Raw genomic sequence first — 1,153,433 nt, forward strand, 5'->3', positions numbered from 1 at the left:
CTAGTAGCTGATTCAGACAGCGAGGAGGCTGGTGTGGTGCTGCGCCAGCAGCCTGTGCAGCTGGCACTCGAGTTGGACAATGAGGAGGCTGGAGAAGATGTGGTACCAGAGGCGGGGATTCAGCCAGGGCCTTCAGAACCTCCAGAAGCTCCCATAAGTGAAGAGGAAGAAGAGGAGGAAGCCTCTTCTTGATGCATGGGCGTGCAGAGCTGCCAAAAGGCAGGAGTGGCTCCTCTGGAGGAGGTCTCCTCAAGAGTAAGGCTTGGGGCTAATTGGCCACTCCCTTAGCCTATTTAAGGAGGAACGCCAACTGAAGCAATTTGCAGGGAACAACTTCGTTCACATACCTTCGTGTCTTGTCTTGCTTATCTTATCAGCTTCCTGCAAATTGCTTCTGGGCATTCTGCCAAACACAGTAAGCTTTCAGTATTATTCTTTGAATTCTTGGCAGCTATTAATGCAGTTAATTAACAGCCATTGTTGTAAAAAACTGGTTTATTTAGTAAACTAAGGTTTGAACAGACTTTGTGTGTGCTGCGTTCTTTGGGGTCCATAGCTAGGGCAGAACAATGTTTGATAGCTTTGGGCAACCAAGAGTGTCTGATGAAGACAAGCCAGTTGCTCTCATCTTTGGCTGGCTAGATGCAGCTCATTATCTGTGAACAGAAAGACTTTACCTGTTGACCTTCAAAGCTCTTGTTCATGTGCTTCGAAGCAATGCCATTCACCATACAGCCTTTCATGTAGAAATCCAATTAAACCCTTCGCAGCATCAAAGAAGCAGACACACTTGAAGCATGACCAAGGGGCCGTATGGCTTTCCCTAGTTTACAAATTAAAGCCTTTTTAGCAAAATATATCAAGTAATATTTTGAAAAAAGCAATACAGCCAGCATTGCACAGCAACACCCTGATAAAACATAATTTCAAGATTACATCATCCATTCATTTATACAAAAAATGTGTACATGTTTGCAACACTGGTTTCATCCACTAGCTTAAGCTATGATTTATTTAACTGTTTTTTCCCCCCACTATACCACAATTAGCTAGGTTGACATGCTAAGATCAAAACTCCAGGATTATAAATGGTGATGGTAGAATTCATCCATTGCAATGGATATTATTTACTTGGCGTTCGCTTAGTATCTTCTTTGAACCCAGCCGTAAAAAGAATGTTTTAGATGCCATACAGGTTTTAGCACCATGGTATAATAGCACCATACTGAAGAACAAAATTGATTAATTCAGTTAGAGGTATAAATCTGTTATACACAAATATAGCAACTTTTACAATTCTTCACATGTAGAATTTCAGAAGAAGAATCCTAGGAAGGGAAAGTATTGTCTGAAAACCTCCCATCAATTTTTTTTAGTATAAGTCAGGGGTATCAAATTCAAGGCCCAGGGACCGGATCCGGCCTATGGGGTGCTTAGATCTGGCCCATGGGGCTGCCCTGGAAACAGCAAAGGACCGGCCCGCGATGCACCTGCCAGTGAAAGCTCTGTTTCCACTGGCAGAGGGTTGCAGGAGGCCGTTGCACCTGAAAACGGAGGTCAGGAGCCCATTTTCACTGGCAGTGTTAAAAAGCAGTGTCACTCACCCCCAACACAAGTGACATTGAGCTGGGCATGCCCACCGTGGCCAAGCCCCCCCACCCCAGCAGTGAAATTCAGCAGGTTCTGACAGGTTCTGGAGAACCAGTAGCAGAAATTCTGAGTAGTTCGGAGAACTGGCAAATACCACTTCTGGCTGGCCCCCGAGTGGGGAGGAAATGGGGATTTTTCAGTATCCTTCCCCTGGAGTGGGGTGGGAATGGAGATTTTGCAATATTTTTCCCTGGAGTGGGGTGGGAATGGAGATTTTGCAGTATACTTCCCCTGCCATGCCCACCAAGCTACGCCCACAGAACCAGTAGTAAAAATTTTGAATTTCACCACTGCCCCACCCTTGAGGTCAAACACAACCCTGATGCGGCCCTCAATGAAATCGAGTTTGACACCCTGATATAAGCCATGCAGGCTGAATTCAAAAAATATCTGGAGAGCCTCAGGTTCTACAACTGTAGCTTCAAAAATGACAATATATATATTTATATATATATATATATATAAATCTTTTTTCTATTTCCTGTAGAGCTTTCTTGCCAAATCAGCATAAAAACTGATTCATTAAAGCAAGAAAACCTATTTAAAGTGGGCCAGAAAGTTTGAGCCAGGAGCGACCCAGAGAAGGAAAATGAAATTAAAGGAACTGCCAACAGGTACAGAAAAAAATAAGGATAATATATAGAACATACAAAAATAATGATGTCCAATGTTTGAAGAGGCCGTCTTGCCTCTGGAAAGGTTTAAATTATAGGTCCATAGAGCATGCTGGAAATTATAGACGAATTTTCTTTATTTCCCAAGTCCATCTTAGCAAGTTCAGTTTTTATTTGGATAATGATTCAGGTTTGGTTAATTCTCATTGCGGCCCATTGCGTTGACAGTCAAGGATCTTTTGCACGTTTGACAGCACTGAATCCTCACTGAGGGCGCAGAACATTTGCCAATATCTCGCACCTTCTCGCAGAAGTTCACGGATAGTCTGTCCTTGCTGCAAGATGAGCCTGTAAATGTGCATGAATACAAAAAGAAGTTACTGGGGTTTCATGCAACAGAGTTAAGATAAGACAAAATATCAGAGAGGAAATGAAAGACACCCAGCGATAAACAAAAAGTAAAGATCAAGAGTCAGATAGTTAGAACTTAGAAAAGGTTAGAGGAAGGATAGAAGAATAGAGAGGCATAAGCAAAATAGAAGATTAAGAAAGAAATAGGAGGCATAGGATAAATTAAATGGTTCTAAATAAAAAATGACAGGTAATCTTTCGTGACAAATGTTTGTAATAAAAGACTTTTCTAGCTGGAATTAATGTGTATACAACCACTCTGGAATCTGCACCAATCTGGAATCTGTGACAATAAACAGGTAATCCTCGATTTACAACAGTTTGTTTAGTGTGTTTTTAGTTACAACGGCACTGAAAAAATGGATTTGTGACCATTTTTCACACTTATGACCGTTGCAGCCTCCCCAGGGTCATGTGATCAAGATTTAGATGCTTGGCAGTTGCAGTGTCGCCACTTGTTCCAGGGTCCTGTGATCACCTTTTGCGACCTTCTGATGAGCAAAGTCAATGGGGAACTCAGATTCACTTAACAACCATGTTACCAATTTAATAACTGAAGTGCTTCACTTAACAACTGTGGCAAGAAAGGTCATAATATGGGGCAAAATTCACTGAACTGTCTCACTTAGCAACATAAATTCTGGGTGTAATTTTGGTTATAAGTCGAGGACTATCTGTAGTTGACAATGCTTAGTGTTGAAAAACAATCATTTGTTGGTCCAAACCAGCTTCTGAAGATGAAATGACAGGATATGTGAGGCAATAAATAAATAAATAAATCTTGTTCAACGCAAGGAACGAAATATCTCAGACCAGCTGGATGTGGGAAAATTGAAAATTCTGATTTGGAGGATGACACGTTGAGAGAGGTTGTGAAAAAATGAAAAGTCTATTTATTATTGCAATCTATTGTAATAGCATGTATTTCTTTGGATGTCTTTGCTCTTGATTAGTTTTTGCCATGAACGTATGACCCATTTTATTATAATAATAAACAGCTTCTGTAAGTGCTCTCAGGCTGTTTGGGAAAGATACACACACACACACACATACACCCACTTACATGTGTCTAATGAAATTTTTCTTTGTGGAAATCTGATGCTTCCTCCTGGATTAATCAATGTGTACATTAGAATATCATCCTCCTTCAGTATTTGTAATTCTAGGAAGTTTGTGATATACCAGGGGTGAAATCCAGCAGGTTCTGACAGGTTCTGGAGAACCGGTAGCGGAAATTTTGAGCAGTTCAGAGAACCAGCAAATATCACCTCTGGCTGGCCCCAGGGTGGGGTAGGAATGGAGATTTTGCAGTATCCTTCCCCTTCCACGCCCACCAAGCCACACCACACCACACCACGCCCACCAAGCCAAGCCCACAAAACTGGTAGTAAAAAATTTTGGATTTCACCACTGTGATATACCTTTTCAGCCCAAATGAGTGCAAAATACATTTACAAATGCTCATTTTATGCTAAATCTGTTATGAAGCATCTACTTCATGGTAACAGGTCTTCTGATATTGTGTCTCAAATAGTTCAGAACTAGTGAATATACCATGATATGTACACTTGGTTAATTTCAATGGGTTAAAATTGAGGGGAGTTATCAGTGTGTTATGAAAACCGATCCCATTTGGCTAATTTATGATCTAATATATAATGTGAACTCAGACATATAATGTGAATGGGTTATTTCCACAGCCTAGATAACCAAGTTCTATGGGCACAGCCAGTGTTTAGACATGCAAATACATCCACATATATTAAAAATACATATTCCAATAACCTTTTCTTGAGATTGCTCCCCATCCTAAAAGTCAGAGATTAATCCAAAAATATATCAACAAATGAAACTGTTTGCTCTTTGGAATGAGCAACGCCAGAAACTCTCCAATGGACCAGCTTGTAATATAGAACTGCCTGCCATTTTGCACCCGGGATAGTTTCCTTAGAGAGATCTTTGCTGGAATATACTCACCAGTATTTACCACACATTTTTGTAGGTTGCATTTCTGAGAATCTGGAGGCCTGGTCTCCCGCTCGCACCGGTTCTCCTCCTTGGTCGCAGGGTCGTCCACCCTGATGCACTGCACTGCTCTTTTCTGAGTACCCCCTCCACATGAAGCTGAGCACTGGAAGACATTTTGAATGACCAAGCACACATTCCAAGCACAAAGGTTTCATTGATTGGGAATTAACACCATGCCCTGTGTCCTCACAATAATTAGCTTGGCAAAGCTTTGCAAGCTAACTATTGACTTAGTAGACATTCCAGAGGAAAACTCTGCAGCTCTGGACCAGGAAGTTATTAACAGGAACTCCTATATCATTCCCGCTCCTGTGACTTCCTTCCTTCCTTCCCTCCCTTCCTAAAACCAAGATGCTCTTGGTCTTGCCACTTATCCCATCAGAGTAGCTGAAAGGAATGGAAAAGAAAGGAATGGAATGGAATGGAATGGAATGGAATGGAATAGAATAGAATAGAATAGAATAGAATAGAATAGAATAGAATAGAATAGAATAGAATAGAATAGAATAGCAGAGTTGGAAGGGACCTTGGAGGTCTTCTAGTCCAACCCCCTGCTTAGGCAGGAAACCCTACACCACTTCAGACAAATGGTTATCCAACATCTTCTTAAAAACTTCCAGTGTTGGAGCATTCGCAACTTCTGGAGGCAAGTTGTTCCACTGATTAATTGTTCTAACTGTCAGGAAATGTCTCCTTAGTTCTAAGTTGCTTCTTGCCACCGCTGCTCCCTGCCACCTGGAACTGGCCAAAAATGCAATGCATGAAGGCCAAAAACTGGGTGTGTGGAGGCCGAAAACATGATACCGAGGCTGAAAACACGACGCATGGAGGCGGCGATTGGCAGGGCCAGATTTAGATGAAAAGAGGCCTAGGCTATTCCACTTATGAGGCCCTTTCACCTATAGTGAAAGTGTAATTTTAATTTTGCTAACAATTTGAATGTAGGCCCCTCTTGATCTTGAGGCTGAAGCCTAGTTAGCCTATAGGAAAATCCGGCCCTGGCGATTGGCGATGATGTGCTGTGGCGATCCCCGCAGCCTGGAATGGGTCTAAAACAGAGCGTGTGGAGGCCAAAAATGTGACACGCTGAGGCCGAAAATGGCCAAAGGGTGGGGGCCAGCGAGTGGGCAGGGCTTCAGCAACATTTGGTATATAAGACGCACCACAGTTTTCACCCACTTTTAGGGGGGGAGGGAAGTGCATCTTATATGCCGAAAAGTACAGTAAATAATCAGAATGATACATTGTACCTCATTCCAGGACTCTGTGTGCCACATGAAGCATGGATCCATGTTACAGCTCATGTTCAGTACTGGCTGGCTTTGCACGGCCTGGCAGTGGAACGGCCTCAGGATTCTCTTTTCTCGCACATCAATGCAATGCGCATCGCGGGTCTTGAAACCCCCTCCACAGCTGGAGGAGCACTGTGTAGGGAACAAGGGCAAAAAGGTAACCTCTGTGGCTTCAAAGATCCCTGAGAGGCATTTGTTTTCTAAAGCACAGGGCAATTGTGTGATGCCATGCAGAAATAGGCGCTCCACAGGACTTCTCTTGCTGTCCAGGTCCAGACAGAGAGGAATCCTTTTTGAACTCCTTTAAAAGAGCTGTTTGAGTAGCTTTAAAGGGAAACAAATGACTAGAACATCTGCACAAGGCTCAACTCTGTTAATCTGTTAATTTGAAAAGATGTACTTTGAGGCTTTAAAAACAAGCCAAAAAAGATGTTTCTCTATCCAGTGGAGAGTGCTAAAGAGCCGGAGCAGCAAATTTTCAACAAAATTGCCGCTTGTGGACAAATCTCCTGAACTGGGCATGGATTTTCATAGAGAAAGCAGCATTCCCTCAAATAGCCTTTAAGTCATGGAGAGCTTTAAAGATAATGATTTCTTTGTATTTTCCAGAGAAATGAATTGGCAGTGCTTTAAGCACAGACAAAATGTGGTCAGCTTATGTTCTTCCCAAGACCATGTTGTCTACCAGCTGACATCTTTTCTCCCAGAAGAGTGTGTGTTACCACACTTGACCCTGGAGATTATTACAGCAGCATAATTTTAAAATATTTATTTTCCAGAAAGACATACAGTACAGTTGTCATATCAACCAAAGTTGATGAAATGTAGTTCTGGCATTAGCCATAATCTTGGAAGGAGAAAGGAAGACAGAGATTCAGGTCCCAAAGCATGGCCCAAATGGCATATCTGCTCCTTCTGGGAAAATATTATCCCACAATATTCAGAACAGGCAGACATACCTCCTTTATGTTCCTAATAATAAACACCTCTATCTTGTCTATGGGGATGCGGTGGCTCAGTGGCTAAGATGTGGAGCTTGTCGATCGAAAGGTCGGCAGTTCAGCAGTTCAAACCCCTAGCACTGCATAATGGGGTGAGCTCCCGTTACTTGTCCCAGCTTCTGCCAACCTAGCAGTTCGAAAGCACGTAAAAAATGCAAGTAGAAAAATAGGGACCACCTTTGGTGGGAAGGTAACAGCGTTCTGTGTGCCTTTGGCATTTAGTCATGCCGGCCACATGACCACCGAGACATCTTTGGACAGCGCTGGCTCTTTGGCTTTGAAACAGAGATGGGCACCGTCCCCTAGAGTCGGGAACAACTAGCACATATGTGTGAGGGGGAACCTTTACCTTTACCTTTATATCTTGTCTAGATAGTTTCAAGTTGTTATTCTTTACCTAGCACATTACTGACTGCAGACAGTATTGAGGCACTGCCAAAGACCCAACCTGGCCACCATGTTATCTTACCACAATACCTTGCTCTGAACAAAGACCCTTTAGAGCAGATCTGTCCAACCTTGGCAATTTATGGTGAACTTCAACCCCCAGAATTCCCCAGCCATCATGGCTGACTGTGGAATTTTGGGAGTTGAAGTCCACAAGTCTCAAAATTGCCAAGGTTGGACACATCTGCCTCAAAGCAAAGTATTTGGACTGGCAAGGAGTCTGTTTGGCCTGATACCTCAGAGCCTCAACACCTCAGAACAATCTAGGACTCCTTGGACCAAGGTACCAAAGCAGGTGCTACAACATTGCAATAACAACCTAGGTAAGAGGGCAAAAATCTTCCAGCTTTCTAAATTTGAAGGAAGGATTTCAGTCTGCCTTACGAAAAGATCCGATTGGCCAAGAGGGTGTGACTGCAATTAGGGCCACCAAATCTGGGGTTACAAAAATCTAGAACAACCAATTGATGGCAGCAAAAGGAAACAAAACATTAGCTCTTTGGAATCACCTCATGATCAACTGGATTTTTTTTTTTTTTTGCAGCTCAGGTCTGAAATAATGGGAAGCAAGACAGCCGGCTTATGGAGGTTTTCCAAGAAGCTAGATTTCTGAAGGAGAGGCAATTGATGAAAAAACCCTGACAATTTAAAACTTGAGCCGCTCAGCTCTACAGCACCATTCAAGACTGCACTGCATTCTGTCAGGGAGGAAAAGGTGAGAAGTATGTGTTTGCAGTTGGAGTTGCTTAAAACAAGATACAGTAGGAAGTTAGCACCCACCCCTCTCCTAGAAAAATGAAATATTTTAGGAAATATTAAAAGGGCAGAATATTTCTCCTAAAAGGGAGGCAGAAACTTAGTCCACCCTCCACCTTTGTCAATGGGCCATTAAGGCCTGGGCCAGTCTATTCTACATAACAAAGATCTACCTCCTTCAGGCAGAGTCATAGTAGGAATTGGCTAAAGCCCTTTCATTCAGGGGTGAAATCCAGCAGGTTCTGACAAGTTCTGGAGAACCAGTAGCGGGAATTTTGAGTAGTTCAGAGAACCGGCAAATACAACCTCTGGTTGGCCCTAGAGTGGGGTGGGAATGGAGATTTTGCAGTATCCTTCCCCTGCCATGCCCACCAAGCCACGCCCACCAAGCCACACCATGCCCACCAAGCCACGCCCACAGAACCAGTAGTAAAAAAATTTGGATTTCACCACTGCTTTCATTACATCATCACCCAGCAAGAGTCAACCAAGCTTGGGATGCAGGAGTTGCCCCTGCATGGCCCCATGGGAATCTAAGAACCAATCAGACTACAAGCTCAAATTCAAAAGCCCAGAGAGGGCATATAACCCAGACACTCTCACATCTCTTCCCTTTTTTCCCCTAGGACCTCAAACCATATGGTCCTGTCCGCCATTAAAAACCATCTTTCCAAGCAGTCTCCGTGTTTCCAGTGTCTTTCTTTCCCAATTGGAACTGAACCCAGATGGACATTTCTTCCAACAGTACATTGGATTCTTCTGAATGAGAAGCACATAAAGTTCAAGTCTTGAAGAACAGAAACTCCACCCTCCCAAGTCACGTCTCTAACTTCTTCAAGTTGAACATTGTAACTTCTGTGGAAATTCTAAAAAGAATATGTTCACCAATGTCATTATTCCCAGGATCTACTTTTGATGAGAGCCTGGAATAACAACATGTGGGGAACAGTTGAAATTTAACTAATGAAATGTTTAATTTTGAAGTATCCCAATTGGTAAGAAAAATAATAACAGCCAAGATGAATAGGAAATGCTCTTTGGAAAGAGATCTATCTCACAATTAGCTTTGAAAATGTATAACTATTCTGATTATTTTCATTTTCAATGTTTGGAAATGATCTTTACATTTAAATTTTAAATCTTACCAGTGGCAATTACCTTATTCAGGTATAATAACACTGGGAAACTTGAGGGTAAGAGAAATTATGCATTTCAGGGATATGTTAAAATGTATTATTTCCCTCCATTACTTGCTTACGGAAAAGAGTAAATGCTTTTACTCAGGGTCAGAAAACAAACTCTTTTGGCTTCCAAAAAGCAGAAGTCCACAATAAATAATATGTAAAATCACAGTGGGCCTACCTTGCTCCAATTTCCTATTCTCCACTGAGCACATGGCCGAAGGTGGCATCTTCTGGCTGGATCGGGTTTTTTTATGTGCTGGCAGTCAGACTCATTCTTGGTGTTGCATTCTACGGGTCTCCAAAAGGCCCCAACACCACATGTGGTAGAACACTGGAAAATTGGAGAGAAATAATGCTGCCATTTTTTAAGGGTGCAGGAGAAAGAAATGAGAGATCAGACTTTCTAATTTTTCCTGACAGTAATTTCTTGACATTAAAAATCAATAGAATGGTTTGCCTCCTGGAGTTGTGGGTGCTCCATCATTGGAGGCCTTCAAGAAAAGATCATCTAGTCTACCCTCCTGCTTAAGCAAGAAGTCCTATCCTATTGCAGACAAATGGTTGTCCAATCTCTTCTTAAAAACTTCCAGTGATGGAGCACCACAACTTCTGAAGGCAAGTCGTTCCACTGATTAATTGTTCTAACTGTGAGGAAATTTCTCCTTGGTTCTAGGTTGCTTCTCTCCTTGATTAGTTTCTATTCATTGTTCTGCCTTCAGATGCTTTGGAGAATAAGTTGGACCCCCCTCTTCTTAATAAAATAAGTAAGGGATAACTATCCAATCTTAGTCCCAAAGGTGCAACTGGACTTTCTGGTTTTTCTTTGAAGACATTTCACTTTTCATCCAAGAAGCTACTTCAGCTTTGAAGCTGAAGAAGCTTCTTGGATGAAAAGCGAAATGTCTTCAAAGAAAAACCAGAAAGTCCAGTTGCCTCTTGAAAAAAGCACCTTTGGGACAACCATGACTTGGATGACTGAGAATCTCCATACCCAACCTTAGTATACTCTTTTTCAGTTCTAAAACATTTAATTGCTCCATATTCTATTCAAACCGTTGCTTCCCAATTATCATATATATTCAATAGACAGATGAGACGGGCCCATGATACCTATGATTCTTAAGCACTATCCACAAATTGTGGATGTCTACAAATACAAAAGCCTTTGCATAATCAAAAAAGCAAAAATGGACATTTGTTTTCTTTGCTTTTTCCATATTAGCAATGTGATCTCAAGTGTCCTTGCCTCGGAGGAAATCAGTTTCTATGTCTGGCAATTCTCATTCCAAGTACTGTTGAGGTAAATTAAGAAGTAATTATTGAATGACAGGTGTTGCTAAAGGACAATCTTCAGTTGAATTAATAGAAAATGAAAATGTTCATCTTGCCATATGTATTCTGTCTATCCTCCAACTAATTTTCTCAAGGATGCTTTTGCTTCCATTAAAGCTAGGCTAAATATGCTACTCAATGAAAATTCAGCTGAATTTCTTTCTAGCTTGAAGAAAACTTGCAAGGCAATATTCATTTGATTTGAAATTAAGTTGAAACATGCCAGTTGAAATCTAAGTTGAAGTCTACGGCAGTTAGTTTCAAAGAATCAAATGTGGTAGTTTTGGTACCTTGCCTTAATAAATATGGTTGGGAGCTTCTGTTCTGTCAGCATGGTCATACTCCACTCAGTATCAAGGATGCAGCTGTAGAGGTGGTCAACAGTATTAAGTATCTGGGGGTGCAGATAACTAATAATCTGAACTGGTCTCTTCACACGTCATCCTTAGTGAAGTATGTAAACCAGTGTCTCCATTTCCTGCGTCGGATGAGGAGAGCACATCTTTCTCCTTCTGTTCTGTCCACTTTTTACAGAGGCTCGATTGGGAGCATTTTAACAAACTGACTCACTTTGGTTTGGTGGTAGCAGTGCCTCAGATAGAAAGCCCATACAAAGAATGATGAGGACAACCGAGAAGATTATAGGAAGCTTGCTTCCCTTTATTCAGGATACTGCTTATAAGCTGTATGTGCTTAGAGCTTCAAGCATTGTTAGAGACCCCACACACCAACTTTAGGGTCTGTTTCTGTTGTTCCCCTCTGGAAGGAGGCTTTGATGTATCTCTAACAGGACTACCAGATTCTGGAACAACTTTGTTCCCTATGTCATCCGTCTGGTAAACTTGCAAAATTCATTTTTCTCGTCATGTACATTTATACATCCAAACTAGACTGCATTGTTTCTCTGTGTCATATAATGTATGTGGATATATACATATTTCTTTCTTTTTTATTTGTTTGTTTGTTTGTTTAATTATTTATTTATACTTTTATCATGTTCATGTAGTGTATATTGGAGGTGGTGACGGTTTGAGAGCTGTATGCAACGGAATTTCATTTTAATGTATGCCAATTAGTGTACATTTAAAGTGACAATAAAGTTATTCTAAATCTAAGTTTCTCTAAAGCCTCAAAGAGATAAGCAACAGCTGTGCACCACTATTCAATTGCCTTGAAATTCTCCATGCTACTTTATTAATTAATTTGACACATTTGCAGTGAAATGCAACATAGGAAATAATCAATTTCACTTTGCTCTGTAGCATTCTCAAGTATTATGAATTTCTTTGTGACAGCAGCATCCCGGATTTTCCCAGAGTTATAATTTGTTACCTAATATGTAGTTTCCAGCATTTAAATGCAAAACATTGCACACAGACTTGCTCTGTGAGCAAAATGGGTGGTTTCTAAACTTGATGAATAAATAAACCTTTGCATAATAAAAAAAGCAAAAATGGACATTTGTTTTCTTTGCTTTTTCCATATTGCATTGATAGTTGTAAACAACATAAGACAATACTTACCTCAGTCCAGTTTCCCACCAACCAATAAGCATTGATATGCCCGTTTCTGGATTTTGAATCTGAATCAGAGTCATTTAGTAATCTCGTTTTGAAAACATTCTCACTGTTCTTTGGCATCGTGGTGTCTCGCACAAATGGACTTTCCGTGGCCCAAGGGGTCGTTTCACTGAAAGAGGGCTTTGATGGGGTTGTATCCGCAGATTTTTCTTCTAATTTATTCTCTAGTGTTGGTTGTTCCATAATGGGATCTGATGTCACAGGCGAATTTATTTGTACACGAAGGCCTTTGAGATCTGTCGTTGTCAATGAAACCTCAGTTCCTCTTGTGGGGGTAACAGAAAATGGGTTGAGGTTATTAGACTGATCATCTGTAGATGAGGTTCGTGAGACTTTGCTTGTAGTGAATGTAAGGAACCTCTCTGTTGGTCTTTCAGTCTGAATGTAGTCTTTTATTTCTCCCTCAGTACTGTTGGGTGTTGTGTCATTTGCTTCCATTAAATAATTAGTCTTTGGATTATACATGGGGTCAATGGTAAAGGAATCCTTGTTTATGGAGCTATCTTCTGAAGATATGTTCCAAGCGGTTAGGAGAGCTCCGTGAGTGATGTTTTGCAATGCCCTGTTGGCACTAGTTACACCGGAGTAGTTGCTGGGCATGCTTGAGTGAATGGAATTATTTTGCAACTTTTTTACTTCCAAGTCTTCATTTGGAGAAGAATTTACAAGACTTATGGAAGTGGGTATCAAAGTGATGTTTCTGAGCCTGGGTATTATTGTTGAAGGGATCCTTGGTAATGGTTCTGGCGTGGCCAATTTTTTTGAAGGGCCTCTTCTGGGAATAGTCCCTATTCGTCTAATAATCTTTCCATTATGGAACTTGAAACGAGTCATCAGCAATCTTTGAGTGGATAGGCATTGCTGTAAACCACACAGAGCTTTAGAATGGGGTTTCTTCGAAATGTCACATGGTTCCCCATTGTTTTTGGTACAAGTGACATAACGAGTACGTACTCCTCCACCGCAGGTAACTGTACACTGCAAAATAAACCACATTTACATATCTCATCCCCTCCCACTCCAGTGAGCCAAATAAAATACCTAACTTGCTTTTTAAATGCAATGTGTGAACCTAGCTAAGGAAGCCATTTGAATCTTGAACGTGAAATCTATAATTTAATTTACACCTGGCTTTGCCCAGGATATTTTGAAATAACGCTTAACTACTGCATGCTGAGAAGAAAATACATATACCGTAGTAATATCCTTCTGATATGTCAGCATCTATTATGAATTTGGAAGTCTATTAGGCATTGCTGAACAGATCATCAGCCTAGTTACAATCCATTTTAAGCGGGCATTAAACAATGGAGCCACATCTGGAGGTGCTTCCCAAGGTATATGCTCTACTGATGCACAAGATCCTTAATTTAGATGTTATGTTTCATCAATGCTATTAGCTGAAAATAACATTTAATTAACTTGTTCCAGATCTCAAGTTTTCATTTGCCTAGAAATTAGAAGAGACTTGATGGGTTGTATAAAATCAATCAGCGGAAGAATATTGATGAAATCATATCCAATGTTATGCTTCATTTAATTTATTATACAAGGGAAGAAAAAGCAGCTTGAAGCTGTATGGGTTAAAAGGTATTCTTGTGTCCCCTACTAATAACAGCTAAGGTATAAGAGGGTTTCTTAATAACAGGAGGCAGCAAACCTTTAAGCATTTTTTAATTAAAGAACTGCATAGAAATTAATTTTTAAAGCAGGAGGCATATTTGGTTTTATTGGGCAGAGACAGGCCAATTCAATGCATAGTCATTGCTAAGTTTGCTTTACTCTTATACTCTAGGTCAGGGGTGTCAAACTCATGTCGTCACGGCAGCGTCACATGACGTATTGGGACTTTTTTCTCTTCGCTAAACTGGGCGTGGGCGTGGCCAACATGTGATGCATCCAGCCCCGCGGGCCGGGAGTTTGACAGCCTTGCTTTAGGTCAGTGATGACTAACCTTTTTGCCGTCACGAGCCAAAAGCGGGAGGAATGGGGGGGGGGGCCTGCGCACGTGTGTGCCTACACTCATAATTCAATGTGCCTCGACTCCCATGCATGCATGCGTGACACACACACACACCCCACGGTCCCCTCACTTTTGGCACGTGATGGCATGGTAGGCAAGGTAGGCCCATTTTTCGCTCTCCCCAGAGGCTTTCTAGGAGCCTGAGGGAGGGCAAAAACAGCCTTCCCCACCCCCAGAGGCCCTCCGGAGGCCGGAAACAGCCTGTGTCCCGACTTCCAGTGGGCCCGGAAGGCTCAAAAATCAGCTGGCCAGTGCGCATATGCGCGCTGGAGCTTAGCTAGAGCAATACTCATGTGCCCACCGATATGGTTCCGCGTGCCACCTGTGGCACGCATGCCATAGATTTGCCATCACGGCTCTAGATTGAAGTTTTTTGGCTTTTTAAATCTGCATGAAAGCCTAAATTTAAATACTAATTATTCATCCCCTAATAAAATGAGCATTTTTAAATATACTTTTCTCATATTTGGCTATAAATATATTTGATTATGTCTTTATGCAAAAGACATCAGAAACAAACATACCGAAGACACAAACTGCCAATCTTCATTCTTTTTCTGCCTTCTTCCTTAATTAATGGGTTTTCCAATTCTTAGGGGTTTTTTATTAGCATAGGCAATCCCCAGCTTAAGAACATTCAATTTACAGATAATTCATACATACAAATGAGCTGCCTATTACTAAAAATGATAACATTGTCCTTCCTTGAGTTGATGAATCACTGAAGCTCTACAATATTTGTCAGCACTTCAACCTGCATTTACTCTAGTGCTGACATAAGGAGAAGAGGGGGCAGCTGGCAAGAGGACGCTTGACTTCTCACCTACTTATTTTCCCTGAAGATATTATCCCCTAGAGATGGGAGGGGGGACATTCCTGGGAGCTGAAGTAGTAGATATGGGGAGAGTGATTTGGAAGATGGCCAATGAGACGCAGAGAATTGGGGAACGGAAAGGGAAGGTTTGGGGTCAGGAAGTCAGTGTTGGCTACGCCACAATCGGGGACAGATTGTCGTGCTTAATAAATGAAAGATTTCATCAAAGACTATTTGTTTGGAAATGCAATTTATTTTATTTGAGACGACACCGAAACCTGACAATATTTTTATAAACCACTGAAGTCAAGAATTCTTAATAACCTGTTCTTAATTCTTAACCTGTTTTCAGTGGTTTATGAAAACATTGTACAGCTTCAATGGTTCAGCGGTTTGAGGAAGAGAAAACACTACACACCATTTTTAACAATAGGCAGTCTGTTAATATGCACTGTATGAGTTTCAACTTTCATACAAGGTTAAGTTAGAGTTAGGGAACTGAATTTGTTCTTAACCCAGGGACTGCCTGCCATTTTTTTTAACAACTGCCCTACTCCAGTGGTGAAATCTGAACTGGTTTACTACTGGTTTGCTGGCTGCGCATGCGCAGTGGACACCACACACCAAATGTGAGGTGCTCATGGGCAGTGCACGCCAAGCGGTAAGTAGAAGAGCATGTGACGGGGGAGGGGGTTATCAGCTGTGGCGCACAATTTTTTTTTTACTTTTAAAAGCATTTTTTGTACAACCTCTTCAGCCAAAGAGGTTGTTAAAAAAATGCTTTTAAAAGCCTTTGACGACCAGGCAACTCAGCTGGGATCACCAGAGGCTTTTAAAGGCATTTTAGAATGCCTTTGTAAGGCATTCTACAATGCCTTTAAAGGCATTGTAGAAAAAATGCTTTTAAAAGTAAAAAAAAAAAAGCCTCTGATGATCGTGCGGCTCAGCTGGGCACGAGGGGCGGGCAGGGATTTTTGCTGCCGGTTCTCAGAACCACCCGCCGCCATCTCTACCGGATCGGGCAATCCGGTCCAAATCGGGAGCATTTCACCCCTGCCCTACTCTCATTCCAGATGAAAATTTTAGGAAGAAATCATGAGTTAATTTTGGTGTGAAATGAGTGTGCTTTCATTTCTGGAACTTAAAAGAAATTTTTGGACTAAGTATGTGGTTGAAGATTACATAACTTTTAAGAGAATATATGTAGCTCAGGGTTGCAAAGTGTTCAATGCATCACAGTGCATCAGTGTGCTGATGATGTTACCTAGTTGGGTAATCAAAAGTCTGCAAATAACCCAGCTTGGAGAGCACTAAGAACTCCATAACTTATTAAGTTATAGCCTAGCCTGTGAACCACTACTTTGTGTTTGGCTCTGACAGGAGACTTCTAGAACAAAAAACAGAAGCAAACCTAACACTTTCCAGATGCTGGTTGTTTGCCCACACCTGTTTTAGTGTAGTCTTTTTTTAATCTGATATGCTCCATATATTTTGGACAACCAACATTCTAGGAGATGAAATCACAGTATTGCTTGAAACATTCTGGAAACTGAAACCCATCACACCTAGAAAGCAGCACATTGAGGAAAGTTGCTTTATAGCAGGTGCATTTTGAAATATATAATTGAATATCTGTGACGAAATGGTTCCTTCCTCATACTTTATAAGAAATAGAGGCTTATGACCTCTCAACTTGCCCATGATTTCACTGGACATGGAAATAACAAATACAGCAAGTACCACCAGAAATACATCACAGCTTTTTCTTGGCTTCAGGAGTACCACACTAGAGCCTTGGTGGCGCAGCAGACAAAAGCACTGTTAAGTAACACCAGCTGCCTGCAATTACTGCAAGTTCAAATCTCACCAGGCTCAAGGTTGACTCAGCCTTCCATCTTTTCGAGGTAGGTAAAATGAGGACCCGGATTGTGGGGGCAATAAGCTGACTTTGTATAAAAAAGAACACCGCTTGGGGGGGGGGCGAAAGCCCTACTAAGCAGGTATATAAAAAAGTATGAAGGCTGTTGCTTAACGCATTGTAAGCCGCCCTGAGTTTCCGGAAAAGAGCGGCATATAAATCGAACCAATAAACAATAAACCAATAATAATAATCAGTCCTTTCTTCTCTGAAATGTTAGCCTAGCCATTCTCAATGTAGATGCTCTTTAGATCAGAGTTCCCCAAATTTTCTGGCTTTGCATACAAGCCGGGGGGGGGGGGGGGAGGAAGGGGAAGGAGATTGTTTCACATGAGCGGAGGGCACATGTACATACCGCTTGTGAAAATGGAACGTGCGCAATGCCCTTGCCCGCTGCTTGCACAAGTGGAGGCGCACACGTGTGCATATTCAGCAGTGGTGGGATTCAACATTTTTTACTACCAGTTCTGTAGGCATGGCTTGGTGGGTGTGGCAGAGCTGTAAAATCTCCATTCCCATCCCACTCCAGGGGAAGGTTACTGCAAAATCCCCATTTCCTCCCGATCAGCTGGGACTTGGGAGGCAGAGAATAAATGGGGGCGGAGCCATTCAGAGGTGGTATTTACCGGTTCTCCAAACTACTCAAAATTTCCGCTACCGGTTCTCCAGAACTGGTCAGAACCTGCTGAAGACCACCTCTGATGCTCACCTAGCACTTCTGTGGCCCGGTCCCAAAAGACTCAAGGCCCAGTAGTGGGCCACAGCCTGGGGGTTGTGGACCCCTGATTTAGATAAGGGTAAAGGTTCCTCTCACACATATGTGCTAGTTGTTCCCGATTCTAGGGGCAGTGCTCATCTCCGTTTCAAAGCTGAAAAGCCAGCGCTGTCCAAAGATGTCTCCGTGGTCATGTGGCCGGCGTGACTAAATGCCAAAGGTGCATGGAACAGTGTTACCTTCCCACCAAAGATGGTCCCTATTTTTCTACTTGCATTTTTTACATGCTTTCAAACTGCTAGGTTGGCAGAAGCTAGGTTGGGACAAGTAACAGGAGCTCACCCCATTATGCGGCACTAGGGATTTGAACCACTGAACTGCTGACCTTTCGATCGACAAGCTCAGCATCTTAGCCACTGAGCCACTGCGTCCCTCTGCTTTAGATACATGACTTCAAATCTTAGAATTCTCACCAGGGTCTATGCTGTGTCCATCCATATTGGGGAAGTCTGGATTAGCACATGACAGATGGAGAAAGGACGATTAAAGGGCTAATTGTTTTATTAGTCCAACCTTTTTAAATCAAGAATGACTAAACTTAAATGCCTGGAGGCACATTTAAGTATTTGTGGGAGGACATCATAGACATGGCTGTATTTTCCTTTTTTGTGTTCTTATTAGAGAGTTGAGATTTAATTCTGTTTTTGCTTAATTGTGCTAAGTATAGGTTTCACATCGTTTATACTTTCAAGATGAGGAAGCAGTTAGGGTGATCATCCTGATTGCTAAAATATTATTTATTTCTTGCTTAGTTTATTTTAAAGGCCATGGGAATTCAGATATACTGGTTTTAGAATCGGCAGTTTCAGGTTTTTGTATTTTTGGTTTTTTTTAATTTATATGCCGCCCTTCTCCGGAGACTCAGGGCGGCTTACAGTGCGTTAAGCAATAGCCTTCATACTTTTGTATATTTATACAAAGTCAGTTTATTGCCCCCACAAACTGGATCCTCAATTTATCTACCTTAGAAAGGATGGAAGGCTGAGTCAACCTTGAGCCTGGCGAGATTCGATCTTACTTTTTAATTGCAGACAGCTGGTGTTAAATTACAGTGCTTCTGTCTGTTGAGCTAAACCAGGCTCCAGTTTTTCAAGTAGCTGGCAGGATTCAAAGCCCAATTTTTTCCTGAATGCAAAATAAACATATACACTAAAGGTACAATAGGAAAATAGCTCTTTTCACAGACCTAGAGAAAAAAATGGTCTAAATACATATCTCTTGCTTAATCTAAACTAAGGGTCTCCAACCTTGGCAACTTTAAGACGTGTGGTCTTCAGCTCCCAGAGTTCCTCAGCCAGCTTTGAGTTGAAGTCCACACGTCTTAAAGTTGCCAAGGTTGGAGACCCCTGATCTAAACCAAAGATGAATGCTAACACCAATTCTAAGCTGCCCCAAATTCTTATGAGCCAAGCTGATTTACAAATTTACCTCAGTCCAGTTGCTTACAGTCCAGTCGGATGGGCACAAGACATCCCTATTACACGAAAGGCGAGTTTTTGGTTTTAGCAGATGTTGGCATTCCTCCGCTGGCAGAGCCTGCTCATCAAATCCCAGTTTCTGGATACAAAGAACAGTGCGCTTTTTTTCCCCTGTGGGGCCACAGGTGCTGGAACATTTCTGCCATTCCCCTGCCCACCATCTGAAGAGAAAAAGCCAAAAGAGAACAAAGAACGTGAAGTAAAATTTGAAAGTCAAAATCTGAGCATTATGATGGAAGCAGCGCAAAGGGATGGCTGAAATACTTATATTCTGAGCCCAGATTTTTTTTTTCCATTTTAAATAGCTGGCTTTCAACACATTTTATTCCCTTAAATTGGGCTATTGGATAAAAGTAAACTCATGCTAGTTTAGAATAGAATAACAGAGTTGGAAGGGACCTTGGAGGTCTTCTAGTCCAACCTCATAACTTCTGGAGGCAAGTTGTTCCACTGATTAATTGTTCTAACTGTCAGGAAATTTCTCCTTAGTTCTAAGTTGCTTCTCTCCATGATTAGTTTCCACCCATTGCTTCTTGTCCTGCCCTCAGGTGCTTTGGAGAATAGTTTGAACCCCCCTCTTCTTTGTGGCAGCCCCTAAGAACATGATGGCGAACCTATGGCACGCATAACATATCGGTGGGCACGTGAGCATTGCCCTAGCTCAGCTGATTTTTGGGCCCACCAGAAGTCGGGAAACAGGGTATTTCCGGCCTCCGGAGGGCCTCTGGGGGGTGGGGAAGCCATTTTCGCTCTTCCCAGGCTCCTAGAAATGCTCTCCTGTCCCACCAGAAGTCAGCAAACAGGCCATTTCTGGCCTCCAGAAGGCCTCCGGGGGGATGGGGAAGGCTGTTTTTGCCCTACCCAGGCTCCAAGAAAGCCTCTTTGCGTGCCAAAAGCGGGGGGAGAGCAGGGGTGTTGCGTATGCATGCGCAGGGGTGCAGGCGGGGTGCACTGAATTATGGGTGTGGGCACATGTGGGCACGACCCCCCCCAGTGCTTCCCCCGCTTTTGGCACATGACAGCAAAAAGGTTAGCCATCACTGCCCTAAGATATTGGAACATTGCTATCATGTCTCCCCTAGTCCTTCTTTTCATTAAACTAGACATACCCAGTTCCTGCAGCCATTCTTCATATGTTTTAGCCTCCAGTCCCCTAATCATCTTGGTTGCTCTTCTCTGCGCTCTTTCTAGAGTCTCCACCTCTTTTTTACATCGTGGCGACCAAAACTTTAGTTCCGCAAGAGCATTTCCTTAATAGCAATCTTTAATTTGCTAGGAGAAATGCTAGCCACTCTCCCAATTATTACCACTGGAAGCAGCTTCCTACTAGAATTATATCTATTATTTTGCATTATTATTTTTTTACCTCAGCCCCGCTAGATAGGTCAGTCCAGAAAATTAGCTCAGCAGGAAGACTAAAACTACACTACAGTAACGGAATCTTTGGAGTCTAATCATGCATCACTTACTTTCCTATTTACAATAACACGAGTTAGGGAGGTTTCTGTCTAAGATCTTTTCTAGCATTTCTTCTTCATTTTTGGGCTTAAGCAGTGGTTCACTCCTGGTTGCTGTGGTAACAGATCTCCCCTCTCTCCATCAATATCCTCCTATTTTACTCTCCACAACATCTGTACAATCCACATTCAAAAGTGCACACACTGTGTGAGAAATAACTCCTCCAAAAGTTGCCACCAAACTGCAATTGTTATTATGGCAGAAGGAAATCATTACATTTGGGGAGATATAGCATATCTAGTGTATTATTATAAGATTGTGTTTTATAAAATGAGGAACCCTGGGTATATGATAGTATGTTGTATATAATTTCTAGTTAGCAGGATGTGGGGAATAGTATTTTTAAGGTATCTCAATGGTGCTTTTTCAAGAGGCAACTGAACTTTCTTGTTTTTTTCTTTTGAAGACATTTTGCTTCTCGTCCAAACTTCTTCAGCTCTATCAGCATCGTGGGGAATGGAAGGATTCCATTGGTATTCCTATTCCAGCTGTCTACAAGGAATATAAATCCTTCCATTCCCCACCATCCTGCCAGAGCTGAAGAAGCTTCTTGGATGAGAAGCAAAACGTCTTCAAAGAAAAAACAAGAAAGTCTAGTTGCCTCCTGAAAAAACATCTTTGGGACAACCATAACCTGGATGACTGATAATCTCTACAGACTATTTTTAAGGTAGTCTCTAGATTAGAGATCTGAGCTTGCATAGAATAATATGAGCATGCTTGGGTTCAAATTGGACTTTGGTTAAGCTTGTGCTATACTGGCCAAAGTATGGCTTATCCCAGGGGTGAAATCCAGCAGGTTCTGACAGGTTCTGGAGAACCGGTAGCGGAAATTTTGAGCAGTTCGGAGAACCGGTAGCGGAAATTTTGAGCAGTTCGGAGAACTAGTAGTAGAAATTTTGAGCAGTTTGGAGAACCGCTAGCGGAAATTTTGAGTAGTTCGGAGAACTGGCAAATACCACCTCTAGCTGGCCCCAGAGTGGGGTGGGAATGGAGATTTTGCAATATCCTTCTCCCAGGAGTGGGGAGGGAATTGGGATTTTGCAGTATCCTTCCCCTACCATGCCCACCAAGCCATGCCCACCAAGCCATGCCACACCCACCAAGCCACACCCACAGAACCGGTAGTAAAAAAAATTGGATTTCACCACTGGCGTATCCCCAAACACACACACACACACACACACACACACACACACAGTTTAGTCTGCCCTATTCTAGCATGTATTTTGTCTGTCCTACGCCCAACAATGACTTTGTTCTGATGCTGCTTAATTTTTCTGTGGTACAGTCAATAAAGGCAAAATGTGGCCCTAGATCCTAAAATAGTTCTATATTCTCCTTCCTAAGGAACAGCAATAATCAGTCAATTTTACTTAGAATCCAAGATAAGGGGAAACAATGTGGTGAGCAAATTCATAAATTATGTTTTTGTTCAATGCCTCAAGATGAAAAGTCCACCCAATTTTTGACATCATTTAATTGGAGCTAATACTCTATTATGGTATACTTTGTAAATTTTCCCAGTGATTCTATATATTCTTGCAATTTGCACTGAGAAAGCAAGACTTAGAAACAATGAGATTTAGAAATGCAGACTGAAAATAATTTAGCCTTCATTTTCACAGGCAGATGGCTTGCAATGGGACATTGAAAGTGCTTCGGCATAGATGATTAATTATAATACGCTATACCTTTGACATTTTCTAAGAAGTTTGCTTAATCCACCTCCATATATTAATGCTAAGCTTTAAACCTTAAACCTGTACATGTTCGGAAGCCAATCTTTTACCAACGATTTGCCTCTTGTATATTAGCTTCTGTGTGGGAAAACAGAGCTGCTCTAGCCTCGCTTTCAAAACTTTAAAATTTGGCTAATTCACCCAAAGCCAAAATGCTCACACTGTGCAATTTACTGCTCCCAACTGCATAGCCCAGATCTGCTCTCGCAGGGAGAGCAGATCTGGGCTATAAAAATCAGGACAATTATTAGTTGGCAGCAATGATTTTGGGTTTTAAAATCTCTTTATGATCATATACTGGTTACCAGGATGCTTGTGCCAGATCTAGATAAACCTGATTTAAAATATATCTCGGGGACGCGGTGGCTCAGTGGCTAAGACGCTGAGCTTGTTGATCGAAAGGTCGGCATTCAGCGGTTCGAATCCCTAATGCCGCGTAATGGGGTGAGCTTCTGTTACTTGTCCCAGCTTCTGTCAACCTAGCAGTTCAAAAGCACGTAAAAAATGCAAGTAGAAAAATAGGGACCACCTTTGGTGGGAAGGTAACAGCGTTCCCTGCGCCTTTGGCGTTTAGTCAAAGCTCTTCTGCTTTGAAATGGAGATGAGCACCGCCCCCTAGAGTCTGGAACGACTATCACGTATGTGCAAGGGGAACCTTTACCTTTAAAATATATCTCATAGGAGAAAGTTGCATTTCAAAAAACCTACAAACAAACATGTCATATTTGATTCTACTTCTGCTGACAATGTTCTTCAGTGAACTTAGACACGTGTCATATTGCATGGAACACAGCCCTGTTTTTAAAATGTCCCTATTCTTAAAGGTTATGCAATTCAAATCAAGTTAAGAATAAAAGAACACCAAAAATGTGAGCAACTGTCAAACTGCAAGAAAGCAACCAGAGATATTCATAAATAGCTAAAGTAAACAGCTTTTTTGTATCCTGCTTAAGTTATAAGAAACTCGCCAGTCTGTTTGCCTTCCCCTGGGAACAACCAGATCAGGCTTCATGGATCTTGGTGTGTGGGGAGGAGATTAGGATGCCAAGGACTCTAAGCAAAGCCCATGCATGACTACCCTCTTTCCAGCCTAGCTGGCAGTTTCCCAACAGCAAAGTTTCCCAAAAAGCAGAGGTGCTTTTTCTAGAGGCAACTGGGCTTTCTTTTTTTCCTTTGAAGATGTTTTGCTTCTCATCCAAGAAGCTTCTTCAGTTCTGACTAGATGGTGAGGAATGGGAAGGACAACCATAATCTGTATGACTGAGAATCTCCGTAGACATTTTTCCGACGGCAACAGAATTGGTCCATTACTTGGGGGTTTAGTTGCTTGGGTTTCTGACACATTTCAATATTGGCGTATTTGTGGCAAAGACTGTATGAGATGCTTTGGCACCGGTATTTTTATTTGGGATTTATTGTATTTGTATTCATGTGGTTTAATTGTTTGTGTACTGTGCATCACCCAGAATTTTTGCATAATAACAGAATTGGGACAGGGACAAAACAAAATGCCTTAAACCATTAAAACTGCTATTTTAACTGTACTGTACTTGAGAACAAATTGTACTGAATTCCTGTGTAAACATCTACAGTACATTGCATTAAAGTATAACTTGATGTACTAGTGATATTCCACTGTACCTCTCTGCCCCAGGCAACTTAAGTAATGCTGTTGATGTCCTGTCCTGGTGCCTGGAGGTTGTGAGTGTTTGGATGGGGAACAACAGGCTTCTAGTGAACCCTGGCACCACCGAGTGTCGTTAGGATTTAGAGCCTCCTTAATCTGGGACTTTACCATCTTTGGTTCTGGATGGGGTGGCACAATCCCAAATAGACCCAGTGCCCAACCTGGATATTCTCCTGGATTTACAACTTTTGCTTGAGGAGCAGGTGACAATTGTGGTTGTGAGGACCTTTATGCACCGGTTGGCCCATTCCCGAATCATGAGATTTTGGTCACAGTTACTTAGACCTTGGTCACCTCACAAATGGACTACTATAATGTGCTCTTCGTGGGTCTGCCCTTAAAGCTCCAGCTGGGACAAAATGCTGTGGCACAGGCAATTATGTGTGCCTCTAGCAGGACATACGTTACACCTCTGCTCCGTGAGCTACATTGGTTTCCAGTTTGCTTCGGGGTCCAATTCAAGATGTTGGTTTTGACCTGTAAAGCCCTACATGCAGTGGTGGGATTCAAATAAATTAACAACTGGTTCTCTGTCCTAATGGGCAGGTGTGGCTGGGTGGTCATGTGATTGGGTGGTCATGGTCAACTCGATGTCACTCATGTCAAGGGGGCGCTTCATCTCGCCTAGCCTCTCATGAACGTGGGGATGCTGCAATGTAACAAGGCTTAACCCAGAGGCAGTTTCGGAAAACACTTAAGCAGGCTAGAAACAACACACACAGGGACACTGGAACGCCTCCTTCCTGCCTTCCTGACAGGATTAACCTGTAAGGTGGGAAAAACAAAAGGCTGTTGGAAAGAGATTTCTTCCAACAGCCAGTTTGCCGAGCTGCTCGACAGTTAACTACTGGTTTGCACGAACCGGTGTGAACCAGCTGAATCCCACCACTGCCTACATGGGGACTGGTTATCTGAAGAACCATCTCTTCCCAGTTACATCAATCCATCCCATCAGGTCCAGCAGGAAAGACATGCTGAGGGACCTATCTAAAAAATTACATCTGGCAGGACTTGGGAGCTGTAGTAGCACCTCCTTATCGGAATATCATCTTCTCTGAGATGAGATTAGCCCCAGCTCTTATGTCCTCCCCAAAAATTTTCAAAACATGTTTTTTCCCCCAATCAGGCCCATAGATCTCTTGATAGCAGAGAGTCCATGCCGTAACTACATCACATGCAACATTCTGATCTTGACTCTCTTGACATTCTTGATTTTAATAATTCATTTGTTTTAATTGGTTTTATAATATATGTAAATAATTGGTTCTACTGTAGGCTGCTCAGAATTACCTTCTGTGAGATGACGGTTATATGAATTTGATTCAGGGGTGAAATGCTCCCGGTTCGGACCGGATCACTGGATCCGATAGTGATGGCGGCGGGTGGTTCGGAGAACCGGTAGCAAAAATCCCTGCGCGCCCCCCCCCAATGCCCAGCTGAGCCACGCGATCAACAGACGCTGTTTTTTTTTTACTTTAAAAAGCATTTTTTCTACAACCTCTTCAGTCAAAGAGGTTGTAGAAAAAAAATGCCTTTAAAAGCCTCTGACAATCCCAGCTGAGTTGCCTATCGTCAGAGGCTTCTAAAAGCATTTTTTTCTGCAACCTCTTAAGGTTGTAGAAAAAATGCTTTTAAAAGTTAAAAAAAAAGTTGGCCACACCCACCCAGTCACATTACCCCCCCAACCAATCCACGCCCACAGAACCGGTAGTAACAAATTTTAGATTTCACCCCTGATTTGATTAAATAAAAAAAAATTACCTTTTTTTTTGTGTGTGTGTGATTCTAGAACTTTATGCAGTGATGCCTCTGAACTTTTTTGGTCAGTATATCATATCATAGAGGCCATTAATTTTCAAATAAGATTATACTATCAGTTAGTGCCCAAATAATTAGCACAAGTTAATTATAGCTACTTTGTGGTTTATGCTTTAAAGAACAAGCATGTTATTTACAGGGACTATAATGGCATTCCAGATATGGCCACCCAGTGAGATGTGATCAGCATACATTGTTGTTACAGCGGCAGAAAACCCTGTAAATTCTTGCAGCAGATGTTCAATGTTTATTCTGCAAAAGCAGCAGGAGCCATCATAAAAATATCTGCTAGTTAGTTTAATCATGATTAACATTCTTAGACAATGAAATCCCCTCTGAGCGTTGCAAGTTCATAGCAAAGAGAGTATACAACAACAAATGCAGGTTGCAATCCTCCTTCCTACACAGAAAGTACATTTAAATTTTATGGGAATTATTTCTAAAGAGGCATATGAAATCATATATATTAGGGAAATACGTGGAAAGTTATGGAAAGTATGGAAATATGTAATAGAGTTGTTGCATTGAAATAATGTATTAGGAGAGTTGATGCATTTGAGATATGTTCAAATTACATGTATTAGGGAAATATATTGTGAAAAAGTCAGTCAGTATTTCTGATTGAAAGAAAGTGATTGGTAGTTAGAAATTTCAAAATTGAAGAGATCAGGACAAGTTTCCCAGAGTAAATCTTCAGACCGGTTTGACATCTGCTATAGAACTTATTTAGTCAGACATTAGCTACTAAGATGGCTTCCAACACAGGAAGTGTAAGAAGTGTTATATCAGAATATATTTTATTCTTTATACTATTTCCATCTTCCCTTAAAACATGAACAGAATCCACAATGGAGTGAGAATCAGCATCTCCACTAGATAATTGACAGTTAAGCTGAAACTAAGTTAATCAAGGAAAGATAGCAAACAGAAGAAAATTGTTTGACTCAAACTTCCTCAAAATAAGTTACCCAGACCTAATCCACATATCAAAGGATAAGGTCTGTAAACACAAATAGAATTAATTAAATTAAGTCTCTCAGCGGAACTGCATGTTCGTAAGAATAAGCATCATAGATGATATACCTACACACACACACACACATACACACCTCAAGTGTCACCCTAGAATCAGCACATAGACCAGGGGTCAGCAACCTGCGGCTCTGGAGCCGCATGTGGCTCCTTCATCCCTCTGCTGCGGCTCCCTGTCACTCAAAATACGCATCACAGCCGCCAATTTGCGACACCCACCGGCACGAGATTTATTGAGCTTTTCAACTCCCGGTCAGCCAACCATGAATAAATCCAAGAAAAGAAAAGTTTCAGAAGAAAACAGAACATTTAATTCAACTACATATGCTAATTTTGTGTCTGCTCAAGAAATAGTCAGGCACGGGAAGAGTTTTGTGGCTCCTGGTGTTTTCTTTTCTGTGGGAAATGGGTCCAAATGGCTCTTTGAGTGTTTAAGGTTGCAAACCCCTGACACAGACATTTCCACACTGGGACAAGCTCCTCTATAAAAATATGTCGTTGTAGCCGCCCCTAAAGACAAACTCTTTGCTTTTAGGAATAAATGTTTCTTCATTTCTCACAGCTGTCTGGATCTCATTTTTATTTATTCTTGCACAATCCCGGCTTGAGTTGGAACCCCAAATTAGTCTTCTGACAGGAGGAATATTTGAGCGCATGCTCAGGTAGGCCTTGTCAGAACTTGGAATGTTTAGATATGCAAATAGGACATTAATCAGAGAAAGGACATTGAACAACAGAATGGTGATAATGAAGACTGACCTTCAGGGTTTATTCAAAGGTTCTTTTCGTTACGTCTGATTCAAGGGGGAAAGGACTTTATCTCTCTGTGAGAAATGCCACAATCTTCACCAATACATCACATGATTTATGACTTTTCAATTTAAGGTCCTTCACTTATTATCTCAGTTCATGTTGCAAACAGGGTTGGGCAACTTTTTCAGATCAGCAATGGCCCTGCCAAAAATGACTGCTGAAATCTCACAGACCCCTTCTCTGAGATCTTATCTGTTCTTTTCAAGAATGCAAAAACGTCTAATTTTCACTTCAGATCTCTGTTAAAAAAAACCCCGAATCTTAAGAAAATTAAGCCAATGTTTACATTATGAATATTTACAATTTAAACTGTTTTATAGACGGTACTTTGGCAACACCTTGCTTGTAACAAACAACCTTCTAAAATATGCCATGCTGCAGGGGTGGAAACTGAGAGAATTGGTGAAGTTATAAAACATGATTTATTAAAGCACAGCATCTGTCACTGGGGGCGTCCGTGGGGGTAAAAAAAATCAGTATGGCCCTTGCGCAGAGCAATCACAGCACCTGCCTTTTGTGTGTGTGTCAATGTCACATGCACACACAAAGGGGTGGGACTTCAAGTGCACAATTGCAACTATCTCTTCTCAACTTTTTGAGTCCCTCCCTGTAGACACTGCTGTCCATCACCCTTTATTGCTGACTAGCTGGTAACCCAACACCCGGGTATTTATAGACATCGAAGCCTTTGTCTGACAGGGAGCCATTGAGAGGGGCCTTTCTTCCCCCTACTCCCATGCCCATCGTCCCTGCCCTCTCCCTTCCCCCTACCATGCTTTCCTCTTTCCCGCCCTGTCTACGATCCTGGCACTTTGCCCCAAATCCATCAGCGCTTCCCCATTGCTCCACTGGAAGAAGAACGTCATGGCTGCCTTTCCAGATGAAGCTGCGAAGGAACTGACATCACAAACAATTGATGCTATAGGACACTGCACTCACTCTCCTTAACAGCCCAGGTGTTCCAGAGTTATGCTGGAACACACACAGACACACACACACACACCAGGGGTGTCTTACCCCCCACAGTATTTGTTTCCAGATAGTAAGTCATCCGTGTACCAAGTTTGGTTGAAATTGCTCAAGGTGTTCCAGAGTTATGCTGGAACATACATATATACATCCCTTTTTATATAGATAGATCCTGCTGGTTCCTGAAAGCTTTAGTTCTTTTATTGTCGGAATGAGTGCAGATTCTGTATCATTGCCTCAGAAAATTGTTGACTTAGACAGAAACTGATAAAAAGTTGGGTTAAGGAATACTGGTTGAAACACTGCTGTGTGATTCACTTTGCTCACTCATTTTCATATAATTACTGATCTCTCTGACATATTTTAAAATTTTTTTCATTTGGATAGTTATTTTTCTTCAATCATATATGATCTGGGATGAAAAAAAATATAGTTTATTTGTCATCATTATCTTAAAATACCTTCCTCTATACCAGGGGTCCCCAACCCCTGGACCATGGCCCACTTCTAGGCCATGGCCTGTTTGGAACTGGGTCACATGCACACAGTTCAACTTGCATGAGTGTGATCTGTCCCCATACCCACACACACACAAACACAGCCAGCCGAGGGTTAAGGAAACACTTTGGAACGCACCCAGGTCTTATCTCCCACTTGGCAGCGATAGACACACCGTCTGCCAAATGCCTTTATTTTCACAAACAGAAAGATAAGGTACTTAACGTGCAAAAAGTCCAAGCAGAAACAATATTTCTCTCCGCAGTTCCGAACGAGGCTTTAGTGACTATCCAAGGTTTACTTTTGTTCATCACAAGGATCACTGACCACTACCCTCTATTATATAGTCTCTGGGGTGTGGTCCAGTGACTCAGTTCTAATCCCTAGCACGCCTCCTAAACTGCTGCAAACGTTTATCACGCCTTCGGAGGCGTGCGTCCAGGAATGATGTTTCTTCGTCACTCTGATCCGAGCCAGCTGTCTCCCTACTGATCTCCTCTCCCTCGGCCGGCACCTGAAACAATGCCAGAGGGGAGGGGCCTGGAGAGGGAGGCCTGGCTGACTTCTCTTCCTCATGCTCGGAGCTTTCTTCCTCCGATGGGACAGGCTCAGAGGGCGGGGCCACAACAGAGTGGCGGGGCCACAACAGAGTGGTGTATGCCTGGTTTCTCTCTCCCCCCTCCCCCCCAGCCGTGTTGCCAAGCCACAAAGATTGGTGACCTCTGCTCTGTATGATATTCATGCATACCTTGGTGGACAATCTTTTTCAATGCATTTTTTCTGTTTTGCCTTGGGTTGTGTTTCTGGGTCACAAAACAGGTTTTTCACCATACTCTTCCCCTTTTTCACACAATGGGCAATCTGTCGCTGAAACCCTACAAGAAAAATGAAAAAAAAAATTGAACTTCATCTTTAGATGTATCTTTAAGAAGATAAACATTTTGATTCATGGAGTAGCTCATATTAGACTTTAGCACTGCTAAGAATCTGCTGAATACACAATTTTTTGCAGGAGAACATCCTGCCTGCCATTAACGCTACCTGCCATCACCAAATGTTCAAAACTGCCAAGAAAAGCTGGCAGATGCTAATCTCTGCTGTCTACAAAATGCAGACAATAGATATGGCATCTGCCAGTTTTTATTCTTTTTATTTATATTTTTTGAGTGCCAAACTCCAGTGGACTTTACCTATATCATTGCAGAATGTGTGTGTCCCAGAGCATTTTAAAGAATAGAATAACAGAGTTGGAAAGGACTTTGGAAAGTCCAAAGGAGACCGTATACCATTCTGGACAAATGGCTGTCCAATCTCTTCTTAAAAACCTCCAATGTTGGAGCACCTAATTGTTCTCTCAGGAAATTTCTCCTTATTTCTAGATAGGTTATCTCCTTGATTAGTTTCTGTCCATTGCTCTTTGTCCTGCTTTTTGGTGCTTTGGAGAATAGGCTGGCTCCCTCTTCTTTGTGGCAGCTCCTCAAATATTGGAACACTGCTCTTATGTCACCCCTGTAATGGTAGTTAATACTATAGTTTGGTATTCCAGCTAAAAAAACTAATTCTACTACTAATATGTCCCTATGTCATCCACATTATGGATTTTTCATTCAAATAGGAGAAGTTGCCAATATGAAAGGATCAGTGAGATGCCCTACTATGACTTCCCCCCCACAAATGATAGAGTGTTGGAACGCCCTGCTGTTGAGAAGTCCATGTAGGCGCCTTTCTGCTAAAATCAGCCTTGGTTATATCTCAATACGGTAACTACAGTTTTGTCCTTTGTTTATACTCGTGCATTTGTTTCTGAAGGTTCCTGAATAAGGTCAAAGAGACATGAAAAGAAAAATGAAAGTAGGAGAGGAAACAGAAGAACATAAACAAGTTGCCTTATAGATGCTTGGGACTTTAGTTCCTCAAAATACTTCGCTAGCCATGTTGACTGGGAAAATGCAGAACCAAAGTACAACTCAATTTAGTCATCAGATTAGGCAAACCCACATTGACCCTCTTGGAATTTAAACTTTACATTAATCAGTTTTCTGCATCTGTAAACTAATGACAATAGATATACGGTAAATATTAGAGGCACTTTTGTCTCCTTTCTTATCTAAAGTATTTATGTACTCTATGTACAACAGGCCTGCTGTTGATTAGATTCATAATTTCGGTGCTTACAAATCCTTCTTCTTTCCTTCAGTTCAGTTCAAACCAGACCAGTACATAGAAACTGTTTTCAACAGGCTGAGGTGGTGAGGTAAGTTGATAATAAGAATTACTCAAGAAGAATGGATAATTATCATAAATTAACCGACAAGTTTGAAATTCCCTTTCTACCTTAATCATTCCACAGAAGCAACTAGGGGTCACCTCCAGCAATTACTTGGTAAGTTATTATTAGTTTGAACAGAGCTGATATAAAGAAGTCTATGTTTTGTTTTGTTTTTAAATGGGAAAAGATTGTTAATTGCACAGTGTGATTTCTGCATTAAATTAGGGCAAAACCCCCCACTGCTTTCATTACTTGGAATGGGAAAAATGCCATTGTTTGCCTGAGGTTTAACTAATTAATGATTAGTAGACACACAAAGTAGTTTTCGGTATGCTGATTTTATTGGTGGCCTTTCAAAGGGCATATAAATTAACTATTAATAAAATCACCAGTCTGAGGCAATTTACGTATACCCAAGTCGGTACATTGTTAGAACAATGAATGAGGAGACCAAAGCAGATGACGAGAGAGAGGAAAGGGACTTGGAAAATTGTGCTTTCTTACCATTGCCACAAGTTACACTGCAACTTGTCCACTTTCCATATTTCCAAACGTATTCAGGCTCCTCCACTTCATTTTCCAAGCTTGAGCTTTTGCGGACAGTGTATTCATATTTTATTCCAGGGTTGTTTTCTTGAAAAAGGAGCTGAACAACATTTATTGTACATTTCAATCACAAAATATCAAACCAGAATACTCTCTACTCTTCTCTGTTTTTAGGACTACCAGATTGGGGCTCCAAAGATCCAGTAGGCCAAGAGTTACGCCACCCATGACACATCACAATCAAGGAAGCAAGAACCACCCAGGCCTTAAAAAACTGCTCTGGTGTAAGAATTAAAGGTAATGGATTAAACGTGAAAACTGCAGGAGTCACTGCAGTCCTCTTTGATTTAGATATCTTGAGTTTGTCCACTTTGGTAGAAATAATAAATACATATGCCCATTGATGAAATCTCTTTGAACATTTTTAATCTCTTCCCACCAGGCTTCTTGCATGCTGGTATGAACTGTAGATATATTATAGAGTTATCTGCAGAGTATATTAAAAATGCCAAGCTGGTGGCCACAGCACTGTGATTGAAGCTCCAGCTATTTTTAATGCACACCACTTCAGTCCAGTGGTGAAATTCCATTTTTTTTTACTACCGGTTCTGTGGGCGTGGCTTGGTGGGCATGGTGTGGCTTGGTGGGCGTGACAGGGGAAGGATACTGCAAAATCTCCATTTCCACCCCACTCCAAGGGAAGGATACTGCAAAATCCCCATTCCCTCCCCACTCCAGGGGAAGAATATTGCAAAATCCCCATTCCCTCCCCACTCCAGGGGTGGGATACTGCAAAATCCGCATTCCCTCCCCACTCCAGGGGAAGGATACTGCAAAATCTCCATTCCCACCCCATTCCTGGGGAAAAGATATTGCAAAATCCCCATTCCCTCCCCTCTCCAGGGATGGGATACTGCAAAATCCCCATTCCCTCCCCACTCCAGGGGAAGGATACTGCAAAATCCCCATAACCTCCCCGCTCCAGGGGAAAGATACTGCAAAATCTCCATTCCCACCCCACTCCTGGGGAAAGGATATTGCAAAATCTCCATTTCCACCCGAGTCTGGGACCAGCCAGAGATGGTATTTACCGGTTCTCCAAACTACTCCCGCTACTGGTTCCCCAGAACCTGTCAGAACCTGCTGGATTTCACCCCTGCTTCAGTCTCATTGTCATGGCTACCATCTTGACTAGTGTAGATGTAAATTGCTAACAATTTCCTTTCCTGTCTGTGGATTGTGTCTAGAGTTCCTCCTATCTTCTTCCCAGCCTCCTCACCATCTCTGACAACAAGGTAGAATGACAGTTTTCTAATTTCTTTGCTTCCATTTATTTTTGCCTCCCTCCCAGATCTGGCAGCTGTAATATTTTGATGTGTTCAGTCAAAGAGATGGGAAACCTACAATCCTTTCCCTAAGGCCCCGGGAATGATAATCTAATTAAATCTGCCAGCCATATGCTCTACAGCTGCAAAATCTTCTTCTTGTCATTGTTGTTTTCCAAATAAGACAAAGGTGATCAATAAATATATCTAGGGCCGTGATGGCAAACCTATGGCATGCGTGCCACAGCTGGCACAGAGAGCCCTCTCTGCAGGCACGCCAGCTGTCGCCCCAGCCCAGTTCCACCACGCATGTGCGCGCGCCTCCCACCAGCCTGCTGGTCTTTTGGTCTCTGCCACGCATGCGTGGATGGATGGGCGCATGCAGGGGATGCACACACACATGGGCATGGTGCATGCATGGGGGGGTGCAGGTTGGTGCAGGAGTAGCCCAAAACGGGGTGCAGGGGAGCCTCGCGCCCCACCCCCGCAGCCCATTTTGGCTTCCAGGTTGGGCCTACAAAGTCTCCTGCACCAACCTGGAAGCCAAAATGGGGCGCGGGGGGGGCGCATGCAGACCCATGCACAGGGTGCATATGCAGGTATGCTCACATTGCATTTTGGGGGTTTGGGCACATGCTTGGGCACTCAGCACGAAAAAGGTTAACCATCACTGATCTAGGGCAGTCACAGTTACATGACAGAATCAAATCTTTGGCTCTGGTGGTAGATTGAGAAGAATGACAGATTAGTAGGAGTAGACTGAGACAATCTAACCAGAAATTGACTAGGATTGTTTTCTAGAAAACCTTCTCAGCCCACATGTCTAGTCAAGGGGTGGGTAATTATGGCCTCTTTACAATCTGTGGACTTCAGATCTCATGCTCAGAAACTCTGGGAGTTGAAGTCAACAGGTCATAAACAGCCCATAGTTGTCCACCCTGCTCTAGTCTAAGGAGCAGTTAAGGTATTATGGGTGGACAATTTTTGCTAAGTCCCCAACGAAGAGAAGGTGCCTGATGCACCTTAATGGAAACACATTGGATCCAACGTGTTTATTTGCAGCAGCAAAAGCATGTGACATGAGAAAGGTTACAAATGTTGACCATTCCCTTTCTGTACTACATTCACACCCATCACGTGACACGCTGGCATACCTGCAGCCACAAGGATTCGTTTGTGGGCCCAGAAGCAGTGAGGTTTTCCAAATCCCCTTTTCTTTCATACTGAAATATTGTTCCCGCCACTTTGTAATTTCCATTCCACTGAATAATAAACCCTCCGTTGAGATAATACTTCTGAGGGTCTTCGCTGCGAAGCGCAAGGAAATTGCCTGCTTCTGACATTTCGACCACTTTGATGTGCCTTGCGCCTTTGGGAATCAGGCCAATATCAACGTAACCTACGTGAGGAAGACAAAATGGATTTAAAAACATCTCCAGGTATTCTTGAAGCCCAATGGACATCATCGAGTGGTCCAAAATGTTGGGACTTGTAAGGTCCAAAAGACGATAAATAGCTTACCTTGGCTTAGAACAGAGGTGAGCAATATTGACCTCTAGCACTTTTAGTCCCATCTAGCAGTCCAGGATGTTTTTAACATATTAAAATATTAATTTTATTAATGAAATTTAATTGAAGAAACTCTTCACATCTTCTTTGTAATGGATGTATGTACACCTCTATGTAGATTTTTGGCCCAGAAATGTCTAACACATACATTAAAGGTCCTTCAAGTTTACCTTACAGGCAGTCATCCATTTGTTTAAGAACCATTTGAAGTTACAACAGCACTGAAAAAAGGTGATTTACAAGCAGTCCTCACACTTATGACCATCACAGCGTCCCTGTGATCAAAATTCAGACACTTGACCACTGACATGTATTTATGAAGGTTGCAGTGTCCTGGGATTGTGTGATCTCCATTTGTGAGCTGGGCTTCTGACAAGCAAGGTAAATGAAGCAAGTTGGATTTGTTTAAAGACTGCAGTGATATGCTTAACAACTATGACAAAAAAATGTCATAACATTGGGCTGCATTGCTTAGTGAAGAAGATTCCAGTCCCAACTATGGTTCTAAGTTGAGGACTATCAGTACAGAGTTTTATAGAACAATACTGGATATATTTCATTTCAAAACAGCTGTATACCCACAGATAAAACGTAATGGAGTGAACAACAAACTGAAGCTACATAACTTTTCTTTTCCCTTTTCCATAAGCACCAAACTAAAGTCTTACATAACTGTCAACAAAAGTGCATATAGTCAAGGCTATGATTTTCCCAGTTGCAACGTATGGCTGTGAAAGTTGGACCATAAGAAAGGCTGAGCGCCAAAGAATTGAGGCCTTTGAACTATGGTGCTGGAGAAGATTCCTGCGAGTCCCTTGGACTGCAAGGCGATCAAACTGGTCAGTCCTAGAGGAGATCAACCCTGACTGCTCTTTAGGTGGTCATATCCTGAAGATGAAACTGAAATACTTTGGCCACCTAATGAAGGACTCACTGAAGAAGAGCCTAATGCTGGGAAAGATTGAGGGCAAAAGAAGGGAACAACAAAGAAAGAGATGGCTGGATGGAGTCACTGAAGCAGTAGGTGTGAGCTTAAATGGACTCTGGGGGATGGTAGAGGACAGGAAGGCCTGGAGGAACGCTGTCCATGGGGTTGCAATGGGTCAGACATGACTTCGCAACTAACAACAACAATAAACTTTGGAATAGTTAAACATTGGTGTTCGGTTATGGATAAGTATTCTCAGTTCCCAGTTCGCACCACTTCGGGAGAACCAGTTGTTAACTTTCTGAGCAGTTTGGTGAACTGGTTGTTGGAAGAAATAATTAAGGCAGAGAACAGTTGTTAAATTATTTGAATCCCACCACTGAGTATTCTCCATGCTCTTTCCCCAAAAATGCCTTGTAGCAAAGCTTCTGTGCTTCCCTCATTTTCTCAAGGAGAAATTGATAACTTTCATCAGACAGAAAAGAAACAATAGCTGAAAATATGGATAATTTCCCCAGCTGTACAACAAATTTCAGCTGGCATTCTGGATAAAGCTGCGATTCCTATTCATATCATCAAATGAAAACCATCCTATTTAATAGGGCTTGGATGAATAAGCCTAAAGAAAGGGTTGTTGGTACATTTTGACAATGCTTACAAAGATGACGGCAGCTAGATTAGTGATGGCTAAATATTAGGGACGAAATTGGGATATTCAAAGAAATGAGTGATATAATGAAATTTGGAGTATGGCAACAAATGATAAATTAACAACAGAAATTAAATTTATTTTTTTCCATATTTTTTTTTATTATTAACATATATAAAAAAAGAAATTAACATACATAACATACATAACATACATGAATCATAATATATAATATATAGCAATATACAGAATACAAACAAACAACAAGTGCTCCCCCACCCCTCGGGATCATTCCTGCTTCCAGAATCTTAAAGTTTCTTCTGGTGGTGGTATCCCTCTTCCTCCAGAAAACACATATGTTAGGAACTGTTTCCAAATTCCATTGAAATCGTTTACCTTCATTATACCCCTCCTTACTTTAATATTGCAGGTCAATTTATCATTTATGGCAATATCCCATACCTCCTTATTTTTATTTATTTTTATTTTATATTGGATTTCTATACCGCCCTTCTCCCTGAGGACTCAGGGCGGTGTACAGCCAGATTAAAAAAAAAACATGCAGAACAAATATTAAAAACAATTAAAAGATATATAAATTTGGCCCAATTAAAACTCATTTACCAATTAAAAACGTTTAAAACATTTAAAAACAGTTAAAAATTTCATCTTAAGCCAGCCCGGCTTGTTTAAATAAATGGGTTTTAAGGGCGCGACGGAAGGCACTGAGGTCTTGGATTCTCCTTATCTCTGGGGGGAGCTGATTCCAGAGGGTAGGTGCCCCCACAGAGAAGGCCCTCCCCCTGGGGGTCACCAGCCTGCATTGTTTGGCTGATGGCACCCCGAGGAGGCCCTCTCTGTGGGAGCGCACGGGTCGCTGGGAGGTCGTCGGTAGCAGCAGGCGGTCTCGCAGATAGCTAGGCCCTATGCCATGGAGCGCTTTAAAGGTGATAACCAACACCTTGAAGCGCACCCGGAAGACAACTGGGAGCCAGTGCAGCTCGCGCAGGAGCGGTGTTACATGGGAGCGCCATGCTGCTCCCGTCACTACCCGCGCTGCTGCGTTCTGGACCAGCTGGAGCCTCCGGGTGCTCCTCAAGGGGGCCCCCATGTAGAGAGCGTTGCAGTAGTCAAGGCGAGAGGTGACGAGGGCATGAGTGACTGTGCACAGGGAATCCCGATCAAGAAAGGGCCGCAACTGGCGAATCAGGCGAACCTGACAAAAGGTCCCCCTGGTTACAGCCGTCAGATGTTCCTCCAAGGACAGCTGCATATCCAGGAGGACTCCCAGATTGCGAGCCTTCTCTGTGGGGGCCAATGACTCGCCCCCAATAGTCAGTGATGGGGTCAACTGACTATATCGGGATGCCGGGAGCCACAGCCACTCAGTCTTGGAAGGGTTGAGCTTGAGCCTGTTCCTCCCCATCCAGACCCGTACAGCCTCCAGGCACTGGGACATCACTTCAAGGGCATCGTTGGGGTGGCCTGGGGTGGAGATGTACAGCTGGGTGTCATCAGCGTACTGGTGGTATCTCACCCCAAAGCCACGGATGATCTCACCCAGCGGCTTCACATAAATGTTGAACAGAAGGGGCGAGAGGACCGATCCCTGCGGCACTCCACAAATGAGAGGCCTCGAGGTCGACCTCTGCCCCCCTGCCAACACAAACTGCGACCGGTCGGAGAGAAAGGAGGAGAACCACCGCAACACGGTGCCTCCCACCCCCAACTCTTCCAGCCGGTGCAGCATGATACCATGGTCGATGGTATCAAAAGCCGCTGAGAGGTCTAACAGGACCAGAACAGAGGAACAACCCCTGTCCCGAGCCCTCCAGAGATCATCAACCAACGCGACCAATGCCGTTTCTGTGCTGTGCCCAGACCTGAAACCCGACTGGAACGGATCTAGATAAGATGTTTCCTCCAGGAATTGCGGAAACTGTCGTGCGACCACACTCTCAACAACCTTCGCCATAAAGCGAAGGTTGGAGACAGGACGATAGTTGGCCAATATTGCCGGATCCAGGGACGGCTTCTTGAGGAGAGGCCTCACCACCGCCTCTTTCAAGGCGGTGGGGAAGTAACCCTCACTCAACGAAGCGTTGATAACACCCTGGAGCCAGCCTCGTGTAACCTCCCGGGAAGCCAGTACCAACCAGGAGGGACACGGGTCCAGTAAACATGTGGCCGCACTAAGTCTCCCCAAAATCCTGTCCACATCATCAGTAGTCACAGCATCAAACTCCTCCCAGATAACATTCTCAAGACTATTCCTCGTCACCCTGCCCTGATCTACCCAGTCAGAGTCCAAATCCCCCCGGATCTGGGCGATTTTGTCATACAGGTATTGTCCGAAATCCTCCGCCCTGCCTTCTAAGGGATCCTCCCGCACTCCTGGATGGAGCAGGGCGCGGGTCACCCTAAACAGGGCAGCCGGACGATTCCCTGATGACGCAATAGAGGCGGAAAAGTAGTTAGACTTTGCCGTCTCTATCGCCACTAGGTAGGCCTTAATATGCGACCTTACCAGTGTTCGATCAGATTCAGCGAGACTGGCCCTCCAACCGCTCTCCAGGCGTCTTTTCCGGCGCTTCATTTCCCTCAGCTCCTCAGTAAACCAAGGAGCCGCACGGGATCGGCATCGGGTCAGAGGCCGCAAAGGCACAACTCGGTCCAAGGCCCCACCAGCCGCCCGATCCCAGGCGGCTACCAGGTCCTCGGCCGAGTCATGTGCTAGATCCTCAGGAAATGGCCCAAGCTCCGTCTGGAACCTATCAGGATCCATCAGGCGCCTGGGGCGGATCCATCTAATTGGATCCACCTCCCTGCGGCGAGGGGTCGCGGTTCGAAGATCTAGGCGAAGGAGTGAGTGGTCAGACCATGACAAGGGTTCCATGTCTATATCCCCTATAACAAGACCACTCAACCACTGGCCAGAGACAAAAATCAGATCCAGAGTGTGACCTCCCCTGTGAGTAGGGCCATGAACTAACTGGGTCAGGTCCATGGCCGTCATGGAAGCCATGAACTCCCGAGCCACCTCAGACGTTTCACCGACGGATGGCAAGTTGAAATCACCCATGACTAAAAGCCTGGGTGTATCTACTGCCACCGTGGCTATCACGTCGAGTAGCTCAGGTAGGGCTGTTGCCACGCGGCAGGGAGCCAGGTACGTAAGCAACAAGCCCATCTGAACCCCACGGCCCCACCTCACAAGGAGGGACTCACATCCGGCTATCTGAGGCACAGTGGTCTCCCTCTTCCATTCTTCCAAATTATAAACTCCTTGTATCTTCCAATTCCTAGAAATCATTAGCCTTGCTGCGATCAACAAATTTATTATCAATTCTTTAGTCTCTTTTTTACATTTTATATCTTCCAATAGTGAGAGTTACCTTTGCTACCTTTGGTGCCTCTTCTACCTTTATTCCTACAATTTTTTCTATCTCCTTAAACACCATCTTCCACAATTTTTGCACAAATTTACAATCCCACCACATATGTAAATACGTTCCTTTTTCCCCACAACCTCTCCAACAGTTATCTGAATAGTGCTGATTCATATTGCTTAATCTAACCGGAGTTAAGTACCACTCCATACCATTTTGTAGTAATTCTCTTTTATTCTTACTGACATATTTCTCAACACTCTTTGTTGCCAAATCCTGTCCCAACTCTGTAGCCCTATTTGTATCTTCAAATCAGTTTCCCATACCATCTTTCCTAAATTTCCCCTCTCCTCTTCCTCCAACAATATTTTATAGATTCTGCTCATTAAGCCTTTTATCCCTTTTATTTAGAAAAGGGATGATCAAAGCAAACAATTATAATGAAATATGGGGGGATTTTATAAAATCAGTGTTGGTGGAAGGCAAAGGGAATAAACCTACTCAAGAATATACATTGTTTTGGAGGGGATAAGGGCACAATTGGAATATATTGTATATCTTTTAGTTGTTATAGACAAAGAAATATAAGGGGAAAAAATGGTCTCTGGGGGGTGGACGTGTAAAACTGTAATATTTGGTTTTTTTCCCTTTTCTTTTTTTCTTTCTTTTTTTGTATTTAAATGTATCTGTACTATGTTTGTATTATTTGTATTTTTTTAAAAAAAATAAGAAAAAGACAATGCTTACAAAGACATCTTTCTTGGGTGGGATAGCGGGTATTGAAACTGTAATACATATCTTATGTTTAACTATGTAGCCCCTAATATATAAGGAACTAATTACTCTTAATATTTATCTATTGAATGGGATGACATCACTAATCTCATTTAATATTATAGGCAAGTTTGAAATCAAATTTAATGCAGGTAGTCCTCAACTTATGGCCACAATGGAGGCCAAAATTTCTGTTGCTATGTGAGGCAGTTGTTAGGTGAGCTTTGCCCCATTTTATGACCTTGCTGGCCACAATCGTTAAGTGGATCACTGCAGTTGCTATTGGCACGTATCTGGTGAAAACCGATTCTGAAGGCTCCTGCGGTTTTCACCTACTGTATTTTTTGGACTATAAGACGCACAGGTGTATAAGATGCACCAAGATTTCGAAGGGGTAAGTAAGAAAAAAAAGTTTTTGTCCTCGCCCAGCCCCCAGGACCATTCTGCAGGCCTCTCAAACCCTCTGCGTGCCCTGTTTTCCACAAAAATGTAAAAACATTTTAAAAATGGGCGTTTTTGCCCTCCCCCAGCCCCCAGGAGCACTCTGCAGGCTCCCAAACCCTCTGCCATTTTTTTGTAAAAAATGGGATGAGCGGGGTGGGGCTTCAGAAGGCCAAAAATGGCTGTATTCGGTGTGTAAGACGCACCAACATTTTCACCCTCTTTTATGGGGGAAAAAGTGTGTCTTATACTCCGAAAAATACGGTAATTAAAGGTAAAAGTTTGTCACTTTCTCAAAACAATCAGTCACGTGGTCCAATCACAGTGCGTCTGGTTGCGTGGTGACATCACTCCGCATTCCTCCGACCAGGTGTGAGAATGTCCTTGGTTCCCAAGAGAAAATATTTTGTTTTGGCTACAGAATCCCAACTATCTTGAATCCCCCCTCCCTATCCCTCAGCTCCAGTGTGGCAACACTGAAGCGGTTCAAAATGAGTTCAGTCAGGATAGCTTCAGGGTTGACAGGCAGTTTATTAAGAGCTCTTATTGACCACTTGGGGACATTAATCCCAGTAGGCCCAGTGGCTTGTAATGAATACAAGTAGTCCTCAACTTACAACAGTTAACTTAGAGATCATTCAAAGTTACAGCAGCACTGAAAAAAGTGACTTGTGACTATTTTTCAGACTTATGACTGTTGCACCATCCCCATGGTCACGTGATTTACATTCGGTTGCTTGACAGCTGCAACTCACATTTATGATGGTTTAAGTATCCCTGTGATGATGTGACCACCTTTTGCAACCTTCTGAGAAACAAAGTCAATGGGGAAACCAGATTCACTTAACAACCAGGTTAGTGATTTAACAACTGCAGTGATTCACTTAACAACTGTGACAAGAAAAGTCGTAAAAATGGGGCAAAACTCGCTTAACAACTTTTTCACTTAGGAGCATAAATTTTGGGCTCAACTGTGATCATAAGTAGAGGACTACCTGTAAGTAGCTTGGTTGTTTAAATAATAATGAGATTTAGTACGGCTTAATAATAACAGTAAGATTATAGGACAAGATGTATGGACTTCAGTTGTGGACTGGGAGTTCAAGTCCACATAGCTTACATCAGGAGTCGGCAACATTAAATACTCAAAGAGCCACAAATATCCTAACCAGAAGCCCCCCATTCAATTCTGGAGCCGACCGGAAGTCTGGTTCCCCCACCATAGAGTCTCCTCCTAGCGCAGCGTCCCTTTTCCTCTACCTGTCCTAACCAAAAGCCCTATCAATTGTGGAGCCGCAGCAGAGGGATGAAAGAGCCACATGCAGCTCCAGAGCCGCAGGTTGCCGACTCTTGGTTTAAATGTTCTGAGATTGAGAAGCATTGATCTAATTCAGGGTTTCTTAAACTTGGCCACTTTAAGACACATGGACTTCAACTCCCAGAATTCCCCAGCCAGTTTGGGATCTCTTGAATTTTTGAGGAAGTTTGATAGGGGTAATGGTTTTGGTTTTCTGTGGGAACAAGAGTGGGTGGAAAAGTGGTTTTGTTTTATGGCCTTGCTGTCAACAAGCTGTCAACCTGAAGGAAAAACTGAAAGTGATCACCTATGTATTTGCATTTCTTATGGAAATGTATGGGTGCTAAAAAATAAATAATACTTTTTAGTTTGATTTATATTTTAACAATTTCACATAAGAATGGGTACACTACACACCGTAATCCTCAACTCCAGGAAAATCTTGAAAAGGAAATAATTTGCATTGCTATTCAGTTTTGTCTGTTTGCATCATTAGATCATGTAGTTAACTTTTTTTATGGCTAATCTGAATTGATATTGCAATAAAGCATGTAACAGACACCGAGAGCTTCAGTCAAAACCCCAAAGAATATCCTCATTATTTTATTTTAATTATAATGAAATGTGATAACAAATAAATAATTGATCTATAGCTGTCTACATCTTTCCACCAAAGCATTTACATAATGTTGCCAGAACATAATAAAATATACATCCATTTGCCTCCCAAATTAGTGCTGGTCCAACATAGCAAATTACTTCAGTGGAATTTATTTTGTTGTCTCGCCCAGGTTTCACAACACTTTGCCAGGGAAGGCAATAAAATATGCATGTAATCTTTCAAAAATGGTTTGAGGCCGAAACCTGAAATCTACTGGGACATACTAGCAACCAAACATGTCTAAGTCTGCACCAGCAAATTATAATATACGTAAAATATTCTCAACCAAAGTCTCCATTTTTATGCTGTAATAGAATAATGAATAAAGATCTACTTTTTCAGGCTGTGCAGAAATTGAGACAAACCCTATCACCCATGAGATATCCAGATGTAGCTATGCATGTAATTGTCTTCTACATAAATTAAACCACAATGCAATGTCACATTTTGCTTTTTAAAAAAATTAAAGAAAAATAGCACTTTTTGCAATGATGATGTAACTTTGAATGAAATGTACTGTTGTAAATCGAGGATTATCTGTATAGAACGTGTTATTCTTTCAGTGGAGCTCATTTTGATCAGATCTGCTGTGTCCCAAATGCATCACTTTGGCTGACCTTTGATCTCTGTCTCCCCTTGCTTCCCTCCCTCCTTCAGACAAGTATGAATAAAATTGCAGATCCAAATCTTATCACATTAAATGAAGCAGAACTGCAAAAAACTGTGCTACTTGGAACATCGTACATCTTAAGAAGGTACTTGGTTGATACCTAGGACGCTGGCAGCAACTCGTATCAACCATTAGCACCAGTCAATGGTATTTGTGATGCATTTTTGAATGTTCAGTTGACTGAGTTTCATGTTTATGAATAAAGTAGTAGTAGTAGTAGTAGTAGTAGTAGTAGTAGTAGTAATAATAATAATAATAATAATAATAATAGTAATCCAAGAATCTAATTGCAAAAGACCAGCAAATAGAAACTGACAAATCCTCGTCAAAAGAGAAAAGTAGTAATGCCAAAGACCCTCCATTTCTAAAAGCTAGTAATTATGGGCTATTTTTCCCTCTTGGAAGATAAATCCTAATCATAATTATGGGGCAGTAATAAAGCTTTGCTTAATTTAATGCACTTCATTTAATGTGATAAGATTTGGATCTGCAATTTTATTCATACTTGTCTGAATGCTTCCGTTCAATGCATTTCTTTGACTGCTTGGACTACTGGACCTTCAGAAATATTTCGAAATAAGCCGTTTATTTTGCAATTACTGTGCTTGGTTCACCAAATAGCACAGGGTCAAAGGGTAGAGCCCTTTGCTCTAATTCTTTCAGTGTCTCCCATCATGCGTTCCATCCTTTCTCTAACTATAGAAAATCCACATGGTGGGGTGGGGGAGAATAAATGAAGATAGCTGCAAAATGCCTTTCGATTCATAGTTAGGAACCTACCGTTAAAAACATTGCTTCACATTTTCCAGCTTTTCATTCCCTCTGCACCTGCCGACTTTTAAAAAGTCAAAATAATATACAGGTAGTCCTCGACTTACAACAGTTTGTTTAGTGACAAAGTTACAATGACACTGAAAAATGTGGCTTACGACTGTTTTTCATAGTTGTGACCTTTGCAGCATCCCCATGAACATGTGGTCAGAATTCAGATGCTTGGCAATTGATTCGTATTTATGACCTTTGTTGTGTCCCAAGATCTTGTGATCATCTTTTGTGACCTTCTGACAAAAAAAGTCAACGGGGAAGCCAGATTCACTTGAAAACCAGGTTACTAGTTTATCAGCTGCAGTGATTCACTTAACAACTATGGCAAGAAGGGTCATAACATGGGTCAAAGCTCACTTAACAAATGTCTCACTTAACAACAGAAATTTTGGGTTCAATTGTTGTAAGTTGAGGACTACCGGTACCCAAGAGAGAAGGGCTTTACTTAGGATCCTTTAATTAGTCCAAATAAAAAGAATGCTTCTTCAGAATTTGAGAATTTTTCTAATGGGGCAACTCAGCTAGTATGGTTTCTGTCCCTTCTCATTTATTGGAATCCCTGCACTGCAAAGAAGTCTTTGGATCCATGTATTTATATGGACTATACCAGGTCCATACCAGGACTATACCGAAATGCTACCAGTTCAGGCCAGTTCACCTGAACTGGTAGTAAAAAATGCTATCGGTTCAACGAACCGGTAGTAAAAAAATGTAAAAAAAAGTTCTGACAATCAGCTGAGCGAGGCGCAATCATCGGAACATTTTTTTTTACTTTTTAAGCATTTTTTTATTACCGGTTCGGGTGAACAGGTAGTAAAAAAATGCTTTTAAAAAAGTAAAAGAAAGGCTCGGATGATCACGCAGCACAACTGTGATCGTAGGAAGCTTTTTTTTTTTTTTTTTACATTTTTAAAGCATTTTTTACTACCTATTCGCCTGAACCAGTAGTAAAAATGCTTTAAAAAAGTTTTTAAAAGGTTCTGATGATCGCACGCCACAGCTGATTTCCCCCCCCCCAGCTGTTCTACTTACCTTCCCAAGCCTCCTTTTGGTGCGAACTGCACATGCAGTGCGCGCTTGGCGAGCAGTGCACATGCGCGGCCACTGAACCTGTAGCAAACCGGTTTAGATTTCACCACTGGACTATACAATACAGGTAGTTATCCTTGACATACGACCACAATTGAAACCAGACTTTCTGTTACTAAGTAAGGTGGTTGTTAAATTCGTCATATCCATTTTTACAGCCTTTTTTTTTTGCCGTGGTTACTAAGCAGATCATTACAGTTGTTAAGTGAACCATGCAGTTGTTAGTGAATCTGGTTTCCCCCATTGCTTGTCGGAAGCTGTCTGGGAAGGTTGCAAAAGGTGATCTCGTTACCCCCAGGACACTGCAACTGGCCATAAATATATGCCAGTTGTCAAGCCCTAAATTTGGATCGCCTGACTGTGAGGCTGCTGTGATGGTCATAAGTGCGAGGAATGATTGTAAGTCACTTTTTTCAGTGGTATTGTAACTTCAAATGGTCACTAAACAAATGGTTGTAAGTCAAGGACTACCTGTAATTGAATTATTTATTTATTTATTTATTGGTTCGATTTATATGCTGCCCTTCTCCGGAGACTCAGGGCGGCTTACAATGCGTTAAGCAATAGCCTTCCTACTTTTGTATATACCTGCTTAGTAGGGCTTTCGGGCCCCCCAAGCTGTGTTCTTTTATATACAAAGTCAGCTTATTGCCCCCACAATCCGGGTCCTCATTTTACCTACCTCGGAAGGATGGAAGGCTGAGTCAACCTTGAGCCTGGTGAGATTTGAACTCGCAGTAATTGCAGGCAGCTGGCAGCTAAGTGCTGCTTAACAGCACTTTAGTCCACTGCACTACCAAGGCTCTTGAACATCTAATGCAGGGGTGTCAAATTCAAGGCTTGTGGGCCGGATTCAGCCCACAGGGTGCTTAGATCTGGGCCAGTGGGCCAACCTATAAACAGCAACTGACTGGCCCATGGTAACTCTTCCAGCGAAAACATAGCTCGGAGGGCCATGTGGCCCTCCCAGGCTCCTTTTTTGGCTGCATCGGCCTCCTGCAGCCCTCTCCCAGCAAAAACGGAGCTCCAAGCTCCGTTTTTACTGGCAGAGGGCTGCAGGAGGCCTTCATGGCCGAAAATGGGGCCCGTGGGCCGCACACAGCCCCCCTGAGCTCTCTTTTTGCTGGCAGAGGACTGCAGGAGGTTGTTGCAGCTGAAAACAGAGTTCAGGCATCTATTTTCGCTGGCAGAGCACTGGGGCCACCACAGGCCCCCCCAACACAAGTGACGTCAAGCTGGCTACATCCACTCTGGCCACACACACCACCGCCACCCCAAGGTCAAACACAATCCTGATGCAGCCCTCAATGAAATCAAATTTGAGACCCCTGATCTAATGTTTTTGAACATTAATGGTTTTCATGAAGAATACGAGTCTCTCATTGGAAAGATGGGGAGAAAAACAAATAGAAATACTATTTTCCTACCTTTCCTCTGGGCTCCTTTTCAAGATTTATTCTTCTTGGACTAGTTGCTCATACTTTTCTGCAGAATATTTGAAATGGGTAAAGTGAATTGATAGTGTGAGGGAAAGTTTCTTTACCTAATCCTTGACTCTGATTGAATGTTATCTTCACTGTTTGGCAAGAAGATCCATCTCCTAAGCAAACTCCACACTGATCTTCAGTGGCGTTGGAATTGATTTCATAATCACAGCCAACAGTCTAAAAGAAAAAGAGCCTTTTTCAGAATAAATGTTACATGTGTTTGTCAGGATTGATACATGCATTTTTTTCTTTAAAGTATCAATTACGTATAAATTAAAAATAACTTTACTCTTAACTTTACATCCTATTAACCCATAGAGCTCATATATATCCCAAAGGTACTTTTTCAAAAGGCAAATTGAACTTTTGAAAAAGCACTTTTGGGACAACCATGTACCCGGATGACTGAGAATCTGCATAGACCTGGAGCTCATATATGTTTAAAGGAGCATTGATGAAGACAAATAACTTTCTCCCAAGTCCATCACCACTCTGACCAGTTCAAGCGTGTCAGTATGTTGGAGAAAATATTGCAGATGGTCCTGTTCTATTTCCTGATTTTGAACTTGCCAAACTCAAGCAAACTTCAGAAATGTGTGTAACATTGATGTGAAGTTAGCACTGATGAGGTTACCTAGTCTGGGTAATGACATGTCTGCAACTAAACAACGAAGCTCAGAGAGCACCAAGGACCCTGAGCTGTAGATATTCTCTTTTATTGGTGCTGTGTAGCATCCTGCAGAAAAACTATCCTACTTTTTCCCTATCCGTTCTCATGCAATATGTTGCTCTTAATGTTTTATCGTTTAGCTTTCCTTGCTTTGCATTGCACTCATGTGGTTTACATAGAGAAGCTACCAGCGGATGATGCAATGAAGGGCTTTGTTCTTCAGACAGTTAGTTGCTGGGGAATGGGACAACCTGCCACAGCCAACTTGCTGCAGCCAATTCAGCATGGACAACTCACCATGGACAACTTGCCGCAGCCAACTCATCACAGTCAACTCGCCACGGCCAACTCGCCATTGGACAACTTGCTGCGGGACAATTTAACAATTCCATTTAATTATTTAAAATAAATAAAAAATTATTTTAATTTTTGCCATTCACATTTCGTTCTGTCCCTCCTTTTGCATCCTTTCTTTTAATGGTTTTATTCCACCATTTCTTTGATATTACTGTAATTCTTATCCTGCACTGAGTTGTCCTGTGGTGAGATGGCTTTGGCAAGTTGTCTTGCAGCAAGTTGGCTGTGGTGAATTGTCGTTGGCAACCTTAAACACTCAAAGAGCCACAAAGGTCCTAACCGGAAGCCCCCCATTCAATTCTGGAGCCAACCAGAAGTCCAGTTCCCCCACCATAGAGACTCCACCTAGTGTGGTATCCTTTTTCTTCTGCTGACTGGAAGTCTGGCTCTCCCACCATAGAGTTTCCTCCTAGTACGGCGTCCTTTTTCCTCTACCTGTCTTAACCAAAAGCCCTATCAATTGTGGAGCTGACTAGCAACAGGGAGCTGCAGCAGAGGGATGAAAAAGCCACATGCGGCTCCAGAGCTGCAGGTTGCTGACCCCTGTCATAGACCCTAGTTGCTGAACCTGGCTCTCATCAGAGGGAGTGACTGATCCAAAGTGGCTTCCATAATTAAGGAAAGGCTAGATCCTGGGTCACCCTACTCCTAATCCAGCACTTTAACCATTATATCACTCTGGGTCTCACTTTTCACAGTAGAATGAAAAAAATGCTACTGAAAGACCTTTTCAAAAAGAAGACAAATTCTTATGGTGGCATAGTGGTTAGAGTGCAGTACTGCAGGCTACTTCTGCTGACTGCCGGCTGCCTGCAATTTGGCAGTTCAAATCTCACCAGGCTCAAGGTTGACTCAGCCTTCTGTCCTTCCGAGGTCGGTAAAATGAGGACTCAAATTGTTAACGGCAATATGCTGACTCTGTAAACCGCTTAGAGAGGGCTGTAAAGCACTGTAAAACAATATATAAGTCTTAAGTGCTATTGCTATTGCTATTATGTTCTTGTACTTTTTCAAGAGGGCCAAAGTATTGTTTTCTCTTTGAACAGATATTTGGCTTTCTAGTGATCTGCAGCTTCAAACATTTTCATTAAATCCTAAGAGATTTACAAGAGAACCATTCATTTTCTTGAGGCTTTTTCAGACTGGGTTTGTGAGGACTATACTGGCTATATACTGTCAGAAGTATAATGCTATCTCCACACAGTTTCTTTCTTTCATCTTTCCAGGAATATTATATGGTCAGAGTTAATAAAAAAAGCCACGGGGTATCTTCCTATGATATCCCAGGATGGCCGCCATAAAATTTTAAACTTAATTTTAAAAAAGGGTAGACTTGCAAAATGTTGATGCCTTCACATGAAATCGACTTTAGGTTGCGAAGCTAATCTCTCATCAGCTTTCAGATAAGAATGCAGGAAATGTTAGCTTATTCATGTCAGATCATATATACTTTTAGGGATAAAAATCAACAAAACCTTTCAAGTTTTGCCTAATAAGTTCTGAGCGTTTGTTGATTGGTTTAATGACTGGACCCTGAAATTTCGAAGTATTAGACTGTCCAATATAGCAGGTTTTATATTAATAATTTACCAGCTGTGAGATATTTCTTGACTCATTAGCATTTGTTCATAAAGACTTGAATTAGTAGTTTGTGTCAATTACTAGATTATTCAGATGTCAAGTCATTATTTCAAACCAAAGAACAGTTATGGGTTGACCTTAAGAGAATGCCTTTTATTCTCAGTAAGCATTATCAATATCACAACTTGAAATCATACAAAATAAACTTATGATTATTATATGAGCTGCGGTAGCGCAGTGGTTAGAGTGCAGTAGAGTGCAGGCTACTTCTGCTGATCACAGACTGCCAGCAGTTTGGCAGTTCGGGTCTCACCAGCTCAAGGTTGACTCAGCCTTCCATCCTTCTGAGGTTGGTAAAATGAGGACCCAGATTGTTAGGGGCAATATACTGACTTTGCAAACCGTTTAGAGAGGGCTGTAAAAGCACTATGAAGCGGTATATAAGTGCTATTGCTATTATAAACTGCCTTCCAGATTTATGCTTCTGCAGTTCCATTAAGAAGTCTGAAACTCTTACTCTGTTTGACAGTCATCATCTAAAATAATGTGTGTATTATTATTAGAACTATTATGGTGGTTTTGCAATGACAAAAATAGGCAGACACCCTCTCTGGGTCATCGGGAAAATGCTAGTCTGGGAAATTAGAAGAATAGAATTTCTCACAGCTAGCATAAAATATTTTGCCACTTTCAGCAGACATGGGTAACATTTGATGGGTATGGAGCTTCAACTCAACCTTCCCATTATTTGGGGGCCATCGAAAACTTATTGAGTGAAATGGAACATCATGAAGCGGAGAAGGCTTAACGATTTGCACCACTAGAGTTTTCTGCAATTTATTGGTGCGAAAGGAAACTCCCATCCCGTTCTTAAAACCATCCAATCTGTCAAATCTAATTAAATCCACCTCCACTGAACAAGCAATGTCAAATGGTTTTGAGAGTTAGACTATCAATTAGAAATATCTGATTATGTCCTGTGGACCAATTCCTATGAAATCTATTTTCCTTAATGAATTTCAAAGAAAGGATGAAGCCATGATCTACTTAAACAGCTATTAAGACATCTTCCCATCATGATTATGGAGATATTAAGATCAGCCTTATGTGCCACATTATTGATACTAAATATTTCATTGACATAAGTCCTCAAATTTTCAGTTTTTCAATCCTCCTACCAATGATAAATTCATTGGAATATCTGTAACTATATTTGGCACTCTCTAAATTAGTTGCTGGGCTGTCTCCATTGGAAACCATAGTATGCATATTAGTCCACTAATTGGGATTAAGCACTGTGATCATATGAAGTATGTTATCTTGCCAACAGCTTTCACTTCTGATCCTTTCTCCACCCAAATACAGTGATACAGTCCCAGCATTTAGAATACCTTATCTTTCAATGATCCTCAGCTTTTTTTTATTATTATTTATTTATTTATTTTGTCAAGTACATATTAGATAATATATATAAATATAAGCATGAATTGAATACATAAAATGAGTACAATTAAAGGGAACATTAGGACAGGGACGGTAGGCACGCTGGTGCTCTTATGCATGTCCCTTTCAGACTTTTTAGGAATGTCTGATTTTGTGATCCTGGCCACCCAATCCTATTCTTAGACTGTCTCCCATCTTTGAAGCAGAAATGTGTAAGTTTGGGTAGTTTATCCAGGAAGAGCCAAGAAGCTGATATGGGCAACTTTCAATCTCCAGAGCTTGCTGAATCTTGACAGTAAAATTGCCAAAGTTTAACAGATTAACAGAGTTGGAAGGAACTTTATAGGTCATCTAGTCCAACCCCCCGCTCAAGCAGGAGACCCTACACCATTTCTGACAAATGGCAATCCAAGACAAATTGAAAGTCATCATCACTTGAGACAAATTGAAAGTCTCAAGTGATGAAGCTCCCACAACTTCCGAAGGCAACTTCTGTTCCATTGGTTGATTGTTCTCACTGTCAGAAAGTTCCACCTCATTTCTAGGTTGAATCTCTCCTTGGTCAGTTTCCATCCATTATTCCTTGTCTGACCTTCAAGTGCCTTGGAAAATAGCTTGACCCCTTCCTCTCTGTGGCAGCCCCTCAAATATTGGAAGACTGTTATCATGCTCCCCTGGTCCTTCTCTTCACTAGACTAGCCATGCCCAGTTCCTGTAACCGCTCTTCATATGTTTTAGTCTCCAGTCCCCTAATCATCCTAGTTGCTCTCCTCTGCACTTTTTCTAGAGTCTCAACATCCTTTTTATAGTGTGGTGACCAAAACTGGATGCAGTACTCTAGGTATGGTCTTCAATGATATCTCCCTACCACCCATGTTGAAATAAAAAAGACACTGAGATAAAGAAAAGCACCAATTACCACCACCCATCATATTGACTTATCATCCACTTCCCAGATAATAACTTGGCCACCAAAACGTTTCCCACCACTGACATACAAATTGGCATCAGTATATAAAGCTGCAATCTGCCTGGCTCATTTTTGCAAGTCTGCAAATCTGAAGTCCCATGAAGATTCCAGAGAAGGAAACATACCCAATACCTTACACATGCCATTAATGCAGACGTCTCTGTAGCTGTTTCCTTCAAAGCAAGGTGTACCATCAATTACAGCATCTAACATCCTCTCTGAAAAATGGTGGTTTGTAGGAAGGCATTGCAGCTCACAGGGATTAGCTAGGAGAAATCCCAAATATTATATCAATAAAGCATATTTTAAAGTCCCATTGTAAGGCTTTGATAGGATCTTTCATTTGATACTAAAGATTCAAAATTAATATTGAATAATATTAATATTAAAGATTGTAAAAATTAATATTTCAGTGACTCACCCAACTAAAGTCAGATGAATTTACGTTCCAGTCTTTTTGCAGTTCCTAACCGAAACTTTACAACAGATACAGGAAAATTGGTGTACAGTTGTACCTTGGTACTCATCCTTAATTGGGTCCAGGAGGTGCGATGAATGCCAAAATCAATGAATACAATCAAAGTTTGCCCATAAGGAATAATGTAGTGAGTCACAAGGCAACCGAACACTGACAAGTTCTAGCTTGTGCGTTGAATACCAATCAAGCAATGAATACTGGGACAAAATTTTCACATCGAAATGCATTGAGTACCAAATTTGATGAGTTTCTAAGCAGTTGAGTACCAAGGTACCACTGTAATGGTATGTGAGGAAGACCTTGGGACTCAGATAGTGGCAGTTCCAACTGAAGACACAAGAGAGGGAAGGAGATTAGGCAGAGATGTTGCCAAGGGAGCTCTCAGATAAGAGACAACATAGCCCTTAGGTAGATAGGGGATGGAGCAAAAGAGTCAGGTTTACCTCACAAAACCAACAATTGGCATGAGTCATTTTATATAATGGAACTGCCATGCTGGTTCCTAAATCTGCCATAACAGCTGCTGATATTTACACATATTTGTAAATACCTTCCAAAACTATTTATTCTCAGCTGCGTTTGTGGGCCAAAAACATTATTAGCGGGAAACCAGACTGAGAATTTTAACTTTTACTGCTTAAATGTCCATACTTTGAAAATACAATAATTGACCAGTAGAAGTCATAAACTGTTTTTTCTTTTTGTTACTGGACAGGAAGTGTTAATTTTAGCTTAAGCCCCAACATTAGCTTTTAGGCATTTATGCACTCCGCTGCAAGCATGTAATTTTCTTTTATCCTTCATATTCATTAATTTGCCTCCTACTCACATTTCTTTTCAGTGCCCCTTATGTCAATATATTTTTTTTTTCCTCTCCTCCTTTGAAGTCAGCAACCCAAAATACAGGAATGTACAGAGTATCTCGAAATACTGAAGTTGCTCTCAGAATTATATTCCTTTTTAGTAAAAAAAGCAAAGAAAAGGAAAGACTGCTGGCTTTGCCAAAGCTTTTGGTTCTTTTGGAAGAACCAAAAAAGAAAGAAAGAAAGAAAGAATAACCAAAATGGGTAGTGGCGAAGAGCTGCCCCAGGAAGGCATTTTAGCCATTGGATCTAAGAATCCACCCCAGGAAGGAGTGGATTATTGGCTGGAAGGAGCAACCTCAACTGTAGTCCGCTCTATACTACAGATAGTCCTCAACATACAACAGATCGTTTAGCGACTGTTCGAAGTTACAACGGCACTGAAAAAAGTGACTTATGACCATTTTTCACACTTACAACCATTGCAGCATCCCCACAGTCACATGATCAAAATTCAGATGCTTGGAAACTGGCTTGTATTTATGATGGTTGAAGAGTCCAGGGTTCATTTCATCCCCTTTTGCGAACTTCTGATAAGCAGAGTCAACAGGGAAGCCAGGTTCACTTAACAACTGCTGATTCATTTAACAACTGTGGCAAGAAAGATCGTAAAATGGGGCAAAACTCACTAAATAATTGTCTTGCTTTGCAACAAAAATGTTGGGCTCCATTGAGTTTGCAAGTCAAGGACTACCTGTAGTAGCAGTATCCTTCTCCTAAAGGAACCATTCTTTAGTGCCAATATTTTTGAGGTATTTTCATAAACTGTGCCTGTATTGACAAGAAAACACTTATCTAAACGAAATCTAGATTGTTAACCAGATTATTATCCAGATTCTTAGCAGATTATTTTCCCTTTTTTACCTGTATTATAAATTGGAATCCATTGGTAGAATTCATTTTTGTAGGCAACTGTATCAAACTCACTGCACTGCATTTGTCGGAAATTCGGTGTCGACTTTTGGCACGCTTTAACATTGCACATACGATAGTGCTTTCTCTCCCCAGTGCAATACTTCCCTCCAAACTGTGGTCTAAAAATGAAGAAGTCACTTTTAAATAAAGAAATCAAACTTTTTTTTCATCCTTTCATTCTTTCCCAAGAGGCAAATGTATACAGAACTCTTGCCTCTCATTTTATCCTCACAGCAACACTGTGAGATAAATTTAGAAAAGAAATTACATTGAATAGGAAGTTAAACTCACTGGTTCCTAAAACTGCCATAAGAACTGCTGGTATTGATACAAATTTGAAAATATCTTCCAAAACTGTCACTTCTTGCGTTAATCTGACATGACCTTGGGCCAGTCACTCTCTCTCAGCCTAATTGTCCTCACAGGGTTGTTCTTGTGAGGAAAATAGGAGGAGGAAGGTGTGTTGGATATCATTGCCACCTTCAGTTAGTTGTAAAAATAATAAAGGTGGAATACACATGAATAAATAAAATACAATAAACATTAACAGAATCCAACCACTGTACCACACTGATGCTTTCCGAATCAAACTATAATCTCTTTCTTCATTTTTCACAACAGCAAATTACTTCCAAGAAACTTTTCAGTTTCTGCTTGTTTCTTAGATTTGTATTTCATCTTTTTTCTAGGCATTTTCTCTCTAATTTTTTCATATATTTCATTTTTATATATTTCTTCTTTCTCCCTTTTTTCCTCCATGCTGAGAAAAGATAACTGACTCTTGCAAAAGGCTACAGTTGCTGTATGAAACCTTGGAAAAGAATCTGTATAGCAAGGGGTGTCAAACTCACATCGTCACAGTGGTGTTGCGTAACGTATTGGGACTTTTTTCCCTTTCGCTAAACCGGGCATGGCTGTGGCCAGCGCATGACGCATCCAGCCCATGGTCCACAAGTTTGACAGCCCTGCTCTATAGAGATCACTCCAAAGACAGGAAATGCCACCCTTCAATGCAGCCATTCTTTAAGTACTCTGGAACCAGACTGTTAGGTTATAAAGAGATTGAAATCTTCAATGTTCTTACTCTGGGTTATTGCAGTGTCTTTCAGCTGCCTGAATGCCAGCTCCACATGTCCGAGTACAGTGTGACCAGGGTGACCAGGATCCCCACGCGCCATTAATTGCTTCAGGGCTCTTGCCCACCGTTATACATTCACCTGAGAAGCACCACTGAATAATAAAGCAGCAAATGCAATTGGTCAGGAGGGGAGGAAATCCAGTTAGGCATATAAAATACATGTCTACCACAGCAGCTCCTTGGTAACTGGCCTAAGAGAATTCATCTTTCATTGAAAGCCAAGGTTGAGCCCAACTATTTATATGCAACTGGAGAGGTGTGAGGTGTGCCATGCTGATCCAGAGGAATTGCTGCCTGAGCAGATGGGAAAAGGATTATAGAATCCTTCTTGTGCCTGTTGGTTTCCTCGCCCTGTCCTAGCTCATAGCAGATTGGATGGTGGAAGAGGGATGCGATCCGCTCCCTCAAACTTTTGACGAAGTTAGGGATTTGAAAAGAAAATGGGAGATCCAGTTACAGACTTTGCATAATCAATTGGATAAAGTGTATAGAGTGGTTAGGACATAGACTTTTGTGGCCAGAAAATTTTGGAAAAGATATATTATTCAACAATTTGTTTAGTTGTAAGACAACCAAAGGTGCTTTTTTCAAGGGGCAACTGAACTTTCTGGTCCAGTTGCCTCTTGAAAAAAACACCTTTGGGACAACCATGACCTGGATGACTGAGAATCTTCATAGACAGTTGCAACTCAGCTCGCAGGAACCCTTCCTTCCTTCCTTCCTTCCTTCCTTCCTTCCTTCCTTCCTTCCTTCCTTCCACTCTTCACCTTACCTCACCTCACCTCCACAGCCTTTGGTAAAATTCCTTCCTTCCTTCCTTCCTTCCTTCCTTCCTTCCTTCCTTCCTTCCTTCCTTCCTTCCTTCCTTCCTTCCTTCCTTCCACCTCACCTCACCTCACCTCACCTCCCTTGGGTAAATCAAACTCCTCCCTTCCTCCCTCCCTCTGTCCCTCCCCTCACTTCACCTCCCTTGGGTAAGTCAAATTCCTTCCTTGCTTCCTCCCTCCCTCCCTCCCTCCCTCTCCTTCCTTCCTTCCAAAATGTCTTTTGAAAAAGTTCAGCCCTGTTCTCAAAGGTACTCAAGCCTTCTGCAACTGTTAAAAGTTCTGTTCATGTAATTCTATTCTTCAGTACAAGATGAATTGATCTAATTTTAAAAATAAAATGTTCTGAAATGTAACCTGCCAAACTACATATGTGTGCATGAGTCTCTCCTAACCTGCTGTCCTTCTGATGTGTTAGAATTACCCTGGCTGCGGCCACTTGGAAATTTGAATGTATCTGAAAGACATCTTAGAGAAATGACTCTATTCATTATAAAATGAAGGCATAGCTTGGCATAAGAATAGTCCGCATCCATTGACTCTGAATAAATCAAAGTTCCTGTGGAAAAACCTATTGAATATTTTATGTGAACAATCCCGTAGACACAAAGTATTAAAATTCATCTGCTCAGGTATAAAACAAACTTGGATCTTCCAGAGATAGGGGAGAGTCAGTTATTGCAATAAAAAGGATGAACTAGGGGAAAAAGTTAGAAAAGGCAAAGAAAAGAACACTGGTGGGAGAACGCACCATTTATATTGCAAAAATAAATACTTCTGCATTTGACACAAATAAATGCTTGGAACAGAGGTGAGATTCTGAAACTTTTTCATTGCGCTGTCACTGCTACAAGGCATATCAAAAACACATCCCTGATCTGCAACAATGAGGAATTTATATTCCTACAGGAGGACGGAGGATCTGGCACCGGTTTAAAAAGAGAGCAAAGGTCTTGCTTCACCAGTGAAGAAAATGACAATACTCAGACGAGGATCAAGATTTCAGATTGAACTCACAGCAGAGATATTGTTGGGAGAAATGTTGAACGAAAGCAAAGTTTAGACGCAGGAAAAGAACATGTTGCCTAAGAGGCCACCAGGATTTGGCTTGAATTCTCGCAGCACTAATAAAAATAAGACAGAGACCCAGCTACCTTTCCCATTTTTGTCTTCTCCATCTTATCATCACCTTATTCTCCCCACATCTTGTCCCATCTGCTGCGGCATCCAGTTTGGAACGGCAAGAACCCTTCACAAAGCACCACAAGGTCTGGCAAATATTCTGAAAGAACAATAATTGGAAATGTAATAATAACACACATCAATAAACACTTTATGGAATCCCAAGAGAATGTCATGGATTATCCTTTGATAAATGTAGGAACAAAGAACAATGAAGCAGTATTGCACCCAGAGGTGCAATCGGGTTCGCTTCACTACCGGTTTGCTCATGGGCGCTCGCGCACTCGCGCAATGCTTCTGCACATGCGCAAAAGCTTCTGCACATGTGCAGAATCATCCGGGCGGGTGGGCGGAGCCTCCCACCACTGCCATCACTGGTTCGCCTGATCCGATGTGAACCGGTAGCAACCCACCACTGATTGCACCAAGCGTTCTTCCCTTGTCAACTGGGGTCAAAAAAAGTCACAATAACAGATGTGATTGTATACTCCAAGCCCTGGCCCTTTATTACATGCATGCAACATGTGCAATAAACATTAAAAGGGCTGGGGGGGTGTCTTTGATTGTGCAATCATAGTCACCATTTTGACTTTTTTGAAGTCTGAAGATATCCGTGCTTTTCAGTTCATTCAGGAGTTGCACAGGAGACAATTATTTCTTAAACTTAGTCGTTTGGTAGATTTATTAAATGAATAACAGAATAAACTCCCAGGAGAGAAAACATGGCATTTTGTTCCAATCCTATACTCATTTCCTGTTGAGCAGCAAACATAGTTTCTTGAACTCTGGGGAATCTAGAAAAGTCCATGAAGGTATTTACATCTCATTAACGGAAAGGGGTGGGGTGGGGAGAAAACATTTCTCATCCCATTAAATCACTGAATCTAAGCTAAGCAGAATGGAAAATAGGGGGTATTTCTGCATCAAGATTTTACATCAGTTTGAAAGGAATCTGGAACGACCCTTTCCAACAATAACAACAAGTTGGGAAGTTCTGGCTCGGCAGTATTGTAGCTGAAACAAATTTAAGCTAGAATTTTGTTTGCTTGTTTTGAAATGCTGTGCTTGCTTCCTCAGTGAAGGGATTCCTTGTCTCGCCTACACCCTCAGCTCCTAATTCCAGGCCCTGACCTATAAGAGAAATTTGATGGGTTTTTTCCTCTCTCAGAGTAGGTTAGTCAAAAATAGCAGGCATAAAATTTTTATCTTGTCTTCAACATAGTCATCAAGATACTAGATTCCTCCCTTCTACCAGTTCTTTTTTTGGCATACGGTGGCTCTCAACCCTGGACCACAAAAATCTGGGCAAACCCTAGACGGCATCCAAAGAGACAGGCAGTCCTCCAGAAAAGGAAGGCATTTGTACTGTTGCCAAACCTATAACAGGTCAGGTTAAGACAGTGATAGCATTTTAAGGAAGCAGAAGTGAAGGCCGTTACAATTTGGCTTGCCTTAAGGCTGCTCCCAAGGATTTGGTGAGAGAAAGAAGTAGCAGTGTGCGATCTAGCTGCCTAGAAATTTGGGAAGAAATTAAGAAGTAGTTATTTTTATGAAAGTTTAAAAAAAAAAGGTAAACTGTAAAATGTTCAATTCTTACAATTTCCTCAACTTCAAAGTGATGAGCTGACACAGGTCTCAACTAATTGTGGTGTAATAATCCAGTATGGATAGACCTCATCTCTACTGAAATAAGACGAAACAGCAAAGAATTGATACTACCCTATTTCAATTGGTATCAATCACTTTTCTAATAAATGTTATATGTATATTACATATATATAAACAAAACATCTTGATGGTAGAAATTGCTGATCACATGCCAGCAATTTCTACTATCAAAATGTTTTGTTTTCCACCATGCACACAAATGTTAAGGATTCTTTGCTCATTGTACAGTCGTCGTTATTTTGTTGCTTATTTAGTTCTAATACTTTGCCAAGTCCTTGAGGAAATTGCTTTCTACCTTCACTAATCTGCTACGCTGATTTATTAAGCATCTTTCACACACACACAAACCCCGCTATTTCCTGTATAATCTAAAGTAGTCTCAGATTTTAGAACGGTGTGAATAAATCACACATAATAATAACATTAATAAATATGTCTTCCACTGGGTTTTAATTTTGGTTTTAATGCTTTCCCATTATTGCAGAATAGCACAGAAAATCTTTTGTAGGAAGCAGAGGATTATAAACGGCAAACGAGTTTTCCTGAGTGAGTCACCCTTGTCATTTCCCAGCTAGGCTACTGCAATGTTCCCCAGTGAATTCTGGCAGTTGAAGCCTTCGCAGTTTAATATTGCTGAGGTTTAAAGTTACTGTAATTAACTTCAAATAGAACTGCTCTTGAAGACCAGTCAGAAATCTAAGTGATTTTGGTTCTACCATATGACATCACTACTAATGGAACTGCCCTGGAACTACTGTATTTGTAAGTACAATTCAGGTTTGTTGTAGCCTGATTGCTATCATCAAAGCCCTATATGGCTCAAGACCAGGGGTCGGATTCAGCCCGTTCGGACTGGTTTAGGGAAACCAGATGCTAATTTTACATCTGGTTCGCTGAACCGGTAGTTGCGAGGACTGTCTGGCCCTGCCCACCCTGCCCCGCCCTTCTCAGGAGTCTCCACATGGCCTATTTTGGATGCCAGGTAAGTGCAGTGTCCGTGTGGAGGCTCTGGGAGGGCGAAAAATGGGTCTCCCAGAAGTTCCGGAAGTCTGGAAACAGGCCCGTTTTTGGCCTCCAGAGGGCCTCCAGAGCCCAGGGGAGGCCATTTTTGCCTTCCCAGAGGCTTGAGGAAAGCCTCTAGAACTTGGAGAGGGCAACCCCCCCACCACCACCGTAGTGCAGGAAGCCGAATAGGCCCCATACACCATGGCCATGCCCATCCAGCAACTGGGCAGAGAACCAGTTGCTAAAATTTTTGAATCCCACCCCTGCTCAATACCTGGATATCTAAGAGACCATATTTTCCAAAGAGCCTCTGCCTATCCAATCCAGATGTCCAGACAGCACTTACTAATGGCTCCTATCACCAGCAGATGTGGTGGGAGAGACCTCAACATTGGGCATTCTTTGGGACAGACCCACTCCTGAGACAAGAATGGCTGCCATTCTCCCCCCTTTGACTCTTATGGAAGGCCTTTGGGAGACCAACTCAAGAGCCAGAGGCATCCCCTTGTGTGGAGATAACTTATTAACTCCAACTTTGCCCCCAATGTCCCATTTACTCTCCGGTCTGGAGAAGAACTCTCCCACAAAACTGTAACAGCCATTGGCTAAAAATACTCCAGTCCAAGTGTTATAAACAGAAAACTTCCAACTATAAATCCAACAAGGCAAGATAAGGTAATTAATCCGGCAGGGCAAGCAAGATAAGGAGTTCCAGAAATGAAGTAGCATGGCAGTAAATCAAACCAGTTGGGAGGATGCCAGGAACTCAGATAAAGCAGTTAACACAAGATGAACTCAGCGTTTGTTCCTGACAACCGCCCCCCCCTCATTTGCCTCTCCTTTAAACTCCATCTCCAGGTGTACCTTGTGAAGGGAATCGAGCAGGGGTGAAATCCAGCAGGTTCTGAAGAACTGGTAGCGGAAATTTTGAATAGTTTGGAGAACCGGCAAATACCACCTCTGGCTGGCCCCAGAGCGGGGTGGGAATGGGGATTTTGCAGTATCCTTCCCCTGCCCCACCCACCAAGCCCTGCCCACCAAGCCACGCCCACAGAACCAGTAGTAAAAAAAAATTGGATTTCACCACTGGAATCGGGGCCCTTTCCTCCCTCGTAAGCCACACAACCCACATTGCTCTCTTCTCCATTCTTCCCTGCGTGACCTAGGATGAGGAGGGGGTGGGCCTTGGTCTTCATCTGAACCTCCTCTTCTTTGTTCTACCTCTCCCCTGCTCTGCCCAACCTGACTTTGCCCTTCCACAGTTTCCTCCACAGCCAACAGAGTCATTCTCTCACTCTCTGTCAGCTGTTCGTCTTCCCTCTCGGATTCAGACTCCTAAGGGTGCATGACAGGCAATAGGAATAATGTTATGGATCAGAGCAAGAGCTGCAGCCAAGACAAGAGTTAAGATAAAAAAAATCCAAATCTGGGACAAAAAAAATTGGGTAAGTGCCTCAGTCCCTCTCTGGTTCACATGAAAATAAAGATAAATCGAGGGAGAAAGAACATTCAGACTTGGAAGATTATGTTACAATAAGCTTTTAATAAAGTAATATTAACATTTATACCTCTCATTTATAACTCTGGTGACTTAGTCTTCTTTGAAGGGCTGACATCAGTATGTAATGATTGCATATTTTTCTTATTATTTAATGGTAGAATTTTGGAATGTCACATCACTTAATGGAGCTTTAAAATATAATTTTATTTTATTGCTATTTTATTACCTGCAAAGCTATTTCGTACAGCTGGAGTTTGTGAGGAAATAAGGCAGTAGCTAAAAGGCACAAAGAAACAGATAATGTAATTGTCAAAGCCAATTTTGTACTGCAGTCTGTGACATCAAGGGAATGCTTTCTATGACTTTAGGCTACTAGTTCAAGTCGGTAGGATTAATGGGAAAATCCCCCATCTTGGCCATCAACTCAAGGCTCAATGTCCCATTTGGAGCTGAAAGCACCGAAAAACTGTAGGAAGAAAACAAATATCTTCTTTTTCATTTTTTCCCATATGCCCTTTTCCAGTTTTTTAAAATTATCCAAAAATATTGCTAGGGAAGGATTTTCAAATATTTTCTTACATTATCGTTTTACATGATGGTTAAATAGTTCAGATTTGAACTAAATCAGACTCCATCTGGACATATATATAACCTAACATGTGAAAAGGTAAAAAATATAGGCAGTCCTTGACTTCCAACACTTCGTTCAGTGACCCTTTGAAGTCACAACTGCACTGAAAAAAAGTGACTTGTGACTGTTTTTTACTCTTAGGGCCAAGTGTGAATATCCGAGGTCATGTGATCAAAATTCAGATGCTTAGCAACTGATTCATATTTATGACGGTTGCAGTGTACTGATCACCTTTTGCAACATTTTGACCAGCAAAATGGGAAAGCCAGATTCACTTAACAACCATGTTACTAACTTAACAACTGCAGTGATTCACTTAACAAATGTGGCAAGGAAGGTCGTAATGTGGAGCAAAATTCAGTTAACAAATAGCTCTCTTAGCCACAGAAATTTTGGGTTCAATTGTGGTTATAAATTGAGGACTACCTGCATTATGTTATTTTAAATTCATATATAATTAAAAGGGATAAAAACAGTTAAACTGAATATTTGCCGTATGTTTCATTACTTCTACCTTCTTTTAAAATACCTTTGAGAGACTATCTCTAACCCTGAGACGCCCTGTTATTCATCCACTTTAGGTCACATCAGTGGTGAAATCTAAAATTTGTTATTACCGGTTCTGTGGGCGTGGCTTGGTGGGGGGGGGGGTAATGTGACTCGGTGGGCGTGGCCATTTTTAAAAAACTTTTAAAACCATTTTTTCTACAATCTCTTCGGCAAAGAGGTTGTAAAAAAATGCTTTCAAAAGTTTTTTTCTTTTAAATGGCTCTGACGATCCAAGCTGAGTTGCCTGATCGGCAGAGGGTTTTTAAAAAACTCAGCTTGGATCGTTAGAGCTTGGATCGCCAGAGGCATTTAAAAGAAAAAAAGCCTCTGATGATTGCACGGCTCAGCTGGGCATGGGGGGGGCAGGGATTTTTGCTACCGGTTCTCCGAACCACTCGCCTCCATCGCTACCGGATCAGGCGATCTGGTCCGAACCGGGAGCATTTCACCCCTGGGTCACATGTATCCTATGGCAGATATGTAGGCATATTTTACTCAAGACACTGGCTTCCTCTAATCTGGCATTTGTATTGGCTATACAATTGCTACATTTCACAAGCAACGGGAAATTTCTGCTTCAGAGTTTGGAATCCACTGTTCTGAAGCAACATTTCTATGTGATGTGGTATTCATGGCAGAATAACAAAGTTGGAAGGGACCTTGGAGGTCTTCTAGTCCAACCCTCTGCTCAGGCAGGAGACTACATACCATTTCAGACAAATGGTTGTCCAATCTCTTCTTAAAAACTTACAGTGTTGCACCATTCACAACTTCTGCGAGCAAGTTGTTATTCCAGTCCTTCTCTTCATTAAATTAGACATACCTATTCCAGCAACCGTTCTTCGTATGTTTTAGCTTACAATCCCCTAATCATTTGGTTGCTCTTCTCTGCACTCTTTCTAGAATCTCAACATCTTTTTTTACCTCGTGGTGACCAAAACTGGATGCAGTATTCCAAGTGTGGCCTTACCAAGGCATTATACAGTGGTATTAACAGTTCAGGTGATCTTGATTCTAACCCTCTGTTAATGCAGCCTAGGATTGTGTTGGCTTTTTTTTTTGGCAGCTGCAGCACACCGCTGGCTCATATTCTTTAGTACTAAGCATGGTTGGGCTGGTTATTTTTGAAAGTGCTCCCTCCGCCTTTTCAACTTTTCAACTGCTCCATTTTTAATTTTGTTTTGATTCTGTATTTAATTTTGTTTTTGTGAAATGTAAAATTTGTTACTACCGGTTCTGTGGGCGTGGCTTGGGGGGGTAATGTGACTGGGTGGGCGTGGCCAACTTTTTTTTTTTAACTTTTCAAAGCATTTTTTCTAATGCTTTGAAAAGCCTCTGCCGATCAGGCAACTCAGCTGGGATCGTCAGAGAGGCTTTTTAAAAAATGCCTCTCTGATGATCAGGCAACTCAGCTGGGATCATCAGAGACTTTTCAAAGCATTTTTTTTACCACCTCTTCAGCCAAGAGGTTGCAGAAAAAAATGCTTTGAAAAGCATTTCTGATGATTGCGCGGCTCAGCTGGGCGGAGGGGGGGGCGCAGGGATTTTTGCTACCAGTTCTCCGAACCACGCGCTGCCATCGCTACTGGATCGGGTGATCCGGTCTGAACCGGGAGCATTTCACCCCTGAACTACGTTTTTTAATATGATTGTATGGTTTTGTTGTAAACCAGAGTCACGCAGGTGAGTGGTATAGGTATAGAGATTTGCTATATCAATAATGTAAGAATAAAATATGATCATTCCTGTTTTCTTTTAAATGACAATCCCCATCAATACTGGATACATGAACTTACATCCACTTGATCGCAGTACGTTGCATTGGGTCCATACTGTAACTGACACTGGTGATGAACATCATAAATGACTCCAGGTGCAATGAATGGTGGCTTTAGATCTTTCTTCTTGGGAACATCATCCAGGCAAAAGCCCCATCCTTGGCTGAAATGGACATCTAGGATTAATTCTTCACAAATTATGAGGGCAGAAGGGAGCGTTCAGTATTATTGTGAGGCAACTATAATAAAATATCATCGTATTTCAAGGAAGGACAGAAATATCAACCACTCCTTATCTTCTCTGTCAACCACTAACTTGGTTCCTTCTAAATGTCTTGTGTTACAAGTCACACACCTACTAGATGGTGGAGACTAAAGAAGTAGTTGATTGAATGGCTAATCCAGTACTTACAATAAAAATATTAAAATGGAGAAATTGATGATGGAGGAATCCTTCCAAGCCAGACTGCCCAGGATGGCTCCTGTGATCCCTTACTGCAAAAAATATTATATGTAACTGCGTGTAGGAGGTGAAGATACTGTTCTGTTCAGTGCTGGTCAGGCAACAGCTTCAACAGAGCATCCTGTTTTGATCAGTTCATTTTCTAATAAGCTAATGAGATGATTCAGAGTACGATGATGTGATTTAAGAGGCAAGGCATGTGAGGAAATGTTGCTCTTGGAATATTTTGTTTAAAGCAGTAGATAAAAACTCCAAGCCCTTTTATGGCCTCCCCTATTGCCCCAAGGTCACATCAGCAAAATTCAATGTCAATTAAAATCAGACTCTAATAAATTAAGCTTGACTCGTGATGACCTATGGACACATCCACATGTTTTCCTGATAACGGGATGAAAATATTTTGCCTTTGCTCTTTTTTTAAGGATGTTTTTTTAAATTACCCAGCCTAGCCTATAGCCCTCAGACTTCCCAGTACCATGTCTTCCATATATGAAGCCTGCTTAACCCTACTTAGCTATTTTGAGTTTAACCATGATTGGCCATCTGCTGCCCTTGCCATATAAGCAGTCAAGTAACAACAGCACAAATGTCCACCTATTTGGTGCGGACAGTTAAGTAAAATATTACATTTAAATAAAAGTTTCCACAAACTAAATACATTTTCAGAGTGGGGAGAATCATCTAAAAAGGATGAAGAGGGGAAAGTCCTAAAAATTGTGTTGTTATTTCACTGCCTGCTATCTGGAATCATTGATAACTACAAGAGGTGGAAGAGGAGGAGGAGAAGGTGACATGATATCAGTGAAATAAGATTTATAGTTCATCACTTGTCAGTCAGCAAGATAGACCTTCATTGTTACAGGATCTAATCTAACAGAGTGTTAAATTGCATCAGTGAAATTGGCAGGGATGTGTTACCCTATTCCTGTTGCAGCCCTAGAAGAATTCTCAGAATGTCTTCTAGTGCATCACTCAACAATCTGGAAGGCATTTGACAGATGATTTGGGAACTACAGTGGGAAAATAGGAGGAATTTATACAGTTAGAAGTCCACTGATGTGATCTTGGATTTCATATACCTAAGAAAAGCGTGGCATTTGCAGTCTAGGTGGCTTCACCTACCGTGTTTCTCCGAAAATAAGACCCTGTCTTATATTTTTTTTGAACCCCGAAATAAGTGCTTGGCCTTATTTTCGGGGAGGTCTTATTATTTTGGGCATGTGGAGCAAGATGGGGCTCCTCTTGCCATCTTACCTGATTTCCAGCTCTGTCTCCCTAACCCTAACCAGAGGAAATGGCAGGGACGAGCTGCACATGTGTTTAAATATTTTTGGGGAGGGCTTATTTTTGGGGAGGGCTTATTTTCGGGGGGGCTTATTTTAGTACATGTGCTCAAAAGCCCAATTGGTCTTATTATCAGGGCATGTCTTGTTTTAGGGGAAACAGGGTAGCAAGACTATTTTGAAATTAAAATTTATTTATTTATTTATTATTCGTATTTCTATGCCACCCAACTCTCCGAGGACTCTGGGCGGCTTACAACAAAGACAGTATAAACAATATACAATAAAAGACATTAAAAAAACCCATACACACCGCTCATGACCGGATCTCGCAAGATCACAGTGGCGAGATCAACAGCCCCAAGCCGGAAAAGCCAGGTTTTCATCATTTTCCAGAAGGCCAGTAGGGTGGGAGCGGTCCAGGCCTCAGGAGGTAGCTGATTCCAGAGAGCCAGGGCAGCCACAGAGAAGGCCCTCCCCCGTGGACCCGCCAGCCGACATTGTTTAGCTGACGGGACCCGGAGGAGGCCAACTCTGTGGGATATTGCAGGGGAAATTAATTTTGCACATGAAATACCCTATTATGAAATGGTTTATTCTATAGCACAGAGTACAGCTGGGTTAGTTTTTACCCAGAATAAGACAGGTAGGATTAATCAACAAAGGGAGCATTCCAATAACAATTGGTTCTCTATCACCAACTGGCTGCCTAGTACAGTGATTATTCACAGTTACAGCAGTGATGAAGAAGTAATGTGATCAATCCTCACATTTATGACTTTCATAGGTCTGTAAAACAAAGGAAAGTCAAAGTAAAATTGTAAGCACAGTCACTGTTTCACTTAGCAACTTCTTTGTTTAACAACCAAGTTGCTCCTTCCAACTGTGATCCCTAAATTATTACCTGTAGTGACTAACAGTATATTCAAGATAATATAGTACATATATTATCCAACCATCACTGAGACAGTGTAAAGCCTGACTTAAGTACTGTTATGTCAGCACAAGATTTACAGTATAACTCTAGAAAAATCCCAACTGGCTCCTAAAATTATATTTGTAGACCCACCTTCATCCATCTGCAAGCCTATAGCCCAATATATGAGTACCAAGGTAGCTGAAAGATGCTTAGAGCCATTTTGTTCCATTTTTCAAATTGTCACTTTGACTCACTCTAAGAAACGGGTGATGTATTCCTTGCTGCATCGTGACCAGGTGAGTGGTGTGGGGTCATACTGGAGCTGCCGAGACATAATGTATGGCCTTCTTCCCACTGGTTCACAGTCATTTTCTTTTCCATCGTGCTGAATGCCAAAACTGAAGAGAAGGAAACCCAAGGAATAAATAAACAAATCTCAAAACAAAGTTCTGCCATGGAAGTTTATGAGGGCAGGACACCTGATTGATTGATTGATTGATTATAGTTTTCTTATGTACGATGTGCACTGAAGATGGCATTTAATTTTGTTGTACGAGGTGCAATGACAATAAAGTAATTTAATTTTTTTGCCGCCCACAGGCGATTCTCTTAACCTGATCCTAAATAACCTAAAGAAGGAAAAACCTGTTGCAGGTTGTTGGATGTTGCAATTCGTTTGGGTACCCTCTTTAGCATCCTGTTTGCGTTTTCTTAAAAAAAATAATACTTGAATTTCAGAGAATGGATGAAGAGAGTTATGTAAATAGAAAAAGTTGGTTTTAATATATTTTGGTTACCATTAACAGATTACATTAAAGGCAATTCATAATGGCAAACAGTTTTTAAATTAAAAAGAAGGCTGTGCAAATATTGGAATGATTCAAAGAATCTCCTAACATCCTTTAAGGATGATACAGCAAAAAAAAAAAAAAAAAAGGACTGACCTTTTATTTATAAGGACACGAAGGGAACATATAGAATCAGCACAATCCTGATGGTACTGTATGAAATAAAAGCTGCATTTCCTACACTTTAATTATCAATAATGCTACATAATGCTATTAATGGTTAATATTAAGAGCCTTGGTGGCGCAGCAGACTAAAGCACTGTTAAGTAAAACCAGCTGCCTGCAATTACTGCAAGTTCAAATCTCACCAGGCTCAAGGTTGACTCAGCCTTCCATCCTTTCGAGGTAGGTAAAATGAGGACCTGGATTGTGGGGGCAATAAACTGACTTTGTATAAAAAAGAACACCGCTTGGGGAGGGGGGGGTTGAAAGCAGGTAGATACAAAAGTATGAAGGCTATTGCTTAACGCATTGTAAGCCGCCCTGAGTCTCTGGAAAAGGGCGGCATATAAATCGAACCAATAAATAAATAAATAAATAAATAAATAAATAAATAAATAAATAAATAATGGTTAGTTTATTTCATAGAGAATCATAGGACTGGAAGGGACATTGGAGATCTTCTAGTCCAACTGCCTGCCCAAGGTAGGAGTCCTTATGCTATCCCAGGCAAACCGGTTGTCCAATCTTGAACATCTCCAGCAATGGAACAAACACAATTCCAGAGAAAAGCTGTTCCACTGATTAATCATCTCACTATCAGGAAATTCTTCCTTATTTCCAGGTTGAATCTCCCTCTGACAAGCTTCCACCCACTGCTTCTTGTTCTGCCTTCAGGAGAGATGGAGAATAAATTAACGTCATCTTTCCTATAAACAACCCTTCAAGTGTTAGAAGACTAGTATCATGTCTCCCTTGAGCCTCCTCTTCATTAGGCTAAACATACCTAGTTCCCTTAGCTGTTCATCGTATGAATTAGCCTCTAGGTAAGTTTTGCTCATTTGCACTTTCTTAACTCCTTTTCCCAAGTAACCACTGTGACCAAATGGGATTGTTCCAGAGAACATTTCCTTGTGGTTAAACCAGATGCAGCTAGCCAAGAGATGAACTGCTAAGATAGCTCTCACCAGTGGTGGGTTCTTCCCGGTTTGGCCCGGTTCAGCCGAGCCGATAGAGGTGATGATATGACGTCACCGAACTGGTTCTCTTTGTCCAGGAGCTGGGCCCTCCCGCCTGCCCCTGTGTTATTCCTACCTTTTATTTCTTCTTTTTTAGCCCAGCTGATAGGTGCGGCAGAGTAGATTGCTGCACCTCAGCTGGGCATATTTCTAACACGCTTGCGCGAAGCGCGTGCACAAAGAGAACTAGTAGTAAAGCCGGTTGGAACCCACCACTGCTTCTCACCCATATTGACAAGGCAAGCCACTTGTATATAAACAAAGATCAAACTCCACTCCCTTTTCTAGCTGATGTTTCTCTAGTTTGGTAATGAAACATCTGCAAGAAAACAATCAAGCCAGGAGAGCAACAAGGATTCCACTGACACCTCTATTTATCACTTCCAATATGTTTAAAGTTCAAGGTGGAAATATATAGGTAGTGGGTTAGCAGTTGAAGTAATAAATGTAAGGGAAGTGGAGAAGGCATAACATTTTTTTACTAATTATCTTCTACTTTGTTTTGTGTATCTTTAGTCTTATGCAATTTCTGCCTGAAGAATTTAAAAAAAATCTATTTACCATATTTTTAGGAGTATAAGACACACCTTTTCCCCCCAAAAAAGAGGGTGAAAATCTGGGTGCATCTTATACTCCGAATGTACCCCGCTCAGCTTCTCAAATGGAGGTTTCAGAGGCTGAAAAAAGCATCAGAAACGAAGCTTCAGAAAAGAAGCCCCCAAACAGAGCTTCAGAGGCTTTTTTTCTAAAGCTCTGTTTCGGAGGCTTTCAGAGGCAGGGAAAAGTTTTTTCTGAAACAGAGTTTCAGAAGTTTCAGAGGCAGAAAAAAAAAGCAAAAAAAAAGCAAGGCACAGAGCTCACAACCAAGGAACCTGTTGCTAAAATTCATCTCTGGGAACAGCTGATTGGGGGTATTCCGGGAGGCCAATCCACCTGCCAATCGGCTTTTTTCTTATTTTCCACCCCAAAAACTAAGGTGCGTCTTGTACTCTGATGCATCTTATACTTCGAAAATTGTGCCCCACCTCCACAAGACTTCCAACTTATTCTTACCTGTGTCCAAGTTCGTGGGCAATCGTGAAGGCCAAAGGTAGGCCAGAGTCTTCATTGATGTTACAGCTCCGATGTGGTTGACACATTCCCGAGAGATGGGACAAGCCTAAGGTTTCACAGGGTTGATTCATGCTGGCACAAATGTCTTTTCTGTGACCACAGCAAAAAAGCTTGATGTTAAAAAAACAAAACAAAACCCTGTGTATTCAAGGTAATCCAGGGTGAAATCCAGCAGGTTCTGACAGGTAGCAGAAATTCTGAGCAGTTCGGAGAACCAGCAAATACCACCTCTGGCTGGCCCAGAGTGGGGTGGGAATGGAGATTTTGCAATATCCTTCCCTCAGGAATAGGGAGGGAATGGGGATTTTGCAGTATCCTTCCCCTGGAGTGGGGTGGGAATGGAGATTTTGCAGTATCCTTCCCCTGCCTTGCCCTCCAAGCCACACCATGCCCATCAAGCCACACCCACAGAACCGGTAGTAAAAAAAATTGGATTTCATCAGTGAGGTAATCCCACACTCAGAACATAGGGCCACTGTTTTTAGTGCTCTTAATTCTAAAAAAGTATACACAAAGAGGTTGATGCAAACATCACTTTTGGGGATCTACTAAGATTCATATTTCATCAGAAATCTAGAGGTTCAACCTCCAGAGTTCCTGGCTTTGCATTTTCTCCTTTTTGTAACCACATTCTTTTTATGTGTCCCCTAAATAATAGAAAGAAGGAGAAGGGGCTATGAAATTTTAAAAAATGTTAATAATAATCTCAGAGATACTCTTGTTTATTTAATATGAATAACAGAACAACAGAGTTGGAAGGAACCTTGGAGGTCTTCTAATCCAACTCGCTGCTCAAACAGGAAACCCTATATGATTTCAGATAAATAGTTGTCCAATCTCTTCTTAAAAACTTCCAGTGTTGAAGCACACACAACGTCTGGAGGCAAGTTATTCCACTGATTAATTGTTCTAACTGTCAGGAAATTTCTCCTTAGTTCTAAGTTGCTTCTCTCCATGATTAGTCGCCCTAAATGAACTTTTTTTAACAAATGTCCTTCTGCATCTGTTACAGCTTTTTTCCCTCCGGTCAGTATTTTCCATGGTCTAACAATATTTTTATTCTCATTCTTTGTAATCCTTACCATAAACTGTGTTCAGAAGCTGAATTATAACTTCCTAAATTAGAAATGAGGCATTATAGCATATGGAATCAACTTTTTACAAAATGCAAAGTGACTCACAGATTTCAGGTCATTATAGCAGTATTCAAAAGTGCGCAATTATTGTTAACAAGCACTGTTGTGGGAAAAGTCGCAGACAAGATAGCGCTGTGATTACTGTAGCCAAACAACACTGATAATTAAGAACCAAAAATATTTGCTTCTGCATTTATCTATCTGGGAAAGAGTTTTGAAGGACAGGAGTTGTTTTCCAAAAACATTTCCCCTTCATTTTATGTCCTTTAGTAGATTAGGCTCTGATTTGTTAAGATTTTTGAATATAATTTGATGCAAAGTTAGGCAGTATAATCCAGAAATTACCAGAGGTATGAGTGTAAATCTTCACCACAAATCCTGCATAATCTTTTACCTAGGAACTGGTTTACTCTGAGGTAATTTTATAGCCTTGACCATGCTAGATTAGTTTCATTATTGATGACCAGGTCAGACAATACATCTGCATGCATGGGGGTTGAAAACTTGGGGTTTCCTCCCCCCACCATCTTTCTAGGTGAATGGGTGTTTGGGGAACTGCCAAAAAGATGGATGGATGGATAGGTGGGTGGGTGGGTGGGTGGGTGGATGGATGGATGGATGGATGGATTACATTTGCACAGTCTCCCCCCCTCAAGATCTTAAACCAACCTCTGTGTGGCTTACAACCAAGAATAAAGTGACACATCTAAAATAAAAACAAAGCCTGAGTGATGTAGGAGGCTAATGCCTCCTAAGGCAGCATTTAACATCCAGCTGCCTGCAATTACTGCGAGTTCAATTCTCATCAGGCTCAAGGTCGACTCAGCCTTCCATCCTTTCTAAGGTGGGTAAATTGAGGACCCAGTTTGTGGGGGCAATAAGCTGACTTTGTATAAATATACAAAAGTATGAAGGCTATTGCTTAACGCATTGTAAGCTGCCCTGAGTCTCCGGAGAAGGGCGGCATATAAATCAAATTTTTTTTAAAAATGAAACTAATATACTCAAAGATAGAAAAACCACAGTCTACATTTCTCTCTTGCAACCCCCCCCCCACATTCTCTTCCATTCTAACCTCACCCTATCCCAAAGCTTGGGGGGAGAGGAATTTGTCATCCAAATGGGTGGATAAGCAGTCATCACCACCACCCAATCTAGAACAGATTAAAGACAGACAGGTATAATAGGGACTGCCTTATACGTGATGGTGACGATGTGACAATATGCCAAACGGTGTTTTGGTAAATTAGTGCTTAGCAGAGTAATGACAGCCAGAGAATAATGGATTCAAATGAGCAAATACTGAGAGAAAGTTAGGGGAAAAAACTGAAGAGTAAGAGTTGTTTGACAGTGAATTAATGAACTGGAGATATGACAAGTTCTCGGTTACTAAATGGATTCAAGCAGAAGCTGTTGAAGATGCTTTAATTTAGATTCCTGAATCGAGCTGAAGGTAGGATTGAGTAGCCTAAATGTCCCCTTCCTACTCTTTTGATTTAAGAGAGGATAAGAGCGAATGATACTTGAATGTTATGGAAAGGAGGATTAAGAATTAGAAGAAAAGAACCAACAAAAAAACAACAACCCCACATAGGTTCTGGATATGGTACAATCAATAGCCCCTTCTCCTTGTTTCTATTATTTAGGGGACACATAAAAAGAATGTGGTTATAAAAAGGAGGAAATGCAAAGCCAAGAAATTAAAAGACGCTTGATCCTGGGGAGGAAAGCCATGGCAAATCTAGACAGCATATTAAAAAGCAGAGACATCACCCTGCCAACAAAAGTGTGTATAGTCAAGGCTATGGTTTTCCCAGTTGCAATGTATGGCTGTGAAAGTTAGACCGTAAGAAAGGCTGAGTGCCAAAGAATTGAGGCCTTTGAACTATGGTGCTGGAGAAGACTCCTGCGAGTCTCTTGGACTGCAAGGCGATCAAACTGGTCAGTCCTAGAGGAGATCAACCCTGACTGCTCTTTAGAAGGCCAGGTCCTGAAGATGAAACTCAAATACTTTGGCCACCTAATGAGAAGAAAGGACTCACTGGAGAAGAGCCTAATGCTGGGAACGATTGAGGGCAAAAGAACGGGACAACAGAGAACGAGGTGGCTGGATGGAGTCACTGAAGCAGTAGGCATGAGCTTAAATGGACTCCAGAAGATGGTAGGGGACAGGAAGACCTGGAGGAATGTTGTTCATGGGGTCATGATGGGTTGGACATGACTTCACAATTAACAACAACAACTATTTCTTTCTCACCAATACAGTATAACACAAGAGACATGTACAGTGTCATATTGCAATCATTCTAATGAAAGAATGATTAAAAGAGAACAGTGTGGTTCCCTCTGCTGCAAATGTATGCATAAAGAGGGAGAGTCTCAACAGAATGGCACAGCAAAGACTACCTCATACGTTCAAAAAAGAGGTGACATTCAAAGGAACAACTTTTTGATGTATGGATCTTTGTAACTTATTTATTTATTTATTTATTTTATTGAATTTGTATACCGCCCTACTCCCGAAGGACTCAGGGCGGTGAACAGCCATAGAATAAAACATATAAATACAAAATTTAAAATAAAATAAAACGAATTAAATAATTTGGCTGGACAAATTTAAAACCCCAATAATTTAAAACCAAATTTAAAATTTCCATTTAAAAAGGGGAAAGACTTAGGTTAGGCCAGCTTGATGAAATAAGAACGTCTTGAGCGCGCGACGGAAGGTACAGAGATCCGGGATCCTCCGTATCTCCGGTGGGGGAGCTCGTTCCAGATAGTAGGTGCCCCCACAGAGAAGGCTCTCCCCCTGGGGGCCGCCAGTTGACATTGTTTGGCTGACGGCACCCGGAGGAGCCCCTCTCTATGGGAGCGTACTGGTCGGTGGGAGGCTATTGGTGGTAGCAGGTGGTCCCGTAAATAACCAGGTCCTAAGCCATGGAGCGCTCTAAAGGTGATAACCAAGACCTTGAAGCACACTCGGAAGACCACCGGGAGCCAGTGCAGCTCGCGCAGGAGAGGTGTTACTTGGGAGCACCACGTCGCTCCCATTACCACCCACGCGGCCGCACTCTGCGCCAGTTGGAGCCTCCGAGTGCTTAAGTCCTTAAGGGGAGCCCCATGTAGAGAGCGTTGCAATAATCCAGACGGGAGGTGACGAGGGCATGAGCGACCGTGCGTAAGGAGTCCCGATCTAGAAAGGGACGCAACTGGCGGATCAGGCGAACCTGATGGAAAATCCTCCCGGTCACGGCCATCAAGTGCTCTTCTAAAGACAGCCGTGAATCCAGGAGGAACCCAAGTTGCGAGCCCTTTCCGTGGGGGCCAATGATTCGCCCCCAATAGTCAGCGATGGCACCAGCTGACTATATCGGGACGTCGGAAACCATAGCCACTCGGTCTTGGATGGGTTGAGCCTGAGCCTGTTTCTCCCTATCCAGATCCGTACGTCCTCCAGGCACAGGGACATCACTTCAAGGGCATCGTTAAGCCACACACACTCATAATTAAAAGTAGGAAGGGAATAAGGATATTTTAGGATAAGAATGGGAAAAAGTGCCTGTCCAGATGTGATAGAACCACAGTAGTTCCAGCCACAATAGTCATGGTGAAGGATACTAGAGGTTGTAATTCGGATGATCAAATGAGGTTTACCAGAAGCAGCAGCCTGACTGCTTCTTTTGGCAAACTTCATTTGATCATTTGTATATTTGGAAGCAAAAGAATTGGGAAATTTCTCCTCTGATGTGTGGAATTCAGTTATCCAATTTTGCATAGTTCTTGGCTCAAGTAAGGTACCAAAGTATTGTAAAATACATAAAAGTATATGAGGCAAAACATTAGATAGTCCATAAAGCTGCTTTCAACTATAGTAATTCTACTGAGAAATCCAGCTTTCCCTACTCCTGTTTTTTCTGAAAAGCTAAATAGTAACTTACAACCATTTGTTTAACAAATTATAATGACACTGAAAAAAAGTGACTTACAACAGGTCATCATACTAATGACTCTCATAGCATCCCTACGGACATTTGATAAAAATTCATGCAACTGGCATGTATTTATGAAGGCTGCAGCATCATATGAACTTCCCAACTGGCTTCCAACAAACAAAGTCAATGTGGGAAGCTGGATTCGCTTAATGACCATATGATTCACTTACCAACTCCAGTGATTGGCTTAACAACTGTGGCAAAAAAAAAAGGTTGCAAAATCAGGCATGGCTTATTTAACAACTGCCTTACTTAGCAACAGAAATTTGGTCTCAATTGTGGTTATAAGTCAAGGACTACCCATCTGTAGAGATTCTCAATCATCCAGGTCATGGTTGTCCCAAAGGTGCTTTTTCAAGAGGCAACTGGACTTCCTTGTTTTTTCTTTTGAAGACGTTTCGCTTCTCATCTAAGAAGCTTCTTCAGTTCTGACAGGGTAGTGGGGGAAGGAAGGATTTATATTCCTTGCAGCCAGCTGGTAATTAGTATCCTTTTAGAGCAGGGCTGTCAAACGCACAGCCTGTGGGCTGGATGCGATACACACTGGCCATGCCCACGCCCGGTTTAGCAAAGGGGGAAAAAGTCATGATACATCATGTGACAATGCCATGTCAATGCAACTTTGACACCCCTGTTTTTGTTGTGGTCTGCCAGCAGCTTGTGGAGCTGGCAGCGGAGTCAGACAGTGAGGAGGCTGGGGAGGAACATGGATCAGTCCTGGAGTCTGGGGAAGGCTCGGATGAGGGCTCTGCATCAGAGGCAGAGATGGGGCCAGGGCCATCTTGGAGGGATGCATGGACTCTGGAGCCCCCAGAGTCAGACAGAAGAGAGGCAGAGGATCAGGAGGAGCCTGTTCCTAGTGCACGCATGCACAGAGCTGCCAGAAGGCAAGAGCAGCTAAAGCAAAAGGGATGACTCGGGAGTAAGGCCAGGAGATGATTGGACCCTCCCATAAGGCTTAAAAGAGAAACAAAGGCACTTGGGCCTTTTTGCAGGAAAGCAACGTTGCTAACTCTGTTTCCAGTCAGCATCTCTTGTTTGTTTCTGAACTTCGTGGAGCTTTGCCAAATAAGGCCTTTGGCAGGGTGTCAAAGAAGATAAAGGTTGGTGATTATCCCGAAGGACTTCTTCCGAAGGACTTGTTTTGCAACTAATTGGGATTCAGCTGGGAATGAACGTAATTCTCAGCTGTTACAATAAACTAGGTTTATTTGGGACTATTTGTGTCTTGTAATGACTCAGTAAGCCTAGGTCACAACAGTTTTAGAGGGTCATTGAAGCCCTTGGAGGTTTATCTGTCTCCTCAGGCTCACCTGAGTAGTGCTCCTGCTTCCTGTAGTCTGAAATTGTTTTCCTCTGGAAATCCATTCCTACTCCCACACCATTCAAAGGGTGTTCATCCCAAATTGAATAGCTAAAAGTCATCCAGGATGACTGAGAATCTCTACAGACTCTACAATTTGGGATGAAAACCCTCAAGGGCTTCAACGACCCACTAAAAGGATGCAAATGACCAGCTGTCTGCAAGGAATATAAATCCTTCCATTCCCCACCATCCAGTCAGAGCTGAAGAAGCTTCTTGGATGAGAAGTGAAACATCTTCAAAAGAAAAAACAAGAAAGTCCAGTTGTCTCCTGAAAAGAAAGCACCTTTTATTTATTTATTTATTGGTTCGATTTATATGCTGCCCTTTCTCCAGAGACTCAGGGCGGCTTACAATGCGTTAAGCAATAGCCTTCATACTTTTGTATACACAAAGTCAGCTTATTGCCCCCACAATCCGGGTCCTCATTTTACCTACCTCGAAAGGATGGAAGGCTGAGTCAACCTTGAGCCTGGTGAGATTTGAACTTGCAGTAATTGCAGGCAGTTGGTGCTACTTAATAGCACTTTAGTCTGCTGCGCCACCAAGGCTCTGCGCCGACAAGGACCACCCGTATCTCATTCAGAAATAGAACAAGAACCCCATATGTAAGGAGAATATCCTACCTGGTAAGAAGTACAGCTACATCATGGTGAAGTGGGTTTGTATCCAATTTCGGGTTGATACTCTTTTGCCATTTACAAAAGCTGGCTAAAGTCTTTTCTGCATGGTGGGTGATTTTCAGTCCTTGCTATAAATAGATGGGGAAATGAATTATCTTGTCAGAAGCCTATCAGTATCTGCAATAATTACAAAGCCTGGCAAATTAATTTAGTTTTAATAAATATTGCCATTGCATGAGGTGAGAGACATGATTATAATAGTAATTTATTGAATCCTGGCATGTGATTAAAAAAGGGGTTATTAGTGAAGATAGATCAGGGGAGAAAAAAAAACCCAATACAATAGGAAAAAGTCTTCACAGGATGGGGAAAAAAACAAAAAGAAACTGCAATATCTTTCTTAAGTTAGAACCAGGGGTGAAATGCTCCTGGTTCGGACCGGCTCAGGCGAGTAGGTAGCGATGGAGGCGGGCAGTTCGGAGAACCGGTAGCAAAAATCCCTGCCCCCGCCCCCCCATGCCCAGCTGAGCCACGCGATCATCAGAGGCTTTTTTCTTTTAAATGCCTCTGACGAGCCAAGCTCTGACGATCCCAGCTGAGTTGCCTGCCGATCAGGCAACTCAGCTTGGATCGGCAGAGCCATTTTAAAAAAAACTTTTTCTTTTAAATGGCTCTGACGATCCAAGCTCTGACGATCCCAGCTGAGTTGCCTGATCGGCAGAGGGTTTTTAAAAAACCCTCTGACGATCAGGCAACTCAGCTGGGATCGTCAGAGCTTTTTGAAAGCATTTTTTTACATGGTTTTACATGTAAAAAATGGTTTTAAAAGTAAAAAAAAAATTGGCCACGCCCACCCAGTCACATTACCTCCCCCACTAAGCCACGCCCACAAAATCGGTAGTAACAAATTTTAGATTTCACCACTGGTTAGAACATTATTATTTTTTCTACTTTGAAACAGATGTTATCCCTAAACCAAAGGATAGGTGCAGCATAATGGGAAATTTATAGCATTTTATCTTATTTGAAAGCAGGCATGTTGGAATCAATACTAACTCTTCTTCTACAGAGTGCATTTCTGAAGAGGAAAAATAAAAAGTTGGATTCTTTGTAAAAGTTGACTGAGTAGATCCTAGATCTATTGTATTCCAATTGTACCCATTTCTGGAACCGGAGGCCCAAGTGATGGTCATTCATGCCTTACTTCTCTGGTGCAATGCTTGACCTGTGGAACATCATGCCCTGTGAAGTTCAGATAGCAGGAACAGGGGTGAAATCCAGCAGGTTCTGATAGGTTCTGGAGAACCAGTAGCGGAAATTTTGAGCAGTTCAGAGAACCGGCAAATACCACCACTGGCTGGTCCCGGAGTGGGGTAGGAATGGAGATTTTGCAATATCCATCCTCCAGGAGTGGGGAGGGAATGGAGATTTTGCAATATCCATCCTCTGGAGTGGGGTGGGATTTGAGATTTTGCAGTAGCCTTCCCCTGCCACGGCCACCAAGCCACTCCCACAGAACCAGTAATAGAAAGATTTGAATTTCACCAAGCAAGAACCCTTCTGTTCTTTTGCAAGGCCCTATAAACTTGCTTTTTCCTTCGAGCATCTCCCTTCAATGACATGACCAAGGCAAGGATTAATTGGGAGACCAAGTTCTTACCTCCTCTTCTTCAAGAAGAATAAGCCGAACAAGCACAATATGGATCGCGTTGCCAATGCTCGGATCATGGAATAATCCTGCCACCTAAATCAAAGCCAGGCAATATGAAGTTAGCGGATTCTTCTTCTTCAATATTTTTTCCTAATAGTGATGAGGTCTCTATGGAGGGGTGTCAAAGAAGTCAAGATGACAGACACAGTCCTACTATTGAACCTCCACCTTTTTTTTTTAAAATGTGCTTTGATTGCATGGTTGTGGCTAACATCTGTTGTGATCCGCGAGCTGGCAGCGGAGTCAGACAGCGATGAGGCTGAGGAAGAACATGGCCCAGTCCTGGAGGCTGGGGAAGGACCAGATGAAGGCTCTGCGTCAAGAGGCAGAGATGGGGCCAGGGCCATCGGGGACTGAGGTGCGGACTCCAGAGTGTTCTGCCCCAGCTATGGGTCCCAAGAAGTGTAGCACACACACACACAGCTCCAAAAACTCTGTTTAATACAAACAGACTCCTTTCAAAATGCAGGCTTTAACCACAAATGTCCTTATCAGCCTGCTATGAATTACAGAGATTAAACAAAGTCGGACAAGGGTTGGCAATCAACCCAGAAACCAAATTGTAACAAAAAACTCACTCTCAAATTGCTCTGCATAGGACCAAAACGTTGTTTCCAGCAACATTTGCTATCTGTGTGCAAACTTAAATAGGCTAAGGGAGTGGCCAATTAACCCCAAGCCTTACTCTCGAGGAGACCTCCTCCTGAGTAGCCACTCCTGCCTTTTGGCAGCCCTGCGTGCTCGAGCATTGAGAAGAGGCTCCTCCACTTCACTCTCTTCACTTGAAGGAGCCTCTGGAGGTTCTGAAGGCCCCGGCTGAGTCTCTGCCTCTGGCACCACATCCTCTTCAGCCTCCTCGCTCTCCGACTCGAGCGTTGGCTGCACAGGCTGCTGGCGCAACACCACACCAGCCTCCTCATCGACGGGATCAGCCACAATCCATGCAGGCCGCTGGCGGGCCACAACACAGAGCCTCCAGAGACTGATAGGAGTGAGGCAGAGGAACAGGAGGAGCCTGTTCCTAATGCACACATGAGAAGAGCTGTCAGAAGGCAAGAGCAGCTCAAGCAAAGAGAACAACTTGGGAGTAGGGCCAAGAGATGATTGGCCCCTCCATAAGGCTTAAAACAGACCAGCAACGGCCTTTGGACTTTGCCGGAAAACAACGTTGGTAGTTTTGTCTTCTTCTTCGTCTACGTCTTGTATTTATTTTTGTATCTGTGATTTCTGAACATTTGCCAAGAAAGGCCTTTGGCAGTTTGCCTAATTGGACCAATGTTTGTGATAGGACTGAGGAATTTGTGTTGGGAGGAATTTGCTTTAATTTAGTTGAATGACACTGGGAATGAAGTAATTCTCAGCTGTTCGAATAAAGTTTGTTTGTTTTTTCACTGACTGGTTTTCCTACTATTTACTTGGGCCTGGGTCACAACAACATCTTGACTTTTTTGGACACATGTTCCTCAGTCCCATGAACACAGTGGTGAAATCCTCCGTGGATCACCACGAGTTCGCTGTCTGCGCATGCATGGTGCACGCCAAATGTGCACCACGGGTGTGCATGCGCAGTGCATGCTAAAAGCACATATGCGCGCATGCACAACACATACCAAATGCATGCTTCGTGCAGAAAAAGAAGACTTCACTGGGTAAGTAGAACAGTGGGGAGGAACAGCTGTGCCGTGTGATTTAGCTTCGTTAGAAAGCAGGATTTCCTGCTTTCTAGTGAATATAAACCGTGCAGCAAAGCTGATTATCGGAAATACCGGTTCAGATTATCATTTTTAAACTACTGGTTCAGCTGAACCGGTAGTGGTTTTTTTACTACCGGTTCGCCTGAACCGGTAATTTTTATCACTACCGATTCGCCCGAACCGGAGCAACCCGGTAGCATTTCACCCCTGCATGAACACCGTCAGTCAACATCAAAGTATCTGGCAGCTAACAAAAGATAATTCCTTTCTCCAAAGAACTTACAAACTAAATATGACTGGGGAAAGAAGAAGAGACAAAAGGAAAAGGAAGAGGTTCTGAGATGTCAAGTGGGAATTACTGGAACATATAATAACTGAAGCAAATTAAACAAAATGCAAGGCAAACTTATATAGAGTTTGTTTTGGTTGCTATGGATAAGGATTAAGTTGCTTAGATGAACTGGAAGTGTTGCTGCTTTTGCTAAAATATTTTGAGTCAAATTTTACACAGTTTTCCCCATCTGTATTTGGCATACTTCTTCAGGCGCATTTAGGATAAAGGACTGTGCTTCCACAAAAGCATCATTCTGTTTTGAAGATGACAGGAGAAAATAATTCAATATAGGGGATAATCACATTCATTGAACTGAATCAAATAGAATTAAAATCAAAATCAAATCAAAATCAAATCCACCCCAATAGAAACAAATTATGTGACCCACCATATTTATGATAGTGAGGATATAGGATTCCACATTTTCGCTTCCGTGGTATTCAATCATTTTACTGTCAGCAACTACCAAAGTCTCCACCCATCTTTCTCTACTGACAGAACGCCGATAGGTTGTTCTTGGTGTCACACGGTTCCTTTCCCACTTCATCCTTCGAAGTTCTTGCTGTTTGAAAAAAATGGATGTTTCTGAAACAAACAAACAAAAAATCAAATAGTGTTGAATGTACTTTCTGTGAAGGTAGCATCAATAACAGATTTCTCTTTCTCGCAGGCACATAATGTTACATGGATTAGTTTGGTCAAAAGTCTACCTCAAGACATGGGGAACAACCAAAAGAACATGTCTCAAGAATCGGTGTAAGTAGTTCTAGACCTCAGAACTTTGACAAGGCAGGAACAGACCCATCATCCTTGGCCTAGACTCACAAGACTCTAATCCAGAACCAGATGCTTCTTCCATCCAGTGCTTGGGAATATCTTCATGTTGTCAGAAGTGTGTCTTTGGTGGCACTAACTCTTCAACATCACAAAAACTATTGATCAGAAAGGCTAGCTGGATGTAGAAAGAAAATTAAGGATCTATCAACCCATGGAACAGAAGTTGCCTTCAGAAGTTGTGGGAGCTTCATCACTGGAAGCTTTCAAGAAAAGACTGGACTGCCATTTGTCAGAAATGGTGTAGGGTCTCCTGCTTGGGTGGGGTGTTGGACTAGATGACTTACAAGGTCCCTTCCAACTCTGTTAACCTGAATCTGAATTATTCTTATATCCCCTCTTTTTCTGTCATTCTTCCTGCTGCTTGTCCATGATCATTTTTTTCCTGCTCTTTGTTCCCAGGCGACCAGAGAAACTATTGTGTAGTGGACTTCAGCAGGCAAGAAATAGACCATAATAGATACAACAGCATTCATTGACTCAAAACTGGAATTGAGGAACTGCAGGCAAATCCCTGTAATTTATACTCTGGGCCCACAGGGCCTTAACCAATCATAATACTTGAAAAAGCTCGCCCAAATATGAATGTTCTAAGTTTCCCTCCACAAGAGTTGACGTTAACAGTTAGGGTCATCTAAAGATTAGTTTCATTTTAGCAGGACTTAACACAACTATATATATATTCAATACATAACAGAGACCATTTGCTCTCTGGCCCTTCTCTTGATAGGATATAGTTAGCTAGGTGATAGGTGATGCCCTTCACCCACTGGTTTTCTGCCCCCGCATGCGTGGTGGTGCCAAATGCGCATTGTGTGCATGCATGTCTGTGCACATGTGCAGTGTGTGTCAAAAGCATGCTGCGCGCGCACATGTGCACCAAATACGCGCTTCACATGGAAAAAGAAAGCTTAACAAGGTAAGTAGAACAATGGGGGGGGAACAGCTCAGATGAACTGGTAGCTTTTTTTTTTACTACAGGTTTGCCCAAATCAGTGCAAACTGGTAGCATTTCACCCAGGGGTGAAATCCAGCAGGTTCCGACAGGTTCTGGAGAACTGTTAGCGGAAATTTTGAGCAGTTTGGAGAACCGGTAGTGGAAATTTTGAGTAGTTCAGAGAACAGGCAAATATCACCTCTGGCTGGCCGCATAGTGGGGTGGGAATGGAGATTTTGCAGTATCCTTCCCCTGGAGTGGGGTGGGAATGGAGATTTTGCAGTATCCTTCCCCTGGAGTGGGGTGGGATTGGAGATTTTGCAGTATCCTTCCCCTGCCACGCCCACCAAGCCACACCCACCAAGCCACACCACGCCCACCAAGCTACACCCACAGAACTGGTAGTAAAAAAAATTGGACTTCACCACTGATTTCACCCCTGCCTTCACTCATCCCTTTCACACACAGGAAAAGAACACTTTCATCTTCTTCATCTCCATCTCCATCTCCGTAAGCAGAACATCAGGAGAGAGAGAGAGAGGTAGAGGCTCTCAGCAATGCCACGAGGCAACTGAAGCAGGAAGGATTATTTGAGAGAAACAAAACCTGATCAGAGCAACTATATTTGCTCTCCGCTTATAAAATTTAGGGAGCAAATATGCCCAGCAAAGCTGCTGGAACAATTTCCCTTTTAAAATAATATGACACTTTGTAATAAACATAAAGTGACATAGCTTCACTTTATATTCTTCAAGCTAATAGCAAAAATAAAAAATAGAAATAGAAAAGCAAAATGTTGAAATAACATTTATTTATTTATTTGTTTGTTTGTTTGTTTGTTTGTTTATTTATTTGTTGGTTCGATTTATATGCCGCCCTTTCTCCGGAGACTCAGGGCAGCTTACAATGCGTTAAGCAATAGTCTTCATACTTTTGTATATACCTGCTTAGTAGGGCTTTCGGCCCCCCCTAAGCCGTGTTCTTTTTGCACAAAGTCAGCTTATTGCCCCCACAATCCGGGTCCTCATTTTACCTACCTCGAAAGGATGGAAGGCTGAGTCAACCATCATGATAATAAACCATCTTCAAAGAGGAACTTTTATTAGCTTTCTTTTCCCTTCCCTTCCATTATCTCTGTTCATTAATCACTACTTAGGAGTTTGTCCTTTTCTTGAGACATGAGAGATTGTTGCTTATGTTTATTTAAACAGTTTATTTTATTTCTAAAGTAACTTCTTAACTCCCCCCCCCCTAAAAATCAATCTCAAGTTTCTAAGGCTGCCTTGTTTTGTGATATATTATATACAAGGGAGTCATTTCTGCTTGAGTTGAATGAGAAGCTAAACATCTTCAAAGAAAAACCAGAAAGTCCAGTTGCCTCTTGAAAAAGCACCTTTGAGGCAACCATGACCTGGATGACTGAGAATCTCCTTAGACTACAGACCCATCACATCCTGAACATAAACTGTTTCAACTCCTCCCCTCAGGACCCTACTGTAGGGCATTGCATGCCAAAACTAGACCTTGAGACAGTTTTCCTCCACTCTGCTAAATACCTAATTCCCACAGCACTGTCTTATGCCTAAGGATCAGGGGTGAAATCCAGCAGGTTCTGACAGGTTCTGGAGAACCGGTAGCGGAAATTTTGAGCAGTTCGGAGAACCAGCAAATACCACCTCAGGCTGGCCCCAGAGTGGGGTAGGAATGGAGATTTTGCAATATCCTTCCCCTGGAGTGGGGTGGGGTTGGAGATTTTGCAGTATCCTTCCCCTGCCCCATTATGGGGCCAGCCAGAGGTGGTATTTGCTGGTTCTTTGAACTACTCAAAATTTCCGCTACCGGTTCTCCAGAACCTGTCAGAACCTACTGGATTTCACCCCTGCTCAGTAGCTATGGCTGCACAATCACATCTAGCGAACTACAACTTCTGAAAAATAAAAGAGAATATTTATTGCTCAGGTAACATCTAGCACTGTTGATGTTACTTAGTTTGGATAATGAAACATCTGTAAGAAAACAAATCCAGCTCAGATGCCCTCAAGGACCCCTAACATTTGAAGAAGCCTCAACTCCAAAGTCACTGGATGCTTCAAATAATCCTGATAAAACTTTCACACAGATTTTATACCCTCACTCTTAGACCCAGGTGTTTTTCAGCAAGAACAGATCTGGCTTGAATTTCAGCATACTTTACTGCAGCTCTCAATTATATTCTGTTCAGTAAACTGAAAAATAAAGAAACCTGACAAGATAAAATAAAATGAATTTTCCATTTCCAGGGTTGTTTTTTTTTTTATTACCAGAAATCATTAAACAATTTTCAATGTATCACCTCTGCGAGATCAAATATTTCACACAAAAGCCTTTTTTTTTCCTCACCAGACTTTAATAACCTTTGTGTATTATTAAAAAGGCACAATATCTCATTCAGCTGGAACAGAATTTGTTAAGTAATGAAGCTAAGCCTTCCATTCCTTCCCATGAATTTAATATAAGGCATACGGTACTTCTGGTGAGCTGGATTGCACAGCACGCTTATATCACACTTAATTGAGTCAACGGTAGTCAAGGATGCCAGCAGGAAAGGAATAGTAGGCAAAATGACAATCTATGTTTGATGAGATCATCACACAAATGAGATTATTTACATAATACAAGTATGTAAATCATACCACTTGCACAATGACATTGTCATGCAAGTTTTCATCCATTTGACATCACTGAAGCTGGTTGTAGACTATTCTAATGGCTTGAGTCTCTTGCAAATCAAGAGAGAATTAGTTTTAATCAAAAGATGTTTGACATTAAAGTATTTTATTTATTTATTTATTTATTTAATTTATTTAATTTTATTTAACTTATATGCCGCCCTATCTCCAATGGACTCAGGGCGGCTCACAACAATAAAATCCACAATAACCACAGTACAAAGTTAAAATACCTAATTAAACCAGATAAAAGTTAAAAACCCATATAAAACTCCATCAGTCCAGGCCGGGGGACTTGAATAACCAAGTTTTTAATTCGCGGCGGAAAGTGCAAAGGTCAGGGGCCAGCCGGATTCCCAAGGAGAGTTGATTCCAGAGGGTGGGCGCGCCCACAGAGAAGGCTCTACCCCTGGGGGCCGCCAGCCGACATTGTCTAGCCGATGGCACCCTGAGCAGGCCGTTCCTATGGGCGCGAACTGGATGATGGGAAGTTGTTGCTGGCTGCAGGTGGTCCGCCAAATATCCTGGGCCTAAGCCATGTAGGGCTTTATAGGACATCACCAGCACCTCGAATCTCACCCAGAGGGCAACCGGCAACCAATGCAAGTCGCGCAGGAGAGGTGTTACATGGGAGTATCAGGATTCTCCCATCACAACCCGTGCGGCTGCATTTTGTACCAGCTGAAGCCTCCGAGTGATCCTCAAGGGCAGCTCCATGTAGAGAGCATTACAGTAGTCAATACGGGAGGTGACTAGCGCATGAGTAACCTATTGCATGAGTAAAGTAACCTATGAAGTTCTCTGTGTAGCTTCTCTGTGAGAAAATGTTGCAACGTTTAGGGTTTTTTAATCTAGAAAGCATGCAAATGAGAGGTAACATGATTGAAGTGTACAAAATTATGCATGCTGTGGATAAAGGGAACAAGGAGGAGCTATTTCTCCCTTCCCAATCTATTAAAACCAGAGGTTTCCCAATGAAATTTGAATTCTGGAAGAAATGGGAAAAAATGATTTTCTTTTTCTTTTACACAATGTACAATTCAATTTTGAAATTCACCACCGTGAATTATGGTGCTAGCTACCTCCTTGGCTGGTTTCAAAATGAACATCATGGAGGTTATTGATTGATGGCAATGTGACTCAGTGTAAAGGCCATTTACTAGGTGACTAATGGGCTTTCTGATAGTTACTTCTTAAGTCTACTGCTGATATAGGTACCTCTTCCTATTTAGTCTCACTTCTCTCTGCAGCTATTCTGGAGAAATATCAACAACCTCAAATATGCAGATGATACCACTCTAATGGCAGAAAGTAAAGAGGAACTAAAGAGCCTCTTGACGCGGATGAAGGAGAGTACAAAAGTTGGCTTGAAACTCAACATTAAGAAAACTAAGATCATGGCAACCGGCCCTCTCAATTCATGGCAAATAGATGGGGAAGAAATGGAAGTATTGACAGATTTTATTTTCCTGGGCTCCAAGATCACCGGAGATGGCGACTGAACCAAGAAATTAAAAGATGCTTGATCCTGGGGAGGAAAGCTATGGCAATTCTAAACAGCATACTAAAAAGCAGAGACATCACCCTGCCAACAAAAGTGCATATAGTCAAGGCTATGGTTTTCCCAGTTGCAATGTATGGCTGTGAAAGTTAGGCCATAAGAAAGGCTGAGCGCCAAAGAATTGAGGCCTTTGAACCATGGTGCTGGAGAAGATTCCTGCAAGTCCCTTGGACTGCAAGGAGATCAAACCGGTCACTCCTAGAGGAGATCAACTCTGACTGCTCTTTAGAAGGCCAGATCCTGAAGATGAAACTCAAATACTTTGGCTACCTAATGAGAAGGAAGGACTCACTGGAGAAGAGCCTAATGCTGGGAAAGATTGAGAGCAAAAGAAGAAGGGGATGACAGAGAATAAGGTGGCTGGATGGAGTAACTGAAGCAGTAGGCATGAGCTTAAATGGACTCCAGAGGATAACAGAGGACAGGAAGGCCTGGAAGAATGTTGTCCATGGGGTTGTGATGGGTCAGACACGACTTCGCAACTAACAACAAAACAACAATGTGCTTTCTGATGGTTACTAAAGTCTACTGCTGATATACCTCTTCCTATTTAGTCTCACTTCTCTCTGCAGCTATTCAGTCTGGTTTGGGAAAGAGACCAGCGGCTTGACCAGCAAAGAATAGGCATTAATGCTGGAATAGTGGGTGGAGGGAGGGAGGGAGAGAGAGAAAGAGAAAGGATGAGACAGAGAAGTGTCTTTCAATGCATTCTGATCTTGAATTAATGGCACAATTTTCTGGAATAGAATTTCTGAAGCTAGCAATGTTTAGCAGCTAGGGTATAACTTACTACAAGTATTTCTCATTTAGTGACCACAATTGGGCTCATCAATGCTGTCGCTAAATGAAACCATGACTGTCCTTATTATTTACTTCAGCTTTCCTTTGCTTTACAAACCTGGGTGGGTCATAAATGGGAGGACTGGTCCCAAAATTACCTTTTCATCACCACTAAAATTGTGAACAATTGCTAAACAAGGCAGTCACTAAACAAGGACTACCCATAAACTCTGCTAAGAAATTGTTCTGGAAGAAAGAGGTGATATCAGGAGAATCATTTCTAATCATTGGAAAAACTTCATCCCGATGAGCCTGAAGAAAAGCATCTGTGTGATGGAAATAGGGCCCTCAAGCAGGAGGCAAATATCTTGATTGCAGCTTGTTCAAGACTTCATTAGCATCTGTTCTGATTTTGCACAGCAAGACATTTTAGGACATGAAGGAGCAGATGGAAAAAGACAGGAAGGAGAGAAGAGAAATACCACTTCTAGGTGCACCTCAGACATTTTGACTGTTCATCTCTTTGGCCTTTAATTGCCTTGTCTTGTGCGTAACCCACCCATCAGAAGGTTGAGTCATGAGATGTACTACACTTTAAAAGTTTGTAGGGTTTATACCAGAGGTCTTCAAACTTGGCAGCTTTAAGACTTGTGGACTTCAACTCCCAGAATTCTCCAATCAGCATAGCATAATTCTGGGAGTTGAAGTCCACAAGTCTTACAGCTGCCAAGTTTGAAGACCTCTGGTTTATACATTTGCATTTAGTACCATTAATTGTATGCATAGTTTCACACCAGTGTAGTCTTTGAATACTCCCATTTTGGGGATTGCTACACTCTGCCCTGCATCCGTTTTTCTGCAAGAGCCAAATAATGCTAAGACCAAGAAATACAGGTAGCAATTCTTCCAAACTGAGTTCCTTCTTTATTATTTCACACCTACAGGTAGTGGCCAAAATTGTGGAAACCTTTTGGGAAAAGTGTATTTTCTAAAACCAGCTAATAACACCACTTTTTTTGGGGGGGAGTAGTACCATAAAATTATATATCAACGGAAAGATAATTTAATCAAGAATGTAATAATGCAGTAACTTTTATGAAGGATTTGCTATTAGAATAGCAGTTACAGTATAAAGAAGAAAAGTGAAACACGTAGAAAAAACGAGATATACAAAAATTATCACGTCAATTAATACTTAGTTGGGTAACCTTAAGCATGAATTCCGGCCTTACAACGTCTTCCCATGGAGTGAACCAAGTCTTTTAGTTCTGCAGCTGTTACAATGTGAAACCAAGATTGAATGATTGCTTCTATTAACTGGGTTTTATTGCTGGGTTTTATTGCTTCTGACTAACAAGATTCTTTAGTCAGCTCCATAGATTTTCAATTGGGTTAAGGTCTGGGTTATTCCCAGGCCATTCCAGCAGTGGAATATGATTATCTTGAAACTCAAAAAAAAAAAAAAAAGTGGTGTTATTAGCTATCAAACCTAAAAAATACACTTTTCGCAAAAGATTTGCACAATTTTGGCCACTACTGTATAGACATAACTTGCCAGACTAAAAACTCCATTAACACCATCTACAATATCAATATACTCTCTCAACTGTTTGGGAGGGGCTGTCTTCACCCTCTTTCTCTCACACACCATATCTGGGCTGAGTTGCCTCTTACTCCTCTGAAACTCACCCCATCCCTCCTGGGAAGCCACCTCCTCACTGCATTCTATCACAAAAAAATAATTAAGAAAAGCCTATAAGCAAGGCACAAGAACAATCCCATTCTCGCTGTTTCCTATTCCTGAATTAATATTCACAGGCATGCTGTTGTCCTGTTTCACAGTTGACATATATATATAATGCTACATCGGCTTATCCTGAAACGGTACATTTAGCAGACTAATTCCAGTCATTTATGTTAAGACTTTATTCTTAAAGGCCCAACAGTCTCTGCTTCCTCCCCCACAACAAAACTGTCTTGTGTTGTCACTATAACAACAAAACACCGTGGGGAGGGAAAGTGCCTACAGACTTCCTTTCCTTTCTTTCATTAGTTAAATATTTGTGATTAATCTTTCTGTTGCCATTGAAGTGTCTGGAAAAGCAGAGAGTTTGTTTGAAAGAAAAAAAAGGCTATGGAGCAAATAAGATACACTCAGGTGTGTGCAAAAATAAGACAAATGGCAGTGTAACTACATCAACAACTGAATGACCTGAGTAGGAAGTGAGTGTTATTGTTGTAAAGCATGAATATTTGTTAAATCTGTATGTTTGTTGGTGAGGTCATGTGTCTTCAGGACAGCCTAAAATTGTGTGTGAAGCTTGGCAAGTTAATTTTATGCTATATAGCAATCGTTTGTAACTTTTTTCCATTAGGGGATATAGTTGTAATTTTACAACATGTGATGGATTGATTATATGCTATCAAGGTGGATCTTAGCAATCACATAGATCATGTCTGCGTGACTTGTCTAGGCAGTCTCCAAAAAATCAGACATAATTGAATGGAAGGGAAAAAATTTCCTTGAAGTTGTTTTTTTTAAAGTAGATATCAGATATTGTTCTTGTTTTAAATGTTTAAATGAATAGAGTATGTTCTAAACTTAAAATGTTTGGTATCTGTAATGAAATAGTCACACTTTGTTCACTCACTTAAATAGATGATCTTGGTCCACAGTCTCTGACAAGATCTTACTTTCTTGGAGAATAAAACAATCATAATTAAGGTTCACGAAGGCTAACTATTACTTGCAGGGTAGAAGATATTATGGTCTCTTTTAGAAATATGTGTAGATCCATCAGTAGATCAGCTTCTTCCCTCCCATAATGCTCCTTTCATGAGGTTGTTAAATCATTCCTGCTTCACTCTCATTTCATGCGACAGAAGTGTTTGGAAAGAAATATCCAGGTCCAGGTCCAAGCTGGGAGAAAGGAACTGGAGACAAAATGGAGGCTGGAAGCTGATTGGAAAGAGGATCCATTTATTGAGGAAGCAGAAGCAAATGGGTAGTTCTGGGCAGCTGACCACATGGAGTTGAGAGTGGGAGTATTATACCTTCTCTTGGGTTTTTCATTTGAGCTTCCTGTTCCTGTGCAAGAACATGTATTCTGTTGGCTGTTGTCAGATTCCATGGTGCCATTATAAATCCTAGCAGTTTGTCTGAGCTACATTTGGTTGAGGTTTGGGCTGATGCAATGAAGAGGCTTGTTGGGCAATTCTTATTGTGGCTGAGGGATAATCCTACCTTTGTTCAGACTTTGCTGCAGGGAATTTGCTTATGAAAAGGGCTAGCTATCTCTTTATCTCTTAAGGGCTGACATCTGCAGAGCGCTATTAAGAATGGTGGGGGCTGGGACTTCCGGTGGCTCCGCATTCCCCGAATGGACGCTCCTTTAGGAGCTCCAGCCCCATGATTCCGTTTGCTGCTAGAACAGCGAAAATCAGCTGTTTAGCGGCTCGAAACTCTCCCCCAGGGAAAAAGGGGGAGAGAAGAGCAGAAGGATCTGGGTAGAGCTCCCCTAGACCCCCAGGCTTTTTTTTTTTTAAGCCTGGGGTTTGCAGGGTGAGAGCTCCCTGAAAGCCCTTCAGTACTCCGGATCCGGGACGATTTTGCTCTATACAGAACAAGGGGTCACGACCACACCAGTAGTGCAATTTTAAGGACTATGAGAAAATTTGAACCTGGATGCTGGCAGAGCAAATCAGGAGAACAGAAAATGCAAGTATTAAACTTTAACTCCATTTAAAAGAAAGAAAAAAGATGGCACTTAAGGGTGTTAAAACGAAACTTACAAGTGAAAGTGATCGTTAAAGATGCAACATTGTAAAAGCTACCGGATTACGCGGCAAGAAAAAGATTTAAAGTCATAGTGAAATGAAAAAGACTATGGTAATGACCTCAACTACTTTATACTTCTAAATTGTGTGGAAAATTATTGGATTTATTGACCTGATAGCTGAATAAACTTAAAGTGGGAATTGAAATATGGCTGACATCAAGGATGGAGGATCATTACTATATGAGCCAGCAAATTCACAAGTTGTGACTGTAGAGGTTTTACAAGAACTTTTAAATTTCTATACTTCTGCTATACTGGAATCAATTGAAAGGACTATTCAAAATTATAATCTGGAGAACAACAATGATTTGCTGGCTGGAAAAGAGGAAGAAAATCAAACTAATCTGTTTTTGGATCAGGGAAAAGAGGCTATCAGGAATACGATGGAAGTTAGCACATTGAAAACAGAGGTTTTGGCAGAGGCTTTTATGCAGTTAACTGAAAAGCAGCAAATAGACTCTTTCCTGCAGACTGATAAACTTTATCGTGACAATTCTTGGTTTTATAGACAGAATCAATTTTTAAGGAAGGAAGTGACTGATTAAATAAGCAGGAAGAGTCGAAATGAAGGTTTCATAATGAAGGAGATAACTTTTAGGAGAGTGCGATTTTCAAAGATGCATCAGTCTCAAATCTACATTCAAAAATTTTCGAAAATAAAAGCAGGGGGAGGAGCAATGCTGAAGGAGAAAGTATTATTGAAGAAGAAGGATTGGAAAAAATATAGAAAGAAAGGAAGAATTGAAGATTAATTTCTTTTGGGGAGGATCTTAATAACAAATTTGAAAAGTCTATTGAAATTAGCATTTCTTTTTTAAGTTTAAGCAAAAATGTTTAACTAAAAATGGATAGCTTTTTTAAAAAAATGATTGTGGTATTAAAATGGTTAATTTTAAAGTTAATGGATAGTTTTCTGAAAGTTTTGAAATTGATATTCTGAAGAATGAATTTAAGAGTTAGAAATAACTAAACTCAATGGATTAATAGTATCTTTAAGGTTATATTCTAAAGAATATTTTATTGAAGTATTTTTTTTGAGAAAAAGAAAAAAGAACTTAATGTACTAAAATGGTTAATTTAAAATTGAATGGATGCAAAATAATATTTTCTTTTTTTTTCTTTTTCTTAAAAAGATATGCTTTAAAGAAAGTTTTAAAATGTTTAAATTAGAATTTTAAAAGGGGAGGCTGATGAACAATTTTTAAAAGAGGAGTTAAAGAGGGTGAGGGAGTTTTGAATCTTGTAGCAAGTTAGTATATTTTAGCTTATGTTTAGTTTAATGCTATACCCTGTTTTTGCTCTTGGAAGTCAGGGGTGGGGGTGGGGAGGGGGGTTGAAGGTTGTGTAGGGATAAAATGGTTGTCTAATTTTTAATATACTTAAAAGATAGAGCAAGGTATTAATAGAGAAGTAAGAAAAATGGGGCAAATGTTATAATAAAGGGAATGACAATATTAAGATATGATAAATATTGGAGGAGTAAAAAGAAGATTTAAAAGATGTATTCAGAAGATATATTGAATGATTGATTATGTATTATTTGTTTGGTTGTTTACAACATTAAGATATGATAAATATTGGAGGAGCAAAAAGAAGACTTAAAAGATGTATTCAGAAGATATATTGAATGTTGATTATGTATTGTTTGTTTGTTTGTTTGTTTATAAAATAAAAAAAACTTAAAAAAAAAAGAATGGTGGGGGCTGCTTTCCAAGAGCATGTTTCTCCATTTCTCATCCAGGGAAATATAATATTCTGCCTTTTTAATATTTCTCAAAATATTTCATTCTTCTAGGAGAGGGGTGGGTGCTAACTTTCTACAGAAGGAAGAAAGACAACATGTGTTTGTGTAAACTAGTGTTGCTGTTAGATCATGGTTTCCCAATCGTGGCAACTTTAAGACATGTGGACTTCAACTCCCAGAATTCCCCAGCCAACCGTAACCTCTAACCCTAACCCATTAGTGGCTGGGGAGTTGAAGTCCACACGTCTTAAAGTCCCAAGGTTAGAAAACAACTCTATTAGATTGTCACCATTACTATTTTCAATTTGCATTATTTTCCATGTATTTTTCCCATCTCTTTTGAAACCACAGCTAGGCATTTTTAAAAGGAAAAAAACAGAAACGGGCAGGAAAAATACCAGGCAGCCATCTAATAGCAAAGAAAAGTCATTGATGCCACTGTTGGTGATTCACTGAAGTTCCTCTAATTTCCTTCCCACCTTATTACTTTTCAACCTGCAGGCTATATATTGGTGCTACCAAAACTGTAACTGGGGACCCTTAACAGTGTGTGTTTTAACACTCTGTTTGCAGGGGTAGAACATTTTCTCTTTCTCACATTTGCATATCCACCCTCTTGGTGACCTTCTCTGGTTTCCAGAATTCATTTATTATAATATATTAATTACTTTGGTTATTCCTCCCAATTATATATATAAATGGATATGCATGAGCCATGCATTTTCAGTAAACTGCTGCACATTTATTCCACTGACATGTACTATACATTTACCCAGGGGGAAGTGACATTGATGGCAATCTGATGCCTCTTTGATAAATAGACATAGCTAGGAAGCACATTTCCAATTTTACTCCTACTGAAAAAATATCATTAAGATATTTCTTGCGATGTGACTCTGCTTGAAGGAACCAATTCAGGGATTGGTTCCTTCAAGCAGAGTCAATTCAAGCAGGGAATTCAGATTGTTATCTTTACTTCATGGTGAAACTTTTAACATTTTATGATGCAATCTGAAGCATTATTAACCATGAGTTCCATGTTCTCAAACTCTGCCAACTAATTTTGACCAAATGGGAATGAATCCTCCTCTCCTCTCCTCTTCTCCATTCCACTCTCCTCTCCTCTCCCATCCCTCCCTTCCTTTCCCTCATTGCTAGTGGAAAAGATGGGGAAAAATAATTTTAACAGGTATTTTTATCTACCTATAAGAAAGTTCCATTTAAGCTTTCCAATGTTACTATCCCCTTCATGGATTACTTCATGGATTAGTCCTAGAGGAGATCAACCCTGACTGCTCTTTAGAAGGTCAGATCCTGAAGATGAAACTCAAATACTTTAGCCACCTAATGAGAAGGAAGGACTCACTGGAGAAGAGCCTAATGCTGGGAACGATTGAGGGCAAAAGAAGAAAGGGACGACAGAGAATGAGGTGGCTGGATGGAGTCACTGAAGCAATCGGCGTGAGCTTAAATGGACTCCAGAGGATGGTAGAGGACAGGAAGGCCTGGAGGAATGTTGTCCATGGGGTCGCGATGGGTCGGACATGACTTCACAACTAACAACAACAACAACAACATTACTATTTGTTATTAACCATTAATCTTAAAAGCAACATGGGATATGATCTTCATTAAATCAGGGCTATGAACAATTAAGTTAGCCAAGTTTATCATCAGTCATATCAGGGCAAAACTTCATGGAATTACTGTGAAAATCAAATATTCTAAAGGAAAAAATAGAGATAGAAGACAAAGAGTACCATACATAATGAGTTTGTGAACACCTCAAAACATATGTGATTTTATTTTTTTGGACTATATGATTTTAAAATCTTAAGTCCTGGAGCAATGCTACTAAAGTTATTAAAATATTATGTGAGTAGTGCTTTATTGACCGGATTTCTTTCCTTCACTGCTAGAACAATTTTCTAAATTTTATATCTTTAATATTCAGGAGGGGGGAGATAGGAACTTTAGTAACCCAAGGGTTTCTGCATCCCATATTGTGGCTTTATAGCCACAGCGGTTACCTGTTCTTAGTCTGTAATTTGCAACTGAATTTGAGCAGTATTTTAACCCAATTCCTAGGGCATTTTAGGCACAGTAATTATTTTACCATCTTGCCAATGAACCAATACTCCAAGATCAAACATCTTAATTGCCTCCAGATGCCATAGATTTTCATACAAAATAGCACTGAGCTGCAATGTTGAGATCAAGAGCTGAGTCTTAATTTATACAAATAAATCTTAGAACTTCCTTTATATAAATTTGGCTAATGTATGAATTTATAATACATAAGAATGAATATTATGTACATATGTTCAATAATTAGTTAATAAATATAAACAGTTGTACATTACAGTACATCAGTTATGTAATTAGAAATAGCCATTTAACAGAACAACAGAGTTGCAAGGGATCTTGGAAGTCTTCTAGTCCAAACCCCTGCTGAGGCAGGAAACCCTATACCCATGATGGCGAACCTTGGCACGCAGAGCCATATCTGTGGGCACGTAAGCATTGCCCTAGCTCAGCTCCAGCACGCATGCATGCACCAGCCAACTGATTTTCAGGCCTTCCGGGCCCACTGGAAGTTAGGAAACGGGCCGTTTCCGGCCTCCAGAGGCCCTCTGGGGGTGGGGAGAAGGCTGTTTTTGCCCTCCCCAGGCTCCAAGAAAGCCTCTGGAGCCTGGGAAGAGTGAAAAACAGGCTTACCGGGTCCAATGTGCCATCACGTCCCAAAAGCAGGGGAAGCATGTAGGGGTCGCGCGCACATGTGGGGGGGAGGGTGCATTGAATTATAGATGTGGGCATGTGTGCATGTGGCCCCGCCCACGCTCCCCCCACTTTTGGCATGCAACAGCAAAAAGGTTAGCCATCGCTGCCCTATACCATCTGATGAACTTGTTATCTTAAATAACCTTCTTTAAAAGCTAAGATATTACAATTCTGTCTTCTGAATGATTTTTCTGTCAAACTACCAATAGCAATAGCACTTATACTTATATACCATTTCACAATGCTGTACAGTCCTCTCTAAACAGTTTACAGAGTCAGCCTATTGCCCTCAACAATCTGGTTCTTCATTTTACTCACCTTGGAAGGATGCAAGGCTGAATCAACCTTGAGCCGGTCAGAATCAAATTGTTGGCAGTTGGCAGAATTAGTCTGCAATACTCCATTCTAACCACTGATCCACCTGGTTCTTAAGTTAAGTGATTGGCTTAGGTTAAGTGATTGATTTAAACGGGCAGATCATCTGCAGGTTTGTCTGCTGGAAATTCAGAGTCAAGCCTTCTACATCATTCAGTTTATCATTTATATACTATTTATTGAAATAAGAGTAGTATACTCTTTGGTGATCTTTAAAAACAGGATCAAACATTTATTTAGTCAAGCTTTGTCCTGAAGTTCTAATTATTTTCAAATGCTGTAGCTGCCTTCAGAATCTGACTGTGTTTGAGACCTTTTGATTCTTTTATTTGCTTTTGAATTTTAGAGTAAAGTGCCTAGAAAGAGAGAGAAGTGACAGCCACTGGGTAAGATCAGATTTATAGTTCATCAAGGATCATTCACTCTTTGATATTCCTTGCTATGATCCAAGAACTCTTTGCTTTGTATTAGTGGTTTTTTTGCAGTTATCCTATAGAAAAACCATTGCTCATTTGTTCATATTTAAATATAAATAATGATGGATGAAGTTTCCAGTCACAATAAAGGGATTTCAAATTTCATTTTAGAAGGAGAAATGCAGATGCTAAAAAGTAATAATGAGGTTCGCCAAAGGAAAGCTGGATGACGATGGGAAAATTCAGATAACACCAAGACCCCATTTTAATTTAGCTGTAAATGTGTGGAATATATTGCTGAGCACTGCTGTCTTTCCTTTTTTTTCTTTCCCTTCTCTTGATCTGTTTGTAGAGTTTTGGCTGTTCCCTTATCTTGATCTACTTGCAGACATTTCATTACCAAACTAAAGAGCTCTGGTGGCTCAGCAGACTAAAGCACTGTTATTAACATCCACTTACATCTGCTGCCTGCAATTACTGCAAGTTCAAATCTCACCAGGCTCAAGGTTGACTCAGCCTTCCATCCTTTCTAAGGTAGGTAAAATGAGGACCCAGATTATGAGGACCCAGATTATGGGGGCAATAAGACGACTTTGTATAAATATACAAAAGTATGAAGGCTATTGCTTAACGCATTGTATGCCGCATTGCGGCATATAAATAAAATTTAAAAAAAACCTAGGAAATATGATCCGATGAACATGCAAATATTCATCTGTAGAGGAGATTAGGGGGTAGGTGGGGAGGACTGTACTTTCAAATTTGCAAGTTTGACATTGACCTCGTTGGGTTAAAGAGACAGGAATCCCAACCAGGTGAGCTAATTCAATTTCATAGTAAAGTTACATTAACAAAATCTTGCAAGTCTGAAAGTACAGTCCACCTCACCACCCCCATTTCCTTTACTGCCCAAGACATTAGGGAGGTTTTTTTCTGAGCCTCTTACCCCACCCGTTATCCAGATATCACTATGCTGTCTCTTATCTCGCTGTTCCCTTGGCATCTCTTTGCCCAACCTCCCAAAGCCTGTCCCACATACCATGACATCCTGTAATCCTTTCAAAGAGCTCCAAAAAATTGTAATGTTTAGTATGGCAAAAGGGAAATGACTCAAAAACATCAAATGTGATCACATTAATAGCATTACATTCATTTTAAAATAATGACTTAAAATGTCATCATGGCTTCAACTATTTTGAAACGGCCATCATGTAACATGCCATTCAAAGGTCATGTGAAGCTTTCCATCTCCCGTTAAAGCTGTGGACCCCTAGTTTAAAGGACTGTAGTTGCCCACTAATCAGGGGTGGGTTCTAAATTTTTTTACTACTGGTTCTGTGGGCGTGGCTTATTTTGTGGGTGTGGCTTGGAGGTCATGTGACTAGGTGGGCGTGGCTAGCTGGTCAGAGTCATTTCTGGAAGGTCCTCGCACTTACAACCAATCCTCGCACTTACGACCCGACTCATTTGTTTGCTTTTAACACTGATCAGCTGTAGGACGGCCCTTTGAAGCCCCGTGGCAAGAGTTTAAACAGTTTTTTTCCCTCTAGTCATCAGCTGGGACTCAGGAGGCAGCAATAGATTGGGGGTGGGACCAAATAAAAGGTAAGAATAACGTTGGTGGGGGGGAGAACCGGTTCGGTGACATCATATTGTCACCGCTACCGGCTCGGCCAAACTGGACCGAACCGGGAGGAACCCACCACTGCCACTAATCACGGGTAGATGATTATATTGAATGTCTACTAAAACAGGATGAAGTTTCAGGTGGTGGAGTCTCTCATTTGAAAGAATTGGCCAGAACAAATACAAACACAATAACTAAGCATCACAAGGAGGATATATAACTGTTTCAAACAACCAGCAAACCTAGACTTCCTCATATTAAACTCAACTTTTGGTGACTGCAGGGATGCATGTCTCAATTAAATTTAAAATATTATTCTGGGAACCAGCCGGGAAAGGGAAAATCTGTAGGCAGGGATGTTCCTATTTTGAGATGCCATATAGCAATGCAACACAATGAGGCATATGGAATAAATCTGAATCATCAGTCTTAGGACAAAAATAACAACAGATGGGTAGCCTGGCGGCTGCATTCTTTTTTCTCCTTTTAGAACAAAAACTCTAGAATAATTTATGCTTCAGCTGCTCCTAAAAACGCTTTCTTCTGCTAGGGTGTTCAAGTACCACAGTACTTGGACTAATTTCATTAGATTTTCTTTCCTCAAGCTCTCGCAGGCTCCAAAACCCAAGAAAGACACACAGTTGCTTCTAAATGATTTCCTTTCTTGTTCCTCACCTATAGACAGAAATCTTGCCAAATTAAAGCGGACTACTTGTACGTAAAACTAGCCTGCCTTCCATAGAAAAACATGTATATTTATATTGATAGGGTCAGAAGGAGGGCTGAGAAAATATCTACAGACTCCTCACACTCTGGACATAAACTGTTTCAACTCCTCCCCTTGGGACGCTGCTATAGGGCATTGCATGCCAAAACAACTAGACACGGCGACAATTTTTTCCCCTCGTGCCATCACTCTGCTGAACACCCAATCCACACAGTATTGTTTTATGTCTATTTACCTATGTTGTGTGCAGTGGTGGGTTGCTCCCGGTTCAGCTGCGAACTGGTAGTAATGGTGGTGGGAGGCTCCGCCCACCCGCCCGGACATCATAATGGACAATCTCCGCATGGGCAGAAAAACGTATGCTCCCGTTGCGAACCACTAGTAAAGGTAATGTTGTGACTCCGACTCCCGAGCCTGTCCTCATGGAGGAAGAGTACTCAGAAGGTGAAGGGGAGGAACTGACAAGGCCTCCCTCTCCAGGACCCTCCTCTCTGGCAATGCCTCAGGTTCCATCCGAAGACCAGGAGGAACAGCCTGGGATGGGCCAGGAGGAAGGCATTTTGGAGCACCCATTGATAGAGAGTGATAATGATGAATCCTGGCTTGATCCCAGGCAGCGTCGGAGGAAGAGGCGTGGGAGGGCCAGGGATTGAGCTGAGTCACTGAGCCACACCCCACAAGGGATAAAAGGGGGCGTGATTGCTTGGCAGGCTTTGTGACGGACAAAAGTTTAAACTCTAAAGAGTCACATCGTGAAACCTGCACTTCGGCTCAGATATATTTTGGACTAAACTCTTGTGGATAATTTGTCACTCTGGACTGCAGATAAGGCCTCTCCTGCTTTTTGGGAGTACTAATTGGACTGGGCAGGTGTTTTACAGTTAGCTGCCAGAACTCTCGTCTGCCAGGAATTCTGGTCTGTTTATACAATAAATTATTGGTAGGCGTATTTGATATTGCATTTGTCTGTGTGAGGACGGGGGACAGAACAGGTAAGTGGAACCCACCCCTGGTTTTGTGGCTATAATATTATTATTATTCTCATCCTCTCAACTACCCCCTTTTATTGGTATCATATAATTATTATTACTCTGTTGCTTTGCATGTACGTTAAGAGTTTCTGCACCAGTGACAAATTCCTTGTGTGTCTAATCACACTTGGCAAATAAAGCTCTTCTATTCCATTCCGTTCCATTCCGCTCCATTCCGCTCCATTCCATTCCATTCCATTCCATTTGGGAGTAGAATGTCTATTCTATTTCTCTTCACCCTCTTTCTCTCATGAAAACTATCTAAACTGCATTGACTCTTGCTCCTCTGGAATGCACTCCATTCCTCCTGGGACTCTGGAGAACATTCCATCATGTCTTTCCACTCTTAGCTGCACAACTAAGTTGGAATACGTACAGAAACATTAGGCTTGTACCAGCTATCCAGAAAGACTAATTCAGGGGTGCCAAACTGGCAACCGCGGGCCAGATGAGTCACATGCAGGCCACGCTCCGCGAAAGGAAAAAAAAGTTGTGAAATGTCATGTGACAGCAATGTGATGCTGCGAGTTTGACACCAGTGGACTAGGTGAAGCCTAGGGCCACAATTCCTCCATATACAGTAGTTCTTCTCAATATGCATTTTAATCTTTCTTTATTAGCATTGTACAGGGGTGGGTTCTACTTACCTTTACTACCGGTTTGCATCGTGCCCGGACGTATGCACAAATCACCTATGATGGCATCCCGGTCAGTGGGCGGAGCCTCCTGCCAGTTTTACTCCCGGTTCTTGGGCACCGGTCCGAATCGGGGGCAACCCACCACTGGCATTGTATCTAAATGACAGCAGGAGGAAGACTTCGCTGTCTCTCGGTCCTCTGGAAAGCAGTGTCTCCATTCTGGGAATCTGGACTACATCACAAGCTCATTGTTTAGAGGAGTACACCAGAGCCTTCCCCAATCTTTTTGGAACCACGACTCTCAGAATTCCCAGTCATCAGTCATCAGTGAGGATCTATTAATCCTCCACACTTCCAGAGGGCAAAATTTGGAACTTCAATAACATTAACTTAAAAACAATGATGTTTAGCTTCTAAAATATTTTAATCATTGATTAATAATGTACAGCTTAAGCAATCTTGTCTGTTAGGTTTTTGTCCCAATAACTTATTTTTCTCACTTTTTTATAAATGATTTATAAATTATATATTTCTTTTTTGCAAAAAAAAAAAAAAAAAACCAAACCCAAAAACCCAGAATCAAATATAATTCAACACAGAAAGAACTCGGGGAGAAGGACAAAGACTGAAGCCAAAGAAACAGGACAGAGAATACTTTCTGTCCAGAATGCAACAACCGAGAAAATAATGAGCCTAAGATATAACAAAACCAAAAAGGGTACATAATTATTTTTCTCTAACGAGCTCTTTATAAAGCGCATCAGTGGAAAATACACTTCATCTCTAACAAGTACACAGCATACTTGTTCATGCTTGCTTCTATTTTATGGAATATTGATGTCTCCACACCATTCTAATCCATAATAAAGCTGCAGCAGTCTCAAGCAAGAAACTTATTCTTTGCTTTGAAACTAACTTTCTGAAGTTTTTATCCTGAAAGCAAAAGTTATTCTCTCTCTTTTCTTTTTTTTTTTTGATTTATTTATTTATTTAGCATATGGCTGGTCACACACAATATTAAAACACTTCATTTTTACAGGTTAAAACAATTAGAAAAACAGCAGTAAGAAAACCTAAGAGGAAAACAGAAATAACATTTCAGAGTTTAATGTCGAGTTTGGAGATCCAGTCAGTAGCTGTCGTTGTTACGCAGAGGAAGTAACAATGACTTTTTTTTTAGAAAAAAGTGTTTTTTTCCAAGAGGCAACTGGACTTCCTTTGTTTTTCCTTGAAGACCTTTTGCTTCTCCTCCAAGAAGCTTCTTCAGTTCAAGGAAAAACAAAGAAAGTCCAGTTACCTCTTGAAAAAAACACCTTATGGGACAATCGTGACCTGGATGACTGAGAATCTCCATAGACATACAGGTTCCAATGTATGTAGAAACTGTCATTATGGAGTTTGCAGCCAGGAGAATGGTAGAAATCGCCCTCCATAACTGAGATTGCACCCATGTTCATCAGATGTTGCTGAACAACAGTGCATAGCATTCTTGCCATGTCAGTTAAAAATTGGTTCTTGTATAATATAAAGGCAGAACCGGAAGAAGAAATGGAAAGAAAAGTTCCTGGGCTGAGACTGAAAAACAAGGAGACTTAATTTCCCCAGAGCATTAAAGTTAGAATTTCCTGGAAGGAGAAAACTCCAAGTAAGAAGGTCAATGTTTTAATAATCAGTAAAATGATATTTTTAATGACCTTTCAGCTCTAACCAAGATTTGCCCTGCATTCCAAATCACTGAGGAATCTACCAGCAGAATCATAGTCTCACAGAAACGGAGGAGGCCTGTAACAGGTCCACATACATCTCTACCCTTGATCTGAGAGGAATTCATAGGAACAGATTATAAATTATTGTTACTAATCCCTCCAAATGTGAAGTACAATCAGCTGTCAGGACCCTGTAGCCAGCGAGATGCTTGTTTAGCAGAACTGCCCTGTTCCTACTTTTTTAATGGAAGTTTGGCTCTAATTCCGGCCAGCTGTTGTTGACCATGTCTCCATTTCTCAAACAGATGTCCAATTTGGGGAGCAACAGCCATGCAGGTGCCAAAAAATTAAGACTGGAAACTATATGGTCAATGTTAAGACCTAGATCGACGTACAATTCATTGCTCTGTAGATAGCAAGACTCCAAAAGCACTAACTGCTGGGAGGACGCTTCTGGTTGCTTGGTTTAATGCCAGAAACAACACCCAATAAAATAAAATAATTGCCTTTCCTTATTGTTTGGAGTGCCTCTTGCTTTGTTGCAGGGCTCAGGTTGACAAGAGAATCCAAGGCAAAGTAGCCAAGAAAGTGGGGGGAAGGGGGAACTGGCAGGGAAGAAACAGAGGAGAAAGATCTTTTGAGGGAAGATGTGCTGGTCAGAGCAGAATTTTTAAATTAAAGGTTGTTTTTAGCTTGCTGAAAATCAAACACTTAATCAACTAGCAGCTTTTAGTAGTATATCATGCTGGGAAGAATCTATACAAAGATAAAACAGGTGTCTATACAGTACATCATCTCGCTGTTTCCAAACCTCCTCAGCGGGGGAGCCGAGAGCAATGCCGGCTTCATTTTTCTCCTTCAGATGAAATAATAATTTATTTACCTCAAGCCTCAAACCAATTACAGTGCAGAGTATCCAAAGATATTTTGGTATTTGGGAGTGGAAACTTTCATGAACTCCTCATCCTTTGTCTAGAAGTTAAAATAGAACAGTTATCCTAAATGGTTCATATTCCAATATGCAGTTCCAATTCCAATAGCAATAGCACTTAGACTTATATACCACTTCATATTGCTTTAAAGCCCTCTCTAAGCAGTTTATTGCCCCCCCCCCCGGCTCCTCATTTACCAACCTCGAAAGGCTGAAAGGCTGAGTCAACCTTGAGCTGGTCAGAATCGAACTCCTGGCAGTGGGCAGAATTGGCCTGTAATACTGCATTCTAACCACTGTGCTACCATGGTGCAAGAATAGAAGAATAATTTTCTGCCCCTTTGGGGAACAAGCTGAGAAGTCCTTTGGTGGCCAGTTCAGATTATTTCATGATAGTTCCTTCCTTGCACAAAAGGAGAAAGAAAGTGCATGGGTGTGCAAAATTGCTTGTACCCCATGGACTAGCTCCATTCTCATCTCTGCCCTTCCAAAACCCATCATACCCTATATCTAATTTCCTGGCTCTCATCTTATTCATCACATGTTCAGAAGGGGAGAGGTCTATGGATCTCTACCATAATCCAACAAGAATTTCTTACAGACACAGCCAGGTTTTGGAAGAGGCACAAGACCAATTTGCAACTTGGGATCTGCTTGGTGCCAGCTACAAAGGATCTGACATTGCACAAAAGACAGCAGCAGCTGTTCAATTTTTAGTACGGTGGAGCTCTGCTATCATAGCCAAAAAAGTGCCTGCATCCCACACTTACACCTACACATTCTTGCTTATAACTAGATAGGCAGAATAGTACTTCATGCAGTTTTTGCTACCCTATAAAGCAAATCCTGCTGGTCTTGCTTTGTATCAAGAACAAGTACAGTGGGTCTAAGTACAATGCTGCATTATAAAATTGCAGTAAGTAATAGGTATAAGACGGAATATAAGTATTAGTTATAACTTACTTACATCCATACTTTCTCTTTACTGAGTTTCACCTTTTAATCTTCTTACTGTTTCATTTAAAACATTTGTAAGATCTATGTGGGCACTAGAATCAAAACTGATTTGATAGCCGGTATTTTTTTTTCCTTTTAACGACCCTGTAATCCATCTGACAAGCTCAGTGTGTTTAACCGGTAAGCCATCACGCTCCCATAGTATGTATAGGTATAAACAATGTAAGATTTTCTGGGCAACGGACAACAACTTGCACACAGGAATCCATTTTAGTCATCTTGCAAAGAAATGTAAGTAACAAAAACATCTTCCAAATGGCAACACTTCCATCTCCTTCCATAAAATTACCTTCTTAATTTCACAAAATGTATTGCTTTTATCCTGAAAAAAAATAAGAAGCTGATAGCAAAAATTGAATAAGGTGAAAGCTACTATAATCTGTGCATAATTAATTTAGCATGTATAGGAAGAATTTATCATTGGTCAGGCTCCAAATTTCAAAAAAGACACACTGTGGTTCTTCTAAGTGTTCTTCACATATAGGCCAAAATCTTGCCACACTAAAGCAGACTATTTGCCCCATAAAACATATACTCTGGGAATTATTAGGGAGTAGCTGTCTTCACCTTCTTTCTCTCACGCAAACTATCTAATTTGTGTTGTCTTTTGCTCCTCTGGAACACACTCCATTTCTCCTGGGACTCTGGAGAGCATTCCTGTCAGAACCCTAAAAGTGATACTGCCAATCAATTGGGAGAAGGGGGAGACTTGGATTCGAATTACTAGCATTGCCTGTGTCAACAGATATTTTACAACCTATATCCTGGCGCCAAAGAACCCTGAGATCCTCTTAATGTGGAGGAATGTTTATGATAGCCATGTGGGTTGTTTCACTTTAAAGGATAACGGTGTGAATACATGTTTGTTCGGGTTCTCAGGGAAGCTAGTAAAGAAAACATCTTCACACTTGTGTATTGGCTAAAATCTGCATTCTGACTTAAAGAGAGGGGTCTCCACTGCTTTAATCCTACTTGTCTTGCCTAAGGGTATTCAGATCTTGCTTTAACTTGGTTGCTATCACTTCTGCTTAATAAAAGGATCCTTTTGAACTACCACGTTTCAAGAGTCTTTACTTTCTTAAGTTGGAAGGGGAAGCAATCCTTACAATTCCATCATGTCTTTCCACTCTTAGCTCCACAACTAAGCTGCAACACCTAAAGAAACATTAGGCTTGGATGAGATATACAGAAAGATTAGGTGAAGCCTAGAGCCACAATTACTCCATCTAGTTCAGGGGTGTCAAACTCGATTTCATTGAGGGCCGCATCAGGGTTGTGTTTGACCTCAGGAGGGCAGAGTGGTCAGAGTGGGTGTGGCCAGCTCAATGTCACTCGTGTTGGGGGCACTTGTGGTGGCCCAAGTGCTCTGCCAGAGAAAACGGGCTCCCGAGCTCCGTTTTCGGCTGCGACAGCCTCCTGCAAACCTCTGCCAGCAAAAATGGAGCTGGGGAGGGCCGCGTGTGGCCCTCCCGAGCTCTGTTTTCACTGGCAGAGGCATCGTGGGCCAGTCCTTCGCTGTTTCCAGGACAGCCCCGCAGGCCAGATCTAACCATCCTGTGGACTGGATCCGGCCCCTGGCCCTTTAGTTTGACAGCCCTGATCTAGTTCTTCCCAGAGTGCACTCATTTTAGTCAAATGAAATCTTCTTTTTGGCATTGTATCAAATGCCAATAGGAGGAAAAACATATGATACTCTTGAGTTCTGGGAGGCAGAATATAAATCTAAGAAATGACAAAAACATAGTTTAATATCACAGCCAGGCTGGACCCAGGGATAATAAAATCCAAATTATAATTACAGTTGGTACACTCCATTTCAGTATCACCGAAGCTACATTTATCCTTCTGATTCTTAGACGCTTTTTCTATTTATTTTCACATTGTCGGAGTACGAAAGTTCACTGGGGAGGGAAACAGAAAACCAGCAGGTGTTCCATCAACATGCAGGTGTCCCAAAACATGAATCATGGTGCTTCTCGGTCAAACTAATTTACATCCTTTACTGATTGCTCCCATCATTCACACAATTCTTCTAAGCAACACAGACTATAAAAGGCTTCCTGTCCTGCGGTATTTTGTGCTCTTCCTCATTTTAACTTTGTTTTTGAAGTTTTTGATTGCCTTCCCTACCTTGACTTTTAGCTACTTCCCCATTCCTGCTCCAGTTCTGATTTGCTTTCTTGTCCTGATCTTCTGCTTGCTTTTCTTCATCCCACTTTATAATGGGATGAATTATGCTCATTCAGACAAAAATCTATAAAAATAGATAAACCTATTCAGGCCTTTGGAATATTGCACCCAGTTTTGCTATATTGTGGCAATCAAAACTGGCGGGGGGGGGGGATATTCCAAGTGTGGTCTTACCAAGACATTATAAAGTAGTACCAACACTTCACATGGTTGAATCAAAATCATGTGAAGAGTTAGTACCACTTTATAAGGCCTTGGTAAGACCACACTTGGAATATTACACCCAGTTTTGGTTGCCATGTTATAAAAAAAGATGTTGAGACTCTAGAAAGAGTCCGAAGAAGAACAACGAAGATGATTAGGCCACAGGAGGCTAAACCATCTGAAGAACATTTGCAGGAATTGGGTATGTCTAGTTTAATGAAAAGAAGGACTAAGGGTGATATGATAGCAGTGTTCCAATATCTCAGGGGCTGCCACAAAGAAGAGGGAGTCAAGCTATTCTCCAAAGCACCTGAAGGCAGGACAAGAAGCAATGGGTGGAAACTAATCAAAGAGAGAAGCAACCTAGAACTGAGGAGAAATTTCCTGACAGTTAGAACAATTAATCAGTGGAACGACTTGCTTCCAGAAGTTGGGGGTGCTCCATCACTGAAGGTGAAGGTGAAGAAGAGATTGGACAACCATTTGTCTGAAATGGTTTAGGGCAGGGGTGAAATGCTCCTGGTTCGGACTGGATTGCCCGATCTGGTAGCGATGGTGGCGGGTGGTTCGTAGAACCGGTAGCAAAAATCCCTGCGCCCCCCCCCCACCATGCCCAGCTGAGCCGCACGATCATCAGAGGCTTTTTTTTTTAACTTTTAAAAGCATTTTTTCTACAACTTCTTCCACCGAAAAAATGCTTTTAAAAGTTAAAAAAAAGCCTCTGATGATCGTGTGGCTCAGCTGGGATCTCAGAGGCATTTCAAAGCATTTTTTTCTGCAACCTCTTCCGGGGAAGAGGTGGTTAAAAAAATCCTTTGAAAAGGCTCTGACAATCAGGCAACACAGCTGGGATCGTCAGAGCCTTTTCAAAGCATTTTTTAAACCACCTCTTCCCCGGAAGAGGTTGCAGAAAAACATGCTTTAAAAGTCTCTCTGACGATCCCAGCTGAGTTGCCTGATCGGCAGAGGCTTTTCAAAGCATTTTTTTGCATTTGCAGAAAAAATACTTTGAAAAGTTAAAATAATAATAAAAAAAAAAAGTTGGCCATGCCCACCCAGTCACATTACCCCACACACACACCAAGCCACGCCCACAGAACCAGTAGTAACAAATTTTACATTTCACCCCTGGCATAGAGTTTCCTACTTGAGCAGGTGGTTGGACTAGAAAACCTCCAAGATCCCTTCCAACTCTGTTATCCTGCATTCTGAATTTCTATGCTTAGACAACAAAAAGCATCACACTATTACAACAACATGAGCAGATAATTTATAGGGTATCTATGACTTTGATAAACCGATGCCTATGAGTTGTGACCTCCCTTCCTTGGGCAATCTGGCATTCTCACTTCCAAAAATAATAGCCCTCAATTCCATACCTTCAGGATCACAATCATCCTACATTCCTTAGAATTTTGTGTAATCTTTTTAAGACTTTGCTTTTGCTTGCTAATAGCCTGGCAATCTCTGCATTATTTTGCTACCTCAATAAACCAAGCTGATTTTTTTTTGAACCCCTCCATTTAGCTCAACTTCTTCAGACAGGATTTCCATCACCACTGGGAGCCATACTCCCTGAACCAAGAAATGGGTGAAGAATAAACAAATTATTTTAATTAATTAAAATCGCTCGTATAGTACTCATACACACAGTTAGTATGACTATACTATATGTCATCAGTTTTTCTTTTGTCATATTAAAAAATACTATTTAACAGCAAAACTCTGGAGGGCCCTGAAAACTTCACTGGAAGTTTTGCAGGGGGAACAAATTATGCATTGTTCTACTACGTATAGGTTTTGTGGCATAAGAAAGGAAAGTGAGCTATCAAGAAAAATATTTCAATTATCAGAAGCTTAGGATGTACTAATACAGAGGTGTCAAACTTGATTTCATTGGCGGTCACATCAGGGTTGTGTTTGACCTCGGGGGGAGTGGGGGCATGGCCAGGATTATTCGTGTTGGGGGCGCCTGTGGAGGCCCAAGTGCTTTGCCAGCAAAAACCGAGCTCGGGAGAGCCGCACGTGGCCCTCCAGAACTCCATTTTCAGTGGCAGAGGCACCATGGGCCAGTCCTTTACTGTTCCCAGGGTGGCCCCACAGGCCAGGTCTAAGCACCCCACGGGCCACATCCAGGCTTAGAGTTTGACATCCCTGTACTAATATCTCAGTATCCTTATCTTGCCCCCATTTCTGATAAGTGAAATAATTTATCATTTTCCTGAGAACTGGGATAAAAATGTATGTATATTAACAAGCCACAGAATTCTCTCTTTCATTTTAGAACACTGAGATCCTAAGTCCCTAGCTTTCAACATTTCATTTGGCAATGGAACTTTAGATGTCCTGCACAAATGCAAGGCAAAACATTCATTTCCACAGGCAGTTAGAAAGGAACAGCTGGTGCTGGCAGATGTTGCTCATGATTAAATTCAAAAGGAATCTGACACATAAAAAGCTGGAGCATCATAGCTGGGGGACAATGATTTCTCTTCCTCCCCTCCCCCACTTAATATGTGTCATTTTTTTGCAGCCCACTTGGCTGGAAGCCAACTTTTATATAACTCAGTTATGGGCTTCTGATTCAATTAAACATTGTAAAATCTATATTTAAAGAAGAATTTAATTAGTGAAGCTTAGCAAAGATTTGAAATGAGTCCTTTGAACACCTAGAATGTTTCGACAGGCTCACAACCCTGTCATTTCAGGCTCTTGTTTAGTTTAGAAGCTATAGGTGTGTTGCGAGGTCAGAGCTGTCGCTTTTCTATGTTTGCTGCTGCTGACGTATGCTGGTTAGCCTGTAACTCTGTGTCCTGATTGGAGGACAACTGGTGTTAAATTACAGTGCTTTTGTCTGCAGAGCTATCCAGGCTCTCTGGATAACTTATTTGTCTGTAACGTATTTACAATGACGCGGGAAAACACCCGAGATTTTAATTTTTTGCATATATATATGTATATGTATATGTATATGTATATGTATATGTATATGTATATGTATATGTATATGTATATGTATATGTATATGTATATGTATATGTATATGTATATGTATATGTAGGTCTTTGGTTATTCGGGTTTTCTCCCGCGTAAAATTGGAAGTGTCTTGGCGATGTTTCAACGAAGTCTCATTCATCATCTTCAGGCTGGTGTTTTCGGCTTCGTGCTTCTAGGAGCAATGTGTTTCTTCCTTTTAACTGCCAGTGGGGGTGTGAACTGATTGTGTGGGAGCTTGGCTGTGTTCTGATTGGGTGGAGGTGTGTTCTGATTGGTTGGGGGTTTGGCTGTGCTCTGATTGGATGGGGGGTTGGCTGTGCTCTGATTGGATGGGGGTGTGTTCTGTTTAAGTAGGGGCTTGGTTGTGATCGGGTTAGTCTGAGTTGCAGGGGGATGTGAGCTGGTGAGCTGCGTTGCTGTTGTTTGGCTTCGCGTTCATGGTCGTGCCACATCTTCATGGTGGGTGTCAGTTTGCTTCATGTATGGATTGGAGGGATTTAAAGTGGCTAATGATGCAGCTGTGGTCTGGCTTCTGGTTTGTGGTCATGCCTCATCGGTGTGGGTTTGCTTTTTGCGTGGATGTGTGGTGGTGACATCCTGTGTGGTTTTCGTGAGTGTGGGTCTGGTGTCATTCTTTGTGTTAGGGACTCGTTTGTCAATGAGGGTGGGTTTCCAAATGGCTGGTAGGCGGGAGGTATCATCTCGTTTATTCATGCTGTGTGGGTGTTTTTCTATCTCGATGGCTTCTCTGATTATTCTGTTGTTAAAGTGTTCAATTTTGGCGATAGTTCTGGTCTTTTTAAAGTCAATATCATGTCCTGTGGCTTTAAGGTGTTGATCAGGAAAGAAGTTGGTTCCTCTTTTCTGACTGAGTTCTTGTGTTCTTCAATGCGTGCACTTATTCTTCTGTTGGTTTGTCTGACGTATGTGGTGGGGCAGGTGGTGCATGGGATTTCATATACTCCTCGATTTTCTAACTCAATTTTGTCTTTGGGGTTTCTTAGGATGGTGGATATTTTTCGCTTTGTGCAGAATGCTGTCTTGATGTTGTGTTTGTGGAGGATCTTGCTGATTCTGTCTGTGGTGCCTTTTATGTATGGGAGGAGGGCTTTGCCGTTTTCTTGTTCTCTGTCTTGGATTTTAGTGGGGGTTTCTTTTTGGATTAGGTTGGTAATCTTATTTCTTTGGAATCCGTTGGATGTTAGTACGTTAGTGAGAGTGTGTAGTTCGGTTTTTAGGTGTTGTTCGTCAGCTAAGCATTTTGTTCTGGAGATGAGTGTCTTCTACGGGGGCTGGGGTGGGTGTGGCCATGGTGGGCATGGCCAGCTCAATGTCACTTGGATCAGGGGTGCCTGTGGTGGCCTGAGCATTCTGCCAGCAAAAACGGGCTCCCGAGCTCCATTTATGGCTGCAACGGCCTCTTGCAACCTTCTGCCAGCAAAAACGGAGTTCAGAAGGGCCATGTGTGGCCCTCCTGAGCTCCGTTTTCTCTGGCAGAGGCACCATGGGCCGGTCCCTCACTGTTTCCAGCATGGACCCATGGGCAGTGGTGAAATTCAAATTTTTTCCCTACCAGTTCTGTGGGCGTGGTTTGGTGGTGGGGGTTTCCTGTGACTGAGTGGGCATGGCCAACTCTATGTCACTCATGGCCACACCCACTCAGTCACAGGATTCCCCACCAAGCCACGCCCACAGAACCTGGGAGGAAAAAATGTGTATATGAGCACCAGAAGGGCTCATAGTGATTGCTGTGGTAGAGAGAAGCCGAACTTTTCTCCCTCCGTTCACAGCGGAGCTGCTGCTCCCTTTATGGTCCCACCCTGACCCCCTCTCTCCCAGGGACTACCTTGACAGGACAGGCTGCAGCAGCTCCGCTGTAAATGGAGGGAGAAAAGTTCAGATTCTTCCTGCTTCAGCATTTAATGTTGAATGGGTCGAGCGGCCGGAAGGGGTGAGTGGTGAGCAGGTGAGCGTGGGCAGGGCCAACCAGAAGTGGCTTTTACCGGTTTGGCGAACCGATTCAAATAGTCCCTACCGGTTTGCCTGAGCCGGTCCAAACTCATCAAATTTCACCTCTGCCCCTCGGCCAGATCTAAACACCTTGTGGGCTGGATCCAGGCCACAGGCCTTGAGTTTGACACCCTGCTCTAACTGGTAAGTTAGTTTATTTATTTATTTATTTATTTATTTTATTATATTTCTATACCGCCCTTCTTCTGCGGGACTCAGGGCGGTGTACAGCCAGAATAAAACATAGCATATAAAATTTAAAAACATTTTATAATAATTATAATAATAATAATAATAATAGTAATAATAATAATAATAATAATAATAATAATAATAATAATAATAATAATAATAATAATAATAATAATAATAATAATAATAATAATTTTATTTCTATACCGCCCTTCTCCCGAAGGACTCAGGGTGGTGTACAGCCTATTTAAAAACACAGACAAAACAATGATATAAAATTTAAAATAATTAAATAAGTGGCTCAAATTTAAAACCCCAATAAATTTAAATACCCCAATTTAAAACTATTGTGTTGATAGTCCGGCCTGGCGGAACAACAGGGTCCTCAATGCACAGCGAAACACCCAGAGGTCGGAGATCTTACGAATTTCTGGGGGCAGTTCATTCCACAGGGCTGGGGCTCCCACAGAGAAGGCCCTCCCCCTGGGTGTCGCCAGCCGACATAACTTGGCTGATGGCACCCTGAGGAGGCCCTCTCTGTGGGAACGAACTGGTCGGTGGGAGGCTATTGGTGGCAGAAAACGGTCTCGGAGGTACCCGGGTCCTATGCCATGGAGCGCTTTAAAGGTGGTAACCAACACCTTGAATCGCACCCGGAAGACCACCGGGAGCCAGTGCAGCTCGCGCAGGAGGGGTGTCACATGGGCATAACGGGTTGCGCCCATAACCACCCGCACGGCCGCATTCTGGACCAGCTGGAGCCTCCGAGTGCTCTTCAAGGGGAGCCCCATGTAGAGAGCATTACAATAGTCCAACCGGGAGGTGACAAGGGCATGAGTGACCGTGCGCAAGGCGTCCCGGTCTAGAAAGGGCTGCAACTGGCGAATCAGGCGAACCTGATAAAAGGCCCCCCTGGCCACGGCCGTCATGTGCTCTTCTAAAGACAGCCGTGCATCCAGGAGGACACCCAGATTGCGAGCCCTCTCTGTGGGGGGCAAAGATTCACCCCCAATAGTCAGCGATGGCACCTGCTGACTATATCGGGGCACCGGAAGCCACAGCCACTTGGTCTTGGAGGGGTTGAGTCTGAGCCTGTTCCTCCCCATCCAGACCCGCACGGCCTCCAGGCAGCGGGACATCACATCAAGGGCATCGTTGGGGTGGTCTGGGGTGGAGATGTACAGCTGAGTATCGTCAGCGTACAGATGACACTTCACCCCAAAACCACGGATGATCTCACCCAGCGGCTTCACATAAATGTTGAACAGGAGGGGCGAGAGGACCGACCCTTGCGGCACTCCCCATGCGAGACGCCTCGAGGTCGACCTCTGCCCCCCTGCCAACACGAACTGCGAGCGGTCGGAGAGGAAGGAGGAGAACCACCGCAAAACGGTGCCCCCTATTCCTAACCCCCTCAACCGCTGCAGCATGATACCATGGTCGATGGTATCAAAAGCTGCTGAGAGGTCTAACAGGACCAGGACAGAGGAACAACCCCTGTCCCGAGCCCTCCAGAGATCATCCACCAACGCGACCAATGCCGTTTCTGTGCTGTACCCCCGCCTGAAGCCCGACTGGTACGGGTCTAGATAGATAGCTTCATCCAGGTGCCGGGGAAGTTGTCGTGCCACCACGCTCTCAACAACCTTCGCCACAAAACGAAGGTTGGAGACTGGACGATAGTTGGCTAATTCAGCCGGGTCCAGGGAAGGCTTCTTGAGGAGGGGCCTCACTACTGCCTCTTTCAAGGCAGCAGGAAAGGCACCCTCACCCAGAGAAGCACCTATAATCCCCTGGAGCCAGCCTCGTGTAACCTCCCGGGAGGCCAGTACCAACCAGGAGGGACACGGGTCCAATAAACACGTGGCGGCACTAATCTTACCCAGGACCCTGTCCACATCCTCGGGAGTCACAGGATCAAACTCCTCCCAGATAACATTCTCAAGACCTGCCCCGGTCTCCTCCCGTGGACTCATCCAATCGGAGTCCAAGCCATCCCGAATCCGAGCGACTTTATCGTGCAGGAATTGCACAAAATCCTCAGCACGACCCTGCAAGGGATCTTCCCGCACTCCCCCCCGAAGAAGGGAGTGGGTCACCCTAAACAGGGCAGCTGGGCGGTTCTCTGCAGATGCGATAAGAGCAGAAAAATGGTTAGATTTTGCCGCTTTTATCGCCACTAGGTAGGTCTTGATATAAGACCTCACCTGTGTCCGGTCGGAATCGGATTGACTAGTCCTCCAAATGCTCTCTAGGCGTCTTTTCCGATGCTTCATCTCTCTCAGCTCCTCAGAGAACCAAGGAGCTAATTGAGATCGGCATCGGGTCAGAGGCCGCAAAGGCACGACGCGGTCCAAAGCTCCAGCGGCCGCCCTTTCCCTGGCGGCCACCAGCTCTTCAGTCGAGTCGTGTGTTAGAGTCTCAGGAAACGGCCCAAGCTCCGTCAGGAACCTTTCGGGATCCATCAGGCGCCTGGGACGGAACCATCTGGTCGGTTCCGTCTCCCTGCGGTGGGGGGAGGTGGTAGGAAAGTCTAGTTGAAGGAGTGAATGATCTGTCCATGACAAGGGTTTAATATCTAGGTCCCCTCTACCAAGATCATTCAACCACTGACCAGAGATAAAAATCAGGTCCAGAGTGTGTCCCCCTATGTGAGTGGGGCCTTGAACTAACTGGGTCAGGTCCAAGGCCGTCATGGAAGCCATGAACTCCCAAGCCACCTCTGACGCCTCACCTGCGGATGGGAGGTTGAAATCCCCAATGCCAATAAGTCTGGGGGTATCGACCGCCACCCCGGCAATGACGTCGAGTAGCTCGGGCAGGGTCGCTGCCACGTGGCAGGGAGCCAGGTACGTAGTCAGCAAACCCATCTGCACCGCACGGCCCCACTTCACACAAAGGGACTCACATCCGGCTATCTATTTTAAAAAACAATTAAATAATTTTGGCCCGAATTTAAAACAACCCAATTAAAACCGAATTCAATTAAAAAACTGAGAGGATGGGATCAAGCCAGCCCAGCTAAATGGAACAAGTGTATCTTCAGGGCCCGACGAAAAGTCTGGAGGTCTGATATCGTGCGTATCTCAGGGAGCAGGTCATTCCAGAGGGCAGGTGCTGCCACAGAGAAGGCTCTCCCCCTGGGGGTCGCCAGCTGGCACTGCCTGGCCGACGGCACCCTGAGGAGGCCCTCTCTGTGCGAGCGAATCGGTCAGTGGGAGGCTATTGACGGCAGAAGGCGGTCTCGCAAATACCCCGGCCCTAAGCCATGGAGCGCTTTAAAGGTGGTCACCAACATCTTGAAGCGCACCTGGAAGACCACAGGAAGCCAGTGCAGCTCGCGCAGGAGAGGTGTTATATGTGAGCACCCTGTCGCTCCCATAATCCCCTGCGCGGCCGCATTCTGGACCAACTGCAGCCTACGGGTGCACCCCAAGGGGAGCCCCATGTAGAGCGTTATGACTGGAGCCGCATACAAACAAGCTAAACGAGTCAATAAGTAACTGCAATCAGAAGCACCAATCTTGAGGCAGAAGGGAAAAACAACCAGGTATCCCTCTTTCTCTCAAGGCCAGTACATCATCTGTTTTTTGCTTCCAGTTGCAACAGGAAACCAATCAGTTGCAAAAAAAAAATGCAAGTAAAGGTGAGGGGGAGATGTTCTTAGCTTCTTCATTTTAAGTAGATTATCAAGAAACACATTTTGAAAACATATATAGTACATGTGTACCATTCACCCCGCAATTCCGTTGCTTATCTGTCCAGGAGTCCTGCTGTTTTGGCAGAGTCTTCTGGACGTCATTTGTCTTGTAGATTAGATGTGGATGTGCCCCTTCTCTTGATTCATATTTCTTCACTGGTTCAATGAAGTAGTCTCCATCAGGCAAGTGGAAGTAACCAGTCTAAGAAGAAATTTTTGGATTTAATACATAATCATATGTCATATTTATGACATCCAAATAATATTTGGATGTAATAAAACAATCTGAAGTTGGACATATACACCCATACATATTCACACACACACAAGCTCAAAACTGGGACCCATTTGGTAGATGACGTTAGCTGTTTTGGAGGTTAGAGCAGAAGCTTGGATTCTGGAGCAAATGTATTTGAGCAGCAACTACATTGCTTGGAAGAATTATGCCAATCTGTTTCCAAACTGAAAGGCAGGTCTTACAAGCTTCGATCTGATTGTGAAGTCCAACACGACCAAGGATACTATTGCTTCACTGCCCTTGCCCTGCAAATTTATAAAAAAATAGTTGCTAAAGTTGGCTCATGTTTTCAAGAATGTCACATTGTCCCTAACACCCAGAAAACCCCAATGGATTAGATTAGCTCTACTCAATGGGACTGGTGGAACCCACCCTTTTGCTATGATATTCTCACATTATAATTGCATTTCATTAACAAAATCCTGGACTAATTATTGTTAGAAGAAATGTCCATCGGGTTCAGTTCCAAGTGGGGAGAAAGACACTGGAAATATGGAGGCTGCTTTGAAAGATGGTTTTGTTGTGGAATAATTAGACCAACACAACTTTTCTAGGTTAGTCAGAGACAGTATATTGCACAATAGGTTCAAAGCCCGTTTGTACATGAAGCTTTGAACAAACTTATGATCCTGAGACCCCAGCTTTATACATTTTCAAACAAAGGATTCTGTGAATTCAGCAGTTTTATCATTGCAGACATTCGTTACATCAAATGACATTTTTCTAATTACTAAGTTTCATATTATTCTTGCCAAACAATAATAATACTTCTTGTAAATCACCGAAGCATAGATTCAAATTATCTCTTGTTGATATTTCATGTGGTCATCCTTGGTCTCTTTAACCTTCAAACTGTATATCACCAAATATCTCTATCTCTGACAACTGAGGGGCCCCTCTGATAGAATGTTTCTACTTCAAAGGAATTTATCTGCCTTTGTACTGGATATAGTTGCTTCTCTCAAACAAGCACATTTTCTTTCTTACAATACTATGAATAAAGAGGGCCCTTCAGTGATCATCCAGCTGGACCCGCATTACCTACATTAGTTTAATGGTGAAGCAGAACCACCAAGCACATATGATTCTGGGCAGCTGAACAAATGAAGTGGAGAGTGAGAGATATTTATACCCTCGCTTGGGCCTTGCCTTGAGCTTCCTGTTCCTGTGACAAGGGCATGTATTATATTGATTGCTGTAGGGGTCATGTGTAAATCCTAGGAGTTTGTCTGAGATAAGTTTGGTTGAACTGTGCTGGGTGATGTAATCTAGGGCCTTGGTTGTGCCATGTGGTGAGCTCTGCTGATAGATAATCCTATTCTATCCTGGAGGGTCATGTTTTAATCCCATCACTCTGGAGCTGAGGTCTTTTCTTTTGTATAGGCTGGGCCAGTCTTTCTTTCTTTCTTTTTTTAATTTTTATTTTCCATCTTTCCAATTTACATAACAATAAGCATTTTTAACAGTACTGTGTCATGTGTCTCTTACAGTTATCTACATTTATTTCTATACATTTTTGTTTCTCTGTTCTAACCACTTATAGTACTTATCCCAAACCTCATAAAATTCTTTATAATTTATAATTATAATAATAATTTGGCCCAGTCTTTCTTAATGGGTACCAAATACCTGCTGGGGACAGGAGCTGCTGGGAGCTGCTTTGTCTTTAAAAACATGTTTCTCCTTTTCTCATCCAGGAAAATATAATATTCTGCCTTTTTAATATTTCCCAATATATTTCATTCTTTTAAGAGGGGTGGGTGCTAACTTTCTTCAGTATTATATTGTTAACTCTTTAGCCCAATTAAAATCTGTTTCCCTATTTGTTTACAGTGTAGAGCTGTTCAGTAACATTTTCAGCATTTTCTCTGAAACTGCCCACATGTTGAGAAAACTTGAATGAATTTCATCTTTTAATGAAATTCACCTTTTTGATATTGGAAGCAATTCTAACAGAAAACAAAGAACCACTAGCAGATGGGAAAACAGTCCATTCTTGCTGAATTTTTTTTTTCCTTAAAAGGATTCTAACCGGGAGAACAGTTTCAGAAGAGCCAATTATTCTGAAGAAACTTCTCTTCAGTGGATGTGTGGCAACAGAGATTAGAAAGTCTCATTTCAAGGATCCTTTAACTTGGCTTTCTACGCTAAGAGAGTCATAATTCTGATTTACCAGCACTGATAAAACTCCAGCTGTCTTCTGTTTATTTGAAAAAAAAAATGCTTCATTTGCACCGCGGTTAGTTTGATCTTTTAAACAGCTTGCAGCAGGCATTTAACTCATAACTTTCTCGTTAGTTTTACAATTTTGAGGCATAAAAACTTTGTGCATTTACCCACAACTGGAGTCCTTCACCTATTCCCAGGCTTGGATGAGTAATTACTTCCTCTCCTTTCAGTCTTCTATTTCAGGTCCATGCACAGGTAGTCCTCAATTTACGACTATAATTGAGCCCAACATTTCTGTTGTTAAGTGAGAAATTTGTTATGTGAGCTTTGCCCCATTTTATGACCCTTCTTGCTACATTTGTTAAGTGAATCGCTTCAGCTGTTAAATGAGTAACACAGATGTTAAGTGAAACTGGTTTCCCCATTGACTTTGCCCATCAGAAGGTCTCAAAAGGTGATCACGTGAACCCTGCAACCGTCATAAATTTGAGACAGTTGTCAAGCATCTGAATGTAAATCACATCACCATGGAGATGTTGCAATGGTCATAAGTGTGAAAAATGGTCATAAGTCACTTTTTTCAGTGCCGTTACAACTTTGAACGGTCACTAACGAACTGTTGTAAGTCGAGGATTACCTGTATTCATATATAAAAACATCAAGGATTAATTTTTCAATTAGTCTGCTTACTGAGGCCATACTGATATTTCTTTTGACCCATTTTAAAGATTATTAACAAGTAAAAGGGTAAGTAAACTCTTTTAAATTAAGAACCCAGCACATCAAAACAATAAAAATGTACCACACAGCTATTTTTTTTTTGCTTGTTGTACAACTTTGTACAATTTGTACAGACTCCCAGTTGCTAAAGGTGTCTGTTTATTGCTGCATACAATTCTCATAATGTACTCATTAGTTATGGTGCAGTCCTCTGGAATAGCCCGAAATGTCATAATTAAGAAGACATCTGCTCAGTGTAAACGATCTTCCTATTCAAGCACTACCTGGCTATTTCCAGCCAGATCGTACTGCAAATATTTCCTTTTACTATGTAATAACCTTCACAATCTATTTTGGAAGTTGATTAGTTTTCTATACAATTTGTTTTCTCTCTAACAAACATTGACCTGGATTATGGGAACATCATAAATTTAACAAAGTCATAGAATCCAAGCCAGAAAAGAAAATGAAAAAAAAAAAAAAGCATTTGCTCTGTTTTCAGAATGAGAAATACTGGCAAATAATGTCATCTAAAATAGAGCTTTAATAGCAATAACTATTAAATCCTACTACAGATGGCTGTTTCCAGAAGGAGTAGGCTTAACATGGCAATTCCAAAGATATAGGCTTAATACAATTGACAAGGCAAGAGCCTTCTATGAGGAAGTTCTTAAAGAGATAGATGTAGATATGGAAGTTGAAACTCAAGCAACATCAGCCCCAATAAAACCCGCTGAAGAGGAATTGATAACTCTAGAAGTAACAGAAGGAGCGGTGGGCGGAGTTATGGAATACAAGGAGCAACGTGAAGCCAGATTGACTAGAGCAACGAAACCTAATTATAAAGTATGAATATGGAAGAAAGGAAATTAATTTCAATAAATATAAATGGACTTAATTCAGCCAATAAAAGAAGAACAGTTTTCCACAAATCAGAAAAATTAAAATTTGATATAATTTGCTTACAGGAAGTGCATATAAAAAAACAATACAAACAATTATTGATTCAACTAAAACTTGGCAAAACTTTTGTATCATTGGCACAAAGTAAAAAAAGAGGAGTTATTCTATATATTAGAAATACATTAATGGCTGAGCAGAAATATGCTGATTCAGAAGGCAGAATTTTGATAGTAGAATTAATTGACAACAATACAAAATTGCTCTTAGTAGCAATATACGGCCCTAACAATAATCAGAGTGACTTTTACAGGAAATTACATAAAATAATTGAAATGGAGTATGAAAATGTTTGTATGATGGGGGACTTTAACAGAATTGTGCATGAAAAACTGGACTATAAAATAAGTAGAACAACAAGAGAGTAGAAAGATATTGCCGAGACCTTTTTTTAAAATGATAGAGGAAATAAACCTGAAAGACATTTGGAGGGAGAGAAATGGGAAAAATAGACAATACACTTTCTACTCCGATAGACACTTGTCTTGGTCCAGATTAGATATGATATGGACAACAATGGAATTGACTTTAAATATTGAACAAATGAATATAGATACTAACACATGGGAGGATCATAACCCGGTAATTGCTATTTGAAAAGGGCGAAAAGGCAGATCTAGATGGACATTCAATAATACAATATTAAAAGAGAAAGACTTTGCACAGAAAATGAAACGAGAATTGGACTTTTTCTTTAAGGAAAATAAGAAAGAAACATTGATACAAAATCGTTGGGATACAATGAAAGCCTTTGCCAGAGGATTAATTATTGATTATACACGGAAAAGAAATGTGAAGAAAAGACAAACCCTTAAAATACTGAGAGATGATCATAAAAGACTTGAAAAAGAACTCCAGAAAAATCCATAAAAAAAGATGTAAAAATTAAAATGGATACTATTAAGCACAAAATGGATCTACTGGAAAAGGAAGAATTAGCTCAAAAAATAAGAACTGCTAAACAGAATTACTTTGAAAATGCAAATAAACCAGGCAGATGGTTAGCATATAAATTGAAAAAAGAAAGAGACTCAAGAAAAATAATGCAACTAATTGTTCATCAAGGGCAAAGTAGATTTGGAAATAAAGAGATGGGGAAAATAATACAGGAATACTATACACAATTGTACAAGAAAGATGTGATAGAAGAGGATAAAGTGGCAAGGTATCTACAAAAAGCTAAACTACCACAAATCCCCAAAGAGGTCGAGGAACTATTGGATGGAAATATAACGACGATGGAATTAACTGAGGCAATTAAGAAACAGAGGAATGGAAAGGCACCAGGTCCAGATGGACTGCCAGCTGAATATGTTACAAGAATCGTTATCGATCCCAATGCTGGAGGTTATGAATGAAGTAATGATAAAAAAAGAAGTACCCAAAACATGGACTGAGGCATATATCACTTTGATTCATAAAGAAGAAACAGACTCACAACAAATCAAAAACTATAGGCCTATATCCCTGTTAAACGCAGACTATAAAATCTTTGCAACGATATTAGCAGAAAGACTTAAGAGATATTTGAATAACTTTATACATTCTGACCAAAATGGATTCCTGCCAAAAAGACAAATTCGAGACAATATAAGAATAATTTTAGATACTTTAGAATACTATGAAGCGCATCCTGAAAAGCAGATGGCTTTGATATTTTTAGATGCACAAAAAGCCTTTGATAATGTCAATTGGCGGTTTATGATGTTACAAATGGAGGAGATGGGCTTTGGGAAAAAAATTCTTCAGGCAATTGAAGCTATATATACAAAACAAAAGGCCAAGGTAATGATAAATGGAGAACTGTCCGAATTTATTGAAATAGAAAAAGGCACTAGACAAGGATGTCCACTGTCCCCACTATTGTTTATATTGACATTGGAAGTCTTAAATAGAAATATTAGAGAAGAAAAGGAGATAAAAGGTATGAAAATTCAAAAAGAAGAATATAAACTGCAAGCCTTTGCAGATGACCTGGTTTTTATTATGGAAGAACCATTAACATCAATAAATAAACTGTTAGAAAGCATTGGAGAGTTTGGAGAAGTAGCTGGTTTAAAAATTAATAAAGAAAAGACAAAGATAATGACTAAAAATATGCTGAAAAAGCAAAAAGAAGAATTGAGGGAGACTTCAAGTATGCAGGTTACGAATAAGGTAAAATATCTGGGAATACAATTGACAGCAAGGTGTAGTTCTCTCGAGGAAAATAATTACAATAAGGTTAAGCGACAGGTAGGACAAGATTTGGAAAAATGGGGAAATTTGTAACTATCCTTAATCGGGAAAATTGCAACTATTAAGATGAATATTTTGCCTAGAATTCTATATTTATTCCAAACGATTCCAATAAAGTTGGACAAGGATTTTTTTATAGATTTGAATAAAATGATATTGAAATATATCTGGCAGGGGAAAAAGGCAAGAATAAAAATGAAGTTGTTACAAGATGCTAAAATGAGGGGTGGTTTTGGTTTACTTAACTTTGAACTTTATTATCAAGCAGCTAGATTAATGTGGACTAAAAAATGGATATTGTTATGTATATAGTTTTGGCGGGAAAGTTTGAACTTAATAGGCCTCAGCTGATTGGCTGACTGCCACAGCTGCAGGGTATATAAGGAGAGCTGTTTCCCCAGGTTAGTTGCTGGATTCTCACTCTACATTAAAGAGCTGTTGTCACTCACTGCCTGGCTTGCTGTGTCCCCATTCACCCAACTTAACAGATATCATTAAAAAATACTAGATTGTTAAATTTGGAGGGACATGATTTGTTGTTGGGATGGCATGCTTTTCTGTGGTATAAAGGAACTAAAATACAGGGGTATTTTAGAAGACATAAAATACATGAAGCCTTATGGTTGAACTGGGAGAAGACAAAAAAAAAAAAATCACTATTTGAAGATACCAGTCTGGGTATCTACAATTGAAGCATTTTCGTATCCAGTGGCTTATTTCGTATTATAAGAAATAAGGAATTATTGGATGAAAAGGGTGAACTTAAATCAAAGCAAGATATAGAAGATCAAGGGTATAAGATGGATTGGTTTTCATACACGCAAATACTCTCTAGATATCGAGAAGATCTTAAACAAGAAGGCTTTTATAATGTATTGACTAATTTAGACAAGATTTTGATGGGTTCTGATGATCATGTAATTAAAAAGCTACATGGTTATTTACTAGAGGTTAAATTGGAAGAAGAACAAGTTAAAGAATCAATGATAGCATGAGGGAAGAATTTTGGCTATGGTATTGATTTAGAGAAATGGCAAAAATTGTGGTCACATAATTATAAAATGACAATGTCTACAGCATATAAGGAGAATTTGTATAAGGTGTTTTACAGGTGGCACCTATCCCCGTCGAGAATAGCCAGAATGTTCCAGAATAAATCGGAGAAATGTTGGAAATGTCATTAGATCCCAGGATCCTATTACCACATGTGGTAGACACACGCAGAAGCAAGCAGATATTGGACTAAGATACATACGTGGTTGGAAAAAATGATAAAGAGACATATTGACTTTAAACCAGAGATATTTTTATTAGGGATTATACCGGAGACATATAATAAAGAACTGCAATATTTAATTGTGAATCTCTTGACAGCAGCTAGAATTGTATTTGCTAAAAACTGGAAAGAAGAAAAGCTACCTACTGATGGAGAAATTATTAAGAAAATGATGGAATGTGCCGAAATGAGTAAATTGACATTTGAAATAAGAGAGCAGGAAGATAGACAATACTATTTGATATGGGATTTATTTTACCAATGGATAAATAAGAATTGGAAATAATTATCATATAAATGGATGTTGAAATTTTTGGAAATAAGCTAGCATGTTTAGTGATAAATTGAAGAGAGGAGGAGCACAAAAATGCCACCGACTGATACACTGTCTATAATTGTATGGAATGATAATGTTTTTATGTTTTGTTTTGTTTGTGTTTTTGGAAAATAAAAAAAATTAAAAAAAACAATGTAAATTCAAATCCTGATTGTGGTCGGAAGTCGAGGACTGCCTATAAATAAAAACAACAAACATGCATTATACTAAAACCTTAGTAAAACATACTAAAAGGGTGAACATTAGCATCTTGAACAGAATCCGTTGATGATATAAGGTTGCAAGATTTGGGATTGGCTAGTCTAGAGAAAAGAAGGACTAGGGGGCAAATGATATTCCAGCATTTCAGTATTTGAGAAGCTGCCACAAAGAGGAAGGGGTCGATTTATTTTCTAAAGCACCAGCAGGCAGGACAAAAAACAATGGATGAAAACTTAACAAGGAGAGAAGCAACCTGGAATTGAGGAGAAACTTCTAACAGGGAGGACCATTAACCAGTGGAACAGCTTGCCTTCAGATGTTGTGGGTGCTTCTGTTGTGGTCTGCCAGCAGCCTGTGGACCTGGCAGCAGAGTCAGACAGTGAGGAGGCTGGGGAGGACAATAGGCCAGTCCTGGAGTCTGGGGAAGGCCCGGACGAGGGCTCTACGTCTGAGGCAGAGATGGGGCCAGGGCCATCTGGGAGCGATGCGCGGACTCCGGAGCCTCCAGAGGCGGACAGTAGAGAGGCAGAGGAACAGGAGGAGCCTGTTCCTAGTGCACGCATGCGAAGTACTGCTAGAAGGCAAGAGCAGCTGAAGAAAAAAGGACCACTCGGGAGTAAGCCATAAGGCTTAAAAGAGCAGCAACGAGCCGTTGGGTTCTTTGTAGAAAAGGAACGTTGCTTCCTGTGCTTCTTGTCAGCATCTCTTGAACTTTGTGGGGGTTTTGCCAAGAAAAGCCTTTGGCAGGTTCCCAAAGACATCAAAGGTTGTTGATAAGGCCAACAGACTGATTATTAAGAATTTTGTTTTGGACTAAGTTGAGAATGAATTAATTCTCAGCTGCTTTAATAAAGTAAGTTTGTTGAGGACTAAATTGTGTTTGGTAATCACTACTTGGGCATTGGTCACAACAGCTTCGTTACTGGAGGTTTTTAAGAAGAGACTGGAAGTCACTTGTCTGAAATGGTATAGGATATCCTGTTTGAGCAGTGGGTTGGACTAGAAGACCTCCAAGGTCCCTTCCAGCTCTATTTTGATTCTGATTCTGTCTTCTTTTGTCCTTAGACATCACGCTGATTCTTGCTGAGCCACATATGCTCAAGGGAAGCGAGTTGTCTGAATCATCAGTCACAAGTTCAGTCTACAAGCTGTCACTGCTTACTTAATTCATAGTGCAAATGGTACACAAAAAAACCGTCACTCCCAGTCACCAGCTTACAGCAGAGAAATGCCAAAGAGCTCTGCAAATTACGCTTGAGTTAGACGTTTGCTAATCATTTCTGGGGAGAAGAGGGTTCACAAGGTAAGCATAGAAGAAGCGTACTGTTGGATCAAAGATGCAGCTATGTATAAGTAGTCCTTGAGTTAGAACCATCTGTTTAGCAACCATACAAAATTACAATGGCATTGAAAAGTGACTTATGACCAGTCCTCACACTTATGACCATTGCTGAATCCCTACAGTCTCCTGATCAAAATCCAGGTATTTGGCAAACAGCATGAAATTACAAAAGTTTCAGTGTCCCAGAGTCCCAAAGTCATATGATCACCATTCGTAGCTGGCTTCTGACGAGTCAATGGGAAAAGTTGGATTTATTTAATGACCTCATGATTCACGTTAACCACTGCAGTGATTCAGTTAACAACCACAGCAAAAAGGTTGTAAAAATGGCTGTGACTCACTTAAACAACCGCCTTGCTAGCAATGGAAATTCTAGTTCCAATTGTAGTTGCGAGTAGAGGGCTAACTTCAAATTGATTAAATGGCCCACCATCTTGTTTCATATGGTTATTAACCAGATGTATTAACGAGATGATTATGGTCAACTCAAGAACCAGGGACTGAAAACTTATGGCCTGTGTAACTCTATTTCCTTGTTCCCTTTCTCCAGGCTACATGAAATGTGGTTTTTTCCATTTTAAAATTAAATATCCATGAACAGGCTCTAAATGTTTTAACACATTTATTTGACTTCCCAAAACCAATAGGTCAAAACATTCAGTTCTGCATCCTCCGCTGATGTCATTATTTGACCTCCATAATCTCCTCTAAAATGTTTGAAGCAATACAAAATGTACTTTTATATCTCCTACAGAGGATTAAGTATTCAAGGACAGATTTTTTAAAAAAACTGAAAACAGTGAAAAAAAATTATAGTTTTCAATCAAGCGAAGTCTGCTTCCAGAAGTGGAGGTTGACTGCAGCAGAAGTTGGGTAAAATGGAACAATTCACTATGGCTGTCCGGCCCCAACTGACTCACCCCAGTTGCCTTGCCATGGTTAGTTTGCTGCAGGACAACTCCAGAGAGGAACGAGTGAATTGGGATAACTCAAGAGAGCAACAAAGGAGAATGATGTGCAATGCCAGGTCTGTAGTAAATAAAGCCCCCCTCATTTGTGATCTTATTCAGGAGGGGGGAGCGGACCTGGCGGGTATTACGGAGACCTGGTTGGGCCCAGAGGGAGGGGTCCCTCTGGTAGAAATATGCCCACCGGGCTTCCACGCATTCCATCAGCTGAGGCCTCAGGGGAGGGGAGGGGGAGTAGCAGTTATTATTAGAGAAGGCCTTAGGCCAAGGGAGACCACTGTTCCTCAGACGGCCGGTTGTGAGTCCCTCCTTGTGAAGTGGGGTCATGGGGTTCAGATGGGCTTGTTGATCACGTACCTGGCTCCCTGCCACGTGGCTGCAGCCCTGCCTGAGCTACTCAATGTTATCGCCGCGGTGGCGGTTGATACCCCCAGACTTATGGTCATGGGGGATTTTAACCTGCCGTCCGCGGGTGAGGCATCTGAGGTGGCTCGGGAGTTCATGGCTTCCATGACAGCCATGGACCTGACCCAGCTAATTCATGGCCCTACGCACAGGGGGGGAAACACACTGGACCTGGTTTTTGTCTCTGGACAGTGGTTGAGTGATCTTGAGATAGGGGACATAGTCATTGAGCCCTTGTCATGGTCGGATCACTCTCTCCTTCGCCTTGACCTTTGAACCGCGGTACCCCGCCGCAGGGAGGTGGAACCGGTAAGATGGTACCACCCCAGGCGCCTGATGGAACCTGATAGGTTCCAGAGGGAGCTTGGACCAATCCCTGAGGATCTTGCACACGCCTCAACTGGAGACCTAGTGGCCGCCTGGGATAGAGCGGCTGCTGGAGCTCTGGATCGAGTCGTGCTTTGCAGCTTCTGACCCGGCGCCGTTCTCACCTGGCTCCTTGGTTTACCGAGGAACTGAGGGAGATGAAGCGCCGGAAAAGACGCCTAGAGAGTAGTTGGAGGGCTAGTCTTTCTGAATCGGACCGGACACTGGTAAGATCTCATATTAAGAATTACCTAGTGGCGATAAAAGCAGCAAAATGTACCCATTTTGCTGCTCTTATTGCGTCATCAGATAATTGCCCGGCCGCCCTGTTTAGGGTAACCCGCTCCCTGCTCCACCAGGAAGTGCGGGAGGACCCCTTAGAGGGAAGAGCCGAGGACTTTGTTCAATATCTGCATGACAAAATCACTCAGATTCGGAAAGGTCTGGACTCCGACTGAGTAGGTCCAGCGATGGTGACGGAGGCAGGTCTTGAGAATGTTATCTGGGAGGAGTTTGATCCTGTGACCCCAGATGACGTGGACAGGATTCTGGGTAGATTGAACGCAACCACATATTTGTTGGACCCGTGTCCCTCCTGATTAGTACTGGCTTCCCAGGAGGTGACGCGAGGCTGGCTCCAGGGGATTATAATTGCTTCATTGGGTGAGGGTGCCTTCCCCGCCGCCTTGAAGGAGGCGGTGGTGAGGCCTCTCCTCAAGAAGCCTTCCCTGGACCCAGCAGTATTGGCTAATTATTGTCCAGTCTCCAACCTTCGCTTCGTTGCGAAGGTTGTTGAGAGTGTGGTTGCGCAACAGCTTCCCCAGTACCTGGATGAAACGTCGTATCTAGATCGGTTCCAGTCGGGTTTCAGGCCTGGGTACAGCACGGAAACAGCATTGGTCGCATTGGTTGATGATTTCTGGAGGGCTCAGAACAGGGGTTGCTCCTCTGTCTTGGTCCTGTTAGATCTCTCAGCGGCTTTTGATACCATCGACCATGGTATCATGCTGCACGGGTTGGAAGAGTTGGGGGTGGGAGGCACTGTACTACGGTGGTTCTCCTCCTTTCTCTCCGACCGGTCGCAGTCTGTGTTGACAGGGGGGCAGAGGTCGACCCCGAGGCCCCTCATATGTGGAGTGCCACAGGGATCGGTCCTCTCGCCCCTTTTGTTCAACATTTATGTAAAGCCGCTGGGCGAGATCATCCGTGGTTTCGGGGTGAAGTACCATCAGTATGCTGACAACACCCAGCTGTACATCTCCACCCCGGACCACCCCAGCAATGCCCTTGAAGTGATGTCCCGGTGCCTGGAGGCCGTATGGATCTGGATGGGGAGAAACAGGCTCAGGCTCAACCCATCCAAGACCGAGTGGCTGTGGTTTCCGATGTCCCTATATAGTCAGTTGACGCCATCTCTGACTATTGGGGGCGAATCATTGGCCCCCACGGAAAGGGCTCGCAACTTGGGTGTCCTCCTGGATTCACGGCTGTCTTTAGAAGAGCACTTAACGGCCGTGACCGGGAGGATTTTTCATCAGGTTCGCCTGATTCGCCAGTTGCGTCCCTTTCTGGATCGGGACTCCCTACACACAGTCACTCATGCCCTCGTCACCTCCTGCCTGGACTATTGTAATGCTCTCTACATGGGGCTCCCCTTGAGGAGCACCCGGAGGCTCCAACTGGCGCAGAGTGCGGCCGCGCGGGTGGTTATGGGAGCAACATGGCGCTCCCGTGTGACACCTCTTCTGCGCGAGCTGCACTGGCTCCCGGTGGTCTTCCGGGTGCGCTTCAAGGTTTTGGTTACCACCTTTAGAGCGCTCCATGGCTTAGGACCTGGTTATTTACGGGACCGCCTACTACCACAAACAGCCTCCCACTGGCTGGTACGGTCTCCCAGAGAAGGGCTCCTCCGGGTGCCGTCAGCCAAGCAGTGTCAACTGGCGACCCCCAGGGGGAGGGCCTTCTCTGTGGGGGCACCCACTATCTGGAACAAGCTCCCCCCGGAGATACGGAGGATCCCAGATCTGTGCACTTTCCGCCGTGCTCTTAAGACCCTCCTATTCCTGCAAGCTAGCCTGGCCTAATTTTCTCCCCTTTCTTTTTAATTTTTTAAACTGAAATTTTAATTTGTTTTAAATTATGGGGTTTTTTAATTGTCTTGGGCTAAATTATTTAATTTGGTTTTAAATTGTTTCTAACTTTTGTATTTATGTATTTTATTCTGTGCCTGTTCACCGCCCTGAGTCCTTTGGGAGTAGGGCGGTATATAAATTTAATAAAACAAACAAACAAACAAACAAAACCTGCAAGAGCTAATGCAGCATAGAGATTAAGCTATTGACCCAAGACAAAAATAATTTAGATTAAAGTTTATCTTCAAACATGGAAACTCAGGGCTAGTTTTTTATTTATGCATTTGTATCCCACCTTTATTATTTGACAAAGAACTCAAAGCAGCAAACAAATTCAACACACCCTCCTCCTCCTATTTTCCCCATGTAGGAAGTTAGCACCAACCTGTCTCCAAGAAAAATGAAATATTCTAGGAAATATTAAACCCCTAAAAGAGAAATAGAAATCTTAAGACAGAAACTCAGCCCCAGCTCCCTGCCCCCAGCAGATACTTTGGTTATTTACAAGACAAAAGACTGGGCCAGCTTATCTACAACACAAAAGACTTGGCCCTCAGGACATGATAGCATTAGCCCTTACTCAAGATCCAAACCAGGACAAAGCCCTTAAGCCATAATAGGAATTGCCCAAAGTCCCTTCATTACATCATCACCCAGCAAGATCCAACCATGCCTGGGACACAGACAACCTATAAAATTAGCTAAGACCCTCGCCCCCCCTGGGAGTCTGACAGCCAATGGGATTCATTTCTTGTACAGGAACAGGAAACTCTAAGGCAAGGCCCAAGAGAGTGTATAAATATATCCCTCTCTCTACTCCATGTGCTCTTTTTTGCCCAGGACCCAAAAAACCCATGTAGTCCTGTTCACCATTAAACCATCTTTCCAAGCAGTCTCCATGTTTCCAGTGTCTTTCTTTCCACTTGGAACTGAACCCAGATGGACATTTCTTCCAGCACCCATAGCAATAACCCTGTGAGGGAGGTTGGGCTAGGAGAGATTACCCCAAAGTGACACAGCTGACTGCTAAATCTAAGACAGAACTTGACCTCACAATCTCCTGTTTTCTAGCCTTGTGCCTTAATCAGTAGACCAAACTGGCTCTCACCCAGGTTACTTTCCCAAAGTTGAACCCATCTCTCAGATTTGCTTTCATGGGAATAATAAAAAGGGTGTTAAGGATATTGTTGTGTTACCAACCAGCAGAGTGTAGAACACAGAGAAACGTTGCTGAGAGCAATGAATAAGAGATGTGCAAACTGGTTTATCAAAAGTTTACTTTATAGTGGAAAAACAATCTCATAGTCTTTAAATCAATCCAAGTCTTTGCCAGTTAAATCAGTCCAGTGATGCAAAAACTCTTCTTACCACACAAACAGTAGTTGGTTAAAATAACAAACTCACTCTGGTTCACAAACCACGATGGTAGCAGATCCATCCAACGATGATAGCACAATGGTAGCAACTCCTCACACTATGGTAGCTTATCATCAACTGAATACGTTACATTACCTTTCTTAAATACGTTTACAACTAGTGATTATCTAATTACAGCATGGCTCAGCATTACAATGAATCAGCAGGAAAACTTTAAAGTCACACAATACATATTCATATTAAAGTCGTAGAACACATATATTACCTGGACAACTTGTTAGGCTCAAACCATATCCTAACAAGGGGATTCTAGGAAAATCTTCTTAACCTCCTTGAAGAAAGGCAGATATAAATAAATCTGGAATTCTCCCCCAATGTTTGCTTTTCTTTTCGCTCATATTTCGCTCATACCCATATTTGTGGATAAGCCTAAATAAAGGGCATTTTGGTGTTTTTTTTAAATCTCTGGACATCACTTAAAATGTTAGGTTAAAATAACAATTAAATAATTATAACAGTGGCAAATATGAAAACTCAAGTTCCAGTGCTGAAGAAACTCTTCTTCTGCAATCAACAAAACTTTTAAAATGTTTAATTTTAGTGGGGATTGGCCCTAAAGTCCCTTAAACTGTCGCTCTTGGGAGATTTCCTAGAAATAAAGCCATCCTTGGCACATTTGCCACCCAAGATGATGTATGAAGCCAGACTTCACAAATGATTATCAAATAATCTGGGACATAGCCCAGGAAAAACAGCTGTGATTTAACTACATCGTGTCTCAATTTGCAAAATAAATCTGATTATCCTGAACTCCTATTTGCTTTTTTTTTTTTACAAGATTTTTAAAAATCCTTGAATTGCTCAAAGGATTATGTTCTAAAGCACTAAAGCACATTTATAATAATAATAAAAAATTGTATTCAGAAATAGCCCTACTTTACATGATATCCCATATAAAAAGATTTCAGTAATTTGCATTTCTTAACAGGATGGTTCTTTTGTCTGCTTTGAAAAGCTTCTGATGAAAATCTGTGTTAAGTTGGGTGAATGAGGACACAGCAAGCCAGGCAGTGAGTGACAACAGCTCTTTATTGTAGGGTGAGAACCCAGCAACTGACCTAGGGAGACAGCTCCCCTTATATACCTTGCAGCTGTGGTGGTCAGCAATCAGCTGATGGTCAGTTAATTCAAACTTCCCGCCAAGAAACCTATTTACATAACTATCTGTATTTTTATTTTATCCCGATTGTATTTGATGTGCAGGCAAGTGGAAAATATAGCCTGCAATTGACTAATCCATGCAATGTGTAGAACAGAATGTCTGTAGCATCAACAGAAAAGTAATAGTTTACTTTCCAGAATTTTCCATTATGTTTAACGGAAAATGGTTCTTGTTTAGGATAATGAAATAAACTTTTCCAGAGATAACCATATGTTGGTGATTTGACATGTCATGAATTTCATTAGACATTTGCAAAAAGAAATAAAAATTTCCTTTTATAATTTACACATATTATTCCTATTCCTATTTCTGGCTGTTCAGGAAATTCCTCTACTTTTATTGAGTGGAGGATTCAATAAAAATTTCCCTTAAGAAAAGAATCTCAGAAAAACACAGGCCACTTCAAATAATCGGAGATTGTCTACTTGACTATCGATTTGACTGCCTGATTTAAAGTTTTTGTTACAAATGCTACTATCCTTCCTAATAACAGCATCATTTGCATGGTCTACCATAAATGAAAACTGGCAACTAGCTATCATGACTATTTTCAATTCTGTTCCAAAACTCTTCACTGCCATCACTTCAGTCTTGCCCGATTTTGTTCACTTTATTCAACAACACCATGAAACCAGAAGGCCTACCCAATCTGCAGATCCTCAAAGCTATATAGGTAAAGGTAAAGGTACCCCTCGTACATATGCAGTGGTGGGTTGCCCCCAGTTTGCACCAGTTCTATAGAACTGATAGTAAAACTGGCGGGAGGCTCTGTCCACCGACACCGATGTCATCAAAATGCTTCTGCGCATGTGGAGAAAAACGCGTGCGTGAGCGAAGCAAGTGTGCGCACGCGGCCCCGTTGCAAACCGGTAGTAAAGGTAAGTAGAACCCACCCCTGCACATATGTACTAGTCGTTCCCGACTCTAGTAGGCGGTACTCATCTCCGTTTTCAAAGCTGAAGAACCAGCGCTGTCTGAAGACGTCTCCGTGGTCATGTGGCCGGTATGACTAAATGCCAAAGGAGCACGGAACGATGTTACCTTCCCACTAAAGGTGGTCCCTATTTTTCTACTTGCATTTTTTACATGGTTTCGAGCTGCTAGGTTAGCAGAAGCTGGGCAAGTAATGGGAGCTCACCCCATTAGGCGGCACTAAGGATTCAAATCACTGAACTGCTGACCTTTCGATCGACAAGCTCAACATCTTAGTCACTGAGTCACCGCTCCACAATATTAGGGGAAATTTGCTTTACAGGTAAGTCTTGACTTACAACCATTCATTGCAATTTCTCTAATCCTCTAATTTCTCTCTATAGTCAATGAGTAATTTTACATTTATTTTTTTCAAAAAGAGTTTGCAAGGTCTTATGCATAGAACACAATTTGTGACCCAGTTTTTGTAAGTCCCAAAGGTGCTTTTTCAGGAGGCAACTGGACTTTCTTGTTTTTTCTTTTGAAGATGTTTTGCTTCTTATTCCAAGAAGCTTCTTCAGCTATGACAGGATAGTGCGGAATGGAAGGATTTATATTCCTTGCAGACAGCTGGTAATCTGCATCCTTTTAGCGGGTCTTTGAGGCCCTTGGAGGTTTATCTCTCCTCAGGGTCACCTGAGAACTGCTCCTGGTTCCTGTAGACTGCAATTTTTCTTCTGGAAATGCATTCCTACTCCCACATCATTCAAAGGGTGTTCATCCCAAATTGTATAGCTAAAGTGTGAGAAGCGAAAAGCCTTCAAAAGAAAAAACAAAAAAGTCCAGGTGCTACCTGAAAAAAGCACATTTGGGAATAACCATGACCTGGATGAACGAGAATCTCTACAGACAGTTTTTGTAAGGTTTATCAACTTGTAACAATTCACAATGATAGCAATGTGCTAATCTTTTTTCCAAATCAAAGTTTGGAAGTTAAAGTCCAAATAAAATATTTTTGGATATGGTCTTTTTCTTCTATTTTTTTGTCTTCTCCCATCAATGTTGAATTGTCTTTAAACTGAGACTTTAATCTTAATCTAACATATCTTTCCAAACAGGGAAATGCGACAAATCTGAAAGGCATGGTAATGTTCTGAACAAATCTGAAAACCATGGTAAACATCACACTTGCCAGACAATTTCTTAGCTTCTGCTCTGGACTGTGACTTGTGAAGTTGTTTGATTCTCAAATATTTAAATAATGCTTAACACGTTTATTCTTGTTATAGTTAACATCTGGAAAGAAGAGAAAATGTCTTATTAAAACAAATGAGGAACAACTGCAATCAGATGCATTAAATATGCTGCATTTGTACTGGTTTTCATGGAATATTCTTGGCAATCCTGCGCAATGCACAATTTAGCCCTTTTAATGCTGTGCTCCCATCTGCAAATAGGAAAACGCAGCTTAGTTTATATATTATATTGTTTGGCCAAGTGTCAGGGCAGTGATCAGGTTGTGGGAAGAAATATCCATCTGGTTCAGTTCCAAGCCAGGAAAAAGGCACTGGAGACAAAATGGAGGCTGTAGGCTGATTGGAAATAGGGTCTATTTATTGATGAACAGAACCACATCTTTGTGATTCTGGCATCTGACAAAATGGAGTTGAGAGTGAGGGGTTTTTATGCCTTCTTTGAGCTTTGCACTTGAACTTCTTGTTCCTGTGCAAAAACATGTATTCTATTGGCTGTTGTCAGACTCCGATGGGGCCATGTAGGGGTTATGATGGGGTCATCGCTGACTCTATAGGTTGTCTGAGTTCCCCAGTTTGGTTGAAGTTTGGACTACTGATATGATGCAATGAAGAGTTGTGTTCTGAAAGGGTGTTGGGCAATTCCTATTATGGCTTAATGGCTTTGTCCTGGTTTGGATCTTGAGTGAGGGCTAATCCTGCCTCTGTTTCACAATATTTTGTCTTGAATGGATTACCAAATCTGCATTTCTAAAAACCGCCTCCCCAGTATCTATTTGGGGGCAGGAAGCTGGGGCTCTGAGTTTCTGTCTCCCTGAAGATTTTTTATTTCTCTTTTAGGAGAAATATTTTATCCTGCCTTTTTAAAAATATTTCTCAAAATATTTCATTCTTCTAGGAGAGGGATGGGTGTTAACTTTCTACAAAGTACCCAGGCAATCAGTTCTTTTGAATCCAGAGACAATAAGTAACACCAGTAAATAAAGAGATTTAAAACTTTATTATTAGCTCAAGCAAACGGATTTTAAAGCATGACATAAAAAGCATGCATGCCAAGGAAGATAATGCCCACATCTCTTACAGGTTATCAGGAGCTCCTTGATAACAGAGAAACTTCAAGGGCTGCCAATTTCCAAAGTACCCAGCATTAGGTTCTACAGAGAAGCTCACAACAAACGACCTCAACCCCCAGGTTTTTATCGAAACCTGGCACCAGAACGTCATGGCCATGCTATGGTCAGAAGACTACAAGACCTGACTTTGAATGGGTAGCTTATTGTCAGAGTCTATTGCAGCACACACAAGCAGACTATTAAGCAGGATTCAAAATGTCTTTATATACATAATAACACACAAGGCATACAATACTCTTGTAGGTTTTTCCACATTGTAGAGAAGAGAAATAGCAAGTACAAACACAGCACAAAACAGAGAAGGCAAAATGGAGAATAGAGAAGCTAGTGCCCTCAAGCTTATATACAGAACAGTTAAGCCACACCCAGGCTCCAAACTGTCTCTTATGGTCCCATACAACAAATACTATGTTTCAGTTACCAAACAGCCCTCATTGGCTGATCTGTTACTATTCCAGTTCATGAATATACTCTGACACATATGACTCTGGGAATGGGAAAAGTCTTCTGAGACTTCCACAACAAGAAAGGCTTTGAAGCTACATGTAGATTCTCTCCCTTTCACCTTTATTTAGAAAGCAGGAGGGAAAAGCAATCAGGTTAGCTCAGAACAACTCTAAATTTCTAGACTTTTCTTAAAATGAAGGAGAAACCAAAATATGTCACTAAACTCCTTGGAATACCAATGGTTCTTCTGCATTGCCACTGCATATTTATCGATAGCTATTGTTCCAGCATATCATCCTTCTAAAATTTTAAAATACAAGATGGCCCTTTTGGTCTGGTCACCAGGTGGACAAAATTAATAATTCAGCAAGAAGGATATTGTGACTCTATCAGTCCATGTAAGTCTACAAGTAATTCTTCCTAGTTTTGTACTGTGACTGTTACTTTGAAGTTTTGTATCCATTTTTATCATACATTTTTTATTTGTTCTGTTTCTGTGTCATTTCTGAGTAACAGATTTTATTTATACAGTATGTGCCTAACAGGTGGCCTTGATTCTGTATATGTGTTGTCAATTCTGTCATTTTTCTTAGAAGGCCTCCCACATTTTTGAGGTCAGTTTTTATTGTTCTAGTAATCTATATGGCCGTGATGGTGAACCTATGGGATGCGTTCCAGAGGTAGCACGCGGTGCCCTCTTTGACAGCCCGCGAGCTGTCGCCCCAGTTCGGTTCCACCATGCATGCATGTGTGCCTCCCGCCGGCCAGTTGCTCTTTGGGTTTCTGCCATGCATGCAGGGGGTGCGGAGGGCATGCATGCATGAGGTGCATGCGCGAGGCCATGCACACATGTATCGGGGGTGCGTGCGGAGGGGGCCACATGTGCATGCGCAGGGAGGGTACATGTCGGGGGCCGCACACACATGTGTAGGGGGCTGGGCGCATGTGCGGGGGCTGCATGCACATTGCATTTTGGGGGTTCGGGCACATGTGCGTTTTGGGCACGTGGTCCAGAAAAGTTTAGCCATTACTGGTATATGGTATGTTCTGGCCCCCACCAAATTAATTATTATTATTATTTAGACTTTTATACCGCTTCATAGTGCTTTACAGCCCTCTCTAAGCGGTTTACAAAGTTAGTATATAGCATATTGCATTAGCATTAGCATATTGCCCCCAACAATCTGGGTCCTCATTTTACCCACCTCGGAAGGATGGAAGGCTGAGTCAACCTTGAGCCGGTGAGATTTGATCTGCTGATCTAGCAGTCAGTTGAAGTAGCTGCAGTACTGCACTTCAACCACTGCGCCACCTCGGCTCCTAATCTTGCTATGTCCTTAATCTCTATACATTGGATGTGAATGAACCACATCTGCATATCTGACTTTTCCTACTATAATTAGCTTCAGCATAAAAAGCATTTTTTTAAAAAAAAAGCCAGCAATGAAATTCTTGGACATTATTTTTCTTGTATATTAATTCTCATATATATTATTTTTCTCATATTTTCAAGATTCCACATATTCATCAAACTTGTCTTATAGTATGCCCATTTAAATGTTTGTCCTCTTTTGAATCCCTGTGCCATAATATCTATGAAACCTATTAGCTAGGTCAACTCTTTCCAAAATGTATGTTCTACTATTTGGGTACTGAATCCATTCTGTTAGCCAGAACAAATAGCTTGCTGTGCAATATAGACAGATAAATCATGTAGTAATAAATGCTAAAATGCCTTGGAACACAAGCAACATATGTGGTGCATGTTAAAAAAAAAACTTTCAAAAGTATTTGAGAGAAATTCAGAGCATCATTCAGGAAATGTTACAAATCAAATTTGAAATGAGACCACATTATGAAATTATTAAATGATTATTATTAAATGATCATTATTAAATGAGACGCATAATTCCAAGACTTATCGACAGAAAACATCACAATTTACTAAAATACATATTCACAGCCTACAGCTATTGAGAAAGAGACATCACCAATGATACAGGGAAGTTAAACATGGAGAATATGCACTAATGACAAAATCAACAGCATATATTCATAAAAGACATTTCACCAAATTTAAGCCGAGAATGGCTCTTGTGAATTGAGTGGCTGTATGAATTTAATAAAATAAATACTTAACCCTGTTTTAATACAAACTATTGCCTAGATCAGGATTCTCCAATCTTGGAAACTTCAAGACTTGTGGACTTCAACTCCCAGAATTCCACAGCCAGCATAACTGGCTGGGAAATTCTGGAAGTTGAAATCCATAAATCTTAAATTGCCAAGGTTGGAGACCACTGGCCTAGATGGATGACAGTATCTAGAGCAATTCACCTGATCTCAAAAAGGTTAAAAGGGTTGGATTGAGTTTCTCCTTGATTTGCTTTCTCTTGAAACATTTTCATCTTCTTGCCTGCTTTGTGTGCTTATTTTATTATCTTTCCCCCCTCTTTGTTTTTTTTTTTTTTTGTTTTTCATTTTTCCCATTTCCCCTTATTTACTTTTTAGGAGCTACAGTATTAATTGAGTCAGTCAGTCAGTCAGTCAGTCAGTCATTTATACATACATTACATACATACATACCAGTGGTGAAATCCAATTTTTTTCCTACCAGTTCTGTGGGTGTGGCTTGGTGGGCATGGCAGGGGAAAAGTACTGCAAAATCTCCATTCCCTCCCCACTCCTGGGGGAAGGATATTGCAAATTCTCCATTCCCACCCCACTCTGGGGCTAGCCAGAGGTGGTATTTGCCGGTTCTCTGAACTACTCAAAATTTCTGCTACCGGTTCTCCAAATTGCTCAAAATTTCTGCTACCAGTTCTCCAGAACCTGTCAGAACCTGCTGGATTTCACCCCTGATTCATACAATCATATTTTAATTTCCTCTCCCTGCAGTCAGTCACATGTATTACTCATATTGTAAATTCAGAGGGTGGTTAATGATTACGCCATTTTAGACAGAACTGTGGTGGAATTTAGTCCACAGTCGCAGGAGGAGGGGGTCCTTTCCAAGGCGCAAAGAGACAGATCAGTGTGGAGTCTTTGGTAGGTAGCAAAAAACCAGGGTGGACCCTCCCTAACATTTCACAAAATACAGGTAGTCCTTTACTTACAACAGTTCACTTAGTCATCATTTGAAGTTACAACGGCACTGAAAAAAGTGACATGGTCATTTTTTACACTTATGACCGTTGCAGCATCTCCATGATCACATGATCAGAATTTGAATGCTTGGCAATTCATTGATATTTATGGCGGTTGCAGTGTCCCAGGCTCATGTGATTCCCTTTTGTGACCTTCTGACAAGCAAAGTCAATGTGGAGGCCAGATTCACTTAACAACCGTTTTACTAACTTCACAACTGCAGGGATTCACTTAACAGCTATGGCAAGAAAGGTCGTAAAATGGGGCAAAGCTCACTTAACAAATGTCTCGACTTAGCAACAGAAATTTTGGGCTCAGTTGTGGTCATAAGTCGAGGACTACCTGTATATTTAATATTTCCACAGATTTGTCCTTTAGTCTAGCAAGATCCTTGTCTAAAGGCGAGTAACAATAAAGAAACTGCTCTGGACAAACTCCTTGTGTCATTCTTGGTTCCTTGCACCTGACAAGAACAAATTATGTATTTTTAATAGAAAGGCAAAAAATCCTTAACTGAAGAAGGATTTCATTCCTGTGGTAGACAACACACCATATCCTTTCCTCTCAGGGCAGTATTGAAACATCAAATCGTAATTAGGTACAACATAAGATGCAAGACCCTATTATAAGAAAGCACTGTATGTTCTTCAGTCCATTTCAGGTCCTTATGATGAATGCCAAAGGTTTAAAAGATGCATTGAAGCAGAAAGAAGGAAATTATGTTTCTTGATTACCTCATACTATCACAATTCTAGAAAGACCAAGCGATATATTCATGACAGTTAAAACACTACCTCACTTGAGAGCTTTCAAACCAGAGGTGGTATTCAGCAGGTTCTGACCAGTTCTGGAGAACCGGTAGCAGAAATTTTGAGTAGTTTGGAGAACCGGTAAATACCACCTTTGACTGGCCCCGCCCCCATCTATTCTCTGCCTACCGCATCCCAGCTGATCGGGAGGAAATGGAGATTTTGCAGTACCCTTCCCCTGCCATGCCCACCAAGCCATGTTATGCCACGCCCACCAAGCCACGCCCACCGAACTGGTAGTAAAAAAAATTTGAATCCCACCACTGTTTCAAACGTTCTCCACTGAAATCCTCTTTGATTGCTCCTTACAGTCTCTTTCTGTTGAAGTTCAATGGAGCCAGCCCTGAGGAGCTTTCTTTCCAATTGCACTTCCTGTAAATATCACATATTTTAATAAGAAATAAATTTACCTATGCTGAAAATAAGAAGATTGCTCTTTTTATTGGAGATTTTCTAAATTAAAGATAAATTTAAGAAATACGGCACTTATTTGTATTGTGCCAAGATTTTCTGAGACACTGAAAATAATGAAACCAAAATAACATCTTCACTTTTCTTCGGTACTGAAGGAATGAATTTGTTGTTGTTTGACCTCTGAAGACCAGCTTGGTTTCAACTATTCATGCTTCAGTTACCAATAGACTAGAATATATCCTATAAGAGTAGCATATATTCTTTATGGAGGTTGTCTCTGTTGTTTTAATTGATCCAAAAATGTGTAGTCAGATTTTTTTTTCCTACCCACTGATGTTTGCTGGAGGAAAAAAAAACCATAACTCTAATTTTATGTCAATTCCATTGGCTTTCTGTCTCCTTCTGGACCCATAATGTCCCTTTCCTCGTGCTGTATATATAACTCCACAGGTGAATTATTCATATTGCTGAGTAAATATTACAGCCTGGGCTGGAATCATTAGAACGAATCCTTGTGCAACTCAGAGCAATTCTGCATTGTGCAACCCAGTGATCTGTTCATTCTGCCCTTCTAACCTCCAGCAAAGGTCTAGAAATCAATGAATTAATTCAGGTTTTTTTCCCCCAGTTCTGAGCTACATTTATAGACTGCTAACGTTCTCGTGGCTGTTTGTAACTTTAAATTAAGTGAAATTGGGAGGTATAGGGCAACAATTATTAGACCAAGGAAACTCAAATGAGCTAACTTACAGAATGACAGGACCCATTACTCCCATGGGCATGAAATTTGGGGAAATTGTGGCTGCTTCAGTACCACTGTGCCTTCTGACTACCTTCCCAAAAACCTGTGGGTTGCATGGTGCAAGGGAAAGTGGAAGGGTATATTTCCACCCGCTTTGCACCTACCTCTGTCCCCTGCACCCAATTGGCTGGCAGCAAAGCCTGATAGGTGAGTGACGATTGGCTGCTTTGGAACTGAGCCTGAAATCTGAAATCTCTTAACAGCAGTGGACAGGGGAAATGCTGGTGAAATAGGGCTGGCTGGGAGGCGCTGGCAATTGACAGATGAACCAAGATGGCCTTGGTAAGGCCACACTTGGAATGTTGCATCCAGTTCTTTGGTCAGCCAAAGAAGAGGAATAATTTCTAAGATATCTGCCACAAAGTCAGTGGGGAAGCTGGCAGGAAGTCAGAAGTTGCTCATATTCCCACTGCTTGTTTGTCCATCTATGGTCATTCTGTTTCTCATTCAGGTAAGGAAATATCTCTGAGTGAATGACCCAATGGATCATGGGTTGAGATTGAGAAGTATAATTGAAAAATATGCAGTGCAGACTAACAGAGATTAGTTTTGCAGAGTTAGCTCTACTGGTCAATCTGTTTTATTGCACAATAACGAATTTGAGTATGTACAACTATAAAGTTGCATTATGTCTAAACTTTATTATTTTTATTTAAAAAATGACATTTTTGACACAGTGCACATCTAGTTAACTAGCAGGAATAAGGGAGACAGCATAGAATGAGAATGTCACTATAAATTATGCCATGACTGCTAAGCCACTGACTCACACAGCAAAACTACGAGTTCCTGGGAAATTCATAAGTCATAAATGAGGAAAGGATTTGAAAAAGAATGTGGCAAATGCCAAACAGTTTGCTCTGCAGAAACAGTGGTAATTTATAAGATAATAAAAATGTAACATAAGTCTATATCTTTGCTTTGTTATACGAGACCCAAATGGACCTACCCTGTCCAGATAAAGGCCATCGACCAAAGAATAGAAAATTACCCATCATAACCCAGGGGCTGCCCTAATAAAGGAAATTGCAACTTAGAGACTTCCGTCTTCCATCAATTGATGATCTCCACATTCCATCCCCTTTAACAATGGATTTCCTAATCTCTAATGCCTTCCTAAAAGGATCACATTGTCAAACTCTAGAAATAATCCCAAGCACCCTGACAAGAACTTGCCTAGCTTCCCAAACTGGCCGGCAAATCAGATCTTTGTAGACCTTAACCTGATTTCTTGTTTGGTGCCCCTCTTTCTTCTAAAGCAAGTACCCCACCCTCATTGCAACAAAGCTCAGAGAGTAGCAAGGGCCCTTCATTTCAACCGTCAGCCACAAATATTCTCCTTTAAAGCTCATTTTTCTCCACTGTGTTGCATTCCTCTTTCAGATGGAATCCATAGCAGTTTTAATAAGTGACATTCCATATTCAATATGGAGAACCATTGATGATGAAAGCTCCATCACTTGCCTTTCTACCTGTCACATGAGACTATAATTAAAAAAAAACTCTCTTAAATGAAATTTGATTCCTGATTATTCTATGGACATGCCTATGAAACATGGAAGTGATTTCCCATTGTCTTCTAGGACATTTTTTTTACTTCCCTATGTTGTCTACAAACCAAGAAAATTTTGATGGCCTCCCTTTCACTAAACTGATTTGATTTTCTTAGCTTTTTAACATCGACCAAAGTTGATTAAATGCTGCCAGTTAACTGGGTTTTGGATTGAACTATTTACATGCAACTATTCTGAGCCTAAACAGGCTGTTCTGACCTTAAAACAGGCATATTCAAAATGTTATGAGTCTGGAACATACCATGAGAGAATGCTTTGTAACTATGGATCTACTCCAACCTCAGAAAGGGGCCGTTGTGAATATTTCAGTGTCAGAAGTTCTGAACATTCCATAAGAGAATATTTTTCCCAGTCCTAGCTTAAAGGATCAACAGCTCCATGAAGGAAAAAGAGAAAAGAAAGTAGCAATTTTGTGATCATTCCTATCAGATAGCTTGGCTTGAATATCTCTGGCCTCAAATTAAAATCAATAGAAATGTTATCATTAGAGAAACCGCTTTATTATGTCATCATTCCACTATGTCCTTAATCAATACCACATACGCAGAATTTCATTTATGACTCTACTGTACGTTTGAGAGTCATTCATTTGAACGGTATTTTTTGTGGCTGTTTTTCTGCTGCAGTGTGGAGGAAAAATGTTTGCTGAGTCACTTGAAAAAAACAACAAAATTTCTAATAAAATAATTACTTGATAGTACATCCATGAAGGGTATAGGTCCTTAGTTTAAGATTCATTTTTAAGCTTGGGATTTATTTATTTATTTAAATTCCAACTTCAGAATAACTGGGTTGGAAAAGAACGTGGAGGCCTTCTAATCCAATCTCCTGCACAAGCAGGAAACCCTATATCAGTGATGGCTAACCTTTTTGCCGTCGTGTGCCAAAAGTGGGGGAGACCGCAGGAGGGTCGCGTGCGTGCGTGCCCACACCCATAATTCAATGCGCCCCCCCGTGCATGCATGCGTGACCCCCCGGTCCCCCTGCTTTTGGCACGTGATGGCCCAGTGGGCCTGGTAGGCCTGCCTTTTGACCTCCCCAGGCTCCAGAGGCTTTCTAGGAGCCTGGGGAGGGTGAAAACAGCCTTCCCCAACCCCCCCCCCCCATGTTGTAGAATGAAGGGACCAAACAACATTCCTGGCTCAGCCAGAGACAGTTTTATTGTGCAAGGTTCAGAGCCAGATTTGTACCTGAAGCTTTGAACAAGGAAAGAACTGTGATATCTCTGTTTTTATACATTTCCAAAACAAAGGATTCGGTGAGATCATGCATTTTCCATATATGGTTAACATGAGATCATACATCCGATTTTCCCTATATGGTTACATACATTTGATAATATGTTCATCTAATTACTAAACCATTCATTTTAGTTTATAAGATTATCTTTAGCTAGACAACCTTTTTAAGTACTGTGGTTGCTAATGGGAAATTTACTACTGTCCTTGGGTAAATTTATTGGATTAAGTAACTCTTTGTAACATATATATCTTTGTGTCATTCACAGTGAGGTCACTCAGATGTTTTCCATATGGCTGTCCTTCCGTGACATCTAGGTCTCATCAGAAGATATATTACCACTTAATGGGGTTTAGGTGCTTTTAATGTAATCCCCAAGCAAGCACTTTTCTCTCTTATAATAATGTGAATAGAGAGGGTCTCTCAGAGTTCATGTATCTAAACACGTCTTCCCCTTATAATAATGTGAATAAAGAGGGTCCTTTAGAGCTCATGTATCTGACTCTGTATGATTCCTTTCTTTTATCCACATTACCCAGAGGCCCTCTGGAGGCCAGAAATGGCCCATTTCCCAACTTCCGGTGGGCCCAAAACACCCAAAAATCAGCTGGCCGGCACACGCGTGCATGCTGGAGCTGAGCTAGGGCAACACTCGCGTGCCCACAGATATGGCTCCTCATGCCACCTATGACATGCGTGCCATAGGTTCACCATCACGGCCCTATATCATTTCAGATGAATGGGTATCCAATCTCTTCTTAAAAGCCTCCAGTAATGGAGCACCCACAACTTCTGGAGGCAAAGTCATTCCACTGATTAATTGTTTTCACTGTCAGGAAATTTCTCCTTATTTCTAGGTTGGTTCTCTCCTTATTTCATCTATAGAGCTGCCCATCTCACAATCAGGTTACTCCGAGCAGCATACAAACACAACTAAAACAACTAATATCCAAAACCATCATCTTTAACAAATATTGAAAATATTTTAAAAAAATTATTAAAAAGCTAAAGGGAGAAAAATGATAGCAATGGACCTGCCTCACTAGTTAATCATGTCCTGGAGTCTCCTGGCCTGCTGCCATAAGCAAGTCTTGAGGGACCTTCAGAAGCTTAGAAGTGACGATTATAGAGCTTGCAAAGCCAAGATTGATTACACATGTTTAATCTAATACATATTTTCCTGCTTTTGAAGTCTGCCCAGCCAGACAAATGAATCATCAACACCTAGGTACATTTAATCATAGGTATGCATATTTTTCTTTTATGAACTGTCAGTGAATTAACCTTACAATTCTACAATAACAGTGGATTTGTTATATATTAATGTGGTGGGCTAAATTCCAGCTGAGCTCTACTTATCATATATCAGAGACTTGATGTTCTACAAAATACCCCCTCAAATCCCTCCCCAAGTAGGCTAGAATCTCCGAACAAAAATCACATTTACAACCAAGGAGATTAATAGCCTTGTTTATTCTATGCAGAACTGCATTGCATTGTGGGTTTGGGGTTCTGCATTATAAACCATTGGGATTTTCAGGCAATGCACATACAGCTAAGAATCATTTCTATAGGTGGACATTCTTGAAGGCAGGACAAGTACAGGTTATTTTCAGAGACACATCCTTCTGAAAGAAGGTCCCACAGGATTTCATGCGACAGCCCATCCTGTCTGGGCATAGTTAGCAGCATTTTCTGACTTGGTTTCAGAGAAAACAATCCAAAACAAAAGAACTTATTTCTCAAAAGCAATGATGAATCTTTGTACAGAGCACAACTTAATGACAACCATCAGGGCTGAAGTAGACATTTTAAGGCTCTTGATCACTTCGTTTAGTCTCAGCTGCAATGTGTAACACATATGGGGGAGTGGAAAGAAAAAAGAATTGACTTCTTTCTTCTTCCTCCTCCTCCTCCTCCTCCTCCTCCTCCTCCTCCTCCTCCTCCTCCTCCTCCTCCTCCCCTCCTTCTCCTTCTCCTTCCTTCTTCTTCTCCTTCTTCTCCTTCTTCTCCCTCTTCCTCTCCTCCTCCTCCTCCTCATCCTTCTGCAGTACTAATTCCCATAAATAGCTGTATTTTTATGCTCCAGATAGCATGTAAAAAGTTTGTTATGTGCTTTCTTATTTTATCTTCTCACTTTAATAGGGTACCATTTTTAAAAAGCTGGCAACACCAATAGCTATTAGAAAAAGCAGCAGAACACACCACAAAAGTAAGTTATGTAAATTAGCTATTCTGTGATACGGCAGTTCTATATCATTAAAACAAAAGTGTCTGATGAGATGGAGAGGATCCAAAACCAAAACAGAAAAATCAGCCTGTGATTATACTTGCAAAGGGAACAATTTAAGATAATGTTTTTATTATATACAAGCTGTTCTCTTCTCAGGCTCTTGAGTATGCTATGTTGTATAACTCCTGCCTATGATTTGCAACTCACTTCTTATAAGATGGCACAAAAACAGACAACAGAGCTGAAATAATTCCCTCTGATATTGCTCATGGAGACTATGATGCCTCCTCTGCTAACCAGGTTGTAGTTCCCGGGGGGAGGGGGGATTCAGTCTTTCTTCAAACTGCAGAGACCAGAGGAATTTTCATACATTATATGAATCAGGGGTTGCCACAGAGAGGAGGGAGTCAGGCTATTCTTCAAAGCACCGGAAGGCAGGACAAGAAGCAATGGATGTTAACTAATCAAGGAGAGAACTAAGAAATTTCCTGATAAAGAAATTTTAGATAAAGTAGATAAAGAAGGTTTTTTTCTATATTATGATTCCTGCTCAATTCCTTGAATGTGTGCTGGGTGAATCAACAATTACAAACACAACAGAACAACAGAACAGAACAGAACAGACTAGAATAGAATAAAAGAGTTGGAAGGGATCTTGGAGATCTTCTAGTCCAACCCCCTGCTTAGGCAAAAAACCCTACACCGCTTCAGACAAATGGTTATCCAATCTCTTCTTAAAAACCTCCAGTGTAGGAACATTTACAACTTCTGGAGGCAAGTTGTTCCACTGATTAATTGTTCTAACGGTCAGAAAATTGTCAGAATATTGTCAGATTACCTCAGGTCACGGTCATTGGGAGGTAAACTCCTGGTGGGGGGGAATAGCATGGGTTGGTTGAGGGTTGATGCTGTCTCTGGTTGGCTGTGTGGTTGATTTGGATTCTGAGGGGTTTGTAGACTGGTTGTAGGTCAATGAGTCTGTTGAGGGAATTGCTTGTGGAATGCCAGGCTTTGATAAACTCACGAGCATGGCGTGTAGTAGCGTGGTCGATGGTCTTTGTGTTGCTTCAATCGAACTCGTGCTGTTTGGTGCTGGTGTGGGTAGAAATTAAGGATTTGAGATCGTGGTGTTTGACTGCCAGCCAACGTTCATGGATCCTGGTTTTTAATTGGTGTTATGTATCTTGCATGTCTCAATGCCTATGATCAATCAGTTCTTTCAAGATATACCCCATATTATTGCTTTTGACCTAAAGCTACAAGCAGGATTAAATATGGTTCAAAATGATTGGCTATACCCTTAATCCCTATCATATTCACAAATTCTTTGCAAAACAGAAAGGCTTGCAAATTCATGTAACTAATGATTCCAGAGAAAATCTGACAATATTTGGACAGGTGACTGATTGTGTAGTTATCATCTCAGAGTTAGAAAACTGAATACATTAACGGTATTTGTGTATTGCACATACTTATGACTCAAAGGAGGGAAAACATTGTGAAACATTATTTTCATCCAAAAAAGCCAGTGATGTACAGTTAGTCCTGGTTAAATGAGCATAATTGGGATCAGAAATTCTCTTATTAAGCAAAGCAATCACTAAATGGAACTGCAACTGTGCTTCTAATCTTCCTTCAGCTTTTCTTCATTTTACAGACCTGTAAAGCTCATAAATATGAAGACTGGTCATAACATTATTTTTTCATCATCATCATAGCTGCAAATGGTGACTAAATGAGGCTATGACTAAATGAGGATTACCTGTATATGCAAGGAAAACTAAACAAAACAACAAGAAGAGGAAGAGTTCTGAGTGGAATGAGATTTCTCCTTGGCAAAGGAGTTTAATTCTGAATTAATTTGATTCATTTGTTTCTCTTTCTGAATATACCAAGTTAATGCTTATGATGATGATTGATTGGGTGTTATAACATTCACTCAAAACAGGTTAATGTAGCCCCTCCCCCTTTTAATTTATTTTCCTAATCACAAGGGGGAAATGAAGAGAAAAATTTGGGAGGTGTAGATAGGTACGATGGAAGCTTGCCATCCCAGGCTAGGAAGTTTCATCTGTCAGAGTGACAGGTTTATGTTTAGTTCCAAGGAAGGCAGTGATTGACAGTCCAGAGATACATTGAAATATTGAGGGAACCTGTTTACATTCCATTTTAAATTACGAATAAAAGCTCATCTATTGTTTGAATGTTTACAGAATGTCGATGCTGTTCTTTATTTTCTCCACATTCAGTCTAATCGCACTGCTTCAGGAAGAGAAAACAAAAGAATTTATACCTCAGGAAAGTCCCAAAGGTGCCTTTTCAAGAGGCAACTGGACTTCTTGGTTTTTCTTCCAAGCTGTTTCACTTCTCATCCAAGAAGCTTCTTGGATGAGAAGCAAAACATCTTCAAAAAAAAAATCCCTCTTGAAAAAGCACCTTTGGGACAACCATGACCTGGATGACTGAGAATCTCCATAGATATCTCAGGAAAGGTTTTGGTGGTAATCACAAAGCCAATAGTTCCTAGGTTAATGGGATTATACTTTAATTTTGAAAGAAAATTAGGAAAAGGATAGGGGGCTATGCAACACTCTTGCTACTGATAACTGACCATTTGTATGAAGAACTATGTTGACAAACCACTTGGTGCTACAATGCCGAATGCAACTGTTAATGTTATAAAATTCAGAAACCGTATCCTATGTTGTTTTAGCATTTAGAGCAGTGATTTCCAAACTTGACAGCTTTAAGACATGTGAACTTCAACTCTCAAAATCCCCCAGCTTGCATGCTGATTTGGGAATTCCGAGAGTCCACATGTCTTAAAGTTGCCAAGGTTGAAAAAACACTGATCTGAAGCAAAAACTGTTTTCTTCTTGCTTGTCATTTTTAATTAGAAATGTTTCTAACAAACAGTTCTGTGACAGGTAGATCTTTTCATCCAGGTGTCTAAATGTCTCATTTCTAGTGTGATGCTTGACATCTTACACATCCTGGCTAACAATGTTATTTCATGTATCAGTCCCTTGATCTGCCTAAAACAGCTGTGAAAGACAGGATGGTTATAAACAGATTCCTCTGCTTTAGCAAGAGACTGTTTTCAGATCCTGTTGCTTTCCCACTCATTTATGTATTAACTGCTTCACTTGATGGGAAAAAATTATGCTGTCTCTGTTGTTGGTCCATGGGCCTTCAAAAACTGAAGGAAGGATTATTTTGGCTATTATTTTATGAGGAAGTCCCCTAAAAATTTTATAGGTACCTTCACATGGCTGAACATGGGTCTTATACAAGACTTGCCAGCAGTGGTGAAATGTAAAATTTGTTACTACCGGTTCTGTGGCTTGGTGGTGGTGGGGGATAATATGACTGAGTGGGCGTGACCAACTTTTTTTTTTTTTTAACTTTTAAAACCATTTTTTCTACAACCTCTTCGGCTGAAGAGGTTGTAAAAAAATGCTTTTAAAGCCTCTGACGATCCCAGCTGACTTGCCTGATCGGCAGAGGCTTTTTTTTTTTTTAAAGCCTCTGACGATCTCAGCTGACTTGCCTGATCAGCAGAGGCTTTTTTTCCTTTTAAAAACATTTTTTCTATAACCTCTTCAGCTGAAGAGGTAGTAGAAAAAATACTTTTAAAAATAATAAAAAAAAGCTTCTGATGATTGCGCGGCTCAGCTGGGCAATGGGGGGGGCAGGGATATTTGCTACTGGTCCTCTGAATCACCCGCCTCCATCGCTACCGGATTGAGTGATCCGGTCCGAACCGGGAACATTTCACCCCGGCTTGCCAGTGAGATAAAGAGGAATCATTCCCACTCCATTTATTCATTCATTCATTCATTCATTCATTCATTCATTCATTACATTTATATGCTGCCCATCTCATTCTTGAAGCAACTCTGGACAGCTTCAGGTCCAGGAACTTTAATTGAGCATTTGATCTACCAGCTTTTCCCAACCTGGTTGAAGTTCAGCATATCTGGTGGGTGTATGAGACTAAATTACACAGTTTATTTTCAGAGACTCAAAGCCATAAATGAGGTGGAGAGTATGTCCATAGTATTTGCCTGAAGTGCAAGAACAAATGTTTATTTTATTTATTGAGGAAATTTATATTGCCGCCTATTCGCACATGGCGACTCAAGGAGGCTTACAAGAATATACAAACATTATATTATTAATGAAAGCCAGTCAAATCCGGGTCATTCCTCCCCTTGGCAGTAAAATGAATAATATACTGAATTATTAATAAGTTGCTTCCATAGTTCTCATACTCCAGTATTAACTGCAGAGTGTTAAGACTGCTTCTTATAGCTTATTCTCAAATAGATCCAGGGTACTTTTATTTACAAAACAAAAACTTCGGAAAGGCGTTGTTTATAGAAAGAAAATACAAAGACTCTTGGCTGGGCTCACACAGTTCAGAAGCTACAATAATTTAATAGAATAGAATAGAATAGAATAGAATAGAATAGAATAGAATAGAATAGAATAGAATAGAATAGAATAGAATAGAATAGAATAGAATAGAATAGAATAACAGAGTTGGAAGGAACCTTGGAGGTCTTCTAGTCCAACCCCCTTCTTCGGCAGGAAACCCTACACCACTTCAGACAAATGGTTACCCAACATCTTCTTAAAAACTTCCAGTGTTGGAGCATTCCCAACATCTGGAGGCAAGTTGTTCCACTGATTAATTGTTCTAACTGTCAGGAGATTTCTCCTTAGTTCTAAGTTGCTTCTCTCTTTGATTAGTTTCCACCCATTGCTTCTTGTCCTGCCCTCAGGTGCTTTGGAGAATAGCTTGACTCCCTCTTCTTTGTAGCAGCCCCTGAGATATTGGAACACTGCTATCATGTCTCCCTTAGTCCTTCTTTTCATTAAACTAGACATACCCAATTCCTGCAACCATTCTATATATGTTTTAGCCTTGAGTCCCCTAATCATCTTTGTTGCTCTTCTCTGCACTCTTTCTAGAGTCTCAACATCTTTTTTAACTCGTGGCGACCAAAACTGAATGCAGTATTCCAAGTGTGGCCTTAGATTTAGATAATTTAGATCAGTGTTTCCCAAAGTGTGGTACGCGTACCCCCAGGGGTACGGGAAGAGTTTGGTGGGGGTACGCGTTGCACCGGAGTCACATGGGAATATCCACTGCACCGTGCTTAGCTGCGCCCACAGAACAAGGAAAGAAATAGGCACATATCGCAGTTTTTACACGGGAACTGGGGCCATCGTACATCGTATCGCAACTCATTATGGTGGGAACTTCTGCGCATCCTCCGCGCAGCTCGGGTTCGGCCATTTTTAAACTGCGTGAACATTAACAGTTGACGTTGAGCCGCGGAGCTGTTTAAACGCCGGAGAATCGCAGTGTTATCTAAGTGTTTCCCAAAGTGTGGTACGCGTACCCTATACGGGTACCGTATGTTTTTTATGAGGGGTACTCAGCGTTACGAAAATTATAGAAGGGGTACACATATGTCAAAAGTTTGGGAAACACTGATTTAGATAATAACTCTTTAGATAATTAAGCCATCAATATGCTTTGCAAAAGGCAAGAGCTAGATTCATATTTCTGACAAAGTCAAATCCACAAGCTACTTAGTATTCAGCATAATATTTCAGCCCAGCCATTAAGAAGTAATCTGATAAAGGTAGTCCTTGACAATTGTGCTTAATATTTCCATGGTTAAGTAAGACAGTTGTTAAGTGAGTTTAGCTTCCCCATTGACTTTACTTATCACAAAGTCACAAAAAGTGATCACATGACTCTGGGACACTACAACTGCTATAAATACATACCAGTTGCCAAGTGTTTGAAGTTTGATCATGTGACCATGGGGATGCTGCAACGGTCATTTATTTATTTATTTATTCAATTTATATGCCGCCTTTCTCCGGAGACCCAGGGCGTCATAAGTGTGAAAAACGGTCATAAGTCACTTTTTTCAGTGCTGTTGTAATTTCGGTCACTAAACAAATAGTTGTATGTCAAAGACTACCTATACTGACATTCTATCTTTCACTCATGTCATATTTTATTTATGGATTTCATGTATTCATTCAAAGCATTTACAGAGAAAAGTTTAAAGGTTTCATAAACTAAAATGCAACACACCTAATAACTGATTCATCTTCAGCTCACATAGAAACTTTAGACCATTTACTCAATTCAGCTTCTCAATTTTATTTTATTTTTTAATTTGATTTATATGCCACCCTTCTCCGGAGACTCAGGGCAGCTTACAATGCGTTAAGCAATAGCCTTCATACTTTTGTATATTTTTACAAAGTCAGCTTATTGCCCCCACAAACTGGATCTTCGATTTATCTACCTTAGAAAGGATGGAAGGCTGAGTCAACCCTGAGCCTGGCAAGATTCGAACTTACTAATTGCAGACAGCTGGAGTTAAATTACAATGCATTAGTCTGCTGAGCTATTCAGGCTCAATACAATACTGTATTGATTGTCCAAAAGGTGCTTTTTCAAGAGGCAGCTAAACTTTCTGGCTTTTCTTTGAAGATATTTTGCTTCTCATCCAAGAAGCTTCATCAGCCCTGACTGGATGGTGGGGAATGGAAGGATTCAGTCAGAGCTGAAGAAGCTTCTTGGATGAGAAGCGAAACGTCTTCAAAGAAAATCCAGAAAGTCCAATTGCCTCTTGAAAAAACACCTTTGGGACAACTATGACCTGGATGACTGAGAATCTCCATAGACATTTACTGTATTGATTAAGCAATCTACCTCCAAAATCTTTTTAATAAGCTCAGTATAAAGTACAACTTTATAAAGCTTTAAAGTTTAAGAGCTATGGTGGTTAAAATGCAGTACTGCAGGCTGACTCTACTCGCTGCCAGGAGTTTGATCCTGACCAGCTCAAAGTTGACTCAGCCTTCCATAAAGGCTGAGGACCCAGATTATTGAGGGCAATATACTGATTTTGCAAACAGTTTAGAGAGGATTTTAAAGAACTGTGAAGCGGTATATACTGTAAGTCTAACTGCTATTGCAATTAAATGTTTTCAGGAACTCAAACATTATCCACAATGTATTGACCCAAAGGCATTATGCAGCTATTTTCTTTCCTTCCATGGTGAGTTTTTTTTCTGTTACTTTCCCTCACTACACACACACACAAATCAAAGGAATCAGTTTAAAACACTAGTGAATTCTGAATGTAAGATGAGGAGGTCTGGATGCCTCATAAAAATTCCATAAACGAGATACAGCAATTCCATACCTAAAGCCTTGTCTGGAAATCCTCTGTAAAGCCATTAATCCCTGGAAATATTTCAGTTTTCGAGACTTAGAAAAGTTTCACTTCCTATCAGATGTGGTGAATAGCTTAACCATACATATAAAACGCTAAATTAAAACTGATAGGAACTGACGTAGAACTGACATTGTTGGAAGTGAATAATTATAGCTTTAGACCCAAGGTTAGGTTTAAATCCCAACTTTTTGTGAAAATATTTGGGCTGTCAGTCAGGTATGCAGTAGCTGTCAAAGCAGCTGTGCTTCATTCTTGACGGAAAGAAATCTGAATGCTAATTCTGTGATGTAACATTTTGTAATTTACATGCTTGATCCTCAACCATATTGAGTAGAGATCATTCCTGCACTCATCTGTTCAATACCAAGAGAAATTCTACACATTGCAATAGACCAGGAGTCTTCAACCTTGGCAACTTTAAGGCTTATGGACTTCAACTCTCAGGGTTCCTCAGCCAGCTTTGCTTGGTGAGAAACTCTGGGAGTTGAAATCCACAAGCCTTAAAGTTGCCAAGGTTGGAGACCCCTGCAATAGACAAATCTAGGTCCCCCACACGAATTTACTGCAGAAAATTCTGGATCATGAGCATGTGTGAAAGCTGCTTACTTCTAGAGATATATTATACAGGTAGCCCTTGATCTATGACCATAAAGATGACATACCAAGAGCCTTGGTAGTACAGGGGTTTAAGGCACCCTGTTATTAAGCTGGTTATTAAGACCAGCTGCCTGCAATTACTGCAGGGTTCGAATCTCGCCAAGGCTCAAGGTTGACTCAGCCTTCCATCCTTTCTAAGGTAGGTAAATTGAGGACCCAGTTGTGGGGGCAATAAGCTGACTTTGTAAAAATATACAAAAGTATGAAGGCTATTGCTTAATGCATTGTAAGCCGCCCTGAGTCTTCGGAGAAGGGAGGCATATAAATCAAAATTTAAAAAAATTAATAATAATAATTGAGCCCAAAATTGTGCTAAGTGAGACATTTGTTAATTGAGTTTTGTCCCATTTTACAACCTTACTTGTAAAGTGAAGTTAACAACTTAGTTGTTAAGTGAATCACTGTAGATGTTACATTAGTTACAAGGCGGTTAAGTGAACCTGGCTTCCCCATTGATTTTGTTTGTCAGGGGAGCACAAAAGGGGATCACGTGACCCTGGGACACTGCAACCATCATAAACACGAGTCAGTTGTCAAGCATTTGAATTTTGATCATGTGACCCATGGGGAGGCAGCCGAATCAGATGAGGAGGCGGCGTGGGAGTCAGGGTCAGAATCAAAGCAACCTGAGAGCTCCAAGGGGGAAGAGAGCTGACAGAGAGAGAGAGAGAGGCGGAGCCTGGGCCGTCCGTCAGCCCTCAGATGGAGAGTCAATAGCCCCCAGATCTGGAGGTGGCTGATGAGGAAGAGGAGGAACAGCTGGGTCCAGTTCTGACATGCAGATGCGCAGAAGGCAGAGGAGAGGAGAGCAGTGGAAATCTATGGGCCGATCCTTGGGACGGAAGAGCCACCACTGCTATCGAAGCCCCAACATAGCTCTGGGGATAAAAGGCAGGGGATGGAGATGAATAGATGTGGCAGACAACTATTCATCTTCTGGCCGGACGGACTTACTTTGCTGTGCCTACTAGTGTTCCTAATAAAGGAATCATTGATTTACTCCACTTATCTTTATTTCTTTTTGCAATATATGCTATTGTAATCCCCCTTAAATATGCTTTCATAGTGTCCCAGAGATTTTACAATGAGGTGTGGTGTTTTTTGTTGTCTCTAAAAAATAATTCCAATTATTTTAGAATCTTTTGAACATATTCTTTTTCTTTTAAAATTTGTGGATTCAATGTCTATCTGCGTTTCTTTCTTTTTTGCCCTTTCCATATTGTTTTGAGAGGATTATGATCAGCCCAGATGTTTGGCATTACCTCTACAGTTTCAACATCTTTAACTAAATCTCCATATATCCAGGCCATATCGATTCTCGACCAGGATCTATGGGGGTTGGAATAGAAAGTAAATTTTGTTTCTTCTGGGTTACGAAATCTCCAGATGTCTAATAGATTTAATTCTTCTGCCATTTCAAAAAAAAAAAAACTTTGGGTAAGATGTTCCTTTTTATTTTTGTTTTTTTGGTTATTTGCAAAATCTTTTTTAATGTCATTGGTTTAAATATAGAGGGCTTGTCGTGTTTGGGAAGCTGGGTCAGAATACACTAAATGAACTGTTGTAAATCAAGGATTACCTGTATTCCCATTTTAGGTTTTCAAGAGTGACCCCAAAATGTTCAGGAATCAGCAGCGGAAAAAGTATGAATAGTTACATACCTCAAAGCTATACCTTCTACCGAGGGATCTTGCTTCAAGAAGACCAACTCTCCAACATGAACTATTGCATATTTTGTAATGAATCAGGGGCAACACGAGTGCATCAGTGGTGGGTTTCAAAAATTTTTACCACCAGTTCTGTGGGTGTGGCTTGGTGGGCGTGCATGGCTCTTGGTGGGCATGGCTTGTGGGCATGGCAGGGGAAGGATATTGTAAAATCTCCATACCCAACCCACTCCAGGGAAAGGATACTGAAAAAATCCCCATTTCCTCCTGATCAGCTGGGACTTGGGAGGCAGAGAATAGATGGGGGCCGGGCCAGTGGTGGGTTCCTCCTGGTTCTGCCCGGTTCTGCCAAGCCGGTAGCGGTGACGATATGACATCACCGAACCGGTTCTGCCCCCCCACCCCCCGCATTATTCTTACCTTTTATTTGGCCCCACCCGCAATCTATTGTTGCCTCCTGAGTCCCAGCTGATGGCTAGAGGGGAAAAAACTGTTTAAACTCTTGCCACGGGGCTTCAAATGGCCGCCCTACAGCTGATCAGTGTTAAAAGAAAACAAATCATTAGACTGGTGCCTGAAAAAATAAATGGGTAGACCAGTGCCTGCAAAAATACATGAGTAGATCAGTGCCTGCAAAAATATATGAGTAGACCAGTACCTGCAAAAATACATGAGTAGACCAGTGCCTGCAAAAATATATGAGTAGATCAGTGCCTGCAAAAGTAAATGGGTAGACCAGTGCCTGCAAAAATAAATGGGTAGATTGGTACAGCCTGGTAGACCAGTACCTCTGCTAAATCCTAAATAATTGTCACATGACCATCAAGCCACGCCCACAAAATAAGCCACGCCCACAGAACTGGTAGTAAAAAAATTTAGAACCCACCCCTGGGCGGGGCCAGTCAGAATTTATACTACCGGTTCTCCGAACTACTCAAAATTTCCACTACCGGTTCTCCAGAACTGGTCAGAACCTGCTGAAACCCACCTCTGGAGTGCATGGATCAAATTCAGCTGTAAGAACTGAACTGCTATTTTTAAAAAAAAGCAAATCTCAGCCCCAAGCTCTGATATTTCTAGTTAAAGAATAAATCTTGGCAACGTTTTCTCCAGAGATCTATCAGAGCACAGCTAGAAAGAGCCACGCTGGGTTGGTTTGACAAATTGCTAAAATCCAGAACTTGCTGGAAGTGCTAAGTGGCAGGAAATGACATTCTCTACTGCTCTTTTTTTTTCCTTCCCCCACTTGGCTTCATGACAATCTCCTAAGTTTCTTATCTTTATCATGCATTGCATAAATATCAGTAGAAATGCCAGGTCAGTAAACAGACTCCACAAGGATTACTCTACATTTTGAGGCAGTTTAATACTGTAACAGAATTTTGAAAGAACTTGAAAGTCAAATAGCGGTGCTGAAGCAGCCCCAGCACGGCAGCTCTGAAGCAACCAGCATTCTGTAATTTAACCAATTTAAAGTGACTTGGTTCTATAATTGTTGCCCTATGACACACCGTTTTGCCCAATTAAAGTCGCAAACAAATAGACACAAGAGATTTAGTGGTATATAGTTCTCTTGAATTACATAGATTTCTGAATAAAAGGACAAGTATTTACACACCACTAATGGACAGGAGAAAACAAGATTGGTGGATATATATGCAGATATCATTATATAATTTACCTAAAATATTGTTATGACAGCATTTGACAAGTCTTTGAAAATCTGGCTGTTTTCCCTAGGCTTTAGGTTATATAGCAAAAAGCCTCTTATGGGATTTCACAAGTCAGTTTGAATATTTGTGTTCTGGGAGATGTTTTCCTTCGTTTAAATGTTCTGTTTTTAAAATCTGCCACTGAGAGATGTTATGGATTTAGTAAATAAATAGACTCACTGTTAAATAAGTAAACCTCTTATTATGCAAAAAGATTTTCCTCTGCTTTATTATTTCTATTTTATATAACACCAGAATAAATTTCATGGACAAAAATAGATGAAATTTATCGTATTTTGGTGACGGAATATGTTTTATCAGCAGGAGGTTCATTGATTGCCAGTTAGGGGGGAAAAAATCAGTCTGTTGCCTAGATACTTATCGATAGGCAATCTCATCGTGTCCATTCTCGATTCTGATCAATTGTTCTGTTACTAAATATGCCCAAAACAAAAAAGAAGTGCAAACTTTTTTTTTTTAAATTTGATTTATATGCCGCCCTTCTCCGGAGGCTCAGGGCGACTTACAATATGCTAAGCAATAGCCTTCATCCTTTTGTATATTTATACAAAGTCAGCTTATTGCCCCCACAACTGGGTCCTCAATTTACCTACCTTAGAAAGGATGGAAGGCTGAGTCAACCTTGAGCCTGGCGAGATTCGAACCTGCAGTAATTGCAGGCACCTGGTCTTAATAACAGGGTGCTTTAGACCACTGTACTACCAAGGCTCAGACTTAGAGGAGAAATGTGAAAAATATATTTTGGTATTTTAGAAACATTGACAGATGCAAGTACAGGCACCAATTTGGCAGCTGGTAAATAAATAAAATTGCTCTTTGGCCGAAGAGGTTGTAGAAAAAATGCTTTTAAAAGTTAAAAAAAAAAAAGCCTCTGATGATCACGCACTCAGCTGGGATTGTCAGAGCCTTTTAAAAGCATTTTTTTGACAAGCTCAAGAGGTTATAGAAAAAATGCTTTTAAAAGAAAAAAAAGGCCACTCCCATCCAGTCACATTACCCTCCACCAAGCCACGTCCACAGAACCGGTAGTAACAAATTTTACATTTCACCACTGCTCAGCATGCTTTATATAGCATATAATGGAAACTAAGAACCCTTGTTTATCTGAAGGAGGATAACCCAGAGAACAAAATGTGAACAAAACAAACTTCCTTCTACTGTCTGGTTCTTCTCAAATAACTTCACATAATATAGCAATGCCACAATACCATCTGTTGTTAATTGTCTCTGTACCTGGGAGAAATAAGAAGGGGCAAACATGTACCGTATGCTCACAAATCTGAACCTGCAAACATGATAATAAATTTTAATGAAGTCCCAGATCAGTTTTCATTATGACGTCCTCAGTAGAACTCCAAAACTGTCATAAAGATTAGAAATTATGAACTGGTTGAACTTAACAGCTCTTAAAAACCTGAAGTTCACCTTCATGATATTTTCATATTCTTTGTTATTGTTGTGGCTCCGTTACCTGAGCCTGTGTCATCGGCAGGAGAGGACTCCGAGAGTGAAGGAGAGGAGTTGGCAAGGCCTCCCTCTCCAGGACCCTCCTCTCTGGCAATGCCTTCGGTGTCCGCCAAAGGGCAAGAGATAGGGCCGGGGGTCAAGCACATCCACGCAGCCACAGGTGGACAGTGATGAGAGTAATGAGTCTTGGCTAGATCCTCGGCAGCATCGCAGAGATAAGCGCGCGCAACAGAAGAAAAGGCGTGCCAGAGATTAGGCTGAGTCACTGGACCACACCCCACAGGATATAAAAGGGGGTGAGGTGGCCATTCAGACTCTGTGACGGACAAAACTAACTACTATCGAGTCACATTGCATCTTTGGAAACAACATTATCGGCCTTGGATTTATTTTACGAACTGGACAATTCTTGACTGTGGGTATTTTGTTTATTGAGTAAAAGTTCTTGACAAGCAGCTACTGGGTTGCTGCCAAGCGTCTTATCGGAAGAATTGGTTGTCTGCCAGTTTATTTAACCCCCGGCTGTCTGTTTGTGTGTGTGAGAGAGATGGGGACAGAACAGTTATTGAACTGACTGACTTCTATCTAACCTCTAAACATCAGCAAAAAATTATGCCAGCAAGGCTTACAGAATGCTTGAAGTGCATGCGATCAATTTATCTAACAAAATTTCTCTAAAACCTAGAAGTTGCGATAATGATTTTTCCATCACATACAGGAATTCCATTCTCCTGAGGAAACTTGGAAAAACTGGAATTGTTTTTTTGGGGGGGGGAAACCTGCAGTTGAGAGAATTAACTAGCAAGATTGCATGTATGATGGATTGTCCCAGGTGATCAACTTTTCCTTCTTTTCTTCTTCTAATTTAAAACACAGACTGTTTTAAAGAGTGATCCGGACTGGCTTGACCATTATTATATTTATTTGGCCATCAAGACATCAAGCATATATATTTTATGAGTCTGTCACGGAGAATCACTGTCCATTTAGCACTGCATTGGAACCAACATTTGAGCACAGAAAATGGTCAACCTTTGCCAGCCAGTAACTTGAATGCCTCATTCCACCTCTTCAGAGCTGTATCTTAAACACACATCTCCATCCTAAAATAAAAGTATTGGTTTCTAGCAACTCCCTATGTTTCTACAATTGCTGCAGTGACTAAACTCAGATGCCCTCCAAATTCTTAATGCTAGCATGATAACAAGCCTATACTGGGTCTTTTAAATCAAATTGCACTGCTATGCTGCCACAGTGGATTCACCAAAGTTGGATGGGGGCTGTAATGGCGAACCTATGGCACACGTGCCACAAGTGGCACATGGAGTCATATCGGTGGGCATGTGAGCTTTGCTCTAGCTCATCTCCAGTGTGCATGTGCACGCCAGCCAACTGATTTTCAGTATTTCTGGGCCCACCAGAAGTTGGGAAACAGGCTGTTTCCGGCTTCCAGAGGGCCTCTGGGGGTGGGTGGGTGGGAAAAGCCGTTTTCGGCCTTCCCAGGCTCCTAGAAAGGCTCTGGAGCCTGGGGAGGGCAAAAAAACAGGCCTACCGGGCCCACTGTGCCATTACATGCCAAAAGCAGGGGGAGTGCGTTTTTTTTTTTTTTTTTGATTTGATTTATATGCCGCCCTTCTCCGGAGACTCAGGGCGGCTTACAATGCGTTAAGCAATAGCCTTCATACTTTTGTATATTTATACAAAATCAGCTTATTGCGCCCACAAACTGGGTCCTCATTTAACCTACCTTAGAAAGGATGGAAGGCTGAGTCAACCTTGAGCCTGGTAAGATTCGAACCTGCAGAAATTGCAGGCAGCTGTGTTAATTACAGGGTGCATTAAACCACTGTACTACCAAGGCTCTACCAAGGTTGCACGTGAATGTGTGGGGGAGTGGGACACATTGAATTATAGGTGTGGGCACGCGTGTGCGTGACCCCCCCCCCCCCGCTCCTCCCCGCTTTTGGCACACGACAGCAAAAAGGTTAGCCATCACTGGATGGGGGAATGAACCAAGAATCCTCTCCACTGAGAAAACAGTCTACACAACCAAGCATGTTACAATAAGATCTTGGCCTTCCTCCTGAAGAAGAGATAATAAATAAGATACTGATTTGTGCAGAAACGGACAGGCTGACTCTGGAACTCAAAGACAAGGGTGAAACGGAATATCACAAAATCTGGAATAAAATGTATCAATGGTTGGAGAGGAGGAGAAATGTTGGGATAGAGAAATATGGATAAATCAAGAGTTTAAGAATTATTATGTTAGTATTATGTGATAGGTAGGAATTGTATTGGTGTCGAATGTAATTTCTATAGAAGAGGAGATTTATGTAGCTGAATTTTGATAGATTATACAAAGATATATATACACAATATATAATTATATTTGTTGTAAGGGAAAATTCGATGGAAATGTTGGAACCAGAGAAGTCGCACTATGTCCAATGTTTTTAACTGTATATTTAATAAAAACAAACTTTTTATAAAAAAATAAAAATCTTGGCCTTCCAATTCCTTGCCTTGAAATGGGATTGCCCTGCACTAGGATGAATCCTAATTGCTTGCAGCTACTAGTCCCTGTTATGTGTCCGTGGAGAGTTATCTCACCCGACTCTCAGCATTGCACCCTCAATTGGAAATCCTAACAGCTCACAGCCACATAATTCTTTTCTTACACACTAATAGAGCTCCCAAGTTGTTCGCTGAGACTGGAGATAGACCTGATGGGAGCTGCTACAATGGCAAGATAACCGTTGTGAACTGGGATTGAATTTTTCAGGGAGGGAGGGAGGGAAAAGGGTGTTTCATTCGGAAAATAACTCTCACCTCCTGGGGAAAGTAGTTTCCAAAAAAAAAAAAGAAAAGTTGGGTTGTTGCAAAGACTTCTGTGACACAGATCCAAAAAAAGAGAAGAAAAGTTGAATCTTTCATTTCCATGATCAAAAATGTCTAAGGACAGATAGGGAATGTGACCTTTGCCCTTGCCTCTTTGTCAATTTCCATGGTTTATCCAACTGTGATCCAGTGGTGAGTTTCAAATTTTTTTACTACCAGTTCTGTTGCCGTGGCTTGGTGGGTGTGACATGGCTTGGTGGGCGTGGCTTGGTGGGCGTGGCAGGGGAAGGTTACTGCAAAATCCCCATCTCCTCCTGATCAGCTGGGACTCAGGAGGCAAAGAATAGATGGGGGCAGGGCCAGTCAGAATTTTTATTACCGGTTCTCTGCATTACTCAAAATTTCCACTACCGGTTCTCCAGAACTGGTCAGAACCTGCTGAAACCCACCACTGCTGTGACCGTGGAAAACGATTCAAGAGGATTCATCTTCTTTCAACAATATAAACCACGTAAGGGCCAGCATTGTTTTCTTTTGATCTGAGCCAGGTCTGTACAGTAATCGGTCTCGTTGCATGCAAGGTTTTATTCTCATGCCTTCAAATCTCAGAAGCAGGTCTACGGCTAAAGGTCTGTGGGGTTTGTAGAAAGTTAGCGCCCACCACTCTCCTAGAAGAATGAAATATTTTGAGAAATATTTAAAAAGGAAGAATATTATATTTCCCTGGATGAGAAATGGAGAAACATGTTTTTTTAGAGGGAGAAAGCAGCCCCCACCTTTCTTAATAGCCCTCAACAGATGTCAGCACTTAAGAGATAAAGAGCTTATTGAAAGAAGACAAGTATCTAGGTAGCTCTATTCATAGGCAAAGCAAATACTGCAGGCAGAAATCCATTCAAGGCAGGATATTTTGAAATTCCCTGCAGCAAATTCTGAACAAAGGTAGGATTAGACCTCAACCATAATAGGAATTGCCCAACAACCCTTCATTGCATCACCCTCAAAAATATCAACAAAACGTAGCTCAGACAAACATCTAGGATTTGTACTTTGCCTATAGAGCCAGCTATGACCCCTACGTAACCCCTACATGGCCCCATGGGAATCTGACAACAGCCAATAGAATACATGTTCTTGCACAGGAACAGGAAGCTCAAGTGCAAAGCCCAAGAAAAGGTATAAAAATCCCCTGCTTTCAACTCCATGTGGTCAACTGCACTAGAACCATGTGCTTGGTGGTTCTGCTTCATCATTAAATCATCTTTCCAATCAGTCTCCATGTTTCCAGTGTCTTTCTCCCGGGTTGGAACTGAACCAGGTGGATATTTCTTCCCACAGGTTGATTTCTCTTCCCCACTCAACACCACTTTTCAAAGCCTACTGAGTATACAGAAGGGGGTAGGAAATGCTTGCAAAGATTTAGCTCAGAAAGCAAGGATTACCTAGGAAACAGCCCCTTACTGATTATTCCTTCAAGGCTAAATTAACATTTTTACACCATATAAACCACTTCGATCTTGGTCTATGGGGAAGGGAGGGAAAACATTGCTTAAATTTCATTTACTATCATGAAAAACAGAAACAGAAACATGGGAACCATTGAAATATTAAAACTGTGCATTTCTTTAATTAGCAAATTGAATTCTTGAAAAATACACAGGTCCTATTGCCTACTACATTACCTGAAGGGAATTCATCAATGTAGCGAGAGTGTCCATGAGCACGTAGAGAGATTATTTTCCTAACTACTGAAGATTTACAAATAGATTTCATAATCTGGAATTAACAGCATTGGATCTGGGCTAGGCAGGTGTTCAAGGGATGTTAAGAGGACAAATAGGAAATCTAATATGCATTAAAAAAATAGAATTAGAATAGAATAACAGAGTTGGAAGGGACCTTGGAGGTCTTCTAGTCCAACCCCCTGTTTAGGCAGGAAACCTTAAAGCAGTGTTTCTCAATCTTGGAAGCTTGAAGATGGGTGGACTTCAACTCCCAGAATCCCCCAGCCAGCACTGCTGGCTGAGGGATTCTGGGAGTTGAAGTCCACCCATCTTCAAGCTACCAAGGTTGAGAAACACTGCCCTAAAGGATCCATATTATACAATCTACTCCTGATACATTATATTTGGTTTTAAATTAGCCTTGCAAGCCATTTTAAAATACATTACAGGTAGTCCTCAACTTACAACAGTTCATTCAAGGTTACAAAGGCACTGAAAAAGTGATTTATGACCGTTTTTGCACACTTACGACCGCTGCAGCATCCCCATGGTCACATGTTCAAAATTCAGAGGCTTGGCAAGTGGTTCATATTTATGACGGTTGCAGTGTCCCGGCCGGGGTCATGCGATTCTCCTTTTGCAACCTTCTGACAAGCAAACGCAAGGGGGAAGCCAGCTTCACTTAACAGCCATGTTATTAACTTAACCAATGCAATGATTCACTTAACAACTGTAGCAAGAAAACCTGTAAAATGGGGCAAACTCACTTAACAAATGTTTCACTTAGGAACATAAATTTTGGGCTCAATTGTGATCATAACTCGAGGATTACCTGTATTCTAAATCAAGGTTTGAGCGTGTGTATATGTATGCGGGGTTGTGGAGGTAGCCCACGACTTTGTTTAGCAGCCATTTGAAGTTACACAGCACTGTAAAAATTGACTTATGACGAGTCCTCGTGCTTATGACCATTGCAACATCCCCGATAACACAATCAAAATTTGGGCACCTGGCAACTGAGGTGAATTCACAGCAGTTACATCATTCTGGGGTCACCTAATTGCTATTTGCAACCTTCCCAGCTGGTTTCCACCAAGCAAAGTCAATGGGGCAAGCTGGTTTTGCTGAACAATCACTTAAGTCCCTTAACTATTGCAGTGATTTGCTTAAACATGACAAAAAAGATCATAAAAATCAGACAGCTCATTAGACTTAGCAATGGAAATTCCGGTCCCAATGGTGTTCATATGTCGAGGAACACATGCATACATGTTTATATGTGTGTATTTGTGTGTGTGTGTATTCATTTGTGTATGTGTGGAGTGGTATTCCCCAGATATTTCAAGGATATTTAGGTTGTAGGTTTAAATTTCTCTGTTAGACTTGTGACTGACATGTGATACCAGAGCAGGAAGGCAGGGAATGTTGCGGGTCCCATCCCCTAGGGCCGTGATGGCGAACCTATGGCACGCATGCCACAAATGGCATGCAGAGCCATATTGGTGGGCACGCAAGCATTGCCCTAGCTCAGCTCCAGTGCGCATGCGCAGGCCAGCCTGCTGATTTTTGGGCCTTCCGGGCCCACCGGAAGTTGGGAAACAGGCTGTTTCCAGCCTTCAGAGGGTCTCTGGGAGGGTGGGGGTGGAGAAGGCCGTTTTCGCCCTCCCTAGGCTCCAAGAAAGCCTCCCTAGGCTCCAAGAAAACCGTGCCATCGCATATCAAAAGCGGGGGGAGCTCCATGGGGTAGCGTGGGCATGCGCAGGGAGGTGGGGTGCATTGAATTATGGGTGTGGGCATGCGTACACGTGAAACCCCCCCATGTTCCCCCCACTTTTGGCATGCAATGGCAAAAAGGTTAGCCATCGCTGCCCTAGGGAGATACACCTGGTGGGACCCAGAAGAAGGGCTTTCTCCGTGGTGGCTCCCTCTCTCTGGAACATCATTCCCCCAGAGTTTAGAATGGCCTACACTCTAACCCTCTTCCGGAAGGCGCTGAAGACCTGGTTCTGCCAGAGGGCCTGGGGAACCCAGAGCGGGATGGAGTCCATTATTTATTTTATTAATTTTATTAATTTTATTAATTTTATTAATTTTATTAATTTTATTAATTTTATTAATTTTATTAATTTTATTTATTTTATTTATTTTATTTATTTTATTTATTTTATTTATTTTATTGAATTTGTATACCGCCCTACTCCCGAAGGACTCAGGGTGGTGAACAGCCATGGAATAAAACATATAAATACAAAACTTAAAATAAAATAAAACAAATTAAATAATTTAGCTGAATTTAAAACCCCAATAATTTAAAACCAAATTTAAAATTTCCATTTAAAAAGGGGAAAGATTTAGGTCAGGCCAGCTTGATGAAATAAGAAAGTCTTGAGCGCGCGATGGAAGATACGCAGATCCGGATCCTCCGTATCTCCGGGGGGAGCTCGTTCCAGATAGTAGATGCCCCCACAGAGAAAGGTCTCCCCCTGGGGGCCACCAGTTGACATTGTTTGGCCAACGGCACCCGGAGGAGCCCCTCTCTACGGGAGCGTACTGGTTGGTGGGAGGCTATTGGTGGTAGCAGGCGGTCCTGTAAATAACCAGGTCCTAAGCTCATGTGGCTCGTGTGATGTATTGTTGCCGGGGCGGTGGTGGGGGGTTATTTTATTATATTATTTTATTAATTTATTATATGATTCTCTCTTTTATTAGTTTTATTGTTTTATGTATGAGGTTTTTATATTCCTGTATAAGGCCGCCTTGAGTCGCCATGTGTGAATAAGCAGCAATATAAATTTCCATAAATACATAAACAAACAAAGAAATAAATATGCAGCAGAAATAGCAAGGCTAAGAAGCAGTAGATTTCTTATGGACAGAAAGAGAAATTAAAGATACAAAGAAACATGCAAGGAAGCCATGTGTACATTGTGCCCTTTAGAGGCGTGGTAGCTCAGTGGCTTATTGACGCTGGAGATGTTTTCAGCTCCAGCGGTTTGAGCCCAAGCACTGTGTGGCAGGGTGAGCTCCCGTCACTCGCGTCAGTTTCTTTCCACTTAACAATTATGCAAGTAGATAGATAGGTACCACTTTGGTGGGGAGACGAGCTGGTGCTCTGTGCAGACAGTCAAATATCTGATGGCCCTGAACTTTCCTGTTCTGGCATCTGCTTGCAAGGCAGATTTGGGAAGGGAGAGGACCTTGGCTGACCCTGCAGGAAGAGCCACTCATCTTTCTTTTTCTCTGGTGTGAAACTAGCTTACCTTCCTCTGGCCTCCTTGGAAAGCGTACAAGCATTTCCTTTAACAGGGCTGGTACCTTGGCAAGCTACTACTATAACAGGGCTGGTACCTGTTGTGATTCACCAGCAGCCTGCGGAGCTGGCAGCGGAGTCGGACAGTGAGGAGGCTGGGGAGGACAATGGGCCAGTCCTGGAGTCAGGGGAAGGCCGGACGAGGGTCTGCATCAGAGGCAGAGATGGGGCCAGGGCCATCTGGGAGTGATGCGCGGACTCCGGAGCCTCCAGAGGCGGACAGCAGAGAGGCAGAGGAACAGGAGGAGCCTGTTCCTAGTGCACGTATGTGAAGAATTGCCAGAAGGCAAGAGCAGCTAAAGCAAAAAGGATGACTCGGGAGTAAAACCAGGAGATTATTGGCCCCTCCCATAAGGCTTAAAAGAGCAGCAACGGCTCTTGTTTCTGAACTTCATGGGGCTTTGCCAAGAAAAGCTTCTGGCAGGGTGCCAAAGAAGACAAAAAGTTTTGTGATAAGGCTGAAGGACTTTTTCTGAAGGACTTGTTTTGGAATTAATTTGAACTAAGCTGAGAATGAAGTAATTCTCAGCTGTTCTAATAAAATATGTTTATTTATGACCGTCTGGTAATAACTACTTGGGCCTAGGTCACAACAGTACCTTAGCAAGCTACTACTCTTCAATAGCATTGTGGTCTCCTGGTTATTGCCACAACACTATACAACCACAACAACCGCAATCACAACAACAACAACAATAACAATAATTGAACCCTTAAAAATTTGGCTTGCAAATTTTAAAAACTTCAGTTTTATTCAGAATCCTTTTGAAAACCTTGAGGCTTGTTACTAACAGAAGACAGGAATAAGTGTTTGGTTATTCAGTCTGCGGTGTGTGCAGAATAAAACTTATGCCAGTTTTCTCCAACTATTTTGAAAATTATGGGAATGGTAGTCCAGCACATCTGGAGTGCCCCAGACTGGGAGGGGCTGTCTTTGCCATTGCACTTTGTTCCTGGCCCCTTTTCTTGGCAATGTTTGACACGGAACTCTTTGATACTCTTATTTGAAAGTTTTCTCCAGATACTTTTTATGATAGTTACCTGTACAGAGCTAACAAGGCAGACGATGTTTCCATCCATATCAGGCCCTCTTTTCAAGTATGCTTTTGAACACAGCTCCAGGAGATTTTACAGACCTGCCAGGAAGCAAAGCTTTTTCATTTCTCTCTAATGGGGTGGAAGCCAAAAGGGAGGGGGGAATGTTCTCAAATGTTTACATTGGCTTTGTTTAATCTGTGGAAAGAAGGAAGAGCTAAGGATCAAGAACATACTTGGGGCTGGAATTTGGCAGGCTGCAGCTGCTTGCCAACTCACTAAGCGCAATGTCTCTCCGTTTTTTTTATTACGGACTAGGCCAAAACTCAAATCGTTCTCCACATTCCAGATATTCTAGCCGAATGCCTTGTTTTGAAAATTCAAGAGAAATTCCGTCTTTCTTTTCCTGCCCCAAAAGACATGTCTCTTAAGTTTTCAGAGTGTATAAACCAGGTTACTATGGTGATAGAAACCTAAATTGTCTAGAGGTATCTCTACTGTCAAAGAAATGCATGGCCACCAAAGGACCCTTGACATTCAATGTTAAAATAAGGGTACATTTTCCCAAATCTGACAACCCCTAATAGGTTGGAACTGCAAATTTATAATCCTGGGCATTCTGGAGAAAAAAGGATGTCACATGTGTGATGACATGATTGCACAATTGACATGAAGTGTGCAATTTCACAATGACATTATGATACACATGGTATTGTTAAGGTTTCCTCCAAATGCCTATATACCTATAGTGATTATTACAATTGCTACATCCCCAAGTATCTGGAGATGACAGAAAGGGGAACAGCAATTTATAGTAGAGCCAGAAACATCACAAGCTTCCTTGAGAACCACAATGATTTAAGATGATGGCAATAACAATAGCAATAGCACTTGGACTTATATACCACCCCATAGTATTTTACAGCAGTCTCAGGTTAGTTTACAATATGAGTCTATTGTCCCCAACAATCTGGCTCCTTATTTTGGCTATCAGGACATCCATCAGATGATGAAGGAGGGTATATGACTAAGTCTAATGACTGAGCCAAGCATGATTCTTCTTCTCTTGTTTTTTCTTGGGAATTTGAGGTTAAGCCTATTGGTCTTATGTGACTTTTCATGTTTCCTGTCTCCTATTCCTATTCCTTCTGTTCCTAAAAGAACAGAAATCATGGATTTTCAGTAATTAAGGCTGGAATGGGTCCCAGTGACAGAATGTAGATTTGACTCACAGAAGGAGGAGTCTGGCGGTTACAGAAAAGAGCGTTGAGTCCTGGGAAAGTAAAAAGTGTGGGAAAGAAACTTAGCACAATTCTATCTTGATTGTGTTGGGTATCTGTTGAAGCTGAGAGTAGCTTTGACAGGCTTTCAATATTCTGTTATGAAACCCCAAAACTTAATATATTTCAAGACTTCTCATAACCCCCGTTTCCTAAACTTGTCTACCATGAAGAGCTAACATCTCCAGAAGCTGCAAAAATAGAGATCAGCAGCTATGTAGCAGAACCTCTAGTTCTTATACACGAGGAAAAGAAGGAACAAAAGAAGAAAAGGAAAAAACAGAAAAGGAATCTAAGACATGGTAGGATGATCTTAAGTCACTATAAAGAAAGGACTGGATAACATTATAGAAGCTTGTTGTTAGTCGTGAAGGCATGTCCAACCCATCGTGACCCCATGGACAACGTTCCTCCAGGCCTTCTTGTCCTCTACCATCCTCTGGAGTCCATTTAAGTTCATGCCTACTGCTTCAGTGACTCCATCCAGCCACCTCGTTCTCTGTCGTCCCCTTCTTCTTTTGCCCTCAATCTTTCCCAGCATTAGGCTCTTCTCCAGTGAGTCCTTCCTTCTCATTAGGTGGCCAAAGTATTTGAGTTTCATCTTCAGGATCTGGCCTTCTAAAGAGTAGTCAGGGTTGATCTCCTCTAGGACTGACTTTTTGTTCGCCTTACGGTTCAAGTACTCATAGGTGTCTTCTCCAGCACCATAGTTCAAAGGCCTCAATTCTTTGACGCTCAGCCTTCCTTATGATTTATAGAAGCTATATTGTATCAAATCGAAGAGCTCATTTGAGCCTCAAGCTGGAAGCATGGGTCAGCTGGGCCTTTGATCACTGATTTTTCAAGTTTTTCAAAAACTATCTCATTGGTCACCTAAAGACAGGTTCCGTGAAATTCCACTCCAATCTTACACAGCTATTCTTATATTTGATACAAATACAGGCAGCCCTCGATTTATGACCACAACTGAGCCCAAAATTTATGTTGCTAAGTCAGATAATTAAGTTTCCCCGCCGCTTTACGACCTTTCTTGCCACAGTTATTAAGTGAATCACTGCAGTTGTTAAATTAGCAATATGCTTGTTAAGTGAACCTGCCTTCCCCCAATGGGAATTGCTTGTCAGAAAATCGCAAAAGGTAATCACATGACCCTGGGACACAGTAACCGTCATAAATATGAGTCAGTTGCCAAGCATCTGGGGAGGCATGTGTGTGCCTCCCGACATGCATGCGGCTGTCCACGCATGTGCTTTGCTCACACGGCGGCTTGCACGCATGCGGGTGGCTTAAAAAATGTGGCTAAATGGGACGGCATAGCGCTGCAGGTTGCCACTACCGGTTCGCCTGCCCGAACCGGCTGAATACCCCCAATGGATGTGATATATTCACAATCTCAATCCACGTGGCTTCTTTAATAGTACCGGAGAAGCCCTTCCATAACAACAATTATTTATTTTATTATTTCATTTTGTTTTTACTTCCTATTTCTAAATCATTCATCTCCCTCAGTGCTTTTATGAAAGCAGTGATGTTCTCTGAATTCTAAAGATGACTACCAGCCCCCACAGTCTAACAATCCTAGGACAACAGCCATCAAGTACACACAATTGCTCACATTCTTACACAATTCTTATGGCTTAACATACCGTATTTTTTCAGAGTATAAGACGCACCTTTTTACCCCCAAAAAGAGGGTGAAAATCTGGGTGCATCTTATAGTTCGAATGTAGCCCCGCCCAGCCTCTGAAACAGAGGTTTCAGAGGCTGAAAAAAGCCTCTGAAACCTCCGTTTGAGAGGCTGGGAAAAAAGCCACTGAAACGGAGGTTTCAGAGGCTGAAAAAAAAGCAAGGCGCAGAGCTCACAACCAACGAACCTGTTGCTAAAGTGCACCTCTGGGAACGGCTGATTTGGGGGTATTCCAGGAGGCCGATCCACCCCCAATCAGCTTTTTTCTTATTTTCCTCCCCAAAAACTAAGGTGCGTCTTATAGTCTGAAAAATACAGTAATTTAAGCTGGCCTCAAGATAATTTTTTTCTACAAAATCCAGTTGTAGGTATCAGGTAATTCTTCCTATAATCCTATTTTGGTCAATTTTAAAATCAGTTTCTTTTTTTATGCATAGTTTCTAAGGTTGGGCTGGTTTCAGACTATCTTCCTTTTACAATTACAAAGGGTGATAAAGATTTCCAAATAATTCAGTCACTTACTAGCCCATTGCAAGTACTGATTGCTGCTGTTCCACTCCGGGAATCAGAATCCATGACCGTCCCAAGGAGGTGACATGACGTGGCTACGCTTGGAGTGATCTTAGCACCAAGATAGTTGCCATAGTGCTTTTCCAGAACATAATTATTAGACAGTAATTCTCGATGAAGAGTTAAGTCAAAGAAGAGATCCTTGTTTTTGTGCCTAATTTTATAATATGCTTTACTATCCCTTCTCCTGGAGTCTCTTTTCCCTCTGAAGTTTGAAGCATGGAGATGTAAATGGTAGGAGAGAAAATGTCCATCTCCATCAACTTTTTCTGGGCTAACCACTTGGTAATCTTCCAGCGCTTTAACAAATTGATCTAGGGAATAAAAAGAAAAAAGAGTCAAAACTTAGCTTTTTTAAAAAGTGATCACGATTAATATTAGAGTGTATTATATTTACAGTGTATAACATTTATGCCATTATTCCCATGCCAAAGTCAATGTTTGAACCATTGAAGCACGTTTGAGACGTTGGGTTTATATCCTGCTTAAAATATGTCTATTGAAATAAATGAATTGTGATCTGATTTCCAATAGGTCGATGGTAAATGAGATCTTTCTCCTCAGGGCGCCATGTGGCAGCTCCTAAGCAAGATCAGTTAGCTGTGAGGCAAGATTGTTGTTACTTTTAAATGCCCAACGTTTTCAGAAACTTTTCATTTATTATTGGTCCGTGAATCAAGGAACTCTGACTGAAAAAGAACCTTATCTGCTGAAACACCAGCCTTCTGGAACATCCTGCCCCGCCCCCCCCCCAAGAGTGAGGTTTGCCCCCACCCTCCTATCCTTCCAAAGGGCCTGAAGGACTGGCTCTTCTAGTTGGCCTAGGGACCAAATGGGAGAGTTCCAGTGGTGGGATTCAATTTTTTTTACTACCCAATCTGTGGGTGTGGCTTGATGGGTATGGCAGGGAAAGAATACTGCAAAATCTCCATTCCCGCCCCACTCCTGGGGGAAGGATATTGCAAAATCTCCATTCCCACCCCACTCTTGGGCCAGCCAGAGGTTGTATTTGCTGGTTCTCCGGACTACTCAAAATTTCCGCTACTGGTTCTCCAGAACCTGTCAGAACCTGCTGAACTTCACCCCTGGAGAGTTATTATTATTATTATTATTATTATTATTATTATTATTATTATTATTATTATTATTAATTAAATTTCTATACCGCCCTTCTCCAAATAGGACTCAGGGCGGTGCACAGCCTAAGTAAAAACAGAGCATACAAAATTTAAAAAACAGTATTAAAATAATTAAATATTCTGGCCGTAAATTAAAACAACCCAATTTAAAATCAATTTAAAATTTAGCTCAAGTGTGCAGAGTTCCACACTGGAGGTGGCTATTGGACTAATTAGCTGACCCCACCTCCCACCTTTGTTTCCTGCTCCTGCTCCGCCATCTTCTTTAATTTCATATTATTGTACAAGAGCCGTGATGGCTCACGTGGTTAGAACGCAGTACTGCAGGCTAATTCTGCCGACTGCCACCAGTTCGATTCTGACCAGCTCAAGGTTGACTGAGCCTTCCATCCTTCCGAGGTAAGGATGGGGTAAAATGAGGACCCAGACTGTTGGGGGAAATGTGCTGACTCTGTAAACCGCTTAGAGAGGGCTGTAAAGTACTGTGAAGTGGTATATAAATCTAAGTGCTATTGTTATTGCTATTTTCATCTTTTATTTTTGTTTTATTCCTTTGCTATTGTTATGTTTACATGTTTTATCTCCCCCTCCCCCTGCATTATTGTTGTAAGCTGCCCAGAATAGCCTCATGGCGAGATATGAGATGGGCAGCAAATAAATTTAACAAATACTGTATTTTTTGGGTGTATAAAATGCACCGGAGTATAAGATGCACCTACCTTTTTTGGTGAGGAAAAGAAGAGAAAGAAATCTCCCTCTGCCTTTGAGCAATTTTGCCTTGTTACAGCAAACAGCAAGCAGCCTGCTTTACTTTCATTTTCGTTTTCAGCCTAGCTTGATTAGCACAAGGGGAAAAAAAAATCTGCTCCAGCAATTTACCTCTTTGCAGCAGGCAGCAGAGCCCTGTGCAAATCAGTTGAGAGCATATCAGCTGAGAGTTGGGACACCGATCCAATCAACTTGTGCTAATTAGGCTGTGCTGAAGCTGACAGGAGCTGTTTTTTCTTGCTGTTTGCTTGCAAGGAGGTAACTGCTGCAAGGCAGAAGCCAAAGGGTGGGGGCCAGTGGGTGGGCGGGGCTACATTCATTATATAAGACGCACCTAAATTTTCACCCCCTTTTAGGGAGAAAAAAGATGTGTCTTATACTCCGAAAAATGCGGTAGATAAATATATAAATTATGGATATAATCAATGTAACAAAGATTAGCTTTTTACACTTTAATTTTAGCATAGTTTCTTCATTGTCTGGAATTCATCTCTAGGAAATATTTCATTCTTTAAGGTCAGCTAACCTCATCTTATGATCCCCCAGATAATATTAGAGCTACAGCTTCCAGAATTTCTAGCCAACATATCTGGAGGACAAGCCAAGCTTTGTAATAGTTTTGTGTTTTACTTTCTACTTTAATGATTTTTTAAATTGGCATAATGAATTCTTAAACTGTTTTTTATTTTCTACGTTACCTAAAGGACAATGTAAATAACGTATAGGACAAGATGAACCTTATGGGGTCATCATGAGAATATTTTGTTTCTACGTTTCATTTCAAATATATAAAGAAAATACTTTCATGATGACCCCGTGAACTTCAGCTTGTCCTCATCAAGTCATTTTGTTTTGATGAATTCCATCTAAAATTATTCTTTGCATAATTTCCCCTTATGTAGTTCATGCTAGGTTTCTAAAAAATGGGAGCACCTAGTTGCCCTTGAATAATCTCACTAATGTAATCAGGGTTCTATTTGAGTAATATTTCAGTGAGAGACAACTGTGAAAGTCCAGAACTAGACTGAGAAATAAAAAGAAACATTCCAAACAAGGCAGTGACTTAGTGTTGCCAGTGAAATCACCAAGGGTTGAGTTCAGCTCAAAGATGAATACTGATGCTAAGTACCCCTAAACCTTTCTTTAGCTGAGATATTCTTAAATCATCTTTAGTCAGCTCACAGGACCGCCTACTACCACAAACAGCCTCCCACCGGCCGGTACGCTCTCATAGAGAGGGGCTCCTCCAGGTGCCGTCAGCCAAACAATGTCGACTGGCGGCCCCTAGGGGGAGGGCCTTCTCTATGGGGACACCTACTATCTGGAACGAGCTCCCCCCGGAGATACGGAGGATCCCGGATCTGCGCACTTTCCGCCGTGCTTTGAAGACACTCCTATTCCAGCAGGCCGGCCTGGCCTAATTTTCTCCCCTTCTTTTCAATTTTTAAACTGAAATTTTAATTTGTTTTAAATTATTGGGAGTTTTAAATTGTCTCGGGCAAAAATTATTTAATTAGGTTTTAATCATGTTTTAACTTCTGTATTTATGTGTTTTATTTTGTGCCTGTTCACCGCCCTGAGTCCTTCGGAAGTAGGGCGGTATACAAATTTAATGAAATGAAAATGAAATGAAAATGAAATGAAAATGAAATGAAAATGAAATGAGTACTTACCATCCGAACTAAAAGAAATGGAGAAAGGAATCTCTCCTTCTGTTTTCTTACATCTAGTCCCACTTTCAAATACATGTTGAAATCAGTCATGAGGGATACACCAAGTCCTCTATCTATATTGGGGTCAGCAACCTGCGGCTCTGGAGCCGCATGTGGCTCTTTCACCCCTCTGCTGCGGCTCCCTGTCACTCAAAATATGCGTCAAAACTGCCAATGCGTGACACCCACCAGCACGCGATTTATTGAGCTTTTCAATCCCCGGTAGGCCAACCATGGATAAATCCAAGAAAAGAAAAGTTTCAGAAGAAAAGAGAATGTTTAATTCAACTACATATGCTAGTTTTGTGGCCGCTCAAGAAATAGTCAGGCATGAGAAGGGTTTTGTGGCTCCCTGTGTTTTTTTTTCTGTGGGAAACGGGTCCAACTGACTCTTTGAGTGTTTAAGGTTGCAGATCCCTGATCTATATGATTAGAACACTTCTGAGGCTAGTAAACAGAATGCTATGTGTATTAATAGTAAATTATGAACAGATCTAATCTGTATGTATTTGTATTGCACATACAACATACTGTAGGAACTACTTGGAGCATCATTCTCTTATCTGATACCCTCTAGTAGTAACTGCTGGCCCCAAAAGTTCAAGGACCAGATATTGGTAATAATGGTGATTTCCGGTCTTCTAGGTGTAGCGCAGGAGTGGTATTCACTTACTATCGCTACCGGTTCGCAAATGTGAACGCGTGCCTCCACGCATGCGCAGAGCCTTCTGCACATGCTCAGAGGGTCAAAAATGGTATGTGATGACGTCCGGGCGGGTAGGCGGAGCCTTCTGCAGCTGGTGCTACCAGATCATGCGATCCAGATAGAATCAGCTGAATTTCACCACTGGTGTAGCACAGAAGTTAATGCAGCTTTTCAAACATGTTGGGGCTGCAACTGCCAACATTCCCAGTGGCATGCTACCCTATTTGGGAATTCTGGCAATTACAGTCCCAATCCCATCTGAAAGGCAGCAGGTTGGCAAAAGTCAGAATAAGCTAGTTATAGATTAGCTCCTTCAATTAGAAATACATCTAAAGCATTTATGCATTCTAGCCAATGCATTCAGAGGCAACTGAAGATGCCTTCAGAAGTTGTGGGAGCTTCATCACTGGAAGCTTTCAAGAAAAGACTGGACTGCCATTTGTCGGAAATGGTGTAGGGTTTCCTGCTTGGGTGGGGGGTTGGACTAGATGACTTACAAAGTCCCTTCCAACTCTGTTAATCTATTAATGCTAAACCCTTGTTCCAAGAGTTCATAATGTGTAGTTTGAACTATATAAACCTTGCTTTTTCTTCTAAGGCTACCCTAGGAAAACAGGCTAGTGCCATGGTGGTGCAGTGGTTAGAATGCAGTATTGCAGGCTGACTCTGCTCACTGCCAGGAGTTCGATTCTGACCAGCTCAACGTTAACTCAGCCTTCCATCCTTCTGAGGTTGGTAAAATGAGGACCCAAATTGTTGGGGGCAATATGCTGACTCTGTACACCGCTTAGAGTGGGATGCAAAGCACAGTGAAGCAGTATATAAGGAAGTGCTATTGCTATTTTCAATGCTGTTGTAACTTTGAATGGTCACTAAACGAACTGTTGTAAATCAAGGATTACCTGTACGAAACTCAAGAAATGGAGTGGTCCTTGCAGATGATTCTTAGCAGAATCAAATCCATTACAACGTGCAACATCCCCAGAGCACCTGACTGTCATACATTCTGTTCACATTGTACAATCAACAGCTGTGAAAATATCAGCCAGCCCCATCCATATTATTTTTAAGTGCAAGTCCCAGGACTTGCAACTGAGGGCCTCAAAATGTCAAAACAATTCCTCGTTCATGCAAAATGGCTATGAACAATAAACAGCCCTCGCGTCGCTTTTTGCTGGATTTGTGCAATTTGTAGACTTCGTCATAATAAAACTGTTTCTTGGAACCGAAATTGGAAGACAAAAAGCCCTTTTCTTAATTATTACTTTTTCCTTGAGTCAGATACTTTTTAAAAAAAAGACCGATGAATCAACTGCTCAAACTCAGTCTGACTTTAGAAAACAGCAACCGGAAAAACAGTTGCTCAAAATCCCATTCAGAGTGATTTCTGGAGCGAAGCTGATTTTTCTAAGGAAAATGATCATCAATGAGCATTTCATTTATTATTATTAATTATTTTGTAATTTCAGCTTGGAAGAGACAAGGTCACCCGTTAATTGGCTGCAAAGAGGATGGGTAATAATAATTACAATTTCAACCAAGCTCCAATTTTGTAGGAGGGGAAATGATTTGTGAACGTCTCTGCGGTTTAAATCTTCTACAATGTTTCTGCCTCCACTTAACAAGCTGTGGTGGGCAGTGATTGTTTTTTTTTTTTTTTAACAGGAGAAGAAAAAAGTTACATAATATAAAATAAATCCAGAATCCAAAGAAATCCAAAGAACTTAGATGCATTCAGAGGAGGAGGAGAAATTTTAGCGACTTACTTGCTGAGGGAGTCCTTTTGTTTTGAAAAACTTAAGATCCAGAGCGCAGGAATGTGGAAGAAAAGATGCCCCATTTTCCTCCGCTTTAGCCAGCGATCGTAATTTTAAAACAAAACAAATCAAAACAAAAAGCTACTGACCTTGCTTCTGGTCTGGGAAGACAAATCTCCCGGGTGGAGGATTTCTAGCATAGCAAAACGCCTGGATACTAAGGAGGTGAACCCAAAAGGAAAAGTTTGCAATCCAAGTTCTTTGGGTACATGACATGTTTTGGATGCAGGAAACCCAAAACGGTCCTTCCTTTATTTAAAAATGACTAAGGAGTGGTGGGGGGGGAGGAAGGCATCCAGTCACATTGTATGGCCAAGGACGGTGAAAATTAATGCTCAAAGAAAAAAGGGGGGTGAGGAGGGAGAGGAGAAGAATCTGTTCTTAAAGAGAAAAGACAGAGTTGGTTGGGTTTTTTTGTTTTTTTTTTCCTGGCAGGAGGAGTGATTAGAAGTCTTGGTGTCTGATTTCGGGGGAGAAGGAGGGTCTAAGAGGCAGCTGGTAGGGAGTCCTTTTTCATACACATGTGGCAGAAAGCAGGGCTGCTGGACCAAAAAAGGAAAAGAAACCCACCCACCTCATTTCAGCTTGTCTTCTAGGGCAGGGGACTCCAACCTTGGCAACTTTAAACCTGGAGGACTTCAAATCCCAGAATTGCCAAGGTTGGGGGTGCATTCTTAGGGAATGTTTCCTCCTGGCTAAAATCCAAAGCATCATAGAAACACAGAGTTAGGAGGGCTGCAGAGTTTCTTCAGTTCGGCTTAAAATATCCAGAATGATTATTCTTGAAAGAAAGAGTGCAGAGGAGAGCAACAAAGATGATTAGGGGACTGGAAGTTAAAACATATGAAGAACAGTTGCAGGAACTGGGTATATCTAGTTTAATGAGAAGAAGGACTACCTATTTGGGAAACTTATCATAAAGCAGCAATTCTAGTTTGGCTAAAAGACTGGGCGACCTTGGCGAACAAAAGAATTTTAACGTTAGAAGGGCATGATCTTCAGAAAGGCTGGCATGCCTTTCTATGGGAAACAGGGGAAAAAACAAAAACACACTTTAATAAACACAAATTGAGGGATATATTGAAGTTAACCTGGGAAGAAATAAGACGAAAACACTATACTAAAATCCCCAGTTGGCTCTCAACTATGGAGGTGATAATATACCCAAACGTTCTGGAACTTGGTAAAACGGTGAAATACAATAGAACAGTTAAAAGAACAAGGCACTCACATAGAATGGTGGACATACGCACAGATAAAATCAAGGTATAAAAAAGAGAGAGAGAGAGAAGAAGGACTAGGGGAGACATGATAGCAGTGCTCCAATATCTCAGGGGCTGCCACAGAGAAGAGGGAGTCAAGCTATTCTCCAAAGCACCTGAGGGTAGGATAAGAAGCAATGAGTGGAAACTAATCAAGGAGAGAAGCAACCTAGAACTAAGGAGAAATTTTCTGACAGTTAGAACAATTAATCAGTAGAACAACTTGCCTCCAGATGTTGTGAATGCTCCAACACTGGAAGTTTTTAAGAAGATGCTGGATAACCAGCAGGGGGTTGGACTAGAAGACCTCCAAGGTCCCTTCCAACTCTGTTATTATATTATATTAATATCAAGCCAGGCCCCACCAAGGGTGCCTGGTTTCATTGCCAAATTGCTGCACCTGCTAGGAGGATATTTTTCCTAATCTTTAACCAAAATATTCCTTCCTTTAACTTATTTATTTTGCAGCTTGTACTCAGGAAAAGTGGTGGGCATTGGAGTTCTGGGTGCTTCCAGAGCTCGGATGTTTTGCTTGCAGACATTTACTTGTCTTTATTTCATTTTTATCCCACTTTGGTTATTTTTTTTAAATAAATGACTCAAGGGAGCAAACAAAGAGTCCTTATTTCTCATATTTTCTCCACCACAACTGCTCTGTGAGGTGGGTTGGGCTAAGAGAGAGAGTGACTGGCCCAAAGTCACCCAGCAGACTCTCATGCCCAAGGTGGGACTAGAACTCCTGGTGTTCTAGCCAATCTCCTGGTGATTGGCCCAAAGTCACCCAGCCAGTTTTTATGCCTAAGGCAGGACTAGAACTCACAGTTTCCTGGTTTCTAGTCTGTTACTGTCAAGTATTTGCAAGCCATTGGCACATGTGTCATATAGACACCAGTGGAGGCAGAGACTGTCTCCACCCCTATGTGGAAAGGAGGGGCTTACCCTGAGTATAAAACCCCCTCCAACCTTTTCCACCATGCTCTCTCCATCTCTCTCTTTTCATGTTTGTTCCTCATGAGACTTGATCTCTGTTGTACATAATTAATATGATTTATCATATGAATAAATACGTTTAAGACATTTATTTATGCATCTGCCTCTGAACTCTTCTATGTTCCTGGGTGTTTCTACAATCCCAATTCCACAGTTACCTTAACAAATAGACCAAGTTGGCTGATTTCATTACCCAACATCAACATCAGTGTGAGTTTACTGCCAATTGATATGCAGTAGGTTACCCTGCCAGGGTTTTGGAGTGTGGGGGGGGGAATTTCTTCCTTGAGTTCTTAATTACTGTATTGTTTTCTGCCTGATTATTTGTCTGGTCCTTCCTTATTTAAATGTGAGCTGCTGAAGAGGATGCTTTGTAGTCTTTCTGGGTTTTTTCTTAGTTTTGTTTTGTCTTTTTTTAATAGCGTGTACATGTGGTTTATCTCTATGTGTCTATTGATGGCTGACTTATCTGGATGCCAAGCTATCATGAATTCTCTAATATTTTTTTATTTGACTTTGTCTAAGATGCTAACAGTTTTGCAATTGAAATCCTGGTGAGTTTAGCCATGTGTCGTGAGATTAATATGTTTTTGTCATTCAAACAAAGTAACTTGGATAGTTAAACTCCCAGTTGAAACCTACTGGTGAAGTTGTGTTCATTCTAATTCAGTAGAGAATAGTGTGGTGAAATCTCCAGCTAGAGTGGGAACAGAAGTGAAAAGACTGATGAGCTTGGAGTCTTTGCATGGAAAGAAATGACAGAGACCAGACAGCCCCACCCCACCCTGAATTCCTGCAGCCTTTATCTGCCTGTTCCCAAGAGAATTTAGTCAGTCTGGTGAGATTCTTGGAAGTAGGTAAGCAACAATAAAGAAGCCATTTTGATCAGCTCGCTGTGTTGTTCTGGTTCTTTGCATCTGACAAAACTCCATCACTCTTACTTTCTCAGTGGGAGATATTTTGCAGATCCTACCCACAGATATGTTTCAATATCATCAATAGTTAATTATGGTGATCCCTAAACAGAGAAATAATCAAAAGTGAAACTCGCCCTCTTCCTTGCGATAGTTTAGGAGGAGATTTAGGATATATGCCTTTACACTGGTGGGATTTAATGGATTTTAAAGGACTGAACATTACATTAAATTTTAGGAAGTATCTTACCTAGATCTATATAATCTCAACACAAATAGATCAGAGCGATGCAAAAAGTTTGAAAGTGTACTGCAATTCAGTGAAACTTTGACTTCACCAACCATTGAAGAAGACTAATTTTCCAGCGATTAAATTAAATTGCTTTGAAAACTTTCAAACTTCTCAAGTTTTTATTACTTTTCTGGTCCTTCTGGGATTGTTACAGATGATACACCAGGGCGCAACTTCACTTCCATATATGGAAAATATGGTTGGATTAATGGAGTGTTGAGTTCTCCGATAATGACGTGAGTAGACAGCCTTTAAAATGCTGCTCGGGATTTCATTTTCTCAAGCCTCAGCTTTGCTGTCTTGTGTGAACGTGATGCCCCATTTCTATGCTGGCTTTGCCAACACATTTAGATTACATTCAGTGCAGTCCTCGGCACTCTGAATATGAACTCAAGAGATCATCAGCTCAAGCTTGTATGCTTACCAAGTATGCTTTGTCCATAAAATTCACAATGAGACACCATGCTTATTAATCAGCTTAAGTCCCTTCAAGGAAACTCTAAAGACATTTATTATATAGCTTTCCATTAGTACAGTATATCTGTGAAAGTGTTTACAACAGTGGTGGGATTCAAATTTTTTTAATACCAGTTCTGTGGGCGTGGCTTGGTGGGTGTGGCTTGGTGGGCATGGCAGGGGAAGGATACTGTAAAATCTCCATTCCCACCCCACTCTAGGGGAAGGATACTGTAAAATCTCCATTCCCTCCCCACTCCAGGGGAAGGTTACTGCAAAATCCCCATTTCCTCCCGATCAGCTGGGACTCAGGAGACAGAGAATAGATGGGGGCAGGGCCAGTCAGAGGTGGTATTTACCAATTTTCCGAACTACTCAAGATTTCCACTACTGGCTCTCCAGAACTGGTCAGAACCTGTTGAATACCACCTCTGCTTTACAAACACACACCCCAAAGAGGACCTTCTACAACTCTGTTCGTGGCTGGAGAAAAAACCAGAGCACAAAGCCAAGCCAAATTTCCTGCTATAAATCATTCATACTATCTAATAAGCTCCTATCATTGTCATAGACATTTAAGGACTCGACCTAAGAAGTTAGACTAATGGGATTAAAACAAGTTGACAGCAGTTCCCACGGGCCAATAAAAGCTCTTTGCTCAGTCTTGTTGAATCTCTCTCCAGAATCATTAACAAGCAGCTTGGGACCTCGCCTACAAAACTAAACTCTTTGCTTTTTTATACCTTTGCCTATTTTCAGTGACTGCTGACTTTATGTAACAGAAATGTCTTCCTTCTGCTGTGCCAATTCTTAATTAGGCTGAGATAAAAGCAATCTTACAATGAAAATTTGGACGTTTTTAAATGAAAGGGAAGTCTTGGACATTCATGCATGGCAGAGAGTGCAAGTGGCACTTTTCACATCGACTAGACTAGCATTTGCTTCTATCTGCTCCTTTTCCTAATTCTGAGATCAGGACAAAGAACCATTGGCCCTCCAAATGGCTGTTCCAGCATCTCCCACTACTGACCATGTTGGCTTGAGTGGAACCTATTGTTATCATATTCTGGAGCTGGGTGTACTGGTTTGGAAAAAATAATTTTTGTTTATTTACCATGTGGTACCTAAGCAGGGGTGGGATTCAACTGGTTAGGACTGGTCCGGGTGAACCGGATGTTAATTTGAATCTGGTTCGCTGAATCAGTTGTTCCAAGGACTGGCTGATCCCTCCCACCCCGCCCCTCCCCTCCCAGGAGTCTCCACGTGGCCCATTTTGGATGCCACATAAGTAAGGTGACCAGATTTTAACACTGGTAAAGAGGGACACCATTGTGGGCGTGGCTTATTTTGTGGGTGTGGCTTGGAGGTCATGTGACTGGGTGGGTGTGGCTAGCTGGTCATGTGACCGGGTGGCCATGGCTATGTGTATAGGGACTACTCAGAGGGCTGAAAAAAGTCATTTCTGACAGGTCCTCGCACTTTTGACTGGTCCTCACACTTATGACCATCCTCACATTTATGCCCGTACAGCATTCTTAACAACCATGTCACTCATTTCACAACTGCTTCTCTTCATCATGGTGATAAGATAGGGCAAAAAACGTAAAATGTGAGGACAGTCGTAAGTTCGAGGACTGGTCAAAAGTGCGAGGACCAGTCAAAAATAACTTTTTCAGCCCTCTGAGTAGTCCATATGCACAAAAGGACTAACCAGAGGGCTGAAAAAAGTAATCCATATGCATAAAAGGATACAGCAATAGAGAGGGATGAAGGAAGGGAAGGGAAATTAGAGTAGGAGTGAGGGTAAGAGAGGGAGGAAGAGAGGAGGAGAAGGAGAAAGGAAGAGGAAGTAAGGAGGAGAAGAAGAGGGTGGGGGGAAGAGAAAGTAAGAAGGAAAGAAAAGAGAGAGGTGGTAGGTTTGAGGAGAAAGATTGCTGTACAATAAAAAAGATGAAAGGGAAGAAAGCCAACCACAAACAAATATAAAGATATTAAGATAAAGAATGAATTGTTAAACTTTAAAGAATAAAAGAGAACAAATATGAATAAATAGCAATAATTAGAAACACACATACAAACATACCATGTATTTTCTTTGAACAGAATATTTGGCTGGTTCACAAATTTAAACAGTGTTTAGTCATTTCAATTAAATTTACAATTTCTATATTTCCTTTTTGCCATATTTATTCCTCATCTATTTTTTAAAAAAAACAATATTACCCTTCATCCTCATCTCTAATCTTAACCATATTCAATTTTCCCCTTCTATTCTATATTATACCCCTGCCCATTGTCATCTATTTTTATATCCATCCTCACATTGGTTAATTATGTAATTATGTAATACAGTTGTTTAATACAAATTCAACATTTTAATATAAATCAATTAGTTATATAACTATCTTTTTTGTATATTAATCAATATGAACATGAATATTCAAATTATTTCCATGCAATCCAATTTCTTACAAATCAATTAATTATATTTACCAATAATAATAAACCAAATAATTTCTCCCATATATTCCTCCAAACCACAACTTAACCATTTCTGCTTTCAACACAATATACAATTAATACTATCTCAATTATTACAATTCCCTAGTTAAATAGAGCTTTTTTCCTTTTGTGTTTTAAAATCTTGAACTCTCCTCTTTTGCCCTAAATTTCCCATTGTTTGCACCTACCTTTTTTTGGTGAGGAAAAAGAAAAGAAATCTGCTGCCTAATTTTCCAACGTTGGAGAAAACAGCAAAGCCAACAGCCTGATTTACTTTCAGTTTCCTTTTGAGCTTGGTTTGCACAAGGAAAAAAAAAATCTGCTGGAGCAATTTAGCAAGCAGCAAGAGCCCTGCGCAAAACAGCTGAGAGCAAATCAGCTGAGAATGGGGAAGCCGAGCTAATCAACGTGCTAATTAACCTATGCAGAAGCTGTAGGGGGCTGTTTTTTCTATTTTTGCAGGCATCGGTCTACTCTTTTTGTTTTCTTTTAACACAGAACAGCTGTAGGTCGGCCCTTTGAAGCCCAGTGGCAAGAGTTTAAACAGTTTTTTTCCCTCTAGCCATCAGCTGGGACTCAGGAGGCAGCCGGTACTCAGGAGGCAGAATGAAAAATCGGGACTTTTTTAAAACACCGCGGGACGCGGGACAAATTGCTAAAAATCGGGACTGTCCCGCCAAAAGCGGGACGTCTGGTCACCTTACACATAAGTGCAGGGCACGTGCGGAGGCTCTGGAAGGGCGAAAAACGGGCCTACTGGAAGTCTGGAAATGGGCCTGTTTCCGGCTCTGGAGGGCCTCTGGTGCCTGGGGAGGCCGTTTTCGCCCTCCTGGAGGCTCAAGGAAAGCCTCCAGAGCCTGGGGAGGGCGAAAAACAGGCCTACCATAAATACTGGAAGTCTGGAAACGGGCCCCTTTCCGGCCTCCAGAGGACCTTTGATTCCCCGGGGGAGGCTGTTTTCACCCTCCTGGAGGCTCGAGGAAAGCCTCCGGAGCCTGGGAAGGGTGAAAAACAGGCCTACCATAAATACTGGAAGTCTGAAAATGGGCCCATTTCCGGCCTCTGGAGGACATCTGATTCCCCGGGGGAGACTGTTTTCACCCTCCTGGAGGCTTGAGGAAAGCCTCTGGAGCCTGGGGAGCGTGAAAACACCCCACCCTCCGCCACGGTACAGGAGGTCGAGTAGGCCGTGCCCCCATGGCCATGCCTACCCAGCGACTGGGCAGTGAACCAGTTGCTGAATTTTTTTAATCCCACTCCTGCATGACCTAAGAGGTCATGCAATCACAGGTGCATGAATATAATTATAAGTAAAGCATCAGCAAATCTATATATATAAGGTATGTGGAGAATACAATATGTGAGATAAAATATTAAGATAAAACCCAAATAATGGTTTATGGGGCCATAGAGTCACAGTGGGATAATGTTACACTTAGGGTATGAAAGGTACCTCTATGATACCCTGGACAATGTACTGTCTTAATAGAGCAGCTGAAAGTCCATACACACAGCAACTGAACTGATTTATTGCATCCCTCAAGGTCAAAATCTACACAGGCAGCAATGGGACTGTTTAACAGACAAATTAAGACGTAAGGAATGTGCCCTTGTAGCTCACCGCAACCTGTGGTAAATTTTATCAGGACGTTCCCATAGCAACCCCTGATTCTCAAGATGCATTTTGCCCCCACCCACCCAACTAAAACCATTGTTTCCTGTAGATAACAGAAAAACAGGAATTAACCTGAGATCTATTATGTTATTACTTATGAACAATGGTGGGATTCAAGTAATTTAACAACCGGTTCTCTGCCCTAATGATTTCTTCCAACAACCAGTTTGCCAAACTGCTCAGAAAGTTAACAACCGGTTCTCCCAAAGTGGTGCAAACTGGCTGAATTCCACCACTGCTTATGAATATGTATGCTTGTGCTATTTTCCTTTCCTTTCTGAGATGTATAAATATGAGTGCCTCTCTTTGTTTTCAGGGGTGTATCTCCTACTATTCGTTTTGGGGGAGAAATCTTTCCAGTAGTACTGTCTAATAAATCATTTCAGTAGGCCTTGATTACTTGCTTTGAGTCCTGTGTTTTGATTCCACCCTTGGGATGAAAAACAAAACTGGTTATATTTCTAATCCTATTTATTAAATGTTGCCTTATTTGGTTTTAGAGAAGCTTTGTTCTGCTGATATAATCTGATATAATATAATGATATAAACTTGTTCTTACTTTAGAATAGAAGAATATAATAGAATTTTATTGGCCAAGTGTGATTGGACACACAAGGAATTTGTCTCGATGCATATGCTCTCAGTGTACATAAAAGAAAAGATAAGATTACTTTACACTACAGCAGAAGTAACCGTGGACCTCTGGATGCTAGTTTTTACTACCAACACCTAGGAGTCACAGTCAGCATAGCCAATGGGAAAGGATTCTGAATGTGGAGGGATTTCAAAAATTACAGTGGCTTTACTGTAATAAAAAAAAGCAGCAGTTATAATATTCTTTCCTTCACAATTCCTAAAGATATGGTAGCTTCTTCCATTCCCCACTGTCCTGTCAGAGCTGAAGAAGCTTCTTGGATGAGAAGCGAAATGTCTTCAAAAGAAAAAAAAGCAAGTCCAGTTGTCTCCTGAAAAAGCTTTGGGATAACCATGACCTGGATGACTGAGAATTTCTACAGACTTTCAGCCCCTTGTTTGTTTACATCTGGCAAAAAGCTTATACCGATGGATGGAAACCATTTTAGTCATGTTGGCTTAATATGCATGGGGCCATAATTCAGATGAATGTGGGCATTTGAGATCGGGAATAAAGTGATAAAGGGATTTCTTTTTTTTATTAATAATTTTTATTAAACAGTTTTTTAAAAACAAACAAACAAACAAAAACAAACAAATAAAAACAGATATTTACATCTTCTTTTCAACATCTTCACATCAGTAATCCATATTTATACATTTTCTCTTTCTTAATATATCTTTTATACATATATTTCTAGTATATCATATATAGATAGATAGATAGATAGATATAGAAATATATATAAATATAGATATATATATATATATATATATATATACCGTTATAATATATTCTCTTACTTTAAATATTTTATTTACATTTAACATAAACAGGTACCTAATTTCCTTTCCACAATTTATATCTTCCCATTTGTTTCCATATTCCTCCACCTAATTTAACCATTGTTTAGTTTTCTTTTATCCTCCTTTCCCCCCCCCTTTCTCCTCCAACCATTTATACTATTTCTCCCAGACTAAGTAATATTCTGTTTCATCTTTTTCTTGTATGAAAAAGAAATAAGATACTTAATTATTCACACAATTACAGCAGCACAAATAGTTTTCGCACAAAACTGGAAAAACAATGACATACCATCAGAAGACAAGGTGATTAGAAAAATTATGGAGTGTGCGGAAATGGATAAGCTCACAAAGGTAAAGGGATTTCTTAAACAACTATAACTTTGAAAAGAAGGACTTTCCATAATTGACTGTTTTACAGATCTGAAACTTCGGAAGAACAATTTTCCTTTCTGGATGCATCACAGGAAAAACCAGATTTTTTTTTTCTACATCCTCTTTTAATAACTCCAGATTTCAGCAAAAGCTACTTTCCACATGAACCAAGCAAGCTGTTGCTTCTCATCGCACAGGAAAAGATAAAAGAAAAGCTGGGGTGCGTTTCCTTTGAAACTCTTCCAACCCAGAGAAGTTCTCTCCATGCAGATTATCATGATTTGAAACATGTTCAAAGATGCTGCTTAAACAATTGTTTTGGGGCATACTATGTAACCTTATGCCACCAGATTTCAAATTTTGGGCTTAGACAACTTAGAACTACGCCAATTTCAGTCTGACCTAAGCATAGTACATAAAATTATCTGCCACAATGTATTTCCTGTCAATGACTACTTCAGCTTCAACCACAACAATACATGAGCAAATAATAGATACAAACTCAAGGTAAACCGTTCCAAACTTGATTGAAGAAAATATGACTTCAGTAACAGAGTGGTCAATGCCTGAAATGCACTACCTGACTCTGTAGTTTCTTCCCCAAACCCCCAAAACTTTAACCTTAAACTGACTACTGTTGACCTCACCCCATTTCTAAGAGGTCTTTACCTTCCTCCAAGGTTAGATCTCAGATTACCAGAGCCGGCTTGTGAGGCATGTTTTCTACAGCCTGCGAAAGTGCCTCTTTGGAGAATGTGATTTATGACACAGCCTGAGAGGAGGGGGGGAAATAGGGTCAGAGTTGAGCCATAAATTACATGTGGCAGAGTTGACTACACTTGGGAAGTTGCTGACATGTTGCTCCAAATAAATAACTGGATTTCTTTTGAAACTTGGCTCGAGGCTCATGAGTTAATTAGGGCATCTGTAGGACCCTGACACCACATGTCATACAAAATATAGTTATTTTTCATTGATTTGATTTGATTTATGTAGCCACCCATTTCATAATAATGACTGTGGGCAGCTTACAACATTTAAAAACAATATAACATAATATAAAATATAAACAACAGTCCAGGAGCCATTATATAAATGCCTATTGTATAAATCCATCTGTTAGATCTTTATTCAACCTTCTTAAACTAGGGGTAAGCACAGCCTCTGCCTTCTGCAACCTGTATAATTGCAAATCAATACAAATATTGAAAACAACCTCCAGTGACCTCTAACATCTGTTGCATTTCTGATGCTTCTCAGTGCTCTGGAAAGTAGGACAAGCGTAACTTGTTTGCCCCAGTTTTCCAGTTCAGCCAGTTAAACAGAGCTAAGTATTCCCTTTGTTATATGCTCTGGTCTACATAACCATAGACAATTGGGAACTCAATCGGGGTAGGTGGAAGGGAGAATTCAACTTTTAGAAACTTACATGACCAAGTTATTTGTTTTCTATCATTTGTATAATCTAATCTAAGAACTAATAATTAAATATTTCAAAAAATTCCCCTGGGTGCGTTGGAGCAAAGGCTAAACAACTATCTGTCAGGAATATTTTAATTGGGAGAAGTAGGGGTTTAGACTTTGATGGTCTAAAGAAGTATTTCTCAACCTCAGGAACTTTAAGATGGGTGGACTTCAGTTCCCAGAATTACAGTCAGCTGGCTAAGGAATTCTAGGAGTTGAAGTCCACCGACTTGAAAGTTCCTGAAGTTGAGCAACACGGGCCTAAAATCCCATTTTCAACTTTAGGATTCAATCAGGGATGGGCTGCTGGGGGTTCGCAGGGGTTCGGGAGAACCTCTAGCTAAGATTCTGTGCAGTTTGGAGAACCCCCAAATCCCACTCCTGGCTGGACCCACCCCTCCCAGGAGTCACCTTGTGGCCTGTTTTGGATACAGGAAAGTGCAGAGACTTGGGGAGGGTGAAAAATGGGCCTACCAGAATTTCAGGAAGGCCTCCAGAGCCTGAGGAAGCCGTTTTCGCCCTCCCGGAGGCTCAAGGAAAGCCTCCAGAGCCCAGGGAAAGTAAAAATGCCCCCCTGCCATGGTGCAGGAGGCCGACTAGGCCACACCCATCATGGCCAAGCCCACCCAGCAACCGGGCAGAGAACCCCTTGCTAAAATTTTTGAAGGCCACCCCTGGATTCAACTACCTGAAAAATATCAGAAGGAATCTGGTTGCACACAAAAGCCATTTTAATAAAATGTGTTAGTGGGGAAAGGTGCTACCAGCTTCCCCCTGATTTTTTGCTACTATTAACCAAGATGGCTCTCTATGATCTAAACAAGTTTTTGAAAGCATACTGTTCGCATCTATGCTGAGCCATCATCTGCTAATCTGCACAACAAATGAAAAGCCCGTTTCTTCTCTCGCCATCCTCCCACACAGTTCTTTTTCCCAAAATGCCTACGACAAGCACGTATTATTCATTCCTATCACTTTGCATTTCCTTTTAAAGCCTCTTAAAGGATGGAAGCAGCTTTTCATTTTTATTATTACCATAATGGTGTTCAGAATGGAAATTTTCTGTTCCAACACTTTGGAAAAAGAAGAGATCTGCATCATCAGGTTGTTTATGCTGCCTCTTCAAAGAAAGCCTTTTAAAAGAAAATATATCTTAAGCCTCATTGGTACACATCATCATCATCATCATCATCATCATCATCATCATCATCATCATTTTATTTCTATACCGCCCTTCTCCCGGAGGACTCAGGGCGGTGTACGGCCTATTAAAAGCACAAAGACAACCATCAATTAAAAATAATTAAAATTATTGAATAGTTTCGGCTCAAATTTAAAAACCCCCAAATTTAAAACCCCTAATTTAAAATCATTACATTGATAGCCCGGCCTGGCAGAACAGCAGGGTCTTGAGGGCACAGTGAAATACACGGAGGTCGGAGATCTTACGCATTTCCGGGGGCAGTTCATTCCACAGGGCAGGGGTTCCCACAGAGAAGGCCCTCCCTCTGGGTGTCGCCAGCCGACATAACTTGGCCGATGGCACCCTGAGGAGACCCTCTCTGTGGGAGCAGACTGGCCAATGGGAGGCTATTGGTGGCAGAAGTCGGTCTTGAAGGTACCCGGGTCCTATGCCATGGAGCGCTTTAAAAGTGGTAACCAGCACCTTGAATCGCACTTGGAAGACCCCTGGGAGCCAGTGCAGCTCGCACAGGAGGGGTGTCACGTGGGCACAATGGGTTGCACCCATAACCACTCGCGCGGCTGCATTCTGGACCAGTTGGAGCCTCCGAGTGCTCTTCAAGGGGAGCCCCATGTAGAGAGCATTACAATAGTCCAGCCGGGAGGTGACAAGGGCGTGAGTGACCGTGCGCAAGGCGTCCCAGTCCAGAAAGGGCTGCAATTGGTGAATCAGGCGAACCTGATAAAAAGCCCCCCCGGCCACGGCCGTCAGATGCTCTTCTAAAGACAGCCATGCATCCAGGAGGATGCCCAGATGGCGAGCCCTCTCTGTGGGGGGCAGAGATTCACCCCCAATAGTCAGCAATGGCACCAGCTGACTATATCGGGACGCCGGAAGCCACAGCCACTCGGTCTTGGAAGGGTTGAGTCTGAGCCTATTTCTCCCCATCCAGACCCGCCCGGCCTCCAGGCAGCGAGACATCACATCAAGGGCATTGTTGGGGTGGTCTGGGGTGGAGATGTACAGCTGAGTGTCATCAGCGTACTAATGGACTCTCACCCCAAAACCACGGATGATCTCACCCAGTGGCTTCACATAAATGTTGAACAGAAGAGGCGAGAGAACCGACCCTTGTGGCACTCCCCACGCGAGGCACCTCGAGGTCAACCTCTGCCCCCCTGCCAACACAAACTGCGAACGGTCAGAGAGGAAGGAGAACCACCGCAGTACTGTGCCCCCTATTCCTAACCCGCTCAACCAGTGCAGCATGATACCATGGTCGATGGTATCAAAAGCCGCTGAGAGATCTAATAGGACCAGGACAGAGGAGCAACCCCTGTCCCGAGCCCTCCAGAGATCATCCACCAATGCAACCAATGCTGTTTCTGTGCTGTACCCCGCAAAGGCACGACGCGATCCAAAGCTCCGGCGGCCGCACTCTCCCAGGCGGCCACCAGGTCTTTGGTTGAGTCATGTGCCAGAGTCTCAGGAAACGGCCCAAGCTCCGTCAGGAACCTTTCGGGGTCCATCAGGCACCTGGGACGGAACCAGTGGTGGGATTCTGGGGGTTCCAGGGGGTTCGGCCAAACCCTTTGTTAAATTGCTGGCTCGCCCCGCCCCTTGCCCCGCCCCTCCGCACTACTATTTATTCCCAATAAATGAGGCGAGCGAGCGAGCAATTTAACAAACGGTTCGGTGTTTTTTTGTAATTTATTGGCCCCGCAGCACACCGAACTGTTTGTTAAATTGCTGGCTCGCCCGCCTCTCACCCCGCCCTGCCTCCCACCCACGCAGTGCCAGCCTACCGTAGCCAGGGGTAGGCAATTGTGGCTCTTTTACAACCTGTGGCCTTCAACTCCCAGAATTCCTGAGACAGCCAAGCTGTCTCAGGAATTCTGGAAGTTGAAGTCCACAGGTTGTAAAAGAGCCACAATTGCCCACCCCTTCCCTAGCCTGAGTTCCGCTGCCTGGGATCCACGTGGGCTGCCACGTGGTTCCCCATCGGCTCCGGACGCAAGAGAGCAGGATGGAGAAAGCAGCTTCCATGCCTTCACTCACCCTCACTCTCTGCTCTATTGGATTGCCGGCCGTTCGCTTACCCCGCCTACTCCCAATCTATTGCTGCCTCCGGAGTCCCAGCTGATGGCTAGAGGAAAAAAAACTTCAAATTCTTGCCGCGGGGCTTCAAAGGGCCGCCCTAGAGCCAGTGGTGCAGCCAAACCCTTTGTTAAATTGCTGGCTTGCCCCGCCCCTCCGCACCATTATTTATTGCCAATAAATAGTGGTGGGCGAGGGGCGGGGGAGCCAGCAATTTAACAAAGGGTTCGGTGTTTTTTTTGTAATTTTATTGGGCCCCGGAGCTTCAGCATAGGCTAATTGGCCTCCCGGCTCTCAGCTGATTTGTCTCAGCTGTTTTGCTCAGGGCTCTTCTGCTTCCTTGCAAAGAGTGCTGATTTTTTCCCCCTAGCTATGCTGAGAAACGAAACTGAAACTGCTTTGCTGTTGCTGCAAGGTTGGAAAATTAGGCAGGCAGAATTCTTTTCTTTTTCCTCACCAAAAAAGGTAGGTGCAAACAATGGGAAATTTAGGGAAAAAGAGAAGAGTTCAGGATTTTAAAACACAAAAGAAAAAAAGCTCTATTTAACTAGGGAATTGTAATAATTGAGATACTATTAATTGTATATTTCTGAAAGCAGAAATGGTTAAGTTGTGGTTTGGAGGAATATATGGGGGAAATTATTTGGTTTATTATTATTGGTAAATATAATTAATTGATTTGTAAGAAATTGGATTGCATGGAAATAATTGGAATATTCATGTTCATATTGATTAATATACAAAAAAGGTAGTTATATAACTAATTGATTTGTATTAAAATGTTGAATTTATATTAAACAACTAATATTACATAATTAACCAATGTGAGAATGGATATAAAAATAGATGACAATGGGAAGGGGTATAATATAGAATAGAAGGGAAAATTGAATTTGATTAAGATTAGAGATGAGGATGAAGGGTAATATTGGTTTTTTACAAAAATAGATGAGGAATAAATATGGCAAAAAGGAAATATAGAAATTGTAAATTTAATTGAAATGACTAAACACTGTTTAAATTTGTGAACCGGCCAAATACTCTGTTCAAAGAAAATACATTGTATGTTTGTATGTGTGTTTCTAATTATTGCTATTTATTCATATTTGTTCTCTTTTATTCTTTAAAGTTTAACAATTCATTCTTTATCTTAATATCTTTATATTTGTTTGGGGTTGGCTTTCTTCCCTTTCATCTTTTTTATTGTACAGCAGTCTTTCTCCTCAAACCTACCACCTCTCTCTTTTCTTTCCTTCTTACTTTCTCTTCCTCCCCCTCTTCTTCTCCTCCCTACTTCCTCTTCCTTTCTCCTTCTCCTCCTCTCTTCCTCCCTCTCTTACCCTCACTCCTACTCTAATTTCCCTTCCCTTCCTTCATCCCTCTCTATTGCTGTATCCTTTTATGCATATGGACTACTCAGAGGGCTGAAAAAGTTATTTCTGACTGGTCCTCACACTTTTGACCAGTCCTCGAACTTATGACTGTCCTCACATTTTACGTTTTTGCCCTATCTTGTCACCATGGTGAAGAGAAGCAGTTGTGAAATGAGTGACATGGTTGTTAAGAATGCTACAATGGGCATAAATGATGACCAGTCATAAGTGCGAAGACCGGTCAAAAGTGCAAGGACCTGTCAGAAATCACTTTTTTCAGCCCTCTGGGTAGTCCTTTTGTGCATATGGACTACTCAGAGGGCTGAAAAAGTTATTTTTGACTGGTCCTCGCACTTTTGACCAGTCCTCGAACATACGACTGTCCTCACATTTTACGTTTTTGCCCTATCTTGTCACCATGGTGAAGAGAAGCAGTTGTGAAATGAGTGACATGGTTTATTTATTTATTTATTTATTTATTTATTTATTTATTTATTTATTTATTTATTTGTTTGTTTGTTTATTTATTTATTTATTTATTTATTTATTATTTAAATTTGTATACCGTCCTTCTCCCGAAGGACTCAGGGCGGTGCACAGCCAAAATTAAAATACATACAATACAAAATTTAAAATAATTTAAAAGCAGAATTAAATCGAATTGGCTTCCCAAAATATTAAAACCCATTACCCTTAAAATAACCCATTAAAATTTTAAGGCAGCCCAGCTTGCTGAAATAGGAAGGTTGTTAAGAAAGCTGCACGGGCATAAATGTGAGGATGGTCATAAGTGTGAGGACCGGTCAAAAGTGCGAGGCCCAGTCAGAAATGACTTTTTTCAGCCCTCTGAGTAGTCCCTATGCACATAGCCATGCCCACCCGGTCACATGATGAGTTAGCCACGCCTACACAGTCACGTGACCAGCTAGCCATGCCCACCCAGTCACATGATTGCCAAGCCACACCCCCAACTAAGCCACGCTCACAGAACCTGTTGTTAAAAAAATTGAATCCTACCACTTGACGGAACCATCTGGTCGGTTCCGTCTCCCTGCGGCAGGGGGAAGCGGCTGGAAAGTCCAAGTGAAGGAGCGAATGATCTGTCCATGACAAGGGTGGACATCTCAGAATTCTTCTGTTTTTAAAAAGGCAAGAGCGTTGTTGATTTGCAACTTTGCAGATTTTCTTACCTGCTTCTACTCTCACTCTACATTACTCTAGAACATACAAATTAATATATATAACTTCATGTATATACAACTTAATGTGATGTATGAATCAAGCCATAAAATTTTGTTCAACGTATACATAGTCCTCCTTATAACCATTCGCTTAGTGACTGTTCAAAGTTGCAACAGCACTGAAAAAAGTTACTTATGACCATTTTTTACACTTGCAACTGTTACAGCCTTTCATGGACTATGAACGTTAACATGCTTGCGAAGAAGGCACAGAAGAGGCTGTACTTTCTTAGAATGCTCAGGAAGATAAATCTATCTCAGCACTTACTTCTGTTCTACTATCGCAGCACCATTGAGTGTCCTGACATACGGCATTCTTGCATGGTATGGGAGCAGCTCTGTAGCGGACAAAAAAGCTCTACAGAGAATCATTAAAATTGCCCAGAATATCATCGGGCTCCAGCTACCAGCCCTGGACAACATCTTCGCATCTCACTGTTTGAGGAGATTGCATAACATTCTCAGAGACTCTTCCCATCCTGCTTACAATCTTTTTGGACTGTTGCCTTCTGGCAGAAAATACAGAACAATTAAAACTCAGGCCACACATCTTCTGAATAGTTTTTATCCCAGTTCTACTTACCTTTACTACCAGTTCGCAGCGGGGCCTTGTGCGCATTCACTTCGCTTGCACGTGTGTGCATGTGCTCTTCTGCGCAAGTGCAGAAGTTTCTGCGCATGCGCAGAAGCGTTTTGATGATGTCAGGGTCGGTGGGCGGAGCCTCCCACTGGTTTTACTACCGGTTCTATAGAACCGGTGCGAACCGGGGGCAACCAATCACTGCGTTGCAGCTGAAAAAGGAGCTCACGAGGCCCACGGGTGGCCCTCCCGAGCTCTGTTTTCGCTGGCAGAGGGTTGCAGGAGGCCGTCGCAGGCGAAAACAGAACTCGGGAGCCCATTTTCGCTGGCAGAGTGCTCGGGCCACCACAGGCGCCCTCGACATGAGTCACGTTGAGCTGGCCATGCTCATCCTGGCCACAACCACTCCAGTTTCCTGAGGTCAAACATAACCCTGATGCGGCCCTCAATGAAATCGAGTTTGACACCCCTGGTATAGACTTATATAAGGGTATTGGTCAGCCCCATATAAAAAAAAACCAGCTAACACAGTTATTTCTGTATTCCCATGTTAAAATACAATTATTTTCAGGTGGTTTGGGTGTTTTTTTTCTTTTCCTCAACCTCCTGCAGTGAATCACACATGCAATCCCTTAGCATTCATGTAACATTTGGATTAATTCCTGTAATCACAGGATCAGTATTACCACAAGATCTGTATTAATTAACAACCTGGAAATTGATTAGTTGTACTACACACTATAAAATTCATTAAGATACGGATTGCAATGTAAACATGCTTCAAAGGGAAATGGCAAATGAGCGGGAAACATTCCAATTGATGAAAAATGTGAAGGGCTTAACATTCATAATGTCAGAGAAACAAATTGTGAGGGAAAAAAGGGTTACCCATGCAAGGGAAAGTCAAATCTAACAACAGGAATATTCCAATATGCAGAGGAAATAGCTTGTTGTTTTTAATCTGTAAATAATTTGCTAAGAGTTACAATAAATAACTCTAATCAACACAGTGACAGGCCAATTCTTCCTTTCAGGTAGGACAATGTGATCCATTCTGCATTATACCTTTGAGACTCATACTGAACAATACAAGCATGAGCTTAAATTAACACTTAGATTTAGCACAATCTAATCTTATTAAAAAAGAAATTAGTATTACTTCCTATTTATTCTGTTGTAAGATCGTTTACCAGAGACACTTTGGTGCAGTGGTTAAGGCATCAGGTTAGAACCTGAGAAATGGCAGTTCTAGTCCCACTGTAGGCAGAAAGCCAACTGGATGACCTTGGGCCAGTCACTCTCCCTCAGCCCTGGGAAAGAGGCAATGGCAAGTAACTTCTGAAAAACCTTGCCAAGAAAACTGCAGGAAAATTTGAAATCGGAAGTCAATACTGACTTAAAGGTCCAAAAAATAAAAAATTCTAAAGCAAAAATAGTGTGATGGCTTTCTTCAATGTTCAAGCCAACACAGTTCTAGGCTAAGATGTTCTCAACATTCTAAGATGTTGAGACTCTAGAAAGAGTGCAGAGAAGAGCAACAAAGATGATTAGGGGACTGAAGCAAGGGTGAAATCCAGCAAGTTCTGACAGGTTCTGGAGAACCAGTAGCGGAAATTTTGAGCAGTTAAGAGAACTAGCAAATACCGCCTCTGGCTGGCCCTAGAGTGGGGTTGTCAGGTTTCAGTGTCATCTCAAATAAATTGCATTTCCAAACAAATAGTCTTTGATGAAATCTCTCATTTATTAAGCACGACGATCTGCTCCTGACTACATCGTAGCCAACAGTGACTTCCTGACCCCAAACCTTCCCTTTCCGTTCCCCAATTCTCTGCGTCTCATTGGCCATCTTCCAAATCACTCTCCCCATATCTACTACTTCAGCTCCCAGGAATGTCCCCCCTCCCATCCCATCTCCTAGGGGATATTATCTTCAGGGAAAATAAGTAGGTGAAAAGTCAAGCGTCCTCTTGCCAGCTGCCCCCTCTTCTCCTCCTTATGTCAGCACTGGAACGAATGTAGTTTGGAGTGCTGACAGGAGTGGGAATGGAGATTTTGCAATATCCTTCCCCCAGGAGTGGGGAGGGAATGGGAATTTTGCAGTATCTTTCCCCTGGAGTGGGGTGGGAATGGAGATTTTGCAGTATCCTTCTCCTGCCATGCCCACCAAGCCACGCCCACCAAGCCACACCATGCCCACCAAGCCACGCCCACAGAACCAGTAGAAAAAAAAATTGGATTTCACCACTGGACTGGAGGCTAAAACATATGAAGAACAGTTGCAGGAACTGGGTATGTCTAGTTTAATGAAAAGAAGGACCAGGGGAGACATGATAGCAGTCTTCCAATATCTCAGGGGCTGCCACAAAGAAGAGGGAGTCAAGCTATTCTCCAACGCACCTGAGGGCAGGACAAGAAGCAATGGGTGGAAACTAATCAAGGAGAGAAGCAACCTAGAACTAAAGAGAAATTTCCTGACAGTTAGAACAATTAATCAGTGGAACAACTTGCCTGCAGAAGTTGTGAATGCTCCAACACTGGAAGTTTTTAGGAAGAGATTGGATAACCATTTGCCTGAAATGGTGTAGGGTTTCCTGCCTAAGCAGTGGGTTGGACTAGAAGACCTCCAAGGTCCCTTCCAACTCTATTATTCTATTCTATTCATGCATTTATAGTGAAATGGCAATCTTGTAAGGGCACTTGGGTATGATGTTGCACCTAACCAATGGGAGTGAGACTTTTATAAATGTTATTATTCTGTACAGACTTGATGCGATCATACCATATATATATATTTTTTTGTAATTGTGAAGCGGCAATTGAAAAGGGATTCCAGCAAGGACACCATTGGAGAGTAAGGCACATATGGTGAATTTTTCTTTTATAAGAATTTAAATGTCAGCACTTCAACCTGCATTTACTCTAGTGCTGACATAAGAAGGAGAAGCGAAGGCATCTGGAAAGGAACGGCTGACTTTTCACCTATTTATTTTCCCTGGAGATAATGTTTCCGAGGAGATGAGATGGGAGGGGGGAATTCCTTTGAGCTGGAGTAGATTAGGGGTAGAATGACTTGGAAGATGGCCAATGAGTGCAGGGGAGTGGGGAAAGGAAAAGGAGGGTTTTGGGGCTGGACATCAGTGTTGGCTTCGTATGGAGTCATGTTAGGATGTCGTGCTCAATAAAAAGGAGTTTTTTCTGCAAAGATTCTGTTTGAAATGCATTTTATTCTAGACGACCACGAAACTTGACATTAAATTTCTTTTCTAGTTCTTTGCATTTTACAAGTATTTGGCCAGAAATAGGATATAGATATTTTACTAGCTGTGAGACAAGAGAACTAATAATGACCTGTAATGACCAAACACCCCTTCATGGATTACCGTCTTGTCGTGATGGAAGGGGCTTGCATAACACAATGAAGCTATGAGCTATGCCATGCAGGGCCACCCAAGATGGACAGGTCCTGTGAGTCCCTTGGACTGCAAGGCAATCAAACTGGTCAGTCCTAGAGGAGATCAACCCTGACTGCTCTTTAGAAAGCCAGATCCTGAAAATGAAACTCAAATACTTTGGCCCCCTAATGAGAAGGAAGGACTCAATGGAGAAGAGCCTAATGCTGGGAAAGATGGAGTGCAAAAGAAGAAGAGGACAACAGAGAACTGGATGGAGTCACCGAAGCAGTCGGCGTGAGCTTAAATGGACTCCAGAGGATGGTAGAGGGCAGGAAGGCCTGGAGGAACGTTGTCCATGGGGTCACGATGGGTTGGACATGACTTTGCAACTAACAACAACAATGACCAAACAATGAACTTTGCAATAAACAACCATTCTTTCATTAGGATTCTCATCAATGTAGTCAACCCAAAGAAACAGATAGGATTCAACTGCTGTAAACTAGGGGTGAAATCCAGCAGGTTCTGACAGGTTCTGGAGAACCAGTAGTGGTTGCAGAAATTTTGAGTAGTTTGGAGAACTGGCAAATACCACCTCTGGCTAGCCCCAGAGTGGGGTGGGAATGGAGATTTTGCAATATCCTTCCCCCAGGAGTGGGGAGGGAATGGGGATTTTGCAATATCCTTCCCCTGGAGTGGGGTGGGAATGGAGATTTTGCAGTATCCTTCCCTGCCACGCCCACCAAGCCACACCACACCCACCAAGGCCACACCCACACCCACCCATTGGTAGTAAAAAAAAATAGAATTTCACCACTGCTGTAAACTCAAACTTGAGCATATTTATAGTAGTCAAATTAAACACAGACACAGATTAACAGTGTTGGAAGGCACCTTGGAGGTCTTCTAGTCTAACCCCATGCCCAAGCAGGAGACCCTTCACCATTTCTGACAAACCGCAGTCCAGCCTCTTCTTGAAAGTTTCCAGTGATGAAGCTGCCACAACTTCTGCAGGCAAGCTGTTCCATTGGTTGATTGCTCTCACTGTCAGAAAATTTCTCCTTATTTTTAGGTTGATTCTCTCCTTGGTCAGTTTCCATCCATTATTCTTTGTCGGGTGCTTTGGAAAATAGCTTGACCCCTTCCTCTCTGTGGCAGCCCCTCAAATATTGGAAGACTGCTATCATGTCTCCCCTGGTCCTTGTCTTCACTAGACTAGCCATGCCCAGTTCCTGTAACCGTTCATCATATGTTTTAGCCTCCAATCCCCTTAATCATCCTGGTTGCTCTTCTCTGCACTTTTTCTAGAGTCTCAACATCTTTTTTATAGTGTGGTGACCAAAACTGGATGCAATATTCTAGAGTTGTGGACTTATTAAGGCTTTATAGAGTGCTATTAGTACCTCACTTGATCTTGGCAGGATATAATGTGCAAATCTCTAGGTCAGTGATGGCTAACCTTTTTGCCGTCGTGTGCCAAAAGCGGGGGGAGCGCGTGGAGGGAGCGTGCGTGTGCCCACACCCATAATTCAATGCCCCCCGTGCCCCCGCGCATGCACGCACAACCTCCCCCTGCTTTTGGCACGCAACACCAAAAGGGTTAGCGGTGGGCCCAGTGGGCCTGTTTTTTTGCCCTCCCCAGGCTCCAGAGGCTTTCTTGGGTGGGAGGTGGGAGGGCAAAAAGGGCCTTTCCCACCTTCCCAGAGGCCGGAAACGGCCCGTTTCCCGACTTCTGGTGGGACTGGAAGGCCCGAAAATCAGCTGGTCGACGCACGGATGCGCGCTGGAGCTCAGCTAAGACAACGCTCGTATGCCCACAGATATGGCTCCGCGTGCCATCACGGCTCTAGGTGATCCCTAGATGGCAGCATATCTGTTGAACCTGGCAATTATGGTCATAAGTCACAAAGTTTGTAAAGCAGGTCACCATGCAACCAGACCCATTTTTATTATCTTTTTTGCAGCAGTCCTTAAAGAAACATGGCGGTCATAAAGCAAACGGTAATCGTAAAGCAAGTCATTAAGCAAACACCACAGTTGTTAAGTGAACACTGAAGTCATCAAGCAAGGCCATTGTTCAGCCATAAATCAAGGACTATCAGTATTCTAAATATTGCTTCCTCATCACCTTAAAAAAAAATGCATCAATAACAAAGTGAGATCCCTGCAGGAATAGTACTCAAAAATCAGTTGCACATGCATCCATTTCATTTTAATTTCCAAACAAATTAGTCATCTAGAAAATCATGCTACATGAAGCATCTCAAAACACTTTGGAACTTTTCTAATTGCATGCACCCAAAATGGTTTCCTCATAATTAACAAAATGAGAAGAATGTGAGTAGATACATTTGGCATCTGTGATTGTGCGAGACGGAGCAAGATGATACTTCAGTTGCTGTCGTCGTAGAACAACTGCATCCAGGTAGTCCTTGCTTAATGACCAGTCAATTTAGTGACCATTTGAAGCTACAATTGATGACCATAATGACTTATTATGGAACTTCTGGGCTCCATTATGGCCATAACCTGAAGACTACCTCTACTCTCAAAGACTATATGCTTTGCGAGCCAACAGTTTCTCACAGCCAATCTGTTTTTCCAAAGAAAAAGAAGTTGGAGAAAGAGGACCAGCTTTAGTAAAGTGTTAAATATATAATACGCGGTGGCTCCGTTGCTCGAATCCTTAGTGCTGTGTAACAGGGTGAGCTCCCGTTACTTGTCCTAGCTTCTGCCAACCTAGCAGTTCGAAAGCAGGTAAAAAATGCAAGTAGAAAAATGGGGGCCACCTTTGGTGGGAAGGTAACAGCGTTCCGTGCGCCTTTGTCGTTTAGTCATGCCGGTCACATGACCACAGAGACGTCTTCGGACAGCGCTGGCTCTTTGGCTTTGAAATGGAGATGAGCACCGCCCCCTAGAGTCAGGAATGACTAGCACATATGTGCGAGGGGAACCTTTACCTTAAATATATTCCATTCAATAGAAAAACCCAGGCCACGATTCTGTTTGTAAGCAAGGCACTATCAACCAGGGTTCCCTTAGGCCCAATTAGTGTTGATTCCAGGCAACTGCCTCAACTAGTCCCTACAATTTTCTTGACAAGATTTCAGAAGTGACTTGCCCTGACCTCTTTCCTAGGGCCGAATAATTTACAGCAAGCCATAAAACAGTTGAGAGGTTAGCTAGAGGTGAATTTATCTGTATTGCCCGGAGCTGCTTGGAAGAAAGAGAAGATGAACGAATGGATGAAAAGGAGTTTATATTTAGTAAATGTCTGTACTGCTATATTCAGGATTTGCAATAAATAATAGTATACATGGCTGCTACTTAGTAATGTCTAGACAACCTCCAAATATTGTGTGTGTGTGTGTGTGTGTGTGTGTGTGTGTGTGTGTGTGTGTGTGTTTCAAAAATTTTTACTACTGGTTCTGTGGGTGTGGCTTGGTGGGCATGGCATGGCATGGCTTGGTGGGTGTGGCTTGGTGGGCGTGGCATGAGAAGGATACTGTAAAATCTCCATTCCCTCCCCAATCCAGGGGAAGGTTACCGCAAAATCCCCATTTCCTCCCGATCAGCTGGGACTCAGGAGGCAGAGAATAGATGGGGGCGGGGCCAGTCAGAATTTTTACTATCGGTTCTCCGAACTATATATATATATATATATATATATATATATATATATATATATATAGTTATAGTTATAGTTATAGTTATAGTTATAGTTATATAGTTATAGTTATATATATATAGTTATATATATATATATATATATATATATATATATATATATATATATATATATATATATATATATATATATATAGTTATATAGTTATATAGTATTATAGTATTATAGTAACTATAATATATATATAACTGCCTACTCAGGGTGCCGTCGGCTAGACAGTGGCGGCTGGCGGCCCCCAGGGGTAGAGCCTTCTCGGTCGGTGAGCCCACCCTCTGGAATCAACTCCCCTTGGAGCTCCGATTAGCTCCTGACCTTTGCACCTTCCGCCGGGAATTAAAAACTTGGCTTTTCAAATCCCTTGACCTGGACTGATGATGGGATTTTAATTGGTTTTAAGGATTAATTTTAAATTTTTTTAGATTTTGGTCTTTATTTTATATTGTGGCTTGTGTTTTATTGTTGTGAGCCGCCCTGAGTCCATTGTGAGATAGGGCGGCATATAAGCCGAATAAAATAAATAAATAAATAAATAAATAAATAAATAAATAAATAAATAAATAAATGACATCAAACTGGCTCTTACCTTATGTAGTATTACATCTACAGTAACCTACTTAGATGTTCTTCATATATAATATTATATATACAGTATATTATAATATTATAGGTTATATATAATCTATATTATATAATATTTTTATATATATGTGTGTGTGTGTGTGTGTTTTCTCAAGTTTTCGCGGGTGTGTGTATGTAAAAAGTTAAAATCTCAGGTGTTTTCCTGCGTCATTAAAAGTCATTAAATAGGCTGAGAGCTCAACAGGCAACCAGTGGTGTTGTGATGCCTACCAGAATTCTTCCCTCTTTGCAGTTGACAGTTAGTAATAGAGAACCAGAGAAAGCTGGGCCTTTAACACACAGTCAGGCTGCAGCTAGGATAATGAAGCAGGAGGAAAAAACGGCTGCCCTCCAATCAGGACACAGAGTTGCAGGCTAACCAGTATACGTCAGCAGCAGCGAACAGAGAAAAGAGCCAACTCCGACCTCGTAGCATACCCACAGCTTCTAAACTGAAAGTAGGGGCCCGATGATGACAAGTTAGAGAGCTTGTCGAAACGTTGCCAAAAAAATCCCCAAACTTTAAAGTGTTGGTTAGGATTTTAGCCAAAGTTTTAAAAGACCTTACAAAGTGTTTTGTTAGGATTTTAGATGATTTTGAGCCTTGGTGTATTCAGGTCTTTTCTCGTGTAAGATTGAGAGTATCTTGGCGATGTTTCGACGAGGTGCCACTCGTCATCTTCAGGCTGATGTCTTCGGCTTCGTGCATGTGGGAGCAAAGCGTGATCGGAGATGCTGTCTCTCTATAAATACTGGTGGGGAGGTGGGGAGTGCTGGCTTTGTTGTTGTAAGCGAGTTGGTTGGCTGTGTTGTTACATCTTGATTAGTTGATGGAGTTGATGTTTGCAGATAAGTGCAAAAGCCTAATGGGCACACAGCTAGGACCTCGGCCACACAGGATGTTACGAAACAGCCGACTAGTTCTAGGTTGCTTCTCCCCTTGATTAGCTTCCACCCATTGCTGCTTCTTCTGCCTTCAGGTACTTTGGAGAATAGATTGATTCCCCTCTTCTCTGTGGCAGGCCCTGAGATATTGGAACACTGCTATCATGTCACCCTTAGTTCTTCTTTTCATTAAACTAGACATACCCAATTCCTGCAACTGTTCTTCATAAGTTTTTAACATAATATCATTTCTATTATGCAAATACAACCAATGTTAGGTCTGATTTTGATCTTAACGTCATGCAGAAACCGGGGAAGAGACGTTTTAGAGAAAGTCAGTGCATAAGTCATCTATGGTCACATTTTGCCTTCTTATCCCATTTTTGCCTCTAGTCAGCAAATTCCAAAACTTTTATCAGACTGTTGGAAAAAATATCCACCTGGTTCAGTTCCAAGCAGGGAGAAAGACACTGGAAACATGGAGGGTGATTGGAAAGATGGTTTAATGAAGCAGAACCATCAAGCACATGGTCCTGGTGCAGCTGATCACATGGAGTTGAGCGAGGGGGTTATTTATACCCTCTTTTGGGCTTTTCACATGAACTTCCTGTACCTGTGCAAGAACATCTATTCTATTGGCTGTTGTAGGGGTCATAGCTAACTTTGTGGGTTGTCTTAGTCAAGCTTGGTTGAAGCTTTCTGGGTGATGCAATGAAGGGGCTTGTTGGGCAATTCCTATTGTGGCTGAAGGCTAGTTCTACCTTTGTTCAGAGCTAGACCTTGCTGCAGGCAGTAATGGATTACCAAATCTGCATTTCTAAAGCTGCCCTAAACTCAGTATCTGCTGGCGGGGTGTGGGGTGGGGGTGGGGGAGAGCAGGGAGCTGAGGCTCTGAATATCTGTCTTTAAAATATTATTCTTCTTTTATCATCCAGGGAAATATAATATTCTGCCTTTTTAATATTTCTTAAAATATTTCATTCTTCAGGGGTGGGGGTCTCAACTTTCTACAAGACTTCTTTTGATAGACAAGCTTTGCTAAGCTTGGAGAAAGTGAGTTACAATTATCTCCAGGATTGTTAAGAAGATCTGACAAACGATGGATAGATAGTCTGAATATATTTTATTTATTTATTTATTTATTTATTGGTTCGATTTATATGCCGCCCTTTTCCGGAGACTCAGGGCGGCTTACAATGCGTTAAGCAATAGCCTTCATACTTTTGTATATACCTGCTTAATAGGGCTTCCCCCCCCCCCAAGCAGTGTTCTTTTTTATACAAAGTCAGCTTATTGCCCCCACAATCCGGGTCCTCATTTTACCTACCTCGAAAGGCTGAGTCAACCTTGAGCCTGGTGAGATTTGAACTTGCAGTAATTGCAGGCAGCTGGTGTTACTTAACAGCACTTTAGTCTGCTGCGCCACCAAGGCTCTTGGTGTAGGCTCAAGGCTCATATAGTCCATGTTTGGGCCTCTCTATGTCCCCTGTGGTTGTTAAATTTCTTGTACCCTCTAAAGAAGTGTATCCTCTTTTTATCCATTCAGATTCTTCAGGTTTTAACGTCACTGGATGATTATTATAACTTTATTGTCATTGTACGTATATACACAGTATACCCATACAACGAAATTCATGTAACACCTAAAGACCAGGCTCAATACACATAACAATCTTCAAACACCACCACCACCACAAATTCCCTGCCCCTGAACCACCCAAACATCCACACAACAGACCAACAGCTCACTGATGGTGGCCCTTTAGTTCATTGTTGAGTGCAACAGTGGTGGGTTGTCCCCGGTTTGCACCAGTTCTATAGAACTGATAGTAAAACCGGTGGGAGGCTCCGCCCACTGACCCCGACGTCATCAAACCGCTTCTGCGCATGTGCAGAAGAGCACATACGTGTAAGCGAAGTGAGCATGTGAGTGGCCTCGCTGCGAACCGGTAGTAAAGGTAAGTAGAACCCACCCCTGGAGTGCAATTATAGCTCTGGGATAAAAACTATTCAGAAGATGTGTGGTCTGAGTTTTAATCGTTCTGTATCTTCTGCCAGAAGGCAACAGTCCAAAAAGATTGTAAGCAGGATGGAAAGCGTCTCTGAGAATGTTATGCAACTTTCTCAAACAGAGAGATTCAAAGATGTCGTCCAGGGCTGGTAGCTGGAGCCCGATGATATTCTGGGCAGTTTTAATGGTTCTCTGTAGAGCTTTTTTGTCCGCTACAGAGCTGCTCCCATACCATGCAAGAATGTCATATGTCAGGACACTCTCAATGGTGCTGTGATAGTAGGACAGAAGTAGATGCTGAGATAGATTTATCTTTTTTTTAAAAAAAAATTTGATTTATATGCCGCCCTTCTCCGGAGACTCAGGGCGGCTTACAATGCGTTAAGCAATAGCCTTCATACTTTTGAATATTTATACAAAGTCAGCTTATTGCCCCCACAAACTGGGTCCTCATTTTACCTATCTTAGAAAGGATGGAAGGCTGAGTCAACCTTGAGCCTTGGCGAGATTCGAACCTGCAGTAATTGCAGACAGCTGGTGTTAATCACAATGCTTTTAGTCTGCTGAGCTACCAGGCCCAGTCTTCCTAAGCATTCTCAGGAAGGAAGTACAGCCTCTTCTGTGCCTTCTTCACAAGCATGTTAGCATTCATAGTCCATGAGAGGTCCTCCGATCATTTGTCAAGTGACAAAAACCTTGCCTTTTAGATCAGGAAAAAAGCCCTCAAACTTTGCCTTGAATGATGTTGTCTTGCTTCCAGGCTGTAACTGAGTATAGCAAATTTTCTGGAAAGAGCCCCCGACAAGGATTTTTGAAAGTTTAAGTAATGTTAAGCAAAGCTTTCTTCATACTTTCAAGCCTGCAACAATGAATAGCTACTACAATACAACATTTCATTATTTGCCCTTGCCAGAACTGTGGTAATCTGTAATAATGTTATAACGAACGCAACAGCAGGTTGCGAGAAGGATATTTATTCTTATTAATTTATATATTATTACTTTCCTCAGTTCCTCTGTAACTCCTGTGACCTCTAGGGGCCAGTGCTAGAACAACACCCAGAATTTCCAAATACAGATTGAATTTCAAAATCTACCTCACGAAAAGATTTTCCGCTCGATAATTTTAGCATTCATCCCTTTAACTCCCTGGATGTTCTCTAAGGGATCCATAAGTTCTGAATCCTGAAAAGTATTACTCTACTGATATAAATTATTTTAGAATTTTAGTAATAAACAGAATCCTCAAACAAGGGATAAACACATGTCTATCATCTGATAAAAATGTAAAGATAAATAAAAAATAAGTAATAAATAAATAAATTACAAAGAAAACAAAAACCAACCAACCAACAAAAACTCAAATGGAGTGCTGGGTCTTTTTCTGCTGTCAGTTTTCTATGTTTCTAAGAGCTCTGACTATCCCACATTCTGTTCTGTAGATCAGCAGCCACCAACTGGTGGTCCGTGGACCACTGGTGGTCTGTAAGAAAATTTTGGTGGTCTGTAGAAAAATTATTTGCATTTTTTTATATTGCACAAAATCAGGGGTCCTCAAACTACAGCCCCTGGGCCGGATACGTGCAATGAACACTTGTGTTGCTGCAGAGAGTCTCCCCCTTCGAGGTCTTTTTGTGAGGGTCGGAGTGGGACAGAAATTCCTACTTGGGGTCTGCTTCAGCCTCCTGGTGTGGGGCTTTGGGCGAAGGCTGAGGGGAAGCACCGCTGGTAGCGAACAGCCGGAAGGCCTTGTTCCAGTGGGATTGTATCATGGCCTGGAACTGGCTGACCATCTCAGTCCACTGAGCCTCCAGGTGCCGGTACCTGGCTTTGCACTCCCACAGGTCTTCCCTCTGCTTGGAAAGCCTATGCTCATAGTCCTCAGTGAGGTGCTTCTGCTGAGCCTTCTTCTCAGTCAGATGCAATTTGAACTGAGCCAGCTGTTTTGTCAACTCTTTCTCGTGGTTGCTGCTTAGCTCCTACAACTGCTTCCTGTTGGGGCCCTAAGGAGCCCAGGCGGGCAAGTGAGGAGTGACTGGGAGGAGAGGGGTGAGTAGAGGCTGGCGAAGCACCCCTCGACGTGAGTGACATCAAGTTGGCCACACCCACCCAATCACATGACCACCTAGCCACGCCCACTCAGCCGGTCATTAGGCAGATCATATTAGTGGTCCACGGGATTTAAAATTATGAATTTAAGAATATATTAATAAAAATTATTTAAAATGTAAAATTATGAATTTAGTGGTCCCTGAGGTCCAAAAGGTTGGTGACCCCTGTTTTAGATGGCCTGTAATCAGCACTTGTTCTCCAGCAACAGTATTAAAAAGAAATCATATTCTGAAAATTTGGGAGAGAGAGAGAGAGAACCTGAGAGAGACAGAGAACCTGAGAATTTTTAGAAATCCTTCAATAGTTGATGAATTTTAGAAGACCCTTATCTGATTTTGCTTGATCCCAGAAAACCCAACTAGGATAGGATCTGGTTAGAATTTGAGTGGAAAATCATAACATCCCAGGTCAAGTTGGACTAAGAAGACAAACAAGCATCATAGAAGGCAATGGCAAACCCATTTCTGTATTGCCAACATAAGTGTGTTTGTGAAGTGTCCAGTATTTGATCCTAACTCAAGAGAAATTTTACCTTTGCTGAACCAGTCAATATTTATTCCATTCATATTCATTCTGAGTATACATAGAGAATCAATTCAAGAAATTGGCTTAATTTATTCGACTGTTGTTAATTAGGGTATAATCGTATGGCATTTTGAATAACCTCCCAAGGGCCATAGAACTTATTTATATTCATCACTTCTAACCCTTAAAGAGCCACTCAGTCCCCAATTTTTGTACCAACAGTGAGTGAAATTGAGGCAGGATAGTACTGGATCCAAGACATTTCAATTCCAACACCTCCTGGATCCTTTAAGTAATCTCTGCCAAAGGAATAATTATTCCAACCATCATTAATGATCTGTTCAATTATTTTTAATCCTGGTAATCAGAAGAAGAAATGGAGAAAATAAATCCAGAAATGCAGAGAATATCTATTTTCTCTCTTCTATTCTTCCCAGTTTCACTGGAGGTTGCTGGGCTTTGGAGAATGTTCTAAAATATACTCTACGATGGCCTTAGCATTAACCTATAAAAATATTTCTAACTTATTTTCCAATTATAGTTGCCCAAGATAGTTTAAACCACTGATTTAGCTTCAATTAAAAAATTCAATATCCAACAAATAAAGGTAAAGGTAAAGGTTCCCCTCTCACATATGTGCTAGTCGTTCCCCACTCTAGGGGGCGGTACTCATCTCCATTTCAAAGCTGAAAAGCCAGCACTGTCCAAAGATGACTCCGTGGTCATGTGACTGGCATGACTAAATGCCAAAGGCGCACAGAACGCTGTTACCTTCCCACCAAAGGTGGTCCCTATTTTTCTACTTGCATTTTTTTTTTGAACTGCTTTTGAACTGCTAGGTTGGCAGAAGCTGGGACAAGTAATGGGAGCTCACCCCGTTACGCGGCACTAGGGATTTGAACCGCTGAACTGCCAACCTTTCGATCGACAAGCTCAGCATCTTAGCCACTGAGCCACCGCGTCCCTTATCCAACAAATACTAAAGCTAAAAACAGTAATCTCAATAAAACTAAACAACCAAATCAAAGGATAATCATATCAAAATTACATAGATAAAGAGAGAGGGGAGGGGAGAGAGATTGAGGGGTGGGCTTTAATTAAATTGTATTACTACAACAAATATTTGAAATTTATTTTGATTAAGATACACTATTTATACAAGTTTAAGAAAATTTGCAAAAAGACATGGGTTGGGTGGATCATTATTAAAACAATGATGGTCCCAGGCATAATCATAATTAGGAAAGCATTATAGAAGTACAGGCTACCATAGGAAATTTCTCCTCTTTAATGCCATTTGATTTAATTCTTATGTCAATCTCTGCCTTAGATTCTACCAGAATAGGGAAGCTGATAGATGGCCCTTCAGACATGGCCCTACAGGATATGTAGAGCTTTAGCTATTAATACTGACTTGCATCTGGGAACTAGTACATATCTGTCAACCTTCTAAATCTACATACTTTAAACCTTCTTAGAGCAGCTTTCATTATAATAAATCTTTCATTGTACTCCAGCAGTGTGGAACACAAGAATGCTAATTGTTAGCACATTTCTTAGTGCTACCCAAGCTGTGGAATAATTTAGAGCAGGGGCCTCCAACCTTGGCAACTTTAAGACTTGTGGACAAGTCTTAAGGTTGCCAAGGTTGGAGGCCCCTGATTTAGAATACAAAGTTGTGGCAGAAGTGATCTCCAATTGCAGTTACATAGCTGGCTTTGCCATAGTGTCCTAGTTTTCGCATAAATCTAAGCCATATAACTCCATTTACATATTACGGTGCGCAACAGGTTAAGCCAAAACTAAACAAATTACATAATGATTGATTATGATCATTCATTTTGCATTGGCTGGCCATTTTAAGAATGAAAAACGGATTGATTCTGAGAATTGGCTTGAGTTTACATTACTATGCAAAGCCAGAATGTGGTTTGATTAGTTTGGACTGAATCCATTGCATGAACCCAAATACTAGGATCTGAAAACTGAGTTTAAACTTGCATGAAAATCATCAGCGGTGTTTACTGAATAAACAGTAGTCAGATAGGTGTCCATGCAAATATAAGGAAATTTGGAAGAAGTTAAAGATTTCCAATCAGAGCTCAAATATCTGTTAATGAATGCTAAAGTCTTAATGCCATAATTGAACAATATCTTTCTTATGATCAAACTGTTTGTTGAGGAATTCGCAGAGCAACCCTTGAGTAGCAAGGGTGTGCACATGAAAAGCGATTGAGAGTAGAGATACTCTCAGAGATACACTGAGTTGTGTTTACTTTCAGGAAATAGTAATAAGGCACAGTCCATTAAACAGTCCAGGTCATACACGTATAAAGCAGTAGATATCAAACAATAGTCCAGGGATAATCCAATAACAAAGTCTTCTTACCAGTCGTTGTAGTTATACACAATAACAGTTCTTCTATATTTGCAAACAGTAGCAAACACAGCAAAAAGAAGCAAAGATATCAGCAAAAAGAAGCAAAGAGAAATAAACCAGGTTTCTAGCTCCCTCTGAAGAACATTGGCTACAGAGCTAACCAATCAGGACACAGTATGATGCAATACAGCAGCCTTAAAGCTATATTCATGGTTTATATATTGCCAACCCAACAAGTTAGGTAACAGTCATTTCCTAACACTGTTTCACTTTAATTACAGTGAAACATCAAACTGTCTCACTTTAATTAAAGGTGTTAAATGAATTTTGTGTTTTCAGTCTCGCTACCAACATTATGTCTGATTTTATGCAGGTAAGTAAAATCCAGGTGGCCAGGAAGGCCCAACAGAGACTCCATTTCCTTAGGGTCTTGCGTGAAAACAGGGTGGAACAACAACTGATGACCTCCTTTTACTGGTCCACAATAGAAAGCATCCTCACTTATTGCATCACAGTATGGCATGCCGGTTTGACAGCCGCAGATAAAATAATATTACAGAGGGTGGTGTGAGCACAGCACAAAATGTCATGGGCTGTCCCCTGATACCACTAGATGAGATTGTTAGGGCGCATTGCCTTAGAAGAGTGAGAAAAATTTTCAGGGATGACTCACACCCTGGTCTCCACTTTTTTACCCTCCTACCATCAGGAAGGAGATATAGAAGCATAGCCAGCCGCATCAACAGGCTGAAGAACAGTTTTTACCCATGGGCTGTCAGACTCCTGAATGAGAAATAACATTGTAACTACATAGTCCAATGGACTTGCAGGGCCAGCGCAATGTGTAACATGTTCACACTGGTGCAATAGGACTGGGTGATTGTTAATATGATTTATTGGGTTAGGGATTTTCTGTCTTCACTGTAAATTGCATTGTGTTGGGGGGGTGCATTGTGTTGGGGGGGTGCATTGTGTTGGGGGGTTCCACCAATCTCATTGTACATATGGCTTAGGGCCTGGTTATTTACGGGACCGCCTACTACCACCAATAGCCTCCCACCGGCCAGTACGCTCTCATAGAGAGGGACTCCTCCGGGTGCCGTCAGCCAAACAGTGTCGACTGGCGGCCCCTAGGGGGAGAGCCTTCTCTGTGGGGGCACCTACCATCTGGAATGAGCTCCCCCCGGAGATACGGAGGATCCCGGATCTGCGTTCCTTCCGCCGTGCTGTGAAGACCTTTTTATTCCATCAAGCGGGCTTGGCCTGATCTCTTCCCTTTTTAAAATATGTAAATTTTAATCTGTTTTTAAATTATTGGGATATTTTAATTTGTCTGGGCCAAAAAGTTTAATTTGATTTTATCGGGTTTTTAAATTTTGTGTATTTATGTATTTTATTGTTGGCTGTTCACCGCCCTGAGTCCTTCGGGAGTAGGGCGGTATACAAATCAAATAAAACCATAAAACCATAAACCATGTTGTGCACTGACAATAAAGATTTTAATTAAATGCATTGTGAAGGACAGATTTTAATCATTTTTAAAGTATACCAGACAGTTTTATCAAGTCTCTGAAGCCCTTTGCATAGCAAAGAATCAGGACAGGTGACCATAGTCATTTTGGAGCAAGACAATGAAAAAAATAACTTGATATGTGCTCTTGAGCCCGCTTTCAAATCCAGTTTAAACTTTTTGCATCAGATTGCATATATATTTACATGCTGATTGCATTCTGTCCACAGGCCCATAGCCAGAATAAGTCCCATTTAGCTTCTTAAAATACTCGTTATGATTGCACTGACTTCTGAAGTGTATCCTACTGAATTCAGTGGGGCTTCCTTTTGAACTAATTTACATAAGATTACATTGCAAGGCACTGAACAGAGTAACTTGCTCTGAATTATGTTGGTTACCCAAATGGGTAGATGTGGAATATGTAGTTGCATTTTCCTCATTCTTTGATATATTTTTTTAATTTGATTTATATGCCGCCCTTCTCCGGAGACTCAGGGCAGCTTACAATGCATTAAGCAATAGCCTTCATACTATTGTATATTTATACAAAGTCAGCTTATTGCCCCCACAATCCGGGTCCTCATTTTACCTACCTTAGAAAGGATGGAAGGCTGAGTCAACCTTGAGCCTGGTGAGATTTGAACTTGCAGTAATTGCAGGCAGCTGATGTTAATAACAGTGCTTTAGTCTGCTGCACTACCAGGGCTCCTCTAAAACGTTTGAAGTTTGCACTTTTTTTTTTTTTTTTTTTTGCATTTTGGTTGGTTCTAATAAATATTTTATTCACCAGTGGTTTTTGGATTTATTTTTCCACTTTCCTTTTAAAAGTGAATATAATAGCAGAAAGCCAAGTTCCACAAATAAGGAAAGCATTATAATAAATGAAATCAAAAATTGCTTGTTTGTCTAAATTCTTGTATTTCCACTTGGCACATTAAAAAAAAAATCCCCTCACCGTCACTCCCACTATCCATTTAAAAAAAAATCTCATCACTACCACAGCCCACCAAGTTAAAGCATATTTGTGTCCTTTCTTGAAAAAAATAACTTGGGGGTGTACTTCATGATGAATTTATAAATGAATTAAAAAAGTACATTTCACGTACCTATGAAATGGGGATAGCAGTCACGGGATGAAGGGCAGAGAACTGCAAAAACAATACGAAACAGTTCCAAAGAGTTTTGCCCAGTTAAGATACGGTACAGTTGTGAAACCTTTGGAAGTTTAGATTAAAGCAGACATCTATCTCGGTGACGGGTAATTCGGTTGTAAGAGGAAAAGCGGGGAGGGGGCCGCGGGCGTTGCAGCACCTTGGACAGCACCAAGAGCGCGTTGTTGCGCGCGCACCTTTAAATAAAAAAAAAAAAAGCAGCCCGCGGAGTCAGATACGCAGTGGAACCGTCTGCGCCGGAGCGGGAGGCAAGATTTGTCTTGAGCCGGAGTTGCAGGTTGGGCAGGAGGGTCAAGAAACGCCGCTGTTTGGGAGATGGCTGGAAGAAGAGCCGCGCTCAACTTCAACCTGGCTTAGAGTTAGCTGCATGCACGAGCTGAGTAGCCGGCAGCGACGTCTGGAAGGCTCCGCTGCTACATCTACCCCAACAGTGAGTGACTTTCCCTTGGAGCTCCCCCGAAGTCTGTGTCTGGTTCCCCGTCTTTGGATCGGGTCTGGGCGTCCGGCTGCTTGCGCTGTCTTCTCTCCCTCGCTCCCGAGAAGATCAGCTGTGATCTTCTTCGCGCTGCCACCCGCTCCGTGCCTTTTCTTCCCCAAGTCCCTGCCAAAGATCTCGCAGCCAAGGTGGACTTGCCAGTTGGCCGGCCGAAAGGAGTCTTTCCTTTGATTGGGGACTTCTGGAAAGAGAGACTTTTTGGGGGAGAGGGGAGGTGTCTCGCAGTAGCAGCTTGTTAGGTGGAGCTGAGAAGACCCAAACATTTCCCCCTCTGCCATGGGATGGATGCCCTGTGTGAATACAGCTACTGCTCGCTTGCAGCTAGCATGAAGGAAGCAGAAGCCGGAGAACTCAACGCTTTCCCCAGCCGGCTAGAAGAGAGGCTGTTAAGCAATGGCACCAACGAGTCCCTGCAGGAGTTCTGGAGGAGCTTCCTCAACCTAGAGAGAGCAGATGGATTGCAGGGAGGCAGTTCTATCCTCCTACGGATCTTCATCTCCATCATCTACTCTGTGGTGTGCGCCCTCGGTCTAGTTGGCAACGTGCTGGTGCTCTACCTGATGAAAAGCAAATGGAAAAAGTCTTCCATCAATCTCTTCGTGACCTGTTTGGCGGTGACCGATTTCCAATTTGTCCTGACTTTGCCTTTCTGGGCAGTGGAGAATGCTCTGGATTTCACCTGGCTCTTTGGCAAAGTCATGTGCAAGATGCTTTCCTATGTGACAGCCATGAACATGTACGCCAGTGTCTTCTTCCTCACTGCCATGAGCATTGCCCGCTACCATGCGGTGGCCTCTGCCCTGAAAAGCAGGAGACAAGGAGGGCTCTTGGATGGCTGCTCTTCAGCTAAATGGTTGTGTGCCCTCATATGGATCCTAGCCATTCTAGCTTCTCTGCCCAATGGCATCTTCTCCACCACCTCCACTATCTTCGGTGAGGAACTCTGTCTGGTCAAGATACCTGATAGCCAAGGCAACAATACTCCATTCTGGTTGGGTCTCTACCATGCCCAGAAGGTCCTACTGGGCTTTCTATTGCCTTTGACCATCATCACCCTTTGCTACCTTTTGCTGGTGCGCTTCATCAGTGACAGACATGTGGGTGCCGGTTCCTGTGGGCCAAGCACTAAGCGCCGATCCAAGGTGACCAAATCAGTGACCATTGTGGTACTGTCCTTCTTCCTTTGCTGGCTGCCCAACCAGGCACTCACCACCTGGGGTGTCCTCATCAAGCTGAACCTTCTGCACTTCAGCCATGCCTACTTTCTCTCTCAGGCATACCTCTTCCCCATCACCGTCTGCCTGGCACATTCCAACAGCTGCCTCAACCCCATCTTCTACTGCCTCATGCGCAGGGAATTCCGTAAAGCCCTCAAGAAGCTGTTGTGGAGGATTGCTTCACCCTCCACCACCACCATGCGCCCATTCACTGCTACCACCAAGCCAGAGCAGGAAGAGCAGGCACTGAAGAACCTAATGACCATTCAACCCGCAAGCAGTTCTGCTCCTCCTCCTCCTTCTGCTAGAGCAGGAGATGTTCCTGATGCCGTCTGCTATCCTCCTGGGGTGGTGATGTACAGTAGCTGCTCCAATATCTTTCCTTCCATCACCTCCACTGAGATGCGCTGTTGAGTCTGAGGGACTGGCACCGAGGAAGAAAGAAATCGCTTGCTGTCCCCTGAATCAGTCAATGTGGTTTCCTGTGTTGGAGCATTCCTGGAACTGCCTAGTTGTGGGACGGGGGTGGGGAGTAGGTCCATGTCTGAAGAGCCATGCTTTTTGGGTAGTTGGGTGTTTATCAGCATGGAAGAAAATGAGGACAGTGCATTCTAGCACTTAGGGAAGCAATGTGGGAGTGCGGGGAAATTTATGGGATGGCTTCACTTGTAATGTCAACTGCTGCACCTTAATAACAGTAAAGGTGGGGAAAGTGCAGACAAGAGTGACCCGAATGATCAAAGCCTGAAGTAACTTCAACAAGAGGAAATTGTTTGCAATTCTTTATATTTGGGGGAGAGGATGTGGAATTAGGCATGGAACGGAAGAAATGGGCAAGGAGAAAGTCAGGATTCTAGACAACGACAAAGGATGATGGGAGAGTCAGGCTGGATAAAATAAGTATCTAGATAGTGACATTGACACCGTGATGGCCATGACCTTCAACAATTTTATTTGTGAAGGGTAAAGCTAGGCATAATGAGTCCACAGTACCTTCAGAAGTAATGTTTCTGAATACAACAAGGTGCGAGGAAATAATAGCGAGGAAAGCCCTTGCTGTCATATTCTGCATATTCCATAAGCATCTGGCTTGCCGTTCGAATAACTGAAGAGTAACTGAATCAACATTAAATTGATTCAGATTAGATGAGCTTTTGATCCGATCCAGCAAGCAGACTGTTTTTATGGGCTTATGAATACAGTAATGGGGTGTGAAATTGAGTGTTTTAAGGAAGTTGGTTTTTTTTAGATTAGTCCAGATAAAATAATATTTGCATCTCCAATTATCCTGGTCATTGGAATTAAGAAAAACCTCTCCACCTGACTCTGTTTCCCTTCCTCGTAAGAAAAGTGAAAGGCTAAGTTGAATGGTCTGGAAATTCATTCACCCCAGTTAGAGGGGATAATTCATAAATGGGGGGGGGGTATATTTATTGTTGATCCTCATTAAAACAATTCCATCTTCATAGGATGGAACACAGGATTTTAAGATGAACTATATTCGGATTTCATGTATTAGGACTAAGCTCTTTTTAGTTTCTTCGAAGTATAGAAGAAGAGAAGGAGGAATGGAGGAGTGAGAGAACAAAAGAGGGAAAAAGCAGCTCTGCTAAATTGTTCCGCTCTTGAATCTTAAGATTGAAAACAGGAGAAATTGTCCTTGTAACTTCAGGATGCTATTGCTCTGCCACTGGACTGCCTGTCCATCGTTTACTTCGAAATGATTTCATTTGTAAAACTGTGGGGGAAACAGACTGGACTTCAAAAGATTGATAAAAGTCAAAGGCGGATTGTGAAAGAGGCTTTGAAGAAAAACCCCAAGAACTGGCATTAACAAACTGTACCTGGCAAGCATGGATTTAAGACTGTCAAAGATCCTCATGGTAGTTCAGGCTGATGTCTATTCTGTTTAGGTAGATGACACCCAGTGGTGGGTTGCTACCGGTTTGCCCCAGATCAGGCGAACCTGTAGCGGCAGCTGTGGGAGGCTCCGCCCACCTGCCCAGATGCATCTGTAAGCATCCACGAGCAAATCGGTAGTGACGGGATTTGCAACTCACTACTGATGACACCTAATTAGAAATATGGAAGTGCTATACAGTTGCTATGATTCTGAGTGTTGGCAGACCTATCTGGATATGAGTTAAAGACATTCAAAATATGCCCTTCGCCATACTTTATCTAGAAAGATGTTCCTTCCTAGCTCCAATTCCAGATAATGATCTTTTAAACTCCATTCCCCATTTAGCAACAACATGGTGGTGATATCAATTGCCCTTGCAGCTGGCAATATTTGTACCTTTGAGCAAATACCTCCTGTAAATTGAAGGACTGGCCTGATGATTAAGGATGGGACATAACTGATTGAAGAAAGAAGGAGGCATAACAGTATATTTTCTGTATCAAGGCTGTCTCATTACATGTGAACTATTAAATCTCTGTATCCATATCAAGCATTGTCACGTCTTTACAAAAACAAGGTGATTTTGTGGCTGGAAAAGGTCTGATGGCTGAAAGAAGCAATTATGCAACTTACTGGAAAGAACCAAAACGAAGAAGTTTTGTGTATAGCTGGTAATTTCAAGTATTTTTTTGTCATTATTATGAATAGGGATGCCAAGCTGAACTAGGCAGGAAAAAGTTAAGTTATTCTGATATGAATGCAAGAACACAAGACTTTTTCCTCCTCCTTGGAGTGTACAAGAAACAAAGCAAAATACAGAAAATGGTGAGTCCTACCCTGTTAATACGTCATGCATTTTGCAACAAACAATTGTAATCACAAAAAGGGTAATTCCCCTTTGTCCCCCATATTCAGCAGTCATGTTGAATATGAATTGCTCTAATTTTACACTAAAAATGTAATCTGGAGACGTTTCTCAGCCATTTGCAAATGGCATCACACATGTCAAGCTTAAAGCACTTTGATGTCCTATCAGCAAACAGTCTAGTCTTTGTTCATGGACTAATCAACCCATTCATAGAAATATCGGAAGCCCTGGGGTTTTACTGAAAGGGCCATTTCTGTGTCCCCAATCCATAGGCATTGTGCTCCTTTCCTGTGAAGGTCATCCTCAATTTCTGGAGGGGTTGGGGGAAATGATGGGAAAACATCAAGAAGACCCTGTAGACATATGCCTCCATAAAATTCAATGGGTGAGACAGAGGATTACATGATGAATTCATAACATGACCAATGGAAAGTTACAACATCAAGAGGCCCAGAATTTTTTATTTATTTTTTTAATTTGATTTATATGCCGCCCTTCTCCGGAGACTCAGGGCGGCTTACAATGCGTTAAGCAATAGCCTTCATACTTTTGTATATTTTATACAAAGTCAGCTTATTGCCCCCACAAACTGGGTCCTCATTTCACCTACCTTAGAAAGGATGGAAGGCTGAGTCAACCTTGAGCCTTGGAGAGATTTGAACCAGCAGAAATTGCAGGCAGTTGTGTTAATAACAGGGTGCGTAGACCACTGTACTATCAAGGCTCATGATCTGCTGGTTAAGATGTTGGGCTAGGAGGACCATAAAGATCCAGCTTCAAGTCCACTGTCAACCGAAGAAGCTTACGGGATGAATTTGTTCTAATCTTTCAACCCAGTTTATCTCATGGAGTGGTTGAGCAGGTGCTCAACCTATATAATTTGCCTTCAGAGGGGACAATCTGCATCTGGTGTCTCATTTCAAAGGTCTCTGCAAGGAATAAGCTACTACTCAGGGAAATGGGGAGAGGGGTGTGTAATTGCACAATGTTTCCATCATGCAACCTCCAACAATGATTTATTTTGACATGGAAGGGTGATTGAGAAGTTCAGGCAAGCATTTGCTCCAGGATGTGAACCATAGACATTTTAACACAGTGTATTTCAACCTTGCGAACTTTAAGTTGTGTGGGCGTCGACTCCCAGAATTCCCCAGTCAGCATGCTGGCTAGGAAAGTCTGGAAACTGAAGTCCATATATCTTAAACTTTACAAGACAGAGAAATACTTCCTTAGCTTTAGCCTTTCAGTTAGATTCTGAAAAGGATCTCCCTTTCTTGGGGTTTTAAGTGGTGGTTCAGTGGCTAAGACACTGAGCTTGCTGATCAAAAGGTCGGCAGTTCGGTGGTTAGAATCCCTAGTGTCACGTTAACGGGGTGAGCTCCCGTGACTTGTCCCAGCTTCTGCCAACCTAGCAGTTCGAAAGCACATAAAAAATGCAAGTAGAAAAATAGGGACCACCTTTGGTGGGAAGGTAACAGTGTTCTGTGCGCCTTTGGCGTTTAGTCATGCCGGCCACATGACCATGGAGATGACTTCGGACAGCGCTGGCTCTTCGGCTTTGAAACAGAGATGAGCACCGCCCCCTAGAATCGGGAATGACTAGCACATATGTGTGAGGGGAACCTTTACTTTTTAAACACCATTCAAAGGAAAGAGAAAAATCTGTTGTTCCACAACCGATGATGCAGCCCTGCCTATTTTATCCAGGAAAAATATGCCGAAGTTTCAGCTTGTCCTAAATTAAGCTGTATACAGGGCTGCCTTGGTACAGAATCTCTCTCAGCGGGCCTTATATTGGCTCTTTTTGCCCTTTCCTGGATGTCTTCTGGGATGCCTTGTTTTCCAGCCATCTCTGTCTTCCATTAAGCAGGACTTTGGGGCAGGATGCAAGAAGCTTTGTTAGTCGAATTAGCAAAAGCAAAAGTTGCAGCAGGCCTGCTTAGCACCTTTTAAAGCAATATGGAATTAGAGGTCTTAAGATAATTAAGACTAGAGTTGCACATTAGCTGATGGCATTTTAGAGCATTACTTTGAGAGCAAGTAGCTGGCAGCAACAGGCCAGCCTAAGCTGACCTTGGAACTCTAAACTGTCTCAAGCCTCATTAGCACTCAGAGGGGAGGCCACCAGGAAATGCCAAGGCCATGGACCTGTCCCAGGAGTTAAATCAGTTCTGTGTCACTGCCAAGAAAATTACATGGAGGCATCCACAAAGCTGCCTGCAATTGGGTTTGACTTGAAGAAGCCTTGCGCGCAACATCGAAGTGGTGAGTACTGGTAGGACTGAAATTGAAACGGAGGCACTGAAAGGGAAGAAGGGAAAGTACAGGTAGTCCTCAACTTACAACAGTTCATTTAGTGACCATTTGGCACTTCTAAAATTGATTTATGACTGTTTTTCACGCATCCATTGCAGCATCCCCATGGTCATGTGATCAAAATTCAGACACTTGGCAACTGACTCATATTTATGACGGTTGCAGTGTCCTGGGATCATGTCATCACTTTTTGCAACTTTCTGACTTAACAACCGTGTTACTAATTTAACAACTGCAGTGATTCACTTAACAACTGAGGCAAGAAAGGTCATAAAATGGAACAAAAACTCACTTAACAAATGTCTCCCCTAGCAACAGAAATTTTGGGCTCAATTGTTGTCGTAAGTCGAGGACTACCTGACCCAGCATGTCTGTAATGGTATGTGGGAATGTCCTTAGGGGGAAGAGCCATAGCCATAGACAATGGTTGGATAAGGGGCAGCTGAGCCCTCGGAAGGAACCCTCTCTAGTGTCTTGGGCTGTAAAGACAAGGGGGAAACAGTTTTATAAGATTCTGCTAATGAAGCTTTAATGAAGCTGACTATAATAGGATAACTGTATACACATATAATCAGAATATACTATATTATATTATTATTATTACAATATAATTATTATACTATTACTAGAATTGTAAAAATATATGAGAAGGCAAATATTGAATAGTGAATTACAAAAGCAGAACATACATGCTGATACAGAAAGCTGTAAAATTATACTATATTGTTGTGTTGTTTGTGTATTTTATCTGTTTGCATTTGTATTTTTTTTTAATTTATGTAATTTATATGCCGCCTTTCTCCCGAAGGACTCAGGGTGGCTTACAAGAATGAACAAAAAATTACATAAACATTAAAATCAAATTAACATTAATTAAAATTAATTAAAATCATTTAAAATCACCCCTACAGATTCAGCCCATTTGGTGAAAAAGCCACGTCTTCAATTCACAGCAGAAGGAGAGGAGGTCAGGGGCTGTCCTGAGGCTGGTGGGCAGCCCATTCCAGAGGGTCGGTGGTCCTACAGAGAATGCTGTCCCCCTGGGGGCCGCCCCTAATCATCTTTGTTGCTCTTCTCTGCACTCTTTCTAGAATCCCAACATCATTTTTACATTGTGGCGACCAAAACTGAATGCAGTATTCCAAGTGTGGCCTTACCAAAACATTATAAAGTGGTATTAACACTTCACGTGATCTTGATTCTATCACAGCCTAGAACTGTGTTGGCTTTTTTGGCAGCTGCTGCACACTGCTGGCTCATATTTAAATGGTTGTCCACTAGGACTCCAAGATCCCTCTCACAATTACTGCTATTGAACAAGGTACCACATATACTTTACCTGTGCATTTGTTTTTCTTGCCTAACTGTAGAACCTTACTTTTTTCACCAAGTCTTCACCAAAACTTCACCAAGTTTCCCAAGTCTTCTCTCTTCTGTGGACCAAGATATTTTTGCAGGATTGTTGTTTAGTCTGTGGCTCTTCCTTCTATCTCCAAGGTCATTTTCTTTTTTTTTTCTTTTTTTAATAAATTGGTTAAAATTTACAAACATAGATACAACAATACAACATACAAAACAAATAAACATAAATCACTTCCTTTTTAAAGTTGTCACACCGGTAGACTGTCTTTATATCCTTATCTATATATCTATATACTGTATTTACATATAAGCAATATGATAAACTCCATATTTAATTTGTTATGTTCCTTAATTGGTACTCAATTTTTGTCTATATATTTTGACCCCTCTTTTGTGTCCTTATTTTTATATTCCTTTCTTTACACACTCCAGTTCTGTGTCAGCTTTGCTGAAAGCAGTTTATATAAGATAGAGGAAACTTGATTTTCATGTTTGCAAGCATTTTCCAAAAGCTGAAGGAGAAAACACTGGATATAGAGAGAGGATCTCTGCTGTACGTGGTTACTTTCAGAGTAATTATGATTTTTTTTTTCACCCAGTATGTTTACATTTCAGATTTTTAATATTAGAATGGAAGTTGGTATGTTCTTGGCTAGATTTTTAATCAAGGACATTTTGAAAGAGAGAAAACAATTCCCAACATCAGTTAATGGTTTCCACATAGGAGTTGAATAAAGAAATATGGCACTATTGCATTTTTCAAATATGAAATATGCTCTTACTTCTGGTTTGTGGTGTCATCAGTCTTCACACTGTAGAAAGTTAGTGCCCACCCTTCTCCTAGAAGAATGAAATACTGTATCTTGAGAAATATTAAAAAGGCAGAATATTATATTTCCCTGGATGAGAAGTTTTTATAGAGGGAGAAAGCAGCCCCCACCTTTTCTTAATAGCCCACAGGAGATGTTAGCACTTAAGAGATGAAGAGATAGATAGCTCTATTCATAAGCAAATACTGCAGGCAGAAATCCATTCAAGACAGGATATTTTGAAATTCCCTGAAGCAAGGTATGAACAAAGGTAGGATAAGCCCTCAGCCACAATAGGAATTGCCAAACACACCTTCATTGCATCACCCTCAGGAACGTCAACCAAATGTAGCTCAGACAAACACTTAGGATTTGTACTTTGCCTATTGAGCCAGCTATGACCCCTACATAACCCCTAAATGGCCACATCCAAGTCTGACAAGAGCCAATAGAATACATGTTCTTGCACAGGAACAGGAAGCTCAAGTGCAAAGCCCAAGAGAAGGTATAAACTCCCCCCCCTCCACTCTCAACTCCATGTGATCAGCTGCACTAGAACCATGTGCTTGGTGGTTTTGCTTCATCAATAAATGGACCCTCTTTCCAATCAGCCTCCAGCCTCCATTTTGTTTCCAATGCCTTTCTCCCGGCTTGGAACTGAACCAGATGGATATTTCTTCCCACAACACTGTACCAGGATTCATCCTGATCAGAAAGTCCTGCCTCTGCTTCGAAGAATGTATAATGCTGTCATGCTGGTACAAAGATACAGTGACTAAGGGGTGATTTCTGTGAGTCCTCAGTGTATCCAGTTTGACGCATTTACACAGCCTGTTTGGTCTAGTGGTTTAGGCACCAGGCTAGAAAGTGGGAGACTGCGAGTTCAAGTCCTGCCTTAGCCATGAAAGTCGGCTGGCTGATTTGAGACCAGTTACTCTCTCTCAGCCCAAACCACCTCACAGGCTTGTTGTTATGGAGAAAATAGAAGAAGGAAGGTGTGTTGGATATGTTCTCCACCATGAGTTATTTGTAAAAATAATAAAGGCAGGAAAATACATACATACATACATACATACATACATACATACATACATACCCTGCCATCCCCTTAATCAGAGGATTTTGCAGGCAAAATTCTGGTGATGCTGAGTTTTGCCAATAAAATTATACTGATATGTATTGATCAATTTGCAACATTTACCAGGAAACATTAAACAGCTGCATATTTTCATCAAGCATCTGAATGTGAAATATATTTCATAGCATGGGTGCGAACCCTGCCCAGAAGCCCCCTTAACAAGTATTTCTCGAATTTCATCCTGATCTACCAACATTTTTTTTAAAAAAAGTTTTATCCCAAGTTTTACCATTATTGAGAAATGAATTCTTAACTACAAATTTATATCAGCTTTTATGTATTTAAGAATAAACCTTCTGTTGTTTGAAAAAGTACTGAAAATTCTCATGTAAAACAGAGATTGATGAGAAGGATATCATGATCTGAACAATCTAATAAGACAGGAAAAATATTGACCCCTGATCCAGAATGTGATAGCACCATCATGATATACATAGGTAAAGATAAAGATTCCCCTTGCACATATGTGCTAGTCGTTCCCGACACCAGGGGGTGATGCTCATCTCCGTTTCAAAGCCGAAGAGCCAGAGTTATCCGAAGACGTCTCCATGGTCATGTGGCCGGCATGACTAAATGCCGAAGGCGCATGGAACATTGTTACCTTCCCACCAAAGGTGGTCCCTATTTTTCTACTTGCATTTTTTTTATGTGCTTTCAAACTGCTAGGTTGGCAGAAGCTGGGACAAATAACAGGAGCTCACCCCATTACGCGGCACTAGGGATTTGAACCGCTGAACTGCCGACCTTTCGATCGACAAGCTCAGCGTCTTAGCCACTGAGCCACCACGTCCCTTGTGATATACATACATGTATAAAATTAAGTGTTGCTAAGGCTAAGAATTAAAATACTTAGTTGTAGAATGAGGAGAAAGATAAACCTCTAAATAACAGAACAGCGTATAGAGTTGCAGTAATAAGGCTTGTTAGAATTCTCTAGGATTTTCTGTTGTGCCTTTCTCAAAAGTAATCCTTTAAGACCACATTTGGGGACATAAAATTAATTCTGGAAATATTAAATGCAAATAAAATTCCAACACAATTGAAGAAATTATAAAAGAACTCCAGCCAAGCATACCACATTTGTTTTCCTTCTTCATAGATGGCTTCCCTGTGCTGACTTAGCGACATATAGAAGAAAGCATGAATTTCTGTATACACACAAATGATCATAATAATGTATTATACCAGCCAATTTCCAAATTCAATTTCCTCTTTAAGAACTTCATGATAACTTCTATAAATAAATGTATAGCACACGCTGATCAATGGTACAGGTCAATAAAAACAAGGACAAATAGGCTGAAAAACAGCTTCTATCCCAGGGCAATAACCATATTGAATTCTAGGGTATAGTGCAATATCAGGTTTTCAATTTCAATTATATAGGATTTATGTTTGTGTTTTTATTTTTATGGTTATAATGTACACTGAAGACGGCATTTAATTTTGTTGTACCATGTGCAACGACAATAAAGTAAACTATAACTATCAGTGGTGGGATTCAATTTTTTTTACTACCGGTTCTGTAGGCATGGCTTGGTGGGCATGGCAGAGGAAGGTTACTGTAAAATCTTCCTCCCAATCAACTGGGGCTCGAGAAGCAGAGAATAGTTGGGGGCGGGACCAGTCAGAGGTGGTATTTATCAGTTCTCCGAACTACTCAAAATTTCCGCTATCAGTTCTCTAGAACTGGTCATAGGGTTGCCAGGTGTCCACTATTTGAGCGGACAGTCCACTTTTTTCACATTATGTTCACTATTTTTTTTCACAAAATAGTGGACATTTTTTTTATTCAAAAGCTTTATGATGAAATGGTACGTAATCTAAAGCTGTACAGTCTAAGGGAATAAGGATAGGAGAATCGCGTTTTGTCTTTTTTTTCATAAGTTAGAATGAGACAAAGATCGAATATCCATTGAACTCGATTCTCCGAAAAAAGTAATATGAGATTAAAATAAAAATATATTATAAAATTATGTACAGTTCACATTTTTAAAATGTATTGTAGCTTGTGTCGACTGACCTAAAATGGCGTGTTAAAATGTTTGTATGAAAATATATAATTTAATTGTAATTTTTTTTTTTTTTTACTACTTAACCCCCCACGCCCACCCCGCTTGTCCGCTATTTTTTGGAAGCAGACCTGGCAACCCTAGCTGGTCAGAACCTGCTGAATACCACCTCTGATGCTGATACCTTATTCTGAGTATCACAACCCATCCGTAATCTAACCTTCCAATTTCAATGAATGATTTAATGTCTACTGATCCCAAAAGATTTGTGCATCGTGGTTTGATTCAAGAAGCGATTTTTCATATTGTTAAACCAAAGCATCAATTCCGGGTCCATTTAACACACAAATCCAAAAAGACAGCTAAGAGATCATGTGAGGACTGTCTTAAATATTATTGACCAAAATACACCACTGTTCTTCTTTTTTGTTGAGGTAAGAAAAGGAGCAACGACTGCCACCAATCAACTATTTATTGCTTTCGTCAATGTACCGAACAAACAAGGCTACAAAGCAGGAACCCAGCAAAGCAACTGCAGAGGCAGAGATCACTACCACCACCACACTGCCAGCAGCACTGACCAGGAGACCCAGGCCCACCCCAACGATGATTTGGGCCAGTTGGACCATACAGGTCAAAGCAGCACAGTCAATACCCTTTCCTCGGCTGGAGTCTGCAGCTTCATCGTGTTTCTGATTCTGGAAGCAAACAGAGAAGGATATGAAGTCAACTGAATCAATATTACCATTCAGATCATCTAATCATTGTCTATCCACTGGTGTCACATAGCCAAAGTTCGATCCTAGGTAGAGGCAGATATTTCTCTCTCTGGGCACAATGAGAATATATCTGCTGAACAAAACTCCGCATTGGTGACAGGAAGGGCATCCGGCCATAAGCATTCTGCTAGCTCCATTCAGTTGCCCAGACTCCACCCCGCAAGGGATTATGGGGTCGTTAAAAGGTGATGACACAGCCAAAGCACATCAATATTAAGACCATTTGGAACCAAGTATTATATAAACTTCAATAATGTGTACATAGAAAGATGGAGTATAAATGTAAAAGAAAGAAAAAGACAGTGACTATGGAAAATACCAAAGCAGTTCACTCTCATTACATAACAATTCCCACGTACTACTATAATGATTTTATTCTATTTAGGAATTTTGTGAGGGTGTTAATATTGGAAATCGGTGGGAAGAAATTATTTCTTGATGTAAGATTAAGCATTTAGTTTTCTTTTTCTAAAAAAAAAAATCTAGGTTAAATTGTTTTACAATGCTGAAAAGCAAATAATTTTAATAACAAGAATAACTCCATTGTTAAAAAGTTCTGAGTGATCTTAATTTGATATATACAAATTCATTTACTATAGAAGTTTATAAATATTAGAGATAACGTAGAAATGTTTCTGGAGGAAAAGATCCATTTTTCTCTTAAATCTTTTATTTTGGGGATAGTTTAAAAAGAATAGTTGAAATCAAACTTTCTCATGTAAATCTTTTAAGAAAGCTTCTTAAAAATTGTTAGACAGATTTTCAAAATTACAAAAGCTCTTAATTATAGTCTTGTGCACTTTCACTGGAAATCTCTGGTTGGTTTTGAGAGAACTGTATTCAGTATGGATAAAACTGTAACAGTTCCATTCCTTGTCATTTTTGCTCAGAATTTTCACTCTATTCAGTGGATCATAGCCCCAGGAAAATTTTGTAAGATGAAATTTTTGTTTAAGATTTACCTCAGGGATGATTCTGGCTTGAAGAAACATGTTGACATGTTGACAGGATAACATTTGGCTCCATATCATATGCTGAGGGATATATACCTTAAAGGATCTGGAGAAATGTTATTCCAGGAGAAATGTCCCCATTGATTTAGACTTTAAAACCTGTGGACCTCAACTCCCAGAATTCCTCAGACAGCCATGGGAATTCTGGGAGTTGAAGTCCATAGGTCTTAAAGTTGCCAACGTTGGACTCCCTTGGTTTTGATAGTGCTCCATTATTTGTTAATGAGACAATATGCATTTTCTCATGGAAAAAATTGTATTTGAGAAAATAATTTTTGTAAAAAGTAATTTACTTTAAAATATCAGTACATGGTAAATAAATATGGTTAGATTCTGCATGAAACTGTAAAAAGGACATGTTGAAAACCTTCCTAACCACTTTTGAGAAGCGTTTTCAAAAGATTTTCATGAGAAAGTCTTGTTTCAAGTGTTCTTTCTAACAGCTTATAAAATTAGATGGTAATTGACATTAATCTACAAAGTTATTTTTTGTTCCTCAGAAACCCCATAATGGATAATTTAAACTCTTATTTTCCATGGGATAAAAATCAAGCAATCAAACGGGCAGATATCAAAGTTCACAAAAAACTCTGCTATTTTCCTCACTAAATGAAAGTTTTAATATAAGTGGCGCTAGATGGAAGATTCTTTCAAGTTACCGTTCTTATTTGAAATTGATTAAATAGGTAAAATTTCTCTGATTGTCACGCTGAGATATGAGACACTTTAAACTTAGGCTTAGCATATTTAAGAAAGAAAGAGAAAATCTCCATTCGATTCCTCCAAAACACACACACACAGAGACACTGATTATTGATTCTGGTCATATCCAATTTGTATGTTCAACACAGCACAATAGCAAAGTTCATCGTGAGCCATGGAAGGTTGCTGCACGACTTTGGGGCAGAAACTGTTTCTCAGTTCATCCTGGGCTTTATTCTGGTCACATCAGAGAGGTTGAGAACATGTTCAGCCCAAGAATTTATAAAGATGTGACATTCTGTAGCGTAGTTATCTTGACTCGCTTTCAGAACAGCCTGAAGATTAAGGCTGCTTTATTCAAGAATGTTAATGACATGTAAATGAAATAAACAATACACTCCATCCCATTCTGCGTCTTATCTTGCAGTAATGACACGGAAGTAGATAACAGGTTATAAAACAGAGCATTACATAAATGTGGGGAAGAAATTGCAGACAGTGTGATATTTTGCTTCGTGGGTTATTTTAAATTCAAAGCAACCCCGTTTGAAACGGCATTTAGTAGTAATGTGAATGATGTAGGAATAGTACAGGGTCAGCTATATGAACACTGAACGACCCTCTTTATTCACATTATTATAAGAAAGAAATGTGCTTGTTTAGAGATTACACTAAGTCAGCTAAATTCCATTCTTGGTAATATATATCTTCTGAGGGGCCTAGTTGTCAAGAATGCAAGGACATCCATATGAAACAAAAGTTACTTATTATCCAAAGCAGCCATGAATCTACGCATCAGCAATCACAGAACTGAGGAAGGTTGTTTAGCTAAGATAATCTTATGAACTAGAAAATAATGTAGGAATTTAGTAATTTAGAAAGTATCAATTATCATGTAACAAATGTAGGTTAACCATATATGGAAAACTGCTGTGCTCACAAAATCCTTTGTCTTGGATATGTATAAAAGCAGTTGTATCAGAGCTCTTCTTGGTTCAGAATTGCAGATACAAATCTGATTCTGAAACTGCGCAATAAACTGTCTCTGGCTGACCAGGAATGTTGTTTGGTCCCATCATTCCATAACAGTAGCATTATGAGAGGTGTCACTGCTTGGTTTGATCAAAATAAAGGTAGTTCTCATTCAAATTTATGATGGGCCTTCCTGGAGGTACAGTACTTACGACCTGGTTCTGAAGCTCTGATGGCCAGGGCACCCCACAGTTAATGGAGCCTGCTGTGCATTTTGGCACTCAACAGGCTCCATTACAGTTGTAACAAAGGACTACCTCTATCCAAGTGCAAAGTGGAAGCAAAGATAATGGAGTGGATTATTGCTTTCTCCTAATCAGGTGAGGGTCAAGTAAAAATGAAACACGTCGATCAGTGGTGGTCTTCAAAAATTTTTACTACTGGTTCTGTGGGTGTGGCTTGGTGGGCATGGCAGGGGAAGGATACTGTAAAATCTCCATTCCCTCCCCAATCCAGGGGAAGGTTACTGCAAAATCCCCATTTTCTCCCAATCAGCTGGGACTCAGGAGGCAGAGAATAGATGGGGGCGGGGCCAGTCAGAGGTGGAATTTACCAGTTCTCCGAACTACTCAAAATTTCCACTACTGGTTCTCCAGAACTGGTCAGAACCTGCTGAAACCTACCTCTGACATCGATCCCTGGTCTGCGAATCTAAGCCAAGGGTGTCAAACTCGATTTCATTGAGGGTCGCAACAGGGTTGTATTTGACCTTGGGGGGCCAGGGTGGACATGGCCAGGGTAGGTGTGGCTAGCTCAACGTCACTAGTGTCAGGGGCCCAATCGCTCTGCCAGCAAAAATGGGCTCCCGAGCTTCGTTTTCGGCTGCAACGGACTCCTGCAACCCTCTGTCAAGGAAAATGGAGCCCAAGTTCCATTTTCCCTGGCAGAGGCACTGTGGGCCGGTCCTTTGCTGTTTCCAGGGTGGCCCTGTGGGCCAGATCTAAGCACCCCTCAGTCTGGGTACGGCCCCCAGGCTTTGAGTTTGACACCCCTGATCTAAGCAATATCTACAACTGGATTCAAGAGCAGTCAGATGGTTTCTAAGATATTAGCAGTAAAGAAAGTTGATTGGACTCTTTCCTTTACTTCATCTTCACTCACCCACTTCCCTCCACTTGAAGGTGAGCTGCAATGAAGGATTTCACAGCCAATGATAAGACAACAGCCTTCCATTTCAACTCACCAATTCCTCCTTGTGGTAATTAGCAACAAGGTTGAATGGTATCGTGTACAGTGTGCTGGACATGACACCGAACAGGGAGCACAGAATCAGAGTAGGATGGACTTTGGGAAACAGCCCAATAAATCCAGTGCCTAATCCAAAAAGGAGATAGCCAACAAAATAGAGTCCTTTTAATCCTAGGAACGGTAGCAGAGCTCTTTGAACATCTGGTGGAAGAAAAAAGATTGGGAAGAGAAATTAAAATGGCAGCCATTTTTACCTCTGTTGAATATTAATGAAAACCTTTATGGCTCCCCCTTTTTTTGTTGTTAATAACAGTTTCTTTTTTTTAGAAAACAGATTTTCATTTCATTTTATTGAAAGATGATTTAGGTCAGTGTTTCTCAACCTTGGCAATTTTAAGAATGCTCAAGCCAGTTTCCAAGGTTAAGAAACACTGTTTTAGGTTGCAAGTAGTTCTTGACTTATGACGGAACACTTAGCGACTGTTGGAATGGATGCCCCAGAACTAATTATGACTCGGTTTCAAATTTCCAAGAGCTGGTTTTCCCTTGTGGTCACATTTTGAATGCTCAGCAACCAGCCTACACTAAAGACTTATGACTGTTTGCACTGTCCCATGGTCACATGACTGCGATTTTTTGCCAGAACCTGGGGTTTTACTTCTGGTTTCTGGCAGAAAACACCCATTACAGATAATGGATTTGCTTAACGACCATTACAAAACAAGTTGTAAAATAGGACATGGTGATCTTAACAACCTGTTGTGGCCCGTCAGCAGCCAGTGCAGTTGGTGGCTGATTCCGACTGCGAGGAGGCTGGTGTGGTGCTGTGCCAGCAGCCTGGGCAGCTGGCACTCGAGTCAGACAATGAGGAGGCTGGAGAAGATGTGGTGCCAGATGCAGGGATTCAGCCAGGGCCTTCAGAACCTCCAGAAGCCCCTTTAAGTGAAGAGGACGAAGAGGAGGAGCCTCTTCTCGATGCAGGGGCGCGCAGAGCTGCCAAAAGGCAGGAGTGGCTCCTCAGGAGGAGGTCTCCTTGAGAGTAAAGATTGGGGCTAATTGGCCACCACACCAGCCTCCTCGTCGTCAGAATCAGCTACAATCCGTGCAGGCCGCTGGCGGGCCACAATATTATTATTATTATTATTATTTTATTCATTAAACATGAAACTCAGTCAACTGAACATTTAAAAATGTGTCACAAATATGATTGACAAATCATTATTATTATTATTATTATTATTATTATTATTATTATTATTATTATTATTATTATTATTATTATTATTATTATTTATCTTCCACATTTCTTTCCATGTGATCTTTGAGATTTGGGGATTTTTACTGTAATCAATGTAGAGGACTAGACTGGACATTTCTTTACCCAGTAGAAGTCCGCTTCAATCTTTCTTTTTGTATTTATATCAACAGTGAGAACTAAAGAAACCCTAAAGGGATAGGAAAGTCCACATCTGAAACTAAGCATCTATTCATACATCAAAATGTAATTCTTTATTTTATTTATTAATCACATTTGTTGACGGAACAACTCTGTCTAGCATATACAGTACATTACACATGCCATCAAAATATTGATGAATAGATGAAATATATACAAAAATGGAGGATTTTTGTTTAACAAAACAACTTCAGAATATTTTAATGATGGAAGGCACATCTTATTAAATTTTCTACCTCTGTGAGATGTTGCCATGCATACATGTATTTTCCATATCCAGTTTTTGAAGTTTTGTTTTCAGCTGCAGGCAAAGGGAGCTTTGATCCCAGAACTATTTTGGAATTATTTTGGCAGCCAAGCCCAGGTAATCTTGCCCCCAATATTTCACAGTGTGCAGTCCTCAGAATAAGGTATTGTTCAGAAAGCTTGCCACAGAGGATGTGAATGCTATCTAGAGCAGAAAAATAGCTGCTGTAGTTTTCCAAGGGTATCTAATGAATCTAGCTATTGCTCCATGGTGGATAGACAAGCAACGGGAGAATTAGATCTAGCAGGAAACATGGCTCCTTAGCCAATCGGGGGTGGGGATAAGCACCTCTCTGGCCAATGAAAAGGGAGGTGGATATCACATTCACAATCCATCAAAGCATCACATTCTGGCTGGAGGGAGATCATCATCTGAGTTTAGGGGCACATTCATTGTGGCACTTAGCAAACACACCAACATATTCAGACCCAAGCTTTATCCTTATAACTGGAATGAAAAGATAGCAATTGCAATAGCATTTAGACTTGTATACTGCTTCACAGTGCTTTACAGCCCTCTCTAAGCGGTTTACAGAGTCAGCCTGTTGCCCCCAACAATCTGGGTCCTCATTTTACCCACCTCGGAAAGATGGAAGGCTGAGTCAACCTTGAGCCTGGTGGGATTTGAATTGCCAGATTGCAGTCAGCCGGCAGTCAGCAGAAGTAGCCTGCAGTACTTCTGTGCACTGTGCCACCACGGCTCTTCTAATGATACTGATCTACCTAAAGAGTTGCCTTCTCCTCTCCCCACCACCAAAAAAGCTATCTCCTGGTCAGGCAGGGAAGGCATATTACAGATCCCATCAGCTAAAGAATTCTAACTGATAGGGGTCAGGAAAAGAGCCTTATCTGCCATTGTCCCTTCACTGTGGAACATTTTCCCTTCAGAGGTGAGGTAGGCCCCCAGTCTCCTGGCCTTCTGGAAAAGTATGAAAACCTGACTCTGCAGCCTTGCTTGGGGTGCACAGTTGTGGGGCTGGCCAGCACTCTGAAACACTAATTTTTTATACAACCTCCTCTTTTTAAACATTTAAATTATATATTTTATGTATTAATATTTCATTTGTACACCACCTAGAGTCCCACTATGAGGGAAATGGGTGGTTATAAAATGTGATAGCTATATGATAGACCAGGGATCGGCAACCCACAGCTCTGGAGCCACATGTGGCTCTTTCATCCCTCTGCTGTGGCTCCCTGTCGCTGGTTGGCTCCACAATTGATAGGGCTTTCGGTTAGGACAGGTGGAGGAAATGGACGCCACACTAGAAGGAGATTCTATAGTGGGAGAATCGGACTTCCGGTCGGCTCCAGAATTGAATGGGGGGCTTCTCTTAGGATCTTTGTGGCTCTTTGAGTGTTTAAGGTTGCCGACCACTGTGATAGACAGACAGGCAGATGTTTAGCCCTATATATTTAACTCTTGCTTTCAGGAATTTCAGCCAAATTGAAATGATACTCACAGGAATAGACTGAAGAAGAAATAGCATTGATGCACAAACCCCAACATCCAATCTCTACACCCTTTTTATAGGTCAGATAAGCAGTGGAGTTGTGAGGGGCATAAGGATCACCTTCGAACACAATCTGAGAAGCATCAAAAAGACAGGATTAAAAAGTGGTTGTGACATGGAACCTATCCAAATTTCATTGCTAAAGAAAGTAGAAATCCCAAAGACCAGAATTTAATATACAGGTAATCCTCAATTTATGACCACAGTTGGGTCCAGGATTTCCATCACATGTTGTCGCAGTCATAAATCAATAAGTCACATCACCATTTTAACCACAGTCATTAGTCAAGACACCACAGTCATTAAACCAATCACATGCTTCTGTGGGATGCTTCAATCAGCCATAAATGTGAACTGGTTGCCAGGTGCCAAAATTGCAATCACATGATCATGGGAAACAGTGTAACAATTTGCAACACTCATGAATACAAATTTAGATCATAAGTGATTTTTTCAGGGGGGAAGCCTCCGTAATTTCAAACAGTCATTAAATGAATAAACATTCATTTGTATAAACAGAGGGATAGAATCAAGATCACGTGAAGTGTTAATACCACTTTATAATGCCTTGGTAAGGCCACACTTAGAATATTGCATTCAGTTTTGGTCGCCACAATGTAAAAAAGATGTGGAGACTCTAGAAAGAATGCAGAGAAGAGCAACAAAGATGATTAGGGGACTGGAGACTAAAACATATGAAGAATGGTTGCAGGAACTGGGTATGTCTAGTTTAATGAAAAGAAGGACTAGGGGAGACATGATAGCAGTGTTCCAATCTCTCAGAGGCTGCCACAAAGAAGAGGGAGTCAAGCTATTCTCCAAAGCACCTGAGGGTAGGACAAGAAGCAATGGGTGGAAACTAATCAAGGAGAGAAGCAACTTAGAACTAAGGAGAAATTTCCTGACAGTTAGAACAATTAATCAGTGGAACGACTTGCCTCCAGAAGTTGTGAATTCTCCAACACTGGAAGTTTTTAAGAAGAGGTTGGATAACCATTTGTCTGAAGTGGTGTAGGGTTTCCTGTCTGGGCAGGGGGTTGGACTAGAAGACCTCTAAGGCAGTGGTGGGTTGCCCCTGGTTCACACTGGTTCTATAGAACTGGTAGTAAAACCTGTGGGAGGCTCCGCCCACCGACCCCGACGTCATCAAAACGCTTCTGCGCAAGCACAGAAGAGCGCGCGCACGTGCGAGCAAAGAACGTGTGGTCCCACTGCAAACTGGTAGTAAAGGTAAGTAGAACCTACCCCTGTTCCAAGGTCCCTTCCAACTCTGTTATTCTATTCTATTCTATTCTATTCTATTCTATTCTATTCTATTCTATTCTATTCTATTCTATTCTATTCTATTCTAATAGTTGTAAATCGAGGACTACCTGTACTGATCTAGAAAATAGACAATTGGAAATACAAAGCAATGCAGTGGTGGGTTCCAACCGGCGTTACTACCGGTTCTCTTCATGCATGCACTTCGCAGGCGATCACCATGCGCATGCTCACTTAGCTTGCATGCGCACCAAACTTGCGCTCCGCGCAACACATTAGATATCTGCTCAGCTGAGGTGCGGCAATCCACTCAGCCGCACCTATCAGCTGGACTAAAAAAAAAGAAATAAAAGTAGGAATAACGTGGGGGTGGGCGGAAGGGCCCAGCTCCCAGACAAAGAGAACCGGTTTGGTGACGTCACCACTACAGGTTTGGCCGAACCGGGCCAAACCGGGAGGAACCCACCACTGAAGCAATGGAAATATCAGAACAATATATCTGTAATGGTTTTCTCTTGGTTCATCTAGTTTTGGGATACCTTGCTCAGTCCCCAAGTAAATAATTGCCCAGTGCGAAATGTATACTGCAAATACACATCAGTATGGAATAAGTGGAATCACTGCCTGTTTGAGTTGATCAATGACATTCATTGCAATGCTGCCATGTTCACCAAAAAAGTCTTTTGGTAATCCAAATGGGTTGAATGCTCCATCAACTTCAAATCTTGGCAATTTTTTTTTAACTAAAGCAGGACTGCTTACTCCTGGAAAAACGTTTTGTAATTGACCAGGGAATTTTTCATTTTAATGAAAAGAAATGTGGCCATCTGAATTTATATAAAACTGGAAGTCTTCCCCCCAGAAAATCCCCCACAATGATTAGCTTTTAGTTATATCACAAAGTTATTTATATATTTTATAGAGTTTCTCATTGTAAGAGAAAAATCTAAGAAAGAGGCCTTGTGCAGACTTGGAATGACGTCTGTTGAAATCAGCACAATATTCTTCTGGGTAAGCATGCACAGGACCAGGGTGGATAAAAATCAATGATTTTTTTAAAAAATCAAAAAAATCAGATTTTTTTTTTATTTAAATCAGATTTTTTTTATTTAAATCGGATTTTTTTGATTTTTATTGAATTTATTTTATTTATTTATTTTCATTTTTTAAAATTTTTTTTAATTTTTTTAATTTTTTTTAATTTTTTATTAAAAAAATTTTAAGTAACATTACAAACAACATATACAATATCGAATTTATTTTAATAAAAAACTTTTTGGGTAAAAATCTATCGTAAGATAGTTTTCTATTTAAGATACATAAATAATTTAGTTTATTCAGCATGAAATGGAGCTTAGTTATGTAGCATGAGGCTGTATATTCTGTAACACTGGGACTATCGGTGAGTCAACAGTGGGTCAAAGGAGTAGCAGAGATGACAGTTGCTCTTTAAAAATTATGATTTAAATCGAGTTGATTTAAATCAAGCCTTTTTATTAGTGATTTAAATCATGATTTAAATTGTGATTTAAATCAGCTCGATTTAAATCAAATCCACCCTGCACAGGACTATATTATATTGTTGTTTATTTGCTCGTACTAGTTTTAGTTGTTTGTTTTTCTAAAGCAAGACTGCTTACTAGTTATCTACTGCCTATTAGATGACAGCCTCCAACCAACCTTGGTTGATCAGAACAAGCTAAACAGGATTGAGATTACAGATTACAGATTAACAGAGTTAGAAGGGACCTCGTAGGTCACCTAGTCCAATCCACCCACACCCATCCAAACAGGAGACCCTACACCAGTGGTGGGATTCAAGTAATTTAACAACCAGTTCTCTGCCCTAATGATTTCTTCCAACAACCAGTTTGCCAAACTGCTCAGAAATTTAACAACCGATTCTCCCGAAGTGGTGCGAACTGGCTGAATCCCACCACTGCCCTACACCATTTTTGAAAAATGGCAGTCCAGTCTCTTCTTGAAAGCCTCCAGTGATGAAGCTCCCACAACTTCCAAAGGCTAGCTGTTCAGTGGTGAAATGTAAAATTTGTTACTACCGGTTCTGTGGGCGTGGCTTGGTGGGGGTAATGTGACTGGGTGGGTGTGGCCAACTTTTTTTTTTTTAACTTTTAAAAGCATTTTTTCTACAACCTCTTTGGCTGAAGAGGTTGTAAAAAAAATGCTTTTAAAAGGCTATGACAATCCCAGCTGAGCCATGCAATATTCAGAGGCTTTATTTTTTCCTTTTAAAAGCATTTTTTTGGCCGAAGAGGTTGTAGAAAAAAATGCTTTTAAAAGTAAAAAAAAAAAGCCTCTGATGATCGCGCGGCTCAGCTGGGCATGGGGGGGGGGCAGGGATTTTTGCTACTGATTTTCCGAATCACCTGCCGCCATCGCTACTGGATCGGGCGATCCGGTCCAAACCGGGAACATTTCACCCCTGAAACTGTTCCATTGGTTGATTGTTCTCACTGTCAGAAAATTTCTCCTTGTTTGTAGGTTGAATCTCTCCTTGATCAGTTTCCATCCATTATTCCTTGTCTGGCCTTGGAAAATAGCTTGACCCCTTCCTCTCTGTGGCAGCCCCTCAAATATTGGAAAACTGCTATCATGTTTCCCCTGGTCCTTCTCTTCACTAGACTAGCCATGCCCAGTTCCTGTAACCATTCTTCATATGTTTTAGTCTCCAGCCCCCTAATCATCCTGGTTGCTCTCCTCTGCACTTTTTCTAGAGTCTCAACATCTTTTTTATAGTGTGGTGTTATTATAGTGTGATCAACTAGTCCCTTCTTAGAATGAAGAAGAAAATTCTGGAATTGTAAGATAGACTAGAAAGTTGAATAAACTTCCCAGTAGACAGTTGCAAACTACTTCCTTATTTTCTCCAAGCAAATCACATGCATATATCCATTAAGTCTTCAGTTGAGCTTGATTCAAAGGAGATGTTATCACTACTGATGAAAAGCAGAAAATAGGGTCAATAGTACATTTTCAGTCCATCTCTCAGCTTTTAAGTGGAACTGCATGTGTTTGGGAGCTCCAGGGAATCATCATTTTAAACACTCGCTGACATTTCATATTTTGGAGAATATGGAAGATAAAAAAAGCAAAGATTTTCAAATAAAATAAAAATGAATTCCCCAGCAACCCAGCCTACCCAAATCTATATAGAAAGCCTGAAGTCATCTATTTCCCTGGGATCGCTGCTTGAGCTGTTAATGAATAATTCTGCATGTTGTCAACAAAAATACAAGTATCTTCTGTAAATGAAGAGTCCTGGTCTATTTCTAGGATGATGTATTCAGAAACTCAGAAGCTGAAGAGACATTTGTTATAGTATAGATACTTTTAACTGGATTCTTGCACTGAGCCCACAATTGGATCAGTCACCTATCAAGGACCTTCTAGCTCCAAAACTTTTTTTTAATTTCTTTACCTGTCCCATAAAATCTGTGAAGAAGAGCATGTTGGAAAGGAAAGCTGTCCATCCCATCAAGTGACTCAGGCATAAGCTGCGGTAGTGAGGTGGCATGTTTATAAGAGCTTCTAGGAGAGACATAATGGTTATCTGCCTTTGAACCTGGGAAGGGGAAAAATGCACAAGCCTTGTAAACATCTGAATAGTAGATAGTCAAATATTCTCCAGTGAAAGATCTGTTTTATGTCTGCTGAAGTATCTAAAATAAATGCCTGGTTTCAAATGCCAACCCAACCCCCACTGCTCAACCTATGGTGAGCCACACCAATCTCCATTGTTGTGTCTACAGAGCAACTACCCAGAGAGAGATCTTGGCCTCCTGAAATTTGAAAAACTTCTAAACTTAACCTTTTCATCCAGTCATTTCTTGCTCCAATGTTTTAATGAATACCCTTTAATTAATGTTGCTTTTTAGTATTTTAATATATTGCTTTAAGTATTTATTTCTTCTTTTACAGTTTTACCATTTATGTTTTACCATTCCTCTAACTGCAATAAAATACCTTATGCCACCAGACTCCAAATTTTGGGCTTAGACAACTTAGAACTACGCCAATTTCAGTCTGACCTAAGCATAGTACATAAAATTATCTGCCACAATGTCCTTCCTGTCAACAACTACTTCAGCTTCAACCACAACAATACATGAGCAAATAATAGATACAAACTCAAAGTAAACCACTTCAAACTCGATTGCAGAAAATATGACTTCAGTAACAAAGTGATCAATGCCTGGAATGCACTACCTGACTCTAGTTTCTTTCCCAAACTCCCAAAACTTTAACCTTAAACTGTCTACTGTTGACTTCACCCCATTCCTAAGAGGTCAGTAAGAGGCGTGCATAAGTGCACCAGCGTGTCTACCATCCCTGTCCTAATATTCTTTTTTACTTATTCTTTTCATGTATTCAAATTATGTTTATACTTTTACCTGTTATCTTATATATGCTTGACAAATAAACTTATGACTTATGACTTAAAATAAGGTACTTTGACACAGGAAGTAGTATATGAATATGTTAAGTGAATGAATGAATAAATGAATGAATGAATAATAGAAGAGTGCATTAAAATTCTAGCTACATAAATTATATTTAGGTTTCATAGCTGAAGGGTCAAACCTCACATCCAGTCCCCAGAACTGATTTTTCTGGCATCCAAATTTCCTGTCAAATAGACAGGGTGAAATAGTCAGTCTTTTAAGGAGCTAAGGAATGAAATGGGTAATTATTTCATCTCTTGAAAAAGCCCAATCCCTTCCAAAAAATTTTTTGAATCCCATCACTGATATAAATGAATAGTTAAGAAATATGGAAGAGTCTAAGGTAAGTTTCTATATGTATATGCTGCTATGTGTCTAAACCTTTACCTACTTGCATTCCCTAATCTGAGTCCCTTGCTACAATTTGCTAAAGAATACATGCGTTTTCTCCAGCTAGCAAATTTAGCTAATGTATATTTGTCACACTGATGACTTGCAATATATTTTCTCCTTGTTCTCTTAAATGTCCCAGTCCAGCAACGGAGGTCACATAGACCAGAGTTTCTCAACCTTGCCAACTTTAAGATGCATAGACTTTGGCAGCCCATTTCATTGCTAAGACTCCATTGCTGAGACAGATGTGAATTGGGTTGTGGGTCGAAATCCCCACTGTGAGATTTGTAGAAACCCTTTGACTTGCTTGCTTGGCCTTTGTAAGGCATGTCCTATTTTCCCTGGACTGGCCTTCTTGAACCTGCAATTTCTGGATGTACTATATTGAAAGCACAATGCAAAATTCCCAACCCACAGATACTAGGAGAATTAATCCTAGATTATATATGCTGTGTCAGGGTGTGCAAACTGTACAATATACAAGTGTCATTCAATATTCCTTCCATATTAATCCTTTTTCTCTCTCCAAACCATTATTGTCAGTCAACTGTCAAGGATCTTGAAGATCACAAATATACAGGCAAGAGTGTAACACAACAAAGACAACGATCACAGAATTACAGAATTTCTGCAAAGTTAATACAGAAGTCAACACTGGTCTGTTCAATTTTGTAATGCTGTAATTTCCCAAGGTCAAGGTTGCTATTGATTGCAGAACATTGTTTGTGCACTCTTCTTCCTTGATTTGACAGCTTAGTTTTGATTAGAACAACATAAGGTGAGGCCCACTAGCCTAAACCAAATTTAGGCCAAATATGCAGGTGGTGGCATATGCAGATTTGGATGGAAGGTGATCTGAAAAACATCTTTATTTGTCTTTCAGAAATAAAATGCATATTAACATTTCATTTTAATTGTATTTCATTAATACAATTGAGCGAGTCCAGAGGTATTTCACGAGAAGAGTCCTCCACTCCTCTGCTCGCAATAGAATCCCTTATGCTACCAGGCTTGAAATTTTGGACTTGGATAACCTTGAACTACGCCGCCTACAATCTGACCTAAGCTTTGTACACAAAATTGTCTGCTACAACGTCTTACCTGTCAATGACTACTTCAGCTTCAACCACAATAATACAAGGGCAAACAATAGATACAAACTCAAAGGAAACCGCTCCAAACTCGATTGCAGAAAATACGACTTCAGCAACAGAGTGGTCAATGCCTGGAATACAATACCGGACTCTGTTGTTACATCCTCAAATCCCCAAACCTTTAACCTTAGACTGTCTACCGTAGACCTCACCCCATTCCTAAGAGGTCTGTAAGGGGGCGTGCATAAGCGCACCAGCATGCCTACTGTCCCTGTCCTACTGTTCCCATTTATTCATACTCATTTCTTATGTATATACTTATACCTGTTTATACTTATGTTATATTCATACTTATACTTGTTTTCTCATACATGCTCGACAAACTAAAATAAATAAAATAAATCAATAATTTTTTCCTAGACTTCATCTACTGTACAATGTAACCCAAGAGTGTCAAACCCATGTCATCACGTTGTTGTCACATGAAGTAATCACAACTTTTCCCCCTTTGCTAAAACGGGAGTGGGCGGGGCCAGTGCGTGATGCATCTGGCCCACGGGCTGCGAATTTGACACCCCTGATGTAACCCATTGCTTTCTAGGATTAAAACTTACTGTAATGTAAAATCAAACTATGCATGCATAATTTGATTTTTTTTTCACTGCTTTCATATGAGTGCCTAACTGAATGATATAGCACAACATTGCAAAATTCATTCTTTCCACAACTGCAAAGCATAAAATCAAATCAAAAGTAATCAAGCGAACGAATGTAGCCAGGCACACATATTGCTTTTCTGGAATCAATGCCAAAGATTTATCTTCAAAAATTAAAAACGGAAGATTTTATTGAGCAGAGCCTCTATCTTCATAGTTGCATTAATGCAGGATTAGCAGATATTGACATAATAGGTTTAAAAAGGGGAATAAGCAAGCTGACACACAGCCAATGTTATTGATGCCCACGCCTCACACCTGCTATACAGCAAAACCCAATAAAATATTTTTAGCAGATGACTTTTGAGACATCCTTCACAGATTTTGAGGGAGCTAAGATTTGAAATAACATCCAGAAAGGCCTTTTTTCTTTGTTATACTTTACTTTACCCGTGTTGAGGCCTACTGCACCAGTCAAGAGCAATACCTCTTCCAGGGGCATTTCCAAAATGTTTTAAAAAGTCAAGACAATGGCTGTGCTTGTTTCAATTGAAGGTTGGTCCCCTTTTTATGCGTGTGTTGCCGGTGCAGTGTTCATAAAAAGGGCTGGGGCTTCAATCCTGTAAGCCCAGTCACCATCTTGATTGTTTTTTTCTAGGAGTATATGATATCTGAAGTCTCGTGATCTGTGGAATATAATCCAGAAGAATTTAAGACTGGAATCAAGGGAATTTGGCCACTATCAAAGTGTCAGCCCTGAGGCCATTTTGGGAGCATCTTCAGGGCTGCCAACAGCAAGGCTGCGTAGAGCTGTGGAACGTGAGAAGGGAGATAGACATAGCTGGGGGATGTGTAGCCAAAATAGCATTCCTTCCCATGGGAGCCAAGGACATTCTACCAGGAGTTGGAGGGCGTAGACAAAAGCCAGCTGGAGTTGGGACTGCTGTTGTCCCCAATTCGGGTCTGAGCCTGGTGCCGAGGCCAACGAAGGACACCAGACACGAGGTGCAGGTTTTGATTGCTTTTTATTGGGGTACCCCAAAGAAAAGGGCTCCTGGCCAAAATGCCAAGAGAGCCCAGAACAAAGGATTAAGAAAGCTTTATACATTTTCACTAAAGGAGAAGGCGGGACAAGGCAGGATAACAAGAAATATCATCTAATAAACATTTTAGTAATAATTCTACAATTTGTTCTATTGGTCTCTAGCTGTCCCTATTTCTAAGCCTTGGCTAATGAATGCCCCAGGAGTTTTCTAATGCACATTTTATTTGCTGCAGGCCATCTCTATTCCTAACTTTTAGCTGAGGTGTGCAAGTTGCCTAACTCTTGTTACTTTTATCAGCTTTCTAACTACCCAGAATTGTTAAAAGCTTTACACATGCATATTTCCTGTGGATAAGCAATCTTTGTTCTTGCCAGACAGACTCCACAATTATAGGCTTCTAGATTTACTTTCAAGTATGTGTCATGACCTGGCTTTATTTTAGCAGACAATCCATCACTGCAACCTGATTGGACCACGTGATGGATGTGTGACCTGGGAGAAAGAACTCTGGGTTTTGATTTGGGTGGGGAAAACCTCGGGTCCTTCAGAGTCGGGTTTTCACCAGCTGTGCCAATATGACATTCCTAATAAAATCATGCTTTGAGGAAACTCTAGGCCGCAGGGTTTTAATTGCTTTGGGTTTGTTACTTGAAACCCTGACACAAAGACTGGTAAGTTTACATAATGTAAATAGTTGTGTTTTGTTCCTTCTAACACCAATTTACAGAGGAGTTGTGTGGTTTGGCATCACCTGGCAGGACAAAGTTCCAAATAGCGCAGTCTTGGAATGTGCTGGAATTTCTAGCATATATACACTATTGAAACAGCGACGTCTACGCTGGCTGGGGCATGTCGTGAGAATGGCTGATGGTCGGATTCCGAAAGATCTCCTGCATGGAGAATTAGTGCAGGGAAAGCACCTCATAGGGAGACCACAGCTGCGATATAAGGATATCTGCAAGAGGGATCTAAAAGCCTTGGGAATGGACATTAATTATTGGGAAACCTTGACCTCCGATTGTTCAGCTTGGAGGCTAAAGACGCAGCATGGCCTTCTCCAATTTGAAGAGACACTTGTTCGGCAGGCTGAGGCAAAGAGGCAGTCCCGGAACCAGCGAAATCTGGGGGCTGGGCAGGGGACAGAATGTATCTGCCCTCAATGTGGAAGAGATTGCCACTCTCGAATTGGCCTTTTTACTCACACCAGATGCTGTTTTAGGACCTCTTTCCAGAGCACGATACCATAGTCTCTTGAGACTGAAGGATGCCAATATATGTGTGGTTTGGGAGTAATTTCTGTAATGCTGATTTTACTTTCCTCTTATCTGAATCCTGGAAGGCCTTCAGCAAGAGAGAGTAGGGCCCCTCGCTTAATCACCCTTGCCATCTTTTATCTTTATTTTTTAAGTTTTGTTGAGAGGGTTTTTAAAAATATTTTTTGGATTGTTGTGAGCCATCCAAGTTGTTGAGAATTGGGCAGCATAAAAGTTTAACAAATTATTATGGTTGGTTGCACAGTCAGCCAGACGTTTAGACCGGACTTGGCAGTTTTATTTATCTTTTGAGTTCTCAATAGAGTTGCTATTTTTATTATTACTATTATATGACATGACCAATTTTCCGTTTCTCAGGAATTAGGAATGTAATTTCTAAGAATTCTACTGTATGAACCATCTTGCCATAATTTGATATTCCCTAGATCAGTGCTGGCGAACCTTTTACTCACCGAATGCTGAACAGGTACGCGCTTCGCGCGCGAGCATGCTATTCTTGCTAACGCGCGGCTCCTCCCACGTGTGCTGCGCGTGTAACCACACCATCTGCGCATGCACATGGCTTTTGCGCGTGCCCCCGTGTCCTGCATGCACAATGACACCATCTGCACATGTGTGCGGCTTTCACGCGGCTCCCCATGCACTGCTTGTGCAATCACACCATCTGTGCATTTTCGCAAGTACTCATGCATGCATGCACAAACGCATGTGCAGGTGCGCTCCAAAGACCAGCTGGGTCTCCTGAATTGTGCGCATGCGCACCAGAGGCCCAAACACCAGCTGGGGCACGCACACATGCGCAGCTGCAGGTGAGTTGAGCGACAGCTCACATGCCCAGAAAGATGGCTCTGCTTGCATGCATGCCATAGGTTCGCCATCACGGCCCTAGATGTATTGAGATGGCAGCTGCCATTTGGTTTAGCCCACATGGCTAATGACAAATACCTTTTTTACATTTTTATGTTATTTGTGACAGGAAATATCAAAGTGGCAGTCCAAAACATCTGGAGGACATCAGATCTATCTTTGGTCTAAAATAGTTCTGTCAATCAGACACATAAAGAGAAAAAGAGAGAGAGAAATATTTCTCATGTTTTCACAATCACATGGCAAGCACAAACCTTTGATGTACACAAAATAGTAATATCTTGGAGAATCCATTGGGAAGAGTCAAGCAAAGTCAACAAAACCAACAACAAACCAACAAAGACGACTAGCCTAAACTTGTAGAGATGAAACCATGTCATCAAAGTTAACGCTACGCTACAGATACATTCCATTCAGAAAAATGGATTAAATCTCATCCCAGTTGTTTTTTATACAAGTAGTTCTCGACGTACGACCACAATTGTGCCAAAAATTTATGTTGCTAAGCGAGACAATTGTTATGTGAATTTTGCCCCATTTTACGACCTTTTTTGCTACAGTTATTAAGTTAGTAACACAGTTGTTAAGGGAATCTGCAGTTCCCACTGATTTGGCTTGCCAGAAGTTCACAAAAGGTGATCATATGACCTCGGTACACAACAACCGTCATAAATATGAGTCAGTTGCCAAGCTTCTGAATTTTCATCGCGTGACCGTGGGGATGCTGTAATGGTTGCAAGTGTGAAAAATGGTCATAAATCACTTTTTTCAGTGCCGTTGTAACTTTGAACGGCCACCAAATGAAAGGTTGTAACTCGAGGACTAGCTGTCGTGATGACATTTTCTGAATTGTGCACACAAAAAGAATAATTCATGATAATTGATCATTTATTTATTGGATTTATTTGTATACTACCCATTTATTATTTATTATTTATTTATTATTTGGACTTATATGCCGCCCTATCTCCGAAAGGACTCAGGGCGGCTCACAACAATCTTTTGCAAATCCACATTTGCAAAGATTCCAATCCCGATTCAGGATTAGGGCTTTTTCTGGATCACATGACATTCCCACTGAACTTTTCATGAAATGGGAGACAGCATTTCAATAATTAAAATAAATGTAAACTTAAAAAGCGCTGTTACCTGAATGTCTGCTTTTGTGGTGAGTTTCTCCTCTTTGGGTGAAATCTGCATTTCACTGTATTCACTGTTATTCTTGACACTTTCTATGGCACCATATTGATCAGGCTGAGAGCTTTTCACCAGGATTTTAGTCTCGTCACTGGTGTGAACAAGAGGGGATTCACGGATGCTGCACAAGTGCACCGTAAGACAGAGCAGGAACACAAGGGCCCCAAAAAAGAACATCACATGGAATTCTGACCCCAAATATTTTCCCAAAATGGTTGCTCCCCAATCAATGGCCCCCGTCAGGTATCCCAGAGCACCTCCAAGACCTACAAGAAAAAAAGAAAGAAAAATGCTGCTCACTTTAACATAGGCAGTTTTGGTCACCACACTATAAAAAAGATGTTGAGACTCTAGAAAAAGTGCAGAGGAGAGCAACCAGGATGATTAGGGGACTGGAGACTAAAACAGATGAACAGCGGTTACAGGAACTGGGCATGGCTAGTCTAGTGAAGAGAAGGACCAGGGGAGACATGATAGCAGTGTTCCAGTATTTGAGGGGCTGCCACAGAGAGGAGAGGGTCCACGATCCAGAGAGAACCAGCTGAATCCCACCACTGATAAAGTCAAGCTAATAGACAGCAACTGTCCCCAACTGTACGGCTGAGGGTGGATTTTTTAAACCTGTATCTCTACAGTCCTAGTCCAGCATTCTAAACACTACATTACAAAGGCTTAGCCCCCAATCTAGTTTGACTCCCTGCCATGATTGGTAATTGCCAATGGGCAGAAATCTTAACTGGTAGATTTTGACCTAGGACTAATGTCATTTGGCGTACCAAGGAAGTAAAAGTAGCATGAGTGTGATAAAAACAACTGGTAGTTTCAAGAAATCAAACTGTGATGAGCAAAATCCAGCTTCTGATGCAAATATACATTAACTTCAAATCAAAATGAATCTGAGCTGCAGTGGGTTAGTTTGGAACCTGGAATGGTGGTAGGTAGATATGACAACATTTTCTCTGGGATTGAAAAGTGCATTTCCATAGCTTTGCCTAAAATAAGAATGAAAATATATTCTTATATCTCCATAGTCAGGAAGCTTTAGAAAACAAGTTCAACAATATGCTTGCAGTTATTCAAGTGCCATTCAGGGAATGAAACCACCATCATTAACATCATATGACTCAAGCTTATTTCATCTGAAGTCGTAAATATAATATTTACTATAATTGAGTTTTTGTAGGCGCGAGCAATGCACACACACATTTTGTAATGTGCTCAAAAGGTCAAATTCACATAATTTGATATGGAAATAATTCTTGATTATTATCTTGACACTGGGGCAACAGTATGGCCTAATTTGTTCTTTGCTTCAAGGGTGAAGAATTTGGAACCTTTTCAGAACAGAGGTGTGTTCTTTTCCATCTTGTAAGAAAATGAAAGGGAAATGTATAGAAAAAGCTGTAGCAAACTATCCTGTTTCCCCGAAAATAAGACCCAACCAGAAAATAAGTCCTAGCATGATTTTTCAGGGTACTTGCAATATAAGCCTTACCCCCAAGATAAGCCCCAGTTAAGATTGTCAGTCAGATGGATGCTTTTAGTACCGTATTTCCCTCAAAATAAGACCTAACCAGAAAATAAGCCCTAAAGCATCTTTTGGAGCAAAAATTGATATAAGACATAGCCTTATTTTCGGGAAAACACGGTACTTGTTTTCTTTTTTTCAAGAAAACAATGGTTTTTGTCTATTGGGTCCTCAGCAGATGAACCTGGTTTACAGGAGTCTTTACTTTTAGTGAGACTAAATACATAGCATAATCCTCTTCTCCTTGACTCCAATTGGATTCTGTGAAGTTGATTGCCCCAGGATAGGGGTGTCAAACTCAAGGCCTGTGGGCCAAATCCAGCCCACAGATGCTTAGATCTGGTCCATGGGTCTGTCCTGGAAACAGCGAAGGATCGGCCCGCAATGTCTTTGCCAGCGAAAACAGCTCATGAGGGAGTCCTCCCAAGCTCCGTTTTCACTGGCAGAGGATTGCAGGAGCCCATTTTCACTGGCAAAGCGCTCGGGCCACCACAGGTGCCCCTGACATGAGTAATGTTGAGCTGGCCACACCCACTCTAGCCCCCCTGAGGTCAAACACAACCCTGATGCATCCCTCAATGAAATCGAGTTTGACACCCCTGCCCTAGGACTATAATTTTGATTTTAAAAGCAAATTAAAAACCTTCAGTATTGAATCTTTTCTACCTCTGATAGTAAGCCAAGAGAGAGAAGACCCTTCAGATTATTTTAAAAAGACCCCAAAAATCCACTACTCCTAGACTATTCCAGAGTTGTAAGATCGGTGTTCAGTGTTCATTTTGGAAGAGGTTTTCTTCCCTTCCACCAGTTCCAGTAATCACAAGATTACTTTTCTAAATAAGGCTTGCAATGATGCTCTGAATCAGCTGATCCACTCAACCCAGACCTTAAGGGTGGGAAGGAAAACTCACCGACCAACGTCCACATTTCCGGAGGAGTGAAGAAGAAGAATTATTATCTTGAGGTTTACCTGTCAGGAGAGCGTGATAATGGAGCCCCTTTTGCTTGTCCTGATGAGTGCAGACATCAAATAAATACGCCTTGATGGGACCGTCAATAAAATCAGCAGCAAAATCAAACAGCACAACTCCCAGCATGGTAATAATTATAGCCCACGTTTTCCAAGTGCCTCGATCAACAACCAGAACTGTAAGAGAAAACATCTGGCTTTGTTGATAGTTATTTTTTTATGCCAACCTTCCACAACTTGCTGAGGTTCAATTGACCAGGTGAGGAAAGTACTTTTGTAACATGAAAACACATTGAACATGCATGTAACTCAACTGGCACAGCTAATGTTTAATAAGGTGTACCATTACAAGATAGGGATGCGGTATCTCAGTGGCTTAGATGCTGAGTTTGTCGATTGAAAGGTCAGCAGTTCAGCGGTTCGAATCTCTAGTGCCGTGTAACAGGGTGAGCTCCCATTACTTGTCCCAGCTTCTGCCAACCTAGCAGTTCGAAAGCACGTAAAAAATGCAAGTAGAAAAATAGGGAGCACCTTTGGTAGGAAGGTAACAGCGTTCCATGAGCCTTTGGCATTTAGTCATGCCAGCCACATGACGTCTTCAGACAGCGCTGGCTTTTCGGCTTTGAAATGGAGATGAGCACTGCCCCCTAGAGTTGGGAGCAATTAGCACATATGTGCGTATATATTTGCCTTACCATTATTAGATTAAATCATGTGTATCTTTACTAGAGTTTCTATTTGAACACTAATAGCCTTATAAGTAGACTTTGACTTTCAACCACAATTGGGACCAGCATTTCTGTTGCTAAACAAGGCGATTAATAAGTGAGCTGTGCCCAATTTTACGACTGTTTTTTTTTTGGCTGCAGTTATTAAGTGAATCACACTGTCAAGTGAATTTGGCATCCCCCATTGATTTTGCTTTTCAAAAGTCAGTTAGAAAGACAAAGGCCGCCAACATTGAAAGTAGTACCCAAAAAAGACTTAGCACCTATTATGAAGGATGTGAATAAGGTGCTTACAAAGATTAAAATAGCATCTATCAAACGGACTAAGCAGCCTGCTTACAGCTATAGCACTGTTGGTTACAGAAGAATTGGACATCCAAATTAGAAAAATAAAAGCACAATCATATTCAATTTCAAAAATGGGAGATCACACTTGAAGCCAAGACAAAGAAATTAAAATCAGTTGTGAGTAATTTAAAGAAAATGAAAGAGCAAAAACTGAAGAACGTAAGGTTCAAGACAAGCCTAATTTTTTTTTAAAAAAGAAATTGATTTAGCACCAGAAAGAAGCAGCTTTGGAAATCAAAAAGCAACACATAAAATTGAACAGTATGAGGTACAATCATCCAAGTTAACCAAACTTCACTCTTTCAATCCGTCCAGAGGTAAAAACCAAACAGAAAGGAATCAATCCAGTTTTGGAAATATAACAGTGGACAATACCCAGGATTATTTAGAAGAAAATAACATCTTTCCAGTACAATAAAAGGAAAAGCAGAAGTACAAAAAATACATTTCTGATTGATAAAATAGTTTTGGAGAATTGCAAATAGTGAAAAACCAATTTATATATGGTCTGGATCGATTATTTTTTTTAAAAAAAGGGTTTGATTCATTATTACCACATAGTAGTAATGTTTGGAAATAATTAGTGTTAGTAACAATATGTTATTAAAATGTTAATAGAAAAAATTGAAGCAATGGAAGACAGAATTGATGGTTAGAAATGAAAAAATATGGGCTTGTTAACATTAGGAAGAAAATCTTCTAGGACTGTGATGGTGAACCTATGGCACGCATGCCACAGCTGGCACGTGGAGGCCTTTCTGCGGGCACGCAAGCTGTCAGCCAGCTTAACTCCACCATACATGCACGCGTGCCTCCCACAGGCCAGCTGATTTTTGCGATATGTGGGGGAGGCGGGGGTTGTACACACACACGCGGAGGGTGGGGGGAGCGTGGGGCTGAATGGCGCACCCCACCCGCACCCTGTTTTTGGGCCCAGGAGACTACAGGGAGGCCTACTAGGCCCAAAATGGGGCATGGGGGATGCGGCATGCCTAAGGTGACCAGACGTCCCGCTTTTGGCGGGACAGTCCTGTTTTTGAGCAATTTGTCTCGCGTCCCACGGCGTTTTAAAAAAGTCCCGATTTTTCATTCTGCCTCCTGGTTCCCGGCTGCCTCCTGAATCCCCGCTGATGGCTAGAGGGAAAAAACCTGTTTAAACTCTTGCCGCGGGGCTTCAAAGGGCCGCCCTACGTTAATTAGCTCGGCTTCCCCCTCTCAGCTGATTTGCACAGGGCTCTGCTCTTGCTAAATTGCTCAGTTTTTTTTTCCTCTTTGTGCAAACCAAGCTCAAAACGAAACTGAAAGTAAAACAGGCTGTTGGCTTTGCGGTTTGCTTGCAACGTTGGAAAATTAGGCAGCAGATTTATTTTCCTTTTCCTCACCAAAAAGGTAAGTGCAAACAATGGAAAATTATTTAGGGCAAAAGAGGAGAGTTCAAGATTTTAAAACACAAAAGAAAAAAAAGCTCTTTTTAACTAGGGAATTATAATAATTGAGATATTATTAATTGTATATTGTGTTGAAAGCAGAAATGGTTAAGTTGTGGTTTGGAGGAATATATGGGGGAAATTATTTGGTTTATTATTATTGGTAAGTATAATTAATTGATTTGTAAGAAATTGGATTGCATGGAAATAATTGGAATATTCATGTTCATATTGATTAATATACAAAAAAGATAGTTATATAACTAATTGATTTATATTAAAATGTTGAATTTGTATTAAACAACTGTATTACATAATTACATAATTAACCAATGTGAGGATGGATATAAAAATAGATGACAATGGGAAGGGGTATAAAATAGAATAGAAGGGAAAAATTGAATTTGATTAAGATTAGAGATGAGGATGAAGGGTAATATTGTTTTTTTAAAAAAATAGATGAGGAATAAATATGGCAAAAAGGAAATATAGAAATTGTAAATTTAATTGAAATGACTAAACACTGTTTAAATTTGTGAACCAGCCAAATATTCTGTTCAAAGAAAATACATTGTATGTATGTGTGTTTCTAATTATTGCTATTTATTCATATTTGTTCTCTTTTATTCTTTAAAGTTTAACAATTCATTCTTTATCTTAATATCTTTATATTTGTTTGGGGTTGGCTTTCTTCCCTTTCATCTTTTTTATTGTACAGCAATCTTTCTCCTCAAACCTACCACCTCTCTTTTCTTTCCTTCTTACTTTCTCTTCCCCCCCTCTTCTTCTCCTCCCTACTTCCTCTTCCTTTCTCCTTCTCCTCCTCTCTTCCTCCCTCTCTTAACCGTCACTCCTACTCTAATTTCCCTTCCCTTCCTTCATCCCTCTCAATTACTGTATCCTTTTATGCATATGGACTACTCAGAGGGCTGAAAAAGTTATTTTTGACTGGTCCTGGCACTTTTGACCAGTCCTCGAACTTACGACTGTCCTCACATTTTACGTTTTTTGCCCTATCTTGTCACCATGGTGAAGAGAAGCAGTTGTGAAATGAGTGACATGGTTGTTAAGAATACTGCACGGGCATAAATGTGAGGATGGTCATAAGTGTGAGGACCAGTCAAAAGTGCGAGGACCTGTCAGAAATGACTTTTTTCAGCCCTCTGGTTAGTCCTTTTGTGCATATGGACTACTCAGAGGGCTGAAAAAGTTATTTTTGACTGGTCCTCGCACTTTTGACCAGTCCTCGAACTTACGACTGTCCTCACATTTTGCATTTTTGCCCTATCTTGTCATCATGGTGAAGAGAAGCAGTTGTGAAATGAGTGACATGGTTGTTAAGAATGCTGCACGGGCATAAATGTGAGGATGGTCATAAGTGTGAGGACCAGTCAAAAGTGTGAGGACCTGTCAGAAATGACTTTCCAGCCCTCTGAGTAGTCCCTATACACATAGCCATGGCCACCCGGTCACATGACCAGCTAGCCACGCCCACCCAGTCACATGACCAGCTAGCCACGCCCACAAAATAAGCCACGCCCACAATGTCCCTCTTTACCAATGTTAAAATCTGGTCACCTTAGGCATGCCCCTCCCCCCACAGCCCATTTTTGGGGCCTAGGAGGCTGCAGGGAGGCCTACTAGGCCCAAAACAAATCGCAGGGGGGTCATGAGTGCATGCGTGGGGGGAGCATGGGGGGTCATGCATGCATGCGCAGGGGGGCTGCATTGCATTATGGGTGCCGGCACAGATGCATGCTGTTGCATGTGTGAACGCGCACTTTGGGCACACGACGAGAAAAAGGTTAGCCATCACTGTTCTAGGACAACTCATTATCCCTCATATTATTTGCCATTGCTATGATCCACTTTCAGTGATTCTGAAGAAAACAAATCTTGGCTACCAAACAGCAAAAAAGGCTACGCAAAAAGAACTCACGTTTGCTTTATATGATCTGAAGCTTTATGGAAAATCAAAAATCAAAATCCAGTCATTGACTGGAATACTGCAAATACTGCAAGAATTTTTAGCGCAGATCTAGCAATGGAATTTAGCCTAGGGAAATGGGCCACGGTAGTAATAAATCAGGGCACACTCACAAATGGTAATGGAATAGAAATGCCAATTGCAAACGGCTACCCTGCTTGGATTCACACATATACAGGTAGTCCTTGACTTACAACAGTTCATTTAGTGGCCATTCGAAGTTACAATGGCACGGAAAAAAGAGACTTATGACCATTTTTCACACTTATGACCTTGAATCATCCCAATGGACATGTGATGAAAGTTCAGACGCTTGGCAAATAACTCATAATGATGACGGTTGCAGTTTCCCAGGATCATGTGATTCCCCTTTTGTGACCTTCTGAAAGCAAAGCCAGACTCATATCCCAAAAACATATCCCAAAGAAATAAAATACTTGATGATACATATCCTAACTGCAGCACGAATAACATACGCAAAAAATTGGAAACAGGAAAAAATACCAACGGAAGAAGAACTAATAGACAAAATCGTACAGTGTGCTAAAATGGATAGATTAACAAAAGAAATTAAGGAAAAAGAAGAGACAGATTATTATAGAATATGGAACAAATGGTATCAATGGCTTAACACCATCAACAAAGAAACATAAATACAAGAAGAACAGAATAAAGATGTAAATATGTATATAAACAATTCCTTATAGGCATATAAATATGAATATGGAAATCCAAAAAATAATGGTATAATCAAAACACATAGATCTCTAAAGGGGGAAACCCAAGGGGAAAAAAAAAGAAAAGGAAAATAGGAGGGAAGGAAAAAGGAAAAAAATTGCTAGGCTAAGAAAAAGGGGAAGAAATACAACAGTATTAGCTGGAAAACCACTATGAAACAATGCTTAAAAAGAATAATTCATCTTTTTATCTTTATGTCGTATGTTGTGTAAATGTTTTATTTGTGTTTTAATAAAGTTTATAAATTTAAAAAAAGGAAAAAGAAAGCAAAGCCAGACTCACTGAACAGCTGTGTTACTAACTTAACATCTGCAGTGATTCACTTAACAAGTGTGGCAAGAAAAGTCAAAAAATGGGGCAAAACTCACCTAACAAATGTCTCATTTAGCAACAGAAATTTGAGGCTCAATTGTGTTCGTAAGTTGAGGATTGCCTCTACTACATCAATACATTATGATATTCTTGCTGGAACTGGGTACATCTAGCCTGATGCTAACAGTATTCTTGCCAAGCTAACCCCACATTTAAATCTACCCTTTCCAGCCTGAGATTCAACTAGATTTCTTTCTTGTTTATATATACAAAGTCTATGCCGTTAAACCCTGCTGACTGATCTATTGCAGATACACAACTAACACACGTAACAGCTTCAAGAATGTTCACAATCTCCAATCTCTCTCTTTAACCCTCAGTTTGCTTTTCCTGACTCAGCAACAGGTTGTGTACTCACCTGAGATGAGTGCATCTCCACTGAGGTACAAAGCCATCCCCAGGAGCATCAGAAGGCCAAGGATCAAGATAAAAGGTCTTCGCTTGCCCCACCTAGAAGTGCAATTGTCACTGACCGAACCCACCACAGGCTGCAGGAGAAATCCTAGGATGGGACTGATAAGCCATACGAAGCTATAAAGGCTTTTGGGGAGCCCCACGGTGAGCAACACAGGGGTGACAAAGGCAGCTTCGACCGCGTAGCAAAACTCACGGCCAAACATGACTGTGCTGTGCATAATCAACTGGCCTGTTCTCTTCTTGGAGAGCTTCACTGGCTTAAAAGGATCTTTCCCAGGTAAGGGTTTAAACTTTACGGTTTCTTCTTTCCTGCTGAGGGGTCCCATTCTGGCAATGCCCAAATCGCAGGACTGCAGAAGCTCAGCTGTTATCCTGCTGGGTTAGAGTCATTGGGCTCTAACTAGGAGGCTGTTCCATCAGGCATAAATCCTTGGTCAGGGCGTAGCAAAGAAAAAGAGCCAGAGGGGCCACACATATTTCCCATAGCTCGGGAATCACAAGTTACAGAGAAGGGGGAGTGGAAGGGGAAATGCGTCTGTGTCTCTGAAAGAAGATTAGCACAGTCAGAGCTCCTGGCTGGAAAGTGCCCAGCTCTTTATCACTGGAGGATTATGTCTGAGTGGATCACATGTCTACATATGGCAGGCTTCGAAGTTCTTTTGAAGGCATGTGTATATTTATGGCATAGAACAATTTAATAAGTTGTCTCTTCTTATACTGCAAGCAGTCAGGGTGTTAATGTATCTGTCAATGGTGTCAGCAAAAAAAAAGAAGAAATCTCTGGTTTTATTTCAGATGATAAACAAGTGCCAAGCAGCCTTCCAGGAGAAAAACCATAGCATGAGATCTACTAGTCTTCCAGTGGGCAAAGGATCCTATGTTTTAATGCTCAGGTTTTCCTTCCTTGTGTTGCCATGGTCTATGAATGTTTGGGGTTCTTTGCCTGGATGAAGAGGAAGAGAAAGCTTCATTCAGTTTACAGTTCTATTAAATCCGTTTGAACCAGGGATGAAATACTACCGGTTCGCACCAGTTCGGGCCAACCGGTAGTAAAAAAAAAAGCTACCAGTTCCTCCAAGCCAGTATTTCCGACGATCAACTGTGCCGCGCGATTTAAAATCCCTAGAAAGCAGGAAATCCTGCTTTGTAGTGAATCTAAATCACGCGGCACAGCTGTCCCACCCCCTCACTGTTCTACTTAACTTCCCAAACCTCCTTTTTCTGTGCGAAGCGCACATTTTGTGTGTACTGTGCATTCATGCGCATGCAGCATGTGTTTGGTGTGCATTGTGCATGCGCACGCAGCATGCATTTGACGCATACTGTACAAGCACGGGCAGTGAACTGGTGGCCAACCAGGGAAGATTTCACCACTGGTTTACAACCAATGATAATCCAAGCCTATGTGATTTGCTGTTGTTTAACCATCACCAAGACTTGAAAATAAGTGCAGTACAAATCATAGAAACAACAGGAACTCTAAAGCTAGAAACTTTATTTAGAATATGAAGAAGACCAAAATCCAAGGCTGAGTTAGCATTGGACATGAATCTAAACGATCTACCCCAGGGGTGGGTTCTAAAATTTTTTACTACCGGTTCTGTGGGCATGGCTTATTTTGTGGGTGTGGCTTGATGGTCATGTGACAATTCTTTAGGATTTAGCAGAGGTACTGGTCTACCAAGCTTTTAACTGCTTGCAGAGCTGTACCGGTTTACTCATTTGTTTTTGGAGGCACTGGTCTACCCATTTGTTTTTGGAGGCACTGGTCTACCCATTTATTTTTGCAGGCACCTGTCTACTCATTTGTTTTTGGAGGCACCGGTCTACCACCACACTGCCTTTTAACACTGATCAGCTGTAGAGCAGCCCTTTGAAGCCCCGTGGCAAAAGTTTAAACAGTTTTTTTCCTTATAGCCCATCAGCTAGGACTCAGGAGGCAGCAATAGATTGGGGGTGGGGCCAAATAAAAGGTAAGAATAACACGGGGGGGGCAGAACTGGTTCGGTGACTTCATATCGTCACCGCTCCCGGCTCAGCGGAACCGGGCGGAACCAAGAGGAACCCACCATTGATCTACCCATTATTTACCATGGACATGGGCCAAATCTCCATTCTAGAACCTCAGTGTCACCTCAGTAAAACCTCAGCTTCTCAACTGAGTTTCAAATTACTCTATAAAGGTTGCATCAATACAACCAGGGCTGCAAGATGCTTTGCTGATTTAGGACTGGAATTCTGTGCACAATTACTTGGGGGAATGTCCTGAAGAATTTGAAATTCTTCTCAAATTAGAGACAGGGTTGCCCACAATTGTGGTGCAGCCTTGGAGGATGATGGTTGACTATTTTGTGTGGGGGTCTTTGTGGGTTTTTTTCCCACACGGATTTTAGTTTTTTGTAGATAATTATTCTTCAAAGTGGAAAGCTGCATCAGAAGAAAAGCAAGATGCCAGACGTGTGAAAAAGGTCAAACAAACATTTTCTCAAAGATTAAACAATAATGAGCATCAAGGTGAAATTAATTGCTTGTCACAGAGCAAAAGAACATTTGGAAGCCTGCAGAAATATTTAAATATGCTTTTCTTTCCTAGGATGAAAAGGGCATTTTTCCAGGCCAACATTCTTCCCCCTGTACTGTTACAGGATAGATATTCCAAGCCGTGTAGATCCAGGGAGAAAGGAAAAGTTTGACTGTTGTGTTGCTATTCAGAATAGTCCTAACTGCAATCGGTTATATTTGCATCAATTCCCAGGAAGAAGTGGTCATTACGTGATTTTCATGTCTGTTCACCTGTGTGGCAGCCATAATGAAAAAGCAGTGGCCGATGCAGGTTTGAACAGCATCTGTTTTTCCTTTTTAATTATGTGCTTTTTAATTTCCTGATTGTCCATCAAAAGAATTTTTCACTGAGTAAACACACACACATATTAGGGGACATATTTTTAAAGGGCAACAAGTGTGGAGTCCACACCCGTTTGCACTACTCAGGTGACCCTGAGGACACAGACAAACTTCCAAGCGGCCTCAACGCCTCTCTAAAAAGAATGCCAATGACCAGCTGTATGCAAGGAGTATAAATCCCTCCATTCCCCACCATCCAGTCAGAGCTGAAGAAAATTCCTGGATGAGAAGCGAAATGTCTTCAGAAGAAAAAAAACACAAGAAAATCCAGTTGCCTTCTGAGAAAGCTCCTTTGGGATTGCAGATAATATGACCCATCTTAACAGAGGCCTTCTACCTTCACTCTCATATAAAAGTGATTGTCTTTTCCAAAATGGTGATATGCACATGGATATGCATGACCTTAAAATGTGTGTTGTTTTCTAGGCTGGGTTTTTTAACGCAAAGTTTTATAGATTTCATATAGTTAACAGCAGGGGTGAAATCCAGCAGGTTCTGGAGAACCTGTAGTAGAAATTTTGAGTAGTTTGGAGAACCAGCAAATATCACCTCTGGCTGGCCCCAGAGTGGGGAGGGAATGGAGATTTTGCAGTATCCTTCCCCTGGAGTTGGGAGGGAATGGAGATTTTGCAGTCTCCTTCCCTTGCCACGCTCACCAACCCACACCACACCACACCACGCCCACCAAGCCATGCACACAGAACCGGTAGTAAAAAAAAATTGGATTTCACCACTGGCAACATCCCAGGACTCTGCAATGCTTTGGATCCAAAGAACATACATAGCACGGGTGTCAAACTCACAGCCCGGGGACCGGATGCATCATGCACTAGCCACGCCCACCCCCGGTTTAGCGAAGGGGGGGAAAGTTGCAATACGACACGTGATGTGACGACGTGAGTTTGACACCCCTGGTATATAGTATCTACTCCCAACTCCTTAAATTAAACATAGCTACTCCTGGGATCATGCAGCTAATCTACTAACAATATTTATGGACTGCCCCAATCTGATGGGAATGCTTTTGCTTACTCTTTTCCCTTTCAAAGTACTAAACTACATCCAGCACATAACTGAAGCAGAATGATAGCTTTTTGGGGGGGGGGAGGAATGACTCAGCCAAGCAGGGAGCGAAAACACAGCATGAAAATCAATTTCAGACACATTATGTGAAGACGATCAGTACGTGAAAGCACAATCTTGCTCTCCCATCCACATAACTCTATGATGACTCTCTGGGATGTTTCTTTCAGCTTTCCTCGTTCTCTGGAACCAATTTGCCGCCTTGTCTTCTTAGGCCACCATGCCATTCGTACGCCCGACATCCTTTCTCTAATTCCATTTCTTTGGATATGGCACTTAGCCTCAAGACGTGCCCCAGCAGCAAACTAGGACTTTTAAAACATACAATGTTCTCTCCGGATTTTAAAACTTGACTGTGTGCCATCAAGTGGATGTCAGCTTTTAGAAACCACACAGATAGCTTTTCTCCATTGCAATCTGTCCCTAATTTGGTCCATCAACACTGGCCATGGCTGGTCTAGTGAAGAGAAAGACCAGGGGAGACAGGATGGCAGTGTTCCAATATTTGAGGGGCTGCCACAGAGAGAAGGGGGATCAACCTATTTTCCAAAGCGCCCGACAAGGAATAATGGATGGAAACTGGAGAGATTTAACCTAGAAATAAGGAGAAATTTTCTGACAGTGAGAACAATCAACCAATGGAACAATTTGCCTTCAGAAGTTGTAGGAGCTTCATCACTGGAGACTTTCAAGAAGAGACTGGACTGCCATCTGTCAGAAATGGTGTAGAGTCTCCTGCTTGGGCGGGGGGTTGGACTAGATGACCTACAAGGTCCCTTCCAACTCTGTTAATCTATTAATCTGTTACTGAGTCCAGTCCATCCACCTTGCGGCTGATTATCCTTTTCTTCTTTTTCAGTTTTATAGCTTTCTCCAGAGCTGGGTCTCTGCTTTAAAACGTATTGGTAACTTTATTAGCTGCAACCCTTTACTAGAACAATAAAACAATAATGTGCATCACTTTGCAGAGTTATAACTTTTCCGTTAAGTTTGTTTCTTTTTTTTTAATAATCTTTTTATTCTTTTTTTGAGAAATCAGATTGCTGAATAAAACTCCAAAAGGTGTGGGTTTGCTTTTTTTTTTTTTTAATAATTGAAAGCAATGTAAATGTGTTTCTTGACCTTGGCTAAACTACCTTCTCTCCGAATAAAAGGAAGAAGCGTTTAAAGTTTTCTATTCTTTTTTTACATACTGTGTAACTGCCTTTGCCCTTTTCTTGCCAGGCTGGTAAATGGTTTTAAAACTTTCTCCATTTTTTGTATGCACCTTTACTATAGCTTAATAAATTATGAAGAATATACATTTACATTTTTTGTAATGTACAATATGCATCTTTGCAGCCTCATGCTCTGTGTCTGCTGTTGTTCGTGTGTCCATTATAAACTGTAGCTTAATGTTGTATGAACTTATACATTCTAAATGTTTCATTGGGTAATTGGAATTTGCGTATCAGGAACTTTGAAACCGTGCCGTAAACAGCTGTTTTGGTGGGAGAGTCTCTTGTAAATCAGGTCGTAAGTCAAGGAATCCTTTGTAAGAGCAAAACCGACACTGAATAAGCCATCCAAAGGCTGGTATTATGTAAAAGATTCAAATACTGGTTATTGACAGGTGGGCCAAGAAATCCTCAATTTTCATTCTCAACTCTTTCTTGCCCGATGCTGATATAGGTTTTTCTCAAAAGGCTCTACCTGATGAAATGCCTACGTCTTTTGCCTGCCATGACTGGACAAAGTCGGCAGATGGCTACCGTATTATCACAATATTGCCTCGCAGTATACATTGCATTTCTCTTTTCGGGCAAATTAAAAAAATGGGGGATCCTAGAGACAAAGTTGAACTGTTTATGTTACAATTTAGTCTATGAAAGTGTTGTATTTTTACACATTTATTTGCCTTATTTCAGTCACCTGTATAAATTGAGAGCCTGAATGATTGATCTCTTCCATTTGATATAAGGTCAGCCATAATGGGACACTAAAGCTGTTTATTCTGCAGATGCACCAAGTCTATTTTTGTTTAACCCCCAGGAAGTGTTAAATAAATTAAACTGGGAGCAAATCTCTGTTTCAAATAAACTTCCTGAGCTTTAACTGGCTTTGATTTACAAACTTCCTGTCCTTCCAAGGACTATTTCCTCAAGGAACCTTATATAACCATGTTGGCACACGTGCCAGAAGTGGCACGCAGAGCCATTTTTCCAGGCACGTGAGCTGTCGCTAAATTCACCTAAAACTGTGCATGTGTGTGCGCCCCAGCTGGTGTTCAGGCCACTGGTGCGCATGCACGCAATTCAGGGGACCTAACTGATCTTCGGAGCTCTCCTGTTTGTGCATGTGCACAAGATGACTGGTGCGCACTGCACGCATGCGCAGACAGCATTTGTGCACGTGCATTGTGTGCACAAAAGCTGTGCGTATGTGCATATGGTGAGGCAGAGTTACGCGTTACCACAGATGGCATGTGAGCGGGCGCAGCGCACGGAGCACGTTCTTGTTTGGCACTTGGTAAGTAAAAGGTTCACCACCATTGCTATATAATACCTGTTTCAATCACTTTCAACACTCTTAGCTCTTGCTAGCTAGAAACCCACTGATCCCTGCTGGCCGGCTGGATCCTGCATAATCTCTTTGCTTTATTAGCATTTGGAATACTGCATCCAGTTTTGGTCACCATGATGTAAAAAAGATGTATAAAGAGTGCAGAGAAGAGCAACCAAGATGATTAGGGGACTGGAGGCTAAAACATATGAAGAATGGTTGCAGGAACTGGGTATGCCTAGTGTAATGGAAAGAAGGACTAGGGGAGACATGATAGCAGTGTTCCGATATCTCAGGGGCTGCCACAGGGAAGAGGGAGTCAAGCTATTCTCCAAAGCAGAAGGAGAAGAAGCAATGGGTGGAAACTAATCAAGGAGAGAAGCAACCTGGAACTAAGGAGAAATTTCCTGACAGTTAGAACAATTAATCAGTGGAACAATTTGCCTCCAGAAGTTGTGAATGCTCCAACACTGGAAGTTTTTAAGGAGATGTTGGATAACCATTTGTCTGAAGTGGTGTAGGGTTTCCTGCCTGGGCAGGGGGTTGGACTAGAAATCCTCCAAGGTCCCTTCCAACTCTGTTACTCTATTCTATTGCTCATGCCGAGTTTTTGCCACCACAACAGGCATTTTATTAGCACTATCTTTCAGTAATTACAGAATAAAACCACAAATTGTTCGTAGAAATTCATTTTAAAAGGGTTGTTTAGAATCCACAGCGAACTAGTAATGCAAATTCCAAAGATTTCGATGAAATTGGACATATCTTGCTACAATAAAAAAAAAATACGATTTGCCGAAGACAAACTCTTGATTTGCAGGATTTCATATTACAAATTTGCTTTAAGGTTCTTTAATTCAATTACTCGGAGCGAATGGAGCTGTGAAATCTCTTTTTTGGAAAAACCGTACTCCAGGAGAACTTCCTCCGTATGTTCTCCTATCGAAGGATCTCTCTTGAATGAAGGTGTAGCCGGAGTTCGGGACAAAAAGGGAGATGGTCTCGGACTGATTTCCTCCTGATCATTTTTAAGAAAAGACCCCCGTTGTTCATTATGGGGATGAGAGGCAGCTTCGTCAAAAGTCAACACTGGAGTCACACAAGCGTCAACACCGTCAAAGATCTCACACCATTCCGCTTGGGATTTCTTTTTGAATACATCTGTAAATATCTTCTTCATTTCAGGCCAGTCTGAGAAACTCATCTGACTGGGAAGTTTCTCAAGATCCAGTCCCAAACCTGGAGATTTTAAAAATAAACATATAGTCCAATTTAATGAAATGAGTGTTGCAAATAATATGCATTGGGAGCAACAAAAAATATACGGGAAGCCAATTGAAAAGACAGATGAGGAATATGGGGAAAATGCATGTTTTCCCATAAAGATTAATGCCTGCTAATTCACAAAATCTGCCTACATGGTCATGGTACAGATGTTATTAATCTGATACAAGACTGTTGGCTTAACAAAAAAAAAAATTCCAGGTTGTCCCCAAGGTACTTTTTCAAGAGGCAACTGGACTTTCTGGTTTTTTTCTTTGAAAACATTTCGCTTCTCATCCAAGAAGCTTCTTCAGCTCTCAGAAAAGCGTCTTCAAAGCTGAAGAAGCGTCTTGGATGAGAAGCGAAATGACTTCAAAGAAAAACCAGAAAGTCCAGTTACCTCATGAAAAAGCACCTTTGGGACAACCATGACCTAGATCAGGGGTCTCCATTCTTGGCAACTTTAAGCCTGGAGGACTTCAACTCCCAGAATTCTTCGCTGGCTGGGGAATTCTGGGAGTTGAAATCCTCCAGGCTTAAAGTTCCCAAGGTTGGAGACCCCTGACCTAGATAACTAAGAATCCCCATTGACAAAATTCCAAGTTATTTCAATCACACATATTAATTAACTTGAGTCAAACACAAATTTGTTATGCATCTCTGGAAAAATGTGGACATACCTATAAGGCCCTTTCTGTAACCATACAATTGCAACCGACAACTCTTTTTTATTGGTGTTCAAAGCAGGGATAGCAATACAGGTAGTCCTCTACTTATGACCACAATTGGTCCCAAAATTTCTGCTGCTAAGCGAGACAGATATTAAGTGAGTTTTGCCCCCATATTACGACCTTTCTTGCCACAGTTGTTAAGCGAATCACTGCAGTCGTTAAGTTAGTAACATGATTGTTAAGTGAATCTGGCTTCCCCGTTGACTTTGCTTGTCAGAAGTCACAAAAGGGGATCAAGTGATCCCGGGACACTATAAGTGTTATAAATATGAGTCACTGGCCAAGCATCTAAATTTTGATCAGGTGACTATGGGGATGCTGCAATAGTCGTAAGTATGGTAAATGGTCATAAGTCACTTTTTTCAGTGCTGTTGTAGCTTTGAACGGTCACTAAATGAACTGTTGAAATCAAGGAGTACCTGTACAATAAAAGTCATTTCCCAGTGATAGTTGGGAAATAGAGAAGCGCAATAGCTGCTTGTCAGACAGATACCACCGTATGTCCCTCAGAGGCATTTCTTCTGCTCTAAAATGCTTTCACCTTAGCTAGTGGCAATAATTAGACTGCTTTGGTTTGGAAGGTTAAGTAGCTTTGGACTGGTTAGAAGTTGGAATGGAGTCCATCAAACCTGGAAGCTGAAGTTGAAAAACCACTTCCCTACTATGACAAAAAAACTGCATTAACTGCAGTTCAAATCTCACCAGGCTCAAGGTTGACTCAGCCTTTCATACTTCTGAGGTGGGTAAAATGAGGAACAGGGGTGAAATTTAGTAGGTTCTGACAGGTTCTGGAGAACCGGTAGCGGAAATTTTGAGTAATTTGGAGAACCAGCAAATACTACCACTGGCTGGCCCCAGGAGTGGGGTGGGAATGGAGTTTTTGCAATATCCATCCCCTCGGAGTGGGGTGGGAATGGGGATTTTGCAGTATCCTTCCCCCGGAGTGGGGTGGGAATGGGGATTTTGCAGTATCCTTCCCCTGCCACGCCCACCAAGCCACGCCCACCAAGCCACACCACGCCCACAGAACCGGTAGTAAAAAAATTTTAATTTCACCACTAACGAAGACCCAAATTTTGGGGGAAAATATGCTGACTCTGTAAACCGCTTAGAGAGGGATGTAAAGCACTGTAAAGCAGTATATAAGTCTAAGTGCTGTTGCTATTAAGATACCAGTAGGAAGTCACCAGTAGTCAAGTTTAAATCAAAGACCTTCCCTTTTTTAAATGCTTTCACAGAAGCTGCAAGATCCCAGAATGGATTCTCTGGGACTCTCCTGAACAATAGACCAACCCCCTGACTGTAGAAATGAAAGAAGAGACAGAATGAGTGCTGCTCTAGCATTAATCTGCCTCTGGCACCTGGAATTTTTGTCATTGTTACATTTCTCTCTGTAGTGTAGCTTGCTTAATTTCTTCTGCATTCCCAGAAAACAAATTAATATGCACTACATAGCTTTGTTCTTCAAAACTAATTCACTAAACTCTTTATTTTGAAGAAAGGAACCAAAAAAAAAAAAAAAAGGACTCAGCATGTTAGGATTTTAAGGAAAAACAAAAAATGACAGCTTTTGTTGTTCTGAAGCCTAGCTGCCTAAAGAACAGTAAATAAATGCATACATGCTCTTTCATTTGCAAATTGCTTTTACTTAGCAAGGCAATTTCTAAAGGGAGCAATGCCTTTAAAAACAGGTTACTTGCCATACAGATACAGAATAATCAATTCTCATAAAAGTTACCATACAAAAAAAATAAAATAAACAACCCAAGCGCATGTAATAAGATTCTGAGCATATTTAGTACGTTTATACTTTTCTAAAAGAATTTCCATTTACAAGCAAATAATTTCTCTGGCATTTCATGTTGCACTATTTGTAATACAGTTATCCTCTATCTGTTATCCTGTTTTCTAGATTTGTTTTTTTTTTTTTTTAATAGCCAAGGATGGCACAAAATTATTTTTTAACAATGCAATTGGAAAAGGTAAAGATAAAGCGTGTCTGTTAAAAAGATACACAGAAAAATATCCAAGTTATTGGGAAAACCGACAGTAACTCGGTTCAGCAAATTAAACAACTTCTAAAACTCCCATCAGAAGCAACTGTATAGTAACAATAAGCACGTTGATTCCCAATTCTAAGTTTCTTTATTGATAAAATGAGACGTTTGCTCTACACTCTACTATGCAAAGAGTTGCTAATAACTGTACAAACATTATCAGCATATTTTAGGTACACCTGGCATCAGTCCAAAGTCTTTTGTGGTTCTTAAACTGATTAAATGATGCAGATTAATTTACCTCTGATGAACTGCTCATAAAATTGTGGTTCCAGTGCACCGACCGCCATGAATTTCCCATCTGAGGTCTTGTATATTTCATAAAAAGGGGCTCCACTATCCAGCAGGTTCTCCCCACGGCCTCTGTTCCAGAGGCCCGAGTTTTGAGATTTCCACAGAAAGGAACTTAGATATGCTACACCTTCTACCTTAAAGAGACAACACAGAAGCCATTGTGTAACATCCTATGTAAAGATAATGCCACTAGGAATATGTAGTACTATTGTACTAGATCAGGGATATCAAACTCAAGGCCCAGAGGGGCAGATCCGGCCCATGGGGTGCTTATATCTGGCCCGCGGGGCCGACCTGGAAATATCGAAGGACCGGCCCACGGTGCCTCTGCCAGCAAAAACGGAGTTCAGGAGGGCCGCCTGCAGCCCTCCCGAGCTCCATTTTCGCTGACAGAGGGTTGCAGGAGGCCATCGCAGCTGAAAATGGAGCTCAGGAGCCCATTTTCGCTGGCAGAGCGCTCGGGCCACCACAGGTGCCCCTGACACGAGTGACGTCAAGCTGGATGAAGATGAGGATGAAGTAAATGCCCTCATCATCATGGGGAAGCTCAAAAACTTCAAGACGATGGCCATTTTTTTTTTTAATTTGATTTATATGCCACCCTTCTCCGGAGACTCAGGGCGGCTTACAATGCGTTAAACAATAGCCTTCATACTTTTGTATATTTATACAAAGTCAGCTTATTGCCCCCACAAACTGGGTCCTCAATTTATCTACCTTAGAAAGGATGGAAGGCTGAGTCGACCTTGAGCCTTGGAGAGATTCGAACTTACAGTAATTGCAGACAGCTGGTGTTAATCACAAGGCTATCAGTCTGCTGAGCCAACAGGCCATGATGTCATAGCTGCCATCTTGAATCATCCTGTTTTCCTAATGCTTTCTTGAAATCCTAACAGCAAGGTTTATAACTTTGGTGTATAATTTTTTTCACATTTATCTCTGGTGGGGTTTTTTTTTTTTCAGTTATTGCCTTTCTATTCTTTAGCTCTCTTTGTATCCTTCCGTGAGATATTTTTTTTTATTGCCTGTATTCTGAAAGTAATTGCCTGTGGATCAACAAAAGCTACGGACAAACTGTATACAAACTGTCTTGTTAAAGGAACACTATAAAGTTTCATTCAAACATCTCTATAACAGTAGTCCTCAACTTACAACCACAGTTGAGCCCAAAATTTATGTTGCTAAATGAGACATTTGTTAAGTGAGTTTTGCCCCATTTGATGACTTTTCTTGCCACAGTTGTTAAGTGAATCACTCCAGTTGTTAAATTAGTAACACAGTTGTTAAGTGAATCTGGCTCCCCCATTGACTTTGCTTGTCAGAAGGTCGCAAAAGTTGATCACATGATCCCAGGACACTGCAACTGTCATAAATATGAACCAAGAGCCTTGTTGGCGCAGCAGACTAAAGTGCTGTTTAAGTAGCATCAGCTGCTTGCAATTACTGCAAGTTCAAATCTCACCAGGCTCAAGGTTGACTCAGCCTTCCATTCTTTCGAGGTAGGTAAAATGAGGACCAGGATTGTGGGGGCAATAAGCTGACTTTGTATAAAATAGAACACTGCTTGGGGGGGCGGGGGGGGCGAAAGCCCTACTAAGTAGGTATATACAAAAGTATGACGGCTATTGCTTAACGCATTGTAAGCCGCCCTGAGTCTCCGGAGAAGGGCGGCATATAAATCGAACCAATAAATAAATAAATAAATAAATAAATAAATAAATAAATAAATAAATAAATAAATAAATTTGCCAAGGTTGATCACATGACCATGGGGAGGCTACAAGGGTTTTAAGTGTGAAAAACAGTCATAAGTCACTTTTTTCAGTACCGTTGTAATTTTGAATAGTCACTAAACGAACTGTGGCAAGTTGAGGACTACCTGTATAGATATTGTGCCTGTACCCATGATGGCGAACCTATGGCACACGTGTTGGAAGTGGCATGCAGAGCCATCTCTCTGGGCATGCAAAATGTTGCCTGCTGCTCTTCTGGGTTCCGGCATGCCGGCCAGCTGGTCTTCAGGTGGTGGGAGTGCTGGAAACTGGAAGAGCATCAGCCCAGTGCGCGTGCGTGTGTCAGGAAGACGATCTTCTGGTTTCTGGCGCATGCATGTGTACCGGCCACCTGGTCTTCGCGGGTGCATGTGCACATGCACCGGAAACTGGAAGATCATCTTCCTAGCGCGCGCATGCACACATCCAGTTTCTGGCATGCGTGTGCGCGCACGTGCACACTCCCGTTTTGCCACTCGGTGCCGAAAAGGTTCGCCAACACTGGCCTATACGAATACATGTTAATACAGTAATTTTTCAAGAAAAAGTGAACAAGCTCACTGTTATTTAAATAACACAGCAGATGCCTAGGGACAACTTCCCCCTTTGCAAGGGGAACCCATGCTTCCATTTCTAGTAACTACAGCTTGCAAGGGCTCACCAGGAATTCAAGAGAGAACTACAAGGAGAAAGGCTGAATATCTTTTCTTTTATGTACACTGAGAGCATATGCACCAAGACAAATTCCTTGTGTGTCCAATCACACTTGGCCAATAAAAATTCTATTCTATTCTATGTTGGCTGCCTGGATTTGTAAAAATAATAAAGACAGGATATAAAGAAATAAATAAACGTAGCACAAAATAAAGATCAAATGGAACTTGGACCAGGAAAAGCCTTTAGGATTGAGGAGGTCAGTTTCCTAAGACAGTTTCCTTTGTTCTTCTTGTATAAATAAATAAATAAAAACTTACCATGCTAGCATCAATGACCTGCCCTTTTCCAGATTTCATACGTTCATACAAGGCCATGATGATACCCATTGCACACATGACTCCTCCACCAGCAAAATCAGCCAGAAGATTGACTGGAGCATAAGGATTTTCATTTTTTCGGCCAAGTTTAGACAACACGCCTATGTACAAGAAATATTCATTTTTTAAAAAGTGCCCAGGCAGTTTAGTGTTTTTTTCTCTATCCTTTTAAAATGTAAATGATACTTCCAATTATGAACTCCGAGGTTCCCCCTCGTTCCTGACATTAGGGGGCGGTGCTCATCTCTGTTTCAAAGCCGAAGACCCAGCGCTGTCCGAAAACATCTCCGTGGTCATGTGGCCGGCATGACTAAACACCAAAGGCGCACAGAACGCTGTTACCTTCCCACCAAAGGTGGTCCCTATTTTTCTACTTGCATTTTTTACATGCTTTTGAACTGTTAAGTTGGCAGAAGCTGGGACAAGTAATGGGAGCTCACCCCATTATGCAGCACTAGGGATTCGAACCGCTGAACTGCCAACCTTTTGATCGACAAGCTCAGCGTCTTAGCCACTGAGCCACTGCGCCCCTTTTCAATCCAACCTATTGTCTTTTAAATTTCTCTGTTCACAGAGAACAGTACATTGACAGGGTTCCAATAATGCTATTTATTGTTGTAGAGTATAATACCGGAATCTTGAAAGCCTGAGGAATTTTCTCTCTGTCCCACCTTTTATTGAACAAAATCAAGGAGATTTATTTGCAATTCCTTTTCATGCTTCTTCACTCTTTGGATAGGGTAATCCAGCATGTTGGCTAAGGAATGCTGAGGTTGAAGTCCACTCATCTTAAAGTTGCCAAGTTTGAAAAACACTGATTTAGCCAAGGACAAAATGTAAGCCATTTCTAGAAATCCAGATGTCATCCTGTAATAGTGAATAAGGGGTTGGACTGGGCTAATCTCTGGGTGATTTTGGGAAAATTACTCCTACTTTCTCTCAGCCCAGCCTAATTCATAGGATACTTTTATGGGGATATTTTGGAGATTCTCATGTAAACAGTCACAAACTCTTGAAAGAAAGATAGGCTATACCTGTAATGAATAAATAAATTGCTTTAGTTTTGCTGCGCTGAACTGAACTATGGACTTTGCTCCATGGCTCAATGGAAGAGCAAATGAAATATTTGTTAATCTTTCTAAATATACTCCGGATGATGTAATCCAGAACATTGGCTGGGGAATTCTGAAAACTGCAGTCCTCTCATCTTCAAATTAACAAATTTAAAATAATGAGTCGCAATCAGGCACGTTATTTATGAGCTTCGATTATCCACTGGCTTAAAAACATATACAAACAAAAACAAAACCTTTACCTTATTTTTAACTATGTACGTTTTGGATATTTAACTTAGAAATTTTCTATAATGGAGGTTATACAATCACATACCTGACACTGCCAGGTAGTTGATATCATGGCCTGCCAGTCTGGCATATTTTCCTGACTGGCCAAATCCTGTCAACCTGGCATAGATGAGCCTGGGATTATCCCGGAGGAGGAGATCTGGATCGAGACCAAGTTTTTCCATGGCACCTGAACAGGGAAATGAAATATCCAACTTCTGTGAGAACTAAAAATTAGATTGACAAATATGTTATACACATATTAGGCACATGGAATATTGCTAAGCGTGAAGACAGAGTTGCTTCTAGGTTAATCTTAAACTGTAGGTAGTCCTCAGATTATGACAGCAGTCGGGATCAGAATTTCCATCGCTAAGCAATGGAGGCATAAAATGTGATCTCTTGCTATGGTAACCCAGAGACTGCATGGGTCTATAAGAGAGGGCCTCACATGACTTGAGTCCTAGGCAAGCACGGTGTCAGGACAGCACTGCAAGTGGGTGGATGAATACCACGTGTGGTTTGGCAACAATCACAGGTGGGCTGTTGTGGCCTGTCAGCCGCTGGCCCCTCCAGCAGCCGAATCGGATGAGGAGGAGGCGTGGAAGTGAGGGTCAGCATCAAGGCAACCTGAGAGCTCCAAGGGGGAAGAGAGAATGGAGTTGGCAGAGAGAAACAGACAGAGGTGGAGCCTGGGCCAGCCGTCAGCCCTCAGATGGAGAGTCAACAGCCCCCCAGGTCTAGAGGTGGCTGATGAGGATGAGGAGGAACAGCTGGGTCCAGTGCCTGACAGGCAGATGTGCAGAAGGCAGAGGAGAGGAGAGCAGTGGAAATCTGTGGGCTGATCCTTGGGAAAGAAGAGCCACCGCTGCTAGCGAAGCCCCACCCTAGCTCTGGGGATAAAAAAGGCAGGGGGCAGAGATGAATAGATACGGCAGACAACTGTTCATCTCCATGCCGGACAGACTTGTTAGCTTGCTGTGAGAGAGAAACTTTTTGCCGGGGCTGCCGGCGTTCCTAACAAAGGAATCTTTGAGTTACCTTCAGAGGGTTTGTCATTTTGGGGAGCTGGGTCAGAACAGAACAGGTTTTAATGTTTTTAATTTTTAAGTGTTTTTATAGTGATTTTTTGAGTGTATTGTGAGCCGCCCTGGGTCTTCGGAGAGGGGCGGCATATAAATTGAATGAATGAATGAATAAATAAACAAACAAACAAACACAGGCACTCCTGAATGTGGGCAGGCAAGTGGGTGACACAGACTGGTACTAATTACCAGGCAATCCAAGACAGGCCATTTCATAGCATGGGGAGGCATGGGGTGCTGTACAGTATAAGATATGTGGGTTTCCGTACACTGTAGTGTAACTTTTTTGTGATGGGGAAGTGATGGGAATAAGTTTCGGAAGGAATTTTGAGACCTTCCCTGCCTGTTTTTCCATTGACCATTGAGAAGCCAGCAGGGAAGGTCACAAATGGAAGTTATGTGATTGCAACTTGTTGTGATGTCATAATCCGCAACAGGGTGTCTGAGCATCCAGACTGTGACCACCTGATCACAAGGAAGATGCAACGGCCTCAACTTTGCAGCTCCTAAGTTAGCTTTGCTTTTATCATCATTGCCTAAAGGAGATGACCTTGGCTGATCTTTCTTGGTAGCTGGATGGGAGACCACCAGGAAACTCCACAGCTATTGGCTATACTGGGAAGTTTTTTTTTAAAAAAAAACACCCACAGAAAGCAATGGGCAACTGCTTTCACAATGTTGCCAAGAAAATCACACGTATAAACCACCATAGCCTCCAGAAGGCAAGCTGGAATTCAAGGTATTTTTTCCTGTGATAGGATGGCCTTTCCAATAGAGAGCCAAACAACCAAAAACATTTTCATTTTTTCAGGGAAGAAAATTAAAATAGAACCAGGAAGTGAGTTGGGAGGAAAGAAACACGGAAAATCCAAATGAATTGTAGCATATGAAGCTATCTTCAGAAGGGTTTTTTTTCCTTCCTAACCTTTTTCTGCAGGTGCTAGATCCATTTTTTTCAGATCAACTGAAAGTTGATCCACTGGTTGCAGTAGAAATCGACTGACCAACTTGTCACCCAAGCCTTACATCATGGGAGAGTGATTAATTGAGTCACCAAGCTGACTTTCATGACTAAGGCAGGACTAGAACTCACACTCTCCTGGTTTCTAGCCCAGAGCTTTAGCCACCCGACCAAACTGGTTCTCTGCCATCAGTAGTTAATACCCAAAGTACAGGTAGTCCTCAACTTACAGCAGTTTGTTTAGTGACCGTTCAAAGTTACAACGGCACTGAAAAATTTGATTTATGACCATTATTCACAGTTACGACCTTTGGAGCAACCCCATGATTCTGATCAAAATTCAGATGCTTGGCAACGGGTTCATATTTATGACCTTTGCTGTGTCATGTGATCACCTTTAGCGACCTACTGATAAGCAAAGTCAATGGGGAAGCCTGGCCTAAATCTTCTTCCCTTTTTAAATGTAAATTTTAATTTGTTTTTAAATTATGGGGTATTTTAAATTTGTTCAGCCAAATTATTTAATTCGTTTTTATTCTATTTTAAATTTTTGTATTTATGTGTTTTATCCTGTGGCTGTTCACCGCCCTGAGTCCTTTGGGAGTAGGGCAGTATAGAAATTTAATAAAATAAAATAAATAAATAAATAATAAATAATTCACTTCACAGTAACAATTGGGTTACTAACTTATCAACTGCAGTGATTCAGTTAACAGCTGTGGCAAGAAAGGTCGTAAAAATGGGGCAAAACTCACTTAATAAATGTCTCTCTTAACAACAGAAATTTGGGGCTCAATTGTGGTCATAAATCGAGAACTACCTGTAATTGGAAGAAGTCAATATCTGTAGCTGGGGGATTGAAGGGATGGTTTCTTGGTGTCTGAGCTTGGTTGTTTTCCTGATGATGTTTCATTACCCAGGTAGGTAACAACATCAGATTTGCAGGGAGAATGGATTTTGCAGCTCTTTATCTAGTAGTTTGTCCTTGTTCTGCCCCAGCTACTGCCCCAGCTTGTTCTACACAGGCCGCGTACGGGCCACAACAGTCCTGTCAGTCTTGAGGCAGAGCAGAAAGAAGCTACACCCCATTAATGCTGGCAGGAGAAATTATGATTACACAGCCAGCAAACCTCCTTCTCCCTCACACTGCTGATGTTATCTAGCTGGGTGACGAAACATCTGCAAGAAAACAAGCAAGTCCCAAGAGCAGGAAGAACCAGCCCTTAGTATGTCGGTACTTAGCACTGTGATCTTAGTGCCAAGTGAGAATAGACATTGCAATATTGTTTATATAATCATTGCCTGAGGCGAAGAATCAGTCACATAAGTATTAGTAGCGCTTTATAAAAGCTTGGTAACACCACATCTGGAATACAGCACCCAGTTTTGGTCACTACATTACAAAAAAGATGATGAGACTTTGGAAAAAGTGCACAGAAGAGCAACTAGGATGATTAAAGGCCTGGAGACATATGAAAACATGAAGAACGGTTGCAGGAACTGGGCATGGCTAGTCTAGAGACTAGGGGTGACATGATAGCAATATTCCAATATTTGAGGGGCTGCCACAAAAAAGAGGGGGATCAACTTATTTTCCAAAGCACCAGAAGGTACAACAAGAAACAATGGATGGAAACTCATCAGAGAAGCAACCTGGAATTAAGGTGAAATTTCTTAACAGGGAGGGCAATCAGCTTGATGTCTATGGAGGCTCTCTCAGTCATCCAGGCCAAAGGTGTTTTTTCAAGAGGCAACTGGACTTTCTTGTTTTTCTTTGAAGACGTTTCGCTTCTCATCCAAGGAGCTGCTTCAACTCTGGGCTGGCTGAGAAATGAAATGTCTTCAAAGAAAAACAAGTTAAGTCCATTTTGCCTTTTGAAAAAGCACCTTTGGGTCAGTAGAACAGCTCAGCTTCAGAAGTTGTGGGTGCTTCATCACTGGACCTTTTTTTTTTGCAAAATGTTTTTTATTTTTTAAAAACACAAATAAACATACAATACATCTTTTCGGAACGGAGCATTAATCCGGTCCTAAATTTGTTCAACTTTTGTTCATCTTTAATACAATTTTATATATTCTATTTTTGCCATAACACTTATCACATATCTCAACTATTACCATCTTATAGAAAGCTAACTCATATTAACTTGATCAAAACAATTACCCTTCTTATTAATCCACCTTAAATCTTGATTCAATTAATACCTCATAGTACATTTCACAATTCTTACCCTAAATACTCACTATTGACAATACAATTCAAACTTGTTTATATTTCTAAATCTTATTTCCATTTCTAAAACTTCCTTACGTTTTATTATTACGTCATATCATATTCATTAAATCTTTATTTAATTATTACTTCATCAAATTTAAGTCTTATCTCTAATCTTGAAAATATACCAATTTAACATTTAAACAGAGTTCTTAGTTCAAATAACACAACTGTAATACAATTCACGATTATTTCCCTCAATATCACGGGACGTTTTTAAGAAGAGCCTGGACGGCTCCTTGTCTCCAATTGTATATAGGGTCTCCTGCTTGAGCAGGGGGTCGGTCTAGAAGACCTCCAAGGTCCCTTCCAACTTCTATGAATTTGATTGAAAAACAGCAAGAGTTCATGCAAGGTCTCTCTGCACTTGTATGGATCGCCTGCACATACTGAAGAGAGCTCTTGAAATGCCATCAGCGCTGCCTCCTCCCCTCCTCCGGCAGGAAAGCCGCCCACCCTCCCGGCTCCCCGCCTGGCGAAGAAGCACCTGGTCGGAAAGGATCCACCAGGACGTCCGCTTGCTGGGCCATCCTGCGCAGCGTGGCGCTGCCCTGGGGCTGCTTCAGATCCAGCGCGACGGAGCGCTTGCCGCGGCCTTGCACGTCCGGGCTGAAGGGCGTGTGGGGCCAGCGGTCCACCCGCACCACCTGCGCCCCGAAGTCAGCCAGAATCAAACCGCAGAGAGGCGCCGGCGCCAAGCCGGCCATCTCCAGCACCCGCACTCCCTGCAGCACCATCGCGGACTGAGCTTTAGAAACGGCGCAGGGCGGAGAGAAAGAAGGCCGGACCGGTTGGGAGGAAATGGAGGGCTGGCGCCGTTGCCGCCGCCTCCAGCCCGGGCGCCTCCTCCTGGCGAGCTCTCGGCTTCGAGAGATCCGGGCAGATGCGGAACCCCCGGCGGCCGCATCATTGCTCGTTTGGCCCCGAGCTTTCTTGCCGCTGCAGCTCTCCTGGCCTTGCAACCCCCTCGAACTCCCCCCTCCACAGAACTATTTAACTATTTAATTTGAACATTTTTTTTCCCGCTTGAACAAAGAAAAAAACTTTTATGTACATGAGAGCGTATGCACCAAAGACAAATTCCTTGTGTGTCCAATCACCCTTGGCCAATAAAAATTCTATTCTATTCTATTCTATTCTTCTTTTTATTTTAAAAACAAAACTTTTTAGTTTTTTATTTTAGTTTATTTTGGATTTATATACCGCCCTACTCCCGAAGGACTCAGGGCGGTGAACAGCCAAAGATAAAACACATATAATATAAAATTTAAAAAACAATTTAAAACACATTAAATAGATTTGGCCCATACTGATTAAAACACCCCTGTTTAACTTTATTAAAGATATAAAAAGTAAAATATTATACCATGTATATACAAGATACATATATATTAATACAGTCGACAATACATAAAAAGAAAAAGTGACTTTGGTCACATCCATGATCTTATTAACGGTGCATATTTGTTAATTATTATTGTCATACAGAATTTTACATTTACTCTCATTTCTGCAAGTTATCCAATCATACCACCTATTCCACGGTATATAACATTTTGAGTCTACCTTGTCCTTCATTTCAAATGTTAAGTTTGTCCATTTCCGCGCAGTTATAGATTTTTTGGATTATCAATTGATCCGTTGGCAGTTGATCAGTTTTTCAATATTGGGCGAGCGGCAATCTGTTCTGTTCTATTCTATTCTATTCTATTCTATTCTATTCTATTCTATTCTATTCTATTCTATTCATAAAGTTTAATAACTTTATTAATGTTTTAAGATTAAAAAATAACAAACGAATATTTAGAATGTAGGTATTTTTTAAAATTGTACATAATGTTTCGATTTAGTAGTTTAAATATTTGAAGTACGAGGAGGAAGGAATACTACATGTTCTCCGGGTTTTGTCATCTATGACATAATCAAAGGTAGGTTTTGAAAAAAATGAAATATTTAGAAAAAAGAAAGAAGAGAAAGACACAAGTGCAGGGGGGGAAAGAAAATATGAAGACATAGTTCTGATTTTATTTATAGCCACTATAAGTATATAAAGTAGCCTCTTATCCTGTGGTTATAGCACAACATTTTTCTGTAATCATGTTTTTTTCTAATCATCAAACTATATATCATAATTTCATTTTTTTTTTTCGTTTCGTTCAAAATGTCTATAACGATTTCCAGTCGGCACGAAATGTAGATCATGTCTTTTAGCTGATCAAAGTCAGTCTGAACATCTCTGCAAGTTTCATCATATTCACCATAACATTTTTGTTTCAAAAGGGGACAAACTAGTTTGGCTTAGTTTGTCCAAAGATTTTGCTCTTATAATGTAAACATATATTAGGAAAGAAAGTTGATACTCAGAAGATATCTCATGCTCGGAATGACATTTTGATAAAGAAGTACACCTACTCCATGCCCACTGTTTCATTCTTTTGATCTGGGAAATAGATGTTGTAATTAATCACCATGCTTTTAATTCAGATTACAGATTAACAGAGTTGGAAGGGACCTTGTAGGTCATCTAGTCCAACCCCCTGCCCAAGCAGGAGACCCTACACCATTTCTGACAAATGGCAGTCCAATCTCTTCTTGAAAGTCTCAAGTGATGAAGCTCCCACAACTTCCGAAGGCAACTTCTGTTCCACTTCTGTTCCACTGTCGGAAAATTTCTCCTTCTTTCCAAGTTAAATCTCTCCTTGTTCAGTTTCCATCCATTATTCCTTGTCTCGCCTTCAGGTGCTTTAGAAAATACTTTGTCTCCTTCCTCTCTGTGGCAGCCCCTCAAATATTGGAAGACTACTATCATGAGTCCCCTGCTCCTTCTCTTCACTTTAATTTGCGTTTTTTGAAAGCATGGTCCAAGGAACCCTGAATGTTCCCCAAAACACTTTCAGGGAACTGCAAAATCAATATTATCAGCTCAGCTTATGCTGAAAAATTAATACAATATTAAAATCTCATCAAAAAATCACGAGAAGCAGTTGTGGCAGCAAATGTGTCAATTGCAATTTTTACTAGGGTAAATATAGGTAGTCCTGTGGTCTTACAATAGAGCCCACATTTTTTGTTTTTAAATGATAATTTGTTGAGTGAATTTTGCCCTATTTTACTACCTTTTCTGCCACAGTTGTTAAGTGAATCAGCGCAGTTGTTAAATTAGTGACACAGTTGTTAAGTGAATCTGGCTTCTCCATTGACTTTGCTTCTGAGAAGGTCTGACCATGTGATTCCCAGGACCCTGCAACTGTCACAAATATGAGTCAGTTGCCAAGTATCTGAACATATGACCATGGAAATGCTGCAGCAGTCTTAAGTGAAAAATAGTCATCTCACTTTTTTCAATGCAGTTGTAACTTTGAATGTTCACTAAATGAACTGTTGTAAACTGACTGTGAACTAACTATTTTTATCTATTGATAAAAACAGCCTATAGACAAAAGCACTTTTGGGGTCCTCCTATTTTTAAAAGTGGGAAGGGTTCCTGAGAGAAAAAACAGTTTAAGAAATGCCAGCTTCAATCAATGCCAATTACTTTATAAAACGGGCCCTTTCATTCAGCCAAGCCAATTCCGCATGCCCCCAGGAAAATATTCACCATCTTAATTTATAATTGTGTTTTTATTTCCAGAAGGAGATTCTACATATAAAAAATAAATTGCCTGAATTTGTAGCTTATATTTGCTGCCTGTCCTCAGGCAGATAAATATTTTGGATGAGCGTTACTCGCTGTAAAATTCAATACTTGCCAGTAACATAGTTTAAGCTAAGCAAAATTTGTTTTTACAAAGAGTGTGCTATAGCAATATGAATATTAATATGCCTGTCAATGTGCCCTTTAGGTAGCAGAAAACACCTTTTTCCCCCGGTTTCCTTGCCATGTATTTTGATCCAATGGTTACACTCTATAGACATGTGTATTTGAAGATAGATCTTTTTAGCATATTTCAGACCATTGGGTAAAGATAGTCTTCAACTTATAACCATGATTGAGCCTAGAATTACAGTCATAAATTGTTGCGGTCGTTAAGCAGGTCATCATGTCACTGACCTGATTTCATAACATTTTTTTCCAGCAGTCATTAAGCAAACCTTCAGTCGTTAAGCAACCATAATCATTGTTAGGCAAACCCATTGCCTGCAATATTTGTGGTTTTTTGCCAAAAGTAAATACTAGTTTATGGCCAAAAATGTAAATCATGATCACATGACTTCAGAACAGTTGTAAATGCAAACTGGTTGCCAAGCACCCAAAATTTGATCACAAAAGTGGGGGCCACTATTAGAATTTCAAATACAGGTTGTAAATACCTTTTAGGGGGTTCATCATAACTTTAAACAGTCATTAAGTGACTAGTTGTAAAATTCTGACTTGTTCATTTACAGAACTGGGAGACATGTTGAAGTTGGGATATGCTAGTTCATGCTACGAACGAAAGAAAGTAACAAAAATGTGCTTAGTATAATTTCAATAATGAAAATTTGTCATCTAAAGATCAGGTGTGTAGATATGTTCATATTAAGCTATAATCATGCAACATTAGAAGATAAAGTCATTACAAGTAAGATCAAATCATTGTGTTCTGTAAGATTTGGGATCAAGGCAGTGGTGAAATGTAAAATTTGTTACTACTGATTCTGTGGGCGTGGCTTGGTGTTTGGGGGGTTAATATGACTGAGCGGGCGTGGCCAACTTTTTTTTTTTTACTTTTACTTTTAAAACCATTTTTTCTACAACCTCTTTGGCTGAAGCGGTTGTAAAAAAAAATGCTTTTAAAGCCTCTGACGATCCCAGCTGACTTGCCTGATCGGCAGAGGCTTTCCTTTTAAAAACATTTTTTCTATAAACTCTTCGGCTGAAGAGGTTATAGAAAAAATGCTTTTAAAAGCCTCTGATGATCCCAGCTGATCCGCGCGATCATAAGAGGCTTTTTTTTTATTTTTAAAAGCATTTTTTCGGCCAAAGATGTTGTAGAAAAAATGCTTTTAAAAATTAAAAAAGCCTCTGATGATTGCGCGGCTCAGCTGGGCAATGGGGGGGGCAGGGATTTTTGCTACCGGTTCTCCGAACCACCCGCCTCCATCGCTACCAGATTGGGTGATCCGGTCCGAACAGGGAGCATTTCACCCCTGGATCAAGGATGTGTGAATACCAATTATGGCAGAGATTGAGGTAGCTTTAAAATGACTCCAATAATCAGGCAATAATCACAAAGATATTTGCTACTGAACAAAAGATGGCATGTCAAAATACCCCCACCCTGCCTCTGCTGCATCCAGGAGATAAAAATCGTATAAGACATAAATTACCATACTTTTTGGAGTATAAGACAGACTCCCCCACCCCTAAAAGTGGGTGAAAATTGTAAGGTGTCTTATACACCGAATGTTGCCAAAGCCCACCCCACCCATTGGCCCCCACCCTTTGGCCTTTTTCGGCCTCCGCGTGTCACGTTTTCGGCCTCCGCACCAGGGGTGAAATCCTCTGAAGTCTGCTACCGGTTCTATGAGTCTGCTACCAACTTGAGGCGCACCCGCGCAGCGCTAAAAAAGAAACATTTTGAAGCCTTCCGAGTCTGCAAAGGTAAGTAGAACAGTGAGGGGGGGAATCTGCTGTGCCCTGCAATTTAGATTAGCTAGAAAGCAGGAAATCCGATAACTCTAGCTAATATAAATCGCATGACACAGCTGATCGTCACCCAGCTGATCGTCGGAAATACCAGTTCGCCTAAACTGGTAGCATTCTTTACTACCGATTCGCCCAAACGGGTCAGAACCGGTAGCATTTCACCCCTGCTACGCACGCCCCATTTTATACCCATTCCAGGCTGCAGGGATTGCCACAGCACATTGCCACCTATCGCTGCCTCCGTGTGTCGCATTTTGGCCTCAGCATGCCCCGCATGGCCTCCGTGCATCGCATTTTTGGCTGGTTCCAGGCAGCGGGGATCGCCACCATCGCCGATCCCCGCCGCCTACAACCGGCCAAAATGCGATGCACAGAGGCCATGCGGGGCATGCAGAGGCCGAAAATGTGACGCGCAGAGGCCGAAAATGTGACACGCTGAGGCGGTGAGTGGCAGCGATGGGCTCTGGTGATCCTCGCAGCCTGGAACAGCTGATTAGCAGTATTCCAGGAGGCCAATCCAACCGCCAATCAGCTGCTCGTGCTGAATCAGGCTGCAATAACGTGCTGAAGCTGACCAGGCTGTTTGCTCTTTGTTGCAAGGTTGGTATCCATATGAATTCTGATGGATGATGGTAGGCAGAGGCAGAATTTTTTTTTCTTGTTTTCCTCCCCAAAAACTAATGTGCGTCTTATACTCCGAAAAATACGGTATATGATTGCTCAAATTTCACTGTTACTGCAGTATATTGCATGGACTGCATTATTGTTTGTTTGTTTTTTGAGTCGTCCCCCACAGCCAAAGTCTCGTCCTTCCGCTCTTTATTTCTAAAGATCGTTTTCAAAAAAATCCAGTCTAAAGTACAGAACTTCAGTGTATTTTTCTTTTTGTGCGCAAAATACTTATTCAAAATGGTCTTTAATTAGTAAGTCTTCTGTACAAAATAACCAGATGCTTGAAACACATTTCTAATAACAAAAGGCAAAAGGCATTCATAGTAAGAACAGGGTTCAGAATATATTATTAGTAAATGACGATGAGAGTAAAACTACATTTTGAAAGCATGCCATCATCTTGCTAATATACTTTTAAAAGTTTACATACTTCTTTGGTGCATTCCAAACAAGGCTTCATTTTTTTTTAATTACATCTACTACGGATTGCAACTCCTGCTAAGTCTAAAGTATTCAATGTACCAATGTGTATTTAATGTTTTTAAAAGACAAAGTCTTGCAGTAATATATAGTCTACCAGCTTCAAAAAGACTATACTTTGTTACTCTGCCAATGGGTAATTTACCAAAATCCAAGTCAGCTTGTTTCCTAAATATACTTTCACACAGGGTGAAAATAAAAATCAGCCCTAAAATTGATATATTTATTTTTCAAAGATGTAGAAGTGAAAATTAGCAAATCCACTGCAAATCTTCAGCCAAGGCAAAATGTACACATCATTTGCCACAGGATACACACACAAACATGTACATTTTGAGATTGTTGTGCCTGTTTGAAGCCAACCAATTCAATTTTACCTAGTTTAAACACGTTCAAAAATTTAAATGCATTATTTAATCTTTTAATTAAAAGTTAAAAATCTCACAGTTGTTTGGTATTTTAAGAGCTGTTTGCTAACAATAATCAAGATTCACTGGATTAATCGGGAAAGCTTTTGCTTTTTTCATAAAACTGTCTGAAAAAATGCAGCTAGTATATAGATATCAGGGGTGAAATGCTCCCGGTTCGGACCAGATCGCCCAATCCTGTAGCGATGGCGGCGAGTGGGTCAGAGAACAGGTAGCAAAAATCCCTATGCCCCCCCCCCACCATGCCCAGCTGAGCCGCACAATCATCTACAACCTCTTCCAACGAAAAAATGCTTTTAAAAGTAAAAAAAAAAAAAGCCTCTGATGATTGCGCGACTCAGCTGGGATCGTCAGAGGCTTTTCAAAGCATTTTTTTCTGCAACCTCTTGGTCAAAGAGGTGGTTAAAAAATGCTTTGAAAAGTCTCTGACGATCCCAGCTGAGTTGCCTGATCGGCAGAGGCTTTTCAATCATCATTCTATAAAATTACCAGGAGTAGGCGTTTGGTAACTATTCAGTATCCATTAGCAAGAAGGCAAGAATGTGTAGTGAGATGCACAATGTCATTAAAAGGGCATAATATAAATTCAGGCCTAACTTCTTACCACGTTTCATAGTTAACAACATACTGGTGTCAAAACAGAGCCTGGGATTTTAGTACAGGTAGTCCTCGATTTACGACCACAATTGAGCCCCAAATTTCAGTTGCTAAGTGAGACATCTATTAAGTTTTGCCCAGTGGTGGGATTCAAATAATTTAACAACCAGTTCTCTGCCCTAATGATCAGCTGGGTAGGTGTGGCTTGGTGGTCATGTGACCATGTAGGTGTGGCCTACTCAACGTCACTCATGTCAATGATGTTTCGCTTTAGCTGTTACAATGTAATAAGGGTTAACCAGAGAGGCAGTTTCTGTAAGCAAGGCAATAAAGATTGGGCTAGAAAAAACACCAGAATGTTTCCTTCCTGCCTTCCTTACAGGATTAGCCCTGTCAAGTGGGAAAAAAAAACAAAATAAGATTTCTTCCAACAACCAGTTCTCTGAACTGCTTAGAAAGTTAACAACCAGTTCTCCCAAATAGGTGCGAACTGGCTGAATCCCACCACCGGTTTTGCCCCATTTTATGACCTTTCTTGACACCGTTGTTAAGTGAATCTGGCTTCCCCATTGACTTTGCCGGTCAGAAGGTCGCAAAAGATGATCACATGGTCCCGGGACATTAGCTGACATAAATACGAGTCAATTGCCAGCTATTCAAATTATCACATGAAGATGCTTCGAGCATCGTAAGTGTGAAAAACGGTCATAAGTCACTTTTTTCACTGATGTCATAACTTCGAACGGTTGTAAGTCGAGGGCTACCTGTGCATTCCCAGGAGGATCCAAAGAGCAGGGAAACTGAGGAGCGACGTTGTACTGCATTTCCAGTGAGTAGATCTACTTGGTTTCGAAAAGAAGGAAGCCAGCAAAAGTGGAAAAGCGCTGGTGGTCTCCATGCAGGGCCCCATTGCCCATCCGCAGCCACACTTCGTCTCCTTTGGCAAGTTTAAGCACTGCACTGTTGCTTGACGAGTCTGATTTTCCTTTGGATTCGTAGCTAAGAGCAGAGGTACAGAAGGTAAACTGGTTTGTTCTTCACATTTTAAGCTTTGTTCCAATCCGTAAAGGTAGTCCTCATTTAGCAACTGCCTTATTTAGAGACCGTTTGCTGTTACGGCTGTTAAAAAAATAACTCTGCAACCAATCCTTGCATTTACGACCTTCAGGGGAGCGTAAAGTGCAAAAAAGCTGAAGCAAGATAATAAACACAGTCACCGTTTCACTTAATGATTGTTTTGCTTAACGACCAAGTTGAGGATCCCGATTAAATGAGGACTACCTTTAATACCAAAGGACGGTCTAGTAGGTTGGGGTGCAGGGAGGTGGGGGAGGAAGATTTAAAAAAGGGAAATTGATGAATAAGGAAATGAAAAAATATTGTAATTATGAATGAAAGAATTATCCTTGCCTCTTATTTGCAAATCACCTGTTTCTGTACAGCTAGTCCTCAATTTAAGACAGGAATTGAGCCAGGGATTACGGTTGTAGGTCGTGCTGTTAAGCAGATCATCATATCACCGCACCTTCTTTTGTAAAATGAATGCTGCAATCATTAAATGAACCCATTGCAATGGGCATTTTGTGCCAGAAACTGGAACTACCATATTTTTCGGAGTATAAAATGCACCTTTTTTCCCCTCTAAAGGGGGGTGAAAATTTAAGTGCGTTTTATACACTGGATGTAGCCCCGCCCACCCACTGGCCCCCACCCTTTGGCCTCTGCCTTGCAGCAGTTACCTCCTTGCAAGGAAACAGCAAGAAAAAACAGCTCCTTTCAGCTTTAGCAGAACCTAATTATCACAAGTTGATAAGATCGGCCTCCCGACTCTCAGCTGATTTGCTCTCAGCTGTTTTGCACAGGGCTCTGCTGCTTGCTGCAAAGAGGTAAATGGCTGGAGCAGATTTCTTTCCCTTGTGCTAATCAAGCTATGCTGAAAACGAAAATGAAAGTAAATCAGGCTGTTTGCTGTTTGCTGCAAGGAGGCAAAATTGCTCAGAGGCAAAGGGAGATTTCTTTTTCTTCTTTTCCTCATCAAAAAAGGTAGGTGTGTCTTATACGCCAAAAAATACATTAAATACCTGTTTTGGGGGGGGGTTATAAATCATGGCCACATGACCGTGGGATGCTGCAAACAGTAGTAAATGCAAGTCGGTTGATGAGCACCCAAAAGGTAATCACATAATTGCGGGGGGGGGGGCAGTTAGAATTTCAAATCCAGTTCATAAGTGCCCTTTTTAGGTTCCATTGTAACTCCAGTCGCTAAGCAATTAGTCATAAATCAAGGACTAGCTGTATCCCTTTGCAGGCCTAAAGCAGCAGATTGGCAATTTCAGCCCAGGCAGTAGTAATTAATGGTTCCGACTTCATCTAAAGATGAATACAATCACCCTACTTACCTGACAACACCTATTTTAGAAAATATGCAGTTTTATATCACACCAGATGAATTCTTCATAAAATCTATTACTGGTCATTTTTCCAACTTGGTGCTCCTAATTCTTAGCCAGGTCATCTATGCTATGGGATAGCAGCATTCCCTAGTGCCGTGATGGCAAACCTATGGCATGCGTGCCACAGGTGGCACGCAGAGCCATATCTGTGGGCATGCAAGCATTGCCCTAGCTCAACTCCAGCGCGCATGCGCACGCTGGCCAACTGATTTTCAGGCCTTCCGGGCCCACCGGAAGTCAGAAAATGGGCTGTTTCTGGCCTCCGGAGGGCCTCCATGGAGGTGGGAAAGGCCGTTTTTGCCCTCCCCAGGCTCCTAGAAAGGGTCTGGAGCCTGGGAAGGCGAAAAATGGGCCTTCCGGTCCCACCGGAAGTTAGGAAATGGGCAGTTTCTGTCCTCTGGAGGGCTTCCATGGGGGTGGGGAAAGGCCATTTTTGCCCTCCCCAGGCCCACTGTCCCATCGTGTTCCAAAAGTGGGGGGAGCACGGGGGAGTCACACACACATGAGTGGGGGGCAGGGCACATTGAATTATGGATGTGGGCATCCACGTGCATGACCCCCCCACACACACACTCCCCCGCTTTTGGCACACAATGGCAAAAAGGTTAGCCATCACTGCCCTAGTGGTTTGTCCTTATAACCGTAACCTATTTCTTTGGAGGACTTAGGGCAGCAATCCATAACCTTTCTACCACGGTGGCCCAGAGCGTGAGGGTGGGGGGGTGAGTGGCAGGCACTCACACGGGCGCACAGCTCCATTGGTGGGCGTGTGCAAATGGAGGTTCACATGTGAGCAGAGGGTGCTTGCGCTCACACACGAAGATCCACTTGCACGAATTGAGCATCACACAGGAGCGCAAGGGCTCACCACTCACGCGAGTGGGGCTTTGCGTGGGCCGGTTTCAAACAGGCCGCCACCTGGTAGTCGGCCGCATGGCCCAAGAGTTGGGGACCCCTGTCTTAGGGACTGAAGCTGAGACCCTTGAAAGGCATCTCATCAGAGGTGGGATTCACTTACCTTCCCTACCAGTTTGCAAATGTGAGCGCGGGCCTCTGCGCATGAGCATGGCCTTCTGCGCATGCACAGTAGTCGTGCATTACATCTGGGCGGGTGGGCGGAGCCTCCCGCAGCCGCCGCTACCAGTTTGTGTGATCTGGAGAGAACCAGCTGAATCCCACCACTGCATCTCATGTGCTCTACCCCTGAGTTTCAGGTCCTCTCCCAAATTTATTTCACATATTTGAAAGCCCCAAATGCACCCCACCCACCTGAATAAGCTGAAGACCGTGTTGCCATTATGCATCAAGTACACATAGACTTCTTCGACATCTTCATGCTTCATCATATTGAAGGAGAAGAAATACACCCCTAGAAGGAAAGAGAAAAAAATATATAGTACCATTGAGTAATTCAGTGGCACAGGTACAAGATAAATCAGGCTGTTTCTTTGCAGCTGCTTCAATAACCTCCTCTTTCTCCATTCCCTCTCCCTTGTAATTCCACCCCCCACCCCCACCCCCAGAATCACAACTCAATGGCAGTGAAAGATCTCTGAGGAAAGATCTCTGAGGAAATAGGCATAGTCCAACTAACCCAGGGGTGTCAAACTCGAGGATCCCCGGGCAGTGGTGAAATTCACATTTTTTAACTACCGGTTCTGTGGGTGTGGCTTGGTGGGCATGGCAGTGGAAGGATACTGCAAAATCTCCATTCCCACCCCACTCCAGGGGAAGGATACTGCAAAATCTCCATTTCCATCCCACTTTGGGGCCAGCCAGAGGTGGCATTTGCCGGTTCTTCAAACTACTCAAAATTTCTGCTACCGGTTCTCCAGAACCTGTCAGAACCTGCTGGATTTTACCCCTGACGCCAGCCCAGACCTGAGCCAAGGGGTGCTTAAATCTGGCCCGTGGGGCCGCCCTGGAAACAGCAAAGGACTGACCTGCGGTGCCTCTGTCAGTGAAAACAGAGCTTCAGAAGCCATGTGCAGCCCTCCTGAGCTCCATTTTTATTGGGACGGCCTCCTGCAACCCTCTGCCAGCAAAAACGGAGCTCAGGAGGGCCACGTATCCCCCAGAGGTGCCCCCCAACACAAATGACTGGCCACATCCATCCTAGCCACACCAACCCCAGCCCCCCAGCTCCCTGAGGTCAAACACAACCCTGATGCCCTCAATAAAATCAAGTTTGACACCCCTGAACTAACCTCTGGCTAAAATCAATGTATTAGGATTGTGTATTAGGATTGGGATTGTACCAAATCGACTGTTATAGTAGAATACTCCTTAGCCTGGTTTAGATGTATATATAGTCCTTGACTTACCACAGTTCATTTAGTAACCGTTTGAAGTTACAGTGACTCTGAAAAAAGAGACTTATGACCGTTTTTCGCACTTGCGATCACTGCAGCATCCCCCTGCCATGTGATCAATTTTTTTTTAAAAAAAAATTGATTTATATGCCGCCCTTCTCCGGAGACTCAGGGCAGCTTACAATGTGTTAAGCAATAGCCTTCATACTTTTGTATATTTATACAAAGTCAGCTTATTGCCCCCACAAACTGGGTCCTCAATTTACCTACCTTAGAATGGATGGAAGGCTGAGTCAACCTTGAGCCTGGGGAGATTCGAACTTGCAGTAATTGCAGGCAGCTGAATGTTAATAATAGGCTATTAGTCTGCTGCGCCACCATTTGGGTGCTTGCCAACTGGTTCATATTTTTGATGGTTGCAGTGTCCCATGATTCCTTTTGGGAATCTTCTGACAAGTAAAATCAATGGGGAAATCAGATTTACTTAACAACCATGTTACTAATTTAATCACCAGAGCGATTCCCTTCACAACAGTGGCAAGGAAGGTCGTAATGGGGCAAAATTCACTTCACAACTGTTTCACTTAGCAATAGAAATTTAGGGCTCAATTGCGGTCATAAGTTACACAAAAGAGATGCTTCATTCAGGCTACCACGCATTCTGAAACATCGGCTTCGAAATGGTTGCGCAGCCATAATTTCACCCCATTTTATGACCTTCCTTGCCACCGTTTTTAAGCGAATCACTGCAGTTGTTAAGTAATATGGTTGTTAAGTGACTCTGGCTTCCCCGTTGACGTTGCTGATCAGATATTCGCAAAAGGGATCATGTGACCTTGGGACAGTGCAACCGTTATAAATAAGAGTCAGTTGCCAAGCATCTGAATCACGTGACCAGACGGATGCTGCAAGGGTCATAAGTGTGGGGAAACGGTCATAAGTCACTTTTTCTGTGCCACTGTAACTTCGAATAGTCACTAAATGGACTGTTGTAAGTCGAGGACTACCTGTACATATATTCATAACTAATCCTTACCAAATATAATAAGAATCTAAACCTAAGAGGTCTGTAACGGGTGTACATAAGCGCACCAGCGTGCCTACCGTCCCTGTCCTAATGTTTTCTTTTATTCATATCCTTTTCATGTATTTATAATTATGTTTACACTTGTATCTGTCATAAAATACATGCCTGACGAAATTAAATCACTCACTCAGTCACTCAATCAATCAATCAAATCCTTTCAAACTTAAGAGTGCACACATTTATCCACAATTGTTAAGAATTCATTCATCTTCTCAGAGATGAATAGCCACATATTTTGTTTCATCCCTGAAACAATCCAAGATGAGGTAAACTGTTCCTGAAGCTTAGAATCTATTTTGGTACCTTAAAACGCTATCATTATTTTTTTAATGCCAGTCTGGCCCAATTTTTAAGCTCTTGTAATCTGCATAAATTGAAGATGTGGGGAAAGGAGAGGCATAAAAAGATGGATATGTTCTTGTGACTGGCAAGATCTCATTTCCAGTCTATTATTAAGTTTACCAATGAATGTGGACATATTGAAAGAACAGTGATTAATAAAGGCACACTGTTTAATTTATTTTAGTATGGTAAAAGCAATAATAGCTTAACTAGGTTGCCTTTAAAACATTTTAGGAAGATTATATTTAGGAAAATATTATTATTTTCTGGGTATCCAAAATCTAATTTTTGGACTGTTTACAGCTTCTGTTTTGATATTGTCTTGAGCTTGTTATTACTTATTAGAAGCTAATAAAACAATATACTTAGCAGCTGGGTTCTTGTATTGATCAGGTTTTTCTACAGATGTTTTGCCTGGCATCCCACTAAGGCTTTGCCAACCTGCAAAGAACCTGATTGATAATTCATTACTGATCTGCTGAAGCCTGGAGAATCAGATTACTGAATATGTACAGCAAATTTGAGTTACCATATTTTTTTAGAGTATAAGATGCACCAGACTATAAGATGCACCTACCTTTTTTGGTGAGGAATAGAAGAAAAAGAAATCTCCCTCTGCCTCTGCCTCTGAGCAATTTTGCCTCCTTGCAGCAAACAGCAAACAGCCTGCTTTACTTTCATTTTCGTTTTCAGCATAGCTTGATTAGCACAAGGGGAAAAAAATCTGCTCCAGCAATTTTCTTCCTTGCAGCAAGCAGCAGAGGCCTGCGCAAAACAGCTGAGAGTCAGGAGGCCAATCCAATCAACTTGTGCTAATTAGGCTGTGCTGAAGCTGAAAGGAGCTGTTTGCTTGCAAGGAGGTAACTGCTGGGAGGCAGAGGCCAAAGGGTGGGGGCCAGTGGGTGTGCGGGGCTACATTCAGTGTATAAGACGCACCTAAATTTTCACCCCCTTTTAGGGGGGAAAAAGGTGCGTCTTATATTCCAAAAAATATAGTGCTTCTATTCCAAGAAATTCATTAAAACCTTTCCAGAATGTATTCAAGAAATTATGAATGTATACCACCTGCATTACTCTATTATATTACCATGGTATTGTCCTAATTCAATGTTGTTTTATTTCTTTATTGTAAACTGCTAGGAATGCATACAGAGTACAGCAGTATATAAAGGTCAGAGATAAATACATTTGCAAAAATCAAATATTGGCTTTTTTATTCTCTTTATTATACCTTCAACTATTTCCTGTTGAAATTTTATAGCAATAGCACTTAGACTTATATACCGCTTTACAGTGCTTTACAGCCCTCTCTAAGCGGTTTACAGAGTCAGCATATTTCCCCCCAAAATCTGGGTCCTCATTTTACCCACCTCGGAAGAATGGAAACTTGAGTCAACGTTGAGCAAACGAGACCCGAACTGCTGCACTGCTGGCAGTTGGCAGTCAGCAGAAGTAGCCTGCAGTACTACATTCTAACCACTGCGCCACCACGGCTCATAGGCAACTTACACAAAGACATTTCTCAGTTGTAAATTACATTCATGCAAATTGCCTACGCAAGAACAATAAAGGAAAAAACTTTCAATTTTTTTTAAAAAGGGTCCAAAGAGAATTTGTTGGGTTTTTTTTTTATAGAATCTGGCAGTATGCATCCTTTCTGATCAAGCAATCACAATTAAAATGTTAGGTGGCACAGTGGTTAAAGTGCAGTACTGCAAGCTACTTCAGCTGACTGCTAGCTGCAGTTCGGCAGTTCAAATCTCACCAGCTCAAGGTTGACTCAGCCTTCCATCCTTCCGAGGTGGGTAAAATGAGGACCGGGGTGAAATACTCCTGGTTTGGCCAGATCGCCTGATCCGGTAGCGATGGCGGTGGGTGGTTCGGAGAACCAGTAGCAAAAATCCCTGTCCCCCCCCCCATGCCCAGCTGAGCCGCGCGATCATCAGAGGCTGGTTTTTTTACTTTTAAAAGCATTTTTTCTACAATCTCTTTGGCCGAAAAAATGCTTTTAAAAGTTTTTTTAAAAAAGCCTCTGATGATCGTGCGGCTCAGCTGGGATCGTCAGAGGCTTTTAAAAGCATTTTTTCCTGCCACCTCTTCAGCTGAAGAGGTTGTAGAAAAAAATGCCTTTAAAAGCCTCTAGCGATCCCATCTGAGTTGCCTGATCGTCAGAAGCTTCTAAAAGCATTTTTTTCTGCAACCTCTTAAGGTTGTAGAAAAAATGCTTTTAAAAGTAAAAAAAAAAAAAGTTGGCCACACGCCCCCCCGGTCACATTACCCTCCCCACCAAGCCACGCCCACAGGACCGGTAGTAACAAATTTCACTCCTGATGAGGACTCAGATTGTTGGAGGCAATATGCTGACTCTGTAAACCACTTAGAGAGGGCGGTAAAGCACTGTGAAGCGGTATATAAATCTAAGTGCTATTGCTATGGACATCATAGTTCAATCAATTAAGGAGACATCTTTAGAAAACATCAGAATGTTTATCTTTGTGTTTGATCCAAAGTAAAACACATCAGACTGAAGCTTCAAGGGGAAAAAAATTCTGCTGGATTGCAACAAGAATGTCCAATGCAAATTATTGCTTCTTTTGCACAAAATTCGCACCGAATATATTATCTGCTGTACTCACCATTCACTGGCGCTCCAAATCGTCCAGTCATTACATCAAAGAAATTGCCAACGTTGGTTTCCACACTACTGAAGATTATTCCGCTGTTCTGATTACTAAAGTGGGTGGCCATTGAAGCCATAAATGCAACCTAAGCGAAATAGAGTTAGCATTTGAAAAACAGGAGAAAGGCAGATTGGAAGACATGGTTGAAAGCAATCAATTTCTGTATTAACTTCTTTCCCAGTTTAGTTGGGGAAGGAGGAGAGGGGAGAGAGAAAGGGAGATAACCTTTAATTTCCTAAATGCATCGCTAGGATCTGGGACAGCACTTAGCCAACCTGACTAACAACACTGCCATTGATTTATGCATGAACAGAGAACCACTCATATGAAGAAAGAAAAACATCTAGCTCAGGGATGTCAAACTCGATTTCATTGAGGGTTGCATCAGGGTTGTGTTTGACCTTGGAGGACCGGGGGTGTGTGGGGGTGTGGCCAGGGGTGGGCGTGGTCATGATGGGCGCCGCCGGGTGCTCCTGCAGCACTCTGCCAGCCAGGGGTGGGTTCTACTTACCTTTACTATCGGTTCTCTTTGTGTGCGCGCTTCGCGTGCAATCTCCTCTTCGGTCACATGCTTTGCGCACGATCACCGTGCACATGCTCGGTTCGCTCGTGGGACACCAAACTTGCACTTCATGCAAGCGCGTTGCGAATCTGCCCAGCTGAGGTGTGGCAATCCACTCTGCCACACCTCTCAGCTGGGCGAACAAACCGACATATAAGGTCGGCATAACGCCGGGGCGGGCGGGAGGACCCAGCTCCTGAAGACAGAGAACCGGTTCGGTGACATCATATCGTCACCGCTACCGGCTCTCGCAAACTGGGCTGAACCAGGAGGAACCCACCACTGCTGCCAGCCGAAAACGGTCCATGCAGACGCCTCTGCAAGGCCCACTTTTGGCCAGCAGAGTGCTGCAGGAGGGCGGGGAGGCCAAAAACAGGCCCATTTTGGCCAGCAGAGGCACTGTGGGCCAGTCCTTTGATATTTCCAGGCCAGCCCCGCAGGCTAGATTTAAGCACCCCATAGGCCGGATTTGGCCCACGGGCCTTGAGTTTGACACTCCTGATCTAGATGGACATCTAAAAAACAGCTCCGTTTAAGATTACAGTATAGTTTAACATAGCAGCTGAGTTTGTGGACTTCACTTCATGCCGTTTCAACCAGAAGAAGGTTTAGTGAGATTTGTCAGATTGGCCCCAGGATGGAGGGAATAGAGAAGAAGTCTTACGTACAGGTTTACTTTGACTTGCAAAATAAATTAAAGTGTGCCCCAATAGCGATAGCAAGGGTGTCCAGAATGTTCAGTTAGTCCTTGACTTATGACCATAATGGAGTCTACAATTTCAGTCATAAGTCTTGACGATCACAAAGTGGGTAAACCTTAATTTTGTGACCTTTTTTGCAATGATCATTAAGCAAATGCCATGGGTGTTAAGCAAAGTAGACATGCCATATATACTCCTGGTTGGCGCTTCTTGTCAGAACTGCCTCAAAGAGCTGACCCAGCCCCCCCCCACCCCCAAATGCTCTGTATCATAGCCAGGTAAACATGAGCCACAGTGGCGCAGTGGTTAGAGTGCAGTACTGCAGGCTACTTCTGCTGACTGCCGGCTGCCTGCAATTTGGCAGTTCGAATCTCACCAGGCTCAAGGTTGACTCAGCCTTCCATCCTTCTGAGGTGGGTAAAATGAGGACCCAAATTGTTGGGGGCAATAGGCTGACTCTGTAAACTGCTTAGAGAGGGCTGGAAAGCACTGGAAAGCGGTATATATAAGTCTAAGTACTATTGCTATTGCTAAACAAACAAATACATAACCCATACATAAATTTATGGAATTGTAACAAGCAGTCACTTTTGGAAAAATCATGCTGTCATGAAAATTAGGGGGAAATTACCTGAAGCTCTGTTGGGATGCCAGGATAACCTTTTTCTCCTTTATGTCCTTGAGGGCCTCGCTCGCCTCTGGGTCCCAAATCCCCCTTGTCTCCTTTGTCACCTTTTGATCCTTCTGTGCCAGGTAATCCATTATTCCCATTGTTCCCATGGTTTCCTTAGGGCAGTCAATCAATAGGTTGCTCGGTGAAATGCAAGCTTTAAAAGACCTCATGCAAGGTTTTCTGTTCATTTTTAATCTAGACTTCTTTAGGCGAAATTTGATTTAACCTTTCTTATTCTGGTATCCTCTAGATATATATTCTATTACAGCACCCATCTTCCCTAACCACCAATGACTGGGAATGACGGAAATTATAGTTCAATACATCTAGAGGACTAGTAAGTATTGAGGCCCGGATATCCTTTCTAAAAATAGTAGGAAAAAGGGCAGTGGTAGATAAGAAGCAGCTTGGTAGGAGCTGGATTTTTTAACATGCTGGCTGGGGAATTCTGGGAGTCGAAGTTCACACAGTTTATTATTTATTTTATTATTTTATTTTATTAAATTTGTATACCACCCTTCTCTTGCTGGACTCAGGGCAGTGCACAGCCAAAATAAGAAACATCCCAATACAAAATTTAAAATTTGTTAAAAGAATTACACAACTTTGGCCCAAAATTTAAAACATCCCAACTAAAACCCATAGACAATTAAAAATCTAACATCTCAAAAGGGGGGGGGTGTTACGCCAGCCCTGCTTGGTGGAAAAGAAAAGTTTTTAGGGCACGGCAAAAAGCCTGGAGATCTGGTATCATGCGTATCTCTGGGGGCAAATCGTTCCAGAGGGCAGGTGCTGCCACAGAGAAGGCCCTCCCCCTGGGGGTCGCCAGCCGACACTGCCTGGCTGACGGCACCCTGAGGAGTCCCTCTCTGTGGGAGCGTACTGGCCGGTGGGAGGCTATTGGCGGCAGAAGGCGGTCCTGCAAATATAGTTTAAGGTTGCCAAGGTTGAAATACAGTGGGGGCTCCCCCTCAAAATTAAGAGTATGTTGAGAAGCAAAACTATATTGATGAACCGATAATAACAATGGCTTTCTTGGACAATAGGGGAATTTCCTTCATTTCTGTCCTAGCGTTTTTTTTTCTACATATAGCATTGACTTTGTTTGTTGTAAGTCAGCTGAGAAGATGTAGGAGAGGAACAGGCAGAGTCAAGCAAGTAATCAGCCTAGAATCATTACATTCCCACAAAAGGTCTAAGCCCAACCCCTCTTGAATTCCGCTGATTCTTATCTAGCACCAATTTAGTACTGACTGCTTCTTGTGTATAGGCATGAGCAAAAGTGCCTGAATTTTGATAATGTGACTGTGAGGATGCTGCGACAGTTATAAATGCAAACTGGTTTATCAAAAGCTTACTTTATAGTAGAAAAACAGTCTCATAGTCTTTAAACAACTTCCAAGTCTTTGCCAGTAAATCAGTCCAGTAGTTACAGAATCTTCTTACCCAACAAACAGTAGTTGGTTAGAATAACAAACTCACTCTGGTTCACAAACCACGATGGTTGCAGATCCATCAAACAATGATTAGCAGATAACAACTCCTCTCAATGGTAGCTTATCATCTCAGCTTCATTATCTCATCATCTTCATACACAATGGCAGCATAGCATAGCAGTTCAGCTCAGCATAGCATAGCTCAGTCAGCGTAGCTAGCCAGCCACTGAATATGTTACAGGAGCTTTCTTAAATACTCTCATAACCAGTCATTATCTAATTACAGCATGACTCAGCATTAAAGTCACATAATACATTTACAGATTAAAGTTACAGTACACTTATATTACCTGGACAACATAGTTAGGCTCAAACCATATCCTAACATGCAGTCATAAGTAACTTTTTTCAGTGCTGTTGAAACTTACATCTTTGTAATGTAGTAAATATGTTGCAACTTATTTAAAGTTGTATAATAGGAACAGAACTAAGTTTTCTTCATTTGCCTGTCTCATTAAAGTAACTAATTAATTACTGTAGTTGATGAATTATATCAGTATCTTCCGAAGAACATTTTCATGTTTATTTGACTTAATACACCACATCATTTTATTGCATTTTTTTTTCTCATGCCTTTTACGGATCTATGGTATGAAACAAGAAATTCACAGAATGTATGGGCATTGCTGTTCATATAAATGAAATCTAATATTACATTTTGGTTAAGGCTTACGGTTTAGCTATATAATAAATTGTCTTCACTTTGGGTAAAGAACTATGTTATTTGAACCTGTTGCCCTCCAAAGCTTCTGATAAAAATATTTTATTCAGCTCAGAAAAGAATTATTAGAAGGGCTATGATGAACTAAAAAAAACCCTGCATAGCAAGAATTAAAACTGCTGCTGCTGTCAGTCAATTAAAAAAAAAAAGAGTAGGAGAAAAAACGTGCACAATCCAAAGACTTCTTTGCAGCTTTGAATGTGTACCTGGTTCTTACACAAACAGAGTATTGCAAAAGCGAAGCTGTCACGGCTACCTATATTAACATCAAGGCATTGCTTAGCCTAAGGAGAACATTCTGATCCCTTTCCCACCATGTAACTGGTGTTAAATTAAACGTGGATCCTCAAATGTTTGGAGGGTTGGTAGGCCTTCGGAGTTTTGAGAACAAACTGAGAACACTCTTGCAAAATGATAGATGGGGAGTTTGCTGTTTGCAAAATTGCTAGCATTGACAATTTAAGCCAGGGCTCAGCAACTCTGCTGCAGCTCCCTGTCACTCAATATATGTGTCACAACCGCCAATGTGTGACACCCACCAACACACAATTTATTGAGCTTTTCAACCCCCAGTAGGCCAACCATGGATAAATCCAAGAAAAGAAAAGTTTCAGAAGAAAACAGAACATTTAACTACATATGCTAGTTTTGTGGATGCTCAAGAAATAGTCAGGCATGGGAAGGGTTTTGTGGCTCCCGGTGTTTTCTTTTCTGTGGGAAACAGGTCCAAATGGGTCTTGGAGTGTTTAAGGTTGCAAACCCCTGATTTAAGCAATTACAAAGTAGGGTTTTACAAGCATGGTTACTGCCATCCACTCTATCTCCCACGTCCTTTTGGCTACTGATGACGCCGTCAACCATTATTTGGCATTTTGCCCTAAAGCACATCAGTTTCACAATGACTTAAGATTTAACTTTTAGAAGGCCAAATGTTGACGGGACCAGGAAGATCAGCTGGTAGCAAGGTACGCAGGGAGACTGCATAGTAGGTTGTCCAATCTCTTCCTAAAAACTTCCAGTGTTGCAGCACCCACAACTTCTGGAGGCAAGTTGTACCACTGATAAATTGTTTTGTCAGGAAATTTCTCCTTAGTTCTAGGTTGCTTCGGTCCTTGATTAGTTTCCATCCATTGCTTCTTGTCCTGCTGTCAGGTACTTTGGAGAATAGATTGACCTCCTCTTTCTTTGTGGCAACCCCTGAGATATCGGAACACTGCTATCATGGCACCCCTAGATCTTCTTATTAAACCAGAAATTCATTCATTCATTCATTCATTCATTCATTCATTCATTCATTCATTCATTCATTGGAATTTGTCAAACAAAAACAAAAACAAAAACAAGAATAAGAGAATAAAAATACAATGACAGGGACGATAGGCATGTTAGTGCACTTATACACGGCCTCTCTACCGACCACTTAAGTATGAAGTAAGGTCCACGGAAGTTGTACCTAACATACCTAATTCCAGCAACCGGTCTTCATATGTTTTAGCCTCCAGTCCCCTAATCATCATTGTTGCTCTTCTCTGCACTCTTTCTAGAGTCTCAACATCATTTGATTCAAGAGACTGAAGGAATAAGGAATAGGAATAAGGAATGCCATTACAGGAATGGCCAATAAGGAATAAGGAGCAGGATAAGGAATGCCGTTACAGTATTCCAGATGTTCCAGGTGGTGCACCATTTAGAATAATAGTCCAAGAGCACTGTGATGTGATGCAGCAGGAAACCCTGTATACTGTATTTCCCCAAAAATAAGCCCTCTCTGAAAATATTTAACCGCATGCACAGCCGGTCCCCGTCATTTCCTCCGGTTAGGGTTAGGGAGCTCGAAATCAGGTAAGATGGTAAGAGGAGCCCCATCTTGCTCCACGCGCTCCAAAATAATAAGACTTCCCCGAAAATAAGGCCAAGCGCTTATTTTGGGGTTCAAAAAAATATAAGGCAGGGTCTTATTTTCGGGGAAATATGGTATCTTCTCTGCTCTGCAAACTGCCACAGAAACCAAGCAACCCCTTCAAGTGTTCATCACTATACAATTGCTTTCTAAGTATTTACCTGGGATTCCGGCAGGTCCTGGAAGTCCAGGTGGGCCTTGATAGCCTCGAAATCCAAAATCTCCCCGGCAACCGCATTCCGGTGGGCTTTGAGGTCCACTCTGTGTTGTCTGCAAACACATCATTCAAAGACAATTTATAGGATATCACAGTTGTGGCATATAGGTAGCCCTCAACTTACAACTACAATTGGGAGCAGCATTTTCATTGCTAAGCAAGGTGGTTGTTAAGCAAGCCGTGCCTGATTTTATAGCCTTTTTTGCCATGGTCATTAAGCAAATTGCTGCAGTTGTTAAGGGAAGCATGTGATCATTAAGTGAATCCTGCTTCCCCCATTGACTTTGCTTGTCAGAAGTCAACTGGGAAGATCGTAATGGCGATCACGTGATCCCAGGACTCTGCAATCACCATAATTCCATGCCAAGACCCCAAATTTTGATCATGTATCTATAAATACGTTGTGATCAGGGATGAAATGCTACCGGTTCAGACCGGTTTGGGCGAACAGGTAGTAAAAAATGCTACCGGTTCAGGCGAACCGGTATTTCCGACGATCAGCTGGGCGATGATCAGCTGTGACACGTGATTTATATCAGCTAGAGTCGTCGGATTGCCTGCTTTCTAGCTAATCTAAATCAGGTGGCACAGTGGATTCCCTCCCCCTCGCTGTTCTACTTACCTTTGCAGACTCTGAAGTTTTCAAAATATTCCCTTTTTAGCGCTGTGCAGGCGCGCCTTGGGCGCGCCTTGGACATACATGCGCTTGAAGCACACTTGGTAGCAGATTCAAAGAACCGGTAGCAGACTTCAGAGGATTTCACCGCTGGTTGTGATGGTCATAAGTGCAAAGAAGTGTGTATGTAAGTCACTTTTTTCAGCACCTTGGTAACTTTGAATGGTTACTAAACCAAATGCTTGTAAGTCAAGGACTACCTGTAACAGATTATCTTCAGCAATAGACCCCATTCCTGAAGAAGCTTCTTGGATGAGAAGTGAAACTTCTTCAAAGAAAAACCAGAAAGTCTGGGGGCCTCTTGAAAAAAAGTCTTTGGGACCCTATTTCTTCGTTGTTACATAAAGAGCCAATGAGAAGCAGAGATTTGGGGATTGGAAAGGGAGGGATTGGGGGGCAAAAGGTCAGTCTTGTCCATCTGTCAGACTTCGATGCTATCTCAAAATAAATGAATTTCCAAACTGCCAATCTTTAAGGAAATCTTTTCTTTAATTGAGCACAGCCACCAGATCATGACTCGATGCGGACAAGACTGACCTTTTGCCCCCCAATCCCTCCCTTTCCGATCCCCAAATCTCTGCTTCTCATTGGCTATCTTCCAAGTCATTCTTCAGACTTCTTGTCTCGTCATTTCCCAGGAATGCCTCCCCCCTTCATTTCCACGACAACCCGACTTCAAAGGGATTTAGCAGGCAAAAGTTCAGAGCTTATCTCTCTCTCTCCTCTGCTCTCTATGCCAGCGTCGAAGTGCTGACAGTGTCTCTTAATCCCTTCTAGAGAGAAATGCTTGTGGCTTGCAGCTGAAAAACGAGGCATGGCAAAGATTGGATCAAACCAGTGGTGAAATCCAAATTTTTTTACTACCGGTTCTGTGAGTGTGGTTTGGTGGGCGTGGTGTGGCTTGGTGGGCGTGGCAAGGGAAGGATACTGCAAAATCCCCATTCCCTCCCCACTCCTGGGGGAAAGATATTGCAAAATCTCCATTCCCACCCCACTCTGGGGCCAGCCAGAGGTAGTATTTGCCGGTTCTCCGAATTACTCAAAATTTCTGCTACCGGTTCTCCAGAACCTGCTGGATTTCACTCCTGGATCAAGCAAGTAACATATTAAATCTGGTGTTCTCATTTTAATAAAGGCAGTTCCAGCCAAGAACAGAATGCTTCAGAGCAGGGGTCTCCAACCTTGGCAACTTTAAGTCTTAAAGTTGCCAAGGTTGGAGACCCCTGCTTCAGAGAACAGTATCCACATGCAATTGACTATAACTTATTCCTTCTTTGGAAGAAATCCAAGGGGACAGTTGACTAAATTCCCAAGCCAACTCCATTCTCCATCCATCAAGGGGAAATATAGAACTATCATGTTTGGGCTGCAAAAATATAGACAGTCTCTAAATGGCAGCAAAGAGACGGCATGTGGACATCTGTCTTTTTGCAGCCCGGATATGGTAGCTTTAGTTAAAGAACAGGCCTGGCACAATTGCTTTCACAGTTAGGCCACCTGACAGAGTATCTATAGGGTATGGTCCACAAAGTCAAGATATTGGCCCCAAAGTACATCTAAAGTTAAGAGTTTGCAACTGCTTGGCTATTATTAACTGAGCTTAAAATACTACAATAGGTACTGGACACCGACTTCCACAAGTGCAATGACATTCCAATTAGAAACCTCTTTTCTGCCAAGAAAATCCTTAGTTTAAACCTGGAAACAATTCAAAATCAGTACAAGAAAAGTACTTTGCTTATCTCTTTATGCTCTTTAATATAATAAATTGTCTTCACTTTGGGTAAAGCACCATGTTATTTGAACCTGTTGCCCTCCAAAGTTTCTTATGAAAACATTTTATTCAGCTCAGAAAAGAATTATTATTAGGGCTACGATAAACTAAAAAGTCAGGGACGCGGTGGCTCAGTGGCTAAGAAGCTGAGCTTGTCGATCGAAAGGTCGGCAGTTCAGCAGTTCGAATCCCTAGTGCCGCGTCACGGGGTAAGCTCCCGTTACTTGTCCCAGCTTCTGCCAACCTAGCAGTTCAAAAGCACGTAAAAAATGCAAGTAGAAAAAATAGGGACCACCTTTGGTGGGAAGGTAACAGCGTTCCGTGCGCCTTTGGCGTTTAGTCATGCCGGCCACATGACCACGGAGACCTCTTTGAACAGCGCTGGCTCTTCGGCTTTGAAACGGAGATGAGCACCGCCCCCTAGAGTCAGGAACAGCTAGCACATATGTGCGAGGGGAACCTTTACTTTCACTTTAATGAACTAAAAAAAAAAAACCCTGCACGACAAGAATTAAAACTGTTCCTGCTGTCAGTAGCCAACATTTTTTTTAAAAAAGCGTAGGAGAAAAAACGGGCACAATCCAAAGACTTCTTTGCAACTTTGAATGCGCACCTGGTTCTTACACAAACAGAGTATTGCAAAAGCGAAGCTGTCACAGCTACCTATATTAACATCAAGGCATTGCTTAGCCTAAGGAGAACATTCTGATCCCTTTCCCTCCATGTAACTGGTGTTAAATTACAATATGGATCCTCAAATGTTTGGAGGGTTGGTAGGCCATATCTAAATTAATGTGTATGAACTGATCACACTCACTGGCCCATCTCTAATACCTACTATCTGAAAATTCTTTTATAAAGTAGTTTTGGTCATGTAAAGAAGTAGCCTGAACTACCGTACTTGCGTCTACGGTATTTGAAGTAGATTCCATACAGTAAAGCTGGTCTTAATTAAGTGATTTTAAAAAAATGTAATAACAACAGAATCAATAAGCACAGTAGTTCTGGTGTCTAACATCTATTGAGCTGAGAAAGGATTATAGGGTAGTGCATTTAATCCTTTAAAAATTATAAAGCATACTCTCTTCTTTCAATTATAAAGCATATTCTCTACTTTAAAAATAAGTGTTATCTTTTGCCATTCTTATGAACAGAATCCTCTGCATAAATTCTACCTTCAATTAAAAGCCATCTCCAGTAAATGTTTGTGCAAATTACAATCCTATGCAAATTTACATAGAAGATGCATTGAAAAATATTGAGATACAGAGAGTTTTTCCTTATTCCACTGAAGTATGCAATCTTTCTTCATGTCTGACAGCCTGTTTGATAAAGCTATCTGTTTATACCATGAGGGTTTATCCCCATGCATCTTGAACAAAATTTGCTCCAATACAAAATACTTTTCTCATAACATTTCTAATGTATCAGTATGGCACAATCTGTAGAAAGTTAAAATTAAGACCCTAATTTTTACTACGATCTGAAGTGCTTAAAACATTGAATGGATTGCCCCATTAAGATGTAAACCCATACACCAGGACTTAACACCTAAATAAACATGCATAAATTGGATTATAGGTAGATTAAAGATAGTTGATGTCATAAAGGGGAGGGAAACATCTGTATGGAAAATTAAACTCATAGAAAAGTCCTATCCTGAAAGACATCTGTGCATAGTATGGTCATCCTATCGTTAGGAACCGGTTGCTTCTGAGAAATATAGTGCTAATGTTAATAAAACGCTCACACACTTTCTTAATAGCATCTTAGAAGATTAATTCAGAGTACCTGGACTCTGTCTGAGGTAGTCTGTGCTACATCATCTACGTCTGGTTTCAAGGCATTTTGTTCAGTAGAAGGACTATTACCATCAACTGCCTCAAAAGTCCACTTATACAGTTGGCTCCGCTGTCTCAAGTTTTCCCTGCTGCTGGAACCTTTATGACCGGCCTGGTGGTGGCTCTCCAAAACTTTGGCCACTGGACTATTAGCTCTTCTGCTCACCTCCATGTTTTCTTCTTGGCCCAGGCAAAAATGAAGAAACAGAAGCAAAAGCAGGAGACTCCAGTTGAGGTTGTCCTTTGGTGCTATCTGACTCAACATTGCTAGCTCCTTTAGAGTGAGGTCCTTCTGCTAGGAGAAAAAAAAAATACCCCTGTTGTTGGTGTGTTGAAGCCTTGGAGAACGTTTCTTCTACCGAGTGTGCCAGCAAGACCTGCTGACCATCACTTTATATGCTCCGTGTAATAAATTACCCTGTGAAAATGTCAGAGAGGCAGAAACCTTCATCCCAAATCCGTCATGCTTCCGGAAACAACCCAGTCATTATTCGCCGCTTCCCCCTGTACCAGAAAAATTGATTTGCATGCTGGAAATGTCCACCACATTTAATGGACAGCTGTGGTTCCTGTTGGAGGGGGGCACTGACAAATGTTATTCCTTCTTTTTTTAATGGGGGAGGGTTTTTTGGTTTGTTTTAGCGTGATGAAATGAAGCCCATATGGCAAATGCTTTAGGATTCTTGATTAGATATAGAGAGGGCTAGCCACTCAGATTATTAAATCTGGAGTTTGGAAACAGTGCTGCATTTATTTACTAGCCACAGGCAAATCTCAAACTAAGAGTACATTTGATTTGCCAGTTAAGAAACAAAGGAATGGGTGGGCAAGAGATTTTTGCTTATCAACTAGATTTCTTACTGTGTTTAAATGACTTCAGAAAATATTGGGAAAACAACGTAAAAACAGTTAGGTTTAGGCATTTACTGATTCCTAGTTCTCAGTATAAAACGTAATTTTTCCAGCCAACCATTTTGGTTCCATGTAAGCTCTTCTAATTTCTAACGTTTTCCTAAAGGCAATTGCCAAACCAAATTTGCTTTTCCTGCCGAAGAATGATAAATGACCATGAATTTAAGAAATGTGGTTGAATCTCTTAAATAACACTGCCCTATAAAATTATCCTGGTCTTCGAATTTGTAACCTTTATCCACAAATGAACACCTATGACCCTCAAAATACAAGAGACAACATTCTAAATATTTCCATCTTAAGAAATTTATCCTAACAGAGCAATTTCACTGAACATTTACAGTCCTCTATTTTACCAATCATCTACTACACCCTTCTATTTTAGGACATCGTCTGTCTTGAAGCTCAACAACCAAGAAAATCACTACCTTCTGTTCCAAATCTATTAAATGCCCACATTTATATTTATATGCACTCATGCATGCATAAGATAGAGCAAAAGATCTTTAAGAACCGACTTCTCCAAGCTGGTGCCCTCCAATTCTGTTCCCAGATGAACCTCACAATCAGCACACTTAATGGATTGTGTGAGAGATTGCCCTGAGGGTCAGAAGGGAGGAGAAGATCTCCAGAGACAAAGGATTAGCAGATGGGAGAATTTATTCCAGACATATGGAAGAAATTGATTCTTAGCCTGTCATATAAACAGCTTGGGAAAAAGATTTAAAAGCTTCAGAGAGATCCTGCCTTAATGACATCTGTGATAAAGGAGAGCTGGAGGACTTTTATCTCAATTTTCAAGGTTGTTGAGAACCCTCTGATCATAATTCATTCAAGAAAGTCCATATGATCTTGCTTCCTTGATCTTGCTCTTCTTTTTAAGGAATTCAAGAGATTGCTTGACAGGGAGCATTTTGGAATTCCGTTCTGAACATGGCACCCTGTTGATAAGTCATTTTCAAAATAAATCTTCTATCCGTGAATAAAAAGGATATAAATGTTAATCAACTGTAGAAACACCTCTGTGAAAAATAAACTCCTGCAAATCTTACAGGATACGTTTAGTAGGAAGTCACCACTCACCCCTCTCCTAGAAGAATGAAATATTCTAGGAAATATTAAAAAGGCAGAATATTATACCTCCCTGGATGAGAAATGGAGAAACATGTTTTTTAGGCAGAAAGCAGACTTAATCTTAATAGCCCCCACACTCTCAATAGCCCACAGCAGATGTCAGCGCTTAAGAGATAAAGAGATAGCTACAGTAGGTCTATTCATAAGCAAATGCCCTCACCCAAGATCTAACAAAGATAGAATTAGCCCTCTACCTATCTAGCAACAGAACTCAACACATGGGACCTGGGGAGATTGCATCACCCAGCAAGGCTCAACCAAGCCTGGGACTCAAAAGACAACCTACAAAGTTACCCCTGCATGGCCCCATTGGAGTCTGACAACCAATCAGAATACAAGCTCAAATTCAAAGCCCAACAGAGGATATAAATCTCTCTCTCTCACCCATGTGCTTTTTTGCCCAGGACCTCTATCAACTCTCAAGCCAGATTCACTTAACAACCATGCTACTAACTTAAAAACTGTAGTTAATCACTTAACAACTGCCTCAATTAGCAACGTAAGTCAAGGACTCCCTGCACTACTTGAATTCTTCAGACTCCCAGGTTTGTGGTCAAGGACCTGAGATTGAGGAAGACACATACCAATTTATATGTGTGTGTGTGTGTGTGTGTGTGTGTGTGTGTGTGTGTGTGTGTGGAACAACTTGCCTCCAGAAGTTGTGAACGCTCCAACACTGGAAGTTTTAAAGGAGACATTAGACAACCATTTTTCTGAAATGGTATAAAGTTTCCTGCCTGAATAGGGGTTGGACTAGAAGACCTCAAAGGTCCCTTCCAACTCTGTTATTCTATTCTATTCTATTCTATTCTATTCTATTCTATTCTATTCTATTCTATTCTATTCTATTCTATTGCCATCTAATGGCCATACGGATCCTTGCAGACCAGCTGTGAATGTGCTAAAGCTACCTGTATGGAACTAGCTATCCCATTTCTACATTTTTGTTTTCTAAATAGGGACAACATTTTCCTAGTAGACAAATGGGTTAACACTGGGATTTGGAAGATACAATTCAGAAAAAAAAAATCTGCTTGGCACATTACAGTTTGATTCAGCAAATCCTAGGACAGCCCTGCTGTTTTCAGCTGGTGGTAGAGATTTTCTGCAGTTTCCTGTGACATTAAGTGCAAAATGTTTCCAGATGAGTAATGCCCATTCACAGCAGACATACATTGGAAAGGACAAGGGGGAAAAATCAAAGAAGGTGTGGTTTCATGGTTTTATTGCTTGAGCAAAAGTTGAAATAAACACAGTTTTATTCCAAAACTTTGATCTTTTCTGCCTTTTAATTATATTTGGCAATTGAAAATCCCCCCTGGGTTCTTTCTTTGACTACCATCATTCCAATTATTTAACCGTTTTGGTTCTATAATATTTGAATAAGGACCACGTTTTTAAAACTACTAGAGCCAAGTCTTCTTTCCCATGCATGGGAAATGGAACATAAGGTGACTAAATGAAGTATTTTATTTGCATATTTATTTCATTATTTGGCTTCAGATTGATTTACTGGTCATTCGTTGAATGAACAGGTGTTTTGATTTACGGAGGAAAATTATATGATCTTTAGCAGCTATTCGGAGTCTGCAAAATCAGTTTCCAGCTGGTATCAAAAACTGCCAAGGACTCATTGCCTAATCAGGCCTAAAGTAATACTTATATTTAGTTTTCCCCTAATAAAACTGTCGTGGCTCAATATTACTGAGCCATGGTAGTGCAGTGGTTAGAATGCAATGGCTCGTGTGCCATCAGAGAGGGCATTCTGTGCCACCTCTAGCACGCGTGCCATAGGTTCGCCATCATGGACCTATAAAGAGCCTTGGTGGCGCAGCAGACTAAAGCACTGTTAAGTAACACCAGCTGCCTGCAATTACTGCAAGTTCAAATCTCACCAGGCTCAAGGTTGATTCAGCCTTCCATTCTTTCAAGGTAGATAAAATGAGGACCCGGTTTGTGGGGGCAATAAGCTGACTTTGTATATAAAAAAACACCGCTTTGGGGGGGGGGCCAAAAGCCCTACTAAGCAGGTATATACAAAAGTATGAAGGCTATTGCTTAACGCATTGTAAGCCGCCCCGAGTCTCTGGAAAAGGGCGGCATATAAATCAAACCACTAAATAAATAAATAAACCATGAAAAGAGAAAAGAAGGAAGCAGACAAATCTATTCAGCCATTGTAATTCTGAAATATTGAATGGTATTAATATTTAGTCATTCCCAAAATAAAGCTATACCCTTACTTTCCCTCCTCATCCTCCATGTCTAATTATACATGTTATTAAAGTTAATTTGTAATATTGTGGGCAGATAAGAAACTTCATTTTTTTTTTAAGTAGCTTAGTGTTATTGATTTGTGTTATTTTTTCCCAGGAACAAACAAAAAAATTAGTTTATAAAAAGCCAGCTCCTAGTATAAGGATAGTTCCATCTTTTTTTCCCCCCTGAAATGAGGTTTATTAGCTACACCCTTAGAATAACTGAGCCAATACAGTTCATCCAGGGGTGAAATGCTCCTGGTTCAGACCAGATCTCCCAATCCGGTAGCAATGGTGGCGGGTCGTTCGGAGATCCGGTAGCAAAAATCCCTTCCCAACCCCCCATCCCACCCCCCGCCGATGCCCAGCTGAGCCATGCGATCATCATCATTTTTTTTTTTACTTTTAAAAGCATTTTTTTCTACAACCTTTTTGGCCGAAGAGGTTGTTTAAAAGATGCTTTTAAAAGGCTCTGTCAATCCCAGCTGAGTTGCCTGATCCTCAGAGACTTTTTTTTTCTTTTAAAAGCAAATGCTTTTAAAAGTTAAAAAAAAAAGATTGCGCGCCACAGCTGATCACCCCCCCCCCCTCGTGCACTGTTCTACTTACCGCATGCCTCCTTTTCAGGGGTGAAATCTAAAATATGTTACTACCGGTTCTGTGGGCGTGGCTTGGTGGTGGTGGGGTAATGTGACGGTGGGTGTGGCCAATTTTTTTTTTTTTACTTTTAAAACCATTTTTTCTACAACCTCTTCGGCTAAGAGGTTGTAAAAAAATGTTTTCAAAAGGCTCTGAGGATCCAAGCTGAGTTCCCTGATCGGCAGAGGCTTTTTTAAAAAGCCCCTGCCGATCAGGGAACTCCGCTGGGATCATCAGAGCATTTAAAAGAAAACAAGGATTTTTTTTCTTTTAAATGCCTTTGACGAGTTGCACGATCATCAGAGGCTTTTTTTTTTTTTTACTTTTAAAAGCATTTTTTTCGGCCAAAGTTGTAGAAAAAATGCTTTTAAAAGTTTTTAAAAAGCCTCTGATGATTGTGCGGCTCAGCTGGGCATGGGGGGGGTGGGGCGCGGGGATTTTTGCTACCGGTTCTCTGAACCACCCGCCTCCATTGCTATCGGATCGGGCGATCCGGTCCAAACCGGGAGCATTTCACCCCTGCTCCTTTTGGTGTGTACTGCGCAGGTGCACCTTGCATTTGGTGCGTGGTGCGCACTGCACATGCACAGCCAGTGAACTGGTAGTAAACCAATTCAGATTTCACCACTGAGCTCAGCCAATAATGGTTGCTATTAAACATCTGCCTGCCAATACGTGAGCTGTAGACCAATACTTCATTTCAGACCATTTGTGAAACGTTTATAAATTGACCATTAAGAGAATATGTAGGTGTCCTATCTGATCATCATATAAACACACACCAGAAAATAAATTTACTTCTCCACTTCGCTGTATGCCAGCGTTCCCCAGCTGTGCACCCCACTTCCTCAGATATGTTCATTCTGCAGTTTGTTCTTAGTATTCTAAATTAGCTTGGCCTGAGTGGGAAGCCAAAAGTTGCATTTTCAGTTATTTGGAGGTGTTGGAAGAAATATCCATCTGGTTCAGTTCCAAGCGGGGAGAAAGACACTGGAAACACGGAGACTGATTGGAAAGATGGTTTATTGATGGGTAGGACCACATGGGTTTGAGGTCCTGGGCAGCTGACCACATGGAGTGGAGAATAAGGGTTATTTATACCCTCTCTGGGCTTTGAACTTGAGCTTCCTGTTCCTGTGGCAAGAGCATGTATTCTGTTTGGTTGCTGACAGACTCCCATGGGGCCATGTGGGGGTCATGTTTGTCTGAATCAAGTTTGGTTGAAGCCTGAAGGGTGATGCAATGTCCCCAGGTGATTTTGCAATGCAGTGAGCCCTGCTTCTAGATAATCCTATTATGTCCTGGAGGGTCATGTCTTAATCCCATAGCCCTGGAGCTGAAGCAGGGGTGAAATCCAGCAGATTCTGACAGGTTCTGGTAGCGGAAATTTTGAGTAGTTCGGAGAACCGGTAGCGAAAATTTTGAGTCGTTCGCAGAACTACCTCTGGCTGGTTCCAGAGTGGGGTGGCAACGGAGATTTTGCAATATCCTTTCCCCAGGAGTGGGGAGGGAATGGGGATTTGCAGTATCCTTCCCCTGGAGTGGGGAGGGAATGGAGATTTTGCAGTATCTTTCCCCTGCCACGCCCACAGAACCATTAGTAAAAGAAAATTGAATTTCACCTCTGAGCTGAAGGTCTTTTGTCTTGGAGATAAGCTGGCCCAGTCTTTCTTAATGGGCACCAAATACCTGCTCGGGGCAGGGAGCTGTTTTCTGTCTTTAAAACATGTTTCTTCTTTTATCATCCAGGGAAATATAATATTCTGCCTTTTTAAATATTTCCTTAAAATTTTCGCTCTTCTAGGAGAGAGGTGGGTGCTAACTTTCTACAGAGGAGGTGGGTAGACTCTGGTTTGGGAAAAACTGCCTCGTTTTTCCTTCAAGCTGAAGTACGTGAGATATTTAGCTTTCAAGATCCAGCTTGAGAATATCACGGTTTAGCAGCCCTAACAAATTAGCCCTCTTGCAAAAAGAAAAAAGAAAGAAAAAAAGAAAGAAAGAAAAGCTGCATAAAATGTTGGCAGAAAGGATCTCATGATTTTTCCTTGGGCTGCCAACTTTTTTCCCACGGATTCATTGTATCTTTAACACAATGGCCTTTTTGTATCTTACTGCAGTTGAGTAGGGGAAACAAGAACGCAGCCAGAAAACGTTAGAATTTGTCAAAGGGGATAAAGGTGTTTTCTCAAGTGCAGGAGCTGAGAAACTGTTTGGCCTGCAGCGTCGCAACCATGCAACAATTCATGGAATCAGTCATCATCCTTTTTTTTTAAATGAACACCACTTGACACACATTTGAATAAGGCAGCATCTGGGAAATGTCCCGGTAGTGTCAGCTTTCTTGGTTGCCATCTGCTTCCAGACTGATTTAGTTGCATTTTGCTGAGGAAAATAATTGATTTAAAACAGAATTCCTTTCAAAAGAGCAGAAGGCTGGGAAAAAAAATGTTCGGTTGTGTGTATTCCTTTCCTCTTATGTATCTCCACAACGGTTCAGCGATGGACCGTCTGGAGCCCTCCTTAGATGATGCATCCAACTGGAAGGATTCAGCCCAGTGGTGAAATCTAAAATTTGTTACTACCTGTTCTGTGGGCGTGGCTTGGTGTGGAGGGGTAATGTGACTGGGTGGGCGTGGCCAATTTATTTTTTTTTTAACTTTTAAAACCATTTTTTCTACAACCTCTTCGGCGAAGAGGTTGTAAGAAAATGCTTTCAAAAGCCTCTGACGATCCCAGCTGAGTTGCATGATTGTCAGAGGCTTTTTTTCTTTTAAATGCCTCTGCCGATCAGGCAACTCAGCTGGGATCGTCAGAGGCTTTTAAAAGAAAAAAAGCCTCTGATGATCACGTGGCTCAGCTGGGCATGGGGGGGGCCAGGGATTTTTGCTACCGGTACTCTGAACCACCCGCCTCCATCGCTACTGGGTCGGGCGATCCGGTCCGAACCAGGAGCATTTCACCCCTGATTCAGCCCCATCAAGCATTCCCAGTGCTGAGGGATGATGGATAAAATTAATAGTCCCTGGAAGAACCCCCATTGCCTATCTTGGCTCTGAGGCAGGGATGCCCAACTTTTGTTAGCTTAAGAGTTATCCAGATGTGTGCCTCAAAGGTGCTTTTTCAAAAGGTACCTGGACTTGCTTTCTTTATTTCTTTTTTTTTTAAATTTATTTATTTAGAAAATTTACATTGCTGCCTACTGACACATTTTTTTTAAAATTTGATTTATACGCTGCCCTTCTCCGGAGACTCAGGGCGGCTTACAATATGCTAAGCAATATGCATGGCACTCATAATAACATGGCAACTCAAGGCCGCTTTTGTTGTTGTTAGTTATGAAGTCGTGTCCGACCCATCGCGACCCCATGGACAATGTTCCTCCAGGCCTTCCTGTCCTCGACTATCCTCTGGAGTCCATTTAAGTTCACGCCGACTGCTTCAGGGACTCCATCCAGCCACCTCATTTTCTGTTGTCCCCTTCTTCTTTTGCCCTCAATCTTTCCCAGCATTAGGCTCTTCTCCAGTGAGTCCTTCCTTCTCATTAGGTGGCCAAAGTACTTGAGTTTCATCTTCAGGATCTGGCCTTCTAAAGAGCAGTCAGGGTTGATCTCCTCTAGAACTGACCAGTTTGATCGCCTTGCAGTCCAAGGGACTTGCAGGAATCTTCTCCAGCACCATGGTTCAAAGGTTCAATTCTTTGGTGCTCAGCCTTCCTTATGGTCCAACTTTCACAGCCATACATTGCAACTGGGAAAACCATGGCCTTGACTATACGCACTTTTGTTGGCAGGGTTATGTCTCTGCTTTTTAGTAAGCTGTCTAGATTTGCCATAGCTTTCCTCCCCAGGATCAAGCGTCTTTTAATTTCTTGGCCGCTTACAAGGATATAAAAAACGCCATGTAAAAGAAATAAAAAAAATAAAATAATAACCCTCCACCCCATGACCCTGGCGACAACACACATTCATACTATCCATTTAATGGTCTCCATCCCTCTCTGGGTCCTCCAGGCCCACTGGCAGAACCACAGCTTCAGGGCCTTCGGAAAGAGTGTTAGAGTGGGGGCCAGTCTAATATCCAAGAGGAGGATGTTCCAGAGAGCCACCATGGAGATGATCCTTCTTCTGGGTCCTACCAGGTGTATCTCCTTGAAGACGTTTTGCTTCTCATGGTTTTCTGCTTAGAATACCTCAAAGGGCTGACGTTGCCAGAGCTATCTAGGTTCTTCGCAGCTGCCAACCATTACCTCCCTCCCACTCCAGTCCCTCTGTTAATTTAAGATATACCTCTAATGTACCAGCCCAGGATGAAGTTAAAATCTATGTTTCAATGCCTCTGTAAAACCTTTCCATTCAAGAAATCCAAAAACATTATCAACTCTGTACTGAATCTTCAGGAGACACAAACACTGGGGGGGAGGGGGGAAACAGGGGTGGGTTCTAAATTTTTTTACTACCAGTTCTATGGGTGTGGCTTAATTTGTGGGTGTGGCTTGGAGGTCATGTGATGAGGTGGGCGTGGCTAGCTGGTCAGTCATTTCTGGAAGGTCCTCACCCTTACGACCAGTCCTCGCACTTACGACCCGACTCATTTGTTTGCTTTTAACACTGATCAGCTGTAGGACGGCCCTTTGAAGCCCTGCGGCAAGAGTTTAAACAGTTTTTTTCCCTCTAGTCATCAGCTGGGATTCAGGAGGCAGCAATAGATTGGGGGTGGGGCCAAATAAAAGGTAAGAATAACGGGGTGGGTGGGAGGGGTGGGAGAACCAGTTCGGTGACATCATATTGTCACCGCTACCGGCTCGGCCGAACCGGACCGAACCGGGAGGAACCCACCACTGGGGGGGAAACCACTAGAAAACAAAAGTGAGTGGGTCCCCTCTTTGGCCAATATAGTTGGATGCAATTAATGTTAGTGTGTGAAGAAATGACAGTGGTTCATAATTTATTTGGTCCCTATGGCAGCCCCTTTTCTGAAGTACGTCCAAAAAGTAACCTCCAAAATTAAAATAGAACACCATAGGACCATGATGGCGAACCTATGGCACACGTGCCACAGGTGGCACGTGGAGCCATATCTGTGGGCATGCGAGTGTTGCCCTAGCTCAGCTCCAGCGTGCATGCCCATGCCAGCCATCTGATTTTTGGGCCTTTCGGGCCCACCAGAAGTCAGGAAATGGGCTGTTTCCGGCCTCCTGGGTGGTGGGGAAGGCCATTTTTGCCCTCCTCGGGCTACTAGAAAGCCTGGGGAGGGCGAAAAATGGGTCTACCTGGCCCACCATGCCATTGCGTGCCAAGAGCGGGGGGGTGTCACACGCACATGCACGGGGGGCTGGAAATATTGAATTATGGGTGTGGGCATGCTCAAGAGAGACTCCCATGTACTCCCCCCACTTTTGGCACGCAACGGCAAAAAGGTAAGTCATCACTGCCATAGGATGATTGAGCTGTAGAAAGTCAGCACCTAGCCCTCTCCTAGAAGAATGAAATATTTTGGAAAATATTTTTTTTTAAAGGCAGAAATGGAGAAACATGTTTTTTTAGAGGCAGAAAGAAACCCCCATTTTCCTTAATAGCCCACAGCAGATGACAGCACTTAAGAGATAAAGAGCTTATTGAAAAAGCAAGACAAGTATCTAGATAGCTCTATTCATAGGCAAAGCAAATGCTGCAGGCAGAAATCCATTCAAGACAGGCTATTTTGAAACTTCCTGTATCAAAGTCTGAACAAAGGCAGAATGGTAGGATTAGCCCTCACTCAAGATCCAACACAGGGCAAAATCATTAAGTCACAATAGAATTGCCCAACATCCTATCAGAGCAGTCCAAACGTCAACCAAACGTAGCTCAGACAAACACCTAGGATTTGCATTTCTTCTTTTGCCTATAGAGCCAGCTATGACCCCTACATAACCCCTACATGACCTCATAGGAATCTGACAACAGCCAATAGAATACATGTTCTTGCATAGGAACAGAAAGCTCAAGTGCAAAGCCCAAAGAAAGTATAAACCCTACCACTCCATTTTGTCAGTTGCCCAGAACCACAAATCCATGTGGTCCTGCCCATTAATAAACCATCTTTCCAATCAGCCTCCATGTTTCCATGTCTTTCTTCCAGCTTGGAACTGAACCAGATGGATATTTCTTCACACAGAGCCATTGACTTTGCTTGTGGGAAGCCAATAGAAAAGGTCTCAAACTGCGATCATGTGACCTTGGGATGCTGCAACTATCATAAGTGTGAGCTGGTTGCCATATGCCTGAATTATGATCACATCATTTTGGGAATATGATGACAGTTGCAACTTTAAGAAATGGTTGTTACCACTTGTTCAGCACCATCACATCTTCAAATGGTTGCTAACCAAATAGCTAACCAAATGGCCACTAAGTGAGGACTACTGTATACAAAATACAGCAGGACTAAGCCCAGTTTGAAAATTATTCAAAAGAAATTCTTTGGACCCTTTAACAACAGCAGAATAGAATAGAATAGAATAGAATAGAATAGAATAGAATAGAATAGAATAGAATAGAATAGAATAGAATAGAATAGAATAGAATAGAATAGAATAGAATAGAATTCTCTATTGGCCAAGTGTGATTGGACACACAAGGAATTTGTCTTGGTGCATACCAGTGGTGAAATGTAAAATTTGTTACTACCGGTTCTGTGGGCGTGGCTTGGTGGTGGGGGTAATGTGACTGGGTGGGCGTAGCCAACTTTTCTTTTTTCTTTTTACTTTTAAAAGCATTTTTTCTACAACCTCAAGAGGTTGTAAAAAAAATGCTTTTAAAAGACTCTGACGATCCCAGCTGGCTTGCCTGATTGTCAGAGGCTTTTGTTTTCTTTTAAAAGCATTTTTTTTTTTTTGCTTTTAAAAGAAAAAAAGCCTCTGCCGATCAGGCAACTCAGCTGGGATCGTCAGAGCCTTTTAAAAGCATTTTTTCTACAAACTGAAGAGGTTGTTTAAAAATGCTTTTAAAAGGCTCTGACAATCTCAGCTGAGCCACTTGATCATCAGAGGCTTTTTTTTTTTACTTTTAAAAGCATTTTTTCAGCCGAAGAAAAAATGCTTTTAAAAGTTAAAAAAAAAAGCCTCTGGTGATCACGCGACTCAGCTGGGCATTGGGGGGGGCAGGGATTTTTGCTACCGGTTCTCCGAACCACCACCCGCCATCGCTACCGGATCAGGCGATCCAGTCCGAACTGGGAGCATTTCACCCCGGTGCATACTCTCTCGGTGTACATAAAAGAAAAGATACATTTGTCAAGAATCATAAGGTACAACACTTAATGATAGTCACAGGGAAACAGTCAATATAAATCTTAAGGATACCAGCAACAAGGTTACAGTCATACAGTCATAAGTGGGAGGAGATGGGAGATAGGAACGATGAAAAGATTAATAGTAATATCGGTATTTTATTATGATACTACCTCACTCCCAGTGACTTTCAAAAGGGAATCTTAAAGGAAGACTGTGCTGCTTTAATAAAGAACAAAAAAGGTGGTATCTGCTAGAAAGCTCAAAGCAATTCTTCTGAATCATTTTCCAACTAGGTACAGCCCTAATTATATACATTTTTTATATTCCTCTTACATGAGAAAGAATATTTTTCCTCTGGTTTGAGAAATCCAACTGACCACTAGAGGGCAGTCACATCTAATTTATCATTAGCAATATTCTCCATAAGATGGGCAACTCCTCTTATTTTTTCTTTACAATATTTTTTTTATAGCCAAACATCTTGCTGAGACTTGTTAATAAATAAAATAAAATAAAACAGAATAGCACGATGGGTACACTTCTACCGTTGGCTTTCTTTTTCAGTATCTCAAATAATATGCTCAGCTCAGTGGTGGGTTTCAAATTTTTTTACTACCGGTTCTGTGGGTGTGGCTTGGTGGGCGTGGCTTGGTGGGCGTGGCAGGGGAAGGATACTGCAAAATCTCCATTCCCTGCCCAATCCAGGGGAAGGATACTGCAAAATCCCCATTTCTTCCCCATCAGCTGGGACTTGGGAGGCAGAGAATAGATGGGGGCGGGGCCAGTCAGAATTTTTACTACCGGTTCTCCGAATTACTCAAAATTTCCGCTACCGGTTCTCCAGAACTGGTCAGAACCTGCTGAAACCCACCTCTGGCTTAGCTCTCTATTTGTTTAGTGTAATGTACGCGGGTTTCCTGTATTCCTCATACACATGCCTCCCTCTTAATAGGTTTTGTTTTTTAATTGTCTCCATGAAATTATTTGAATATTCTGATCCTTGCATCCAAGTAAATTGCACTGAATTGCCTGCACGTCTAATTCCTGGCATCTGGCATCCAGCAGGAAGGGAGTGGAGAGGAAATATCGTTTCTAGTCTCCTGCCCAGCCGCAACCACGTCCAGAATCAACAAGACAGCTTTGGAGAGCTGAAGCAGCTTGCTTACACGAAAGGGAAATGCCAGAGGGTTGAGAATGATGCTCAGCTTCAAATCTTTGGCTTTGATACTGGCAGGAGCGGCTGCACAAACCCCCGCCTCCTCCCTAAGAAGGAAGAGCGAATCTGTGAGCCACAGGCAATGAGATGGGGCTTCTCAGAGGCTGAGAAGGAGAAGGTTGGGTTTACAAAATATTACAACTGCAGAAAACCTCTGCTTGTGATCGAGTTATGATCACAATTGAGCCCAAAATTTATGTTGCTAAGCGAAACATGTGTTAAGGGAGTTTTTGCCCCACTTTATGACACCATTCTTGTCACGGTGGTTAAGTGAATCATTGCATTGGTTAAGTTAGGAACACGGTTGCATTGAGGACCCGGATTGTGGGGGCAATAAGCCAGCTTTGTATAGAACAACACCGCTTGGGGGGGGGGGCGAAAGCCCTAATAAGCAGGTATATACAAAAAAGTATGCAGGCTATTGCTATAATGCATTGTAAGCTGCCCTGAGTCTACGGAGAAGGGCGGCATATAAATTGGACTAATAAATAAAAAATAATAAATGGTTGTTAAGTGAATCTGGATTTCCCATTGATTTTGCTTGTCGGAAAGTCGCAAAAGGGGATTCACATGAGCCTAGGACAGCGGTGGGCAAATGTGGCCCTTTTACAACCTGTGGACTTCAACTCCCAGAATTCCTGCTGGCTCAGGAATTCTGAGAGTTGAAGTCCATGGGTCATAAAGGGGCCATATTTGCCCACCCCTGGCTAGGACACTGCAGCCGTCATATATATGAACCACACGGTAAGCGTCTGAATTTTGATCACATGACCATAGGGATGCTGCAACGGTCGTAAGTGTGGAAAAACAGTCATAAGTCCCTTTTTTCAGTGCCGTTGTAACTTTGAACGGTCACTAAATGAACTAAGTCGAGGAGTACCTCATTTATTTAAAAATGTTAACCATCTTCCCGGTGCCTCAGTAAACTAACACCTTTAAAGATAAATAAGGTGTTAAAATAAATAGCTTTTATTCCTTTTTGGCCCACCACCAGTGAATCAACTGGTTACCTGTGCTTATTTCAGCTGTCTTGTAATTTTTCCCCTGACAAATGGGGTAGGATGTTGTTCAATGGTTGACAATTTACCACTGTGAATTTATGTACCAATGCTGTAAAGGTAGTCCTCGATTTACGACCACAATTGAGCCCCAAATTTATCTTGTTAAGTGGAACATTTGTTAAGTGAGTTTACACAGTCAGTATATTACCCCCAACAATCTGGGTCCTCATTTTATGGCCCTCAGAAGGATGGAAGGCTGAATCAACCTTGAGCTGGTCAGGATCGAACTCCTGCTGTGGGCAGTGTTAGTCTACAATACCGCATTCTAACCACTTAGCCACCAGGGCTCCTGCTAATGCTGGCCATTAGCAGAGGATTAACCAGACAGGAGTACTGAGAAATACATTTTTATAGCTCCCATTATGGATAGATTATGTTTGTTAGGAAAGGGATTGTATCTTTAATGACAGTGGCTCAAAGGTTTAAGCAAATTAAATACCGTATTTTTTGGAGTATAAGATGCTCCAGAGTATAAGATTCACATTAGTTTTTGGGGAGGAAAACAATAAAAAACATTCTGCCTCTGCCTACCAGCATCCATCAGTATTCATCTGGCTAGCATTCTTGCAGCAAACAGCAAACAGCCTGGTCAGCTTTAGTACGTTAACACAGCCTGATTCAGCACGAGCAGCTGATTGGCGGTTGGATCGGCTTCCTGGAATACCTCCAATCAGCTGTTCCAGACTGCGGGGATCGTCACAGCCCATCGCTGCCTCCACGTGGTGATTCAGCCTCCGTGCATCGCGTTTTTGGCCTCCGCACCCTTCATTTTAGATCCCTTCCAGGCTTCCAGGATCGTCACAGCACATTGCCGCCAATCACAATCTCTGCACATTGCGTTTTCAGCCTGTGTGTCGCATTTTTGGCCTCTGCATACTCCATTTTTGGCCTCCGCGTGTCACATTTTCGGCTGGTTCCAGGCGGCAGGGATCTGAGGGAGGGAGCTGTTTTCCAGAGGCCAAAGAGGCAGCAGAACTTGGAAAGTTTGGTCAGCAGAAAGAAGGTTAAGACAGCTCCTTTCTAGGTATTCCTAGAGTACATCTGTAGGGTTTTTTTATTTATTTATTTATTTTTATATGCCACCCTTCTCCGGAGACTCAGGGCGGCTTACAATGCGTTAAGCAATAGCCTTCATACTTTTGTATATTTTATACAAAGTCAGCTTATTGCCCCCACAAACCGGGTCTTCATTTTATCCACCTTAGAAAGGATGGAAGGCTGAGTCGACCTTGAGCCTGGTGAGAATTGAACTTGAAGTAACTGCAGGCAGCTGGATGTTAAATGCTGCCTTAGTAGGAGGCATTAGCCTCCTATGACACTCAGGCTGTACAAATAATTGCTTTAGTCTGGCAAGATTCTGTCTGAAGAACAATAAAGGAAACTAGTTTTGAAGTAACCTCACATTCTTGGTATTTTGGCCCAACTGTTGTGTTTGTACATCAGGAAAATCATCTGTACTATTACTTTGCCTACAGAAAGGCACTACCATCTTCTTCCTGGCATCTACAAGCCAGAAGCTTTAGATTGGGAACATCCCATCAAGTTGCATGTAGAAAAGTGATGGGGCTTATGTCATGGCACTGCGATTTATTTATTTATTTGATTTATATTCCGCCTTTATTATGTTTATCAATAACTCAAAGTGGCAATGACACGTAATACTCCTTCCTTATCTTCTTTTCCCCACAACCCTGTGAAGTGCGTTGGGCTAAGAAAGAGTGACAAGCCCTCAAGTCACCTAGTTGGCTGTAGGAAGTTAGCACCCACCCCTTTCCTAGAGGAATGAAATATTTTGGGAAATATTAAAAAGGCAGAATATTATGTTTCCCTGTATAAGAAATGGAGAAGCATGTTTTTAAAGACAGAGCAGCTCCCACCTTCCTGCTCCCACCCTTTTGTTAATGGGCCAGAGGCAGAAACTCAATCTTTGTCAATGGATCTCATCTACAAGACAATGGGACCCATCTAGGATGAAACTCACCACATGGCACCTGGGAAGATTACATCAACCAGCAAGGCTAGCTAAGACCCCCACCCCCTGGGAGTCTGACAACCAATCAGGATACTCTTTCTGGGCCCCAGGAAATTCAAAGCCAGAGAGAGCATTAAAACCCGAGGATTCGCTGTATCTGCCCTTTTTTCTGTTCAGGAACTCAAGCCATGTGATCCTGTCCACCATTAAACCATCTTTCCAAGCAGTCTCCATGTTTCCAGTGTCTTTTTCCCCACTTGGAGCAGAACCCAGAAGGATGTTTCTTCCAACATGGCTTTCTTGCATAAGGCAGGATTAGAACTCTCAGCCTCCTGGTTTCCAGGCCAGCACCTTGACCATTACACCAAACTAACAGATGCTGTTTTCATCACTCTGTCCACCCTTGAGCCCCTGCCCTCTGGACACCAGGCTTCTGCAGCAACAACTCTCATCAATCCAGCTGCATCACTGCCACATGAAGGTTTGCTATCCTAGCTCCCTTCCAACCACCAGCCAATCCACACGGCTAAATATCAAGATGTCACCAAGGGAGATTCCTTGGCACTTCTGACTCTTCTGTTTGGCACCAGTTCTCAAATGCCTCCTGAAGGTGCCAGGGAATGTTGGTAATTAGGACATTCGATTAATGATTATTTTGGGTGGTTTGGGTTTTGTTTCAGTTTCCTTTGCTTTTGTTAGATTTAACTGCTTTAATCCGATTATTGGATTTTGTGCCAGTCAGAGTCACATCTGACTGGAGCCAGCTTGTAATTAAGCAATTAATAAGTGTCTTGCAATGAATCTTAAATGCCAAGGATGAAGGGTAAAGGTGGAAGTTTTAGAGAACTTCCAGGCCATCAGATTTTCTCTTGGTCCTTTTTGAGTCATGTTTCAACAGTTCTTTTTGGATTTCTCTCAAGTCACAGCAGATCATGTCACGTGATGATGCCATGACAACGTGAGTTTGACACCCCTGGTATAGGAGGTGACATAGAACCACCAGCCAATCATGGCTTGTCCTTTCAGGCTAATAATTGAGCCCACAGGGCAGTGGTGAAATTCAAATTTTTTTACTACCGGTTCTGTAGGCATGGCTTTGTGGGCATGGTGTGGCTTTCTGAGCATGGCTTGGTGGGCATGGCGGGGAAGGATACTGCAAAATCTCCATTCCCACCCCACTCCAGGGAAAGGATACTGCAAAATCCCCATTCCCTCCCCACTCCTGGGGGAAGGGTATTGCAAAATCTCCATTCCCACCCCAATCCAGCCAGAGGTGGTATTTGCCGATTCTCTGAACTACTCAAAATTTCTGCTACCAGTTCTCCAGAACCTGTCAGAACCTGCTGGATTTCACCCCTGCCACAGGGCTATTGGCCAATCAGTCACCACACTAATCATATGTCCCCATATATCTATTCTTGCACATACAACCCTACCACTTCCTCAAAAATATTTTTTTTTAATTACACTATGGTTTTAAATTTCTATCATCACAGTAGCGTTTGCAAGGGGTGTGTTGTCAAAAAAAAAAAAAAATCAAAATGGCAGCCACAATCATACAATGGAAGCCCAGGGCTGGATTTAGATGAAAAGAGGCCCTAGGCCAGTGATGGCTAACCTTTCTGCCATCGTGTGCCAAAAGGGGGGGGAGCGTGGAGGGTCACGCACGTGCGTGCCCACACCCATAATTCTATGCACCCTGCCCCCCTCACATGCATGTGTGACCCACCCCGTGCTCCCCCACACTTTTGGCATGTGATGGCACGGTGGGCCCACTAGGTCCATTTTTCACTCTCCCCAGGCTCCAGAGCTTTTCTAGGAGCCTGGGGAGGACAAAAACAGCCTCTCCCCCCGGAGACCAGAAATGGCCCATTTGCTGACTCTGGTGGGCCCAGAAGGCCTGAAAATCAGCTGGCCAGCGCACGCATGTGTACCCAAGATGAGCTCGCGTGCCCACTGATATGGCTCTGTGTGCCACCTGTGGCACATGTGCCATAGGTTCACCATCACGGCCCTAGGCTATTCCACTTATGAGGCCCTTTCACCTATAGTGAAAGTGTAATTTTAATTTTGCTAACAATTTGAATGTAGGCCCCTCTTGATCTTGAGGCCCTAGGCTGAAGCCTAGTTAGCCTATAGGAAAATCCGGCCCTGTGGAAGCCCCACCTCATTTTTAAATGTGTCATATAGGCAATGCATGTTACAGGCCGGGGCTCCTATTGCATGGTTGTCTCTGTCATTTTTACTTTTTTTACTCTAATCCCCACTGAGGCGCCTTGTCAGATGTAAATGCCTTATTCTCTAATGTGTAAATAGTGTACAAACAGTGTATCAGGGGTTAACTTATTCTTCACTTCTTAATGTATTCATAATTCACCACTCCCACATATAGCTCCACCCATTGTATATATAAGGAGCTACCTACACCCTTTCCCTTGCTTCTATCTGTGAATATTCAGTGAATATAGAATGCCTATTGTAAATAAAAGAATATATAGTTAAATCTTTAACTCTTGCTAATCTTATTGAGTCTGATCCTGAAAATATTGCAACAAACTGGTAGCAGAGGATGGTTAATTGACTCAATAAAAAACTTTAAAATGTCTAAGAAAGATAGGCCCAACACCAGGGCCTACAGCAAAGAAATGGAAACGGAACAAGAAATAACCAACGAATCCACAAACGCAATTTCGAGAGAGTCCGAAGAATACACCACTGAAGACGAAGAAATAATTGATGACCAGGAGGAAATCGAAATAGAGAATAACGAACTCAGGTCAGAGATATTAAAACTATTAAAAAGCCAGAAGAATGATGAAAGCCTCATCGCGAACCTCCAAGATATGCTGAAGAACAGCGGAGCAGCGAGAGAGAAAAACATCACTAATGAAAAGCCTAAGGACCCAGAAATAGTGAGTGATATGATTGCGGAGAAAATCATTACAAAGAAGAAAAACGGTGATCCCGCGCGAAAATTTGAATGGCAGCCATCTTGGTTTCAACAGGCCTCCAAGATGAGCGAAGCAGAGCCAATCAGCAAGCTCAATTCAAAATTTCTGGCGCGAAAAATGTTATCAGACAACGAAAACGAAAAAGAAGATTCAAACACCTCAGAAGAATCAGAACCAGAAAGTGAGGACGATCCAACAAAACACCAAATAAAATCAGCAATGAAAACGCTCTTTGCTGCATTTGGGCCAAAACTGAAAATTACTAAAAAGATGCCGAAGAAACGAGCGAGCAAGCCAATGCCTCAAGACCTGCCCGCTCCCATCCTGACTACAAGAGCGCTGACGCCCGAACCCAGAGAGCCCTGCCGATACCGCCCTACGCCGCAGACCGAAGCAAGCACCAACGCCCTCAATAGAAGAGGAAGAGCAGCCACCGTCGTCAGGACTCCCAAAGTCGAACCAGAGACCGACTCGTCTGAAGAGGAGCAGAGCGAACAAGCCGCAATGGGGAGAACCTTCCACGACGACGCCGAAGAAGAAATGAACAACGCGCATGCGCGAAACTACGCAGACGGTCCGGGAAGACATGAACTGGAGAGAAGACCATGCAGACTCGTAGCGAGCATCCCCACGCCGTTTTGCAATTTTCTGCATTTACGAGACCACGGACTACCTCAGGTTGTAAGTAATGGACCCAATAATGTCGGAAATTTACCCAGTGACTTCCCAAAACTAAGGGTTGAGGGCATTAATTTACAAGAATGGTATCAACAGCTCCAGGTTGTCTTTATGAAGGAAAACTTACTGTTTTTTATCACTAGTCCCCCAAAAAGACCTTGGACTCTAAAAATAGATTGTTTACACCATAGAGCTTTTTTCTTAATAATATCTAGTGTGTCTCCTGCAATGTATCACAGCATTAAGCCAAATTTGACTGTTTCAGAAATTATTCAATGCATGTTTAATTTGTTTCACAGTGACAGTGTAGCTACCACCACAAGGATATCTAAAGATTTCTTTTCGTCTAGGGTAAAACCAGGGGTTTCCATAAGTGAGCATTTAATATCTTTGAACAAAATAAGAGCTGAACTGCATTTGAGGGGGGAGGTGATTTCAGACCAAACAATGAAAAGTGTTATTATCAACTCACTTGATCCATCATGGGACAATTTTATGTCACATTTAGACACAATCAATCTAGGATATTTATCCATAGAAAGTCTATCCAACAAATTGATAACAGAAGATAATTCAAGAAGGAATCGTTCTAACAATCACACAGAACACAAACCATATAGGAAAGTAGCTTTCCAAGAAAAATATAGTGGAACATTTAAATGTCATAATTGTGGATCCAGGGAACACAATAGAAGAGATTGCCCAAAATTTTTAAAAGAAAGATATAGATCAGAATACAGAAACAAATACGATTATAGACAGCCTTCCATAGAAAGGCATAGATATAGGAGCCCACCAAATCACAGAGAGAATAGAGGGGGCAGAGACAATTCAAAGGATAGAAAATCTGGTTCACTGAATGGATTAAATAAACAAGACAACACTAACACACAGCAAAGTGAGAACAATAATTGGCTTATTGATTCTGGAGCAACTAATCACACCACTAATAACAAAAGTATATTATCTTCATTTGCAGAAGATAAATTTGTAATTAAGGTAGCTAACCAAGAAAAGGTTCAAGTATTAGGTAGAGGAAATGTAACCTTGCCTGGTCTAGGAAAAATAGAGGGGGTATTACTAATACCTGAAATACCTCATAACATATTAAGTGCCATAAAACTAAGCAGAGATTCTGACATTAACATTGTCTTTTCAAAAGGAAAGGCAACTTTGGAAAAGAATAAAATAAATATAGGCACTGTGGTGATTAAAGGAGGCCTACCTTATCTGATAACAAAAGAAAAATGGTTACATAACATTGATTCAAATATGGAAGATTGTATTGAAAAAGATGATGAGAATGTTAGCAACAGTGACAATGATGAATGTAAAATATCTCATGATCACACAGATGCACACAACGATAAGAAGCCAAAAATAGGTAAACCAATTCATGATGAGTGTGCTCACATCTTACATAGGAAGTTAGGACATGCCAGTTTTCCTGTAGTACAAAAAATGACTGAACACGCAGAAGGTGTTAAAATAAAAAATTGTGAAAATTATCTGGAATGCTCAGTATGTAAATCTACAAAACTAAAAACTAGTCCCAGGCCAAGAAAATCTACTAGATCAACTAACAAAATTTTTGATTTAGTACACATGGACTTAGTTGGTCCATTAACTCCATCAATCACTTATAGAAAACGTTACTTCCTGACAATAGTGGACGATTATAGCCGCTATGGATTTGTTTATACATTAAAACACAAAGATGAAACATTTCAAAAATTTAAAGAATTTTACAAACGCATAGAAACACAACACAACATCAAAATAAAACAAATTATGACAGACAGAGGATGCGAATTCATGTCTAAAGAATTCTCCCAATGGTTAAAAGACAAAGGAATGTTACATTACACATCTAGTCCATTTTCTGCGTTCCAAAACGGGATTGCAGAGAGAAAAAATTCCACATTACAAACCATGATTAGGTGCACATTGGAAGATGCTGGCTTAAGCAAACAATTCTGGTCAGAAGCCTTACATTATTCAAATTACACACAAAATAGAACATGGTCCAGCATTGTAAATAAGACACCATATGAAGTGATGTATAATAGAAAACCAAAATTAGCACACATGCATATATTTGGAGTCACAGCAGACGTACACATACCTAAACAATTAAGAAGAAAGGGAGAAAATGTGTCCAGAAGACTCAGATTTATGGGATATGAGACTGGCACTAAAGGGTACAGATTCATTGATAGTAACAACAAATTTATAGTCTCCAGAACAGCTGTGTTCCATGAACAAGCCAACTGGTCTAAATTACATCTTAATGAAATATTCCCAAATAAATATGAAGATACAAAACCTCATGAGAAAGGGACTATAGAAAAGCAAAATATCAACAAATATAAAAACAAAACCAAGACTTGGACAAATAGCCAACACAAAATAAAGACAGACACACTAACAAAAAAGGAAGCAAGATATTTGCATGATAACGATAGTAAACCCGAAAAAATCATTAGAAACACCAGAAATCAAATGCCAAATAAATACAAGGATTATGTAATGCATATGGATGGTGAACCAACAACACCCAATACATATGAGGAAGTGCTAAAACTTCCTCGCGAAGAAAAAGAAAAATGGGAATTAGCAATGAAGAAAGAGATGGAAAGTTTACAAGGATTAAATGTATTTACACCTGTAATTGCACCTAAAGATAAAACAATTATTGGTACCAGGTGGATATATAAAATTAAGAATTTAGAGGGAGGAAATACTCTATACAAAGCTAGATTAGTTGCACAGGGTTATGCACAGAAATATCCGGAGGACTATACTGACACGTATTCCCCCACTGTAAGAACAGAGAGTGTCAAAACAGCTCTAGTGGTAGCATCAGCACTCAATCTTGATGTATTCCAATATGACATACAGACTGCGTACCTACACGCAAAACTAGATAAGGAAATATACGTAAGAGCACCTCACAGTCAATACACAAACAGAAATGAGACTTGGTTGTTAAACAAGAGTTTATACGGGCTAAAACAATCTGGTAAACGGTGGTATGATTGTTTAGTAAAAGTGCTTAAGACCATGGACTTCAACGCTACCACTGCTGATAATTGTTTCTTTGTCAAGAGGGGTGATGATTACATTGAATTTGTATTGATTTATGTGGATGACATTTTATACATAGGAAAACATAAAGAGAGAAGAGAAACTTTTGTAACTAAATTAAATGAGCATTTCTCGTTGAAATCTTTAGGCAAGGTAAACAAATACCTTGGTGTCCAAATTAATAAGACAAAAAGGGGATTCAAACTTACCCAGAGAGATAAGATCATAGAACTTTTAAATAAATGCAACTTAAACAACGCCAAACCTTGTGATACTCCTATGCAAACTGACTTTCTAAGAAATACTGATGAATCTTCTCCCGAATTCAAGGACAACACATTTTATAGATCAATCATAGGTTCACTCCTTTATATATCTAATTGGACTAGACCAGATATCGCTTTACCACTCAATTTATTATCCAGGCATGTCAGCAAACCAACAATGTATCACTGGGAAGCTGTTAAAAGAATTTTAAGATATCTAAAAAGTACACTAGACTTTTGTTTAATGTTAGAACCTAATGATAATAAAGAACCAAAGCTTACGTGTTATGCAGATGCAGATTGGGCTGGAGACATCTCATGCAGAAAAAGTACATCTGGTTATGTATTTCTCTTAAATGACTGTCCAGTTTACTGGTACACTGGTAAACAAGAACTAGTGGCCACTTCAACGACAGAAGCGGAATATGTTTGTTTATCCAAAGCCGCAAATAACCTTGTATGGTTTAATGATTTAATTTCAGATGTCTGGAAAAAACCTGCTTTGCCTTTTGTTATGCATGAAGACAATAAAGCAGCCATTGAAATATCTAGATCTGATGCCATTGGACAAAGGTCCAGACATATAGATATAAAATTTAAACATGTGAGACAATTATCTCAGGATGGATTTATTAAAGCAGTGCATTGCGACACTTCAGAACAATTAGCTGATATATTGACAAAGCCTTTACCTTCTAAGCAGCACAAATATTTAACCTCTAAGTTGTATGTTTTGTATTGTCCTGAATCTGAGTGTAACTGGTGTTGTATAACGAATCGGCATTTAGAGGGGGATTTGTCAGATGTAAATGCCTTATTCTCTAATGTGTAAATAGTGTACAAACAGGGTATCAGGGGTTAACTTATTCTTCACTTCTTAATGTATTCATAATTCACCACTCCCACATATAGCTCCACCCATTGTATATATAAGGAGCTACCTACACCCTTTCCCTTGCTTCTATCTGTGAATATTCAGTGAATATAGAATGCCTATTGTAAATAAAAGAATATATAGTTAAATCTTTAACTCTTGCTAATCTTATTGAGTCTGATCCTGAAAATATTGCAATACGCCTAATAAGCTTTGTTTGTTTGTTTGTGCATTTGACAGTGTAGAGTCTGGTGACTGCTAGATTTAGTCCCTGCAATTTTCTTGGCAAGATTTCAGAAGTGGTTTGCCAATGCCTGATTCTTAGCGCTGAGAGAATGTGACTGGGCCAACGTTACCCAGCAGCAGTGGTGCATTTCAAATTTTTTTACTACTGGTTCTGTGGGTGTGGCTTGGTGGGCGTGGCAGGGGAAGGATACTGTAAAATCTCCATTCCCACCCCACTCCAGGGGAAAGATACTATAAAATCTCCATTCCCTCCCCAATCCAGGGGAAGGTTAATCCTACTTAATTTTGAAAACACCATGAAAAGAGTTAAGTGGGAAAAAAGGGAGTTGAACTGATATCGAACTTTTTCCTAACCAGAGACATGCAAATTCCAGTTATCTTTTTATTCTAGGCTTTGTTTATTTTTCTCTCTTTCTCTCATTTTCTTTTACAGCTTTTCCTTCAGTAAGAGAAAGAGGGGGAAAAAAAAGCAGGAAGAATAATCCAGTACTGAAGTCTATTTAAGGTACCTTTGCTCAGTCTTACGTAGAATGCCTCTTCAAATTCTAAATTAATCCATGAAAATAAAAGGGAGGGAGGGGGGCTCCAGATGGTTTGAGCTATCACCATGGAGATAATCCAGTTTAAATAGTGTGCAGGAACAGCGCAAACAAGATTAAGAAAAACTTTGAAATGGCAAAAATGCATCCAAAGTCGCCAGGGAAAAATTTGACCTGCCCACAAATATGTCATCCATCAAGGCAGAGAGATAAAAGGAACAGGTCAGGAACCATTTGTCAAAGTGGGTGAATACTATTATTATTATTATTTATTAGATTTATATTCTGCCATCTCACTGTCACATGACTTTAGTGACTTTGATGATAAGACAATAATTTGGGTTGCATACAGCAATAGGCCACAGGGTGGTTGATCAGATGGTATTCTTCAGTATGACATAGCTTCTGGACAAATCTTAACAACTGTAACTTGTTCAGCAAACCATGATTCATAAATGGCAGGTCTGGTGTTATGCATGCTGCAATAAGAGCCAGGGCTTACAAATTACACCAAGTTGTGGTTTGCTTAACCAGAGTTTATTAAATAAACCACAACAGCTAATTTATCGATACAGGTAGTCCTCACCTTATGACCACAACTGAGGCCAAGATTTATGTTATGAAGTGAGACATTTCTTAAGTGAGTTTTGCCTGATTTTGCAACTTTTCTTGTCACAGTTGTTAAGTGAATCACTGCAGTTGATAAGTTAGTAACCTGGTTGTTAAATGAATCTGGCTTCCCCGTTGACTTTGCTTGTCAGAAGGTCGCATAAGATGATCATATGACCCATGAACATCGCGATCGTCACAAATATGAATCAGTTGCCAAGTGTCTGAATTTTGATCATGTGACCACAGGGGTACCGCAACAGTTGCAAGTGTGGAAAACAGTTGCTTGTCAGAAGGTCGCATAAGATGATCACATGATCCTGGGACACAGCAATGGTCATAAATATGAACCAGTTGCCAAGCATCTGAATTTTGATCACATGATCATGGGGATGCTGCAAAGGTCATAACTGTGAAAAATAGTCATAAGTCACATTTTTCAGCGCCGTTGTAGCTTTGAATGGTCACTAAACAAACTGTTGTAAATCGAGGACTACCTCTGTTCTGCTAACATATTTATAAAATAACCTTCATGAGAAATTTGTGAAGTCTGATTCTCTGAGCTTGGTTGTTTTCTTGCAGACATTTCATTACCAAACTATGTAACATTATCAGTTTTTAGCAGTTCATCCCTGAGCTATAAAATATTCCCTTTTATCAGCAATGAGAGGCCTTTTTTTCCACAGTGTCTAGCACATAATGCACAAATAGAGACAAAGGGAGCCATATGTGTCCTTTGGAAAGTGTACACTATTCCTCAGTTATTTGGACTATTTCCAGGGAAGAAAACAAATCCCTCTACATCTTGATTCGCTAACAACATAGCCCAAAATTCCACTTACGCCAACGTATGTTGCCTTTGATCTTCAGGTTGCATAGCGGAGATGGCTGCATTAAACATCACATAAACAAAAGCCAACATCCCAGCATTATGTAAGAAATCAGAAATCTGCAACGCCTGAAATCAATAAACGTCTAAATTAAGCTAATCGAGTTATCCTTTCCAAAAAGGAAAGCAGGAGAGGGATGTGCATAATGATTCAAAATCCACGACTTTTCCCAGGTACTGAATCACAGAGCCATATTTGGAAGGAGAGATCTGTAGCCATGAAGGCCTAATGAGTGGAACTCTTAATTAAAAAGGTCTTCTACAAACAAGGAGTTTGCATAGCTTGTCTGGCTCATCGGGGGTTTCAGCGTAATAAAAACAAAGCAAAAAACAGCCCAGTTTTTCTACGAACAGTTACATGCTGAAATCTGTTTTCAGATTAGTTTCCTCTGCCAAGCGAGCCGGGGGGAAGGCCTCAGACATATTTCACCTCCAGAAATTACTCTTTCCCGGCCAACAAGAGCTTGGATCGCTTCCAGATGGAATCTGGACTTTGAAGCAGCTATATCTCCGTAGAGAGAACATTGTATATCATAAGGTATTTAGCTAAAAGGGAATGGAATGTAATTCACAGCCCCAAATGCGCTCGAGTTCACAGAAGGTAGTTTTTGTCAAGTCCTTCTTCCCCACTCCATTTGTTTTCTGTTAATGGAACCAGCATGTTGTCACGAAAAGAAGGTCGCTCAAAGTGGAAAGTAGGCCTCCATTTAGAAAGGAACTCACTGAAATCCTTTGGGAAGAAAAGAAACCCAGGAGACAATGGTACAGCATAACTTGTAGAAAGGCTGGTTCACACGCAAGTACTTAAACATGAGCTTCTCTGCTCATTTAAGCCTGGAGTAAACGCATCTAAACTAAGGTGACCAACTTTTTTACAATGAGAAGGAGGACACAAATAAATTGAAGAAAAAATTATCGTAAATAAAAGAAACATTTTATTCATTGCAACAATGAGTCTAATGCGTGTGTGCCGTGCCGTGTTTCGGTAAGAAGTAAACAAAGCCACTTGCGTGCGGCGCATTCTCTCAAAACAATTTTCCTGTGCGGAATGCACGCGTCTCATAATCGCGTCTCGCCGCATTGTACCGAGCCTTGACAAATCGTCATGTCAAATACAAATATGTCACATCACACATGCAACGGATCGGATCGGCATCGATCGAATATGGAGATTTACAGATTAGTCTTCAAATATCGAAAAGGAGGACATGTAGGAGGATATGTTTCGAGAGAGGACAGAACTTACAAAAATTGGTCACCTTATCTAAATCTATCTTGATCGATAAGTTTCACATATTAAATTAAGCCATAAAGTGTTTTGCTTGATGTTGGCTGAACCCAGCTATGGTGACAGGTAAAGTGTGGGTTTTTGTTTTTGTTTTTAGCCTAGAATGAAAACAGATTCTTGGATCCTTGCTGGGAAGTGAGGAACCTTCTTTGATATCAAATTATAGGTAGTATTCGACTTACAGCAGTTTAGTCATTGTTCGAAGTTACAACGGCACTGAAAAAAAGTGACACTTATGACCATTTTTCATACTTACTGATGATTGCATTTCTGAGTCTAGCTGAGTCTAGCTTATAGCTGTGATCTACCATCCAAGACCAGGGGTGGGCTTCAAAAATTTTAGCAAGGGGTTCTCTGCCCAGTTGCTGGGTGGGCATGGCCATGGTGGGCATGGCCTAGTCAGTGTCCTGGACTACAGGGGATGTTTTTGCCCTCCCCGGGCTCCGGAGGTTTTCCTCAAGCCTCCGGGAGGGCAAAAACGGCCTCCCCAGGCTCCAGAGGCCCTCTGGACTTTCCTGAACTTCTAGTAGGCCTGGGTTTTGCCTTCACCGAGCCTCCATGCGCACCCTGCACTTACCTGCATCCAAAACGAGCTGTGTTGGGACTCCTGGGAAGGGAGGGGTGGGGTGGGTGGGCCATCCAGGAGTGGGATTTGGGGGTTCTCCGAACTGCACAGAATCTTAGCTAGAGGTTCTCCCGAACCCCTGCAAACCCCCAGCAGCCCACCTCTGTCCAAGACTAACTAGGTCCAAACTGGCTTAGCCCTTGAATCTCCACTAGATCAGCCGAGAACTGCTCTCGTGAGATCCTAAGAAAAACCCCAAATTAGTAATACAAATCATATGCATAAATAATACAGGCTCTGTTTCCAAAACAACAGAAGAGGAATCTTCCTGAAACTGTCTTCTCTGTGTCCCTTTCTCAGTCCGGGGCTAAGATTCTGAACCACTAGGTGTTCAACCGTAGCAACTTCGTACTTCAACTGTCAGAATTCCTCAGTCGGGTTGCTTAAATTTTGTTAAAGTTGAGAAACACTGGTCTAGACTCCGATGGTGGTTGCTTCAGATTCTCCCACTTCTGTGGATTCAGTGCAGCTTGCATTATGGTTTTTCCAGTGCATTAGGGGGATTTCCAAGGAATGATTCAGTGTCTCTATATTGGTACAGAGTTGGAGACTGATGTTGATCTAGGACAATAGGAAAGAGGAAGAAAAGGAGGAGACCATCTTTCTCCCCTCCCCCATCCTTTTAGGAATGTGTAACATCTATCCTAAGGAATGGGTGATACACATTTCTCTGAAACCTGAGCAGTTTTTCATGGGAAACCATGCAGTTATTTCTTCTTGGAAAACAGTCTATTTCAAGTCAAGCAGGGGTGCTATTCAGCAGGTTCTGACAGGTTCTGGAGAACCGGTAGTGGAAATTTTGAGTAGTTCGGAGAACCAGCAAATACCACCTCTGGCTGGCCCCAGAGTGGGGTGGGAATGGGGATTTTGCAATATCCTTCCCCTGGAGTGGGGAGGGAATGGGGATTTTGCAGTATCCTTCCCTTGGAGTGGAGTGGGAATGGAGATTTTGCAGTATCCTTCCCCTGCCACGCCCACCAAGCCATGCCCACAGAACCGGTAGTAAAAAAAATTGAATTCCACCACTGAAGTCACGACCAATTTTTTCAATGTATACTAGTGGTATCTCATTCACACTTCTTCATATACTCCTTAACTATAACTTATGGTTATAGTTTATAATTAAACTCCTTAATTATAATTAAGGAGTATATAAAGTTTATAAGTTGGAGGCCACTTTGGGGGCTTTGAGGGGTATACCATGGGGCTTACTCAGGGGTGAAATATACTTACCTTCCTTACCGGTTCGGAAGTGCGCGCGCCTGTCACATGCGCATGCAGAATTTCTGCACATGAGCAGAGGGTAAAAAACACATTGCTTCCTGGTTAAAACCAGGAAGTAACGACATCCAGACTGGTGGGCGGAGCCTCATGCCGCCATCGCTACCAGTTCTCCGAATCACCTGCCACAATCGCTACCGGATCATTTGATCCGGTCCGAACCGGGAGGATTTTACCCCTGGGCTTACTCCAAAAGCTGGGCAATACCAAGAGAAACATTTGATTTCAGTTCATTTCCATTTTGTTACCTGATTAATTAAAATTAAATTCTTAACGTCATTTTTATTTAACATATACCTCCTTCTGTCACATGAAATATTCTGGGACAAATGTTTAAGAAGTCAGTTTGTGAGCATTTACAGAAGTTCATTGAATCATAAGGCTGGAAGGGACTCAGGGGTCTTCTAGTCCAGACCCCTGCCCCAGGCAGGAGACCTTATTGCATACTGGAGAAATCTTTTCATGAAGGCCTCCAGCCAATGGAGCACCCACAATTCCAGGAGTCAAACTGTTCCACTGATTAATTGTTCTTGATACTGGGAAATTTTTCCTTAGTTCCAGATTGGTTCTTTCTTTAATGAGCTTCCACCCATTGCTTATTGACCTGCCCTCAGGTGCTTTGCAGAGCACATCATGAGAAAGGCGGGGCTAGATGAATCAAAAGTTGGAGTTAAGATTCCCAGGAGAAATATCAACAACCTCAGATATTTATTTATTTGTTTGTTTGTTTGTTTGTTTGTTTGTTTATTTATTTCTATACCGCCCTTCTCCCGAAGGACTCAGGGCAGTGTACAGCCTGATTAAAAGCACAAAGACAGACAAAATTTAAAAATAATTAAAATTATTAAATAATTGGCTCAATTATAAAACCCCCAAATTTAAAATCCCATATTTAAAACCAATTAAAATCTTTACATTGATAGCCCGGCCTGGCGGAACAACAAGGTTTTGAAGGTACGGTGAAATACACAGAGGTCGGAGATCTTACGCATTTCTGGGGGCAGTTCATTCCAAAAGGCAGGGGCTCCCACAGAGAAGGCCCTTCCCCTGGGTGTCGCCAGCTGACATAATTTGGCCGATGGCACCCTGAGGAAACCCTCTCTGTGGGAGCGGACTGGTGGCAGAAGACGGTCTCGAAGGTACCCAGGTCCAATGCCATGGAGCGCTTTAAAGGTGGTAACCAACACCTTGAATCGCACCCAGAAGACCACTGGGAGCCAGTGCAGCTCGTGCAGGAGGGGTGTCACGTGGGCACAACGAGATATGCAGATGATACCACTCTAATGGCAGAAAATGAAGAGGAACTAAAGAGCCTCTTGATGCGGGTGACGGAGGAGAGTGCAAAAGTTGGCTTGAAATTCAACATTAAGAAAACTAAGATCATGGCTCCCGGCTCTCTCAATTCGTGGCAAATAGATGGGGAAGAAATGGAGGTAGTGACAGATTTTATCTTCCTGGGCTCCAAGATCACTGCAGATGGGGACTGCAGCCAAGAAATTAAAAGACACTTGATCCTGGGGAGGAAAGCTATGGCAAATTTAGACAGCATACTAAAAAGCAGAGACATCACCCTGCCAACAAAAGTGCATATAGTCAAGGCTATGGTTTTTCCCAGTTGCAATGTATGGCTGTGAAAGTTGGACCATAAGGAAGGCTGAGCGTCAAAGAATTGAGGCCTTGGAAGTATGGTGCTGGAAAAGACTCCTGCGAGTCCCTTGGACTGCAAGGCGATCAAACGGGTCAGTCCTAGAGGAGAGCAAACCTGACTGCTCTTTAGAAGGCCAGATCCTGAAGATGAAACTCAAATACTTTGGCCATCTAATGAGAAGGAAGGACTCACTAGAGAAGAGCCTAATGCTGGGAAAGATTGAAGACAAAAGAAGAAGGGGACGGCAGAGAAGAGGTGGCTGGATGGAGTCACTGAAGCAGTAGGCATGAGCTTAAATGGACTCCAGAGGATGGTAGAGGACAGGAAGGCCTAAGGAACGTTGTCCATGGGGTCGTGATGGGTCGAACATGACTTTGCAACTAACAACAACAGGTGCTTTGGAGAATAAGTCAACAACCTTCTTCTCTGTGACAACCCCTCAAGTATCAGTAGAACCAATACTTCAAGCCACTGTTTGTGGAACTAATTAACATAAATCAACTAATGTTGACAGTAATCAATCATGGCCTCAATTTATTGATATATAAACATATGTAATCATGTTTGGGTATTGTTTTTCTTATATTTAATTGATAATTAAAAAAAGCAAAACAAAAAACACAAACCAATTATCCCACAAAATCTAATTGAAATAATTTAGTCATTGATTGCACTGTATTCTTTCTGTCTATGAAAGCAATGCTGGTCTGTCTGTGTTTTTCATGTCCTGGGTAGTAAACAGTTTGAAAAAAAAATATATTTTTTTTTGCCAGAAACCAGAAGTAAAGAAGAGAATCTGGCAAAAAATGTTGCCGATTGTGACCTGCAGGATGCTGCAAATGGCTGTAAATTTGAGCTGGCTGCCAAGCACACACTAAGCGATTACATGATTGCAGGTACGTTTACGGCCAGCGTAATTCCAAAACGGATCCTAAGAAGTTCTGGGGAGATTGGTCATAACTTTCAATGGTCATTAAGTGATTGGTTGTAAATCAAGGACTGCCTATATAGGTCAATGTTTCCACATGAAGGTGAAGGAAAGTTTTGAAAGAAGTGCTTTGCCTAGGTCCCATCCTCTTCAAAAATATGTATAAATGATTGAATAGAACCATCAAATTCTATTGGTATATTACAACAAAATGCAAGAGTGGTAAGGGATAGCTGGGGCTAGATTTAGAAAAACTCTAAGAAGCTTGAACATGAAGACTAGAAACGTGAATTTCTACCCAATATTTCTTTGGAAAAATCAAAGTCACAAGTATAGGAGGGGGAGAATTAAACTAAGCAGTAATCATGCAAAAAGGAATTGTACTCACAAGCTGAACACAAGCCAACAATCTGCAACAAAAGCAGATACAATTCTAGGTTGCATCAACAAAATTACAGTGTCACAGGCATTATCATTCCTCTTTATTCTGCATTTGTTAGACTGTACTTAGAAGACTGAGCTCAGCAGGAAGGATGTTGACACATTGGAGGCTTCCAGAAGAGCAAGATGCTAAAGAAAAATATATGAGAATAGACTAGAGGCGATGGGAAGGTTTAACCTGGGGAAGAGAAGGTGGCTATGGGGAGATGTAATGGCTTTTTGGATTCTGAAAGGCAATCTTGCAGAAGACAGGGCAGAATAACAGAATTGGAAGGAATCTTGGAGATCTTCTAGTTTCTTGCTCAGACAGGAAACCAATATGCCATTTCAGACAAATGGTTGTTCAACGTCTTTTTAAAAACTTGCATTGTTGGAGCACCCACAACTACTGGAGGCAAGTTGTTCCACCAATTAATTGTTCAAAGAATTTTCAATGTTGTTCCAGAAGAAAGGACAAGAAACAAATTGATTTAAATGATTAGGAAGGAGATGTTGGTTGGTTCTAACAAGTTCTAAAAGTGAGAGATGCTGTCCAATGCTGTCATGGAATGAACTGATGTGCAGGAACTACCTTCTCTGGGGGGTGTTTAAATAGAGGCTGCATTGCACCAATGATATACAACCAGAGCAGGTGAATTCACAAATTGAATGGAATTCAAACTCAAGTTCAAATAAAGGTAGTCTTTGGCTTACTACCATTTGTTTAGTGATGGTTCAACATTACAATGGTGTTGAAAAAAGTGACATGTCTTAGCCCTCGAACTTAACTTCCTTCCTTCCTTCCTTCCTTCCTTCCTTCCTTCCTTCCTTCCTTCCTTCCTTCCTTCCTTCCTTCCTTCCTTCTGTCCATGATGGTGTAATGGTTAGGATGCAGCGCTGCAGGCTGACTGCCCACAGCCAGGAGTTCGATCCTGACCGGCTCAAGGTTGACTCCCATCCTTCCATCCTTCCAAGGTGGGTAAAATGAGGACCCAGATTGTTGGGGGCAAGAGGCTGACTCCAAGCATCCCCATGGTCATGTGATCAATATTTGGGTGATTGACAACCAACATGTATTTATATTGGTTGCACGTCCTGCAGTCATTTCATTGCAATTTGCAAACTTCCCAGATAGCTTCCAACAGGCAAAGTCAATGAGGGAAGCTGGATTTAATAACCATATAATTCACGTAACAACTGTGGTGATTTGCTTAACAACCATGGCAAAAAAAAAAAAAGCATGTAAACTGGGCCTGTCTTACTTAATGATCAGCTTGATTAGCAATGGAAATTCTGAACCCAACTGTGGTCATAAATTGAGGACTACCTCTGATGCAAGAGGTAACTTTCTTCTGGAAGCTATTAACTGCAGCTGTTTCCAGATCCGGCTCGTCCAACTTGTGATCTCAAGAGCAAAGGCAGCCAATGATCACCCGTATATGGTTGCTTTCTCGGGGTTTGATAAATGTCATTCCACATAAAGTGTTGGCGCCAAGGTGAGACCAAATAAAGTAACTAACGAGAGCTGTCAGCATTGGCTAGTGCACAAGATTTGAATTTTGACATGTTTGCTCTTATTTCAGAATGATTGTGCTTGGGATAGACTCTAAGCTGCATCTTGGGGTGAATTCTGAGTAAGACTTTGATTGGGCATAAACCTTGCATTTTAAGTGCTAGTTTCACCTACATGAGAAGCTGTGCTTGGCGATTGAAGAAAAAAAGAGATACTTGCAATTGTTGTCGAAGCTCTTTCAGTACAGAGGCTATCAGAGAAATCTAGACAGCCAGGTGATAGAGGGCACAGTATCATTAGATAGTCCATTGGTGCTCACCAAGTTTATTGTCCCTCATGACTTTTAAAAAATCTTTTCATAAGAATATTAAATAGGAAGCTTACATTGAGATAAACAGAACACCAATCATACTTATCTTGCTGAGCCAGATTGGATGAGTAGAAATAGCTGGAAGGAGATGATCTGTCAGGTAACTCAGACCCAAGGCATGAAGCCAAACCCAGCCTCAACAGAATAGAATAGAATAGAATAGAATAGAATAGAATAGAATAGAATAGAATAGAATAGAATAGAATAGAATAGAATAGAATAGAATAGAATAGAATAGAATAGAATAGAATAGAATAGAATTCTTTATTGGCCAAATGTGATTGGACACACAAGGAATTTGTCTTTGGTGCATATGCTCTCAGTGTACATAAAAAGACAAGATACATTTGTCAAGAATCATAAGTTACAACACTTAATGATAGTCATAGGGTACAAGTAAGCAATCAGGAAACTATCAATATAAATCGTAAGGATGCAAGCAACAAAGTTACAGTCATGCAGTCATAAGTGGAAGGAGATGAGTGGTGGGAGCGATGAGAAGATTAATTAGTAGTGCAGACTTAGTAAATAGTTCGACAGTGTTGAGGGAAATACTTGTTTATCAGAGTGATGGCGTTCAGGAAAAAAACTGCCCTTGTGTCTAGTTGTTCTGGTGTGCAGTGCTCTATAGCATCATTTTGAGGGTAGGAGTTGAAACAGTTCATGTCCAGGATGTGAGGGGTCTGTCAATATTTTCACAGCCCTCTTTTTGACTCTCGCAGTATACAGATGTTCAATGGAAGGCAGGTTGGTAGTAATTGTTTTTTTCTGCAGTTCTAATTATCCTCTGAAGTCTGTGTCTGTCTTGTTGGGTTGCAGAACCAAACCAGACAGTTATAGAGTTGCAGATGACAGACTCAATAATTCCTCTGTAGAACTGGATCAGCAGCAATAATTTATGGCTTGTTCAATAAACTACAGCTAAAGCAAGGATGGGTAAGCAGGCAGTGTCAGGCAAGAGATGGTGAATTAGCCCCCAAACCTTTAAAGTTCGTCCAACGTGTAGGGTCACCAGTAGTTCACGATATCTAGTATGGGCAGAGATTTGTCTAAGCCCAACTAGATTGAACCATGAGCAGTTGAAATCATTTCCCCTCCTTCTAGGCAGGAGCTAGTTTTCCTTGTTGTTTCACTTGGGACGGATTCAATCTGATAGGGCTGTCCAGGACGTGACTGTTGCCTTAAGAAAGTTGGTGACATTCCAGAGAATTTTCTAGGGCGTAAGGCTAACTTGACCAAACACACATGCTAAGCAATCGCTGAAGGTGTGACCTTGTTTAGGACAATCATCTCTCTTTGCTTCAAGGTAGCCAAAGGAAATGAATGACAATTAAGTGAATTAAGAGACTGTGTTCTTCCTTAAAAGATGTTGGGAAAGAGAGGCTTCTACTTGACAAGCCATAGCATGCTGTGTAAGAGATTGTCAAGCCACGCTCAAGAGAGCAAGATCAAGCAAGCAAAAACTACACCGATTTCAGTTATTTTTAACGCTAGTCATGGGAAAGGATAGATACAAATTCTTGGAAACTGCACAAGGAATATCTAATCTTCATTTATTGTGAACTCATTAAGGTGGAGTCTCTTATAATCGGAAATGGTTCTTTGCAGGTTTCTTGCCACTTGAGCTACGTTGCCATTTATAAGATAAGCTGCCAACTGATTCGCCTTTGAACTTGATTGTTTACGTCTACAGAACTACCCTTTTCCAGCCAAATTTTTCCAATACTTTCCAGATTCATCCAGAATTGCTTGGAACAGTGTAGAGCAGAAGGTTTCAAACATTTTTAGGCTCTGAAAATGTATATATTTGTGTCTGCATGTTCTTTGCATGTCCCCAAGCGAACCTTTTCTCCACAAAACCCTATTAGTTTGAAAACTCTTCGTGCATGTTGAAAACTCTTCATGCAAAGTCCAACTTTCAAAGTTGGATTTTGAAGAAGCAAAACCAGATAGGAAGAGCACTGGCACTTTTGAACTTGGTGTTGGAGAAGGCCAGCCGAGAAAACAAACAAATGGATCACTGAACAAATCAGCCCAGAGTTCTCACTTGAAGCACAAATATCCAGGTTCAAATTATCTCTGGGAAAGGCTGTAATGCTGGGAAAGTTGAAAGAAAAGAGAAGAAGAAGAAGATAACCAGCAGCAGGGTGGACAGGCTAAGTTTTATATTTAGAAGTACCATTAAAAGAAAGCACTATTAGAAGACCTGGAAAAAACAAGATTGTCATGGAGAAAATCTATGCAATTACTAAGAGTTGACATGGACTTGATGGCCCATAACCAATCACTCAATCATGGCTTGGCATATCAACAATTATTTTATTTTTTATTTTAATTTTAATTTTAATTTGATTTATATGCCGCCCTTCTCCGGAGACTCAGGGCGGCTTACAATGTGTTAAGCAATAGCCTTCATCCTTTTGTATATTTATACAAAGTCAGCTTATTGCCCCCACAAACTGGGTCCTCAATTTACCTACCTTAGAAAGGATGGAAGGCTGAGTCAACCTTGAGCCTGGTGAGATTCGAACTTACTGTAATTGCAGACAGCTGGTGTTAATCACAGTGCTATCAGTCTGCTGAGCCACCAGGCCACCAGCCACCAGCAAAAGATGCTGAGATGCAAACACTGGCTAATGAACTCCCTTACTCCCAGCTTTTTTCCAGCTGAGTTTAAAATTTTGAGAGAAGGTGATGGATGTCACTTTAAAATGACTGTTGTTGTGGGTACCACCAGTCCCCAAACCACCAGAAAGATGGCAATGAGGCTAACAAATTTAAAACGTAGTTTAGTAGATGAGTATGCTGTAGGCATTATATTCAAGAGACCAAGCCTTTTTAATGGTCGCTTTGGTTGGTTAGTTTGAAGTTTGTGAAGTTCAAACCCTTTTACTTTTCCTCAGCACAACTAGCTTTATTTCGTAGCTTTTCCAACTGCTTCTAATCCTTCTGATTGTTAGGAGGGAGGGAGGGAAGGAGGGAGGGAGGGAGAGATTTTTAATTGGGATTAGAAATGTATATTGCATATTATGTTGTTGGCTACATAACATGTAGATGGGATAAATATGTTTTAAATTACTTAAGAAAATCATACTTTTTGAATTCATTTTTTCTGAATTTGATTTAGCACTGACACCCTCCAAACTTTTTCTGACACAGTTTAAGAATGTTTTAAATCCGGTCATTTTTTTCTCTTCCAGAATTATTCCCCAAAACACTCTGGCTTGATGTGCTATGTAAATCTAACCATTAGGACATGTCACTTAACATGTTGTTTGATCTTTTGTTCTTTTTTTTTTAAACTGATATTTTATTAAGCATTTTTAGAAAGAAAGAAAAACACAAACGAAAGAAAAAAGGCCAAAAAAGACATCAAGGGCAATAATCAGCACAGTTAGAAAGTTAGAAAATGACATTTAAGAAGTGCACTAATTTCTATTTGGGACAGTGGTACTTAAACAGTTTGATCCAATTAGCCCTTTTCTTGGGCTTGATAATGTCAAAACCACTATCATCAAATAAATCAGACTGTTGTTTTCCAGAACTGTCTCAGCCGTAGCAGTTCCAGACCAGATCCTTATCTCACAAACAAGCAATTATAAATTGCTCCATTATCCCCAGAATATTCCCAAAATTAGGAATAATTATCTCAGTTTAAGAGCCACTGATCTTTGATCCTCATTTAACAGAACGTTGAAGGCTGGAATATTAAGGCTTTATGTTAAGACAAATCCAAATTTTGAATATGGGATTTGAATATGGGATGAGCCTTTTTATTTATTTATTTTATATAGCTGTCCATCTTCTAATCAACTTTAGGAAGCTTCCATTTAATTAAAAACTGGTTTCCAAATTGAGCTGAATTTCGTGTTATATTTACTTTTGAAATACAAATGTGTTTGGGATAGCAAGGTGTACTATCCCAACTTAACTAGCCATTCTTTTACAGAAGGAACTGTACATAGTTTCCAATAGAAAGGGTATAATACCCTTGGAGCAATTACTACATACAATGCTATTCAGTATGCATTGTGGGAATATAGAGTTAATTAATACTTAATTTAAAAACAAGATTGGAGGGAAAGTAGATATTTGGAATTTGTTTAATTCTATTACCATTACCATTTAGCACAGCTATCCCCAATCTTTGCGGACCAGAGGGGAGGGAGAGGGAATGGTTACGTGTGAGCAGCAGGTGTGTGTGTGAGCACATGCAACTACATTTCCACAAGCAGTGGACACACACCCGTGCCGCTTGCACAAATGAAGATGTGCATGCTTTTGTGCTCATCCGCCATTCCCGTGGCCCGGTTCTAAACCAACCACAGCCCGGTAATGGGCTGTGGCCCAGATGTTGGGGACCCTTGATTTAGCAAAACTATGCAGCTTTAAAGCATTGCCATATATCCAGGGGTGGGCTGCTGGGGGTTCGCAGGGGTTCGGGAGAACATCTAGCTAAGATTCGGAGAACCCCACAAATCCTACTCCTGGCTGGCCCCACCCACCCCACCCCGCCCCTCCCAGGAGTCCCCATGCGGCCTGTTTTGGATGCAGGAGTGCAGGGCACGTGCAGAGGCTTGGGGAGGGTGAAAAATGGCCTACCGAAAGTTCAGGAAGAGGGTCTCCGGAGCTTGGGGAGGCCATTTTCACCCTCCCGGAGATTTGAGGTAAGCCTCCGGAGCCCAGGGAGGGCAAAAATGCCCCCCCACCCCCCACCCCGTGGTGCAGAAGGCCAACTAAGTCACGCCCACCATAGCCATGCTCACCCAGCAACCGGGCAGAGAACCCTTGCTAAAATTTTTGAAGCCCACCGCTGCATATATCTTAACGTTGCCAAGGTTGAAAAACAGTTCTAGAGGTAAATAAAAGTAGGACAAAGATGAGCCAGTGTTTCTGCATGGTAGCTTTATTGGCAGTCATAAATGCAGAGGAGACTCACAGGGTAAACTGGGAAGGAAGGAATGCCCCAATTCCAACCCTGCTTTATGTCTCTTACTTGTCATTCCTTAAATTATGGGATGTTTTACATGAGTATTAAATATGGATACTGAATGTTTAAAGTAATCTATGATGGAAGCAAGGAATGGATGAGGGTAAACTGAATTCTTAGTGAATGGTTCAGCATTAAGCAGGAAGTAATAGATAGATGCTTGATGTGTTTATGGGTAAATGTATGAGGAATGTTTGTGGTGACATTAGAGATGGGTTGTTTGGGAATATGAATGTATACAGTATGTATTTTTATACTTAGTAGATACTGTGTTGTTAGCTGGGAAATGGTATGCCATGAACATGAATCTCAAAATATATTGATTGATTATATACCATTAAGTCTTTCACAACTCCTAGTGACTACATAGATAGATTTTCTCCATGAAATTTTAACAGTTTAACAGAGTTGGAAGGGACCTTGTAGGACATCTAGTCTAACCCCCCGCCCAAGCAGGAGACCCTACACCATTTCTGACAGATGGTATATCTTTATCTAACCTGTTCTTTCAATTCTTCTAATGAATTGAAAGAACTTTCAGTCATCCCCACTGTAACTGAGTCTAATCCACCCTACTCTTGGACATCCTTTTCTTTTCCTTCCTTCCACCTTTCCCAGCATCAGAGCCTTTTCCATTTACAGGAGTCTTCTCCAACACCAAAGACCAAAGGCTTCAATACATTTCCTGTCCTCCTTCTTTAAATTCCAGCTTTCATTTCCATGGAACGTCACCATGGCCTTATCAATAGAGGAGAATATTTGTATCTCAGGTTTGAAATGGGATGTCCTTGATGCTCTCTGAGCTTGGTTGTTTTCTTGCAGATGTTGTATTACCTGAACAGTATTGATGTCACTTAGTTTGGGTAATGAAATGTCCGTAAGAAAACAACTAAGTTCAGAGAGCACCAAGGACACCTCAGCCCATGTCTTGCAGGATTCTGATCTTTGTAGGTATAGACAGATCACATTTGAATATCTTCTCCAAGACCTTCATGCAGGGCTGAAATCCAGCAGGTTCTGACAGGTTCTGGAGAACTGGTAGCGGAAATTTTGAGTAGTTCAGAGAATTGGCAAATACCACCTCTGGCTGGTCCCAGAGTGGGGTGGGAATGGAGATTTTGCAATATCCTTCCCCTAGGAGTGGGGAGGGAATGGGGATTTTGCAGTATCCTTCCCCTGCCACACCCACCAAGCCACACCACGCCCACCAAAGCCACGCCCACAGAACAGGTAGTAAAAAAATTTGAATTTCACCACTGCCTTTATGGCTCTGTATGAAGTGCTATCTGCAGAGTATTTCTTGACTGCATGTTCCTTTACTGTTGGTGATCGATCCTAAAGGCCGAAGCGATCCATCACTTTGTTATCTTGATTGACAATCCTAAAACTGGTTATAGGGTCTGTTGTCATTAGTTGATCATCCTTATAGTTAATTTTATACCAATTGTTTCACTGTGCTCATGGACTTTTAATTAATATATCAAAACCCAGATAATTTTGTCTAACAGAGAAAATGGAGTGATCAATTTATATAGAAATGGTGAAAAACTAAAGCAGGCAGATGCATTTGTTGAACCAAAAGAGCCTTGGTAGTACAGTGGTTTAATGCACCCTGTAATTAACACAGCTGCCTGCAATTTCTGCAGGTTCGAATCTTACCAGGCTCAAGGTTGACTCAGCCTTCCATCTTTTCTAAGATAGGTTAAATGAGGACCCAGTTTGTGGGGGCAATAAGCTGACTTTGTATAAATATACAAAAGTATGAAGGCTATTGTTTAACGCATTGTAAGCCGCCCTGAGTCTCCGGAGAAGGGCGGCATATAAATCAAATTAAAAACAAAAAACAAAAAAAACCCCTTGTTAGTATGTTTACTTAAGAAAGGCAAATAACAGAATACGAGAGTTGGAAGGGACCTTGGAGGTCTTCCAGTCCAACCCCCTGCTCAGGCAAGAAATCCTATACCATTTCAGACAAGCGGTTATCTAATATCTTCTTTAAAACTTCCAGTGTTGGAGCATTCACAACTTCTGGAGGCAAGTCGTTCTACTGATTATTCTGTCAGGAAATTTCCCCTTAATTCTTAGGTAGGTTCTCTCCTTGATTAGTTTCGATCCACTGATTCTTGTCCTGCCTTCAGGCGCCTTGGAGAATAGCTTGACCCATCCCTTTCTTTGTGGCAACCCCTCAAATATTGGAACACTGCTATCATGTCACCCCAGTCTTTCTTTTCATTAAAATGGATAGATGAGATTTTAAGAAGCACAAATGCTGATGGAAGAATAGTGGACAAAATTGTATATGAAAAGTGTTATGTGACTGTGTTTCTGCCCACTTTGTTATACGGAAATGAGAATTGAATTTGACAGAAATGTAAGTTGCGTGTTGTAGGAATGAGGTATTTTAGAATTGGGTGCTTAAGTCTAGAGCAAGGGGTTGCTGTATTATATATTTTGTATTCTGCCACCGATAGCCTCCAATTGGCCAGTACGCTCCCACAGAGAGGGACTCCTCAGGGTGCCGTCAGCCAGGCAATGTCGGCTGGCGACTCCCAAGGGGAGGGCCTTCTCTATGGCAGCACCTGCCCTCTGGAACGACATGCCCCCGGAGATACGTAGGATACCAGATCTCCGTGCTTTTCGCCGTGCCCTCAAAACTTTTCTATTTCACCAAGCTGGGCTGGCGTAACCCCCCCCCCTTGGATATTTTAATTGTAATGGATTTTAGTTGGGATGTTTTAAATCTGGGCCAAAATTTGTTTAATTCTTTTAATAATTTTAAATTTTGTATTGGATGTTTTTTTATTCTTGGCTGTTCACCGCCCTGAGTCCAGCAATTTAATAAAATAAATAAATAAATAAATAAATAAATAAATAAATAAATAAATAAATAAATAAATAAATAAATAAATAAATAAATAAAATATTTGTATCTGTACTGAAAACATTAGGAAGTTGCTCTTTCTTTTAACTCATTTTGTCATCTTTTAAATTTTTCCCTCTTTTATCTTCCCCTCCACCAATTTTTTCCCCTTTGTGTTATTTTGTATTTTATCCTTCTTTTGAAACTCAAAGTTATTTGAGGAAAAAAAGAATTGTGTATGGTAAAACACACAAAGAGATGGAATTAAGAAAGGTTGTAGGTTGAATAGAAAAGTGAGTGACTGATATAAAAGAAGTATTTTTTTTAAATTTATATATACATATATATGAATATAGTCCATGGATCTGGATTTATCTAATACACAGAGACGGAGAAAGGGGCATTTAAAACCATGAATCTCTATGCGTGTCAGAAAGCAACAATGACAATAACAGCTGAATTTGTCATCGGTTCTATTTATCAGCCTCGGTACTCAAAGGGTAAGTACATAAATGTAACATTATCCTGGTAGATTTATTATTTATGAAGGATGCAGATGGGACAGGAATTTCTTGACTGGTGGTTTATTAACTCCACAAGGAAAGATGATGAATCTCTCTCCCCCCTCAATTGATTTTCCAGGATCCTAAAAGAAGGATGACTGAAGATTTAATGGTACTGTTTTGTATATATTATTTTTTCTAAAAAAATCTTACAAAGTTAGTACAAGGGTTACAACAGAATTAGAAATGACATAACAATGCCTTACAAACCTATTTTTTAAAAATCCATTCTGTACTTTTTACATTACAATTCAAAATTCTGCCTGCTTGTTTGGTTAAGAGTATTATTAAAAGTAAACTTTTGAATATTAATCCCAGCGCATGAGGAAAGGAATATATTTGGCCTAAATAAATGAATGCTTCAAACTGTAACTCTGTAAAAGCCTTGTGTGCTAGTTATATAAGAAATTCAGGATACAAAATTGAATGCCAAGCTAGTTATATTTCCCTTTGATCTTATTTTATGTAACATAGCCTTTTAAATATTGCACAAGAAAGTTTTTCCGGGTAAGATGCTCAGCCTTAATTAAAAATGTATTCAGATTTGACTTACTTCTTAGTAGTCTTAAAGACTTCCTCACTTGTACCTCTATTCCAGGCAAGCTTACTCAAAAGGATTTTTAACAAACAGCTGAGCTATTCTAGTGCCCTTAACCAAAACCAAGATATGATAGACATATATCTGAGCCAGACCATAATTATTCGAATTAGATTAGAATTCTTTATTGGCCAAGTGTGATTGGACACACAAGGAATTTGTCTTTGGTACATATGCTCTCAGTGTACATAAGAAGACAAGATACATTTGTCAAGAATCATAAGGTACAACACTTAATGATATTTATAGGGTACAAATAAGCAATCAAATCATACTAGGAAACAATCAATATAAGGATACAGCAACAAGTTACAGTCATACAGTCATAAGTGGGAGGAGATGGGTGATAAGAACGATGACAAGATAGTATAATAGTAATAGTAATGCAGACTTAGTGAATAGTTTGACAGTATTGAGGGAATTATTTTCCACACTGTTTAGCAGTGTGATGGCATTCAGGAAAAAACTGTTCTTGTGTCTAGTTGTTCTGGTGTGCAGTGCTTTATAGCGTGTTTTGAGGGTAGGGGTTGAAACAATTTATGTCCAGGATGTGAAGGGCCTGTAAATATTTTCACAGCCCTCTTTTTGACTCGTGCAATATACAAGTCCTCAACGGAAGGCAGGTTGGTAGTAATTGTTTTTTCTGCAGTTCTAATTATCCTCTGAACTTTGTGTCTGTCTTGTTGGGTTGGAGAGCCAAACCAGACAGTTATAGAGATGCAGATGACAGACTCAATAATTCCTCTGTAGAACTAGATCAGCAGCTCCTTAGACAGTTTGAGCTTCCTGAGTTGGCGCAGAAAGAGCATTCTTTGTTGTGCTTTTTTGATGACGTTTTTGATGTTAGGTATCCATTTTAGGTCCTGAGATATGATAGCACCTTGAAATTTGAAGGTCTCTACTGTTGATACTGTGTTGTGTAGTATTGTAAAAGGTGGTAGTATGGGAGGGTTTCCCCACTATCTTGTCAGAGCTGAAGAAGCTTCTTGGATGAGAAACAAAATGTCCTCAATGAAAAAACAAGAAAGTCCAGTTGCCTCCCGAAAAAGCACCTTTGGGACAACCATGACCTGGATGACTGAGAATCTCTACAGACATCTACCTGGAAGGAAGGAAGCAGTGGGGTACCCCAAGGTTCCATTTTAGGCCCAATATTCTTCAACATCTTCATAAACAATTTAGATGAGGGAATAGAAGGGGAACTCATCAAATTTACAGACGACGCTAAACTGGCAGGGATAGCCAACACCCCAGACAAATCCAGGCGAATCTCAACAGACTTGAACATTGGGCCCCATCTAACAAAATGAAATTCAGTGCAGCGAAAAGTAAGGTTTAACACTTAGGCAAAAAACCCCAAATGTTCGGATATAGATTAGGTGAAACGTGGCTCAATATCAGTAAATGAGGGCCTTTTCAACAGCAGAAGTGACCTGACCACCACCGCCATTGACCAATATGCAATTATCCCTTTTAGCTTGCTTAATTTAGCTCTTGGAAAAATTATTACATAATTATACCGAAGATTAGCGTTTTGAGGCCCAAAAGGAGAGCCGCGAAAAAAAGAAGACCAAGACTGATATTAATGGACTTGTCAGAGGAAGACAAAAGGGACATTGATTAAATTCATCATTAACTAGTTAATCACCATAGTTAATTGAGTAATGTTTCCCGGCTAACCAGAGAAAAGCAGCATGTTCCTCTCCTCAAAGAGACAAACAAAGGAAAAGAAAGGTGGAAAATGAAAGGCAGACAGAAGCTGAAAGTGCACAATAGGGTTACTTTTTATGTTTTAAACTTTTTTTATTTCCAGCCTATATTATTTTTATAAATAATTCAAGGTGGTAAAACATACCTAAAACCCCTTCTTCCTCTTATTTTCCCTACAACAACAACTATCTTCTGAAGTGGGTTGGGCTGAAAAAGAGAGTGACACCCTCAAAGTCCCCCAGCTGGCTTTCATCCCTAAGATGGGACTAGAACTCATTATCTCCTGATTTTCAGCCTGGTACCTTAATTTTATGTGTCTGTTTGCTGCTATTTAGTAGCTGTTCTGTTTTTTGCTGCCTCAGTCTGATTCCCCCTGTTGGAAGAAATGCCTCTGTGGTGGGATTCAGCCGGTTTGGGCCGGTTCAGGTGAACCGGTCGTTAAATTGCTGGCTGGCTCCACCCCTTCCAGGAGTCCCCACATGCTCCATTTTGGCTCCCAGGTAAGTGCAGGGAGGCCTCCTAGGCCCAAAACAGGGAGCAGGGGGGAACGTCTCCCTGTGGTCCATTTTTGTTCCCAGGAGGGTGCAGGAGGCCGAGTGCTGCCTGTCACACCCTTGGCCATGCCCACCATGGCCACACCCACCAACCCAGTCATTAGGGCAGAGAACTGGTTGTTAAATTATTTGAATCCCACCACTGTTCAGTTCCAAGTGGGGAGAAAGACACTGGAAACATGGAGGCTGTTTGGAAAGATGGTTTAATTGTGGACAGGACCACATGGTTTGAAGTCCTGGGCAATTGAGCACATGGAAGAGAGAGAGAGAGAGAGAGAAATTTATACCTTCACTTGGGTCCCGCATTGGAGCTTCCTGTTCCTGTGTAAGGGCAGGTATCCCATTGATTGCTGTAGGGGTCATGTGGAAATCTTAGGAGTTTGTCTGAGATAAGTCTGGTTGAACTGTGGGCTGATGTAATGTCTCTAGGTGATTTCGTAATGCAGTGAGCCCTGCTGTTAGATGGGTAGGGGGCTAATCCTATCATGTCCTGAGGGCCATGTCTTAATCCCATCACCCTGGAGCTGAAATGGGGGGCAGGGAACTGCAGGGAGCAGCTTTGTCTTTTAAACATGTTTTTCCTTTTCTCATCCAGGGAAATATAATATTCTGCCTTTTTAATATTTCCTAGAATATTTCATTCTTCTAAGAGGGGTGGGTGTTAACTTTCTTCACCCCTTTACCAAAAAATATGTAAAATTGAGGAAAGGGAAGAGAAAACAGAAACTACAGAATAACAGGGAAGACAAGACAATTATTTCAAATGCTGCAAAAACCCATTGTGTCTCCTTTCCCCCACGTCCCATCAAATGAATATATTAAATGAATCAAATGAATTTATTCAATCTGAATTGGAAAGGGAAGCTTTAGTTCAAGGATCTTTTCTGCGGTATACCCCCAGTTACGGTCGGACCAGCGAAGCAAACTATCGGCATAATTTAGTCTGCTTCATTTAATTTGTCATTAAAATGGATTTCTATCCCATTAGATTTACAACCTTGAGGGCATGAAGGCAAAAGGACTGTCTACGGCAAATGGATTTTAGAGACTTATTTCTTGCTTTATTGGGGATTTCTTATACCATCAGTTGTCGTGTTGTGAATTCCATGTCTAATCCCTATTTTATGGAAGGTCTCATGGAGTACGAAGGAAGGGTGTTTTTGATTAAAAACGATTTTGAAGAATTTGAGAGATAATAGCTATACTTCTGCATGCATAAGATTGTTTCTTTTCACCGTAACAGAAAGGGAAGTCATTTCTTTAAGACAAATAACATTTTTTTTAAAAAAAAGAAACAACCAACCTATTAAAACAGGCATGCACAATGTACAGCTATCAAATAAATTGCAAGTGAGTTATCTACCATGTGTGATTGCTCGCTAGGAAGATAATAAATGTCCTAATTTTGCTTACAGCCTGGAATTTACAAGAGCCAGCAGGGAATGGCGAGAAGGTTGTTTCCAAGGGCTGATTCAGTTGTCTTCATCTTAATGTGTTACAATTTACATTGGTGTCTATTGGTGCATTTGCTTTCATAAAGTGACATGCAGTTGATCGGAAAGGGGCTTATGTAGCCCTGGGGTGAGACGTGACCCACTTGCGTGCCTGTTTTGGATTATCTGCCATGCCTGTACCAGACCATTGTAAATGAAATCACATTGAAAACACATACCTTCTTCTTCTCCAATGGAACTGGCTCCATTATCTTTATCTTCTTTATCTTTATTTGATTTATATACCGCCCTACTCCCGAAGGACTCAGGGCGGTGAACAGCCAAACGATAAAATACATAAATACAAAATTTAAAAACAGAATAAAACCGAATTAAACAATTTGGCCCAGACAGACACATTAATTTGGCCCAGACAGACACATTAAATTTGACCAACCACTTTCCTTCACTGTAAAGCATGGGTAAAATCCAGCAAGTTCTAACAGGTTCTGGAGAACTAGTAGCAGAAATTTTGAGTAGTTTGAAGTATATACTCTGGAGTGGGGTGGGAATGGAGTTTTTGCAGTATCCTTCCCCTGCCACGCCCACCAAGCCACACCATGCCCACTAAGCCACACCCACAGAACCAGTAGTAAAAAAAATTTGAATTTCACCACTGCTGTAAAGTGGTTGAAGAATCAGGGGCAGGAGGTGTACAGTTTTTGTTTGTTTGGTTTTTTGTTTTTGTTTTTTGTTTTAATTTATATGCCGTCCTTCTCTGGAGACTCAGAGCGGCTTACAATTCATTAAGCAATAGCCTTCATACTTTTGTATATTTATACAAAGTCATCTTATTGTAGGGTTGCCAGGTCTGCTTCCAAAAAATAGCGGACAAGCGGGGGGGGGGGGGGTTAAGTTGTAAAAAAAAAATTTACAATTAAATTATATATTTTCTTGCAAACATTTTAACACGTATTAAAATAATCACTTCAAAACTTTACTTAAAATTCAAAACATCAAATATATTATAATAATATGTAAAATATTAAATTACATTTTACTTTGCTGTCATGTGTATTTTTTATTTGACTGTGCAGCTTTGATCAATTCTTTGTGTTGAAGGAATAATTCTTTAATTCCAGTACAACGTTGAGAAATATTAAAAAATATACAAAGTTCACTTCGAACTGATGGTACAAGCAGTCGGTTACGTTCGTCAGTACACAAATTTCCCATGATGCTGAAAATTCGTTCAATGTTTGCATTTGATACCGGAATTGATGCACGATACTGGAACAGTTTCAGTAAACTCGGAGCTGGCTCTTTCTTGAAAAAGTACGTCCACTTATCAAGGGATGAATCGCCCTGCAGATGAACATAAACTTCTTCTAAGGCAGAAATTTCATCGAGGAGAGTGTTGGGTGGAAGTTCTTCTCGCCATGGTGATAATAACCAGATGTTCGTCATTTCTTCTAAAATTGGAGGATTATTGCGATCAATTAGATTGAAACAATTTAGCGTCTCATATACTGAATCAGTGAAATTATACCACTTTTCTAGGTACGCAATGGCTCTTTGATACACGTTGATGGCTTCTTTCTTGAACTTTTGCACGGCATTCTCAGGCAAATGTTTTTTACGTAAGGCAAATAAAACTTTCATTCCAAAAAACTGCTCATCGTATTTTTTTTGCAAAGAATCACGCAGCTTACACATGATAATGTGAAGATCACATGCAAGAATTTTCTTGCTTTCCAGCTTCAGTAGGGTGTCTTGCATTATTGACATGAAGAAGTGCATGAAATATAAATACAATTCTGAAATTGTTGGTTCATCGTCCTTTGCGAGTTCATTTTCCTGATCCGAAATAAGGTTCCAGATAACCTTATGGCACTCAACAGATCCAAGAGAAATAAAATACGATTTTAGAGGTATCCAGTTTAAAAGAAGTCTTTCGACCGCTTTAAACAAACTTAACCAACGTGTTGGAACATGGCGCAAAACTTCATGGAATTCTGACTCGCAAAACTCAAAAAATGATTTCAACTCTTCTCGTTTCTTCGCAGAATTCGAAAATTCGGCAAAAACCTTCAGCACTCCATTTTCAACATCAAAAGATAACTGCTTTAATGCATTTTTTGCGCTGTTGTGTAAAATGTGATTATTGCAATGAGCATTCGATCTTTGTCTCATTCTAACTTATGAAAAAAAAGACAAAAACACGATTCTCCTATCCTTATTCTCTTAGACTGTACAGCTTTAGATTACGTACCATTTCATCATAAAGCTTTTGAATTAAAAAAAATGTCCACTATTTTGTGAAAAAAAATAGTGAACATAATGTGAAAAAAGTGGACTGTCCGCTCAAATAGTGGACACCTGGCATTGCCCCCACAATCTGGGTCCTCATTTTACCTACCTTTGAAAGGATGGAAGGCTGAGTCAACCTTGAGCCTGATAAGATTTGAAGCAGCAGATGTTAATAACAGTGCTTTAGTCCACTGTACTATCAGGCTCTTCAAGAGTTAAACTCTTTACTATAGCTCAGTGATGGCTAACCTTTTTGCCGTCGTGTGCCAAAAGTGGGGGGAGCGTGGGGAGGTTGCCCACATGCATGCCCACACTCATAGTTCAATGTACCCCGCCCCCATGCCTCCCCCCCCCACTTTAATCATGTGATGGCACAGTGGGCCCGGTAGGCCCGTTTTTCACCCTCCTCAGGCTCCAGAAGCCTGGGGAGGGCGAAAACAGCCTTCCACACACACACACACACCTGAGGCCCTCCAGAGGCCGGAAACAGCCCATTTCCCAATTTCCGGTGGGACCGGAAGGCCCAAAAATCAGCTGGCCAGCGCACGCATGCGCACTGCAGCTGAGGTGGGGCAATGCCCACGTGCCCACTGATATGGCTCCATGTGCCACCTGTGGCACCCGTGCCATAGGTTCGCCATCATGGCTAGAGCTGGTATTTACAGAATAAAATACTACATGTAATGCCATTGATGCAGTCATCGTATTTAATTGAAAGGATGGTAGGCCTGGATTTAAGGCAGCCCTCTGAAATATATTTATAATATTTGTCTGCTAAATATTATAACCAAACAAACAACCTATCACGATGAGCTTGTTGAGTAGAGTTGTCAACTCATATTGAATTCAGTCCTGGAGATTGCCCCACTCTCAAAAAAGTGTCTACGTTTGACTTGCAGAAAGTTAGCACCCACCCCTCTCCTAGAAGAGTGAAATATTTTAGGAAATATTAAAAAGGCAGAATATTACATTTCCCTGGATGAGAAATTGAGAAACATGCTCTTGGAGACAGAAACTCAGAGCCTCAGCTCCCTGCTCCCCACCCCCACTCCCAAGCAGATACTGAGCAGATACTTAGGGCAGCTTTAGAAATGCAGATGTGGTAATCCATTACTGCCTGCAGCAAGGTCAGGCTCTGAGAAAGGTAGGGTTAGCCTTCAGCCACAATAGGAATTGCACAACAAGCCCCTTGCATCAACCTAAGCTTCAACCAAGCTTGACTCAGTCTACAAAGTTAGCCCCCTACAACAACCAATAGAATACATATTCTTGCACAGGAACAGGAAGTTCAAGTGCAAAGCCCAAGAGAGGGTATAAATACCTCTCTCTCTCAACTCCATGTGGCCAGCTGCACCAGGACTATGTGCTTGATGGTTCTGCTCCATTAAACCATCTTTCCAATCACCCTCCATGTTTCCAGTGTCTTTCTCCCCGCTTGGAACTGAACCAGATAGATATTTCCTCCAACAGCCTCAACTGGGTGCATACAACATACATATTTGGGATTGTGCAAAACTTCCCAGAAAGGGTTCTCTGTGATGTGTTGCAGCATGAATAAAACACCTCTCCTCAAATAATTAAAGCAGCCGTGTCTTCTGTAATTATTGGCTGCTTTGGAAGCTGCCCTAGAAAAACAAGTAGCTGTTCTATTGTTTCCAAAAAGAGATGCTTCATTCATGTTCCCGCACATTCTGGAACATCTGCTTCAAAGTTGTTGCACAGTCCTAGAACATATTCATATACATATATATGAATATTTACCAGGCCTGAGGTCATATTCTGAAAGAGAGACAGAGGGAAGGAGGGAAGACTAGGACAAAAAATACATTAATATTAACTGAAATATTGAAAACTGATTAAAGTTAATTACCTGTAAAAATAAGTCATTTCATTTGCAAGCTTAATTGGTCTCCCATCTGTCAAGTAAACAAAACATTCTCCTCTTTACCAATTTAAAAATTAAGCTCCCTTGTGCACACAGCCATGCACCCACAGAAAAAGACTGAATACTGTAGTTGGGCTCAACAAACATAGAGCTATAGGTGCCTATATTAAGTAAGGCTCACTGAGTTCATGTTAGTTACTTCCAGGTGAGTACAGGTAATCCTCGATTTATGAGCCCAACATTTCTGTTGCTAAATGAAACATTTGTTCAATGAATTTTGCCCCGTTTTATGACCTTTCTTGCTCCAGTTGTTAAGTGAATCACTGCAGTTGATAAGTTATAGTAATACGATTGTTAAGTGAATCTGGTTTCCCCATTGACAAGGTTGCAGAAAGTGATCATATGACCCCCTCTCCTAAGGCACTGCAACTGTCATAAATATCTGAATTTTGATCATGTTACCACGGGGATGCTGCAATGGTCATAAGTGTCAAAAATGGTCATAAGTCACTTTTTTCTGTGCCATTGTAACTTTGAACGTCACTAAATGAACTGTTGTACGTTCAGGACTATCTATCTGCATAAGTTGGTATTCTGTTCAGCATGTCTTACTCCATGTAACCTAGGGTGATGTAGGAAGAAATATCCTTCTGGGTTCAGCTCCAAGTGGGAAAAAAGACACTGGAAACATGGAGACTGCTTGGAAAGATGGTTTAATGGTAGACAGGATCACATAGTTTGAATTCCTGAACAGAAAAGGGGTGAGACGCAGTGAGTCCCCGGGTTTTATTCCCTCTCTGGCTTTGAACTTCCTGGGGCCCAGAAAGAGTATCCTGATTGGTTGTCAGACTCCCAGGGGGTGGGGCTCTTAGCTAGCCTTGCTGGCTGATATAATCTTCCCAGGTGCCATGTGGTGAGTTTCTGTTGCTAGATGGGTCCTATTGTGTTATTTTCTGTTGCTAGATGGGTCCTATTGGTTGCAGATGATGGTCCATTGACAAAGATTGAGTTTCTGCCTCTGGCCCATTGACAAAGGGTGGGGGCAGGAAGATGGGAGCTGCTTCATCTTTAAAACATGCTTCTCCATTTCTCATCCAGGGAAACATAATATTCTGCCTTTCAAATATTTCCCAAAATATTTCATTCCTCTAGTAAAGGGGTGGGTGCTAACTTCTTATAGTGAAACCTGGGGAAAAACTTTAAGGGTATTGAGCTGCTTATTCCAAGTGACACTGATTTGCAATCCCAAGGAAATTTGCTGTTGAGTCCCATTGCATTCAGTGAAAAATATGCTTAAGTTTTCTACTTCCCTTCAGTCAGCATTTTGCTCTCCCTTTCTCCAGATGTGTGTGGGGAGAGGTAATAAACATATCACAGAAGTCTGCGAGCACTTTTTCTATCTAACAAATTTTATTTAAAAATACGAGCTTTTGTGAATTGCAACTCTTTATCCCATGCATAGAGTGGTTAGACCAGGATGTGCGGATTTCAACTCTCAGAATCACCTACCTCAAGGTTGCCTTAAATGCTGGCCTGGGAATTCTGGGATTTGAAGTCCACTCCACACGAATTAAAGTTGTCAAGGTTGAGAAACACTGGATTGCTAGACCGATGTAGGATTTCAGATGGGATGGCCAAGTGGTGGGTGGAGAGGGAGGAGGAGAAGACTGATTGGCTATGCAGATGCAATGAGACAGATTAGAAGTATCTCATCAGTCAGCAATTGGAGTGTGTAAAATACCCATTGTGTTTGTTGACTCCTTCTGACATTGCCTGAAACCTTACGATGTGGGTGGATTCATCCATTTCTCCTGGATGTTGCTTTTGAAGTCCTGTTTTTCCAAAACAATCACTTTGAAGTCTGCCATAGAATGTCCTGGAAGCTAGAATGGTCTAATACTACTTTGTTCTTAATTTGAGTTCTAGAGTCCATCATTTTTGTGTCTGCAAAATTTGTTCCATTTCTCCTGGACTGAATACTAAGGGCCATTGCTGGAAGATGACAGTATACAGGCAGTCCTTGATTTATGATCACTCACTTTGTGACCAGTTGAAGTTAAAGCAGAGAAGTGCTTACAATCTGGTTCTGAACTTACAACAGCTGGTGGGGGCACGGCCTCATGACAGCATTTTGAGTGCTTGGCAACCAGCCCACTTTTTATTTGTTTGTTTGTAAAATGCATTAGCATTTATGATCATTTGACTGCAACATCCTGCAGTCAGGGCCAAAAACTGGCATTTACTTCTGGTTTTCAGCCCAAACCATTCCATAGTAAATCATTTGATTCCATAGTATTTGTTTAACCAAAAGGATGTAAAGTCAGGTTGGTTATATGGGTGATCCGCTTTACGATCATCATGACATACAACCTTGATGGGCAGGCTCCTCTATGGTCATAAATCAAGGACCACCTGCATATCATATTGGAGAAATAACATGTGATGACACCTCCAATCATGTGTTTGTGTGCTTGTTGAGGTCTGTTGGTACAAAGTAGAGCTCTAGGTTTGTTGCAGGTTCCTTGTCCTGTTGTTTCTTCTGGTTTATGAGCATCTGCTTCAAGTTGGGTGGTTGTGTATGTGTGCATATGGTCCTGCTACCCAGCACCCAAAAGGATGAATCCATATTGTCCATTATGGATTATAGTTTATTAATAATGTGCTTAAGTAGTTTGAGCTGTTGATGACAACTGGCAAAGTTCTGTGGCCCATCTATCTTTTAATAGATTGAGGGGAGGGTGGAAACAGGGGTGGGCTGCTGGGGGTTCGCAGGGGTTCGGAAGAATCTCTACCTAAGATTCTGTGCAGTTCGGAAATCCCCCAAATCCCACTCCTGGCTGGCCCCGCCCACTCTGCCCCTCCCAGGAGTCCCCACGTGGTCTGTTTTGGATGCAGGTAAGTGCAGGGTGTGTGTGGAGGCTCAGGGAGGGTGGAAAACGGGCCTACCGGAAGTTCAGGAAGGCCGGAAACGGGCCTGTTTCCAGCCTCCAGAGGGCCTCCAGACCCTGGGGAGGCTGTTTTCGCCCTCCTGGAGGCTCGAAAAAAGCCTCCGGAGCCCAGGGAGGGCAAAAACACTCCCCTCACCGTGGTGCAGGAGGCCGACTAGGCTACACCCACCATGGCCACACCCACCTAGCAACCGGGCAGAGAACCCCTTGCTAAAATTTTTGAAGCTCATCACTGGGTTCAAATCGTTGAAATCATAGAAGAAATGCTTTTTCATGGATTTAGATCAGGAGTAGGGAACTATGGCCTCTTTATGACTGTAGACTTCAACTCCCAGAATTCCTGAGCCAGCCAGGTTGGCTCAGGAATTCTAGGAACTGAAGTCCACAGATCATAAATTCCTCACCCCTGGCTTAGATAATGAAAATCTTATAATGAATCTCAACTAAAGGATGAACTTCAGAGTATATACGAGTTTAGTAAGTGCCATTTCCTCCTTCCCCACGGGCACTTTGTATTTTTCAGAAGCTTTTAGGTGGAGCATGCCCTGCAAATTTAAAACAGCTGCCTTCTTGCCTCCTTTTAGGAAATTTTGGACACAGCATCACAGGATTAAAGAGATTCAAGATGGTGGCTAATTTGAGTGTGGAGCACATAATTAAGCCTAAAACTTTAGAAGTAACTTTGCAATGCTAAATACGTTGAATAAACATACCCGTAATGTGGCTTGCATAATCTGATTTATCAGCTGTGCGCAGACAAAACAACTGGCAGCCATTACCTCAAAGGAAACATCCCAGGCTGCCTACAGAATATGAATCATAGGGTATCGTGCAGTTGGAAGATACCTTGGAGGCAGTGGTGGGATTCAAATTTTTTTACTACTAGTTCTGTGGGCGTGGCTTGGTGGGTGTGGCTTGGTGGGTGTGGCAGGAGAAGGATACTGTAAAATCTCCATTCCCACCCCACTAACCTGCTTTCCAGCTCCATTCTCCTGTGCAGGGCAACAAAAGAAGACCCAGCCAATCAGCTGGGACTCGGGAGGCAGTGAATAGATGGGGGGCGGGGCCAGCCAGAGGTGGTATTTGCCGAACTACTCAAAATTTCCGCTACAGGTTCGCCAGAACCGGTCAGAACCGGCTGAATACCACCTCTGCTTGGAGGTCATCTAGTCAAGAGGTCCCCAATTTTGGTCACTTGAAGACTTGTGGACTTCAACTACTAGAATTCCACACCCAGCAAAGTTGAGGAATTCTGGGAGGAATTCTGGGAGTTGAAGTCCACAAGTCTTCAAGTGGCCAAGGTTGGAGACCCCTATAGATGCCCTTAAGAATCATTTTTGATCAACTTCCATTTGCCACAAAGGTGGCTGGTATCTCGTCCACAGGGCCAAAGCCCCCCGTTGGTCTCACCCCTTTTCATCTCAAACTTACCCCACCTATGACTGCAACAAGGGTGAAAAGAACTGTCAACACAATGCTATTTGGTGTCGTGGAACTTCTCAGGAAGGTGAACGCTTGCCAGTTCAGTGGGCAGCCAAAGCATATGAATGTTTTGCAGAACTATTTATAACTGTTACTTCCTGACCACTGCCAAATATTTTAAATATTTGGGATGACATTTAAAGTTTTCTTCAGGTTCCCAAGTTCGAAACATTGGAGGAATATAATTATAACTGGGCTTATCGTATCTTTCATATCTGTGCCGTGTTTTTTGGAGCTTGTTATAGGTTAGCTTAAAGCCAATGAAGATTGCCCACACCCAGGAAGAAAAAAATGAGATTTCCACATCCCACAGGAGAAGTGAGTACATGAGACATAGGCATATCTGCATAGCAATGCTTATCTAAATCCACTGACTGTTTTTTTTGATATCCCTGGTTGCCTCTGTTTTGCTGGGATCACAATGTCTTGAAAGATCTACTTCAGAGGTGGTATTCAGCAGGTTCTGACCAGTTCTAGAGAACCGGTAGCAGAAATTTTGAGTAGTTTGGAGAACTGGTAAATACCACCTCTGGCTGGCCCCGCCCCCATCTATTCTCTGCCTCCCGAGCCCCAGCTGATCGGGAGGAAATGGGGATTTTGAAGTATCCTTCCCCTGGAGTGGGGAGGGAATGGAGATTTTACAGTATCCTTCCCCTGCCATGCCCACCAAGCCACACCCACCAAGCCATGCCACACCCACCAAGCCACGCCCACAGAACCAGTAGTAAAAACATTTGAATCCCACCACTGATACCCGTTCTGACCTCTGTCAAATTTGGTGCCACACCCACCAAGCCACGCCCACAGAACCGGTAGTAAAAAAAATTTAATCCCACCACTGATACCCGTTCTGACCTCTGTCAAATTTGTAGCTGGCCTGCTATACATGTGATTCAATATCTCCATGAGTTTAATCTGAAAGCATGATACCACATGCATAACCTGTTTTCAAAATCTACTGCCATGCGGGTAGTTCTCAACTTAAAACAGTTCATTTAGTGACCGTTCAAAGTTACAGCCGCACTGGAAAAGGGTCTTATGACCATTCTTCATACTTACAACCATTGCAGCGTCCCCGTGATCAAAATTCAGACGCTTGGCAACTGACTCACATTTATAATGGTTGCAGGGCCTTGGGGTCATATGATCACCTTTTGCGACCTTCTGAGAAGCAAAGTTAATGGGGAAACCAGATTCACTTAACAACCATGTTACTAACTCAACAACTGCAGTGATTCACTTAAACAACTGTGGCAAGAAAGGTTGTAAAATGGGGCAAAACTCACTTAACAAATGTTTCACTTAATAATGACCATGTTGGGCTCAATTATTGTCGTAAATTGAGGACTACCTGTATTTTGCCTTCATCTGGGGTCTTGGGTCAACCCAGGGGCCATAGAGGAGCAATACTCCAATTCTAGATCTGAACTGGGGTGGTCCTCTGAGCTTGCTTGTTTTCTTGCCCAAGCTTCATCACCCAACTAGGTAATGTCATCAGTGCTGATTATCTAAATCTTCTAATTTAGGATCCTCATTGTCTTCAGTTCAAAATACTCAAATTCTGTAGATACAGCAGATGTTCATTAAGTTAGAATTGACATGCAAAGAAGAAAATCCATTCCAAAGTCGTCATACCAGCTAACATCCTTAGAGGTCATAGCTAGGTTTTTTCTGTTCCTAAGAAGAAGTATACCATCCAATGGTAGCTCATTTAGACCAGGGGTGAAATATAAAATTTATTACTACCGGTTCTGTGGGCGTGGCTTGGTGGGGGGTGGTAATGTGACTGGGTGGGCGTGGCCAACTTTTTTTTTGTTAACTTTTCAAAGCATTTTTTCTAATGCTTTGAAAAGCCTCTGCCGATCAGGCAACTCAGCTGGGATCGTCAGAGACTTTTCAAAGCATTTTTTATACCACCTCTTTGGCCAAGAGGTTGTAGAAAAAATGTTTTTAAAAGTAAAAAAAAAAAACCTCTGATGATCGTGCAGCTCAGCTGGGCATGGTGGGGTGGGCAGGGATTTTTGCTAGCGGTTCTCCGAACCACCCGCCGCCATTGCTACTGGATCGGGTGATCCGGTCCGAACCGGGAGCATTTCATCCTTGATTTAGACTATCTAAGTGTCCGGGTCCTAAAGTTGGAAGGCTGCTCTCCATCACAGAACACACAACCCATCTTATCCTCTTTATCTTACATTTTCTGAAAAATTAGGGAGGGGGAACATTTTTCCCCTGGTTGCCTTCTTAACTGGTCTCACATATGCTTCCAAATATTACTTTTCCCTCTTGAAGTCTTACCTGTTTAATTGCTTTATGGGAGATACATATTGCTTTTAAAAACAAGAAAGATTAAGATGAGAAGTTTCCTATAGACCTTGTGAAACAGGTACACAATTATGAAATTGTCTAGGTTGATTCTGTGAATGGCACTTTTGATTCTTTAAAGACACTTCTTCAAAGTGCTGGAATGAAAGGGTTATGGTTCAAACTTGTACATCTTGATAGACAGAAAAATGAATTCCAAACAAACATGCCAGCAGCTGGATTCAACAGCCGAAAGTTGTAGAAGGTTATTGGAAACATTTATGTGTTTTTCTAGCATGTAGATTTTGCACTCAGATTATAAATTCAGAGGATATTACCCCTTACAGGTGGTCCCTGATTTACAATCATTTCCGTAGCAACCATTCAAAGTTACAACAGCACTGAAAAAAGTGGCTTACAACCAGTCCTTGCACTTATGACCAGCTTCCCAGAATCGCATGAGTAAAATTCAAGACTTGGCACCTAATATGTATTTACAAAGTTGCAGTGTCCTAATCACTATTTGTGACCTTTCCAATTGACTTCTGACAAGGTCAATGGGAAAAGACAAATTTACTTAACAACTGCATGAGTCACTCAACCAACTACAGTGATTCACTTAACAACCAAAGGAAGAAAGATTGTAAAATCAGGCGTGACATATTTAACAACCGCCTTCCTAACCAACAGAAAATCTGGTCCCAATTGTTGTCATAAATTGAGGACTACCTGTATTGTCACATGCCTACTCAGCAACAATTGCATTTTAGAAAACTATCATGCATAAAAAAGGATCCCAGCATCGTTTCTGCTCAGAATTCTCCCTCTATAGAATTAGAATTAGAATTAGAATTTTTATTCTAATTTTTATTGGCCATCAAGAATCATAAGGTACAACACTTAATGATAGTCATAGGGTACAAATAAGCAATCCGGAAACAATATCAATATAAATCATAAGGATACAAGCAACAAAATTACAGTCATACAGTCATAAGTGGAAGGAGATGAGTGGTGGGAGCGATGAGAAGATTAATTAGTAGTGCAGACTTAGTAAATAGTTCGACAGTGTTGAGGGAAATACTTGTTTATCAGAGTGATGGCATTCGGGAAAAAACTGTTCTTGTGTCTAGTTGTTCTGGTGTGCAGCGCTCATTTTGAGGGTAGAGTTGAAACAGTTTATGTCCAGGATGTGAGGGGTCTGTAAATATTTTTACAGCTCTCTTTTTGACACGTGCAGTATACAGGTCTTCAATGGAAGGCAAGTTGATAGTAATTGTTTTTTCTGCAGTTCTAATTATCCTCTGAAGTCTGTGTCTGTCTTGTTGGGTTGCAGAACCAAACCAGTTATAGAGATGCAGATGACAGACTCAATAATTCCTCTGTAGAACTGTATCAGCAGCTCCTTGGGCAGTTTGAGCTTTCTGAGTTGGCACAGAAAGAACATTCTTTGTTGTGCTTTTTGATGACGTTTTTGATGTTAGCTGTCCATTTTAGATCTTGCGATATGGTAGAACCTAGAAATTTGAAGGTCTCCACTGTTGATACTGTGTTGTCTAGTATTATGAGAGGTGGAAGTATGGGAGGGTTTCTCCTAAAGTCTACCACCATTTCTGCGGTTTTGAGTGTGTTCAGTTCCAGATTGTATAAGAGAAGCAAACCCAAAACTTTTGTTTTTCTTTCAGTGCAACTGTATGTAATTACATCCGTCCTAATGCCTCTTGGATGGAGAAGGATTACACAAGGTTTATATCTGTCCTCACCCAAAGTGCAGATATCCCCCAGGTCCTACTTTAAATCACAAAAACTAAATCTTGGACAGCATCCTGCTTTCCATCCCTTTGATATTTCCCTCTAATGCTTTGGGACATGCGATATACATTATCTCTTCCCAGAAAATAAAAAGAATGTAGTTCTCAGTTTGGCTGAAACAAAAACCAGCTTCTTTACATCTCTTTGTCTTATAATGAAAAGAAGCAGTATTACGGACTACAATGGGGGGGGGGAACCTGGGGTTCCCCCCCCTTATTATTTGGATAAGCTCTTAATGCTGAGGTATGGAGGGGGTGTTTAAATGCAAAATCCTGGTATTGCAAATACTGAAATAATTTAAAAGGCATATTCGGGGTGGGGGGTTTGAACTTTATTTTGGGGGAGAATTTTTTTTTAAAAAAAGGCTGAGGAACATTTTGCTTGAGAAATCAAAAGAAATAGATATGGGAATGTTTGCACCACAAGTCATCTACAAAACTCTGGTTATGTAGACAGCTGAAAGAAAATTCCATGGTCTGTCAGATGTTCAGTTCTATTCATTTATCCTTTTCCAGCAAGCTGGATAACTCACAGGAAATAAGACTGAAGGTATGATTAATACATCGAATTTCTTGTGCTCCCTTTCATTTTCCAGGTTTATGTTACCGTATGTTACATAGTTGTGGGGGTTTTTTACACCGCAATAGCAAAAAACTTTCTTCATTGTGATAGAAGTCTTCCTTCTGAGTATATGTTCTAATTATTACGTTGTTATTTTTGATTCCCTTTTTCCCACTGGTCTGCATTTTTGTTAGATTTGGTTTTCATCAAGATTATATCCAGCCTAGATATGGACTTGTGGGGATGATGTGGGAAATCCAAAGAAACTGAATCTATTTCTGAGGATTTGTAACATGATCATAAATCTATTTCTACATAATGCTTGAGCCAGGAGAATCTCACAATCACAGCCCTTGGTGTTCCACTTGATTATGATATTCTGTTGACACTGTCTGAATGAACTATGCGTGGGAAATGAGATGGTTGTGGAGGATATGAGCTAGAGAAGGTGTAACTACTTGTGAAGTCGTTGGCATCTTGGCTTTTGTGGGATCTTCATATCTGGAATAATTTCCTGGTTGAGTATAACCCTAAAAAAAAATTGTTTCCGGACGTTATGATGGCTTTGAATCTTGTAAGCAATTTGACCCCAGGATGTTCACATTAATGTTTCATATCTAAGGTTGGTCTAGTATATATTTATACGGTACCAAGAGAGTAAAAAGGAGGAGGAGGAAGACAATTGTGATGGAATGTAGTCTGGTTTCCCAGAAAGGAGGGAGAGCATTCCAGAGGAGCAAGAGACAATTCAGTTCAGATACTTTGTGTGAGAGAAAGAAGGTGAAGACAGCTCTTCCCTAATAGTTCCCAGAGTATATGTTTTATATGGGTGGTAGTTTGCATATAGTTTATAGGGGTGGTACCAGGGGTGAAATGCTCCCGGTTTGGACTGGATCGCCCGATCCGGTAGTGATGGAGGCCGGTGGTTCGGTGAACCGGTAGCAAAAATCCCTGCCCCCCCCCATACCCAGCTGAACCACACAATCATCAGAGGCTTTTTTTTTTACTTTTAAAAGCATTTTTTCTACAACCTCTTTGGCCGAAAAAATGCTTTCAAAGGTTAAAAAAAAAAAGCTTCTGATGATCGCGCGCCTCAGCTGGGATCCTCAAAGGTTTTTAAAAGCATTTTTTCTACAACTTCTTCAGAGGTTGTAGAAAAAATGCTTTTAAAAGCCTCTGAGGATCCCAGCTGAGTTGCCTGATTGGCAGAGGCTTTTTTTCTTTTAAATGCCTCCGACGATCCAAGTTGAGTTGCCCGATTGGAAAAGGCTTTTTTTCTTTTAAAAACCTCTGACGATCCAAGCTGAGTTGCCTGATTGACAGAGGCATTTAAAAGAAAAAAAGCCTCTGCCGATCAGGCAATTCCCCTGGGATTGTCAGAGCCTTTTGAAAGCATTTTTTTACAACCCGTTCGCCAAAGAGGTTGTAAAAAAATGGTTTCAAAAGTATTAAAAACAAAAATTGGCCACGCCCACCCATTCACATTAACCCCCCCACCAAGCCACGCCCACAGAACCAGTAGTAACAAATTTTAGATTTTACCACTGGGTGGTACTATGGCAAGGTTTTGTCTATGAGCGAGCAACAGTAAAGAAATCTGCTTGCAAGAATCATGATGTGTCTTTCTTGGTGTCTGGAGCCTGATAACAATACTGGCAGTCAACTTACTACCACAATTGAGCCCAACATTTCTGTTGCTGAGTGAGACATTTGTTAAGTGAATTTTGTCCTATTTTATGACTTTTCTTGCCATAGTTGTTAAATGAACCATTGCAGTTGCTAAGTTAGTAACACATTTGTTAAGAGAATCTGGCTTCCCCATTGACTTTGCTTGACAGAAGGTCCTAAAAGATGATCACCTCGCCCCAGGACACTCTAATTGTCGTAAATATGAGTCAGTTGCCAGGCATCTGAATTTTGATCACGGGACCACCACAGTCATTAGTATGAAAAAAGTCATAGGTCACTTTTTTCACTGTCACTGTAACTTTTGTTTTTTGAAAAATATTTTTTTTATTTTTTTTTCCAAACATAAACATAAAATATATCTTTTAAGAACGAAGTCTTGATCCGGTCATAGATAGGTACAATCACTTTCATTCCTTTAACAAGCTCTGTTCCCAATTTCCCCATTACATCTTTTAAAATTAAAAATCAAAACCAAAGTTTTTAACACAAGTTCGAACATCTTATTCTAAACCAGTCTATTGTATCACCAAAACCTTAATTTCCAAATAAACTCTACTCATTTTTTATATCCAATTATCAATCAAAATTCTATCTAGCTTAACTCCCTCCCTTACATCTTTTAACATTAAAATCAAAAACACAAATTTTAAAAAATATTCTAACATCTTGATCTAAATATTTACCTTACTATTTTATCACCACAAATCTTAGTTCCCAAATATGTACAACTCTATTTTTATTTCAATTTATAAATCAACAAATTATCTATATTTCTTAATATCTAGACCCATTTCGTCAAATCTTTAAGTCTTAAACTTTAACAATTACACTTATTTTTTTTAAATTTATCATCTAATACACATTCCAGTTTACACAGATTCATCTCATACTCATTTCGCTTCATTTTTTTTTTTTTTTTTAAATTTGATTTATATGCCGCCCTTCTCCGGAGACTCAGGGCGGCTTACAGTGCGTTAAGCAATAGCCTTCATACTTTTGTATATTTATACAAAGTCAGCTTATTGCCCCCACAAACTGGGTCCTCATTTAACCTACCTTAGAAAGGATGGAAGGCTGAGTCAACCTTGAGCCTTGGAGAGATTCGAACCAGCAGTAAATTGCAGGCAGCTGTGTTAATAACAGGGTGCTTTAAACCACTGTAGTACCAAGGCTCTATTTTAGTTGTCTTCCAACATATTCTTTTTCACCCTGTATTATTTTAAGTATTTTCCAACATATTCTCCTCTATATCCCCAACTATTTGTTTGGCTGACTTCCAGCATATTTTATTTTAGCTGATTTCCAGCATAATCTCCTCCATATCTCCACCTATTTTTTGGCTGATTTCCAGCATATTTTGTTTTGGCTGCCATTGTAACTTTGAACGGTCCTTTAAATGAACTCTTGTAAGTTGAGAACTACGTGTAGAAATGAACATGGCATGCTTTTACAATCACAGAAATATTTATATTGCAAGGGGAGAAGATCATTCTTTATGGTTAGTTATACAATAGTTCTGAAGAGTTCATCTTTTCTGGATCCAAATTAGCATTTTACTGCGTTAAATCCTGTTTGGGATAATAATATTTGGGCTATAAATATTTGACTAGAAATTCCTAATATACCAGAGTGTAATGAGTTTATACATGTTTCTATATTTAATTTATCTTCTAGCCTCTTGTTGAGTGAACTCCTCTAAGTAATGATAACTACAGCACGTGGACCCAATATGTAGGACATTTTTTTAATACATAAGGGGATATATATACTTTTCATTTCCTCCCCCCCCCCCCTTTTCTCAAGATGGATCTAATGATGATTTAGATTTAAGGTATTTCTAGGAGAATGCCTGTTATTATCTTATATTTCCCTACAGATGGATCTGCTCTGAAACTAATTTAGGAATGAAATACTTAGAAATATGTATCATTAGGTCAGCAGCTGCAAAGGAAGGATATTAGGTTACCAAGGCTCAAGAGCAAGATAGACACTCCAGAGGAAAAAAAAATTTCAAATTATGCAGTGATGCTTTGGGGATATTAACCAAGGTCACTTTTCTGTCTTCTGAGCAATTGCAAAAAAAAAAACAAAAAAAAACCAACCCTCAATGTCAATCATAACAGCAAAACAATATATCTATTCTTGGTTTTATAATGGAATCAGGGAAGTGGACTAACTTTTCTACCTGCAAGTCTTTGTAATATCTTTAAGTAGATATTTTAAAAATTCAATCACTCTTCCTCTTGGACAGAAAAGAGGTACAGTACAGAAAGCTGGAAGGCAATGCAAGTCCATCACAATTAGTGCAAGTTCAAATACAGGTAGTCCTTGACTTACAACCATTTGTTTCGTGACCATACAAAGTTACATGAGCATTACCTTGAAGAGCATCCGGAAGCTCCAGTTGGTGCAAAATGCAGCGGCCGGCATGGTTTTGTGCACACCTTGGTGTGCACATGTATCACCTCTCCTGCAGAAGCTGCATTGGTTGCCGATTTGCTTCCAGGTGCAATTCAAGGTGCTGGTTGTCACCTTTAAAGCCCTTCATGGCTTGGGACCAGGTTATCTGAGTGACCATCTCTTGCCGGTCACATCTACCTGACCCACCAGTCACCAATGAAGCAATTTTGTGGGTTGTAAAAGATCACTCCCCTCTGGCCACTGTGGGTAAGCGCGGAGATGGCCTTGACAGAGATATGGCTGGAATGTGCTTTGACTGACGTGCAGAGTTCGTTTTCCCATACCCCTTGCCTATGGCAACTCAAGAGCAGGCCAGGGATGGTTTGCGAGTTGACATACAGCCCTCTCTAAGTGATTTACAGAGTCAGCATATTGCCCCCAACAATCTGGGTCCTCATTTTACTGACCTCAGAAAGATGGAAGGCTGAGTCAACCTTGAGCCGGTGAGAATCGAACTGCCAAACTGCTGACAATCTGCAGTCAACAGAATTAGCCTGCAATACTGCATTCTAACCACTGCGCCACCATAGTATTTGGGTCATGTCCACTGGTACTTCCATTTTGATGCGATATTATTATAATAGTCCACCAAATTTGTGAGAGGAACATAAGATTTAAACATATTAACTTGTTGTTAAATCATATTCCCCAAACAGGAATTTGTCCACCTAAAAACGTTGGATATACAAATAGTCCTTGCTTATCATTCATTTGTTCAATGACTGTTTGAACTTGTAACAACTCTGAATGAATGAGAATTATGACTGGTTTTTGAAATTCTAGCTGTCACGGTATCCCCATGGTCATGTGATTGCTCCGGAAAATCAAAGTCAATTGGAAAGTTGGCAGGAGGTCGCAAATGACAACTATATGAGGTCACTTTAATGATGACGGGATTCACTTAGCAACTGGAAGTGATGGAATTTCTGTTGCTAAGTGGCATGGACATGCAATGTTTCAATTTATATAACTTAGTGATGAAATTGCAGTTCCAATTACTGTTGTTAATCAGGGACTACCTGTAGAGCAGTGGTTCTCAATCTTCCTAATGCCACGACCCTTTAATACAGTTCCTCATGTTGTGGTGACCCCCCCAACCATAAAATTATTCCTAAGACCATTGAAAATATGTGTTTTCCGATGGTCTTAGGCGACCCCTGTGAAAGGGTCGTTCGACCCCCAAAGGGGTCGCGACGCACAGGTTGAGAACCACTGCTGTAGAGTGTTGTGTTTAAACCGTTGTGAAAAAAGTGGATAAGATATTCTTGTAAAAATGTGTAATTACCAAAGTTTGGCTAAATTAAAATGGTCATCTCTCAGTCTTTTAACTCGTTTTAAGTGAGGCAAGATCTGAAAATAACACTCCATATGATCTAAATTTAATTTGAGCAAATTGAGTGAATTTAAAATAAACTAAAATTTACACAATTGTTTTGTCCCCCTCATAGTTTTTCTTTTCTTCTCCCTGTGTTCTTTCCTGCTTTAGGTATACAATTTTTATTATAAATACTATGTTAATTACACTCAAAAATGGTATTTTTAAAACAATGGCAAAGCCAAATGACTGTGGATAAATCAGCAAGAGGACATGACAGTGTCAAGCGTATTGTTTATTCATACTGACCTCAGTAAGATATTTGTCTGAGCCATTATTCTGAGGACACAGTTCTAAAGATGCTACCATGCCAAAAATCTCAGTCAAAAAACTTAATTAAGCCTTATATCCTAGAAGAGCAAGAAGGCAAATCTGAAGCTGGCAACAGGCCCTACTCATTAACAAAGAAAAAAAAATAATAATTATCCAGCATTTGTACAGAATGTCCAGAAAGCAACACAAAAGAATTCTTGGATTGCATTGTTTTTTCAAAGGGATCCACTGGCAATTCTTTGAACCACGCTGACATTTGTAATGTTCAAATATACTGTTGGTTAAAAATAATACCAATTTTCTTTAAATGTCCTCTTTAATTGTTACTTTTACACAAATAGGCTGACGTGGTTCTTTAGGCAGAAATAAGCTGTTGTCTTTTTATTGTGAAGTACTCTTGTTTTTGAGTTTTGTTTTCTAGACACAAGGAATGATAAAAAAGTTTTAAAAGACGCCTCAATCTTCAGCCTTTCCATTGTTGCTTGAATGGACTAAAATCACCAAATTTTCTTCCCGGGGACTAATTCTAATTCAGATATCATGAGAGACAATTGGACAATATTTTTTTCTACTAATTGTAATTGTTCAGGGAACTGCCAAAATATATTGAAAGGTGGTTTCTCAGTTCCATTAATTTGGGATGGTTATGATAAATGATGTCTTTGTGTATACATGGAGTTGGCATTATTAAATCGGGGACTTGTCTCTAACACCCTACTGGCTTAAGGGAGCTATTGTGCTGTAGTAGTTGAAGGATTAGACAAGGATGGGGGAGAGCCCAAATTCAAGTCCATCCTCAAACACTCACCAGATGACTTCTGGGCTGTTCTCTTTAAGTTCAACCTACCTCATAAAGCTTTTGTTATGGAGAACAATGGAAGAAGGGGTGCTACTTTTGAGTTTTTGGAAGAAAGGAAGATATAAAAGCACAACAAGCCTGTGCTTTTAATACAATCCCAATTATTTAACACAATCCCAAATATTGGGAAATGCCTGATTTGCTTCCATCCTCTTTCTGGAGTTTTGAGTTTTCAGGTAATCTATCTATCTAGCATTATCTAGGAAATGGAATCAAGAAGAATCCTGCTTTTAGGAGAGCATAGCTGAACTCCCATTCAAGAGTCAGCTTATTGTTTCACAGCAAGATCAAGGTAAAGGGAATTGACTCACCATCCTGTAGAAATGCAAACAGAGTTCTTTTTAGCTCAAAGGAAGTGCTGATGGGAGGAGATGCTAATGAATCATTAAAAAATATGATTTTCAGCTATTTTTATTGGTTAGATGATGCCTAGAATTTATACCTTTCAGTTGAGGCTGGACCTTATTGAAATCTTGAGATTTCTTCAGATCAGGCTTGACTCAGGCTAATCATTGGAGGATGGTAGAATTTAATTGACTGGAAAAAAAAAAGCTTAGATGACTGACAACAAAAATATATATTGTTAAGGCCATGGTTTTCCCAGTTATCTGACTGAGAAAATTAGACCATCAGAAAGTCTGAATTAAGCAAAACTGATGCCTTTTAATTGTGTTGCTGGATAGATTTGCTGAGACTATCTTGGATCACCAGAAGAACAAATATACAGTAGTTTAATACTAATGTAAGGTTTCCCTGTCCAGTCATGTCCAACTCTAGGGCATGGTGCTCATCTCTGTTTCTTGATCAAGGGACTCAAGCATTGTCCAAAGACATTTTCTGTGGTTATGTGGCCAGCATGGCTATCCACCAAAACATAAAGAATGCTGTTACCTTCCCACCGAAGTGGTACCTATTAATCTATTTGCATTTGCATGCTTTTGAACTGCTAGGTTCAAAATGAGCCATGGTGGCGCAGTGGTTAGAATGCAGTACTGCAGGCTACTTCTGCTGACTGCTGGCTGACTGTAATTTGGCAGTTCAAATCTCACCAGGCTCAAGGTTGACTCAGCCTTCCGTCCTTCCGAGGTGGGTAAAATGAGGACCCAAATTGTTGGGGGCAAGAGGCTGACTCTGTAAACCGCTTAGAGAGGCCTGTAAAGTACTGTGAAGCAGTATATACTGTAAGTCTAAGTGCTATTACTATTGCTAGGTGGGCAGGAGCTGGGACAAGGAATGGGAGCTCACCCTGTTGCACAGTGCTCAGGTCTCAAACCCAGAGAAGTAAAACCAGTCACCTGAACTGTTAATCACAAAACTAAAGCTTGAATATTTTAAACACATAAAAGGGTCACTGTTGCTTGGAAAAAATCAAGGCAACTGAAAAAGAAGCCAACAGTAGACAAGAAGATTAGATACCATTACTGATGATACTCAGACTCAACATAGCAGTTACTGGCGAGAAAATCTGCTGAGGTGTCTGAACAATAGCAATGTGGATGGTTGCAGACATTACAATGGGCTGGACAATTGATGCTAAGCATGTGGGAATAGACTAAAAAGTTAGAGGGTTAAATGCAAACTAACAGAAGAGTTTTGGGACAGGATAAGGAGGCAACCATTCTACCATTGGACACTTAACATTATGTAAAGCCACAGCAAGGCCATTGAACTTGATCCCACTGATCATAATAAGAATAGAAACAGTGCCAGGAAGATCTGAAAGATTCATAATTGGTCTTCTTCTTGCTAATTATGTTTGTTCTCACAGCAGACAAGTGGAAATGTTGGTCTTAAATCGTGGGCAAAAAATGGTAATCCCAGATTGGTCTGAGATTTCATGTACATAACTTCACTGATGACTTTCCCCCCTGTTCTAATGTTATCTCCATATAAAGGCAACAGTTAAGTTAGGAACTGTGGGACAAGATATATGCCATGCACAGTAGTTCTTTCTGCCAATATTTTCTAGCATCTGCTGCTTAATGACTGTTTAATATTACATCAGCCCCACCCTGTTAATTTGTTTCTTGGCTGGACTGATCTTGTATGAGTTAGTGGATAGAAAATAATATAATGGGGGCCTTAATACTGCTGAGGCATCAGAATAAAAATTAAACGAGTTGATTTTATTTAAAGGAACACCCCACACCCATCAGCCATAAAATGGCAGACTACAATTAGCAGATGACATTCCTGTGATCTTGAAAAAAAGTTGCTGTGCAATACTGAAACTGTATGTGTAGGTAGATGCATTTCCCCTTGTACCACAGTGTGGTTGTAGTTGTGGAATGTAGTGTGGTTTTTCTAATTGACACATGGGTGTCTGGAGGAAGTTCTCACTTCCTCTGATTAGGCTGAAAGCAGACTAGAGACATAAATGGAGAGGCATCAAGGCTTGTGGGGCAGAGTGTTGACAAGCTTAGGGCTTCCAAGTAAACAAATAAAGGAAGGCATGCTGTCATTTCTGAAATGAGGAGGAAGATGCAATATGTATGGGCCAACTTTTCCCAGCCTGATTACCTCCAGAGGGGTTGGCCATAGTGGATTGGGATTATGGGGACTGGTCCAACATGTCTGGAAGGAAGCAGGTTGAGAGAAGGTTGTTTTACGCATATGCATCTAGCGTGAAACATTTCTGGTGGATCTGGGAACAGAGGAATGGTAAGATCAAAATCCCAGTGTTTTATATCCTAGAATAGGGATGTTAAATTGAAGGCCCCCGGCCCACATCCGGCCCGTGGGGCGCTTAAATCTGGCCCACAGGGCCGGCATCGAAATATCAAAGGACCGGCCTGTGGTGCCTCTGATGGGCCGTTTTTGGCCAAAAACGATAGGCAGACTGCTGGAGGCCATGGAGGCCAAAAATGGGCCACACAGGGGCCACGTGGAGCCTCCACAACCCCCATTTTGGCCGGCAGGGTGCTGCAGGAGATATCCGTTCCATTCCCCACCACTCCCTGTCTGTCCGTCCCCTCCTGCCAGCCCGCAGAGAACTACAATGCTGATTCAGCCCTCGAAGAAATCCAGTTTGACACCCCTGCTCTAGAATAAAGAGATTCTGTATGACATTTGTTCAGATACCTGAAAAGCAATGACTGCATTCCTGCTCAGCTGTCTTTCTCAAGACTAAAGAGATTCCCCTCCTTCAGTCTTTTATAGGCCTTTGTTTTTGGTTCCCTGGTTATCTTTGCTACCCTTCTCTGAACCAATTCCTATTTCACTGAATCCTTATTAAAGTGTGGTATCTAGACCTAGACACGGTATTCAAGAGAGGTTCTGACCACAGCAAAATACTTGATTACTTTCCATGACCTTTATTATTCTTTAGGTAGTATTTGCCACTTTTGCAACTACATCACACTGTTGATACATATACAGTCAGCAATCACTATTTCAAACCCTCTTTTACAAGAATGACTACAATTGAGCCCCAAAATTTATGTTCCTGAGACATTTGTTAAGTGAATTTTGCCCCATTTTATGCCCTTTCTTGCCACAGATGTTAAGCAAATCACTGTAGTTGTTAAATTAGTAACATGGTTGTTAAGTGAATCTAGCTTGCCCATTGACTTTGCTTGTCAGAAGGGCACAAAAGGTGATCATATGACCCACGAACATCGTGATCATCACAAATATGAATCAGTTGCCAAATGTCTGAATTTTGATCATGTGACCACAGGGATACCGCAACAGTTGCAAGTGTGGAAAATGGTCATTTTTTCAGTGCCGTTGTAACTTCGAACAGTCTAATTGTTGTAACTTGAAGACTATTTGTATTGAAGAGCTGTCGTAGTACAATGGTTAGAATACAGTATTGCAGGCTAATTCTGCCAACTGCCAACAGTTCAATTCTCACCAGCTCAAGATTGGTTTAGCCTTCCATCCTTCCCAGGTCGCTAAAATGAGGACCCAGATTATTGGGGCCGATATGCTAACTCTGTAAAACTGCTTAGAGAGGGCTGTAAAGCACTGTGAAACAATATATAAGTGTAAGTGCTATTGCTATTACCAAGTCGACCATTCAACTATCTGAGCATTTGATTTTTGTTTCTTACATGAAAAAGTTTGCACTTAAATTTCATTCTTCCATTTGCATCTGATTTTCCACAATAGGTTTGAATTTCTGTCTTGAAGGAACAGAGTGGACTCAGCTACTGCTGAGATAAAGCAATGGGCAACTTTCTTACGGTGGGCCCCACCCTTTCTTCTTCACTGTGGCCTCTGAAGACTACAGAAAGCTTGCCCATAAGGTCATCAGATTGGGAGAGACCAAATGTTTAGCAGGTGTTGGGGGATAGCTCTATTAAGCCTTACAAATACCCATCTGGTCTCTTAATTGCCTGCTAAGAAGAAAAATTAGCTAAGATGTGGCTGGCTAATTGATGGTTCAGCACAGCGTGTGAATCAACCTTAGGAATCTTTCTTGAGAAGAAAATAAAACAAAACAAAATCAAACCAGTCATTTTTTCCAATCAAGTAAAAGGAGAATCATGTTGATCTCTTCTATCTTACGTAGTCAGCCTGTAATAGCCAGCCTCTTTATGATAGTCTTTGAACAAGAACTGGGTTAAAAAAGAAATTATAGATTTCATTTTACTAAGCATTTGGGAAATCTTTTCACTTGCAAACAATGGTTTAAGAAGATTTAGTGGACTGAACTACTTGAGAAAATGTCTCTAAAATGAAATAGAAAAATATTACATTATCAGGAATGGCAGGGTTCAGTCTTTTCCGTCTATAACAAAATGAATACCATTAGCATGTATGAAAATTTTAAATTTAATGGCCGGATATAATAATGTAGAAGCTATTGTATGTAGGGCAATGTGATGAAACATTAATCCTAAAATTTCTAAAAACAATTCCATATGGTTTATCCTGACTAATTCCATGCACTGATTTCAGAGAGATTTGGGCCATGCAGCCCAATACTTATAAAATATCTGTTCAAATGCTTATAAACTACATTTTCAGGCCAATGACCAGTTGTAGCAGCAGTATAAAAACAAACATGAATGCAAAGATACCCACCCCACAAATCTGAAAACAAATTTCACACAGAGCCAACAATGACTACTCAACAATTTTAAGAAAGAAATAGGCTGGCGTCACAAAAGCTGCTCAGCTGAAATGTTCTTGAGCTTTTTTGGGGGGGGGTTGAACTGTGAATGTAATTCACAAGAAGCTTTGCACAATGTGTGAGTCCAGCCAAATAGGACTACCCCACAAGCATGTTAATCTAAATACATGCTGACTGAGGGACTCTGGGAGTTGAAATCTAAATTTGCCAAGTTTGAAAATACTGATCTGAGGGGGTCCATGGTACACTCTGAGCTTGGCTGTTTTCTTGCAGACATTTCATTATCCAAAGTAGGAAACACTTATCAGTGCTCTGCAAGAAAACAATCAAGCTCAGAGAACACCAAGGACCCACCCACCCCTCATTTCAACCCTGAGCTACAAATATTCTCCTTTATTGGTACACTGATCTAAATCCATCAGTCTTCTGCAACTCTCTGTAATCCCCAGCTAAGGTATAAATCAGATTTAAAATACAAATTTTACAGATGAATCAGCACTTGTGGGTGTCATTCCAAACAATACCAAAGAACTCTTATTTCAATGTTTATCACGGTCTCAGCTGCTTTTGTTATTTCTGCAGTCTGGTCTTATGTATGTTTACTTAGAATTAATCCCTACTGATTTAAATAGGAAGTACTACCAGAGGGACGCGGTGGCTCAGTGGCTAAGATGCTGAGCTTGTCGATCAAAAGGTTAGTAGTTCAGCGATTCGAATCCCTAGTGCCGCATAATGGGGTGAGCTCCCATTACTTGTCCCAGCTTCTGTCAACCTAGCAGTTCGAAAGCACGTAAAAATGCAGGTAGAAAAATAGGGTCCATCTTTGGTGGGAAGGTAACAGCGTTCTGTGCGCCTCTGGCGTTTAGTCATGCCAGCCACATGACCACGGAGACGTCTTCGGACAGCGCTGGCTCTTCAGTTTTGAAACGGAGATGAGCACTGCCCCCTAGAGTTGGAAACGACTAGCAGATATGTGCGAGGGGAATTTTTACCTTTACCTTACTACCAAAGCAGGGGTAAAATGCTCCCGGTTCGGACCGGATCACCCGATCCAGTAGTGATGGCGGCGGGTGGTTCAGAGAACCGGTAGCAAAAATCCCTGCGCGCCCCCCACCCATGCCCAGCTGAGCCACACAATCAGAGGCTTTTTTTTTTTTTACTTTTAAAAGCATTTTTTCTACAACTTCTTCTGCCGAAAAAATGCTTTTAAAAGTAAAAAAAAAAAAAAGCCTCTGATGATCACGCGGCTCAGCTGGGATCGCCAGAGGCTTTTCAAAACATTTTTTTCTGCAACCTCTTCCAGGGAAGAGGTGGTTAAAAAAATGCTTTGAAAAGGCTCTGCCGATCAGGCAACACAGCTGGGATTGTGAGATCCTTTTCAAAGCATTTTTTAACCACCTCTTCCCCGGAAGAGGTTGCAGAAAAAAATGCTTTAAAAGTCTCTCTGACAATCCCAGCTGTGTTGCCTGATTGGCAGAGCCTTTTCAAAGCATTTTTTTGCATTTGCAGAAAAAATGCTTTGAAAAGTTTTTTTTTTTTTTTAAAGTTGGCCACGTCCACCCAGTCACATTACCCCCACCACCAAGCCACGCCCACAGAACCGGTAGTAACAAATTTTACATTTCACCCCTGTACCAAAGCTTTGTAATTTATTTGCAGCTATTTATTATTCTGATTTAATCATTCATTAGTTTCAATCCCAGCTTTCCTTCAAAGCAGGAGATTGGAGTGCATAGGGGTCCCCTATTCAATGTTATCCTCACAACAATCCCCTGAGGTAGGTAGAACTAAGATGTGCTTGACCTAAACTTATCTGGGGAGCTTTGACAACTGAGCATGGGCTTGAATCTGGAAATCCAGGATTCTGGTGCAGCACCTTATGGCATCCTGAACTAATTGTCTCATGCCACTTTCCAAATTGAAATCTATCAACAAGGAGAGAAGTCTAATTGAAAATTAATTCCAATACACGTGAACAGGAAAAATAAGTAGTCTTAGAAATGATAATAAACGTATCAAAATGCTGGGCATCTTTTAGGATCAACCATCAACAACAAAGTAAAAAGCAGTCGATAAATGCTTTACAGATAACACTTGGTAGAGTGGCCATGAAGGTTTTGGAGAAGATATTCAAATGCCATGAACCCTAACCCCACGAAGATCAGAATCTGCAAGCTATGGTATTCCCCATGATGCTTTCTAGAAGCAAAAGCTGGAGTTTAAAGGAACCAGATAGAAAAAGTATTGATGTTGGAAGAGACTCCTGAGAATGCCCAGGAGAGCCAAGAAAACAAACCAATGGATCATTGAACAAATCGACCAAGTTCTCACTCGAAGCATAAATGCTCAAGTTCAGATGATCCTAGTTTAGACACATCATCCAAGGACCCAGCTCTCTGGAAAAGACTCCAATGTTGGGAAAGCTGGAAGGAAAGAGAAGGTGACCAGCATCATGGTGGATGGCCTGAGTTACAGTACTGTTGTGGGACACGTTAGGAATAGGGTGAGAGATTATCTTGGAAAAAAATCTGTATGATCACTAGGAGTTGAAAATGATTTAATGACACATGATCAGTCAATCATCTGAACAGCATCAGATTAGGCAAAAGAATAGAGTAGAGTAGAGTAGAGTAGAGTAGAGTAGAGTAGAGTAGAGTAGAGTAGAGTAGGATAGGATAGGATAGGATAGGATAGAATGCAATGCAATGCAATACAATTCTTTATTGGCCAAGTGTGATTGGACACACAAGGAATTTCTTTGGTGCATACACTCTTCAGTGTACATAAAAGATACATTTGTCAAGAATCATAAGGTACAACACTTAATGATAGTCATAGGGTACAAATAAGCAATCAAATCATACTAGGAAATAATATCAATATAAATTGTAAGGATACAAGCAACAAAGTTACAGTCATAAATGGGAGAATAGAATGGAATTTGGAATTGAATAGAATAGAATAGAAGAATAGAAATCAGAATAGAATAGAATGGGATAGAATTGGATTCAGAATAGAATAGAATAGAATAGAATAGAATAGAATAGAATAGAATAGAATAGAATAGAATAGAATAGAATAGAATAGAAATATGGGATAGGATAGGATAGGATAGAATGCATTGGAATATTGGGATGGAATAGAACGGAATAGAACAGAAGTCTTTATTGGCCAAGTGTGATTGGACACACAAGGATTTAAGGCAATTTCGGTGCATGACGACCTGGGCGTTTTTTATCGGCTGAGGTCCAAAGCAGAGGAACGTGGCTTTAGAGGGGTTTTCCCCACCAGCAGAAACGGATTCCCAAGACCTTTGGTGGGGGGGGAGGGGGGTGCCACCATCGCCGCCGGAGTCGCTGAAGTCCAATCTCGATACCCTCCCACCCCCCCCCCTCAAAGCCACGAAGGCTCGGGGTTGAGAGACCGCGCGAAGCACGTGACCCGATCTCCTGTCCGCGAGGCGAGAACCCCAGAGCCGGCGCCACGCGGGTCCCCCGAGGCGGAGCAGCAGCGGCGGCGGCGCCTTTCGCCGCGTCACGTGGTTCCGCCGTGACGTCATCCCCCCGCCCACTCCGGGGCATTTAGAACGCCGGAGAAGTAATTTTCGAGGCTCAGCATATGGGCGCGCGCGCGTGGCTCGGAGCGAACAAGCGAGCAAGCTTGCAAGCAAACGAGCGAGGAGTAGCAACCGCCCCGTAGCAGAAGCGAGCGCCGAGGGGAGGAAGAAGCAACGTGATTCCTACATTTTGCAAGCGACAAATCCGCCTCCTGTGTCCGAAAGCGCCGCTCGGCGGCTCGGGGCTCTGCAGCCGGAACCGGCATCAACTAGCAACAGGGTGCAGCAAATCTTTCTATGGGGTGAGTAGCGTTTGCCAGAACTTTTGGGACGAGCTTCCTCTCCCTGGCTTGAAGATTTTCACAAGTCTTTCGTCCTTCCCCGCCCGCTTTCCTCGCTTTTTTGCCCCCCTTTTGTAGTTGGGAATCTATTTGGGAGAGGAAGCGGGTGGGGTGGGGAGGGAAACCTTGACGGCCCGAGAAGGAGCGAGCGAGGCTATGAATGGCTGCATTGTCTCGCAAGTCCTCGAGAAAAACTGAAGGTGGCTGGAACCGGAGGGGCAGAAAAAGGAGAGGAAGATGCCCGAGCCGGTGCAGTCGTGCAACTAGGCGGAGCCGCCGGTTTCAGGCATTGGCTTTGAACCGGGAATATGAGAAGGGGGAGATGCTCTTTGCTGTAGCTTGGACTACAACTTCCATTATCCCCTGGATCCTGGAAAGCAACGGTGGCGATTGGGGTACAGCGCGTATCGGTAGGCGCAGAGTTCACAGGGGAAAAGGAAAAAAAAAACTTCGTGTTGGATAGAATAGAATTCTTTATTGACCAAGTGTGATTGGACACACAAGGAATTTGTCTTCGGTATATATGCTTTCACTGTACATAAGGAGAATAAAATACATTCACAAGGATAAAAAGATACAACACTTAGTGATAGTCAAGGTTACTAATAAGCTATCAAATCGTTCTAGGAAACAAGTAAAAACAATATAAATTGAAAGATACAAGCAACATGGTTATAGTCATAAGTGGGAAGAGATAGATACTAGTAAGGAAGAGAAGAAGAAGAAGAATAGTAACACAGTCTTAGTAAATTATTTGACAGTGTTGTGGGAATTAGTTGTTACGCAGAGTGATGGCATTTGGGGGAAAAACTGCCCTTGTGTCTAGTTGTTCTGGTGTGCAGTGCTCTATAGCGTTGTTTTGAGGGTAGAAGTTGAAACAATTTATGTCCAGGATGTGAGGGGTGTGTAGATATTTCCACAGCCCTTTTTTTGACTCGTGCAGTATACAAGTCCTCAATGGGAAGAGTACTGCAATGGGAGCGCGCAGACAAGGAGCTTCTTCCCTTTGCTGGGGGTGTGTGTGTGTGGCGAGAGGAGGCCTTCAATTTGAACAGGAGGGGGCGACGTCTGGGTGGGCGAACGAACCCCCCCCTCCCACCGCCAGCGCCTTGGGCTTGAAAGGCGCGCGCTCTCGCCCTTTTGTTCTGTGGCAGTCGAGGCAACAACCTTTGGAGTCCGGGCCGGCAGCGGGGAAAGTTGCTCGGCGGGAAGGGAGGTCGCGCGAGGAAGGGGCTGGCTGCCTCTTCCCACCTCCCTGCTCCTCGACCCACCAAGGGGAGCCTCGCCTCAGAAAGCCCTCCTGGGTGACTCCGGGCAGCCTTTGAGGTTGTTTTTTTCAACCTCCCGCCCGGCCTTCCCTGGAGAATGGGGGCGGGGGAGGGGCTTTTGGAAAAGTTTGACAGCTCCACCAAGTCCCACGTCAATCATAATTCCTGGGGAAGCTTTGAGGCTCCAGGGAAATTCGGATGGATCAGAATAGAGCAAATTTGAAAAAAATTGAGGAGGGACCTTGTAGGGCAGTGGTTCTCAACCTGTGGGTCGGGACCCCTTTGGGGGTCGAACGACCCTTTCACAGGGGTCGCCTAAGACCATCGGAAAACACATATTTTCAATGGTCTTAGGGATAATTTTATGGTTGGGGGTCACCACAACTTGAGGAACTGTATTAAAGGGTCGTGGCATTAGGAAGGTTGAGACCCACTGTTGTAGGGTCTTCTAATCCAACCCCCTGCTCGAACAGGAGACCTCTCTACCATTTCAGACAAGTGGCAGTCCAGTTTCTTCTTAAAAACCTCCAGTGATGAAGCACCCACAACTTCTGAAGGCAAAGCTGTTCCACTGGTTGATTGTCCTCACTGTTTAGGAAAGTTTCTCCTTAATTCCAGGTTGCTTCTCTCCTTGATTAGTTTCCATCCATTGTTTCTTGTCTTGCTTTCTGGTGCTTTGGAAAATAAGTTTGACCACCTCTTCTTTGTGGCAGCTCCTCAAAATGCTGGAATACTGTCATCTTAGCCCTTCTTTTCTCTAGAGTAGCCATACCCAGTTCTTATAACCATTTTCATCTATTTTTGTCTCCTGGCCTTTAAACATCCTCGTTGCTCTTCTCTGCACTTTTTTCCAAAGTCTCAACATCTTTTTTGTAATGTGCCCAAAACTGGATCACTCCAAGATTCAGCATCTCAGGGTGGGCCAAGACAGCCTCAGACCTTTGATTTAATATGTGGGACAGCCCATTCCAGTGAAGGGGTCAGCTCAGCCTAAGGGGATGGTTTATCAGTCCCAGGTTCTAAATTCCTGCCATTTTAATGACTTCTATGCAAACTTTTTTCCCAGGGTGTTTCTTTTGCTGCTGTTGCCGGTTTTTAATTGATTCTGCTTATTGAAACTAGGAAAATATTTGCCATGATGAAAAATATATCCATAAACCCTACAGAGTTTCTGTTCTGGTAAAGCAGAAGAATTCCCCCATCTTTCCTCTCTCTCTCTCTCTGATACACTGTTATAAACCAGCAATGATTGCATGAGAGATTTGTGCTGATTCAGGCTTTCAAAGGGATCCTCATTTCATTAAGACTTTGGTGACTTTTAGGAGCAGCTGTAATCTCTAATCTTGGGGACCATGACCTGGAGAATCTCCATAGACACTAATCTTGGGGAGTTCCTGTTTTCTTACCGTACACAGAAGCAATGTGAGCAGGAGAGTCATAACCTATTTAATCATGTTTTGTATGATATGCATATATCTTTCCAGAATACTTTTCACTTTCCTTTCCTAGATCCAAATATTTACAAGGAAGTATATAGTGGTTCCTTATACAGGTAGTCCTTGATTTACAATTGTAATTGAGCCTAACAATTATCATAAAATGGGCTACCATGTGACCAGACCTGTTTTTAAGACCTTGACATTAACTCAACCAAATGTTCACTATGTGCAGTTTTTGCCAGAAACTGGAAGTAAATATACCAGTTTCTGGCTAAACGGTGTTGTAAATTGCAACCATGGGGCACTACAAATGGGCATAAATGCAGGCTGAGCACCCAAAATCTGGTCACATGACTGGGAGGGCAATGTTGCAACTTTGAAACCAAATCTTAAGTTCCATTTGTGGGGGTGGGGGTGGCATCAGAATGTGGAATGGTTGCTAAGCAACTAGTCATAAGTTGAGATGTACCCATAGCCTGGGTACATGTAGAGTTTGGTTTGTGGAATAAACCACAACATCTGGATTCACAAAACCTGGAAGCCACGCTAGGAATGAAGTGTAAATTCAACCAATTTCTTTGATTCCAAGTCTATTGAGGCAGGAGAAAATTCTCTCCAGTTTTCCCCCATGGCTATTAAATGCCAGCGGAGGTGCTGCTGGTACGTTTTTTTGTAAAGCAAATTCTTGAAGGCTGCTGTGTTAATTGAGGACACAATTGCATCGCTTTCAACCATCCTTTCATTTTGCATTTCATGGTTGGCAAGTACAGTAGCTCAAAGTGACAGCAAAGCTAAAAGGAAGTTTGTTTGGAAGAGTGTTGTTCAAAATACAGAGCTTCTGATGGTAACTTGAAGTTGCAACACACCCGTCCATAGTGGACCAGAGGACAATTGGTGATTGTATTTATTCTCACTTGTTTTTTTTCTTTAAAGTAGGCTTTATTCATTTTGAGGAGAAGGGGTGCTTTTCTCCCTAGCTTGCATTTCCTTTCCGGTTATTTTATTGAATTATTCCTCAAGTGGCTGGAGTATCTAAATGTTCATGTGTGTTGAACCTTCTAATAAACTAAGTTTTTCTGATTAAAAAAAATCTACATCTATGAATGCAAAAAGGTGGGTTGGAAAGATGATTCATTGTGTATAAAAAGCAGCTTTTCTGATATTGCTGCTACTCTGTAATTGGCAAAGCATTTTTAATTGCTTTGGAAACTACAGGTAGTTCTTGGCTTAACACTGTAATGAAGCCCAGGTTCTCCAACATAAGTCACGATGGTCATAAATCAAGGCACCCACATGACTGATCCAATTTTTGCAGCAGTCATGAAGCGAATACTGCTGTTATTAAGTGAGCCCGTTGATTCCTATGGCCATTTCTGTTCAAAAGCAGTGTAATTTGCATTATGTAATGCAGTCATGTGACTATGGGGATGCCACTCTGGAACTATGTCATAAGTACCTTTAGGAGAGGGGTAACTTTGAACATCACTAAGCAACCAGTCATTAAGTGAGGACTTCCTATATACTGCCTCTGAAATGGCATACGAACTTTGTAAATGAATAGATTCAGGAATATTGTCTTTTTAAGAGAGGGGCTGAAATTATAGGAGTTAGTTTGAATGACTCTCCTTTTGCTGTCCTTTGAGTCAACCATTACTTCATTCAAAAATTGTAATCAGATGCAAATTTACTCTAAAGAAATTACAGAAATATAGTATGTGCATGAACCTGTTAAACCTAACCATTTTAAGTTGGTGCAGCTTTATCTTATTTGGTTACACTTGATTTATTCATTAGATAAACAACCTGTTTTTTCTTCCAGAGGTTCAGGATAGTTGCCTCTTCTAATATTATTCCCCACAACAACAGTTTTTGAGATATGTTATACAAAAGATAGTGTCTAAACCAATGTGTGGGGTTTTTTTGGCTTTGCACAGTGTGTAAATGTAACCAATTATGATTTTATCAGAAGACCACAGTTTTAAAAATTGTGGCTTAGCTACACTGTCACATGTGAACTGCATGTGGACTTGGAGCTCGGTTTCCTAGTTCCAGTTTAATACCTGATCTTCCATAAAACTGATGTTCATATTTCTCTGAATTACACAAAGCAAAGACCCTTATAATGTTGTTGAGTAGTTGTCTGTGGGGCTTGTGTACTTTACAAAAGAATTTTGTTCATTTTGACAGTGCTGATGTAGAAGAAATCCCTTGGACAATTCTTTTATTTCTAGACTTTGAATATTTCTTTTTCTCTGATTGAAAGAAAGTAGCTTACAAGTTCTACAGAAAAGAAACCTGCTCAGCTGGAATCATTTCCCTTTCCCAAGCGATAAGTCCCAATTGTCCTGTTCAAAGAATTGTAGAAATTGGCTTTTTACTGATCTTTACTATATTTTTATAGTTATTTACTTATCAGACTTAGCTGATGTCAAAATGTTAAGCAGGAGTAGACCTTGTTAGTATTTTGTTAAGCAGGAATAACCCTTGTTACTACTTGAATGACAAGCTAGAAGTGTAGATTAGATTAAGACAGGGCTGTCAAACTCAAATGCAGCCCACAATGTGGTTGGATCTGGCCCACAAGGCTGTCCTGGAAAATGTAAGGGGTCGGCCCGCGTTGCTTCGGTCCAGTCTACCCAATGCAGCTTTGGCCTTGTCTACCCAATGCAAAGAAGAAATATTAGAAGAAATACATTCTTGAAGAGGATAGCAGTAAATTGCGTATTTATTATCGAGAATACAGTATGGCTACATCCATATATTTGGAGACGATTTAAACTCAATAGAAACTTTACCTATTGGGCTTGCAGGCTTTTTAATCTAATGGGCAAGATATAGAGTAATTAAAGTTTGTTCATTAGCCTTGACTGGATTTATACTGTGTATTGAGAAGAGCATCAGAAGCCCAAATTCTTTGATTAATAACAAGCATTATAATAACAAGGATTATATCTGTTTTACAGATATTGCTTGTCTACAATTTATATTACAGTATTGTCATCTTCTGACAACAGCTGTTTTTTAGCCAGTCCACACATTCAGTCAACATCAAAATTGTGCATGTGCTTGCAACATGTGATAATGTTTCCAGAATGGAGAATCTCTAACAGTTTAGGGCAGTTTAAGTTGTTCAGTATTATACAGTTACAGTAAGATAGATGCCCAACCTTGTGCCCTCTGAAAATACTGTATCCTTGTGATGGTTAATAATCTTAGGAGTTGAAATCCGGCATTTTAGGAGAACCAGATTGGGGACGGAAGAACTATAGTATAAGTGATAAAGAAAAGGTAATTTCAGCTGTATCAGTATAATGTCAACATATTTGGTGTATAATACTTTATAATGGCCAGAGTTGAACCAGATTTATTTAACTTTTTATTCCCCTTAGTGTGGGCAATCATTAGTGGGGTCTTAAAAACTTACAAAATCAAATTATATACACTACACTAAATTATATAGATTGGATGACTTCATAGCAACTTTAATAAAATATAAAATAATATTTTTTTTGTTCTGTTCAACTTCAATCATGTCTGATTCAGGGACAAATCCCAGCAGTTTTCCTGGCAAGGTTTTTCATTGGCAAAGTTGCCATTGCCTCCTTCCCAAGGCTAGGAAAAAGTGGCTGGCTCAAGTTACGCAGCTGAGTGTGCCTAAGACAGACTAGAATTCATGGTCTCCTAGTTTCTAATCTCATGCCTTAACCGCTACACCGAATTGGCTCTTACAATAACAATATCCAAATTAAAAAAAAATATAGAAATGGTCATAGTTGCCTTCTATGAGTTTCTGCGTTCCAGAGGGTTGGAAGTTCATCCCTCATGCTGGGAATTAAAATCCAGTACATTTTTAGGTTGCAGAATTCTGTCTTAAAGATCTCTTCCCTATCCTCGCTTAAGTAGGGAACCATCTGATATAACTGAAAATAAACACTGTCCAACTTATATGGCCCACATGAAGAGTAGGCGTAGAAGAGAATTTGGTGCTGCATGTTATATTTGACAAGCTTGGAAATTTAGGCTGGCAAAGGAGCTGTGTTAGCGCAAGAACAAGCCCAGGGCGAATTGATGGAACCACCCACTGGCAGCAGATCTTAACTGGTTTAAGATTCATTACAAGAATTATCCTTTAATATCAACTCAAAATGAAAGCAGCGTTGGAGGTATTGAAAATATTTTGGCATATTCTATACTCAGATTTTTTATATGGGCAATCATGGTGTGTCTGCATATATGGAGTAAAGTTGCTTGCTTAGAATGTATTTCTTAGACTGATATCATATCTACTGTACCTTGAACCTACTAGGAGTTGTGGTTCTGTTTAAGTGGCTTTGCCCAATTCACTTTCTCCTTGCAACAATCTTGTGAGGAAAGTTAGGCTGAGAGAACATGGGTCTGCCATGATGCTGCTTCTATTAGAATAGAATAGAATAGGAATAGGAATAGGAATAGGAATAGGAACAGAGCAGAGCAGAGCAGAACAGAACAGAACAGAACAGAACAGAACAGAACAGAACAGAACAGAATTTTTTATTGGCCAAGTGTGATTGGACACACAAGGAATTTGTCTTGGTGCATATGCTCTCAGTGTACATAAAAGAAAAGATACGTTCATCAAGAATCATAAGGAACAATACTTAATGATAGTCATAGGGTACAAATAAGCAATCGGGAAACAATATCAATATAAATTGTATCGTAAGGATACAAGCAACAAAGTTAGTCATACAGTCATAAATGGAAGGAGATGGGTGGTGGGAACGAGAAGATTAATAGTAGTGCAGACTTAGTAAATAGTTTGATAAATTAATGGATAGAAAGCACATGACTTGTACATGATATTGAATGGCCTAGCTGTAATGGGAATTTAAAATATATTCTGTAAGTTTCCTAAACAATGGCTTTGAGATATGAACCTGTTTAGATATGGCCAGGAAAGCATTTCCTGCTAGTTTCAAAATATAGCTCAAATAATATAGCAGAGAAAAATATAGTAAATGGGGGCGATTTATTACTGCAAGATCATCAGATTTCAGCTCCTCCTCTTCTGGAATATTCCAGCAGATCATAAGACCTCTGCAATTAATCTGCTTTTTCCTCCTACTGAGTTCTTTACCTTTTGTGTTTTGTCTTCCAGATAATCCCTACTCTTGGGTTTATAGACTTGTTATTGACCTTGTAAAGCTCTGGGAATTCTTCCTCTTTTTGTGACTGATGAGAATAAAAATGTTTAATAATAACCTTCCTCAACTTAGTGCCACTGGTTACCCTATGTGCAGCAAAAAAAAAATCTGGATCACATTAGGGGAAGATGTTATATTGATCGCCAAGAGGCAGGCATCATGTGACCAGGTTCATCCTCTTTGGGATTCATCAGATGTCAGTAGCCAGATGTTATTCTATGGATTCAAACCCTCTCCTGGGAATTGAACTCACAGATGGTTGCATTTTAGATGACAAAATACAGCACATTAGCTTTCGAATCTATTTAGGCCCTGATGGTCAGTATTTGCAGGAGAGAATATACAGAAAGCCTTGAAATAGTATACAGATAAGTCCTTGACTTACGACCACAGTTGGAATTAGAATTTCCATTGCTAAGCAAGGTGGTTGCTAAGTGAGTTGTATCCAATTTTACTATGTTTGTTAAGCGAATCGTTGCTATTGTTAAATGAACCATGCAGTCATTAAGTGATTCCAGCTTTCCCCATTGACTTTGCTTGTTGTAAGCTGGCTAGAAAGTTTGCAAATGATGATTATGTGGCACAGTGCAAATGTTGTAAATGCATGCCAGGCATCTAAATTTTAACCACAGGACAGTCATAAGTCACTTTTTTCACTGCTGTTGTTGCTTCAAACACTTGCTAAACAAGTGGTCGTAAGTCAAGGACTACTGGTACACTGAAATCAAGGAAATGCAATTTTATGTCATGTCCCCATGTATACCAGATGCATCATGTGGAGACTGAACTTCTGTTTTGCCTCAGCAATAATGCTGTGGAATTTTTGTGTAAATCACCGAGAAATAAAAAATGTGATTTTATGACTGTGTGCTTTTCTCAAATAGATAGAGGAACAATTGCATCAGAGCCTCACTGGATATTTGCTCTTGTTCCTGGTTGTGTGGTTATGTTTTACGTTTTATACATCTTTCCCAGTTCTCCGTTTCCAGTGTTCCCAAGGCTGTTTTATATTTTGGATCTGAATTTTAAAATGTTAATTTGTTACTATGTTCCCATTTCCTTAATTTCTTTATGTGCTTCTTATGCCTCATTTGCATTTCTGTGAAGGAATGATGTGCAACAACTTTATGATGTATGTTTAATAGACTTCTGAGTCAGTGCACATAGGTATCCAGGATAAGTCACAGTGACGTCACATAATTGCTCAAATGATGTAAATTATGTCATTTGCATGAGTTGTAACCTGTCAGTTGTCTGTTGACGTTATGATATGCGATGCTGATAGATGTTTCTGTGGGAGGAATTTTCTTTCTGAAAGCACAATAACTGTATGATCATTTAGGAATATTGTTTGGAGATGTGATTATCTTAATCTGACCTTTTCCAACTTGTCATTTTCCAAATATTTTGGGCTTTCACCACTGATAAGATCTCAACTGACATGATCCCTGGTTGTGCTGCTACAGGATTATTGTTGTTATTGATAATTCGTGTATGCCACCTTTCAGAAACAAGATTTTCTAGAGGCAGTTTGCAAATGAGCTTAAATTGCAATTTTAGGAGCTGATATCCATTGTTTTGGGAAGGTGCCAGGCTCGGAAAGATTGATTTTATCTACTTTAATGGAACCTATTTCCAGATTGGCTGTTTTACTTCATTTTCAAAGAAAATGTATTTGAATTTGAGTAGATGATAAGGATAGCTTGCTTTTCTCTTTAACTGAAAAAAGTCTTGTATTTTCTCTAATGTAATGATACTGGTGCTAGGTTTTTAAGGGCTCAAGTCTATAGAAATACCCATTGACGAGTTGTTCTAATGTAATCAGTTTTTTCACGCTTGATTGTTCTCGAATGCTAAGGATTACAATATTTCATTTTCTTTGGCAAGTGCACATTTGCCCTGCTTCAGCACAACTCATAGCCTGATCCTATCTCCAGAAATACTGCCAGAATTGAATTCTTTAAAAGCCTCTCCCTAATGCACACAGAAAAATCTATCCTCTTATTGTTTTAAAAAGGCTTTTTTCTGTAGCAAGAGGATCATGGGAATTGTGAAGCACTAATTTTCTTGTCTCTGCAGTGGGAAGGTATGGAAATTGTGCAGGTTAATCTTGGTTATACAGGTAGCCCTCGACTTATGACCACAGTTGAACCAAAATTTCTGTTGCTAAGCCAGACAGTTGTTAAATGAGTTTTGCCCAAATGACTGTAGGGATGCTACAATAGTCAGAAATGTGAAAACCAGTCAGAAGTCCCTTTTCCCCATGCTATTGTAATTCTGAGTGGTCATTGAATGAAAGTCAAGGGCTACCTGTATAATGCCACCAGCTTGGAAATCTGATGTTCTTCCAGTTGATTAAGAAATCACTCTTATTATGGACATGCAACATGCATTGCAAAAACACAGGTTTTGGGTGTGCACTCAGGGTGTGTCCTCCTCCAGGTAGTTTTTGACTTACAACCTACCTGAAAAAAGAGACTTACCACCTGGATCTGAAGTTCCGACAGTTGTTGCACCATCCCAACCAGTGCGGTCTCTGACTACACTTCAGGTGCTTAGTAACACAGCTGCACTTAAGGCTGTTTACAGCATCCTATAGTCACGTAATTGCATTTTACAATGGTTTTGTTGAAAACTAGCACTTCCGGTTTTCAGTAAAACCATGTCATAATCAACAATGGGTTCACTTAACCCCACTGTTTGCACTTACAGCCCCCATATTTGTTTAATGAGCACAAAAAATGTAAAAAGTGTGTGTTATAATTTTACAATTATGACTTACAACTTGGCAGGTTCCATTATAATTGTAACTTGAGGACCTGTATACAGAAAAAGGGCTGCAAGACCTCGAAAGGACAATTACATATTGTTGGATTTTAGTTTTACCATTCCTGCAGATCTTTCGAATTTCAATTTTACTTTTCAGAACAGTAACAATTAATTTATATTGAGAAGATGAAGCAGGTGTTGCGTAAATCTGGTTCCTATGTCTTAGGGCTATTAAGCTACTAAGAAGCTTCTGCCTTTATTATTATTATTTTTTTTTTCTGGAACAGCTCGCCCCAACTGCATATGTGACTCCCAAGCCCGCTTTTTTTTACATACTCTACAATTGCATCACCTAAAATAGCAATATCAACTGTATTTACATTTCTTCCTTCCAGAATTTTGGAAATGTTTTGACTTCAGCATAGCCTGTTGAAGTTTAAAACACTTACAGCACTGTTGGATTTTAATTTCAAAGCAAAGAAACTTTGTCAAACTTGAAAAGTGCCGAACTGAACATTTTGCGTGCTCCTCATTGGAAGAACCCCATGTCTTTCCTCAAAATCTTGAGAATTTTTTCTTTCCCCCTTGGTTACCCTTTTTAGGATAGCTCATGATTGGCACCCTGCTTCATGGGAGCTGTGAATGCTAAGTGCAGGCTTTAGCCTAGGGCTAAATAAAATAATAATAAATAAAATCTGCAAAGAGTGGGGAAAGATCTCCAGATTTTTTTTATTTTTTATTTTTATTTTTTTATTTTGATTTATATGCCGCCCTTCTCCGAAGACTCAGGGCTTCAGATTGATTCCCACCCCACCACAACTATTGGCCAAACATGCTGATCTGTGCAAATGTCTAACTTTGCAGTAAACCCATTAAAAAGCATTTGTTTTCCCCCCTCTGCTAAGGAGGCAAGGCATGTTTTGCTGTTGTTTGACAATATGTTGTTTTAGTTGCAGAACATGTTTTTCTGCCTGCCTCCCTAGATCCACTACTGTTCTCCGTTAGAAAAGCTCTCTACAAACAGGTAAAAAAAAAAGATCTCTAGAGAGTCCTGTCTGTCCAAGTACAATATCAGACCACATAGGTAAATAATTAGAAGTGCTTTAGGGCAGATTCCTTCTTGGCATCCAGCATGATAACAAAGAGGAACTTCATGGGAGGTATAGAGAGAGCTGCCCATCTCCTCTACCGTTTTCATTTTCCTACATGAAAGTCACTGAATCAGTGTTTCTCAGTCTTGGCAACTTGCATGGACTTCAACTCCCAGAATTCTTCTGCTGGCCAAGATTGAAACACCCTGTGCTGTATTACTGCTTGATGTCAGCTAATAAGGATCTGCAGAATTGAACATCTGCTTTATAGGTGGCATCTACCATCAGGGACATTAGCAAAGATGTATGAAAATTCATCAGCTAAATGAAAAATGAAGCGATCCTTACAGATGAAAGTGTCATTAAAAAATATTAGAATGTGCTGAGATGGACAGATTAACACTTAAAATAAAGGAAAAGGAAGAAACAGAATACTTTTTGACATGGGACTTGTTTTACCAATGGTTAATTAACGGAATCAGAGATTAGAATCTAAAAAGATCCAAAGAATTTTTGTATTGAAAACTTTGTAAGATAGCTAAATTAATTGTATTACTATTTTGCAATTATTATTGATATATTTATTATGTTTATAATGTTGATCAATATGGCATTTCTACTTAACATTAATTGTGCCCAGATAACACGCTGTTCAGATAGATATGGAATTTTTTATGTGATATAAAATGTATTAATAAAACATATATTATATTATTTTATATATATATATATATATATCTTCATCTTCATCAATGATTTGGATGAGATGATAGATTGAAAACTCATCAAATTTGTAGATAACACCAAGCTGGCAGGAATAGCCAACACTCCAGAAGATAGGCTTAAGATACAGAAGGATCTTGACAGACTTGAACATTAGGTGCTATCTAACAAAATGAAATTCAATGGTGAAAAAACTAAGGTTCTAAATTTAGGCAAGAAAACCAAATGCACAGGTATAGTCTAGGTGGTATCTGGCTCAATAGTAGTAACTGTGAGAGGGATCTTGGAGTCCTAGTGGACAACCATTTAAATATGAGCCAGCAGTGTGCTGCAGCTGCCAAAAAAGCCAACACAGTTCTAGGCTGCATAAACTGCATAACACCTGAAGTGTTAATACCACTGTATAATGCCTTGGTAAGGCCACACTTGGAATACTGCATCCAGTTTTGGTCGCTACAAGGTAAAAAAAAAGATGTTGAGACTCTAGAAAGACTGCAGAGAAGAGCAACAAAGTTGATTAGGAGACAGGAGGCTAAAACATATAAAGAATGGTTGCTGGAATTTGGGTATGTCTAGTTTAATGAAAAGAAGGACTTATTGCTGGTTTTCAGCAAAACTGGCTTATAGCAAACCTTTGGTTTGCTTAACGACTGTTGCTTTATTTAACCACCACAAAAAAGATGATCAATGGGTTAGTCGTGTAGGTGACCTGCCTTACAACTATCATGACTTACAACCACAATGGGCAGGCTCCATTATGGTTGTAAGTTAAGTACTACCTGTATTCAGGTACCACTCATAAAGTACAGACTGTTTTATATATAAAAACAAACTTGAGAATATAGTATGTATTTGCTCTGCAAAACAGCTGAATCTTCTTGCAAACATTCATTTTTTGATGTATTAAAAATCCAGAAAGTTCCAGGACCACTTTCCAAGTGCTCTTTCCTTCTCTTAGAGGTCACTTGGCGCCCACACACAAAAAGCTTACAAGGTTTTTAGTTTCACTGAATTATCCTTGTTGGTTTTGCAACTCATGAATAAATGTTTTCCTTGCCAAGTAGCACTTGACTGGTTTGGTGTGTTTAACAATGCAGGATTTTATTTTTTGTTTTTCAGAGAGGAACAGGACTAACCTCTGGCTAAAGGCATTTGCAATGATTGTGCAATGAACAAATCAGTTCTTTTGACACACAGCTTGTGTCATGTTACTCCTATTTGCAATTTTTGAAGCTTGCCTATATACATTCAGCTCTGCAAAAGCGCACCATGATCTCCAGATTTTATTCCAGTTGATGAATAGACAGCACAAAGCTGCCATTCTATAGTATACTCCTTGGTTTTGGAGCCAAAATGGTATTGACTTCCATATTTTTTTAAGTGAAATGTATGTGTGAAATACAGTTAATACTTGATCACAATTGAGTTCAACATTTCTGTTGCTAAGCAAGACAGTAAAGTGAGTTTTGCCCCATTTTACGACCATTCTTGTCATAGTTGTTAAGTGAATCACCACAGTTGTTAAGTTAGTAACATGGTTGTTAAGTGAACCTGGCTTCCCCGTTGCCTTTGCTTGTCAGAAGGTCACAAAAGATGATCACATGACTTAGGGACACTGCAACCCAGAGGTGAAATGCTCCCGGTTCGGACCAGATCGCCCGATCCAGTAGCGATGGCGGCAGGTGGTTCAGAGAACCAGTACCAAAAATCCCTGCCCCCCCCATGTCCAGCTGAGCTGCGCGATCATCAGAGGCATTTTTTTTATTTTTAAAAGCATTTTTTCTACAACCTCTTCGGCCGAAAAAATGCTTTTAAAAGTAAAAAAAAAAAAAGCCTCTGATGATCGCGCGGCTCAGCTGGGTCGTCAGAGGCTTTTAAAAGCATTTTTTCTACAACCTCTTAAGGTAAGTAGAAAAAATGCTTTCAAAAGTAAAAAAAAAAAAGTTGGCCACACCCACCCAGTCACATTACCCCCACCATCAAGCCACGCCCACAGAACCGGTAATAACAAATTGTACATTTCACCACTGCTGCAACCCTCATAAATACATGCCAGTTGCCAAGTGTCCGAATTCTGATTGCATGATCATGAGAATGCTGCAGCGGTCGTAGGTGAAAAATGGCCATAAGTTACTTTTTCAGTGTCGTCGCAACTTCGAATGGTCACTAACTGAATGGTTGTAAGTCCAGGACTACCTGGATGATTAATACAAATAGAGCCGCTATTATTTTCACAACCACTGGATACATTTCTCCCTTCTGCAAGTGTAGACATTGTTTTGCTTCTTTCTGAAGCTTTAAGGGACCCCTTTCCACACTAGATGGCATCTGCCAGATTGCATGTTAATTGTCAATTTTCTAAAACCTGGCTGAAATTTCACAACATTTCAGTGTTTTATGCCCATTGTTCAGGGAAAATTGTTGCTTAAAAAGTCAATCTTAAAGTGATTTTTAAAGTACTTTTTTTGTCTTTTGAGTGGGATAGGCAAGAATAAAGCTTTTTGGGGGGAAGAGGTTTACACATTTTATATCTTACATATATTTTTTTTAAAAAATAGAAAGCAGTGGCACTGGTTTTGCAGGGGAGAGTTTCAAGAACTGCATAGGTTTTTTGGGGGTGGGGGAGGAGATTTTTGGCAAGTCACAAGTTGCCTACTTCCGGCATCACTTTATTTGATAGAGGTGTCTCTGCAAACTCAAAATTGTGTATTGTGCATTCTCAAAATTACCATATTTGACATGCATATTCAGAGGGATGGCAAGGTTAGCTTTGTGCACTATGAGACCCTATCCCAAATACAGAAAGCCTATTGATAAAAGAAGTTGGGGGAATTATACAGTACTTAATTCTCTTGTGTTATTATCTGTAACTGTGCAGTTGTAAAGATTTAAAGATCTTGCCTTGGCCCCCAAAGGGAGGTATCAGGGTAGTATATTTAAAAATGAGACATTCAAAAAGGCCATGTAAAGTCTAGTCCCAATACATTAACCCAATACAGCTAAGAAAGCCCAAATGTAAAATGTCTAGATGAATTAAACTGCCAACGTAAGCAGAAGTTAATATTTCTCAAGGTGCAAATACGTGTTTATTTCCTATACTCTAAAATGAAAAATGATTGGGAAAAGGGACTCCTTCTTGAGAGCTATGCATTTCTGAGCAACAAACCTTTCAGCAACAATTATTGTTCAATGGGCACCTAGGGCCTAGGTTTCCATTTTGGGAATCTTATCTTTAGAATACCAGATATCTTCTGATCTGCTATAAAATACTCTTTTCATGTTTCTCAAGTCATAAATCTCATCTGTTTCGGCCTAGAGCTGTTGAATGCAATTCCATCCAGGACAGGTGACATATTCATAGATGAAATGGCCTAAGTGGACATATAGTATGTTCTTTGGTTACACACGGAACAGTTATTTATGACTTTCCATTCTTTACTAGAACAGCTTTCCCAACTTGGCAATTTCAGCAGCTGTTAGAATGCAGAGTATGTGCCTTGCTGGGGCATTCTGGGAGCTGGTAGTCCTAGTATTTGTAGAAGGCATTAGTTAGAGCAAAAATGTGCTGGAAGTTTTGTTTAAATAAGAAAAGTTCATTATGATCATGTGATGTGCCCAGGAGATGCTATTGTGGGAGAAAAGCCTTGGCCATGCTAAGTTGTGGCTGCAAAGGACATACCCTTAGCTGACAAGGAAGCAGCCAAGTTGGGCGTGTTGTAAAGTACATTCTGCTTCAATTGAACAAGATAAGAAAAGGCAGGCCTTGCTGTGGGATGAATCACTGTAGGCAACTAACCCTCTAGCGTGGCCTATAAAACCAATGAATACTTTACAAGGCATGTTATTAAATGCATTTCACCTTGATGGGGATATAAAAAACCATTCTGTTAGAGGTTTCATTATTTTACACAGACAATATATTCTTTACTGCTTTGGAGAACAATGCCAAAGGGTTGTAATCACAAAAGAAGATTGTGCATTTTTCTTGCTGGATTAAAAAAAATGGCTAGAGCAAAAGGTGGGAGATTATGTCATACTTATTCAGCTTTGCTATAAGTACTTTGAAAATGCACATGTAAAAGTAGATCCTTTTCTCCATTGTTGCACAGAAAAGTCAGCGTGTATAATTTTCTTTGCTATTTAATGTAATAGGTGAAATTGAATAATAGATTTGGGTATCATTTTTGCCTAAACTTAACTGTATATTCCATTTAAGAAAACGAAGCTGATGCTCATTAAATTTCAACCAAATGTAGCTGGAAACATACATATTCTTTATACCTCTGTTTTTTTCTCCCTACATAGGTGCTGAAAGTGTGTAAGATTTGAATGGAAAAAACATGAAGAGTTTGAAAGCCAAGTTCAGGAAGAGTGATGTAAGTATTCAGTGGCTCAGTTTGGCTAACTCTCATCTGTTTTCACTTCCATTCCACATTCTTTTGCTTCCAAGATGATAAAACCAAAGGTTAATAAACTACAAGGGCAGGAGTGGCAAAGCTTGTAAAAGGATACTGGAAGGAGTAATAGGATGACAAATTGCTTCTGTTCTACACAAATATTATGAATTAATTGTTAGGATGAAATCATGGGCCACCTAGCCAACTTTTTTTTTTTTTTTGAGTTGATCTCAAAAAGCTTAACTGCATCAGACCTGGTTAATTTTTGAGCAGGAGACTTAGCTGACATGGAAGCAATCAAAGAAACACAGGACTGAGAAAGCCGTTTCTATATTGTTGCCAAAAAAATCTGTATCCACCAAGAATGAGACTTTTATTGGAGAGTGCATAAGTTACATTTGTCTTGAGGTGTGAAAAAGATGTATTTGTGTTGGCTTGAATAACTCAGCAAACTAGGATTTCCCTTTAAACTAATCCACTTCATTAATTAAACTGAAAAAAGCTACTATTGCTCAGCTGAACTTTGCTACCCATCACACCAGGATAAAGTCTTAACTATTGAGGACTGCATGTTTGAGGAAGGATTATAAAGTCCTTCTCTATATACAGTCTATAGTGTATAGATTGTATAATGCATGTGCATTAAAGGTATCAGTGTGATACCTTTAACCAGGGAGAAAGTCTTCTATTTGAATCCCTGAAAAACTCCTGCATTTCAACAGCCCACAATTGGTTGAGTCTCCTCATCTTGTTTACTCTTAACTCATGGTGTACCAGTCATAATGGATGATTCTCGGTCCAAGCCAAGTGCAAGACGCAATAGCTTAACTTCGTTTCTGAATTCATTTGCATCTGGGTCACTCCCATTAGGCTTCTCTGGATTATTTTAAATGAAGAGCAGGAGTTACATATTTAAAAGTTATGCAGAAAAAACTACATTGGTAGAAGACCATATTTCTGTTGGTCCAGTTTTTTCTTGTGTTTATCCTTTTAAGAACAACTGGTAGGAATCAGCCATTCTTGTTGCAGAAGCAGATAATGTCCACGATTGGCTGTCTTTCATGTCTGGAACACTCAGTTTTGACAATTGCTGGTGTTTCATCTTGTACATGTCATAAGACTATTGAGGAAGGCCTGGGCATATTGATTCTTCTGCATTGAACCTCAACACATTATCCTGTTAATGCCTTGGTCCTAGCCATCTGCCTCAGCTTGTCAGGAAACAGCCATCCTCTTAGGTCAAGCATTGACTAAAAGGGGGGTTGTGTTGAAATTTCACTCATCAAATTCCTTTAGATGGCTATAACTGTAGTTTATTGGGTGGTCCTTTAGGAAAGTGATAAGCCATAAGTGCTGCTGGGGCTATGACAAAAGTTGCTTTCCAAATTGTTGTTATGCATCTCAGGCATTCTGTAAATTTTAACTTTTTTTTTTCTTGAGTATGAGCAATACTTTTGCATTCATTCATGTGGACTCTCTCTGGATGACAGTTTTTTATAGTTTAAGAGAAAAGAGAATGTCTTGGGTCTGCAGGAAGACTGTTTAGTGATAATACAGGCTGTTTTTTCCCTTGTGTCACAGATTGATGCTTCCTTGCAGATCTTTGGCATTTGTCCCTGCCAAACGTTGTCTAGCTCTAAGAATCAGCCAAAGTTCTTCAAAAGGCTTTTCCCCCCCTTGTTGGTTTATTACCCTCCCACAAAGAGGGCCTCCTCAGGGTGCCGTCAGCCAGACAATGTCGGCTGGCAACCCCCAGGGGAAGAGCCTTCTCTGTGATGGCGCCTACCCTCTGGAACAATCTACCCCCAGAGATACGAGTGATCCCAGACCTCCGGACTTTTCATCGGGCCCTTAAAACCTATTTCTTTCAGTTAGCTGGGCTGGCCTGATTTTATATTGGTTTTTAAAATTGATACTGATTTTAATTGAAATGTTTTAAATTATGGGCCAAACTTTATTTAATTATTTTAACTTTTGTGTACAAATGTTTTATTTTTGGCTGTTCACCGCCCTGAGTCCAAAAGGAGAAGGGCGGTATAGAAATTTAAATAAATAAATAAATAAATAAATAAATAAATAAATAAATAAATAAATAAATAAATAAATAAATAAATAAATAATAAAAATAAATAAATAAATTAAAAAAGCAGTAATCCAATGTGTCCAGCTTGTGTGCAATGCTAAACAACCAATGAATAAATATCCCTATTGTTTGTTATTCCTCCTAAGTAATGTACATGATAAAACTATGGAGCCAAGCACATTTGCTTCTTCAAAGTAACTCAGGCTGGTTGGGATGAGGTTCTGGCACCAATTTTTTGTAAATAATTTTTGGGATGCTATTTGCTTGGTTGGAGGAAAAGTTCAAACTCGCTGATTCCGTTAAATTAACTTGATTGATTGTTTGCTTTCTTTGAAATGTCTGGAGAAGAAGGCTTTTAACAAACAAAAAGGGTATTTTCTGGTCTGTTCCCATGCTTGATAGTTGTAAAATTTTGCGGTTTCTAAGTTAAAAGGGAAAGAAATAGGGAATTATATCAGTCTGGGTAATGTAGTCTGTTTTTTTAAAAAAATAAAGCATTTTAATATCCTATAAAAGATACTCCCACAGTTATCTGTTGCTATTTTTCCAGCTTCTTTCTAATTCCTCTTCTTAGTTGTTCTTTTCCTGAAGTCCTTGGCATATAACCTGCTCCTTTTCATATCTGCTTGTAATCTGGCCTAAACTGAAACATCTGCATATAGATTCCAAGTTGACTCTCCTCCACTTTCCTGTTTCCCCTGGTTTTTGTTGTTGTTTTCTGATTGTAAAGTCCTTGAAAAAGAGTTCTTTCTCCTTATCTCCGGCCCTAAAGAAAGTATCGTAGATAACATGCATTATAGAAATGAACAACATTAACAGATGTCAGGGTAGTAACTTGGTACCCAGACACCAGGGTCCCCCCAAAATCTCCAAATCTCAATGGATTCTTATTCCACCTCTACTTTCTTTCAACTAACTGAAACTAAACTAAAATGCAAAAAAAAAGTATTAAATAGAAGCATGTTGCATGCTGGATATCTGTAGCAACTTTATTTGCACAAATGCCTCAGGATTCCGCAGAGCAATGCCATTTCTGCTCATCTAGAGGCGTTTTAATCCTCAATTTTTCTCACCCAGAAATCCTCACTAACTCTAACTTTATTGTAAGTTCCGTTAACACATTCTTGCAAAACTGAATAAATTTCTCTCCTCCTTTCCTTTTGCTTTCCAGAAAACTAGGGAGAGTCCCTTCTGAAAAGTTTCCCTCTTTCTGTGGGTGGAGATGTTTTTTACATAGTTGTTGTCCAGTCTCTGGGCTTTTCTCTCTGTCTCCCAAAATCATTTCTTCATACTTACATGCTTCCTCAAACACAAGCTTATAATGGCTCCCGTTTTGTGAGTAGGCCCATCTCCATGACAACCATTTGTGACTGCTCTCAATAGCCTAACAAAATTCCAAATCTACTATAATTCACAAGTTTGCCTACTCTTATGTATAAACATCTTGAAAAAAATAATAATGTGATATCTCATTCCCTGACATTTTCATTTAAAAGGAATCTTTTTTTTTTTTTTAATTTGATTTATATGCCGCCCTTCTCCGAAGACTCAGGGCGGCTTACAATGTGCTCAGCAATAGCCTTCATCCTTTTGTATATTTATACAAAGTCAGCTTATTGCCCCCACAAACTGGGTCCTCATTTCACCTACCTTAGAAAGGATGGAAGGCTGAGTCAACCTTGAGCCTTGGCGAGATTCGAACCCTGCAGTAATTGCAGGCAGCTGGTCTTAATAACCAGCTTAATAACAGGGTGCCTTAAACCCCTGTACTACCAAGGCTCTTTGCAAATGAAGCTTTGCAAATGAAGCTTAGTGAAAATGCCATACACATCAGTAAAGGCAAATCCAGTTGTGGCTTATCAACAAGCTTTTTGAGAAGAAACCTGTATTTTGTTACATTTACCCTTTTGACTTAAAAATTATAAATAAAATAAAGTCAATGTTACAGATTTCTACATACATAATTGCAGTGGCATTATTAGGATCTAGTTGAATTCTGATTGTTTACTTGGATTGGCATGAAACAGCAGGATTAATTTCATTGAAAATCATTTGGACTGAAATTGAGAGAAGTGGGAAAGACTGAGTTCATAATATTGCTTTTAAATCATAATAAAATTGGGTTTAGTATATTGTTGAATATATTAACCACAGCCTGTTGTAGTTAATTCAGTAGCCATCCTTAGGCAAATGATGACTTAGTGCTATACAGGAACCCAATCAGATCGAAATTAGGAACACCAGATCAGGTAAATAGTCCTATCTTAACCCTCTTCAGTGTGGTGCCCTCAAGATGTGTTAGGACTATAATTTCCCAAATTCCAAGATAACATAGAAGAAGCTTGGAATTGTCTCAAGGTCAACAGCTTGGAGAAGAATGCCTTATCTAGCATTTTATTCCATCTATGTCCAACCGGATGCTTCAGGTAACCCAACAACTACTCTATATCTATCCTCAATATGTCATGCTGCCTCTTGCTCTAGAGTTAATAATGTAGGTAGTAATAGGAAATAGGACAGAGAAGGCAAAATTTATACTGATGAACATTCAGGCTGATTTTTCCTTACACTCATTCGTTCACTCCTTTAGTGGGATTATCTAAAGAGCAAGATTGTGCTTTTGCATAAACATCCCAACATTGTTCCAAGGAATAGCCAGAGAAAGCTGCATATCTTTGAGGTTAACCACAGAGCTATCCAAGCAGTCTCTGAAGCTAGTCCAAACTCTGATTTTTAAATACTTGAGACGCTTTTGAACTTAGATAATAGTGACTAACTTATTATCATTGGCTTTTAAATTCTGTGATATATTGTAGACTTGGAATAATGCCCATAGCAAATATTTGAGCTTCTTTCAGCTACCTTTGAATGGAGGTAGTACTATTGCTTTAAGCAATAGTAAAACAATTATATATTTCATTTACCATGTACTGTTTTGTCATAAACGTGTTAATTCAAATTCTGTTAAGTTCATTCTGGGTGATGAATTTATAGAAGCTTGGTTGCTTTGTCTTTGGGAGAATCCCAAGGGTTCAAATATTGTTTTAATAGATACTCACTTGTGAAATTTTCTTGTGTTCTAGTCATATTTCTATATAAAGATTGTTTTTCTTCTGTTGGAGGGTGTCATCTGTCTCTGCTAGACAAAATCACTCTTCTGAAGGGAGGTAGTCAGACATGTAAGTCTGGAAAGTGATAAAAATAGTTATAACCATTAGGACTTTTCTGGAGTTTTATATGCTTTCTAGCTCAGTAAGAGGTTGAGTCATCCACGTGTGTGGTCTTTCTTATCCATTAACTTGAGAATAAAAACAGAGTTTTGCATTTGGAATTGAGTTGCCATAATTTGTTGCTCTATAGCAGTGATAGTCACACAGTGATTTGAGACCACCATGCAGTCTGCTGCAGTCTCTCTACCTGCATCAGCTAAATGATCTGCTCATTTCTCCCTCCTACCTAAATGTATGATCTGGCTGGACAAAATCATTCAACAACTCAACTCCCCTCTTTCTCATATCTATCAGCTGGGCTGAAGGAAGTCTGCAATTGTTGGTAATGGTTCAGGAAAATAGATCAGTGGCTGAAAACGTGCACATTGACAAATACATTTGATTATACATGGATATGTTACTACCGCATTTCCCCCAAAATAAGACTGGGTCTTGTATTTTTGCTCCAAAAGGCGCATTATGGCTTATTTTCCGGTTAGGGCTTATTTTGGGGAAAATACAGTACTAAACGCCTCTGTCTGCTGACGATCTTAACTAGGGCTTATTTTGGGTGGTAGGGCTTATATTATGAGCATCCTGAAAAATCATGCTAGGCCTTATTTTCCGGTTGAGTCTTCTTTTCGGGGAAACGGTAAAATTCTGAAAACATTTATGAATAAATCTCAGATGCTGTTAGCAACTTTGAGGCCACAAACTTTGCTATATTGTAATGGTATGCAGAAATGACCTTGGGATGCTGGGCTGAAGACTAGGCAAAAGAGGCTGCTTAAAGAATGGTCATATAAGAGACAGCATAGTTTGCAGCTGGATAATGTGTGAGGTAAGGAGCTCAAAAAAACCCCTCTAATTTATCGAACCTGTCTAGCCTACCTGGTAAGGCTGACATGTTTCCTACAAAGCGTTTCTGGATCTAATCTTCTAAGATCATTCCGACATACCATTGTACAAGTAGAAATATATAATTTGACACCAAAGGAAAACTGTAAGTAGGAAGTACAATTATGAGCCACCACCCATCTCCTTCCACTTATGACTGTATGACTGTAATTTTGTTGCTTGTATCCTTACAATTTATATTGATATTGTCTCCCGATTGCTTATTTGTACCCCATGACTATCATTAAGTCATAATGATAATGATTAAGTCGTAAGAACCTTATGATTCTTGATGAACGTATCTTTTCTTTTATGTACACTGAGAGCATATGCACCAAGACAAATTCCTTGTGTCCAATCACACTTGCCCAATAAAAAATCTATTCTATTCTATTCTATTCTATTCTATTCTATTCTATTCTATTCTATTCTATTCATATTAAAAAATGGAATTCAGTTGAACAGGAGATCCAATTGCTTCTAGTCTCTTGTGTTCAAGAGATTTCTATTGATGAATGTTCTTGACCAGCAAATTGTTTATTATTATGGAAAGGATTGTTATTTAAATGAGGAAGTGACCTTGTACTCTGATGTTCAAAAGGGCAGAACCAGAACTAATAGACCCAAACCATAGGGAAGTACATTCAAGTAGGTATTAGGAGGAATTTTCTGATAATAGAAGCTCCCAACCAGTGGAATAGCTTGCTTTAATGCATTCTTCTTCATTGGAACTCATGAAGAGGGACTGGATAGCTATCTATCCAAACTATTTATTCCTGCAATGGATGGCATTGGATTAGATGATTGCGAAGTAAATTATTCCAATCTTTTCCTGAAAAATATGAACATAAAGATGGAAATTGGGCAAGAGCAAGGATTGTTGAGTTAATTGCATGGCTCTGCATTTTATGAATATTAATAAATATGGTTGGAGAAAGTCTGTGCTACTCCAGTTGTACACTTCAAGATCAATTTAGAAATATACAATGCTACTTTAACATATGCTGATGGTATGTTAAACTTAAGGGGTGAACTTAGCCAGTTATATGGTACCTACGTGGTTCAGAGAAAAATAGTCTATCTTGCTCTACTGTATGAGCAATGAGCAAGGTAGTCCTTGACATACAATAATTTATTTAACTATAGTTCAAAGTTATGACGACCTTGAAAAAAAAAAACTCACAACCTGTACTCACATTTATGACTGTCGCACCACCATCTTGATCATGTGATCTTAATTTAGACGATAACTGGCTTGCATTTGCAACTGATTGCCACAACTGCAGTCACAATTACAATTTGCGACATTTTTTGCTGATTTCCAACAAAACATATGCATTGGGAAAGATTTGCTTAACAACCACCATAATTGTTGCAAAATCGGGTTCAATTTAACAACTGTGACTTACAATGGAAATTCCCATTCCAGTTGTGGTTATAAATCAAGGACTAGCAGTAGATCTTACATGTTGAATCCAGCAGTAGTGGTTATTTTTATTTTCACATTATTCTCTTCCCTTTGAAGTAAGTACTACATTTGGAGGGCCAAATGTAATCACAGAGCTTATTTTGTTCTATAGGAAACTTTCAGAAAAATAACAGAGAAAAAAAGGTCCAGAACATGAAAATCTGTTTATAGTATGTAATTTTCACTGAGCAGTCTTAACTGAAGAGTAGGAGAAAAAAAGAAAAGAAAAATGTTCTTTGTTTAATAGGAGAAACAAATCTCCACTCCCACCCCCGCTTGATTTGAGAGCAAGAGTCTGAAGGACAGCTGGCTCTGATCTTATCGACACCTCTTATAAAAGACTTCCTTTTAATCCAGCCAGAATAAATTTCTTGCTTTTTATTTACTGAAGATTGGACTTGATTTATTAAAACAGCTCATGGCCTTAAAAGATTCCAATGTTATGGAGGCGAAATAAATCTGTAGTCCCCCAATCTGGTATAGAAAGGAAGCTGATTATGTTTCAGAAATACAACATTCTGGTGGTGGAAGGAAAATGAGAAAATATAAGAAAAACAAGTCATTAGTCATGTGAATCAAATTGGGTTGTAAAAAGCTTTCATTGAAACATGTCGTTTTCGGCTCAGTTGCCCTAAGCATAGGTTACATTTTAAAATACAGAGATTCCCCCAAAATTGGGATTGTTGTGGTTGTTTTACTCAAAAGTTGGAGACAGACAGCTCATCTTGCAGTCATTGCTCGCGAAGCTGAGTCTCTTACCCTTTATTCTTTCACTATAAACTTGATCTGAATGATCTAATAGTCCTAAAGATGGGGACAGGAGTCTTGGTGGCCTCTGAAGATATAATTAGCAATTAATCTGATCCTGAAGTCTGCAGAGAGGTAAAATATATGATAGTAAAGGAAATATATTAATAGTAAGCAAATTTCATACCATCATACTGGTGTAGGTGAATTGATACAAAATACTATAGCCATCATAGTTCTGTTCGGATCTTTGAAGCATTCAAAGGAGCCTTTCCCTCAGAAAATAACTAGCAATTCATAATGCCCTTTTTGCTGTGCTTTGTGATGTTGGATTAGAATGATCATGGTTAATTGCTCTGTTGTGTGGATGTTTGGGTGGTTCAGGGTTAGGGAATTTTTGTGGGCAGGGGTGTGTCTGGGGATTGTCATGTGTGTTGGGCTTGGTCTCTGGGTGTTATGTGAATTTCGTTGTATGGGTATACTGTGTATAAACGTACAATGACAATAAACTTTATATATATATAAAACTCGTTAAAGGCCGCAGAATATGAATAGACAAGATGAAGCTTCTAGGTTATCAAGTATTTGGAGACCTGCACTGAGGGAAACTCGAGTTTTAACATCAGAGGATAGGCAAAGATTCCAACAGGCAACCAGTGGTGTTGTAATGCCTGCCAGAGTCCCTCCCTCTTTGCAGATGATAGCTAGTAATAGGGAGGGAGAGAGAGAACCGAGCCAGGAGATAGGCTGAGATCTCAACAGGCAATCAGCGGTGTTGTGATGCCTACCAGAATCCTTCCTTCTTTGCAATTGACAGTAATAGGGAACCAGAAAAAGCTGGGCCTTTAACACACAGTCAGGCTGCAGCTAGGATAATGAAGCAGGAGGAAAAACTGCTGCCCTCCAATCAGGACACAGAGTTGCAGGCTAACCAACATACGTGAGCAGCAGTGAACATAGAAAAGCAACAACTCCGATCTCGCAGCATATCCACAGCTTCTAAACTGAAAGTAGGGGCCCGATGATGACAAGTTAGAGAACTTGTCGAAACATTGCCAAAAAGAAAACTTCTAAAGTGTTGGTTTAGGATTTTAGCCAGAGTTTCAAAAGACCTTACCAAGTGTTTTGTTGGGATTTTGGAGGATTTTAAGCTGGGATTTTAGCTAGGATTTTAAGTATTTCAACTAACAGACTTTTAATGATGCGGGAAAGCACCCGAGATTTTGCCTTGGTAGTACAGTGGTTTAATGCACCCTGTTATTAACACAGCTGCCTGCAATTTCTGCAGGTTCGAATCTTACCAGGCTCAAGGTTGACTCAGCCTTCCATCCTTTCTAAGGTAGGTTAAATGAGGGCCCAGTTTGTGGGGGCAATAAGCTGACTTGTATAAACATACAGAAGTATGAAGGCTATTGCTTAACGCATTGTAAGCCGCCCTGAGTCTCCGGAGAAGGGCGGCATATAAATCAAATTAAAAAAAAAAATTTTTTTTTACATACACACACCCGCAAAAACTTGAGAATATATATGTATGTATGTATGTATGTATGTATGTATGTATGTATGTATATACACACACATATACATATACTGTCATTTGAAAGCAACTCATTTTGCACATAGCTTCATATATGTGATAGTTAGGTGAGATAGAGAAAAGCAAATGAAACCAAGAGTGGGAAATACTGGTGGGGATGTTGTTGGTTTTTTTTTTAATTTGATTTATATGCCGCCCTTCTCCGGAGACTCAGAGCGGCTTACAATGTGTTAAGCAATAGCCTTCATACTTTTGTATATTTATACAAAGTCATCTTATTGCCCCCACAAACTGGGTCCTCATTTAACCTACCTTAGAAAGGATGGATGGCTGAGTCAACCTTGTGGCTAATCTTTATTATTTATTTATATTTCACATTTTTGAACTACCTCAGACAAGGACTCTGGGCAATGACAGTATGTTTCCTGTCACATCAGTGTCTTCTGATGTGTCTCAAGAGGAACAGTGGCTGGTTAGTGGAAGAGGCATATGAAATGGGGCTGCTATTAAAATTTCAGGCCTCCTGGATTGTGAAATCTCGCTTCAAAGTTATCTGAGCAGAAGTAGGAACCATCACTTCCATGAACTTGATGAAAGCAGCATCAGGATGCCAGGTCCTCCTGTTTTATACATGTATTCCACATCGTGACTCAGGTACAAAAGCTTGCATTGGAGCAACCTTGCATTCATCATTTATCTCTTTGAGGCTGCTACTGCAGCATCTAAGCAGTGTTATAAAAACTCCACCAGAAACAAGTTAAAAGCCAGCGTATAAGCCATACACTTGGTGTATGAATTTGCAAAAGGAACACAATTCCTTTCTAAAAATACAGTGGAATTCATGTAAATATGTAGCTTTCTGTTGCTGTTAGAGGCAAAGACTTGCGACATGGGATCAACCAAAATGTACTGCTGGGATTCCGGCCTTAAACTAGAAAGCTAAATGCTCAAAGCTGCACCTCAGAGTTAGCCCAAAGCATTTTGCTTCCTGATCTAGAAAAGCAAGATACCATCACTTTGTCTTCTGTATACTAATGTTAGCTTGATTAGCACTTAAAATTTATATCTAACTGGTTTTTCCCATTTTTTTTCACAAAGGGACGAGTTGAGTCCAAAAAGTAGATAGGAAATTGAACAACTTCCAACCTCTTCATGTAGTCCTTGACTTATAATCACAATAGGGAACAGAATTTCCATTGTTAAGTTATTACAGCCATAATTTGAGCCAGACTCAATTTTATGATAATTATTACCAGTCGTTAAGAGAAGAATGCGGCTGTTAGGCAAATCCAGTTTCCTCAGTGACCATTTTTTGTCAGAAATCAGCAAAAAAGAAGCTGTAAACCACAGTCACATAAACAAGACAGCAGTTAATTAACTGAACTAGGTTATATGACCACAGGGATGGTATAATGGTCATATGTGAAAGTAAAGGTCGTAAGTCAATTTTTCCAAGGCTGTTATAACTCTGAACTGTTATTAAATTAATGTCCATAAGTCAAAGGCTAGCTGTACTACTTGACTTTGGACAGCGCTGGCTCAATGGCTTTGAAACGGACATGAGCACCGCTCCCTTTAGTCGGCAACAACTAATGAAGTAAAATCCGCAGGGATTCCTTTTTTAAAAAAATACACAGCAGCTACTGAAATTATTTTGGCTTCATTAGCTTTTAAATGGTAAGCCTTCTTGCCTGAAATTCTTGCATCTGTGGACACCATTTGGCTTTTCTAGTCTAGCTTGCCAAAAGAACCCTGACAATAAAGTATGGGTATCAATATTATGTTACCAATATGGTGACGCTGAGACCCGTGTGCTTATTTCCATCACTAAGAGATATTAGGCACAGTAAATACCTGAATTGAACTTTTGATGTTTCTTCTTTTGCCTTTGTGTGGAAGCCCAATCCTTGACAAAATGCCTATAAAAAAAGGGACATGTAACAAACCATTCATTTTTGCTTATTTGTTTTAAAATGGTGGGTGGGAGCAAATGCTTCTAGTGGGTCCCAAATACCCATGGTTGGTTTAATGATGTTTGTAACTGGTTGCTTCCAGCATGTGATTCTTTATGTCCTTGACTTACAACCACAATTGAGTCCCAAAGGTGCTTTTTCAGGAGGCAACTGGACTTTGTTTTTTCTTTGAAGACATTTCACTTCTCATCCAATAAGCTTCAGCTCTGATAGGATAGTGGGGAATGGAAGGATTTATATTCCTTGCAGACAGCTGGCCATTTGCATCCTTTTAGAGGGTCGTTGAAGCACTTTGAGGTTGGAAGGAATATAAATCCTTCCGTTTAAATGGAATTCCATTCAATTTCCCTCCACCAATGGAAGGAATATAAATCCTTCCATTCCCCACTATCTTGTCAGAGCTGAAGAAGCTTCTTGGATGAGAAGCGAAATGTCTTCAAAGAAAAAACAAGAAAGTCCAGTTGCCTCCTGAAAAAGCACCTTTAGGACAACCATGACCTGGATGACTGAGAATCTCTACAGACTTAACCACAATTGAGCCCAAAATTTCTGTTATTAAGCAAAAAAGTGAACTTTGCCCCATTTTACAATCTTTCTTGCGCAATTGTTAAGCGAATCACTGCAATTGTTAAGTTAGTAACACAGTTGTTAAGTGAATCGGGCTTCCCCTTTGACTTAGTCAGAAAGTCGTAAATGGTGATCATATGACCCCGGGACACTATACCCATCATAAATATGAGTCAGTTGCCAAGCATCCGAATTTTGATCATGGGATGCTGCAATGGTCATAAGTGTGAAAAACGGGAGTCAGTCACTTTTTTCAATGCCATTGTAACGTTGAGCAGTCACTAAATGAACTGTAAAACAAGGACTACCTGTATTAGGCCAACAGTTGGCATCATTAGTAGTTGAGATTGATGAAATGCTGTAGAGTTTTCACTACTCAATAAAATGATAGTCAGCAGCGTAAAGTCCAAGGAGAATATCTATTGAAGCATTATTATCTTTGTCTACAGCTATGTGCTGAGTCATTCACAAGTCTATTGCTTAGAGATAAAGCAGTCTGAACACAGCTCACAAATGTGAAATATTGTCCGTCTTTGTCTAAAAATATGCTGTATATCAGCAACACATTTTCCAATATGCTTTTCCCTAGTGATTCAAACTCTAGGAGGTGGTGGTAAGTATCAATTAATAACTGCTGTAAGCAATTAATAAGCAGTTACTAGGGGGAAGCAGCCAAGGTTTGAAATGGGTCTTGGATTAGAGTAGAAATTCATCGATCCATTTTTTCAAGAAATGAGACAATAGAAATTAGATCTCTTGAAAGAATCTAGCTGGGAGTATCCGTGTTTTAGTTCTGAACTCTTAAACAGTATTTCTCACAGGGTGGATTTGATTTAAATCAAGTCGATTTAAATCATAATTTTTAAAGAGCAACAATTTAAATAATGATTTAAATCACTAATAAAAAGGCTTGATTTAAATCAACTCAATTTAAATCATAATTTAAATTATGAGGACCCGGTTTGTGGGGGCAATAAGCTGACTTTGTATAAAAAAGAACACCGCTGGGGGGGGGGCGAAAGCCCTACTAAGCAGGTATATACAAAAGTATGAAGGCTATTGCTTAACACATTGTAAGCTGCCCTGAGTCTCCGGAAAATGGCGGCATATAAATCGAACCAATAAATAAATAAATAAATAAATTTTTAAAGAGCAACTGTCATCTCTGTCCCACAGCAGCTCCTCCTCTGACCCACTGTTGACTCAGACAGTCCCAATATACAGCCTCATACTACATAACTAAGCTCCATTTCATGCTGAATAAACTAAATTAATTTATCTTAAATAGAAAACTATCTTTAGATGGGTTTTTACTCCAAAAGCGTTTTATTAAAATAAATTTAATAAAAATTTTAAAAAATCCTATTTAAATTTTTAAAAATCCAATTTTTTTTAAAAAACCATCGATTTTTATCCACCCCGATTTCTCAACCTTGGCAACTTTAAGATGCATGGACTTCAACTCCCAAAATTCTCCATGAGAACTTGCCAGAGAATTCTGGGAATTGAAGTCCACTCATTTTAAAGTTGCCAAAGTTGAGAAAAACTAATTGAGAAGATAATGTTTGGCTTGTTCTTCTTCCCATGCTGCACAGTCATTTCTGCAATCTGATGTGATGGGAAAGGAATTTCTGGGGTTCACTTATTTCATATCCATGCAACCTGTTTGCTTTATGAATAGCAGCAATGTACTTTGCTACCATTTTGAATAGTTCATGCTAGTACTTATTAGAAATAAATATGCCCTGTCGCTAACATTTTCCCTGTAAGGAACTGAATCACTTTTAGATGGTTAGGTTTTTTTCATTTAACCTACTTTCTCTCTGTGCTAAGCCTATGTTTTACCTTCCTTTTTCTTAACCAAGTGTATCAGCCAACATAAAAGGAATCCATGCATCTTGCTGATAGACTAAAGGGATGTAGAGTTGGGATGTAGTGTTCAGATTCCTGTGGGAGTAAACACTGAACCAACAATGCTTTGGCCTTCGAAAATGTACATTCATTTGCCATAATTATACTTTGACTGATTGGGAGAAAATTACATACAAATGCCAGATTGGAACGCATCTGCTGTGGCACTTAAAAAAAAATACATATATTCCCTTCAGTTTTAATGTCCTCTGAAGTGGCCTTTTAGCCTTCATTGTTGAGTGTGTACTTTGCATGCTGGGCTTGTCAAGAAGTCATTACAGCTGAGTATTTGGTACTATTTACTTGTGACAAATTGCACAGTGACAACTTTCTGGCAGTTCATAGCTGTGAAGCACCTAGTTGCAATGTGATTTTTTCTTTCTCAAAAACAGCATAGTCAGAAAGCATATTTCTTTAGTTTCTCCTTTAGTCACCACAGTTTTAAAACACATCTTATGTATAGATATCTAGATTGCTAAGTTATTTACAGTTGTGCCTTCAAATAGAAACCTATATAGTTTCTTCACCACTAGAATTCTCGCGTATGACAGGTAGCATTGAACAAGCTTGTGATTGTTCCTGAACAGCCTCTTTGTTTGGGTTTAACTCCAAGGTTCAGGATTAGGATAGGTCAAATGTTTGCTTTTTAAATGTTCTCTTCCTAAAGTTCATGCAGATGGCGGAAGCACAGAAGCTGAGAAGTAAAGTGATAGGACATTCCAAAATAACAACCATTGAAAGAAAAATTGGAGAAGACAGGATTATTAAGTCAATAGTTTCTTAGCATGCAAAAATAATAAAGATGGTTTAGCATCAAGGCGCTACTTCTCTACACAAAATATTTTCCTCTATATACTTTGTATTAAACAACTAGTACAGGCATTTCTCACTTAACCACAATCGGGACTAGAAGCTCCACCACTAAACAACACAGTTGTGAAGTGAAACATCACATGACTGTGCCTGACTTACAACATCAGTTCCAGCTGTTGAGTGAATTGTTATGGATTGTTTAGTGGAATGTCATGTGATCGCCACTTGTGATTTCCTGCCAACTTCCCCATTGACTACTTGACTGTGAAGTTTGCAAATGGCAATCACTTGACCATGGAACACTGCAGCCATTGTAAGTACACATTGGTAGCCAATCACACAGATTACAATCTTCTGACCATGGGATGCTGTCATAAGTTCAAAGACTAGACATAAATCTCATTTTTGGCACCTTCATAACTTCAATTGGTGAACAGGCAAGGATGTAATATGCATTCAGAGAAATTCTAAGACAATTTTTCTGTTCTATATTACCATTTTTGTTCATTGTACCTTGTTTCAACAATGGTTTATGAAACCATTCATAAACCTGCTTTTCAAAAAGGGATAAGATGCTATTTACCAGCAGAATTAAAAAGATTTGCAGAATTATGCGATAACTTCAGGTTTAACTTTATGTTCCATTTCCACATATGTCTTTACTGATCTGTTCATGCTAAGGGAGAGCAGCAGTGCTTCAGATGTTGCAGTTTGATGCCAAAGTATCTAAGTAGGATACTTCTATTTTGGGATCCTGAGTCAGTGTTTAATGGGTAAGATTCCTGACTCACCTGGGTCTCACTCTTGGGACTTGGAGTAATTTAGTAGAATGCTGGGACTGAGCTGTTGGTTTGTATGTTGTATCTGAAATAGCTTTGGCAGCCCCTTTCATTTCAAAAGCAGCTTGCCATAAGACTTGGAAGGTGATTTAAGGGAAACAGAGCGTTTAGCATATTCTTGGTTCCTGGTTCAGAGCTCTAACTTCAAATGCTGCAATGGCTGAGCCTTCCCTTTATAATAACTGGAGAATTATTACTGGACCACAGCTTCAATCAACATAGTCATTAGACATACTACCCAATATAACTGGAAGCAACTGGTTGGGGAAAGGCTGGACTAGATGGGTGGGGGTTTGCTCTGGTTGAATAAGTTTTATTCCAAAGGAGAGAGATTTACACTAAACGTCTTCATAATCTTTGTCATACAGCTCCATTCTAAGTGAATCTTGGGTTTGAAGGACAATGCCAGGAGAAATAGCTTTAAGTCATTTCAGATCTGACAGTCATCACTCCTGATTGATCTTCCATTCTTTTCATGGGTACAATTCCATCTCTCCAAACTTTTCCTTCCAGATGTATTTTAACAGACACTTTTAACATCTTCTATTGGGTTGGGGTGATGAAAATTGTAATCCTAAACACAAATAATCACAAAATACCAGTTTAGCCTTGTGATGAGAACACTTCTTGAACATACCTTCCAGCCCCCTATCACTTTCACTTATCTGCACTTTTTTACTCAGGCTGGAGACACTTCTGAACAAAGCATCATTTAATATACACAGAAATTTTTCAGATTTTTTTTTTAAAGTTAAAAAAAAAACTTTTTAAAACTTGCCCTGGAAATGTTGGCATTTGTCTCCTCCCCCCCCCACTTTTTTTTTAAACATAGGAATGCAATTGTCCAGCCATTATGTATTTTTCCTCTGCATACCAGGCAATTTCCATGGAAGGAAGCTTAAGAATAGTTTCATGTTGCACCTCTGTGTGTGTCTCAGCCTTAACAACGAATCATACTACTTGACCTTGCCTTATAGTTATCCTTGAAACATTCGTTGTCTCCCCCACCCCCTCTCCAAATTGTCTTCAAAAAGATTTTGGAAGCTGCAGCTGAGTGTTCTGTTTCTTACTTAGAGGCTGATTTACTTCTATAGGAAACTTCTACAGTGAACTCTAGATAAACTGTTGAGTTCCCATTCAAAGGTTGAAAACGGGTTCTAACAGTTAACTGTGTTTTATGAAAGCTCTTCCATGGCACTTTTCTCAGTTTGCCATGCAGTGCAATATTTGCTCAATTTTCTAAAAGTCAGAATGAGCATACTACACTGTTTATCCTATCCTGTAGGGGTGAAATCCAGCAGGTTCTGACAGTTTCTGGAGAACCAGTAGTGGAAATTTTGAGTAGTTTGGAGAACCGACAAATACCACCTCTGGCTGGACCCAGAGTGGGGTGGGAATGGAGATTTTGCAGTATCCTTCCCCTGGAGTGGGGTGGGAATGGAGATTTTGCAGTATCCTTCCCCTGCCACACCCACCAAGCCACACCATGCCCATCAAGCCATGGCCACAGAACCAGTAGTAAAAAAAATTGGGTTTCACCACTGCTATCCTGTATCTTTTTTAATGTGAGCTTCCAGTTATTTAATAACAGCTAGACCAAAACTTGGAATATTCTTAATAAAATTCTGATTTGGGAGCAGATTATAAAGTGTTGCATAAATGTATGTTTTATCAGTTGTTGATAGGATGATACTTGCCCAGTTAGTGTATAAAAGGAGGTGAAATAGATAGACTTCATACACCATAATGTACAATTACTAGTTTTCTGCATAATTGCAAAAATACCTATTGTTTGGACGCAGCCACTTTGTTTAATGTTTAACATAATGGGGAACTTAGCCAGTTGTATTTATTTAATAAACCATATGCTAATTAATAACAGCTAATAAAATATACAAATGCAGCCCTTCTCTGCATAGAACTTGTTATTTTTCCTAATTCTCAACTGCAGCTTTCACTTTTTCAATCTGTTTCCATTTTATACATGAATCAGGCTCCTCCCATTCATTTTTATAGTCCTGCCCTCCAACTAGATTAGAAATTTGGTATTCAAGTACTGCAAGTCTTCAACTTATAGTCATTTATTTAGCAACTGTTCAAAATTGCAACAGCACTGAAAAAAAGTGACTTATAACCAGTCCTTGCATTTAGGACTATAGCAGCACAGCGTGGTGACATAATCAAAATTTGAACACTTGGCAACCAGCATCTATTTATGATGGTTGTAGCATCCTAGGGTCATGTGATTGCCATTTGCAATCTGACTTCTGACAAACAAAATCAGTGGGGGGGGGATCTGGATTCATTTAATGACCACATGATTTACTTAACAACCATGGCAAAAAGTTTTAAAATCACGACTCACTTAACAATCACCTTGCTTAACAACAGAAATTCTTGTCTCAATTATAGTCATAAGTTGAGGACTACCTGTATAGCACTTCTGAATAGATCTGTAAATGCTTCCACAGATAGCATTATTGATCTGGGAATAAAGGTCTAATCTGAAATTTGTCGAGTATTGAACTTGATGTGTCATAAGCTTCCTGAAATTTCTAGCTGATATCTGTGGGGTTGAGAGAGATCTTGGAATAGAGGAAGCCCAAGTAGTTCTACACCAGGGATGTCAAACTCAAGGACCGCGGGCCAGATACGGCCTGCAGGGTGCTTAGATCTGGACCACAGGTCCACTCTGGAAACAGCGAAGGACTGGCCCGTGGTGCCTCTGCCAGTGAAAACAGAGCTTGGGTGGGGGGGCTGTGTGCTGGGAGCCCATTTTCGCTGGCAGGGCGCCCGGACCACAGGCGCCGACTCTAATGACATCAAGCTGGCCAGTCCCCCCCCCAAGGTCAAACACAATCCTTATGCGGCCCTCAATGAAATCAAGTTTGACACGTACTTCCTGCTTCAAGAAATCAACACCAAGATATTGTTCAGATTTTGTTGCTCTACATTCCAGCAAGGCTTTGTTGGGACCCAGGCCCACGTAGTTGATATTATTTATTTATTTATCTATCTATCTATCTATCTATCTATCTATCTATCTATCTATCTATCTATCTATCTATCTATCTATCTATCAAAATTTATATGCTGTCCTTCTCCCGTATATTAAATGCAAAACAGTTCCAAAAAACAAATAGATTTTATTAAAACAGCTGAGAATTAACTCATTCTCAGCGTATTCTAAATTAAATGAAAGCAAAGTCCTCAAAATACCATTCTTCAGTTTATCTCTGACCTTGGGATAATTAGGCAAGCTGCCAAAGGCTTTTCTTGGCAACAGTTCAGGAACAGAAGAAATAACTACAGCCAAACAAGAAGCAATTCTCTCAACGGTTGTTTTCCGGCAAAGAGGCCAAGAGCCATTGCTGGTCTTTTAAGCCTTATGGGAGGGGCCAATCATCTCTTGGCCCTACTCCCAAGTCGTCCTCTCTGCTTTAGCTGCTCCTGCCTTCTGGCAGCTCTTCTCATATGTGCACTAGGAACAGGCTCCTCCTGTTCCTCTGCCTCTCTATTGTCAGCCTCTGGAGGCTTCGATGTCCACGCATCACTCTCCAATGGTCCTGGCTCCATCTCTGCCTCCGACGCAGAGCCCTCATCCGGGCCTTCCCCAGCCTCCAGGACTGGCCCATGTTCTTCCTCAGCCTCATTGCTGTCTGACTCTGCTGCCAGCTCCGCAAGCTGCTGGCGGACCACAACAGGCTTCCTCTGTTCAGAAGTAGGAATTGTCTTACAGCAATTACCCTGGGAGAGATCTTTGTCTTCTCCAACAAGGAATTCATGTACATAAAATATTAACTTCTCAATATGAGCCTTCTATAAATAGCCACTTTTGGTGCTTTCTGTATATCTTGCTACTCAGAGGTTGTCTTCAGAATGAAACTGGCACACTAGAGTAGAAATTCCTGTGGCCTACCATCTTTCATATTCAAGGAATGTGTTTTGTCCTTGCAATAACTTGCTTACATTATTCAAGCCCAAAGTTACTATTCAAGATGAACACGTCTTGGTTATTTGTGTAGAAAAGCATATAATGTGTTCAAAGCAATTCGGAATGCTGAAACTTGCTTTCTGTTGCTGCCTAGTTAGAGCTGGCCCAAACTTGTAAAATTACCATATTATTCAGTGTATAAGACCATGATGGCGAACCTATGGCACGGGTGCCACAGGTGGCACACGGAGCCACATCTGTGGGCACGCGAGCATTGCCCTACCTCAGTCCAGCACGCACAGATTTTCAGGCCTTCCGGGCCCATTGGAAGTTGGGAAACGGGCTGTTTCTGGGCCTCCAAAGGGCCTCTGGCGGGGGTGGGGAAGGCTGTTTTCGCCTTCCCCAGGCTCCTAGAAAGGCTGTGGAGCCTGGGGAGGGCAAAAAATGGGCCTACCAGGCCCACCGTGCCATCATGTGCCAAAAGCGGGGGGAGAGCGGGAGGGTCATGTGTGCATGCATGGGGGGACGGGGCACATTGAATTTTGGGTGTGGGCACGTGCGTGTGCAATCCCCCCAGTACCCCCACTTTTGGCACGCGATGGCAAAAAGGTTAGCCATCACTGGTATAAGATGTACCCCTCCCCAAAAGTGGGTGGAAATATCTGTGCGTCTTATAGAGCGAGTGTTGCTGAAAACCCGCCCACTACCCACTCTTCGGCCTCTGCCTCCCAGCAATTTGCCTCCTTGCAGCAAACAGCCTGGTCAGCTTCAGCACATCCTGATTTAGCACAAGCAGCTGATTGCCTGTTGGATCTGCCTCCCAGAATACCACCTATCAGCTGTTCCAGGTTGTGGGGATTGCCAATGCCCATCACTGCCACCTCCGCTCGTCGCCTTTTCGGCCTCTGCGCTCCCTGTTTTTGGCCGGTTCCAGGAAGTGGGGTTAGGCAGTGGCGGTGATCCCTTCCACCTGGAACGGGCCAAAAGCAGGACCTACAGAGGCCGAAAATAGGGTGCGCAGAGGCTGTAAATGGGGTTCATGGAGGCCGAAAACAGGATACGCGGAGGCCGAAAATGGGGCGCGTGGTGGTGGCGATAGGTGGCAGCTGCGATGGCAGTGACAGGTGGTGGTGATCCTCGCAGCCTGGAACAGTTGATAGGCAGTATTCCCGGAGGCTGATCCAACCGCCAATCAGCTGCTCATGCTAAATCAGGCTGTGCTGAAGCTGACCAGGCTGTTTGCTGCAAGGAGGCAAATTGCTGGGTGCCAGAGGCAATTTTTTTCCCCTCCCCAAAAGCTAGGTGCGTCTTATAGTCTGGAGCGTTTTATAGTCTGAAAAATATGGTAGTGTTTTCAGCATCTGATAGAGTAAGTCCTCAACAGATGAAAATTCTGCTTCAGAAGATAAATTTTCTAAATAATCAATACTGTAACAATCAGACCGAAAGTAGAAGAGAAGTATGTTGTCTGGCTGTGGTCTAGCAATTGCGGTGACCCTATCTTTGAGAGGAATCAATTCTTTTTCAGAAGACACATGTCTACAGATGTGTATAGCCTTACCGCAGACAGGAAATGACCTAGCCTGTGACCTGGTCTCTGGGAGGGAATTAAAACTTCTATTAACTCCCCCTCTTCACCTCAAGGAGATCAGTGCCCTTGGATAGAAAAAAAAAGTCAGATGTAAGATACTGTCTGCAGTTAAAATGCCTGTAGCAGGAGAAGTGAACTGCATCTTATATGCAAAAAAATGGATCTGAAATTCCTGATGGGAAGTTTAGAAATTATTCAGCAAGGAGGAGCAAGATTTTTAAAGCAGTCCTTATTTATTTGATTTTGTATCCTGCCTTTCATACAGACACTCAGGGCAGTAAAGTCAGTGGGTTAGGAGTGTGGTTTTGGGTGTTTTTTTTTTTTAAATGTACATCTCAATAATAATCAAGTAGTGGAATTATCCACTATATTTATCACTTTTTCTTCCTCTTCTTAAATAAAGGCAAACATTGAAATATATACCTAACTGTGTTTATACAAAGGTAGTTGTTGATTTAGAACCATTCATTTAGTGACTGTTCAGAGTTACAGCAGCACTGAAAAAAGGGATCACTGGTCCTCTTACTTACAATTATTGCAGCATCCCCGTGATCATGTGATCAAAATTCAGATTCTTGGCAACAACCACCATTTGCAGCCATCCCAGCTAGTCTCTGACAAAATTAGTGGGGAAGCCTGATTCGCTTAACGGCAGTGATTTGCTTAACAACCAGGGCAAAAAGGTGATAAAATTGGGCATGACTCACTTAACATCTGCCTTGCTTAGCAATGGAAATTCTGGTCCCAGCTGTGGTTCTAAGTTGAGGACTATCTGTATATCAAGTACTCTGGCCCACTTAGTCCTGAGAATACTCTAGTATGGGGGTCTCCAACCTTGGCAAGTAAAAGACTTAAGGACTTCAACTCCCAGAGTTCGCTGGCTGAGGAACTCTGGGAGTTGAAGTCCACAAGTCTTAAAGTTGCCAAGGTTGGAGACCCTTGCTCTAGTATGCAAAGCAGGAATCTGCCATCTTTAATATTGTGGGGACTGAAAGGTGTTGCTTGACAAAGCAAAAACATTGCAGCAGCAATTTTGTGAACTCCACTTTCAGGGATAATTTTGAGTAGCTTTTCAAAGTAGTAATTGTGTGAACAGGCCACTGCTGTGAGCAAGAAAGAATTTTAAGGGTTTTTTTTTTGTTCCTAATTTATTAGTAGAACACGGTATTAACCGAATAAATTAATAATCAGAATTTAGAATTAATCCGTATTTACTTTAACACATTTCCTGGAGTCACAGTTATGTAGCAGAGTCAGTAATTTACATTTCAGTTTCATTTTTTCTCTGCCTTTTTAAAAGTAAATGCAATGGGCCTCTTCAAAAAATAATCAGAGAATTTGTACAAAAGGAGATCCTTCTAACACAAAAGGGAAACTAAACTTTAAATTCTGGGACTTTGAAAAGCTGCTTGCACATTTGCATGCCAAAACTGAGAGGCTTAAAATTACAGGAATTGTGCAACAGGTTTTGGTTTACAGGGTGTGCTTTAAATTAAAATATTTTGGTGCAATGTCAGGATTCTATTAATATACAGCCCATGTATTATGGTTTTTCTTCAGGATTTCCAAATGTCATGAAAGGAAACATTCTTGTGGAAAAATGTTATCCAAATTCAAGAATTTTGAAATCCTGACTGTCGCTGTCAGAGCTCAAATATGAACTATGAATAGATTTGGCATGAAGAAGTAATAAAACTTTTCCATGGTAAATGCATAGTTTGTCTAAGGCTACACCTGGAGCTTGTAGGTAGATAGGCTCTCTAATCTGTAAATTGTTAGGGGTTGGGTTTCTGGTAAGAAGGCACTTAAGTTTCTTCAAACATTTTGCCTTAAAAGTGTCAGCACCAAGATATTCTATTGTTCATGTCTTCTAGCTTCTTACAGCAAATCTATTCTGTTGGAGGGTGTTGAATTGGGCATCTCTGATTTTTCACTTTTGCCAACCTTTTAGAATACAAGCAGTCCTCAACAATTAATTGAGCCCAGAATTATGGCCTAAAGTTAAGATTCAACACATGAGCACACCTGATTTTACAAGCTCTTTAGCATTTAAGCAAACATCATGATGTTAAATCAGTCCATTTTCCCCATAGGCCTTTTTTGCCATAAACTGGAAGTAAACACTGGAAACTGTGGAAAATTACGATCACATAACCACAGAATTCTGCAAACAGTTGTAAATGTGAGCTATTTGCTAGATGCCCAAAAGATGATTTGCGTTGCATGCATATGGCTGCTGAAACTCTGAAAACAGGGCCTATGTTAGACCTCTGGGAGGTCTTTTGTAACTTTAACAGTGGCTAAGCAACCTGTTGTTAAGCAAGGAGTACCTGTAAGTTTTCCCTAACAAAGGCTAGGAATTCTTGAATAAGACCAATTGATGAATATTTGATCCTTAGCAATGAATAATCAATTGTATTGGGTCCTTGTGTTCCTTGGATGAATCGTAACTTAGGTCTTCTAGATTATTTGGAGAGTCATTTGATTTAAGAAGGTGGGCTCAAAACATAAGAAGTTACATTACATTGATCAGGTGAGAGAAAAGACTAGGCTTCTCTAGTTATTTCAGCCAATTCAGGAACTACCATATTTTTCAGAGTATAAGACGCACCTTTTTACCCCCCAAAAGAGGGTGAAAATCTGGATGCGTCTTATAGTCCGGATGTAGCCCCGCCCACCCACCAGCACCCACCCTTTGGACATTTTCGACCTCCGCGCGTCACATTTTCGGGCGGTTCCAGGCGGCAGGGATCTGGGTTGGGACACAGCCTGAGGAACGAGCCTCTTCGGAACAGTCTGGGGGGGTGGAATCTGCCCGGTGGCTTCAGCGAACAAGGCGGGCCCCATGGTTTGCAGCTGGTCCTCTGGCCGCCAATCAGGCAGCTCAGGGCAGACAATGGCCACGATGACTTCATTCCCCAGCAATGTGAGGAGCCGGTGGCGGCGGCGGCTCCTCACATTGCTGGGGAGCCCCCTGTCCTAGTCGAGTCTCTGAGGCACCTCTGGCTTGCAGGAGGAGGAGGAGGAGGAGGAGGAGGAGGAGGAGGGCGGTGTAAAGCAGCGCCATCTTAAATGCTGGTAGGCAGAGGTAGAATTCTTTTTTTCTTGTTTTCCTCCCCCAAAATTAAAGTGCGCCTTATACTCTGGTGCGTCTTATACTCTGAAAAATACTGTAAGTCTCACATGTGGCAAAGGTTATGAAACTAAAGAATTCAACATTTCAAAGATTTGCAAACTGATTATAGCTCACTCTGTATCTGGTTTCACGATCTGAACATGAAACATGGTCTGATTTTAACCTCATCTGGAAAAAAAAAGTGCAGCAGAGAAATGAGAAACTTCCTAAATAATGATAATTTCTTTTGTTTTAATTATTGAGCAAACCAGAGTTAAACTTACAGACAGGCAAAGTAGGCATGGTTAGTTTGGACAAATTCTGATTTCTCTGGGTGTTTGTTATCCTTATTTTTCATCTTTATAAATTAGTTTGGGGCACAAAAAGCAAATTACAAACACAGTAAGTAACATGGCTATCAATATGCATAGATTTCTATATCATTCTATGCCCCAATGGCAGTTAATAAGCCAACAATCAGTCATGGTTTCCAACTGTGATTTACTGCTGTAAAATAAGGTTTTATTTATCAATACTTTGAGTACAGCACTTTTAGGCCCAAAGCAGGCTAACTGCATTATAGCTCAGCATGAGGTAGGAATCTGGCCAGTATCTAAAGAAGTACTGTGAAGCATTGACATTGATGTAGGTTACATTGTGAGAACTAAAATACTTAATGTTTAGTTCTGGGAACAGCTTTGCCACTATTTGTTTCTAGAATTTGAGGGGGAAATAGGATGGCAGAGATCATTGAGCAAGTCAAACAAATATGTTTACAGAAAAAAGAGCTTGGATACAGAAATTATGGGTAGGGGGAAACCTGAAATCCAATACTTAAAGCATTCAAGATTGCTTGGCGTTTAGTATTATGTTATACTTGGGGGAGACTGCAATTGAGATGCTTTCTTCATGACATCATGGAACCTTAAATTGTTTTAATATTACTAATTGAGAAAAGCTGAGATGAGAAGAAGGTGGCTGGCAGAATTCAGGACTGTTTTACAGGGATTGACTGGGAAGGAAGAACTTGAAGGGTCATGGCAGGAGATAGGCAATTTGAGGACAATCCAATAATTGCTCCATTTACTTTCAAATTTGCAAAAGTCTTTGGCAGTGGGACTCTGGCCAGGAGCCAAAGATTGGGACCGTTTGCAGTGAGCCTGTAAGGCTTTAGATTTTCGTAAATGGCCTTCTGTGCAGGTGGAAACTGCTTTATTTACAAAGCTGAGCTTTTGTGCGTGTCAGAAATCACTTTCAATTCAGTCAGCAACTCTTTTGTCATAAGAAGCAATTAATGAGTATGATCTTTTGGAATTTTGTAGAATAGTTCTGCTGATTCTTTAGGGCATACAAATGCAAGAAATTTCATGTCCACAATGTTACAAAACGCTTTCTGTTCCAGATGATTAACATTAAATTTCGATTGGCATGATCCAAGAGAAAACCAGAATATTAGAACTAGAACATCCCATCAATGGAATGGGAATTGTCACACACATTTGGTGCATTCAGCTTCATAGACTACCAGAATACAAAGTTTTTCATTGAAACATGTCCCTATTTTTGTGTTACTTGTTGGCTGGGGAGGCAGATCAGCAGTTGAACAAATTCTAGAAACTTTTCCTAGTCTTGGAATGGAGTCGTTAAGAGATCAGCACCCTAATCTTGTGCCAAGTCCCATCGCTGAAGGCTTTTAAGAAGAGACTGGGCAGCCATTTGTCAGAAATACTATAGATTTCCATCACTTCCAACTCTGTCACTGTAAATTATTTATCTTTGCAATTCTCCGTAAGGAGGGAAACGGCTGTCACTTTGGGGACGACAGTTCCATGCTGCATGTGACCGAGTCTATAAATTAACATAGCTCCGCCCTCTTGGCCCAGTGTTTCGACTCGGTCTATGCTGGCCGGTCGTGTCTCCTAGTGCAGTCGTTTCCACTCCGGATTGCTTCATCTTACTTCTCTGGATTTTTTTGTTTTATTTGGACTGATTGAACCCTTCCCTGTTCCTGTTTTTTATTTTGTCACTTTATTTGGCCGTCCCAGATCCAGCAGAGCGTATTCGCCGTTTCGCGCTCCCCTCAGCCTTCGGGTTGAGCACGGCGGCGTTTTTTCGCGCGCTTTCGCCCCGACTCCTCAAATCATCTGGTAAGCGGGGCGGCGCTTGGCTTTATAGTTTGCCGACGTGACGGCCTTCTTTAAATAGATCGCGATTCGACCTTTTAGGGTCTGCGATCCATCCCAAAGACTCAGGGATTTGGGCTTGTTTTTTAAAAGAGAGTTTTCCCCTAGCCGCAGTAACAGCCCTTCGGCTGGCGGCGTGTGTCCCTGATTCCCGTGCTGGGCTGGCTGACGTTTGGACGATCGCAGTAATAGCCCTTGAGCTAGCGATCGAGCGGCTCATCTCCTAGTCTTTATTTGTGGATTGGCCTCTCCTCGTTTGTGGCGCTAATCCGCTTTTGTGTTAGCCTGTTCTCCAGCGGCCATTTTGTCTCGGCCTTTCATCGCAACATGGCGGCTAGGCAGCAATCGGCCTCGTCTGGTAAGAGGCCTGCTCAGGACGATCCATTAGAAGGCCCTTCCAAACAGCCTAAGGCCAAAAGAACAAGGGTTGGCAAATCAAGTTCTGCCACGGTAGCTGTTCCCTCTAAGGATGAGCAGCGTCGCCATAAGGCCATAGAAAAAGCTTTTCATAAAGCCCAGGCTCAAGTGGCTCAGGCTTCTTCCACTGATCCAGTTGGCCATTCGAGATCTCGATCTCCAGCCCCTTCTCTGTCAGCAAGTTCAGTTCGAGAACTTTCCCCAGATGGCTCAGTATTGGCGGAACCTCACCCTTTGCCTGGCTCGGAACCGCTATTTAGAACCTTGCCTGCAGCTGATCCTTCCATGGTTGCCGTTGCCCAAGATACGGCACATCACGAGCCGCCCCCTATGCCTCCCCTTGCTGGTTCTGCTCCTTTGGTTCCGGAAGCCTTTGAGCTTATGCTGACCAGGGCTCTTAGGCAGAGCCTTGCCCAATGTCTCCACCAGGGCCTTCCTGCTGAGGATTCCACTGTTTCCCAGCTCCAGCGACCGGATCGGGTGGCAGACGCTGTTTCAGAACAGGATTTAGCCGAGTCCGTCGCATCTCCAGATCAAGCCTCCCTCGCTGACTTGGATGAGGTTCCTGACTCTGCGCTTTCTGACGACGACGGTCTGGTCCCCGACCAGACTCCATTTATTGGCCTTTTTAAGCCGCAACTTTTTAGATCTTTATTGCGGAAAGCCATTGTGACTACTCGTTTGGGCACGGTCGCTTCACCTGAAGCCACCACTTCTGCTCCAGATCCTGCTTCGGCTGTGTTCGCAGTTCCCACAGTTGACCCTGAGACTATTCCTGCACCAAAGCTGTTCTTAGATGTTCTTCAACGTCAGTGGGTTCTCCCGGGGGCTGGGCCCAGCCCCAACGGTCTGGACAAGAGACTCTACAATTCGGCTCCCGCCCTTTCTGATTTATTGCAACCTCCTCCCGTAGATGCTCCCATCGTGGCCCTCTGCAACTCTTCTCATCCAACTGGACCTCCGGAAGACTCCTTACGTCCTGAAGATCGGAGAGCGGAGAGGACCCTGCTCAAAGGCCACCAGGCTGCGGCCTGGTCTATCAGGGCTTCATCCTCGGCTTCTTTCTTTAACAGGGCCTTCCGCCTGCCGATTCTCGTTCCCGGCAAGATCTGAGCAAGATATCGGCGGCCCTAGAGTATTCAGTGGAAACTAGGGACCGCCGCAAGATCCTTCCCTCCGTTTCCAGACGGGCAGATTCTCGCTTCTCAGCCCTTCCCCGGTCTCAGTCCTTTCGTCCTCCCGAGCCGGGATCTTACCAGCACCGTTACCAACGTTCCTTTCCTGCCAGATCCCAGACCCAGGATGCCCAGGTCAGACAAGGGGGTAGATTTTTTCCAAAACGTTCCTACCGTGGGGGGGGCAGGGGCCGTTTCCAACGTAGATCACGCTAATTCGGCCCCTATTGGGGGGCGCTTGTCTCTTTTCCTTCCTCAATGGGAGGTTTCTACCTCTGATGCTTGGGTCCTATCTACCATCAAGTCAGGTCTTTATTTGGAGTTCCTTTCCTCTCCTCCTTCTGTTTTTCTCCCTTGCCCAGTTTCCCGGGATGTCACCAAGAGGGCTTTGGTTTCCTCAGCTATCTCCCACCTTTTGGACATTAGAGCTGTCCAGGAGGTCCCTCGGGAACAGTGGGGCCAAGGGTTCTATTCCCGCTTGTTCCTTGTTAAGAAATCCTCGGGAGGGTGGCGCCCCATATTGGATTTAAAAGCTTTGAACCGGTACGTTACATACCGCCGGTTCAAGATGCACTCTCTTTTTACCATTCTCGAGTGCATTCGCCCTGGGGATTTTCTTTCTTCTATAGACTTAACCGAAGCATATCTGCATATTCGGATTGCCCCCCTTCATCGTCAGTATCTCCGTTTTTGTTTCATGGGTCAGCATTATCAATATCGGGCTCTCCCCTTTGGGCTGTCTTCGGCCCCAAGGGTTTTCACTAAAATTATGGCTGCCCTCATTGGATATATTCGGACCCTTTCTATCCGTTTACAGTTTTATTTAGACGACATTTTGGTTTTGTCTCCTTCCCTCCATTCTGCCCAGCGGGATTTGGGTTCTGTGCTTTCCATTCTGCAGGCCCATGGTTTTTCGATTAATTGGGCCAAGAGCCAGCTTGACCCGTCTACCCGCATTCTCCATTTGGGCGCTTCCATAGACACAGTTTCTTCTATAGTTTCCCTCTCCCCTGACCGCCAGGTCAGTCTTTCTTCTTTGGCTTCTGAGTGTTTAGTGGAGGGCTCTGGCTCAGCATTGAAGCTGTCCCGGTTGTTGGGCAAAATGGTCTCCACTTTTGGAATAGTTCCCTGGTCTCAATTACACAGCAGACAGCTCCAGTGGCTTCTCCTCCCTCTTCAACGGTCCGGCCGCAGTTCCTCGCTCGTCCGTCTTCGGTTGCCCCCGCAAGTCTCCGCTTCCCTTCGTTGGTGGACTTCGGAAGCCATTGCTCACGGCACCTTCTTTCGCGAGCCTCACCGGCTGTCTCTGGTGACCGATGCCAGCCTTCTAGGATGGGGGGCTCATCTTCTTCAACACCAAGCCCAGGGCCTTTGGACGCTTCAAGAGCGTCGAAAAAACATCAATTTTTTGGAACTGCGAGCGGTCCGCCTGGCCCTCCTTCGTTTTCAGCACCTCGTGGAGGGCAAGGATGTTCTTGTCCTAACGGACAATATCTCTACAAAGGCCCACCTCAACAGGCAGGGGGGAACTCACTCCCGGTTACTGCTAGCGGAGTCTCTGCGTCTGGGCCTTTGGGCCGAACGTCATCTCCGGTCCCTCAGGGCAGACTACATCTCAGGGGCCTTGAATGTTCAGGCGGATGCCCTCAGTCGCCATGTTCTGGATCCCGGAGAATGGAGCATCCCTCAGTCCCTGTTTCTGGACATCTCAGCCAGGTTCGGGACTCCTGTGGTCGATTTATTCGCCACCTCTTCGAACCACCGAGTTCCCCGGTTCTTCTCCCGTTATCCGGACCCGTTGGCAGAGGCCACGAACGCTCTCCGCAGTCCCTGGCCGTCCGGCCTCCTCTACGCGTTCCCGCCTCTGCCTCTTCTAGCGAAGGTAATTCGGAAGCTGCTCGAGGAGGGAGCGGAACTGATCCTCCTTGCTCCGCACTGGCCCCGGCATCCGTGGTATGCGGACCTTCGCTCCCTCTCGGTGGCTCCTCCCTGGCGCTTACCTCGGGCCTCCCTCTCTCTCTCCCAGGGAGCTCTACAGCATCCGGACCCGTCGAGCCTCCAATTAACCGCTTGGAGGCTGAGCGGCGCCTCCTAACTGGCGCCTGTGTTCCCCCTCGGGTCGTTTCCATCATGCAGGCGGCCCGCCGGGATTCGACTTCGCGAATTTACGAATCTACTTGGGCCTCTTTCTCATCCTGGTGTGGGCGAAAGGGGTTGGACCCCCTTTCTGCCTCGGTCATTACGGTCCTGTCCTTCCTGTTGGACGGGTTTGATGCTGGGTTAGCTCCCTCTACTCTGCGCCGGCAGGTTGCAGCCCTTTCAACAGTCTTAACCTGTGGCGCTAAGGACTCTCTCGCCCGTCATCCGCTTATCAGAACCTTCCTGCGAGGAGCTACTAACTTGCGACCTCCAGTGGTCCATCGGTTCCCTACCTGGAATCTGAACTCCGTGCTTAAGGCTCTTACTGACTCTCCATTTGAGCCTCTCCGGGAGGTCTCTCTCCGTTTCCTGTCGTTCAAAGTATTGTTTTTAGTGGCGATCACTTCGGCTCGTCGTATTTCCGAGTTGGGAGCACTCTCCATTCGCCAGGACCTTTGTATTTTCCACACGGATAGGGTGGTCCTCCGTCTTGACCCTGCCTTCCTACCCAAGGTGAACTCTATTTTTCATCGGTCTCAAGAACTGGTCCTTCCTAATTTCTGCCCCCGTCCCTCGCACCGCCTCGAGCGATCCTGGCATACTCTGGACGTACGACGAGCTCTCCGCATCTATATCTCTCGGACTAGTTCCTTCCGCAAATCGGAAGCCCTGTTTGTCTCGTTCCAGTTGGAATCAATTGGCACCCGGGTCTCGGGTCCTACCCTGGGCCGATGGCTTCGGGCCACCATCGCGACTGCTTATCAGCGTCTCCACCTCCCGGTTCCACCTCGTATTACGGCTCATTCGACTCGGAGTGCGGCAACTTCGGCGGCCTGGGCCACCCGAGCTCCGTTAGAAGAGGTCTGCCGGGCGGCCACGTGGTCATCTATCACTCCATTCATCAGACACTACCGGATTGACTCTTTTGCATCATCGGATGCGGCCTTCGGCCGCCGGGTATTGCAAGCAGTGCTTCATTCCTGACTTCGGCTGCCCCGTTTACCTATCTCCCGCCCAGGAGGACATTCAGCTTTGGTATGTCCCCAAAGTGACAGCCGTTTCCCTCCTTACGGAGAATGGACGTTGGTCCTACCTGATACGTCCGTTCTCGTTGTAGGGAAACGGATGTCACGCCCTCCCTTTTTGGGTGCACGGGGTGGGAGGTGTACTAATTCTTTCTCGTTCTAGGGAGACACGTCAGTCTACATCGTCGCCCTCGCCGAAACACTGGGCCAAGAGGGCGGAGCTATGTTAATTTATAGACTCGGTCACATGCAGCATGGAACTGTCGTCCCCAAAGTGACATCCGTTTCCCTACAACGAGAACGGACGTATCAGGTAGGACCAACGTCCATTCTAATACAGGATGGATGACTTTGGCTTCTCATAGTCACTGAAATGTAGTAACATACAGTTAGTATTTGACTTATGACCACAATTGACCCCAGAATTTCTTTTGCTAAGTGTTAAGTGAATTTTGCCCCATCTTATGATCTTTCTAGCCTCAGTTGTTAAGTGCATAATTGCAATTGTTAAATTAGTAACATGACTGTTAAGTGAATTGGCTTCCCCATTGACTTTGCTTGACAGAAAGTCACAATAAAGTGATCATATGAGGATATACTGCAATTGTCGTAAATGTGAGTCAGTTGCCAAGTGTCTGAATTTTGATCATGGGGAATGCTGCAACAATCAATGGTGTGAAAAATAGTCATAAGTCACTTTTTTCAGTGCCATTGTAACTTCAAACAATCAGTTAACAAATGGTTGTAACTACCTCTTTTTGCTATGGTGAGTGAAAATACAGATGGATGTTTTATGACCAGTTGAGGGGTTCTTCATTGTTCCAAAAGCCACAACATGGCTTTGTTCTAAGAGAACAAAAGAAAACATTGTTGGTGAAGGCTTAGTGATCTATTGCTTAAACAGTTGGATCTAATCTGTATAAGCAATTGTACACATTTAAAGTAAACAAGTATGGAATGACCCTGGTAATTACATTGGTAAAATAAAGTCTTGTATTAGTAGTTGTTTACACTGTTAAATTCAATTTTTAATGTGGCTGCATTTTGGGCTCATCAGAACTACAATTTCCTAATCGTAATATGTCATGCTTTCATTTTATTCTGTAACATAGGTAGTCCTCAATTTACAGCCATTCAAAGTTACAACGGTGTTGAAAAAAGTGACCTATGACCATTTTTCACACTTAAGACTGTTGAAGCATCCCCATAGTCATGTGATCAAAATTCTAGCACTTGACAACTGGCATGTATTTATGACAGTTGCACTGTCCTGTTACACCATTTGTAACCTGCCCAACCAGCTTCTGACAAGCAAAGTCAAGGGGAGAAGCCAGATTCGCTTAATGACCACATGATTAACGGTTCCACTGGTTCACTTAACAACTGTGGCAAAAAGGTCCTAAAAGGGGCAAAATTTTAGCACAAATTTTGGGCTAATTGTAGTTGTAAGTCGAGGACTACCTGTAGTCAGTTCCACCTTGAGTATTAAGTCAATCTGGAGCATTATATTTTAAGAAGGATTCATAAAAACTAAAACGGGTTCAGGGAAGGGGCTGAGGATGAGCAGGAGATTAGAAACTAAGACCAAGCAAGACAGATTAAAGATGCTTAAATATTTAACCCTAAGAAGATAAGATTGATATATGATATCACACTCTTTAAATACTAAAATGATATAATACAGAGGTTCAGGGCCTTTTCTCTTTTGTTCCAGAAAATAATAGAGTTAAAATACAGAGAAGCTGATTTCAAATGAATATTAGAAGAAACTTTGTACGTTTAGTTCTCCACTGAGTAATTGAAGCCATAAATGTAATGCTTTCATTTGGATTCTTCAACTGAGCAAGGAGCTGGACTTGACAGCCTAAATAGCCCTCTTTCAACTCCATGATTTTATGAAATTAACATTTTTATAAAATTTAGAAATTTGTTAAACAAACTTGCAACTGGTGATGACATCTGTTTGGGATCTTACCACCATCCTTAGCTAGTCTTTAACTAACAGCAAATGGATAAGAAGCTTGGGCAGGACAAGACTCCTGCCCCCACACAGAATATCAGAGTTGGAAAGGATCTTGGAGGTTTTCTAGTTCAACTCCCTGCTCAAGTGGGAAACCCTGTACCATTTCAGACAAATGGTTGTCCAATCTCTTCTTAAAACCTCCAGTGATAGCGCACCCACAGCTTCTGAAGGCAAACCGTTCCACTGATTCATTTTTCCAAATACCGGGAAATTTCTCCTTAGTTCTAGATTGCTTCGCTCCTTGATTAGTTTCCATCCATTGCTTCCATTCACACTTCCAAGGATTTGGTCAAACACAAATGTCTGAATGGGAATGATGTTTCCAGTTGTCTGGAGCACTTTGAATGGACTTTTGTTTCACTAAAGGAAATCTTGGGGGATTTGTGGTGGAGAGAGTAGAGCCCTAAGTAATGCATTATACTGCTGAGTATATATTGTGGTCAGGTCTGATCTTGAATTCCTTCTATGCAGGAATGTGCTTCTGGCAGGAAGTATGAACTGATGGCATAGATTCCGTTACAAAAATCTTAGAAGCATTTGGTATGGTTCTAATAAGAATCTGCAATTTTCCATATAATGGCAAACAATCCCTGTTTTACTATTATCCTTATGCAATTTTCAATAACAATGTTTGTCTTTTAATTGAAAAGCATTAAGTACTTTGGCCATAATCCAGTGACATGTCTAAGAAGGCCCCATTATAGCTTGTGGAAAGCAAGGACCCTGAAATTAATACTTGTTTTATAAACCAGCCAACACTGGTCTATGCCCTTGGCTCTTATCTTGTTTATACATGCGGAATGAAGTACATATGTGACCTTTTATGTAGAGCACCATTTAGCTCTTCATGACCTCATGACCTCTGGCTTATTGATCCTCAACTGGGGAATGGAAGGATTTATGAACACTGGTTGAGACTTATGTTACTTGCCCCCAAGAGAATTTTCAACAGCACATATTTCTGAGTTTGCCTATATACTCCCTGGCGGATCTAAATGTTCCAGTCCTCACTTCTATGAGGAGTGGAAGAATAAACTTTCATTTTTAGTCTTTGCCACAATTCACCCTTTTCTTCTTATATGAAGAACATGACCACTTCTGTTCTTACAATAGTATTGTGAATAAAATGGGTTATGTGTCAAAAAAGCATCCCTGTGTTTTTTTTCCTTCCATCCCAAATTCAATTGGAATTTATTTTCATAACCTTTCCTCCCTCCTTGACATAAGGTAGAAATTTTCTTGGAATAGCTTATACATGTCAGATTAAGGTAATGATGTCCACCCAGAAATTTGGCTTTTGGCAGTGTTCTCTCAAAGTACACAGTCCTTGATGATAGCACATTTTTTTTAGTTTGTTTTTTTTTTTTTGACAGGTTTGCTGTTATTGTCATGTAAGCTACTCAGAGAACACTCCCAAGTTGAAAAATTCTATGGATTAAAAAAAAAAATACTATTGTCTAGAAAGTGTGCAGAGAAGAGCAACAAAGATGCTTAGGGGACTGGAGACTAAAACATGTGAAGAATGGTTGCAGGATTGGGTATGTCTAGTAAAGTGAAAAGAAGGACTGGAGGTGACATGATTGCAGTGTTCTAATATTTGAGGGGCTGCCACAAATTAGAGGAAATCAACCCATTCTTCAAAGCATTTGAAGGTAGGACAAGAAACGGGTTGGAAACTACTTAAGGAGAGAATCAACCTAGAACTAAGAAATTTCCTAACAGTGGGAACAATTAATTAGGAATGGCTTGCCTGCAGAATTATGAGTTCTCCATCACTGGAGGTTTTTAAGAAGAGAGTGGATGGCCTTTTATCTGAAATGGTATGGGGTTTCTTGTTTGAGCAAGGGGTTGGACTAGAAGACTTCCAAGATCCATTCCAACTCTGTTATTCTGTTGTTCTTCCAATGGTAGCAGGTTCACATTAATTGACTTCTTTAGCTTATTGTGATTAGGGCTGTGGAAGCTTGCTATAAATTCATTCTGGATTAATATGTGAATTAAAGAAGCTGAAGTTCTATTGGGTTTTTTTTTAAAAAAATTAAAATAATTTTAATGGAAACCTGTATCCATATCATCTGCAATTTTTCCTGGTATTGCAGCAATTCCATACAATTTTCCCTAACATATGAGTGTTTTATTAAATTTTCTCTAATTTGAAGTTCTTTGAATGTATGAAAGCCGGAGGACACACATGAGCTTTAATTTTAGCAGGTAGGAACAATTTACTCCTGTAAAAAAACCCATAACTGGTTTTGGCATGTAGCTATTATGTCTCTAATGGGAGTGAGAAGATCTTACTAAGAAGCAAGTTGTATTTAAGTTCCTGCAGCTCTCTTTGAATAGTAATTTATGCATATATCTTAAGTGTTGACTTCTGCTCCAAAACTACCCAAAGGAGAGTCCAACAAGGAAGATATAGTATTAAACAGTGCCAGCCTTTCAATGTAGACTAGATTAGGAAATCAAAGTCATGCATGCTAATACTACTTTTATTATTAGGTTATAGTAGGTTATAGTAACAGAATCTTGCAAATCTGAATGTGCTTCCCTCCCTCCTCTCTCCCTTTCTCTTCCTGAGAACTAGGAAGAATCTTATCTGAAAAGCTTTCTCTTTCTCAGGTTACAATTCTGACCCAGACTCAGATCCTATCTTTTATATCTGATTGATGCCTTGTTTGCCGGCTCCTCTTTTAAGATTATTCAATCTGCTCGTTATAAACAGTTAATCAAGACAGAAGAATTATGGACCTATTGTTCATTACAATAAAATAACATTTTAAATCTCATTTCTTTTCTTTTTGTCTGGTAGGAGAATAAGCTCTTCTTATTAAACTTTTATACCTTCATAGTGATGTGTAAACTTTTTAAACAAGTCCCCATGAACTAATAATGTCTTATGTCTGAACTTGTTTATTTAAATAAACAACAAAAACTCAGTATGGCACTTTTCAACTAGTTTAGGGAAAAATATACAGTAGTCCTCGGTTTACAACAGTTTAATGACTGTTCGAAGTTACAATTGCAATGAAATAAGTGACTCCTGACCATTTTTCACACAACTGTTGTAGCATCCCCTTGGTCACATGATCAAAACATTGGTAACTGACTCACATTTATGACAGTTGCAGTGTCCCAGAGTCAGGTGTTCACCTTTTCCTGACAAGCAAAAGTCAATGGGGGGAAGCCAGATTCACTTAACAACCATGTTACTAACTTAACTGCAGTGATTCATTTAAAAGTCGTGGCAAGAAAGGTCGTAAAATGGGGCAAAAATCACTTAGCAACTGTCTCATTTAGCAACAGAAATTTTGGGCTCAGTTGTGGTCGTAAGTCAAGGACTACCTGGGGTCTATTTGGAAACACAAACAAAATTGTTACGGCCTAGTGAAGGAAAAGCATCCTGTAAGCCTGTTTGAATTTATGAGGTAAGGTTATTTAATGCTTTCCTTGAACGTCTTCTTATCCCAGATGTTGTTTTCAAGCGCTTTATTTAAACTCTGTGGTTTATTTGATCTGGACCACCATTCCCCCTTACATTCTGCTCACTTATACATCTAGCTGCCATTGACTTTGCTTGTTGTATTTTCAGGAATATCATCTTGCATAATGTCAGGATGTATGCTGAGTGTTGATAAAGCTCTCTTAGACTGGCTCGCATCCATCTTCCAATTGAATCTTCCTGTTTTGACATTAACTGTTTAGGGGGAAAAAATCTTCTTCAAAGGAGTATCCATGTGTGTGTTTAGAATATAAAGAAAACTAAAAGAAGTTGTTAATGAGCTATCTGGTTCCCAGAAATTGTTCCTTATTTATAACTTTGCTTAGTCTTTTTTTTTTTTTTTTTTGGCAATTTTAAGTTTATTTAAAAACATTTGACAGACTGTGGCATCTTTCCGTTGCATGGCACACTTGAGATATGCAGAGGGTCAAAAAAAAATGGGGAAAGCCATGTTAGAAAATAATCATATACAGATAGTCATCGATTTACAACAGTTTGTTTAGTGACAGTTCAAAGTTACAAAGTTATGACCATTTTTCACACTTACGACCATTGCAGCAACCCTTGGTCATGTGATTTACATTCAGATGCTTGACAACTAATTCACATTTATGACAGTTTCAGTGTCCCAAAGTCATGGGATCCTCCTTTGTGTCCTTCTGACAAGCAAAGTCAATGGGGAAGCCAGATTCACTTAACATCTGTGTCACTAACTTAACAATTGCAGTGATTCACTTAACAAATGTGGCAAGAAAAGTTGTAAAATGGGGCAAAACTAACTTAACTAATTTCTGACTTAGCAACATAAATTTTGGGGTCAATTGTGGCTGTAAGTTGAGGACTACCTGTATCCTATTCCTTCTTTTAAGAAAAGTGGTATATGGGAAGCTATGTTTTGCAGTAATCTGGCATTTTGTCACATGCCAGGGAAACACAATTGGAGGTACCACTGTGGAGAATGTCTGAACACTTTCCCTGCAAAGTTTTATGGTAATGAATTTCCAGTTCAACATGGGAATGCAAGCCCATAGGTTAGTGTACTTGAAGCTCAACTTGAACTTCAGCTCAAGCTAGTGAACATATTTAATATCCTTCCTCCACTTGTTTTCCCCACAATAACAACCAGGTGAGGTGAGGTAAGTTGGGCTGAAAGAGGTTGACCCAAAGTCACTCAAACAGCTTTCAAGCTACGGTGGGACTAGAACTCACAGACTCCCAGTTTTTAGCCTGATGCCTCAACCACTAGACCAAGCTAAAATGGCTAATACAGAGTGCACTACTAGAACTAAATTAGTGGCATGGTGGCAAAAATTAAGGAGTCTGGTAACTCTTTTTTTTCCAATTTAAAAAAGTTATTTAAATGCAGTTTTCATAAACTGCAGCTCATTTCATTAAATGCATAGACATGCTGCAAGATATATGTCACTATATTTCAGTTATTAGTATATCCACAGTGTTGATATCTTCTGGAATATCCTCAGGACATCTTGTAAACAGATAACATAAACCAGGTCTCTTCTGCTAGTGAGATGCTTTATCCCTTTCAATAGGTAAACTTTTTAAAAGAATTTCTTGGCTGTGCTTATAGGTAATAGTGGCTATGTGTAGAGGTGGTTATTAATGATGTGGTACAGTTGTCACCGACATTTACTCAAGGGTAAATAAACATTGATGGAACTTTTCATTAAGTGGCTGGCTTCACACATCAATTCAAGTCATGATGTGGTTTGTTTGGTTCCGCTTAGTGTGATGTGTGAACTAAATCATTGTGGCTAAAAACCAGTTTGTGGTTAACCTCCTAGAGAACAAACCCAGCCGCTTGTGGTGTATTAGCTAAAGCAAGGTTTATGCTTGTGTGATTTATGTACTAGACAATATTTGCTTGAGCATTGAGCAAAAGAAGGTGGTGTGTCTTGGCATTATGGGAGTTCTCATTCAATACATGTGGAAAATGCTGGTTGCCAGATGTACTTTGGGGTTACTGGTTCTCCCACTACATAGGTGTAATTTTTTTTATTTTATTTTTTAATTTGATTTATATGCCGCCCTTCTCCGAAGACTCAGGGCGGCTTACAGTATGTTAAGCAATAGCCTTCATACTTTTGTATATTTTATACAAAGTCAGCTTATTGCCCCCACAAACTGGGTCCTCAATTTACCTACCTTAGAAAGGATGGAAGGCTGAGTCAACCTTGAGCCTGGCAAGATTCGAACTTACTTTAATTGCAGACAGCTGGTGTTAAATTACAGTGCTTAGTTTGCAGAGCTATCCAGGCTTTACCTTCATATGAAGCAGGTGGAACAGCCTCTGCCTGTAGAAGAGATGGGTACAAACTGAATCTCAATTATGAGAACATGGAGGAATCAGCTGCAAAATATTTCAATATTCTTGAATGTTCTAATCCAACCTTGTGGTTATTATGTGTTTAAAAGGAAGGACTCAAAGTTCGGTAAGGGCAGGAAACCATGTAACTGGAATTTATTAACAAATTTTACCTCTAAACTGTAGCTCTTGTATAGTCTTCTGCTTCTTTCTCCTTTCCTGAATTTTGGTGTCTCCCTTCGGTTTTATTTTTGGATGGTGTAAAAAGCTGGAGTGAGTTAAGGAGAGATGGCTCATTATTAAGACAGATACGACAGGATGGGGTTGTGTTTTGGGTTACAGCTGTAGTACAGTCTTGCTATTCTTTTTAAAAGTCAGTGTCACATGCTAAATTAAAAAAATATGCATTGGATCTCATGGCATTGCATTCTCACTTCAAATAACTTTCACTATTTAAATTCTGGCTTGGTATCAACTTGCTCATGTGCAGAGTAGACCAGTGAAATTAATGTGATTTATATTAGACAGTAGTACCTTGCTCCTGTGGTTTGAATGAGTCTGCTTAAACATGACAATCATCAGTAGATCAGTTTTAAAGCATGATGACATCTGGATCCAACCCAGAATTGTAGTCATGCTTAATGTACAGTTAATTCTGGATCCAATCCAAAATTGTAGTCATGCTTAATGTTTTGACACATGCCCCCTTTTTGCAGTGGCGTTCACCTGGTAGGTGTACCTTAAAGCAAGAAATGTTGAGAATGTGACATTTATTCCTGGTTCAAAATTATGTCTTCCCAGACAAGAATGCCTCCATCTTGTACATCTTCTTGTTAAAGATGTTAAAATTGATTATCGTTAGCTTTACTATCACATCATGCAGTTTTCCATGTCAGTTATGTTAATCTCAGGACATGTGTAGCTGTCAGCATTCATCTGCCAATAGCTTGAGCTGGCATATTTTGAATGGGTTGGACTTCTTGTCATGCCTGCAGGCCAATGGCTGCACTGACTTAAGGTGATGAGAAGTGGTAGTCAAACTGAATGAAGGCAGTATTTTTCAACCTTAGCAATTTTAAGATGTGTGGACTTCAACTCTCAGAATTCCCCAGCCAGCAAAGTCCATATATTTTAAAGATGCAAAGGTCAATAAACACTGAACTAAGGTGGCCCTTTGCACCTGCAATTTTTGCATTTTTCAAGGAAACCAGCAAAAAGTGTTATTGATTTCTCCAATCTGATTGGGACTAGAACTAGATAAAAAGTATTGCGAGAGGAGCATGTTATATCTTCTGCTGCTCAGTTTTGTACTTTGTGTTCTGTTTTAGATTATGGGACAATCAGAATTTAATTATAGTAACCGTGCTGCTTATAAGATTTAACTAATGCCATGATTTCACATCACTATTGGGCCTTTGTGCCTAATTTAAAGCACAATCCAAATAATGATTTAGAATTTTAGATAATGTTGTAAGAAAGGATAAATAGAAAATATTGTTTCTATCTGAGATTATTAATGTAGTTACATGGAACATATATACAGAAAAAGATCTGTATATGGTAAAAAGTTGCCCATATCAAAAATTTAAAGGGGAGAAAAATTGATTTTTCCCTATGGAAAGAAAGTCTTCTCTTTCATAAATTCATTAGCAATAGTAGATCAATGAGTTGTAAATAAAATATTAGACAAACTTCACAGCTTTTGAATTGTTAGTGGTTTTTAGGTGGTTATTTCTAGCAAATAGGTAAAAGAAATGTGTGTCATTGATCAGAAAACATTTCAGTGCAGTTTTTCCTGATAAAAACTGGCATATTTTTGCCTAATTCAAATAGCAGCTCAGAATTTTTTGCCCATGTTACTGGGAAAGTCCAAGGAGCATTTCAGATGGCCTACTCTTTCATTTTTGAAATCATTTTCATGTTAGAGTTAATGTATTGGTTGAGCAAAACAAGAAATGAATTGTAACCTTAGCATTTTCAGAGTAACTTTGCATTTTTCTTCTAAGGTGTACTTGGTCTTTCCACAGTGCCCTTTTGACGGTATGTATAATTGTTGGCTAAGAGCAGGATATGCTTGTGTGGAAGGACTTTTGTGTGCAATTTTTAAAAGTTTCCTCCTGCAGATTGTAATGCATTTTTAGGTAATATTTTGACTGTTGTGAGGTACTTTGGGGAAAGTACCTTCTCTTAATACGGGCAGAATGCTGCCAAAGAACAGTAAAATGACAGACGTTGTATAAAATGCTAACCAATTCATTTGTAATATTTGCATTATAGGCAGAATTGCTTTTAATTTTGCTTTAAAGAAAAGCCATTTATAATTACTCCAACAACAGTCTTCAAAAATGTTTGTTTTGGGTTTAGCATGTCGTTATAATGTAGTATGTGTCTTTTGCAAATTTCTTTATAAAAATAGCTAAGCAGCTGGCTTCCAGGAATACTTGTCCGTGTCACATATATCTGACGCCTTTCTTGTCTCTTGAGGCCACACTACATTGCATATTTTATGATTAGAGTGGAGGTTTTGAATGGATCTGTGCCATATGGTTGAGTCATCTGCTCCGGCCCTGGTTTTGGGAGGATTATATGTGGAACCTTCCAATGGTTATGAAACAGTTGGGGTGGGAGTAGGAAAGGAAATCCTTAGAGCACAAAGGAGTCCAAACTTTTGCATTAATCAGACTGTATTATTGTCTTAAGCTAATACAGACATGGTAAAATTAACTGTATTTCAACTTTTGGTTTGGAAAGACCCTCAAATGATACACATTTTTGGGGCTTTTTTTTTTTTTTTTTTGAAATTTGGACCAATGGAGATTAACTTAATTAACTGAAAAGTAATTGCTAAATTGGAGTGGTTATATTGCTGAGTGGTTGCTCTGGGGAATACCACAGATTTCAAAACTAGGACAGGAAAATTAACATTTCAAAATTACTCTTTTTTTATGCCCAGTGGTAGTCTTGCTTTTCCATATTTCAAATTATATATTGTGACTCTTATTTCTTTACCCAAAGCAGTTGTTTTGTTCCTAGTTTACAAATGATCCCTTATTCTTTCTGCATTAAACTGGATCTGGAAGTAGAGAAAGATCTTGTTTATGGAAGATACACTTGAGTTGTGAGGTGCACCATGGAAAGTTGTATTCAAGATACGCTCACAAGATCCTGTATCAACACTTGGTGCAGTAATACATTACAAAGGGCACTGGATTGGAGAAGATAGTTGTAGGAAGGTTTTCCCAAATAAATTGTTCTGTCTCTTTTAGGTCTAGCTCTGCATCCAGCTGTATATTTCTTTCCCAGTGAGAGAGCTTAAGGGTAAAAATAGGTGACTTAAGTTTTGTTGTGGCTTCAGGCTGCTTTTATCATTAAATCTCAGTAGATGTGAGGAAACAAGTTAGCTGGTTGTACCAATGGAGAATATTGGATTAGGAAGTATTAAGCTCATCTCTCTTAGCATTTAATGGGCAATCATGTGCAATAAGCAGTTCTGTGACTATTCATCCTTGTTACTATTTTAGGAGACCATTTCTTTCTCTATCTCATAAGGGAAAGGAAATTGTTCCCATTTTCCAGCTGTTTCATTTTATTAAATGTTCTACCTAGAAGGGACACAAGATTGGGAGCCCATTCTTTCTATGTAGCATTTTTCATGTTTCTTTGTTGTTATTATTATGGCTTGTCACACAGTCAGCCAGATGTTCTAATTGAATTTGGCATTTTTATCCACCTGTCTAGTCTTTCCTAAGGTCCTAGGACAGGCAGATGTGGCTGTTTGCTGGTCTTAAAATTATTGTTCGCAGGATATAAGCTGTTCTGAGTAAAGCTGCCTTTTGCAATTGATTGATGGTGATTTTGTCAATGCCGATGGTATTCAAGTAGTGCTCCAGATGTTTTGGGACCCAAGATGCCTATTACTACTGGTACAACTTTTGCTTTGCTTATTATTATTGTTATTTGTCCTGCTTGGACAAAGTGTAGAGTTTAGAAAGCTTTTCTTTTTCTTTCTTTCTTTCTTTTTTTTTTGTCTTGATTTTTGTTGCTCTGCTTGTGTGCTCCTCCACACCCTATCACACTCCACCTTTTGGCATTTCTGCTTCTTCCACCTCAAAAGAGACCCTTAGTTTATTGTGTTTGGATGAGTGTACAATGCAAAGTTACTAACTATGACACCAGTTTTTAAACTCAAGGAGATACACATGCTTTCATAACTTTTAAACTAGTTGTATCATGTCTGCATTATAATATATTATTATCATAGCTTCAGTTTTTTAAATCAGTGTTTTTGCATCCCTGATTAAATATATTTAGTTGCTTTGAGGGGGAACTACTAATAGATATCTCAATGAGGTGTTCCAGTAGCTTTGAGGAGCAGAATAAGTATGCACAGAGACTTTGAAGAATTGTTCATAATAAGCTTGTTGTGCATAGAGCCCAGTATGCTTTGATTTCAATCATGGGATTATAAATTTTAGAATTTCTTTGAAACAAGAACACCTCTTTGAATGTTTTTCAAAGCACAGAAAGGCAATAAGAAATAGCAAACTAAAGAAATAAAGGCACAAAAAAAAGGAAGTCTAACAAAATCAAGTTAACAACAACACAGTTCACTATGTAGCTTTCTCTCCTTGCAAATCATCCTTTCTTCTATCATATCTCTGCACTGCTTTTGTTCTTTTAATTCTTACCCTTCTCTTTTGAAGATCTCATCAATTTCAACTACAACTTTTTCAGTCTTCTTCCTCTAAACTCAATCAGTTCTGTAGTTTAGGTCTCATTCATTCCGTTTTCAACAGCAAAGCCACATCAGCATAATCCTGAGCGTATCTTTTTGTTTGGCCACTTCTTGTGCCATCTGCCTATGGTTTTTTGCAAATCATCAATAAGACGCCATCACATTTCCAACTAACTGGTTAGAGTGCAATACTGCAGGCTATTTTTGCTGACTGCCAGCTGCCTGCAATTTGGCAGTTCAAATCTCACCAGGCTCAAGGTTGACTCAGCCTTCCATCCTTCCGAGGTGGGTAAAATGAGGACAGAAATTGTGTGTGTGTGAGGGGGGGGGGCAGTATGCTGACTCTGTAAAATTGCTTAGGGCTGTAAAGCTCTGGAAAGCAGTATGTAAGTCTAAGTGCTATTGCTTTTGCTAACAGACCTCTAATACCATCATAAGCATACCTTATATCCATAATGAATTAAACAGTGGAGGGAATATAATTGCTGGATATTTATCCATTTACTAGCCAGTAGTATTAATTTTAACCAATGGATTCTAAAGCAGAGGGCTTTTCTCTAAATTGCTGCTCAGTCTTTCCAATTTTCAGCAATTGAATCTGAGATCTTCAATATACAACATACATTATACCATTGAATTGTGGGTCAGGCAGACATATAAATAACCCAAGAAAAATGGGCCACGCTTTGAACTACAGGTAGTCCTCGATTTACAACAGTTCATTTAGTAACCATTCACAGTTACAACGGCACTGAAAAGTGTAACTTATGACCATTTTTCACAGTTATGACCTTTGCAGCATCCCCATGATTATGTGATCAAAATTCAGATGCTTGGCAACTGGTTCATATTTATGACCATTGCTGTGTCCCAGGGTCATGTGATCATCTTATGCGACCTTCTGACAAGCAAAGTCAACGGGGAAACCAGATTCACATAACAATTGGGTTATTAACTTATCAGTTGTAGTGATTCTCTTAATAACTGTGGTAAGAAAGGTAAAATGGGGCAAAACTCATTTAACAAATGTTTCACTTAACAACAGACATTTTGGGCTCCATTGTGGTCATAAGTGGAGGACTACCTGTATTAAGATTAAAGTGGGAGACCCTGTGAATCTAATTGGAAATCCTGGGCTGTTACTGATTACCTACCCTTAGCGGAAGAAATCAATTTATTCCCACACTGAGGTTGTAAACTAGGGACCACTAAAAGGGCCTATAACCAGTGATGGCTAGCCTTTTCTGGATCGAGTGCCCAATGCACACACGTGCACCTGAACCCCCAAAATACAATGTGCGCGCAGCCCCTGTGCATGCTCGCCGCCCCCGTGCATGTGTGCATGGGCCCCCGTATGTGTCCCACCCCCATGCCTGCTCACACACACCGCCCCCATGCATGTGCACATGGCCCACCCCCCCATGCATGCGTGCATGCACAGCCTCCCCACATGTGGCCTCTCTGCATGCACGGCAGAGACCCGAAGACCAGTTGGCCGGCGGGAGGCACACGCGCATGCGCAGCGAGCCTGGACCCGGGGCAATGGCTTATGTGCCATTAGAGAGGGCGCTGCATGCCACCTCTGGCACGTGTGCCATAGGTTCGCCATCACGGGCCTATACGGTCATGTTATGAAGGAGATCTCTAGATTTCAGTTATTTTTGGAAGCAGATTGATTTATTTATTAAATTTATTTGCTACCCATCTCATTTCAAAGCTATTCACAGTGAGCAATACTTTATGATTCTTGCTTCAAAAATTCTGCAAGTTTACTTCCAGGTTATAATGTTGAACAATACAGTTAAGCTTTAATAACTCTGATCTATATATTTTTAGTTTGTTGACCTTGTAATACTTTGGTGGTCTTTTTATAACCAAGAGTATATCAGAGCAGTCAGACTGATGATATAATTTAAATGTGATCTTTGGCATCTTCTGCCAAGGCTAGCTGTATGCTCTGCAAAATCACTTAAGCCAAATATCCCATTCTGAAGTCCAGAAAGGGATAAAGAAACAAACATGTAAATATTTGTGGTTTTGAAGTCTTGCCCAGTGGAATTGGATGATGAAAAACTCAGCCTTTAGAAAGTCATGTGGTGGTCCAGTGTGATGCCTGTTGCCTTCTGTGTTTCTTTGAAAAATCTTCCTTCCTTCCTTCCTTCCTTCCTTCCTTCCTTCCTTCCTTCCTTCCTTCCTTCCTTCCTTCCGTTCTTTCTTTTCCTCCATCCCTCCCTCTTTCTTTCTTTCTTTCTTTCTTTCTTTCTTTCTTTCTTTCTTTCTCTTCCCTCCCTCTTCTTCCTTCCTTCCTTCCTTCCCTTCCTTCCATTCTTTCTTTCCCTCCCTTTCTTTCCTTCCCTTCCCCTCCCTCCCTCCCTCCTTTCTTTCTTTCTTTCCTTCCTCTTCCTTCCTTTCCTCCTTCCTTCCATTCTTTATTTTCCTCCCTCCCCTCCCTCTTTCTTCCTTTCTTTTCTTCCTTCCTTCTTCCTTCCTTCCTTTCTTTCCTCCTTCCTTCCATTCTTTCTTTTCCTCCCTCCCTCTTTCTTTCTTTCTTTTTCTTTCTTTCTTCCTTTCTTTCCTCCTTCCTTCCATTCTTTCTTTTCCTTTCTCTTTCTTTCTTTCTTCCTTCCTTCCTTCCTTCCATTCTTCCTTTCTTTCCCTTCCCCCCTCTCTCCCTCTCTCCCTCCCTCCCCCTTCTTTCTTTCTTTCTTTCTTTCTTTCTTTCTTTCTTTCTTTCTTTCTTTCTTTCTTTCTTTCTTTCTTTCTTTCTTTCTTCCAGCCATTTTCCACTCCTAGTGAGAGGCTAATTGGGTAGGATTTGCAGATATGTGGTTGTTGATTTTTGCAGCAGGAAACCACATAGCTACACAATCCAGAGGAAGATTTAAGCAGTATGGTAGGAGGACTGAAGAACTGACAAGTTTTATTTTATTTTATTAATACTAGAGGATGTCTTGCCATCCCTGTGGCACAATTCCAGTTTCTTCTGTGTTTCCTGTTCAGCTGCAAAAAATTGTGCTAACTTTAAACAGCATTTACCAAACAGAGCGTTAAATTTTCAGCATCTCCTCCAAAGGTTTGTAGAGAGAATAAAGACATACATTGGGAGGACATAGAATAGATTAAGAAGTTTGAGAATTGATTATTGATGAGCCCCTATAGAATAGAATACAAACCGCTCTGTTTGAATAGTGTTTCATGAAAGTACAGGTAGTCCTCAATTTACGACCACAATCGAGCCCAAAATTTATGATGTTAAGTAAGAAATTTCTTACTTTTGCTCCATTATACGACCTTTATTACCACAGTTGTTAAATGAATCACTGCAGTTGTTAAATTACTAACATGGTTGTTAAGTGAATCTGGTTTCCCATTGACTTTGCTTGTCAGAAGGTTGCAAAAGGTGATCCCATGACCCCGAGACACCGGAACCGTCATAAATATGAAGCAGTTGTCAAGCATCCAAATGTAAACCATGGAAACTATGGGGATGGTGAAATAGTCATAAGTGTGAAAAATGGTCATAAGTCACTTTTTTTCAGTGGACTACCTGTACATGTTTTGGGGGAGTTTGCGCATGCTGAACTTTATTTATTTATCAGCCGGAAGACTCGAATCCAGGACTCCCCCATTGGCACTTGCACAACAGCTGCCCAACAAATTGTAACATTGATTCCCAATGGAAAGCCAAATGGGTCGTTGCACACCCAGACATAGGCAGACATATAAATAACCCCACAAAAAAGATGCCAGGCTTTGAACTACAGGTAGTCCTCGACTTACAACAGTTAATTTAGTGACCGTTCAAAGTTACAATGGCACTGAAAAATGCGACTTATGACCATTTTTCAAAGTTATGACCTTTGCAGCATCCCGATGATTACGTGATCAAAATTTGGATGCTTGGCAACTGGTTCATATTTATGACCGTTGCTGGGTCCCAAAGTCATGTGATCCCCTTTTGCGGCCATCTGACAAGCAAAGGCAATGGGGAAGCCAGATTCACTTAACAACTGGATTACTAATTTATCACCTGCAGTGATTCACTTAACAGGTGTAGCAAGAAAGGACGTAAAATGGGACAGAACTCACTTTAAAAAGTCTCACTGGACAATAGAAATTTTGGGCTCAGTTGTGGTCGTAGGTCGAGGACTACATGTACCACGTCAACAATGGACAGTCCTGAATAGGATTCGCACCTCACCCGGCATGTGCTGGGATTCTCTGTATAAATGCAGCATAATATCCTCCACTTAGTTTGATTGCAGGGTCCACATACAGTAAATTGTAGATCACATCGTGACTGGCTATAAGCTGTATCTGATTTTCTGTTTTAATTTAAATGATGCTGCGCTTCAATGATTAGATGGCCTAGAGTAGACACTGGTATTTGAACATAGATCTTTTTTAACATTTAGATTTTACTGCGTTTTACTAATCTAAGTGAAATGTTAATATATATTGCTAGTTCTTATATGATATGCCATACACTAAGTAATAAAACAGGGGGAGGTTAATTACCTCCCAACATGCTGAGAAAGATAAATTGCATGTGATGACAGTAATTGCGCCTGTCTTTTCTTGAGAAGCATTGGAGATAAATCACCAATCATTTTGTTGCTGACTTGCAGTTTCTGCAACCTGTCTAGCTGCTTCTGCAATCTTCAAGTTGCATAAAGCCTGTGATTTGGACTGCAGTTTCTGGTGGATTGTTGTTGTTTTTTGCCTTTGCAGGATCTTTTCTGCTGTGTACATGTGGGAACATGGAGAAGTTGTCACATAAATCTTTGGGGCATCTGATTTTTCCCTTGGAGGGAACAAGTTCTAACCAGCAAGAATAGTTTGGAAACTGAAAACTGTGTTACAAAAGCATTGTCTTAGTTGTTCACATTTACAATAATCCTAAAATCATGGGTCCCTTCATAAATCAACTAAGCAATCTTAACTTTAGGGTGTGGGAAAGCCAAGGAAGAGCTCGCCTTATCTTTTTCATGGATTTTTTTTTCTTTATGCATTTTTAAAAATGGCATAATTGTGGTTCACTCATTTCGGTTATTTCGGTTCACTCATTTCGGTACAGGCGGAAAATCTCTTACTAGATTCCTAGGTCCCACCAGCTTCCATAACTCTGCTGTCATTTTCTGCGATAAAAAGAATATACTATTACCAAGACAAGAACCAATGGATGGAAACTAATGAAGGAGAGAAGTAACCTAGAACTAAGAAGAAAGGTAGACTGCTCATCCTTCAGCCCCCCAGAGAATAAGATTGACTGGTCCCATCGTAATCCTTTTACAGGCCAGTTTACAGTGATCACACCGTCAGCTACAACAAGTTGGCAGGAAGAGTTGGAGGTTATTACTACTGCATTTTTGCCCTTGGTCCTTCTGTTTCCCTGTTTAGGTAATGAAATGTCTCTGAAACAACCCCATGGCTCACAAATTGTCTAATAATTATTAATCCTGTCATTTTTATTTCTATGTTGACAGATTGAGTTTTAAAATGGAGGATTAGATTTCTAGACCATCAACTAGATACTAAGAAGAGTGTGTTTATTTATATATAAATAATATTTGGCTTTGGGGCAACTGGAAGAGATAAATATTTCCCAGTCTCTGCACACTCCCACTTTGTTGACAACAGTTCATTATTCATAGAATGTTCTGACCTTTTCCATGCTGCTAAGTTAATGTCTGTAGCACCTTCTAAAGATACAACTTAAGCTTTTATAATGAGCCTTCACAAACATAAGCTCTCAACAGCAGCTTGAGGAGAACTTGGGAGTACATGCCAAATTGTTTGTTTCAGTGTAATTCAGCTTCCATAATTCAGGAAGTCTTATTTTATAAACACATTCCTTCTCATTTCAGTCTTGTAGGATGTAGCAGAATAAAGCATTTGCAGTATCCCGCTTAAGATGAATTGTACAGCAAGTGGGGAATCTTGCATGGTTTATGTTTAATTCTTTAAGAGATTTGATAAATAAAATTAATGTCTTATAAAATAAATCTCTGAGCCTTGTATAATTATTACATAGTGTTACAAACATAGCAAAAAATAGAAATCTCAATGAGTGAACGAGAATAATGGTCAGCAGAGAACTATAAAAACATACTGAATCAGAAATCCCAGTGTAAATCCTTTAGGACAGTGATGGCTAACCTTTTCCGGACCGAGTGCTCAAAGTACATGCATGCGTGTGAATGCGAGTGCGTGCGCCCAAACCCCCAAAATGCAATGTACGCGCGACCCTCACACATGCACCCCATCCCCGCACATGCATGGCAGAGACCAAAAGACCAACTGGCCAGAGGGAGGCACGCGCACATACATGGCAGACTGAATTGGGGTGACGGCTCGTGTGCTCACAGAGAGGGTGCTGTGTTCCACCTCTGGGACCCCTACCATAGGTTCGCCATCACGGCTTTAGGATTAAAACCCTCATTCAATAAACAAATCTAAAACAGGGAAGATCGAACTAATAATTGACATGTACCAAGGCAAGTTTTGCTAGGGTTTTTTAGCTGGGGTAATTGCTGTCTCTTTTTGCAATACTCAATGTGATACTTGAAGGGTGTCCTTAAGCCAGTGATAGTGATCCTATGACATGCATGTCAAAGATGCCACGCTATGTTTTGGGTGACATGCCAGTATTCAACGTTCAATAACTATTCTAGAATGTATGTCCCATTCTCACTCAATTTTTGGAGACTGTGGAGGCTACGAGAGAATGGGATATGCTCTTTCAGGGCCTTCAGATCCACCAGAAGTCATGTGATAGAACCATGTTGTCAGGCTTGGAAGCCATCTTTTGCGTTGGGCCTTCAGGCCTGCCACTTTTACTGCTGTGGGAAACTGGGAGGGGGGATTGTATGGAGCATGGGTGATATATAGTCATAATAACATTCCTTTCTCAGAGATTCAAGGATATGTTGCCCTGCACCTGGAGGGCTATGACTGGGAGGCATCTCCAGTTGGGACGGTGTTTTGATTGGACCATGTGATGAACATGTGGGTGCTAGGCAAGGACGTGGACTTTCTTTTGGGTGGGGAAAACCTGGAAGCTTTCAGATTTGGATTTTCCAAATCCAATGTGCCAATATGACATCTCTAATAAAATATGCAAATTTCCAAGTGACTGAAACTCTTGAAAGATGAAAAGATGAGACCCAAGGACTCCACGGATCTCCCATTCCAGAACAGCACAGACGTTCATGTTGCTGATGGGAGAGGTCAGACGCAGGCAGGGGCTACCTCTTTAAAGCAGAAATATAGTATGTTTTTGGGTAGTCTCTGATATAAATGGTATCTTTAAGGTAGTCCTTGACTTACAACGGGTCAAAGTTACAACCAACCTGAAAAAGGCACCTGAATTCAAAGTAAAAGTTCTCCACAATCAAGTTACCAAACTTCGGGCACTTGATAACTTTGCCACATTTATGGCCAGTGTCCCACGGTCATATGACTATGATCTTATTATGGTTTTGCTGAAAACCAGAACTTACTTCTAGCTTTTGACAAAACTACACCTATAGTGAATGGTTGGTTTGCTTTACAACTACCACAAAAAAAAAATATCTCATAACATTAGGTCGATCGTATGACCGACCTATTTCATGACTGTTATGACATGTGGCCATAATGGCAAACTCCATTACAGTCATACGTTGAGAACTACTTGTACTGGTTGCCCATCAGTATCATGATCATTATTCCTGTCTACATTTTACTGGTTTGACTTCTGCCGTTTTAATGGCAGCGCTCATATCAAGCAATTCTAGGCACAAATAATAAGCATATTCCACACTAAATAGACTCATATAAAATCCTGGTCACCTCGTTTGGATGTAAGAATAATTGATTCAAGTGATGTTCAGTCACTAGAAATTGGTTACTGGGGCAAAATTGTGGGGTTGTGGCCTGTCTTGTTTTGCTAAGTTAATATCTAATAGCTCTGTGAGGTGTTTTTTTTAAATATGGGCTGTCAATTTACCAAGTTGTTTAGTAATGAATTAACACTGCCAGCAGATAATTGAATGTTTATGAACTTTTCCCATCATGAAGTCAACCTGTCGTGTAAAGTAATAATGTAAAAAAGATAATGGCCTTGTCACTGCTGTTTCAAGTATGAGTGATTGATTAGATATAATACCTGCTTCTTTATAGCAAGATTCTTCAATGTGGTATCCTGTAAACCGGCACCTGCTTAAAAAGTGGCTATTGATTTCCATTTAACAAGAATGAAATAATATGCATAATACCAAGGTGCAGACAAATTCCATAAGGTCTCAGTGAATTTATATGAGGTTTTATAAGTTCATGGGTGAGTAGTTTGCAGTACTGGAAAGTTGGTTGACCCTTGCTGACTTCCGGGAGGCATTGCTAATCAAGTTTGGAAAGCTGGCACTTACAACGGTTACGTTCTTGAAATTCTTGAAGACAATTAACAACAAAGGGAGCAGAGTCCATTGATAAGCGCTTATCAAATGATAACTTGACTATGAACTAAAATAATACAACCTGCCCGGTTCAGTAAATAGCCCTGGATTGTGATATCTTGTCTAAAATCTTTATAACCTCCAGTTTTGAAATTCTTGATTTTTCTTCTTGCTGAAACATGGAAAGTGGAACTTACTAGTCTTCAGCTAGACATCAAATGATTATCTAGCTAATAATATTTTATCAGGGTTCAAAAGGCCATGAAAAAAGGCTGTCCTTTAAATCAAGAACTTTTTAATGTCTGATAGTTATATTTTGTTGCTGCAATTGGAAGGGAAGTACAGTTAGTGTGAAATGAGTAGCTTTTTTGTGCTTTTCTAAAAACAAATAAATAATAAATAAATAATAAATAACTTTATTGTCACTGTATGTGTATACACAGTATACCCATGCAATGAAATTCACTTAACATCCAAAGACCAGGTCCAACACACACAACAATCTCCAAACACACTCCCATCCACCACAATTCCCCATCTCTAAACCACCCAAACATCCACACAACAGACCAAGTAATACTGTCCAACAGCTCACTGATGGTGGCCCTTTAGTTCATTGTTGAGTGCAATTATAGCTCTGGGATAAAAACTATTCAGAAGATGTGTGGTCCGAGTTTTAATTGTTCTGTATCTTCTGCCAGAAGGCAACTGTCCAAAAAGATAGTGAGCAGGATGGGAAGAGTCTCTGATATACATACATGAAATACAGGTAGTCCTCAACTTACAATTATTTGTTTAGCAACCATTCAAAGTTACAACAGCACTGAAAAAAATGACTTATGACCGGTCCTCGCATTTATGACCATCACAACATCCCCATGGTCACATTATCAAAATTCAGATGCTTGGCAACCATTTTGTACTTACAATAGTTGCTGCTTTCCGGAGTCATATGATCACCATTTGCGACCTTCTCATCCAGCTTTTGACAAGTGACTTTCACTTAACAACCATGGCAAAAACAGGTTTTAAAATGAATCACAGCCTTGCTTAATAATGGAAATTTTGATCCCAATTGCGGTCATAAGCCAAGGATTATATACAATGCATTCTTTTAAGGTTTACAATGCCTTTTCATATATTTTGTATTTCAAAAAGTTTTAAAACTTCCACCATTTTTCAAAAAAATAAAAAAAAAAGAAGGTGCTCCATAAAATCCTCAGGCCACAAGTGGCCATCTTGATATAAGTTGCTCCATAATTTTAATTTCAAGATATTCTATAGAAGATAGAATGATTCAATATGGAACTGCTAGACCAGGGGTCGGCAACCTTAAACATTCAAAGAGCCACAAAGGTCCTAACTAGAAGCTCCCATTCAATTCTGGAGCCGACCGGAAGTCTGGTTCCCCCCCATCATAGTCTCCTCCTAGCGTGGCATCCTTTTTCCTCTACCTGTCCTAACCAAAAGCCCTATCAATTGTGGAGCCGACCAGCAACAGGGAGCCGCAGCAGAGGGATGAAAGAGCCACATGCGGCTCCAGAGCTGCAGGTTGCTGACCCCTGTGCTAGACAAAAGGATAGCTGGGGAGGGTGACAAGACGGAAGGTACTGGCTGACACAGAAGTAAGACAGGCAATCAACCCATTGTTATGCATTTCCAAGGTGAGTCATTTACAATGACTAAACTTTGGCGTGAATACATTCTGCCCTGACTCTGTGCTTCTCTCTTGAGGACAAAGCTCTGCTTGAGACCTTTTCATTTTTTTTTCCTTGAAAAAAATGATAAGCCCATATACTTGGCAGACTTGTATATGAATAAGGTTACACCCTAGGCTGGGAAAATCAACTCCAATTTCCAGTTTAGTACATTTATTAAAGTATCTGGTCAGAAATTATTTTAAAGTTGTGCTTTAAAATAAATCAAACTACATGTTGCTAAGTAAAATATACTCAAATAGGTTACCTAACCTATCCAGAATCTCAAGGATATTTAGAGGGTCATTCCATGAAGATTCTGCCGCTGAAAAACTAGCTGTGACATTCCACCAGCTCCTTGAAGACCAAATAAATTAACGGTAATGGCCAAGTTGAACCTTAGCATCTGGGTCATAGTAGCTTGTTCCAAAAAACTTTCTCATTTTCAGGTTTTGGCTTTCGTGTTAAGCCACAGGATTGGTTTACAACTGCAACAGAATCTGTAGTTCATTAGTAGTGATGGAAACTCCCTTATGGATTAAAGTCAAGCCAAACTGTCAAACAGCATTGTCTCACTGAATGTTGCGATGGTGGAAATATTAGTATAAATATTTACAACGTCTCTGCATATGAAAGATTGGCATTGCCTTCTGTTTATAGAAAACCCAGCTTGAATCAAGGCACCAAAGGGCACATTTCTTTCTGAAGGCTGAGTTTAATGTAGGCTTCGTGTTTGTTTTTGTGAATTGAAGATGCTTTCAAACAAAGGCATCTCCACCCTTAACTTTTCCATGTGGACCAACTTGCAAAAAGGCCAGAATACATGGGAAGTTTCTTCTCTAACTTGTTTTGGCACTCTACTTCCCATGGATTCTTCTGGGTCAACAAGATAAAAAAAATATCAAATTTGCTGCAAGATTCAGCTTTCAAAAATGCAGTACCACAACTTCCCAAATACTGCCTGTAAACAAATTGTGAGGAAGTAATTTTCTTTATTATGATTTAGTTTTATGTAACCTTAAGATAGAGATGTACAGCTAATTAGCTTGAAAACCTTTTTTTATGATCCTGGATGATTCCCCAAATTGCTACACTGAAATTCAGTGCTCAGTTAACAATAACTGTGGTGCAATTTTCTGCAATTACCCAAGAAGATGACATAAAATTAAGTTGATGTCCCGTTGCTATCCTCAGTCTAGAAAGTTTAAACAAGAAATGGATTTAAAGAAAGAGAAAAATCAGTGCTTAGGTTGCATACATACCAGAACCATCAACTCCTATCATTTTTGGAGATTTCTCTCTCCTCCCCCCCCCCAATAAAAACTCCTACAGATTAAAATAAATATCTTTATAATAAAATATCATGTTAAGGACATAAAGGGGAAGATTTAAGCAAAGGACCTCTAAACCCAAGCTTTATTAATTAATCCAAGATTCATTATAATAAACTTCCAACCATTGTGATTAGCATAACCAGAGATAAATATGAAAGAAGGACAATTGTGTTCATTCTCATGACGATTCTGTCCCATGCAAGGACATGTACAAGCCAGAAGTATTTAGGGTTAGGGTGAAGCCAATAGATAACCTAAATTCCATTTAAGGAATACTTGATTCACCTTCTTAATCCCCTGAAACTTTTTTTTTCTTTTACAGACCCATGAGTGGAATAAGAATGATGACCGACTCCTCCAAGCTGTGGAGAATGCAGATCTGGAGAAAGTGGCTTCCCTTTTAGGCAAAAAGGGAGCCAACGCAACCAAGCATGACAGTGAGGGCAAGACTGCGTAAGTTGACTTCACCTTCTCAGTTGACTAACTATGCTTGAGTCCAGGGTAGGATATTGGGTTGAACCAGACCTCCAGGTTCTCTACTGCTACTAAACTTTTATGACAAAATTGATGAAAATTGGCTAGCTTCATCTCCCATCACTTTGCAACTTGAACTACAAGGAGAAATAGCCTTAGAACAATTAAAAACAGTAACTGCAACAAAAAAAAAGAGATCCCTGCTGGTGGGGGAAAGTTTATGTAGGAGCGGGGATGAAAATCTTGAAATTAGAAGTTGGAATTAGCGCCAATCCCTTTGGGCCATGATACATCTGCTACAGTCCTTAACTCTTCCCCTAATTGCATTACAGTACTTGGCTATCAAAAGATGACACACTTATAATTGAACAGATCGTTTATATTTACGAATGAAAGCAAACATACGTGTCCCAGGATAATGTTGCAGGATCCAATCTGGATCAGTCACCAGGGCCAGAGATTTAATCTTCTGATCTTTCGGATTCGTGCTGGAACCCATCATTAGGGAATTTCTCTGGTGAGAGACAAGTTCTCTGAGGATGGGCTCCAGGATGAGTCTGTTAGCTCAGAAGTCCTAAACCTCTGGTCCCAGTGACCGACCCAGATTGGATCCCGTTTATATTTAGCTTGAGTTTTTGGTTGCCGAAACTAGATAGATCCTCCTATATTCTGTAAAAAGTTAGTTGGAACAATATTTACAAATAGCTTGCAAAGTGAAAAGGAGTGTTGTTGAAAGAACAAATGAGACACATGTTTTCAAATGAGATGAGATGATCTTCTTCCATTTTTTGTTCCTTCCCTACCTTCAGGATATTTTCCAATATTACCTTTCTCCTTATTTATCCAATAACACAGTGGAGCCACGGAGATAAGTCGCTAGAGCAATGTTTCTCAACCTTTGACAACTTTAAGATATGTGGAGCTCATATCTCCATACCTAGCATCATTGGCTAGGGAATTCTGGAAGTTGAAGTCCACTCATCTTAAAGTTGCTAAGATTGAGAAACACTGAGGTAGAGAAACGTAGAGATGAAAGCTTAATGGTTGGAAAGGGGAGTGTTCTTGCATTAGCATTTCCTCTTTATGCATTCAAACTAGGCTTACGCAAAAATCCTAATTTAAGAGGTATAAATGCAGAAACATAAGTGATATGGAGCATGCATAGGAACACATGTAGCACCTACCAGGAACATCTTCAACAGATGTATTTATTCCTGGGCTCCCACAGCTCCCTCTGCAGCTGACACACAGATCTAGGAAAGTATGTATTTGGTTTAAGATATTTTCAGCATGTATCTTCCAAATCATGTTTTCCCTTCAGATCTGGATCTCTGCACTGCCTTAATAAATAGAGCCCACTCTTTTTGCCTTGAGGCTAATTCACTTTTAGATGTGTGTAGGATGCGGAATGTGTCATTCTGTGTCTGTATTGAATAACATTAAAATTAATTTTGCTTTAAAAAAAAAAAAAAAGTACTTGAGTCAATCTGGAGCTTCATCCTCATCATCTTGATACCGTAGCTGTTTGTGTTCCAGTTTGAATTCTGATAGCTCGTGCAGAGTGTGTTGTGTTTTTCTTTCTTCTTTTTTTAAAGACAAAAATAATATAAATAGTTCTAATGCTGAAAGCTACAGAAATAATTGATTTCACTGGATACTTCAAAAATAGCTTACAGTTTCAAGTCCCTTGATAAAAGAAAAGCCCTCTGAATTATATGAGTGGGTTGGAAAGGAGGAAGCAGCCAAGACGAGATGACTCTGGGCAATTTATGGCAAAGTCTGAGGCTGAAAAACCGAGCGTGCTCGCTTTGTTTACAGAACCATGTTCTTGGCTAATTCTCACTTGCTCTGGATTTGCTTTTGCTGCGTTGTCCAGTTTCTGTTTGGATGAAGAAATGAAATTACATCTTTGAGTGACCTGAACTTGAAAGCTCTAATGTAGCTTCAAATTTCCCAAATAAGGCTTCCTCCACATCATAATAGGGCATTACAGGACCTACTTATCCTTTTGTTATGTTTAAGAGGAGAGAAAATGGGAAATGGATTGAGTGTCTATAACAGCCAGAATGGGACAACTCACCACAGCCAACTAACCCCGGCCAACTCACCACGTTAAATTTGCTGTGGGACAATTCCAACAATTCAGTTTAATTATGTAAACTAATTTAAAAATTATTTAAATTTTTGTCATTCGCATTTCATTTTGTCTACCCTTTTGCATCCTTTCTTTAAAGATGCTATTCCACCATTTCTTTGATATTAGTGTAACTCCTGTCTCATGCCAAGTTGACCCATGGCAATTTGGCCATGATGAGTTGTTCCACAATGAGTTGACCACGGTGAGTTGGCTATGGCAAATTGTCCTAGACCAGGGATGTCAAAATCGCATCATCATGGTGGTGTCACGTGACGTATCGGGACTTCCCCCCCTTCGCTAAACTGGGTGTGGGCGTGGCCAGCGCGTGATGCATCCTGCCCGCGGGCCATGAGTTTGACAGCCCTGTCCTAGACCCTATAACAGCTTCTTTTAAATGTATCCATGTCATGTATTTGGACTGCAGGTTGGGAATGATTTATTTATTTATTTATTTGTTTAAATTTCTATACCGCCCTTCTCCAATGTAGGACTCAGGGCGGTGAACAGCCAAAGTAAAAACAAGACATACAAAGAAAACATACAAAATCTAAAAACTGTTTAAAATAATTAAATAATTTTGGCCGTAATTAAAACATTCCAATTTAAAATCCGTTTAAAATTTGACTCAAGCCAGCCCAGCTAGTTGAAATAAATGGGTTTTTAGGGCCCGACGAAAAATCCGGAGGTCTGTTATTGTACGTAGCTCTGGGGGGAGGTTGTTCCAGAGGGCGGGCGCCGCCACAGAGAAGGCTCTCCCCCTGGGGGTCGCCAGCCGACATTGTCTGGCGGACGGCACCCTGAGGAGGCCCACTCTGTGGGAGCGTACTGGCCGGTGGGAGGCTATTGGTGGCAGAAGGCGGTCTCGTAAGTACCCCGGCCCTAAGCCATGGAGCGCTTTAAAGGTGGTCACCAACACCTTGAAGCGCACCCGGAAGACCACCGGGAGCCAGTGCAGCTCGCGCAGGAGAGGTGTCACGTGGGAGCGCCTCGTCGCCCCCAAAATCCCCCGCGCGGCCGCGTTCTGGACCAGCTGGAGCCTCCGGGTGCACCCCAGGGGGAGCCCCATGTAGAGAGCGTTGCAGTAGTCCAGGCGGGAAATGACGAGTGCCTGAGTGACTGTGCGTAGGGAGTCCCGATCTAGAAAGGGGCGCAACTGGCGTATCAGGCGGACCTGATAAAAAGCCCCCCTGGCCACGGCCGCCAAATGATTTTCTAACGACAGCCGTGCGTCCAGGAGGACGCCCAAGTTACGAGCCCTCTCCGTGGGGGCGAGTGATTCGCCCCCAATAGCCAGCGATGGCGTCAGCTGGCTATATCGGGACGCCGGAAGCCACAGCCACTCGGTCTTGGAGGGGTTGAGTTGGAGCCTGTTTCTCCCCATCCAGGTCCGCACGGCCTCCAGGCACTGGGACATCACTTTAAGGGCATCATTGGGGTGGCCTGGGGTGGAGATGTACAGCTGGGTGTCATCAGCGTACTGATGGAACTCCACCCCGAAGCCACGGATGATCTCACCCAGCGGCTTTACATAAATGTTGAACAGAAGGGGCGAGAGGACCGATCCTTGTGGCACCCCACAAGCAAGGTGCCTCGGGGTCGACCGCTGCCCCCCTGTCAACACAGATTGCGACCGGTCAGAGAGGTAGGAGGAGAACCACCGCAAAACGGTGCCTCCCACCCCCAACCCCGCCAACCGGTGCAACATGATACCATGGTCGATGGTATCAAAAGCCGCTGAGAGGTCTAACAGGACCAGGATAGAGGAGCAACCCCTATCCCGGGCCCTCCAGAGATCATCCACCAATGCGACCAATGCCGTTTCCGTGCTGTGCCCAGGCCGGAAGCCGGACTGGAGCGGGTCTAGATAGACAGCTTCATCCAGGTACCGGGGAAGCTGTTGCGCCACCACACTCTCAACAACCTTCGCAATGAAGCGAAGGTTGGAGACTGGACGATAGTTAGCCAAAACAGCCGGATCCAGAGAAGGCTTCTTGAGGAGGGGCCTCACCACCGCTTCTTTCAAAGCGGCCGGCAGGACCCCCTCACTCAAAGAAGCGTTAACAATCTTCTGGAGCCAGCCTCGTGTCACCTCCCGGGAAGCCAGTACCAACCAGGAGGGACACGGGTCCAATAAACATGTGGTCGCGTTCAGCCGTCCCAGGACCCTGTCCATGTCCTCGGGAGCCACAGGATCGAACTCCCCCCAGATAACACTCTCAAGACCTGCCTCAGTCATCCGGTCTGGACATACCCAGTCAGAGGCCAGCCCTTCCCGAATCTGAGCGATTTTGTCATACAAATACTGCACAAAATCCTCAGCTCGACCCTGCAAGGGGTCATCCCGCACTTCCAGATGGAGGAGGGAGCGGGTCACCCTAAACAGGGCGGCCGGGCGATTATCTGATGACACGATAAGAGCGGCAAAATAGCTAGTTTTCGCCGCTTTTATCGCCACTAGGTAGGTCTTAATATGAGACCTCACCAGTGTTCGGTCAGGTTCGGAGCGGCTGGTCCTCCAACTACTCTCCAGGCGTCTTTTCCGGCGCTTCATCTCCCTAAGCTCCTCGGAAAACCAAGGAGCTAGGTGAGTTCGGTGCCGGGTCAGAGGCCGCAAAGGCACGACTCGGTCCAAGGCCCCGGCAGCCGCACTATCCCAGGCGGCCACCAGGTCTTCAGCCGAGTCATGAGCCAGAATCTCAGGAAATGGCCCAAGCTCCATCTGGAACCTATCAGGGTCCATCAGGCGCCTGGGGTGGAACCACCTGGTCGGTCCCGCCTCCCTGCGGCAGGGTGCAGCGGTTAGAAAGTCCAGTCGAAGGAGCGAGTGGTCAGACCATGACAAGGGTTCGATGGCTATATCCCCTATATCAAGGCCACTCAACCACTGACCAGAGACAAAAACTAAGTCCAGAGTATGTCCTCCTGTGTGAGTGGGGTCATGAATTAACTGAGTAAGGTCCATGGCCGTGGAGTAAGGTCCATGATGAGAGTGATAGTCCCAAATATCTGCAGTGTTAGGGTGAAAACTTTTTGAAGACAGTGGGTGTTATTGTTAACCATCGGCAGAGTGAAGCAAACGTCTTAGACAATAGATCTTGGTTGTCATGAAAACACAGCAGGTTCTTGAGTTATATAACGTACAGATATTTTAGACTCCAAAATTGGAAAGAGCATTTATGTGATTTTGTGACTCATATTCCAAAGTAGGTATGCTGTTTGTTATAAATCTTGTTTCAGGTGGAACAGTGCCTCCATTTGCTCCTCTATCTTGAGCAGCAAGGGCACTTACTTAGGACCCAGATTCAAAGTTCTGACAGTCAGCCACCTTGTGGTCACATGATCAAACTTTGGATGCTGAGCAGCACGGCTGCATTTATGGCCATTTGCAGCATCCCACACTTATGTGACTGTGTTTTATGATACTTTTCCCAAAAACCAGCACTTCCAGACCTTGGAAAACTGCACCCATAGTGAACCATTCATTTGCTTAACAACTGCAGTGTTCACTTAACAACCGTGGATTTACTTAACGACTGTGGTGATTGGCTGATCTACCACGGCAAAAGTTGTAGAATCTGGTCGGTCACATGACAGGCTCATTTTACAACCATTATGTCATATGACCATAATGAACAGACTCCGTTATGGTTATCTTGAAGGACTACCTCTATAGTGATTTTAAGTCATCAGCTTTTTATTACATTCAGTCTCCACTGAAGTGGATTGAGCAGGATGAATGGTCAGTTGCATAGATATCTTTGTGTATATTTTATTATTTTATTGTTTTTGTTTTTGTTTTTTAATTTGATTTATATGCCGCCCTTCTCCGGAGACTCAGGGCGGCTTACAATGCGTTAAGCAATAGCCTTCATACTTTTGTATATTTATACAAAGTCAGCTTATTGCCCCCACAAACTGGGTCCTCATTTCACCTGCCTTAGAAAGGATGGATGGCTGAGTCAACCTTGAGCCTTGGAGAGATTCGAACCAGCAAGTAATTGCAGGCAGCTGTGTTAATAACAGGGTGCTTAGACCACTATACTATCAAGGCTCTTTCCTTTCTATAATATTGTATATTATCTATAGGATGAGATGGGTGTTCCATAACTTGTTCAATGGTTCTGAGCCTACCTGGAGTTACAGGGAGAGAAGTATTAATACAGCTTTCTTCAGCCTAGAAGCTTTCAAATGTATTGGATTTCAGTTCCACTATTCCCAGCCAGCATAGCTATGCTGCTTTAGGATTATGAGGGTCAAAGTCCCTCTCTCTTGCACTTCGCCACCAGGTTAAATAAGGTTAACTCATAAATTATTGGTACTGCAAAAATGCCCTTTTTATCGGACTGAATTCTGCAGAAAAGGTCCCCATAAAATGGTCACAATCTCAGGGGCTGAGTCTTTTTATACAGATGCTAGTGCCAGGCAAAAAAGAAGACACACTGGCTATGAATTCTGTAGCTAGTTCCAGTACATTTGCAAGGTCCCCAAGTTGGGAAGCTTTGGATGGAAGAGAGGCTGCTGAATCAGACAATACAAACCATCCAATTTATAGCAAGAAATACTTTCCCTCTAATAAACAGTATTCATTGCAGATAGCTCAGAACCTGAGCTACACAGGTGAGGGAAAATTCAGAGAAACTGAAATACATTGTCTTAAGTTTCTTGGCAGAAAAGTGAGCAATACATTTACTTGATAATAATAGTCCATTCAGTGATGCACAACATTACATCTAGTTATCTGATTCAGCAAGATTTTTTCCCCAGTTATTCAGAAAACTGTCGTAGAAACAGATTTCTTAATTTGAAGAATAATTGGTCTCAGTCAGGGTTGTCCAGTAGAAGCCAAATGGAGTTTGACTTCACTCCTCTTCACATGGATGCTGGAAAACTTTGTGCAGTGTCCTATCCTATTTCATGGAATTCTACCAGGGGTGGGATTCTGCCAGTTCAGACCGGTTCGGGCATACTGGTAGCTCCGACGATCAGCTGAGAGCGAACTAGTTTGCTCTGACGATCAGCTGGGCCTGCCCACCCACCCCTGTGCTATATCTACCTTTATTTCCTTTGTTTGAAGCCCAGCTGATCGGCGCAGCAGCGCGGATTGCTGCGCCTCAGCTGTTTTCTTCACCGGAGCTGCAGTAGAAGGTCCTGTTTTCAAATGTACTGTGCGCGCGTGGATCACGCACGAAGCGAACCGGTTGTTACACTGGTTGAATCCCACCACTGCTTTCTACTGATGGAGACGAGTTTACAAGAAGCTTGTCTGTTATGGTTAATCTCAGTTCTCAGCAGCTTTTTGTGTATGTGTGTGTGTTTTGTGACCATTCGTTCCTCCAATTCTCTGGTATATACAGAGAATTCAAAGGGAGGAGGGATGAAGCACTTAGTTTCTCATGTTCTCCTGAACTTCAGAGATATTCAGAACTCCAGCAAATCTGTGAGTCATTTCTGAATCTCTCTGAAGACTAGTTATAGGTAAACAGATGTCACCAAGAAAGGTTTTTTTTTAAAGAAGTGTTTCTAGAACGAAACATCAGGTAATACTGATGTTCCTACTTCATCCAAGATCAACCTCTAAAAATTACACCAAGAATTTCTTGGTATATATTGTAGCTCTAAATCAGGGCTGTCAAACTCGCGGGCTGTGGGCCGGATGTGTCACATGCTGGCCACGCCCATGCCCAGTTTAGCGAAGGGGGGGAAGTCATGATACGTCACGTGACGCCGCCATAACGCCGCGAGTTTGACATCCCTGCTCTAAATTAACCCAGTCTTCTCCAACAGGGTGTTTTTAAGCTCCAGCCAATCTTGGCATCAAACATCCTAGATGGGTGGATGGAGGTGTGTAACCCAGCATCATGGTGGTTTAAATTTCACCTTGGAAGAATTGTATTAAGCTTCAGAATACCTTAAATAGGGTGTTCTTTTTTCATTCTATTCTTGAATCACTTTTTAAGCACAAAACATTTGTTAGGGGACTTTCAATTGCCTTTGTCCTTTTTTTTGGGCAACCATTTGCCAAAAATGGCTGAGGGAAAAAACCAACCTGTAAATCAGTCGCCTGATAGTTAAACTGGAAGGGAAACAAGTCAATTTTTTCCTAAGGCAATTTGAGACTAGAGCTTGTAATTTTTGTTAAAGCAACAATAATCAAATCTATAAAGTTTTCTTAGGCTGTAAGTTGATTGATCCATTTCTCTCCTTTGGTGTAGAGAGTAGCACAGCTGCTCTACAAATCAGAAATGGCATTAAGGTTACTTTACAAAGCATAAATCAGAGTTTAGATTTAGTTATTCCTAGCTTGTTATATATGAACCACATATCACATTTTAAAAAAAAAACTTCAGTCAATGTCTAAACAAACAAGGTTTAAACCCTGTGCTTTTTCTGGTTTGATTTCAGTTTATTGTAAACTGTTGCTAATGTGTAATAACAGTTTTAAATATGCTAAACTAAACTAAACTGGCTGGCTTCTATGAGAAGTGGGCAGAAAGTATTGTAGTTCATATTATTCAGAGGGATGTTCTTGCTCCATGTAAAATTAAATTATGGTTTACAACATGTGAACTAGCCCTTTACATGTACTTTTTAAAGTAAGTTAAAATAGGAAGATGGATTTAAATGTGATAAACATGCACATACAAATCAACAGATCATCTTTTCTTTTCTTTTATGTACACTGAGAGCATATGCACCAAGACAAATTCCTTGTGTGTCCAATCACACTTGGCCAATAAAAAAACCTTTCTTTCTTTCTTTCTTTCTTTCTTTCTTTCTTTCTTTCTTTCTTTCTTTCTTTCTTTCTTTCTTTCTTTCTTTCTTTCTCTGTCTATCTATCTATCTATCTATCTATCTATCTATCTATCTATCTATCTATCTATCTATCTATCTATCTATCAGCCCCCATGTAGATGCAGGCCAAACTTGGCTCTTTCTACGAAGTTGAGTATCTTCAAGAGTTTTTAAAATTATTGCCAGAAACTACTGTAAAGGGACCAATTGCATATCATCTATGAAGTATTAAAAAAGAAAACATTGCTTCATTGGAAGCTGGAAGGGAATTCAGTGTGGAATGCATTGAATGGACTTAGTGTTAATGATTTATTTCTTGGTTATATCCCACCTTTTCTCCAGAATGTGAGGATGGCATAGATAGCAGTTCTCCTTCAGTTTTCTCAACAACAACCTGTGAGATAAGTTAGGATGAAAATATTTGACTCAGAGTTACCAAGTGAGCTTCTGTGACTGGCTACCCACGATCCAGTTTTCAACCACTTACAAGTAGTCCTTGACTTACAACCACAATGAAGCCCAGGATTAGGATATAAATTGACACACCACAGCTGTTCTTATAACAGTTGTAAAGTGAGTCACCATGGTTGTAAAGCAAATCATGTGGTCAGTAAGTAAATCCAACATATTCAGTGGGTGTTTTCTGTTGCAGTCATGTGGCCTCAGGATGCTGCAACAGTCCTAAATGCACACCAGTTGCCAAGGGCCTGAAATGCAATTGCATAACTTTGCTAGGAGGGTGCAACAGATATAATTTTGACAATGGGTCATAAGTAGCTTTTTAAAACTCCATCATAACTTCAAACAATCATTAAGTGACTGGTCATAAGTTGATGACTGTCTGTAATCACCATTGATTCCTAAACTACCTTTAAAAAGAAGAGAGTAGGAAGAGAAATTTGTGCTACGAGTTTCTTTTTTTAAATGGAGCCCTAAATGTTGGTACTGGAAATGACCAAACTCGCCCATCATGAAGGCCAACACTTTGCAGTCTCATGTTGCAGTCTGATAAAGTTAGACTCTGGTTTTGTGTATTTCGGAATGAGAATCCATTTCAGGTTTCTAATATGCAGGTAAAAATATTTGAAAGTTAAGGAAGATGAACCTGGAGGATGGCCTTGATGGAGAGAGGGAAGATCCATTGCCAAGACAAGCTATCTATCTATCTATCTATCTATCTATCTATCTATCTATCTATCTATCTATCTATCTATCTTTGAAAATATCTCAGACAAACATCTCATTCTCAAAAAGAGGGGAAGCATACACATTCAGACTTGCGAAATTCTCTTACAGTAGCCACTCTCATAAAAGTTTTAGGCCTAAGTGGTGTCTGTTTCTTGATCTGGTCTATCTTGTTAGGGCTGACAGAATTAGAGCCCTGCAATTCCTCTGAAAGGAAATATTTGTTACGTGCAAAGCACCAAATCATAATACTTGCATCTTTTGTCAGGCTTAGACATTGCAATGCAAAGCATCTCTTTCTTAGAATTTCCAGTTATTCCAGGATCAAGAAATAGTTTATTCCCGTGTACTGATAATACTGAAATTCTTTTTAACTCATAGGGAAGCAGTGTCTCCATTTGCATCTCACTTGGTTTCCAAGAGACTCCTATATATTTAAGAATGTAAGAAACGTAATCAAAAATGTATTGGAAGTTGGCAGGGTACATAACAAAACACCAATCTCTGCAACATCCTTTATTTCCAGGAATGTCTCTGAGCTCCATAGGTTCTTTTAGAAAATAGTTGGCTGCCTCCCAGGTCATTAGTAAAAAAATAGTTCCACATGTACAGGTTAAAAGGAAAAGTAAATTGAGGTAGCTAAGAATATCCTACTAGAGAAAACTACATAGGATTAGCTGGGCAGCATCCCTACCTGTTTAACTGGATCTGTCAGGATTAGTGCTAATTGTTGCCTCTCTTTTTTGTTTTAAGCCTGTAGTTAGGGATCAAGTTTCTGGAGATGTTCCACATGCTCATTAGGCTGATTTTTAAAAAAATCTTTTCGTAAATCAAAATGGAACATGTTTACAGGTTAGTTGTGTGCCTTATAACTAAAAGCTATAACTATAGCTATAACTTAAGTTATACTTAAGTTCATATGGCTGCACAGAGAGCTTTGCTTTTATCTAAATACTCTCCTTCCTCCCACCCCCAATAATTTATTTTTAGCAGAGTGAATTAATTCGTTAATACATTAAGAGAGAATTTATTATTTGGAAGTAGACAAATGTATGTTTTTCCTCCCTGCTCCTCCTTCTGGGGGAAGGAATATCTTAATTTCGAAGTTTCCTTTCCTTTCCTTTCCTTTCCTTTCCTTTCCTTTCCTTTCCTTTCCTTTCCTTTCCTTTCCTTTCCTTTCCTTTCCTTTCCTTTCCTTTCCTTCTTCCTTTCCTTTCCTTCTTCCTTTCCTTTCCTTTCCTTTCCCCTTCCCCTTCCCCTTCCCCTTCTCCTTTTTTTGCAGTTTTTGTTAAGGCCATGATTATAGAACCCATTTTAACTCTGGAAGATTTCCACTTACACAGATACATATTTTCAATCTTAGTGCCCACATCATGTCTTGGTCTAACTCTGAAGAATAATTCATTGTCACAGTTGCAGAGTGTCTTTTTCCAGATGTGGAAAAATTTTTCCTTTTTTACATTTAGGGATAAACAACTGGTTTTAAACAAGCCACCTTCATAGCCCTATAAAGCAAGTTGTGTTTCAGTTGAAGTTTAGTTCATATTAACCACAGTTTATTCTGTTTGGGCAACATAAAGCACAGGCGATTGGTAGTAAAAACATTTTGAACTTCTCAGGTGCATTGAAGGAAGGGGGGAGCCTGAGGTCTTCATGAAATACAGTATTTCTGTTAATAGGCAGTCATGATTTACTGAAATGTAGACAATGATGATTAGTGGAAAAGGAGACATTATAATGTCTTACTTGTGTCTATAAAGAAGTAGAATTTCTTGAATTTAAGAATTATTCATGCTATAGTTATGGTGGAACTATAGGAGCAAACTGGTACTGGATAGTGTTGCATTTTTGCTTGGTCTTGGTCTTAATTGGGATTGTTGTTGTTGCTCAATCTTTTCTTAAAAACCTGCAGTGTTGAAGCACCCACAACTTTTGAAGGCAAAGCTGTTCCACTGGTTAACTGTCCTCACTGTTAGGAAGTTTCTCCTTAGTTTTAGGTTGCTTCTGTCCTTGATGAGTTTCCATCCATTGTTTCTTGTCTTGCCTTCTTGTGCTTTGGAAAATAAGTTGACCCCTTCTTTGTGGCAGCCCCTCAAATACTGGAATACTGCCTATCATGTCACCCCTAATCCTTCTTTCCTATCCAAATGGCTGCCAATGAAAAATATTGAATTGAACTGGAGTGTTAGCTGTACAGGTAGTCTTTGACTTACGACCACAATTGAGATCAAAATTTCTGTTGTTAAGTGAGACATTTGTTAAATGAGTTTTGCCCCATTTTACAACATTTCTTGCCACAGTTGTTAAGTGAATCCCTGCAACTGTTAAGTTAGTAGCCCAGTTGTTAAATGAATCTGGCTTCCCCATTGACTTTGCTTGACAGAAGATCACAAAAGGCACTGGGACACAATAATCGTCATAAATATGAACCAGTTGCCAAGCGTCTGAATTTTGATCAGGTGTCCATGGAGATGCTGCAAAGGCCGTAACTATGAAAAAGAGTCATAAGTCATTTTTCTCAATGCTGTGAACGGTCACTAAACAAACCGTTGTAAATCAAGGATTAGCTGTAGTTAATTTACTCTCTTATATGAGTGAGACAACTCTGCACACCATGATCAAGGAATGGGGGAAGATACTTATGAAACTGAACCTAAGAGAGATCAGTTCTATGTTATTGCATCCCCTGGTTGAGTCATAATTGCATTAGAAACCAAGCAGATTCTGTTGACTTTTCTGAAGTTATGGGACAAATGAAGACTTTCAGCGAGAGAGGAAGTGAAAGGCATTCACCTCTCTTGAAATGACACAAGCACATAAAACAGATCCGTCTCCATGGCAGCCGTCAAAGGGCCTCTGCTATGATAAATAGTTTGTTATGGTTTTAGGAGCGATAAGCCATGTAAAGAAATGCTTGTGGGGGTCTTGGTCTCTCTAGTTTTATCACTGCTGCTGGAGAGGCGCTGACATCATTGCATCTTTATTTCTGCAATTTCATTTGTCTGTGCAGAGAAGGGTCCATCAGGAAGCTGTAGATCATTAACTTGTTGGCAAATTAATCCTGATATCTTGAAAGAGTCTGAAGCATTGCATCAGGAAAAGTCAAAGAAAAGGGAAGAAATAACCCTATTTTCCCTCAGAACAAGCCTCTAGTCCAGCATGTGGATTTCAACTCCCAGAATTCCCCAGCCAGTGGGGCATTCTGGGAGTCGAAGTCCACAAATCTTCAAACAGCCAACATTGAGATAACACTGCTATAGTTAATATGTTACCGTGTTTCCCCAAAAATAAGACTCCGTCTTACACTTTTTTGAACCCTGAAATAAGCGCTTGGCCTTATTGTCATGTGCTCAAAAGCCCGATTGGGCTTATTATCAGGGGCTGTCTTATTTTGGGGGAAACAGGGTAGTTTACTGTAAGTTTCATATGATGCTATTGCAAATAAATATATCTTAATCAGTAGTTAATGTGAAGCAAGTGGTGTGCTTGGTAGCTTGAAATAGCCTTTTGGGGGTCCTTGTAGCAACTACTATCTGTTTTACAGAGTTCTGGCCACAAAAGTTCATTTGCCAAGAATATGAAGAGCAGCTGATTCGATGACTTTTGATCACCTTCTTTGCTGCTGGAAGAGACTGGTGTCATCCATGAACTCAAAAAGATCCTAAAATGCAAATAAAGGAAAATATTTGTAGCTCAGGGTTGAAATGAGGGCTCCTTGGTGATCTCTGAGCTTGGTTGTTTTCTTGCATACATTTCATTAGCCAAGCTAAGCAATCAGCACTGATGATGTTACCTAGTTTGGGTAATGACACGTGTGCAAGAAAACTCAGGCTCAGATAGCACCAAGGACTCCTCGGATCCTAAAATCTCATAGAGTTTGAGAGTCTCATCCTAAGACTGAGATCTTATGTAAAAAAAAATTAAAATTAAAATTCTTATTTGAGGAATAAGATTTTGTGATGATGTAAGATTTTATTTTAATATTTTATTAGGAGGTTGCATTCCCCAGCATCTGCAGCAAATCATTCTATGACCCAATCTCTGGCAGCTGTCATCAGTAATTTGACTCCACTGATAAATCTGGTTACGAGGTCTTTAGACCACCTACTCTATGATGCAAAAATAGATTACATTATCCATTATGTGGCCCTTCAGATAATTTTTGCATTATGAACAAGTAAAGTACCTTTTACCTAGTCTTTAAATTCCAGAAAGGGAAGTTCATGTATATTATGCACATTTTACCAGCAGCCTTTTTGTTTGTCTCTAAAATTCATTACAGTGAAATGTGTTACACTTGGCACGGTTTCTTTCACAAACAGAGAAGTTGGCATGAAGATTAAATCTGTCACTGCTTTAGCCAAACTGTTGCTATGCAAGTATTTTAATTAAGGCAGATACTGCTGAAATATAAACTCTCCTGAAGTGTGTTTTGCACGTTTCTGCGACAAGATATCTCTATCTTGCATATGTCTTTTGAGTCTAATATATTTTATTTTGTTTGAAAATTTTTATTGTGTTCTGTCTTAGCAGAGTTAGAAGCTGGGCTGTTGGTGAGGACGTGGTCTTTCCTCTAACCATCCATGTTTAAATGGTTCAGGGAACATTTCATGGGAACAAACTGTTTTAAAAATTCATCCTGTTGGAGTCTTGGTAAACAAGTTTATATACTTGGTCATTATTTCTCATATAGAGTAAAAAGCTTTTTCTTTCAGTGAGTTCTAATTTATTTCATAAATTCCTTTGTGTATAGAGCTGTTTATAGCACAAAGTTGCTTGTGTGAGTTTTCTTAATGTTTGAAAACACACTACTAAAAAACCAAAGTTCTCACAAGCCCAGGTTTCCCATGTTGTGTGCGCTGGGAACCAGAGCATTAGTTAGACATGAAGGAGCATTATCATCAATTATTTCTGTATAACAAAACCCTCTTCCTCCAAGGTGCTTTTTCAAAAGGCAAATGGACTATATTTTTTTCCCTTGAGGAGGAAAAAGATGTTTCACTCTTCCTTAAGGGGAAGCAGTCCAATTGCCTTTTGAAAAAGCACCTTTGAGACAACCATGACCTAGATGACTGAAAATAATCTCCATAGACATAAAACTAGGGGTGCAATCCAGCAGGTTCTGACAGGTTCTGGAGAACCGGTAGCGGAAATTTTGAGTAGTTCGGAGAACCAGCAAATACCACCTCTGACTGGTCCCAGAGTAGAGTGGGAATGGAGATTTTGCAATATCCTTCCCCCAGGAGTGGGGAGGGAATGGGGATTTTGCAGTATCTTTCCCCTGCCATGCCCACCAAGCTACACCACACCCACCAAGCCACGCCCACAGAACTGGTAGTAAAAAAAAAATAGAATTTCATCACTGCATAAAACCCCTTCCATTTCCCATGGAATAACAGGTACCAAAACTGCTGCCATTACATAATACTCACTCTTTCTGAGGGAGCTGATGAAATGCCTATGATGAAGACAACATTTTATGAATTTGAAGAGGTGGACTGTAATCAAAGTGTTTGTGAGACATACAGGTTAACCTTTACAACACTGAGAGGTTCTATTCTTTCTACCATAAATTAACCCAGCCATTTGGAAACCTGATACAGCATGACCACCTTTAGTGACACAATTGACACAATCAACTTGATGAAATGTCTCTTTAGCTCAGAGGGCACCAAGGAACCCACAGCTACAAGCTTTTTTTTTTTTTTTTGCTTTAATTTATATCCCGCCCTTCTCCGGAGATTCAGGGCAGCTTACAATGCGTTAAGCAATAGCCTTCATACTTTTGTATATTTATACAAAATCAGCTTATTGCCTCCACAATCTGGGTCCTCAATTCACCTACCTTTGAAAGGATGGAAGGCTGAGTCAACCTTGAGCCTGGTGAGATTTGAACTTGCAGTAATTGCAAGCAGCAATACCAGTGCTTTAGTCCACTGTACTACAGGCTCTTCTCTGTATTTAGCTATTCAATAGCTACAAATAGCAATAGCTATTTGTAGCTATTGAGCTACAAATATTTTCTTCTATTGAACATTCAGCTTCCCTTTGCTTTACACGCCTGTATATGCAAGGATTGGTCTCAAAATTATGTTTTCATCAGTGTCATAACTGCAAATGGTCACAAAATCAGGACTACCTGTACAAGCATCTATTTCTATATGAACCAGATTTTAGATTGACATTTTATTGGAGTTAAATGTTTTAATGTTTATATACTTGTGTACATAAACCATTTTGGGAGAGTTTTGGCATATAAGATAACTTGGAAATCATAGTGGTATCTGTTTGGAGAAGAGGATTGGTTTGACAACGGGATATCGTTTGGAATGATACTTTGGAATTAAATATGTAGTGCCATACAGTTTTAGCATCCTCATTATCTTTGTATATGGACTTATATCAATGGAGTCCTTGATGCTTTCTGAGCTTGTTTATTTCCCTGCAGATGTCTTCAGTGCTCTGTTTGCAGTGGGGAGTGGGGTTTGCTTTCTGTTTTATATACAGTAGCTTCACCTGTCAGTATTGGTGGGAGTGAAGTTTTCTCCTTGATGGTTCCTTGATTAGGCTTTTGTTTATCTGAGTTGGTAGTGCTTTGATTAATGTAATGTTTACTGCTTGTTTGTGTGGTGTTAATCTTCGAGTTAACCCTTGCTTATCTGGGTGTTGATTGCCAGTTGAGGAGGTGTTCTAGTTATATGAACATTTTATTTCTGATTTATCAAAATTCTGCAGAGAATTGTGTATTTCTTTAGGAAGGAAAGTATCCCTTTTCCATAAGATTCCAGAGGTCTGTAATCAATGGATCTTTTCAATTATGAGTTTTTGTAATGTTGAAATGTCAAGTATTATTTAATGTGCAGTTATAACTAGGGTCAGAACAGGCGTTTCACAATCCTAAACATCCTGTTTTTTAAAAAGGTTTTAATTAAGTTATTCTGAAGGCCTCCCCCCCCCCTTAGACTTTTGTAGGAATATAATCTTTTTTTCTCTGTGTTTGAAATGTTTTAATGTGGAAGACTTTTAATTCGCCCTAGAGTTAATTTCTCTCCTTGGCTATAAACAAAGTTGGTGGTCTTAACAAATCATCGGAGTTAAGTTTCAGATCTTTGTTATACTGAAAATTACTAACTGGTTTATTTTTGCTGATTTTATTAATGAAACCTTTAGCTGCTTTCCATTATTCCTAAAAGCTTCCAAAAGTGCTTATTATAGGGTACTAAGAATGTTTTTGAGAGGCATCTGCTCTAAGCTTTTTAATTATGCTTTTTTTATGAGCATCATTCTGTTAAGTGGGTCAAACTGGACCTGGGGAAACCTAAATTTACCTCCCTCCTTGGCTCTGAATTGTGTTGAGTGACCCCGAGGCATTCAATACTATCTTGCAATTTAATTTCCATCTTACTGTGAGCACAATTCCTTGAGTTCTTAGAATTAAAGTAGGAGATACATATTATTTAAGTAAACACTTTCTAAGGCAAAATTAATGTGATCCAACAACAACATTTTCTTATCACTTATTATGGAACTGGCTAAAGACAGAACAGAACAGGACAGAACAGAATACTTTATTGGCCAAGTGTGATTGGACACACAAGGAATTTGTCTTGGTGCATATGTTCTCGGTGTACATAAAAGAAAAGATACATTCGTCAAGAATCATAAGATACAACACTTAATGATAGTCATAGGGAAACAGTCAATATAAATCTTAAGGATATCAGCAACAAGGTTACAGTCATACAGTCATAAGTGGAAGGAGATGGGTGATAGGAATGATGAGAAGATTAATAGTAATGCAGACTTAATAACTAGTTTGACAGTGTTGAGGGAATTATTTGTTTAGCGGAGTGATGGCGTTTAGTCCTTGTGTCTAATTGTTCTGGTGTGCAGTGCTCTATAGTGTCGTTTTGAGGCTAGGAGTCGAAACAGTTTATGTTCAGGATGTGAGGGGTCTGTAAATATTTTCACAGCCCTCTTTTTAACTCATTGCCCTCATACAGGTCCTCAATGGAAGGCAGGTTGGTAGCAATTGTTTTTTTTATAATTGTTATAATTCTTTCTTTCAGCTTCCATCTTGCTGCCTCTAAAGGATATAGTGAATGTCTCAGGCTTATGATTACACATGGTGCAGAGGTTACAATTCTGGATGGAACAGGTACTCAAATTATCTGTTTAATGTGAAAAGATATGACGTTTGTATGCATGCATGGGTGCGGATGGGCATATTCCTCTGGCATTCTTTGCTTTCGTGGCACATAGCAATTGTAAAAGCAGAGGGATAGAAGGAAGAATCACTGCCAAGGCAACAGTTGGATAAAGGAAATCTGAGCCCAGGCCAAACTGTTACGTATGCAAACATCTCAGACAAGCTTCTCTGAGTTCACACAAAGAAGGAGAAAGAGGCACATTCTGACTTGCAAGATTTTACTACCATAAATGTACAATAAAATTTACTATAAATTTACAATAAAAGTAGTATTAGACTTTATTTGGTTCCTTAGATTCCTTAGTCTGGTCTACCTTGAAGGGTTAACTTCTACCTTCTTTAGTCTAGAACCCTCCAAATACATTCATTTCCAGCCAGCCTCCCATGTTACTTAAATACATTGGAATATTCCAAAGTTAATCAAGTATATGGATGTGGTTGAATTGACACACATGGATGTTTTGGACCTATATATGGATGTATGGAGATAAGTTCAGCGTTCTCATATCTAGTGCTGCACAGGTATGTTAGACTAGAGTTCACATTGCAGTTAATTGAACATTTGTGTTGTAGCCAACACTTCTGGAGAATGCAGGAATGAGAAAGGCTGCATTGTGCTAAATTATTATTATTATTATTATTATTATTATTATTATTATTATTATTAATATTTCTATGCCGCCCACTCTCCGAGGACTCTGGGCGGCTTACACCAAAGACAGTTTACTAAATTGCATATTGCCCCCAACAATCTGGGTCCTTATTTTACCCACCTCGGAAGGATGGAAGGCTGAGTCAACCTTGAGCCGGTGAGATTTGATCCGCTGATCTGCTGAACTAGCAGTCAGCTGAAGTAGCTGCAGTACTGCACCCTAACCACTGCGCCACCTCGGCTCTTTAGTCTGTTTCCGGTAAATATTTGTATTCTGATTAATAGTAGCTTTCCAGTATCTCAAATTAAGCTCCCCAGTTGACTTAACAAGAAATGGCATGAACTATATTTAGTTATTATTATTAATGCATCCTGCTCATGAGTTCTACAACTGTATTCTGTTCTGCCCCACAACCTTGTCTTGTTTTGTTTTGTTTTGTTTTGTTTTGTTTTGTTTTGTTTTGTTTTGTTTTGTTTTGTTTTGTTTTGTTTTGTTTTGTTTTGTTTTGTTTTGTTTTGTTTTGTTTTGTTTTGTTTTGTTTGGGATGTACCATAATTTTTAGGACTTTGGCCAATTTATCTCTCCTTGGTTGATTCTTTCAGTACTATTTGGTATGACAGGAGATGCTTGCTCCAGGTCCCACCTGCTAGGAAGTATCATTTAGCAGGGCCCAGGGGGAGAACTATTTTGTGCCATGACACATGTCCATCTTAAGGAACATTACCTTTCTGGAGATTAGAATGGTCCCAACCTTAAAGCCTTGATGATTTGGTTCTGTACTTGAACCCGAGGTCCTAGATTTCTGGTGGAACCCATCATCTGATTGTGTTGACTGTATGATGTTTCTGGTTATGTTGATTGTATGTTGTTTTTGTAGTTTTTTCTTGGCAGGCTATGTACTTTATGTGATTTTTTTATGTGGCTTTATTATTTTTAATATTGCGAGCCACCAAAAATCATGTGGTTGAGATGGACGGCCATATACCTCTAATGAACAAACTAAATGCAGTTTATGATTACTCTGACTGGAATCAACGTATCTTTTAGCCAACCCACATTCTACAAATACTGAAATCTGAGGGCAAATTTTCTGCAAATTATAGCTTGCTCTTTGGTTTCACTACTTCAGATTCTCTGAAGCCCATCTCTTTCTGTAAGATGTACACGTAGCATTTAAGCAAGGTTTAAACCAAGTACAAATGGATGAAGGCAGATATTTTTTGTTTTCATTTAATGGTACTTAATCTTGGAGATAGGGAAGAGAATATTCATACATTTGTTGATTATGTCTGGGTCTGCTTATATCACTCGTATAACTCTATGAGGGAGACAGGCGGTTTAAAGGTGAGATGGATGGATGGATGGATGGATGGATGGATGGATGGATGGATGGATGGATGGATGGATGGATGGATGGGTAGATAAGTAGATAGCTGGATTATATTTCAACAGTATGCTTCTGATTTTTTAGTCTAAAAACATACCCACTTAGTACTTCAAGCTAAGGTTTTGAACATTCATTTCATTTCTAGTGCTATTTTCAGTGAAATAATTATGAAATATTTACATAGGGCACAATGCTTTGCATCTTGCGGCCAAGAATAACCATGTTGACTGCGTCAAGAGACTTCTCCAGGTGAGGTGCTTTATTCCCCGTCCCCCCGTCCCCCCCCAACACTTCTGGTTTTCTGATTAAATGCCAGCCTACATTAAGCTTTTCTCTGGAAATAGCCAATTAAATGGATTTAAGAGTTTCCAACAGGGCCCATCTAAATCACTGAATTATTTTAAGCCCAGGGCTTGTGAGTAGAAGATCCTTAGATTATATGGTTGTTTGCTGCTTTCCTTTGCACCACAGTTTAATGGTGCTGCCTGCTCTATATTTTCTTCTTGCTTGTATGATCTAGTGGGTACAATTCACATGAAATGCCATATAATTGCATGTACTGGGAGTGGTAAATGTTAACTTTTAACATCTGACAAGTATTATTTGATGTCAGGCTAGAAGCAGGAGTCCTCAAACTTGGCAGTTTTAAGACTTGTGGACTTCAACTCCCAGAATTCTCCAGCCAGCATAGCTGAAGTCCACAAGTCTTAAAGCTGCCAAGTTTGAAGACCTCTGGGCTAGAGAATAAGAAGAGCTGCAATTGCCTAAAGAAATTGTTTGTTGTGGAAAGTGCTAGATTTGTTAGTTGAAAGTAGTGATCGTCCAGTTTCTTAACATCTGATAGCAAAGCTTAAGCCATGAATCAAGCTCTTTATTTTTACAATAGGGTGGGAAAATCTTCTTGCCTGGATTCTGGTATAGACCCATGCCATTATATGTTGGTATCAGATTTCTATACAGTTTTCCACTTTTCCCAAAGTTGTACACTACAGAATGAGATGGAGAGAAGGGCAGTCTCTAAAAATCCAATATATTGTCTCCTGTGAATGGAGTTCAGTCCTCTGTCCAATGTTGTCATATCTGCACTCCTTTCTAATGTAGTAGACTCACCATAGTCTTTAGTCAGCATTTTTTGGGTAGGACTGATATATAGGGGGTACAAAACCACCTACTAAGTTCAGAACTGACATTGTGTTCAGATGTTGAGCAGGCATGAACTTGGTTAGCACTCAGATAAGAAATCTTCAGGAGATCCCAGCGCTGTAGCCAGTCCAATCTGAAAGCGTGCTGGAACAAACCAGTTAAATTAGAAAGACTGAAGACTTCCTAAGAGAACCGAAAAAAAATGACTTCCCTCAAAGTTACTACCGTTATACCACCCTTTGCGGTCGCATGATTGCAATTTGGGTGCTTGGCAGCTGGCTATAAATTAAAGCAGCTGCATCTTTTTCATGCTTACAAGCAAGCCCTAAAAAGATGTAGTTTTTTTTAAAGAGAATAGAATAGAATAGAACAGAACAGAACAGAATAGAATAGAATTTTTTATTGGCCAAGTTGTGATTGGACATACAAGGAATTTGTCTTGGTGCATATGCTCTCAATGTACATAAAAGAAAGGATACGTTCATCAAGAATCATAAGGTACAACACTTAATGATAGTCATAGGTTACAAATAAGCAATCAGGAAACAATATCAGTATAAATATAATTGCTTCACCTCTTGCAGCCTTGCAACTAAGCAGTGTTGGATGATCAAGTCTGCAAAATGGATTTAATCCCTTTCTAAAAACATTCAGATTAATTTTGCCCTGAACATCTAGTTAATTCTGGATAAGTCTCAAAACTAGTTTGATACTCACCCCAAAAACTTTATTCCAGTACAGTAGTGCAATTTACCTTTCAAAATCCTTCGTGTATTTAACTAAGGCTCCTTTTTTTGTCATTCTACAGTCCAAATGTCCAGCAGAGAACACAGATAGCTCGGGAAAAACCGCTTTACACTATGCAGGTATTTATTACATAATTATCTTGCTTCTCTCCATTGACATAAATCTAATATAATTTGTGCCTTCTGCTTAAAGTTCAGTAAGAACTTTGACAAACAAGAAGGGTAAGACTGAATTGACTACATCAGGTCACTGATTATCTTAACTGCTTTCATTATATTCCCATAGTCAAGATGGGGTTGAATGAGCTTTGCTGAGTAAATATACAATGGAACCTGATAGAGGTAGTCCTCACTTACTGACCATTTGTGAAGGACTAAAATAACAACGATGCTGAAAAGATAATGTTATTTATTTATTAAAATTATTGGCCTTTGTGGTCCACTTACAACCTTTGCAGTGTCCTTCAATCACGTGATTGCCATTATAGCTGCACTATCTTGGGAAAACATGAGGCTGCTACATTGATGTGCTACATGCTCTGAAGCACCCTTTTGACTTCAAATCTGAAGCACTGCATAGTTCTAGCAACAAATTATGTTGTTGCTAGAGCTTTGCTGGCTGAGGAATTCTGGGATTTGAAGTCCAGAAGTCCTAAAGTTGCCAAGGTTGGAGACCCCCTGGGCTAGACCATGAAAATGTGATAAATATAGTCACCTGGTGCAGCTCCACACTGAAGTGACTTTCTAAAAGGGCTTTAAAAAGAACTAGTCAACCCATGGCACATTGTTTCAGAGTTACTTCTTTACCTAAACAGACAATCAAAATGACAACAGATGGACAAAATAGCACTGAAAATGGGGGTGACTGTGGGGTCCCATAGATTCCTATAGGGACGCTGTCATTCTGGTGGGAGGGGGGGAGGCTTGGAGGATTTCTATATGGAGTTTCTGTTTCTATTCCTTGCTTTGCCTGGCTGTAATTTTCGGGACCTTGGGAAGGGGGAAAGGAATGTGCCTGGAGCCAGCTGCCTTATCTTGTCTCTGGAGAAAAGCAGCAGAGTTGCCTTGGAGACCGGCGTTTATCACCTTCTTGGCTTGAGTTTCCTATAACATCTTCACACCTCAGGATTGGCTCAATGATGAATTGGACTTTGGGAGATGCCCTGTCTGCAATGGCTTAATCTAACGTTTTGAGCGGGAAAACTTAGTTCCTGCCTACATCTCTTGCTATCACAATCTTCCAATAAAAGTTCCTTTTGAGATGGTTTCTGTTTCAAGAGTTCTGCTTTCTTGAGAAGACTGGTGAGGCAGGACCTTACAGCGACTTCCAAATTTTTGCTGGCTTCCCCATTGAATTGCCTTCTGAGAAGCTGATAGGGAGCGCTGGAAATGATCAGGGGGCTGTGACTGATAGCAGGAATGCAACGGCGTTGAAAAGCCACAACTTCGCCAAATTTTAATTTTATAGGAATTACAAGTTCCAGATTTTGGACACATTCTTTAGGTTAGCCCGTTTGAGGTGCATTGTTTCAAAAATTGTTGCTCGGTTTAAGTTTACAAACTGACAAACAGGGGAATTTAAGAGTATATACTGCAGATCTTCTAATTTTGCAATTCTTTTTTTCCCTTAAGCTGCCTCTGGCTGCCTTCAAATAACTCAGCACTTGTGTGAACACAAGTGTCCAATTAACATCAAAGATGTGGTATGTAATTATGATTTCATTGGCATTTCTTTTATCCGTTTAAGTTTTTAAGTGTCTTTCAGTTCCTGAAATATTATTAAAACCTAGTTAGCAATTTTGTTTGGCGTTCCTTATTCTACCATTTTTTAATAATTTTGCAGAAAAGGAGCTAAAGGGGCATGTCCAGATATCCCAACATAGATATTTATAATCACTCATTTCACTTTCAGAAGTGCTGTTATTAACTAGAAAGCATACAATCAAAAAAGCCATCTGCTATATAAAGTATCATCTAGCTTTTACTTTGGTATCTGGTTCTGCACCAGGATTAGAAATTCAGAAGGCATTAATGAGAAACGTTCATCTAAGTATTAAAAGGATAACATTGCAATAATTTCATAATGAGAGGCAAGTTTAATGCTGTTTAACAACTGGCAGTCATGGGTCATATTTATTTCCATCTGATGATTATTGCCATTGTAACTTCTTTATTTATGCTGTTCTGATTCCATGTCCGAGCTATCTAACTTCATTAAACTTCTTGGTTCATTTTTCTTACTTGTTTTATGTAAAGCAAGCCATTCAACTCCATTCAGAGAAAGAAGATTGAAATTAGCTTTCGAGCAAAGCTGGACTGCCAGTTCTTTCCACGATATCTCTATGCATAAAGAACAACAATAATGACAATCTCACACAACTTTTCCTTTAGTACAGGGGTGTCAAAATGGTGGCCCTGTACATTACACACAGATACATTACACACAGGCCACGCCCACCCCAGTTCCGCGAATGGGGAAAACGTCGCAAAACATCATGTGACGGCAACGTGATGCGGCGAGTTTGACAGCCGTCCTTTAGTATTACCTTTCAGTCCAGTAACTGGGTGGTTCTTTTGTTGAGTTTCAAGTTATATACACCAGTCCCATGTGCATGAGAGCAGCAGGAGCTGCTTAGAGGTTCTGCTTAGGTTCAGTAGATGGCAACGCTTGGTCAACTTGTCTGGTTTGAAGATAAGCAGGAGCAAACCTGATTAGTATCTGGATGAGAAACTTATCAGATAAGACCAAGCTAAAAATTAGACTATAGAGTTACACTCTTCCTTCCCCCCATGATCTCCAAAAATAACAATAAATATACACAATACCTGAATTGACGGGATGATTCCATGCATACTACTGTAGGATGGGTAACAATTCTAAGACAATGGGTAGGATAAATTTCATTGCAAGGAAGGTATGTAACATTTGGGTACAAAAGATCACTGAGATAAGATTATAAAGCTGTATATGATGGACAAGGTTTTTCATTTTGTTCTGGGTTTTTTATTGGAATACTTCTTGTTGGTATGTTTTTTAAAGTAATACATCTGTTTTTTGGGTTAGGCGACAGTTGTAATATATACTCAAAATGACCAAAAAAAAAAAAAAAAACTATGCCATTTTTCTCTGCACTCAAGAGACTTTCTGAAGATAGCAAGTGAAAGGTTGAGGACCACATGTGACCCTAGAGCTGAAGGTTGCACGTGGCATGTGGCAGTAGGACCACTTCTACACTAGACTTTTGATAACTGATGAAGTGTGTAGAGTTTCTGCACAGCTAGCTTCTAAATAAGGGTTGTATTCTATTGTTTCCAGTTTCTGGATGTTTCCAACTTCTGTGGTGTACATCTTATTATAAATGTGTTGAATTTGAGTTCAATTGAATAATTAATAGGTTATAATTTGTTTCAATGTTTTCTCCAGGATGGAAATACGCCTTTCTTCCTGACAGTACAAAACGGCCACTCTGAAGTATGCAAATACCTTCTAGACCATGGGGCAGATGTCAACTCCCGGGACAAAAATGGAAGGTAGGCTGAAATGGCAGGTTCCCCATCTTCTTTAGCAGTAACTAGCAGTCTATCGCTCCTAGTCACTCCATCAGAATATTTTTTTCTAGAGTAGGATTGAAATTAAAAGACAAATAGTATTTATCAGATTTACATGAGAATCAACCTTAAGAGATAAATTCATATTTTTCCAAATGTTTGCCAATATCCTTAATCAAGAAGGAAGGAGATCGTACTCTTTTGCTGTGAGAAAAATACTGATATTCCCTCAGTTTGCCCATTGAAGCTTCTCCTGAGGCTTCAATGTAATTAAAAAACGTATATTTATATTTATTAAAGATCCACGAAGTTATACATCATGTTTTATATAAGGCACAACTTCCCTAGTGAAATTAGGGAAGTTTTCAGGAAACATTTCCTCATAGCCTGTGTGTGGAAAATGTTTCAGCTTGTTGTAGCTATCCATGTTCCTTCTGTGTAGTTTCTATCATCAGACACAAAGTATACAAAGGTACACGGTGCCAAAAATCTATAGACTGAGGATAAAAGTTGTTAATTGCTGATAATCATGGCAAATACAGTATAATCCCCTGTTCTGGCATGCTTCTAGACAGTAGTTGTTGAGACATGTTAATGGGAAGTGTTGGTTCTCACTTGCCTTCCACAGGCTTCTGAAAGACATCTCGTTAGCCATTATGGAAAGAGAATGGTGGATTGACAGGACTTTGCCTGACTTAGTAGGCCAATGTCAAAATATGTTGTGTGATACTACATATGATTGGTATGGGATCCTGTCCTTTAGAGATATCTTGTCCAACTAGGCACTGATGTGGGCATGAAATGGACAATCTTTCCCTGTGCAGATGTATTGAACTACAATTTTCATTAACTGTACCCAGCATGTTTTAGGAGTTGTAGTCCAACACGTCAGGAAAGCTCCAAGTTGGAAAAGGATTACATGAGAAAGGCAATATTGGCACAGTACATTTTTAAACTAAATAGATTCCAAGCAAAAGTCTCCTTCACTTGAACTTGTGATTTCATCCAAGTCATTTTTTTTTTTACAACAAAATGGAAATGTTTTGTCATGTTCTCTTGCTTATTTTGGTTTCCCAGTTTATCTTATAGCAGCCATGAGATTTCCTAATGATCTTTCATCAAAAAATACAGGAATATAATATAATATCAGCCTAAACATATCTTAGGCTGATCTGGGGCGTTATCACATATCTTCAGTTACTCTGGGGCTGTATCATCTTGACACAGGCTCATGCTCCCCTTCATGGTTAGTCTTCTTAATTTCTGTAGAACTGCTTTGATGCTGGCCTGTGAAGCTGGAAACCTGAGCATTGCTGAAATCCTAATCCGAAAAGGGGCGGAAATAAATTTGGCAGATGCACTTGGACACAATGCCCTACATTACTCCATGCTTTCTGAAAATACAGGAATTCAGAGTCTCCTTCAATCCAAAATGGTTCAAGATGCTGGTATGTGCACGCTTCTTAAACACTTCTTAAAATATACAAAGGAGGCCATATAAGTAGTGTATGTAGTCACATTGTCCCACTGTCATGGGATCACCACTTATGAACTTCTGCTGGCTTCCCCACTGACTACTAGTCAAAGACCAGCATTGAAGGTCACAAATGGCAAACCCTTGACCACAGGATGCCGCTTGCAATGTTGTAATTGCAAGGCAGTTGCCAAGCACCCAAATTGTAATCTAATGACTGTGAAAACAATGGTTACAACTATGAAGATTTTATGTCTAGTGAACATGCTTTGTTGTGTACCTTCCCCGCTCCCCTGTCTCTGAAAGATGGCTCTTTCAGCTTTTAATCTGTCTGCCTCTTTGTTCCCTCCATCCGTCTCTAATTCTTCTTCTTCCTTCCTGTTGGAGAGGGGTTCTTCCCCCCCCAAAAAAAACCCAAATCCAATGTTTTAAATATTTAATAGGCCAATTGAGAATGTCTCTTGTTAAATTTTCTTTTTTGTACTGTGCTTTTAAAGTCTCTTTAAGCTAGGGTAGCTCTGCATCTGCAGATAAACTTAAACTGTTGCCCATCCCCCCCCCCCCAAAAAAACCTTGTTAGTCTGTCTGGCAGAAGAAAAGATGCTGACTCAGCCATCTTATGTATCTACATAAATCTTCTTTGTGTACAGCGGAGTAATTAAATGCCATGGAGTACAGTGTGTGTCTAGTGTTATACTTGGATTGCTTCTTCCTCTCAGTGTACATAATAAAATAGTCAAGGCTTGAAAATATAAATGTAAGTAGGATTATTTACACATCTGGTGTAAATTAACGATATGATTCCAAACAGGTGTGTATATGATATGGTTAAAAAATAGTCAAGGAGAAACAGTAAAGTTGAAGTTCTGCCTGTCTTATATATGCATTGCACCTCTGTAGCTTCCATCTTGATGGGACGCAGTGGCTCAGTGGCTAAGATGCTGAGCTTGTCGATCGAAAGGTCGGCAGTTCAGTGGTTCGAATCCCTAATGCAGCGTAACGGGGTGAGCTCCCGTGACTTGTCCCAGCTTCTGCCAACCTAGCAGTTCGAAAGCATGTAAAAAATGCAAGTAGAAAAATAGGACCACTTTTGGTGAGAAGGTAACAGTGTTCCGTGCGCCTTTGACGTTTAGTCATGCCAGCCACATGACCATGGAGACGTCTTCAGACAGTGCTGGCTCTCGGCTTTGAAACGAAGATGAGCACTGCCCCCTAGAGTCAGGAATGACTAGCACGTATGTGTGAGGGGAACCTTTACCTTTAGCTTCCATCTTGACTTTTTTGAACATACCCTATGGACCCCCAACTCCAAATGTGTCCGTTTGCACCCCAAGTTATACTGAAATCAGAGAATTGACTAAAATAATGCTAAGCTTAGGATGTTGGTTTATGTGTCTTAGCTATATCAATCAACTTCAATGCAGTCTTTCTTTTCTGCAGATGCCAAGTCACCAGTCAAGTCAAAGCAGGTAAAAAAGAAAGAAAAATAGAGAGTGGCTTAATAAAGATAAACTTTATATTTAGCATAAACAAATGCCTAAGAATTAAAATTATGATGAAAAATTATTTGTAGTTTTTTAGAACTTTTGGAAATTTATCCAATGTGCGTGTGAAACAATTGTGTGAGTCTCCCATTTCTGAGTCACACTGGGACAGTTTCATTGGAACTGCCAAAAGAAGAAGACTAGGCATTTAACCATCTTTTGCAGCTGGAAATTATTGTAGATTTTCCACACTGTGACAGTTTTGTGGAAGACTCAGGATATGTAGAAGGCATCTTTTTGAAGAAGGCCGTTTTAACCCATTTGAACATTTTTGGACCTCCTTGTAATAAAGTTGGAAAAAACTTTGTTCTAATCTCCTTGCAGTCAAGCTGGAGGAGAAAGCAGAATGGGAGTTTCATACTTGTTCACATAACAAATAAACTATAATCTACTTGGCTTAGAAACCATTTCAATGTAACATGCCTAAAATTCTGAAGTAGCTGCTCAAGCTTTATTGGCTTTCAGGGACGTCTTTGGCCAATTCTAAGAAGGTGCATAAAATGGTCCTGTTTCCTTTGAAAGTCATGTACAGCTTCTAAAGTAGGGCTGGTATCAGGCACATCCAATTGTTGCAGTTATAAATTATTGGTTTATTATGTTGAGTTCCTCCATTCCTATTTTGTGGATTCCAAATTTACAAAAGATTTGGAAGGCAGGTAGGCAGACATGGAAGAAGATTGTGGGTACTGATACTGATGATTTGGCGTGCAGAATGTTCAGTTATATATTTTGCATAGATATAGATATATATAAAAGCGGAATGATCCAAGAGACTCCCAAAAAAAAAAAAAAAGGTTCAGGAACAGGATTGAGAGGATATAATCTGTCTCTTTCTGTCTGTCCTGTGACAGACAAGGCAGGGATCAGGAGGTTTGACAAATGGCTTGAGGCTGTGAATAGCCTCTGAAAACATGGCTCAGTAGGGAGGGGTGTGCCTTTATTGACTTCATCAAAATGTACAGAGGCCTGAATTAAAAAAGGAAGCAGGATGAGCTCATGCTTAAGCATGTGTCACATCCTCACAGCAGTAAGGCAAGGCGTGAATGTGTGTGCGTTTTTAATGTTGTTGAATAACTTGTTAACACAATCCTTACTAACAAACTAACAGACCTCCCTTTTCTGGCCTGTGAAACTTCCAGCATGATCAAGCCTCTAAATTAAGTTCAGAAAGAAGTGGAACTCCAAAAAAACGCAAAGCCCCTCCACCTCCTCCCATCAGCCCTATCCAGGTAAACAACCAAGTCCAGCTTGAACGGGGTTGCTATGTATAGAGAGGGAGGGGTAGAGGAGGAATGTCCTGTTGGGAATTGATCTGGTTAAATTTGCTTGGTGCAAATCCCTCTCTGTCTCTCTTTTAAATATGTGAGTCTCATGTATCATGAGTGAATTCTCATCAGAATAGAAATAGGACAGACTGTTGTTGGAGGGGGAAAAAAATCACATATTAATTGCCACTTTGCAGAGAGAGGAGTTGAGATGGGACAGGAACCTAAGTTTAGACTACAGGAGCTTATAAGAGTGACCTCCGAGGCTGTTGGCTTGCCTTTTAACCATCAGCTGAAGTTTGTTCTTAGACATGCATAAGCAGCTTTGCACATGGGAGCCCATGGCATTTTAACAAAAAGTTTAATATTAAACCGAGCGGTTGCTCAGACGATTGTTTGACTGCATGCCTGCTGCTGACAAACAATGAGGGCTATGTAGTCCTGCTTATCTCCAACTAACAGAGAATGATGACTTCGGTGAGCAAGAGGAAATTTGTGTCCCTAAAATGCATCCATCTCTTTCAGCTTGCTGACCGTTCATCATCACAGGCAACAACTTCAACCCCAGCATCTGGGAAAAGCCAGCTCTTCACCCAACGAGGATCTAAGGTATACTGGGTTTTTTTTTTTTTTCCAATCTTGCTTGAAATGAAATATGAACATTGCCCTGTTTGTAGGACAGCCTCTCCTATTGGGCTTTCCAGATATATTGGTTGCCCCCTAGGAATGAGTTGTGTGCTCAGCATATTTGAGGAACACCTGATTGTGGAATGCTGTCTTAGAGGATTGAGCTATGTGACACAATGTTTAATTAGCTCAAGTTGGCGAGAAGTTTACTGTTGTGCAAGGAGCGTGGACAGAAATAGATAAAACTAGAGAATTCCAGCTTCTAGTAGACTCTGAAATGTTACCTGTCCATGAAGTTAAATGAGTCACTTAAGGCTACAATGGGAGATTACTTGTGGGAGGATGGCCACACATCAAATGGGCTAATGGAATTCCCTTCCAAGGGGCACTAATGATAACATCCACTGCACAAATCCAAGTGACTTCACAACACGTGACTTAGCTAAGAGCAAGGAACATCTCAAGTGTTTTAATCAGCTGGCTTTTAAGATTACTTTGGCTAGCATATTTAAAATAGAAAATTTTAAAGTGACATTTTGTCTAAATAATGTTGCTTATTAAGCAATGAATTTTACACTTTCTTCATTTTCTTTGACACTTTTCCTTGCCAACTTTTGTCGTTATTTATTGAAAGCGCTTCTACCCCAACTTTCTGTACCAAATATCCAAGATAACTTGTGAAAATCGGAACACAGCAGCTCAAGTACATAAGAACAGCCCGCCTACCCCATTCACCAATGCAACACTGGTTCCAAGAACTCCATTGGCCACTACTTTGCTTCTAGATGTAAATTGGGGTGCTAGTTGTCATTTTTAAACCTCTAAATGTCTTAGGACCAGGATAAGGTCCAATAAAATCTAGTAGGAAGGTTATTCTTTGAGCCTCATCTCTGCAGAGTCTTAGCATCAGAGGCCATCAAGATACTGTATATTTTTTGCACTGCTGCCTCCCTCCTTTGGAACTGTGCTTCTCCCAACGTCAGATTAGCATCAATCCTGCTGAGCACCTGCTAAATCTCTAAAACATGGTTATTTTGGAAAGTTTAGGAGTGGTGGAACGCTGAATCCCCATCCTGTAGAGGTGATTGGTTATTAACTGAGAGTTGTTACTCAGCATGATGAAAAATGTGAAAGTGATTGTTGTAATAATTGTTTGCTTTGAGTCAATTTATAGTTATTTAATCTTTCCTTACGGTATCAGAATGTAAGCTGCTTAGAGACGTCTAAGACTGAAGTGGTACATAAACTTTAAATAAATAAAACCAGCAACTAAATTATAGCGAACAGTTTATGATATGCAGACATGTGTACATGTAGTCAGTCAAAAACATCTGCCACTTCAGCAATTATTGCTGAAAGATGGTTTTAAAGTTATGGTTGTTTATTTCAAGTGGAGCATTCCACTTGAAAGATATTTGAGCTTATTAATGAGTAGTTCAGTGGGACTTGATTCTTGTTTTTAATCCAATCATGGTTTATATTTGTCTATCTACAGGAAGACACCAGTGCTATTCACTCTGATGGCAAAGATGGGTTAAGTGAGAGCACTGCAGGTAAGGTGGAAGGAAAGGTGTGAGGATGATTTTTTTCCCATTTCTTTCTATTGTTAAAGTTTCCTTCTAAAAACCGAACTCTTAATATTGTTACTGTACATCATGTGCTATGGCCATGGTAGAATTAAAGTTTGCTGTTTCTCTGCAAGTAGATACTGTTTGTGTTGACTCCTTTCGTCATGACAACTCTATGGAAGGGATTCCATTATTTCCCCCTAGGCTTTATTGCTTTAAGTTGGTTTGGTTCTTGGACTCTCCCCTGTTTGGATTCCTAAATGTCACTGATTGCGCCCTCCCAACCAAGGACCGTTAAACAATTGAGTTTGTAGAAGAAATAGTAGAATAGTAGTCCTGGAATCAAAATACTAAAGCTAAAATTGTTTTGAATTTTAATTTATATCATTTAGTTTAAGTTAAAATTAAGCAAACTAAATGCCATTAATATGATCACTCCCTGTGCATTCATAATTTGCTCTTGTCATAATTTTATGTTATAATTTGGCACTAAATCTAAATTCCAATCTAGCACGCCCTCTCTTAGCTTAGCTGCAAATCCACCAACAACCTGTTGTTTTACCTGAGTTTACTTTTCTAGAATTTTTTGGTAGTGATAAGTGTTCATAGATTTCCAGATTCACATAGTTCATTAAAATACTTTCCAGAAGCTCTAGCTGCCAAACTTTTATAAGTCAGATTTTCATGAGGCTTTGCCAAATCTGGCTAGCTAGTAAAAGATAATTTGCTAAGTAGAAGTTATAGAATTGTAGCCACATTGAATATTCAAATCATAAATGTGATTTTTTTTCTTGTTCTTTCCCTTTTCTTTTTTAAAGGTGCTAATAGTCTATTGGATGTGAGTTCAGAAACAGAACAGCAAGATATGCTCCTGATGTTGCAAGGAAAAGTTGCTTCTTTAACATTACAAAATAAGAAATTGCAAGAAAAACTTCAGGTATGTGTTCAGGAATAGCTTCTAGCACAAAACAGCACTGGTATCTTTTAACAAAGGATGTCAGTGCTGCAATGAAAAAATATTAAACTGAAATCTGAAGGATACAAAATGAGTTTGTGCAGCTGATTCAAGAAATTATATGGGATTGGAAATTTCTGCTCCATCAATTGGTCCATACACCAAATGGAAGCAGTGGTGGGTTTCACTTATTTCTACCACCGGTTTGCCCCGCCCACGCACGCTCACTTCACACATGCATACACCTTCCGTGCATGCGCCCAGCCTTCCGTGCATGTACTTTGCTCATGCACACGCCTTCTGTGCATGCGCCCGGCCTCAAAAACATGGCTAAATAGGATAGCATAGCGCCGGAGCAGGTAGGCAGGCCTACCCGCAATCTCCGCTACCGGTTTGCACAAACTGGTACGAACCGGCTGAATACCACCTCTGAATGGAAGCCAAATCAGAGTTCTTCTAGTAAAGCCCCCACTTTCTCACTGAAAAATAACCCACAATTATGGCTTGTTTGTGTATATGATTCATGTCAGCCTTTTCTTTCTGAAAAGCAGAAGGTAGCTTGGATGACAATCTGCCTTCATATTGCCCTTCCAACAACAAAAAGCTGAGAGAGAGACTGTTTGGCTCAAAAATCATCCAGTGAGCTTCCTTGGGCTTGGGCTTGAACTTGAATCTCTCCAGTCCATATTGACACCGTTACTACTACCCATGCTGGCACAACTCTGCCGTTCTCTGTGCAACTGCAAGTGGAGAGCAAAAGGGTGCTTACTTGTTCCTACAGAGAGGAAGCATTTTTCTCCATGAAGCAAGTAGCTTGAAAATCATCATTTTCTGTCCTGCCCTGCAAAGAGAAAAGCATTTTACTCTATTAGACCAAGCAGGAGCAACATCTCTTCCCCTTTAGAAACATGGAGATAAGTACTCCATGCAAGATCCAGTGGGAGAAACTTATTCCTCTGCTTTGGCATCTACACATTTTTTTTCTTTCTATGCACTAGCACAGGGGTCAGCAACTTGCGGCTCTGGAGCCATATGTGGCTCTTTCATTCCTCTGCTTCAGCTCCCTGTCACCAGTCAGCACCACAATTTTGAAAGGAGCTTCCAGTTGTGGGGGAGGAGGGAAGCAGGGCATGCCAGGAGGAGACTCTATGGCAAGGGGCGAGTTTTCAGGTCAGCCCACAATTGATAGGATTAAGACTAGTAAAGGAAGAAGGACACCACGCTAGGAGGAGACTCTATGGTGGAGGAACCGGACTTCCGGTCAGCTCCAGAATTGAACAGGGGGCTTTTGGCTCTTTGTGGCTCTTTGAGTATTTAAGGTTGCCAACCCCTGCACTAGCAGATATGTTGCTTCTCTCTACTCCTTCATGGAGAAACACAGGGCGGATATATGTGTTTTTGGGTCTTGGGGTGTGTTACTAAAAAGCCCACCATGACATCACCTGGAACACATTCAGATTCCCATCCCCTCTTCTGTGTCCTCATGTTTGTGGTTTTGCAGTCAGTATTATTATCTTCAGTATTCTGAAATCAGAAATACAATCCAGACTGCATTGGAAATGGGAATTCTTGGGACCAGCCCACACCACAACAATCATCCTTCTGGCAGAAGCGGAGGGGTGGAGGGAGAGGTTTGCTGGTTGAATGGAAATCAAATGTTGACCCAGTAATGATCAAAGAGGGGAGAAAAATGTAGTTCCTTGTCTTCTTGATGGGGAAGGAATTCTTGGATTACATTGGAATTAGACATAATTGTTAAAATACTGCCCTCTGCTGTCTCTGCAGGCAAGAACCTTCAAAACAGAAGATACAGACACTACAATGGAGTCTTCTTGTTCCACCCACGCAGAATTTGGTGCTTTGACGAATAGGCTGAGTGAAGGCTCAACAGCAGCAGCTGAGGAGATAAGCACATCTTCTCTGATTTTGGCACAGGCTCTGGAAGAGGCAAGCCTTAATGAATTAAAAATTAAACAGTTACAAGAAAGCTTACAAGAAGTACAGAAGAGACTGGATAGTTCAGAAGCAAAGAGGTTGCACTTGGAATCACAGCTTCAGTCTAGTGTGCTGGAAGAGGGTCCTTTGTTAAACAGCTCAGAAATTTCAGAGAATGGCAATGACCTCAGTCAGAAACTCAAAGAAACTCAACTCAAATATGAAGAAGCAGTGAAGGAGATGCTGCATGTCCAGAGACAAATGAAACCGGACCTGGTAACTTCAGAAAGCAAAGAGCCTGACCTGCAGGAGGTCAAAACAACCTGTGAAGAAGTTGAGCTGCTGAAGGAGAAGCTGAAGAAAGCTCAAGAAGATGATGAAATGCTGAAAGTGAAGGTGAAGGAACTAGAAATAAAGCTGGAAGAGAGGGAGAGAAATGCAGCTGGTATAATGTCTGTGGAGGAATGTGAGGAGATGAAAAAGTCTTATTGTTCAGTTATTGAAAATATCAACCAGGAGAAAGTGTTGCTAATTGAGAAATATAAGGAAGGACAGGAAAAAATCAAAAAGCTTCAAGACAGACTGAAGGCTCAGATGGAATTAGGGCAGAGTGATGAAGCTGAAGAGGTGAAGGATGCAAAGAACCAAATGATAAACGAACTCAACAGGCAGGTTAGTGAACTTTCTCAAATGTACAAAGAAGCCCAGGCAGAACTTGAAGATTGCAGGAAGAAAAGCACTCCAGAAGATCTGAGTTCAGGATACATACCTCTGGAGGAATACGAGAAGCTAATGGAGGCCACCGTCTCACAGAGAGAGCAAGCTGAACATGCTTTGTTGGAAATGAAGACACAGTACACAAACGTGTTAAGTGAAATGACACAACTCCAAAACTTGGTTGGCACTCAAAAGAAGAATTCTGTCTCCCTCACAGAACATCTTCAAGTAGTTACTGCTCTCCAGGCCTCAATGAAGGAAATGGAAGAAGAAATAAATGCGCTCAAAGAGCAGATTCTTCATAAAGAGAGTGAAGTGCAACGTCTGCAGAAGGAGTTGTTAGAAGAAGAAGCTGCAGTGTGTGAAGCCATGGTGCCTAGAGTATTGTATGAAGAGCTTCGGACTTCTTCAGAAAATGAAGTCAACTCCTTGTCATCCAAACTGAAGGATCTGTTGAAAGAAAAGGATACTTTGTCTGCCGATCTTGCACGGTTGAGGAAGGAGATCTCCCAAGTGAAAGGGGAGAAGGAGAACCTCCAAGCTCTTCTCCAAGCCAAGGAAGAAGAAATCAAAGGGCTACTTCATCAGTATCATAAGTCTCAAGACGAACTCCTCAAAATGAAAAAAGCTTCTGAGAGTGCCTTAAAAATGGATGAAGACAAAGATAAAAAGGTTATTTATTTTATTTTTATTTTATTCATTTGTCGAACACATGTAAGATAACAGATAAAAGTATAAACATGATTATGAATACAGGATAAGAATACAAATAAATGGGGACAATAGGACAGGGATGTTAGGCACGTTGGTGCGCTTATGCACGCCCCTTACAGACCTCTTAGGAATGGGGTGAGGTCAACAGTAGACAGTCTAAGGTTAAAGTTTTGGGGGTTTGGGGAAGAAACCATAGAGTCAGGTAGTGCATTCCAGGCATTGACCACTCTGTTGCTGAAGTCATATTTTCTGCAATCAAGTTTTGAGCGGTTTACCTTGAGTTTGTATCTATTGTGTGCTCGTGTATTATTGCAGTTGAAGCTGAAGTAGTCATTGACAGCAGATAATTGTAGCAGATAATTTTGGTACTGCGCCTAGGTCAGACCGAAGGCGGCGTAGTTCTAAGTTATTAGTTGTTCTGATATCCATATCAGCATTGGCTGGGTTTCCCATGGTCCAAATGCCCCCTTCCCTCCTAAGCATGTTCACCCACTGATTACTTGAAAGATGTTACTGTGCTAGGTTCTTTGTGGTCATTGCAGAATCCTGGCCTAGGCTCAATTCCTTTGGCTTTTTTATCTGTTTCCAATAACAGAATCATGATGTAAATGCAGAAATGGTTTCCTATGTTCCAAGATGGTTTTTGTACACTATCGCTTGCATGAACTTATTTCAGGGAGTTTGAAGAAATAAACCCTCATCCCGGTGTGTATTTGTGCAGAAAGATCAGGCTGTAAAAGGTTAATCAGTGCAACCACCATAAGTACATGCCAGTTGCCAAGCACCCAATTTTTTTATCATGTGAGGTAGGAGGATGCTGTGATGTTTGTAAGGATGAAGACCAGTTGTCAATTTTTTCAATGCTGCTGTAATTTCAGACAGCCATTAAACAAGTGGTTGTGAGTGGAGGGCTTCCTTTGCAGTATGATTAACAATACCATCTGAATCAAGGTGATGGTGATGACGAAGGCTGTTTCCCCACCTTTAAAGCAGAACTCACCATTGCCAGAACTTTGATGTACTCAGGAATAATGAAGGTTTTTTTTCCCTTTTATCCTTTTATAGATAACAGACATGTCTAAGGAAGTTACCAAGTTAAAGGAAGCATTGAACAGTCTTTCTCAGCTGTCTTACTCAACTGGGACACCTAAACGACAAAGTCAGCAGCTGGAGCTGTTACAACAGCAAGTGAAGCAGTTACAGAACCAACTGGCTGTAAGTTGATAACTTCCTTATGTACAATTGCTTATTTTTGTAGTTGGAGACCAGGATTCTCCTTGGGATGAAACTGTATACAAGTACCCCTTGATTTTTGATTGTACAGGTAGAGTCCTTGACTTATGACAAGGGGTGAAATGCTCCTGGTTTAGACCGGATCGCCTGATCTGGTAGCGATGGCGGCGGGTGGTTCAGAGAACCGGTAGCAAAAATCCCTGCCGCTCCCCCCCCCCACTCCCCGCGCCCAGCTGAGCCACACGATCATCAGAGGCTTTTTTTTTTTTTACTTTTAAAAGCATTTTTTCTACAACCTCTTCTGATGAAAAAATGCTTTTAAAAGTAAAAAAAAAAGGCTCTGATGATCGTGCAGCTCAGCTGGGATCGTCAGAGGCTTTTCAAAGCATTTTTTTCTGCAACCTCTTGGCCGAAGAGGTGGTAAAAAAAAAGGCTTTGAAAAATCTCTTGACGATCCCAGCTGAGTTGCCTGATCGCCAGAGGCTTTTCAAACCATTAGAAAAAATGCTTTGAAAAGTTTTTTTTTAAAAAAAAGAAGTTGGCCACGCCCACCCAGTCACATTAACCCCCCCCCACCAAGCCACGCCCACAGAACCAGTAGTAACACATTTTACATTTCACCCCTGCTTGCAAAGGTCATTGTGAAAAACAAGCCATGTCACTTTTTTTCATTGCCATTGTAACTTTGAACGGTCACTAAATGAACTGCTGTAAGTCGAGGACTACCTGCAAAATTGAGTCTGGAATTACAGTTGTAAGCTGTGCCAGTTGTTAAGTGCCAGGTCCGACTTTTCTTGCAGCAGTCATTAAATGAATCGCTGTGATTGTTCAGTGGTTGTTAAATGAACAACTTCATCATTAAGTGAATCCATTGTCTGCAATGGATTGTTTTTGCAGGAAATCAGTTTCTGGCAAAAAAAATGTCGTAAGTCACAGTCACACAACCATGGAACATTGCAGTTTGATGTAAGACTGGGCTGGTTGCCGAGTGCCCTAAATACAGTCATCTCATGGCGGGGAGCAGGGGCATCATAACTTTGAATCTGAGTTGTAAGTAGCCCTGGGGAGGTTTATCGTAACTTCGAATATTTGCTAAGCAACCAGTCATAAGTCAATGACAACTTGTATCAAAACATCCTCTGATATCGGGGACAATCTCAGTGAGCTACATAATCTTGGTTTGTCCATTGATTTTTTTTTATAATTAAAAGTGGCAGATCCTTTAGCTTCCACCATGTCAGTTCTCATTTTCTCGTCAGAAAAAGTTCTTTTAGTTCTTTCAAATCGGTGTGGGAGATTTGCCTATAGAATTATAGGATTTCTGAGATGGCAAACCAGTTGGAGCAACATAATATTAAGTCTAAGTGCACGGTGGACCAAGTTTTTGTATCTGCTGATTGTGCTTTATACCAATGCCAAGTTCTGTAAGGCAGGCATAGGAGTGCCTAGCTGTTTCCGGAACATTCTGAGGTTGAGTGGTCATCAGCTACTTTAGGATGAAGGCATTTGCCTTGATTCAGCAAAATGAGCTATCAGTATGAATGCTTTCAATTAGGAAATTGGCAGCATGGCACTAAAGAGAATCAGAACTCCCATCAAAACCCCAGAGAAGTCAGTTGCTGAGGTCAGTTAAGATATTTGGCAAAGAACCTCAGAACCTCATGAGATTTCAATATCTTTTCCTTCCTTTATGATGCCCAGAAAGAGTTCTGGGTATCCCTTGTTGTCATTGATTATATTTTCTTGAAGTATACTATTTTTTTGTCCAACAATACATTTGTGCCTGCTTTCTAAAGGAATGTGTGCTTCAGGAGAAAAATATGTGCCATTTCAGAGCCACTATAAGCAATAGCACTTAGACTTATATACTGCTTTACAGCTCTCTCTAAGTGGTTTACAGAGTCAGCCTATTGCCCCCAACAATCTGGATCCTCATTTTACCGACCTCAGAAGGATGGAAGGCTGAGTCAACCTTGAGCCTGGTGCAATTCGAACTGCCAAATTGCAGGCAGCCGGCAGTCAGCAGAAGTAGCCTGCAGTACTGCACTCTAACCACTGCGCCACCACAGCTCTTAATATTGAAAGTTGAAAGATACCTATACAGGTAGTCCTCAACATGCGACCACAATCGGGACCAGAATCTCCATTTGTAAGCAAAGTGGTTGTTAAGTGAATCGTGCCTAATTTTATTACCTTTTTTGTCAAAGTTGTTAAGTGAATCACTGCAGTTGTTCAGCAAATTCGGCTTTCCTAATTGGCTTTGTTTGATAGAAGTCAACTGGGAAGGTTGAGTTCCCTCTCCCAAGCATTTATCCTCTAATCCACGGGTGTCAAACTCAAGGCCCTCCGGGCCTGATCCAGCCCATGGGATGCTTAAATCTGGCCCACAGGGCTGGCCTGGAAATAGCAAAGGACTGGCGTGGCACCCCCGCACCCCATTTTTTGCCTGGACAACCTCCTGCAGCACTCTGCCAGCCAAAACGGGGTGCGGAGGGTCCGTGCACATCCCCTGCACCCCATTTTCAGCCTGGACAGCCTCCAGCACCCTGCCGGCCAACATGGGGCACCAAGGGGCCACATGCAGCCTTCCCCGCACCCCATTTTGGCCGGCAAAGTGCTGCAGGAGGCCATCCAGCAAAAAATGGGGTGTGGGGTCCGCGCGCAGCTCCCCTGCGCCATGTTTTGGCCAGCAGGGTTCGGCAGAAGGCCTCCGTCCCATCTCTCTCCCCTCACGGCCAGCCTGTGGAGGAGAAGTACAATGCTGATCTGGCCCGCGAAGAAATCCAGTTTGTCACCCCTGCTCTAATCTAGAAAACCACTATTTTCTATTTTGCTCACAGAAGTCTGGGATTCTTTCCTTAGGATAGAATACGGAATATCTGGGATAAAAGCTGGGAATATCTGGGATGGGCAGACACAACTATGCCCTTGCATTGCTATCCTCAGTGTACATGTGGCAGATTATGGCTTGTGTGAATTAGGATCACTTTCTGTTTTACATTATCTTATTAGAAAACTGCATCAACGTTCCATTAGAATCCTAGTGCATGCTTGTTCATTTGTTGATTGATCATCTTTCTTTTCAGGAAACAAAGAAGCAACATCAGGAGATAGTTTCTGTTTACAGAACACACCTGCTTTATGCTGTGCAGGTGAGACACTCTTTCCTTCAGTTCTCCTGTCATTTCTTTCAAGGCCATCAGTTGTTTAAAGAAAACAGAGGATTTGTATTTGTAGAGTTGTTGGTGCTCTGTGAGTTTGGTTGGTTTTCTTTTTGCAGACATTTCGTTACCCAACTATTTATTTTTAATTTTTTTTTTAATTTTTTATTTTATATCCGATTTATATACCGCCCTTCTCCCTGAGGACTCAGGGCGGTGTACAGCCAAATAAAAACATAAACTACAAACATTAAAATACTATTAAAAAGATATATATAAATTTGGCCCCGTAATTAAAAACAATAACAAACCAATTAAAAACATTTTAAAGAGTTAAGCCAGCCTGGCTTGCTGAAAAAAGGTTTTAAGGGCACAGCAGAAAGCACTGAGGTCTTGGATTCTCCTTATCTCTGGGGGCAGCTGGTTCCAGAGGGTAGGTGCCCCCACATAGAAGGCCCTCCCCCTGGGGGTCACCAGCCTACATTGTTTGGCTGATGGCACCCCGAGGAGGCCCTCTCTGTGGGAGCGCACAGGTCGATGGGAGGCCGTCGGTAACAGAGGCGGTCTTGAAGATATCTAGGTCCTATGCCATGGAGCGCTTTAAAGGTGATAACTAGGTAACATATTCAGTTTATGTAGGTAAACTTCCATCAGGGTACAGTTATTCTTTCTACATGAATGCCTACAACAGCAAGCCCTGCAGCCCTGTTGCACTGAAGGTGTTACCTAGTTGGGTAGTGAAGCATCTGCCAAGAAAACAACCAAGCTCACCGAGCACCCAGGACTCCACAGTTCAACCCTGAGTTACAAATATTCTCTAATGTCGATTATATTTGCGTACTATTGTTAACAATGGATGGTACAGGAAATGGAAATCAGTCAGAATGGAGCTGGAAGGTCTTGGAGTAGACCTTGGAGGTCTTCTAGTCCAACCTCCTGCTCAAGCAGGAGACCCTGTACTATTTCAGATAGGTATTCTTTTGTTAAAAACCTCCAGTGATGAAGCACCCACAACATCTGAAGGCAAAGCTATTCCACTGATTAATTGTTCTCACTGTTAGGAGGTTTCTTCTTAATTCCAGGTTGCTTCTCTCCTTGATTAGTTTTCATCCATTGCATCTTGTCTTTTGGTGTTTTGGAAAATACGTTGATCCCCTCTTCTTTGTGGCAGCCCCTCAAATACTGGAATTCTAGTGTCATGTCACTCCTAGTCTCTAGACTAGCCATGCCCAGTTCCTGCAACCATTCTTCATATATTTTAGTCTCCAGGCCTTTAATCATCCTAGTTGCTCTTCTCTGCATTTTTTCCAAAGTCTCAACAACTTTTTTGTAATGTAACCAAAACTGGATGCAGTATTTTCCAAGTTGGTCTTACTAAGGTTTATTAATACTAATAAATACTTCAGAAAGACATATTGCACATAGCAGTTATATGAGAATGAATGCCTCTTCTAAGTTGGTCTGGCAAAATCATTGTTAATGGGGGGTAACTGTAATTTGACTAAAGAAATATACGCAATCATTTTAACTGGAATGATTGAGTAAAGATTGCCATCTCAGCTCATGTGTTTACAAAGGAGAACATTTTGACATGCGTAACAGAGTAATAAACGTTTATAGTTTAGAGCATGATGATCATAATACCAGTACTTGTTTTATTAAAACAGTGCTGTAATGATTGTAATATTATAAGACAATAATTAAGAATTTGGTTTAGTGCCTTTGCTCAAATATTATTAATATTGTTTGCCTTTACTGTTTTTTTCCTCCTTTCTAGGGCCAGATGGATGAAGATGTCCAGAAAGTGCTGAAACAGATTTTAACAATGTGTAAAAACCCATCACAAAAAAAAGGTGAAACTGTTTTTGTGGATCCCTGATGGTGCTGCTGCTGCAGAATTTGAAACTCACCTTAGAAAGATTTCCAAAGTGCTAATTTTGCATCTTGGACATAAATGCAGAATTCTCCAGAGATTACAGTTTACTATAAATCAGGGATGATCAACCTCTGACCTTCAGTATTAGAACGTGGTTGTGTATTTTCTTTGGATTATGATGAGTTGAGGCAAACTCTCACACCATTTTGGTTATAAGCAGCTGCACCATTTGAAGTTGGAGGCAGAAATCAATTGTTCAATTCCTGGTTATTTTTAAATGGATAAAATTACCTTCTTTATATTTTTAGGCCTTCAGATGTCCAATATAACCTAGAAGCTAATCGTAAGGAAGACATCTTCACCTTGTTGAGTAAAGCCAGCTGCAGTGTTTTCTTTTTATTTATCAAGTAATTTATGGACTGCGAGAGCACCAGATTTGTCATATGTATTAAATAGGTAACATAAAATATAGCCATGTACTAAACGGGGGTGGGGAACCATAGTCCTTTTACGACTTGTGGACTGCAACACCCTGAATTCTGGAAGTTCAAATCCACAAATCATAAAAGGGCCATGGTTTCCCACCCCTGTACTAAAACAAGTAAATACTTCTGAAACAGCTAATTGCTAAAACCTCAGTTTCATTATCAGGCAGGAAATCAAACTATCTATGCAAAAAATTGCAGTTCTATTGGAAATAGAACTTAGAAGAGCGGAAAGGGTATTTCAAATTGCAAGCAAGGGATCTGATTGAATTCATGATGTTTACAGTGAGTTATCTTATCTCACAGTTCCAAACCTCACTTTTGTAAAGAAAATAAAAATCTTCTCTATGATATATTTTTACTGGCCCTCAAATTTAGAAAAGCCTTTATAATGAAATGTGTTTGCTATGTAATACTTTTTTGCAATAGACTTTAATAAGAATTTACGCGATTGCTTTCTTGGTTTTCTCCCTTAACCCCCCACCCCCACCCCACCCTGTAATAAAATTGATGGAAGTAGTCCACTCTCTCTAGAAAACTTGTGCTGAAGTAGAACTGTCCATGTATTATAGATATGTTGTTGTTTTCTTTTCCAAAATGCTGTAACAATTAAAGCAGAGAAAAACCTGTTTCCCAGAAATGTTTGTCACATTAAATGAATATGATATAGGGATGATTCTACAAATTGCAATGGTGCCTAAAAATCGTTTGGCTGCTAAATTTTAGTAAAAATGAGTAATAGTTGTAATAGATATCCAGGTTGATAATAGCAGTGTAAGTGAAGATAACCAGTAGTATTAGAGTAGTGTTTTTCAGCATTGGCAACTTTTGAAGATGTGTGGACTTCAACTTCCAGGATTTGCAAAGCTGGCTGGGGAATTCTGGGAGTTGAAGTCCACACATCTTCAAGTGGCCATGGTTGAGAAACACTATCAGAATATCATTTTGGGATAGCAAGAAGGAATATGTGATACGTTTTTATCTTCTATTTTAAGGACATGCTTATACTGTTAATTGGTTTCTGGAATCAGTTTCAAACTAGTGTGATCAAATTTCAAACTAGTGTGAGCTTGCCAAGGATGTCATTTATATGGAAGAATATCACATAAATATAGGATTCCCAGTATTCAATTGATGAATGACATAACTTGCAGAATTAAATTGATTGAACAAATTTACACATCTAGTGTAAACATGTGTTTTCATGAGCACTCGTATTTCAGAAACTGATAGTGGATACCACATTTATGAAAACTAGACTGCACGGATGAAAGTTTTTAAACAGAATTTGTAAAGTGAATAAATGCATCACTCCAGCTCTCCATGGGTTAAGCATAAATCCCCAAATCTAAACAATGTATATTTTCCCTAAAGCAAAGAACCATTTTGTGTCTTTGGTGTATGGAATGACTTAATTATAAACAACCTCACCCCTACAAAGATCCTCAGTGGCCTGTAATAAGTGGCAAGTAATTGTTCGGTGTCTCAGGGCTACCACGTTCACCATGCACTTACATAGTTCTCTCGTTTACTTTTTATTTTTCTGGTGGTGGTTGTTTTTTTTTTTTTTTTGGTTTTTTTTTTGGAACAATGAGCAGAATTTTGAACTGAATCTTTTTTATTTCTCGTTCTTTCTTCTGTCTTACTCAGAATTTGAATAATTAATTTGAGACAATATTTCTTCACACAGCACCTGTTTTAATACTTCAAGGGGGTGGGGAAATTTTGCAGCATTTACCAGCAAAACAAACAAACAAACAAATACGAGAACTCTTAACAGAGGCCAATAAACACTGCCAGGTGTAACACTTGAGGAAGCGTTTTGTAGGTTCGCCTAACATTTTTATTTTGTTACATGTATTTATTACGATTATCCTTGTGGACACATTGGGAATTGTATTCTATAGCATAGTAATAGTCCTTTGTACATTTACAGAAGTTTCCTTATCCAGCAAATAAAAAGGTTTTTTTTTGTCCATGGTTTTCATTTCTGCATCTTTTGTGTAATGCTTTATATTAATATACTTCAGAAGAACCAAAGGGAAGTTTCTTCAAGGAACACATGGAGATATTAGGAGGATCTGCAAAGGCCCTGGTCTCCTTAATCCACAACTACGCCAACACAACTGATAGGCCCCAAAAGAAGAGAATATAGAGTAGCTCAGGGTTGAACTGTGGAATCCTTGGTTGTTTTCTTGTAGACATTTCATTAGGAGCCCTGGTGGCGCAGTGGTTAGGTAAGAATGGGAATCCCAGGTCCATGATATAGACTGGAAAATTAATTTTTAAAATAATAAATTCTGAGAACATCAATAATGGAGCCCTTCTACATCACAGACAAGAAAACCACATGGATGTGTCTATGAAATAACCAAACTGACTGAAAGAATATTTGATCTTTATCTAATCAAACTAAACCCCATTTACAGTCGCTTGACTTGCCAGTATTAGTGGAGGTGTGGTTTAACTACTTTTGGTAGTTCCTTAATTAGGGTATTGTTTTCTGCTTGACTGTTTGACTCCTTAAGAGTTTCTTGCGTATACACAGGTAACAACCCCATGCTCACATGCTGACATTACTTAATTGGGTAATAGCAATAGCATTTAAACTTACATACCATTTCATAGTGCTTTACAGCCCTCTCTAAGCAGTTTACAGAGTCCTCAACCATCTTGGTCCTCATTTTACCAACCTCCACGTAGGATGGAAGGCTGAATCAACCTTGAGCTGGTCAGGATCGAACTGCTCGCTCTGTGGACGGAGTTAGCCTGCAATACTGCATTCTATCCAACTGCAGACTAGATTCTATCCTGCTTGGCTTTCTGAGGTCCTGACCTGGTATGGCTCCAATTTCTTGGCATTGCCATCCTCATTCTACAATCCATCTTTGCTTATAATTACTTAAAACAGATCTCAGAGGGTTAAATTGGAATGAATTACAGTTTCAGCTAATAAAAATATAAAACAATTTATCAAGCATTGTGATTTCCTATTTCCTTGCAATGGACTTAGATTTTTATTTATTCATAGTTTCCCAGACAAGGTACACATACGGATTTTTTTCATCTGCAGTTTTTCTTGAATATTAACTCCCTCTTAAAAAGGACTGAACCAAGTAATTCACAGATGTGACACTGTTTTGTAAGCTGCCCTGAGTCCTACGGGAGAAGGGCAGCATATAAATTACATAAATAAATAATGGGGATCAATGAAATTTCTATGGTAAAATTCAAGTCTCGGAGACAAACCAAACACCTGGTGACTTCAAGGAGAATATACTATAGTTTTTTGGGGTAACAACATTGAAGTGGTTTGACACACACATCTGTGGGGGTGGAGGTGTTTTCAACCTGACAGTCTATCCTACGGAGACCAGGAACCTATTGGTGGGAATGCTCCTTCCCAGTAGTAAACGGGTCTAATTTGGCTTAGCTTTTTATGATGAGCCAAGGTGCTGCATGTAACTAGATAACACAACTGAATTTAAGCACACAAGGATGCCTTAGTGCCATCACAACCAAGCCATAACCTCTGATGATATTTCTGAAGACCTCTGTACTGTTTCTGTACTTTTCAGCATTGGCATTGCAGGTACATCAGCATAGGGCAGTGGTGACAAACCTTTTACCAAGTGCCAAACAGGTATGTGCTTTGGGCGCACGCATGCCATCCACACTGATGTGTGGCTCCTCCCCATGCGCTGCATGTACAACTGCATCATCTGCGCATGCGTGCAGCTTTTGTGTGCGCCCCCACGCGCTGCGCACGCAACCACACCATCTGCGCATGTGCACAGCTTTCACACGCGCCCCCACTGCACTGCATGCGCAACTGCACCATCTGTGCATGTGCACAGCTTTCACACATGCACCCCGTGCACTGCCCCTGCAATCGCACTATCTGTGCATGTGCATGGTTTTCACATGCACAATGCACATGTGTGAATGCTGTCTGCACATGCGCATGCTGTGCACCAGTACTCACGTGCATGCGCAAACCTATGCACAGGAGCGCTCCAAAGACCAGCTGGGTCCCCTGAATTGCACGCATGCACACACCAGAGGCCCAAACACCAGCTGGGGCACACGCACATGCACAGCTGCAGGTGAGTTAGGTGACAGCTCACATGCCTGTAAAAATGGCTCTGTGTGCCACTTCCGGCACACGTGCCATAAATTCTCCATCACGGGCATAGTGTCTATTTAAATTTTACTACCTGTGAAATTTGACTTAACTTTGGCTTGGTCTTTTTGAAGACTTGGTGAAGCTCCATTTAACTGGGTTTTTTTTTAAAGCATGGCTTAGACACACTCTGATTAATCTGTTGTCACTGTATTGTATATGTAATTACATAGTACAGCATGACTCTTACAGCTGCAAAATGCTCTAAAAATAAAGAAGCAGGTGGGGCAGTTTGCTCTGCCTGAAGCCTAAAGGCCTGCCAAGATAGTAACAGAAGAAATTGCACCCGGTTGTCTATAAAGAAGCATAGCATTTATTCTGCAATGAAGATTCAATACGCTGTTGACCCAAATGGTAATATTGATCAATTGCAAAAGAAGGAGACATGACCTTTTCTTCCTGAAGGCAAAGGTAGAAGCAAAACTCATTCTGTCAACTTTGACAAGTTGCCTTTAGTAACATGGAAGCTAATAATTCATTCAGCAGATCATTCCAATTTTGAAGGATCTAATTTTTCACAGTAGCCATACTACTACTACTACTAATAATAATAATTTTATTTCTATACCGCCCTTCTCCCGAAGGACTCAGGGCGGTGTACAGCCTATTTAAAAACACAAGACAAAACAGCAATTAAAATTTAAAATAATTAAATAAATTTGGCTCAAATTTAAAACCCCAGAAAATTTAAATACCCCAATTTAAAACTATTATGTTGATAGCCCGGCCTGGCGGAACAACAGGGTCTTCAGTGCACAGCGAAACACCCGGAGGTCGGAGATCTTACATATTTCCGGGGGCAGTTCGTTCCACAGGGCTGGGGCTCCCACAGAGAAGGCCCTCCTTCTGGGTGTCGCCAGCCGACATAACTTGGCCGATGGCACCCGGAGGAGACCCTCTCTGTGGGAGCAAACTGGTCGGTGGGAGGCTATTGGTGGCAGAAGACGGTCTCGGAGGTACCCGGGTCCTATGCCATGGAGCGCAAGTTTGGGGAACTTTTACACTTGGTTTTTCATTCTTCAAAAACATATCACGGATGGGGGCGGAATTGGGGTCATATATTACTTTGGTACAAAAGCCAACTATTGAATGCAAAGAATCAATGTGCAGATGAAAGAATGGTTTTTCTTAAAGCCAGTGCCCTCCAGATCAGTGTTTCTCAACCTGGCTGACTGGGATATTCTTGAAATTGAAGTCCACGCGTCTTCAAGTTGCCAAGGTTGAGTAACACTGTGCCAGATGTTTTGGTTTTGCCCTTCCCAGAATCTACTGTATACATGAAAAACGCTGAAATGGGATAGCTGGAATCCTGAGTTGTTCTCAGCTTTTAAGGCACTCAGATGGCCACCCTCCAAATTTCTGCCTAATCCATGTTAGAGGATTACATAGACCTGGGACTTGGAGATGGGCTGTGTATACTTAATTAGTACGAGGAGGGGAATAAAGATGCAGCATTTTTGTCTTGGATATAGGAGTTATTTGGTTGGAGCTCTGCTTGTGGTTGAAAAGGAGGAACTGCAGGAAGAGTGTTGTTGTCACCAGGGCAGTAAGAACAACGCTTGTGACCATGGCTACTGGACTGCTTGGGGTGTGGCCTTTGCTTGATCAAAAGTGATCCACCTGGGTTTCTGAAGCATGGAAGGCTGGATGCCTTTTCCTAAGATTTAAACCTGAGGTGAATGTGCCCGGCAACAGGGCTGATTCCTGAAAGGCGGACACCTGTTCCTGGACAAAAAGTTAAGGTAAGATGTGGTCCTGTGTAAGCCACATATTATATTATAAAACCCAAATCTAGTATTGCTTCAATCCTTCAAAGTTGATAAGGGTTTTTGTTTGTTTGTTTTTTTAACAGAGTTGGAAGGGACCTTGCAGGTCATCTAATCCAACCCCCTGCCCAAGCAGGTGACCCTACATACAGGTAGACCTCAATTTACAACAATTGAGCCCCAAATTTCTGTTGCTAAATGAGACCATTGTTAAGTGAGTTTTGGCCCATTTTACAACTTTTCTTGCCACAGTTGTTAAGTGAATCACTGTATAGTTAAGTTAGTAACACATAATTGTCAAGTACATCTGGCTTCCCCATTGATTTCACCACATCAATGGCTTGATAATGTATGATGACCCCATGTCAGCCATTTTTTTTTTCTTCAGCAGGTAACATGTAAATAACCCTGATTTCCTTTAGACTTAGAGGGCTACTGTAAGTGTAGCTATGACAAATGTTATAGTTAAATGAATTTAAAGTTAAATAAATAATAAATACATAAAGTTAATAAATGTTATAGTTCCAAAGCACCTGAGGCCAGGACAAGAAGTAATGAATGAAGCTAATCAAAGAGGCATCCAACTTAAAGAGAAATTTCTTATCATTGAAAACAATCAGTGGAACAGTTTGCTTCCAGAGGTTGTGGTGCTCAATCCCTGGGGTTTTTAGAAGGAAATTCAATGGTGAAAAAAAGAAAGGTTCTAGATTTAGACAAGAAAAATCAAAATGCACAGGTACAGTATATGTGGTTCCTTGCTCAACAGTAGTAACAATGAGAGGGATCTCACCTTGGACAACCATTTAACTATGAGCCAACCGTGTGCAGCAGCTGCCAAAGAAGCCAACACAGTTCTGGGCTGCATAAACAGAGGGATAGAATCAAGATCACCTGAACTGTTAATACCACTGTATAATGCCTTGGTAAGGCCACACTTGGAATACTGCATCCAGTTTTGGTCGCCACGATGTAAAAAAGATGTTGAGACTCTAAAAAGAGTGCAGAGAAGAGCAACCAAGATGATTAGGGGACTGGAGGCTAAAACGTATGAAGAACAGTTGCTGGAACTGGGTATGTCTAGTTTAATAAAAAGAAGGACTAGGGGAGACATGATAGCAATGTTCTAATATCTCAGGGGTTGCCACAAAGAAGAGGGAGTCAAACTATTCTCCAAAGCACCTGAGGGCAGGACAAGAAGCAATGGGTGACTAATCAAGGAGACAAGCAATTTAGAACTAAGGAGAAATTAATCAAATAATTAATCATTAATTATGCAGACAAGCATGATAAGAACAATTGGCCACAGTTTCACAAGGGACCTGCTCTAAAAATAAACAGCAACCAATGCTATGCCTCCATTGCTGTAACAGAGGCATTGATTCGTGAGATTGCCACTCGTGTCAACGTTCCTCTACAAGAATTTATGGTTCGAAATGATTCTCCTTGTGGCACAACCATTGGACCCATCCTGGCTTCCCGCCTTGGTTTGCGTGTTCTTGATATGGGCTGCCCACAATTAGCTATACACTCCATTCGTGAGATGTGCTGCACCTCAGGGGTTCTTCAGAGCATCACTCTCTTCAAGGGCTTCTTCAATTTGTTTCCCACCTTGGATCAGGCACTTCTGAGCAGCTGATGGGCAGCCTGAATGCTGAAAGAGGCTCTCCCTTTTCCTTAGGCTGGATAATAATTAAAGCAGCTTTAATCCAGTGGGGGGGAAAAAAAGAATAATTAATCAGTGGAACAACTTGCCTCCAGAAGTTGTGAATGTTCCAACACTGGAAGTTTCTAAGAAGAGATTGGATAACCATTTGTCTGAAGTGGTGTAAGGTTTCCTGCCTAATCAGGGGGTTGGACTAGAAGACCTCCAAGGTCCCTTCCAACTCTGTTATTCTAAAAATAGGATAACCATTTATCTGGAATGGTATATGGTCTCCTGCTTGAGCAGGAGTTGGACTAGAAGACCTCCGAGGTCCCTTCCAATTCTGTATTGTGACCTTGCTTGTCAGAAAGTTGCAAAAGGTGATCACATGACCCCATGATACTGCAATCATCATCAATATGAACCAGTTGTTAAGCATCTGAATTTTGATCACGTGATTGTGGGGATGCTGCAACAGTGGTAAGTATGAAAAAATGGTCATAAGTCGCTTTTTTCAGTGCCGCTGTAACTGAATGGTCACTAAATGAATGATTGTAAACCGAGGACTACTTGTAAACTAACGGTTTTTCAAATGAAGCTTCATCCTACTACAATTGGATAGAGCAATAGGAAGATCTATTGCATACACTGCCAAATATTTTTTTTTAAGTCTTGGTAATCCTTGTGGGGACAGGAATGGGGCATTTTTCAGAGTCTTTGGGACAAAAATCTGGGGCTGGTATGAATGCCTGGCTGCTGAGCTACCTCAGGCTTTTATCAGTGGAAGTATATTCAGCAGTCAACATCCTTTTTAAGGATGTATTTCATGTCTAAACCGATTTGCTCTAATAATCATCTGTTGTCCTTAAGAATCCTTAGAATTTCTGGTCCTGAATCAAACTGCGTTATGTAAAATTTCTGCAGGAGGAAGCCGTGGGTGTATTCGGGAGATATATTAACACTATCTGGCTGTAAACTAAGAAAGATATGGTGCTTTTTGTTTGCTGGTGTGTTTGTTTTTGAGGCTAGAAATTTCTTGTCTATTGTGGGAAGTTTGCATGTGACTCTCTTTGAAAGATCAAGTCCATGCATGCAACAAGTACTGCCTGTTGAAATCCCTTATAGAACTTCTGGGCCCTGTAGGTGAAAATGCACATTAAATTCCCATTATTGGAGAAGGTACTCTTTGCTATGCAGTAATCATTATTTGCATGATTTATGTGAGGAACCTATTTGTATTCTGATTCAGATGGATGGCCTCCATCCAGCTACTTTTGAAACTGTTCCAGATCATTTGCGCCAAGTGTGAGTGTATACTGTATATACCTGCATGCAAGAGAACTTAAATCAACCCAATGTTGTTCTGGATATATTTTCAATTGCTTCTATATTGCAGCCTTCCTCCAGTTTTTCTTTGCTATGTACTAAGACTTGTTTAAAGCTTGCAAGTACTAAACTGATCACCTGTTGAATATATAAAGCAGAATCAAATCATTTTGCTCTCTGTCAAATACCAATTGCATCTCATTACATCGGGAAGTTGGAGCTATATATTTTGGATTTGAGCAATTGAATTGAACTACAGTATTGGATCATTGCTTCTTTTGTAATAGCTTTAAGAGTTCTCAGGTACAAGCCTTTCTCCCTTCCTTCCTTCCTTCCTTCCTTCCTTACTTACTTACTTACTTACTTACTTACTTACTTACTTACTTAAACTCAAGCTGTGTGACAGCCAAATGACAGCCACTTGCACAAATGATCAGGTTCAAATACTTTAGATAACTTATCACACTTTGGATATTTATGCAAAGGCCCAGTTCTCTGAAAACTCTAATGCTGGGAGGGATAGAAAGAAAGAGGCGACCAACAGCAAGGTAGATAGTCAGTTACAGTAATGATGAGTTGGGAGAGCATTAAGATTAGGTCAGGGACAGATCATTCATTCATTCATTCATTATTTAGTCAAACATGTACAAGATAACAGGTATAATTATACATGGACATGAACATAGAAAATGAGTACAAATAAATGGAATATCTTTGTGGTTGCCAAGAGTTTGATGACACATAATTGCTTTCTTTGGTGAGAGAAGGGGAGGATAATCTGGTATCAAAGAGGATCCTGGAAAATTTGAGGATGCAGTAGGAACCTATGTCTCTAGTTTGCCTTTCAGCAAGTGCAATAACTGGTCTATCTCAGTGTACCTACAATCTCAAAATAGGTTGGGAAGAACTCTAGCGGTTTCAGCTTCATAAGATGACTTTAAAGTCCCTGCTATCTGACAACTCTGTTTATAAACATAATACTAACATGAGGAACTTTTAATAAACACATACAGAAAAGAAAAGAGAACACTTAACCAGCAACAATTCGTCCCCATCGGCCAAGGATTTTTTTCAAATAATGCTGATCTGCTTAAGCAACTGGTTTCATCAAAAGCTTTTTGGGGAAGCAAGGACATAACTGAAATGCTAATGCTACCCCGCCTTATTCCCTCAACTGTTTCCCTTTCATCCCAAATGGGCTCCAGGAGAGTCCATCAATAATTGTCTACCACTCTTTTCCTATCATCAGGCCTTGGAGATAGGCCAGGTAAAGGGATATTGCAAGGGTTCAAAAATGCTATTTTATAGTTGTAGAGTGCATTATCAGAATCTTGAAACCCTGTCCAAATTTCTGTCCTGCTTTATACCAAAGGAAATCAAGGTGGGGCTATTTTATGTTTCTCATCAGAGCTGGTTCAGACCAGTTCGGGCAAACTGGTAGCGGCGCCCTGATGTAATGCCATTCTATTTAGCCACGTTTTCGAGGTCGGACGTATGCACGGAAGGTGCGCGCATGAGCAAAGCACATGCATGGAAGGATGGGTGCATGTATGGAAGGTGCGCGCAAGCGCAGTGAGCATGCGGAAGGCTGGGCGCATGTGTGCGCACGGCGAACCAATGGCAGTAATATGTGAAACCCACCCCTGTTTCTCATGCTTCTTTCTATCTCAAGACTCTGCCGTTGTTTTTCTAAGTTTCTCCTTGATGCCTGCTCTTCCTTTCCCCATGAACAGCCTTCTCAGACCTTCCCCAAGGTCAGTTCCAAAGGCTTCATACTTATTGAAGGCTCAAAGGAAACACTGGATCTGAGCAAATGGATACAAGGGATACCGATGGGGAAGATCAAGAAATGTGGGCCCAGCTGATGGCCCCTCCAGCAGCGAAGCTGATAGAAGCACAGAAAAGAGCAGAAAGATTTGCTGAAGGAAAAGAGGTATGTTGATGCATTTGCTTCCATAGCTGTGTGCAGAGGAAAAGTAATGAGTTGCTGTAAATGCAATAGTGGTAGAACAGAAACACCTTAAGGTATTACTTTCAACGTATGTTCAGACTCTGCCAAGAAATGCAGGTGTTATTTATAAATTCTTTAAAATATAGCACCTGGTCTTAGACCAGAGGTGGGTTTCAGCAGGTTCTGACCAGTTCTGGAGAACTGGTAGCGGAACTTTTGAGTAGTTCGGAGAACCGGCAAATACCACCTCTGACTGGTCCCACCCCCATCGATTCTCTGCCTCCCGAGTCCCAGCTGATCGGGAGGAAATGGGGATTTTGCAGTAACCTTCCTCTGGAGTGGGGTGGGAATGGAGATTTTACAGCATCCTTCCCCTGCCATGCCCACCAAGCCACACCCCCAGAACCGGTAGTAAAAAATTTTGAAACCCACCACTGTCTTAGACCTCTCTAGGACTTCTCCTTACTGAGTTCACCTGAGTTCAAATTTCTTGTGGGTCAGAAGTGCCCCCAAAGTAATCCAAAAACTCAAGATGAATGTCAAGATGGACGAAACCCTTCTTAATTGTATCTCTGTATAGACACCCTACCTGCTCCTGTAACAGAATGACAGTTGGAAGGGACCTTGGAGGTCTTCTAGTCCAACCCCCTGCTCAAGCAGGAAACTCTATACCATTTCAGGTGAAGGTTGTCCAATCTCTTTCTAAAAACCTCCAGTGTTGGAGCACCTACAACTTCTGGAGGCAACTCGTTCCACTGATTAATTGTTCTAACTGTCAGGAAATTTCTCCTTACTTCTAGGTTGCTTCTCTCTCCTTGATTAGTTTGTATTCATTGTCCTGCCGTCAGGTGCTTTGGAGAATAACTTGACTACCTCTTCTTTGTGGCAGCCCCTTAAATATTGGAACACTGCTATCATGTCACCCCTAGTCCTTCTTCTCATTAAACTTGACATACCCAATATCTGCAACCGTACTTTGTACGTTTTAGCTTCCAGTCTATATTTTTAAAGCTTCCAGTTTTGAAGATCCTACTTGGCCATTTCCCCACTACTACCGTGTTTCCCCGAAAATAAGACAGGGTCTTATATTGATTTTTGCTCCAAAAAAATGCATTAGGGCTTATTTTCTGGTTAGGTCTTATTTGGGGGGAAATATAATACTAAATGTATCCATCTGGCTGACAATCTTCACTGGAGCTTATTTTGAGGGTAGGGCGTATATTACGAGCATCCTGAAAAATCATGCTAGGATTTATTTTCCGGTTGGGTCTTATTTTTGGGGAAACAGGGTAGTTTAAAGGATAAGCAAACCACTTCCCTTGTATCAGAAAAAGGGATGGCCTTCCTCCATTTCTTCATCCAAGTCATAAACATCCAACCTGATTCTGTAGTATTTATGATGATTCAGTGCCAAGGTACTGATGGCTAAAGTACTCCCTAGTTCCCAGCCCCTCTGAAGTTGGCTGTCTACCCTTTTGTTACTGTCACCAAGTTACACCTTGGGTATAATCACATCTCTGGCAACACCCAGATGGTGGCTATCTAATCTACAGTATGAGCCGAGGTGGCGCAGTGGTTAGAGTGCAGTACTGCAGCTACTTCAGCTGACTGCTAGTTCAGCAGATCAGCGGATCAAATCTCACCGGCTCAAGGTTGACTCAGCCTTCCACCCTTCCGAGGTGGGTAAAATGAGGACCCAGATTGTTGGGGGCAATATGCTATTCAGTATACTGTCTTTGGTGTAAGCCGCTGTTGTGACTCCGACCCCCGAGCCCGTCTTATCAGAGGGAGAAGACTCCGAAAGTGAAGGAGAGGAGTTGGCAAGGTCTCCCTCTCCAGGACCCTCCTCTCTGGCAATGCCTCAGGTGTCCTCCGAAGGCCAAGAGATAGGCCAGGAGCCAGGCACTTCCGAGCAGCCGCAGTTAGACAGTGACGGAGATGAGTCTTGGCTGGATCCCCGACAGCGTCGGAAAGACAAGTGCACACAGCAGAGAAGGAGGTGTGCCAGAGATTAAGCTGAGTCACTGGACCACACCCCACAGGGGATAAAAGGGGTTGTGGTGGCCATTCAGGCCTTGTGATGGACAAAACTGAAAAGCTAGCAAGTCATACTGCGTTTCTGGAACTTCGTTATATGCCCTTCTTGGATTTATTATGGACTGAACTTGACAATTCTTTGGCTTTGTGGACTTATTTTGGTGTATCGGACGGAGGAGAAAAACCTCCCTTTGTGAGTAAAGTCTTTGGCAGGCAGCTACTGGGTTGCTGCCAATTCTGTTATCTCAAAGGAATTCCTGACTGGTGGTTTTATTAACTCCTGGCTGACTGCTTGTGTGCGTGTGTGAGATGGGGACAGAACAGCCGCCCAGAATCCTCGGAGAGTGGGCGGCATAGAAATAATAATAATAATAATAATAATAATAATAATAATAATAATAATAATAATAATAATAATAATAATAAGCTCTAAAAAGTCTGCAAAGCAGCATACATTTCACAATTTTATTGCTGTAGTGGGATACTGTCAGATTCCTCAAGAAAATCCACTTTTAACATGCACTTCAGTGTAGTGAAAGGAGACTGGACCAAGAGAAAACCAGCTTCTTATCATCAGGAACATCTGCATTCTCAGGGCATTTGTGGATAGGAGTTTAGAGTCTAGACCAGAGTTTTTCAACCCTGGCAGCTCTAAGAGAAGTGGACTTCAACTCTCAGAATTCCCTAGTCAGCTCAGAATTTGCCATACTAGCTAGGGAATTGTGGGAGTTGAAGTCCACAGGGTTGAAAAACGCTGGTCTGGATCAGTGGTGGGTTTCAAATTTTTTTACTACCGGTTCTGTGGGTGTGGCTTGTTGGGCATGGCATGGCTTGTTGGGCATGGCTTGGTGGGCGTGGGAGGGGAAGGATACTGTAAAATCTCCATTCCCACCCCACTCCATGGGAAGGTTACTGCAAAATCCCCATTTCCTCCCGATCACCTGGGACTTGGGAGGCAGAGAATAGATGGTGGCGGGGCCAGTCAGAATTTTTACTACGGGTTTTCCGAACTACTCAAAATTTCCACTATCGGTTCTCCAGAACTGGTCAGAACCTGCTGAAACCCACCTCTGGTCTGGACTATATATTACAATGAAGAATCCCTTCTAAATCGGTGTTTCTATATTTAAATGAGAGTGGAATGAAGGCACAACAAAGATTTATATGCCATCCAGCCCTTATAGGGTTAACCATGGTATGTGAGGAAGTGGTCAAAGAAGACAAAATCATAGCCATCAACATAGCTTGTTCTAAACCCTGTTCCTTTTACAGGAGCAGACTTGAACAAGCAAGCTGCAACCTTGGTTTCAGTAAAAGTGAGAAAGGAATGCAATTGTCATATCATTTATGCCTTGAAAATAACCAGAATTGGATTGTTTGTGTTTCAGCTCAGAACTGAGTAATATTTGTGGGTGGGTGTGCTAGGTAGTTACAGTTGAAATAACAAATTAGCCACATAAATATTCTTCTCCAGGTACATAAAGCCTGCAAGGAGCTGATGCAATGCACAGTCCTCACTAGAATTATCTATGGAAACCAGCATTGGAGATTAGCAGAAGCTCTTGCCAATCTTGCTTATGGCTACCTTACTCTACAAGGTAAGGCATTTTTTTGCCATGATCCCTCCAGAAAAAAGAGATCTAAAATGCTATGGATGCTCTATTTTCTAAGGCCAGGCCCTAGCCATGTGATTTACATACTTTCATTTTCTTTCATTTTGTTGGGAACGAGTGGAGTTGTAGTCTAACTTTTTAGAAGAGTTCCAAGATGAAAAAGACTGCCCCCCAAACCCATGAAGCTATGGCAATTCCTCTTACTCATAGGAAGAGAGATGTGATAGTTGTTACTAATGTGAATAAGGTGAATAAAATAGGAATCATACAGAGTCAGCTACAGGAACTCTAAAAAACCCTCTCTATTCACATTATTGTAAGAAAGAAATGTGCTGGTTTGGAAGAACAATATTTGTTTGGAAGATTACACTAAGTCAGCTAAATTACATCCTGGGTAATATATATATATATATATATATATATATATATATATATATATATATATATATATATATATATATATATATATATATATATATCTCTTCTGAAGGGTCCTAGTTGTCAAGGACATCCTGGGTTATATATATATATATGTGTGTGTTTTTCTTCTAGCCAGGTTTTCCCTACGTAACCAAGGTTTTTTGTAGCTCCAAAACCTTGGTTACGTAGGGAAAACCTGGCTAGAAGAAAAACACACATAAACCCTACGAAGAAGTAAGAAAATTTATATATATATATATATCTTCCAAAGAACGTAGTTGTCAAGAATGTAAGGACATCCATATGGAACCAAGGAAGACATAAATCTATGCATCAGCAATCACAGAACTAATAAAGGATATTTAGCTACGATAATCTTATGAACTAGAAAATAATATAGGAATTTAGTAATTAGTAAATGTCAATTATCTTATAATGGATGTATGTTAACCATATATGGAAAACTGCTGTGCCAGCAAAGTCCTTTGTCTTGGATATGTATAAAAGCAGTCCTATCAGGGCTCTTTCCTTGTTTAGATAGCAAGAACCAATCTGCCTCTGAACCTTGCGCAATAAAAACTGTCTCTGGCTGACCCAGGAATGTTGTTTGGTCCCATCATTCCATATCATTACTGGCAAAATATCAGGAACCTGGTCACCCCTTTCCCAAGCAACGTATTTTATTAAAAGGTACAAATCATTCATGACTGTCACAAAAACTTATGCTTTTTAATCAGCATAACCTTTTCTGTCTGTCAGAAAAAGGCTACCAGACTCCTGATTTCATTCCTTTTAATGCCAGTTACATCATCTCCTTTCTTTTTTTTTTTTTACAAAATATATTTATATTTTAAAAAATCTTAATATAAGATGTAAATATAAATAAAGACAATGAAAAAAAGGAAGGAAAAGAATAGGGGGGATAAAATGAGGAAAGAGAAAAATGAAAACAGAAAACAGTGATTTCCCATATTTTTTGTAACCTACCTAATAAAGTTACAGTATATATATTTTTTTACTTATACCAAATAGTAACTATTTTCTGTAGCAATAACCCACTGAATCCCCAACAGCATCCCTTCTGATGTATTTCAAGAAGAATTGCCATTTTCCTCCTATCCTGGCAACATTAACTTGCCTTTAACACAGGGGTGTCAAACTCAAGGCCTATGGGCTGCATCCGGCCCACCAGATGCTTAGCTCTGGCCCACGGGGCCACCCTGGAAACAGCGAACTGGCCTGTGGTGCCTCTGCCAGTGAAAATGGAGTTCGGGAGGGCCTCATGTGGCTGTCGCAGCTGGAAAAGGAGCTCATACACTGGCAGAATGCTTGGGCCACCACAGGCACCCCCCACACGAGTGACATTGAGCTGGCCATGCCCATCCTGGCCACGCCCACCCCAGCTCCCCAAGGTCAAACACAACCCTGATGCGGCCCTCAATGAAATCGAGTTTGACACCCCTGTTTTAACACATTTTATTTATTTTATTTATTTTAAATTTATATACCGCCCTTCTCCCTGAGGACTCAGGGCGGTGTACAGCCAGAATTAAAAAACATAAAATACAAATATTAAAAAAACAATTAAAATATATATAAATTTGGCCCAAAATTAAAAATACAAACCAATTAAACACATAGCAATTGACCCAAAAATGGTTGATCTACTTTTATTTTATCCCTACTTTATTATTTTTAAAAATAACTCAAGGTAATGAACATTCCTAATACGCCTTCATACTCTTTTCTCCACAATAACAACCCTGTGAGATGAGATGGGTTGGGGTGAAAGTGGCCCAAAGTCACCCAACAAGCTTTCCTGCCTAAGATGGGACTAGAATTCAGAGTTTCCTGATTTCTGGACTGGTGCTTTAACCATTGGACCAAACTGGCTCTATGTGGCCACTAGGAGTTGAAAATGACTTAAAATGTACTTTTTTCAAGAGACAATTGGACTTTCTGGGGGTTTTTTTCTTCTTCTTCTTCTTCTTCAGTCCAGTTGCCTCTTGAAAAAAGCACCTTTGGGACAATCATGACCTGGATGACTGAGAATCTCCATAGACATTTAAAATGACTTAATGGTACATCATCAATCAATCAGGAAAATTAATTACTATCTAATGCCCATCAGCTATGGTCTTTAGCCTGAGACTGTAGTAGGTATGAGAACTAAATATATTTGCTGAGTATCAATAAACCAAATGGCACACAAAAACTAATGCACCTTACCACTCAGAGAAATATCAGGTTCCCCTCTTACCGATAGCCAATGGCAGAAGACCTGCAGACTGTAGGCAATGGACAACTTTGATTTGAGTATTCTCAAATCTCACCCCAGAATCAGAGTTGAATAACATCATGACTCTCCTCTCACCACCTTATAAGGAACTGCGACCTTTTGCAAGGATAGCAGTGGAAGAAAACAACAATCCCCAGATGTTAAGAGAAGAAGACTTTTACATTAGCAAGCATCAACTAAGATGAGTCACTCTCAAGTGCAACGGAGGAGAAGAAGAAGAAAAGTGCAGGCAACTCCAAGAATAGACATTGAGAAGGAAAAATAACAGGGAAGGGAAAATACGAGTCAGCAACCCGGATCCTGAAATCTGAATAACTGTACCTTAACCAAGAGAGAAAATTACTAGATTGATGATTGGGGTGCATGTTTCCAAATGCGTAGCAGTGATCATTCAGCAGGGATTATTCCAGGGGTTTACGGCTGGAGTTGGAAAGAAATACCTGGCTGTTGAAATCCTACCATCTAGTGTCTATTTTATAATTTCATCAAAGAAAAGGTTGGGCTGGGCTGGGCTGGGCTGGGCTGGGCTGGGCTGGGCTGGGCTGGGCTGGGCTGGGCTGGGCTAGAATAGAATAGAATAGAATAGAATAGAATAGAATAGAATAGAATAGAATAGAATAGAATAGAATAGAATAGAATAGAATAGAATAGAATAGAATAGAATAGAATAGAATAGAATGCAATGCAATGCAATGCAATGCAATGCAATGCAATGCAATGCAATGCAATGCAATGCAATGCAATGCAATGCAATGCAATGCAATGCAATGCAATGCAATGCAATGCAATGCAATGCCATTCTTTATTGGCCAAGTGTGATTGGACACACAAGGAATTTGTCTTTGGTGTATATTTGAGGTTGACTCAGCCTTCCATCCTTCCGAGGTAGGTAAAATGAGGACCCGGATTGTGGGGGCAATAAGCTGACTTTGTATAAAAAAGAACACCGCTTGGGGGAGGCGAAAGCCCTACTAAGGAGGTATATACAAAAGTATGAAGGCTATTGCTTAACGCATTGTAAGCTGCCCTGAGTCTCCGGAGAAGGGCGGCATATAAATCGAACCAATAAATAAATAAATAAATAAATAAATAAATAAATAAATAAATAAATAAATAAATAAATAAATATGCTCTCAGTGTACATAAAAAGAAAAAAATACATTCATCAAAGATCATAAGATACAACACTTAGTGATAGTCAGAGATTACTAAATAAGCAATCAAATCATACTAGGAAACAAATAAAACAATATAAATTGTAGAGATACAAGCAACAAAGTTATAGCCATAAGTGGGAGGAGATAGGAAATAAGAAGGATGAGAAAAATAATAGTAATGCAGCCTTAGTGAATAGTTTGACAGTGTTGTGGGAATTAATTGTTTAGCAGAGTGATGGCATTCGGGGAAAAACTGTCCTTGTGTCTAGTTGTTCTAGTGAGCAGTGCTCTACAGCGTCGTTTTGAGGGTAGGAGTTGAAACAGTTTATGTCCAGGATGTGAGGGGCCTGTAGATATTTTCACAGCCCTCTTTTTGATTCGTGCAGTATACACTGGCTTACAGTACTAAAACCCAAGCCAATTCATTGAACATTTTGATAGGACAAACGACTCTGTGCTTCTTTCTATTTTTGTTCACTCATTTTATTAATTATTCTAGGTCTTCCGTGTCAAGCTACGCACCATGCAAATTCAGCAAAATATATCCTCCTCTCCCTAAGGGGTGATACTCCTCCGGCATCCTCAGAGGAAAAAGGAACTGTTTTGAGCATCTTTGTGACAATCTACTACACCTTGGGCATGGCAAATCTGATGCAGAAAGAATATCCTTGCCAGTGGCCAGAACAAATGTGTTGGGTATGGGAAGCACAAACAAAATTCTTTTGCACAGCTGTGTCCTTCACCAGATAGCTCAGGGTCTTTCCATCAGTGGGGGTAAAGCAGTGCTGGGATATAAGGTTGATGGTTTAGCAATATAGAAATATAAACAATTAACCAAATAAATACATACTAGGTGGAATGTAGTCTGGATTCCCAGGAGGGAGGGGCTACATTCTAGAGCAGGGTCAGGGGTCGGCTTCAAAAATTTTAGCAAGGGGTTCTCTGCCCAGTTGCTGGGTAGGCGTGGCCATGGTGGGCGTGGCCTAGTCAGCCTCCTGCATCACGGCGGGGGGGGGGCATTTTTGCCCTCCCAGGGCTCTGGAGGCTTTCCTTGAGGCTCCAGGAGGGCAAAAACGGCCTCCCCAGGCTCCAGAGGCCCGCTGGAGGCCAGAAATGGGCCCTGAACGTCCAGTAGGTGCGCACTGCTCTTACCTGCATTCAAAACGGGCCGTAAGGGGATGCAGGTAAGAGCAGGGCGCGCCTACTGGACGTTCAGGGCCCGTTTCTGGCCTCCAGAGGTAAGGTGACCAGACGTCCCACTTTTGGCGGGACAGTCCCGCTTTTGAGCAATTTGTCCCGCGTCCCGCGGCGTTTTAAAAAAGTCCCGATTTTTCATTCTGCCTCCTGAGTCCCCGCTGATGGCTAGAGGGAAAAAAAACTGTTTGAACTCTTGCCGCGGGGCTTCAAAGGGCCGACCTACAGCTGATCAGTGTTAAAAAAAAAAAACCTTGGTATATTTGCGGCGCAAGGCAGCCCTCGTTTCCTGCCGACTCGGAGCGGTAAACAGCGTCTGGTTCAGGGAGCAGCCGGATTTTGCTCTCCATTGCTCTCTCGGTCCCCTGCAAGCTCTCATCTCTCGAGAAGCCCAACCAAAGTTTCCCGCGCCATTTCAGGGAGCGTTCCTCGAGAGACGAGAGCTTGCAGGGGGCCGAGAGAGCAATGGAGAGCAAAATCCGGCTGCTCCCTGAACCAGACGCTGTTTACCGCTCTGAGTCCCAAGCGACAGGAGAGGAGGGCTGCCTTGTGCTGCAAATATACCAAGGTGGAATCCTGATGCCGCCCTTACAGCGGAGAGAAGAAGCCGGATTTTGCTCTCCATTGCAGACACCAGATTGTAATGCACCACCTGCAAAAATGCGAAAATTTCCAAATGTAGCCCTGCCCTCTTACAGCTCTCCTGATGTTCAACTGTTGTCTCTCAAGGAGGATACTTGGCCAGCCTCATGCTTGATGTCTCCCACCTTGGCAGCTTTAAGACTTGTGGACTTCAACTCCCAGAATTCTCCACAATTCCCCAGAATGGGCTCGGCGGGAGTTGAAGTCCAAACGTTGTAAAAGAGCCACAATTGCCCAGCCCTGGGCTAGGGTAGGCTGATGCCGCGCGGATGGGAGGAGGGGCGGGCGACCCAGCAATTAAGTTGTGGTTTGGAGGTATATATGGGGGAAATTATTTGGTTTATTATTATTGATAGATATAATTAATTGATTTGTAAGAAATTGGATTGCATGGAAATAATTGGAATATTCATGTTTATATTGATTAATATACAAAAAAGATAGTTATATAACTAATTGATTTATATTAAAATGTTGAATTTGTATTAAACAACTGTATTACATAATTACATAATTAACCAATGTGAGGATGGATATAAAAATAGATGACAATGGGAAGGGGTATAATATAGAATAGAAGGGAAAAATTGAATTTGATTAAGATTAGAGATGAGGATGAAGGGTAATATTGGTTTTTTTTAAAAATAAATGAGGAATAAATATGGCAAAAAGGAAATATAGAAATTGTAAATTTAATTGAAATGACTAAACGCTGTTTAAATTTGTGAACCAGCCAAATATTCTGTTCAAAGAAAATACATTGTATGTTTGTATGTGTGTTTCTAATTACTGCTATTTATTCATATTTGTTCTCTTTTATTCTTTAAAGTTTAACAATTCATTCTTTATCTTAATATCTTTATATTTGTTTGGGGTTGGCTTTCTTCCCGTTCATCTTTTTTATTGTACAGCAATCTTTCTCCTCAAACCTACCACCTCTCTCTTTTCTTTCCTTCTTACTTTCTCTTCCCCCCACCCTCTTTTTCTCCTCCCTACTTCCTCTTCCTTTCTCCTCCTCCTCCTCTCTTCCTCCCTCTCTTACCCTCACTCCTACTCTAATTTCTCTTCCTTCATCCCTCTCTATTGCTGTATCCTTTAATGCATATGGACTACTCAGAGGGCTGAAAAAGTTATTTTTGACTGGTCCTCACACTTTTGACCAGTCCTCGAACTTACGACTGTCCTCACATTTTACATTTTTGCCCTATCTTGTCATCATGGTGAAGAGAAGCAGTTGTGAAATGAGTGACATGGTTGTTAAGAATGCTGCACAGGCATAAATATGAGGATGGTCAGAAGTGTGAGGACCAGTCAAAAGTGCGAGGACCTGTCAGAAATGACTTTTTTCAGCCCTCTGGTTAGTCCTTTTGTGCATATGGACTACTCGGAGGGCTGAAAAAGTTATTTTTGACTGGTCCTCACACTTTTGACCAGTCCTCGAACTTACGACTGTCCTCACATTTTACATTTTTGCCCTATCTTGTCATCATGGTGAAGAGAAGCAGTTGTGAAATGAGTGACATGGTTGTTAAGAATGCTGCACAGGCATAAATATGAGGATGGTCAGAAGTGTGAGGACCAGTCAAAAGTGCGAGGACCTGTCAGAAATGACTTTTTTCAGCCCTCTGGTTAGTCCTTTTGTGCATATGGACTACTCGGAGGGCTGAAAAAGTTATTTTTGACTGGTCCTCGCACTTTTGACCAGTCCTCGAACTTACGACTGTCCTCAAATTTTACGTTTTTGCCCTATCTTGTCACCATGGTGAAGAGAAGCAGTTGTGAAATGAGTGACATGGTTGTTAAGAATGCTGCACGGGCATAAATGTGAGGATGGACATAAGTGTGAGGACCAGTCAAAAGTGTGAGGACCTGTCAGAAATGACTTTTCAGCCCTCTGAGTAGTCCCTATACACATAGCCATGGCCACCCGGTCACATGACCAGCTAGCCACGCCCACCCAGTCACATGGCCTCCAAGCCACGCCCACACAATAAGCCACGCCCACAATGGTGTCCTTCTTACCAATGTTAAAATCTGTTCACCTTACCCTATACACATAGCCATGGCCACCCGGTCACATGACCAGCTAGCCACGCCCACCCAGTCACATGACCAGCTAGCCACGCCCACACAATAAGCCACGCCCACAATGTCCCTCTTTACCAATGTTAAAATCTGGTCACCTTATCCAGAGGGCCTCTGGACTCCTGGGAGGGGTGGAGTGGGGTGGGTGGGGCCATCCAGGAGTGGGATTTGGGGGTTCTCCGAACTGCACAGAATCTTAGCTAGAGGTTCTCCTGAACCCCTGTGAACCCCCAGCAGCCCACCCCTGAGCAGAGCTGTAAAATTCCTGGCCCACGGGCTGGATGGGTTACATGCTGGCCATGCCCACGCCTGGTTTAGTGAAGGGGGGAAAAGTCCCGATACATCACGTGACGCCGCCGTGACAACGTGAGTTTGACACCCGTGATCTAGACAATCAAGAGGCAGCTTGGTTGAGAAGAGGAGGGTTAAGCTGTTTCTCCATAGGTGTTCTCACAGTATATCTTTAATAATGCAAGTAGTTTGCTTTCGTTTGGCAAGATGTATGTCTATAAGTGAGAAACAATCAAGGAAACTGCTTCGAAGATACTCAGCATGTCTTTCTTGCTTTTTGGAGCCTGACACATAAATTGATTCAGGGTAGGGAAGAAGCCTTTCTGTCTGTAGAAAAAGCCTTGGTTGGAATCTGCTCCAGGATGATCACTCATCCGCCCAAGAATTTAGGCCTTTGCATAGGAAGCCACAGTAAGTCACAGCAAAAGATAGAAGCTGTTATACAGATTTAGCAATCATTAGAGGGCGCCAAAGAGATGCAGAAAGTGTTTAACTGCCATCTACTGGTTTCCTAGATTTTTGCAACCCAGATCTGAGAGGTTTAGCATTATGCAGACCTGTCCTATTCCACATGAGAGAAAGTCTCAAGTCTTTCTGCTGCCAATCCTCTCTAAGGGACGGTTGTGTGTGGTAGCCTTGGACATCGGAACAGGCCAGCTCCCTATTTTATTTCTTTCCTTGTTTGTTCAATTTATATTGTTGTCCCCTTGCCAGGGACTCTGAATGTAACACGAAGTGTTTGTGTTGCTTTTTCATTTAGTCGCGTTGGATTCTGTGTGCCCCCCACCCACCCATCTGACAATCATTTGCCAGGATTGTCTTTCAGCATTGCTTCTTGGTGTATGTATCTGACTTACCTGCAAACTCATTCTCTGCTCTGCTGTATTTAAATTGTGTAGAGTTTAAGACTTGGGTAACCAAAAAGCTAATAATCCAGAAGGGCCCTGAATCTAAAATATAAAATAAATAGGACAATTCTTATGCATAATATCAGAGTCTACATAGGAATGTGCTAGCCTGCATCTTCCTTTTATTTCAATATGATTTATACCAAATTTCCTTATGGAAATTCAGGCACCAAACATCTGTCACCAGTGTCAAGAATAAATTAATTGTCAGAGTCACAAAACTGCATCATTCAAAAGTTTTATTCTTTGCACTGCTTCAGGATATACTGATTTATGTTGCCATTAACTAGAGAGCATAAATTGCCAAACCATGCAAAGGAAGAAAAATAGTTTCAGATCTGCCAAAACAATTGGAGTCCAAATCAACAGCGTAAGTTCCTCTTCTGTTATTTTTGTTTGTTTGTTTGCTTGCTTGTTTTAAATGAACTTCCATTATTGATTTTTCCTTGACTTTTCTACTGCCAAAGAATGTTACTGCAACCTGCAGAAGGCTGACAAATGTCTGGAAGAACTGCAGGAGTTAGTTTGGAAAGGAGCTGCTAACCTTAAAGTATGCAACAAAGACATTATTGTGGCACTTGGCAGGTAAGCAAAAAATTGCGGACTGATAAATAAGGGCACAGATGCATTATATGAACGGATTAAGGACAGAGGTGACCGATGGGCCCACATATACAGGTACGTATATCCTTGGCTTACAACAGTTTGTTTAGTGACCATTCGAAGCAGGGGTGGGTTCTAAAATTTTTTACTACCGGTTCTGTGGGCGTGGCTTATTTTGTGGACATGGCTTGGTGGGGGGGGAATGTGACTCGGTGGGCGTGGCCAACTTTTTTTTTTTACTTTTAAAAGCATTTTTTCTACAACCTTAAGAGGTTGCAGAAAAAAATGCTTTTAAAAGCCTCTGACGATCCCAGCTGAGCCTTACGATCAACAGAGGCTTTTGTTTTTTTACTTTTAAAAGCATTTTTTCGGCCGAAGAGGTTGTAGAAAAATTGCTTTTAAATGTAAACAAAAAAAATGCTTTTAAAAGTGGGTGGGGTAAGCGAGCGGCGACCAGGCTGGGGACCGGTTCGGGGATGTGGCCAGCCAATGTTATTTACCGGTTCTCCAAACTACTACAAATTTTTACTACCGGTAAAAAACCGGTGCGAACCAGGAACAACCCACCACTGATTCGAAGTTACAATGACTTAAACTGACCAGGAAATGACTCCTTTCTGAGTTTTGAAATTCTATATCTTTAAAATGACTCCATTGATTGTGATATGCCAATCCAAACAAAAGTATTGTTAGAAGCATCTCTGAATCTTTTAAAAACATGTTTTCCTAGATTTATGTCCCATATTTCCTCCAGAGACTGAAGGCCACATAACTAGCATTTTTTTCCTTGCATTCTTCTCAAACAATTGCTCTGTTCGATAAACTGGACCAAAGTCAGGGAACTTCTCTGAGTGAAATTAGACTTGAACTAGATTCCCTCCAGTGAATGCAGCAATTTGGCAATTGCACCACAATCCAGCTGCTGTTTTTATTTTTTATTTTTGTCCCTAGGGCAAGTCTGCAGAAAAACGAATTAGATTTGGCATCCAAGTATTTTGAGAAGGCCGTTGATTATCTCATTTCAGCTGAAGGAGATGCGGCTCCAGAACTGATACCTCTTTATCAAGAAATAGCCAAAATCAAACAAATGAAAAAAATATATGAAAAAAGCATTTCATATGCATTACAGGTAAAGGACTTTTTTTTTTTTACTTAATTGAAGAATATTGGAAAACTTCATCTGGTGCAAAAAGGCAGTTATGTGTGTTCCTCTAGATCAGGAATGTCTAACTTGATTTCACTGAGGGCTGCATCAGGGTATGACCTCGGGGTGTGTGTGGGCGTGGCCAGGGTGGGCGTGGCCAGCTCAATGTCACTCATGTCTGGGGCACCTGTGGTGGCCTGATTGTTCTGCCAGCGAAAAAGGACTCCCGAATCCCAGACTCCTGGCTTCCTGCAACCCTCTGTCAGCGAAAACAGAGCTTGGCAGGGCCGCGTATATTTTCAGGCACCCGAGCTCCATTTTCGCTGGCAGAGGGTTGCAGGAGGTAATCGCAGCCAAAAATGGAGCTCGGAAGCCCATTTTCACTGTGGGCCAATCAGGGGTGGGTTCTACTTACCTTTACTACTGGTTTGTAGCAGGGCTGCGCGCATGCTCTAAGCTTCTGCACATGTGCAGAAGTGTTTTGATGATGTTGGGGTCAGTGGGTGGAGCCTCCGCCGGTTTTACTACCGGTTCTATAGAACCGGTGCGAACCGGGGGCAACCCACCACGGGGGCCTATCCTTTGCTATTTCCAGTGCGATCCTACAGGCCAGATCTAAGCACCCTGCAGGCCAGATTCCGCCCTCAGGCCTTGAGTTTGACATCCTGCTCTAGATCACACATTACACCTCTGCCAGCTATATTGGTTGCCAGTTTTTCCTCCGGGTCAATTCAACGTGTTGGTTTTGACCTTTAAAAGTCCTATATGAAATGGGATTATATGTTTGAAATAAGGTTGGCCAATAACAAAGGACATTCTTGCATTTGATTTTTTTTAACAATACTGATATTAAACTCCACCTCCCCACCTCCCCATCCCCCACAGAATATGTGCTGAGGTAAAATCCTTTCCCAAAGCTGTGATTCTGTGGGAAGGCTCCACATTGGCGATTAGAACAGGACTCAACTTTAGGATGGTGAAAAAAGTTTTGAGAGCCATGGTGGCATAGTGGTTAGAAGGCAGTATTGCAGGCTAACTCTGCAGTCCACTGCTGGGAGTTCAATTCTGACCAGCTCAAGGTTGACTCAGCCTTCCATCCTTCGGAAATTGGTAAAATGAAGCCCCAGATTGTTGAGGGCAATTTTCTGACTCTAAACTGCTTAGGTAAAGGTAAAGGTTCCCGTACATGCGTGCTAGTCATTTCCGGCTCTTGGGGCGGTGCTCATTTCCATTTCAAAGCCAAAGAGCCAGCGCTGTCCGAAGACGTCTCCGTGGTCATGTGGCCGGCATGACTAAACACCAAAGGCGCACGGAGCGCTGTTAACTTCCCACCAAAGTGGTCCCTATTTTTCTATTTGCATTCTTTACGTGCTTTCGAACTGCTAGGTTGGCAGAAGCTGGGACAAGTAATGGGAGCTCACCCCATTACGTGGAGCTAGAGATTTGAACTGCTGAACTTCTAATCGACAAGTTCAGCGTCTTAGCCACTGAGCCACCACGTCCCTCTGTAAAGCGCTTAGAGCAGAGGTCTTCAAACTTGGCAGCTTTAAGACTTGTGGACTTCAACTCCCAGAATTCTCCAGCCTAGCCTAGCCTAGCATAGCTGGCTGGAGAATTCTGGGAGTTGAAGTCCACAAGTCTTAAACCTACCAAGTTTGAAGACCTCTGGCTTAGAGGGCTGTAAAACACTATGAAGCACTGTATAAGTCTAAGTGCTGTTGCTATTTGAGGGAATGGACTGCCAGATAGCATGTGACAGTTCTTGGTTTTTGAACTGGAAACATCCATCTCTTTCCTTTAGGCTCATTCTGTGTCATTAGCTCTCTACCAGAAATTCAGCCCTGAAGTTGGATCTGCAGCATTATTCCTGGGAAAGGCTTATGCTGCCACAGGAGAAGAGAAGCACATTGGTAATTATGGAGTCAAACCATCAGATAAATATTGATGAATAGTCCCTGTGTTTTTAAAAATAACTCAACAAGGTGGCAAACATATGATGGCAGCAGCAAAGGAGGACCCTTCTGGTGAATGTTTTCAGTAACTAGGACAGGGCTGAGCAATTATGGCCCTTGTATGAACTGTGGACCTTTATGACCTGTGGACTTCAATTCCCAGAATTCCTGAGCCAGCATGCTGGCTCAGGAATTCTGGGAGTTGAAGTCCATAGGTCATAAAGGGGCCATAGTTGCCCAGCCATGAACTAGGAGGTTCTTTGATTAATGTTGCTAGTAGATTAAGAAGAAAACAAGCCATGAATGAGAAATATACAGCCCAGTAAGAACTGGTTCGAAGCTGCCAAAGACACGGACTTCAACTTCGGTGATTTCCAATCTTGTTATAATAGGAAAACCATACTTCTTGAATATTTCGATGAGCATTAACAAGATCATACTGTTGGAAGAAATGTCTATCTGGGTTCAGTTCCCAATTGGGGAAAAAGACACTGGAAACATGGAGACTGCTTGGAAAGATGGTTTAATGGTGGACAGGAATCACATGGCTTGAGTTCCTGAACAGAAAAGGTGATCACATGCTTCAAGATGTTGGGTGAAGAAAAAAAAGGCCCGAGATGCTGATAGTCCCTTGGTTTTATACCCTCTCTTGGGCCCCACCTTAGTGTTTCCTGTTCCTGTTCCTATAAGAAATGTATCCTGATTGGTTGTCAGACTCCCAGGGGGCGGGGGTCTTAGCTAACTTTGTAGATTTGTAGGTTGTCTCCCAGGCTTGCTTGAGCCTGGCTCAGACCTTAATGACCCATTGACAAAGGTGGGGGGAATGAGTGAACTGGCTCTGTCCTTGATGGCCCATTGACAAAGGTGGTGGTGGTGGTGGTGGTGGGGAACAGGGAGCTGCTTTGTCTTTAAAACATGTTTCTCCATTTCTCATCTAGGGAAATATAATATTCTACCTTTTTAATATTTCCTAAAATATTTAATTCTTCTAGGAGAGGAGTGGGTTTTAACTTCCTACAAGACTAAGAAATTATGGGATGTTATGTGTTACATTCTAAAGCTACTATGCATATACATAACGCCAGAGACGTGTCAGAATGACTATTACCAATGAAGCTGACACACTCCAAACCAGGGGTGAAATCCAGCAGCTTCTGACAGGTTCTGGAGAACCGGTAGCGGAAATTTTGAGTAGTTCGGAGAACTGGCTGGCCCCAGAGTGGCATGGGAATGGAGATTTTGCAATATTCTCCCCCTAGAGTGGGGTGGGGATGGAGATTTTGCAGTATCCTTCCCCTGTCATGCCCACCAAGCCACACCCACCAAGCCACACCACGCCCACCAAGCCACGCCCACAAAACTGGTAGTAAAAAAAAATTGGATTTCATCACTGCTCCAAACCCAAAATGTTTGAACTGTTTATAAAATAATTCTCCACCTTCTTAAGATGCTCCTCCTCCTCTTCCTCCTCTTCCTCCTCTTCTTCTTCTTCTACTACTTCTTCTTCTTCTTCTTTGAAAAAAAAAGATGTTCTTCTTTTGGCTTAGTCAGTGAGACACCCTCTCTACTTACATACATAAATTTAAAAAGACAATTTTAATCTACCTTTCCAGCTTGGAGTCTTTTTGGGCAAGGCACATTGGGCTAACAGACCTGCCAAGGCTTACAGCTAACACATACTTAATATTACTTTCTCCTCCTGTCTCCTGGCTGTGTGGAAGATTGGTTGGACAATGACTGGCTACTATGTGTTTAATTTTTTTTTAAATCTTGTGTATTTTATTGTAAACTATCTAGAGCAGGGGTCTCCAATCTTGGCCACTTTAAGACTCGTGGACTTCAACTCCCAGAGTTCCTCAGCCAGCTTTGCTTTGAAGTCCACAAGTCTTAAAGTGGCCAAGGTTGGAGACCCCTGATCTAGAGTCATGTAAAAGTGAGACAGGCAGCTACATAAATCAAATGAATGAATGGATAAATTTGTACTTCTTTTGGCATAACAAAATGACATCCAATAAAAGAAGGAAAGTGAAATTAACTAATCCATACAACTTCCTTATTCTGATTTGTTTTTCCAAGATACATTTCATACAAAATACACCGCACTTGTGTTTCTAGAGCCTGCTGAAAAGTATTTCAACGAGAGCTTGGTAGCCTACAAGGAAGCATTAGGAATGGACCATCCTCAGACAATCAATGCCCTTAAAGTTTTCAGCAAGTGGCTTGGACTTGCTGGAAAAAGAAAGGTAATCGGACATCTGCTGGGATACAGCTGTGTAATTTTTGGCCCTGCAAAGGCTGCAGAGAAGGAAAGAGACCCTCACAGCCAATAATAATAATCAGCTTGGAGGGATAAGATCGTTTCCCCCCCCCCAACTGTAGTGATAACTGGGATGGGGGAAGATCACAGCTGGATTGGGAAGGGTTATTCCCCTGCGGGGAAATTACCTTTTTCTCAAGCATTATGGATAAAAAAAACCTCTTTTGGATTGGTAGAATTCAGCTCTGTAGAGTATAAAGAACTGAGGTCATCATGATTTCAAGAAACATAATGAATGAGCCATAATATTCAAGGTATTTAACATAAGAAGCCATAACCTATGAAAGTCTAATATTTAGCAGGATCAAAGCAACAGGGCTACAGCTTTGAATTGCTGCATAATTCGTTGTTCACTAGAGAGAAAAGACTGGCTATATTTCAAAAAGACATGTATGGATGAATGGGTGGATGAAGAGAAAAGTTCTACAGTAAACCCAAAAGGAACGAGCATAAATAAGCGAAGTATTTGTGTTGGAGAGGACAGAAGTTATAAAAATATTTTAATTTTTTTATGATTTCTTTCAGCAAGCCTATGAATTACTCAAAGAGTCCTTTAAAACTCAACAAAACCCCTGCAATGATTTTAATAAGCAGGCAGCTGAACGGTTATATATTATGGGCTGCATTTGTCTAGCAGAAGAGAAAATAAGGGAGGCCTATCAGCTGCTCAGTAAGGTAATTACGAGGTTAAGTTACACTATCATGAATGAATGAATGAATGAATGAATGAATGAATGAATGAATGAATGAATGAAAAGACCATCTTGGTGGTTTGTAGAATGTTTTGAATTTAAAATATCTCATAGTTGTAGGCATATCGTTTTGAATGCATGATATTTAGGAATTTAATTTTTATTAAGAGCTGGTCTTGTGTCACAAAGTTGTTCCTAATGTTTGCATTTAAATTTATTATTGCCAGGGCCCCCAAGTTCAGTCTGTCAACAAAAACTTCATCCTGGTTGCTTCACCAACAAGAGAGCAAGGCTAATGTTATAGTAGCTCTAAAGTACAGCCTTGGTTTTTAAGATTATTTTTATATTTCAAAGGTGGCTTTAAAAGAAATTGGTATCCATAAAATAGCCACAAGGAATTATTTATTTATTTATCTATCTATCTATCTATCTATCTATCAAGATAAAATACAGATAATACAAATATTAAAAGTCCCTTAAAATTATTAAATATTTTGGCTGAAACACAGATTAAAACACCCAATTTATAATTAATCGTCTCTTGCATTTTGAACCCATGCAGTGTGTGCAGATTCAGATTGCTATTTATGGGTCCCACCACAAGAAAACTAAAAAGACACAAGAGCTACTAGATATGATGGATAGGTAAGTTTTAATATTTTTAAAGAACTAGGATTGGAGGAGGATATGCACAATAGATATCCAGCCTTTGTAGCAACAAGGTTGGGAAGGCTGTTTGCAGGAGTGGGCTGCTGGGGGTTCGGCAGAACCTCTAGCTAAGATTCTGTGCAGTTTGGAGAACCCCCAAATCCCATTCCTGGCTGGCCCCGCCCACTCCACCCCTCCCCTCTTAGGAGTCCTGTTTTGGATGCAGGTAAGTGCAGTGCACGCATGGAGGTTCAGGGAGGGCGATAAACAGGCCTACTGGAAGTTCGGGAAGGCTGGAAACGAGCCCGTTTCTGGCCTCCAGAGCCTGGGGAAGTAGTTTTCGCCCTCCCAGAGGCTCAAGGAAAGCCTCCGGAGCTCAGGGAGGGCAAAAACACCCCCTCCGCCATGGTGCAGGCCGACTAGGCGATGCCCACCATGGTCACGCCCACCCAGCAACTGGGCAGAGAACCCCTTGCTAAAATTTTTGAAGCCCACCCCTGGCTTTTTGACTGGGAGACAATTCATGCACCATTCTGCCAAGCAAAAATTTTAACATTATTATTCTAAGATGGTGCACAGAACTTTCAGTCAATTTGCATTTGTTTGTGTGCATTAAGAGACACACACACGCGTGCATTGCACTCGCACTACTATGTTAACTACCATTATCAAATGTCACCTCTTTGTGTCCAGATGTGTTTTTGTTAGAAAAAGCAGGGTACCATTTTTAACTTCTATTTATAATGTGGATTGATCTTCTAAAGAATTAGTCCGGTATTACCAAAATTATTAAGTACCATTGTACCAAACCTGTAGCATTTCCTGCTTTGGAACATGGGCGCTAAAGCTCCTAAACAATAATCCAAGAAAAGATAGTGACTGAGTTCATGCTATCTTATGTCACTTTTCCAAAAACTTTGTTGAAAACAAATTGTAATCCAACCTAGAGAGCATCAGTCTTCAAAGAAAAACCAGAAAGTCCAGTTGCCTCTTGAAAAAGCACCTTTGGGACAAATATGACCTGGATGACTGAGAATCTCCATACATATTGTTAGCTTAATTCTGCTTTTTAAAGAACAAATGAAACAGAGCAGTATAATCTGATTAACTGATTCATTTATTGATATGCACCCGTTAACTGTAACATTTTCTTTGCTATTTTTCCTGCAGGCTTCCAACTGAACAGAAATTGACCAAGTGTCTAAAACAGGATAAAAAGGCAACATTAATTTTCTCCATCCCAGATCTTTAGGCAACACAGGACTGGAATAGGAGACCGGGAATATACAAGAGAAATTGGCATTTAAATTCTTGATTAAATTTCTGCAACACACTTTTAATATTAATTTCAATTCCTTTTTAGAAAGATACCCATAAACTAGTAGTGTTTGATGCTGCAGTATAACCCAGCTAGCTACAAAATGTGGTTAGAATTTACCTTTACAAAGAAGGTGGAGGGAGTGATAGACTCCTGGTTTTAACTCTTCCTTCATGACTTGGTTTATCCATTGTGCTACACCAGGGGTGTCAAACTCGATTTCATTGAGGGCCACATCAGGGTTGTTTGACCTCGGGAGGGGGGCATGGCCAGCTCAGCATCACTCGGGAGTGCCTGTGGCAGCCCCCGAGCGCTCTGCCAGCAAAAACAGGCTCCTAAGCTGGGAGCTGGCCTCCTGCAAACCTCTGCTAGTGAAAACGAAGCTCGTGAGGGCCACCCATGGACCTCCCGACCTCCGTTTTTGCTGCCAAAGGCACCAAGGGCCGGTCCTTCGCTGTTTCCAGGGCAGCCCCGTGAGTCTGATCTAAGCCCGCGGTCCTTGAGTTTGACACCCCTGTGCTACACCATAATGCAGGTCATTTAGTTTGGATTTAGTTTATTGCAGAAGCTCAGCCTTAGGATATGACCCAGCATTTAAAATGAGCCAAGCATGATCAGCCCACTCACACAATTTTACTATGAAAGGATGCACATATCTTGATTTGTGGCTTCCCTATAAAAGTGTTTCTCAACCTTGTTAACTTGAAGATATGTGGACTTCAGCTCACCAAATTTTTTTACTACATACACATGCCAAGGTAAGGTAGATTCCCCATTTGGTCATTTCTTTGGCCAATTCTTTGGCCAAAGTAGGCACATCAGCTTCTCTGTCCACTGAAAGTCCTGTCAACTGAGCTTGGGTTTTCAATGCGTTATTGCTTAACGCATTGTAAGCCACCCTGAGTCTCCGGAGAAGGGCGGCATATAAATAAATAAATTTTAAAAAATGGTAGTACTGATTTCCAGGGGTGGTTGGTGAGCAGAGGAAAGGATGACTAATAGTTAAAGGGATTGTTTGTTTTGTCTACAATGTTTATTCTTGTACTGACACTTAGCACCTAACTGAATTTTAGAATAATCTCTTTAATTTAGTTGATAGGTTTCCATGTTACTTTTTTTTGCTGGGGGGAAAAAAAGTATTTTCTTTCCCCAATAAAATTTCTGGTCTTCCATAACTTCCAATTAAGCCACCATGAGAAAAAACAGGAGGGCCAGATCATATAAATTGTGCGGCCCCCTTCATTTTACATCCAACCCCCCCCCCCAATACTCCATTGAATCATTTTCCAAGCATATTGATGACCTATTTTTTAATAAAATGTTGAGAGTTTCTTCTGTCCTAGCTTCTAAATGGTGGTGCTAATTTCTTTCTTCCGTTTGCTTGGAGAGAGAGGCAGCCTGAAAGAGGGGAGGGGTCCCCCTAGTTCAAAATAGGAAAAATGGAAAGGAGATTGCCTGTTGCCTTGACAAAAAAAAAAAAAAACAATTAAAAACGACATTTAAAGTTATTTCTGAAAATGTATTTTGTGGTATATAAAATGGGAAATATAATCCATTCAGAATTTGTGATACTTTCTAGATTCAAATATAAAGTATATGATACAACACAGTTTTGCCAAATCTTCCACCAGAAATGAGTTAGTGGCTCATTTTGACATACAACCAGTCTCTCTTTCAGCTCTGTTTCAGAGGCTCATTTCTAGCTTGTACATTGGGTATGTAAGCTCCGCTGTTACAGGTGTCCCTTGTAATTTTTATTTTCAGATAACTGAAATAAAAATACTTTTGGCTTTACCCTGCCTTCCTTTTGGAGGCAAAGCAAAAAACCCTTGTCGGGGAAAAAAAAGTGCATTCTCATTCTAGATCCCGACCCTCGGTATTACACACATTCCTCCAGGGGTATTTCCAGCAGCTTTTTCAAAACGTATTGTCTCCATCTGCATTTTTCATCACCCTAATGTTAAAGAAGCCAGGTGTGGCTCAGGAAGGTTCTGATCTCTGGTCTTTCAATTGGGTTCCTCTTGTTCTGTTTTTTTCCTGATAGCTTTGAACTAAAACAGTTTTCTCAGGTATTAATTCATTATAGCTACAGTTCTGCTTCTGCCACATCCTCATCGGGACAGCAGTAATATTCCACAAAGCATATCTCTCCGTCTTCGTTCCTTATCATATATTGCAATGAAAGAAAACCTCGGTTATCTGTCCGAATGGATACCTTGCAAGACAGAGCTAATGCTTTAATGGACGGCTTGAGTAATGATATCTTGTACCTGTAAAAAGGAAAGGCATAATGTCAAGTATATCATCTGTAGAAGTAGCTGCCATTGTCTGAGTTCAATCCTCCACAAACAGTATTACTAGGGGCAAAAAGTGGAATGTCATCCTTTCTCCCCATGCTTTGTTTTCAATCCAAGCGCAATTTACCCAGCATTTAAAATGAGCCCAGTCTGATTAGCACACTCACACAACTTCACCCTGGAAGAACACACCTATCTTGCTTTGTGGTTTCTCTGTAAAACTGTTTCTCAATCTTAGTAACTTGAAAATGTGTGTCAGGCCTGGAAGCCATATTTTGTATTAGGCCTTCAGCCCTGCCACATTTACTGCTGTGGGAAACTGGGAGGTGGGATTAAATGGAGCATGGGTGATATATAGTCCATAATAACATTCCTTTCTCAAGAAGTCAAGGACAACTTGCCCTGCATCTGGAAGACTGGGACTGGGAGGCATCTCCAGTTGGGACGATGTTTGATTGGACCATGTGATGGACTTGTGGGTGTTGGGCAGGGACTTGAACTTTTCTCTGGGTGGGGAAAACCTGGACACTTTCAGATTTGGGTTTTCCCAGATGTGCCAATACGACATCTCTAATAAAATGGAACTTTGAGGAACTTCAAGCCTCGGAGTCTTTTTTCATTGGGGGGGTTACTTGGAACCCTGACATTGTGTGGACTTCAACTCCCAGAATTCCCCAGCCAGCATGGGAAATGTATTCAAACTCCCACAGAAAACCATGCTCCCAACCAAAACTGACTGGACAAGCTACTATATATAAACAGGGAGCAAACCCCACATCACTACTGATGTCACATAGTTGGCTAATTAAATGTCTGCAAGTTCAGAGAGCACCAAGGACTCCACAGATCAACCCTGAGGTGCATATGTTCCTTTTCCCCCAAAAGTATCCAAAATCACACAGCACTGAACATCCTTGCTAGATTTCTCAATATCATTTCAGATTTAGGGCTTTTAAAAAAATGTTTTGACTGTGCAGGATGGCATGTATGGCATTCAATATCAAAAAACACTGCCGATCCTGCTACAAAAATTCCAATTAAGCAATATTGATCACCTTTCTGGCCGGGGATATGCAGTCTAGGATAAATAAATATTAAATTCTTTGATACAAATGGTCACTGTAATGCTTTGAAGGTAAATGCATTGGTGTAGCTTACCTGTTTGTTTGTGTTTCATTACAATGAAAGGCTTCAATAAGGTCAGAATCTTTGGGGTAATCCAGGTGAGTGCTTCCGGCATCCCCAAAAGTAGATAATCTTAAGAAGAAAAGATGTACCAGACTGAATAATAAAAATAGCAATATCCCATATGTAAACACAGCATTTGATAAAATTGAGCAAACCTACTTTAGAATGTGTCATTAACACTCTAAATTACTGAAAAATTATGCCTAGCATTGAAGTCTGAAAATACTAAATATTTTTGTCTAACTGTTGAAAGGCATATTAAGAGAAAGGAAGACAATGGCTATTGCTGGACTTCATTTTCATTTTGGGATTAGTAGGATTTAAGGAGCAAAATAAACTTAAGTCTTGCGGAGTCATATGACATGCATTATGCCCATTAAAAAATTAGCAAAGAGTAAAAAAAAAAAACCCTATTTTTTCTCTTTTTAAGTACTGTGTTTCCCCAAAAATAAGACCCTGTCTTATATTTTTTTTGAACCCTGAAATAAGCTCTTGGCTTTATTGCCATGTGCTCAAAAGCCCAATTGGGCTTATTATCACGGGATGTCTTATTTTGGGGGAAACAGGGTAGAAAGATAGTTCTTCTACCACTACTAAAAAAAAACATGTTTGTACTGCTTTATCACTAAAGGAAGTATGTTAAATTTCTGGTTCCTCTCAATCACATTCCAAGATGGAAAACAGGTTCCTCCTGGGCGCCTCTGCTCACATCACCAATCTCAGCACTACATTCTCTGAAGGCCTCGAAAGTATAAACATCTGGAAGACCAGCTAGAAAAAGGATGCTCATGGATAATCTACTCTGACTTGGCAGCTCTCCAAAATCTCAAGCTGTAGCTTTACTACTGGCTAATTAGAGGTCCTTTTCAGCTACAATTTTCCACATACTGTACATAATTGGAAAAAAGCCCTGCAATTTAATAGGACTTACTTTTAGATAAGTGAAGGACTGCTGTGCTAGAGCATAATCAAGATTGAATTTTAAATATGCAAAAATATATTTAGCTTTCCTTTCCATATACTCATTTTATGCCATATGTTTGCACTGTGCTCAGGATCACAGTTACCCAATTTTGATATATGATTATCAGAACAGGACAATTATTTCTACTACCTGAAATAAGGTTTGTCTGGAGACATTGTAATCTGCAGCACTTCACTGGTCATATCTAGTTCGGAAAACGCCTCTCTGAGTCCCTCTGACTGCAGGATAATTTTATTTATAACATTAGTACTGCAGAAGTCAAAATCAAGAATCTCTTCAGGTTCCTGAGTGTTGATTTTACATACAGTCACCACCCCTCCTTCCTCCAGGTAGAGGGTTAGAGGGTAGCCATATCCCCGATAACACATCCGAAGGGCTGTTTGAGTTCCTGAAATGGAAAAAAAACCACCCTATTATAATATTGCAACTATTCCTATTCAGTAGAGCTGGGCAGCGTTTGGATTTAAAGCAAAAAAGAAGTTTTGAATGGAAAGGGGTACTCATGTAGCTTCTAACAAAACAGTTGTATCTGTTGCCAGGATTGTGTGGCTGCTCTTTGCAACTGCAGCATGAGCCTGGAAAAATATGCAATTCAGGGTTTGGCAACAGCTATATAAGTGGGCCATAAGTCCTCCAAAACACGTTTCTGCCTTTCACTCTGAAACACATAATGCAGAGGTGAGTTTCAAAACCCATTGCTACTGGTTTGCTTGTGAGCGCATGCGAGCGTGCATGTGCCACTTCTGCACATGCGCAGAAGCATCTGGGCGGGTGGGCGGAGCTGCCCGCCACTGCTGCTACCAGTTCGCCCAATCTGGGGCAAACTGGTAGCCCGATCCAGGGTGAACCGGTAGCAACCCACTACTGACATGATGGTCATTCTTTTACAAACTTTTGTGCCTTCAAGTCACTGTTGACTATTACTGGCTGCCTGGACAGGTCTCTATAATTGTCTTGGCAAGGTTTTTCAGAAGTGGCTTGCCACTGCCTGCTTCTTAGAGCTGAGAGAGAGTGTGTGACTGGCCCAATGTCACCCTGTTGGTTTCATGCCTAAGGCGATAAGGCAAACTACACTGCAAAATGGCCACATTCCTTCCTGATCAATCCATCAGTAGAACTTTGGAAGTAGATATTAGGCATATTGATATGGGCAAATATAAGGCTTCTTTAATTCAATTCACAATTCAGGATAATTTTCATACAATCGTAAGAACCAAATTGGCATCATTCAGTACAACATAAACTCGCACAATACCTGGCAAAGAATTTGTTCCAAAGATGGTCAAACAGTCCAAAAGTACAGAAAGATTGATTCTGAACATCACAGATTCTTCCCGCACTACAAATTCTTGGAAAATTCCAGCCTGTAAATTAACAAATCCAGAAACTATAAGACCAAGTAATATAAAAATGGCACTCTTACTTTCAAAGTGCAATCCGGTGGTGTTTAACAAACGATAGATCAAGCAGAAAAGTGTTTTACAAAACAGCACATGGAACTGATAATTTGCAATAATAGACACAAGAGCAAGGCTGTGATGATTAAAAGTCTAGTACAAATCCTGCTACAAAGTCACACACAGCAGATCTAGAGCAACTACTTATTTTCAAAATACCTTCTCTTGCATATATACAAAACTACTTGTTATTAAATGTGTATCAAGAAATACTACTGGGATAACATTACAACAGACTCCATGATTCAACCACCTCAAAGTAGCTTAAAGAGTTCCCTCTGCTGGACATAAGATAAGCTGAGATATTACAGCAGGATTGTTTTCATTTATTAGAATGTGTCATTTCTTTTGGAAGTCTTATATTGGTTGTCACACACATTCATCTAATTTTTTTAGTCAAACTAAAATCCCTCGTAAGTCCACAGAAAAGAAATCCAATGGTCTAACCTGAATAAAAGCATTGGCTTGCAAAGACTTTGCATTTTCCACCGTGACTTTGAGTCCATTTGATGTAGCGAAGCAAGTAGCATGGTCTTTGAAATGAATGGCTTTCAAAATATTGGAGAGGTTTTTGACATTATCAAGAGTTGCTACCAGAACATTCTGCTCTTTGCCTGTTTCGGGCTGGGTTGAGAAGGGCATGGCTTCAAGGCTCCCTGAACGCCCTTCTTGGAGAGCCAAAGAAAGAATCTGGAAATTCTGAAAGAAAAAAAAACCTGTAAAAATCCAAACACAGTTAGCTGCACTCATTGTTTTTAAGCAGCAATTATATTATTCTAAGATTCTTTTTAAGCAGCAATTATACTGTATTCTAAGACTCTGTACAGACTTGGCTCCCCCTTAATAAATGTGCCATTCACTTTCCCTGAAATGGGGATGAGCCATTTTGCAAAGGTATTGAGTGTATTAAAGCACACTTGGAATACTGCATTCAGTTTTGGTCACCACGATGTAAAAAAGATGTGGAGACTCTAGAAAGAATGCAAAGATTATTACGAAGAACATATGAAAAACAGTTGCAGGAACTGGGTATATCTAGTTTAATGAAAAGAAGGACTAGGGGAGACATGATAGCAGTGTTCCAATGTCTCAGGGGCTGCCACAAAGAAGAGGGAGCCAAGCTATTCTCCAAAGCACCTGAGGGCAGGACAAGAAGCAATGGGTGGAAACTAATCAAGGAGAGAAGCAACTTAGAACTAAGGAGAAATTTCCTGACAGTTAGAATAATTCATCTGTGGAACCACTTGCCTCCAGAAGTTGTAAATGCTCCAACACTGGAAGTTTTAAAGAAGATGTTGGATAACCATTTGTCTGAAGTGGTATAGGGTTTCCTGCCTAAACATGGGGTTGGACTAGAAGACCTCCAAGGTCCCTTCCAACTCTGTTATTCTAAATTCTAAAATTGTCCCTGAAATTCAGGGGCAAGGATTTTTCCAGCTCCAGACGAACCCAGGTGCCTGAATTTTTATGGACAACACTTAGGGGAGGCTAAAAGCCAGTCTAAAAATCTGGTGCAGTTACTTTGTTTTTTTTTTTTGCTCCTTAATCCTGCGGAATACATGCTTCCTTCTTTTTCCTCCGTTTTAATTTGATTCCTAGATTGCTCAGTACAATGTTTTTTTTTCCTCCCATCACTCTATAACTCTTTTTATACAACCAATTAGGTTTTTAAAAATCATCGTTTTTATTTTATTTTATTTTTTATTTATTTAAATTTGTATACCGCCCTACTCCCGAAGGACTCAGGGCGGTGAACAGCCAAATAAAATACATATAATACAAATGTTTAAAAAAACCATTAAAATTCAATTAAACAATTGGCCCGGAAAAAGAAATTTAAAACACCCCAAATTCATAAGACAAATTTAAAATTTAAAAATTTTTAAAAAACAGTTTAAAAGAGAGGTTAGGCCAGGCCGGCCTGCTGGAAAAGAAATGTTTTGATGGCACGGCAGAAAGCGCGCAGATCCGGGATCCTCCGTATCTCACGCATAGTGATGTTGCTATTTACATACAGCACCAGAAGCCATTCGTTGTTTTTTTTAAAGAAATATTATTGGTGATGCTTTTAAAGTTTAATTTAAAAAAAGATTCTTTAAAAAAAAGGTAATACGAGTTAAGCCTGTTGTAACATTAAGTTTATTAGGTAATCAATAAAACACACAGTACCTTCTACCAAGTTCTTTACGGCAGGGGTCTCCAACCTTGGCAATTTTAAGACTTGTTGGACTTCAACTCCCAGAATTCCTCAGCCAAGCAAAGCTGGCTGAGGAATTCTGGGAGTTGAAGTCCACAAGTCTTAAAGTTGCCAAGGTTGGAGACCCCTGCTTTACGGCACAGGAAACCAGCCGAACTTCCCAGCATTCCCAGCGCGCCCGCGAGAAAACTCTATCGTTCTTTCAACCGCTCCTGAAGATCCTAGAGCGGTCGAAAAAAAAGGAGGAGGCCGTCTGGGAGAAAAGCAAATGGCGGCGACCAAGAGGCGGCGTGGAGCCGGCAAGGCAACCGCAGCCGGGCCGAAGACAAAACGCGCGAAGGGAGCTTTGGAAGGGAAGGAGGTCGAGGAGGCGGAGAAAGGCCCGTCCTCCGTGGCGGGCCAGGATGAATTCCACATCCCTCCCCCGGTCTCGCAGGTGTGGACGCCGCGAAGGGGCTTTTCTGTGGAGGGGAGGGTGTCGATGCCTCTGAGCCTTTTCCCCCCTCAGGTTGAACCAGCCAAGTCTGTCTCGGCCGGGTAATGCAGCTGTACCTCTGAGCATGTGCAAAGTGTCTCTGGGAACGTGGGCTGGTATAACGGGGCGCCTGCTTTTCCCTCTTCCAAAAGATTTGAATAGAATAGAATAGGAATAGGAATAAGCTGGAAGGGACCTTGGAGGTCTTCTAGTCCAGCCCCTTGCTCAAGCAGGAGAACCTACTCTTATCATTTTAGATAAGTGACTGTCTAGATCAGTGGTTCTCAATCTGTGGGTCGTACAACCCTTTCACAGGGGTTCCCTAAGACCATCGAAAAACACATATTTTCAATGGTTTTAGGAATAATTTTGTGGTGGGGGGTCACCACAATATGAGGAACTGTATTGAAGGGTTGCGGCATTAGGAAAGTTGAGAACCACTGGTCTAGATAGACCAGTAATGGCTAACCTTTTTGCCATCGTGTGCCAAAAGCGGGGGTAGTGGGGGGGATTGTGCGTGCACATGCCCACACCCATAATTCAATGCGCCCTGTCCCCCCCACGCATGACGCATGACACCCCCCCGCTCTCCTCCCGTTTTTGGCACACGATGGCACGGTGGGCCCAGTAGGCCCATTTTTTGCCCTCCCCAAGCTGCCAAGCCTTTCTAGGAGCCTGGGGAAGGCGAAAACAGCCTTCCCCATCCCCCCCCACCCCCGAGGCCCTCCAGAGGCCCAGAAACAGCCCGTTTCCCGACTTCCAGTGGGCCCGGACAGCCCGAAAATCAGCTGGCCAGCGCACACATGCGTGCTGGACTGAGGTAGGGCAACATTCGCGTGCCCACAGATATGGCTCTGTGTGCCACCTGTGACACCGTGCCATAGGTTCGCCATCACGGAGATAGACTGTCTAGGCTCTTCTTAAAAATCTCCAATGATGGAGCTCCCACGATTTCTTGTTTATCAAATAATTCTCTCTCTCTTTTGACTAAAATTCTACTTTTTTTTTTTTTTGGCATGTCTGCTTTCAGTCAAGTTTGCACTTTTATATTTTTAATTCAATTAATCAATCAGAATAGATTCTGGGAAGGAGCTTTCTAATCCAAACCCCCTGCTCGAGCAGGAGACCCTATATACCATTTCAGACAAGTGACTTTTCCAGTGTCTTCCTGAAAACCTCCAGGGATGGAGCACCCACAACTTCTGGTGGCAAGCTGTTCCACTGGTTAATTGTCCTCACTGTTAGGAAGTTTCACCTTAATTCCAGGTTGCTTCTCTCCTTGGTTAGTTTCCATCCATTGTTTCTTTTCCTGCTTTCCGGTGCTTTGGAGAAATATTTGACCCCTTCTTCTGATAATATGATGAGTTCCTCTTCTATTCCCTCATCTAAGTTATTTATGAAGATATTGAAGAGTACTGGGCCTAAGACGGAGCCTTGTGGTACCCCACTACTTACTTCTCTCCATGTGGATGTAGTACCATTAAGGACTACTCGTTGAGTACAGCTTGTCAGAGAAGCTACAAATCCATCTGGTGGTGATGTCTAATATTTGTTGTTGAATAATATTTGAATGAGTTGAGCTTTGAATGAATTTTATCAAGGCTGTAACATTGGAAGTGAGCTGAGGGTGCCTTGTGGGTGAGATATAACTAGCCTCTCCCCCCGTGAGAAATTGGAAGTTCCTTTGAGTTGATAATTTAATTGGCTGTACAGGTAGTCCTCGACTTACAACAGTTCATTTAGTGACCGTTCAAAGTTACAGTGGCACTGAAAAAAGTGACTTACAGCTGTTTTTCACACCGACCATTGCATCATCCCGGTGGTCACGTGATCAAAATTCAGATGCTTGTCAATTGACTCATTTATGATGGCTGCAGTGTCCTGGGGTCATGTGATCCCCTTTTGCAACCTCCTGACAAAAGTCTATAGGGAATCCGGATTCACTTAACAACCAGGTTACTGACTCAACAACTTGCAGTGTTTCACTTAACAACTGTGCCAAGAAAAGTCGTAAAATGGGGCAAATGTTAACTAATATTTCACTTAGCAACATAAATTTTGGGCTCAATTGTGGTCGTAACTCGAGGACTACCTGTATAATGAAAGACTTTTAATGCTCTTATGTCCAATCTTTTCTGATAGTGTATTTGGCCAAGGTCAAATACACTGTCTGTAGTTCTGCCTTGGGAGACTGTGTGTGGAGGGATTGGTGAGTATTCTCCTTTAGTAGAAAGAGTAAATTTTCCAGAATTCCCCAGTCAGCATGAACTCCACCTTTCTTAAAAATTGCCAAGGTTTAGTGCATGACCATATTTAATTATTGTTGGTTTGTTTTTTTAAAATCTGTAAAATTGGGGACATCAGTTTGAGATTTTGAAGCCTCTGCCAGATACATTGTCATATTGCACTGTTTTCTTTTACATGAAATAATTTACTGTTAGTATATTTAACTACTGCTTTGGTTAAATGATTTAATTTGGTTTTGTATTAACTGGGTCATGCTAATGCTTCTGTTTTCCAGGGTAAATGGAAGAACAAAGAGAGGGTCCTCATTTTTTCTTCCAGAGGAATAAATTTTAGGACAAGGCATCTAATGAAGGATTTGCATACATTAATGCCTCATTCTAAAACAGGTAGTTTCTGATTTTACTTGTAATGCCTCCTGTCTTTTTAGTTAGGTGATTATTTCAATTTATGAAACCCTGCACAAATCTGTACAGTAGGAATTAGTTTCTGAAAAGATATTGAAGTTGGAACAAAACTGAGTGAATCAGTAGTTACATACTGTATTTTTCAGACTATAAGACACACATTAGCTTTAGAGGAGGAAAACAAGAAAAAAACCCATCCCATTCGCCTCTGCCACTACCACCCATTCTTCGCCACTGCCCGCAAACAGGTTGCAGCGGCAATAAGTGCTGGCAATCCCTGCCACCTAGAGCAGCTGATTGGTGCCGCACCAACCCCCCTCTCCCCCACCGCAATATTCACCCTATAAGACGCACAGACATTTCCACCCACTTTTGAGGTGGGGAGTGCATCTTATAGTCTGACAAAATGGTAATTATACATATTGTTGCCTCCTCTTAAAGCCAGCTAGTTTATGATTTTTTTTCCTGCCATTATAAAAATAAGTAGCAGATAGTATGCTAAACAACATACGAATACAAAACATGTTCCATTTTTGCAGATATATGTATTAGGAAATAAACACATGGAAAAACTTTAAATAAGCATCACCTGTAAACTAAATATGTCAAAGCAGTTATTCTGAATATTAATTTTTTGGGGAATCTTCAGTATCTGTGAAATAAATTCTATATTGTTGGAAGTTTATAAGCTTAAAATATGCTTTCCATTTGTGTTTTAGATACCAAAATGGACAGAAAAGACAAGCTATTTATCATTAATGAGGTAAGTTATATAAATTTTCTTCTTTTTTCAAGTTACTAATTGATTGTCCTAGTGGAGTGGGAATTTAATTCTAGCTTTTCCTGTGCTAAACTTTCCACTGTGCCATGTTATAAATTACAAACTTGAGGATTATAAAACAACATAAGTGAGCTTCATCTGCACTCAAAAAATCCTTTTTTATTCTAGATATTAGATAAAAACAATGAAGTACTCTTCTTTGGTCTGAATATTGTTTTTCTTACTTTATATAGGTTTGTGAAATGAAGAATTGCAATAAGTGCATGTTTTTTGAAGCCAAAAAGAAGCAAGATCTTTACGTTTGGTGAGGAAAACGTCTGCCTATATATTCCAGTTATTGATATCTAGAAACTGTGACCTGTGCACTTTAACTCCTATGCTAATTCTGGAATTCTGGGAGTTGAAGTCCACAGTTTGTAAAGTTACCATAGTTGCCTACCCCTGCCTAGAGGTTTGAATACAAACCAAAACATCAGTGTTCTAGTGGCAATTTGAAACTTAGCAAAACAATGGCAAAACTACAAAAGCCTTTTAGTACATATATTTGGGGCACTTTCAGGCATCTCTTGTCAAAAATATTGTCTGTTTCATACATTCAAAACATTATACCATAGACCAATTACTAAGGAAATGCTAATATTTTTTCTAACTATCTTCCATAACTGTTTTAGGCTTTCAAATGTCCCCCATGGACCATCAGCCAAGTTTTTAGTCCAGAACAGTAAGTACAGCCATCTACTGAGTGAAATATTTTCTAATACAATCATATTTTAACAGCTTCCAAACAATCCACCAAAAAAATGCTTATGGTAATTACGTTGGGCATTTGCAAAAAATTAGTATCGTAGACTGTAATCAGCTGCTATATTCTGTTCTTTTAAACAAACTTCTTCCACACATAGCAGACAGTACATTCTTAATCGTACTTGATATCATTACAGTTCACACATTGGCTGAGTTGAAGATGACTGGAAACTGTTTGAGAGGCTCTCGACCGGTTCTTTCTTTTGATCCAGTAAGAATAAACTTGCAGTTGTGGGACTACTCTCCTTTATGGTCTATAATTCTCATGTTTTCCTCCTTATTCCTAAACTTTATTGTTTCTTTCATAGGTTTTTGATCAGAAACCGCATTATGCTTTGCTGAAAGAGCTATTTATTCAGGTTTGTATATATTTATTTATTCCTAAGGGGCAGTCTTCCCTCTGTAATGATGTGTTTTGATTTGGAATTCTTTGATCGGGATTTTATATACGTATTTGAGGAACAAAGGTTTTGTTAGACTTTTAGTAAGCATAGGTTGCCAAGATCTCGTACTCCTACTTCAGTAGGAACTGCATATTATACATTATTAATATTAGTCTTTGTAAGTCTTTGTCCACAAGGAAATACAATAGTAAGACCTGAAGAATTCAGCTAGGATTTGATTTTCCATATTTTGCCTCTGCTTCTGTGAACATAATTGAACTAAGTGTGCTGTAATTCATTTTTTCAGTGTCTCCATAATGTAAACAAGTTGACATCATGCTCTGTAGAAACCAAGAATGGCCTAGACAGAAGTTATGTCAAAGTTGCCTTCAACAAATATTCAGAAAGTAGACACTCTTTGTATTATGAAAACGGAGGGAAAAAAATTATAGCCTGACTTTGTGATAAACAATTTGTGTGTTCAAACCAGTGGTGGATTCTAACCAGTTTTACCACCAGTTCGCATCGCGCACACACTTTGCGCACGATCGCAGTGCATATCCTTGCTATGCTTGCAGGCGCATCTAACTTGCACTTTGCGCAAGCGCATTGAGTAAAAAAACAGCTGAGGCATGGCAATCCACTCTGCCGCACCTTACAGCTGAGCTAAAAACAAAAGAAATAAAGGTAGGTATGGCGGTGGGCAGGAGGGCCCAACTAACGTTCGGAGCAAACCGGTTCACTCTCCTATCAAGATTTCTACTACCGGCTCTCCCGAACCGGGGAGAACCGGTAGCAACCCACCACTGGTTCAAACTATTTTAATAGCAACAAATCGACCAGACTGGAATGGGATGCATGATCTTTGTGATACCCATCTGGGATTATGATTCCACTGATCATTCAGCGCTCTCATTTCTCTTGACTAGATCTTTAGTACTCCACAGTATCATCCCAGGAGTCAGCCTTTTGTAGACCACGTTTTCACCTTCTCCATCACAGACGAGAGGATCTGGTTTCGAAATTATCAGGTTAGTTCCCGTTTTGTTTACGGGCGCTAGTCAACAATAAATGACAGGAACTCTCTGAAGTTTGGCCTCTGAGAAAGAGCAGGACCATAGAGTTCCAACCTAGAAGAGGTTAAATAGTTATTTTTTTCAAGTTATTTCCCCCCCCCCCCCACTAGATTAGCTTTGGATGATTTATATTTTTTAAAAAAAACCTTTGATAAAATTGATCAGATGATGTCAACAGCAAAGCCAGCAACCTGAATTTGGAAATGATGTATGTAACAATATAGTTACAATATTACGGTGCATATAGTTACAGTAATAATTGTAAAAACCATCCTAGACAAATTAAGTTTGCCTGCTTCTCGGGTTTTTTGGACTGGAAGAATTGTTTTCCTTCAGATTAATTAACTGAATTTTTTTTTAAGTTTGTCATTCTGTACAGAGACAAATTGTGAAATTTAATTGAAGTTTAATGAAAGAATTAAATAAGAATTTCGTGATTTCTTGTTTAAAGACGCAGTAATTAACCAGAGCTTGGAATTTATTTTATCAAATTTGTATGCTGTCAAATCTCTTAAGATATAATGGGAAAGTGCATTTACACACACTTAATTGTTGACATGATAGTGTTCAAAGGGAGAACACAAAGTTTGAATTTAAAGCTCGCTCAAGCTGATTTGTATAATGATGGGCCATATATAATGGTTACATAGCCACTGAATCATATTTCAATTTCGTGCTGCAGGCAATGGTTTTCTCTTCCAGTGATAACTTTCCACTGACCTCCTAGTTTCCAGGTTTTTTTTCTGAGTCAAGAAGAGATGGATTAAATCTCAGGTGTTCAGATTATAAAAGCCCTTAAACTCCTGTAATATAAAACCAGGAAGACTTGGGTGCCCAAATGTTGAAAGTGTTGAATGTTGAAAATGTGGAAAAAGTAGGGGATAGACAAGGGCATTTAAGCATCTACATTAAGCATCTACATGGTGCTTCAAAGTTCTAATCAGAATAAAATTTTAACACATTGGATCAAATGGTGCCAAGTACTTTGCTTCCAAATGCCAAAACATCCCTGTGTTTTGTTCTGTTACAGATCATAGAAGAAGATGGAGCCCTTGTTGAAATTGGGCCTCGTTTTGTCCTGAACCTAATCAAAATCTTCCAGGGCAGCTTTGGAGGACAAACCCTGTATCAAAACCCTCATTACCAGTCTCCAAATATGGTAATATTATATTCTTCTTGGTAACTCTAGGTACTCGAAGTGATTTATGCTGAAGGAGAAGGGAGCACAACTCCCTTCTCCCGCATAAAATGCTGTACAATATAGATTGGGTTGAGAGAGAGAGTAATTAGTCCAGTGTCTTCCAGCAAGCTTCCCTGGCTGATGCGGGACTTGAACTGGGTCTTCACACCTAGTATCAATTCTTACACTTACTGCAACTTGACTGGTTACTCTGGTAGCTGTGGCTGCACCATCTCAAACCATTAATAAAAATATCAGTATTTTGTAATTCTCCCTAATATTCTACTTTGCTGAGTTGTCTCTTAATCTCTACTGCACTTGCCCGATAGTTCATCTTAGTTGGTTTCTTTGGTCTTTATTTAAAAGGTGGTGATTCCTTTACATGCTATATATCCAAAATACATTATATCTGGAAGCTGCTGTATCAACTTCAGTAGAGTCTTGTAATCTGCTGGCTGTTGGCTCACAGTTACTTTGAGTCAGTCTCAAGATACTTGAAACAAGTATTCTATGTCTGTTGATTATTGATCTTGTCAGATTAGCTTGTTACATGTTTCTATAAACACTTGATATTCTGCGCACTTAAGAGTAATCTGCACAGAAATGTTTGTGCAAATGTGCTTTGCATGTACTAGAAACGTATGCATTTGTACAAATTTATTTGCAAAATTATAAATGATGGCTCTTATGCTAAAATTGCAAAATAAGTTTAGATTGACCCCGCTACTAACTAGGAACAGTGCACAGTCTTCAATATTTTGTTGCACTGTGTGATGTAATTTCAGCGTCTAGACCAATGATGGGTAACCTTTTTGGCGCCGAGTGCCTAAAGCACGCACTCACACACCCATAATGCAATGTGCATGTGCCCCTCCCCTCGTGCATGCGAGTGTGTCTCCCACATGCGCCACTCCACCACACACATGTGCAACAGAGACCTGAAAATCAGTTGGCCGGCGGGAGGTGCCTGCACATGCACGGCAGAGCTGAGCTGGGGTGACAGCTCGCGTGCCCGCAGAGAGGGCTCTGCGTGCCACCTGTGGCAAGCGTGCCACAGGTTCGCCATCATGGATCTAGACCTTTGGTGGACATTTATGTTCATTGTTTGATATTGCAGACACAGCATAATATTACTAAGTTACATAATATTATGATTTTAGGTAATATGCCTGAAAATAGTGTAATACAATCCCTTTGGATATTAGAACTGGAGATCCAAGTTCAAATTTATCCTCAGCTATGGAACCCATTGGGTTGCTTTGGGGCAGCCAATACATCTCTCAACTCATCCTTATCTCACAGGATCATTACCATGGAGAAAAAGAACTTATGTAAACTATCTAAGTTCCTGGACAAAAGATGAAATATCAATCAATGCAAGTTCCTAAAATTTCTGGAAACTGAAACTGGCAAGAGGGAGAAACTGATGGCAGATATTCTTTGCACATTGGGGGATCTGGTTCTACCCCTGGAACATTCTGGTTCACTTGCACAAAACTATCTGAAGGGATGCGGAGCTTTTTCAGTTGCCATAGAAAAACCTCGAACTAGTTAGACAAGAGGGGTCTAACTTGATATATGCAGCTTTCTAATGTTTTTCGATGCCTTAGAGCAGGGGTGGGCAATTGTGGCTCTTTTACAGCCTGTGGACTTCAACTCCCAGAATTCCTGAGACAGGTTGTAAAAGAGCCACAATTGCCCACCCCTGCCTTAGAGTATGCATACTAATTTGCTTTTATTATTATTACAGCATCGTCGGGAATTAAGACTAGCTCTAGTTGCTAAATTTAGAGAAAAGCAAAACATGAAACAGTTACAGAAATTGAAGAGTAAGGAAGACCCAGCACTCATTCCTAAAGATCCCACCGAGGAAGTTTTTGAAACGCCAGCTGAAGAAAAGCCAATGGAGATAGAACTGGTGAGGCCAGAACCAAAAATGAGTTTGAAAAAGAAAAAGAAGAAAGTACACCAACGACAGAGGAAGTGGAAGAGAAAGCTTGGCAGAATTGGAGTACAGAATTAGAACTTTGAAAAAAAAAAAGATGGAGATTAAGTGGACTTTATAGTACGGGAGTCTAATTAGTTACTACACTAATTTTCTAATCAAATTATCTACTGCAACATCATGTTGTAATCACTTATTGGCTGGTCTTAAATATTTTTACAAAAAAAAAATTGGCTTTTCTTGCTTTTTTTACTTAAAAAAGGAAGTTGGTGATAGGTATAACACAGAGTTAGAGAGAGCCAGTGGCTCTAGCAATCTCTCTCAGGCCCACTTTGAAAAGAAAAGTAGCCCACTGGAACAAACAAAACTTCTCTTAACCCACTGTTTGGAAAAATAAACTCAACCATAAATCAACTGGACACTGAGAAATCACCCACTCAGTTTCCAATAGTTTAATGACTGAAATGCCTTCTCAGTTTGAAGACTAATAGTTTATGGAACTGGTATGTTTTCCTGCATTTTTTCCTGCAGATGTTCTACAGTAATTCCTACCTGAAGATTCATGATAACTGTTGATCCTGTATTATAGAGGCTGTTTACTTCTAATCAGTGAGGGAGAACTTTATTATTATTAATAGCCGGAGGTAAAATTTCATATGTATACATATGCTCAACTAAGATTTCTTCAGTCTCTCGAATTTTTTCTTGTATTCCATAGCATTTACCAGTTTTGGACTGCACCCCAATTGCTTTTTCATTAAAAAAAAGTTTATACAGTAGGAGTTGGTTTGCTTTAGAAGTCATTATGCTTTGAAATGGACAGGAGAGCAGCATTTTAAAGCAGTTCTTTTTTTCCTGCATGAGTCTGAAAAAATGTAAACTGAATGAGAATTGAAGAAATGCAAACCTGCTTTAAGAAGTAGTGTGCTCCTTTGCATTTCAAATACCCCTTTCAAATAATTTTGAGCACAATCCTGTAATATTATACTGCTTTGAAAAAAAAATCTATCCTTAATCTATGCACATTTGTGCAAATTTATCCTGTAAGGTTAAAACCAGTAACAGTAATAGTATATAACACAACTGGAAAGGACTGTCCTAATCTTCTAGTCCAACCACCTGCTCAGGCAGGAGATCCTATATTATTCTGGATAAATAGCTGTCCAATCTCTTAAACTCAAGTAATGGAGCACCCACAACTTCTGGAGGAAAGCTGTTCCACTGATGAGTTTTAAAAAGAATGGATGTGAAGTGACATGAATGTATAGTTTTTAATATTGGTTTACATTATCTGTTGGTTCAATAGCCACTGCCAAGCAATTTAAATTCAAGAATGTAATTTCTTGTGTTACAACAGTTTTCTCAGCATTGGCATTGCTGAATTTTTGAAATATTAAATTGGAGAAATTAGATTTTTTTAAGTGTCAAAGCACAAAGAATAGTTCCATAATTTCCAGGCTGCAAATAGTGAAAACCCTTTTAATTCCTGTTAAGAGTTTTATTATTTGTCAATCAACTAATTACAAAATAACACTAATAATCCTATAAGCAGAAATAGGCACATATAATGTTTAATATTTCTTGCCCTTCTGCCAAAAAGCATTGTAAACAGGTGACGAAACTGCTCTGTTTCAATTTCTAACAGTCAAATAAGTAAGACTAGTTGGAAAGACAATTAGTGATTCAATTTCTGCACAAGGTATTCATCTCCAGAATCTAAACAGATTTTTGGAGGGAGGGATCACGGATGTTAGCTTTTTTTAAAATGTTTTTGTTGCTTGCTGCCAGATACCTATCATATTTACCGCAAGCCATGCTTTCAGTAAAATTAATTTATGTGCAAAACGAGCCCTCGGTATCCAATGTCCTCTGTCCACACTATAGAAATACAGGTAGTCCTCGACTTATGACTACAACTGAGCCCAAAATTTATGTTACTAGGTGAGACATTTGTTAAGTGAATTTTGCCCCATTTACAAACTTTCTTGCCAAACTTAAGCAAATCATTGTACTTGTTAAGTTAGTAACACAGTTGTTAAGTGAATTTGCCTTCCCCATTGATTTTGCTTGTCAGAAGGTGGGGGGGGGTGTCACATGACTGAGCCTGGTTTAGCTCAACAGACAGAAGCACTGTAATTTAACACCAGCTGTCTGCAATTAAAATAAGATCGAATCTTGCCAGGCTCAAGGTTGACTCAGCCTTCCATCCCTTCTAAGGTAGGTAAATTGAGGACCCAGTTTGTGGGGGCAATAAGCTTTGTATAAAATATACAAAAGTATGAAGGCTATTGCTTAACGCACTGTAAGCCGCCCTGAGTCTCCGGAGAAGGGCGGCATATAAATCAAATTAAATAAATAAATAAATTAAATAAATAAATGACCCGGGGACACCGCAACCTTCATGTAGTACAGGTCGTCTGCGTAAGCAGTTGGTTGGACTAGATGACCTCCAAGGCCCCTTCCAACTGTTACTCTTATGAATACGAATCAGTTTCCAAACATCCAAATGTTGATCGGGTGACCACGGGGAACCCTGTAACGGTCGTTAAGTGTGAAAATCAGTCCCGAGTGGCTTTTTTTTTTTCCCCTGCCCTTTGCAACTTCGAACGGTCACTAAATAAATGGTTGTAAATCGAGGACTACCTGCCGGCCACCGATCATCTACATTGGCAATTGCCCTGATCCGAGGGCAAAGCAGGCAGGGCCACCGCCCTCGTTCTGATCAGAGGCTCCGAATCAATCAACCGCCTCCAAACGCCGCCAAGCGACCCTTGGAACGTTCGGTCCCGCAACGTTCCACCACATCAAACCCAGCTCGGCGGCCTCGGAACGTTCGCGTCCCCGACGTTCCACGCCATTGAAACCTCCTCTTCCAACATTCCATCCTCCCATCCGAGAAGCCCTTCCCGCACCTTCCGTCAGTTCCGCCTCCCAGCCCGGAGGAGCGAGGAGGAGCTGGGCCTCCGCTCTGCTTCTTCCGGTCCTTCCCCCTTTTCCTCCGCCGGCTGTCGTCACCGCGGTCCTCACGTGCAGGTGCCGGCCGGGGAGGAGAAGGTGGTCGGTCGGTCGGCCGGCCCTGGGACGCCCGAGCATGAAGTGTCACTACGAAGTGCTGGGGGTGAAACGCGACGCTTCCGATGAAGACCTCAAGCGAGCCTATCGGAAGCTGGCCCTCCGCTGGCATCCAGGTATTCATTCACCCGGCCGGAGCCCAAAACGCCACCCGAGGCCTCCTCCGACCTGCCCTTTCTCAAAAAAGGGTGGCATAAAAACCATGGGCGCCAGCTGGAGGTTGGGCAGGATGGGAACTGTAGTCCAGCAAGGTGATGTCCATGGGGTCTCCAACCTTGGCAACTTGAAGACTTGTGGAGGTCAAGTCCCAGAATTCCTCAGCCAGCTTTGCTGAGGATGGGAACTGTAGTCCAGCAGGGTGACGTCCGGGGGTCTCCAACCTTGGCAACTTTAAGACTTGTGGACGTCAAGTCCCAGAATTCCTCAGCCAGCTTTGCTGCGGATGGGAACTGTAGTCCAGCAGGGTGATGTTCGGGGGTCTCCAACCTTGGCAACTTGAAGACTTGTGGAGGTCAAGTCCCAGAATTCCTCAGCCAGCTTTGCTGAGGATGGGAACTGTAGTCCAGCAGGGTGATGTTTGGGGGTCTCCAACCTTGGCAACTTGAAGACTTGTGGACTTCAAGTCCCAGAATTCCTCAGCCAGCTTTGCTGAGGATGGGAACAGTAGTCCAGCAGGGTGATGTTTGGGGGTCTCCAACCTTGGCAACTTGAAGACTTGTGGACTTCAAGTCCCAGAATTCCTCAGCCAGCTTTGCTGAGGATGGGAACTGTAGTCCAGCAGGGTGATGTTCGGGGGTCTCCAACCTTGGCAACTTGAAGACTTGTGGAGGTCAAGTCCCAGAATTCCTCAGCCAGCTTTGCTGAGGATGGGAACTGTAGTCCAGCAGGGTGATGTTTGGGGGTCTCCAACCTTGGCAACTTGAAGACTTGTGGAGGCCAAGTCCCAGAATTCCTCAGCCAGCTTTGCTGAGGATGGGAACTGTAGTCCAGCAAGGTGATGTCCGGGGGTCTCCAACCTTGACAACTTGAAGACTTGTGGAGGTCAAGTTCCAGAATTCCTCAGCCAGCAAAGCAAAGCTGGCTGAGGAATTCTGGGACTTGACCTCCACAAGTCTTCAAGTTGCCAAGGTTGGAGACCTCTGCTCTAGGTATTGGAGTGGGGGCAGTTCAAACCACCATCAGCCATGGAAACCCCTTGGCCGGTCACTCTCTTCCTTAATTACCTTACAGGGTGGCCCATTCAGGAGTTTAAACAAATAGAAGATGTTTGCATGCTACCTTGAGCTCCTGAACAACAACAACAACAACAAAAAGTTACAATAGTACAGTTAGTCCTCAATTTACGGCCGCGATTGAGCCCAACATTTATGTTGCTAAGGGAGTTTTGCCCCATTTTGCAACTTTAACTGGAAAATGTTACTTGGTCATTTGAGAAAGAATCTCAAAGAGATTGAGATTCTCTTCCTTTCCCTCCTTACCTGTGTATTAGTGCCACTGAAAACAATTAACAGTTCGTTTCCCTGATTTGATTAAGAGCAGTTTGTCTGCGGACATTCTCAATTATTTAGATCAGGGGTCTCCAACCTTGGCAACTTTAAGACTTGTGGACTTCAAGTCCCAGAATTCCTCAGCCAGCTTTGTTTTGCTGACTAAGGAATTCTGGGAGTTGAAGTCCACAAGTCTTAAAGTTGCCAAGGTTGGAGACCCCTGATCTAGATCAGAGCTGCTCCAGAGGTGTTTTTTTTTTCTTTCTTTCTTTCTTTCTTTCTTTCTTTCTTTCTTTCTTTCTTTCTTTCTTTCTTTCTTTCTTTCTTTCTTTCTTTCTTTCTTTCTTTCTTTCTTTCTTTCTTCCCTCCCTCCCTCCCTCCCTCCCTCCCTCCCTCCCTCCCTCCCTCCTTCTTTCTTTCTTTCTTTCTTTCTTTCTTTCTTTCTTTCTTTCTTTCTTTCTTTCTTTCTTTCTTTCTTTCTTTCAAAAGGTGACTGGACTTTCTTGGTGTTTTTCCTTTGAAAACGTTTAGCTTCTCATTCAACAAACTAATGTTTTGGTGCTCAGGGTTCAAAGACAATAGTTTATAATATATATTGGTTGCTAGCCATATATCCTGCCTGGTGCTTGTCCCGCATTTTAACCCCTCACTACCTCTCACTGTGCCAAGCTTTTGAAATGAAATTTAGTATATTATTTGGATTTTTCTATTATATTGACCAATAGAATAGTATATCGTATATGTGTATGTATATACATATATATATGTATATGAGCCGTGGTGGCGGAGTGGTTAGAGTGCAGGCTACTTCTGCTGACTGCCGGCTGACTGCAATTTGGCAGTTCAAATCTCACTAGGCTCAAGGTTGACTCAGCCTTCCTTCCTTCCGAGGTGGGTAAAATGAGGACCCAGATTGTTGGGGGCAACAGGCTGACTCTGTAAACAGCTTAGAGAGGGCTGTAAAGCACTGTGAAGCGGTATATAAATCTAAGTGCTATTGCTATAGCTACAAACACACACAGAGAGAGTATACACATACATGCCCATTACAATTCTAGGTGTATTCTGCCTTTCGTTACTTCTCAAGGCAACAAGGCAGCTCAATCAAGATTGATTCTTGGTGTTCATATGGAGCCATCCATATGCCGTGGAATGGAAGTAGCTTTCTATTAATATTTTATAGAATGATTTTTTTTTGGCTTCCCAATGTATCCCACAAATAAATAAATAAATAAATTATAAATCTGGGATTTATTCCTATATTAGTCTATAGAAGATGGTGTTTATTCATCTCTAAGCAAATACAAATTCTATTGGGTGTAAACTGGTTAAGCCTGATTGTTTGTACTGGTGCTCTTATTAATTAAATCCCAGCAGGATTTAATTAACATAGTTTGGTAATGAATGGTTTTCATGAGGTCATAACAGGTCTGTCTGACTACAAGGCTTTGTTAAGATGCTTCTTAAATATAATTTCAATTTAATAACCCACCTGACCATAGAAAATCCTTTATATGATTACTCAAAAATAAATCTCGCTGACCCAGATAAGCAATCTTAGAATTGCAGCCTAAAGGTAATGAAAATACTAAGGTTTGTAACAGCAGTTCAACTGCAGGCCTTCCTTGCAACTCTTTATTGAGAAATAAAGTGATTGTGTCATGCCTTAAAGCCACATTATCTTCTACTGTTTTCTGTGTACAGTGTGTGCCTCATAATGTTATTTAGCATGCATTAATCCTGAATGCACTGATTTTTAAATCCTTAATTAGCAATCAGGCCTAGACAATTGTCTTACTGCTTTGAATTGCCCCTTTTTGGGTGCAATTGAATACATTCCAGCAAATGAATGGCAAACCAATTTGTAAATGCATTAGGCTCCGTCTAAATTTGAAAAAGATTTGAACATTTTTATTCAGTCATTCATTCATTTACTTATTTATCAGAGTATGCCTCTGGTGGCTTATCTCTATAAAGATCATGGTCACTTCTACATACCAATGGCAAACTCATTCACTGCATTTGTAGCCTTATGTTTGCCAAAAGATGAACAAGATCCAAAACTCTCTTGAAGGGGGAAAAAAACCCAGTCCAGTGAAAAAAGAGCTTGCCTAGTAAAGCAGGAAATATTGACTGATTTGTTCAGAAACACAAACCTTAGCAGGAGACGAATATCCTGAAAAGAGCATGGCTGTCTAAACTCCTGATCAACAGATGATACTGGAACATATTCTGCATTCAGTTTTGGTCGCCACGATGTAAAAAAGATGTTGAGACTCTAGAAAGAGTGCAGAGAAGAGCAACAAAGATGATTAGGGGCAGGGGTGAAATGTAAAATTTGTTACTACCGGTTCTGTAGCCGTGTCTTGGGGGGAGGGTAATGTGACTGGGTGAGCGTGGCCAACTTTTTTTTTTTTTTAAACTTTTCAAAGCATTTTTTCTAATGCTTTGAAAAGCCTCTGCTGATCAGGCAACTCAGCTGGGATCATCAGAGACTTTTCAAAGCATTTTTTTTACCACCTCTTCGGCCAAGAGGTTGCAGAAAAAAAAGCTCTGAAAAGCCTCTGACGATCCCAGCTGAGCCGCGCGATCATCAGAGGCTTTTTTAAAAAAACTTTTAAAAGCATTTTTTCATTGGAAGAGGTAGAAAAATGCTTTGAAAAGTTAAAAAAAAAGCCTCTGATGATCGTTCCGCTCAGCTGGGCATGGGGGGGCACAGGGATTTTTGCTACCGGTTCTCTGAACCACCCGCCGCCATCGCTACCGGATCGGGTGATCCGGTCCGAACCGGGTGCATTTCACCCCTGATTAGGGGACTAGAGGCTAAAACATATGAAGAACAGTTGCTGGAATTGGGTATGTCTAGTTTGATGAAAAGAAGGACTAGGGGAGACATGATAGCAGTGTTCCAATATCTCAGTGGCTGCCACAAAGAAGAGGGAGTCAAGCTATTCTCCAAAGTATCTGAGGGTAGAACAAGAAGCAAAGGGTGGAAACTAGTCAAGGAGAGAAGCAACTTAGAACTAAGGAGAAATTTTCTGACAGTTACCCTGTTTCCCCCAAAATAAGACATCCCCTGATAATAAGCCCAATCAGGCTTTTGAGCGCATGGCAATAAGGCCAAGGCTTATTTCAGGGTTCAAAAAAATATAAGACAGGGTCTTATTTTTGGGGAAACACGGTAGAACAATTAATCAGTGGAACAACTTGCCTCCAGAAGTTGTAAATGCTCCAACACTGGAAGTTTTAAAGAAGATGTTGGATAACCATTTGTCTGAAGGGGTGTAGGGTTTCCTGTCTAAGCAGGGGGTTAGACTAGAAGACCTCCAAGATCCCTTCCAACTCTGTTGTTTTATTCTATATTGTTGCAGATATTATAGTTATTGTTCCATTCTGATCTTAAGCATTCTTTTTGGGAACTGGATTCTATTGGAATTAACAGAGTTTATTTCCAAATAAATTTGAGAGGAGCCCTCAAATGTGTTACTCAACTGAAGTCTAATGGGATGTGCTAGAATAAAACCACATAGGTTGGAAATGTGAAGCCAGGAATTGTTTTCTGTTGGCTCTGATAATCACCAATGGATTTTTTCCCAAGGCTCCTGGTGGTGGGGTTGTTTCTTGTTTTGGGATGAATTGATTCAATTCGGCTTCATTGACATTGCAGATAAAAATCTAGACAATGCAGAGGAAGCAGCAGAACAGTTCAAGCTGATCCAGGCTGCGTATGATGTGCTGAGCGATGCACAGGAGAGAGCGTGGTGAGTTTTGCCTTCCACTCAAGTTTTTTGCCCTTGGATAAAAGCTTGACAATTCATATATTGGTTGGAAGTGCTGCCACTAGGTGGCAGCACAGAGATAATCAGATTTTTTTTTTTTTTTTGGCCATAATTTTTAGTTCAGTTTCATTATAAAATAAAAATACAGGAAAAGTTTTTTAAAAAGCTGAAAGAAAGAGAAAAGTGCGATGAGAAAAAAAAAAGTGGTGACTTTGACTTTTTTCAGTGCATTGAAATACATAAAATACATAATTTCACAATATTTCAAGCTATTTCTATAGTAAGAAAATCATTCTCATCACCAAAAACTAAAATCAAAGTTTCATTTTTTTTCCAGTTTCAAGCAAAACATCCAGAAGCAGTTTTCAAGCTGAAACAAAACTACAGATGTTCTTCTCTTTAATTTAAAGAGTTTAGGCAGAGTTGCACCTGAGTCCATCAGACCCCGAGCTGCCTGGGGTATTCTGGGAGTTGAAGTCCTCACATCTTAACATGGCTAAGGTTGGGAAACCCTGTTACAGCAAGACCTGAAAACAGCCCACCTTTTAGCTGCAATTCAGGAAACCGATTTGGTTTTCCTGCTAATAGATACCATGCCTTGTTTATTCTGCGGTAGAAAGCTTCAAGGCCTCTGATATATATATATATATATGTAGGTCTTTGGTTATTCGGGTTTTCTCCCGCGTAAACTTGGAGGTGTCTTGGCAACATTTCGACGAAGTCTCATTTGTCATCTTCACGCTGGTGTTCTCGGCTTCGTGCTTCTAGGAGCAATGTGTGTGATCGCAGCTGTTTCTTCCTTTTAACTGCCAGTGGGAGTGTGAGCTGATTGGGTGGGAGCTTGGCTGTGTTCTGATAGGGTGGAGGTGTGTTCTGATTGGTTGGGGGTTTGGCTGTGCTCTGATTGGATGGGGGTTGGCTGTGCTCTGATTGGATGGGTGTGTGTTCTGTTTAGGTGGGGGCTTGGTTGTGCTCGGGTTAGTCTGAGTAGCAGGGGGATTTATATATATACATATATATATATATATATATATATATATATATATATATATATATATATATATATATATATATATATGTTTTTGTTTTATTTTATAACAAACAAAAATTCCAATTTCAATTGAACAGTGTGTTGCCTGGGTACAAATCATTTTAGGAAATAATTGAAGTGTTTACAACAGTATTCATAATAATAATAATAATAACAATAATAGTTGTTTAACCAATTTAGCATACCTTCCTTATATCATTGATCCTTCCATATATTTCCCTGTTTCTAGCTCCTGTTTTTGTCAGCTAACCATTGATAAAATAAGTCCCAACTCGAAAAATATTGTTTCTTTCTTTTCCTTAATTATAAGTGTTAGCCTATCCATTTCTGCACGTTCTAATATTTTTTTTAATCACATTTTCATCTGTTGGGATCTCTTCACTTTTCCATTGTTGTGTAAATACTATTCTAGCTGCAGTCAATATATGTAAAATCAAACATACATTCCCTTTATTGTACTTGTCTGGTAAAATGCCCAACAAAAATGTCTCTGGTTTCAAATCAATATGCTGTTTTTATTATTTTTTCCAGCCACGTATGTATTTATGTCCAATATTTTTTTGACATGTCCACCACATATGATAGTATGAACCAGAATGTCTGATGGCATTTCCAACATTTTGCAGATTTATCCTTAAACATTTTTGCTAACCTTGAAGGCCGAAAATGCCATCTATAAAACATTTTATAAAGATTTTCTTTGTATGCAGTAGACATTGTTAGTTTATAATTTCTATCCCATAATTTCTGCCATTTATCTAGCTCAATTGGATAGCCAAAATTTTTAGCCCATACTATCATTGATTCTTTTACTTGTTCATCTTCCGTCTTAATACTTAACAAATAGCTACGGTATATATTTTCTTCATTAATTTTTCATCTGTCCCTGTTAATATCTGATCTAATTCTCTTGATTCTTTATATAAACCATACATTTTAACATCCATAGATTCAGGCGTGGTATTCACTTACCTTCGCTACCGGTTCGCAAATATGAGCTCTTGTTCTTATGTTCTTCTACTAACGTCTTTTGATTTTGTTTCTTTTCAGTTAGCTTGTTCTTTTTGTTTTGTAGGTACGACAACCACAGGGAAGCTCTTTTGAAAGGAGGCATTGATGGAGGCTATCAAGATGACAGTCTGGATTTGGTCCAGTACTTCACCGTTACGTGTTATTCTGGCTATGACGATGATAAAAAGGTCAGGCTTAAGCGCTCATCTGAACGAGTAACATTTACCTTTGGGTGACCCCTGAAACCGGCACAGCATCTTGCTATTGGTGGTGAGCCAACAAGTTCCAGACTGAGATCCGGTCACACCTAACAATGCCGCTGTTCTGACCTGGGCTTCCTTAGAAAGTATACAGCACAATCTTAGTCCCAGCAAACCTCTTTTATTCATACAGCTGTGAATTATTGCCATTCCCAGTCTGAAAAGCTTCTCAAACAGTCTTTCAGGGGAGTGTTTACAAACACCCACCTTATCTCCCTTGGAATGCTGCCAGAGAACTAATTGCCACATGTACGGCAAGGCCAAACTTAGTACAGAGTCAAACAGAACTTTCCAAAGCTTTTGTCAACCAGATGAACTAATTGCTTCCTGCAAAAGCTCACGTCCTGTTTGCTTCTCTTTTATGTCTTTTTTTTAAATTTATTTTTATTATAACACAATATCACAAATACAAAACACACTACACACACACACACACACACATATATATACACACACACACACACTTTTAACAGCTATTTCTTGGTGGTCATCTTCTAATATTTATATTTTCCCCTGTTTCCCTTTATACTATTCCATTTTCTTCTTGTCCCTTTCTCTTTTAATTACCTTGTACTTCTTAACAATCATATTGATTTTATACATTCTATATGTTGTCATATTCATTCTTTCCATTTTCAAATTTCACCTCTATTTTTATTATCCACTATTTCTAGTCTCTAACCACTTATGCCATTTGTGCCAGATTATATAATATTCCGTATCTTTCTTTTCTTTGAGCTCTTTTGTTAATTTGTCCATCTCGGCATATTCTAGGATTTTTTTTATCAATTCTTTTTCTTTTGGTATATTTTCCCTTTTCCAATTTTGTGCGTATGATATACGTGCAGCTGTTATAATATGTAAAATCAAATATTTTATTTCTTTGGTGAATTTTTCAGTAAATATCCCTAATAAGAATGTCTCTGGTTTTCCGTTCATAGGTTGCTCTATTATTTTCTTTAACCACTTTTTAATCTTAGCCCAGAATTTTTTTGCAGCCGGACACGTCCACCAAAGACGGTAATATGTTCCGTAGTTCTTATTACATTTCCAACATACTGGAGATTTATTCGGAAACATCTTTGCAAGTCTAGCTGGAGGTAGATGCCATCTATAAAACAGCTGATTAGGGGACTGGAGGCTAAAACATAAGGAATGGTTGCTGGAATTGGGTATGTCTAGTTTAATGAAAAGAAGGACTAGGGGAGACATGATAGCTGTGTTCCAATATCTCAGGGGCTGCCACAAAGAAGAGGGAGTCAAGCTATCCTCCAAAGCACCGGAGGGCAGGACAAGAAGCAGTGGGTGGAAACTAATCAAGGACAGAAGCAACCTAGAACTAAGGAGAAATTTTCTGACTGTTAGAACTGTTATGACCCAGGTGGGCAAGGCAAGGCAGGCATCTAGAGAGTTCTTTATTACTCTTACCAAATGTTCCAGCCAAAGGCCCTCCAACAACGGGTAAGGCTCTCCCCCCCCCCAAATGCTACCCTGCAGGCAACCACTCTCAGACCCCAAAAACAGCCCCGGTAGTACAAAGAAAGCCCGCAGAATAGGAGCATGCTCACAGGGCAAGGTCCAGGTTTCCCAGTCCAATCCACCAGGCAGAATCTAGGCACAATACAAAGGCAGTCCTCAGGACAGAAAAGAAGCAGTTCCATAGCCCCAGTGGAGCAGAGGCCAAACGCAGGCCACAAGAAAAGGGCTAGGTCCCAAACCAAAACGCGAAGAGCAATTTTCCAAGCAAGGCAAGGCAAATGGCAAACAGACACGAGTCGAACCTGGGGGAGTGTAAGCCAAAGCAATCAATTGTTTCTGGCAAAGACTAAGGCTTCTCCTTAAATTATGAGCCACAGTGGCGCAGTGGTTAGAGTGCGGTACTGCAGGCTACTTCTGCTGACTGCCGGCTGACTGCAATTTGGCAGTTCAAATCTCACCAGGCTCAAGGTTGACTCAGCCTTCCTTCCTTCCTTCCGAGGTGGGTAAAATGAGGACCCAGAGGCCCTCTGGAGGCCAGAAACAGCCTATTTCCCAACTTCCAGTGGGTCGGGAAGGCCCGAAAATCAGCTGGCGTGCTGGAGCTGAGATAGGGCAACACTCAAAAATCAGCACATGCGTGCTGAAGCTAAGATAGGGCAACGCACACAGGTCCACAGATATGGCTCCGCTTGCCACCTGTGGTACGCGTGCCATAGGTTTGCCATCATGGGTATAAGGTTTCCTGCCTGAGCAGAGGGTTAGACTAGAAGACCTCCAAGGTCCCTTCTAACTCTGTTATTCTGCTGATCCAGCTAGAGAGAAGTCATTTATTTGTGGAAGGAGATACAACAATTTTATGTGATTACAAATATGAGGAGGTGAAACCTTTAGGTCTACCAGCTCTCTCTAAATGCCTGTCTGATTCACCTCATAGCAACATTGGCTCTCAAGACCGGAACCTGGCTGGAGATCTCACTGTTGACAGCTCAGAAAACGAAGCCGTTATTCCAGACATCATTATGCCGAGGTCTTCAATTGCCTTCTGAAATTTAACAAGCCTCGTTTTCTCTCTGAAGAACCAACCGTATTGTTTGTTTCAGGGGTTCTACGCAGTGTATCGGCACGTCTTCGAAATGATTGCAAAGGAAGAAGAGGAATCCATAGTCGATGAAGATTTTGAAGGATTCCCAAACTTTGGAGACTCTCAGAGCGACTATGATACGGTAACAATTCTGAAATTCATCATTGGGCACTTGCCTTGTTAGGGTCAGCTCAGATCAGTGGTGGGTTGCCCCCGGTTCGGACTGGTTCGCAAGAACCGGTAATAAAACTGGCGGGAGGCCCCGCCCACGGCTCCAGATGTCGTCATCGGTGATTGCGCATGCGCAGAAGCATGATCCCGTTGCAAACCGGTAGTAAAGGTAAGTAGAACCCACCCCGGCTCAGATGGCACCAAATCAGAAGTGGTATTCAGCCGGTTTGGGCCGGTTCGGGCAAATTGGTAGCGGAGATCATGAGTGGGCCTGCCTACCCACCCCAGTGCTATGCCATCCTATTAAGGCATGTTTTTGAGACCAGGCACATGCGCGGAAAGCGTGCGCGCAAGCAAAGGTCATGCGCGGAAGGCCGGGCACATACACAGAAAGTTCTTGCGCAAAGCAACCATGCATGCGCAGCGAACTGGTGGTAAAAATATGTAAAACCCACTCTTCACCAAATAGTTTATAAGTTTTTGAGGTCACCAGATCTTTTCCTTAATTAAGGAAAAAGGAACAATGTCGTTATAATGGAGAGAAACCAGCATTTCAACCTGAGACCGAAGTTGCAAAATTCCTCCCACTTGTATCTTTTCTTGTTGAGTGCTGCACTTCCAGATTCTTACCTGTTACTCCACTAGTCCCCTGTTTCTGAACCGAGAGAGCATTGAGGCTGCTCTCACGTAGCTCTTATTTGGAGTGGAACATAAAAGTTCCTATGCAACAGAGATATCATGTGTTTTTAGCAGTGGTTTTCCTCTCCAAGCTTGTTTCAATTTAGTTCCTGAACGTTTTGTTACAAAACTAGGTAACATCATCAGCAGGATTTTCTTGTCCTTGTGATCCTTAAATTTAATTTAATTTAATTTAATTTATCACATTTCTATGCCGCCCAACTCCCAAGGGTCCTAATGAGGATTAGGACAAGAAAATCCTTCTGAAGATGTTACCTCGTCCGGTAATGAAACGTTCAGAAACTAAATTGAAACCAGCTTGGAGAGCAAACCGCTGCCAAAATCTAAATCCCAAACTACATATATTTTCTATTATTTCAAATATTTTGTGTCTTGTGGCAGCTAGGTAAAGGATACAGTTCTGCAGAATTTGGGATCAATGAACTTTCCCATGAAAGAATCCTTGACTTACCAGGGTTTGTAAAGAGGATTACATGTATCCTCTTTGCTTACAAAGTCACATACATTTTTCCTTTGTAAACAATGATCTGTAGCAAACTCGTATAAAGGAGAAAAAAAAAAATCAGTACAAGTTATTGAGGGGGTCTAGATTAATTCTTTACATAGATAGAAGGTCTGCACAGTTCAGGAGCGGGGACCACTTTCTAACATCGTTCAGCAGGAAAAAAAAAACCCACTGAGTCCCACTTCCTGTTCAGTGCATAAATCCAAATCCAAAGGAATGCAAAGCTTCTCCATTAGCCCCTGTGTGAACGTATCGGCAAAGGAATACAGGTTGTCCTCAAATTACAACCATTTGTTTAACAACAGTTTCAAGTTACAGGCTTTGAGGGGAAAAAATGACTTCCCTCAAAGTTACGACCGTTATACCACCCTTTGCGGTCACACAATTGCAATTTGGGTGCTTGACAGCTGGCTACACATTAAAGCAGCTGCATCTTTTTCATGCTTATGAGGAAGCCCTAAAAAGATGTAGTTTTTTTTAAAGAGAATGGAATGGAATGGAATGGAATGGAATGGAATGGAATGGAATGGAATGGAATAGAATAGAATAGAATAGAATAGAATAGAATAGAATAGAATAGAATAGAATAGAATAGAATAGAATAGAATAGAATTCTCTCTTGGCCAAGTGTGATTGGACACACAAGGAACTTGTCTTGGTGCAATATGCTCTCAGTATACATAAAAGATACGTTCATCAAGAATCATAAGGTACAACACTTAATGATAGTCATAGGGTACAAATAAGTAATCAGGAAACAATATCAATATAAATCGTAAGGATCCAAGCAACAAAGTTACAGTCATACAGTCATAAGTGGAAGGAGATGGGTGTTGGGAACGATGAGAAGATTAATAGTAGTGCAGACTTAGTAAATAGTTTGACAGTGTTGTGAGAATTATTTGTTAAGCAGAGTGATGGCGTTCGGGAAAAAAGTGTTCTTGTGTCTAGTTGTTCTGGTGTGCAGTGCTCTATAGTGTCGTTTTGAGGGTAGGAGTTGAAACAGTTTATGTCCAGGATGCGAGGGGTCTGTAAATATTTTCAGAGGGCTATTTTAAATAGCCCTCTTTTTGACTCGTGCAGTATACAGGTCCTCAATGGAAGACAAGTTGGTAGCAATTGTTTTTTCTGCAGTTCTCATTATCTAATTAAAGAGCAGAAAAATGCTGCATTTGTGTGACACCCAGAACCATTTTTCTGAATCCTTTCAAAGTGCAGGCATCCTTAGTGAAAATGGAAAAAAAATAAACCATCATCCTTTCATCCTTCTTATGCAACATGGCACTCCAGTTTGCGTCTACTTTTCAAAAATGTAAGTTAATACAGGAAAAAACAATATCCATAATGTTAGCCACTCCCCATAAATAGTTTATCTGCTACCATGAGCTGTAAGTTAAATGTGTAGACTCAGTTTTAATAAATGACCTTAACAAAATCACTGCCTCGTGATTGGCCTCCTGTAATTGTTTGCCAGGGACACGGTGGCTCAGTGGCTAAGACACTGAGCTTGTCAATCGAAAGGTCGGCAGTTCAGCGGTTCGAATCCCTAGTGCCGCGTAATGGGGTGAGCTCCCGTTACTTGTCCCAGCTTCTGCCAACCTAGCAGTTTGAAAGCACGTCAAAAATGCAAGTAGAAAAAATAGGGACCACCTTTGGTGGGAAGGTAACAGCGTTCCATGTGCCTTTTGGCATTTAGTCATACCAGCCACATGACCATGGAGACATCTTCAGACAGCGCTGGCTCTTCGGCTTTGAAACGGAGATGAGCACCGCCCCCTAGAGTCAGGAACGACTAGCACATATGTGCGAGGGGAACCTTTACCTTTAATTGTTTGCCAATGTAAATGTTTCTGTTTTCTCCCTGTCTTCCAAATTAGGTGGTCCATTGTTTTTATGCGTACTGGCAGAGTTTCTGTACACAGAAGAATTTTGCATGGAAGGAAGAATATGACACTCGGCAGGCGTCCAACCGCTGGGAAAAGCGAGCCATGGAAAAGGAGAACAAGAAAACCCGAGACAAAGCAAGGAAGGAGAGGAACGAACTGGTCCGTGAACTGGTGGCCTTTGTGCGGAAAAGAGACAAGCGAGTTCAGGCCCACCGGAAGCTCTTGGAAGAGCAGAATGCAGAGAAAGCTAAGAAGTCAGAAGCGCTCCGGAGGCAGCAGAAACTGAAACAAGCCAAGTATGATGATCTAGACCAGTGATTCTTAGCCTTGGTGGTTTTCCAGAATTTCCAAAATTCTCCAGGCAGCATGCTTGCTGCATGGACACCGTCTTTAAATGGTGCAGACCCCAAAAAGCAACACAGTCATTAAAACCAGGAACTAACACAATCTTATTCCAAGCAGGGCGCTTTCCAGAATTTGTAGCTAGTGACTATGCTAGCTTGGGAATTGTTGTCTAACTCATGCTTCTATCTGGCTTAAGCTCAAAGACCATGTGGTGAAATCCAATGTAGTCCAATTCCATATTGCTTACACCTAATAGACAGAATCTTGCCAGATTAAAGCTACAACCTTCTAACCTAATAGATATATCCTGAGAGATTCTAGGGTGTGGCTACCCTGAAGCTCTTCTTCCCTCCCCCATCTTCTGACGGCACAATCTTCAGTTTTGCGTTTCTGTGGAATGTGCTGCCCCCTCCCTTAAGGAAACCTAAGATTACCCCCTACTCCTTCTCCAAATGCACATTACATCACATGCATGAAGGTTCATAAATGTTCTTCCTGCATTGGTGTAGAAGGAGAAGTTGATGTTCTAAGTTTCTGCCTGCCTTCAGGGTTGTTATTTATTTATTTATTTATTTATTTATTTATTTATTTATTTATTTATTTATTTATTTATTTATTAATTAAATTTTTATACTGCCCTTCTCCCGAAGGACTCAGGGCGGTGTACAGCCATACTAAAACAACATATACCCATAAAATTTAAAAACAATTTAAAATATATTAAAAATTGGCCCTTATATTAAAAACTACAAACACCCAATTAAAATTCATTTTCTAAGCCAGCCCAGCCTGTTGAAATAATAGAGTCTTAAGGGCACGGTGAAAGATACGTAGGTCGGGGATCATGTTGTTGCAGTACAGCCTCTAAAACTCACAATAACAAGTTAAGCTTATAAGTGTGTAGACTAAGTTCTGTTTATCTGGCCAGAACATTGCAATAGTCAAGAATGAAGAGTGAAATATTGATGATAAAAGTTATGTGCTGACCAGTGGTGGGTTCCTCCCGGTTCGGTCCAGTTCGGCCAAGCCGGTAGCGGTGACGATATGATGTCACCGAACCAGTTCTCCCCCCCCGCCCTCCCCCCCCACGTTATTCTTACCTTTTATTTGGTCCCACCCCCAATCTATTGCTGCCTCCTGAGTCCCAGCTGATGATTAGAGGGGAAAAAACTGTTTAAACTCTTGCTGTGGGGCTTCAAAGGGCCGTCCTACAGCTGATCAGTGTTAAAAGCAAACAAATGAGTCGGGTCATAAGTGCGAGGACTGGTCGTAAGTGCGAGGACCTTCCAGAAATGACTCTGACCAGCTAGCCACGCCCACCTAGTCACATGACATCCAAGCCACGCCCACAAAATAAGCCACGACCACAGAACCGGTAGTAAAAAAATTTAGAACCACCCCTGGTGCTGACAGAAGACTTACCTAGCTTTGGTTGGTAGCATCCACAGTTTGCAGAACAGAACGGGGTCTCTGTTTCATAACACCTGGTCAGCATGAAGTTGTCTGCACAAAAGAAGCTTTCTTGCTTAACTTGCGTAGGACAATAAATATGTCCACAGTGTAAGCTCACTCTTCTTCAGTCTGGTGGTTGCCAATGCTTTTGAAAATCCTATGATTTCTAGCCTGCATAGACATTAAATCATGAAGTGCTCTATTTGTCTGGAATCAATGTTGTAAGCGTCACCAGGTGGCAGCATCTGGCCAACCTTGTCTGGACACCAGGTAAAAAAGGAGACATTTGAAAAGGTCAGGGCTGTAGATTAGCCAAAAAGCTTGAAAAAGAGTTGCAAGATACTACTTTGGTTTTTGTGGGTGAGGAAATTAGATGTCCATCGCTACTAGGTCACCAATAGTTGAACTTGATCTCGTCTTTAGCCCATGGACCAACTTCTTCTCTTTCATTAACCATGTTTATTGTTTAGGGCAGGGGTGTCAAACTCGATTTCATTGAGGGCCGCATCAGGGTTGTGTTTGACCTTGAGGGGTGGGGACGTGGCCAGCTTGATGTCACTCGTGTCGAGGGCGCCTGTGGTGGCCCGAGCGCTCTGCCAGCAAAAACGGGCTCCCAATCTCCGTTTTCGGTTGGGACTGCCTCCTGCAACCTTCTACCAGAGAAAACAGAGATCTATTTTCTATGAGAACTATGAGAAGCCTCACCTTTTGCCTCCCTCTTCCTTTCAAAGGCTGGCGGAGCAGTACAAGGAGCAGAGCTGGATTACCATGTCTGACCTAGAGCGAGAACTGCAGCAGATGGAAGCTCAGTATGAAAAGGAGTTTGGAGATGGGTCTGGCGAGGAAGAAGAGGAAGAAAAAGAAGAGAGGAAAGAAAACCAAGAAGAGGGTGAGGATCAACTGTCAGGATCAACTTAAGAGCAAGTGCGAATTGTTTTTCTGGGAATAGCTTGCTAGGTCGCCTAATCTCCTGATCTACTGATTTCCAGAATAAGGACTTAATATCTATTAAGTAAACATTAACACAACTTGCGGAGTGTTAATTCTCACTGTTGCAATTCGGTAGCTATTCCTCCCTTTTACCAAGGGTTTGATTTTCCCAATCCGTATTCTGTGATCCCTAGACCCGATCAGTCCCGAGTGGTACTGAGTTCTTTCCATGTGATTCCTTGAGATTTTACTGTTGCAGTTGTTGAGAGTCCCTTCAACTTTGCGGATTCCTTCCTCTCCTACATAGATGTACTATTTTGGTTACTTAAGCACTTAAATTCATAGCTGGATATTGACAATAGAACAGGGGTGTCAAACTGGATTTCTTCGAGAGCCGGATCAGCATTGTAGTTCTCCATGGACCGGGGCAGGAGGTGGGGGGGCGGGAAGGGAATTGGGACGGACGCCTCCTGCAGCACCCTGCCGGCCAAAATGGGGCACGCGCAGGCCCCACATGGCCCATTTCTGGTCTCCATGGCCTCCTGCAGCACTCTGCAGGCCAAAAATGGGCTGTGCGGGGGTCTTGCGGGGCCTCCATGTGGCCCATTTTTGGGTGGCAGGGTGCTGCAGGAGGCCGAAAGGGGGGGCACACACAGTCCCCCTGCGGCCCATTTTGGCCAGCAGAGGCACCACGGGCCGGGTCCTTTGATATTTCCAGGCCAGCCCCACGGGCCAGATTTAAGCAACTTGTGGGCTGGATCCTTGAGTTTGACACCCCTACAATAGAAGACAAGATGGTCAGATCATCAAGCATCTCACACAGAAATATATGTGTGTATTTTCAGACAAATTAAGTGAAGAACACGATGCTGCCAACCTTTTTGATGAGCTCTACTGTCCCGCTTGTGATAAATCCTTTAAGACAGAGAAAGCGTAAGTTTTTCTTTAATATGCAAACTAAAAGGGATCAGCACACATTTCATCGGACATCTTTCCCTGATTTATTCAAGTGCCTCCTTGGTTCCCATCAGGCTTCCCTTCTCAAGCAAACCTCTGCTCAGTTTTCCTTTAATAAAAGGCAACCATTCTTTCTGGACTCAAATCTTGTTCTTCACAGTAACATCCCTCTGATCTCTCTCTTCAGGATGAAGAACCATGAGAAGTCCAAGAAGCACCGGGAGATCGTGGCTTTGCTCCGGCAGCAATTAGAAGAAGAGGAAGAAGCATTTTCTGTCTCCACGGTTGATGAGAACGGGTGGAACAGCGAAGAGGAGGCAGAAGAACCAATCCCCAAACAAAAGTACTTATGGAAAATATGTAGAAGTTCAGGCTGCCAAAAGGCATACATTATTTCTGGTCTCCAAAGCTTCATGAGGGAGCTGGCCAGGTGCCCAATTTCAGGATGTGCCATTCCATGCTCCTTTTCCCCAGCCCTTGAGAGACAACTAACAATCTATTTCAATTGAGCTGTTTTGTATTTATTCCAGGGGTGAAATGTGAAATTTGTTACTACCGGTTCTGTGGGCGTGGCTTGGTGGGGGGATAATGTGACTGGGTGGGCGTGGCCAACTTTTTAAAAAAAAAAAACTTTTCAAAGCATTTTTTCTAATGCTTTGAAAAGCCTCTGACGATCAGGCAGCTCAGCTGGGATCGTCAGAGAGGCTTTTTAAAAAATGCTTTGAAAAGCCTCTCCGACGATCAGGCAACTCAGCTGGGATTGTCAGAGACTTTTCAAAGTATTTTTTTACCACGTCTTCGGCCAAGAGGTTGCAAAAAAAAAAATGCTTTGAAAAGCCTCTGACGATCCCAGCTGAGCCGCACGATCATCAGAGGCTTTTTTTTTTTTTAACTTTTAAAAGCTTTTTTTTGTTGGAAGAGGTTGTAGAAAAAATGCTTTTAAAAGTAAAAAAAAAAAAGCCTCTGATGATCGTGCAGCTCAGCTGGGCATGGTGGGGGGGGGGGCGCGCAGGGATTTTTGCTACCGGTTCTCCAAACCACCCGCTGCCATCGCTACCGGATCGAGCAATACGGTCCGAACCGGGAGCATTTCACCCCTGATTTATTCCTCTCTCAGCTTCTTTTTTTTAATCTTCGTGGTTTTTCTCTGAGTTCGTTGATCTTTCCTTTCTCTGCCCGGGTACATGGTTTCCCCTTCCTCTATAACCGTGATGGTGAACTTATGGCACGCGTGCCTGAAGTGGCAACACGGAGCCATGTCGCCTGGCATGCAGGACATTGCCCGTTCCTGTTCCGGGTTTCTGGCGCGCATGCACATGTGACAATCAGCTGGCCTTTGTGTGTGCGGCAGTGCCGGAAACCGGAAGAGCTGGTCTTCCGTTTTCCGGCGTGAGCATGCGCGCCGGCCAGCTGATCGGTACGTGTGCATCACGGCAGTAACTGGAAGACTTGCTTGCTGGGAATACCTTATCCGGAAGTACCTTATCTGGTGCACGCATGCCCCCTGGGCAGCTCCTCTTCCTTGTTGCGGCCTTGACGAGCGTGAAGTGCTCCCTTTTCATCACTCGGTGGTTCGCCATCACTGCTCTATAATAATCCATTACGAGAGAATCGGGCTACCTACAGCAGAAATGCTTAGAAATAATCTGTTTAACTGCTACTTGATGGGCATGGCTAAAGCAACCAGTTGGTCAGGAGAAACTCCATATTTTCCCTAGGTATATATAGAAGGGGTTTCAAATTGCAGCCAAGATTTCTCTAGGACCATATTTCTGAACCTTGGCAGCTTTACGTTGAGTGGACTTCCACTTCCAGAATTCCCTAGCCAGCTTTGCTTTGCTGGCTGTGGAATTCTGGGAGTGGGAAGTCCACCCATCTTAAAGCTGCCAAGGTTAGGAACCACTGCTTCAGGGCTTCAGAAGGGATTCAACAAACAAAGGAAGTTGAACTAAGTTGTTTTGACACTGCAGTTTTGTTTCTATCCTTAACAGGCTGTCAAAGAAACAGCGAAGGAAGCAAAGAACAGCAGGCGTAAGTTTTTGTTCTTTTGAAAGCTGATTTCCCTTTGCATGTTTTCATGTCCTGATCTGCAAAATCAATGGTGGCGCTATTTTGGAATTATTTCTGCCTCCGTTTGAATGTGGCGTTGATTGCTGGCGATGCCCTGTCCCTGAATAAATTTGCTGAAATATTGTGGCATTTTATGATGAGAACTAGCTAATTTTTCAAGGCTAAGTTGCAGCTTTGCCTCCTCCCACATAGCCTGATTTATTTTATTTTGGGGGGGGGGGGAAATGGAGATGGCAGCCTTCTCTTTTGTAAGAGCATCTTAACTCTGGTTCACATGTTTTCAAAAGGCAGAAGATTTGAATATTTGTAGCTCAGGGTTGAATTATGGAGTTCTTGGTGCTCTCTGAGCTTGGTGTTTTTTTGTTTGTTTATTTGTTTGTTTGTTTGTACAGACATTTCATTACCAAACCAGGTAACATCATCAGTACTCCAATATTAGGTAGTTTGGTAATAAATGTTTGCAAGAAAACAGCCAAGCTCAGCATCAAGGACCCCACAACTAGACCAATATCTGTGAAGTGTAATATGGCTTACAGGAGGAGGTTTCTGGATCCACAATTTCAGAAGTTGAAAATGTTTTCAGGTGCGGCAGATGCTTCCTCAGAAAGTCTGAGCACGTAAGACTTTTGTCCCCAGCCTACCACGTAGCCCAGAGATGGGCATCACAAACTGTAACAACCGGTTTGCCCGGAATCAAAAACCAGCGATTATATAGGACATGGGTCCTCAAACTACGGCCCAGGGGCCAGATACGGCCCACCGAAGCCATTAATCCGGCCCACACAGGACCATGAGGTTGCCCCGCCCACATCATCCTGCCTAACCACTGGCCCCCACCTGCCTTCTGGAGGCCGGGGAGGCCAAAACCAGGATGTGCAGAGGGTCTGGAGGCCAGAAATGGGTCTGTTTTGGGACGGCAGAGAGGTACTGGAGGCCGGAGAGGCCAAAAACAAGCCTGTTTTTGGCCTCCCCGGCCTCCAGAGAGAGAGAGAGAGAGAGAGGGAGACACACACACACACACACAAGTCCCTCATACACACCCCAAGGCAGCCAAGTCCCTTCACTATCCTGCTTTCCACCCTCAGGAGCATAACAAATTAAAGTTTAATTTATGTGTATTGTTTGGACTGCTAAATTGGCCACGCCCAGTCACATGAGCACCTAGCCACACCCACCCAACTGGTCTGGCCCCCGAACAATCTGAGGGACCGTGAATTGGCCCCCTGTTTAAAAAGTTTGAGGACCCCTGATATAGGATGTGATAGCGCTAGGGAGGGTGGGCAGGCCCAGCTGCTGGTCGGAACTACCGGTTCGCCTGAACCGGCAGCAGCTCACCACTGACGTAGCCTCTTCATGATTTCTGTGCTGGAGTTGAAGGCTTCCTTGAATGGGAACAGATTTAACGGTGCCCACGTTGAAAATACATAAAGGTATTCCCCAAGTGGTTGGGGTGTTTTTTCCACTTGATGGCTATTTTGTAGCACCTGGAGGGCACCAGGTTGGGGAAAATTGGTTTGCATGTTGGCGTTCAGATGTGATGTTCTAGCATGATTTCCAGTGGTGGAATTCAAATTTTTTACTATCGGTTCTGTGGGCGTGGCTTGGTGGGAGTTGTGTAGCTTGGTGGGTGTGGCTTGGTGGGCGTGGCCGGGGAAGGATACTACAAAATCTCCATTCCCACCCCACTCCAGGGGGAAGGATATTGCAAAATCTCCATTCCCACCCCACTCTGGGGCCAGTTAGAGGTGTTATTTGCCGGTTCTCCGAAACTACTCAAAATTTCCGCTACTGGTTCTCCAGAACCTTCTGAATTTCACCCCTGGATTGTCCTCATCTTGCAAACAGACTTTGCAGATCTCGTTGTGATCATGATGAATGTACAGGAATAGTCCTCGGCTTACAACATGTCATTTAGTGACCGTTCAAAGTTACCACGCCATTGAAAAATGTGACTTACGACCGGTTTTCACAGTTACAACCTTTGCAGCATCCCCATAATCACGTGATCAAAATTCAGATGCTTGGCAATGGGTTTTTATATTTATGATTGTTGTGTCCTGTGATCATGCGGTCGCCTTTTGGGACCTTCCGACAAGCAAAGTCAGTGGGGGAAGCCAGATTCACTTAACAACAGGATTACTAACTTATCCACTGCAGTGATTCACTTAACATCTGCGGAAAGAAAAAATCGAAAAAAACTGGGCAAAACTCACCGAACAAAAATGTCTCGCTTAACGACAGAAATGTTGGGCTCAACTGTAGTCTTAAGTCGAGGACTCCCTGTATCTTGGCTATTATCTCCCATTGTTCCTCTGAAGCAGTGGTGGGTTCCTCCCGGTTCAGCCTGATTCTCCCGAGCCGGTAGCGGTAACGATATGACGTCAACGAACCAGTTCTCCTCCCCCGCCTGCCCACGCCTCCCCACCCCCCCGCATTATTCTTACCTTTTATTTGGCCCCACCCCCAATCTATTGCTGCCTCCTGAGTCCCAGCTGATGGCTAGAGGGAAAAAAAACTGTTTAAACTCTTGCCGCGGGGCTTCAAAGGGCCACACTACAGCTGATCAGAAAATAAATGAGTAGACCGGTGCCTGCAAAAATACATGAGTAGATCAGTGCCTGCAAAAATAAATCGGTAGATCGGTACAGCTCTGCAAGCAGTTAAAAGCCTGGTAGACCAGTACCTCTGCTAAGTCCTAAAGAATTGTCACATGACCATCAAACCACGCCCACAAAATAAGCCACGCCCACAGAACCAGTAGTAAAAAACTTTAGAACTCACCCCTGCTCTGAAGGCTCTCTTATTCTTCCCACAGACCCAGGAGGATCCTTCCAAGGACAGCAGTCCTGAGCAGCAAGTCGAAGAGCCAAGGCCAGTGAGCTGCAACGACCCAGAGAGGATATCTCCAGAATCAGAAAATGCCAGCAAAAGCTACAATTCGGATGATGCTGGAGAAATTTCAGCGCCTACGGTAGAATCCAAAACTGAGGTGAAAAGGTAAACAAGATACCGAAGGGAGCTGTCGTTAACGAAATGTAAAAGGTTTTGACTTGTGAAAATGTTTTATACAGTCTGAAGCATCTGCTCGGAGACTGAGAATGTCTTTATTATTTTAGCAATCCTAAAGGTAAAGGAAAGAAAGCAAAAGAAGCCAAGAAAACATCTGCAAAAGTTTCTTCAGAGGACCAGGTAAAGGTATGTACAAGAGATAACAAAATAGGATACTCTTTTTGGCATCAAGTCCTAACTGGATCTAAAGGCAAAAATCTTTCCCTTCTTTTGTGTATGTGGTTAATGAAAATGTCCTTCAGGTTGACTTCGTGACTTCCACCACACCCCGTGATTTCCTAGATCTGGCCATGCCGTTCTTTGGACTATTAACATGGGTGTCACCTAGCAAGACACCTAGGTGTCAAATTCACATCGTCACGGCAGCGTGACGTATCGGGACTTTTTCCCCCTTCGCTAAACTGGGCGTGGTCAGTGTGTGACGCATCTGACCTGCAGGCCGGGAGTTTGACAGCCAGCCCTGATTTAGACAGTTAGCACAATTAATCAGTGGAACAATTTGCCACCAGAAGTTGTAAATGCTCCAACACTGGAAGTTTTTAAGAAGAGATGGGATAACCCTATGTCTGAAGTGGTGTAGGGTTTCCTTTCTAAGCAGGGGGTTGGACTAGAAGACCTCCAAGGTCCCTTCCAACTCTGTTATTCTATTCTATTCTATTCTATTCTATTCTATTCTATTCTATTCTATTCTATTCTATTCTACTCTACTCTACTCTACTCTACTCTACTCTACTCTACTCTACTCTACTCTACTCTACTCTACTCTATTCTATTCTATTCTATTCTATTCTATTCTATTCTATTCTATTCTATTCTTGAAACCTGTTTTAATTTCCCGTCTAGTTTACAGCCCTGGATTTTTCCAGTACAGGTAGTCCTCGACTTACAACAGTCTGTTTAGTGACCATTCGAAGCTACAACGGCATTGAAAAAAAGTGACTGATGAGTGTTTTTCACACTTACAACCATTGGTGCATTCCCATGGTTACAAAATCAAAATGCAGACACTAGTCAACTGACTCGTACGGCCATTGCCGTGTCCTAGGGTCATGTGATTATCTTTTGGGACCGTCTTGACAAGCAAAGTCAATGGGGGCAGCTTCACTTAATAACCGTGTTACTAACTTAACAATGGCAGTGATTCACTTAACAACCTTGTCAAGGGAGGTCATAAAATGGGGCAAAATTCACTTAACAAATGTCTCCCTTAATAACAGAAATGTTAGGCTCAATTGTGGTCATATGTTGAGAACTACCTGTATTCCTCTAGTGCAGGGGTGTCAAACTCAAGGCCTGCAGGCCGGATATGGCCCATGGAGTGCTTAGATCTGGCCTGAGGGGCCTCCCTGGAAACAGCGAAGGACCGGCCCACGGTGCCTCTGCCAGCAAAGACGGAGCTCGGGAGGGCCACGTGCAGCCATTTTTGCTGACAGGCAGGAGGCTGTTGCAGCTGAAAACGGAGCTAGGGAGCCTGTTTTCACTGAAAGAGCGCTCAGGCCACCACAGGCGCCCCCAACACAAGTGACGTCAAACTGGCCACACCCACCCTGGCCACACCCACCCTGGCCACACCCACCCTGGCCACACCCACCCGGCCTCCCGGAGGTCAAACACAACCCTGATGCGGCTCTCAATGAAATTGAGTTTGACACCCCTGCTCTAGTCAGATACCATCCAGGACTCTCCGTAAGTAGCTTCTGAAGACAACCAAGCTTGGCCAAGTTCTGCCGTTTTCTGAGGCTTTTTTTCTTTTTTTTCTTAACATGTTCCCCAAACTCTAAATGTGACCGCTTCAAAAGATTGCCTGACTTGTAGCTCTGTCTAGTTGTGTTCTTTAAAAAAAGAAAAACTAAGCAATGTCAGATATGCTTATAACTTGGATGAAAGACAGCCAAAAATTCCACAGCTGTGGACTGTGGAAGGGGGAAGTCCAGAAGGATCTTGGAAAAAGACAAGAGCAAACCACTTGTATATCCAGAAAATTACACGGACATGTCTAAATCACCAAGACTTCAGCTCCTTTTATATAGAGAGCTGAGGTGGCGCAGTGGTTAGAATGCAGCACTGCAGGCTACTTCAGCTGACTGCTAGCTGCAGTTCGGCAGTTCAAATCTCACCGGCTCAAGGTTGACTCAGCCTTCCATCCTTCCGCGGTGGGTAAAATGAGGACCTAGATTGTTGGGGGGCAATAGGCTGACTCTGTAAACCGCTCAGAGAGGGCTGTAAAAGCACTATGAAGCAATATATAAGTGCTATTGCTATTGCTATATGTCCCATTGTTCTGCAGGGCTGCCTTAGCCAACTTTCAGCCTGGGAACGAAATTGTTGATCATTCATTTAAGGTCTGTAGCTTTCTAGAAAGGATGGCCACCTTTAAATCTTAAGTTTAGCAACAACTGTTAGCCGGTAGAGCATTGACCCTCTAGGTTTAGAGACAATATTAGAATTAGAATTCTTTATTGGCCAAGTGTGATTAGACACACAAGGAATTTGTCTGTTAGTGCATAAGCTCTCACTGTAGCAATAGCAATAGTACTTACTTACATACCACTTCACAGTGCTTTCCAGCCCTCTCTAAGCAGTTTTCATAGTCAGCCTATTGCCCCCAACAATCTGGGTCCTCATTTTACTCACATTGGAAGGATGGAAGGCTGAGTCAACCTTGAGCCTGGTGGGATTTGAACTGCCAAATTGCAGGCAGCCGGCAGTCAGCAGAAGTAGCCTGCAGTACCGCACTTTAACCACTGCGCCACCGTGTACATACAACAATAATGATAGATCATTATCATTATATAGTTGAGAACCGGATGGTGATATTCAGTGGGGTGGCTGCTTCCTTTTTCTGCCTGCTTGCAAGCTTGTAGAAATAATGTTTTGAAGCTAATGTTGGTATTAGGAAATGATTATTACCTAACTTGTTGGTTTGGCAATATATAAACCATCAATATTGCTTTAAGACTGCTGTATTGCTGTATTGCATCATACTGTGTCCTGATTGGTTAGCTCTGTAGCCAATGTCCTTAAGAGGGAGCTTGAAACATGGTTTCTCTTTGATTCTCTTTGATGCTCTTTGCTTTTTGCTGTGTTTGCTACTGTTTGCAACTGTTAATGTGTATGACTACAACGACTGGTAAAAAGACTTTGTTATTGGATTATCCCTGGACTATTGTTTAACTATCTACTGCTTTATCTGTGTATGACCTGGACTGTTTATTGGACTGTGCCTTACTATTTCCTAAAAGTAAACACAACTCAGTGTATCTGTGTGTTGGCTGGGTTTTATTCGTAACTACTCTCAATCGCATTCATGTGCACACCCTTGCTACTCAAGGGTTGCTCTGCGAATTCCTCAACAGTTGGTCTAAACAAGCCTTCGTCTACGTCAATCAAGTAATTCTTTTATTACATTTTTGCCGTCATCAAAGAAATACTATATTAATGGTAAATCTCTATGGAGATTCTCATATATTATACATTAATGGTAATAACGTTCTTCCCGTTTTTTGTTTCTTCTGATTTTCCATTTACAGCCTGAGGCCCCCCTGCAGTGTGTTACCTGCAGCTGTGAATTTCAGTCACGGAACAAATTGTTTGAACATCTGAAAACCACGGGGCACGCCAAAGCGTTTGCCACTTCCACTGCCAACACAGCCATCAGCAGCAGAAGCAAGAAAGAAAAGCGGAGGAACAGATAGGGCTTCTGGAAAGCCTCGAGAACTGTGGGGTTATTGTCACATCCAAAGGCACCTTGTTAGCCCAAAGAGGCCCAGGCTTTTCCCGTGTGACTTAACCGGGATGAAGACTGCTGGGCCCAGCCATAAACAGAGCAGAAACACATTTGAACCTGTGCAGCACTTGATACGGTATCTTTTTGTGTCTGTATTTTGTTTCATAAATTGGGCTAAAGCCTCCAGGTTGTTCATAAAGAGAGCTTTCCTGCTCCTTAAGATTTGTAAAAACCTACATGTACAGGCAAAGGGAATAAATTATTTTACTGTACATTTCTGTTTACTTTCGAAAATTGCACTATTCATTTCATCCAGCGATTTCTGAATGTTTGCTCAACATTATCACAGTGTTTCAGGTTCCAGTTTTTGCTTTATGAAATTGCATTTTGTCAAAACATGAAAGGATTTGGGTATGTGCTTTGCCACCTGTAATTCAAAGCGAAACGGCAACAGAATTAAGCTTGTGTCTTTACAGCAGAGGATTGGAAAGAATTTATATTCTGCTGCTCAGCTGTTTCCATCTATTTTCCCCTCAGAAGCGTATCCCCAGCACTCAATCTTAAAATCCCTTTGTGCAAAGAGGAAGAAAAGATGGCTCCCGTGTGCTCAGCCAAAACATCAGCTGGGCTTTTGTAAATCACTTATGGACATCACGTCCAGCTGCTGCACAAGTTATAAAACAGCCAAATGGAGTTGCGGGCTGAGAAGCCACCTGCTTTCTGCATGTAATTTTATCCAAATTAATCTTTAAAAAATGACAAATTATGAATCAATGCTTCAGGCAATGAGTTCTGGTTCATGGATTTATTCACAGTGAGTCCAATTCATCTCGTGTGTGTGTGTGTGTGTGTGTGTGTGTAAGTTCTCTTATTTTTCAGCTGTTCTTTCCATATGTCTTATTAAGGCTTCCTGGAAGACAGCCACTGCAAAATCTGCATCTTCCTTCGTAATGCACATCGGAGGTTTAATTCTAAATGTCTTGGGAAAGAAAGAAAAAAAAAAGAGGGAAAATATTATACAGAGAAGAAACTTATTTAAGTAGTAGAGAAGTTTTGGCTGTAGATATAATCACAAAGCAACATACTGTCACCAGTTAAGGGGCAGACGATGGGGATGGACCAAGCTAAAACCATTCCAGCCTACCACAAGCTAAATTTATTGGCCCATCTGTATGGTCCTGCTCTACAATTTATTTTGGAAGCCATTAAAAAAAAAAACAGGTAGCTACAACCAGCCTCTTCCCTTCTCATGAGATCATTTTATGGTGCTGGGCAACCAGCCCACATTTACAGTGACATGTGGTCACAAGGCTGAGTCACAATATTGTTTACCAGAAATTGGCAAAAAAAAGTGCCCATTGTGACAAAGGACCGCTTAATGACTTACAACAGTAATCTGGGGTCAATTATGATCATAAATTGAGAACTGCCTGTATTTCTCTTCCCCGTGCTTTCATGCACAGGCTAATATACCTGAAACAAGCAGGTTTGGAAACAAACATCAGATGCAATTTCATGCACAGACAGTAGTATGTGTTCCTTCTTTTGACAATAATGCATTATTTATGCATTGATATTATTTATATCAGGGATGGCTAATCTTTTTCCCCTCTGGGCCAAACTTTTCTTATTATTTTGAGATCAGGATCAGTAATTAAGGCAAATTTCAGTAAATAAAGCAATTTCAACTTCATCCCGACTCCAGTGACATCACCATGATAATGACAGGGTGATGTCACTGGAGCCGGGATGAGATTGAAATTGTTTTTTACCATCCTAAATTACTTGGAGTCACCCGTCAACTTGGCAAAGTTCAATCTTTTGAAATAGAGTAGAGTAGAGTAGAGTAGAGTAGAGTAGAGTAGAGTAGAATAGAATAGAATAGAATAGAATAGAATAGAATAGAATAGAATAGAATAGAATAGAATAGAATAGAATAGAATAGAATAGAATAGAATTCTCTCTTGGCCAAGTGTGATTGGACACACAGGGAATTTGTCTTGGTGTATACACTCTCAGTGTACATAAAAGAAAAGATACATTCATCAAGAATCATAAGGTACAACACTTAATGATAGACATAGGCTACAAATAAGCAATCAGGAAACAATATCAATATAAATAAAGAGGAATACTTGCTGCCTTAACAGGTAGTCCTTGACTTATGACCACAATCGAGACCCAAAATTTTCACGGCTAAGCAAGACAGTTGTTAAGTGAATTGTGCCCCATTTTACGAACTTTCTTGCCACAGTTGTTAAGTGAATCACTGCAATTGTTAATTATTCAGTGAATCTGGCTTCCCCATTGACTTTGTTGTCAGAAGGCCACAAAAGATAATCGCATGACCCCAGGACATGCAACCGTCATAAATGCGTGCCAGTTGTCAAGAGTCCAAATTTTGATCACATGATCATGGGGATGCTGTAATGGTCGTGAGTGTGAAAAAGAGCCATAAGTCACTTTTTTCAGTGTCATTGTAACTTTGAAAGGTTACTAAATGAATGGTTGTAATTTGAGGACTATTTTTTAAATTATGCAGATCATTAATTTTTCTTCAGCATGGGCCATCCTTCTATCTACTAAAGAACTGGCTATGGTCACAGCTTAATATGATTCTCAACATTTACAATACCTGTAAATGCATCCCTCCTTTGCCAATCAGCAACCCCATGTCCTTGCAGTCTTCCCAAATCTGGTCCATCTCTTCAGCTGGAAGTGGCTGGCGAGTTTCCTGTGAAGAAAATTTAAACTTCAGTTTCCCACCCCCTTTTTTTTTCTCATTTTTTGAAAAAACAGGAACGCATGAAAGAATCAAACAATACATAGCCATTAATCACAGAAAAGTGCATTTTTGTGTTAGGAGCAGGAGTGACATGCTACCGGTTCGCACCGGTTCGAGTGAACCGGTAGTAATAAAAGCTACGGTTGGTCTGAACTGGTATTTCCGACGATCAGCTGTGCCACGTGATTTATATTTGCTAGAAAAAAAGGAAATCCTTCTTTCTAGCGAATCTAAATCGTGCGGCACAGCTGTTCCCCCCCCCCTCGCTGTTCTACTTACCTTCAAACAGCTACTTTTTCCATGCTTGGTGTGCACTGAACATGCATTCGCACACTGTGCGTTTGGTGTGTAATGTGCATGCGCGCGCAGCGTCTGTTTGGTGTGCACTGCGCATGTGTCTGTGCATGTACGAGCAGCAAGCCAGTTTGTTTGTTTATTTATTTATTTATTTATTTATTTATTTATTTATTTATTTATTTATTACAATGCATTAAGCAATAGCCTTCATACTTTTGTATATACCTGCTTAGTAGGGCTTTCGGGCCCCCCCTAAGTGGTGGTCTTTTTTATACAAAGTCAGCTTATTGCCCCCACAATCCGGGTCCTCATTTTACCTACCTCGAAAGGATGGAAGGCTGAGTCAACCTTGAGCCTGGTGAGATTTGAACTCGCAGTAATTGCAGGCAGCTGGCAACTAAGTGCTACTTTAACAGCACTTAGTCCACTGCGCCACCAAGGCTCTTTTAGGTTTTTTTTTTAGTTACAACTCTTTCAGTTGCAACCCGTGGAGGATTTTACCACTGGTTATGAGTCTCTGTGCATGCACAGACATTCAAAAGGTATTTTGAGTTGTTAATGGCAAAGTATTAATAAATAAAATAAAAGATGTAAAGTTGGATATTTTAACATGCAATTTTACAGAATTCCAGATTGACATACCCAGCATCACAGTACATCTTCTATTTTATTGATTGATTAAATTAATATTCTACCATTAAGAACTCAAAATAGCTTTTGAATGTCTGCGCATGCACAAAGGCTCACAAAAATGCAGCAGGTGCAGCATTAATTTTTCAGTAATTGCCATTGTGGGTTACTGGTGTTTGCAAGAAGACTCTACAGTTAGTCCTTGACACATGACTAATCAAAGTTGCCTGTTATGATCATATGTCATAATAGTTGTAAAATAGGTTGGTTGATTTTACTACCTTTTTTTGTAGTGATCATAAAATGGCCACTGTGGTCATTAAGTGAACTAATGGAAGTAAGTGCCAGTTTTCAGCAAAACTATTGTAAAACATGGTCAGGTGACTGCAGGACACGGCAAAGGGCCATAAATTCAGCCATGTTGCTGAGCACCCAAAGTTAGGTCATGTAGCTGCAGAATTAGGTCATGTAACTCCAACTATCAGAAGTTTGAACCTGGGTTGTAGGCAGTGGTGGGATTCAAATTTTTTTACTACTGGTCCTGTGGGCGTGGCTTGGTGGGCGTGGCTTGGTGGGTGTGGCAGGGGAAGGATACTGCAAAATCTCCATTCCCTCCCCACTCCAGGGGAAGGTTACTGCAAAATCCCCATTTCCTCCCGATCAGCTGGGACTCGGGAGGCAGAGAATAGATGGGGGCGGGGCCAGTCAGAGGTGGTATTTACCGGTTCTCCGAACTACTCAAAATTTCTGCTACTGGTTCTCCAGAACTGGTCAGAACCTGCTGAATAACACCTCTGGTTGTAGGTCCCTTTTGCAGGTCAGTCATAACTTTGAATGGTTGCTAAGCAACCGGTCATAAATCGAGGAATATCTGAAATTTCAATAATGCCAGAACAAAGATAGCTCTACAATCAAGCTTCAATGTGTAGTTCTCTGCTCAACTTATTATTATTTTTTGCAGTGTGATTTTAGAACAACTGTTAATATTCAGTTCTGAAACACCTATAGATTTTACTAACTATATTCTGCAGTAGGCATTGGTATCATGGTTGTTTAGTCACTTTAGCATTATATATAATTTTATATAATAGTATACTGCATTCCTCGTGGATTTAATAACCCTAATTATATTTATAATCTTAATGGTGCTAATGTTTTGTGCTAGCACCTTACGATGGAGTTATTTTTATAGTATGTAAATTAGACTTGCAAAACAGGATGGTTTTAATGTTAGTGTTGAATTTAAATTTTGTTGATCATTTTGTTGATTCACCAAAATAAATGGTGAAAATGATCCTTGTCTATTCAGCCCTGGTGAGACCACACCTGGAGTACTGTGTACCATTCTGAGGATTAGAGTTCCAGAAGTCTATTAATTAACAGATTTAACAGATTAACAGAGTTGGAAGGGATCTTGTAGGTCTTCTAGTCCAACCCCCTGCCCAAGGAGGAGATCCTACACCATTTCTGACAGATGGCAGTCCAGTCTCTTCTTGAAAGCTTCCAGTAATGAAGCTCCCACAACTTCCGAAGGCAACTTCTGTTCCATAGGTTGATTGCTCTCACTGTCAGAAAGTTCCTCCTCATTTCCAGGTTGAATCTCTCCTTGTTCAGTTTCCATCCATCATTCCTTGTCTGGCCTTCGGGTGCTTTGGAAAATAGCTTGACCTCCTCCCTTCTGTGATAGCCCCTCAAATATTGGAACACTGCTATCATGTCTCCCCTGGTCCTTCTCTTCATTAGACTAGCCATGCCGAGTACTTGCAACTGTTCATTGTATGTTTTAGCCTCCAGTCCCCTAATTATCTTGGCTGCTCTTCTCTGCACTTTTTCTAGAGTCTCAACGTATTTTTTTATAGTGTGGTGACCAAAACTGGATGCAGTATTCTAGGTGTGGTCTTACTAAGGCTTTATAGAGTGGTATTAGTACCTCACTTGATCTTGATTGTATCACTCTGTTAATGCAATTTAGGATTGCGTTGGTGTAATTGTTACAGATAGTTCAGAGGAGGCCAATAAAAATTATATAAGCCCTTCAGAGCATGTCCTACGGGGATAGAAAGAAAGAAGTTGTACTCTTCAGTTTCAAGGTGTGTTTCTTAACCTTGGCAATTCTAAGATGTGTGGATGTCAACTTCTAGAATTCCCAGGCAATCATGCTGTTTGGGGAATTCTGGGATTTGAAGTTCACACTTCTTAAAGTTGTCAAGATTGGAAACACTGGTCTAGAGTGAAGAAACTGAAGGGAAAAATGCAGGGGTGGGTTCTAAATTTTTTTTACTACCGGTTCTGTAGGCGTGGCTTATTTTGTGGGCGTGGCTTGATGGTCATGTGACAATTATTTAGGATTTAGCAGAGGTACTGGTCTATCAGGCTTTTAACTGCTTGCAGAGCTGTACCAATCTACCCATTTATTTTTGCAGGCACTGATCTACTCATGTATTTTTGCAGGCACTGATCTACTCATGTATTTTTGCAGGCACCGATCTACTCATTTGTTTCTTTTAACACTGATCAGCTGTAGGGCAGCCCTTTGAAGCCTGCTGCAAGAGTTTAAACAGTTTTTTTCCCTCTAGCCATCAGCTGGGACTCAGGAGGCAGAAATAGATTGGGGGTGGGGCCAAATAAAAGGTAAAAATAACATGGGGGGGGCAGAACTGATTCAGTGACATCATATCATCACCGCTACCGGCTCGGGAGAACTGGGCCGAACTGGGAGGAACCCACCACTGGAAACATGATATGATAGCTATCATGGTGAGGTACGTAAAGGGAAGCTACAGAGAAGATAGTCAGAAATTATTTGACCTGGCCCCAAAAATTAGGGGTAGAAATAGCAACCATGTGTTTAAAAATTATTAGATTTTAAAGGAAAATCTTCTGGTCAATAGCACTTATACAACAGTGAATAATGAACAACAGTGAACGTTCCATTGGAATCCAAAGGTTATAAGTTTTCCTTCTCTGTGTTATTTTTTTTTTTTAAATAACCATCTCTCATTAGTGGCAAATTGGTTTTCCTGCATATTGCATTGGGTTGGACTAAATGACCTTTGTTGTCCTTTCCAGTTCAATGCAAGTACCTCACAGGCACTATAGCCCTCCCCCCAAGTGCAGTCCATACCTTATTCTGGACCATCTCTATCCCAATCATAAGTCCTTTGCCACGAACATCTCCAACACTTTCAAACTTATCCCGCAGCTTTGCAAACTCTAGAAGCAAGTGAGTTCCGATCTCTTGGCAATTTTTTTGCAAGCCATCTTCCGCTATTGCCTAGACACACAAAAACCATAGAAGGAAACCATCAAGCATTCAGAAATAGCATTGCCGGCACATTTAGTTCTACAAGGGGCCTTAAAAACTAGACGGTAATAACTTTGATCAGATCGTAGCCAGTCAAAAAAGATTAAAATCTCAAATCAACTTCATTATGCGCCAACACATGGAGAAATTCTGGAGTACATTTGATCTAATACAATACAGGTAGTCCTTGACTTTCAACAGTTCATTTAGTGACCGTTCAAAGTTACAACAGCACTGAAAAAAGTGACTTATGACCATTTTTTTACAGTCACAACCTTTGCAGGGTCCCCATGATCATGTGATCCAAACTCAGATTCTTGTGCAACAGGTTCATACTTATGACCATTGCAGTGTCCCAAAGTCATGTGATCACTTTTTGCAACCTTCTGACAAGCAAAGTCAATGGGGAAGCCAGATTCACTTAACAACCAGGTTACTAACTTATCAACTGCAGTGATTCACTTAACAACGATGGCAAGAAATGTTGTAAAATGGGGCAAAACTGACTTAACAAATTCTCACTTAACAACATAATTTTTTGGGTCAATTGTTGTCATAAGTCGAGGATTACCTGCATTGACGGGCTTGGGGGGGGGGGAGGATCCACCATTAAAATATTTTCAATATATTTGCATGAAATGCTTGTGACCCACATTAAAAAGGGTGTAGAGCTTCAACCACCCAAAATACTGGTCTCAATATTTTGCAAATATCCCTGGCAATATGGAGAATATGCAACTTTCTTGCTGTCAAATATAGTGGAAATTATACATGCATATTTTTTTCCTCCTGTTCCACTGCGTTCGATTCTTGGAAACTGGACAAATCCCTGCAGTTTTCTTGGCAAGGTTTTTCAAAAGTGGTTGACCTTTGCCTCCTTCCCAGGCTGAGAGAAAGAGATTGGCCCAAGGTCACCCAGCTGGCTTCACGCCCAAAGTGGTACTAGAACTCACCCTCTCCCAGTTTCTGGCCTGATGCCTTAATCATCACATCAAACTGGCTCTCTACATATGTGTAACATCCCATTAATTTCACTGGAATTTGCAATAGATAAATAATCTGCATTAATCTATCTACATGGAATCCATATTTTTAGTGCTTATTACATGAATTGTCATGTGCCAGCATGTAACTTTTATATACTGTTGTTGCTCTCTAGCCCCATCTAGTGTCCAGAGGGACAACTATGCCCTAACATAGGATCTTTATATACTGTTGTTGCTCTCTAGCCCCATCTAGTGGCCAGAGAGACAAATACCAAGTATATTGTTTGAAGCTGACCCAACCCATTTTACCCATCAGCCAGCACTCTCAAACCAAGGGCACGCTGGGAAGCCAGACTCCATTTCCTTTAACATTTGGAGAAGGCAGAAGCACAAAGAAGAATCCATCTTCATCTGTGGCGCATGGTCATCCAAGGACAAACCCACATCCCACACACACAGCATCTCTGGTGAGATTTAAATTGCTTGCATTTATTCATTATTATGTTCAGCAGTAATTTAATACTGTCTATCTTGTATTTGGTTCTCATTATATGTATCCCTATTTTTCCCAGTTTCACAATATCCTGTTCTTTCAATAAAGCATTCAGATCTATGCACACGGTCTGTTTTATTGGAGGATAGATGGGTTTAGCTGCATGTTAAGCTACACACAGACTAACATGTAGTGGGGTGCAGAACATGAATGGAAACCTTCAGTCTGCATTTGCTTTCCCTGCATTTAAACAGAGAGGTAAGTTATGTTTGAAAATAAATCGTTTTGCTAGAAATGAATACTCTCTAGCCAAGGTGACTAAATGTGCATGCATTAAGGCACAGCAAGCCATCCTTTTGGGAACCAAAAGTCCTTTAATTTAAGGGGTGGGGGTGGAAAGCAATTTTGTCAACGCTCATAAATAATAATATATCTAAAAACCAATGCAAACATTTTCTTACATCCAGAACTGCAGATCCAACTGCACAAGCCACCGGATTGCCTCCAAATGTGTTGAAGTGGAGGTTGTCTGTCAAACCGTGTGCAATTTCTAAAACCAAAACATATCAGTATTAATAAATGAAGCTGTCAAGTCATTCATTAAAGAGATCAGCATCTGGAAGAAACATAAAAAGAGAGACCTAAAAAAAGGTGCTAGAATGTGCAGAAGCAGATAAATTAACAATGGAACTAAAAGACCTAGAGGAAACAATTTATTACGAGACATGGAATAGATGGTATAATTGGTTGGAGAAAGAATCCAAAATTAATGTATAAACATTAGAGAAGAGCAAAATAGTTATTGTGTAATAGATAGATATAAATTGTAGTGAATATAGAAATTAGTAAGTAATATATAAAATGTATGTGTATATAGTTGGTTAAAAGATAAAATAGACATTATTAAAGATGCCAGTATCATAAAGCTGTAAAAATGTAACAAGGATGTTAAAGATGTAAATGTTGAATAAAAAATATTTTTTAAAAAAAGAGAGAGAGACCTACATTTACAATGCAGGTAGTCCTTGACTTACAATCATTCGTGACTTACAAGAGATCCTCACCCTTACAAACACGGCAGCTTTCTCACAATCATGTGATCAAAATTTGGGTGTTTGGCAACTGGCATATATATTTACAGATATTGTAAATGTTGAGATGCATATTAATGATCAGACCTGTTGTGGAGGGTTGGCCGCCGGCCCCTCCAGCAGCCGAATCAGATGAGGAGGAGGAACAGGAGTCAGGGTCAACATTAAGGCAACCTGAGAACTCCGAGAGGGAAGAGGGAATGGAATTGTCAGAGAGAGAGACAGAGGTGGAGTCTGGGCCGTCCGTCAGCCCTCAGATGGAGAGTCAACAGCCCCCAGGTCTGGAGGTGGCTGATGAGGAAAAGGAGGAACAGCTGTGCCCGATGCAGAGATGCACAGAGGAGAGGAGAGCAGTGGAAATCTGTGGGCTGATCCTTGGGATGGAAGAGCCACTGCTGCTAACGAAGCCCTATCCTAGCTCTGGGGATAAAAGGCAGGGGGCAGAGATGAATAGATGTGGCAGACAACTATTCATCTCCCTGCTGGACTGACTTGTTAGCTTGCTGTGAGAGAGAAACCTTTTGCTCGGGCTGCTGGCGCTCCTAATAAAGGAATCATTGCTTCAACTATAGCGGGTTTGTCGTGTTTGGGGAGCTGGGTCAGAACAAGACCATAGTATGATGGTTGCAGTGTCCCAGGGACAAGTAATTGTCTGCAATCTTCCCAGCTTGCTTCCAACAAGCAAAGTCAACAGGGAGAAACCGGATTTGCTTAAAGACTGTAGGATTCATTTAACAACTGCAGAGATCTGCTTAATAACTGTGGCAATAAAGGTCGTAAAATTGGATGCAATTCGGTTAACAACCTCTTTGTTTCGCAATGGAAATTCTGGTCCTAACTTCAGTTGTAAGTTGAGGACTAACTGTAATTGGAACCTCAGTGTTAACCATAGTGACTCAGAAGATTGTTTGTGAACCTGTGCTCTCAATATTCAGTGGGTCAGACTGACAGTAAGTTTGTATGCAGTCAAAGCCCTTTCCACTTAAAATGATTTTTATCTAAAGGTTTCTTTGGTTTATGCAAATACCAGAGACAGGTGCCCATCATCTAATGCAAAGTCATTCATTCATTCAATTCACCTGAATTAATAGGCTGAATTATGCATTTGAACTAGATTTGTTTACACTGCAAAACCAGAAGCAAGCCAGATTGCATTAAAAAGTAATTCATTTATTTTTTTTCCAGTCAAGGTATCCAAAAAACTACAGTATCACATTATTATTTGACAATTAATCACTGCAATTCTACCAGTTCATTTTCATACCCCTGACTTGAGGCAGCTGCAAAAATGAAAAAGACGTTAACAATTCCATGGTGATCAGAATAACCTCATTCAACCATGTCTGTGGAGATTCCCAGTCATTCAACTATATTTGCCTAATCTTTTTGCATTTTAAACTTATGATTATAAAATTTATGACTGGCTGCTTCCTAGAAATATGAAAATTTAATAGAATAGGGGCTTTGGGGTTTAGTTTCTGTTGATTGAGAGTGGAATAAAAACTGATAGCATCTTTGAAACATTTATTTTAATTTAAAATAGGCAGGTGGAACATAATGGAAGAAAAGTGTACGATTATATTGCGGGCCAGCTGCTGTTGACTGGAGATTACATCTGTTATGATAAAGTCATAGGGTAACCCTTAAAGAATAACACAATTATTTCATAAGCATACATGAATCGCAGTTCGGTTTATCCTATTAACAGAACATTGTAGTGACAGCATTTTTATAAACCCCAGCTGAGACACGGGCAGGAAAGGGAAAACGAACAAGAGAGAGACAGAGAGAATAAGAATTAGAGTCAGTGACCAATTAATAGAGTCCATTCGGAGTGTTTGCTTGTGATTTTTCTCTATATGAGATAAAATTCTACTCATCCAGCAAAATTTATTCTCTCATGCATGTTCAGTAATAATGAGTGTACATGCCCAAAGGCAAAGAAATATTGGAATCTGATAAAAAGTTGGTTGGAAGAAATTTTGTTAATAAACATAGAAGTCAAACTTGAATTTTTCCTTTTGGGAATGACAGAGGGCAAATACACGAAAGACATACCGGTAAATTATCTACTACTGCATATACTTATAGCGGCACAGATAGCCTTTGCGCACAAGTGGAAAGAGAAAGATACCCCAACCGAAGAGGAAATACTACTAAAAATACTGGATAGCTCTGCAGACAAGGCATTGTAATTTAACACCAGCTGTCTGCAATTAAAATAAGTTTGAATCTTGCCAGGCTCAAGGTTGCCTCAGCCTTCCATCCTTTCTAAGGTAGGTAAATTGAGGACCCAGTTTGTGGGGGCAATAAACTGACTTTGTATAAATATACAAAAGTATGAAGGCTATTGCTTAACGCACTGTAAGCCGCCCTGAGTCTCCGGAGAGGGCGGCATATAAATAATAAAAAAAAACTGCGCAGAAATGGATAGATTCACCTTGGAACTCAAGGATAAAAGCAAAACATTGTATTATAAAATCTGGGCAAAATTCTATGAATGGTTAGATAAAAGGAGGATAGCCGAGACAAATGTGTAGTGTTAGACTAGAATTATATACGTTATTATAGATAAATATGTATGTGAATTGTATAGATAGATATATGTAGGTATAGATATATATAATTGTATAGGAATAAGGTATAAATTATTATTATTACACTATAAATAACGTATAAGGTGTAAGGAATATATTATTATATTATCATTAGTATATTATGTATTAATGGAAGATGCTTGGAACCAGTGATGTCATATCTATGTCCAATGTTTTTAATTTTGAACTACTAATAAAAAACTTTAAAATAATAATAATGAGTGTACATGCTAAGGTCAAGGATAACATGCAACCAAAATTATTTTTCATAGCCCTCCAGATCTCTGGAAAAATGATGGTGGAAAACTGTGGAATGGTATTCTGACATTTTGAAGCAGGAACATAGCCTTAAGGAACGTATAACATTGTTGGGGAAGAAAACCTCAAAATTCCTCTCCAACCCAGAAAAACAACAGAGAATTACCCGACGTTTCTTTCACTTTGATGTGATTGCACCTCCTATGTGGCCTCACCTACACCCCCAGACCTTGTGCGTGAAAAGGTTGTTCACCAAGCAGTTCTTACCCGCTGTAGTCACAACTGCTGCCATGGGAAAGCCGTTACCAATTCCTTTGGCCATGGTAACTATGTCTGGAACGACACCGTGTCCTTGAAATCCCCAGAAATGGCTGCCCGTTCGACCAAATCCAGTCTGAACCTTCAGGGAGCAAAGAAAAGGTGCTTTACAAAGATTTGGAGCAGGGGTATCAAACTCGATTTCATTGAGGGCCACATCAGGCTCGTGTTTGACTTTGGGGGCCGGGTAGGCGTGGATGGGGCGGGGTGGGCATGGCCCTCTGCCAGCAAAGATGGAGCTTGTGGGGGTGCAGGCAACCCCCTCGGCCCCATTTTCAGCAGGCCTTCTGCAGCCTTCTGCCAGTGAAAATGGAGCTCAGGGGGGCTGTTCGTGGCTCTCCCAAGCTCCATTTTCACTGGCAGAGGCACCACAGACCGGTCCTTTGCTGTTTCCAGGGTGACCCCACAGGCCAAATCTTCCAACCCGCGGGCCTTGAGTTTGACACCTCTGGTTTACAGCATGGCAGGCTGGGGAAATCTGGGAGTTGAAGTCCATGGATCTTAAAGTTGCCAAGGTTGGACACCCTGCTATAGAGTTTCTCTATATACCGTATTTTTCAGAGTATGAGATGCACCTTTTTCCCCCCTAAAAGGGAGTGAAAATTTAGGTGCGTCTTATACACCGAATGTAGTCCCGCCCACCCACTGGCCCCCACCCTTTGGCCTCTGCCTCGCAGCAGTTACCTCCTTGCAAGCAAACAGCAAGAAAAAACAGCTCCTTTCAGCTTCAGCACAGCCTAATTAGCACAAGTTGATTGGATCGGCCTCCCGACTCCCAGCTGATTTGCTCTCAGTTGTTTTGCGCAAGGCTCTGCTGCTTGCTGCAAAGAGGTAAATTGCTGGAGCAGATTTTTTTTCCCTTGTGCTAATCAAGCTATGCTAAAAACGAAAATGAAAGTAAAGCAAGCTGTTCGCTGTTTGCTGCAACGAGGCAAAATTGCTCGGAGGCAGAGAGATATTTCTTTTTCTTCTTTTCCTCACCAAAAAACGTAGGTATGTCTTATACTCCGGTGCGTCTTATACTCCGAAAAATACGGTAAGTAGCATCTATATTTTAAGGCAATTGTTTCCTGATAGGAAATTGTATCTGTTCACTGTCAGGTTTGATAAGAGATTCTCAATCATCCAGGTCATGGTTATCCCAAAGGTGTATTTTTCTCCCTCAAAGGCAAGTGGGGTTTTGTTTTGTTTTTTCTTTGAAAACATTTCGCTTCTCATTAAAGAAGCTTTTTCTTCTGAAGAAGAAGTTCTGAAGAAGCTTTCTGGATATGAAATGAAACCTTTTCAAAAGAAAAATCTCAAGAAAGTCCAGTTGCCTTTTGAAAAAAAACACCTTTGGTTTCACTGTCAGATATACTACATGTATGCCAGTATTTCATCAGCTGTTCTTACACAGAAGTGACTTCCAAACTGAAATCTGTGTATGGTAAAGTCCTTAGAGAAAACACCACCCACTTCTCCCAAGTTTAAATTTTGTTCTGTCTTTGTTTTCCATTCATTTCTAGAAGACACACCGACTACTTTAGTTGTAGGAGGGATAGTTCCAGGGGTGAAATGCTCCCGGTTTGGACCGGATTGCCCGATCCGGTAGCGATGGAGGTGGGTGGTTCAGAGAACCGGTAGCAAAAATCCCTCCCCCCCCATGCCCATCTGAGCTGCGCGATCATCAGATGCTTTTTTTCTTTTAAATGGCTCTGACGATCCAAGCTGAGTTGCCTGATCGTCAAGGCAACTCAGCTGGGATTGTCAGAGCCATTTAAAAGAAAAAAACTTTTTTTCTTTTAAATGCCTCTGACGATCCAAGCTCTGACGATCCAAGCTGAGTTGCCTGATCGGCAGTGGGTTTTTTAAAAACCCTCTGACGATCAGGCAACTCAGCTGGGATTGTCAGACCCTTTTGAAAGCATTTTTTTACAACCTCAAGAGGTTGTAAAAAAAATGGTTTTAAAAGTTAAAAAAAAATGGCCACACCCATCCAGTCACATTACCCCCCTAGCCCACAGAACTGGTAGTAGCAAATTTTAGATTTCACCACTGGATAGTTCCCTCAGGCTAACTTGTTTTGCAAAGTCCTCTTCAAATGTTTTGTAGAGTCCCAATCCCAGTGACCCCGCCAGTCCAAGCCTTTTGCTCTTCCAATGATATCTCAAATAGCTGTCCTGGTAGAAACGCTGCACATAAAATCTGGAGGCGGGAGTCACATTCAGGTATTTACCTCGTCTGCAATGCAGAGACCTCCCCTTTCACGCACCAACTGATAAGCCTCCTTTAAGAATCCTTTGGGAAACTGAACGGCTCCATTTACTCCCTGGAGAAAGCAGACAGACAGGATCAAAGGAAATGGTGACCTTCCTTTCATGGAAGAAAATTCCACACAGAATCATAGGGCTGGAAGGGATCGCGGAGGTTTTCTGGTCCAACTGCCTGCTCAAGACAGTTGGTCTCGTGCCACCCCAGTCAAACGGTCATCCAGTCTATTTTTGAAAACCTCCAGGGATGGAGCACCCATAACTCAAAGACAACCTATTCCATTGATTAATTGCTCTCACTGTCAGAAATGTTATACTTGCTTCTATGTTAGATCTCTTCTTGATAAGCTTCCACACATTATTTCGTGTCCTGATCTCTGATGCCCTAAACCAGGGATCTGCAACCTTAAACACTCAAAGAGCCATTTGGACCACTTTCCCACAGAAAAGAAAACACCGGGAGTCACAAAACCTGGGTGGGCGTGGCCAACTCAACATCACTCCCATCCAGTCACATGACCCCCGCAGCCACGCTTACCCAGGTTTTGTGGTTCCCAGTGTTTTCTGTGGGAAATGGATCTCTCTATCTCCCTCCCTTCCTTCCCTCTCTCCCCCTCTCTCCCTCCCTCTCATTTCTATTTTTCTCTCTTTTTCCTCTCCCTCTCTCTCCTTTCTCTTTCTTTCTTTCTCTTTCTTCCTTTCTCTCCCCCTTATCTCTCTCATTTGTTTCCCTCTTTTTTCCCTCTCTCTCATTCTCTCCCTTCAGCTCTCTCTCATTTCTCTCTCCTCTCCCCCTCTCTCTCCCCCTTCTCTCTTTCTCAATTACGTGACCAGGTCGGCAGGGAGCTGCAGGAGAGGGATCAAAGAGTCACATGCGGCTCTGGAGCCACGGGTTGCCGACACCCACCCTAAACAATAAGTCAGTCCACTCTCAACAGCCCCTCAGGTACTATGGAGGCAGCTATCATGTCCCCCCTAATCCTTCTCTTCGGTAGGCTAGTGTCAGCACTTCAACCTGCATTTACTCTAGTGCTGACATAAGAAGGAGAAGCGAAGGGGTCTGGAAAGGGACGGCTGACTTTTCACCTGCTTATTTTCCCTGGAGATAATGTTTCCGAGGAGATGAGATGGGAGGGGGGAATTCCTTTGAGTTGGAGTAGATTAGGGGTAGAATGACTTGGAAGATGGCCAATGAGTGCAGGGGAGTGGGTAACGGAAAGGGAGGGTTTTGGGGCTGGAAGTCAGTGTTGGCTTCGTTTGGAGTCAGGTTAGGATGTCGTGCTCAATAAATAGGAGTTTTTTCTTCAAAGATTTTGTTTGAAATGCATTTTATTCGAGACGACCTCAAAACTTGACAGCTAGACATACCTAGCTCCCACAAATGTTTATCATAAAATTTAGCCTTCAGGCCCATTATCATCCTTTTGCTCTTCTCTGCACACTTTCCAAGTTCTCACTGTCTTTTTTGTATCATGATGACCAGAATTGGATGCAGTATTGCAATTGTGGTTTCTCTAGTATCCGGGATCATGCGATCACCATTTACACCTTGCGTAATTGCTGTAGTCCTGGTGATGCACTTCATTCCACACAACCAGGAGATGGCACTGTTGAATTTATTTTCCTTTCATCCAATTACCTGTTTTTTGCTGAAGTTTCATTCCCCAAACTAGGTAACATCATCAGTGCTAGTCTTGATGATGTTACCTAGTTTGGGGAATGAAATGTCTGCAAGAAAATAAGCAAGCTCAGAGAGCGCCAAAGACCCCTCATTTTAACCGTGAGCTACAAATATTCTCCTTTATTAGTAGATTATCTGGATAGGAGAACAGGAATGCAGAAAGTGTGAGCATATAATAAAAGTGTGAATCCTCCTACACAGGTAGACACAGAAGGCTAAGACAGTAATGGGAGCTCACCTCGTCATGCAGCACTGGGGTCTCAAACCTTGGCTATCAGCTTTCCAGCTGACAAGCTCAGCATCTATAACAGTGATGTCTAACCTTTTCCGAACCGAGTGCCCAAAGCATGCCCGAACCCCCAAAATCCAATGTGCGTGTGGCCCCCGCTCATGTGTCCTGCCCCCATGCATGCACGCACGGCCCCCCTGAACGCATCCCACTCCCCATGCATGCGCATGCATCCCCCATGTGCTCTGCCCACCACGCATGTGCACGTGCCCCCACTGCATGTGCCCCGCCCCCGCGCATGAATGGCAGAGACCTGAAGACTAGCTGGCCGGCAGGAGGCGTCCGCACATGCGCGGCAGAGCTGAACTGGGGCAACAGCTCACGTGCCCACAGAGAGGGCACTGTGTGCCACCTCTGGCACGCATGCCATAGGTTCGCCATCACGGATCTATAACCACTGAGCCATTGCACCCATTAAGAATCAAGCATAGTATGAACTGAACTGTGTTGGAAAGAGCACTGACAAGTTTTAGGTCCTTGCAACCTTTTTTTTTTTAAAAAAAACCACTTACTTGAATTGGCTCAGCAATAAATGCAGCGACTTTTTTTGGAACACAAGTTTGGAGTGTGTCCTTGAATTGCGCAATGTACTGGTCTTTAGCGTGGCAGGTGCCTGTATTGGGAGAGTGGGGGGGAGCAACATGCTGATTATTTTAAGGCTATTATTTATGTAAGAAACATCACGGCCCTAAAATGCCAAAAGGCGTTTCCCCAATTGGCTCAATGTAGCATGAAATTAATTTTGCTAACATCCTTTTTTGGCCAAATCAAGTGTATGTGTACGTATATGTGTATGTATATACATATATATATGTGTTTTCTCAGGTTTTCGCGGGTGTTTGTATGTAGGTCTTTGGTTATTCGGGTCTTCTCCCATGTAAAATTGGAAGTGTCTTGGCGACGTTTCGACGAAGTCTCATTCGTCATCTTCAGGCTGGTGTTCTCGGCTTCGTGCTTCCAGGAGCACGAAGCCGAGAACACCAGCCTGAAGATGACGAATGAGACTTCGTCGAAACGTCGCCAAGACACTTCCAATTTTACGTGGGAGAAGACCCGAATAACCAAAGACCTACATATATATATGTATATGTATATGAGCCGTGGTGGCGGAGTGGTTAGAGTGCAGTACTGCAAACTACTTCTGCTGACTGCCGGCTGATTGCAATTTGGCAGTTCAAATCTCACCAGGTTCAAGGGTGACTCAGCCTTCCTTCCTTCTGAGGTGGGTAAAATGAGGACCCAGATTGTTTGGGGGCAATAGGCTGACTCTGTAAACTGCTTAAAGCACTGTGAAGCGGTATATAAGTCCAAGTGCTATTGCTATCTAGGTAGGGATTGGGAAGAGACACAGGAGAAGCAGGAGAGGGACTGATCATGGGGAAAACAAATTTCATCCTAGTGAATTTCTGTTGAATAAGGATGGGTGTACAGCACCAACTCAATGTTAGGAAGGATTCCACAATGGAGAGCTAATTAAATACATCCTGACACTTATATGTAGTCCTAAACTAATGACTGGATTTGGGTCTGGAATTACAGTTGTAAGTTGCGTTGATTGTCAAGCGGATCAGCATGTGACCATACCCAATTTTACAACTTTGTTGTGTTGGTTGTAAAGTGAATGAGGCAAATCCATTGTCTGCAGTGGACATTTTTTGCCAGAAACTAGAAGTAAATGCAGTTTCAGGCAAAAAAAATGTTTTCAATCATGCACACATGATCGTGGGATCCTGTAAAAAGCCATAAATGTCATCATTGGCATCCTTCAGTCTCAAGAGACTATGGTATTGTGCTCTGGAAAAAGATCCTAAAACAGCATCTAGTGTGAGTAAAAAGGCCAATTCGAGAGTGGCAATTCCTTCCACACTGAGGGAAGATACATTCTGTCCCCTGCCCAGCCCCCAGATTTCGCTGGTTCCGGGACTGCCTCTTTGCCTCAGCCTGCCGAACAAGTGTCTCTTCGAATTGGAGAAGGCCATGCTGCGTCTTTGGCCTCCAAGCTGAACGATTAGAGGTCAAGGTTTCCCAGTTGTTAATGTCCATTCCCAGGGCCTTTAGGTCCCTCTTGCAGATACCCTTATATCGCAGCTGTGGTCTCCCTCTGAGCCACTTTCCCTGCACTAATTCTTCATACAGGAGATCTTTCGGAATCCGACCATCAGCCATTCTCACGACATGCCCCAGCCAGTGTAGACGTCACTGTTTCAATAGTGTATACATGCTAGAAATTCCAGCACGTTCCAAGACTGCGCTATTTGGAACTTTGTCATGCTAGGTGATGCCAAGAATTCGTCGGAGACAGCGCATATGATGTTCCACATAAATGTGGAATTGTGAAAAATCAAGAGGATTTTCCTTACTAACCAACCTGAGGAACAGGAGCACTTTCGAATAGTTTGCACCGGAGAATCACGACAGTGGCTTCCTCCCCAGGGACCACGGAAAACATCAGGCAACATTGTCTAAAGAAACAACAGACCCAATGTGGGTCATTACTCCACCATAGCATACTTGAATGTGCTAGAATTTTAAGAAGTAAATTCATCAAGAAAAGACAGAACTAATATAGCAAAGAGAGATAAAGATGAACCTAGAGACCTCACCATTTAATCCCTTGTTTATAAAACAAGTTTTCTCAGCATGAAAATCAGAGAGGCCCACCTGGCCAACTTTAAACCTTGTTGGTGTAGCCAAATGCAAAACATCCATTATCAGAAGACAAATAAAATACGGGATTTTACTACCTATCGTTTCATTTTTATGGATGCTACTGGGCTCAGCAGGATAGTTGGAAATATAATTATGCTTCCACTTGATTCTTACCTTTGTAATATGCTAGATTATTTTCTTTTTTTCATTTAAGGAATCTAGAGTGTAAAATTAGAGTAGGGAGTTTGGTGGATACTAATAACATTATATAGCTCCCAAGTGCCACATTGGAGGCACAACTGCTACCATTAAATGAAAGGATCAAAGTACACAATAAGAATTTTCAAATACTTTTTAAAAGTCTCAAAAGATTTTTTAAAGTTTTTTAAGTTGCCCACCTATAATCCTAGCTATATCCACTTTTGCTTCTGATCCCACTCATGCTTTGGTTCTGATGTGCCACCTGAAAAATAGCACCCACCCCTGATGCACAGCATCTTAAAATATGGATAGCCTGTGCAGGACATCTAATCATGTTGATGGACCATGACACGAAGAAGCTTCTGTGTTCCATCCCCATTAGAGTTGGAGCCTTTAGGCCAGGGGTGTCTTAACTCAAGGCTTGGGGTCTGGGTGCGGCCCGTGGGGTGCTTAGATCCGGCCCGCAGGGCTGCCCTGGAAACAGCAAAGGACTGGCCCGCTGTGCCTCTGCCAGTGAAAACGAATCTTGGGAGGGGCACGCATAGCCCTCCCAGGCTCCATTTTCAGCCACAATGGCCTCCTGCAGCCCTCTGCCAGAGAAAATGGAACTCGGGGGCCGGCTCTGTTTTCACTGGCAGAGAGCTAGCAAAACAAAGTAAAAACAAAACAAAAGGAGAAATGTTTCCACTTTTGCATTTGAATATCCAAGAAGGGACAGGAAAGGAGAAAGGGAAAGAGGAAAGACAAAGAAGGAAAGATGGGAAGACAGCAAGGAAGGAAAAATAAGGAAAGAGGGGAAGGAAGAAGAAAGAAGAATGAAGAGGGAAGGAAAAAGAAGAAAAGGGAAAAAGGAAGGAAGGAAGGAAGGAAGGAAGGAAGGAAGGAAGGAAGGAAGGAAGGAAGGAAGGAAGGAAGGAAGGAAGGAAGGAAGGAGATTATAATGAGAGAGAAGGAGGATCTGAGGGAAGTCCTGCCTTAGAATTTGGCCACCACAGGTGCCTCCAGTATGAGTGACGTCGAGCTGGCCATATCCACCTTGGCCACACACACCTCGCCCCCCCCGCCCCCCGAGGTCAAACACAACCCTGATGCAGCCCTCAATGAAATTGAATTTGATACCCCTGCTTTAGACAATACAACTTGGGATCACAAGGCAAGATAGACTGACGAGATGAGCAAAAAGAAAGGTCAGCCTATGGCAGGGGTCGGCAACTTTAAACACTCAAAGAGCCACAAAGTCCTAACCGGAAGCCCCCCATTCCAATTCTGGAGCCGACCAGAAGTCCGGTTCCCCCACCATAGAGTCTCCCTCCTAGCACGGCGTCCTTTTTCCTCTATCTGTCCTAACTGAAAGCCCTATCAATTGTGGAGCCGACCAGCAACAGGGAGCCGCAGCAGAGGGATGAAAGAGCTACATGCGGCTCCAGAGCCGCAGGTTGCTGACCCCTGGCCTATGGTATCCCAAGAAGAACATAAATAAGGAAAGTGAGGTTGATGAAGACCCCAATATTTCATCCAAGTCAGGAGAGAATTCTATTAAAGTACTTTCCTATAGCCCTTTTTTAAAGGTGCAGATTTTGATCTGGCTCATGAATCAACAAAATACTTGAGTCAATTCATTTCAAACACAGCTATTTTGCTCGACGTGGCAATAGGAATAGCCCACCAAGTGACAAGAAGACACTTCTTGTTGCGTTTAGCATCAATCTGCACAACTTCTTGAAAACTGGACTCTCTTTTCATTCTTCATGATTGAGTAGTAATACCAAAGCAGATAAGATCCAATGCAGAGAGTCCTTGACTTACAACAGTTCGTTTAGTGACCGTTCAAAGTTACAATGGCACTGAACAAAAGTGACTTATGAATGTTTTTCACACTTACAACCATTGCAACATCACCATGGTCACATGATCAAGATTCAGAAGCTTGGCAACTGGCTCATATTTATGAGGGATGCAGTGACCCCCTCCCCAGGTCACATGATCACCTTTTGCCATCCTTCTGACAAGCAAAGTCAATAGGGAAGCCAAATTCACTTAACAGCTGTGGCAAGAAAGGTCATAAAATGGGGCAAAACTCACTTAACGACGATCTTGCTTAGCATCAGAAATTTTGGCCTCAGTTGTGGTCATTAGTTGAGAATTATCTGTACCAGCAATACTAACATCAGTCAGGAATATGTCCAAAATGTTCCAAAAACACATCCTGCCCCCAAAAACAAAGTAAGGTACTTACCGAGTGGCAGTTGGCTCCGTTGGCAACACCATGTTTGTACTTTCCAATGGCTGTGATGCCCATAGTATAGGTACTACCTCCATGGTAGCCGCCCCTGCAGAAAGAAAGCCATCATATTTTCAACCTTAGGGTGATTAATTTCTCTGCTAAACTTTCTATATATTTAGAATCTCAGAAGTTGTGGTAACTGCAAAAAAAAAAATGACACATTTCTGACACTCAAAGAACCAGTGGTGAAATCCAAATTTATTTACTACCGGTTCTGTGGGCTTGGTGGGCGTGGCAGGGGAAGGATACTGCAAAATCCCCATTCCCTCCCCACTCCTGGGGGAAGGATATTGCTGTTAGGAATATGACTATTACCTAACTTGTTGGGTTGGCAATATATAAACCATCAATGTATGTTTGCATTATATTGTATTGTATTGTATAACTTTAAGACTGCTGTATGGCATCATACTGTGTACTGATTGGTTAGCTCAATTGCCCAATGTCCTTAAGAGGGAGCTAGAAACATGGTTTGTTCTCTTTGTTGTTCTTGCTCTCTGATATCTCTTATCCGACTTACTGTCTTACTGTTTGCAACTCTAGAAGAACTGTTTACTGTGTATGGTTAATACGGCTGGTATGAAGACTTTGTTTATTGGACTGTGTAAACTATAATGTATCAATGTATCTGTGTAATATCTATGTGGTGACTGTGCTTATTCATAACTACTCTCAATCGCTTTCATGTGCACACCCTTGCTACTCAAGGGTTATTCCTTAACAATTGCAAAATCTCCATTCCCATCCCACTCTGGGGCCAGCCAGAGGTGGTATTTGCCGGTTCTCTGAACTGCTCAAAATTTCCGCTACCGGTTCTCCAGAACCTGCTGGATTTCACCCTTGCAAAGAACTCTTGTTCAGTGGAATATGTTTTTGTCAAGTTGCCTGCTCTTGGCAACTCTTCTTTATTAAAACATCCTCTCTTCTTGACTTCCTTCTGTATCCAATGGTTTCCTTCTGCCAGTGGACCAATGCAATTGGCATATCAAATATGTGCCTCCAAATCAATCAAATGTGTTTTAGGAAGGCTAGGAAATCTTCTAGAAGTGGATTAGAAGGGGATTTCAAGAACAATATAAAGAAGGGAAGTTACTATTTCCCGGTAAAAGTTTGCATTCCTAATAGCGGGTTTAGTTCATGAAAGTTTTCCTAATTTGTTTTGAATATCCAGTTTGAGGACCAGTTAGTTGATTCAATGAAACTTGAATCATGTAATGGACAGGATTTGCTCTGTCCATTACAGACACTGTTTTAGTTTAGACTGTACACCTGTGTAGTGGCTTCTTTTCATATCTTTGATGGAGGATGGACCAGATCATTATCAGTTCTTTTTAAACGTGAGTGGTCTAGAGCAGGAATTGCAAATTCAGGATTCACGACTGTCAAGGTACCCAAATATGTTGGCCCCAGCTTTCCAAAGCTGGTATAAAATTACAGATGATAATACTGCACTAGATTTTCTCAGATTTTTCACGAGAATGTTGATAGGTTATAAGGGTTCTGGGTGATATTGCTAAAATTATACCAGATTTATTGATCTCATATATTTTGGAGCAGGTCAGGTATGGTTGCATGCCCTTATTCCAACAGTGGTCTTAGGAAAATATGAATATTTGAACAGATATTTCATAAGGCTACTTCATATATTTCCTCATTATTAGCTTTCATTATTAGACTACATATTTTGAATTATTGAGAGGCGTGGGTGGTTCTGTGGCTTAAAGACACTGGAGAAGATCTGTGCTTTGGCCGTTCAAGTCCTAGCACCATGTAACTACCGTGTTTCCCCGAAAATAAGACTCTGTCTTATATTTTTCTGAACCTTGAAATAAGCGCTTGGCCTTATTGCCATGCGCTCAAAAGCCCGATTGGGCTTATTATCAGGGGATGTCTTATTTTGGGGAAAACAGGGTAGGTGAGCTCCCATCGCTTGACTCAGCTTCCACCAACCTAGCAGTTCAAAAGCATGTTACATGCAAGTAGATAAATAGTTACCACTTCGGTGGGAAAAATAAGGCACTCCATACAGAAGTATGAATCCAACTGGTGCCGGACCTTCCCAAGGCAATGCCTGAATGCGAGGTGACATCAGTGGAGGGAAAAAGCCCCAGATGACACTGAAAACCGCTGTTGCCATTTTGAGTGTGGAACTAGTTTATCTCATGTAGTGCACTTCTGGATAGTGCGGGCAGGTGAACCAAACAGACTAATATAGATATATATTATATTACTATATAAATACTGTAGTCTCCTGGCTAATGTACCATTGCCATAAACTAAATAAATAAATTTGAATTATTTACCAATGATCTGTTTAGTATAAGAAAGGCCAGGTAGTAGAAAAACAATGCAGAATCAAATAACATTTAATATTTATTATATTAAAAAGGGATTTATAGCAGCTCAGGAGAAGGTTTTGATCAGAAGAAGGTTGTGGGATAGAAATTCTTTGGCATGAATATCTACAAGCCGTTTATGGGAGATCTGCTAGAGAGAACAGAGAAGCCACTGAAGAGAATAAATAAATCACAATTGCACAGAAGAGAATTACCTCAAACAAATGACGTCATTGTTGCGGGTGAAAAGTCTTGCTATTAACAATGCCAGATCGTTGGCTTCAGTACCACTATTAGTCAGATAGGCTACCTATGACAAAGATTGTGATGAAAATACATTGTTAGAGAAGAGACCGAAGCTGCCACATAGCTAAACTGATGCACAATTACCAATCCAACCTGGTGCAATGCAAAGTTATTGTACAGGTAGTCCTCAACTTACAACCACAATTGAGCCCAAAATATCTGCTGCTAAGCAAGACAGTTGTTAAGTGAGTTTTGTCCCATTTCATGACTTTTCTTGTTAAGCTTTAGTAATCTGGTTGCAAAGCGAAACTGGCTTCACATTAACTTTGCTTGTTAGAAGGTCACAAACATGATCATATGACCTCAGGACACTGCAATTATTACCTTAAATATGAGCCAGTGGCCAAACATCTGGATTTTGATCAAGTGACCCTGGGAATGCTGCAATGGTTATAAGCAGGGGTGAAATGCTCCCGGTTTGGACCGGATCACCCGATCCGGTAGCAATGGAGGTGGGTGGTCCGGAGAACCGGTAGCAAAAATCCATGTCCCCCCCCCCATTGCCCAGCTGAGCCGTGCAATCATTAGAGGCTTTTTTTTAATTTTTAAAAGCGTTTTTTTCTACAACCTCTTTGGCCGAAAAAATGCTTTTAAAAGTAAAAAAAAAAGCCTCTGATGATCGTGCGGCTCAGCTGGGATGGTCAAAGGCTTTTAAAAGCATTTTTTCTACAACCTCTTTGGCCGAAGAGGTTATAGAAAAAATGTTTTTAAAAGGAAAAAAAGCCTCTGCCGATCAGGCAAGTCAGCTGGGATCGTCAGAGGCTTTAAAAAAAAAAAAGCTTCTGCCGATCAGGCAAGTCAGGCAAGCTTCTGAACATTTCATCACAAGAGTAGATGACATCCTCTGCGTGACTTTGGTTGAAGCGTCTTGTTTCATTTCTTCTCTGCTTTTATTGATCACGTGTGGTTGTGTGGTTGGTGGGTCATGTGACCAACTGGTCATGCCATGTGATATGGCGTGTGACTGGATGGTCATTATGTGTGAAGGTCCGGAACAAAAATGCCACCACATGCCACATGCATGAATTCAATGAAGCCTGGTATTCAACCGATGGATCTGTCAACATGTTGACTTGGAGCTAGACTAAGGAGCCATATCAATCAAGCGACCAACCAATGATGGCACCGATAACCTCTTCACTCAGTGACCTTCACACATAATGATCAGCCAGCCACATGGCATGACCAGCCAGTCACATGACCCACTAACCACATAAGATCAATAAAAGTAGAGAACTGAAATAGCAATAGCACTTAGACTTATATACTGCTTTACAGCCCTCTCTAAGCGGTTTACAGAGTCAGCCTCTTGCCCCCAACAATCTGGGTCCTCATTTTACTGACCTCGGAAGGGTGGTAGGCTGAGTCAACCCTGAGCCTGGTGAGATTTGAATGGCCAAATTGCAGGCAGCCGGCAGACAGCAGATGTAGCCTTCAATACTGCACTCTAACCACTGCCCCACCACGGCTCATAAAATGCTTCAACCGAAGTCCCGCTAAGGATGTCACCTAGCATCCTTGAACATTCGGAAGCTAAACAGCAAGCTCAGTGAACAAACCACCACCAACATCTACCACCCAAGCTACAAATATTTTCTATCATGTCTAATATATTTTGCATTTTCCACGGCTCCAACTCTCCGACTGTCACCATAACTCATAAACGAAGTTATCCAATTTCGATATGAGGACCCAGTTCCTTTTCCCTCTGCATAAATGACATTCACAACATGCACCCACCCCAAACCCTCTGAAGAAGTCCTGAAGATGCCCAACCTGACATACCTTTAAGGAGCCAGGAAGCAGTGAAGTCAGTTTCTCGGCATATTCTTGGATTCCTGGATGCAAGTAGATGTTGCTTATGTGTCCCAGGCGGCCGAGCTGTTTCTGAGCTGCTGCTGTTACCTTCCTGGATTCATTAGGGGGAAAAAAAGGCACTTCCAATCTAATTTGTGGCAATGTTGGTCCTTAATTAGGAGTCTAAGACTTGAATAAACATCTCTCCTGGTATGGAAGATTAAGGTCTGGGGGAATGGTGGTATTGTCCCATAGCTGGGGAAAAATCCATCAGGAACTTCATTTACAGGTTAACAGAGTTGGAAGGGGCCAGTGGTGGGTTCCTCCCGGTTCAGCCCGGTTCGGCCGAGCCGGTAGCGGTGACGATATGACATCACCGAAACGGTTCTCTTTGTTCAGGAGCTGGGCCCTCCCGCCCGCCCCCACGTTATTCTTACTTTTTATTTCTTCTTTTTTAGCCCAGCGAAGCACTTGCACGAAGAGGCGATCATGCACGAAGCGCGTGCACGAAGAGAACCGGTAGTAAAGCCGGTTAGAACCCACCACTGGAAGGGACCTTGCAGGTCATCTAGTTCAACCCCCTGCCCAAGCAAGAGACCCTACATCTGCCTCTCCTTAGGATCGAACTCACAACCTCCTGATTGTGAGGCAAGAGCTCCACCTCTAGGCCACAGCATCTCTTGCGGTGGTCTGTCTTTGAATTCCCTTTTCCCAGAGGCCACATTTGGTTAGTTCCTGCTTTTTGATGATTGACCTTCCATTCGCACATCTGGGACCTAACATCTGAAAACTGTTTCCTCTTGATACGCTACGTGATTATCTGTCCGTCTTATTATAAACACTTATTATAAACACCGTGTGGCTGAACTGAAGATATAATGTGAATTACATGAAAGGCATTATATGAATCCGTGTGTGGTTGTATAGAAAGCAAGTTTGGTTTCTCAGGCTGAGAAATGTGGAAAGTTTTAGGGAATGATGCTCGGGTAAACGAAATTAAATTAAAGTTCTTTTTTTTTTCCCTCCTGTTTTTAATTTATTTTGTTTACTACTCCTGGGTCGCTTTCTATGCCTTGCATAATGTTTACCCAAAAGGAAATGTTGGATAAATAAAAATGCATGTATGTAGTGTTACTGGTTTTTTTTTTTGCTTTTATCCTGAAACGTCACGAGTCACAAGATGCTTTTTTTTTTTTAACTAGTGGGCAGGCTGTATTTTTTTAAAAAAAAATAATAACAGTGAACTAAGATGCTGCATAATTTACAGAAATGGAAACAATCCTAGGTTACTAGAAAATGAAACATTACACAGGAACGCTTTCAGAAGTGCAATATCTTTAAATAAATAAATAAAACATCACCGCGGCTATTCTCTCTGCTCTTAAGTCCAATTAAATAAGGATTATGCCTGTTCAAAGCAGCTGTGACGTCAGAGAAGTCTATGGAGATTCTCAATCATCCAAGTTTTGGTTGTCCCAAAGGTGTTTTTTTTTCCCAAAAGGCAACTGGACCTTCTTGTTTTTCTTTCTTTGAAAACCTTTCAAAGAACAACTAAAGAAGCTTCCTGGATGAGAAGCTAAATGTCTTCAAGGAAAAAAACCAGTTGCCGTTTGGAAAAAGCACCGTTGGGATGATGTCAGAGAAGGTAAGCCAATCAGGGGTGAAATGTAAAATTTGTTACTACCGGTTCTGTGGGCGTGGCTTGGTGGTGGGGTAATGTGACTGGGTGGGCGTGGCCAACTTTTTTTTTTTTTTTAACTTTTCAAAGCATTTTTTCTAATGCTTTGAAAAGCCTCTGCCGATCAGGCAACTCAGCTGAGATCGTCAGAGACTTTTCAAAGCATTTTTTAAACCACCTCTTCGGCCAAGAGGTTGCAGAAAAAAATGCTTCGAAAAGCCTCTGACGATCCCAGCTGAGCCGCGCGATCATCAGAGGCTTTTTTTTTACTTTTAAAAGCATTTTTTCGTTGGAAGAGGTTGTAGAAAAAATGCTTTTAAAAGTAAAAAAAAAAAAGCCTCTAATGATCGTGCGGCTCAGCTGGGCATGGTGGGGGGGGTGGCGCAGGGATTTTTGCTACCGGTTCTCCGAACCACCCGCCGCCATCACTACTGGATTGGGCGATCCGGTCCAAACCGGGAGCATTTCACCCCTGAAGCCAATAGCAACCGAAGAAAAAGAATGTTCTTTGCAACCGGCACACACTGCTAATGGAATTCAGCCATGCCAATCCTTGCATGTCCGCTTGGGTGTTAAAAGCTTACTTACGGATGGCAGTGACCAACATTGACAGTAACGATTCCACCAAAGAGATCAAGGTATCTTCGTCCTTCAAAGTCAAACAGCCACTGCATGTGTCCTTGATGGATCAGGAGTGGTTTCTTATAATAAGTGTACAGGGATGGGAACACGTTCTCTTGGCGAATCCTCAGCATTTGTTCATAAGGATAGGACTATAGATTGCAAAACATTAAAAATAAAGTATATGTTTTGTGAATCTCAGCACAACATCAGATCGCATAAAGACCAAGCAGCTATATTCAAACAACGTATTAGGATTGCTTAATTTTAATCTTGGATTTTCTTTTCTTTGGGGTGGGGGCAGTGGTGAAATGTAAAATTTGTTACTACCGGTTCTGTGGGCGTGGCTTGGTGGTGGTCGGGTAATATGACTGAGTGGGTGTGGCCAACTTTTTTTTTTTTTTTTACTTTTAAAACCATTTTTTCTACAACCTCTTCGGCTGAAGAGGTTGTAAAACAATGCTTTTAAAGCCTCTGATGATCCCAGCTGACTCGCCTGATCGGCAGAGGCTTTTTTCCTTTTAAAAAAAATTTTTCTATAATCTCTTCGACCGAAGAGGTTGTAGAAAAAATGCTTTTAAAAGCCTCTGATGATCCCAGCTGAGCCACACGATCATCAGAGGCTTTTTTTTTTTTTAACTTTTAAAAGCATTGTTTTGGCCAAAGAGGTTGTAGAAAAAATGCTTTTAAAAATAAAAAAAAAGCCTCTGATGATTGCGTGGCTCAGCTGGGCAATGGGGGGGGGGGCACGGATTTTTGCTACCGGTTCTCCGAACCACCCGCCTCCATCACTACAGGATTGGGCGATCCGGTCCGAACCGGGAGCATTTCACCCCTGGGTGTGGGGGGGCTATGCCTGATGTGTGAACCCAGCCCATTTGGTATCCAGAAGAAACTATTCTTCCTTTCCATTCTGAATCTGTCAGACTGCACAGAGGATTTTGTGTTTTAGACTTCTGTTTTTAGGACAGACTTGGATAAATTAAAACATGTCCAGAGGAAACTAGTTGGCTAGGGAATTCTGGGAGTTGAGGTCCACACATCTTAAAGCTGAGGTGGTGCAGTGGTTAGAGTGCAGCACTGCAGGCTACTTCAGCTGACTGCTAGCTGCAGTTCAGCAGTTCAAATCTCACCAGCTCAAGGTTGTCTTGGCCTTCCATCCTTCTGAGGTCAGTAAAATGAGGACCCAGATTGTTGGGGGCAATAGGCTGACTCTGTAAACCGCTTAGAGAGGACTGTAAAAGCACTATGAAGCAGTATATAAGTCTACGTGCTATTGCTATTGCTATTAAAGTTGCCAAGGTTAAGAAACACTGATCTAACCTGATGAGCATTAAGTGGCAGTGATTGTTTAGGATTTCTGGCAGGAATACTCCCATCTCTTCTACAAGATGGCACAGATAAGACAAAAAATCTGCTAGTTATGTGCCCAATTCCTGAGCTACAGTCTTATCAAACTTTCTGTACCATAATAGCAGTAGCAATAGCACCGAGACTCAACTAACACCTTGTAGTGCTTTACAGCACTCTCTGAGCGGTTTACAAAGTCAGCCTATTGCCCCCCAACAATCTGGGTCCTCATTTTACCAACCTCAGAAGGATGGAAGGCCAAGACAACCTTGAGTCTTTCAGGATCGAACTCTAGGCTGTGGGCGGAGTCAGCCTGCAATACTGCATTCTAACCACTCTGCCAGCTGCTTGGTTTGATCCATTGCATTTAGTTCCCATTGGCATCAATGATCCCAATCATACATAATAACCAAGACTACCATATGCTTACATCATACTTCTCAGGCACAAAGGCACATGGAGGCATTTTTGGTAGGAGGCAGGAAGAGTTTTTCAATTCTTGATACTGATGCACCTCTAACAAAAGAAAATTCAGATTAATACGCTTATCAAAGGCCATCCCAACAGCCATCTGTCTGGAATGTAATTTAATTTCACAGCATATCATTTTCACCTTGTATGGCAAAGGCATTGCCCGTAATGGATGAAATGTCATCTTGAATTTTGTGAATGCAGCTGAAATTGCACTTCATGGGCCTGGAGGGGAAACTGAACAGAATTCTTAAAGAAATCTGAGCTCTGGGTTTTTTGGAATATAGACAAAGGAAATCCCGGAGTTAAGTCCACCTCCATCCTTCAAGAACAATTTTCATATCATGTGCTTAGTGGGGTTTCATTGGACATCCTCTGCTCCACCCTCACACCTTCCAAATGCATTGGATCCCATCATCCTCACCGGCGTGAATATTCTGTTCCTTGCAGGTCAGAAAGAATAGGAATTGTAGCGTGTCTATCGTGTCAGGAAAGCATATCGAGAGAGGCAAATTGTATCTATTGACACAAAGGTGCTCATAGTCTCCTTCACTAATGTCGGCTGGAATTCTTGATTCCCCCAAGTCTTTTTTTTTTTTTTAATTTGGTTGCTCTAACAAAGTAAAAAACCATTCTGGGAAAAAGCAAAGTTCAACCATCATCACTGTGTAAAGAAAGCTACACCAGCCTGTCCATATAGAATTTATAGATCATAGGAAGTTATCTTGCTCCAAGGGGTTTTGATTTCACTTACAAGTTAGCTAAAACTAGTAAAAGCATCCTGGAAGAGAGAGAAAAAAGAGTGACTGCACTTTTCCACACCTACCCTTGTTCTGTTCTGTTCTGTTCTGTTCTGTTCTGTTCTGTTCTATCTAACCCTTCTAATTCTAATTCTTATTCTATTCTATTATTTCTAATTCTTCTTATTCTAATTCTATTCTATTCTATTATTTCTTTTTTTTTTTAGAAATTTTATTGAATTTATAAACATATATAAATTAACATTTCCATTAATATCGGATATGCAGTGTTTATACATATGTACAAAATATATACCTGGTGTCATTTAGGCTATTTTTTGCTTTTATTTAACACACCTTTTTCTCTTCCTTTCACTTTATCCTTCATCCATTCATACCACCTTCCCCACACAGTATAGTATTCTGAATTCTCGTCATCGTTTGTTTCATGGGTTAATTTGGTCATCTCTGCGCACTCCAGTATTTTCCTAATTATAAGTTCTTCTGGTGGCTGGGTTTTCTCTTTCCAATATTGTGAAAAGAATCATTTAACAATACATATAATTACAGCTGCTAGATTGGCCTACGCACAATATTCTATTATTTCTTATTCTTATTCGATTCGATTATTTCTAATTCTTATTCAAATTCAAATTCTATTCTATTATTTCTCATTCTTCTTCTATTCTATTTCTTCTTCTTCTATTCTATTCTATTCTGTTCTAATTCTATTCTATTCTAATTCTATTGTTTCTAACTCTTCTAATTCTAATTCTTATTCTTTTCTATTATTTCTCATTCTCATTCTAATTAATATTCTATTCTATTTCTAATTATTCTAATTCTAATTTTTATTCTATTATTTCTCATTCTCATTTTAATTCTAATTAATATTCTATTCTATTCTATTATTTCTAATTATTCTTCTTCTAATTCTAATTTTTATTCTATTCTATTATTTCTTCTTCTTCTTCTTCTTCTTCTTCTTCTTCTTCTTCTTCTTCTTCTTCTTCTTCTTCTTCTTCTTCTCCTCCTCCTCCTCCTCCTCCTCCTCCTCCTCCTCCTCCTCCTCCTTCTATTCTATTCTATTCTATTCTATTCTATTCTATTCTATTCTATTCTTTCTTATTCTATTCTATTTCTATTCTAATTATGACATAACATCAAAGGTCATGAAACATTTCCTGTGCTGATTCTGGGCTATGCCCAGAATCTGTCCCAAGGAAGGAGAGAGTCAATCAGATGCCAAAGTTAATCTAGGCTTTCAAGACTGGTATCTGTTTGGCAGTTTTGGCTTTAAGGCTTAGTGGACCCCGGTGTAGAGAACAGATTACTTGATGTTTCAATGGGAGACGCCAGCCCTCGCCAATGTGCACTAATCAGAAACCAGCTTGGCTAAAGACCAATCAGAAGTGGCTATAAAGCCAGCAGGCCAGTCAGTGCCTGCTCCGTTGCCTGTGATCTGCATAGCAGATCCCTTTGTTTCTGAAGATGTTAATTGCTGGCAAAACATCAGGAAACATGTTTGCTAAACCTTGGTCACTAAACCCTGAAGGGCAAGGCTGCCCAACAAATTCCAATGTTCATTCAAGTAAAATAATTTAATGGTTTGGGGCTGTTCTTTCTCCTCCAACTGCAGGTCAACAAGTTTAGGAGGCTCGCTCGAGAGTCAGTGGCTGACCTCAATTCCACTTGTTTGGGGCTCGAAGTCCAAGGTGTAGCCCAAGGGAGGAGCAAGGCGATGCCAATGGGGAAACCCCGGGAGGGCCAGTTCAGCAAGAGTTCAGCTACATTTGGCCGCGGACTGCCTTTGCTGGGTTCTTGCTACTGCAGGGGTCTCCAACCTTGGCAACTTTTAAGACTTGTGGACTTCAACTCCCAGAGTTCCTCAGCCAGGATGAAGTCCACCCATCTTTACAGTTGCCAAGTTTGAAAAACATTGACCTCCTAAATGCACCGGGTTGCATTAGGACAGTGGCTTTTGAGTGAATCCACTCTTTCTCCACGATCCTCAGTAAGGGAGTGGGGGCGGGGATCCAAGCCTCACCCACCCGCCAATTCTTGAGTCTCACCCCTCTCTGACACTTAGAAGAAAAATCCTGCACTTCCCCCATACTAGGCCTAATCTCATGCAAAAGATCAAGCTCTCCCTGTGTTGGGGCAGGCACTGAATCGCATCCTAATGCATTGATTTCCAAGTAAATAAGGTCGGACACACTGACGGCAGTGAGTGGATTCTGAGGTGCCAGTTAGGAAAAGCGCAACGCGAACAGGAGTGGGGGGTTACCATGTTGTAATTTTGCCCCATGCTGAATTCCCTAAATCAGAAGCGCAAAGTCGCATGTGTGTTCTCGCCTTCCCACGACACTCTTGACCTGGGTAGATCGCAGGAGGAGGGAGTAGGTGCTCCCACCCCTTCTCATTCTGCTCTCACTCCCCCAGCCTCCGCCAGATCTTTCACTCACATTATATACTGTATTCTCCCAATGTAGTCTCCCAATGGGCAGCAGGGTGCTTGCTGGCTGCCTGAAAAAAGCCTAGAAACTAGTGGATTGTGATTTCACTGAACTAGGGCTGCATATAAATCTTGGTTTACTTAGAAAGAACCTGGCTAAAGAGAAATACACATAAAGGCCTACGAAAAGAAAACACACACACACACACACACACACACACACACACACATGTATGTATGTATGTATGTATGTATGTATGTATATATATAAAGTATATACAGTATGTATATACACAGTATATACAAATTAAAAACAAAAAAATATACACATACAGTATTATTAGCATAATACTGTATGTGTATATACTGTATTGTATATACATACCATATATACTTAATACTTGTGATTAATAGGAAGGAAGGAAGGAGGGAGGGAGAGAGAGAGAAAGGAAGGATGGAAGGAGAGAGAGAGAGAGAGAGAGAAAGAAAGAAAGAAAGAAAGAAAGAAAGAAAGAAAGAAAGAAAGAAAGAAAGAAAGAAAGAAAGAAAGAAAGAAAGAAAGAAGGGAGGGAGGGAGGGAGGGAGGGAGGGAAGAAGGAAGGAAGGAAGAAAGAAAGAAAGAAAGAAAGAAGGAAGGAAGGAAGGAAGGAAGGAAAGAAAGAAGGAAGGAAGAAAGGAAAGAAAGAAAGAAGGGAGGGAGGGAGGAAGGAAGAGAAAGAAAGAAAGAAAGAAAGAAAGAAAGAAAGAAAGAAAGAAAGAAAGAAAGAAAGATAGTTGTCTAACAGGGGCTGCGGTTTGGAGGTGCGACCGCCGTTTCAGAAAGCACTTTTGCGGCTTCTCCTGTTTGAATGAAAGGGGAGCGGATCTCTGGGGCTGTGGGAGAGCATCCTGCTCTTTGCGACTGCAAATGCACTCTGGACATGCTCAGAGGCACGGCGGTCACCATCCTCGGGTAAACGCTGACACTCCTCTCGCCGAGCGAGCGAGGGAGAGAGCGTCTCCGGAGGGCTCCTTCCCGGCTGCCTCCACTTACCTCTCCCGGGGAGGGCCCGCGCCGTGCCGGCCCTCTTCCCGGCCAAGAAGCGGGGCAAACGGGCGAGGGGGAGCCGCGCTGAGCAAACCATCTTTTCGCCGCTTTAGCAGCCCAGGCGAGTGGCGTGGACTTTAAGGCCTGCGCGGCCCACCAATGGCAACGGAGCTGCCGTCGCCGCCTCTTGGACCAGCCGCTCCTGTTCTCTCCTGCAAGCCCCGAGTTTAACCCAGAGGGCAATTGGGGCCGAGGATTGGGGGGAAGGAACGCCGTGCCTCTCGGTGGGCGAAGCCTGGGCATCCGAGACCGTCTCTGTGCATGTGCAAAGCGCTCCCCTCCTTCCTATCCCCTGTGAGGGCGCTCCCTCACCCTTCCCTTCGGACAGTGAGAGCAATCAACCCATACAGAATACAGAAGTTGCCTTCAGAAGTTCTGGGAGCTTCATCCGTGGAGGCTTTCAAGGGGAGACTGGGCTGCCTCTGTCAGAAATGGTGTAGGGTCTCCTACTTGGGGGGAGGGTGGACTAGATGACCTACAAGGTCCCTTCCAACTCTCCGTCCCTGTCTAAATGTCCCTTTTTATTCGTATCCATTTCATGTATTCCTAATCATGTTTATACTTTTATCTGTTATCATATATATGCTTGACAAAATAATAATAATAATAATAGGTTGGGAAAGTTTTAGAGAATGAGAAACTCAAGATCTTGTGGGACTTTAGGATTCAGACTGACAGGCACTTGGTCCACAATACACCTGACATAACAACAGTTGAAAAGAAAAAAAGTATGGTTCATTGACATTGCAATACCTGGTGACGCACGGATTGAAGATAAGCAGCAAGAAAAAATCACAAAGTACTGGGACTTGCAAATTGAAGTTGAGCGATTGTGGAAAAAGAAATCATGTGTTGTCCCGATTGTAATTGGAGCCCTTGGAGCAATACCCAAAGGGCTACCCCGCTATTTAGAAATTCTAAATTTACGGACTTGAATATTTTGACTCTACAAAAAACCACCTTACTCGGAACAGCTTACATCCTCCAATGATACCTTAACAGTTCCTAGGTCCTTGGTTAGGACTCGAGCTGCTGAGCTATTAATCAGTCTCAAAGGCTGTGAATCTCACTACAGATTAAATAATAATAATAATAATAATAATAATAATAATAATAATAATAATAATAATAAGAAGAAGAAGAAGAAGAAGAAGAAGAAGAAGAAGAAGAAGAAGAAGAAGAAGAAGAAGAAGAAGAAGAAGAAGAAGAAGAAGAAGAAGAAAAAGTAATAATCTCTTTTATTCATTAAACATGAAAGTCAACTGATCATTTAAAAATGTGTCACAAATATCATTGACTAGTGTTAATGGTTGATACGGGTTGCTGCCAGCATCCTAAGAATCAAGCAAGTATCTTCTTAAAATGTATGATGTTCTGAGTAACACAGTTTTTTGCAGTTCCGCTGGTGTTATTGCAGGAAGCTGCAATTTCTTGATGTGTTTTGTAAAATTCTTGGACATGGTACCAAGTGCCCTGATTTTTTAAATTATTTATTTAATAATAATAATAATAATATCATCATCATTATCTTCCCTAATGGACACCTTCATTGCCTTCCTTTTTCTCTTCAACTCTTTTTCTGCCTTTCTCACCAGCAGCCTTCTTATCTCTTTACTGATAGTTCTACTGAGCTGTCCCAAAGGTGCTTTTTCCAAGAGGCAACTGGACTTTCTGTTTTTTCTTTGAAGACGTTTCACTCCTCAACCAAGAAGCTTCTTCAGCTCTGACTGGATGGTGGGGGCATGGAAGGATGAATGGAATTTCTTCCATTCCCTATCATTCAGTCAGAGCTGAAGAAGCTTCTTGGATGAGAAGCGAAAGGTCTTCAAAGAAGAAAAAATAAGAAAGTCCAGTTGACTACTGAAAAAGCACCTTTGGGACAGCAATGACCTGGATGACTGAGAATCTCCCTAGACTTCTACTGGGCTGGTTCAGATTTAAACCAAATTCCTCCATTCACATGGTTCCTCCGAGTTTGACATTGGAAAAATGGGTAAAATGGGCCAATTTTTTCAGAGATGAGACTGATGGATAAATAAGGCTGGCTGTCCAACTAAGTTGAATCCAACCAGTGGGGGCCACAACATCATTTTCCCAACCTTGGCAACTTTAAAACATGTGGCTGGCTGGGGAATTCTGGTAATTAAAGTTCAAACGTCTTAAAGCTGCCAAAGTTAGGAAGTCAAGACGGGAGCTATTGAGGAGCAACGTCTGACAGAGGAAATAGACAGAGCTTGGATCACTCCTTCAAACCTTCATTTTGACTTTTTTTTAACCATATTCTAAAGACAGCCCTGCGTACAACCTGTCATGCCAGTTTTGCCCCCTGAAGCAGAAAATCTTGGAATCCTTCCCTTTGCTCTTATGGTGGAGAAAAAAAAAACAATACTTGCCAAGGACTCTTAAATTCAGCTGCTTGTGTCAGCACTATGATTTTCACAGCAGTTTCCTCCTTTGGGTCACTTCTGAGCATCACAAATCAAGAAATGCCGGCTAGATGTGCATTGCCTTTACTTACAGCACAATCTTGCAGGAGCTGCATTGGTCACCGATTTGGTTCCGGGTGCAATTCAAGGTGCCGGTTGTCACCTTTAAAGCTCTTCATGGCTTGGGACCAAGTTAACTGAGGGACCGTCTCTTGCCGGTCACATCTACCCAACCCACTAGAGCAGGGAGACAAGGAATGTCGTGGGTCCCATCTCCTAGGGCAGGGGCGTCAAACTCAAAGCCGCGGCCCACATCCAGTCCATGGGGTGCTTAGATCTGGCCCGCAGGGGCGCCCTGGAAACAGTGAAGGACTGGCCCGCAGTACCTCTGCCAGTGAAAATGGAGCTCAGGAGAGCTGCATCAGGGGTGAAATGCTCCCGGTTCGGACTGGGTCACCCGATCCAGTAGCGATGGAGACGGGTGGTTTGGAGAACTGGTAGCAAAAATCCCTGCCCCCCCCCATGCCCAGTTGAGCCGCACAATCATCAGAGGCTTATTTTTTACTTTTAAAAGCATTTTTTCTGCAACCTCTTTGGCCGAAAAAATGGTTTTAAAAGAAAAAAAAAAGCCTCTGATGATCGCACGGCTCAGCTGGGATCATCAAAGGCTTTTAAAAGAAAAAAACTCTTTTTTTCTTTTAAATGCCTCTGACGATCCAAGCTGAGTTGCCTGATTGGCAGAGACTTTTTTTCTTTTAAATGCCTCTAACGATCAGGCAACTCAGCTTGGATCGTCAGAGGCATTTAAAAGAAAAAAAGGGTTTTTTTCTTTTAAATGCCTCTGACGATCCAAGCTTAAGTCTCTGCCAATCAGGCAACTCAGCTGGGATCGTCAGAGCCTTTTGAAAGCATTTTTTTACAACCTCTTCACCGGAGAGGTTGTAGAAAAAATGGTTTTAAAAGTTAAAAAAAAAAAAATTGGCCATGCCCACCCAGTCACATTACCCCCCCCCCACCAAGCCACGCCCACAGAACCGGTAGTAACAAATTTTAGATTTCACTCCTGAGCTGCATGCATCCCCCTGAGCTCTGTTTTCACTGGCAGAGAGCTGCAGGAGGCCCTCCCGGTCAAAAACAGAACTCGGAAGCCTGTTTTCGCTGGCAGAGTGCTCAGGCCACCACAGGCACCCGGCTGACATGAGTGATGTCAAGCTAGCCATGCCTACCCTGCCATACCATTCCTGGCCTCCTGAAGTCAAACGCAACCCTGATGCAACCCTAGGGCAGGAGTATGACACTCCTGCCCTAGGGAAATACACCTGGTGGGACCCAGAAGAAGGGCCTTCTCCATGGTGGCTCCCTCTCTCTGGACCATCATTCCCCCAGAGATTAGAATGGCCCCCACTCTAATACTCTTCTGAAAAGCACTGAAGACCTGGTACTGCCAGCGAATCTGGGGAACCCAGGTGGGATGGAGCCCATTAAATGGTTTGTATGAATGTGTGTTCTCACCGGGATGTTTCCCTCTAAGCAATAATGACGACGAAGATCTTACCCCGGAACAAAAAGCAGAGTGCGAGAAGGATTTCAAAGAGCTGGGCCAGATGGTGCAGCTCCATCTAACAAGTGACAAGCCCCAGACCAAACTTTTAACCTTATATCAACTTTATCCAATTGATCTGCAAATCTCAACCTCATTCAGAGGTTTTGAAGAAAGACTGGAAACCTTAGATCTTAGGATCTTATAATATTTTTATTAATTCATTATTTGATTATTTTCTTCTTTAGTTTTTTTTATATATGCTGTTTTTATATTTGTGTAAGCTGCTTTCAGTCACCCTGTGCGAATAGGCGGCAATATAAATTTTCCAACAAACAAACAAATACCGGTAAATAAATTTCCTCCCTTCTTCCCCCTGATGGACATAAGATGCCCTCTGCTGGGCCAGAAGGAAAGTACAGGTAGTCCTCGATTTACAACAGTTCATTTAGTGACCGTTCACAGTTACAACAGTACTGAAAAAAGTGACATGACCATTTTTCATAGTGACGACCTTTGAAGCATCCCCATGACCTTGTGAGCAAAGTTCAGATCAGGGGTGAAATTCAGCCAGTTCGATCCGGCTCGGGCAAACCGGTAGCGGCGGTTGCGGGAGGCTCTGTCCACCTGCGTAGATGTCATGACATTGCTTTTTTGCTATGATTTTAAGCCTCTGCACATGCGCAGAAGACTTTGCGCATGCACGGATGACGGTGCGTGTGGGTGAAGTGACCGCACACGTGTCACACACACATTTGCGAACGGGTAGGGAAGGTAAGTGAATTTCACCCCTGGTTCAGATCAGGGGTGGGTTCTAATTTTTTTTACTACCGGTTCTGTGGGTGTGGCTTATTTTGTGGGCGTGGCTTGATGATCATGTGACAATTCTTTAGGATTTAGCAGAGGTACTGGTCTACCAGGCTTTAAACTGCTTGCAGAGCTGTACTAGTCTACCCATTTGTTCTTGGAGTGTCCTGGTCTACTCATTTGTTTTTGTAGGCACCAGTCTACCCATTCATTTTTGGAGACACTGGTCTACTCATTCGTTTTTGGAGGCACCGGTCTACCACCACACTGCCTTTTAACACTGATCAGCTGTAGGGCAGCCCTTTGAAGCCCTGCGGCAAGAGTTTAAATAGTTTTTTTCCTTCTAGCCAATCAGCTGGAACTCGGGAGGCAGCAATAGATTGGGGGTGAGGCCAAATAAAAGATAAGAATAACGTGGGGGGGGGGGCAGCTCCCAAACAAAGAGAACCGGGTCAGTGACATCATATCGTCACCGCTATCAACTCGGCTGAACCAGGCCAAACTGGGAGGAACCCACCACTGGTTCAGATGCTTGGCAACGGGTTCAAACTTATGACTGTTGCTGTGTCCCCAGATCATGGGATCCTCTTTTGCAACCTTCTGACAAGCAAAGTCAACAGGGAATCCAGATAACAACCGGGTTACTAACTTATCAACTGCAATGATTCCTTTAACAACGGTGGTAAGGATGGTCATAAAATGGGGCAAAACTCACTTAACAAATGTCTCCCTTAACAACAGACATTGTGGTCATATGTCGAGGACCGCCTGTACTATTTCCCCCTTTATTCTGGCCCCTCTCAAGGTGTGTGAAATCTTTTAGGTTTTGCCACTCATCACCGTGGCAGGGGAATCCACCAAGAGAGTTCCCAAAGGTCAAGATGATGGCTTCTGCTCAAAGCCTCACCCTTCAGGGGTGGGTTGTAAATTTTTTTAGTACCGGTTCTGGGGGCAAGGCTTATTTTGTGGGCGTGGCTTGATGGTCATGTGACAATTCTTTAGGATTTAGCAGAGGTACTGGTCTACCAGGCTTTTAACTGCTTGCAGAGCTGTACCGGTCTACTCATTTGTTTTTGGAGGCACTGGTCTACCACCACACTGCCTTTTAACACTGATCAGCTGTAAGGCGGCCCTTTGAAGCCCCACGGCAAGAATTTAAACAGTTTTTTTCCTTCTAGCCGATCAGCTGGGACTTGGGAGGCAGCAATAGATTGGGGGCGGGGCCAAATAAAAGGGAAGAATAATGCGGTTGGTGGGGGCGGTGGGGCGGTGGGGCGGTGGGGGCTGGAGGGCCCAGCTCCCGAAGAAACAGAACCGGTTCGGTGATGTCATATCATCACCGCTACCAGCTCGGCCGAACCGGGAGCAACCCACCACTGTCACCCTTTATAGCCCTGTTCCAGGCACCAACTTGATTTTTTTTGGACCACCCCTACATCTGGCTGAGCATAGGAAGTCAGATGACCAGTAAGTAAAAGAGATGAGGAGAGAAGCATCTGATGGGTGTTTCAGGCTGACGCTGTCCCTTCTGCTCAGGTCCTCTTTCCCTGCCATGCTGCTTTCGTCTTGCTCTCTAAAGCAGGGGGTCTCCAACCTCGGCAACTTTTAAGACTTGTGGACTTCAACTTCTGGGAATTGAAGTCAACAAGTTTAAAGTTGCCAAGGTTGGAGACCCCCTGCTCTAAAGAGCTGGACAGGTCTGCCTAATTGCCCTGCTAATGTAGGTTTGTACTGTTTGTTCCCTATTGGGTCACGCTAGACCTAAAGGTGACTTTAAGTTACTTCAGGATGCTTTCTTACAGGAGGCCACAGGTAAAAACACAGCATATAAAATCATTAACACAAGATGGTAGAGCTGGATCTACAGGGTTGAGTGGGGAAGGTGGATTAGGTTTTAATTGGGCAACCACCTCCAGTGTGAAGCTCCCTTATTGGGTCCCCAAGCCAGTCTTAAGGCTCTTTGGAAAATCAGGAGGGTGGGACCCTATCTCAGCTAAGCCGGTTGGGTATTCTAGAGGGCAGAAACCCTGTCATGTCCCTGTCATTCAATACGTCAATTATTAATGGTAAATACATGGTATGACATCGCAAATCCCTGCAGTTTTCTTGGCAAGGTTTTTCAGAAGTGGCCTGTCTCCAAGGACTGAGCAAGGGGGCCTGATCCCTCGGTCACTCAGCTGGCGTTGTGCCCAAGGCAGGATTGGAACTCACGTTCTCCCAGTTTCTAGCCTGATGTCTTAACCACTAACACCAGACTGGCGTCTTGGGTATTAAAGGGAAGGAAAATAACATTGAGAGAGAAGTAGTTGGTAGAGGATTGTTTTTAATGAATAACTGTGCTGCAATTTAAATATATTGGCAATATTTTAGCAAAGACAGGGTTATATGTGCGATTATGTGTATGGAGAAAGAAGGAAGGAAGGAAGGAAGGAGGAAGGAAGGAAGGAAGGAAGGAAGGAAATCAGCTGGCTGCTGAAAGTTTGAAAATTATGAAGTTTAAATACAACATTATAGTGCATTTTTAAAACATCTGGCAGATTAATTCTATGCTGAGAGGGCTGAATAAATGGAATTCAAGTGCCTCTCCCTTGTTAAACCATTTATACATTACAACTGTTTAAAGTAGACTAAGCCTTTCTAATTTGACTAAGGATTATTAAGGAGATGGATTTCACTTTAATGTAGAAGGATTTATATCTGAGGACACAGATAAACCTCCAAGCGGCCTCAACAACTCTCTAAAAGGATGCAAATGACCAGCTGTCTGCAAGGAATATAAATCCTTCCATTCCCCAGCAGCCAGTCAGAGCTGAAGAAGCTCCTTGGATGAGAAGTGAAACGTCTTCGAAGAAAAACAAGAAAGTCCAGTTGCTTCTTGAAAAAGCACCTTTGGAATTCTGCCATTGTTGGCTGGGATTAGGTGGATCAACTGGATTGCAGGAAGAGGTGAAAGTTTATGCTGAATGGTCTCAATCAGGGGTGTCAAACTCGATTTCATTGAGGGCTGCATCAGGGTTGTGTTTTTTGTTTTGTTTTTTGATTTATATGCCGCCCTTCTCCGGAGACTCAGGGCAGCTTACAATGTGTTAAGCAATAGCCTTCATACTTTTGTATATTTATACAAAGTCAGCTTATTGCCCCCACAAACTGGGTCCTCAATTTACCTACCTTAGAAAGGATGGAAGGCTGAGTCAACCTTGAGCCTTGGAGAGATTCGAACCTGCAGAAATTGCAGGTAGCTGTGGTAATTACAGGGTGCATTAAACCACTGTACTACCAAGGTGTTTGACCTCAAGGGCTGGAGAGCTGGGGGGGGCGTGGTCAGGGGGCGTGGGCAGCTCAACGTCACTCGTGTCAGGGGTGCCTGTGGTGGCCTGAGTACTCTGCCAGTGAAAACGGGCTCCTGAACTCCGTTTTTGCCTGTGACAGCCTCCTGCAATCCTCTGCCAGCGAAAACGGACCTTGGGAGGGCTGCCCGCGGCCGTTTTTGCTGGCAGAGGCACCGTGGGCTGATCCTTTGCTGTTTCCAGGGCAGCTCCATGGGCCAGATCTAAGCACCCAGATCCAGCCCACAGACCTTGCATTTGACACCCCTGGTCTAAATCATGCAGTCCCTCATTCTAAGTCTTTAAATTTGTAAATATAGTAATTTAGTAAATAGAACTAGATTTCAAAATGTTCTCCAGAAATCATTTAATTCATTGGTAAGATAACAAGGACCTCCCCATATACATTAACAAAATGGCTTTTAAAAAATGGACATGTTAGAAAAAACTTAAAAGGCCCAGGAACAATTATTGATCATGGAAGTAAATTCTTGTTTAAAGAAATAGTAGCTTAATCAAAGTTGTGATTACCCTGTTACTTTCATCTAAACAGTTCATCTTCCAAATATATTTAATGAACAATAAGATTTTCCTGGCTTTTGTATTTTTTTCCCTAGTATTCTCCAAATAATATTAAATGCAGATTATTGCCAATCTCTGTACCTATATTTTAATTTAGTCCAGTGGTGGGTTGCTCCCGGTTTGCAAGAACCGGTAGTAAAAATTTGTAGTAGTTTGGAGAACCGGTAATAACATTGGCTGGCCATGCCCTCGAACAGGTCCTTGGCCCGGTCACCGCTCGCTTACCCCGCCCACCTCATCAGAGGCTTTTTTTTTTACTTTTAAAAGCATTTTTTCTACAACCTCTTCGGCCGAAAAATGCTTTTAAAAGTTAAAAAAAAAAGCCTCTGATGATCCCGCAGCTCAGCTGGGATCGTCAGAGGCTCCTGAAAGCATTTTTTTCTGCAACCTCTTCAGCTGAAGAGGTTGTAGAAAATAAAATGCCTTTAAAAGCCTCTGGCGATCCCAGCTGCGTTGCCTGATTGTCAGAAGCTTTTAAAAGCATTTTTTTCTGCAACCTCTTAAGGTTGTAGAAAAAATGCTTTTAAAAGTAAAAAAAAAAAAAGTTGGCCACGCCCACCCAGTCACATTAACCCCACCAAGCCATGCCCAGAAAATAAGCCACACCCACAGAACTGGTAGTAAAAAAATTTAGAACCCACCCCTGATTTAGTCCATACATACTGGGCATAAATCATATAAATCATTGGTAATGTTGCTATGTTTGTGAAACGATAACCAAATATCTCTCTCCTTTCTCTTTCTCTTTCTCTTAAATATATAAATTATTCTAAAAGCGAATAGGCTCATGAATTGTATGTAATATGACCATACCGGTGACTATAAATTTACCTTGTTAGCTGGGATGTGTGTGTGACAATCAGTTATACATTGAATGAATTATTAAAGGGGGCTTACTCTGAGAAAAAATCTCAGAGATTTTTGTGAATTACAAGCTACTTAAGGAAATATAAATCTTTAATATTCGAGTGTATTACAAAAATAAGCAAGAAAAAGCTGCAAAATTTTTGATCATATCTCAAATACACATCAATGGCGTTTCCTAGAATATAAATTCTCAGTGAGGGAACTTCTGGCGACCATAAAAATGCAAAATGTATTTTGCAATGATGGAAACATTATGCTTTCCAAGGCAATTATATTTTTTACTGTATTTAAAGTTTTGTTTGTTTGTTTGTTTGTTTGACACACAGTTTTACTTTTTTGGCATCAACTACAAAATTTACAGTGAAAAACTGCAAAGAAAGCTCAAAACTAAATAAATCCCTACACCTTAGGCCCTACAATGTATATGTAATTACTTTTTCCAGGTTCAAAGAGAGTGGTTTTTCCAATAGCTAGAATGTACTAAATAAGGTTAGACAAAAGCCTTCAGTGGATAACTGATCATAATCTTGTCAGTTAAATAAATCCGTATACTCCTCAAAACAACTTCTGTAAAAGAACAGGCTTGGAAACTGCTTTCAGTTTATGATTTTTGCAGGCCTGCAATAACAGTTCATGTTTATTTTAGGTTTTTGTCTTCCTAACATTATTTGAAAAGGCTTGTCCAGAGATTTTCTTTGACAATGTTCTTGATACTTGACCCATCTTGCTGCATTTATCTGTCTGTCTGTCTTTCTATTTTCTGAATTTATATTTTATCTCTTCACGGGAGATTCCTGGCATTGTCAGGAGAGATTAATTTAATTTTATTGCCACCCTGGAGAGGAGGAGGAGCTCAGAATTGCAGTCCCAAAGCCACCTTGTGAGATTGATGATTGACACAGACTTGAATGTGGATCTCAACAATACAAGTTCAAAGTTTTAACCCATTAACCAGTATGCTACACTGGTTCTTTATGGGTATTTTTCCACTGTTGAGTTGGTCTCTCCAGCTGTCCTTGAAAATTACATGGCATGAAACTGGTTGTTGTTTACTGCTGTCCCCAGTCATTGCCAATTCCAACTTCCCAACAAGGAAAGGCTGACGCAGTCAGAGAGTGAGGATAAGGTTGCCTTAGGATCAGGGGTGGGTTCTACTTATCTTTACTACCGGTTCGCAGCGGGGCTGCACACACGCTCTTGTGCGCAAGCCCAGAAGCTTCTGCACATGCGCAGAAGTGTTTTGATGATGTCGGGGTTGGTGGGCGGAGCCTCCCACCGGTTTTACTACCGGTTCTATAGACCTAACCCTAACCCAGCACAATCTCCTGCCAAGGGGAAGGGATTGGACTAGAAAACCTCCAAAGTTCCTTCCAATCCTATATTCTATAGAATATAGAATTCTATATTCTTTGTTCTAAAATCTGATGGATTGAACACAGCTCTCTAAGAGAAACTCTAAGAGATAAACCTACTGAAAGTATAGGTAGAAGCAACAAATGTTGATGGATTACGTGTGATATTTGTTACTATTTCTACATCATTCGTTTGTACACCAATAATATTGCCACTGGCCGGCCATAATTTAATACACAGAGTCTGCTTATTTTATTTTAAATTAGTCAATCCTCAGTGGAGACACTCAAAGCTAATTTAGGCCCATTATCAAATTTAAACAATTGCTTGATTTACGTGCACACTCACTTCCTACTGGAATGGGGAAAAGACAGTGTCTGCATGTAAATAGCTATTGGCAAAAGGTTCTTTCAGGCCTCCAAAGGCTGAACACAGTTCATCTTGGCACATAATGTGAACTATTTACAGCTCTCTTTACTTACATAATTATGCTTCTGTGATTCAGAAAAATATCTAAGCAATTACAAAAGATTCAGTTCACTCCTTTTGAAAAATTCAGCAGTTAGAAACCGCAATCTTTTTTCTTCTTGCATACATCCTGTATGTACTACTAAATAAAGCAAATACAATTCTTTTGTTTGGTTGGCTTTTAGAGGGATAAGAAAGCAGGCGGTAGTATTTGTCCAGAAAAACAAGTGTTCTGTTATACCTGTGAAAATATTCACAATTATGGCTTTCCATCATTCATTCATCTACCTAGCTGGCTTAGCTTATTTTGTATTTCCCAGACAACGGTCAACATTTACTCATTCATTCATTCATTCATTCATTCATTCTTTATTTGTCAAGCATGTATAAGATAACAGGTATAAGTATAAACATGATTATGAATACAGGAAATGGATACAAATAAATGGGGACAGTAGGATAGGGACGGTAGGCATGTTGGTGCGCCTATGCATGCCCCTTATAGACCTCTTAGGAAAGCGATGAGGTATTGGAGAAAAATTCAAAATTGGCTACAAGAATCAACCAATGAAAAAATTGAATTGATACCTGAAACATTCCTCCTGGGAATACTAAAGACGAAATATTGGGAAGAAAAAAAGATATCTAATCATACATATACTCACTGGAGCAAGAATAGCGTATGCCCAATATTGGAAAGGAAAGGACACACCACCAGAGGAACATATTATTCAGAAGGTTCTAGAATGTGCCGAAATGAACAAATTAACGTTAGAATTAAATGAGAAAGACAACTCAGAATATTATACTGTGTGGGATGACTGGTACAGGTGGATTGATAATAGAATAAAGAATAGTTAAAAGTTAATATAAATTTTAAAATGCATATGTAAATTACATTCTAATACGATGAAAAGTAAAAGAAGAATCAATCTAACCTGTGTAGAAAAATAACACTGTCTGACTGATTGTACTGTATTGTATTATAATAAATTTCAATAAATTTTTTAAAAAAAAGATATTTTAAGATACTGGGTTCAGTTATTCTTTAATATATCCAATGTTGAAACATATTGCTTCATTCTATATTAGAGCCAAATTTAAGTGTTCTTCTTTATTTATAATTTTAGTTCCTTCTAGTCCTCTCTAATTTATAATCTTCCAAGTCTCATCTTTTTTTTTTAAAGAGAATCCAAAATAAAAACATTTTCCTGCTAGAATGATTCTTACAATTACTTCCAAAAGCTTATTTTAAATTCATCTGGATCATTAGTCTATTTGTAACTTTCCAAAATCAAAGTTCAAATCACCCTTTTGCTAAAATAATTTTAAAAGTCCTTAAACTTGTATTTAAAACCTTTTTACTGAGAATTGAAGGAAACTCACTAGGTGCTGTAAATCAGGGGTGAAATGCTCCCGGTTCAGACTGGATCGCCCAATCCGGTAGCTATGGTGGTGGGTGGTTTGGCGAACCGGTAGCAAAAATCCCTGCCCCCCCCCATGCCCAGCTGACCCGTGCAATCATCAGAGGTTTTTTTTAAAAACTTTTAAAAGCATTTTTTCCATAACCTCTTTGGCCGAAAAAATGCTTCAGCCGAAGAGGTTGTAGAAAAAATGCTTTTAAAAGGCTCTGACGACCCCAACTGAGTTGCCTGACTGTCAGAGGCTTTTTTTTTCTTTTAAAAGCAAAAAAAAAAAAAAAAATTGGCCACACCCACCCAGTCACATTACCCCACCACCAAGCCACATCCACAGAACCGGTAGTAACAAATTTTACATTTCACCACTGCTGCAAATCCAAAGGTTTCTAATATAGCAGCTGAAAAGCAGTTAACTAGCAATATCCAAAACTGATTAGAAAAAAAAGTATGTAAACCCAGTGTTCTTTCTGCAGGTGCCGACAGTGATTTCAGGAAGGTGGTCATTCCCTGGTCTCTCAGAGCTTTAAGCCCACCAGAGAGGGTTGTTTGTAGTCTCCACACAAGGAGCAACTGTATGGCGCATTTGTGGGCAATCTCAAGTGCTCTCTTTGTCCTCTTCTTATCTGGGATTGGATAGGTTTCAGTAGGTTTCACAATACATATCTGTAACAAGCCAGTTGTACTAAAACTGAAATAAATAAATAAATAAATAAATAAATAAATAAATAAATAAATAAATTTATTTCTATACCGCCCTTCTCCCAAAGGACTCAGGGCGGTGTACAGCCTATTAAAAACACAAGACAACATCAATTAAAATAATTTAAAATTATTAAATGAATTCGGCTCAATTTAAAACCCCAAGAATTTAAAACCCAATTTAAAATTGTTATGTTGATAGCCCAGCCTGGCGGAACAACAGGGTCTTGAGTGCACAACAAAATACCCGGAGGTCGGAGATCTTACGTATTTCTGGGGGCAGTTCATTCCACAGGGCTGAAGAGTTACTAAATCTTTAGCACTAAAATGAAGAACGGTTGCAGGATTTGGGTTTGGCTAGTCTAGAGAAAAGAAGGACTAGTTGGGACATAATAGCAGCATTCAAGTATTTGAGAGGCTGCCACAAAGAGGAAGGGGGTCAACTTTTTTTCCCAAAGCACCAGAGGGCAGGACAAGAAACAATGGATGGAAAGTAATTCAGGAGAGAAGCAGCCTAGAACTAAGGAGAAATTTCCTGACAGTGAAAACAATTAACCAGTGGAAAAAGCTTGCCATCAGAAGTTGTGGGTACTTCATCACTGGAGGTTTTCAGAAGGCACTGGACAGTCACTTGTCTGAAATGTTATATGATCTCCTGTTTGAGCAAAGGGTTGGACTAGAAGACCTCAAAGATCCCTTTCACTCTATTCTGATTGATTTATTGAGTTGAATTAAAAATATAAACATGCAAACGTGACTGAAAGCAGGCATGCAAAAAAAGTAGAATTTTAGTCAAAAGGGAGATAACGATTTGATAAACAATAGAACTGTGGACAGAACAATCCTATTAAATATATAAATTATGTAAAACATTGAACAAAGTAATTTTGTTACTTTGTTGCGGCTTTTGATACCATCGACCATGGTATCATGCTGCACCGGTTGGAAGGGTTGGGGGGCACTGTTCTACAGTGGTTCTCCTCCTTTCTCTCTGACCGGTCGCAGTCCGTGTTGACAGGGGGGCAGAGGTCGACCCCGAGGCCCCTTGTATGTGGGGTGCCGCAAGGATCGGTCCTCTCGCCCCTTCTGTTCAACATTTATGTGAAGCCGCTGGGTGAGATCATCCGTGGTTTTGGGGTGAAGTACCATCAATACGCTGATGACACCCAGCTGTACATCTCCACCCCAGACCACCCCAATGATGCCCTCGAGGTGATGTCCTGGTGCCTGGAGGCCGTACGGATCTGGATGGGGAGGAACAGACTCAGGCTCAACCCATCCAAGACCGAGTGGCTGTGGTTTCCGACGTCCCGATATAGTCAGTTGGCGCCATCTCTGACTATTGGGGGCGAGTCGTTGGCCCCCACAGATAGGGTTCACAACTTGGGCGTCCTCCTGGACTCGCGGCTGTCTTTAGAAGAGCATATGGCGGCCGTGGCCAGGAGGACTTTTTATCAGGTTCGCCTGATTTGCCAGTTGCGTCCCTTTCTGGATCGGGACTCGTTACGCACGGTCACTCACGCCCTTGTCACCTCACGCCTGGATTATTGCAATGCTCTCTACATGGGGCTCCCCTTGAGGAGCACCCGGAGGCTCCAATTGGTCCAGAATGCAGCCGCGCGGGTGGTGACGGGAGCGATGTGGCGCTCCCATGTGACCCCCCTCCTGCGCGAGCTGCACTGGTTCCCAGTGGTCTTCCGGGTGCGCTTCAAGGTTTTGGTTACCACCTTTAGAGCGCTCCATGGCTCAGGACCAGGGTACTTACGAGACCGCCTTCTGCCACCAGTAGCCTCTCACCGACCAGTTCGCTCCCATAGAAAGGGGCTCCTCAGGGTGCCATTGGCCAAACAATGTCGACTGGCGGCCCCCAGAGGGAGAGCCTTCTCTGTGGGGGCACCTGCCATCTGGAACGAGCTCCCCCCGGAGATACGGAGGATCCAAGACTTACGCATCTTCCGCCGCGCCCTAAAAACGTTTTTATTCCAACAGGCTGGTCTGGCCTAACTCTCCCTTTTAAATTGGCTTTTAAATTGGGTTTTAAATGTTTTTTAGATGAATTGGATGTTTTTAATTTTTTGAGCCTAAATTATTTAATCTGTTTTTAATAGTTTTTAACTTTTGTATGTCTTTGTATTTTATTTTGGCTGTTCACCGCCCTGAGTCCTTCGGGAGTAGGGCGGTATACAAATATGATAAATAAATAAATAAATAAATAAACTTCTTCCATTATTACATTTTAAAGTCTTACATGTTATTTATTTATATGTAGCAAATATAATGATTATCAGTTCAGTAGCACTTTGGATACAACTGACAAATTTTTGTTCAGACGCTTTTTCCATTTATAACAATTATTGAATGATATAAACAACATAAATTAACAAAAGTGACATAAACTTAGCTTTGATGGATATAGTGGACTTAACAGAATCGTTCCATATATTAAATAAAGTTTTCTTTGTACTTGAAAACATGCACAATCTTGTGAAATGGTAAGACAAGAGCGAATGCATATTTTTATAACCTTTCTTAATATACACCAGGGGTGAAATCCAGCAGGTTCTGACAGGTTCTGGAGAACCGGTAGCGGACATTTTGAACAGTTTGGAGAACCGGTAGCGGAAATTTTGAGTAGTTTGGAGAACCGACAAATACCACCTCTGCCTGGCCCCAGAGTGGGGTAGGAATGGAGATTTTGCAGTTCCCTTCCCCTGGAGTGGGGAGGGAATGGAGATTTTGCAATATCCTTCCTCTAGAGTGGGGAGGGAATGGAGATTTTGCACTTTCCTTCCCCTGGAGTGGGGTGGGAATGGAGATTTTACACTATTCTTCCCCTGCCACGCCCACCAAGCCATACCACACCCAAGCCATGCCCACAGAACCAGTAGTAAAAAAATTTGGATTTCACCACTGATATACACCACATAATAGTTCATATTAATGCAGGAATTAACAACTGGATACAAATGACTTTTTGAAATTCTCCACAAAAACATGTCAGCAGAGAAGGTAGGTAGGTGATTTCCAAGGGAAGGAGGCATCCTTCAACAATTTCTTGTTGGTCAGACTCGCTTTTACCAGTGACAATATCAGTAAGCAGAAAATTCTAATGGTAGATGTTCTTTCATGCTGTGTTGCTTTTAGGCTTAATTAAATTATGGATAGCCAGGGAGGCTATTCAGGGAGGATTGTGCAATGCAAGATAGGATATCTCTGACCAAATTCAAGGCAAGCACACCACCTTCCAACCAGGAGAATTTCTCCAAAATCATCCTTGGAATTAATGTCTAAAACAAAATTTCTTTTGTCACACTGAATCAGGAAAAAAAAGATTTGCAGGAAAAAAAAAGAGCACAGTAGGATAGGAACATCTGTAACTTGCATTTGGGCCTTGATAAACCATGGCTAGTTAATTCATGAGGGGATGCAGTGGCTCAGTGGCTAAAACGCTGAGCTTGTCAATCAGAAAGGTCGGCAGTTCAGCGGTTCGAATCCCTAGTGCCGCGTAACGGGTGAGCTCCCGTTACTTGTCCCAGCTTCTGCCAACCTAGCAGTTTGAAAGCACATCAAAAATGCAAGTAGAAAAATAGGGACCACCTTTGGTGGGAAGGTAACAGCGTTCCGTGCGCCTTTGGCGTTTAGTCATGCCGGCCACATGACCACGGAGACGTCTTCGGACAGCGCTTCAGCTTTGAAATGCTTCGGCTTTGAAATGGAGATGAGCACCGCCCCCTAGAGTTGGGAACGACTAGCACATATGTGCCAGGGAAACCTTTACCTTTTAGTTAACGTATAGCAGTCTTCCCAAGCTAGCGCCTTCCAGAAACACTGGACCCAAAGCTTGGAGAGATGTAGCCTACACAAGCAACTGCCTGACCCCAGCTGGCTGGGAATTTAAGAGAATTGCAGTCCTGGTCCACTGTATAGCAGGAGATAATCAGGCTGGGACTACCTCTTCCTTCTCTGCCAAGAGCCGAGTCCCACCAGCATGCATAATAAGATAAAGGAACAATGCTGGACTACCCCAAACCCCCACTTATTTCTATCATCTCTTATGCAAGCTTTTCTAATGCCTTCTTCAGGCCAAAATGGTTAATTGAACTACACCATTACAAAACTGCTGGCATGTTTACAGCTAGAACTTTCATTCTTGAACTTCTGACTCCCATGGAGAATACATGCTTCTTGGCACAAAGAGACCCTCACAGGAGAGAGGCACCGTTTATCCCTCTTCTTCAAGCTTGCGTGCTTTGCATTCAAATGGCTTCAGAATTCAACACCGTTGCTGGAAACTTTTCCCACCCCGATATAGCTGGGAATTGCCAGCCCACACAGTGAACCACAAAAGCCAAAGACCTCATAAATATAACCGGGTGCAAATTCAGATCTATTCTAACAGTTACCTTTTATTATAAAACATTGTAACGTCATCTGGTTTTGTTTTTCCTGCTTTGCTTGCAAAGGCAAAAAATAAAATAGACAATAAAACTCTGGATAAATATATATAGCTCTGGGAAGTTAGAAAATAAATATTTAGAGTAGCAAAACAATCTGCAAAAGTACACAGGGGCTATATTAAAGTAGCTTTTTTTTATTATGTACAGTAAGGCAGTATATGAAATTGAGTCAAACTCTAAGTTAGAGTGACGCAGAAGTGAGCTAGTTTAAATCTCCTCTTTCCTTCATAGGTTGGAATTCGAAAATCGTTTATTTTGCAAGTGCTCTCAGTACCAAGGTAGATTTTTGCAATGAGCTCAATCAAAAAGGAATTCAAGAACCCTACACACTGAAGCCATATACAAGAGGCACAATTTTCTCCCTCTCCCTAGTTAGGTATATTTTAATAGCTTAGAATGAGGTAAGTTTTTAAACGTTTATAAAAATAGGACTTTTTTTTTAATTAGGAAAAAAAAAGCAGAGAAATAACAACCCCCCCTCCTTTTCTGAGCTTCTAAACTGTGTTAACGTACATAGCAGCATGTGGCATAAATTTGCAAATTTTCACTAGCAGCGTATCACAGAACCCGCATGAGTAACAACAGAATACAATCATGCAGCGTGTGATGGGCGTCCATTTTCTGTCATGGAATTCAGGGATTTGTTTGTTGTTAAGTGTCATATTTATTCTACTGAAGCAATAGGAAAGCATCCTGCTTTTGGCTGGCCAAAGAACTACCCAACGTAGGCATCCACAATGAATTCCCCGCACAGTGCCATGGGCCTCCTATTACAGGTAGTCCTCGACTTACAACAGCTCATTTAGTGACCGTTCAAAGTTACAACGGCACTGAAAAAAGTGACTTATGACCATTTTTCACACTTACGACCGTTGCAGCATCCCCATGGTCAGGTGATCAACATTCAGCTGCTTGACAGCTGTTCATATTTATGTCAGTGGCTGCATCCCAGGGTCACATGATCCCCCTTTTACGATCTTCCAAGCGAAGTCAATGCAGAATCCGGATTCCCTTCACTCACCGTGTTGCGGACGGTGAGGGAAAAAAATGAAGCATTGACTTCCGACTTCCTCCGTTGCAGTAAAATAAGGCATTAGCATCAAACCGCAACCTTTTGTTTTTCCATAATAATATAAACTAGCCATTTCTATAATGATCTACCAACCTAATCGATAAAACCCAAAATCAAAGTTTCATTCTTTTCCACTTCAAGCACGAAGTTCAGAAGCGGCCTCCAAAAGTTACTTATATGGTTTTCTTTAATCAAAATGGTCGTTTTTGCCATTTCAGCTAAGTCCATCAGCTTCTGCAGCCATTCATCCATGGTAGGAGTCAAAGTGTCCTTCCATTTTTGTGTGTATAATAATCTTGCTGCTGTCAACATATATATCAGAGGTCTTCAAACTTGGCAGCTTTAAGACTTATGGATTTCAACTCCCAGAATTCTCCAGCCAGCAATGCTCTGATATATAGTGTCAAAGTTCCTTTCCTCACTTCCCCTCTTCCATGGCTTTCCAATTTACTTTCGTATTTTGTATTTTATTTTACCTTATAACTCAATAAAAAATGTTAAATTAAGAAATTGATTCACTTAACCACCGTGGCAAGAAAAGGCGTAAAATGGGGCAAAACTCACTTAACAAATGTCTCACTCTGCAACATAAATTTTGGGCTCCATTGTGGTCGTAACGCGAGGACTACCAGTACTTACACCGTTCCTTGAAATGGTTTAATGCTTCTTCCACCGAGCACTTCATTGGGCAATGAAACGTCCGCAAGAAAACAACCAAACTCAGAGAGCACCAAGGAACCCACTGTTTACATTTCCAATTGTGACCCAGATCTGTGCTTTTATATTGCTCTGCTGAGCTACGGGCAAATATACCTATGGCACAGTGGTGGGTTGGCCCCTGGCTCAGACCAGTTCGCAAGAACTGGTAGTAAAACTGGCGGGAGGCCCCGCCCACCGCCCTGGATGACATCATCAGTAATCTGTGAAGTGAATGTACGCGCACGCGAGCGAAGTGAGTGTACGTACACGATCCCATTGTGAACCAGTAGTAAAGTAGAACCCACCCCTGCTATGGCACCCAGCCATAGTTACCCATACCTCAGCAGATATAAAGACAGAGCTGGTGTGGCCTAGAGGTGGAGCTCTTGCCTCACAATCAGGAGGTTGTGAGTTCGATCCTAGGTAGAGGTACATGTAGGGTCTCCTGCTTGGGCAGGGGGTTGGACTAGATGACCTGCAAGGTCCCTTCCAACTCTGTTAATCTGTTTTATCTAGGTCAGGGGTCAGCAATCTTAAACACTCAAAGAGCCATTTGGACCCGTTTCCCACAGAAAACACCGGGAGCCACAAAACCCTTCCCATGCCTGACTATTCCCTGAGCGTCCAAAAAACTAGCATATGTAGTTAAATTAAACTTTGTTTTCTTCTGAAACTTTTCTTGTCTTGGATTCATCCATGGTTGGCCTACCGGGGTCGAAAAGCTCAATAAATTGCGTGCTGGTGGGTGTCGCACATTGGCGGTTGTGACACATATTTTGAGCGACGGGGAGCCGAAAAAGAGCCACACATGCGGCTCCAGAGCCGCGGATTGTTGACCCCTGATCTAGGTTACTGTGGGAAATATAAATGGCAGAGTCCTTGGTGCTGTCTGCTTTTGGTTGTTTTCTTGCGGACGTTTCATTACCCAAACTAGGTAACATAATCAATGCTAGTTGATGCTAAAAAGGAGAATATTTGTAGCTCATGGTTCAAGCGAGTGGTCCTTGGTGTTCTGTGAAGTTGGTTGTTTTCTTGCGGACGTTTCATTGCCCAAACTAGGTAACATTCATCAGTGCTAGACTAGCGTGTTTGGGTAATGAAACATCTGAAGAAAACCACCAAACTCAGAGAACACCAAGGATCCCTCATTTCAACCCTGGAACCAGGGGTGAAATCCAGCAGGTTCTGATAGGTTCTGGAGAACCGGTAGAGGAGATTTTGAGTAGTTCAGAGAACCGGTAAATATCACCTCTGGCTGGCCCCAGAGTGGGGTGGGAATGGGGATTTTTCAGTATCCTTCCCCTGGAGTGGGGTGGGAGTGGGGATTTTGCAGTATCCTTCTCCCAGGAGTGGGGTGGGAATGGAGATTTTGCAGTATCCTTCCCCCAGGAATGGAGAGGAAATGGGAATTTTGCAGTATCCTTCCCCTGTAGTGGGGTGGGAATGGAGATTTTGCAGTATTCTTCCCCTGTAGTGGGGTGGGAATGGAGATTTTGCAGTATCCTTCCCCTGGAGTGGGGTGGGAATGGAGATTTTGCAGTATCCTTCCCCTGGAGAGGGAATGGGGATATTGCAGTATCCTTCCCCTGGAGTGGGGTGGGAATGGAGATTTTGCAGTATCCTTCCCCTGGAGTGGAAATGGGGATTTTGCAGTATCCTTCCCCTGGAGTGGGGTGGGAATGGAGATTTTGCAGTATCCTTCCCCTGGAGAGGGAATGGGGATATTGCAGTATCCTTCCCCTGGAGTGGGGTGGGAATGGAGATTTTGCAGTATCCTTCCCTTGGAGTGGAAATGGGGATTTTGCAGTATCCTTCCCCTGGAGTGGGGTGGGAATGGAGATTTTGCAGTATCCTTCCCCTGGAGTGGAGAGGGAATGGAGATTTTGCTGTATCCTTCCCCTGGAGTGGGATGGGAATGGAGATTTTGCAGTATCCTTCCCCTGGAGTGGAGAGGGAATGGAGATTTTGCAGTATCCTTCCCCTGGAGTGGGGTGGGAATGGGGATTTTGCAATATCCTTCCCCTGGAGTGGGGTGGGAATGGAGATTTTGCAGTATCCTTCCCCTGGAGTGGGGTGGGAATGGAGATTTTGCAGTATCCTTCCCATGGAGTGGAGAGGGAATGGGGATTTTGCAGTATCCTTCCCCTGGAGTGGAGGGAATGGGGATTTTGCAGTATCCTTCCCCTGGAGTAGGGTGGGAATGGGGATTTTGCAGTATCCTTCCCCTGGAGTGGGGTGGGAATGGAGGTTTTGAGTATCCTTCCCCTGGAGTGGAGAGGAAATGGGGATTTTGCAGTATCCTTCCCCTGGAGCGGAGTAGCAATGGAGATTTTGCAATATCCCTCCCCCAGCAGTGGGGAAGGAATGGTGATTTTACAGTATAGTTCCCCTGGAGTGGGGTGGGAATGGAGATTTTGCAGTATCCTTCCCCTGGAGTGGAGAGGGAATGGGGATTTTGCAGTATCCTTCCCCTGCCATGTCCACCAAGCCACACCACGCCCACCAAGCCACTCCCACAGAACCGGTATTAAAAAAATGTCGATTTCACCACTGACCCTGAACTACAAATATTCCCCTTTTTAAATATATATGGCAGCTACTCAAGGTTCTTTACTGTAATGTCATCAAGTCTTTTGCATCTGGTGGGAATAAAGGTGACCAGGCAGGAAAGACTCCTCTCTCAAATGGTGAGGAGGAGGGATGGGGGTAGAAAAGAGTCACCAGAAATTTGAGAGTGATACAGTCCTGTGGCACTTGAAAAAGAAACACTTTTAAATGCAGGACCTTTGCTCTTGTATGTTTCTTCTACGCGGTGTCAGATGTCATGGCTCAATAAATGAGAAGTAAAAACGGTGGATTGCATATGTGTTGTAGCCTTCACCCCAGGGTGCCCAAACACCGCCTAACCAGAAATTCTTGATACTTCATCATTTTTGATAAGACATATCAGACATAAATGAAATAGGTTGTAGTTTGAAATAAAATCATGACACATACTTTCCCTAAAGTCAGACTTCAACAAAATAATTTTCTTAATCACAAACAGCAAGATGAATTTTTCCCCCCGTGTCTGTTCTTTAATGACCGAATGCAAAGATTTAAACAGATGTAAGCAGTTTTGTGCCAAGAATGTTTATTTTCCTTGCGTCACCTGGGAATTTCAATTTGTTTATTAATGAAAGGCTGGCATGAAGTTATTCGGATCCATGTAATCTAAACCACCAATCTGTATTGTGCACGTGTTGGGAACCGGGAGGCAATAGATCTTGTTTTTCTCCGCCTGGCTTTCCGGATTGGACTCCTTTGGGGGTTCCTGAAAAGTAGGCAAGACCTCCGTTTTGGTCTCTGGTAATAATACCAGAATATGATTAGCTACAACCGTTGAAACCTTGGAGTATTCTTTTGTAGACAGAGGAGGCAGAGGAGCCTTTTCAGTTTTGTCAACACTTTCTTTCTGCTTGGGTAGCACAGCCAGCGCTCCGTCACTTCTGACTTTATGAATCTCTACATAATCCATTGGCTTCGTAGAGGTGAAAGGCAACTGCTCTGGAGAAGCTAACCAGAATGCGTCTTGATTACGCTGAGAGTTTAGAGTTATATTGGCTTCATCCTCCAGTTGGCCCGTTTTTACTTTACTGATCGTCTCAATGGGTTCGGGAAGCTGAGAACAATGCTTTCCTTCCCTTCTCCCCAAAATGGGTGACCTTTTTACATGTGTGGCTTTGAGTATCCTTTTGCAAATCTCTATGGCATCATGAGAGGAATACCTTGGAGTGTGAGAGTGCCCTGGCTGGTCTCCAGGCCATGTCGATGATTTTGGGTTACTACTGGTCAACCGTGGGAGATGCCGTTCAGGCTCTAGTTTTAATGTTTCTGAGAGATTTTTTCTATCAGTGTTCCTTTGAACCTCCTCAGGATCTGGTACTTCTACTGTAGGGGGCAGTTTTCTGGCTTCCTTATATTTCTCTTGCAGTAGAGATGGACTCTCACAGCTTCCCCTTCCTGAATCGGAGTCTATTTCCTGGTGGGCTAGCCTTACATGTTTATTGGGGTGACTCTTTCCATGATTTGGCATTAGCTGCTGATCTTCACTGTCGTCTATCTCCAAAAATTCAATCAGCAGGTCATCAGAGTCTGAAGTTGGAGGAAAACCCTGGCAATCAAGAGCGCTCAGCAATTCTTCAGATTTTCCTGCCTGGAGAAAAACAAAATGCACCCTGGATTACTCTAAAAATGACATATTGCATAAAAATGAGCTGAACACATTTGGACCTACAGCAGAGGAAATACAGATCTTAAAGCGGGTTACATTTTATTAAGCAGGAAAGTGAACGGGATTGTTGATGATGATGACGACCGCACTTCAAAATGTTTATGGGGATAGGATAAAGCTATATTTAATGTTATGTAAAATGTTTAGATATAACAACTGTATCCAGCAGCCGCATCTGGAATTTTAAACAGCCCTGAAGCTACATAGTTTTGCCTCCCTGATACATAAAAAGACAGTAAACTGATATAGAATATGAATTAAATGCCAACATTTATGAGTTATGAGTTATAAGGATCAGAATGAAGAAATAATTTCTTTGAAAGAGATGTTCACGACACATGAGCACGTGTGAAGTACCGTATTTTTCGGACTGTAAAACACACTTTTTTGTCTCCCAAAAGGGGGCGAAAATGCCTGTGCATCTTATGGATCGAATATTGCCTAAGCCCCGCCCACCCACCAACCATTTTATTTGCCTCCGCACACCCTGTTTTCGGGCCTTTTTCTGGCCTGTTTTGGGGGCTTTTTCAGCCCATTTTTCAGAAAAAAACAGTCTAAAAAAACAGGCCGAACCCCCCCCCAAAACATCAAAAACAGGCCAAAAAAAGCCCTGAAAGCAGGCCAAAAAGCACCTCAAAAACGGCCCCCCAAAGCCCCAAAAAAGGGCTGAAAAAAGCCCCGGAAACAGGGCAAAAAAGACTGGAAAAAGGCCAAAAAAAAAAAAAAAAAAAGCCTGAAAAAAGGGAGACCAAAAACTTTTTTGTGGTTTTCCTCTTCTAAATTTAGGTGCGTCTTATAGTCAGGTGTGTCTTATAGTCCGAAAAATACGGCATCTCATTTTGACCTGTTAAAGCAGCTGCATCTTTTTCCAGAGACGTGGGATGCCTCAGAGGTTGCTTTTAAACGTCTCCACAAGCATTTGCCTTCATAGCTGCTTCGTTTCCCATGGAGAAAGTAGCTAATTTTTCATTTAAAAAGGTGCTTGGTACACACTCCTGCACGTTTCAAGGCACCTCTTTTAAAATATTTGTATAGTCCTATAAAACACATGTTATACGTTTGTCTCTTGAAAATGTACAGTGGTTCAATATTGTGATTACCAAGGAGACAAACTGTTGGATTATGGCATAATCTTTATCAAATATTGTATGGAAAATGAGATATGGTAGGCAGAATTTAGACTGCAATCATAATTAAGGACAAGATAAAGCTCTCCATTCATACTCCATGTTCTCACTTCAGAATAGAACTTCTGTACTGGGTCTTTTTCCAAGAAAATCCCACTCAAAGGAAATGTGTTTGTATATGAAAATAGAGAACGCCTCTTTGCTTTTAGTTCAGACAAATCAGTAATTCATTTATTTCTTTATTAAATTTATATATCGCCCATCTTACTGTCAGGTGACTCTGGGGGGGCTTACCATATCATAAAAGCCAAGCTACAAATGTTTAAACTTTAAATGTCAGCAAATATTAGATAAGAATCAGAATACAAATGGGGGTGGGACCGGGGTCTTTTCTTAATCCACTAACAGTCTCCAGAATGGACTGTCCCTTTTTGGGACCCCAGGACAATTGGCAAAGTCAGGTTTTGAAAGCCTTTGTAGGTGGGGGTTGATCTCACCTTAAAGGGCATGTCCCAAAGGTCCTTTTTCAAGAGTCAACTGGACTTTCTGGTTTTCCTTTGAAGACATTGTGCTTCTCATCCAAGAAGTTTCTTCTTGGATGAGAAGTGAAACATCTTCAAAGGAAAACCAGAAAGTCCAGCTGACTCTTGAAAAAGCACCTTTGGGACAACCATGACCTGAATGACTGAGAATCTCCATGGACACTTAAGGGGCATGATGTTGGAGAGGGAGGGAGCCACAGCAGACAAGGCTCTTCACCTGGACCCTGCTAGACAAAATTCTTTGGCTGACAGGATCCACACAGCATGCCCCTTCTGCCAGGGCAAGTGGAGCAGGACAATCCCATTGGGGCGAGAAGGTTCCTCAGTAGCCTGATCCCAGAGCTTCAAAGGGCTTTAAAAGGAATAAACAACCCCTTGAACTGGACCCGGAAGCAGTTCGGCAACCAGTGCAGCTCACGCAACAAAGGTATTACATGGGCTACCCTAGGGTTCCCAAGAACTGTCTTTGTAACTGTATTCTGTGCCAGCTGTAACTTCCAAATATTTTTCAAGGGTAGACCCCAGGGGTGAAATCCAACAGGTTCTAACAGGTTCTGGAGAACCGGTAGCGGAAATTTTGAGTAGTTCGAAGAACCAGCAAATACCACCTCTGGCTGGCCCCAGAGTGGGGTGGGAATGGAGATTTTGCAATATCCTTCCCCCAGGAGTGGGGAGGGAATGGAGATTTTGCAGTATCCTTCCCCTGCCACGCCCACCAAGCCACGCCCAGTAGAGAAAAATTTTGAATTTGTCCCCTGGTAAACCCATGTAGCGTGCATTGCAGTAGTCCAAACGCAAGATAATCAAGCCATGAATGACTGAGCATAGGTATGTCACAATCCAGGAAAGGGCGCAACTGGCACAGAACATGAAGTTGTGCAAAGGGTCTCGGAGAAGGTGATCATAATAATAGCAGAATAGTAACAGCTGAAAAGTTATCCATTTGGAAGGCAAAACATTTCTTGCTTGATGTTCTTTTTTGGTCAAAGAACATGTGACCAAAGTAAAGCAAACGTAAACAAGGTGTGACCAAGCAAAGGATTTTCACATTCTGCTGGTGAAGATCCACACTCTCCTTTAACAGCTCACCTGTAATAATTGAGCATCCAAGCCTTTTATTTTTGGACCTGGAACTGGTGGTAGAAGGCGAGCTATCATCCTGAAATGCAAAAGGAAGACAGATAAAAAATTCTCTTTCCTTCTTATGTTAAAATGATATTTCTGAAGGCAGCTATTGTAATGTGAGTTAATTTCTTTTTCCAGTAGAAATGAACATAAAAATAGCTTTGCTTGTTGGAAAATTTTTAGTAGGGCTTTTCACGGGATATAGGTAGCACTTCAATTGATTTGGTATCAACAGAGCCCAGGAGGAGACTCTAGACATTGGAGGAGTTGTTATTCTACTTCCATCATCATCATCATCATCATCATCATCATCATCATCATCATCATCATCATCCTTTGGATAAGACTTTTTGATGCAAGCAGGCACCTGTATATGATGCTTTACACCAGTGTTTTCCAATCCTGATAACGTTAAGATGGGTTGTTCCACTCCTACAACTCCCTAGCCATACTGGAGTCGATCTTCACACATCAAATTATCAAAGTTGAGAAACTCTTCTCTAGACTTTCTGAAATAATAAGTTTCAGAGGGCATAAATATCTTCCCTCTTATCTTTTGGCTATTGGGCTCAAGTAATAATGCTAGTGTCAAGCCCAGCTACAGCTTGACACACGTACTGGAGGGGGAGAGGCATGACGACACGTCCCTCAACTCTACGCTGTCAGGGGGTGGGTGGGTTTTAGTAAGCACTGGGTGCATTAGAGGTGGTGGCGGAATACCGACTCTTGGTGGTGGTTATCGGTTCGGACTGCGTATACGGATGGCAGGAGACACGCGGCGATGAGAACAGCAAGGAGTGAGGCGACAGGAACCAGGAAGTACTGCAACCCGTCAATCAGCTGAGACGTACTATCGGTGGGTGGGGCGTGGGCACTGCCAGCGCAAAATGTTTAAACGGCACTGAGAAGCAGCGGGTCTCAGCGCCAACTTTGCGAGATTCAACCTCGGTTTGTTCTGCCGCCCGTTTGTTGTGGATTAAAGTTTGATAACACCTGCAGATTGACTTCGTTTGGTGATTCAGCAATTTCCAGCACGAAAGTGGGAGACAGCCGAGAACTAGCTTGATGGAAATACTAAATGACTAAAAACTCCTCTAGACCATCATTCAGTGGTAGTATGGGTATAAGTTGCCCATGGAAGATCATCTTTATATAAAATGATCTCTGGCACCAGAATTATTAAAATTCCCTCTGCTTCCTGATCCTCAACTAATTGATTATTCCCTGTTAAATACAAACCATGGCAAAGAAGTCACTGGAAGGAGAGTGGACAGAGAGAAACTTCAAAGCTTTCTCCCCATGTTACTGATCTGTTAGTACCCTGTTTCCCCAAAAATAAGACATCCCCTGATAATAAGCCCAATCGGCAGGGCCGGATTTAGATGAAAAGAGGCCCTAGGCTATTCCACTTATGAGGCCCTTTCACCTATAGTGAAAGTGTAATTTTAATTTTGCTAACAATTTGAATGTAGGCCCCTCTTGATCTTGAGGCCCTAGGCTGAAGCCTAGTTAGCCTATACGAAAATCCGGCCCTGCCAATCGGGCTTTTGAGCGCATGCGCTAAAATAAGCCTCCCCTGAAAATAAGCCCTCCTTGAAAATATTTAAATGCAGAGCTGGAACTCAGGTAAGACGGCAAGAGGAGCCCCATCTTGCTCCACGCTTCCCAAAATAATAAGGTCAAGCGCTTATTTTGGGGTTCAAAAAAATGTAAGACAGGGTCTTATTTTTGGGGAAACTCGGTAAGCACATCAAGTTGCTACTTGTGCGAAGTGGGAAATCTGTATTTTGTCTTTCTATTTCTGCTGTTTAAATTTTAAAAATTGAGATAGGATGGATGTATTTAAGGAAGATCTAGGTTGGCACTGGCATTCTTAAAGACACATATCAGTGTTGAGGTGCAGGATTTTGATGCCCAAACCTGACGGTGAGTTTGTGCTTTAGGACAAAGGAATTGACTCTACAACAGTGGTGAAATTCAGCTGGTTCTATCTGGCTCGGGTGAACCGGTAGCGCCGGTGGTGGGAGGCTCCGCCCACCCACCCGGACATCCTCACGTCCTGTTTTTGACCCTCCGCACATGCGCAGAAGGCTCTGTGCATGTGTGGAAGTGCGTGTGAGCGTAGCAAGCGTGCTTGCGCGCTCATATTTGCCAACCGGTAGCAAAGGTAAGTAAATTTCACCCCTGCTCTACAAGTCTCTAAGTCATCATTTGTTTAGCCATGAATTACCGAATCAACACAATTAATTGGATGTGTACAACATGCTAAATCATAAACTGACATTTAGAAGTCACCATATGCCAACTCCAAATCAAATCAATCCAATCATATCTTTATCCACCCCAATCTCAAATGCTGATAGTTTGGAAAGTATTTTTTTAAGTTAGTGGTTCTCAAACTTTTCTTCACCATGGACCCCCCTTTAAATACCTTTTATGGCCATGGACCATGGCCACAGACTCCCAAGACTTAACTCAACTCATTTAAATCATAACATATCTTCAAGTCTTCAGGGACCCCCCTGTGATGATATTGCCTCCCCCCCACGAGGTCCATCAATTACAGTTTGAGAACCACTGCTTTAAGAGAAAGCAATGGTTTCAGGCAGACAATAGTCCATTAGAAAGGGACAGTAGCCCTTTTCCTTCACTGCTAATGTAGATTTTATGGCAGGTTTGTTTTTGTGCATCTCACAACATCTAAAGTTAAAGCTTACTTGGTTTTTTTTAAAGCCAGTATCCAGATTAAGATCAAACAAGCAGCAGTTGATAAAAAAACCACAACGATCCAAACAACTACATCCTTTACGCTGATATCTGAGAGAGAAAACAAGATGGTTTAAATTACATGCAGTTGCATATAACTTCGTTATTTTTTTTAACTTAGAGAATAAATTTTATTTGCAGAGTTTTATTAAATCTCCACAATAAGTTTGTGAAGATAAATTATGGTGCCTGAAGGAATCAAGAATATCAAGTTGACTGAACCAAGCAATGCCAACAAATCTGGAGAACATCACAGTGGCCAACTACGGTCGACTGTAGAGGTCAATCTACATTAAAATATGAATGAATGAATGAATGAATGAATGAATGAATGAATGAATGAATGAACTTAACAGTGTGTGCAAACTGCTGCACAATGATCTTTATTTCACCTGCTAGCAAAATAACGCTTAGCATAATGCAATACAGATTAGTGCCCTGCATGGGAAAAGATATGCCAAATGTTCAAGATGACTTTAGAATGGCTGTGGTATAGAAAATATAACTGCAGCTGCCAATACATGAGAAAGCCAAATATCAAAAAAGGAAGTCAGAATGTGCTTCATTAATTATACAAAGATCTTTAATTAGGTTGAACCCTTATGAAGTTATGGAAAGTTCTTGGAAAATGAGAATTTCAAAACGTCTCATTGCCCTCATGAGAAACTTTATATGCAGGTCAGGAAGTCACAGTACAGACTGAACATGGTTAAACAGATTGGCTCCAGGTTGGCAAAAGAGTGAGAAAAGATTGTTATTTATTCAATCTACTTGCTGAAGAGAGAAAGAAAAGAAACCCAAGGAATTCTACCCATTCCTTTCCCCCACCCCAAGTTTTTTAATTTTTCCATATAAACATACATATTTTGTGGACAGTGCGTTGACTGGGTTAAATCTTTTTAAAACAATGTTAACAACAATAATACAAATCAGTATGTGTAATCCTAATCTTCCAACTTTGACAATGCTATTTTCTTTTCCTAATCTTTTATCATTTTCCTATTAATTCATTTAAACGTAAATAACATTTCTTTGTGCCATGTATTTTTTCCCCTACTAAATGCTATTATTAACTTCCATCCAAATGTATAGGATTATTAATAACACCAATTATTAACAATACTAAATCAATCCCGGGAGTATGTCTCAAAGTCCCCACAATTTCCAATCCTTAATATAGAAATTTAATAATACCACTAAATTTTCTGATCCTAAGTTTCCATCTACTGATCTTAACTTTTCTTATATATATATACTACTATTTTCCCCATGCAAAAATGTTAAGAGATGATGGATAATAATAAAACATAATGCCTGCTGAACAAAAAACAAGGATGGCACCATACCCACGGCATGATAGAGAATTACACTTCTTATGCCAATAGAGTTTTCTGCTGGCTCAAGAAGTGGAAGATAGTATTTAATTTTGCTGAGGGGAAAGCCTTAAGGTAAACAGAACTTGTTCTTGCCTTCATAAGCCTAATGCCAGTAGAAGGCCAGTCAAAGGTTTGTCTCACCTTTTTGGAGTTTGATATAATTTTTAGGGCTCCAGTTGCTCCAGATACCATGATCTGATCTGCATCGAACCTGGGCAACATATCTTTCTCCTGGATTCACACTGAACATCTTGTAAGACGTCCTTTGCCCAACAAATATTTTCTGGAAATATAAGAATATGCATGAAAGAGCTTCTATACAAAACATAGGAAAAGCTTCTTTTGTTAAAAAAAAAAATGCAACAACAAAGTACAGGAAGCTCTTGTTGAATGAGCACTATTGGGACTGGCAACTTGGCTGTTAAATGAATTGGTCACTAAGTGAAACCACAATGGTGCTAAAGCTTTTACTTCAGCTTTCCTTCACTTTACAGACCTGCAAAAGTTGTAAATGCGGGGTCAAAAAGTTACTTTTTCATCAGGGGTGTAACTGTGAATGGTAGCTAAACAAGGCAGTTGCTAAATGTGGTCTATCTGTATATTTTAGTTATTCTGACAAGCAAAATTAATGGGGTAGCTAGTGGGAGGTTGTAAGCCTTAACAATGGGCGAGGTCATAGGTGTCTGCTTAATGATGGCCACTGGAAGTGTCAAAATAACTGTCACTAACCTGTATGGTCATATGATGTTATGCTTTAATTCTTAGCTACAGGAATTCTGGCCCCAATTAGTATTGCTTGTTTGTTTGTTTATTAAATTCGTTTGCTGCCCATCTCACAACTATTAAGTAAGGACTGTCTATATTTTGTGAATCAGACTAGAGAAGCATACAGTAAAAATACTCGTACACATGCATCAGAGCGTACTATTTTAGGATATATTATGAACTGCAGCAAAAGCTTTGTTTACATTACACATACAAACATATTAATAAACAAGGAAGTATTTTAAGTGCTTGCTCAATCCCAAAGTCCTAAAGACACACCATTTTTATGGTTTATTGTTCAATAATAGCACAAAGTGTGGCAATTATTATTTGTTATATTGACTGTGGGTTTTTTTTGTGACCTAAAAACATGCAGAATGTTTGGCCGCTAAGAATGAACACGCTTACTTCCCACTCTTGTCCTTCTTCAGGCTTTATATGTAATTCATACTCCAGAGTTAGCCAGCCAGATTTGACATCACCCAGAGAAGGTGGATTCCACGTCAATAACACATACTGTCCATATACTTTTTTCTCAAATTCTAGGGAAAGATTTTCTGGAGGATCTGGCTGAACTGAAAAAAAATGAAGGATGAGGGATTTACAATTCAAGGATGAGCATGGCGGCATCCCTCGAACACTAAGAATCGGGCTTCTCTCTCTTCTATCCTATTGTTGTGGCTCTGTTACCTGAGCCTGTGTCATCGGCAGGAGAGGACTCCGAGAGTGAAGGAGAGGAGTTGGCAAGGCCTCCCTCTCCAGGACCCTCCTCTCTGGCAATGCCTTTGGTGTCCGCCGGAGGTCAAGAGATAGGCCCGGGGCCAAGCACGTCCACTCAGCCACAGGTGGACAGTAATGAGGGTAATGAGTCTTGGCTGGATCCACGCCAGTGTCGCAGAGATAAGCGCGTGCAACAGAAGAAAAGGCATGCCCGAGATTAGGCTGAGTCACTGGACCACACCCCACAAGGTATAAAAGGGAGCGTGGTGGCCAGTCAAACCTTGTGACGAACAAAGCTGAAAGCTTCCACGCCATTCTGCATTGCCGGACTTTTGCTATAGACTTTGCTGGATTATCTCTGGACTTGACTGGCTCTGTAATTATTGAGCTGTTTCTTTTGATGTACCAAAAGTGGGGAGAAGTTATCTCTCCTCTTCGTAAGTAATAAACTCTTGGCAGGCAGCCACTAGGTTGTTGCCAAGTTCCATTATCATAAGGAAAAGGATTTTGCCGGCTGGTTTGGTCTTTAACTCTTGAACGTCTGTTGGTGTGTGTGCATGTATGACGGGGACAGAACACCTATTGTGATGGAACATATGGGGAGCCCTTTCTGGCTACTTGAATATTAAGATGTTAATCAAAAAGAGATGTTTCTTATTGTCTTATTGTCTCCTTTCACTCTTCCTCTAGACTAGAGAAAGAAATCTCCTACAGCTAATTCCCTGCTTTCATTTAAAGTATCAGCAGAGGCAAGAAGATGACAGCGTCCATCAAGAGGCAGCAAAAGGAACTGCCTTCTGATCACTTCCTCTTCGCCCAAGTGAGGGACTTCATTTCTTTGTCACTTTTTGTTGCTGGTGGAACTCAGCTCCAGTTTGTGAACAATGGGTTCCCCAACAGGAAGAAGTGAGAATAGCAATAGCAATAGCACTTAGACTTATATACCACTTCACAGTGCTTTTACAGCCCTCTCTAAGCGGTTTACAGAGTCAGCATATTGCCCCCAACAATATGGGTCCTCATTTTACCGACCTCGGAATGATGGAAGGTTGAGTCAACCTTGAGCCTGGTGAGATTCGATCTGCCAAACTGCTGGCAGCTGGTGATCGGCAGAAGTAGCCTTCAGTACTGCATTCTAACCACTGCGCCAACACGGCTCAAGCTAAAAAATCTAAAGCAATCCACTGATGAGCCAGGATGATATCATTGGTTGCAAGTCCAGGCTTTCTTTTACACAGAGAATCTACTCCCTGTATAACCAGTCTGGATGTTGTCTTAACCTCATTTAATGTCTATGGAGATTTTCTGTTATCCAGGTCACAGTTGTCCCAAAGATGCGTTTTCAAAAGGCAACTGGCCTTTCTTTGTTTTTCCTTGAAGACGGTTCGCTTCTCATCCAAGAAGAGAAGCAGCTTCTTGGATGAGAAGTGAAACGTCTTCAAGGAAAAACAAAGGAAGGCCAGTTGCCTTTTGAAAAAGCCCCTTTGGGACTTACATCACTTATTTTAATCTGTTAGGTGCTGGTTTAGCTCAACAGACAGAAGCACTGTAATTTAACACCAGCTGTCTGCAATTAAAGTAAGATCGAATCTCGCCAGGCTCAAGGTTGACTCAGCCTTCCATCCTTTCTAAGGTAGGTAAATTGAGGACCCAGTTTGTGGGGGCAATAAGATGACTTTGTATAAATATTCCAAAGTATGAAGGCTATTGCTTAACGCACTGTAAGCCGCCCTGAGTCTCTGGAGAAGGGCGGCATATAAATCAAAAATAAATAAATAAATAAATAAATAAATAAATAAATAAATAAATAAATAAATAAATAAATAAATAAATAAATAAACAAACAAACAAACAAAGCTCCCTTTGGCTGACTGCCATTTATAGATGGCGGTCAATATGGCATACAATAAGATGTGGGTGAATTCTCAGAGTCTTTTGAACGTTCCACCATCTTTCCTGTTCAAAAGAATTTGTTCGGCATACCTATATTAGCTACGTCCACATAATAAGGGTCTGCCACACTACTCCCCATCTCATTCATGGCCTTTAAAGTAAAATTATACGTCATCCAAAGCGATGTGTGCTTTTTATCAAAGTAACAGGAGTTGGTCCCCGCTGTTGTGTAGTCCGGGCATTCATAGTATTTTTTATCTCTGAAAAATGCAAGTAGAAAAAAAAAAAAAGGGAAACACGTCAACCAGACTGTCATTGTTTATCAAATTAATAAGTTGTCCTATGTGGGGAAAGATAAGAGCCAACTTCTGTACAGATACAAAATTATGTAACAATCCATTTAGGGCAGGGGTGGGGAACGATGGCGCTTTTCTGACTTGTGGACTTCAACTCCCAGAATTCCTGAGCCAGCTATGGTATGCTGGCTCAGGAATTCTGGGAATTGAAGTCCACAAGTCATAAAGGCGCCATGGTTCCCCACCTCTGATTGAGAGGATGATTTATAACTTTTACCTTTCTGTGTTATAGAGCAGCGTATAGTTTTTTGGGAGACTTCCCTCAGAGCTCGCCTTCCACCAGCAAGTAAAGGTTTCTTTTTCGGGAGAGCGACATCCTATAAAGATTGGCTTCCCCGGAGGCTGGTCTGTAAGAAAAGGGCCCGTGTATTTAGTCAGTGTGCCTCATTTAACAGTAACAGAGTTGGAAGGGACCTTGGAGGTCATCTAGTCCAACCCCCTGCTCAGGTAGCCCTCGACTTACAACCATTTGCTTAGTGGTCATTCAAAGTTACAACAGCACTGAAAAAAGTGACTTATGACCAACCCTCACACTTACGACTGTTGCAGCATTCCCACAGTAATGTGATCAAAATGTGGGCCTTCGGTAAGTGGTATGTATTTATGATGGCTGCAGATCCCAGGGTCAAGTGGTCATCAGTTGCAACTTTCCCAGCCACCTCCCATCAAGCAAAATTAATGGGAGAAGCCAGATTTGCTTAAACACCATGTGATTCATTTAACAAGAGCAGTGATTTAAATATTGGGTGCAACTGACTTAACAAATTCATTGTTGGCAGTGGAAATTTTGATCCCAATTGCAGTCATTAAATTGAGGATTATCCTGTATTAGCAGAGTACAGAGTAATGATGTTTGGGAGTATAGGAGTCTTCCAATCTATTTTATCTTCTTGTGAGGATCAATAAAGTTTAAGGCCAAAGAGACAGCTATTGGGCAGTTAGCTGTTCGTGACTCTTTAATAATTTACCCAGAAAAGATCAATGTAAAGTATAAATTTTGCTCCTCTGTCATTTTCAAAACTTCTTTTAGCTATAATTTCTATCTTATTGCCAGGCACTTCAACTACTTTCCCCAATAGATTCTTGCTATTTGATGAACTCTCAGTTTACCACGTATCTTTTTATTTCTAACAATACGTTCTTCATTTTTTTTCCTACTCCTGCCTTGTTTGTATTCTTTTATGTCGTCTTTCTTTATTTGAGCAAGACTTTGTTTTTTAAAAAGAAGATGTTGCTGTCATGAATGAAAGCAAATATTTTGGCAGGGATTTGTTCTCTGCGTTTGCTGTTTAGCTCCTGGATGTTTCATTACCAAATTAGGCAACATCTTCAATGGGGTTTTTGAGTGAAGTGTCTTATTCTTTCCTTCGTTTGAAGGCAAATTTACATATCCCAGGATAATGCTGCAGGATCCAATCAGGGTCGTCCATCATTGCTGTCTTCTTCAAATTTGCATGTTAACTATGACAATATTATGTTGAATTTGTTTGTACTTTTAAAAAATTGTGGAATAACTTTTATTAGAATCTCTTTTGGAATCCTTTTAAAATAAACTTCATACCTTTTCTGTCTCTCCCTTTTAATAAGATAAACACATTCTTGGAATCCTTAAAGATTTGGGTATAACTGTGAAGTTTGGGAAATATGCTGGCAGCAAATTCATTCCTCAGTTACCTATATGTGAACTGTTGGTCTTATATGAATCAGCAGTGTACATTTTATTAAATATAGTTGCATGCAATGTAGAAGTCTATCCTTAAATATTACTTCGGTGATTTTTTCAGCTCTACATTTTTGTCAAATACCAAGTCTCTGATTTTCCATGGCAGAAAAATTTCAAGAGACTGACTCACCACTATGGAAGTGAACGTATCTTTCTGGGCTCCACACACTCCTTCCACCACGATCTGTTACACAACGAACCTGAGCAGTGTATTTCATTCCTGGATGCAACTGAGATATTTTATACTGCAATTGCTGTCCCACAAAATAATTCTGCAAAGGCAATGGAAACTGTGAAAAACGTGGCATGTGCAAGTTTGAAAAAGTTGTGATCCAAATCTTATCAGTACATTAAATGTAACAGAGGTGGGATTCAGCCAGTTTGGACCAGTTCTGGCGAACCAGTTGTTAAAATTCTGCCCAGTTTGGCGAACCAGCTAATTCCACCACTGACTGGCCCCATCCCGCCCATTTTTCGGCCCTTTTTGGATGTTCAGCAGTAGTAAATAGAGAGGACAATTGAGTCAAGGGCCTCAACAAGGTACAATTTCCCTCTCTATTTATTTACTACTACTGAACATCCCAAATGAGCCAAAAAATGGCCTGAAAATGGCCAAAAAATGGCCAGAAAAACAGCCGAAATTGGCTGAAAACAGCCCCAAAAATGAAGATTTCAAATCTTCAATTATCTCTCTTGAAGCTGTACAACAATCTGGATTTGAAAGGGGAAAAGGAATTCGTAGCTTGTGTGGACACACACTTCAGACCTCTCAATACCTCACATCCATTGTGCTTTTTCCTGCCCCACTGCACAAAACTTTTAAACATTTTCTGGCAAACACAAAGTGAGCCTTCATCCCAAAGCATATTCCCCCTTATGAATTTGGATTATTACACAACCATATGAAATAGTATAAAATCGCACTACTAAGCACAGTAACCATTGGACTATAACAAGACATTGTGATAAAAATGCTGTAAATTCCCATACCCCATATATAGATTATGTTGAACAAATGTAATGTCTTTGGGTTGATTTAAAGCCAAGATATGAAAATAAGTAAAACAAGAAAACTTCATCAAAAACTTGAATTGCCATAATGTTGTCTTCCTAAAGTCCCTTGCTTCCTTCTTTGCTCCAATTACAATTTCTGTACTAATAAACTTTACATCCAGTTTTGGAACCAATTCTGAGAAAATAAGCTTGAAAGAGGGTCAAAAATACTTCCACCCACTTGGATCTTTTCCTCATATCAGTACATCTCTTTGCAAAACAGAATTAGAGTACTGATTCCGGCAAGAGATGATGAATAGAAGGCGGATAGGAAAAAGAAGAAAGGAAAAAAAATTTCCCCTCCTTTTTCTTTCCTTTTTTTATAATGGTGGCAGGAGGAGAAATTAGAACAGAGATAGGAATGTATTCAATAAGAGATTGAGGGATTACTTGTATATATACCCTTACATGATGAAACAAAAGTAATAATAAAATGGGAAAATTAGAGATTGAATGATGGAAGTACTAAGTAAGTTTAAATAACATTGTGATTGGTAAACACTGAGCAATTAAATAACGAAAAGAACATATTTTAATATAAACATGTGTATTAATACTAGAATTATATAGATTGGATGAAAACAAAGAATATGAATAGAATTATTTTGTATGTTTAAATAATATCGTGATTGGCATTAGAATAGTATATTGAAACACTGAATAATGAAACAATGAAAGATAGTATTTTAATATAAATAGATTCAAAGAGTGAAATATGGGAAATATGAATAAGAACTAAGTATTGAAAATGGGAAAATCAGAGATTAAATAATGGTATTGAGTTTGTTTAAATAATATGATTTGCAGTGGAATAATAAAGTGAAATAATGAATAATAAAATGATGAAAGAACATATTTTAATATACACAGGTGTATTAATAGTGGAATCATGTAGATTGGAAGAATGTAAATAATATGAATATAATTAATTTACATGTTTAAATAATATTGTAATTGGTATTAGAATTGTATATTTAAATATTGAACAATGAAATAATGAAGGATAGTATTGTAATATAAAGGGGACGTCTTTTAATATAATGGTGACATGAATAAAAATTAGAATAAAGACAGAAATAAGAGAAAGAGGGAATATTAGTAGACACATTTTTCTAAAATAAGACAAATGTAAGGATAAGAGGGAGGTTTAGAAACTGAACGGCAGAAGTATTGTGTGTGTTTAAACAATATGAAATACTGAAAGATTATAATTTGATATAAATGTGTATTACTACTAGAAATATGTAAGATGGATGAATGTGATAACTATGATCAATACTATTTTATCTGTACTGTAATGTATGGCCCCCAGGTGTCACGCTGTTCACGCATTGATATGTATATGTAATATAAAATAAAAAAACCTGATTAAAAAAAATCCTTCCACCCAGTTGGACCTTTTCTTCATATCAGTACATCAGTAATGGTGTGGGGTAGGGAAGGAATCTTAAGTATCAGTGTAAAAGTCTCTTTTTTCCAGTGATAACAGTTCTAGGATAAATCAGATCAATAATAATGTCTGTCCATGTATCTCTCCCGCTCAGCTTTTCCTCATTATCTGACTATTCCAGAATATAAATAAAGACTGAGGAGGACAATTTTATGATTGGGAGAACTTTGTGTCTATTTTTAGGGTCCCATACTATAAAAAGAATGGAGGACAATTCTTGTGATTGAGAGAACTTTGTGTCTATCTTTAGGGCCAGAATGATCACAACTCAATGACAGAGCATAGATATTACATATTCAGGCAAAGCAGAGCTGAGGAAAACTTCTGTTGAGATCATTGTGAACGTCTGCTCATAAATTATGGTCCATGAAGATGGGGAGATTAGTGATCCTTAGCTGCCTTTCTATATTTTTATGCATAAAGCATGTTTCTATTAGAGTCTTCCTTCATAGATATGCTGCTCATAATCTGTAATATGTTTTTTTTTTTTAAAAAGGAGACCAAAGCACAGATCCCTAAAAAGGATCTTAATTTGCCCATTTTTGACAGGGTTTTTCAAACTTACAATCCTAAAACGTGTGGACTTCCAAAATTGCACAGACAGCATTCTGGAAGTTGAAGTCTACACATCTTAAAAGTTACAAATTTGAAAAACACTGATCTATTAGAACATCTAGCTCAGGGGTATCCAACCTTGGTAACTTTAAGACTTGTAGATTTCAAAACGGGCCAAAAAAATGGGCAGGGCCGGGCCAGCCAGTGGTGGGATTAGCCCGAACCGGTCGGAACCGGCTGAATCCCACCTCTGACTTTGAGGCGAGTGGCTGGGAGGAAGGGCTGTGTGTGATGAGTGATGTCAAGTTGGCCACTCCCATCCAATCACATGACCACCCGGCCACGCCTACCCAGCGAGTCATTAGGGCAGAGAACTGATTGTTAAATTATTTGAATCCCACCACTGAATTTGAAATTATATTATCTAGTTTAGGTTGACCTTGAAATGGATTGGATTATAAATCTGATCATCTCCTTCTAGCATGGCCAATAACCTTTTTATCTGGCAGTGTATACAGTTTTATGGAAAAAAGACAACATTGGGAAGAGATCATCTATATAGCTTTAAATATTCTTATCTTTTAGATCAGAGTAAACAAATTCTTACAAATACATATATATGAAATATTTCCAAATATTTCCAGATATAAAATATTTCCACATATCAGCCAGATAATGAGACATCCCATGATTTATCCAATTGCTTCTAAGCCTCTTTGTTTCGGCCATTCCAGGCACTTTCCTAAGAAAAAAGGCTCATAACAAGAATAATATAATCTGTGCAGGTTTTGTTAGGTTTGATGCCACCAATGACACAGACTCACTTTGAATCACTCCTACCCTCCTATCATAAATAAATACTCAAGGTAAAACCTTTTTTATATATATGTCTGTGTGTGTGTGAGTGTGAGTGTGTGTGTGTGTCTTATACTCCAAAAATACGGTATTTAGCAACAAAATCAATTAAAATCAAGAAGATTATAAAATTACCCAGCAATGCAAGCCAGTAAAACAATTTAACCCTGAAATGGAAACCTTAAAACTGGGCTCAACAATAAAGAGGCAAGCAATGCAACTAAGCAGAAGGCATGAGTGCCACATGTGGAAACTTGGCTACAGTGGGCCATCTTCTCTCTTGTAAAGATGATGTTGGGGCTGAAAACCCTGAGCTTGGTGTGGCAACAGTTGGTACATCCCAACGACTCTCTACCTAACTGACCTGCTCTGACTAATGAAGCTGCTTGGATGAGCAGCGAAACGTCTCAAACTAACAAAAAAAAAAATTAGTCCAGGTGCTGTGATTTAACTTTGAGACGCTCTTGCAAAGACATTTCTGTGCTGTGCTAGGCAGGAGAAAAGCTAATGCCGACTGTTTTCTGACGACCAGCCAATATTATTTCTGGGATGAATCGTTGCATCCGTCTCACAGCTCACACTGAATAATTCCCCCTTGTTCAAGAAAAATGTTTCTCAATTTAATGCACCTTCTGGTATTTTATTTGGAGAGATGTCTATTTACTTGTAATTCTCAGAAACATTTTTCATTTGCTTATTCGTCATCGAAGGGACTTGCTTCCTTATTGATAGCATGACAATACCTCAAGGGTTCTTCACTCACTTCAATGGTTGCTCCATGGAAACCTTTATGTGAGAGATAAAGGAGATGCTGGCCTCGCATTCTATAGCCCTTCCTGAAGTGAAATACCGTACATTACCTCACACAGTATGTTTTATGTAGCCCTTTTTCATTTTCCTTCAGCATCATCCTACGCTTAGGAAATCTGCTTATATGTAGGGTGTCAACCCTGAAGTTGGCAATTTTCTTTTTTGTAGTCTCTAAGGAGGTTTTTTTTCTCATTGCTTCAGGGCTGACACAGCCTGGAGCGAAGGGGCCAGGGAGGGGGTTGTAGAGATTAGCTGGGGTGTTGTAGTCAAAATAAAATTCTTTCCCTTGGGAATCAAGGACGTTCGTGCAGGTGTCCACAGGGTGGAGACTGAGGTCATCTAGCAACTGGGCTGTACAGTATGCTGATTGGACTAGGTGAATAAGATTCTGGGGGGAAGTGATAAAATTTTACTTTTAATTGGAGGAAAATGCCAACATAGAGCTGGTTTCCCCGCACCAATATGCCAATTTGATATGTCCTAATAAAATGTTTTTTGAAGAACTTGCTTGCCTCGGGGTTCTTATTGAGCTGGGATGTGTTATTTGGAACTCTGACATAGGGTGCTCACCGAGTAGGTAGATTCTACTCTTATATTGATTACTATCACTTGGATTTTTATAAAGAGGACAAGAATTGGAATTTTCTAGAAAAGAAAAGAAAAGAAAAGAAAAGAAAAGAAAAGAAAAGAAAAGAAAAGAAAAGAAAAGAAAAGAAAAACACTGCGCTCCTTGGATTCTGCCACTGTCTATTGCTATTTTTGATTAAGGGTGGCAGGAGTGGTGGTGAGAGATTTGTAGCCTTTTGTTAACCTTATATAGCCTTTAATCTAACTTCAATAGCCTTCAGCAACAGATCATTTCATAAGCCAAAGGCCACCATATTCTATTGAACTTTACCAATAAATATTAGAAGGGAATATCTGTAGCTCTGAGTTGAACTGTGGACTCTAAGCTTGGTTGTTTGCTTGCAGACATTTCATTACCACATTGGGTAATATCCTCAGTGCTAGAAGAGAGTGGGATTTTGCTCTCTGTCTATATACAGTAGCTTGCTCTGTCAAAGTTGGTGCTGACAATTTGTTTTCTCCTTGATAGTTCCTTGATTAGGCTTTGGATCAGAAAAATACTGGACACCATATCAGATTATATTGTGCTCTATTCCTGAGCTCTCCAGCCGCATCATGCTCTGGAAATGAATGAAATCCATGTTTCACTGAGAAGAGTTAGGATACACTAAAGACCTATTAATCCTCAGATGTCAGTGATGGAGATCAGCTCCTGGAAGGCTGTCTGACAGCAAGCCAGGTGATTTGTCCACTTAGCCAATATTGCTGGTCTATTGACTAGTGTGGCTTTCCAAAGTTTCAGGTGAGGCACTCTGTTCCCTGGTTCCATTATCTTAAGAAGCTGTACTCTGAGCCCAGGCCTTCTGCAAGCCAATTTATGTATTCTGGCCTGCAGCCCAGGCCTTCCTACCTACCTTAATTTTTCTTGTACACAGGTGTTGGAATGTCGAGACATGTAAAGCGTCAAACTTTACTGTGGTTTAAGCACAATCTTTGAATTGAGGAAATTTATTTATTTATTTGTTTATTAAATTTATGATGACAGCTGCCCTTTCTTTTTCTTTTTTTTTTTTCTTTGCTAACATCACTAGCAAAGCTATGCGGCTTTCTTACCTCCCATTCTTTTCCTTCTGCAGACTTCAGTCGCAATTCATAATTACATGGTGCTGAATCATTCACCCGCGGGGATGGTGACCATTTTGTCCACATGTACATTATTCCATTTATCATTTTGATTTCCAAAGAGAGGTTCATGGGAGGGTTTGGCTTAACTAGGCAAAAGAAAATTGAGATATGAATATTTTTTACTGCTTTTACCAAGAATTCCTCCTTTTACATTTCTGCATGTCAGCCTTTCTCCATGTCTGGGAATTGAGTCCTATCTGGAAGGTACCAGGCTCCAAAAGTTTCAAAACAAAAGATATAAGGTACATAATGAGAAAGACTAGTAGTTTACCTAAGCCAGTGTTATCCATCTTTCCAGCATTTCATCTTAAGAATCTGGATACCTGACAACTCTTTTAACTAAGATATCAAGAATCAAAACTGGGTCTTAAAGCCCATGAAACTTTTAAATGAATCATAGATCTTGTGACTGAGATCATCTCAGTCCACTATTATTTTTCTTCTTGATTTTCAATAGACCTGATGACTAGTACAGCTGGCCTCTTCTGTCTACATTGAGATTAGCTTTGAGAAAAGCTTGATGTTGAACTACTGTGCCACCTTCTCTCTTTCTAATTATAGAGCAAAATAAAAGCTTGAGTTTCATTTGGCTTCTGCTCTTACCCATTTCTTTTACGTCCACATAATGAGGATCAGATAAATTACTTCCTGCATCATTGGTAGCTTTTACACTAATGTTGTATGTTTGCCACAGCCTGGTGATTCTTTGATTAAAGTAACAGGAATTGGGTCCAGCAGATAGGTAATCTGGACATTCATGGATCTCTTCTTTACTGAAATATAAGCATGTAACATAGAAATGTTTATATTTATCAAAAATAAATAAGCATATCCTTAAATTACTTAAAAGCAGTATAACTAACATTACTGTTGTAAGCAGACAACATGGAATCAAAGTTAGCTGATATCCTTAGCAATGAATTAAGGTAAGAGCTCAGCTGGTCACCTAAACACCATTCAAACACCATTCAAATGTAGTAAATCAACACCTCTGGTAGTTTCCAGATCCGTTGGGAGGCTAACTGAAAATTCCAGGAACAACAATCTTATAAAGAGGGACAAGACCTGTAGTTTTTGCAACTTCATTTATAACAGTTCATTTATTAACTGTTTGAAATTGCAAAGCTTCTGAAAAAAGTAATTTATGACCATATTTCACACGTATACCCATTGCAGCATCCCCACAGTCATGTGATTAAAATTCAGACGCTTGGCAACTGACTCATATTTATGATGGTTGCATTTCCTGGGGTCATGCAATCCCCTTTTATGACTTTCTGACAAGTAAACTTATTGGGAAATCTGTATTCACTTAACAACTGTGCTACTGAGTTAGCAACTACAATGATTTGTTTAACAGCTGCGGCAAGAGAAATAATAAAATAGGGCAAAATTCACTTAACAACTGTCTCATTTACCAACAGAAATTTGGGCTCAATTGTGGTCGTAAATTGAGGACTATTTGTACAACAGTCATTTGTCCCTCATCCTAACCTTCAGACTACAAGATCTGGGCGGTAACAATCCACATGGTCAATTAGTTCTTTCAGTTGCCTTGTACATCTCTGAGTAGAAAACATTTTGATCGAATGAACATTATTTTATCTATAGGGATTATCAGTGCTTTGTTGAGCTTTTACAAGCGTATACTTCAGTCTTCAGGGATGGTTTCTAGCCACCTCATCTTGTGTCGGCCTTTTTTTTCTAATCGCCTTCCATTTTTTCCAAGCCACAGAGTGTTCTCTAATGACTCTTGCTTTTTCATTATTTTTCTAAAAGATTTAAACTTTAGCTTCAGGACTAGTGCTTCAAAAGAAAAGCCTAGTATGAATTCACCTGCTATTGAATGACTTACTCTTCTAATGGTCTAAAGTATTGTAACAATTTTCTCCAACATCACATCCAGGCATCCATTTTTCTTCGTTCAAACTTTCAGATGATCTATTATTTATAGGTATAAAAGTGGGACAGCTACGCCCTTGACAACACATGACTTTGATGTGTAAATTATGTCTGTGGTTATGTTCAAGTAATAATAGTTTTAAAAACTTAGACTTGTGTGCTTACAGGCATTATATTACTTTATACATGGTAATCTTATTCTTAAGGTGTATCTACCTCTATTGAATCTACTGTATGTGGAGAAAAAAGTACATAAAAATTATTTGTTCCCTCCCACTTTCCCATATATTCTTACCCAACGGCGTTGTAGAGCAGAGTATAATTTGTAGGAAGACCCCCATCTGAATTAGGCTCCCATCGACAACTAAATGTTTCATTTCCTTGGGACAGGCAACTTACTATTCTAGGTTTCCCAGGAGGAGATTGTCCTGAAGAATTGGAATAATGAAATCAGTTATTGTTAGCAGAGTGGTTACAAGCCTAGATTATGGACTTGGATTTGCTTTGGTTGCAACCGTGTTCATAATAGTTTATTTCTACCCTGATTTTCTCTCCCCAAAACTCTTTAACATTGTACAGAAATGCATATCATACTGCTAAAATACAAATATAAATGAGTACTAAAGCTGTAATAAAGCCACAGAGGCTCAAATTCAATATTTAAGGGGGTGGGGGGAAACACACATTAAAACCAAGATTTGGTAAAGATGAAATCAAGGAACAAAGAGATCACCCTACATTTTAGCCAATAATATGCATACATGTTGCAAGAAACGAACAGCTATAACACATTTTTGGACCAGGTATTTGCAAGGTTTCTGCTTCACTAGCCTCAAATCTTACAGCTGTTAAAGAACCGGACTTTGTCATGGTCCAGACTTCAGACTCTGACATTAAAGAAGCTACTCCAGCTGAACCAGTGGGATGTTAGCCTCAGGAGATACCAAGCCAGAAATCACCTGAGACTGATCAAACTCTGAAGCAGTTCAGATGATATGATACAATCTCCAAATCTTGGCAAGTAGAGTGGAGACCAGAGCAAAGATGCTCAATGAGACTCCTTGCCAAGCAAGGGGGAAACTCTTAACTAAAGACATCTGTTTGCAGCCTGATTTAATGGCTGCCTCCACCTAAGTTTCTCTGTTGGAAACAACTGTTTGATTGCCTGGTGTGATGTATGATTTCTGCGAATCCTGCTTATGAAACTGGCTGACAAATCTGACTGGCTGTCTGAACATTGGACTGGATTTTGACTACTCTTCTGTGTATTGCTGTCGAAGGTGAAACTACCCAGGCAAGCTTCTCTTCCCAGAGAAATTGTTGGTTTGCATTTCTTCCCTAGTCTGCTGTTATCTGCTCAGCCTTGATCTGACCCAGACTGAAAGCCTTCTCAAGTTAGCCTTTGAGAATATTCATATCTGAAGACAGAGCATCAGAAAAACAGAAGTATGTAGGGGAGCTTGGCTCTGTCGAGAAACAGCTGGTCTGATAAACTATTCTGCAGTATCCTGATGAAAGAAGCCAATTCTCAAGTTTGAAATATCACTGGAACAAAACCAGTTTAGGAATGATTCTTTGACTTTTATCTTAGAACTCCTAGCTGCAAAGACACCTTATACGGAATGGACTCATTTTGTCTTCTGACTTTCTTTCTCTCCTTTTTGTACATTGTCTTCTGTGAGTCAACTTGGATTATTAGAATTTTGAGATAAATCTACTAGATTTACTATAACCTTAACCCAGAAAAGCTTTCCAGTCTGTGAGTCTAACTCAAAGACCCATATCTTGTGAAACTTCAGATGAAATGGCTACCAGGACAAAAGCATGCCAATCACCAAATATTTTAAAGCTACCCTGGCAAATATGGCATCTATGACACACAATCCAAAGTTTCAGCAATGTATATTTCAAGCTCTGGTAATAAAAGAGAAGGTGGCAGCAAAACTTTGCTGTGACAAATTAGAAATATTCAGTGTAAAAAAGCACAGCTGCTGCTTTCTCAGTAGACTGTTATGGTATAACAGATGGACCAGCAGACATTAGAAGAACAATTGCCAAATTTATATTGCAGTTGCCAAGGCTATTTTTCCAGCTGCCTGGCTTCTCCCTTTATACAACAACAGATAAAGAGTATTTTGTTGTCTCACTTTATTTTGCCAGATTTCTGTTTTCTAAAGTTTAAACTTTCCCTAATCAGATGCTTTTCAGATATGCTGGACAATAAATCACCATCTCTCAACAGCATGGCTTCCCAATCAAATGGGGGAGTCATGTAAGAAGCCTTTAGTTTTTGAACATATGCTATCTAACATTCCTTTCTTTTACTCATGAAGTTTAATTTATCTGTTGTTTGTTAACTGTTATACCAATAGTTGAATTGCACATATGTATGCATGTACAAAGTAAGCTAAAGACATGAAAGAAATTTACATTTAAACATTCTAAAACATTTAAAGGTAGACCTGTTTTATTGTTGCAGATAATTTTTGCTAACATTTGATGATAATCTAATGGGATTACTAGTAACAGTTTAAATTTTTCACTTTTTTCATGGTGCTCTATGTTTAAATGAGATCTGTATCCAAATTCACCCTTCTTGGGGTCTATTATTATCCTTTCAGTTCCATGATTTTGGAAGAAAAGATAATCAAGATGATTCTATGGCCCTGTTTCCCATCTTTTTATTGATGATACTGAATTGTTAGTCCCAATCCGTGTAGCTACCCAAAGGAAATGTTTATTTAGTGTTTATTGTTGCTCCTTCTGTTCTTAGTGCTATGCCAAAAACAAACAATGTCTGAAAAAAGGAAAACAGTAGAAGACCACTGCTTAAAACATGGACATTAAGAGGGCATCTAACTGTGGCTAAAGGTGGTTTAACCAAAAGTCAGAAATGATGGATGCCACAACCAACACCTGGAGCCAACTTTGGGGAAAACATGGTCTAGACAATTTTTTTTTAATTAAAGCAACTTGAGTATTTTGATGCTTCAGAGCTATATAACCATATTAGGACAACACTGAAAGCACAGCATGAAATATAGTAATAAATAAAAATACAATATAAAAGCAATGAAAACATAACAGCAGGCAGAAGAGTTTAAAAGTTTCTATGAGATACTTGCATCTAACACTGTACAGTAAATTAATTTATTAACATGTTAAAAATACTAGAATGAAAATGTTTTAACATTAGAAAAAATAATAATGCCAGGAATACCTTATTGGGGTAGGATATTCCAGAAATAAAGAGATGGCATCAAGAAGGGGTGATCTAAAGTAGTACTTATTGCAGTTCAGCATCCAGCTCATGGCCTCTAAGATTATTTAGGAAGTGTTTCTAAATCTTGGCAACCTTAAGATGTGTAGACGTCAACTCCCAGAACTCCTCAATAAAAGTATAATTGGTTGAGGAATTCTGGGAGTCCAACCATCATGAAGCAACCAAGGTTGAGAAACAGGAGATTGGTAGGGGTTGATGACTCAGTTATAGTTTCTATGGAACAGATTGAATTTACTTCAGTGGGTTGGCAGATAACCAGACTTTAAGGTGGGACGATACCAACTGAATGCTAGAAATCAAAGTTAAACATTAAGAACTATTAACAGTAGAGCCAGTTATCATGTATATTAAACAATTTCAAAATTGTAATAATAATGAGCATGAAAGACTGAGCACTCACCATCAACAAGCCATACATTGAGATACGGTAGCAGAACAAATGCTTCTAATATTGACTGCCACAGCTTCATGCCTGTGCCCACTTTCACTTCCAGGAAGAAATTGGAATTCACTGGGAAATGAGATAAGACATAATTGTTTATGACACATATTCAAACAGAATAACAGAGTTGGACCGGACCTCTTCGAATCCATGGAAAATATTCCACGGGCCATATTTTCAAAATATTGTTTTCCAATAATTTAAAGGATTGATTAAGCATTTGACAAAGTTTTAAATGAGATTTCAGTAGAAAAGATGGCATGATATGGGCTGGACTGTCTACCATTAGATGGACACAGAGCTCGTCGAACAGTTATACCCACTGAGTTTTTTTTTTCACTAGTTCCATATCACACTTGAGGAAACTGTCAAGCCAAGCTTCTTATAATAATGAATATGTGGAGTTAGAAGATATGTTTATCAAATCTGTGTATTGTGGGGAAACAGACATTTTAGAAGGCACTATCAAGATACAGAAGGACCTTGATAAGTTGGAGCAAGACAAATAGAATAGAATAGAATAGGATAGGATAGGATAGGATAGGAGAGGAGAGGAGAGGAGAGGAGAGGAGAGGAGAGGAGAGGAGAGGAGAAGAGAAGAGAAGAGAAGAGAAGAGAAGAGAAGAGAAGAGAAGAGAAGAGAAGAGAAGAGAAGAGAAGAGAAGAGAAGAGATGGAAGGGACCTTGGAGGACTTTTAGTCCAATCGCCTGTTCAGGCAGGAAAACCCTATACCATTTCAGACTAATGGCTGTCCAATCGCTTTTTCAAAAACTTGAATTCCAGCAGAAACAAATGCAGTCCTTCATTTGAGTAGGGAAAAAAAACATTAATGGTATGAGTATATAGGATGTGGGAGATGCTAAAAGCACATCTGCAAAGGATTCTAATTGGGGGGGGGTGTTAGAACAGAAGTAGATGTGATGGAAAGACCCCAGTGGACATCTGAAAGCAGCAAAAAAGATTTATTTTGCAGATCTACATCACATCCATGGTAGGGAATACGAAAGACATTAGACACATACCTTCTAGTCCTAACATATATAGCAACAGAAAGAAAGTCTACTCCAGCTTCTGAAGATGGTGGCCTTCAGAAATTTGTGTTTACTCTTAATCTTCTCTATCTTAGCATACACATCTTTTTCAAAAGATTCTCGCCTTTCTTTACACAGCAAATAGATTGGAGTTCCTCAAAGCAGCTATAGCTATTTGCTGTGTAAAGAAAGGCGAGAATCTATTGAAAAAGATGTGTATGCTAAGATAGAGAAGATTAAGAGTAAACACAAATTTCTGTGATCATGAATCTTGCAAACTAGGCTGTTTGGTTCTGGTGAAGGTGAATGCATGCAACAGCTTCATTTCAGCCTTTTTTTTTTTATGGTGAGAACAAATAAAATGATCTTGCAAGAAAATATTTTTTCATTTAAATTGTTTTAATTAGAAGGAGGCTAATCTGACAAGAGAAATAAACAGGAGCAGAGAGGTCTGATGATTATATTTATATTCATATTAGGTTATTCCAACATTGATATTTACTCTGTAATTATGTTTTAAAAGCGCACTTTCCCAAATTGTTTTTCTTTTATCTGAGCGCTTTTATCTGAGCACTGAGACTTGAGTTTTCAGTTGCTAATTACTTCTTTGCTTTCAAATTTGCATATATGTTCCCAAACATTTTATTAGACATTTTCCAACATTGTTTCTGTCCCGTCTATCAGTATTTTATTTATTTATTTATTTATTTATTAAAAATATTTTTATTATAACACAATATGACAAACACAAAACACAAAACATAAAACAAACACACACACACACACACACACACACAAACACATATATAAAATTTATATTTTGCTGATAAAGAAATAAAGGGAGACTAGTAGAGATCTATTTCAAGCTTTTTAGCTTTCATCAGCTAGCCATACCCTTACTCAGATTCAAACTTGGGCTTCCTGCATGTTAGGCAGTTGAATTAAGCCACAAGTTCTCTTCCCTTTGTCTCCCTTTATTTCTTTATCAGCAAAAATATAAATTTGGTATAAAATGGTTTGTCGTGAATGCGACTGCTCTTCTAATATTTACATTCTCTCCCGTTTCCCTTTATACTATTCCATTTTCTTCTTCTCCCTTTCTCTTTTAATTACATTATAACAATCATATTGATTTTATACATTCTATACATTATCATATTCATATTTTCCATTTTCAAATTTACCCCTATTTTTATTATCCATTATTTCGAGTCTCTAGCCACTTATACCATTTGTTCCAGATTATATAATATTCCGTATCTTCCTTTTCTTTGAGCTCTTTTGTTAATTTGTCCATCTCAGCACATTCTAGGATTTTTTTTATCAATTCTTCTTCTGTTGGTATGTTTTCCCTTTTCCAATTTTGTGCGTATGATATGCGTGCAGCTGTTATAATATGTAAAATCAAATATTTTATTTCTTTGGTGTATTTTTCAGTAAATATTCCTAGTAAGAATGTCTCTGGTTTTCCATCTACAGATTGCTCTATTATTTTTTCTAACCATTTCAGTACTTTAAATAATAATTTTATTTTTTAATTGTGCCTCAATTCTTTTTAAGTCACTTTCCTGATTTAAAATAAATCCCATTTAAAAGGAATAACTTAAGCCTCTATGCTTATACTTCCGGCTAATCCTCTTTTATTCCTTCCCCAAAATTGCCAGTTCTTTCCTGTCATTGATCTGGATTAGACATTACATTAGCCATGAAATACTTAAATGTAATCTGTTAAATAACCCAACATTAGCTAGTCACACATTGAATTAAACGATTTAATAAAATTTTCATACTATAATAGATCCATACTACACACTTAACTAAAAGCTGACACATCACATTGTATAAATCTAGCCATAATGTTCCTTTACATTAAAGTCAGGATATCTCATAACACATAAAAGACCAGGATTTCAATCACATGGTTGTAGCTGCCATCTTGACCGTTCTAACTCTCCTTGAGGATGCCTCTGGGTAGTGCAAGCTTTGCCTCATTTTACTCAGTTACTAGAATATCATTGGTTCTTGATGGCTCCCTTTGTTAAACTTTATTTGGATGTTTAGAATTCAGGCAAATAGAAAGTCTATTCAGTTAGACCAGGGCAGGGGTGAAATCCAGCAGGTTCTGACAGGTTCTGGAGAACTGGTAGTGGAAATATTGAGTAGTTTGGAAAACCAGCAAATACCACCTCTGGCTGGTCCCAGAGTGGGGTGGGAATGGACATTTTGCAATATCCTTCCCCCCAGGAGTGGGGAGGGAATGGACATTTTGCAGTATCCTTTCCCTGGAGTGGGGTGGGAATGGAGATTTTGCAGTATCCTTCCCCTGCCACGCCCAACAAACCATACCACGCCCACGGAACCAGTAGTAAAAAAATTTGAATTTCACCACTGACCAGGGGTGTGAAACTCAAGGCCCGGGGGGGCGGATTTGACCCATGGGGTACTTAGATCTGGCCTGCGGGGCTGCCCTGGAAACAGCGAAGGGCTGGACCGCGGTGCTTCTGCCAGTGAAAACAGGCTCCTGAGTGCTGTTCTCGGCTGCCATGGCCTCCCTCACTGGCAGAGGGTTGCAGGAGGCCATGGCAGCTGAAAATGGAGCTCAGGAGCCCATTTTCGCTGGCAGAGTGCTTGGGGCATCACAGGCACCCTTGACATGAGTGATGTTGAGCTGGCCACGCCCCCTGGCCACGCCCTCCACACCCCCCAAGTCCGTGATGACGAACTTATGGCAGGCATGCCAGGTGGCACGCGGAGCCATATCTGTGGGCACGTGAGCTTTGCCCTAGCTCAGCTGCAGCATGCACATGCACATCAGCCAGCTGATTTTTGGGCCTTTTGGGCCCACCAGAAGTCCGGAAATGGACCATTTCTGGCCTCTGGAGGGCCTCTAGGGGAGGGTGGGAAAGGCGATTTTTGCCCTCCACAGGCTCCGAGAAAGCCTTTGCAGCCTGGGGAGGACGAAAAACGGGTCTACCGGGCCCACCTGTAACCTTTTTGCCGTCACATGCCAAAAGTGGGGGGATGCGGAGGGGTCGTGTGCGCATGCGCAGTGGGACGGGACGCAGGTGGGCATTCAATTATGGGTGTGGGCACGCTTGCGCGCAAACCCCCCCCATGCTCCCTCAGCTTTTGGCACGTGACGGCAAAAAGGTTAGCCATCACTGCCCTAGGTCAAACCAATCCTGATGCAGCCCTCAGTGGAATTGAGTTTGACACCCCTGAGTTAGACTGAATGACTGATTACGTGCCATCAAGTCATTGTTGACTGCTAGAGACCACACAGATATATTTTCTCCATGACTATTTGTCCCTGACCTGGTCCTTCAGTTCCTCCACTGGTGTCCCCATCCCCATTGTAACCGAATCTGTCTATCTTGCCACTGGTGATTGTCTTCTTTTCTTTCCTCCTACCTTTCCAGATTAGAACCTTTGCCAGAGAACTGGGCCTCTCTATAATGTGCCATATGATGAGCTTGGTCCTTTGTGCTTCAAATGTGAAGGGTTGATTTGCTTGATGATTCCTTTGTTTGTTTGTTTTGTATTCTCAGGAGTCTTCTCCAACACCAATTTTCAAAAGCTCTTTCAATACTCTTCCTACCTTACTTCAAGATCCAACTTTCATTTCCATAAAGTCTCATATGATTAATTGCATGATTCCGATATTTGTAGATATGGACTCATCATGACATTTGAATAACTTTTCAAAGATCTTCATGGCTGCTCTATCAATGCTAGTCTGCAGAGAATTTTTTGAATGCTTATTGATGGTTGATCCTAAAAGGAAGATGCTATCCACCACCATGACATTTTCATTGTCAATGAATGTCTATTCAGGTGGAAGAAGTAACCACGATTCTTAATAATTTCAATCTTGTTTTATGGAACAATGCAACTGGTTTGCAAATCTAGTGTTGGGAGAAAATGAAACTGGGGCCATCAAACATTGGTAAAGCCTGCTTGGATTGCTTCTTGTTTCCTTAATAAACAACACATTTGAGAAAGTACATCCCAACCATTATGCTCACCGAAATAAATCTGATGCAACTTCTCCAGTCTTTGTTCATTGGCAGGAAGCAGGGACAACTGGTAGGAAATTGGGCACATTTATCAGAGAAGGGACACACAAAACAGAAACATTTGCAAGGAGGCAACTGAAGAACCATGGCTTCTCATTCCTGAAAACAAAATGAATCAAAGTCAGTCAAATTTTTTGTAACCCAAGACATAAGACATAGTCCATAGACAAATAATTTTGGCTCAAGAATCAAAACACTTTACAATCACTTCTCTCTCTATGGGGCATTCATAATAAAGTAATAACACATCAATGGACTAATGATTTACTGTCCTTTTGCTTTACCTAGTCACAGGGCTGTTCCAATCTAGTTTATAGCTCATGAATTTCTTCCTGGATTTCCATAAATGTGCCATCAAGGACAGTAGTAGAATTCACATTTTTTTACTACTGGTTCTGTGGACGTGGCTCGGTGGGCATGGCAGGGGAAAGATACTGCAAAATCTCCATTCCCTCCCCACTCCTGGGGGAAAGATACTGCAAAATCTCCATTCCCATCCCAATCTGGGGCCAGCCAGATATGGTATTTGCCAGTTCTCCGAAATACTCAAAATTTCCGCTACCGGTTCTCCAGGACCTGTCAGAACCTGCTGAATTTCACCCCTGATCAAGGACATTGCTTAGAACTTTAAAATCATCTTCAGGCTGAACGTTAATATAATCTTTATGTTAAAAAAAAAAGTGGGGGAGAAGAGGAGGACCAGTCATCTAATTTCAAAAATGTAAAGAAGCAACTTTCGCATTGTAAAATACATTAAAATGTATGTAGGACAGAGGTAGATCACTTCTCAACCTTCAGATGTTACCACTTCTATTCAACTTGGGGGGGGGGGTGTTGAAAGAAAATGGAAGCTGCAGTCCAACATGTGGAAAAGTAAGTGGCGTCCAATTGTTCTGGAGTTTCTCTTGTTGGGAGTGCGCTTGGGCTCTGCTTGGGAGTAGAAAATTATGCAAATGATGATAACATGAGATGTAATGAAAGCCAATGTCTTATAGTAGTTAAAGCAGTGGTGGGTTGCCCCCGGTTCGCACTGGTTCTATAGAACAGGTAATAAAACCAGCAGGAGGTCCCGCCCACCACCCCCGACGTCACCAAAATGCTTCTGCACATGCGCAGAAGCTTCTGCGCATGTGCAGAAGAGCGTGCACGCAGCCCCATTGTGAACCGATAGTAAAAGTAAGTAGAACCCACCCCGAGTTAAAGTGCTGGGGAGTGGGGGATGTACAGGAAGTAATCCATCTTCAGGCACAGACGTTCACCTGTGGATTTGAGCTGCTCACTCTCTTAACTCAACCTTCCACACTGGTTGTGGCTGATAGGAAAAAACAGGAGGAGGGAGGACTATGTATGCAACAGTGAGCTCCTGAATAAAAGCTCCAGTATAAATCTAATGAGCCAAAACCAATAAACTCACAATGAACTAGAATAAAGATTCAGCCTACATTATTATGATTGAAAATATTTGTAGGAAAGAAGTCTATGAGATTTTCTTCTGAGGACCTGTTGGAAGAAACATCCTTTTGGGTTCTGCTCCAAGTGGGGAAAAAGACACTGGAAACATGGAGACTGCTTGGAAAGATGGTTCAATGGTGGACAGGATCACATGGCTTGAGATCCTGAACAGAAAAGGGAGGAATACAGCGAGTCCACGGGTTTTTATGCTCTTTCTGGCTTTGCATTTCCTGGGGCCCCGAAAGAGTATCCTGATTGGTTGTCAGACTCCCAGGGGGGTGGGGGTCTTAACTAGCCTTGCTAGCTGATGGTCACATGTGCTTCCCAGGTCACATGTGGTGAGTTTCGGCTGCTAGATGGGGCCCATTGTGTTAGTTTCTGTTGCTATTATGTTGCAAATGTCCTTTGACAAAGGATTGGGTTTCTGTCTCTGGCCCATTAACAAAGGGTGGGGGGCAGGAAGGTGGGAGCTACTTTGTCTGTAAAACATGCTTCTCCATTTCTCATCCAGGAAAATATAATATTCTACCTTTTTCATATTTCCTAAAATATTTCACTCTTCCAGGAAAGGAGTGGGTGCTAACCTCCTACAGACCAACACACTGGACCTGGTTGCAATTCTATGGTTTTCTTAAGGAATTGTCCAGCCATCCAAAATATTTACTTGGAATGTTTTCAAGTAAGCTGGTTTCAGAAAGCGTTTGCCTTAGTCAAATAAAGAATGCTGCAGCAAACTCAAAAAAATCACACGGTCAGTTATTTTGCCACAAGTTCTTTCATTTTCTGTAGTTTGTTTTCCTCTTCTGTCAATTTCTCCTAAATGAGAATCAGATTAAATAGATATGATGCTTCTATGGAAATGATTCCCTAATTTTTCTTAAATGGGAGTCAGATAAAATAGTTTTCATGGAAATGATTCAGCAGGGCTATTTTCTTTCAGAAAACCAGAAATCGTGCTTAAGGGTAAACTTCGCCTTTGCTGCATGTGCTTATTAGATGAATACCAAAAGTTACTATCATCAGGATCACCTGAGTGGTGAAAATGGATGTGGAGCCTTCTTGGAACTGTTGAAAGTACTGTGTTGTAGACTGGAGATAGATTATGTTGTATCAGTCCCCCTCTGTTGAGAGAGGGCTGTTCAATTTTGACATAGATGGGCTCTTTAACCCTCTTTCATACCAGCGGTCCTCTCTGTCCAAAATATTGACTTTGCTGTCTTCAAAAGAGTGGCCTTTGTCTTTTAAATGCAGATGGACTGCTGAATCTTGTCCTGATGGGTTTGTTCTCCTATGTTTTGTTCATAAACACATTAGAGGCTCAGTGTAAAATTTAAATAAAGTTAATTGTGGTTTATGCATTTATTCTCCCATTGTTTCAGTACTCCCACAAAAGGCTGAGGGTTTTTTTGTCTTGGAGTAAGCCCAATAGGTTACTGATGGTATGTGTTTGTGTGTGTGTGCATTTTGCATTAGAATATCTGAACTCAGGCAAAGAATAAATTCTTAGAACCTCATCCAATAACAATTCACATAATTCTTTGTGAAGAAGCTATGAAATAAATAATAGTTTACAGGGTACATATGGCCTGGATCTCTCATTATTCTATTCACAGATAGAGAAGAAATTGGGTGAAAAACTCTTAACATAATTATAGTACTTCAAAGTACAATTGCAGTACTATATGTTCTACTGAATCCAGTGAATCATATTTCTGTGTAAATAATGGTAAAATTAAAATTAAGTTTTATTGGAACTTATTTATAAGCATAGATGCCTAAAGATTTACTTTGAGGATTTGGAGAGTAAGAGAAAGGCTTGGGAAGAAGATAATTGAGCATAAACAAGCAAGGAACATTATTCAATTTTCTTAAAATGTCAATAAATTAAGCTTTAAAATACTTCTTGCTTTAATGCTGTTATATAATCTAAATGTAAAACATATAACTTGCCAGGATGCTAATTTAAAGCAGTACAAATGCTTCTTTCTAATACTATAACACAAATGAATAAAAATCAACTATACAGTGAATAAGAAGCTTATAAAGAAGTTTAAATGTAATTTACAAAAATTGAACTTAAGGCTGAAATATAAAACCACAGATTTTCACAATGCACTTGTTAGTACATTGATACCATTGTGACAAATTACAATTACCATTGTAATTTTGCAATGGTTAATTACAGCTCCCAAATCGGGTAAAGTTCTTCATATAGTTTGTAAACAGGCATAAAAACACACAGCAATGGTCATAGGATTAAGAGAAATATAAATGCAATTTATATGTGAGGGATCTCACGAAGATCGATGGTTCGTTGAGGGCGCTTCCAAGAAAAGGCAGCATGCAAGGATGCAATCAAGTTAAATTTTTATTTAGGAATAAAGTAGGTAAAATGAGTTACCTGGCATGGAGGCATCCATGCCTGGATTGAGCCCATGGATCAGTCCCGTAGGAAGCTAGAACAAGAGCAAAAGAGCAGCCCCTGTGCAGGGGTTCTTATAGGGGCCCCTGGCCGCTCCCTTACCAATGTGTGTAGGGGGCCGGAGGGCCATTAACTCTCCCCAATGGGGCTGCAGGGGCCGGAGCCCCTTGACCCACCAGTGGGATCAAAAGTGCCTCTTTGCTCCCATCTGGTGGCCTTTTAAGAAACTGCCATGGCTGGCACAAAACACCTAACATTATATTCCAGGATAAAAAAAGCAGCAGTGTAAAAAGTGCTCAAATTAGTGCAAAAAAAAATAAAAAAATCCACATCTTATCAGCTAGCAAGATATTGCAATTTGGACAAGGGGATAGATAGAGAACTCATCACATTTGCAGACAACACCAAGCTAGCAGGAATAGCCAACACTCCAGAAGATAGGCTTAAGATACAGAAGGATCTTGACAGACTTGAACATTGGGCGCTATCTAACAAAATGAAATTGAATGGTGAAAAAGTAAGGTTCTACATTTAGGCAAGAAAAACAAAATGCACAGGTACAGTATAGGTGTGTGGGAATAGTTGTATAGAAATATATTTGCATATCAAAATTACCCGTGGACCTTGCCACAGCGCGTACAGGGAAATAGGATGTCGAAATACATTACGTCATCTGGAAAGTCCCAATGGCTCAGGCCAAGAAATACCTACATGATTATTCCCGTACCAGCCTGGGAAGGGTCGTACCAGCCTGGGAAGAGTCTACGTAACTACTATAATATGAGTGTATGCAACCTGATCATGTAACCACCCCCAATCCCACCTTGCTATGATGCTGTATAATGAACTTGAGGAATTTTTAATAAAAGAGGGTCACGGAGTCAGCTCTGGGCTCTCATCCCGAGATACCTGTTTGCGTGTCTCATTTCTCTCATGGGAGACCACCACATCTGGTGACCCCGACGTGATCTCGTGAAACAGATATGTCTCGATGTGATTCCGCAAGGGAATACGTCCCTGCCGACCCTCTACTTATCGCCTGGAATAGGCACAGTGCACCCGACGACGTCGCTGGCGACTGACTCTTCTTTCTCGTAAGTATGGGGGGTGGAATGTCTGCAGCTCAGAAAGTTCATGTAGAAGAGTTGAGACAATTGGGCAGGAAAAAATACCTCTCTCCTCAAGAACAAAATTTTACCAAATCTCTTTCTAAAAGTGAGGCTGTTAAATTACTTGCTTATGTGTGGGCTCAATGTCCGTCCTATCCAAAGGGCGGATCTCTAAAAACGGAGACGTGGAAGAAGATTGGCGAAGTCTTCCACCATCTTCCTCGGGCGCCGCCCGACATTCTGTGCCTTTGGAAAAAAGCCTATACCTTGATTCAAAACCCCACTGATTCGCCTCACCAGCCTTTATTAGATCCGCCGCCATACCGGACTCCTTCGGTCATGGTGACTACCCCGCTGCCCTCGGTTGTGCGCCCCCTTTCACCCACGGCCCCCAAAGCCCTGGTTCCCCTTGCCGCTGCCCCCGCTCCTGTTTCTCAACCTGGTCTTATTCGCGGGGCATACCAAAAAGCCTTAAGATCCGGCATTTTAGATGCTGCCGATCTAGCTGACACCGAGTTGTTCCCGGTCATTTTTCAACAAGCACCCACCAGCGGCATTCTCGTTGACTGGGAACCCTTGCCTCTGCAGATGATTAAAGAATTAAAAAAGGCAACTACGGATTATGGCATAGCCAGCCCCTATACCAGGGGTTTGTTGAATGCCATTGCTGGTAACTATCAAATGTTGCCTCAAGACTGGAAAGACTTGCTTAGAATGCTATTGACTGGCACACAATATGTTGTTTTTGAATCAGGATTCAAAAGGGAAATCCAAACCAGAGTCCTCTGCTCACGTATTCAATGGACTGTTGACCAACTCTTCAGGGAAGGTGCTTTTGCTACAATTAACACTCAGGCTCACAATCTAACCCTCCCCCCCCCGTGTTTCCTGTTATTAGCTCTGCTGTTCTTTCTGCCTTAACTCGTGTCGATGATCGAGGCACCCCAACCCAATCCTTCTCTGCTATTCGCCAGGGGGGCAACAGAGTCATACGCCGACTTCGTTAACCACTTACAACTCGCGGTAACCCGCCAAATTTCCAATCAAGAAGCGGCAAAAGAAATTTTGATGAAACTTGCTTTTGAACATGCGAATGCGGATTGTCAATCTGTTCTCAAGCCATTAGTCTCTAACCCGGCCTCCACTCTGGCGGATTTTCTTAAAGCTTGCCGTGTTATCGGCACCCAAATCTACCAGATGGATGCATTGGCCGCAGCCATACAAAAGGGGAACCAACCTCAAGGCACTTGTTTTAATTGTGGAAAACCTGGCCATTTCAAAAAACAGTGCCAAGCCCCGGGTGGCGGTGCTGCCCACCCCCTACCTAACTCCAGTGCCAAACCAAAGACGGTATGCCCTAAATGTAAAAAGGGCTACCGCTGGGCCAATCAATGTCGAGCTTTCCCTCAGAATCAGGGAAACTAATAACGGGGCTTGCAGCTAGCCCCCCTCCAAAGGCTGCACCCTCTTTTTCCTGTGGAGACATTTCCTTCTCTCCTGTCGCTTCCTCTCCGCCTTCCGCCCCGCCCTGCTGCCAAGGCACGGATCTGAAACTTCTTGCTGACACTTCTGTTGACTTTCCTAATCTCCTTGTTGTCGCAGACGCCCAGTTGCCCGGCCCGCTCCCACCGGATGTTACTGCAACTGTTCTCCCGGTGGCGGCGGCCTGCCAACGAGGCATCTTTGTCCTTCCTTCCATGATTGATCCTTCACCCCAAAATTGTGTTCAGATTCAATTCTACACCAATGTTCCCATATTGGCGAAAAAAGGGGATATTGTTGCTCGGTTGGTACTGTTACCTAAGGATGTGCCGGCTTCCTCTGTGGAACCCCCGCCCACCGAGCTCTTAGCTCTTACAAAGCCAATCACTCCCCAGAAACCGATCATGCTGTTTTTAATTAACGGCATTCTCTTTTCTGGCCTTCTAGACTCTGGCGCTGATGTTTCAGTCATAAGAACAGCGGAATGGCCCTCTCAATGGCCCCTTGAACCATCTCCAGCAGTACGGGGAGTGGGCGGCATACAACAGGCAAGTTCTAGTAAAAATTGGCTCACAGTACAACATGTTACAAAAGGGATTACGGCACAAATCATGCCAGTCGTCTTGCCCCTTCACGTTAACTTATGGGGCAGAGATCTTATTTCACAATTTGATGCAAAACTTATTTTGGAGGACTAGTAATGTCTCCAACTCCCCTGAAACTTACTCTGCTCTCCCCTATACCTGTCTGGATAGATCAATGGCCACTTACCAGTGAAAAATTAATCGCATTACAACAGCTGGTGGATGACCAACTGTGCTCCGGACATTTGGAGCTAACCACTAGCCCATACAATACTCCAGTATTTGTGGTCAAAAAGAAGTCAGGGAAATGGAGATTAATTCAGGATCTTCGCGCCGTCAATGCCATCATTAAGCCAATGGGCCCACTTCAATGCGGGATGCCCAATCCAAATCTGATTCCTAAAGATTATGATTTGGTGGTCATTGATCTCAAGGATGCCTTTTTTACTATCCTGTTGCACAATAATGATAAGGAACTTTTTGCTTTTTCGATCCCTCAAACTAATGTCTCGCCCTACCCCACGCTATCAATGGACTGTCTTGCCTCAAGGCATGCTCAACAGTCCCACAATGTGTCAATTTTATGTCGACGCAGTTCTTTCGCCTTTTCGTACTTCTCACCCTCATTTGCTGCTTTATCACTACATGGATGATATCCTCATGGCCGCCCCGGGTCCTCCTGGCACGGTCCGACCTTTTCTCCCTGAACTGATTCAGCACCTGTCCTCTCATGGGTTTCAGGTGGCTCCAGAAAAAATTCAGACCCACCCACCTTTTTCATACCTGGGTCATAAAGTCTTAACCTCCTCCTCTTCACCCACCCTGCCTCATATTGTTCTTCCGAATCCTCTTACTCTTGTGGCCCTCCAGCAGATATTGGGCGCGATAAATTTTGTCCGCCCGTTTCTTGCACTCACCACGGCCCAACTTTCCCCTCTTTTCCTGGCCCTCAAAGGCCCTTCATCTCCCTCATCAGTCATTGTTTTGACTGATCCTCAAAAGCATGTGCTAACTCTCATCGACTCCGCGATGGCCACTCGTTGGGTGGATCGAGCCATCCCTAATGAACCTGTGTCCCTTGTACTTTTTAACACCCCGTCCATCCCAACCGTTGCCCTCATTCAATATAAAAAGGGCACTGTTGCCGTCCTGGAATGGATTCATCTTCCTAATACTCCACGCAAATCTATTAACCCCTTGCATTATATGTTCGCTTTGCTCATTACCAAAGGCCGGTTTCGAGCAAAGTGTCTCGTTGGCTTTGACGTTACTTCCTTGTTTGTTCCTATGTCCCTCACCACTTGGGAACCCCTGTATGCTACCTCTGATTCCCTGCAACTTTCTTTGGCAGAATGGGCAGGCAGTGTCTCCTGTCATGTCCCGTCTGACCCTCGCTTTCAACTCCTTCACAATGTTCCGATGTTTTTCCATTCCACTCTTTCCTCATCTCCAATCTCTAACGCTGTCACTGTGTATGTAGACGGCAGCAAATCTTATGGAGCGTGTGTGTGGAAAGAGGGGGCCCAGTGGCAGACCAAAATTACCCCTCCTCAAACTTCTGCTCAGTGGGCCGAATTAGCCGCTACCATCTTGGCTTTTCAAACTTTCCCCACCTCTCCCTTCAATCTTATCCTTGACAGCCTTTATGTTTACAAGGTTCTCACATCCTTGTCGGATTCCTAATCTCCCCATCTCTTGATGATAATCTTTTAAGTTTATTTATAACCCTACAATCCCTTCTTCATGCTAGGACTGAACCCTTTTTTCCAGCCCATATCAGAAGTCACCAACCATTTCCTGGTATTATACAAGAGGGGAACTCTCGGGCTGATGCTGCAGCAGCCGCTGCCCTTACTGTCCCTCCTGATCTCTCTATTCTCTCCTTGTCCCCTATTACCCCATGGGCTAGCCACTCTTACTTTCACCAAAATCGTAAGGCCTTAATGAAACAATTCTCTCTCTCTGCAACGGAGGCCTCTGCTATTATTCAGCAATGCCCCACTTGCATCTTACAAGTGCACTCTGTCCCCCTGGGGGTCAACCCCCGGGGCACGGAGAGTTGTCAATTATGGCAAATGGATGTCACGTTGTATCCATCATTTGCCCCCTGGAAGTATGTTCATGTTTCTATTGATACGTACTCAGGGTTTATTATGGCCTCCGCGCAGAGGGGTGAAGCCACCAAACATGTTATTAATCATTGTATTCGGACTTTTAGTATTCTGGGCAACCCCAAACAATTAAAAACGGACAATGGCCCTGCATATACTAGTGCTGCCTTTGCAGTTTTGCCACCGCTGGTCCATCTTACACAAGTTGGGAATCCCATACAATGCCACTGGCCAGGCCATTGTGGAATGGGCTAATCAGACCCTTAAAAAGGCCCTTGATGCTCATAAAAAACAGAAAGGGGAAAATACCCCTGGCTTGCCTGGAATACAAAATACCTTGAACCTTGTCTTGTTTACCCTCAACTTCCTCAATGTTTCCGGCACCCCCGGGTCAACCGCCGCAAGTCGGCATTTTACTGCTTCTCCTATAGACTTTCCACGACCGCAAGTTTATTACCGCCGTCTTCCAGATCCTACGTGGAAAGGCCCGACCTCTCTTGTCACCTGGGGTCGGGGCTACGCTGCAGTCGACGACAATGGCGAAATTATATGGACTCCTGCTCGCTGTGTTCGTCCATATATGGTCACTTAACCATGTCATTGTGACCAGTGATCCAGAGACATGGGCCAGCAACGCATTTGTGAGAGATTTGAATAAAGTTGCTTTACTTCTCAATAAAACTAACTGTTGGATTTGCATGCACATCCTCTCTGATGGGAAAACAGGCTTGGCGCTTCATAGTGTGCTTTTCAATGAGACCGGATGGACGTTCCTGTGGCCCTACACAACAGCCCTGCTTAACCACACGTATGCTGTCCCTACCCGGATTTTAGTGCCAGCCCGTTTTTGCTTCAGCAACGCCGGCCTGTCCACTAATGCCACGTACATGGGGACTTATACCAATTGTTATCGGACCATTACATGGAACTCGGCGGTCACTAAAAACTCAGATATCCAGGGGCATCTTGCCCAATCTCGGGGTGGCAATGAACTATCGGGATCTTCATTTACTAAAAAACTGGACAGTACATATATTCAATGGGACTATCAAGGTGCTGAAGCTTATGAACAAAGAACTAGTTGAAATCAGGGAGGTAGTCTTACAAAACCGATATGCCTTAGATATTATGTTAGCAGCTAAAGGAAGCGTTTGTGCCCTCATACACTCACATTGTTGTACCTATGTATCTGATTATCAGTATAACATCACTCATACCATAGAACATATGGAAAACATGATCAAAAACAATCCCCTATCATCCAATGGATCTGGCGCCATTGACATCTGGGCTGCCCTTTGGTCATGGCTCCCGGATGGTTCTTGGTTAAAATCAATTATGCCAACTATTGTATCTATAATCATATTGCTTGTTTTGCTTTGTTGTTGTGTCCAATGTCTCCCCTCCCTTCTGCAAGTGTGCAAAGGTTTTATTCCCTCCAATAGGAAGGATGTCCTGATAAGTGAAACCAAAACCCTTCTGGAACTGGAGGAAGCCAATCTCAACAAAACAGAAAAGGAGGAGATGTGGGAATAGTTGTATAGAAATATACTTGCATATCAGAATTACCCGTGGACCTTGCCACAGCGCGTACAGGGAAATAGGATGTCGAAAAACATTACGTCATCTGGAAAGTCCCAATGGCTCAGGCCAAGAAATACCTACATGATTATTCCCGTACCAGCCTGGGAAGGGTCGGACCAGCCTGGGAAGAGTCTACGTAACTACTATAATATGAGTGTATGCAACCCAATCATATAACCACCCCCAATCCCACCTTGCTATGATGCTGTATAATGAACTTGAGGAATTTTTAATAAAAGAGGGTCACGGAGTCAGCTCTGGGCTCTCATCCCGAGATACCTGTTTGCGTGTCTCATTTGTCTCATGGGAGACCACCACATAGGTGGTTCCTTGCTCAACAGCAGTAACTATGAGTAACTAATGTTTGTATTGTATGTTTTTAGTTGGCTGTACACCGCCCTGAGTCCCTCGGGAGAAGGTGCGGTATATAAATTCGAAATAAAATAAAAATAAATAAATAAATAAATAAACTTGGAGTCCTAGTGCTCCTATAGTGCTCCTATAGAGCAAGGAGTCCTTGCTCAATAATAGTAACTATGAATAACTTGGAGTCCTAGTAGATAATCATTTAAATATGAGCCAGCAGTGTGCTGCAGCTGCCATAAAAGCCAACACAGTCCTAGGCTACATAAACAGACGGATAGAATCAAGATCATGTGAAGTATTAATACCACTTTATAATGCCTTGATAAGGCCACACTTGGAATATTGCATCCAGTTTTAGTCGCCACGATGTAAAAAAGATGTTGAGACTCTAGAAAGAGTGCAGAGAAGAGCAACAAAGATGATTAAGGGACTCGAGGCTAAAATATATAAAGAATGGTCGTTGGAACTGGGTATGTCTAATTTGATGAAAAGAAGGACTAGGGGTGACATGATAGTAGTGTTCCAATATCTCAGGGGCTGCTGCAAAGAAGAGGGAATCAAGCTAGATAGCTACTTTTACTGACTGCAGGCTGCCAGCAGTTCGGCAGTTCGAATCTCACCAGGCTCAAGGTTGACTCAGCCTTCCATCTGTCCGAGGTCGGTAAAATGAGGACCCATATTGTTGGGGGCAATATGCTGACTCTAAACCACTTAGAGGGGGCTGTAAAGCACTGTGAAGCACTATATAAGTTTAAGTGCTATTGCTATTGTATAGTCTGTACTGTAAGACTTGCTTTTTAGTGGCAAGCAGCTGCCAAGGACTTGATTCTCAGTCATTCAAGCGCAGGCTTCATCCTGTTCGACAAACATATTTGTTTGTTATTTATCATCTGTGTACCCTGCTGCAATCGATTCCCTTCTCAGCAGAAAACAAATTGAAAATAAACAGGGTAAGCTTAACAACAAAACTTCATAGCAGTAAATTAAAAACAAACCAGGAATAAAAACAGAAAAGGGCCCTGAATAGAAACAGAGCACGTTCTAAAGTTTCCAAGTGATTTTAAAGATAAATAAATAAACAATTACCTTCTGGCTCTTTTGTACCTTGGTCCTGCCACCTGCTTTGGCTTAGTGGCTTGGTGTTTTTGCTGCCGCCACCAGTCTATGATGGGTATTCTTTCCCCTAACCTAGATGGGTAAAAGAGGTAGGACTCTCACTACCTGACTTCCCTTATTGGTGATTAAAAGTTAAACAGTAACTTTACTATTCATGAACAGTATTAATATTTAGATTATTATTTATGAATATATTACATTATTATTATTATTATGGTTGGTTGCACAGTCGTCCAATTTTAAACTGAAATTGGTATTTTGTATACATCTATCGAGTCCTTGCCAAGGACCTGCAATAGACAGATGATGTTTAATCATGTTAATTAAAAAAGTCTTTTCAACCAAAACAACAGATTTGCAGTGGGAATAAACCTCGGTAAGAGAGTTATTTACCACTAAGAGGTTTTCGTAGTTGTTTTGCTAATGCACATTTTAAATTCTGTTATCAAATTGGAGTAATTTTTGTTTGTATCTTATGACAAGCATGAAACTTAATAAAGATAATATATTATGAATAATGTTTCTGATAATGTGTTTTGCAATCAAAGAGGGGAGGTTATATACCATAATGCTGGAGGCACAAATTTAACCAAAACAATTTATACAATCAAACAAAATATTTTGGCATGTGTTCTCTGCCTCTCTGGTTTTGTTTGGAGTAAAATTATTACACAATTACCTGTGCAAGTTTGACTTAGAATGAACATTTCCTTACATAGCTAGTGCCTACTGCCAGATATTTGAAAAGCCACTATACACAACAGCCTTTTGACATATCTGGTCTCATAAACATTGAATTAGAAAACCTCTTTCTGGTTTGAAAGAGGGTCAAAGTGGCCATTTATGTCAAAATTGAATAGCCCTCTCTCTCAACTGAGGGGGAGGGATACAACATCAGCTATCTCCAGTCTATAAAACATCCTTTCAGCAGTTCCAAGAAGTTTCCACATCCATTTGCACTACTCAGGTGACCCTGAGGACACAGGTAATAGCAATAGCAATAGCACTTAAGCTTATATACTGCTTCATAATGGTTTTACAGCCCTCTCTAAGCGGTTTACAGAGTCAGCCTATTGCCCCCCAACAATCTGGGTCCTCATTTCACCGAACTCAGAAGGATGGAAGGCTGAGTCAACCTTGAGATTTGAATTGCCGAACTGCAGCTAGCAGTCAGCTGAAGTAGCCTGCGGTGCTGCACTCTAACCACTTCGCCACCTCCAAGTGGCCTCAACGACTCTCTAAAAAAATGCAAATGCCCAGCTGTCTGCAAGGAATATAAATCCTTCCATTCCCCACCATCCAGTCAGAGCTGAAGAAGCTTCTTGAACGAGAAGCGAAATGTCTTCAAAGAAAAACAAGAAAGTCCAATTTCCTCTTGAAAAAAGCACCTTTGGGACAACAATGACCTCGATATCTGATATCAAGACATTGAACTAGAAAGATTTCAGAAGAGGGTGAAAAGAATAAAGAGGCAAAGAAAATGATGAAACATCAGCTCTTGCATACATCATAGTCATCAGATCTTACATGCTAATTAGAATAGCCAAGAACAAAATTAAATAAAGGAAGCTTTTTTTGTACCGCTCTTCTCTTCCTTAAACATGTGTCTCTATGAAAATCTCTCTCTCTCTCTCTCTCTCTCTCTCTCTCTCTCTTTTTCTCTCTCTCCCACTTTCCCTGCACTTTTCCTTGTCAAATAGATAGATGAGGCTTCCACTTATTTTTAACTTTATTTATTTTGATCAATGGCAAAGCAGTTCTAGGAGTTTTATGTCAAATATCTGCAAGGCACAAGGTTGCCTAGTCTAAGAACATTTAAAGGGAAAATGGATAGTGGTAAACTGGAAGAATCATAGAATTTAAGTTTGCTTTTATACCGAGATTTGATCTCTGTACTTGGCTGTCTTTCAAATAATTTTCCAAATAATAATTGTTTTTGTTGTAGTACAAAATGATCTTGACTCACTCCATTTACTGCCTAGAACTTATTGTTGGGACTTTGCCTCTTTGAATGTAACTCTCAACAACACAAATATACCTAATGAACTTTGGGTGAGAGAATGTTTATTGAAGTTTCACAAACTTTGCCATAGCAGCTAGTGAGGCCAGAGTTGAAGAAATGTAGGGAAAAAAAACTTCAGTGGAAATTTCTTGAATTATGGGATCAAGTAATTTTCAATAATTCAAGCAAAGGTCAGAATTAATTACCCAGTTTGCACTGGGGCCCTTTAACCAAGTGCTCTAGCACTAAATCTTTGGATTGAGTTACCTTTCTCCAAAAGTAGCACATTGTTTGAGATGTTCACATGATGCTCAGTTTCACTGAGTTTCCTAGACATTTTTTGTTTTACTATTTTACAAAACAAGGGTGTGCGTCAAACATCAGGAGAAGAGAAGCTTTTCAATGCTTTTTTGAGACTGCATCTCAAACGATCCATCTGTTAAACTACTGACGTTCGCAGATGACACAACAGTGATCGGTCTCATTCGAGACAATGATGAATCCGCATACAGACGGGAGGTTGAACAACTAGCCTCGTGGTGAGACTAGAACAATCTGGAACTGAACACACTCAAAACTGTAGAAATGGTGGTAGACTTTAGGAGAAACCCTCCCATACTACCACCTCTTACAATACTAGACAACACAGTATCAACAGTAGAGACCTTCAAATTTCTAGGACTTCCGGTTTGCGAGCTTCGGCGACGGCGGTGACTTTTTAAAGACCGCCAGCCCCGCCGCCTGTAGAGCCGCCCCGCGAACGAGGTGCGGCTCGAAAACTCCGAAATCTTGAAGATTGCAGGAGCAGAGATAGCAGGGTACAGGTTGAGCCCCTGTAACCCCCCCAGGGAATTGCTTCTGGGGGTGAAAACAGGTGTGGCTCCCTTCCAACCTGCGGAGACTCCGGGCGGCGTGGGACGATTCTGCCTTCAGCAGAACAAGCCGGCAGCAGCAAACTTTTAAAGTGAGAGGAATTAATTTTAACAAACAGCGGAAATATCAACTTGAATCCAGAAACTTGAAAACTGCAAGTATTGGTGCTTTGTTGACTTTTTAAATCAAAAGAGAAAGTGAGCGAGTGAAAGTGATTTGAAAAAATATGGCGTCCAGCGTTTGAGTTAACGAGCTAGTGAAAGTGGATTTGTGAAGCCTCCCTGCTTTGCTACAAAGTTGTAAAATTGCTACAAAGTTGCTCTATCTAAAGAAAAAATTTCTTTTGCTAAAATTTGACTTTGCTTTACTTTAGTTCTACCTGATTAAATCTGGGGGACTTTTTTAGAAGTTTCTGTGGAAGAGGGAAAGGAAAAAGAACTTCCCTCTTCAAAAAAACTACTTTACGTGGCACGATGGCTTCAAAGAAGCAGGAAGGGAAGGCATCGGGGGGGGATCCCCCACACATAAACATCAAACGCAACTTCCCCCTGCTCAACAGTTACAAACTCAGAAAAAAGAATTTGATGTGGCAGATTTAAAAGAATTTATTTCTAAAACTTTGGATGATAAATTTCAAGAATCACAACAGGAGATAGATGATAAACTTCAAAAATCACATCAGGAATTTTTGCAGGAAATTAATGAAGTTAAAGATATGGTGAAACAGAATCAAATTATGGTGACCAAAAAAATATCTGAAGTGGCGTCTGGTCTGGCAGATTTTATTGGGAAAGTTGATTTTAAAGTTGAAGAATTTAAATCAGAAGTTAATGTTAGGATGAAAGATAATGACTATAAAATTGATGAAGTTGACAATAAAATGCAGAGAATTGAAGATGAGATTGTTATGATACAATTCCGGGCGATGGAATTTGCCATACGGCTTCGGGGAATTCGAGAGGAGGAAAGACAGGATCTGAGACAAGTTTGCTCTGAAGCCCTGGCTAAGATTTTACAAGTTAATCCTGATTTGGTATTTCATAAAATAGATAAAATTTACAGAGTGAACTCTTGGGTGGCCAGGCAAAGACAACTACCCAGAGATGTGGTCATATACTTCACTGAGAGAGAAATTAGAAATGATATCCTGCAAAAATCTTTTCACACTTCTGTACAAGTGGGGGGCTCACGGCTTGTAATTTTTAAAGAATTACCTCCTAAAATGCTGAAAGCTAGAAAAGAATTTGGTTTTCTTGTTAAGGAATTGAAAAATTTACAGATACCCTTCCGGTGGGATGCACCAGCTGGGGTAATTTTTAGATATAAGGGAGAAGGATATCGGTTGAATACCGTGGAGAAGGCACAACACTTTTACAGTACTATTCTTAAGGAAAGAACACCATCTCCACGTACATCTACAGTTTTGGAGATTAAGGAGAGTGAAGAGAGGCAATTGAAAGAACAGTCTAAGCAGGAATTAGAAAACGTGCAAGGTGCAGAAGGAGGTATTCTGAGTGAGCCCTTGCTGGATTCTTCTCCAATTTTGGATTTGATTCAGTTGACTGAAGTTAAAGATCAACGTATAACTAGAGCTCAATCCAAGCTACTTAAACAAAAGCAACAACAACAACAGGAAAGACAAGACAAGAAGGCAGTTAAGAGCACTGCACAAGAGATTGGAGCTATGGGAGGAGCGAGATCGAAGCTCTCGGATGAACTTCAAGCATATTGCTCTGCGCTCCAGAAAGAGGCTAATGACCTTTAAGTGTTTATCTTGGAATGTCAATGGGTTGAATTCAGCACAGAAAAGGAAGAAATTATTTACATATTTGAAACAATTTAATAATGATATAATATGTTTACAAGAAACGCATATCACAACTCAAGATCAAAAATATTTGATAAACTCAAAACTAGGAGCACATTATATATCTTCAACTTCGCAGAAAAAGAATGGTGTGGTTATTTATGTAAATAAAAAATTAACAGCAAAAGTTATAGAAGTAGATCAAGATGGTAGATTTGTAGCAATTGAATTGTTCACAGCAAATGGTCAAATTCTTTTGATTGGAATTTATGCTCCCAACCAACAACAGGATTATTTTTACAAGATGTTACATACTAAAATATTGCAATGGGATTACAGATCTATTTTAATCATGGGAGATTGGAATGGAGTAATTGATTCTAAATTAGATAAAAAGAGCTTGGCAAAGTCTAGAATTAGATTACCACAGACCTTTTTTGATATGAAAGAAGATATGGAACTAAAAGATGTTTGGAGAATACATAATCCAAATGAATTGGATTACACTTTCTTTTCTGATAGACATAGATCTTTTTCTAGGATTGATTTTATCTTGTTGTCAAATGATCTACTTGTTAAGACAAAAAGAACAAAGATTTTTCCAAGAACTTTGACTGATCATAGTCCTGTATGGATAGAAATCGAGATGGATAAGGTTGAGAGACGTTCTTGGAGATTAAATGAGAACTTGTTTAGATATGAAAAAAATATAATAGAACTTAAAAAGCATTTGAAAGAATTTTTTGAAATAAATTTGAATAAAGGTACCCCAGTTGAAATTGTTTGGGACGCAAGTAAAGCTTATATGAGAGGGGTACTTATCTACATGAATTCTAAACATAGACTGTTCCGACAAAAGAAAAGATCTGAGTTGGAAATGGAAATAAAGAATAAAGAACAGTTACTTATTAAAAACCCAACAGATGAAAGAATACGAAGTGCTATAAAACTTTTGAAAGACCAATTCCAAATGCTTATGGCGGAACAAGTTGCAACAAGTTTACAATACGCGAAGCATAATACATTTTGCAATGCTAATAAACCGGGCAGATGGTTGGCCTACACATTGAGGAAAAAACAAAGTATACGGACTATTGACAGTATTGATATTGGAGGGAAAGAAATCTTTCAACAAAAATTAATTAAAGAAGCTTTTGTGGATTATTATACTAAACTATATGCTAAAGAAGAGGTGCAGAATGGACTTATAGAAAAATATTTAAAGGATAAGAGAGTTACAAAAATTACTGATCAACAAAAGGAAAGAATGAATTATCTTATAACAGAGGAGGAGATAATAGCAGCAATTAAACAGCTAAAAACAGCCAAAGCTCCTGGCACGGATGGTTTGACTGCAGTGTATTACAAAACTTTACAAGCTGAAATGGTGGGACAACTTAGAGATTTATTTTGCAATATTCAACAAGGGGGTAAAATACCCCCATCTTGGACAACTGCTTATATATCTTTAATACCAAAGGAACAAGTTGGTCCTAAAAAACCAGAGAACTACAGACCAATATCTCTTTTGAACACAGACTATAAAATTTATGCGAAGGTATTAGCCAACAGGTTGATGCCAGTAATCCAAAAGGTGATTCATGAGGACCAAGCGGGATTTATTGAGGGCAGATACATGAAGGACAATGTAAGGCAAGTAATAGACTTATTGGAATATCTTGATAAGAATAAACAGATTTCTGCAGTGCTGGTTTTTTTGGATGCGGAGAAGGCCTTTGATAGAGTGGACTGGAATTTTCTACTAAAGACTTTAAAAAAGATGGGCTTTGGGGACCAATTTATACAGGCAATTTCAGCAATTTATCAAGAGCAAAAAGCACAGATTATTATTAATGGAAGTTTGACGACAGAGTTTAAAATTGAAAAAGGAACAAGACAGGGATGTCCGTTGTCCCCACTCTTATTTATTTTAACATTGGAAGTCTTGCTAAATACAATACGGGACTCAAAAATTTTGAAAGGCATAATGATAAGGCAAGAGGATTATAGAATAAAGGCATTTGCAGATGATCTGGTGGTTACCCTATCACAACCAATGGAATCAATAATCCTGATGAACGACATTATACAAGACTATGGTAGAGTTTCAGGTTTTAGACTGAATTCAAAAAAGACTAAAATGATAATCAAAAATATGACACAAGATCGTAAACATGAGCTTGAAAGGAGGGCAGGTTTTGAAATTGTACCTAAGGTAAAATATCTTGGAGTTCAGGTTGCAGAATCAAATATGAAATTGTTTCAAAATAACTATGAGGTGTTGTGGCGAGAGGTTCAGAAAGACATGGAGACTTGGAAAAAGCTGCAACTGTCTTTACTTGGAAGAATAGCAGCAGTTAAGATGAACATTTTGCCAAGATTTCTGTTTTTGTTTCAAATGATTCCGGTGCTTAAAAGTGATAAACAACTGAAAGTTTGGCAAACTGGACTTAATAAGTTTGTCTGGAACGAGAAAAAGCCGAGAGTGAAATTGAAAATTATGCAAGATGTTCCAGAAAGAGGAGGCCTTAAACTTCCAAACCTGCAGTTATATTATGATGCAGTAGCTTTAACTTTAACAAGTGATTGGTTTGGAAGTAAAAAGGCTGGAATATTGAATGCAGAAAGTTTTGATCTTGAATTTGGATGGCATGCTTACCTATTTTATGATGACAAAGTTGATAAAGTATTTAAAAGTCATATACTTAGAGACTCTTTGATGAGAGTTTGGAAGAAGCACCGACTCAAATGGGATTATAAAATACCGCTATGGCTGGATCTTGGTCATACCTTGTGGAATACAAATATAATGTCACTCGGGGGGTTTTTATACAAAGAGGTTCTTTTTACAGATGCGGGCAGATGGCAGCTGAAGACATTGCAGACACTGTTGGACGAAGGGATTAATTTAACCTGGTTACAATATAATCAATTACAATTGAGATGGAAAGAGGACCAAAAAACTGGTATTATGTTGCATGAGGAAGAATTGGTTAGACATATAAGAGAGAAAGGTCCAATGCATATTAAAAGGCTTTACAATGTTTTGTTAGAAAGGGATTCAGAAACGGAATTAGTTAAAGATTGCATGATTAAGTGGGCACAAAATTTTGAAGAACCAGTGATGTTGGAAACATGGGAAAAAATTTGGGTTCAGAATGTTAAATTTACACAGTCGCAGAATCTGAGGGAAAATTTCTATAAAATGTTTTATAGATGGCATTTAGATCCTAAAAAGTTGTCATGTATGTACCCTAATGTTCAGCCAAAATGTTGGAGATGTGAATGTTTGGATGCTACGTATTATCATGTTTGGTGGACCTGTAGGAAAGTTAAGGCTTTTTGGATAAAAATTTGGTGGGTCATGCAGAATGTATTGAAGAAAAAAATTCAATTTTCTCCACAACTGTTTTTATTGGGCATAGTTAAGGGTTTTACATTGGGTGAAACAAAGTTGATATTGTATATGATAACAGCAGCAAGATTGTTGATAGGTAAATATTGGAAGAATGAAGTTTTGCCTACTATCGAGGAATGGACTTCGAAGATGGCCAATTTTGCAGAGATGGCGAAGATTTCAGCATATTTAAAAGATTGTTCACAAGAGACTTATGAATGGGAATGGAAAAGGTGGATAGAATATGTTCAGAACAAATATCAAATTAGAAAGTATCAAATAGCTTTTATTTGAAAACAATGTATTAGAAATATCTTAATGTAAAGAGACAAAGAGGGAAAATTATATAGGGGGAGGGATGGGTTCAGGTATATATATTAGTGTTATTAGTTATGAGTACATAATAGGGAAGTCCGGGGGGGGAGGGTTAGGGAGGGTTAGGGAGGACGGGAAGTTTGGGGAGGGAGGTGGGGGGGTGAAAAAAAAAGGGTGAAAATGTAATTGTAAAACTTTTGCAATAAAAAAAAAAAAGAAAAGTCTTTTCAACCAAAACAACAGATTTGCAGTGGGAATAAACCTCGGTAAGAGAGTTATTTACCACTAAGAGGTTTTCGTAGTTGTTTTGCTAATGCACATTTTAAATTCTGTTATCAAATTGGAATAATTTTTGTTTGTATCTTATGACAAGCATGAAACTTAATAAAGATAATATATTATGAATAATGTTTCTGGTAATGTGTTTTGCAATCAAAGAGGGGAGGTTATATACAATAATGCTGAAGGCACAAATTTAACCAAAACAACTTATACAATCAAACAAAATATTTTGGCATGTGTTCTCTGCCTCTCTGGTTTTGTTTGGAGTAAAATTATTACACAATTACCTGTGCAAGTTTGACTTAGAATGAACATTTCCTTACATAGCTAGTGCCTACTGCCAGATATTTGAAAAGCCACTATACACAACAGCCTTTTGACATATCTGGTCTCATAAACATTGAATTAGAAAACCTCTTTCTGGTTTGAAAGAGGGTCAAAGTGGCCATTTATGTCAAAATTGAATAGCCCTCTCTCTCAACTGAGGGGGAGGGATACAACATCAGCTATCTCCAGTCTATAAAACATCCTTTCAGCAGTTCCAAGAAGTTTCCACATCCATTTGCACTACTCAGGTGACCCTGAGGACACAGGTAATAGCAATAGCAATAGCACTTAAGCTTATATACTGCTTCATAATGGTTTTACAGCCCTCTCTAAGCGGTTTACAGAGTCAGCCTATTGCCCCCCAACAATCTGGGTCCTCATTTCACCGAACTCAGAAGGATGGAAGGCTGAGTCAACCTTGAGATTTGAATTGCCGAACTGCAGCTAGCAGTCAGCTGAAGTAGCCTGCGGTGCTGCACTCTAACCACTTCGCCACCTCCAAGTGGCCTCAACGACTCTCTAAAAAAATGCAAATGCCCAGCTGTCTGCAAGGAATATAAATCCTTCCATTCCCCACCATCCAGTCAGAGCTGAAGAAGCTTCTTGAACGAGAAGCGAAATGTCTTCAAAGAAAAACAAGAAAGTCCAATTTCCTCTTGAAAAAAGCACCTTTGGGACAACAATGACCTCGATATCTGATATCAAGACATTGAACTAGAAAGATTTCAGAAGAGGGTGAAAAGAATAAAGAGGCAAAGAAAATGATGAAACATCAGCTCTTGCATACATCATAGTCATCAGATCTTACATGCTAATTAGAATAGCCAAGAACAAAATTAAATAAAGGAAGCTTTTTTTGTACCGCTCTTCTCTTCCTTAAACATGTGTCTCTATGAAAATCTCTCTCTCTCTCTCTCTCTCTCTCTCTCTCTCTCTCTCTCTCTCTCTCTCTCTCTCTCTCTCTCTCTCTTTTTCTCTCTCTCCCACTTTCCCTGCACTTTTCCTTGTCAAATAGATAGATGAGGCTTCCACTTATTTTTAACTTTATTTATTTTGATCAATGGCAAAGCAGTTCTAGGAGTTTTATGTCAAATATCTGCAAGGCACAAGGTTGCCTAGTCTAAGAACATTTAAAGGGAAAATGGATAGTGGTAAACTGGAAGAATCATAGAATTTAAGTTTGCTTTTATACCGAGATTTGATCTCTGTACTTGGCTGTCTTTCAAATAATTTTCCAAATAATAATTGTTTTTGTTGTAGTACAAAATGATCTTGACTCACTCCATTTACTGCCTAGAACTTATTATTGGGACTTTGCCTCTTTGAATGTAACTCTCAACAACACAAATATACCTAATGAACTTTGGGTGAGAGAATGTTTATTGAAGTTTCACAAACTTTGCCATAGCAGCTAGTGAGGCCAGAGTTGAAGAAATGTAGGGAAAAAAAACTTCAGTGGAAATTTCTTGAATTATGGGATCAAGTAATTTTCAATAATTCAAGCAAAGGTCAGAATTAATTACCCAGTTTGCACTGGGGCCCTTTAACCAAGTGCTCTAGCACTAAATCTTTGGATTGAGTTACCTTTCTCCAAAAGTAGCACATTGTTTGAGATGTTCACATGATGCTCAGTTTCACTGAGTTTCCTAGACATTTTTTGTTTTACTATTTTACAAAACAAGGGTGTGCGTCAAACATCAGGAGAAGAGAAGCTTTTCAATGCTTTTTTGAGACTGCATCTCAAACGATCCATCTGTTAAACTACTGACGTTCGCAGATGACACAACAGTGATCGGTCTCATTCGAGACAATGATGAATCCGCATACAGACGGGAGGTTGAACAACTAGCCTCGTGGTGAGACTAGAACAATCTGGAACTGAACACACTCAAAACTGTAGAAATGGTGGTAGACTTTAGGAGAAACCCTCCCATACTACCACCTCTTACAATACTAGACAACACAGTATCAACAGTAGAGACCTTCAAATTTCTAGGTTCTACCATATCGCAAGACCTAAAATGGACACCTAACATTAAAAATGTCATCAAAAAACCACAACAAAGAATGTTCTTTATGGGCCAACTCAGAAAGCTCAAACTGCCCAAGGAGCTGCTGATACAGTTCTACAGAGGAATTATTGAGTCTGCCATCTGCACCTCTATAACTGTCTGGTTTGGTTCTGCAACCCAACAAGACAGACACAGATTTCAGAGTCGTATTTTTCAGAGTATAAGACGCACCTTTTTACCCCCCAAAAGGGGGTGAAAATTTAGGTGCGTCTTATACACCGAATGTAGCCCTGCCCACCCACTGGCCCCCACCCTTTGGCCTGTGCCTTGCAGCAGTTACCTTCTTGCAAGCAAACAGCAAGAAAAAACAGCCCCTTTCAGCTTCAGCATAGGTTAATTAGCACAAGTTGATTAGATCGGCCTCCCGACTCTCAGCTGATTTGCTCTCCGCTGTTTTGCGGAGGCTCTCCAGCTTGCTGCAAAAAGTGCTGGAGCAGATTTTTTTCCCCTAGCTATGCTGAAAAAACAAAACTGAAAGTAAAGCAGGTTCTTTGCTGCAACATGAAAAAATGAGGCAGAGAGATTTCTTTTTCTTTTTTCTCACCAAAAAAGATAGGTGCAAACAATGGGAAATTTAGGGCAAAAGAGGACAGTTCAAGATTTTAAAACACAAAAGAAAAAAAGCTCTATTTAACTAGAGAATTGTAATAATTGAGATACTATTAATTGTATATTGTGTTGAAAGCAGAAATGGTTAAGCTGTGGTTTGGAGGAATATATGGGGAAAATTATTTGGTTTATTATTATTGGTAAATATAATTAATTGATTTGTAAGAAATTGGATTGCATGGAAATAATTGGAATATTCATATTCATATTGATTAATATACAAAAACATAGTTATAACTAATTGATTGATATAAAAATGTTGAATTTGTATTAAACAATTGTAATATTAAATAATTAACCAATGTGAGGATGGATATAAAAATAGATGACAATGGGAAGGGGTATAATATAGAATAGAAGGGAAAAATTGAATTTGATTAAGATTAGAGATGAGAATGAAGGGTAATATTGGTTTTTTTAAAAAAAAATAGATGAGGAATAAATATGGCAAAAAGGAAATATAGAAATTGTAAATTTAATTGAAATGACTAAACACTGTTTAAATTTGTGAACCAGCCAAACACTCTGTTCAAAGAAAATGTTTGTATGTGTGTTTGTCTAAAAAATTATAAAAAAATTTAAAAAAAACCAACCAAAAAAGGTAGGTGCATCTTATACTCCGGTGCGTCTTATACTCCGAAAAATATGGTAATTAGAACTGCAGAAAAAACAATTACTACCAACTTGCCTTCCATTGAGGACCTGTATACTGCACGAATCAAAACGAAGGCTGTGAAAATATCGCATCCTGGACATAAATTGTTTCAACTCCTACTCTCAAAATGATGCTATAGAGCACTGCACACCAGAACTAGATACAAGAACAGTTTTTTTCCTGAACACCATCACTCTGCTAAACAAATAATTCCCTCAACACTGTCAAACTATTTACTAAGTCTGCACTACTATTAATCTTCCTATCACCCATCTCCTCCCATTTATGACTGTATGACTGTAACCTTGTTGTTGGTATCCTTACGATTTATATTGACTGTTTGCTAATATGATTTGATTGCTTATTTGTACCCTATGACTATCATTAAGTGTTGTACCTTATGATTCTTGATGAACGTATCTTTTCTTTTATGTACACTGAGAGCATATGCACCAAGACAAATTCCTTGTGTGTCCAATCACACTTGGCCAATAAAGAATTCTATTCTATTCTGCTACACCAGATTAATGGTACTTGCATTTCTCCTGGTTGAAAAACAGCTTTGAAAAAATATTTCTTTTCTTTTCATCTGGAGGCAGTAGATTGATTAGAGCAGCTTTGCTCAGCTTGATCCTTTTCTAAGTTACTGAGATGACAACTCCCAGAGATCTAAGACGGTTAGGTCAATGAACTCTGGCTATGATAGTCTAACATGACTGGTTTTGGAGCTACCGAATAATTGAAACATGCTGGCTGGGAAATGCTGGGAGTTGAGGTCCAAACATCTTAAAGTTACTGAGAGTAAGAAACTCTGATTTAAATCAAAGGTCTAACATAGGGTTTTTTTAAAAAAAAATCCCATGGGATAGGGATCTAGTTTAGACTCAGATCCAGTCCCATGTTACACATGTTAGAACATGTAGCCATCGAAGACAGTCCTGCTAAATAAGGGCATTGGAGCCAGGCAGAAGTAGTCAGGTGTGGATTTCAATTTTTATATAAGAATGACTTTTACACAGAATAAAAGGTCAACTATTTGTTCAAGCCTTGATTTAAAAAACCTGTTTTCAGTGACAGTTTTTCTATGTTGCACTTTATATCCATTATTATTTATTGAAATAACTAATCTGACATCTGCCTGGACTTTTTATTTTAAAGTGAGTGAAAATGCTTCTGTGAAATAACCACAATAATGGCCTTGGAATGAAATGACTAAATATAGTTTCTTGTTATGTAAAAGAGCCATTCAGCTTTCCTGCTTTCCCTTCCCTTTCCTTGTCATGTGGATATCAAAAATAAAAATAATAATAATGCAGGTTCCTTTATTTCTGTTTTAATAAATCATGATTTAGATATTAAACTGTGGCTAATCTTTTTTAAAAAAATTAAATGATACAAATTTATAGTTGGCTTCTATGTGTAAACCTACCTAAGATTAATCAGTTTTTCCAATTTCACATATGACAACTATTGTTGGCCAATCTAACATAGATGGACTTCCAAACTCCTTGTGATTATGCTGGAGCAGAAGGGGAAGAAGTACACAAACCAGAGGTATCAACAATTCGTAGTTGATTTGAACTGTATTAGATACTATGAACTGTATTAACAATTCACAATTTGTTAGAAGTGGGAGAAAGAAAGAGAAAGGCATCATTTGCCCAATAAACTATGAATTTCTTCCATTTTATACCTGAAGTAACTTTGGGTCATAATTTTGATCCTGGATTAGAAGGAAATAATTTGAAGAATATATTTATAGACTATAGTTAATGTCTGATGAGAACTATGAACAAGCATAGTTAAATCATTTCTATCATTTACTATCTACTATGATTTCTGTGCAATGTTTTCCACTGGAATTTTTTTCAGATAAAATAACTCTTTGTGGTGGAAATTGTAAAAAGTGAAACCTTCAAAGGTTCTCTGTGAATAATGTACATTTCTTTTAGATTTTGTATATAAAATTGCTCAGCATCGGATATGCTATAATCTTTACGTAAGCTAATATGTACTACATGAAGGTAAAATATAGTGTAGTTGTGTCCTTTAATTTAGCCAATTATTTGGGTTTTTTTTAATAAAACAATGTAAGTACTGCAGAATATCTCAGTCCCACATATTATTTTCCTGGGACTGTCCTTTCTACCCTAATAATTTTTCAAGCTATAATATCCCTAGATATGTTCTTTGAGCCAATTCTCTTATTATTTCTTTAGCAGTGTTACAATCAAATTTCAGATTCTATCTGGTATTGCCTCTTCAGTCATATGAAGACAATGTTGTTATGAGGTAACTACAGTTCACAATAACGTAAGGTGACCAGATTTTAACATTGGTAAAGAGGGACATTGTGGGCGTGGCTTATTTTGTGGGCATGGCTAGCTGGTCACGTGACTGGGTGGGTGTGGCTAGCTGGTCACGTGACTGGGTGGGTGTGGCTAGCTGGTCATGTGACCGGGTGGCCATGGCTATGTGTATAGGGTAAGGTGAACAGATTTTAACATTGGTAAGAAGGACACCATTGTGGGCGTGACTTATTGTGTGGGCGTGGCTTGGAGGCCATGTGACAGGGTAGGCGTGGCTAGCTGGTCATGTGACCGGGTGGCCATGGCTATGTGTATAGGGACTACTCAGAGGGCTGAAAAGTCATTTCTGACAGGTCCTCACACTTTTGACTGGTCCTCACACTTATGACCATCCTCACATTTATGCCCGTGCAGTATTCTTAACAACCATGTCACTCATTTCACAACTGCTTCTCTTCACCATGATGACAAGATAGGGCAAAAATGTAAAATGTGAGGACAGTCGTAAGTTCGAGGACTGGTCAAAAGTGCGAGGACCAGTCAAAAATAACTTTTTCAGCCCTCTGAGTAGTCCATATGCATAAAAGGATACAGTAATAGAGAGGGATGAAGGAAGGGAAGGGAAATTAGAGTAGGAGTGAAGGTAAGAGGGGGAGGAAGAGAGGAGGAGAAGGAGAAAGGAAGAGGAAGTAGGGAGGAGAAGAAGAGGGGGGGAAGAGAAAGTAAGAAGGAAAGAAAAGAGAGAGGTGGTAGGTTTGAGGAGAAAGATTGCTGTACAATAAAAAAGATGAAAGGGAAGAAAGCCAATCCCAAACAAATATAAAGATATTAAGATAAAGAATGAATGGTTAAACTTTAAAGAATAAAAGAGAACAAATATGAATAAATAGCAGTAATTAGAAACACACATACAAACATACAATTTATTTTCTTTGAACAGAGTATTTGGCCGGTTCACAAATTTAAACAGTGTTTAGTCACTTCAATTAAATTTACAATTTCTATATTTCCTTTTTGCCATATTTATTCCTCATCTATTTTTTTTAAAAAACCAATATTACCCTTCATCCTCATCTCTAATCTTAATCAAATTCAATTTTTCCCTTCTATTCTATATTATACCCCTTCCCATTGTCATCTATTTTTATATCCATCCTCACATTGTTTAATTATGTAATTATGTAATACAGTTGTTTAATACAAATTCAACATTTTAATATAAATCAATTAGTTATAAAACTATCTTTTTTGTATATTAATCAATATGAACATGAATATTCCTATTATTTCCATGCAATCCAATTTCTTACAAATCAATTAATTATATTTACCAATAATAATAAACCAAATAATTTCCCCCATATATTCCTCTGAACCACAACTTAACCATTTCTGCTTTCAACACAATATACAATTAATAGTATCTCAATTATTACAATTCCCTAGTTAAATACAGCTTTTTTTTCTTTTGTGTTTTAAAATCTTGAACTCTCCTCCTAAATTTCCCATTGTTTGCAGTTTTTCACCTACCTTTTTTGGGGAGGAAAAATAAAAATAAAAATAAATCTCTCTGCCTCATTTTGTCACGTTGCACCAAAGATCCTGGTTTCGGTTCCGTTTCTGCAGCTTAGCTAGGGGGAAAAAAAACTCTTTACACTGATTGCCTGTAGGGCGGCCCTTTGAAGCCCCGGGCAAGAGTTTAAACAGTTTTTTTTTCTTCTAGCCATCAGCTGGGGCTCAAGAGGCAGCGGGACTGAGGAGGCAGAATGAAAAATCGGGACTTTTTTGAAACGCCGCGGGACGCGGGACAAATTGCTAAAAATCGGGACTGTCCCGCCAAAAGCGGGACGTCTGGTCACCTTACAATAACGTAACTACACGTAAACTACTTGGCCGAACTTTTGATTAAATCATCTGTAATCCGGTTTAGGATAGGATACATGGAATCTGACTCTGTATCCAATGGCATTTTTTGAAGCAACATAAATACTTGATTTGGCATAGAAACTTGAGGAATTTCCTGATCAAATTACTGGCATTTTTCAGTACATGGAAGATTTAGTGAATTTTTATTGAAACTAGACTGCCAGTTTAAATGCCTCTTTCTTTACGCCCAAATCATATGCACTCAGCTATCAACTTGGAATCTTTCATTCATTTTCAAATTTGTCGAAGAACAAAAAAACAAGATTTTGTCTTCAGTTCTCCTGAAATACCTAAGCCTGATGCCACTTCCATTTCAACTACAGCTTCTTCATGTTTTGACAATGCCAAAGTTCATGACATTTTAAGTCAGGCTAGGCAAATAAAGAACTTAACTTTCCCTTCCTAAACACGTTGGTCTCAATAAAAAAATAACTTCCTTATGACAGTTGTTATATTAAAAACATTCTAAAACCTGTGACGGCTTACTACACAGTAAAACATTTGACTTTCAAATGTCAAATTGGGTCTTTAGTTTAGAAAAGCTACAGAAATAAAGACTGAGCTAATGCTTATCCTGCAATATTATACTATATACCAGGCGGACTAAAATGTTTGAGGCTAAAGTACTAATTCACTTCTCTTACAGCTTCTATATATGTGCTTAAAAGAATGCAAAGCTACTAGAAATTGTTCAGTCAGGTTTCTTAAGGGGCCCATTTCTGATGCCACAGTATGTCCCAATACTCAGGCTTTTAGGGCAAGGCTAGATTGGCATCAATTAAAACTCAAATGCAGATAGCATCTACTTTCTATTGGCTTAAATTAATTGTCAATCCAAGCGATTTGGCTGTTTTGTCTTTTTTTCTTCTTCTTCTTCATCCCTGACAAGTAATAATTAAAAATGTTCCTCTCCTGCAACCTGAAATTTATTAAAATAAAGTCATGGCTGCTTCATTTTTAACAAAATTCTCCCTGCAACCATTCTTCTTCTTCATAGATTTACACATCTTGAATGTACATTAATTAACAGGTCTTTGATGTCGAGTGTTTATTTTTTAAGGAAACCATCAGAGACTGCTTGCTTATGAGAAATCACAGGAAAAATTACACCTGAATCAATTTCAATTTGAAGATAGCCCTCTTGGGCTGAAATTCTGAATAGCTTTGTATGAGGCAGCTTTCCTGCAAAACATATAACAGAATTTTTATTATTTATTAATTTTATTTCTATACCGCCCTTCTCCCGAAGGACTCAGGGCGGTGTACAGCCTAATTAAAAACACAAAGATAGACAAAATTTAAAAATAATTAAAATTATTAAATAACAGGCCCAATTTGTAAAACCCCAAATTTAAAATCCCATTTAAAACCAATTAAAAATCTTTACATTGATAGCCCAGCCTGGCGGAACAACATGGTTTTGAGGGCACAGCGAAACACACGGAGATCAGAGATTTTACGAATTTCTGGGGGCAGATCATTCCAAAGGTCAGGGGCTCCCACAGAGAAGGCCCTCCCCCTGGGTGTCGCCAGCCGACATAATTTGGCCGATGGCACCCTGAGGAGACCCTCTCTGTGGGAGCGAACTGGCCGGTGGGAGGCTACTGGTGGCAGAAGACGGTCTCGAAAGTATCCAGGTCCCCAAACCTTTTAAATCTGTGCTGTACATGTACAATTCTATAGCAACACGTGTGCAAACTTGCTACATTACAAACTATGTTAGGTTACATTTGCAAGATTTTAATATGCAATGAGTATAAAACCAAGGCTGCCATTAGATTCACAACTCACTACTTTCTTCCTAAGCTATCAATATCTTTATATTGCAGAAATTTCCAACCTTGAGTATTCCCAAGTGTGTGGACTTCAAATCCCAGAATGCCACTACCTGCACAACCATTGATGAGAATTCTGGGAGTTGGAAAGCATCCACCTGGAAGTGACCAAGATGGGTTAACACTGCTATGAAGGTTTCCCCGCCCCCCCACTCCTGTTGAAGGTTATTTCAAATGAACAAACTTTCTCCTCCTTGACTCAACTTGAAAAGACCAAGGAAAAAGATGGTGAGGCTTGGTAATGACCCAATCCTGTTTGTGAATTCCTGATGAAAAGAAAAAAAAATAACTGCTGTTTTCTTCCCTCAGAATATTTTACATGTGAATTAAATTGATTTTAAACACTGTCCTCATTAAGTGTGACAATCCTAGCCATACAATACAAGAATAAAGATTCGTGGGGGAAGTGGCTGCTTTGAATAGCTTTCTACGATGAATAAATATCTAAGTTCATTCAACATATTGGATGATGATGATCCTGAATCAATGCAATGCAGGACGAAGGCCTCTCCACTGAAGTTTATGGACTGTAATCTACCACATTTATCCATTGTGGCTTGATCTAGATATATGTCTTTTTTACTTTCTGGTCTAGGTTGAAGGAGAGGCAGAAAGAATCAGAACCACATGTTAATTTCTAGTTAAACTGAAGTACTGCCCATACCTATACACAAGAATCTACTCAACTAATGGTCAAATTGCCATTATATAAGACTTAATATAATTCAAGAGAGGTTGGATTTAGACTGCTTGTGGCAACGTAATGACTCTAGGTTGATTCCTGCGTTCACTCTGCTCCCAGGCTCTGCCTGTCATTCTTCTAAACTGCTGGTCCAAACTCACTCAATGGGCTTCCACGCCTAGGGGAATTTTCTCACTTCTAGTTCAGCACCTTAACCACTATAGTACATTATGCAGGCTCTGTCATAATAACCGACGGCACCCTGAGGAGACCCTCTCTGTGGGAGCGAGTTGGCCGGTGGGAGGTTATCGGTGGCAGAAGGTGGTCTCGTAAGTACCTGGGCCCTAACCATGGAGCGCTTTAAAGATGAGAACCAATACCTTGAAGCGCACCCGGAACACCACTGGGAGCCAGTGCAGCTCGCGCAGGAGAGGTGTTACATGGGAGCGCCATGTCGCCCCCATAATTACCGGCGCGGCTGCATTCTGGACCAGCTGGAGCCTCCGGGTGCTCCTCAAGGGGAGCCCCATGTAGAGAGCATTGCAGTAGTCCAGGCAAGAAGTGACGAGGGTGTGAGTGACCGTGCATAAGGACCATGCATAATAAACACGTTTGTTTTTATATACATAGAGAATGAGAGATACATCCTTAATCATTTTTCCTTCCCTTTCCTGGGATGAAAGAAAAGACAAGAAAAGTAGCTGCTAAGGTACATGCAAAGCAAACATTTAATCTACCCCCTCAGTCACATGGGGTTGGATGGGAGCCATGTAAGAGATGGCTTGGAGATTGGAGAGATTGGAGCCATGTAGGAGAAGTGAAATAATTAGGACAACGAATGCCCTTAAGGCCAGTCACACGGAAGGGAAGCAGCGGGGAGGGAAGGGAGGAAGCTGTTATGCAACTTCATAATTATGAAAAAATATCGAACCAATCTCTCAAATTCTGTGGGAACTATGAAGACAGAACTATGAATCTTCTGTCCTGTATAGACCCCTTTTGATTTTCACAGCCAAAATGTGCATTGAATTTTCATGCTTCTTTGCTGATGGGATTAAAAGCAAACTAGGATCTTGAGCAACTGCTTTCGATACTTTTAAAAACCCAGAGGTCTTTTGGAAGAAACCCACAAGATCACCTAGGCCCATGATGGCGAACCTATGGCACATGTGCCACAAGTGGCACGCAGAGCCATATCGATGGGCACGCGAGCATTGCCCTAGCTCAGCTGCAGTGCACATGAGCATGCAGGCCAACTGATTTTCGGGCCTTCCGGGCACACCGGAAATTTGCAAATGGGCCGTTTCCGGGCTCCAGAGGGCCTCCAGGGGGGTAGGGAAGGCTGTTTTCACTCCTAGAAAGCCTCTGGAGCCTGGGGAGGGTGAAAAGCAGGCCTACCGGGCCCACCGGGCCAAAAACAGGGGGAGCAAGGGGTGGTCGCATGTGCATGCGCGGGGGTGGATGGGGTGGGGCTCATTGAATTGTGGGTGTGGGCACGCATGTGCACGACCCCCCCGCACTCTCCCCACTTTTGGCACGCGACGGCAAAAAGGTTAGCCACCACTGACCTAGGCCTTTTTGGCATTATGTTCAATATTTGATTCTGATTTTCTGGATCAGCTCCCGCCTTCCAGAAATTTATTTACCTTTTTTATTTATTCAATTCACATGGCTGCCCGTCTCAAGCATATGACTCTGTGCAGCTAACCGAGAATAAAAAAATTATCTGACAGCTGCTTGCAATTCCCATCTGAGAATTGTCTTCCTGTGGCTCTCTCTGGCTGTCTTAAAAAGCCACACCAATGTTGTCAGATCCATAAACAATAGGAAAGTATCCATGCAGTGGCCGGAAGAAATGCATTTTGTGTTTGGTGATTATGCCTCCTGAGAGTTATAGCGCATGAACCAAAGACAAATTAGCCAAGGGCAAGCTCATATTTTGATTAATGCCTTGGGTTTAACTCAGATTTCTTCACTGTTTGGAGGCAGGGGGGATGAAGTTAGAGGAATGAAGTAGTGGTGAAATCCAATTTTTTTTACTACCGGTTCTGTGGCCATGGCTTGGTGGGCATGACAGGGGAAGGATACTGCAAAATCTCCATTCCCACTCCACTCCTGGGGGAAGGATATTGCAAAATCTCCATTCCCACCATTGGTGGGTTGTCCCTGGTTCGCACCGGTTCTACAGAACTGGTAGTAAAACTGGCGGGAGGCTCCGCCTACTGATCCCGATGTCATCAAAATGCTTCTGTGCATGCGCAGAAGCTTCTGCATGAGCGGCCCCATTGCAAACCGATTGTAAAGGTAAGTAGAACCCACCCCTGATTCCCACTGCACTCCAGGGGAAGGATATTGCAAAATCTCCATTCCCACCCCACTCCAGGGGAAGGATATTGCAAATCTCCATTCCCACCCCACTCTGGGGCCAGCCAGAGGTGGTATTTGCTGGTTCTCCAAACTACTAAAAATTTCCACTACCAGTTCTCTAGAACCTGTCAGAACCTGCTGGATTTCACCCCTGGGATGAAGCCTCTAACCAAAAGCCACCAAGGTACAAGTTAGAGAAATTGGTGGTGGGGCAAAAACAAACCCCCCTTTTACTGGGGATTTCTTCAAATAATATGGGAATGTGTGTACATGTGTATGTGTGTGTTATTTGTGTTTGTACTACAAACAATTTCAGGTTAATGACTCCAGTAATACCTGGAACTCCAGAGCAAGACCCATCCCGTGAAAATATCTCCTCTTGCATAGCTTGTATTGCCAATTCAACTTGAATCATTAAATAGCATTTGGGGAGGAAAGTATCTATTTACCTGTAATAACTGCCACTTGAAATGTGCAAAACATCTTTCTGAGCAGGCTGAGATGCTTAATTATTTATATCAGGAGTAGGTAACACATTGCACGTTGCCCACTGACACCTGTTGTGGCCCCGCCCTCTGAGCCTGTCCCATCGGAGGAAGAAAGCTCCGAGCATAAGGAAGAGGAGTCAGCCAGGCCTCCCTCTCCAGGCCCCTCCCCTCTGGCACTGTCTCAGGAGCCAGCCGAGGGAGAGGAGATTAGCCGGGAGACAGGTGTCTCGGATGAGAGTGAAGGAGAGACGTCATTCCTGGACGCACGCCTGTGAAGGCGTGATAAACGATTGCAGCAGCTCAGGAGGCGTGCTAGGGATTAGAACTGAGTCACTGGACCACACCCCAGAGACTATATAATAGAGGGTGGTGGCCAGTGATCCCTGTGACGAACAAAAACAAACCCTGGATAGTCACTAGAGCCTCGTCCGAAGCTGCCGAGAGGAATATTGTTTCTGTTGGACTCTTGTACGCTGAGTATATTATCTTTCTGTTTCTGTGGCAATAAAAGCACTTGGCAGACGGTGTGTATATCGCTGCCAAGTTGGAGATAAAGACCTGGGTGTGTGCCAAGTGCTTCCTTAACCCTCGGCTGGCTGTGTTTGTGTGTGTGTGTGGACGGGGACAGATCAGACACCCTCTTGTCTAGTTTAGGTCCACCTAATCTAAATCATTGAATTTAATTGATTAAATGAAAAGCTGGTATGCTGCAATGCAAGACCCTGGCTCAGGCTTCCCTGGACTTGGCATTTTTTTAAAAACAATGGACTTCAGAATTCTCCATCTGGAACGGAGCTGAAGTCCACGCATCTGGAGAAGGGCCTTCAAATGTGCTACAGAGAGTCCTCGACTTACGACCATAATTGAGTCCAAATTTTCTGTTGCTAAGAGAGACATTTGTTACAAGTGAGCTCTGTCCCGTTTTACGACTTTTCTTGCCACAATTGTTAAGTGAATCACTGCAGTTGTTCACTTAGTAACTCGATTGCAGGGGTGAAATGCTACCGGTTCGCTCCAGTTTGGGTGAACCACTAGTGATAAAAACGACAGGTTCAGGTGAACCGGTAGTAAAAAAATGCTTTAAAAAAGAAAAAAAAGGCACAGCTGATTGTCAATTAGCTGTGCCATGGGATCCTCGGAACCCTTTTTTTTTTAAAGCATTTTTTAACTACCGGTTCTGGCGAATAGGTAGTAAAAAAATGCTTTAAACAAGGTTCCGATGATCACAGCTGTGCCGCGCGATCGTCGGAACCTTTTTTTTTTACTTTTTAAAAGCATTTTTTTACTACCGGTTCTGGCTAATAGGTAGTAAAAAATGCTTTAAAAAAGTAAAAAAAAAAAAAAAAGTTCTGACGATTGCGTGGCACAGCTGTGATCGTTGGGACCATCTTTTTACTTTTTTAAAGCATTTTTTTACTACCTATTGGCCGGAACCGGTAGTAAAAAAATACTTTAAAAAAGTTAAAAAAAAAAAGTTGGCCCTGCCCACCCAGTCACATGACCCCCCCCCCACCAAGCCATGCCCACCAAGCCATGCCCACAGAACCGGTAGCAACAAATTTTACATTTCACCACTCAAGTGTATCTGGCTTCCCCATTGACTTTGCTTGTCAGAAGGCTGCAAAAGATCTTTACATAATCCGGGGACATTTAGCAACCGTCATAAATGTGAACCCGTTGCCAAGACCCAAATTTGGGTCACATGATCATGAGGATACTACAATGGTCATAAGTGTGAAAAATGGTTGTAAGTCACTTTTTTCCAGTGACGTTGTAACTTTGAACAGTCACTAAATGAACTTTCGTAAGTGAAGCACTGCCTGTACTTCTCAGTGGAAGCTGCTCAGACATTCTGCTGTCAATATTGTTAATGTCCCAAAGCTGCTTTTTCAAAAGGCAACTGGACTGTCCGGTTTTTCTTTGAAGATGTTTCGCTTCTCATCCAAGAAGCTTCTTCAGCTCTGACTAGGAGTATAAATCCTTCCATTCCCCGCCATTCAGTCAGAGCTGAAGAAGCTTCTTGGATGAGAAGCGAAACGTCTTCAAAGAAAAACCAGAAACTCCATTTGCCTCTTGAAAAAAGCACCTTTGGGACAACCATGATCTGAGAATCTCCAGAGACAATAATGTCAATGCTTCTACCATATTTTTGCTGCCCTTTCTGTAAGATATTATTGCCTAACATACCATAATTAGCTATTTGTTGTAAAAAGATTGCATGATTACTGTAATAATTTTTGTAATACAACTTTTAAAGTTATATTTATTTTCACTTTGGGTATTTCCAACTGCTACTGGCAGTTGTCTTGGAGAACCCAAAGTTGAAAGAGGTCAAATGAACACATTATACAGACATTAGGCGTTATAGCTACCCAGATATCTTCTTTCCACCCTTCTCTTGGTCTATGATTAACTAATCTGTTTCCTTATTCAAGTCCTAAAACCAAGAAAAGCCTTATTAATGTGGGTACAGATAGTTTCTTTAGCTCTCGTCCTAATGCTCTACTGAGAAGTAGGGGGAGAAAGGCTATCCAGTTCAGAACATGGGAGGGTCCATTGTACCCAGTGAACTTCATTTACATAACTGGAAGGCAATATATTAACAGACCGTCCCCAAGCAAAGATTTCCTCCCAAAATTAAACAAGAAAATTGTCCCTAGGTATCATGACAGCTGGAATGGAGCCTAGAGATTATCTAATCCAATTTTGCTTAATGAGGCACCCTGTGATTACAGTTTGTACAGAAGTTAATCCTTGAACTGAAAACAATACTGAGTTTGTTCTAACTTGAACTTTCTAATGGACTACATGGACTCTCCGGAGAAGGGCGGCATATAAATCAAATTAAAAAAAAAAAAAAAAAAGGATTCAAACTGTTCATGCTAAAATATTTCCAGAAGATTTCAACATAACATTGGAAGAGGTTTATGCTAATAACGGTTTCAAATTTCAGTTGGAGTTTGCCTTTCATTCATTCCCATTTTGGTAAGCAATTTATTCTTGCTACCAACCCCATACGTTGGTGAGCCTAACTTGTGACTCATTAAACAAAATTTTCAGGTAGTTCTAATTGTCATATGAGATTTTAAAGAAGCTCAGAAAGATGTTATAAAACCCTATGTATTACAAGAGAACAAACTAAAACAGAGGTGTCAAACTCGATTTCATTGAGGGCCACATCAGGGTTGCGTTTGACGTCGGGGTGTGTGTGGCCAGGGTGGGCGTGGCCAGCTCAATATCACACGTCTCGGGGACACCTGTGGCGGCCCGAGTGCTCTGACGGTGAAAATGGGTTCCTGAACTCCGTTTTCTCCTGCGACGGCCTCCTGCAACCCTCTGCCAGTGAAAATGGAGCTTGGGAAGGCCCTCCTTAGCTCCGTTTTCGCTGGCAGAGGCACCACGAGCTAGTCCTTCGCTGTTTCTAGAGCAGCCCCGTGGGCCAGATCTAAGCCCCCAGGCTCTGAGTTTGCACCCCTGAACTAAAACATATCCATTTATGATGGAACAGAGAACAGGCAACCAATTTAAACTTTCATCTACCATCTGGCCCTCCATTTCTGAACAGTGTATTGGCAGATTCAGGAATTCCCTACATACTAGAAAGCAGTTCATTTTACTCACTTACCTACTACTTACCTTTACTACTAATGGGGCCGCATGCACGTGCTTGCTTCACTCGCACGCGCAAGCGGCTCTTCTGCGTATGCGCAGAAGCATTTTGATGACGTCGGGGTTGGTGGATGGAGCCTCCCGCTGGTTTTACTACCGGTTCTATAGAACTGGTGCGAACCAGGGACAACCCACCACTGATTTTACTGCTATTACAGCCACTGTGGCAGCGTGGAATGAGGTAAGGTAGTCCTCATCTTATAAAAGTTCATTTAGTGACCGTTGGAAGTTTCAACAAATTGAAAAAAGTAACTTATGACCATTTTTCACACTTACGACTGTTGGAGGATTCCCATGGTCACATGATCAAAATCTAGACGCTTGGCAACTGACTCATATGGCAACTTTCTGACATGCAACGTCAATGGGGAAGCCAGATTCACTTAACCTCTGTGTTAATAACTTAACCGCTGCAGTGATTCACTTAACAACTGTGGCAAGAAAGGTCGTAAAATGGATCAAAATTCACTTAACAACTGTCTTGCTTAGCATCAGAAATTTTGGGGCCAATTGTGGTTGTAAGTCGAGGATTACCTCTATATATCAGTTGTGGATCATTGATGGATTCTGTGGAATACCTTATGGAAAAATCTGCTCTACACAAGAACAACCATACTATAGTATTTCCTGTAGGCCACTGCCAGAAATGCCCTCTCTCCAGAATAGGCTCCTGCAGCTCCTGGCTGCTGCTTCCCTCAAAGTTAGGACCTTTTCTTTAATCACATCCTGCAAACTTCCCACTTCCAAAACAGTGTTTCTTTGCCTGGTCTATTTTGTTGTGGTCCGCCAGCAGTCTGCGGAGCTGGCAGTGGAGTTGGACAGCGATGAGGCTGAGGAAAAACATGGGCCAGTCCTGGAGGCTGGGGAAGGCCTGGATGAGGGCTCTGCGTCGGAGGCAGAGATGGGGCCAGGACCATCGGGGAGTGATGTGTGGACTTCTGAGCCTCCAGAGGCTGACAGTAGAGAGGCAGAAGAACAGGAGGAGCCTGTTCCTAGTGCACGTATGAGAAGAGCTGCCGGAAGGCAGGAGCAACTAAAGCAGAGAGGAGTAGGGCCAAGAGATGATTGGCCCCTCCCATAAGGCTTAAAAGACCAGCAACGGCTCTTGGCCTCTTTGCCGGAAAACAACCGTTGAGAGAATTGCTTCTTGTTTGGCTGTAGTTATTTCTTCTGTTCCTGAACTGTTGCCAAGAAAAGCCTTTCGCAGTTTGCCTAATTATCCCAAGGTCAGAGATAAACTGAAGACTGGTGTTCTGAGGACTTTGCTTTCATTTAATTTAGAATATACTGAGAATGAGTTAATTCTCAGATGTTTTAATAAAATCTGTTTTTTGGAACTGTTTTGCATTTAATATCAACTATGTGGGCCTGGGTCACAACAAGTTTTCAGATGTTTCTGTGGGTGTCTTTGAGTTGGTGCTGACTCCTGGACACTGCCTGGACCACTCCCTGAAATTTTCTTGGAAAGACTTCAGAAGTGGTTTACCATGGCTTCCTTCTTCCCAGGGCTGAGAGAGAGGGACTGGTCCAAGGTCACTGAGCTGGGTTTGTGTCCGAGGGAAGACTAGAACTCCTGGTCTCCTTGTTTCCAGCCTAGTGCCTTAACCATCACTCCAAACTAGTTCTTGATTATAAAGAGGCATCATCTTAATTAAAATACCAGCTTTGAAGTCAAGCTCTAAATTTTATTGGAACTGTATAACTGGATCTACTTATTGTGAATAAGCTTTAGGCATTATCAACTCAGATTGCCAACACAATCATAAATTAGAAACCGTGAATATATACCTAGTTGTGATATAGTTGCAAGGCCAGATTATTTATTTTTCTATTATCTCTAGCTATGTGCCAATTAATAGTGCTTCTAATGAGAAAACAAAGTACTTCTATTCAGTCAAGTACTGGATGCGGAAATCACAGCAACCCAAATGACTCAGTAGTTGGGGAGTTCAATGCCCAAAATGGCTACAATGACTGTAAAGATATAGAATAGAATGGGCAGATATAACCTATGCAAGAATGCAAGTAGAGATTACAGTACAGTACGTCTATTAAATCTGATCTAGTATTAGCAAGCACTCTTTTTAGCCATAAGAGAAAAAAACAATTGCTACCAACCTGCCTTCCATTGAGGACCTGTATACTGCACGAGTCAAAAAGAGGGCTGTGAAAATATTTACAGACCCCTCACATCCTGGACATAAACTGTTTCAACTCCTACCCTCAAAATGACACTATAGAGCACTGCACAGCAGAACAACTAGACACAAGGACAGTTTTTTCCCGAACGCCATCATTCTGCTTAACAAATAATTCCCACAACATTGTCAAACTATTTATTAAGTCTGCACTACTACTAATCTTCTCATCGTTCCCAACACCCATCTCCTTCCACTTATGACTGTATGACTGTAACTTTGTTGCTTGGATCCTTATGATTTATATTGATATTTTTTCCGGATTGCGTATTTGTACCCTATGACTATCATTAAGTGTTGTACCTTATGATTCTTGATGAACGTATCTTTTCTTTTATGTACTCTGAGAGCATATGCACCAAGACAAATTCCTTGTGTGTCCAATCACACTTGGCCAATAAAAAATTCTATTCTATTCTATTCTATTCTATTCTATTCTATTCTATTCTATTCTATTCTATTCTATTCTATTCTATTCTATTCTAAAACTCAGCATAGATACTAAAAAAATTAAATAGACCCTGTACTGATTTTGGATAGAATTTTTTTGAAATTCTGTTTCTGACAGTCAAAGTTTTGGGGGAGTAAGTATTAGCACTCACCATGCTTTAGCATATGCTAAACTAAAAATAAAAAGATTTACCGGTAGTTATAGATCTTACAGAATTAAATGACCTAATTAATTAAACAACCTGAAGTACTCAAATATTGCTGAGAAAGAAATCACTTTCAAAAGGATTGTGAAAATAATCTGAACATAGGTGACAATTTTAGAGACCTACTAGTCTAAAGTGAAAAATATTATTTATGGTATAGCAGTTAAAGTGATTGGGTATACCATGAAACATGCAAAGAACTAGGTAAATCCTAAAAAAAAAAAAAATCAAAAGAAACCTTTTATACCTAGAAAAGACCAATCAAGGGCCAAAAATGTGGCTGCTTTATTAAAAATAAAATTAGACAATATCAGAAATTATATGTCAATAAAAAAGTGGCAGAATTAAAACATGGGGAAAAATTGATCAAAAAATCTATATTTCAAAGAAATTCAGTCCAGCTCCAGCAACTCTGGATGCTGGTATTATTAACTACAATTCATAAGTTTAAAAAAGCTAATATACAGTGAAGACAAAGGCTCATCAAGGCTAGATGAAACTTTAAAAGTCATTAGATGCTTAAAGGCACCAGGTCCAGATGAGCTGAAGTCAGCAATAGGTAGGACTTATCTGGTATCTTTGGTTCCAAGATCTTTAATTTTTATTTAGGAAAATGTAAAAAATTAAAACTTCATCAAAAGGGTGGGAAATGACAGTTATCATTCAACACCCCCCCTTCTTATAGCAGTCATCATGGAGATATTTTTTTGCTCAATATGGTATATAAAAATTATGGAAATGATATTTGTAAATTAACTCCTGTCTGGAAAGGGTAGAAGTATTAGAGAAAAGCAAGCTGGATTTAAAAATGGACCTAAATGCACTAATCAAATCTTTGCAATGCTATCTACTGGAACTGGGTTTTGAATTCCAATTAGAAAAACATACCATTTGTTGGTTTCAAAGGAGCATCTGATAGTGTGGACAATGACAGCATTTGGCAATGCTTCTGGCAGACAAGGTACCACATAAAATACACCAAATCACCCAAGCCCTTTGTCAGATTACAAACTGTCAAAGTAGACCATATGGAGACTGGAGTCAAGATTTCTCCATCTTATCTGGTGTTTGTCAAGGTGGCATCATCTTATCACTTTTAACCAGTGGTGGGTTTCAAATTTTTTTACTACCGGTTCTATGGGTGTGGCTTTGTGGGCGTGGCATGGCTTCATGGACGTGGCTTTGTGGGCGTGGCAGGGGAAGGATACTGTAAAATCTCCATTCCCTCCCCAGTCCAGGGGAAGGATACTGTAAAATCTCCATTCCTTCCCCACTCCAGGGGAAGGATACTGTAAAATCTCCATTCTCTCCCTACTCCAGGGGAAGGATACTGTAAAATCTCTATTCCCTCCCCACTCCAGGGGAAGGTTACTGCAAAATCCCCATTTCCTCTTGATCAGCTGAGAGTCAGGAGGCAGAGAATAGATGGGGGCGGGGCCAGTCAGAGATGGTATTTACCGGTTCTCCGAAATACTCAAAATTTTCACTACTGGTTCTCCAGAACTGGTCAGAACCTGCTGAAACCCACCTCTGCTTTTAACCAATATAGGCCTGGTTTGTGTTTTGAGAAAATTGTTGGATGGAAAGGTTACCGGCAATGTTACACAACAATTTGGTTTAGTAATGATGGATTTAACATTTAAGGATGATGTGGCAATCCTAGTTGTCAGTCAGGAAGATCTACAAGAAATGATTAGTCGTACGTATCACAATTAAAGCTGACAAAATTGGCTTCGGGGTAATTCCCATTAAAACCAAGTATCATCTCGCTCCATCTGACTTTCCAGTGATGCAAGAAAAATAGGAAACTAAATAACTGGACAAGTGATTATTTTATGTACCTCAGAATTGAAGTAAGAAGAACTGGTGTAGGACACAAGAAGTGACATCTTGCTTGAAGTGAGCATCCAATGTCCTTTTCTCTTTCTGGAAACAGAAAGATACGACATAGTATTATTTTAGTCTAAATAAACCATGCAACAGAATCAGCTATGACTATGAGGCCAGGCCAGGGAGACTGAAGACCATAAAACACTATATGTTTTTGATCATTGATATCAAATTTTAAATAAATCTGAAAATGAGGATGTCTGTCAGAAAATATAACATAGTAGCCCTCTCAGACTTAATAAAAAAATCAGATGATGAAAATAGTTTGACCAGGTGTTGAGAATATTGACAACTGACTACCCAAGCTGGCGTTCACCAGTTTCAATAAATCCAGATAGAAACAAACCTGTGGTGGGGTTTTGTATAATGAAAATATTCATTCTGTCATAGCCCAGGGCTCAAACTCAGGCTCTAAAGAAGCTACTCTAGCTGAACCAATGGAATGTCAACCTTATGAGATATCAAGCCAGGAATCACCTTAGGCTGATCAAACACAGGGACCATCAGAACAACTAGTGTAGTCAGATGTTGACATAAGCCCTCAGACTCTGTGTGTACTGTGGAGAGCAAAGATGCTGAGTGAGGCTCCTTGCCAAGGAAGGGAGTAACTCTCTTAATTAAAGACATGTTTCTCTATTGGAAGCAGGTGTCTGATTCCCTGTTCCAGTGCATTATTCCTTGTCAAACAATCAGCTTGGACTGGCTAATAAACCTGACTTGGCTCTCTGAACTTTGGACTGGATTTTGACTACTTTTCTGCATGTTCCTGTTGAAAGCAAAATTACTTAGGCAAACTTTCTTCCCAAAAGACTCTGTTGATGTTCATTTTTACCCCTTGTCTATTATTATCTGCTCAGCCTTGAAAAATTGTGATTCTTACTTAGTAGCTGAGTGTGTGTGAGTTTGAAATAGGCACATTTAAAAGAGGCAGAAGGTATTGTATTGAAGCCCCTAAACTTTAGTAGGAAAGAATAGAGTAGAAACTGGCATGCCCATCTAGCTACAATTATTTATAAACACGTACAGTAAAAAGAAATTATAAAAGAAATTAATGAAATACTTATACGATCAGATTCTATACCCAAATGTTGAGTGTAGTGCCAATAAGCAAAATAAGATTACAAGATTATGATCTGATTTACAGAGTAATTTTTGCTGCAATCGATAAATGCAAATTGATTTTCTATAGATCTATAGATTCTACAGATGATAAGAGGTCATCAGGGTAACAATATCCATATCAATCCTTAGTCTCTTAATAGATATAACACTTTGCAAACACGTTCAAAATATTTATCAGAAATCTGTTCCATAATCATAGCTAGTGCTCATGCATAGCTAGCTAGTGCTACAGAATATTATCAAAGAGAGCAAAATAGGGACAGTTTAAACTATGAATCAAGAAATCTAGTACCAGAAGTCTTTAAAGGAACATAAATTATTCCAGGGTCTAAGAGAAAGGCCTTCTCTGTCATTGCGCCTGCCCTCTGGAACATCTTGCCTCTGATATGAGATCAGCCCCAACCCTCCTAACCTTTCATAAGGGCCTAAAGATCTGGTTTTACCAGTTAGCTTGGGGCCCATATAGGAAAGCATCACAATGGAAGTGGTTGATAGATTAACAACAGATCCCACCTCCCCTCCACCCTGCCCCCGCCCATCCCATCTGTAATTGGATTATAGCATTTGCAGGTATTAATTTATGTTTTTAATACATATGTGCGTATGTCTGTGTCTATGTGTCTATGTATATACATATGTGTGTGTGTGTTATAATTTTAGCCACTGTCTATCCACTGCAGGATGAAGACCTCTTCTGCATGTTTCCAATCAATACAGTCTTGAGCTTTCTTTTCCTAATTGGGCCTTCAATACTTGCTGATCTCATCGATCCATCTTGTTTTAGGTCTCTTTCATAGATGCTCTTTATCAAGTGGGATCCATTCTATGACTGCCATCAGTTCTTGCTATTTGACCAGCCCATTTCCATTTCAATTCTTTTACTCAATTGATGATATCATATACTTTTCGTTTGTTCTCTAATCCATGAGAACAAAAAATCTAATGCATTATCATCTTGTCTTGTAATGCTGAGTGTGTGTATATAAGTTACCTTGATGGTAAGAAGGGCGACCGATAAATTTATAAATAAATAAATTTAGGAATGATGAAGGAATGACCGAAATTTTAAGGGAGTATTTAGGAAAAGATCACTCATTCATGGAAAAGAAGGAAGCATGAGAAAGAAACTTAAACAAACTTGCCTTGATTTTGGTTGGTATAAGAAGTGGTGAGGAAACACTCGGACAGGTTTTCAAGACTCTGTTATTCTATCTTATAGCAACGAATCTCTGCTGTTGACTGTTTCTTGATTCTGACTTTCTCAAAAACTGACAGTCTGCATCCTCAGGAAGCAACTGTATGTCATCGTGAAGATGCAATTTTAACTAATTTGAATAGCTGCAATGCAATGGTGCTCTGGGTATTATGGAAAATTCATCCTGGATCCTCAAGATACATAATCCTGATTACAATGGTGCTGACCCCTTCACATCCCCCTCCAAACAATACATTCTGAGTGTTTGAACGTTTTCTTATTAAAAATGCAGAAATGAACCCAAAGCTGCCATTTTCTGTGGTAGACATGCTCATTTTCTCTCTCTCACTATGCCAACCTCCCTTAACATTTATGATATGTTGGACCATTTCTAATAATTTTCACACTTAATAGGCATCCTAACTATGAATATGTGGCATTTGAAGTTGCACACATATTTTAAGGGTCATTCGAATATGTAGGTGCTTGTGGTTTTCATCAAAATTAATTTGCAGTATATGCAGAAGTGGCAATGGAGAATTTTTCTCTGCAAATATTTTACACACATTCAGCATTTTGCTTAAAATAACCTCATCCCTTGAGAAAAACAAATGCTAATTCTCCGAGTGTAGGCTATTTTGGGTACCTAGTAGACAATTCAGATTTATGATACCGTAGCATCCAAGAATGTGCCTTCATCTTTCAATTAGCATAGTTTTCAAATTCTTTTTAAAAAGAAATTCCTTAGTGTTTTTTTTTTTAAATAGGGCAGTACTATATTAAATGATGCCTTTTCAAAGGACTGGAGAGTAAAAACTAATGGAGAGGAAAGAATAGAGAGAAAAAACTCTTGTCTTTCATATGAGAGATGATGATGATGATATTATCCATTCAATCGTGTTGGACTCTTGGCGATTTTTATTTGTTTGTTTGTTTGTTTGTCAGATTTATATGCCGCCCTTCTCCTGTAGGACTCGGGGCAGCTCACAACAATAAAACAACCCGACAATAGATAAAATTAAATAATATTAAAAACCAATTAAAATCCCCAAATCCCCAAGTTAAAATCCATGGCAGATCAGGGAAGTTGTTGAAAGAGCCATGTCTTTAGGTCGGCACGGAGGTCGGGGGCCATCCGGAGCCCGGTGGGCAACCCATTCCAGAGGGTCGGTGCGACCACAGAGAACGCCCTCATCCTGGGGACCGCCAGCCGACACTGTCTGGCTGAGGGGACCCGGAGGAGGGCAGCCCTATGTGAGCGTACTGGGCGGTGGGAGGCCAGTAGGAGGTGATCCTGCAAATATCCCGGGCCGATGCCATGAAGGGCTTTATAGGTGAGTACCAGCACCTTGAAGCGGATCCGGAGGACCACTGGCAACCAGTGCAGCTCACGTAATAGTGGTGTTATATGGGAGTAGCGGGACGCACCCATAACTACTCGTGCGGCCGCATTCTGGACCAGTTGGAGCCCCAAGGGCAGCCCCATGTAGAGGGCATTGCAGTAATCCAACCGAGAGATAATGAGAGCATGAGTGACCGTACGGAGGGCGTCCCTGTCTAGAAAAGGGCGTAACTGGCGCACCAGGCAAACTTGTGCAAATGCCCCCCTTGTCACGACCATTAGATGGTCCACTAAAGACAGCCATGAATCAAGGAGGATGCCAAGATTACAAACCCTTTTCGAGGGAGCAAGACACTCCCCTCTCATCAACAATGATGGGGGAGCTAGATCATGGGACGCCAGAATCCACAGCCACTCTGTCTTGGAGGGGTTGAGCCTGAGCCTGTTCCTACCCATCCAGACCCGTACCTCCTCCAGGCACTTAGACATCACGGAAAGGGCATCCCTGGGTTGGTCCGGGGTGGACATGTAAAGTTGGGTATCATCAGCGTACTGATGATATCGCACCCCGAAACCACGAATGATCTCACCCAGCGGCTTCATATAGATGTTAAAGACCAGGGGGGAGAGAACCGACCCCTGCGGTACCCCACAAGTGAGGGGCCTCAGGGAGGATCTCTGACCCCCCGCCCAAACAAACTGCGTACAGCCCAAATGGTAGGAGGAGAACCACTGTAAAACAGTGCCCCCCACCCCCAACCCCCCGAGACATCGCAGTAAGATACCATGGTCAATGGTATCAAAAGCCGCTGAGAGGTCAAGTAGCACCAGGATGGAGGAATAATAATCTCCATATCTTCTGATCGTGCCCTGCTTCTTTTGAGTTTTTCAATGCTCTGGCTAGTGTCAGCTTTGATGGTGTCTGGCCACTGTGTTCTTTGGCGGCCTGATTTCCTTTTACCGCTAACTCCTCTCGACATAATTGCTTTCTCCAGCGAATTCCCCCGCATGACATGGCCAAAATAAGTAAGACACAGTTTTGTGGTTTTCCCTTCAAGTGACATGTCTGAGATTATGAGCTCTAGTACCTGCTTGTTGGCTTATTTGCTGTCCAAGGAGCCACATGAGTACCTGCATTCTTCTATTCCACATATGAAAATGTAACATGCACAGTCTGAGCATTTAGGATAGAGGCAGCCCTCGATTTATTTCTGGATTTTGGCAAAATTGCCCCATAAAGAACAATTGGTTTGTTTGTTTATTATAAAATGCATTTGCCACCCATCTCATTTCAAAGCGACTCTGGCTGGCATACAACATAAAAACATGTAAATCGTCAAATATAAATATAACCAATGAAATCATAATACAAACAGAATAAAATCATTGACACAAAATGGAGAAGGAAGCAGCCAGATGCATTGGAAGGGAGGCAGAGTTAGCTTTTATTTAATCAACCAGCTCCAGCTTGAAGTTCTCCCACGGGAGTCCCAAGCTACCTGGCAGAGCCAGGTTTTACGGATCTTAAGGAAACTCAATCTCCCATCCCTCTGAGATGGGCGAAAGATATATGATAAGGTATTCCAAAGGGCAGGAGCCATGGCAGAGAAAGCTCTTCTCCTGGATCCTGCCAGCCGAAATTCCTTGACTGGTTTGTTTAATGACTGCAGCTTTCACTTAACGACTGCCGCCAAAAAAAATTGCATAATTGGGTTGGACATGTGGGTGATCTTTTTTAACGACCATCATGGCTTATGACAGTAACGGGCAGGCTCCATTATGGTTGTAAGTCAAGGACTGCTTTTACAGCACTATTGATCATGGTATATAACGAAATCAGATAAATCAAATACTGTAGATAAATGTAATAATATTCCAAATGAGCCATCAAATGCCACAAGGGAGTGAAAATGCCAACAATAAATTGTATTTAATGAACAAAGAGAAATTGTAGCAGAGAACTTATAAATACTGTATAACATCACTTCTTGTCTTGTTTCGCATTGTGTAAGCACAGCAGTCTTACTGTTTCTTTTGAAAAAAAGATAATCCTTCTGGGAAGAAAAAAATAATCCTTTAATTCCAAGAAATGCAGAAAATAGTTACTACCTTTCATGAGTAATTTCAATTGCCCTGACTGCTTCTTTTAATACTGCAGAATCAAACACTGGTCTAAAAGAGGCTGGAATTTCTGGTCAGCAATGTTTACAAATATCATTAAATGGAACAGTACGTTGGAGGTTTCTCATATTATTTTATTATCTGATCTAGATTTATGAGCATCTGTCTCTGCCTCTCATTCCCTATCAATCATCCTTAAGTTATAAGATCTAACAAAATGAAAATTGTTGGAATTCAGTTACCAAGTTCTCTCTGGCCTAATCTTTTGTTTTTAAACAGTGGCCGATCTAATAAAGCTCTTGTTGAAAGGAAAAACATCCTTCAGATATTTGTGCTTGCCATCTTTATTCCCACCATCCATTTCTTGGAACAATGATAAGTGTGATTTCTGCAGCATAGCTAGCTAGCTTCATTATAAAATAAAAAGAATAGAGAGTCCTTCAGCCAGCTGGGCTCCACACCTGTGCTTTAGCAGTGATACTGTACATTTGTCTTACAAATAAATATATCACAATATAGACAGCCAATCTGTTGTAGTGCTGAGGGAGCGCCAGAAACTGGAAGAGCAGTTCTAGTTTCCAGCGTGCGCATGTGCACTGGTCACCTGGTCTTCCGGTTTATGATGCGCGAAGACAAGCTAGCCGGCCCCAGAGCACACATGCGTGCCAGGGAGCTGCTCTTCCGGTTTCCGGTGCTCCCGCGCACAAAGACCACATGCATACCGGAGCCCGGAAGAACAACGGGTGACGGCTGGCATGCCCGAAGAGATGGCTGCGTGCCACTTCCGGCACACGTTCCATAGGTTCGCCATCACTATTCTATTGTAACACAGATAATCCTTGATTTACAACTACCATTAGCACCAGAATTTCGATCGCTAAGAAAGTTGTTAAGTGAGTTACACCCAATGTTACAACCTTTTTTGCCACGCTTAAGCAAATCACTGCAGTGGTTAAATTGTGTGATCGTTAAATGAATCCAGTTTCCCCAATTCACTTTGCTTGTCAGAGGCTAGTTCGGAAGGCTGCAGACGACCCCATTAGACTGCAACTATTTACATGCCGGATGTGGAGCATCTAAATTTTTATTTATTTATTTATTTTTATTTTTTAAAACATAAACATAAGATACATCTTTTCAAAACAAAGCATTGATCCGGTTATAGATTGATACAAATCACTAACAAATTTTAATTTACAATTAACACAACTTAATATTTTACTCAATTATTTCCCTAAATTCTGTCTATGCCATTATCCCAAAAACCCGTTACTTAAGTCTCTAAATCCTATCCAAATATCATTTCATTTTTCTTTTTCTTTTTACTTAGATGAATGTATTTTAAAAATATAAATCATTACAATTATTATAAGCCTTTAAACAATATTTTAACTGTGGGGGCATCTAAATTTTGATCACGTCACTGCAGGAACACTGCAACAGTCATAAGTGCAAGGACTGGTTGTAAGTACAGGTAGTCCTTGACTTACGACCACATTTGAGCCCAAGATTTCTGTTGTTAAGTGAGACATTTGTTACGTGAGTTTTGCCCCATTTTATAACCTTTCTTTCTTTCTTTCTTTCTTTCTTTCTTTCTTTCTTTCTTTCTTTCTTCTTTTTTTCTTTCTTTCTTTCGTGAATCACTGCAGTAGTTAAGTTAGACACACCGTTGTTAAGTGAATCTGGCTTCCCTATTGATTTTGCTTGCAAAAGGGGATCACATGACCCCATAGCAATGGTCATAAGTATGAACCATCTGAATTTTGATCACATGATCATGGGGATGCTACAAAGATTGTGTGAAAAATTGTCATAAGTCACTTTTATCAGTGCTGCTGTAACTTTGAACGGTCACGAAACTAACTGTTGTAAATCGAGGACTGCCTGTAATTTTTTTCAGTGCTGTTTTTACTTTAAACCAGTGGTGGGTTGCCCCCGGTTCGGACCGGTTCGCAAGAACCGGTAGTAAAATTGGCAGGAGGCCCCGCCCACTGGCCCAGATGTCATCATCGGCGATCTGCACATGCGCAGAAGCAAGGCGCGCACATATCAAAGTGAGGGTGCGCGCACGATCCCATTCCGAACCAGTAGTAAAGGTAAATAGAATCCACCCCTGCTTTGAACAGTTGTAAAATCAATAGTTGTAAGTCAAGGTCCACCTGTAATAGCCACTTACCGTATTTTTCGGAGTATAAGATGCACCTACCTTTTTTGGTGAGGAAAAGAAGAAAAAGAAATCTCCCTCTGCCTCTGAGCAATTTTGCCTCATTGCAGAAAACAGCAAACAGCCTGCTTTACTTTCATTTTCGTTTTCAGCATAGCTTGATTAGCACAAGAGAAAAAAAAACTGCTCCAGCAATTTACCTCTTTGTAGCAAGCAGCAGAGCCCTGCGCAAAACAGCTGAGAGCAAATCAGCTGAAAGTGGGGAGGCTGATCCAATCAACTTGTGCTAATTAAGCTGTGTTGAAGCTGAAAGGAGCTGTTTTATCTTGCTGTTTGCTTACAAGGAGGTAACTGCTGTGAGGCAGAGGTCAAAGGGTGGAGGCCAGTGGGTGGGAGGGGCTACATTCGGTGCATAAGACGCACCTAAATTTTCACCCCCTTTAGGGGGGGGGAAAGGTGCATCTTATACTCCGAAAAATACGGTAATTAAATGCACATAGAGACAGCCCTAGATATGCCTAAAAGTTAATTTGCCTGTTTGGCTGTTTCATTTTCAACTTCTAGAATTGCAGTTTAATATCAGTTCAGAATATCAGTGGTTGTATGGCATTTAACATTTTTTCTTCCTTCTCCGATGACTTAATTTACTACAATGGAGTTATCCTCCAGTTCCTCTTGACAGATAAAATCTCACCACACAGCCATTCTGTTCAGTCTATGATCAGCCACTCAATTAATCCAGGAAGATTCTTTCTTTATTTTCAACTGATTCACTCATTGCTATGTAATGCAATTCAACCATGAAGTTAAATATCATTAAAAATAAATAAATAAATAAATAAAAGCATGCATACAGAAGGAAAACCTATTTGAACATTAAAAGTGTAGGAGAGAGGCTGAACATTAAAAAAAGTAGAGAGGTCCTTCTCTCAATCATTATGCCCTAGTCAGCTCCCAAATGGACTACTGTAACACACTCTACATGGGACTGCTTTTGAAGAGTATCTGGAAGCTTCAACCGCAGCAGTGTGAGCAGTTATGTACAGTATGTGAACGGTCATAGAACAACACATTTCACACCTCTGCTCCACAAATTGTATTAATTACCAGTTTGCTTCCAGTGCAGGTGCTAACCTGTAAAGACTTGTATCACATGGGGCCAGGTCAGGGGTGAAATCCAGCAGGTTGTAACAGGTTCTGGAGAACCGGTAGTGGAAATTTTGAGTAATTTGGAGAACCGGCAAATACCACCTCTGGCTAGCTCCAGAGTGGGGTGGGAATGGGAATTTTGCAATATCCTTCCCCCAGGAGGGGAGAGAATGGAGATTTTACAGTATCCTTCCCCTGGAGTGGGGTGGGAATGGAGATTTTGCAATATTCTTCCCCTGCCATGACCACCAAGCCACGCCCACAGAACCAGTAGGGAAAAATTTTGGATTTCACCCCTGGGCCAGGTTATATACGGGACTGCCTCTCCCCAAATATATGATATCCCCAGTGGTGGGATTCAAATTTTTTTACTACCTGTGGGTTCTTTGGGCGTGGCTTGGTGGGCGTGGCAGGGAAAGGATACTGTAAAATCTCCATTCCCTCCCCACTCCAGAGAAAGGTTACTGCAAAATCCCCATTTCCTCCCAATCAGTGGGACTTGGGAGGCAGAGAATAGATGGGTGCAGGGCCAGTCAGAGTTGGTATTTATCGGTTCTCTGAACTACTCAAAATTTCCGCTACTGGTTCTCCAGAACTGGTCAGAACCTGCTGATTACCACCTTTGGATATCCCACCTATGTCCCATCAGAGCTGGTAGAAGGGGTACCTTCAGGTAAGAAACTTTGGTGGATCCAAAAAAAGAGCTTTTTCAAAACTTGGACGTGCTATTGAGTTGAGGGTCCCAAGGAAGTACAGGTAGTCCTTGACTTGCAACGGTTCATTTAGTGACCATTCAAAGGGACAACGGCAGTGAAAAATGTGACTTATGACCATTTTTCACAGTTATGACCTTTGCAGCATCCCCATGAACACGTAATCAAAATTCAGACGGTTGGCAACTGGTTCATATTTATCACTGTTGCTGTGTCCCAAGGTCATGTGATCACCTTTTGCGGCCTTCCGACAAGCAAAGCCAATGGGGAAGACAGATGTACTTAACTAACGTATCAACTTCAGTGATTCACATAACAACTGTGGCAAGAAAGGTCATAACGTGGGCAAAATTCACTTAACAAACAACTTAGCAACAGAAGTTTGGGGTTAAATTGTGGTTGTAAATCGAGGACTACCTGTTTGGAACACATTTAGTTGTTTAGGAATCCTATTACCAAATGGCTACGGTAGAATGAACCTTGGAGGTTTTCTAGTTCAACCTTCTGACTGAGGTAGGAGTCTTTATACCATCCCAGAGAAATAGTTCAATCTTTTCTTGAAAACCACCAGTTATGGAGCACTCACAACTCTAAGAGGCAAGTTGTTCCATTGATTGATCATTCTGTCAGAAAATTCCTCCTTATTTCCAGTTGGCTCTCCTCTTGTCCTGCCCTCAGGTGCTCTGGAGAATAAATCAACTCCTCTGCCTTGTGACAACGCTTCAAGTATTGGAAGACTGCTGTCATGTCTCCCTAAGCCTTTTCTTTGTTAGACTAAACATACCTAATTCCCTTAGCCTTTCATCATACAATTTGGCCTCCAGAAACCTTATTATTTTTTACTGCTTTTCTCTTTACACTTCTTCTGTAGCCTCAACATTTTTTTTGGTATCTTGGAGATCAGAACTGGACAGAGGGTTCCAAATCTGGCCTCACTAGTGCAATACATAGTAGTACTATCACCTCTTGTGATCTTCATGTTGTCCCACTGTTGATGCAACCTAGGACTGGGTTGGCTTTTTTGGCAGCTGCAGCACATGGCTGACTCATACTTAAGCAGTGGTCCACTAGGACACTTAATTCCTTCTTTCAGGCACTACTGTTGTGCTAGGAACTGCCTATCCTGATCTTGTGCATCTGGTTTTTCCTGCCTAAGTGCAAAGTTTACTTTTCTAACCACTGAAATGCATCTTGTTAGATAAACCGAGATACCTGCTGCTCTTCCAACTTTCCATTCCCTGCATTTTATACCAATGTTCATTTTTCTTTATTGAAATCTACAATTTAATAAATCGGACTATGTAGGAAAAAAAATGCTAAAATAAGGATGCAATTTAGTGTTATTCACTATCTTGAGTGAGAAGAACAATCCATGTGAATAATGCAAATACTACACCATTTCATGACATGCGTTGGGAAATTCCAAGGGCTAGAAATTGCTCTTGAGAAACCACTAATAAGACATTCTGTTATAAAGTCTTACACAAATTAGTTAACTGAAATACCATAATAGGGTGTTGTAGTAGTACATTTGAGGTAATGAGAAGATACTGTGAGGTACAACCAACTTTGCAAAGAAACTTGGGAAGACAAGGTTGCTTTCCGAATGTTGAAACTCTATGTGAATCGGGAAGTTTAAAAAATACAATCCTAAACTGATTTTATTAGATAATAGTTATCTGAAAGCGAGAGAATTTTAAAGAGAATGTAGGTACAAAGATAAGAAGTCCCAGATATATTAACTTGACAGGATAATTGTACTTAACGTTCATTGAACTCAGCAGCTATTTTGATAATAAAATTTGAAAAACTGAAATGTAATAATTTGGGAAATAATATCCCATGATTACCTGTCAAAGATGAATTATTAAATAAATAGCAAAGTGAGAAGACTAACCACTCAGAGTCCAGAAGGTCATTTCCTTCCGCAAAGCAACATTTCATACCTTCTTGCCTTTCTGTTTCAGATTAATAATAAGTAAAAAATCCTTGGCATACTAGTGATTTGGACATTAATGTATATTCTATGTTTTAGACAATTTTTGATCCTACCTAGCCATCTCCAAATGTTCTGGGACTACAACATTCTGCCCAGCACATGAAAGATGCCAGCTTGGAGATGATTTCATCCTCTTGACATACAGGTAGTCCTCAACTTTCAACAGTTCATTTAGTGACTGTTTGAAGTTACACTGGCACTAAAAAAATAGTGGTTTATGACCATTTTTCACACATACGACTCTTGCAGCATCCCCGTGGTCACGTGATCAAAATTCAGATACCTTTCACGACCTTCTGACAAGCAAAGTCAATGGGGAAGCCAGATTCACTGAACAACTGTGGCAAGAAAGATCGTAAAATGGGGCAAAACTCACTTAACAACTATCTCACTTAGCAACATACATTTTGGGCTCAATTGTGATCGTAAGTCGAGGACTACCTGTACTGGAATCTGATAACAAGTGTTGTGTTTGGAGGAGATACTTATTTCCCTCAGAGATTAATTAACCAATAAACTGTTTAAATAATCGAAGACTCCAAGAGGCACAGATCCAAGGATGTTTAATGGTGTATTTCAAAAATCAACAGATATAAAATAACTGTTTGGTTGAAATAATTTTCACTGAGCTCTGACACACCATCTGTTTGAGTTCCGAATAACCCCCAAGTACTTCATGCACACGTTTCTCTTGTTTTTTCCTCCTCATGTGCAATTTCCAGATGTGTTCAGAGCTTCCCTTAAATATGAACTGGGAGGTGGAGGAATGCAACAGATGGCCTCCCAAAGGTAGGCAGAGTTCTTTAGTAGGCCAATACTATTTTTCAGCCTCCATTTTCCAACTGTTAGCAGTATAACCTGCACCAGATGTGTGTTGTAATACTTGTGTGAAAGTATACTTCAAGACTTTTTTTTTTTTGATATAGAGAGATACTTCTCAATATTGCTTCCATGGCCTCATATAAAAACAACAAATCCCTGGATACTGAAAGCGACAACCCAAATGAACAAACAGCTAGAGCAATTTCTCTGTGAAGAAACTGCATTTTCCTCTTTTTCTTGATTTCATGTACCTTTTCCCAGGATAAAATATCAGAAAATGTTACGTGTCCCAGATTACTTATGCAAGAACTCTGTAGTCCCAGTCTCAATATAAAGTCTGGAAAGACAGTATTGCTTATTTCCCTGTTTTCAGTAAACAATTTCTTTCTCCTATACTTCACTTTTATTAACCTCAAAAGGTAGCTTTGTACCAGTTTAGAATCAGTTTGTAATATCTGTCAGTAGGTTTGATGGTGGTTTTTTCTTCATACTTTGTTTATTTGAAATTGTTTCAATAAATACATGTTTCAATAAAGGAAACTGGATGTTTTAAAATAGAAACACCATGGAGCTTATAGAGGACCTATTTTCTCATTCATAGAAAATTCTCCCATACGCTGATCCCTGGCCTCAGAGCATCCAATATTCTTTCTCCAACGCCTTTTTTCTGTGGGGGTGTTCAAAATGTATTTTCCTTCTACTAAGGCCGCCATAGCAACATGCAATGAAATTTTATGCTACTGGAGAAAATGCCAGTATATGTTGGTATGCAATCATTGCAATAGCGTAGCTTGTAAGAATCTTTTAAATATTATGCAGAAGTAATGGCCTTTTCTTTTTCAAATTGCTAAATATGCAATATTCTCTGAACACATTGATGGGGGTACTACAGGTGCTTTTTCAAGAGGGAACTTTTCCTTGAAGATGTTTCGCTTTTCATCCAAGAAGCTTCTTCAGTTGCCTCTTGAAAAAGCACTTTTGGGACAACAATGATCAGGATGACTCCATAGACATGAATGGGGGGAGGGATTAGGAAGTTAGCCTGCGTTAGTGGAAATGGAGGGGTGAGTTGTTACTTCAACACTAACATCCACTGAGAGTAGATATGGATTGAAAGACATTATTAAAGATATTAACTTAAGGGTCAGCTGGAGAAAGCACTGAGTGGTCATGATATGTTTTGTACGACTTTAAGTGCTTTGAAATCGCCAGAAGCAAAAAATGATACCAGATTAGCTTCAAACTGCTTTGTGAGGGATTGGAAAGTGAATTAGGCAATGTAACAGTACCTAGAAAATTGCTTTAGAGCTTTTGATATTACGGACTTTATTGTCAAGTTTTTTGAAAGTTCATGTTTGTGTCTACACATTTTAGCGATGTGCTTGTTTTGTAAACTGCAACTTCGCAACTCTTAATTTTTACTACAATTAATATCGGATTAATTTGTTAGCAATTTTCAAACTCGGTAGAATACATGATACATAAGTAAGTTGTACTGTGTTCAACTTATTTGCATCTATGTTTGTAACAAGATATTGATCTTCCTCTCTTATGAACACTACATTAGCCCTGTCTGAGGGCTAAATCCCCAAAAATGCAGCATACACACACGTGTGTGCATACACACACAGAGAGAAACTTTCAATATTCTTCACAATAAGTACAGTTACATTTTAATCTTTGTGTCTAAATTTACATCATTTATTTTATTCATATTTTATTGATTAAATTTATGTGCCACCCATCACAATACTGACACAGCTTTGGATTTCATAATTATAATCTTTCTATAATCTAACCTGTGTAGTCATCAAAACCATAAATCACAAGTTCATTCCCCCCTCCCATTTTTACGCAAAAATACATACAGTAAGAGGTTTCCAGTCACCAATACATGTAGATAGCGTCTTTTCTCTAATCAAAGAAGTTGGTTTGTCTGTCAATTTCACCAATTATTCCTCCATAGTGGGTAGTGTTAATTCCAGATGCAGCTACAAATTGAATGGAATCACGGGCACGTTAACTTTTGCAAGACTTAATGGTTATTTAATAAGGGGCAGGATGGGAAATTTTGTACGCCCTTAATTGGGATTGCAGCACTGGAGCTGTTGATACCATCGTGTGGAGCAAGAAAATAAATTAGCATCTTACATGAGAAGAATTCTATTAAATGTTGTTTGCCCTGGATGTTTATGTGGTGGCCAGTTAAGATAAGGTCTGTTCAAACTGGATACCCAAGTTTACTTAAGACACACCCTTAATTTATATGGTCTTTTGGTCTTGAATCTTATAAGCCTTCTCTTCCTGCAAAAGACAATATGTGTGGATGGATGCCTGGCCAAGGTTCGTTTTATATTATGCTGCTTTCATCACTACTCAGCTCAAGCTGAATAATATACATTATATGCAATGGATCCAGCCAAAGATTTTAATTTTAATAGAATGATTTGCAATTTGAAAAAGTTACTCTAGCCTTAGGCAGCTGATGAGCAGTGGGAAATGGGACTAATGAACCTCTGTCAAAAAAAGTGACCAGAGGTGATTTAGAGCCATTAGCCAGTTGTCCTGGACGGGAACTGGGGAATTAAACAAATAGTCATCTCTCTTACATTGCAAGTGCTAGGATTTTAAAATGCTAAAATATAGTTAGACTGTAGCTATTATTAATAGACATAAAATATGGAGAAGATTAATATATACTGTAGCTATGCAACTTAAGAATGTATGCTTAAATAACTATTCTCTGTAGCCTGATTCTTTGGATATTTATTATGGAAAAATATCTTTTATAGTAAGTACCATGGGGCTTATCACAATAACTTCACTGCTTCAATTTTGTTAAATTAGGGTTTGACAAAATAGTCCCCATTGGTCAACAAACAATTCTGAAAGATTTTGCAAGAGGCAATCTTGAGTTTATCTCACAATAATTCCCTCCCTCCCTCCCTTCCATATAGCAAACATCTCACTTCTGACTACATTTGTTATTTCAATTTATATCTTTCCATTCTACCCATCAGGAACTCAACACAAGTAACAATTAGAGCCGTGGCGGCGCAGTGGTTAAAATGCAGTACTACAGGCTACTTCTGCTGACTGCCAGCAATTCGGCAGTTCAAGTCCCACTGACTGAACGTTGACTCAGGCTTCCATCCTTCCAAGATTGATAAAATGAGGACCCAGATTATTGGGGGCAATATGCTGACTCTGTAAACTGCTTAGAGAGGGCTGCAAGGCACTGTGAAGCAGTATATAAGTCTAAATGCTATTGCTATAAGCCCAATAAAAATAACTAGCAATATATTAATGATTTCTGGTGAGGACATGGTGAGTTAGATATCCCTGAGGGATTAGGGCAGGGGTAAAATCCAGCAGGTTCTAACATGTTCTGGAAAACCGGTAGTGGAAATTTTGAGTAGTTTGGAGAACCGGCAAATACCTGGCTGGCTCCAGAGTGGGGTGGGAATGGAGATTTTGCAATATCCTTCCCCCAGGAGGGGAGAGGGAATGGAGATATTCTTCCCCTGCTACGCCCACCAAGCCACGCCCACAGAATCGGTAGGGAAAAAATTTGGATTTTACCCCTGGATTAGGGACAGCATTACAGTGGAGTTTGGCAGTCAAAGGGTAAATCCTGACTAGTGAAATCTCTCCACAAAAAGGAGAGATTGTGAGATCACCCAAAAATCAAGGTTTTTGCAGTCAACTGGTGAGCTGAAATGAAAGGGAATCAAGAGATTCCAGCTAATCTCATAGTCATAATGTAGCCTATAGGGACATACAGTTTGGCTGAGCCTCATTTCTTAATCATTTTTGGAAGTACTTTTTCTTCCTTTTCAAAACTTAAAAACCTTTGGAACAGCAAGTTTTATGGCATTCACTGGATGAGTTTTCTTTAGTCCTTAGTGAAAGAAATTTTAAGTACTTAAAGAACTTAGAACTTAAAGAGCTTTTGGTATTTAAGGATTTAGAAAAATTTTGTTTAAGGGGAATAAACACAAAGGATGATTAAAATGCTTTTTTAAAAAAAGTTTTGGAAAGTTGCAAAGATCCAGATGGATTTGAAGACTTCAAAAGTAATTACAAAAATCTTTCCTATGGGAAACAGCTCTTGTTTTGAATTCTGAAAAAAAAAGAGCATTATATGATGGGTCTTTGAAGGTTTGATGCTACAGCGAATCAGAATAAACTAAATATTATAATTAAAGAAGAAAACTTATATTTAATTGCTAACACAGAATGGAGCAAAATATTTTAATATTGGATGCATTGACGGTTATTTGTGAAAAATGGGCTCAGAAGTTAATTTTGTCTTCCATTATAGATAGACTGTGTGTAAATGATGTTATGGAAGAAGAACAGGTTTTACTGGACAAGACTGGAAATTGATTTGAATGTGGATTTGAAAATGTCAAGCTACAAGAACGATTTGGAAAAAGATATACTGAATATACAAATCAATAATGTCATAATAGTTAAAAGGGACATCAAAATAACTTGGATCACTTTCTTATATTAAATTTACAAAGGAGACCAATCAAAAGTTTTGAAGTCCTAAACTTTATCTTCAAAAGGCCCACTGGCCCTGTTAATTCTTCTTGATAGCACTTCATCAACATGGAAAGAGGAAAAATAAACTTCAGTTAATCTGTTTATTGTGGCCTTTCCATCTTTTACATGTCCCTAAGTTTAGAGAAAGCTGAAACTGAAAGAATCTTTAACATTGCATGGCAGAAGGATTTGGGTGTTGTAGCCAATGTTTAGTGGTGGATTCCAACATGGAATCTTTTTATAACCGCTAACCAGACGTGGGTTTCAGCAGGTTCCGACCAGTTCTGGAGAACTGGTAGCGGAAATTTTGAGTAGTTCAGAGAACCAGTAATAAAAATTCTGACTGGCCCCATCCCCATCTCCCAAGTCCCAGCTGATCGGGAGGAAATGGGGATTTTGCAGTAACCTTCCCCTGGATTGGAGAGGGAATGGAGATTTTGCAGTATCCTTCCCCTGCCACGCCCACCAACCCACGCCCACCAAGCCATGCCACACCCACAGAACCAGTAGCATAAATTTTTGAAACCCACCACTGCCGCTAACTGTTTATTCAACCTTATCCCCAGAAATTTTAGATTGGGGGTGGTGGTGCAACAAGATCTTCTTCACTGAGAGATTGATCAGAATAACTCTGAGACTAATGTTGCCAGTTCTGATCAACTCAGAAAAAAATGCAGCTAAAGCATGGATATCTAAAGATAGATGGTTAATTCCCAGAATTAGTTCCACAGTCAGGTTTCCTATTAACCAGTAGTAATACAGCCACCTCATTTGGATTATTACAATCCAAATTAGAAAATTAGGTAATGATTAAGAAAAACTAGAACTTCCTTGGAATTGAATGTTAAAGAGTAATAGCTGTTGTTGTTGTTGTTGTTGTTGTTGTTGTTGTTATTATTATTTATAATATGTCACTCAACTCTCAATAATTCTAAATGGCTCCCAACAATCAAAGAAATTACAATAAATGTAATAAAAGAGAACAAATGTGATAAACAAAGTATCTAAAAGGTAGGGTGACATCTCCCAGCACTTTACATAGCAATTAAACAGCATAGAGAACAAAACAGAACTCTGTTGTCCCCATGCTGTAGCCTGTAATACAGTGGACTAAAGCACTGTTATTAACATCTACTGCAATTACTGCAAGTTCAAATCTCACCAGGCTCAAGGTTGACTCAGCCTTCCATCCTTTCTAAGGTAGGTTAAATGAGGACCCAGTTTGTGGGGGCAATAAGCTGACTTTGTATAAATATACAAAAGTATGAAGGCTATTGCTTAATGCATTGTAAGCCGCCCTGAGTCTCTGGAGAAGGGCAGCATATAAATTAAAGCAAAAAAAAAAAAAAAAATGCTGGTTGGGGAATTCTGGGAGTTGAAATCCTCACATCTTAAAGTTTCCAATGTTGAGAAACACTGTCCCAGAGACATCTTTTGGACACCATTGGACAGGAGGGAGTGAACCACTGCAAGTGTTACCTCAAGACCCACCTACACTAATAGGCAGTTCAGATGAATATCACAAACACTGACAATAATCCAGAAACACCTTGGTAGAGGTCTACCAAGGTGACTCTGGATTTCCTGTCTTATTATGTCATGTTGGGATATTACGGTGGTGTTTTTTTTTAATTTTTCCAGTTAATTTTTTAAAATTAACCTTGAGGACCACTACACTCCTACAGAACAGCAAGTGAAAACTGAAGAGCAATATAAGAGCTGCATTATGAAAATCAAAATCACAATTGTTTTGAAAGAGACATTAACCTTTTATGATAATGTTTTACTTGGAAGGCTCATGTGGCTTGTCTTTCAGGTTTAATGTTTTTATTATGGATTACCGTTGCTTTAAATTTTGGCTTAAGCACAGGTAGGGGTGGGTTTTTGGTTTTTTTGCTATTATTTACCTCAAGACCTTACAAGTCAGGAGACCAGCAAAAGCAAAATTATGGAAAGGAGGCACACAGCAAGAACACCTTTCCATGTGCTTTTATTTTCTGAAGAGAAAAAACAAGACTTATAATGTAAAGGTAGAGCATGATTTGTCAGAATGAAAAGGACTTTCAATCTGCACCAATGCAAGGCAGTTTTATTTACCATCAAAGCAAGGATTTCACCTGAGGCTGTTGGGTATAATACTACTGATGTCTTAATTAAAACGGCCAAACAATGTCGGCTGTCGGCCCCTAGGGGGAGAGCCTTCTCTGTGGGGGCACCGACGATCTGGAAGGAGCTCCCCCCAGAGATACGGAGGATTCCGGATCTGCGCATCTTCCGCCGCGAGCTGAAGACTCTTTTATTTCATCAAGCTGGCCTCGCCTAAATCTTCTCCCTTTTAAGTGCAAATTTTAAATTTTAATGTGTTTTAAAATATGGGTATTTTAAATTATGGGTATTAATTCAGCCAAATTTATTTAATTCATTTTATTAGATTTTAAATTTTTATATGTATGTGTTTTATTTCGTGGCTGTTCACTGCCCTGAGTCCTTCGGGAGTAGGGCGGTATAGAAATTCAGTAATAAATAAATAAATAAATAAAAAACAGTGAGTCTTTCAGTTAGTACTGAAATGTATGGTTGATATTATTTTGCTGTAGATTACTACTTTGGAATGTCCATCACCACAGTGCCTGCAGCGCAATTCTATGCATGTTTACCTAGAAGTTAAGTCCCAGTGCATTCACTGGTGCTAGCTTAAAGGTAAAGGTAAAGGTTCCCCTGGCACATATGTGCTAGTCGTTCCCAACTCTAGGGGGCGGTGCTCATCTCCATTTCAAAGCCAAAGAGCCAGCATTGTCCGAAGACGTCTCCATGGTCATGTGGCCAGCATGAGTAAACACCAAAGGCGCACGGAATGCTGTTACCTTCCCACCAAAGGTGGTCCCTATTTTTCTACTTGCATTTTTTACGTGCTTTCGAACTGATAGGTTGGCAGAAGCTGGGACAAGTAACGGGAGCTCACCCCATTAGGCAGCACTAGAGATTTGACCCACTGAACTGCCAACCTGTCGATCGACAAGCTCAGTGTCTTAGCCACTGAGCCACTGCGTCCCTACTAACTTACTCCTTGGTAAATGGTTTATTAATTTAAGATAATTGTTTGCACATAAATATGAAGGGTTGATCTCTCAGTTTTCTTGGGACAAAGCTGTCAGGATAACAGGTTATGTGGAACCAACATCCATTTGACATGTATCACACAACAGTCACATTTACTGAATCATGTTTCCCCAAATGTATGCCCTTTGGACGTCTTGGACAATAATTTCCAAATTTTATTTGACCATGCTAAATTAGATATTTCCTAATAGGGCTGGAAGAAACAGCAGGGCAAGAGGACATTTTTCTTGTTCTTGATTAAGAATATATGTGTTAGAAGACATTTTTATTGTAAACCATCCAGAATCAGTTAGGAGAGATGGGCAGTATAGAAATGTGACAAACAAGAAAGCAAGTAAATAACAAATACAGTATATATCTTGTTGAACCATACTTCAAAGATGATCAGCAACCTAGTGAAGAATATCTATGTAACAAAACATAAATCCTTAGCTGGTCTTATTATTCTGTCAAGTCAGCTTTGGCCTAGTAAAAAGCATTTAAAACTGAATGCACGATTCCAGGTGGATGTTATCTAGCTATTCATCTTTATAGAACCTTAAAGTCTTTTAAACATACTAAATTTCCTGCACAGGTAGCATTTTAATATGGGAGACAGTGTGCACTTTGCACATAAACCACTGTTAAGCCTAAGGCACTTGTTTGCGAGGTGAATTGGTTGGTTGGTTGGTTTGTCAAGATGGTTGCCTCAGACAAGATGTCTTTGAACAAAAACTTCAAAGCACATAGAATAGAAGGACTGCCTCCTGAAGTTTAGCTGAAGGTCTCATAGAAACCAATTGAGTTCTTTGTTTAGAAATGGATGCAATGCTTTTTACTTATTTTTTAAAATTCTGTTAAAAAATTCCAATCCGTTAGTGTATTAACAAAGCGAGCATGTAAAACAATATTGTTAAAACTAATGACCCACATAAAGAGAACACCCAAAAGCAATTAAATAAAGTTAAAAGAACAATGGGATAGACTGTTGTAACTGCTTTATGGAACACCAAGAGAGCATTGCACATTTTTTTTTGAGTTCAGCAAGTTCCAAAGCCTGGAAGCCACTATGCAGAAATCTTGCCCTCTAGCCCAGGATCTGGCTATGTTTAATCTGCAGAAAAGACAACTAAAAGGAGATACAATAGCAGTCTTAAACTATTTGAAGGACAGTCACATAAAAGAGGGAATTGACCAGTGGTGGGCTGCAACCACCTTAACAACCGGTTTTGTGAGTGTGCGCTTCACACGCATGTGCAGGCTTCACACACATACATGCCTAACATGCTTGCAGCGTTCAAAATACAGCAATTTGAAGCCCAGCTGCTTACTTTCTAAGGCAGCCCCGGTAAGTAGAACAGTGGAGGTGCAGAAATCAGCTGTGCTGCATGAATCAGCTGAGCCAGAAAGAAGGAAATATAGGGCAGGATAGGGTGGGGAGTGGGTGGGTGGCATCAGCTGTTGGTCGGAACTCCCGGTTCACCCGAACCAGTCTGAACTGGCAGCAGCCCACCACTGGAGTTGACTATTCCCAATTGAGGCCAGGACCAGAACAAAAACTGATGGATTAAAGTTACAAGGAAAGAAATTCAGGTTTAATATATGGAAGAATCTCCCCACTGTAAGAGTGATCTGACCATAGAACAGAAGACCACATAACAGGATGAGTTCTCCTTCACTGGAGATCTTCAGAGGCTTTGAGAGCAATTTGTTAGAGCAGGGATGGGCAACTATACTCAGTGCAGGAGCAGGAGTGGGCAACTTTACGACCTGTGGACTTCAACTCCCAAAATTCCTGAGCTAGCCATGCTGGCTCAAGAATTCTGGGAGTTGAAATTCACAAGTCGAAAAGTCATGGTAGCTGCCCACCCCTGTCTTAGAGATTCTCAAAAGGATCCTGCACTGAGCAGAGAGCTGGACTAGATGGCATCTATGATCCCTTCCAACTCTATGATTATAGCAGGATCCAATTTGGGTCCGTCACTGGGACCCAAGGTTTTGACTTCTGAGCTTTCGGACTTGAGCTGGAGCCCATCTTCAGGGAACTTCTATCTAGCAGAGTGTGTACTGTTCTCTGTGTGGTATTTATAGTGCCTGTTGCATGTGGGTTTTTAGGTGTTGATTGGTATGTGTTGATGGCTGACTTTTAAGTCGTTGGTTGTTGTTTGCTTGTGCTGCCCAGTCCTCACTTTCAAAGTGCTTTAGGCTGGTGGTAAATCAACGGTCCTGTTGACTGACCGGGGGCCTGTTTCCCAGGCTTCAATCACTTCCCTGGCTGTTTTTGTGCCTGCTCATCTAGCAATATTGTAACTGCAAAATTGAATGTCTGTCTTTGTTCATTGCAGCGTGAGGCTACCAATGAGTTTGGGTCTCCTCATTTGACCGCTCACTTGTGTTCTTGCAATCTGGTGGTTAGCTTCCTCCCCGTCTGTCCTACATAGTCACAGAAGCAATCCATACAGGAGAAGCTGTGTTCTATAGCTTCCAACATGTTTTGATGTATGGCAGGGTCTGCCATCTAGTTGGTCTTGTACCTTGTTTCTTACTTCCTCTCTGCATCCTGTTGCATGGATGTCTTGTTACGAATGATTGTGGGTACCCATTCTGCTTGAATTGTTCTATGATTATATTTAAATTTTAGCTTCATTGCTTGTGCTTCCAGGGAGCAGTCTTGTTTTAGTACTGAATTATCTGCTTTCTTGTGGTTCAAGGTACTGTCAACAATTCTTCCTTGCACAACTCAAACGCATCAATTTTATTTCATTCAACCTTTCTGCTAGTCCTGCTTTCAAAACCATATACTTTATAACAATGGGAAAAATTTTGGTCTTTGCAATATATACTTTTATTGTCAGTTGATATCTCTGTATTTTAATGTTTTATCCAGGTCATAGACTTTCTTCAAAGTAGCTGACATCAGGGGTGGGCTGCTGGAGGTTCGCAGGGGTTCGGGAGAACCTCTAACTAAGATTCTGTGCAGTTCGGAGAACCCCCAAATCCCACTCCTGGCTGACCCTGCCCACCCCACCCCTCCCAGAAGTCCCCACGTGGCCCGTTTTGGATGCAGGTAAGTGCAGGGCATGCACGGAGCCTCGGGGAGGGCGAAAAATGAGCCTACCAGAAGTTCGGGAAGGCCAGAAACGGGTCTGTTTCCGGCCTCCAGAGGGCCTCCAGAGCCTGGGGAGGCTGTTTTCGCCCTCCCAGAGGCTCGAGGAAAGCCTCCCAGAGCCCGAGGAGGACAAAAATGCCCCCCCCTGCCATGGTGCAGGAGGCTGACTAGGCCACGCCCACCATGCCCACGCCCACCCAGCAACCGGGCAGAGAACTCCTTGTAAAAAATTTTGAAGCCCACTCCTGGCTGACATCCTTAAGAATTTTTGAGCCTAGGAAATTGCAATAAAATCTGTCCTTACTTCAACTGCTTCTCCTCCTATCTGCTTGGTTGGCACTGTCACATTATCTTCACATTATCTTATTCATATATCATGCTATCTTATTTACATATTCAGTTTTTGCAACAATGAGCAGCAGATTGGCTTTAATGTTTATTTCACCTTTCGCATGGGACAGCTTAAGCCTTCCTAAATGCCAACCATCAAAGTGGCATCATCAGCATCTCTACGGTTGCTGAGGTTTCAATTCCAATTAAATTTTAATTTCAATTTCTTTCCACTTTAATTCCAATTTCTTCATTCTAGACCAGTATTTCTCATGATATATTCTGCATATAAGTTAAACAATTAAGGTGGATTGCCAAGTCTGATTGCAAAATCTCGAAGTATTATCTTACTAGCATGCAAGATCAGTATGTGATATACAGTTTTCACTGCCCACTTTTGGCATTGGGATTACATTGATATTTTCCAGTCCCCTGGCCACTAAACTGTTTTCCATACTTCTTTACAAATTCTTGTAGGATTTTAAACAGTTCTGCTGGTATGTCATTGACAAAATATTCTAGGCCTCATTTAACTTTGCTTTCCAGTTTGTTGGTTACAAAATGCATGAGAACAGCCTTATCTGCTCAATTCTAGTATTTCCTTACAGTGATTGGTCAGATGCTTTGTTAGAAACACACTTTCTCTCACACTATTTCTCCCTGCAGCAAGTATTTGGGGACATCTAACTCTCAACCTAGATGTTCGCAGATTCGTTGTTTGATTATCTTTTCCAGAATCTTCCCTGCTATTGAGGTCAGGCTGATAGGTCTGTAGTTTCCTGGATCTATTTTTTCCCCTTTTTTGAAGATGGGAACTACATCAGCTCTTTTACAGTCCTCTGGCAGTTCCCTGGTGCTCCAGGATCTTCACCTTGTTCTAGAAAATACATTAGGGAAACAAAAGGGCTTAGGAGAGATCAAATTAAAGCCAGAACACTGGTGGCAAGAAATGACAATGGCTCTTCTGGTTATAGGAAGGCATTCACAGACGCATTTGCATCTCTGGCTGGACCCCTGGAACATCCTTCAAGGGATTACACACTAGTGCGCAAAACAAAAGAATAGGAATTTACATCCTTTGAATATGATTCAGAAAGCTTTGAGACCTCACATAAACAACTCCCAGCAATGTCTATAGGAGCTTGCTACTTTCATCAAAATAATAATGAAATAACACACAAAAGGATTGGGGCTAGCATGATGCTGTGATGTTTTAGACCGGTGTTTCTCAAATCCCAAGACCACATTATTTGCCAGACTATGTTGAAAAATAACATAATATTAGCACCCCTCCCAACAATTGGGAGAAGTGGTAGCGGCAGCAAATGCACCAAGGTTAATTTTTAATACTGTAGAGATATAACCCACAGAAACAAAAGCTCCTTTTGAGATCCTCCGCAATTTTTAAAAACAGAAAGAGTCCTGAGAGGAAAAAGTTCAAGAAACATTGCTTCAGGCATTGTGAGCCCCCTGGCCTCACCTATGGAGGTGACTGACATCTCTGCTACTAATTAAAGTAGAAACCACTTCTATAAAAGATTCTGCACTGACTGACTTTAAGGAGTGATCTACTTAAAGGATCTCTTCAAACAGCAGCATTTTTTTGTCTGCCCCCCCATAAAACCTAAAAAAATAATACATCTCCCCAAATGAAAGCAAAAAGGGACTATGATTGCCTGAAACATACAGCACTTCAGAATAATATTTAGACCCTCCTATAAAAGAAACAGATCAGGTAGGCCAATGACAGCTAACCTTTTTGCCATCGTGTGCCAAAACTGGGGGAAGCACGGGGGGTTGCGCGTAAGCGCCCACACTCACAATTCTATGTGCCCCGCTCCCCGCACATGTGTGCGCAACCCCCCCTCCTATTTTTGGCACGTGATGGCAGGGTAGGCCCGTTTTTCACCCTCCCCAGACTCCAGAGCCTTTCTAGGAGCCTGGGGAGGGCGGAAACGGCCTTCCCCACCCCCCTGGAGGCCCTCCGGAGGGTGGAAACAGCCTGTTTCCCGACTTCCGGTGGGCCCAGAAGGTCTGAAAATCAGCTGACCAGCACACGCATGCGCACTGGAGCTGAGCTCACGTGCTCACCGATATGGCTCCATGTGCCACCTGTGGCACACATGCCATAAGTTCGCTATCACGGAGATAGGCTAACAGAAATGTATTCGTCTGAGAGGAGCAATGAACCGTATTCACTTATGAGGGTCTGCATCAGTTTATGATACAGAGTCAATTTGCTACTTCAGTTTGTAATGTAGGTCAAAGAAAGAGTTCATGGGTTAACCATTCTGAAAAAGAAAAAAAAAATGCTGATTACATTTGGTATGGCTCTTAACGCAATATTTATGTTCAGGTAAACTAGAACTTTGAACACACTGTTTTTTGAATACCTGGGCGCTCCCTGATTGCTGTCATACGTATTTACTATTCTGTCGCATGTCACAGCCACATATTTTGGTATTTTATTGTCTTGCATAGGACGGATAATAAAGAGTCCTTGGCTATCAGATAACAAAGATTTCCAAGTCTGTAAGGATTTTTTTATTGCTTCCTTTGGATGAATGCATATTATATATTTTCCTTATCAATAAAGGAAAAGATAGTGTCCAAGGCCATAAAAACAGCCTAAACTAAGAGCGGAGAACATTTTTTGTAGTTATATTCTGCTCAGCTGTGGGCTTTGGAAGTGAGCTACTAAAGTGATTATTTTTTTCTGGCTCAGGGAAAGTTTAATTAGTTTCCATTTTTGCTTGGAGATGATGGTGGGGATTCTATGAAGGTTAATAAGTGTGTTAACCTTTGTCAGACATTTAATTAGGTTTTCCCCCCCTGCTGCCTAACATTGGTGGGGAATTGTACTGCTATAATTTAGTCACCCCATGGGTTTCTGACCGTTTCAAAAATGGTGCTTCAGAGATGCACATGGCACAGGGCCATAGACTAAGGTGACCAGACGTCCCGCTTTTGGCGGGACAGTCCCGCTTTTGAGCAATTTGTCCCGCGTCCCGCGGCGTTTTAAAAAAGTCCCGATTTTTCATTCTGCCTCCTGAATCCCCGCTGCTGGCTAGAGGGAAAAAACCTGTTTAAACTCTTGCCGCGGGGCTTCAAAGGGCCGCCCTACCTTGATTAGCTCGGCTTCCCCCTCTCAGCTGATTTGCGCAGGGCTCTGCTCTTGCTAAATTGCTCCAGCAGTTTTTTTTCTCTTTGTGCAAACCAAGCTCAAAACGAAAGTGAAACTGGCTGTTGGCTTTGCTGTTTGCTTGCAACGTTGGAAAATTAGGCAGCAGATTTATTTTCCTTTTCCTCACCAAAAAAGGTAGGTGTAAACAATGGGAAATTATTTAGGGCAAAAGAGGAGAGTTCAAGATTTTAAAACACAAAAGAAAAAAAAGCTCTTTTTAACTAGAGAATTGTAATAATTGAGATACTATTAATTGTATATTGTGTTGAAAGCAGAAATGGTTAAGTTGTGGTTTGGAGGAATATATGGGGGAAATTATTTGGTTTATTATTATTGGTAAGTATAACTAATTGATTTGTAAGAAATTGGATTGCATGGAAATAATTGGAATATTCATGTTCATATTGATTAATATACAAAAAAGATAGTTATATAACTAATTGATTTATATTAAAATGTTGAATTTGTATTAAACAACTGTATTACATAATTACATAATTAACCAATGTGAGGATGGATATAAAAATAGATGACAATGGGAAGGGGTATAAAATAGAATAGAAGGGAAAAATTGAATTTGATTAAGATTAGAGATGAGGATGAAGGGTAATATTGTTTTTTTAAAAAAACAGATGAGGAATAAATATGGCAAAAAGGAAATATAGAAATTGTAAATTTAATTGAAATGACTAAACACTGTTTAAATTTGTGAACCAGCCAAATATTCTGTTCAAAGAAAATACATTGTATGTATGTGTGTTTCTAATTATTGCTATTTATTCATATTTGTTCTCTTTTATTCTTTAAAGTTTAACAATTCATTCTTTATCTTAATATCTTTATATTTGTTTGGGGTTGGCTTTCTTCCCTTTCATCTTTTTTATTGTACAGCAATCTTTCTCCTCAAACCTACCACCTCTCTTTTCTTTCCTTCTTACTTTCTCTTCCCCCCACCCTCTTTTTCTCCTCCCTACTTCCTCTTCCTTTCTCCTTCTCCTCCTCTCTTCCTCCCCCTCTTAACCGTCACTCCTACTCTAATTTCCCTTCCCTTCCTTCATCCCTCTCTATTACTGTATCCTTTTATGCATATGGACTACTCAGAGGGCTGAAAAAGTTATTTTTGACTGGTCCTCGCACTTTTGACCAGTCCTCGAACTTACGACTGTCCTCACATTTTACATTTTTGCCCTATCTTGTCATCATGGTGAAGAGAAGCAGTTGTGAAATGAGTGACATGGTTGTTAAGAATGCTGCACGGGCATAAATGTGAGGATGGTCATAAGTGTGAGGACCAGTCAAAAGTGCGAGGACCTGTCAGAAATGACTTTTTTCAGCCCTCTGGTTAGTCCTTTTGTGCATATGGACTACTCAGAGGGATGAAAAAGTTATTTTTGACTGGTCCTCACACTTTTGACCAGTCCTCGAACTTACGACTGTCCTCACATTTTACGTTTTTGCCCTATCTTGTCACCATGGTGAAGAGAAGCATTGTGAAATGAGTGACATGGTTGTTAAGAATGCTGCACGGGCATAAATGTGAGGATGGTCATAAGTGTGAGGACCAGTCAAAAGTGTGAGGACCTGTCAGAAATGACTTTCCAGCCCTCTGAGTAGTCCCTATACACATAGCCATGGCCACCCGGTCACATGACCAGCTAGCCACGCCCACCCAGTCACATGGCCTCCAAGCCACGCCCACACAATAAGCCACGCCCACAATGGTGTCCCTCTTACCAATGTTAAAATCTGTTCACCTTACCCTATACACATAGCCATGGCCACCCGGTCACATGACCAGCTAGCCACGCCCACCCAGTCACATGACCAGCTAGCCACGCCCACAAAATAAGCCACGCCCACAATGTCCCTCTTTACCAATGTTAAAATCTGGTCACCTTACCATAGACAAAACTCATCAGCTCTGAGCTTTTGGGTTAAGAATCTTCTATAGTTTGTAGAAAGATTATAGCAGATGAAATTCAAGATGTGCTGCTGGTGTTTCCAGAAATAGCAACAGGCAACAATATTCATAGATAATGATAACTTAGTATTTCGTTCATTTCTGTCCCTCCTTTAAGGACATATAACTTAATGGTAATGACATTGAATGGCAGCAAATTCCATAACTACTATTTTTAACTTCTGCTAGATCATTTATGCTGTCACAATCATGTTTTGCTTGTGACATTCTTGAATTGTTGGCCTCTTCAGTTCTACCAGCCTCAATTAGCATGGCCAATTGCTAAGGATTACCAAAGAAAAGATTCTTTATATTCTTTTATTTGCCATATGATTCACTAGCAAAAGAGAAATAGCATCCTTCAAGAAAATGTCAAGATATTAATCCAATTTATGCAACCTAATCAGTGATGAAATCCAATTTTTTTTTACTACCAGTTCTGTGGGCGTGGCTTGGTGGACGTGGTGTGGCTTGGTGGGTGTGGCTTGGTGGGCGTGGCAGGGGAGGATACTGCAAAATCTCCATTCCCACCTCACTCCAGGGGAAGGATACTGCAAAATCCCCATTCCCTCCCCACTCCTGGGGGAAGGATATTGCAAAATCTCCATTCCCACCCCACTCTGGGGCCAGCCAGAGGTGGTATTTGCTGGTTCTTCGAACTACTCAAAATTTCTGCTACCAGTTCTCCGAACTGTTCAAAATTTCTGCTACCAGTTCTGCTGAACCTGCTGGATTTTACCCCTGAACCTAACCCATTCATATTCTCATCATATAAATACTGGAAGCCACCGTGAAACAAGCTTACAGCTAACTAAGCATCAGGTCAATATGTTGCTTATTTAAGAGGTGCTGACCTCATCAACTTGCTCTCGGGACCTACTAACATGCTCGTCTAACAATACTAATTAGGAGAAGAGACTGTCATTAAGTGACAGTCGTAAATCAAAAACCTGCATAATAGCACCACTCCGCAATGGCTCTTACAGCAGTCCTGGTTGTTGTTGCTAAGCAAGGAATAAACCAAGTATTAAGTGCAGAGGTTACGTGACTCATATGACTTGAAACTTCCTGCCAGTTTCTCCATTGGTTTAGGACATTTAGGCATGGACCCTTCCGTTTCTCCACTGACTTTGTTTGTTGTAAATTGACAGGGAAGATTGCAATTCACAATCACATGACCTTGGGGTTAAACTGAGATGGCTGTAAATACTATGATCAGTCATAATAACCATTCTTTCAGCATCTGTTTCAGTTCAAACAGTCACTGAATGAGTGGTTGTTAAATATACATTCTTACCTGTGCATGCTACTCGTGGCTTAATGGAGCCCACTAGTAACCGCACTACATCAATTTTACGCCTTGCAGTTTAATTTAGACTGACTTATAAAACAACGAGAGCATGGCCAAGAAAAACAGTTAAAGCAGAATAATTTGCTAATGCTGCAGCCTAAAATTGATAAAAAGGAGACTTAGTAGCCAAACATTAAAGAGTATACAGCTAGTAAGTCAGCAGTCATTTTCTTATCTCACTCAATATCTCATTCAGTGTTGCAGCTGAAAATATAACTAACAAAATAAATAAATAAATGTCAAAGATATCATCTTAATTTTGGACTTGTATTTTTTATTCCAACTCTATTCATTGTATTGATGTGGTAAGCTAAGACACCAAGTTAGAAAACAGGAGACTGGGGGTTCTAGTCCTGTCTGAGGTGCAAAGCCAGCTGGGTGACTTTGGGCCAGTCAAGTTCTCTCAGCTCTAGGAGAGAGGCAATGGCAAACCACTTCAGAAAAACCTTGCGAAGGAAACTGCAGACTCAAGTCCAGGCAGTCACCAGACGTCAACAGTGACTTGAAAGAAAAATAAACACTGTAAAATACAGGTTTTAATGTACATGTTTTAAAATATGATGTGCCTTGTATATAATGGCGTTCAATTAATCTGCTATGATTAACAATTTTGTTTTGGAGTTTAGAAGGGATGTCTGCTCTTCTTTATTTCCATTGGATCAAAAAGCAAAAACAAATACAGCTTCATTAATAAAGGTAGCTTAATCCCTATTAATCCCTAATGTAATTTGCTTAATTGCCAGTTGGGCCTAGTCGTTAAGGTACAAGGCTAGAAACCAGGTGACAGGAGTTCTAACCCCACCTTAGCCATGAAAGCCGGCTGGGTGACTTTGGGTGAATCACTCTCCATCACCTTGTTGTTGTGGGAAACATAAGAGAAAGAAGTAGTATTAGGTATATTCGTCACCTTGAATTATTTATAAAAATAATAAAGGTGGAAAATAAATAAAAATAAATATAGTATGATGGACAAACCCCATCTAATATGATTTAACAGCATATGTAAATTAGGCCCTTATGGCTTCTTTAAAACATGGTTTGGAAAATTGGGTAAAAACGATGTGTGCATAAAACATTTCCCCCCTCACCCACTAGGTACGGTACAGAAAATAGCAACATATTGTCCCCAACAATCTGGGTCCTCATTTACCAACCTCATAAGGTTGGAAGGCCAAGTCAACCTTGAGCCAGTGAGAATTGAACTGCTGAAATGATGTCTTTCATGTAGATATTTTTTGTCAACAGCTGAAATCCATTGTGTTACTCAAAAATCAGAAATTCTAATACTAAAACTGAAAAAAATAATCTATATAGGTAGTCCTCGATTTACGACCTCAATTGAGCCCAAAATTTCTGTTGCTAAGTGAGACAATTGCTAAATGAGTTTTGCCCCATTTTATGACCTGTTTTGCCACAGCTGTTAAGTGAATAACTGCAGTTGTTAAATTAGTCACCCTGTTAGGGTGTCAACCAGTGGTGGGTTGCTCCCGGTTCGCACCGGTTCTATAGAACCGGTAGTAAAACTGGCGGGAGGCTCTGCCCACTGACCCTGACGTCATCAAAATGCTTCTGCGCATGCGCGCGGCCCCGTTGCGAACCAGTACTAAAGGCAAATAGAACCCACCCCTAGTGTCAACCCTAATTAGTAACATGTTTGTTAAGTGAATCTGGCTTCCCCATTGACTTTGCTTGTCAGAAGGTCGCAAAAGGTGATCACATGACCCCGGGACCCTGCAGCCGTCATAAATATGTATCAATTGCCAGGCATCTGCATTTTGAACAGGTGACTATGGGAATGCTGCAAGGGTTATAAATGTGAAAAATGGTCATAAGTCACTTTTTTCAATGACGTAACTTTGAATGGTCACTAAATAAACTGTTGTAAGTCGAGGACTGCCTGTATTAATACGAACTAATGCAACTGGAGAGAGAAAAAGTGATGCAAAGTGATAAAAGCTTTTTAAAATAGATTCAAAATGTGAAGAGCGAAGGGCATGTAGCTGTGAATGAATCATAGCGGCTTTAATCTAGACTTTTACCTCACATTGACCATTGATTTTCAACATGGCCAATTGCAGTCAATTAAATACTATCAAGTAATTTTTGGCATATTCTAAGCCGTTTGTGCATACACATTCACTCTGTGCTCAAGGCCATTAAACTGTTAAGACTGTCTATTTGACTTGATTATAGCAGAGAACTTCCTCTGTCTGAAAAATTATACCTTAGTTTGTTAGAAACTGGATCTAGCCCAATAACTCAAAGACATAGCCCAATTCTTTTCAGTAGTTTTATTGTTGATCAGTTGGTACTGGAGGTCACTGACCTTGTACCTTTCTCTTTCAGGTATACATCTGGAATGAACTGTGGACCATGCGGTTGGACCTTTTGTACCCAGGAGGAGGGGTCAAGAGGTAAGGAGTGGTTATAAGGATTATGGGATATGTGGTTAGTTAACCCTTGAGGGTCCGGGGGATCAGGGAGACATGGCAGTTAGGCATTTTATCATGACAAAACCCCCTCTAAATGCCTAACTGGGTACCTGAGGCGGTGTTAGCATACATACAGAGAATACACTGGTACAGGCATGAATTATAAGCAAACACGCATTTTTGACATGAGGTAAGCATGTTGTTTATGTGGTAGGGGTTTAGTGAGAATATCTGCTGTTTGCTCCTCTGTGTCACAGTGCACTGCCCTAATGAAGCCTATCTCTGAAAACTGCCTGACGTGTTTGTATTTAATGTCAATGTGCCTAGAACGCTGACCTATGGCATCGGCCCTAGAGATTTCTATCGCTGCCTTGTTGTCTTCGTGGATAACTATTGGATATGAGGGTTCAGCCCAGATGTCGCAGAGCAGGTCATCGAACCATACTAAATTGTTTGCGGCCTTTGATAGGCAAACAAATTCTGCTTCCGTGGTTGATGTGGCCACCAGTTTTTGCTTTCCAGTGTACCAGTGGATGGGGCAATTGTTGAGTAGTAGCACGTAGCCTGAGGTGCTTTTTCTGCACTCTATGTCCCCAGCCCAGTCGGCGTCAGCGTAGCAGGTCAGCTTTGGTTCCTTGGATGTTTCTGGTTCTAGGCAGAGTAGGGCATCTGCACTAAATTTTAAGTATCTAAGTAGTCTTTTGATGGCGTTCCAGTGTGTTACCGTAGGTTTGCTTACATGTCTGGACAGCAGGTTGACGGCCAAGGCGATGTCGGGCCTGGTCCAGTTGGATATGTACAGCAGTGACCCTATCGTTGATCTATATAGTTTGTTGTCTGTGAAGGGTTCAGATTCCTCATACATGGTTTTCAGGAACTCGGGTTGCATGGGGGTCTCGCTGGGTTTTGCTTCGGACATGTTGCATTTGGACAGCAGCTCGATGATCTTTTCTCTCTGGGAGAGTCGGAAGCCCTTGTTGGTTTTTATCACTTGGACCCCTAGGTATCTGTCAATCTTTCCAAGTGACTTTAAGGAGAAGTGGCTACCTAGGTCGGTGGCGAACTTGTCACACCTGTCCTTGTGCTTGCTGATGTACAAGATGTCGTCCACGTAAACGAGCACACCTTCGAATGAGTCGTTTTCTCTCCTCGTAAAGAAGCATTTGTCAGCTGAGGTGGCCTCGAAGCCCATGGATCTGAGGGCCTTGGCCAAGCAGTCGTACCACCTTTTGCCCGACTGCTTGAGCCCGTACAGGCTTTTGTTCAGCAGCCAGGTTTGGTTCTTGTCTTTGTTGTACCCAGGCGGGGCTTTGACGTATATTTCCTTATCCAGCTCAGCGTGCAAGTATGCTGTTTGTACGTCGAATTGGAAGACCTCCAAGCCCAGGATGGTGGCCACCACCAGGGCGCTCTTGACGCTCTCTGCCCTGACGGTTGGCGAGTAGGTGTCCGTATAGTCTTCGGGGTATCTTTGGGCGAAACCCTGCGCGACTAGTCTTGCCTTGTATAGGACCTTGTTGTCCTCTAATGTTTTAACCCTGAACACCTATTTGGTTCCTATTGGTTTTTTGTCCTCTGGAACTTGGGCAGGTGAGTATACCTGAAGGTCCTTTAGGCTTTCCATCTCCTTCTCCATGGCAAGCATCCATTTTTCTTTCTCCTCCCGGGGGAGCTCGAGGATGTCTTTGTATGAGCTGGGCGTGAAATGGGTGTTGTGGATGGTCATAACGTAGTCCTCTAGCTTCTTTGGTAGCTTGTTTCTGGTTTCTCTGATTGGCCTACTGGGGGTTGGCTCGGTCTCCTGCATGATGTCTGCCTCTTTGTCCGTCAGGTCATCTATCTTCAGTGAAGGGTGCCCTTCTTTCCAACCTTTGACGCTTGTCTTGCGATGGTTGGCCTTGTGCCCTGTGACCTCTCTGACCTCCCTTTCCTCTTGGCCATGCTCGAACGTGACTCTATTGGCTGGGATGTCGTTGGAGTGTACCCTCGACCAGTTTGCGTTTTCGTGGAAACTGGCTGATCTGGAAACCACAAAACGGTTATTGTTGTCGACAAATCTGTAGCCCTTTGTGCCCGGTTCGTAACCCACGAACCTTAACCTTTTTGATAATTTTTCCCCTTTTCTTCTTAGCTGTCTGGGAATGTGGACATCAGCTGGGGCGCCGAATATGTGTAAATGTGCGATGTTGGGCTTTCTGTTGTATAGCATCTCGTATGGTGTCTTATTGATAGAGCTTGACCACAGTCTATTCAGGGTGTAATTAGCGTAGTGTATTGCCTCTGACCAGAAATGCTGCCCCATCCCAGCATCCTCCAGGGCGCATCTCATCATGGTTTGCAACACTCCGTTCTTTCTCTCTGAGACTCCATTTTGAAAGGGAGAGAAAGGTGAAGAGGTGTAATGCGCTATGCCCTGCTCCCTCAGCCACCTTGTGAATTCTTTGGCCATGAATTCTGACCCCCTATCAGTCATTATCTGCCTTATTTTCATGTTATGTTGCATATCTACTCTTCTGTGGAATTCCTTAAACCTTTGGAACACTTCATTTTTGTGTCTGAGGGAGTAGACATACCCGTATCTGGTGTAGTCATCTACAATCGTGAGGAAGAATCGCTTCCTATGTCCTACAGAGGGTTTCATTGGCCCTACCAAGTCCATATGCACCAATTGGAAGGGGTATTCCGTGGTTCGTTTGGATCCCCTGGGGATGGCCTTAACCTTGATCTTGGAACGCTTACAAACTGAACACTCTAAGTAGTTTTCGCAGTTCTTTACTTTGAGACCTTCGGTACATTCCGTCATTTTCTTTACAATGGGGAAGCTTATGTGTCCCAGTCTCCTGTGTAGGAGGTGGGCGCAGTTATCATGTAATGGTTTGCCGATAGATACAGACTTGTTTGTCTTCTCATGGCTACACCCTGCCTCCTGCTGCACCCCCTCTGTTTCTGGATACTTATCTACCTCGTGGTTTGTGCTGGCATCAATGCCTTCTTCCTCCCTTGCGTTGGGTGTGAAGTAGGGAAGCCCCTCGTGTATGGTTACCTTTCCTATCTCTTTCCCTTGCTTGATCAAGTGTGCCTTTCCATCTTTAAATTTTATTTCTATATTTGTGTCTCGTGTCAGCTTTGTGATGGCTAGCACGTTGTGGGGGATTTTTGGTACGTACAGTACTCCTTTTAGGTCCCCTACCTGTGTGATGTGTACGTTTCCCTTTCCCACTACTTTGACCTTGCTTTGGTTTGCTACCTTTACTTCCGAGTCTATTTCTGTGAGTGAATCTAGCAGCTCTGGGTTACAAGTAGTGTGACTTGTGGCCCCTGAATCCAGGAGCCATGTGTTTCTCTCTGCCTTATGTTTGTCATTTGGGTCATCGTGCCTGATCCCATACATGGAGCCAGAGTTACTGTCCCTGGAGTGGTCTCTGCGCTCATGGTGTTTCCTGGGGTTGGGTGACCACCCTCGCCCTCTTTCCTTTGGGTGCCTGCGTTCGGGTGACCTTCCCCCTCTACTGTCGTGCTGTCCCCTATCCCTATGGTTCCTGGGGCAATCCTTCTTTAAGTGGTTCCTTGATCCACAAGAATAACATTCTGAGGTATCCCTGGCCCTATCCTGGAAATCCACCCTTTTTGTGGGTCTAGGGTCCCCTTTGGCTAGTTGGCGTTCCCTCCTCAGAGTGTCCTCTGCAACGAGCTGACTGGTCAGTGCGCTTAGTGTGAGGTATTGCAAGTTGAGGCTATTTAGTTGGGTCATGAAGATGTCCCAGCTGCTATCAAGAGAGTTTATGATTATGCTTATCATGCTCTCTTCAGTGATGATTTCCCCCCTCTGCATGAGTTCTGCCCTTGCAGCATTCATCTTTAAGATGTGCTCACTCATGGGGACCCCTGCCTTATGCTTGGTAGAGTGGAACTCCCTAGATAGTCTAGTGGTGGTGGCTCTGCTTTGACTATAAAACAGGTTACATAGTTTTTGCATAATATCATAAACAGTTAGATTGTCCTCAATAGATGGATACATAGCAGATGGAATGGAGGTTAACATGATACAAAATGCCCTGTGATGAATGCAGTCAATTTCCAATGACCAGGGCTTTTGGGGAGGTTTGTTAGCTAGGAACAGTGCATTCTCTCTCATGAGAGCAACCCTTAATTGTTGGCTCCATTCTATAATATTACCCCCATCTAACTGCAGTTTTGGCAAATTGGCATAATTTGCCCCAGAAATGTTAGTAAGGTTACTTACTGGGGGGAGCTGTTCATGGTCCAAGTTGTGATTAAACTCACAATAAGGCTTTGGGATGTCTGTGGCCATTCTGTACTTGCTTGGATCTATGCAATTTGCTTCTCTTATTACAGGCAGGTACTGGGCATGCGCGAAGCTCATTCCGCGCTGGAGTCCATCGGGTGAGGTTCCTGTTGCTGGAGCTCCCAGGCCTAGGCCTAGGCCTGTCGGTGGGAGGCTGGACCCGCCCCCGGTGGGTCCGAAGATCCCCCCTGAGGCTGGACACCACTGCTGGACGGCCGGATCCCCGGCGAAGAAGGGGAGAAGGTGAGGGGGCGACGCGGTCGTAAGTCGAGGACTTTCGCGGGTCGGCGGCGCGGCAGCAGCGGAGGTCGTAGGTCGAGGATTCCCTGCACCCAGCGGCTCGGCGGCGATGGCGGCGACGGCGGCTGATCCTCCCTCGTGGTCGCTGGTCCCTGGTCGTGTGGACTGGCCTGATGGGTGTCGTGGCGTTGGTGAGTAGCCGGTTCTTCTTCTCTGCCTCGGGCCTCGCGTTGCCGGTGTAGCGGGTGGTGAGTTCGAATCCTGCGGTTGATTTTTCCTGCAGGTGGGCGGTCTTTTGTGCCGTTTGTTGGTGTGCGCGGTGTTTTTAGTTGGCTGTGACTCGGTTGCCCGGTCTTTGTTGGTTGTCCTGGCCTTCTTGTGCCCTCCAGGATTTCTCTTTGATTTTTTGAGTGCCGCAGGGGGCTCGAAAGCGGAGCCTAGGGCAGCGGTGATGGTCTCGATTGCCTTTTGCAATTCGAGATCGGTAGGCGTTTTTCTTTTTGTTATTGCGATCTCTTCGTGGTCGCTCTCAGAGCTGGGTTCTTCGTAGTCGCTTTCTGAGCTCCCCTCGTCTGTTTCGGGGTTCGGGCATTTTCGCGCCAAGGGATTCAAATCCTGGCTTCCCATTGGCTGGTGCTCGTCCCAAGATGGCCGCCGGGAAGTGGGCACGGAAATGGATTCTGCCGGCTCAGGATCATCGGGTTGGGGTGGCTTACCCTTTTTTGCTGGCTTTTCTTTCTCGGTTGTTTTTGGGGCCTCGATCGCTGCTTCTTGTTGTTCGAAGAGGCTTTGAAGGTCCGCGATGAGGTTTTCTTTGTCGCTGTTTCCCTCCATCAGTTTCAGGATGGAGAGTTTGAATTTTTTCATTTTTTGTGTTGTTTCTTCTTCCGGGGCGGTGATCTCCTTGGATGGCCCCTCTTCATCTGATTGTGAGTCCAGGCTGGAGTCCTGCTCGCTTCCAGCTTCTGTCTCCTCCATGGCTGTGGCTTTGGTGGGAAGCTTCTCAGCCATCTTCTTGGTAAGAGCTCTGGTCTGTGCTCTGTTTGCTTCTTCTGGGTAGGTGTTGGGTTCAGTCATTGTCTGGAGTTATGGGCAACCGACCTCTGCTACCAATTTGTTAGAAACTGGATCTAGCCCAATAACTCAAAGACATAGCCCAATTCTTTTCAGTAGTTTTATTGTTGATCAGTTGGTACTGGAGGTCACTGACCTTGTACCTTTCTCTTTCAGGTATACATCTGGAATGAACTGTGGACCATGCGGTTGGACCTTTTGTACCCAGGAGGAGGGGTCAAGAGGTAAGGAGTGGTTATAAGGATTATGGGATATGTGGTTAGTTAACCCTTGAGGGTCCGGGGGATCAGGGAGACATGGCAGTTAGGCATTTTATCATGACATAGTTTACCTTAGCTTATCTATCAAAACTCCGCTATAATAGAAATAAGGGGGAAGTGGAAAATCAAATTCTGAAAGAAACATATGACTTTGTCTTGGAGCAGTGGAGGAATACTGTACAGGCAGTCTTCAATTTATGTCTGTAGGGGAGCCTGCCCATTATGGTTGTAAGTTGTGATGGTCGTAAAGCGGGTCATCACATGACTGTTGTGATTTTACAATCATAAGTAAATCACAAGCAAATCTGCAGTCATTAAGCAAACCTATTGTTCATTACGGGGTGCATTTCTGTACAGCATTTGTAGTGTGCTTTTACCATACTTTCAATTTATTTGTGCATTATTTCACTTCTGAAGCACACAACTAATACTTCTTTCTCCCCTTACTAACAGCATAACAGATGTTCCTGATACAAAGCAAAAAACCAGCTGTGAATTTTAAAAACTCAGAAAATATTCACACAATTAAACAAATGTTCAAAACATTTTTATAACAGCATAGCAGGGATAAGTTGGTTTACTTATGTTAATTTGATGGATCACAGATTATTCTTGAAATTACACTTCATTTGATTGTGAATTGAGATTATCTACCTCTTCCTCATCTTTAACCACGTACATGCCTGGAAGATCATTACCTGTCTGGCTATAAGATGCTTTTAAAAATGGGGAGAAGGACAGGTCTCCACACAAACTTCACAACTTGGGCGTTGAAGCTATACCATTCTGAGACCATCACCAAATCATTATCTGGGTGTTCATTGTTGGACCCCTGTATCTTGCATTTCAGCCTTGAAATCAATTACAGCTGCAGTTACTTAAGAGTTCTCCATGAAAAAAATGAAATGAAATTGCATTTCGAAAATCTGCTCCAGTACAGAATAAAAGTGTGTGGAACTGCTTTTTGGATTTAGACTTCTCCAGAGAAATAAAACCAATGTTTCCATAGAGTGAATTATCTCTGAAAGTATATTTTAGGAAACCAATATTCAATATACTTTACCAACACTGTATCATGTGCAATACACCATATGCTATGAAGTTGGAAGTTCATGCTTCGACTCTCATACCAATATGAGTGACAGTGAAAAATCTTAAACTGCTAATTCAGGTTTACCAGCTGAACAGCTTCAGATGGTTTATGAAGATAATAAAAATATTGAGAAAGAAAATAATAAAAATGGATAAGAATACACATTAAAATGGTAATATTAAAGCATTAAAATTGTGCAAGCATTATTGTAAATAATTGGATGTAGTCTGGATCCATTTTCTATTTGTTGATTGAAAGGCCTGGCAAAACTAAACCTTATGAAACTTGATATCAATATAATATAGAAGATTACCTTTTTTTTTAATCCTAGATTAGCAATCAGTAAAAAAAAACCCACAGCAATTCCTTAGATGATCAATCATTTCAGTTAATGTACAATCTGAGGGCACGATAAGCAATGATGAAAACAGGTGAAGCAGAAACAGAGCAATTTGACTCATTCAATATGCTGAGCTTCTTCCAGCAAAAACTTTCTCCAGTAATAAGAAAGTGCATGTTTGTCCATTTGTGAACAATCAACATACATGTTGCTCTGATTAAAAAGAAGGGGTTGTATTCTGGAAATAGCTGGACATGAGAAGCCGATGTGCTTCTTGTGCCATGAAGGCAAATGAACTTAACATAGGAGCCCCCAACCTCTGGAACGCAGACAACTAGTGGGCCATGAGATGTTTGCAACTGGGCTGCAGAAATAATGGGTGAGCGTGGGTACATCCCCACTTGTGCAAGCAGCGGGCAAACGTGTGCAGGGGCACTCCATTTGCATGAGTGGCAGTCGCATGTGACGGTGGTGGGTTTCTACCGGTTCACCCTGGTTCGGGGGAACTGGTAGTGGCGGCGGCAGGAGGCTCCGCCCACCTGCCCAGATGTCATCACAGATGCTCCACGGATGCACAGAAGGTTCTGCGCATGCGCAGAAGTGCCATGCACAAGCAAAGTGAGCGCACATGCACGCGCTTACAGTTCCAAACCGGTAGTGAAGATAAGTGGAACCCAGTACTGGCATGTGCCCACTGTTCACGGAAATGGATTTGAGTGTGTACACACACTTACCGGACACTCATGCAGAACCTGGGGAACTCTGCCTTAACAAACTAAAACCTCCAGTATAATTTTTATTGAATTTATAAGAATGCCTATGCTATTAAACAAATCATCCAGCTCAGGATGTATAGAAGCTAGAACCTTTTTGAATCTTTCAAGGTGACCTTGGCCCCCATTCTTTTGGCTTCTGGAAGAGCATGAAGATCTGGCTCTGTCAATTGATGTGGTATGCAACTCTGGGAGTGGTGAGTGGCTTGAGGGTTTGCACTCCGACTTTTGACTTGCCTTTTACATTCTGTTTTTATTTCATTCTTCACTCTGTTTTAATTTTGCTTTTAATTATGCCTCTCTTGTATATGGCTTTATGATTTGTATTTGTAAACTGCCCAGAGTTACTTGCATAGTGAGATGGGTGGTATCTAAATTTGGAAAACAAATAAAGTAACTACTTGGTTAATCCTTAATTTAAAGTATGTTCTTTTTATCCTTTACTACCCTGTGTTTCCCCAAAAATAAGATCCTGTCTTATATTTTTTTTGAACCCTGAAATAAGCATTTGGCCTTATTGCCATGCGCTCAAAAGCCCGATTGGGCTTATTATCAGGGGATGTCTTATTTGGGGGGTGGGAAAGGGTATAATATCTCATTAATATACATATACAAAGTTTACGTTTAAAAATTTCCATTGCCTTTTTCCACAGAGCTGGGAACAATTACCCTATTTTCTATAAAAATATCACTTCAATATGAATTCAAATGATGTGACCATTTCATGGAATTCATTAACCACACAAAATAAAAAATTTCTCCCTTCCATTCAATCATGTCTAATTCTTGAAGACTGCCTGGACAAGATGCTGCAGTTTTCCTTGCAAGATTTTAGAAGTAGTTTGCCATTGCCTCCTTCCTAGGGCTGAGAGACAGTAATGGTTCAAGGTTACGCAGTTGGCTCTGTGCGTAAGGCTGGTCTGGAACTAACAGTTTTTCAGTATCTAGCCTGATGTCTTAACCCAGGGGTGTCAAACTCAAGGCCTGGGGGCTGGATGTGGCCTACAGGGTGCTTAGATCTGGCCCGCAGAGCTGGCCTGGAAACAGCAAAGGACCAGCCTGTGGTGTCTCTGCCAGCGGAAACAGGCTCCCAAGCTCCATTTTTGGCTGCGACAGCCTCCTGCAACCCTCTGCCAACGAAAACAGAGCTTGAGAGGACCGCATGCAGCCCTCCCAAGCTCTGTTTTCACTGGCAGAGGGTTGCAGGAGGCCTTCACAGCCAAAAACGGAGCTCGGGAGCCTGTTTTCGCTGACAGAGCACTTGGGCCACTACAGGCACCCCCGACACGAGTGACGTCAAGCTGGCCACGCCCACTCCAGCCATGCCCCCCACCTCCCCAACGTCAAACACAACCCTGATGCGGCCCTCAATGAAATCAAGTTTGACACCCCTGCCTTAACCACTACACCAAACTGGCTCTCTACAATCAAAACCCAGCTGTATAGCAAAATTTCAAAAGGCGTTTTCAAACATTTTCAGATCACAGAACTTGTTTATTTAAAAAAAATAACCTCTGCTAAAAATTGCTAAAACTCTCAGTGACAGAAAATTGGAAATAAAACAAAACTTGGGCTCGCTGTGATGTATTTATGCAAATTTATATAACAGACTTAGTGGAATTATAATTTCACAAAAAAACGGATGTTCCCATTACAGTCCTAGAAAATCTTCCACTTATTACACGTATAAAAGAAATGGTTTAATATAACTGTCAAATTAGCATTTCAATAAACAAAATTAACACTTGAATTTTAAAATTATTTGCACGTTTATCGATAGAAACTAAAGGGACGGTATCATAAACAGAACAATTAAAATATGAAAAGAGCACTTTCCCAATCTGGCAGCCATAAAGAAAAAAAAAATACAGTCTGAAATATGATTAGAAATGCATCAACTTGATGCAAACATATTTAAAACTTTCTGTCTGGCTCGTGTATAGGATCATCGACTACTGGAAAAAGACTTGAAGATAAAGCAAGTAGTGAATACAAAATCTATTTAAAATTCTCACTTAGGGATTATATAATACCCCATCTTTGCTTAGTGTTGAGATGGATTGCTTATGGGACTGAGATGGGTTGAGGGCACCAGGTCCTTCTGAAGAGGCCTCAGTTTTGATGCTGGGCTGCTGGGAGGTCAGTTTTGATCCAGCTTCCTGGCTCTTGCAGGAAGCTACAGGTAATTTTGCAGGAAAGACATCCCTTGGTGAGGTCTTCTCTTGGCTGAATGTGGTGATATCCTGTTGGAGCTGGCAGTGGTAAAGGTAAGTTAAAAGCCAAGAAGATGATTGTGATTGCGTGCTGGCCTTGTGGACAAACCAGATAGGAAACACAGTCAGATGAGCTAATTGTTCTACTTTATTAAAAAGCTACATTGGCAGAACCTTGCAAATTGGAAAATACTTCTCTCTTCCCTTCCTCTGTACATACCAAGAAACTAGGGAGGTCTCTTCTGAGCCTCTTACCCCAGTCACTATTCAGTCGCAGACAATGTTGTCTCTTACATGATCATGCCCTTGGGAGAGTCTCTGCCTCATCTCCTAAAATCATCCCTACATACCATTGTACCATGTGATCATAACACCACCTTTTAATGGTGTTAAGTGCATTACACTTTTTAATGCACACTGCATGTGTAACACAGATAAAAAGGGATGGTTACGGTGATGGTCACAGCTGCTGTTTGACTTTTTTGGACACCTGAGGCCATCTCTGGGCAGCAATCCTGCCCAGCAAGAAAGGGTACAAAGGAAGGAGGAGTGAGTGGGGAGAAGTAGGGAAAGACAGAATGCTTGGCAACTGGGAAACAGTGCAGTAGAGAAGATTCTGCTAAGGGTTATAAGGAAGAACCCTTAGAACCAGTCTTGTTTCTTATGTCTCTCTTCTGTCATAGGCAATGATAAGTTGATTTCCAGTGGAAGAGTTACTACCACTAATCTTGCCATTTTTATGGTCTTTCAAACAAAATATGTTTTCATAGAGCCTATTCCATCTTTCCATCTGCTAGCACCGATGCCAGACAGGTTCTCAGGTGAGCATATATTAAAATGAAAAGTGTCTGCTGCGTTATCTTTCCCAGCCCCCAAATATGGAAAATCCACTATCAGTCATTAGTCTATTCAACCTATCCTCTTCTGGTTCACCTTGTTTTTCAGCAACTCTGCACTCTTAATTGCAGATTCTAGAATTGCTGATTCTCAGGTGAACTCATTTTGAGTGGGCGTGTTCAAGCACAAATGGGACGCCCATGGCACAATTAGATATCAGTTTGAGCAGACAGTGCCAACATTAAATATGTGGAGGCGATGGCATAAATTACAAGTTCAGATGTAAGATATTATTCACTGCTTAGGCTTGTTTGCGTGGTAAGGCAGTCCAACATCTCTCTCTTAGAGCCAACCGGTGTCTTTCCATTAATCAGATTCAGTAAGCACGTATCTCAAAACATAGCTATGAAATTTTACGTTTTGTAATGAGCATTTTTCATATAAACAGTAAATGAGAACCTGGAGATATAAGTCCAATTCATTAAAATGAAGTATGTAAACACATGGATTTATATCTTAACTCAGTGTTTAGGCAGCACATACCTAAAACAGATAACCCTCAGCAAACATCTGTTCTGTACCATAAGCTGACAAATTGAAGAACAACTACTTGTCCAATCTTAATGATATTTTTCCTTACCAGAATAACAATTCATTTAGGAAGCACTTAGCAGAATTACTAAAATAATGAATGTAAAATGCTAAGAAAAGCATGAATTCTAGTAATTGCTAATTGTCACCATATTTCTCATTATCAAGTCTTTTTTGGGGATTGACTCATCTTGAGATATTAATTTATTTATCAAATTTACTTAAGTGCTCATCTACACATGTGATATATGATCACTGACAATTCTGAAAATTTTAGTCTCGGGATTTAATAAACTGAGGGCCAAATGTTCTGAGCTGTTCTGCTCCAAATGTAACACCTTTGGGGAGTTGATATGGAAGCTCTAAGACAGAGGTGTTCAAACTTGGCAGCTTTAAGACTTGAGGACTTCAACTCCCAGAATTCTCGGAGTTGAAGTCCACAAGTCTTAAAGCTGCCAAGTTTGAAGACCTCTGCTCTAAGATTTATTTTAGAAAAATAAAAATATGTTTACAGATGCAAATAATCTGTGTATGGACAAGTCCAGTGATTCTCAAACCTCTGCTGGAGGATTATCAGGTTATCTTCTGCAGCTGCCTGACTCTTACAGGCCGGAGCCTGAGGGCAGCTTCACCCTTTTCCCTGCCATGCTGACAGTCAGATGATAAGATTGGGCTTTTTGCCTCAGCTTCAGGCCCTGTGCACACCCATGGTCAGCTGGCATCAGCCTGATCCTTTCACTCAGCCCCACTGAGGAACCGCCCTGCTGATCAGTTGATTCATGATGATAGATCACTGGTGGAAAACTAATTCATTGCAAGTTGCAAGTTGCAACGTGAGTATGCTCCTCTCCACTTTTCCTTAAATAAAACAGCAGAACAGTAATTAATAGGGTTTTGAAAATGAGATTGAGGACTGCTTTACTCACATCCAGTGTTTCTATGCCATCTGAAAAGATTCACTTACACTAGCATAGACTCATGTCCCAAAACTAGTGGACTCTGGTGATTCTGGTGCGATGGGATGGCATCAGATTCCCCATGTGTCATTCCATGCATTAGGCCAAGGGCAGATAACAATTATCCACTAAGGACTTTAACACACGTCAACAATGATCAACATGAGTTCAGTAATAAGTGTGAGAAAGATCTTGGAGTCCTAGTGGATAAAATAAATATGAGCCAGTGGCAGTCCTAGGCTGCATTAACAGAGGGATAGAATCAAGACCACACGAAATGTTAATGCCACTTTATAATGCCTTGGTAAGACCACACTTGGAATATTACATCCAGTTTTGATTGCCACAATATAAAAAAAAGATGTGGAGGCTCTAGAAAGAGTGCAGAGAAGGGCAACAAAGATGATTAGGGGACTGGAGGCTAAAATATATGAAGAACGGCTGCAGGAAGTGGGTATGTCTAGTTTAATTAAAAGAAGGACTAGGGGTGACATGATAGCAATTTTCCAATATTTAAGGGGCTGCCACAGAGAAGAGGAGGTCAACCTATTCTCCAATGCATCTGAAGGCAGGACAAGAAGTAATGGATGGAAATTAAACAAGGAGAGAGCCTAGAACTAAGGAGAAATTTCCTGAAAGCTAAAGCGATTGATCAGTAGAATGATTTGCCTCCAGAATTTGTGGTTGCTCCAACACTGGAGGTTTTTAAGAAGAGCTTGGACAACCATTTGTCTGAAATGGTATAGGGTTTCCTGCTTGAGTAGGAGGTTAGAATAATAATAACTTTATTGTTGCTTTAAATATACACTAATCGGCATACATTAAAATGAAATTTCGTTGCATACAGCTCTCAAAGGGTCACCACCTCCAATATACACTACCTAAGCATGACAAAATAAATAAATTGGTTGGCTATCAGACTCCAAGGTCCCTTCCAACACAGTTGTAAGATATTGACAAAGCTGTAGCCCTAAATACCAAAAATATAACCAAAATACTACGTAGCTCTATCTTTATTGTAAAGTTAAACTAACATAATCTTGCAAGACTGAAAGTATCTTCCCCCGCCTTTCCTTTCACTTTCTGGAGAACTAGGGAGAGTCCCGCCTGAAATGATTCCCACACCTCTCTCTTCCTTCTGTGAGCTGAGAGCTCTTTTACATCTGATTGGTCCAGTCTGCAGCTCTCCTATCTGTCTCTCAAAGTGATTCCCACATACCATTACAATGCCTCTTTTTACTTCATTCAGTAGTGTTATGCAATGCAATTGCAATAGCTTCTACCTTACCAATTAGGATGCACCTCAATGTCACACATGTTAATTACCTGTTTGCAGGGACCAAACTTCCTAAATTGTAAGGGAGGAAATAATGGAAAGGGAGAAGCAACAAGCAAAGAGAGCTGCACTGAACACTTTTCCCATGGCCAGGCGTCCCCTCTCCTCAAATATTTTCTCCCACAGCATGGCACACAGACTTCTGGGAACTGTTCCTAGGTAAGGCACAGTTAGTAGTATATTAGTACAGTGACGATCTGTTCCAAGGCATTTTTCTTCCGGTGGAGACCATATATACCCAGTATAAAACAGCACAAGAAAAATTAAATACACTACAGAAAAATTGTGGCAAAAATCTTGAAAATCTGTCCAACCAACAAATATTTGCATTGCAATTGCAACAGTCAATGTATCATCAGGGTACAAAATCCGGTGTGATAGCATGTTAATTTAATGAGCAAAACCCATTTTATAATATAAATTGGCTGCTTTTATTATTGGCCAGATGTAATGGTATATGAGAAAGACCTGGGGAAACTGGGTGAGGAGACGTTGCCAAGGGAACTGACAGATAAGAGACAGCATAGTCAGCAGCTGTATAGTGGGCGGGGCAAGAGGCTCAGAAGAGACTATCCCTAGTTTCTTAGGCCGTAAAGGAGAGAGTGGGAGAATTATACTTTCCGACTTGCAGGAGTCTGTCAGTGTAGCTTTACAATAAAGTAGAATTAATTTATTTGGTTGCGTTTCCTGTCTGGTCTACTGAGTATGGATAAAATTAATCTTGGAAATTTGAAAGTACAATTCTCCCTTCTTCTCCTTTACAGACTCAGAAACTAGGGAGGGTCCCTTCTGAGCCTCTTGCTCCGCCCACTATCCCACTGTGGGCTATACTATCTCTTATTTTACTGTTCTGTTGGTAATATCCCTGGCCCAGTCTCCCATAGTCTTCCTCACATACTAGTACAGGCAGAGGTGGGATTCACTTACCTTTCCTACCGGTTCGCAAATGTGAGCACACACCCTTCTGTGTATGCGCAGTAGTTGCACATTACGTCTGGGTGGGACAGCCTCCCGCAGTCGCTGCTACCAGTTCACGCAATCTGAACAGAACTAGCTGAATCCCACCACTGAGTACAGGAAACATCATACTTTAAAGTAATATGAAGTAAGCTATAAGCCCATCTATTTAATTAATTTTACACCATTTCTACAAGTTTCTCTGTCTCAGAGGTTCTCGTTGCAGTTCAAACCATATTAAGAGTTCATAAATATGGAGATTTCTAACAACAGCTAACAACTTCAAATAGAAAATCATTTCATCTAGAAAAATAGCAGGAAAGGAGATGTTTCATGAATATTTAAATGGAAACAGCTTTTTAAATCTTAAATATAATTCACTGAAGTCTTGTAATTCATAACATACATTTTAGGAGCCATATTCTGATTTTAAGTGAATGCCGTAGTACAGGGTTAACCTTTCATTGTAATAATAGCAACATGCTTCAGGAGATAATTTGGAATTGTGATATTCCAAGTGATAACGAGAAAAGAGCAGAGTGAAAATTCAAAAGGGACACAACAGAATATTTTTTCTCCTACACACCTGTACATATCAATCTGGGCAAAAACACATAGGAAGCCACCTTAAGGCAGAAAGAGGTATGAGGAACGTATGTTCTGCTTCGGTTCAGCAACACATAAGATAAGAAACTTGCAAATTATCACAAATGTTGAGAGAATGAAATGAGATCTGGAAATAGCTCACAGAGATTCCATATATTCTTAATTTGTGTCTTCCCAACAGAGACAGGCTTTTATTCTTGCCTCTGTGTTATCATTAAAACCTATTTACAAGTATGATGAAGATTAAATATGAAAAGTGTAGATTGTAGGTCTGCCCAAACAATAACTTCCGTTAACCAGAATGCAACATATGATAGCACATGGTAAATTAACCAAATTATTATAAGATAAAAATTGAGAAGCAGCATCCTGCACACACACCAAAAATAAATTCTATAGGAAAAGTAACCCCATATTTGGAATTAGTTAATAATACATTCTTAAATGCTAAGGTATATCAAAAAAAAAAAAAGTCTAGGTCTCAAATAGTACCGAGATTGATGTCACTACTATGAATAATAAAATTGTCTCTTGTTTAACTTTACCCAACTAATCGGGGATTGTGAATGTTTAATGATGACCACAATGCTTGAGGAGGCTTGCAAAGGTGTTTCACATTTTGCTTCCCTATGTGATAGCAAGCCTTATAGCCAGAACTATGCTATAGCAAGTTCAGAGGATGAATATACAACATGTGTGTTGTTATATCTATATGTAGCACCATACATTTGAAATCATTTGAAAGATCTAACCAAAATCCATGATAATGTTAAAAACATGTGCAACAAGTGATTGACTTCGGGGTATTTTTTTAACGCTTCAGCAGAAAGTTAAACCACTGGGGCCGATCCCATTATCCCCTTGGTCTTCTGATTTGACACCGATCTGATGACCCTAAAGAGAGCTTAGACAGACATGCAATCTCTTATCTCAAGTACGAAAGACGGTACTACTTACTCTGGAGTGGCAAAACAGCTTCTCGGCATTCATGTCAGCTTGGAAAGCTTCCTGGGTGAGAAGAAAATAAAAAGCTGGTGTTGATCAGATTGTTTCAGATCCCTTGAGTTAAATCCAGAGGGAAAGTGTGTGACTGACCCACAGGAAGGCTCCAGGAAGGAACGCAGCCCCAGGCAGAAAGGAAAATCCATAGGCTTCGGAGGGGCTTGGGAGTTTCAAGCCTGAGACCGGCAGCTAGTCAGCTCTGTGGGAATCACGACGACTCTATGAACTTGTATGCTTTTTTTTTTCACTGAAGGTGGAGCCAGAATTGCAAAATCCATGTTCCTTGCTGCAGGCAAAAAAAAAAAGAAAAAGAAAAAAGAAAAGAAAAGAAATCTTCAGTATGCAAAATGTCCAGAGCCTGACAGCTTTACAAGGTTACAAAGGTACAGATCATAAAGCTGTAGCCATGAATATATATATATATATATATATATATATTTAAAGCTGTGGTTTTACATTCTTAAGCGCATGTGTTTACATTCAAGCACAGAAGAGAGGTTTGGGTGTGTTTTTTAAAGTAAACTCGACTTTCTATTCTTTCCATACAAAAGGGTTTACACAGATCTTGCTATGAAGTGTAGCAATTCAAATCCTTTTCTTTCTTTCTTTCTTTCTTATTCTTTTCGTGACAGTGATTTTTGCGTGCCAATCGTAACGATGAGAAAGCAAGAAGGGACAAGATGGGTTTCTGACAGACTTCATAAAATTTGGTTAGGAGGAGAAGAAAAAAAAAAAAAGCCCCAGTGCTGAGTGTTGAAGCTATAGGTTTACATTTATTTACTATGACATTTCAGTTTCTACGGCTACCAGATCTGGGTTGCATAAATTCAGATGGCTACTAATACTTTGCTGTCGTCTGCTGAATGTTTGCAGCTCAGATCTGATAGCTCAAGAAACTGCTCTGTAACATAGCTTGGGCTGAGTATCTACCTATTAACTATTATACAATCGTCTTCAACTTAGAACCATGCATTTAGCAACTCCAGAATTACAACAGCACTGAAAAAAGTGACTTACAACCAGTCCTCACCCTTATGACCATAGCAATATCTCTATGGTTACATAATCAGAATCCAGGCTCTTGGCAACCAGCCTGATTTATGATGATTGTAGCCAGGGTTATGTGATTATCATATGCAACCTTCCCAGGCGGCTTCTGACAAGCAAAGTCAATGGGGAAAGCTGGGTTCAATTAATGACTGCATGGTTCTCTTAACAGCTGCAGTGATTCATTTAACAACCGTGGCAAAAATGCGTGTGACTCATTTTAACAACTGTCTTGCTTAGCGATGGAAATTCTGGCTCTAATTGTGGTTGCAAGTCAAGGACTACTTATACAGTGCTATTTTAGCTCTTATTTACATAGGCTTCCCATAACCCATATTGTTAAGTTTTTTATCAGCATATACCCAAATTGTTGCATCTGATAATAATGATCTTTTTGAAGAGATCTCTCTTGCTATCCATTCAAATCAGAGGTTCTAAAACCTTGTGCATTCTTCCTTCAGTTGTACCTTCATCCCCATTCCTGTAATTTGTTTTTGGCATGTGGTGGGGTGGAAAGTGAAGAAGACTCTTAACACTTATTAGGATCAAGTTTGATACCACCACAGCAATCAGAACAATATGGTGGATGAAAACAAGATATGGTACTAGGAGCAGATCAGAGGTAACAACTAGACACAGGGACAGCTTCTTCCCTCATACTATCACTCTGCTGAACATCTAATTCTTACAGTGCTGTCTAATGTCTATGTATATTTACCCATGTAGTGTGGTTACAGTATTATTATTTAACATTCTTATTATCTTCTTTACTCTCCTGTTTTATTGGTATTTTTATTATGGTTTGTCGCATAGTCAGCCAGATGTTCAGACTGGATTTGGCATTTTTATTTACCTATTGAGTCTTTTCCAAGGACCTGGGATAGGCAGATCTGGATATTTTTATGGTGTTACAGATATTGTTGCAGGATGAAAGCTGTTCCAAATAAAGCTGCCTTTTGTAACTGACTGATGGTGAACTTGTCAATGCCGATGGTGTTCAAATGGTGTTTGGGGATTGCACCCAAGGCCCCTACTACTGTTGGTATTACTTTTGCTTGCTTTTGCCACAGTCTCCATCATTGACTATTGGGGGCGAGTCTTTGGCCCCCACTGAAAGGGCTCGCAATCTGGGAGTCCTCCTGGATAGGCAGCTGTCTTTGGAGGAACATCTGACGGCTGTTACCAGGGGGACCTTTTATCAGGTTCGCCTGATTCGCTAGTTGCGGCCCTTTCTCGATCGGGATTCCTTGTGCACAGTCACTCACGCCCTCGTCACCTCTCGCCTTGACTACTGCAATGCTTCCTACATGGGGCTCCCCTTGAAGAGCACCCGGAGGCTCCAGCTGGTCCAGAATGCAGCAGCGCGGGTAGTGATGGGAGCAACATGGTGCTCCCATGTAACACCGCTCCTGCGCAAGCTGCACTGGCTCCCGGTGGTCTTCCGGGTGCGCTTCAAGGTGTTTGGTTATCACCTTTAAAGCGCTCCATGGCATAGGGCCTAGCTATCTGCGAGACCGCCTGCTGCTACCAACGACCTCCCATCGACCCGTGCGCTCCCACAGAGAGGGCCTCCTCAGGGTGCCATCAGCCAAACAATGTAGGCTGGTGGTCCCCAGGGGGAGGGCCTTCTCTGTGGGGGCTCCCACCCTCTGGAATCAGTTGCCCCCGGAGATAAGGAGAATCCATGACCTCAATGCCTTCAGTCGTTCCCTGAAAACCCATCTTTTCCAGCAAGCCGGGTTGACTTAAGAAGAAATTTTTAAATTCTTTTAATCAGTCTGTGATTTTTTAACTTCCGGGCCAAAATTTATATATATTTTTAAATGTTTTAATATTTGTATTCTATGTTTTTATCTTGGCTGTACACCGCCCTGAGTCCTCAGGGAGAAAGGCGGTATATAAATTGGAAATTAAATTAAATTAAAGTCATTCTATTCTATTCTATTTCTATTTGTAAGTATTTGTATTTTGTTATCTTCTCCAGTTCTTTCTCTTCTCTTCTGCTGCCTTCAGATACTGCCAAATCCACAATCCAGAGGGGTGTTTTTTTTGTCTTTATCAAAAATTGTTAAGTCTAGGGTGTTGTGTGGCAGGTGCTTGTCTGTCTGACTTCTAAAGTCCTAGAGCAATTTAGCTTCTTCATTTTCTATAACTTTCTCTATTTTATGGTCCCACCAGTTCTTGCTTGCAGGCATATGATATTTCTTGCAGATTGATGATGATGGTGGTGGTTGGTGGTGGTGATAATGCTTTGCATGTACACTGAGTGCTTCTGTACCAGAGACAAATTCCTTGTGTGTTGAATCACACTTGGCCAAATGAGGACCCAGATTGTGGGGGCAATAAGCTGACTTTATATAAATATACAAAAGTATGAAGGCTATTGTTTAACGCATTGTAAGCCACCCTGAGTCTCCGGAGAAGGGCGGCATATAAATTAAAGCAAAATAATAATAATAAATAAATAAAAATAAAGTTCAATTCAATTCAATTTAAAGAATTTGGATCTTCAGATCCAAAAGTTTCTCTGTTCCCCAGATATCTCCATCTCCCTCCCTCCCTCCCCACACCTCTCTCTCACACTACACATAACCAATCAGGCTGTGGTGCTTTATTTCTGTTTTATAAGGAATGACAACCATTCAGGCATCAACACTTATGATGGATGACATCATTTCTCCTATGCAAGTGTGAGGAAAAAGTCAGTCAAATCAAATGGGCAGATTGCCTTGCATGGTAGTTCTCTATTTACTCCATAAAGATGTGAATTTATGGATACAGGATGCCAGAGGATTGAAGTATGTTGCGTCTACTTAAAAAAAAAAAAAAGAGGATGGGGTAATAACAGTTGGATGTTGATACCTTGCATAATTCTGGGACAAACAGTTAAGCAATCATTTTGTGAGCATTGAGAAAAGAATGTGTTGTCTAGCAAGAACCAGCATGGCTTTCTTGGGGACATGACATGCCAAACTAACTTGACCTCCTTTTTTGATCCAGTGATTAGTTTCATTAGCCCAAGGAATGCGATGGACATAGTGTACTTTGATTTCAGCAAAGCATTTGACAAAGTCTGCCATGAGATCCTAGTGCAGAAAGTAGCAAAATAGGAACTAGTCTGTGCTACCAATAGAGGGAAATAGAGTCGATAGAAGAAAATCACAATCTGATAAATGTATGCTCACATTTTGGGCTCCATTCTAGCCTCCAGGCTGTTCAACATATTTATAAACGAGTTGGTTGAAATATTACAAAATATGGTTATGAAATTTGCAGATGACACAAAGGGCAGGTGGCAAATGTCCTAGACCTAGATGGTTCATCAGGGTTCAGAAGGATCATTACAAGCTGAAACAATGCATTAAAAAAAATAGTAAAATGCTTAGGAAAAATGTTTGGGAAAATGAAAGAAATTACCATAGGCTGGAGAGATCCTACTGGGTGGCAGCACATGTGAAAAAGATCTAGATATTTTGGTAGATCACAAGCTGAATATAAGCCCACAGTGTGATTCAACTTCAAAACAATCACATACCACCATACAATAAAAGTGTAATGTCAAGTGTATGGTTGGGCTCTATCCTGCATTCATCAGACTATTGCATCCAGTATTGGTCACCATATTATAAAAAAAGATGATTCTGGAAAGAGTGCAGAAAAGAGCAACAAAGATGATTAGGGAGCTGGAGGATAAAACATATGAAGAGCGGTTGAAGGAATTGAATATGTCTAGTCTAGTGAAAAGAAGGAGTAACATGATTCTAATATTTGAGGTGCTGCCACAAAGAAGAGGGTGTCAACCTATTTTCCAAAGCACCAAGAGACAAGACAAGAAACAATGGATAAAAATTAATCAAGGAGAAAAGCAACCTTGAACTAAGGAGAAATTTCCTAACAGTGAGAACAATTAACCAGTTGAAGAGGTTGCTTTCATAAGCTGTGGGTGCTCCATCACTGGAGGCTTTTAAGAAGATATTGGACAGTCACAATTTCTTGCTTGAGCAGGAGGTTGGACTGGATTATCTCCAAGGTCCTTCCAACTCTGTTATTTTGTTCAGTTGTAGTTAAGTCATTTTAGGAATGACTTTGAAAGGCTGGAATGTGCACCAAGGAGAGAATGCCAGAGCACAGAAGTAGTATGACAAGTGGAAATCTATGATCTCCAGAAAGGTTAGGATTAGGGTTAGATCAAGAGAGACTCAGTACAGATGAAGTTCAAGGCTCTTGCCAACAATGACAGCCATCTGAGTAAATCTTACAAACCCTGGCTTCCCAGGACAGGGGGAAAAGATACTTGGACTCTTATGGGTCAAGGAAACTCAAGAACTCCTTTCAGAAGAAGGAAGTTGTGATGCTGGGTGATTCCCTGCTAAGAGCATTTGAGGTTACAGCATGCAGACTTGTGAATGAACACACCTCCTTCACAGCCATTATTTCTATATGGCTGCAAACTGTCATGCATGATCAGAATCAGAATCAGAATAGAGCTGGAAGGAACCTTGGAGGTCTTTTAGTCCTGCCCCCGGCTTAAGCAGGAAATCCTATATCATTTCAGACAAGTGACTGTCCAGTCTCTTCTTAAAAATCTCCTGTGATGAAGCACCCACAACTTCAGAAGGCAGGCTGTTCCCCTGGTTAATTGTCCTTGCTATTAGGAAGTTTCTTCTCAATTCCAGGATGCTTCTCTCCTTGATTAGTTTCCATCCATTGTTTCTGGTCTTGCCTTCTGGTGTTTTGGAAAATAAATTTGACCCCCTCCTCTTTGTGACAGCCTCTCAGATACTGGAAACTCAAATCCTGCAATCGTTCTTCATGTTTTAATCTCCAGGCCTTTAACCATTTTATTTGCTCTTCTTTGAACTTTTTCAAAGTCTCAACATCTTTTTTCTAATGTGGTGACCCAAACTGGATGCAGCATTCAAGGTGTGGTCGTACTAAGGCTTCATAAAGTGGCACTAATACTTCACGTGATTTTGATTCTATGCCTCTGTTTATACAACCAAGGATTGTGTTAGCTTTTTTGGCTGCTGACGCACACTGCTGACTCTTGTTTAAGTGATTGTCTACTAGGACTCCAAAATCCCTCTCACAGTTACTGCTTTTGACTTAGTAAAGTTTAAATCTAGTTCCGGTCTTTGCTTTTCCACCAAGAATTCAAAAAAGGTGGTGTGGAGGATGGAGGAATGGTGCAATGGTAACTCTTAAACAGCAATTACTCAACAAAAAAATCCAGTAGCTTTATTGAGCCAGGTTTCAGTGTGTTACAGATGATCCTCCACTTACAACTGATCCTTGCACTTACAGGCATTGCAGCACAGGGGTGGGTTCTAAATTTTTTTACTACCGGTTCTGTGGGTGTGGCTTGTTTTGTGGGCGTGGTTTGATGGTCATGTGACAATTCTTTAGGATTTAGCAGAGGTACCGGTCTACCCGTTTGTTCTTGGAGTGTTCCAGTCTATCCATTTGTTTTTGGAGGCATCGGTCTACCCATTTGTTTTTCGAGCGCACTGGTCTACCACCACACTGCCTTTTAACACTGATCAACTGTAGGGCAGCTACAGCTGGACAGTTTTTTCCTGAACGCCATCCCTCTGCTAAACAAATAATTTCCTCAACACTGTCGAACTAGTTACTAAGTCTGCACTACTATTAATCTTCTCATCGTTCCTAATCTCCTCCCACTTATGACTGTATGGCTGTAACTTTGTTGCTTGTATCCTTACAATTTATATTGCTATTGTTTCCTGATCGCTTATTTGTACCCTATGACTATCATTAAGTGTTGTACGGTACCTTATGATTCTTGATGAACGTATCTGTTGTTTTATGTTCACTGAGAGCATATGCACCAAGACAAATTCCTTGTGTGACCAATCACACTTGGCCAATAAAAAATTCTATTCTATTCTAAACACATTTGGAATGTTGAGAGCACCACTCCCAAAATGTGTGTGTGCAACCTGTCACAAAGTACATCAGAAGTACATTTCCTACCAGTCCCTAGTTCTGATTCTGAGGCATGATCTGTCCCCCACCCCATTTCCAAGAGATTCAAAAAGGAAGAGAAGACGGGCAACAGCAGCAGAGCAGGAGGTTCGACAGCAGCGATACATCAGCCCAGCAAATAAACATCCACTGTTCTGAAACTCAACCTAGCCTTCTGTAACAGTAGAAGTTTTACAGCCATCACTGGACATGGTTTTTATTGCTGTGACATATGGTTTCAGCAGCTGGCCTGGCCCGATCTGGCTGCTGTTCTGCTGGCAGGAGTCAGCCACTGAAGTGAGTAACGGCCAGGGTTGGGGTGGGGGAAGCAGCTCAGTTTTGGCCTTGAAGAGAAGCTGTGCTAGAGCTCCCCTGGCTGCTATCCAGAGATGGTTAGAAAGATTTTGAGTCAACAATCCTATTAGTACAGTGAGGCATATGGTTGTTAGGGGAGAACACCCGTCTCCTTAGATGCTGGGAGACATGCTGCCAGTCTGATTAAAACTTGCTGTGTAATGCAGCATTTCTCCACCTTAGCAACTGAAGAAGTATAGCATGAACTTCAACTCCCAGGATTCCACAGCCAGCTTTGTTGGCTGGAGAATTCTGGGAGTTGAAGCCCACACCTCTTGAAGTTGTCAAGCTGAGAAACTCTGGAAATTTCTGGTCAGAATGAACCAGAAAAATATGATCTATGGACTATTTTAAAAGGACGCGGTGAACTCAGTGGCTAAGATGCTGAGCTTGTCGATCGAAAGGTTGGCAGTTCAGCGGTTCGAATTTCTAGTGCCGCGTAACAGAGTGAGCTCCCGTTACTTTTCCTAGCTTCTGCCAACCTAGCAGTTTGAAAGCATATAAAAAATGCAAGTAGAAAAATAGGGACCACCTTTGGTGGGAAGGTAACAGCGTTCCGTGCGCCTTTGGCGTTTAGTCATGCCAGTCACATGACCAGAGACGTCTTCGGACAGCGCTGGCTCTTCGGCTTTGAAACGAAGATGAGCACCACCCCGTAGAGTCAGGAACGACTAGCACATATGTGCAAGGGGAACCTTTACCTTTACCTATGGCCTATTTTGCATTTTTCTAGAGATACCCTGAGTTGTAAGTCTTCATTTCATGCACCCATACAACAATATAAATCATAAGCAGATTGCAGAAAAGGGTCTACAATATTTTGCAATAACTAACCAACCTGACTTAGGTTTTGTCTGAAAGTTATTATAATTTTGTTTTACTGGATTGTGCTATGAAAATCTTGCAGTAAGTAGCTGTTGGATATAATGCTGAAGAATCAGTTGAGAAGACAAAATTCAGATAGCTCGGTCTGACTAGCAATGAAGTCATTTTATTACTGAACTGGGAGCAAGTATGGTGTAAAGGGGTTAAGGCAGGGGTGAAATCCAGCAGATTCTGACAGGTTCTGGAGAACCGGTAGCAGAAATTTTGAACAGTTCGGAGAACCGATAGCGGAAAATTTGAGTAGTTTGGGAAACCGGCAAATACCACCTATAGCTGGCCCCAGAGTGGGGTGGGAATGGAGATTTTGCAATATCCTTCCCCCAGGAGTGGAGAGGGAATGGAGATTTTGCAGTATCCTTCCCCTGGAGTGGGGTGGGAATGGAGATTTTGCAGTATCCTTCCCCTGCCACGCCCACCAAGCCACGTCCACTGAACTGGTAGTAAGAAAATTTGGATTTCACCACTGGGTTAAGGCATCAGGCTAGAAAGTGGGAGAATATGAGTTCTACTCCTGCCTTAACCACAAACCAGCTGGGTGGGCTTGGGCTAGTCACTTTTTCTCAGCCCTAGGAAGAAGGCAATGGAAAATCACTTCTGAAAAACCTTGCCAAGAAAACTGCAGGGACTTATCCAGGCAGTCTCCAAGAATCAGACACAATTGAATTGGAAAAAAGTTACTTAAAGACTGACCATGTTTTTTAAAAATTAGAATATAAAATGTTTTTAAAATGATAATCGTAATAGTCTGTGGGAGCAAAAAATGATAAGAATCTGTTGCAGTTTAAAGAAAAATATATAGTTGCATAAGTTTTCATTGAAATGGTCTATTTCATCAGATACATATTCCTTTTCAAGATGAAGCAATGTTGCATAGAAAAGAACTAAAAAACAGAAAGGCAAAGTCATTAATGTCAGATAAGAAAAGCCATTATTCTCACTCTTTCTCTCCATGCCTTTCCATCTTTGCTTCTACTATACATGATACTTCATTCATTGCTTTTGGTTCTTTAATTTTAGAAACATATTGCATGAACAGAGAAGTATATAAGAACTAAAAAAGTGGGGGGGGGAATTAACAAAAGAGAAAAAAATGAAAGAAATATCTATGAAAAAGAGTAAATTAAATCTTAATCACATGGAGTAATATTGTTCTGAGTTTCTATAATACTATTAAAAACCAATTCATGTGAGCATGTGTTGCAGGATTTTAAATTGCTCGTGTAGTTGTTCCATCAGAGTAAAATAGCTTTTTAAACAGGAGATTACTTATGATATACCCAGAGTCCTTCATGCATGGAGCAAGTCTGAATTTTCAGTATCAAACTTGCCATCGCATCCATACTTTCAACCCAACTTTAAGTTATACTTCTCAGTACTCTCTCTCTCTCTCTCTTTTTTTTTTTAAATTTTGGCCTTTCTCTGAAGACTTGATGGATTCCGCCCAAACACAACTTTCTCAGACTTGTGGGTTCTTCATGATCCGTTCACTGTTTCTTCATTCAATTGTTTTGTAGTTTGATTTGCATTTCATTTATTCTTCATAAATGACCAAACCACCTGAAGGTATTGTTTCCATAGGTGGGAAGAATCAGATAGCAGAATTAGACGCTTGTGAAGAAAAAGCTTGTAGTTGTGAAAATAAGATATGTGTTTTTATATTAAGATTCTGGCACTATAAAGGTTGTCTTTGTTTCTATACTTTTAGATTGCTGTAACTTCAGCGCTGGGTAAATAATATTACATGTCCTGTATGAAGATGAAGTATTTTTCTTGTGGGATTCACAGTTTTCAGCCATGATAGTTAACAAACTCCAGATGTGGCATTTCCTGGGGAAAATTATTACAAAGTTTGTTTATTTAGTTATATTATTTATACAGCCATCCATGACTCTGAGTAGCTTAAGGATTCAAAACAAACAACCCTCCCCAACATAAATTCAAATTCATACCACTGCCATGATAAAACATAATCAAATGCAGAACGGTGCATTAAGTACGGTATTGCATTAATGATATTTTACTGTGGGGAGCAGAGATTTGGGGTGATGGTTTCAAGGCACCATCATCGCCGATCAATCGATCGATCAATCAATCAATCAGAATAGAGCTGGAAGGAACCTTGAAGGTCTTCTAGTCCAACCCCCTGTTCAAGCAGGAGACTCCATACCATTTCAGACAAATGGCTGTCCAATCTCTTCTTTAAAATTTCCAAGGTTGGAGCCTTCATAACTTCTGAAGGCAAGCTATTTCACTGTTCTCAGTGCTGTTCTCACTGTTAGGAAGTTTCTCCTTAATTCTAGGTTGCTTCTCTCCTTGATTAGTTTCCATCCATTGTTTCTCGTCTTGCCTGCTGGTGCTTTGGAAAATAAGCACCAGCATGACCCCTCCTCTTTTGTGGCAGCCTCTCAAATACTGGAATACTATCATAACAGCCCTAGTCCTTCTTTTCTCTAGATTAGCCGTGCTGAATTCCTGCAACCGTTCTCTGTCTGTTTTTCTCTCTAGGCCTTTAATCATCTTAGTTGAGAGCCTCTGTTCATCTTATTCAAATTATTCCCCCATTGCTTTGTATTCATATACCCTGTTTCCCCCAAAATAAGACATCCCCTGATAATAAGCCCAATCAGGCTTTTGAGCGCATGGCAATAAGGCCAAGCGCTTATTTCAGGATTCAAGAAAATATAAGACAGGGTCTTATTTTCGGGGAAACATGGTATTATTCATAACATCCTCCAACCTCTATATCATCTTGCTTCTAGAATATTCAAGGCACTTGACACAGGATTTTGTAGCATTTTTTGTTGTAGATCTCCAATTGTTTTAATTCTATAAGGCTGGCAGCTAATTTCTCCATGACACATACTAGTTTGCTGATGTTTCTATTCAAACGTGAGCCTTCATCGGTACCTTCATTCAGTACCTATTCATTCTTTTTTATCTTCTTGTTTCATCATAGGGTATAAAGTAGTACACTTCACGCTTATTGTGTTGAAATTATTTTGTCTCTCCTGCTGGAACTCCTCTCAAGTTCCATACTTCAAAGTTGACAAAAGTATGCTCTAAGAGTACAGTCATTTTTACTTCTTTCAACATTCCTTCCTTCCAGCAGTTTACATCTTGCTCACCACCTTTCTACCAGTATTTTCATGTCTTAAAATTAATTCATTCATTTCCCAACTTTAGTTACGGTCTACAGTGATACACACATCCATCTACTTGCTTTCGTTCTTGTATAGGTTGACTCCATTTTCCATGTCAAACTCATCTTGCTTCTGCTCTAATAGTTTTTAAATTAATATTTCTTGTGCATCATACAATCTAATATGCATTGCAAATGATTCCGATTCTTAGCTAGTAATAAGGTATGTTCTATATACAACAATGCACATACACTCCAATCGTCAACTATCACACAAATATTCACAATGGAAAATGAAAATAAGATATATCAACATAGCATACCTTAATATTTCAGTATTCCTGCTAACATTCAAGTATATGACCAAATTGGGCTTATCAGGGAGGCCCAAGGAATACTTCAAAAGCAAATGTTCCCATACTTCCTGTCAGAAGTGAGGATGGTTCTTCAAGCCTAATTCTTAAGAGCCACAGCCAGAAAACTATAGATCAACCAACTGAATTGGTTCCCACACTGACAAGGAATTTCCGGGTTGTTGTTGAACCGGAAGCAGGGGTGAAATGTAAAATGTGTTACTACCGGTTCTGTGGGAGTGGCTTGGTGGGGAGGGGTAATGTGACTGGGTGGGCGTGCCCAACTTTTTTTTTTTTTTTACTTTTCAAAGCATTTTTTTCTAATGCTTTGAAAAGCCTCTGGCGATCAGGCAACTCAGCTGGGATCGTCAGAGAGGCTTTTTAAAAAATGTCTCTCTGCCGATCAGGCAACTCAGCTGGGATCGTGAGAGACTTTTCAAAGCATTTTTTTTACCACCTCTTCGGCCAAGAGGTTGCAGAAAAAAATGCTTTGAAAAGCCTCTGAGGATCCCAGCTGCGCTGCATGATCATCAGAGGCTTTTTTTTTTTTACTTTTAAAAGCAATTTTCGTTGGAAGAGGTAGAAAAAAATGCTTTTAAAAGTAAAAAAAAAAGCCTCTGATGATCGTGCGACTCAGCTGAGCATGGGGGGGGGGGCGCAGGGAGTTTTGCTACCGGTTCTACGAACTACCTGCCGCCATCACTACCAGATCAGGCGATCCAGTCCAAACTGGGAGCATTTTTTTTTTTTAATTTGATTTATATGCCGCCCTTCTCCGGAGACTCAGGGTGGCTTACAATGTGCTCAGCAATAGCCTTCATCCTTTTGTATATTTATACAAAGTCAGCTTATTGCCCCCACAACTGGGTCCTCAATTTACCTACCTTAGAAAGGATGGAAGGCTGAGTCAACCTTGAGCCTTGGCGAGATTCGAACCTGCAGTAATTGCAGGCAGCTGGTCTTAATAACCAGCTTAATAACAGGGTGCCTTAAACCCCTGTACTACCAAGGCACATTTCACTCCTGACCGGAAGCAAATCTAACGATGGTAGTCAGAATCATACTGGCCTATCAGCTTTGCTTCTGATGCGATGGGTCTCATGTCTAGGGCAGAGGATTGGACTAGAAGGTTCCTTCCAACCCTATGATTCTATGATGTGGTGTGATTCCGGTTGATTCTGATATATGCAGTGATGCCAAGGAACACAGGTGGTGTTTACGATACAGCCACCAATAACTACTGGAGTTTGGGATATTTAAATTATTTTTCTTTCTGTTTTATTATAGATTTATTCACATTAATATTATTTTCCCACACGCACATACAAAATCACATTTTTTTTGGTGATAATCAATGAATACTATTCATCTTAGATGAGTCAAAATGTCTGAGTCCAAATGGTCACCTTATTGCCTTCAGGAATACGTCCAGGTAGTTAAATCTAAATGACATATTACAAATACTAAGAAATTATATTTGCGTACATTCTGTTAAGTGTCCTTTCTATGGTACTAGTGTGTAGACTGTCCCCTTTTAATTTATTGGCCAATATATTTATGGGCATACTTTGACTGCAATCTTTTTCTTATTCTGTTGCTTGTCATGTTTCCATATTCCAACCTTGTAGCCATAATTTAGTAATGATGGAGTGTTGATCTAATATCTTCTAGTACAAGAGATCCTTGCAAATAGAGCATATATTCTAATGTAGCCTAGATGTATCTCTATTGTACAAAATTTCAGCATACTGTACTTCTTACATCTTTGTTTTGTCTTTTATGAATTGGTTACTCTTCTTGTTTTTCTGTGTCTATTTCTACCTTCAGTGTTCATTGTAGGTGTGGTAATACTGCTCCTTGTTTCTGTGTTTGCTTTCTTTAGCTTGGAACTTGCACAAAGCAGTTTGTTAGCTCTTGAATAATATAATCGATTTGATATGCTCCATCTAGTGATATCCAAGTATTTACATATTATTTGGTTATTTATTTCTCTTTTATGGCAACACAATCCAACTACTTCTCTTCCCTAGTATATTCAGTTTTGATGTTCCAGTCCCCAATTCAAAGTAGCACATCTTGCTTCCTTCAACGAGACAAGATTAAATTTGACCATAAAACTCATCATCTTCCTTTTTTCCCTGCATCTCATCTACAAGTCTAATTAATATTATTTAAACATTGACTCCATTATAACCAAGTATTAGTTTTGCGATATCCTTATTACTTATGAAAGTAATACATTTTGTTTTTGTTTTTCATACCTTGAATGGTAATTAGTATGATTTTTTGACTGAAAGTATGTAAATTCAGTCCATTTAAATTGCTGAAGCCTAAGGTGTTAATGTGTAGTCAATTCATTTCACCTTTCACTATGTTAAAGCCTTCTCATGTTTATGCTTCATACACTACATGTTTTCACTTTAATTCTGTCTTTGCAGCTTCTTTTTCTGTTTGGCAACATTTGCAACCATGGGTACCTAGAAAACTTTAATTTATTGCATTATAAATACCACTATTACTATGAAAGATCAGCTTTTTCTCAATAGCAGAGGCTGAGTGGCATCCAACTCATCATGAGGTTGTATATCAAATATGTTATTGTATGTATACATGAGATTTTCTTGGTAAAATACAAGAGTGGTTGACACTGCTTTTTCCTGCATAGAATGAAATGATGCCTTTGCTGTTGGGATCAGACTATCATCTACCTTTTTCTATCTCGCTGTTGCCCAGTATTGGTACCTGCTAATTTTAGCTGAGCAGCTGGGATGATTTTCAGGCTTTGGATGAGTAGGCGAGTGTTCTTTGCTCATCCCTTCTACAAATATAAGCCCACCATCATGATGAGGAAACAGAAAAAGACTTGCAAGGGAGAAATGACCATGGTGGGGAAACATTCAAAATATTTTTCACCGACACACAAGGGAACTTCAAAAAGTGATTCCAAGAAGTTAGGAGGAATCCTTTTCTTGCGGTTGTGGTTAAATTTTCTGGTTTACAAGGACTAATTTTCGGTGGATTATCCTTCAGCTAATGATCAGCTCTTCACAATTATAATTTTCTTCATACTGAAAATGTTAAGGTTAGATTTTTTTTGTTTTGTTCTGTATGATTCATTTTTGTTTTCTAATTCCTTTTTCTTTTATTCACTCCCCTTTTTCTCATCCTCAGCAGGTTCAGGGCAGGTCGAACAATTGTGATGATTGCATTCTTAATGATTCCAGTTACTTAGAACATTCTGTATATAAAAAAGCTAAAAACAGGAGATATACATTTATTTTATAACAGATAAACATTGAACAATAAATGGACCCCATTCAGTTTAATTTCCATTCTCTATTAAACAAATTTATAAGACTAACAAATTATATTTAATGAGGTTCGGGTTATTTGCAACCACTCATTCAAGGGCAGGAGAGGCTTATCTTCCTCAGAAGCAGCCAAGATCTTTTTTGCAATTGATTTACTGGCGTTAAAGCATTTATTATTCTATTATTGAAATAAAAAGGCTCCTAGATGGCTTGCAAATGATTAGTCCATGTCTATCAGTTTCTCTTATACAGTATAAAGCACATAATGGAGAACAGGAGAAAAAGAAAAGTAAGCCCATGTTCTTAAAATTAGATAATAGCTGGGAATAGGACTGTTGTGCTATCTCTAATTCTATCTCTTATTTCAACCTCAGCAAAATGGTTGTTGGTTGATAATAAAAGAAGCTGATCATTTTGGGAAAACAAAAAGCCAGCTGCCCAGAATCATGTATAACTATGTATAACTATGAATAACAAAACATATATTTAAGGAATGAAATAAAATATTATTAATGAACAGGGTGCGTGAATGAAGATTTTCAGAATACAAAGAGGATGATGAAGTCGTCTTTTTTTGCTGATGATTATACTTTATTCCTAAAAACTTTCCATGTTTACTTGTCTTAACAGAGCTCTTTACTCTCAAAATATACATATTTTTGGTCCATGAAAAAAAAACAACAGAAAAGTTAACAGTGGTTTAAAGCACCCTGTTATTAACACAGCTGCCTGCAATTACTGCAGGTTCGAATCTTACCAGGCTCAAGGTTGACTCAGCCTTCCACCCTTTCTAAGGTAGGTTAAATGAGGACCCAGTTTGTGGGGGCAATAAGCTGACTTCGTATAAATATACAAAAGTATGAAGGCTATTGCTTAACGCATTGTAAGCCGCCCTGAGTCTCCGGAGAAGGGCGGCATATAAATCAAATTAATAATAATAATAATAATAATAATAATAATAATAATAATAATAATAATAATAATAATAATAATAATAATAATAATAATTATTATTATTATTATTATTATTATTATTATTATTATTTATTAGATTTCTATACCGCCCTACTCCCGAAGGACTCAGGGCGGTGCACAGCCAAACAATAAAAACACATACAATACAAAATTTAAAAAATAGAATAAAATCAAATTAAATAATTTTGGCCCCGACAAATTTAAAACCCCAAACTTTTAAAACCAATTTAAAATTGAATATATAAATACTAAAAAATATTTAAAATTTTAAAAATCTTTTATAAAAGAGGGGGAAAATTAGGCCAGGCCGGCCTGGTGAAATAGTAAGGTCTTTAAGGCGCGGCGGAAGGTGCGCAGATCCGGGATCCTCCGTATCTCTGGGGGGAGCTCGTTCCAGATAGTAGGTGCCCCCACAGAGAAGGCTCTCCCCCTGGGGGCCGCCAGTCGGCATTGTTTGGCTGACGGCACCCGGAGGAGCCCCTCTCTATGGGAGCGTACCGGCCGGTGGGAGGCTATTGGTGGTAGTAGGCGGTCCCGCAAGTACCCGGGTCCTAAGCCATGGAGCGCTTTAAAGGTGGTAACCAAAACCTTGAAGCGCACCCGGAAGACCACCGGGAGCCAGTGCAGCTCGCGCAGGAGAGGTGTTACATGGGAACGCCATGTCGCTCCCATTACCACCCGCGCGGCCGCACTCTGCGCCAGTTGGAGCCTCCGGGTGCTCCTCAAGGGGAGCCCCATGTAGAGAGCGTTGCAATAGTCCAGGCGGGAGGTGACAAGGGCATGAGTGACCGTGCGTAAAGAGTCCCGATCCAGAAAGGGACGCAACTGGCGAATCAGGCGAACCTGATGAAAAATCCTCCCGGTCACGGCCGTCAAGTGCTCTTCTAAAGACAGCCGTGAGTCCAGGAGGACGCCCAAGTTGCGAGCCCTCTCCGTGGGGGCCAATGATTCGCCCCCAATAGTCAGTGATGGCGTCAACTGACTATATCGGGACGTCGGAAACCACAGCCACTCAGTCTTGGATGGGTTGAGCCTGAGCCTGTTCCTCCCCATCCAGATCCGTACGGCCTCCAGGCACCGGGACATCACTTCAAGGGCATCGTTGGGGTGATCCGGGGTGGAGATGTACAGCTGGGTGTCGTCAGCGTACTGATGGTACTCCACCCCGAAACTCATATTTCCTTTTAGAATTCACAGATAAGAGAAAAAGATGCCAAAATATTTTTAGCAGCACTTCAAAGATAATTTGCTGAAGCTGAATGCTCCAAATAAACATTCAAATATTTCATCATACAAAATACACACCGTACAATTCTAGAGCCATTTCACTGCATCTCACTGAAACAACCTCTGTCTGCTTTGATGTATTGTGATTATCGTTGAAATAAATGCATATTTTCCCCATTGTTCTCCTGCTAGCTCTTTGTTTTCCTTTCCAATTCTGCTTCCCCAGTGCCAATTTTTAGATGTTTGGAGCAAGGGATTCCAACTCTCACCCTGTACAAGGATGGGGCTACAGCTAAAGACATAAAGGCAAATTATGCCATTTTGTTTTAGCAGCATGCTGCCAAGAAAACTACAGGGATGTGTCCATAAAGTAATTCGGAATCAAAATCCATTTGAAAGAGATTAAATGATGCTACTAGTTGCAGCTGAATGACTGATTTTTCAAGATTATATTGATATTGTACTTTCTTCTCACCCAAGTCTAAAAGATTTCCTGATAGATAAAAGCGTGCAAGAACATTAAAGTGAGTGGATAAATACATGGCTATATCATGAGTGGATACAGAAGAAAAACGCATGACTGTTCAGCACTGGCCAAACAACGTGCAAAATATTTGAAAACAACTGGAGAACAGCAAGTACCTCAAGTTGGAAATATGCGATGTGAATAGGAAGAAAGCTCTAGGAAGACAAAGGTGGTGAAACATTTTCAATAAAAGCAAAACAACTGAGAAGATGAGAAGTGGTGCCATAAATGTTTCTTACACAAATGCTGCACATTTTAATAGTAGCATAAAATGCTTCCATTTTATTAATTTCTTCAAATTTCTTAAAATATTTTGATTCTAAAAGTATTTTAAAATGTAGCAAATAAATATTCAGGATGTAATGGTTTGGGCTCCAATACCTGTTGGTTGGTGTTGGGAGTTTCTCACAACTAACATGTTCATGGTATTGTCATGGGCCACATTTTGTTCAAATGAAAGCACTGGGTTGCCAGAGAGTTCTCAGTATATTTCTGATCATTCTGGCCTTGCGGCTTTTATCTCAAAAGGTAGCAAAGTAAATTTAAACGAATTCAAGTCTCCTGAGTCAGAAAGATATTGAAGAAAGTAGTGGAGATGATTGCAGACCAGGCCTTGGTAATCTCTGAGAACTCCTGGCTGGCAAAATCCCAGAAGATTGCAGGAAAGCAAATATTATCTCTGTCTTCCAACTTGCATTTTTTACGTGCTTTCGAACTGCTAGGTTGGCAGAAGCTGGGACAAGTAACGGGAGCTCACCCCGTTACGCGGCACTAGGGATTCGAAATGCTGAACTGCCGACCTTTCAATCGACAAGCTCAGTGTCTTAGCCACTGAGCCACCACACCCCTATATAGCATCGGTTAGGCAAGTACAATTACCAGAAGCTAGCATTGCAAACAAATCCTGACTTTCTGAGAGGTACCCAGACCTCAGCAAAATCCTCTGCAAAGTGCCTCAGGATATTCTCCTTAATAAAAGGATAATGTATAGTCTAGGTCAGTGTTTCTGCAGGCTGGGAAACTCTGGGAGTTGAAACCCCCATGTTAAACTAGCTGAGATTCCTGTGCTAGATAATGCAACTGTAAGATGCACTGAATGAGTGATTATTACTGGTGGGAATTATTTAATGGAGTGCTCTGTACTGTTTAGCTTTTTTGTCAATGAACTGAATGAGGGAGTTGAGAGATACTTACGTTTGTGGATGACAAAACTCAAAGGGTTAGATAATATTCTGAAAGAAAGAAAGGGGATTCAAAAAGATATAACAGGCTTAAGCAATGGACTGAAATAAATGGGAAGGCATTCAATAGAGATCAACGTATTCTGCATCTGACAAGAAAAATAAAAAGCCGACTTAGAGGATGGGGAAAATTGAGCTTAGCAGTTGTACATACAAAAAGGATCTGTGTATCTTTGTAGTCAGCAGATTAAACATAGGTTAGCCGCGTGATGCAGTTGCTGAAAAGGACAAAGGAGCATTAATAGAAGTATAGAGTCTAAATCATGGGAAATAACTGGCCTACTTTACTCTGCCTGATCCAGTTCTGGGCACCACAGTCCACAAAGAACAGTGACAAATTAGACAAAGTTGAGAGGAAGAGTATGACAATAGTGAGGAGCTTGGGAATCAAGACCTATGAGAAACAGTTAAAGGCTCTGAGTATGTTTAGTCTAAAGAAGAGACAACTAAGAAGAGATAAGACATAAGTCTTCAAATATCTGAAGGGTTGTCATACAAATGAGGAAGTGGGCTTATTTTCTGTTGTCCCAGAGGACCAGAGCAGAACCTATGGATTCTACAAAGATGCCACAACATGAAGTATTAAGTTCACTTTGACTGGAGGTCTTTCAAGAGAGGCTAAATCAGGAACAGCTGGCCCTAGACTAATTCTATCGTACCATTCAATGTTATGATTCTAAGTACAATAAAGAAAATAGTCCAAAGAATATCACATGTTTTTAAGGCATCAAATACCCTTTCATCAAGGCACCCAAACAGGGTTGGGTTCTACTTACCTTTACTACCGGTTTGCAAACATCTTGTGCTAGGACTGATATGAAGGCAGTGGCATTGCTCTTTTTCCAGCTGCTGATATTTTGAAAAATACTGTTGCAGCACACAAATGCTGAAAGAGAAACCTTTTTCAAAGGCCAGGTAAGATTTCTCTACCCACACATTGATACCCACTTCTGTTCATTTTATTTCATCTCCTACTGGCATAATTGCCTCAGGACTGATCAGAGAAATGCATTAAGCACCTCACACAGTTCTATAGAACCGGTAGTAAAACCGGTGGGAGGCTCCGCCCACTGACCCCGACGTCATCAGAATGCTTCTGCGCATGTGCAGAAGAGCGCGCAGCCCCGTTGCAAACCGGTAGTAAAGGTAAGTAGAACCCACCCCTGCAATAGATGCATCTGAATAGGTGACAACCGTCACATTGTATGACACCAGCCACAAAAGAAAGCAGCTGGATCCAGGACAGTTAAATCTGAGTTATTTCTGCATAAATAAGTAAACCTGTTCAAGACTCAGGACAAGAGTCCTTAAAAGTTGCATGAAAATTGCAGCAACACTACTACTTCAGCAATTTTCCAATACCTTATTATTTCTTTTTTTTTTTATTTGAGTTTTATTGGGTTTTAACAATTAAACAATTCTTATTCAACTCTTGTGCATGACTGTGACTATTTACATATTATCACACTAATATTTTCCTATACTCTTTATAATTTTACAAAATCTACTATCTGTTATTTTCCTTTTTTTCTATCTTCAATCCAATTATAACATTTCTCCCATATTACATAAAAGTCCGAATCCAACTGTCCTTTCAGTTCCAATGTCATTTTATCCATTTCGGCGCAATCTAATATCTTTCTAATTATTAGATCTTCGGAGGGTGTATTCGAACTTCTCCAACATTGTGCAAATGTCGATCTTGCCGCAGTTGTCATATGTAGAATAATATATCTTGTCGTTTTTTCATATTTCTTTTTCATTCTTCCTAGAATAAACAATTCTGGTGTATATTCTATCTGGAAGCCTGTTACTTCCTGTATCCAACTATGTATTTTCATCCAAATTTTTTTTGTTTCGGAGAATAACCACCATGTATGAAAGAAGGTACCTTGCTTTTGTCCACATTTCCAACATTTGGGGTTTAAATTTGGATATATTTTTGCCAATCTAGAGGGTGCCAAGTACCAATGGTAAAACATTTTATATTGATTTTCTTTATATTTTGCTGATCTGGTTAATTTATAATTTTTGTTCCAAATTATTTCCCAATCCTCTAGTTCGATATTATGTCCAATATTCCTAGCCCAGGCTATCATAGTTCCTTTTACTATGTCTTCGGCTCTGTCAAATTCTAGTAAATAATTATAAATTTTGATTATTAATTTTTTATCTGGGCCAATCATTATTTTATCTAATTGTTTTGGTAGAATTTCAATACTGAAATTCTACCTTATTATTTCTATATGTATCAAGTTTTTTTAACCTTCCCCTTTAAAATAGTTTATTCAGCTTTTAAACAGTGGCTGGCTCAGTTGAGATGAATAAACTTCTTCAACATTCAATATAACTATTCTCAGGGTGGCTAATAGAATATATGTCTCAACAAGCCTATCTGGGATCATGATCACCATTAACAATAACCATGAAGTTACAAAACTAGTGATTGAGTCAGAACATTGGTATATTAAGAAGCCACACCTAAGATCATCAACATAAACATGTAAGAAGGCGGCTTACAGTTCCTTTTTTATTCAGAGCTAATTCTATGCTGTCAATAGCATGCCAGAATGTGGAATGCAGGTTAATGCGTGCAAATATACCATCTTCAGACCTTCCATGGAACTGGTGATTATACAGAGAAGGCCATCCTGTGCAATAACCAAATGCATAAATGCAGCCTTTATTTCCTTTAGTCACATTCATATCCATGAACCGATGTGCCTGCAGATACTTCTTTTTGCTTCATCTGAATGCAGTTAGTTATTTCAATTAACTCAAAGAGGAGAAAGCATTATGGAGCAAAATCTAGGTTCCTGGCACTAGGTTGACTTATCAGAATGGCTGGGCATTCCAGATAGATTGCAGAAGCATTGTAGAAGAGAGATGGTTGGCTGCAGCCCATTGCTAGTCAAATCAAGCTATTTTTATCCCACCTTTATTATTTGTATAAATAAGTCAAGGCAGTGGACACTGTATGTTTAATAGTCCTTCCTCCTGTTTTCCCAACAACAATCCTGTGAACTGAGTTGAGTTGAGACAGTGTGACTGGCTCATGGTCACCCAGCTGCTTTCATACCTTAAGATGGCACTAAACCCTACTCAGGTTTCTAGCCTGGTATCTTCACCACTAAACCAAACTCATTGTTCTAATTCCATAGTGTCACTGCAAGTTCACACTTAATGATTTCATTACCATTATAGTCTTTTCTCTCTGCTTTCTGACCATATATTAACATCTAGAAGGATCAGTCCTCTTTAAGCCCCATTTCTGATGGAGTGTTCCCATCAGGAAACACACAGAATGCCATTTCCTTTTGTCATGTGCAAGTAACCACATCTGCGTGTGTACAATTCAAGTTAACTGCTTTATTGTATTTTGCCTATATCAGGGGTCACCAACCTTTCGGACCTCAGGGACCACTAAATTCATAATTTTAAATGCCGCGGACCACTAATATGATCTGTGTAATGACCGGCTGGGTGGGCGTGGCTAGGTGGTCATGTGACTGGGTGGGCATGGTCAACTCGATGTCACTCACATTGAGGGGTGCCTCACCAGCTTCTACTTGCCCCTCCCCTCCCAGACACTCCTTGCCTCCCCACTCGGGCTCCTTAGGGCCCCACCAGGAAGCAGTTGTTGGAGCTAAGCAGCCACCACGAGAAAGAGTTGGTAAAACAGCTCAGTTCAAATTGGATCTGACCGAGAAGGAGGCTCAGCAGAAGCACCTCACTGAGGACTACGAGCATAGGCTTTCCAAGCAGAGGGAAGACCTGCGGGAATATAAAGCCCAGAGGCTCAGTGGGCTGAGATGGTCAGTCAGTTCCAGGCCATGAGGCAGTCCCACTGGAACAGGGCCCTCTGGCTCTTTGCCACCAGCCCTCCAGCCTTCGCCTAAAGCCCTGCACCAGGAAGCTGAAGCAGACCCCAAGTCGGAATTTCTTCCCCCCTCCGATCCACACAAGAAGATCCCAAAGGGGGAGACTCTGCAGTAACACAAACATTCATTGCACATAACCAGACCAGGGGCCATAGTTTGAGGACCCCTGATTTAGTGCAATATAAAAAAATGCAAATAAATTTTCTGCAGACCACCAAAATTTTCTCACGGACCACCAATTGGTGACCACTGGCCTATAAGACAGGAGTGTCCCCTGAATACTTGCCTGCCCTTAGGAACAGATGAATAAAGTTTCCTGGAGCTTTGGGAATGGGGGTCAGTCCAGGATATTAACTCAAGGCTAATTCCCCACTTGATCTCTCCTCCCTGTCTGGCTGGGTATTTCCCAAAACCACTGCTGCCCCTCACCTTGGAAACTGTGCTCCACCCAAGTCTATCAACATTAGCCCCTGGCTACTACTTAGACAAACTGATTACTTCTGAAAGCCTTCACCATGATGGATCTATCCTGTAACTGATGTCTGATTGATACTGAGGGTCTTATTATTTAGTATAAAGGATTATTATACTAATATAAGGGAAGATTATTATTATTATTGCTTGTTTGGGATCATATTATTGTTTTAATCTTTTCTTAATATTTTTGGAATGTACAACATTGAAGCCAGGTATACAACTAAATAAACAAATATGAATGGTATCCTAAGGGGGAGGGAATCAAAGAAAGTACTCTTTACAGGCTTTAACTTAAGTACCTAAAGGTCAGAGGGAAGCAAATAACATAAATACCATGAAAAGAAGACACAGAAGAAGAAAAAAATAAAATTCTGAAAATGGTATTCATAGTTAGGATGTAACATAAATGACTAGGATTTATTTTTGCTTTACTTTCTGGAAGCATTTATCATTTGTAAATGTCAGTTCTTTTGAAACAAGAAAAATATATATTTTCACTTTCTATTAAAAATCTGCAAGTTCCCTCTTGAACACCGTACATATAATTTCCTTTTCAAATGGCATAAATTGAAGCGTTTGACAACCCAGCTTAATTATGGACCTTCTATAAATATAGAAAAGAAATGATGAATCTTTCATTATGGTAGTGATCATACCTTATTTAGCTAGTATATGCAATTACCTGTTCTGTACTTACTTTGCGTCAAGTTGTGTGCTAGGGATTTTGCCATGTAGCATTTAAGGCTTCCCGATCAAACTGAATTTCTTTTCTAATATTTATGAATTATTTCTTGGGATCAAAAAGTATCATTAACTACCGTATATTAAAATTAACCCAAAGCCCTCCACATTATAGTCAAACTAAATACCTATCCATTTATTTATTTAATTTTATTATTAATTTTTTATCCCAACTTTGTTACTTTATAAATAACTCAAGGCAGTAAACATTCTTAATACTCTTTCCTCCTCTTATTTTTTCCCAACAACCACCCTGTGAGGGTTGGGCTGAGAAAGAGTGACTAGTCCAAAGACACCCAGCTGGCTTTCATGTCTAAAACAATCACAGTCTCTTGGTAATTGGCCCAAAGTCACCCAGCTGACTTTTGTGCCTAAGCTAAAACTAGAACTCATAGTCTCCTGGTTTCTAGGCCAGCAGCACCTTAACTGTTACACCAAATTATTCTGCAGTAAAAGAACATGGTGTAGGTGAGGTATTCTAAGTGAACAATACATATAGTAGGAAGACAAGGGAAGAGATCTGAAACTTTCTACAACCTGGGATAATGCCTCATTCAGACTGCTTTCCATATTAGCAGTGGTGGGATTCTACCAGTTCGGACCGGTTCGAGTGAACCGTTAGCTCCAACTTTCAGCCATGAGGGAACCGGTTCACTCCAATTTTGAAGTGGGCCCGCCTGCATTATACTCACCTATATTTCCGTTTCTGAAGCCCAGCTGATCAGGGCGGCAGAGTGGATTGCCATGCCTCAGCTGTTTTCCTTGCCGGCAGCAATGCGGAAAGTGAGCTTTCTCCAAACTGTGCACGTGTGTGCCGTGCATTTCTGGCACGCGCACAAGCGTAGCGAGACCGGATGTTAAACCAGTAGGATCCCACCCCTGCATATTAGTTGCATCTCTTAAGAGCAATTGTCCAAACAATCTGGTACAAAAATGGAATGATTGTTCCTAATCTGATCCTGAGTCTCTTCCTGATCCCACAGGCCATTTTTCATATCCTTCGATTTCCTGCTCCCATTGCTACCCTCTTTTTCTAACTGTCTCTCTTATTATTTTGATTCCAATTGTCCAGCTAAATTTCTCTTACTAGCAAGGCAGACAAATCCACATGAAATGCTTTGAAATCTTTACAGGCCCAGGAAGAAGAAGCATTTGCTATTGAAGTGTGGCCATCGAGTAAAGGTCAAAATATGGTCTTAGTTTTATATGTAGAAGCAATTTTCAGCAAAAACATTGTAACATAGTCATCTGAATGCTGGATGCTACAAATGGCTGAAAATGTGGTTCAGTTGCCCAGCACTCAAAGTATGATCATGTGACCTTGCGGGGAAACCCAACCATCAGAATTTTCAATCCAGGTTGTAGGTACCGTCTAGGTCAGGGGTCTCCAACCTTGGTAACTTTAAGACTTGTGGACTTCAACTCCCAGAGTTCCTCAGTTAAGTCCACAAGTCTTAAAGTTGCCAAGGTTGGAAACCTCTGCTCTAGGTAAGTCCATTGGTCACTAAATGGCTTGTCGTAAGTCGAGGACTACTTGTATACTTCCTCACATCTAGGATTTTGATCCTGCCTCTTATTGAATATAACCGACGCTGAACTCAGAAGGACTAACACCTGAGTAATAATGGATAAAAGAAAAAAATGCTTGAACATTTGGGAACTGGAGAAAGTTTCAACTCAAGATTCACAAGGAACTCGACAGACTCAAACATTGGGTGTTATCTAACATGATGCAGTTCAGTGGTGAGAAAAAGTCCTGCAATGAGGCAGGAAAAACAAAATGCACGGGTAAAGGAATAGGCAATACCTGGCTCAACAGTAGTGTTTGTGAGAAGGAGCTAGGTAATTTGATCAGGGATGTCAAACTCAAGGCCCAGGGGCCGGATCTAGTCCATGGAGTGCTTAGATCTGACCCGCGAAGTCACCCTGGAAACAATGAAGGACAGTGCATCTGTCAATGAAAACGGAGCTCACGAGGACTGCGTGCAGCCATCCTGAGCTCTGTTTTCACTGGCAGAGGGTTGCAGGAGGCCATCCCAGCTGAAAACGGAGCTCTGGAGCCCGTTTTCACTGGCAGAGTGCTCGGGCCACCAGAGGCACCCCGACACGAGTGATGTCAAGCTGGCCACGCCCACCCTGGCCACACCCACTCCACCCCCCACCCCCCGAGGTCAAACACAACCCTGATGCGGCCCTCAGTGAAATTGAGTTTGACACCCCTGATCTTGATTCTGGAGGAATCAAAAATCTTCAGACTGCACTATCAGGAGCTAATGATGGAAGGCCAGGTGCCTAAAACTACCTGACTTGCTAGGGTTAAGTCTAAATCTGTTCTTCCCCGTCCAAATCCCCCCCAGTCTTCAGATGCTAACAAAGAACCATCACTTGGTTGGCCAGAGATATCATCTGCATACTGACGACACCTAATGCCTCACCCATGGATGACCTCCCCCAGCAGTCTCATGTAGATGTTAAATTGGAGTGGGGCTTAGACTCTTTTTCTTGCGAACATGTAACCGACTCCAGAGGAAAGAAAAGAACTCCTGAAATACCATGACTTTAATTCCTAGCCCCCCTCCTAGGTCTTCCTAGAAATATAAACAATACTATTTCAGTGCTATAACCTATTTTGTACTACACCAAATTATTTGATGTTCAAATGGTAGATGTACTTTATTGCAGCTTTTCGGTTACAGCAACTGAACCCCACCACAGAGGCTGCAAATCTCTATCTACCACGGTCAAAGTTTCTTTTTATTTACCTTTAGGGCTCTTAATTCTTATTAAGACAGAGGTTTCAAGTAGGAAGCCTTAACTATTCCCGTTTCAGTTGATATCTCTCTGATCATTCTAAGCACGCTGCAATTACGGAAAGGGAAAAAACTAAACACTGTTAATCCAGTATATACATAAACTATGTTTATGAAGCTAATTATTTTTATTGCAATGCAGTAATATTATTGTTTTGTAAGGTGATCTAAGAAGGTTCGTCCCAGATTTTATTGCTTTCCTTGGTCAGAAATTTCACTCATGGTCAGCCCTACATTATTGTAAGGGGTTTGTCTGTAAAGCCGATATATATATTTTTTTAAGTTAAGATATTAATAAACAATGGTAACATTGTTGTATGTGATTGCCTTAGGGTAGACAAATTGGCAGCCTTTTCAACAATCCTTAACATTTATCTTTTAAAGGAAAATTTAAAATAACAAAATCTCACAGCAAACCTTTATTTATAGCTATAAACAAGTCAAGTTGGTGTTAAAATTACAATAGAGCCAGACATTGACAGTTACGGTAGTTCCTAAATATATTTATCTGAAATCTTATAGCATTATACGACCAACAGCAAGGGAACAAAAGCAACCAGAAAAAAGAATCTGCGATTACAGTTCACTGGACATTTCTAGATGTTTTATATATGAAAAGAAACTAGACCATACTCTTACAAAAATCAGATTCATGCTTTTCTCTATTAATACACTGATCATTAGTGCTATAAATGCCTAGAAAGTTTTCATAAAACATACAAAAGCTATTTTTTTTTTTGTACTGTTAACAAAATAAAGCAGGCATCATTTCATTCAACAATTGATCAAGCCTGTCACTACAATTACTTAAAAAATAGTTTGAACATCTAAAAGCACTTGTTTTACAGAATGAAACAGAGGGGTGTGAACAAACACCTTCAGTTGTAATAATAATCAATACCACTTCATTGGGCAAAATATCTTTTCTTTTATGTACACTGAGAGCGTATGCACCAAAGACAAATTCCTTATGTGTCCAATCACACTTGGCCAATAAAGAATTCTATTCTATTCTATTCTATTCTATTCTATTCTATTCTATTCTATTCTATTCTATTCTATTCTATTCTATTCTATTCTATTCTATTTTTAGCATATTGACACTGAAGTTACATAATTTTTTGTTTGATCTGGTTCTTTTAGTGCAAAACTCTTGGAAGATGAGTCTTAAAAGGTATTTTATGACTAAAATAACATATGCAAAACTCCTAAATAATCCACAAATACACAGCTTGTTGGAGATACACAGTACAGATTCTGAAACCATCGTGTTTAAATTCTGCATAGCATCTTCTCCGCCAGAGTCTTGGGGGGGGGGGGAATAGTATCATGGGTATTTGTTTGACCTGGAACTCTTTTGAATTTCTTTTAGAATTATTTTTAGCTTGCTGAATTACAAGCATGAACGTGTGCTTGCCTGCATATCCACACAGCCCTATGTTCCGAAAATTATTTTCCCATCCCATAAGTGGAAGGATTAAATGCAGGTATTAGAATGATCCATCGTTATAATACATGAATTAAGTGGCGTAAGAAACACAATGAAAATATGTGCAGCAAGAATGAATGATGTTTTACACACTGCCCCTGAGATGCTGTAAGTCTTAAGTAATTGTCAAAATCTGTGGCTTTCAGGGGGTGAGGGAGGGTTGGTAAACTGGATATAGCAGACAGATAATTCTAGAATGTCATATAGTGAACTTGTATACCAGAATAATCACTAAATTACAGAGGGAAGGTATCCTGTATAAACTACATTTTTTTTTATTACTTGAAGCATATTTTCTACCATAAACATTAGAACAAGGACAGGTTTAGTTGGAGTTAAAATTAACAGCTTTACTAAGAAACATATTATCACAATTATAGTCAATCACAATCTCTCTGAAATCTGTTGGATTTTGAATTGTTTAACTATAATGTTCCCATTGCAAACGTTAGCATTCTATCATCTTCTATACCATTACGGCAGATTAAATTTGAAGGGGGAGTATAGAATCAAAAGATTCTGTAGCCCGTTAAGTTCTGTTTGATATTATCTATGGATAAATGATTGACAAGTTGGAATATAATATGAGAATGGACAAGAGAATCTGAATGATATTAGATGCTACTGTAATCAATGTCATCTACAGTATTAAGCTATGGTTTGCTAAATAAACTGCCACTGGCTGGCTTTCATAAAATACAAAGCCATAAATTGTGACTTACAAATTAGAATGATCCCCTAAACCATATTATGGTTAGAACAATGTATGAGCCTTATCTACAAAGCGTCTCTGTGTCTCTCAACTAGTTTCAATGCACAATGTTCTCCCACTGCAGTGCAAAAGTACAAAGAAAGTCAAATGTGCAATTCTCTGATACATCACGGTGAAATCAAAAAAGCATCTGTGCTGGAATTGAATATCAAAACATTACTGGATCACATTTGTTTCAGTAAAACATAGGCCCCTTCACCAGTGGTGGGTTTCAAAAATTTTTACTACTGGTTCTGTGGGTGTGGCTTGGTGGGCGTGGCTTGGTGGGCATGGCAGGGAAAGGATACTGTAAAATCTCCATTCCCACCCCACTCCAGGGGAAGGTTACTGCAAAATCCCCATTTCCTCCCAATCAGCAGGGACTTGGGAGGCAGAGAATAGAGGGGGGCGGGGCCAGTCAGAATTTTACTACCGGTTCTCCAAACTACTCAGAATTTCCGCTACCAGTTCTCCAGAACTGGTCAGAATCTGCTGAAACCCACCTCTGCCCTTCACCTAATGCAATAAATTTGCACTTCAGCACCTATTCACCAAAAAGTTGAAATAAATTAGTGGTAATATTGACTACAAGCTTATTTCAGCAATTATTTATTTTCTTAGAAGAAAAACATCTCTATTGCAATTGAGTATATTGTTTGATCTTAACCGCAACCCAATACTTTTACATAAGGTCTTCTGAATGTGCCGGGAAAACTAGCTAGGGATGGGGGGAATTGCAGTGTAACATCTGGAGGATGCCAAGTTGGAGCAGGAGTACAATACAAGCCACTTCTTTATGATCTTGGACAAATAAAGTTGAGGCAGGAAACAATATCATATTGGATTAAGTACTGCTTTTCAATGATTAATTTTACTTCGAATTCACAAAACTCTTTGCAATGTGGTTTTCAAACTCTAAATTCCCCGTTAAGAAAGCAAAAGTGCTAATACTTTGCAAAAAAAAAAAAAAAAAATCAGTTGCAATCAGTAACCCTTACTGAATGCAAACACATATATTGCCTCTAATTTCTTAATAGCCACATAGAGCTTTGTTTTACTTTCTTTAAAAAAAGTATGCCACTTACGCTTTTTTCTCCGAGAAGTCGGTTGTCCGAATAATCCACTCCCAGCCTTGCAGTCACACAACATGCAGATGCCAACCTAGTGTGCACAGGGTTTTTTTTTTCCCCTGAAAGAGGGCTACCTGCAGAGTACAGACCAAATAGCTTGTGCTTCTTTCTGATAAGATCACCAGGGCTTAGCAGAATATAACAATGCTTAATCCTCATTGGTTTTGCCTGCTGAGCAGCAGGCTGTTTCCTTGACAACACATTTGCAGTTGCTACGGCATTCTCAGCCACATATGATGTCAAGGTTTGATGTCAACGTAAAAGAAAATTGCCTCCTGTTTGCAAATCAGCATGTGATGGGTCCATAAAAATGTGCATGCAATTGTGACTTGTACCAGTGAAAGCATAATTTCAAAATTTTCGGGAGCAACCAGCCCATGTCTCTTCTGCTTTGGTCAATCCCTACTTTGAATATGGTGTCCAGTCTCCAGAATTTAAGAATTTTTTAACATTGAAAATATTTGAAAAAGACTATAAATGGTCAGGGGGCTAGAAAATGAAAGCCTATGATGAAATATTGAATGAGGTGAGCATGCTTTATTTTGAGAAAAAACGGACTTCAAAGAGATGTGACTACACACCTCAAATACCAGAGGTTATATGTTGCATAGAAGAGGTTAAGATCTATTCTATTTTCTCTTATTTCAGGGGACAAAACAAAGAATTATGATTTAAATTACAGGGAGGGAAATTCCAACTGAATGCTAGGAAAAAAACTTCCTAACTGTCTGATAATAGTACCAACTATCCATAGAAAGGATGGTCTCTTCTTCACTAGATATGTCCAAGCAGTTGGTTAAACAGATTGGACTCAGTGGCTTAAATAGCCTCTTCAGCAGTTCACTGGAGAAAAATGTTGCCTGAAACTCTGGAAAATGCGTTTTAGTGCAAGAGTTGTATTCATTACAAGCAACTTACTATGTTTACTTTGCATCGGTTTTGGAGAGGAATATTGAAAAGATATAAAACCTCAGCTTAATTACTAATGTTCTTATCATTACTAGAAACAGTAACATATTTTTAAAAATCATCCTAACCTTTTATCGCCAATCTCCTCCAACACCACTTCCTGAGTTAGCCTGGGCTCTTGATAATTAATTTTATTATATCTCAAATACACTGCTTTAGTTGTAACATTACAGAAAATCAAATTAAAAGCAATGGCCACAGCCCTCATCTTTTCAAATACAAAAACATTTGAAGACAACCTAGTTGTTCTGTTCCTTTGTCCCAAGAAGCAATATCTTGCTAGACTTTTTTGATACCTTCCTGCATAAAGTGTACAGTTGAAATACTTATACCAAAAGGATCAAGTATTTATTTTTCATACTTTGCATTGACTCCCTTCTCTATCTATGTAATAAAATGGAAGATCTATTCTTTCTCTAGGAATACGAGCATATAGGTGACGTAGAATGCAGAGCAGAGTAGAGTAGAGTAGAGTAGAGTAGAGTATAATCCCTATTATCCATTTATTAATTAGATTAAACTAAATATATAAATATATACATATACTGTAGATACAACATACAATGTACAACTAAAAGATTCTTCACATCTGATCCAGATTCTGCATTTCCACAACGGAGGAACAAATCAGTTTTGAAAACCATGCCTTAGGGGAATTGCATATGGTTTGTCCATTGCTTTTAATTTGAAAAGCAGGGAAAAATTAGATGAAACAAAATGGTGTTACACAAAAAAGCAGTAGAGAATGAAGCCAAATAGAGATCAGCTGACTTTTCAACCCTTCAGATGTCAAGGTGGAATCTCACCTCATGTCCTATAAGAACTGCCAATTTCTTAATCAAATATGTATCTTCTTTGCTATATTTCTCCAGTAATATACCCAATAAAAATGCCTCTGGTTTTAACTCTATACGTTGGTGCATAGGTGGCACAGAGTTATACTGTGTTTTTGATGTTAGTTATAAGTCATTTATTCAAGATGTCATAAATGGAAAGGTTTAAAGTACATGCCTTACAATGCTCAATGTTTTTGGTTATTAAAATTGTTACCAACAAAGCAGCTGAATGTATATTACATTTGACAGATGCCCCAAAACACTGGCATTTTAGGGACTCCTAAGGTTTGATCACTATTTCCTTATACATAAATAATACTTGAAATAATGTCTTTATAGAAAACAGGCATTTGAGGAAACCAAACATAAAATAGCCTCTTTGTCCAGTGATGGGGTGTATGATGTAGTTCATATTTGAATAAAAAAGTAATCTTTTTTTAAAAAATTTTATTGAATAAACAAATATATTACAATTCAACCTTTTCGGTTTGGCAACGTGTAGTCATACTATATGCTTATAAATATGGTAGCTAATAGGTTATATAGATAATTTACATTCAGAATCGTAAGATATTTATGAAATTAATGTATTATAAGTCATAATATAATAGTACATAAGTTAATAATTAAGTGTTGTCCCCCTTAGTAATTAACTTTTGCATTTATTTCCCAACCACCTATACCACAAATCCCATACCGTATAAAACTCTGAATCTTCCTTCTCATTTAGTACATATGTTAATCTACACATTTCTGCGCATTCCAATATTTTGTTAACTATATGCTCCTCAGTTGGACATCTTTTCTCCTTCCAATGTTGTGCATAAGAGATTCTCGCAGCTGTAACGATGTGGATAATTAGATATTTCTTCTTCTTCCCATATGCTCGTTTCAGAACTCCCAGGAGGTAAATTTCTGGTATAAGGGCAATCTCCTCCTCTATTATTTCTTGGATCCATTTTTGTATCAATTTCCAGAATTTTTATTTATTTTTATTTAAATTGAATAAAAAAGTAATCTTATCCTAATTTGCATTTTCTGAATACAAAATTGGAAGACAATTTTGTATTTTTCTAAATTCTGCAATTCGAGTTTGATTTTTTTTTAACTGCAAAACATAATTTAGGGGAAGTATAATAGAAAAAAATAACACAGGAAAAAGCATACTTTGGGAAAAGGATTTATGAATTGTCTGGTTGTACGAAAACGGATGCAAAATGCATCTTTTTGTGAAAACTTTGCTTTGAAAAAAATAGAAACGGACATAGAAGTAATACAAAATAACTTGCATTTGTAAAACTAAGAATATTATAAGGAAGCAAACGGGATTTATTTCTAGTTTTCAAAGACATTTTTTAAAAACAGTCTTTAAAATACAGGCTCAGGCGCCCACACACTGTCTTACAATCAATGTACCGTGTTATTTTGTTGTTAATGAAGTCGTCGTTTCTAGCTCCCATCTTGGGTAAGTGTATATTTAATCTATCTAAACTTCTAGTTAACCACTCAACAATATTAAAAGATGACAATGAAGTTTGAAAGGGTAAAAAGAAACATTCTGGGGAACAATTAAGTCTATACACAATCCTCCCTTGTGTGTGTAATCAAAGGATCAACAAATGAATCAGTAAGATCTTCCTAAAAGTTCCAAGAAACAAACTCAGTGTGAACAATATCAATTCAGAATGGAAATCTGTGGTTTTTTTAGATCAGCACAAGTGCCTAATTGTTAGAAAGGTCCTTGCTCTCTTAAAGCAGGATTTCTTGTTTCATATAAATGCACAATTGGGGGTGGGGGGGGGGGAACCTTCCAATTTCCCTAATTTTTCCAGATTTTTGTTTTGCTTTGTATTGTATTGGGGTGTTTAATGGTTAAATAACATTTATTTTGTCTTTATTTTTGCCAAAACGAGGTGGAAAACAATGCCATTAAAATCAGAAATTTGGTTATCAATGATGGAAGCTTTAATACACCCAAATGTTTTTAATTTTGGAAATATTGTTAGATACAAGGACTGGTTAACAGATAAGGGGGAATTAAAAGAGAAACGAGAACTGGAAGAACAGGGGATTGAGATAGATTGGTATATGTATATGCAGATAAGGACAAGATATGAAAAAGATGCTAAGTTACATGTTTTCTATATCAAAAAGACTGAATTAGATAGGATACTCACAGAAACGGAAGAAAATGTAATAATTTTTTTTTATAACTTTTTGTTATATATTGAGTTGGAGGATGAACAGGTAAAAGAAACAATGATAGCTTGGGGAATAAATTTTGGACATTCAATTGATCTTGAAAAATGGCAACAGCTATGGGAAAAGAATTATAAATTAACGATGTCCACTGCATATAAGGAAAACCAATACAAAATGTTTTATAGATGGCATATGCCACCGGAGAAGTTAGCAAAAATGTTCAAAGATAAATCAGCGAAATGTTGGAACTATCACCAACTACCAGGATCTTATTATGATATGTAGTGGACATGCCCTGAAGCAAATGGAATAAAATCCAAATCTGGCTGGAAGAAATGATACAAATATGAATTGAATTCAAACCAGAGTTGTTTCTATTGGGTATCCTACCTGACAAAATTAAAAAGGAATATATTTATTTGATTATACATGTAATAACAGCTGCAAGAATTGTCTATGCTCAAAATAGGAAATCAGAGAAAATACCTTCGGAAGATGAAGTAATAAGAAAGATCTTAGATTGCGCTGAAACGAATCGATTAACTTTATTGATTAAAAATAGGGAAGAATCAGAATACTTTAAAATATGGAATGATTTTTATTCTTGGTTGCAAAAGAGATATAAATGATTAACTTTATAAATATGTATAAAAACCTGATAGTAAGAATATGATTATAGTAATGAATTTGTCCATTGGTTTTGAAGATGGCTAAGACAGAAGAAACTGTTGGAACAAGAAGAATAAAATGAACTGAAGAATTCAACACCGAGATGTCACAGGGGAGGGCTGATTGATGTTTTAAATGTTTGTTTTTAAAAAAATAATTAAAAAGTTTACTAAAAAAATCAGAATTTTTTGTTTATGCAGGTACTCTGGGGCAGCAAAATTCAATTTGGGAGTTGCAAGCATTCACTTGCACTACAAACTATAACATAGCTTGTTTTTAGCTTAACGTGATGTATATACACAGCCACATTGGTTTAGCAACTATACTGGTCTGTATGAATCTATGCTTAAAACAAGCCATGATTTAGTGTGATGCGAGGATCCAGGCAATGAATCGTAGCTTTTAAGATACTTTTAAAGATGCAAAAAAACCCACAAACAAAACTCTTCAAAATGGTTGGTTTTCTGCTGGTGTGCTCAGAGCTGGATTAAGACCAATCAACACTAGCAAAACTTTCACGGAAACAAATGTGATATCTGACACCATCAAACCCAGATTTTAAAGTTTAGTCACTCACCATGCCAAAGAAAATGTTTTTAACAGTGAAGATTAAAGACAAATATAGCACATAAAAACAATGCCCTCCCCCCAATGATGAAAGTTGCACATGGCAAAGTTAAGAGCATGACCACTAAAAGAAAAATTTATCCGGTGCCCTGTTGTAGCGCGGGAATAACAAGAGGCACAAGCAGGCTAGTGACAACAGCTCTTTAATTGAGGGTGAGACTTCAGCAAAGGAACACAGGCAACAGCCCTCTTTATATACTTTTCAGGGGCAACCGTTAACCAATCACAATTCACAGGGCATTTGAATTTCCCGCACAAAATAGATACATACATAACATGCCCCCTTTCTCTTGATGCCCCAAACATATGCTTGTCCTGATCACTGGTTAATCCAGGGTTGAATCTTTTTAAATAAATTATGGTTCAAGCCAGGGGTGAAATCCAGCAGGTTCTGACAGTTTCTGGAGAATCGGTAGCGGAAATTTTGAGTAGGTCGGAGAACCGGCAAATATCACCTCTGGCTGGCCCCAGGAGTAGGGAGGGAATGTATCCTTCCCATGGAGTGGGGTGGGAATGGAGATTTTGCAATATCCTCCCCCTGCCACACCCACCAAGCCACGCCACGACTGCCACACCATGCCATGCCTGCCAAGCCACGCCCACAGAACCTGTATTAAAAAAAATTGGATTTCACCATTGGCTCAAGCAAATGTAGACTGGATCACATCTATATTGTTGTCACATTGCTTTAAATAAAGAGTGCATCATTTGTTTAAAAAAATCATTATTTTTCTGGAACTGCTGCCATTCTTCCTCATTGAAGACGAGCATAAAAAATTCAGGGAGTTTTATCTGGATTTACACATGTTCAAAATGGAGTGATATAATTTATGGTTTTAAAGTAGTGCAAAACCCAGGCCTTATTTCAGTTGGTATGTGAACTAACGCGTCACATGATATAATTGCTGAGGCTTAGTAATTGTGTTTTCTTCACCTGGATATAGGCTTACCAAGTGATTTGTACCAGGCATAAATTAAAACACTTTATCTTTATAATCAAATACAAAGAACATGCGCAGGCTCATACCTTTCCAAACTGCTAAATCTAAAATTAAGGTTATTGTAAAGTTTCCATCTCATTATTTTGGTTGTTTCAGATTTAGAATAAATGGTTTAGTGCTACATCTGACCTTCTGAAATCTGGGTCAGCTAAAATACTGGTTGCAAATAAGTTTGTTTTTGTTTTTTTTTAAGTGCTGTGACTGGAAAAAGAAAAATCCATGCACTCAGGACTATAAGCATCTGATTCAGAGCACAAGCTCTAGCCAGCTGAGGCACATTTTATAGAACACTTTATGTTGATAAAACAAAGAATGCCAAAAACAACTGCAGACCACGACAAAAAAGACCACTATGTCCTGTGGACAAGGACAGAGATTTCTCTTGGGGACAGGGTTCTGGTAAAATAATTCTGGACGGAGATGTCATATGGCACAAAAACATCATGCATAAGCTTTGCTAGATTTTTTTTTTAACAGAAGATTGAATTCTGCATTCTGAAATGTAAGACAGGAAGTCATCCATCTATAACTGGTTGTTTAGCCACTGTTCAAAGTTAGGATGGACTCCCCAAAGGTAATTACGAGCCAGATTCGACATCCATTCCCCTGGTCACATGACCACATTTTGAATGCTTGGCAACCAGTCCAAATTTACAGCCATTGATGACATCCTGCGGTCATGTGATTGTGATTTACAAAGTTGTTTTCAGGAATGTGGTGTTTACTTCTGGTTTCTGGTAAAAAAAAAAAAAAACACCCTACAGCAAACAATGGGTTTGCTTAATGACTACGGTATTCACTTAACAACTGTGGTGGTTTTTTTCCAACTGCTGTTCCCCCCCCCCCCAATGTCTCAGTGCTCATGGATGCGCTCTGCTAACTTTCTGCATGTCTATCCTATGTAGTAGCTTCCTGCGTCGTCTTCTTGAATTACTGGATTTTTTTTTTTCATTTACTTAAGATGTTTTGGAGGTCTTTTGCTTTGTCTGTAAATTGATTGTTTGAATCTAATCCTTAGCATGGAAGAAACCAAGAGCCTTGGTAGTACAGGGGTTTAAGGCACCCTGTTATTAAGCTGGTTATTAAGACCAGCTGCCTGCAATTACTGCAGGGTTCGAATCTCGCCAAGGCTCAAGGTTGACTCAGCCTTCCATCCTTTCTAAGGTAGGTAAATTGAGGACCCAGTTGTGGGGGCAATAAGTTGACTTTGTATAAATATACAAAAGGATGAAGGCTATTGCTGAGCACATTGTAAGCCGCCCTGAGTCTTCGGAGAAGGGCGGCATATAAATCAAATTAAAAAAAAACAAAACGTTAATATTTACATTTCACATGAAAAAATGCTAAACATCTTTTCAACAATGGTTAAGACACCAGTGAATGACTTAAACTTTGTAGAAAAAGAGGAGAGTTCTGTAAAAACCAGGATTTTACCCTTGTTACTGTAAAAGATTTTCTGCTTATTGCAGGCCAGTTTCCAACTAAGGACATTGACCTCATGTACCCTAAGCTGGAAACTGCATTTTTCATGCTTGAACTCATATTCCGTTGCCTAGAGCCTCGAGTTGTCTTTCGCTAGAGAGAAGTGAAGAGATAATCATGATAGTACAATATGTGGCAAATCTCCAATCAAGGAATGAAAATTCTTCTTCTGAGGAAAATTCTGTGGCAAAGAAATTGGCAACTGGGAAAGCTGATCTAAGGTGGAAAGTGAAACTAGGAAAAGAAGAGGTGAGTAATATGCGAATCAAGACAGAGGGAAAGAAAACAAGGGTTATGGCAAATATATCCTGTATTTACAATTATATGCTTCAGAGGTGGGCTTCGCATAATTTAACAACCGGTTCTCTCAGCACCGAAAATGTGAGTGTGCGTGGCTTACACGCATGCAGGCGGCTTAAAAAAATGTGGCTAAAAAGACGGCATAGCGCCGTCCGTTCCCAAACCGGCTGAATCCCACCACTGATATGCTTGGTTAAATGCATTTAGTGTCAGCGTTCCAGAAAACCCCCCTTTTAAGTAAAAAAAATGTACTGCACCTTAACAACAAGAAAACAAAGATAATGACAGCTGCAGAGAACATAAAAGTCAGAGTGCAGATCGACAATGAGATCATCGAAACAGTAAAGGAATCCATCTTCCTGGGCTCTAAAATCGACTGAAGTGGTGAGTGCAGCCCTGAGATCAGAAGGCGTATTGCACTGGGAAGAACTGCAACGTCTGGTATGAATAACATCTGAAGAGTAAAGGCATCAACCTCACAACTAAATGCAGATTAATGAATGCAATAATGCAGATTAGTGAACGCAATAATTTTTCCAATTGCTACTTACGGCTGCTAAACTTGGACTCTGAAAACAGCAGATAGGAGAAGCATGGACTTCCCTTTGAACTGTGGTATGGAAGCGATTATTACCCATCCCATGGACTGCAAAAATAACACAGATGTCCTAGACTGAACCTTACCAAAAATATCACTTGAAGCCAAGATCACCAAGATCTTGGTGATCATGTCACGAGAGTCGACTCACTTGAAAAGTCAATCGAGCTGTAAGAGCTTGTTGGCATCTTCTTCCAGTTTTAGAAAAGGACAGATCCATGTCTTCTAACATAGGACAGCACTGTACTTTAAATGTTTTTATCCGAGATTGTCTCTCATTTTTCTCTTCTGCAAGCTAAATATATCCAGTTCTTTTAACTACTTGACATAAATCTTGGTTTACAATCCCTTAGCAACCTAGTTGGAAAGTTTGAATCTGTTCCGATTTGTCTACATTCCTATGAAAAGTGGGCACAACATTTCAAGTGCTGTCACAACACAGGATACAATAGGACTGTTCTTTCATCTGATGCTATGCTTCTGCTACAACAGCCCAATTCTGCACTGGTATTTGTAGAACTGCATCATACTGCTTGGTCATGTGACATCGGTGTTCTACTAATAGACCTGGAACCTTCTTAAACATTTTGCCACTAAGTTAAAACTCCCCAATTCTATACCACTGCAAGTTATTTTTCCTATCCGAATGCAGTGCTTCATATGCCTCTCACAGTTGAACATCAACTTCTTGAATGTGACCCAATATTCTTTAAATTGTGATTGTTGTCTTTTAAGACAATAGTCCAATCCCTTTAACTTGGTGTCCTCCACTAATCAAGCATCATTTGCATTGCATCCTCATAAATATATTGAATGGCATTGGGTGCGGATGATGTGCTGGAGGCCCATACTAGATACATCCCTGCAGGATATTACAGAACCAGTCATTAGCACATTTTTGATAAGATTGCTTAAGCAGGTATATGTCTACCCAACTGCCATACTATCTAGTCCAAGTGTGTTCTATTTGACAGTAAAGATTTATAAGAGAGTATGTGAAATACTTGACACAGATCAAAGAACACTACTTCCTTAGCATTCTCTTGGTCCATTAATCACTGGGTCGTAAAAACAAATAAGATTGGTCCAACAGACTTGCTCTTGAGAAATCCAGGCTGACTCCTGATAATTTCTTGCAAGCTGCTAGAACTAGACAAATTGTTCTAGCAGTCTGCCTGGCACAGATGTTAAAGTAACCAATCAGTAGTTTCCCAGTTTCCCTCTCTTCTCCTTTTTAAATATTTATGGTTATGTTTTTCTCCAGTTCACCATATTTCTGAACTGATTGAACTGTGGCTGGGACCTCATTTCATGAGTTATCACACTAACAAGGCTTGACATTCAAGTTTACCCAATCTAATTATCATTACTTCCTTACCTATAATAACGACTTTTAAACATTTCAATGGTGAAATATATTATGATGATGATGATGATGATTAATCACAGTCAAATATTTACTGCTTTTGACATTTTTATCCACCTATCAGGTCCACCCCAGGGAGATGTTGTTTGATGCTGTTAAAGATATTGTCACAAGATGTAAGCTGTTCCAAGTAAAGCTGCCTTTTGCAATTGACTGATGGTGATTTTTGTCAATATCAATATGTGCATATTTATTTATTTATTTATTTATTTATTTATTTATTTATTTATTTATTTAATTTTATTTTTATATGCCGCCCTTCTCCAGAGACTCAGGGCGGCTTACAATGCATTAAGCAATAGCCTGCATACTTTCGTATATTTTATACAAAGTCAGCTTATTGCCCCCACAAACTGGTGCTCCAGTTATTTTGGGACTGCACACAAGGCACCTAATACTATAGATACTTTTTGTTTGCTTACTTGCTTGCTTGCTTGTTTATTTAGCAATAGTCATTCTACTTCTATTTGCAAGTCTCTGTATTTTGTGATCTTTTTCTAACTTTTTCTCTTCTTTTCTGCTGTCTCCAGCTACTGCCATGTTCACCATCCAGACTTTTTTTGTCTGATTCTCCTCTTCCTCCTCCTCCTTCTCCTTCTTCCCTGCACCGTCCTATTATTTATTTGTTGAGGGAATCTATTTGCTGCCCATCTTTGCACCATCCCAGTCAAATATGTGAAATGACAAAGAGACAGGTTGGAAACCATGCTCAAAAAAGAGCACCAACTTTCTTAAGGAAGTTCCTGACTATCATCTGGCTGCCCTGCTACTATCCATTAGCCTTTTTAAAAATCTTTTCCAGGTGGCAGTTTGGAGGGGCGCCCTTCAAAAAGAAACAGTGGCTTATAGTCCTCTATATCTCTATACCAGGGGTGAAATGTAAAATGTGTTACTACCGGTTCTGTAGGCGTGGCTTGGTGGTGGTGGTGGGTAATGTGACTGGGTGGGCGTGGCCAACTTTTTTTTTTTTTTAACTTTTCAAAGCATTTTTTCTAATGCTTTGAAAAGCCTCTCTGCCGATCAGGCAACTCAGCTGGGATTGTCAGAGACTTTTCAAAGCATTTTTTTTACCACCACTTCGGCCAAGGGGTTGCAGAAAAAAATGCTTTGAAAAGCCTCTGAGGATCCCAGCTGAGCCGCGCGATCATCAGAGGTTTTTTTTTTTTATTTTTAAAAGCATTTTTTCATCGGAAGAGGTTGTAGAAAAAATGCTTTTAAAAGTAAAAAAAAAAAAAACAACTGATGATCATGCGACTCAGCTGAGCATGGTGGAGGGGGCGCAGGGATTTTTGCTACCAGTTCTCCGAACCACCCGCCGCCATCGCTACCGGATAGTCCGATCTGGTCTGAACCGGGAGCATTTCACCCCTGCTCTATACCCTAAAATGCTTCCATTTTGAGTGGCATTGCTGATGAGCAGTGCTTGTAATGCCCATGCCCTCCTTCTCTCCCAATTTAATCAAGGGGGATAAACATGGCATTTCCTAAATGTTAGAAGAACCATTGATGGTACAACTGACATCCATGGTTGCCAGCTCCCATTCCAGAATATAGTTTCTAAAAGATTCTGGGAGATGTAAATAGTTTTGCAGCACCAATATAGCGCATAACACATTTGTCATTCCCTGCACTACTCTTGCTTTGGTGACTATGCATGCTTCTTAGACAACACGTAAACAACTTGAATACTTAATTTCAAGTTATATGGCTAGACCACATAATGCCAACAATTCCTTCTTCAGCTTGCAAATACATCTTTCTCCACACAGCTGAATGTACATTAGAATTGATGTGCCTCTTTCAATAAATGCCCCTATTTTCATCCCTGTTTCTGCAAGCCTATGAATCTGGGTGCATTCCAATGAACTTAATTATCTCCTATCTGAGTGCAAACATATTGCTTCATTCTGTGTAAGAAAGACAAAGAGCTGGCAGAGAATAAATGAAGAATTATCGCTGTCAAAATATTGATAAAATTATTCACAGCTTATGAAGCAACACTTTTTATTTCTAGAGGAACATATGGGTTTTATGTTCCCATAAGACCGCTTTTGTGCCAAAAGCTTGAAAAAGAAACTATAAACATAGCACAGTTCAGGTCATTGTAATTTTAAAAAGCATCAACCTAGAAGGAGAAATATACGACGGGGTTATGTGGGATAATTATTATTAAAAGAGCATATATAAGGATATTTGTAGTGTTTTTTTTAAAGGCAAAGTGCTTTATTAAGAGACAAATCTATCCACTCTATTACCAAAAATAGATGAGTTGTGGTATAAATTTGAGGTGATGGACCAACAAATCATGTAATTGAATCTTTAGACTCTGCAGATCATCTAATTCCAACTGGAAGTGGTGCAATTTCCCCATAGTGAAGTATTTACTGTTCTTCTTTTCTATATTTTACTATAAGTAAGCTACCCTGAGTTCATTGGCAAGTACAGTATCTTATGATTTAAACACAGAAATGTATAAAATACAAATGTCCATCTTTCACAAGTATGAAAACAGAGTTGTGCAATCATGGTAATTCAAAACTGAAACATTCTCTACAGAGAATGTGTGGGCACACGTGTTGTAGATAATGGAGCCTCCTTAATCCAAATGTATCATTACCTTGAAGCCAGAAAATAATGCAGCTTTTTTTAAAGGCGTTACAAACAGGTGCAACGGGCATGTCCATACATTTCTCCTACAGATCTAGATCCCTGCACAACCATAGAAACTGTATCAAGTGCAGCCCAGAATTGAGAACACTACACAAGGTGTGTAATCACCTTACAAGATCTTTAATCCTAAAGAGTTCTATGTCATTGCAGCTGCAAGCAGCACATCAGCTATTTGAAGTAGTCCAAACAAAAAGTACCAACCACAAGTATTAACACTACTTTTATTGTAAGATTACAAGTAACAGAAGCTTGCTAGTCAGAAAGCCCTACTCCCTTCTTTTACTTTTCAGAAAATTAGGGAGGGTCCTTCTGAGATGCTTCTTCACACAACCCTTTTTTCTTCAGGGGACTGAGATAACTTTTACATGATGGGTGTGTAGGCTGCATCTCTTCTTCCTGTTTTCAAAAGTCATCCTGACATAAAAGCTAAAGCTAAAGGATTTTACTCCACTAATAGTTGACAACTATGGATTGTGTGTGTTCATCTCTGTTTCAAGGCCATTGAGCCAGCGCTGTCTAAAGACATTTCCATGGTCAAGTGGCCAGCATGACATCATGGAGTGCTGTTACCTTCCCAACGAAGTAGTATCTATCGTCAGCTGGAAAGCCCTGGTTCGAGACTTGAACCATGCGATGGAGTGAGCTCCCGTCCTTGCCTCAGCTCCTGCCAACCTAGCAGTTTGAAAACATGCAAATGTGAGTGGATGAATAGGTATCAGATTCTGACATACCATTGCATAATTCCCCCTTCCCTTTATTTCTTCACTTCTGTTTACGTTCCTCCCTTCCTTATCTAATGGTACAAAAAACTGCTGAGAGCTGGAGCAGGTTATTTTTTTTCCTTTGTGAGTTCCGGTTGTGATGAGAGGTTGAGGAATCCTGGGAAATCACAAGTGCTACACAGTGGTGGGTTCCTCCCGGTTCGGTTCGGCCGAGCCGGTAGTGGTGACGATATGACATCACTGAACCGGTTCCCCCCCGCCCTCCCACCCCCCCGTTATTCTTACCTTTTATTTGGTCCCACCCCCAATCTATTGCTGCCTCCTGAGTCCCAGCTGATGACTAGAGGGAAAAAAACTGTTTAAACTCTTGCCACGGGGCTTCAAAGGGCCGTCCTACAGCTGATCAGTGTTAAAAGCAAACAAATGAGTCGGGTCATAAGTGCGAGGACTGGTCGTAAGTGCGAGGCCCTTCCAGAAATGACTCTGACCAGCTAGCCACGCCCTAGTCACATGACCTCCAAGCCACACCCACAAAATAAGCCACGCCCACAGAACCGGTAGTAAAAAAAAATTAGAACCCACCCCTGGTGCTACATCCCCAAGGATAAAAATATTGAATATTTTGGTTCATAGTTATCTTCTGCAATCCATTATGCCTCTCCTCATCAGCTTAAACCCCTCATACTAGTGAACCACAATCAGCAGGCTGTTTTATTTATGGGGAATTAAGTAATTAGGGGCATCTCCAACTCAGAAAGAAGACTGTGATATGCACTTCAATTGTATTCTTCCCTACATTCATTTCATTATACACTGAGATCTTTGATTATCTTCTATTATGATTCAAATCCCTAAGAATAAGCCATATGAATGCATGTAGTTGTATATCACCAGCACTATGTGTGGTAACTGAAAGTAACTACCGTATATATTGTCATTTCATTGCCGATATTCCGAAACATATGGGATGACACAGTACCCAAATCTCCACTGAAAACACACTGGATTAGGCTGTAAATCTCACACTTAAGGAATTAATCTAATGAAATGATTTTGGATTGGTGTTTGTGTAGATCAGGGGTGTCAAACTCAAGGCCCGGAGGCCAGATCTGGAATGCAGGGCACTTAGATCTAGCCTGAGGGGCCGCCCTGGAAACAGCAAAGGACTGCTGTGGTGCTTCTGCCAGGCTTTTGAGCTCCGTTTTCAGCTGCCACGGCCTCCTGCAACCCTCTGCCAGGAGTGACGGCGAGCTGGCCATGCCCACCTGGACACCCCCCCCACCGCCCCTCCGAGGTCAAACACAACCCTGATGCAGCCCTCAATGAAATCGAGTTTTACACCCCTGGTGTAGATAACTAAAGTTTTTTTTAACTTCTATATGTATTTGTATTTATTATGGCTGTTCACCGCCCTGAGTCCTTCGGGAGTAGGGCGGTATACAAATATGAAAAATAAATAAATAAATAAATAAATAAATAAATAAATAAATAATACTTTATATTAGAAAGGCAGAGAGAGATTTTTTTAAACATTAATCCAAAAATCTCTTCCAGCATTTTGTAATACTGTATGATTTACAAGTACAAAGGGGGAAAAAGTGAAAGTTCTTTTATTTTATTCTTAATCTATCCAATTGCTCCTCAAAATAGGAAAATCTAAGTCAGAGAAATAATCTAGGTTCAATTTACTTACAAAGATGATTATAACAGGTTGTGGCATCTTATACTAGTTAAATTTGTTTGTACACTGCACAAAGTTGAAAAGGCAATTAGTGGTAAACCTATTTTCAGGGAGCCAAATGTTCACTGCTTCAGGTTAGATCTCTATGCATTTTATTTACACATAAAAATGCTATTACTCTGAATGGCCCCAAAACAACCACAAAGCCTATCTTTAAAATTGTTTTTCCCCCCCTCTCTTTTGTTCTCTTTCATAAATATCTTCATTATTTAAATATGGAAAAAAAAGACTGGTTTTGCCTCATCATAAAGACTTAATTAGATCACCAAGTCTTGCTGGTACTGTACGATGTAAAATTATATAACATGTATAAACTACCTATTTTAGAGGATAAAGAATGCTGAAATGATTGCTGAGCCAGCTAATCAATCAATGATTTCATCCATCCATTTTTGGCTTTATCGTCTTATTTTCAGATCCCCCTTAGCTGTATTTCACCATTCATAAGTGGGTTTTGAACATATTTCTCTATCTGAATATTTGGTCTGTCAGCCTATTTCGATCCTGGAGAATATACTCAAGAAAGTGAACAAGTTGTCACTACCTTACTACTTTCCCTGTGTTCAGATTCACTTGGGAGTTCAGATGCAAGTACTGTTGCTCGCTAAATTTTTATATTTTTTTTATAATTTAAAGAAAATATAAGTTTTTATAATGTTTGAGCATTCTTACTTAACTTCTATACATATATATAAGAATGAGTCTCACTGAATGAAGCAGACTTTATTTTAAAATAGGATTTCATATGCTTAGCATCAGCCCAGGTCAGGAATCGCTGAACACCATAACAGATTCAGAGATAGAATATATATCTATTGCTGTTGAATTTCCTTCCATTTGCAAGTATACAGTAGTTGTTATTATTATTTCCAGTTACCCATGCCTGTACAGATACATTATATTTGCTAATGTTTACCCTTATCACTTTATGGGTTATTTTCTCAATTCACAAAGATTAAACTCATGTGACATATGAAATTATGAGGTCAAGCTCCTGTTCTTTTGGAAACAGCTACTAATATCTGTTGATCAGAAGCTGCAGTTACTCTCCAGCTAAGCATCCACTGACAACTTAAAATTCTGGCTCTTTTTTCACTTCCTTGTTGTTTCAGAAGAGCTGTGATATAAATTGGGACATGGATGGCCAACTTCTTCTGCCATTTTCTTTTGCTTTAAGTTAGGAAAGCAAATAAAACAGATTGGGAACATTAAGGAAATTGTGGGCCCAGATATCTATGGAGATTCTCAATCATCCAGGTCACGGTTGTCCCAAAGATGTTTTTTCAAGAGGCAACTGGACTTTCTGTTTTTTCTTTGAAAATGTTTCGCTTCTCATCCAAGAAGCTTCTTCAGCTCTGACTGGATGATGATTTATAAATCCTTCCATTCCCCACCATCCAGTCAGAGCTGAAGAAGCTTCTTGGATGAGAAGCAAAAGGTCTTCAGAGAAAAACCAGAAAGCCCAGTTGCCTCTTGAAAAAGCATCTTTGGGAGAGAATTCATCTTGCCTAAGAGGCCTGCAAAAGTTAGCACATGGCCATGGTGGGGTGTTCTTTCTTTCTCTCACACAAATATAGAGCCACTTTTACAAGCACTTTTGTGAAGAAAAACTTAAATGTAATTGACTCAAAAACAATACTTATTTTATAAACATGTTTTTAAGTAATAAAGAATTTTGAGGATCAGATGACCAACTGAGATCAGGAAGACTGTGGTTCAGTTCTGTGTTTAACCATGAAAGTCACTGGATGATTCGGGATCAGTGACTGTCTCTCACCCTAAACTACCTCACTGGATTTTTGTTATTCAAATGACCAATGGCTGAAGATTCAAAAACCGTGGCATTATCCACTTATAAGATATTTACAAAAAGCATTAAATGTGAAACTGTCATTCTTGGTGACATAAAAGTCTATATGAGTGTTTCCCAAACTTGTTAAATTGCAGTCATGTGAAATTCAATTCCAAGAATTCCATAGCCAACATAGCAATTGCTGAGAGTTGAAGGTTAATAAGCCAAAAATAATGGAAAACGGTTAGAAAGAAAAAGACGGCTGAGACAAGAAGATTTGTCCATGTATAAAGTGAGTTCAAGGGAAATACAAGAATAGAATAGAATAGAATAGAATAGAATAGAATAGAATAGAATAGAAATGCAATGCAACGCAACGCAACGCAATGCAATCAAATAAATATGAAGACATAAAGGATTAAAACCAAATGGGAAGCGCAAGACATTTATTTACGCAAATTACACAAATTACTGCAACATCTGGTGCAAAGACGGATTCAATAAACAACATAGAAGCCAATGTTCTACTAGATAAAGACGACACAAAAAGAATTATGCAACTCTTTGGATAAATGACACAGAAAATATCCCCAAATCAATTACATATATTTTATTTATTTATCATATGTATATAGCTGCCCATCTCACGGAATTTGACTCTGGGCGGTGTACAATAAAGAACAATAATATAAAAAGACAGTTAAGGTTTATATAAAGAACAGTGAAGATTTGATCATTTAAGTAGAGCCAGACATTCTAGAAAGTAAAATGGCCCTTAGAAAACATTGCTAATAACAAAGTTGAAGGAATTGATGAAATATCAACAGAACTGTTTAAAAAAAATTTTTTTTTATTTGATTTATATGCCGCCCTTCTCCGAAGACTCAGGGCGGCTTACAATGTGCTCAGCAATAGCCTTCATCCTTTTTTATATTTATACAAAGTCAGCTTATTGCCCCCACAAACTGGGTCCTCATTTCACCTACCTTAGAAAGGATGGAAGGCTGAGTCAACCTTGAGCCTTGGCGAGATTCGAACCCTGCAGTAATTGCAGGCAGCTGGTCTTAATAAGCTTAATAACAGGGTGCCTTAAACCCCTGTACTACCAAGGCTCTTTTTAAAAGATTCTAAAAGATTCTAAAAATTCTAAAAGATGATTGAATGAAAGGAGCACATCCAGTCTGAAAGCAGAAACAGAAAATATAATATTGCCAAGAGCAATTTATTATTCATATACACACACATCCATATACACACACATATACACAAAATCTTTATTGAGATTACTGATCCATACAGCAATTTATAATTCATATCAAACAAAAAAAATGCCAAAGAATGTTCAAAGTATCAAACAATTACACTTACCTCTACATGTTACTAGGCTAGCACTCAAGTTTGTGCAATCCAAACTTTAGCAACACATGGAATGAGAAATGTCAGATTTACAAGCTGGATTCCAAAGAGGCAACCTGAGATCAATTGCTAACATCTGACGGATGATGGGAAAGTTTGTACAGTTCCACAATGACATCTATTTTTTGCTTTATTGATTAGGCTAATGCTTTTGACTTAGTGTACAAATAACGAATAACCCTTAAAACATGGGTGAGCCCATAAAGTCCACCTATCTGCCTATTTAAAAATATGCATATTGACCAGGAAGCAAAGTAATATGGAGTCTAAATGGAATGAGGAGCAATAAACTGGGAACTACTTGTGCCAAGTTGGCATATTTTCATCTTATTAATTTAATTGATATGCAGAAGATATCATTCTGGACTAGAAGAAATATGAAACATCAGCATCCTCAAACATCCTTGAGGCTTGAAGTGAGCAAGACTTAAGGAATCTCTGGATGAAGGTGACAAGATTACAAAAGCCATTGTACAGTTCAATGTTAATAAAACTAAGATTCTGTCAACAGGAAATTCCAGCCCAATGCAAATTGGCAAGAAACAGTAACGGTCCTTGTTTTCCTAGGCTCAGAAATTTCACAATGATTTTGACTGCAGCCATGAAATAAAGAGACATCTGAAAAAGATTGTGGGGAAAACAGTTTATGTCAGATTAAAGTGAAAAGACATCACCTTAACAATAAAGGAACATATTGTTAAGTCACTGTGGATATGACTTAAAAAGTTAATAAGCTGAATAACTGAAACAAGAAAATGATGTCTTGCAGCACTGGAGAAAACTATGGGGAATGCTTGGACAGCAAGAAAAACAAATAATTATAAGTAAATGGTTTGCTGCAAGCATTAATGATGTAACTATACATGAAATATTTTGGACAAATAATTTAAAGGAAAGAGTCCTGTAGAAGAAAGATTCTGATGGTTTGGAGAACTGAAGACAATCGAAAAAGACATCGTTAGAAAGGTAAGTATCATGGTGAGTTTACCAGCAACTGAATGACAGAAAGATAACAACACTATTACAGTAGGTCATCATTTGTTCTGATTCATGTACTTCCAGAGAAAGAGATGCTTTTTAAAAAAAGATTCAATTGAAGCTACATCTTTAGTCTGAATTCAGAGCACATTCCAGATGAGTGCCCATAGTTGTTTTTTTCTCCTCAAGATATAAAACAATCAATTGGAAAGCACGTTTTGGAATCACATTGCTAACTTAAAATGCAGTTTAGCTTTCACATAGCACAATCTAGTCTTCAAGTAAAAGACAGTATTGTGTCAGGTCAGCCAACCTGATGCAGCTGGAACATACGTCAAATTGTTAGTGATAAACTGCAGACCTATATTATTATACTTGGATCAGCACCAACCATTGTGCAAAATAATTGAGCTGATCAATCAACCTGGATTTCATTACAGCATTTATCAACACCTGTGCAATACAAACTTTGCACACCTTCTACGAAGGGGAATTCAAAAGTAAAGAAATCTATGGAATGTTTCTGCTGATGGTAGTTGATGATTCCTGTCACAGGCCCCAGAATATCTCAAAATCTGTTTCTAAAATCACCAAGCTTTTAGTGTAGCTTCTAACGATGCACAGGGGAGGGAAGAAAATGCCTCATCACATGGGTCTAAGTCCCTGGGCGCAATATTGGATTTTACAACTGAATTTCAATACTGTGTACAAAGTAGTAAATACAGCATTGATTTTAACGGTTAAAAGGACTGGTCTTATAGTAAGGCCTGAGGCAAGGTACATATGAATAAGATTGATATACTGAGTCATACTTTTATAAAATGCTCACGTGTAAGAACAGTTTTTATTATAAACAGCTGGTTATAAATGTACCCACCCTTTCATCAAACACAATAGTTAACACATGTAGTTTGAACTGTCTTTTGGCAACAAACCTGTGAACTATCAGCTATTTCTTCAAAAATAAAGAACTACAATATTCCTCAGTCTTTAACTATTTCATTTTAAAATATGTATATCCTGCATCTGGCTGAAATAGAAATAGCCTTTGACTTATAACCATTTGTTTAGCAACTAATCAACTTTACAATAGCATTGAAAAAAGTAATTTACAAAGGAGTCCTATCCCTTACACCCTGTGCAGTATCACCAATATCACATGATTAAAATGTGGCTGATTGCAACTGGCCTGTATTTATGACAGTTGCAGCAACCCAGAGTTATGTCATTACAATTTGCAACCTTTCCAGCTGGCTTTCAACAAACAGAATCAATGAGGGAAATCAAATTTGCTTAACAATCAACTGATTCTTTCATTGGAGTGATTTGCTTAACAACCATGGCAATAAAGGTCATAAAATCAGGTTATACTCACTTAACAACTACTTTGCTTAGTAACCAAAATTCTGATCCCAATTATGGTCGTAAGGTGAGGACTGCCTGAATTCACAATGTGGTTTAAACAGAAGTTAAACTGACTGACATTTTCACTCATCTCTCAGTAATGAGCAAAATGAGCAAGAGTTACTGAAATCTCATTGGTACCAGTGAGGTACTGAGCAGGCTTTAGGCATTTTAGTTAAATACCGTGTTTCTCTGAAAATAAGACCTAACCAGAAAAGAAACCCTAGCCTGGTTTTTTAGCGTGCTAATATAAGCCCCACCCCAAAATAAGCCCCAGTTAAGGTCGTCATTAGCCAGGATGTGTGTGTGTGTGTGTGTGTGTGTGTGTGTGTGTGTGTGTAGGCCTGGCCAGCACTGGAGACAGTGGGGGCTGACTGTGTCCAGCAGCAGCCACAGCCTGTGCAGCACAGGTGAGTTGATTACCTGTCCAGAGGCAGAGGTGCGGGGGGCGAGGCAGGTGATCTGGACGCACCGCATGAGTCACAGGCAAGCCGAGAAACGTTGGGAGTGGGCAGGTGGCCGTGGGAGGCTCATCTTCACATCTCTTGGCTTGCCTGCAGCCTGCGTGGCGCATCCGGATGCCTGCCTTCCCTCCTGCACCTTTGCCTCCGTCTGCTGCCAGTGCCGCTATGTGAAGACGAGCCCCCTCAGCCACCCGCCCACTCTGGCCCTCCGACTCTTGGCTTTTCCGCGGCCCAGGCAACACTTCTGGATCATCTGCCTTCCCCCCAGTGCCTCTGCCTTCGTCTGCTGCTTCGTTAGGTAATCAATTTACCTGAGCTGCACAGGCTGCGCAACTCTAGAGTATGCCAATCAAGGGGCTGGTGGGCTGCAGCTGCTGCCGGATACTATTAACTCCTGCAAGCTCGCCATCTCTTGTGCACACACTGGGGGGATGGGGTGCTCAGCCGGGCTGATCACCCTGTTATTGTGTTTCTCCAAAACAAAGCCCTAATGCTTATTTTGGAGCCGCCCAAAATATAAGACTGAGTCTTATTTTCAGGGAAACCCAGTAGGTAGGATGCTAACACCTTCCATCTTTTTTTTTTTACATAATCAAGGCAAGACCAGAGTAAATAGACTCCTATTCAAAAAATATACTGCCAAGCAATACTTGTGTCACCGTTCTTCAGAACAGTCCAGATCAACATATTAAGATTGAAGCGCAGATTCTGTTCATAAATGGATTATATATTCTTGATTCTAAGTGCTTAAGCAGCCTAAAAGGTCTCATTTGATCCCAATATATTCATACACTTGGCAAATGCTACTGAGGAATGTGAGATGAGAGTTCCCAAAGAGATCCAATTTTTATAGGACATCTTCTAATGTATTGTTTTTATCATGGAAGCAAAGAAATCAGGGAAGATATGATTCTGCCCATCAATCTCCCCATTCCATTAGTCTGTTAGAAGACCCACTAATTTCATTCTGCAGAATGCTCTCTAGATGAATTCAGTGGGACTGAAATAAGACATAGACAAATGCACCATTATTTTCACAATCAAGATTTCCAAATCCTCTCCAGCTCACCCTCTTTCCTCTAGATTGCTGTAGATCAAAATCAATATTTTCTACCCATAACAGGCTGCAGACGACAAAATGCACAAAGAACTCCATTGAAATACATTAAAAAGATGCAGGAGTCACTGGCTGGGTTTATACCTCATTGTAAGCCAAAACAAACAGTATTATTGCTTACAGCAATCTAAACCAATTTCTTCACATTGGTCACACCTTCACTATCTCCAGGTGAAGATCTATTAAGGCAGGAGAACAAAGGCAAACAGAACTCTTTCCAAAACTCACCCCATAGAGAGAAAATGTTCCATTTTTAGGAACATTTGCTTTTGCTTGCAGAGTTTGAGTTTCTCTGGCTTTGTAGGGCTCTATCCAATTTCTATTAGGATGGCCAGTGAGATTCCTTAACACACACACACACACACACACACGATTTACATTCAAGTAAATCCAGATATTTTACAAAGAATTCAGGTAACAAAATGACTCAGGTTTAAACATTAAATTTTAAAATTCAAAGACCTAGAAACCTAGACAGGGATAAAACTCAGAAATGGGTTTAAAACTCCAGCACTTAGCAACTCTGGCTTCTAAGGTTGAAGGATTCAGCTGTTTCAAATCTGTTCATCTAAATAGAAATAGAATAACAGAGTTGGAAGGGACCTTGGAGGTCTTCTAGTCCAACCCCCTGCCCAGGCAGGAAACCCTACACCACTTCAGACAAAGGTTATCCAACATCTTCTTAAAAACTTCCAGTGTTGGAGCATTCACAACTTCTGGAGGCAAGTTGTTCCACTGATTAATTGTTCTAACTGGCAGGAAATTTCTCCTTAGTTCTAGGTTGCTTCTCTCCTTGATGAGTTTCCATCCATTGCTTCTTGTCCTACTCTCAGGTACTTTGGAGAATAGTTTGACTCTTTGTGGAGGAATGAAGATCCCTCCTTCATTGTCTTTCACACTCCCTACTCCGTAGACAACTATGAAGAGGCTCATGTAACACCAACAAGTAAACATTTGTAAAAACAAGTCACGCTATGGATCAGGAGCTGAACTACTCCTAAGAATACTCAGGCTGAACTGCATTTGGCTGAACAGAAACTTCTTAGCTGACTTTGGACCAATCTCTTCTCTCTCAAGTTTTGTCTGGAAGGTGATATATGTGGGGGGTTGGACTAGAAGACCTCCCAAGTCCCCTCCAACACTGAACTTCAGATCGTATCGTATCATAAGCAGACATTGAAGAGATCCAGCTTTTTGTATCATTCATACCGGTTTAAATTTCCACCTGCCTCGCAACTTTCCAAAGCAAAGGAGGCGAGGGAGGGAGGGAAGAAAGAAAAGGGACGTAGCAACTGCAGGATTAGTCGAAAGTTAAAAAGATGTTTCTTGCTCCGGGATTTAAAATCTCCACCATCCTTCCCAAAGCGATTGGAAACCATCCCGAAGGTGGGATGGGGTGGTGGTGATAGTGCTACAATAAAGTTTGTAAACTGCGCATGCTCTCACCTACAAACCGCGTTCCTTTGGCTTCTCGGCAGGACCTTCTTTACCCAATTCCGGCCTCAGCGGAGCCCGTTTGGCTCGTCTGCGCAAGCTCACATCTATTCTCCCCGGAGCTGCTTGGCGTGCCGCTCTTTTTAAGCCATGCTGGCGCGAAAGGGCCGGTTGCCATGGTGACGGGACGCGGAGTGGTGGCTCGAGCCGGTCTCGAGCCAAGCGGGGAAAGGGCGCGGAACTGCGGCCGCTCGCGGCCATGACTGGCATTCTGTGCGATTGGCTGAATCGGGAAGTGAAGCTCTCGCGGACAGTGGGTGAGTCCGAGGAAGCGGGGTGCCATTGCTTTGAGGCGCCAGGCGGGGGGGACTCCCCTGGTTCCCCGCAGGCTCCTCCAACAGGAGGGAACATTCATATATATATGAATATATATATATGAAATATATATATATGAAATATATATATATGAATTTATATAATATATATATGAATATATAATATATATATAATTTATATTTTGCTGATAAATAAAGGGAGACTAGTATAGATCTATTTCAACATGTTGGGGTAGACCAGGTGTCTCTATAGAAAAACACTTTATATATATGTGTGTGTGTGTGAATAAAATAAATATATGAATATATATATATATATATCTTCCATCTCGTGTCAAAACAGATCGTGTCTTTTTTTCCCCTTGAAACTGAGCCCTGCTTTTTTCCCTTCAGGGACGGAAGAAAAGCACCCAAAGTGCATGGCATTTTAGATATGCTCAGAGGCACCGCGGTCTCCATCGTGCTGTTGTGGGGTTTTTGTGTGTGTGTGTTTTGCTTTTGCCACAGAATTGGAAAACGGGTGCCTGAGTGGACCCTTCTGCCTGCCTTTTTATCTGCTGCAAGGGAAGATTTTTTTTTTTAAATGGAAAATAATAAATAATAATAAAATTAATTCAAAAATAATAAATAATATTTATTATTTTCTCCTTTCTCCTCACCTTTGAGGAGAAAGTCCTGCGCGTTCCATTTACTGCAGCTTCAGGGCTTTCTGTGGTATGTTGAGAGCTGTATATCAAAAGCGAGTGGGTTGAGGACTCCCTCAGGAAAGGGTGAAGATGCTGCTAATGTCACCCATTTGGCCTAAATTCTACAAGTCTTACTTAAGGTAACCGTTTTGGTCCTGCCCACTTTGAGGGATGGGGAAGAATCTGGATACCCATAGAAGAATTGCTGAGAAACCATGATTTTCACACTTCTGACTTAAGGAAACAAATCTCTACCAGAGTTTAGACACAGAGATTCTTACCCTGTTTCCCCGAAAATAAGACATTCCCTGATAATAAGCCCAATCGGGCTTTTGAATGCATGCGCTAAAATAAGCCCGCCCCCGAAAATATTTAAACGCAGAGCTGGAAATCAGGTAAGACCAAAAGAGGAGCCCCATCTTGCTCCATGCGCCCCAAAATAATAAGACATCCCCGATAATAAGGCCAAGCGTGCGGTTCAAAAAAAATATAAGACAGGGTCTTACTTTCGGGGAAACACAGGGTACATGAAAAGCCTTTGGAAGATGTTCCTTCTCAGCAATCCATTTACATAACTGAAATTCCTATAAGGAAAACAAAGGAAGGATTTTCATCACCCAGGATGCTTTTGCAAATTCAAGGGATGCACTTCTGGCTAGGTTCTCTCAATTAAAAAGGACTCCAGAGGGCAAGCAGTCCTTGTAGGGATCTGTTTATTCCATAGTTCCTAATGTTTTAGCTACAAAATGCTTTCCCTCCAGAGCAGAGTTCCACCCACACTGGAGATGAAATCCTCCTGAGGTGAAGCAGAAGATCCAATGTTCTATTCACTTTAGTTCACAGGGCAGTGATTTTATGTTTTGTTTTGGGAAAGGTCCTTTTTTTACTGGTGTTAGGCTCACTTCAGGCTTATATTACAATTTTGCTTTTATTTCTTTGTTCAAACCTTCAAGATGATGTACCACTGATTTTTAGTATTTGTGTTACTTACAATCAGATTTTACTCCTAAAATGGAAAATTAGGATTAGAAATTAAGTGATGCCCCGGATAACATATTATTGTTTGTAAACTGCCCATAGTTACTTAGGTTTGATGGGCAGGGTAGAAATTTAATAAATAAATAAATAAAAATTTTAGGGCCAATTCATGTGGGTAAGGGAGTGAGATGGCAATTGTTTCCTTGGTGATTCTTCCTAGCCAATATTTATTATTTTGAGTACTACCTGATATTCTATCCATAGGCGCTTAGAGAGCCAACTGTAACTTTTGCTGATCAAACTGTGACCAAAGTAGCCAAACCACAAAATATCAGATTTCAGATTTACAAGATTCTGTTACTGCAGCTTTACAATATAGTAGAATTAACTCATTTGGTCATGTTTCCTGTCTAGTCAACAGGGGAAGGCTGACATCCCCACATTCTAAACACTACACATTTTTACTTTATATTATATTAATTTTTTATTATTTGTTTGTATTATCTTAATGTTATTTGAATAATTAATACTTATTTAAAATTTTAATACAAAATGTCATAAAACATTTCCTGGTCTGATTTATGACTGTGCTGTACATTTCAGCATGGGCTATTTCAAGGTTGATTCATCTGTTAATGTATCTCAACTTTTCCAGTGAAAGTAGTACATTAAAAATTCTGTCGTTGAAAATATCTCTGATCCTACTAGTCATAGGTTGCTATATATTATTAAAACTCTTTATTTAGTTGTTGAAAAAGTGTTGGTGAGATAAATTATGCAATTTATCTCATGCTAGAGAATGCATACTTAACTTCTTCACTTATCTATTTCCATAAATCTATTGGAAGATTCAAAGAAGACTGATTCCATGTTAGCATGGTGACAAGCAAACCAATGTTTATTGATGAACTATTTGTTTGTTTGTTTGTTTGTTTGTTTGATGTATATAGTTGCCCATATGCCTGGGAATTCTGGGCAGCGAACAGAAATAAAAAAAATAAATCAAGCCCATTAAAGATAAGTCAGGTTGTTATACTGTACATCATGATAATAATGGATGATTATGCATCAAATGCATAATGCAAATGCAAAGAGTTGCAACTTGTAAACAAACTACTTTCCTTTTTCCTTTGGAAATTAAATCAGATATAGAATCTTTCGCCAGAGAATTTTCTTCTGGTTATCTCATTGGAGAACTTCTAAACAAGTATGAACTTCAGGAAGATTTTGCTCAGTTTTCACAAAGCAGGTAGGTAGTATTAATACTGTTCTAACAATGTTCCGATTTACTCAATACCATATCATAATAAAACTACAGTAGGTTCAATTAACATTTCCTTGTATTGGAGAACAGGGTGGGAATTTGGGCAATTCCCCTTCCCACTTTTTATGTAGAATCTTTCCTTCATTCCCATGTTTGCCATTGCCCAGTCAGTTTCCCACTGAAACAGAAAAGGATTGTGTGGTCTCCTGCCCGGCTTTTCTGAACTACAATAACCACCCATAGCCAGAATGACCAATAGTTGTTAAAAGTTACAAAAAGAACACCTTGTTTATACTCATGTCCCCAGAATTATCACAGAGATGGCTATGATCTGTAAGGAACCAGCAAAGCAGAAATGTGCATTTTTCTCCATATAATTGCTTCTGCTTTGAAAGAAAACACTTTCTTGAACTGTCTCTAGGTCTTTGCCTTTGCTTTGAAAGACTGACTTTACAAGCCATTTTTGGTGAGAGTGATGCAGGACAGATAAATTCTACATTGGCAATTTTGGATAGCGTGGCAGGGCTCAAAGCTTTCTGGAAGCCAATAAATTCCCCACCCCTACTCCAACATATCTCCACCAGTATATAAAGGGAGAATACCAAAAGAGTAGAGTTTGGTACTCTTTGTATTCTTGCCATTGCTTGGTTGGAGACATCAAGTGAACAAACAGTCCCAGTAAGAAGGACAGCATGAAGATTAAGGAGTGGTTGGATTCAGTTATGAAATTCAGGAGGTGCGTGACAATGCTAATTTTACATGTCAAGCCCAATAGCAAGACAATGACTTGCATTTCACAATTTGCAGATTTTGAAGGTACTGATTTTCCTGTCATACTAAGTGATAGATTAACAAGAGGTTCACTTGTGTCACCAGATAACTAGTCACAGTAGCCAATTTCAGAAACAGCATGACTGCTTATGTCACCTCAGATGCAGTGGCAAGATTCTGTTCTGTTTTTTAGATTCCTATATGGATTAGCTTGGAGATATGGAACAGTGGTCTTGATGGGCCACGGACTTGTTGATCAAGTTCATGGTGTGGAAATAAATTATTGTATGGTATAATGATAAAATCTCCTTTGAGCTGAAAACCAGGCATGTTTATGAGTTCTGACTTTGCTTAGTTCCATTGCTGCCATACCACACATGAGGCTTACTGAAGCGTATTAGGCTTGCAGATGAATTCACAAGAAAGTTTTAATATTCTACATATTTAGAATTTTTTATATTGTCTCAACAGGCTTGCCAATGCAAAACTTAACAACTTTTCTCGCATGGAGCCCACCCTTCAACTTCTGGGTGTACAGTTTGACCAAAATGTAGCCCGAAACATCATGACAGAGCAGCATGGAGCTGCTATCAAACTTGTGTACCAATTGTATGTGGCCCTAGAGAAAAAGAAAAAAGCAGGGCTCACTGGAGTTGCCATGGATGCAATGCGACCTTCGGCTAATGCAAAGCTTAAAAGTGTAGGAACCGAAATATATCGTGAGGTGAGCTTGTTTCTGTTAGGACACTTTTGGTATCGGTGAATTTCTGTCAACAAAGCATTGGCTTCCTATTTACTCCTTTTGGGAGTGAGTGAGGATCAAGAGCTGAGTGGCGTAGGAGGCTAATGCCTCCTAAGGCAGCATTTAACATCCAGCTGCCTGCAATTACTGCGAGTTCAATTCTCACCAGGCTCAAGGTCGACTCAGCCTTCCATCCTTTCTAAGATGGGTAAATTGAGGACCCAGTTTGTGGGGGCAATAAGCTGACTTTGTATAAATATACAAAAGTATGAAGGCTATTGCTTAATGCATTGTAAGACGCCCTGAGTGTCCGGAGAAGGGCGGCATATAAATCAATTTTTTTAAAAAAATGAATATACAGTACAAGGACAAAAATTCCTGTTTAGGCCACTTCATCCGTATGCCTAGAGTGCATTGTTTCAATTATTAATAATAGTGTTTATATTGGATTCCACTCCTGAAAGCCTCTTATACATATTATATTATTATTATAGTTCAACATGCTATCAACCAGATGTTCGTATTGGATTTGGCATTTTTAATCTACCTATCGAGTCGTCCCAGGGACCTGGCATAGGCAGATACTGTTGTTCTATGGTATTAAAGCTGCCTTTTGCAATTGACTGATAGTATCTAATTAGGGTGTCAAACTCAAGGCCCGGGGCTGGATCTGGCCCACAGGGTGCTTAGATCTGGCCAGTGAGGCTGCCCTGGAGACAGCGAAGGACCAGCCCGCAGTGCCTCTGCCAGTGAAAACAGAGCTTGGGAGGGCTGTGTGCAACTTTCCCAAGCTTCGTTTTCACTGGCAGAGGGTTACAGGAAGCCATCTCAGCCGAAAACGGAGCTTGCGAGGGCCACAGGTGACACTCCCCAGCTCCGTTTTTGCTAGCAGAGGATTGCAGAAGGCCACCACAGCCAAAACGGACTCCATTTTTGCTGACAGAGTGCTCGGGCCACCATAGGCACCATCCAACATATCGAGCTGGCCATGCCCACCCTGATTTCCCAAGGTCAAATACAACCCTGATGCAGCCCTCAATGAAATTGAGTTTGATACCTCTGATCAATGTTAGTGGTGTTCAAGTGATGCTTCAGTTGGAATTGCAGCTAAGGTGAAGGTAGAGAACAGGCCTAATACAGCAGGGGTCCCTATCCCCTGGTCAGTGGACCAGCATTGGGCAGCGGCATGCCAGAAACTGGTGCGCACAAACAAGCGAAGCCCCATCCGTGGAATGCAGGCAGCACACAAAACCATGTCCCCTCTGGTCTGCGGAAAAACCTCTCTCCATGAAACTGGTCCCAGTTGCCCAAAAGGTTGGAGGCCGCTGTAACACAGTATTCCTGCCTCCTGTTTTTTTCTCTACAACAAGTATATTAAGCAAGTTAGGCTGAGAGGGAGTGACTGGCCCAACATCATGAGCCACGGTGGCACAGTGGTTAGAGTGCAGTACTGCAGGCTACTTCTGCTGACTGCCGGCTGCCTGCAATTTGGCATTTCAAATCTCACCAGTCAAGGTTGACTCAGCCTTCCTTCCTTCCGAGGTGGATAAAATGAGAATTCAAATTGTTGGGGGCAATATGCTGACTCTGTAAACCGCTTAGAGAGGGCTGTAAAGCGGTATTTAAGGCTAAGTGCTATTGCTATTGCTATCACCCAATAGGCTTTAATACTTAGAAGGAATATTTGTTCTGGTCTGTTCATCTATACTTTAGATTTTAAATAAAAAATTAAAAGAAATATTTCCAGTTCTCATATTATTTTTATAGACAAGTTGCCATAGAGACCAGGGTGTTCTCATTAGGAGTGTCTTCTTAGTAAGTTAGCCCCTAACTCTTTTCAAAGGTGTATTGAGATTGCCTTTCACAAAGAGATTTTGTTAAACTTTGCTGCTGTCTTTCTTATTGGTTTGCATGGTCATTTAAGATGTTTTAAATGTTTTCACCTTCTTAAAAACTATGCTGCTACAAAGTTAAAAAAAAAACCCAACCCCTTAAAGAAACCTAAGTGATTACTTTTTAAAAAATCTTGGATTAATTTCTACCAAGTCGCAGAAGATAAACACCTCTAATAATTTGCAACAATACTCTGGGTCCATTTTATTGTACATATGAAGAATAGGAGCACACAGAAGGCTTTCCACTGGACCAAACAAGTTCCACAGTGTTGATTCATATGGGAATTCATAGTACCACTGGCTTAAACCTCTGGGAATTTCTCAAAGTTGTTTCCCGTCATACTAGTTCACTGGAGAAAACTGATACTTTAATTACAATCTAATTCTTTGATTTATCTTCTCCCAATAGGTATTTCATAGATCTTTACACTTCCAGTCTTGAAACAATGAGCTGTTGTCTGAGGGCTTGTATTTCCTATCTTGTAAAGTTGAAGCTAGGCTATAGGCCCAGAAAAGTAAATAAAGTGATCAGTGCTATACATTTTTCAGAATATATGTTCCCTCACATTATTGCTCCCTCTAAGCAGGTTGTACCCTCACCATCAGGGCAAAAATCTATTAAGTTTATAGGTAGTCCTCAATTTATGACCACAGTTGAGCCCAAAATTTTCATTATTAAGCAAGACAGTTGTTGAGTTTTGCCCCATTTTACAACCTTTATTGCCACAATTTTTAAGTGAATCACTACAGTTATTAAGTTAGTAACATGGTTGTTAAGTGAATCTGGCTTCGCATTGACTTTGCTTCTGAGAAGGCCACAAAAGGTGATCACATGATCCCGGGACACTTGACAAATACATGCCAATTGCCAAGTGTCCGAATTTTGATCATGTGACCATGGGGATGCAGCAACAGTTGTGTGAAAAAAGGTCATAAGTCATTTTTTTCTGTCCATTGTAACTTTGAATGGTCACTAAACAAATGGTTATAACTCGAGGACTGCCTGTACTGCATCTTTCAGACCATGTTTTTCACATGTAAGCCCTTTCTCTCTCTCTCTCTCTCTCTCTCTTTTGCTGTATTATATTTTGCTTGAGCTAATCTGGGCTCTTAAACAAGCAATTATTTTAAAAAATTATCATAATCCAATTGAAGGTTTTTTGAGTATTAGTATTTATCTCTATTTGGAGATGTTGGACAGTATTTAGCATTGAATGCTCTATTTTTATTTTTTTCTCTTCCTAATCACAAGAATCTGAGAACTTTTATTAAGTTCTCAGATTCTTGTGATTAGGAAGAGAAAAAAATAAAAATAGAGCATTCAATGCTAAATACTGTCCAACATCTCCAAATAGAGATAAAAGAACTCTGATTTACAATAATCCTTGACTACATTGATAGTCAATGTAGACTTTTCCAATCTGATACCCCATCGACACATTCACTGCAACTCCAAGAACCTTCCTGATGTATCGGTTACAACTCCCTGGATTCACCATCTGCATGATTAATGATACTGGTGAGAATAATAGGAACCATACTCCAACACGTCTAGAAGCTACCAGATGAAGGAAGGCTCATACAATTAATGTGGTTGTGACAGTCCTTCAGATGAGGCACTTTGCAGCACAGAAAAGCTGTTTGCCCTACTTATATTAAATCAAGCACAGCATTTTCTAGGCCTCACTGCTTAGGAAACAGCTCCTGGTAGTGCTTGTAGGGCCACTTTGCTTCACTAAAGAGCAATATGAAGAGGTGCTTCACAAGCAACGAGGCCTTGCTTGTGAAAAAAGGAACTTCCCTGTGCATGTCTCAATCCCTGGTCTCATCCAGTAAAATTTATCTTTGGAAAAATAAGTTTCTCTAGAATGGATTAAATCCACCAATCCAGGACAAACAAGGTTCTCATGCTTCTTCCTGTGTCATATATATGTTTGTATGTATATATCTGTTGCATTTTATTTCAGAGACTCAAAACACTAGTACCCCGCCAAGCAGACCTCTCACTCCAACAAATTTCAGACAGCTTTCAAAACAAAGCCAAGATCTTGGAAAGTAAGGTAGCTGACATGCACTTTGTGAAGCAACAGCAAGCCAAACAGATCCAGGAGGAAAAAAAGGCTGAAGAACTTGAAAGGGTGAGTGCTGATTTCTTTCTCTGACTCAGCTACACAATATCTTTATTCCTTGCTTTGTAATTAATCTGAGGCCAGGTGTATTAGTAAATTGGTCTTTACAGTTTAACTTCCATTACTCTTATGCCCTTCCAGACATGGCAGAACAACATGTCTCAGAATTCTTTAAAAAATTGCCTGGCTGATTGGACTTTCTAAGACTTGCAGCTTTTATGCATCTGAAGGACCTAACATGGGGAGTGGGTGGGGATGGTGTATAGATAGACTTCAGAAAAAAGGTAGTTAAGATTGTATTGTCTATTGTCAATCACGGTTGTCCCAAAAGTGCTTTGCCAAAAGGCAACTGGACTTTCTTTGTTTTTGCTTGAAGACTTGCTTCTCAGCCAAGAATCTTCTGAATCAGTTCTGAACTTAAAAAGCTTCTTTGAATGAAAAGCAAAACATCTTCAAGCAAAAACAAAGAAAGTCCAGTTGCCTTTTGAAAAAGCACCTTGGGGTTAAGATTGTATTCTATGCCATTAAAAGCAGAGGAAATTGTATTATCTACCAGAGGATATGGGACGTTACACAAAGTACAATCAGAAATAGTTACATAAAACACTTGATTATTTTGAGTTAGCATGCACATAGATTTATGCATCAAGAGATACCCCAGATACACTTTAAACTATCACTGGTTATGGGAGGAACTGGATGTCTTCACATATAACAGCTATCCACATGAGTGACTGTGATCAGAGCCTCCCTGTCCAGGAAGAGAGACAATATGAACCAATATGAATGCACAATATGAAGCTGTGCAAAGGCATCCCAGACATGACTGTCTCTTGCTCTTTGAGCAGGAGTTGGGTGTCTGGGAAGACCCACAAATTATGCGCTGGGTATAACCCTGTGTAGCACCAAAAATGGCATAGTCTCTAAAACCCAGAGCCACTCAATCTTGCCAAGGTTCAGCTAAAACCTGTCATTCCTTGTCTGGGTCCCATAGGCTCCAGGTACTGGGATAGGATATCAGCAGTATCATTTAAGATGTCAGAGGTGGAAAGGCCTAATTGGGTATCATCAATACACCCCATGGCAATGAACAATCTTACCCAGCAGTTTCATGTTGATGTTGAATAGGAGGGGAAAGAGCACTGAACCTGGTGGAATCCCATAGAGTTTTTATGTGATAAAAGGATAATATTTTAAATTATTAAATATGTGAAAGAGTCATATTAAAATTGGCCTTAAAATTATATAGCCCTATTGTACAGTTCTATTTCTGTACCCACATATCCATAGCTTCATCTTCATAGTAATAATACAGATAAAATAATAATCCCCCCCACCAGCCTTATTAGATGATTATGAATGAATGATACTTATTCATCTGAGTGAATCTGAGTGTTAAAACCACTTTCCTGGACAAAACTCAGAACATCCAGAAGTGCATCAGTAAGATGGCACCCAAAGATAAGCTACTGAGAGAATGTCTGAGGCAGCAGCAGATATGGAAGGAAGATCAAGCAGTGGAAGTACCATGACAAGATAAGACTAAATAAGATGTACATTGATAGCTGAGGTAGTAGACATTAGAAAATCCTACCAGTGACTACAAAGAGCAGGACAAAAAGACAGCACTATGGCACTGATCACAGCAGCACAAGAACAGGCACTAAGCGCCAGATCTGGAGTGGTCTATCACCCTAGACAGGATCTATGCAGAAAGGCTTCAAAAACAGTCCAACATAGTGGCAGGGTACAGACAGGAACAGCATACCCTGAATGGAACAACTAAGTAGCTGGCATTGTGTACAGGAACATCGGCATAGTATTTGGGCTAGACCCCGCAAGTCCAGATGGGAGATCCCACAGAGGGTACTGGAGAACAACAGGAGGGCTGAGATCCTGTGGTATATTTAGAGATCCAGCAGACAGCAGGTACTGTCCAGTCAATCAGACATCGTGGTAGTAGAAATGGACCAGAAGACAATAGTGGTGATAGATGTAGCAGTGCCAAGTGACAGCAACATCGGGAAGAAGGAGTAGGAGAAGCTAGAGAAATACCAGGACCAACGGAAGAATTAGAGATAATGTGGGAAGTAAAAGCCAAAGTGGTCCCAGTAGTGATAGGAGCATTCAGGACTGTGACTCCTAAGTTGGGAGAGTGGCTCCAACAGATCCCAGGATCAATGTCTCTATCCAGAAGAGTGCAGTGCTGGGAATAACTAGGACTGCACAGAACTCTCAAATTCCCAGTTCTCTGGGAGAGGACCCAAAATTGAGGAAGATGCATATCACTATAGGAGTGAGAAAGGATTTTTAAAAACGCTTCTATGTGATTAAGTTTTATTCAGTAACCAATTTAAAACAACTTACTATCTTTCCCTTTGAATATTTAGAAAATTGCAGAAAAACGCAGGCAGAATGAAATCATGGCCAAGATTCAAGCAGCAGTTATCCAGATTCCAAAACCATTTCCACAGCATACGGACAAAGTGATTGAAGACCAAAAATTGCAGAAGAAGAAGAAGGAAGCAGAAGTAAGTTATGAGGTTTTATAGTCATTTAAAGAATGCACAAGCAGCAGCATGTACTACATATTTTGATTACCTTGTATCTTAATGTAAATGCATTCATTTCTAAACACAAGTATTTCATTGTGCAACATTATACTTTGTTAATAATATTGGTGTCTGATTAACTGCTGCAAAAAGTAGCATCTGCAGAGGGAGTTAAAACAGGAATGATGGCAGTTTTGTATGTGCTGACATTGTACACATGTATAAAAGGGCAGGGCTTCCATTGTGTTGTCACAAATGCTGTTTTTCCTGTTTTGAAGGCCTCTCGCTTCAGATACCATCATATACATGGAAAAGAATCTTCAAAACAATGCTGTTAACATTGAAATAGATAACCAGAGATTCTTCCTGAGAATCAAATTAAAACACCTTCCATCAGTTCTTACGTCAATGGAAGAATATACTGGTATATAATTTGTTCTGCTCAATGGACTTCCTTATCATGCCAAAGGCATGATGCTAGGAACAGGTGCTATCGTTATTTATGATGTTCAGGGTACATTAAAAACAAGACTGGATAGTTTGCCCCAGCTTTGTTTCCTTCTCCTCCCCTAAATGCCACCTGCCAGCAAAAATTCATCCAGCAATTTCTCTCCTTGATGTGAGAAGGCAATGGGACCAGGGAAGAGTCAAGATCATCTGGTTCTAGGGTTAGGCTCAGAGATCTGGCAGCTACAGGGGATTAGCTGATCTGAAAGAACCTGATTTTCCCACTGCCAAAGAAGATTGGCCTCAGATTACAGTATTCAGGAGTTCAAGTGAAAAGAGAGTGCCCTTGCCTGCTAAAATAACAACAAGGAATTGAGTTAATCTCACTCCCTGCAAATCATCTCATTGCAACCCCGCAGACTGATCTATTAAGTCTCTTAGATTACACCCACATAAAACTGCTAGAGTTTGTTCAGTATTTAATGGGAAAATAATATTTTAACAGTGAACAAATAAGGACACTTTACAATGGCTCATGTATAGGTGGGAATGAGATAAAACATCACCATAAGGATTTTGTACTGCAATTAGGTGCAAATGGGGGGGGGGGGGATGCTGTAGAAGCTATATTTAACTGGAATTCAAATCATTAGACTCAGAGTTGGAAATTCACTCCTTTTTCTTTTTCTTCATAATAAATATCCAGAGAAAGAAACATTCATAACCCATACATATCCCTTCAGTTAGATAGGAGTAAATATAAATCTAGAGAAAGGTATTTTTTTCAGAATTTAGCTGAGCAATCCTTATTTAGAATCACTTTAAAGAAACATAGTGATTGCTATGGTGGGGGGCCCGGGGTCAAGAGGGGGGATAAAGTTCATCCAGATAAGGTTTTTACCATCAGTACCGTGGGTGGGAGGGGTAGATATGGCGGGAGCAGGGGGCCATATCATGTTAGGGGAGCGCGCGCCCGCTGTCTTCAAGCGGTGGCGCGCTCCGGCCCCCAAAGCTCCACTCGTTTTCCAGGTGGCGCAGATCCTCAGGGCCCTGGCCTCCGTCTGATGTTATGCAATGCCAGGTCTGTAGTAAATAAAGCCCCCCTCATTTGTGATCTTGTTCAGGAGGGGGGAGCGGACCTGGCAGGTATTACGGAAACCTGGTTGGGCCAAGAGGGGGGGGTCCCTCTTGTTGAAATGTGCCCACCAGGTTTCCGCGCATTCCATCAGCCGAGGTTGCAGGGTAGGGGCGGGGGGGTAGCGGTTATTATTAACGAAGGTCTGAGACCGAGGGAGGCCACTGTTCCTCAGACGGCCAGCTGTGAATCCCTCCTTGTGAAATGGGGCCACGGGGTTCAGATGGGTTTGCTGATCACATACCTGGCTCCCTGCCATGTGGCAGCAGCCCTGCCCGAGCTACTCAGTGTCATCGCCACGGTGGTGGTTGAGACCCCTAGGCTTATGGTCATGGGGGATTTCAACTTGCCGTCCGTTGGTGAGGCATCTGAGGTGGCTCGGGAGTTCATGGCTTCCATGACAGCCATGGACCTGACCCAGTTAATTCATGGCCCTACCCACACGGGGGGAAACACGCTGGATCTGGTTTTTGTCTCTGGACAGTGGTTGAGTGATCTCGAGATAGGGGATATAGTCACCGAGCCCTTGTCATGGTCTGATCACTCTCTCCTTTGTCTCGACCTTCGAACCGCTACACCCCGCCGCAGGGACGCGGAGCCGGTAAGATGGTTCCGCCCCAGGCACCTGATGGAACCGGATAGGTTCCAGATGGAGCTTGGGCCATTCCCTGAGGCTCTGGCACACGCCTCGACTGGAGACCTAGTGGCCGCCTGGGATAGGGCGGCCGCTGGAGCTCTGGATCGGGTCGTGCCTTTGTGGCCTCTGACCCGGCGCCGATCTCATTTAGCTCCTTGGTTCACTGAGGAGCTGAGGGAGTTGAAGCGCCGGAAAAGACGCCTAGAGAGTAGTTGGAGGGCCAGTCTTTCTGAATCTGACCGGACACTGCTAAGAGCTCATATTAGGAATTACCTAGTGGCGATAAAAGCAGCGAAATGTAGCTATTTTGCTGCTCTTATTGCGTCATCAGATAATCGCCCGGCCGCCCTGTTTAGGGTGACCCGCTCCCTGCTCCACCAGGAAGCGCGGGAGGACCCCTTGGAGGGTAGAGCCGAGGATTTTGTCCAATATCTGTATGACAAAATCGCTCAGATTCGGGAAGATCTGGACTCCGACTGGATAGTCTCAGGGGGAGGGACTGGGGCAGGTCTTGAGAATGTTATCTGGGATGAGTTTGATCCTGTGACCCCTGAGGACGTGGACAGGATTCTGGGTAGACTGAACGCGACCACTTGTTTATTGGACCCGTGTCCCTCCTGGTTAGTGCTGGCTTCTCGGGAGGTGACATGAGGCTGGTTCCAGGGGATTATAAATGCTTCGCTGGGTGAGGGTGTCTTTCCTGCCACCTTGAAAGAGGCGGTGGTGAGGCCTCTCCTCAAGAAGCCTTCCCTGGACCCGGCAATGTTGGTAAATTATCGTCCGGTCTCCAACCTTCGTTTTGTGGCAAAGGTTGTTGAGAGTGTGGTTGCGCAACAGCTTCCCCAGCACCTGGATGAAACGACGTATCTGGATCCGTTCCAGTCGGGCTTCAGGCCCGGGTACAGCACGGAAACGGCATTGGTCGCGTTGGTTGATGATCTCTGGAGGGCTCGGGACAGGGGGTGCTCCTCTGTCCTGGTCCTGTTAGATCTCTCAGCGGCTTTTGATACCATCGACCATGGTATCATGCTGCACCGGTTGGAAGAGTTAGGGGTGGGAGGCACCGTGTTGCGGTGGTTCTCCTCCTTTCTCTCTGACCGGTCGCAGTCCGTGTTGACAGGGGGACAGAGGCCGACCCCGAGGCCCCTCATATGTGGGGTGCCGCAAGGGTCGGTCCTCTCACCTCTCCTGTTCAACATTTATGTGAAGCCGCTGGGCGAGATCATCCATGGTTTCGGGGTGGAATACCATCAGTACGCTGATGACACCCAGCTGTACATCTCCACCCCGGATCACCCCAACGATGCCCTTGAAGTGATGTCCCGGTGCCTGGAGGCCGTACGGATCTGGATGGGGAGGAACAGGCTCAGGCTCAACCCATCCAAGACCGAGTGGCTGTGGTTTCCGACGTCCCGATATAGCCAGTTGACGCCATCACTGACTATTGGGGGCGAATCATTGGCCCCCACGGAGAGGGCTCGCAACTTGGGCGTCCTCCTGGATTCACGGCTGTCTTTAGAAGAGCACTTGACGGCTGTGACCGGGAGGATTTTTTATCAGGTCCGCCTGATTCGCCAGTTGCGTCCCTTTCTGGATCGGGACTCGTTACGCACGGTCACTCATGCCCTCGTCACCTCCCGCCTGGACTATTGTAATGCTCTCTACATGGGGCTCCCCTTGAGGAGCACCCGGAGGCTCCAACTGGCGCAGAGTGCAGCCGCGCGGGTGGTAATGGGAGCGACATGGCGCTCCCATGTAACACCTCTCCTGCGCGAGCTGCACTGGCTCCCGGTGGTCTTCCGGGTGCGCTTCAAGGTTTTGGTTACCACCTTTAAAGCGCTCCATGGCTTAGGGCCTGGTTATTTACGGGACCGCCTACTACCACCAATAGCCTCCCACCGGCCAGTACGCTCTCATAGAGAGGGACTCCTCCAGGTGCCGTCAGCCAAACAGTGTCGACTGGCGGCCCCTAGGGGGAGAGCCTTCTCTGTGGGGGCACCTACCATCTGGAATGAGCTCCCCCCGGAGATACGGAGGATCCCGGATCTGCGTTCCTTCCGCCGTGCTGTGAAGACCTTTTTATTCCATCAAGCGGGCTTGGCCTAATCTCTTCCCTTTTAAAAATATGTAAATTTTAATCTGTTTTTAAATTATTGGGGTATTTTAATTTGTCTGGGCCAAAAAGTTTAATTTGATTTTATCGGGTTTTTAAATTTTGTGTATTTATGTATTTTATTGTTGGCTGTTCACCGCCCTGAGTCCTTCGGGAGTAGGGCGGTATACAAATCAAATAAAACCTAAACCTAAAACCTAAACCTAAAAGTAATGGCTCCAGATATCTTATGGGTAAGTAATCAGCAGGCCACATAGACCCCTCACCGCTGTATTTATGGTCCTTAGAATCATAAAGGTTGAATTTTTCAGACTTTTTTGGGGAGTTGGATAGATTTTGAGGCAAAATATACCTTAAACCAGGGGTCAGCAACCTACGGCTCTGGAGCCGCATGTGACTCTTTCACCCCTCTGCTGCGATTCCCTGTCACTCAAAATATGCGTCACAACCGCCAATGTGCAACACCCGCCGGCACGCAATTTATTGAGCTTTTCAACCCCCGGTAGGCCAACCATGTATAAATCAAAAAAAGGAAAAGTTTCAGAAGAAAACAGAACGTTTGATTCAACTTCATATGCTAGTTTTGTGGCCAGTCAAGAAATAGTTAGGCACAGGAAGGGTTTTGTGGCTCCCGGTGTTTTCTTTCCTGTGGGAAACAGGTCCAAATGGCTCTTTGAGTGTTTAAGATTGCAGACCCCTGCCTTAAACCTTGCAGAGGCAGTCATTTTGTTGCTTAATACCACTTAATCCCAAACAACAAACGTATACTTCCAAAAATGTATCCCTGTTCAGCAATGTCACATTAATAATTTTGTCCCGTGAAGATCCTGGTTAGATCTAGACTGCACATAGACTGAAAAAGTTTTTTACAATTTACTTGTACTGCCATGTTAAAATCCAATGCAAACCTGCTATCTTTCCTTTCCTTTTCCATTTCCCTTTCCATTTCCTTCAGAAATGTTTTGAGGATAAAATGCACTGTTCCTAAGACAGCAGAACAAACATAGTCCTCTGATTTTTCAATGTAATATATATGACAGAACTCATATTATTTGGGTGAACATACCATCTTTTATTGTATTCACTTGTTTTAATGAGATATCATTGAGATAATGTATGGATATTCTTATCTGAAACTGTTGTGTTCCTGTTTGCCCTGCCGGCACTGCATTTGTTAGGGAAAAAAGCTGCTCTTGGAAGCAAAAATTTCAGCGTATGGAGTATAAAAGTGAGCATATAAAAATAGGTGGGGCTTCAATCATGCAACTGCAGCCACCATCTTGCTTTTTGTAATCTCCCCAATGGACACTCCTGGTGTGGGGAAAAAGTGGTAAAGATCTCAAGTTCTTGAATCTTTTCTGTTCAGGAACAAGAGTTGGGGGGATATTGTAAACTCTTAATAATTAAACATATTTCAGTTAACCATTGTTCATTGTTCCATTTGTTTATCTAGCTATTGTTTTATTTGCTTATTTCACTTGTTTCCTTAAATATGAATAGTAATTAATTGGTGCAATACAAATGAAACCGATGTATTTACATTTTCTTTGGTTCTCATCTAATCACTTAAAAGTTTGCAATACTGTCAGACTTATACAGCGCATGGATGACATAACTTAATGAAGCTCTGATGCACTTCACTAAGCTTACTGGCACAACCCCATATTTTTGTTTAGCAAACACCTTGAACAGTGGAAATCCCATGGCGCAGTGCACTTGTGCTTTGAACATCTTGTTAATTTGTAATGGGATGCAATAAGGAATTAAATAGAAGGAAATGAATTAAAATATGCTTACTTTTTTCTAGACCACATACACTGAAATTAGGAACTTCGAAAAACAAATGAGGAAAGAGGCTGTTGTACCTGCCAAACTCACAGAGAGGTAACGTTACTTCTAGTAAATTTTGCTCTCTTTTTCTGCTGGACTGTGTGGGAATAGAAACACCCTTCCTGTTCTGACCCAGCCTTAGTAGAAGCAAGAAACAGACTCCTTGTCAAGAAAAAAACCCTCTTTATTTACCTCTTGTGAGTTAATTGCATTCACCCACTGAAAAGTCCAGGCAATAGTCGTTCAAAGAGTTAACTGCAGTAACAGACCTTATCAATTCCTTGCAATAATTGTAAGGCTGTGAGCTCCCAGCGGAAAGGCTACAAATTAAGTTCTGGCAAGCAGTCTTTGTGGCACAAAACACAATGAGCCAAAATCTTCAGAACTACAAACTGTTGTCTCCTACATCAACCACTCCCCTTTCCTTCTATTTATTCCCAAACCAGGGAAAGGCCATTCAGCGTCCACGTGTGCTTTGCTTCCCGAGTCAACTTATTGTCCTCCGTTGTTCCCCTCTCCTAACTGCTTTACACATACGTGCATCTGGAACAGGCCCCAGCTGTTCTTCCTCCTCACTCATATCACCCTCCAAAGACAGTTGCTTCTCCGGTGGCTGGGAAATGTCAGACGGTCCTGGCTCTTTCTCTGCGTCCAACACGAAGCATCCATCAGAGCCTTCCCCAGACTCCAGAACTGGCCCAATTTCCTCCCCAACCTCCTCATTGTCTGAGTCTGCTGGCAGCTGGCAGACCACAACACTTACGTTTGCCAAACATCCTATTAATAAGCTTTTGTTTCAGTCACACAAGTGGTTAAATATACTGTATTTGTACTACTGTACTGACATAAAGCTGCTGGATAGATATGCATAATTTCATTTTTCACTGGGAATACTTTATATCTTTCCACGCAGTTGAAATGTCAGCATATACTTCATTCATCAGCTATTTTACTACCAATAACTTGGCCTCGTCCAGTCATCTCTAATGCAATATAAATCTTGTCCTTATTAGTATTATTTTGGCACAACAAAAGTTGGACAACAGTAGAAGAAGCCATAAATTGCTACTGGAGAAATGCTGATTGTCTCATGGGGGTGAAGAGTAAGGCATAACATTTCAGTTAACATTTTGGAGAGAACTGACTTCGATAACTAGATTATGGAAAATCTTAAATTACTCTGGGTCACTTAATACTACAAAATGCACAGGGAAGAAATGATGTTGAGGACATCGTTAGTAGTTTCATTCTTCTCCCATGACTCTACTTATACGTAATATGGCCTGACAGTTTTGTTTTTACAAATATGTTTATCCCAAAAGTAGAATTCATGAGATCACTGCCAAAATATGCAGTCTTAATAGGAGAGCAGTCTGGTGATATTTAACTTGTTATCCTCAGTTTGGTACAGAAAAGAGAAGACTGTTGAAAGGAAGGAGCCCACAAAGCTCTCAAAAGTAGAGCTACTTTGGGACACACAAGTTGTTTCTCTTTTACTGTTTTTCTTCTGTTTCCTATCTTCCATCAGATCTTTTCCCCAGCACTGCTATAGATAATGGGATGATCCAAATTAGGACCATGAGATTATGGGTTAAAGGAATTAAGTCATTAAGTCTTAATTCAGATTGGGGCTTCATTGCTTGATCGTTGCCATGAAAACTAGTTTTAGAATTAAAGGCGGGGTGGATTTTGTTTTTTGTTTTGTTTTGTTTTTGTTTTTGTTTTTGTGAGAGCCAGTGATAGCTGTGGGAAAGATATAAATCAGGACAGTGAAGAATGCATAGGATTATCTCCTGTTCAAGAAATGGCCAGGTTATCTGCAAAAAAATGGAAAAAGGATTCCAAAGCCATCCTATTCTTTGATACTTTGAAGTATATATAGGTAGTCCTTAATTTATGACTAGTCACTTAGCGATCAGTCGAAGTTATAAAACACCTGCCCACCCAAAAAAGTATGTACAACCAGTTTGTAAAGTTCTGAGGCTGCCCTCCCCCCAAGATCATTTGACTGCATTTTGGGCACATAGCCAAAACGGTGGCTGTTTGCAGCATTTGGCAGTCAAATGGCCACAATTTATATTTTTGCAAGAAATTGGTCTTTATTTCTGGTTTCCCACAAAAATCATAATGAATAATGGGTTCGCTTAACAACTGCCATAGAAAAGTTCATAAAAATGGGTCTGGTCATGTGGTTACCTGCTTTATGACTGTTACAATTTAGTGACTGTAATTGCCAGACTCAGTTACAGATGTAAGTCGAGGCCTATTTGTATGTGCATTGATGGTGTTGTAAAAATTCTAGTATAATATAAAATATAGTGTGTGTATATATATATATATATATATATATATATATATATATATATATATATATATATATATATATATATATATATATATATATACACACACACACACACACATATATATATATATATATATATATATATATATATTAGTAATAATAATATAATACAATATAAAGCAACAGATAAGAAGCCATTTCTTTAATTCTTTGTGTAAAGCCTGTTAACACCAGATGCCCCCCTATTATTTTCTTAGCATGATGAATGCAATAAAGCAAGAACTAGCTACGGCAAAACCAGTCATTACTGACCTACTGAACACCTACTCGGATGATGAATATATTAGGAAAATTCAGAAACGTCTTGAGGAGGATACCTTTGCTCGAGAACAACGGGAGAAGAGAAGGAGAAAGATGTTAAGGGAGCAACTCATAGCTCATGAAACACAAGAAGTGAGTTAGATACGCTGCCTTCTGATTTTTTTAGATGAGGCATTGATACTGTTGTGAATTAACCAGTTTGAAAAGACATGAAAAGTAAAAGCTATTATGAAACCTGTTTGGAGATTGAAGTAAATTGTATCTTTACTAGTGAAAATAATCAGCACATTTTTTGATTTTTGGATCAGACTTTAATGTTAAGCATAGTGGTAGATTTTTAAAAACTAGCATAATATGAAAAGTATAAAGTCTGGAACTGTAAAAAAAACTAAAAATGAAAGACAGGTCAAATTCTTCAAATTTAAAAATAAAGCATCTTGATAGGTGAAACCCTGGTTTTATGAGTGCATCAGGACTGTTGAGACTAAGAATTGCTGATGGCCAATCATCCATTTTTACTAGTACCTTTAGCAATATATTTATGTATGCATGTATTTATTTAATTGTTGAATTTATATTGGCGCCTATTTGCACATGGCGACTCAAGGCAGTTTACAGAATATAAAGCTCCATTGAATTGCACCCAGAAGCAAATCAGCAGCCAATGCAGCTCCCACAGGACAGGTGATACATGTGCACACCGAGGTCTGCACAAAACCATGTGGGCCGAATGGTCCTTTATCCACAAGCCTTTGAAATAAACTGAAGCTAATTAACGCCACAAGAGGGCAATTGATGATTCTATGCCACTTGTTTCATGTTTACCTGAAAATAAATTCCTTTCCCAAAAGATCACTTGAACTGATACGGCTGAGAGAAAACGACCAACCAGCAGGCTTTGTGCCTGAAGTGGGACTACACTTAAGATCTCTCAGTTTCTAGCAAAAGCTGTACATTACATCGCTATTATTGGTTTCTTTATTATTTTAGGAGGCCTATAGAGAAGAGCAGCTTATCAACCGACTTATGAGACAGTCCCAGCAAGAGCGGAGAATAGCTGTTCAACTTATGCATGTGAGGCATGAGAAAGAAGTCCTGTGGCAAAACAGAATTTACAGAGAAAAGCAGTTTGAGGAAAGACGCCTCAAAGAATTTCAAGAAGCTCTTGATAGGGAGGAGGTAGATATTCATTATTGTCATTTTTGTTACTGTATTTTTCTCTTTTGCATTTCCTTCCCTAAATGTCTATGGAGATTCTCAGTCATCCAGGTCATGGTTCTCCCAAAGGTGCTTTTTCAAGAGGTAACTAGACTTCCTGGTTTTTCTTTGAAGACGTTTTGCTTCTCATCCAAGAAGCTTCTTCAGAAAAGACATTTACCTCCCTAAGTGGCAAAACCATCAGAGAATGTGATTATGTGACCATGGGACATTGCAAATGGCTATATATGTGGCCATGTTGCCAAGTACCCAAAGTTCAGTCATGTGACGATGGGCAGGCAACCATCAGAACTTCAAAGGGTCTATAAAAACTTCAAACAGTTATAAGTTGAGGTCTTCCTCTAAACCCCAACAGTTTTATTTTTTGATTTTTAAATCTCTCTAGCATGCATTGACTTCTCTTGAAGAAATGCGGGGTCCATTATTGGTCAACAGCCTCAAGAAACACATCATTGGGGGTGGGGGGAAGGGAGAAGCAAACTTATTGCTTTTTAAGTTCAGTCAAGTTTATTCCCAGGAGCTGAAACTCAGCATCAGACTTTCAATATTCCTGTGTCTATATTAATACTACTGAACCTGGGCTGCAAAAATAGCCCAAGGAATGAAGTATAAGTAGTATGAGAAGATTGCTAGACAGTGTCTGTGAAGTTATTCTTCCATTCTTCTGGAAAAAGTTAGCTTTTTCATCCTTCAAAAGAGGTTGAAAAATTTGATCAACAGTGTTCACCAAAGATTCAGTTCCACATGCAGGTAGTCCTTGACTTATGACTACAATTGAGCCCAAAATTTCTGTTGTTGAGTGAGACATTTGTTAAGTGAACTTTGCCCCATGACCTTTCTTGCCACAGTTGTTAAGTGAATCACTGCAGTCAATAAGTTAGTAACATGGTTGTTAAGTGAATCTGGCTTCTCCATTCACTTTGTCAGAAAAAGCTGATCACATGGCCCAGGACGTCATAAATATGAACTAAGTTAATAACAAGGTTGTTAAGTGAATCTGGCTTCACTTAATTGATTTTGCTTGTCAAAAGGTTGCAAATGATGATCACATGACCTTGGGACACAGTAACCATCATAAGTATGCCAAGCATTGGAATTTTGATCACATGTTCATGGGGCTGCTACAAAGGTCGTAACTGAAAAATCATAAGCCACTTTTTTCAGTGCCATTTTAATTTTGAACAGTCGCTAAATGAACTGTTGTAAGTCGAGGACTACCTGTATGTAGTTGTAATACAGTGCAATCCCGTATAAATGGTCCTTTTGAAGCCACCAGAACTTTATTTTGAAATGATAGGAATATCCACTAGAGGCCACAATTCTCTTGTGTGCCAGAGAGCTTATAGGAAGCTATAGAATCAGAAGGTTGTGTCTTCATTTAGGTTCTTACATTTATTGTATATTTAAGGAGCTCAAATCAAAGAATTAACAGAATAACAGTCGACTGATCATCATGTTCTTCTGCCACCTGATATAGTTAGCAGAATTCTAACTTTAGTAACAATGGAATAAATGGGTTAACACACTGGTTGAACAATGTATTTTGTGAAAGGGAGATGATTAGTGGACGAAAGTCCAGTCCGAGAACATTTTGAGGCTTGCCTGGTCCAGTCTTTTCAGAGAATGAAAATAGTTCATACCTTGCTTTGCGCAGACACATTGGTTTGCAAGATACAAATTTGATGGTATGTCCCTCTTCTCCAGATTCTTCTTGTATGTTCATGTATATCTGATGGACTGCACTGATTGCTTTCCTTGCTGTTACAAAACAGAACCAGTAGTGCCTGGCAGGTTTCTTAAAGAGATCTACTGCTGGGGATCTGTCTTGCATCATACTTAGCTATTAAATAAGCAAAATAAATGCTTATAGTTGGTATCCATGGCAGGTGTGGGTTGAGCGGCAAATGAAAAAATGGATATGCAATGTATTCTCAACGCCCTTTTTATGTGCACCATGATGTTCCACACATATGTATAAGGAGCAAAGCTTATGTTGCAACCTTTGTTTTGACCATGATATCATCAGATTCTGAAGATGTTCCAATGCTTAATCAAATGCTACAGGTGTTCAGGTGGATATTAAATCAGTATCAGTGTTTAATTTGGAGATGATATAATCTATTTCTGAAACAATATCTTTTGCTACAGCTGTGTAGTGCTTTAATTCTAATTCCAAAAAGACAGTGGGGCACAAACATAGTATGTGTTCGCCTTCTTTAAAACACTGATATCCTTTCCCAGAGTCCTTTTTCAACTTTCGCATGATCCTAAGAAAAAATATTGCTCTAAAATCCTTGACTTCTCAAGATGACATTCCTTCACAAGACCATTTATATAAGAATTTATTTATCTGGACTATTAATAATGACCGCAAAGTTTAGATAATGAGCTTTGATGCTACATTTCACTTCTTGTCTTATCAATTTGAGGAAATTGACCAGTTTTTTCCCCATCTCCTTTTAGGCTCTTGCAAAACAAGAAAAAATTGAACTTGCAGAACAGGCCCTTAGAGAAAAACAACTGCATGCAAAACTTGCTGCTGAAAGAGCTGAGGCTCGCTATAAGAAGCATTACGAAATTTGCTGGGAGGTGGTTGAACAAATCATTGATTTAGCAACTAAAATAGGAGAATATAGAACACTGACAAATAAGTAAGTCCCTAATATATACAATTTTGTTTTTTGTTTGTTTTGGTTTTGTATTCCCTTTTGGCTATGTTGGGAAAGTGAGCAATACAGAAATATACAGAAATTGATCCTCAGGCATCTAGATGAGAAAACAGCAATGAAGCCCGAGTAAAATTTGCCTTGAGAACTCAATATATAGGAAGAAATTGCTGAGATCTGTTGAGGTGTCCTCTACAACCCGCCCAGTATGAGCTCACCATGTGGAATTTAAGAAAAACCAATTTCAGATGAATCCACTAGTTATAAAATGTCTTTTTGTCCTGGCATCAAGGTGGCATCCTCCTTGGTTTAATTTTATTTCATCACCTTGTAAAAATCTAGTGATTGATCTATCCTTTGGGGCGAGGGAAAGCAGTCGTGCCTCATAGTTTTCCTTAAGTTGTTTCTGTTGATATTACTTATTAAAATCCATTCTAATGGAATGCTGTCAACTGAGTTATAAACATTTAATTAAACAAGCTATAGGAAAATTAAAGAATGAACTCTAACTTGAGTTTCCTTTGGTTGATACCCATTAGAGTGGTGAACTCCATTTCTCAGCATTTCCTGCCACCAAAATGGGTATTGTGTGTTTACATAACCTGCAGCTCCATATAAGTTTCATAACTTAAAGCAATGCTTCTCAGTCTTGGTCACTTGCAGATATTGCAGATATGTGGAACTTTGGCTGCTTGAAGAAGCATGCTGGGTGGGGACTTCTGAGATATCTTCAAGTGGCCAAGATAGAGAAACACTGCCTTAAAAATATCTACTATACAGATCTGTTCAAAATATTTTTGTGCTACCTATCAGTTTGAAAAGTTGAGAATGAGGTATTTTTAACTTATGCAATTAATGCTCAGAATAACATTAGTAAAATATAAACAATACCAGATAAAGAACATTTAGTTGTATAGTTGTTTTTCTGATAAGACTATTGTGTGTGTGTATATATATATATACACGTATACCTATCTACTGTTAGATATGTTATGCTGAGATATACTCAACAGATTAATGCCTTATTTCAAATAATTACAAATTATATTTTCTTAGTAAAATAAAAATAGTTTCAGATAAGACCGTCTGTTTTTTTTTTTTTTTATCATTTTACTGATCAAATATTTCTGGTGAAATTCCCCCCATACACATATTCAGAATAGTGTCCCTTACATATAAAAAAAATAATTTACTTAAGTGAAAAATATTAAGATTAAACCTTGACAGATAGTATCCATGTCCATTTTAAAATGAAATCTCAGATCAGTTTGACTAATTGAGCTTAACTTGGATTGATCCAAATTTAGCAGTTGCTTCTTTTTGACACAACAAAAGTGGAAATATTCCTAGCCGGGGGCGGGGGGGGAATGAGAGGATGGATAAACACACACAATCGCGAGGTATCTCTTGCCTCTTCATTTTGCTTAGCATATTTATCTGGAAGAATGATGCCCTGAATTTCAGATTATCCTCCCTCCAGATAGAGTAGACTGATGCATCTTGTCCCTCTAAAGGCAAATATCTTGTGCAATATCCAGATTCCTGACTTATCAACTCAGCTGAAATCAGGTTTAGAGATTTTTTCCCCAGCCAAATATATGCAAGGTTCTTTCTCTATATACGAACGTGTAGGTAGGTATGTTATATATCTGCCAAGCCATGTTCCTAAACAGAGCCATGGTGGTGCAGCAGTTAGAGTGCAGTATTACAGCCTGATTCTGCCCACTGCCAGCAGTTGATCCTGACTAGCTCAAGGTTGACTCAGCCTTTCATCCTTCTAAAATGAGGACCCAAATTGTTGGTGGCAATATGCTGACCCTGTAAACTGCTTAGAGAGGGCTGTAAAGCACTATGAAGTGGTATATAAGTCTAAGTGCTATTGCTATTTCTAAACAGGAACAGAATAAAAAAAATAACAATTAATGATTGTTTAGATTAACATTAATTACCTATAAAAGAAAGAATCACAGTTACAAATTGTATCCATGTTTACATTTAGCAACCATTCTCACATACACAATAGCAATAGCTTATACTTAGATTTATAAGCTCCATGGTGCTTTACAGCACTCTCTGGGTGGTTTACAATGTCAACATATTGCACTCAACAATCTGGCTCCTCATTTTATTGACCTTTGGAAGGATGGAAGACTGAGTCAAACTCAAGTCCTGTCAGGATCAAACTCCAGGCTGTGGGCACAGTTTGCCTGTAATACTGCATTCTAACTACTGCATCACCAGGCTATTAACTATTACTAACCACAAGCAACTTTCAGGCACAATGCAAATCAGTTTACAGAAATACTGATACACACATCATTCTTTTCAGCAATAGCAAGAAAGAATAAAAAGGGGGTATGAAAGAGAAACAAAACTGAATTGAGATTCAGGTGAGGAAGAGAGGAAAGAAAAGAGAAAAAATCTTGTTTATACACTGTAAAAAGCATTAGAATTCACTAGGCAATCTGTCTTTCCCATAAAAGATATCATATGTTTTAGCAATGATTATTTGCAATCACTTCAATTTCCTGCCCATTTGTTTGTTTACAATAGTTTGAATATAAAATAATATCCCAAAACCCAGGTATACAACAACTCCCAAGTCAATTGGGGTAAAAACTGATCTTCCTAATGTGTAATTGAGCCATTTTGTCTGAATAGAATTTATCTGACAAAATTCATTATTTCTTCCTCTTTTCAGAGTTATTTTTTTGTGTTCCATATTTCATTTAACCATTGATTACTTTCGTTGATTAAAAGCATGTTCCCTTTGTACTAAATAGTTTTCTTTTTCTTGATTTCCACAGTTTAATTCCTGCAAAGCTAATGCGTGACTGGAAGGAACTCTTCTTAAAAGGAAAGCCAATTTATGAACAAGCTGACATCAGCGATTTGCCAGATGAGCCAACTCCAGAACAATTAGTAGAACTGGACAAAATTAATTTGCTAGATGAGAAAGATTATGATGAATATAAGGTACTCCCAACTGATACGGCCTAGTGGAAGAATATATAGCTCATAAAATCATTGTTCATGAACATCACATTTGTTTTGTGATTGATGCATAGGTTTCATATTAGCATAATAAGCATTTTGGCAGAATTAAATGTACTTTATACTCCGTTTTTCTAGGATTTGGCAATGCATTGATTTACTGCCCCTCTGGGTGTTTATCTGTCACAGTCCATTCCATTGCCCCTCATAAGCAATAACAATAACATGCAAGAGCTCCGAGGTTGTGATATTTTAACTTAAGTAGAAATTAAGTTGTAGTACATTACAGTGTGCTAGAAAATGCAAAGTAATACACAAAGCCTGATGTGAAATAAACACTGTCTGTCACTGAATGAGTAGTCTTCTTTCATTGGTATTTTCTAGTACAATTCTTGTTATTTTAAGATAAGTTCATTTCAGTATCTTTAGTTTTATAATAGGCAGTTCTCAGAATTAGTTATCATTATCTCTTTTTAGGTATCTTTGAAGAGGTAAGTATGTATTTAAATATAAATTCCTTCTCTCCCATTCCATTTTCAAAAGCAGACATGATTAAATAATTGAATTCTGAATATTTGCCTTTTTTGATTTCCTTTTATGCCTTATTTTCAGATTCCTCTATTTTCAGCTCAACTGCACGGAGAAAAAAGTATATTATTATTATTTAGCTTGGATTTGGATTTTTTTTTTCTATCAGCTTGTTTGAACTATCTTCATAAATAGCCTGTATGTTTATTTTTTATCTTGTTTGGGAAACCACATTTATATGTTCTTTTTGTACCCACATCCTGAACACAATTGGTACATTTTATTTTCATCAAGTTGTAAGCCTTAGAGTCTGTGCGGTCTTTTTGAATTAACACAAAACAATATAACTTCTTTCTTATTTCGGAAAGTGAAGGTTATTTCTTTGTTCATAGTACAGATTATATATTTTTTAAAAATATGCCATATTTTGTTCATTTAATGCAAACATCGGAGTTACAGTGATAAATTTCCAAGATGCTTCTGCGTTAATCTATTAGGATTACATTGCTCCAGTGAAATGAATAGGTATATTATACCTTTTCTCTTCAGAGTGATCTGTATATTATCAGTGTCTTAGAGTTGCTGGTTTCCTTCTATTAAAAAGTCTGAAGTTATCACCAGCATACCAATCATCTAAGCAGGAACCACATTAGTGCTGCCTGTATCAGAAAGATGCAGCAAAAAAAAAAAAAAAAAAATGAATTCATAGTAACATGGGTGCAGAAGGCACAGGAGCATGCCTTGTGAAAGTTGCAGCAGCATCAACTTATTTTTTTATTTTTATTTATTTTTTAATTTTATTTGATTTTTATACTGCCCTTCTCCAGCAGGACTGAGGGCGGTGAACAGCCAAGGTAAAAACATAGCATACAAAATTTAAAACAATTTAAAAAAGATATTAAATAGTTTTGGCCCACAATTTAAAAACTACAAGTAGTCCTTGACTTAACGACCACAATTGATCACAAAGTTTATGTTGCTAAGTGAAACATTTGTTAAGTGAGTTTTGCCCCATTTATGACTTTTCTTGCTACTCTTAAGTGAATCATAGAAATTGTTAAGTTAGTAACACAGTTGTTAAGTGAGTCTGGCTTCCCCATTGACTTTGCTTGTCAGAAGGTCACAAAGGCTGATCACATGACCCAGGACACTGCAACAGTCATAAATATGAAGTAGTTACCAAGCATCTGAATTTTGACCATGGGGAGGCTGCAACAGTCATAAATGTGCAAAACGGTTATAAGTCACTTTTTTCAGTGCTGTTGTAACTTTGAACGGTCACTAAATGAACAGTTGTAAGTCAAGGACTACCTGTGGTAACATATTCATCAAGTCTTTATATGTAGTGTATTTATACAGAAAGAGAAACGGGTCTGTGGATAGATAGCTTCTAAATTTCAAAACATTATTTGAAAGTGCTTGAATTATTTTTCTCAATGTAGCTCTGTAGTAGGACTATCTTACCTAGCTGCAAGAACCCAGGTGGCCACTAGATGACTGCACAGAATTATTGAAAAACCTGACTTTGCTTCTATTGGTCCAGATAACTGCAGCCCTACTTATAATCCATTTTTATTGATAAGGATATAAGTGCCTGATTAAATAATCATAGGCAATAAGTGGATTGGTTTCCAACAGAAGGTTGGCTTGTACGTATTCTGGACAGTTAATGTGGAACAGCTTCTTCCTATGAATGTATTAATGTTTTGACTAGACAAAAAATAATTGTGATTACTATGTGTAGTAATGATTATATCATGGTCAACTGCCCCAGTTATTTCTTGTATCAACCGTTTTTAAAAACATTCTCAGCCTAGAGGTTTCTGTGTTTGTTCAGGCCTGTAAGATTCTTCGTGTTTATTTAGCATTTTATCAATCCATAGTATTCCATAAAGGAAAGGGGGGAATTAATATAGTTGCAAATGTAAGGACATTGTTTATTGCAAATTTATTAAAGTGCACTTGGGGAAGAAAAAGAGGGAAGACATAAAAAAGGCACACCCCAAATTACAAAATTGGCTGTAATTTGATCATATAATCTTCAAACTTGGCAGTGCAAATGTTAACTACCATGGTTGAGGAAGGGAACACTTTGGAGAGAAAAGCATGCTTTTTTGTGTGTAGGAAGATCCAAATTAAATTTCTGGTATCTTTCAATAGAGCTCAGAAAATTCCCTATCTCAACTTCCCATAGAATCATTGTCAATATCATTTCTATATAGATGAACTAATGATCTGCACTGATGTAAGACAACTTCATATTCAGTATTTCTTTTCTCTGTAGCATTGTAGAGAATTCATTTAAGCACAAAAATAGAACTAAAATAAAAATGTGGTTTTGTGCAATTTGTAATCTTGATGCCACAGACTACTTGCTTGGACGTGTAATCTGGAAGAGTCAGAGCTTCCTTACTTCTAAAGCCAAAGTAATGGCAAAAACTGAAGAGAGATGAGGCTGTGTAAAAGTGCAAAGCAAGCAATCTTTGCATCGATAATCAGTTATATATTTTGCAAAGCTGATGTGGCTGCTTCACAAGCTGTTCCTAATGTCTTTACATACTTTGCAAAATGACTGCACAAGTGGCATGCTTTGTTTGTGCTCTTGCACATTCTTGAAGCACCTCAAACGTGCTTTTTCTCAGGAGGCAACTGGACTTTTTTTTTCTTTGAAGACGTTTCGCTTCTCATCCAAGAAGCTTCATCAGCTCAGGATAGTGGGGAATGGAAGGATTTATACTCCTTGCAGACAGCTGGTCATTTGCATTCTTTTATAGAGTCATTGAGGCCACTTGGAGGTTTATCTGTGTCCTCAAGTCACCTGAGTAGTGCAAATGGGTGTGGAGCCTTCTTGGCTGCAGGATGTTTTTCTGCCCTGTGTCCCTTCACTGTTGAAGACAGGCACAGGCTGTTGGGGATGAGTATGTGTTGCCTGCATCTCAAACTGGAGTGCAAATGGTTCCTGTAGCCTGCAGTTTTTCTGGAAATCTATTTGTACTCTCACACTATTGGAAGGGTTTTCATCCCAAAGTGCATAGCTAAAAGTCTGTGGAGATTCTCAGTCATCCAGGTCATGATAGCAATGGCAATAGCACTTATATACCGCTTTACAGTGCTTTACAGCCCTCTCTAAGCGGTTTACAAAGTCAGCATAATGCCCCCAACAATTTGGGTCCTCATCCTCAGAAGGACGGAAGGCTGAGTCAATCTTGAGCCTGGTGAGATTTGAACTGCCAAATTGCAGGCAGCTGGCAGTCAGCAGAAGTAGCCTGCAGTACTATACTCTAACCACTGCACCACTGTGGCTCATTGTCCCAAAGGGCAACCTTTTTGCAGTTTTTTAGGGGGAAACTGGACTTCCTTGTTTTTTCTTTGAAGACTTTTGGATGAGAAGCAAAACATCTTCAAAGAAAAATCTAGGAAGTCCAGTTGCCTCCTGAGAAAACACCTTTGGGACAACCATGACCTGGGTGACTGAGAATCTCCATAGACTCTCGAAGCACCAATTTCAAATGCTTTTCTGAGCCCTAAAAAGTGCTTACAGATAGTCCTCAACTTACAAGCGTTCATTTAGTGATCATTTGAAGTTACTGGAAAAAAGTGACTTATGATTTTTCACATGACCATTGCAGCATTCCTGTGGTCACATAATTAAAAATTCAGGTGCTTGGCAACTGATTCGTATTCATGACGGTTGCAGTGTCCCAGGGACATGTGATCACTTTTTTCAACTTCCTGATGAGCAAAATCAATCGGGAACCCAGCTTCACTTAACAACCACATTACTCATTTAACAACTGCAGCGATGCAATTAACAACTGTGGTAAGAAAGGTTAGGGTTAGACACCTTTGCATACAATTCAGAAGAGACAATGAAAAGCTAAGAAGGAAGCAAAAAGTCCAGAACACATTCTCTACGGCAACCAACACCCAGATCAGCAGGAATTAATACCATACACACAATCAATCAAAAAACACCCTAATCAAGGAACTACCAAGAAAAAGTCATATCCCCTTCAATACAGGCAGACAAGCTACTGTTTAAAACAGGGAGCAAACCCCACGCTCACTAGCAATTATGATGTTACCTAATTGGATAATGAAATATATGCAAGCAAACCACCAGACTCAGAGAGCATCAAGGACTTCACAATGACTGGAATGTCATGACCTTCTGTTTTCAAAGTGGTTTTTACCTTGAGATGTTTTTGCCTTTTTGGTTGCTGTTTTCAGTTTATTAGGCTATCTGAGGATATCTCAGATCAGGCTATCTGAGTTAATAATAAATAATAAGTTGGGTTCCAGCTAAGGTGTTTATTGACATTCTCAGCAAAATATAGTCAATTGATTTTCATGGCAATTTAGTGCATTAGACTTAATTTCAATCCAGTCTATGGATTCATCACCTGTAGAAATGATCCTGAAGAATCTCCTATAGTTTTTCTTCAGTAAATCCTACAGAAAACAACTTAGAAAATATAGTTCCAAACATCAATGGGCTACTGTTTCTTCATCCAGCAGACTTCTTGCTTATTTTCCAGCTGCCTGCATGCAATTACTTGTAATAACTTACATGCAATTTTTTAGTCATCTTTACTTACAGACTACAACAGTGTTTACTATAAATTCATAGTAGCTAATCTGATGTCTTCCAGACATTTGGAGTATATTTCCACAGTTCCTTGCTATTGGTATGCTGTTAAGGCTGGTAAGAGTTGAAATCAAAGGTCTAATAGACATAGGCTGTTGATATAATACTGGTAAATATAAGGTAAATATAATACTGGGTGAAATATATTCAGAAAATGTTGGGATAATCTTCAATGAAATTCACTTAGTACACTTAAAATATGCAAATTGTACACAACCCATCCTGCCTTTCTGCCCCTCATTGGCAAATGTAAGCATAGGCTGTTCATGTGATAGGTATTCATTTTAAAAAGCTGATTTTAACAGAATAACAATTGGAAGGGACTATGGAGGCAGGGGTGAAATCTAATTTATTTATTTATTTATTTATTTATTTCCCATTAAAATCCAATTTAAAATTTAAAACCGTTAAAATTAGGCTAGCCTGGCTTGCTGGAATAACAAATTCTTCAGGGCACAGCGGAAGGTGTACAAGTCCGGGATCCTCCGTATCTCCGGGGGCAGTTCGTTCCAGAGGGCAGGAGCCCCCACTGAGAAGGCTCTCCCCCGGGGGGTCGCCAGTCGACATTGTCTGACCGACGGCACCCCAAGGAGCCCTGCCCTGTGGGAGCGTACTGGCCAGTGTGAGGCTGTCGGTAGCAGAAGGCGGTCCTGTAAGTACCCAGGTCCTAAGCCATGGAGAGCTTTAAAGATGTTAATCAACACCTTGAATCGCACCCGGAAGACCACTGGGAGCCAATGCAGCTTACGCAGGAGAGGAGTTACATGGGAGTGCCCCGCCACTCCCATAATCACCCGCGCGGCCGCATTTTGGACCAGCTGGAGCCTCCGGATGCTCTTCAAGGGGAGCCCCATGTAGAGAGCATTGCAGTAGTCCAGTTGGGAAGTGACGAGGGCATGAGTGACCGTGTGCAGGGCGTCCTGATCCAGAAAGGGACGCAACTGGCGGATCAGGCGAACCTGATAAAAACCTGATACTTAATTTACTTACCAGTTTGGAAGGGCACACACCACGTGCATGCGTCACATGCACGGGCAGACCCTCTGCATTCGCAGAAGGTAAAAAACATTACTTCCTGGTTAAAACCAGGAAGTAACGATAACTGGGTGGGTGGGCGGAGCTTTGCGCCGCCATTGCTACCGGTTCTCCGAACCACCTGCCACAATCGCTACCGGATCGCACGATCCAGTCCGAACCGGGAGCATTTCATCCCTGCTTGGAGGTCTTCTAGTCCAACCCTTCTTCTCAGGCAGGAATCCCTACACCATTTTAGACAAATGGTTGTCCAATCTCTTTTTAAAAACTTCCAGTTTTGGAGCATCCACAACTTCTAGGTAGGGGCAGGAGGGAATTTTTGCCATATTATTGTCTATATTTATAGCCCAAAAGTGCTGCTTGCTATATTTTCAGTTGTGCATTCAGTCTTGAACTAAGAACAAGTATGGATGCGTCTTCCATAATGCTTAATTTTATTCAAGAGACATTGTTCCAATTCTTTATCAGCCTGACTATTTTCCCAGTCCTAACCAAGAGGATACTTAGTGAGTTTTCGAATCTATCACATGCTCACAGTTTGTTTTTAACAGCTTTGCAACATCGATGAGTGTTTTTAGATATATGAAACCTTAAACAATGTCACTGAATACTCCTCCCCTTCTTCCTGTCTCTTCATGCCTTCTCTTGGTTTGTTATTTGGCATTCATTATCTCAGTTTTTCTCAACCTTAGCAACTACAAGATGTGTGGACTTCAACTCCCAGAATTCACTAGCTGTCTGGAAAATTCTTGGAGTTGAAGTCCACACATCTTAAAGTTTCCAAGACTGAGAAACTCTACATGATCTGAAAAAAAGTAGAAAATTGTGTCTTAATAGAACCTAGAATATTTTCATCCAAGCTAATAGCTGGTTTGGAGCAGCAGATAAGGAGATGCACTTATTTCTAATTTATGAAATCTAGGGTTGTTTGTTTGAGCTCAACTATAATTCATGTTTCTTATTATGCAAGCTAAGAGTTGTAAGAAATAAAAAGTTCTTCCCCTTTATCCATGATTTTTTCCCATTGTGTACCTGGAGCCACTTCATAACTTGGTTAGAGTAGTGCATCATTTCTGTTTACATTCGAACTAGCAAATGTGGTTTGAATGTATTACTTTATGGTGAGAAAAAGTTACAACTGGTTTTTACTGTTAGATTTATTTTTTTTTAATTTGATTTATATGCCGCCCTTCTCCGAAGACTCAGGGCGGCTTACAATGTGCTCAGCAATAGCCTTCATCCTTTTGTATATTTTATACAAAGTCAGCTTATTGCCCCCACAACTGGGTCCTCAATTTACCTACCTTAGAAAGGATGGAAGGCTGAGTCAACCTTGAGCCTTGGCGAGATTCGAACCCTGCAGTAATTGCAGGCAGCTGGTCTTAATAACCAGCTTAATAACAGGGTGCCTTAAACCCCTGTACTACCAAGGCTATAGATTGGTGAGAACATTAAAAATGTATCTGTCCATTTTGAATGTAACAGCCAACTATGTTTTTCCTGAATCAGAGATTGACCTAGAGCTAAGCAGACTCACAAAACTTAAATCTATTCCTTCAATAATTATTTGGAAATGTACAAGAAACATCCAGACATATTTTTTGTTTTTTTTTTCATTTAACTAGTTCTGTTACTAAACAAAAAGTCAGATACTATATATGTATTCTGTGGTTTGGTGACATCAGTCAACACAATTTATATTGCAACTGGATTTAATTTGTTTTATGCAGCAAGCAATTATGTGCTGCCCAGAATTCAATAGAATACTTGATGTGGGATTACAGCAATGCAGAGTAATCTGTAGTTACTACTTCCTGTGATTTTGGAAACTGTATTTTTGTTGATGCTGCTTGAAACTGCATCTGCTTTTTTTGTAATTGCAACCATTTAGTTTGTAATTACTAGACCAAATCTTTTTCACAAGTACTAATACCAAGTCAAGTATCCTCAATCTTTAGCTGTGCATTTGATCTTTCATTTTCTGTTGTTTGAAGAGAGGAAAAACATTTGCTGTCTTCCAATCATCAAGCACCGCACCAGTATTTTACAAGTTTTGAAAGATTTTTGCCAGACCTATTAGTATCCAGTAGTAGCCTTGGAGATTTAACTAATTGAAAATAAAAACCTATTTCCCGAACATGATTTTATTATTGTTATTTTGGTCCTGCACTTTGCAATGTCTTGTTGAACATGGTTGGTTTTTTTTTCTTGGAGAAGACTGAATCAAACTAGGAGTTGAATAACTTTGTCTTTTTTATCTGTTGGTATATTGTTACATTCACTGAAGAGCTACTGTAAAACTTTGTTTTATTTTAAATAAATGTAACAGAACTTCTGTGGTGATTGTTCTTAGTATCCTTCAGCAATTTCAGTTCTTTAGACTGTAGATTTCCTGATGCTATTTATCCATCAATCCCTCCTTCCCTCCATTCATCCAAAGAAACTCTGAGAGGCCATAAAATTGAATTACAAATACAGTTAATCCTCGACTTACATGCATTTGTTTAGTGACATTCAAAATGGCATTGAGAAAAGCGACTTCTGACATGTTGTCACATTTATGACTGTTGCAGCGTCCCCATGGTCACGTGATCAAAATTTGGGTGTTTGGCAACTGGCATGTATTTATCACAACTGTAGCATCCTGAGGTCATGTGGTCACGATTTGTGACCTTCCTAGCCAAGTCTGACAAGCAAAGTCAATGAGTGAAGCCAGATTTGCTTAATGACCACATGATTCACTTAATAACTTTAGTGATTTATTCAACAACCATGGCAAGATCATAAAATGGGACACAACTCAAAACTACTGCCTTGCTTAGCTGTGGAAATGTTGGGCTCAATTTTGGCCATACATCAAGGACTATCTGTAGTCTTTGTTTAGGAACTGATTGTTTAGGAACTGTTCAAGTACAATAGTGATGAAAAAATAACTTGGCAACCACTCCTTGGATTTATGACCTTTTTAAGTCTGCAAAACAAAGAAAAGCTATAGTAAAATTACGTTTCACTTAGCAACTGCTTTACTTTACAACCAAGTAGCAGGTCCCAAATGCGGTAGTTTAACAAGAACCACCTGAAATAAATAACATGCCTATAGTTCTGAGTTACCTGTATGGCACTCTTTCTTAGAAACTTTTTTTAACCCGCTATGTGTGTCCTTTGTTTTTGTTTTCTGGTCTTCACTAAACTGAGGGCAGCTTTCACTCTTCCTCTTCACATTTTAAGATAATTGCCTCTGTCATGTCCAAACAATAGCAGAAGGAATTACAAATATTCCGTATTCTTAAGGTTAATAGACTCTTCTCCCTCCTTTTTAAAAATTTCCAGAGGTGGTTTGTCAAAGTACAAACAACAAAGAGACTTGGGTATCTCAGAGACAAATTGATTAATGTATAAGTTTGTATTGATTACTGCTCAACATCAGATTAATTATTCGTCCTGCTTTGGCAAGAATGTTTGGTGTATTCCACTTTTGGCTCATTTACATCTGGTTACACCATGTTTAGTGCCTGGATTTGTATTCATGCGTTGGAGTTTTATAGAAAATAAGGAAGATATCTTTGACAGAGATATACAGGTGCTGTTGCTTAGGCAAAAAAGGCTTGCATATCTCCATTGAGGCTGTCTTCTTTCCTCTCCACAATTCTTTCCATCTTCTGTTTCTTCACTTCCCACATGTCTTCAGAAATTAGGCTTGGCAAATTCCCTGGCCAGAGATTTAAAAAAGCACATGGGATCTTGGAGCAAGAGAAAACCTATTTTGTCAAAAAATTTCAATTGTGCTGGCAGAGTAAATATAGTCTGCAAGCCATTATTTTTCTCAATATCCATGCTCAGGGAAAATCTGATAATGCAGGTTGCAAAATATCTTAGGGTTGGTTTGGTTTTTTTTTTTGTAATATCATTTCTCAAAACACAGTCTTGGCTCAGAAAGCTATTTTCCTTTGCTAATGAAATTGAAACATTAATGGGCATTTTATTTTGTTTGGGGAAAACATAATTCATTCTCATTGTTTAATGCAACTGAGTACAAATATTTCATGCTTTGAGATTTTGAATGAAAATGCCTGGGCATATATCCAGTACCTGAGCCATTGTTGGATACTGCCATTCATAAAGCAAAAGCAAAAAAAAAAAAAAAGTGAATTTCACCAGTTCCCTTTTCTGCTGCAAAACAAGAGTGAGAATCCAGGGAAATTGCGTCTTTCTTTGTTCTTCCTCTGATTTCAAGCCTATTCATAAAATTTTCATATTAACAATATAAACCAATCCTAGTAAATTGAGATCCAAGATAATAGCCAAGAGAAGAACAAATTATGTCATCTTTGAAGTTCAGAAGCAAAAATAAGTTAAAGTTTAAACAAAAGAAAAATCAAGCCTTCTATTGGGAAGAAGGAAAGGGTGTTCATGTTGCCAATTGATACTAATGACAAATCACATGGACCTTTATTATTAATACTAGTAAGAACAACCTTCAATGTGGTTTGTTTTCAAGTAGCTTCCATATGTGGTGAACTGCAGCTTCTTTAATTGTCAGTCAGAATGGTCAAAACGCAACTGGAAAACATGAGTTTGGGAAGTGTTGATCACATTATAATACACCTATAGTACCACTGAAGTCAAAAGCAAGTTTGCTAATGATAACAGCAGGAAGAAAGTCAGGCAATTTAATTTATGTCATTAAGATAGAATTCCTAGTGAGACCTAAGTTAAATGGGGTTTAAGTGAGCAGGTGAAATTTATTACACGAGTGAAGCCTGTTAATTCTCATATTGGTGATTAAAAAAATTAAGCCATGGACACACGTTTTGCACATAATATACATAATACAGTGGCTCGTGATCTTCCTTAGCATTTCTTATAATTGAAACCCAACAGGTGTTGTTTGGACATAATTTTCAGAATTACCAGTCTACGCAGCCTTTGGAATTACGGGAATAGGAGTCTGGATAACAGGATATCTGGACAACGCCAGGTTGGAGAAGGTCTATTTTTATTAATGGCTGTAAGCCTTGTGAATTTTGCATGAGATAACTTTCTGCAGCCTTTTCCTTTGTTCAGATAATATCTTATACAGCTCAATGGAATTTACTGTTAAATAAGCTCCCATGGAATTGTGTTTCAATGTGGTTCCTTTTTCCAGCAGCCTGGATGGATTCAAAATGTTCCATTTTATTTTGTGATTTCTCTTACTACAGGCTATGGTTGAGGAGTGGTACCCTCCTGAAGAGATCAGAGTAAATAAACCACCTCCTGATAATGTAATATTGGGTCATGTGATTCATAGATTGATGGAACTTGTATATCCCCCAGAACCGGAACCACCACCATCTATATTTTCTCCATTTCCTTTGAAAGGTTGCATTTTGGGAAAGCTCTATAGTGGAAAAACCACCTGCTTAAACTTCTTGGGAAAAGGTAGGGTGGATTTCTATTTTCCCTAGAATTTATTTTCCCCTTGATGTCTTCATGTTCTCTGTGGGACAGAAAGCTTCCCCCTTTCCTCTGAGTAATGTGTTTCTTCAAAACAGTTTATGGGGGACAACATCAAAACTGAATATAGGAGGACTCCATTCTCACACTTGATACCCACTTTTTCAGACACATTCCCCCTTTTCTTTCTTTTCCAGTATCATTTTTTCCTATCCCTGCAGGCTCATCATATTGAAATGTACTAGGGATAAAGAGGAATGTGATAGTGATTAGAATGTAGCAGTTAAAGGAGAAAATATAAAAAGAAAAAGAAGACAACATTAATCAAAGCAATGGGTTGCCAATTGAATTTGACAGTGCTATTGAGAGTGTTTGGGTTAAATGTAAGTGGTGAAATGAATAAAGAAAACTACAGGAGTTGCCTGAATAGAGCAGGTGATGCTTTTCAGAAACAGATTACAGATATTTCCAAGAATTGTGAAATGCTAATGTTGATGGGGGGATTGTCCAATATCTTAACACATGTACAGACAAAGTCTGCTAAATAGGATCCTTCCGGGAAATTCAAGACATACAATATTCACTATTTTCTCCTTCAAAGAAAGAAGCACAAGGTGACCTTCTGCCCTTAACTTGGTAATACCATTAGAGAAGAGTACAGGTAGTCTTTGACTTACAACAGTTCATTTAATGACCGTTCAAAGTTACAACGGCACTGAAAAAAAGTGACATGATAGTTTTTCCACATAAACATTGCAGCATCTTCTTGGTCAAATGATCAAAATTCAGATGCTTGGCAAGTGGTTCATATTTATGACAGTTGCAGTGTCCCGGGGTCATGTGATCAGCTTGTGCGACTACCTGACTAGCAAAGTCAACAGGGAATCCAGATTCACTTAACAACCATGTTATTAACAAATGCAATGATTCACTTAACAACTGTGGCAAGAAAAGTCGTAAAATAGGGCAAACTCATTTAACAATATTTCACTTATAGCAACATAATTTTTGGGCTCAATTGTGGTCGTCACTTGAGGACTACCTGTAATAGAAAAAGCATAGTTTACTGCAACACTGGGGAATGCAACCATGCAATACTCCATATAATGATTTCAAGGGAAGCTGACAGTGATTAATTGGTTTTAATTATATTTGTAATGTGCTTAATAGTACTTTCTATTCTACACTACCCAGAGTCATTTTGTGAGAGATGGGTGGCCATATACATCTATTAAATAAATAAATAAAAATTGGAGATCTGCCTTAGATTTAAACCTTAAATTTTAATAAATAGCTATAATAAGTAGAGTCCATGGGAGGAAAATAAAAGAAAAAATAAACAGTACGCCAACTACTGAATGAAGATGGCAAAATGCTCAAAGCAATCAGGGAAAGACAGCTGTTTAACTTTACTTTGGCTCAGTTTTAAAAAAACAACAGAGTTGGAAGGGACCTTGGAGGTCTTCTAATCCAATCCCTGCCCAAGCAGGAAACCCTAAACCATTTCAGGCAAGTGGTAGTGATCAGTAAAATAAAAGAGCAGGATTGAAACTTGAGGTTCACAGAAATATAGTCAGGGAATATATCTTGACTTTGGATGAGTTTAAGTCTCCACATTCTAGGGCAAGGGTCAGCAACCTGCGGCTCTGGAGCCTCATGTGGCTACAAGGTTCAATCCTGGGCAACACATTCCTCACCTCTGTCTAATAACCTAGATGAAGATGTGGAAGGAATCTTTATCAAAGAACTTATTCTCCAAAAGAAACAAAATTCAAACAATATTTATTAGATTAGACCAGTGATGGCTAACCTTTTTGCCGTCGTGTGCCAAAAGCGGGGGGAGCAGGGGGGTCATGTGCATGCGTGCCCACATACATAATTCAATGCGCCCTGCGCGAGACCGCCCCATGCTTTTGCTACGCAATGGCACGGTGGGTCTGGTAGGCTGGTTTTTTGCCCTCCCCAGGCTCCAGAGGCTTTCTAGGAGCCTGGGGAGGGTGAAAACAGCCTTCCCCACCCTCCCAGAGGCCCTCCAGAGGCCAGAAACAGCCCATTTCCCGACTTCCAGTGGGCCCAGAAGGCCCGAAAATCAGCTGAGCTACGGCAGTGCTTGCGTGCCCACAGATATGGCTCTGCGTGCCACTTGTGGCACGTGTGCCATAGGTTCGCCATCACGGGATTAGACAAATGGCTGAGGATAACGCAGTTTAAAAGAAACAGGTGCAGTTTTAAGAAACCAGCGATATCTTACAGGCTTGCATATGAGAGAGTGTGGGTAATGCATATGCATACTGTATACTTGTTCACACAGACACACACATAGAATTGTTAATATTTGTTACAAATGTCTAGATATAGAAGCTGTTAGTAGAATCAGCAATGTAATGTTGCTACAAAAATGCCATTTTAGGCTGCACCAGAAGAATTTATAAATGGTTCAGGGGAGGGTTAAAATCAGCAAATGCATATTGAAAAGGACAGAACCTTCATTGCTATCTATTGACTATCATTTTGGGGTTTTGACACCCATCTTGGAGGTCATTGAATAGACAGGAAGTAGTTGTTCTACTTTTATTTGAGTTTGTTTAACTAAGACCTGCTCTTTATAGTTCCATTTTATAGGATACAGAGCACTGGATTTAAAAGCTAAAGAAGATAGGTTCTGATTTAATGTTACATTTAAAAAAGCAAGAAACATCTTAACAATGGAATTAGTAGTGCAGATAACCAGAAATTAATTATGTGCTGAGAATATTTCAATCCTAGTCTGGGCAGGAGAATTGGACTTGATGACCTAAATGACCCCTTGCCCCTCAAGACTGCAATCATACTAAAAAATGCCAATGACTATTTGTGACTTCTTAGGTACAATCCTGTTTAGAAAACAGTACTGTCAATTAAACATAACAAAAGCTAGCAGAACAAATAATCTCAGTATTTATTTATATATATTCCAATGAAGTTCAATACCTTTGGGGGTAATTTAAAATGGCACTAGCAAACAATTGGATGGATCAGTGAAGTCACTCTGAAAGGAGATGTGCTACCTTGCCCAGCAACTAACTTTGAACGTGTCTTCAAATTCCTAAATCTTAGGAGGAAAGGATCCATATTAAGCTCCTTATATCATGTGCCATAAGCATTTTGATCCTGGGGTTTTCGCAAATCCACAAAGTGTTTTTTTTTCCTTATCTATTTCATGGCTCTTTTATCATCATTTTATGATGGCATAAAATATAAGCCCATTACAACTTTGTTGTCTCTGTGTCAGTTTTTAATATCCAGGTCCTATCTCTGGATGCATTGATTGAAGAGGCAATTAAAGCCTTCCATGAAAATGAAATTGCGATTGAAACTCTACATCCAGTCACTATGGAAGACTCTTCCTTGAATCAAATACATGTAAGTAAAACCTGGCATGGAATGGTAAACTGAAATTGTGCTTCTAAGTACTGTGTGCTATGTTTGACCAGACCAAATAGACTTTAACAATTGATACTAAGGTTGGCCTAAAATAAAAAAAAATCCATTTATGTCCTTCCTCATCCAAATACTTCCATAAACTGTTGATTGGGGGGGGAAGGCCTCTATTTATTTGTACAAGTGCTGCCATAATTTTCAGTAAAGTTTGCAGAGGAGAACTTCACAGATTAAATCTCTGTTTTCTATCGTGCCTTGTAAGAATAACTCTGTTTTAATTCCACTGCCTAAAGCAGCTTTTTTTGTTTTAGTTGGTATTCATATATTGAAAATAGTTTTTTTCTAATGGTTCAGTGACAAGATGAATGTCTGGTTATTTGAATTATCCAGGTTTAGGAATGTTACTCTTTAGTCCCACTTCAGGATTGGTGTGTAACTGGAACGGTTTCTTGGATTTACAGCTCTTGGTCAAGGAGGTAGATGGCAATTGTGGCCAAAAAGAATTCACAAATTCATCTAATGATTCAGTCCTGGATTAATAGGCTGTTAGGAGAATTACTCATGCTTTGGTCATCTTGTACCTAGACTATTGCAAAGCCCTCTCCATGCTGCTGCCGCTTTACAATTCAAGGTGCTGGTAATCATCCAGTTTGGTCTACTGGTTAAATCACCAGGCTAGAAAGCAGGAGTTTGTGAATTCAACTCCTGTCGTAATCATAAAGCCAGCTGGGTGACCTTGAGCCAATCACTGTCTCTCTCAGCCTAACTTACCTCACAGGGTTGTTGTACGGAAAATAGGAGGACGAAAGTGTATTAAATATGTTCCCTTGGGTTATTTGTAAAAATAATAAACAGGTGATATACAAATAAATAAAAACATAAATAAATAATTAAACAAATAAATAAAAGTCTTTATAATATTAATTAATTATATGTCATCAATCTCTCAGCGAACCAGGCTCTAAGGCTGGATAAAAATATCTAGTCTTAGAGCCTGGTTTGCTGAGAGATTATTTATCTTCTGTGGTTTCTATCTATCAGGTAGGATCAGACAGAGTCAGCATTCTCTGGGTCTCATCTGTTCAACAGTGTTTCCTGGTGGGACCCAGGAACTACGTTTTGTCTGTTATATGTAGCTCCTGACCAATGAAACTGCCTTCCCTCAGATATCCATATGTGCTCCATCCTCCCCTTATTTAAATGACAAAACTTGGTTCTTCCCCTAGGCCTTGTGCTAGAGTGGGTGGGGAGATTCCTTGTGTGATGAATGGTCGGTTACATCTTGTCTGATTTTTCTTTGGACATTTTCTCTTTTGTACTGTTTTGTTTTTATTTATTTGTCATATTTAAGAGCTGCCCATCTCTCACACAGAGGGGTGATACAATACAATAAAATATCAAAAGCATAAAAACTGTGTAAAATTTAAAAGAGGCAGGAATTTTTTTTTTTAAATGATTAAAATAGCAATAGCACTTAGGCTTATATATCACTTCATAATGCTTTTACAGCCCTCTCTAAGCAGTTTACAGAGTCAGCATCTTGCCCCCAACAATCCGGGTCCTCATTTTACCCACCTCGGAAGGATGGAAGGCTGAGTCAATCTTGAGCCGGCGAGATTTGAACTGCCAAACTGCAACTAGCAGTCAGCTGAAGTAGCCTGCAGTACTGCACTGTAACCACTGAGCCACCTCGGTGGGTGGCGAGGACTTTCAAGTTGTCAACCATTTCCATGGCTGCATGCTCATCTGTCCACCCCAAACAAGGGCATAGAGCATGTTTTTGTGCCTTTATGGAAAGCCAAAGATAGAGGCCGGCCTCACGGGGAGGGCGGGTGGGGGGGCAACATCAGAGAAGGCTTTCTTCCTGGACTCTTGCCAGTCGGAATTCTTTGGCTGACAGGATCTGCAGAATACCTTCCCTGCCTGACTGGGTGGGACGGGCTGATGTGACAGGATAAAGACAGTTCTGTAGCATTAAATCCCCATGCCATATAGGGATTCAAAAGTCATAAACAGCACCTTGAATTGGATCTGGAAGCAGACCAGCACCCAATGCAGCTCACGCAGTACAGGTGTTAAGTGCATAATTCTTTGGGCTCCCAAGTTTTCTCACGAGGCCACATTTTGTAGTAGTTGAAGGTTCTGGATACTTTTCAAGAGTAGAGCACATTGCAATAGTCCAGATGGGAGATGACCAAGGCATGAATGATCAAGTGAAGAACTTCACTATCCAGGAAAGGGCATAAATGTTTTAAATAGTTTGCATACTATATGCCATCAGGAGTCATGAAGGAATCGAATGGCCTTATAAATTTAATAAACAAACATGTGGCTCACAAGAATATATGTACGTGTATTCCATTCCCACTTTGTTTGTGCTTATCTTTTACATCCCCACCCCAAATTTGTGAGTCCTTGTCCTTTTCTGAATCAAGAGAGCTGAAGGCATCTGATCAATTGGTTGCATACGGTTAGTTTTCATTGGGAGAAAAAACAACCCGTGACAATACATTATGTGTGAATCCAGTCATTAGGATTTATAAATAACAATTGTTTATCAAATTGACAGAAAGGAAGGATAAATCCAATACATTAATAAATAAATTGTACTCACCCAGCAAACTAGGCTTAACCAGCTATTGCTCAGTCCAAAGTAGGAACCCAGCCATTGTTTCAAAAAGTGTTAATAATGTTCTTTCACTAGATTCTTGTTGAGTTCTTAAAGTATTATATACTTATTCAGTGTTGATATTTTACAAAACTGTCTTCCAAAATTTACCAGTGTTTTACAAAGAGAAAAAAAAATGGCTAATGATTTTTTTGCTTGTTTATTTGAAAAGGTTCTAAAAGAGGCTTCTAGGGCTTCATTGGTAGTATTGAAAACTTATGAGTCAGCAGAACAGAACATAGCAATTGAGGAGCCCAAAGGTAAATCCATAAATAAAAATCTGATGTTGGAGTTCAATGTTTATCCACACCAGGCCTAAAATGAGATGGCCAAAACACAAAGCTCTTGCTTTGCCAAAACTGCCACATGAGGGTTGCAAAAATCCAGGTCATCCCTGGATGGCAGCATAGAGTTCCAGAACATTATAATTTGTTACCACCACATATGGTTGCAGATACAGCCCAGCTACAGTAGCCCAAGTTTGCAGCATTCATTTTTATTTTATTTTTTTGATTTATATGCCGCCCTTCTCCGGAGACTCAGGGCGGCTTACAATGCGTTAAGCAATAGCCTTCATACTTTTGTATATTTTGTATATTTATACAAAGTCAGTTTATTGCCCCCACAAACTGGGTCCTCATTTAACCTACCTTAGAAAGGATGGAAGGCTGAGTCAACCTTGAGCCTGGTAAGATTCGAACCTGCAGAAATTGCAGGCAGCTGTGTTAATTACAGGGTGCATTAAACCACTGTACTACCAAGGCTCTTTTTAATTCATTGTGTCTGGTCCTTCTCCTTACAACAGGATTTGTTAACAATTTATATGCAATTGTAAGTTTTTGCAACAGTTCTGTTACTGTAAAGCTGCCACCTAGATCACTATGTAAAACTTTGACATTAATACAAAGTCTTATCTCAGACAATTTCAACAAGTTTGGCAAAATGCTGAGTCAATGATTCTTACCATCAAAGTCCTTTACAGAACTACAAATTATAAGTTTCAGGACCAGAATTTTGCACATGATATGTGTGGAGATGGTATAATTAAGCATGGCGAATGTCTCAGGGTATGAAAGTTGGGTGCTTCTAAACTACTTATTCACATTCTCTCTGCATTGGAAGAAAAGGTTTTTTAAGTTTAAAATTATTGATTTGTTTTTCCATTTTTGCACATATTTTATTTTAGCTCATATGCTTTTTTTCTGTTTCTGGATTACTAATGTAAACATGCACATTGGTATTAAAAGATGTTGATATAGTTTTGGTTTATTGATTTAGTTCACATGCAGTGATAAGAAGTTATTTGTTTTTCTCTCTAATGTTTTTCCTGCAAGTGCAGGATCCATTTTTTTCAAATCAATAAAATGTTCATCCATTGGTTGTGACACGAAATTAATTAAGTTGGGCTGAAAGAGAGTGACTGGCCCAAAGTCACCTAATGGACTTTCATGCCCAAGATGGGGCTAGAACTCTCAGTTTCCTGGTGATTGGCCAAAAATCAGCCAACCAGCTTTCATGCCTAAGGCAGGACTAGAACTTAAAAGTTTTCTGGTTTCCAGCCTGATGCCTTAACCTCTACACCACGGGTGTCAAACCTGCGACCTCACGTTGCCGTTACGTGACATTTCGCGATGTTTTTTCCTTCGTGGAGCTGGGGTGGGCGTGGCCTGCACATGACACATCCGGCCTGTGGGCTGCCAGTTTGACACCCCTGCTCTACACCAAACTGGCTGTCAGTTTGATAAGTTGCTAAATAATAGTCATGATAGTAATGTGGTGGAATGAGAAGAATTGTAGCTAATTTGAAAGTTGTGACCGTGATGAAATTCAGGAATCAAACAGAGAAATTTTGGGATTAAACAATTCTTGGGAACTGGATACATAGTCAGTAAAAAAATAGTGAACAGACAGAACTGAGAAATTCATCAGTAATCCATTCATTTCAGTTCGTGTTATACATACGTAAACATTTTTATACACCTTAGTATTAAATGTTATTATGTATCTTTAAAAAATGCCATTGTATTGATGTTAAATCAGTTTTGAAGATTTGTTTGGCACAAAGAGTAGTAGATCCTGCACAAGGAATTAATGTTAATATCCAGATCCTAATTGTTTTGCTTTTTGGTATTTTACTGTTCCTAGAAAGTATTGAGAAAACAAGCTCTGCTATGATGATTGACCAAATGGAGATAAGTGAGGCTGAGGATGAATTAACCAAAGTATGAACTGGATTTTAATTTCTATTGTATTTAGATATTAAGGTTGTTTCTGACAAAAGTCTGAAAATTGAAGGTACAAAATAGACATCAATCAATATACAATTTATTTTTCTTGTTCCAGAAAATAGAATAGAAACAATAATTTCCAAGAAATTAGAAAGTTTAGACTTGGAAAGAACGTTTTGATGATATAAGCCATAGACAATTTTATATGTGTGTGGATATTATATACAAATATGCTGGTTTGATTGGATTTGTCAACCAAACTGAAGAAAACATATTTTATACCTATGCAATTATTCCAGCCTTTTAAACTATCATTGTGGTTTTTCAATTCAGCTTCAGAAGCTAAACTCAGCACAGCTGGGTCCCTGGGGTCCTTCTATATTTTGAAAAACATGTATTTCATTTCTTCAGGTCAGTTTCATCAATCTGGTTTTATCCCTGTTTGTTTGGGATTGAAAGTGGGAGGGAGGCCACCAAGCTGGGAAAAGTTGTACAGTTTATTAATTGTTCAATTTCATGAGGCTTTTAAAAGAAGGTTTTTAACCTTCATTGCTTCACCATCCAAAATAATTTGAAACTTCTTAAATGCTGTCCCCAGACAGCAGCATCTAATATCATATAGCTAACTTTTAGAAAGTAGTTGCTCAAAGCTAGGGGAAGATCATTAATTGATTAGTTCTTTCTTTGAACCTAAATAACTCTTTTGACTATAATTTATGCTTGAAGATGATCCATGTATGTTTTTGAAGAGAGTCTGAACTGAGCTGTAAGAGGAGAGCTAGGAGTCAAGCCAAGGGGATAAAGTTGGAAAGCAATTGTCAATCAATAAAGACTATAATGGGCAAGGCAAAGCCAATGCTAGACTGGATGCCCTTGTATCCTTCGCTTGAAGAGAGTTTGATATTTTCTCCACTCCTATCTAACATGTACATGAAGCCAATTTTCTCCACTCCTATCTAACATGTACATGTCACTCTGAGGTGAGGCATGATCAGTATGCTGGTGGAACTCAATTATATATCTCTGCCCCTCACAAACTACACACTGATGTTGATATCCGGTCTTGGAGCCTGAGGTTTGTGGATGTCTGAATGGGGAACAACAGATTTCAACTGAATCCTGGCAAGACTAAGTGCCCTTGAGTTTTACGGTCTTTTGGATCTGGGAGTGTTATTGTTTGCAGCATTTTGTTCCATATGTGTTGTTGTGCAGTCATGTCTGACTCTTTGTGTGACCATGGACCATAGCACACCAGCCCCCCCTTCCCCCATTCTCTACTGTCTCCTTGAGTCCGCTCAAACTCATGCCCACTGCGTCGATGACACTATTTAACCAAGTAAATATCTGCTATCCCCTTCTCTTTTTGCCATCAGTCTTTCCCAACATCAGGGTCTTTTCCAATGAATTTGTTCAGTGTATAGAGTCATAGAACTGTGGATTTGGAAGAGAATAGAAGAGTCATCTAGTCAACCCTCTAATGTGCCAGAAACCAATTAAAACCATTCTTGAGAAGTACAGCATCTTTTAAAAAACCTTTAGAGAGGTAGAGCCCACAGTCCCTGTCTCCTGTAAGGTCTCTTGCTTCAGAGGGGTAGGGGTGGGGTTGGACTAGGTGACCTACAAGGTCCCTTCCAACTCTTGTTATTCTATTCTATTCTATTCTATTCTATTCTATTCTATTCTATTCTATTCTATTCTATTCTATTCTATTCTATTCTATTCTATTCTATTCTATTCCATTCCATTCCATTCCATTCCATTCTTGTTCTGTCCCCGTCTCACACACGCACACAAACTGTCAGCCAGGAGTTAATAAAACCAGCAGTCAGGAATTTCTTTGAGATAACAGAATTGGCAGCAATCCAGTAGCTGCCTGCCAAAGACTTTACTCACAAAGGGAGGTTTTTCTCCTCCGTCTGATAAACCAAAATAAGTCCACAAAGCCAAAGAATTGTCAAGTCCAGTCCATAATAAATCCAAGGAGGGCAAATCACGAAGTTCCAGAAACGCAGTATGACTTGCTAGCTTTTCAGTTTTGTCCTTCACAAGGCCTGAATGGCCACCACACCCCCTTTTATCCCCTGTGGGGTGTGGTCCATTGACTCAGCTTAATCTCTAGCACGCCTCCTTCTCTGCTGTGCGCGCTTGTCTTTCCGATGCTGTCGGGGATCCAGCCAAGACTCATCTCCGGCGCTGTCTAACTGTGGCTGCTCGGAAGTGCCTGGCTCCTGGCCCATCTCTTGGCCTTCAGAGGACACCTGAGGCACTGCCAGAGAGGAGGGTCCTGGAGAGGGAGGCCTTGCCAACTCCTCTCCTTCACTTTCGGAGTCTTCTCCCTCCGATAAGACGGGCTCGGGGGCCGGAGTCACAACAATTCTATTCTATTCTATATTCTATTCCATTCTATTCCATTCCATTCCATTCTATTCTATTCTATATTCCATTCCATTCCATTCCATTCCATTCCATTCTATTCTATTCTATTCTATTCTATTCTATTCTATATTCTATTCTATTCCATTCCATTCCCTGTAGTAGATATTTCTGGTGCTATATAGTTCTTACTGTCAAGAATTTTTTCTTTATACTTAAACAGGCACTGTATGGTTGCAGTTCATACTCTTTATTTCTGATTCCAATTTGTGTGGCCATGCAAAATAGTTTCCAACCATCTTTCTATAGAGTACTGTAGAAGTTTCATTCCTACTGCAAATAAGTGCTTCCTGAGTAAGCATCTGACTGACATTGCGACTGCAGCAAAAGGTCAAATCCCCCTTCTTCAACGTCCTAGAATTTGATTCAGTCCTGACTTCCTATTTGAGCTATTAAAGAAAATCCAGCTACTGAAAACATGTTTAAGAATCAAGGTATCATTTAATAATTGACCACATAGTAAAGATGAATTATCTAGGAAACCACTTATTTCCGCACAGGCCTACTGAGTATTTATCTTAAATCTAAGATGCTGTACCAATTACAGCACAATTTGCTGATATTCAATAATAGAATGTTTTTTGAACTGAATAAACCTCTGACAGAGATAAAGTAGATCCTTGCTGTGGATTGATTTCACCAAAAATTTGAGTTTTCTTTGTGCTCCTAGGTCTTTCCTTAGTTCAGCAAAATCCTCTAATTTCTGTTTAATTGTTTTCAAACTGTTAGTTTTATTGTTTTTACTCTTTAAAATCTTTTATGTTAATGTATTCATATAATTATTTTTGGGTGGTTTTTTGAAAAGATGACTGTATAAACTTGTAATAATGTTTAAAAAGCTGTAGCAACATTAAACTATTTAAAATAAGTCAATTATTTTCTTCCCATATTGAAATAAGCATTCCAGGTAGTGATGTCTTTCTGAATGATTTGTTTTTAGGTTTTAATTAGAATTCTGCCTCCCATAGTGCACATTTCATTTTTTTAAAATCATTTTCATTGTTTTGAGCAGAAGGGTGGGATTTAAGTTTAATAAAGAAATGCACACATGTGGGAAAAGTTTATGTTTTTACTAAATTTGAATGTCTTTTTAAATGTCTCTCATAAATTCCACAGCTTTCTATTCGTGCTCAGCTTGGTGCAGGAACAGAGACATTGTTAAAGAAAGGAAAAAACATTCCAGATGAATTACTAGTTGGCATCATGGTGGAAGCTATTAGGTATGACATAAATGTCTGCTTAACTTTTAATTAATAGTAGGGTGTTGTTGTTAGTTACAAAGTCGTGTCTGACCCACTGCGACTCCAGGGACAACATTCCTCCAGGCCTTCCTGTCCCCTACCATCTTCTGGAGTCCATTTAAGCTCACACCTACTGCTTCAGTGACTCCATCCAGCCAACTCCTTCTCTGCCGTCCCCTTCTTTTTTTGCCCTCTATCTTTCCCAGCATTAGGCTCTTCTCCAGTGAGTCCTTGCTTCTCTTTAGGTGGCCAAAGTATTTGAGTTTCATCTTCAGGATCTAGCCTTCTAAAGAGCAGTCAGGGTTGATCTCTAGGACTGACCGGCTTGATCGTTTTGCAGTCCAAGGGACTCACAGGAGTCTTCTCCAGCACCATAGTTCAAAGGCCTCAATTCTTTGGCGTTCAGCCTTTCTTATGGTCCAACTTTCACAGCCATACATTGCAACTGGGAAAACCATAGCCTTGACTATACACACTTTTGTTGGCAGGGTGATGTCTCTGCTTTTTAGTATGCTGTCTAGATTTGCCATTTGCCATTACATTTGTCATTGTAATGATGCTTAAATTAGTCTAGAAATTAAACAGTCTCCCATTAAACAGAATAAGAATAAGAGCTTGTTTACACAGACAGGAAATATTAATCATAACATCAAGTTTACGTTCACTGTCTAGCTTTTAGAGCTTTGTGGCTCTGAAATGTCACACAAGGAAAATATATCCACATTTCTGCAAGATGAAACAAACAAAATAGTATTTGTTTTGCAAATAACACCACTGCAAATAACAAATGGTGTACAGGTAGTCCTCAATTTACAACGTAATTGAGCCCGGAATTACAGTCATAAGTCGTGGTGACTGCTAAGCGGGTTACCATGTGACTGTGCCCAGTGTTATATTTTTTTATGGCAGTTGCTAAGTGAATGCTGCAGTCCTTAAGCAAACCCATTTTTCTTCAATGGGCATTTTTTGCTGGAAAACAAAAGTAAACACCCGAAACTGGCAAACTGCCAAAAATCACAGTCACGTGACTGTAGGATGCTACAAACAACCATAAATGCGAGCTGGTTGCCAAGCATTCAAACTACCATCACGTGACATAACCAGATGATAAATTGCTCTGTGGAGGTGTATTGATATTTCAAATTGGTTACTAAGTAACCAATCATTAAGTGAGGACTACCTGTAATTTTATTTTTCCTATATTTACATTTTGGTTTGTTTTATTTAGCCTGAGCAAGCTTGTAAATGGGGTCTAATAGATGTTTGTAATATATAGGGGTCACAATCATTAATTTTATTTTATTTTTTTGTGCCTTTGAATCAGTCTTAACTCTTGGCTACTTCCTGGAGGAATCATTGCAGTTTTCTTGGCAATATTTTCAGAAATAGCTTGCTACTTCTAGAATCATAGAGCTGGAAGGGCCTTGGAGGTCTTCTAGTCCAATTAGAGAGAGACTAGTCTTTAAATCACCCAGCTGACTTTAGACCAGTGATGGATAACCTTTTCCGGACAAAGTGCCCAAAGCACACATGCCAGTGGTGGGTTTCCCCTGGTTCGGACCGGTTCGCAAGAACTGGTAGTAAAATCGGTGGGAGGCCCCGCCTACCGCCCCAGATGTCATCATCAGCAATCTGCGCATGCGCCGAAGCAAGGCGCGTGAGCAAAGCGATCACGCATGCACAATCCTGTTGTGAAGTGGTAGTAAAGTTAAGTAGAACCCACCCCTGGCACATGCGTGAATGCGCGCACCCCCGAACCCCCAAAATGCAATGGGTGTGCGCCCCCGCACATGCACCCTGCCCCAACGCATGTGCCCTAAGCTTGTGCCCCACTCCATGCATGCACCCCCACATGCATGCACAGCCCCCTGCACATGCCACACCCCCATGCGCACCCCCTGCCCCCGTGCATGTGCGGCAAAGACCCGAAGACCAGCTGGCTGGTTGGAGGCGCATGCATATGTGCAGCAGAGCTGAACTGGGACGACAGCTCGCATGCCCACAGAGAGGGCATTGCGTGCCACCTCTGGCACACATGCTATAGGTTCACCATCACGACTTTAGACTATGGCAGGACTAGAATTCATCATTCTAGGCTAGCGCCTTATGACTACTTCATCAAACTGGCTCTCTTTTAATGTTTACACAAGTTAAATGATTGTGATTATGAAGTCTAAAAAGATTATTTAATGAAGTGTTTCTAATCTTAATTTGCCTGGGGTTTGACTCCCAAAGTCAAATGTAGCTTTTCAGTCAAATATAGTTTCCCTAAATACTTGGCCCTGTTCTTCTTTATTTATTGAGGCAGAGGTATGTCAGTCTCTACAAGTGCCAAGAATTTTAGAACACTGCAATTATGAATAATCCTCAGTTTTTTTTCTTCTTACGTTATTCGTTTCCTTGTTACTTGTAAAACGCAGTGCTGTTTTCACACAATCAATTCCTGTAAGAATTACATTTTAAAGCAACTCAATATATACTTCCACCAGGGGGCGAATCACAATAGGATACAATATATAGTATTTCAATATTGATATATTTGCTCCAGAGATACCCATCTGCCTTCTTGCTTTTGCACTCCACCAAGTTTAGTGGTATTTGTGAAGGTATTTGATTCAATTGGATGGTCACTTCCCACCTTTTCTCTCCCTGTTCACTCTGAAGCACACCCCATCCCAACAACACCAATCAGCTGTTGTTCACCCCATTCCAGTACTGATGGAAAGCCCATTTTGAAAGAATTAGATTTTGGAAATGGTAAAATACCTTGAAGCCAGTGCCTGGGTAATGGAGGGGAGAGGACAGGCCCACCTGTCTTCTACTGGTGATCTCATTATATCACTGTTTAAAGTGAAGAGCACCAGGTTGGGACATAACAAAGCTGCTCAGGAGAAGAAAGAAAATACTAATGTAATGCCAGTGTAAGCAAAGACAACACTGCCTCAGCTATCATGTGGGAGTATCTTGAAGACACAGAAGAAAAAAGTTTGTTGGGGCATGTTTTTGCCTCAGGTTGATAAAAGTGAAGGAAAGCTCTTAATTTTAACTCATTTTAAGAGCACCAAACGTGGGAAGGTTGACTGAAGTGAGTTTACTCAGAATCTGTCCTTTTGATGTATCAAGAATTCCAAAATAGAAATTTTGGAATAACATTGTAAATGTAGCAGTGGAAGAAGGAGCAAATGCGGCCGCGCAGGTAGTGATGGGAGTGTCCTGACACTCTCATGTTACACCCCTCCTGCGGGACCTGCATTGGCTACCGGTTGCCCTCCGGGTGAGATTCAAGGTGCTAGTAATTACCTATAAAGCCCTACATGGCTTAGGCCCAGGATACCTGGCGGACCATCTGCAGCCAGCAACAGCTCCCTATCGCCCGGTGCGTTCTCACAGGGAGGTCCTCCTTGGGGTCCCGTCGGCCAGAGAGTGTCGACTGGTGATTCCCAGGGAGCAGGCCTTCTCTGTGGGCACGCCTACTCTTTGGAATCAGCTCCCCCTGGAGCTCCGGGTGGCTCCTGACCTTCACTCCTTCCGCCGTGATCTTAAAATGGTTATTTGGCCTGGCCGGATTGGACTGAAGGGGTTTTAAATGTGATTTTAACGGGTTCTTATATTTGTTATATTTTATAATTGAATTTGTGTATTTATTGTTGTGAGCCGCCCTGAGTCCTTTGGAGAGAGGGTGGCATACAAGCCCAATTAATTAATTAATTTGTTTTACTTAGAGTTTAATAATTTCTTCAAAATATATTTCATTTTTGGTCTTGATCTCTCTGTCAACCTCTCCCTGCCTCCCTTTTTTGATTCAGTCGGCTACAGCCAGAAAGGGGTTGGATCATGGATGGATTTCCAATGACACTCAATCAGGCCAAACTGCTTGAAAAAGCATTGACCGGACGAGATCCAGACCAGACAGAAACTAATACAATAAACTTGAAAAAGCCCACACTGGTTACAGACCCTGCAGCTCCAAAAGAGCCCCCTGTGCATCCACCTGGTCTTGACTTTGCTATTTTGTTAGATGTTACAGACTCCATTGTCATGAATCGGGTAGCAACAGAGAAGGGTAAGTTCAGTATTTAAAGCATGCAGCAAGGGGCAAAGCTTTTTGAGAGATTGACACCAGTACCTATAGTCTTCAATTAATGATGGATAATTAGGACCTGAATTTCCATCACTAAGCAATGTGGTTTTAGAGCACAACATCATGTAACCAATCTGCTTAGCAACGGCAGTTTTGGAACTCTCTGGTTACCATTGTTAAGCAAGAACCGTGTGGGTTGCTAAGCTAGGACCTCATGTCGACTGTAACGTCCAACGTCCTGCTGCTTCCTCATTTTTTTGTGGGAAGTTGGCAGAGAAGGTTGCAAATTGCAATTATGTGACTGCGGGACTTTGCAACTGTTGGAAATGTGGGCTAGTTGCCAACCACCCAGATCATGATCATATGATCACCGGAGTGCTGAGCGGCAGGGTGGATTTGATTTAAATCGAGTTGATTTAAATCACAATTTAAATCATGATTTAAATCACTAGTAAAAAGGCTTGATTTAAATCAACTCGATTTAAATCATAATTTTTAAAGAACAACTGTCATCTCTGCTACTCCTTTGACCCACTGTTGACTCACCGATAGTCCCAGTGTTGCAGAATATACAGCCTCGTGCTACATAACTAAGCTCCATTTCATGCTGAATAAACTAAATTATTTATGTATCTTAAATAGAAAACTATCTTACGATAGATTTTTACCCCAAAAGTTTTTTATTAAAATAAATTCAATAAAAATCAAAAAAATCCGATTTAAATTAAAAAAATCTGATTTTTTTTTTTTAAATCATTGATTTTTATCCACCCTGCTGAGCAGTTGCTGTACGAGTGGTATGGAGAAGCACTTGTATTGCATAGTAGTCTGTTGATGCACAAGCATTTTGGTGAAGCTGGGAAGAAGATCAATTTGTCTCTTTGCTTTCTTTTTACTTCTACAAACCTACTGATCAGTGGTGAAATTCAAATTTTTTTACTACCTGTTCTGTGGGCATGGCTTGGTGAGCGTGGCAGGGGAAGGATACTACAAAATCTCCATCCCCACCCCACTCCAGGGGAAGGACACTGCAAAATCCCCATTCCCTCCCCACTATGGAGCCAGCCAGAGGTGGTATTTGTCAGTTCTCCAAACTCCTCAAAATTTCCACTAGCGGTTCTCCAGAACCTGTCAGAACTTGCTGGATTTCACCCCTGCTACTGATATGTCTCTTGGTATCCAGGCATGTTGTAGAGTGCTCATCAAGAAACTTAAACTAGGATAGGGCTTGTTAGAGAGGACCATGATTTTTATAGTCAATCAAAGAAGGAGCCTACACACTTATTACAGCAGTGTATTGTTGTCCCAAAAATAATTTTGCCTTCTACAGTATAAGGCATTTGGTAGTTACAAGTTATAGTGTTAATCTATACAGAATGGAAAAAATCATATCCTAATTTGCAATTTTTATGCAGTTTAATATTATAGAAATACTCCCCAGCACCTAGTTGATTTTCACCTCGTTTTCTAGTAGAAGTGACCACTACAATGTGAGTTTCTGTATGTCTTTGCCTAAACCCCAAACAATCCAGTATTGGCATGCCCATCACTAAAGAGATTATAAATATCAGACACTATTTAAAGGATGTGATTCATCTTTCTTTAAATCATATAGCCATAGAAACATGTTTCAAAAGATTATTCTTTTTTTAATCCAGCAGCTGACTCCTGTCAAAGAGAACACAAAACCACTGCAACTTTTTCAGAAACAAAAATCCAGCAAAGAGAGGAATTAAAATCGGTGTGGGGCCAGATGCAGCACAGGTTAGTTGTATTTTGGGCTGGGAGAGGTAGCAAGAACTAAAAAATACAGAAAACGTTACCTAGATGATAACAAAATACGGGATTTTCACTGTATGCCCATAGAAGAAATAATATGGCTGAACATTGACTTTTTTTTTTGAGCCAGTTGATAAAGGTGAATAGATAATATCAAAATGCTACATCAGTATCATAATAGCAGAATAACAGTCGGAAGGGACCTTGGAGGTCTTCTAGTCCAACCCCCTGCTCAGGCAGGAAACCCTACACCATTTCAGACAAATGGTTGTCTAATCTCTTCTTCAAAACTTCCAGTGTTGGAGCATTCACAACTTCTGGAGGCAAGTTGTTCCACTGATTAATTGTTTTAACTGTCAGGAAATTTCTCCTTGGTTCTAGGTTGCTTCTCTCCTTGATTAGTTTCCACCCATTGCTTCTTGGCCTGCCCTCAAGTGCTTTGGAGAATAGCTTGACTCCTTTTTTGTGGCAAACCCTTAGATATAGGAACACTACTATCATGTCACCCCTTCTCCTTCTTTTCATTAAACTAGACTTACCCAATTCCAGGTTACGCAATTCTCAACATAGCTGGTAGGCATGTTTAGATATTGATTGTAGTCATTCCTTCTTATTTGGATTATGAGCATCATTCCATGTCCCAAAGGTGTTTTTTTCAAGAGGCAACGGGACTTCGAAAGATGAAAGCACCTTTGGTACAACCATGACCTGGATGACTGAGAATCTCCATAGACATTGAGCAACATTTCAGTATTTGGGATCTTGATTTTGATATTTTAATGTGTAGAATTATAGGTTTCCTCGACACTTGGCCCCAATTGGAAGCTTGGTATTCTGAACAGCAAAATATACTTACAAAAGTCAATGCAGACATTGAGGAAAGTCTTATGTGTCAAAGGATAAAAGAAATTTTAACAGGAGAAATCATCAAGATCCAAAATAAAGGTATGAAATATTACTTTATATTAGATTTTTTAAAAATGTAAAGGAGTCCTTGCGGATTTTACTCGCTAGTCATTGCCAAGTATAGGGGGTGGTGCTCATCTCTGTTTCAAGGCCATTGAACCAGCACTGTGCGAAGACATTTCTGCAGTCATGTGGCCAACATGATGTCATGGAGCAGTGTTACCTTCCCCCCGAAGTGATACCTATTTATCTACTCGCATTTGCATGCTTTCGAACTGCTAGATTGGCAGGAGCTAGAGAAAGTAACAGGAGCTCACCCCATCCCATGGCACTCAGGCCTCAAACCTGGGCTGCCGATTTTCCAGCCAACAAGCATAGTATCTTAACTGCTGAGCCACCACACCACCCTTTACATTAGATAAAGTAAGCGTTAATTACTGCCAAGTAGAGTTTCTTTTTCCTTAGCCTTCTCTTTATTTGCCCATAATGTTTAGATCATATTTTAATTTTAGGCATATCAAAATAGAGATCTTGCTTGTTTGTTCTTTGTGGATTTGTGAAATGTCTTTAAATTTTAAAATAAAAGATAAACAGGATGATGCTTTTATGTGGTCTAACGTAAAGGATGGAGCCAGTAATAATATGAATGCTATTTTTTCTTTCTTTAAAGTTTTCATTTTAATCATTATTATATACAAATTAAAAACACCATTTTTATTCTTGGTTGTTCATTTTGCTATATTCTCTACAATAATGGAAGAATGAAAAACCCCTCTTGCTTGTACTGTCTGCTCAAAAACAGAGGGAAATATTTTTAGAAACTCATCAAATGTTCCCATGTTTATGCAACAGAGATATGTAAGTTCAGACAGCCTCTTTAGCTGAAGTGCTATGACTATATGTTACAGTCAAGATGATAAACTGGTTTGATGCTTAATCAATGATATTGATTGAAATCATATCAGATTGTATCTGATGTCAAAGACATTGAGCCAAAAGTGTAAACAAATAACACACTGTCTTGAGACAACAAATGTAGCCTTGGGAAACAAATTTTTGTTCAGGCATGGAGGATGAATCATATGGAAAATGCATCCTCCCCTATGCAATGAGAATCAATTCTTTACTCATTGGTAGCTAGGAACCTCAATGTTAATCAACATTTAAATACAACAATAACAAACAATGAGCTGGTTCCAAATTGAATTATTCTGACCTATTGAAATAATAGCATTTTTAATTAGTCATTTCTGCTGAACCAAATTTCGTAGCTACTCCAAAAGTAGGATGGTGAGGTTATTTGTCTTGAGGAATTAATTAAATTAATTAAATGTAACAGACTTACTGTTAAATCTTCCTGGCAAATCTTTAAAAGTAATGGTTCTGTTTTTAGTTTAACAATCATGAGGTTTTTGTTTAAAATCTTTTCATTGAGAACCAATGGTTTTTGTTTCCTTATATTTTTGTTCTATTCTTATATTACATACTTCGTGATATAATATTTTGTTAACCCCATTAAACTTAATTTCTCTATTTTCTTTGTAACACAGCATCCTACCCCTATGATCTGTGCAGAAATACCATTTTTTCCTTCAAAATTAGTACATGCTAGAATTGTAGTCTTCGAAATTTCATTCTTTTTACTTATAAACTGCTCTGACTGCAATTTTTTTCCATAACGAATTCCTGTTACATTTTTCTCTACATAAGAGTTAATAATACACAGTGCTATCTGAAGGTTAGAATTAGAGAATTCTTTTTTGACCAAGTGTGATTGGACACACATGGAATTTATCTCCGGTGCATAAGCTCTCAGTGTGGATACAAACAACAAAGTGATAAATCATAAGATATCAATAGGAAAAGGTAATAGGAAAGATGAGAAGGCTAATAATAATACAGCCCTACTACATAGTTAGATATCCTTAGACATAAGACACTGCTGAGGGAATTAGGTGTTTAGCAGAGTGATGGCATAAGGGAAAAAGCTGTTTTTGTGTCTAGTTGTTTTGATAGGCAATGCCCTATAAGCAGTGTCCCAAGGGGCGGAGTTGAAACAAGTTTATATCCAGGATGTGAGGGGTATTTTTTCAACCCTCTTTCTGGATCATGCACTATACAGTCTTCAATGGAAGGCAGACTTGTTGCAATAATTTTTCTTCAGTCCCAACTATCCATTGAAGTCTGTACCTTTGTTGTGACCTAGGCCCAAGTAGTTATTATCAGACACAATCAGTCCTAAACAAACATATTTTATTAGAACATCTGAGAATTACTTCATTCTCAGCTTAGTCCAAATTAAGTCCAAAACAAATTCTTCATAAACAGTCCTTCGGCCTTATCACCAACCTTTGTCTACTTTGGCACCCTGCCAAAGGCTTTTCTTGGCAAAAGTTCAGAAGCAAGAGACACCAACAAGAACAAATGTAGCAACGTTGCTTTCCTACAAAGATCCTAAGAGCCATTGTGCTCTTTTAAGCCTTCTGGGAGGGGCCAATCATCTCCTGGCCTCACTCCCGAGTTGTCCTTTTTGCTTTAGCTACTCTTGCCTTCTGATAGCTCTTTGTATGTGTGCACTAGGAACAGGCTCCTCCTGTTCCTCTGCCTCTCTGCTATCCGCCTCTGGAGGCTCCGGAGTCTGCGCATCACTCCCAGATGGCCCTGGCCCCATCTCTGCCTCCGATGCAGAGCCCTCATCTGGGCCTTCCCCTGACTTCAGGACTGGCCCATCCTCCCTGTCCGACTCCGCTGCCACCTGTCCTGTTTGGCTGCTGTAGCAAACCAGATAGTTATAGAAGTACAAATCAACAGTGTATCAACAGCTCCTTGGGCAGCCTGAGCTTTCTGAGTTGACGTATGTATAGTTGTAGCATTTAAATAATACTATATAACAAGGTGATAGCCACAGTAATCCTATCTGCTTTATTTCCATGAAAAGCAGTGGATACTTTTAGAATCTTCCAAATATTTGGAAAAAAAATCACTGCTAAGTAGAAAGACATTTTTTTTTTCCTTTCAAAATGGTAGCAGGCTGCATCTTACACTGCATCTTCTCTTTTTCATTAGCTAGTAGATTGGTGTCTGTCTCCAAAAACCAAGAAAGACATGTAGAGTTCTTCTAGGCAGTTTCCTTTATTGTTCCTCACCTATAGACAGAAATCTTGCCAAACTAAAGCAGCTACAGATAGTTCTCGACTTACAACAATTCATTTAGTGACTGTTCGAAGTTACAATAGAAGTGAAAACAGTGACTTATTATTGTTTTTCACACTTATGACCGTTTCAGCATCCCCATAGTCACCTGACCAAATTCAGATGCTTGGCAACTGACTTGTATTTTTGACTGTTGCAGTGACCAGGGATCATGTGATCACCTTTTTGTGACCTTCTGACAAGCAAAGTCAACGAGGAAGCCAGATTCGCTTTAAAACTGTGTTACTAACTTAATAATTGCAATGATTCACTTAACAACTATGACAAGATAAATTCTAAAATGGGGGCAAAAACTTAACAAAAGTCTCACTTAGCAACTGAAATTTTGGCTTCAATTGTGTAAGTTGAGGACTACCTGTACTTGCATCATTAAAGATATACTCTGAGAACTTCTAGGGAAGAGCTATCTTGACCCTCTTCCTCCCAATCAAACAATCTAAAACTTCACTATCTCTTGGTCCTCTGGAATGCAGCCCCTCTCTCCTGGCAATCCAGATATTTCTCCCAGGTATGCGGTTTTCTCCCAAAATGTCTTTTGGAATTATTCTGAGTAACCTGATGTAACTTCCAAGGTAACCTGGGAGATTTTTAAATACTGTGAAGCAACAATGTGAGCTGCGGACAGTTCTAATTTCTACTTTTGAGATTCTGCATCATAAAATTGCAGAAATACAAATAGCATTGTTATGAGTTGAGCTCCCTTGCCAGCCTGAAGACAGAAATATATACAACCTTATGCATGTTGTATATATTTCCAGTTTATCTTCCCTCAAGGGAAACATGACTCTTGTTCAAGGAGAGTCAGATCACCCTAGCGTCTCCCTCTGATAATAAAAGATATTTTAAAAGATGGTCTTTTAAAAAGTTTAGACAGATTTCCAAAGAAGGTGTGGAAAGAGGCTGGGTAAGGTATGGAGACTTTCAACTTCTCAACAATTTCTGAAAATAGTTTTGGACCTCCAAGAAAATGGAGCAGTCTAAAATCAGTTATCAGTACTTGAATACATTAATTTCTGTACTCAAAGCTGCCATCCAGTATACACTTGCTTGGGAATAAGTTTGAATGATGTAGAACTTACTTTTTTGTAGACTTGTTTACACTTTCATGATAAACCTATTTAAACATGCAAAGGTGTGGAATCCGTCTCGGTCCAGAAGTTCTTGAATGCCAATCCCAACATTCCATGTCTTTAACCAAGCTGGGTTTGCTGGTAATTCTTGTTCAGGCAACATCTGGAAGGCCTCAAATTCCCTTAAAGTTACAGTTTTAAGCTGCAGTTCGTTACTCTTTTATATATTATTAGGAATGAGATTAAGTAAATAGAAGCATAGCAATTTTTATTTCTTTATATTCATTTTCATCTTATTTCTTTATTCTTTATTCTTTATCCATTGTAACTATATGTAAATCCTGGGAAATAATATTCAAGACATTTGAATATTTGCTGAAAAAATAATAGGAAATATTGTATAGTATTGTATTGTATTGCATTGCATTGCATTATATTATATTTATTACATCATTACTATATTGTTTGTGTGTTTGTTTGTTTGTGTGTGTGTTTTGCTGCTATTCCTGTACTGAAGGGAAAGAAAAGGAAAAGTTAGAAGCTGAAAAACTGAAGGTGGCCGTTCACCTTTTGCCAGAAGAATCATTCATAGAAAAAATGGAGGAAGCAGCCCTATTGCCAGAATCACAGGAGCCCCCACCCCCACCTCCAGCCCCTGCAACTAAAGGTTGGTAGAACTTCATGCATGCCCTCCATTTAGAAACTGAACTGACGCTCTAGGACAGGGGTGGGCAATTGTGGCTCTTTTACAACCTGTGGACTTCAATTCCCAGAATTGGCTGTCTCAGGAATTCTGGGAGTTGAAGTCCACAGGTTGTAAAAGAGCCACAATTGCCCACCCCTGCTCTAGGACAAGCCATTTTTGGCACCCACTTCTTTATGGTCACTTTTAAATAGTGTACGTTGTCTGTCTTGCCCAGGGGTGTCAAACTCAAGGCTTGGGGGCCAGATCCGACCCGCTGGGTGCTTAGATCTGTTCCGCAGGGCTGCCAGCAAAGAGCCTGTAGTACAGTGGACTAAAGCACTGTTATTAACATCTGCTGTTTGCAATTACTGCAAGTTCAAATCTCACCAGGCTCAAGGTTGACTCAGCCTTCCATCCTTTCAAAGGTAGGTGAAATGAGGACCCAGATTGTGGGGGGAATAAGCTGACTTTGTATAAATATACAAAAGTATGAAGGCTATTGCTTAACGCATTGTAAGCCGCCCTGAGTCTCCGGAGAAGGGCGGCATATAAATTAAAGCAAAAAAACAAAGAACTGGTGCCTCTGCCAGAGAAAATGGAGCACGGGAGAGCCATGTGCGGCCCTCCCAAGCTCTGTTTTTACTGGCAGAGGGTTGCAGGAGGCCGTCGCAGCCAGAAATGGAGCTTGTGAGCCCATTTTCGCTGGCAGAGCACTCTGGCCACCACAGGCACCCCCGACCTGAGTGACGTTGAGCTGGCCATGCCCCCCCCCTCCCCTCCAGGTCAAACACAACAGTGATGCGGCTGTCAATGAAATCAAGTTTAACACCCCTGTTCTTGCCCATGTATACCTACAAGCAGGTTGATGGCTTTACAGAGCTCTTTTCAATATAAGGAGATAAGAAGAAAGCCCCTTTTGGCTTTAACTTTATTGGTGAATTCCAAGGCCAGGCCTAGAAAATATACAAAAAGACTCCCTGAGAAATTTCATAGGAATGCATTGGGACAGAACCATAAACAGGAGCAGCGTGAAACAAATGTATTAGTCCTGTCCATAGCATGGTGCTGTCCTGATGCCAAATGAGAGGTACAGCGATGTGTATATATGTATATATTGTTGGATATATATATCCAACCATATAGAGCTTTAGCAATGGAGATATTTTGTAATTTGATTATGAATCTGCAGTCTTCAGCTGATCAGTGAAAAGTGGGATATAAATGTAATTAATAAATAGCTAGTGTCAAAAAAGTAAAAGCAAGCAGACAATTTTGTGACAAGACTTTCTCTATAATTAGATATATAGTGTTATGTAATGTCTGGGAGCCAGTGTGGTGTGAAGTTAAAATGCAAGACTAGGAGGAAGGATACTCAGGTTTAAGTCCTTGGGCATGGAAAATAACTGGGTGCTCTTGAGTCATTCACCCAGCCCTAATCAGTGTCAGGCTCTGTGATGAGCCAGCTGAGAAACAAGTCAGAAACATTGTCACTTCATGCATTGATAGTTTTGCAGTAAGAAATAAACAAATACAGTCCAAAACCAAATCTTTTTGCTTTCCAAGTAGGGCTATGATAATCAGTTACCATAGCCTAGAGTAAAGGTTAAGAAATTGGCAATCTATAGATATGATCAAGGTAGTAGCTTGGGAAGAATGGTCATCTCAATGGGAAGAAACTTCCTCACAAATTTTTGTCTCTGGGCTTATATATTGTCCCATGCCATGTACTTTTTTAAAAATTAAATGTGAACTCTCTCGGTATGGTTTGTAAATCATCATTTATGAGTTTGTACTAGATAAGAAACTACCTTGCAGCTGGGGAATGCACTTAAAAGATGTTGACCTCCCAGAGGGCAAAACCTCTAATGTCACAACACTGGAGTGCTTTACTTTTTTTATGGACCTTCTGTATTTGGGCTGAAAAAATGGAGAGGACCTCTAGATGGCATAGAGAAAGCTCTATCCCTTTACTGCCATCTAGTAGTTGTGTGGAGTTTTGCAGCTCAGTTATGGCAAACCAAATATTGGGAGACATTAATTTTGACCTTTGTTTTAAACAATTCTGGAAAAATTGACAGAGTTGGGAATTGAGTTAATGGGTTCATTTAACTCTGCAAGACTTTAAAAATCAATTTAATTGCTTATACACTTTCCATGTCCAGTTTGGAGGCATTTAAATAACTGTAATTCCCCAAACACAGTAAAAGTATTAAAATATTGGCTTAGTATATAGCAGATATTTAAGAGTGGTTTATTTAATAAATTGTAACTAGGCATAGCTTGGCATTACATGAAAACCCAATCACTATTATATTTTCTTTCTCTATCTTGCCTCATCTATCATATCAAATTGCTAGAAGAAATGATGAAAAAACATTATTTTCATCATACACTTGAAGTATAGGCTGAAGATTTTCGTTATTATTCCTAATAAATAATTTCCACATCTGTTCAGCTTTAGTCTCAACTGTTGTTTTCTCCTTTCCACTGTCTTATGATTTAACAAGTTTATGAAATTGGTAGAGAAAGCAGAAATTAACAATGACCATGATTACTAGTTACTGCTTAGATTCAGGCAACTAGTTTACTTTGGTTATTGAATTAAACCATATTGGAATTCACAAAATACAGTGAATCATAAACTAGACAAACTTGGTTTGTTGTGAAAACGCAGTTGCTAGATCTTTAACTGATTTGGTAATATATATTATTCAACCCAACTACTATGAGCCAAAATAGTTCTTTATTTGGGAAGTTATTTCCATGTTCTCCCTTATTTGAGTTTAATCCTAGACAGGAGAAAAATCCAACCTACAAGAGCAAGGTAATATATCTCAAAATATTTCAAATCTATATTAAATGTCCTACAGAGGCCACTCCATCAGAGTTACCTGCTAAAGGTAAAAAGGGAAAGAAAGATGAAACAGTCAAAGGAAAAGAATCAGCAGCTAAATCAGGTGAGGATAATTTTGTTGTTAAGTTTAGTACTTTACTTGCTGATTATAATATATTCACGACTTTCATTTTCAAACAGCTGTGGCATATTTTGATCATGATTTGGTTGCTCAATTGATCAAAATAGAGTGGACAAAGAGAAGACAATACTTTTTACAAAAGTTAATCCTGTATAGGAATCACTGTACTTTGTGCATCTTCAATTGAGGATGTGGGTAAAAGTATTGAATGTTGGTTTGGAAAATAGTCTCTCAAATACAGATCCCGGTTTATATAGAATATAATAAAACTGAACTTTGGATGCACTTAATTCATCCTGGCCAAAATGTACAAAAATTGACCTGTGTTGTATTTATGGTTAGCAGGAAATCTTCATATGGCATGAAAACAATTCAGGCTGATAATGGAATAAATTGTAGCTTTGGCAGACATATTTGTAAAGGACTGCATTCTATTTGCTGGCTGAATTTTCTGGTAGACATTTTAAACCTGGAAATAAGAATTAATATGTTATAATAGAGGCCTCTGGTATTTAAAATGTATATTTACATGGTCAACAAATCAGATGAGAAATCAATACTGAATAAAAATTAATTGGCAGCATTAATTTCCAGCTTACTTGTGGTTAAGTCAATTCCCCCTTCTCATATTCATGATGATGTCCCAGAGTTATAAACATAAAGTGTAGCACATTTATTTAAAAGTTGTTATCTGTCACACTATGTCATATAAATACAAACATTTGGACTTAGGAACATATTAATTGAATGAATAAATGACAGATTATTTTTGACATGAATTGAACAGTTTTCATATGTTGGCATTGAGGGACTAGGTCCAATAGCCTAATAACCAGATTCTTTTGCATTAGAATCTCAAGTGTAATTGTGCATAAAGGAAATGACCAGAAGTTCAGTTCCAAGATTGAAAAAAATGTTCTTGGAAACAAGATAACTTAGTAAACCAGAGCAAAGAAGTTACAAGGAGTATAAAGAATCTCCAAAAATCCCTTCCAGTGCAAGAACTAATGAAAGACTAGTAAAATTGGTTACCAACATGTGATGGAAAGCATGAGAAATCCAGATAGGAACATAAATAACTAGTTCCTACTCTACTACCTATTACCATAATCCTATATTGTGGTTCAGTCATGGGGTGGCTAATGTCTAAAACTTTTTACCTTTTCATTTGTTGCATCTGTTCAAAGACTCACTGTTCAAAAGAAGATGAATCCTGAAAGAAATGAAATCCGGGTCTAGAATAGGACAAGAAGCAGCCCTTGGAGAACGTTTAGTGCAAGCTTGTATATAGATAGTAGAGCATGGCCTAGTCTCATTTTTTTTCCTTCCCAAGAAACTTTACAGCATCTTTTCATGTACAGACACAAATATAAGCACATACTTACATAAACAAATATGCATATGACACTATGATGAAAATTAAAGTCCTCAAATCTTGGTCCAAAAAAGCACATTTATAATGGTGATAGCAGCTTGTGGCACTGTCACAAACTGATCGCCATGACATCAATATTTCTATGGCATAAGACCATCTAAAAATATGTTCTCTACTGTTCTTAGGTCATTTCTTCTCATCTTCTCCCTGAAAAAAATGCATTTTACTTTTCTTTGTATTTAAGGAACTCCACGAGGAAGAGGGCAGATAAAATCTATGTCATCTCCCCTTGAAGATATGTTGCCTCCTAATGCTGTTGAACCACCTCCAATCAAACCTGGGTCAAGTGAATGGATTTACTGTGATGATCCAGTACCCCAAGTAAGCTGCCTAGAAACAGCAGTTCATGATGAGCCTTTCCTTTCCTTTCCTTTCCTTTCCTTTCCTTTCCTTTCCTTTCCTTTCCTTTCCTTTCCTTTCCTTTCCTTTCCTTTCCTTTCCTTTCCTTTCCTTTCCTTTCCTTTCCTTTCCTTTCCTTCAGCAATATGTTTTGTGATCCAGATCCACATCCAGATTAGATAGTATGTCTAAGAATTCCATGCAGTTACAACACATCTAAAAGGCAAGTGAATCAGGTTGGAGAAATTAGATTTATTTTGTCTTTTTGTCTATGGCAGAAATCTCTGCCATATTTTATACAATACTAGGTTGATTTGTGATTCTTCAGATCCTCACCCCTACATCCAGCAACTAGCTAAGAATGGCTCTTACCTTCTAACTTGCTAGTTCAGCGTGAAGACATGACAGGTGAAATGTTACATAAAAATAAAATTTTTGAGAAAAGTGAGTTTTTGATATTTATTTTTCAGTATTTGTCTCCTGCTGTTCCAAGGAAATCAGATCTGATTCTGTCTAATGACAGCATTAAGACATAGTTTATGTTGAATAATAGTAAGTAACTTAAATAGCTAGATTCACACACCATTGTAAACTTCAAATCTAGAAAGGGCAGCTGCTTTCTTCATACTTAGGCAGAGCTGCCACCGTTTCCCTTTTCTCTGATTTTGGTGTGCCACAGTGGCGCAGAGGTTAGAGTGCGGTACTGCAGGCTACTTCTGCTGACCAGCCAGCTGCCTGCAATTTGGCAGTTCAAATCTCACTGGCTCAAGGTTGACTCAGCCTTCTACCCTTCCGAGGTGGGTAAAATGAGGACCCAAATTGTTGGGGGCAATAGGCTGACTCTGTAAACCGCTTAGAGAGGGCTGTAAATCACTGTAAAGCAGTATATAAGTCTAAGTGCTATTGCTATTGCTATTTCCTAGAGAATTTTAGGCTGTTTAGTGTGAGTCGCAATCCATTCTATGTTTACACACTTCCTGTTTGGTATAGCTACCTATACAGCTACCTATACAACAAACTTGACCGAGCACTCTAGTCAAGAAATATAAAAAGAGAATAAAATCAGTGCAGTAAAATAAATAAGCTTGATAGCTGGGTTTATTTAGCAGGTAACAAGTAACTTTCTTATCAGAAAGCTTTACATACAGGCCAAGAGGATCTTGGCTGATACACGACCAGAGACTACATATGACATACTCTCTTTCCCTTGACATTTAAGACAGGAAATGTATAAATAAATACATGTGAGTTCTGTATTTTTACAACTTGACAGGAAATAGCAGAATTCCTAGTTCCTTATTGGGAAACAATAGAGAAAACATATGTCAATACCATCAAAGCAACCCTTCGATGCCTCAGAGATGAGCAACATGTTATCATTCATTACCTGTCAGACATAAGGTGAGTGTTGGGACTGTTGGACTCAACTTCCTCATGTCTCTTTTTCTGCTGTCTTCCAACTCCCTGGATGGTCTTTCATTTCACTGTCTACAGAAACCATTTCAAGGACTATTTGAAGCGTCCAGACCACAAGCAGGAATTTGTGACTCAGTGGCAAGTCGATTATAATTCAGTGACTGATGACTTATGGGATGATGAAGAAACAAAAGAAGAACTCCATCAAAGAGTTACTGTAAGAATTAACTAAAAGTAGGGGATGATTTACTAATTCATAGCAAGTTGGTTTTGTGTCTTATTAAGGTGAATGGGGCATTGCAGGGAAATACATCTTGAGGTATCATTTCTAAACAGCTTCCACTGAAATAAACTAGTGTCAGAAAATACTTTGCATTATTTTTACCAATTCTCATTCCATGAAAGACAATCAGTTTATCATTAAAGACATTTTTGCAAAAGAAAAAACTTGGGAAGAGTTTGAAAGTAGAATATGGAGCTTCTTTAAATTATAAGGTTGTGTAGGAGTGGATGTGAACATACAGGTAGTCCTTGATTTAAGACCACCATTGAGCCACCAATTTTTTGTGCTAAGTGAGAACTTTGTTAAGTGAGTTTTGCCCCATCTTATGACCTTTCTTGCCACAGTTGTTAAGTAAACCACTGCAGACGGTTGCTAAGGAAATCTGGTTTCCCCATTGACTTTGCTTATCAAAAGGTTACAAAAGATGATTGCATGATACTAGAACACTGCAACCGTCATTAATCTGAGTCAGTTGCCAAGCGTCTAAATTTTGATCACATGACTCTGGAGATGCTGCAACAGTCGTAAGTGTGAAAAACGGTCATAAGTCACTTTTTTCAATGCTGTTGTAACTTCAAATGTTCACTAAATGAACTGTTGTAAATTAAGGATTAATTTCACTACCGGTAGATATCAAGGATTAAGTATTATGTTTTAAAACACAGTTTTCTGGTTTTATCAGTGACCCCCTCCCCCACCCCAAAGGAGACTGCACAGTTCCACAGAATAAATATATTTTGGTGATGAGATTAATTAACCAATCAATGAACTCTATGGTTCATTGAATAGAGGATTATTTGTTTGCCACCAACGTACTCTTAAATCTGCCAGAGAGGTTGGTTTCCTCCATGTAAGACAGAAAACTGTACCAGGTTCTCAGTTCATGGTATCTAGCAAGAATCTAAAGATGAAAGGACTAAAAACTGGTTTATCTCTAAAAACACACGGTAAATGTGACCACTGACCACGACACCTGCTTAGGTTACTGGGAATGACAAGTTTATGGTCTCACCTATCCAAGCAGCTTGGTGAGTCAGATAAAAGAGGGAAAGGAACAGCAAGTTTCTCTTAAAGAAAGCAGTGCTTAAAGCCTCATTGAGTTGAAGGCAATAATTTTCCACACTGCGGTGGAAAGTGGGAGGTTTTTTTAAAAAAAAAAAACAGTCTCTTTTTTAATCCATCATAAACTACTGAGATGAAAGCAGTGAAGTCATATCCTTTCCTATTTAATTGAAAAAATTAAATAGTAAAAACACACAGTCAAATGCTGCATGCAAGCGTGTAAACGGGCTAGCAATATAATAGTTTCAGTCTACCCTGAAAGTATTTCTTTTGCAAGTAAAGTATGTTTTGATATACTATAATAGAATAAATTAACATAATGTCAGTTTATGGAAATGTTTGCTTCAGTGTTGCCTTTATTTTTTTTTTCATGATTTCAATATTAAATTGTACTTTACTTTACTTTATTTTGGATTTATATACCGCCCTACTCCCGAAGGACTCAGGGCGGTGAAATAAATATAACTCATGAAAGAAAAGCTATTCAAGCATTTTTTTATGTAAGAAAACATCTATAGTTTAGTTTTGGGACAGGGTTGTTCTTGTTGTTTTGCCTAATAACTAGAATTGTGGTTGCATATTAATCAAAGTGTGATTCCCTCCAATTTGATCTATTTTACTTTTTTAAAAAGAGAGAAATGATTTAAATTGAAGCATTACCTTACAATGAGAACTAAAAGCATTAGCCGCCAAGAACATACACATCATATTGTACAGCTTTGGACTGTGTAAGTTAAGAATAACAGTTTTTTTCCAGATGTTCTGCATTTCCATTTCCACAATCCCTTACTATATTGCTCTATTGGCTGCTTGAAGATCTGGAAATCAACATGTTTCTTCGCCCTGTATGATATATGGCTTTGCCATAAAACTGGTTTAAAAAACTAATAACAACCATATATAATCTGATTTCTGACCCATTAGAAATGCTTTTGATGATGAAAACTTACCTAGAAAGAATCCAATTCACATTCACAATTAACCTTTGTATCTGATGAATGTTCCATGCTTCTGTAAAGAATATCAGGTCCACCTGATAATACTGGAAGCTCTTGTCTCCCACCAGCGCTCCACCCCCACCCCCGGCCAAAAATGTCCCATCTAATCCTTTATTTTTTCAGAGAGCAACAATTCTGGCAAGGAGAGACTGCAGATAGTGCAGACTCCATGAATAAAGTGTTTTGAGAAAGTGTCTTCTCCATGAAGAAGATCTGTTTGAGATTTTGTAACAATAAGGTTTTGTATCAGTTGTTTTGATACAACTTTCTACAACAACTTTCTATATGGTTTGGTACATATAAGGCACGGGTAAATGATATTTTAGGCTCTGAGAACCACATTTGATCGCTAAGTTGAATGTAAACATAAACTATTAATTTGATTAATTGATTTAATATGGTTTTTGACTATTGTCTACAAATTTTCACTCCTTAAGTCACCTTTAAAATTGCATTTTGATTATAACTTTGAAGTGATCTTTAGTCCCAGTATGTGTAAAAGTGGGCACTCTAGCAGCTGATATCTCCAGTGGAACTGTATTTAGCTAGTTTATTGGGGTGGGCAGGGAGGATTGGGATGAAATATTTTTGATGTTTCAGAACATTATTTGTTTCTTTAAAAAATCTTTCTTAGGATTTAAGAGATCGCTTGTGGGATATCTGTGAAAACAGGAGAGATGAAGCTGAGCAAGAACGTTGTGATATCATGAACGATGGCTGGTTGCCCGACCGAATTGGGCTTCTGATGAACCACATTTTTTCTCTTATGCAGGTCTGAAGTACGATAGAAGGAGCTTTGCATTTTCATGTGTTATGAACTTTTGGCTGAAACTAGGAATAACTAGGTTATTAGAAAAATAGCTAAAATAATTAATAATTTTCTGCTGTTCAAATGTATAGGTTTCTACATTTTGTGCTATTTCTTTCTTGGAGTGTTATTAAATAACAGTTCTATAATCCAGTTGCAGTGGAACCCTCTGGCTACAGAAATAAAAGATAAATGTTCAAAACTGTATTACAGCATGGATGTCACATTCACATTGTATAGCATAATCCCTTGGGTACCAATTCACATTTCTCACTGCAATCTTTATTGGACGTTCCAAATACCTCATGAAGCCCTGGCATTTGTAAACTTTTAGATTGTTGATAGAGTCTTAGCTTTGTGTGACTGGATAGCTTTGCCTGTCCAAACAAGAATCCACAGTGCAAGTCTGGCCATTGGCAACAGCTCCAAATCAATAACCAGTCTGGTGGTGAACTATGATAAAACACCAACACACACACACACACAAGCACACCACCACCAGTCTACTCTTAATTTTCTGTCCATCTTTCAAAATGTGTGAATCCTTAAAGGTGAATGTCTTCTCTCTGGACCACTGGATAGATACAGTTGAAAAACAGTTGAAGTTGAAAAACATAACATCATAATTGCAAAGAGCTACACAGACTATTAAATTTAACCCGCTGCCTATCCCCAACAAATATCTGTCCAGTTTTTGTTTGAAGTCATCCAAAGAAGATAATCCCAATATTCACTAACTGTATCTCAAAAGAACCAGATTCAAACACCCTGGTTCTTCATGGGCCTGATCCGTACAAATGGTAATAGGAATCCCCCTTTGAGACTCAGCTCAGGGTTGACATCATTATTTGTAGGCTCATAATGGACCCTGAATGACACATATAGGAGGAATATTAGATAGAAATGCAACAAATTACCCCAAAAAAGGTTACCATGGGTAGCATTAGGATAGATAATATCATATGACTTTATCTTTATTCTGTATCTTGTTCAATCCCCAAACCCCTGGATTGGCAGAAGCTAGAGGAGATATGGTACAGATTTAAGAACTTTAAGATGAAATTTTTGACCTGATCATTGTCCTGCTCAAATGGATTGTTATATTGTTGTGGTTTCTCTTTTTTTCTGTCTCTATTTCCCTCTTTTGAGACTGTGGCTTTGTGAATTTTCCCATGAATACATAGCACTGTTTTACTTTTCAGTTATATTTTTAGCGGCTTTTAGTCTAATAATAAATCAAAAGCATGACAGGTGCATAAAGTTTTGTCTCAGATGTACAGAATCTAGCAAATTGTACTTGACATTTTTCTTGTTGGATTTAAGCATAATTGTAGAATGAAACTAAAGTGTTAATTGAAGAATCATTGAGTGAAATTTATCATTTAGACCCAAACTAGATGGTTTTGGACAATTACTCATATTTTTGTTCTATTCTGTAGAATCTATAGACAGACAAGACTATTATGACTTTGTTATGGTTTAGTGTTACATTCACTGTATTTTCAGCAATGCTAAGCTCAAATAATTAATTAATAATCGTATCTGCTATTTACAATATATATAGTACACATTTGTTCAAACATTTGTTCAAACCTTCATGGTTAATGTTGGAGTACAATTATATTTTAAGATAAAGAGAGAGAAATGAGACATACAGATAATTAATGATGCATACAATGTTATGACTACTCTCTTAATTGTGATTTTAAAAATATGTTCAGCTTGTGTCAGGTCTGTTAGCTTAGCTATAGTATCGTAAACTCCAATAGAAGTAATAGTATTATTTAGTGGATGTTTAATTAACATATAGTTAAAACTCATAGTGCTTTAACATTATTAATACATAGCTCAAACGTACAAAAAATTGGGTATTAGTTCCTTTGTTCGAAAACATTGGAACCCAAATTGTAAAGATGAGAAGGGACTGTTTTAAGAATAGTTTTCTAATAACAGTATAGATGTTGTAAAATTGTCTTGTATTTTCAGAGGGATAAGAGGATTAATTTTTTTGCTTTCTTTGGACATCATAAAGAATGAAATGGACCGTTTCCAAGATACCAAAAAACTTCTGAATGATTATTATAGAGCAATGGAAGGCAAAATTCCAACAGACAGCAGCTCCGAATTTACCAGAATACCCTTGATAGATCTGACGGAAAGAAGGCTATCTTCTGAAGAGTGCAAGACTAAAATGTATGATAAAAATGGGAGAACTGCAGCAATTAGTAAATAGATATATTTGTGGAATATGTGTAAATAGGAGAAAGTACATGTATGAATGTACTGCCATTATACATTCATAACTGGCATGAAACATCTGCTTTAAAAAGGTGTATATGTGTTTGAGTCAAAACATTTGTATATGAGGCCCTAGAAAACCAGGGCCAGTCAAATAACACAAAAATAGCTAAATGAGAATGGAGTGGTCTGAAACCCAAAGCAGCCTCCTTGAAGAGTGGCTGCAGGGAATATCTAACAATTGTTAGTAAGTTGTAATTTTCAGTGAGACAGGGAAAATGGTGAAATATGTGATTGGAGATATATTAATACTAATTAATAGCAATAGCACTTAAATGTATATACCACTTCACAGTGCTTTACAGCCCTCTCTGGGCGATTTACAATCCCCAACAATCTGGGTCCTCATTTTACCAACCTTGGAAGGATGGAAGGCTGAGACAACCTTGAGCGGTCAGAATCGAACTCCTGGCAGTTGGCAGAATTAGCCTGCAATACTGCATTCTAACCACTGCTCCACCATGGCTCTTACGTTTATGTTTAATAATTAAGTTAATTGTAATTAACTCATTATTTATTATTAACATAAGGGCACGGTGTCTCAAGTGGTTGGAACTCTGGGCAGGAGGTTGGCAAGCCCACATTCGAGACACGAGAGCTGCTGTGGGACGGGATTGAGCTGTTGTCCTTAACTCTAGTTCCTGCTGGGAACATGAAAGGAGCCCCCAACTGGACATCCCCAGGGCAACGGTGATGTTACCATTTCAACCCGGAAGCACCTCAGTGCTTCTGACATGAATGCAAAAAAAAATCATTAACATTAACATATTAGCTAACTTTCCATTAAATTAGATTATTAAAGCAAAATGATATGAAATAAAATTTAGTTTGCTTCTGACTCCACCCATTACATTTTGGCTAAAGCAAAAGCACTCAAGGGGACGAGCATAAAAAAATAAGGGCCACAACCTCATGATCCAAATCATACTCCTTATTTACATATGTCACATGTACATTTTACAGCATGAGAATATGTGTGGGAAAAAGGTACTGTGGTAGCAAAGTATGAGAGATGTAAATTAGAGAAAGGCATGTATTTTATGTTTTCTCTAATTAATTAACATATATACCCTATAACTGGGAATTTGCCACACCTGGCATTTCAGGGAGTGGGCAGGGGAGGAAGGGAAATACAAAATAAAGGCAATACACTTAAATAGGTATTAAACTGAATTAAAACAGCATAAAACAGTATGAAAATGAGTTTTCAAGAACTCTTCACCAAGCAAAGTGATACAAGAAACAAGAAAACCCCAAAATTAATTTATACACTAAATGTCCTATGTACAATGGGAGAACTTGCAACTTGTGATTCACTCTTGGGCACCACTGCAAGTGTAGCCAACCCAAATGTCAGCCACACTTTTGAAGCTTGTGTTATATTTTCCATTAAAATCTGTAAAACTTTGTAGAAATGTATTCAATACATTAAAAATAGAGCATCTGGGGAAGTAAGACTCAACCTGTTACTTATCTCTTTTTTCCCCTTTCTCTAAGAATCCCTACGATTGCTCACAGATCTCCTTCACCAGAAGTTAACAGAGAAAGAATCAAATTGATTCCGGTTAAGCTCAAGGACGATCTGTTTTCGGAAAGTATAATTTTTAATTTCAGCCCAGATGAGAAACTGCTCACAGAGACATGGAATTATATTACAACAACTATATCTTCCATGGTAGGTAAAGCCTTTATTTAAAGAGATGAGTCATAGATGTCTGGGGATAGAAGAGAAAAACAAAATGTGTGCATGATGATGGAACTCTGGAACCAGGTCCCCAGTTCTTTTTAGGCGGTCCGCCATAACTTCATATAGTTGCTATGTCAGGATTCTGACTGACAAACCCAGATAAGCAAGCACTGTTGAGATGATCCAATCTCTTTTTGCAAAGCTTTATTGAGTACATCATTTTGGCACAGACTGAAAGCAAAACCAGCTCTACTTAATTTCCGCGGCTTTCGCATAGTTAAATAATAGTTTCTTCCCTCCCCCTCCCCCCCTTAGTGCAGGTCATGTTGTCCAATTAGATGTCTAGATATTGTTATGGAAGACTGTTGAACTCTTTGCCGACCATCTGGTTAGATGACCTTGGTTCCCATGGGACGATTTCTTCTTGTTGCCTGGAACTGGCATGCCAAACCTAGGCTTCCCTCCCCCTGGTTCTGTGGCAAGCTGAGAAGCGAAAATGGCAGCAACAGCATAATCATGCTTTGAACTTGACACACTAAGTGAGTGGTCATTAAGCAAGGCTTAACGATAGTCTTTAAAGGTATGTGGTGGCTCAGTGGCTAAGACGCTGAGCTTGTCAATCAGAAGGTCGGCAGTTCAGCGGTTCAAATCCCTAGCACTGTGTAAGGGGGTGAGCTCCCGTTTCTTGTCCCAGCTTCTGCCAACCTAAAGTTTGAAAGCACATAAAAAATGCAAGTAGAAAAATAGGGACGACCTTAGTGGGAAGGTAGCAGCTCTCCATGTGCCTTCGGCGTGGAGTCATGCCGGCCACATGACCACGGAGACGTCTTTGGACAGCGCTGGCTCTTCGGCTTAGAAACAGAAATGAGCACCGCCCCCTAGAGTCGGGAATGACTAGCACATGTGCGGGGGACCCTTAACTAATGGTAGCCTTGCTCAAAAAGCATCTTCACCACAGTTCTACTTTAATGCTCCTAATATTTCTATTAATAAATGTTGGTATATAAAATTTCAGGTGAGTTCTGAAATTCAGTCAAAAGAAGCAGAAGAGGAGAAAGAACGGCTTCTGGAGGAAATGAAGGAAAAAGAGCGCCTCAAATCTTCGCAAACAATTCCTGGCAAAGGTGGCAAGGAAGGGAAAGGGAAAGGAGGAAAAGGCGAAAAGGAAGCAAAAGGTGGGAAAGAAGCAAAAGATGGTAAAGACAAGGACAGTAAAGATGCTAAGAAAGGAAAAAAGAAAGGTAAACAAAGTTTAGTGACATATTGTGGTCTTATTCAGAGCAGGACCAGACACATCTCATCCACGCCATCCTAAAGCTTCTCCGCATCTTCCAGATGTAATGGAAACGAAACTCCAGTATTCCTAGGTTGTACTTCCAGGGAACATTCAGAAGAGCCAGGTTGAGAAGGAATAGTCTAGTTCAGGGGTCTCCAACCTTGGCAACTTTACGACTTGTGGACTTCAACTCCCAGAGATCTGGGAGTTCGCAATTCTGGGAGTTGAAGTCCACAAGTCTTAAAGTTGCCAAGGTTAGAGACCCCTGGTCTAGTTGAGGCAACACCAAAAGATATTTTTATGGAACTTGGGTGGGAGTTTCCTCCTTTTCCCCAAAACTCAGAAAGAGTTTGGGTTAGGGTGTTGTTGGGTTTTTTTTGTCCTGAAACTTGCTAGGATCCCGTAGAATATTTACTCTGGGAAGGAAGGACACACAGACTGAAAACATCTGGTTGCAAATATATGCTCACAAACTTTTCAGGGAGGATGGTTGTTTTATTTGGGTTCATTGCTGCAGATCTAACTCATAGAACAACAGAGTTTAAAGGAACCTTGGAGGTCTTTTAGTCTAACCCCCTGCTCAAGCAGGAGACCATTTCAGACAAATGGCTGTCCAGTCTCTTCTTCAAATCCTCCAGTGATGGAGCTCCTTCAACATTTGAAGACAAGCTGTTCCACTGGTTGATTGTTCTCACTGTCAGGAAATTTCTCCTCCGGTAACACCAGGCAAACAACTCTTGATAAATGAACAAAGCTCAGACTTTTAAAACGGTTTGTGCTTTATAAATATTGGACTGAAACTCCTTTTTCTTTGGAACTGTCAGAGGTTCTCAAAGGGTAACAAGCAAATTTGAGAAGGACTGCACTCATTCCTGCTCTGCTCAGATGGGAATGAGCTTCACAGAGCTGTTGATACTGAGCTGGGCTGTGCACAAGTTTCAGAAGGTGGCCTGGCCTTTTGAAACTTGTGCACAGCTTGGCTAAATGCTATCCAAGATGACCTGGCCAGGTTCAGGGCCCTCTTGCCTAATCTTGTTTCCCCTTTCTGGTCTTGAGGCACCATTCACTTGCAATGCTCCTAATATTTTGTGGTTGAGCACAATATTTTGTGGTTGAGCACAAACACATAGAGATGATCCATAGACTCAGTGCCAGAACCTAACATAATAAATACCCCCAGGAAAATGCCAGAAAGGTTTAAGTACACGAAATTGGACAATCACTACAGAGCAGGGTGTTACAAGTTTGAAGTTACCATAGAGCTGGAAAAAGTGACTTATGGCTGTTTTCCACAGTTTTTTTTCCACGTTCCCATGGTCATGTGATCAAAATTCGGATGTGTGGCAACAGACTCATATTTATGACAGTTGCAGTGTCCCAGGGTCATGTGATCATCTTTTGTGACCTTCAGACAAGCAAAGTCAACAGGGAAGCCAGATTCACTTCACATCCCTTACTAACATAACAACTGCAGTGATTCACTTAACAACTGTGGCAAGAAAGCTTGTAAAAGGGGGCAAAATTCACTTAACAACTGTGTCTCACTTAGCAACATAAATGTTGGGCTCAATTGTCATAAATTGAGGACTACCCGTATTCATGGGGGGAACAAAGCATCACACAGTTTGAGAAAAACTAGATTACTTTATTAGCTGTCTGTTAATACAAAGATAATAGCTTTTCAAACATTTTTACCTTCAGTTTTTTTTTTTACAATATTATTTTTTCCTCCAGGTACACATAGTCCATCTACGACTGAAGTAATAGCTACTCCTTTATCCCCAGAAGAATTAAAGAAGCAAGAATTGAAGCTTAAAATGAAACAGGAATATTTTGCTGCACTGGAGCATGAAGGTATCATTTCTGCAAACAAAAGAGTTAAATATCTACCCGTTTAGGGCTGAGAAAATTAAATAAAACCCAAACATTTGTTTTGGATGTTGCAAAGGTGCTGTTCGAAAGGCAACTGGACTTTCTTGGGGCTTTTTCCCTTGAAAACTTTTCCCTTCTCATCTAAGAAGCTGCTTCAGTTCTTGGATGAGAAGCAAAATGTTTTCAAGGAAAAAAACCAAGAAAATCCAGTTACGTTTTGAACAGCATTTTTGGAAAAACCATAACGTGGATGATTGAGAATCTCCGTAGACATTTTTATTATTATTATTATTATTAATTTAATTTGTATACCGCCCTTCTTGTTTTGGATGTTAACTATGTTTGCTTGAACTTGTTGTAGATGTTCTGCTTAACCTTTTTTTAGGTTCAGGTGTTGGTTAACGTGGTTTGGTTTATCCATAGTTCGTTGAATAACCACAATTACTCATGTATTAGGCTTACCATATTTGTGAACTTCGCTTTTGTTTATTACTTTAATTCTCTAAGAACAGAAATAGAATAAGGCCAAATTGTTCTTTGCTAGATTGAATCCTGCACCAAAAACACTGAGGAACGTTATTTTGCAGCCAAAAGACTGGTGTAGCAGAAAAAAATTATCTGTGATATACTCATAAACCATGATTAGTTCAAAACATAGTTTCATACCGTGAAACTCAGTTTAGAATAGAATAGAATAGAATTTTATTGGCCAAGTGTGATTGAACACACAAGGAATTTGTCTTGGTGCATATGCCGTCATTGTACATAAAAGAAAAGATATGTTTGTCAAGAATCATAAGGTACAACACAATGATAGTCATAGGGTACAAATAAGCAATCAAATCATATTAGGAAACGGTTAATATAAATCGTAAGGATACAAGCAACTAAGTTACAGTCATACGCTCATTAGTGGAAGGAGATGGGTGATTTATTAACTTAATCCATTACCAAGCCATGTTCTAAGTATACACATCATTACAAGAGCCTTTTATGCAGCAATCCAACTGTGCAGATACAGGTAGTCCTCAATTGAGCCCAAAATTTCTGTTGCTAATCAAGACATTTATTAAGTGAATTTTCCCCCATTTTAAGACTTTCTTGCCATGGTTGCTAAGTGAATCACTGCAGTTCTTCAGTTAGTAACATAGTTGTGAAGTGAATCTGGCTTCCCCATTGTCTTTGCTTGTCAGAAGTTCACAAAAGGTGAACGCATGACCCCAGGACACTGCTACCGTCATAAATATGAGTCAGTTGCCAATTATCTGAGTTTTGATCACATGAGCAGGGGATGCTGCAATGGTTGTAACAGTCATAAGTCACTTTTTTCATGCTGTTGTAACTTCAAACAATCACTAAGTGAACTGTTGTAAGTCGAGGACTACCTGTATACAGAATTAATTGCTCTGTTTCCTACATAATGCTTAATCTAATGAATACTAGACCTTCAGAAATGATGAGTGTGTTTGGATTTATGCTAACTACAAGCCATTTTTAAAATAGCGGAAGCTGCAAAATCTCGTCTTGAGCTGTTAAAAGTTAAAGGATTAGCTTTCCTGGAGGATCTACAATCAAAGGCAGAAGAAACATACAGGAATATGGAAAAATGGCTTGGAGAAAGATTTCTGGCTGAAATGTCTAGGTAATAAATTGTTAGTAAAGGAATAATATTATGTTACAATAGAGGAAATGAGGTAAAAATCTGCATTATCTGTAATACAGATAAACTACAGTTGTGTTTCTATAATTCTGAAGAGCAAATTGTGAGTAATAGTTTACATCTTGGGTGTGTATATGTAGTTAAATACTGGTTGCATGAATTATAGTTTAAAAAGTAGCATTTATTGAGAGAAATGTAACATATACTTTTTTTTCTTTCTGAACAGCTGTGAATAGTTTTTTGAATGAGCCATGAAATTGTTTACTTTGATTCATTAAGCTTTCCATAAATGGCAGGAAACATCACTTTTTATTTATTCTTTCTGTGTGAAACCCCAACAAAACGAAATGAAGACAAGCTTTTGGTCTCTCCGCTTCTCTTACATTTTGGCATATCTGAAAAACTAGTTTCATGTATGCTAATCCATAGGCTGAAATGCAATCTGGAGAGAATTATTAAGGTGGGCAATCCCAAACATTTTCTATCCATAATGTATCTGGAAATGTGAAGATATCAGGACTTTGTGTCATTCCCATTGGATCTTTCTCAGTAAAATGAATACATCGCTACAAAAGTTTTTCAAACATAGTAAAAAAATTCACTCCAATTTCAGAGGAAGCTAAATGTAGAGTAGAGTAGAGAGTAGAGTAGAGTAGAGTAGAGTAGAGTAGAGTAGAGTAGAATAGAATAGAATAGAATAGAATAGAATAGAATAGAATAGAATAGAATAGAATAGAATAGAATAGAATAGAATAGAATAGAATAGAATAGAATAGAATACCAGAGTTGGAAGAGACCTTGGAGGTCTTTTAATCCAACCCCCTGTTTAGACCATTTCAGACAAATGGTTGTCCAATCTCTTCTTAAAAACTTCCAGTGTTGGAGCATTCACAACTTCTGGAGGCAAGTTATTCAAATGACATAATGAAATTTGGGAGATTCAGCAAGAGAGGCATTTCAATAGCTGTTGGTTTCACATGTTCTAGAGAGCATATTAGATATTTTAATAGCATGCCTGGAATTGAAGAATCAGACTGATTTTTCTAGGGACAAAGCCTGTAGAAAAACATTAATTGTCAATAAAACTATTAATTTTAGGTTTTGCCATGTTTTTCATTTTCAAGCATATGTATTGTTACAGTGTGGATAAATTAATTGGAGTTGCCCGGAATCGTATTGAAACTTCATCCAGAATTCAGTTTGAATTAGTCCTGGAAGGAATAGATTTCTATGTTAATGGTGATATAAAAGTATTTGAAGATCCTCCTCGTCCAGCTCGTCCCCCATCTGTGGAGACTGCTACAAACAGTACACTCACTATTTCACAGCTTAGTACTCTTCATAAGCAGTTTCTACAGGTGGCACCTAAAGGTAAGAAAATACTTTTTCCATATATTTATCATAGCATATTAATGACTATTCAAGATTTAAAGTGATTGAAATATTATATGTGTGTCCATAATATATAAGGATATTTCTACAAAGGTTAAGAACAGGACAAAATGCAGATTAGTTGTTTAAAATTAAACCTTTAGATCACTTTACACATTAACAGTGCAAATCTACTTTTCTTCACTGCACTTTCCTGATGTTGTTCCTCAATACATTTTTAACATATAAATCCCTCAATAAAATGTTATTTTGACTTAGCTGTCTTTTTTAAATTCAAGTTATAGATACACCCATCCTTTTTCATGTACATCCAAATGTCTCTGTTTAGACTCTTCAAATGTACTGTCTTCTACTCTCTTAATATTTCTACTGTCTTAATATTTAACCATATCATATCATCCAGTATCATTCCGTCCTGACAATCCATACATTTTCTTCAAAATAAAGGACCTGTTTAATTCAAGATTCTAAAAAGATTTTAAAGAATTGCTTATAAAAGTTATAATATATTTGCTAAATTATTGTAAATAGCAGGCATTTTTCTAAAAAAAAAATTATACAAACGCACAAATGTATACTAGATAATAAAAAAGAAAAGGTTTTCATGAAGTCCATGCGATCATAGCTCATTTCTAATATCCATTCCTACAATAGGTGAAAACCTATATAGGCGGTCCTTGCTTATTGACTATCTCATTTAGCAACCATTTGATGTTACAATAGTGTTAAGAAAAATAGTTTTGTAGCTAACCCTCACATTTATGATCGCCTCCCTCCCGTTTATGACCATATCCCATGGTCATGTAATTGCTATTCAGGCACTTTGCAACAAAGTGCAATTACAGCTATCACAGCCTCCTGCAATCACATGATCACCACTTGCATGCTTCTCAATTGGCTTGTGGCAAGCAGAGTTAATGGAGAACATAGAAATAAAAAAACGTGTTTCCCCAAAAATACGACTTACTCAGACAGTAAGTCCTAGCTTGATTTTTATACGTGCGCCCAATATAAGCCCTACCCCCAAAATAAGCCCTAATTAAGACCCCACCCACTCCAGGGTGTACAGGTAAAAATTAAGCTAGGGTGGGGATGTGGGGGGTGGAGCTGCCCTACTATTTACCTTTGGATAGTTGCAGCCAGACCTTGCACACCTCGTCCCATTTCTTCTGCTGCAACTGGCTTTCCTGAAAGCCTCTGTAGCCAGTAACAGAGCTCCAGATCGATCCAGAGTTCTGTTATCGACAGCAGAGGTCTTCACAAAAGCCTTGCTGGATGAAGAAATTCCTAAAGGCCTCTGATAGCGAAAAAAGAGGCTGGGGCAGGGGTGAAATCCAGCAGGTTCTGACAGGTTCTGGAGAATGGGCAGTGGAAATTTTGAATAGTTCGGAGAACCGGCAAATACCACCTCTGGCTGGCCCCAGAGTGGGGTGGGAATGGAGATTTTGCAGTATCCTTCCCCTGCCATGCCCACCAAGCCATGCCCACCAAGCCACACCCACAGAACTGGTAGTAAAAAAATTTGGATTTCACCACTGGGCCAGGGCAATGCGCACAAATGAGATGTGTCAGTGGACAACATCCCCCTCTCGAAAATAAGACCTGGTGCCTTTTTTGGTGGCAAAAAACATATAAAACAGGGTCTTATTTTCAGGGATATACGGGTAGTAAATTGTCATATGATGTTTTGTTTAACAGTCACAGTGATTTGTATAACAACCGAATGGAAGTGATGTCATAAACCCAAAACAAGGATGTGATTTTTTCATTTCGTGACCACGGCACATTGAGACAGAGTTGCCAGTCCCAATTGTTGCTAAGCAAGGACTACCTGTAAACCTGATTATTCCTCCTTATAAATGTATTCTTTCCAGGGATGGAAATGAAATTTATTGGTGCAGTGTTTTTTAACGTCGTTATTTTAGATAAGCATACCTGGTTGAAATTCCTAAACAGATACTTGAACAGTAACACAATTTTCTGAACTTTTCTGAATAGTATGAAATCGGTTACAATGCCTGCCCTGCAAATGAATATATAAATGTATGATTAGGAAACAGTACATAGAAAATGGTTGCATTTTCACGTGTACTTTTAAAGAATCAATATAAAAATAAGAAAGGACAAAATTAAGGTTATAAAAATAACATTGTGAGTTAAACTTGACACATTCATCTCATGTGATGAAAAGTATTATATGTTGCTAGATATTGTTTGGATAACAATATCCAGGGAGGGAGCAGACTGATGAAAGCAGTTTTCTACATTATGATAGAATCCCTGCCCCATTTTTATATGCTTGCATTGCAATGGTGCGTTTTTCATTTGGATGAAAGGAGGATGTTTCTGCAGATAACCTGTATTTAAATTCAACTGGCAGTACATAATTTTCTTCTGTGATAGCTTCATTAGAAACAGGTTATTCTCCTATAATATCTGAATTAAAAACAAGGTTTCTATTAACATTTCTTACTTGAAGTATTTTATATATTTGCTGACAATGTGTTTCAGGAGTATATAAGTTTTTGCTGTATATATTTCTTCTCTGTTAGTAGACACATAACTGTTCATATAACTATTATGAACCTTGTAACATTATACCTTATTCACTATACCATATTTAAAAATCCTGGCATAATATGTGTTGGTTCAACTAAGCATACTTATGAGTTGCTTCCTAACTGTAGGAAACACTCCTAAGATTTAATGGAAGCTTCAGATAACACAATGTGTTATGTCGGTTTGGATTTGTCCCCAACAGCCTCTTCTTAAAATACAAGAAAGAAATAATTTTGAACTCTTATGATTGTAAATAAGGAATAAAAACTTGTCAGTCAAAACTGCTGAAATCTAAACAGTCAACAATTCTGCTGAATATTGTTTCAGTTTATAACCTGTTTCTCCAAAAATAAGGCCCAACTGGAAAATAAGGCCTAGCATGATTTTTCAGGATGCTCGTAATATAAGCCCTACCCCCAAAATAAGCCCCAGTTAAGATCCTCAGCAGACAGAGGCATTTAGTACTGTATTTCCCCCAAAATAAGACCTAACCGGAAAATAAGCCATAATGCGTCTTTTGGAGCAAAAATTAATATAAGACCCGGTCTTATTTTGAGGGAAACGCGGTATTAATTTCTAAAAAGATTAAAGATGAACATTTTATATTTTGCATAATTTTGTGGGAAGACAAGATTTCAGCTTCACATCTAGCATATTTAGCAGAATTTAGCATATATCTTTGCACTAAATTTGGCTTATGGAAGAAAAAAAAAGGAATTTTTCAGATGCCTCACATTTATTGTTTTGTAACAAATACAGTAGTTGAACTTCTGTAGTTTGGAATAATTAATAATTGTAGCTCAAAATAATAGTTGTATTGAAATTGTATTAAAACACTATAATGTTGTTATCATAAACATTATGAAATATTTATAGCCATAGCAGCCCTGAAGCAACTTAAAAGCAAGAATGTAACTCCAGGCAAACAAAGCTCTTCAAAGAAGAGACACCAGTTTCCAAACATCTGGCTGTTGAAATACTCGTGGTTAAAATATGACAGTGACAAAGGCATTATGTACTGTGCTCTGTGTCGGAAACATAATGTAGACTTAGGGGAGAAGACACACAATTTTTGCTCTGGGACTGATGATTTTATTCTTGAATTAGTTGATGACCATCATAACAGTGAAGCTCATGCATGGGCTTCCTGTATGGAAACAGCTAGTAGTTCTACCGCAGACTCAGATACCACTCAGCATATGTTAAAGAACGTAAGTAAAACAACCTTGGGGAAAATCGAAAACCTCTTTAGAACATGCCATGCCATTGCCAAAACTGGACGCCCCTTCACAGACCTGGACTGGATAAGTAAACTGGATGATACGAAGGGGGTGGACATTGGTTCCATTTTCAGAAATGACAAAGCAGCAAGAATCTTTATTCATTTTATCGCTGAAGTGGAAAGAAGAGCCTTGAAAGAGAAATTAGAAAAATGCAAGTTCTTCTCCCTTATTAGCGATGGTATTACGGACAGTAGAACAACAGAAGCAGCCCTTGTATATATACAGTTTGCACATCAAGGGAAAATCCACTGCCAGATTGTTGGAATTCAGTCCATGGACATGTATGATGCTTTGACAGTGAAAAATGCCATTTTAAAAACTCTACAAACCAATCTGAAAGTCAATTTGCCAACCCATGACTGGGCAAAAAAACTGGTTGGCTTTGGCAGTGATGGTAGAGATGTTATGGTAGGAGAAAATGGAGTAGCTAAACTATTGAAGGACATCCAGCCATGTATTCAAAGCATTCATTGTCTTGTTCACCGTCTTGAAATGGCCTACAAGATGGCACTGAAGAACACTCCACTATTCAATATACTTATGGATGTATTAAAAAACTTGTACTATTTTTATCACAACTCTCCAATGAATAAGAACAACTTTAAGCTAATTTGTGATGCCCATAAAATGACACCAGTGGTTCCTTCTCGAATTGGTGGCTCTCAATGGTTTCTTCGCTTACAGACAGCTCTTCAGATCCTTCTGAAAGGTTACCCAGCAATTATTCTACACCTGAGTAAGGTAAATGCTTTTTGAAACTATAGGATTTGAATAACAACTGAAAAACTAGAAGTTTTCTGTCAGTGTTTTAACACCTTGTTTTTCATGTTGAGTTCCAGGTGGGAGAAGAATCAGACTCCTCAAATCAACAGAAAGCCAAAGAGCTCTTGAAGTTTCTTCTAAAAACAGACATAGTTAAATTTTCTCACTTCTTATTAGATGTCATTAATGTCCTCAACATTCTGTCTCGTGTTGCCCACAATCCAAACACTTCCATTGCAGACGTGTTTGCTACGATTCAGTCAACATTGGAAATACTCGAAATGTATCAAAAAAGGTTGGATATTAACAATTATTGCATATATTTAAGCGTGTCTGAATTGAAAAAGAGAGAGTTTAATTGCTTAAATATCATGTTTCTCCCCTCAGATCAGGGCCACGAGAACGTCTGGTAGAGACAATCACATATTTTCATGGCTACCCTCTTGTGGGAGATGGAAATATTTCAGCAACCCGATTAGAATTATTAAGCAGTCTCTTGAACCAGCTGCGAGATTGTTTTTGTGATGCTAGTGAAGATGTTTTGATGGCAAGCGCCATTGGAAGCTTTAAACTATGGCCAGACAAATTCAAACAAGGTACACAAAGCATCCTGCAGTGGCTAATAAATGATTCCTTTTTGAAAGATGTGGACTGCTTTAATTAATATGACTGTTCTTATAGAATTTGGTGAGACGGAAATATCTCTACTGATTCAGCATTATGAGCCTGTCCTAGAATGGGCCAAAGTGAAAGTGGATGAAATTGAAACGGAATGGAATATGCTAAAAGCAGAGCTATATAATAGGTAACAAGCATGCTGTTTTAAATCCAAGTTTGTTTTATTGCTACACTAGCAAAAGGAACATGTTTAGTAATAAACATTATCTTTTCTAGATATGAAAACATCCGAAGCTTAACATGGGATTTGGTAAACAGAGATTTTTTTCATAAATATCCAAACATTTTGGCCCTTATTGATCTTCTCTTGACACTGCCAGCAAGTTCCAGTGAAGCAGCACGAGGCTTTGGTCAAATGAAACTGACAATGATGAGGCTGCGTTCAAAACTCATGTTTGAAAGCATGACGGATCTCATGGTCATTCAGCTGAATTCACCTGAGATCAAAAAATTTGATCCCCAGAAAGCTGTTCAGTTGTGGAATGTTTCTTGGCAAAGGAACAGAAAGCTACAAGCTAATCAGGAGGATCCCAGTGGGATCCCAGTTGGATTATCTCCTTGTGAGAATTCTGATTCTTCATCTGATTCCGAATGGGAAAGGGAAAGTTCGTTTGGAAGCGACTAGATGTGCAACATTATTTCTGTCTCAATTTCATGCAAAGGCATTGTTTCAACAAATAACTGTTTAGTAATCATTATCTCCTTTCTCCTCCCAAAGAAATCCACACTCCAATGAAAAGCAAAGTGTGCAGCTGTATAATTAGAGGAGATGCAAAGGCCATTGTGTAGGGCTTAATGTATTTTCTAACTTTTGCAACTCAGACACAAAATATGTTTGTTGAATGCTTTAGTAGCAGCTTTGACTTTTCCACTTCATGAGACACGCCACTTTCTAACAGAACTACAAAGATATGTCAGAATGACATTAAAGGGGGAGGGGAAGAGATACCTAGGAAATGATCAGACAAGAGACTGACAATCCAGAGGAAGAAACTTGGAAGGGATCTGCCGATTGATCAAGTGGTTAAAAATGGCAGCAGGACCTTATACCTTCAGACTTGCAAGATTCTGTCAATGTAGCCTTACAACAAAGTAAAATTAGCTCAGCTAGTTGTACTTCTTGTCTAGTTTACCTGGGGAGGCCGGCAAGAACCCAACCTTCGCAGGTTCATTGGATCATTTTAGATTTTCTTTATTTAGTTATTTTTTTCAAAAAAATAAGTAAACCAGTTCTAGAATTAAATTAGTTATAAGGTTGTAATCAAAACTATGTGAGACCACTATGGGAGCGTCTCTATTTTTAGATTAATGAAGGGGACTTTGTGATAATTTGGGGAATCATAAATTTGCATCAAATTGTTGATTACTACATATATTGTTGATATTTTTACTGGCAGTATAAGAGAAATCCTGCCTCTCTCACTTCCCACCTCAATTTTGTGCCTGCCTCCATCACCATCATATTGTGTTTTTTTTTCCATGATTCTTAAGACCCAATAGTTTCAGCTGTGGGAATGGAATGCTTGAAGCTTCCACCTACAAATTACATATTTTTCATCATATAAAATCACAACTTTTAATTAATTATAAAAACAAACCATCCATCCACATCTAGAGAGAGAGAAATATACATACATCTACAGTATACAGAAAATATCTCATGCATAACAATTTAAAGAGATTTGAATAGGAAAAGAAATGTGTGTTTGTTAAGGTAAGGACCTTCCAGGGAAAAGTACATGTAACAGTTAAAGACTTTATAAAATATTTCTACTCCATAACTGGAGATTTTTTGAAAATAATTGCTTACTCAAATGAAGTTTTAAGCCTTTGTAAAACAACTAGAAATAAAATAGCCTTCAGAAATATTAGAATAAAACTGATGTGGGTCTATGGACATCTCTGTTAATAATTTTATTCTATTGTCTATCAACACTTTTTAACCATTTAGTATAAGATATTTCAGCACTTGAGTATAATTTTTTTTATGAAATTAAAACATGCATATAGATTTTAGAGAAATGAAATAAATATAACTTTGGAACAGATGTCTTTAGAAAAGTTGAATAGGTTTCATATTGAAAAGTTAGATATGGCCAAGATCTTTCTGTAGAGGAGGGTTAAAATATGCTGTAACTTATCAAGGATGATAGGAAGTAAAATCCAATATTGTTAGAAATACTATTTTCAAATATGGTGGTGTAAAATACAAAAATGCACGATAGGAATTTCCAAACATTTTGCCTCTAACAAGATACTGAAGAATGGAAATAAATTTCTTTGAAATGCATGCTATTCTGCATTCCAACTATATATTTGTGTCATGGCTGAAATAGAGAAATAATTATTACTATTCTTACTACTTTTCTTTCTTCTGGAAATGAAATGTCTTGCAATGTAAGTTCCACCCAGAGCATATTAATGTCCTTTACACTTTGCATCATAAGCTTGATATCTTGATCTCCCAAAATGAAAGAATTATTTTTTCTTAGCCAGTTTGTTAATTTATTTGAATGCTCTACATGGATTTGAACTGTTTGAATGGGTGTTGGCGCTAAGAGGGAGCAGCTTTTTTATAAAAGGAAGAAAGCAATGTTTTGATTGCAAGCGGTTCTCAACACTTTTTAAAATCAACGCAAAATAATAAAACGAAAAAAAGAAATGTAATACAGCAGATAATTAAGAAAGCTCAAGAAGTCCAATGCAGAAGGAATTATGTTTGTAATAAAAACTTGAGGAAGCTATTTCTCTGTCTCTCTCCCTTACAAACCATGGATATGTCTTGTGCTCCCTGGATAAAAGCTTAAATCCACCTGACTTCAGAAGGTACCACAGTATTTGCATAACTTCTACTTTCTTTATGCTTTCAAATTTTGCAATTGCAACCGTAGAAATAGAACCTTGCAACCATCAAGTGCATGCATAGTTAACTAATTGGCTCATGGAAAGAGAGCTTGGTAATTAGGCATGACATGTAAGTTTGTTGCGCTTAAAATTTGCAGAAGGAGAAATTCTTTCCCTGGTTGGGATAAGAATCAGAGTCATTTGCAAGTGAAAAGGCAATGTAAAGTATGCAAATGTAAAGTAAAAACAAAAATAAAACGAATATAAATTTGCATCATAACTAGCATGGATCTCCTTGGAGCTCTGCTTCCTGTGCTCTTCCACCAAAGGATTCTCTTTGGAATACAAATTTGATTCAGATACATATTTTGCTTTAGTAACTATACATTCTCTAATCAAAGGTTTGTAACCAACCTTCTCAGTCTTTGTGAAGAGTCTGTACATTCTTGAAACAATACCATGCATACTTTTGATTGGATCCACTAAATTCTGTTTTCTGCACCGCACTTTTCCTTCAAGAGCTCTTGACAGTGTACATGGTTTCTCTCTTTCCTGATCCCTCTTTATCCTCATAACAGACCTGAGAATTAGATTAGTTGAGAGAACTAACATATCATAACAGCTTCATCCCATTTTGTGCCTATATATCACTATTTCTTTGCTGATTTCCTGCATTGTTCCATACCACCTATTGTGCTGTTCCCAATCAAACTGACTTGTGATAAACTTGTTCACCCAATTGGAGCCTTGGGGAATAATCTCCTTGGGCAAGTCAACTAAGGATCCACTGTTCAGATCTAGTGAAAGCTGTCACTGCTTTCTGTCATCAGGACTTTGCTGTTAATAGAGGGTGGATCAAGACAGAGTGGATTCCATTCAATCCAAAATCCATTTGTTTTCAAGATGCTCTCAAGAAGGGGCTAAAATAATGCCATAATTGATGTTAGTATAGAACCTGTCTTAAATACCATTTGTTCGTCACCATTGAATGGTTGTTGAACAAATGGCTGTAACCCATGGTTGTGTGAAGACAACAACAACATAAAACATAAAATGCATTTATTTGTCAGATTTCTAGGCCATTCAACCCCAGAATGACTCTTGAGTAGCTTCATAAAGTTAAAAAGATCTTGCCAAAAACAAGATCTTTGGGGAAGGGGGGAGACTCACTTGAAGGCAAGGAAGCTGGTGATCTCTAGGGGAGGCAGTGACAGAAAAGGCTTCCTGGCTCGCACTAAGTGATATTGATGATTTAATGGAACCCAAAACAAGCCATGCGAGAGACACTACAGGAGACAAGACAATTATCTAATCTCTATGCAATGTAGGTCTTTATAAATGATAACCAGCACCTTGAATTGCACTCAAGCCCATTTATAACCTGTGCTGTAGCAGAAGTATTATTTGCATGTAGTAATGATAAAGAGAAAATGTTTAGCTCAGGATTGAATTGTGTGGTCCTTGATGCTTTCTGAGCTTGGTTGCTTACTTACAGACATTTCACTACTCAACTAGGTACAAAATCAGTGCTAGTGAAGGCAGTGCAAACCCCACATTTAGTACTGATGATGTGCTAAATGTTCTTTTTTCAACTCCAATTTGGAAACCAGTTATGTTCCAGTTGTTTATTAGGGGAATAGACTTTTATCAGCCACTGTTCTGAATAAAGAAGGAGCAGGATACTCCTCTTGTTTTGTCTTGGATCATACATGATTGATAGTAACCCACAGCTTTGTTTACATAGTGTAAAGAAATTGAAATCTACATCATTGTACAATTACGTATAAATTGCAGTCTTTGTATATATAGTATAATTAGGAAAGAAAGACAGGGAAATATGCCATGTACCTATTAGGCAGTGAAATGTAATTGATTTTTAAATTTTTTTTATTTAATTCCACTTTGACCCATTTCTCCTCTTTTTTCTTATTTGCCTAGGTTTAATACCAAGTAAAACATTCACAGATATTTTGTATGATTTGATCACTCTGAATCTTGGGTCCAATACACTTCCTGATGCCTGGCTACATCTCTCCATGTATGATGTAAGTATCCATCAGGGCACTTGTGAGGGAAAAGTCTAAAAAGTCAATATGTAGACCATAATTATAGAGTTATGACTGCCAGCTTGACCATCCCTATGGACACCCCTAGTGTATCTGATGTTGCTTTAGTTTTGACTTGAATATATTGCTAAGTGGTTGAATTACAAAATCTAGGGATTGACAGTTTTAGAAGGATAGGACATATTGCTTGGATGGAGAGGTTACTAGCAATTTATAAAGGGAGCTTGTTTACCTATGTGTATGAAAGGTGCTAATCAGTTAAATCATTTTGAATATTTCTGGAAGGCAACTTCTTGGATTTGTTTCATATTGTGGACAACCCATCCCTGCCTTCAAGACCAAGTGAAATCTAACATGGGGATTGCTTTCATATTTGTGTGCGTTACTTATTGATTTGATAGAATTATATCCTGCTTTTTGTTCTTCTACTAGTGTTCCCCACAATTATCCTATAAGATCAATTGGACTGAAGAAAAATGACCAGCCCAAAGTTATCGAGTGAGCTTCCATGTTGAGAGTGACCATGGAGTTTATAGGTCACCTGAGTGCCAGCTAACCCTAAGTCAGCACTTCTCAATTTGGCAACTTTAAAAGTTTGGACTTGCTTGCTGGGAAATTCTGGGACAAGAAGTACACCCCTACAGGCTGGAGATCTCTGGGAGTTGAAGTCCATACATCTTAGAGTTGCCATGTTAAGAAACTCTGCCGTAACTATTATTCTGTAAAGAGAGAAAGCCCAGTCATCTTACATTTAAAAAGGAATGAAGCAGAATGTTCCTTTGGGGAAAAGAAACATGACTTGTTTTTATTGGGTATTGTGGATGACAGGGAGAAATTATGGGAAGCTGCAGGCAAGTCAGAGGAGTATTTATCTCAGAAAAGATACCTCAGTCCAGTTGCTGAGAGATGAGGTGGGGGGAAGCATTTAAAAGAGAGTTCACTTTAATTATCTCGGTGTAACTCAGTGAGGCTGGAAAACTCTTTACAGTTTTCAAGACTCTGTATATTAATCTAAAATAACATTAAAACAATTAGGGTGAGGTAGAGATATTCAATTCAGTCTTGACTGCTGATACTAATGGCTCTCAAGTATGAAATATACTTACCTAATTGAAATCTGTTGTTTTTGCTTCCTCTGCTTGCCAATTAGGAAAGCCTTGAAAGCACTTGTACTAAATGACAGTTTTCTGCTGATGAATTATCATAATTACCTTGCTGTTCCTATCAGTGAAGTCCTCTACATGTCTGTCCAATTATTTCTCTATCTAACTCCTACCCAAAGGGCTTCAGTATATATATTGGCTTTGAGTTCCATGCTTCTCAACCTCCATGGCTTGCTGGGAATTTAAAAAGTTGAAGTCCAGGAACAATATCCTGTCCTACATCGTCCATTCCTAATCTTTTTACTGTATGGGATCATGCATTCATCTCTGTGCTTGCAATTCTATGTTACAGTTGCAGAGCCTATCATTATTCCTACTTGTGAATTTGGACACAGTGGACTGGCGCAGATTCTTACATGCAGCTTCCCAGCCTTGGCCTATTCCCTCTGTAACAGAACTGCTTGAAACATTACAGAGATTTCAGGATGTGGATATCGAAGGATCTGGATTTGTCACCCAGGAACAATATGATCAGGTTCCAGTCCTTTATATTTGCCCTTTTAAGAGTTTGTGATTGAATCTTACTGACAGCAATGAGATAAGCAGGTAGCCAGGCCTATATTGTGAGTTTTTATTTTATTTATTTATTAGTTTGTCAAACATGTACAAGATAGCAGGCATAAATATGAACATGGACATGAACGAAGGAAATGAATACAAATAAATGGGGACAGTAGGACAGGGACGGTAGGCACGCTAGTGCGCTTATGCACTCCCCCTTCTTAGGAATGGGGTGAGGTCCACGGTAGACAGTTTAAGGTTGAAGCTGTGAGGCTTTGAGGATGTAACAATGGAATTGGGTAGAGCATTCCAGGCACTGGCCATTCTGTTGTTGAAGTCGTATTTTCTGCAATCGAGTTTGGAGTGGTTTACCTTGAGTTTGTATCAATTGTTTGCCCGTGTATTATTGAGGTTGAAACTGAAGAAGTCGTTGACAGGTAAGACGTTGTAGCAGACAATTTTGTGTACTATGCACAGTTCCAGATTGTCCAAGTCCAAAATTTCAAGCCTGGTGGCATAAGAGAGTCTATTGTGAGTAGAGGAGTGGAGTACTCTTCTCGTAAAATACCTCTGGACCCGCTCAATCATATTAATGTCCGATATACAGTGTGGATTCCAGGCTGTATTCAAGAATTGGTCTGGCAAAGGTTTTGTATGCCCTAGTTAGCAATACAATGTTACCGGAGAAGAAGCTTTGCAAAATTAGGTTAACAATTCTTAATGCCTTTTTGGCAATGCTGTTACAGTGAGCTCTGGGGCTTAGATCATTTGAAATGAGTACTCCTAGGTCCTTGACGGAGGAGGGTCGCCTACGAGGTCGTTTCCACCCAAGTTGTATTTGATGTTCTGATTTTTATTGCCAGTGTGTAGAACAGAGCATTTATTAGTTGAGATTTGGAGTTGCCAAATGCGCGACCATTCTGACACATGGTTAAGGTTGTTTTGTAGGGCAGCAGCATTGTCGGTGGTGTTAAATAATTTTACATCATTACCGAAAAGGACACAGCTGCTTTTAGTATGTCACAATCAGTGCCCATCACTACAAGCAAAATTTTATTTAGGCCAACCCTCGTCAAAGTACCCCTCTCCAAGCGTAACTGCTAACCCCACCTCCTTTTTCTAAACATTGTGGCTTTTCAACACTTCTCTGCTATGCACATAGACTTAGGAGGTAAACCTCATTGCATGCAGTGAGACGTATTTCTTAGTAAATATATATTGGATTGTACTTTACATGTGGTTTGTGGCTCAGCATGGGCCACTGTGTCTGTGTCTCTGAGGGTATGTGCTGATACGTGCAAAAAATGAAAACAACTGAATAGAAGTCAGTTTTGCTCAGTGTAATTAATACATTAAATAACTTCGTGTTACCTTTACCTCAGGTTTCATTCTGATTTGTAAATACCTACCCACCATTTCTTTAGAAAGACAAAAGAGTCAAGGTCAGGTTCTCAAGAGTCTCTGTGGATCTTGAGGCATAGTAATACATAACAAATGGATGCTTTGTGTATGGTGGTACTGTAGCATACAATCAGAGAATCTATGCTCAGTCCTCTTAAGCGTGTAAGACAGCACAATGGCATATTCCCACTCTCAAAAACATTTTTTTTGAAGGAGGCTCTTTGTCTCTACTCTTCACTCCACTCTGATTCTATTCATGATCACTTGGATTAAAAATGCCACTGGGCTCCAAATTATCTAAGAAAGGGATGAGTAAGTTTCCCAATTGTTTATATAAATTATACTTGAACTATTTCTAAAATCATCTAGAGAAATAAAGTAACTTGTATTTACATTTAAAAATCTTTAGTGATGACATCAAAAATGGAATTTCGATTGGATAAATGTACAGCATGGGAAATCTAAAAAGGATAAATTGAATGCGCAGGAAGAATTAAAATATGAGGTGGCATTAAAATCAAAGGATTGACAATGGAGAAAAGTTGCAAATATTTGGACGTTTTAAATCAAACTAATACCCTGTTTCCCCCAAAATAAGACATCCCCTGATAATAAGCCCAATCGGGCTTTTGAGCGCATGGCAATAAAGCCAAGTGCTTATTTCAGGTTCAAAAAAAATATAAAACAGGCTCTTATTTTCGGGGAAACACGGTACTTGCATGCCCAAACCATCTTTCATCTTTCAACATGAGTCAGGATTTTTTAAGAATTTGTAGTGATTCACAATAGTACAATCAAAACATTTAATATTTGGGCTGGGCCTATAATACAACAAGCAAATATTGCTGACTGGACACTACAGGTAGCCCTCGATTTACAATTGTGCATTTAGTGACCGTTCAAAGTTACAGCGGCACTGAAAAAAAATGACTAATGATCATTTTTCATATTTATGATCATTGCAGCATCCTCATTACATTCAGATGCTTGAGAACTGATTCACATTTATGACAGTTGCAATGTCCCGGAGTCAGGTGATCCCCTTTTGCGAACTTCTGACAAGCAAAGTCAATGGGGAAGCCAGATTCACTTAATAACCATGTCACTAACTTAACAATTGCAGTGATTCATTTAACAAATGTGGCAAGAAAAGTCGTAAAATGGGGCAAAACTCACTTAACAAACTTCTCACTTAACAACATAAATCTTGGGCTCAGTTGTGATCATAAGATGAGGACTACCTGTATTTGACTTAAATGCCTTAGATCAAGGATGAAATCCAGCAGGTTTTGACAGGTTCTGGAGAACCAGTAGCGGAAATTTTGAATAGTTAGGAGAACCGGCAAATACCACCTCTGGCTGGCCCCAGAGTGGGGTGAGAATGGAGATTTTGCAGTATCCTTCCCCTGCCACGCCCACCAAGCCACACCACGCCCACCAAGCCACATCCAGAGAACCAGTAGTAAAAAAAAATTGGATTTCACCACTGCCTTAGATAGATAGACAATATCATGCATTACATGTAAAAGGTAACAAAAACTGTTTTATTTAACAGGGGAAATGGGTAGTCATGGTTTGTTGCAATTGAAGCAGACACTGGAGGATAAAGTCAGAGGTTTAAATGATTATATAAATGCAAGCAAAGAGAAAGTCCTAAAAATGTCTTAGAGGAAAATATTTTGAATGTGACTGAATCAAAAGCAGCCTATAATACAAAATTGTCTAGATAGGTTATAAGGCAAAATGTGACTGTGGGAGAAAAAGAGCATATTAAGAAAAATAAAAGTATGGTTCTGATGTCTTCAAATATTGATACAATTACAAGATTGAAAAAAATGATGTGAAAGGTCATGTACAAATTGTATGGCACTTTCACATTCACATAGATTGAGATTTAGAACATAATTCACCACACATCACAGTAGTTGAAAAGCCCAAGTTTTACTTGTAGGTGTGACAGTTCCAAATAATAGTAAAGTAGCTCAAAAGTAGTTGGAAAACATTGTAAAATATCCTGACTTAAAAAGTGAAATGGAGATTATGGAATAAACCAGCAATTTTTTTCCTAATAATTATTTGAATTTTAGCTTTAATAATAAAATCTGTCAAAACAACTGAAAAAAATAGAATTATTCAAGTTTACAGCATGTATCTTACAAATAGCAGCTCTGCTTGGAAGCACATATAAATTAGAACAGTTCCTGGAAAATTCATTAAAAACTCCCTTTTTAAAAAGCCCGTAATCCCTTAATTTGGGACAATTCATAGATTTTTGAATAAAATTTAAATTGATCCTAAACTGCCATTATTTGCCAAGTGATCTTCAGAAGATAATAAATCATCATTGTCATCATCAATGAAGTTTGAAAGATACATGATGCTATTTTTATTATACCAAACACTGAAACTTCATTTGAAGGTTAAAATAATCATTTCCTACCCTGTGACCTTTTTCCTCGAGAGACTTCAACTTTGTTTTATTTTTGTTTGGGTTTTTTTTAATTCCTTCTCAGCAGTTTTCTCTTTGGGACTCAAAGCAGCTTTTACTTCTCCAATTCTAGTTGCTAGCATACTCTGTGCCTTCAGCCAGATTCCACCATAAAGTTACAGAGGTCAAAAACTTATTTTCCCAGTAATAAATGTTATCATAGCTCTTCTGCTCCATAAAAGCAGGTAGAAAAAAATAGGATATTGGAGAAAAATAGTGCTAGAATTACAATTTAGTAAATATGTTGTGTGAATTGAATGTGAGGAAATCGTTCCATGGTTGCGATTAAATCTATGGGTAAATTTCTCCATGCTCAGTTAATGAATCAGCTTTGCATTCCCTTTCCAAATCCATTCAAGTTAACATAGGAACTACTTCTTTTGCTACTTAAAATATCATGAGAGAATTTTAGATTGGAGAGAAGGAAAGAGAATACTTGCTTTCTTCTCTCCCAATGGTCCATGGTTTTTTTTTTAAATATATTTTTATTATTTACATATAAATACCGGTATATTGAATACAGTGTGACTGTCTTGGCATTTCACTTGCCATAAAAACCAAAGTGAAGACAAATAACATATATACTACTTAAACAGTGCTAGTGTTGTACAATTATTTTTGACCATCATATTCATTCTAATTCAATGATACATATATAGTATTTCCTTCCAGGTCCGCCTAGCCTAATTTTTTCGTATTCTGACTTCCACCTCGTGCTTCTAGCCATTGATAGAATCTGTTCCATGTGTCATAATATTCTGTCTCTCCTTTGTCTTTTATTTTTAATGTTAGTCTATCCATTTCTGCACAGACTAGTATCTTCCTTATTATCTCCTCTTCTGAAGGGGTGCCAATTGTCCATGTTAAACTGCTTAGCTCAAGTCTCTGAAAAAGACTATATGCTGTTTTCTGCTTTGAATATAAGAATGCATAAGAATTTTGAATGCATAAGAATCAAAATTCTTATGCATTCTTATATTCAAAGCAGAAAAAGAAGAAAACTAAAAAAGAAGAAAAAAAGGGGGGGGGGAATAAAGGGCTGACATATTTATGCAGAAAGGCCTGTGTTCTTGCATTCAAAAAGCCCATTCTTGTGCATTGTGTTTAATGGGGATGCTCAACCAAATCCTATCATATTGGCATTGGACAAGATTAAAAAAGGGGCACAGGGAATCAATGAAGCTGGGGCGGAAGTGGAGGGATTTCTCAATATATAGTTGGAAAGCCAGTTTGGAGTCGTGGTTAAGGCACAAGGCTAGAAACCAGGAAGCTCTGAATTCTAGTCCTGCCTTTGGCACAAAATCCAGCCTTAGACTCAAAGCTCAGACCTAGGAAGAAAGAAATGGCAATCCACCTCCAAAATTTTGCCTAGAAAACCGCAGAGACATGTTCAGGCAGTCAATAGAATTGAATAGTGATTATGATATTCTCCTTTCTTGAGAAGAATTCAATGAGTACAAAGGCCAATACCAGCTAAAGTACTGGTATTAATAATAATGTAGCCTTTCAGATAGCTGCCTTCCACAGATTCTGGCCTAAATAGGAAGACTTTCTCCAACAGTTTTGCAATGTCATGTCGTTTCAATAAAGGATGGAGTGGGTGTTGTTTCTTACCATCGATTTTAATATGCGGTAAAGGCTTATCAAGTGGTAAAACTTCCCCACATTAATCATTCAGTAAGCTCATAGTCTGTACTCATTATCCTTCTTTATATATCCTTTCAAAAAACATTGTAATGGAGCAATAGCTGTCTTCAGGAAAAAATGGAAGCAGCAATAGCAGCAGCAACCCTTCAAATCATGGGACAGGAAAAGATTTATTCCCTATTCAGGATAATAAACCCACAAAGAAATGTAGATCTGTTTTATACACACCTACGCAGAATTGCGGTATTTTGCTTCATATAGGTAAAGAGAGAAAAAAAACAAACCAAAAACTCCAGAAACAACACAGGAAGTTGGGTAGAACAATTTTTGGGTTCAGCATCTCATACCCCATCCTCCGATGTTTGAAATGATAAATGGGGGTGGGAGAGAGAAACACAAACAAACGTGTTTTTGAAACAAATCAAGATATTAAATCCACCCACAATTTTTAAGAATCAATTCTCAAAATGAAATCCCAATGTTATTGAAAAGAAATATCTCAATGGAGCTTTCTAATTTGATGATGTTCCCAGTACATACTTTCCACACATTTTTGAAGTGTAAAAAAGTTCAAAAATTCAAATGTTGTGAACAGTCATAGTTCAGAGGATAAGATTTTCATTTGTTTGCTTTAGGTTGGTCTGTGGTTTAAAGGCAGGGAAGATTTAGCCATTCCAGAAAGTCCTATAGAGCCTTTACCATTTAACCGTCAGAAGCATCTCATAGAAGTAAGTATAAATATTCAGAGGCCATAATTCAAGGGGAAAAGGGTAAGACAGCCATTTTCAATGGATTCCAAACACTGTTACATTCCAACAATTCTGAAGTAATGAGTGGATGCTATTTGTAGATAGTTTTTATAAAATATATTTCCATTCTAAGACACAGTTGATTATTTGCTTGACTTTCAAATCTGAACACAATTCATTATCCATTTCTGATTATTTGTAACAGTTAAATTCAGACATTTCTGCTTTTCAACGCTGATTCTATATATGGAGTTACTTTTTTATATATATATATATATTAGATTTATATGCTGCCCTTCTCTGGAGACTCAGGGCGGCTTACAATGCGTTAAGCAATAGCCTTCATACTTACGTATATTTTATACAAAGTCAGCTTATTGCCCCCACAAACTGGGTCCTCATTTCACCTACCTTAGAAAGGATGGAAGGCTGAGTCAACCTTGAGCCTCGGGAGATTCGAACTTGCAATAATTGCAGACAGCTGAATGTTAATAACAGGCTTTTAGTCTGTTAAGCTATCCAGGCTTCCAGATCTTAAAATAAAAAGTTAAAAAAGTGATGGTTGGAATGACAGAGGGGCTTAAATATTTTAATGAATAGGGAAGGAGACAAAATTTTAGAATTAACAATTTTATGGGGATTCTTCCATGCATGTAGATTGACCATGCAATAATACATATACATTTTCATGCTGAGTCACAACCGGTCTTATAATTTCTCAAACATTGTCAACTGAGAAAGAGATTTTTGTTTTTCTTCCTTATTCTCAGGCTGTGTGACTATTCCTCTCTATTGTATTTCAGAGCTGATAATATTTTTTGTTATAAGTATTTTCTGTGGTATGAGTTTCCCTGGTTATCCAGTTTTTTCTAGCCTGAAAAAGCTTAAAGAATTCTAAGAGCATAAAAAAATGCCCTGGTAAGGCCAAGACCCATCTCAAGTCAACATTTGAGTCCTTCAGAAGAACGGCAGTATAGAAATTCAATAAATAATAATAATAATAATAATAATAATAATAATAATAATAATAATAACAACAACAACAACAACAACAACAACAACAACAACAACAACAACAACATTTGTTTCTCACAATGACTAACCCAATGCTTCTGGTACCTGGAAGCAGGAATAGAGAAATAAACTTTTTCCACTCCCTGTGATTGGATCATGCTACATCCAGCCTGTTGCTAATCCTTCATCTGTACATCTGATCCCTTTTAAAAACGTCCAAAATAGTGACGGTTGTTGTGTTTTGTCATCATGAATTGCAGAAATTGCTTATGTGTTGAATGAAGATTGGGGAAGGAGGAGGTTCCATTTTATATCTCCTTCCAATTCTAGTATTTAAGAGAAGAAAAACTTATAATAGAATAACAGAGTTGGAAGGAAACTTGGAGGTCTTCTAGTCCAACCCCCGCTCAGGCAGGAAACCTTACACAATTTCGGACAAATGTTGTCCAATCTCTTCTTAAACACCTCCAGTGTTGGAGCATTCACAACTTCTGGAGGCAAGTTGTTCCACTGATTAATTGTTCTAACTGTCAGGAAATCTCTCTTTAGTTCTAGGTTGGCTGTCTCCTTGATTAGTTTCCATCCATTGCTTATTGTTCAGCCTTCAGGCGCTTTGGAGAATAGCTTGATCCACTCTCTTCTTTATGGCAGCCCCTTAGATATTGGAACACTTCTATCATGTCATCCCTAGTCCGTCTTTTCATTAAATTAGACATACTAAATTCCTGTAACCGTTCTTCCTGTTCACTTTCTCCATGGTACATACAGGTTTATGCACTCAGGTCCCCTTCAGTTACTTTTTTTCTAAGCTAAAGAACCACCAATATTCTAACCTTTTCTCATGTGGAAGTTGCTCGAGCCACAGGTAATTTTGGCTGCTGTCTTATACTTCTTCTAACTGTATTGCATATTTTCTCAAATATGATGACCAGAAGTTGCACAGTATTCCATCAGTCTACCGTAGATTTGTATGAGTCTGTTAAAAGATTGGCAATAACCCTTTTGCCTTTTACCATCCTGAATAGTTCATCCACAAGTATACTTTTTCAAAATTTTTCAGTATACTATGGCCAAAAGTATACTTTTTCATCATTTTTTGCAGCAATAATTTCTATATGCATTTTTCTTCAATCCCACCTTTTTCACTTCAGAATTCAATCAAACATCACTTTTCATACTTCCTACACTTATTCTGAACCTTGCAGTATAATTCTTTTCACACAAGTATATTCAATATTTTTCCTTAGTTCTATTTCCTATTCATTCTGTTAAGAGGTTAATGTATTGTATGTTTTTATACAATCGCTATTCTCATTCATTCTTTGGTTCCCGAATGTCCCAGTAATTTTTTCTATATTGTCTCCTCTTGTTTCCATTCTTCTGCTCATTCACTTTTCTTCCATTTGTACTCATTCAAGGTGTTATACAGTTTTTCTTGGTTCTTTCATTATTTATTGATTTGAATTCAATATCTCCCAGGAATCATTCTGAGTGGCTTGTCATTGAACAGAAGTTTAAAAAGAAAGGAACTAAAACAAAATTACAACCACCACCAGAAAATAAAAACAGAATAACAAAATAACCGATTAAATGAATAACCAAAGCCCACCTTTGTATAGTCACTCAAAAACCTTTCATTTTTGTTGGAATAGCCTTGAGATCTAGAGTGTTAAAATGTACTGGTAACTATCCTTTATCTGTGGATTCCTACTTTCATACATGTCCATAACAATATAGATGTTGTAGGTTCATTGTTTTTGACATGCATTTTAGACCTTGCATTCTTAATTAAATCTTTACTTCACTTCCTTGTGTATATTTATCAGTTCCATTCCAAAATCAGCTCACCTTCTTTCAGAACTATTGCAGATCTCTTTTTCCTGCTTTTACAAACAGAGAACCAATCTTCCTTTGATTGTTCGTTTGTTCCTTCCTTCCTCCCTCCCTCCCTCGCTCATTTTATTTTACTTCCCTTCCTTTGCCTTCCCTGATTAATTCATCCTTATACAATTTACTCTTTTTTCATGCCAAGTTGCAACCTTCCATGTGTTATGGCCATCATTAGATGAGCGTAAAGATGATGTCCTCTGTGGTCAATCAAAGCTTTCATGTAAAGAAATTTAGTATCACAGTAAAGGCCTAGACTAGGTTCCCCACCTTAGCCACATCCATACTGAATTGTTGTGATTAAGCAAAATATCCAATACAGTACATCAATTAATAGAGCTGTTTCTTTTTGCAGTTTTTGTTCACTTTATTTGCTGATCCTGAAAAAGACCCTCCTCAACTGAACTACACTAAGATGCTGCTCTACTTTGCCTCTTACCCTGATGCTGTAGATGGTGTCTATCGAGCCCTTAGTGTTGCAACGGGGATATATATTCAAAGGAAGAGGGCGAAACACTTTTCTATTCCTCAAATGGTAAAAAAAAAATACTTGGTAATAAAAATTGTATCTTGATTTGGTTGGTTAGTTGGTGACAAAAATATATTTGTTCCATAAAGCCACCTCTTCTGACTTATCATCATATCTGCTGCTCAGAGCTTCTGGAGAAAAAGCAGGATGCTTGTGCAATATTCAGAATAAATAGTATCTAAATCCAGTTAATAAAGGGATGTAGTGGCTCAGTGGCTAAGACGCTGAGAAAGGTCGACAGTTCAGTGGTTCAAATTCCTAGTGCCGTGTAACGGGGTGAGCTCCCGTTACTTGTCCCAGCTTCTGCCAACCTGGCAGTTCGAAAGCACGTAAAAAATGCAAGTAGAAAAATAGGGACCATTTTTGGTGGGAAGGTAACAGTGTTCTGTGCGCCTTTGGCATTTAGTCATCCCTGCCACATGACCACAGAGACATCTTCGGACAGCGCTGGCTCTTCAGCTTTGAAACGGAGATGAGCACTGCTCCCTAGAGTCAGGAACAATTAGCACACATATGCGAGAGGAACCTTTACCTTTAAGTCCAGTTAATATACCATTGGAACAGATAGTAATAAGAATGCAGTGCTTGGTAGTCAGGCTTTCTGTCCATCACTCATATTGATTAGTTACGTTCAGTTCTCAGTTTCAGCCAGCCTTCATGCCCTAAGAAGCGGATAATAATAATAATAACTTTATTATCATTGTATGTATATACACAGTATACCCATACAACGAAATTCACTTAACACCCAGAGACCAGGTCCAACACACATAACAATCTCCAAACACATTCCCACCCACCACAATTCCCCACCTCTAAACCACCCAAACATCCACACAACAGACCAAATAATACTGTCCAACAACTCACTGATGGTGGCCCTTTAGTTCATTGTTGAGTGCAATTATAGCTCTGGGATAAAAACTATTCAGAAAATGTGTGGTCTGAGTTTTAATTGTTCTGTATCTTCTACCAGAAGGCAACAGTCCAAAAAGATTGTAAGCAGGATGGGAAGCGTCTCTGAGAATGTTATGCAACTTTCTCAAACAGAGAGATTCAAAGATGTCATCCAGGGCTGGTAGCTGGAGTCCAATGATATTCTGGGCAGTTTTAATGATTCTCTGTAGAACTTCTTTGTCTGCTACCGAGCTGTTGCCATACCATGCAAGAATGCCGTATGTCAGGACACTCTCAATGGTGTTGCAATAGAAGGACAGAAGTAGATGCTGAGATAGATTTATCTTCCTGAGTATTCTCAGGAAGTACAGCCTCTTCTGTGCCTTCTTCACAAGCATGTTAGCATTCATAGTCCATGAGAGGTCCTTCGAAATATAGAACTCACAGTCTTCTGGTTTCTAGCCTGGTGTCTTAACCACTAGGCCATCTTCAAGAAAACTTGAAAAGCTTAGTTCAGCAAAGCACACTAAGCATGTTTCAGTACACATCTTGGCAATATTATAAAATTGCAGACAAGAATGCAATACCAGTTAAACTGATTGAAAAAGAGTGACATTTTTACAGTAGTACAGCAAGGTTTCTGCAGCTTAATTGAGTTCGCAAAGGTTTCATTCAGGCAGAGGAACATCCAGAGATGCCAGGCCAATATCTTCAAAACTTGGCCAGGAGTCTCGGAGAGTCACAAACCAATTAGGCCAGGCTTCTCCAAAGTTGGCAACTTTAAGAGTTGAGGACTTTAATTCTCAGAATTCCTCAGCCAGCCATACTGACTGGGGAATTCTCAGCGTTGTAGTTCACAAATCTTAAAGTTCCCAACTTTGGAGACACCTGAATTAGGCAAACTAACTCTGCACATGAGCACACTGGGAACAGGCTCCAGCTGTTCGTCTACCTCACTGATGTCTGCCTCTGAAGGCAACTGATAACTAGCATCTGGCCCTGGCCCCCCTCTGCCTCCTGATGCAGGGCCCTCATCAGAGCCTTCCCCAGACTCCAGGACTGGCCCATGTTCCTCCCCAACCTCCTCACTGTCTGAATCTGCTGCCAGCCCTGCTGGCAGGCCACAACAGAAACAGACAGCGAGAACCTGAGAAGCAATGACATCTAGTTAGAGAAAACTGCAACACTCTAGCTGGCTTTATTGTATGTGTTCAAAGCTGATGCTCTTTGTGACAGTCACATACCTTGCAATTGGTCATTAGGAAACTATCTAGCCCTCCCCCCCCAAAAAAAACCTTATGTTATCTTTGGCTTGTTTTTCTTAGTATATAACATCTGCTGAGCAGCTCATAACCACTGCTGCTCATGATGAACAGGCAGAGGAGGAGGCTGGTGAAGAAGGGGAAGAAGAAGAGGAGGAAGAGAAAGAAGAGAAGGAGAAAGAAGAGGATGCCCTGTCCATCGGCAAAGACGGATACATCTCTCTGGCTACACTTCTCCATGTATTCCAGTATGAAACAAACAAAGCTTTTGACAACCACAGATTTAGTAGTCAGCTGACAGAAGAGGACAATTATGAGGTTGGTTAATTAGCTCATAGCTCCATTAACTACATTCATATACTTCTTTTAGTAGGGACACAGTAGCTCAGTGGCTAAGATGCTGAGTTTGTCAATCGAAAGGTCAGCAATTCAGCGGGTCGAATCCCTAGTGCCACGTAAAGGGGTGAGCTCCCGTTACTTGTCCCAGCTTCTGCCAACCTAGCAGTTTGAAAGCAAGTAAAAAATGCAAGTAGAAAAATAGGGACCACCTTTGGTGGGAAGGTAACAGCATTCTGTGCGCCTTTGACGTTTAGTCATGCCGGCCACATGACCACAGAGACGTCTTCAGACAGCGCTGGCTCTTCAGTTTTGAAACAGAGATGAGCACCGCCCCCTAGAGTCGGAAACGACTAGCTCATATGTGTGAGGGGAACCTTTATCTTTACCTTACTTCTTTTATCCCAATGTTTGTAGCAAGCAATAGTTCAATTACTGACATTTAAGGAAATGGGGTAAGTTTGACTGGCCGCTGTACTGTTTCTGAAATAGGATCAGATTAGAGCTCTCGAACCTGCAGGCAAGATAAATATGTATATGTACATATGGAGAGGCTGTGTGATTCAGTATTAGAGCAATGCAGAGTGAAGTATATGTAGTAGATGAGATTGTCAGTCTCTTTATTTATTTTCACCTAGTTGGAACTCATTAGTAAAGCCATTCTGTTGGGTCAACAATAATCTAACCAAACTTTAAGCAAGGCACGGTAAAGAGTTTGTTGAATAAATTATGTTTCACATCTTCATGCTCTGTCTCTCCAAGGACCTCTCATGAACTCCTCCTGATCATGATATATTACATTTGCAATTATAAAGCCTTTATTTGATAATGGCTTTTATTGAATGATACCTGGCATGCTTTGTTGTGTGATGCTTCCAGGAAAATGGATTTTACAGGACTAATATAAAGATTGTACTGTAGTGTTCTGTGCTACAGGTAAGGAAATCTTTAAATGTGCTCTCTTACCAGATCTTCTAAGCAACAACTAGGGCTCGTGGCAACATCAGTGCTGGCCAGAAAAGTCACTCCTTATACTACTTTAGTATTAATGATCAAGTTATGAAGCTGAAAAAGAGACATTATTATGACACTCACCCCAGGACAACTCTGCCTTCTATAGCAGTATTCGTATATGTTGCTTGTTGTTTTTTCAGTTGGTTCATTTACTAATAAAGTAAGCTCTCTTCATTTATTTTTAAAGCATTTTATTAAGGTATACAAGGATCTTGGCTCTGAAGAGCTGCAGCCCATCAAAATTGAACTCCTTTTGAAGCACCCCTTCATTCAAGACTTAATTAATAACTATCAGGGGTACAAACTTCCTGTAAGTATCCTTCTTTTGAAATAGACAGTATCTAGGCTTCTAGTAGCATCAGTAGTTATTGATAATAGCAGTAGTAGTGGTAAGAATAGTAGCAAGTAGTAGCCTCCATTACATGCCTGGGCTCCACTGTGTGTAGGAGAGGTACTGAAGGCATGATTGGCCTAGGTGATTGTGTTGTCTGAGGCCATGTACCCAGCCCATTTTCAATGAAAAATAACAGAAAAGTTAGAAACAAAAAAAAAACAGGATTACTTTTGTTGTGTCATTTGTATCCATTGTTATTTCAATCATCAAGCAGCTGTTTCACTTGCCAATCAATAATCAACTTTAATATTTTATTTCTGTACTTTGTGTAATAAAGAGGTATCGTATAAATGATACTTTTCCTCTATGGTAAAGTTGGCTTCACTTTTGGTCTTCAGATTCCTGCCTGAAGTTGAGCCAATGTTGTCTGCTTCCAGAATCATGATCTTTAATATCTGAATTGTCCTGGGGCTAATTATATTATGAATAGGCACATCATATTGGTTTCCTGAGAATCAACAGTTGGATAAACACTTTGAAGATCATTGTTTCCTGCCTTGAGCTTCCTCCCCATATAAAGTTTGTTCAGTCTCTCTTTTCCCTGAAGACTCATGGACTAATATCTGTAAATAACAAGCAGGATGAATGAGGCCAAAAACAGATGATAAATTATAAGCACCAAGTCTGTCAACCTTGGATCTTCCCATAAAGATTAGAGAGCTCTTTATGTGTTCAGAAAAGCAGAGATTGAAAAAGAACATTTTCATTCTTGTTTTTTTGGTCCCATCAGAGCTGAAAATATATATTTAAGTTTATGGTACTCTTGTAGATGCCACCTCCATCACCAACGCAAGGCAATTCCCAACTTAAGAAACATCAAACCAAAGAAACATCAAACCAAATAGTCCACTAAAATAATACTCTAAAAAGCATAAGATCATATCCACATTACTTGTCAATGAACATATCTCAGCCTTTGGCCAGCAGTAAATCTGCCATAAAAACCAGGCACTCAAGAACATTGTCCTCAGTTATAGAAAAGAGCCTTCTTAAGAGCCTTAATGCCCCTCAGTGAGGAAAGAGCCATTGAGATCTCAGGAAGAGGTAAGCTATTTCAAAAGGAGGGGGTTGCAAGTAAGTCTCTGGGCCTCCACCCACCTTGCATGGGATATAGTACTTTGGTTAGCTCATATTGGACAGGCAGGTTTTATTCTGTAGGGTCTCACTGTAACCAAAATCTGGGCTGTAAAGGGTTTTATAGGGAATAATGAGCACCTGGAAGCAAACTTGTGAACAAGGCCAGCTTCAGCAATATAAGGATTATCCAGCTATAACAGCTTCCATCTGTGACAGATGCTTTTTGCTGCAGTGTTCAAGTTATCTTCAAAGGCAGCTCCATGTAGAGCAAATTGCACTAGAGAGAGGATGAGGATATGACTTACTGATGCCAAAGCATACACATCCATTGGAGGAACTGAATGTACACCTCAGTGGGAGAAAACCTGTTGTTGTTAGTTGTGAAGTCGTGTCCAACCCATCGTGACCCCATGGACAATGTTCCTCCAGGCCTTCCTGTCCTCTACCATTCCCTGGAGTCCATTTAAGCTCACACCAACTGCTTCAGTGACTCCATCCACCCACCTCATTCTCTGTCGTCCCCTTCTTCTTTTGCCCTCAAATCTTTCCCAGCATTAGGCTCTTCTCCAGTGAGGAGAAGGTGGCCAAAGTATTTGAGTTTCATCTTTAGGATCTGGCCTTCTAAAGAGCAGTCAGAGTTGATCTCCTCTAGGACTGACCGGTTTGATCGCCTTGCAGTCCAAGGGACTTACAGGAGTCTTCTCCAGCATCATACCCTGTTTCCCCCAAAATAAGACATCCCCTGATAATAAGCCCAATCGGCCTTTTGAGTATATGGCAATAAGGCCAAGCGTTTATTTCAGGGTTCAAAAAAATATAAGACAGGGTCTTATTTTCGACGAAACACGGTAGTTCAAAGGCCTCAATTCTTTGGTACTCAGCCTTCCTTATGGTCCAACTTTCACAGCCATACATTGCAACTAGAAAAACCATAGCCTTGACTATATGCACTTTTGTTGGCAGGGTAATGTCTCTGCTTTTTAGTAAGCTATCTTTTTTTAAAAAAAAAAAAAAGATTTATATGCCGCTCTTCTCCGGAGACTCAGGGCGGCTTACAATGTGCTAAGCAATAGCCTTCATCCTTTTGTATATTTTATACAAAGTCAGCTTATTGCCCCCACAACTGGGTCCTCAATTTACCTACCTTAGAAAGGATGGAAGGCTGAGTCAACCTTGAGCCTTGGCGAGATTCGAACCTGCAGTAATTGCAGGCAGTTGGTCTTAATAACCAGCTTAATAACAGGGTGTCTTAGACCACTGTACTACCAAGGCTCATCTATCTAACTGCCGTGGCTTTCCCACCCCCCCCAGGAGGAAGCGTCTTTTAATTTCTTGGCTGTAGTCCCCATCTGTGGGGATCTTGGAGCCCAGGAAAATAAAATCTGTCACTACCTCCTTTTCTTCCCCATCTATTTGCCAGGAATTGAGAGGGCCAGATACCATGATCTTAGTTTTCTTAATGTTGAGTTTCAAGCCAACTTTTGCACTCTCCTTCTTCACCCGCATCAAAAGGCTGTTTAGTTCCTCTTCACTTTCTGCCATTAGAGTGTTATCATCTGCATATCTGAGGTTGTTGATATTTCTCCCAGCAATCTTAATTCCAACCTGGGGAGAAACTTACATCCTTTTTTTTGTGGCAAAGAAAATAAGACACACATTCAAGATATGGGTTGGTAGCAGTGGAAAGGTTAATGTCCAAATTTGGTGCACCTATTATTTGAACCCAAAGCTAAGAATTTGCTTTCTGCTCCCCCTTCTGCGTTTCTCATTCAGCTGGGGAGGAGTAAAAATTGTCATTGGATTGAAAAGCCCTGTTATCCACCCTTTCCCATAAGATATTCCTCCAAACCACATAAAACAAATGACATTGCAAATAAAAACCTTATCGTTTAAGAATAAAGCAAAACAAAACAAAACAAAATCAACAGAGCAGTATCGTTCAGAGATCTCTTATGAGATTAATCTGAGCAAACTGAAGGTGTGGTTTGAAAGGTGAAAGCTATGCCACTTGCAAAGCTGACAAAATCAGAGGAGAAATATAGCATGTTGTTCCTATGAAGGTGATAGTGGCTTCTAATACAGCCTACGCATCTTGCAATTCATTATGGGTCAAAACACTGCTACCAATAAATATTGTGGCTTGTTTGCTGGGTACAGATGTGGCATGCATCTTGCTTTTCGCCTGCACCCAAAGAGATAAGCACTTTGAGCAGTAAAATCAAGAAGTCTGACTCATTCCTAGTAGAACACAATACAAATTAGAACATCAGTAGCAAAGCTTTTTAGCTTTCATATCCCCAGCCAAACAATGTAAAGAAGCAGATGACTCTGTTTTATAAAATCAGGTAATCCAAACATACTGCTATTGTCCAAGGAACTATTCCGAGGAAGAGGAGGATTAATAATTAAATTTTTATGCCACCTCTCTCATGAATACAACAACTCTAGGTGGCTTACAATATAATGAAAAGTAAACAAAGAATACAGAGCAATTAAAATTAGGAGAATTAAATAAAAAAAAGTTAAAAATGAAGATGATAAGTGGCCTGGAGTAGGGATCATCTCCACCCCATTAGCCACTCCCAAAGTAGCAGACCCTATAAAGTCTCCAGGTCAAGTGGCAAGCCAAGTTTTCAGCCTCTTCCAAAAGACCAAGAGAATAGGGCAGACCTTACCTCCAACAGGAGCATATTCTAGATCAGGGGTCTCCAACCTTGGCAACTTTAAGACTTGTGGACTTCAACTCCCAGAATTCCTCAGCCAGCAAAGCTCTGGGAGTTGAAGTCCACAAGTCTTAAAGTTGCCAAGGTTGGAGACCCCTGATCTAGATTGTGTACCACTCTGAAACCAGGTCTCTGTATTCATACAAGATCAGTGGTGTTGGAGATCTGAGATAATTATTTCCAGCTCAGTTTCTATATGGCTGAACCTCTACTAAGTTAGTTCTTCTATTGTATGGGTTCTCTCTTATCACCAAGCTCCACCCAACCAGGACAATTAAGATTGCAATGTTTGCCTTCAACTGGCATTTGCTGCCATTACCTTCCCATCCATTCCCAATCAGAGTTACAGCAGAAAAGCTGAAATAACAAAAATGTCTTTCCCTTTCTAGTATTTGAGATATACCTTAAACTAAACTTAAAGTCTACAGAACTATAGGTCTTCTGAATAGGTTACCAACTTGTAACCTTCCACTTGTAAAACTCATGAAACTCTTAGATTTCTACTTGTATCCTAGAAGTTTTCGTGCTAGGATTTTGGGTATGTTTTGATTTTTTCTTTGCCTTCCATACAACAGCTGTTCTTTCTGGAGAAATTCAAAGACTGTCCCTTCCCCCAAGCTCCTTCTTCACTGTTTAACTTCATGGGGAGACAGCAGAGTTCAGGATTTAGTGAACTGGTTCTCACTGGCTTATTTTATTAGTGATGAATGAAATTAACCTACATGACAATTGTACCTACCTATGTGATCTAACAGGGATCTCTAAAGCTTTGCACTGCTAGGGCCTGTTAAAATTTGAGACGCTGCGTATCATTTTCTTGGTGGAGGGGATTCTTGCTTGAGGTCTTTTCCTGACTCTTTAAGATTTAGGTCTTATAAGGAAATGTTAACTGACAAATTTTGCAGTTTGCACTTGCAAATAAGCAAGTGAAACAAGCAGGGTGAAATTGATGTGTGTACATATGTATTATTTCTCTCCTTTTTTTGTGTGTCTATTGGGAAAAGGACCCAAAGTTGAGCAAAGGCTCTCCTAGCTACAGCTGCTATCTGCTCCTCAGTTACCCCCCAAATGTCTAGGAGGAGCCCCAAACTCTGCACAAGGTCTGTGTAGGGCAGTGCACCCATCCAGGATCAAAAATAGAAGGTCCTTGGAATCTGTAATGGTTATGTAGGAAAGCCGGTATGGGGGAGAATGGAATAAGGAAATGCTGTTGTGACCGAGGCCCAAGTAGTGATTACCAAACACAATTCAGTCCTGAACAAACTTATTTTATTAAAACAGCTGAGAATTAATTCATTCTCAGTTTAGTCCAAAACAAATCCTTCGGCCTTATCACCAACCTTTGATGTCTTTGGCAACCTGCCAAAGGCTTTTCCTGGCAAAACCCCCACAAAGTTCAAGAGACGCACTGGAATCAACGTTGCTTTTCTACAAAGAACCCAACGGCTCTTTGCTGCTCTTTTAAGCCTTATGGGAGTGGCCAATCATCTTCTGGCCTTACTCCCGAGTTGTCCTTTTTGCTTCAGCTGCTCTTGCCTTCTGGCAGCACTTCGCATGTGTGCACTAGGAACAGGCTCCTCCTGTTCCTCTGCCTCTCTGCTGTCCACCTCTGGATGCTCCGGAGTCCGAGCATCGCTCCCAGATGGCCCTGGCCCCATCTCTGCTTCCAACGCAGAGCCGTCGTCCGGGCCTTCCCCTGACTCCAGGACTGGCCCATTGTCCTCTCCAGCCTCCTTACTGTCCGACTCCGCTGCCAGGTCTGCAGGCTGCTGGCAGACCACGACAAATGCTGCCTAAGAGACAGCATGGTCCCCAACTTGATAGTGGGCAGGGCAAGAGTCTCAAAAGGGACCCTTCCTAGTTTCTTGGGCTGTAAAGAAGATGGCACAATATTGTGCTTCGAGACTTGCAAAATTGATGTCAGCATTACCGGATAAACCAGACAGGAAACACGACCAGATAAGCTAATTCTATTTTATTGTAAAGCTACATTAACCAAGTCTTGCAAATATGAAAGTAAGTTTCTTCTGCTGTTTCATTTAGAGTCCAAGAAATTAGAGGGGGTCTCTTCTTATCTACTTTTTTTTTTTTTTTAATTTTGATTTATATGCCGCCCTTCTCCGAAGACTCAGGGGGGCTTACAATGTGCTCAGCAATAGCCTTCATCCTTTTGCATATTTATACAAAGTCAGCTTATTGCCCCCACAAACTGGGTCCTCATTTCACCTACCTTAGAAAGGATGGAAGGCTGAGTCAACCTTGAGCCTTGGCGAGATTCGAACCCTGCAGTAATTGCAGGCAGCTGGTCTTAATAAGCTTAATAACAGGGTGCCTTAAACCCCTGTACTACCAAGGCTCTACTTGCTCTGCCCATTATCCAGCTGAGGGCTATGGTGCATTTTATTTGACTTTTTCCTAGGCAGCAACTCTTCACCCTATCTCCCAAGGTCTTTCCCACATATTGTTATAAAAGCCATTGTGGCACAGTGGTTAAAATACAGTATTGCAGGCTAACTCTGCTCACTGCCAGGAGTTCAGTCCTGACTGGCTCAACGTTGACTCAGCCTTCTATCCTTCCATTCAAGTCAGTAAAATGAGGACCCATTGTAGCTGACTGAAAAAAAGGTTTATGTGTGTGTTGGGGAGAATTGTTTGTGATTACAAATGCCATTCATTCATAGGAATAAATGTGTATCAGGATTCCAGTGTGGTAAGGACTTTTTCTAAAATAACTTACTTATAGCCGGTACAAACAATTCTCACCCCGACCCATGAATCAATGTTTCGGGTTTTTTGGTTGTGGGAGGAGAGGCAGTTAATGCAATTTTGATGCAAAATTGGTGCTGTGATAACATCTTGTCAATTTCTTGGGAGTGCCCCTCTGTTTATCAGAAGATAGCTCTTAGGTATCTATTATTCCCCTTCCCTTGGCAGGTGTGAAATTAGAGAGCAGGTGCCTCTACTTTAACTGAATAGTAGCAAGTAGGAATACAGAGAAGAAGCAATCCAGTAAAACACCAGGGTACAATTCGCAAAGCTCTGTTAAATAAAACTTCTAAGTGCCATGTGGAGGAATTTGAGATACACAAGAGGGCCTTCATTGGCTAATCCTTTCGGCGCAGGTATTTCCTGTATGTGCAAAAGGGAATAAGCACTAGCTGCTCACCAGTCTTCTATGGGGCCAATATACTGTAGCATGTACAATGATGATGACAGGTATCAGGATGTCCTTGTTCAAATAATTCAGTTATGCATTGGCACCAGATCTGCTCCAATGATATAAGTCAGGGGTGTCAAACTCACGTGATCACAGCAGCGTCTCGTGATGTATCAGAACTTTTTCCCTCTTCGCTCTACCGGGCGTGGGCGTGGCCAGCGCATAATGCATCCGGCTCATGGCCCGGGAGTTTGATAGCCCTGATATAAGTTATATGCCTTGCATGGTGATGTCATGATACATGTTATTGTACTCTGTCCCCAGCCCCGGTGGGATAGTAGAAGGTTCATGGAAACATAGCCCTCTTAGTTCTGAACAAGACCCATTTTATTTTGCTTTTTAAAACATGTTAAAATGGTTAGAAAGGTGGGACTGAATTCTAATAAGATTATCGGTACGCAATGTGAAATCACCTGAGTGATAAGATTGTTAGGACATAAGCGTATTGAAAACCTAATGAGAGATGATATTCCTTTGTATTGTTTGCAGCATATTTTGCTTACTCTGTATTGTGTACGCCAAGATACACTCAATCACACACACACACACACACACACACACACACACACACACACACACACACACATTCCGTATTCCTTCAGAATCCCTCTTTCCTATTCCTCTGTCTCAATCTTTCCTCTGCAGATGCTTACCTTTTTCTTCCACCGAGAGTTTGATTTTGTACTTGGAATAACCCAAACTGAGAGGAAGGCTTTTTGTTTTTGTTTGTTTGTTTGTTTGTTTGTTTACCTGTCTGCTTTTTTTACAGACTATTTACTGGACAGATGGAACATTACCCTGGGTCAGGGACAAAGGTCTGGCATGTTATGGGAGATGGAAAACATTGATGCTAGTGTTCAAAGGGTACAAAAGATAACATTTCCACCCACAAATAACAGTTTTTAAAATATGAACCAACAAAGGTAGAGTTATTGGTTGGTTGTTGCAGATTTAAGATGGATTTGTTTGTTTTCAATCCTGTGTTTGTTTAGAAGAAAATTACCTTGAATGCAGAAAACTTCTACATTCTATTTCTACCTGCATTATCCAAAACTAACCTTGCCTTTGTTGGTGTAGAATATAAATAAACATATTTTAAAAATATTTTCCTGTTTTAATGTGATTTATGTTTCAGTTAATTTAAACTGTCACATGTTTTTAGCAACAATGTAAGTTATTTTCCTGAAATACTTTCCTATATTTTTATAAAGCAACTTCATAATAAAATAAATTCCAGTGTAACTGAGCATAGCAAGTTTGATAATAAGAGAATAATTTGTGGCTTTAAAAATAAGAGAAAATGAAACCATATCTTTTCATTCAGTAAAAGGACCTCCCTAACAATATGGATGGGAAATAGTTTTATTTCCTCTTGTGTATTCAGAGGCATCTAAACCAGTGTTTTTCAAACATGCTTGTCCATACTGGCTGAGGAATTCTGGGAGCTGAAGACCACATATCTTAAAGTTGGCAATGTTGAAAAACACTAATCTAGAGGAAGCCATTATTTCATCAGAAGGATGAAATATGGTGTCATGACACAATCTATTCTTTATGCATTTGGATGTATTGCTCTTTAGTTTTTTACCACAAGCAAAGATTTTAAATTAATATGTATCCGTTAGAAGTCATACATTTTTGTGGGATGTTATTTTTTTAATGCTATGAAAAAATCTGCTTTGGTAACCAAATCAGTGGTTTGTTGATCAAAGCAATCAGGTAGCTATATAGTTACATCTTTCTGATTCATTTTTCTCTTTATTTCCATAGGATTTTAAAATGATTCTGCAGCGAGCAGCCCAAATTCAACCATTTAATGGAGATAACATCACATTATAAAGAAGTTAAAATTAGGGCGGGGGAAGGAAGTCTGCAACTGTTTTTTCAGCACCACAGAAGTATTTCCCAAATGGCCTAGATGTTGGGTTAATTCTTACTCACTTGTAGAGTTGTGTCTTTTAATTAGAACAAAAATGGGTTTGTGTGCATTCTCTTTTAAATAAACATGGATTTAATTGAAGCCGATGGGTGATTCAGACAAATTTTTCAAACAATCGCAACTATTTCATAATCTGAAATGGTACAACTATAGTCTTGTGAATTTAAGAGATTGTCTGCACAATGCTGTGGATGCTGTTACGGAGAAGAAGATAGCAGACAGAATGTATGACCTCTTATCTCATATTTTTGATTGGCTGGCAAAAATAAATTCCTTTGTTTTGCTGTTCTGCTGGTGTCCCCCATGGCTACACCAGGAAAACAGGGCACAAGGACTGACCAAGATAGCTTTGGAAAACAGCTCTTTCCTGCGCACCTGCCCAGAATGATGAAGACAAGAGTTCCAGTTCCAGAGCTGCCATGCATATTTTTCCTGACAATATCCTTCCTTCAATCTGCTGGCCTGGGTTCAAAACAATACAATTTGATGGTTCCTCCATTATAGTCTGTAGAGATTCTCAGTCATCCAGGTCATGGTTGTCCCAAAGTTGCTTTTTCAGGAGGCAAGTGGACTTTCTTGTTTTTTTCTTTTGAAGACGTTTCACTTCTCATCCAAGAAGCTTCTTCAGCTCTGACTGGATGGTGGGGACTGGAAGGATTTATATTCCTTGCAGACAGCTGGTCATCATGGAATATAAATCCTTCCGTTCCCTCCCATCCAGTCAAAGCTGAAGAAGCTTCTTGGATGAGAAGCGAAACGTCTTCAAAGAAAAAACAAGAAAATCCAGTTGCCTCCTGAAACAGCACCTTTGGGTCCTCCATTATAGATTGTCCCTCCCTTTGATTCTTGAGATTGTCGAAAAGGATGAGGCCCATTTCATGTACTAAACAAACCTAGATGGGTTTTTTCAATGGGGAACATTAGGATCTAAATATTTTTGCAAATAAATACTTATCGCATTTACAATGTACACTTTTATGAGAGGACGTTTAATGACAAACAATATGAACATTTAACATGAGCAATGCCATTATTTTTCTAGTATCAAGCTTGCTAAATCAGAAGAAAATCAACTGCAGTCTAGAAATACTATAGCCTAATTACAGATACCATGTATGATTGATATATGATTAGACTTAATGAAGCCATTTTTATGGGTGGTATGACTTTGTTTTTATACTGCTTTGTAAGGGGTGAAATGGAGCTTCCCTATAATTCTATTTTTTAAATTATTTCATTTTTTTTGCAACTTTCTAATTCAGATAATTATTTCCTAACTTTTATTTTATTCCATATCTTCATTGTCAAACACATGGGGTATACTGATAGTTCTATGCCAAAGGAATTTCTTCTTATGCAGAGCCAATCTGATCTAGTAGTTAATGCAACAGGCTAGAAACAAGGAGATTGTAAGTTCTTCTGTTGCCTTAGGTGTGAAAGCTGGCTGGGTGATTTTGGACCAGCGGCCTTCTCAGCCCAATTTACCTCACAGGATTGTTGCTGTGGAGAAAATAGGAGGAGGAAAATGTATTAATATGTTTGCTGCCTTGAGTTATTTATAAAAATAATAAAGATAGGATTTTAAAAAATCTAAAATTTAAAATAAATAATATATTGATCTTCCTGTAAAAGCAAATTGTACGGCATGAACTATATGGAATAATAAAAGAGAATGAAAAAAGGGTACCCGACAATATCCTGGAACAATAAAAATTCATTTGTTTGTGGTTTGAGTTAGGGGATTTCAGATTCCAAATGTTTTTGAATGAGCATGTCTAGAAGTCCCAGCCAATATAAGCAGTGAGTATGTGATGAGCATAATTACATATCTGAAAAGCCATAAACTCCCTATACAGGGGTGTCAAACTTGCATCGTCACAGCATCGTTGTGTGATGTTTCGCAACTCCCCCCCGGGGGGGGGGAAGTGGCCAGAGTGATGCATCGGGCCAGTGGACTGCAAGTTTGACAGTCCTGCCCTATAGGGTCATATAACTTACAGGTCGTAGAAGTCTAGGACAGTGTGTGTCAACCTTAGCAAATTAAGATGTTTGGACTCAACTCGCAAAATTCCAAAACCAATATGCTGGCTGGGGAATTCTGAGAGTTGGCAACCACATGTCTTAAAGCTGTTAAGTTTAAGAAACACTGTTTAGATATTGATATGAAAGTTAATCACTTGGATGAAGTGGCATTTCCTTGTGTTTGCATATTGCTGTGTTATGTGTGGTATGTACAGTGGAATTTTATATAAACATTTTCAGTAAGCATATGTATCATTTTACATATTTCAGAATAACCACTTCACCTTAAACTAAGAGCTACTTCTAGACAGCCACAACTATTACATCCCTTCATCAGTGTTGAAACCTCAATATCCTTCTTCATCTATCTTATCACCATCAAGATGTGAAAAGTACGAGCCGATCTAGCAACTGCATCTTCCAACTCTTCTCCTCTTATTAGAACAGAAAAGTATAACAGAGTTGGAAGGGACCTTGGAGGTCTTCTAGTCCAACCCCCTGCCCAGGCAGGAAACCGTACACCACTTCAGACAAATGGTTATCCAGCATCTTTAAAATTACCAGTGTTGGAACATTCGCAACTTCTGCAGGCAAGTTGTTCCACTGATTAATTGTTCTGTCAGGAAATTTCTCCTTAGTTCTAAGTTGCTTCTCTCCTTGATTAGTTTCCACCCATTACTTATTGTTCTACCCTCAGGTGCTTTGGAGAATAATTTGACTCCCTCTCCTTTGTGACAACCCCTGAGATATTGGAACACCGCTATCGTGTCTCCCCCAGTCCTTCTTTTCATTAAACTAGGCATACCCAGTTCCTACAACCGTTCTTCATATGTTTTAGCCTCTAATCCCCTAATCATCTTTGTTGCTCTTCTTTGCACTTTTTCTAGTGTCTCAACATCTTTTTTACATCGTGGCGACCAAAACTGAATGCAATATTCCAAGTGTGGCCTTACTAAGGCATTATAAAGTGGTATTAACACTTCACGTGATCTTGATTCTATCCCTCTGTTTATGCAGCCCAGAACTGTGTTAACTTTTTTGGCAGCTGCCGCACACTGCTGGCTCATAGCTAAATGGTTGTCCACTAGGACTCCAAGATCCTTCTCATAGTTACTACTATTTATTTATTTATTTTATTTATTTTTCATATTTGTATACCGCCCTACTCCCGAAGGACTCAGGGCGGTGAACAGCCATAATAAATACAAATACATATAGAAGTTAAAAACTATTAAGAAACAGATTAAGTAATTTAGGCTCAAAGATTAAAAACATCCAAATTTATCTAAAGAGGTTTAAAACCCAATTTAAAAGCCAGTTTAAAAGCCAATTAAAAAGGGAGAGTTAGGCCAGACCAGCTTGTTGGAATAGAAATGTTTTCAGGGCACGGCGGAATATGCGTAAGTCTTTGATGTTTCGTAACTCCGGGGGAAGCCCGTTCCAGATGGTAGGTGCCCCCACAGAAAAGGCTCTCCCCCTGGGGGCCGTCAGTCGACATTGTTTGGCCGACGGCACCCTGAGGAGTCCCTCTCTATGGGAGCGAACTGGTCGGTGAGAGGCTATTGGTGGCAGGAGGCGGTCTCGTAAGTACCCTGGTCCTGAGCCATGGAGCACTCTAAAGATAGTAACCAAAACCTTGAAGCGCACCCGGAAGACCACTGGGAGCCAGTGTAGCTCGCGCAGGAGGGGGGTTACATGAGAGCGCCACATTGCTCCCATCACCACCCACGCGGCTGCATTCTGGACCAGTTGGAGCCTTCGGGTGCTTCTCAAGGGGAGCCCCATGTAGAGAGCATTACAATAATCCAGGCGTGAGGTGACAAGGGCGTGAGTGACCGTGCGTAACGAGTCCCGATCCAGAAAGGGATGCAACTGGCGAATCAGGCGAACCTGATAAAAAGTCCTCCTGGCTACGGCCGTCATATGCTCTTCAAAAGACAGCCGTGAGTCCAGGAGGATGCCCAAGTTGCGAACCCCATCTGTGGTGGCCAACGACTCGCCCCCAATAGTCAGAGATGGCGCCAACTGACTATATCGGGACGACGGAAACCACAGCCACTCGGTCTTGGATGGGTTGAGTCTGAGTTTGTTCCTCCCCATCCAGATCCGTATGGCCTCCAGGCACCGGGACATCACCTCGAGGGCATCATTGGGGTGGTCTGGGGTGGAGATGTACAGCTGGGTGTCATCAGCGTACTGATGGTACTTCACCCCCAAACCACGGATGATCTCACCCAGCGGCTTCACATAAATGTTGAATAGAAGGAGCGAGAGGACCGATCCTTGTGGCACCCCACATATAAGGGGCCTCGGGGTCGACCTCTGCCCTCCTGTCAACACAGACTGCAACCGGTCAGAGAGAAAGGAGGAGAACCACTGTAGAACAGTGCCCCCCACCCCCAACCCTTCCAACCGGTGCAGCATGATATCATGAGCAAGGTACCACATATATTAAAAGCAAATCAATTAGAATTTCATGTGGGGCCACCCAGGTCTTTAAAATCAGATTACTTTTCTTCTGAGGGGGCAGATATAGTGATAGTTATCACAGCTCAGAAGCACTGAAGTACAAATAAAAATATTAAAATAAGTACAAATAAAAATATTAAAATAGAGAATGGCACAGATGTTTTATCTTCTTCTGGATTATATTCTGCTTCCCTCCATCTTCATTCTCCCAATGTTACAACCCATATAGTTTTACAAAGCTTATTTTCTTGCTGCAGCAACTCCAGTAAAGGCATTTCCAAACCAAATAAGTTTTATTTTGGAGCACACAATATCACACAATGCTAGGTAAAATGGCTTTCTTGTAAGGGCATTATGTACAGAGTTAAAACTACCCGTGTGCCATGCCTTAGGCTCCTCCCTGTGTTACTGATCACTTTTCTAGCCCTTGTTTAAATCTACTATTGCAGTGCAATTATCTAATGATTGTCTGCATAAACTGAACAGTGCCATTGCACAAAAACAGACAATTTGCAGCCAAAGATCTACATACATGTATCAGCCAAGTTTTACAACTATTTAATTTCATCAAGATTTTACCCTCAGAAAATGGTCTTTGAAGAGGGTAGGGGTTTTTTTTATTTCTTGTAATAAGAAAAAATAATATGGGGCTTATAATACATACATTAAATCTTTGGGAGCCTTAACACACCTACTTTTGGGGGCGGGGGAAGAAAGCAAAATTCCTGCTCATTCACGATGTCAGTGGGACCTAGGGTATACCATAAAATCCTTAAGGGCTAACAAAAATTAAGAAATAAGTATGTAGTTCCTAGAGGGGAAAAAGTTCTGGTTTCTGAATGAAAATCCTGTTTTATTTTAAGACCTTTTGTAAAAAGAGTAAGCATTCAGCCCAGATACTAGAAGCTAATATGAGTTTTCTTGTGACTTACTTCTAATGTCATATTCCTGACTGAATCCTACTTTAAAGGTTGATCATGAGTTAGGAACAGCAACATGGACTTTGTGCTTCCCTATCAACTGTTAGCACCTGAAAATTAAATCTAGAAGGTGTGCTGGTTACCAGGCTACAAACTTTCTCTCCGAAATGAATATCAAATTGGATTATATTAATATCTGGACAGCACCCATAGTGTTTGTAGCCAGTCCCAAAAGCAATGGTGTAATAAAAATGGCAAGGTTACAGCTCCTCTTTGTAGAACAAGCAGTTCCAATTTTTTTAAATAATAAATGTGTGCTAATGCCATTCTTTTTTGGATCTCTAACTTTTGAGGAGCCTCACATGGGGTGAATCTCACTGTTTGAGAAGTTAAAACAAGGGTATAGTGAAGGGAAGTATATCTACCCTGGCTTGCTCTGAGTAACCTCATGAAGGAACAACCATTCCAGGAGCAGGGTGGAGTGTGATTTTTTTTTAAAAAAGTTGTTATGACCTCACAATTAAACCCCTGCATCTTTTTTAAATGTGTGGCATGATACACACATTGAAAGAATTAGGGTTTCGATTGCATCTGCTGTCTCAATTTGTTGATCAACCCTCTTCCTTGAAGATACTCCTGTGGATATGACTTCTCTAAATGAGCGATGGCAAAGGAGCATGGATTGGGAATGTATAACTGAAGGGAAAAGGAGAAAAAAATGAAGCATAAAGACAAAAATAAGCTAAATTCAGAGACAGTGAAATCAAGCTTGTTGATTTAAAATAATCAGCTACATTAATGTATTAAGACCGGCAGTTAAGGACTTGAAGAAAACTTTCTGATCAGATCATGAAGAAAAAAAAAACCCTACAAAAATCTGGTTCAGATGAAAAATGTGGGCCCCATACACTGATTTGTTTTAGTTAACGTTTCCAGCCCTGTGGTTCTTCGGATTAAGTAATTGTAAGCAGTATTACAAACCACAGGTAAATGTGTGTCACAAGGCCACATGTGCTGCATAAGCAGTCTCAAATCTGTACCAAGAGAATGAGAGATTGGGTAAATAAGTCCTGCAGGGTTCTGTTTTTTTGTCCTTATTAAAAATGTTACATTACTGTATTTATATGAGGACAAAGCTACATGTTGCACATAGTTTTTCTTTCTTTATTATGAAGTTCCTAAAGCTATCACTGAGCTTTATGACGCTTGTGAAGCTCCTAAAACAATTGTTAAGCTTTGAAGCTAAAGCTCTGGAAGACTATGAGAAGGACATCTTACTACCCTGCCCTATCTATGATTGCTTTCTACCTGGGAAAAAGAGGACCACATACTTATTTCTGGCCAAGCAAGTACCGTGTTTCCCCGAAAATAAGACCCTGTCTTATATTTTTTTGAACCTGAAATAAGCACTTGGCTTTATTGCCATGCATTGAAAAGCCCGATTGGACTTATTATAAGGGGATGTCTTATTTTGGGGAAAACAGGATATATATAGATAGACCTCAACTTAGCCTCAACCTCAACTCACCGTTCAATTAGCAACAGTTCAAAGTTACAAAGGCACTGAAAAAGGCGGCTTACGACTGGCCCTTACCCTTACGACCATTGCATCATTCCTATGATCACGTGATCATAATTTGGGCACCTGACAACTGGCATGTCTTTATGACGGTTGCAGTGTCCCAGAATCATGTGATTACCATGTGGAATGTTCTAGCTGGCTTCCGACAAGCAAAGTCAATGGGGAAAGCTGGAATTGCTCCATTGGCCGTTTGAGTCCCTTAAAAACTGTAATGATTTGCTTAACAACCATGGCCAAAAAAAAAAAAGTCTGTAAAATTGACACAATTCACTTAACAACCACTTTACTTAACCACAGAAATTCTCATCCCAATTATGGTCATAGGCCAAGGACTACCTGTAAAATGTTGGAAAGAAGTGATCATTTATTTATTTATTTATTAAATCTATATGTCTCCCGTTCTATTGCCAAGTGACTGGGTGGTTTATAGCATAATAAAACAACAATATACAACAGTGAAATTGTTAAAGCATTAAAAACAGTAAGCGTTCAAATTTAAAACATTATAAACATTAACAAAAAAACCTAGATAAAAAGGATTTTAAAAATTTCAGTGAGAAACTGTTTTCTTTCCAAAACCCTGCCGATCATTTGATTGCCCTGAAGACCTCTCGTTATTTGACTGACAGGAAAGATTACAAAACAGCCTGTGAAGGAGAAAAAAGCAATCATTTCTGTCTTTTAAGCCTTCCTCACAAAGTTCTGGTCTACAGATGATAAAGCCAAGCTGGTTTAGCTTCTTCAGTTCCACTTCTTGGATGAGAAGTGAAACGTTTTCAAGGAAAAAGCCAAGGAAGTCCTGTTGCCTTTTGGAAAAGCATCTCTGGTGCAACCTTGGCCTGGATGATTGAGAATCTCCATTGACACTTCCTAGAACTTTCCAATAAAGAAGACCATGTGAGTGTGGTATCAAGGTGTTCAGCTGAATGCACTAAAGGACATTAGAGATACAGTAGATACTAGAACTGAAACTCTTTTTGACCTTCCCACTTTTAGGGAAGAAGAGATAATCTCCCACTGATTTGAACATAAGTACAGCTGTATTATTTGACTTGAATACAGCAAACTCTCCTCCAAATCCATGCAGACAGGGAGAAAAAGGAATTGGGCCACTTTCACCCTCATGAGCCCTACATACATTCTACTGATGGACCTTCTGGACGGCCTGTCCCATATGTGAGTTGATATGGTAGAAGCTGCTCTTTCCTTCACTCTTAAAAAAACATAGCAAACATTTGCAAATGCATGTTCAAGATTGGTGGAGAGAACCTGGGATTTAAAAACAAACCAATGGGGGGGGACCCCAAAACATTCAAAAGAGGATTTTGCATGGATCTACTGGGTTCAAATGCTTGCCTAGTTAACTAGACTGTCGACTTCGAACTGGACGCAGCTATTTTCTGTTCCTCAGTTGCCACACAGAGGGGGAAGTGGGGGGGAAGGAGGTTGAAATGCATTACTAGACAAAACAAAGAGCTTTCTCATGAGAACCAAGGTCATCTCTACTGGCAACAGATAAGGTTGGGGGAAGGAGTGCCTGAAGAGCTCGCCAGTTAACCCAATTGGCCAACGTGACCTATGACACTTGGGGTTATTTCCTAGTTTAATTATACTGAAACAGCGGGAAAGATTTAGATTTGGGTTTCCATTGAAGCTGTGCCATTGAAGCTGTGCCGATATGATATACTCATTAAAGAAGACCTTTGAGAAGGAGCCAAGCCTCAGATTTCTGATTTGCTTGAGTTCGTTAATCGGAGCCTTGACATAGACTTTGGATGAAATAGGTTTTTTTTTTCCCTAAACATTGCTGATATTTAACAACCATAGGAGGGAGTTCGTAACCAAACTTTGCCACTTTCTTCATGGATGAGATAGAAAAACCTCAAAATTAAATTAGAGAGAGGGAGAGAAAGAGACAGAGGAGAGGAGAGGGGGAGAGAGAAAGAGAGAATGGATGAGGAAATGAAGTTAATAGATTTGCCTAACTTATAGTAAATCTTAGTTCCATCTCAATGAGATGTTCAAGATGGGAACTTCAATAAAGAGAAGTTGATTAGGAGAGCACTTTTCATAGTACTTAAGACTACACAGACCATAGTAGTATCCTTTGATCTTAGTTCACTCCTCCACAAGCACTTTTTGGGGTAGATTTCCTGTTTCACCCCCTGCCTACTTGTCTGTATGTTTTTACTTCCCGTTGCCTGTGGTTACTTTATTCATGAGTGCACTCTAGAAGGAGTTATAAAATCACAATGCAAGCTGATGTTTCTCATATTTAGTTTCTCTTCTCCTCCTGCAAGGTAGAAAGAATGTGAACGTGAAAAGATGGCAAAGCCAAATCTGATTGTGTACACCTACTTTTTTATCTTCCTTCCTTTTACTTCTTCAGAAAGTGGCTCTGGGTCGGAAACATCTATAGGATATGGTAAGTCACTCCAACTTTTTCCTTCTTGCAAAAATTCCAAACAAGGGAAGTGAAAATTTCCAAATATGTAATGCAAAGAATCTTGTTATTGTGTATTTTGAAAGACAAATATCCTGCCACCTTGATGAACTAATTTATTGTATACTTTTGTTTTTAGTTTAATTTACAATCAGTGTGTATAGATACAACAATAAATCACATTAAACTTAAACTTGAAACAACAAACTGCTGCACAATTATCAGACGTAGGCACTGGTGTTCTAACCCTCAATCAACATTTATTAGAAATATAGCACAGAGTTCATTTTTCTTTCAGAGTAACGCTGAAAACGCTGGTGCTTGTTTTCCTAAATTTTGCCAACAAAAAGTAATGTAAGTTTAGATTTTATTATTGTTATTGTATAAATCAGCATTCTTAAAAAGGTTCAAGCCACCAGCTGAAAAATGCTGCTAAATAAAACCTGAATTCTAGTACCCAGCAAGAACCAGAATTTTTCAGTATTCAGCTGTGTGTCATATTCTTTCAGGCCCTTAATAATCTTATTAAGATGGTCAGGGACAATTGGTGGAGGAAGCAACTAGCACTTTGTCTTTAATTAGGGATGTGCATTTAACCTGGGTGCTTTAAAGTTTATTTTTCTTGGGCTAGGATGAGAAACTTACTCTGAAAAATGCAACATTATGTCTCTGCAATGGGGAGACTCACCAAATGTTTATAACAGCATCGCATCATACACAATTAATGAAATATGCAGGCACAAGAAACTTTTTTGTATACAGGATTCTTGATTAATTTCAGACAAGGCACTGTACAAAGGGGTTTTATGTAAAGGCAAGTTTCAAGCTAGAGACGTATGTTCCCTTTTCTAAAAAATCTCCCCTATGCAGGGTTATATTTAGCAAATTACATGGTAATTAGACAGAATGCCCAGTTCTTAAAGCCAAAAGCAATAAACTTAATTCATAAAACAGACAATGAAAAACTAAAACTTCAGCTTCAACTGCAACAATACATGAGCACAAAATAGATACAAACTCAAGGTAAACCGCTCCAAACTTCATTGCAGAAAATACGACTTCAGCAACAGAGTGGTCAATGCCTCGAATGCACTACCTGACTCTGTGATTTCATCCCCATAACTTTAACCTTAGACTGTCTACTGTTGACCTCACTCCATTCCTAAGAGGTCTGTAAGGGGCGTGCCTACCGTCCCTGTCCTACTGTCCCCATTTATTTGTATCCATTTCCTGTATTCATAATCGTGTTTATACTTATATCTGTTATCTTATAAGTGTTTGACAAATAAATAAATTATTATTATTATTATTATTATTAATAATAATAATAATAATAATAATAATAATAATAATAGGAAGCTGTTCAAAGTGCAGCAAACCAAGAATCAATATAGGAAAACAGCGATGCAAACTCGGGCTGACAGCTGGTGTAATAAAGCACTGCATGGACAGTTCCTTGAAAAGATCCAAGGAAAAGTAGACAAGGAAAAGACCTGATTATGGCTGACCAACGGAACATTGAAGAAAGAGACAGAAGGCCTAATTCTTGCAGCCCAAGAACAAGCCATCAGAACAAATGTAATCAAAGCCAGAACAGAAAGATCTGCTGATGACCCCAAATGCAGACTCTGCAAAGAAGCGGATGAAACCATTGACCACATACTGAGCTGTTGCAAGACAACAGCTCAGACTGACTACAAACAACGTCACAACACAGTCGCTCAGATGGTCCACTGGAACTTGTGTCACAACTACCATCTGCCTGTAGCAAAGAACTGGTGGGATCATAAGCCTGAAAAAGTGGTTGAAATGAGCATGCAAAACTGCTGTGGGACTTCCGAATACAGACTGACAAAGTTTTTAGAACACAATACCCCAAATATCACAATTGTGGAGAAGAAAAAAATGTGGATCGTTGACATTGCCATACCTGGTGACAGCAGAATCGACGAGGAACAACTTGAAAAAGTCACCAGATATCAGGACTTGAGAATAGAACTGCAGAGACTCTGGCATAAACCAGTGCAGGTGGTCCCAGTGGTACTCGGCACACTGGGTGCTGTGCCTAAAGACCTAGGCAAGCACTTAAAAACAATTGGCGCTGACAAGATCACCATTGCTCAGCTGCAGAAGGCCACCTTACTGGGATCTGCTTGCATAATCCACCAATACATCACGCAGTCCTAAACGCTTGAGAAGTGTTCGAGTAGTGATTTGTGATACGAAATCCAGCATGGTTATCTCGTTTGCTGTGTATACTGTCATTTTTGTGTAAATAATAATAATAATAATAATAATAATAATAATAATAATAATAATAATAATAATAAAAATAATAATAATAAAAATAATAATAATAAAAATAATAATAATAAAAATAAAAAACAACTCTCTTCTTTCTCTTTCTCTCCTGCTTTCTCCTTCACCTCCTTGGCAGTTAACAAAGTAATAAGAACAAAAATCAAGCTGAGATTATTTATAAAATTAATCCTCAACTGTTTCTGGGTATTGGTAATAAGAAGCACTATTTTATAGTGACTGTCCTCCCCATGTGGGACAGGTTCTAGTGGAGATACGGGAGTTCTAAGGCCTCAGTTGTGGGGTGAACTCTCAACTAAATTCTCTGTCCTCTCCTATTTAATATCCACATGAATTGGGGGGGGGCTCATCCATTGACATGGATCACATTTCATCTGTTATGCTAATGATATACATTTGTACATTTCCCCAGGCTGAATAGGCCATGTGCTGTCCAAGTGCCAGGAGCCTGCTAGGTTTTGGATTGGGAGGAATAAACTCAGGCTTAATCACAGCAAGTCCAAGGTGTTTTGGGTTCATAGACCATCTAAGAATAGGATATTCCATCTTTGGTTTCTGGATGGCGTTACACTCCCTCATTTGGAACTGGTAATCTGGGGGTTCTTTTGAACTCATGGCTTCTGTTTAAACAGGATCTGGCAGCTGTTATCAAGAGGGTCTTTGCCCAAGTTCATCTCATGTACCAGTTATGACTGCCTTGTACATGGTCATTCATGTCTGGGTCACATCCCAGACGTGTTACTACAATATTTTCACATGGATGCTACAGCTGCTCTAGAATGCAGCAGTTGAGTAAGCTAGCCATACTCTGTTTTGCCCATGTAACACTAGTAGGATGAAATTGGTGAGAATTGAGCTGCTTGCCAGTGGACTTCCAGATGTGATTTAAGGTACTGGTTGTCATCTTTAAAGTCTTGTGTAGCTTAGCTAATGTATCTTCAGGACTCCATGTTTTCAGTAGTATGTGATCGCTAGAGTATGATCCCTATTCTAAGAGAATGTTACCATCAGGTGCCCTACAAGTAGGCCTTTCCCTTTCCATCCCCACCCCAAAAGAATATTTTTCTTAAAATTACTTCAGTTCCAACCCTTAGAGTTTATGAAATTCTGGTTGTTCCAGAAAACCTTGGGTGATTATAAGCTATTGTTGTTATGGATAGTTTTAACCCTTGTTATAATGGCTGGTTTTCTTAATGTGCTGAGCCTCAAACTTAGCCAACACTTTTAAAATAGGCTTTTTCTTAGTAGTGGTGGGGAGTTTTATGTATCCATCTACCTGGTTTATACACACAATTGTCTTGGATAGAATGTGGATGCATTTCTCATGGAAAGTCTGGTGGCATGGGTTGCTCTGTGGATTTATAGGAGCATAATATCCAGGAAGAAACCTAGTTTCTTTATTATTGCTAGTTCGATGCACTTTTGGTTAGATGATGTCATCTGTTTATCCCAATCATCTATGGCAGAGGTCTTCAAACTTGGCAGCTTTAAGACTTGTGGACTTCAACTCCCAGAATTCTCCAGCCAGCTATGCTGGGAGTTGAATTCTGAATTCTGGGAGTTGAAGTCCACAAGTCTTAAAACTGCCAAGTTTGAAGACCTCTGATCTATGGGATAAACAATACATCAGCCATGTATAAAAGAGCAGGCATTGCTGAACGTTATGCTAAGGTAAACTCATAGTGGACAGAGCAGACTGAGAAAGTACCATTCACGGGAGAAAAAGAATTCTTCCATTTTCCAAGTGATATTGCAAATTCGCACTGGGTTTTAAAATGAGAATCTGTTAGTATCACAAGTGCTCTTCAGAAAAGGTTTAAAGTTACCCTCTGCTCTCAGTACTTTCAATGTGGATTTATATATTTACTGGAAGAAAAAAAAATTGCTATTATAATTTAGTCCTTGTGGATTTCCAAAATGATTCTATTCCATGCAGCAAGTTATGAGGGAAAAAATTAATTGAGCGAAGTTTGATGAAAATGCCCATTTGTTGTTGAGAAATTCCCACAAAATCTGCTTCATAAAGTGTATGCAAACTATGTCCCACAGTATCCTTTACATTTTCACATTGCAGGATGACCTCTGCGACCTACACTTGAAAAGTTTTACGTTAGTGCTGTGCAAGCATTCTAGGGAATATGCAGATGAAATAAGAAGGGCAATTACCATGAGTCATAAGAAAAGGGCAATTGCTCAAAAGTTTTCTTAGTAGTCTAAATTCTTTGATCTAGAGAAGAATGTGTTGGCACTTTTCTTTAAGTATCTTATTAATCAGGGAGCAATCGCTTTCTTTTTTTTATGTATGTAAAATATTTGTACGTTTCTTTTTAAGCTTACAGCTCATTTTGTCAAGAGAAAAGTGATAAAAATTAAAAGCATCCAGTGCACTGAGAAAATAAAACTTACTTGCTAGTGAATCAATTAACATGAAGTCAATTCAACAGACAAAGCTTACAAGAAAAGCAAGGAGTTTTACAGGATGCTGAAAAAACATCAAAAAGAAGGAACTGTTGGTTTCTTGAAAGGGAATTTCAAATGCAACCACACACACACAACTTGTTTTCTGTATTCCTTCAAGGGAGACCTATCATTTGGATTTTCTTTTTAGTTCCTCACATCAATATCAGAGGAGGCATTCTTGGGTTCTTGGTGGTAAGTCACATAATGTCCTAAACATTATAATAATTAAATAGAAGAAGAAATGGAGGGAAAGAAGTCAATTTCATTTTCAGGAATGAATCTGTGTAGTCTACTTTGTTTGATAAGGCTCCTTATAAAGTGCTTTAAATCTGAAATTTGAGGGATTTATCTTGTGATTCTTTCCCCTTAGGTACTTGTGTGGACGATGAGCAAGAAAGCAGCTTTAAGTGTTTCACTCAAATGCCAGTATTCGAAAGCACTTTCGTAATTTGTGATGCTACTGGGACAGAGATGAACCTGAATGAGACAAATGCCAGTTTTTCTGTGTAAGAACTTGTATAATATGTTCAAACATTATTACTTGGGTGCTAGAAGATTAATACAATGAAAAAACTTGGCTGCAGAATTTGGGGGATGCGATTTGGGATGGGTCCTGTAGCTTCAGAAATTGGTTGTGGGATACTTATTTGGCCTGCGGATGAATGCTTAACTAGTCTTAACTTAATCTGTCTTTAGAGTCTAGTAAAACCTACAGATTACTTCTCAGAAAAATATATTTAAATGCATAAAATAAAATACATCGGTACAGGAAAGACTTAATGGAGATCAGACAATGAATTCTAGAGCTCTAGAATGCCTTGAATGGATTTTTAAACACAAAAGCACGTTTGAAATGCAAGTTGTGTTGACTATGACCAATTACATGTGTTTGGGGAAAACAGTGCACAAACCAAATATATTCTGGTTTTTATTTTTCAATGTATAATAATTTTTCTGAATGTTTTTAGAATCTAGAGTTCATAAATTAACCAGTTGCCTGCATTCATTACTGAATAAAAAAGCTAAATTTCAGTTAGAGGGTAGTAAAAATAAAGTTGTAATCTTTTTTTACATCCAAATCCATGGACCTCCTGAAATCTACCCACAAACTCCTAAGGGGTCTTTGGTTGCAGATTAAGGACCCCTGTCTTAGATCATAAATCCTCAAATCACACTATATCTGCAACTTTCTTAGCCTCATGATAGAAACAAAAAGGGTAGATTTTGAGATACTTTAGCAAAGGATGTTAACAGTGGTGGGATTCAATCAGTTTGCACCTATTCAGGAGAACCAGTTGTTAACTTTCTAAGCAGTTCGGAGAATCGGTTGTTGGAAGAAATCTTATTTTGGTTTTTTCTGCTTTACAGGGCTAATCCTGTAAGGAAGGCAGAAAGGAAGCATTCTGGTGTTGTTTCTAGCCTAATCTTTATTGCCCTGCTTACAGAAACTGCCTCTCTGATTAACCCTTATTACATTGTAACAGCTAAGGTGAAGCGCCCATCGACGTGAGTGACGTTGAGTTGGCCATGCCCACACGGTCACATGACCACCAAGCCAAGCCTACCCAGCTGGTCATTAGGGCAGAGAACCGGTTGTTAAATTATTTGAATCCCACCACTGGATGTTAACGTTACTGAGAAATTTACAAGAAAGTTGTATATAGCATAATGGTGCTGATTATTAAGTTGGCCCTTGCTTTTAACTTAATTAGCTGATAAAGCACATGATTTTTCCTGGCTTTTCAGGACTATGAAGTTTGGTAAAGGAAAATGGATTTTGCCATAAAACTGAATGGATGTCAAAAATAAGACAGAAAAGATTTCTTATTGCTAATAATTCTAGCCCAAGGATACTCTTATTAACCAGTTGCTCTTTTGGGGTGGGGCATATGTAAACAACACAACTCAAAGCATTTTTATTTTAACTACAGATATATTACATGCAGAGATGGGTTTCAGCAGGTTCTGACCAGTTCTGGAGAACCAGTAGCGGAAATTTTGAGTAGTTCGGAGAACCAGTAGTAAAAATTCTGACTGGCCCCGCCCCCATCTATTCCCTGCCTCCCGAGTCCCAGCTGATTGGGAGGAAATGGGGATTTTGCAGTAACCTTCCCCTGGAGTGGGAAGGGAATGGAGATTTTACAGTATCCTTCCCCTGCCACACCAATCCAGCCACACCCACCAAGCCACACCCCAGGACCGGTAGTAAAAAATTTTGAAACCTACCACTGATTACATGACTTCATTTGTAGAACACCTGACAATACTGAAATGTAGAAAGCGAGGATTCCTCAGATATAATATTTGGTCAATTGGGGAAATTAGAAGACATTAAAAGAATCTTTTTGCCATCAAGAGTACTTAATGTCCAGCTAGTTTGGAATACAGTGAATCAGGAAAAGTGTAGGATAGCTGTTGTATTTGGGTAGTTTAAGATTGTGTATTGTTCTGTAAACACAAATTAACTCAGTACCAATTTTTTACTTATCTATCAAACTATAAAAGTAATTTTTCTGCCCAAAGTTCTCACATGGTCTCTCAATTACATGACCAAAACAATCACAATGCTTGCTCTGAAGCTTGCAATGACTACAGTTTCCTAACTATGAGATTCTATAGCAGCTTTCAAGCTACAGTGTAAGTTCTAATGAACTGACTAGCTCTCTGAAGGTCTATGTTATCCTACTTTTTGATTTTTTCCAGATCCAGTTTGGGTAGACAGGTTTTCCAAAATTTCATTGCTACACCATATTTTGTCACAGGTATGAGACTCAACCCCGACCCTGCTTCATGAAAAATCACCTTGTCGGCAATTGTTCTATAGACAGCATGGATCTTATTGGTGATTTGGATGTTTGCTTGACAATCACTTTGACCAATCCTTGCAAAAACTGCCGGAAATTGAAAGCTGTTCATATCGGTAAGCAAATGTATAGTGTGGGATCCATTTGGATTCATTTTTGAACCTGTTCAAAACAAGGGCAACATGAAGTTTAGTTATATCAAGACAGAGTCCAAAGACTCATGGCCAATTATGTTCTTCCATTTCCAAATTTGGAGGAAGAAGATGGGATCTCTACTGCCAGAAGAATGTTATGGCGTTGATCCAAACCATGGAAAGGGATCTGTTTGCACAAGTGGAAGATTGTACATAGTTCAAAGCAATTGCCCTCTAGATCAATTTTGTTCAACTTCAGCAAGTTTACAATGTGTAGACTTCAACTCCCAGAATTGTATGCTGACTGAGGAAATCTGGGAATTGAAGTTCTCAGATCTTAAAGTTACTGAGGTTGAAAAACACTGTTCTAGAGTCACAGATGCAAAATAAGTACAATACATCATTTCCTTAACTATTTAGATATGTATTTTAGCCACTGAATTAACACTGAAATGATGCTTCCATGCCAAAAAATAAGTTTGATTAATTTATGAATATTATTGTATGCATAACTACTCAGAAGGAAGCTTCCCTGTTTAATCAGGCTTTCCGGGATCATGTTCCTTTCACTGCAGCTTTAATATATTGTAGCTTACAAGCATGAGAACAGGCATTCTAGTATGTGGTAGAAATAATTTCTTTTAATAATTGTTACTTTTTGGTTGGATTCTGAGTCTAGAGGTGATGAAGTTTGAGTAAAGGAGGAGAAGAGGTCAAAATATTAGTTACCCACGCTCAAATAAGTCATCCACATTTATGAAGAGGTAGTTCTCGATTTACGACCCAGTTGGGACAAGAATGTCCATTCCTAAGCAAGGCAGTTGTGAAATGAGTCAGGTCTGAATTTATCATTTGTCTCCCCATGGCTGTTAAGTGAATCACTGTAATTGTTAAGTGAATCACATGGTCTTTAAGCAATTTTGGCTTCCTGTATTAACTGGAGCCCCCTGGAAAGGTAACAAATGACAATCACATGACCCTGGGACAACACAACCATTGTAACTACCTACCAGTTGCCAAGTGCCTGAATTTTGATCACATGACTGTGAGGATGCTGCAATGGACATAAGTGTGTGGACCAGTCATAAGTCACCTTTTTCCAGTATCGTAACTTCAAATAGCCATTAAATGAATGGTTCTTAGTCAAGGACTATCAATCAATGAGAATAGAGCTAGAAGCAGTGATGGGATTCAGCCAGTTCGCACCACTTCAGGAGAACTGGTTGTTAACTTTCTGAGCAGTTTGGTGAACTGGTTGTTGGAAGAAATCATTAAGGCAGAGAACCGGTTGTTTAATTATTTGAATCCCACCACTGGCTAGAAGAAACCTTGGAGGTCTTCTAGTCTTCTAGACCTTAGTAATCTTCTAGACTACTGATAATCTTCTAGACCAGTGATGGCGAACCTTTTCGGCACCGAGTGCCCAAACCGGAACGCACGTGCATGTGTGAGCATTGGGGCGCTAGAAACCTGAAGACCAGCTGGGCGGCGCGCACATGCCCTGTTTTTTGGCTGTTTTTGGGACCGTTTTCAGGCCATTTTTTGGGCTGTTTTTCAGGACATTTTGGGGACTTTTTCAGGCCAAAAACAGCCCAAAAAATGGCCTGAAAAATGGGCCAGGATACAGCCTGAAAATAGCTCAGAAAATGGCCTGAAAAATGGCCTGAAAAACAACCCAAAAAAGAGCCTTTTTTGGGGTGGTTTTCTGGGCCATTTCAATGCCGTTTTCCGGTGCTCTGGTGCCTGCAAAGACCAGCTGGCTGGCGCGCCGGAAACCAGAAAAGCAGCTGGCAATGGTGTGCGTGTCCACAGTAAGGGCTCTGCGTGCCACCTCTGGCACGCATGCCATAGGTTCGCCATCATGGTTCTAGACTACTGCATGGACTCATTTGAATTTGGGTTGACAATTTGCTTAAACAGCCAGCAGTTTAAGAATCCGTGCATGTGGTGTGTGATTTTCTGTGTGTATGTGCTGTTTATCTTTACATTGTCCTTTGCAGTTAAACCTGAAGCACCTTTTGGTCTAAATATCACCTACCAGGAAAAAGCAAATGAGTATCTTGTTCAATTTTCAACGCCACATGTAGGAAACGCATTCCTTGCAAACAAATTAATACATCAGTTAGCCTACCGACAAGAAAATACAAACTGGACTGTGAGTAAGAATGAGTAGTTTTGCATTTTCTACTTGCTTTCAGTGATATGCCTGCAAACAAGGCCTGTTTGTCGTATGATGCCATACAAACTACTGTATTTTTCGGAGTATAAGATGCACCTACCTTTTTTGGTGAGGAAAAGAAGAAAAAGAAATCTCCCTCTGCCTCTGAGCAATTTTGCCTCGTTGCAGCAAACAGCCTGCTTTACTTTCATTTTCGTTTTCAGCATAGCTTGATTAGCACAAGGGGGAAAAAAAAATCTGCTCCAGCAATTTATCTCTTTGCAGCAAGCAGAGAGCCCTGCGCAAAACAGCTGAGAGCAAATCAGCTGAGAGTCAGGAGGCCGATCCAATCAACTTGTGCTAATTAGGCTGTGCTGAAGCTGAAAGGAGCTGGGTTTTTTGCTGCTTGCTTGCAAGGAGGTAACTGCTGTGAGGCAGAGGCCAAAGGGTGGGGGCCAGTGGATGGGCAGGGCTACATTCGGTGTATAAGACACACCTATTTTTTCACCCCCTTTTACGGGGGGAAAAGGTGCATCTTATACTCCGAAAAATACGGTATGTTCTGAGAGGCTGGGTTAATTTTTCTTTATCCTGTGCCTAAATTTAAAAAGTTTAGAGTGAATAAAAAGCCAATAGCTGTTTTAACTTCTAACGTGGAGTATAGGCTAGATTTTTAGTTTCAAAAGCCAATGGAAATCAATATTTGAATGATGCTCTTTCTATAAAGATATTTTTAAAAAACAAACAAATATATTGTCCAATAATGGATAGGTATCCTGGCCTAGATGACACTGCTTATCTTCAGTGTCTGCTTAAGGACGAACAGATTATGATTACAGCGCAAGTTGCTAGATTCTGCACAGCAGTACTGGGGATTCGTCTGGAACATGTGATGAATTCACTGTAGCTATTTTACACAACTAATGTAGCAAACCCTTTTGGATTACTACTCTTTTGCATTTTAGTATTTAACGACTACGGGCCTCACAGTTTAAGGATTGATATTCTAGTAAATTAGGCCATGTGTAACTAACAGATTGGATGCCAAATTGGGATTTTAATACAGATTTTATCTATTATTTATTATTTTATTCTAGAATTTTTAACTGGATATCCCGAGTGTTTTTATTTGTTCTGGTCTCCGGTCTTTGACTGTAATAAACTTGATTTGATTTGAATGTTACCACTTGCTAATATCAATCTTTAATTATTCCTTCTTAACATTAGAAATTCCCCCCTGCTGCTATATCCAACTTTACCCCAGTAGTTCGTGATGAAAATAATTAACTGGCTGGGAACATGGAGAACTTAACGAGAAACATTCTTTTTTCTGAGGAAATGTTTTCCCCTCAAAAATTGTTTCTGTTAGTATCTAATGCAAACCATTGCTTGATTACAACAAAACAGATTTGTAATTCAGCTTACCAACATTGTTCGGGCAATGCTTTCGATTTGACCCAAACTTTCCAATTTAGCATCTGCTTAGTTTTAAATTCGGCCTCTGGCAGGATTTGGTATTAGGGTAACTAATGCAGATCCAGATTTATTTCTGCTAATACGTTTCCTTCTGTTTTGAATCCAAGACTTTAGTCGGCCTAGTATGACTACAGAGTGTGAATGTCTTACGTTGTCCCAGTCCCAGATGCATTTCACAAAAGTTGGTACAGATACTCCCTGACGTAGGACTATAATTGAGCCCAAAATTAAATTATTCATTAAGTGCCTCATTTTACGACCTTTCTTGCCACAGTTGTTAAGTGAATCACTGCAGCTGTGAGTAACAAGGTTGTTAAGTGAAGCAGGATTCCCCATTGACTCTGCTTGTCAGAAGGTCGCAAAAGGTGATCACATGATCCCAGGACACTGCAATCCATCATCAATATGAACCAGTTGGCAAACACCCAAATTTTGATCAATGCAATGGCCGTCACTGAGCCCCTAATTCTGGGCTCAATTACGATTGTAACTCCAGGACTACATGTATTAGCTCTCTGAGTCACTGAGAATGAGTGGGCGGCCATATGAATTGTCATAAATAAACAAACAAACAAACTATATTGACTTTTATTGGCTCTTCAGAATTTCAGTTAGATATTCTTCCCAGCATTGTCCAAATTAGCCAAAAACACAACCATCTTTTAAATGGACGTATGTGGTCTGTCCCTGGGCTTCAACATTTTGTTGGAGAACAGACTATGAATGGAATAAAATAAAGAAGTGACTTCCATACTTCTTCACTTGTGGCAGTGGTGGGTTTCTACCGGTTCGCCCTAGTTCGGGCGAACTGGTAGCGGCAGCGGCAGGAGGATCCGCCCACCCGCTCGGACGTTGTCACGGACGCCCTGCGCATGTGCAGAAGGTTCTGCGTACACGCGCGCTCACAGTTCCGAACCGGTAGCGAAGGTAAGTGGAAAGCACTACTGGTTTGTGGTATATGAATGCAGCCAAACTTTCTGATCATGCACCAATCAGATCATTTTCCATGAACAATTTAGTATATTTTCTTGATGCAAAATAATCTACTGGATGCCAGTATAGGATGTTGTCATATTCCCAGCCAAATTTGAAAAACATGTTAAGGTAAAAAGGATTTCACTCAGGGGTGAAATGCTCCCAGTTCGGACCGGATCGCCCGATCCGGTAGCGATGACCGTGGGTGATTCGGAGAACTGGTAGCAAAAATCCTGGTGCCCCCTGCCCATGCCCAGCTGAGCCGCGTGATCATCAGAGGCTTTTTTTTTTTTACTTTTAAAAGCATTTTTTCTACAACCTCTTTGGCTGAAAACATGCTTTTAAAAGTAAAAAAAAACCCCTCTGATGATCGCACAGCTCAGCTGGGATCGTTAGAGGCTTTTAAAAGCCTGAGATCGTCAGCCTTAAAAAGCCTGATGATCCCAGCTGAGCTGCCTGATCGTCAGAGGCTTTTAAAATCATTTTTTCTGCAACCTCTTAAGGTTGTAGAAAAAATGCTTTTAAAAGTAAAAAAAAAAAAGTTGGCCACGCCCACTCACTCACATTACCCCCCCCCACCAAGCCATGCCCTCAGAACCAGTAATAACAAATTTTACATTTCACCACTGATTTCACTGTGTAGAGATGAAACAATGTTGTTACAGGGAGCTGAGTATTTTTGTTTAACTTAACACAAAATTCTCAAATTTATTCTTGTCTTAGACCACCGAATCTAATTTTGTTAGATTAAAACTTCTGGGGAAGGAATTTGAGCCAGAAGTAATGTATGAGATGAAAGTTCGGTCAAGGCCCAACGGAAAGTATTACAAAGGCTACTGGAGTGACTGGAGCTCATCCCAATATTTCAAAACTTCAGCCAGAACATCAAGCGGAATAAGTGAGTCCAGATTTTTAATTTAATTCTTATTGGAAATCAAGAATTTCAGAAATATTTATAGCCTGGCGCAATGGCGAACCTGTTGGACTGTAACAAGGAAGTTTCTGTTTGATCATGCAACTCATTGGGTGACTTTGGACCTTTGTCCCTCTGAGCCCAACATCTGCGATGGAAGGTGCAGCTGGAGAAGGAGTAATGGGGAGGGGGACATCGCTGCTTCCCAAAGAGAGGGGCCCAAAACAAGAGACTGAACAGTCCTGAACAGGATGGGGAACAGAGGAAAAGGTTCAGGGTAGCCACACCCTCAAATTCCCCAGGCTATATCTATTAGGTTAGAAGATTTAGCTTTAGTCTCGATTCTGTGGAAACAAATAAAGAACGGGTCTTGATTGATCTCACTGTTTCATCTTTGGACTTAGGCGTGATAAAAACCTCCCATGGTTAAAATGGGAAGAGGTCTGTCTGTCTGTCTGTCTGTCTGTCTGTCTGTCTGTCTGTCTATCTCTCATCATCTATCTCTCATCTATCTATCTATCTATCTATCTATCTATCTATCTATCTATCTATCTATCTATCTATCTATCTATCTATCTATCATCTATCTATCTATCTATCTATCTCTCATCATCTATCTCTCATCTATCTATCTATCTATCTATCTATCTCTCATCTATCTATCTATCTATCTATCATCTATCTATCTATCTATCTATCTATCTATCTATCTATCTATCTCTCATCAATCTATCTATCATCTATCTATCTATCTATCTATCTCTCATTATCTATCTATCTATCTATCTATCTATCTATCTATCTATCTATCTATCTATCTATCTCCAGCCTTGACTTAGGCCTGATAACAACTTGTATGGTTATAATGGGAAGAGATCCGTATATATGCAGAATTAAATATAAATTTGGAATCTAAACCCAGTAAATAGCTGAATTTGGATAAATTCACAGAATCCTGACTGGGAAAAATTATATATCATATGGGTTAAATCGTCATGGATCCAATTAAATGTTTCTAATATTTGGTGGCTAGCCCTGAAAAACTGGTAGCTCAACCAGACATTGGTGTCCTCCAGGAATGGGTGGGAGGGGAGTCAATAAAAAGGTAAAATGGCAGAAGTAATCCTCAACGGGAACTTGTCCAGACAGTCTCTGAGAATCAGATGCAATTGAAGGGAAGAAAAACAATACAGGTAATCCTCGACTTACAACAGTTCACTTAGTGACTGTTTGAAGTTACAACGGGGCTGAAAAAAGTGACTTATGTCCATTTTTCACACTTAGGACCATCCCCATGGTCATGTGATTTACATTTGGATGCTTGACAACTGACTCACATTTAAGACGGTTTCAGTGACCTGGGGTCATGTGTCAGTCTCCACTTTTATATTGCTTGCTGGCTACGGCTGCCATTGAAACGGGGGGAGGGGGGAGCTGTCTGGATAGTTGAGAAGGGGGGAAGTGAGCTGGTGGAGTAAATTGAAGAAAGTTTTCCTCAGTGTTTCTCTGCAGCTGGGAGGCACGCTAATAACCAGTCAAGATCAACTGTCCTGGCATACCAGAAGGATGGAGCCATCGGAAGCTGCACCCCACATGATCCCTTGGGGGGATGTGGATTGGATAATCCTGACTGGACCATTGGGGGAAGGGTTTTAAGGATGGTTTCTATATGTGATTTTCGCGCCTATTGCCTCAGACCTTGCTTTTCTTTGGTTGCATTCAGTTCATACTCAGTAGAAGTACCTTTTTCTATGAAAATGGAGTCGGGGTTTTTCATTCTTGAGTACTGAAAGGAGGCATACCTGACATCATGTGATCATTTTTTGTGGCCTTCTGACAAGAAAAGTCAATGGGGAAGCCAGATTCACTTAACAACCATGTGACTAATTTAACAACTGCAGTGATTCACTTAACAAATGTGGCAAGAAAAGTCGTAAAAATGGGGCAAAACTCTCTTAACAAATTTCTCACTTAACAACATAAATTTTTGGCTCAATTGTGGCCATACGTTGAGGACTACCTGTACTTTGATTAGGGTCAAAAAATTTATACATCAACAAAGCTTTCTGAATATAACATGCCATTGTTATAACTACTACCAATACCAGTTAATAATTGACAATAGCCGATATATCATGACCAAACTCCAGGCCTTACCTATCAGATATGATGTTAAATGATTAACATTTCTTTCATCATGTACTTTTCAAAGACACAAATAGCTGTGGGAAAGAATTTTTGGCAGGAAAATCACCATGCTTCCTTTCCAGATCCCTCCCCCCTATAGCTGTTTTGTAAAAGTAATACTGCATGGAGGAATGAGTACTATAATAGAGTAATTGTACTATGTTGACAATTTAGGATCTGTTTTCAGTCCATATAGAGAAGAGATTGGTCAGAAGCAGGACATTTAATTCTAGGTGAATTGGAAGAAAAGCAAACAAGAATCAGGGGCCACAGGTATCACCACAAACCCAGAAGAACGTTATGAGACCATGAAGTCCAAGAGTCCTTGATAATCAGAAGAATTGGAGCTTGGACATTGCCAGCTTCTGCTGCAGGAACTTTGGTGGAAGCAAAGTCGCCAATTTAATTCATTCCATTGCTGAATTACTCAGTCAAGAATTTTCATGCAGTGTTTAAGTAAAATGTACCGTATGGTTGTTTAGTCCCATTAAACCTAGTCTTCCCTTCTACAATAGCGAAGAACAAAACTTTGTTCTTTGTTCCTCTTCTATAGAATGTCTTTTCTGCAGAAGACTGCAAGAATTGGTTTTGCAGTGTTCTTTCCTTAAGCATGTACTGTACTTCCAACCTTTCTTGCTTGGATTTGTTGAATTATGGGTTAGCAATGTCAGATGGGAGACAAACATAAGATTTTGCATTGTTACAATGAGACCTGGAGTCATAATGTAAACACCTTCAATCTAGCGTCGCTATGTGTCATAAGCGAGATAGGCAGAAGCTAGGCTAATGGCACAGAACAGAAGAGGGGTCTCCAACCTTGGCAACTTTAAGACTTGTGGACTTCAACCCCCAGAATTCTTCAGCCAGCAAAGCAAAGCTAGCTGAGGAACTCTGGAAGTTGAAGTCCACAAGTCTTAAAGTTGCCAAGGTTGGAGACCCCAGGAATAGAAGATATCCAGCACTAGAGCTCTGTCCTGGCAGGATATAAATTTCTGGAAGTTAGTTAATGGATGTCTCATATAACATGAATATTACCTGTAATGTCATGTTTTGATTCCCAATGAAAAATCTCTTACTGTATCTATTTTTAGAGCTAAGATTTCTTTCCTCAGATAAAGTTGTCCTGATCACTGTATCCATTGCAAGCTTCTTCGTGCTTTTTGTTGTAATTCTTCTGGTCCCAATATTTTGGAAAAACAGGTAATTTTTTTTTTTAAAAAAGCACAATTCTAATTCATATAAGATTCATTCACAAAGGTGACTGAAAGATTGTTCCTAATTAACATTGTTTTTAATCTTCTTCAGGATCAAAGCAATTGTTTGGCCCACCATCCCTAACCATAAAAAAACTCTGGATAAATTCTGCCACAAACTAAGAAAGGTTAGTACTTTTACTTCAGGAAAAAGTAGACTTGCAGGCCTTCAACGTAAAATGAAATACAGGTAGTCCTCAACTTACGAACACAACTGAGTCCCCGACGTCTGTTGCTAAGCGAGATATACTTACCACAGTTCATTTTATGACCGTTCAAAGTTACATCACTGAAAAAAAAGTGATTTATGACCATTTTCCACACTTATGACTCTTGCACCATCCCCACGGTCACGTGATCAAAAGTGGGATACTTGGCAGCTGGTTCATTTTTATGATGGTTGTAGGGCCCTGGGATCATGTGACCTTCTGACAATGAAGATTCACTTAACAGCCACATTATTAATTTAACAACTGCAGCGATTCACTTAACACCTGTGGCAAGCAACGTCATAAAATGGGGCAAAACTCACTTAATCAATGTCTCACTTAGCAATAGAAATATTGGGGTCCATTGTGGTTGTAAGTCGAGGACTACCTGTATATATATTTTTAATGAATTAATGTCTTTGCTTTACGACTTTGGAAATGTGTTGAATTAATTCCCTGATAAATATCTTCTTATCTGCGCAGAACTCCGACGCCAGTTTCTTTAACCCTGAGAGTTTGGGATATGTTGACATCCATAAGGTGGAGAGCATTCAGGCTAAATCAGAAGTCACCCACCTTCAGCCCCCATCATATAATCTGGATGCAGAGACTGAGGATTTGGTGGAACCAAAAAGTAACTTCAACCATATTCATCATGGATGGTTGAAGCTCCCTCTGGCATATGAAGGAATGTGGTCAACAGAGATGAAAGACAAGCTCTACGGTGGAAGTGAGAACATCTCTGACGATCATTCACTTCTCAGCATCAATTTATACAATGAGGGCAGAATTGCCGACCAACACGGCTGGAACAGCAATGATCTGTGTAAATATTCCATTGTCCCAATGGACCACATTTTCCCCCCTGAATTAAAAACAGGCTCTTGTGACCACACTTATTCCAATGGGGAGACCAGGGTATTAAATAAAGAAGAAACCTACGTCACAATGGCAAGCTTTTTTGAAAATAAGGGGCTCTAAGAGTGCTTTTTCAAAAGGCAACTGGACTTCGTTTTTCCTTGAAGATGTTTCATTTCTCATTTAAGAAGCTTCTTCAGAACAGATTTGAAGAAGCTTGATGAGAAATGAAACATCTTCAAGCAAAAACAAAGAAAGTCCATTTGCCCTTTGAAAAAGAGACAACCCTGGATGACTGAGAATCTCCACAGACATTATTTTCTGAAGTTAGTTAAGATTCAGAACAAAATGAATTATTAGGAATTAATTTTCCTAATTAGGAATTAATTTTCTATCTACTGCTATTTTTATCTGGCTTCAAGAACCCAGGTCTGAATGACTGGATAGGAATTATGACGGTGCAGATATTGGAGAATTTCCACATCTTCCTTATTATGATTCAGCAGTAATCAGACAATGCTGGAGCACTTGATCTTGTGGATGTATCTTGTGATTCCTGACCGTTTAATGAAAAACAAAACTGGCTGAATTGGAGCAAAGTCCAGCAATGTAGCATCCTTTTTTTCCAGAGTAACTAGGAAGAAGCTCTGAACATTCAGAAAAGGGACAATAGTGTAGTCCATCCTCTTTGCTGCTCCCCAATATTTGCTGCTCCCCAAGAAGTTCTATGTTGTTATTAGGATTGGTAGATTTTTCTCCTGTCTTAATTTGAGAACTTCCCTCCTTAAGGCCACTCCATGTCTTGGTCCATACAGTGCCTTGTGGATAAGAATAATATAAACTGTATGTTATGTGAAGTAGTATTTTATTTTGCCTGTAATAATATAGTATGTCTATATTACTAGCTATAGTGATCAGTTCATCAATATAGTGCCTTCCCCAACCTTTTGAGCATCAGGGACTGGTTCTGTGGAGAGAGGTTTTCCTGCGGACCGGGTGGGGTGGGGGTGGGGCATGGTTTTATGTGCTGCTTGCATCCCGTGGATGGGACTTTGCTTATTTGTGCTGCCTGGTTTCTGGCAAGCCGCAGGCCAGGGCCGGGCCAAGGACTGGGGGTTGGGTACCCCTGCATTAATATCTATAACTATTCCAGTTAACACTTGAATTCCATTATATAATTTCACTGCTGCTTTTGATTTAGCTTTCTCCAAGAAATATTCAAGGGATGCTAAAACAATTTTAAAAAATTTTTTTATCATGATGTATCCGATATTTTTTCAATAGATGTATAATCTTGCCTTGTACTTATCATGTTATTCACTGCTATGTTTCATTTTTATAAGGAGTGGTTTCATATGTTTAATTTTTTATTTTGATGGAATAATAGTTATGTTTGTATAACTATAATAAATGTCTTTGAATTGGATGCTGACGTGGCATTTAAATAAAGTCATTAAGAAACAGTCAATGTTAGCCAGTAGATTTAATTTTAATCCACGAGCATTATTTATGAATAATACCTACAGCTTTCTTCCATCTGTCTTGCCTAAACAGAAGGTAGTAAATCATTGTAGCCAAATATTTATTGCCAACAAAATTATGGACTAGGGCAGTGATCGCTAAGATTTTTGCTGTTGTGTGCCAAAAGTGGGAGCGTAGGGGGGTTTGTGTGTGTCCACACCCATAATTCAATGCCCCCCCACGCCACACACCCCACATACATGTGCATGTCACCCCACCCCCCATGCTTCCCCCGCTTTTGGCATGTGACGGCAAAAAGGTTACCAGTGGGGCCGGTACACCTGGTACTGGGGCTTTCTTGGAGCCTGGGGAGGGCAAAAATGGCCTCTCCCACCCCCCTGAGGCCCTCCAGAGGCCAGAAACGGCCAGTTTCCCGACTTCTGGTGGGCCCGGAAGACCCAAAAATCAGCTGGCCGGTGCATGCATGCGTGCTGGAGCTGAGCTAGGGCAATGCTCGCTTGCCCACAGATATGGCTCCACGTGCCAACTCTGGCACGCGTGCCATAGGTTCGCCATCAGGAGACTAGGGTGTAACCAATGATTAAAATCTATCCATCTTGTCCTAACTATTTACAAGACTTTGAATAAAGAAAAAAATGTAGACTGAGGATTCCCTTACCTATCTGTTGTGCACCGGTAATCTTCAATTTGCAACCATTTGTTCAGTGACCACATGAAGTTACAATGACACTGAAAAAAAATGACTCATGACCCTCGCAGCATCCCCATGGTCACCTGATCAAAATTTGAGTACGGACAACTAGCGTGTATTTACGATGGTTGCAGCACCTGGGGTCATACAACCACCATTTGTGATCTTACCAACCGGCTTCTGGCAAGCGAAGTCAATGGGGGGGGGGAGCCAAATTCACTAACAACTTCATGGTTCACTTAACAACTGTAGCAATTCACTTAACAACCATGGCAAAAAGATTGTAAAATTGGGCATGACTCCAGTGGTGGGTTTCAACATTTTTTACTATCGGTTCTGTGGTGTGGCTTGGTGGGCGTGGCTTGGTGGGCGCGGCAGGGGAAGGATACTGTAAAATGTCCATTCCCACCCAACTACAGGGGAAGGATACTGCAAAATCCCCATTTCCTCCCAATCAGCTGGGACTTGGGAGGCAGAGAATAGAGGGGGGCGGGGCCAGTCAGAATTTTTACTACTGGTTCTCTGAACTACTCAAAATTTCTGCTACCAGTTCTCCAGAACTGGTCAGAACCTGCTGAAACCCACCTCTGCATGACTCCCTTAACTGTCTTACTTAGCAATGGAAATTCTGGTCCCAATTGTGGTCCTATGTCAGGGACCAGCTATATAACCAGATTTTACTCCATGGGCTCTAAACCCTCTATTGGGAATTGAACTCATGAACTATTACATATTAGATGATCATAAACAATGCATTAGCTTTAGAAGCTCTTCAAGGCCAGGGGTTCTACAGAAAAGGTATCTGGAATTTATCAAAATTGTACATGAAGTCCACTTTCACTTAAGCGCTTAAAGAGAGATATTTCCATTGCATTATGTTGTTCATTTACTTAGAACAACTTGCAAATGAATAGTGGATTGTACCCAATGATACATTTGTCTTTGCAAAAGGGGCAGGCGTTGAATTGATTTAACTATTCCCCTCTGGGCTATACCATGCACTATGTCACACAAAGAATTTTTGAGATTTAAATGGATTTGAAGGACTAGCAAAAATTTGTTGAGCGACTTTCAAAACTATGGCACAGTAATGAAGCCACTAGATACAATTTACAGTTCCTGGTTCTCTAGTTTTCTGAACTTCTTTCAGTAAATAAATAAATAAATCCTCTTTTCTTCCTACATGATTTCTCCTCAACTTCTACCAAGTATTTTGGGGAAGGAAAATAAGATACTGTAAATATAGCTGCAGAGGTAGGACAGAAGTAGTGGTGTGATTCAAATAATTTAAAAACTGGTTCTCTGCCCTAATGACCAACTAGGTGGGTGTGGCCATGGTAGGCGTGGCCAAGGGTGACAGGCAGCACTTGGCCTCCTGCACCCGCCTGGGAGTAAAAATGTGCTGGTGGGGGGAGACACACCGCCCCCCCCCCACATGGGGCCTAGGAGGCTCCCTGCAGCCTCCTGGGAGCAAAAACAGGCTGTGTGTGTGTGTGTGTGTGTCGCACACACACACACACACCGTGCCCCGTTTTGGGCCTAGTAGGAGAGCCAAAATTGGGAGCCAAAATACCTGGGAGCCAAACTTGGGAGCGTGGGTAATCCTGGAAGGGGAGTGGAGGGGTGGGGCAAGGCGAGCCAGCAATTTAACTACCGGTTCGCCTGAACCAGCCAGAACCAGCTGAATCCCACCAGATTTCTGGATCAGTGGTGAGTTGCTCCCGGTTCGGTCTGGTTCTATAGAACCGGTAGTAAAACTGGTGGGAAGCTCCACCCACCCACCATGACATCATCATGGGTGATCTGCGCATGCACAGAAGCTTCTGCGCAGGCACAGAAGCGTGCGCGCTCCCGCTGTGAACCGGTAGTAAAGGTAAGTGGAACCCACCCCTGTTCTAGATAGAAGTCTAATTGAATGTCATCAAAAAGCTCCCTAACAGGTGGCAATTATCTAAGTATTTCATGAGATACATTCAAGTTGAGGTTGGGAGGTCCTCTGATGGAGATATTTTGAGTTCCAGCCCAGAAGAGCAAGACAGACTGGATAGCTTAAGTAGCATTTCCAATACTAGGCTTGCAGCTGGAGGAAGGTTTTTAAATAAACCTCTGATCCCACCACCATTTGTTCTTGGGAATATTATTAACCTATTTGCCATGTTATTTGCACCGAGAAATCTTGCTTGTTGAAAAATCAATTCTTCCCTGACATTGGTGGAGCTAACACAATGGACACAGTGATCACAGTAACAATAAGACATTTTAATTTCTTTTGGTAAAGGCTGTCATTCCATCTAATATAACCACTGTCCTGCCTGTTGGCTGAAAGAGATGTTTAGAGCAAAAGCACAAGAATAACAGAATCGTTTTAGGATATCAGATTTTCCAAGCATTTTTCATCATCACAATGAAATAGACATCGGTATCGATTGAAGCACTGACGCCAGCGTAATAGTTCATGAATTCCTCTGTTGTGACCTACGATAGAAGAGGTTGAAAAAGAAAAATAAAGTTTTTATTTAAATAAAATGTGTAAACTATTTGCGTGCAAAAATTAAATGCTACATGATGTTCTATGAGGAGATTCCCTTTCTACCCCTAGGAGTGATATGTTCCTCAATCTCGGGCCTCTATCTCAATCTCAAACCTAGGAGTTTGAGAGTTCTGCACAGTATCTTAGCTGCTCTTAGCACTACACTGTCCTGGATGTTGTTCCTGGGATCTGTTGGAGCCATTTTCCCAGCTTAAGGAAATGGTAGGAGCATTTGGGGTTGTGACTCCTAAACTGGGAAAGTGGCTCCAACAGATCCCAGGAACAACGTCGGGGCTCTCTGTCCAGAAGAGTGCAGTATTAAGATTGGGAGTACTTTGGCCTTTATTTTCCACATCATCTCCAATTGCTCCTTCAGGCCCTGGTACTTCTCCATTCCTCAAACCTTCCTGATGTTGCTGTTGCTTGGCATGCTACACCTGTCACCACCATTTAACAGTAACAGAGTTGGAAGGGACCTTGGAGGTCTTCTAATCCAACCCCCTGCTTAGGCAGGAAACCCTACACCACTTCAGACAAATGGTTATCCAACATCTTCTTAAAAACTTCCAGTGTTGGAGCATTCACAACTTCTGGAGGCAAGTTGTTCCACTGGTTAATTGTTCTAACTGTCAGGAAATTTCTCCTTAGTTCTAGGTTGGTTCTCTCCTTGATTAGTTTCCACCCATTGCTTCTTGTCCTGCCTTCAGGTGCTTTGGAGAATAGTTTGAGCTCCCTCTTCTTTGTGGCAGCCCCTGAGATATCGGAACACTGTCACCCCTAGTCCTTCTTTTCATTAAACTAGACATACCCAGTTCCTGCAACTGTTTTTCATACGTTTTAGCCTCCAATCCCCTAATCATCTTGGTTGCTCTTCTCTGCACTCTTTCTAGAGTCTCAACATCTTTTTTACATCCTGGCGACCAAAACTGAATGCAGTATTCCACGTGTGGCCTTACCAAGGCATTATAAAATGGTATTAAATATTCTTCTGGTCCTTGTCTACTACCACAATGTCTGGTTGATTGGCTAGCACCTGCCTGTCTGTCTGGATGTAGAAGTCTCATAGGACTTTGATATTAAAAAACTGCCTGGGTTTGCCAATTCAATTGCACTGCTCTTATAGCAGTGGTGGGATGTCCCAGGTTCGGACCGGTTCTTACGAACCGGTAGTAAAACCGATGGGAGGCCCCGCCCACCATCCCGGATGTCATCATCGGCGATCTGCACATGTGCAGAAGCAAGGCGCATGTGCACGCTTCGCTCACATGCGTGCGTGTGCGATCCCATTGCGAACCAGTAGTAAAGGTAAGTGGAACCCACCCCTGTCTTATAGGAACAATCCCATTGAAAGAAACAAGTGAAATGTGTTTTACTGGAATGCAAGATCCAAAGAAACCTGCCACATTGACCGCATAATATACGAGCCCTCCCTAATCCTTGCCCATACATTTTTCCTATTAAAAACACAAAGAGTTTGGATTTAATTTCACAATTCTAGAACAAAATTAAACATCGTTAGAGATTATAGAAACATAGTCTGCATAATCTCAGTGATTTCTTTTGAAATGTAAGATATATTCCATTTTCCTATAGGAATAAGTTGCATTTTAGGGCTTTGGGGGAATGGAAAGAGACTGAACTATTGAGTATCAATATACAGTGCACGATGCCTCCTTACTATGTCCAGTGGCTGCGAAGGAAGAGGACAAAGAGAAAAGATTTCTGTTCATAAATTCAGCAAATCCCTCTAAAAAAAAAAAAACAACAGAGCCTATAGAATGTCTGACATGATTGACTTACTGTAGTTTTGGTTTCCTTTTAATCTCCTTCTCACTTACCTGTCCATCTTTATCATAGGGGGAATCAAAGTTGTCCAGGAAAGTCCTAAAAACTTGGTCTTCACTCCATTCTCCATTTTGGTACTTGGGGTGATGTTTTACGTTGTAGACCCCTTGCAGATCTTCAATGGTGATGACTCCGTCCCCTGTCTTATCCAGCTTTCGAAAAGCTTGCATGATGACTTCTTTCCTTGCATTGGACATAGGAGGCTAAGGGGGAAAAAAAGCATAAAGCAATATTATTTTAAGGCCACTTTCTTCCCAGTCTTATCCTTTTACTTTCTGTTTCATAATATCTAATGGTTTTGGAGAGTTATGTTTCCCCTACCATTTTCAGAACATTAAATGAAAGATGTGAACATGGATTGTCAAAAAGAAAAGAAAAGAAAAGAAAAGAAAAGAAAAGAAAAGAAAAGAAAAGAAAAGAAAAGAAAAGAAAAGAAAGAACAGTGCTGAAGAACAGTGGATGCAATGTAGAAAAATATGACATAACTAAATTAAAGCAGAGGAACCTATGTGTAAATCCCAAAGGTGTTTTTTCAAGAGGCAACTGGACTTCCTGGTTTTTCTTTGAAGATCTTTCGCTTCTCATCCAAGAAGCTTCTTCAGCAAGGAATATAACTCCTTTCATTCCCTTTCATTCATTTAATTTGAAATTAATTTTAATTGGGTTATTTTAAATTGTGGCCGACATTATTTAATATTTTTTAAACTGTTTTAATTTTTGTATGTTGTGTTTTTACTTTGGCTGTCCACCGCCCTGAGCCCTGTTGGAGAAGGGCGGTATAAAAATCAAATCAAATCAAATCAAATCAAATCAAATCAAATCAAATAAATAAATAAGTACAGCATATAAGCAATAATAGATAATATTTTACCTACTGCCTCAATCTACTGTGTCTCATGGAGTCGAAAGCTAGTGTAATGTTTGACGTTAAAGGCTCTAACATTTTTGTCTGTAATTTTCATGTTATCAGGTACTGGTACCTGATAAGACGCCTGCTATCTAAGTCTCCCTACATAACTGCAATCTATCTGAGAGGGCAATCAACCAGTGAATTAAAATCTCATTTAATCGCTACTTCCTATCCATACTTTTTTATTTAGAAAAAAAATATGGTTTCTTTTAAGCTGCTGTATATTCGTTAATTCCGCTGAGTATATATTTGTCCTTCCTTTCCTTAGAACAAACATCTTTTATTAACTGATAGGAAATGTAGGTGGAAACAGATTCACAACAGCACCGATCTCCAATCAATTAGCATTGCACAGAGCAAATGCCTGGATCAGATCTGCCCCGACTTCGTTCTGCATGACCTTGACTCAAATGTGGAGAGCTCATTTCCATTGCAATTAGCACTTCTTGGCAGACTTCAGCGTGTGTGAAGCACTAAGCCTTCTGTACCCAGAAAAAGTGTCAGCATTTAACACTGACGTGGAAATGCTCCAGTTAGGGTGTTCCCAGCAGCACCTATCAGGGATTTCCCCAAGTTATTTCCCCATACCAATAAACATGTTTGTCCAGTAAATGCACTGATTTGGTTATCTTTACCAGGTAGACGAGACAGGAAACATAACCAGATGAGTTAATTCTACTTCATTGTAAAGCTACTGTATATTAACAGCAGCTTGCAAATCTGAAAGTACATTTTTTTCCTACTATCTCAGCAGTCCCAACCTTTCTGGCTGGGGAGGGGAGGGGACCTGGGCCACATTAGTGTGCGCGCACGCAGCCCAGTGGTGAAATCCAATTTTTTTTACTACTGGCTATGTGGGCGTGGCTTGGTGTGTGTGGTGTGGCTTGGTGTGCGTGACAGGGGAAGGATACTGCAAAATCCCCATTCCCTCCCCACTCCAGGGAAAGGATACTGCAAAATCTCCATTCCAACCCCACTCCAGGAGAAGGATACTGCAAAATCCCCATTCCCTCCCCACTCCAGAGAAAGGATACTGCAAAATCCCCATTCCCTCCCCACTCCAGGGAAAGGATACTGCAAAATCTCCATTCCAACCCCACTCCAGGAGAAGGATACTGCAAAATCCCCATTCCCTCCCCACTCCAGAGAAAGGATACTGCAAAATCCCCATTCCCTCCCCACTCCAGGGAAAGGATACTGCAAAATCTCCATTCCAACCCCACTCCAGGGGAAGGATACTGCAAAATCTCCATTCCAACCCCACTCCAGGGGAAGGATACTGCAAAATCCCCATTCCCTCCCCACTCCAGGGAAAGGATACTGCAAAATCTCCATTCCAACCCCACTCCAGGAGAAGGATACTGCAAAATCCCCATTCCAACCCCACTCCAAGGGAAGGATACTGCAAAATCTCCATTCCCACCCCACTCCAGGGAAAGGATACTGCAAAATCTCCATTCCAACCCCACTCCAGGAGAAGGATACTGCAAAATCCCCATTCCAACCCCACTCCAGGAGAAGAATACTGCAAAATCCCCATTCCCTCCCCACTCCAGGGAAAGGATACTGCAAAATCTCCATTCCTACCCCATTACAGGGGAAGGATACTGCAAAATCCCTATTCCCTCCCCACTCCTGGGGGAAGGGTATTGCAAAATCTCCATTCCCACCCCATTCTAGGACCAGCCAGAGGTGATATTTGCCAGTTCTCCAAACTACTCAAAATTTCCGCTACCAGTTCTCCAGAACCTGTCAGAACCTGCTGGATTTCACCCCTGACGCAGCCCCTATGGCCCAGCATGAGCAGCGGGCTGGCAGGCACATGTGTGAGTGCCCCCAGCCCACCACTTCGGCAAGTTGAGCTGCCCGTGCGCATACGCGCCAGCCAGCCACTCATGTGGCCCAATTCTTAATAGGACACGGCCTGGTAGTGGGCCATGGCCTGGAGGTTGGGGACCCTTGTACTATCTCCTTTACAGGGAGAACTAGGGAGGGTCCCTTCTGAGCTTTTTGCTCTGCCTACTATCCAGTGTGGCTATGCTGTTTCTTATCTAACCGTTCCCTGGGCAGCATCTCTTCACCTGGTCTCCCAAGGTCTTTCCCACACACCATAGTAGAGTTGGTTATGACATAGCATGTTAGTGCAATAATGTGGGAAACTATTTTTGTTGTTGCTGCTTAAAACTCACTCTTAATGTCAGGAGAAATTCATCAAAGTCAATTGTTCCATTCCTATCTTTATCAAAGGTTTGGAAAATCTTTTCGGCTTCGTCTTTCTCGATCAGCACAGCGTAATCATGGAGCCCTTTCATGAACTCTTTGAAATCGAGGGTCCTGCTATTGTCATCATCCATGATGCGGAAAACCCTGAAGAAAAGAAGGTTGACTGTAAAGAAAAGAGTTACAAAGATCAAAGAGGAAGAAAAAATAGGACAATGATGTACAAATCTAGGAAAGAAGCCTTTAAGGAAAACAAGAGGAGACTTGCTTCTGAGATACAGTATATTAAGACATTCGGCTGCATAGCAATTCCTTCATATCTGACCCCCTTTCCAAATTTTACAATGAGAGTTCACATCTTCGGGTGGTAAACATTGTACAGTTTGAAAGTTTATGTTACTTCTATAGCAACTAATTTGAGCAACTCGTATATAACCAAACCCCATCTTTACCTGATATAGAGTGGTATTTTTACTCTTAATCAAAAAGGAAGTCTGTGCAGATATAGTAAACATGTGTCAACCTACACATCCTTGAATTGGGCCCAAAGAGCAGCATTTGGACAGTTACATGCACATGTATGAAAAATCTAACTAGCAACCAATAAATTGAAAAACCAGTTGAAATAAGATCGCTGTGGCACGGACAAATGACCCATTTGGAGTATTCAGCTATATGTGGATATAATGGCTTTTCCCTTGAAAAGTTAGATCGGCAAACCTGGTTTTTTTTTCCCCTTTTCTTTTAATGACCCTGTAATCCCTTGCATTGGGGTGGAGTCAGGGCAACTGAATGGAGCTGAGCATTTACTGGCCAGATGCCCTTCCTGACACCTATGCGAAGCTCACAGCAGACATTTTCTCTTTGCACCCAGAGAGAGAAATATCTGCCACTACCTAGGATCAAACTTACAGCCTCTTGATTGCGAGGCAAGAGCTCCACCTATAGGCCACCACACTGCTCAGATCAGCAATCCTGAATATGAATGTATATATTAATGCTACTCTTATTTCTAATTTTTACATACCCTTGGCTTGAACTACTTTTTGGTATTCTTGCTGAGGAGCTAATTGCAATCTTCCTGGACACAGACTGTTTGGGCAAATTATCTTTGATTTGAACTGGTAACATCTGATTTAGCTGACTACTAGATCGGTCTATTAAAACATAAGCAGCGCCCTGCTAGATTAGACTTCTAGCCCATTTAGTCTAGCAGTCTGTTCTCATAGTGGCTGTGAGGTCCAAGCCCATGAAAGATGCATTGAATTCTAATTGACTACAATCCAGAGGTGGTATTCAGCAGGTTCTGACCAGTTCTGGAGAACTGGTAGTGGAAATTTTGAGTAGTTTGGAGAGCCAGTAAATATCACCTCTGACTGTCCCCACCTCCATCTGTTCTCTGCCTCCGAAGTCCCAGTTGATTGGGAGAGAAAGCCCCGCCCACCAAGCTATGCCATGCCCACCAAGCCATGCCCACAGAACTGGTAGTAAAAAAATTTGAATCCTACCACTGGTACAATCCTTTATTTGTTTACACCTAAAGGACATAATCTTACCAAACTAAAACTATAATCTTCCACCTGATAGATGTATCCCAAGAGATTCTAAGCTGCGGATACCCTGAACCTCTCCTCTCCCTACACCCCACATGTAATTTGGGATTGCGCAGTCTCTTAATTCAGGCTTCTCTCTGGAATGTACCACCTCCTCCCTAGGAAATCTCTATGCTACCAAGAGTCTCCCCCACTGCTTCTCCAGGGACACATTCCATCACAATGACCAGCCAATGGCCCAAGGAAGTCCACAAGTGTTCCACCAGATGGTCCTCAGAAGCAATCCCCTTGCCAGCAAGGAGTCCCATGACTTCCATGAATTGGTCCAATATTTATTTGAAGCCAGTTAAGCTGGATGCCAGCACCACATCTCAACAGTAAAAATGTGAGTTGGTCTTTAGAAAACAGCTTAAGTACTGCGGTGGCTGCAAAATACAACAATTGCTAACTGAGATGGGTCATATGGAACAGGTTGTGCCAATTTTGGAGTAGTTCTGTTTCTAGGCATAATTAACATGTCTGCTTTTAATGTGTAACCGTAATAATGCCTTTGGTTGGAGTATCTCAAGGATCATTTTCTGTTCTCCTATATCAGGGGTGTCAAACTTGATTTCATGGAGGACCGCATCAGGGTTGTGTTTGACTTCGGGGGGCGGGGAGGTGGCTGTGGCCAGGGTGGGCGTGGCTAGCTCAATGTCATTCATGTCAGAGGCACATGTGGTGGCCCGAGCACACTGCCAGCGAAAACCGAGCTCTGTTTTCACTGACAGAGTTGTAGGCAGCCATCGTAGCAGAAAATGGAGCTTGGGAGGACCGTGCACGGCCCTCCCAAGCTCCGTTTTTGCTGGCAGAGGCACCGCGGGCCAGTCCGCTGCTGTTTCCAGGGAGGCCCCATGGGCCAGATCTAAGGACCCCAAGGGCCAGACCCGGCCCCTGGGCCTTGAGCTTGACACCCCTGTCCTATATAAACCTACCCATCCATTGGGATTGACTTTATATCCTGTTTGAGAAGTGCTATACTATAAATGAGAAGGTGAATAAATATGGGCATTTTCAATTTTAATACCCTTTCTATGGAATTTTCTCTATTAAGATGTTTGTTTTCATAGCCTTATTTGTCTTATTTTTTTTTTTGGTTACACAAGGAGCAACTTTTGTTAGGCTATTTTAAGATATTTTCCCTTTCACTGGATTTCTACTGACTGCTGTGTTTTTAATCACTCACATTGAACATGATGTATTTATTTCTCTCTTTCTAGTCTAGAAACCAAGATGATAGAATGACTTACACATTTATCTAAAAAAGTTAAATACAGTTCAATGTCTATGGAGATTCTTAGTCATCCAGGTCATGGTTGTCCCAAAGGTGTTTTTTCCAAGAGGCAACTGGACTTTCTGGTTTTTCTTTGAAGACGTTTCGCTTCTCATCCAAGAAGCGAGGAAAAACAAAAATGGCCCTGTTGCCACTTGAAAAAGCACCTTTTGGGTTAAATACAGTTCAATACACAAAAAAGCACAAATTAGTCACAGAACACACAGTTCTGTCATTCTGAAACTTTTTTTAGAGTTTCCAGATAAAAACCCGATCGTGCAATTAACCTCCTTTGACCACAGAATTTTTTTTTCACTAGATGGCATGCTGCAAGGATAATTTGTTTCTAGATGTCTTTGTTATCATCTTGTCATCATCTGGAATTTTCCATCCAGATATAGAGTAGTAGCAATAGAATCCTTCCTTCCTTCCTTCCTTCCTTCCTTCCTTCCTTCCTTCCTTCCTTCCTTCCTTCCTTCCTTCCTTCCTTCCTTCCTTCCTCCCTCCCTCCCTCCCTCCCTCCCTTCTTCCCTTTCCTCCCTCCCTCCCTCCTTCCTTCCTTCCCTTCCTCCCTCCCTCCTCCCTCCCTCCTTCCTTCCTTCCCTCCTTCCCTTGTTCTTTCCTCCCTCCCTCCCTCCCTCCTTCCTTCCCTTTTTCCCTCCCTCCCTCCCTCCCTTTCCATTCAGGTCTTCTTACCTTTTTCTTAATCATGTTTCTTGAATGTGTTAAAAATGTGAAAGAAAACATGAGTGCAAAGAGGGCATAAGAGTGTGAAGAAAAAAGTCCAGCTAAAGAGCAGATCCTCACTCATCCCCAGACAGAGTGGCTGGCTCACAGTCTTAAACTCTCTGGGAGATTTGAAATAAAGCTGAAAAGAGGCTGAACTAGCTAGTTTAGGGATGCAGGCTCCACCACTCTGTGTGTGTGTCTGGCTGCCACCAGACTTGTCTTCATCAGCTATCTCATGGATCCATTTACCTGCCCAGGCCTTTGATGCCTGCTGAGCCCCTTGCCAGGCACTGGAGGCGTAGCTTCTCGATTGGATCGGTGGTGCGGGTAAGGTTTTTCTTGGCTTGGATGGCCATTTCCCTGTCATGTCGTGCAGTGCCCGGCATCTAGAAAAAAGGGAAGTCAGTCATCTTAGAACATGGAAGAAAGAATGAAAGTTTTGGAAAGGACCTTGGAGGTTTTCTACCCAACCTCTTGCCATGACAAATGGCTGTTCAGTCTCTTCTTGATAACCTCCCTTGATGGAGCACCCACAACTTCTGGAGGTAAGCCGTTCCACTGATTAATCGTTCTCACTCTCAGAAAATGTCTCCTTCCTTCTAGGTTGGATCTCTGTTATGGTCTTCCACCCATAAGTTTTTGTCCTGCCCTCAGGTGCTTTGGAGAATAAGTCAAACCCCCCTCTTCTCCGTGACAGCTCTTCAAGTACTGGAAGATGGCTATCATATCACCGCTAGTCCTTCTCTTTATTAGACAAAACATACATAGTCCCCTCAATCGTTCATCACATGGTTTAGCCTTCAGAGCCCTTATCATCTTTGTTGCTTTTCTCTGCATTCTTTCTAGGGCCTCAACATCTTTAAAAAAATTTAAAAGGCAGCAATCCATATGGGAGGTGATTAAGGTGTAGAGTGTAGAACTTCTTCTGGTTCAGGAATTGGTGCAAATGGCACACAACATAAAGGCCCTTGTAGCTACGACTGTCATCTGCTCTTCCAGTAGGAGTTGTGAGTCCTCAGATTGCACACCTGGTTTGTCTGGGAAAGTGCAATTTCATGCAGAACCAAAGATGTCAAATTCTCAGATCCAAATGACCCCTGGATTTGCTACTGTCTGGAGAGCATTTGGAGAGCAGCCTTCTGTCCCTTCTCTCTCTAGATTAGATCCCCTTCTATCAATTTATGCAAGTGCAAAGTTAACTTTGCTGAGGTAAAACCAGAAAAAGAACATTCCAGCAGGTATGCTTATTAAAATTCATGGAATGTGTATGTGTGCGTGTAAAACCACAGCAACAATAAAAATGAAGAGCAGTAATTTCATAATGTCTTCACAAAGGCTTTACAACCATCTGATAGCATCAATCTGAAAAGTCACCATGCAAAGCACTTGGTTTCCTCCTTAACGTACAAGAGAGCTCAGATGATCTGGCAAAGTCAGCGAAACAAAGAGTTTTACACAGTATTTAATGCTCTTGTCCTTAAAAAAAAAAAAATTATGATCTTTTCTAGTTTTATACCACAAAGATGAACAACTCTGTTTTGTTTCTGTACATTATACAATTTATCCGTCCTATATTTTAATTGGTTGTTCAACATCTTGGAAGGTTTCTGGCTGAAAAACATTTTAATCATAATTTGACAATGATCACGTCAGGCAAATCTGCTACGTACAATGAAGCCTCTTCTCAGATCACCCAACTCCACCTTCTCCTGAATCTCAAAGTTACATCTCAAAGTTGCAATTATTCTGAGTTTGCTGCGTATTTCTTTTTTGATTCTCCATAACACACACTATTTATTATCCCCCAATGTCATTTTTTTAATTGCACAAACTTTCTAAATAGCAAAGAGGGGAAAGATAGGGATATAGTAACTTCTGGAAGCCAGTGATGAAGGGGAATGAAAATAAAATGTTTGGTTACCTTGAATCTGTCACCTGTTGCTTCCACCTGAAACTATGGACGCTTTCTTGTAGAGAAAATAGGCCTATCTCTTCCTTGTGTTTCGTCCCTTCTCCTGGCCTACACCCTCCTCCCCTGATTGGGCTGTGGGGGAAGGATGAATGCAAAAACCAATAGGCAGCGAAATCTGACTGGAAGACATCAGCTGTCCGTCCATCTCAGGTTACTTGTTTACATATCACTCCCCTGCTTGAAGTTTACTACCTTGTTTCCAAGGTGATGTGGGTAGTCCAGATGGGCCTCCTGCAACCTGCCTGGGTTTGAATCCTTCTCTTCTCTGGCTAGAGATGCTCTTTCATGCTACATTCCTCTCTTTTGCATCTGGCTTTCAGGATGACTGCAGATCCCCGTGTCTCAAGAAATACTTTATTTATTTTTTGCTGCGAGGGAAAATCTGTCTTTCAGTGTAGAGGAGAAAAAGGGAATTCACCTGAATCTGGTTTTTCATTAAAAAAAAATGGGAAGAGAGAAAATGATGTGGAAGGTTACAATTCAAGGGGGAAGGTTTGAACTTAACTGAATTTACTGAAATGCTAGTTTTCTGTGTGTGGTCTGCTGGAGAGTCCTCCAGTCGCCGTTATGGAAGGAAAGGTAAGTTCTAGACAAAGGCCTATTTCTTTGAAATATTTAACACAACCTGCTTCAAAACTATTTAGACCAGTGGTTCTCAACCTGTGGGTCGGGACCCCTTTGGGGGTCGAACGACCCTTTCACAGGGGTCGCCTAAGACCATCTGAAAACACATATTTTCAATGGTTTTAGGAATAATTTTATGGTTGGGGGTCACCACAACATGAGGAACTGTATTAAAGGGTCGCGGCATTAGGAAGGTTGAGACCCACTGATTTAGACGAATAGTACATTTGTACAAAATAGGGTTTCAGAAATCTTTCGGTCAGAGACCATATACATTTAAGGTGGAGCTAGATCAAGATTTAAACTACTAGTGACAAGAGCAAAAATGCTTTTTATTTTACAATGATAATGATTCCATGAATATGATTGATGTTTTTCTGTAATATACTATATGCTCTTTTTTTGTTTCTGAAATAATAAATGGAGAGGCCCAATAAAATAAAGTTATTTTTTCCATTTGCATTTTTCCCCAGTAGGTTTGCAAGTTTAGTGCCCTCCTGCAAAAGGAATGCAAAAGTCAAAAATTTCTGTAATATAAGGAAACGGCCACATCATCTGTGTTTCCGACCTGCCATCCAGAGGTGTCTCCATGTTGTAGTTAAAAAAAGTCAACTTGAGATGTGATAGAAGCCACACTTAGAATAGAATAACAAAGTTGGAAGGGACCTTGGAGGTCTTCTAGTCCAACCCCCTGCTTAGGCAGGAAACCCTATACCACTTCAGACAAATGGTTATCCAACATCTTCTTAAAAACTTCCCGTGTTGGAGCATTCACAACTTCTGGAGGCAAGTTGTTCCACTGATTAATTGTTCTGTCAGGAATTTTCTCCTTAGTTCTACGTTGCTTCTCTCCTTGATTAGTTTCCACCTGTTGCTTCTTGTCCTGCCCTCAGGTGCTTTGGAGAATAGCTTGACTCCCTCTCCTTTGTGGCAGCCCCTGAGATATTGGAGCACTGCTATCCCCTAGTCCTTTCCATTAAACTAGACATACCCAATTCCTGCAACCGTTCTTCATATGTTTTAGCCTCCAGTCCCCTAATCATCTTTGTTGCTCTTCTCTGCACTCTATCTAGCGTCTCAACATCTTTTTTTACCTCATGGCGAACCAAAACTGAATGCAGTATTCCAAGTGTGGCCGTACCAAGGCATTATAAAGTGGCATTAACGCTTCACGTGATATTGGGTCTCTCTCTGTTTTATATGCGTAACACACATGCAATGCACATAAAAAGCAAGCCGAATTTTGATCACATCATCATTGCTGACATCTTGGTTTTTTTAAAAAAACATGCACTATGGATATCCCTGGCAGAATCCTAGACAAAGCAGTCAGAATTCATCTCAAAATTAATTTATTTCTATGTAAAAATGCAGAAAACACCAATCTGAAGATGCAAAGAGTACCATCAGATCAGCATCTCACCCTCTGAGCTACCCTCAGAGACTCTCCTCTCCAATTTTGGCTCCAGATGAAAATAAATGATGAGCAGCTACTCAACCCATGGACATTTTTCTGTGCATATATTTGTGTGCACTACTCCAGTGGTTTCCAAAATATTGAACTGTTGGCAAACTTGATTATAAAAGCATAAATCAAATTATGGAAATCTTTCAAGGCTTCTCTGCGGCCTTCCTGCCATTTCCTATGTTGTATTTGAAAGTCTTTTGTGAGTTGTGTATGTGAAATGGTAGCTGCCTGGCAATTTTGCAACTAGATTATTTTATCCTGGAGTTTTGACCACATCTGCATGTTCTTTTGGCAATTATTTTGGGTGTGGGGGACAAAAGTGCTAAATGATATAGGAAGACACACTGGAAACTCCAAGATACAAATCCTGAAACTTGAGGGGAAGGTTAAGACATGGGATCAGGTTAAGTGTGTGTGTGTGTGTGTGTGTGAATCTTTTTCATTTTCATCTTCTCTTTCTATGTACTGTTTAGGTCTTTGTAGCATAGAAACTACTTTAAAACAATTTAAATGAAATTAAAAGATATTTAGCTTTCTTGCTGTACACTTCCGATATAGATAGTGCCAGGTTTCATCCAGAATAGTTCCTGGTAGGAATGGAAATACACACCAGAAATGTCAGAGGACTCTTTCCAATCAGCGTTGGGAGTTCAGTGTTTAAATGGCTATTCAAAACTATCTGAGATTCAACTGATGAAAAGAAAGGGCATCAATTTTCCAAATTAAATAGTTACATAAATGATGTAATTTTATTTAGGTTCTTTGTTCCTCTGTCACTTTTATTTATTTACCCAATTTATATTCTCGCCCATCTCCACAAGTTTCTGGAGGCAGTGGACAGTTACAATAAAAAATATTTAATTATAATTCCATTTAAATTATAATTTCATTTAATTATATAAATTATAAACATCCTCTGCAAAGAACATCCTGGTCATTCAATTAACACTATTCAATTAAGATTAATCTATTCATGAATTAGCCCAATTACACTGGGTGCATGAATAAAATCATAGTTCTAATTAACATACGTTCTTCAATATGCTTACATCAAGCAGATGCCAGCATTTAAAATAGAAGCTAGTAACAGCAATAGTAAAAGTAGAATGCTTTTCTGGAATATCCCACACATAGAAATGATTATAGCTGGGCTGGCTTGAGTCAAATTTTAAACGGATTTTAAATTGGAATGTTTTAATTACGGCCAAAATTATTTAATTATTTTAAACAGATTTTAGATTTTGTATGTTTTGTATGTATGTCTTGTTTTTACTTTGGGCTGTTCACCGCCCTGAGTCCTACATTGGAGAAGGGCGGTATAGAAATTTAAATTTTAAACAAATAAATAATTGCTTGAATGTCAATATAATAAATTAACATTTTAAACAGCCATATTAAATAGGAGCATTTTCTTCCTTTAAAATCTAGCAATCAAACAACCCTAGAATCACGGGTGCCAATAAACTTCAAGATTTTGAAGTAACTATATGTACATATTTATTTCAGTCTGAGAATTATAGGAATACATACTCAAAGGCAACAGGTTGGAGAAAGTTCATCTAGATAAAATAGCTGGATACGGGGCAGGAGACAATGGCATCATTATACCAAAGGCTTCATAATTGATTCTTTCATCTGGTACAGGTTGTAGTGTTTTAGTGTTATTTAAAAAAAAAGAAAACAAAAACACCTAACTATGCACAGAGCCAGCATGTTCTATGTAGAGGTGTTTGCTAAATACAAAGGAATTGTACAATTGTGTGAATATTCACATAATGTACACCCACCCTAATATTAATCTAAAACAGTTATTAATACAGTATATAAAGAAAATATTGCAGAAAAATCCGTTCAGGCAAATTTTATTCTAGTTAGATTTAAATGTACATTAAAAAAAAAAGATCAGTACATAAATAATTTACAAGTAGGCAATTCTGGGTATCCAAATAAGATATACGTACATGTCTGAACTGAAGTGATGAAGACAAAGGGAATTCCCTTAGTCGTGCTCTCAAAGCCCGTGTGTGTAACATGCACTTGCAAGGCATTTTATGACTTCATCCAAACTTCCCTTATTTTCCAGAGAAATAAATTATATCAACAAAAACAAATGAAGTAGAAACCAGAGTGGGCACATCAGTTTGTAAATATACAATTTAGGATTATTGAGACAAAAACACAATGCTCAGGCTTCAGTATTTTCGATTATGTTGTTCAAGGTACACAATCTTGCTCCATTATGAGTGAGATAGAGTGGTTATTTGTCCCATTGGTAGTGATTTCTTTTGATCTATAGTCACGTCATCCATGAATATGAATAAAAAATCTAGCATAGCTTCTATATTTACAAGGGGTAAAATTCTGGCAAATTTCCTTCACGTTGAATGCTTGTATTATGGCCAATAGCAGTAGATACACTACAGCAAAAGGAGCACTTATTGGTAAAATAAGAAACTCACACCCAAAATTCATGTTACGCAGAGAGAAGGAATCATGATGTAGTTGAAATGTTTTCTGATTTAGGAAGCGTAGACAGAAATTGCAGAAAGAAGTAATAGAGAAAGTAACAAAGGTGGGAAAAGCCCTTCAAAGACAGTTTGGGTGGACATATTCAGATCTCTCAACATTTTTTCCTTTTCCTTTTTTTTTTTTTGGTACATTTTTAGAAATAATCACAGAAGAAAAACTAGCACCGAAATAGCTAAATTCAGAACACCGATTTTTCAGCATGATTCTCCATTTTATTCCGCAAATGATGCTTATTTTAATGTTGAATGAATGTTATGTCTCCAAGTATTAATAATGACAAACATGAAAATCATGGCATCTTGTAATATATACAATATTATATACCAAGATTGCAAAATAACATTCAATTAGCTGATCTTCACTATTTTTGAGCCCTGTGGAAAATGGGGGGAAAAAATGTTCCAACCATTCCTTGACAATACCATTAGCAGCATAATTTTGTGCAAAGAAAAATTGTGAAAATTCTACTTCACAATGATTTCTTCAAGTAGTAATGCACATTTGGAATGTTTCCCACAACTAAAAAACAATTTATTTAATATACAGATGCCCCTTATTTTTTTGAATTCTCTGCACTCATTTCAGGCATCTCCTTCGGCATTTCAATTATACATCAAACATTGACAATTAGAGAAACATATTGTAAAGTTCATTTTAATTCCATTCATATACAGCATTACATTTTACTTTAATTTATGCACACATCCCTAATTAGATATAAATAACAATTACTTACTGGCAACAAATATATATCTCATTGATTATGACTCCAATCCCCAATATTATTTACAAAGCAATTATTTCAGTTCCAACCTTACCATTAGGTATAAATAAAGAATTCAATGGCAAATATAAATTTTTGCATGAATGTATCTGCTAAAAAGCCACATTTTCCAATTCGTATTAAAAGAAGAAATCAAAATTCTTCACACAAGCACAATGACCATGACACTCTTACAAGTGAAAAAAATGAGTATATATATATAGAAATGTATTAAATCTTTTTGTTGTGGCATGAAGTTCCAAAGCAGCGTGCATAAAGCAAGACATTGAAGTTTTAATACTTAATGCATCAAGCAGTTTGAATTACTGACTGGAATGTTTTATATGCTTTTATGCATGCTGCCTGATTTCAATTTGAAGGTGATTCCAGATAAAAACATGTTTGTCTCCCAAAAAGAAATTCAAGAAGAAAAAAGTACTATTTTAAACCAAATCTCCTTTACTTGATCTGTCAGTCACCTGAGAATATCCCATAGCATAGTCCATTTCCAAACTTTGAAGGAAATTATGTGTGAAAATCCAGCTCACCCTCCAAAGCAAAAGAGAACATCTAGTCTGCAACTGTGCATTTGAGCCAATAACTTTTAAAGCAAAATTTAACAACCTTTCAAGAAGCCTCAGTGTTAAGTTCTTAATTTACTAGTTAACAAAATTTCTGTTTATCTAACGAATAAGGTATTAAAAGTATCGCATCTTTTTCTGGAGATCAAAAAATGTTTGGAAGAAATTTGGTAACTCTAAAGTAGCTTTTCTTAACAGACATGAGATGTTTAGATCAGTTTATGGCATTGAGATAATTTCTCAATTCTAAATTTATTGTTAAACTGGGATTAATGTAAGAATTTGCAAATTCGTTTGCCAGTACATTCCAGTTTCCATTAGTCATATATTTTGGTAGGTTGAGCACTGAGTGTAATTTCAGCATTCGTGAAAATAGTATCCCAAGTCATACTTGACAGATGATAAGCCATTCGCTTTCCAGATGCACATTGCCTAAAATGATGCTTCACTGAAGCTACTGTGAATCACAATAACCTTTCTCCCTCTAAAATGAATGCTTTTTTGATTTACGTATTATAAAATACACGGAACGACCATTAGTGTCTATTTTCTTCCACTCTTCCTTGTTACTTTCTCATGCTATACCTGAATTAGGACACTATAAGGAAATGCCTAATAAATCATCACACATTATTTATACGGTTGTTACAAACAAGAATGCAAAAACATCTCTCTGTACTCATAAAAATTCTGCCAAGCACTGTGGCTTTAAGGCTGCATTGTTCTGGGATGTTTAAAACCTATCCAACAACAATAAAAAAATTTGGTTGTACAGCATTACTATTCACTAATCAAAATATTTACATCCTTTGCTTTTCTAAAATGACAAAAAAATCTCGTGGTGAGATGGGCGGCAAACAAGTAAAATAAATAAAATAAAAACGCAAATCCCCTTCCAGTATGAAACACAGGATAGCGATAGATGTTAAAATCCTCATGCTAATCAATATCTAATCACCGGATTTGGCTTCAGGAAAACAAACAATGGCAAATGCTTATTTTTTCTTAACATCTTCCAATATTGTCTGGTCCCAATAATACTGTACACATTTCTATATGGCATTCATGAATACCTATGAAAATTAGTTTGAAAAATCTCATGGTTTTTTTCTTTAGTGAAAAAAACTGCTCTAGCAGTAAAATACAGTCTTGATTAAAACAGATTTCCTTTGTAAGGCAATAGCTGGATGTCATCTTTTTTTTTCATTTTCATACTAGAAGAATTCATTTTTTCAAAGGCAAGATCCAAACGGCAATAACTTTAAGTTACATTTAAAGCGATGGACTTTAAACTGCAACTTTGCAATTCAGGATGGCAAATATATAATTTAGCAGAATAATTTTTACCAGCAACTTTTATCAATGAATCTTAAAAGATATTTTTGTGATGTGTTTCCCTTATATGTCAGTATATGTAGTTAAATATCATGTTTTCAAACTGTTAAGATATGATTAAGATTTTATCAATATTCTTATGCGTGCAAATGTCTTTTGCTATATAGATAAAGAAAACATAAATTGTTTCCTGTTCAGTGACTGTTAGGCAGGCATTGAAGAAAAGCTATGTAGATTTGTAAAATCACTCCAGGTCTTCAAGAACTTGAATTGAGAACCCAAACCTATCTGGATGGCCTTTCACGAATCATACCAAATCTGGAATAGAAGCTAACCAAAAATATTTGCACCAAATAGGGCTAATCTAATGAACTGCACTTAGGAAAACCTAATTGTGTTATCCTTAGAAATCTCTTTCAAACCTGAACTCTTCCCCACACCGCCACCCAAAAATAAAACTTCCCGCAGGTGCACATTTACCATTTTATTTGGGGCCCAACATTTGTTATTTTAAGACCGCATCTGCCTTATCTTTACCTTGATTCAACTCAATAAGTCGAAACCATACTCCTTTATCTATGGACAGCTTCTAAAATCGAGGAGAGGCTTTTGAGGTTGACCAGGCCTCTTCATTAAGAGATAAGAAGAACCCCAAATATCAAGAACTTTCTGTCTCTGGGCTGTCTGGCACCCCTTTCTCCTTTGCACCCCATCTCTTCTTATTCAAATCTTATTCAAAGTTTGAAGGAGTGAGAAGGAAGGTAGAAAAGGCACCACTGCGGGGGTAGCCCATCTTGAAGTGGGCAACTAATTCTACAAAGTGCATTTTGTTAGTGGAAAAAAGTTCCTTGTTCCTCACATTCTTTTCTCGTGAACTGAAGCTGATTCGGTTGCAGAATGAGATACCAAAAAGGTGTTTTTTCCAGAATAAGATCCAAGAGATTTGGGGCTTTAGACATCATCAAATATTCTACTTCGAGACATTGACAAATATCTTCCACCAGGTTGGTACCTGTAGAATACAGAGAGGCTTTAAATATGGAACTTAACATGGCTCTGTTTTTGAGCTAAAGACATTGAATGAAGGGAGCCAAATTAGCTGTGCAAGTCCAAAATCAGGAGTCTGGTAGCACCTTTTCAAACTAATGATGTTATTACACAGGGTTGTTGTTGGGGAGAAAATAGAAGGAGGAGGGTGTAATATGTATGTTCACACCTAGGGTTACTTATGTCAACTCACAAAGCATCCCTGGCCTGCTCTCGAGTTGCCATAGGCAAGGGAGATGGGAAAACCAGCGAAGCAGCCCGGCAGCCAAAACCAAAAGCACATTCCAGACATATCTCCCTCAAGGCTGTCTCCCAGGGTTACCCAGAGCGGCCGGAGGGGAGTGATCTCTACAACCCATGAAATTGCTCCGCTGGCAAATGTGACTGATGACACACCCTGGGGGGAGGGGGAAAAGGGTCCTAACTGGGTCGTAAATTACGTGGGGTCAGAGTTGCCTTCACTTGGAACGTGCTGACATGAAGCTCCTAATAAATAACTGGATTTCTTTTGAAGCTTGGCTTGAGCTCATGATTTAATTAGGGCATCTGATGGAACCCTGACAACTTATAAAGTAATAAAGGCAAAATAAAAATGCTAATAAACAAATAATCAAAAGCAGAAAACTTGTAAACTACACCTCATTTATCACATACATGGACGTGCATGGAATAGCACTATGAATTGTGTAAATCTTACAAAGACCAATTGACAAAAGATCAGGTTGTAACAGCACCTCTGCAATATTCAAATTTATACAGGTAGTCCTTGACTTATGACAATTGAGCCCCAACTGTTTGTTCCTAAGCAAGAAATTTGTTATGTGAATTTTGCCCCATTTTACGACCTTTTTTGCCACAGTTTTTAAGGGAATCACTGCAGTTGTTAAGTTAGTAGCATTGTTGTTAAGTGAATCTGGCTTCCCCATTGACTTTGCTTGTCAGAAGGTCACAAAAGGTGATCACATGACCCTGGAACACTGCAACTATCATAAATATGAGCTGGTTGCCAAGCATCTGAATTTTGATCATGTGACCATGGGATGCTGCAGTGATCATAAGCATAAAAAATGGTCATATCATTTTTTTAGTGCCAATGTAACTTCGAACAGTCACTAAATTAACTCTTGTAAGTCAAGGACTACCTGTATTCTAATTTTTCTATATAAAATATGGAATATCTAGGGCAGAGGTCTTCAAACTTGGCAGCTTTAAGACTTGTGGACTTCAACTCCAGCATAGTTGGCTGGAGAATTCTGGGAGTTGAAGTCCACAAGTCTTAAAGCTGTCAAGTTTAAGACCTCTGATCTAGGGTTACATTCAGCGTAAGAACTCAGTGACAAGAAATCTGATATTAATAATGGAAACAACTGTCTTTCAATGCCATGAATATTCAAGCACCTAAAATTTAGTGCAGATGTATGTGTATTACATTAAGTTTTCTTGATAGTATTCCAGTACAGGAAAGTCGGAAAATAGAAAACAATAACATCTTTTGGGGATCAAGCTTCTATAATGATCTCTTCCCCAGACCAGAAGTTGGAAACCTGTCATGAGATCTCCTGCTTTGGTGTGTGAGTGTGCGTGCGTGCGTGTGTGTGTGTGTTTAACAAAACTTAGTTAATGAGAAATCTGAACAGGAATTTCCTGGCATCAAGGAAATGATTGTGATGACTATTTACAGACAATGTCAGTCTAATCTAGATGCTCCTTACCTTCCTGATTCAGAGTCAAGAGGATCTTCGTTGACCGAATCTGCATTGAAGTCCAGAGGTTCTGCATCCTGAAGAAGTTCTACTCTGTCCCTTTCGTTCCTGCCATTTGATCTGGTGTACTTGGAAGTCACTGCAAGAAGACATTTTACAATATAGTCAAGGGGCTTGTTGAACTCCAGCAAATAGTTGAAAAGGCCTTTGCCAGAAAAAAAAAATGATCTGGAATATATAGATGGACTAAATATTTTCAAGGATATTAATTATTAAGATTAATATATAATACAAAATTTCAAACAGCATTTCTAAACTAATGCAATTGTTATTGTATGTATTTATTATAAATATAATCGATTATACAAATAATAAAGTATGAATAAAATATAATTCTTTTTAATCACAATTAAAAAGGAATAGAGATGAATTGGATATATTGGATATATATACTGTATCCATCCAACCACATCAAATATGCCCACGTGACACTGCTGCTACCTGAGCAGCACTGGCTACTGGTAGCTTCCAGATGCAATTCAAGGCCCTGGTTGCCACCTTTAAAGTTCTACATGGCATGGGACCAGGTTATTTGTGAGAATGCTTCTCCCTAGTGATTTCTGCTTGTCACAGCAAACCATTAGTGGTCCTCAGAGCATGGCCTCTGTTCCAGATTTGCTGGAAGTGTTCCTGTTATTTGTCTCTACCTGGTAGAACAGGGCCTCCCCCTTAAAGACAGAAAGCCCCTACTCTATTGTACTTTCACAAGAAATTGGTCTTCCTCTAGGCACTTGGGGCAGGGTGTTAGTTTGGGAGCTCTGGCATTGGGTGCATGCGTCCAATGGCTTGTATTTTTATTAAGCCTCAATCAGAGGTGGGATTCACTTACCTTCCCTACCGGTTAGCAAATGTGACCCCACCTCTGCGCCTGCGCATGGCCTTCTGCGCATGCTCTTTGCTCGCACATTACATCCAGGCGGGTGGGCGGAGTGTCCCGCAGTCGCCACTACCGGTTCGCCCGAACTGGACAGAACCGGCTGAATCCCACCTCTGGCCTCAATTCTGTGTTCATCCATTCCTCAGAGTTTCTGGATAGATGGACAGCAGTACAAAGAATGGGGATCCTATTGATGGGGCTTCGGAGGGAGGCATTCTCAGTGTCCATCCTGTTCTTTGGAACTCCATCCCAGGAAAACACAATGAATCTCATCTTTCTAGGCTTCAGGACAACTTTGGAGACTTTCCTGTTCCAAAGCAGGAGAGTATCTTTTGATTGAAAGATGGAGTTATTTATATCTGATATTTATTTTTTGTTTTGCTTACAGGTACATGGGGTTTCTTGAGTTGTTTTATTTATTTATGTTGTTATCTACTCAGTGCCTGTGGGAATGGACAGCATACTGACCATTCATCCATATATGACCAAGCCAGTTTGGTCCATGGTTAAGGCAGAAGCCTAGAAACCAGGAGACTGTGAGTTCTAGTCCCGCCTTAGGCATGAAAGCTGGCTGGATGACTTTGTACCAGTCACTCTCTCTCAACCCAACCCACCTTACAGAGTTATTGCGAGCCGGGGGGGGGGGAAATAAGGAAGCAACTTTTACTAAATCAAAATTTGATCAATTATTTCCGCAATGATTCCAATTTACTTCCAGTTTGATGTCACCAACTTCACTAAAAATTAGAATACCAACCTTCTTGGAACTGAATGAAATAGTGTGGTCAAATATTATCCATGATCTATAGAAATATACAAGTTGCCTCAGAGCAAGTAAGAGAATTAAATGAGATCCCCTCAATCACATTTCTGAATTAAAAAAAAACTCTTAAGTCCAAAAAAGAAAAGAAAAGAAAAGAAAAATTAAATTGTTAATGGTATACTTACATCTGTTTGTATTGATCTCTGTGAAACTAGACTCTTTTTGGTCTGCTTGAATATTTCTGTTTCTTGTTGAAGGTTCACGATTGTTTCCATACCGTTCTTTCCACTCCTATCCAAACAAAAGCCAAAAAACCCAAAAATACCAGTGATACACACACAGGCACACACACATTGTATAACACAGTGATTTTAATGTCTGACTTTAATATTTTCTCTGAAGAATGAGAAAGTGGAAGAATGTAGCACTCAAATAAGGGTTCAACACCACACTGCCCATTAAATCTACTGCATCCAAGTTGGGGTCCATGCTCCATCTACTAATTAATAAAAAAATAATTTTAAGTGACTGAAATCTTGTACGATCTCACATGCTAGGAATATCTAAATTGTGCAAGAGTTTGGTCTTCTCACAGGAGCAGAAATCTTGTAAGAATTGAAGATGCTTCAGTATTTGGGGCATTTATAAAAAGAAAGGTATCTATGTTCAAAATACCAGCATCTGGTACCAAAAAGGATTAGCTACAAAATACCAGGGAAATCTAGCGATTATAACCAAATGGTTATAATACTGCTTAGAAAAAGAAACCAATGTTTTACACAAAATGTAATATGCCACCTATTTTTGCCAATTTAGGATTAGATTGCCTGCTGCAGAAATGATCATATTCTCCAAAGTTAATATTACTAAACTTTTACCGCTTAGAGAAAATATATTAAACTGTTGAACATACCCGTCTCCTGTTATCACCATCTTCCTGCCTTTGCCGTTTTCTCTTTTCTAGGGAGAAAAATGTTTTCATTTAGATGTACAGTGATTTAAAAAAAAAACAAATTAAGAATTACAAACTTTGGGGTCAGAAGAAATGCATGATGGTTTAGTATGTCCCCTTTCTGTTGTAACTGCATGATGGTTGGAGGAGCCAGGTGGTAACTTCTCTTTGGAAGACTATGTTCAAGTTTCCTGATCAGCAAAAAATGTGAGGCAATACTAAGTAGTGGGGCCACAAAAGTATAAATCAGAGATGCTTTGAAAGTGAACAGATTCAAAACACTACTCTTTTCCACTGTGAACATTCAAAACACTGTTTAATCTAATGCAAATTGTCTATTTTCTGTCTTTCTATCCCTTTACTTCTGTACATAAACAATAATGTAGCACAGGGGTGTCAAACTCAGGGCCCACGATGCTTAGATCTGGCCGCGCCCCCCCCATGCCCCATTTTGGTCAGCAAGGTGCTGCAGGAGGCATCCGTCCAGTCTCTCCCCTCTCCCCACGAAGAACTACAGTGCTGATCCGGCCCTCAAAGAAATCCAGTTTGACGCCCCTGCTGTAGAACATGGAGCAAGGGGAATTGGGGCCAAATTCCTTAATTTTTGCTCAGTAAAGCATTCTCCAATGGGAAACAAATGACTGCAATGCCAAAATCCCATCTAAAACTGGATAAAAAGTCACGATGGAAGTAGAATGAAGGCTAAGGCTAAGTCACTATTCACCTCTATTTTTCTATTGTAGATTTTGCACATGTACATTAGAAGAGTTATTTATGTGTTAAATTGAAGATGCACAAAGCAGAATTAGGAGCCTGCATTTCTTAACAACGTAAGGATGGAGATACTACTTTTGCCTTAAAACTACACAGAAACTAGAAAATGTACCAAACAACATTGCATGCATGTAATGTATCTTTATGTATCATCGGCAACAAATATCAATATAGAGTCAGGTAGAAGGTGAATCTATAAACAGAATTTTCAGAAGAGTTGGGCCCTCCCTACTTACATGCAAAACACAACAGGACTGCTCCTTAGTTGTTGAAGTTATTAACTATCAAGGAAGCTACGTGTCATTAAAAACCATTAAGCGATGCCGACAGAGCTGAAAGACTTTATTCATCATGCTCTGCCAGAGCATTCAGTGGACCTTTTTTGAAGACAGAATACAGTCCAGATACCGTATTTATCGGCGTATAACGCGCACTTTTTCATCTTGAAAATAATATGGAAATCGCATGTGCGCGTTATACGCCGATATGTATTAAAAAATACTGTAAAAAGAACGAATGGCGTCCCAGCCTCCGGCTTCCTTACCTTAGTTGCTGATTGCATGACGATCGCAATCCATGCATCAGCAATCAACTGAATATCCCTGGCTGCAATCAAGCTCATCGGTGAGCAGCTCTTTCTGCCTGCCTGCCTTGACTTAGGAATTCTGGGAGTTGAAGTCCACAAGTCTTAAAGTTGCCAAGATTGGAGACCCCTGTTCTGTTGGGTAAGTTTTTTCCCCCTTTGGGAGCTTTAAAAAAAATAGTTAATTGGGGTTTTTTTTAGTTGTTCTTTTTTTAGATCTAGACATTTAAAGTTTAGGAAGTTTTAAATTTAGTTTTCATATAAAAATAAAAATAAAATAATATTTGTGCAGCTTTCTGAGATTTAGTGTGTTTCTGTAGTATTTCACTCTAACTACACAAACACACAAAATCTCACAAAGCTGTATATGGAATTTTGTGTGTGTAAAGTGTGAAAGTTGGGTTTTTCGGCTTTTTGTGGCTGTGTGACGTTTCTGCTTGTTGCAGGGGCCATTTTGGGTCTAGCACAGCTGCTTTTACATTGTGGGTGAGCCAGTTGTGTGCAGTGCATTGTGACTGTGGCTGTGATTCAGGTGCCCGGTGCACAGTGCTCGGTGCCCGAAAAGGTACCTTACACTTGAATAGAGGGTATCAGCAGAAACTATAGATAGATTCATGCATTGCATGAATCTATCTATCGTGAATAGAGCAATAAAAGAGAGAGGGGGTGGATCTCCTGCGCCCTTTATGGAAGCACCGCCACTACGGTATATCTTACACCGGTAAATAAAAACCAGTATGATTTGAACTAACTTTGTTATGCTTCAAAGTTCTTTATTTAAAATTTACTTTTTTTCCTGAAACTTCCCTCTTAAAATTAAGGTGCGTGTTATACGCCAGTGCGCGTTATACGCCGATAAATACGGTACATATTTGATACCGGGGTCCATGGGGCTCTATGAACTTTGTTGTTTTCTTGCAGATGTTTTATTACCCAAACTAGGTAACTAGTGCAGTGATGATGCCACCTAGTTTGAGTAATGAAAATCTGCAAAAAAACAGCCAACTCAGAGGGTACCAAAGATTGGTCATTACAACCTTAAGCTACAAATAATCTCCTTTATCGGCATATTTGATATACCCCAGGAAGATAATTCTTTAAAAAATAGGAATAAAGGAGTAATGTTTAAAATTCCGAAGTTCTATATTAGAATGATCACAAAAAGCATCTCTTGTACCTCTTCTGATTAACTCTTTTCCTTCATCTATTAGGTCTGAAGTCATCTCATTGTCTCCCATGAACTGCTGGAATCCCAGAAGGTTCAAACACCGAGTTCCTAAACTGGAAAAAAAATCATTGCCAAACAATAAAAACAAACAGAACAAAATAAAGATATTTCTTGCAACAACTGAAAGGGACTTGTGATCCAATAAATAGGCACAATTATCACAGTGGAGGGGAAATATTGATTTTGTGTAACTAAGGCTACCTGTTGATTGCCCCAAATAATGCTTCTCAACAATGAATCACCTGTACTAGAGAGAACTTTATATGGCATTTTATGGAATTACTGCCATGGCAGAGGAAAGGGGGGTGGGGGTGGGGCAAAGAAAAAGGTTTTTCCAAATCCACAGCCACTGGCCCAATCCAATCTCAACAACGATGATTTCACAAACTACATGAATTGAAAGTAAGAGTCAAGAAAGATAAAACATAAAATATGTTTAAAATATCTTTTTAAAGCATGTGAATTAAGTAACATTCTAATGATGTGTCAAGCTGGTGAGTTATGTATTTTTTGTGGTACAAATTTTCACTTATCACCAGCCAAACAAACTGAGGAGGCTCACTGGTTATTGTGCTTGCAACTCTAAAATTTTTCTGTCAGGAAAAGGAAGAAAAAACTCGAGCTGATGTTAAAAGCTCGCTCTATTTTTTTCCAACATTTTCTGAACTGGCTGACAAAGGCCAATTCATTTGAGAAAGGAAAAGCAATTTCAGAACACACAATATCCAAACAATACAACTTTGAAAAAAACCTGTTTCCTACCTGAAGTAAGTAGCAATGCAGAGAATGACAACCAGCATGGGATAATAAATATAAAAGCCATCTGCTATGAAGGACAATACTTTCATCGATCCCATAATCTGGGGAGCAAAAAGCAATGGATGTTAGCAAAGCCAAGTTTTGTTTTGTTTACTCAAAATATAAAATATAGACCTTATTTAATATACTGATATTAAATAAGGTCTGGCTTTAAAATGCATAATTTTAGGCAGTATGTGTTCTGTGGAAACCTCATTATACCATACAAAATAGGATTATAATTTGATGCTGCAGAGAATGGTGTATTTAATGTTTTTAAAATAAATCTACCAGTATAATTAAGAAAGGAAGAACATTTTATATCTGATACTCATCTTGAAATTCTGTATATTAAAGAAGTAAAAACCACTGCACACACTCAAAATTGCAGCTATTAAGTTAACTCTCTGATTGCTGTTCTCTGCCAATAGAAAATGGCATAGTATAAGGTAAACCTGACTGCTGTTTAATTACCCAAATGGATTCTTTTTTGTCTTTTAATGATCCTGTAATCCCTTACATCGGGGTGGAGTTGGGGCAACTGAATGGAGCAGAGTGTTTACTAGCCGGATGCCCTTCCTGTCGCCAAGGCAGAGTTCGCAGCAAATAATTTACTCATTGTGACCAGAAAGAGAAATATCTGCCGCTATCTAGGATCGAACTCACAGCCTCCTGATCATGAGGCGAGAGCTCCACCTCCAGGCCACTGCACCACTCGATTACCCAAATGGAATGATTTGTATAAATAAGAAGATAACGTATAAGAAAGAAGAGAATCTGTAACTGTGGAAACTGCAACTAAGTACGGTCAGGTATTCACCCGAGAAAGCCAGGCTGCCCTCCAACTTCTGCCGGCAAACCCAGAGCTCAGGCATGCTAGGACAAAATGATTCATATGCAGTGCTGGAAAACTGACTGGATTCAATTGTCTTCATTTTTTGTCATCTTTTGATACATGATAAATGAAATGTATAACAAGAGCCTCCAAACTTACAAACCAGACCATTTGGAAGGAATCTTAATTCCCAATTTTTGTTTCTAAAATGTACACTGAATTTTGTTTAATGAGATCATCCATATCAGAATAAAATCAATATGCCCCATCATAAACTTCAGGAAGAGGTTCTGACTAATCTAGACCAGGGGTGCTATTCAGCAGGTTCTGGAGGACCGGTAGCGGAAATTTTGAGTAGTTCGGAGAACCGGCAAATACCACCTCTGGCTGGCCCCAGAGTGGGGTGGGAATCGAGATTTTGCAATATCCTTCCCCTGGAATGGGGTGGGAATGGGGATTTTGCAGTATCCTTCTCCTGCCACGCCCACCAAGCCACACCATGCCGAAGCCACGCCCACAGAACCTGAAGTAAAAAAAAAATCGAATTCCACCACTGATCTAGACCTTTTCTTTTTAAATTATCATTCACTTATAAGAAAAGAGATTTAAATGCAGCAAGGAGAACATGAGATTGCCTTAAATTGAGCCCTTGAAATGTTCTGGTTTTTGAAAAGAAGATTGTTAAAGCATTAATGCCTGATCTAAAGCTGGCTCAAGGTCTACATAGAAGCTGGATTGATGTGCTCATCATCATAAATTATCAAGGTCTCAAACTTTACTTGCTAATATGTATTTCTCATACATTTATCCTGTTCCTTAATAATTCAGGCCTCAGAAAAGGTAAGGAAAACAGATGTTCTTATCAAAGATGTGTCATCTTATCCTAGTCCAGACTTGGTTTATGAAGCATTGGATGCTTTTCTGGGTACAATATTATTATGGGTCCTGGAATACATTTGTTAGACATCAGATGTAATTTCCTATTTCCACACTACAAGGTTATTGAACCAAAATTAGATTAAAATTAGCCTTAAATTTGGACTTAAGCTGACACTGGTTTGTTTTACAAATCTGTTGTTCTTATTATACACTACCTTTATTCTATTAGCTTCACTGAGTGCTAGAAATATATTATAAGTTTATTATCTAATTAGATGCAATAAATATAGATAAAACACTAAATCTCACCTACCCAGTGATGGACATAAGAAGTACAGGCTAAGATTAAAAACATTCAGGAATATTCCCTTTGGAGGGATTACTTTTAACTTCTGTCAGTAGAACCAAATTCTTGTATGCAAATGAAACAATTTCTACTGAGCCGAAATAGCCAAAGAAAGAATCAAGTCAGGAGAAACGGATTTGAAATCCTGCTTTCAACAACTTTGGGGAAATCTCTTAGTATCAAATATATAAATACACTGCAGTAAAAACAAATACTGTTAACGTACAGAGGTATATGCAGTTGGCTGATCCGTGGTTCTCTGAGAAATTGCTGCATCCATATGAGTCAAGCCCAAAAAATTCAGACACAGTGGAGGAGTCAAACGACAGAACAACCTGGGTGAAAAGTAGCAGCAGTTGAAAAGTAACCTCAAACTCTTCCTTCCATATTACTAAGAGTCTATGTGTTCGTGTATTGTACTTTTTAAAATTCTTTTCATGCAGAGAAGTTAGCTAACATTTACATAATGCAGGCAGTCATCGACTTATGACTGAGACTGCAATTACGATGGTAAATCATGGTTGTTAAGTAGGTCACCATGTGATTGCGCCCAATTTTATGGTGGCCATTAAGTGAATGCCATGGTAATTAAACGAACCCACTGTTTGCTAGGCAGCATTTTTTTTGTTGCCAGAAAATGGAAGTAAATGTCAGGTTCCATTAAAAAAAATGTTGTAAATTGTGGTCATGTGACAGTAGGATGCTGCAGATGACCATAAATGTAGGTTGACTACCGGGTGCCCAAAAATGTGGTCATGTGACTGTTATTGGGGGGAGGGGCATCCATCGAAACTTCAAATCCAGTTGTAAGTAGCTTTTTTGGGGTTCTTAACAACGTTGGTTGCTAAGCAACCGATCATAAATTGATGACTGCCTGTATACTGCTCCACATAGAACTGTAAGCAGTATTTGGACTGGATCTAGGTATGTGCTACCGAAAGGAGATGAATCAAAACAAAAATTTCCTCCTCCTGTTCCCAGAAAACACACTTCTGAGGGGTCTTCAGTGCTCTCTGGGCTTGGTTGCTTTCCTGCAGATGTTTCATTACCCAAATTAGGTAACATCATCAGTGCTAGTACGGGCACTGGATGTTTTCTTGCAGACTTCATTATCTGCAAGGAAACAACCAAGCTCAGAGAGCACCAAGGGCCCCTCATTTCCAAACCTGAGCTATGAATATTCTCTTTTATTGGTAAACACTCTTCCAAAATTTGGGCGTTGAGCCTCTACTGAATGGAGTGGAATGGGCAGGAAGAAAGGGAGATATTGTAGAGGAGATCCCTCTGCCCAGTTTCTCAATGCTTCACTCCCTTAGTCTTCTATGAATGAGACTCTTCTGCATAGCAGGGAACAGTTTCTGGGATTTTCCTTCTCTTAATTATATCATTATCCTATATAATAATTGATGATATAATCAGATTAAAAATTAAATCCAGAGCTATTGTGGACTCTGGATTTGACCAAGATCCAAGCCTTGGTAGTACAGTGGTTTAAAGCACCCTGTTATTAACACAGCTGCCTGCAATTACTGCAGGTTCGAATCTTACCAGGCTCAAGGTTGACTCAGCCTTCCATCCTTTCTAAGGTAGGTTAAATGAGGACCCAGTTTGTGGGGGCAATAAGCTGACTTTGTATAAAATATACAAAAGTATGAAGGCTATTGCTTAACACATTGTAAGCCACCCTGAGTCTCCAGAGAAGGGCGGCATATAAATCAAATTAAAAAAAAAAAGATCTAATTATATTTCAGTGAATTCCTGCTTTATATTGGTTGTAAATTGGCCAAACAGCACAAGTAGCAAAATAAATACTTACATGCCACTGAAGAGCAAACTATATGCATCTGTCTGATGGTGTGAAGCTAAGTAATAATAGTTGAATACACGGATCCTGAAGACCGTAGAATAAACGCAGATACTCAGGAAAAAGATTGTAAAAAAGCAAGCCATCTGCAAAACAAGGAACTAGAGTTTTTATTTGGTTCCATTCACAGCTGCAGACAGGTGCCATGTGAATGACCAAACTGAAGTAGTGAATTGCCTTCTAATCCCAAACTTGGATAGCTCTAGCAAATAAGCTTAGATCTAAGCAGTTTTCTCAAAGTCAATGAATGCGGAACTTAACAATAGGCTCCTACAGATAAATGTGACAGAAATTGCCAAACCATCACATTAACTGACCTCTATGTAAAAATAGTTGTAGTTCTTTTCCGCTAGTCGTATGAAGACTGCAAAGAGAGACAGAACTGGCTTTGGGCTGAAAAACGTGCATTCTGACCACACGACGATGATGGAAAAGATGGCCAGGATAATGGCGAGAATCCTGTGGAACCATGGTTGTAGAAGGCATTCCCAATACCATTCTAAAGCAAAGCAAAACAAAACAAAGAGGAGAAAATATGAAAATCGTTTCAAAGTTGCTTTCATGTAGTCCTTCATTTATGACCGTTTGTTCAACAACTCTGTTGTGGCCCCGCCCTCTGAGCCTATCTCATCGGAGGAAGAAGGCTCCGAACATGAGGGAGAGGAGTCAGCCAGGCCTCCCTCTCCAGGCCCTTCCCCTCTGGCACTGCCTCAGGTGCCGGCCGAGGAAGGGGAGATTGGCCAGGAGCCAGGTGTCTCTGATGAGGGCAAGGAAGGAGAGCCGTCGTTCCTGGATGCACGCCAACGAAGGCGTGATAAACGGTTGCAGCAGTTAAGGAGGCGTGCTAGGGATTATAGCTGAGTCACTGGACCACACCCCAGAGACTATATAAGAGAGGGTGGTGGCTGGTAAAAATCTGTGATGAACAAAAACTAATTCTGGCTAGTCACTTGAACAATGTCTGAAGCTGCTGAAGGGATATTGTTTTGCTGGACTATTTGCAATGCGTATGTAATTTTATGTTATCTGTTGCAGTAAAGCTCTTGGCAGACAGTGCTTATATTGTTGCCAAGTTTGAGATAACGACCTGTGTGCGTGCCAAGTACTTTCTTAACCCTCGGCTGGCTGTGTTTGGCCGTGTGTAGACGGGGACAGATCAAACTCTTTGAAGTTACAACCACCCTGAAAAAGGTGACTTACGCTTATGACTATTGCAGATTCGCATTTATGACAGTTGCAGTGTCCCAGAGTCATATGACTACCATTTGTAACCTTCCCAGCTGACTTCTGACAAGCAGAGTCAGTGGAGGTCACAAATTGCAATCACGTGACATTTTGCTTAACGATGCAGTAAAACTCAGGTTGTAAAAATCAGAGGTCGTCACATGATGCCTCACTTAATGACCACAACGTTAATGATAACTTTTCTGATCCCAATTGTGGTCATAAGTTGAAGGCTACCTATATCTTTTCTACCAGCAGGACTTGAGCTGAAGTACCTATATCAAGGTAGGGCAGACAGTAAGAGGACACAGGATGAACCCCACATACAAAATTAAACCTAAGTAGAAAATGATGATAAGGAGCAAGGTTTGAAAGATTTTGTAAAAAGATAATGCCATAGACTTAGGATGGATTGGGTTGAATCCTTTTCATTGTTTTAGAGGCTTTGTTTAAAACACGTATTGTATTATGGGTATAACAAAACATACCAAGAGTTGGTGTATAGAGAAATTGGATAATTTTGTTTTCAGCTTCTTGAGACTGAAATGTGTGAACAAATTGACGAGTGGCACTGGATTCATTTTTTGCCACATCTTCCAGGTAAAAGGCTTGCTCTAAAAGAATTTGCCACTGGACTTGTGTACGACGATGCCTTTGAACTGAATAATTTACCTAACAAAATAAAAACAATATTCTAGTTATTTATGGCAATAAGGGCAAAATAAGGTAGAATGATTTCCTCAAAACTCCAAAAAGTGCTTCCTTAATAAACAAAATACACATTCATTCCACAGAATGAATGTATGTGTATATAGGCATGTAGATGTCAAAATAAAGACAGGAATAATTTTTATGAGGAATATGGCTTGGGTTACCAAGTATCTTCCTGCATACATAGTATTATATTAAATACATAGGAACTTGTCTTCCACCAACACCTTGATTAGCATAGGTAATTATGGATATATATGGATATATTTGCACGCACTAAACACAATCACACCTGCTTACAATATAGTGCATATTTAACAACAAGACTGGAAATAATAATATATTTTGTAACACTGTGAATAGCTAAGACAACTGAGTTGAGGTACTCAACTGTTCTAGCAAAATAAACAGAGTTTGGAAAGACAGCAGAAATTAACTCCATTATCTGGTAATTCTTATACAGATATAATGAATAACTAGGAAAATAGTATGTAGATTACATGCCAGATTTGCACACTGCAGCTCAGACATGTAATTCACATCCATGAGGAAGACATATTCTCTGTCAGATGGCCAGGCCTTTTCCCTACTGGAAAGACTGTGCATCTTTGGAAACTGGAGGTAGAATTCCTGTGAATCTGTGGTCTGGAGCTGGAAAAGAATAGTTATGAGCTGCAGTGGTGCAGTGGTTAGAGTGCAGTACTGCAGGCTACTTCTGTTGATTACCGGCTGCCAGCAGTTTGGCAATTCAAATCCCACCAGGCTCAAGGTTGACTCAGCCTTCCATCCTTCTGAGGTCAGTAAAATGAGGACCTAGATTGTTGGGGGCAATAGGCTGACTCTGTAAACCGCTTAAAGAGGGCTGTAAAGCACTATGAAGCGGGATATAAGTCTAAGTGCTATTGCTATTGCTACCCACCCAGCCCCGCCCCTGCAGTCTCCAAAGAAATTTTTGGAATTTACATTAAGCTCAAGAAAACTGAAGCAGAGGAAGACGTTTTCAGTAGAAGGGAACAGGATACAAGGACGGGTAAAAAGAGTCAGCCAAGATGAATCTCTTAATCTTGATCAGCTGGACATCTCCCTAAAAACCAGGGACACCCAGGCAAGAGATGCTGCTGAAACAGAGGAATCAGGTCTGGGTTACAGTGGAAGGGCAAATACCTCTGGAACCTGAGATTAACCTACCTACTCAGAGCACCTGTAGCAATTATATAATACAGAAGTAGATCCTCTGAAAAACAGAGATTTATTGAGATGTTGGGATTAAATTTTAGGAGCAAAACAACAGAGTTTAAGAGACAGCAAGATGATAACTGAAATCTGTCTAAGATTCCAGAGCACCTTGTCCTGGTCTCCGAGCCTGAGAGAAATCTGCATCTAGGTACACTACAGGGATTAGGAAAAGTCAGCATTTATCATATCTTAGTTATCTGTTTATACCATATCTGTTTATATGGTGCTCTTGTTTGATCTCTGAAACGCGCTTACAACTTTTGAAAGATTGGCCAAAACGGTGCTGAGGATTTGAAATGACTTTGTTGGGATGATGTGGCCATCTTTTCAATCACTGCCTAAACTATCTAGAAATGTATCCCAGGCACCAGAGAGACTAGACACACAATCAAGGCCTCCCAAAATCCCAGACTGGCCTAAATGATATATTATTTGTGGGGTCCCTGTGTGGGTCCAGGACTCTATCATATTTGAATAACCATGTATTCACAAATTTTCCAAGGACAATGTCCAATGTATAAATTTTCCATGTAGAGCAAGAAAAGACAGGTTCAATTGTTGGACATAGTTGGTTACTAAAGTGTACATGCGACCTAGTATAGCCAAATTATTACACCCCTCTTGGATCTGATCCAAAACAAATCCAATGCAGTGGTATGGTCTGAGGAGTATCAGACTGTATTTGAACAATCATCTGCTCTATGGTGTGATTCAGTGGTGGGTTGCCCCCGGTTCGGACCGGTTCGCAAGAACCAGTAGTATAACTGGCGGGAGGCCCCGCCCACTGCCCCAGATGTCATCAGCGATCTGTGCATGTGCAGAAGCTTCTGTGCATGTGGAGAAGCAAGGCGCGCACGTGACCCTGTTGCGAACCAGTAGTAAAGGTAAGTAGAACCCACCCCTGGTGTGATTATAGGAAACCCAACACAAAAGTAGTTTATTAGAGTCTTGACGTCTTGGACTGTAACTTTAAATTCAAATACATTCAAGAGAAAACAAACACAGTGGTGGGTGCAAATATCTATAGGAGGTCTATCAAGGAAGGGAACTTTTGGATTATTTGGATTAAATGGAATGCAGGGATGTTACACTCTCTCACATATATATGTTATCCTACCTGCATGTTCTGGTTGTAAATCTGCTACAATTTCACATGTATTGAACATATGCCATTTACATTATCTAATTACCTGCTTATGAAGCTTCACTAGGCTTTTCTCTGTTGGGTAAGTATTGGATCTTTCTTCAAAGTCTTCGTAATCATCCATGTTTCGACCCATCCTATCCTGATATTCTGTAGGACACTGAAATTAAAAGAAAATATACTGCAGTCTATATCAAAACCTCTATATCAAAGCCTATCAGTGAGCTCATTTGAAAATAAAAATAATGATCTGTTCTTCTCTTATTATACATGAGCTCTTATTTTCCTTCTTTTTATCCAAAGTTTCTCTAGCAAAGAAGAAAACAGTGGGCTATCTTGTTTCCTTGATCTGTTAAAACTAGGACTCTAAATAGTGCCTACTACAGAGATACAATCACATCACTTCAGACAAAATTCTGATTACAGATAGTCCTCAACTTATGACTTCAAAATTTCTACTACAAAGCAAGACAGTTGTAAAGTGAGTTTTGTCCCATATTGCATCCTTTCTTGCCAGAATTGTTAAGTGAATCATTTAAGTTAATAACATGATTATTAAGTGAATCTGATTTCTCTATTGACTTTGCTTATCAGAAGATCACAAAAGGTGATCGATCACAAGACCCTGGGACACATCATCAATATGAATCAAATGCCAAATGCCTGAAGGTTGCAAAATGTGACCATGACCCCAGGATGCTGCAATCTTCATAAAGACATGGCAGTTGCCAAGCGTCCGAATTTTGATCATGTGACCATGGGCCTGCTGCAACCGACATTAAGCATGATAAACAGTCATAAGTCTCTTTTTTCAGTGCCGTTGTAACTTCAAACAGTTGCTAAATGAATGTTGTAAGTTGAGAACTACCTGTAGTCCTGCAGGAATATTTCTGTCTGAATGTCTATGGAGATTCTAAGTCATCCAGGTCCCTGTTGTCCCAAAGGTGCTTTTTCACAAGGCAGCTGGATTTTCTGAAGAGCTGAAGAAGCTTCCTGGATGAGAAGTGAAACGTCTTCAAAGAAAAACCAGAGAGTCCAGTTGCCTCGTAAAAAAAGCACCTTTGGGATTTTTGTCTGAAAGTCCTGCGCTTTTGTGCGGCTTGCCTTTTCTTCTGCCGAAGTGGCCAGTGGCAGTGTACAAGTGAAAATATTGAAATTAGTAAAGGTCTTTCTCCTATGCTATTTGCAATAATTTTTCTCCTGATTGCTAAGTGGTCGAGTACAAGTGCCAGTAACAGTGGGCCTGGCCTGGCACAATGGAGCACTGAGACTAAGTTAAGACATCCTACTGTCTCTACTGAAAAAAAAGTAAGGGAAAATATAATTTCATAATCCTGTGGCATTTAATACTGCTTGATTAAGCTACCTTTTTCAATATTGTATCCACACATTTCCTCAAAGGATGGTTGTATTTGATGCTTTCATTTACTTTGCGGACCTCCTGTTTATGTGAAGAGAAAAAAACCATCAGAAATATAATTTCTATGCAGAGAAACTTGTAATATGACATTCAGTTAAATTTAAAATATTTTACAAGAGTTGGATTTTTACAAGGCGTGACAGACTCACTGAGGAATTTATTTTGAAACCTGTTTTAGTAAAAGGGTGGAAAAGCAGGCAACATAATTGGTAATGGAGTCCTCTTTTTACTTTGCACCACTTATGTTCTTTGGCTCTGGGGCCTGCAGGTTTTATCTTTAAAAATTAAGAGTTGAAATTATTAAATAAGGGAGCAGGAAATTCCCTTTACAGTATTGAATTTAATTAATCATACTTCTATGCCGCCCAACTCCCAAGGGACCCTGCAGCTGACGTAATCCAAAATGCTTGTTAACTTTCTTGCTTCCTTGGATATTAATAAATTGTATGTACCTTTGGCATTTTGCTTCTCAAAATCTTTTATCTACTTCCTTTTGTATCCCTGCATTTAGCTGCGGAATTTACTTGCCTCCATAATATCCTCCAGGTTTTCTTCTGCATCTGCCTTTTCAGTCATCAGTTTAGCAGCCTTGAAGTAGGTCTTCATGAGAAGGTAGCCCTTTTTAGCTCCATTCCAGTGAGAGCGTGGAATTTCTACTAAGCCATATCCTAACAGCAACACAAGCAGAAAGAGGCCCCAGGTATTGGCAGCAGCTATTCCAATAGTCTGAAGCTGACTCCTAAAACAGAAAAAGTGGCCTGGGGTTTCATATGCAGTAAGTCAGGGGTGTCAAACTCGATTTCATTGAGGGCTGCATCAAGATTGTGTTTGACCTCAGGGGTCGGGATGGGTGTGGCCAGGATGGGCATGGCCAGCTCAACATCACTTGTGTCGGGGCACCTGTGATGACTCAAGCACTCTACCAGGGAAAAGGGGCTCCCGAGCTCCATTTTCACCTGCGATGGCCTCCTGCAACTCTCTGCCAACAAAAATGGAGCTCAGGAAGGCTGCCCGCAGCCCTCCCAAGCTCCATTTTTGCCAGCAGAGGCAGTGTGGACCGGTCTTTCACTGTTTCCAGGGCAGCTCCACGGGCCAAATCTAAGCACCCTGCAGACCAGATCTGGCTCCCGGGCCTTGCCCAAACTCGACATCCCTGCAGTAAATACTAAAGATTTTAAACCACTGTTATATAAAACCCTGGAGAAAATCTACTTATATGGCTGCTAAGAGTCAACAACATGTTGATGGCCTATAATCAATCAATTAAATATTTTTTATCAGGAAAATATTTTTTTCTACCATACTCATTTGACTAATGATTCCTTTTCCAGAGTGTAGTTTAATACATGATTGATGTATTAATCACAATAATTTGCTATATCCAAGAAGTTTATTGAATTTTGATATTATATAAAACATTCTGAGTATGAAATGGGTGTTTCGACTTTACTGAAGTGTTCTAATGCTGTTACACCAAAACCAGAAGCGTTATAAACTGGAGCAAATTTTTATAGTAGGAACAATCTTGGAAGACACTTGGTAAGAGCAAATTGCTGTTTCAGATTTAAAATGGAGTGCTTTCAAAACATTTTAAACATGAAAGGCACACCTGTTTTTGCCAGAGAAAGCGTTCCTTACTGAGTCAGTGAAGCAACTAGTTTTGTTGGCTTAATAAATTTATTAATCTACTCAGCCAAGGTTGAAACTAAATGTTGAACTTTTGCAGCATCTGATCATGACCAATAATAACAGATTTCCAATACATTACAAATCCATTAAATAATTAATAATTAATGTGAAAGAAGCAAGTTGTTTCTACCAATAAAGAATACATTGGTACATTATTTTAGTCCCTGTTAGAAATAGCCCCACTGAGAATGGAAGCAACTAAGGAAGACCAGCCTAGTATAGGTACTCATCTAATTGGGACAACTTCTAAACAAAGCTTTCCCTTTGAATGTTTACCAGGGCAAGCTTTGAACTCAATCCTATATGCTTAACTAGTGTCAGGTAAAGGTGTCACTGTGGGTTTTACCCTAATCGTGCTAACTGTCCGGAAATGTTTCCGTGGTTATGCAGACAGCATGACATCACACCACAGCATAGAGCATACGGGGATATACAGAATGCTGTTATCCTCCTGCATGCTTATATGTGGTACCTATGAGCCACAGTGGCGCAGTGGTTAGAATGAAGTACTGCATGCTACTTCTGCTGCCTACCGGCTGCCTGCAATTCAAATCTCATCAAACTCAAGGTTGACTCAGCCTTTCATCCTTCCAAGGTGGGTAATGAGGACACAAATTGTTGGGGGCAATAGGCTAACTCTGTAAACAGCTTAGAGAGGGCTGTAAAGCACTGTGAAGCAGTATATAAGTCTAAGTGCTATTGCTATTCATCTACTGTATTTACATTTGCATGCTTTCTAACTGCTAGGTTGGCAGGAGCTGGAACAAGTAACAGGAGCTCACTCCATCTTGTGGTACTCAAATCAAATCTTAAAATCAAATTCAACAACATAGTTCTAAGCTCTATCTCCTCCAATCACTAACAATCTAAATATGTAACATACTAATATACTAAAGGCTTAGCAATATCACTTACCATTGCAAGCTGATGTTCGGATTTATAGCTACATACATCAAGAACGCCCCAAAAATCAAAAGGTATGTTCCATAATATATGGCATTTTCAATTAACGCTGTTTTAATTTTTCCGGTAATGGAAAAACCTCCTGATCTAGCGTAGGACTGCATAAAGGGTAACAGAATCCTAGGAATGAAGAGCAAAATGAATATAGCAAAAGTTTCATCTTTTTTCCTTGGCTAGAAGTAAATACCTGGCACTTATACACATACAAATAGTCCTACATTTTAGAAAAATTGGCATATTTCTGAAAATTCTTATTCTAAGAGCCAAAGAATAAATCAAAAAGAAGGAAGCCGTTACTTCACAGAACTGATTTCAGAACTGTAGCACTGGCATGTTAAGTAAATCTACCATTGGCAGCAGGTACCAAGTTCATATTTTGTCACCATCTGCGACAAAAAAGTATATCCAACTGACTCAGTGAACACAGCAGCTACTTTATAACAAAGCCAAGTTCCATCCTCAGTTTAGTTTCTCTGATGGCTTAAATAAGATTATTTCAATTGGCTAGAATAGAGAGAAGAACTGTCTTAAAAATGTAAAGAAGTTTGACACTTCCCGTTGGGCAAGCCTGTCTTTCAATTAAAGTGTCCCAAAGTTTTCACGTTAATGATGAACATTCAAGCATTCCAGAAATTGTCTGCAGAGCCTGGATAGCTCTGCAGACAAGGCACTGTAATTTAACACCAGCTGTCTGCAATTAAAGTAAGTTCGAATCTCACCAGGCTCAAGGTTGACTCAGCCTTCCATCCTTTCTAAGGTAAGTAAATTGAGGACCCAGTTTGTGGGGGCAATAAGCTGACTTTGTATAAAATATACAAAAGTATGAAGGCTATTGTTTAACGCACTGTAAGCCGTCCTGAGTCTCCGGAGAAGGGCGGCATATAAATCAAATTTAAAAAAAAAAATTTCCACAATACTTACCATGTTAAAAACTGTGATGTCCAGTATACAACACGCCAAAAAATGGGCATAATTCTATCCGGGATATAACTCCATGGTTTGATACATTTGTATTTACTATAAAGACAATGAGAGTTAGCATCTAATGTACACATGATACAGAAAATACAGCACTGATTTTTGATGTGGAAACAATGTTCTAAGAAAGGCTGTATTGCAATGTAAAGTAATAATGAGCCTCTCACAATCTCACATAGCACAGAAGAGCCCCACAAATTGCAAGAAAAATGAAAAAAGTGCCTGAATGACAGCTACCTAAAAAGAGAAGGTACATTTAGGTAATATGCACTCCTATTATGTATGTATGTGTGTGTGTGTGTGTGTGTGTGTGTGTGTGTGTATTTCTGTATTCTTTTGACAGCGGACATAAGAATTATTTTTTTTTAATGTGTGCGAGTGTATTCATAGAAAAAAGTGACAATAAAGCTTATCTTATCTTAATTACATACAGTACAGATAGTTCTCATTTAACAACTGCGGTTACAAAAGTGATGAAAAAGTAGCTTTATGACCAATCCTCACATTTACAAACTTTGTAGGTCTGTAAAGAAATGGAAAGCTGAAGGAAGATCACAAGCACACTTGTGTCCTCACTTAGCAACCACTTTGCTTAACCTCCGAGTTGAGACAGTGAAGAAGACAGCAAAGGTCAGCTGGAGTAGTAGAGTGCAAGGAAGCAAGGGCAACTGTGGCTGGGACTTTGCGTCATGTTACTGGGCTGGGCTGGACTAGACTGGGGCAGCTGGGGACTCCCAGGGCAGCTGTGACTTGGTCCTGCAGCTTAGAGGCTTCTTGCAGTCCCAGAACTGCAGCGCTCCAAAAGAAGCCCTGAATTGAAGTGGCAAGCAGCTCTAGAACAGGGGTGTCAAACTCAAGGGCTGAGGGCCAGATCCTGCCTGCGTGGTACTTAGATCTGGCCCGCAGGGCTGCCCTGGAAACAACAAAGGACTGGCCCGTGGTGCGGGCCCCCCTGGACTCTGTTTTCACTGGCAGAGGTCAAACATAAACCTGATGCAGTCCTCAATGAAATCGTTTGACACCTGTGTTATAGAAGCTGCTTGCAAGGCAGAGCATGGCGGGGGGCAGGGGAATAGGAGGCTGAGAGAGCTGAAGAGGAGGCAGTTTCTTAACTTGGAGGAACTGAGGTTCAGGGCTGGACCAAGAATAGCTTGGATTGTGGGGGATCCTTGGGTAACCAGTGGTGGGATTCAGTTAACAACGGCAACTTGGAGTGCTGGGATTACCATTGCTCATGTGATGTTGCACTTTATGACTGCATTGTTAGTGACTGAAACCGCAGTCCCAATTATTTTTGTAACTCGAAGACTACATGAATTATAGAATAAAACAGAGCTCATTAAATTATTCAGCATCATAGGATCATACATGCAGATTAAATTGATTACTCGAAGTAATTAGAAGGCTCAGAATATGAACTCATTCAATCCTCAGACCCAAATTGAAATGTTTACCATTGGAGTTACTAATTACAGTATAAATTGGATTATTCAGCCAAGATAATAGTAATAACATGACTCATAAAAAGCATCACCAATGAAGTGATGCAATATAAACTGGCTTGAATGTTGTGCCCTTTGGCTTAGAACTATGACTGCTTCTCTTTATACTCCCATCTCTCTCATTTGTTGTGAATGAGACTGCTGATCTGTTTCTGTTGTTGAGACATTTGTTAAGTGAGTTTTGCCCAATTTTATGATCTTTCTTGCCTCGGTTCTTAAGTGAATCACTGCAGATGATAAAATTAGTGTACCTCGTTGTTAAGTGAACCTGGCTTCCCCATTGACTTTGCTTGTCAGAAGGTCGCAGAAGGCGATCACATGACCTTGGGACACAGCAACAGTCATAAATGTGAACCAATTGCCAAGCATCTGAAGTTTGATCACATGATCATGGGGATGCTGCAAAGGTCATAACTGTAAAAAACAGTCTTGTAACTTTTTCAGTGTCTAACTTTGAACGGTGACTAAATGAACTGTTGTAACTCAAGGACTACCTGTACTATGTTATGTAGTAATAAAAAAAACAAACATATTACAATATCTTTCTGCCAAATTCCACCACCTTCAATTAGTTTTCTTGATATCTCACTGAGGATTTCACATTCTCATGACATTTTTCTCATTTTTGTTAAAAGAGCGATTCCTCCTTGCCCTGCCAATATTACAAGGTTGTCAAGAAATTTTCAGATCAAAAAAGAAATTAATTTTTATATGCCTTGGTACCTCTGAGTGGGATTAGTGTCTTGATGTTGCACTGCTGATCCACTGTTGGTTGGATTTGTGTGTGACTCGTTTAAGTTAAGCTTACACCGATTGTATATAGTCTAGAAAACAAAAAGTCAGCAATTGGTCAAAAGTAAAATAAGGGTTATAAAGACATTGGCCTACTCTATTCATCAAATACATCAGCTTCCCAAACTGAAAAGCCCCATTTTTGCTATGTTGATCTGTGTCAACCATCCTTTGCTTCAGCAGCTCATTGAGAAATCTAGAGAATGAATCCTTACTGTATGTTTGTTGATTTCAAGAAAATGTATAATAAAGTGAATAGGCTCAAATTATTCATTTTACATTAGATATTAGATATCTGATGTTATTCTTGAAAATAAATTATTACAATAAAATAACAAAAAATCCTTATCTGCTAATCCTATGGAAATTTTATAAACAAATTTTATTAAAATGGAGAAAATATATATGAAAATTCTTACCGTAGTGACATCTAAGGGCAGTATAAAGACTATGAGGAAACAAAGATACCAAGCTAATAGCGTTGCAACAATTACAAGTTTGTGCTGCTTTTTGAAGTCACCATATCGATGTAGTATGATTAATGCCAAAAAGAAGACGACAACTATCTCAATGCCCAAAGCTGCACCACTCATTATTGTTAACTGATTCCAACCAGCATGTATTGGTTCATAAGAGGATTACATCTATAATAAACAGAAAAAAACAATGAATAGAATAGAATATGGCTTGCAATAAACATTTAATTCATTAATATTCAGCTGAAAAGGTTAAAAAAATCCATTTAACTTGTCTACCACATTGGACTCTGCTCCATGCCATCGGACTTCAGTGTATTTTAATATCTACAGAACAAAAGCACTGATCTAAATGCTACTTCAATTCCTGAGTAACCTCTGTCCCTCTTCTACAAATGGCTATTGGTCCTGCTGCCTGAGGTTGATGGGAGTATAGTAACAGTGTAGTAAATCTGGAGTTGGGGAAAGTTGTGGCTGCTTTAGAGAACACAATAGAAGAACGTGAATATCACAGACCTTTCAAATGATTGAGTTTGTCCCTGTTTTGTCTCCCTGCTCATGTGAGCCAGTTTAGATTGATTGTTTTTCTTGCTTGTTTTTTTTAAGCTATTGTCTTATTGATTTGTGCTATGACTGTTTTGGATGATATTATGCCAGTCTTTTTGAATCATATTGTGGCAGAAAGGTAGAATATATTTTAAACAATAAATAAGATCTGGAATGACTAACTTAATTTTATGCTTCATTATTTCATTTGTCAGCTCTTATGAAGTCATTGGAAATGAACTTCAAACCACAATCGCATAAGTAGTACATATTGCTGTTATAACATATTGCTGTTGTAAGCAGAGATGAGAAGAAAGATTAAAACCTGGCAGCAAACTTTTATCCTATAGTGTAATTTTTGCTACACAGGTACTGAGAAAAAGCTAACTATCAAAAGACTTCCACCAGGATATCTTCATGATTTTAAACTGTTGTTAAATCAGTTAAAGTAACTAGGGGGAAAAGCTTAAGCGACCACTGGGCTAAAAAGCATAGGAACTTATCAAAAGCAGTAAGATAAAACCTTAAGCAAACACTTCACACCATATCTGTAAACTTGTGTTCCCTACAATTTCTGTGAAAAACAAGATTAACATGTCAAAATGAAGCTGTAAATTCCACTGAATTCAAGTTGGCAATTTAAAGACAGCCAAGTATGCATTTCGCATTCATTTCCCTTTGCACTTGCAAGCTTGCCTTTCAGAAATTGATCGGAAGTTTCCCTGCTTTGGAATGAACTTTTTAAAAGCAGCGTTGCTAATTTTGTACATGAATCAATCACCGTTCTAATTCAGGCACGTTCATCCTTACAGTGGTACCTTGGTCTTCAACTGCTTTGAAATCATCGGATTTGGTAGTCTATGCATTTTGATGTGAAAATGTTGTCCCATTACTCGTCTGTTTGTTACTCAACATATAACTTAAAATTTGTCACCATCGGCTGCCTTGTGACTCACTGTGTATTATTCCTTGTGGGGAAAAATTGTTTGGTACTCATCGTTTATTGGTACTCATTATACCTCCTGGAACCAATTAACAATGAGTATTAAGGTACTACTCTATTTTGTCCTTTATCCGACATAGTCTTCATGTATGAATACATATACATATACCATGTTTCCCTGAAAATAATGTCTTATATTTGTTTGAACCCTGAAATAGGTGCTTGGCCTTATTGCATGTGCTCAAAAGCCTGATTGGGCTTATTATCAGGGTATGTCTTATATAGGGGAAACAGGGTACATACATACATACATACATACATGACTCCCACCACCCCACCTAAAATACAAAATGCTGCAGTACTGAATTCCAGCACTTCTATTCATCTAACACTGGAGGACAGAAATAAGCAACAACTTGTAAGTAAGAGTTTCTATCAACATGCGTGGGTAGTGCTGGCAACAGGTAATACCAGAATATATACATATCCAATGATAATTATTCACCTTCATGTCCTTCTTCTATTTAGCACACTTCTAAGCAAGCCCAAAAAAGTGAAAATAAAAATTGGGGCAGAGAATCCCACAGAGCCGGCTGCCCGGTTTTAAACACTTTAAGGCACCCATCCTGTTAAGAGGAAATATTTTTTTAAAAAATCCCTATGATGGGAACTGTAGTCCAATACACAATAGAGGGCTGAGTCGGGGAAAGCCAGCCTGAGAGGACCAAAGAGAAGAAAGCTATCAGTGCAGAAGGACGAAGCTGCGGGGGATGGGAACTGTAGTCCAATGCGGGCTGCGGGTGATGGGAACCGTAGTCCAATACACAACAGGGGGCCCAGTCGGGGAAGGCCAGCCTGAGAGGGCTGAAGAGAAGAAAGCTAACCAATGGCGGGGAGGACGGCGCTGTGGATGATGGGAACTGTAGTCCAATACCTAACAGTCAGGGAAGGCCTGCCTGAGAGGGCCGAAGAGAAGAAAGCTAACCAACGGCAGGGAGGATGGTGCTGCGGATGATGGGAACTGTAGTCCAATGTGGGCTGTGGATGATGGGAACTGTAGTCCAACGCAGGCTGCGGGTGATGGGAACCGTAGTCCAATGCGGGCTGCGGATGATGGGAACTGTAGTCCAATACCTAACAGTCAGGGAAGGCCTGCCTGAGAGGGCCGAAGAGAAGAAAGCTAACCAACGGCGGGGAGGACGGCGCTGCGGGTGATGGGAACCATAGTCCAATGCGGGCTGCGGATGATGGGAACTGTAGTCCAATACCTAACAGTCGGGGAAGGCCTGCCTGAGAGGGCCGCAGAGAAGAAACCTAATCAATGGCGAGGAGGACGGCGCTGCGGGTGATGGGAACTGTAGTCCAATGCGGGCTGCGGATGATGGGAACCGTAGTCCAACACCTAACAGTCGGGGAAGGCCTGCCTGAGAGGGCCGAGGAGAAGAAAGCTAACCAGTGGCCGGAGGACGGGACTCCCCGTGGACTTACCCGGCAGAGACGGGGCTGGGCACTCCCCGGTCGCATCCTCTCGCGGTCTCCGCTCCTCACCGGGTCACTGCTGGGCCCCGAACCAAGGACTACGGGCTTTCCGTTCAGTAAGAATCCTTCCCGAGGCTTCTCCCGGGGACTCCCGGCTGCCTACTCCTCAGGCGGAGGAAGTCCGGCTCTCCACAGGAAGGAACCGAGCCGGCCACCAGCTGAGCCGCAGACGCCTCTGACATTTCCGGCTCCGTCCGTTCCCTCAGGCGCGCAAGGAAGCCTGGGAAAACATATCCACGTTGCCGAAACCTACCACAACTTCGACGTCACTTCCTTCACAAAAGTGGGGGTGGTGGACTACAGTACCCAGAAGACATCGCATTTTGCTTTACGCGCTTGCGCAGAAGCAGGGTTTGTCGCCTTCACGGGTGGACTACAGTACCCAAGAGGCATTGCGAAAGCCAAGCTTCCTTTGTTTTACCTGGCTGATCGAAGATAGTTAAATAAGTTAAATACGGGTCGTGGTGGAAGAAATCTAACGATGGGGGTGGGGAAGGGTCTCGACACCAATCAATCCATCAGAGAACGTACATTGTGACTACTCCACCATTGATCAACTTTTTGTAATTACTAATCTCTGATCTATGCAACTGTAAAGCGGTACACAAGTCGAATTGCTATTGCTATGAAAGTTGCAATCCTATATACCCACGAGGGATCGACCTAATTTATAGAATAGAATAACAGAGTGGGAAGGGACCTTGGAGGTCTTCTAGTCCAACCCCCTGCCCAAGCAGAAAACCCTACACCACTTCAGACAAATGGTTATCCAACCTCTTCTTAAAAACTTCCAGTGTTGGAGCATTCACAACTTCTGGAGGCAAGTGGTTCCACTGATTAATTGTTCTAACTGTCAGGAAATTTCTTCTTAGTTCTAAGTTGTTTCTCTCCTTGATTAGTTTCCACTCCTTGCTTCTTGTCCTGCCCTCAGATGCTTTGGAGAATAGCTTGACTCCCTCTTCTTTGGGGCAGCCCCTGAGATATTGGAACACTGCTATCATGTCTCCTCTACTTCTTATGATTCAGTTGACAAGTGTATCACCATTGCACTGTTGAGGTTTGATTTAAACCGGTGTTTTTCAAGCTTGGCAACATCTTAAAAGTTTACATTGGCCTTAAGTCAGGGGTGAAATCCAGCAGGTTCTGACAGGTTCTGGAGAACCGGTAGGGGAAATTTTGAGCAGTTCTGAGAACCAGCAAATACCACCTCTGGCTGGCCCCAGAGTGGGGTGGGAATAGAGATTTTGCAGTATCTTTACCCTGGAGTGGGGTGGAAATGGAGATTTTGCAATATCCTTCCCCCTGGAGTGGGGTGGGAATGGAGATTTGGCAGTATCTTTACCCTGGGAGTGGGGTGGGAATGGAGATTTTGCAATATCCTTCTCCCTGGAGTGGGGTGGGAATGGAGATTTTGCAATATCCTTCCCCCTGGAGTGGGGTGGGAATGGAGATTTTGCAGTATCTTTACCCCTGGAGTGGGGTGGGAATGGAGATTTTGCAGTATCTTTATCCTGGGAGTGGGGTGGGAATGGAGATTTTGCAATATCCTTCCCCCTGGAGTAGGGTGGGAATAGAGATTTTGCAGTATCTTTACGCTGGAGTGGGGTGGGAATAGAGATTTTGCAATATCCTTCCCCCTGGAGTAGGGTGGGAATGGAAATTTTGCAATATCCTTCCCCCTGGAGTGGGATAGGAATGGAGATTTTGCAATATCCTTCCCCCTGGAGTGGGGTAGGAATGGAGATTTTGCAATATCCTTCCCCCTGGATTAGGGTGGGAATAGACATTTTGCAGTATGTTTACTCTGGAGTGGGGTGGGCATGGAGATTTTGCAATATCCTTCCCCCTGGAGTGGGGTGGGAATAGAGATTTTGCAGTATCTTTACCCTGGGAGTGGGGTGGGAATGGAGATTTTGCAGTATCCTTCCCCTGCCACGCCCACCAAGCCACACCCACAGTAAAAATAATTGGATTTCACCACTGCCTTAAGAGCTTTACATAAAACGCAGCACTAACGGCTGACTTTTTATTTGCAGTTAATAGAGGTTTCACAGACGCTGCAGCATTTTATAGAAGTTAGGCAAAGTTATTACAAGCACGTTTTTCCCATAATCTAAAGAAGGCGTCGCCGTGAGGTACAGGACTGTTACACGGGGAAACTGTTGCCACTACAAAAGAACTACAACTCCCGAGAGCCCCCGCGAGGTCTAGGAGAACGTTAGCCCGGGCAGATCGAGCGCGCGAGGTTTTTTTTTTTTTTTTGCTGGGTTTCCGGAGCTGCGGCAAATTTAACTACATCAACAAAGCCGAGCAAGGGAAGGCGCGGGAAAGCAAAAGCCGAAGGATCGGAGATCCCCGTTCTTCATGCATCATCACCCTTTTGAGCATCATGCACAGGTAAAGATTAATGGATGCAGCTGCAAAGAAAAGATTAGGAGCGGCGGGATTGGTTTACGCGCCTTGTTTGCGGGATCGTTTGGTGTTTCGGCTAAATGCGGAATGCAATTCACAAATCGGGCATGTACTTTTCAGGTGATAACCGCGCATCTATTTACTGCAGAGGATCCCCAAGGAATATGCATAATAAATATTTGCATGAGAAGTGCAAAGAAGTTAGGAAAGTTAGGAGACTGGCGCATTCTCCATATGCACCCTTGGCACAGGTGGATAGGTGTGCTTAGCACATGGATTTGAACAATGCCTGAACAGACCTGTGCAGGTGTGCATATGGACTGAATATGGGGACTCTCTTTGTCTTTGAATCCAGTTAAAAAGGTACATACTGATGGGAAATGGTCTCATAGTATTGCAAGGGGTGTTGCTAAACTGTATTTGGAAATGGCTGTATTTGAATGCAAAAGTGCTTTATATTAAAGGCTGTTGCATCTATGTACAATGATGCAACGTGTCATTTAGATATTGTCAAAGGTTCAGACTTACAAAATTGATCAAGGGTAAAAGAGACTCAGATTTTTATGGTAGTTGAAATATGTGGTATGATTGGACCCAGAAACGATGGGAGAGAGACAAAGGATAATGTTGGATTATAATTATAGATGATTGTATATTTATGGTAGTCAATAAGTATTGGAAAGGTAAATTTGTATACAAGAATCTGTAAATATTTTCTATTTTTACTCTCTGATTACTGGTGTATATATATATATATATATATATATATGGATATTCTGGCGATGTTACACCGTGATAGAAAAATTATTGTACATTTGTTTTTGATTTTTCTTTTTGATGCTCTAATAAAAAATTTATTAAAAAAAAAGATATTGTCAAAGGTTCCATTGAGTGCAACGCGTTGATATTCTTGTAAACAGGATCCGAGGGTTTGTAGTTGCCATCCTCTGGCTCTCTACATAGGTAGTCTTCAATTTACAATCACAATTGAACACAAAATTTCTATTGCTAAGCAAGACAATTCTTAAGTGAATTTTGCCCCATTTTGCAACTTTAGTTAAGTGAATCACTGTAGTTGTTAAGTTAGTAAGATGGTTAAGTGAATCTGGCTTCCCCCCTTTGACTTTGCTTATCAGAAGGTTGCAGAAGGTGATCACATGACCTCAGGGCACTGCAACTGTCATAAATATAAATGGGTTGACAAGCCTCTGAATTTTGATCACATGACCATTGGAGATGCTGCAATGGTCGTAAGTGTGAAAAACAGTCATAAGTCTTTTTTCAGTGTCCTTGTAACTTATGGTGACTAAATGAATAGATAGAAGCCAAAGACTATTTTAGTCTTCTGTTGAAACAGGGTGTTTTATTCTTCCATGCAGGACTTCCATCCATCCAAACAATTTCTGATGATAATTATAACAAGCTGTCAGTCTCCCAATCCAGTATATCTTTTTCTCTTTCTTTCTTTCTTTCTTTCTTTCTTTCTTTCTTTCTTTCTTTCTTTCTTTCTTTCTTTCTTTCTTTCTTTCTTTCCCTCCCTCTCTCTCTCTCTCTCTTTCTTATCTCTCTATCTTATCTATCTACCTACCTACCTACCTACCTACCTACCTACCAGGGGTGGGTTTTACTTACCTTTACTACCGGTTCGCAATGGGGCTGCGTGTGCTCTCTCGCTTCATACATATGCGCGCTCTTCTGTGCATGCGCAGAAGCGTTTTCATGATGTCAGGGTCAGTGGGCGGAGCCACCCGCCGGTTTTACTACCGGTTCTATAGAACCGCTGCGAACTGGGGGCAACCCACCACTGCTACCTACCTATTAATCTAATCTAGCTATCAGTCTGTCTATCTAGCTATCTAACAATCAATCAAATCAAATTTATTGGCCGCCCATCTTACCACAGAATACATTTATGTACTTGGTATGTATTTTGATGGTATTGTTTTGGTTGTAGGGAATCTCCTTGGCTTAATTCATCCATCACACAGCAAGCCTCGGTTTATTTGAAAGCCACCATTATTTTGATTTACTCATATTGTTAAATAATATACCTGTTTTCTAAGTTATAGTGTTTGACTCCAATACAACATGTTGAATAAAAAATAAATTTGAAATCACAACATATGCCAAAAAAGGTACTTGTGATCAGGTTCAAAGTTCCAACAGCTGCCCCCACCCTGCCAAGTGATCAAATTTTGAGTGCTCAGCAACTGGCCTGCATTTACAGGCATTTGCAACAGTCCATGGTGATGACTGCAATTTACAATTATTATTTTTTGTCGGAAACCAGCATTTACTTTCTCTTTCTGGCAATAATCACCTTTTGCAAACAGTGACTTTACTTGATGACAATGTTTGCTTAATGATGATGCTGTTTGCGTTAGGACCACAGTGTTTGCTTAATGACAGCTGCAAAAAAAAAAAAAAAAAAAAATTGGACATGATCATAAGCAGATCTTAACAACCAGAACAACATTTGACTGTAATTCCAGATTCAATTACAGTTGTACATCAAGAACTAGTAGTAATGTACATAGTAATGTATGAAGGCATCCCAGTCAAGTAAAGAATAAACGTATCTGGAACTTTTAGCTCTCTTCTTCCATAATAATAATGATTCTGAGTCTTAACTACTTCAATTATTGACACTGCCTTACTAGGGCAGTGTTTATTGTACCAATTATGCAGTTTTCTGGGAAAACAGCTACTTGCTTTGTGAATTCCTAGTACAGGATCTATTCAAGCAGAACACAGTCTTAGCAGGCTAAATTTCTAGCAAGATAATTTTGGGCATGTCCAACTTGCATAATACACACACACACACATGCAAATCATTCTTCCTATATTGATATGCTTGTCAATTATTGAAATCTTTGACCAATCCTGTCAGGATAGAACAATCCCTGGCCTCAGCAGTTTTCTGGAAGAGAAGCAACTATCTGTGCCTCTCGCATCATTTTTAAAGGTGTAAATTCTGAGTGGCTGAAAGTTGACTCAACCTTCCATCCTTCTGAAGTCGGTCAAATGAGGACCCAGATTGTTGGGGGACAGTATGCTGACTCTAAATCGCTTAGAGAGGGCAGTAAAGCCCTGTGAAATCAGGGGTGAAATGCTACTGGTTCGCTCCGGTTCAGGAGAATTGGTAGTGATAAAAACTACTGGTTCAGGCGAGCCAATAGTTAGCTACTGGTTCGGTTGAACCTGTAGTTAAAAAAGCTACCGGTTCCTCCGAACCGGTATTTCCGACAATCAGCTGTACCGCACGGTTTAGCCTAAATCATGCGGCACAGCTGATCCCTCCCCTTGCTGTTCTACTTACCTTCCCAAGTCTCTTTTTGGTGTGTGCTGTGCATGCGCGCGCGCAGCGCGTATTTGGTGCGCGCGCACGCTTTATTTTATTTTTATTTTTTATTTTAATTTGATTTATATGCCGCCCTTCTCCGGAGACTCAGGGCGACTTACAATGCATTAGCCTTCATACTTTTGTATATTTATACAAAGTCAGCTTATTGCCCCCACAAACTGGGTCCTCAATTTACGTACCTTAGAAAGGATGGAAGGTTGAGTCAACGTTGAGCCTGGGGAGATTCGAACTTGCAGTAATTGCAGGCAGCTGAATGTTAATAACAGGCTATTAGTCTGCTGCGCCACCAGGCTCCTCGCTTGACGCGCATGCGCAACCAGCAAACCAATAGCCAACCGGTTCAGATTTCACCGTTGTGTGAAGCAGTATATAAGTCCAAGTACTATTGCTATTGCTATTAAGTCTCTGTTCCTGTGTTGGCTGAAGAGCTATTATGGGTTGCATGTAAAATGGTAGCTGTGAGGCCTTTGTATCCTTGCAGGAGACATCTTCAGGAAATTCCAGATTTGGGAAGCAACATCACTACAAGTGTCCCATGGACCTGGCATCCCAACAAGACTTCAGATCTCCTCGCAGGCATGGGAGTGTCTGCTCTTAAATTGGACAGTGAGAACACCCCCCAGGATCTGTTGATGTGTGTGGGCCCACCCACCAAGCGGCAGAAAGTGAGGGAAAGCAAATTTCTGATTATCCACCAGCCTAGACTGCTTCAAGAGATAGTAGCAGGTAAGACCTTTTCTTGCCCCCCCCCAAAAAAAGCTATTCAAAATTCTACCTTAGGATAATGATAAAGTCCAAATTGATAGTAGCATTTTAATTTTTTTTAACTGTAAAAGCAGGCTGATTTGTTGGATTCACCTATTAGTTTTCCTTAATCTTGGTTTGTTGCCAAGAAACAGTTGCCTAAAGTAACACAACAGACTTGCTGTAAACCATAATTTGCAAATCAGAGTGACTGAATTCATTCAGCACACTAACTGACTGCAGGGTATGAGCAGGGCTGGGGTGAAATGCTCCCGGTTTGGACCGGATCAGCCTATCCGGTAGGGATGGCGGCGGGTGGTTTGGAGAACCAGTAGCAAAAATCCCTCCCCGCCGCTCCCATGCCCCCCCCCCAATTGCCCGGTCGCCCGCTTGCTGCTTCTTTTAAAAAATGCTTTTAAAAGTTTTAAAAAAGGCTCTGACGATCACAGCTGAGCCTCACGATCATCAGAGCCTTTTTTTTTTTTACTTTTAAAAGCATTTTTTTTACAACCTATTTGTCCGAATAGGTTGTAAAAAAAATGCTTTTAAAAGTAAAAAAAAGATCACACACACCCCGGCGCAATGTTGTATTTACCCCATGCCTCCTTTTGGCGTGCACTGCATGCGCACACCTCGCATTTGGTGCACACGCAGCACGCATGCACAGCCAGCAAACTGGTAGTAAACCGGTTCAGATTTCACCACTGGAGCAGGGTATTTCTTAAACTGGCTGACCACACTTCTTCAAAATTAGATTTATATTAGTCACTATTTGCAGATAAATATATTTATCAGTTGGGAATATTGAAAAAGCAGGGTGGATTTGATTTAAATCGAGTTTCACTAGTAAAAAGGCTTGATTTAAATCAACTTGATTTAAATCATAATTTTTAAAGAGCAACTGTCATCTCTGCTACTCCTTTGATCCACTGTTGACTCACTGATAGTCCCAGTGTTGCAGAATATACAGCCTCATGCTACATAAGTAAACTCCATTTCATGCTGAATAAATTAAATTATTTATGTATCTTAAATAGAAAACTATCTTATGATAGATTTTTACCCCAAAAGTTTTTTATTAAAATAAATTCGATAAAAATAAAAAAAATCTGATTTAAATCAAAAAAATCCGATTTTTTAAAAAAAATTTTAAAAAATCATTGATTTTTATCCACCCTGTGAAAAAGGCAAGTTAATTTAGTAATTTAATACCCTGGCTAACATTCAACTGTTCCATTTTCTGAAAACCATGTTTCATTTTTTCAGACTAGTTTGCAGTTCCACTGTATTTACCTTGAAGTGAGTTACATGGAACTCTGTAAACTTTTATTGTTGAAAGCTGTTTTGGATTCTGTTGTATGTGTGTGCTGCTGTGGATTTTTGTTTCAAACTATGTAAAATCCAAAATTAATGATTTGAGGTCAGTGCTTCAATTTGTTTTATGAACAATGTTTATAGGCGCTCTAAAATAGAGTTTTGAAAACCTGACCATTAAGAGTACAACATTCATAGTTTTGAAACATATACTACTTAAGGATAAATTACTGCAGAATCACAATATGCATAATAAAAACAAATTAAGATTAAGCAGCCCAAGAAAATTGAAACTGTTTTCCCCAATGCTAAAGTAAAACATGTTAGGCACCAGACATTTCTCCCACCTGTAGTTTATTTATTTAGGAGATTTATATTGCCCTCTATTCACACATGGCGACTAAAGACAGCTTACAAGAATATAAAAATATATAAAAAAACAATAAAACCAATAAAAGAGAGAATCATATATAATAAAATAAAATACCCTCCCCCTTCGCAACGACAACACATCATATATCCAGGAGCCTGGATAGCTCTGCAGACTAAAGTACTGTAATGTAACACCAGCTGTCTGCAATTAAAGTAAGTTTGAATCTTGCCAGGCTCAAGGTTGACTCAGCCTTCCATCCTTTCTAAGGTAGGTAAATTGAGGACCCAGTTTGTGGGGGGCAATAAGCTGAGTTTGTATAAATATACAAAAGTATGAAGGCTATTGCACTGTAAGCCGCCCTGAGTCTCCGGAGAAGGGCGGCATATAAATCAAATTAAAAAAAAAAAATGTGAGCCATTTTATGGGCTCTATCCTGTTCTGGGTTTTCCAGGCCCACTGGCAGAACCAACGAGTGGGGGCCATTCTAATCTCTGCGGGAATGATGTTCCAGAGAGAGGGAGCCACCACGAAGAAGACCCTTCTTCTAGGTCCCACCAGGTGTATCTCCCTAGTTGTGAATAGATTATTCCTTTTTCACTCCCCTCCTATATCTCATCCAGTCAGGACACCACCAATCTAGTAGGCTTCTTCTTATTGGTTTGTGGAATCTGTTAAGATGAAAATGAGCATCATTAATGGTCGTTCAAATTTCTTATCTATCTTCTTTAATAGTAGAATGACCCACACAACTTCAGATAATTGTGTGCCAGGTACATACTTTGCTGAATGGAAGAAATACAGTGTTCGCCATGAGTTGGAGACGTCCAGCTGGCTTTCCAGTGCAAAAGATGCTGAAAAAAATGTGATTATCAGTCAATGGACCAGTTAAAGCAATTCTGAATCTTGGCAGCTTCAATGTGTGGACTTCAACTTTCAGAATTCCATTCCAGAATGTGGAAACCCACACATCTTGAAGCATCAAGCTTGACTCATAATAATTCTTTCCTCTCATCCCCAAAAGGTACCGGTATTTCTTGGGATACTTTGCCAGATGAACTGCTGTTGGGAATCTTTTCCTATCTAAACTTGACCGATTTGCTGAAAGTTTCCCAGGTTTGTCAGAGATGGCATCGCCTTTCGTAAGTGGCTGTCGATTTCTAAATAAAAGTGTATATATACAAAAGCATTCTCCTTTCCACTGTTTGCTGAATTGGTTTCCATTGAGCATTGATATGATTTATTAATTTCAGTAGGAATTCAGTGACTTAGGAGTTTCACTAGCCATACGTGAGGCAACAATACACCGATTCAAAAATAATAGCATGATATTGGGATGGAATTTTAGAATAGAATAGAATAACCGAGTTGGAAGGGACCTTGGAGGTCTTCTAGTCCAACCCCCTGCCCAAGCAGAAAACCCTACACCACTTCAGACAAATGGTTATCCAACATCTTCTTAAAAACTTCCAGTGTTGGAGCATTCACAACTTCTGGAGGCAAGTGGTTCCACTTATTAATTGTTCTAACTGTCAGGAAATTTCTCCTTAGTTCTAAATTGCTTCTCTCCTTGATTAGTTTCCACCCATTGCTTCTTGTCCTACCCTCAGGTGCTTTGAAGAATAGCTTGACTCCCTCTTCTTTGTGGCAGTCCCTGGGATATTGGAACACTGCTATCATGTCTTCCCTAGTCCTTCTTTTCATTAAACTAGACATGCCCAGTTCCTGCAACCGTTCTTCATATGTTTTAGCCTCCAGTCTCCTAATCATCTTTGTTGGAGATGGAATTTTAATTGCAGGCTGCGGAATTGTTGTAATATTTTCTGTCTCAGATCTAAACGGATTTATCACTTTGGCTCTCTCTCTGTTTTTTAAATGAGGTTCTGTGCAGATTTTGCCCAACGCACATAATATTGATTCACTTTTCATAGTGTCTGTACTTCTTGACACCATTGTTTCCCATATATGTATAAACATATGAATGCAGGGGTGAAATGCTACCGGATTGGACTGGAGCGGCCGATCTGGTAGCAATGATGGCCGGTAGTTCGGAGAACTGGTAGCAATGGCAGCTGGAGGCTCTGCCCACCCACCCACCCCGGAGCCGCCGCCTGCTCGCTGCCTGCCTCAACCAGGCCGGGGAATGCACCATTCCCCGATACCAGCCCTGCCCTGGAGCCGCTGCCTGCTCGCCCTTTGCCATGCGGTGTATCCTACTGCTCACCTTTCTCCCGTGGCTGGCTGTCAGGGAAGGCAAGCGCCCAAAAGTTACTGAAGTCGCTCACTCTCCTTCTTGAATGTGCCGCCACCATCGCCGCTCTGGTCCATGCGCCAGCTGCACAAGTGCACACCGTTTATTTAATTCACTCATCAGTGGCAGGTTGGGCGTGTGCTTGCGCAGCCAGCGTGTGGACCAGGGTGGTGATGGTGGCGGCACATTCAAGAAGGAGAGTGAGCGACTCCGGTAACTTTTGGGCGCTTGCCTTCCCTGACAGCCAGCCACGGGAGAAAGGTGAGCAGTAGGATACACCGCATGGCAAAGGGCGAGCAGGCAGCGGCTCCAGGGCAGGGCTGGTATCGGGGAATGGTGCATTCCCTGACCTGGTTGAGGCAGGCAGTGAGCAGGCGGTGGCTCCAGGGCCCCAGGGAATGGCGCATCCCTGGGCCCTGGCCCCCGACCCAAAGCGAAGAGAGAGCGGGTGATGAGTGGGTGGCAGAATAGAAATTTAAAAAGTTTTCCTACCGGGTTCTGTGGGCGTGGCTTGGTGGGAGGGGGTCTTGTGACTGAGTGGGCGTGGCTGTGAGTGACATCGAATTGGCCACGCCCACTCACTCACAGGACACCCCCCCAAGCCACACTCACAGAATTGGTAGAAAAAAAATTTAGATTTCACCCCTGTATGCATGTACAGTATGTCAACTTACAACCACAACTGCGACCAGAACTTGCATTGGTAAGCAAGGTGATTAAGTGAATTGTGGCTGATTTTTATGATTTTTTAATGAATATTGTATAATAATCTGCTCATGACCACCTCAGTTATGCTAATATTTTTGCTTCAATTGCTGTTAAATTAATTCCTTCCCGCCTTTTTTTCTTCTTCTTTTTTTCAAGGCTTGATGAGTCGCTCTGGCAAAGTCTTGATCTTGCAGGTAAAAATCTTTTGCCAGGAGTAATTGGCCAATTGTTGCCCTTGGGAGTGATCGCCTTCCGCTGTCCAAGGTCCTGCATTGCGACACCTTTGTTTAAAACAAGCAGGTAAATACACCAAACTGAGACGATATCCTTTATTTTTACAGTTCCTGTCTGACTACTAATACTCTGTTGTATGTTTTGCAAAAAGAAAAGGACAATTTTCAAGTGAACTAGGAAACTTTGTCAGCTGACCTAGACTTTGGCACTGGACATCAGTGCAGTGCAATGTGTGAATAGACAATCTTTTTTTTTTTTTTTGGCCTGAGAGCAAAAAATGTTCACTCTGGTAGAGTTGTCTACTGAAAAGACAAGCTGTCGTGATGGGCGTGGTTAGGCACAAAACAAAATAACGTTGCGGCTATAGACTGATGCTTTGTTTTGGATCATCTAGCCTTCATATATACAGCTATTCCTCGATTTACGACCATAATTGAGCCGAGAATTATGGTTGTAAGTCATTGTAGTCATAAATTGGGGCACCCATTGACCAGAAGTAATTTTCAGATTCTTTTCGTGGTGGTCATTAAGAAAATGCCTTGGTTGTTAAGTGGACACCGTGGTCATTAAATGAAACCATTCATTTGAATAGGTGTTTTTTGTTGGAAACTGGGGGGGGGGGAATCGCGAATCACAGTCATGTGATTATGGAACATAAAGCTGATTCCCCTGATCTGCGATCACATGATGAAGGGAGGGTGGAGCAACCATTTATGACAGATGGGAGGGGGGTTCTTTACAGGCCGTAAAGTACCCATTCTGTCACCATCGTAACGTTGAACTGTCATAGAATGACTGGTCATTAAGTGAGGACTCTCGAGCTCCGTTTTTGGCTGACACAGCCTCCTGCAACCCTCTGCCAGTGAAAATGGAGCTCGGGAGGGCTGCACACAGCCCTCCCGAGCTCCATTTTCACTGGCAGAAGCACTGCAGGCCGGTCCTTCATTGTTTCCAGGGTGGTCCTGCGGGCCAGATTTGGGTATCACGCAGGCCGGATCCGGCCCTCAGGCCTTGAGTTTCACACCCCTGCCTTAAACTATATAATTCAACAATTCTATGATTTTGCTAGCACTGTGTTTTGTTTTGTTTTGTTTTAAAGAACTGTATTCCACTGTTTTCCTCACACCCTTGCTTGTCTTTTCTTTCTTAGGGCACTTTGTGTGCAACATCTGGATTTATCAAATTGTACAATAAATGTTCTAGATCTCGAAGATATCCTTGGCAGATGCCAGAGTCTGCAGAATCTCAGCCTAGAAGGTCTCATACTTTCTTCTGATATCGTTAGGTGAGCAATTAAAAAATGTGTTAATTTTTGATGCTGACTTCAAGAAGAAAAAGTCGTAAGAAATCCTTGACAGAGTCCTTGCTCGGTTCACAGACCTGGAGTTCATGTGTTGGTGGAAGCTCATTGTTTTGATTGCTATGATTGTATTTCTATGGGCTATTATCTTTTATAACTGGGTTCCCGATGTTTCTAGCTTTGGAGACTGGCGCGGGGATGGTGGTAGAGGGGATGGTTCCGTGCGAGTGGCCAGCAAGCGTGTGCGCACGCACAGATCCATTTGCTCGAGCACGTTGTGTGCTCACCCACTGCTCACACTGAGGATGCATACTCACCAGCTGTTTCCACGGCCTGGCTGCAAACTCCTCACGGTCCACTAATAGGCTGTGGCCAACAGGTTAGGGACCACTGCTTTATCATGCTTTGTTGTGTTTTTGTTTTAAATTATATTTTGGGTGTTGTAAGTTTTCCCAGAGTCTTTGGAAGTGGGCTGGTTATTATAAATAATAATAACAACGTAAGGTGGAGGTATGTAGAGGCAGGCTCAAAAGCTTTGCAGATTCACAGAACTGTTGAAGATCCTGTGCCCCTCAGCTGTAAATCACAGGAAGTATTGTGTTTACCTCCTCATCAGTTTATTTCCTTCCGCTTTGTGTCAGTGATAAAAAATGTAAGAAATAAAATAGTCCCCAGCTCAGCTGCAGAATCAAAAGTTAAACAATTTTTGCATACAGGTAGTCCTTGCTTGAGGGGATGCGGTAGCTCAGTGGCTAAGGAACTGAGCTTGTCGATCAGAAAAGTCAGCAGTTTGGCGGTTTGAATCCCTAGTGCCGCATAACGGAGTGAGCTCCCGTTACTTGTCCCAGCTTCTGCCAACCTAGCAGAAAGCACGTAAAAAATGCAAGTAGAAAAATAGGGACCACCTTTGGTGGGAAGATAACAGCGTTCCATGCGCCTTCGGCGTGGAGTCATGCCAGCCACATGACCACGGAGACGTCTTCGGGCAGCTCTGGCTCTTTGGCTTAGAAACGGAGATGAGCACCACCCCCTAGAGTCAGGAATGACTAGCACATATATGCGCGGGGAATCTTTACCTTTACCTTTTTAGTCCTTGCTTAATGACCTCAATTGAGACTGGCAACTCTTTATGACCAAGGGACATGGTTGTTAAATCGGACATTATGTGACCACGACTTGTGAGTTTACTGCCGGTTTCTCCATTAACTTTTTTGAAACTGGTTGTGTAGTGTGCAAATGGCAATCGTACAGCTGCAATTGTAAATGCCTACCCAGTTACTCCCAAATCTTAATCACATGACTGCGGGAATGTTGTGACACGCAAGGTCAGGTCATAAAATTACTTTTTCAGGTCCACTGTTACTTCAAACAGTCATTAAACAAGGAAGTCATTAAGCAAGGATTATCTGTACTTATCTTCTGTCCTGTAACCTGTGCCAAAAGAGTTTTATGGAATCCTTTTTTCTACCTCCATTACTTCCTTGTCCTTCTCTATAGAATTGATCTGTCCATTCATCAACTTAACAAACTTTTTAGTAGTAGATCAATAATAACTCATTAATCAAGAAGCAATATTTTAAAATTTTCTGTTTATTTTGAGGGTAAGGACATAAAAGGTGGTTTTCTCTTTCTCTTTTTAGAAGTATAGCACAAAACCCCAATTTGGTCCGGCTAAACTTATCTGGATGTTCTGGATTCTCTGCAGATACCGTGGAAGTGTTGTTGAAAAGCTGTCCAAGGTAATATGATTTACATGAGAGATTACCTTGAATTTAGCACTAGTGTTAAATATTCTAAACTGGATTTGTTGATGGAAACTCTTAATAACAATCCGGAGTTCAGGTTAGAGGGACAAGTTGCTGTGGGGTTGAGTGGTCATCTAGGCATTCACATGTTGAGTTGTGCACAGGTGCAAGAAACTAATAAATATGATGCATAACAAAAAATATCTTGGAATAAAAAGAAGTAGCACAAGTAGCTAGGTGTGGATGATGTGTAAGGGAAGCCATAGATCAAGTTGTATCATTTTTTACACCATGGTACCAAATGGGATGGCTGTGGAATTTCCTCTAAGATATTTGCCAATTTTCTCTTTTTCTGCAAACCTGGTGCTGCTTTCCCTCTTGGTCAAAGGTTGCCCAAAACCCCACAATAGATTTCAGGGACATTAGAAGAACTAAAATATTTAAAAATTCATCACAGCCCAGTTCTGCTAATAGAAATGCTGTTATGGAGAACAACAAATTTTATACATAAGAATTGGGTTCACATATCTTGCTAATCTGTAGTGTTTATTTGAATTTAGTTTAGCATGTTAATTTGAACCCAGTTGTTGTAGGATGTAGCCACAATTCAATGCAGTTAGTGAAGCCAGCATTCTGGTTTAACAAACCTACATTAAATTATGGCTTAGCACAGCGAGTGAAACTAATGTATTGTGATTGATTTTTCTTTTTTACTTCTGAATCTACTGGCCTTCAGTGCCATAGTGTTTCGTTGTATAAAAAATTAAATGAAGGTGAGACATTATATGTTCGAATTTCAAATTAGAAGTGTTTTACATTTGTATTTTTATACAATTTCTAGATATTTTGATGCTTTCAAAACTCAGTTGATATGTATTCATCAAATTTATATCTCATGACAGGTGATTTTGGGAGGCATACTATAATTGGTAGATAATTATTAGAATGTATTCCTTCTCAATTTAGGTTAGAAGAATTGAATTTAGGCTGGTGTGACTTCACAGCTGAGCATTTGAAGATCGTAGTCAGTCATGTTCCTTCCAAACTATTGCAATTGAACCTTAGTGGATACAGGCAGAATCTCCTGATCCCAGGTGAGTTTTCTTTTGAAACAGTGGATTCAGGTAACCTACACCATTCCTCTTGTGATAATTTGGGTTGGGGGGGGGATTCCATTGTAATTGAACAGGAGTTTGGTTACACACCCATTTTTCTCCTTAAAATCTTAAAACCACCTGGTAAAGAAATTTTAATATGCTTTTTGTAATGTGGTTTGACATGCCTCTCAAAGCCAGGTATAGCGCTAATGTCAACAAAATTTTCAGAATCCGAACCTGTGCTGAGACTTGGATACTGCTTTAATCCAACTTCTACCACATTTAGAATAAATATAGTGATTCCCCAAAAATAAGACCCTGTCTTATATTTTTTTGAACCCTGAAAATAAGCACTTGGTCTTATTGCCATGCGCTCAAAAGCCCGATTGGGCTTATTATCAGGGGATGTTTTATTTTGGGGGAAACAGGGTACTATGGTTTACTTTTGGATTCCCACATATACTGTACCAATACAGTACAAGCTCTCACATTCTTGGGGAAAAACTCAATGCATATAAAGGCCAGCAACAGCTATGATTTCCATTTTTTTTTTTTTTTTTTTGGTCTATATAATAATTTTACTTGAACTCAATCACATTGACAAAATTACCATCTGTCAATTGCAAAAGGCAGTTTTACTTGGAATATTTTACATCCTTTTACAATACCTTTTAACGGCATTAAACATCATCCGCCTGGTTTCGCAAGATACCATATTTTTCGAAGTTTAAGACGCATCTTTTTTCCCCCAAAAAAGAGGGTGAAAATCTGGGTGCGTCTTATACTCCGAATGTAGCCCCGCCCAGCTTCTCAAACGGAGGTTTCAGAGGCTGAAAAAAGCATCAGAAACGAAGCTTCAGAAAAAAAGCCCCCAAACAGAGCTTCAGAGGCTTTTTTTTTCTGAAGCTCTGTTTCAGAAGTTTCAGAGGCAGAAAAAAAAGCAAGGCACAGAGCTTACAACCAAGGAACCTGTTGCTAAAATTCACCTCTGGGAATAGCTGATTGGGGGTATTACACCTGCCAATCAGCTTTTTTCTTATTTTCCTCCCCAAAAACTAAGGTGCGTCTTATACTCGAAAAATACAGTAATATTGCATTGGTGCTTCCATTGCAGTGAAAATTACTGAGACTGACTGTATCCTCAACTTGCTACTATAATTGAGCCCAATATTTCTGTTGCTAAGTGAAACATTTGTTAAGTGATCTTTTGCCTCGTTTTATGATCTTTCTTGCTGCGGTTAACTGAATCATTGTAGTTCTTTAGTAACATGGTTGCTAATGAATTTGACATAGACTTTGCTTGTCGCAAAAAGGGAGCACATGACCCCACAACACTGCAATTGTCATAAATATGAATCAATTGCCAAGTGTCTGAATTTTGATCATGTGACTAGGAGGATGCTGCAACAGTCACAAGTGAAAAACAATCATAAGTCATTTTTCAGTGCCATTATAACTTCGGTCACTAAATGAACAGGTTTATCTGTGGATGTTGTGTTTTCTAGTATGAAAAAATGTGTTAAAACTAAAGTAGCCTTTTCAAATCCTAGTAGAAAATATATTTCTGACCCAAGTAATTTATGGCATTGTTGTAAGGTCATATACTGGACAGTGCCATTGAGTAGGTATGAATGACAGATTATATTTCATTTTTCATTTTCAGATGTTAAAACATTACTAGAGAGATGCTCTGGTCTAATCCATTTAGATTTAAGGTAAGTAGTGCAATTGAATACTAGTCTGCATCTTTGAAAGCTTTGTGCTTTTAATAAAAAAACAATATGATAGAATGAATTAAAATGCATCATATGCCATGTATAAGCGATAGATTAATATTGGATAATAATACATTTAAGTGCTTAAATCTGTATTAAAAGTATACTATTCTGAATTGGCCCTTCCAATTAAATTACCCATTGCTTGTTAGGTATCTGCCACAACTGTAAATAAACCTTGTATCTCTCCCCCCTCCCCCCCCAAATCTTCCCTGAGTCTTCATGCCACAGGGTGTTGAGTTGGCATTTGGGACTCAGGACCCTGGACAGCACACACACACACACACCCGGGGTTCAGGGTGCTGGTTAAAGTTTTAGAGGAGCTTTGGGTTAATGTCAGGGTTCCAAGTAACACCTCCAACGAAAGAAGACTGCGAGGCTAGAAGTTCCTCAAAGTTCCATTTTATTAGAGATGTCATATTGGCACATATTGGGAAAACCCGAATCTGAGAGCTTCCAGGTTTTCCCCACCCAACAGAAATTGCAAGTCCCTGCCCCAGCACCCATATGTCCATCACATGGTCCAATTAATACACCTTCCCAACTGAAGATGCCTCCCAGTCACACCAATCCAGGTGAGGGCAGGATGTCCTTGACTCTCAAAGAAAAGAATGTTATTATGGCTAGATATCTTTCCACTCCATCTTCCCTCCCAGTTTCCCGCAGCACTAAATGTGGCAGCCCTGAAGATCCAAAGTAAACGACAGCCTCAGGGCTGACTGTCGGGTCCGGCTGCGACCTCCGCTCTGGCATCTTGCCAAACTGAAGCATCTTATTATCTACATCAAGCATATACTCTGAGAACCATTAGGGAGGAGCTGTCTTCACCTTCTTTCTCTCACACAAAGAATCTAAACTGAGCTGCCTCTGGAATGCACTCCCTCCCTTCTGGGAATCCTGCATTCCATCACAAGTACTTAGTCAAGTGGAAGACTTGAATATGCACATCCAGAATTAAATAAAATATAAGTTTTATTTTTATAAAGACGCTCAATCTTAAATAAATGCAAAATAAATTTTTCTTAAATACTTGCGTTACAGCGACAGTGTTATGTTGAAGCCTGAATGCTTTGCTTGCTTCCACCAACTCAAACACCTTGAACACCTAAGTCTTAGTCGATGCTATCAAATACCTCCCTCTGCTTTACTGTAAGTAGTTTTTGATATCCAATTGTTTTTTGTGCTAAAATTGAGAGCTACTCAAGCAAAAGCTTGAAGCCTGGTGGCTCAGCAGACTGATAACATTGTGATTAACACCAGCTGTCTGCAATTACTGTAAGTTCGAATCTCACCAGGCTCAAGGTTGACTCAACCTTCCATCCTTTCTAAGGTTGGTAAATTGAGGACCCAGTTTGTGGGGACAATAAGCTGACCTTGTATAAATATACAAAAGTATGAAGGCTATTGCCTAACGCATTGTAAGCCGCCCTGAGTCTCCGGAGAAGGACGGCATATAAATCAATTTAAAAAAAAAAAAAAAAAGCTAAGTTTTTGCAAGCTACTACAGGTGAAATGTTGTACTGCATAGTGTTTCCTTGTGAACATAAACAATTGTGATAAGTTATTGTAGTTTTTAAAAAATGCTATTTGATTGTTACAAGCTCTTTTAGCTTTATTCAAGTGGCACTTTTTTGTGCTTTGTGATATGTGGTGTTTAAAAACAAAACAAAATCCTGTTCTTGGTACCAAGAAAGGTTTTTTTCAAGTTTTAAGATTTTGAGAGCAGATTCAGAGGGCTCTTTATAAATATTACACACTGGTTTTTCAATGTATGCCTTAGTCTGCTTTCTTCCTTTGCTCGCTCATTGCATTTTAAACCATTTAATTACTATATATTGATCCTCCTTTCAAAACGAGGACTTTAATTTCTTCTGCCATTGTCATCGACTCAGTATATTTTTATAATAGCTGTAATTCTTTATGCCTTAGTAGGAAGGATACATTGGCTTGAGAAATGGGCAGAATGGTGAAAAAAACATCAGCTGGAATGCCTAGATTCCTCCCTTTGCGCATTCTAGAAACATACAACTAACAATTTCTAACCTGGAAATGCTGGATGGGGTACAATATAAAAAAGGGGAAGGATATTTGTGAGAAACTGACTAAATGCTACCTTTACTCAAGGATGGGGCTGTGCACGCTTTGAAAATGTTTTGAAATATGTACTTTGGACCAAGCACCCATAAGATCCAACACTTCTGTTTGGAATCCTCTAGAACAGTGGGGAAATGTAAAATTTGTTACTACCGGTTCTGTGGGCGTAGCTTAGTGGGGGGTTAATATGACTGAGTGGGCGTGGCCAGCTTTTTTTTTTAACTTTTAAAACCATTTTTTCTACAACCTCTTCAGCTGAAGAGGTTGTTAAAAAAATGGCTTTAAAGCCTCTGACGATCCCAGCTGAGCTGCGCGATCATCAGAGGCTTTTTTTTTTTTACTTTTAAAAGCATTTTTTCGGCCAAAGAGGTTGTAGAAAAAATGCTTTTAAAAATAAAAAAAAGCCTCTGATGATTGCGAGGCTCAGCTGGGTAATGGGGGGGGCAGGGACTTTTGCTACCAGTTCTCTGAACCACCCACCGCCATCGCTACCGGATCGGGTGATCGGTCCGAACCGGGAGCATTTCACCCCTGCTCTAGAGTGTGTGCATGGTCCTACTCGAGTATATTTGTTGTTCTTGTCCCAAAGGTGTTTTTTCAAGAGGCAGCTGGACTTTCTGGGTTTTTTTCTTTCTTTCGAAGATGTTTCATTTCTCATCCAAGAAGCTTCTAAGGTGCTTTTTCAAGAGGCAGATGGACTTTTCAAGTTTCTTTTTTTCTTTGAAGACATTTCGCTTCACATCCAAGAAGCTTCTTCAGAGCTGATGGAAATGGAAATGGAGTAGCTAATCAAGTAGCTAATTTATTTTTTAACGGTTTTATTATATGATGGGTCCTTTAAATTTTTTAATGCTGTAAACTGCCCGGAGTCCCACATCTAAATGGATATTGGAATGAACACTTTTGCAAACAACTTAGTACTTCTAGAATGTACAGGAGTATTAAATTATTACAGGGTTTTCAACATGCCCTTGAATTTAGAGAATAGCTAAGTCACAACTATGAGGTGTGCTGCCAATCATTCAGTACTAAACACATGAAAAATCACACTAGCTAAATTAAAGGAATTATTTTGTTGTATTTTTTCTTTTAGTGAACTTGGTGAAATTGCTACGCTCAAAACACTGCAAGTTTTTGGAATAGTGACTGCCAATTCCCTACAGCTCTTAAAGGCGACGCTTCCTCATATAAAGATCAATACCTCCTATTTTTCACCTATTGCAAGGCCCACCATTGGCTGCAAAAAAAACCAAGAGATTTGGGGAATCCAATGCAGACTGAACTTGAGAAATCTGGCTGGGGTTTAATACATCTCGAAAGACTCTGACTTCTACCAACAGCAACATGAGTTCCTCAAGTCTTCACTGTGGAATTCTTGGCATTCCGTTTTAATCTCACAATTTGCAGTTACTGACCTGGTTTTATCAGTTTATGACCAAATGCTATCAAGTATTTTACAAGTTGTATTTTTTTTAATGTTCCACGACTTATACTGAGGCCTATCCAAGAAACGGTAATCATGCACAAATAGTTGCCATGCAATATGCAAGCTCTCCTTGTGGAAATATATATTTTTTAAAAAAGTAGCTCTAGTTAATAAAACTTGTCCAAATGTTCATATTCTCTGTTTTATCCATGCCAGTTGTTGTTGTTGTTGTTGTTGCAGGGAGTAGGACGTATTCGTGCTGATATACTTAAGATTCTGGCCTTTATCTCACAGCTCCTGGAAACATCATAGTTTAATTCTCCATTTAGATCACAGCCCTGGAATTTCTGGTCTTGTATCTCAATGTTCATTGAATACAACCAACATAGCTAAATGTCGCTAATTGTTACAGATATCCCTTATAATAGCATTTGGGATGAATTTCCAAAGCTAAGTGATGTTATTGTACAGCACAATGTCACGTGATTGCATTGCTTAGCAATGGCGACCCCTGCAGACCAGGGGTGAAATGCTCCTGGTTCGGACCAGATCGCCTAATCCGCTAGCGATGGCAGGTGGTTTGGAGAACCGGTAGCAAAAATCCCTCCCCACCCCCATGCCCAGCTGAGCTGCGCAATCATCAGAGGCTTTTTATTTTATTTTTAAAAGCATTTTTTCTACAACCTCTTCAGCCGAAAAAAATGCTTTTAAAAGTAAAAACAAAGCCTCTGCTGATCAGGCAAGTCAACTGGGATCGTCAGAGGCTTTTACAAGCATTTTTTTACAACCTCTTCAGCCAGAGGTTGTAGAAAAAATGGTTTTAAAAGTAAAAAAAAAATGGCCATGCCTCTGTCATATTACACCCTCCACCAAGCCACGCCCACAGAACCGGTAGTAACAAATTTTACATTTCCCCACTGCTGCAGACCTTATTGCCTCTGTTAAGCGAAGATTGTGGTTCATTAAGTGAGCACCTCTTGCAACTTCCTGACGGCTTCCCACAAGCAAAGTCAGTGGGCTAGTTGGCAGGAAGGGGTAAGTCCCAGGGGAATCACAAGCAGATTGGCCGACGGTAAGTGGCTGTCGCTGGGTGAGACAGGGAGTGGCGTAATATGTGGATGACTGGACAGGCACAGCACAAGCACAGTTAGCCAGTAAAGCTTGGGTCGAATACGGAGGGGCTGGGGGAAAGTGCACAGACGGGTATACTTGCTGGAGTAACTTGCAACATTCTCTGCTGGCTTCCCCACTGAATTTACTTGTGGGAAGCCAGCAGGGAAAGTGCAAACTGTAATCATGTTATTGCATGACACCACAAGAAGTTGGTTGCCAAGGACCTAGATCACGATCACTTGATAGCAGGGCTAGTAGGATGGCTGACCATAACCACCATTTGTTCAACACCATTTTAAGTTTAGACAATGAACAGGAAATTAATAGAGGACTGTCAGTACTACATATAGGAATGCAAATTAAAAAGTAAAGGCATAATACAAATAAACACATCCGAATCCTGCTGTTATTGACCATCTTGTCAAAACATTAAAAATAACTTATAACCAAATCATAAAAATGTGTTTTTCAAAGTCTGCATGTTTCCCTGCACACCTGATTTTTTTTTCTGCTGAGAAAATAGTAGCAAAATAAAAGTGTCTAGTTAAAATATAACTAAATTGCCCTTAAAAGAGAAAACCAATAAGGGAAATCCAAGGAGTAAAACATAATTGCAACCTGATTTTTTTCATGAAATAGGATATTAATTTTGCTACATGAAAGACTCAAAGGGCAAATATAGTTGCATTAGTTCTAAATGCACTATGAGAAATTACTATGACATATCCTTTTTCCTAATTCTCTTGTGGCCCTAACAGTACAATATTTAAGAAGAAAATTAAGTCCTATTATCTACAAGATTTTATAAAGATGTGCACGGATTATGTAATATTCTAAGTGCAAAGATTTAACATTCTAAAATGTATTTCCTGTTATGGTAAATGTTAGTGACATACAAAGCAGTTAAAAAAGCAAGAAAAGTTCATTTATTAATTTACTAACCACAGCATACATTATTTTAAATAAAACAATTTTGAAAAAAGGCATAGTTGTATTGAGTTTAATTTGTGCACATTCAACTATTTTTGACACAGCAATGTTTGCTTTTTAAAAGAAATTTTGGCTTAAAGGCATGTTCTTAAGATAAATCTTTTTAAAGACTGTCTTGTTTCCACCCTATTTTCATTACTGTTAATTATCATGGCCAGAAAATCTATAGTTTGTCTCTCAATTGTTTCTTTGATGCTCATTTAAAAAAAAATGCATTTAGCATGTTTAATTGCATCATTAGGAAGATCCAAAATGTCAGCAAGTTGAAGATTACGAGAGAGTTTTCTGTAGCCCACAAGCACCTTTCCTTGGTAAGGCATACTGTGCAAACACAGAAACATTTTTTATCCTCTCAAAATGTGACTGAAAATAAAAGTTGACCCTTTCAAAATCTACTAGAGTCTAAATGCTAATTGCCTACAGTTCACAAGCCCTTTCCACTGCTGCTTGACTGGCCAGTAGGGGGACAGATAAAATGAACCCGAGAGCACCCTTGTGGTATAGACACTGATGTGATATCAGACAGGTTTGACATTTAGTGTAGATTTTGTATTCCCCAAAATGTCAGCTCCTGGCCCAGATGGCATGAGCCAGATGATAAGGAAGGATGTTTGCTTATTCCCAAAGAACACGATTTTTTAATTTTTGGCAGGACTCCAAAAGCCCACTATGATATCCTGCTTTTTCTTTAAAAAGGCATCTAAGAACACTGCTATACAAAATAGCAAGTAAAACCCAAATTTTAGATCACATCATTTCAAAGGACAGCTCCTTGCATCTTTTATTGTCTTTTTATCTAATGGACAACAGTACTATTCTTAACCTTTCATCACTGGCATAATTTAAGAAAATGGGACATAAATTTTCAACATGATCCACTTGCGATGAGAACACAGTACCATTTAGATATTTATTAAGTTCTATCAAGATTCTGCCGTGGGCCTCTCCCTTAGCACTCAATTCCGGCTGGTTTAATTTTTTGTTTTTAATAAAAGAGACACCAAGAAAAGTTGCAAAGCAAAGAGTCAACCTTGACTATCATCTTTACATACTCTTAGCAGCACAGAGTCACATAAGCAATCTGGAAAGTGTGTAATTGCAGCCAAGTGTTTCCTTAGAAATGTCTATACACCTCCACAAGAAACTTGGGTCAGTTTGCCTTCTTGTAAATGACTGGTTAAGGTTGTCAAGGCAGCATTTTGTGAACAGTCACAATCCAAGGCAGATGTTGGTATGGCCTCAACATTCCATATACTTCTGCTGTGGAAACCCACCAGAGACAACCAAGAGTTAGACACAGATAGTTCAGCATGCTGGGGAAGAAAAACATATTCATGTTAAATTACTCCCAAATTAACAATGCCAACTTTAGAACTTGAAGATCACAAAACAAACACTGAGTACATTGAACCCATTTTACATCTTCCTTAATTTCAATTACAGAGCATATCCATCTTGGTTTTATTTCGCTCGTGTTTTAAAGATATTTACTTGAAATAGTCCATTTCAGCTTCCCAATAGCTAAAGTCACAGTCATGTAAACAGATAATCTCACATTTTCACTGAAAGATTTAGAAGCTTTCCATCATAAAAGCCTGACATATATATTTCAGTGTCCCGTCCCCCCCACTGTTACTTTTGTCTTTTAAAGGGTTTATGATCTTTGATATTGCAAATTCAACACAACCTTTGTAAAACTGATTTTCAATTTTCTTAACTCTTCATGTTAAACCCTGGAGATGTAATTTACAATACTTTGTAATTAGAAAAGGGATTCATCATTTATTTCTCTCACATTGCAGTTAATTATCATTATTTCAAATATAAGCAGCTAATGCATCCTGTAACATTTTCAAAATGTCATTAAAACCAGCAAGAATGATTCTTTTTAGTGGCAGCCAATCTGCAAAGTATCCTGGTATAAGTAATGTAAACTAATATACAGCTGAATACTATCTTTGTAAAGACTTTTGCATACAACAGCTACCTGAAATAAACAAAGGAAAAGAGGCTGGCAGTGGTCACACACTTCTGTAACTTGTCAAGTAAAATGTGAAGAGGGGAGTTCAATTCTGTATGAAAAACAGTTTCTATGGATAGAACTAGGAAAGGGTCAAATAAATCTCTCCATTCTGCACCTCCCAGGCACAAAGTTCTTGGGGACTAGGGGAAACTTCTAGAAATGATTTGGGAGGAATGCAAAGGAGAAGATTCTATCCCTGAGTGGAAAAACACTGTTGGACTTGTTTGTATAATATTGGGTTTCATACACTATTGTGAACAAAATGTTCCCATTATCTTGGAACTGTTCATACATATGCTTTAGAGACTGCAAAGTAGTTTTCAAAATGCATGAATATTTCTGCACTTGATAGGTAAAGATTATTATACTCCTAACACAAATACACAGTTAACTTTTTAAGGAATGATATTGTGTATTTTGCTATCTTAGGACCTACTTAGTGGAGCACCTGTCCTTGGGAGTAGAACAAACAATTAAGCTAGCCAACCCTCAGCTGCATCATTATTTCTGCTTGTGGTAGGCCTATCCAAAGCACAAGCAGGCCAGTTAATTATATTTAAGTTTACATGCTTGGTGCTCGTATAGGATGGGGGAATACTGGGAATTCAATAACCAGTTTGGTACGATACAAGAAAGGCAATGGTAAATAGAAACATGGTTTGTGGATAGAAGTATGAATATTAGACTGTAATAGAAGAACAGTAACGAATCCTACTTCAAACATGCAGGATTAAAAAAATTAAAGTTCTTTCTGAATACAAAAGTATGATTAAAAATTCTTGGATATCACACTGAAGTATGATCAAACATTTTTATATTAACTTTTATATTATTTGCTTTAAAAACTGAAAGAGTTCCAAGGTATTTTGCTGAATCAGTAGTATACTACCTCCATTGAAGTTTACAATTTAATATTAATACCAATTGTATTTGACTCCACCTTCATTTAAAAAGCATTCTGTGGAATCAAGCTTTTAAGGGCCAATAATTTTGTTGGTCTGAGATACAAACCAATTATATTTCATATTACAAGATGCAATAAATGGCAAAACACTGATTTTTCCAGGAGTTTCTCATTCAGAAGCAAAAAAAGAAGTCATTTCAATCTTTGTTTCCCAAATATCTGTAAAGAGCTATTTCACATTTGAATTGATGCCATCTCATTTCTTTGTGAAGAATTTTGAATACTCTCAATGGCATCTTCAGTCTTCTAACAAAACAGTACGCAGGGCATCTTCTGTATTGATTAATATTGATGCTATTGCTCCATCATTAAATTCAAATGAAGTTCCTCCATCTACTACCATACAGGCATCCCAACAACGAGAGCGAATGCAAACTCTGAAAATACATTAAAGAAAAATATTTCTGACAAATAATCAAGTGAATAATTTCAAATGCATAGAATACAGATTAGAAGCAACACATACTTGATAAGACGTTAAAATGGAATAATGTGGTCATTTAATCTGGGGGATGGAATGATGTTGCTAAACTACAGAGAGCCCTCAACTTATAACACTTAATTTAATAACCATTTGAAGTTATAACATCAATGAAAAAAGTGATTTATGACCATTTTTCATACTTATAATGGTTGCGACATCCCCATGGTCACATGATCAAAATTCAGAGGCTTGACAACTGACTTGTATTTGTAATGGCTGCAGTATCTCAGGGTTATGTAATCTCCTTCTGCAAGCTTTTGACAAGAAAAATCAATGAGGAAGCCAGATTCACTTAACCCTGTTACTAATTTAACAACTGCAGTGATTCACTTAACAACTTGAGCAAGAAAGGTCGTAAAATGGGGCAAAAGTCACTTTAAAAATGTCTCGCTTAGCAAGAGAAATTTTAGGCTCAATTGTGGTCATAAGTCAAGGACTACCTGTAATGGAAAGTCTTCTACTGAACTTCTGGTTTTGTTACAGTTAGGAATGCCTAAGAAAAGATTCAGGTTGAGAGACATTCTTGAGGGAGGATTTCAAAATTCTGTAGTATTACAAAAACAAGCAAGCCCCAAGAGAAACGAGAACCGTACTCAATTATAAAAGAAAATTTCTTCAGAACATACTTTTTCCTGTAAATTGAAAAGACGCACTTAATTGACCAAGATTATAATACTATTTTTACAAAACCCATTGTCATTTTGAAGGACATACTTTTTAAAAAACTTTAACGGCTATTAGTTTTGTTTCCACTGGAAGAAATAACCTTTGATGCATTTTTCTTGTTTGCTCTCATTTAAGTCAACTATATTTTGCTTTTTGATAAAAAGTGCCCTTTGTGAAGGTCTACAATGCCTGCAAATTTCTTTCATTTCTTATACTTATAAAGTGATAACAATTTGCTGAATGCACTTTGCATTCAATTCCAAAACTGATCATCAATGGGCACAAGAGAACGAATATAGCACTTGTCTGTAAGCTTTTTAAAGCAGCTAAATCTTTTCCATGGTTTGTGGAGCTACCTCCTGCAGCTCCACGTGATCCAATAAAAGATGCATCTGCTTTATTTTTAAAAGTTGCAAACAGGTGCTATATTTACACTAATGTAAAACTCAATATATATATATATATATTTGGTATTGGTCAGAACTACTATCCTGTCTTACTGATTTTAATAGTTAATAAAGAATCAGTTTTGGATTTCCAAATTAAAATTCAGATTCCTATATTGCATTCAATGACCTAGAGATCAACTGAAAGCAATTACCTTCCAGACCTGAATCTAAAATAGCTGCTGCTCAAATTATAGTTAGATAAACACTTACTATTAATACTTACTTTGAAGCAAAGCCTCGTTGCCGACTACTTGAAAAAACACGGTTTGAAATGGGTTCTCGTATACTAAAAAACAACCTGGGTTCCTCTGGACTATAGAGCAGTGATTCATTATATCCATTTGTTACTGAAAAAGCAGAAGACAATCAATCAGGTTCTTTTAAGTAGCGCACTAAGAGTTAGTGCCAAATCATCTTTTTTTATATAGTTTTCTGATTTTTTTTAAACAGTTTATTTATATATTTTCACATTACATACATAAGTGCTTAATGAACAGCGTATTGTCTGGGTCAATTTATTTATATATTATAATACTTTCCCCTCTCCTAATTTCTACCTCTACTATCCAACCATTGGACAGATTGACACAAAAAATAAAAGAAAAAAAGACAGAGAGTACTTTCGAACTTAAGCTTTCTGATTTTATGTAACACAGAAAAGCTGTGAAAAGCTTGTGGAGATTATTCTTAAAATCTTGTGGAAATTAACTTGTTTATATCTGTTATTTTGTAAATTACTAAATGTTATGTTAGCCTGTCCCATCAGAGATTGTGGAAATATGACATATTTGAAGAAGCGCTTGATCTAAATTCAATTTATTTGATTTCTATTTACAAATGTAAAGAGGAGTCCCTGTAAATTTTAGTCTGCTAGTCGTTGCTGACTATAGAGGGTGGTGCTCATCTCCGTTTCAAGGCCACTTAGACAGTGCTGTCCAAAACCATTTCTGTGGTCATGTGGCCAGCATCACAGTCACATGGTCCAATCAAGGTGCTCTCAGGTTGCCTGGTGACATCACTTTGGTGATGGTGGTGACATTGCTTGGAACCCTGACAATCACGTCATGGAGCGCTGTTATCTTCCCGTTGTACTATGCTTTCGAAGGTTGGCAGAAGCTGGAGCAAGAACAGAAGCTCATCCCATCACATGGCACTCGGGTTTTGAATCTGGGCTGCTGGCTGCCATCTTGAAGCCTAGCACTGCCCATTTTTACTTACAGATGTAAAACCCTCTAAATTAATGCATTATATTAATGCTTGTAAGTTAAATGCATGAAATAATGTTGATTATTTCTGTAACTCTGAAATCCTGAGCAAAATGGAAGAAGAAAACAAATTGGTAAACCACAACGTTTAAATATGCTAAAAATAGGCCTCACCTTTCTGTATTAGTTCCTTGTTCAATGGAAGCTTTAAATTCTCATAACTTTTAGCTATTAAACCAAAAGAAAATTGTTTGTTATAGAAAATTATATTTTGCATTTGCATTTGCTAGACAACATGTGACAAAGAACAATACTCAGTTACTCTTACAAAAAAAAGAAACAGAATTCTAAAAGACACTTCCATTTCTGACCAGCACCTGACCAAACAATAAGGGAAATACATACAATATATACTGCCACTTTTATAGGATAATCTCATCTAAATCAAAAGTAAATATTTATGATGGTTATAAATAGGAAAATGGGGAAACAATAGGTTTCCCACCCTTGATAAATTTAAGGGCAGTTTCCCAAAATACATCTTTTGTTCTGATTCAAGATTATTTGTTAAGCAAAATAATCTGGTTTGGTTTAATAAAAAATATAATAAAATACAGACTTTATTTTCTAAAGCCATCTACAGTTCTTTAAAAGCTTTTCAAGTCTTACAAGTGTTCAACTTATTTTCTGTTACAGATATTAGTCTCCTACAATATAAGCACAGTTTTAACAGGGATATAACTTTTATATCATTTTGGTAGCATTTCAAAATGGTGTTATCGATATATAAGTGATATTTAGTCTTGAAGAAAGACAATGTACTTTTAGACTATGTCAAGTTCAGATTAAATTAGTCAATACTCTAGACATTTCTTTACATCATTTTCAATGATGAGCATGTCATTAGAAACTCACCAATCTTAAGAATTTCTTCCACAGCCTGATTTGCTATTTTGTTGATATTAAAAGACCTAAAAAAGAATTTAAAAAAATAATTCCTAGATCAACTCTAGTTGGGAAGCCTTTCTCCCTGTCTCTATAATTTTTTTTAATTATTTTAATTAATTAATATTCTAGAAACAAATGTTTGACTTGGAAGCTGAAGAAAAAATAATAATAAAAATGTTGGCTAATAAAGTTTAACAGTAGCTTGAATAAAACAGAAATTCCCAGAACCCATAACGTTCAACCATACAACAAAGTTTTTGATTTAAAGGCTACCTAAACACTGGGAAATCCTAGAAATTATCAAACCAAAAGGAATTTACTTTTAGTTTGTTTTCAGCAAATTATAAATATTTCTTGGGATAATATTAAGCATGCTTAACTCTTTATCTAGAAAAATTGGGGGAATAGTAGAATTTCAGTAAAGTAACCCAGCAGGTTAAAGAGAAATTATGTCTATTTTTGAATGCTTACAGAATGTGTTCTAGAAAACGAACATTCGCTTGAATTCTACAATCATAATATTCCATAAGGATAGTAATTTTGTATTTTACAAGTATTAAAATATGTTCTTAGTACATGAAAATTTATAATCAAAAATCATTATGTACTTAAAGGCTAAAATAACAATCCAAAATTCTCACACCATTAATTGTTGGAGTTCTTTTTATTCTCTAAATAAATATTCTATGATGTATCTGTACCACAAAAGCCTGCTGCAATGCATCCCAAACTTAAAAAAAAAAAACAATTAGAAATTTTCCAAAGGCTCCTATAACTCAAAGTAAGCCTACTGACAAATGCAAAGGCATTTTCAATACCAAAGGCTAACCATTTAATTCTATTTATTCAGAGCCAGTAACATGAAGGATGTACAATTAAGTATACCACATATTCATATTCAAAAATGTATAAGGGTTTTAATTTTTACTGATTTGTAAAAAATATTTTATGCCAACCGATTTATATTTTAAGATGTTCAAGTTTATAGCCTTCCAGAAACATGTAAAAATGAGGGAAGTTTCCCCCCCAGAAAGCGTTTGGGGACAGGTGTAGAGCTGATTATCTATCTATTTTCTTATAATCTGATATAAATTATTTTAAAATATATAAAAGGAGGCAATTTGGTGTAGTGATTAAGGCAGAGGTCTTCAAACTTGGCAGTTTTAAGACTTGTGGATTTCAACTCCCAGAATTCTCCAGCCAGCTGGCTGGAGAATTCTGGGAGTTGAAGTCCACAAGTCTTAAAGCTGCCAAATTTGAAGACCTCTGGATTAAGGCATTGGACTAGGAACTAGGAGATATGAGGCTTAGTTACAAAGGCAGCTGGATGACCTTGGACCAATCACGCTCTGGCTCAGCACTAGGAAGGAGTTAAGAGAAAACCTCTTCTGAAAACTTGCCAAGACAACTGCAGGGTCTTGTCCAGGCAGTTGCCAAGAGTCAATGCTGATTTGAAGGCATATAATTATAATAATTACTGAATTTCTAAAAAAATATTTTATTGCTATTTTAATCTGTAAACCACCTCATAAATAAGCAAATTAACTCTTGTGATTTAACAAGAGTTAAGACTGAAATATTTACATTGTTTCAGATTTATATTTTAGTACATTTGTTGGAAATCACCTTAAATGAATGTTTCTCAGAAAAAAAATCCCAAACATTAAAATAAGTTCAACAGAGCTTTGTTCCCAAATATTTTTTCCCCCAAGTACATAAACAGAGTGACCTATAAAATAGGTAAGGCTTAAAATAACTCAGTAAATATAAACCCTCTACAACTTACTTCTTGTAACAGCAGTATCGCATATTGTATCAAATAAATGTCCTATATATTATGCCTTTTGGAAGAGTTCCACAGATAAGTGATACGACATAAGCACACCAAACTTACCAAGCTTTTGATCCAGTTCCAGTGCATATATTGAGACCTGAGCTCTTTTGTTTCTCCCATGGACCATCATCAACTGATATTTCATAATAAGAAGCCCTATGAAGGGAGAATTTAAAACTGGGTTTGCAGGACTTATAGTTCACCCTGAATAAGACAGAACACAGCCCGACATCAGGCATGTACCAGTCTAAAAGGGCTAATTTCAAACATGGCTGAAAATTTTACTACTGAATTTGTATGCAGCAGTTTTAAAAAGCAGATTTTAAAGAATAAAGATGTATTTTTGATGGATAGGGTTTTTTAGATCAGTTTTCAAAACTCCAGCATGTGGTTAGTACAAGAGCAAGCCATTTTGAAAGCCTTTTAGAATTTTCTAGTAATTTTGTTTGCAATTAGCAGGAAATCTACTAGTATTGAACACAACAGAAACACATACTAGTTTCCCTTCTACATAATTGTCCCTACTGTCATCAAAATTCAAAATGAAATTCTGAATTCAAGCCGCAAGTGAGCGAAATCCCCTTGTCCCTCCAATCTGTACAAAACATGTCCTCTTTCAGATCATACTGCTAGCAGAACAATGAATCTACAGAACAAATTGAACTTGTTAAAACCATTTTCTTAAATATACTCAGCTTTATCAACTACAACTATTTAGTTTATGGTTTCATGTTTCCTACTATTACATATGTTCCAATTCCCCGATTCATGATCTGACATATCTTCTGATCTACTATTCTACCAAGCACTTCATTCACAGTTCTGTTCCACTGTTAAAATTAAATCATTTTTACAACATCGTTTTCTTACATCCTACACTAATGCTTGTGTAGCTGCTCCATGTGCATACAATACGCTTCTAGGAATCCTACATCAAATCCTATGTACTTTCAAAGCAACCATGCAAGCTTTCCAAAACATATGGTTAATTGGAACTCAGTTGAGGTATGCTTCACTAATACTGGTGGTTTGAAAAGTGTAACTTTTGAATGTTTTGTATAGCACTAAAATCTACTACAGTAAGAAAAAAAGTGTTTCTGTAAATTCTTAAAACAAGATTACTCTAACTTATTTTTATTTCAATATGAAGTTCTGTTAGACAATGCCGGAAAAGGCAATTTTTACATAGCTAATATAGCCCAGTCAGTGGAATCAAAACTCCAATACCAACACATAACATGCAAGGTGCAAATTAAGATGCATTAAAGACCAGCTAATGGTTTTTCTTTCAACAACTCATAATAAAATGAACATGTAAGACTTCTTGAAAAATATAGCACTTAACTGCTTTCTCACAGGCTTCAAAAGCAAAATATTATCATTTGGATTCAGTAATCAAGTATGAATGCAATTCCATAGATTAATCAGTAAGAAAGCAAAAGAATATAAAGATTGATTGAAGAGATTATTAATCAAGGTAGTTTGGAAATGTTTTAATATAAATAAAAGTATTATGTTTACAGGCTATGCCAAACAGTAATGCTTGCAAGTAGATGTTTAGCATACCTGGATGAGAGAGACTCTCCAATAAAGACTTCATTTAATGATCTTACAGGCAAGAGGTGTGGTTCAGAAATCTGAGATCCTGCAATCACGGGCAAATTACATGGGTGAAATATAGTGCCAAGCAGATGTCTCTAAAAACACACTCAAACATGAAAATGTCTCTGAACTAAAATTATGATCCTTATTTTCAGACTTGATATGAAAACATTTATTTTACACAAATCTGGCTGCATCTATTCATAGGAGCTCTGCACTTAACAGAAGCATTTGATTTCTATTCTGAGTATGTTTTCCTACTCTTTTGAGATGGTAAAGTTAGAGCTGAAGATGACGTTTTAAGATTGGGTACTATTAATCATCAATCAGAGTTGAATGCATTTTTGGAGAAAAACAGTACTCACTTTGATCCTGAAATCTTCCATTAACATGGGCCCTACTATGCTGTTCTTGACTCAGTTGCTGTTCATGTAAATCTACAGGGACTGGGTTAATGCCAGTTCCTTCAAGGTACAACCGGATTCGTTGCCTCCATTGCCATCTTTAAAGATGAAGGATAACACAAAAAGTAAAGCAGCTGAAATGGATGACAATTTTTTCCATGAATCACCACTACAACTGACCCATACAGCGTTCAGAAAATTATTAACATTACTTAACTCATAAAGAAATTTAGTTGATGGGAATGAAATTCATACTCTTATCACAGTCTAAATTATTAAATAATTTCTGAAAGTTCTAGGGCAATTTAACTTCAAGTATCCCAAAGACAAAATGTTCTTTTTCTGGTTTTCTGGTGTTGGAAGAGATGAATTTTCAGAATAGCACAAGTTGATTTAGTGTGAAACCAAACAACCTAAATATTATACCACCTATTTAAGGAAAAGAAAAATGCAATTATTGCTTTAACACTTCTCAAAAATATAGTTAATGATCATATTCCTATTACACTCAAATTATGACTTGCTGAATTTATTATTTTTGCCAGATCCATTGTTACATATGTATACAATATTTAGAAGATAATCTGTAGGTATGTTACCAAAATATAAAATAACCAATTCCATGCATTCCCTTAGGACCCGGGTACCTTTGAGACCGACTTCTGCCACCAATAGCCTCCCACCGGCTAGTCCGCTCCCACAGAGAGGGTCTCCTCAGGGTGCCATCAGCCAAGTTATGTCGGCTGGCGACACCCAGGGGGAAGGCCTTCTCTGTGGGAGCCCCTGCCCTGTGGAATGAACTGCCCCCGGAAATGCGTAAGATCTCCGACCTCCGTGTATTTTGCTGTGCCCTCAAGACCCTGCTGTTCCGCAAGGCTGGGCTATCAATGTAATGATTTTAAATTAGGTGTTTTAAATTTGGGGGGGGGGGTTAAATTTGAGCCGAAACTATTTAATAATTTTAATTATTTTTATTTGATGTTTGTCTTTGTGCTTTTAATAGGCTGTACACCGCCCTGAGTCCTCCGGGAGAAGGGCGGTATAGAAATAAAATTATTATTATTATTATTATTATTATTATTATTATTATTATTATTATTATTATTATTATTATTATTATTATTATTATTTAATCTTTAGTGAGATTCACAGCCTTTGAGACTGGTTAATAGCTCAGCAGCTCGAGTCCTAACCAAGGACCTAGGAACTGTTAAGGTATCGTCGGAGGATGTAAGCTGTTCCGAGTAAGGTGGTTTTTTGTAGAGTCAAAATGTTCAAGTCAAATTTAGAATTTCTAAATAGCGGAGTAGCCCTTTGGGTATTGCTCCAATTACAATCAGGACAACACACGATTTATTATTATTATTATTATTATTATTATTATTATTATTATTATTATTATTATTATTATTATTATTATTATTTACTTTAATTATTTTTAAAAATATTAGTTAGCCTCGCTAACAAATATTAAGGAGAATGATAGTATACCAGCTATTGAAGAATGACTGAAAGATTTGACAATTATTGCACACAATGATTGGGAATTTATTATTATCTTAACAGAATTAAATTTCTGGTTGAGCTACAGTATATGATCAGCCTTAACAAACATACATATCTTTTAAAAAATGCTACTCTGATTATTCTATTTTCTTCTAATATTTATAGAGCCTTCTCTCATCATACTTTTCAAAATAAGGAACTCGGTGAAAAAAAAAGTGTTTTCTAACCAATTCCCCATTTCAGAACCTATATGATTTGTACCACATGTAGGAAAATATGATGGGTGCTATCATGTGAAATAGGGAAGGGAAGAAAGGATTCACCATTATTTTCAAGTTTATTCATAATTAAAACCTGTCTTAACATAATTACATGAATTGTCCGTACTGAAGATTCAAGCCAAGCCCATTCCTCCCACCATTTTTCCCGCTCTGACAGACTTTTGGCATGTTGAATCCACTGAGTACATTCAGCTTCTTCTGGCTGTTGTAAGAAGAGATATGTGTGCCCCATTAGATCTTTGTCCATTTTATTCAGTATTTCTGCAACTCTGTAATAGCTTCGTCAGACAGATTAGCACCCTTTTATCTCTCAGTGGCCTTCTTTTTTAATGCCGGTACTGTTACCACTCTCTATTTAAAAAATAGTGAGTTTCATCATTAATTAATTATAGTGTTGGATTACACTGATTTCTCCGAAGTTATATTAGTCGTCATATCATAGTTCCTGCCCATTTCTTGACAATATTTGAGTTCATTTAAAACTGACTTCAAAATATGTATATAAGTGCAGATTAATCATTATTTTGCATTCAGTGAGTCCTATACTTCTACATTTATATAGGATGGGAAAAAATAATCATTAGGTTTTATCCCCAATACATGTCAATGACACTTAGACAATATTTGTCTAAAATCTAAAAATATTTTTAAAGACAAAATTCTCTAGAGATTTAAGTTTATATTACCTGAATTCACCACTATAAAGTTTCTGCAAAGCATCTGGAAATGAGTGCGTATATCGTACAGGTAAACACAAATGGCCCTCAGATCTGTATATAAAATAACAATGGAAAAATAAAACATTATATTAGAAAACTCAGTATATTTTTCAAGCAAAGATTTATTCCCTCTCACCCATTCTAAAAGAGGAATGTGTCATATAATAATGGATTATATTACTCTGAATTCTGATGCATTTTAATTGGCAAATATGAGGGACTGAGCAATTTATCAACTATTTCTCACAGACATGTCAAATACACCAAAATCTTTTATTTCATAACAATTTTTGTTCATTACTTAAATTTAAGTATTTAAATTTAAGCAGTGAACAAAAGCAACAACTCTCAAAAACAAACAAACACACCCATCCCACTATTACCTGCTGAGGTATGCAGTGTTAGCAAACACAGAATGGTAATAGGAAATAGCAAGCGACAGAAATTAAAGGCATGAGACATTTCTAGAAAAAAAAACCAAAACACCAAAATACAGCAATATCATTTAATTCACTATTTCTTTTCATAATGTTCCACCTCTCAGTACTAAAGATGCTGCAGGGTTCAGAATGAACAGATGCACACTGAATACAAAAGTGAGTGACAAGAAAGAAATACATAGAATGCAGGGGGTGCAAAGTAATTCATGTTTGAATTCAGGCACCAACTGAATGTCACATGGTATTTTGGAGTCAGCATCTTATTTCTCACTTTCCTGTCCTGTTCTACTCCACTTCTTAAGTATTCCATTATGACTGCATTCAACTTATTTTGATATTTCTCTAGACCAGGGCTGTCAACCTCCCGGCCCATAGGCCGGATGCATCACACACTGGCCACGCCCATGCCTGGTTTAGTGAAGGGGGGGGGAAGTTCCTGATGTCATGTGACGCCGCGGTGATGACTTGAGTTTAACATCCCTGCTGTAGACGAACTAAACCCCCTGTTCCATATAACAAAGACGGTAGCAACATGCTCTTATACAGAAGCAGTTTTGCGTATAGTAGAACCTCTGGTCACAACCATAATTCGTTCCATAACTTTGGTTGCAACCCAATTTGGTCGTGACCCGAACCTAACCAAAATTAATGCAAAATTAATGCAGCAGCCACACGAAGTCACTGTTGTTTGGCACTTACAAAAAAAATGGCACAGAAGGGGAAATCGGCTGCGGCCGTATCTGATCGTCACCCGAGTATGCATTTGTGACCAGATTCAAAAATTTTGTGAATTTTTTGGTTGGACCGATTTGATCGTGGTCAGAAGCATTTGCGACCAGAGGTTCTACTGTACTTGGCAAATATTCATTCCTTACAAAAAGTCACATTTTTATAATATCAGCAATTTAGGGAAATACATCTATATCTTCAGTGGAATAAGTACTACTATCTAATACTACTTGCTCTGAGTATATTTTTACAACTATTTTCCTATAGTCTTTATCTCTTCCTAATTTTTGCTGCAAATATTTGCTTATATGCTATATAAGCTTACCCATTACAGAGGCTCGCCATTCCACCAAGCACCCTTTTTTTCAATATTACCTATTAATACTTCTCCATGCACTTCAGTGGCACCTCGTGACATAATTCTTTTCATTTTATTTCATCGTCTTCCCTCACATCCACTTTTCAATCATTGTTTGGAGATTAATTTATCTTCTAATACTTATTCATACAGGATTTTCTCCTCCTGCTGTAGTTGTTCTTCCCCTCTCATTTCTTTTACTTCTTTTCCTCTTCCTCCATGTCCATTTTTCCCCAAGATTCACTCGACACTACCAAAGTGAATCAAAGCACCTCATCACCCAAGCATCTTTCACCAATCCTCTTAATTTTTCTTCATAAAAACAACTAACAATTTTACATGTGAACTGATTTCTTTATGTTTACATATAAGTTATGCACAGACCACTTACATCATGTTTCTCTGTATGTATCTGCCAACTGCACAAAATCACTCAGATCTATTACATCACACTCTTTTCTTTTAGTTTCATAGATATGTAAAACATGTTTAGGTTCATTTTTATTGCACACCATAACAACTAGACACAAGGACAGTTTTCCCCCGAATGCCATCACTCTGCTTAACAACTAATTCCCATAACACTGTCAAATAATTTACTAAGACTGTATTACTATTATTCTTCCTTCCTTACTAGTATCTATCTCTTCCCACTTATTATTATAACCATGTTGCTTATATCTTTCAATTATATTGTTTTTATTTGTTTCCTAGTACGATTTGATAGCTTATTAGTAACCTTGACTATCACTAAGTGTTGTATCTTTTTATTCTTGATGAATGCATTTTATTCTCCTTATATACACTGAGAGCATATACACTTGACAAATTCCTTGTGTGTCCAATCACACTTGGCCAATAAAGAATTCTATTCTATTCTATTCTATTCTATTCTATTCTATTCTATTCTATTCTATTCTATTCTATTCTATTCTATTCTATTCTATTCTATTCTATTCTATTCTATTCTATTCTATTCTATTGCAGCCAAAGTCAATTAAATGAACTTTTTACAAGTAGAAAAAGAAAATACGATTCCTGTCATTTGCTTCTCCTGCATAAGCCATGGTTAGCACCATACCGGTCCAAAGATATTGATCTCCATTATCCATCATGGCTTTGATCTATCAAGGCTTTCATGTAATACTTTTAATAATATAGAGAAACTGAGACTAAACTATCATCTTAATTATATCTATGCCATATGCAGCTTTCTCTCCTCATACTAACAATACTAGTAAATTTTGACACATTTTGGACAGAACATTGTAAGCAACTAATAACCAGCTTTGCATGGTATTAAAAATACATAAGTTTTTAAAATAGATTAATGTTACTATTTTCAGATTAGGTGTTGCTGATTAAGAGAGCCAGTTTGGTGCAGTGGCTAAGGCTCCAGGCAAAAAACTGGGAGTCCATGAGCCCTGCTTTACACACAAAGCCAGCTATGTGACGTTGGGTCAGTCTCTCTCTCAGCCCTAGGAAGAAGATCATGGCAAACCATTTGTCAAGAAAGGAATCAAAACTGATTTGAAGGCAACCGTCCCAATCCCACAAATTACAGCTTTAGAGACAAAGAAAGGGAGGAGAAAGTAGTACATGATAAATATTTAAAAGTGAAGACTTTATAGTCTAATGTAGCAACATGCAAGAGACAGAATTCATTTTGCTTAAAATGAAATGCCATTTTAATATATAATCAATGAATGGCAGTACATTGGTTAGCATTAGGTGTACAGCCAAGTGGAAAGAACCATTACTTCAAGATAATCAAATGCTATAATCAAGTTTAACACTCATTTACTCTTAGAATAATAAGACTTAGGTAAAAGCAAGATTCACAAGCATACATTAACTCCAATTATCCCTGAAATCTGCAGTGAGAATTCAACTATTACAATGAAAAAACTACTAAAGTTATAGCATTAGAAGAAGAAAAATTTTAAAAGGCAATAGTTTTTTTTTTTTTTTTTTTAATTTGATTTATATGCCGCCCTTCTCTGAAGACTCAGGGCGGCTTACAGTGCGTTAAGCAATAGCCTTCATACTTTTGTATATTTATACAAAGTCAGCTTATTGCCCCCACAATCTGGGTCCTCATTTCACCTACCTTTGAAAGGATGGAAGGCTGAGTCAACCTTGAGCCTGGCAAGATTCGATCTTACTTTAATTGCAGACAGCTGATGTTAAATTACAGAGCTCTGTCTGTTGAGCTATCCAGGCTCCTGGTGATGTTGATTTTAATCAAAAGACTCCCAAAAGATGACAATGCAAGGTTTACATTATAATGGACTCAGGATATATAATTCATGAGCTAAAAATGACAATGAATGCACTTCTAATGAGAATTATATTAGCTATCAGATGAAAATTTATTTTGATGCCGATGAATACTAGTGTAGTATTACTGTTGGATTTGGATCAGGAAAACAATATTCTAGCTCATACTTAACCATGGAGTTCATTAGCAATTTTGGGGCCTGTTACTATCTCTCATCTCAACCTACCTTACAGACTAATTGTGGAAAAAAATGAGAAAAGCAGGATGTAACTCTAGTAAGTAAATAAAATATATTGATACTAGAACTTGTAGAACTCAATTTAGAACATCTGATTTATTTAGGCATATAGATAGACCCAGTTTGGTTTAATGATTAAGGCATCAGGGTTAGGTTAGGTTAGGGTTAGTGGTCTAGTAGCTAAGGCACCAAACTAGAAAGCGGGGGACCATGAGTTCTAGTCCTGCTTTAGCCATGAAAGCCAGTTAGGTGACCTTGGGCCAATCACTGTCTCTTAGTCCAACTTGCCTTACAGGGTTGTTGTGGTGAGGAAAATAGAAATAAGAAGGAGTACTGATTATGTTTGCCACCTTGAATTATTTGTAAAAAATAATAAAGGTGCGATACAAATAAATAAATATTTGACATTTAGATTTTAAAAGTTACATTTATGAACCTACAGTAATACTTTATACACTTGCAGAACAATTCTGTTTTTTTCCAGATTAGTATAATACTGCTACTGAATTAAGCTTTGACTATTTATGTTTCTGAGGACAGGTAAAAGATAAAACTAATGTGGGGAGAAAGTTGAATATAAGATAATATTTCAGAAGTATCTATGGGGCTCAAATTGTTATAATGTGTAAATATAATTTACTTATTTGGCTACTCAACCTCATCATAAAATACCAGCAAATCTTAGGCTCACCTATCTGGATCTGTATTTATTCCAATAACTGGTTTTAATTGATCCAGCACCTTACTGGCCGCCAAAAGCATTGTTCCATCACCTAGGAAAAATATAGGGTTTGGTATCAGAGCATGTTTATATAAGAATTTTTTAACATTCCAAAATGAAGTATTGGACAAACATCTCAAGGGGAAAAAAGGGACTGATATGTATTGATATGTGCCTCAATGCATCTGGGGCCTACTAACACATCTTTGAAGGTAGTCACCTGAAAGAGCATACAGTATGTACATGCTCTCCTGAAGAGGATAATTCTTGATTCAGGATTCATATTCAGTTAAACTGATAATTAATTTTCATTTGGTAAAATATTCTGATGGATGATTGTTAGATTCCCCTGGATGGAGAAATATGCATCTCATAGTCCTATCAGAGATACATATATCAGGTCTCAGCAATGTTCCACAGCATAGTATCTTTCTGACTACCTACAAGATTTGGAAGTCAGAGGTATTATTTTGCAAAAGTGCATTTGAACAGGCAACTCCAGTCAATAATTATAAGGGAAAGTCATCAAGCCTGTGGTTATTCCAATATGGAAGATACAATAGTCCTTTTGCCATATTTATTATTTGATGTATTAAGTGGTATACAGTTGTTGAAATCACAGTATAACAATAAAAGACACTAAGAAATTATAGTAAGAACAATAATCCATTATGATTTTCTTTAATATAGTAATTTTTTGTACCAGTGGCCATTGGGTTAAGGTATTCTCGCTAAATAATAAATTCACCCATAAAACAATCCAAATACACCATTAAATTATACAATAAAGTACAAATATATCATCTAGCAAATTCAAGTATTCAATCAGAGCATAACCTCTCTTCCTATACTTAATGGAATAACTGGATCTTTTCTGAAACCCAGGAGATAAGGATTAAACCAAATGTCTGTTGAGAAGGATTTTTGGAATATTGGAGAGGTAACTGAAAATGCCTACTTTTAAAACCTCATCAGGTGGCATATTTGTATAGATGGGACTTAAAAGGAAGTTGACCCTATTTGACTTGTTCGCATGGGCAGATAAAAGTGGACGCTCAGATAACCTGGTTCTGAATCACACAGGATCTTAAAAGTGACAACCAGCATCCTGGCAACTGGAACCATTTTCCATCGCTAGGCAATCTGGCTGTAAAGCGCAGCTGCATTGCTTAGCAGCAGCAATCCCTGCAGTCCAGTTGCCATGATTAACTGAATCCCCCAGTAACTGAACAAAGCAACTTCCTGTGGACTTCCCACAACCAAAGTAAGTGGAAAAATCAGTGGGAAGTTGCAAGTCCCAGGCTGGCACGCAGGTTGCTGCTAGATTGGAGAGGGTGCATAAGAGTACACAAAGCTGTAATAGATTCACAATGCAAGCCAGGTGTGCAAGAGGTGCAACAAGGTCAGGGAAAGTATGAGTCAGGGAATATATGTGAAAGGCATGACAACGTCCGGGAGGGTGGATGAGGGTGTGGCATGCATTGAGAAGTGTGCACAAGGGTGTATCGGAGGCACATGTCAAAGAGGGTGTGTAAGTGACTGGTGCAAGCTGGGAGGGCTGGGAGATCATGTGAATTTGGGAAAACGTATCCCACAGGGAAGAGCAAGAGGTTCAGGGTAATCACACACTAGAATTTCTCAGGATATATCAGTGGGTAAGAAAGTAATAGTTTTAGTTTGGCAATATTCTGTCAATTAGTTATAAGAAAATAAAGGATTGGACTTGACTGGATCTTGCTGTCTCATCAGTGCCTGGCAATCCACCAATATTTTAGCTTAGACTTAGTTGTAGATTGGCAAATTTGGTTTTAATATTTCTGCAAAAGTATTTATTCAAGTTTTCAATAACTCAAAATACATTTCCCCACTCACAAGTTAATACCTCCTGCTGCTATAACAGCATCTGCCCACCGGACAGTCTCTTCGTCATAGTCTCTCCGTTTCACAAGCTGAACTTCAATCTTCTCATTTCTACAGAGAGATATTGAAAAGCAAGTGATTGTTTTGGTTTTCATGGTTAAGAAACGCAAAAAGTGAGGTCAGTCAATGCCTCTTAGGAAAAAAAGGAAGTGAAAAGTAAAGCCTATACACAGACAAAATTCATATGAACTACTGACAATCTTGTGAAACAGATCAAAGCTGAATTATCAGTTGCGTGAAAATATCCACTTATTGCATTCAACTCTCACATGTTAAATCCATGTAATCCATGCGTCTGCAAGGATTAAACAACAGTATCAGAATTTTGTTGCTGCTTTATTAAGGTGAACCCACTTGGAATCAGAAAAATGTAGAAACCAGTTTGGTTAAGGCACCAGGCTAGAAATCAGGACACCATGAATTCTAGCCCTGCCTTAGCTCTCATTACTAGGAAGAGGCAATAGCAACCCACTGCTGAAAAAACTTGCCAAGAAAACACCAGGAGCCAACACTGACTCAAAGGGACCAAAAAATAACAATAACAACAGATATATTACTATACATAACATGAAACAAAGAGCAAAATTATCTATTAGGACTTCAGATTTTATCTGCAGAAGTGTTCCAAAGCATTCAGGATCTCAGCAAAGACATTTCGGCTTTAAGATATTGCATCTGATACATTTGTGTTCCCATCCACTCAGAAGTAAAAGTAAAAGAAGTAAAAGAGCCTTGGTGGTACAGCGGACTAAAGTGCTGTTAAGTGCTAGCACTGAGCTGCCAGCTGCCTGCAAGTAGTGCAAGTTCGAATCTCAACAGGCTCAAGGTTGACTCAGCTTTCCATCCTTTTGAGGTAGGTAAGTTGAGGACCTGGATTGTGGGGGCAATAAGCCAACTTTGTACAGAACACCGCCGCTTAGGGGCCCCCGAAAGCCCTAATAAGCAGGTATATACAAAAAAGTATGCAGGCTATTGCTATAATACATTGTAAGCCGCCCTGAGTCTACGGAGAAGGGCGGCATATAAATTGGACTAATAAAATAAATAAAATAAGTATCTTTTGATGCTAAATCCAATTTGCTTTATAATGTTCATATACAGGTATTCCTTGACTTATGACAAGTTGCTTAGCGACTGTTTGAAGTTACGACTGACCTCCCCAGCATTGCTTATAATCTGAATTTGAAGTTCTAATGGTCACACACATCCCTGCAGCTATGTGATTGTATTTTGGGTGCTCAACAACCAGCCTGCATTTATGGCTGCAGTATCCCACAGTCATGTTGGCAGTTCAAATTAGGTGTTGCTGATTAAGGGAGCCAGTTTGGTGTAGTGGCTAAGGCTCCAGCCTAGAAACTGAGAGACCATGAGTCCTAATTTGTGTGCAAAGCCAGCTACATGACTTTGGGCCAGTCTCTAAGGCCTAGAAAAAAGGCCATGGCAAACCACTTGCCAAGAAAGCTATAGGAACTTGTGCAAGCAGCCACCAGGAATCAAGACTGACTTGAAGGCAATCCCCCCAACTCCCACGATAGCTTTAGATGTGATCACAGGTGATCACATTTTGGGTGCTCAGCAACCAGCCTGTATTTATGGCTGTTTGCAATATCCCACGTTTATATGACCACAATATATGAGCTTTTTACTGAAAATCGGTGTTTACTTCTGGTTTCTGGCAAAAAAACACCCACTATGAACAATGGATTTGCTTAACAATTACTGCAAAAAAAGTTATAAAATTGGGAGTGGCCATGTAGTGACCTGCTTAACAATTGGCATGACTTATGACTGTAATTCCAGCTCAATTATAGTTGTAAGTAGAGGACTACCTGTACTACTGAATCAGAGTCATTATCTAATATTTTTAAAACAGGGACTATAAGAATAATGTATAAATGTTCAGAGCCTCTGCTCACTGACATTATTTCAATTATAATCAAAATTCTTGATATATACCCTTACCTTAGACTATTTACAATATGTTCCACATTTTTGGTATGAATCCGATGCCGCTCTAATAGACCACTATAATTAGATCCTTTTAATGCAAGCTGTGAAAGAGAAAATTGGCAAAACAAATTGAAATAACACAGGCATTTTAAAAAGGTAGAATGCAAAGAATTAGAAACTTGAAAATTATTTTCCACTAATTGAAGTACACTGGTAAAAAATATTTTAAAATTAAAAAACTGTAAGAATTTGCAACACATTACCAGTTTAGGCTATAAGCCTACAGACTTTATATATAAACATTAATCGTGTTAATCAAATTTTATCTTAATGAACTGATCACTATGCCATCACAAATAACTGCCTCACATCTGACCCCCCTAAGTTTCCCACCTTGCTCAAACCAAGAAACGATGGTTAATAACTTCAAAGCAAAATAGGAAATGAAGCCATGATTTCAAGTGGGCTTCATATTCCAGTTATTAGGAAGCTATCATCCACAGTTTCCCAGTTCAAGATGATATTTTTTCCTCTGTCTGAATTTTATTTTCTGACTTCATTTTTCCTGAGTTTCAGTGAATATGACGCTACTGTAAATACGTTTTACATAGAAAAATACAACCTAGAACAATCATGTTAGTTACTTGGATCATCTCTATATTCCTAATGACCAGGCTTTTAATACTAGTATGAAATAATTTTCTGAGAACAGTCTATTAATCTCCTGGACAGATCATTCTTATAGACTTCCCATCCTGTAGAGAGGAGTAGTGGATTAAGTCTACCCCTCAAGACATAGTTTTATCATTACAAGAGAATAGTTGCAATACTTTTGCATACTAACTTCCTACTACCTAGTAACTAATACACAAAATCACATTTGATCCAATTTCATGAATATAGCTGTCAACAAATTGGAACAGCTCCAAAGCTGTCGTGTAACCACACGTTTGAGTTATTTCAATTAGGTTACCAAACAGAAAATAGAATTTAAAATAAACCTAGTAAATCAATGAAAATATAGAACAAATGGGAAAACAGAATCAGCAATATTTTTAACAGGCACCATTTTCAATAACCCCTTCATTACAATTCTCTACAGCCCTCAAAATTTTGGCTGCATTCTCTGTATTCATTGTCAGACTATTCAGCTGATTGAACATATTTTTAAAGAAGCATAGAAGTGTTTGACTGACTAAACTGAAAGAGTATTGTCCGAACATAGTCAATGCTGCATGTGTAGAGATAAACTAAGTATATTCTTAATATACAACTTGTGTATATTATAAATTCACAACAAAGTGAGCAAAAAGCTAGAGAAACAATGCTACATTTCATTTAATTTTAATTTAAGTAGTCAAGTTAATACAATGATGCATCAAAAAAGGAATTAGAACATCAACTCTTTACAAAATTACTCAATATACCAGACTACAGTTGGTCAGAAATAACAAAAAAGATATAGTATTTCTATATTAATCCCTGCTCAGAGCACTTCTCAATGGATGTAACACACATATTACATTGTGAATGCTGTGTGTTTTATTTACCTCCAGGAATTCTGAAAGACCATGTTATTTTTTTTTTTAAATCAGGACATTCGAAACCTTTAAAAATATGCATATCAGAAGTCTAAAGTAAAAGACCTTCACACCAGGTCATAATTAGAATGGCACAATTGCTGCTATATCTTAGTTTCACAATAAACTCATATGTACATAAGTCACATTGCAACTCCTTATCCGAGCTAACTGAAATGCTCAACTCTGCTCTACTTAATAACAACACAGTTTAATATGAGGTATTAACCTGTTATGATTCTAGAGCCTGATGTGTGACATCCTTCAAAAAAAATAATCTATTGAAAAGTTGATGATTTATGGATTTGCTTATAAATAAGGAATGGTTATAGGAAGAAGAGATATGTTCAATTTTACAGGGGGTGAAGAGCTACCAAATTTGTTTATACTTGTGATGAGGAGTGGAACTAACTTCTTTATATGTTTATTTTCTTTTTCTTTATTTCATTTTTTTCTTTTTTCACCTTTACTCTTTTCTTTCTTTCCAAGTTTACTTTGCATTAGTTTTTATTACAGCAATATATCTACCGGGATATATCCATCCTATTAACACCTATTAACTACATGTATCAAAAGACAATGTTTCAATCCAGTCATACAATGAAACCAACTTAGTTCACTGAAAATGTTTCTTTAACTAAAGCTAATGTGTCCAAATGTCTGACCTTTGGATAATGCTATCAGAACATGTTGTAAATACTCACTATCGGAGTCTTTTTCAGAGAGACTGAAAAAGTCAACAAAGCCAATCTCATTGGGTTAAGAATGTCCTACCAAAACTACATTCCAGGAATAAAAAACTCTGAAAAAGACACTATATAGGTGTTTCAGTCTTTATATTCTAGTCTACAATTTATTTTCTTAATGATAGTGATAACTGGAAGGGTTACAAAACCCCCTTAAATATGAATTATTCTAGGTAAAAAATAAAATTTACTATTACCCTATTACCCTGAAGAGATATTGAGGGTGTCTAAAAAGCTGCAAGAAAGAGAGGGAAATTATTTCTATGACTGTCAGAAACAATTCTTCATCTATGGTAGATTACCAACTTTATTTAGTTCCAATTTCTTAATTTAAACACACGAAATGAACATTTCAGCAAAACTGGACCAACCAAAAAATACAAGTTATCTAGTTTAATTTTACTAGCAGTTAAGTTTAGTTAGTTATCAATAATGTGTGTGTGTGTGTTTGTGTATGTGTATACAGATACACACACACAAGTAAATCAGATTGACAAAGTGGGGAAGTGTGAGCTTTGCAAATAATTTCTGCCTGTGTTTCTAATATTTTTCTATCTAATCTCCCTTTTCTTTCAAATTCAGGGTCATTTTTGTTTAGAATAAATACAATAGAAAGAAGCAAAAACCATAACAGTGTTTAAAGAAGTTATTTAGTAACTATTTTATCACTACTGAATAGACAAAAGTGTTTCAAATGAGTACCAACATTTCTAAATCCTTGGGAAAAGACTGAAATGTTTTGCTAATTAATGGAATGAATACAAGTGATCAGGAAGCGTTGCTTCCACAATCAAAGCATCCTGTGCACATAAGATCAGAATCAGCAGTGACACCACTTTAAGGAGCCACCACTGCTGCCATCTGAAAAACAGAACAAGACTTGAATGATAAGTAAGAGCTTAACAGCATTATGTTCCATAGACAAAATCTGGCTCTACTCTATTCCCCAACAAATCACTGATGATTGTGTGAAAGTACTGCTCTACAGTAAACCACTTATTCTGGAGAAACTGTTTTGAAGTTTAGGGGGGGGAAAACAGTAGTCTAGCAACTGTAAACAATACATCCACATGGCTCTAAAAAACTGCTGCCAAGAAAAAGTAAGCTGGATAGAATGGGAATAGAACTAAAAAAAAAATGTTTACCCAGGAGCAAAACAAATGCTTTTGGTGCAGTATATTTTCTGTCTGCATTCATCCAGTCCACTTCAAAGCGTTACAGGATGCTCAGGACAGATCTGGGAGATCTAAAAGTACCAAATTTTATGTCATTCATAACCCCACCCACCCACCCACCCACCCACAAGTACAGAATCTACTTTTTCTGGATCAACCGAATGATGATCCATTGGTTGCTCAGGAATTGACCAACAAGCCAGGAATTGTCACCTGAGCCAGTCATTGTGGGCTGAGAGAGTGACTGGCCCAAGGTCACCCAGCCAGCTTTCAAGCTTAACCTCTACACCAAATTGGCTCTCATTTTATTTCATTGATATTTATTTACTTACTTGCTTTACAGTATGCATGTATTTAAAATTAATTAAAATTAATCACAATGGCTAACATTGCATTTCACATAAGCATTTTTTAAAAAGGTAATTTCAGCATGCTTAAGAAAGAAGAATTAACAACTACAGTAGATAACTGAAGTATCTAGCCAAGATTCTCCAGTTTGGACTACTACCTAGAAGTGATAGAAATTGAAATCAAACACACTTAAAGCCTCTTTAAGCCTAGATTATTGAAGACTGAACCAGCCGAAAACATGATTAAAGATTGAACATCTGAAGAATGTAATGTTCCATGTTACTGCTTAACTGCTTATCTTTAGCTCTTCATTTGCATAATTCTAATACTATGAAAGAATATAATTTCTTTATTAATGGCTGAATGGAATTCATGAACTTAATGGAGAACAAGTATGCTAATTGGTATGTCATAAGAGCTATTTCCAATATCAAAAGTGGTATGTTTCTAAAGGCCAGTTGTTCTGGAACAAGTAAATGTTATTGAGATAACATTCTGCTTACAGGAACATAATGACCAACTAGATAGAACTTTAATTTGATCCTGTGAAAATGTTCTAAATATTGCTGAAATAGTTACAGCATACTGTACAACTCTGAATAGAAGTATGAGCCAAACTCATGTGCTTCAACAGTCTTCCCTAAATGACCTCTGTGCTACAATCTCAGAATTATTGTATCAATCATCATAACTGAATTCTGAAACCTGGGCTTCCAAAACATCAGAAGACTGTACTGTACCGTTTGTAGTAAGACCAATGAGCTGCTTGGAAGTGGGTAGGTGCTATTTCTAATTGATATTTCTTGGACAATAAAAAGAGTTTAGCAACCAAACCTTACAATAAAAAAGGGGCTGGTTTTTCTATGTCAACTGTTGCTGCTCTGTGTAACTGAGAACAGATAAATTATAGTTGTCTCTTCCCTGAATTAACTAATTACATTGTAAAGTCATCTGATTTAAGTACTGGCTACAATATATTGATTAAAACGTAACTTCTTTAACTGTAAACTGGTTAAAGAAAGCAAGTTATGTGAGAAGAACATATGTAGCCCAACTTTCTTTCTTGTAGCCCAAGGTCTACTGGATCAGCCTCCATATTCAATCACCAAGCAGTATGATATGAAATAGATTTGTTTCATCTCTATGCTATCTAATCATACCTGTGTATATCAAGGCCTAAGGAAAAGCAAGATCTGGATGTACTACTGCAAAGAGAACAAATCTTATACCAATATTGAGATTTGTTTTGGTGTAACTTTTGTAAAACTTCTTCAAATGCAACCAATGGACTTGGACCAAGGATTTTTTTATTCCACAATAACCAAAACCGGCTCTAGGATGTTAAAACAAGGATCCTTTGTTTGCAACTCCTTCCTCTCCAATAACCCACTTTTCTTCCCCCTGGAACTCAAGGCAGCCTGGATAAAAACTCCAGAACTCAGATCAAACCTTTATTAAAATAGCTGCTCCACGTGCGTGCATAATATGCAGACATTATCAAGCCCTTCCTTTTTTTTTTTTTTTTTTTGTCCTGCTACAAGATCCCTGCCAGAAAAAAAAAAAGAGACACACAGACCAACCAGAGATTGTTACGTTTCTCTTAAGTTTTCAAACGGTGCAAAGGACCAGGTCTGGGAAGCTTTTAAATGAAAGCCTTCCTATAGCCTGAGGCCGGCCAGGTATGTTGCAGGACGTCTCCCTCGGGGGCCCCCCAACCACATCGCCTGGGATACCTGGTGGAGGGGGGGGGAGAAGAAAGGTCGGCAGTTCGGCGGTTCGAATCCCTAGTACAGGTCTCCTGCGTGAGCAGGGGGTTGGACTAGATGACCTCCAAGGTCCCTTCCAACTATGTTACTGTTAAAGAGGCCCCCCCACCGCCACACCTGCACTCCCCCCACCCCACCCGCCTCTAGGCTCCTCCGTCTCCTTTCCCCGTTGTGGGTGGGGGGACAGGACGAACCCACCCGAGGCGCCTCAGCCGCCGCTCACCAGCTGCTTGAGATCCTCCTCGGAGAGCCCCGCATAGCGGTACCGCTGCTGCTCGAACTCGTAACGGGTCGTCTTGGCCACCACCACCACCCGGGATGGGCGGAAGCCGCTGCCGGCCTTGGAGGACAAGCTGGAGCGGCCGCCGCCACCACAGCCGAGGCGCCGCCGCGAAGGGGAAGGAGAGGGAAGGGGAAAGGAGGGCGGCGGCGGCGGCGACGAGGAAGACGACGACGACGGCTCTTCTCCCGCCAGTGCCAGACAACGCAGGGGGAGCCCAGCTGTGGCGGCGGCGGCGAAAGAAGCCGCGGGCTCAGCCAAGCGGACGCGCGGGACGGCGAGCTGCCTCCTTGGCGGCGGTTGCTGCGGTAAAGATTTGAGCAAGGCGCGGAGGGTGGCCCCGGGATTGCCGCCACTCAGGTAGCTTGGGAGGCAGGTCATAGCCCGGGCTCGGGAGAGTCCTCCGGGTCCGGGAGCCACCGCCGCTGCCGAAGGCTGCCTTATAGTGAGAAGGCGAAAAGAACGGAGCGGCGACCTTCCCTCACGGTTGGTGGTTTTTTTTTTTTGTTTGGTTTTTTTTTTTTTTTTTTGCGCCTCAACGGCGCGGCTCGTGCTCCCGCGGCGGAGGCAGCGTCCCTACGCGCACACGCCTTCCCTCCTGCGTGCCACTTGACACCCGCGCGCACAGGTGGCTGCGTGCGCGCTCGACTAGAGCGCTCCAAACCCGCGGTGGGGGCGGGAGGCGGGGCGGGGAAAAACAGCAAGGCACGCTCTGCGCACGCGCGGCTCAAGCCCCTCCCCTATCTCACCGACTTTTCCCTTTCCCCCTCCCCTCCCATCGGAACGTCCCGTTCCTACTCGTCCGCAGACTGTCATTTTGCCTTCTGCGCCTGTGCGGGCGTTTGACCAATCGGGAAAGGAAAGATCTCTCTCTCTCTCTCTCTCTCTCTCTCTCTCTCTCTCTCTCTCCCCGCGGCTTTTGTGCGCTCTTTTAGCGCGTCGTTCGGCTTTCCGTACCTTCAATCCCGTTTTAATCGTAGTGAACTGCATTCCCAACGGTTTTCAGGGAAGAAACTGCATGGAGTGGGGTCTTAATTCCGCAAGACCCATCTTTGAGTCTGTGTGTCTGTTGGCAGGACTCATGTTTATGTACTAATGAAATGCATAGCCTTAATATATTCTTCCCAAGGTAGTTGATTGCGAAATATCCAAAAAACTAGACTATCCCCAAGATGAAAACTTGTTTGCTTTTGTCAATTAAAATCCATTTCCAACCCTCTTTTAATATTTGCACTCCTAAGTGGAGCTACTAAACTCCCTATAGGAGGTTCCATTCAAGCATAACAAGTTGCTTTTTAAATCACAAATGAACTCTCTGTTGGGAAGGCTATTTAAATGATAGAGGCATTGAATTGGAACATATCCTGGAAGATACTGGGAGCATAGAGGAATCCACAGAAGCACTTGGCTCTTCAAGAAGCCATAAAAAAAAAACCTCAGGCACGTTTTTAGATTTGCTGTATTTTTATTAGTATTGTGTACGCATATAAATTTATTATTTATTTATTAATTCAATTTGTATGCCGCCCCTCTCTGAAGACTCAGGGCGGCGCACAATGCATTTAAAATCATTATAAAAAACATCCGGATCTTTTAAATTCCCAAGTCACAGGACACACACAATGCCAATTTTCAATGAAGGAAACTGGTTTATATTGAATCTGGCCATGGGTGTATCTAATCCAGCATTCTTAGTTTATGCTGATTGACCAGTGGCCCTTTAGGATTTCAGAGAAGATTTTCTGCTGGTGTACTTGGAGTTGAGAAATGCAGTTAACTAGTATTTATATGTGCAATGTATTTGTTTTCCCACTGAATCCCCACCCTATCCACTGCATCACTAAAATCACTTCTTTCATCATTTCAGAGACTTTTTTTAAAAAAATTGATTTATATGCCGCCCTTCTCCGGAGACTCAGGGCGGCTTACAATGCGTTAAGCAATTGCCTTCATACTTTTGTATATTTATACAAAGTCAGCTTATTGCCTCCACAAACTGGGTCCTCATTTCACCTACCTTAGAAAGGATGGAAGGCTGAGTCAACCTTGAGCCTTGGAGAGATTCGAACCAGCAGTAATTGCAGGCAGCTGTGTTAATAACAGGGTGCTTAGACCACTGTACTATCAAGGCTCTGTACTATCAAGACTTATTTTCCTTTTCAGCCTAGCAAATTTTCTTAAAAGGCTTGTACACCACAGATGCACAGACTGATCTAGGATGCACAGAATGATCTAGGATTTCAATTAGTCAGGGGGAGGAGAAAGGGTTACTGGTTATGTTGATTACAAATGAGATGGGCTGCAAGTACCTGAAATGGGTTAAAACCCGGCTGTGTTTGTTTAGATCTTTTGAGATAGCCCAAAACCCCTTTGATGATTCTGCAATCTTTCAACCATGCAGCTTTTCTTTTCCCCCCAAATAGTCCCTTTGGGATCTGCAATAGAATTTTCTTCAAGACTGAAATGCTTTGACATTTGTTGGTAACAAACCCTTTCTGATTTTTGGCTACCACAGTACGCTCTCCTCCTACAGGACCTTGGCAAAGGTATGCTAACTGGATAATCCAATAACCTGTATTACAATATAATACAAATAAGCCAAATTGTCTTACTTATGAGCAATATTTTCTTTACACTATATGCTTTCTACTTACTGCAGAAAGGTAGTTGATGAATGTTTATCCAGAAATTTGATAAATTAAAGAAAAATAAGTGCTACACACTAAACTACACTAAACTAAATGTGCTATACACTCAATAGTCCCAGGAGGCTGTTTAAGAGATGGTTCTGATTGGCAACGCTTTGTACTCGTTAAAGCAAATTCAAAGTGTCCATTACCGAACTTCAAAAAATTAAGATATAAAATTGCTGGCAGGTAAATATTGAGTTGCTCCTAATTAGTGCGTAATAACTGAACCAGGGCCTCATGTGAGAACCTATTTAATTTAAAGTTTATGGTATAAAATAAATATTTTTTAGTTTGTACACATGTTTACGTCTTACAGATTTTGAGGCATCACTGAAATACTGCCATACATAAAGGTTAAATACAATTATGCAGAGGAAAGGAAACGTACATAGGTTGATGTTAACTCATTGTAATTCATAGAAAATGTGCATATGTTGAAGTTAAAAGATATTTATTGGTGCAAAGTCAAGATTCATTTTAGATTCATTTATGATTAAATAAATTTGGTAAATATGCACTGAGGAAGAAAGTGCAAATGATCCACTAAGATTAAAAGCCAATAAATACAGGAAATTTTATTTCTTGCTCTATTTAGTACACAGTAATATTTAAAGCACCTATATATGAAATACATATATAAGCGGTTATATAAGAAAGAATACACTTTAGGTTTTTTGAATCTACATGATAGTGCAGTAATAATACATTATATAAAATACAAGAATATAAAGGATAAATATTGATTCTATCAAAGTCATATGCCCTTTTCATAGTGTTTTCCCCATTTAATAAAATAGGAGTAAAAGTATTTGTATTTACAGGCAACAGAAATAGCTTATTTGTACATCCTTCAACAGCTAAAATTATTTTTAATAATTTTAACATGTATCTGAAAATCTTTTGAAATCTATTAAGGTCAATTTAGATCACTGTACACATTTTATGCTTAAAGATTTACATCATCATTATTATATATCCTGCTTTTTCCTCAGAGAGCTCAAGGAGACTGGCAAGGGATCTCTCTTAATTTTATTTCCACAATATCCATGTAGGATGGGATGGTGTGACTTAGATTTATTAGCCCAATGTTACTGAGTAAATACCATAATTTAAATTTCGATCTCTGAGGTCCAAGCTTTTAATAATAACACTACTCATCTTAAAGTGCAAAATGTGGGATTTTTAAAATTTTTCTCTCTGAATAGTGAGCCAAAGTGCTACTTTTAGAAAAAAAAAACCACTTTCATTTTAAAAACAATACAAGACCATCATTCTATGGACCATCATCATATGGACCATCATCCATAGTATTTTGGATCTTGCAGTCTGTAATTCAAAGTAAGATTACCCAGGATCTTGATTGTGTAATCAATACATTTCCTCCCACAGGAATAAATGCTATTATGTGAATTTTAGAAAAAGAAGACTCATCATAACCTTATTGGGAATTATAGTTAGCAGCCATCAAAATTATACCTGTGACAGTGCATCATTATAACTGAAGGAGCTGAAATTTGTAACGTCCCTATGTTTTTAGAACATTTATTTTAAGACATTTTGCTCAACTAAAAGACCTTGAATTGGACTAGATTATAGTGGAGCAATAGATCAAAGAGAAAGACAATCGGTGGGACTCATTCTCAGTACCATCAGTTGCTAAATAATTGACTGTTGCACTTTACAAACAGATAAGCAGTATTTAATAACTTACCCATTTGGTAATGTGTTCAAACTTTGTTCTGGAACTTACTTGCTTATTATGGGTGCATTTGTAACTGACATGGATGGCAAAATTATGAGAATTGAAGTCCAGTAAATTTAGAGCACTGTTTTCAAACTTCTGGAAAAATTCTGGGAGTTAAAAGTCCACACATCTGAAATGTGCCAAGTTTGAAAAAAATGGATTTAGAAGAGGATAGGTTGGAAAAAGTTGATTTAAGATATAGTACACAGGTCTTTTAGTATCCAAGGACTTAAAAAAAACAAAACAAAAACTTGTTCAGAGTTTCCAAGGATGGCAAGGGGTTTAACAGTGACTTCCCTCTGTTGGAAGAAATGTCCATCTGGGTTCAGTTCCAAGTGGGGAAAAAGACACTGGATTCATAGAAGTTGCTTGGAAAGAAGGTTTATTGATGAACAGGATCACATGGCTTGAGATCCTGGGCAAAAAGGGCAGAGATGCTGAGATTGCCTGGGTTTTATCCCTCTGTTGGGTTTTGAATTTGAGCTTGTGTTCTGATTGGTTGTCAGACTCCCATGGGGCCATGCAGGTGTAACTTTGTAGGTTGTCTTTTGAGTCCCAGGCTTGGTTGACTCTTGCTGGGTGATGATGTAATGAAAGGGATTTGGGCAACTCCTACTATGGCTGTGCCTGAAGGAGGTAGATCTTTTTTTAAAAAAAATTTTCTTGATTTATATGCTGCCCTTCTCCAGAGACTCAGGGCGGCTTACAATGCGTTAAGCAATAGCCTTCATACTTCTGTGTATTTATACAAAGTCAGCTTATTGCCCCCACAAACTGGGTCCTCATTTAACCTACTTTAGAAAGGATGGAAGGCTGAGTCAACCTTGAGTCTGGTGAGATTCGAACTTACAGTAATTGCAGACAGCTGGTGTTAATCACAATGCTTTTAGTCTGCTGAGCTACCAGGCCCGTTCTTTGTTATGTAGATCTTTGTTATGTAGAATAGTCTGGCCCAGGCCTTAATGGCCCATTGGCAAAGGTGGAGGGGTGTGTGTGTGAGTTTCTGCCTCTCTTTTATTCTACCCTTTTAATATTTCCTAAAATATCTCATTTTCCTAGGAGAGGGGTGGGTGGTAACTTCCTGTACCTGGAAGGAGCCCTTTTTAAACTTTATTTTTATGTTGGGTGGGTTGGTAAAGGAGGTGCCTCCAACTTAATGCACCTATTTTATATTTTAAAAAACAGGAAACTTGTTGTCTTAGAAGTAGAGAGTTAGCCATTCTCTTGGTAGAAAGGGCATAGTTGTAAAATCAACAAATTCCATCGATAGGTTCTGAATTTATTTTTACAGTCTAATGATGCTATTCTTTTATTAGTTGGAGATTATCAACGGAGTTGAGTGCTTTCAGAGACTGAGGTTATTTCATTGTTGCCAAACATGATCACTGTCACAGAGTTGCCTGTCAAATATTTCATTAGTTTACATGTATAATATCTTCAAATGTAAATGAGAACCACAACGTCCATGGGATCCAAGTGGGTCAGACTGACCAAAGCATCATTATGAAATTGTGGTACAAGCTCTGCCCTTTTTCTGCCTACGCTGTGACATTGGGCATGCAAACTTGCAACGTAATGCTACAATGCTGCCTTTTAACATTCCAGTGAAAAGCATCAAAATCCCACCAAGGCCACTGAGTAACAGAGCTTCAATAATTTTGGTGGAATTATATCTAGTTATGAGATCCCAGTTTTTAAGCACTTCTTTTCTGTAATCTGCTATAACTTCTTGTAACCTTAACAAGAGGGACTTCAGATTCCCTCAGGTTCCCTTCATCATTCAGATACGATGAAGAAGCTACTTCGCAGAGAAGTTGTCCTAGGTATCCTGAAGTATCTCTTCTGAATGAATAAAAAATGCTGCTCTTGGCAGTGCAACTTTATGAATTTTCTGGATTAATTTAACTTCAGCAGATGGCAGCCCTTTCTGCCAGATCAGCCCTGGTTCATATTTGGATGGGGTACCAACAAAGGATTCTGGGGCTGTTGGCTAGACTGGGAAATTGAAAAAAAAATATCCCAGAAGGGGTCAATGGCAAATCACTTCCATAACATTGCTAAGAAAGCTGCATGGATGCATTCACCAGGAGCCAAGTTCTGCTCAAGGGCACCTTTATGGATCTTTAAGCAGATTTGTACAATTTTGTGGCAGCATTCTTTAGATCTGGAGAAATATTGGGCCTCATAGATTATTAAAGGATTCACAATAGTCCTTATTTGCCTAGCACATACATCCCTTAGGAGGAAGAGGAGGGAGGGGTAAGACATATTTAGTAGGCATTTAGTATTCAAGAACCCAAGCTGGAGGCTAAATAGCATAAGTATGTTCCTTTCAAGAAAAGACAATTTTAATAGGATTTTTCTCAAAAGATAAAGCCTCAAGACAAGCTCAGCAGGGAAAGATCTATACATTTTTCTTGTAAGTAATGCGGAAGTATTGCCATTGCCTTCCTCTGAGACTAAGAATGATAAAAGGTGTTGAAACAGTCTATGAAAAGAAAAAAGAAAAAAGTGATGTAGGAGAGATTGGAAGCTGTATATTAATAGGCTTAATATGATATTATTAGGCTTAATCCTACATCTGCTTGATAGTTGGCTAAGAACTGCTGAATATAGTAGGATTTAGTTCCAAATAAATATTCAAAGGATTACATCATACAGCCCACAGAAATTGTATAATATTCAATCATACTTATATAAATATGGGAAATAACAGCATGTTTTTCTCCTTTAAAATGATTTCTTTTCCATCCACAATTGATGAATTCATTGATACCACCTGTTAACTTTGGAAATACTCTTTGGACTGCTAAGTGTACTGTTTTGAGAGATACACCCTTAGCAAACGTACTAGCTTTTAGTAGTTAATAAAACTTATCATCTTTGGCAGTAACATATGTCACAAAATCGTTAGCAAGATCTCAGAAACTTTTCTGTCACATCTTTTAAGGCATACAAGAGAAATTAATCTTCAATCTACAGTAAACTTAGTATCTGCTGGAGGCATAATCCTAAAATAATGGATGATTGTCCAAATGAAAAGATAAAAAGACAGGAAGTTGGCAAAATAAAAGAGGGAAAATGTACTCATATTCAAGAATCATTAGAGTACCATAATAATTAAGATGAAGGACTCCATTCTTTAAAAATATTATGAACTGGAAATCAGAAAAGGAGGCAGACAGACTGTTGGATAACAAGGAAGTTAAAGATGTACTAAAGGAAGATGTGATTACAAAGAAAATGAATGAATTATTTGGCTTAAACTTGAAAGACACAAAGCAGATACTCATTCCAAAAATAAATAGGACATTCTGAATCAGTGTAGCATCTGCAAACATAAATTTTGTCTCACTATTTTGTGAGTTTTGTGATAACATGGTGCCATCATGTTTTAACCATGGTTTTAAAATAAATCAAGGAACTATGACCCATATATAAAGTACAATTTTCTGAGGCATAGTGGACCATGAGTTCTACTTCTGCCTTAGGCACAAAGCCAGGTGGGTGACCTTGGGCCAGTCACTTTCAGAAGGAGACAAGCCACTTCTGAATTCTTGCCAAGAAAACTACAGGGATTAATCTAGACCAGGGCTGTCAAACTCCCAGTTTGCGGGCCGGATGCGTCATGCGCTGACCACGCCCATGCCTAGTTTAGCGAAAAGGAAAAAAGTCCCGATATGTCATGTGACACCCCTGATCTAGACAGTTGCCAAGTGTCAACAGTGACTTGAAGGCACGAAAAAACAAAACAAAACCCACCAATCCAGTCTTTGCCTACTTCTTCTATGCAGCCACTGGCTTTATTCCCCAAATCCTCTGAAACAGTCTCATGCTTTTCCTTCCTGAGAGCTCTTTCCCAACTATCCAGCATTCCCTCCAGCCAGCTAATCTCCCAGACATAAAAATTCGCCGCTGCCAATGAGAAACCGTCTAACCATCACTCCAGAAGAAATGCTAACTTTGCGGCCAGACAATGTGGTGGCGATTGAAAGAAATGTGCTCCCAGATCAGTGCAACCTGCTAGCGGAAAGAATAGCAATGAAGTGATGACCCTTGGTGTAATTTTCCTGGGATGATATAAAAATCTGTTTTTGGGGGGGTGGGGTGGGGGAAGTTGTTTGCATTTATGAATCCAACTCGCATGCAAACAGCAGGTCTGGGAAAGCTTGTATTACCTATCTGTCTGCAAAATTTTTGTTTATGTTCAAAACTGCATTCATTGAGTAGAACTGGGGAGATGCAAATATCAGCTTAAAATATTAAGCTATGAAGATTAATGCAAGTTTAATAATAGACCTAAAATAGATTAATATTTTATACTGTACACACACGTACATATACACATACATACACATGCTTTGTAAATAATTACTGCTCTAAGTAGATGGAGCAATCATTTGTAAAGGATGAATACCATCATGGTTCAGAATTACTATTTTCTTTAAAACAGTTCTTAAAGCTGTTCATCCCCAAACTGAACTGAAAACTACTACTTCTGAATAATTCGAAAAGAACTGAGGCCGATTTTGGATTCCTGTTATAGGTACTGATGTCGGGAACCTTTAAAGTGCTTCTTTCACATATTCTTTGCTTTGTTCCTTAATCATATACCACATCCTGTGTGGTGTCTTCATTCCAACATAGTGTCTCTAATGTCCTTTTAATGGGATGTAGTGAGTTGTCAGGAACAGACCACAGGTTGTCTGCGAATCCATGGAGAATGTTCTGGAAGAGAGTTTGTAAAGCCTTACTTAATTGCATTAAGCAAACCAACAGTTATTTATTTGTATTCCACCTTCGTTAGTTTTACAAGTAACTCAATTTGGCAAACATTCAGTACGCCTTCCTCCCACCTATTTTCCCCACAACAACAATCCTATGAGCTGAGGACAGTAATTTGCTCAAAGCTGGCCTTCATGGATAAGACAGGACTTGAACTCAGGATCTCCTAGTTTCTAGCCTGGTGCCTTAATCAGGCTAAAAATTCTTTAAATTCTTTTTTTTTTTTAATCCTTAAAACTTCGGACTTGTTACACTTGTCACATTCAGTCATTATTTGTAAAACATGATGGGCAAATAATATGACACTTCACCCACCTAGCCATTTTTAAATGCTTATTTTGGTCCTCGTTAAGTTTTGTTTTGAGCAGAAAGGGCGATATAAATTAATAAAGTAAGATTAATAAACATTTGGGAACAAGAGCAAAATGTTCTTTTTCCTTTGTTCTCAACACCTTCATGATAGAATGTTTAATTTAACAGAAGTAATTAGTAGTAAATTTTTACCAACGGTTCCCACCCCCACCCCAGACTAAATAGTATCATTTATATAGCCAAATCTCCCTGGCTTCACTTTTCCCCAATATATTTTTTAAGACAAGCCCCAAATAATCATTAGCTGTTTGGGAACCTATTTTGGGTCAGAAAAATAAAAATTTTATTTTATTTAATTTCTTTGTTACCTTCGTGCTATCCGAAGTAAAACAATTAAATTCTGTAATAGCTTTGCATCATACAGTATCAACCTTGTTAACTTTCAAGACTTTTTTCTGCTATGTATTAAAAATGGACTCTGATTAATATACATGTGTGTGTGTGTATCTTAAGAAGTTTTCAACCAAATGTCAAAAACTTCTGTCCAGTTGGGTTTGAGTTAAGCTGGGGCCATCTTCAGCAATAGGAACAGATACAACTTTTTCCTAAGCTAAAGTCTCATTTTATTGTAAAGAGGGAATTCCTTAGAGAATTATTTGTCCCTCATCTAGATAACTGCATGGCCTTTAGCATATTCTGTCCATACCCAATGAAATATATCAGTTGGTGTTGTAGTAAATAGCCCACCTACTCTTAAGTCCATTGGGTAGAAGTTGGAGATCTCAAATTCCTTCCTCGGAAGCCTTCGAGGTCTTTGCATTCTAGCCCTGCCTCTTGCTTTGGGAAAGCAACACCTGTTTCCTGCTGTACCATCCATCTTCCAGAGGTATCTTACTTGGTGGCTAGCTACTTAAACCTGGCACATGAGAAATAGAACCTGTGCTTCAATTCTGGTGATTAAAAAGTAAAAATGAAATAATTCCTGAGGCGTCAAGAAGCATTGCAAAATGAGGTCAAATGGACCATATCTCTGGGTCAGCTGTGAAAAGTTTGGGAGATTCCATTTCTGTTCTTTATTGATAGGGATCAAGTGCCAGACAAAGACACCAAGCCAAAATGTAGTGTGTGTGTTCATATGCTCTCTCTCTCTCTCCCTCTCCCTCTTTCTCTCTCTCTCTTGCTATTTATCTAAAGCAAGGGTGTCAAACTGGCGGCCCACTGGCTGGCTGCGTCACATGACATGCAGGCCATGCCCACCCCAGGCCACACCCACTCCGCGAAGGGGAAAAACATCACAAAACATCACGTGACGGCAATGTTACACTAAGACTTTGGCACCCATGATTTAAAGGCATCACATTTGTAATTTGTTTTCCATGCAAATACATTATCAAAATCCAACCAAGACTGCCTTAATTAACCATGCCCTGCTTAAAGGTACCAACCTAGGCAAACAATAGTTAATTATAACTATGAAACAAGGCAACACCATGCTACATTTTTTGGGAATAGCATTTAACTATCGATAGGTAAGATCTCAGTTTAAGCTTCAGACAACATACAAAAATGTGTTTAATCCAACAGGGAAATAGAGCTTTCAGATTTTGAGTCACAAGAGGAGAGAGCCATGCCAGCAAAGGGTGAAACTATGCTTGTTCTCATAATGCTATAAATAATAATTACAGAGAAACAACCACAATCCTTTTCAAGTTCATGGCACAATTGAATATTTATCTTGAGGAAAATTTGACTTCTGAATACCACTAGCATTAAATGAAGTGAAGGATGATTGTTTATACATTTTTAGGAAGGGTGTTTTGCAACTAAATGCCTGACTGATTTTTCTGTGGGAACTTCTAGCAATGAAAGAAAAATATATGATCCATTTCCATATTGCTGTCAAGATGGACATCGCCATATAGTCAAGCGCAGTGTACTTTGTTTCAGGGAAACCTTTGCTTTTTAATGAAAGTTACAGTAGTCTTTATGGATACTCATAGAAAATGTCTGCATTAAATTCAAAGAGATGAATAGCTCTTTCTTGAGATCCCACCATATCCAATGATACTGTATAGCAGGGGTGTCAAACTCGATTTCATTGGGGGCCGCATCGAGGTTGTTTTTGACCTCGAGGGGCTGGAGTGGGTGTGGCCAGGGTGGGCATGGCCAATTTGACATCACTCGGGTTGGTGGTGCCTGTGGTGGCCTGAGCGCTCTGCCAGCAAAAACGGGCTCCCGAGCTCCGTTTTCGGCTGCTACAGCCTCCTGCAACCTGCGTGCGGCCCTCCTGAGCTCCGTTTCTGTTGGCAGAGGCACCATGGGCCAGTCCTTTGCTGTTTCCAGATCCGCGGGTCAGATCTAAGCACCCTGTGGGTCAGATCCGGCCCCTGGGTCTTGAGTTTGACACCTCTGCTGTATAGGTTAGGAGTATAGATTTAGCTTACTTGGCCAGAATGAGGTTCCAGTCAAAAGGTTTAAAATGGGCCTGGTGTGAATTTGCTAATTGCCAGAAACTGTAATACTTTGCTAGCAGAAATAACGAGAATCCATCCAGCAGCTCTTCTGTGAACCTAATTTCTGGATTCTATCTCCAGTTCCCATACTACCTGATCTAGTACGGCTGACATTACCAGCTGCTAGGATTTTTATTTTAACCGTAGCCAGAAAGCCTAGCCTGGACCAATGTTCACAAATGGCAAGCTCAGTCTTGGTATGTGGGTTACGTCATTCTCAACAAACCAGAGGACACCAAGAGGCCTTTATATACAGTACCTGATGGCCACATTTAGGCTTTGAGAGCACAATGTGAGTGCTCATATAAAATGGCAGTTGTGGAGTCATAAAACTGCCATTTCATCAAGAAGGAATTTGAATGGGCTTATTCCATGCCAACCCTAGTAAACTACTTTTTATTGTCGTCTGTTATCATTGCTTCCCTTTGCCTTTTTTGGGGAAGGGAGGAATTGATAATATTTCAAATCAAAGCATTGGATTTGGGTCACTCTGACTCCCATTGTCTAATAATGCTTGGTGAACCATTAAAAGAAAAAAATCAAGTGAGCCTAAGCAAAAATTAAGGCTGGAAAGCAAGGATGACTGACACTGAATGATACAGAGAAGCTGAAGTTTGCCATCTTGCCTTTGTCTACGATAGATATGATGTGTGGCAATAAAGAATCTGTGGTTGGCCTATATTCATGCCCCTTTGGGAGAGAGCCTATAGTCTATATCCGTGATGGCGAACCTATGGCATGCATGCCACAGGTGGCACGCGTAGCCATATCAGTGGGCATGCCTTCTGGGCTCACCAGAAGTAGGGAAACAGGCTGTTTCCTGCCTCTGGAGAGCCTCGAGGGTGGTGGTGGGGAAGGCCTGTTTTTCTCTCTCTCCAGGCTCCAGAGCCTTTCTAAGAGTCTGGGGAGGGCGAAAATGGCATTCCCCACCCCACTGGAGGCCCTCCGGAGGCCGGAAATGGCCCATTTGCCAACTGGTGAGTCCCAGAGGAAGTTGGCAAATGGGCCGTTTTTGGCCTCTGGAGGGCCTCCAGGGGGGGTGGGGGAATGCCGTTTTCGCCCTCCCCAGGTTCCTAGAAAGGCTCTGGACCCAGGGGAGAGCAAAAAATGGGCCTTCTGGTCCCACCGGAAGTTGGCAAACGGGCCATTTTTGGCCTCTGGAGGGCCTCCGGGGCGCCTCTGGGGAGTGGGAAAGGCTGTTTTTGCCCTCCCCAGACTCCTAGAAAGGCTCTGGAGCCTGGGGAGAGAGAAAAATGGGCCCACCGGGCCATTGTGTGCCGGGAGCGGGGGGGGTCATGCGCACATGCGCGGGGTGGGGCACAGAATTATGGGTGTGGGCACACACTTGTGACCTCCCCCCCGCACTCCCCCCACTCCTGGCACGCGATGGCAAAAAGGTTAGCTATCACTGGTCTATATTATCTTCTCCATGGCTTATTCACATGACCTATGCTGTAATCATACGTATATTTCATAAAAATAAATAAAATGGTGATGCCTTCAAAAGAATTTTAACAAAGAAAATAGTTCCTTCTGGAACGTGGGCATTTCTTGAATCAATCCCTGGAGGTGGTTCAAAACTTTCCAGTTGGAAAAAAATAATTCTTGAAGGAGAATATTGTGAATATGCTCTCCTGCTAGTTGTTCCAAAGATGTTCATTCATATATTAGCATTTAAAAATAACATAATTATTATAACAATAAATACTGTACATTTTAAGGCAAAAAAATATTTGATGATCACACGAAGACGGCATCCTGCTCAACTGATAAAATTAGCTTCTAGTCTGATACAGATTATGCCACAATAAATCAACTAGTCTGTAGGATGTTGTGACCCGTTCTTTTTGTTGTAACAATCAGACGCATCGATCACAATGGAAGCTGTTTTAGGCGAAATCCTCTAAGTTCTGATCAATCAAATCAGCTAATGAACAGCCAGCATCAATATCATGACCTAGAATAAAATGTAAGGCTATTTTTCAAAGCCACTGCTAATGTATGATTAGCTAAGCAATGGATCACTTCAGGCTGCTAAAAAAAAAAAAGAAAGAACTATATTCAGAAAGAAGGAAGACTCAAACAATATCTAATACTGATCCTTCTTTTAAAAGAGAAAGTGAGTATGCAGCCAATTCAGCAAATAAGCATGTGTCCTAATTATTTGTCTGTTAGATTTATAACCTGGCTTTAATTTAGGAGCAAAATAGCATGCATAGCCCTCCCTCCTTCTGTTTTTATCCATAATAAGTCAGCGCATTGTGGAATTTTCTGAAAAAGAAAAGGAAAAATTACAATGGCCTTGTGCCATTCAGAGCAGTACAACAAACAAGAAATTCAAGAAATGCAGAGAACATGCAGGACGAGAAGAGCACCTACTGTACTTAGTTCTACCTGTCACACCATTGCAAAAGTCACAGTACGTAAATTAGCCGTTCAGAATGACAGGAAAGAGTTTTGCAAATTCTTGGGAGCAAGAACAGCAAGACTGAACTACAAATCTTTCAAGGATCAATCCAGAATCAATCTACATGGAAGATGACACTTCCAACTCTGGAAATTTTTAAGAAGAGATTTGCACATACTTTTGTCTATTTGCCAAAGCACCTGAAGGTAGGGCAAGGAATAATGGGTGGAAGATTAAAGAGAGATCCAACCTAGAAATATAGAGAAATTTCCTTACAGTGAGAACAATTTGCCTCCAGAAGTTGTGGGTGCTCCACCACTGGAGGTTTTCAAGAGGAGATTGGGCAACCGTTTGTTCTGAATGACATAGGGTCTCCTACTTGAGAAGGGGTTGGACTAGAAGACCTCCAAGGTCCCCCCAACCCTGTTAGTTTATGTTCTATGAAATAAATAGAATGAAGTGAACCAGGGGTGGGTTCTAAAAGTTTTTACTACCAGTTCTGTGGGCGTGGCTTATTTTGTGGGCATGGCTTGATGGTCATGTGACAATTCTTTAGGGTTTAGCAGAGGTACTGGTCTACCAGGCTTTTAACTGCTTGCAGAGCTGTACCGGTCTACTCATTTGTTTTTGGAGGCCCCGGTCTACCCATTTGTTTTTGGAGGCCCCGGTCTACCCATTTGTTTTTGGAGGCCCCGGTCTACCCATTTGTTTTTGGAGGCCCCGGTCTACCCATTTGTTTTTGGAGGCCCCGGTCTACCCATTTGTTTTTGGAGGCCCCGGTCTACCCATTTGTTTTTGGAGGCCCCGGTCTACCCATTTGTTTTTGGAGGCCCCGGTCTACCCATTTGTTTTTGGAGGCCCCGGTCTACCCATTTGTTTTTGGAGGCCCCGGTCTACCCATTTGTTTTTGGAGGCCCCGGTCTACCCATTTGTTTTTGGAGGCCCCGGTCTACCCATTTGTTTTTGGAGGCCCCGGTCTACCCATTTGTTTTTGGAGGCCCCGGTCTACCCATTTGTTTTTGGAGGCCCCGGTCTACCCATTTGTTTTTGGAGGCCCCGGTCTACCCATTTGTTTTTGGAGGCACCGGTCTACCTATTTGTTTTTGGAGGCACCGGTCTACCTATTTGTTTTTGGAGGCACCGGTCTACTCATTTGTTTTTGGAGGCACTGGTCTACCACCACACTGCCTTTTAACACTGATCAGCTGTAGGGCGGCCCTTTGAAGCCCTGCGGCAAGAGTTTAAACAGTTTTTTTCCTTCTAGCCGATCAGCTGGGACTCGGGAGGCAGCAATAGATTGGGGGCGGGGCCAAATAAAATGTAAGAATAATGTGGGGGGAGGGTGGGAGGGCCCAGCTCCCGAACAAAGAGAACCGGTTCGGTGACGTCATATCGTCACCGCTACCGGCTCGGCTGAACCAGGCTGAACCGGGAGGAACCCACCACTGAAGTGAACCAAGTCAAAATAAATAAAATGAAGCAGAAACTGTCAGGAGGTCTGCCAAAGTGCCTTCATAAGAGATGGGGCTAGCATAATGTCAGCAATTTCCTGGAGACAAATGAAAGAAGAGTTTAGCTGACAGACTTCAAGGAATCATCATTTTTTATCTTGAACACCAATTGCAAATGTGCGTGCTTATGAGTGCATGAACACCCATGCACACATACTTATGAAGCCCATCAACAGAAAAGAAGTTGCACCACAGCGTGGAAGATTCCCAAGGACTGTAAACTTAGCAATCATTGCCCAGTAACCCTTATCTCTTTTTCCCAAATCTGGGTCAAGGGCCTTTGCTTGTCAATGGATTGTTTAACTTGCAAATCAGCACACAGATTGGATATTGCATTCAACTCGATAAACAGATTTGAGCCTTTTATTATGTTCCTCTGCAAAGTCACACAGAATTTCGGAGGAATGGTTCAGTATGAACACTGACTGAAGTGGACATTGATTAAAGAAAAGAGTGAATTCCCCAATCTGATATCCCCACAAAAGGTTGGATTATAGCTCTCATATTTTTCTACAAACATCTGGGAATAATGCAGGTTTTAGTCCAATCTATCTGAACGGCATGAATCTGGGAAAGATCAATCTATCTCTACCGTTTGAAAATCTAAAGCCCAATTCTCCATGCTTACTGACACAACAGTGCCAGAACAATTATCTTCATGTTTATGTTGAAGTAAATTCTACCATGGTCAATACAATTTACTCCTAAAAATAAGTCCGTAGGTCATCAATATTTAGAAGTGTTCCAAAATCTGCGAATTGACTCTTTTTTTCTTTTGAAAATGACATTAATAGCATGCATGTGGATTTAAATGCTTCAAATTAGACTCAACATAGTTAAACAACAAAGAACAGAACCCCAGTTTCTGTCCCAGTGGAATGCCAACTCCCAAAAGTAGCCAACTTGTTCTATCTGATTTTGTAAAACCTCAGATTTAAATTCAAGAATATTGATTCAGAATATCTCAATCTCTTACACACCTTTTTCCAGGGAGCAGAAACAGTTTTTTCCCTGAACGCCATCACTCTGCTAAACAAATAATTCTCTCAACACTGTCAAAGTATTTACTAAGTCTGCACTACTATTAATCTTCTTATCCTTCCTATCACTCATCTCCTCCCACTTATGACTGTATGACTGTAACCTTGTTGCTGGTATCCTTACAATTTATATTGACCGTTTCCTAATATGATTTGATTGCTTATTTGTACCCTATGATTATCATTAAGTGTTGTATCTTATGATTCTTGACAAATATATCTTTTCTTTTTATGTACACTGAGAGCATATGCACCAAAGACAAATTCCTTGTGTGTCCAATCACACTTGGCCAATAATGAATTCTATTCTATTCTATTCTATTCTATTCTATTCTATTCTATTCTATTCTATTCTATTCTATTCTATTCTATTCTATTCTATTCTATTCTATTCTATTTAGATAAATACAAGTAGGAACATTCTAGCCAGCCAAACAGCTCTCCACCAGAATGATTGGACTTCTTTTCAAAAGAATGAGTGGGTCTCCATTCCAGTCTATTAGGACTGAAGCCTCAGACCATTATAATTAATAAGAGAGTTTAATAAATAAATTCTCATTTAGTAGCTTAATAAATAAAATATTGTTTAAAACAATTGGTTGTTTGGATAGATGTTCTCCTCCCAAATATGAAAGGATTACTGTTTCACATATATTTGAGACAAAGGATGTTTATGACAGAAAATTCATTAAAAAATGCTGTCCTATTACACAAACATGATATGATGTTTAGAGAAAAAATTTCTAGAATGTTGTTAGAAAGCTCAAAAAGAGAGGACAAAGGTCTTTATTAAATGAAAGCTTTTTATTCCTGTTCTTGAGCAGCTCCCAGATGTTTCAATGAGGCCGATGCCAAAGAACATTCCAGAAGATTGTCTCCAATGTGATCAGATCAAAATGAATCAGATGTGCATGCACAGAGAATGAAAAGGAAGTTAAACTTTAGCACTGGAACACAATTCCCTTTATCTCATTTGTGCAGCATTTCTCAAAGTAAAACAAACGGACACAAAGTTCAGTTGCGTTACACTCAGCATAAATGGAGAAAAAATTACAACATGCCAAGATAATAAAGGTTGTAATGCAATGCACACTTACATGGGAAGACATTTGCAGTGACTTCAGCTTTTTATAAGTTGACATATAACAGTTGTAAAATGAAGGTGCAAATTAAATACAAATGAGGTAAGATTTGTTGGAATTATTTGGATGAGAACATGATGGGAATGGATATCAAACCTGCAGATGTCACAAAATTGGTGGGATAATTAATACTCTAGAACAGGGGTCTCCAATCTTGGCAACTTTAAGCCTGGAGGACTTCAACTCCCAGAATTCTGGGAGTTGAAGTCCTCCAGGCTTAAAGTTGCCAAGGTTGGAGACCCCTGCTCTAGAAGACAGAAATAAAATTCAAAATTCATAGTAGGTTTGCAAAATGGGTTGTGAGCAATAGAAAGAAATTTGACAGACAAAAATCAAATGCACATGTAGAAGGAAGGATATGTGGACTGGCAACGGTACTTGTTTAAAAAAATCCTGAAGTTGTAGTTGATTATAAGGTGAATGTTGTTGGCAGCATTGTAGCTGCAAACAAGGCAAATGTAGTTACGTTATATCACCATAATACACTAATTGATACATTTTATTCTGCTTTGGTCAAATCCTACCTCAAGTTCTGGGTGCCAACATATCTTAAGGATTCAACAGTCTGGAACAGTTTCAAAGAAGGACAAAGAGAGGGAAGGAATTTTTTTTTTAAATTTGATTTATATGCTGCCCTTCTCCGGAGACTCAGGGCGGTTTACAATGCACTAAGCAATAGCCTTCATCCTTTTGTATATTTATACAAAGTCAGCTTATTGCCCCCACAAACTGGGTCCTCAATTTACCTACCTTAGAAAGGATGGAAGGCTGAGTCAACCTTGAGCCTGGCGAGATTCCAACCTGAAGTAATTGCAGGCAGCTGGTCTTAATAACAGGGTGCTTTAGACCACTGTACTAGCAAGGCTCTTTGAGAAATTTGAGAAAACTGAAGAGAGAGTGACCATCAAATGACATCTCTCTACATCTCCACTTGAGAGTCAGAGAATTAGGAAATGAAAGATCATCTTCCCATCCTGATCATAGTTATATTGATTTTATTGTTGTTGTTAGTCACATAGTCAGCCAGGTGTTTAGACTGGATTTGGTTTTTTTAACCACCTATCAAGTCCTTTCCAAGGACCTGGGATAGGCTGTTGTTTGATGGTATTAAAGCAGGAGTGTCAAACTCATGGCCCGCAGGCCGGATGCATCACACGTTGGGCACACCCACCCCCAGTTTAGCGAAGGGGGGAAAAGTCATGATACGTCACGTGACAACAACATGGCACCACAAGTTTGACACCCCTGATCCACACAGTCCATCGTCAGGAGATGTAAGCTCTTTCCAAGTAAAGCCACCATTTTCAATTGACTGGTGGTGATTTCGTCAATGCCAGTGTTGTTATTATCAATACTATTATTCTATGCACATCCTGTTGCAAGGTACTTCAACACTGCTCTTTTGATGCTCTTCTAATTGTTTAAGCTTTCTGTTGTGGTCCCACTAAATCCAGGGTATCAGATCAGGGAAGACAGTACTAATGCATCTTGCGCAGTGGTGGTTTGCCCGCAGTTTGGTCCGGTTCTTGCGAACCGGCAGTAAAACCAGTGGGAGGCTCCACCCTCCCACCCAGATGTCATTGTGGTCGATCTGCACATGAGCAGAAGCGCGCAAGCACGCAATCTCATTGCAAACCAGTAGTAAAGGTAAGTAGAACCCACCCCCGATCTTGGGACAAGGAAGAAGAAGGTTTAATTGCATTGCTTTCTGGAAATGCTCATTCTGCTAGGAAAACTGGGGCCAATATCACAGGGAAACATTTCAACATATGAGGTTTTGCAAGTATTTCCTTCAAGCACCACAACCTAAGTATTTCCTCAGTTTCCTCGTTCTTCGTGCACATATAAAAGTCATTGCATAATCATGATTTAAGCTATTAAATTGCACAATGGGTTTAGTGTGATAGCTTGATTGATGGTCACATTGTCCATAAGACACCTTCACTATAAACACTTGTAAGAAGGTATTACACCACAGAGGGCTGGATTTTGGAGCAAAGTTTAATTGGAACCACAGTATAAATTCTCCCTGTAAGTGTTCTGAATGTTAGGCTTCACCAGGGGTGAAATCCAGCAGGTTCTGGAGAACCGGTAGCAGAAATTTTGAGTAGTTCAGAGAACCGGCAAATGCCACCTCTGGCTGGCCCCAGAGTGGGGTGGAAATGGAGATTTTGCAATACCCTTTCCCCAGGAGTGGGGAGGGAATGGGGATTTTGCAGTATTTTATTGGTTCGATTTATTGGTTCGATTTATATGCCGCTCTTCTCCGGAGACTCAGGGCGGCTTACAATGCGTTAAGCAATAGCCTTCATACTTATGTATATACCTGCTTAGTAGGGCTTTTGCCCCCCCGCAAGCGGTGTTCTTTTTTATACAAAGTCAGCTTATTGCCCCCACAATCCGGGTCCTCATTTTCCCTACCTCGAAAGGATGGAAGGCTGAGTCAACCTTGAGCCTGGTGAGATTCGAACTTGCAATAATTGCAGGCAGCTGGCAGCTAAGTGCTATTTAACAGCGCTTTAGTCCACTGCTCCACCAAGGCTCCTTTTCCCCCAGGAGTAGGGACAGAATGGGGATTTTGCAGTAACTTCGCCCAGGAGTGGGGAAGGAATGGGGATTTTGCAGTATCTTTGTCCAGGAGTGGGGAGGGAATGGGGATTTTGCAGTATCTTTCCCCCAGGAGTAAGGATGGAATGGAGATTTTGCAGTATCCTTCCCCTGCCACGCCCACAAGCCACACCCACAGAACCAATAGTAAAAAAAATTGAATTTCACCACGGCTTCACCCCACTTGGGAAAGTTCACAAGACGTTAAGGAACTATAGATAGAAAGGATTTATTGAAGGTAACAGGAAGCCACAACCCAATTTCATCAATTACAACGATTCAATAATATATCTTACATAATGAAATAATGTTCATCCCTCTTTTGTTTTGTTTTCCTTTCTGCCTATGTGATGGATGACTTGGTACAACCTTCTGGGCTTCCTTCTGCCCTTTGCAGCCATCCAATTTCCTATCAATCTTTTCTCCTCCATTTTTGTTAAATAGTATCCAGTGAGCGGTCAATTATATTTATACGTCAGCAATTTTGCTATCCGTAAGAACTATTTATAGCAGGCAATACTCAATGCCTAGAACAGATCGATATAACCATAAGTGCATAATGGATTCTAATAGAAATGACCTTTAAAATAAATTCAGGGTAATTAAAAAGTTATTAACCTGAACATTGCACTTTTAAAAAAAAAGCAAACTTCAGAGTATGGTGCATGAAAGCAAAAAAGCAGATACGGAAGTTATGGAATCTCTTAGAAAAGTCCTGATTTAACAGAGATTAACAATCTAAATATTACTGGTAATTTAATCTCAGTTATTTTGCCAAGAGTATTTAAAGAATTTAAAGTAATTTTGTTATACAGAAAACCCAATTATTGAACGGTAAGAAATTCCAGGGTTTAGCACACATCCAAGTCAGGTTTCTTTTACAAAGGGATCCTTGGAAATGTTATGCCATATATATCTGTTATATATCTGTTTATAGGTACAGCAGCTGTGCATAGTGGAGGCCAAAAACCGGGTGTTAAAGCAAGTGGCTATCATAGGCGCTCAAGAATCCGATTTCTAGAGATAGGAGAACTCCAACGATACTTTAAGGCTTAATGAGACTTTTTCATTTGCACGGGTACATGCCAGAGGTGGGTTTCAGCAGGATTTGACCAGTTCTGATCAGATAGCATCTCTGACTGGCCCTGCCCCCATCTATTCTCTGTCGCCCGAGTCCCAGCTGATAGAGAAGAAATGGGGATTTTGCAGTAAACTTCCCCTGGAGTGGGGTGGGAATGGAGATTTTACAGTATCCTTCCCCTGCTATGCCCACCAAGCCACTCCCACCAAGCCATGCCACGCCCACCAAGCCATACCTACAGAATCGGTAGTAAAAAAATTTGAAACCCACCACTGGTACATGCCAATGTCTAATCAATACCGAGGGGCTAGCCTAAGTTCCCAAAAGTGGAATTCTTGCTTGAGCAACTGCTCCAGAAAAATATTGTGAAAAGAGTTGGAAGTTCTTTTCTCTGCAACCATGAAAGGAAACTCCCCCTCCATCCTATCTTCTGGTTCTTTAGAATTCCTACCCAACTCCTAACCCTATTATTCAGTGTTCTATGTTGGTATGTTCCCACTATCTTCCCAACTGTCCTAGCATGGCTGACTCAGGAATTCTGGGAGTTGAAATCCACAGGTTGTAAAGTTGCCCTAGTTCTGTGATGGCGAATCTATGGCACGCGTGCTGGAGGTGGCACGCCGAGCCCTCTCTGTGGGCACATGCACTGTCATCAGCTGCTCTTATGATTTCCGGCATGTGCATGCATGCCAGCCAGCTGGTCTTCGTGGGTGCCGGAGTGCCGGAAACCCAAAGATCAGCTGGCTGGTGTACATACGTGTGCTGTCCACCTGGTTTTTGGGTTTTCAGAGATCGCACAGGCCCCAGCCACCTGGTCTTCGCACGCGCTGGAGCGCCGGAAACCCAAAGACCAGCATGTGCACCGGCCACTTGGTCTTTGGGTTTCTGGCGCTCGGGTGCGTGCGAAGACCAGCGGAAACCCGAAGACCAGGGGGCCAGCATGCACATGTACACCAGCCAGCTGGTCTTCGGGTTTCCGGCACTCCGGCACCCACGAAGACCAGCTGGCTGGCATGCATGCACATGCCGGAAATCATAAGAGCAGCTGATGACAGTGCATGTGCCCACAGAGAGGGCTCTGCGTGCCACCTCTAGCACGCGTGCCATAGATTCGCCATCACAGAACTAGGGCAACTTTACGACCTGTGGATTTCAACTCCCAGAATTCCTGAGTCAGCCATGCTAGGACAATTGGGAAGATAGTGGGAACATACCAACATAGAACACTGAATAATAGGGTTAGGAGTTGGGCAGGAATTCTAAAGAACCAGAAGATAGGATGAAGGGGGAGTTTCCTTTCATGGTTGCAGAGAAAAACTTCCAACTCTTTTCACAATATTTTTCTGGAGCAGTTGCTCAAGCAAGAATTCCACTTTTGAGAACTTAGGCTAACCCCTCGGTATTGATTAGACATTGGCATGTACCAGTGGTGGGTTTCAATTTTTTTTACTACCGATTCTGTGGGTAGTAAATGTTCCAGTTTGGGCTCTCGGTGTCGAAAAAGTTCGCCATCACTGTCCTAGTTACTCACTCCTTTCTTACATGGTACGGTTGCCATCCCCTTGCTCAGCAACTGGTTGGAGGAAGAGTACTTTCCCCTTTTTCTTCTTATGCAAAAGACTCCAAAATGGTTGCAACCACCTAGCTACCATTGCTTTGCTCCCTTACCCTCCCTATGGACTAGCTGGAGGGATCAGAGTAGGGGGTAGGGGCAGCAGTGAGAATGCTCACATAGTTGTGGACTAGTGCTGCAGAAGGTATGAGAGATGAAGCTGCTGGCTCCTGTGGAAGACCCTGGAGATTGGAAGGGTAAACCCTTAACTGTTTCTGGAGGTGGAGAAAGAGTCAGAACCTCTCTCAAAACTATAGTGAGATTATTTGCAAATTACTGTGCTGAATGTTCATATCAATATAACACAAGTGTTTGCCTATCAGCTTGGAGGTACCAGAGCAAACCAGTCCAACAGGTTTGCCCAATGTTAAGAAGTTCCTATTCTGTCCAGTTACTAAATCTGGAGTGTTATTTCCCTTCCCACCTCCTGCCTGTCTTTTTCTTGTGGTAAATCTCTCTCTCTCTCTCCCTCCCTCCCTCCCTCCCTCTCTCTCTCTCTCTCTCTCTCTCTCTGTGTGTGTGTTTATCTGTCTCTCTGTAGGTATGTTTATATGTTATATTTAAGAATAATGCAGACAATCCCATAACAATTCCTTTTCCAATTTTACTCTGCCATCTTGTGAACCTCATGTTTTAGATGTGTGAGTTTTTAACCTTTGAAACATGCGCTTTCTCCTCCTTAAACATTATATTATCCAACCAGATTTGCGAACTAAGCAGCAGCAGAAATATTTTTGCCAATTTTTCCTGCAGTGAACTTAGCCCGTTATATTCTGGGAAAGTAAATATTGAATTATAATTGGCATGAACCAGAGTTTATGTCAACCTCATGAAAGCTTTTTTTTTTTTTTTACCTGATCTATTGTTGCTCCCTGGAGATCTTTTTTCATTCTCTTCATCATCACTGTCACAAGATATTGGCTGAACATCTAGCTTGTATTCCACTTGATTTACGCCACATTCCTGCTTTGTAAAGTTTCTCAGAGCAACCAGACGGTGATGGATGGCTGCATAGAGGGATTCAATGTCCTTTGTGCTGGCCTATGTGATAGACAGAAAGCATGGATCCATGAGGTGTTGTATTCCAGAGCACCAATGAAAAGGTGAACAAGCAACAACAACAACAAAAAAAGAACCATCTCCCACAGGGGTCTGCAACCTTAAATACTCAAAGAGCCATTTGGGCCTATTTCCCATAGAAAAGAAAACACCGGGAGCCACAAAACCTGGGTGGGCGTGGCCAACTCGATGTCACTCACTTCCACCAGTCACATGACCCCCGCCCCCCACTCGCCATGCCTATCCAGCCGGTCATTAGGGCAGAGAACCAGTTGTTAAAAAACACCGGGAACCACACAATTCTTTTGACATATCTCTCTCCTCCCACCCTCCCTCCCTCTCTCTCTGTATCTCTCTATATCTCTCTCTCGCCCCCGCCCCCTCTCTGTATCTTTCGGTCTCTGCCCTGGCCGCTTCTCCATCCCCTGCCGTCGCCCTTACCTTCTCAGGCCAGGCGAGGAGTGACTGGGAGGGGAGGGCGAGGGGTGGGGCCAGTCAATGGTGGGATCACCTGACAGGGAGCCACAGCAGAGGGCCCAAAGAGCCATATGTGGCTCTGGAGCCACAGGTTGCTGACTCCTGATTTAGCAAGAAGAGGAAGTGACTGACTCCTGAGTGATTCAGAGACTTTTAAGCAGCAAACTTGTAATGCTTTACAAGATCAAATTTTTTAAAAAATTATAGAGGAGACCCCCAAAAGAGCTTTAGTTTGTATGGATGACTCTATTAAAAATTAAAATTGATGCATTTGCTGCACTACTGTGCCTCATAACTGTTTGATGGGATTCTAATATTGTATTACTTCTCAACAGAGGCTGGGAAACAAATTTGATTTTGCAGGCCCTTAAGAGGGCCACTTTTTAAGAAAAACTGACTTAGAGCAACACAGCAAAACATTCCTTAGGTACTGTTAACCAGCTCTTAGCCCAAGAGATTATTTTAAAGAAAAGACTCTATTGTTAATTTATGTATTTTGTATACTAATTACCACTATTCAGGTTTTCCACAAAGCAGTTTTATGATATACAAACTGAGCAACAAGGGGTTTTACATATATTCTTATTTGTGTGTCTTATTGCTTCTTAAGTGAAGGCATCTGTACCTCCTTGCCAATATTTCACTGTCCCAAAAAAAAGGAAGGTCAGGAATATCTTGGAATAGCGTGCAAAGGAATGCTGCAGAATATTGATAAAAGTTCAGGAAATATCTTCTGGTTCAACTAATAGTTTTTTTAAAAAATGCCTTGAAAATCAAAGTGTAAATCAATTAAAATGGAAAACTTAAACTTCTTATCCTTTTCTAGGATCACACAATGTAGAATAGAATAGAATAGAATAGAATAGAATAGAATAGAATAGAATAGAATAGAATAGAATAGAATAGAATAGAATAGAATAGAATTCTTTATTGGCCAAGGGTGATTGGACACATAAGGAATTTGTCTTTGGTGCATATGCTCTCAGTGTACATAAAAGGAAAAATACATTTGTCAAGAATCACAGGGCACAACACTTAATAATAGTCACAGGGTACAAATAAGCAATCAAATCATACCAGGAAACAATCAATATAAATCGTAAGGATACAGCAACAAGTTACAGTCATACAGTCATAAGTGGGAGGAGATGGGTGATAGAAACAATAAGAAGATTAATAGTAATAGTAATGCAGACTGAATAGTTTGACAGTGTTGAGGGTTGATATAGTTTGACAGTGTTGATAATCAAAATAGTTTGACAGTGTTGATAATCAACATTATCAATGTTGATAAGTAGCATTATCATCACCACCACCCATCCAATGAATATCTCAGACCTTTGAATTGGGTATTTTCCAACAATTCAGATTTAATCCCAGAGTCTAGGAACCACGGGGTTCGTATTCTTACCTGTATTAGGAAAACTTTGACGGATCCATCCTCCAGATCTGTTGCTGTGATGCACGCACTCTTCCGGTTTGCTCTTTCTATCACCATCTGAGTCCACAGCTTGGTGTTAAGAATAAGCCTCATGCTTCCTTGATTTCGCATGACTGCAAGCATGAGAAACAATATCAAAAAAAGTAGGTGAGGAAATTGAAACATGTCAAACCCAAAGCAGATTTTTCCTAGCAATTTTGGGAATTTCCATAATCGTTCTCATGGGATGCTGAAGGGCTTCCGTTTTTTTTCCAGGGAGGGACAAAGAAGATTTTCTATAAGAATCTGGATTTAGCAGCCTCCAAAGTAGTTGCAGAAAATATATCTTTCTTATGTAAAATATACAGTAGTGGCCAAAATTGTGGAAACCTTTTGAGAAAAGTGTATTTTCTAAAACTAGCTAATAACACAACTTTTTTTTGGAGTAGTACCATAAAATTATATATCAATGGAAAGATAATTTAATCAAGAATGTAATGCAAGAACTTTTATGAAGAATTTGCTATTAGAGTAACAGTTATAGTATAAAGAAGAAAAGTGAAACACGTAGAAAAAACGATATACAAAAATTATCACCATAGAAAAAACGAGATATACAAAAATGATCCCGTCAGTTAATACTTAGTTGGGTAACCATTAACATGAATTACGGCCTTACAACGTCTTCCCATGAGTGAACCAAGTCTTTCAGTTCTGCAGCTGTTATAATGTGAAACCAAGATTGAATGATTGCTTCTATTAACTGGGTTTTATTGCTGGGTCGCTTCTGACTAACAAGTTTCTTTAGTCGGCTCCATAGATTTTCAATTGGGTTAAGGTCTGGGCTATTTCCAGGCCATTCCAGCAATGGACTATGATTATCTTGAAACTCCAAAAAAAGTGGTGTTATTAGCCATCAAACCTCAAAAGTACACATTTCCCCAAAGGTTTCCACAATTTTGGCCACTATTGTATATGTACATAACTGCATTGACCAATCACAGTAGCATAGCAATAGCAATTGCACTCATATAGTGCTTCATAGTGCTTTACAACACTTTCTAAATCTAAGTGGTTTACAGTTATTTATTTGGTTGATTGGCTCATTTGCCCTCCTTTTTCTTGACTTGGCCAGTGATTCTCTACAAACTTGGCAAACCATTTTAATTGTAAAATAAACCTGAAAAATATAACAATCCAGATCCAAGCCAGATGGGTTTAACTATGGTGAGAAGGATTAAGAGATGGAAAACTAATAACAACAGGACAGAATAACAGAGTTGGAAGGGACTTTGGAGGTCTTCTAGTCCAACCCACGGCTCAAGCAGGAAACCCTATATATTATTTTAGACAAATGGTTGTCCAATCTCTTGTTAAAAACTTCCCTAGGAAGGAAGGGCTCCCTAATGCTCAAGTTAGGACTTCCAAAAGGCTACTGTTTGATGTCGACAATCTTGACTTTTTAGTCTTTGCACTCGTCTTCAGAACTATGGTTTGAATCCTAAACAAACTGAGTAATTAATACTCATTTGATTAATTGTCAAATCTTTTTCATGTGAAAGCCCTGCTAAAATGTTTAAGTAAAGATTAAAATATTTACTCTTGGTGATATGTTTTTGCAAATGGGTTGCAAGTGGATTGTATGTGCACATCCTTTTAATAAGTGAGTTTATTACTTATTAATAAACTCATTTATTAGTGAGTTTATTATAAATGAGTACATGGGAGACCTCCAGAGAGTACCAAACTGTAAGATAGATTGAGAAGTCAAAGCAAATCCTAAAGAATAGCAGTGATAAACCAAAATTGGTTGTTGCCAGAAAAAAACTATATAGTTGTGTCCATATGATTCCTAGGAATTATTGATTCCTAGGAATCATATATATATGATATATACAGTATACTGTATATAAGCCTTACATTTATATATATAGAATTTCAAAATTAATTTTTACCCAGTCTTGACTGAAGCATTCCATGCTGATTGCTGGAGGTATCATTAAGTCTCAAACAGCCACTGCCTCTTTCAGTCCAGCATAATAGGGCTTTATTAAATAAAAAAAGCCTGCAGTTGATCTAAGACAGAGAAATCATCATCATTATCATTATTTCTATGATAGCAAATGTTGAATAACAATGGTCAACTGGCTTCTAGGCTATTTCTATAGTTGCTATCAATTAAAAGAAAGAAAACGACAACTAAATGATCTTAACTGAATACTGCACACTAACATTTAAAAAGAAGGGGAAAATAGAATTTCTTGTCAGAAATTGAAATAGATAATCTCTTCTTAGAGGAAGATGGTTATTAGTGAACTTGCAAAATTCTCATCTCCTTCTTGTTCTTACGGCAAGACTAGAAAAATCCTGCTGTACAGGATTAAAAAAAAAATTCATTTTTTTTAAAAAAAGGATTTCTTTTCTAAGAGCGTGTTTACTTAGCAAGCATGACTGATTATGCTAATCCAGTGTGTGAAAAAGCAGATTTCACTATGCAGATCACTAGCTGAATGATAAATTATATCCAGATTGAAGTTCATATGCAGATTCAGCTAAGAGGGTTTCTGCACATCTCCAGCCTAAGTCTAGTAAAAATCAGTGACTCTGTCTGTCTGTCTACTGTCAAAAGGTTGAGGGGGCAGCCCCTTTCCTGCTGACTCAGACAATTGGTTAACATAACATTTGATCTTTGACAAAAGCTTCCAACCTGGGCAGTTCTAACTGCTGCACTTGTAGACAACTGGATTAGTTTTATGATTTAGACAACTACAAAAGGATTTACATGGATATTGAAAATATGTTTCCTGAACATTATCTTGCCCAGCGTTGAAGTAATTGCTTTTATTTCCACCTGATTTTTCTAAAACAACAACACACGTACAAGACAGAAACATGTGAAGATATAATTAGGTAAAGGAAAAGGCTCCTCTTGCACATATGTGCTAGTTGTTCCCGACTCTAGGGGGCGGTGCTCATCTCTGTTTCAAAGCCGAAGAGCCAGCGCTGTCCAAAGATGTCTCTGTGGTCATGTGGCTGGCATCACTAAATGCCAAAGGCGCACAGAACGCTGTTACCTTCCCACCAAAGGTGGTCCCTATTTTTCTACTTGCATTTTTTACGTGCTTTCGAACTGCTAGGTTGGCAGAAGCTGGGACAAGTAATGGGAGCTCACCCTGTTACGCGGCACTAGGGATTCGAACCGCTGAACTGCCAATCTTTCGATTGACAAGCTCAGCGTCTTAGCCACTGAGCCACCGTGCCCTTAGAAGATATAATTGATATATAATAAATATAATAAGAAGATATAATTGGTCTTGTGTAATTTAGGACCCAAAATGAATTGGAGTGGCTTTGATGCTTTTTAGTGTTCATGGCTGTATTTCCATTTTCTTTGTCACTAGTTTGAAAAACAGTTTCCTGAGAAACTGTTCTGGAATTCAGATGACTGTGAAAATTGATAGTTACAATTAAATAACTTTTGAGGAAGCTATGTTTAAGAAAAAGAACAGATGACAGATACATCTATGGAGATTCTCAGTCATCCAGGTCATGGTTGTCCCAAAGGTGCTTTTTTCAAGAGGCAATTGGACTTTCTGGTTTTTCTTTGAAGACGTTTCGCTTCTCATCCAAGAAGCTTCTTCAGCTTTGAATTGAGCCCTTCCATTCTCCACCATCCAGTCAGAGCTGAAGAAGCTTCTTGGATGAGAAGCAAAATGTCTTCAAAGAAAAACCAGAAAGTCCAGTTGCCTCTTGAAAAAGCATCTTTGGGACACATGACAGATATGTTGCATACCAACTATTGTTAGTTCTCAACTTACAACCCAACTGAGCCCCGGATTTTGAACATAAGACATTGCGGTTGTAAGTTGAGTCACCATGTGACTGGACTCAATTTTTACAACAGTTCTTAAAATAGTCATCAAGCAATTCAGTAAGCACATTGCATGATCATAAATCTGAATCTAGCTTAACCAATGGGTGTTGTTTGCCAGTTTTTGCCAAAAAATGGCAAAAAGAGTTATAAAACATGATCATGTGACTGAGAGACGCTGCAATCAGTCATAAATGCAAACCAATTGCTAAATATCCAAAATCTAATCATGTCACTAGGGGGATGGTACAGCAGTTGTAGGTTTGAAGACAGGATGTAAATAACTTTTTTTGAGTCCGTTGCAACTGTGAATAACTGAATAACCAATAAGCAACTACAGTAGTTATAAGTTGAGGATTACCTGTGGTTACCAAATGAACTAAAATAAATTGCTGACACTAAAAGAGATAATATTCCTCATTCAGTAACTGCCTTCAATTCCCAAAAAATCAGCAGCAGGCCTAACTCCCATTGACATATCTGTTACAAAAACCATAAAGCTACTGTGTTAAATCAGTACATCAACAACTGTTCAGAGGGAGATATTATGGGAGCGACACAGCGCACCCTTGTAACACCTCTCCTGCACAAGCTGCACTGGCTCCCGGTGGTCTTCCGGGTGCGAGTCAAGGTGTTGGTCACCATCTTTAAAGCGCTCCATGGCTTAGGACCTGGGTATGTACGAGATCGCCTTCTGCCAACGATAGCCTCCCACCGGCCAATACGCTCCCACAGAGAAGGACTCCTCAGGGTGCCGTTGGTCAAACAATGTCGACTGGCGACACCCAGGGGGAGAGCCTTCTCTGTGGGGGCACCTGCCCTCTGGAATGAATTGTCCCCGGAGATGCGCACGATCCCCGACCTACGTACCTTTCGCTGTGCCCTTAAGACTCTATTGTTTCAACAGGCTGGGCTGGCTTAGAAAATGAATTTTAATTAGGTGTTTGTAGTTTTAAATTTTATAGGTATACATGGTTTTAATATGGCTGTACACCGCCCTGAGTCCTTTGGGAGGAGGGCGGTATAAAAATTTAATTAATAAATAAATAATAAATAAATAGATATACCTGCAATACATTGTGTTCCTCTTCTTCTCCTGTTGTAATTTCTATTTCCTCCAATAAATATCTTTGTGCTGTTTTGCTAGACAGGTAAGCAGCAGCTGATTCTGCTAGCGTTGAACCCTTAGCAAAATGAGGTGCTATTTCACAAGAAAATAAGGAAGAGAAAATGAAATTGCTATGGGAGGAAGGTCTTACAACAGTATTGAATATTATAGATATTAAATACATTATCTCCAAATTGACTTCAATTCAAAATGAGCTATTATTAACATGGAATTAGACACCTCTGTGGCAATGAAGCTGGTGAGATTGGATGGATTAACTGGTCTCTCTCTCTCTCTCTCTCTCTCAGGGGTGAAATTCACTTACCTTCCCTACTGGTTCGCAAATGTGTGCGCATCCACACATGCGCAAAGCCTTCTGTGCATGTGCAAAGCCTTCTGCACATGCATAAAGCCTTCTGCACATGGGCAGAGGCTGAAAATCATCGCAAAAAAGAGACATATGACGTCTGCACTGGTGGGCGGAGCTTCGCACAATTGGCCCTACCGTATTGCACGATCCGGAAAGAACCAATTGAATTTCACCCCTGATATACAGTGTTTGTGTGTGTGTGTGTGTGTGTGTGTGTGTGTGTGTTTGTTTGTTTTATTTTCGTAGGCCTTTATGTGTATTTCTCTTTAGCCAGGTTCTTCCTACGTAAACCAAGATTTTTATGCAGCCCTAATTCAGTGAAATCGCAATCCAAATTTTTCTTCAGGCAGCCAGCAAGCACCCTGTCCTTGGTCTCCCAATGGGCAGCAGGGTGCTTGCTGGTTGCCTAAAGGAAAAAAAAAAAAGCCTAGAAACTACTGGATTGTGATTTCATTGAACTAGAATGGCTAGAAAGAATTGCATATTCTTTCTAGCCATTGTACCTTTACAGGAAGGATATCTGAGAAGTGGGTGTGGCTCACCGAAGACGCCTTAAGAGGCAGAAATAGCTATCTGAGTCTCCCAGAGAGCAACACAGAGTTGCAGTTTGTCAGCAGAAAAAAGGCCCAGAAACTTGTGAATGAGATTTCACAGAACCTAGGGCTGTAGAACAACTAAGTTTACGTAGGTAAAACCTGGCTATATCAGGTTTTCGCGGGTGTTTGTATGTAGGTCTTTGGTTATTCGGGTCTTCTCCCACGTAAAATTGGAAGAAACAACACCTACTTGCCCATGGGGGAATGGTATGGAAATCTGGGGCACAGATGAGCTCCTTTTCACTGATATCCTTGGACTGCAATTCTGGGGATTTCTCAGGTTTCTAGAAAAATTGGAGAAAAATCTGATTTGAATTAATAGAATTAGGTCTGGAAAGATAACAAAAATACTGTGAGCGGACTTTTAAACATGTGAAAGGCATTGTAAATGTACACAGTGGCAGAGGCTAAGCTCGGCTCGGCTAAAATAGCATTAGGTAATCTGTGGTTCAGTATGTGAGAGAACTCAGACATTGTGTTAAATAATGTGCAGGAGGACATCATTATTAGTCTATAATATAATTTATTTGTTTTGGAACAGCAGGTTATGTGAATACATGACTGCGGTTTGTTTAACCTGTTCTTAAAATTCAGTCTGTTGCATGAACTAAGGCAGTAAGTGGCAGTCCCATGATTTCTCATACAATAGTGAGAAATGGGTACATTCCTATCCTGTCTTTAATAAAGCAAATTAATGTGATTTTATTTTTACAAATATCTTGCTATTTTATATAAGTCAAGTGGAAATTTTCTTTCAAAAATTAAATTTGATCCAGATTTTATCCACAGTAAATAGATTGTGGTGCCCTTTGACTCTAAATTTATTATTTATTAGAATAAAATATACTGTATTTTTCGGAGTAGAAGACACACTTTTCCCCCCTAAAAGGGGGTGAAAATTTGGGTGCGTCTTATGCACTGAATGTAGCCCCACCCACCCACTGGCCCACACTGAATGGTGTGTCATTCCCATTTCCTGCAGATCTGTTTGTTGGAAACACTAATTGAATTGGACTGACTTTTCAGCGCCTAATGGGATCTACTGACCACAAGGGGGCAATAGAGTGTAGATAAAAAGTTAAGGAAGTGTCCTATGCCCCTTTCCATCCCTTTGTTTTTCTCAGATATTTCATTACCAAAACTGGATAAGATCATCACTGCATTGTACAATGATAATGTTACCTAGTTTGGGTAATGAAATGTCTGCGAGAAAACAACCAAGTTTAGAGAGCACCAAGGACCCCTAATTTCAACCCTGAGCTACAAATATTCTCTTCTATTGGTATCACTAAGGATTGCCCAGGTGAGATTCCCACTCTTGGGGATCTTGCAATCAGCCACAGAACATTTCAACTCCAAACAATGTTGAAGATATGATTTGTTTAATAGCAACAGATGTAAAGAAAATAGCAGGTGAAATATATAAGGTGGGATTGGGCTATTACCTGCTGATTGGTGCAGCCGAAATGATTATTCAGAAATTTTTGAAATAAATATAAATTTTATTATTGGGTCAAATGCTGTTTAGATAGTATACTAAAATAAAATGATTTTTTGTAGCCTAGGAAAGAGCCAAACTCATAAGCAGTCAGTTTCAAACTGATAATTTATTGTCATTAAGAGTATTGCAAATATTATGAAATATATGTCTGAAATGACTGGACTGAGAAAAATCTCTCTTTAACTGTTATTTCCTGATTATCTAGATTTGAATTTAACAATGGGAAATGCAAATGACTATACCCTTCAAACTTAAATTCATTAATAAATTCATTGGTATTAAAGCATTCATTAATACTTACCAAAACTCTTTCTACTATATTTTCTCCAAATACAAAATTAGAATGCTCACTTTCTGAGACAGTTCTGTCTTTGGTTAATCGATTGCTTGAATAAAAAAAAAGGAATATGTATTTGTTTACTTACTTAATTACAAAAATATGTACATTGCTCTAAACCAAACAAGGCTCTAAATGGCTTATAAAATATTATGAACAGTGATGATAGATGAGAGGCTCAGATAGACAAATAGACAGTCAGACATCAGCCACTGTTCCTCCCGGGGTTATTTTTGACCCCATTTCAACCTGCACATTCTATTTTGTAACCCTGAGCTACCATACTGATTTATAGTAAGACCAGTTTATTCTAACCTTTACCTTGTTACTATTATGACCTAACTTTGAAAAGAGCTTTCCTTCCTTCCTTCCTTCCTTCCTTCCTTCCTTCCTTCCTTCCTTCCTTCCTCCCTCCCTCCCTCCCTCCCTCCCTCATGAAAAAAGCTCGTAAAATTCTCTCTATAATAATTCTATTAACTATCCAAGACTTGACCTTTGTTCTTTATGGTGGCATCCTTCTCAAATTTCCTTGTCTCTACTTCAAAATCTGAAAGTACGCCCCACTTTTCCAGGTTGTAAAGCGGCAACCCCAAATTATAATTCAAAATAATTGAAAAGGTTGACCAAATGACTGAATATTTCTTTCTTTCAATCATCATCATTTAAATAGATTTCAATTAACTTACTGCGTTGTGCTAGAGCTTGAAATCTGTAATGGGTGAGGAAGCTTTTGGGAGATATAGGCATCTTCAGACATCTAAAAATAATTCATTAAATCAAATTTCTTTCACGTGCACTCTAAAACACACAGACTGTGATAACCTCCCCGTCTGTTTTATTTTACCCACTACAACATTAGCTTCCAGAAGTAAGAAACCTGTATTGTTAAGTTCCCAAATTTGTCCTTTTCACAGGAACTATTTCTCCCAAAAAACAGAAAAAACAATTTTGTTGGATTTGGCTAACACATTTGCCTAACGAAGGCTTTGAAACATCCCAAAGGGGCTTTTCAACAGGCAGCTGGACTTCCTTGTTTTTTTTCCCCTTGAAAATGTTTTGCTTCTCATCCAAGAAGCTTCTTTAGTTCTTGGATGAGAACAAAACTTTTTCAAGGGGAAAAAAACCAAGTCCAGCTGCTTGTTTCAAAGCATCTTTGGAATATTTCAAAGCTTTCTCACATGAACTGAACTTCATGGCTGCAACAATAAGAACACGTACTCTTGATGGTGCATTATATTTTACCTGATTGTCTGTTTCATGATTCTCCTCGAGAAGATTTTCACCAGTTTTCTTTTTTTCTATTCTATATGTAGTCACCTGTGGCGGCTGCAGTCTGGCAGGCCTTAAAACCTCTCTTCGTCTGTTGCTCGCTGGAAGATCTTGAAAAATAAAATATAAAAAAGAAATTTAATTCATGCTATTCTTTCCTGATGACAATCTTCTTATATTTGGGTTTCTTAAAAGTTGCTCTTCCAAGTGAAAAAATAGAATTTTGTGATTGCTATAGCGCCTGGATATCTCTATTATTATTCTTCCTCAGGGACCATGGCAGCTAGATTTCCCTCAGGTTTAGCAAATATTTCACGGTTCTCATTTTCCGTGCACCATTTTAAATCTTTCATCTTTGAAGATATAGATATGTAGGATAGAAGTGATATACCTGCTTAAATCAAGTCTTATGACTCACGTCCACATGGATGTTTAAGCACTGAACTTTCATGCATCGTGTATCAGAATCGTCTGCCTGCCATACAGTCTATAAGGCTCGCACGCAAGGACACAGTTCTTGATAAGCTAGTTTTATGACAGATATCCGAAAAGCTATAATTGGAATAGAAAGCCAACAACGGAAAGCTCTAAAATTGAAATCATACCCAGAACAATCACAAGGTTGAAACCTTACTGTACATCCCTTTCTTCTGATGGCTTATGACAAATGAAGAGCTGGTTGTTCCTCTATAGGAAGAGTGACTGACAGCAGCATTCACCATAGCAACAAAATGTTCCTTCTGATAAATCATTGCATCTCAAACCTTTTATACATGTGTTGTGCAGTAGGCCTATGACTGTAATTGAAGCCACAATTTTGGTCATAAGTCGTGGTGCGCAGAGGTGGGTTTTACATAATTTTACCAACAGTTTGCCATGTACCGAAAATGTGAGCGCTTGCGTGCACGCCTTCCACACACACGTCCAACCTTCCACGCATGCGCTTTTCTCTCACGCGCAGCTTGCATGCGTGCATGTGGCTTATAAAATGTGGCTAAATAGGACAGCAAAGTGCCGGGGCAGATGGGCGGCCCCAGGCTCACCTGCAGGTTGCCACTACCGGTTTGCCCGAACCAGTCTGAACCAGCTGAATATCACCACTGGTGATGGGTAGTAAAGCAGGCCAACATTTGGCCATATCTGATTCTATGATCTTTTTTGTGGAAGTTGTAATGCCACAATTGTAAGGGAATCCGTTGTTGGCTATGGGACAGTGTCAGGGTTCCAATTAACACCCCCAACAGAATCAAAACTCCGAGGCAGGCATATTCCTCAAAGTGTAGATTTATTAGGCATGTCCTATTGGCACATCTGGGGAAACCCCTATCGGGTTTCCCCCTTAATTAAAAGTATATTTTTCCTTCCCCTGTCCATGCATTCCATCCCATGGTCCAAACAGGTCACAGTCCCAAGTTCATCTGGTCTCGCATCCCGCCTCCTGGCACCTGGTGGGAACATCCTTGGTTCTCAGAGGAAAGGATTTTGTTTTGGTTACAATCCCCTCGCTATCTCTACCTCCCCCCTCCTGTTCCCACAGCTCGATTGGCCTCCGCTGTGGCAGCCCTGGAGATGTCAGGAGAAAATGGCTCCAGGGCTGATAGGCAGATTATGAGGCAGAGGTAAACCCCAGCGTGTGGCAAAAACGTCATGTGACTATGGGGCTCTACCGGTTCTTTAGAACCGGTAGTAAAAGCGGTGGGAGGCTCCGCCCGCCCACCTGGACGTCATAATTGACTATCTGTGTATGTGCAGAAGCTTCTGCGCATGCACAGAAGCGTGCATGCGTGCGATCGAAGCGCACACATGGTCCCATTGCAAATCAGTAGTAAAGGTAAGTAGAACCCACCCCTAGGCTCTACCAATGGCTATAATGTAGGCCAATTGCCAAAGCATTTAAACTGCATGACTGCTTCGGAGGGGATTTTGGAATTTCAAATCTGGGTTGTAAATCCCCTTTTTTGGGCTACACCATAACTATGAACAGTTATTAAATGACTGTTGTCGTAAGTTGAGGACTAACCTATAAGGTCAAACTCATACAAAAGAGATACAGTGTTCAGTACAGCACAATAGTACCACACTACTTGATGAAAAGAGCTGTGTCAGTCACTGATCGATATCTATGCTTTGCCAATTTTCCTCAATCTTTTACCTTTTCTATTTCCTTCTCTACCAGCTTTTACACACCAAATAGGGATAAGATTGTTATATTTAAATAATTCTCCCTACCTTGTTCTGTTGCTTTCACATCAATACAATCTTCTGATAGGCCCGAAGTCATGAATACATTGTTCTTCTTTACTGTAAAGCAAACGTTTTCCAAAATATTCAACAAAATTTGTGTTCTCCCCCGCCATATGTTATATTATACCTAGCATCTTCTCAAGTTTTTCCAAGACTTTTAATGGTTTTTTTTTTTTAATTTTTTATTCATTTTTAAACATAAAACATAAAAACATATCTTTTTAGAGCAAAAGTTTGGTCCGGTATAAAATAAGTATAGATTTCAAATTTCATCCATTAACATCTTAAAAAGGAAAGAAAAAAAGGTAAAAAGAAGAAAAAGAAAAAACAGATCTAAACCCAATTTTTATCATTCAATCTAACATTTTGTTCTAACATTTAACATTCTATTATATATCACCCTAAATCTTAAATTCCAAATCTAAACAGCTTTTTATAATATTCATTTATCATTTTAGCAATCAGTATTTCATATATGTTCCTTACTTCAAAGACCCAAATTAAGTCAGTATTTCTTCAAAATTTCATCTAAAAATCAACATAGAATATTTTACTCCTCTCTTACAAACATTTCAAAATCATTTCACTTTTAATGATTTTTGTTGTTGTTGCTGCAAGAATAGTATTCAGTCCATTTAAACTCATCAAACCTCTCTTACAGAGATAATTGACTGAAGGGACCAGCCTGAAGATACAGACTAGCCCTTTGCAAAAGATATTTTTTGAGCCAGCAGGCTGATGGGGATAATCGAGGAAAAGGAAGCTGGAGCCAGCCAGAGAGGATTTGTGATATAATAATTTAATTTATTTTAGCAGGAGTCTAGTACTGATATGCCTTTTTCTGTCAGAACAATAAAGTGGCAGAAGAATGAAATTAATTTGAATGGGCCTAATTTGAAAAATGCAATGAGAGAGGGGGGGGATGGAAAGAAAATAAAGAAAAAAGGAAGAAAGAACATATATGTTCCCATATCAATTTTATGTATTCACTTTCTAGATCAACTTTTAACTTACCTGGCTGAGAAGGTGGAAATGTTGGAATGATGATAAAGGATGATGTTCTTGCTTGTTTCTTGGAACATACAGTTTCTGGAAATGTAAGTATTAAGTGTTTTTTCCCCCCAGTAGCATTTTACATTTCATAATCTTAACACAGATATTTATAGTTGAATGCTGATGTAGTTATAGTGGTACTTATTTTTGCTAACCAACAACAATCCAACAACAATCCAACAACACTGTCAAACTAGTTACTAGGTCTGCATTACTATTAATCTTGTCATCGTTCCTATCATTTCCTCCCACTTATGACTGTATGACTGTAACCTTGTTGCTGGTATCCTTAAGATTTATATTGACTGTTTCCCTATGACTATCATTAAGTGTTGTACCTTATGATTCTTAACAAATGTATCTTTTCTTTTATGTACTCCGATAGAGTATGCACCAAAACAAATTCCTTGTGTGTCCAATTACACTTGACCAATAAAGAATTCTATTCTATTCTATTCTATTCTATTCTATTCTATTCTATTCTATTCTATTCTATTCTATTCTATTCTATTCTATTCTATTCTAAAGAGGGGTTTTGGTATTTTGTTATACATATAATTTCCCCTCACTGTCATTCTGCTGTCATTTATTTGAAATGGTTAAAAATTAGAAGCATGATATTCAGCGCTTAAGTCCAGGAAGTAACATTTCAAACTACATTTTGGAAAGCTGTACTTGCCAGTGTAAATGGATATAAAACAAACGGTTAAGAGAGAAGCCTTACCTCTATAGGACTCTGACTCAGAGGGCTGAAAAGAAAAATATGAAGCTCTTGCACGTTTTCTGGGTCCACAGGGAACTAAAGGCAGAAAAACAGAACACATGATAAGCAGCACAGGGGCTTAGTCGGAAACACATGTCAAACCCACCACAACTATTTTATATAACAAATGTGGCAAATCCTTTGCACTGCTTATTTCTTTCCCTTTTCGTAATAAACTGACTATGGGCCACACAGTTTATGGATTGTGATTTTAGTATAGTTAGACTATGTATAATTGACAGACTGGATTTTATCTGTTATTTATTATTTTATTCTAGAATTTTTAATTGTATATTTATTGAGGGTTTTTCTTTGTTCTAGTCTATGACTGTAATAAAAATTAATGAATGATACGAACACATGATAATCGTAAAAAACTCCAGCCAATCCCTGTAATATACAGGTAGTCCTCAACTTACAACCATTCGTTTAGAGACTGTTTGAAATTACGACACTGAAAAAAAAATGACTTACAACTGATCCTTCCAACTTATGACCATGGCAGCGTGCCCATGGTCATGTGATCAAAATTCAGACACTTGGCAACTGGCATGTATGTACGATGGTTGCAGCACCTCATGGATCATGTGATTGCCATTTGTGACCTTCCCAAATGGCTTCCGACAAATAAAATCAATGGGAAAGCTGGATTCACTTAACAACTGCATGATTTGCTTAACCGCAACACTGATTTACTTGACCTCTATGGCAAAAAAGGTCATAAAATCAAGCATGACTCACCGCCTTGCTTAGCAATTTTGGTCCCAATGTGGTTGTGAAGTATCCATGGGGTGTGAGGACTGGTTGTAAGTTGTTTTTTTCAGTACTGTTGTAACTTTGAAGGGTCACTAAATGAATGGTTGTAAGATGGAGTCTACCTGTATTTGGAGTCTGAGGCCCAGTTCTAATGTTCTAACCAACCCAGGGGTGAAATCCAGCAGGTTCTGGAGAACCGGTAGTGGAAATTTTGGGTAGTTCGGAGAACCGGAAAATACTACCTCTGGCTGGTCCCAGAGTAGGGTGGGAATGCAGATTTTGCAATATCCTTCCCCCAGGAGGTGGGAGGGAATTGGGATTTTGCAATATCCTTCTCCTGGAGTGGGGTGGGAATGGAGATGTTACAGTATCCTTCCCCTGCCACGCCCACCAAGCCACGCCCACCAAGCCACGCCCACCAAGCCACACCCACAGAACCAGTAGTAAAAAATATTGAATTTCACCACTGAACCAACCCTTTCCACAAGTTTGACTAGAACGATTTCTGAACAGAAAGCCTGATTACCGTTTTCAGTCTTGTGCAATGGATCTTCCGCAGGCCTCTAAACAAAAAGAAAGATTGGTTAAACCTTAAATGAAAAGCTGTAGATGTCAAGTTTTTTTTTCTTTTTTTTTAAATAGATAGGATGGACATTCAGACTGTCAAGTTCTTTTTGCCAAGGCTGTCACTGATCTCTTGACCCAGTACAACTAAACCAGTTTCCTAGGCAAGAAACAATTTGTTTATGTAAGTCTAAGTATTGCAAAAAAAAGAGTGAAGCCAAAGAAAGGAATTAGTTTTTGGCGGTCAGCATAAAGTTGCACGTGCCTTTTTTAGTGGCTCAAATCCATAGCTTTTTCTTCCTGCTTTTCCATGAAGTAATAGTCTTTGAACAACACTTGGTAGTCTTGAAGCCAAGCCATCATTGAGACTTTGCACAGTGTGATTGTTGAATGTTTATATTCTACGTGACTGTCCATATCAATCAAAGTCTTTGAAAGTACACTGGAGATTATGCCAGATTCCCTTGTTCCTTAGATATATGAGCCACGGTGGTTCAGTGGTTAGAGTGCAGTACTGCAGGCTACGTCTGTTGACAGCCGGCTGCCTGCAATTTGGCAGTTCAAATCTCACCAAGCTCAAAGTTGACTCATCCTTCCGAGGGGAGTAAAATGAAGACCCAAATTGTTGGGGGAAATATGCTGACTCTGTAAACCACTTAGAGAGGGCTGTAAAGCACTGTAAAGCAGTATATAAGTCTAAGTGCTATTGCTATTGCTATATAGCAGTGGTGAAATGTAAAATTTGTTACTTCCGGTTCTGTGGGCGTGGCTTGGTGGTGGGGGTAATGTGACTGGGTAGGCATGGCCAACTTTTTTTTTTCCTTTTAAAAGCATTTTTTTCTACAACCTCTTCGGCCGAAGAGGTTGTAGAAAAAATGCTTTTAAAAGTCTCTGACGATCCCAGCTGAGCCACACGATCATCAGAGGCTTTTTTTTTTACTTTTTTACTTTTTTTAACGAAAAAAGCATTTTTTCGGCCAAAGTGGTTGTAGAAAAAATGCTTTTAAAAGTAAAAAAAAAAAAAAAGCTCAGCTGGGCGTGGGGGGGGGCAAGGATTTTTGCTACTGGTTCTCTGATCCACCTGCCGCCATTGCTACCGGATCGGGCGATCCGGTCTGAACCGGAAGCATTTCACCCCTGCTATATAGGCTTCAGCTCCCCTAATTCCTAGTTAGTAAGGCTAGGCTGAAAGTTGAATTCCTACACATCTGGACGGTACCTCCTGCGGAAGATAATTCCACCTTTTTTGGATGGAACCGTATCTTCTCCTCTTGAGCCAAAAAAGAACAACAGTTCACCATACACACAACAAATTTCATTAATCTTATTGTTACTTTACATAATGGAAATAATGAATATGTGTTTTCCATTCATACTAGGCATTCAGTGAAAACACTTTTTCTGGCTGCACTATGGGATGCCTGAGTTAGTGTGATGTGAACTGGAAGGAGCTCAATTCAGATATTATTCTGAATTCAATTAAAGGAGAAAGAGCAATCAAACCTGATGGCACCTTCATGCTTATATGCAGAATAACATTGGGTGGGGGGATGTATGTACGTACAAACATGTACCTCAGTGGTGGGTTTCAAATTTTTTTACTACCGAATGGCTAGATAATAAAGCATGGAAATGAAATATGAAATATGAAATAAATGTAATAATAAAATAGATGAAGCGGTTTTTTACGGGAGACAAGCCATTGTTAAATAATTGTTAAATGAGAATAATAGTATAAAGGGATATAATAAATTGTTAAATAAGAGAAACTGAATAACCTGTAAATTTTGAATATGGGATTAAGCACAACAGAATTATAACCGATCGATACATCGCTTACAAATTACAATTTTTGTAATTGTAATGGATGATGGTTGTTTTATGTTTTGTTTTGTTTAAAAATTCAAAAAAAATTCAAAAAAAATTTTTTTTTACTACCGGTTCTGTGGGTGTGGCTAGGTGGGCGAGGCATGGCTTGGTGGGCATGGCTTGGTGGGCGTGGCAGGGGAAAGATACTGTAAAATCTCCATTCCCTCCCCAATCCAGGGGAAGGATACTGTAAAATCTCCATTCCCTCCCCAATCCAGGGCAAAGTTACTGCAAAATCCCCATTTCCTCTTGATCAGCTGGGACTCGGGAGGCAGAGAATAGATGGGGGCAGGGCCAGTCAGAATTTTTACTACCAGGTCTCCAAACTACTCAAAATTTCCGCTACCAGTTCTCCAGAACAGTTCAGAACCTGTTGAAACCCACCTCTGATGTACCTAAATAGGACATCACATTAATCCATGTTTTCCCAATCACACTATCATAAATATTTTGTATGTGTGCAGTTGATTCACAAAGATAAAAAGGGGTCTATGTCAATTAGTATTTCTCTTTGTGAAGATACTGTTTCTATGTAGACTGTCAAGCTCCCGACTGATGAACCCAACCAAGCAAGCAAACATGAAACTTTCCAGTCTCTTTGTACTAAACTTTATTGGATACCTCATATCAGCATGAATCAAAGCAAAACCAACTCTAATTAATCCCCATGGTTTTCACATAAAGAATCAAATTCCCCTCCCCTCATTAGTTTGTGTCACCCAGATGGCTGAACGACCTTGGTTCCCACAGAACCGGATTCTTGTTGTCTGCTGTCTGGAACTGGCATTCCCCTCCCCTCCCCTTCCCCTCCCCCCCCCAGTCTGTGTGGCAACTGAGAAGCGACAACAGTTGAAATCAGCACAATTCCAAGTTGAGGTTGACACAGACATTCAAATAAACTGGCAATCCCACTTCACCCACCATGTGGATCCACGTACGCCGAGTAAATTATCTTAAACAAATGCCAGAAGGACGGGACGACTTTCAGGTCTTACCTTGCACGGTCGTTCCTTCTTGAAGACAAACATGGGCTGCGCAATCACTGAACTATCTGGAAGTAGAACAGAAAATCCCAACATGAAATCATGTAGACCAGTTTGTTGTCTGCAGATTTCTATTTTTTCTCTCTCTCTTCTCTTGAAAATGCAATTATTTGGTCTTCAAAATCACATTGTCTTCAAATCTGCAAGAGTCACCTTTTCTATTTAGGGACACAGATATAGCAATAGCACTTAGACTTATATACCGCTTCATGGTGCTTTACAGCCCTCTCCAAGCGGTTTACAGAGTCAGCATATTGCCCCTAACAATCTGGCTCTTCATTTTACCAACCTCGGAAGGATGGAAGGCTGAGGCAACATTAAATCGGTGAGGATCAATCCCCTGGCAGTCAGCAGAATTAGCCTGCAATACTGCAATCTAACCACTGCCCCACCACTACACTTATTGAAAATGTAGAATTTGTGTACAAAAATGCCTATGTGATTCAGCTACAGACTTCTAACTTGAGAAAATATGGAAACAGAATCCCACTATGCTTTAGAACCCGAGAACATAGTTATTGCTGCTCCTGGATTCAGACTGCCGGTGTGTTCCACAGACAGACTGTAATTAGATACAATTAATTTTTATTATTACGTGTAGTTTCTATATGTCAGGAAGTATTGCTATCATAGATTAGGCAAAATCTATCCAATTTGTCTAATATTAACTATATATTGTTTGTTTGTTTAATTGATCTCCTTCCTTTCCTTTAGTGCAGGGGTGTCAAACTGGCAGCCCATGTGCCGGATGCGTCACATGCAGGCCATGCCCACCCCAGGTCCACAAAGGGGATAAAATGTCGCGATATATCACATGACGGCAACATGACACCACGAGTTTGACACCCATGCTCTAGTGGTTCATCTTCTTCTCCACTCCATTTTCCCGCCAGACAACCCCATGGATTGAGAGAGGGGCAGGCCCAAAGCCCCTTCTGAGATTTCATGGATGAGGGCAGACTTCTTCGGGTTCTCCCTGGTCTTAGTCCAACATCTTCACCACTATACCGCTAAAGACATCTCCCTCTTTCAGTGGAGACTAAAATATCCAGTGAACGGCTACATGACGCCACAGGTTTGGTCATCTTGAAATTAAAGGATTATTCTTTGACATTTACTAGAAGTAACGTTAGTGTGAAAATCCAATAAACATCTATGTGTAATCATACACCATTTTAAAAAGGCCATGCTGTTTGCTTGTACACAGGACTCAATTTATAAGAACATAATAAAATATTTATCCGAAATTATTAATAATTATAGCCCTGAACTGCAGAAACATGGGTAGAATTCTATTCCTTCAGGGAGCTATTGAAAACTGAACTGTATATTTAAAGAAAACAGATTAACATAGCTCACAAAGCTATAATTTAAGCCCAGTTTGAATCATCCCTCAAGACTCGAATAACATGTCTGACTTTACCTCAAGGAAAACATATGAACATATTAGTTGATTTATCACACTTACATTTAAGATATTTAGAGATAACTTGGGCTTCATTGATACATTTATTAATGCTATAATCTTCTGAAACTGTTCGCAAGTGTAAAACTGGCACTTTACAGGATATCCTTTGTATGTGAGCATATATATATATAAACACATGTCTTCCGAAACTTTAAAAAGATCATAATTATGGTACATATCCTATCCTATACAAATATTTCCAGTTCTCATCCAAAGGTGGGTAAAAATGTAAAGAACTGGTGGAACAATCCTAGGAAAAGAATTATATAAGGGAGGAAATTGTTGGGCACCCTGTCTTTGTATCAATCAAAAGTATGACACTTTTCTGCATGATTACAGATGAAAGATAGCATTTTCTGGAAGAAAAAAAAACATCATTCCCCCAAATGTTGTATCTGGGAGCATCTTTAATATCAGAAGCTGCATGTTTTATCAATTCTCAACTCAGTACTGTATCTCTGGAAGAGCACCTCTGGAAAATAAAAATCCAACCCTATTTCAAGGCCTCTAGTGAAGGAGAAAGAATAGGCTCCCGGCCCTCTCAATTCCTGGCAAATAGATGGGGAAGAAATTGAGGTAGTGACATTTTATTTTCCTGGGCTCCAAGATCACCGCACATGGGGACTACAGCCAAGAAATTAAAAGACACTTGATCCTGGAGAGGAAAGCTATGGCAAATCTAGACAGCAGAGACATCACCCTGCCAACAAAGGTGCATATAGTCAAGGCTATGGTTTTCCCAGTTGCAATGTATGGCTGTGAAAGTTGGACCATAAGGAAGGCTGAGTGCCAAAGAATTGAGGCCTTTGAACTATGGTGCTGGAGAAGACTCCTGCGAGTCCCTTGGACTGCAAGGCGAACAAACCGGTCAGTCCTAGAGGAGATCAACCCTGACTTCTCTTTAGAAGTCCAGATCCTGAAGATGAAACTCAAATCATTTGGCTACCTAATGAGAAGGAAGGACTCACTGGAGAAGAGCCTAATGCTGGGAACAATTGAAGGCAAAAGAAGAATGGGATGACAGAAAATGAGATGGTTGGATGGAGTCACTGAAGCAGTCGGCGTGAGCTTAAATGGACTCCAGGGGATGGTAGAGGACAGAAAGACCTGGAGGAACATTGTCTAAGGGGTCTCGATGGGTTGGACACGACTTCACAACTAACAACAACAAGTGAAGGAGAACCAGTCCTGCCATACTGTTCTCCTGGCTGACGGTTCGTATAATCAGAAAAGTTTTCCTCAACTGCAATCTGAACTTTCTTCCTTATAATTTTTATCCCCTGGTTGAAATCCTGCCCTCTAGGTCAATAGAGATTAAGCGCATTCCCGCTTCTCAGGAACAGCCCTTCAGATATTTACATAACAGAATAGCAAGAGTTGGGAGGGACTTTGGAGGTCTTCTAGTCCAACCTCCTACCCTGTGCCAATGGCATTCCAGACGAATGGCTGTCCAGTCTCTTCTTAAAAGCTTAAAAGTTAGATCCTTTAACTGTTTTACATAGGATTTCTAGGACCCTTCCCCATCTTAGTAAACCTCATCCTAATTTGCTCCATTGTCTCTTTTGAATTGATTTATAAATGTAGTTACAAGATTTAAAAATTAGTAGTATGATTGAATATAATTACTCTATTAGTATAATTCTAATACCATTCTAATTCTAATAATTCTAATTATGTTTCAGCACAGTGAGGAAGATATCTACAGCTGAGAAAGCTCTGTGCTGGCTTTTGAACGAGTCTAAACAGCGATGGGATAGAGTGGGTTAGAGATTATGATGTTGGGCTGGAATTAGAATAATGCAGGTTCAAATCCATATTCAGATAGAACATCTACCTGGATGGTTTGGTGCTTATTATGCCTCAGCCTAACCTCCCTTGCAGAATCATTGTAGTGGGAATAAAAGTGGGGAAGAAGAATGACCTTGAGCCTCTGGAAAAAAAAAAGCAGAATAGGAGGAGGCAGGAGGCAGGAGAAAAGATTTTGAAAAACAATACCCCTGACTCAGTGTGATCAGATATTGATAAATCACTGTGTACCAAAGCTTCAAGGCCACTGAAAGTTGGCAAGAGTCAAGCATTTTTCTATACCAAAATTAGAAGCAATTTTTTAAATAGCTAAAGCTCTGAGTAGGGAGGAACTGAGGATATGACCGTGATTGGTTGATTTCTGAATGGCAATGTACACGAAGGGACATCACTGTATTATATTAAAGAACAACAGACTGGTTCCTTTGGCCAAAGTGGTTAGGAATACTGGGAGTTGATGTTCAATAAATCTGGACCGACCCATTGATTAAATGGGTCTATACTGGCAGTAGCTCACTAGTCTAATTGCCTAGTCAAGTGATGCTCAAATTTTGCACTGCCTGTACAACTCCCTAAAATAATAAATAAATAAAAATAAAACAAATGATTGTTGTTGTCATTAAAGTTGGCCATGAAATAAATGTGCCATTTTTAATAAATAAATAAAAACATGTTAATCTCTATATCAGAGAAATCCTCAAATTCTGCTCTATAGGTTTGTACAGATGAAACCAGAATGTTGGATGGGGTTCCCACATTTCCTATGCAAATCTGATTGGGTTTTTAAAAATTGTGACCTCCCAAATTATTTGCAACTCTTCCAAATTGCTTGCAACATCCCATAATTTGAGAACCTCTGGGCTGAACAAAGGCTCCCATTAGAAGTATATCTATATTTCCATAATACTTTTGACATAGATATGGGTGGCCAGAATTCCATCCATCTTTTATTATGTGGGAAGATTCCAGATACCATGGAGGAAAAAATCATAAGAAAATCACCTTCATCGGAGAAATGTGCATAACATGTTCCCCCCTTTTACTAAGTAATGCATGGGAACTTGTCTTTCCTGCAAATATCCATTTTTTCAATAATTTCCTCTCCCATCAGCCTCCTTTCTCATTTTGAAGCCTGGGTGAAGGGGGAAAAAATTACAAGACCAGGAAGAATTTGGAGAGAGTATCAGCACTGGTGATGAAATTATTTATTTCAGTTCCCATGGATTCTTGTCATTCCAAGTGTGCATGCTGCTCCTCTGCATCAGTTTGACAAGAAAAAGTTTTTTAAATAGTTTTTTACATACTTTCTTGCACATTTTTCCTTATCCATACAACTTGGTTGCACATACTGTATGTCTTTTGGACAGCGGTGTTCCGTTAATGTACCGTAATTTTTCCACATTCTTCCAAGTTAGATAAAGAACAAATTAAGCACAAAACAAGAAATGCTTTAATGTGTGAACAGCAAGTTACTCCTCAGTTAACTCTTTCAGCCTCTTAGCAGCATTATTAGAAAAATATGGACTTGAGACTTATATTCTATTCTATTCTATTCTATTCTATTCTATTCTATTCTATTCTATTCTATTCTATTCTATTCTATTCTATTCTATTCTATTCTATTCTATTCTATTCTATTCTATTCTATTCTACTTTACTCTACTTTACTCTACTCTACTCTACTCTACTCTACTCTACTCTACTCTACTCTTCAGAACCAGAGCATATAGTTCTACTTTAATTCCAAAAATATTTTTTTTTATGAAAACCTTTTCAGTGAAGGCCATTTCTGGCACTCATGCACCCATTCATAGGGAACAAATGGTTCTGTACACCTTAAATTCAAGGAAGAACTATTCTGACCTGTAGAACAGCTTACAATGGTTTTCTGTAAGCTTGCCTTGTATTGTTGGCATGCAAAACTAAAGAGTTGGTGAGAACTTTGTTCATAAATGCGGTTTCAGAATTCATCAAGTTCATTTCTAATTATTGCATTCCTCCAATCCTTCTCTGATTCGTATTTAAATAGCCCAGATCTTCTCTTGCATTATTTCTACCTACCTGATTGGCTACTACTGGCATGAGATGGATGGATGAGATGCCTGTGCCTCTCTTTCTGCCGATCTCTCATTTCCTGCTAGCATTTCAGGAAGAAGTTGGGAAAGAAGGAGCGAGAAGTTTGAAGGGTTATTGATCCGTGGTGGTGCAGTGGTTAGAATGGGGTACTGCAGGCTACTTCTGCTGACTGTTGTTTGGCAGTTCAATTCTGACCGGCTCAAGGATGACTCAGCCTTCTATCCTTCTGAGATCGGTAAAATGAGGACCCAGATTGTCGGGGGCAATATGCTGACTCTGTAAACTGCTTGGAGAAGACTGTAAAGTTCTGTGAAGCGGTATATAAGTCTAAATGCTACTGCTATTCCTGAGGCAGAAGAAGAAACTCCAAAGTTGAGCTTTGGAGCCATTGGCAATTGGCATAATAAAACCCCATAGAGAAGCAGTTCAGCTTCTTCAGAGTTAATTGAATTCAGACTTGAAGAAACTTATTCTTTACTGTAGAAAACATGATCCATTCATCCATTCTTTGGAGTCTAGAAAAGCATTTTATTTCAGAAAAAAAAATGCAAGGAGAGAAATGTAGAGAACATTAAGGGCTCTTCCAGACAGGCTACACTTCCAGCAAAGGATTGAGCTATTTCATCCATTCGATGGTTCATTTATTTGTTCATTCATTCATTCATTCATTCATTCATTCATTCATTCATTCATTCATTCGCTCAGATTTGGCATGGCCTGGACTCTGATTGGATAGTTTCGGACGGGATGACGGAGGCGGGTCTCGAGACTGTTATCTGGGAGGAGTTTGACCCTGTGACTCCTGAGGACATGGACAGGATTTTGGGGAGGCTTAATGTTACCACATGTTTACTGGACCCGTGTCCCTCCTGGTTGGTACTGGCCTCCCGGGAGGTTACACGAGGCTGGTTTCAGGAGATTACCAACGCTTCGCTGGGTGAGGGTGTCTTCCCAGCCGCCCTGAAAGAGGCGGTGGTGAGGCCCCTCCTCAAGAAGGCTTCCCTGGACCCGGCTGTTTTAGCTAATTATCGTCCTGTCTCCAACCTTCACTTCGCGGCGAAGGTTGTCGAGAGTGTGGTGGCGAGGCAACTTCCTCGATTCCTGGATGAAGCTGTCTATCTAGATCCGTGCCAGTCGGGCTTCAGGGTGGGTTACAGCACGGAAATGGCATTGATCGCATTGGTTGATGATCTCTGGAGGGCTCGGGACAGGGGTTGCTCCTCTGTCCTGGTCCTCCTAGACCTCTCAGTGGCTTTTGATACCATCGATCATGGTATCATGCTGCGTCGGCTAGAGGGGTTGGGAGTGGGGGACACTGTTTTACGGTGGTTCTCCTCCTTTCTCTCTGACCGTATGCAGTCTGTGTTGATGGGAGGGCAGAGGTCGACCTCGAGGTCCCTCACTTGTGGGGTGCCGCAGGGATCGGTTCTCTCGCCCCTCCTGTTTAACATTTATGTGAAGCCGCTGGGCGAGATCATCCGTGGCTTTGGGGTGAAGTGTCAACTGTATGCTGATGACACGCAGTTGTACATTTCAACCCCAGGCCACCCCAAAGATGCCCTTGACGTGATGTCCCGTTGCCTGGAGGCCGTGCGGATCTGGATGGGGAGGAACAGGCTCAGACTCAACCCCTCTAAGACTGAGTGGCTGTGGTTTCCGGTGTCCCGATATAGCCAGTTTACACCATTGCTGACTATTGGGGATGAGATCTTACCCCCCTCAGAGAGGGCTCGCAACTTGGGCGTCCTCCTGGATTCACGGCTGTCTTTGGATGATCATATGACGGCCGTGGCCAGGGGGGCTTTTTATCAGGTTCTCCTGATTTCCCAGTTGCGCCCCTTTCTGGATCGGGATGCCTTGCGCACAGTCACTCACGCCCTCGTCACTTCCCGTCTGGATTATTGTAACACTCTCTACATGGGGCTCCCCTTGAGGAGCACCCGGAGGCTCCAACTGGCGCAGAATGAGGCCGCACAAGTAATAATGGGGGCGACCCGTCGCTCCCATGTAATACCTCTCTTGCGCGAGCTGCACTGGCTCCCAGTGGTCTTCCGGGTGCGCTTCAAGGTGTTGGTTACCACCTTTAAAGCGCTCCATGGCTTAGGACCTGGCTATCTACAAGACCGCATTCTGCCACCCATTGCCTCCCACCGACCAGTACGCTCACACAGAGAGGGCCTCCTCAGGGTGCCGTCAGTCAAACAATGTAGACTGGTGACCCCCAGGGGGAGAGCCTTCTCTGTGGGGGCCCCTGCCCTCTGGAATGAATTGCCCCTGGACATACGAAGGATCCCCGACCTCCGTGCCTTCCGTCGTGCAGTGAAGACGCTGTTATTCCAGCAAGCCGCTCTGATGGGATAAATGGTTTTAATTTGGTTTTAATGGGGTTTTAAAATTGGTTTTAAATGAGAGTTTTAAATTCGGCCTATGATTTAATTATTTTAATCTGCTTTTAAATTCTATTTTGTACACTGTTTTATTATGGCTGTTCACCGCCCTGAGTCCTTCGGGAGAAGGGCGGTATATAAATTAAATAAAATAAATAAAATAAATTATTTTTATAAATAATTTAAGATGGCAAATAAACCTAATATTTCTTCCTCTTCCCATTTCCCCCACAACAACAACAACACTGTGTTGTGGGTTAGCTGAGAGAAAGTGCCAGACCCAAGGTCACCTAGTTGGCTTTCATGGTTAAGGTGGGACTAGAATTCACAGTCTCCTGGCTTCTAGCCAGGTGCCTTAACCACTAGACCAAACTGGCTATGCCCTCTGCTCAGAAGCTGTGACTGGATCCTTATGAGTGTAAGCTTTCTTGGATTCCCCTGTTCCAATCATAACTTCTCTTCTTATGAAGAAATCCTGTTTCAAGCAACAAGGGCCATTGCAGAATATAGAAGCACTTCACAATAATAGTAGAAAACAGAGGTGGACAATAGTGAATACTAAACAATTGTTTGTGCTCAGCTACTGGTCAAGGTAGGCAATTGCTGATTGGCTGTTTATCCTTTGTAAGCTCTACCATGTTTGCAAACATGCTTGGGCAATAACATTTTGAAATGCATGGCCATGAAAGTAGACTGAATCAATCCCAACTGTGTTTTAAAACATATTCAGAAGAATTCAGTGATAGAAAAACTAATAAGAAGACTGTAAGAAAGAAAGCAGACTGATTGGGGATGGGTAGATGCATGCGGAAGTAAGCAATGTCCTTCTAGAGTTACAAGCTTGTTAATGATGTAGACTTATCAGACTTGATTAAAATAAAGGTATCAGTTGGTGGCCTCTACAAATGAGCACATTCTCACATGATGTCAGTCTTGCAAAGTACTCCAGACAAGAAACACATCCAGAAGTCTTAGCTTTACATTTATTATAAGGTTACATTACTTTAAGAGAATTTTCCAAGTCTGAAAGTACAATTCTCCTTCGTCTTTATGCTCCAGGAAACTAGGGAGGCTCCATTCTGAGTCATTTAACATAGCTTCATTGTTTCTGTGGGCTCAGCGGCCTCTTATCTCACTGTTGTCTAATCTGCGGCTCTCTCTCCTCTCGTCTCCCAAGGTCACTCCCACATATCATATCCCATGGACTGTTCTTATACATCCATCCCAAGGTCATTGAGTGGCTATTCTGTCACAATAGGGGCGCAAAAATAGGGAAGTTCCAAAGAAAGACCATATTGTTTGAAGCTTTTGAGGCAGCAGTATCTGCAAGTTTCACCTAAAAGCACCCACTGGCAACCTAATGGATGGAGAGAAAAGTAAGAGAAAAGTAAAATTTTACATTTAGGCAAGAAAAACCAAATGCACAAGTATAGAATAAGGTGGTACTTGGCTCAACAGTAGTAACTGCAAGAAGGATCTTGGAATCCTAGTGGACCAGCACTTGAATATGAGCCAGCAGTGTGCTGTAGCTGCCAAAATAGCCAATGCAGTCCTAAATTGCATTAAGAGAGGGATAGAATCAAGATCACATGAAGTGTTAATACCACCTTATAATGCCTGGGTAAGGCCACACTTGGAATATTGCATCCAGTTTTGGTCACCACGATGTAAAAAAGATGTGGAGACTCTAGAAAGAGTGCAGAGAAGAGCAACAAAGATGATTAGGGGACTGAAAGCTAAAATATATGAAGAACGGTTGCAGGACCTGGGTATGTCTAGTTTAATGAAAAGGAGGACTAGGGGTGACATGATAGCAGTGTTCCAATATCTCCGAGGCTGCCACAAAGAAGAGTGAGGGGGGGGTTTCAACCTATTCTCCAAAGCACCTTAAAGCAGGACAAGAAGTAATGGATGGAAACTAATCAAGGAGAGAAGCAACCTAGAACTAAGGAGAAGTTTCCTGACAGTTAGAACAATTAATCAGTGGAACCACTTGCCTCTAGAAGTTGTGGGTGCTCCAACACTGGAAGTTTTTAAGAAGAGATTGGACAATCATTTATCTGAAATGATATAGAGTTTCCTGCTTGAGTACGAGGTTGGACTAGAAGACCTCCAAGGTCCCTTCCAAATCTGTTATTCTATTGTTCTGATGGCATCCTGCAGTTTTTTTTGGGGGGGGGGGGAAGGATGCACGGAGAAGCATAGGCAGCGTGGGGCACCGAGATAGAGGAAGGGTGAAATAACCTGACACAGCAGCCTCACCTCTCCTCCCTCCCTGTCCTGTTCAGAAACTACAGCAGGTTACATGCTCTGACCAGCTGATGTGGCAGGAACTAGTTATAACTAGGTTGCGCTGGTCTGAGGCAGCTCAGTCCGTGTTGTGACTCAGAGACTGCTGGACAAGTCACTACTGAAGCCTGCCAAGAACAGGAATAATGCAGCCCTTTCTGCCAAGAGTAGACTGGGCAATAAATTTGTCTCCCAGCTTCATAAATAATGACTACAGACTGAGCCTCTCATTTTCCTCCTCACTTTTTTAGGTATGTACAGAACACTCTGGGACTATAGCAGAAACCAATTTGTCCCTTTCTGTTATGCATAATTGAAGCCGGGCACAATTTACATATTTTTCCCCTTTTTCCCACATTTATTTTCCTGATGGTAGTTCTCTCTGCCCCAAAGAGGCCCACCAAGCAACTTTCTTTTAGCTATTTTAACAAAGTTAAACACTGGCATTTTTTTTTGCTTTATAAGGATACGGCTAAGTATGTTTTCTTGCATGGGACAATTGCCCCCATTGAGTCTGGGTAAAGACAAACAAGCTGCCATTTGTAGCTAGAATGAGAAAGGATCAACATTTGCTTCACTGAAGGTAAATAATCCCTGGTCCGTTAACACAAATGGAAGAAAATTTATACATTAGAAAAGCTTGGAAGGTAGTTATGCACGTCTGGGAAGAAGTCAGAAACAAGTTCTCAGGTTGGAGTCATCACTGTAAACTAAGAAGGGGAAAGCCGATAATCTTATAATTTTTGAAGTCAAGAGATTTTAAGGCTGTAGCCTTAGCATATTTTGGAAATAAATACTTTAAAGCAGGGGTCTCCAACCTTGGCAACTTTACAACTTGTGGACTTCAACTTCCAGAACTCTGTGAGTTGAAGTTCACAAGTCTTAAAATTGCCAAGGTTGGAGACCCCTGCTTTAAATAACCTAAGTTTGGAATTAAAATAAAATAAAATTTAATTTAAATCATTTTGAAACACGTCTTGAAATATTCATGAAACATACAACTTTGGGTGCAATTTTTTTCTAAAAAAATAAATTACATGGACTTACTAATAAGTAGGTGTGAATCTGATATAGGCTGGAAACAGACAATTTTCTAGAGAGAAAATTGTAATCTGTACATAGTAGATAAGGCCAACTTGCAACAGGAAACATTCAGTTGGTTTGGTTCATATTTTACTGCGAATTTACTAGATTTGCACTTTCTGAATGTTGTATATAGTAGAATGGTAATATTTGCAATTTCTAAATTTTGCAAAGAGGTTGGTTTTTTTTTAAAGAAAATAGGAGTGTACGAACAAAAATGTATTACATTAGTGAAAAAATGTGACAGTGTGTGTGTGTGTATGTATCTCAAATAGATTAAATTTTCTTTGCAGTCTTAATATATAAACTAATATGGAAAGAAAATGAAATAAACCATAACAGAAATTGAAAAAAACCTGATTCAACCATTCCTATTCTAAATCTGAAATGTTTTGATGGGTCAACCACAATTTCTTGTTCATTTATACTGTTGGGACTACAGCCACCTGAATTCCATATCCAACATAATGACTTATCAATCTACAGAAGTCTTTTGTAAGTTCTCTAATCACTTTTACAGTATCTATAATGGTTTTTTTATGCCACCAGTGCCCTACTTGTCAATAGTTTATGAAATAGGAGATGTTTAGCTTGATCCCCTGACACCAATATCATTGCCAAGAAGCACTGAAGCCACAGAGCTAAAAACAGGACTTGCCTAACCCTGTTGAAACTGGAACAATGTGTTTCAAAGCAACATCACCGCTAAAGATGGTGTTGTTTCTCATTGAAGTTTGACTATGCCATTGATTACATCATCTATGTTGATTTAAAGAATATTGTGCTAAATCAGAACTTGGGGAACTCAAGGAGGATATGTAATAAAGGAGATTGTTAATATGTTCTAAAAAGAGAAGATGCTTTATGGCCACATTTTGGCAACCTGATGCTCTCTCAGAATTTCCATTGTAATAATTTGTTTGAAATGGTATAGGATCTCCTGCTTGAGCAGGGGGTTGGACTAGAAGACCTCCAAGGTCCCTTCCAACTCCGTAATTCCATATTCCGTTACAATGCTATTGGTGCCAAACTTTAGCAAATGCAGAAGACTGGGAAGTGCAAAAATCCTAAAGTCATTCCAATGTCATCCAGCAAAATTTCAAGAATGTATTAAAATATGGCATAGATTAAGATGAACTTTGTGCAGGAAAATAGGGGAAGGCATCATAATGTTCAACAATTTGGACTGATTTCAGATCGTTGCGGTTATGCCAGTTATGAAAGGGAGGTCATATTTTTTCAGACATTTGGATTTGTTTTCCCTTTTGAATTTATTTTAGTGGTTGCATTGCAATTTTTCTATGCTGCTTCACTCAACATACCAAGGATTGTGCTACTAATATTAGGCAACCATGCCTCTAAAATCCAGTTAGGCAATTTGAGGGATGTCCACTCTCTGTAACAACTAAATTTCATGGCCCTCGTGAGGTTTGATGGTTTTGGGTTGCCCATCAGTGATGTGAATAATGATCAAAATCACTTGGATCTAAACACTGGCTTAATTAAAAAGCTCAGTGGATCCATTTGGGCTAACCTCTTCCTTAGATGCAATTATAAAAATATATGCATTGCCCCACTCTTGGGAAGAAGGGCAATACATGTTTTAAATATATGAATTAATGTGTCTACAAATATTCAAAATACCTACAACCTTTAACTGACTGCAATGACTGGTAGTAAGAAGATAATAGAACCATGAAAAGAATTCTACTTGGGGCAGGTTTAAAGCACTGAATACAGTGGTGGGTTCCCCTGGTTCGGACCGGTTCGCAAGAACCAGTAGTAAAATTGGTGGGAGGCTCCGCCCACTGACCTGGACGTCATCAGGAAGCTTCTGCGCATGCACGAGCGAAGCGAGCGCACCCGTGCGGCCCTGTTGCAAACCAGTAGTACAGGTAAGTAGAACCCACCCCTGACTGAATACCATGAGAAAAACCTTGAACAAATCCTAAGTATTCCTCCCTTATTTCTTCATACCGCAAATAATCAAATTGGAGAGGATTTTGATACATCCAACCCTAAGCAATCTTATGATATTTTGTCACTAAGGTATATGGTCAAGTTTTTAAAGCCTTCTGAAAGACCAACAGGGTTTGTACTTTCTAATCTCTGAAGGGAGAAATTCCACAAAACAGGGGCTACAGCAGAGAAGGCCCATCTTCTGCTCCTTGGGAACTGAACCTCTTTGGCTGGTGGGATCCACAGTATGCCTAATCTGATGGACTGAATTGTACAGAAATATATTCTTGAAAAATCCCTTAGGTAACCTCATTTTTGCCATTATAATAGTTGAAAATTTGAAGATTCCCAAAAATTATTTAGGGGTGTCACAGAGTCCCATGATCTGCAAGTGTTGCATTGCTGACCCATGATATAAAATATATTTTCTACTGCATAGATCTTAAGTTAGAAAGTATTTTATGATTATATTATTTTGTTGTTTGTATGTACACTGAGCGCTTATGCATCAGAGACAAATTCCTTATATGTCCAATCACACCTGGCAAATAAAGAATATTCTATATTCTATTCTTTCGAATGATTCTCCACTGCAAAATTCTGAATTTTATTTCTCTTTATCTCAAAATGTCCCAGATATAATCAAAGTGATAAAACATTCATACACTCTGTAATAGTACTTGACTGTTACTCCCAACGTTTCCAATATATTTGTCAGGTTGGGAGAAAAATTATTTTTAACAATCAGTTAGAAGGGTAGAAACCAATTGTAGGATATTCAATTCAGTATCAGAATAATGTTCCAAAGACTCTAATGCCTCCCTCTATGAAAAAATTAGAATGATACGGCAAGTGACTTAAAATGGCACTGTAATTTTATTAGCAAATTTTCTTTCTATGTTCCATTTTTTAAAAATATGAAATCCTCTCTTTGGTTTAAAAAAATGTCACCTGAAGATGAATCAAATAATTAAATATATATATATATCCTGTATATAACAAATTGTGACTGATGAATCAGGTTGTTAGTGGTGAAGGCCCATGTTCTAAATCTCTGAAATTTTGAAGTCCTTCGAAAAGCTCAGTGTAAAAGCTACATGTAATCTCTGTCATTCTATCCATCCGGAAGCACATTTTCCAAACTGAGTTTGAAGCATTGTGCGGACCTCCCCCGAATTAAAACTGTACATTGCAATATATGGTAGATGTTGACATTAATTATTAGCTTCAGTCCAGTGGTGAAATCCAAATTTTTTTACTACCAGTTCTGTGGGCGTCGCTTGGTGCGCATGGCAGGGGAAGGATACTGCAAAATCTCCATTCCCACCCCACTCCTGGGGGAAGGATACTGCAAAATCTCCATTCCCATCCCACTCCTGGGGGAAGGATATTGCAAAATCTCCATTCCCACCCCACTCTGGGGCCAGCCAGAGATGGTATTTGCCAGTTCTCCAAACTCCTCAAAATTTCCGCTACCGGTTCTCCAGAACCTGTCAGAACCTGCTGGATTTCACCCCTGCTTCAGTCTTCTATGATTGCTTCTGAGTTTCTATGTTTGCTGAGAAAGCAGCTCTTCCTACTTAAACATACGGACATTGGCAAATTACTTAAAAGGCTTATTGAAAAATGATGTTAAACCTAATATCCTCCAACCCAACGTAAAATCATAAATAGATAACCTTAATGAATCTTTCCTGCAACCAAGGACAATCATTTGAACGGGTTAATGCAACTTCTCAGGTATTCATGGCTAGGTTGCCCTCAGAGGTTCCAAGTCAGAGCCTAAATTGTTCTCAGCACAGGCTCAGTGGTCACCATTCACCAAACCTTTGGAGAAGCCATCAAAAACTAAGCTACCCTTCTCAAGTAAAATCACACAATTCCTAACTTCTCGCTGCAATAAATAGCAGTCCATTCATTTCAGCTCTGCTTCGCTCATAGAATCTACCAACATTGGCTTCTTTTAGCGCCAGGTTAAGTCAGAGTTTTTTTCAAATGTAGTTTGTTGAGTAAGCCATACTGGCTTCTTTCATAGATAACTTCTAGTCTATAAGGAGTGGATTTGTACATCATTCTTCGTAAATATAATTTTAAAATAAATTGAACACATACTGTTGGGAAATATAATCCATGTGACCTAGCAGTAACTAGTTGCTCAACTTTGGGAGAAGGGTTGGGCTACTGTAATATATATTATTTATCACAATTCAGAAGTTTTAAAACTTTTATTTTTGTCAGGTGCTGCTTAAAGGCATTTCGAAACAGAGCAGCATCTAAAACACAGTAATAAATATACAAAACTGAATGTTCAACATTTTTTCTACTAAAATATGCTTTAGCACAAGTAGACATCTCCCATTTTTAAATTCAAGGTCATCATTTTTAAATTCAAGGTCATCATGTTTCCCCTTGTGCCACCCGCATCCTCCAATTACATTACAGATTGAGTGAATCCAACCTCACTCAGTCTACATTACTGAAATTGTTAAACGATGCTGTGACTTGAATTAAATCCCAGGGATTTCAGTGAGTCCGCTCTGAGTAACGTCGTTACTCTGGAATTCACTTTATAAATATATACTCACAATATAAAACCTTAGTATTTCCACCCAAAAAGAAAACTATCTTAAAACATAGGCAATATCATTGTCCTTCTTTAAATTTTCAATACATGCCACTAGATGGCAAACTTCTGAGGTTAGATTTCGCAATATGTTATGAAGCATTATACACTGATGGTTGTTGTTTCCCCATGCCCTTTGGGTAATTCAAAATATATAAATATATTTTGAGGGTTTTAAGACTGGTGAACATAATTCTTGATGAACAATCTTTAGGAAATTGATTTATCAAAAAGGGAGCTTTATAGATGCTCAAGATTGCAATTCCAGTAGGAATGGAAGACTCCGAACGGACTATGCTATTATCAGTTCAGATGGAGGTAAATGATATTGAATTTCAGAATATCTAGAAGGTATCGGGGAGGGGCACATGGGATATGTTGTCACTGCGTTCCTATTATTATATCTAGTATGGATACAAAAGTACCTGGGGGGATGTCAGCCTTTCCAAGTTAACCAGACAAGAAATATAACTAGATGAACCAATTCTACTTTATTGTAAGGCTACATTAACAGAATTTTTCAAGTCTGAAAGTACAAGCTTCCCACCATTGCCTTTAGGGCAGATCCATTAGGGCATCTGCTTCTCTTATCTGAGTACCCAGCATCTCATCCCCTTATTCTCCAATGTATCCACACAGTCCTTTACAGGAGAACACATGATGTAATTATGTTCGTGACATCATCATGATTTGTAATGGGCACCTATGTCTAGAGAGTTTATTATGAATATTCCAGTGTAATTGCCTTTACTTACTATTTGATTTACGTATGAAATTCTTGATCAAGGATGGGACAAAATTCTACTCCAGGTGCATTTTTCATTGTGGAATTTATGACAAAATAGCCCTGGTAAGAGAGGTTTCTTTATCCTAGCATCTTCCAGGTAGTTACAGTCCATCGTCAATTATCCATAGGTCTTCTCCAAGACACTATCATCCAAACACTAGCAAGCAATGCCCCCTATCTTAGCAACTTGCATTTGCAATATTCTGTGCGTACATACGTTTACGACAAAATGTTCAACTGTCCTGCAGATTTTTGTTTTTGATTTCTCACAATGTCCATAATCTGATCAGAAAGTATTTTTCCAAGGAAAACTGATCAATGAAAACAAGGTTGAAGACACATTTAGTTGGTTTTTTTTTTCTTTTAAAATAAAGAAGCATTCCATGATTTAAAAGAAATCCCAAGAACTCTGCTGATTTTAGTCTTGGGAATTACTTTTCTCCCAAAAGTGTAACAGAGATTGTTAAAATGAACAGAGGAAGAAGCCTTGTGGCCTTGGAAACCTAAGACATAGATTTCTTTTTTAGGGATATTTAATCAACCTGGCATGGACTAGAAATTGGCTTCAAGTAGTAAAATAACCCTGAATTTACCTGGGATTTTTTTTTTAAAGTTTGCTTTTAATAACAATTAAAACAACAAATTAATTACATTAATTTCAGGAAACAATGGATTTACCTTCATCTTTGTGTCTGTTGCAGCCAAAGCTGTGGAACACATAGATGTCAGTTTGGGGGTTTCTAGTTTGGTCCATGGTCCATGTGCTGCTTCTTCTTTTGAAATGAGGTGTGTCCTTCATTTGATGTTCAGAGCTAATAGCCAAAGAAAAGGTACTTTTTGTGCAGAAAACTTTTGTGCAGAAAACTCTTACAACCGAAAGCCCATCATTTACTTTTCTAGCAGGGGTTTGCTCGGTTCTCATAATCGAGATCCATAGAGCTCTCAAAACATTCCACAGAATTCTGCAATATTAAATACTTCTTTCTTTTCCTCCTTGCAGACTCTTCATTAGCAAGAACAGCAGTTACAAAGACGTCCTGGGCAAATGTAATTTTACTCCTCTTCGTATTTACTCCTGCCACAATTTTTTTTTCCAGAAGCCCAAAGCAGTTTCTTCTGAATTGAAACTGCAGAAAAACCCACGTTCTAAGACCAGAAAGAAAAACCTGTAGCAGCTTCTGTGAAAAGGAAGCTGCTTTCCTGACAGTTCACACTGAAGAGGCACTTAAGAGAGGCAGGACTCTGGGAGGGGATATGTAAAGTCATCCAGATTAACATAAAGAAGGAATGCAGCCAATGAATAATGTTTCGTTTTTCTTTCGTGGGATTTATTAACAGGAATCTGAGATAGTTGAGTTTCATATTCCCTACAGATGAGTTGGAAGCAAGATTTTTGTCCAGAAAACAACTGTGCTTTTCTACTCTGAAACTTTTAACAAATCTATGACAGCATGTGTTTCTCTAGTGTCTTCCTTGGATTTACTACAGCAAAATAATTTCTTCAATTGGAAAGGGATGAACTGATTAGTAATGTGCATTTATGCAACCATAACTGTTGAGAGTGGAAGAACTAAGTTCTCATTAACAAAAAAAGAGTAACTCTTTAATCCTTGTGTGTGGTGCTATCGAGATTTTTTTCTGTAGGGAACAAACAAAATGTTAAAAAGTTATGATGTTTATGTACTGTAGTTACTTACCAAGCACATCTAAATCATATTAAAGTAACCACAATATTTTTACAATCCCCAAGGCATGTCACAACTTTTGAGCACCTGCACCCCTAACATTTGGAAATTGAAAGTTGAAAAATGTGACATGTCCTAAGTGTGGAGGAAGAAGAACAGGACTAAGCTCAACCTTATTAAAATAAAGTGGCGTGTGTGTGTGTGTTAAGGATTCCCAGGTTTGATTTATTTTCTGCACTTAATCCTGCATGGAGTAGAAACCATTGCCCCCCAGCCCCATGGAGCTGGTATGCAGCCTGGGTTGCCCCTAGACTTTCGTCTCCTGCTCATAGAGCAGGTGTTAGGCATGGCTAGGAGATCCTTTACACAACTCCATCTTTGGCCAACTGTGCACATTCCTGGATTGGGAGGCCCTGCTTGTAGTCGCTCATGTCTCTTGCCTGGATTATGACATGCTGTACAATAGAGCTACCCCGAAGACCACTCTGAAGCTGCAGCTGCCTCCTAAACCAGATAACACAGATATCGATGAACACACTTTGCGAGCACTACTATTTTAGAAGCTACACCAGCTCCCAATAAGCTTCCAGATGCAATTCAAGGTGCTGGCTATTATTTATTTGTATTTATTTATTTGTTTGTTTAGACTTATATGCCACTCTTTCTCCGAGAGGACCCAGGGCGGCTCACAACAATAAACAGAAAAATAAAACAAAAACTCTGGGTTAAAAGTTACACATAAAATCCCTAAAATCAATTAAAATCCATTTTAAACCCCCATTCAGTCCAGGCCGGCCAGGCGAAATAGCCACGTTTTTAGTTCGTGGCGGAAAGAGCGAAGGTCGGGGGCCATCCGGATCTCCAGGGGGAGCTGATTCCAGAGGGTAGGTGCGCCCACAGAGAAGGCCCGCTCCCTAGGGGTTGCCAGCCAACACTGTTTGGCCAATGGCACCCAGAGTAGGCCCTCTCTGTGGGAATGCACCGGGCAATGGGGAGCTGTTGCTGGCCGCAGAAGGTCCGTCAAATACCCTGGTCCTACGCCATTACTTTGTATTACCTATGAAGTCCTTCATAGCACAGGGCCAGGTGATTGGTAGATCACCTATGTCCAATTATTTTGGCCTGCCCTACAAGTTCGGATAGAATAGGCATGCTCCATCTCCCGTCTGTTAAATAACATAATGTGGTGGATCTGAGGAGGTGCTTTTTCTGCCATATCAACTGACATCTTGATCAGTGGTGGAATTCAAATTTTTTTACTACCGGTTCTGTAGGCATGGCTTGGAGGGCATGGCATGGCTTGGTGGGCGTGGCAGGGGAAGGATACTGTAAAATCTCCATTCCCTCTCCACTCCAGGGGAAAGTTACTGCAAAATCTCCATTGGTCAGCTGGGACTCGGGAGGCAGAGAATAGATGGGGGCGGAGCCAGTCAGAGGTGGTATTTGCCGCTTCTCCGAACTACTCAAAATTTCCGCTACCAGTTCTCCAGTTTACCTCAGGCAGGATGTTAGGTGAACTGGTTTTCAAGGGGCTTATTTAGATGTACATGTATATACACACTCACATACACACGTACAGCTAAATAAGCCCCCTGAAAACTGGCTGCATGAGGTTCTAGCCCTGTCTTAGGCACAAAGCCAGTTGGGTGACCTTGGGCTAGTCACTCTCTCTCAGCCTTAGGAAGCAGGTAGTGGCAAACCACTTCTGAAAATCTTGCCAAGAACACTGCAGGGACTGATGAAGGCATACATACACATTTGTATAAATATATGAATGAAGGGTTTTTATATTCTTGTTACCTTTTGTTTTTACCTGGACTATAGACACTCAATGAGTGCGCTGGACAGTCATATAAATTTAGTAAATAAATAAACCCCAGCTACCATCAATTCACAATAATTTCAATTACACTGCAGGTACAGAAATAAATCATTTCAGCTCTCCACCATCACCAACATCATGAGAAGTGCAGTAAATTGTTTCAAACTGTCTCAAAATCTTTGTATAGTTCTAAACTTAAGTTAGACAGTTTTCAGCTAAGAGTGTTACTGGAAAGTTTGTATTAACATAGCAATGCTTCACCTAAGTTGTCAGGCCTGGAAGCCATCTTTGCATTGGATCGTCAGGCCTGCCACATTTAGTGCTGTGGGAAACTGGGAGGGGAGATTGTATGGAGCAGGGGAGATATATATAGTCATAATAACATTCCTTTCTCTGAGAGTCAAGGACATCTTGCCCTGCATCTGGAGGGCTGGAACTGGGAGGCACCTCCAGTTGGGACGGTGCATTGATTGGGCCATGTGATGGACATGTGGGTGCTGGGCAGGGACTTGGACTTTCCTTTGGGTGGGGAAAACCTGGAAGCTTTGAGATTCGGGTTTTCCCAGATGTGCCAATATGACATCTCTGATAAAATGCAACTTCAAGTAACTTCAAGTCTCGGAGTCTTCTTTCGTTGGGGGTATTACTTGGAACCCTGACATAAATTTTATTTTAGTTAATAAATCAGGTTGTTGGTTTTTTTACTCCAAGGCAACCTTGTATTAGCCAGTTGAAATGGCCTCCATTTATATCTGAAGTCAGAAGAAAGCTAGCATAAAATTTGCACCCTTGGATTACTGATGATTATTTGATGACGTCTATGGTGGTGTCCTTATTCCTTTGTATTTCGCTGTGCCCTCAAGACCATGCTGTTCCGCCAGGTCGGGCTATCAAAGTAAATGATTTTAAATTGGGTGTTTTAAATTTCTGGGTTTTAATTTAGGCCGAAATTATTTAATAGTTTTAATTATTTTTAATTGATATCTGTATATTTTTGTGTTTTAATAGGCTTTTAATTTTAATAGGCTGTACACTGCCCTGAGTCCTTCGGGAGAAGGGTGGTATAGAAATAACATTATTATTATTATTATTATTATTATTATTATTATTATTATTATTATTATTATTATTATTATTATTATTATTATTATTATTATTATTATTATTTGTGTGAGGTAAGTTAAGAAAGAGGCCTTCCAGATTCTTCTAGGTCTATTTCTGTCTCATCCCCTCAAACATTTTTTTTTTTAATTTGATTTATATGCCGCCCTTCTCCGGAGACTCAGGGCGGCTAACAATGCGCTAAGCAATAGCCTTCATACTTTTGTATGTTTTATACAAAGTCAGCTTATTGCCCCCACAAACTGGGTCCTCATTTCACCTACCTTAGAAAGGATGGAAGGCTGAGTCAACCTTGAGCCTTGGAGAGATTCGAACCAGCAGAAATTGCAGGCAGCTGTGTTAATTACAGGGTGCACTAAACCCCTGTACTATCAAGGCTCATTGTAGCTGATGTAAGAATATTGGTGGGGTAACCCATCAATTACTCTCCTTGAGGTAAGAGGTAAGCCAGGAAAGGAAGTAAGTTTTGGTTAAACCTTTGGGTTGAAATTCCTATTAAAACACTGAGTCATATTTAAAAGTAGCCCAATTAGCAGCTAATGGGGTTATGAAAGCAGATCTTGCAAGTAGGCCTGTGTCTGTCAACTGTGGTTAAGTTCAAGTGGGAGGTTCCTTTTGGAGCTTCAAAAGCGTCCTATACTTGGAACAGCTTTGTTCATACTTAGATGAGTTCATTGAGGCAATCTTCCGTGTCTTGTGTCAGATGCATGAAATATTATCCTCTGCTAGCATTATGGTATATCTCATGCCATACCCTTGGGCCCAAAGGGGGGAAAAATACTAACAGTCCTCAGGAAAAAATTGCAATCTTAAAAATAATGATTAATACAATCATGATCAAACTTAGGCGACACTGAAGTCATAGCAATCTTAGGGCAAGACGCTAGAACATAAAAATTAAAATTAATAAATATGAGTTTGAGATTAGAGATCCATAAGAAAGACTTCTTACTATCAACTGGGCTGCCTAAGCAAGAAGATTTTAGAGATGCCAATTCAATATCTGATTTTCAACACCAGATTCATTACCCTTTAATCCGAGCCAGTAAGTTTCACTTATATATGATGAAGGATACTCTTGTTACCACATTCGCTCAGTTTACCTCAGTACATTTGCAAAATAAAAAGAATGTTTTTTTCATGTTTCTGAAAGGAAAAGAAGTCCATTTGAAAGGAATGAGTTAATTAGTCAATCCATAAGGTAGGAGCTATCTTTCTAGAAACCTGGCCAGATGTGAGAAAAAAGAAAGAAGAAATAGAAAACCCAAATGTGCTTTTTTCAAGAGGCAACTTCGAAGACATTTCGCTTCTCATCCAAGAAGCTTCTTCAGCTCTGACTGGATGGTGGGGAATGGAAGGATTTATACTCCTTGCAGACAGCTGGTCATTTGCATTCTTTTAGTGGGTCGTTAATAGAAAAGGCATCCATAATTACATCTACTAAAGCACCTTAGGATGTATTTTAATAAGATTTTCAAATTATAGAGATCCATCTACTGTGAAACTGAAGACTATCCAATCAACCAAGCAGAAACTCAAAGGGTTTTGTAGGGAATCAGCATGTAAACTGGCTAGAGTGATCAAGGAAATCTGGACCATGCTGGAGCAAAACAATTTTTTTTAAAAAAAATACAGCGGTGTCATTACTAAACCAGCTACCTTCTCACTTGAATCCAACTTGTTGCATTATTAAAAGTAATCTAGAAGTAATCTTTGTTTCATTTTATCAATACTTATCTTATTTTGTGCAGTATGACAAAGGAACCCCATATAGGAGAAAGTCAGGGCAAATTGACTGTAACCAAATTTCACACTGTTTTTTCTCAGCTTGTTTCAAAAGTATGTTGTATAATTATAACAGAATAATTCTCTTCTTACATTTTTTTTCCTCCTACCATTTTTCTGCAAGTGCAGGGCTGACTTTTTTCTTCAGATCAACTCAGTGTTGATCTGTTGACAAAAATTGACCGACCAGCTTTATGCCCAAACTTGATATCATGAGCTGAGGGAGACTTTCATGCCTAAAGCGGCATTCGAACTCACAATCCCCTTTGTTCCAGCTTTGGTGCCTTAATCATTAGACCAAACTGGCTCTAGTTCTGTTTTCTTCTTACATCTTATAAATAACTGAGATTTCCAGTGGTAGTTAAAATTGACCCTGGTGCAGGGTTTGGTAATAGGAAAGCCAAAATAAGGGGGTTTAAATGAACATTTTATTCCAGAATCTCTTAGTTTTCAAAAGGTAAAGATTTCCCCTGCCCAGATTCTAGGGGGCAGTGCTCATTTCTGTTTCTTAGCTGAGGGAGTCAGTGTTGTCTGAAGATGCTTCTATGGTCATGTGGCCAGCATGACGATATGCCAAGGGGCACAGAACGCTGTTACCTGCCTACCAAAGTGGTACCCATTTATCTACTCACATTTGCATGCTTTCGAACTGTTAAGTAGGCAGGAGCCAAAGCAAGTAACAGGAACTCCATTGTGCTCTCTCGGGTCTTGAACCTGGGCTGTCGGCATTCTGGCTGACAAACTCAGAATATAACTTTCTACAAAAAGAGGTAATGGTTGTGAAGTGATTGGTTATAATATGCAAATGTAGTACACAATAGTACACAATATGATTCCTTTGGAAAAGCCACTGCAATTTTCAAATGCCATGGGATGAAAACATGCTTGGATTCTCTCACCAGGGGAATATCTCCCTGCATGTTGAAATTTAGTCCACCAGATAAAAGTCTAGACTAATCCCTGTAGCACTCTGTATAATTTCCTTCAACAAAAGGCCCCTCCTTCCCTATGCAAGCATTAAAATATGAAAGCTGCTACTGTAATTTGGCTGGAATAGGCAAAAAAAAAAAGATTTGGAATATAGAATAAGCTAATCAGCATCTTCAGTTAAGAATTATTGTTAACGGCATGTTTAATAACCTATTACTTCTTCTTTGGAGGAGGCTAATCTGAGATACCATATGATTTTTCTATAGGTTTTTTTTGTCAATAAAATCAGAATAATAGAGTTGGAAGGGACCTTGGAGGTCTTCTAGTCCAACCCCCTGCTTAGACATGAAACCCTACACCACTTCAGACAAATGGTTATCCAACATCTTCTTAAAAACTTCCAGTGTTGGATCATTCACAACTTCTGGAGGAAAGTTGTTCCACTGATTAATTGTTTCAACTGTCAGGAAATTTCTCTTTAGTTTTCGGTTGCTTCTCCTTGATTAGTTTCCTTCCATTGCTTCTTGTCCTGCCTTCAGGTGTTGCCTCCCAAGTCCCAGCTGATCGGGAGGAAATGGGGATTTTGCAGTAACTTTCCCCTGGAGTGGGGTGGGAATGGAGATTTTGCAGTATCCTTCCCCTGCCACGCCCACCAAGCCATGCCACGCCCACCAAGCCACACCCAAAGAACCGGTAGTAAAAAAAATGGAAACCCACCACTGCCCTATACCATTTCAGAAGGATGGTTGTCCAATCTCTTCTTAAAAACTTCCAGGGTTGGAGCTCCTACAACTTCAATATCAATGAATATCAAAATCAATATCCCATTACAGTAATTAAATTAGACAGTTGAATCATATTAATTATTTTAAATACTGAATAGGCTGTGTGACTGTAGAGATCCACAGAAACCGTTCATTTTAAAATAATACGTAAAACTGTAATTTTACACATTGGCCTGGTTAACATGTTGAATTCTAAATCAGGTTTGGAAAAAAAAAAATCTGATTTTTACATAATATTGATTGCCCAAGTATATAACATATTACGGCTTTAAATTGTGGCCTGTTCACATAATACTGAATTACAAATTACCCGGCCCCATTTAGGCTAGGCTGCATATTGTGGAACGCAGCCATTCTATTTGATCCATGGGTTAAAAAAAACCCTGCAAGCTGATAACGAGCCAAATACTTCTGTCCAGTTCAGTAGGTTCAGAAGCATCATTTAAATAGTTCATAGCTGTACTCCATTCAAAATTTGGAAATGTGTCAAAGAGGATGAGTCTGTTCCTAGGATTAGTTTCCAATGGTGACACGCCACCTCCCAACGCACAACAGGGAATTTTAGATATACTTCTGGAACTTCTAAAACTGGTTCTTGAGTCTCTGCCATGCAAGCCTCTGATATTTTCTACATAACAGTTCCAGCCGATGTCATTCAAATCAGGGTAAAATCATCTTTTCTGTACTTTTCATGTATAAAACTTTCAAGCAGTGGTGGAATGTAAATTTTTTTGCTACCGGTTCTGTGGGCATGGCTTGGTGGGCGTGGTGTGGCTTGGTGGGTGTGGCAGGGGAAAGCAAAATCTCCATTCCCATTCCACTCCAGGGGAAGGATACTGCAAAATCCCCATTCCCTCCCCACTCCTGGGGGAAGGATATTGCAAAATCTCCATTCCCACCCCACTCTGGGGCCAGCCAGAGGGGGTATTTGCCAGTTCTCCGAACTACTCAAAATTTCTGCTACCGGTTCTCCAGAACCTGTCAGGACCTGCTGAATAGCACCCCTGCTTTCAAGGAAGTATTTAGGTACAAATGCAGGCAGGATGCCTTGCGCCCGGTCATTCATGCCCTCGTCATGTCCCGTCTGGACTTTGCAACATTTTACATGGGGGTCCCCTTGAAGAGCACTCGGAGGCTCCAACTGGTCCAGAATGCGGTCGCGTGGGTGATTATGGGGGCGACACGGCGCACCCATGTAATATCTTTCCTGCGTGAGCTGCACTGGCTCCCAGTGTTCTTCTGGGTGCGATTCAAGGTGTTGGTCACCACCTTTAAAGCACTCCGTGGCTTAGGACCTGGGTATATACGAGATTGCCTTTTGCCACCGATAGCCTCCCACCGGCCAATACGCTCCTACAGAGAGGGGCTCCTCAGGGTGCCGTCGGCCAAACAATGTCGACTGGCGACACCCGGGGGAGAGCCTTCTCTGTGGGGGCACCAGCCCTCTGGAATAAGCTGCCCCTAGAGGTTCGTATGATCCCCAACCTGCGTACCTTTCGCCGCGCCCTTAAGACCCTTTTGTTCCAACAGGCCGGGCTGGCTTAATATGAATTTTAAATTGGGTGTTTGTTAGCTTTTAACTTTGTGGCCCAAATTTTATATATTCGTTTTTAAATTGTTTTAAATTTTGTGAGTTTATATGTGTTTTAATATGGCTGTACACCGCCCTGAGTCCTTTGGGAGAAGGGCGGTATAGAAGTTCAATAAAATAAAATAAAATAAAATCAATCGCCGAATCAAGAAGCTTTTCTCATAGAACATCAGATATTTTGGAAATGATGAAGGAAGACAAAGAAGGACACCAAGAATAGAAAAACAAACCTGAGTCTGAGATGCTGTATTTATAAAGGGCTATATAAATACCTTTTAAAAAATACAGCAGATTTCAGAGCGTCATGCAAAAAAGGCAGTTTTCACAACACCAGGCATTGAAGCTATTTGTTCAACTTAATAGAAGAAAGCAAAAGCAAATCGCATCAAAGAGAGCCGATGTTTTTTAGCAAACATTTGGCTGCTATATGATAGCACATGAAGCCTGCTGAGTTCAAGAATTTATGATGGCCACTGTTGGCCAGGGTGGATTCCATAAACAAAGATCTCTGTATGTGGAAGAGAAAGAGCACTTTATGTATATGTAGCTTTCACTTAAATCTTATTATAGAATTGCCAGTAACCTCTAAGTACTTATAACTGCTGATAATAAGATTATAAGTTGTTGGCTTTTAGGTACCTCGGAAGGATGGAAGGCTGAGTCAACCTTGAGCATGGTGAGATTTGAACTCGCAGTAATTGCAGGCAGCTGGCAGCTAAGTGCTACTTAACAGCACTTTAGTCCGCTGCTCTACCAAGGCTCCTTATATAAACCATAAAAACAACATACTATGGCCTTGTTAACTTGCTATTCTCTGTTCTCTTATGGTTGAATAAGAATTTAAGAATTTATTTAAGAAGATACATGTTGCTAAATTTGAGGAAATAGAGTATAATAAGTTCTGTCCATAATAATATTGTAGAATATTAGACTCTTTAAATGTAAGAATCTAGGAAAGGACTGTTAATTGCTACTTTTTTTTCTTTTTTCCATTCTAGACTCCGAAAGGAAAGTGAGTTTGTACAAGGATTTCAAAATCCTGGGGTCATGCGAGGTGATTTTTTTTGTAGAGGAACATATTGTTCTTCCATTGGTGGCAGTTTCACATCTTGTCCTGAACATTACAGGACAATTAGTTCTGATGTTTAAAAATCCTAGTTAACTTCATCCAATAATTTTGGTAATATAGAGATACACAAGTTAGACAGGATGAAGTATCACTAGCATCTATGTAAAAATACACAACAAAGTATGTTTAACAGTAACAGAGTCGGAAGGGACCTTGGAGGTCATCTAGTCCAACCCCTGCTCACGCAGGAGACCTGTACTAGGGATTCGAACCGCTGAACTGCTGACCTTTCTGATTGACAAGCTCAGTGTCTTAGCCACTAAACCGCCTAGTCAGGCTTATATGTATTATATACACCACGGGTCTAAAAATTTTTACTACCGGTTCTGTGGGCGTGGCTTATTTTGTGGGCATGGTTTAATGGTCATGTGACAATTATTTAGGATTTAGCAGAGGTACTGGTCTACCAGGCTTTTAACTTCTTGCAGAGCTATACCGGTCTACCCATTTGTTTTTGGAGGCACCGGTCTACCGGCACCGGTCTACCCATTTGTTTTTGGAGCGCACCGGTCTACCACCACACTGCCTTTTAACACTGATCAGCTGTAGGGCGGCCCTTTGAAGCCCCGCGGCAAGAGTTTAAACAGTTTTTTTCCTTCTAGCCGATCAGCTGGGACTCTGGAGGAAGCGAATAGATTGGGGGCGAGGCCAAATAAAAGGTAAGAATAACGCGGGGGTGGGCAGCTCCCGAACAAAGAGAACCGGTTCGATGATGTCATATCGTCACCGCTACCGGCTCGGCCGAACTGGGCCGAACCGTGACGAACCCATCACTGATATACACCAATGGTATCATAAATTGTGGTGGAATATAGTAGGATGGATTCCAGGGGAATAAGAGGCAACTCAGTCCAAATATTTTTTTTGTGAGAGAAAGAGAGTGAACTTCCTCCCTAATAGTTCTCAGAGTATATGGTAGATGCAGAGTGCTTCAGTCTGGCAAGACTACGTCCATAGGTGTGGAACAATAAGGAACTCACCTTGGAAGAATCATCATGTGTCACTTTTGGGTTTTGAGCCTGACATAAACCCATTGTCAGGCCTGGAAGCCATCTTTGGTATTGGGCCTTCAGACCTGCCACATTTACTACTGTAGGAAATTGGGAGGGGGAATTGTGTGGAGCATGGGTGATGTATAGTCATAATAACATTCCTTTCTCAGAGGTTCAAGGACATCTTGCCCTGCACCTGGACAGATGAAACTGGAAGGCATCTCCAGTTGGGACGGTGCTTTGATTGGACCATGTGATGGACATATGGGTATTGGGCAGGGACTTGAACTTTCCTTTGGGTGGGGAAACCTGGGAAGCTTTCAGATTCAGGTTTCCCCAGATGTGCCAATATGACATCTCTAATAAAATGCAACTTTGAGGAAACTCAAGCCTCGGAGTTTTCTTGAGTTTCCTTTTGTTGGGGGTGTTACTTGGAATCCGGACACTCATTAATTTAGACAAGGGTTATGTATCTTGATCTTATTAAGAACATTAGGAGACCTGTTAATTGGGCAGATAGCCTTTTGAGTCTTTGGGGATCTATAAATGGTTGCTGTGCTTCATGAGAGACATTGGGCAAGAAACTGTAGAAGAAAGAGGGAATGGTCTTGAAGGACAGGAGGAAGAGCTGATATCAAGGGTACTCTAAGATAAGCAGGGCTTGAGCCTAAGCCAAGAAAATAATTTGAGAAAACATCTCAGAAAGCCACTCCCTAGTTCACATGAAGTTAAAGTGAAGGAGGGAAGAACATGTTCAGACTTCAAGATTCTGTTATTATAGCCCTGACATATATAGTATCAGTTTCTTAGTCTGGTCTACATTGTAGGGCTGACAGAAATCATTAGGGGAACCAGATAGGGCCGTGATGGCGAACCTATGGCACACGTGCCACAGGTGGCACGCAGAGCCATATCTGTGGGCATGCAAGCGTTCGTGTAGCTCAGCTCCAGCGCACATGCATGCACCAACCAGCTGATTTTCAGGCCTTCCAGGCCCACCAGAAGTCCAGAAACAGGTCGTTTCCGGCCTCCGGAAGGTCTCTGGGAGGTGGGTGGGGAAGGTCATTTTCACCCTCCCCAGGCTCCAAGAAAGCCTCTGGAGCCTGGGGAGGGTGAAAAATGGGCCCACCGTGCCAAAAGCGATGGGAGTGTGGGGGGCAGGGCGCATTGAATTATGGGTGTAGGCACGCGTGCGTGCGACACCCCCCCCCGCGCGACCCCTGCTTTTGGCACATGACGACAAAAAGGTTAGCCATCATTGACATGGCATGAGTGCCCAAGATGGCATGCAGAGCCATCTTTCCGGGCATGCGAGCTGTTGCCCAACTCATCTGCAGCTGCGCATGCGTGCGCACCCCAGCTGGTGCTTGGGCCTCCAGTGCGCATGCATGCAATTCAGGAGACCCAGCTGGTCTTATGTTTGTGCATGCGCATGAGAGTACTTGCACGCAGCATGTGCATGCACAGATGGCCTTTGCGCATGTGCATTGCATGGACAAAAACCACGCGTGTGCACAGATGGTGCATGCAGCACATGTGGGCGTGAAAGCCATGCGCACGTGCAGATGGTGCGGTTGCGAATGCAGCAAATGGGGGGAGTGCAAAAGCGGGGCGCATGCACAGATGGTGTGCACTCGGTGTGCACTCGGTGTCTAAAAGATTCGCCACCACTGAGCTAAGGGAAATGGGCACAAGGAATAAGTTATATCTGTCTCTGATTTTTAAACATGATTGTCCATATGATCCAGTCTGCCAATAGACTTCTTCACCTATCCTTTCTATATAGTATGTTATCAATCATTCTGGGAAATAATTCTGTCCATATTCACAGCTGCTCTAAGCATGAAGAAAGGAGTTGCATCCTGCATAACAATGAAGTAATATTTGTTGTGAATAAGCAGTTATTTGATGTCTCTTAAGCTTATTTTACAATACTATTATACAATCACTATTCATTGGCATAGTATCAGTCCCAAGATTGACACATGGAGTTACTTACGATTAGTTCCTTTATTGTTCTTCACCTATAGACAGAATCTTGCCAGACTAAAGCAACATTTTACATAACTATAGATAGGGAAAAGTTAGGGAGGAACCATTTTAACTCTTTCTGCCAATCAAATTTTCTGCTTCCTCTTTCCCCTGTAGAATGCAGCCCCTCCCTCCTGGGAATCCAGGCTACATTCCACCATACATGGTATTTAGCCATTACAGATCCATTTTCAGGAATACACCAATACCCAGGCCTGGAAATTCCCATGGTGGACAGGAGAGAGCCTGCACAGGGTACAAGTTCTTGCCATTCCCGGAGCATGTAGAGATTAATATCAGTTGATGGATTTAAAGTTTCTGCTATGCCAAAACTTCTGTATGCTGTAAACATAAAAGTTGTGACCAATTTTATCCCAACATGTATATCACATATTCATTTCACCTCCCCTTTCTTTACCTGATCCTTCCAACTGCACTAAATATATTCAACAAAATACGATATGACATTAGCAATGTAAGATGGGATGTCAAATACAGCACCATCCAACCTTTGCCACTGAACCTAAAATAAATTAAGGAAGCATTCATATTAAGAAAGTAAGAAAGATAATTTTGATGAAATATGCAGGAATTATTTCAGGAGAGGAAACTTTTTTTAATCCAGAACAAGAAGTTAACATTGGAAAGCAGTGCAGATTGATGTCTCCATAATTCATTGGAATTATAAAAAGGAGGAGGAACTTTAGCACAATCAGACTTGTAAGATTCTATTATTATAGCAATAAAAGTAGTTGTAGACTTTCCTGGAGAGTTGATTTACTGATTTAGTCTACCTACCAGTAGTATGGTGAGAGAAAATTAGCCATCCATCCATCCCTCTGTAGTTCCCTATTTCCCATCTCTAAACTAATTCAATATGTCTTAATGTTTACAGCCATTCTCAGTCTAAAGGATCGTGTGTGTTGTTGACCATAGGAGCTGCGGTGGTGCAGTGGCATAGTGGTTAAAGTGCAGTACTGCAGGCTACTTCTGCTGATCAACTGCTGCCAGCAGTTTGGCAGATCGAATCTCACCAGGCTCAAGGTTGACTCAACCTTCCATCATTCCGAAGTCGGTAAAATGAGGACCCAGATTGTTGGGGGCAATAGGCTGACTCTGTAAACTGCTTAGAGCGGTCTGTAAAGCACTGTGAAGCGATATATAAGTCTAAGTGCTATTGCTATTGCTATATACAGGAGTTGCAATTCTATATATATTATTCACTATATATTAGCTAGTGCAGCTATACTACACTGTAAAAAAAAAAAATCAAATGCCTAAACAGATTTATATTGCTACAATAATGGTTGAGTGACAGTGTAAGACATTATAAATTGCTAATAAGGAAATGACCATTAACAGAAAAAACAAAACTTAATGTACTGGGTTAAAGGAGCCTTGGTGGTGCAGCGGACTAAAGTGCTGTTAAGTAGCACTTAGCTGCCAGCTGCCTGCAATTACTGCGAGTTCAAATCTCACCAGGCTCAAGGTTGACTCAGCCTTCCATCCTTCCGAGGTAGGTAAAATGAGGACCCAGATTGTGGGGGCAATAAGCTGACTTTGTATAAAAAAAAGAACACCGCTTGGGGGGGGGCAAAAGCCCTTCTAAGCAGGTATATACAAAAGTATGAAGGCTATTGCTTAATGCATTGTAAGCCACCCTGAGTCTCCGGAGAAGGGCGGCATATAAATCAAACCAATAAATAAATAAATAGATTATTTTTGGCCATCTCAGCACTGGAGGAAAATCCAGGAGTTCATAGCAAAAATATTTAGCATGGATATATTTATGATCATGTCAGTTGCTAAATGCTGTTCATTTCTTTTTTTAGCTACTTCCCCTATCTCTCTAGAAACTGTTGGGGAAGATAAATATGCTTGAACCAGAGGTCTTAACCTCATGTCTCCTAAATCCAGTTTTATCAAGTCCAATTAAGCGCTCCATGGCTTAGGGCCAGGGTATTTGCGAGACCGCCTGCTGCTACCGATAACCTCCCACCGGCCAATACGCTCTCACAGAGAGGGCCTCCTCGGGGTGCCGTCGGTCAGGCAATGTCGGCTGGCGGCCCCCAGGGGGCGAGCCTTCTCTGTGGGGGCACCCGCCCTGTGGAATGAGCTGCCTCCTGGAATACGATTGATCCCGGACCTCCGGACCTTCCGTAAAGCCCTGAAGACGTTTTTATTTCATCAAGCCGGCCTAGCCTAAATGGTTTTTAATTGGGATTTTAAATTTTATGGATTTGGGGTTTTAAATTTGGGTAGCCAATGATTTAATTCTTTTAATTATCTTAACTTTTGCATTTGTATGTTTTTTAATTTTGGCTGTTCACCGCCCTGAGTCCCTTCTGGGAGAAGGGCGGTATACAAATTAAATAAATAAATAAATAAATAAATTATTATGTGACACATTGCCTCATGCCTTTGTCTCATCCTTAGCCTAGAAATGAGGCAACTGTGTCTTTAACTACTCAGCTTCAAATTAATGTTTTATTTCTCCACCAACAAATGTTGCGATAGATATGATCTATCATCATCATGTGCTTAGGGGCTGGACTCTATCTAGTTTCTACTTCCCACTTAAATTCCCCACTGGTATGGTTCTCCATGGCTAGTTGGGAGAGATTGGAGACCTAATTCTCTCAGGAACATCTGCCCACATAATGTCCGACTGGCATTTTCCAAAGCATTTTTCAGGACTTACACAGGCTCCTTATGCCTGTGTTTATCATTCTTTTGAAAGAGTGCTAGACATTTTTAAAACCCAAAGAGAGACACATTAAATCTCTCAGGAGATAGTGGTAATCCTGCCCTGCACCAAAGATTGTTTTCACACACACACACACACACACACACACACAAACACACACACAAAGAACCATTGCTGGTTCTGCCAACAAGGAGTTTTGCACTAGTACTGTATATTTTGTGGCTGGATGGAGTCACTGAAGCAGTAAGTGTTAGCCAGTGGTGGGTTGCCCCTGGTTCAGACCGGTTCGCAAGAACCGGTAGTAAAATGGGTGGGAGGCCCCGCTCACTGCCCTGGATGCCCTCATCGGTGATCTGCGCATGCACAGAAGTTTCTGTGCGTGCACAGAAGCAAGGCGAGCGTGTGAGCAAAGCGAGCGAGCAAGCGCGATCCCATTGCAAACTGGTAGTAAAGGTAAGTAGAATCCACCCCTGGTGTGAGCTTAAATGGACTCCAGAGGATGGTAGAGGACAGGAAGGCCTGGAGGAACGTTGTCCATGGGGTTGCGATGGGTCAGACACGACTTCGCAACTAACAACAACTGTATATTTTGCACTTTTTACTATTTGGGGGTATGCCCAGTGGCAATTTGCCCACTTGTACATCATTTCGTATATCCAATGGGCTATTTCCAGGGGCCCCCAGCCACAGCTACTCATAACCAATACTGCTGTTCCTTTGCAACATTAGCTGAGGACAGAATCTTCTCCTTACTTGTTGCTTCTTCCAGCTTCATGCTGGCTAGACAGTCATGGATCACAGTCATGGAGGAAAGCAACTTTAGAGCTTTGCTCTCTTAGACTATGAATCATAATGCTCTTGCACCATGGAAGATGGCTTGAAACAGAGGGGTAAGGATTTAACAGCCTTTCCAGTGGATGTTCTCTATACGTTAGAGGACAAGCAGTAGTAAATAAGCACATAATGGATTATATAAAGCATTTATACCATATAAGCTTGCCTGTCTGCTGAGATCATAATTTCTGGTAGGAAGAAACAGGGCCTGGGGGAAAAGAGACCATGGGACAGATATGGAGGATTGACTGAATGATTGATTATGTGCCTTCAAGTTAGTGTCAACATCTACCAATCAGATAGATAGATTTTATCTTTGATGATCTGTTCCTAACCTGGTCTTTCAGGTCTTCCAATGGTGCATCCAATACCACTATACACTTAATCCTCGGGTTATTTTAGTGTTTGGGACAGGAATTTCTGTTGCTAAGCAATGTGGTCATAAAGAACAATGTCATATGACTACATCACTTAAAAACAGCAATTCTGGAGGTCCTGGTTGCTGTCATTAAAACAGAACCGCAGAAGTCATTAAGCGAGAACCTCACTTGATCAAAACTTCCAACTTCCTGGCAGGTTCTCCACTGACTGCTTGTGGGAAGCCAGCAGAGAACATTGGAAAGTATGATCACGTGACTGTGGAGATGCTGCAATTGCCAGAATCTGAGGATTGGTTGTTTGTAAGTATCATTTACTCGGTGGTGTAGTAACTTTGAATGGTTACTGATTGAACGGTTGTAATCCAAGGACTACCTTTATCTAAGTCCATCCACTTTGCTGCTGATTGTTTGTTGTGACCTACAGTAGGCTTACTGAGTCATTAAAACACACGAGTAGTCCCAAAAACCTCTTTTATTGCAACAGCTGTGAATTACTTTCATTCACAGTTGAGTCCCAATTAGTTACAAAAAGTCCTTCGGGAGAAGTCCTTCAAGATAATCACCAACCTTTATCTCCCTTGACACGCTGCCAGAGACCTACTTGGCAAAGCCACACGGAGTCCAGAATCAAACAGAGATGCCGACTGGGAACAGAATTAACAACGTTGCTTTCCTGCAAAGGGCCCATGTGCCTTTGCTCCTCTTTTAAGCCTTATGGGAGGGGCCAATCATCTCCAAGCCTTACTCCCGAGTCGTACCTTTTGTTTTAACTGTTCTTGCCTTCTGGCAGCTCTGCGCATGCGCGCACTAGGAACAGGCTCCTCCTGTTCCTCTCCCTCTCTGATGTCCGACTCTGGAGGCTCCGGATTCTGTGCATAACTCCCAGATGGCCCTGGCCCCATCTCTGCCTCCAACACAGAGCCCTCATTTGAGCCTTTCCCAGACCCCAGGACTGGCCCATGTTCCTTCCCAGCCTCCTCACTGTCTGACTCCGCTGCCAGCTCCACTGGAGGACCACAACATTGTTCTCTTCTCTTTTCCTTCCACTTTCCCCAGCATTACAGCTTCTCTGGATAGCTAATTTTTCATGTAATGTGTCCAAAGTAGGATAATTTGATTCTGATTATATGCCTCAAGTGATAACTATGAATTGATTTGTTCAATGTTCCATTTGTTTGTTATTTTGGTATTCTCAGAAGTTTTTTCCAAAACCAAATATAAAAAACATAAATTCTTTCTACCCTGCTTCTTTAAAGTTCATTCATTTCATAGAGTGTCATAGAGAATTCTTTTGCTTCCACTATTCTGATCACCGTAAGTCAGGGGTGTCAAACAGGAAGGAAGGGAGGGAAGGAGGAAATATAGTTAAGCTGAGAATGGGCTTTTAACAAACCACATGAATTAAACAAATGGTTTTGTCTTGTCTTCATTAATGGGATCAACTGCAATTAAGATTCCAAACCATTTCCTATTTTTATTTGTTAAGAAAGTAATAGACATCTGTGAACATTTAATAATTTACAAAATAGAAGACTGAAAAAAAAATCAAGAAAAGTAGAACTTAAATAGGAATTATTTTAGTTCAAGTCATATGCACCTATGCATCTATGCATCTGCATCTACACTGGGCCAAGTTTAGTCAATTTCCTTCTGTTCATTTTTTTCATTTTATTCTGAACTTGATCAGAAGAGGAAAAAAATAGAGGATCGTGACCTCGTATTAATATTTTCTGTTCGTTGGCTATTGACAGCAATCTGCTTCAATTGCAGATGGAAAAAAATCAAAAAGCTCCCCCATGCAATTCAACGTTAACAGTGTCAGTCAAATATAAATGCGAACTTACTCAAGCTATTCCTCTAGAGAGACACCTAAGTAATACAGTAGATCACCAACCCACAGGAAGGGGAGATGATAAGTAGCAAAAACCTGCAGGTTACTAGCTTCTCCAGTTACAGGTTTGAGAATAAATGGAGAGTTTTTATAGCAGCCTTCGGCTTTGTCAACAGAGCCTGCTTCTTATGTGTATTATGTCACGTAGAGCGGGACTCTTTCTGAACCTTGGGTCATGCCTGGAGCTGGTTGGTTGCTTGAGGATGCCTGCTGAAACCAGAGGGGACAGCATGACGAGAACAAGCCAGTCTGGATTGTTCTGTAAAAGCTCAGAACAAACAGAACAGCATGAAGCTGTACTGCACGCTTCCAAGAGATTTAGTGTGCTCTGGACACAGGTGAAAGAACCACAGTTAAAATCTGAACTTTTCTGTCTGGCTAGGTGGCTCCATGGCTAAGACGCTGAGCTTGTCGATCAGAAAGGTCGGCAGTTTGGAGGTTTGAATCCCTAGTACAGGTCTTCTGTGTGAGCAGAGGGTTGGACTAGATGACCTCCAAGATCCCTTCCAACTCTGTTACTGTTACTGTTGGAAACAACCTTGGGGATCTCCTTTAAGCACCCTCATTCTTAAGGCACAAGGATGCCTATATTTTCACTCAGGATTACCCTGCAGAAGTCACATTTCTTAAAAATGTGTAACTGCGGTAAAATATATATTTTTTTTTCCTGAAAACCCCATTGCCAAGCAGTGATTTTGGGGAAAAAAAAACCCTTTAAATATTAAATACTCAACCTTTATTATTTTCAGAACACAAAATGCCTAATTAGACTTTAAGTTGTAGTATTCAACATTATTTATATCAAAGAAAATACAGTACATAAACAGTCTAAACATTATAAACTGTTTTAATTTTGTCAAGATACCTAATAGAGAACTGCAATATTTATTATTATTTATTTATTAGTTCGATTTATATGCCGCCCTTCTCCGGAGACTCAGGGCGGCTTACAATGCATTAAGCAATAGCCTTCATACTTTTGTATATACCTGCTTAGTAGGGCTTTTTGGCCCCCCCAAGCAGTGTTCTTTTTTATACAAAGTCAGCTCATTGCCCCCAGAAACCGGGTCCTCGTTTTACCTACCTCAAAAGGATGGAAGGCTGAGTCAACCTTGAGCCTGGTGAGAATTGAACTCGCAGTAATTGCAGGCAGCTGGTAGCTAAATGCTACTTTAACAGTAGTTTAGTCTGCTGCGCCACCAAGGCCCATATATCTTTTCCTATCTAAACTCAGAAATCTTGGGTTAACAAGATTTAACAAGTACTAAAGCAAAAGTAGGGGGAGAAATCCAGAAATATAATAATTAAAGTCTCTTCTTTGGACAATATATAGTCACAATCTAAAAAAGAAGGGCCATATTAAATTAAACTATATAAGAATTATACAGTTATAATAAATATAATTATACATTATATTTCATTAACCAGTGGAACAGAAGTTGCCTTCAGAAGTTGTAGGTGCTTCATCACTGGAGGTTTTTAAGAAAAGACTGGACAGCCACCTGTCTGAAATGGTATAGGCCCGTGATGGCGAACCTATGGCACAGGTGCCACAGGTGGTAGGCGGAGCCATCTTTGCGGGCACGCGAGCTGTCACCCTAGGTCAGCTCCACTGTGCATGCGCACATGCCTCCCGCTGGCCAGCTGACTGGTCTGCAGAGACATGCGCGCATGTGCGGGTGGGACTGGGTGGGGGGTCGGGCACACATGTGCAAGGTGACAGGGGGTCATGCGCACATGCATGGGGGGGCAGGGGGATGCAGCGTGCCTCCCCACACCCAATTTTGGGCCTAGCAGGCCTTCCTGAAGCCTCCTGGGACCAAAAACGGGCCGGGGGAAGTGTGGGCATGTGTGAAGGGGGCGCGGGAGCATGTGGGTGGGGGAGTCATGCGTGCATGCATAGGGGGACGGGGAAACACGGAGTATGCGCGTGCATACACAGGGGGTGTGGGGAAACACAGAGCATACGCATGCATGTACAGGGGGGTGGGGAAACATGAGGCCCAAGTATGCATGCACAGAGGGGGTGGGGCATGCAGGAGGCATTGCATTAAGAATGTGGGTATGCACGTGTGCACTGTTGCACAGACGCGCGTGCTTTTGGCACCCGAGAGAAAAAAGGTTAGCCCTCACTGGTATAGGCTCTCCTGCTTGAGCACGGGGTTGGACTAGAAGACCTCCAAGGTCCCTTCCAGCTCTATTCTGATTGATAATTAAAATATTGAACTCTTATACTGAAATATGTATGCCTTTACGTAGGAATAAACTCCATAAAAGACCTGGGGCATGTTTTCAATTGTACAAAAACGTCAGATGCAAATTACGAATTTATCTTTGATCAAAAAAGTTGCTCATCTCAATTTCTGAACGCTTTAATAACTTCAGATCTGCAGCTAAGCTTTGATTTTTATCTAATCTGGAAAAGCCTGTGCTTGGGCTGATTGATGCGTCTCTGCATTTTTAATTGGTGACTTATAATGAGCTTAGATTTGGGGTTTTCCAAACAAGGAGCTGTTTCATTCAACGTCCTCATCACGAGCAGCAGCAGGACGAATAGCTCCACTGCAGGAGTAAGGCCTCTCTTTTCACCAAAAGATTTTTCCAATTAACATCTTCAAATTGAGGATATTTGTTTCCAGTGTTGACAAGTTCGTTGTGTGATATAGCAATAACAATAGCACTTAGATTTATATACCGCTTCACAGTGCTTTTACAGCCCTCTCTAAGCGGTTTACAGAGTCACCCTTTTGCCCCCAACAATCTCATTTTACCTACCTCGGAAGGATGGAAGGCTGAGTCAACCTTGAGCTGGTGGGACTTGAACTGCCAAACTGCTGGCAATCAGCAGTCAGCAGAAGTGGCCTGCAGTGCTGCCCTCTAACCACTGCGCCACCACGGCTCTTAGCCAATCCTCTGCCATTTCTGTGTGACTAACCCCTTTTATATTATGTCACATATTTCTGTCCATTGTTGCATGTTATTTATTTGTCATTTATTTATTTGTCATTTATTTATTTTGATAGCACAAGGCAGCTAACTCATACGTTACATGCCAGTCTGTGCATTACATCCCAGTTTAATTTAACTTAAGTCAGATTCCTGTTCATAAGACCACTCATAGTGAACACTTTCACTATTTTTCATTCTCGTTCAATCCTCCTGATCAAACTTTTTAGCTCTTATGCTACTTAGAACAGGAAACTCTCTTCTTATGCAATTGGTGATGGCTGAATCTGTAAAATTCAGGTACTCATTTTTCTAAATATATTATGTTTGGGACAAACTGGATTTAAAAAAAAAGATATTGTACTAAAACCTATGTATTTAATTCACATTTTGTGAAATTAGGTTTTTGTTTTGTTTTTTTTCTTTTTGCAACTTTACTTAATGAACCCAGTTTGGGCAAACGAGTTCCCTTATTGTATACCTGTATGTTATTTTCATTAAATATATAGTTTTTGTACAGATTTTTCCATAGCATATTTTTGATTGTCAGTAAACTATATTGCCAATTTAGAAAGATGAGAGGTTGGAATGAGAGGCATGTTACAGCTCATGTATTAATTTTCAAAATGCAAAATTGTGGACATTGGAATTTGCTCTTCAAGGCACCACAGGCCGATCCTTCGCTGTTTCCAGGGCAACCCCGCGGGCCAGATCGAAGCACCTCGCGGGCCAAATTTGGCCCGCAGGCCTTGAGTTTGACATCCCTGCTCTACAGATATGGCTTCATTATGGCTATTTTGAGAAGCCCTCCCAAGGTCTTCTGGGTATGTGTTGAGAGTCTTCTATTGTCCTAGCAAATGAAATCCCAGATGTTTTGCACAGGCCTAGTTCATATGCAAATGTCAATTAAACAATTACACTTTGATTCCATCTAAAGACACTCTGCAGTATTGTTCTCTTTATCACCCAGTCTCTTGCAAATGGACTGAATGCCCAACATTTTTATATCTAGAAAAAAATAAAAATTCTGCAGTGCTATAGACACTAATTTTAAGAACATAAGGAGGCCGGACTATTCAATCCAGCCTCCTGGATAAATCAGATACACAATACTTTTCATGAGGAAAATAATTGTTTTTGCTTGGTAAAGAATTCCATTTTATTTTCAATTTATTCAGATCTTTCTTTCTTTAACCTGATCGTTTTTTCCCCTAAATTGACTGCAGATATTTAGCTACATCTGTAACTTTAGCCCATCCCTGCAGCCCTTAAAACAAAAATTTCTTTTGATAAAGATGGCATGTTTGTTTACTTCTCTTTGCATTTTTAAGCCTTTTTTTTTTTTTTGCTCCCCAGGGTGTGAATGAACATGTGACATATTTTGAATTCCTTTCCCAGTTAGAATAACATTTCAAGTGTCTCCATAGAAAAAGAAAACCTTGTTTTGTTTTATTTTGTTTTATTTTAATAAAACATTGGCCTCTTCACATGTTTTTTTGCTAGAATGGCATTTCCAAGTATAAAATATAGGAGTTGGAACCATGCTGAGGAAGAACTGTGTTCAAGTCATTGGGCAGCTATAAAGTTCACTGGCTGATTGTAACATGAATCAGCCAAAGAAGGAGAATCTTTGATGCTGCCTTGATCAGATTAACAGATTAACAGAGTTGGAAGGGACCTTATAGGTCATCTAGTCCAACCCCCCCCCACTCAAGCATTTCTATACCATTTCTGACAAATGGCAGTCCAATCTTTTCTTTAAATTCTCAAGTGATGAAGCTCCCACAACTTCCGAAGGCAACTTCTGTTCCATTGGTTGATTGCTCTCACTGTCAGAAAATTCCTCCTCATTTCTAGATTGAATCTCTTCTTGGTCAGTTTCCATCCATTATTCCTTGTCTTGCCTTCAGGTGCTTTGGAGAACAGCTTGACCCCCTCCTCTCTGTAGCAGCCCCTCAAATATTGGAAGACGGCTATCATGTCTTCCTTGGTCCTGCTCTTCACTTGACTAGCCATGCCCAGTTCATGTAACCGTTCTTCATACAGTATGTTTTAATCTCCAGTCTCCTAATCATCCTGGTTGCTCTCCTCTGCACTTTTTCTAGAGTCTCAACTCTCAACATTTTTTTTATAGTGTGGTGACCAAAAACTGGATGCAGTACTCCAGGTGTGCTCTTACTAAGGCTTTATAGAGTGGTTTTAGTGCCTCGCTTGATCTTGATTGTATCCCTCTATTACTGCAATTTAGAAATGCATTGGCTTTTTTAGCCGCCGCTGCACACTGCTGGCTCATATTTAGCTGATTGTCCACTAAGACTCAAAGATCCCTCTCAGTGATCAGTGGTCAGTGGAAGAAGGAAAAAACATAAGGAATAAAATTGCAGAAATAGCATTTAAATTGCATGTCTGATAGCAATATAATCCAAAAATTATAGTGTCTATAACTTGATGATATAGATATTTCATAGGTTATATTAATGGTCATTCCATGAAAAACACTATTTAGTGGTTGTTCCATGAAAACCCCTTAATAGTCATTAACATCTTAATAATGAATAACATCTTAATAGTCATTCCCTCTCTCCAAAGATTCATCCAAGCTCTAAGACAGAAGTCCCAAAGGTGCTTTTTCAAAAGGCATCTACCTTTCTTGATTTTTTTTTCTTTGAAGACATTTTCCTCCTTATCAAAGATGCTTCTTCAATTCATCCAAGTGTCTTGTATGAGAAGTGAAACGTCTTTAAGGGGGGGGGGGAAGTTGCCATTTGAAAAAGCACCTTTGGGACAACCATGACCTGGATGGTTGGGAATCTCCATAGACATCTAAACTAAAAGGGTGTGTGTGCGTGGGATTGCCTTTAACACTCACAACTCACAGGTGGCATCATTGTGCATCTTCTGCACTAGTTGTGCCTGTCCCTAATTGGGAGGCATTACTTGTGGTTGCTCATGACTTAGCCATGACTGGACTGTTGTGATACATTCTACATCAGGGGTATCAAACTCAAGGCCCGAGGGCTGCATCTGGCCTGCAGGGCCACCCTGGAAACAGTGAAAGACTGTCCCACAGTGCCTCTGGCAGTGAAAACAGAGCTCAGGAGGGCCATAGGCAGCCCTCCTGAGCTCTGTTTTCACTGCCAGAGGGTTGTAGGAGGCTGTAGCAGCCAAAAACGGAGCTCAGGAGCCCGTTTTCTCTGGCAGAGCGCTCGGGCCGCCACAGGCGCCCCCAACATGAGTGACATCGAGCTGGCCGTGCCCACCCTGGCCACGCCCACTCTGCCCCACCGAGGTCAAACACCACCCTGATGCCAGGGTTGAAATGTAAAATGTGTTATTACCGGTTCTGTGGGCATGGCTTGGTGGGGGAGAGTAATGTGACTGGGAGGGTGTGGCCAACTTAAAAAAAAAAAAAAACTTTTCAAAGCATTTTTTCTAATGCTTTGAAAAGCCTCTGCTAATTAGGCAACTCAGCTGGGATCGTCAGAGACTTTTCAAAGCATTTTTTTTACCACCTGTCGGCCAAGAAGTTGCAGAAAAAAATGCTTTGAAAAACCTCTGAGGATCCCAGCTGAGCCGCGCGATCATCAGAGGCTTTTTTTTTTTACTTTTAAAAGCATTTTTTCGTCGGAAGAGGTTGTAGAAAAAATGCTTTTAAAAGTTAAAAAAAAAAGAGCCTCTGATGATCGTGCGACTCAGCTGAGCATGGGGGGGCGCAGGGATTTTTGCTACCGATTCTCCGAACCACCCACCGCCATCGCTACCGGATCGGGCGATCCGGTCCGAACCGGGAGCATTTCACCCCTGCCTGATGCGACCCTCAATGAAATTGAGTTAGACACCTTTGAGCTACATGGACTACCTTTGAAGAACATTTAAAAGCTTCAGCTTTACCAGATTTCAGGAAGATGTGCTGTTTTGGGCCTAATAGAGCTACAACACAAGCTGCATGGGATCTCAACAGGCTGCCCGGTTGACATCTTTGAAGCCCATGGCATAGGGCTAAGTTACCTGTGGAGCTGCCTGTGGTTTCTCTTCATCCTACCAGATCTGGCAGAAGGAATATGGGTATGTTTGGAGAAGCAATGTCATCTGGTTGATCTTCTCTGTCATGATGTGTGCCTTATCAAACAGCCTCCCTTTGTTGTACACACAGCCCCCAACTCTATTAGCTTTTGGAAGGCTGTGAAGACTGGAGCTGGGATATTTGTCTTTAAAACTTGGCATGGATTGGAAAATCCAATAAGTGGGAATTAAGATTTTATAGGGGCCTCCATCCTACGAAGCTGTAATGATTGACCATATAGGAAAAGAATGATAGAAAGTGCAGTCCTAGACATATGAAGAACTCTAAGGTAGGGAAGACTGAAATAACTGCACCAATGAAGTTCCTCTTTCTATAGCAGTGATGGCAAACCTTTTCATCACCAAGTGCCCAAAACCAAATGCGTGCGTGTGTGTGCACCAGAGGTGAAATGCTCCTAGTAGTGATGGCGGCAGGTGGTTCAGAGAACCGGTAGCAAAAATCCCTGGCCCCCCAAGCCCAGCTGAGCCGTGCGATCATCAGAGGCTTTTTTTTTTTACTTTTAAAAGCATTTTTTCTACAACCTCTTCGGCCGAAAAAATGCTTTTAAAAGTAAAAAAAAAAAAGCCTCTGATGATTGCATGACTCAGCTGGGATCGTCAGATGCTTTTCAAAGCATTTTTTTTTGCAACCTCTTCAGCTGAAGAGGTTGTAGGGAAAAAAATTCCTTTAAAAGCCTCTGGTGGTCCCAGCTGACTTGCCTAATCGTCAGAGACTTCTAAAAGCATTTTTTTCTGCAACCTCTTCAGCCGAAGAGGTTGTAGGGAAAAAAATGCCTTTAAAAAAGACCTTTAAAAGTCAGCTGGTGGTCCCAGCTGACTTGTCTGATTGTCAGAGACTTCTAAAAGCATTTTTTTTCCTGCAACCTCTTAAGGTTGTAGAGAAAATGCTTTTAAAAGTAAAAAAAAAAAAAAGTTGGCCACACCCACCCAGTCACCTTATTTATTTATTTATTTATTTATTTATTTATTTATTTATTTATTTATTTATTTATTTATTTATTTATTTATTTATTTATTTATTTTATTAAATTTTTATACTGCCCTTCTCTTGCTGGACTCAGGGTGGTGAACAGCCAAGAATAAAAACATCATATACAAAATTTAAAATTTTTAAAAGAATTAAACAAGTTTTGGCCCAATAAATTTAAAATACCCCAACTAAAATCAATTTACAATTAAAAATATCTAAAAATATCTAAGGGGGGATTACGCCAGCCCTGCTTGATGAAATAAAGTTTTAAGGGCACGGCGAAAAGCACGGAGATCTGGTATCCTACGTATCTCCGGGGGCAGGTCGTTGCAGAGGGCAGGTGCTGCCACAGAGAAGGCCCTCCCCCTGGGGATCGCCAGCCGACATTGTCTGGCAGACGGCACCCTGAGGAGTCCCTCTCTGTGGGAGCGTACTGGCCGGTGGGAGGTTATCGGTGGCAGAAGCCGGTCCCATAAGTATCCAGGCCCTAAGCCATGAAGCGCTTTAAAGGTGGTAACCAACACCTTGAAGCGCACCCGGAAGACCACCGGAAGCCAATGCAGCTCGCGCAGGAGGGGTGTCACATGGGAGTGCCCCATCGCTCCCATAATCCCCTGCACGGCCGCATTCTGCACCAGTTGGAGCCTCCGGGTGCTCCTCAAGGGGAGCCCCATGTAGAGAGCCTCCCACCACCAAGCCACGCCCACAGAACCGGTAGTAACAAATTTTAGATTTCATTCCTGGTGTGCACACGTGCGCGTGCCAAAGTGCCGGAAATTCAAAAACCAGCTGGTGCATGCTAGACAGCTGGTCTTCGGATTTCCGGCACATGCATACGTGCCGGACAGCTGGTCTTATGTGCAGCAGAGCGCCAGAAACCCAAAGACCAGCTTGCCGGTGCGTGCATTCACACCGGCCAGCTGGTCTTCGGGTTTCCGGCACTCCGATGTGCGCAAAGAACAGCAGGCACACCAGAAACCAAAAGAACAACTGCTGATGGCGCGTGTGCCCACAGAGAGGGCTCTGCGTGCCACCTCTGGCACCAGTGATGGGTTGCCCCCCGGTTTGGACCGGTTCACAAGAACCAGTAGTAAAACTGATGGGAGGCTCCGCCCACCGCCCCGGATGTCGTCATAGGCGAGCTGCGCATGTGCAGAAGCTTGGCGCGCGCGCGAGTGAAGCAATCACGCACGCGTGATCCTGTTGTGAACCGGTAGTAAAGATAAGGAGCACCCACCCCGTCTGGTATGCGTGCGATAAGTTCGCCATCACGGTTCTATAGCCAACATCTACATCTAGGAGCATAAACCAAGTGAAAGTTGGATTTTCTGAACAGTTGGATTTTCAAAACAATAACAGAAATGCATTTTACATTCACTGTTTTAAATCTTGATTTCAAAGAGTGATCTAAACATCTTAATTTTTTAAAAGATATTTTTAGCAGAACTGAAAAACAGAGATACCACATGATGGCTCAATGTGATATTGCAAACACAGAAGCGATATCTCGTGTCTGGTGGGATGGTTCACGTCATGTGAATTATCAAATATATTGCTTTCCTCTTGACTGCCCTTAATTACTTTAGGGAATCCAACTTGATTGGCTCAGCTACTTGATGATATCATTTGCATTTAGTTCATGCCATCTATTGGCTAGAACCCACAAGGAAGTAAAAGACGCAGCAGTGAAGCAAGAAATAATGTTACTGTTAATTGCAGCTAGAAAACACAAGAGCATTAAATTAATTGCATTGTTATATTTATTCCAGGTAATACAGGTAATCTTTGACGTAGGACCATAATTGAGCCTGGTAACCTGTTTTTGCAGCGGTCATAAAGCAAACATGGTGGTCACAAAATGGTCGGTAAGCGAATGCAGTGGTTGTTAAGCAAACCCATTATTTAATATGAGCTGGGTTTTGCCGGAAATCAGAAATAAAAGCCAGTTTCTGGCAAAATCACGGTATGTAACATGACCACAAGGTGCTGCAAATGGGTGTAAATGCAGTCCAGTTGCTACACTCCCAAAATGTGGTCACCTGACCATGGGGAGGGCCTGACATGAGACCATTGAAACCTGATCATAAGTTCCTTTGGGGCAGGGGTGTCAAACTTAAGGCCTGGGCACTAGATCTGGCCAGTGGTGGGATTCAGCCAGTTTGCACCACTTCGGGAGAACCGGTTGTTAACTTTTTGAACAGTTTGGTGAACTAGTTGTTGGAAGAAATCATTAAGGCAGAGAACTGGTTGTTAAATTATTGGAATCCCAACACTGGATCTGGCCCATGGGGTACTTAGATCTGGCCCGTGGGGCCACCCTGGAAACAGCGAAAGACCGGCCCGCGATGTTTCTGTCAGCAAAAACAGGCTCCCAAGCTCCATTTTCAACTGCCTTGGCCTCCTGCAACCCTCTGCCACTGAAAACGGAGCTCTTTTTCACTGGCAGAGGGTTTCAGGAGGCTGTGGTAGCCGAAAATGGCGCTTGGGAGTCCATTTTCGCTGGCAGAGCGCTCGGGCCACCACAGGCAACCCCAACACGAGTGACTTTGAGTTGGCCATACCCACCATGGGCCCTTGAAGTCAAACACAACCCTGACGCAGCCCTCAATGAAATCAAGTTTGACACCCCTGCTTTGAGCGACTGACTGTAACTTCAAACGATTGCTAAGCGACAGGTCCTAAGTCAAGGATTACCTGTAGATCAGTCTCTATGTAATTTATGAAATATTTACTGCATGTTTAGAAGTTGACTGGCACTGTTATGCTCTGTGTCTCACCCCTAATTTTTAAGGCTAGAAAGAACATTTCCAGTTAGGAGAGCGTGTTATATGGATGCCAGCAAAACAGCTGCCAAGACAGGAGCTTGTCCAATTACAAGATGATAGGAAAGCAAACTGGTATGGAATATGCTCTATAGATAGTCTTTGACTTACAAACACAACTGAGGCCCAAAACTTCTGTTGTTAACTGAGACATTTGTTCAGTGAGTTTTGCCCCACTTTACGTCATTTCTTGCCACAATTGTAAGTGAATCACTGCAGTTAATAAACTAGTTATCTGGTTGTTAAGTGAATTTGGCTTCCCCATTGACTTGGTTTGTCAGAAGGTTGCAAAAAGCGACCACATGACCCCAGGACACAGCAATGGTCATAAATATGAACCACTTGCCAAGCATCTGAATTTTGATCACGCGATCATGGGGACGCTGCACAGTTACGCTGTAACTGTGAAAAGTGGTCATAAGCCATATTTTTCACTGCCGTTGTAACATTGAACAGTCACTAACGGTTGTATGTCGAGGACTTACCTGTATTTGAAAGAATCCTCAGTTTTTCAGCTCAGCAAGTAGGCCAAACAAATATCGGACTGTGAGTACCGATTTTTATTTACCGAGAAGGCATATTCAATCACTTATAGTGCTCCAAAATGCTAGGATGTAGTGCAGTGGTGAAATCCAATTTTTTTAACTACCGGTTTTGTGAGTGTGGTTTGGTGGGCATAGCTTGGTGGGCATGGCAGGGGAAGGATACTGCAAAACCCTCATTCCCTCCCTACTCCTGAGGAAAGGATATTGCAAAATCTCCATTCCCACCTCACTCTGGGGCCAGCCAGAGGTGGTATTTGCCGATTCTCTGAACTGCTCAAAATTTCCGCTACCGGTTCTCCAGAACCTGTCAGAACCTGCTGGATTTCACCCCTGATGTAGTGATATCCCAGAGACAATTCCATCTTGTCCTTTAACCAAATAATGCAACTATTGAACCCCTGATCGCGAACAAGGGGTACATTTGCACGTGGGCATCTTTTGACAGGCAATTACTTTTTCCCCTGCTCTGTCCTATAGAAAGCTCACGTACTTGGAAAGTCAGTGTTGAAAGTCTTCCGTGCAAACGCTCAGCAACAGGTAAATTATTACTTCTCTTCTCAATCCATCTAAGAGTTCTGGGGATTTTCCACCACAGTGTCATAGCTTAGGGAAAATTTTTTTCAAAGCGTAGCAGAATCTCCAGCGGACTGATTCTAGAGCTGATAATGGTGGCGCTTGATTAGCTCAACTTAGGAGGCTTCTGGCAAAAGCTTAATTGGAGATTTGCTTCTCTCTGGATGGATATTTTGGCTCCCTTTCAATAGATGGAAGCTTTTTCCAGACTTGTTCGGAATAATCCAACAAGGTGTTTTTCAGCCAAATATAGAAGTGATGAGAACTGTTTTTTTTAAAATACTGAGAGCAATAGAACCACGACATTTGGATGAATAGGCTGTCTCAATCAGGACTAATGACCCTTTAATAATAACATCTCTACTATATTTTAGCATAAACATATGTTTTATACTTAAATATATATGTATTCTTACTCTGTCCAATGGTCTTGCTGTTATAATATCCAAGTATTTTAAGGTTAACTAATCCGCTAAATTGAAAGCAATTTCACCCTTATAAGTCATCAAACAGAATTCCTAAATGCAAATGTTAAAATTATAACATGGCATAAGCAGAAAACTTCATTTAGTATTTTCTTATAAACCCATAAGTATAATCTCAGGTTATAGCTTTTTCAGTAAAAGCACCCCTGTTTACCCCAATGATAGTTTTCAAATATTTTGTTAAGTCTGCTTGTTTTTATAGTTTTTTTTATAGCTATGTAGTTTTTAAAATTGTTTTTATAGCCATGCAGTTGCTAAAGTAGAAAAAAAAGAGCAGTCTTATTTATCACTGAAAACTGAACATAGATGGCATAGTGGTATATCCTTAACAATGAAAAGAAAACATTTCAGTAAATGCAGCTTATTATAAAAAAAAAAAAGTGAGGAAATATTCAAGTTGCAATCCTAACACACCCCAAAGTCCTCACAAAAGGGGCCATCAAACTATACATTTTAAACAATTAAATGTGCAGCATTTCAGATTTGGAGGCAAAAAAATAAAATAAAATAAATCAGTGTGTTTGACAGCTCACAAGGATTGCCTCCCTGCATCTCTTACAAGTGGCTGTGTCTTTTCTTGGGACTGCAAAATAGCATCTACAGCTACAGCACAATCTAGGGAAAAGAGTTGTTGGTTTCCTGCCAAGACCCCTTCTCACTTTTAAAAATTATGGAAGATCCCAGAAGAGCTTTTGTTTGTATGGGTTATATTCAGGGGTGGGCTGCTGGGGGTTCGCAGGGGTTCGGGAGAACCTCTAGCTAAGATTCTGTGCAGTTCGGAGAACCCCCAAATCCCACTCCTGGCTGGCCCTGCCCATCCTGCCCCGCCCCTCCCAGGCCCGGTTTGGATGCAGGTAAGTGCAAGGCATGCACGGAGGCTTGGGGAGGGCAAAAAATGGGCCTACCAGAAGTTTGGGAAGGTCGGAAATGGGCCTGTTTCTGGCTTCCAGAGGGCCTCCGGAGCCTGGGGAGGCCGTTTTCGCTCTCCCGGAGGCTCAAGGAAAGCCTCCAGAGCCCGGGGAGGACAAAAACGCCCCCCCCGGCCGTGGTGCAGGAAGCTGACTAGGCCACGCCCACCATGGCCATGCCCACCCAGCAACCGGGCAGAGAACCTCTTGCTAAAAATTTTGAAGCCCACTTCTGGTTATATTTATTAATATTTACTTTATTAAAAATTAAAATTGACATATTGATAGAATATTTATTTATTAAAGCATATACAAATAACAATATTTTAAATATAATTTTATTAAAGCTTTTTAAAAAGGAAGATTAAAAATTAATACTAAAAACTACAAACTGCAATGTAAAGTAAGCAAAGAAAAAGAAAGAATTCAAAGAGAAAACTAAAAGTTCAAGAACGAAAGAAAAATAGAAAAGAAAAAGATACAAACAAGTGGCTTCTGATCTTCTTTACACCAGTTTTTAAATATACGGTATTTTTCGGAGTATAAGACACACCGGAGTATAAAATGCACCTTAGTTTTTGGGGAGAAAAATAAGAAAAAAGCTGATTGGCGGGTAGATCAGCCTCCCGGAATACCCCCCGTCAGCTGTTCCCAGAGGTGAATTTTAGCAACGGGTTCGTTGGTTGTGAGCTCTGTGCCTTGCTTTTTTTTTTCAGCCTCTGAAACTTCTGAAACTTTGTTTCAGGAAAAAAAAATTCTGCCTCTGAAAGCCTCTGAAACAGAGCTTCAGAAAAAAAGCTGAAGCTCTGTTTCGGAGGCTTTTTTTCTGAAGCTTCCTTTCAGAGGCTTTTTTTCCTGAAGGTCTGTTTGTAGGCCTTTTTTCTGAAGCTTCGTTTCTGAGGCTTTTTTTCTGAAGCTCTGTTTGGAGGCTTTTTTTTCTGAAGCTTCATTTCTGAGGCTTTTTTCAGCCTCTGAAACCTCTGTTTGAGAGGCTGGGCGGGACTACATTCGGAACATAAGACGCACCCAGATTTTCACCCTTTTTGGGGGGGGGGAAAGTGTGTCTTATTTCCGAAAAATATGGTAAATTTACCTCTTACTCTATGGTTGCAATATAACATTTCATCTATCCTGTCTAATCAACAAAACATGAACCATAAGTTCATTTTTAAATGTTTCATGCACAAAGTCCATGTTGGGTTTCCAGTTAGCAATAACCATAGATACTGTCTTTTCTTTGATCCAAGAAATCAATTTAGCCATCTCAGCAGTCTCCATCATCTTCACCAACTATTCCCCCATTGTGCGTAATGACAAGTCTTTCCATCTTTGTGCATAGAGTAATCTTGCTGCAGCTATCATGTATAAAAACAAGTTCCATGATTTTTTTCCCCAACTGTTCATCCATCACAGAGGTGGTATTCAGCAGGTTCTGACCAGTTCTGGAGAACCGGTAGCGGAAATTTTTAGTAGTTCGGAGAACTGGTAAATACCACCTCTGACTGGCCCCGTCCCCATTTTCTCTGCCTCCTGAGTCCCAGCTGATTGGGAGGAAATGGAGATTTTACAGTGTCCTTCCCCTGGAGTGGGGTGGGAATGGAGATTTTACAGTATTCTTCCCCTGCCACACCCACAGAACCAGTAGTAAAAAAATTTGAATCCCACCACTGATCCATCAATCCCAAAAGAAAAACTGATGGTCTCAATTGTATATTAATCTTTAAAATCCTCTTAATCAATGTGGGTATTAGCATCCAATTTTTTCTAGCTTTTTTATATGTGCACCCAACACAATATGTCCCTTCTTCACATTTTCAGTATAACTTTCAAGTGCCTTCAAGGATTCCAGACAATTTCTCTGATAACATATACCAAAGGTATATCATTTCATTAAAATTCTCTTTAAGATTATAATTTAGTGTAAATTTAAGTCTTTTCAACCACAGATTTTCCCATTAATCCATTTGTATCTTATAACCAAAATTTTTAGCCTGCTTTATCATAGATTCTTTCGCTTGTTCTTCTTCTGTTTCACCTTACAATAAAAGCTTATACAAATTTTCTTATAAGTTCATCATTTGTACACAATTCTGTTTCAAACTTAGTCTTACAACATTCAAAACCATAAACTCTTTTGCCTACTTTAAATCTTTCAAATAACTGTAAATAAGAGAGAGAGATAATAAGAGAACTATAGATAACTATATCACTCTACCACTGGTTCTTTTCTTGATTTTATTTTACATTCTCTTCGACAAAATTCTAAAATCTCACGGTAAGTTAGCCATTTCTGTTTGTCTATTATTTCCTCTCAATAAAATGCTTGTTGTGCTGAGAGCCACAAAGGTGTTTTCAGGCACAACTTGTGTTAATATCTATTCCATATTCTCAATAAGGCATGTTCAACATAGCAATTTGTTAAAAATCACATTAACCTTGATGTTGTTTTCCCACAAATAACCATGCCACCGAAATCTTATTTTGTGTCCTTCTAATTCCAAAAGACTTTGAGTTTCCAGCAGCCCCCACTCTTTCAACCAAACCAAACAGCAAGCTGCAAAATACAATTTCAAATCAGATAAACCCAATCCTCCTCTTTCTTTGTGTCTTGTATTTAATTTATATTTAATTTATTTATATTTAATTTATATTTAATTATATTTATATTTAATTCATATTTTTCCCCTTCCATTTTATTTATATTTAATTCATTATATTATATTTATATTATATTATTATTATATTATATTATATTATATTTATATTATATTATATTTATATTTAATTCATATTTTTCCCCTTCCATTCAAATTTAGATGTATCTGCCACAGTATAAATGGTGCATCAGTTATCAAAAGAGGTATTTCTGGAATAAAAACATTATTCTAGGCAAAACATTCATGGTGGGGTAGGCAATTTTCCCAAGGTGTCTCATGAGAAACTGGAACTGTGGTGGGGGGCTGCCACTCCCACCCCACCTCTTGACACACCGCCAGTGGTGGTATTCAGGTGGTTCTATCCGGTTCAAGTGAACTGGTAGTGGTGGCTGTGGGAGGCTCCACCCACCTGCCCAGACGTCATCACATCCTGTTTTTGATGCTCTGTGCATGCGCGCAAGGCTGTGCACATGCACAGAGGTGGCACATGCGAGCAAAGCGAGCCCACGCGCACACACGCTCGCATTTGCGAACCGATAGCGAAGGTAAGTGAATACCACCCCTGATCTCTGCCAATGCCAACTCTCTTCTTGCCAACTCCCTACCTCCTGCCACTGCCGCCACCACACTCTCCTCTGACACTCTGTCACTGCACCGCCTACTGCCATCCCATCACCTGCCATTACATCCCACCTGCCAATGCCGCCAACACAGGCAAGACAGGGATAGCTGAAGGGCCAGATGTGGCCCATGGGTCGTAAAATGCCCAGATCTATGATAAGGGCTCTGCAAGACTAAACTGTACAATAAACAGTTAAGGGAACTAGGTATGTCTAGTCTAGAATTAGAGGTGACATGATAGCTGTCTTCTAGTATTGGAGGGGCTGCCAAAGGGGGAAAAAGGGGTCGACTTATTCTCCAAAGCAGCTTGAGGACAGGACAAGAAGTAATGGATGGAAACTTGTTAAAGAGAGATCTTAGACCTGCAACTAAAGAGAAATTTCCTGACAATGTGAACAATTAATCTATGGAACAGCTTGCCTCCCAGAGTTGTGGATGTACCATCACTGGATGTTTTCAAGAAAAGATTGAACAGCCATTTGTATGGGATGGAATAAGGTCTCCTGCCTTGGGCAGAGGATTGAACTAGAAGATCTCCAAGGTCCCTTTCAGCCCCATGATTCTATGATTCTATTTATTTGATAAATTTAGATACTGCCCATCTCACTCACAGATGTGTAAATAATATGATTATTTTTTTTTTGCTTCATTGTCCATTAATACAGAATCAGGTATTCAGTTACCTTCCCTACCAGTTCGCAAATGTGAGCCCTCATCCATGCATGTGCACGATCTTCCATGCATGCGCTATGCTTGCGCGTGTGGCTTACACACATGCGCATGGCTAAAAAAACGTGGCTAGATAGGATTTCCGCTACTGGTTCAGGAGAACTGGTCCGAACCGGCTGAATACCACCTATGTACAGAACCTCCCTTTTGTAATTTCAATATCATTTTCTTGTCCTTTCCTTTTCGTAATTCCATGCCAATCACATGCTTGGTTTGTTTGCCAACTCATTCCCCCCACCCCCATGTGTTTCTTGATAAAAACTGAATCCAGAAAAACAGGGCTCCCTCTGCGCAGGAAACTGATTAATGGGGTCTTTAGTCTCAAGCTACTGGTACACAGCGTTCTCCAGATCTTTCCTATTGCTGCTATTTTCAGCGAAAGTCAATGTGGACTAGCTATATAACAGGGGAAAGAAAATTTGGAAAAGGGCAGCTTATCTTTTCTTTCCTGTAATTTTTCAAGCTGGATCACTTTTCTCAGCTAAAGAAAAGTGATTAGATAGAGTCAAAATCAATACCACATGAACCTCAGCTCTCAAACAAACCCACTGCTGCTCTGACCTCTGTAGAGTCCCCACAATTTTTTCTTAATCTAGTCCACTATTGCAAATACCAAACTTAACAACCTGGGTATTCCAGAGTTACATGCTGCTCCTGAATGATGGTGCATGCATGTTTCTATGTGCATATGCATACAGGCACGTATCTTGAAGTTTCCCTCAAACCTAAATTGCTGAAGATTGATGGTACAGATTTTCCCATTTTTGAGGAAGGAAATACACCAAACCCCTAAAGTGGACCGATCTTAGCAGAATATACACTTATGTAGAACCACTAAAACTATTCCTAAAACCTAGAAACCCTAGAGGTCCTGGCCCTGCATGCACATGTCAAATGGATGTTGCCTTAGAAATACAGAACAAAGCATACTTGATTATCTTCATGACCACCAATTAACTTTGACTGTTCGGTCAGTACACAATGGAAAACCTTGTAGATCAAGCTTAATGAGCAGCAGATTAAAGGAAAAGTATCTATATCTTGTAGTATAAAGCTCTGTTTGGGAATAGGTCATTCCCAGAAGCAATGTTTATGGCCATCATGGATTCTCTTGTACTTTGAACTGCAGCTACCCTTTAGGCCAACCTGATATCCTAATTCTTCATTGCCCAGGCCCAGGTTTTGTCTCTGCTATCTTGGACATCTGCAGCCTTGATTCTAAGTGGTTTGGCTTTTGATTTCTGGACTGATTTACTGCCTGTTTTTCTTTGTGCTCTGTGGCCCTCAGTAACCTTTGTGGGAATTTGACCTCAGTCTGTGTAATGCACATTTACCACTGTTAATCCTGACTCGGGACAGAATAATATGTTCCTATAATGAATTCAGGTTATGTACATATGATGTAATAGTGCATATATAAGGGTCTGGCAATGGGTTGAAAGTTTCTCTCTTTACATTGCTATTTTGAGAATAATCACATGGAAAAGGTCACTCTGATCAGTCAACCGGGGCTCCTGATTACAACAGGAGTATAGAATCCCAAGGAGATAATGCAGGACTTCAGACCTCCACTTGTGTAAGACTTGTGTGAGTAATACTTCCAAAGAATGCAATTCTTACATTTAAAAAATTCAGTCTATTAATTTCTTCATTCTTTAAAAGCCTTAAATTGGTTTTGAAAAAATTACTAGTCTCTGTGTTCCAGTCTGACTAATTAAATCCCAAGTCAAGACACTGCATCCCAAGAATGGAGTAAATAACTTTATCATGCCTTTAGGAATGTCCTTCCTATGATAAAAGAAAGAAAATGATCTCCCCTTCCCCAGTTCAATAGGAAAACACTGACATGATAGGAATTTTATCTCTGGTGTGGTGGCGATCATGCCATCCATTGTAACTGTAGTGATGGTCACAACTCTTCTACCTTGGGCAGTTGATTTTCTTTCCCTAAATGAAAGATCCAAGCTTTCTCAGAGGTCCTGAAGAACACTTGCAAGAATTGGGTATGCCTAGTTTAATGAAAAAAAGAACTAGGGGTGACAAGATAGCAGTGTTCCAATATCTAAAGAAGAGCGGGGTCAAGCTATTCTCCAAAGCACCTGAAGGCAGAACAATGGATGGAAACTAATCAAGGACAGAAGCAACCTAGAACTAAGGAGAAATTTCCTGACAGTTTGAACAATTAATCAGTGGAACAACTTTGCCTCCAGAAGTTGTGGGTGCTCCTACACTGGAGATTTTTAGGAAGAGAATGGACAACCATTTATCTGAAATGGTTGAGCAGGGGGTTGAACTAGAAGACTTCTAAGGTCCCTCCCAACTCTATTACTCTGTTATTATGTCAATTTTGAAGGCCTTTTGCTATAAGAATGAGGAAATATTTAAACGAGATAATGTAGCTCAGAGTAAGACATCATTGGAATATATTTCAGGTCTAAAAATATCAAGTGTCTAAATTTGATCTTGAAGATCAGACCAAATGCTACTGACCAACCACCAACAACAACTGACTGGCCCTTCTCTGTCTGGTCTGTATTTACTTCTCTGTATTTGCTCCCATGCACAAGATTAATTTCCACATTCCAGAAGGGAGGATGGAAATCTTGAATGGGGATGTATCGCAGCAGCTCATTGGACAATGAAGGAAGCCTGCAGGAAGCCTAAGGCATGGGAGAGAAATTGTGGGCAAGTGCATCTGAGGAGAAATGGGGTAGGGCAAAGGGGCCCAAGCAGGGGAAGAAATTTCCTGAATTAAAAAGGGGATGAAGAATAAGAAATGCACTGAGAAGTAGAGTGGATACACCCTTGCCTCGCCTCTGACAACTGTAGCATGTCTCCAGGACTGTTCTTGTGAAGTACTTTTTGGGGGAGGAGGGGTAGAAATAGTAAAAGGTAAAGGTTCCCCTCGTAGATATGTGCTAGTTGTTCCTGACTCTAGGGAGCAGTGCTCATCTCCGTTTCAAAGCCGAAGAGCCAGCACTGTCCGAAGACGTCTCCGTGGTCATGTGGCCGGCATGACTAAATGCCAAAGGCACACAGAACGCTGTTACCTTCCCTCCAAAGGTGGTCCCTATTTTTCTACTTGCATTTTTTATGTGCTTTCGAACTGCTAGATTGGCAGAAGCTGGGACAAGTAACGGGAGCTCACCCTGTTAAGTGGCACTAGGGATTCGAACCACTGAACTGCCGACCTTTCGATTGACAAGCTCAGCATCTTAGCCACTGAGCCACCACGTTCCCATGGGGGTAGAAATAGGAAGATGCAAATAATGCACCTGAAATGTACATTTATGAACCTAGACAAGACAAACATCTATCTCTAATATCAGACCGCTCTTTATAAAAGAAATTGTTTTTGGAACCTTCTTCTTAACCAACATTCTAGAAAATGTTTACAAAAAAAGAAAGAAAAGTAATAAGTTCATGTCACAAAAACATGAGATTGGAATAATGTGATGCGTTTCGGATGCCGCAGTCGGGGGTTTCCCCCATGCGGAAGGCTGGAACTCACATTAGGGGTTTATTTTTTGGGAAAATTCATGTCCTTCAAACACACTTTGACAATAATATTTAGGCACAATAGGCTTTAAAGAGTTCTGGAGTTGCATCCAAATAGTTTCTCTGCCAGAAACCCGAGAGGAATGTGCTGTGTGAAAAGATTCCCTTAATGTTCCAACTAAATCTTTTATTAAAGCACTTATTCTGATCAACACTTTTTATTAATTCTATAATTAGCTTATTAAAGGGATAAGCTTTCATGAGCTGCACTTCGTCATATGCACACATCCACTAGCTAGACTGATACAGGATTTAATAAATTAAGGAAATGTGAGGAATTAACAGAGCCCTCCTTTGACAATTTGGAGTTATCTTTATTGTGAAAGATATGAACTGTGCCATAACCACATTTGTCACACATGTGAGTCAGTAAAGTAAGAGCAGAGTAAAATAAAACATTATGGAAGGGAGGGAGGGAGGGAAAATGTTGATTGTCTATCACTTGGGAACCAGCAGTTGATATATTCACCTAATAGATTCAGAATTTCCCTGATAAAACTATTGCTTGCTACTATGTTTGCCTATTTGTTTATTTATTTATTTATTTATTTATTTATTTATTTATTTATTTATTTATTTATTGTCATATTTATATGCCGCCCTTCTCCCCAGGGACTCGGGGCGGCTCACAGAATAAAACAACCCAACCATAAATAGAATTAAAATGTTAAAATCCGAATTAAAAACCCCAAATCCCCCAAATTAAAATGTACGGCAGATCAGGGAATTTGCTGAAAGAGCCATGTCTTTAGGTCGGCGCGGAAGGTGTGGAGGTCGGGGGCCATCCGGAGCCCAGTGGGTAAACCATTCCAGAGGGTCGGTGCGACCACAGAGAACACCTTCATCCTGGGGGCCGCCAGCCGACACTGTCTGGCCGATGGGACCA

The 1,153,433-nt window shown here is 40.5% G+C and overlaps 20 protein-coding genes and 2 pseudogenes across 45 annotated transcripts; 11 read left to right on the forward strand and 11 right to left on the reverse strand.

The window, feature by feature from the left end:
* Nucleotides 1–477: 477 nt before the first annotated feature.
* Nucleotides 478–178,412, reverse strand: ADAMTS12 (ADAM metallopeptidase with thrombospondin type 1 motif 12). 4 transcript variants are annotated; one of them, XM_087885638.1, is made up of 23 exons: nucleotides 177,768–178,412; nucleotides 171,629–171,990; nucleotides 116,485–116,656; nucleotides 81,898–82,094; nucleotides 79,431–79,514; nucleotides 77,774–77,898; nucleotides 70,597–70,746; nucleotides 67,772–67,915; nucleotides 64,871–65,015; nucleotides 57,728–57,820; nucleotides 55,661–55,806; nucleotides 54,526–54,695; nucleotides 52,453–52,586; nucleotides 47,356–47,476; nucleotides 34,675–34,919; nucleotides 32,154–32,295; nucleotides 30,129–30,255; nucleotides 19,254–19,464; nucleotides 12,239–13,273; nucleotides 9,562–9,714; nucleotides 5,954–6,127; nucleotides 4,653–4,806; nucleotides 478–2,612 (listed from the first exon to the last, which is right to left on the reverse strand). In XM_087885638.1, exons 2-23 carry the CDS (start codon nucleotides 171,680–171,682, stop codon nucleotides 2,461–2,463), a joined length of 4,128 nt encoding a protein of 1,375 aa, XP_087741764.1. In that variant the 5' UTR covers nucleotides 171,683–171,990; nucleotides 177,768–178,412; the 3' UTR covers nucleotides 478–2,460. The 4 variants fall into 4 exon arrangements, with proteins under 4 accessions (XP_087741764.1, XP_034298314.2, XP_087741762.1 ...); XM_034442423.3 differs by having other exon boundaries at nucleotides 177,908–178,315; XM_087885636.1 differs by lacking the exon at nucleotides 70,597–70,746 and having other exon boundaries at nucleotides 177,908–178,251.
* A 35,776-nt stretch (nucleotides 178,413–214,188) lies between these two features.
* Nucleotides 214,189–218,120, forward strand: RXFP3 (relaxin family peptide receptor 3). The gene has a single exon (XM_034442422.3). The coding sequence runs from the start codon at nucleotides 214,732–214,734 to the stop codon at nucleotides 216,079–216,081; it is 1,350 nt and encodes a 449-aa protein (XP_034298313.2). The 5' UTR covers nucleotides 214,189–214,731; the 3' UTR covers nucleotides 216,082–218,120.
* An 8,409-nt stretch (nucleotides 218,121–226,529) lies between these two features.
* Nucleotides 226,530–255,423, reverse strand: SLC45A2 (solute carrier family 45 member 2). Its single transcript, XM_034442495.2, has 7 exons — nucleotides 254,775–255,423; nucleotides 248,817–248,993; nucleotides 246,271–246,584; nucleotides 238,768–238,911; nucleotides 234,015–234,138; nucleotides 230,785–230,990; nucleotides 226,530–226,773 (listed from the first exon to the last, which is right to left on the reverse strand). Exons 1-7 carry the CDS (start codon nucleotides 255,157–255,159, stop codon nucleotides 226,543–226,545), a joined length of 1,581 nt encoding a protein of 526 aa, XP_034298386.2. The 5' UTR covers nucleotides 255,160–255,423; the 3' UTR covers nucleotides 226,530–226,542.
* Nucleotides 255,424–261,963: 6,540 nt separating this feature from the next.
* Nucleotides 261,964–275,089, reverse strand: AMACR (alpha-methylacyl-CoA racemase). Its single transcript, XM_034442421.3, has 5 exons — nucleotides 274,664–275,089; nucleotides 269,902–270,045; nucleotides 268,453–268,613; nucleotides 265,654–265,840; nucleotides 261,964–262,600 (listed from the first exon to the last, which is right to left on the reverse strand). The coding sequence occupies exons 1-5, from the start codon at nucleotides 274,911–274,913 to the stop codon at nucleotides 262,191–262,193; spliced, it is 1,152 nt and encodes a 383-aa protein (XP_034298312.2). The 5' UTR covers nucleotides 274,914–275,089; the 3' UTR covers nucleotides 261,964–262,190.
* A 5,575-nt stretch (nucleotides 275,090–280,664) lies between these two features.
* On the reverse strand, nucleotides 280,665–301,930 carry C1QTNF3 (C1q and TNF related 3). Of its 2 annotated transcripts, none has more exons than XM_060690715.2 (6): nucleotides 301,369–301,930; nucleotides 297,072–297,180; nucleotides 292,752–292,906; nucleotides 290,813–290,942; nucleotides 285,705–285,804; nucleotides 280,665–282,981 (listed from the first exon to the last, which is right to left on the reverse strand). In XM_060690715.2, the coding sequence occupies exons 1-6, from the start codon at nucleotides 301,681–301,683 to the stop codon at nucleotides 282,822–282,824; spliced, it is 969 nt and encodes a 322-aa protein (XP_060546698.1). In that variant the 5' UTR covers nucleotides 301,684–301,930; the 3' UTR covers nucleotides 280,665–282,821. The 2 variants fall into 2 exon arrangements, with proteins under 2 accessions (XP_060546698.1, XP_060546699.1); XM_060690716.2 differs by having other exon boundaries at nucleotides 301,585–301,837.
* A 75,183-nt stretch (nucleotides 301,931–377,113) lies between these two features.
* Nucleotides 377,114–494,743, forward strand: RAI14 (retinoic acid induced 14). Of its 7 annotated transcripts, none has more exons than XM_034442418.3 (19): nucleotides 377,114–377,696; nucleotides 394,514–394,584; nucleotides 450,597–450,727; nucleotides 468,932–469,020; nucleotides 471,296–471,360; nucleotides 473,063–473,120; nucleotides 474,633–474,703; nucleotides 476,425–476,531; nucleotides 477,819–477,997; nucleotides 479,464–479,492; nucleotides 480,707–480,796; nucleotides 481,358–481,441; nucleotides 482,955–483,012; nucleotides 483,846–483,964; nucleotides 485,768–487,306; nucleotides 488,414–488,563; nucleotides 491,668–491,733; nucleotides 493,520–493,595; nucleotides 493,927–494,743. In XM_034442418.3, exons 2-19 carry the CDS (start codon nucleotides 394,549–394,551, stop codon nucleotides 493,950–493,952), a joined length of 2,973 nt encoding a protein of 990 aa, XP_034298309.2. In that variant the 5' UTR covers nucleotides 377,114–377,696; nucleotides 394,514–394,548; the 3' UTR covers nucleotides 493,953–494,743. The 7 variants fall into 7 exon arrangements, with proteins under 7 accessions (XP_034298309.2, XP_087744331.1, XP_087744328.1 ...); XM_087888203.1 differs by lacking the exon at nucleotides 377,114–377,696 and adding an exon at nucleotides 378,125–378,145; XM_087888204.1 differs by lacking the exon at nucleotides 377,114–377,696 and adding an exon at nucleotides 391,328–391,564.
* A 7,356-nt stretch (nucleotides 494,744–502,099) lies between these two features.
* TTC23L (tetratricopeptide repeat domain 23 like) lies at nucleotides 502,100–526,306 on the forward strand. Its single transcript, XM_034442412.3, has 10 exons — nucleotides 502,100–504,953; nucleotides 508,483–508,606; nucleotides 512,997–513,159; nucleotides 518,077–518,202; nucleotides 519,172–519,349; nucleotides 521,166–521,274; nucleotides 523,432–523,559; nucleotides 524,159–524,308; nucleotides 524,888–524,970; nucleotides 526,144–526,306. The coding sequence occupies exons 1-10, from the start codon at nucleotides 504,834–504,836 to the stop codon at nucleotides 526,223–526,225; spliced, it is 1,263 nt and encodes a 420-aa protein (XP_034298303.2). The 5' UTR covers nucleotides 502,100–504,833; the 3' UTR covers nucleotides 526,226–526,306.
* On the reverse strand, nucleotides 526,073–534,551 carry RAD1 (RAD1 checkpoint DNA exonuclease). 2 transcript variants are annotated; one of them, XM_034442413.3, is made up of 6 exons: nucleotides 534,388–534,551; nucleotides 532,666–532,934; nucleotides 532,017–532,125; nucleotides 530,891–531,149; nucleotides 529,747–529,845; nucleotides 526,073–528,561 (listed from the first exon to the last, which is right to left on the reverse strand). In XM_034442413.3, the coding sequence occupies exons 2-6, from the start codon at nucleotides 532,858–532,860 to the stop codon at nucleotides 528,378–528,380; spliced, it is 846 nt and encodes a 281-aa protein (XP_034298304.1). In that variant the 5' UTR covers nucleotides 532,861–532,934; nucleotides 534,388–534,551; the 3' UTR covers nucleotides 526,073–528,377. The 2 variants fall into 2 exon arrangements, with proteins under 2 accessions (XP_034298304.1, XP_034298305.1); XM_034442414.3 differs by having other exon boundaries at nucleotides 532,666–532,917; nucleotides 534,388–534,458.
* A 23-nt stretch (nucleotides 534,552–534,574) lies between these two features.
* Nucleotides 534,575–544,489, forward strand: BRIX1 (biogenesis of ribosomes BRX1). Its single transcript, XM_034442411.3, has 10 exons — nucleotides 534,575–534,851; nucleotides 537,412–537,523; nucleotides 538,261–538,304; nucleotides 538,556–538,626; nucleotides 538,994–539,043; nucleotides 539,264–539,337; nucleotides 539,435–539,485; nucleotides 540,439–540,540; nucleotides 541,616–541,744; nucleotides 543,516–544,489. The coding sequence occupies exons 1-10, from the start codon at nucleotides 534,684–534,686 to the stop codon at nucleotides 543,786–543,788; spliced, it is 1,074 nt and encodes a 357-aa protein (XP_034298302.2). The 5' UTR covers nucleotides 534,575–534,683; the 3' UTR covers nucleotides 543,789–544,489.
* A 2,142-nt stretch (nucleotides 544,490–546,631) lies between these two features.
* Nucleotides 546,632–573,013, forward strand: DNAJC21 (DnaJ heat shock protein family (Hsp40) member C21). The gene is made up of 12 exons (XM_060690714.2): nucleotides 546,632–546,898; nucleotides 551,937–552,030; nucleotides 554,175–554,298; nucleotides 556,950–557,072; nucleotides 560,183–560,487; nucleotides 562,720–562,877; nucleotides 563,764–563,851; nucleotides 564,063–564,218; nucleotides 565,867–565,906; nucleotides 568,761–568,942; nucleotides 569,062–569,140; nucleotides 572,545–573,013. Exons 1-12 carry the CDS (start codon nucleotides 546,802–546,804, stop codon nucleotides 572,707–572,709), a joined length of 1,611 nt encoding a protein of 536 aa, XP_060546697.2. The 5' UTR covers nucleotides 546,632–546,801; the 3' UTR covers nucleotides 572,710–573,013.
* Nucleotides 573,014–573,531: 518 nt separating this feature from the next.
* On the reverse strand, nucleotides 573,532–608,118 carry AGXT2 (alanine--glyoxylate aminotransferase 2). The gene is made up of 14 exons (XM_034442409.3): nucleotides 607,641–608,118; nucleotides 603,372–603,457; nucleotides 601,559–601,743; nucleotides 599,281–599,404; nucleotides 597,405–597,499; nucleotides 594,806–594,899; nucleotides 592,088–592,181; nucleotides 590,232–590,332; nucleotides 587,716–587,808; nucleotides 585,450–585,582; nucleotides 581,698–581,786; nucleotides 579,578–579,727; nucleotides 575,377–575,475; nucleotides 573,532–573,720 (listed from the first exon to the last, which is right to left on the reverse strand). The coding sequence occupies exons 1-14, from the start codon at nucleotides 607,729–607,731 to the stop codon at nucleotides 573,610–573,612; spliced, it is 1,545 nt and encodes a 514-aa protein (XP_034298300.1). The 5' UTR covers nucleotides 607,732–608,118; the 3' UTR covers nucleotides 573,532–573,609.
* A 22,348-nt stretch (nucleotides 608,119–630,466) lies between these two features.
* Nucleotides 630,467–807,438, reverse strand: PRLR (prolactin receptor). 6 transcript variants are annotated; one of them, XM_087888217.1, is made up of 18 exons: nucleotides 807,282–807,438; nucleotides 753,193–753,385; nucleotides 753,055–753,105; nucleotides 703,824–703,908; nucleotides 673,484–673,585; nucleotides 661,237–661,386; nucleotides 656,138–656,248; nucleotides 652,750–652,882; nucleotides 651,156–651,325; nucleotides 650,481–650,638; nucleotides 644,208–644,349; nucleotides 642,572–642,701; nucleotides 642,089–642,258; nucleotides 639,794–639,960; nucleotides 638,762–638,903; nucleotides 637,196–637,295; nucleotides 634,443–634,512; nucleotides 630,467–631,606 (listed from the first exon to the last, which is right to left on the reverse strand). In XM_087888217.1, the coding sequence occupies exons 6-18, from the start codon at nucleotides 661,313–661,315 to the stop codon at nucleotides 630,584–630,586; spliced, it is 2,595 nt and encodes an 864-aa protein (XP_087744343.1). In that variant the 5' UTR covers nucleotides 661,316–661,386; nucleotides 673,484–673,585; nucleotides 703,824–703,908; nucleotides 753,055–753,105; nucleotides 753,193–753,385; nucleotides 807,282–807,438; the 3' UTR covers nucleotides 630,467–630,583. The 6 variants fall into 6 exon arrangements, with proteins under 6 accessions (XP_087744343.1, XP_087744341.1, XP_087744342.1 ...); XM_087888215.1 differs by having other exon boundaries at nucleotides 753,055–753,385; nucleotides 807,282–807,433; XM_087888216.1 differs by lacking the exon at nucleotides 673,484–673,585 and having other exon boundaries at nucleotides 807,282–807,430.
* On the forward strand, nucleotides 666,262–667,695 carry LOC148115042 (endogenous retrovirus group K member 8 Gag polyprotein-like; annotated as a pseudogene).
* Nucleotides 807,292–923,670, forward strand: SPEF2 (sperm flagellar and cilia associated 2). 7 transcript variants are annotated; one of them, XM_087888208.1, is made up of 38 exons: nucleotides 807,292–807,586; nucleotides 810,415–810,517; nucleotides 811,775–812,027; nucleotides 815,908–816,078; nucleotides 818,460–818,600; nucleotides 824,761–824,837; nucleotides 827,346–827,541; nucleotides 828,400–828,588; nucleotides 831,091–831,278; nucleotides 834,101–834,269; nucleotides 845,700–845,919; nucleotides 849,206–849,336; nucleotides 852,195–852,282; nucleotides 854,168–854,244; nucleotides 857,800–857,903; nucleotides 861,731–861,987; nucleotides 863,664–863,769; nucleotides 864,572–864,729; nucleotides 869,491–869,640; nucleotides 872,529–872,615; nucleotides 874,253–874,389; nucleotides 875,681–875,808; nucleotides 875,902–876,040; nucleotides 878,801–878,938; nucleotides 881,007–881,167; nucleotides 882,770–882,947; nucleotides 883,975–884,200; nucleotides 885,970–886,089; nucleotides 887,611–887,749; nucleotides 888,909–889,138; nucleotides 899,224–899,330; nucleotides 900,807–900,989; nucleotides 907,187–907,279; nucleotides 910,557–910,736; nucleotides 912,953–913,207; nucleotides 914,427–914,549; nucleotides 922,420–922,514; nucleotides 923,421–923,670. In XM_087888208.1, exons 1-38 carry the CDS (start codon nucleotides 807,529–807,531, stop codon nucleotides 923,431–923,433), a joined length of 5,568 nt encoding a protein of 1,855 aa, XP_087744334.1. In that variant the 5' UTR covers nucleotides 807,292–807,528; the 3' UTR covers nucleotides 923,434–923,670. The 7 variants fall into 7 exon arrangements, with proteins under 7 accessions (XP_087744334.1, XP_087744338.1, XP_087744335.1 ...); XM_087888212.1 differs by having other exon boundaries at nucleotides 922,420–922,465; XM_087888209.1 differs by having other exon boundaries at nucleotides 863,667–863,769.
* Nucleotides 892,658–895,112, forward strand: LOC148115043 (zinc finger protein 862-like). Its single transcript, XM_087888220.1, has 5 exons — nucleotides 892,658–893,742; nucleotides 893,841–894,058; nucleotides 894,151–894,359; nucleotides 894,445–894,568; nucleotides 894,658–895,112. The coding sequence occupies exons 1-5, from the start codon at nucleotides 892,732–892,734 to the stop codon at nucleotides 895,064–895,066; spliced, it is 1,971 nt and encodes a 656-aa protein (XP_087744346.1). The 5' UTR covers nucleotides 892,658–892,731; the 3' UTR covers nucleotides 895,067–895,112.
* Nucleotides 923,671–932,104: 8,434 nt separating the features above from the next.
* IL7R (interleukin 7 receptor) lies at nucleotides 932,105–952,239 on the forward strand. Of its 2 annotated transcripts, none has more exons than XM_060690710.2 (8): nucleotides 932,105–933,007; nucleotides 938,175–938,310; nucleotides 940,567–940,724; nucleotides 942,743–942,897; nucleotides 946,075–946,249; nucleotides 949,543–949,651; nucleotides 949,757–949,832; nucleotides 950,397–952,239. In XM_060690710.2, the coding sequence occupies exons 1-8, from the start codon at nucleotides 932,908–932,910 to the stop codon at nucleotides 950,892–950,894; spliced, it is 1,407 nt and encodes a 468-aa protein (XP_060546693.2). In that variant the 5' UTR covers nucleotides 932,105–932,907; the 3' UTR covers nucleotides 950,895–952,239. The 2 variants fall into 2 exon arrangements, with proteins under 2 accessions (XP_060546693.2, XP_060546695.2); XM_060690712.2 differs by having other exon boundaries at nucleotides 932,109–933,007; nucleotides 949,564–949,651.
* Nucleotides 934,526–935,332, forward strand: LOC148115044 (uncharacterized; annotated as a pseudogene).
* Nucleotides 952,240–955,182: 2,943 nt separating the features above from the next.
* On the reverse strand, nucleotides 955,183–966,107 carry CAPSL (calcyphosine like). Its single transcript, XM_034442399.3, has 5 exons — nucleotides 965,965–966,107; nucleotides 964,293–964,429; nucleotides 960,419–960,596; nucleotides 957,313–957,522; nucleotides 955,183–955,419 (listed from the first exon to the last, which is right to left on the reverse strand). The coding sequence occupies exons 2-5, from the start codon at nucleotides 964,427–964,429 to the stop codon at nucleotides 955,318–955,320; spliced, it is 627 nt and encodes a 208-aa protein (XP_034298290.1). The 5' UTR covers nucleotides 965,965–966,107; the 3' UTR covers nucleotides 955,183–955,317.
* A 5,167-nt stretch (nucleotides 966,108–971,274) lies between these two features.
* Nucleotides 971,275–1,001,461, reverse strand: LMBRD2 (LMBR1 domain containing 2). Its single transcript, XM_034442398.3, has 18 exons — nucleotides 1,001,137–1,001,461; nucleotides 998,103–998,327; nucleotides 997,615–997,715; nucleotides 995,333–995,428; nucleotides 994,364–994,531; nucleotides 992,288–992,498; nucleotides 991,706–991,780; nucleotides 990,386–990,499; nucleotides 987,737–987,920; nucleotides 986,342–986,523; nucleotides 985,977–986,110; nucleotides 984,387–984,495; nucleotides 982,065–982,162; nucleotides 981,252–981,355; nucleotides 978,679–978,725; nucleotides 977,951–978,056; nucleotides 976,075–976,204; nucleotides 971,275–974,327 (listed from the first exon to the last, which is right to left on the reverse strand). Exons 2-18 carry the CDS (start codon nucleotides 998,274–998,276, stop codon nucleotides 974,267–974,269), a joined length of 2,094 nt encoding a protein of 697 aa, XP_034298289.2. The 5' UTR covers nucleotides 998,277–998,327; nucleotides 1,001,137–1,001,461; the 3' UTR covers nucleotides 971,275–974,266.
* Nucleotides 1,001,462–1,002,880: 1,419 nt separating this feature from the next.
* On the forward strand, nucleotides 1,002,881–1,022,213 carry SKP2 (S-phase kinase associated protein 2). Its single transcript, XM_034442396.3, has 10 exons — nucleotides 1,002,881–1,003,584; nucleotides 1,007,445–1,007,689; nucleotides 1,010,416–1,010,533; nucleotides 1,012,507–1,012,650; nucleotides 1,013,735–1,013,869; nucleotides 1,015,525–1,015,623; nucleotides 1,016,596–1,016,723; nucleotides 1,018,390–1,018,441; nucleotides 1,019,543–1,019,650; nucleotides 1,021,689–1,022,213. The coding sequence occupies exons 1-10, from the start codon at nucleotides 1,003,577–1,003,579 to the stop codon at nucleotides 1,021,900–1,021,902; spliced, it is 1,251 nt and encodes a 416-aa protein (XP_034298287.2). The 5' UTR covers nucleotides 1,002,881–1,003,576; the 3' UTR covers nucleotides 1,021,903–1,022,213.
* A 1,824-nt stretch (nucleotides 1,022,214–1,024,037) lies between these two features.
* Nucleotides 1,024,038–1,052,433, reverse strand: NADK2 (NAD kinase 2, mitochondrial). 3 transcript variants are annotated; one of them, XR_004595508.3, is made up of 13 exons: nucleotides 1,051,688–1,052,415; nucleotides 1,045,859–1,045,947; nucleotides 1,043,859–1,043,947; nucleotides 1,041,947–1,042,028; nucleotides 1,037,177–1,037,260; nucleotides 1,034,665–1,034,801; nucleotides 1,034,264–1,034,342; nucleotides 1,032,758–1,032,901; nucleotides 1,030,831–1,030,886; nucleotides 1,030,090–1,030,143; nucleotides 1,028,934–1,029,057; nucleotides 1,027,290–1,027,488; nucleotides 1,025,305–1,025,437 (listed from the first exon to the last, which is right to left on the reverse strand). XR_004595508.3 is itself a non-coding variant. In XM_034442392.3 (12 exons), exons 1-12 carry the CDS (start codon nucleotides 1,052,123–1,052,125, stop codon nucleotides 1,027,350–1,027,352), a joined length of 1,467 nt encoding a protein of 488 aa, XP_034298283.2. In that variant the 5' UTR covers nucleotides 1,052,126–1,052,433; the 3' UTR covers nucleotides 1,024,038–1,027,349. The 3 variants fall into 3 exon arrangements, 2 of the variants coding, with proteins under 2 accessions (XP_034298283.2, XP_034298282.2); XM_034442392.3 differs by having other exon boundaries at nucleotides 1,024,038–1,027,488; nucleotides 1,032,758–1,032,853; nucleotides 1,051,688–1,052,433; XM_034442391.3 differs by having other exon boundaries at nucleotides 1,024,038–1,027,488.
* Nucleotides 1,052,434–1,060,440: 8,007 nt separating this feature from the next.
* Nucleotides 1,060,441–1,113,217, reverse strand: RANBP3L (RAN binding protein 3 like). The gene is made up of 15 exons (XM_034442390.3): nucleotides 1,112,645–1,113,217; nucleotides 1,095,441–1,095,496; nucleotides 1,092,539–1,092,575; nucleotides 1,091,218–1,091,292; nucleotides 1,090,455–1,090,529; nucleotides 1,089,426–1,089,497; nucleotides 1,087,170–1,087,306; nucleotides 1,086,614–1,086,684; nucleotides 1,085,892–1,085,976; nucleotides 1,084,280–1,084,373; nucleotides 1,083,083–1,083,216; nucleotides 1,080,100–1,080,220; nucleotides 1,078,136–1,078,278; nucleotides 1,076,043–1,076,229; nucleotides 1,060,441–1,060,906 (listed from the first exon to the last, which is right to left on the reverse strand). Exons 1-15 carry the CDS (start codon nucleotides 1,112,886–1,112,888, stop codon nucleotides 1,060,863–1,060,865), a joined length of 1,575 nt encoding a protein of 524 aa, XP_034298281.1. The 5' UTR covers nucleotides 1,112,889–1,113,217; the 3' UTR covers nucleotides 1,060,441–1,060,862.
* Between the last annotated feature and the right edge of the window lie 40,216 nt (nucleotides 1,113,218–1,153,433).

This window comes from Pantherophis guttatus, chromosome 2 (genome assembly GCF_059756535.1).
Source record: "Pantherophis guttatus breed Tessera chromosome 2, ASM5975653v1, whole genome shotgun sequence".
NCBI lineage: Eukaryota > Metazoa > Chordata > Lepidosauria > Squamata > Colubridae > Pantherophis > Pantherophis guttatus.

Excerpts from the sequence above, each read along its gene's own strand:
- ADAMTS12 (XM_034442423.3), bottom strand. The coding sequence starts at position 178,034 with ATGTCATGTACCCAAAGAACTTGGATTGCAAACTTTTCCTTTTGGGTT. Across the intron at positions 70,747-77,773 it reads GTAGCTGTACTTCTTACCAG|AAAAGACATTTGTGCCAGCA; the intron begins GTAGGATATTCT and ends CTGTGGTCACAG. Across the intron at positions 65,016-67,771 it reads TACATCACCCGTTTCTTAGA|CCAAGGATGGGGCTTTTGCC; the intron begins GTGAGTCAAAGT and ends TGTCCATTTCAG.
- RXFP3 (XM_034442422.3), top strand. The coding sequence starts at position 214,732 with ATGGATGCCCTGTGTGAATACAGCTACTGCTCGCTTGCAGCTAGCATG.
- SLC45A2 (XM_034442495.2), bottom strand. The coding sequence starts at position 255,159 with ATGGGACCCCTCAGCAGGAAAGAAGAAACCGTAAAGTTTAAACCCTTA. Across the intron at positions 246,585-248,816 it reads TTATCACGCTCTCCTGACAG|GTCTTGGAGGTGCTCTGGGA; the intron begins GTAAACCTCAAG and ends TTTTTCTTGTAG. Across the intron at positions 234,139-238,767 it reads TCACAGATTTTATGGGACAG|ATTGTGTTCGAAGGTGATCC; the intron begins GTAAAGAAATTA and ends GATGCTTCTCAG.
- AMACR (XM_034442421.3), bottom strand. The coding sequence starts at position 274,913 with ATGGTGCTGCAGGGAGTGCGGGTGCTGGAGATGGCCGGCTTGGCGCCG. Across the intron at positions 270,046-274,663 it reads GGTGGATCCTTTCCGACCAG|GTGCCATGGAAAAACTTGGT; the intron begins GTGCTTCTTCGC and ends TTCCCTGTTCAG. Across the intron at positions 268,614-269,901 it reads CAACTACCTGGCAGTGTCAG|GCGTGTTGTCTAAACTTGGC; the intron begins GTATGTGATTGT and ends TCTTGTACATAG.
- C1QTNF3 (XM_060690715.2), bottom strand. The coding sequence starts at position 301,683 with ATGTTGAGTCAGATAGCACCAAAGGACAACCTCAACTGGAGTCTCCTG. Across the intron at positions 290,943-292,751 it reads GCATCCCAACAGAGCTTCAG|GTTGCATTTATGGCTTCAAT; the intron begins GTAATTTCCCCC and ends TATTTCGCTTAG. Across the intron at positions 282,982-285,704 it reads ACGGTCTTCAGCTTATTCAG|CTACGAATCCAAAGGAAAAT; the intron begins GTGGGTGGGGTG and ends CTCTGCTCTTAG.
- RAI14 (XM_034442418.3), top strand. The coding sequence starts at position 394,549 with ATGAAGAGTTTGAAAGCCAAGTTCAGGAAGAGTGAT. Across the intron at positions 479,493-480,706 it reads CACCAGTCAAGTCAAAGCAG|CATGATCAAGCCTCTAAATT; the intron begins GTAAAAAAGAAA and ends TGAAACTTCCAG. Across the intron at positions 487,307-488,413 it reads ATGAAGACAAAGATAAAAAG|ATAACAGACATGTCTAAGGA; the intron begins GTTATTTATTTT and ends ATCCTTTTATAG.
- TTC23L (XM_034442412.3), top strand. The coding sequence starts at position 504,834 with ATGGATACAAGGGATACCGATGGGGAAGATCAAGAAATGTGGGCCCAG. Across the intron at positions 504,954-508,482 it reads GATTTGCTGAAGGAAAAGAG|GTACATAAAGCCTGCAAGGA; the intron begins GTATGTTGATGC and ends ATTCTTCTCCAG. Across the intron at positions 524,309-524,887 it reads CCTATCAGCTGCTCAGTAAG|TGTGTGCAGATTCAGATTGC; the intron begins GTAATTACGAGG and ends GAACCCATGCAG.
- RAD1 (XM_034442413.3), bottom strand. The coding sequence starts at position 532,860 with ATGCCCTTCTCAACCCAGCCCGAAACAGGCAAAGAGCAGAATGTTCTG. Across the intron at positions 532,126-532,665 it reads AAGCCAATGCTTTTATTCAG|GCTGGAATTTTCCAAGAATT; the intron begins GTTAGACCATTG and ends GTTAATTTACAG. Across the intron at positions 531,150-532,016 it reads TGGAACAAATTCTTTGCCAG|GAACTCAAACAGCCCTTCGG; the intron begins GTATTGTGCGAG and ends TTTCCATTTCAG.
- BRIX1 (XM_034442411.3), top strand. The coding sequence starts at position 534,684 with ATGGCGGCGACCAAGAGGCGGCGTGGAGCCGGCAAGGCAACCGCAGCC. Across the intron at positions 539,338-539,434 it reads CGGTTCTTTCTTTTGATCCA|GTTTTTGATCAGAAACCGCA; the intron begins GTAAGAATAAAC and ends TTTCTTTCATAG. Across the intron at positions 540,541-541,615 it reads TCTGGTTTCGAAATTATCAG|ATCATAGAAGAAGATGGAGC; the intron begins GTTAGTTCCCGT and ends GTTCTGTTACAG.
- DNAJC21 (XM_060690714.2), top strand. The coding sequence starts at position 546,802 with ATGAAGTGTCACTACGAAGTGCTGGGGGTGAAACGCGACGCTTCCGAT. Across the intron at positions 560,488-562,719 it reads CAGAAACTGAAACAAGCCAA|GCTGGCGGAGCAGTACAAGG; the intron begins GTATGATGATCT and ends TTCCTTTCAAAG. Across the intron at positions 569,141-572,544 it reads CTTCAGAGGACCAGGTAAAG|CCTGAGGCCCCCCTGCAGTG; the intron begins GTATGTACAAGA and ends TTCCATTTACAG.
- AGXT2 (XM_034442409.3), bottom strand. The coding sequence starts at position 607,731 with ATGGTTTGCTCAGCGCGGCTCCCCCTCGCCCGTTTGCCCCGCTTCTTG. Across the intron at positions 601,744-603,371 it reads TTGTGCCTGAGAAGTATGAT|TCCTATCCTTATGAACAAAT; the intron begins GTAAGCATATGG and ends TGCAATCTATAG. Across the intron at positions 575,476-579,577 it reads TAGAGATGGTCCAGAATAAG|GAAACTCGCCAGCCACTTCC; the intron begins GTATGGACTGCA and ends TTTTCTTCACAG.
- PRLR (XM_087888217.1), bottom strand. The coding sequence starts at position 661,315 with ATGTGCCCAATTTCCTACCAGTTGTCCCTGCTTCCTGCCAATGAACAA. Across the intron at positions 642,702-644,207 it reads ATACGTTCACTTCCATAGTG|ACCAGCCTCCGGGGAAGCCA; the intron begins GTGAGTCAGTCT and ends CTTTTCTTACAG. Across the intron at positions 631,607-634,442 it reads TGGATGCTCAATTATTACAG|GCAGGAAAATCTGAAGAATT; the intron begins GTGAGCTGTTAA and ends GTTTTTCTCCAG.
- SPEF2 (XM_087888208.1), top strand. The coding sequence starts at position 807,529 with ATGACTGGCATTCTGTGCGATTGGCTGAATCGGGAAGTGAAGCTCTCG. Across the intron at positions 881,168-882,769 it reads GAAGAGTGCAAGACTAAAAT|AATCCCTACGATTGCTCACA; the intron begins GTATGATAAAAA and ends CCTTTCTCTAAG. Across the intron at positions 899,331-900,806 it reads TACATCTCTCCATGTATGAT|TTGCAGAGCCTATCATTATT; the intron begins GTAAGTATCCAT and ends TCTATGTTACAG.
- LOC148115043 (XM_087888220.1), top strand. The coding sequence starts at position 892,732 with ATGTACTGTGCTCTGTGTCGGAAACATAATGTAGACTTAGGGGAGAAG. Across the intron at positions 893,743-893,840 it reads TTATTCTACACCTGAGTAAG|GTGGGAGAAGAATCAGACTC; the intron begins GTAAATGCTTTT and ends GTTGAGTTCCAG. Across the intron at positions 894,360-894,444 it reads GCCAGACAAATTCAAACAAG|AATTTGGTGAGACGGAAATA; the intron begins GTACACAAAGCA and ends CTGTTCTTATAG.
- IL7R (XM_060690710.2), top strand. The coding sequence starts at position 932,908 with ATGGCAAAGCCAAATCTGATTGTGTACACCTACTTTTTTATCTTCCTT. Across the intron at positions 938,311-940,566 it reads ACAAATGCCAGTTTTTCTGT|GTATGAGACTCAACCCCGAC; the intron begins GTAAGAACTTGT and ends ATTTTGTCACAG. Across the intron at positions 946,250-949,542 it reads CAGAACATCAAGCGGAATAA|AGCTAAGATTTCTTTCCTCA; the intron begins GTGAGTCCAGAT and ends ATCTATTTTTAG.
- CAPSL (XM_034442399.3), bottom strand. The coding sequence starts at position 964,429 with ATGCCGGGCACTGCACGACATGACAGGGAAATGGCCATCCAAGCCAAG. Across the intron at positions 960,597-964,292 it reads GGCATCAAAGGCCTGGGCAG|GGTTTTCCGCATCATGGATG; the intron begins GTAAATGGATCC and ends TCTTTTCTTCAG. Across the intron at positions 957,523-960,418 it reads AATTTCTCCTGACATTAAGA|CCTCCTATGTCCAATGCAAG; the intron begins GTGAGTTTTAAG and ends TTTCCCCCTTAG.
- LMBRD2 (XM_034442398.3), bottom strand. The coding sequence starts at position 998,276 with ATGAGTGGTGCAGCTTTGGGCATTGAGATAGTTGTCGTCTTCTTTTTG. Across the intron at positions 991,781-992,287 it reads ACCTGGAGGATATTATGGAG|GAGGTCCGCAAAGTAAATGA; the intron begins GCAAGTAAATTC and ends TCACATAAACAG. Across the intron at positions 981,356-982,064 it reads TGCATTGCTACTTACTTCAG|TTTAGGAACTCGGTGTTTGA; the intron begins GTAGGAAACAGG and ends TTTTTTTTCCAG.
- SKP2 (XM_034442396.3), top strand. Across the intron at positions 1,010,534-1,012,506 it reads CAGAGATGGCATCGCCTTTC|GCTTGATGAGTCGCTCTGGC; the intron begins GTAAGTGGCTGT and ends CTTTTTTTCAAG. Across the intron at positions 1,019,651-1,021,688 it reads ATACCTCCCTCTGCTTTACT|TGAACTTGGTGAAATTGCTA; the intron begins GTAAGTAGTTTT and ends TTTTTCTTTTAG.
- NADK2 (XM_034442391.3), bottom strand. The coding sequence starts at position 1,052,125 with ATGACCTGCCTCCCAAGCTACCTGAGTGGCGGCAATCCCGGGGCCACC. Across the intron at positions 1,045,948-1,051,687 it reads AGGAGGATCTCAAGCAGCTG|CTTGCATTAAAAGGATCTAA; the intron begins GTGAGCGGCGGC and ends TCTCTTTCACAG. Across the intron at positions 1,027,489-1,028,933 it reads CAACGAGGCTTTGCTTCAAA|AGTTTGCATTCGCTCTCGTT; the intron begins GTAAGTATTAAT and ends ATGTATTTTCAG.
- RANBP3L (XM_034442390.3), bottom strand. The coding sequence starts at position 1,112,888 with ATGAGAACCGAGCAAACCCCTGCTAGAAAAGTAAATGATGGGCTTTCG. Across the intron at positions 1,095,497-1,112,644 it reads CAACAGACACAAAGATGAAG|ATAGTTCAGTGATTGCGCAG; the intron begins GTAAATCCATTG and ends TTCTACTTCCAG. Across the intron at positions 1,078,279-1,080,099 it reads AATGCTTCAGTCAAGACTGG|TCATGCGAAATCAAGGAAGC; the intron begins GTAAAAATTAAT and ends TCATGCTTGCAG.